The 1,153,433-nt window shown below is 45.1% G+C and overlaps 16 protein-coding genes, 4 long non-coding RNA genes, 1 other non-coding gene and 1 pseudogene across 61 annotated transcripts; 9 read left to right on the forward strand and 13 right to left on the reverse strand.

Annotated features, from left to right (window-relative positions):
• Window positions 1-3,774: 3,774 nt before the first annotated feature.
• On the forward strand, window positions 3,775-35,179 carry PLEKHD1 (pleckstrin homology and coiled-coil domain containing D1). 2 transcript variants are annotated; one of them, XM_045901090.3, is made up of 13 exons: window positions 3,775-4,182; window positions 16,232-16,325; window positions 16,668-16,757; window positions 16,988-17,064; window positions 17,934-18,025; window positions 19,038-19,090; window positions 26,727-26,821; window positions 28,280-28,373; window positions 29,807-29,985; window positions 30,509-30,641; window positions 31,009-31,153; window positions 31,751-31,900; window positions 32,213-35,179. In XM_045901090.3, the coding sequence occupies exons 1-13, from the start codon at window positions 4,034-4,036 to the stop codon at window positions 32,380-32,382; spliced, it is 1,521 nt and encodes a 506-aa protein (XP_045757046.1). In that variant the 5' UTR covers window positions 3,775-4,033; the 3' UTR covers window positions 32,383-35,179. The 2 variants fall into 2 exon arrangements, with proteins under 2 accessions (XP_045757046.1, XP_064427318.1); XM_064571248.1 differs by lacking the exon at window positions 16,232-16,325 and having other exon boundaries at window positions 4,056-4,182.
• Window positions 13,457-14,164, reverse strand: LOC123862004 (hsc70-interacting protein-like). Its single transcript, XM_064569710.1, has one exon. The coding sequence runs from the start codon at window positions 14,162-14,164 to the stop codon at window positions 13,457-13,459; it is 708 nt and encodes a 235-aa protein (XP_064425780.1).
• A 24,594-nt stretch (window positions 35,180-59,773) lies between the features above and the next one.
• CCDC177 (coiled-coil domain containing 177) lies at window positions 59,774-62,040 on the reverse strand. The gene has a single exon (XM_045901996.2). The coding sequence runs from the start codon at window positions 61,961-61,963 to the stop codon at window positions 59,774-59,776; it is 2,190 nt and encodes a 729-aa protein (XP_045757952.2). The 5' UTR covers window positions 61,964-62,040.
• Window positions 62,041-95,569: 33,529 nt separating this feature from the next.
• Window positions 95,570-189,157, forward strand: SUSD6 (sushi domain containing 6). 5 transcript variants are annotated; one of them, XM_045901091.3, is made up of 7 exons: window positions 95,571-95,866; window positions 118,895-118,949; window positions 135,991-136,118; window positions 175,242-175,439; window positions 176,436-176,574; window positions 180,478-180,905; window positions 183,065-189,157. In XM_045901091.3, the coding sequence occupies exons 3-7, from the start codon at window positions 135,998-136,000 to the stop codon at window positions 183,088-183,090; spliced, it is 912 nt and encodes a 303-aa protein (XP_045757047.1). In that variant the 5' UTR covers window positions 95,571-95,866; window positions 118,895-118,949; window positions 135,991-135,997; the 3' UTR covers window positions 183,091-189,157. The 5 variants fall into 5 exon arrangements, with proteins under 5 accessions (XP_064427319.1, XP_045757047.1, XP_045757048.1 ...); XM_064571249.1 differs by lacking the exon at window positions 118,895-118,949 and having other exon boundaries at window positions 95,570-95,866; window positions 135,914-136,118; XM_045901092.3 differs by lacking the exon at window positions 118,895-118,949.
• Window positions 125,160-125,266, reverse strand: LOC123862595 (U6 spliceosomal RNA). Its single transcript, XR_006795293.1, has one exon. It is a non-coding gene; the product is annotated as a U6 spliceosomal RNA (small nuclear RNA).
• Window positions 189,158-237,717: 48,560 nt separating the features above from the next.
• SRSF5 (serine and arginine rich splicing factor 5) lies at window positions 237,718-244,999 on the forward strand. 7 transcript variants are annotated; one of them, XR_010405227.1, is made up of 9 exons: window positions 237,720-237,877; window positions 238,772-238,916; window positions 239,210-239,280; window positions 239,398-239,496; window positions 239,799-239,868; window positions 241,097-241,170; window positions 241,673-241,783; window positions 241,880-242,219; window positions 244,487-244,999. XR_010405227.1 is itself a non-coding variant. In XM_045901104.3 (8 exons), exons 2-8 carry the CDS (start codon window positions 238,791-238,793, stop codon window positions 242,145-242,147), a joined length of 819 nt encoding a protein of 272 aa, XP_045757060.1. In that variant the 5' UTR covers window positions 237,718-237,873; window positions 238,772-238,790; the 3' UTR covers window positions 242,148-242,685. The 7 variants fall into 7 exon arrangements, 6 of the variants coding, with proteins under 6 accessions (XP_045757060.1, XP_045757059.1, XP_064427325.1 ...); XM_045901104.3 differs by lacking the exon at window positions 244,487-244,999 and having other exon boundaries at window positions 237,718-237,873; window positions 241,880-242,685; XM_045901103.3 differs by lacking the exon at window positions 244,487-244,999 and having other exon boundaries at window positions 241,880-242,685.
• A 140-nt stretch (window positions 245,000-245,139) lies between these two features.
• On the reverse strand, window positions 245,140-269,386 carry SLC10A1 (solute carrier family 10 member 1). Its single transcript, XM_045901100.3, has 5 exons — window positions 268,933-269,386; window positions 256,782-256,992; window positions 249,589-249,767; window positions 247,693-247,889; window positions 245,140-245,663 (listed from the first exon to the last, which is right to left on the reverse strand). Exons 1-5 carry the CDS (start codon window positions 269,286-269,288, stop codon window positions 245,452-245,454), a joined length of 1,155 nt encoding a protein of 384 aa, XP_045757056.1. The 5' UTR covers window positions 269,289-269,386; the 3' UTR covers window positions 245,140-245,451.
• SMOC1 (SPARC related modular calcium binding 1) lies at window positions 266,342-478,938 on the forward strand. Of its 6 annotated transcripts, none has more exons than XM_045901096.3 (12): window positions 327,422-327,786; window positions 395,191-395,356; window positions 396,486-396,598; window positions 422,886-422,985; window positions 425,329-425,376; window positions 440,321-440,410; window positions 442,380-442,460; window positions 458,450-458,642; window positions 459,217-459,299; window positions 461,267-461,372; window positions 470,699-470,943; window positions 476,831-478,938. In XM_045901096.3, the coding sequence occupies exons 1-12, from the start codon at window positions 327,688-327,690 to the stop codon at window positions 476,845-476,847; spliced, it is 1,341 nt and encodes a 446-aa protein (XP_045757052.1). In that variant the 5' UTR covers window positions 327,422-327,687; the 3' UTR covers window positions 476,848-478,938. The 6 variants fall into 6 exon arrangements, with proteins under 6 accessions (XP_064427323.1, XP_064427320.1, XP_064427322.1 ...); XM_045901097.3 differs by having other exon boundaries at window positions 327,423-327,786; window positions 476,834-478,938; XM_045901099.3 differs by having other exon boundaries at window positions 327,423-327,786; window positions 440,354-440,410.
• On the forward strand, window positions 296,300-299,598 carry LOC135361628 (uncharacterized). Its single transcript, XR_010405229.1, has 3 exons — window positions 296,300-296,510; window positions 296,857-296,999; window positions 297,670-299,598. It is a non-coding gene; the product is annotated as an uncharacterized LOC135361628 (long non-coding RNA).
• A 15,479-nt stretch (window positions 478,939-494,417) lies between the features above and the next one.
• On the reverse strand, window positions 494,418-640,447 carry SLC8A3 (solute carrier family 8 member A3). Of its 10 annotated transcripts, none has more exons than XM_064571257.1 (8): window positions 640,344-640,447; window positions 619,289-621,134; window positions 513,798-513,904; window positions 505,906-505,923; window positions 501,602-501,726; window positions 500,959-501,058; window positions 499,000-499,275; window positions 494,418-496,617 (listed from the first exon to the last, which is right to left on the reverse strand). In XM_064571257.1, the coding sequence occupies exons 2-8, from the start codon at window positions 621,070-621,072 to the stop codon at window positions 496,241-496,243; spliced, it is 2,787 nt and encodes a 928-aa protein (XP_064427327.1). In that variant the 5' UTR covers window positions 621,073-621,134; window positions 640,344-640,447; the 3' UTR covers window positions 494,418-496,240. The 10 variants fall into 10 exon arrangements, with proteins under 10 accessions (XP_064427327.1, XP_045757065.1, XP_045757069.1 ...); XM_045901109.3 differs by lacking the exon at window positions 640,344-640,447 and adding an exon at window positions 639,475-639,872 and having other exon boundaries at window positions 499,000-499,272; XM_045901113.3 differs by lacking the exons at window positions 513,798-513,904; window positions 640,344-640,447 and adding exons at window positions 510,950-511,053; window positions 639,475-639,870 and having other exon boundaries at window positions 499,000-499,272.
• Window positions 640,448-640,479: 32 nt separating this feature from the next.
• LOC123861739 (uncharacterized) lies at window positions 640,480-666,672 on the forward strand. Of its 3 annotated transcripts, none has more exons than XR_008508147.2 (4): window positions 640,480-640,689; window positions 641,242-641,412; window positions 645,189-645,319; window positions 665,188-666,672. It is a non-coding gene; the product is annotated as an uncharacterized LOC123861739 (long non-coding RNA). The 3 variants fall into 3 exon arrangements; XR_008508148.2 differs by lacking the exon at window positions 665,188-666,672 and adding an exon at window positions 645,421-646,602; XR_006795121.3 differs by lacking the exons at window positions 645,189-645,319; window positions 665,188-666,672 and adding an exon at window positions 642,299-644,989.
• Window positions 666,673-674,979: 8,307 nt separating this feature from the next.
• On the reverse strand, window positions 674,980-736,573 carry LOC123861740 (ubiquitin-conjugating enzyme E2 C). 4 transcript variants are annotated; one of them, XR_010405230.1, is made up of 6 exons: window positions 736,141-736,532; window positions 726,898-726,969; window positions 709,220-709,282; window positions 698,769-704,976; window positions 694,342-697,038; window positions 674,980-675,115 (listed from the first exon to the last, which is right to left on the reverse strand). XR_010405230.1 is itself a non-coding variant. In XM_054513761.2 (3 exons), the coding sequence occupies exons 1-3, from the start codon at window positions 736,486-736,488 to the stop codon at window positions 715,182-715,184; spliced, it is 960 nt and encodes a 319-aa protein (XP_054369736.1). In that variant the 5' UTR covers window positions 736,489-736,543; the 3' UTR covers window positions 709,220-715,181. The 4 variants fall into 4 exon arrangements, 1 of the variants encoding a protein (XP_054369736.1); XR_010405231.1 differs by lacking the exons at window positions 694,342-697,038; window positions 698,769-704,976 and having other exon boundaries at window positions 736,141-736,573; XM_054513761.2 differs by lacking the exons at window positions 674,980-675,115; window positions 694,342-697,038; window positions 698,769-704,976 and having other exon boundaries at window positions 709,220-715,721; window positions 736,141-736,543.
• An 8,734-nt stretch (window positions 736,574-745,307) lies between these two features.
• SYNJ2BP (synaptojanin 2 binding protein) lies at window positions 745,308-782,634 on the reverse strand. 2 transcript variants are annotated; one of them, XM_045901115.3, is made up of 5 exons: window positions 782,436-782,634; window positions 776,104-776,160; window positions 760,743-760,879; window positions 750,397-750,492; window positions 745,308-747,229 (listed from the first exon to the last, which is right to left on the reverse strand). In XM_045901115.3, the coding sequence occupies exons 1-5, from the start codon at window positions 782,497-782,499 to the stop codon at window positions 747,089-747,091; spliced, it is 495 nt and encodes a 164-aa protein (XP_045757071.1). In that variant the 5' UTR covers window positions 782,500-782,634; the 3' UTR covers window positions 745,308-747,088. The 2 variants fall into 2 exon arrangements, with proteins under 2 accessions (XP_045757071.1, XP_045757072.1); XM_045901116.3 differs by lacking the exon at window positions 776,104-776,160 and having other exon boundaries at window positions 782,436-782,632.
• Window positions 782,635-783,888: 1,254 nt separating this feature from the next.
• On the reverse strand, window positions 783,889-784,328 carry LOC123862459 (ragulator complex protein LAMTOR1-like; annotated as a pseudogene).
• A 30,947-nt stretch (window positions 784,329-815,275) lies between these two features.
• Window positions 815,276-817,264, reverse strand: LOC123841301 (disintegrin and metalloproteinase domain-containing protein 20-like). The gene has a single exon (XM_045870925.1). It carries the CDS (start codon window positions 817,262-817,264, stop codon window positions 815,276-815,278), a length of 1,989 nt encoding a protein of 662 aa, XP_045726881.1.
• Window positions 817,265-833,650: 16,386 nt separating this feature from the next.
• LOC123841845 (disintegrin and metalloproteinase domain-containing protein 21) lies at window positions 833,651-835,830 on the forward strand. Its single transcript, XM_045871330.2, has one exon. The coding sequence runs from the start codon at window positions 833,668-833,670 to the stop codon at window positions 835,828-835,830; it is 2,163 nt and encodes a 720-aa protein (XP_045727286.1). The 5' UTR covers window positions 833,651-833,667.
• A 24,019-nt stretch (window positions 835,831-859,849) lies between these two features.
• On the reverse strand, window positions 859,850-862,811 carry LOC123840595 (disintegrin and metalloproteinase domain-containing protein 20-like). The gene has a single exon (XM_045870340.3). It carries the CDS (start codon window positions 862,799-862,801, stop codon window positions 860,627-860,629), a length of 2,175 nt encoding a protein of 724 aa, XP_045726296.1. The 5' UTR covers window positions 862,802-862,811; the 3' UTR covers window positions 859,850-860,626.
• A 24,684-nt stretch (window positions 862,812-887,495) lies between these two features.
• Window positions 887,496-917,983, reverse strand: MED6 (mediator complex subunit 6). Of its 5 annotated transcripts, XM_064571260.1 has the most exons (9): window positions 917,819-917,943; window positions 913,854-914,003; window positions 912,606-912,765; window positions 911,261-911,352; window positions 909,448-909,530; window positions 909,023-909,131; window positions 907,087-907,202; window positions 900,412-900,439; window positions 899,391-899,803 (listed from the first exon to the last, which is right to left on the reverse strand). In XM_064571260.1, the coding sequence occupies exons 1-9, from the start codon at window positions 917,838-917,840 to the stop codon at window positions 899,673-899,675; spliced, it is 891 nt and encodes a 296-aa protein (XP_064427330.1). In that variant the 5' UTR covers window positions 917,841-917,943; the 3' UTR covers window positions 899,391-899,672. The 5 variants fall into 5 exon arrangements, with proteins under 5 accessions (XP_064427331.1, XP_064427330.1, XP_045726291.1 ...); XM_064571261.1 differs by lacking the exons at window positions 899,391-899,803; window positions 900,412-900,439 and adding an exon at window positions 887,496-887,638 and having other exon boundaries at window positions 917,819-917,950; XM_045870335.3 differs by lacking the exon at window positions 913,854-914,003 and having other exon boundaries at window positions 917,819-917,983.
• Window positions 917,859-927,790, forward strand: LOC135361629 (uncharacterized). 2 transcript variants are annotated; one of them, XR_010405235.1, is made up of 3 exons: window positions 917,859-917,992; window positions 919,501-919,567; window positions 927,549-927,790. It is a non-coding gene; the product is annotated as an uncharacterized LOC135361629 (long non-coding RNA). The 2 variants fall into 2 exon arrangements; XR_010405236.1 differs by lacking the exon at window positions 927,549-927,790 and adding an exon at window positions 927,324-927,537.
• Window positions 927,791-936,318: 8,528 nt separating this feature from the next.
• On the reverse strand, window positions 936,319-958,194 carry LOC123861746 (uncharacterized). 3 transcript variants are annotated; one of them, XR_010405234.1, is made up of 6 exons: window positions 956,951-957,088; window positions 955,255-955,489; window positions 948,932-948,995; window positions 939,788-939,879; window positions 938,970-939,176; window positions 936,319-936,366 (listed from the first exon to the last, which is right to left on the reverse strand). It is a non-coding gene; the product is annotated as an uncharacterized LOC123861746 (long non-coding RNA). The 3 variants fall into 3 exon arrangements; XR_006795125.3 differs by lacking the exons at window positions 938,970-939,176; window positions 955,255-955,489; window positions 956,951-957,088 and adding an exon at window positions 957,958-958,194; XR_010405233.1 differs by lacking the exons at window positions 936,319-936,366; window positions 938,970-939,176; window positions 939,788-939,879; window positions 955,255-955,489; window positions 956,951-957,088 and adding exons at window positions 945,121-945,725; window positions 957,958-958,194.
• Window positions 956,959-990,404, forward strand: TTC9 (tetratricopeptide repeat domain 9). Its single transcript, XM_045901119.3, has 3 exons — window positions 956,959-957,510; window positions 984,398-984,580; window positions 986,190-990,404. Exons 1-3 carry the CDS (start codon window positions 957,099-957,101, stop codon window positions 986,267-986,269), a joined length of 675 nt encoding a protein of 224 aa, XP_045757075.1. The 5' UTR covers window positions 956,959-957,098; the 3' UTR covers window positions 986,270-990,404.
• Window positions 990,405-1,024,506: 34,102 nt separating this feature from the next.
• On the reverse strand, window positions 1,024,507-1,101,927 carry MAP3K9 (mitogen-activated protein kinase kinase kinase 9). 3 transcript variants are annotated; one of them, XR_010405237.1, is made up of 12 exons: window positions 1,101,157-1,101,926; window positions 1,093,921-1,094,334; window positions 1,056,591-1,056,771; window positions 1,047,191-1,047,339; window positions 1,046,078-1,046,253; window positions 1,041,729-1,041,969; window positions 1,040,130-1,040,252; window positions 1,038,622-1,038,775; window positions 1,034,484-1,034,596; window positions 1,032,733-1,033,536; window positions 1,028,653-1,030,820; window positions 1,024,507-1,027,648 (listed from the first exon to the last, which is right to left on the reverse strand). XR_010405237.1 is itself a non-coding variant. In XM_064571265.1 (12 exons), the coding sequence occupies exons 1-12, from the start codon at window positions 1,101,554-1,101,556 to the stop codon at window positions 1,030,336-1,030,338; spliced, it is 3,309 nt and encodes a 1,102-aa protein (XP_064427335.1). In that variant the 5' UTR covers window positions 1,101,557-1,101,927; the 3' UTR covers window positions 1,024,507-1,030,335. The 3 variants fall into 3 exon arrangements, 2 of the variants coding, with proteins under 2 accessions (XP_064427335.1, XP_045757076.1); XM_064571265.1 differs by adding an exon at window positions 1,036,061-1,036,129 and having other exon boundaries at window positions 1,024,507-1,030,820; window positions 1,101,157-1,101,927; XM_045901120.3 differs by having other exon boundaries at window positions 1,024,507-1,030,820.
• Window positions 1,101,928-1,153,433: the final 51,506 nt, after the last annotated feature.

Raw genomic sequence — 1,153,433 nt, forward strand, 5'->3', positions numbered from 1 at the left:
AAAATGAGGAAGTTCTGGAGATCCAGTGTACAGCATGGTGTCTATAGTTAATAATACTGTATTGTATCCTCGAAATTTGCTAAGAGAGTAGATCTGAAGGGTTCTCACCACACACAGGCACACACACAAAATGGTAACTATTAACTTGATTATGGTAAGCATTTCCCAATATATACATGTATTAAATCATGTTGTGCACCTTAATAAATGTTGTACAATCTAAATATTTATGTCAGTCATGCCTCACTAAAGCTGAGGAAAAAAATAAAAGCCAAAGAAAAAGAAAATGTATATTCCTGTCACTTCCCTCATTCTACACATATTTGAGGGCCTATCATGCTCCAGAAATGACTAGGGGAGTAGTAGACAACCTTCTTGAACTTCATTTTACTCACCTGGAGAATGAAAAATAATATGTATCTCACTGAGACTGTTTCAAAACTTCAATGAAATGGAGAGGATGTAAACAAGCTACTTAGAACATCAGCTCTAGGTCTGAGCGTGCAGGGCATGCAGGACCCTGAGTGTCTGCCCTTGACTGATCTCACCCAGGTCCTGATAAGATTGAGCAGCAGCGGCCCACGCTCGGTCCAGGGCACTGGATTGACCCCAGCTTGTTTTGTCTTCCTCAGAACTATCTGCCTGGCATTCGGCACTCCCACCAGCGAGGGTAGAGAACACAATGGAAGCAGAAACGGCTTCTCCCAAAGCTCACTTGGTATTATCCGGGCTGCTTAGTTGAGGGAAGCGGAAGCCACTTGTGTATCTAGCGGTCCACCAAACTCATGCTGTTTGCCTCTGGTCTTTCCACCCTGCCTCAACCACCATTACGGGCTGGTCAGGTGTCCTGTGTGTAGAGGGGATGGGCAAAGATTAGTTTCTCTTCACCCCCGAAGAAACGTGTGCTCTAGTTCTTCCATTAAAGACACCACACCTTTCCTAGGAACCATCCGGGCTTGTTCTGCCCTTGGGAAGCGTTTCCTTAAGAATGATTCCAGGTAGGGCGCCTGGGTGGCTCAGTTGGTTAGGCGACTGCCTTCGGCTCAGGTCATGATCCTGGAGTTCCGGGATCGAGTCCCGCATCGGGCTCCCTGCTCGGCGGGGAGTCCGCTTCTCCCTCTGACCCTCCTCCCTCTCGTGCTCTCTCTCATTCTCTCTCTCGCAAATAAATAAATAAAATCTTTAAAAAAAAAAAAATGATTCCAGGTATCCTGCCTTTCTCCCTCCTACAGCTCATGAGCTCAGCACTAGTCCTTCACAAGCAGCCAAAGCGGGTCCTGACCTGATTAAGCAGAAAAGGAATTAATATATTAAAAGGACATTGGCAGGGCTAGAGAACTAGGCCTGACAGAGGTAAAGCTTCCAGGAATGCTGCCCAACATCATGCTGCGGAAGCCTGCTGACGACAAAGCTGCTGTCACCACAGAGCACTTGATGCTGAGGTCTGCGTGTCCCCTGCCCGGGACGGCCACTGGAGCCCCTGTGGCCACTGCTTGCTGCCTGGGGGACCCAATCTCGCAGCCGCACCTCACCCCCAGTCACAGGCTCCTGGAACCACCTTCGCCGGCCACACTGATGCCTATGCAAGCTTTTTTCTTCATGTTTGTCACCTGCATCTCCAGGACCTGTCCTAGATCCCCTGACCCATGAACGCCACACCACAGGCTTCTAACACAAGTTTCCTAGCTTCCACCTGGGTAAAGCAAGACTCCCCAAGTGGGACATTTTCCATGCCTCAGAACACGTGTCCAAAAGAGCCCCGAAGCGCGTGAGATGTCCACTTTGCACTCTATCCACGCACGGGCTGCCGTCCTCTTCCCAGTCCTGTCTCTTCCCACCCGGGGGCCCCAGGCCCTGGGCCCTGTGTTCAGGCTGGACCTGACGTGTTTCTGCAGGGGTGTGAGCCAGGAGGGGCACAAGGGAATTCAGATGGGCCCCTTTGGATAGTGAGCACACCAGGGGATGCAGCCTAGGCCTGGGAACTCCAGAGTTCATTAGGGGAAGGGTGTGGGAGCCCTTTGGGAGACCCCTTCTTAACCAGGCTCCTGGAATGTTAGACCTGGGAAGGCCTCAGGGAGTATCTAGTGAGGATCACAAACTCAAATGCCTACAGGGAGGAGCCAGGCAGTTAATAAACGAGCATAGCAAGCTGAGCAAAGGACAATATGGAGGGTGGTGGGTCTGTAAAGAATGCCATTTTAGGCAGTAAAATTTAAAAAAATTTTACAAGGTGTGTAAATGTTGGTAAGAGAAAGCAGTTGCTTGGGAGGGGGAGAGGGGTGGCAGTTGACTGGACAGGTGGGATCTTTCTGGGGTGCTGGAAATGTTCTGCATCTTGTTTTGGCTGGTGGTTACTCTGCGTATACAATTAACAAACTTCGTCAGATAAATACTTAAGATCTGTGCATTTTTTTTTAAAGATTTTATTTATTTATTTGAGAGAGAGAGAGAGTGAGAGAGAGAAAGAGCACGAGAGGGGGGAGTGGGAGAGGGAGAAGCAGACTCCCTGCTGAGCAGGTAGTCCGATGCAGGACTCGATCCCGGGACTCCAGGATCATGACCTGAGCCGAAGGCAGTCGCTTAACCAACTGAGCCACCCAGGCGCCCAAGATCTGTGCATTTTATCCTGTAATAATTACACCTCATTTTTTTACTTGGGCAAATTAATACAGTATATCTATAAACCGATTTGGCTCTTAGGCGGCCCATTTGCAAACTTGTTCCAATCCGACTCCTCTCTCGCACACAGGAGGAATCCGAGGCCCTGAGGGGGGAAAGGGGCTTTCTCAAGGGCACAGACGTGGCTCCTCAGCCCGGGGCAGGGTGACTGCAGTGTGGCCCGGCGGGCTGCCTCTCACTGCGCAAACTCACTCCCCTGCTTCGGAGCGGAGCCGGCGGGCGGCGGGGTAACACTGCCTTTGCGCCCGCGGTCCCCAGGGGCTCGGAGGCGAGCCGGTCACCTGGAGCCGAGGCGGAGAGGAGCCCAAGCGGATGGAACGCCGGGCCCCCCGCGGCCCTCGCCAGGCGCGCAGATCAATCACGGCCGCAAACTGCGCTGACGCTGGGGACCGGCACGGAGTGCCAAGCGCCGGCGCCGACAGCCAAGTTCTGGGACGAGGACTCTGATCCCGGCGAGGCGGCGGCGGTGCCGAGTGAAGCCCACCCGAGGGGGGCGGGGAGGGCAGGGAGCCCGCTCTCCGGGCGGGCGCCTCGGGCACTTACCGAAGTCTTTCCTGGCCGGCGCCCAGCCCGAGGAGGCACTGGCATCCCCGCTTCACAGGTGAGAGAAGCAGGGCTCTCCGCAGCTCCTCGGAGCTGCCTGAGGACTCCGCTGGGGTTCCAAGCCCGGCTGTCGGACACCAAACCCTTGCTCCTTGCTCTCCTCTACCCAGCTCGAGTCGGTGTCTGCAGGAGTGCCTCCAAGCCCATCACAAAGCACACGAGTTCCCAGTCTCGGGGCAGGCCCTGCCCGCACGCCAGAGGGAAGCAGGGGTGGGGGTGCAGGGTGCGGGGGTGCGGGTAGAGCGGGGCCCCGGGGGTGGGGGTGGGGAAGCGCTGCGGCCGCTTCCCGGGCCGAGCGACCCGCCGGGACCTTCCGGGCGCACGGAGCCCGGCCCCCCGAGCCGGCGCCCGCACTGATTGGCGCTCGCGGTCGGCCTCCAGCTAGCTCACCTGCCCCTCCCAGCCAATCGGGGCCACCAGAATTGGGGCTGTCGCGGGGAGCTGGGGGAGATGCTGCGGGCTGGAGGCTGAGCCGCCCTCCCCGCGGAGTTCCCGCCGGGCCCGCCCCAGTCGCGAGTCCCAGCCGCGGGCTGCGCGCCCCGCGTCCCCTCGGCGCCGCGCCCCCCGCCCCGCGCGCTCTCGGGCAGCGGGTCCCGGCCCGGGCAGCTCCGCGTCTCTGCGAGCTGGAACGCGCCCCGACGGCGCCTCCCCGCAGCCTTCCGCCGCGCGCCCGCCCTCGCCCGGAGCCCCGCGTCCGTGCCGGCCCCGGGGAGTGGGTGGGCCCGGCCCGGGGCAGCCCCGCCGAGGCAGGATGTTCACGTCCAAGTCCAACTCGGTGTCGCCCTCGCCGTCCCTGGAGCAGGCTGACTCGGACGCGCTGGACATCAGCACCAAAGTGCAGCTCTACGGTGTGCTGTGGAAGCGGCCCTTCGGGAGGCCGTCCGCCAAGTGGTCCCGGCGGTGAGTGCGCCTCCCGCGCCGGGTGAGGACCGCCTGGGGAGGGAGCCCAGGGCCTAAGAAACCCCGTACCATCCTCTATCTTACCGTCCTGCCTCTGACTTCCTTTGTGACCTTGGGCTCGCCCTATTTCACTCTACCGTGGCTCTCCCTGGAAGATGTGGATGTCAGCCGGGGCCCGGGCTATCTCTGTCAGAGCGCTGGTCCACCTGGGGTGGTACCACTGGTCCGGGGGCGGTGGGGAAGTCTCTATGGATTGCATCTAAGTCCGAGTGGGGAGGTAGGGTGTGGGCCGGAGAGGTCATGGCCGTGGTAAGCGCCATCTGGGTCAGGTTGGGCCAGACTGCCGGGCAGAGGGAGCCCCATGGACAATTCCAACATCTCCACAAGCCCCCCTCTCCCAGGCATCAAGGGTCGGGCTTAGAGGGGGGGCGCTCCTGTGTCCTACCCCTCTCCCCCACTTCACCCTGTGCTAGCTCCGCCCGGGGTGCTTCTGACTCAGGCCAGGAGAGGGAGGAAGGGTCAGGAAGGGTCTGTGCCCGCTCCTGGTGGAATAATGTTGGCAACCCCTCCAACTGTCCCTCGAACTAATTTTTAAAGAACCTGAGCCTTAGGGAAGAGTCTCCAGTGCTTCTGGCACAGAAGCCTGAGAGGAGAGACTGAGCTGGGGTGGAGATGGGGGGAGGCTGAGGGGGCAGGGGAGGGAATGGATTGGTCCTGTCCCAGGGATTGATTTGTAGGAAGGGGTGCTGAAGAGGGTCAGAGTAGCCCCAGCCCTGGCTTTCAGTGCCAGTTTCCCTGTCCCCAACTGAGAGGGGACTCCCCAGATGTCAGGCAGTAGCCACTTTCCACTTATAAAGGGGCCCAGGAGGTACTGGAGGAAGGGGCTTCTTACTGGAGGAAGGTATTGGAGGAATGGCTCACAGCCCTGAACTTGCAGGAAGCTCCCTGTGCTGGCTGCAGGAGCAATGGATCATCATCTGGACAGTTTCCACCCTCAAGCCAATCTCAGTTCTGAGATTTGCTATTAGAATGGTCGATAGAGCTCAGACCCTGACCCAGCCTCTCCCTGAAGGTGTGACCTTGCCAAGAAACGAGGAGTGTGTCTAAATGCTCTTTCCCATCCCACTCTGCGTCTGTCCTGGAGCAGGGCCTCAGATACTTCCAGGACCACAGATCACAGAGATGTGGCAGTGGTGGGTTCTGATGTTCTATTTTGGTGAATAACTTCATATTTCTACAAGACCATAGAACAAAAGGATCCATGGAGGGTGTTTCACGGTTTACAGAGCTGGTTCCACCTACCTTTGTTGGTTCTGCCAGGTTTCTCTCTGGGATTGAATGGGATATAGGTTCTTGCATTCCTCCAAAGTTAAACTTCTCTCTCATCCCTTAAATGGAGGCCTAGGGCAGCGTGGAGGGCATCTTGCGAGGGGCTTCCTGGGTTGGCTGTCTAAGATGCAGTTCCTGAGGGCAGGAGGAGCCTGGTCTCTAGCAGGGCACCCTGGTGGCGGAGGGGAGGGGGAAGGCTGCTTGTAAATTCAAGTACCATTAGCAAAGTGCCCCCACGCCCCTCTCTTCTGCCTCAGCTGCTCCAGGCAGCCACTGCTCCCGCCCCACTGGGTCTGGCTGCCTGCCGTCCTCGGCCTGAGTCTGGGTCTTGTCCTCCAGGACTCTTCTTTTTTTTTTTTTTTTTTTTAAGATTTTATTTATTTATTCATGAGAGACAGAGAGAGAGAAGCAGGCTCCCAAGGAGCAGGGAGCCCGATGCGGAACTCGATCCCAGGACCCTAGGATCATGACCTGAGCCGAAGGCAGACGCTTAACCATCTGAGCCACCCAGGCGCCCCCTCCAGGACTCTTCTTGCCAGCCACTTGCACCTGACCACATCCCTAGTAAATACTAGGGGCCTGTGAACCCCAGGATCTATCACCTGGGGCCCCTTACCTACAGTGGTGGGGCCCCGGGCCCTGTACCCACAGGTGATTTCAGGGCTATGAAGTGTCAGGGGCAAAGGCTCCCGGCTCAAAGCACAATGGGGGAGCCAACAGAGGCTGGGAGGCTTTAGCTCCCCCCCACCCCATACTCTCCATCAGCAGCCCCCATAGCCACTCCAGAAACCATCCAATCTCATTCAGAACAGTGTGCGCTCTGCAAATACAGCTTCAGGTCAAGTCCTCCAGCCTCCTTCTGAGGAGACTGTCACCTCTGTTCCCTTCTTTTATAGGAATTCTGGAGCTGCCACCTTACAAAGAGTCCCCCTCCCCTGGGGTTCAGGAAATAACTAACAGCCCACCCGCCATTTGGGGGTGGGGAAGGCATGATGCTAACCTTAGCCCCCTCTTGCTTCCTGGCAGGGCCCCCTGGGCCCCAGTTCCCCATTTGTGAAATGGAGTCTGGACTTCAGCTAATTAGCGGCCACAGGAAGGCTTGGGGAGGGCATGGATCGCTCTGCAGAGGCAGGCCTGGGCTGCCTCCTCCCTCGTCCGTGGGCAGTGGAGATGCAGAGGCTGTTGGCAAAGACCCAGCAGCCTAGAGACAAGGAGGAAAGGCGCCGAGAGCACCTCAGCCTCAGCCAGGGTCAGTTGCCTCAGGGCTGGTCCCACAGGCAGGCCAGCTCTCCCAGGGTTCAATCCTCTCCCCAGCCTCTAATCCCTCTCCCAGACCCTTCTGAACAAAGGCGGAGGCCGGAGCCCCCGGTGAGGAGGGCCCAGCCAATTCTTGCTGCTTCCCAAGCCTTCTACACTCCTCCTGGGCCCTCCTTCCCCCCATGTAAGCTGCCCAGGGGGGCCGTGCCTCAGGGAGCGAAGGGTCTGGGAGTTTCATCTGTGGCCCCGAGTACTGTTTCACAGAGATGACATCGCAACACCAAGCTGTCCCCCAGGGCTGAGGGGAAGAGCCTAGCATGTCACCTCCACGCACCAGGCTCAGCCTCTTGTGACCCTGGGATTTGTGTCACTTTCTGGCTTACACAGAACTCTGCACAGCTGGAGCATAACTCCCTGTTTTATCCCAGCTGGAAGGTGCCTGCAGACTCTTCTTCTTACCATCAACTTGTGTTCTTCAGACTTCTTCCAGCATGACAGCGTGCTGGGAGGGGCCAGGTGGCAGCTGAGGGAGCTCCCCAGATCCTTCTGTTCGTTCCCCCTGCCCCTTTTGAGGTGCTGGCATCAAGGTTGCCCTGAGTCCTTAGGTTAAGGGGATGGGTATAATCTCACAGCCAAACAATGAAATAACGCTCATTAATTCAGGCTTCACTGCAGGAATATGATGATTCACGGCAACTAAGCCTTCTGAAGTGCAGTGAGTTAACAACGCGAACAAGCCATACTTCCCTCGCCCCCCAAGCCCAGGAGCTGGCCCTCGTGGCTGTTGACGTCCTGTTTGAAAATGAGTCTCACAGGACTAGGGGTCAGACCTCAAGCAGGACACAAGCAGGCAGTTCGGGCCTTGGAAATAACAGCAGCTTCCTTTGAGAGTGGCTCTGGCCGTGCGGGAAAGCAAAGCTAGGCTCGGAGGCAGGCGCTGAGCGCCGGGACCAGCTGCGTGCGCCAGGCCAAGGCCGGCAGCATCGCACCTCCCTGGCCGCCAGAATGGAGGTGGATCGCACTGTGGTTCTTCAGCTGTGTCTCATGGAGGACTCTAGAGGTTTCTTGACTGTACCACAACAGAGTGGGGCTCTCAGGCTCTACCCACTTCACCCAGTGCCTCTGCACTCTGCTCTGTTTTACATATTAACCTTGTCTTTACTGTGTTGCTTGAAGAATTGCACTACCATTTGTAAAAAGTCCCTCGGACTTGATGATATCTGCATAAACTCCAGCTTGTCATCGGGAGTGCCCTTCACAGCTAGGATTCCTGCTGACCTCCCATGTCAGACCTAACACCACACATAGGCCAGGATGAGCATCCCCTGAGCCTACCAGGCCCCCGGCGTGAACAGAAAGGGACATACACTGGGGGCTGTGTCATTTCTATCTTCCTTCTGTCACTTCTGAAAAAAGGACACTTCTGACAAGCTGCCCTTCCCCGGCTCTAGGATTTACCTGGCCCCAAACCCCACACAGCTGTTCTCAGTGCCTGAGAGGCCCAGGGATAAGGGAGAAGGGGTGCTGGTCCTATTCTGGAAGCTTGTGCCTGGGGAAGAAGGGGTGGCCAGGCTGGCTATCTGCCTTCTTGGGAAGTGTAACCCGTGGGGAGCTCACCTGTCCACGGGGTTCTCGCTGCCCTCTCGAGAGTAAGTTATAACTGACTCAAGGTGTAATCCCACGTCCTGAGGAAATTCAAACCTGCACCAGGGCTTCTGGTAATCCTCAAGAGGCTCTGAAAACTTGTTTCCTTGTTTATGGATTACTGTGCTGTCCGCTGTAGGTGGTCCTCGTTGCAAGAACTCAGCTCATCCCTCCGTCTCCCGGGTCCTCCCTCCCCACCGCCACAGGGACACACCCGCCTCTCACACAAGGTATTTGTGGGTCTAGTAGGCTATGCCGAAGAGCAGGTTTGGCAATGAAAATGGTGGAAGAGGCATTTAAATCACAGAAGTGTGAACACTGTCTCATTGAATGCTGGCTCCTGTTTTCCCAAGCCTCCCAGATACCCCCTCTTGCCATCCCCGGAGACGGGATTGTTCACCACCGGCTCTTGACACTGTAGGACCCAGACTTTCACATCTTCTCTCTCCTCTGCACTCTCCCATCAACCCTCCTCCCCACGGCGAATTTCCCCTGACTCCAACTTTCTCTCGCTCCGTGTTCCAAGGCCCTTTCCGCCCCGACTCCCAAACTTGGCTTTTGCCTCTCCAGAGAGGAAGGAGCTCAGCAGAGTGGATCCCTTTCTTAAACAGGACCTGCCCAACTTCGAAGGTACCTGTGGGTCTAAGCATGCTGCCTGTTCTCTCGATTCCAGCGGGATTGATCATGAGGCCAGTGTTGGCCATCAGGCTCTGGCTGAGCCCTTGTTGCGTTCAGAGCACCAAGGAGGGGAGTAAAAGGTGGAGGCAAAGTTTAGGAACCCCCTCCCGAGTTCCCTTGTTCGTGTTGGATGGCACTGGTGTCCACCCCGTCACCTAAGCCGGCAGCTGCCCTCATCAGCAAGAAGCAGCCTCACCCTGCTCTGGTTCCTGCTTCTCTTTTGACCTTCACTCACCCCCTACCGCCCCTCCCCCACACCACTGCCTATCCCTTTTCTCCACTCCTCTGCCGGTAATACCAGACATGTTTTGATAACCTTGAACACATGATTCTTTACATGTGCTGTTCCTTCTGTCTGGAACGCATCTTCCCCTTTGGCTTGCTCCCAGATTCCTGAGATACTATTATTCATCCTTCAAAATCCTGCTCAGTTGTCACCTCCTCTCAGAGAATCCCCTTGGCTGGACACCTAAACCATCACTCCTCCCGGCCCTCACTCTTCTCATACCTCATAAAACTTGCAGCGTCAGCCTTTAGCCGCGTGCTGTACGGTGTTCCAGGATACGCCGGTATTTGCAATGTACAGGACACCCTGGTGCTTTCTAATCATCCCAGCTCCCCCTCCTACCAGCTGTGTGATCTAGGGCATATTACTTAACTTCTCGCACTCCAGCTACCTCACCTTGATCACGTAAGGAGCGAGTTAACACACCTAATGATGTTGCCTGGCACAAAGGAGAAGCTCGATAAGCATTAACTATTTTTTAAAGGATTGATTTCTACCCCATCTCTCCTGTATCTGACTCTAAGCTCCTCGAGGGCAGGGAGTCATCAAGCCCCAGAGCCGCACTGAGGACTTGGCCATACCTGGTGATTCCTTAATGCTCCCTGACCTGAGCTGACCGGGAGCTTGCCGTCACTCTGCCGGGATGAGTTCTAGGAAGACAAACAGTCATTGCAGGGCAGGAGGGACCAGGAAGGACCACGAAATCAGGCGTAGTGATGAGGAGGACTGGGCATCACAGAGCACAGCAGTCGAGAACGTGAGCTGTGTCAGTGGACCGAGCCGACTTCCAAGTCCGCCACTCACTCGCTTCTTAATCTCCGTGTGCCTCCGTTAACTCACCAGGATCCAGAACCACAAATACCTCCATCTCTTAGAGTCACTGTGAGAGATTTATAAAGATAATGCCAATGAAACACTTACCAAAGTGAGCGTCTTGGCACCTTGCAAATGCTCCTTCAGCTGGACGTGCGGAATACCATCCTTTAGGCCTGAGAGAGGAGGCCGTGGCCTTAACAGACCCCTCCCCTCACCCACATGCTCTGGGCTGCCCCCTCCCCGGCCTAGTCGGGCGACTAGTGGGGCTGATGATGAGAGGCCTGGGGCTACAAAGCTCCTCCCAGGCCTGAAGTTGGCCCGGGATGGAAGGGTGGGCTTCAGACAGGAGGGAGGTGCCTGGTGCTTGGAGGACAGGGGCTGGCCGGCTGGGCTGGAGCCCAGGCCTGCTGCCAGTAGGAGCTAGGGGAGGGCCAATGGGAACGGAGGCTAGGGCAGGCTGCCGTAGACACTGAACCTGATCATAATAAATAATAACAGCAGTAATACAAGTAAGCGTTTATTGAATATTTACCATGTGTCACAATATGCTACGTCTTTATGTGAACAAACTCATTTACTCATCCCAACAACCCTAAGAGATGTAGCTACTATTATTGTCCTCAGTCACACTTGGACCTGAGGCCTGGAGAGATCAGGTGACTTGCCCTGGCCACACAGCTGTTAAGTGGCAGAGCTCTGACCCGTGGCTCCCCAGCCTCGGTACCTCCTGCCTCTGGCCTGGTGGTTCCCTGCACGATGCTGGCATGAATGGAAGCGGCTCCGAAGGCGGGGTGGTGTGGGAAGTAAGAGCAGGGACTGTGGTCTGCGGGTTCCAATCCCAGCCCCACCTCTGCCCTAGCTGTGTGACTTTGCACGCGTTATTTCAACTCTAGGCCTCAGTTTCCTCATCCGTAAAGTGGGAACAAAAGTCCTGCCTTCCAGGATTGTGACATCGATCAAATACTCGGGTACACTTACAACACTCAGCAGGGGAGCCAACACATGAGAACAGCTAAATAATGGGGATCATCTCCAGCCCTGGCATAGCCCGCCAACTCCGCAGGGCACAGAAGGAGATGCCCCTGGCTTGCAGTCAGAATGAGAGTGTCAGGGAGCAAGGGGATTTTGAAGAAAGGGATAGGAAGAAGTGTCCTTCTGTGCAGGGGCACTCAGGTCCTGGGCCCCCACCTGCTGAGAGGAGGCTGAGCATCATCAGCTGGAGCAGGGGGCTGTCACTGAGACAGGTTTATGAGTAAAGGTGGCTCCTTGGGACCTGGAAGTGTGCTGGCCAAATGTGCCCTTTTTTGGGCAGTACTCATCCCTGCCAGCTGGGGAGTCGCCCTCCTCCTCCAGGTTCATGCTCCCAGGTTCAGGCTCCTCTCCCTTGACCTTCACTCCCCCCGCAAACCCAGCTGAGCACAGCTGGAACGAGGCTGGGCTTGGCATGCATGGTGTGTGGGCCCTTCATGTGCCCTATTATCGGGTCCTGCTGCAGCGATGCTGCAAGCCTCGCAGTTCCTTCCAGTTCCTTCCAGAGCCCGGCACGCTTCTCAGGGCCTTTGCCCCTGGGGCTCCTGTGCCGGGAGCATCTTCTCAAATGTCACCTTCGTAATCAGGCTCTCCCTGACCACCGTGTTTGATAGCAAAACCTCCCCCCGCCCACCCCCTTACTTCTCCTGCTTTATTTTCCCCCTAGCATTTATTAGCATCTGGTAATAAATAAATCTTATTTATTTACTGTCCGCCTCGCCATGCCACACACTCACTCAAGTGTAAGCTCTGTGGGGACGGGAATATGTGTCTCTCTTGCCCACCGTTCTCTCCCTAGCACCGAGAACAGTGCCTGGTATACAACAGGAGCTCAGCAATGAATCTTCACAGCAGCCCCAAGAGACAGATATTTGCACCCGTCATTTTATAGAGAAGTTTTGCAAGGGAGGCTCAGCAAGGCTGGGAGCTTGCCTGAGACCATGGCTTGAGGGGTGGGGATTGTTCGACTCCAGGGCCCCTGTTGTCTCCCTGCTCATTGTGTCCAGTGATCATCTGCCTGTTACCCCTCCTCCCCAACTAAGTCCCTGGCACAATGCTTTACCCTCAGTGTAGAGGGGACTCCAGAAGTGTCAGGAATGCAAGAAGCTATTTGTCTTTGTTAGGCTCCCATAACAAAATACCAGAGATGGGGTAAATAGCCTCTTAAACTGTTCAACTGTTCTGAGGTAGGTGTTATCATCCCCATTCTACAGGTAAATAAACTGATGCTCAGAGAGGTGAGCTACAGTCCCCCAGCTGGGAAATGGCATGTCTATCTGATGTCAAAGCCTGTGTTCTTTTTTTTTTTTCCCCTATATTTGCCTCCCACTAATAAACCTTTATTTCACTCAAACTGAGCAATAAATCTTCCACACTGAAGTATCTTCCTTGCCGAATTAATCCAAAGGAAAAAAACTGAAATGATTAGTAAAGAAAAATGTAGGGACTAACACACCCTTTTAATATGTTTTTAAATATTTTTAAGGTTTAAAAAGTGTTTAAAGTTTGTAATTCCTAGTAGGAAAACATTATCTGAATGAATACCCTAATAGCAAACCACTATAGAATGTTCCAGTTGCATGTGGGGCAGAAGGGTAGGGATTCTCTTCACAGCACCCCAGCTTTCTTCATGAGAAGGTCAGAGGTACACTGGTTTGTATTATTGCGACATCCATTAGGTATCATTGCTTTTCCTTCAGCAAGGGCTTTATTTGTCAGAAGGGCATTATGCTTGACCTCCAAATTTGGCTGACAATTTACTGATGAGATTCATAACCTTTGGATTGCTCTGATATTTTGACATATTCACTGGGTTCTGGGCCACATCCTAGAAGGCCACCCTAACTTCGGGATCCTGCATGGCTGTGAGAACCTCTGGATCACTAAGAATTTCATTGAACCCAGGCATTCCTGCCATTCCAGGCATCCCCCCTGCCATTCCAGGCATTCCTCCAGGAAAATTACCAGGCATTCCCCCAGGAAAGCCACCTGGGAAAGAGCCATACTGAGCTCCTGATTGTCATCTGGCTTCTTCCTCCTTTTGGGCTCTCTCATGTTCTTCCCGAGCCTTCTTAACCCTTTTTTTTAAGATTTTATTTATTTTTCAACAGAGAAAGAGGGAACACAAGCAGGGGGAGTGGGAAAGGGAGAAGCAGACTTCCCGCCGAGCAGGGAGCCCGATGCGGGGCTCGATCCCAGGACCCTGGGATCATGACCTGAGCTGAAGGCAGACGCTTAACCGACTGAGCCACCCAGGCGCCCAACCCTTTCTAGTCTTTCTTTGATCTCTCGCTCTTCACGTTTTCGCTCATACTTTCTCTGATGTTCAGCAATTTTCTGGGCCCTCGGTTGAACTTCTTTCAGCACTGCACTAGCATCTTCATCGTAATCCAGTTTACAAGCAAGGGCAAGATCATGCGCCGCTTCTTCCCAACGGCCCAGAAGTCTGTGTGCTTTCCCTCGCCACTTATAAGGCTGAGCTGAATCAGGATTTATTTCAATAGTTCTGTCACAGTCTCGAATGGCAGCATTTGGCTTCTGTAATTTGATGAAGACACGGGCTCTCTCGGCAGACAGACTGGCCAAGCGAGGATTCAGTTTGATGGCATCTGTGAACAAGTCAAGGGGGCTTTTTAGTTCACCATCATTTAGGGCATCAATGACAGCCACTTTTTTATCATTTGCCTGATCCATCATTTCCTTGGTTATCTCTACATTTTCATCTCCCATTTCTTGAGGGGCATCAATATCTGGTTCAATCACACTTTCATTGTCAATTTCTAGATCACGTTCCTCACTTGATGGTTCATCTGTCTTTATGTTTTCCTCCGCCTTCTTACTATCTGTTTTTTCCTCCTTGATAGTGTCTTCTGATTTAGTTTTATGAGCGGTAGGTGGTATTTTACCCCCAATGCTCTCCATCCACTCCCGTAGGAAGCGCATTTCCTCGGTGTGCAGAACGCTCGGATCCTGCTTACATATTTTCACGAAGGCCCGAAGCTCGCTCACTTTGTGGGGGTCCGTGGTCCAGAGGTGGTGGCAGGCGGCAGGCGCGGCTCAGGTTGCGGCCTGATTCCAGGCCCGGGTACTAGCTCAGCGTGATCGTGTGGCCAAAGCCTGTGTTCTTAAGTACTCTGCAAAGTTTCTTTAAAACGGGCAGGGGACATCTCCCTTGGCCTGTGGATCAGAGAGGGCAGGGGCCTGCCCCCCAGGAGCCCAGCATCCCCTCAGGACAAGATGAACACATGGGCATATTGGTGCTAGTGCCAAGCGCATGGCCCAGTCAGCAAGGGCAGGAGGAGCTCGGATGGCACTGAGGGCTGGGCTGGTCACCAAGGAAGGGTGCAGCCAGATGAAATGCAACAGGCAGGGCTTTTCAGGGAGGACTGCACAACCTCCTTTGCAGGACTGTGCAAAATGTAGTGAGGTGGGGGGTGGTGAGGTCAGTGTTGGCTCGGACAGAGAGGCTGCAGGGCAGAAGCGGTGGGAAAGCCGAGAAGATGGGCAGGGGTCAGGTGCTGGAGGGCCCAGAATGTCCCTGCATCTCTGCAGAGTGGTATTTAAGTGTCCTTTCCTCCCTCAGGGGCAGAGAGGCCTGGAGGAGGAGGGCATTAGCAGGACGTCCACAGCGGCATTCGGTATCTGGCTGGGCCAAGAGGGTCGGTGCAAATAAAGCACAGGGGTTGGCCTGGGGCTCACACCACAGGACAAAGCGGAGCTTCTCTTTCCTGGGGGAGGTGCGGTGGCAGCTGTGGGCCGTCCCGGGGACCCTCCCCCCGCAGCTGTGGCCTGAGGAAAGATCATGTGGCTGGTGGATCTTCAGAGAGTCACTGACTTCATGGTGCCCCAGCAATTTTTTTGAAACCCTCACGAGAGTGGCCTTCCAATCAGTAGTGCGCTGGTAAATGGCTAACAATCGGCTCTCTCGGGGGGGCGGGGGGGAGTGTTGGGTGGAGCCCTGTTTGTAGCATTTGGTGGTTTTCAGGGTGTGAGTGCTCCCACTGTGACTTGTATCAAGCTACCAACACGATGCTACCGAACGCAGAGCAGAGGGGAGAGTCACACGGCCCGCGGTCGCCAGCCTATCTGAGCCGGGCTCCAGCACCCACTGCTTCCAGCTCCCCCGATCCTGGGCCCTGGGAGCGAGAAGCCGGCCATTCGGGGTGTTCCTGAGCCTCAGGGCTTCGAGGCCTGGTTGGATCTTGTCCTGGAGGGTACTTGGTGTCCTATTCTGGTCGGCTCCAATCATTAGTCCTATGAGAGCCCACGGAGTGGGTCCAAGGGCTCCGCGTGTTGGCACCAGGCGGCTGGCTGCACAACAACCAGGAAGCATCCAGGTCCCAGGAATCCTGAGTTCGATGTGGTCCCAGAAGGAGGCCATGGAGCTCTCAGACAAAAGGGAATGCAGGTGTCACATGTAGGCGGTGGGCCTGGCCTCACCAGCCTGGTATCCACATTCTATCCAATTGCCAGTTTCATGATCACTTGTCAGAAGACCCATCTTGGAATCTTGCACAGTCTCTTAGTGAGGAGGGAGTCCTCCCTAGGCTCTGCGTTCTCCTAGAGCAGAGAGGCTGAGAGGCAGAAACGAGGAAAACTTTCTTCTTTCCCTCTTCCCCCACCCGCCCCACCCCACCCCTGCGGTAGACCCTATGGGACTGGAGCTATGGCTCAAGGGGGGGAAGATACTAGAGGGGAAGGACTACAGGTGCCCTCCTGTGCTGAGGGTGCCAGTGTGGCAGGATGGAGTTGGCCAGACCCAGAGGCCAGTCGTGGGCTTCCCACTTCCGCTGACCACCAGCACAAGGGTCAGGCTGCCTAAGGCAGCAGGTGGCTGTCCAGCTGAGGTCTTTGCCCAGATGGGGAATGTGAGCTGGTGAGGATGAGTCATGAGCTGGTGTCCCCATGGGCTCTCCATGTGAGTTCAGGACCTCCAAGGCCTTCTTACTGTCCCAAGAAACCTCACCCCTTCCCTCCTGGTTGCCCCTTCTTCCCCACCACCCACTCTAGGTTTTTCATCATCAAAGAGAGCTTTCTTCTTTACTACTCTGAGAGCGAAAAAAAGAACTTTGAAAGCAATAAATACTTCAATATACATCCTAAGGTGAGGCAGCCTCCCCTCAGGGCCACAGTGGGGAGGGCCTCATGGGGACAACGGGGGAGGGTATCCTGTAAGGGTAGAAGACCGTGTCTTTTCTTGCTCTGGTCTAGCAGGGTCTGGAGAACAAATCTTTCCTGGGACACAAGACTCCCTGCTCTCCTGGGCTGGGCCCCCACCCTCCTGTGCCCCAGAGCCTGCCCCAGCCCTTCCTCTTCCTTCTGGGAGTTGGTTCTGGTCTGGCTCCCAGCTTGAGGCCCTTGGCAGGACCTGGCTTTGGCTGAGGGCTCCCAGAGGCCTTGAGTGACCTGGGCGGGGTGGGGGCTGCCTGTTCTGGTTTTTTCCCAGGGCGTCATCCCCCTGGGAGGCTGCCTGGTGGAGGCCAAGGAAGAACCCAGCATGCCCTATGCCATGAAAATCTCCCACCAGGACTTCCATGTGAGTAAAGCTCTCCCCTCAGCCTGGACTCGGCAGGGCAGACCAGCCTCTCTGGGGGACCTCCAGGCTCCCTGGGGGCAGCCCCTCCAGCGGCCTGGCTTGGGAGGGTTCAGTGTCCTAGGGATGTGTGATGGAGGAGCAGAGCTGGGCCTGGAGGGCCCTGTGGATGGCCTCTGACATCCCGGGAGTGGCCTCCTCTCAGGAACACCTGGGACTCTTCTTCCTGGCAGGGCAACATCTTGCTGGCTGCCGAGTCCGAGTTTGAGCAGACCCAGTGGCTGGAGATGCTACAGGAGTCCGGGAAGGTGTAAGTGCTCATAGGCAGGGGGGCAGGTCCAGAAAGGGAATGGTTATGGGCTGGGTTCACCCTGATCTCCTTGCCTCTCTGCTAGGATCCTGGTGGGCACTGAGGACACCAAGAAAGGACAGGGTGGGGAGAAAAATGGCTGGGCCTCCTTGAAAACAGCGCTGTGGACGTTGGTTAGGGTGGGGAAGAAAGGCCAGGCCAGATTTAGAGCATCTGTGAGGGGTCTGCTAAGTGGGCTTTGAGCACAGCGAGCTTGGCCTGTCTGGAGTCACAGGTGGCAGACGTGGACACCACTTGTCTCTAACTCTTGGGAGCAAATCCAGCATTGCTAGGGGGATTCGGCTGCCTCCCAACACCCATCTCACTTCCCCAGGCCCACAGTGAATCCTAGTGCAGAAAGGAGCTGGTGCTTTGTAAATCAGAGTCCAGATCATGGAAACCTCCAGCCCAGCACGGTCCATTTATATGTAAACCCCTGTCCTGGCACCTGCCTGTTCAAGTTGGGTCATGCTTTCAGTTCAACAAATGATAGTGAGCGCGCGGCCGCCAGGCCTTGTGCCCAGGAGTGGCCTACAGTGGTGTGGAAGGCAGCCTGGGAAGCAATCTCTTCCCTGCTCCGCAAGTGCTGCTGGCCCCGTCTGCCGTGGCCCACTTTGCAGCCCGGGCCAGCCTCCAGGGACTGTAACCGATCGATGCTGGTGGCATGCCTAGAGCCAAGGGTGCCAGAGTGAATGGGGCTGGGATTCTGGAAGAGACAGGATGGGCGAGCACAAACCATGCGCAGTCTCCTTCTCCACCACTCTTCTGTTGTAACAATTTTGTGTTTCTTTCTTCTTCTCTTCTCTGTCCCATCTGCCCTCCCTCCCCAGGACTTGGAAGAATGCCCAGCTGGGAGAAGCCATGATCAAAAGCCTGGAGGCCCAGGGGCTGCAGTTGGCCAAGGAAAAGCAGGAGTATTTAGGTTGGCTAGAGGGATGGACTGGAAGCTGAGGCTCCCTAGGTAGCAAGCACTTTGGGGCCAAGGGTTAGAGCCGGGGCTTGGTGGACGGCCCAGGAAGGGGAGAATCTGGGATGGGGCTTGGTGGGCTACAGGGAGCCATAGATCAGCCCGAAGCCTAGAGGCTTTGACTGTGTAACCTGTGTCCTTTTGGCCGGCATGACAGAAGGCAGGGGGACCTGGTGGCCGGGAGCCTGGGCTCTGGCCGCAGCTTTGCCACTTCTCTGTCAGCTGTGTGTCTCCAGGAAGTGTAGCCCCGGTAAGCCTCGATGTCCTCATCCTTAAAATGGAAACGAGAATAGTCCCTAGCGTTTAGAGGTGGCAGGGGGGTCAGGGGAAATGAGAACATGCCTGAAAGCTGTTGTGTCCGGCACACAGTATGGGCCCCATAAACGGAGTTGAAATTATCCTGCCCTGGGTCCCCAGGTCCTGGATTTGCCCCTAATAACTCCCACCTGCCAGCCCGCTTTACACCTGACCCTATGCCCCTGACTGGCGGGCAAGCATGCTCTGTTGGGAAAGAAGGTGAGACTGGGAGTTTGATCCTTTACCTCGGATCCTCTCCCCTGACACCTCCTTAGACACTTGGGGCCTCAGCACTGGTTCCGCTCTGCCTGTCCCCCCAGGGCCTGCCCTCCCCCACCTGCCAGACACTAGTGCAGAGGGGCGGTGGTCTGGGGAGCAGCACAATTAACAGCACTTCTAGGGTGCAGACCCCCACCTGAGCTTCTGAAGATGAGGCCACCCTTGTCTTGTGAATGCACAGAGCAAGCAGAAAGGAGGGCGGCGGCTGAGGCCAGCACGGCAGCTTCCAGCCCCAGGAGCTGGCTCAGCCCCCTGGCCGGCCCGGGCATGGCAGGGCTGACCGTTTCCCTGGGAGATCCCGGGCATGAAGGAGGTTTCTGGAAGGCACTTGCCCCCTCCAGGCCGGAGCTGGAGCGAGCTTTCTGTGAGAGGGTGCGTGCTTGCTTTGCAGACAAACTGATGGAGGAGACGGAAGAACTCTGCCTTCAGAGGGAGCAGAGAGAGGTAGGCGCACCGAGATGCTCAGCACTGCTGCTCCTCCCCAGCACCTCCCGCTCCAGGCGCCCCTTAGCAGCCATGGCGTATGGCCTGTATTTCTGGTATTCAGGAATCATGTAAGGGAGCAAAGCACCCAGAGAACTCACTGGAAAGTCAGCCAGGTAGAGCAGAGAGGCCATGAGGTGACAGTGCTTGGGACTTGCCAACTTGTATTTCTTCTTGCCAATCCCCAGGGACAAAAGTAAAAAATGTAGGTGACCACATTCTAGAGAAAGCCATCCCCAAATTGTATAAGCTACATCAGTAAGGAATGAGCTGCTTGTCACTGGTGATCTTCACGGGAGGCAGGGGTGGCCTCTGTTACCTAGAGAGGGGTTTCTGCACCATCAGGGTGAGTGGGTTGGATGATCTCAGGGTTTCCTTCCTCCTCTAAGTGACACACTGTAAGTTCCAAAAAGGCCAAGCATTAGCCTGGGGCTGCCTGTAGGGAAAAGGAGACCCTGGCCTCGTTTGAGGGTAGGGAGCCCCTGAAGTCCACTTCATTTGGAATCTCCATGCAGCGTTGGGCCTTGCCTGTCCCAAAGGGGCATCAGCACCCCTGAAGGGCAGAGTCAGGTAGTGCTTAGCAGTGCAGACTTGGAGCCGGGCTGCCTAGGTCTGTGTTTGAGCTTCACCACTTCTAGCTGTGTAACCTTGGACAAGTTACCTACCCTCTCTGAACATCAATATTCTTACGCGAAAAATGGAGATAATGGAACCCATCTTATTAGGATGCTGTGAAGATTAAATGAGATATTACATATAAATTGCTTGGCACATAGGATGTGCTGAGTGAATATCTGTGTTTGTTAGTATCGTGATCAGGTTGTTATGAATTATGGGCCCATCCTGCACATGAGCTGCCTGAGGCCTCAAGCTGCAGAGTGGCTCGCGCGCGCACAGGAGAGCCTGACTCAGTCCACTGCTCTTTGCCCCGTTGCTGTTCCTTGTCCTTATAGGGCTGGGCCCGGCAGCCTCGGCTTAGTGCCTGCCTCTGTGACTTTTCTCGCGCTAAGCACCTTTCCCGACCGCCCTTCACCGCGCTCTGAAACAGACCCTGCGGTCAGGAAGCATCATGTCCCTGTAGCAGCCCGAACATTCCCAGGGCCCGGCACAGCAGCTGGCCCCGGATGAGGGCTTGATAAATGAGGGATGACTCAATGAGTGAGCATTTTTGATTCTTATAATTTCACATTACATCTTGATTTTAATCCAGTAGGACAATCCAGCCTCATTTTTCTCCTTCCAAAATTATATCTGATATTCTTGCTCACTTACCCTTCCAGCTGGACTTCAGGCTCACTTTGTCGATTCACAACAATAGGAAAAAACAAACAAAAAACAAAACCCCAAAGCCATTGAGGATTTGTATTAGGATTGCGTGGATTTGAGGATTGGCACCATGACAGCGCTGAGCCTTCTCCCACCCGGTGGTGTGTGGGCCTCCCTGTCTCTCTGGTGTCATCCAGGTCCTGCAAGAGAGTTCTGGCATTTTCTGCACACAGTTCTGTCATTTTGAGAAGCGAGACTTCTGGTGCGTTGTCAGCAACTTAAGACAGGTAATTGAGGAAGCCAGAGGAAGGGATGGAGTGACGGACACAGCCACCGGCAGCTAGAGAGACAGACTTATCCATCAGAGAGGCTAAATCTGGGGCAGCTGTCAGCCGGAGGAAAATTTAGACACTCTATCTAGGTCTTTAGGCAGGAAATGAGGACAGCGGAGACCCACTGCACGCAGGCCTCACTTAAAGCCTTAGCATGTTGAAAGAGCGGGGCCTGTCAGCTGTGAACGCCCTGGTTTTGTGGCCCAAGATGGGAATGCGACTCACTCGGGCCCAGCCGATTCCCACGGCCAAGGGTGCCGTGGGCGGGCGAAAGGGAAAGGTTCGGAGGAGCGGAACTCACAGGGGCCCTAACTTGCTCCTCCATGCAATGGGGCTGCCTGTCCCCTGTGCCTTTCCTATCTCCACTGTGAGGCACAGAGGTGGTCTGGGCGTGCCTTGGGCCACTTTAGGAAGGCATCTGGTAGGGCCCAGTGAGAAGATGAAGATACTCTGGTCTTTAAGAGGCAGCCTGGCCTAACGGCAGACTCGGACTCTGGAACCAGGAGACTCAGATTGGAGTCTCAGCTCCATCACTGACTGTGTGGCCTTGGGCAAGCTAACCTCTCCGGGCCTCAGTTTCTCTATCTGTGATGCTCTGATAAGAGTTAACGGCTATGCCCCCTTAGCACCTAGGTCGCCATGAGGCTTGATGACTAGAAGGAACAGAGTGCTTTGTGGATGGGCAAGGCCCATGCAGATGTGCTCTGAGCAGTGGTGGGGGGCCACGACATCCTCCATGGGGAAGGAAGGCCCTGGGACTCTAGATGCATGAGCAGAGAGTACAGGGGGAGCCTGCCTGGGCTCATCTGCCCTGGGGCCAGGAGGCCATGCCCTTCCTTGGGTGCAGGTCCCTCAAATGTCCCTGGCCCCCTGTGACCTCATCTCTCTCATCCCCTGGAGGAGGGCAGCCTGCCTACCTTTCCTTTGCTGGCTGAACTCTTGAGAGCTCAGCCTTGCATGTGAACAGGCGCATGGGAAATTAGAAATGTCCCAGGCCCATTAGGCAGGCATCTTGTCACCCAGGCTGCTCCTGGTCAGAACACAGACTCTGGGTGTTGGAAAGAACCTCTCACTTCAAGGTGAGGCTCTTTGTTCACCTCCCTGATGGATGATATCCTGAGTCTGTCATGGGTAACTCACAACCTCTGGAGTTATTCTTTGCCTTATTGCTCTATTGTTTGAAAGCTCTTCCTTTCGTTGAGCTGGAATTTGCCTTTGGGTGACTTCTTTCCAACCCTGTACTCCTGCAACTTAGGTCAGGCCCAGGGGTCGGAGGAACAAGCACTAGACGGTGGAGAGAGGCGTTAGCGTCTGCAGGCCTTAGCTGACCTCAACCAACGGAAGGGTTGCTACAAGCACTCAGACCATCTTGGCTGCAGGAACAGAAGGTTCTGGATGCTCCGAGTTTATAGATTCTGCTGTCATCAGTCTTCTCAGGCATCAGTTTTAGTTAAAAGTCACACAGATAAAGTGAAAGGTGGAAAAGAAGTGAGCAACCAGGAAGAAGATTCTCTTTCTTTGTCCTTGTTAACATGAAACCTTTTTATTAACAGTAAAAATCGTGCTCTTTGTAGAACACCCGGAAAACAAAACGTTATCCTCAATCCCACAATTGACAGACAACTGTTGCCAATATTTTGGTATTTTTCTTCAGTATTTAAAAATATATATTATTGTAGGGGAACCTGGGTGGCTTAGTCGGTGAAGCATCCAACTCTTGGTTTGGGCTCAGATCATGATCTCAGGGTCGTGAGATCGAGCCCCGTGTCCGTCTAGTTGAGATTCTCTCTCTCTCCCTCTGCCTCTGCCCTTCCCCCTGCTTGTGCATGCTCTATAAATAAATAGATGAATAAATAAATAAATAAATGAATAAATAAAATAAATAAAATCTTTAATATATATATAATTCTTATATATATTTTCAACATAATAGGATCATAGCAGATATTCTGTTTTATAGCCTGCTTTTTCATTATACCTTCATTAACATTGTACCTTTAGCAAGTTTTCATGTCATTCAATGTTCCTTGAAAACCTCAGTCTTAATGACCAGGTACTGATTCATCCTATGTGATGTTCCATTCAACGACTCTTCTAGTTTTAGACATCCAGACTGTTTTCACTATTATAAATTATGCCACAGTGAACATCTCTGTACACATAAATCTTGGTCTACTGTCTAATTGTTTAGGAGAGACTCCAATGGGGGAAATCCCTGAGTCTGGGCCAGAACGTTTTTTTTTTTTCAAGATTTTATTTATTTGTCAGAGAGAGAGAGAGAGAGACAGAGAGCATAGCAGGGAGAGTGGCAGGCAGAAGGAGAAGCAGGCTCCCCACTGAGCAAGGAGCCCGATGCAGGACTCCATCCTAGGACCCTGGGATCATGATCTGAGCTGAAGGCAGATGTGTAACTGACTGAGCCACCCAGGCGCCCCTGGGCAAGAACTTTTAAGACGCCTGATGCATACTGACAGATTGCTTTCCAGAAAATTTGTACCAGTTTTCACTCTCACCAGCAGTGCGTGGACATTTCCATCTTGCTCTACCCCTCTGCCCACGTTTGAGTTCTTCCTTCATCATTTACTAGCTACAGTGTGGGAAAAAGGGATGAAGACACTCATGACTTTGAACAAGTTTACTTGACCTTTATGTACCTCTGTTTTTCTCATCTGTAAAATGAGGGTAAAAATATTATCCACTCTCAGAGTTGTTATGAGGATTAAATGAGTTAATACATGTAAAGTACTTAGAACAGTAAGCTCACGGAGAATGTTATCCATCATTGTCATTATTATCATATACAAGATCTGTTTCTGAATTCCCTTTTCCATTACTTTGAACTGCTGTCTATCTGTGAACAGATACCACACAATTTCAGTTTATAATACCATCTATCATTTATTAAGCACTGACTATGTTGCAGACAATTTGCATGGATTAGCTCATGTGATCCTCCCATTAACCCTACAAGGTAGTACTGCCCAACTCAAAGAGTACCCCCCACACCCTCTCTTCTCTCTGCACTAGATCCAATGGTAATCTAGACCACACCTCCGGCTTCATTTACTGTGTGCATGCAGATGACTCCCCATTGACAGATGCAGTCCCTTTTCTCTGCTGAGTTCCGGCCCCTTAATATCCAAATGTTGATATTACATCTCCAGCCAGAAGTCTCAAAAGTACTGCAAACTCAGTATGTCCAAGACCACTCATGATCTTCCCCCGCAGAGCTGGTGGTCCTCCTCTAGAGCTCCCTAGCTCAGGGAATTCACCACCATCCATTGTTTGTGCAGACTGGAGACCCGGGAATCATGCCTCACCCTGTCCTTCCCATCTCCCCCACTCCATCCCCCAGTTCTGATAGCATTGCCCCCACAAGCTCTAGAACCTGCCTGGCCACTTCTCTCCATCTCACTGCCCTGCTCTGGTTCACACCACTAGGTCTGGCTAGCCTAAGGCAGTGGCCTCCCACCTGGGTTCCCTGTATCCCTCCGGGCCCCTCTTCATCTCTTTTCTCCAAGCTGCAGCCAGAGTCATTGTTCGCAATGGAAGTCGATTCTGTTGCCCACCTTCTTCTCCTACTCCCTGCTCAAAACCTTCATTGCTTGTTCTTGCTCAGGAAAAAAGACCCAAATCCCCAGCATAGCCCAAGGCCCTGTGTGGTCTAGCCTCCTCCCTCCCACCCTCACTCTGGGCCCAGCTCTATGGGCCTGTCTTGCTTCTTTCGGGGCAGCACGTTTCCGAAGGGCTTTTGTACATACTGATCCTTCTTCCTGGAATGCTCTTCTCTGTTACTTATCCACCTTCACCTGTTGGCTCAAGAATCTCCTGCTCCCCCTACCAATCATTCCCTCCTTCTTGTCCAAGGCAACTTTCCATAGAACTTTGTCCCTGCAGGGCACATCACATACCTTGGTTTGTAAACATCCTCTCATGTGTGTCTTTATTTTATTAGTTTCTGATTCTTGCACTGAGCTGTATGCTCATGAGAACTGAGACATGTCTGCGTTTGCTCATCTTCACATCCTCAATGCAGAGCCTGGCAGGTGCTTGGCACATATTAAGCACTCAATAAATATGTGTAGCATGAGTGAATGAGGCTATAAAAAAAAAAAATCTCATTGGGTTTTTTACTGGAATTGCATCGAGCCTGTAAATTAACTGGGAAGAACCTTTACTATAATCTTCCCAATCAGGGGCCTGCATTCTTTTCTAAAGCATAATTACTTTTATTGGGGATTTAGAAATAATGCAGTGAAGCCGGGATTATTTGGCTTGGAGGAGAGGAGACTTGGGGACAGAAGAGCTGTCCCCAACACCTGAAGGGAAAACAGGTCAGTCTTGTCCTATGGCTCCAAGGGGAGAAGGTGGACACACTGATGGAAATTAGGAGGAGGCAGATCTGGGCTCAGATGGCACTGGTGGATGAAACGGGCTGCCCCCTCTCCTAGGTGTACCTGAGGGACTCAGGGTGTCCACAAGCTGGCTGTGTGTTTGGCTTTGCCAGTCTTCTGTTTTGCTAAGCGCCATTCCCCGGCTCTTCCTTTGCTGGCTGGGGTCTTCGGTCTTCAAGGCCGAGGAGAAGGGCTTAAGACGAGATGGTATCTGAGGCAGCAAGTTCCCAGCAAGGGAGGCAGCTGAAGGGAGAGAGTTTGGTCGAAGGACAGACGCGGCGACGGGGGCATTGGAGGGCAGTTTTGCTCCATAAATGAGATTCAGCCCTCTCCTTTGAGCCCCACCAAACTTTCGGCAAAGTCTGCGGCCCTTCCTCAGTGCTTCTCGTTGTAACTTTCAGAGAGGGTCCGTGCTGAGGTTGAACCCGGAAGGAAGAGCTTTGAGCAGGTTGTTCTGGAGTGAAACAGGCTGTCTTAATTGGGGGCAAATTCCCTGTCATGAGAGCCATTCAAGCAAGAGCCCGGGCCACCTCTTGGCCGGAAAACTGATTCCGGGATTCGAGTGTGTGATGAAGACCGACGCGCCTTTCAAGTGGCTTTGACCATAGAAGGCTCTGATTCACGGGTGCCCATTTCTCTGACTGTCGCCCAGCACTCAGTGTGGCCTGGGCACGTGGTTATGGACTCAGGTGGGAAATGCACTATATCATGTAGACCTGGGGCCAACGTGGGGAGGAGGGTTAGGAAAAGCCAAAGGACTGTTTTGCCGTGTTATCTTCAGAAGCCTCAGTTTCACTCTGGCTCTTGGAGGCATCGCCAGGGCCTGCTGGCATCTGAGGTGCTAGAAATTACACCCTCCCGCGCTGTGAACTATGGAGGAGCAAAGCAGTTGTCACAAAACTGCTTCCAGCTAAGCTTCCCTCGAAGTGCACCCTGCAGCCCCACCTGCCAGTGAGGCCCAGGAAAATGGGACCCGTGGAGGGCACATACTTGCTGGGAAAATACGGTGCTGGCCAGCATTCCTGACCGGTTGAGTCTGGCCCTGCCTGGGGGCCTGCCCGGCGCTTTCTGGCTCCCCTGTGCCCTTCGGGCGAGCCCAGGCAAAGCTGCGGCCACCTGGGCTGGTTAACTTCCTAGATGCCCCGAGGAAGAAAGAGTCCTGATTTTCTGACTTTGGGGTTGGGAATGGCTTTCCTTCGCCATCCTTAACCAATGGCATTCTAGGGATCTTTAAGGGAAATACACATTCACCCCCTGTTCCCTCCAGCACTTGAGAGCCGGCCAGCACGCCTGAGGCTATTAGCGACCGGAGTTGCCCAGCAGAGTAGACATCTAGAATGATCATCACCTCCAGTCACAGGGAAACGACATTGGGATCCTTTTTAAACCCTGGCTGCAGCATGCTCAGTATGTTTTTATAAGGCTTGTGGAGACTGGGTGTCGCTGAGTGGGACCAGGGCTCCTCGGGACTTAGCCCCGAGTCGGCTCGCATACGGCCTGGCCTGCACTGCATCCCAGGGGGGGCCCTGGACCAGAGTGGCGGTTCCTGACCTCAGGGGCCCTTTGCTGCCTGTGACGCTTCTCTTCCCCTCTGGTTCTCTTCAGGAGCTTGAGCGCCTTAACCAGGTGCTGGAGGCCGAGAAGCAGCAGTTTGAGGAGGTGGTGCAGGAGCTGAAAATGGAGCAGGAGCAGATCAAAAGGTGGTGGTGGTGCCCAGGAGGGGGTAGGAGGAAGGTGCGCCTCGGGCAGGGCATTAGAACCCACGTCTCCCATCAGGCTCAGGGAGGTCTCACCCAGGAGAGCCTCACTACTTGATGGCTTGGTTTGGGTCTATCTTCCCAGTGCTGCTCCAGGCCTCGGGGCAGCCCAGAAGGAGCTGTAGACCCCATGCAAACTGGAAGTGAGGCACCAGCAGGTGCAGACCTGTTCCCCACCCCCACCCCCCAGCAACGAGCCCCTCGTGCCTCTGTCAAGTCTTGCTTACCCAGAGGCAGACGGGAACAAGTCAGCCTGGAGGTGCTGTTAGCCAAGACCCTCAACATCCCCTGCTCAGTCCATTCTCATTCTGGCTAATGACGTCCTTTGGGATCTTTAGTCCTGTGTATGGTTTGCAAACCCAGTTGCCCAGTTGCACATTACGATCATATAACAGAATGAGAGTCTCTTGAAGGTAGGGCCCAGAGATCTATATTTTATAAAAGCTCTCCAGGTCACTCTGATTCAGACTATCTAGGAATTTGGAGACTAATGCTCTGGGTACTGTTGGTGGTGGTGGTGGTTGCCCTCCTCCTCCTCAACACTACTGATAATCAGTGTTAGCCCAGAAAGGCTTTTCTTGCAACAACCTTATAAAAGGAAGTCAATTAAACAAGTGCTTTGGGAAGGGAGAAGCTCTGAGAATCTTACCAAGTAAATGGTGGAGCACCTGCTTATCTCCAGAATTGTGCCAGATACTGGAATAGAAGATAAGTTCTCTTATCTTACAATGCAGGATCTTACAATCTGGTTGGGAAAACCAGGCTCACACCCAAGAAAGATCAACACAGTAATATATAATCAGGCACTAGGGGGCACAGTGCAGACTCCCTGTGTCATAGGAATTAAGGTATACATGTGATCCTTTGGGCGTGAAGAGAGGTTCGATTGAGCTGGGCCTTGAAGGATGGGTAGGATTTAGGAGACTGGGCAGGAGAAAAGGGAAAGGCATTTCAAGCAGGAGGAATGGAAACCAGGAGTAAATGCCTGAGGGGGCCCAGGCTTGTTAAGAAAGCAGCAAAGGGGTTATCACCCCAGAGAAGGGCCTCAGCCATGTCCCAAGTCAGAGTAAATAGAGGTTCTAGCAGGGTCTGTCCCGGGAAGACAGGAGGTAGGGCCAGGTTTCTCCAGTGCTTCTCTCTGCCTGTGGGGAGGTCCTGGGTTTATCCCACCTGACAGATGCCTGTGTACCTGGAGCAAGTGACTTCAACCCCACTTGGCTGGGATCTCCTTCTTTCAGGCCCAGGTCCCTACAGCTGCTGTCAGGACCCCACCATGCAGAGAGGGGCTGGCCTTCCAAGGACCCCTCTGAGCCATATCGGGAGTTGAAGCAGAAGCATTTCTGTGTGCAGAGGGGATTGGGAGGGGTGGGCACTGCCATACCCAGCCCTCTGTCCCTGCAGGGAGCTAGAACTGACTGCAAGATGCCTCAAGGGTGTGGAGCAAGAGAAGAAGGAGCTGAGGCACCTTACAGAGACCTTGCAGCAGACGCTGGAGGTGAGGGGCCACTGGTCAGCTGGTTGGCCTGGAGGCAGCCTGGTTGGTTGGGCTACATGATACTAGTTTTTCCAACAGCATTTCCCCAGAAGGTTCTCCACCAGGGGAATGGAGCATGATGGAGTGCTGATCTAAAAGGTTTCTTCTCTGTGGACCAGTGAGCACAGGAGGCCTAATGCAGGACCCAGGGGAGCAAATTCAAATTTGTCCTGCTCTGACTATGGCCTTGGGAAACCCAACTTCTTCAGTGTTTATATTTTTATGCCAGATGGAGGATTGATTAGAGTGTGTGGTAGAACCACCCACTTCTTCCTTCTTGTGGCTCATTCACTTAGCTGCTCCTGGGTGAAACTGATCATGAAGGGAAATCAACTGTCATGTTACCTCCATTTGATACCACAGAAACTGAGGGGGAGGAAGAAGGTGGCATGTATCAAGGACAAAATGCCAACTCTGTTCCCAGCCCCTCCTCCCCAACTTTCCCTTGGTTGTCCCTCCACATCTTGCACAAAGACAGTCTGACCCCTACTCCAAACCAGAGCTCATGTGTCCTGAGGAAGCCAAGCTCTTTCAGACTCTACACCTTTGCCCAAGCTGTTCCTTCTACACAGAACATCCTTTCACCTCTTCTTTGCCTGGAGAACACATCCATCCTTCTAAGACTAAACTCCAATATCACCGCAGCCAAGCTTCCCTAACTCTCCCAAGCAAGGGTTTGCTCTGAGCTCTAGGCTCCTGCAGAACTTCGCACATCTGTTACGGGACACTAGGTTGTATTTTGCAAACTGTGAACTTCACTAGACCGTGCCTTAAGGTCTCTACAAGCCCAGCACCTAGCAGGAGGCTGGCACGTTGCTAATGTTTACTGAATTCATGAATTGCCTTGAAGGCTGCAAGGTTTCTATTCTCTCTCAAGTGACTGGGGCTTTGTTTGTGGTGCTTTTATTTGTTTATCTTTCCATTTCACATCATGAGAGATGGTTCTTGTGGAGTGTTTCAACTCCAAAATTTTGGGGTAGTACAAGACCCCATCCTGATAAATGGGGATGACATCTAAATCTGTTCTAGGGCTGGCTCCTCTTGGGTGTTTTTCATGAGCCCAACACACTCCCTCACTCATCCCTGGAGGAATAAAGACCCCTGAAGTTCATGGTGCCCTTGGGCCCCAGCTGTATAGATGCCAACTTCCCTGGAAGCTGCATTGGGCTCCTCCCTGAGTCCCTCAATGGAGAGTAACCTTGCCTCTTTGTGAAGAAGGAGATCTTGGTTGGCCTTTTACCTCCAGGGAAGAAGGAAGATATTTCAGGTGTCTCTCCTAGAAGACTGAGTGAGGAGGGCATCACTCCCTGAAATTGAAAGGCAGGTGAGGGTAGCCATGTTGGAGAACCTAAATTAGGCTCTTTCTCTTCTGTCCCTCCCTCCCTCCATGCCAGGAACTCTCCATAGAGAAGAAGAAAACCCTGGCAATGCTGGAGGAGAATGAGAACCAGCTGCAGACACTGGCCAATCAGAGTGAGCGGCCCCCTCCCAGTGGGGGTCTCCATAGCAACCTGAGGCAGATAGAAGAGAAGATGCAGCAGCTCTTGGAGGAGAAGCTCCTGGCTGAGAAGCGGTGAGAGCCCCTTCAAGCCCGGAGTTCTTGGGTTCTAGCTGGCATTGACCAGATAGATCACTTACTTCCTTTTGCCTAGGACTCAGTTTCCCCATGAGACAAAGGGGAAGAAAATTTTCACTACCCAGAGCTGACTTGATCATTCTCTCTTGCACTGGTGTGAACCATACGGACAGGCATTAGGTCCGCCTAACAGTACTTTGTGGCAGGCTGGGCAGGTCCTCTCCTTGTAGCTCCTTTGTACAAATGAGGAAACTGAGCCTCAGAGGGTTGATAGGGCTTTCCTGAAGTCACAGAACTAGCAAGACCAGGACCCAAGACTCCAGCCTTCTGACTCTAAGCCAGGGGCTCCCCTCACTGTCCACACCACTCCTCTCATCCCCGGGGTGACAGAACCCAGAAAGTTCTGGGGCTCAGGAAGCCTGGGTGTCAGGGCTTCTCCAGCCAGGTCTCTAGGAGGGGCTGCCCTCCCACTGGAAAGCCCCTTGGGTGAGCGTGCACTGAGCGCCTCTTCACCCGGCAGGATGAAGGAGAACGAGGAGCGCTCACGGGCCCTGGAGGAGGAGCGGGAGTTCTACTCGAGCCAGTCCCAGGCGCTGCAGAACTCGCTGCAGGAGCTGACCGCAGAAAAGCAGCAGGCCGAGCAGGAGCTCAAGGTGCTGGCCTGCACGCTGGGAGCGGCCCGTGTTCCTGGACCTTCCCTCTCACATCTCTACCTGGCAGCTACCTCAATTATCTCTGCCAGTCTGACCCGCCAGGGGCAGGCGATGGAGCCACCATTTGGGGGAGCAGTGAGCCCGCTGCTGGGGTGGGGCAGCATTGGTAGACCCCTGCCCGGTGCAGGGGCTGAGTCCGGGACATCTGGTCAGGGGCTCGAGACACGAAGCAGGATGTGGTAACTTCCATCCAAGTCCAGAGGCGAGCAAGCCCGCTTGAGCCAGGGGATGACCAGGGAAGGCTTCCACGGGAGATGGCAACTGCTCCCCGGGACCCCACTTTCGTCTGTCTTCCCTCTCCCCTTAGGCGGAGGTGAAGGTCCGCATGGACCTGGAGAGGCGTCTGCGGGAGGCAGAGGGGGCCTTGCGGAGCCTGGAACAAGGACTCAACTCCAAGGTGCGGAACAAGGCGAAGGAGGAGAGGATGCGGGCTGACGTGAGCCATCTGAAAAGTGAGCCCCCCTCTGCCCCGGTGCCAGCCCCCAGCCCTCGGGCTCAGCCCCCGCGGGAGTCCAGACCCTGCGGAGCCGGGAGCGCCGCAAGGGGCCTGGAGCTCCGCAAGGGGCCTGGAGCTCCGCAAGGGGCCTGGTGTGCATCAGGTGGCCCCGAGTTACGGAGGGAGTTTCTTCTCCAGACTCCCGCGGCAGGCGCGTCCTGGGCTCGGCTTCCTCAGGCCCTCGCACCTGGGTGGGGGCGCGGCGGGGAGTTCAGTGCCCTGCGGGGGCGGGTGGGCGGCAGCGCGCCTTTCCCGCGGGAGCCGGGAGCCGGGGGGCGGAGCCGGGGGGCGGGAGCCGGGAGCCGAGGGGCGGGAGCCGGGACCCGGGGGGCGGAGCCGGGGGGCGGGAGCCGGGAGCCGGGGGGCGGAGCCGGGGGGCGGGAGCCGGGGCGGGGGGCGGGAGCCGAGAGCCGGGGGCGGGAGCCGGGAGCCGGGGGGCGGAGCCGGGGGGCGGAGCCGGGGGGCGGGAGCCGGGAGCCGGGAGCCGAGGGGCGGGAGCCGGGGCGTGGGGCGGGAGCCGGGCGGGAAGGACGCAGCGGCACTGCGGCCGCAGGGTTCTTCGAGGAGTGCATCCGGAACGCGGAGCTGGAGGCCAAGATGCCGGTCATCATGAAGAACTCGGTGTACATCCACAAGGCGGCCACTCGCCGCATCAAGAGCTGCCGCTTCCACCGGCGCCGGTCCAGCACCTCCTGGAATGACAGTGAGTGTGGCTATCCGCGTGCCCCTGCTGGCGTGGGGACGGTCGGAGGCCGCGGGTGGGGACGCGGCCGGAAGAGGGGAGGGTGGGGACTGGGAAGTGCTGATCCAGCTCGGAGGCTGGACAGTTCGGCCTGGACCTGGCTCCACCGGCCTCGGGCTTCTCCCGGGATTCCGGGAGCCGGTGGGCGCGGAGAGGCTGGGAGGAGCTCGGCAGCCTGTGGGATGGGGAGCGGGGGGGGGGGGGCGGGCTGGGGTTGGGGACCGGGCCAAGCCTCGGTGGAGAGAGGGCTGCTCACGGCCTCCCTCTCCCCAGTGAAGCCGTCCCAGTCTTTCATGACCTCCCAGCTGGATGCCAACAACATGGAGGAGCTAAAGGAGGTGGCCAAGAGGCTCAGCCGGGACCAGCGCTTCCGAGAATCCATCTACCACATCATGGCAAACCAGCCAGGAGCCCCCTCGGTGATTCCCCGAGGTGGAAAGTGAGGAGCGGGCCTTCCCTGCCTCCCAGGTCTTTCCTCAGTGGGGGAAGGGGTGCCAGGGGGAGGTCTAACTCTACCTGGCACCTCTCGGCTCCCCTCTGGGCCAGGGCTCTGCCTGGCGGCCAGCCTCCCCCTCAAAGGACGGCGATGGCCCCTCCCTCACCCCCGCCCCAGACCCTACCCTTGGGTTTGCATCAGGCCCAAACAGGCCCAAGCTGGTGAGGCCAGGAGGGGCCTGGCTGCGCTTGGAGACCTCTGGGTTGGGGAATGGGGCAGGCAGGGCCCACAGCCGTCCTTGTGCCCGCTACATCTCTGTGATGCTGCCTCTCTGGCCTCCCCTCCCCACCTTGACACCTGCTTCCTCCAGGGGTTCCTAACCCTTTCTTTGCTTCTGAGACCCATAGATGTGTCTCAGCCGAGGCTGCTCACTTCTACCACATCGTGGGGCAGGGCGGGACCTATCGCAGTGACTTTCGGGTCTGTGACATAGCACACCTGCCATGGTGTCTCCTTTCCTGAGGTTGGGCCCTCCCTGAGGGGCTACCCGCTTGCTCCTCTCGCCAGCTGAGTTCACCCGCCTGCAGCTGCAGCTGGTTTGGAGGGTGATGTGACCCTGCCCCCTCCGTCCCATATCCCTCCTGCTGGGTACCTAGGGTCCAGGGCCCTGGCTGGGATCTGGGGCCAGCAGCGATTCTGAGGGCTCTCCCAGAGGACAAGAAGTAAGCTGGGGGGGGGGGGGGGGGACAAGGTGGCATTGTTTACTCCTGGTTGGATAGGGAGGCAGCTGCCTCTGGCTGTGGGGCCTCTCTTGGTTTGTGGGATCACAGATGTCCCCCTCTGAGCTGCGCCTGCTTTAGGCACCTTGCCTCCTCTCCCTGCAGAGGCTTTACCCAGTGAAGCCATGTGACCCTGGAAGATGACGGGCCCGGACCTGTAATAAGGCCAGTAGCCGTTGGTTGGCCCCATGTCATCGGGTGAAGCTGAAACACCCTGCCAGTGGTCTGTGGGGGGCACCCCTCTGCCACAGACAGTCTGCTCTCCTCTTTTCCTAGCCACACCCTCCAAAGCTGCCTGGGTCTATCATCTCTCCAGAAAAGGGGTCTACCAGGGATCAGGGTGCTCATAGTCACTGGTGGTTAAAGGTGCTGATCCTCTGCTGCTTGGCAAACAGAGCGAGGAGCCCCGTCTGAGCGGTGCACAGATTCCCCAGATGGCTGTAGGGCATGCCCCAGCAGAGGTGCTGTCCCCCCACCCCCTCAAAATACATGCATAGCTGCTGGACGGCCAGCCCAGGCCAGGCCGCGGTGCCCTGCTCTGTGCTCGCGGCTGCCCTGTGACGCTAAGGGGACTCAGCTAAAGTCCTGGGTGGACTCTGATGGCTTCAGCCAGTCTCTGCAGACTCTGGGTGGGGACAGGGGCAGAGGCACTTAGAATCGATACATCTGAAAAGGGATGAGTCTAAATGTAAAAACTTTAAACATGTAGAAACCTGCATAAACTTGGAACTCATTTATCTAACATGAATAGAGGATGGACTTTGAAATGAGGAGGAAGATGTATACAATCAAGATTGCTGTTTTTTATTTTTGTTTTTTTAAAGAATTAGATTAATAATGGTTTGCTCTTGGAGAAATATCTTTTGGAAATTTCCAAATACATTTTCCCCCCACGCAAGCTATTAACCAGGATAGAAAGTGTTTTTCTGTGCACATTCACCAATCCCTAGTTGCTTTCCTCCCATTTCACCCTGTACTTTCTATGCCTCAGGCAAGTCTGGGTTATCTTCAACCAGCTGATCAGTCCACAAGTATTTATTTGTTAAAAGCTCACTGTGTACCTAACACTGTAAATAGAAAAAGAGCAACATCTCCATATGAAAATGTACCACAGTGGAAACTACTTATTGGAAATGTATTGATCTGATTAAAAAAACAAAAAACAAAAAACAAACCCGTATTCCTTGGCCAATTAAATGGATTTCCCGCAGTAGTGCTTGTGGTGTGATCATTGCTAGAGAGATGCTGCCCCCTGCAGGCCATATGTGGAATTGTGCGATTCCCCGCATGTAGTCTTAATAAACCTGCGCGTTTCTCTACCTATGAGGAAATACTCCGCAAAGCTGCACCTCCTGGGAGTGGCTTCTTAATAATTAACTGAAAAATCGGTGTTCCCACCCTGAGGTCCCGGCCGTCCCCATGTAACGAGGACTGTCAGCTGGTTTTTATTCTGATTTGAGCACTGACCAAAGGGTGCAGACTATGTAAGTGGGAATAGCTCCAGGGGAGGTGAAAGACACCTAGTTTCATGGCTTGCTGGCTTCAGTATCCCACTGGAAATTGACGGCATGCCTTCTCTGCTGAGGAGAGGTTTATGCTTTTGTTTTGTAATCCTATAAGAGAGAGCAAGAAATGGTAATGACTGGATTCTCCTCCTTTTCGGTTTGTTTCCTCCCTGGGGATGGGTGATCGATCATCATGCCCAGGACTGTCCCAGTTTGTATTGTTTCTTAGCATAATTATTAATGGCTCCCAGCTTAGGTGATAATTATGTGGTCGTCCTGGTTGTAATGCTGTTCCCCAAAAGTATGTTAATGGGTGAGGTAAGAGATCTGTAAAACACTCAGGTCCTGACCCACTGCCCAGCTCCAAGCTCCTGGGAAGGATCCACTGCCTGTATTTGTCTCTGGAGAGATGTCACTGTTCCCCCCCCCCCAATCCTATCCCACCCAGCTCAGCATGACCTGGGCAGCCTGTGGGTGATCGGGCACCATCCGAGTAAAATTTGGAGCTCACGGTGAATGATGTTGGCGGACCAGAGACTTGCTCAAGTCTCAGGGAACCAGCCTGTGTCAGATTTGGTCTCCATGGAAGGTAGTCATTAAAACCACCAGACAAAGGGGCCGCTCTGAAGCCCTCAGATAAAGCCCAGCAGCTCCTGGGGAATCTTGTGCTTCTGTGAGGAGCCAGGATGGGGCTGCTTGGACCCCAAGGCTCCCCAAAGTCAGAAAGCTTATGGCTTTGACTCCTGGGGGGAAAGCTACTGCTTCTTTTACCTCACACACTCCTGGTGAGCAAGGGGCAAGGAGTCTTCTGGCTTTGCTTCTGGGCGAGACTCAATGATCAGGCAGAGAAGCTGGGTTGAGACAGGGTTGCTCGAAGGCAGGAGGCTTCACCTCAGGGGCTGTAGATTGCAGAGCCAGAGCCAGCTGCCAGTGCATTTGGGGGCTCATTCTCTGCACTCGTCTTGCTTCCCCTGAAGGATCTGATCCCCGCCTCTAGGCTGAGGGTCCTGCTATAAACAGACTCAGCCTGTCCTGTTACCTGGGCAAAAACTGTGGCTGATGGGCCTTGAAGTGTCACTGATCCCAGGAGAACCTTTCCTCTAGCAGAGCAGTAACGCAGTCACAAGAAGAGAAGGGAAAGAACTTGTCCCGCATGCTGCTTGCTGCTGAGGGGGTGGGGTGGGGGTGTCTCTGGTGGTTAAAGGTCAGCTCTCAGCTCTGTAGGTTTTAATAAGTCACCAATTAAAATGCTTTTTGTAGGGGCACCTGGGTGGCTCAGTCCGTTAAGCGTCTGCCTTCGGGTCATGATCCCAAGGTCCTGGGATGGAGCCCCTTGTCAGGCTCCCTGCTCAGTGAGGAGCCTGCTTCTCCCTCTCCCTCTGCCTGCTGCTCACCCTGCTTGTGCTCTCTCTCTCTGTCAAATAAATAAAATAAAATAAATAAAAATAAAATCTTTAAAAACAAAAAAATGCTTTTTATATGTATATATTTTTATTAGGTAGGAGATAAGTCTCTTAAATCTCACAAGGCTGCTCAGAGCCTTTGCAGTTCTCAAGTTCTATGAACTGGGAAAACTGGGAACCTGCAGCTCTGGGATGAACAGAAATAGGACTGTCCCTACCAGCGCTAATCACAGAAATACAGTTCTTAGGGAGGAAGGATGTTCTGGCTCATGTCAAGCTTGATGCCGTGCAATTGTCAGAAAATTTTAGTGTTGAGATGAGAAGAGGAAAGATAACTAATTTATCAGCCCAAAGAAAAGGCAGTGGTGACCAATTAGTCACTTGGAAGGCCATCCTGGGAAAGGAAAGATGTCCATTCTCATGTTCATCCTGATGTCTGAGACCATCTCTCAGCGTCACTTCTTTCCATCTTCATTCGACAGATGTTTATTGGGATGCCATCGCCTGAAGTCAAGCACCTACCATGTGCTTATTATCTCTATCACTTACTATTATTTTTTTCATTGTGGTAAAATATACATAATATAAAAGTTACCATTTTGACCATTTTTTAAGAAGATTTTATTTATTTATTTGAGAGGGAGAGAAGCAGACTCCCCACTGAGCAGGGAGCCCGATGTGTGGGGCTCGATCCCAGGACCCGGAGATCATGACCCGAGCCAAAAGCAGATGCTTAACCGACTGAGCCACCCAGGCGCCCCCCATTTTGACCATTTTCAAGTGTACAGTTCAATAGTGTTAAGTGTATTCACATAGTTGTGCAACTATCTCCAGAACTTTTCATCTTGCAAGGCTGGAACTCTATGCATTAAACAAGTCCCAGTTTCCCCCCTCCCCAGCCCCTGGCAACTACCATTCTACTTTCTTTTCCTATGAATTTGACTTCTTAAGATAATTCATAAAAGTGGAATCACACAGGATTTGTCTTTTTACCAACTGGCTTGTCTCACTTAGCGTAACCGTCCTCAAGATTTGCTCACATTGTAACATGTCAGAATGTCCTTCCTTTTTAAGGTTGAATAATATCCTACCACTTTTGAAAAGAAAAACTGATTGAAATCTTATTTTTCTGTAAATTGTTGGCCAGTGATGAGGGCCCTGCCTGTCTTAAAGGATAAGAGAGTCACAGCTGAGGGGAAGGGAAGATGGGTCCCTATGCTTCCCTTTTTTTCCAGGTTGCTCCTCATAATGGCCTGGTATGGAGATGCTTTGGAGTTCACTTCCTCCTTCTTCCCAGCAGATGGCAGCATGCTCTGCGCTGGGCCGGCAAAATCTGGGGGCAAAGTGAGCTAAGGCTCACAGAGAAGGGGGAGGGCTTGGGGACACTGCTCAGGTTCTGCATTATTGCTGATGAATCTCCCAGTTGTTCTCCCCTTTAAGATACGAAACAAAAGTCTCTGCTTCAGCCATCATTTATTAAGTCTGTTATACATCACGTGCTTTCACATTGATTTCTCCTTTTTGTCCTCAAAATATCCCTCTCCTTGAAAGCCAAAGGTTAAGGGAGTTTTGTCCAAGGTCACACAGCTCCTAAGTGGAGGTTCAGGTATTTGAGTTCATGGCCAGTGTTCTTTCTAGCATATGTAAATATGTAAATAATTCCATGTAAATTATTTTTAGTGGGTTTCTTTTCTTTCCCCCCACTCCTCCATTTCCTTCTTCCTTCCTTCCTTCCTTCCTTCAGCAAATATAAATATATGGAGTTCCTCTATGTTCTAGGCACCAGAGTCTGCACTCAGATCTTTTCTGTTATGGGTTCTTAAGGGATTGACTCAGCTGCTTTGTAACTGACAGTTTCCCGAGAATTCTTTCATTCTGAAGATCTGCTAGTCCAACGTAGCAGGCTCTGAGGGTTGGAGCTTCTCCTCCTAAGAACTTTGTAAAGTAACCAGGCTTTTTCTTGCTGCCTCCAACCACTTCTAGGCTGGCGGTCTCTTGCCCTTCACCCTCCTTTGCCCTGCCCCAGGCTTCTCAGTCCAGTCTCCTCTGGGAGGAGGCAGCCAATGGGAAGCCCCTGGGCTGGAGATCTAGAGGGCCTGGGTGGTCCTACAGAACCAGTGATTAATCCTGAGAGAGGGGCAAGCCATTTGATCGCCCCTTGGTACAATGAAGGTGTGGAATTAGATGTTCTCAAAACCCTTCTGTAATTCTGGTGGTCACACTTCTCTGCTGGGGATTGCCTTAGGGGTAAGCATGGGACCAGGATGGCCGATGAGAAGTTTGCTGGAGGACTTCTGATATAGGTTTTTTCACCTTTCAAGTCACAGAGAAGGTAGGATCCCTTTTTGTCCACTGGACATTTCATGTCTGGATATGACGCCTAGGAATAAGGCAGCCGGCTTGTGACCATGACGGCAGCTGGGCCTGGAAAAACGGTAAGGAGACTGGTCCTTACTGAGTGGTCACTGAATTTACCAGTGCTGGGTCTGCCCTCTTTCAGGACTTCTTGTTATGTGATCTGATTTATCTTTCCTTATTGTTTAAGCCTTTTTGACTGGCTTTTCTGTGATTTCCAAACAAGAGCTGCCTAACTGATAGCGACCTTAGCTTTTTCAGAGTTGTTGTGTGATCCCCAAGGACGGAGAGGCCTTTTTCCTAAGGAAATCACAACATTTTCATTCATAGACTGGGAACTAGAATTCATCTACTCATTCAGTCAACAAATATTTATTGAGAACCCACAAGCATATTTTTTGAAAATTCTAGACACACACACCCCTGCAACTCAAAATCTCTGAAATCGGGGTATAGTTTAAATTTTTTTAATTTTTTAAATTTTTTAAAGATTATTTATTTGAGAGAGAGAGCGTGAGCTGGGGAAGGGGGGGAGGGAGAGGGAGAGAGAGAATCTCAAGCAGGCTCCATGCTGAGCACAGAGCCAGGCGAGGGGCTGATCCCAGGACCCTGAGATCATGACCTGAGCCGAAAACAAGAGTCAACCGCTTAACTGACTGAGCCACCAGATGTCCCTGAAATTCGGATATATTTCAAATTGCTGCTGCTCACATGGCCATCTCTGTGGGGTTGTCACTGCTTTGCAGACATCAGATACCCCAGCATCACAACGTGTACACTGTCAATAGTAAAAAAAAATCCCGAAATACTCACAGGGCATGCTCTTCATAAATAAGGGTCACGTGGTTGTCAGGGAGGTGGAGAATCAGACATGCCTGGGGGCACTTGCGATACAGCTGGGCCCACAGAATCATAAAGCTGGCTGCAGAGCCCTGGACATAGGACACTTCATTCTTTTATGGATTCTTTTGAGGAATGCTGCATCGTTCAGACTCTTGAGGCCTCGGAGGATGCCAGCATGTGAAAAAAAGATGGTCATTGTGATTCTCAGTCAAAGAGAGAGGAATCAAATTTGGAATGAGAAGTTCTAGAAATACCTTCGCCCATTACTTCACTTTTTATTCACCGTTTTATTATGCACAAGAGTGACTTACAATGAAAATCTGTGACTCATCAAATCCAAAAGAATTCTCAGTAAATGTAAAATAAAAATTTTGAATGAAAGCATGATGTCATAGTTTAATTGGCAACACTTTTAATTTCTTAGTGGTACATAAAATAATGGTATGCCTTATACTCAGTGATGTCTTACATTGGAGACTATGTACTATGCGCCGAACTCTGTCCTGGTACCGGGGAGACAACTGTGAACAAGAGTCAAAACCCTGGTTGTTCGTTCAGCTTGGCTTTGGAGAGTCCTTTAGATGTCAATCAGGGACCTATGGGACAGCCACTTTTATTTTTTTTAAGATTTTATTTTTTTCTTTATTTGAGAGAGAGGGAAAGAGAGTGAGAGAGCCCAAGCACGGGCAGTGGCAGAAGGAGAGAGAGAAGCAGGCTTCCCACTGAGCAGGGAGCCCAACGCAGGACTCGATCCCAGGACCCTGGGACCATGACCCCAGCCGAAGGCAGACGCTTAACCCACTGAGCCACCCAGGCGCGCCTGACAGCCACCTTTCACACATCAACTCAAAGCTTCCAAGGTTGCCCTTGGGATGATAGTCTCCAGCGATCCATAAGAATTTCCCTTTTCCATTGTGCCTGGAAGTACCCCAGAGCACCTCTGTCCTCATTTAATTGGTAGAAACTCAGTGACATGACCTCATCCCCTTCAGGGGAGGCTGAGCACCCAAGGTAAAAGGTGACTAGATGCTAGTGAGCAGCCCGTGGTCTCTCTGTGCACTCTAAGCAACACTGTGGAAATGGGGGAGAGTCCCAGCAGCCCAGAGCTTCCCCACAGAAAACAAAAACACCAGCTTGCCTGTCCTGCCATTGTGTCTCTGGGGATGCCGACCCGAATATCAGGCACATCACTGCATAGGAAGATGTTCATGACTCAGAATATTAGCCCCATTGGTAACCAGTTTTGGATAGCCCTGGTTACCCATGGGGGCTAACAGGGTTAAAGAATTGTGTGGTGCTTCTCCTAAACCATGACTTTCTATCTGAGATATTTTGGGGCAGAAGAGATTTTTCAGGAATGCCTATAAAGCTCCATCACTTAGCACTGCCAGTTCCGCCTCTCTGCCTGCTCGGCGGGGGGGGGGGGGGGGGGGGGGGGGGGGGGGGACGGGTTTGTTTGCTGAGTAGACTGTGTGCTAGTGAATCGGCCTGCAGGGCTCCAGCCTCCAAGATAGAACAGAACACTGTTGCAGAGGCCATTGGACACCTGTGGAGGGGCTCGGGTTTCACCCCTTCCATGCTGTGTGACTTGGGCACATCACTTAACATTTCTGGGCATCGGATCTCTCCGCTGTGAACGTACAGTCCTCAAATGTAAATGTAGCAGCAACGCCTGCCTTTACGACCTCATGTGTTGTTGAGAGGATCCAGAGAGCTGCAAGGGAGAGCTCTGTGATTTGTAAAAGCTTCGCACAAACACTACATCGTGCTGGTCTGCACTGTGGGAATGCTCCTTGAGTGAGCGATGGTGGTCTTGCTCACGCTCACTCTGTCTGATGGGACATTTCTAAGCCACTTGGTTGAAAGCCTCTCCTGCTCCTTCCAGACACACACACACACACACACACACACACAGCTTGTTCGGTTTGGTATTCAAGGTAAAGCCTCTAAGTCAGGGCTGAGGGACTGAGGCCTAATATTAGTGGGAAATGCTCAGGAAAGGGAGGGAAGCTGAGGCCATGGCTGCCTCTCACCTGAGTGGGGACTGAATGCATTTTTCGTCGGCAGCAGCCTGGGGCCGGCTGCGAGTGCCAGGAGGTGCCCATATGGCCAGTTTGGCAGAGCACACAACTTCGTGTCCCCTCTCTGGCCAGCTCTGTGGGCCGGCCGGCTCCTTTCCGACTCTCTACCTCTCTTCAGCGTGAACCATTTCTGTCATTTTCTAAGTTCTGGAACCTATTCTCGAGTTCCTGGGCCTTTTAAGCTGCACTGTCCCCTCCTGCTCCTCTAACATTTCCTGGATGAACAGAGGCTGGGAACAAGATGCATTCTCTCCACTTGAGAGCTATGCAAATCAAGACAGAGAAGGGACGGAATTTCTTCCGATGGGGCCGAGAGGGGGATGGGAGGCAAAGGAGAAGAATTCACTTGGAAGGAGGGAGGGCCCATCAGGACACTTGTGGTTGCCATGACGAACATACTGGCTCCTGAGGCTGGAAACGTCTCTGAATCGAAGTATGAGCCACAGGGACCGGGCCTCGGGGCTTAGAACTGGAGACCCTGCCACCGGGATGTTGGTTCTCTCTCTCTGCTTCTCTTGCCTTCTTTTTGTGTGTTGACCTTGCTCTGTCCCCTGCAAACATCTGGGAGAAGACCTAGGCACTGGCAGCCGCAGCTTGGCCAGAGGAAAGAGAGCGCTCCTTCCTCGGGGCTGCCTATACTCACCGCAGGGAAGGGACAGGCCCCGCGGCTCGGGTCGTGCGCCGCCGCTGGGCTGAATCACTGCCGTGGGCGAGGAAGGGTCTGTACTTCCCCAGGCAACCCGCGGGTCCGGAGCCGGGGCGGGCGGAAGAACAAATGCGGGGGATCGCTGGGGCGGTGCGCGGGTGCGCGGGTGCGCGGGTGCGCGGGTGCGCGGGTGCGCGGGTGCGCGGGTGCGCGGGTGCGCGGGTGCGCGGGTGCGCGGGTGCGCGGGTGCGCGGGTGCGCGGGTGCGCGGGTGCGCGGGTGCGCGGGTGCGCGGGTGCGCGGGTGCGCTGCCACGGTCCTGCCAGGACCGTGGCATCACCGGGCGGGCAATGCTGAGGAGCAGCGGCCACAGCAGGAGCACATCCGCCCTGGGCTCCAGCGGCTTCCTGAAGGCGGTCAGCAGCGGTTGTCATGGCAACAGCCTTGCTGGGAGGATCGGAAGGAAAAGACTGAGGCTGGAATGTTTGGACTATTTGCCTACAAATGAGTCTGTCTCTTGTTGCCAAGAGCCAAAGAGAGACGACGCCCAGCTTTTTGGGTCATTTCAGTCTGAGTAGAGCGGTCGGCGCAGGTACAGGTGGACTCAAGTTTGAGTTTCCCTCCCTGAGATGGAGGAGGACGCCAGGAGCCTGTTACTGGAGGAGGCTGTAGGACTCTTCTTCTTCTTCTTCTTCTTTTTTTAAAGATTGTATTTATTTGACAGAGAAAGAGAGTGCTCACAAGCAGCGGGAGCGGCAGACAGAGAAGCAGGCTCTCCACTGAGCAAGGAGCCCGATGCGGGGCTCGATCCCAAGACCCTGGGATCATGACCTGAGCCGAAGGCAGACGCTTAACGACTGAGCCACCCAGGCGCCCGGCTGTAGGACTCTTCCAACACAGTCGAGTGAACCACGTACAACCACCTACCTGCCCCCGTGCCAGGCTGTCTACCATGGAGTATTGTTCCTCAAGGTGTCACAGGAGCGTTCCCAACAAGCATTTAGGCAGCTCGCCGGCAAGGACTGGTTTCATCCACAATGAGCCCCTCCAGCGAGCCTGCTGTTCCCTTGGATATGCTCACTGTCCATCTCCGGTCCTGCAAGGGCTTGCTGAAGTAGAGACTGGCCGCCTCAACAAAGGTCACCCATGTGGAGAGGCTCCTTGCCATTGGCTCTCACCTCCACTGGCTCAGCTTTCCCTCCAGTCAGCTCATGAGGAAACAGGCCTGGTGCTTTTACAGTTTTCATTTTAAAGATGAAGAAACAGTGGTCAGAGAATGCTGGCCTCAAGAGAAACTTGAATCCCCACTCTGCCTAGCCCTGCCCACCCTCCCCTCCCATCCTAAGGAATAGCAGACGCCCGGCCTGATGGGGTACCTGGGGAAGGAGGTAGTGCTCTAGGCCTATGTGATGGGGAGGGGTGCCTCCTTGGCTCTCCTTCAAGCCCAGGGACTTCCCTCCATGAGTAAGCATGAAGGGTGTGAAATGAACCTGCTCTGCCTCAATCTTGGACAGATATTCGTGCTCACTTTCCCTCGGCATGCTTTTTGTGGGATGCATCTTTCTTTACTATGGGAGGGTTCCGTCGTTCTGGGATTCAGGAAAAACGAAAAATGGCCCCCTACGAGAGCCCTCAGCCTACATGAAGGTGTCCCTTACGTGGGGCAGCCTCGTCTACCAGGGCAGATACACTTCAGTAATAAAGAGCTTACATTTCATCTGTCTCACGATGGGGTAGGCCTGGAGGATATGAGGTCTCTGGCCAGATCCCGTCATCCTGTCACACCACACAGCAGCCATCCGCCCAAGGTCCCACTGCCACAGAAGGTAGAACTGGGGCCGGAGCTCAGCCTTTGGACCCCAGTCCCCATCTCTCTCCTTCTGCCCCTTCTAGTCTTGGGACAATGCCAGGCCAGGAGGGGGGGGTGGTCCTGCAGCCTTGGGCATTCCAAGAGGTGCTGTGCACACTGGTTCTGTGTTCCTGCTTGGGATCACCACTCCCTGGTGGACAAGCTCACACTCGGTCGTCACATTTCTGCAGCTGCCCTGGGAGGCAGGGTGCCTGTCACCCAGAGAGCTCCCACAGCCTGACTACGGCTCTTTCCCCAGAGCCTGATACCTGGCATGAGCTAAAATCCTTGTTCTGGGATGCTTGAAGGAGGCAATTTGTTCTATCCCTAACTTCCCTTCCCCCTCCTCTCTCTCCCTCCCTGTCCACCTTCCTTTTATCCTTCCTTCCTTCCCTCCTCCCTCCCATCTACTCACTCAAACTTAAGCAGATGCATCCCCGAGGCGTGCTACCTATTGTCCGTCTCCTGTAGGTTAAAAAGCATCAGAAACCGAATACTTCCCCGAGTTGAGAGCCATGCTGAATTATTCATAGACCAAATCGACTGCAAATTTCAGAGTGATTTTTATTCAAGGTTGAGGTCGTGAGGCTCTGGGTGAGAGGATTAATGACCATGCCCAACAGAGCACAGCCCTCCCTGAATCCATCCCAACCCCTCGTACCCTCTTTTGCTTCTTGCCCTTGACTGTGGTATATGCATAGACCATTCTCTCCCTGCTGTGACGGAAACTTCTAATTGTCCACTAGTGTCCATTCTCTTCCTTTTTCTCGTAGTTTTAGCTTGACAGACGGCTACTTAGTCAGAGATTATATTCTCCAGCCTGCCTTGCAGTCAGGAGTGGCCAGATGACTAAGTGCTGGCCAGTGAGAAGGAAGCAAAAACTGACGTACACAACATCTACAGGAGGAAATTGTTTGCCTTCTACGTCTTCTTTTTTCCTGGAACGTGGAGGTGGTGCTGCTGGGTTAACTTTGATCGTGCAAATAAAGAAAACACCCTAGAAGACGGCAAGGTAAGATAGAAGGAAGCTAGGCCCTGGACCACGAGTGCCATGGGACCATCTACCCAGCCCGGACCACCTGCCTTCCCAGGCACTAGAACACAAGAGAAAAATAAGCCTCTTCGCAGCCTTGTGCTCCTCTCTGAGGCCTCAGCTTAGCTGTCACTTTCCCAGGAAGCTGTCTTGGAGCGTCGCTGGACCAGCACTTCCTGGGAGCTTTCACCCATGCCCTCACGGGCGCACACACCAGAGAACCCTATAAAGACTTGTTGGCTTGTTTGCAACGCACACACCGCACGTGGCCCGGCCTGGGAGTGCTTTGAGGCAGGGACCACAATCTTACGTGCTCCTTTTGCTCAGGACCTGGAATACAGCAGGCACTCAGTAAATGTTGACTCGTTCAGGGGTAGTGACCCACACCTGCCTTCTGCCTTCGTTCTCACCTACAGAGATTGTAAGCACTTCCTTGTGCTTAATCCCAAGCAGAAACTGCAGAACAGGTCCCATTCTTCTCTGTCTTCCTACATACACACCCAGGACTTTCTTCCATGCCCAGTCAGACAGGCCAGGCCCCAGGAAGGCGTGCTTCCCAAGCGGGATTTTGACCATGGCCAAAGTGCAGCCCAGTGCTAGATGCCAGCCCAAGACCCCTGTTATCAGATGTGCTTCACCCAAACGTGAGACCTGGCAGTGTTTTGATTAGGTCTGTGACTTATAGCAGGAGTGACCCTTCCTTGATTATCTTTGCCTTGAAAACCTGGGTGAAAGGGGTGGGTGTTGTAGAAATCTATGCATCACATTTAATTGGAAAAGTGTGCAAATTCTTTTATAAGCTGTTTTCTTTTTTTTTTTTTAAAGATTTTATTTATTTATTTGAGACAGAATGAGAGACAGAGCGCATGAGACGGAGGAGGGTCAGAGGGAGAAGCAGACTCCCTGCCGAGCAGGGAGCCCGATGCGGGACTCGATCCCGGGACTCCAGGATCATGACCGGAGCCGAAGGCAGCCGCTTAACCAACTGAGCCACCCAGGCGCCCTATAAGCTGTTTTCAATTTACGTACAACTATGGAGGTCTGTTTACAAATCTGCGTTGGGGCTGCCCTGATAGATTTCTCTGGTCACTACGTAGATGGGACCATGCACCATGCAACAGGCCAAGGCTTTGGCAGCTGCTCTGAGAGCTGGAGCTCTGGCCTCCAGCCAGCCTTTCCTTGAGACACTTCCCAAGAGCATTGACCTTGGCAGCACTTAGACGTTGCTGCTTTTATTAGTCCGTCCTTCCTTCCTTCCTTCCTTCCTTCCTTCCTTCCTTCCTTCCTTCCTTCCTTCCCTCCCTCCCTACCTCTTTCTTCTTTCTTTCTTCTTTCTTTCTCTTTCTTTCTTTCCTCCTTCCTCCCCTCCCTTCTTCCTTCCTTCCTTTGCCTGACCGTTCTTTGGGGTTCTTTGTACAGACAGCATCTTTCATTGTGGCCTGAGGGTTCAGAAGAGCGCAGTCTGCCTGCCTCGCCCCCCGCCCCCCCACCATCAACCTCAGCTTTGGGAACCAAATGCACAGCATCCTCACATTCCTGAACAAACCTCCAGTGTGCACAGTTGTGCTTCTACTGCCCAGAAGGCTCAGAAATAGTGTCAGCATTCCAAGGGCTCAGTGGGTCTAGTGACCTCCAGCCTCAGATATAAGCAGGTCTTTAGGGATTGAGTTTGCCTCAGAGCAGAGGAATGGATCCTTGAACCAAAAAAGAATGAGACTGGTACTTTTGAGAAGATGGGGGCATCAGACCCCACATCTGCCTCAGGCATGTCCTCCACTGTGACAAGGAGATTATAGTGGTTTACTCCCCAGTGTTTCAGCCAGCATCCCACACATTTCTGGAAAGATACAAAAAGCTGAGCTCCCTTGGGCACAGATTCTGAGACGTTATGCTGGCATTTCCTCCCTAGTGGAGCATGGGGTGAAGTACGGTGGGAGGGGAGGCCACCCTCAAATAAGCCATCAAACAGGGGAGTCCCCTAGTGTCATTAATCCCCTGGGCACACCCCTCATGGGGTCACATTAGCTAATGCAAGGTCACCATTCCGAAGTTTGCGTTCACCTTGCTTAAAAGTGTTCAGGAGTCATAATATGTGGAAGGAATGGATCTTTGTAATCTTAAGCTTTAAAATACTCAATACATGTTGGTTTTATTCCTTTTTTTTTTTTCAAAGATTTTATTTATTTATCCGAGAGAGAGAATGGGAGACAGAGAGCATGAGAGGGGGAGGATCAGAGGGAGAAGCAGACTCCCCGCCGAGCAGGGAGCCCGATGCAGGACTTGATCCTGGGACTCCAGGATCATGACCTGAGCCGAAGGCAGTCGCTTAACCAACTGAGCCACCCAGGCGCCCCTACATGTTGGTTTTAAATGGTCACCCTTTTATACTACATTCTAGTATAGATATCCAGAAGCATGAACCAAGGTCTTAAGAAAAACATCACTGGGGGTAATCTAAAATTAAGACAGCTTTAGTTTCAACTTAATTTTGTCAGTGAAATGGGGCAAAAACTACCTTTATTCAGGTTTGGCAGGGGGGATGCCTCAGGAGCTTAGCTGAGGGTCAGTGGTCTCACCCTAATGGACTCTTAAGGTCTGTGATTTGAATGGAACATCACACCTCCAGCCAGCCTCTCTGCATCCCTCCCAGCACGTTCTCTCTCAGTGAAGTTAAGAGAAATTGTTCAGCTAATGGTTACCTCTGTTTCAACAGAATTCAACTTTTAGAAGCACTGATTTAAAAAAATAATAATGAGATTAATAATAAAAGCTATTTATTGTGCTCATACTACCTGGCAGGCACTATGCTCATTTTCACTGCATGCTTTTTTTTTTTTTTTTTTTACGATTTTATTCATTTATTTGAGAGAGAGCGAAAGCGAGAGAGATCACAGAGGGAGAGGGAGAGGGGAAAGCAGACTCACCGCTGAGTGGAGAGTCCAATGAGGGTCTTAATCCTAGGACCCTGAGATCATGACCTGAGCCTAAGGTGGACGCTTAACTAACTGAGCCCCTAGGCGCCCTTCCTCTGCATGCTTTATCTCATTTTCAGGACAACCCATCAGGTATTTACCATTATTGTCCCACTTTACAGACAAAGAAACTGAGGCTCAGAGAAATGGTATAATTTGCCTAAGGTGATCCAAAGGCCAGGTGTGTCTGGCTCTCCAGTTTTAACCACTACACAATTTTGCAAGAGGGCTGGTTCTCAATGATATGGGCAGAAAGCAGGTTCTCCCACTTTGGGAAAGGCTGTGTCCTACCACCCATATCTGATGGTCCTAGAAAAACACTCCCAATCCTTGCACTCCATTGAAGGGAAGGATCAGAACGGGAATTAAATTTAAAAAGACAATAAAATAAGGTGTCTGAATTTCTGTCTTTTGTCTAATACAAATCTGGTTTTGCAACTCGAAAAGTCCTAATCCCCCTCAAAGTTAAAAACTTCAGATATTGTATCTCCTGGTGTTTGGGCTACAGCCTCTTCTGTAAAGTATAACAATTTGGCAGAGTCAGCTCGTGAAACTCGTGTGGTCACGCGGGGCCCTGCCCTTAGAAAGGCTACGTACGTGGTTCTATGTTCTGCTGAAGCTGTCTTGAAATTGTTAATAATATTTAAATGAGAGGCCATGCATTTTCACTTTGCACTGGGCACTGCAAGTTACATCGCAGGCCCTGTAATTTAGGAGATAAAAGTAATGCATTTTGACATCAAGTATCTGCAGCCATGAGCTAGCCCCGAGCCAGAGCTGACATGCCTTTGGCCCTCCCTTGGTAATTCCCTCTTTGTGTGGAGAGTAAGTGACCATAGGAAGCCACACAAAGGAAATGTCCACTCCTCTGCCCCGTAGCAAGAGCTAGTGTTGATGGCAGAACGGGAGCTCAGCGCTGACCCCATCAGAAGAGTAGTGGGGAGTTGAGAGGGAGAGACCCCTGATCCTATTTGAAAATCCCAGGAGAATGGGGATAAAGAGCTCCGGGTGCCCTGAGTTTGGGTTTGCCTGATTCCCTGACTGGTGGCAAATGGTCCGATTTCAATGCCTCTGACATGAGTACGTCCTTCTGCTCTCAAGTTGGAGTTGGGAGCCTTTGGTACCCCCCGTTTTGAAACCCAGCCATTGAAGCACCACACCATGGGAAAGGCTCTGCTTAAACAGGTGGGTGAGGCTGGGTGGGGTACAGTATGCACATGGCAGGGGAGGCACCTGGCTCCCCACCAAAGGGTGCCTAGAGTTCTGGGGGTCCTGCCTCTGCATTAGCCATAGTGAAGCCAAAACTGAAGGGCAGAGTTGAGAAGGAGGACTGATGCCATCTGGTTTGGCTCCTAGCTTCACCCCAGTTTCCAACTCACAGATATGCCCCTACCTTGCTCATTTGGCTTTCTCACTTGTTTATGATTTTTCTGGATGCCCCCGCACACTGCCAACAGTAAGCTGTCTCCTAGAAAGCTTCTCTGTGGATGCCGCATTTCAAGGAGCCATCCCTGCTGTGCCTAGCATCCTGCCCTAAGGTTAATGCTGTCATTAGATACTAGGAGGGGAAGCGGAGATCCTGGTTCTCGGGCTCCGGCCACCTCGCCAGCAGCGGGGGCTAAGGGTGATATGGGCCAGCTGGGGGAGGCAACATCTGTGAGACACACCATCTGGACAACATTTGAGATTTATAAAGAATTTGTCCAAACACAAAGCACTGGCAGCGCATTTAAAAAACCAGGTCCTTCTTTGCTGGATTCTCAGGATTTCCCTCCTCTTATTCAGCTGTAACAGGGAGAAAGGACGTTCCAGCTGCTCTGGACTATTTGGCTTCGGTGCTAAAGTCAAGGTTAATGAATGATCATTGCTGGGCATCTGGAGACATTTGCTCACTGCTTCCCCAGACCCCTTTCCCAGAGTTTGGGGTTTTAACTCCCAAAATTCAAAGCTGCTCGGGCTGACTTTTGGCATCCCCCACTGCCCTGAGCTGTCTCTATGCCATCCGCCCCTGGGGCCTTTCACTGGCTGGCTCTGAGCTGGCAGCCTGCTTGCGGCCCTGCGTCGTCATGGAGAAGGTTTTAGAATCATTGTTGGATTGCGGGGCGTATTTCTGCCACCTGGAAACAGGTGGGTTTGTAGAAGAGCCACCGTGGAGGGAGGGAGAGGGCTCTTGGAGCGGGGAGTTGGTGCCAGTGCAGTCGGCTGGGGCAGAGAGACTGCTGTTTGCTGTTTGGTATTCTGGACAGGCAGCCGCGTGCTGATCGACTTGCTTCTACAGGACCCCTGGGAGCATGCATCAGACAGAAGGCCACAGACTCTGCAGAAAAGTTTGCAGAAAATGCACTGCTGTGCAGCCCACTGCTGTCGTGGGGGAGGCCAAGCGAGCTCCCATTTAGACACACTGATGTGAAGTTCTGCTTCCTGCAGGCAGAGAAGCTGCCCCTTTGCCTGTGCACAGCAGCAGGCTGCGCTTGACCTGTCTGGGACAGCTCCTTCAGGGACATCTATTTTTGCATGAGACTGGACACCCCAGCCATCTGGGCATCTCCTTCCTACCTCCATGCCCAGTTCCTGAGGGGCTTCTGACAGCCCATTTAGGGCAAAAGTCACCTTGCTGTTTGCTGCTTTGTAGGTCAAAAAACAGTCGAGGATCAGCAATTTCATATCGTTCAGCCAAATCGAAAAGCTTCAGGGCAATCTGGCACCTTTCATCAGGATTGGACAATAAGAACAGTAAAGAAAATCCGTAGCAGATTTTCTCTTGCCCAACAAATATAATCTATTACTTTCTAAATCATTCTGAACTCCAGCACTTTGTGTCCATCTCAAGTCTTCGCCTTCCAAATGATGCAACTGCTACCAAACGTGCCCTCAGAGTTACGAAGCATACTGGCTTTCCCTTGAGCTTTGCATACCTTTTCTTCTGCTACTCGAGGTCGTAACTGGATCCATTCTGGTGCCCACACGGAGAAGAGACATCTCAAAAGTACCTTCTAAGGGATTCCAAGGATTTGTTAACTGGTTTAATCACTGGCAGAAGAAACTGTACATGTTTTCATTACTTGTACATTCTTTTTGCTAGAAGTTTTGGCAACTTTTGGAAAACCCCTTAGAGTCAGCTTGCCTACCCTTATCTACGTAGATCTCGCACCTATGAACCATGACCACATTTTGAGTCGGGACTCAAATAGCAAACCATTAGTGTCTAAGGCACCTGCTCTCTCCTTTCTCCTCCCTGGCTCTTACTTCAGATGGTTCCAGTGAGGGGCTTCTAAGCCCTCTGTTGAAACATTGACTTACTTAGCCATGCTCAGGCTCATAAGATACATATCCCACCTGCATTTTTCTGTCTATGGCTTCATCCTCGTGTGCTCCAGCCTCTCCTCCTTTCTCTTTATTCCTGTCTCTTATTTCTGTGCTCTCACGGCATGTTTTCCTTTTTGGAACATAGTGATGCTTTTACTTATTTTAATAACCCTTCCTCGGTCAGCCTTTTCCCCTCCCAAAGCAGTTCACTCCCCTCCCTCCTTGTTATTTGTCTCCATTTCTTTTAGTGGCTGCAGGAAATGGGAGCCCATGCAGAATTCTCGACCCGTCAATGGCAACGGAGGCAGACTATGAAAAGTAAGGCCAGCGCTTCTGGCTGGGCCCGTACCAAATAATTAAACGGCTTTGCTCCCAATATCCTTTTGTTGTGAATCTCAAGAGGCAGGAAGGGCTGGTGTGATAAGTGATAATGGGTGTATCAGGTGAGGTGAAGCCCACCCTACTGGATTCCCCTTTGCAGGTAAACCACCAGACTTTAGCCCTCAAACCTCTGGCTTCACAAGATGGTGAAAACAAGCACTTGCCTCTGTGTGCAGGAGTAGCCAGTTATAACTGGGAATAGTTGGTACAGGAAACATCCAGAAAATAAAACATGCAGCTGGCAGCCCAGAGACGGAGAGAGCAAAGGAGAGATTTTTATTAAACTGCTCTAATAGGTAGCTTTTTATTTTTCTCCTTTCGGCAGGACGAAGTCTTCTAGAAAACCACGTACTTAGGGATCATTGGGAAGCTAACTCTTTGACACCTGCAACCATCCTAATAAGATCAGAATGAATGGAATGTGTTAGAGTGGGAACCCCCAGCATAACATCTGGCCAAGGCAGGAGACTTATTCATATCATTCAAATAAATGGAGAAAGGGATGGATGGTGTCTCATTTCCCTTTCGGTTCTGAAATGTGATCCGGTGGCCTAGGAAGTGCAAGCCTAGCCCCAATGACACAAAGTTGTCAGGAAGAAAAGAGTTGCCTAGAAACAAGGAGGTAGGGTGGTGGGGAGAATTTACCAATGGGAGTTAACCACACATGCAAAATGAACTGGATTTGGGCTTGCCTTCCGGAGCAGTGGCTCTCACACTTTAAAGAGCAGCACGAATTAACTGGGGATCTTGCAAAAAAAGCAGACTCTGAACCCGAAGTTCTGGGATGGAAACAGGATTCTTCATTTCTAACCAACTCCTAGGTGATGCCAGTGCTGATCGTCTGTGGACCACAGTATGGAGTAGCAGGGTTCTGCTACTGGGTTCTAGAGCAGTGCAACCCAATAGAACTTTCTGTGATGATGGACATGTTCTACACCTCTGCTGTCCGATAGGGTGGCTACCAGGGACATGTGGCTACTGAACTCTTGAAAGGTGGCTAGTGTGACTGAGGAGCTGAATTTTTAGTTTTGTTTAAATTTGACTAATTTAAATTGAAACAGGCAGATGTGGTTAGTGACTCCCGAACTGGAGAGCATGGGTCTAGAGCAGTGACTCTCAAACTTAGGTGCACACTGGAATCACCTGCAGGGCTTGTTAAAACACAGATTGCAAGGTCCCACCCCCAGAATAGCTGATGCTGACCCTCCTGGCCTAGGACCACCCTTGGAGAACCTCTGCTCTAGAACATGCACTAAGCTTCAGGGTCAGCATGAGAGTCTCTCATCTTTTCTCCAGGCAGTGAACCTCAATCTTACCCTCAGGGTCAGCACAACGCACGAGGTCCAGATGGGGTCTGAGCCTGAGTCCCTATAGGCCTTACGCATGGGCACAGTGGGTGGTGATTCAAATGGCTGGCATCGGAAGGCTCCGGGAGGGCCCACTTTTAAAAAATATAGTTCCCACTGATTCCCAAGAGGCGACAGAACAGACTAGTTACAAGCATTTGCTGTACAGCCAGATTAACTGAGTCCAAGCCCAGTTATGCCCAATACTAGTCACTTAAACTTGGTGCCTCAGTTTTCTCATCTGTAAAATGAGAAGAATACTACTTACCTCACAGAGACCTGGTGAGGATTAGGTGCTTAAAGCAGCTGCACAGTGTACGTGCTCAGTATGCATTAGTTATCATCACCCACAATCCCAGCGTTTACAGATTGTTCACTTTGGCCCTGTAGGCACTCTTCTCACCCTACTCTACTATTTTGCTGAGGGCTCAGGAGGCCTCTAAGGTCCACTGGAGCCTCCCTCTAGGGTGTCCAAGGGCAGAAGAAAGGTGACAAAGCAGGAGGGCACCTCACTTTCTGATATACACGGGAGAGCTGATACGGGCCACTCGGCTGTGCACTGCTCTACATCCGGAATGGGGACTCGACTTCTACAAGCCCAGTTGTGCAGCCATCCCCCAGGCAGCTGCGTGCAGGGCCAGTGGGGCAGGGAAGAATAGCACTTTTCTGAGCCTTCTTAGGAAAAGTCATTTGCTGAGGATGAAGCGATGCGAATGCACACCCACCTCTCTCCTTCTGCTCCCACATCTGTTCCTACAATGAGCCATCAGCACTTTCCCAGGCTGAGCTTGTCGCAGACCCTGTTTCTCATTCCCACGCGGCCACAGCAGAGACGGCAGCCCATCCCAGAATTTCTGCCAGGCATCACAGCCCGCAGTACCAGCACACCTCCCACAACCTCTTCTGTGTGCTTCTGCTAAAGATACTACTGTAGAATTTGGTACCACGACTGAAACATCCTCTTCCCCAAGAAAGGTGTACACATTTTAAAACATTCGGTCATCTTAGCCATCATTTAAGGAAGTCTTAAAATAAAATTTTGAGAATCACCACCAGATGTCAATTTTATTGCCAAACATTTGGTAAACAAGGTAATCCCTCCCTCTCCAGCCCCAGGCTACAGCACATCGCTAGGGGAACCATTATGCCAGAGCCCCTTCCCTTGGGTTGGTTGGGGGATTGCCACACAGCAAGGGATACAGACAACTGCAAAGGGCTACCATCAAAGCCTGGTGTCCACTAGGACCACCTGGCTGACGTTCCACCTACTTCATTCCTTCCTTTTCCACCCAAGTTCAGAATAACAATATCCATGAATTGAGTGCTATTTCTAGGGACTGAGCTGCTTTCCAAGCATTAACCCATTTAACAACTGCCTACCATGTAGGATCTGTTGTCCTCCTTTTGTAGATGACAAGAGGAGCCCATTGAACAGTAGGTAACAGTCTGCATAAGTCAAGATCCTTGCTTCTTTGCCAAACTCTTTGCCTTGAAGCTATGGCAGCCGCATGGACTGGATGTTCAGAACTTTGTGGATGTTAGTCATTCCATCATGCTGAGATGTTCCGAATGTCAACATTTTGGCATCCAAATTCCATTTCCCAGCCAGTCTGTCACACTGAGAAGGGGAAAGGAGAAGTGTAGTGGCAGCATGAAGACCCTTTGTCACCCGCGTGGCTCATTGCTGGGCTTGGGAAATATGGACACTGTGCTTACAGGCCAGAGCCTGAGGCAGCTCTGAGCTGGAGGTAGGTGGAGTCAATGGACCCCTCCCAAGGGGCAGCTACGTCTCCTCAGAGCTTACCCTTCCCTGGAAGAATACAACCACAATTTCCCTCCCTCTGAAAGAACGCTGATGCCGGAACTGGTAGGAGTGTGTGTGTGTGTGTGTGTGTGTGCGTGCATACGGACACTCACACAGGAGTAGATATGGATCTACTGACAGTCCTATGAATTGTGCAAGCGTCTGACACAAGAACATGCTACCAATACTGTACTAGTGGAGAGGAAGAAAGGCATGAAGACTTCAAAATGGCAGCTAGTTCAAAAATCACTTTGGACCAAGTCTGTGCTCATATGGGACAGGACAGTATTTGATGAATCAAGAAGTAACAACAGTGCAAACAATGGTCATCGCTGTTCCTCAAAAGGAAACCACCCTCCCCTCTATGTCCTAACATCTGCTACTGACTCCACCCTCTGTCCCGGCCCTGACTTTTTGAAGCCCGAGCAGCACCAGGGCCCAGCCTGAAGGGACACGTGAAGGGATGCATTGGGCTGGGAGGAGGCGCACCTAGAGAGAGCACCAGAACTCCGTGGAACAGCGGACACAGGTGGGCAGACCAGGTGCTCTTCTATACAATTAGGTAATTAAAGCACGTGATTGGTCAGAATACAGCAGGTGCGGCATCAGACAACCGGAGCCAAACGTGTATCACCTATAGGGCCTAAACAACATTTCTAGAACTGAGAGCTATCTGCTGGGTCCCTGAAAGCTGCTTTCCAGGCTGTGTCAAGAAATGCCAGGTTTCCTTGTGTTCATCTGCCAAATGTTTCCCTGGGACATGCAGGGTGGAGACGGCAGTCGTATGGTGGAGAAAAGGCAAATCTACGGAGCAACCTACGGGCAACCACAATCACCTGGAAGTCTTAAGAAGAATATTTGCTTCACTAACCTTTCTCATCAATTTAGTATTGATCAGAAATCTCTTTTTGTTGAAACTTTTAAGCTGGAATTGCTTTTTTAAGCTGGAATGTTGAGTTTCTTGTCTCAGCACGGAACAGTTGAATGATGAAGCTGGTACCTTGTTTTAGTGATCTGGGACTCTGCATGGCCTGAGGCTCATTCTCTGGGTTGATGATCATTACCTTTCTTTTTTTGACGATCATTATTTATGCTGCCTTTGTTAACGTGTGGCAAATAACACCCTTGAAGGTAATTAATCTTACTCTCTCTTTTTACTGTAATTTAAAACTGATTAAGTACATGACCTTATGAATTTGACCTGATTAATCAAGGCTCCTGGCTAATCAAGGGAAAGAGAACAACAGGGACTGAGTGATGGTTGGTTGGCAGATGGCGTGTCCCCAGGAAACTAAAAAGGCTTGAAGTCAGTGCCTGAAGGACCATCAGATCTACCTATGGATGGATACCAGGGTAGGAAGGTAGTTAAGCCCAATGGGGACATACAGATGTCTGTTCATGACAAGGAAGCATCAATGGTCCCCAGGGTCAGTGAACGGACTTTGTCTTCCCAGCATCAAAAGCAGTGCCTGGCGCACAGCAGATGTTCAATACAAATCTGTCAAATGAAAGGAGGTTTGCCCACCCAATCTATCCTTCACAGATTTCATTGGATCACCAGTCAGTTGTCCCCCAGCCATCCACCATCTATCCCTCTCTCCATCTAGTATTTATGTGCAAACCATAGGTGAGGTGCTAAAGTGTGATCTATAGGGGATTTGAGGCTAAATAATATACAGCCCCTTATGCAAAGTCAGGCATCCCTCTGTTTCAAGGGACTTTTTAAAGGAGAAGGAATGATAACTGGTGGACTTTACAGAGTAGCTTGAACACAAACTGCATTCTGATATGCCTTCACTCCTCCGTCCACTCTTCACCTTTGGCAAGTCCCTTGAAGGTTCAGCCTGTGTGCTTCTGAAGGGAAACTTCCGTCTTCTTGTCCAGATGTGGTGTAGGCACTGGCCATTGCCTAAGCAGGACGCTGGGCTAGCTTCACCGATGATTGCATCTGAAACAGCTTTGTCCTGCTTGTTTCCTTGGTAATGAACCAAACAAAAGCTTCTTCCAACCCTTCCCACTCCTCCTTACTCCATTTCATGTTCTCTCTTTTCGGAGCCCGGATGCTCCAAGAGGGCAAATGTGAAGGTCTGAGACCGCTTCAGGGCTGCAGTTTCCTGGATCGTAACAAAAACTTCCAGCATGGTGCTCTGAGGCCAATTCTGGGCACTTGTTAGAATGTTTACATCAGGAGAAGTACGCCTTTCTCTACCCACTGTCCCCATCGCCCCCCAACCCTCCAACTGTCTCTTGTGGCAGTTCAGAATAGGAACTACTTCTCTCTAGTATCACGTCAAAGAGAATATAAATGAAGAGCCCAACAAAGGATTCTGGAAATTGCTCCTCCTCAAAGGGCAACATGACCACTTATCCTAGGATGTAGCAATGGGTCTATATTCTAGAGGATGATCTGAAATTTAGAAGAACCATTCTTTACGTTGACTAGGTTTGGCTTCTGTCTTTGCTTTAATTTTACTTAGCTATATGGATCTCTCTCTCTTTTTTGGAATCTAAGTTTTTTTTCCTTTACACAGTGCTTTTCGCTAAGTGTAAACCTCTAATTTGGTGACATTCAGATTCAGACCTGGGCCTTTGCATCACATGTGACACTATGATTGGCAATGTGCTTTTCTTTTTTAAGCTTTATTTAAATTCCAGGTAGCTGCAATGTGCTTTTTGAGACCACTCCTTTCGTCACTAGATCACAACAGTACATTATACTCTCTGGGCATAGTCCGGTCACATGATCCTTTCTGTTTATGCCCATTGCACCTGCAGTTCTGAAGTCACAGGGCTGAGAAACCTCTTTGATTCTGATTCATCTTCACAGTGCTGAGGAAGGCCAAAGTCACAATCCCCATTCCACAGGTGGGGAACCAAGGCACAGAGAGGTGATCTATCCAAAGTCACTCAGTAAGTCAGAAAACAAACTGAACAGAGGGCAAGGTAAGATCACCTGTGTACCTTTCAGTGCGTTATCCAGAAAACCAGATTGCGGTCCTTCTCAAATGAATGTACGTACTTTGGAAGAAAGTAGTTTTACATGGAATTTCCTATTCACGTTTCAAAAGCTCTCTAGGAAATCAGGAGCCACAAGGTAAGAACCAGTAAGTATCAGATTAACCTTTTAGTCAAATGCCCCGACTCACAGACAATACCATTTATTCCAGCTAGCTCACTGATAACCTGATTACCGACAAGAAGAAAATCAGAGGGAAAAATTCATCCATTCAAGAAATAAACCTTGGCATAGCTCCTGTGTAACACCTAAGTATTGCTCCCTTCTACACAATGCTTTTGTACCTGCTGGCATGCAATTGGGGGGGGTACGGATGGAGTGTGTGTATATGTGTGTGTGTGTGTAATACCAGACATTTTAGGGACAATTCTGCCCAGCAGAATATACATGAAACATGTCTAATATAGTAGTTCTCTACCCTGATTCTTTTTTTCTTTTTTGGTAACTTTTATTTCCTGATCCTGATTTAATGTAAAATGTAATGTTTTCCGTGATGAAGGCAGAGTCAGTGGGTGGATATGGCCAAGGGGGCTGATTTCGGCTTCATGGGAAGGAAGCACTCTAGGCATTAAAGTTGCCCAAAGACAACTGAGTGGGACTTTTGGGACCAGGGAGTGGCCTGGTCTTGCAAGTATTTTCCCCCAGCAGCTAAATGATTATCTGCTGCAATGCACTGCCCCTTCCAACGCCCAGGAATCAATATTCCCAGAAACCAACTAGGCCAACAGCAGTCCTCCTGCTTCTCTACTCCAGGTCAAGAAAGGCACAAAGAAGACCAACAAATAATACTGAGGCGGTGCTTTGGATCCGGAAGACCTTGAGGTACCAAGAGAAGATACTTATGGCCCCGTCTGGCCAGTGGGAAAGGTGAGGCACGGAGAGAATGATTCAACACTTCCAGCAAAGGTGAGGGGGAACCAGGAACTTAAGGGGGAACATTCTCTTTTTTCCTCATGTGAGGGAGCAGGGGAAGCTACAGAACCAACAATAGCGACCACAACTCTCCACAGCAAAGCGGCCCCCACAGGAGATGACTGTCAGGGCAGCTGGGATGACTCCTTCCCCGAGGGAATCCTAGCTCCAGACTCGCTGGGCCCACCCTCAGGGACAGCATCCAGGGCTGGAGGTTTAGGCAGGATCGGCCTGGGCAGGCACATAAGGTAGCTCTGCTTCGTAAGGCATGGCTGATGTCTTTCGACGAGCGGGCTCCACACTGGGAGGTGGGCATCAGACACGGCCTCCCCCTGAAGCTACCCTGCAAGAAAGCAGAATCCGGCGGAACAATGCTGCCTAGGGAACTCATCTCCCCCAGGGGCTTCCACTAAAGTGAAACAGCATCACCAAACCAACCGATTTCTCGTGTCACTTGGGAGAATGGGAGGGAAAAAAGACACAAATTGATCATTATTTGCAGATGATTGTCTACCTAGAAAGCCTATGGGAATCAACCAAAAAAAACTACCTTAACTAAGACCAGAATTTGCTCAAGTGGCAGTTTAAAAGTCAAGCATACAAAAACCAATCGCTTTTGGGGTCCCTTGGTGTGGTCTAACACCTTGGAAGAGCTGTGCTTTTCTGCGAGGCCTCTGAGCTTTGTACAACTTGCCGTTATTTTAAAACATGGAGGTGAGCCAAGGCGACGCCTCCTCAGCTGCGGTAACCAATGTCACCTCAGACACCCACATGCGGAAGGTGCCTAGGCTGACTGCTGCAGAAGGGGGCGGCCACTGCTGCACCCTCTCCTACGGGGGCCCTCCCCCAGTCCCGACTCAGGCCCCCTCTCCCCGCTCTTTTTCTACTCCAACCCCAAAGACACACTGGGAAGTTGGCGAGGGCCGCTGCGGGAGCCACCAAGGGGATGTGGTTAAAGATTGTGCTATGTCATTTCCAAATGAAGTCCGATTTTTAAAAGGCGGTGGGCTGGCGGCTCTCCTATCTGTCCTCTCATCGCCTCATTGGTCGGGAGCCTGGCCAGGCCGCGGCGCTGGGCCCCGACGGCAGACTTCCGCAGTCTGGTCATAAAGGCCAAGGGAGGCCCCGCAGGGCTGAGCGGGGCCGCCTGGCCAGCTCAGGGCCGCGGTCATTTGCGGTCCAGGCTGGCGTGCAGCTGGGCTTCCCGCACCATGCGGTCGAAGGAGCGCGTGTTGGTCTCCTCGCGTACCTTCTCCCGCACGTGGAAGGAGGCCCGGGCTGTGGAGCGGGCGGTCTCCAGCGCGCTCCGCCGCTCCCGGGACAGCTGCTCGCTCCGCTCCAGCTTGCGCCCGATGGCCTGCAGCAGCTCCTGCCGGCGGCAGTCTTCGTCCCTCTCCACCTTCTGCTTATTGGCGCGCTGGGTCCGCTCCTTCTCCAACCGGCTCTGGCCCACGCGCCGCGCCTTCTGCTGCACGGCTTCTTCGGCTGCCTGCGTCGCGTGCTGCAGCCGCCGCTCCCCGGCCCGGGCCAGCGCCTCCAGGTGCGCCTGGTGCTCGCGCCCTTTGCGCTCGGCCACCTCCTTGGCCCGCCGGCCCTGCAGCTCCTCCCGCCGGGCCCGCTCCCGCAGCTCGCGGGCGCGCTGCTCCACCAGCTGCTCGTAGTTCTCCTGCGCGCGGCCCAAGCTGGCCTCCAGGGAGCTCCGCAAGCCCTCTCGCTCCGCGCGCTCCTGCCGGGCCCGGCCTTGCAGCAGCGCCTCGTGGCGCGCCCGCTCCGCCCGGCTCAGCTCCCGCTTCTCCCGCTGCAGCTGGCCCTCCTGCCGCTGCTTGGTGCGGGCCGCGCGCTGGGCGCGCTCCCTGTGGACCAGCTCGGCCCGCTCGCGCCCTTCCTGCAGGCCCTCCTCCCGCTGCTTCAGGTTCTGCTCCTGCTGCAGCTTGCGCAGCCGGTCCTCCCGGGCCGCGCGCTCGACCCGCTCCCGCCGCAGCAGGCCCTGGCGTTCGGCCAGCTCCCGCCGCCGCTCCTCGCCGCGCTCGCACTGCCGCTGCCGCCGCCGCGCCTCCTCGCGCTCCTCGCGCCCCCGACGGCCGCGCCGCTCCTCCACCTGCGCGGCCCAGGCCCGGCGGCCCTGCTCCAGCGCGCGCTGCTTCTCCCGCTCCTCGCGCTCCCGCCGCTGCTCGGCTCGCACGCGCTGCTGCTCCCACTGGCCGTGCGCCGCGGCGCGCTGCTCTAGCAGCAGGCGCTCCTCCTGGTGGCGCGCCAGCATCAGCGCCGCGATCTTTCGGTCGCGATCCGGCACCCCGCGCAGGCCCCGCTCGGCGCGCACTTGGCGCACGATGCGCTCCACGTGCTGAGCCGTCTGCGGAGAGTGGCTCAGGTCACCCAGGCTGAAGCTGCGGCCGGTGAGCGGCACCAAGGCCAGGGCGGAAGGGCGGCCCAGGGGGTTGGGGGCGGAGGACGCGGAGCCCGCCGGGCAGCTGTTCCTGGCCGAGGCCCGCAGAGGCCAGCGCAGCTCCCGCAGGCTCTCCCCGCTGTAGGACGACGACGACGCTCCAGACTCGGAACTGAGGGCGCCCTCGCGCCGGCGGGACAGCGAGTCTAGCGAGTGGCTCTTCCTACCTGCCCGCGACGCCGCGGTCGGTGGTCGCGTCCGGGCCGGAGATGGGCTGGAAGAGGCCTTGCGGGCCGCACGCGGCGCGGGCGAGGCCGGGAGGCTGGCGCTGCTGCAGCTGCTGCTGCTGCCGCCCGCGCTGGGGACCGAGGCGGCGGCGGCCGCGGGCCCCAACGGCGTGAAGAGGCGCCGCTTCTCCTCGCGTACGATGCGCTCTCGCTCGGCCCGGCACTGCTGCAGCTTGGCGCGCCGCTCCGCCTCGTAGGCCTCGTACAGGCCGGTGGCCACCCGCATGGAGCGGCCCGGCGCCTCGCGCACCAGGTCCGCCAGGGCCCGCGGCAGCAGCTCCACCGGCTTGACGGCGCAGCGCGCGCAGGCCTCCAGCGAGCGGGGACTGGTCAGCACGTAGCGGCTGCCCTCGGCCTCGGGACAGTCGAAGTTGAAGAGGTCGAGGTGCAGCAGCGGAGACTGCTCCCGCCGCCCGCCTTCTTCCGCTGCGCTCGGGACTTCAACCGTGTGGGGCGCCGCCGCGGAGGCCGAGGCCGAGGAGGCGGCGGGCTGCTGGGCGCCCTGTGCGTCGGGGGGCACAGATGCGGCGGCTGCGTCCCCTTCCGAACCTTCAGGCTCGGTTCCCGCCTTTTCCTCTTCCGGCACGGGGTCCACCATGGCTGAGCCCTGTCCTTTTGCGGAGTCCCTGCGGAAGACAAGGTAGGGACACCGAGGCATACATGAGAGCAGTTCCCCCCGCCCCATTCATATACACCCCCTCCCAACTTAATCAGCTTTGGGATTAGGCTCAGAGGCCCGGTGGAACGTAAATCATAATACCAATGCCCTGAAAACCCAGGCGGGGGGCGGGCGGGAGGGGGCGGGGACCGGTGCAAAGAGAAAAGCTTCAACCTCCCTCAGCCCGGGTGTGCCGGCCAGGGGCCTGGGGCCCGGCTTCCCAGGGCGTCTGGCCCGCTGGAGGCATCTCCTTCCTGCTGCAAGTTAAGATGAAAAAATCGCGGTGCAGGCAGTAGTGGGCCAGGGAGGCGGTGGAGGATTCCCCGGAGGATTAGTGTATTTGTTTGTAGCTTAGGCAGGGACCGGGGATGCAGCTTTGCAGGAACAAAAAACGAAGAGGCCTGTTCATCCTCAAAGTGCATTGCTGCGAGGACCCCATTTGCCTAGGGAAGAAGTTTATTTGGGATTAGGCTCAGAGGCCCTGTGATTTGTATGATTAAATTTACATGATGCATATTATATGATTGCCCCCTGCCAAAGGAGACCCGGGCCCGGGGCTGATGGAAGGGCTGAAAGAAATGCCTCAATTACAAAAGGCCTCCCCGAGAGGGGTGTTCGATTCTTGTTCTGTCTTTTGGGCAGGGCCTGCTGGGAGCTATGCCAGTCCCCCCTACCCCCACCCCCGGTGTTGGCTGGGGACGGAGAAGGCGTCTGTGTCCTCTCAAATGCACCCGAGTGCATTTGAGTCTGAATTCAAGTCTGAATGTGCTAAAGGCACCATCCACCCCAATCTAGTCTTGGACACCTGCCCCTGGGTGCCCTCCGAGTCCCCCTACGGTATCCCAGCGAGGTGGGCACTGGGGACTCAGCCCCGCCACGCCAGTGCCCGCCGCTCCCGGGTCTCCGGGCGGGGTCACTCACCGCACGTCCCGGGCTCGGGCCCCGCGCCGAGGGCTTTTGTTCGCAGCTCGCCGCTCTCCCTTGCGCGTCTTCAATCCCCGCGCCCGCGGGGTCCGATTACTGCCGGCTGCAGCCGCGGTAGGAGCCCCAGCTGCCACCGCAGCCACCGCCAGCGTCTCTCCATGGGGCCCGCACACATCCCAGACGCTACCTACACGCGGGAGGGGGAGTGGGACAAGAGCTCCCTAAAATCCCGCGGCTCTGCTCCCTTTCCTCACGCTGATTCTTGAAAAAGGAAGCCGGGTTCCATCGCTGCTGCATCCCTCGCGGTCTCTCCAATGGTGAAGGTACCGCAGGTCTGGCGACGCCCCCGGCGCCTCCTGGTGGACGTTCAAGGGTGTGGGTTTGTTTGCTTAGAGGGCGAAGAAGAGAAATACATATATATTTGGTGGAGATGCATATATATGTTTGGTGGAAATGGAGATCTATCCATCTCCATATATATAGCATCCATATATATATTTGGGGGAGGTGGATCTATATATATTTGGAGGGAGATGGATATCTATATATATACACATATGTATTTGCAGGGAGATGGATATATATGTATTTGGTGGATATGGAGATATATATATTTGGAGATGGATATACACACACGCACACACACACTTGATGGATATATCCACTGAGAAACCCTATTCCATAAGCACCTTAACTGGCTAGAATGAAGGAATAGCTTGGCTTGTTTCTCAAGGGGACCCTGAGAAACATATAAAGTTGATAGTGAATAATTAGATAGAAATAGGGTTCCTAATCCAAACTATGATTTTATTTTTTTAAGAAAAACTAAGAACATTCAGATAGGTTTGAGACAGGCAGAAAATGTGTGACTAGTGTTTAATGCAAATTTGGAGGACTTCCTGGTCCCAGGTTACACACATTAGAACCAATTAGTGCCCTTTAATGAGTGTTATTTTGAGATACCTCCTCCCCACCTTTTTTCCATTTGGAGTGGTAGTAGCCATAGAAGACAGATGGGAGGGGCGCATGGGTGGCTCAGTTGGTTAAGCGACTGCCTTCGGTTCAGGTCATGATCCTGGAGTCCCTGGATCGAGTCCCGCATCGGGCTCCCTGCTCGGCAGGGAGTCTGCTTCTGCCTCTGACCCTCCCCCCTCTCATGTGCTCTCTCTCTCTCATTCGCTCTGTCTCAAATAAATAAATAAATAAAATCTTAAAAAAAAAAAAAGAAGACAGATGGGAGGAGGACTGGAGGGAGGAGCTTGGCAGGTGGGTGGGACATAATATTAGCATGGTGAACTATGTTGTTAATAACCTCGATGCTGTCAGGCAGTGGGGAGCAAGGGAAGGATTGAAAGCAGGAAAACGACATGATTGGGCTTCTATTTTTGGAACATAACGCTAGCAACAATGGCGTGAAGGCTTTAGGGGGGTCAACAGGAGGCAGAAAGCCCTGTTAGCTGGGCACTATAGTCACCCAAGGCAGGGAAGATTGGGACTTGAGGGGGAAGAGTAGCAGGAGGAGTGGGCCTGGTTGACCTGGGCCGTGTACAAATGCCTGAAATAGAAAAAGAATATTCAAAGATAGCTTGGCCCTGGGGGTGTGAGAAGCAGTGAAGGGTCAGAGATGACTTCCTGGAGCAGGGAGGTAGCTGGGTGCACCCAGTGAGAGCATGGAGCCAGGAGGGAGGGTTAGGCGATGTGGAGGGCCTGGGAAGGAGGGGTTCCTTCTTGGACCACGAGTGAGGTGGAGCTGGCCAGCACACGGAGCTAGAGTTCAGGACATCATCACTATACACAAGGTTCCTAAAACCAGCAGTGGGAGTGAGATCACCCAGGAGGAGCCACAAGGGAGGCAAGAAGGGCATTGATGAGGCTGCTGAAGGAAAAGGAATCCATGAAGGGGACCAATAAGGGCAAGCATGAAAGCCATGGTGACATCAACAAAAACAGCTTCAGTATGGGACTGGGGGTTGATGCCAAACTGCAGGAGGTTGAGGTTAGGGGGAGGTGGGAAAATGAGCATTACTGACGCTTTTGACATTCAGATGAGAGTGTTAGGAACTGTAAAGGGCTTGGGATCTCATCCTACTTACATTCTAACGTGTTAGCCTGCCAGGTTCCTAGATGTTGGCAGAAGACAAGCATGGTCAGAAACAAAGGAGTTTGGTATTCCTGGCACAGCAGACAGCATGAGGTTCATGTTTCTGTTGGCTCCCCTTGTGCCCAAATCCCAGGGGGTAATGGAGAGATGGGCCCTGATTTTACATATAATGGGTTTGTGTCACAGGTGAATGACCCTACTAAGCTTAGTAAATCTTAATCTTTTAGTGGGGCTACTAGCAAACATGTTCAACCTTTGCCCCAGAGGGAGGACAATATCTTCATCATCCTAGACAGAAAGCAAGTCTTCTCTGACCTGGAGGGAAACTCTATCTTCCAGGGATGTTTGCTGTACACACTTCGTTGGAAGAAATGGTCCAGAATAAAAGCCTTTACAAGACATCCAGAAATGCCAGGGAGAATTGCTCTTGTTAGGGTAAAGGAGCAATTGGTCAGGTGACTAGTAAGAGGTAGGGCTGGGATTTGGACCTGGCTCTGTCTGATCCTGAAATGGATGCCATGCTTTATGTTTCCACAAGTAAAGTATCTAGAGATGTGGATTTAGGTGCAGATGAGTGAGCAAGCCCACCTCTCCAAACCTTGGTTTTCTCCTCTTTACATAGAATCCCATTCCACTGCCTACCTCAAAGATTAGTAATGTCTGCTATGTAAATGTCACCTTTGTCATTGAGTGGGGACAATAATAGCTACCTTCCAGGATTGTTGTCAAACTGGAAAGATATATGCACAGTACCTAGACCAATGTACTGTCAATAAGCAGTAATAAAATAGTTATCATTCATTTTGATAAACCTCATCTTAGAGGCGTGGTCAAAATCAAGAAGAAAACAGCTATAGTGTCTGTAAGTTTTAAGGGGAAGCCCCACAAATGTTCCACCTTTGATTAAGGAAGGTCATGGAAGGAGAGGGCATGGGAAGGGGAGCCTGAAATAGGACACTGATTTCTAGCCAGCCACTTCAGCAGAACTGACTTGGCAAACAGTGGGCACACCACTGAACGGCCAGATATCTCTCCCCTCTCATCTTTAAGTGCCTTGGACATTTCAGAAGATGGGTTTCAAACAGGTTAAGTGCTGATTTCCTTCAGGTTGGGAGTCCTAGCCTGCCAAAGATCAAAGGTGTTAAATCCAAGTTTATTATGGTACCCACTAAAGACAGGAGCCCAGGTTGGGAACATGCACCTGCCCCTTGTGGGTGAGGTAGTGGACATGGTGGTGAGGAAGGTGGGCTTAAGAATCATACAGACTACTCGTTCAAATGCCAGCTCAGCCAGGCTATATGAGTTGAGACAAGTTTCTTAGCTCCTCTGAGCCTCAACTTCCTCAAGAGAGGAGGCCACAATATGGACTTATTTTGCCTTGCACAGGCCTTTAGAGATGATAATTTGTTAAGTACCCCGTTCCATCCTTTAATATCCTAGCTCGCTGGCAGTCTGGGGAACTATGCCAAATTACCACGTACTTGGTGGCTTAAACAACAAACATTTCTCACAGTTATGGAGGCTGGGAGGTCCAAGATCAGGGTGTTGGCAGACCTGGTGTTTGGTGGAGGACCCCTCTTCCAGGTTGCAGATAGCCAGCCCCTTGTATCCTCATAGCAGAGAGAGAGCAAAAGAGCACAAGTTCTCTCCTGTCTGTTCTTATAAGGACATGAATCCCATCCTGAGGGCTCCATCCTCATGACCTACCTACCTCCCAAAGGCCCCATCTCCAAACACCATCACATCGGGGGTTAAGATTTCAACATTTGAGTTGGAGGAGACACAAACATTCAGTCCATAGCACTCACTTAATTTGGACAGAAAACCCTCCAAGAATGTAGACATTATATCTCCATTTAAATTCATTTTTCTCAGCCCCCACCAGCCACCTCAGCTCTATGCACTTGTGTTGTTCCCTTTCTTCTCAATATAATCCTATTCACGGAACAGAGATGATTCAATCTAAAGCTCTAAATCAAGAGTTGGTAAACTATGATCTGTGGACCAGATCTACTCACTGGCTGTTTTTGTAAATAAAGTTTTATTGGAACACAGCTATGTTTACTTGTTTACATGTTGTCTATACTACCTGTCGTGCAACAATATCAGAATCGAGTAGTTTTCACAGAGACTGTATGACTCACAAAGCTGAAATATTTACTCTTAGACTCTTTGCAGAACAAGTTTGCCAGTCCCTGTCCTAATTACTGAAAATAGCTTGTGCCCAGTTATCGATTTATTGCCTTGCCCCTCCAGATTCACTCTTCTGCTCTGGGAATAGTGGACCATACGCATTTTCTACCGGACAGTAAGCACAATGCTAAGGTTTGCCAGTAGAGGGAGCTGGAGGGACATTGCAGGAGAAAGGGGCTTCTCTTCGTGGTTCCTTTTTTTTTTTTTTTTTTTTTAAGATTTTATTTATTTTTCAGAGAGAGAGAGAGAGAGCACGAGCAGGGGGAGCAGCAAGCAGAGGGAGAAGCAGGCTCCCTGCCGAGCAAGGAGCCCGATGTGGGACTCGATCCCAAGACCCTGAGATCATGGCCTGAGCAGAAGGCAGACGCTTAACTGACTGAGCCACCCAGGTGTCCCTTCCTGGTTCCTTTGTGCTGTGTTTTGTGCTTTTACTTGTACCTGCTGCCTGATGAGTGGTGCGGGTATGCGGGACCATCCTGCGGCACCCTGTTCCAGCTGCATGCCCAGAACAGTAACTGGCTTGCAGCCAGAGCTCAGGCCTGGGGCGTGCCTTCCCCGGCCTTCCTGAGGCAACACACAACATCAACCTTGAGCCCCAAGTGGTGCTCTGACTCCTTCTCTCCAGCCTCAGTCCACCTTTGAAGATCATTTCCTGCTTGCATGGCATCTTTGGAGCGGCTCCGCCCCAGACTTCTCTGCCATCCCTGGGCTGCAATCACACCTTGCCCAATGAGCTCTGAATCCCAACTGCGAGGCAAGGGGTCCCCTTCCAATTGTCCTTCCTGAGTACTCTAACTCAGCTTTAGGGAACCCTTGAGAGTTCTCTTTATGGAAAGGGAAAGGGTCTAAAGAGCTGTATTTACTCTCCTTTTATAGCTTAATGCCTCCTTATACCAGCTTCCTCTGCTTAAATTACTGTGTGGTTTCTGTCTGCTGATTAGACCCAGAGTAATACGCAGTATAAAATGTAACCATTCCCAATTCTTGAGACTAAAGCCTTAAGAAGAAGTTTAGGATGCAAACCAGCAGGTAAAAGTTAATATTTGTTTAAAATAAAGTGTTTATTTTGTACTTTGTTAGAGTAATATATGTCTATCACAGTAGGAGATGAGAAAATACAGGGGAGAAAAAGAAGGAAAAAAAAATCACCTGTAGAAAAAGAATCGCCCAAAAGACCACCAGCTTGGTTACAACTTGGTGTGTAGGTGGTAGGGACTTGTATGCTGCAGGAGGACAGGTCCCTGTCTGTTTCTGCTCACAACTAATTAGGGCCTGGCCCATAGCAGGCCCTCCTACTGAATGCATCAACATCTTGTTGGGAATGGGGTCTCACTGGTGCTACTTTGTTCACCATATATACAAGGTAAGTGGCCTTGTCAGGATATTTTGAGCCGTTGAGCCACTTTGATGAGTCATCGGAGTTAAGTATGGTGAGCAGGTGATGCTCATGTCTGAGAACTGTCCCATGGGATAGTGTCCTAGACTGTGGAGGTGCATCAGCAAGAGAATCTAGAGGGAATCAGTTAATCTGATGGGGTTTTCTCTCACTTCTAGAAGGGCCACACCTCATTCCAACCATCGCCCCCCCATGACACTGGAGAAGTGTCCTTGTTCCTGAGTGTGACCATGCAGGGGGGCATTGCCCCGAGGGCATTTTGTCTATGAACAAAATGGGTCTGCTCAAAAGAGTGGGCCATTGTTCAGGAGCTAGCCTTGTTTCCAGTCTCTCTGCCTCTCCCCTGGGCTGTCAGTTTCTGGCATGAAGCCACGTCTGTGATCAGCTCTTTAGACCCTTTCTATTTCAAAGGGGCTACCCTGCACTGGGGGCGCTGCCCCACGGGCAGAAGTCACAGCTTCTGTCCCCCAGGCCTCTCCCCATGCTCCCTGCCACACACACACACACACACACACACAGACACACACACACACACTTACATATTCCTTGTTTTAAATGAACAATCCTAATTTCAAACGTTGTGCACCATTACTCTCTTACGTTCTTAAACCGTCATCCTGATATTTATATTCAGAGATTCGGAGATGAGTCATATTCCATTACCGGAGATGGTGGCCCCTTTTTGCATGTTTGTCTTGCCATCGGGCTCAGTTTAACCCATCCAAATGTGTCCATCAATCACACAAGAACAACAGCATCAGAGGCGCTGAAAACGTCTTGTTACAAAGCACCCAGCCCCAGCAGGGCTAGGAAGCCCAGGGATACCAAGAAGGGTGAGACAGAACCCCTGCCCTGTGTGCCAGTTCAAGCAACAATACCCAAACATTCCAGAAGTTCCATAATAATAGGGTTCAACCAGTAACAAGAGTTGGCAAACATCATAAAAGAAGCAAACACAGGGCAGAATGTCGTTAATGCATTACTAATTCCTGTACAATGTTAGGTGAGTTCTTCAACCTCTCCGAGTCTGATTCCCTTTCTGGATTGGTTTAGTTTGCTAGGGCTGCTGTAACAGGATCTCACCGACCGGCGGCTTACACAGCAGGAATTTGTGGTCTGGCGGGTCTGGAGGCTGAAGTGCAAAATCAGGTTGTCAGCAGGCTTGGTCCCTTCTGACATTTCTCTCTTTGGGACATCTTTCTGTGACCCAGTCTCCTCCTCTTATGAGGACACCAACCCTCCCTGACGACCCCACTTTAACCTCTTCCGAGGTCCCATCCCTAGTCACATTTGGAGGTACTGGGGGTTAGGACTGCAACGTCTGAGCTTTGAGGGGGCACAATTCAGCCCATAGTATTGAAGTGGAGACAAGGCTTCCTGACTATCTTCAGTCATTCAAATATTGATTGAGTGCCTATTGTTTGCCAGGCCTGGGACCTGTGGCGCAGAGATGATTATGAATCAGTTACACCAGGGCTGGGAAGGAGAAGGGCTGCTGGGAGAGCATCTAATCAGGCCCGAGACTGCCATGGCCTGAACTAAGGCAGCCACAGTGAGGACAGGGAGAATAGAAAAATGTTAAAGATGGGGCCTGGGTGGCTCAGTCGGTTAAACGACTGCCTTCAGCGCAGGTCATGATCTCAGGGTCCTGGGATTGAGCCCCACATCAGGCTCCCTGCTCAGCAGGGAGCCTGCTTCTCCCTCTCCCTCTGCCCCCCCCGCCCCACTCGTGCTTTTTCTCTCTCAAATAAATAAAAAATCTTAAAATTTTTAGAAAAATGTTAAAGATATTTATGAGAAGGTATCAACAAAATTGGTGCATAATTAGGTGTGGGTCAAAATTCGTAGGTTTCTGGCTTGGACAACTGGATGTTGGGGGAGGATTGTAGCATTTGCTGAGTTGGGAAATAGAGGAGTAAGAGGAACAAGTTTTGGCAAAGATGATGAGTTCCACTTTAGACCTGTTTTTAAAATATATTTTAATTTATTTTTCATCATGGTAAGTGCAGTTTAATCCCCATCCCTATTTCCCCCATCTCCCGTCCACCTCCCCTTGGTGACTGTCAGTTTGTTAAGAGTCTGTTTCTTGGTTTATCTCTCTCTCTCTCCCTTTTTCTACTTTGCTCATTTGTTTTGTTTCTTAAATTCCACAAGTGAGTAAAATCATGTGGTATTTGTCTTTCTCTGACTGACTTATTTTACTTAGCATAATACTCTCTAGCTCCATCCATGTCATTACAAGTGGTAAGATTTCATTTTTTATGGCTGAGTAATATTCCGTGGTGTATATATACCACCTCTTCTTGATCCATTCAGCTATTGACACACACTTGGGTTGCTTCCATATCTTGGCTATTGTAAATAATGCTCCTATACACATAGGGGTGCAAGTATCTCTTTGAATTAGTGTTTTGATTGCCTTGGGTAAATACCAAGTAGTGTGATCACTGGATCGTAGGGTAGTTCTATTTTTAACTTTTTGAGGAACCTCCATACTGTTTTCCACAGTGGCTGCACCAATTTGCATTTCTTCCACCAGTGTAAGAGAGCTCCTTTTTCTCCACATCCTCGCCAATACATGTTGTTTCTTGTGCTTCCCTTTGGACCGGTTTAATGGCCATATCCATCAGGTGTGAAACCCAGTGGTTGAGATCATGAGCTTCTGAGTCTACAAACCTGGGTCCAAATCCCAGCTTGTCCATTTCCTGGCTGTGTGATCCAGGAGAGTAACTCAACCTCTCTGAATTGCCATTTGTTCACTATAAAATGGGTATTGTAATATCTCCTTTATAAGGTTGTTGCTGAGGAGGGCCTGGCTGGCTCAGTTGGGGGAGCATGTGACTCTTGATCTCGGGGTCATGAGTTCGAGCCCCACATTGGGCGTGGGGCCTATATAAAATAAAATAAAATAAGGCTGCTGCTGAGACTTAAATGAGATGAAATCTGTTCAGCACCTAGCACAGTGTACCTGTGTACCTGGTGCAAAGTAAACACTCAGTAAGTAGCAGGTTATTATTACCGTTCCTAAATTTGGATGAAAGGATGAGCAAATCCAAGCTTTCTTTTGGTTGATTTCCTTTGCATCTATAGATTATGTCTCTAACTTGGATTTCAGTTCCCCTGCTCCTTTTGGAAACATTGCCCTTTACTTATTTTGCCTCTTGTTCCTGCAGATGAGAGGATTTCCCTGATACTCTGAGAGAGCAGGGTAGAGGCAGGATTGTTTTGTTTACCCAAGGCAGATTTGAGAAGGGACCTCAATGATCACTTCACCGTCTGACCTCCAGGTGGCGCCACTCATCCGCTTATATCATGGCTCTGGCGCTAATCCTCAGAAGTGAGGAACCAGGCCTGAAAACACCAAACCAAGTCTCTAAAACCCAGAGGAGTGCGGAGTGCCCTTGAAGGACAATTTCACAAGGCAACTTGAAGACGATGCCTTCCTCATTTGGGCTATAGGAACTGACTTGTACCCACACTTCTCTAGGCAGGCCGTAGTGTTTTATGCTTCCACGTCTCTGCAAGTACTATTTGCGGTACTTTTTCCATGCTACTTTGCCACACGAACTCCCGCTTGCCTCACGAATCAGCTCAGATGTCCCCTCCTCAGTGAAGCTTTCCCTGATTAGACCTTCATTCTGGGTTGGGCACCTCACCACTGTGCTTTCACCACCACCACCCCCCGCCCCGAGCATTGCGTTTGGATGGATCTACAATATATATATTTTTAACACTTGATTATAGCAAACTTCAAATATTAAAAAATAGAATAAGTGATCCAATAACATCAGTCTTGCTGGACTGGAATTTCTGATTTTCTTATGTGGTTCACCCACTGGACGGTGACCTCTTGGAGAGGATCTATATTTTATGGCATTTGTCCCCAGCTCCTGTGCCTGACATAAATAATAAAGATTTGAGGAATAAGTGGAAGCTTAGTTGGTCCCGTTTCTCTATTCTACCTCCCCCTTTTTCTTTTTTGGAGGCTCTTCCAGCCTTGCTTTTGGTCTTCGAGGTGAGCAAGGAGGCCACAGGACTCACTGTGGCCTGCTGTGACAGCTTCCTACACCACGTGACCAAATTTCAACTCTGTTTTTTTTATGAACATGACAAATTAGTTAATGTCTCTGAGCCTCAGTTGCATTATTTGTAAAAAAAACAAAAAAAAACAACAACAACAAAAAACCAGGAAGAAAGAAAGAAAAGAAATCGTGCTTGCTTTGCCGAGCTGTTGTGAGAATCAGATAAGATACCCAATAGCTTGGCACATAGTAGGTATGTCATAAATGCTACTCTCCTTTCCTGTGGGTTTTATGTTGACTCCAGGGAAATGACTTCATCCTTGGGGAAGAATGGCTGTTATTCATTATGCAGCTGGAACAATGACAACGCGGGTCTTTGGGAAACACCGGCTTCCCCTGCCTGGCACGGGAAGTGGAATGTCAGCCTCCCTGCAGAGCCAGTCCCTCTGTATCTGACAAGGGAGGCCAGACTGGCCAATGCAACAAGAGGAGGGACAGCAGGGGCCCTGCACTGTGCCCTCCCTGTTCTATTTGTCTTTTCTTCCTCCTCTATTCATTCATCCAATGCCCAATGTTCTTGAGTGCCTTTTGGGTGCAGGCCCAGGACTAGGTGCTCGGGGGTGTAGTGAACAGACACGCTTGACCATGCCCTCACAGAACCTGAGGTGTCTGTGGATGGGGTGGAGGAAGAGTGCACTTTGCAACGAGGGATAAGGGCGACGAATTAAAAGTGTGGACTAGGAGAGGGAATGACAAGGGGATCTAACCTCGTCTGGGAAATAGGAGGGCTTTCTTGGGGGGAAGTGACATTGCAGCCAAGATATTAGCCAGGCCAAGCATGTGGGGAGAACAGAACCCTCCCACCCTCCCACCCTGGGCCACCTCTCCCCATCCACGTGTGCACCCCACCCAGAGCTCCCTGTCTCAAAGCTCTGCTCGGCATCTCCCCCAAGCCTCCTAGTCTGGAATCTCCTTCTCGCCAAGGAAGTCACCCTAAGACAGCAGCTGAGAAATGTGTTTTCTTCAAGGAGCACTTGCCTTCTGCTCAAGGATGCTTACAGAGGAACGGTCTTCAAAGAACAAATTCTAAACAGTGAGAATCTCAGGCACTTTTTGGCCATTGTTTTGGGGGATCACAAATGGTCGCAGACTCTTTCCTGAGAACAACCTTCTGCCTCACGGAGCAATCTCTCTTCTCTGTCTGTGTCACTGAACCCCTTAGCTTCTCCCCATCAGAGCAACGTGGCAACACCCAGAGCCTGTCCTTCCTGATTTGCCACAGCCAGAGGCCAGGGCCCAGGGCAGCCCAGGGGATCTGATGAGGGCACACAGGTGTTCTGTTGCCAAGCAAAGGACCCAGCCCAGCCTGGGGTAGAGAGTGAACTTGACGTCAGCACTGGGTGAGGTCAGCCCACAAAATGATCTGTGAACCTCAAAAGGAAATGAAAGATCACCAAGAATGGAGCCAGTCCGCTTTCGTTTCCTTTTCTTGATTAAGCTGGAGGATCAGGGCAACATGGGCAACGGAAGGTAAGATCCTGGATTCACCTCGTGGATGGGGATGGAGAAGCATGTTCCCCATCAGACGATAGCCATATGGTTCATCTCTGGTGATGGCGCTTCCCAAATGTGGTGCCATTCAAGGACTTTATGCCCAACTTGGATGTAGACAGCATGATCAAAGATAACACTCGTCTGGGTAGAGAGACAATAAAAATAATTTTTGCTAGAATTTATATGCCAGGTACTTTTCACCTCATCGCGTACTTTTTACTTTTTAGTGAATGCTCACAGTGGCCCTAAAATGTGGGCAATAGCCAGCTGACATGTGACACAGGAAGAAACAGATTTAGAGGAATTAAAATGCCCAAAGCCACACAGCTGGCATTGGTGAGACAGGCTTGGAAAACCATCTAAAGCCCTTCACCAGCACTGAGAAACTCCATTCATTCATTCCTTCATTCATTCACCCATTCACCAGAAATTTCCTGAGTTCCTTCCATGTGCCAGCAAGAGTTTGAGGTAAGGTAGACAAAATCCTGTTCTTGTGGAGATCAATCCTGGTGAAGAGAGTGGGAATAAAGAAGTCAACAAATTAAAAAGATAATTTCAGGGGCACCTGGGTGGCTCAGGTGGGAAAGTGTCCGACTCTTGATCTCGGTTCAGGTCTTGGTTTCCGGGTCGCAAGTTCAAGCCCCACCCCAGCTGGGCTCCACGCTGGGCATGAAGCCTACTTAAAAAAATTAAAAAGATAATTTCACAGAAGTGCTATCCAAAATAAAGTGGGATAACAGAGCCATTTAGAGGGAAGGGTCAGGGAAGGTGTCCTTGAAAAAGTGACATCTATGTCAAAAGGAGCCTCAGTAAGGAGGATCGAAGGGAAGGTCCTTAGGCAGGAGGGGGAACAGAATACTGGACGTTCATGGGTTCTAAGAGAGCTGTCATTCTAGACTAATTTTCAAGAACTTGACTGGGATACATGTAAGATCCTGTACTTGGGCTCAGAACAACTGCATAAACATAGGACATGGTAGATCTGCCCACACCTGCCTGGCTGACAGGGGCTAAGAGGTTTAGTGATCCAGGAAGGTTAATGTAATCTAGACTTATTCTCATCAAAGTAGGGTCTAGGGTGGGGTAGGGGATGGATCCTCTCCTCAGAACAGGTTACACCCCACCTGGAGATCTGAGCATACTCTGGGCACTGACCGCACTTTAAGATACTGACAGACAATGATTAGATCGTCTCCGTGGAGGGCGGTCACACCGGGGTGCTGAGCAGGGTCAGAAGGCCATTTATCCCAGGTGAAGAGCTGCCTCCAGAAAAATCTAGGATCAGTTGGAAAGAGTTAACAAGGAATCAGATTTCTTTCTTTTTTTTTCTCCTGCTGATAAAATGAGTATGTGCAGACAATTCCCAAAGTGGAAAAAAAGTATAAAGGACAAGGAAAAGAAATCACTTTATTCCCACTATCCAGAGACAATCATGGATAATACTTGACATAATTCCTTTTAATACTTTTTCTAGGCTTTAAAAAATGTAGTTGAGGGGCACCTGGGTGGCTCAGTCGTTGAGCGTCTGCCTTCGGCTCAGGTCAGGATCCCAGGGTCCTGGGATCAAGCCCCACATCGGGCTCCCTGCTCCGCGGGAAGCCTGCTTCTCCCTCTCCCACTCCCCCTGCTTGTATTCCCTCTCGCGCTGTCTCTCTCTCTGTCAAATAAATAAATAAATAATCTTAAAAAAAAAAATGTAGTTGAGTCAAAGTGTGCCTATACACGGTTTTGTTGAGGCATATGTATGTGTGTAAATGTCGAGAGAAGCAGCAAAACAGGCAGACTGGTCAGAAGTTGGGCTCTGGAGTTCTTAGCCTGGGCTTCAATCCTGACTCTGTTCCATTATCAGCTGTCTGACACGTCCCACCTCCTATCCTTGTCACCTCATCTGTAAAACAAGGATTATATTACCCTACCACATAAGGTTGTCCGAGGTGTAAACGAGCTAATATTTGTAAACACTAAAAACAGTGCCTGTAGACATCTGCTGCATAAGGCTTGGTAAGGGGATACTACCCTTCTTTGGTTGAATGGTACATCATAACCATCACAGTGACAGGAAGATGTTTTATGTAAACATCTGTTGTCTGAATAAAATTCCATCATATATGTTCACTATAGTTTACATAAACGCTCCTCTCATGTTGGACGTGGCTTCTTTCTTTCTTTTTTTTTTTTTAAAGATTTTATTTATTTATTTGAGAGAGAGAAAGAGAGAGAGCATGAGAGGGGGGAGGGTCAGAGGGAGAAGCAGACTCCCTGCCGAGCAGGGAGCCCGATGCGGGACTTGATCCCGGGACTCCAGGATCATGACCTGAGCCGAAGGCAGTCGCTTAACCGACTGAGCCACCCAGGCGCCCAGACGTAGCTTATTTCTGATGTTTCAGAGGGTGACCACCTTGAGCCAGTCATTTGGTCTACATTTCCAACTGGTTCATTTGGATGGCGTCACAGAAGGGGAATTACTGGGTTAAAGGATATAGACTTTGTGTTTTGCTTTTTAAAGAAGATTTATTTTTTTAAGATTTTATTTATTTATTTGACAGAGAAAGACACAGCGAGAGCAGGAACACAAGCAGGGGGAGTGGGAGAGGGAGAAGCAGGCTTCCCGCGGAGCAGGGAGCCTGATGCAGGACTTGACCCCAGGACCCTGGGATCATGACCTGAGTCCAAGGTACATGCTTAACTGACTGAGCCACGCAGGCACCCTGAGAAGATTTATTTTTAGGGCGCCTGGGTGGCTCAGTTGGTTAAGCGACTGCCTTCGGGTCAGGTCATGATCCTGGAGTCCCGGGATCGAGTCCCGGGAGTCTGCTTCTCCCTCTCCCGCTCTCCCCCCCCCTTGTGCTCTCTCTCTCTACCTCATTCTCTCTCTCAAATAAATAAATAAAATCTTTAAAAAAAAAAAAGATTTATTTTTAGATAGGAAAACACCCAACTGCTAAAAACTTCAAGTAGTACAAAAGGGATTACAGGAGGAGGACTGCTGTGACTCCTGTCTTCCACTTTCCCGCTCGCTGGCACCAAAATTGGTTTCTTGATTATGCTTGACGATCAGTGTAAACAGCAGACACACACACACACACACACACACACACGATGTGCGTTTTTTTTTAAACTCGCATACTACCGGCACCTCTTGCCCTTTTATCTAATACATCTTAGAGATATTTTCTATTGTTACCTAAGGAGCTGCTTCATTCATTTGCATGTCTGCAAAATATTTCTTATTAAGGCTAGACAATAATTGAACTAGGAATAGATACAGGCATTTAAAAGTTATTTGATGTATATCAACGAATCTCTTAAAATGTGCTCTAGTCAGCACCAGATAAACCCTATAACCCCATCTAATTAGTGGAATCAGGATTAAAATCCAGATCAGCTCAGGGGAACCTGGCTGGCCCAGTCAGTAGAGCCCGCAACTCTTGATCCTGGGGTCCTGAGTTTAAGCCCCACATTGGGCGTAGAACATACTTAAAAAAAAAAAAAATCCAGATCAGCTCAAGCCACGCTATCTCTGCGAAGATCTTCAAAGACTAATTAACAGTGGTTGTCTTTGGGGAGGAGAACCAGTTGCTGAAGAATCCCCTCCCTGTGTCCCCCAGGGGATATCTGGCTGAAAATGAGCTGGGCTGACTTGTGAGGTATAAGGCTCTTAGTTTTTATTTCATTTTATTTTATTTTGGGGAGAGAATGAGAGCATGAGCCCGGGGGTGGGGGGCAGTGGGGAGGGCAGAGGGAGAAGGAGAGAAAGAATCCCGTTCAGGCTCTATGCCCAGTGTGGAGCTTGACATGGGGCTGGATCTCACAACCCTGAGATCATGACCTGAGGTCCTCAGGTTTGTTTTTTTGTTTTTAAGATTTATTTACTTATTTTAGAGAGGGGGGAGGGGCAAAGGGAGAAGGAAAGAATCTCAAGCAGACTCCCCACTGAGCAGGGGGAGTCAGATGGTTTGCCAACTGAGGCACCCCATGAGGCTCTCAGTTTTTAAAACGTTCAGACATCAGCCAGGCAATTGTATCTTCTGTAGCAGGTTCTGGCAATTCAGAGTAGAGGGACCGTGGCCGCATGAGAACGAGCCTGTTCTACCTGAAGACACTCAGTTCAAACACCTTCATACACGATGCTGGGCACACATCAGTTCTAGATCTCCAACAGCCCAGAGATGACTGGAAGGCCTAACTCTGTGCACGCATGTGGCTGGCTGGCTGGCTGGCTGGACACAGATTCCATCTGAGCCCCAAGTCTCTTCCAAGGCCAGATACTTCTTGCAAATGCCCTCAGGTGTGGAATGGAGAGGAGGCAATACCATGAAAGCCTCACCAAAATGGTAGGGAGAGGAGTGGCCCACAGAGGGCCTTCCTGTGGGGACAGAGCATATCTTAGCCCTATCCAGGGCCAGCTGCATGGGCATGAGACCTGTGCAGCCTCATGGGGCCCCACATTCAGTATAACCTTGCCCTTAGTTTAATGCTCTTCTGTTTTCATCTTGGAATTCTATTTTTTTTTAAAGATTTTATTTTGGGGCGCCTGGGTGGCTCAGTTGGTTAAGCGACTACCTTCGGCTCAGGTCATGATCCTGGAGTCCCGGGATCGAGTCCCGCATCGGGCTCCCTGCTCGGCAGGGAGTCTGCTTCTCCCTCTCACCCTCCTCCCTCTCATGCTCTCTGTCTCTCATTCTCTCTCTCTCAAATTAAAAAAAAAAAAAAAAGATTTTATTTTTATGTAATCTCTACACCCAACGTGGGGCTTGAACTTACAACCCCAAGATTAAGAGTCGCATGCTCCACTGACTGAGCCAGCCAAGCGCCCCTCATCTTAGAATTCTTACTAATTTTTGAGCAAGGGCCCCATATTTTCATTTTACACCGGGCCCTGCAAATTATGTAGCCAGTCCTATCTCTTTTGATTACAGGAGAGCGGTGACATGAGTTTTGGCTGCCTCAACACTACAAAGGGGAGACCTGGATCTGCCTGGAAACCTCCCGGGCCCCTAGTCCTGAAGCAGAGATGTGGACCCCAGATTCCTTTGCCAAGAGAGGAAGGGGGAAGAGGACAGGAGGAGGGGGACAAGAACTCTGGAAAGGTGTTGAGGCCTGCCTGTCCTGACATGTCACTACTTACTTCCTCATTACACAAGGGTGGATCTCCGGGGGAAAACATCCATCAGCAACCAGCACATGCCTGACATTGGAGCCTGGGCCCAGCTGTGTTTTAGCCTGACCTCTGACCAGGAGGGGAAGGGATTGGGTGCCTGCTCTGGGCTGGACTCTGGGATGAGCATGTTATCCGTATGAGCTACACAGACAATATTGTATCGATAGATAGCTACAGATATAGATCTATGTATCTTGACAATATATAGCTATAAAAATATTGTATATTTTACCAACGACAAAACTGAGGGTTAAATAATTGGCATAAAACCACAACAGCATAAAAACAGAACACAGAAGGAAAAGGAATCACTTTCTTTCTTTCTTTTTTTTTTTTTTTTTAAAGAAATCACTTTTAATCCCATTGTCCAGAGGCAACCACTGGAAACACTTGGTAATTTCTAAGTCAGGAGCTATCTCTGGAAAGATACATAAAAAAGTCACTGAGAATTGGTGGGAGACTACTTTTACTTCTCGCTTTGGTACATTTTGAATTTTGCACCATGTACATGTAATACAAAGATGTATTATTTTACATAAATAATGGTAAAGAGTAGTCTCTTTGGACTATATAAGAAAGAAATTAGTACTCTAATCATCCGGACTGTTTAGAGTATATAACTTAACCTGACCAGTTTTTATGCCAAACTTAGAGGAAAACTCAGTTTTTAGAATTTCTGGGATTTTAGTTATGGATGAGAAACTGGTAACCCTTATCCTTATTTTATTTAGGAAGAAAGCAAGGCTCTTCTTCCTTGGAGAAGTTAAGTAACTCACTTGAGGTCATACAGCTTGAAGTGGTGAAGCTAAAACTAGAATATGGGTTTTCTAATACCAAAGCGAGTGCATAGGGGAAAAGAGTCTTGTGGGAACTCAGCTTCCTATGACGATGCCCAGAGCCGTGTTGAAAGAACATAAGAGTTCCTGCTTAGGGGTCTGCTTCAGGGAAGTTCTATTTAAAGCAAAGTTGTATAAATACATTAAATTCAATTAAATAGTGAATTCAATTAAATAGTAAATTCACTATGGATAAGCTTAATTTTAAAGAAAGCATAAGTTATATACTCCTGACCTGGACTAACGTGAGGTCATATATAGTTTTAAACATTTCACCAGAGAAAAGTGAATGTGGGCTGCCTAGTGCTGTGACCAAACACCAGTAGGGATATTATATAATTTGCAGTATAAGCTCCATATCAGCTTTATAAAATCCAAGGAATTCAGACTTCCAAAACACATCTAGCTCAAGAGTGACAAGAAAGATAAGGTATTTAAAAAGCAGTAGGGCAGAGATTGTTAATTGCTTATCCAATATTCATTCTTACCATCTTGCTTAATATAGAACTCTGATTGACTTTATTGGGACTAGAAGTGTGCCCAGCTAAAATATTCCACTTCCTAGCCTTCCTTGCAAATAGGAGTGGCCAATAAGATGTAAGCAGTTGAGTGTGGCTTCTAAGAAAGCACCCCCTTTTCTCCTGGCTCTTCTTCTTACTACCAGAATGTGGATGTGATGGCTGGAGCTATGGCAGCTCTGATGAGTGTGTTTAAGCCACAGTAGTTAGATCTCTGTTAAAGGTAATACTAACTGAAGCAATGGCCCAGTAAAATGCCTGAAGACCTATAAGTGTCATAAAAGTCCATAAGTGCTCACAAAAATGGATGTGGTGCTCATGAAGATGTTCTGATAATGTTAAGGACATCTGCAACAGGAAGGAGTGAGCTGGCCATCCCTCGGCTTCCTTTAGAGCCTGAGTCCCTGCCATCAGAAAGAAGCACCCAGGAGTCTCATTCGTGCTCAGTTCTTCAACCAATGATGTCAGTTTCAGGGAGAAAGGGATAAGGCCTCTAGGGTGTGGGTATAAGAGCCCAGGAGGGGCTTTGGCTCCCCGATGGTGTGTAGATAATGATCAGTCAGTGGTGATGGGCTTTCACCTAATCCTGTTCCTGAACCCAGCATGTCCTGAGAGAGCCAGTCCTATGAGGGTTGGGATGGGATGGGGTGTGGAGTTGCTGAGAACCTTGGCTTTGAGGAGCTCTGGTGTGGACTGGACATGTGTAGAAGGGCTAGAGTCAGAGGGCGGAGCCTGAGGCAGGCTAGAGGACAGTGCGTTTGGGATGGGCAGGGTGAGAAATCTAAGAGATCTCAGGATGGTTTCACTAAGTGAACACTCAGTGCTTCTAGAAAGACTACCGAGGGCCCCACTGAAAAATGGCAGGGGGCTGGGCCTGGGGGGCGAGGGGTATGTGGCTAGAGGACCTGCAGCACGGCTCAGAGGTCAGAGGGGCCATGGGGATCTTAGGTCCCTGAGTTCAGTTGTTTGTTGGGTCCTGGAATTCATTGGATCATTAATTATGTGGCTTTCTCTGCAAAATTGCTATGACCTCCATCAAAACACGCGTTGTTTTTGAACATCTATGTCATCACTTGTCCTCTTCCAAGGCATATTATTGAGTAACACACTAGAATCATCTGTGGAGGTGGGGAACCCAGATGGCCGTACTGCAGAAAGAATGTCTTTGTGAACACAATCACAAAATATTTAAATGCCCTGCAACTAGATGAAAAGGTGCATTCACAGACACCCCTCTTAACTCCGAATTCCACAATATACTGCTAGAACTGACAAGTATTGTTGCCTGAGGATTGGTATCAAAGTTGAATTTGAGGGGCGCCTGGGTGGCTCGGTTGGTGAGGCACCTGCCTTCGCCTCAGGTCATGATCTCAGGGCCCTGAGATCAAGCCCCAAGTCGGGTGGGCTCCCTGCTCGGTGAGGAGTCTGCTTCTCCCTCTCCCTCTGCTGCTCCCTCCACCACCTGCTCATGCTCTCTCCCTGTCTCTCTCTCTCTCTTTCAAATAAATAAATAAAATCTTAAAACAACAACAACAACAACAACAAGTTGAATTTGAAGTGTGTAAGTCACATCTGTGGGCTCCTCGAGCCTTTGGGTGCTGGGTGGAAAGTCTGGAGCCCGAGCAAGCGGGTATAGGCCTTCCTGTCTTCTCAGTGTTGTGTCTCTTCCCTCCATCCTCAGCCCTTCCCCGCTCCAGGGACATCAAAGCCACTCCCCAGACCATACAAAGCCCTTGCTGGAAAAGCCACATAAATGCTGCAGCTCTTTGCTGACTGGGGCTGGGAGTGGTGCCAGGCCAGAGATTTCGGAAGGGAGCCCTTCCAAATGCTGGATTAAGCCTCTGGAGCAGATGTTGCCTGTGGCTCGCCAGCATTCAGAGAGCTGGGCAGGCAGCAGGCTTGGCCTGGGATTTGGCTAGCTCACAGAACTGCCGAACAAAGACCCATACACACTGCACTGATGGGGAGGCCCAGCGAGGGTCAGCTGTCAGGGGTCCCCAGGGAGCCCGCTCAGTGCCCAAGAGACTGAAATCGCAGCGAGTCATTTCAGATGGAAAGAAAGGGCACGGAACAAGTGTTCCCGTGAACATTTCCCTGACACCTCGCCCACGTGCTGCTCAATGGATATTCCTCCCTCCCCCAGCTCTACGCTCAGCCTCCCCATATTAAAAATGGGAACAACTTATGGCCTGAAATTTGCAAAGGAGTCAGGCTTTGAAAAACAGTAGGAATAACATTGGCACCAAATCCATAAACCCCGTTTTTGCACCCAAAGCCCAGCTGCTGGGACAGAGCTGATCTTACCGCCGCGCCCCCCCCCACCCTCGGCTTTTGGAATATAGGTGATTTGAGGGACCCGAGAGGTATGCCAGCTGGAGGACAGGTCTCTCAGCACGGGCGTGTTCCCATGCCTGAAATGCCACCGCTGCCTGCACGAGGCACTGGGTAGCTGAGTCAGGGCAAAGAAGAGAGCAAATCCCTGGGGTTTGAAAAGACATAATGAAAGCTACCCTTTGCTGATTGTGCTGATTTGCTCAAGGGCAGGGTTGGGGCAGAGACACATTCTCCCACAGCATTGAGAAAAGAACAGGGGATTTGGAGTCAGGCGGGCTGGGGTTTGAACCTGGCTCTGACACCGGCTGGGTGGCTCTGAGCTAGCTTCCTTGACTCCTGCGTCCCTGTTTCCCAGCACTAAGCTGGCTACCGATTCCTGCCTCCCAGGGTTGTCGTGAATGTGAACGCACTCTTTTTTTCAGGACTTTGTGCACACGTTTAATTTATTAGAAGCCACAGCCCCAGAGTCATCCCTGACAATGGGTGTCTGGGGCCAGGATGTTCCATCAGCCGAGCAAATTCTCTGTTGTCACTGCTCATCTCAGCCCGACCTGGGCTTATTCTTGGGCGGTGACTTCAGAAGCTGGGCTGATATTCCCTGCAAGCTGCTGAGAGGCTGGAGGCTTGGATTTCACCAAAGCCTTCAAAAGGTATCTGCATTTTGAGGCCAGCTTCCTTTTGTCATGTTTTTTCCATTTGTTCTTAGCCTTTGGGAGAAGCTTTCATCTTTCTAGCTGCTCTGAAATTAATTTTTCTCTGGAAGTATTTCTTACCACCAAGGAAGATCTGGGCCTGCCCCCAAACAAATTTGCAAAGGGGGCAGGCCAGAGAAGGGAGAGACGGTAAAGGTTGGAGGAGAGCAGCAAAGAGAGGAAGTGCAGGAAGTGCAGTTAGCAGCGAGAGGAGGGGGTATCCCTTGAAGTTAGCGGTACGCGCTCCCTAAGAAGCTGTGGGCACCAGCGGGTCTCCTGGGACGTGCTCTCCCCAGGCACTCCTGTCCCCGCCAGGGTGCAGAGCAGCCTGCCCCCACGGAGCCCGAGCCATGCCGGGGAGGCCTATGTTGATTGTAAAATCAGTGCCACCCCACAATTGCCCTCAGAGTCTTCGAGCTCAGCTCCCCTTTCCATTTGCCCTCCTGCTGCCTCGGAGAGGCCCCTGGGTTCTCCTGGGAATTGCTCTCACTAAGCCCCATCTCTTGCACTGCCTATCGCTACCCGGTGCGCGGCAGGCTTCCCGGGTGTGCCGCCCATGTCACTGAGCGAGGCCCTGTGCCCAGAAGGACACTGCCTGGGTGTTTAATGCTTTTGCTTCTGTCTCAGTCTTGAAATTCTTAATAATTTTATCTGTGAAATAGGCAAGCAGGTGTTTTGTAAGCGAAATCCAGTGGGTCCATGGAGCCTGCATGAGATAAGGTACCTGGGTGACAGCACAGGGCAGGGCAAGGCAGCAAAAACACAGAGCAACGGGCCTCAGGACCTTGCACACGCTCCCCGTCCTGGGACCGTCTGCAGCCCCACTGGGCCCCAAGGTGGCCAGGCCAGACCCGGGCCTGGACTGGGGGCAGTGACAGCGGCAGTGGCAACTGCGGGGGGGGGGGGAGGGGGGAGGGGGAGAGGAGCTCTACAAGAGGGCAAGGACCCCGGGCGGGTGGCCCATTTGCATCCCCGGAGCCCAACCTTGCAGCGTCTGTGCCAAGATGAACTCTCGGATCGGACCTCCCAGACAGGGGTTGCCAGCACCCAGGCAGTCAACTTTGTCAGTAAATCATTACCAAATTGCAGGATATGCATAGACATTGCGATCGAGCCTATCAGGGAGTCACTAGAGTTCGTCAAGGAGTTTAGAATCTACAGCTTTGAAAACTGCTGCAAAATGGCAGAGCAAATAGTCACAGGCCTAGAAAGAGAAGTAAGATTTTTTTTTTTTTAAAGATTTTATTTATTTATTTGAGAGAGAGAGAATGAGAGAGAGCACATGAGAGGGGGTAGGGTCAGAGGGAGAAGCAGACTCCCCGCTGAGCAGGGAGCCCGATGCGGGACTTGATCCCGGGACTCCAGGATCATGACCTGAGCCGAAGGCAGTTGCTTAACCAACTGAGCCACCCAGGCGCCCAAGAGAAGTAAGATTTAAAGGTCATCGTTGCATTAACTGGAAAAGAACACTCTATTCACAGGAAGCTTCAGCTAAACCAGTTACTAACAAGCAAGACGAGTTCAAAATTAATCTGTTCTTGTAATTGAAGATACAATGAAGGAACTCACAAGTAGGTGTTTTAAATTATACACAATAGCTGAAGTCACTTTCAGTTTCTTGTATGACCTCCACGAGTTACAGGAAATGTTAGCAGAAACATTAAAAGGCCATTGTGTAAACTTACATTTACGATCAAATTCAGACTTGCATGAAACTGATTTGTATGAAGAATTAAATCTGCTTAGAAAAGTTGTTCCACAAGAGTCGTCAGCTCTAAATGCACTGAACTTTATATTTTGAAATAATTTATCAGAAATGCTTTCCAATGGGGCGCCTGGGTGGCTCAGTTGGTTAAGCGACTGCCTTCAGCTCAGGTCATGATCCTGGAGTCCCTGGATCGAGTCCCGCATCGGGCTCCCTGCTCAGCAGGGAGTCTGCTTCTCCCTCTGACCCTCCCCCCTCTCATGTGCTCTCTCTTATTCTCTCTCTCTCAAATAAATAAATAAATAAATAAATAAATAAATAAATAAATAAATAAAAAGAAATGCTTTCCAATGTTGTCACAACCCATAAAATACTCTTAACAGCTTCAGTAACAGTTACAGCAGCAGAAGATTCCTCCTCAAGATTAAAAATTATTGAAAATTATTTGCGATCTTGCATTTGCTAAGAGCAACTAACATCACTCTCCATTACAGAGATTGAAAATAAAGTTGCTAAAATTATGCATTTTGATGACCTAATAAATGAATTTACAGAGAAGCAAGCCAGAAAATTCTTAGGATTATTCTAGATCTAACATTAATGAAGTATTATTATTTACGGCATAATGACACCCCAAATAATTTTTTACGATTTGTGAGTTTATGTTGTTACTAACATATCCCTATTATCCCTATTATGTTTAAAAGTGATGAAGTATTTCTATAGGCAAAAGCTTTATATTCTAGTGCCTTTGGCAGTACTTTTGTCCTGCTCTTTGATCAATAGCACCCATATTTTTATTTTGCACCGAGCCCCACAAATTACATGGTCTGCTCTGCCTCAGTGTCTTGAAGGTTCTCTATATTCCAGCAAAACCCATAAACATATAAACTCTTAGATTTTAAAAGTTCATGTAGACTCTAGAGCAGCGGTTCTCAACTGAGGGCATGTTTTGTCCCCCCTCCCCCAGGAGACATGTGACAATACCTGGAGGCATTTTTGGTTGTCACGATTAGGGGGCTACTATGGTCATCTAGTGGGTAGAGATCAGATCTGCTCAATATCCTACAATGTACAGGACAGTCCCCCAGGGAAAGGAATTATCTGGTCCAAAATATCGATAGTGCCACAGTTGAAAACCATAAACTAGAATCCTCCAGGTGTGGTTTTAGACTAGTAGAGTAGCATCCCTGGTGGGTTGTTTGAAATGCAGACTCTCAGGCTCCATCCCAGACCCGCTAAACTGGAATCTGCATTTTAACAAGATCCCCAGGTGATCTGTGTGCCAACCACATTCTGAGAAGCACTGAGTTAGGCAATGTGAATGGTGTATTTCAGGCCACCTTCAGTCATACCATATTAGGCCAGCCCCGGGGACCACCCTGTTCCTGCCACTTTCTTCATGCTTCTTGCACGTCTCCCCAAGTCCTCCAACCCCCCAGGCATGTAATAGGCAAGCCCAGGTGCAAAGACTCTGTGGGCAGCGTCTGACAGCACCTCACCCTTGGCACTCGTTCTTGGATTGAACTTGTACCTCTGTCAAGCAAGTCTGCAGAGAAAGCAGTCTGGTCTCAGGCCTGGGAAGTTCAAAGCTCTGGCCTGGCTCCCAGCTGCTCCCAGCTGCTCCCAGGCGCCCCTCTGCTGTGATGTGCCTCCACGTCCTTGGGACTCGAGCTCACACACGCCACGGTTTTCAGAGCACGGCCTTTGAACATGCTGTATCCTTCACGTGCCCTTTCCCACTTGAACTGCCTCCCACTGAGCCTTCAAGGCTCACTCCTCTGCCCCTCCTGGAAGCTTTTAGTTTTCCTCAGGGTCCCCATAGCTACCAGCAGATGGATCTGTGACAGTGGCCCCAAGCTCCAGGGTCTTCAAGGGAAGGAAGTCAATGCAGGTCAGGTGGGGGCTATGGCAAATGCAGGGCTCCTGACCACACACACAAATGCAGCCCCAGTGTTTCTAGAGCTTTGGATTTTTAAAGAGAAGCAGAACATCTGGGTGTTTTATGGGAAACCTTCTGATTTTCAAACACTGGCAACTAAACAAAAAAATTAAAACAAACAAACCACAAGGCAGACCAAACCCCTCGGCAGCAGGCTAGAGCCAAAGATGGACAATCTGTTGCTGCTGGGCTGTGCAAACATTTGTCACAGTGTGCAGTTGTCTTCTGTGGACATCTTTGTCTCCCCACCCGGCCTGGTGGCAACTGGAGGTCGAGCCTGGAACAAAGCAGTCATCAGCACAGACTTGGTGAAGGAATGAGTAAATGAATGAGTGAGTGAGTGAGTGAATGGCATTGCATAAGCTTTGGTCCAGTAGGGTCTCAAACCATGATTCACGATGGGCAGGGTCACCCCCTAGGGGTTGTTTGGACACCTGTGGGAGTGTTTTGGGTTGTTAAAATGATTGACAGAACCACAGACATTTAGTGGGTGGGCGGTCAGGGTGATAATAATCTCAAGCACTTATTTTGTGCTTACTGTATGCTAGACTCTGTTCTAAGAACTTTAGTGAAGTGAACCCGTTTAATTTTCACGACAGCCTTACAAGGTGGATATGGCCATCACCCCCATTCCACAGACAGGGGTGGGGGACACTAGTCAGTCTGCAATGGACAGGACAGCTCTGCAGAGCAAGGAACCATCCTGGGCTCCACAGGCTCTTGTATGCCCCACTGGATGTCTATGCAGGAAAAACAACCTGTTCATAATGATCCAAATTACGACTATCATGTAAATTGCAAAAAGAGCATGTTTTACTTTTCAGCATTTTACTAAGCACTCACCATTTCAGAAGAATTACACAAGGCACTTGAGTCTCTAAAAATGCATACCTGTAGCCATCTGCATTTAGGGTTGCCAAAGTCATGGTGATTCTAGGTGCAAGCATTGTATTAATTAACTGATTTTGCTTGGTAAACTTTTTTAAAAATATTTATTTATTTATTTTAGAGAGAGAGAAAGCACGAGCAGTGGGGGAGGGGCACAGGGAGAGGGACAGAGAATCCCAAGCAGACTCTGTGCTGAGTGTGGAGCCCAATGCAGGGCTCGATCCCGGGATCCTGAGATCGTGATCTGAGCTGAAACCAAGAGTCAGTCACTTAACCAACTGAGCCACCCAGGTGCCCTGCTTGGTAAACCTTCTATTGAATGACTACATACTGCAAAACAGTGAACTAATCGTAAGTATATACTCTATGAACTTTTGCAAAACAAACACACCTGTGTAACCGGCACTCAGATCAAGAAACAGAACATTCTCAGCATCCTGGGAGTCCCCTCCTGCTGCCTTCCTGCATGATTTCTTCTAAAGGTAACACCATTCTGACTTCTAATACCCTGCACATTAATTTTGCCTATCTTTGAACTTTATATAAATGGAATCATATGGTGTATATTTTTTTGCGTGTCTAGCTGCTTTCAATCAAAATCATATTTGTTGGGTTTTTTTTTTTTTTAAGATTTTATTTATTTATTTGAGAGAGAGAGAATGAGAGAACACATGAGAGGGGATAGGGTCAGAGGGCAAAGCAGACTCCCTGCCGAGCAGGGAGCCCGATGCAGGACTCGATCCAGGGACTCCAGGATCATGACCTGAGCTGAAGGCAGTCGCTTAACCAACTGAGCCACCCAGGCGCCCTCAAAATCATATTTGTGAGATTCGTCAATGTTGTGTGTGAATCGGAAGTTTGTTCTTTCTTTGGCTGCATAGTATTCCACTGTATGGCTATACCACCATGTATTTTTCCATTCTACTGTAGGTGGGGTTTGGGGTTGCTTCCAGCTTTTTGCTGGTGTGAATAATGGTACTGAGAACATTTGTGTTGATGTCTTTTGTTGAACATATGTATGCATTTAGTTTTTATAGTTATGTGTGTAGGTAGATTATGTTATCTGTGATTTTCATCTCATGGTAGTAAGGGAATGCTATTAAAATACTTGCTATCCAAAGGAAGCATAGGTTCTGAGGGAGTAATTGAAACCCTCTGGTTTGAAGCAGGTGCTTCTGTCCATGGTCCATTTGTTTGTTCCACAGGGACAGTCCCTGCGCCTTGTGCTGAGGACCACCAGGGTTGTGCTTTGTGGAGGGACAGAACCTTGTCAGAAGGTAACAAAGCAGAAGCGTGCATACTCACTTCCACCAGTAGATGTCAGCATTCACAAGGGACTCAGGTCCGGCGCCTCTTCTTCCAGGCAGGCTTCTTCTCAGGTTCCTGCCCCTTCTTCTCCCTTGGTAACTGGAGATCCAGCTCTACCTGGAGAAATTAAAAAAAAAAAAAAAAGAAAGAGAGAGAGAGAGAGAGAGAAAGCAAGCAAGCAAGCAAGAAAAAGAACTCTTCATAGTGAACCTCAGTGGAGACAGATGGAACTGACACACTGAGGCCTGGCTGTCTCCTAGAGGCACCTCACATGCTCCCTACCCTCACTCACCCTACTGGCTTTGTTGGTGAGTGTATTTAGCCCTGGGCCACCTATGCTGGATTCTGTATTCCCACAGGGTGGCTTCTGCAGACACGGGGGCTGATAAATGTTTAAAGATTATTTATTTATTTATTTGACAGAGAGAGACACAGCGAGAGAGGGAACACAAGCAGGGGGAGTGGGAGAGGGAGAAGCAGGCTTCCCGCGGAGCAGGGAGCCCGATGCGGGGCTCGATCCCAGGACCCTGGGATCATGACCTGAGCCGAAGGCAGACGCCCAACCAACTGAGCCACCCAGGCGCCCCGGGGCTGGTAAATGTTTAACAGTTTGTTTTGGGAGTGGGCTCTGACTGGTAGCTTTGCTAATTTCTGTGATGTAAAAAATTCTACCATGTCTGATTTCAAGCTATCAAGGAGGTGTTATTGAACATGGAGTTGGGAAGAGATGCTAAGTAGCATAGTACACAGCATTTCCATGATACATATATAATAGATGTAAATAAACTTGGAAACATTATCAGATAAGGATACAATATAGTAAAATAATTGGGAAGTGATAAGTTTTGGTATTTATTACTTAAAACACAATTTATTTAATTTTACATGTATAATTTAATTTTTAATAAGGCCTGTGTTTAACAGCTGGCTCACAAAAATCTTGGCAAGTTTACAGTTGGTTCTTGAAAGATAGTCCAGGCAGGTTCCAGCACTGCAGGTAACGGGCTGTGGTTGCCCTTTAAAAATCACATTTGTCTTTTGCAGTACAAGTTAAGGTTGTATTCCCTAAGAGGTAGATAGGCCTTTGATACTTAGTAACTATGGCTTTGGCCGTATCTTTACCTCTCTGTACGTCAGTTTCCTAATCTGTAAAATGGAGATAATAGGATTCATACCTACTTCCCAGGTTCCTGCAAGGATTGCATGAAATCATGTATGTAAAGCCATTAGCATAGTGCCTGGCAGACATTCCGATGTAAGTGGGCCAGAATTCACAGCCCTGCCTCTGCCTCTTCAGACAGTCTGAAGGAGGGGCCCTTCCATTCCTCCATCCACCTGCAGCTCAGAGTTAGCAGAGCCGATCCACCATGAAGTCACTTGAGAATGAACTGCCCTGGGCAGCCTTGAGGAAGAAAGTCATCAACGGAATGCAGTGTCAAATGACCAGGAGCCAGTGTGGGTGGGGTTTCTGTCTGCAAGAGCCTCAGGTCACAGGCTGCCCCCAGTGCCTTCCTTCTTCCCAGCTGGTTGACTCCCAGAGTCACTGCCCAGCCCTGGGGCAAAGGGCAGAAAGTAGAAACAGGGAAACAGGGTGACTGGAACCTGGTGAGGGGGGATCTGGACAGTTATCTGAAGACAGAGCAGATAGATACTCTCTTTGCTACCTTGACTTTTCCTTGAGTATAAAATGGGAACAACACTTTCATCCAGTTTACCTGATTTTTACCAGATAAAAGTGTCAAAGATTTGTCAGTGCTTCAGAAAAGCAGGGGGCGGGGGGGGGGGTGGGCAATGGTGTTGGGTCACTCTCTTATACTTACTGACTGGGCAGCATTAGGTGCACACTGCCTCAGGTGTCCTTTTTCCCAGAACAGGGACTCCTAGTCTGAGCAGCCCTGCTCTGACCTCTGACCTCTGCAAAGCCCCCTGACTAGAGGCCAACAGTGCCCGGGTCACTGAGCCTGTCTGGGGTCATAGGCTCCTGAATATCTGAGGAAGGGTGATGGCACAGGCCTGCATATTCAGACAACCAACCAACCACCTGAGCTCAGGATCTTCCTCCCCAGGGTGGGAACTGCCTCTCAACTCTGCTGGTTCAGCCCTGCCTGGCCCACCCATCTTGGACTCTTGACTTTCTGTGGTTAAGCTAACTTGAATACGTCCAGATTCTCTGGGGTCAGGTGGGTTTACTTATTTATTGTCACAGGGCTTTGAAGACTACCCAAGGAATCTTGAATTAAAACGAGAAACCCCATGCTAACTCCCATGTGAGGTGAGGTAAGCTGGTAACCTGTTCGGTGTCTCAATAGGGGGTTAATTAATGTCTCATTTTATGGGGATGTTATGCAGATAACACGAGCTGGTATGCAAGAAAGCACTTTCAGGAAGATCAAGAAATATGTAAGGACAATTTGTGTCACTATTTGCTATTTTTATTGGGGGTAGGAGGGGCCATATGAGGTATTTGGAAAAGTGTAACTTTTGGAACAAACAAGAGTGAATTCTTGTTTTGCAACATATATGCTTTGTCTTTTTTTCTTTTTTTTAAGGTTCTTTATTTCAGAGAAAGAGAGAGAGTGGGGGGAGGAGAGTGAGGGGCAGAGGGAGAGAAAATCTCAAGCAGACTCCACACTGAGTGCGGAGCCCGACGGGGCTCAATCTCACAACCCCATGATCACAACCTGAGCTGAAACCAAGAGTCCGGTGCTCAAACAAGTGCACCACCCAGGTAGTTTTTGATGTTACAAAAATCTCTGTGAGACTGTTTCCTCATGTGTAAAATGGTGATAATGATACTTAATTTGGAGAATTGTTGTCAAAATTAGTGGCTACATGTATAAAGTTGTCCTTACCAAGTATCTAGCACATAGTAGGTCCTCAATAAATAGTAGCTGCCATTCCTGCTGTTAAACATAACAATGATAGCAATACAGATACCAAGTATTAATTCCCAACCTTTTCTCTCCTTTACTTCCTGCCCTTGCAGTGATGAGGGGGGAGCTCCTACTTGGATTCCTGGAACAGGGAGAAAGAAAACCATGCCCTCTGACTCATATGAGTGACCAACTCATCTCAGTTTGCCAGGACTCTCCTAGTTTTAGCACCAGGGATCCCAAGTCCCAGGGACCCCAGCAGCCCCAAACTGGGATGATTGACTACTCACCACCAACCTGGGTCCAACTATAAGCCATCTTCCAGTACCTAGGCTTAGAGTATTAAGATTTGTACTGGAAATCTGGGAATACTATCAACTCAAAGAGCCAGTTTAAGTCCTTTTAGAACAGGTAGGGTCTAGATAAATAAATGAAAATAAAAAAATTAGTTCTGGCCTTAAAAGTCATTATGGTAGCTGTAAGCTACAAAAAATTAATTCTGAAGACCACATGTTATATGATACCATTCATATGAAATGTCTGGAATGGGTAAATCTATGGAGAAAGAAAGTAGCTTATTGGTTGTGGCGGGGTAAGAGGGGTGTAGGGAGTGCCTGCTAATGGGTGTAGAGTTTCTTTTTGGGATCATGAAAATGTTGATTGTGGTAATGGTTGCACAGCTCTGTAAATATACTAAAACCCATTGAACTATACACTATAAATATGTAATTATACATTTAAATTGTGATTGTATGGTATGTGAACTGGATCTCAATAAAGCCGTCAAATTAAAAAAACCAAAAATTTAAAACAATTTTTAATTTAAAAAAATGGTTCTTCCCCCATTAGAATCTCTAAGTCTAAATTATTCTTAACCCTCATTTTAAGAATTATCTTTTCAATGGCATAAAAATATTTAATCTAGGCCAGGAAATATCACCCCAATGTTGCAGAAAAGATGAGCAAGACCCATAGCAGAATGTAAAGAGCCTTTTGCTCAGTTCTGTAGGAGGCCGGGGGAATTCAGGCAGGCAGGGAAATGGGAGGAGAGGAGAGGCTGGGGAGCCAGCGCTTACAAAGGGAGAAAAGAGACTCACCCCTGATCCTGCAATATAAAGCAGAAGGAAATAATAAGCTAAACCGAGGCTTGTCCAAAATGCCACAGAAAGGAAGGAGAGTTCCGGAAAGGTTGCAAAGGGTAAGTGGGGAGGACATTCCAGTAGGCACAAGCTCTGAGATGTGAAAGTAGGTGGCCTGTGAGAGGTATGCAGGTGGTATCTGGGGTGTGTGGAAGGAGGGAGGGGACTTGGGACAGACTGTAGAGAGCATTGGACACAGCCCTTGCTTGGGAGTTGGATTTCATTCTGTGGACACTGGGGGGGCCCAGGGGAGGATTTTTAGGAAGTGAGTTCAGACCTGCAATGAGTCTCGGAAGCCATTTTACAGTGTGAGAGGTGGTGGGTCTTGATGAGGTCACCGAACTGGTTAGTGGCCAAACTGACTGCAGTACAAAGCCAGGGGCTCCGATGCCCGGCCTAACCTCTATTCCATTATACCAAGCTTCCTTTGTAGGTAATCTGCCCACCTTTTCTTCTCTCCATTTGTCTTCTCTAATTCTTCCCCCACGCTTTCCCTTGTACCCCTCCCCCCTCCGCGCTTCTCCACCGCTTTGGGTGTGCCTGGGGTGTTCCTGCAGCCCACACAGGGTTGCTGAGCTCTGTTGCAGACCCAGGCCAGCCTAATACTTGCTTTTCAACCCCCTGGTGATCTGGGCAGTGCAGCCCCAGCAGAGAGGGGAAATGAGCAGGACTGGAAGGATGCCCAGCAGGAAGGCATGGAAGAAGGCAGAGCAAGGACAGACATATGGAAAAGGTAGCTATAGCCACAGGTTCTGTGGCGCCCAGAAGGGGAGGATTCTCTTGGGGATGGGTGCCTGTGCATGGGCTGGGGAGGGGCACTCTGCTTGTCTGGTTTGAGCTACCTCAAGGACATGCCCTGTTAATTCACAGCACTTTTCCACAGAACCTACTAGAACTAGGTTAGGTGAGAGGTCCTGAGGGGGAGTATCCTGTCCAAAGGGCATCTTTGGAGGAGGGGCCTGCCTGACCCAAGCTGCAGTAGGCCGAAGTCTGTGGGTCCAAGCGCAAACTCTGGCACTGATTCTCAAGTAGGAGCTCCGGGAACATTTATCGAGCACCTCTGAATAGGCACTGTACAAGGTCCTGGGGCACAAAGATAAAGTCACTATCATCACCATCAATGGGCCACAAGCCCTGAAAACACACAAACGGAGGACTTACCTCCCAGGGCTGCAGTGAGATCACCAACAAACGATGTAACGATACAGTGCACAAACTGTTCGCATAGTATATGCTGGAAAACAGCCCAAAGAGGCAAGGCTCAGGATGGGAAATAAAGTTAGGAGTATGGCGTGGTCCTAGCCCCGACTCTGCCGATCCTTGCTCTTAACTACAGTTTTCTCAACCTGGAGATCTGTCCAGTGCTTTCGATGTGCTGAGAACTCACTTCGGAATGCTCCTTAAAATAGATCCCTGAGTCCGATCCTAGCTTTCCTGAATCAGAATGGCTGGAGGCGGGATCCCAAATCTGCATTTTTACACGCACCTACCCCCTGGGACAATTTCAAGCTTGGTAATCGACGCTACACTGTTTGAGAAGTACTCCTTAATAGGGAGATGATGACCTGCATCAGCCGGTAGGTCTGGTAAGCGATTCAAAAGCTAATAAGGGAACACGCGTGAAAGCGCCCTGTGAACCAGGGAGCAAACCAATTATTTGCAAATAATAGTAATCCCATAATCCAAATAACATCCAAAAATTCCACAAAATAATAATAGTAAAAGAACTGGAGAGCGCACTGCAAACGCGGCGCAGGCCGAGTGGGTACCACGGCCCGGGCCACTCAAGCGCAGTAGGCGTGACTGTCCCTTTAAGCCGTCCCCCACGCCCCCCTTGCCCCCGTCGCCCCGCCCCGCCCCGCCCCGGCTCCGGGCTCACCTCCCCCGGGCCGTGCGGCCCCCTCCGGCAGCGCGTGCGTGCTGGCAGCCGTCGACCGGCAGGGCCTCCCAGCGGGGCGGTCCCGGCGGCGCGACGCCGGCGCTTGTTGCGTGCGCGCCTGACCCCGCCCCTTGCCCGCCCCTTCCCCTCCCCCCTCCGCGCTTCTCCCCCGCCCGGGCGGTACAGCTGGGCCAGTGACGCGGGAGCCGCTGCCGCTGCCGCCGCCGCCGCCGCCGCTGCCGCCGCCGCCGCCGCCGCGTTCCATTCTCCTAAGCCGGCGACAGCCTCGCCCCCCGCCTCCCGCCGCCTCCTCCTGCAGCGCCGGCCAGCGCTAGCCAGACAAGGGCAAGCAGGGCCTCGCCTAGACCCGAGAGGGTTGCGGGCGCGCGCAGGCGGCAGAGCGGATCCCGGCGCCGCGGAAGCTTCGAGCGCCCCCCTCGCGGAGGTCGCCGCGCGGTTCCCGGGGTGAGTTGTCACCGCGGCTGGAGGGCGGCAGGGCCAGGCATTGTGTCACTGGCGCGCCCGGCCGGCTGTCAGGGGCGCGGGGCCGGCGCGCACCTCCGGGGGGGGACGCCGGGGAGCCCCGGCCGGCCGCCCGGCGTCGGCCGCTCTGTGCGCCGGCCCCGCTGTCACCCGGCCGGCCGCGCGCGGGGCCGGGAGGGCGGCCGGGGAGGCTGAGCGGGCAGCGGCGTGGGCTGTGCGGAGGCCGGGAAGAGGTCCGGACGGCCGGTCTGTGGCCGGGACCCGGGCGCGCCGCTTGGCCTCGCCCGGCGTATGGGGGGGGTCGCGCTCCCTGGCCGGGAGTCAGGGCGGAAAGCAGACTTTGTGGGTCGCGGAGAGAAGGTAGGCGGGGGCCCCCTTTCTTATTACTGTTAATTCCCCCTCCGGCCGACCGTAGCTGCGGGTTCTGCGCGGGGCAGGGTGGCTTGGCGACGGTGGATTTCCTGAGGAAATCTTGGAGTCTGTGTGGGAGCATTGGAGCTTTCTGGAGCCCCCGCGCCTCATCTGCTCTTTAATCTCAAAAACTTTACTTGTTATCCGGGCCGAGACTCACCGAAACCACTTCCTGTTTATATATGTAGACCTTCTTTTTTACTCCTGGTTTTTAGGGACTCCAAATAATAGTGTAGGTGTGACCCTCCCTCACAGTTTGGCGGTGGGGTTGCTGAAGTGGAAAGTTACCTGTAATGAGATTAGCATGGGGTGGGGGTGGGACCGTAAGACCCAAGACGAAAAGGTCGTCAAAATCAAGTCTTTGGCTCATTAGGGGGAAGTTCATGTCTTGGCCAAGAGGCCTAATACTGCTGTTCCCACAGAATGTACTGTTGGTGGCAGGGAGCTCGCTGGGCTTTGTTGCTCTTGCTAACTGGGCTTGTGTGTGCTCTGCACAGAGGTGCAGTAAAACTACCCAGTTCAGTTAACTGTAGGCATTTACTCCCCCTTTCTAGATCTGCAGAGGTAGAAGTGTGTCTTTCCTTGCAGTGGTTAATTCATTTCTTGCTCTTTTCATTCCTCTGGTTTAAAATATATGTATGAATGATACACACACACACACACACCTTTTCTGTTTTGGGAATTCCACACCCAAATTGTCACCATCTAGTGGAGGCTAGTATAGACATGTTCTTGGCGTTGAGTTCTGAATTTTCTCGGCTTTGCATTTTTAGCTAGATGCATATTCAGCCAGAAATGAAAATTTGGGTAGGTCTACTTCCCCCTCAGTAAAGGAGGTATTTAATAAAGCAACAATAATAGCAATAATAGGAACAGTTCTCGAGGACCGTGTACCAAGCTTTGTGCCAAGACCTTTACTTTATTGATCTCATTTAATAACAGACTTTTGTGGTAGATATTGTTATGATTCCCTTTTTTTTTTTTTCCAGTTGAAACCGAAACCAAACAAAACTTGCCCAAGGTCACAAAAATAGCTATGGTGGAGCCCACACTTTATCTGCTAGATTATACTGTTAGCTTCTAATTTGCTTACCATTTAGTAAAATTGAAACTGGAGTCTTTCTAGAAGTTTTTCAGGGCACTACTTCTTCAAGCTCTTTTTCAGATCTTGAGCATCCATAATTCTCCAAAGTACACACTTATGGTATGTGCACAATATTAATTTGTTTATTCATTGTTTCATTCAGTTTTCCCCAGTATTAATGTGATACAGAATGTATGCCAGGCACTGTGCTAGGTATTAGGGATACTGCAATGAGTAAGACAGAACACAGCCGTGCCATCATGGAGTTTACAGTCTTTTAAGTCAGTGTATTTTGGTTTATGTTGTTAATTTTAAGTTGTGACCATTTGCTGCGTAAGGACCTGCTGTCCAGTGAGTTAAATTAGAGGACACTACTGGTATGAGGACTGATAGATAGGACTTCCTGTCCACAGAGTGACTTGGATACTATAGTAGAAATGGCATATGAAACAAATCCTCACCTGTAGTTAGATGGGGACAGGTCCCTGTGTGCTCAGAGTAGGGCTGTCTCCCCTCCCCCCCAAATATTTAAACTCCGAGACCAAACCCAGTGTCACACGGCACAGTTCAGCTTATTTGCTGAGGCCTGCCTTCTCAAGGCCCAGAATTTAGGCAGCAGAAAGGAGAAGAAAGGTAGAATGAGGTGTTGCAGATGCGGCTGGTAGAGAAGAGACCTCAGCACTTTGTTTGGTTTCCTGGCAGGTCTCCATCCTGTGGTGACTGAACTTGTGCTCTTATGTAATGGTGCATCTACTGGCAGGGGATTTCCTCCTTTGCTGTTGCTGGGGCAGCAATTTCTACAGCTACCCTCCCACTCCATACACGTATATGCACCCTCCAAAGGTAATAATTCACCTGGTTTTTTAAAAGTAAGAACTGATTTCAGGTTTATTGTTACTAAGCATTATTTCACTCCCTCCATGCTTTTCTATAGCCCAGAGAAAGACCTGCTTTATGTTTTACATCGTTCCTTATGCTCTTTTCCCATATCCTTAGCTGTTGTGACAACCAGGTAACTATAGTTGACTCTTAAAGAACACAAGGTTAGGGGTCCTGACCCCGATGGAGTCAAAAATCCATGTATAACTTTTGACTCCCCCAAAACTTTGCTAATAGCCTGCTGTTGACAGGAAGCCTTAGTGATAACATAAACTGCTGATTAAAACTTACTTTGTATGTTGCATGTATTATATGCTGTATTCTTACAATAAAGTAAGCTAGAGAAAAGAAGGCTCAGAGAATTGTAGTGTCTTTAAAAAAAATTATTCACATAAGCTTCCTCATTTCTGTGCTGAAACAAGTGAACTGTGGAGAAGTCTTAGAGCTGCTTGTGGGCAGAAAAGGAAGACCAGAGAGTAGATGTGCTGTTTTCCCCCTCTATTCCCCATGTACCAAGAGACAGTTCACTGAGACGCAGCAGGACTACAGTGCCTACTTACAGACTTGCAGTGCCCACTTGAAGGCCTGAATATCAGCAGGTCCAATGGTAGTGGTTGTGTAATTGCCATGTGAAGCATTTTACTGAGCTCCTGAATTGACATGTGGTCTTCTAGTTGAAGCTGACAAGCAGGATTCATTTTCCCTCTTCCATCTTTCTGGATAGTAAGGAAGTCTTGTTTAGGGATCTTCCCTTAAGCAGTGGGGGGAAGAACAAATAGAGGAAGAAGCCCAGTGCCTTATTTTTTTAATATATGAAAGCAGACCTGAGTGTTGAGTATTAGGACAGTTGGGTTAAGGGTAAACATTGGAACAAATGCATATATGATAATAGAGACACTTTCGGTTTCTGCTCAAGATGGCTTCAGTCTAGGGGCCACCCATATATCCCACCATAGTGAGATTTCATTTAGTGGAATGGTTTTTAAAAAAATTAATATTCTTAAGTTATGTTGCCACATTGCAGGAGACTTGGAAACTAGAGCAGTGAGAAATGATGCCTGTAATGTGGGAGAGCTATTTTCATATCGGTGGGAATGAAGGATGCAGCTTGAGGTTTGGGGCTGGGGGTTTTGTGATGAGTATTTGAAGCTGCAGCAGCTCTGAATCTGAGACCAGTGAAGCAATTCCAGGACAGCGTGGGGGTGACTGTCCTTGAGCATCAAGATCTGTTCACTCCCACTCTGGCTGGGATTCAGGGCAACAGCCATTGTTCCCTTGGATGCTTGTAAGTTCGTGAGTGTCTTTGTGTAAAACCTTTATTTAAGAGAAAGTAGAGGCACTGGGGAAAGAGGTACCTCTTAAAAGGCTTAGGTTTTAGCAGCAAAACCTGTCAGGCACCTGTGGATGTTTCCTTTTTTTTGTGCTCATGTGTGTCTGTGATGGTGTCCTTTTTCTTTCCCTTTTAGTCCTTTGGCCTAGAAACCAGCAGGGTTTCTCTGTTTACTCTCTCATCTTCTGATTCTTCCCTGAGTGTGGAAGTCTCCGCTCTGCTGGTAGACCTCTAGTGGTACTGAGCTGGGTCACTTCGGCTGTGAAAGGCCACCTGGGCTTCTGTCAGGGCTTGGGGACACTTGAGTCTCTGAAGGTACTGGTATAGTAACAGCAGAAAATGCCCCAAGTGTAGTGAGACTTGGACAGGTTTCACAGGCTCCCATGTGGCCTCTGATGTATTCTCCTTCCTGGGCCCTTCTGTCTCAGAAAAGGAAAATAGCACCCTTGAAACATCTGAAGGCTGCATGCCAAGAATTTATGCAGTATTCCAGAAACAGGATATTATTGAAGTGTTTTCTCAAGCAGAAACAGACATAGTTCCCTGTTACTGTTGCCAGTGTTAGTAGATCCCTAAAATTACCTGATAGCAGTGTGCCCTTAAATTCCCTCCCTGTACTCCCCCCTCCCACACATGTGTGCAAGTGTTAGACTTTTTTTTTTTTCCGTAGAGCCCCATTGCTTGATTTGGGGAAAGTTAGCCTGGGTTCCGATGACAGTAATAGGTTCTCAGGGGTTTGCAGACAGCAGAGGTGGTGACTGACAATTCTTCATTACTCAGAAGAGGATCTTTTGTGGTGAAAAATTCAATGACTCAGGATTCTTTTCTCCTGTAGTTGGAGATTTATACCTCAGAGAAGAGGCATAAATAGGGGCTCTTTCCCAGCCTCCCCTTTCCAAACCATCCTTTCTTAAGGAGGGGGAAAGTCTCATCTTTCCAAATCCAGCCTCCTGTCAGCAGTGACTTGCCTTCACCCACAGAAGTTTAAGATCAGAGCATGAAGTTGGCCTGTGTGTAGACTCCCTCTGCTAGACTTTTGGCTAGACTAGGCTTCGGCTTCTGACAAAGCCAGTAAAATGAAACTGGCTTCTGGGAATGGGATAGGACTGTTTATCCCATTCTTCCTTCTTTGGGCTCTTCTCAGTCGATCTCACTCTAAGTGGGTGGAAGTTTTAAAAAGGGAACTTGAAAAAGAGAATAAGGTGGTTTTGCTTATTTTGCATTTTAAGTGGCAGCCTAGGCTAACTGTCTGAGGGAAGACTGGGGGGCTGCTTTTTTTTTTTTTTTTAATTGTTAACACATTGGGGACAAGATTACAGAAAGCTTGCAGAATAGAGGGGGAGAAACAACTCACCATGACTCTACCATCCTACCACAAACATCATTTCCATCTATTCTATGCTTTCTTTCAGTTGGGAATCCCTGTACATTCAGTTTTGTATTGTTTTTTTTTTTTCATTTAGCATTATACCATAAATATTTTTCTGTAATGACATATAGCCTTTATAATTATTTTTAATGGCTTTGTAATATTCCATCAACTAGATCAGCTGTAGCTGACAGCTGTCATCATATTCTAATTTTAGAACATTTTCATCACCCTAAAAAGAAACTCCCTTAGTCGTCACTCCCGGTTCCTCACAATCCCTGTAGCCCATGGCCACCCCTAATCTACTCTCTTTCTCTGTAGTTTACCTATGTGGACATTTCACATAAACAGAATCATACAACATGTGGTCTTTAGAAGTTGGCTTCTTTCACTTAGCTTAATGTTGTTGAGATTTATATTATAGCATGTATCAGTCCTTTATTCCACTTTTTTGCTAAATAATTTGTTGTATAGATATATCATATTTTGTTTATCCATTCATCAGCTAATGGACATTTGGATTGTTTTTTGTTATTATAAATAATGTTGCTGTCAACACCCATGTATAAAGTTTTGTGTAGCCATATGTGTTTATTTCTTGGGGAGATATTTTAAAATCTACATCCATATTTCTACATTGGAGTTAACATTTTGGTTATGCAGTTTGTTTGGGGAAGAACAGTGTTATGGCAAAAACTTTTGATTATGTGTTGTTGAGGATATTGCCCTGAATTAAGAAAAGATGCTACCAAGAAAAAGAAAAAAATGAAAGGAAGAATTATGTGTGTGAGAATACAATAGCATTGTTTCCAGATCTTCGGTGCTGAACTTTAAAGAGTAGTGGGAGTTTACAGATGCAGTAGTGCCTACATTCAGTGCACATGTACTGCTGCTTTGAAAAAAATTTTTTTCAGCATGAAGCCTCAGTTCTAAATTGCAGCATTGTGTTTTATGGAGCGAACTTGACCATGAACCCCACAGAGCCTTCCTTATCAAATGTAATTTATAGTTCTCAGAATCTTTTCCTTTTCTTACGAAACATTCCATGCCAGGGTTCTGTGCACCTGCTTAGAGGTTTCTTTTAGGCTGGGAGGGAGAGCCAACCATCAAGGTTGGCTAGGAAGGTAGGTCTAGGAATTTGGTCTGGTGTGAGGATTCCTGTCTACAGGCTTTCTTTAACCAATCAGTTTTTATTGTGGAAATGTTTTCTGACCCTGAAATATCTTTTCTTTCTTTCTTTTTCTTTTTCTTTTTTTTTTAATTAAGAGAGAAAAGTGGGTGTGGGTTCCACAGTGAGAAATTGGGAGAAGGGAAATCGGAGCAGTAGTGTGAATTCTTTAGGGAATGTTTTCCTGTCTTCCCCAGGCCTCAATTTTAGAAGTAAATGTTGACTTGTGATATCTCTTTTCTTGATCTCTCTGTGGCTTTATAACCGGCTGGGACAGCAAAGAACCTAATACCGTACTGGCACACATAAGGCTCCCAATAAGCACACAGCCCCATATATTTTACTTCTAAGGGGAGCCATCTCTGTGTTGATCCAGGTTCCAGGCTGAGGTTGGGAGTCACCTGAGGTCAGTCAGTGACAGCCTTGTCTGCTTCGTACTCAGCCCCTGAATTATTTGGTTGGTTGATAAGTGATTGACCAGGGATAGAGGATTAAAGTCAAAAGGGTGAGAGGGCAAGGTGACCTTGAGGCCTTGAGCTGTGGATGACAAGGAATCAAAGAGTGATATTAGTGATGAGATTCTAAAAAGAGACATTTGAAGGGGAGGCCTGGGTTGAATGAAAAACAGATATAAACAGGGTGATGAAAAGCGGTTAACATTCACCAACTTCACTCTGACTGGTAGCAGGAAAAGACGACTGCTCAGAAACCGTGGAGGCGGGAGGAGGTGAAGCAAGGAGAGGGTACTAGAGGTTCTTCCAAATGTTTTAGCAAGGCTAGTGAAAACCAAACTGCAGGGCCCCTTAAGAATTTGGATCCAATACCAGAGTTACCCCTGTTAATTTTCAGGACCAGGTTTTTGTTTCTGGAACTCTGTCCATCTTTTAAAAGCCTCAGGAGGCATCAGTCATGCCCTAAATCCAACCTACAAGTGTGTATCTACAGTTTCGCCTTATTTACTTAATATATTTTTAGCATCCACTGTGAATCTGGTTGCAAACAAGGAAGTAGTAGTAGGATGGCTTGTTTCTGTTTGTTCTCCAGAAATGAGCTCTTTTGGGGGTGGTTCTATTACTTCTGGAATTATAAAATGTAATTGTGTGGGTCATCTCCTTTGAAGGTCTATACACGCTTTTGAAAAATCACATCTTTGAAAGAAGGGCAGCTCTCTACAAATGCTCACTGCTTTTCTTGGATATATGTGAGCAACAGCAGGATGAACAGATTTCAGAGCCTATGGTGTTAGTAAAACTTTCTGTGAATAGCAACAAGGTAGGTATTTTTCAAGCAGTGCATCTGCATTCACTTATTAATCGAACAAGTATTTATTGAATGCTCTTTCCCATTTAATCATCTCCCCGCAGGGATTCTTTGCAGCACACGGCCTAACAAGTGTCCTCTAGCATTTATTTTGGTTTGTCTTTTTCACTCATAGATTTTAAGCCCCTTGAGGATGGAAGGGCTGGTTTAAGTCTCTGCTGTGTTTACTGTGCAGATTGGGCAGCCATATTAATAGCAGTACAGATTTCTTCATTTTACAAAGTGCTTTCATGTAAGATGTCCTATCATACTGTGAGGAAGATTTTAGTCCCGTTTTCCAAATGGGAAAGCCAAGGCCTTTGGTAACCAGCAGACATTTAGCAGCCACTGTGCTTGTAAATAGTGACACTGAGTCAGCTCGGGCTCAGGCTGCATCAAACATTGGTACCACATGCTGGGACAGAGGAAACCTCCTGGAATTGCAGACTTGATAAATCTTAACTTTCTCATGGAAAACAATACAACAGCCCTTTCCTTTTCCCCCACCCCATCTCAGCATAGGTACTCTCAAGGTCAGTATGTTTTTATGTACAGTTGGGACAAAAATGTGGAAGCGTACAAAATTTGAAAGGCAGCTTTCATTTCCTAACTAAGGAAAAGCATTCCTATATTGTCTGAGGGGCTTTTATTTTTATTTTTGGAGGAGGGGAGAGGCCATAGGGTCAAAACCTTGGTATCTAGGAATCCATGCAGTTTGGGGGTTATTAGAAGGTCCAGTTGGGGGTAAGCCAGGGGGTAAGCCAGAGAAGAAGTTCTGAGTTCTTTGGGTCTTAAGGACTCGGTAATGGGGATTTTGAGCAACTCTGTAAACACTGTTTCCAAAAGGGGACTGTCTTCGCCTGAGAACTTGTGAGGGCTCCTGTAGGAACATCCTTCCTTTTTCTGCAGACAAGGAGATCTTGGGTCTCCTGTAGGCGAGGCTTGACCTCCTCTTCCCTATTGTCCCGCCCTTGTTTTCAGAGGCAAAGATGCGTCTGTGAGGGCAGGGAGGAAGCTGGAAGTGAAGGTCCCATCTCACCCAGGACGGCTTAGATTTGGAGAAACATAAAGCAGTGCTGATGTTACTGGGGCAGGGTGTGCTTAGACAGCCCTGTCTGTTTATTCCACGTCATTGGGAAAGTGGAGGAGTAAGACTGGCTGTGAGCCAGGCAGTTTCCCCCTTTCCTTTGGTGAATGAAAATGGACGATTGTTTTAAGAAGTGGGTACTGAGTGGGAGGCAAGGGGAAGATAGCAGGCCTTGGGTTCAGATTAACCCTGCTTTCACTGTCAGCTCAGCCATTTGCCAGCTCTATGCCTTGAGCTAAGTTTAACCTCTCTGGCCCTCATTTTTGTCCTTTGTAAAATGGAGATGGTACTGTTAACACTATCTGTCTCCAGAAAGGTAGCTACCAAAATATTAATGATTACTTGCTATGGAGGATTTGAGGGTGTTGAAGGGTAACAGGAAAATTATAATTTCTAAAACTTCCTTTTTGTGTCATGTGACTTTGACTCTTGGCACATATAACTTAAAAGTACCCCCTCATGGGATAATTATGAAAATCAAATAAAACGGGATATTTATTTTTATTAGGCCATATCTTTTTTTTTTTTTTTTTTAAGATTTGATTTATTTATTTGACAGAGAGATACACAGTGAGAGAGGGAACACAAGCAGGGGGAGTGGGAGAGGGAGAAGCAGGCTTCCCGCTGAGCAGGGAGCCCGATGTGGGGCTCGATCCCAGGACTCTGGGACCGTGACCTGAGCCGAAGGCAGACGCTTAACCATCTGAGCCACCCAGGTGCCCCCAAACTGGATCTTTAAAACCAGGTACAGTGCCTCACAACTAAAAAATACTCAAATGGCAGTTTATTTGGGGAAGAAGTGATATTAATTAATTCATGGTCGACCCTTGCTTTTGTAGTGTTAAATTTTCAGTCTGCCTTATGTGGCTTTGGGTAAGTCTCTTTGTTAAGCCCCAGTTTCTTCAACTGAAAATGGGGGTTTATAGTAGTATCTACTACATATAGGGGTTTGGAGCAGACATATCAAGCGGGTAGCCTGGTATTTGGCACGTGGTTAGTGCTCAGTAAATATTAACTTTTATCAGCTGTTGTCCTCACAGCTGTGCTGGAAGTGAGGCGGAGTTAATGCCCACTTCAGAGTTACAGAGAGTGAGGCACAGAGTGGTTTGGTGACTTGTCTTGAGGCCATGTTGAATTAGCAGCAGAAATGGCCTTCTCTGTTAACTGCCCTTCTGCTGGAGTTCACACCGACAGCCTCACAGCCCAGAGTCTGCCCACCTCTCCTTCCTTCATCCTGGAAGACCTGCATAGGGGTGGGCTCAGCCTCCCTAGGGGAAGGCCCCTCTCCGTACCACTTTGGTATTGCCTGCGACTTCCTACCTGCTCCATGAATAACTGTCTTCTGCCCGTTTATGAGACTGAATGGTTGCGCTGAAGTTAGACTTGGTGGGAAATAGGTTGTAAGCTTTGTGCTGTGGGCTCCTGTTCTGTATATTCACATTTTGATGGGGGTGGGGGTGGGCGCTGAGTGATTTCTACACAGAAAGTGTTTCCAGAAAGTGAGAGATCCTCATCACCAAACTTAGGGGATCAGAGCTGAAGCCACCAGTTTTTCACTTTGGGATTGTACAGTACACTTCTCACCCTTGCCTCTTTGGTTTTCTCTTCATCAGACTTCACAACATTGGCCTTGCTCCCTTCTTCATTGGGGTCATGAAGTTCTTACCATCTGGTAAAAAATGCAGTGCAATGTCAAAAGTTACAGCCATCTAAATTTGCCTAGTGGCCTGGAAGGAGTATACGTATGTATACAGATTCTTGCACTTCATAGTTTTGGGTTTTTTTTTAATATTTTACTTGTTTATTTGACAGAGAGAGAGCGTAAGAGAGGGGACACAAGGAGGGGGGGTGGGAGAGGGAGAAGCAGGCTTCCCACGGAGCAGGGAGCCGGATGCGGGGCTCGATCCCAGGACCCTGGGATCATGACCTGAGCCGAAGGCAGACGCTTAACGACTGAGCCACCCAGGCGCCCCGCACTTCGTAGTTTTGATGTTGTTTTCGTGTGTTTCAAATACACCCTTTTCCAAATTTGCATTTAGTGGTGGCTGGCAAACCCTGTATTCCATCTTTTTTGGAATGTATACTTGCTGTAGTATTGCATCCACATTGTATAATTCCACATCAGGGTCTGAAGGGCCCTGCTATTGAGGCAATCACTTTTCAGTACTTAATACCAGTCAAGTCTGTGCACCCCTAGACGAGTCTGCTCTAGATTTCCAGCCTGCTTTCTTTTCCTTATTTGTGGCTGCCTAAAGGCCTCTAGCGAAGTACATCAAAGTGCTTCCTGTTGGCTTGGCAAAAGGAAGATCCTTGGAGGAGCTTAAAGACCTCATGGAAAGGACCCTCTTAATCTAAGCTAATCGCAAAATGAGACTCTACAGTGGAGAAGCCACCCTGGCACCCACTTTATGAAAGCCCCTCTGAAATACAAGTTGTTCAGGCTGTTTGCCACGTTTCTATAGTATTTATCTGGTTTTTGAAAACAGACCTGCTTAAATTAATTCTGGTTGGTGTCTGGAAGTGAGGTGGAGCTTGTGCCCACTTCAGAGTTACAGGAAGCGAGGCACAGAGGAACTGGGTCACTTGTATTAAGGCCCTGTGTTGAGTTAGCCAGGGTGATGCCTGGAAGATTGAAGGAGATACTTATAAAAGAATGAAGCTCTGGGTTTATTTCAGGCCTAATCGTGAACTTGCAGGAGCAGCTTCCGAGCACCAGGGAGAGAGGAATGGCACACTGCCTTGGAGCTGTCATCTAGGATGCCGCCTTTTGGGATCCATATTGTAGGCAGTCTCTGGCCTATGTGAAGTCGTGCCCGGGCCTTATCAGAAATGAACCAGATGGTGTTTCTAGTGAAACTGGCAGCTGTTCTTGCTGACAGAATTAATTAAACATTTTTACATGTAAATGTGGAATTATGGGAAGCTTTCTTTTGGGGTTTTAGTTGCATGTGAGACTGCTGCCCTTACCTTCCTTTTTAAAATTTTTTTAAAATTTAAATTCAGTTAATTAACATATAGTGCATTATTAGTTGCAGACGTAGAGGTCAGTGATTCATCAGTTGCATATAACACCCCGTGCTCATTATATCACATGCCCTCCTTAATGTCCATCACCCAGTTACCCCTTCCCCCTCCCCTCCAACAACCCTCAGTTTGTTTCCTATGATTAAGAGTCTCTTATGGGGGACACCTTGGTGGCTCAGTCACTTAAGTGTCTGTCTTCGGCTCAGGTCATGATCACAGGATCCTGGGATCGAGTCCTGCATCGGGCTCTTTGCTCAGCAGGGAGCCTGCTTTTCCTTCTGCCTGCTGCTCTCCCTGCTTGTGCTCACTCGCTCTCTCTCTGACAAATAATAAACTCTTTTTTAAAGAGTCTCTTACGGTTTTTCTCCCTCTCTGTTTTTGTCTTGTTTTATTTTTCCCTCTCTTCCCCTATGGTCCTCTGTTTTGTTTCTTAAATTCCACATATGAGTGAAATCACTTGATAATTGTCTTTCTCTGACTTACTTCATTTAGCATAATACCCTCTAGTTCCATCCACGTCTTTACAAATGGCAAGATACCACTTTTTTGATGGCTAAGTAATATTCCATTGTATACACATGTACTGCATCTTTTTTATCCATTCTTCTGTCGATGGACATCTGGGCTCTTTCCATAGTTTGGCTATTGTGGGCATTGCTGCTATAAACATTGGGGTGTAGGTGCCCCTTCGGATCACTATATTTGTATCTTTATGAGTAGTGCAATTCGTGGGTTGTAGGGTAGCTCTCTTTTCAACAGAGGCCTTTATTTATCCTTTGCTGGCCATAAGTGTCCCTCAGCTCTGTGTCTTTCTGTCCCCTCTGGTTACTTTCTTCACCAAATGGGCCATTTATAGTGGGGAGGTATAAGGTAACCAGTCTTATCTCTAGTGTAATTTGAAGGTTGCTGATGGGACCTTGTCCCAGAATGTACCTGCTACATGGTTAACCTTGGTGACTAAAATTTTCATCATTGGGTCCCTTCCTTTGGGTTAAGACATTTGGATGTATGTAGCACGTATAATACCTAGGAACAGTGACAGTCAGAGTCACGAAACCCAGGAAAGAAAGAAGAAAAATGTGGAGAGTGGGACAAGGCAGGAAGTACTGAGTGTGCTGTGTGCCAGGTACTGTGCTAGGTGCTGTACTCTCATGGGCTTGTCTTCACTTTCTAGATCAGAAAAGCTCTAAAAAGTTAAGTACTATAAATTACTCTGTTGGCGGTAGAACCAAGGCTGGAGTGATTCCAAAGCCTGTGTTTTTCAGGGCAGATATAATATATGCGGGTTAGAAAGTTGGGGTGGAGGATGAGGTGGCGAGGGAGACAGAGAACAAATACCTGGAGAGAGGAGGTCAGGACCAGGTAGGAGCTGCAGTGGAGGGATGCATGGGAGTGGATGGTCCTGGGTGAAGGTCTGGGAAGGCGGGGTTGGTGAGCAAAAATAAACCAAAGTGGAAAGAAAAAAAGGTTGAGGTATCACTGGGGTGGGGGTGGGGGGTGCGTATACTGTTGAATGATGGCAGCTTTTCCCTCAGGGATACTCTGTAGGGTTTATTTAGGGTCTGGGAGACCAGATAGTCTCTGTATTTAGGCAGGTGGCAGTTGGCCCCACAGGAAGCCTTTTAATCCCTTCCTTTGGGTTAAGACATTTGGATGTATGCAGGAAGAGAGGGTATTTATAGACTGGCCTGTACTCTACTGAAAGGCAACTCCCATTTCATTTAGGGAAGGCAGCATTGTTTGCCTCTGAGATGCCGCATTTATGGATCCCCATTTGGCCCAGCAGGAGGGGCTGGGTAATGCCCCGTTATATTATCCTGGTTCCCTGCTGCCTCAGAGTTGTGCACGGACACTTCGGCCGTTTACCTCTAAGTGACCTCTGGCTGCTCCCTTTCCTGCAAATGCTTCTTCTCAAAGATGAGTTGGAATCAGGACTGGGAAAGGTGGCCCTTTTGTCTCTGTGTTCAGGGTAGCCAGGAATTCCCTAGAATAATGATTCTAATTTGTTCCCTAGCTCCTTGTCACAAGGCTAGGATTGCTCTGTTGATAGCATGACCAAACCCTACATTCAGTCCACTTCAACATTAATTTATTGATTCATGCTAGTATGTATGGGGGTGGAATACAAAGATGACTGCGACAGGTCTCCAGCTCCAAATCTAGGGGGATAATGAGTTCTTCCTTATAGCAGAAAATGCTCATACACTTTCCGTCTTCTCTGACTGTTGTGAGGACTAATTGTAGCAATAATCAATTGAGACTGCTTTGAAAAGTAGAAAGCTCTAGATTCACGTAAAATTTTCTTAACATTACAAGGTAGACTCATAATAAAAGATAACGTGTATGGAGTGCGTTCTACGTGTCAGGCACTGTTCTAAGTGCTTTATTTGCGTTAGCTTATTTAATCTTCACAGCAACTTTGAAGTAGGTTGCTTATACCCATTTTATGGTTGTGAGAATTAATGCCAAACTGGATTAAAAAAAACCTTTCTAGGTTGGCATGGCTGGTAAGTAGCAGAACCAGCCTCTGTTAAGACCTTGTGGAAATCCAGGAAGAGAGGACATCCTACCCCAAGGGGAGGCAGCAGCCAGGACTTACCCTCAGAGACTAGAAAGGAGCAGGGAAAGGTCAGCCTGGTGCCCCAGAAAGCATTAGCATTTCTACACAACTTCATTAAATTACTGAAATTGGTTCTGAACTTGGAGCCATGTTTCTTGTATAGTAATGCAATTGAAATAAATAATTTAAGCCAAGGAGGAAGGACAAAATTGGTGAGCTCACATATGTGGATGGGCACTTAACTGACAGACTAAAATACAGAGAGGCCAACCCTAAAGCAAGTACATCTTTACTCAATTTACAAATGAGTGCAAAGACCCAGGCAACGTGCTTTGTGTTGGGACTTTTAAAGAACAAACATTAAAAAAAAACAAACAAAAATGAATTCTTCCCCTCTCAGCTTTTTTCTTTCCTTTTTTTTTTTTTTTTTTTTTAAGATTTTATTTATTTATTTGACAGAGAGAGTGAGAACAGGAACACAAGCAGGGGGTGTGGGAGAGGGAGAAGCAGGCTTCCCGCTGAGCAGGGAGCCGGATGCGGGGCTCGATCCCAGCACTCTGGGATCATGACCTGAGCCGAAGGTAGACGCTTAGCCCACTGAGCCACTCAGGCGCCCCTCTCAGCCTTTTTCTGTTGAAGTTTCTATTAGGAATATCTGAATTTGAACACTAATACGCAGTGTATCCATCTTTGGCCGTCATTTTCCAGAGAAATCAAGCTCATTTTTGAGGCACCTTCTGGCCAGGTTATCTCAGCTGTGGAAGATTGGGAACAAACATATATGCACATCGTGGAGAGGGCAATCTCTCCATTAGATGCAAGTCTGTAAAGAGCTCTGGGAGTTAATGTCTCTGAATTCCTGGTTCAGTCCACTCCACTCTTTCAACAGCTTTTTTAACATGCGGTGCCTGTCTCATTAGCAGTTCAGGGGAATTAGCCTTCAACATCTGATGACCTAGTTCCCAAATTTGCAGCAGCTTCGGAAGTTTCTAGAATGCCCCAAAGCAGTGTTTCTTAAAGTGTGCTTAGTTAGAATCACCTGACCCACCTTACACGTAGGGAATCAGTTCCTTTGTGGGTGGGGTCCTGGCGAATGACATGTAAAGAACTTCCTTCTGCTCAGGTTCTGAAGTAGAGCTTCAAAGCCAAGTCCAAGTCCACCTCGAGAGGGTATAGAGCTGCAAGCGGCAGTGTGAACAGTCTTCACGGCTTCCTGTTTTCTTTTATAATGAATGGGAATTTTGCCTCCTCTTCCATAATATATCCAGGATCATTTTAATATTTAAAATGAATTACGTTAATCTAATATGGATTCAATGTGAACCTCTACCGAGATTGTGTGCTTTGGGGTGAGACTGCTTAGTTTGTAAGCTTGGTGTCATGAATTGCTAACTATAATGACCTTGGGCAAGTTATTTAACTTCTCTGTGCCTTGTCTAAAAATGGAGATAGTCGTAATACCTACCTTTTAAGGTTGTTGTGAAGATTAAATAAAATATTGGATAGAAAATGCTTAGATCCATGCACAATGCAGTCAAGTGCCAGTTAATAATAATGATGCTATTATTACTGTTCTGAGCGTCCATGTCATTGGGAGTCTGACCACCCCAGTTATAGAAACTATTCCTTCAGATTGACAAAACATCCCTCTCCTCCGTGACACAGCCAGGCCACAGGCTTATAAAAAGGCCTTTTGCCATCCATAAGAAGCCTAAACAGAGCACTGGGAGAATGCTTTGCCATAACAGATCTTCTCAGATCACACCCTAGTTTTATTTTAGTTGTTTTGAGGTCCCTGTGTGAAGCATGACTGTGCTCAAGCTGTCAGAATCTGTCACGGGTGGGAGGGAAGTGTTTGTTTAGAAAATGTCAGAGAATCCACCAAGTTGCTTTTTTTTTTAAAGATTTTATTTATTTATTTGTCAGAGAGAGAGACAGAACACAAGCAGGGGGAGAGGCAGGTAGAGGGAGAAGCAGGCTCCCCACTGAGCAAGGAGCCCGATGTGGGACTCAATCCCAGGACCCTGGGATCATGACCTGAGCCGAAGGCAGCCGCCCAACCAACTGAGCCACCCAGGCATCCCCAAGTTGCTTTAACCAACAAGTGTTCTTCATTCAATCTGCACTTTTCCCCGCTTTGTTCTTGTTTAACAGGGAAGAGGGCTAGATTGCACTTTCCCTTTGTAAAGTACACATCTCAAAATTCATTTTCCCTGTTAACTTGTTTTTAAAAAACTTGGGAAATCTCAAGTTGTACTTATTTCTTGAAGAAAGTTTAGGAAGTGCAGGTACTAGAGTCATGGAGGGAGAAAATCACCTGCGATTTCCCTTCCACCTCTCACCCCTGTTCCCCTGTTACCGTGCTCCTTCTGTCTAGGATGGTCAGGGGTGGCAGAATGGCCGGCAGGGTCTTGGAGAGAAGGGCCACATTTCTGGGAGCCAAGGTGGCCCTCCTGTGGCTCAGCCTTACAGTGGGCAGCCCCACTTTGGGATGAGCACTTGGCCACGCCCTTGTCCCCAAGTGTCCTCTCCCTTTCAGAGCAGTTATGTGGAAGTCCAGCTACTTGTTTCCACTCTGCTGTGTGTTCAGGCATTTGTGGCCTGGTTTATGTTTCTTCTGCTCTCCTGATTTTGTGCTCATTTTTCACATAGACAGGCACTGAGGGTTCTTGGGCCTCTTTTCTCTGTAGGAACTGGTACTGGCTCTCAGGGCGGATGCTTCTCCGTCTCATCCCTGTCTCTCACTAAATACAGCTAGGGAGGTTCTGCCTAGGAGGAGAACTCATTGTGTAAGGAGAACACTGCCTCAGGGCTTTTTAAACATAATGCTTCCTCCCCCTTTCTCTTCTTCCCAGAATAAGAGCTGCCAGTAAAATTTTAGTGCAGGACCATTGAGATATATTTATCACCATTGTGATGGACAAAGGAATTGTCAACTCTTCTCCTTATCGATCCCCTTCACCTCCTTGCAAATAGGAATTACAGGAAATCACAACTAGCTTAAAAGACCGTGGGCAGATGGGAAGATGAAATGTGTAACCCCCATTCCCAGAAATAGGAGAATGGCTGAGCTGATTGACCTTAGCATTTGGCGGTCAGGAGGAGGGTGAAAGCCTGGCTTGAAATAATGTCACCATCTGGGAATTGAAACCCAGGTCTTCCTGCTCTCTGACTTCTTTGTCATAATGATTCCCCTCTCTGATCCCCTCCTTTCTACTCGGTAACCAGCCCCTGCCAATTCTTACTTCTGTAGGTTTTTGTCGCCACTATCCTGACCAGACCTGACCATCATCCTGTCTAACCTCTTAGGCTGCTTTGGTCTCTCTTGCCAGGTTCATCTCCCAAGAACATTGTTCTTATCTCATGAGATTAGGTAAGAGAATGAAGCCCTGCGTGTGTGGGAGGTGGTATTAACCATCCCTTTCCATGGTGGCAGTGCCCTTTGAGGGCAAGGAGTAAGTATTCTGGTGCCCCTTACATAGTAGGCTTTTAATAAATACTTGTTCAGTTGGCTTAGGTTGTGTTTCTTGCTCAAGAACGTTCATTGGCTCCTACTGCCTCCTCATCAAGGCAGAATTTCTCTGCCTGTTTTTCATGGCTGTACAAACTGGCTTTACTATAAGTATCCAGTTGAATACTTAATACTTTGTGGAATAACTGGAGTCTGCGAGGGATAGATATAGGGAAGCCCTAAGAATTGTCCCATGCCCTGGAGAATCTCAAATGGGATTTTTTTCTTTCTGTTTTTCTCTGATTCTTGGCCTCTTTCCCTCTCTTTTCCCCACCTCCTCCTTCTCCACCCCCCAATTTATATCTTGCTTACTTCAGCCTTCCAGCCTGAGAAATTCCTTCTTTCTCCATACTTATTCAACTCTCAGATCTCCCTCCCTCCCTCCCTCCCTTCAGGTCAGATATCCCTCCCTCCCTCTCTCCCTTCCTCCCTCCCTCCCTTCCTCCCTTCCTTCCTTTCTCTTTTTTTAAGATTTATTTATTTTTAGAGAGTGTGCACCTGCGCAGGAGAGGCAAAAGGAGAGAAACAGACTCCCTGCTGAGTGCGGAGCCCCATGCGGGGCTCGGGGCTCCATGTCATGATCCTGAGCTCTTGACCTGTGCCGAAGTCTAAGAGTTGGACACTTAACTGACTGAGCCACCCAGGAGCCCCTCCCTTCCTTCCTTCCTCTTAAGGTCCTCTTTGACTGTCTTGGTTCAGACCCTTCCTGGTTTTTGTTTTCATTATTTTGTCCTTTACTTACAAGCAGCTACTGCTTGTTCTTTCTTATTTTCTAATTATTCATACCTCACGATTTAGCATTTTATTGCACCCACATGGAATACTGAAATAGATACTCCTGCCTTATTGTGTGCCTTGATTGTTTGCTGTCTGGGTTTGCAGCCTCCCCAGCTACCCTGAAGGTGGGGTGGGACCTGTGTCTTCTGTGCATTTTGTGAGCTATAGATAAAGGACTGACGGGAAATGATGCTGCATGGGGTAGACAGAGGTGAGCCATTAGAGGTGAAAGGTGATCTGACAGTGCTTTGAGAGTGTAGTTCCTAGCAGAATTCTGCAGGGTCTGGAGCAGAATAGGGACTGGAGGCCCAAAAACCATCCAGGAGAAGTTCTAGGGCTCTGGAAACCAAGACCTGGAAGGGTCAGGCTTGTCACCCAAGAGTTTGTCTCATTCTGAGATTCCTACATTCTCATTTCCATGGTTCACATGGAAAATGTGGTCATACTAGGTTACCAGGGTTCTTGGGGAATTGTGAGGCCAGATGCCTGTGTGGTGAATCTTCCCAAAAGGAGGATGAAAGGTGCCTGGTCAATAGGGAAGCTTATAGCTTAAAAAAATAGACAATTAGGGGGCAACAGTGAGCAGACCTGTTGGACTCAGGATTTTATTTATTTGTGTTAATGGCATTTGTATTGATTGAGAAATTTGGGGGTATGAATGTATTCTGCAAATACAAGCATTCTCTTTTTTTGCTTTGTCACTGATGGGGCTTATAGCTTATGTTGCATTTTCCCTTCTAACAATAGAATCTTACATGAAATTAAAAGCAGTGTCTTCCTTTTCTGACTTCGGCAGAATTTTAAGCATCGTGCCTACCCTCTCCTCAATCCCCTTTTATTTCTCAGACCCACCTAGGACTGTGTAACAGGTTAGTTACTAATATGGCTGTGGGCTGGGACCAGTCTTAGCCAGCTGAATTCCCTGCAATCCAGTTTAAGTCTGTGGGGCACTTCTAAACTTACTGGAATTTGAGGTAGGAAGTGTGGTTGCAAAGGCAAAGCCATTTAATTGTAGCTTATATGAAAATAAAACCAGCTTGAATTTTCTTCTCACAAACTTTCTGTGAAACACCTCTTTAGATCTTTTATTTTTGGCAAATGGGTTCCGAGGTGGCAGCCTCATTACTGTTGGATGGAGGGGTATAATAAGCCAGTGGGTGATTTCCCAGAATTCTGAGCCTTTGAAAAATGCTCTTCTTTTTGGAAAGTAATAAGTGCAGAAGCCAGGCTGCCTGTTTCCGATTTATTCCTTCTTCTTATCCTGTGCTCAGCTAGTAAATACTGTGGTCTCAGTCTGTCTAAAAACAATGGCTTATATTTGCTTAAATTTCTATAGCAGTTTAGAAATGAAATTTAGCCCTTTGATGATGATAATGGCGATGATGGTGATGATGATGATAGGCACTAAGTAGCAGATACATTGAGTTGTGAGCTAGTTCTTTCCAAGTCTCCTGGGAAGAAAATCACTCACTATATGTGAAGGTCATGGTGTTGAGTAGAGGAAGAAACAGCCTTGAGTATAGAGAAATCATCTGCCCAAAGGTTATACTTGAGAGAAGTACTTTGAATGAAGTGTGTTTTCTGTTTGGATTGGGTGTGTTGTTCTTTTGAGAATGCTTTTTACAATGGTATAATGGTTCCTCTGAAACTCATAGCAGGATTCTTTTTCTACCCTCTCCTGTATTTACAGCTGCTTTTTCCCTAGGGGAGCATTCATCTGTTTTAAAAAGCGAGAGAGAAAACAAGAAGTTCTGTCAGTGATGTTTGGAAATGAACTGCATTTGTCTTTCAGGAAGGCAAGTTCTTAAGGTTTGCTGTTTGGATGAAAGAAAAGGAAGTCTGGCTATAGTGTTATCCCCCAGCGCGCGCACACACACACACACACACACACACCCTCTCCACCCAGAGGTTCACACACACACAAACACACACACACACACCCTCCACCCAGAGGTTCTCACACACACACACACACACACACACACACACACCCTCCACCCAGAGGTTCCTTGTGGCAGATATGAAGGAATTTAGGACGCAAGGTACCCATTATGGTCCCTTTGTTGTATTAGACCAAACATTGCTTTTCAGCCCCTGAGTAAGTCTGGCACTGGCACTCAAGGCCAGGATTGTACTTGGATATGAGGTCAGAGGTGGTATCCAAGGGCATTTGGGACAGGAAAGAATTCTGATCTTGAGGATGTTTTCATCATACTGATGCTTTAAGGCCTTGGAGCAGAGGTTTGCCAGGCATCTAAATGAGGTTAGTAAATGGGCTTAACTCTAGTGCCCCTTAGCCTCTTTCCACAGTTTCCACCAGCTAGCTGGTTGTTTGGCATGCATCTTTGTTTTGTTATGAGAAGAGGAGGAATTCTGCTTTGCAGTTGAGTAACTGTGCCTTCTATTCAGATTCTATAGCGGGTTACACTCGCAAAGCTAATGAGTACTTCCAGGGTGCACACATGGATCCAGAGTGGGTGGGTGGCAGGCTGGAGGCTGAGGGACCTTCATAGAGCAAGTGCTGTTGAAGGCAGATATGACACTAAGGGCAGCTGTGCCCTGAAGTTCCAGTGGCTTGGCCCCCTGGCTGCTGGCCCATCCCCCAACGCGAGGCCAACTGAGGCCTTCAGCTTCTCTAAAATGACTGCTTCCCACAGCTCGTTTAGTATGATCAGCCAGATGAGGGGTGGGCTTCCTGGGGAAAGGGTAGGAGAGTCTTAATTAAGCTTGCCTGGTTTGGCAGTCACTCAGACTCATCTCCTGTTTCTGTGTTGACTGATAGTCCCCTCCAGTTTTCTGAACAGCCCTCCTTCATTTCCAAGGGGGGGCCCATTTTTGCTAAACCTTCCCTCAAAAACAAACCAACAAACACTCCACAAAAACTACAACCTACCTTGATTATTGCTGTGTGTGCCTTCTGCCTCTTTTCCAGCGGAGGCAGGTAGCCACTCTTGCTTTTTCATGAGTTGCTCCTGCCACGCTGGAGTTCCTGGAGGCTGATGCTGTGGAACTTCCTCATCCGGCAGAGGCCTGGACATGAGCCGAGCCTTGGGTGCTCCGAATGGACAGAGCACAGTGGAGAACAGTGCTGGGGCTGGCACTAGGTCTGATGGAGCTCAGTGGTTGGATTCTGATGGGGGGATATTTGAGGGAACTCTGCCTAAGTGAAGAGGTAGGAGAACTGAGTTCTGGTTCAGCCACCAGCAAGCCATGTCCCTGGGCAAGTCATGGCCCCTTTCTGGACCTCAGTTCCCCTCCTAAAATGGATAGATTGGACTTTACAAGATGACCCCAAGACCCCAGGTTCCTTTAGACAGTAATGTGTTAGGATCCCCACACAGACCCATGAGTCTGCTCCTGGTCAGGGTGACCAGAGGCCAAAAAGGCAGAAAAACTTGCACTTCCCAGTTCTCTTTTGCCTCCAGGCTTTTGCACATGCTGTTCCTCTCCCTGGAGTGCCCCTTCTTACAGTCAGTGTCAGTTTAGACCACTGTTTGCCCCTGTACTGGTGGGGTGCCCCTGCTCTGTGCTTCCATATCACTCGGTGCTCAGCACTTACCCCACTGTGTTAATGTCTGTTTCCTTGTGCTTCCTGAGGACAGAGACCCTGTGCTGTCACCACTGCACTCCCAGTTGGCCGGTGTGGTGCCTGGAATGTGGTATGTGCATGCAAATGCTGAATGATTAAATGACCCCTCCTGGGCCAACACACCCAGTGCTCTCAGGGAGCTGTTCTGGCTTTTCCCCACCTTACCAAGCCCTCTTTCTGATGAGCTGTGTGTGGGTGCAGGAGAACCTTGGATAATGCTGAGAGTTGTTTTCTAGGTTCATCTCAGTGTGGCAGAGCATTAAGTGATGTTGCCACCCTGCCTTGGGGGTGCTCTTTCTCAGTGTTGCTTTGACCAGGGATGGATCTGGACTTTGCCCTGCTCTTCCCCATCTGCGGCCCTGAGGGTGGGGCAGGCAGGCACGTGCAGATTGCATTGCTGCCAGCTGCCTGGGGCTGGACCATCTGCTGCTGGTGACAGTGGGTAGGGTGAGGGATGAGCAGCAACCTAATCTTCACTGCGCGGACTACTCAGCAGAGTCCAGCCCCCTTTCTCCCCACATTTTGTCTTCTGTTCCAGTGCTCTGTTATGCTACTCTTCATTGAGGTCTTGCATTTGTTCCAGCTGCTGCTCCCCACCACTGTGCTAGGAGAACCCTTGCTGCGTTTTTGTTTACTCTGTGTGTGTGCCTTGCCCTTTAGCCCGAGCCCCCAAGAATCTTTATGTAATGTAAGACAGCCTCAGCAAAAAGAAAAAAGCAAAAACAGCAAAAAACAAACTTTAGAAATGAAACCTTGGACCCCTGTTGGTCTCTGTTCAGATGTAAATGATGAGACTCTTCCCATCAGAGTTTGTACCTTTGGGTTCGCCCCCCCCATTTTCTGTCCCTCCTCCCAGGGAATCGTTGAACAGCGGGGGTGGGCTGAGTCACTTACAAAAGCTCTAATTTTGCTTGTGTTTTAGGTCTTGCTTCTTTCTGGCCTTGTGTGGACGTAGGAAAGAGGCAAGGGGAAAGAAAGTAAGTAACCTGTCCCTGTCACTCTTGATGACTCTGGGTTTGGAGGTTTTGAGCTGGGGGTGGGTGTGTGTGTGTGTGTGTGTACGTACGTCCACATGTGCACAAGCTGCACCAGGAGGTGGGATTAGGGGGAATGTAGACAGAGTCTTAAAGTCATCTTTACCAAGTGAAGAGGTGACAGTGCAGAGAAAGAAGGCAGCATACCCTAAGCTAGGACTTCTCGAACTTGAACAAGCATAGGAATCACCTGCGGAATTTTATTACAGTGCAGATTGTGAATCAGGAGATCAGGGATGGAGGCTGAGATTCCAGCAAGTTTGTAATAAGCTTCCAGCTGATTGCCCGTGCTGCTGTTCAATGACCCATAGTTGGAATAGTAAGTCTACCTCCTACCCCTCCTCCTCCTCTTAACACCGATTAAAAAGATTGACCTGCAGAGGGCAGGAGGGAGGCTAGGAAAGGACTTTTCATAGTTTAAACCTGAGGGCCTGGGCTGGCCTTTCAGCCACTGTTTAGAGCCCTTTCCCATGGCCCTTGCTCGTGCCTGAGTTCCTGGCTTCTCTGGAGCTCCCCTTGGCCCAGTTTGGTTCCCACAGTATAAGAACCTCTGTCCTTCAGATGGTGGGTGTGCATACTCACAGTTAAGACTGGATCTTTCCCCTTTCTCTTTGGCTTATTGTAAATAGATAAGGCCAAACCTAGCATTTCAAATAGAACTTTTAGAACTGGAGGAACTCTTAAATTATCTTTTCCAATCCCTCTGTTTTACTGAGGAGGAAACGGGCCCAGAAAAGTTCTGTGACATGTTCAGAATTAGCTAGTGGCAGAGCTGTAGTTAAAAGCCAGGTGTCTGAACTCCCAAGCTCCTCTGAGGGACTCTGAGCCCGAGTTAGGGACTATGGGAGGATCAAAGTGTTGTTCTGGGGACAGGTGTTAGGACAAGAGGCTTTCTAGCGATGTGAGGGAATTTTACACTATATGCACAACTAAGGTAGAACTGCGGGCATCTGTTACAACTCAGCATTCATTCACTTTTGCCAGGGTTTTCACCTGCAGCACTGTTGACATTTGGGGCCAAATAATTCTTTGTTACGAATTCTTTGTTTTCTTGAATTCTTAGTGAAACATCATAGGATGTTTAGTGGCCTCCCTGGCCTTTACCCACTAGCTGTCAGTAGCATCGCCTCCCCTGAAGTTAGAACAATCAAAAATACCTCTAGATGTTGTCAGATACCATGGGAGGGGGCTAAAATTGCCCCCAGTTGAGAACCTCTAGTTCAGGCAACAAGTATTTTTGGAAGGAGGGTCCCTCTTGGGCTACGCTGGGGTTTTTATGGTGTTTGTTTGTTTTAACTGTATGTTGGTCTCAGGGTTACAAAGGGCATTTACAGTTTAGTTTACAGTTTAGTGGGGAGACCAGACCAGCCAATGCATGGGACAGATAAATTGCCATCTTAATGGTCCTTCCAGGATGCAGAGCTGCAGGCTGGACTCTAAAGAATGTGGTGCCAGCCCAGGGTACTTAATGAGGAGATTTTGCTGCCCTGGGCTGGATTGCATAGCTTAAGAATTGAGTAACTCTCATTCATATCTTTATTCTTACCTACTTCTGCTCAAGCAGCGCTCTTCCATTCTGAAAAAACATTTCATCTGAATCTGTAGAGGCCAATCAGGCACATTAACCAGCAGATATGTATACCTGAAGGCAGGGCGCCTACTCAGGCCTGATGCTGGTAAGGCTAACTCATTCCTTAATGAGATTTACTTTTTATTTCTAAACTTGATTTTCTTTTGCTATGGGGTGAATCCTCTGATAGACCTTTCTTGTCTCTTTACCATTGTGTTAAGCAATATTGATATAAGTCTGCATAAGAACTACAGACTTTAATGTTCTGAATATGTAGGTATAAAACATGGTTAAGTGCCCCTCTGTGTGAACCTAAGAAAGGGTCTTTACCTCTTTTCATTCTTCATAGGATACTGTACTTAGAAATGTTTTTAAGGCCACTGAGCACTTCCTCCCTCCATCTTATGCTCAACACAGGCCTCCATGAAAAATGTTACTTCAGAGCACAAAAAGCATTAGTGATGGGAACTTCATAGTTCTTGTCAATTTTTCCTTAACCAGTGCCAGACTGTTGTTTTTCCCATTACTTTCAACATGATGCTCCATTGCCTCCTGGGTTGCATTGTTTCTAATAATAAACCTGCTATAATCCTTTGCTTTTTTGAAGGCAGTATGTCTCTCCTTACCCCTACCTGTTGCGGCTGCTTTTAACATTTTCTCTATCACTCGTTTTCAGCATTTTGACTGTGGTGTGTCTTGTGTTTTCTTTTTGTCCTTCTTGGGGTTTGATGAGCTCTTGAATCTGTGGGTTTATAGTTTTCATCAAATTTGGAAGATTTTCTGCCATTATTTCTTGAAAAATGTTTTTGTGTCTACCTACCGCACCCCAACACACACACACACGTTATGTGTATATGTTATATATATATATATATATATATATATATATATATATATATATATGTATGTATGTTAGGCTGCCTGATAGTGTCCCACTGTTGACTGATGTTCTGTGTATATCATTTTGGATAGTTTTTGCTCTGTTTTCGAGTTCATGATTTTCTTCTTCTACAGTGTCTAATCTGTTAATGTTATCCTACATATTTTTCCTTAAGATATTTGTATTTTTCCTTCTAGAAGTTCAATTTGGGTCTTTATTATCTCTTCCATTTCTTTTGTCATCATGTTCATGCCTTCCTCTCTCTCTTGAACACATGGAGTATATTTATAATAGAGATTTTAACATCCTTGTCCACTAATTCTATCATTGGGTCAATTTTATGCCTATTTCTATTGTTTCATTATTCTAGTTATGGTCATAGTTTTCTGCCTCTTTGCATTCCTCTTAATTTTTTTTTTTTTTATTTGAACCTAAATATAGTGAGTTTTGTTTTTCTGGGTGCTGGAACTTTTTGTATTCCTTTCAATACTTTTGGGCTTTGTTCTCCGAAGCAATTCAGTTACTTGGAATTTGTTCGATCCTTTCATTTCAAGGCTTGTTTTCTCGCTTTGTTAGGGTGGGTCCAGAACAGCCTTTAGTCTAGGGTTGGGATGGTCCCACTACTAAGGCCAAATCCTTCTGAAGATTGCATTTGATGCCCTGTGTATTAGGAGATTTTTCCACTTTGGCCAATGGAACATGAATATTTCTGGCTCTGTGTGAAATCTGGGGGTTTGCCACCTACTTCTTTCCGTTTATTCTTTCCCTAGCATTGCTAGTTTCCTCACACATATGCACAGATGAGTACTCAGCCAAAGGCTCAAGGGGATCTCTCTACTGATCTCTGGGGCTTTTTCTCTTTGTGGCTTCTTTTCAGTTATTTTGCCCTGTAAATTCTAGCCACGTTCATCTCCCCAAATTCCCAACTCTGTCTCTGACTCAGTGAGATTGTTGAATTCTTTCAGATTTCTCCTCTCTACTCTGAGTCCTGGAGGTAGGGCACTAGTAGGGTTCACTGCATTGCCTTCCCTTTACTCAAGGATCACTGCCATGTGCTGCCTATCGTTGAATGTCTGAAAACTATTATTTCATATGTTATATCTGGCTTTCTAGTTGTTTAAGGAGAGAGAATAAATCTGGTCCCTGTTATTCCATCATGACTGGAGGTAGAAGTCCCTCAGATTGTCACCTCAGACCAATTTTTAACCTTGGATGTCTTTTTCCTCCTGTGTTCACTTGTTGAAAAATGGATCCATTGAGACAGATTTTGAGAATTCAACCAGATTCGGGTCATGTCAATTTGCCACACATTTATTGGACACCTGTGTCCGAAAAAATAGCACGGTTCAGTACCATGCTATACATGGTACAATCTGTAATTTTACCTGTATTTTAATGCTGCACTTTCTTACCAGAAGGCTGGGTGTGTGCTTCCAGGTGTTATCCTGACATGAACATGCACATATACACACACTTTGCCTCTCCTCCTTGTACCTCCTGACCACGTTCCCATTTAACCTGGGCAGCTAACTGAACTAATAGGCACAGTGGATGAACAAAGAGCAGGGGCCCAGGTGCCTGTGCATGAGTTAGGTCCAGATAGCCTTATGTGGGGAGGGGAGGAGCGTTAACTCACTTTGTGCAGTGGCCCTTCCACCTTACCTAGTCTGACTCTGTGCTGGATACTATAATAAACTCTTCAAAAATGTGTAAATCATGGATTCTGAAATTCTGCGAAACAGGTTATTGTTACCCCCATGGTATGTGTGACAAAACAGAGGCTCACAGCAGTTAAAACAGTACACCTGGGACTTGTAAGAAGTGAGAGGCAGAATCAGGATTTGAGGTTCCTTTTGTGTAACTTTAAAACCCACATTGAATGATCCTGTAAGTAACAGTTTCATTTCTCTCTTCTGGGATCCAGCTTACTTCCATGTTTTGTCTTCAGCATTTTGGCTATATATCAGCCATGTGTTTTCATTTTCTACCTCATATTGTAGTTATTTGTATATGTGTCTTATCTCCCCCAGTAGACTGTAATCTCTTGTAGGGTATATGCTTTTCTCCATCCTTGTACCTTTCATAGAATCTAGAATATGTAGGTGCCCGATGTAGGTGTTGAATGAAGTCAGTAAGTTCCTTAACAAAGATATTTGTGAGGAATGGGTCCAGACGCCTTGTCTGGAGGAAAATACCAGATTCCCTCATTAATTTATGATGTTTCTTTCTCATCTGCTGTGTTTATCATAATCCCTCTTACCATCTTCCAGGGTGTAACCTGGACTTTATGAAGTTCTTTGTTTGGTACCTCTGCCTGAATTTTAACTAACTTCTAATAATGTCCATGGCACATCATGGACATCAAATGACTAATTTGAGGTAACTTTTAGAGTGTGTGTTTGGAGATTTAAGGGAGTATCTGTTGAGAATTAGATTCCTTTCTTCTCAGGTCCTGATTTAGAGCCCCACATCTGGAGAACCAAGTATGATGGAGCTAGAACTGGAGCTTGTAGGCCTTGGTGGAGGGTATAAGTGGAGGCAGAGGCGTGGGACTAATCAAAGGGGAAGGAACAATAGGCAAGTTCCTGTTTCTTGTTTTTGCTTGGGGCCTCATAGTCCAATCTTGACAGCTTACAGGAAGTTTGGGTAATTTGCAAGGGAGAGGACAGGAAGAGTCATGGTTTGGTTATAGATTCAGAGGCTTCTTGGAATTTACGCAAGATGGAGGAGAACACTTGGAACCAGAAGACAGTGTCTTGTTTGGCTTAAGTGCATACCTGATTGGGGCTGCTGCTATTAAGCTTCAGGAGATGGAGGTAAAGAACATGCTCCTAGAATCCTGAGCCTGAACCAGAACCTCAGAGGAAAATAGGTAGACATTTGAGTAGAAAGGAGGAAAATGGCAGGAAGTGGGACCATATTCATGGAGAATCTTAAGGCCTGAGAGACACGAGGAAAGGTCACTTCTGGCCCTGCTGCTAGGTTGACTGTTTCCACTCATGAATCTTACAGATGTAGCAATTTTGGGGTAGGGGTGATGGGATGGAGAGGCTTTTTTGTTGCTGTTGAACACGAAGGAAGCAGGTAGCTCTTTTGATATTCCTCCCCAGCTTCTCCCTAGTTTGGCCAACCACAGCATGTGTGGGAGTGTCAGTTCAGAGCGACTCTCCAAGCTATCTGGGCAGTTCAGGAATCTTAACTAAAATCCTTGGGTTAACTGAGTAGGCGCAGCTTGTAAGATACGATTTCCTTCTAGCCACCCTCCAGTCTTTCTTCTCCCTTCTTTAACAACCCCCTGCCCCCAATAGTTTTGCCTTTATTGTGTCTACTTTCTCACTTTGAATTCATGTTAAGATCAATATGATCGACCCTCACCACTCAAATGAAACTGCTCTTGATGATGTCATTAATGGTCTCGTGACCAGAGCAGTCTTCATCTTATTGGACCTTCACTCCCAACTCCCCCTACATCCTCCTTCACTGTCTCTGTCCCTCCCTTAACATTTATAATGCACAGGGCCTGGTTTCCTCGTACTTTTTGGAGTGTCTTTCATGGGCTCTCCTTCCTTGACATGCTCCTTTAAAAAGTTATTGCTCTTCCCAGGATTCTGTCCGTGACTTTCTTCTCTTCTCACTCTAACTCTCTTAGGTGAGTCCACCTGTTCTGCATGATTTCAGCCATCACTTATAGGCTGCTAACTCCAAGCTCAAAGTGCTCTGCAGAATTTCATACTCATTTCTTATGCAGGGTCCATGCTAATCTTCTCTGGATTGTTCCAGTTTTAATATATGTGCTGCCAAAGCGAGCACCATACTCATTTCTAATTTGCCTGCTAGACCTTTCTACCTGAATATCCTTGAAGTAACTACAATTCAACATGTCCAAGAATAACCTGAACTCAGTTTATTACATTCTTCACTAAAATCTGCTTTTTCACCTGTGTTCTTTCTCTCCTTTGGTAGCTTTCACCATTTACCCTGTCACTTAGGCCAGAAACCTCGGCGCCACCCTCTATTGTTTTCACTCATCCCATCCTATTAGTTTTTGGCATCTTCTACAGCATTTGGCACATCATGGACATCAAATGAATAAATAAGAGGGAAAGTTTATTAATTTCATCTGAATTTAATTATGGTTTAGCTAGCACTTTGGTTTTGATAAAGTTGAATACTTAGGGTTTCACTGTGACTTTTGGGAAGGGCATTTGCTTTTGGCCACATTCATACTATATTAAAGGGGGGCCAGTTTTTTATTTAAAACAGGAACACTTGGTAGAGGGATTAGTCATTATTAGAAATGAATGGATTAGGGGCACCTGGGTGGCTCAGTTGGTTGGGCATCTGCCTTTGGCACAGGTCATGATCCCAGGGTCCTGGGATTGAGTCCCGCGTAGGGCTCCTTGCTCAGAGGGGAGCCTGCTTTTCCCTCTGCGTGCTGTTCCCCCTGCTTGTGCTCGCACTCTGTCAAATAAATAAATAAAATCTTAAAAAAAAAAAAGGAAATGAATGGATTGGATTGGCCACTGTGCTATCTTTTAGGGCTGCTCTAAGGAGCTGCTGACAGTTAAAAAAGAGGTGGGTGAAGTCAGAATGTTCTGGCCCAGAGGGCCTTGTCCTTGGTGTTCATGGGAGTAGAAGCAGTGTGTCATGGGTGAACTTGCCACATGCTGTGGGTTTAATGCAGGAATAGGGAAGACATTTCCATTGGGGAGGGTAATATGCCCCTTTTTATTCACTGATGGATTTCCTAATCGTATCGTAGTGTTTGTGACATAAATGCTGAGGAGGTATTTGTAACTGTCATGTTTTGCCAAGTTTATCTTCCTTCCTTTCTGTCTAGCCCCTTAAAAAAAAAGGAGATGGTGACTTAAAATCATAGGATTTTGGAGCCAGAGAAGCTCTAAAGGGAGTGGTCATCTAGCTCAACCTTTACATGTTCAGAAAATAATGATAATAATAATGATAGGTGGTAATAATTCGAATACCTACCATGTTCGATGACTCATTAAATGCCAGGTGTTATGTTAAGTGCTTTGTATGTGTTTCCCAGTATAATACTTACCCATGAGATAGCTATTATTAGTGCTATTTTATAGATAAGGAAACTGAGGTCCAGAACGATTGGATAACTGCATTGGAGTTAGGTATGCTGAAGTAGCTATTGTGCAGAAAGATGAATTACCTTGCTTGCTCAAGGTCAGGTTTTCCAGTTAGAGGCAGAACATGAGTAGAATCCAGATCTCTTGACCCCAAACTCAGCATATATTTTTGTTTTGAGCTGAGAATTCATTTTTTGTGGTCATTTGTGTCTCATTTCTTGCTCAATCCCTTTTAATTTTAGTGAAATTGAATGAAGTAGAGGAAAGGGTGGTTTAGAGTTGGGGTTTGGGTGAGTTTTTTAAAGTTTATTTTTAAATAGGCAGCCTTCCCAGACTGACTGGGAATGTAGCAGAAGGCCTGAGAACCAGGAAGTGACACAGACCTGTTTATACCATGCCATTTGGGGGCCTTTGGGAAGCCTCCACAGAGATGGTAAAAAGTAAACATAAGTGCATTAGCCAGTTCTCTTGGGTTTGCTATTTTTGACCTGGAGGAGGTGTTTCCTGCACAGCCATGAGTATTTTGGAAACCAAAACCTAGCACCTAAACATCTTGATTGAAGGTATATAGATAGATATTTATTTCTTGTTACCAGACACAGCATTCAGCGGGGTCTGGCAGACAAAATTACCACCTTTTTTTTTGGTCTCTTTCTCTCTGTCATCCTTTTGGTGAATTGCTTTTCTACATTTCTTTTTCTTTCTTTGTAATTAGCACTATACATGCAAATCTGTCCTGAGAGCTCACTAGGTATGTGCATGATTTTCAAGGTCCAGTTCAACCTTTCTCTTTCACCTCTCCCTAGTCCCACTCAGCAGTCTTTGTTCCTATCTCCTCTGCATTCTCATAGCACTTCAAACAAACAAACAAACAAACAAACAACCCTTTTATTGGACCCTCCTAACACGTTCATGGTGTTATATAAACATAGAATTCCTTGCACATAGACTGTGAATTCCTTGAGAGTAAGGAATTCATGTGTGCGCCACACTTCATCTCTGTGATCACCCAAGCCTTGCACTGAAGACAGCCAGTAAATATTTGCTGAATTGCAGTATAGTCACAGCAAACACAGAGCCCTAAGAAGTCAGATTTAGCAAATCAGCTTCCCAGACTTTATTTGCCCAGTGGGTATTGAAGCCTGCTCCACTCAGCTCTGATGGGAACCCAGCAGAGGGGTGTGATGACACATAGATACATCTCTGGGGTCTAGGAGCCAATTATAGCCCCTTCTGCCAGGCACGAGTTTTGCTACCTGGCCCAAACTTCAGGATTTATGCCCCTTTCCTCTCCTGTTTTATGTCTGCTATGACTTTGCTTTCTTGTATTTCCTACACAAATTATGTCTTTTGGGTTTATCTCTTTTCCCCCTTCAGTGAACAAGTAAATGTCGAGCACTTTGGGGCATAGAACGAGGCAGAGTTGGTGGTCTCTGCAGGAATTTACTACATGCAGTAAATGCAGCATACAACAGTTAAGTAACTATGAGCAGGCCCTAGGGAGGGATATGATTGGTTGTCCCATTCATGGTCCAGGCAGTAATGCTTTGGGTTCAGAAGGGCCTTCCATGCTTGTGGGCTGAATTGATGAGTTTTCTCAGAAAAGATGCAACTAAACTTGACCTCGTATTTGGAAAACAGAAGATCAGGAAGCCCTTTGCAGTAGGAAAACAGGAGGAGAATAGATTTCGGCCCCTTGGATTTGATTTATCTGTGAAATGGGGGTAATGGCACCTATTTAATGAGGTAATGAATGTGTGTGTGTGTGTGTGTGTGTATACACATATGTAACAAACATGTAAGCTCTGTGCCTCATCCTTCCCTACAACATGTTCAGACTGGAAAACCTCCTAGGTCCCCCTGGACACAAGTATTGCCTCAGTATAGTCACATACATAATTATTTAATTTGGGGGGAGGGAATGCTAAGTTCCTTTAAAAATATATTTTTAGAACGTCATGGGGGAGAACCTTGGAGGTTCACTGACTGTGTTTTGAGCCTAGTTTCAGGGCATATGTTTCTAGCCCAGCTGAAACAGTGCCCTTCGGGAATCCGGTGGGTGCTCAATTATAGCCTTTTAGAGCAGGAAGGGGCCTTAGCCAACATTAATTTGAGTGCCCACTGTCCCATATGCCATCTTGCATCCTTCACGTTTATCTTATTTCCGCCTCACAACAACCTAATGAAGTGTGGGTATCCAGTTTATAGATGGCAACTGAAAATAATTTGCTCTGGACTACCTAACTAATACTGTCCAAGGAGAGCAGAGATTTTGGCCCAGTCTGCTAGAATCTTTCCACGATCCCAGCCTCCCTGAGAAGCCTTAGTTGAACTGTTTCATTTTACTGATGAGGAAACAGAGGCATAGGGAGGTGGTGTGATTTGTCCTAGTTCAGCCCATCAGTCATTGGAGAAGCTGGGACTAGAGAAGAAGTGGTTTCCTGCCTTCAGGGTTGGAAATTTACAGCCTGAGCCAAGTTCCTGCTCACAGCCACTCTGCCTTCATTCTCCTTTTTTTCTGTCCTGTCTTGAGTCTGTGTTGTTTTGTTCTTCTGTCCTCTCTTGAGTCTTTTCTTTCTGGGCCCCTACAGCTCTGCAGTGATCTGTGTGCATGCGTGCGCGTGTGCGCGTGCACACGGACAGAGGCTGGGGTTTTTTTGTTAGAAGTTTGTTATTTTTGGAAAGCACTTTAGGAACACTGTGTATGGATGGCCTATACAAATGTGCTGATGGATTGATTAAGCTCTAAATGGGAAAGTGGAGTTTCCTGAGTTTGCTGCAATGCAGAGGGAGATGGATGCTGAGATGAGTCTTGGGAGATGAAGGGGGAGAGGACTGGTCATGCAGAACAAAGAGGATGGATTTAACATTTCTTCCTTCCAGTTAGAACTTTTGTTGACTTATGTTTTCAGAAGAAATATTTCTGGGCCCCTCCTATTCCCTAGAAGACATTCCAGATTCTTTAGAACTGAAAGGGCATTTGGGGATCATCCAGGCCCACCCCCTGAGGACCAGGAAGAATAATTTACTTGCCTGAGGTCAGTCCACTGTTGGTTGGTGGAGCCGGGACTTAGAGCTGTCCTGTGCATTTAGGTCCATGCTGCAGTCATCCTGCTGTTAGGTTTTAGAAGAGATGTTGGAGACTGTTAAAGAGAGGCTTAGAGTTGGGGCTGGGGTAGTGTGTCTGCTGATCTGCTGTCGGAAGCCTGAGGAGTATGGTAGGGGTAAAGTGTGACAACAGGAGGATGTGGGGAGCAATTCTGGGGAAACCAGACAAAGATACAAAGACTATCAAAGCAATTTAAAAAAAACAACCTCTAACCCCTACCCTACTCTGGCTTAGGTGGCTTATGAGGAAAGCTGAGGGTTATTTTGGGATTTCTAGGAGGTGAATTTTAACAAGAGTTTGACTTTGTGTCTTTTGGGCTTTGGAGCTGGAGATAAAAAGGAAATGGATAAGGTAACATTCTGGCTGTCAGGGATCTCCAAGTCCAGTAGAAGACTTTTGTGCCTGTTGAAGCCCTCACATGCTGGTGGCACAAAAGAAAGGGGAAGATATAAAGGTTAACAAGATTGGAAGGAGTCACGGGGGAGAACAAAGGAAACTGAAGACCTCTAGAAGTAACTTCATTTTTTCATTTTGGAGGGAAGAGTGGGAGGCATTAAGATCTGATTGCCGTTTAGATAGCTTTTGCTGCTGTGGCCCAGCTGTTTCCGGGTGAGTAGGAGGGAACTGGAGGAGACGTGGAAGGGAAGAAAGGGAGCAGTAAGGGAGGCCTTTCTGGCATGTTAGCCACTTCTCTTATCACACCCTCTGGGGGACTTTGGACTTCAGTGAGTTAGGACTTCTTATCTTTACACTCCATAAGGTAATTAACTGGTTAAATTCTGGTCACGTTTCACAAACTGCTGTCTTCCCTCTCACATAACAGCATTGGAGTTGGTGAAGATGGATAATCAGAGGAGCAGACTTTCTTGTTCTAGACTCTCCACTAGCACCGTCCCCTTTCTGGACTAGGTCTGAAGCAAGAAAAGGATTTATGTTGGTTTTACCCATCCAGTTCCCTCTCTCAACTAACGGAGAGATGGGTCATGGTTTAGGAAATAATCTGTCCTGAAAATTACACATAGACTGAGGCTGATCTCATAGAACTGTAGAGAAACCCACTTTGCACCTGGGAGCCAAGTTTGACAGAGTCAGGACTCTTCTCTCCACAGAGGAGAGAGCTCAGTAGAGTGTAACAGGACCCTGCTACTCCCGCAGGACCGTGACATTCTCCACAGGGGTGGGCCCCGAGGCAACCAGGCACACGGGCTGAGGAGATCTGGGCCCTGAGCTGTCTCAGGGGCAGGGTGCCCTGGCTGTTTCATGGCTGGCCCACCTGCTACTGCTGCTTCCCTAGGCTGTGAGCCATTTTTGAAGGTGACTCCCAGGATACCTTTAATCTTTTCAGGCTTTTTGGTTAACCTGGAAGCATCTCTGGCAACAGTAAGCAAGCAAACCATGTTGACTTTGGGCTCGTGTTACAGGTTACCCTTTACTCCAGAAGCCTGTCATGTTTTCATCATCCTTTTTTATGGGCAGTTTCTCAGATAGCCCTTGGCTCCTAGGCCAAGACTGTAGATAGAAGGACCCGAGTCTTGCCGGTTTACAGAGTTGTCCTTTGTATTTTGTCCCTTTTGAGCCTCACTAGAGAGTAGGGAGATAGTTAAAGCAAGCAACAGCCCCATTTTATAGATAAGGTTATAGAGGCAGAGGTGAGGTAAGTGGCTTCCGCATAATCAGAGCCATGGATCTTCATAGAGGATTATTCTGAAAGGAAATGAGTGTTCATGATGTTCAGCAGAGCACAGTCATCTAGCTTTTAATGTTCTGAGTTCACAGAGGTGGGAGAGACCAGACGCTGACCTTGAGGGCTTGACATTCTAGCTCGTGGGGTCTCTTTTTACCACGTACTATTGGGGCAGCAGCACCAGTCCCAAGAAGGAATATCAGAAGGATGAATGCAGATTTTCCACGACTCCTCCTGACCCCATATTTTAGAGGGGAAGAGGTGTGTTATACACAGAGAAGCTTGGATGTTGTGGTGAATTCTCTAGCTGAGAGAGACCTTTGAGCCTTTTTTTAGATGTGGAAATGGAAGCCAGGGAGCCTTCATGACCAGCCAGTTGTTTGGTAGCAGAGAGGGGACTGACTTGCAGCCCTGGTTCCTCTCGTCTTACCTCTAACTTTAAATGTTACATGCCTTGTGAGGGTGGATGAGTGCCAGGTTTGAACATGAGGCTCCTCTTTAATCACAATTTTTTTCCCAAAATTTTTTGTGGTAAAATACATGTAAAATGAAATTGGTCATCTTAACCAGTTTTAACGGTGCAGTTCAGTGACATTAAGTGCATTCACATTGTTGTACAACCATCACCACGATCCATCCATTTCCAGAACTCTTCATCTGGCAAAACCGAAACTCTGTTCTCATTAAGCATGAACCCCGTATTCCTTTCTCTCAGCCTCTAACAACCAGCATCTACTTTCTGTCTGGGGAAGAAAGGTACCAAAGGAATACTCAAGTGAAATGGATTCTTCTTCTTCTCCTCCTCCTCCTCTGTCTTCTCCTTCTTCAAGTTTTTGTGTGTTTCTCTAGGGGTAATGAATATCTAGTTAATTTGTTCTGAAGTGTTTTTCTTTTCACTTGGTCTAAAGTCACAATTCAAGGACAGGTTTTATTTTATTTTTTTTAATTCTGTGTTCAAAGCAGATCCCTTCTTAAAATGATGAGATGTATATAGTGACCCCTTCTCCACAGTAGCTGGGTTCTCCCATTCTGAGCAATACCCTGGGGTTGTAGGGCTTCCCTTATCTCTGTATTACTTCTGAAGCACTAACTCTTGGCCTAGCCTTGCATGTAAACACTCCACTGACTACCCTCTGTTCATCTTTTTTCTTTGCAGAGCTCCCATTGTCATTACCCCTATCTGTTCTGCACTTGATCAGTTCTTAGGCTTCATGGTGGAATTTGGTCCTTTGGCCCAGGTAGCAGCTTAAGCAGTAAGGGAGGAGTCAGGAGTTTCTTTAAAACTAAACAGGAGGTCATATGTGTGCATTTTCTTCCTAATACTATATTGGCTCCTCCCCACAGTATTCATGAGTTTGGCAAGCATTTGTTCCCTGTCTTTTCTGTTAAGTAATTCACAGTCCCTGACTTTACGTTGAGTCTGGTGAGGTGAGACAGATAAACATATAGATGTATTAACCTGTTAGAGGTATAGTCATGGCAGGGTGCTCAGGACACTTTGGGAGTTAGAAGGGGATTAGTCCTACTGGAGGTGGGCCTGGTGTGTAGTGTCAGAAAAGAATTCCTCCAGGAGGTGACCCTTATGCTGAGCCCTGAAAGTGACTGTATTCCGGGCAGGAGGAGCAATCAGGTTTATTTGAATGTCAATCAGTTTGTTGAGGGAGGAGACAGGTGGTCTGTAAGAAAACCTTGCTACCTTAATTTTATCTATTTGAATAGGTAATACATGCACAAGATACAAGGCTTAAGGAGATTAAAGGGGAATACATACAGTGAAAAATGAGTTCTTTTCCTGTTAATCACTCACTTCTCCTCCCTAAAGGCCATCTTTAGCTACTGATTTCTTGTGCATCCTTCCAGAGAGATTTTCCGGGCATACAGGTGTGTCTATGTGTATCCCCTTTAAAAATACATGTGTACTCACAAATGGTTTTCTTCACGTGCTAATTTTGGAAGTCGTTCCATGTATGAGTACAGACTGACCTGCCTTGTTCTCTTCAAACCAGTGCACAGTATTCCATTACATGTGTGTATGACGACTTGTTTAACTTGTCTCACTTCAATCTTTGTCCAGTACAAAGGATGCAGTGAATATCTTACGTCTGTATCATTGCTCATGTGATTTTTGAGGACAGGTTCTCAAAGCAGAACTGATAGGTTAGAGAATGTGTGCATTTTGGGGACAGATGTTGTCAAATTGCCCTCGAAAGAGCTCCACATTAATTATAAAATACTAAATTTAAGATCTTTACCACTTGGTGCCCCCCTGCCCCGCCTCCAAAATCCTTGCCAGAGTGATCTTCCTAAATGAATTTGGTCTCATAACTTCTCTGTTTATAATCCTGTAAGCTCTACATAGTTTTCACTGTAAAGTTTAAATTCCTTAGCTTAGCCCTTAACTCTGCTTCTGCCAAGAGTGCTGTGCTCCCATTGTTCTGTTCCACTTGTATTTGGTACCTTCTTTTTTTCCTTCTTTTTCACTAAACATACGCACTAACAGTCAGCATCATCTCCTCTGGGTAGTCTTTCCTGATGACCTTCACTTGTGCACAGAACATCTAAGCACCATTCTGATCCAGCCTCATCCACTCACTGCAGAAATATTTGTTGTGCACGTGCTGTGATGTGGCACAACCAGGTGTTATTCTCAATGATCCATTGGTTGTTGCCTTGAGGGGATGATGACTATCTGGTAGAGCTACCTGCTGTGAATGAATCCAAAATGGCAGCACCAAAGGGCCTGTTCCTAACTGGGCAAATTCTTTAACCTCTTCTGACCTTGGTTTTGGCATCTGTCGGAGGAGGTGAAGCCTGATGACCTCTAAGGTCTTATTAAGCTCAGGCCTTATTAATAATTACAACAGCAATAGCAGGCCGTGTTTACTGAGGACTTGCAAAGTGCCAGGCACTGCCAAGTGTTTTGTCTGATCCTGATCTTTACATCAAACCTATGAAGATGTATGGTTATTGTTCCCATTTTACAGATGAGGAAGCTGAGGCTAAGAGAATTATTTGGTCACATGGTTATAATAGAGGAAACAGATTTGAATTTCGGCATTCTAACTCGACTGTTCTTAACCACATAAATGTATACACATTCCACATATTTACACACACACAGTTTTGTGTACTGTTTTGGGTCACTTACAGAATCTACCCCCAGACCTCTTCAGGAACCATCCCTTTTCTAGAGCTTTAAAGGCTCAAGTTGGAGCCTGGGTGAAAGCTGTGGACAGAAGACTGCTATAGTCACAGCTCTTTGGGGTAGTGAGTAAGGTTAGCTCTGTTCTTGAACCCCTGGCTCATGCTCATTGAAGACCTTCATAGTTGCTTTTCCTTCATACTGAGACAACTCATGTTGCTGTTTGCAGTCACTCTCTTTAGCAGGGGATGCAGGCCTGAGTCAAGGCTTCAGACACAGATGGAAGGCAGGGCTGGTTAATATCTCTGGCAGAATCGCAGGGGCACCCTTTATTAGCGTTGTCAATGGCAGGCTCCCTTATCTATTTACATAAAGCCTTATTTATGGAGAAGGAGGTGTGTGTATGGAATTTAAAAAGGGACTGTAATCTTATTTGGAATACCTGTTATAAACAAGGATCAATGAAATCAGATGAGTTAACTAAAATATAATAGGCCTATATCAAAATGTATCTTCAACTTCTCTGAAGGCATGTAGAAAATAATCCCTAAAAGTCTTGACCCCTGATTTTTTTTTTTTTTTTTTTAAGACTCTGGTTCCTAGATCAGATGAGATTGGGCGTGTTCAGGGTGGGATGGCCGTGGACTCTGATTCCTAGTCGTCTGAAGTCATAGTCTGAACTAGAGGCGGGGGCGGGGGCAGTTAACAATTACAGTCCGTCCTCCCCCTAGTCGGTGTCAGGTACCGTCAACAGGTGTGGCCTCTGGGGTCACAGGTGTGTCAGGTGAGCCTGGATTAATTGGTCCGTTTTTGAGGTTCGCGGCTGTGCAGTCAGCGTCACATCCTCAGGGGCTCATCCTGCCTCTGGCAGTTGAGCAAGCCTAGCCATGGGCCCTTGCCTCCTGCTGCTGCATTCCTTCTCTAGGCGGTGTATTTCTCCCTTTAAGACACATGTTCCCTATTTTTTTTTCCCTTTCGGTTGGTTGAACTCGCTCTGAGTCCAAGTGGCCAAGGCAAAGCCTGACTCGGGTGTAGCTCTCTGTCAACAGCTGCCTCTCTCCTGCTCTGTGTTGGAGGCTTGGAGGTGGTGGGGCAGAGCCCGGGCAACTTCTGAAAGCTCTGTGGTGCCTGACAGATCTCCAGGTGAGCCTGCGCTTGTCTCCTTGCCCTGTCGCAAGGATCTGGCTCCTGGATGTGGATGCTGATGGCAGCTTGCTGCAGGCCTCGGCATTTCCCCAGATACACGTTGAAAAGCCACTTACGTGCCTGTCCTTTCTTGGCAGCAGGAATTCATTTACTGGAATTCTTTCAACTTTGTATGTGATTATAGCTTCCTTACCAAAGTGCCTACTTGCAACAAACTTATGGCTGAAGTTTTCACTTATGTCTTTGTTTTTTTGTTGTCCTGTTTTTTTTTTTATAGGTAAATCTACCCGTGGCTGACTTTAGAGTTCTTACTTCTGGCTTTTAAATTTTTTCTTTTTAAAATAACTTGGACAGATAAAAGATGTGCCATGGCAGGATAGCACCAAAGAGCACCGCAGCGTTGGCCGTGGCCTCCGCGGGACATGGAGTGTTCCTTCCACTGGTGATCCTTAGCACCCTCCTTGGAGACAGCCTTGCCTCAGGTGGGTTCGGGCCTGCCTCTCTGTGGGGGGAGGGAAAAGACTCGTCCCATTGTTTCTCCCAAAGCCGGGATAGGGGACTCTCCTATCTAGCAGCCAGTTGCAGCGAGAGCAGAGAGGGGTGGTGGGCTTTTGTGCTGTGGAATAGCAGGGGACCAGTCCTGGGGGTATGGCAGTAAGGGGCCTCCTGAGCCAGCTGGAGGGAGGGGTGTGTATGAACATGCTGGGGATGACGTTATCGGCCCTCTCCCCACAGCTGGAGTCACCAGGTAGGATGGAGCTGTAGGGTTCAGAGCATGATAGGCAGCAAGGGTGCAGGTTTGGGAATCAGACTGCCCGTGTTCTGAGTCCAGTGCTCCTGTTGCTGGCTCTGGGACCGAGCAAATCTCACTTCTGTAAGCCTTCATTTCCTCAGCCCCAGAATGGGATAATACTAGTACCTACCTGGGAGGGTGGTTCTGAAGATTGTCTAACACAATAGGTGCTTCATGATTGTTAGCTTTTTTTGTTTGTTCCTTGTCTTTTTATGTTTTCCCTCAGAATAAGTAGAGTTGAGGTATTGTAATTTAGTGAAAGCAGGACCTGGTCACTGACACTCTAAACTTCGTGATCTTGGGCAAGCCACTTAGCCATTCCGTGGCTCAGTTTCTCCATTTATCAAATGAAGGGGTTGACCTGGATACGTTTAAGGTCATATCCAGTTCCCTTTGTCTATATTTTCATGATTCTAAGGACTTTCTGATTGAAGCTGGTGAGCTGCAAGAGCCCTAGCAGGAGCTAGAAATGCAGCCGTGAGCCTTTTTGAGTTTGTATGATCCTTATTGCCTTCCACAGTGCTCTGAAGACCCTTCTAGGTTCTCTTCATGTGGTCCTCTAGACCTGGCGTTCTTTTAGGAAGGGGCATATTTGGGTGTGTACCGTAGGCCTCTGGCTGATGCTAGAGAACCTCTGTAGAGCCTCTGTATCTGTGAGCACCAATAGGGCTCTCAACTGATTATGATTTTTAAAAAAGATTTTATGTATGTATTTATTTGAGAGAGAGAGAGCATGCACACACACAAGTGGGGGCAGAGCAGAGGGACAGGGACAAGCAGACTCTGTGCTGAGTGGGGAGCCTGATGCGGGACCCGATCCCACAACCCTGAGATCACGACCTGAGCTGAAATCAAGAGTCGGACTGAGCCACATGTACCCTTCAGCTATCATGATTGAACTCAACAGTAATGCGGCCCCTACCAGACTTCATTAGATACATAAGGTGGCAGTTTTCTTTGGACAGCGTTCCCTGGAGAGGGATCTTAGCTAGATTCTGGAAAGGGACTTGAAGGATGGGGGCAGTGTGGTATATTGCGGTGTATAGAGTCCCCATAGCTCAGTGCTCTCTCTCATTCTCTGTCAACTCCCACCACCCACTTACCTAACACATACAGATCATGGTGCAATGAACTGCTGGGAGAAATAGTTACGCACTTGTTTTTGCATTATAGCCTTCTCCACCACCCACGTACAGATTTCCTCTTCTACTGCCTCCTCTTCACCCTGTTCTGACACTTAAACCTTTCCCATAAAGCCTAAGACCTCTTTGGCTGTGAGGAGCTTCTAGCATAGCCAAGGAGGCCATTAATGATTGGGACCCCACAGTATGGGCATTGTGGCTATATGAAGTTCCAAAGGAAACGAAGGCCAGAACCTACCAATGTACAAGCAGATGAAGCAGGGCTTACATTCACAGGGCTTGCAGCACAGCCAGAGGTGGTCTCCAGAAGTGGTAGTCACAGAGCCACAGGATGTAAAGACCCTGTCTTGTTCACCACTGTATCTCTAGAGCAGAAGTTGGCAAGCTGTGGTCCCTGGACCAAATCCTCCCTGTATGGCCCGTGAGCCAAGAATGGTTTTATATTTTTAATTGATCGGAAAGAAAATCAAAATATTTCATGATACAGAAAAATTGTAAGTTCACATTACAGTGTCCATAAATAAAGTTTTATTGGAACATAGCAATGTTCATTCATATATATTTTGTCTGTGGTTGTGTTTGTGTTAGAGTGGCAGTGTTGGGTAGTTGTGACATAGACTGTGTTGCCCCCAAAGCCTAAAATAATTCATTTGGCCCTTTATACAAGAGGTTTGCCACCCTACCCCTAGCCCAGAACAAATGGTTCTCAATAAGGATGTGCATGAATGGAATGACTGTCAGAGCTAGGATTTTAGAGGTCATATACTTGCCTAGGGTCCTGGGGCTAGGACCAGAACCTGGCTTAGTGCCTGATACACTACCAAGACTGCCTTCTTCCCAGGCTCCACTAGGGAAGCTGTCCCATTGTGTGACCTGGCAATATTAGGGCAGAACATCTGCCTTTGGTTTCTGAAGTCTTTAGCCTCTTTAGCTTCATTGAGCCATTCCACCTACTGCCACCCTCCTTTTTTATGGGCTCCACCTCTGCCTCCTCCCATCTCCCACCCCATTTTCCAACTACCCACACCTTCCCAACTTTCCATCCAAGGTCTGAATTCAATTATCAGGGACTGATGGTTTCAGACTGGCTGGATAAAGGGATTATTATTCTCCAGTGTGGAAAAATATATGTCTGTAGTGTGGGCTCAGAGCAGGATGGAAAAGTTGGCTCTGTAGTTTTTTTCCCTCCCCCATCTGTACAGAATCCTCCCTCCCCTGCCACCCTCACCCCCCCTCCCCCCCGCCAAGTCTTTTCTACTCCCCGTAAAACGTGTACTGGCGCAGAGCAGGATGCAGGCAGGGGAGGGGGTGGTCCCATTACTTAGATCCAGTGCACCACGTTGCTGCCAGTGTGTTTCCCTCTCTGAAGTGGCTTCTCAGGGAAGGAGGCACCCACTCCTTGGCCTGAAACCTGAGCACACCTGTTTGGCTGTGCCTGCCATAAGCAGCTTGCGAGACAGGCTTGCCAAAAAACCAAGACTTTCAGATACTCTGAAGTCGAGGAAAGGCAGTTCAGTTCAGGAAAGGTCCCCTTTTCCTCTTGGTGCATATCTTACCTGCTCCTGTAGCTGCACCTGAACACCCACTCCAGAACATTTTAAAAGGAGGTGTTTGTAAAATACACAGCCTTTGTTACCCAGTGGGCTCTACTAGACCTTGAATGTGCTTGTGTGTGCATGCACACTTGTGCCTGGGAGAATCCCACTGGACGTAGTTAAGTGGGCATCTTGTAGGGGGGCAATTCATCTGTATCGTCTCTGGTTATAAATACCACAGTCACCCTTAGTCTTGGTCATAATTGCTCAGGTGTAGAAGAAAATAATCATGTAGGAACAGGCACTAGAGAGTTCTGGTGCAGAGTTGTGCCATGATCGAGGTTTAGTTTTCCATCTTGGTTTCAAGAGGCAGTAGGTCCAGCTTCCCTCTTGGTCATTCTTTAAACAGAGATGGAGAAAATTATTGAAAGTTTTCCTTTTGGGGCGTGGCAAAAAGAAGCATATCTTACCTTCACACCTGGTTCACACCATGCAGGCAGAAGATGAGAATTAAAAATAAAATCTATGTGCAGAGTACCCAGCGTGCCTCTCTTTTTGGGCTAGAGAGGAATTAGGGTCCCAACTATGTAGCAGCCACTCCCAGATCTCACAACTCCTTCCTTTTACCTGTGATTTTAAAAAAATATATTTATTTATTTGAGAAAGAGAGAGAGCATGAGGAGCAAGGAGGATCAGAGAGAGAGGGAGAAGCAGACTCCCTGCTGAGCAGGGAGCCCAGTGCAGGGCTCCATCCCAGACCCTGGGATCATGACCTGAGCTGAAGGCAGACTCCTAACTGACTGAACTACCTAGGCGCCTTTACCTATGATCTTAAGAAACTTGCTTTATTAAAAAAAAAAAAAAAGAAAAGAAAAAAAGAAAAGAAACATGCCTTATAACCTTAGGCAAATCACTTGACCTCTTTGTGTCTCCTTCAAAACGGAAACAAAATCCTTAAGGATGTGAGGTTGGTGTTGTGTAGACTAATAAAAATGATTGGAGGGCACTTGGCATATAAAATGTGTGGTGTAATTCCTATATAATGACAACAACAGAGTTGGTACATGACCCACTGTTGAGTCATGCTGGGCAGGAGATTTTTATGCAGATGACATCCTTTGCTGTCTTTAAAAAAATAAAACTAAAGATGCAAAGTCATTTTTTGTGTTGAGGATAAGGAAGTGGGACCAGGTGTCTGACTTGACCAGTTGAGGAAGGATTGGTTACTTCTGGAAACCCCTTCGCCTTCCAGAAAGCTCATGTTTGCATAGTGTGATGGTCTCCACCCGGCCACTTGCTGACTCATGTAAAAAGCTTTTGATTTTCATTCTCTCCCTTTCCTGAGGATATTTACTGAAAAAACAAAACAAAACTATTTTATTTGTTTCTGATTTTTTTTAAGATTTTATTTTGAGAGAGAGAGAGAGAGCACACACGAGCTAGGAGGAGGAGCAGAGGGAGAGGGAGAAGCACACTTCCTGCCGAGCAAGGAGCCGGATGTGGGGCTTGATCCCAGGACCCTGGGATCATAACCCGAGCCAGAGGCAGACGTTTAACCCACTGAGCCACCTAGGTGCCCCTGTTTCTGATTTTTTTCCCCTTAAAGTGTTTCCATGACACTATAGGCTATGTTAAACATCACACAAGCACCTAAAGCAATTTTAAAATAGCAGGGAAAGCAGCCATTTACATTTCTATGCAGCAGAGTGAGAAAGCCTGGCAGTTAGTGTTCATCAAAGATGGAAAATGTTGAGAACAAGGTGCTCAGGGGTATGATGCGGCTTTGGCCCTTGAATTTGCTGTGGCTGGGAGATGTTGGCAGGTGGCCCTGGCTCACCTTGCCATCTCTGAAGGGACCTGGGGTCAGAGATAATGTACAGTGAGCTGAGAGGAGAGGACAGGCAGGAAGCTGATGCATATAGAGCATCATTTATATGTCAGGCTCTCTGTGTATCATCCCATTTAAAGCTCTCAGAAAGGCTGTGCACTAGGTGGTCATGTAACCATTTTACAGATGAGAAACTGAGGCGGAGAGAGGTTACAAAACCTGCTCAGAGGCAGGCAGTTGTCGGTGGGGAAGCTTGCTGGGATTCGTGCGCAGTCTGTCTTAACTCTGCTGCCCATGGTCTGCTGAGAAATGAGTGGCAGGTTCTCTGAGACCCATTTCTGTGTCACCCTGTTGGAGCACTCAGGGCAACCTTCAGAGGATTCTTTTGACAGAGAAAGAAAGACACCATCTGTGTTTTCTCCCCTGGATAAAGGATGAAGGAGTCATCACTGGGTTACCGTGTTTGCCTCTGTGGTAGTTTCTGTTCTCATCTACGATGGCCCTTGGTTGTTTGGTTCCCAGTTTAGGAACAAGGTTTGCCAAGGCGGTTCTATTCTTGGAAAGGAACAATAGGGACCACAGCGAATTGTTTGCTAAATGAGGATGTAGTTCCCAAAACATCCGCAGAGCATCTTCCTGTCAGTTGTAAACACTGCTGATGAGGTGATGTAATCTCTCTGTGGTGTAATTACCTGTGACTATAAAAAGACTTGGGGATTGTGGGAGGAGGCTGGATGGGTCATTATAGGGCTTGCTGAACCATGGCATCACGAAAAGACATTGAGAAATTACCCTCCTCAGGCTAATTGTTGTACCATGTTTAGAACATTGCAAACACATGGTATCGGCCTTGCACTGTAAGTTTTGAGGAACAGAAACCAAGAGTCCACCAAACTGAACACCTGAGTGGGTCTCAATTTTGTTAAAGCCCTCAGTCAACACCGATTCCACCTTCTAAGCAAAGGTGCCCCACTACCCTGGCATAATTTCTGAGTGAGGATGTTATCCTTACCTGCCCAACTCCTTCTGCAAAAGGGGTCGCAGGATGCTTTAAAAACAAAAACAAAAACAAAACAAAAACCCAGAGTCTGCTTTCAGAGTTCTTAATTATTCTAGTAGGTTTGCAGGTTTTCTTTTCCTCACCTCTTACCCTCTGGGAGATTCCATTCCTCTGCATCACTCAGGAGTGTGAGCCTGCGGAGGGTATGAGCAGCCCTCGCTCCCATTGTATATATAAAGCACTTAGGACATGGCCTGGCATACAAAGAAATAATTCCCAGGTTGAAAGATCAGATTGTAGCATCATTTGTTACAGCCTACACTTCTGATGCCACAGCTGCTTAGTTCAGACAGACTCAGGATTGGAAGGTGCTCCTTGTTTCTTCCACATATCTTGGATTCTGTTTGATTCAATCCAATACATACTGAGTAGAGTTGGATACATACTGCATGAGTTATTCATAATTCGTAAGTCCCTAACTCTCAAATAGTGCATGTTGACATCCTACCTATGAAGACAGGGAGGAAAGGGCAGCAGCGCCCCTTCTTGATGTTGTTGCTGGGGAGCGGGAGGGGGCCAGCTAGGTAATCTCACAGTAAGCCATTCCCTTCATAGAGGCTGTCTTGTCATTTCAGAGCCAGGGTTCCTCAAAGCTGCTGTTTGTTAGGAACTTTTGGAGTCATTTTGCAAATGCCAAGAGTCTGCTCTTTTATTTATTTGTTTGTCAGAGGTTGGGGGGGAAGCACAAACAGGGGGAGCAGAGGCAGAGGGAGAAGCAGGCTCCTCACTGAGCTCCTGGGACTCGATCCCAGGACCTTGAGATCATGACCTGAGCTGAAGGCGGACGCTTAACCGACTGAGCCACCCAGGTGTCCCAGGTCTGCTCTTTTAAAGACATTTTTCGTTTCATTAGCACCATGATGTGGTTGATTGAAGGATTAGATTTTAAAAGATTCCTAAACACATCTGGGAGAATACGTCTGAAGTAAAAAATAAGAACTCTCTTGTCTTCTTTCCATTTGGTAGTCCTTTGGTAGCCTTCTCCTACTTTTCTTAGCTCTATTTGATAGTGTTTCTTCTTTGAAGAGCCTTTTTCTACCTAGATTCATTTGCTTCCCCTGAGATGGAGATTTTCCCCATGTTTAGCTTCTGTGACTTGTTAACTCTGCCACTAACCAAATCTTACAGTACAATTGTTTAATCATTCAGAGTTCTGGAAAGTAGTGCAGGGAAGATAAACAGGTTCTCTTCAAGGTTTCTTCTTTGCAAAACTTTCTTTTTTTTTTAAGTTCACAAAAATATTTTAGGCATTTCAACCTGAGAGGGGAAATGTGTTTCAGGAAGTTATGACCAAGTACAAACAGGGTTATAAAATAATTCTGCTGTAGCCTTTGTTATTCTGAGTAACCAGCAACACTTTATAAAATATGAAAGGGCCTGGGGCGCCTGGGTGGCTCAGATGGTTGGGCGTCTGCCTTCGGCTCAGGTCATGATCCCAGGGTCCTGGGATCAAGCCCCGCATCGGGCTCCCTGCTCTGTGGGAAGCTTGCTTCTCCCTCTCCCACTCTCCCTGCTTGTGTTCCCTCTCTTGCTGTGTTCTCTGTCAAATAAAGAAAATCTTTTTAAAAAAAAATATGAAAGCGCCTGACAATCAGTTCTTCTCATGTAGTAGACACATGTCTCCTTGGGAGAGGGCAGGACCTGTGTGTCTATTGTCACTGGCTCAAGTTCTGACAGTTGGGCCTTGTTGACTCTGGCTATGGTGGGAGGCCCAGGAGAATGTTGTTGGGTTTATCACTCACCCCATGAGGACTGAGTGGGCGTGAGGAGCAGCCCAGCAATGTTTACTGAGCACTGGTCATGACACAGTGAGGTGTGGCAGCAGATGGGAGAGAGGCCTTGGTTATTTCTGCTTCCCAGTTGATCTTACTACTTTGGAGGCCAGATTGCAAAGGACCCAGTTGTGTCTTGAGCCAGTGCAGCCCCACTAAACCTCCTGATGACCATGCATGGTTGCTCAGAATTGCTGATTATGAAGTTAGCTGGTGACTTCAGTAGGCCATGTGGCTCTCTGCTTCATACCCCTCCCTCCACAGTAGACCCCTTCAGTCCCTGATCTCTGAGGTCCTGTACATGTCTCTCCATCTCAGTGCTTGGCATGTGTTTGCACATAAGCTCCTTGAAGACAAGGACAAAGTTGCTCCTTTGCTATAATCAGGCCAGTGATCATCCCAAGTGGACCCAACAAGCACATCCTGGGAAAGGTACTCTATGGGGTGAGGGGTCCCTTCCAGCAGGATTGTGCAGAATCATGGCTTGTCCTGCAGGTGAGGACAAGGTAGTCAAGTGCACAGCCCTGTGAGATGCAGCACTTTGTGGGCCTCTGCACTGATTTATGGTTCCCCATAAGATTCCATCCCCTGCTTTCTGGGGAGAACTGAAGAACCATGTGAAAGTATCTTTATGCCTTAGAGGATGCAGGTGCTGAGGCTCTTCTGAGGAGAAAGGAGTGGGACTGGGAAGCCTGCCTAGAAGAGTTCATTGCAGTATACTAACTTTCAGCCTGGGTAAAGAACTTTGAACCCAGTGTGGGTGTGGATCCCCTTAGATAATGGGAGGGAGGAAAGATCACGAGGAGCAATGCATGCTGGCTCTGAAACATATCCTGACACTGGGGAGGGGCTGGAGAGGGGAAGCTTGAATGGGTTTGGCTCCCCTTTTCCCCCCCATAATTCCCTCTACTCATCCCTCAAGTCAAGGCTAAGGGGACTCCTTTTTCCCCTTTCCCTGAACGTTAGCACCTTCAAAGCCTATTCTCACTGTTCTTCCAGTGGCTAGATTCCTGTGGCTGGAATTCTGCCTCTTCCCCTTCCTCCCAAACCTCTCTTCATCCTTCAAAATCCAATTCAAAGTCACCTCCTCTAGGAGACACCACTAATCACCTTACTACTAGAATTAATAGGGTCTGGGGGAAGGAGAGTAGGCTTTGTGTATATTTCTTGTGTGGAGTTAGTAAGAGCTCCTAGTCCTTTCTCTTGAGAATGTCAGAGGTTTTCCTATGAACAGGATTCCAGTTCTGGGAACCTTGACTGTCTTTGATTGGAAGGAATTGGACAGCTTGTTAAAACTTCCTGGGAATTGAAGGGGGTGCCTGGGTGGCTCAGTTGGTGAAGCATCTGCCTTCGGCTCAGGTCATGATGCCAGGATCCTGGGATCGAGCCCTGAGTAGGGCTCCCTGCCCAGCGGGGAGTCTGCTTCTGCCTCTGTCCGTCCCCTCCCCCCCCCCCCCCCCCCCCGCCGGTCCCCAGCTTGTGCTTTCTCTCTGGCTCTCTCTCTCTCAAATAAATAAATAAATTCTTAAAAAAAAAAAAAAGACTTCTTGGAATTGCAGCTTTGGGAAGCCTGAACCTTTGTTCTGCAGATCATGATACACACACCCTATAGACTTGCTCCAAGACCTAATGACTCGGGGTTGCCAGGGTTGCTGTGGTACATACGGGTCTGGTATTTTCCTAAGCAGCATTACGTCATTTAGCAAGCACATGTTGACGTAAGGTGGGCCGGGAGGACAACAGGAGATCTATAACACCATGGAGGGCTTTCTGGGGCCAGGCACTGGACTGGATGGTGGGGGACGTTCTCACTGGTCCTTGGGGCCTTGTGGTACGCCGGTGGGAGAGCGCAGCTGCAGCCGGGGGCGGTGCGGTGTGCTGGGAGGAGCACAGAGCTGGGGGTTGGGCACACTGATGTACTCACAGTGCCTTGCCTACGCTCCTGCTGCATGCCAGGGCTGTGCCCGCCGCAGTCCTGCATGGGGCAGGCTGTGGTCAGGGCAGTCACTGCACTACGGGAATGCACAGAAGAGGGGTTCCTGACTCGGATTGGGAGGGCCCCAGTAGCTTTTTCTGAGGGAGGGAAGTCTATACCCAGAGCTGGAGGTAAATAGGATCCTGCGAGTAGGGGAGACGAGATGGCATAGTAGGGTTAAGAATGCAGGCTTTGGGGCCAGACAGGCTGGTTTGAATCCTAGCTCTGCCACTAAGATGTAGTATCACTTTGAGCAAGTTTCTCAAAGTTGGTGGCCTTTGGCTTTCCTGTGTGTGAGATTGGGATGATGACACACTGCCTGTTTAGGGCCACGGTGTTCTCATCATCGTTGTTATGTGGCACCTCACCAGTGGCAGGGACAGACAGCATGGTGGGGGCAAGTGTAGGGAGGACAGGGAGAGAGTCAAGTGTGGTGTCTGCTCTGCTTCCTTGACCCTTCCTTTGGACCCTGCTCGGCCACTTCTGTTGAAACCCAGGACGTCCAGCCGATACACTCTGTCCCCTGAACTGGTGTGCCTCTCGCTGTGCTGGATAAAGGGTTGGCCTCTATCCTGGTGGAGTCGGATTGGAAGCTGAGGTTTCAAAACAGAAATAAAGTCCAGCCTTAGTGTGAGAGCTCGGAGATTGGGCTGAACATCACCAGCAGCACAGTTTGGGGGAAGCATCTGGGAGGCGGGACGCTGCTGGTGGAGCCAGTGCCTCTCCTGCTGAGTTGTCCCAGTTGTTCCAGTTGAGGAGGAAGAGGAGAGGGAGTAGGAGGGAGGGAAACAAGGTCTGAGCCCCGGTGTCTTAAGGATCAAAGGGTGAAAGAGAAAACAAACACTAGCTAATGGATTCAGGGTTGAATGAGTCTAAACAGGGGAATAAAGAGGGCTGGGGGAGGGTGTTGGTTTTGGTACAAGTTGTAGGAAAGGTTGGGGCTGAGAAGATTGGTAGTTGTGCCCCTGTTTGCCTGTGGGAACCGGAAGTGACGGGCTAAGTGAGGCCCCTTCCAGCCTGCTGGAGGGGAGGGGGTCGCTCAGGACAGGCCTGCGCCCAGCCAGCCCGTGGGAGGCATGTCTGACAGGGACTCCTTAGCCAGTCTGCCTCACAGCACAGGGTCCCACGGGGGTCTGGCTCACGTCGGAACCCCATGGGAGGCTCCTAATTGATGAGGATGGGAGATGAGAGAAGGAGCAGCTGGCTTCTGGGCTGTGCGGACACATTGCAGGAGTCTTCAGCTTCGATCGGAGCTGGGGTAATTGGATACGTCGGGGTGAGGACCGTCTGTGATTTGATGTGTTTGGGGGTGTAGAGAACTCTTTGTGACTGCCAGCAGAGATACGTCTCGGGTTTCTTTAGAGTGGCTCTCAGCAGAGGAACTCATTCTCCACACTCTTGTTCTCTGTTCCTTGTGGTTAGGCAGTTCAGAGGTTTCAAGGTCCCTCTCCCTCGCATTCAGAAATTCTGTTAGCGGTAATGGCAGACCCTGGCCATTGTGAATAATAGGATTAGATGAGGTAATATATGTAAAAGTGCTGGGTAAACAATAAAAGTCTATTCTAATGGAAGGGATTATTATAAGGCTCCTTTTTTTAGTTGGCATCTCTTTTCTGAATTGCTCAAAGTACTTGGTTAACACTAACTGGTTAATCCTTCATTTATCCCTGGGTGGGAGGCTGGCATTTAGTGGCCCCCTTTGTATACAAGATCAAACTAAAGTTTCCAACAGAGCCCCAAATCTTGACTTTGAAGCCCAAATCTTGACTTTGAAGCCCAAATCTATGGAGTCTAAATCTAAAGCTTGGGTCTCGGAATGTGATGATGCCTCATTTCTGGGAATAAAAGAAGGTGGAAGGAGAAAGGGAGACATTTAAAAAATTTGTTGTTGTTGTTTCTCTTCACAGACAACCAGTCTGGTCAGACAAGGTTGTCATAGTCAGTATTTTTGAGAGACGTGGAAGTCTGACATCCATTTTTCTCTAAGAACCATAGAGTCCCTGTTGAGAATAAGGCCCTGGGATAAGCCAGAGAAGCAGAAGGCTAATCAGTGTAGGTTTGGGACGAGGAAAGCAGAGGGGGGGCTGGCAGCGTTCTTAGTTCTGTTTTGTTTAGGCTGTGGTTGGCAGTACCTGAAGTGCCAGAGTGTGACACACACCACTAGAACCTCACTTGCTGCTCCATCGTGTCCCAGGGAGTGTCGAGGGACCCATAGCAGGTGCTTGTTCTAGGTCTCAGGGTGAAACCCCATGGAGGGGCTTCAGAAACTTCCCTGAGTGTCTGGCCCAGGCCAGTTTTACTGCAGAAACAAGTACCTGCAGCCTGCATTTGGCGGGACGGCATCTGGGCAGATCACCCTCAGGTCAGTGCTGCAGTCAGGGAGAGGCCTAGGCCCACTGAGCCACCTTACTCCCTTCTGAAAGGTCTCGCTAGTTGGGAGCTGGTGAAAAGAGGTTCTGTTTTACAGTTCACCGTGCAGGGTTACCTTTCTCCCCATGCCCATGCTTTCCTGCCTGTGGTCAAGGCTTAAAGGACAGTTGATGTACTTTCTTGCATAAGGTCTTGAACCCTGGAAGCAAGAGAAGAATATGCTGAGTTGGGAAGCTTCTCCTTCTTCCAGGGGCAGCTACTGGGCTCCTAGGCTTGAGATTCTAGAGGTCATTCAGGTGTGTCAGTTAAGAGTCACATACTTGTGAGAGAAGAAACAGGTTGAACCTTACAGGTTATATGCTCCATTGGGTCTCACATTTGAGCATGCATTAGAATCCCCTGGAGGGCCCAGATTGCTGGGCTTGCATCCAGAATTTCTGATTCAGCAGGCCCAAGAATTTGCATTTCTGCTAAGTTCTTGCATGCTACTGCTGGTGATCTGGGGACCATATTTTGGAAACCACCAGTTTACACTTGGGGTGAACAAGCGCATCTGATCCTTTTCAGAGCAATTTTTGGTAAGGTGGGGACAGAGGGATGGAGAGGTCTTGAACCTACTGTGGGGAGAAGTGGTTCAGAAACAGGATGTTGCAGGCAGGTTCACGTAATTTGGAAACTGGGAAAAAGTTAAGTGAGTAAGGGAGGAAGCTCACAGTTCTGTCTCTGACCTTCTGTGGGCTGGTTCTGGTCCTTGCCCACTATCGTGCAGAGAGAGAGCGGGAGGGGGTGCGGGGTAGATCTGGTGACCCTCTGGCTAGGTCACCCTGGGCACCCTCCCCCCACCCACTTCTTATTCTGCCCTCTTAGGCAGCAGTGAGCTCTGGAAGTCTGCATTACGAAGTCTTTCCACAGCTCGAGGTCTGGGGTCCGAAGAGCAGAGCCCTGAGTCGGGGATCCCAGGCATCAGCACCAGCACTGCTTCTGCAGAGCGGTAACTGGAGGCTCCTTATTTTGCTCAGTGGTGATGTGAGAGTTGGACTAGCTTTCCAGGGTCCTTTGAGCTCTGATATCTGGGATTCTCTAATGCCTCTTCTGACAGCTCCCCCTCCCATGGTCAGGAACTTCTGCTTACTTGTTACCTGTTTTTTATGTTTCACCTGTGTGAAAGCTTCTCTTGATAAGCAGTACTGATCAGAATCCCGTCCAGAGGCTGCCTTGCCGAAAGTGAAACCAGAGAAAAGTGTGGGAATTGGAGTAACTTTTCTTTCTAGAGAGTCTCTGACCTGTGCCATTATGCTGCTTCCATACAGCCTGTGTCCAGAGAGGAATGACCTAGCATCCTTGGCGGGTCCCAGTGCCTTTACTGCACATCGTCACACTCGACTGCAAGGTTTCACAGGCTTTCTGTTCCAGTCTCGTTTCCAGGGTGCTCGGGATTGTTACTCTACGTCCTCCACTGTCAGGCCCAGTGCTTGTGGTAGGCCTGGGTAAATATTTGCTGGGTGGATGGCATAGAGGCTTGTATCCCTGTACCTCTTTTCCTTTGCTTCAGTTTCTCCCTTCTTCCAGCTTGGCATAATTGTCCTCCTTTGCCCTCCCCCCTTTCCTTCCTCTGTACTCGTTTTACCTCACCTGCAGGCTGGCAGAGCTAGCCTGCCCTGTTTGTGTATTGAGTGTGGTGGGGGTTGGGGTGTGCCGGAGGAGATCACAAAAGGCCCTTCAAGCCATCTGTGTGAGGGGCACCTCCCGAGCTCCCCGGTCTTATCCTTTTCCCTGTTCTCTTTGCCCATTTTTCTAGGGTAGCTAAAAGTTACAGAATGTTTTCTCCATCCTAGGGGGAATTTGCTGTTCTTCAGATTGAGTTTGACCCCATTTTCCGCCTTTATTTCCTGCTGTTTGTATTGGCAGGCTAAAGGACTCCTGGCTTGGAAAGAATTAGCTTGTCTGCCTCAGAACTATTGTCTGACCCGGTCTCTCCAGCCTCTCTGCAGGGGCAAACAGAAGATTTCCCAGCCTTGGCTAATTGTCACTTAGCCCCTCTGATCCTGCCTGGGTAGCTTTCAGGAAGCTCAAGAACTGAACAGCCCAAGGTTTTCATTGAAACAGGGAAAGATTGAGATTGATTTAATTCATTTTAAGTAAAATCATCAGCCTTTTGATGATTCCATTAATTTCCTCCCTTCTGAAAACCTCGTTAGTGGTAATTGGAAATCTTGACTCTGTTTCTCATTTCCCCCCACTACCCTGCTTTAATCTGAGGCAGCTGGATACCGCACTCTGCTTTTTCATTTGCTGGAGGAGTGGTTTGAAGACGATTTTAATGACAGGCTTTGACAGTACTTCGAGAAGCTGAGACTGTGGCTCACAATCACTTGGGGGCCTCAGTCTTGCTCACCTGCTCCTATAAAATTTTACTTAGTTCTTGGTGTACAGATGGGATAGAGTCCCCATGGCCTGTCATCCCAGGCAGTAGATGCAACTTTTCATCACTCAACGTTGCAGACCTCCTGTGGTGTGCCAGACCCCATTCTGGTTACTGAGAGTTTCCCTGGCACCTCCTCCCTGCCCTGGTGGAGGTGCAGAGGCCTAAGTAGGTGAGGTTGCCTGCAGACCTTGGGAACTGTGGTCTCTGAGGCTTTATTTCTCCGTATTTTTATGGTTGCAATCCCTATTTCTGTGCTTTTCCTTTGTGGGCTGTAAAGAGGAATAAATCACCTCTTGAGATCAGAGAAATAAAGGGTGGCAGTAGTTGTAAGAGCTTACCACTGTTGGCAGGTGACAACGTGTAAAGCACTTTCTCGTATATTATGTCATGTTGGTGTCCTCACAATAACAAACTGCTCATAGCCAGTCAAGGATAAAGCTGGGATCTGAACCCAGGTCCTCCCATTGTAAATCAGATACTTTTTGTACTGATTTTGTGTGTGTGTGTTTTAGTACTGACTTCCTCATGCCATTGTCTTTAGCATTACTTCAGCCACTTAAGTTTTAAGAAGCTATTATATATACACTGGGCCCTCTGCGAGGAACTGAGGCCCTCACATCTAATTGAGGGGAAAGGTGTAATACAATACATCCTCATCCCCCTTGAGTGGTTCAGGTACTGAGTGCTATTAAAAAGAAGAGAATTCATGCTGACATTGTCCAGGAAGGTTCCTAGAAGAGCTGGGGCTTCCACTGGGCCTGGTGGGAAGGGAGAGCTGGGAAGGGCAGTTTGGTTGGTATTTGGCTGCCTGAGACTCTGGGGTAGAGAGAACATGGTGAGGTTTTGGTCCCTTTATCAGACTTAGGAAACCAACATCCGCTGGGGTGATGCTTTTCCAATGTTACTGTACTTTTAAAATCTGATTTGCGCACCCTGTGCCCACAAAGAATCATGTGGTTGTTCTGGGGTGCAGTCCTCCAGTCTGTATTCTTTGAGTTTTTCCACAAGACAAAGAAGTCTTATAGCCGTTCATTTCCCCTCCCTGAGGAGAGGAAACCCAGGGTACATATTTGTTTCATTATTTCCCTTCTAGTGGCAGAAGCTGTTTAACCAGTTGCCCCCATAGTTCTGTTGCAGGTGGGAAGGGTGGCCCACACTTTGAGAAACACTGTACCCTAAGGGCATGCTCGTGCCTTCCATGTTGCAGGAAGGGGACCTGGGTTTGGACATCATAGGGGTCCCACTCGTGTGGACTAAGCTTTTAGGATAAAGTAAGGAAGAATGTGAGGAGTGGAGGAGGTTAAATGATGTAAATTGACTCTAACAGCAGCTGAGGCAGTCTGGCTTCTCCCTTGACCTGAAGGCAGGGAATGGGGCCATTGAGGCTGAGTGGCTTGAAAATGAAGTCCATGCTCAGGGTTACTGCATGTTCCGCTGACTGTCGAAAAAAGCATTTTTACAGGTGCTATTTGGAAACGTAGCTTTCAGATGAGTGTGTTGGGATTGGGGGTGGCGGTCAGGGATCAGTCAGTGGGTGGGAACAGGTGTGGGATTCGGGGTCCTGTACATTAAGAGCCCAGGAAAAGGTAATCCCAGGTCTTCCGTAGGATTTAGCAGTCTTGGTGAATCCTGGGATTTCTGTCTGTATTTTGGGACCAAATGGGACCTAAAGTGGCTAGGAAGATTAGAAAAGTTACCAAGTTAGCAAATAACCTGTTAAGAAATGATATAAATGCCTTAGTTTGGGGGTGTTGTAAAATACCTGCAGTATAGTGAAAAGTATTGACACTTAAATGTGCGGTAGGTTCCAGGTAGTAGCCACTTTAAATCTATTATCCCATTTTCATTGTTTCAGTGAAAATTTTCAAACGTTAAAAACATTTAAAAAATACAGAGACAAATATCATATCTGGGGACTTGATGCCCAGATGTATTATTTTGCCATATTTGCTTTAGAAGTGTCCAGAATTCATGTGTATCCTTCCAACCATGTTTGTATGTTTTTACGTACTTACATGTGTGTTTACATGTGTTTTGTATATTACATATACAGGTTTTGCATATTTATACTTGGATTCCTAAGCAATATAGAATTTTGTTTTGTATGTTTTTAATTTCCCATAGCTCCCCCCCACCCCGTTCACTCAGCATTGTTTTTGAGATTTAGCCATGTTGATACGTTGGTTTTACCTGCAGCATGCCGTTGTATTGTGTTAATATACCAAAATATTTGTAACCATCCTCATATTGATGGATATATAGGTGACTTCGGTTTTTCACCCTTAGGAACAGTACTGCAAGGAGCATTCTTGTTCATGTGTCATTAGCATGTATACAAGATTTCTTTAGCATACATGTATCTAGAGCAGCAAGGCTGCTGGGTTAATAGAGGTGCACAACTTCAGCTTCCTACATATTGCCACATGGCTCTCCAGAGTAGTTGTATCCATTTACACCACTACTGATGTATAAGAACATTCTTAGTTATCCACCTGCTTTGCAGTACCTGGTATTGTTAGATATAATTTTTGCCAGTTGATGGACATAAAATGAAATTCCCATGTGGCTTTAATTTTGTATTTCCTTGATTACCTTCTCCCACTTTGTAGATTTTTTTTTTTTAAGATTTTATTAACATGGGGTTCAAACTTACAACACCAAGATCAAGAGTCACATGTTCTACCGACTGAGCCAGCCAGGCCCCTCATTTTCTCTATAGCAGTGGTTCTTGAGGGTCCTTAAGATCCTTTCAGGCGGTTGACAAGGTTGAAATTGTTTTTATAGTAATACTAAGATGCTGTTTGCCTTTTTTGTGCTCATTCCTTCATAGGTGTGGGGTAGAGTTTCTGGAGGCTACATGACATGTGTTAACATGATTCCTGCGATGCTTTTTGTTGTTATTTTTTAAATGAATTTATGGGGGCGCCTGGGTGGCTCAGTCATTAAGCATCTGTCTTCGGCTCGGGTCGTGATCCCGGGGTCCTGAGATCGAGTCCTGCGTCCGGCTCCCTGCTTGGCGGGAAGCCTGCTTCTCCCTCTCCCCGACTTGTGTTCCCTCTCTCACTGTATCTCTCTATTTATTTATCAAATAAATAGATGAGATCTTTTTTAAAAAATGAATTTATGAATACACAATACAAATTTTTTTAGTTTCATTTTCATCTATGACATACATTGATAGATGTAGCACATAGACAAATCTTTGGGGAGGTCCTCAATTTTTAATAGTGTAAAGGGGCTTATAAGCAAAGAGTTTGAGAACCATTGCTACTTTACCGTGTCAACTTTATTAATATTTTTTCCCTTCTGGAATGTGGTGGGATTTTTTTAAACTTATTTAAGAAATTCTTTCTAATTTTCATAAAGATGGGCTCTCATATTTCCTTCTAGAAGTTTTGGAATGTATTTTTGTGAGTGGCATCTGCCATTTCCCAGCCACTAGGAATAGTTTTTAAATTTCACACTCTCTTGAGAAACATTTACATAGGTTGAATAGAATATTTTCCACATAGATCCTCACAATGGAATTTTTTTGAAATTTTTTTTTCCTAGGGGGAGGGTGAGGGAGGGGATGGGGGAAGGATTGGCAGGGATTTAGGCACCTTCTTCAGATCCCTTTCATTCAAGAGAGTCTCCTAGCATTTTGCAAATCATTGAGATGGTGTACACTCTCATTTTGGATCCTTGTGTTCATTAGTTCATTGTAGCTTGCTGCCCAGAGGATCAGAACTTACCAGTGACAGCGATTCTAGAAGCATACCTCCTTTCAAAAGCCCCCACTTTCCACTGGAGACACTTGAGTTTGTGTTAGCATAGAAGCACCAGAGCTCTTCATCCTGGTTGTGTCTGTGCTGGGTGGGTGGGCAGGCAGCTGGTGCGTTAACTGTAGTCTGGGGTGTAAATGATGGCCCCTTACAACAGAAACCACTGCTAACATCCAGGGCCTCATCATCTCTCTCCAGATTCCTACTGGTTTCTCTGTCTCCAATGCCTTCCTCACCTCCCTCCCCTCCAGTCTGTCTTCTACCCTGCTGCCAGAGTAACTCTCAAAATTTCAGACTTAGAACCAGCCTTCTCTCCTTAAAACAAAAGAAGTCAAACCCAGGGCTCACTCGAAGATGTGCATTAAGGTTCATACTCCTTCACAACATAATTCTCATCTGTGCTTTCAGCTTTCTCTCTAGAAATTCATAATTCTCATCTGTGCTTTCAGCTTTCTCTCTCCTATGCTCTGTCCTGCACTTCGTCATTCCCATAATACACCATAGAATGTGCCCGAAGTGCCTTGCGCTGTTCCCTTCATCTCAAGTGTTGCTCTCCATTTATGTGTTGGAGGAGAGCCTGTTTGACTCTCAGACCACACAAAACTCACAAGTATGAATTCTGAGAGGATGCTTTCGTTTTCATCTTTGTCTCCCCACTGACTCAGTCTTTCCAAAAAAATGAAGACTCGAGGTTAATTTCTGTTAAGTCTTTGTTTCACTTCTGGCTTTGTTAAGGCACAGCTGCTATGTCTCCATCCCTTCCCCATAAGTTCCTTCCCCGTAAATTCTATTTATAAGATTGACCCCTGTCATTTCACAGGCCAGTTGTTTAGTTGCTGCAAGAGAAAGGGATTTCTTTTGTGTTAAGGAGCCACTGTAGACTTCCTAATAAATCGTCCGGCACATCCTGCCTACATGAAGAGGATGCACTGAACAGAGGATGGAAACACCTAGTCCTTCACTTTTCCTACCACCAGTTCAGCCATTGCTTTTTTTTTTTGTAAAGATTTTATTTATTTATTTCACAGAGATAGAGTCAGAGAGCACATGAGGCAGGTTGGGGCGGGGGGGCAGAATGGCAAAGGGAGAGGGAGAAGCAGACTCCCCGCCAAGCAGGGAGCTCGATCCCCAAACCCTGGGATCATGACCTGAGCTGAAGGCAGTCGCTTAACCAACTGAACCACCCAGGCGCCCCCAGCCGTTGCTTATTTTGAAATACAATAAATTGACATTTATTTTAAATTGACTGGTATACTTAAAAAGTGGTACATGAATTGCATGTACGTGTTAATGCTGCTGGCAGAAGGGCTGTGCTCGGAGATGGTGCTGGGTGGTGCTATTTTTCCCATTTAGCCACAGCCAGCCTCCTACCTCCCCCTTGGACAGCCTAAAAAATAAAATTTCATGAACCCTGGAAATCTATTAGAGATGCAAATTAGGGAGATTAACTTTTTATTTTCTGAAAGAGCTTTATGGCAGGAGTCCACAAGGTACCGAGAAAAGGGGCTACTGCTTTGAAAGACTGCCAGCCTGAGTGGCCTTGCTAGAAGAGGGTTGGGGGCATGAGGTGGGTCGGTGGGGGGGGGGGGGGCGGTTTAGACAGGAAAGGATCACAAAATCACCTGCAGGGGGAGCTCAAGGCAGAGGCTGGCCGGTCACCTTCTTCACGTTGTTACTGTATCTGAAAGAAATTGACTTTCTTTAGCAGTTTGTTTATAGTTTATTATTTATTTATTTATTTATTTTTAAAGATTTTATTTATTTATTTGAGAGAGAGAGAATGAGAGAGAGCACATGAGAGGGAGGGTCAGAGGGAGAGTGACTGCCTTCGGCTCAGGTCACGATCCTGGAGTCCCTGGATCGAGTCCTGCATCGGGCTCCGTGCTCTGCGGGGAATCTGCTTCTCCCTCAATTTATTTATAGTTTATAGCCCTTTTGTTAGTTCTAGAGAGTGGTCACTAGGTTAAGTGGGGAAATTAAGATAGTACAGGGGAAGAGTTATTGTTCCTTGGGTTATGTTGCTGATAAGGGCAAAGCTAGGATTTGCTCTGTTGCACACTGCCTTCTAATTTATGCAGACAGGCTGGATAAATGGTGGATATGAATTCTCAAGTTCAGGAGAAGGGGCTTATGCCACAGGAGTGAGGTGTGAACGCTCACAAATGCTGTGTTGCTAGCTATGGAAACATTAGGTCTTCATATGGACATGGACCTAAGAGGTTTCCTTTGTGGGTAATGCTTTTCTTTCTTCTTACTTGAGGAGCAGTCATGTTTGATGAGGAGGAGTTACAAAAGTGAAATATGAAGAGTACCTTAGATAAGCCTTGCAGATCAAACAAAATGATAGGGATGGTCTCCTTCTACCCTAGTTTGTCCATGCCCCCTTGCCTGAAACCCAGGCACTCTGGAATATGTAAGAAAACAATCCTTATATAAACAAACCAAATGTATGAAATACAAAATCACCGCCCCCACCCCCACCCAAGTAGTTATTGCCAAAAGATTTTGCCAACCACCAAAGGTGTACTGTGATGTTGTTTTCAAATAGCAGGTGTTTCTGGTGGATCTAAAATATGGTTGCATTCACACCCAGCATTGTAGGATCACATTTGGTGTTGAAGGCACGTGAGGGAAAGAGGAGGTAGGGGAGCTCCCGGTGGCACCTTGGGCAGTATCAAACGAAGCATTAGGTTGGGCCTCCAGCTCTGAACACTGTGCTGAGTCCTACATCTGCCTCCTTTTTCTCCCTGCAGTTCTCAGCTCCTGTTCGCTGCGCAACAGGCTCCTTTGCCAAGCATGAAGAGCCTAGATGTCAAATCCCTTATGTCCTGGCAAGCGTATGGTTCTGTTTGTTTTCCAAGAAGCCTTTTTGCACTTGGGGAATTTCTTCTTTTCTCTTATGGGAAGTTGCTTCATCATTTCCCAAAAATATACCGCACCTCTTGTTTAAACAGGGTGCCCTTGAAGAGCTTTGGAGCCTGAAGGGAGTGGGCATGTTGTGAAATCCTTTGTTCGAAGCTTTGATGCAAGCCGGAATACTGGCTGTTTGCAGGCAGAAGTCTCAGAGTTTGCCAGGACTGGGTCCAGGAGTGGGGTGTGGGCAGGAGAGACTCTCAGGGAAGCAAGAGCTGGGTCTCTTAAAGCAATTAATCAATCCATGTTGTAAGAGGTCTCAGCCCTTCCAGATACAGGCTCCATCAGGTGTTTTTTCAGTGCCTTAAATGTGCCCAGGCAGGTAAAGGCAGATTCTCTGCCCTTTTGAGATGCTCACGATACCCTGGAGAGGCAGTACCAACTTAGAGATGGTATGTAACTGTGTGCTAGGTTGTGTAGCCATGGGTGTTTTAGCCCAGAGGAAGGAAATTCCTATAGAAGGAAGCATTAAGATCATCCATGCACAGCAGGTTGGGTTTGAATTGATGGAGGGAAAAGTGGATAGTGAGGAGAGGGGAAGTTGAGAAGAGCCAGAGGGCTGATCTGAGGCCATGGTCATGGGTGAGTAAGGCCAGTGCAGGTACCCTAGTGGGACTTGGAATTGGAGAAATGGGATGAGTCAGTTTGTGGAGAGCCTTGCATATCCAGCAGAAACATTTGTACATATAGAAAGAAATTGGCAGGCTTTCTAAGATTCTAAGAAGAGAGCATTGGAAAAACGTGAGGTGTTTTTTTTTTGGCCGGGGGGGGGGGGGCGATTAGCCTACTAGGGTAAATTGGAGTATGCCTCCAGGTGGGCAGTAGGAGGGATTCCCAACTCTATCCACAGTTCTTGGGACGAAGTCATGCTGTTGGGTACTAGGGGGGAGGAATGGCCTGGTAGAAGGCTTCTCCTGGCTCTCATGGGCATGGTCCCAGGGGCCTGTGCCGATGGCCCTCTGCACCTCCCCCAGCAGCGCACAGCAACTCAGGCCATAAGGTTTTTGCTGGCTGAGTGATAGGACCAGCTGTTGAGTGCCACCCTGAGTACAGCTTTGACCAACCAGGCCCTGCTCAGTGTAGAAGCAGTGTCCCCATGGGACCAGGCATAATGTGCAGCAGGTTCCAAGCCTCCAGCATCATTGTAGAGTGTGATTTACCAGGGATTACCGCTCAGGTCCAGTTGACGCCAGTCACCTCATGCCTAATCAGCAGTAAAAGTGCTATTTCCAAAACCCTTGCTAGTGTTGAATCCTCTTATCTTCCCCTGTGCCTGTACCCCCTTAACAATTTTAAATGAGGAATTTGGGTAACTTTGGACTGTAAGTAAAATCAAAGAGGACCAATCAAAAAGTGCTCTTCTTAATCGAGTATCTATCTAGTGGTTGCTCTTAATGAGAAATGGAACTTGGGAAAATAAATTTTTGTTGAGAGATTGCAGCAGTTGAGGACAAATAAGCATAAACAGGTTATGCTTATCCCCAAGATCTATTAATTTTCAGTGGGAGGGAAAAGTGAATGGTTGCCAAGGGAGGTACTGCCCAGTTCTCTTAAGTCAGCAAATGAATGACAGTTTCAATACCAGCTGCTGGGCCTGGGCTGGGCCTGCCCCTCCCACCCGACCCACCCCAAGCTCCCTGGCACAGACCCACTGCATGGCCAGTGTAGACATTGTGTTTGCAGCCCTGGGCAGCAAGCAGTTCCCCTTGGTTCTCTCTGCCTAGGGGTTTGGGCCTGTGGCCCAGAAGAGATACTGGAGGGGACACATGGCTGGAGCCTTGAGTCTTCAGCTGCCACCTCATATTACTGTCTTTAAAGACCAGTGCTTTCTTCCTGTTTTCCCCAGATACTCTGCTCTGGATTGCTGGTAGATAAACTGCTAAAACCATTCTGAGTAATCACTTCATTATAGATGGGGGAGAGGGTGCTCCCTAAACCAGGGCTTGACTTTCAGGGGCCCTGCCCCACATTTGTGGAGAGTCTAGTGGTCCTTATGTTTGTTTTTCTCTGTCTCTCTGAGAGGTGAGGCTAGATGGAAAGATTGAGGGAGACGTAGGGGGGAGAAGGCAGCAGGCCCAGAGTTCAGAATCAATTGCTCTGCAACCTTTGTGCAGATTTGGGGGGTGTATGGTTTCATTTGATTCTGCAGAAGGGCTGCAAATACATGTGGGTTAGCCCCAGAGGACAATACCCACTGGCATGGAGATTGTGAGGCACACTGATTCCATTTCCCATAGGCCAGGTTGCTCCCGGTTGGGGAAGGAACCATTGTTCTACTAACTTATTCCACTGCAGGGTCTGCTGGAGACATCTGCCAAGATTCTGCGACTCCCTGATTGCACGTGTGACAAGCCTTTTCTGTCAACAAGGCATAGAGGCTGGGGAAACCCAGGATGAACTGTCATCCTGAGGAACAGGCTTGTGGCAGGTGCTGCCCAGTGTGACTTCCCCTGGTGCGGCGCAGACAGCAGCCCTGGATGCAGCCCTGGCTTCTGTGTAGAACGCAGGTGTGGGGGGCGGGGCGGGGGGAGGTGCTGGGCCCAGAGATCCTTGATCCTAGACACATTCCGAATTTGTATCTAGGCCTACCTCAGAATTTATTGTCTCTCAGTTCACCGAAACGACTGTGGGCCTCTGGGGCCAGGGTAAGGAGGAGGCAAGGGATCCAAATTTGATACCTTGTGAGGTGGTTCTGAAACAACACGGAGCCGCCAGCTTTTAAACATTTGTCTTCGGCACAACCTGTACTCGGGTATGTTGTAAACTGACACCCCGGTTGCCTTTGTGTGATGAATTTGGACTTTTGTGCAGCAGTTGGGGAAGAACCTGTGGAGCGGCGGCGAGGTGTGGCTGCCTGCCTGCCCGCAGCCCTCCCTCTGCGCGGCCACGTATGCGGGAGCGGGGCCTTGAGTGTTTGGGACCTTCCTTTTGCAAGGAGGAGTTGAAAATGGGAAAAAGACATTGCTAATGGTAGTTTTAAGAAGGGTGGTTCTTCTAAAGTTGATATAATTGAGGAAGAGATTTTGAAAATTCAGTGAGCATGCCGGAAGCAGGGAATCCTTCGTGTCAGGTGAATACTTGCTGACAACAGCCCTGCTCAGTTGCGAAGACGAATAAACAGAATTAAGGAATAAAGTACCAAATTGCCAAACTATATTGTCCAAGATCGTATCTAAAAGGCAGAGTATAATTAGGCATTTTACAATCCTGTTTGGCTCTGAGAACATGACTTCCTTATAATACACGTAAACCTGTTATTTGACTTTGGGGGCCTTTTCAGAGAAATGGGGGGACTACCTATAACCAGCTTCTGGAATAACTAAGAGTTATGCAAAAATAAAACCCTCTCTGTAAGTGCACAAGGCCCTTCCAGAACTGTGAGAGTCCGTCCTTGGGAATCCATTCTATTGACCTACTCTCTGATGTATTAATGCCTTTATCCCCTGCATTGTATTCATTTATATGCTAATTTCTACCATCTCTTTTCCATTTAGATACATTATGATTTTAAGCTGTCAGGTAGGCTTCTGTTTTAAAATACCGGGCTGCTCAAACATTGCTAGCCTTCTCTGACTGGTAAAGCCTCAAGTTCGGGGAGGTAAGAAGAAAACCACCACCAAAAGTAAACCAGCTAGCTCCTAGGCTGTGACCTTTTTCATACTCACCAGTTGCAGCCTCCGTCTTTGCATGTGGAGTTGTATGTATGTGCTTGAAGCAACTAAGTTTTTAAGAAAAAATAAGCGACACCCCACCCCAGGGTACTATAATAGAAAGAGAAAAATCTCTTTAATTATAGCAGTGTTGCAGGCTTCTCCCATGGCTGGCTGGCCACGGCATGGAGTTGGTAGGCATACAGTGTCTTTCATACTTGCCATTACAACATGTTAATTAAGAGAATTCAGCTGTGGCACCAGCTGGGGATGTCTGGCTCTGTGGAAGATTGCAATTAGATGCTTTATTTTCTATTTTCTTTCTCCCCTTTCAACTTTGGTGGAATGCCTTTGAGGAGGGGCTTTTAGTCTCAGCAGCATAAATACTTTAATGTGCCTAATTATGTAATCGTACACTTACACTCCTCTGTGTACACACATACGGTTTTATGGATTTTTATCCCCTTTTCTCATACATGAAACACCCTGCCTGCTTTTTTGGTTGGTATGGTGGAGCCAGATTCCTTCGTGCATTTCAGGCAGAAAGAAGAGGAGGGTCAGAGACAGTAGTGATTTTCTTTTGCTTTTAATCTACTCCTCTGCCCCTTCATTGACCCATTGACCCTTTTATGGGCAAGTCCTTTATCTCTCAAATAATTAGCATCTCAGTAGTTTCCTAGCAAAGTCAAGGTAATTTAAATAAAATTGAACTTTATAATACTGTGTCTTTCCGTTAATTTGCAAGCGCCATCTTCCAAAGTGTGTAGTGTTATTTTTCCTAGTCCTCTGTTCCAGGCGGGCATAGGGCATTAGCCTGGACATGAGAGTGCATGCATGCAGGCACAATGGAACCCATTGATTTCTAGCATGCAGCCGGTGCAGAGAGGTCCTGTAACCCCAGCTGTTAGAACCAGAACCTGGGAGCAGCTGCCTTCTGAGACCCAGTCCTCTGTGGATAGGCCATCTGCTGCCATGCGAGTGAACTCTGGGAAAGAAATTGACCAAAGGACATCTTTGTGTTCCTTTTCTCTGCTCCAATCCCTCCGTTTCTTTCCTAAACCCCCCACCCCCCCCCCCAGCAAATTTAGGAAGCATGATGAATCTGTACCGGAAAACTCACATGGTTTTCCTCTCTGTCCTTCCCTGTCCCCACTCCACCACACCAGTATACCCTGCTCCATTGAAAAATAGTTTCCACAGCAGGCAGGCACATTTATATGGCTGGCTTCTTCCACTGCATTAGTTCTAGAGAGCAGGCTTTCGTTTTATTTTTAGCAACATGACTTCGCATTTTAGAACTGGAAGGGTCCTTAAAATCTCATTTTATGGAAAAGGAACCCAGGTCTTCCCTGTTCTGGTGCCAGCCTGATTTTCTAAATGTCCAGCTGTCTCCTGTTAAACATGGGATCTCCTGCTGCTTTCCACACACACACCTCTTCTTGCTCCTCTCCCTGTGCTGGTGCTGTCGTCTCCCCGTCCAGTGTTCTTCCCACTCTCCTTTATCCCATGGTCACAGTCCTGCTTCCCCCAGGGGTAAGAGTTCTAATACCATTTGTTCCATCCTTTCTGATCTCTTCCTCGTTAGAATCTAAGTCCTTCTTCAGAACTTCCTGTCGCATGCCATATTGATTTCTAATGTGTGTCCATTATGGTTACTTACTAGACAGTAAGCTCCCAGAGAGTAGGGCCTGCACCTTTTTAATCTATACGTTTCTTCCACCCTCCTTCTCCCCTTGCCTGCCACAGTGCTTTGGGACTTAGTAAAAACTTGTGGAAAGAACGAATGGATGAATGTAATCCTCACATGAACTCTAGGAGATAAGCAGAGTAAATATTACTATTACTATAACCTGGTTGGGGCTCCTTATCTATGTCCTCAAAGAGTCTAAAGTCTTCAGGAACAGAACCATATATTATCTACTCCTGAATTTCTAGCACCAACCTGGCACATTGGTAGGTATGTGTTTAATAGATATTTGTTAAATTACTGAAGTATAATTCCTATTAGGAAAGTGAAACCCAGGGAGATTAAGAATCAACACTTGTAAATGTTTTTCACTCTCTTCTGGGTGAAAGTTATTAAACCCGTTTTTTTTTGGAAGACAAAAAGTTAAAGGGTATTTTCTCTTCACCTGTGTGACATCTGGACATAGTTAACTACTGACACATAGAATGGGTGAGGCTGCAATAGGCAGTGTCTTCTGACCAGGAATCTTGGACTGGTCAGTCAGAAATGACTTGGCAGACAGAGTCAAGGGTCCAAAGGCCAGGAGAGGCCAGGGGGTGACCAGAGCACAAGCCTCAGCATGATTAATAAGAGCACAGTTGGGATTCTGCCACTGACTCTGACCTGGCCCAGACTTCACTAGTCTGTTTTGAGGCTGCTCTGTTTAAGTGATCAAGGAGTCTCAACACTATGCTAGAGCCTGGCTGGTAAATACACAGGCTAAATCAAAGGGGAGGCGAGTCCTAGTCTTGTGGAAAAGCACCTTGAGAGCCTTGCGCCCTGCCTTTGACCTCACAGTGGATTTTAGTGGATTCCCGTTGTTTTTAAAGTTTCTTAAAAGAGGCATAAATACAGCCTCAGAGAAAAGCAATTGGGAAGGATTCACCTCCTGTGCCTCGGAGGAGGAAGGGAGTACCCTGTGGCAGGCAGCCTCTCCATTGACCTCAGTGGCCCCATCTGGTCCAAAACTTTAGAAAGACCCAAATGTCGAAAAGTGGAGAAGAACAAAAAACTGTTGGGAGATCTCATTCGACTTCTCATTATCCTTATCAGCTGATGGTAGCACGGGATGGTAAGTTCCCTTCCTAGGAGGTACAAAGGAAATCAGGAAGGCTTGATAAGCTGCTTTTCCTGTGGTGGCCATGTGAGATAGAGTGGTTTAAGATCAAGTGTTTCAAGAAGAGAATCCCATCCCCCACAAGAGAGAGGAAGAAGAATATCCAGATCATAACTGCGGATTCCCATCTACCTATATGCCCATTGTCACCATGTGCCAAGGTTGTAAAAGCTTTATTACCCCCACTCTCCCTAAATAACAACAACAACAACAACAACAAAACAAACTTTTTCCTTGTATATTTCCTGTCCCTGTCTTATGGTAGAGTCAGGCCCGACTTGAGCCCCCACAGAATGTACAGGGCGTACTTCATGGTGTGCCTTTGTTAACCTTAAAAATAAAAGTCCGTTATTTTACCAGCAAAAATGGGTTTACTCAGGAATAACAGAATTGCAATTTGGGACATGCAAATTATGGCAAAACCATAGACAAGTCCAACAAACAAAATAGAGGAACTTTATTTTATGGAGGAGGAAGTTGGGAGGGGTTGTTTTGAACAAAAGTCCATTGGAGAAAAGCAAGAGTTCAGGGTGATGACGATTTCTCATTGACTGAGTTGCAGGGGTAATCAGTTTCTTGTAGGAGATGCAATATGCATATTTCCCTTTTGGAGCCTGTAATTGATGATTCTTTACATTGAGATGTTCTGCTAGGGGTCTTTGGCTGATAGTTCTTCTGGTAATGGACATTGAGTGGTAGGGCTATCCATTCCATCCTCCCCTTCTAGCATCTTGAGTCTACTTGAGTGAGATTTCCCTTAATTTTCACACCTCAGACTCACAGTTAGTTACACCTTATATGTCACGAGGAAACCCAGTTACATCTTTCTTCAGAAAGACCATTCAAATCTTTACCCCTCAATTACTGGTGTTTTTCAGGGAACTATGGTGTTTTGTTGGTGGATTTAGTCCATCACCTGCTCTCTGTCACCATCTGTAGTTAGAGTTTATACCGATTATTTCCTTTAATTCTTTGACGTTGGGTAGGGTCTCGGTGAGTAGCAGTGTCCTTTTGAGCACCTAGGAGAAGCTGACTGCTGCCTGACTCACTGTTTGGTAGCACATGGCAGAGGCTGATTATTTGGGGCTTTGGCAGAGATGCCCCAGTGACCCTCTGTTTCCAGGAGCTGGCCGAAAGTCAGCCCACTGTCTAATTCTAATTCACCTCCTCGTTCTGGGTTTAGTGACAACCTTCCTTTCAACATCCTTCTAGGAAGATTTGCATTCTTAGCAGAAAATGCCCCCATACCTTCTCCTCTTGCAGCTTTGGTAACTGCAGTCCCTAAATAGCTTGCTTGTTGCATTTAGAGATTAGTGAAGGAAACTGTCTTGCCTGTTTTCCCACTACGCCTGAAAAATGTGGGCCCACTTGAGATATGAGCTGAGTCCTCTGGGCACAGGTAAACTCCCCTGTTCACATTCTTCTCCAGAAAGGAATCACTGCAACTTTTGTCAGTCATACCCGACCCCCATGTTATACCTTTGAAGGTCTTGGGGTAAATTTTTCTGCTTGCATCTGTAATCAAAGAGTTTCTCTGTAAGAGGGAGAAGGGCAAACCAGAGTTTGAATCCAGACTCGTAATGCTTAGTAGCTAGGTAACCTCAGACCATTACTAAATTTTTCAAAGCTTCAGTTTCTTCATCTGAGCAAACTGAGTATTCTACCACCTTCCTGATAGGATGGGAGAATTAAATAGGACGGCAGCTTTAAAGTGCCCAGGGTGGTATCTGGTGATACATGTATATTCATTCTCTTCCTCTCTTCTACCTCTACCCTGTTGGACAACAGAAATCATTAAGTTTGTCTTAAATTTAAATTTGTGTTTCTTGAAGGCCTACTGTGTGTACTTGGCACTGTCCTTGGCATTAGGAGTTACCAGTAGTGTTAGAAATGAAACCACAACTCTGATCTTTGTGCCTGAGTCCAGCCCTACTTCAAACTCCAAGCCAGACCACTAATTATCGCCTGCTTATCAATTACCCTTCTGGAGTTGGACAGTGTCTTAGGCAGCAGATGGGGGCTTCCTCCAGAGCACTAGCCTGCATCCTCTCGGAGGTGGGGAATTCTGAGGAGGGAGAGCAAACACATGTGTAGCTCAGTGAGATGATAGGGTGAAAGAGGTGAGACTGGGAAGTAGCAGTTGCTGAAAAAAAAAAAGAAAAATAAACATCATCTACTTTCCCTTAACCCTTTCATCACTACCCCTGTCAAGGGGTGAATGGTAACATTTGTTCATGCACATCGATTGGCCTGGCTCCCTAGCTCTGCTGTCCTCCCACTGTCATGTGGGCTGTGATCTGTAGGTCACTGCACTGGGTGACTCCCAGGCCTGGAGGGAATAGGATGAAGGCCAGTGGTCCTCCTGGCTGCCCTTCTTTTAGCAGTCATGACAGTAGGAGGGCAGGGGGTGGGGGGCACTGCCATAGCTGGCAGCCTCTTCCCCTGGGTCCCTGAGCTTCGAGAACAGGAGGAGGTAAGAGGGTAACAGGCCATATGGAGGCCATTTGTCAGTCAAGAGAGCAGCCCAGGCTGCTCTGCTGAGAAGACAAATGGGGAAAGGGGCTGGTGTTACTGAGCTGGAGCAAGGGGAAAGCAAAGAAAGACACCCCCCCCCCCAACGAAGTGCTCATCCTGCTCTATTCTCTGCCTGTCCTGTCTCCAGATAGCCAGACAGTCCTACAACAACCTTTTTTCTTATCTTTGCCAGAACCTTTGCCCTAACCCATTCCAAAAACCAGAGGTAAAGGTCTAGTTTGCTATGTGAAAATGAATGTAAAGTTTATCAGTTCCTGATATATGCCAGACATCATGCGAGTATCTTTTAGGTAAGCAGTTTTGTCATTCTTTTAAAACACTACTTGTGGGTGGGAATGACTGTCAAGGAGTAAGGCTCGAAACAGTTCAGGCAGTTGACAAGGTTGCAGATTGGGCCCCTGGGTCAAACTGAAATTCATCTGGCTGACATCCAAGACCATGCTCTGACCCGTCCTGGCCCTGATCCTGTCAGGTCAGGAGTACATTTTCATGGTATATACCAGATTTAGAGAACATGAGATGTACCTTGCAGAGGTATTCTCTCTGCTCTTACCTCTTCTTGCCTCATGTCAAATCAGAAACTATATGGCCCTTTGCAGTTAAAAACATGACAGTACCTTGAAATGGCAGAATTTTGCAAGTCAGAGCAGTTTTTTACTAAGCATCTACTGTCCGCCAGATTCAATGCCAAGATCTGGGGATAAAAAGAATGAGCAGAACACATACTTGCCCCGGGGCTGGGGTGGGTGGGTGGGTGGGTGGGGTTAGTGGGGAGGTGGGGAAAGGACTGACCTGTGAGAAAGTGATTGTTGCAGAACCAACAATATGGTGATAGTTTATAGAGAAGAATGAAGACATCTGGGAACAAAGGAGGAATAATAAAGCTACTGTTTATTGAACACTTAGTGTGTGACAGACCCAGGACCAGGCGCTTTACCTGTGGACTTGTGATTAATCTGCACAGCCACCCTGTAGGAAGACATCTGTACTTTAGGATCCCTGTTTTACAAGCAAGGGAACTGAGGAATCGGAAGATGTGCCCAAGTGCACACGGGGGATAACCGTTGGCAGTGTGACTGCCCTGCTCACATTCTAGACCCATGCTGGTGAGCGTTACCCTGTGCTGCTTTGTTCTCCCTGGCAGTGCTCTTTGGAATGGTTTTTCTGGAGCAGGTGGCCTTGGGACTGAATCTCCAACGATGGCTGGGGTTCCAGCTGACACATGTGCTTTCAGGTCAGGGTTCCCGGCAGAGGAGAGAAATAGCACTTCTTCTTTCAGAACAACTGAGAGCTTTGCTGGCTGCTTCCAGGTGCTAGGAGTTTCATGTCTGCGGCAGGGTGCAGTGAAGATGTTCCTCCTCATTGTCTCTGAAGCCATGGCTTGCATTTCCCCTTTCCCGTGAGGTGGAGGGAGGGAAGGAGGGACCCAGACCCAAGACAAGACTGACAGGCTCTGAAGCCAGTCCCACTTTTGAGTTACCCGTCTGTCTCCTGTCTCCTAGTGCAGGGCTTCCCCTAGGCCTCTCTCAGGGAAAATGGGGGTGGGGGCCTGGGAGGAGCAGTAGAGGCAGCCTAAACCATGGGTGGTGGGTTTCCCCTTCTTTCTCCGCCCCAGCCCCAGGGCCACACCCTGGGAAAGGCCTGAGCTGTGGCAGTCGCCCTCCCCCAGCACGTGGGAAGTTCTCATGAGAAAAGGGATCCCAGCTGGACAATGGCTTCCTGTGTGAGTGCTGGGAAGGTTTGTCTTAGAGGAGAGGAAGGTTGCAAATGGCATGAGAAATTGTCTCTTCCCTCTCGCTGCCGCCCGTTTGAGACTTTTGACTATTTGAGTGGGGGGCCAGGAAGGCCGAAAGCCAGGGACAGAAGCAGCCCTTGGGTATCCTTGAGTAAGTGAACTCCTCTTGCTGTCTCCCTGTTCCTACTACGCAGCTGAGGCAGGAATCTGCCCAGAGGGATGCGGGAGTTTCTGCACAGACAGCCTGCTTCTCCTCAAGTGCCTCACACCTTATCCTCTATTTAAAACCACCATGGCTGTAGAACTTTGATGAAGGAACCTTGAGTAGGTGGTGAGGCCAGCCACTCAAGCAACTTAAGACAAATTTGCAAATGTCAGAAGAAACCTCAGAGGTAACCTGGTTCGTGTCAGAGAGACCACTGTCCACAGGCAGTACCCAGACGGTTTGTTACTGGGCTCCCTTTCCAGGGTGTGGGTATGGGAGGAGAAAGTGGGCTCGGAGACCCTCTGTTACTGCCTGGTGTCATGGAGAGGGAAGTCAGCCTTCCTGGGTTCAAATCCTAACTCTGCCCCTTTCCTGCTTGGTGCCCTTGAGGAAGTTTCTTAACTTCTCTTCACTCAATTTGCCCATCTGTATAATGTTGTAATAATACGTTTCTTACAGGGTCTTTGTGAAACTTGAATGAGTTACACATGTAAAGTGCTTGGACTGGTGCTTGGCATTTAGTAGATGGTCAATAAATGTTAATACTGAGATTTTTAAAGGCGGCCTCAGAAGAAATCTTTTGACTATAGTCAGATGTGATCACTACCACCCCCCCCCCACCCCTGCCTCTTTACATTTGTCTGGAATGTCCACTCCCAACTTTCTTGGGAGGTTTTCATGAGAGAATCACCTCCTATTTGAGCTAGCCTTTTCACGCTGTAGTAGGCCTTGTCCTTTCACATACAGAGCAGCTAGATGTTCCAAAAGCTCCAGGCCTAGTGTATCGGAGGATGAGCCACAGAATGGAGCCTGGGAGCCAGAGTGCCTGTTGAATCCAGCATCGTCATTTACAAATGTGTGATTTGTGGCAAATTTCTCAACTCAGCTGAGCCTCATTGTTCTTAGGAGAAAATATAGTACCTGCTTCATGTTAAGAGCTCACAAGAGTGCATGGCACATGTAATATGCTATCTATTTGCAGTAATTATTACTTTCCTTGTTTTATGTAAAGAAAAAAAAAACCAAACCAAAACACCAAACTGTACATTTGAATACCCTTTTTGTCTGTTTTTACCTTGCTTTTTCTCTGGCTCTGCTCTTAACGCTTGAGGGCTAGAAGTAGAATTGGACCTTCACATATCAAGAAGGAATTTTGAGGGATACCTGGGTGGCTCAGTTGGTTAAGCAGCTGCCTTCGGCTCAGGGTCCTGGGATCGAGCCCCGTATCGGGTTCCCTGCTCAGCGAAGAGCCTGCTTCTCCCTCTCCCTCTGCCTGCCACTCTGCCTACTTGTGTTCTCTCTGTCTGTCAAATAAATAAATAAAATCTTTAAAAACAAAAAAAAGAAGGAATTTTGAAAGAAAGCATGGCAACAGTGCCTTTTAAAGCAACCTGCAGGGCTCCTCAGTGCCCAGGGCTACCTTTGTCCACATCTGCTGCTGCGCCTCTTATCTCCTGCCCTGGGCCGTGGCTCTGAACCCTCTCCACTGCTTCCCGGTCCCCAGAGGCTTCTCTGGCTCTCAGACACACGGACTCTTCCCCACGGTCTGTGCTGTCCAGGACAGTGGCTCCAGGCCCCGTATGGCTACTGAGAGCTCGAAGTGTGGCCAGTCTGACTCGAGATGTGCTGTTAAGTGTAGACTTACTAATGGAAAGAAAAAAAACATCAAATATCTCATTAATAAATTTGTGTATCGATTACATGTTGAGATGTAGTCACTAATGTATTTTACATATAGTAGGTTAAGTAGATTATTAAAATTAATTTCATGTGTTTCCTTTTACTTTTTCAGTGTGGCTACTAAAAAATTTAAAATTACCTGTGTGGCTACATTATATTTCTGTTGGACAGTGCTGTGCTAGGTATGTGATGTCCATCTGTTCCTTCCTCCCCTCCTTATTTTTTTGATCCTGTTTCTCTTCTTTGCCCGGGGGTCTCACCTTCCACCGGTTGCCACCAGTGCTCAGATGAGTAAGAGGTCTCTGACAAGGACAGCCCAGGCTAATAGAAAAGCTAACCTTTTAACACCTCCTTCTTTGATTTCCATTAGAGTTGGATGCATGTGAGTCTGTCCTCTCTAAATTGTTAAGCTTTTTGTGGGCCTGGTCCTGTCACATGGACATTTATGGCCCTCCTAGGGTGGCTTGTGGGGAGAGGCGAGCTCTGATCCTTTGATGGAATTACAACCAAATAGGGACATTTACAGTACCACCTCCAGTGGTGTCCCTGATGATTGCAACTGCTGCATTTGTGGGCTGGGTTTGGGGGGGGGGGGCTTTTTCTTCTCCCCTGAATTCCCAGGAAAGCTTTTCTCTGGCCATCCTTTCTTTGGCTGCCTTGATTAAGCACCTACTTCTCTGTGCTCAGTTGTGTTCTAAATGTTACTCCTCTCATTTAGTCTAAAGCATTATTTCAAACCCGGGAGTGAACACCGACAGTTTCTTAAGCCCTCAGTCCCTGTTTGGGAGTATGGTTTTCTTGATAACCAACATCAGCCAGAAACCTCTTTTGTTGAGTCTTTTTAAAATGCACCAGGTAGGGGCGCCTGGGTGGCTCAGTCATTAAGCGTCTACCTTCGGCTCAGGTCATGGTCCCAGGGTCCTGGGATCGAGCCCCACATCGGGCTCCCTGCTCGACGGGAAGCCTGCTTCTCCCTCTCCCACTCCCCCTGCTTGTGTTCTCTCTCTTGCTATGTCTCTCTTTGTCAAATAAATAAAATCTTAAAATAAATAAATAAATAAATAAAATCTTTAAAAAAAAAATGCACCCGGTATTTAAATGTCTCTTTCCCCTCCTCAAGCTGGCCTTAGTACTCCCTACTCCCCACACCTGATTCTGCAGGGGCTCAAGTGCTTCTTCAGTTTTTTAAATTGAACAGTTTGATCCTGGGCCCCTTCCTGGAGCTCCCTTTGATTTGCTTGTTACAGAATCTTACAAAGTTTGTTTTGTTTATTGCCTCTTTCTCCTAAAAGGCTGGTCCCTAAAACAACAAAAGCAAAACCCATTTAGAAGGGCTGATCGAGGGTTCTTGTTTTCTACTGAGGGTTTTAGGCTGCAGTGACTTGGAGGTGAAAGGATCAGCCAGCTTATTTTGCATCTTCTACCCCATCTGTCCCCTCCCAGCTGGTTGGATGGCCTTTCGCTGAATGACTGCTGTGCGCCAGGCACTCTGCAGCCCCTGAAGAATTGCCTCGCTGCTTCCTGCATGCAGTGGAGACCTAAGGGGCTGTAGGAGATAATGGAAAGCAGAGAAGGAAGCTAAGGAGAATTGATTGATTTTTTTCCTGTATAATTTCTATCTTCTGGCTTTCTCCCTCTTTTTTTAAAATTATGCAGCTTTGCCAAATCAGATGAGTTCATTGTCTTCTTGAGGTTGAGAACAGAGCTCGAAACTCCCGGACCTAGGGTTGTCAGAGAGAGAGCCCAATGCACAGATTAAGTCAGCCTCCCGCCCAGAAGGGTGGCTTCCAGAAGCCTCTGGATGATTATTTGCTCTTCCTGATGTTCTTCCCTTTCTTGTTAACCCAGGCATCACTGAGAGGGTCCTCTCAAACACCTGCTCTTTGCCATGACTCTCCTACTCTGATGTTTGGGCAACAGGGCCATATTTTTTTCTTGTGTTCCTGGTGTCTTAAAATGACCTTGTTTCGGGGCGCCTGGGTGGCTCAGTCGTTAAGCGTCTGCCTTCAGCTCAGGTCATGATCTCCCCGCATCAGGCTCTCTGCTCCGCGGGACGCCTGCTTCTCCCTCCCCCACTCCCCCTGCTTGTGTTCCCTCTCTCGCTGTGTCTCTCTCTGTCAAATAAATAAAATCTTTAAAAAAAAAAAAAAAAATGACCTTGCTTCTACCCACCCACCCCCCTTTTTGTTTTTACTTCTACAGCCTCCTTACTTTCTTGGACCTGGGGCAGCCTCTTTACAACACTGAGCCCGATGTATTTAGCTTGTCTCCTTTGTCTGACCGTCATAGGTAACATAAAATAACCCGTGTGCACTTATCTTACCAGGCTAACATTGCTGTGCTGTTGACATACTCTAAGGCTCCCTCCAACTCTGTCCATCTTTGATCAGATTCAGCTCCTCTTGTAATTCTGCCCTTCTTGAGAACCCTCAAATGCTCCCTTTGTCCTTTGAACATAGTACAAACACCTTCTGTTGCAGTCAGGGCCCTCTGCAAGATGGTTTCATTGCTCGGCACTTTTTTCTGAATTTTCCTTATTGTATTATGCAACCCAGCTAGCTGGGGCTGCTTGATATTTTCTAGGCTTTACTTACACTTTCCTACCTCTGCATTTGCTTAAACCGTCTTCTGATCAGATAAAGCCCCCACTTGAAATGCTGCCCCCTCATGTGAACCTTGCCTAGTCTCTCCCACACAAGATGTGGTCTCTCCTGCTTTGTGCTCCCTGTCTTGTGGCACTAATCACGTCCTTTGAGGTGTATTAGAATGTCTATGTGCAGAGTATCTTTGGAAGAATATTAAAGAAATGGGTGCAGTGCCTTTGAAGAGAGGAACTGAGTGACTCAGGAACAGGAGAGGGTTTACTTTTCACTGTACACCCTTCTTTTTGAGTTTTATATCATGTGTATGTATGTCCTATGATTTTTTTTTTTCAGTAAAATTATTATTTACATAACAAAGATCCACTCTAGAAAACATTGGGGAGTACGTTTATAACCTCAGAGGGTACGTTTATAACCCCAGAGAAATGTCCTTAAGACACAAGACCCGGAAGCCATAAAGAAAACAACTTTTAAAATGTATGTGTATACTTGTCATAGTCCTCTTTAGCTCCAAGTACCTGAAGTGCTTATCTTTTTTATCCTTTTTCAGAGCAGAGCACAATGACTCCTACATAATAATAAATAATAGTTGAAACGAAATGAAATTGCCAAGTCACTTCTTTGTAGACCTCACTCTTTTTCACTGATCGAATGAATGCTGGGTGATCTCCAGGGTTCCTCTCATAGATTCCATGCAGATGTGGGCTTTATGGGCAGGGATACCAGCAAAGCGGGAGTGGCTTTAGAATCAGCAGCTCTTCCTCTGAGACCGTCTTTCCCAGCACCCTGGACCTGTGAGTGGGTCCTGCCTGCTTCTTGGAGCTGCCCTGGAGTGCTCAGCGTTATGCCTCGGAAATGCCCCAATTAGACACAGTCCTAGGAGAGCTGGGGGATCTGTGGCAGGCTTGTTGCCCTGAACAAAAGAAGGAAAGCGTAAAGAGCAAAGCCGTTTGTAGAGGTTTCTTTGGAAATCCAGCCGGCCAACTCTTTGAACTAGTTGGCCAAAGTTGCAGGAGGCACCCGAAAGGAGTGTGGTGGGTCTGTCCCCTCCTGTTCAAGACTTTGGGGGAGGTGGGTGGCGTGGGAAGAATCTGGAGAAGGCATGTCCCTAGAGGGACTGGGGGGCTTATTTGGGCTCATCTGTTAGTCTCAGAGAAGTTGCCCAGACCTCCCCTGTGGATCCCTAGGGCACTCACCCTGGCATTATCTTCTAATAAATCTTTACAATTGAGTCTTTTCTCCCCACCTCAACAATAAGCAGCTTGTAGGCAGGGAGCCGTCATCCCCTTTTTGAAGTGACCCCCTCCCCTCCCCCGCCACCTGGCTAGCTGGCAGCTTGCTTACTAGCAGTTTGCAGGTTGAAGGGAAGTGGTATTTGGTGAGAGACTGTAAGGGCATCTGTGTGTGAGGGAGTGGTGGGCAGGCCAGTGAACAGGAGAGGGCACAGTCAAACTCCAGGTCTATTAGAAGAAGTGGAAAAAAAAAAACCGCAGCGGTTCTTATTTTCATACTGATGTTCTTGTGATAGTCAGGATAGGGGCAGGGTATCTGTCAGCAAAATCAGATGTCCTTTGGAGACTTTTATCTTTCTTGTATTAGTATGGCTTTTGGAAAGTTGAAGTTCATGGTATCTGGCCATCCTGCCAGCGTGTCTTCTCCCCCAGCCCAGCCTTCCAAACAGCACTTCCTTTCGTGCCCCTGCTATGTCCCTCCTCTTACGGCTAGACACACCCCACAATCCATTCTGCAGCGTCTGTCCAGGAGTGGAAGGGCAGGCCATGGCGTCAGAGTCCCCCTTCTCCTCGAGCTGCTTAGACCTTGCCGCTCATCTGATTTATTACTACAACTTATCAATACCAGGGTTCCCATCACAGTTGGGCTTCGTTTGCCATCCCCCTGACTGACCTGTTCGAAAGGGAGGTAACCTTGACATTCACATTTCTTAAAGGCCTGCTCAGCTCATGGGGTAGAAGCAGTGTCTGCAGGTGGAAAGAGCACAGGTCTTAGAATCAGAAGAGTCGACTAGGGAGGTCTGTCCTTTACGCTGCCATACGCTTGGCTACAAGTCATTGAACTTCTGTGGGCCAGTGTCGTCATTGACAAAGGGGAGTCATAATACCTATCTCCTGGAGCTGTCAGCATAAATAAGATAGGAGGTGAAGGTGCTTTTAAAGCTAAACAGTCCTACCTGAACAAAAAATGCAGGCTTTCCTATGGGATAGAGACAAGCGCTGGCAATGACCACTCCACTCAGGAGGTAGGGGCTGGAGAGGGGGCCTGGGAATCCATCAGAAATCCCCTGCCGGGCCATGAAGGCACATTTTCATCACACAGTGGAGTCCTTGCTGGTATTGATGTTGGAAACGGGGCTAATGTGTCTCCTGCCCAGGCTGACAGTATTTTTACCACCTTTCACCCTGATTCATTGTGTGTCTCAGTAGGTTTTATCAAAACCGTATTATGTGCTAGATCTCTGTGAGTTCACAACTTTGTCATAGTCTGTCACTCCCTTATGGATTCAGTCCTCTCAAGGCACATGCCGAGGGAGAGCGGCAGTGTTGCAAGCAGCCAGACTTTCCCTGTGGCTAGCGTGCTTCCCTCTGTCATTGGCAACCTGAATTTCCAGAGTTTGGCCAACAGCCTTTCTAAGGGAATGACTCTTGCTTCCTCCTGTGTTGCCCCTTGAGGCCTGCAGAACTATCCTGCTCAGCGTCACGGACAGGATTCCCACTGGAAAACCCCAGCACTGTAGCACTGTTAACTGTCTGTCTTTGCAGTGTGCTCCCTGCCCCCGGAGCCAGAGAATGGCGGCTACATCTGCCACCCCCGGCCTTGCAGAGACCCCCTGAACGCGGGCAGCGTCATTGAGTACCTGTGTGCCGAAGGCTACATGTTGAAGGGCGATTACAAGTACCTGACCTGTAAGAATGGAGAGTGGAAGCCAGCCATGGAGATCAGCTGTCGTCTCAACGAGGGTCAGTCTGACAGATGGGAAAGGGGGTGCTGCTGGGGTTCTGCTTCCTTTCACCACAGGCAGTGGTGCCCACTTCCTCCAGAGCACCTGTGCTGTGGGGCAGGATAGTTCCTTTGATGCCCTGTGGCCTCCCTTCCTTTGGGATTTCAGGTCTTTGTGCAAGACATCTGGGGTTGCTGGTGCGTGTCCCACTGCAATTCAGCTGGGCCACCAAGGGGCTCAGTAGCTTTACTGAGGCATCTGTTCTGCTATGTAAAGTCCCTTTGATGCTCAGCATCTCCTGTTTGCCCAGCCAAGTGCTGGTGACCTTTGACCATGTTCTGCTAATACCTTCTGGAGTATCTCTTTTATATTATTTTTCTTTGAATGGAAATGGACGATTTTGTTATAGAACTGCAGTCCAGCTGGACAGAAGACTTCACCCTCACCCCCTCCTGCCTCCTCCTGTTGTGCATGACAGGAAAATCCAGCTGCCTGCAGGAAAGCGTCTGTCATACAGCCGTCTTTGTGCTTCACACTCAGGCTCCAAGACCATGACAACCCAGGGAAGGCTGGGGACCGGCCTGAGATTTACAACTGAAGTTACAGGATCTTAGAACAAGGGGTTATTACAGCCTGGTTCTTACCAGTTTCCCTGCCACGTGGGGGAAACATGGGCGGGACCTCGGATGGTGGAATGCCGTGGCCATGGAAGTGGCCGATGTCCACCAGCCTGCTACTGAGGGCAGCGTCAGAAGGGGTTCATACAGGTCAGATCTCTAGGGGTTGGTGAGGTTAGGAGGGAGATGGCCCTCACAGGGCTGAAGTGAATTTTAGGTTTTGGAACAGGGTAGGGAAACGGCCCCTTCCCTTGTATGTAAACACTGCTCCACACGTCGACTTCTAAAGTGGCCCCAGCCGTGGCACTGGGCAAGGAACCTTGGACAAGATCAGCCGTGGGGTTCACGTGTTCCGGGTCTGGGTATGACACACTTCTGACAATGGTTTATTTCTGTAGACAAAGATGCCCACACGTCCCTCGGGGTCCCCACGCTGTCCATAGTGGCTTCCACTGCCAGCTCCGTGGCACTCATTCTCCTCCTTGTGGTGCTGTTTGTGCTGCTGCAGCCGAAGCTGAAGTCGTTCCATCACAGCAGGTGAGCCTGTCGGGGGGGCGGCGGGGGCGCTGTGGGGGCTGGCCTCTGACGGCACAGGGGTTGCTGGTGAGCCCGGCAGCCTCTTCTGCTGTGTGCGCCCAGGGGAAACGGGCGGGGGCGGGGGGGCTTCCTGTGCGTTCACTCCTGGATATGCCTGGCCCTGTGCTTATCAGTTTGCACACATTAGCTTAATCCTCACGGGAGCATTGCAGATAAGGAAGCTGAGGCTCAGAGAGGTTAAGTCAAGGTCATCCCTCTAGATGATGACCGCCTGGAGATTGAAACCTAAATATGTCCAACCCCCGAGCCATGTCATTTGCCCTACATCGGTGGTTCTCAAAGTGTGGTTCCAACGACATCAGCATCACCTGGGGGCTTGTTAGGAATGAGAATTTTCAGGCCCCACCCCAGACCAACTGAATGAGAAACTCTGCGGCTGAGGCCTAGTGACTTAGTTTCTTAAGTCCTCCAGGTGACTCTGATGCAGGCTCATGTTTGTGAGCCACTGCCCTGTCCCTCTAGTTCCCAGTCCTGCTGCACAAAGAGGCATCTGCTGGGAGTTAAACACAAACACCAACACCTGGGCCTCTATCCCCAGACATTCTGATTAATTTGTTTTGGAGTGCGAGCCTGGCATTAGTGTTTTTTTTTGTTTTGTTTTGTTTTTTAAGATTTTATTTATTTATTTGAGAGAGAGAATGAGAGAGAGCACATGAGAGGGGGGAGGGTCAGAGGGAGAAGCAGACTCCCTGCCGAGCAGGGAGCCCGATGCGGGACTACATCCTGGGACTCCAGGATCATGACCTGAGCCGAAGGCAGTCGCTTAACCAACTGAGCCACCCAGGCGCCCCATGGCATTAGTGTTTTTTAAAAAACTTCCCCAGTGTCCTAACGTGGGGCTAGGATTGGCAGCCACTGCTCTATACCGCACTAGAAACAGAGGAAGTAGGGGTTTTGCCTGCCTTTGTCACTTTCCTTCTTCCAGTTGAATGCGTTAGCCACAAGTCATCCCAGACTGGGCAGATGAGGTGGGGGGTGGGGGAGAGCAGATGGTTGGGGGCTGGCCGGGCGTGTATCCCTTAGGAGGGACTCCACTCCAGGGCTGTCCTGCCTCTGTGGTTGCTTCGCTTGGCCCAGCGGCCCCTCTTTCTCCTGAGAATGGTTTGTGTGCCCTCACAGCCCTTCATCAGTCACTGTTGCCATCCACAGGCGCGGGGGAACAAACAAAACTGTGTTAAATAAAATGCTTCCTGGTCTGGAATTTACAGACAACGCCCAGGCTAAGTTGAATCCTGATGTACTAGGTGTGATTTTTCTGTCTCCTTTTTATTTTTTGTTTGGGGGAGCAGGTTGCAGCTATTTTTTTTGAAGGTTGTTAAACAATTAGTAGAATAAAGAGGATCTGGAGGGGACTGTTTACTTAAAGAATCGGCTATTTCCACATAAAGTCAAGCTGATCTACTTGTCATTTCATCCAAATTAGGGAGTATTTTTCTCTTGTAGTTATCTGGTAAGTGTGTTAAAAGTGATGGGCTGATTTTTCCTGATTTGAGTGGAAGAACGATTTGGTTTTTAATATGGGCTCTGTTTAAATTTTGTACTGTGTGCACATACTACGTTTTAAACAAACAAAAAGCGTTTTGAATAACAGAAGTTAAACACATACCAGAATGCACACTGCTTTCTCTGCTCCCTTGCTGTCAGTTTCCCTTCCTTCCAGAAACCTCCATGCATTTCTTTTTTTTTTTTTTTAAGATTTTATTTATTCATGAGAGACAGGGAGAGAGAGAGAGAGAGAGGCAGAGGCAGAGGCAGGCTCCCCACTGAGCAAGGAGCCCGATGTGGGGCTCGATCCTAGGACCCTGGGATCATGACCTGAGCCGAAAGCAGACGCTTAACCATCTGAGCCAGCCAGGCGCCCTCTCCATGCATTTCTGAGTACCACTTCTGTCATCCTCATTGTCTGTGCCATTTGAATTGGGCGGCACAGATTTTATCTGCAGCTACAGGTGAGGAACTTGAGAGCTAGTGACAGCAGTCCAGTCCTCGGCGTTCTGTGTCTCATGTGATGCACCGAGGAGGACACATAGCACAGATGACAAAGTGTTCTGGGCAAACACTGACTTGGGATCTTAATCCCAAGGAAACAATTCAGTCCAGATTGTGGGACGTTCTAGGAGACGACCAGCCTGGACTCTACGAAAAATGTCAGTGTCGTAAAGGAAACTCTATAGTGGACTGTCCTAGGGGAAAGGAGATGAACTAGGACTAACTGCAACGCATGATCCATAATTGGATCCTCAAGGGAAACAGACAAGACAACAGCTGAAACAGATCTCTTTTGGGGTAGTTGGGAAAATTTGTATTACGGTCTTATACCATGGTTCAATTTCAGGGATGTAATGATGTTGCAGTTATATAGGAGGGGAGGTTCTTGGGAGGACTGTGCCAAATAATGTTTTATGTAGCAAAAAGATAACTTGCTTTCAAAATGATTCAGGAAAAATGTGTGTGTGTGTATCAAAAAGTGATCTCAAAAAAGGTGCTTGCATGAATCTCACACGCATAAAGTTGAATAAAAGCCAGATACATGTACACATACACACACATGCATACATTCATTGTATATCCCATTCGTATCAAGATCAAAAATATGCAAAACTCAATTGTGGTGTTGAAGGGTTCATGTTTAGGCAGTAAAACTATTGAAATAGAAAGCAAAGGAATGCTTTTCTTTTCTTTCTTACTTTTTTTTTTTAAAGATTTTATTTATTTGACAGAAAGAGAGACAGCGAGAGTGGGAACACAAGCAGGGGGAGTGGCAGAGGGAGAAGCAGGCTTCCCGCCGAACGGGGAGCCCAATGTGGGGCTCGATACCAGGACCCTGAGCCGAAGGCAGACGCATAACGACTGAGCCACCCAGGTGCCCCAGGAATGATTTTCATGAAAGTTAGGAGAGTGGTTACTTTGGCTATGAGAAGGTAGGAGATCATAGCGACAGGAACAAGGGTGTCTGGGGATGCCGGCAGCATTCTCTGTCTTGACCTCAGTAGGTGTTATACCCCAGTTACCTTTGGGATAAAACAAGCTGTACATTTTTCTATTTTTGTGTGTTGTTGTGTTATAATTTACGTATAATTTTTTTTTTTTTTAAGATTTTATTTATTTATTCATGAGAGACAGAGCGAGAGAGGCAGAGGGAGAAGCAGGCTCCCAAGGAGCAGAGAGCCCGATGCGGGACTCGATCCCAGGACCCTGGGATCATGACCTGAGCCGAAGGCAGACGCTTAACCATCTGAGCCACCCAGGCACCCTACGTATAATTTTTTAAGTTAAAAAAAAGCTAAGTCAAAACAAAATTCCTTAGATTTCAACTCCAGTGTCTCATTTCAAGACCACAGTGCTGCTTCTCCCTCCTTTTTTTTAAAACCGCTTTATGGAGATTTAATTCACATACCATAGAGTGTATCCACTAAAGTATTCAGACGGTATGTTCACAGACATATGCAAGCATTATGCTCTTACTTCCTACCTGTGCTGAACGATGGCATTATTTTTAGGTCTCTAGGTTCCTAGGTTTTGCACAGGACGAGAGAGGGCTGGGTGCCTGTGTACCCAGAGGGTAAGAACAGAGTCTCTGGAAGCAGACGGAACTGGATTCACATCCCAGCTCCCTCCCTGACCAGCTGTGTGACTGGGCAGGTTACTTGACTTCTCTGAGCCTCATCTGCACTCTTGGTGAATCTGTACCCGATAGGGCTCAGGTGAGGGTTCAGTGGAATAAAGCGCTTAGTGCTGTGCCTGGCACATTGTAAGTGCTCAAAAATGGTCGGTATTGTTGGTGTTACGGTATTTGTGTGTGTATTTTAATTCTTCCTCTGTCTTTTCCTCCTTTGGCTGCAGGCGCGACCAGGGGATATCTGGCGACCAGGTGTCCATCATGGTGGATGGAGTCCAGGTTGCGCTCCCGTCCTATGAGGAAGCTGTGTATGGCAGTTCTGGTCACTGTGTGCCACCTGCTGACCCCAGGGTGCAGATCGTGCTGTCAGAAGGGTCTGGGCCCAGTGGGAGGAACGGGCCAAGGGAGCAGCAGTTGCAGGACCAGGGGGCCTGTTCCTCTGCAGGTGGAGAGGAGGAGGCCCCAGGCCAGTCTGGACTATGTGAAGCCTGGGGCCCTCAGAGCTCAGAAACAGTGATGGTGCATCAGGCAACCACTTCTTCCTGGGTGGCCGGCTCAGGGAACAGCCAAGTGGCATACAAAGAAGCCCCAGATTCGGAGAACAGTGACATACAAAGCCTTTTATCCCTCGCATCGGAGGACTACACAGATGGTAGGTGGTCTGCACTGAGCATGAATTATGAGCCTCTTGGTGGCCTTGCGGGGAGTGAGGAAGGACTGAGAGCCTCTCTAATAATTGGGTATTGGGGGGCAAAGGAAGATAATACCTGGGGGATTAGCCTACAAAGTAAGGTCTCACCCTCAGCTCCTGGGGGGTGCTTTGGGCTCTGTATAGGAGACTTTTGACTGTTGTCTGTGAATCTTGATAGTTTGGAGTTTCCAAAACTATTTGTGGCCACAGGGCTGTGCTAAATCAAAGGGAGGACAGCTTGTTGGAGGTGGGAGCGGGGTCTGTTCTCCTGTTACAATTTTTATGTTCCTGAAAGGATAAGAGTGACAAGGAGGTATGGGGTCACATTACAGAGAAAACGAGCTGGTCTCTCTTCCAGGGCATTCAGCAGTTTGATTTGAAACAGGAGTATGACACTCCTGTGTAGTCGGTTCTCTTGCATTATCTCGGTTAAACCTCACAGTGATCCTGAGAAGTAGGTGTTATTACCATTCCTGCTTTACAGATGAGGAAACTGAGGCCAGAACGTATGTCACTTGCCCATTGGTAAGGGGCTGAGCTGGGATTTGAAGCCGGATGGATCTGGCTCTGAAGCCTGTTTATAACCCACAGTGCCATGCTGCCTCGCAGGTGACTTCGGGTTCTCTGTGGCAAGCCAGCCGTAGAAGGAAATGGCCACTTCCTGACCTGTCTGCCTTTTCTGGAGCCTGGAGAGTTGAATATCGGGATTGACCCAGTCACTTTAAACACTATCTTTACATGAAACCCCAGTGTGGTTCAGGATGCAGCCTAAACCTAGCTGTTTCCCTTTGGACAGGGAGGCTTCTGCACTAACCAGGCTCCTCGGAAAGCCAGCGTGGAATCAGTGTGCCCTTGGGAGTCCTGGACCCAGTTAATGGCTGAGGCTTAGAGTATCTGAAAGCAAAGAAGTTGGAAATTCTTGAATGCAGATCACGTTTAGGAGTTTCCTGAAACCAACAGCATGCCTTCTTTTGGTGGGATAGAGAGCTAGGAAGGGGTCGCGACACAGTTGACCCAGATCTAAAGGTGGAAGCCAGTGACCCCGTGGATAGCCAGCTATACATATTATGTGTCTGCACGTACTGACACCTGACCCAAGTGCACTTCTCGGCCCTTACTTTCCTCAGGAGCCTTGATGGTGCCTGCTCTTTTCCCTTCTTCTCCTTGCTACCTTGCTTTGTTCTGTTTATTGAACAAGCATTTTTGAGAACCCGTCTTGCGCCTGGTGCTAGTTAGGTTTCTGGGGGGATAGAAAGTAATTTGAAAGCTGCTATCTGCCTGCATGGATGGTCAGTCGTTTGGGAAGATCAGGCCTATATTTGAGAAATAATGGAACCAGGAGTTGTAGGGTCCACGTCAGAGTGAGGGCCACAGAAAAGATACAGTTTCTCCAGCTCGTTGCAGTTGGACTGAGCCGTCTGCACCTGATGGCCCGGTAGGAAGTCAGGACCTCGAGGCATCAGTGTAACCAGGTGGACATAAAAGGAGACCAAGACCCAGAGAGGAGAAGTGAGTTACTCAGTATCACACAGCTGGTGGATGGCCGTAAGGAGGAGGTGGGACCTAAGCAGGGCTCCGCAGCCTTATAACGTGAGATTAAGGATAGAAAGAGAAGCAACTAGACCAGCAGAGTCAAGGCAGAGAGGAGGTCCAAGGTAGTGGGACCAGAGGGGATTCGAATACTAGACTGAACATTCAGATTTTATCACAGAGATAGGGGGAGAGATGAACAAGGAAGGCCTGAAGAAAGGGCTGAGGGGTTTAGACTCATTAGAAGTCTAATTTTTTTTAATTAATTTATTGATTTTAGAGAGAGAGAACGTGAGTGGGGGGAGGGGCAGAGGAAAAGGGAGAGAGGGGGGAAGAAGCAGACTCCCTGTAGAGCGTGGAATCCCATGTGGGGCTCGATCTCATGACCCTGAGATCATGACCTGAGCTGAAATCAAGAGTCGGACGCTTAACCGAGTGAGCCACCCAGGTGCCCCTGAGTGAGGCATTTTATTTCTTCAGACCAGGGCCTGCACGGGGACCCTGAAGTGGGATCAGGTGTGCTGCAGAGAGAGGCCCCCCCCGCCCCCCGCAGGGTAACCACTGTGCTTTCCTGTCTTCTCTTCCTGCAGATATCCCACTGTTGAAAGAAGCATGAGCGCTGTCACGGGCCTCTCCTCTCTGCAACGGTCCTCTTGTCCTTCTGCCCTCTCCTGGGGTTTTGAGCGCCCTGTACTCCAGCCACCCTACCCGGATACCTGAGCTGCCACCTGTGTATCTGTGTATCTCTGTATGTCTGAGGGCCTCCAGGCCCGCCTTGCTGGAAGCTCGAGGAAGAGTCTCGCCATCTGCCTGCTGGACAGCTGGAGGAACTGGCCTTTTGCCTAGCCTGGCCTGCCCATCTGTGTCGGGGACATATCTGAATGTGCTGGACTGAGCTCTTCCTTTCCCAGGGCCCGCTGGGTCCCCCCCAGCCCGCTCTCTGGCGGCAGACCCCACCAGCCTGCGCGGGCCTGAGAGCCGCTGTGTTTACTTGTGCCTTCCCCCCAGCCCCTCCAGTTCCCCTGTCAGGCGGGCTCGTGGCTGTCCTGCAAGCCTTAGAGGCTGCCCCACGGCCTCTGCCCCACGGGGGGCCGGGACTGGGGCTGGGGCTGGCCTCTTACCTCGGAGGGCTGGCACCGCTGCCCTTGGCAGGGGCAGATCCAAGCGTGGCTCTGCTTAGGGCAAGAATGTGGGTCCCTGGGCCTGCCCTTAGCTGACACCGGTGGCACGTTGCTTTGGCCGAGGATGGAGGATGTGGGGACAGCCATGCCAAAGCTATGCCAGCGCCCAGCTGTCCGGCTCCGAGGTGCTGGCTCCCGGCCCTGGTGAGTTCCCAAGAAGCATGGAGAAGATCCTGAGGGAGGGGAGGAAGGTGGCTGAAGACGGTTGTCTTCCTGAAACGCGAGTCCTCACTTCCACGTGCAGCACTGGCCTTCCCGGCCGTGGTTTTCTCTGTCCCGCTGGAGCGTGAGGGGAGGTGGCCTGCTGCCTCCTGGGTTGGATCCTTGGCAACCTCCGCTGGCTTGCTGCCCACAGGGCCCGAGGTGAATCACCGCTGGGACGGGGGAGTTGCTGAGGGGCCGCGGAATGCGCGAGGGGCCGCTGGCATTCGGGGCAGGTTGCCCCGTTCTGGGTTCGTGGTGACGCAAGGGAGCCTGGGAGGCACAGACCGAGTCCCCAGGCAGCTGCAGGCGGCTCCAGCCCCGGTCCTGAGGGGCCTCGTCACCCCAGTCACGTGCCTTAGTAATTGCGCCCGGAAGCGAGCTGCTGCTCGCGCACCGCTGCTTTTCCTCCTCGTGTTTCCCCTGCCGCCCTTCCACAGGTCACAGCGGACACAGGACTCCCTGCTCCCCCTGGCACCTGGGCGAGGGGCTGAGAGCCTCGACACCCCGCCTCGCTGGTCTGCGGTGGGTGGAAGCTCGCCAAGCAGCCTGGCCCTGGAGCCCCGCCGTCGAAGGGGGTGGGCTCTGCGCTCCCCGCTGCTCTTCGGGGGGCTCTCACTCTGCCACCTGTGGGTGCTGACCAAGGCTGGGGTGGCAGGGCGCAGCCAGGCTACTGCCATCCTCAGAAGATGTGGCATTGAGGGAGGTTTATTTCTGTTTTGGTTTTGAAGCACTGGGGCTGGGAGACTTGTCGCTGACCCCGCCGGCACCTCTGCTCCCCCAGGCCGCTCTGTTTGGGGTGGTGAGAACAGTAGAGAACCCAGTTTATTTTCAGTACCTGACCTGACAGGGTAGCTCCAGGCGTGGGCGGCCGCCAGGTTAGGGGAATGGCCTCCTCTCGGCCTCCTGCGTTACTCTCTCACGCACTTTACCGCCCACTCCTTCCCAGCCTCCTGGCACCACTGTAGGCTTCCTTCGCTCAGGGTAAGGGCAGTGCCTGCTGGGCCTGCGGGCAACCCCCTTCCTCCCTCCAGGAGCCGGCTGGTTCCATATGGAGCAGGTTGGCGGAGATGCTGGAACGCAAGCCTCCGAGGGACCTGCAGACGCCCGGGGGGCCTGGCCTTGGCCTCCGAAGAGGCCGTTGCCGGAGCCGTGCCTCCAGCAGTCGCTAGCACTGGGCCCATCTGGAGGGTGGGGTCCCTACGGACCCGAGTTGCCTCTTCATGCACGGAGGGGTGCCCTTGTCTTCCTCCAGAAAAGAAAGCAGGGACAAATGGTGGAGGGATCCAAAGTCTCACTCTTGGGCTTGCAGCCTAGAATATTTTTTAAAATGGAATATCTTACCCTTTTTTTATACCATTACTCTGGGTTTTCCCCCCTAAGAGACTGCACTATTTGTTTTGGGTTTGTTCAGCCACATAGGTGACCGGCTTAGCCCTTGGAAAAAAAAAAAGAAATGAAAAGCCTTTCTTCTGAAGCCTTCTTCCACCTCGCCCGCCATTAACACCATCCTGGGGATCACAAGCCCAGACTTGCCTACCTGGTAGGAAAGAAAGTCTGGATAAGTGGGAACCTAGTGCACACACACTCCCTTACCCCCTCTCTCCCCTCCCCTGCGTCATTGGCTTTGCTGAGGCCCCCCTCCCACGTCTCTGCCCCGGGAGCCCCTGGGCCTCCCATTCACCTCGCACTTCTCTGGAGCAGTTTCTTAGCCATCAGCCAGGTGCTGCTCTTTCTAGGGCTTCTGGGCTTTGTCCCTTTTAAGGGATTAGGGACTCCACAGCTGCCTTGCGGTGGAGCCCGGCGGGAGACAAGGGCCGTGGCACGGAGCAGGTCATTAGGCGGGAGGCTGCCAAAGGAGTCTAGAGCAGGTGGGAGAAACGCCCAGGGCCTGGCTTTTCCAAGGCTCACCTCTAGCGGAGTCCAGCAGAGGGCTTGTCCAGGAGAATGGCCCGAACCAAAGGACTAAAAGTGTCTTTTTGCACACATGAGCTGACTCAGTGCAGGTTTTATATTCTGGTGACTTGCAGTCACATGCCAGCGACTTTCAAGGGCCAGTATGTGGTGAAAATCGCTAAAGATTTCTGTCCCTTTCAATGCCTTAGTTTAGCAGATAGGCTCTCTGTTTTGCTATTTCTGAATTTTGTGTGCTGTGTTCCTGTTTCACTTGTGTGAACTGTGAAATGGGCTGAATCCTAGCCACTTTGCAAGTTCTTTTGGCTTTACAAGGCATTTCAATGTGCATTCTACTAACACTCCATTTGCAAACAGAACTTAAGCTCATGTTGTCTTCCCCATTCATCCCTTCCCCCTCCTCCTCTGCCCTTCCCCCCCAGCTTTCAAGTTCTTTGGAGAAGCCTGATGGCAAGACAGACAAAGGTAGACTTTTCCTGCTTCTTTAGTGCTGGCACAGGGATCCCCAGGCGCTCGGCCCCTCCCCTCCCGGTTCTGCCTGAGCTCTCGAACCACCTGCTTGCCACACAGCAGTGTCTCTTCCGTTTGCAGGGAACACCGTCACATAGAAAGTGGGATATGCTGCAAACACTTCTACATCCTTGCCTTTCTTTCCTCCTTAAAAGAGAATAAAGGACCCAGAAGGGAAGTGGTACACAGGCTTTACAGTGTAATTCCGGATGTGCTTGCTGAGGACAGTGATGCTGGGGGCTTCTCTCGGGGGTTGCTGCTTGGGGCCCTGGCTCTCAGTAGAGGGCCAGTCGCTCCCGGTGCCCGGGGAGGGGCTGAAAGAGATTTTGCTTGGCAGAAGCATGGACCGAGTGGTAGAGTAGCTGGTTCCCTGGACAGGGAAAGGCAGCAGGCTCAGCTTTGCTGGGAAGCAGCTCCTCTTAATCTCCAGTTGAAAACCTAATAGAATTTTGAATGAAAACCCCCAGGTTGAGCCCTCTGTCGGGCAGCAGAGCTAACTGGAGGGCATGTAGGGGCCAAGCACTCAGATTGCCAAGCAGGAGGGGAGATGGACTCGGGTTGCATGGCAGCCCACCACACCCTGCCCTGGCTTCTTATCACACCACTATGGAATCCTTTGCAGAATGGTACTCCTATATAATGGTTGCAAACGACACATGCATCATTGACTCTGTGCAGGATGTCACTCAATCAGTTTGGGTTTGCTTTATTTTATATATATATTTTTTGGTATCCTGTACATTGCAGTGGGTGTGAAGATAGTATTTTAATATTTGTACAAAGTTTAATTTAATTTTAATTGTTCTATGTATATAACTGCATTTCTAAATAATAATTAAAAAAAAGGTTCTTATGAAGGCAGTTGTGAGAGATGTGATCCTTCCAGAAAGTTTTTGTAGAAACCCGAGAACGAAAGGAGTGCATGTGGTGGGAGCTCCTGATGGGATGAAGCGCTAGCTCCCGGGCGGGGTGTCTAGCGGGAGCAGACGGGACAGGGAGTGTGCCATTCAGGGAAGAGAGAGCCCAGGCCTTGGTGGAAATAGATTCATATCTCTGCAGAGGTCCTCAGTATGTCAGCCATGTGCTGCGCTGGGACTCCGAGGAATCTCTCGGAGGCGGACAGTTCCAACAGCATGCCTCGATGATCACGGAAGCTATGCCAGGGGACAGTCAGCAAACATCCTTTAGATGGATGGCAAGTAAGCTGAAATGCCAAGGGTCCGCACAGCCAGGCTAAGGGGCAGGACACCACACATGTGCCGAAAGCAGGTGCAGCGGGGAGAGAAAGAGGAGTGGGTCTCAGGGCTGAGGAGGGGGGAGAGCGGCAGAGGCCGGGTGGCCCTGGCCCTCCGGGCCCTCCGAGTGAGGAGTGGGGAGGTTTGACTTCGACTTCATCTTCTGCGCGGCTCGAAGTGCTTTGAGCAACAATGATTTAGTGAGATCCCCTTTTCTGGGGGGAAGCTCTCCCCATCTTTTAAGAGGGATGTTCAGGGCGACAAAACACTACCGGAGAGCACGTAAGAAGTTGTCGGTCTTGGGAGGAAGGCAGTGTGAGCAGCTAGCAACCCCCTCTCTGAGCTGGGGAAATGGAAGGCACGGGCTGGGGAGGGAAAATGACGGAGTTCTCGGGACCAGAGGGCAGAGCGCACACAGGTGGAGACGTCCTCCCCACGTAGGAGAGGCCGACCGTATCTGAGCAGCTACAACAGGTGGTAAGGGTGCGAGAAGAGGGAAGATGGGGAACTTTGGGATAAAAAATCAGGCCACTCTTGAAGTTGCTCTGGGGATGATTAATGGCCAGGGTATGTTTCTCTGATACTTAGGGTCAGGTGGGAAAATGTTTGCGGAGCATCGTGCCAAGCCTCCACCTTTGTAGCCCCAGTCCTCAGGTCAGGTCTGCACAAACATCACTGCCCTTCGTTGCAAGGAGGCGAGGGGACGAGCATTTCACCAACTTCTCAAAGTCGCGGTGAGAGTGGCGGAAACGCACAAGCGCTCCCCCTGTAGCAGGCAGAGTTCTGCGCACTCGTGTGTGTGAACCCCGGAGCCACACGGCGGGCTCTACAAGGCCAGCGTCGCTATCGCTGCGAGCTCCAATGCCCATATACTGACACTGAAGCACAAAGAAGTGGATTAACTTGCCCGAGGTGGGGCCGGGAGTGAATTCAAACCCAGGCGGTTCTGTGGAAGTGATCTCCTCCCTGTGCTGTTCTCAGCCCAGCAGCCCACACGGCCCGCCTCCCAAGGCCCTCACCGCCCTCACTCTGCCTTTCAATCTCTGTTCCAACCAGTGAGCTTCAGGCAGAGGGAAAAGCAAGGTCATGGCAGGGAAATGACACACGGTTCACTGGGGGACACACGACAGACACGCATCCCAAAGACTGAGAAGTGCCCAGCGTGGTGTGGGGGAGGAGGCATTTCAGCTACACAGGCTGTGATAGGAAATAAGTTCACAAAGCAGCAGGAGTTGCTCCCCCACAAGAAAAAAATACGTAAAAAGGAAAAACTACTTACTTCTGTGATAGGTACATCTTCTTTGTTACTGGAGAACGGGCAGAAGTGTGTCCCATCAGGTAAGGAATGCTGGGGAAGGCAGCCTTGTCCACGTGGGGTCACCCGTGGGGTTACCTTTCTCTTGAAGACAGATGGGGGGTGCAAAGGAACAATGCTTGGCGGGGAGGGCTGGCTTGAAGTGCTTTTGCCTCCGGTGGGAACAGGTGGATGGGAGGAGAGAAAAGGAATGTACAAGAAAGTTATTCCAAATTATACTCTCATTCCCACAGCCCCACCAGCATGGGGATTATCATTTAAAAAAAAAAATACGCCAGTTGAAAGAAAATGGTATTTTTTTTTTTAAAGATTTTACTTATTTATTTGAGAGAGAGAATGAGAGAGAGAGAGAGCACATGGGGGGGGGAGGGTCAGAGGGAGAAGCAGACTCCCTGTTGAGCAGGGAGCCCGATGCGGGACTCGATCCCGGGACTCGAGGATCATGACCTGAGCCGAAGGCAGTCGCTCAACCAACTGAGCCACCCAGGCGCCCAGAAAATGGTATTGTTTTGATTCACACTTGTGTCATTATTCCTGAAGCTGAGTTTTGGAAGTATGGTTTGTCTACCGTTTATAAAAACAAAAGACATATTGAAAATTGTGCAAGTTGGGTGTTCAAGATGTCCATGTTTGAGATGAAAAGTCAAAACTGTAATTTCTCCTGTATAATTAAATAATGCATGATAGATATATACATAGATACATAGCTAGTTCACTCCTGTCAGCTCCCTGGTGGTAGAGGAACATCTCAGGGACCGTCCCATCACATGCCAAGAGGTGAACAGCTATTGGGCATTTCAGATTTCCCATGATACTCCAGTGCCCCCAGCAAAGAAAATTTCACAACCTAGGAATGTCCTGAGCAGCCCATCTCGGGCAGCTTGAACTATTCCTGAGCCTGGGGTAGTAGATGACTCTCAACTTGGCAGGCCACTGCGGAGGGTTTGGCAAGGATGGACTTCCCCACACACAGCTTCCCTGGAGGAGCAAGTAACCCGCCTTCAGCAAAGGCAGCCTGTTTGCAGGGTAAGCCTGTGGGCCAGGGCTGAACATCTGGGGTGATTTGGGGTGTGTGAAGGAAGGACTATGACTCAACACAAACACCAAGCATGAGGGCTGCTATGACTTCTGGGGTGGTCCTGAAGCTCTTGAGGGTTCCAAAGACATAGGGACTTTTGGTGCCTTAGCCTGTCTATGGGATGGAAGGCCATCCCCACTCCTGCTCCAAGCATTTATTTGTTCATTCATTCGACAAACTTTTTTTTTTTTTAAAGATTTTATTTATTTATTTGACAGAGACAGCAAGAGAGGGAACATAAGTAGGGGGAGTGGGAGAGGGAGAAGCAGGCTTCCCGCTGAGCAGGGAGCCCGATGCGGGGCTCGATCCCAGGACTCTGGGATCATGACCTGAGCCGAAGGCAGCCGCTTAACCGACTGAGCCACCCAGGGGCCCCCAAACTTTTTTTTTTTAAAGATCTAAATCTACTTTATACAAAGCCTGGTGTTGGATTCCAGGGGCCCAACAGTGAATAAGACTCAGTCTTTGTCCTCAAATAGTTTGCAGACTAATAGGGAGAAAGATTAAAGAGCTACCTAAAACTTAAGGCAGAACTTAAGGAATATCTAACCGTCCACCAGCATAGTGCCTGGGTGGTGAAGAGGGAGGAAGAGTTCATTTCTTAGGGGGTGAGTGAAGATTCCCCAGGGAAGGTGCCATTTATTTGACATCATGAAGAATGGATCTTGTTGCAATACTATAGGTAGGGAAGTAAGTGAACAAGGAGCTGTGGCGTGGGAAGTGTGAAGAGGACTTTTTAGGCCATAGAGACCCTGTAGGAGAAAAGTACCAGCTTATACAATTATGACTCATCCAAAATTGCCGTTTTGGCAGGTTAATAAAAAAGGTCAGATATGGGCAATTTCAACCTAATACATAGTTGTTTTAAGATCTGTCAAAATAAATAACTTTCTTCTTCTTCCTTGACTAAACTTTAATTATTTTAATCACAAGAAAGAAATTTCAGCACACGCATAGACAAGTGCCTAGAGACTTCCTGTCCCAGAGTCTATTCCGCACACAAACAGAACACCGAGCAGAGGGGACTTTCTGGTCACAATCCACCAGTGCCAGGCCCCTGCCAGCAGGGGGTGTCTTCAGAAATCACAGGAGCGATTCAAGTCTCCAGCACATGGGCCAGTTCACTTGCTCTTTGGGGCGGACAACAGAAGGGAGACCCCCTGCCTGCAAACAGGTTTCTGCCAGCAACAGCCAGGTAGCAATTCCAAAGTTAAGAAGTGCTTTTGGTTTTGGGGTTTTTGTTTTGTTTTGTTTTTTTTACCCTTTTGAATTGTTTCCTTTAAGACAGAGATTAAAGGACGGTAGTTGCATCCAACTACAACACTCCTTTCTTGCCAAGTGCCTCTATTCATCATTAGAAACATTAAAAAATGATCAAGCTATCTTATAATAAAGTAATACATGTTAAAACATCAGAGACGACATTTTCCACCTATGATACTGGCAGAAGGAAAGGTTTAAAAATACCAAGTGGGAGTGTAAACTGTACATTCTCTTTGCAAGGCAATTTGGCAACGACAATCCAGTTACAGTGCAGTTCCTGGCCCTTCTCTTGCTGAACAAGTCTGTTCTAAAGCCATTTGGTCACAACATCAGAAAGGGAAACAAAACAGCAACGCTTCAGGGGCAGATTGGAATTGTAGGTATTTGTGATTGTAGGTATTTGAGAAAACACTCCTGGTTTTCTATCTACTTAAACAGATGCAGAAATAAATACAGACGTAGTGCATGCTCACATGTACACATACGCACAGATACTCCCTAGCTCTCTCCAGAGGGCTTGGCAGCACTGGTACCTCAAGAGCCGTGAACACACCTAGAGTTCAGATCTTGGCTTTTAAATACAATTTTCCACTAAAAGGAACCAGGAGTCTTTGGAGAAATGGCTGAGTCCAAAGCCGAGGCAGGAAGATCATGTGGCGGGCCTGAAAGCAAGAAAGTGTTCAAAGAATGATGAGTATATGCCCAAAAGACTCCCACTTGGGGGCGCGTGGGTGGCTCAGTCGTTAAGCGTCTGCCTTCGGCTCAGGTCATGATCCCAGGGTCCTGGGATCGAGTCCCACATCGGGATCCCTGCTCGGCGGGAAGCCTGCTTCTCCTTCTCCCACTCCCCCTGCTTCTGTTCCCTCTCTCGCTGTGTCTCTCTGTCAAATAAATAAATAAAATCTTAAAAAAAAAAAAAACTCCACTTGAAGTTTCTTCTACTGACTAAATCAGGAGCAACGTGAGCATCAAAGTAAATAGTGATGATAATGGATTCTAATCCATTGAATAAAACAGGAGACCATGAGTCCATATAGATAAACAGAAGCCTGATAGACACTACTTTAATCAAATGGGACAAATCAAAATCATGCACCACCTGATGGGATGCAAGGAGAGAAACCAGCATCATTTTCATGATGTTCCCACTGAAATGCAACCTAAATCCAAACATGAAAAAAATGAGACAATCCAAATTGAGTGATACAAAAGAATTGGCCTGTAATCTTTAAAATGTCAGGGTCATGAAAGTCGAGGTTAGACTGAGGAATTGTTCCAGAATGAAGGACACAAAAGAGACTTGAATAAAAAGAAATGTAAGACATGACTTTAAACTGGACAAACGATATTATTGGAACTATCGGCAAAACTTAAATGGGGTGTAAAGATACCACATCCATGTTAATTTCTAGATTTGTTGCTTATATCGTGGTTTTGTAGGAGAAAGTCCTCGTTTGTAGGAAATACATGCTAAAGTCTTTGGAGGGGATTGGGCAATGTACTCCCAAATGGTTCAAGAAACAAAGTTGGTGATTGTTTCTAAATAAAATTATTTACTTTTAAAAAGATTGCAATATACCGTTTGACCTAGAAATTCTGATCTCAGGGATTTTTTCTACAGATATCCTTGTTCATATGTCAAATATCTTATGTGTACAGGCTAGTCACTGCAAGTGTCTAATAAAGCCCAAATTTAAAAAGAACCTAAATAATCACCAAAATGGGGTTAAACACGTATGATACATGCAAGCACAAAACAGATACAGAAAACAGAATAAAATAGCTCTGGACCAATCTACACAATACATTGTTGTATGGAAAAAGCCAAGTACAGAACAAGTGTATGAATACTATCTTTGTGTACACAAAAGAGATACAAAGAAATGTGTCTAAGTGCATGTTTTTCTATGTACAGAGGATCCTTCCTGATCCAGGCAGCATTAGGTGCCTCTGGGAAGGGAGAGTCACTCGGAGGAAGGGTCATCTTTTACACCTTTTGTAATTTTGAATTTGGAAGCAAGTGAATGTATTACCTGTTTAATACATTATTTCTAAAAATGCAAAATGTGTGTTATCTGGGATCAGAAGGAATATTCACAAGAAAATTTGCCAATTTATCTGATCTCTGCTCTTGTTCCAAACTAGCAATCTGCCTTCCGGAAAGGAACACACAGCTCCTCGTAGGGCCATATTTAAGAACTATAAGTAGTATGCATTGCCTGTTATTTCCATCTTCCTTCCCTGAGAAAACAAAAATGATTTCTTGGGATCTTCAGTGTTATGCATTGGATTGTCTTCCCCCGAAAATGCATATGTGGAAATCCTATTTGGAGGTAGTGTTTTTAAAGAGGTAATTAAGTTCAAATGAGGTCATTAGGGCAGGTCCTAATCCCAAATGATTGGTGTCCTTATAAGCATAGGGAATTGGGACACAGACACATCCCGAGGGAAGACGATGTAAAGACATAGGGAGAAGACAGCATCCACAAGGCCAGGAGACAGGCCTGGGACACACCCTTCCCTCACGGCCCTCAGATGGAACAGTCCCTGCTGCCCTCTTGATCTGGGACTTCTGGCCTCCACAACTGTGAAAAAATACATTTCTGTTGTTTAAGCCACCTGGGCAGCAGCCCTAGCAACCTAGGACATCCAGTCTCAAAATGGGGGTCTGACCAAGGCTCTCTCTGACAACAGTGACCTATCCAGGCAAAAAGGGAGTCAGGGAGGGAGGCGGCGAGGGAGGTATGTCAGTCAGCACCCAGGTGGAGCGGGACTTTTTGTTTTAAGATTTTATTTATTTATTTGACAGAGAGAGAGAGGGAGAGAGCACACAAGCAGAGGGAGCGGCAGGGAGAGGGAGAAACAAGCTCCCACAGAGCAGGGAGCCCGACATGGGGCTCGATCCCAGGACCCCAGGATCATGAACTGAGCCCAAGGCAGACGCTTCACCCACTGAGTCCCCCGGGAGCAGGACTTTGAATGCCGTACTAGGGATGTGGATGTGGTTCCATAGGCAAGTGAAAGCTTTGTAAGGATTTGAAGACCGAATGATGTGCTCTGAACATAATACCTTAGAAAAGAACTTGGTGGACAGTGAGTTGGAGTGAGAGCCAAGCCGGAGACCACATGCTGATGAGAGAGGAGGAGGGGCAGGCCTTGGATGATTAGAACACAGGCGGGCTTGAGTCCATCTGGAAGAAATGGGAGGAGTGCTCACCTGTTTGGGGCGATCATTCAGGTCAAGGGTTCCGAGCTCTGTGGTTGACTGTATGAAGAGAAACAGACAAAAGGGTCAAAAAGACTGTACATGTCTATGGCAAGGAGAAGAAAAGGGGGAAATAGAGAAATGAAGGAAAGCTTTGATTGGAAAGAGCATGTCAGGGGCCAGTGCAGAAGGTCAAGGAGTATGGGACTGAGGAGCCAGGAACCAGGGAAGAGTTCCTCACCCTTGTTTGGGGGGCTGGGCGGGGGAATAGAGCCAGGGAATTGCTTCTGGGGTGAAAATAGAAGTAGCTGGCCCCCATAGCAAGTTGTAGAGGGAGTTGAAGGAGTAAAGGACAGCCTGTCTGTGAGGGCAAAACCAGGTAAGCAGTGACCCAGCCCCTCCTACTTCTCCCCGTAGCTACTTGAACACTGAGGCTGCAAAGGCAAACCGGGATTGGTGGGACAGTGTGCAGAGAGAGGTTTCTTGGGGACACAGCCTCCGTGGCTCTACCGGGTCAGGATGCTGGCTGGCTTGGTTCTTATATTCCTGGGATGGAGAGTCACAGTATTTCCAGAAACACAAGCACTCACCCACTCATGGGCCTGCACTGACACATCAGTGATTAACAAGTGTGGGTTGAGCACCTACTATGTGCCAAATTCTATGCTGGGCACTAAGAATACAGAGGGGCACAGATCCACATGGTTCCTACTGTGAGAACTGGTCTGGTCAGCTGGATCAGGAAGAGCTTCCTTGAGGAAGCCATGAGATGCAAAAACGCATAGGGGTTAGCTAGGCAAGGAGGGTTCCACGTAAAAGGTCCAACACACCAGGAACTGTGAAGTAGGCAGAGCTGGGAGCCAGGAGAGTGGGGTGAGACCATGCTGCAGGGCTAGGCAAGTCTCCTTGGCCATGATCAAGACCTTGTCCATCACCTAAGAGCACTGAAGCCATGGAAGGAGTTTCGCAGGGAACTGAAATAATCTGGTGTGTCTCCAAAAGGTTCTTCTTACTCTGTTGCAAATGGGCAGAGGAAGGTAAGGGCAGGTGCAGAGAGATGAGCCAGCACCGAGCATCAAGAATCCCCTGGTCACACGATAGGAGCTTACTGAAATGTAGATTGGGATCCAGTAGGCCTGACCTGAAACCCTGTGTTTCTTTTCTTTTCTTTTCTTTTTGTAAAGATTTTATTTATTTATTTGAGAGAGAGAGAATGAGAGAGAGCACATGAGAGAGGGGAGGGTCAGAGGGAGAAGCAGACTCCCCACCGAGCAGGGAGCCCGATGCGGGACTCGATCCCGGGACCCCAGGATCATGACCTGAGCCGAAGGCAGTCGCTCAACCAACTGAGCCACCCAGGCGCCCGAAACCCTGTGTTTCTAACACGTTCCCAGATGGTGCCCATGCTGCAGGTCCACAGGAGAAATGGGGAGAAATGGACAAATCTCAGACATCCTTTGGAGGCAGACTCTTCAGTACTTGGCAATGGATAGGACACGGGGGGCAGCAGGGAGAGGAAAATGTCAAAACTGGCTCTCAGATTCTGGGTTCTCTGAGATGGGAAGACTGCAGAAGGAGCTGATGAGCCTGATGGACGTCAGCCACTGGAGATAGCAAGTCGGGGGGTGAAAACAAAGTCCCGGGAGCTGGAGTGGACTGACACCCTGTCTTCCCTCCCACAGCCACCGGTGTGCTCAGATAGCTGTCCTCACACTCAGGACACCCAGGCCGGCCTGCCCCAAATCACGACTGGGAGTCCTGCGCTCGCGGCCTTCCCAGGCAGGGCCTGCACTTGGCTCCCAGCGCTGGGCACCACCAGCCTCGCCCTCAACAGGCCACTCAAACTCGGAGGCGCGGAAGGGGGAAGGGCGAGCTGGGGTTGGCAGGACAGTTTGCAGGGGAGAGGATCCGATTTCCTCTGTGACAGAACAAAAGCCACTTTCTCTGGAAAGAACTTAAAGGAGTTGAACGTGTGATCCCCGCCTCCGATTTGCAGAGTCCCTTTAGCAGCCCCCAGGTGCGCAGCGAGCGGGGACGGCTCAGTCCGCTGGCGCCATCTAGCGTGCATGGGGGGTGATGCTCTGCTGGTCAGAGAAGGGAGGCTTAGGCAGGCGGCAGGCGTGCGGTGGGGGCGGCGAGGGGGGAGATGGACTGGAAGGGGGAGATGCAGCCTGCAGCTGAGTCTGGGGCAGCTGCGGCCTCCTAGGGCAGCGGAGGGGGCAGGCGACTCAGGGGAGTTTCTGATCAATGAGTCTTGGGCTCTGTATTGTCTCCTAGGGCTGTCGGAACAGGTTGTCATAAGTGGGTGGCTTAAAGCAACAGAAATTTATTCTCTCAGTTTTGGAGGCTAGAAGTTCAAAATCAAAGTGTCAGCAGGACCATTCTTCCTCTGAAGGCTGCAGAGGGGGAATCTTTCCTTGCCTCGCCTTGCTTCTAGTGCTACCAGCAGTCCTTGCTCTCTGGTGGTTTATAGATCACTCCAGTCCCTGTGTCCACCTTCATGGTCTTCCCTGTGTGCCTGTGTCCAAATCTCCCTCTACTTATGAGGACACCAGTATTCGGATTAAAACCTACCCAATCCAGCATGACCTCATCATAACCTGATTACATCTGCAAAGACCCTATTTCCAAATAAGGTCACCCTCACAAGGACTGGGGGTTCAAACTAGAGAGGATCATTTGGGGGACACGTGTCAATCCAGAAGTGACTCCTCTCACCCAACAGCTGTTCCCTCAGCATCTGCAAAGTGCCCGCCTGTGCTGGGGGCTGGGCTGCTGAGGCTGACTAGCAGACCTGTTCCTCCTCCCTTGAGGTTTTCACAGGTGGTTCTCTAAGTCTGCTCACTGATCTGCCGCCTCCTGGTTCACCCGTGACTCCTCAGCACCCAGAGTCAGTATTTCCTCGATGTAGGAAAGGAGGACGAAGAAGGGCAAGAGACAGGGAAGAAAGGCTGCAGGGATGATGAGGAGGGGGTTACACAGGGGAAAGGGGTGCAGAGCAAAGGGCTAGAGCTTTGCTGAGCATGTGACGTTGGAGCTGGGTCTTCAAGCAAGAGGAATTTGCCAGGCAAGAAAGAGCTAAACAAGGGTGAGGGGCCTTCTAGGCAGAGCTGAAAGTATGCGCTGTGGCCTCGAGGGGTGACAGGGGCTATGATGTTGGGGAGCACGGGGGAGTCTGGTGTGGTTGGAAACGAGGGTGTGTGGATGGGGGGTTGCTGCCAAAGGGCATGGCCTGGAAGACAGAGGCTCTATGGGGAAGGGTTTTGAGGACCATCCTCATGGCTTTAAATACTATCCTGTAGGTGGAGAGGCACCTTGGGGTTTTTTGTTTGTTTGTTTGTTTGTATCTTCGTGTATCACAACATTTTTTAATAGAACATGAGAACATAAATTACCAAAAACCAAACCCAGCCATCATCCATTAACCATAAATTGAAATACTATGCAGCTGTTACAAATGAGGGACTACAAACTTACATAGGGGTAACTATATGCTAAATGTTTTCAAAGTAATTTACTCATGTGACCACATTGTAAGAAAACACACACACACACACACCTATACATGCATATATCCTCAAGCAAGTGGGTACAAACATTAAGAAATAACTAGACTGAGTAAATGGTTTAATAACTATGTAATTTTATGTTCTGTGAATATTTTGTATGCTAGAAGCAGGCATTAATGTTTTTATTTTATTTTGGGGTTTTTTTAAGTTTATTTTTTTCAGATTTTATTTTAGGGTAGGGGAGAGGCAGGGAGAGAAGGGAAGAGACCCTTAGGCAGACTCCCTGTGGAGCCCAGAGCCCCACACGGGGCTCGATCTCACGACCCTGAGATCATGACCTGAGCCAAAACCAAGAGTCGGATGCTTAACCAACTGTGCCACTCAGGCAACCCTTTTTTAAGTTTATTTTTATTTGTTTGTTTGTTTGTTTAGTATCTATACCCAATGTGGGGCTTGAACTCAGGACCCTGAGATTAAGAGTCGCATGCTCCACCAACTGAGCCAACCAGGTGCCCCCCCACTTGGAGGTTTTAAAGTCGGCTCTAGGTGTCATAATTACCAGAGACTGGGCAGCAGGCCAAGAGGCATGACAAAGGTGTCCAGAGGGTCTCCTAGATAAAAATTGAAATACAGAGTTGCCCCCACTTTCTGGCAGGACTTAGTCCAGAATAAAACCACGTTGCCTTGAAACTTACCCAAAATACTTCCCACAAGCGCCTCGTAGCGTTTTACTGAGGTGTGGCAACAAGTGCCAAGAAACCTGATCTGTGTTAGTTTAGGTGGGTCCCTTATAGTCTGGCTGTGGGCATCCCCGCAGTTAAGGAAGTGTCTTTTAGTCCCTAGTTTGCTGAGTGTTGTTAAAAATGAATGAATGTTTAATTGTATCAAATCCTTCTTCTGCATCTAGTAAGATGGGAACACGTTTTTCTTTAATTTGTTAATGTAATACATTGTATTGAATATTGATAGAATTTATTGCTATTAAACTATCCTTGTAGGGGCACCTGGCTGGCTCAGTTGGTTAAGTGTCTGACTCTTGATTTCAGTTCAGGTCATGATCTCAGGGTGGTGGGACTGGATCCCACATCGGGCTCCATGCTCAGCTCGAAGTCGGCTTGGGATTTTGTCTCTGCCTCTCCCTTTGCCCCTCCCCTGCTCATGCTCTCTCTTGCTCTAAATAAATAAGTAAAATCTAAAAAAAAAAAAGAAAAACTATCCTATATCCTTGCTAAACCCTACTTGATTATAAGAACATGAGAGTGTGTGTGTTTTAAAATACAGTTTTTAAAAAAAATTTATGCATTTATGCTCATCAGTGAAAATGGTCTATAATTTTTCTTGAACTTGTTTGCTATCAGAGCTATCCTAACTCCATAAAATGAAATAGCTAGCTTGCCTTTTTAGAAGTTTCTGAAACAGTTTGTAGGATATAGAGTTTATTGATTTCTTAACAGTTGGACAAAACTGACATATAAAAAACATACGTGCCGGGTGTCTTTTGATGGGAGAGATTTTTGGTTACCGGTTTAATTTCCTGAGTGATTATTGATTTAGTTAGGTTTTCTGTTTTATTAATTTTGGTGGTTTTTTTCTACGAAGTTACCCATTTTAATATTTTTTCAAATTTGTGTAAAGTGTTTTGATATTTAAAATTGTATTATTTGTAATCATGTCCCCTTTTATATTTCTCAATTCCTAAAAATTGTTTACTTGTGTGACTTTCTCTTTTATCTTGATCAATATCACCAGAAGTTTATCTATTTCATTCATTTTGTTTATTTTAGATTTATTAACATATTAATTTATATACAGTAAAATGCACCCCTTTTAGTTTTTACTTTTGACACTCATACAATCATGTAACCACCACCACAATCAAGAAATGTTCCATCTCCCCACGAAATTTCTGTTTTCCTTTGTAGCCAACCCCTCCCTCGCCATAGCTCCTGGTAACCATTGATCTGCTTTGTGTCTTTACAGTTTTGCTTTTTACAGAATGTCGTAAAAATAGAACCATACATAGCTTTTTGAGACTGGCTTCTGTTACTTCAGCATAATACATCTGACTTTATCCACTTTATTACATGTATCAGTAAGTCCTTCCTTTTTATTGCCAAATAGTATCCCATCACATGGCTCTACCAGTTTGTTTATTCATTCACCGGCTGAAGGATCTTTGGTTGTTTCCATTACTGACTAATGACATCGAACATCTTTTCATGGGCTCCCTTGCCGTCCATTTGTCTTCTCTGGGAGAATGTCTGTTCAAATCTTTTCCCCCTTTAAAAATTTTGGATAAATAAAATCTTTAAAAAAAAATAAAAATTTTGGTTATTTTGTTTTCTTTATATATATACACATATATATGAAGAAAAATATATTTATATTTTAATTTATATATTTCCATATTAATCTATCAATTATTATAAATGATTAATTTAATAATTAAATCATATAGGTTATTCATTTATTAATCAAATATATTATATTTATATATTATATAATAATTTAATTTATATATTAATATATTTTAAAAATATATTTTTAAAGTAGGCTCCACATCCAGCATGGAGCCCAATGCGAGACTTGAACTCACCACCCTGAGATCAACACCTGAGCTGATAATCAAGAGTTGAACACTAGAGCACCTGGGTGGCTCAGGTGGTTAAGCCTCGGACTCTTGATTTCTTTCTTTTTTTTTTTTTTTTGAAGATTTTATTTATTTATTTGACACAGAGAGGGAGAGAGAGAGACAGCGAGAGAGAGAGCACAAGCAGGGGGAGTGGGAGAGGGAGAAGCAGGCTTCCCGCCAAGCAGGGAGCCCGATGCGGGGCTCAATCCCAAGACTCTAGGATCATGACCTTGAGCCGAAGGCAGACGCTTAACGACTGAGCCACCCAGGCGCCCCGGACTCTTGATTTCTGCTCAGATCATGATCTTGGGCCTCACATGGGGCTCCACGCTCAGCATAGTCTGCTTGGGATCCTCTCCCTCTCCCTCTGCCCCTCCCCCTGCTTGCACATGCACTCTTTCTCTCTCAAATAAATCAATCTTTAAAAATAAATAAATAAAGTTAATAACTTAAAAAACTAGTTTTGGGGTTTGTCAATCTTTCCCTTTCTATGGTTTTATTGTTGCTTTCCATTTCATTAATTTATTATCCAATTTTTACATTTCCTTCTTAATTTGGGCTTACTCTGTATTTGTTTTTGCCTTCATGAGTTGAACACACTTACTTGTTTCCATTTGTTTTTCAATAAATCTATTTAAGGCTACACATTTCCTCTAAATGCCACTTTAGTTACATCTCACAAGATTTGATTAGTAGTACAGTTGACCCTTGAACCACGCAGGGGTTAGAGGTATTGAACCCCACCCCATGCACATATAACTTTTGCCCCCCCAAAAACTTAACTAGTATACCCTACTGTTGACCAGAAGCCTTACTGATAACATAAACAGTTGATAAACACACATTTTGTATGTTATGTGTATTACATAGAGAAAAAAATGTTAATAAGAAAATCACAAGAGAGGGCACCTGGGTGGCTCAGTTGGTTAAGCAACTGCCTTCAGCTCAGGTCATGATCCTGGAGTCCCGGGATCGAGTCCCACATCGAGCTCCCTGCTCAGCGGGGAGTCTGCTTCTCCCTCTGACCCTCCTCCCTCTCATGCTCTCTGTCTCTCATTCTCTCTCTCTCAAACAAATAAATAAAATCTTAAAAAAAGAAAAGAAAATCATAAGAGAAAAATACATTTACAGAATTGTACTGTATTTATTAAAAAAAAACCCATGTATAATTGGACTCACGAAGTTCAAACCCATGTTGTTCAAAGGTCAGCTGTACTTCCATTGCTCGGTTCTAAATAAGTGTAATTTCACCTTTAACCATGAGCTATTTGGGAATAAATTGTTAAGTTCTCAAATGTGGATTAAAAATACTTTTTAAACAAATTGTTGCTTTTTAATTGCATTGCATTTAGTAGAGACAGTGATTAGTATAACAGACTATTTGAAATACATTGAGATTTTCTTTGTGATCTTATAACTGGTCAATATTTGTGATGCTCCTTTCACATGTGAAGTAATGTATGCTCTCTATTTTTTTTGTGCAAGTTTCTATATCCAAGCAAAAATACTTTGAATGGTGCCCAGCATGTAAGTTCTTAGTAACTCTGAGCTAATAGTATTACTATCTTCTATTTTCCCATTTTTTTTCTGCATGATCTATCCATTTATGATAGAGGCTGTTAGAATCTCCCACCAGGCCTAGGCATTTGTCTATTTCTTCTTGTCATTATGGTCCTTCTTGCTTTCCACAATTTGAGGCCATTTTATCAATTATCTATGACTGTATAACGAATTACCTGCCCCCCCCCCCCCAAACTTCATGGCTTAAAACAACACTACACTTGTATAATCTCACAGCTTCTGAGTCTGAGATTCAGAAATGGCTTAACTTGGTGGTTCTGGTTTGGGGTCTCTCTGTGGGGCCACTGTCCTCTGAAGGTGTGCCCAGGGCTGGAGGACTGGTTCCAAGCTCACCCACATGGTTGGCAGCTCGGTGCAGGCTGTCTCCCTGCCGACCCTCCCAGGCTGCTGGAGTGTCCACATGGCATGGCAGCTGGCTTTCCCCAGAGCAAGTGATTCAAGAGTGTGTGAGGCAGAGCTGTGATGTCTTTTATGGTGTAGCTTTGGACACCACATTCCATTACTTCACCACATGCTAGTCATTAGAAGTGAGCTGCTAAGCTCAGCCCATATTCAAGGCGGGGGAGTTAGGCTCCATCTTTTGAGGGAGAGGGGGTTAAAGAATCTGTGTGCATATTTAAAAAAGTGATTTGGTTATGTTATTCGATCTACCAAGATTTGTGCTGTCCTCTTTTGTTAATGGCATATTCCTTTATTATGTACTTTTCCTCTTCATCTTTTATTAATTTTTTTTCTTTTTTTTTATTCTTATGTTAATCCCCATACATTACATCATTAGTTTTAGATGAAGTGTTCCATGATTCATTGTTTGTGCATAACACCCAGTGCTCCATGCAGAATGTGCCCTCCTCAATACCCACCACCAGGCTAACCCATCCTCCCACCCCCCTCCCCTCTAGAACCCTGTTTGTTTTTCAGAGTCCATCGTCTCTCATGGTTCGTCTACCCCTCCGATTTCCCCCGCTTCATTCTTCCCCTCCCGCTACCTTCTTCTTCTTTTTTTTTTTTTCTTAACATAGATTGCATTATTTGTTTCAGAGGTACAGATCTGAGATTCAACAGTCTTGCACAATTCACAGCGCTTACCACAGCACATACCCTCCCCAGTGTCTATCACCCAGTCACCCCATCCCTCCCACCCCACCCCCCACTCCAACAACCCTCAGTTTGATTCCTGCGATTAAGAATTCCTCATATCAGTGAGATCATATGATACATGTCTTTCTCTGTTTGACTTATTTCACTCAACATAATAACCTCCAGTTCCATCCACGTCGTTGCAAATGGCAAGATCTCATTCCTTTTGATGGCTGCATAATATTCCATTGTAGATATATACCACATCTTCTTTATCCATTCATCTGTCGATGGACATCTTGGCTCTTTCCACAGTTTAGCTATTGTGGACATTGCTGCTATAAACATCGGGGTGCACATACCCCTTCGGATCCCTACTTTTGTATCTTTGGGGTAAATACCCAGTAGTGCAATTGCTGGATCATACGGTAGCTCTATTTTCAACTTTTTGAGGAACCTCCATACAGTTTTCCAGAGTGGCTGCACCAGCTTGCATTCCCACCAACAGTGTAGGAGGGTTGCCCTTTCTCCGCATCCCCGCCAACATCTGTCGTTCCCTGACTTGTTAATTTTAGCCATTCTGACTGGTGTGAGGTGGTATCTCATTGAGGTTTTGATTTGGATTTCCCTGATGCTGAGCGATATTGAGCACTTTTTCATGTGTCTGTTGGCCATTTGGATGTCTTCTTTGGAAAAATGTCTGTTCATGTCTTCTGCCCATTTCTTGATTGGATTCTTTGTTCTTTGGGTGTTGAGTTTGATGAGTTCTTTATAGATTTTGGATACTAGCCCTTTATCTGATATGTCATTTGCAAATATCTTCTCCCTTTCTGTCGGTTGTCTTTTGGTTTTGTTGACTGTTTCCTTTGCTTTGCAAAAGCTTTTTATCTTGATGAAGTCCCAATAGTTCATTTTTGCCCTTGCTTCCCTTGCCTTTGGCGATGTTTCTAGGAAGAAGTTGCTTCGGCTGAGGTCAAAGAGGTTGCTGCCTGTGTTTCTCCTTTAGGATTTTGATGGACTCCTGTCTCACATTGAGGTCTTTCAACCATTTGGAGTCTATTTTTGTGTGTGGTGTAAGGAAATGGTCCAGTTTCATTCTTCTGCATGTGGCTATCCAATTTTCCCAACACCATTTGTTGAAGAGACTGTCTTTGTTCCATTGGACATTCTTTCCTGCTTTGTCGAAGATTAGTTGACCATAGAGTTGAGGGTCCGTTTCTGGGCTCTCTATTCTGTTCCATTGATCCATGTGTCTGTTTTTGTGCCAGTACCATGGTGTCTTGATGATGACAGCTTTGTAATAGAGCTTGAAGTCCGGAATTGTGATGCCGCCGGCTTTGCTTTTCTTTTTCAACATTCCTCTGGCTATGCGGGGTCTTTTCTGGTTCCATATAAATTTTAGGATTATTTGTTCCATTTCTTTGAAAAAAGTGGATGGTATTTTGATGGGGATTGCATTGAATGTGTAGATTGCTCTAGGTAGCATTGACATCTTCACAATATTTGTTCTTCCAATCCATGAGCATGGAACGTTTTTCCATTTCTTTGTGTCTTCCTCAATTTCTTTCATGAGTATTTTATAGTTTTCTGAGTACAGATCCTTTGTCTCTTTGGTTAGATTTATTCCTAGGTATCTTATGGTTTTGGGTGCAATTGTAAATGGGATTGACTCCTTAATTTCTCTTTCTTCTGTCTTGTTGTTGGTGTATAGGAATGCCACTGACTTCTGTGCATTGATTTTATATCCTGCCACTTTACTGAATTCCTGTATGAGTTCTAGCAGTTTGGGGGTGGAGTCTTTTGGGTTTTCCACATAAAGTATCATATCATCTGCAAAGAGTGAGAGTTTGACTTCTTCTTTGCCAATTTGGATGCCTTTTATTTCTTTTTGTTGTCTGATTGCTGTGGCTAGGACTTCCAATACTATGTTGAATAGCAGTGGTGATAGTGGACATCCCTGCCGCATTCCTGACCTTAGGGGGAAAGCTCTCAGTTTTTCCCCATTGAGAATAATATTCGCTGTAGGTTTTTCATAGATGGCTTTTATGATATTGAGGTATGTACCCTCTATCCCTATACTCTGAAGAGTTTTGATCAAGAAAGGATGCTGTACTTTGTCAAAAGCTTTTTCTGCATCTATTGAGAGGATCATATGATTCTTGTTCTTTCTTTTGTTAACGTATTGTATCACATTGATTGATTTGCGGATGTTGAACCAACCTTGCAGCCCAGGGATAATTCCCACTTGGTCATGGTGAATAATCCTTTTAATGTACTGTTGGATCCTATTGGCTAGTATTTTGGTGAGAATTTTTGCATCCATGTTCATCAGGGATATTGGTCTGTAATTCTCCTTCTTGATGGGGTCTTTGTCTGGTTTTGGGATCAAGGTAATGCTGGCCTCATAAAATGAGTTTGGAAGTTTTCCTTCCGTTTCTATTTTTTGGAACAGTTTCAGAAGAATAGGTATTAATTCTTCTTGAAATGTTTGGTAGAATTCCCCTGGGAAGCCATCTGGCCCTGGGCTTTTGTTTTTTGGGAGATTTTTGATGACTGCTTCAATTTCCTTAGTGGTTATAGGTCTGTTCAGGTTTTCTATTTCATCCTGGTTCAGTTTTGGTAGTTGATACATCTCTAGGAATGCATCCATCTCTTCCAGGTTATCTAATTTGCTGGCATAGAGTTGCTCATAATATGTTCTTATAATTGTTTGTATTTCTTTGGTGTTGGTTGTGATCTCTCCTCTTTCATTCATGATTTTGTTGATTTGGGTCTTTTCTCTTCTCTTTTTGATAAGTCTGGCCAGGGGTTTATCAATCTTGTTAATTCTTTCAAAGAACCAGCTCCTAGTTTCGTTGATCTGTTCTACTGTTCTTTTAGTTTCTATTTCATTGATTTCTGCTCTGATCTTTATTATTTCTCTTCTCCTGCTGGGTTTAGGCTTTCTTTGCTGTTCTTTCTCCAGCTCCTTTAGGTGTAGGGTTAGGTTGTGTACTTGAGACCTTTCTTGTTTCTTGAGAAAGGCTTGTATTGCTATATACTTTCCTCTTAGGACTGCCTTTGCTGCATCCCAAAGATTTTGAACAGTTGTGTTTTCATTTTCATTGGTTTCCATGTATTTTTTAAATTCTTCTTTAATTTCCTGGTTGACCCATTCATTCTTCAGTAGGATGCTCTTTAGCCTCCATGTATTTGAGTTCTTTCTGACTTTCCTCTTGTGATTGAGTTCTAGTTTCAAAGCATTGTGGTCTGAAAATAGGCAGGGAATGATCCCAATCTTTTGGTACTGGTTGAGACCTGATTTATGACCTAGGATGTGATCTATTCTGGAGAATGTTCCATGGGCACTAGAGAAGAATGTGTATTCCGTTGCTTTGGGGTGGAATGTTCTGAATATATCTGTGAAGTCCATTTGGTCCAGTGTGTCATTTAAAGTCTTTATTTCCTTGTTGATCTTTTGCTTAGATGATCTGTCCATTTCAGTGAGGGGGATGTTAAAGTCCCCCACTATTATTGTATTGTTGTTGATGTGTTTCTTTGCTTTTGTTATTAACTGCCTTATATAATTGGCTGCTCCCATGTTAGGGGCATAGATATTTACAATTGTTAGATCTTCTTGTTGGATAGATCCTTTAAGTATGATATAGTGTCCTTCCTCATCTCTTATTACAGTCTTTGGTTTAAAATCTAATTTGTCTGATATAAGGATTGCCACCCCAGCTTTCTTTTGGTGTCCATTAGCCTGGTAAATGGTTTTCCACCCCCTCACTTTCAATCTGGGGGTATCTTTGGTTCTAAAATGAGTCTCTTGCAGACAGCATATTGATGGGTCTTGTTTTTTAATCCAGTCTGTTAGCCTGTGTCTTTTTTTTTTTTTTTAAGATTTTATTTTATTTATTTGAGAGAGAGAATGAGAGACAGAGAGCATGAGAGGGGGGAGGGTCAGAGGGAGAAGCAGACTCCCCGCCGAGCAGGGAGCCCGATGTGGGACTGGATCCTGGGACTCCAGGATCATGACCTGAGCTGAAGGCAGTCGCTTAACCAACTGAGCCACCCAGGCGCCCAGCCTGTGTCTTTTTATTGGGGCATTTAGCCCATTTACATTCAGGGTAACTATTGAAAGATAGGAATTTAGTGCCATTGTATTGCCTGTAAGGAGACTGTTACCGTATATTGTCTGTGTTCCTTTCTGGTCTATGTTGCTTTTAGGCTCTCTCTTTGCTTAGAGGACCCCTTTCAAGATTTCCTGTAGGGCTGGTTTTGTGTTTGCAAATTCCTTCAGTTTTTGTTTGTCCTGGAAGCTTTTTATCTTTCCTTCAATTTTCAATGACAGCCTAGCTGGATATAGTATTCTTGGCTGCATATTTTTCTCATTTAGTGCTCTGAATATATCCTGCCAGTCCTTTCCGGCCTGCCAGGTCTCTGTGGATAGGTCTGTTGCCAATCTAATGTTTCTACCATTGTAGATTACATATCTCTTCTCCCGAGCTGCTTTCAGGATTTTCTCTTTGTCTATGAGACTCGTAAGTTTTACTATTAGATGTCGGGGTGTTGACCTATTTTTATTGATTTTGAGAGGGGTTCTCTGTGCTTCCTGGATTTTCATGCCTGTTTCTTTCCCCAAATTAGGGAAGTTCTCTGCTATAATTTGCTCCATTATACCTTCTTCCCCTCTCTCTCTTTCTTCTTCTTCTGGGATCCCAATTATTCTAATGTTGTTTCGTCTTATCGTATCGCTTATCTCTCGAATTCTGCCCTCGTGATCCAGTAGTTATTTATCTCTCTTTTTCTCAGCTTCTTTATTTTCCATCATTTCATCTTCTATATTACTGATTCTCTCTTCTGCCTCATTTATTCTAGCACTTAGCGCCCCCATTTTTGATTGCACCTCATTAATAGCCTTTTTGATTTCTACTTGGTTGGATTTTAGCTCTTTTACTTCTCCAGAAAGGTTTCTCTAATAACTCCCATGCTTTTTTCAAGCCCCGCTAGTATATTTAAAGTGATGATTCTGAACTCTAGATCCGACATCATACTAATGTCCATATTGAGTAGGTCCCTGGCAGTCGATACTACCTCTTGTTCTTTTTTTGAGGTGATTTTTTCCATGTTGTCATTTTGTCCAGAGGAGAATAGATGAATGAGAGAACAAAATGCTAACGGGGTAACAACATCCCCAGAAAATATACTCTAAACAAATCAGAAAAGACCTGAAGCAGTGGGATAAGAAAGGGAAAGAGAGAAAAAAGAAAAAGAAAAAAAAAAAGAAAAAGATAAAGATAAAGATAAAAACAAAAACAAACAAAACAAAACAACAACAACAACAAAAAAAACCCAGAATGTGATCAAATATGATCAGGCTGGTATATAGATCAGTGCCACACACTATATTTGGGGTGTATTTTGGTCTTTTAGAAGAAAGTGCCTCCCAAAATTTTAAAGAAAGAAAAACTTATATATGTACAAAAATAAGGGTTGATATGATGAAGGGATGGAATATGACTGTAAAAATGGAAATTATAAAAAATTTTATAAAAGGAATTGATAAGAAGTTGTTTGAAAAAAGAAAGAAGAGGATTTAAAAAAAGAAAAAAGAAAAAGAAAAAAAAAGGGAGAGGATGTGATCAGGCAGGGGAATAGAAAACACCATATACTAGAGATTTAGGGTATATTTTGATCTGTTAGAAGAAACTATCTCAAAATTTTAAAGAGAGAACAACTTATATATATATGTCAAAAATATGGGTAACTACTATGAAGGGATAGAATATGACTCTAAAAATGAAAAATAAAAATGTTTTTTTTTTAAAAAAAAGGGATTGATAAGATGTTGGTTGAAAAAGGGAAAAAGAAAAATTCAAAAAGAAATAAAAAGACAAAAAGTTAAAAAAAATTAACTTTAAAAGACTAAAGAATCATGGTAAAAAAGCCGTGAATTCTATGTGCAGTAGCCCCCTAGCGCTGGAGTTCTGCCGTTCTCATTGATCGGTAAACTTGGTCTTGGCTGGCTGTTCTCGCTGATCTTCTGGGGAGGGGCCTGTTGCCGTGGTTTCCAAATGTCTCTGCCGGAGGCGGAATTGCCCCGCCCTTGCCCCCTCCCGGCTAAGTAATCTGCTCCGGTTTGCTCTCCGGGGCTTTTGTTCCCTGCGAGCTTTCCGTGCAGCTTTGGAGGCGGAGAGTGAAAATGGCGGCCTCCAATCTCTGCCCCGGAGGAGCTGAGAACTCGGGGTCCCGCTCCTCAGTGCGCCCCCAGAGAAAAGCCATCAGTCACTCCCGTCTCCCCGGTCTCCATCCACACTCCGTGCTCAGCTGGCCTGTGACCGCGCGTTTCTGTCTCCGGCACCCGACCCCGGGTGGAGTCTCCAAACCCAGCAGATCCCTGCGGTGCCCTCCCGCGCGGCTCCTCCCGGGGGAGGAAGGTGAGTCTCCCCGGATCTGCCGCTTGTCGGGTCCCTGCTGGAGGAGCAGGGGCCCGACTGTGCCGCGGATCACGGTCTATGGCGACCCCGAGCTGAGAGCCCGCGCCTGGGCTCCGCCTCTGCAGCCGGCTTCCCCGCTCCGATACCTGGGAGCTCTGCTGCACTCAGGCACCCCCGGTGTTTCTGTGACCCCGAGGGTCCTGAGACCACACTGTCCCGGAGGGTTCCACCCCCCGCTTAGCCACCAGAGTGACGTCCCTCGGCGGAGCAGACTTTTAGAAGTTCCGATTTTGTGCTCCGTGGTTCTATCACTTGCCAGAAGCGGCCGACGGAGGCCCCTCCCCCGCCATCTATCCTCCCGAATATCGACTCGGGTTCACTTCTCCGCACGTCCTACCTTCCAGAAAGTGGTCGCTTTTCTGATGAGAGAGTTGTTGCTCTTCTTTTCTTCAATCTCCTGTTGGGTTTGTAGGTGTTCAGAATGGTTTGATCCCTATCCAGCTGAATTCCTGAGAGGAGACAAAATCCAGGTCTCCTACTCCTCCGCCATCTTGCTCCGCCCCCCTATTAATTTTTTAAATACCATATGGTTTATTTGCCTATGTTATGTTGCTAAGTCAGTCTTTCATCCCTTTATTTTCAATTTTTTTTTTGGTTTTGTTGTAGGTCTCTCTCATAAGTAGCATTTTATTGGATTTTTAGGACTTTGATCTGATACATCTTTTAATATCTGAGTTTATTATGTTTATCTTTCTTATAATTATTAATACATTTGGATTTATTTCCACTATCTCATTTTGTATTATCTTATTACTATTCTTCCCTTTTACTTTGTCCTCTTTTTGTCTGGATTGAAAATGTTACCAATTTTCTATAATCTCTATTTTTTTCTTGTCTAGTTGGGAAGCCATGAGATGGTATTTCCATTCTTTTAGAGGTCACCACATTTTTCTTTAAAAAAATGGAAGTTATTATTTCCATTCTCCCAAATATTTCGTAGACCTTTGCCTGTCTTGAGATTTTTAAAAACTCTACTTCTATTATGCATTTCTAATTCTATTGCTTTGTCATCAAAGAATACAGTCCAAATGGTAAGGATCCTTTCGGATTTGTAGCTTTATGGCTTTACTATGTTGTTTTAAATGTTGCATCTCATAAAAAGAATGTGCATTTATCTTCTCCAGGTACAGGGGATTATGGATAGCTAATAGCTCATTAATTCCACTGCTTGACCATAGAGGAGTGTGGTGATACTTCAGATTACAATTGTTGACCTACCAATTTTGCTCTGAATTTCTGTCATCTGTTGCTTGCCCCATGTCAAGATGCTCCCCTGCGCTATCACAGACACATAGCATATTTATTTTTCAGTGCATTTATTTAATTTTAATGCCAAGCTCTGTTCTCACTTGTTCCAGGTTGGGATAGTCTGTTGCTCAGGCATATAGTCCTCTTTCTTTCTTTCTTTCTTTTTTTTTTTTTTTTAAGATTCCATTTATGTATTTGACAGAGAGAGACACAGTGAGAAAGGGAACACAAGCAGGGGGAGTGGGAGAGGGAGAAGCAGGCCTCCCACCAAGCAGGGAGCCGGATGCGGGACTCGATCCCAGGACTCTGGGATCATGACCTGAGCCGAAGGCAGACGCTTAACCAACTGAGCCACCCAGGTGCCCCATATAGTCCTCTTTCAATTACAATAAAAACGCTGGTCAAGGTTGGAAATGGGTTGGGGCTCATAAATGGGTGGTCAGGAACTGATAATTGATTTGGCAATGAGGAACAAGAACATTTGAAGAGCTTTCTGACGTCTGTGATCTAGGTCCGCGGTGGAGAGACTGCGTGCCAGGCAACTTGTCCACTGAGTGGCGCACTAAGCATCTACTTCGGAGCTCACTCATACCCGTCCAACCGGAGCAAGAAAAAGATCCCAGCAAGAAATGTAAGGAATGGGGGATTTTTCGGTGAAAATGAGAGGTCTATATCCAACAGTGTGTGCACGTGCATGCGTGTGTATGTGTGTGTGTGTGTGTACCAGAACCAGGAACTTACAATAACAGAATGTGTGACTTTTATTTTTTTTTTTAGCAGAGATAATCAATTCAGAGGATAAAACAAACGGTTTGGTTCATTGGTTCATGTGTTTGCTCATTTATTCATTCATTTGGAAACTTTTCTTCAAGTGTTTTTTGTAAAAAAAAACAAACAACAAAACAAAACCCAAACCTCTACCCAAACATTGATGTAATTAAGGAGTACTTAATCTATTACTTCCTTCTGTAATGTAATATGTGTGTTTTATTTTGAATTTAGCAGAGACGATTTTATATTTCTGCTGCTGAGAAATGTCACGCATTGCTTTAGTTGCTGAAACAAAAAAGTACTGAGTCGTTATGTTTGTGTTATCACCCCCACCACCCTTGCATTGTTGCTCGTTTGGTATGCTTCTCATTTGTCCCATGCAGCCGCTTTGAACCATAATTTTAAAGATTTTATTGCCATGTTGAAAATGATTATAATATGGCAGGCAGCAAAAGGAAGGCATAAAAATAGAAGATTTTCTGTCGGAGCCATGGAGAGATACGTGCGCATATGGTTGTAGGCTGCAAGTGGATGATGGAGAAATAAACATATGATATTCTTAGGGGAATTCTTAGTTGTGCGTGGTTTTTCTCTGTTACAAATCATACGCTGTTGCTATAAGAATCTGATAAGGAGGGCGCCTGGGTGGCTCAGTTGGTTAAGCGACTGTCTTCGGCTCAGGTCATGATCCCGGAGTCCTGGGATCGAGTCCCACATCGGGCTCCCAGCTCAGCTGGGAACCTGCTTCTCCCTCTGACCCTATCCCCTCTCATGCTGTTTCTCTCTCGCTCGCTCTCTCTCTCAAATAAATAAATAAATAAAATCTTTAAAAAAAAAAAGAATCTGATAAGGAATAAGAAAGTGAAGCCAAAAAATATATATGTTTTGATATAAGAAGTTTTTTTAAAATTTAACCTCAATTAATTAACATATAATGTATTATTTGTTTCAAGGGTACAGGTCTGTGATTCATCAGACTTATGTAACACCCAGTGTTCATGACATCACATGCCCTCCTTAACGTCCATCACCCAGTTACCCCTTCCCCCCTCCCCCCTCCCCTCCAGCACCCCCCAGTTTGTTTCCTATGATTAAGAGTCTCTTATGGTTGATACACAAAGTTTAATACAAGAAAAACTTCACCATTTGGGTTTCTTTTCTGGCCATTTTTATTATTTGTTTCATTCCATGATTCTTGAAGAAAATAATCTTGTAGAGAGAAAGCTGCTGTGAAAAACTGGTCTGCTCTGATGGCCAAATGTCCTGGGTCGTCCACTGTGGCTGCCTGGGGTTTCTCTGCCCACTGAGACTAATAAGAACAGGACGGTTTGAGGATTAAGTTAATGATTTGCATTAATTAGCTGAAATAATCACGTTACATATATTTAAACTTCAGTGCATTAAATTAAGAAAGCCTGGCAAAGCAGAGGGGTGCATCTCCCATTTGAAAGCGTGAGCCAGAGACTTTTCTCTGAACGGCGCCCCGTAGGTGAAGCCACCTGCGGGAGTGCGGAAACAGGGACGGCTTCATTGCGGCTGCCAGGGGTGGGTGGTGGGGGTGGCACCTCCTGGCCTCCCTCTGTTGCCCTCCCTGCAGCTGTTAGAGCAAAGGTGCTGGTTTTTCTGCCACCTGGGGCCTGGAAACAACAGGAGAACTAACTGTCCATTCCGCTTGGAAGTCAAAGCAGGAAAGGAGGGAGGAAGTTGAAGGCTTCAGAGGAGGGATGGCTCAGGGTAACCTCTCCCTTCTGGACAGAGACGGGTCTGGGCAGGCAAGAGCTCTGCAGGTGTTGGCCAGGTGGGCTGGGCAGGGCCTTGGGGTTTCCCACCTGGTTGGTTTCATTGGCCATGGTGCCCTCCTCTCAGCCAGGTCCAGCGGGCTTCTCCTGAGGGGAGGCTTGTGTGGCGTTCTGCTCCCAGGACTGGGCTTCTCCTGAGGGGAGGCCCGTGTGGGGTTCTGCTCCCAGGACTGGGCTTCTCCTGAGGGGCATCTCCTGAGGGGAGGGATTCTGCTCCCAGGACTGGGCTTCTCCTGAGGGGAGGCCCGTGTGGCGTTCTGCTCCCAGGACTTCTTGTCCCTGCCAGTACCAACTTCTCAGAGAACCCTCCAGGCATCTGCACATGACCCAGATATGCCTGTCTTCCTCACCCTGAAGATGGAGAAAGCCCATTTTACAGATGAGGAAACTGAGGAGGGCTTTATTACCTTCAGGGTGGGAGAATACCTCAACCAGCAGGGGTTCCTTTCTGTGGTACAAATAGCTTCTTGTTCTGGAAAATGCAAACAACACAGGCCTCATTGAATTATTGAGTGGGAGCCTTGGTTTGAAGAGGAAAGACTGATTGTATCAGTGGTTAGACTGTGAGTTCCCTAAGGAGGAGGACTGGCAGGGTCATCTCTGTCCCCTGGGGCTCAACACAGTGACTATCTTGTCATCCTTGGGAATTAAGAGGGAACAGTAACCACCATTATGTCAGAAATTGTATGGGAGCCCGTCTATGCATTTCTGTGAAGTGGTGCTCTCACTATTCCCTTCCTACAGATGGGCAACTGGGGTCTAGAGAGGTCAGATAATTCGTCTAAGGTTAGTGAGGGGCTGAGGCCGGAACTGCATCTTTCACAGGTATCCGGACTGGTTCTGGAACAAGTGGTCCCTTACCTTGACAAATACTATCTTAAGAGAGGGTGCAGTGGGAACCTGGGAGTTTCCTTTCTAATAAGTCAAGAAGATGGACTGGAGCCTGGTTTGACCACAGTTGGGTCCAGTGTGGGTCCTTTGGCAAGGCAGGTGGCCTGGGGTCAGGAACTGCAATTCCTCTTCCCAGCTCTTACTAGCTAGCTGTGTCACTTTGGGTCAGTCACTCACCTTCTCTGGCCCTGAGTTTCTTTATCTGTAAAATGAGAGAATTAGGCTAGTTCAGCCATTCTTGAGGCTTATTTATTTATTTACTTACTTACTTACTAAGATTTTATTTATTTATTTGAGAGAGAGAGAGAGAGAATGAGTGGTGGGAGGGTAGAGGGACAAGCAGACTCCCCACTGAGCAGGGGAGTCTGATGTGGGGCTCATTCCCAGGACCCCGAGATCATGACCTGAGCTGAAAGTAGACGCTTAACTGCCTGAGCCACCCAGGCGCCCAAGATTTTATTTTCAAGTAATCTCTACACCCAATGCGGGGCTCGAATTCACAACCCCAAAATCAAGAGTCACACACTCTACCCACTAAGCCAGCCAGTCACCCCTCCAGATGCTTTTAAACAAGTCCCCAAATACAAATTTTAGATGAAACCCCCTAGTTAATAATTGCTACCAGGAATAACTTTGGTCTTAGACCAAATATTAGGAATTTATTATTTTGGTTTTTAAATACTGCACAAGCAAAATAGAAGAGAAAGAAACAAAAACAAAAAAACACAAAAAAGCCTGTAAAGCCAGAAATTATAGTTCTCTGGGTAAATGATCAATCCTTGTTTTCATTGTTGTTGTTTGTCTGTTTGCTTGTTTTCACCTTTGCCGGCCTGTCCTACAACAAATCAATGTAGCCGAGCTACACATCCAGAAAGGCCTGCACACAGAAGAGATTGCATGTTTGCTTAATTCGCCACCCGGCCCCTCTTCAGCCCAAGCACCTTTCACTCACTTCTCTGGGCTACTGGGCAACCACACGCTCATGGGCGGGAGCAAAGTCTGCCCAAGGCCGCAGTAAGTGGAAAGCGCTCCCACTGGGGAGCAAGGAGCATCTGGGGGCGCCCAGAGCCGGCCTCCAACAGGGGCGGAGGGAGCTTCTCCCACAGGGCCCAGGTGCTAATGACGGGCCAGGGCACCCAAAGCCTGAGCAAGAGGCAGGAGGAAGCCAGCCACACGGTTCTCCAGGAAAGGGACTAGGTGGTTGCACAGAACAGTGGGCTCCCCCTCTGTGTCCGCCCCCCCCGCCCCCAGCAGCCCTCTCTGCCCCTGGGTCTATCACCTTACAGTAGTTTTTCGTGAGGACCCCTTGCCCTAAATCTCCTTATTGGCATCTTTTCCAAGCAGACCACTCACCTCAAATGAACTTGAGCATTTGTTCATCGCCCCAGCCCTGGGGTGCGGTCTCAACGACAGTCAGACAGTAAGAGCGCATGAGGGGCTGTTTTGACACATTACTATGGGGAATTTCAAACAGACACAAAATTAGAGGTTAGTCCGACAAACCTCCAGGTACCGATTTGTGCGCTTCAACAGTTACCAGTATTCTATCAATTTTGTATAATTTGTATAAAAATGCATATAATTTTTTACAATGAGGGGTTGAAACTATATTTCTTGATGGGAAAAGATAGTCCTGGTTTACAGAAAAAGACGTTTTCTAAAGAATTAGTAGTCAGTGCAGCACGTTCCCAATCACGTTGAAATGCATCTTCAGACTTTTGGAACTGCAGATTAACCACCAGATAAATTTGTCCAGCTAACTATCGCTGAGCCCTTGGTGGTATGGGTGGTCTGTCCTGGTGGCTTATTTTAAGAAAGATCTTGTCCCGTTTAGAGGGACAGGGTGAGGTGGGCTCCTGCCCTGTTTGGAGAGATACCCAGCTGTCAACAGTTTCACAAAACATTTTGCAACTCACTGTTCACCTGCTGGGTGTGGTGTTTCTGGTTTTGAAGAAAACATCACAAGGAGAAAAAAACCCACCAGGTCTTCAGAAACACGTCGAATTCATAAATGATAAGCACTCGCTTAAAATCATGATGTCAAAGTCTATTTGAGTAAGATGTTTGTGGCATATTCTTGCTAAGTGAAAAAAAAAAAAAAAAAGAAAGTTATAACCCTGCCAAAGGGTGATCCTAATTTAGATTTGACAAAGGGAGAAAGCCGGAAAGAACGCCCACATGCTGGGGGCGTATGTGGAGGTCTGCTTGTGGAGATATTTGGATTCTTCTTGTTACTCTGGAGAGTTTTTTGTTTTTTGTTTTTTTCCTGAGGCGAGGCATATAGAAAAATAAGCAGTTTGTTTAAAATAAATTATAACACTCAAAATGAATACAATTTTATATTCTGAATCCCAGTATCACTGCCTTTGAAAGCAAGAAGTGCAACTGGGTCTTACTGGGAGAAAGAAGGTCACAGAGCTGGAAGAACCAGTCTGACAAACATGCTGCAAACTACTGTTTCCTCAAGTGTAAAGGAGAGTGGAGGTGGGGGTACAGGGGTGGGTGTTGCACAGAGGAAACAGAAGAGCCCGCAGAACCTGGGGCGCCTTCGACATTTCGTGTGCATGTGTGAGCGCACATGTAAGTGACATTCTCTAGGGCAGCAGAGCTGAAATGTGTGGTTGCCTCCTGATAACATAAGGTTCCCTTCCCCAGGGAGCCTTGAGGCAATCTGTACGTGAAAAACAAAACAAAGTCCAGAAGTGACACCCTGGAAAGCAGTGCTCGCTGATGAAAAGAGAACCTCAGGCTGTGGACAGTGTTAGAACATGGGGAGGCCTGCCCCAGGAGCCTCTGCGCTGTTTCTTTAATGAGCATTCCAGCGTGGGCTAAGATTTCCATGAAAAACTGTCGTCCACCTTTAAATTGGTGGCAGCCTGTGCAACAAAAGGAAAGGAATGGTTTAACAGAAAACCTGAAAGAATAATACTAAGGCTAACACTAATCCTGTCACTAATCCTAAAACTAATAAGAGCAGTTGCCATTTCTCGGGCCCTTATTATGCACGGGCATTTTGTGTAGATGATCTCACTTAACTCTTGTTACAACCAGGAACCATAAAAATTGATTGTAAGGGGCGCCTGGGTGGCTTAGTCCGTGAAGTGTCTGCCTTCGGCTCAGGTCATGATCCCAGAGTCCTGGGATCGAGTCCCACACCGGGCTCCCTGCTCAGTAGGGAGCCTGCTTCTCCTTCTGCCCCCACCCCCACTCATGCTCTCTCTCTCTCAAATAAATAAAATCTTAAAAAAAATTGATTGTGATATTATTTAACACCAACGGCATAGGGCTGAGAAATCTTATTCTCTAGAATCATAAGCTGTGAGAAACTTTGCTACTTGAAATTTTTTTCCATAAAAGGTCCTGAAGGTTCTGAGCAATGCAGGTCACTATAATGCATGGCAACTTTGATTCCCAGCCTAGGTGCAGAGCTTCTGATAGAGGGTTTCTGGATGTGACATTCCACAGTTAGCTTAATTTTATAGTGAGGAAACAAAGTCCTGAATACACTCCCCAGCCTGGATGGTCATCAGACTTAAAGTTCTAACAGAGCCTAAGCCAGTGTTTTTAAGGGGCTGTGGCCAAGGTCATACAACCCCTCTTATTTTGAATAACTATTACTTTCTTACCAGTAACACCCTCGTTCCTCCTGCCTCAGACAAAGATTTCTGAAAAACCCAACCACCAAACTGTCCTTACTTCATGATGACACTCAATCCAGAACTGCTCCTGCTTACCCCCTTGTTCGTTCCCTGAATCATTCAGCAAAAGTCCCAACCCTTATGAAAACCCCTGCCTACTGTCTTTGGTCGAGATGCCCATGGCTTGCCATGGTCCCACGTGCTTCCTTAGCATCCACTCTTTTCACGTATAGAGATGGTCCAGTGGACTTTATTTATTGGGTCCAGCTCTATGAAGTAGGGGCATTATTATCGCCATATTTAAGGATGAAACCTTAGGTCAAGGAATGTGTCCAAATCACATGGCTTTTAAATGGCAGAACCTGGTTCTGAAGCCAGGCTACCTAAAAATGGCAGCCACCGTTACTGAGCCTTTCCATGGACAAAGCACGTGCTCGAGGTCGCTATGTCTGCGACACATGGGAGGGCCTATAGCTATCCCTCTGTTGAGGTCAATATCTCAAGAGAAGAAGTACATTCAGCAGCTCTATCAGTCATTGCTTCCGGAGTGTGAGAGAATTTGGCCAACAGACAGGTTTCCACAAAGGTGACTGGGGAAGGATTGGCCGGGACGAGTTAGAAGAGTGATCCGAAAACTGAAGTGTAAACGAGAGTCACCTGCAGCAGATGTTAAAACGCAGATTTCCAAACAGATTTCCAAATTTATTTGATTAAATAAACTTCTCAGACACATTAGCTACAAACATGTCAAAGTTTCTTTTCAAACTTGCTGCAAGGGTGAAGGCTTTCCAAAAAAAACAAACAAAACGAAACAAAAAAAAACAAATTCAAAGACTTCTTTCTCCGCAGGGACATTTTAAAAGGGAATCGTGAGAGTGTTTCAATCTCTGCTGTTCAATCCAATTGAGCACTCGCCATGGGTTGGTCTGGTAGAGGTGGGCTATAAGGGTAAAATACACACCAGATTTTGAAGACTTAACATGGTAAAAATGTAAAATATCACATTAATAGTTTTTATACTGATTGCATATTGAAATGATAATAGTTTGGATTTCTTGAGTTAAATAAAATATGTTATGAAAATTAATTGCACCTCTTTTATTTTACTTTTTTTTTTTAATTTTACTTTTTAAAAGACGTGGCCACTAGCATTTATTTCTATCTGATGTGCGGGTTTAGATAGTCATTGTTGGACTGCAGACAAAAAGAGGGAGGAAGAGTGTCAGGTTAAAGACTATCAGAACCTCCTAGCACTGGTTAAAGCCCTGTAGGCTTCTCCCGCACCTGTTGTAGGCTGGGTGAAGTTCCCAGAAAAGGTTCTTAAGCCAGTTAAAATCTGTCCGAAATTACTCCAGTATTTTCTCAGGAATGCAGTTTTTCTGGGAAGGAACAGAAAATTCATACCAGACTGCACCACCACTCCATACCAGCTGGGGTTGGGGACAGTTTCTTTCTCAGAGACCATGGGTCTGAGGAGGATCCAGAAATCAGGTTGTCAACCAGTACCTTCGATGAGTCTGATTTCAGAGCTGCTGACCCTGAAGGTGTTTATATAGGCTTGGCAACCCCACAAGAAGGAAGGGGAAATCGCCTCTGAGAACAGCCGTCTGCTTCCCAGAATGTCACCTGATGGGAAGCAGGGAACAGGATTGAGCGTGTGGCCAGGCCTCCAGTCAGTCTCTCCCTGAGGTGAGGTAACTCCCACTACACTTACCCTTTTGAATCTACCTCCTTGTGTTCACGTGTTGAGTCCCGTGGCTCAAGGGACTTAGTCACCTTGCCTTTAAAAGAACTGAAAAATGGTGGACATTCCCCCCCTTTTTAAGTTGGCAGCTAAAACTTTTCATCACCGATTGCCATAGTTATAAAGGATGTGATTTCTAGTGCATTTTCAGTAGCGACCTTCCAAAACAAAGCTATTACCTCACTCTTAAGCAAACCCATTGAGATCTGCATACCATTGCAATTTGACACCTATTCTGGTCATTTTATTTTTTTAATTTTTTTTTTAAGATTTTATTTATTTTTTGACAGAAAGAGGGACAGTGAGAGGGGGAACACAAGCAGGGGGAGTGGGAGAGGGAGAAGCAGGCTTCCCGCGGAGCAGGGAGCCCGATGTGGGGCTCGATCCCAGGGCCCTGGCATCATGACCTGAGCTGAAGGCAGACGCTTAACGACTGAGCCACCCAGGTGCCCCCCTATTCTGGTCATTTTAAAACATGGAAACCAGTTCTGCTCCTCCCCCTCCTCCTTCTTCTTTTTAAAGATTTATTTATTTATTTGAGAGAGAGAGAGAGAGTGTGTGTGTGCACATGCTGGTGTGGGGGGAAGGGCAGAGGAAAGAGTCTTACACCGACTCCAGGCTGAGCACTGAGCCAAATGCCGGGCTTGATCTTATGACCCTGACATCACGACCTGAGCCTAAACCAAATGTACCACCCAGGCGCCCCCAGTTCTTCTTCGAAGACAGAAATTTGTATCATTCCTTTTCTTTTTAAGACCCTTTCCATTCCATCACCCCTGCAGATTTTTACCCTAATATGTTTTTATACCTGAAAGTATTTTTAAGCATTTTGTTATTTCTATGCATCAAAATTAGGTATATAAATGGAAATTTTCAGGGCACCTGGGTGGCTCAGTCGGTTAAGTGTCCGCCTTCGGGTCAGGTCATGATCTCAGGCTCCTGGGATCGAGTCCCACATCAGGGTCCCTGCTCAGTGGGGAGTCTGCTTCTCCCTCTCTCTGCTCATGCTCTCTCTCTCTCTGTCTCTCTCAAATAAATAAATAAAATCTTTAAATGGAAATTTTGAAATGTTCAATTGCCTGTGATCAAAACAACATAAACGTAGAGGCTGCTTTTAGGCAACAGGCTTGAGGGATAGAAACTGGAGCAAGGCCAAAGGGCCCATAGTGACCACGGAAGCTGATGTATACAGGTTCATTAAGCCATAGGCCCTAAAGGGCCAGTGGGCTCCTTCCAACCAAGCACAATTCCTGAGATTACAAAAAAAAAAAAAAAAAAAGGAAACTTCTGTCCATCCCTGTACGCCCTCACTCTGTCCTGTAACTATAGCCCCTCACCACCACCTCATGGCAGAGTCTCTCTTTTGCTGTTCTGTCTCTGGCTCCCTTGCAGTGTATTCAATAAACTTTTATTTCTTTTGTTCTGCCTTGGGGGAATTCTTTCACCTCCTACACCCCACAATAAATATATTACAATTTTTGATAGTTATTCCATTTTGAAAGTAATTTGACTGGAAAGACATCTCTGAATGAGGTGGATTAGGCTATTTTTTTCCCCCATATAACCTTGAATGAATAATATTCATTGCAAGAAGGAGGCATTTATATACATAAGTGCTGAGAAATATTGTTTATACGAATAAGTAGATGGGAATGGATGGAGTTTTGTTAATGTCACTCAATTTGTAAAATTCCTTGTGAGTTATAGGTCAAAAATGATTTTATGACTGATTAAAATTATACTTTTTTTAGATTTATTTATTTATTTGAGGGAGAGAGAACATGAGTGGAGAGGGGCAGAGGGAGAGAGAGAGGATCCCAAGCAGACCCCTTGCTGAGCACAGAGCCCGATGTGGGGCTTGATCTCATGCCCTGAGATCATGACCTGAGCTAAAACCAAGAGTCAGACGCTTAACGGATTGTGCTTCCCAGGCACCCCAAAATTACACTTAATAAGGTGTTGGCTGGCAACTTGGTTATAACCTCCTCTAATTTAGTTAAAAGCAAAAGATTGGAAAGGAGGGTTGTTAGGGACTGAACGTCTGTATCCTCCCCCCGCCTTCATATGTAGAGATCCTAATCCCCAGTGAGATGGTGTTTGAAGGTGGGCCTTTGGAGATGATCAGGTAATGGGATTAGTGCCCTTATAAAGGACACCCAGAGAGCACCCTCACTCTTTCATCCATGTGAGGATACAGCAAGAAGATGGCTGGCTCATCTATGAACCGGGAAGTGGGCTCTCATCTCGTCCAGGAATCTCCTGGAGCCTTGATCTTAGATTTAGTCCCAGAACTGTCAGAAATAAATGTTTTTTATAAGCCACCCAGTTTACGGCATTCTGTTATAGCATCTCAGACTGGCTAAGACAAGTATCTAGCATTACAGGTGGGTTCCTTAACATGGAATTTAATGCCCAGATATCCCTTGGAAAGTCTTGGTGTGTCCCCGGGGGTTCACATACACTGGGTGGCCCTGGGCAGGCAAGCTGGATGGAGCAGCTGCTGCAGCTTCAAACTCCAAGTAAAGATAACCTTGACCACCCACTGGGAGGTGAAAGCCGCTGCCTCTCAGGGTGCACTTCCTGACCCATCACCCTCAGGGCTGCCTGCCCCTGGCCTCGCCTTCCCTCTTGTGTGACAGATTGTTTTCTGAAACTCCTCTCTCTCTCTCTTTTTTAAGCAGGCTCCACACCCAGCATGAAGCCCAACATGGAGCTTGAACTCACGACCCTGAGATCAAGACCTGAGCTGAAATCAGGAGTCCAGACACTAAACCGACTGAGCCACCCAGGCACCCCTGAAACATCTCTGGTCCTTACGTTGTCCTTGCATGCTTACCCAGTATTTACTTTTCATCACGGCAGTGTCACTTAGAACCTTTGAGATAACCGGCTTGGGTCCCCATGCTCGCTTTGCTGTGTGACCCCCGGAAGTGACTTCCTCTAGGTCTCCGTCTCAGTCACCTCTAATGAAAACTCGGTTTCTTTTCAGGTTTAAGTGATTGAATGCACACACGGACTGGGCAGCCGTGTCAGGAACAGTAAGCACTCAATACATGTAAGCTGTTAGTATTATTATTGGCATTGCCCTAAATTTGGCCTCTTTCAAACCTTCCTGGGATAGGCAATACTCGTAAAATGCTTTGAGACTCAAAAGAGAAATCACCGAGCACATTCTCAAGCCCTGCTGCTAGAATCATATTACTGTGCTCCTCGTTAGCCCCATTTTCCTGGAGGAGGTTGGGTCGAGGAGGCAGTGTGCTGCGTGAGGGCTGTGGGGAGCACAGCATGGCCCCCGAGCCAGATCTCCATTCCACTCTCAGCCTCTGTTTTCCAAGGCTCCGCTCTGCCCACCTCTCCATTCCATACTGAAATTGGCCTTGGCCCAGTGGAAAGAGCAAATGGGCTTTGAGTTTAGACAAACTTGGGTTTGAATCCCGCACTGTCATAGTTATGGAACTTGGAAAATAGACCTCTAAAAAGAATGTATTTCCTCTTCCATCAAATGGGGTTAGCAATACCCATATTCGGTGTTGAGAAGGTCAACTGAGCTAAGTCTACAAAACCCCTTGCACGGGACTTGGCACAGAGGAGGACTCCGACGATTCTTGAATGTTACAAGGTACAGTAAGTAATTATTAGCGTAACTTCCTACATCAGACGTAGTGAGAAAAATAAGCATGACTCAGGCAAATGAGGTGGTTTCACACATCTTTGCCAAAGCAGAGCCTAGCACAGGAAGACAGATAAGCCGGTTCAGCCTGCCCTAGTAGAAGGGGGTTGGGTGGTTGTAAATTGGACCTAAGGCAGACTGGGCCATTTTGAAGCTGAGCGGCTCATTTGTTCAACATTTAGGTGGCTAGCCTAGTTGACGATGACCCTGTTACACTTCATCCTCGTCTATGAGGTGAGCTCTCTCTGTTTGTACCATGTGACCTGATCTCCTCTGATGGGACGAGCTTGCCTAAACCGGACTAATCAGATTTTCCTGTCCAGGGAACTTGGATTGGGACTAAGAGATTCCACTCTCATTCTGGGATCTGCTTTGGAGGGAGAAGATATAAAAACCGGGGGACATGGTGTGGCCAACTTCTGCCATGTGGACCAAGAGGCAGGGCAAACCAGCCTGCAGGGAGCAAGCAAGTGAAATTAGAGAGAGAGAGAGAGGAGAGGGAGAGGAAGACTGTATTTCTACATTCTTAACAGTTCCCACTTCCTGTTTCCAGACTCCTTCTCAGGCCTGGATCCATTCTTGCCCTTGGATTTCCTTAGACACTTCTGAGTTCTTGCTTAATGATAAATACATCTTGTGTTCCTTGCACTGGATGATGTTGTGTGTGAAGCTATTTTGCCCTGAAGTTACAGAAGCCAGCTTAAGCAAAAAGAAGAAATTAGTGGAAGGTCCCAGGGCTCTCATGAGGTTGAGGAGGTTTGAACAACTCAGTTTCAGGAGGAGGCAGCATTAGGGACATTCTGAGTACTTCGGCCGCAGAATGGGAAGCAGACTTCCTTCTGGCATGCATGCCATTAAGATGTCTCCATGTTGGGTCTCTCAGTTCCAAACTCAAAATTCCTGAGGTAGAGAGAATCTCATTGACCCATGATGAGCAATTACTCATGGCTGTGGGGTAGCTCCAGGCAGCGGAGGGTCTAACCAGGAGGGCAGGACATACCGCTCCTCAAGAACAAGAAGTGGGCATCGGTCAGCCAGCCCCGTAGTGTCGTGTATGGGCTGGCTTGTGTGGCTGCCTATCGTGCACGGGGAATTGTCTTCTTGCTGAGAAGGAGAAAAGGTTTATAAAATAAGGTCTCTAACATCAAGAAGTTTATAGTCTGCCCACAAATAATCCTACTCCGAGGTAGCCTGTGGCAACTGCTAGCGGAGATGTAAAGCATGAACGCTACAGGAATTTAGAGAAAGGCAAGTTGCCGGGTGCCTGGGTGGCTCAGTCGTTAAGCGTCTGCCTTCGGCTCAGGTCATGATCCCAGGGTCCTGGGATCGAGCCCCGCTTCGGGCTTCCTGCTTGGCAGGAAGCCTGCTTCTCCCTCTCCCACTCCCCCTGCTTGTGTTCCTGCTCTCGCTATCTCTCTGTCAAATAAATAAATAAAATCTTTAAAAAAAAAAAAAAAAGAAAGGCAAGTTGCCTTGCAGGTGTGGGGACTACAGCCCAGATTCTAGGCAAGGTCAAGGTTGACAAATGACTTATTGAACAAAACACTAAAAATGCACTCGACATGCCTTATAATCATAACCAGAAGGAACATGTACTTAAAATCAAATGTTAAATGCAATAGAGTATGAATGTGTTTTTTGGTGCACTAATCCAGAGTGTGTGAGCCACGTTGTCATACAAATAGGCACCAAGTGAAGCGTAGATACACACTGATTGTGTCTTGCCCAAAAGTAAGGTAAGTTACTCATATTCCTGGAACCCTTGGTCCTGCCCAAATTGTAAGCCTCTGGTCAGCCAATCTCCCCTCAACTCTCGTCCCCATAGTGTTCGTGCTTGGGATCTCCTGGACCCTTCCTCCACTGGTCACTGGAAGCCTCCTTCCAAGGCAAATACAGTTTTAAAATATTTATTTTTATTGGTATATAACTGACATTCAACATTATACTAGTTTCAGGTGTATTATGTAATGATTCAATATTTGTATATATTGCTAAATGATCACAATTCGTCTGTTCACCACACATAGTTACAATTTCTTTCCATGTGATGAAAACTTTTAAAATCTCTCCTAGCAACTTTCAAATATGCAATACTGTGTTTTTAACTGTAGTCATCATGCAGTACATGACATCTGCAGAATTGACTTATTTTATGGCAAATACATTCTTTTTTTTAAAGATTTTATTTATTTGAGAGAGAGACAGTGGGGGGAGGAGCAGACTCTCTGCTGCTGAGCAGGGAGCCCGATTAGGGGCTCCATCCCAGGACTCTGGGATCATGACCTGAGCCAAAGACAGACACTTAACGACTGAGCCACCCAGGCGCCCCATGGTGAATACATTCTTAATCTGTCCTCAGAATACTCTCTCCCCATCTTGGCCTCTAACAAAAACCTGGGTGACTTCATCTATTTTCACTGTCCAGCTGCCACATCTCTGGGGATCCCTTTCAACTGGATCTTCAAAACTGTTCTGGAGGTGCCTGGCTGGCTCAGTCAGAAGGGCTTGCAACTCTTATCTCAGGATCATGAGTTCGAGCTCCACGTTGAGTGTAGAGATAACTAAACAAAATAATAAAATAAACTTAAAAAAAAAAAAAACCCAAAACACCAAAACCTGCTCTGGCCTGCACTGTCTCCCATGCTTCAGACCCTATGCACCCACTGCCTGCTGGAATCTCCTCCCAGAGATTCCAGGACATGGCTGTCCCACGTACTTCCTACTCAGAGAACCTGAGGGAATTCATGGGCATTACCCCCTCAGCCTGTGTTCTCTGTGCACTCATACAACAGCCTGGAGGTGAAATTTGATTCTTGCCTCCCCCTTACCCACCCTGCCACATCTATCACCAACGTGTTATAACTTACCTTCTCAGCATTTCTCTAATTTGTCCCCTGCCTTTACCATTGCCCTATCAATCCCATGATTGACTGAATTAAGGCACAACTGTCGTTGCTTTGCCATCTCTCTTCATGACCTATTGCTATGTGACAAATTACCCCACAACTTAACAGTTGGAAACAAGTATGTATTGTGTCCCACGGTTTCTGAGGGTTAGGAATCTGGGAGTGGCTTAGCTGGGTGGTTCTGGCTCAGCATCACTTAGGGGGCTGCATCCTGCTGTTGGCGAGGGCTGTGGTTATCTCAAGACTCAATGGGGCTGGAGAATCTGCTTCAAGCCTACTCACGTGGTTGTTGGCTGGTCTCCCTTCCTTGCCAGCTGTTGGCTGGAGGCTTCAGTCAGCCTCTCCTTAGGTTACCTGAGTGTCACCGCACTGCAGCTGGCTTCTCTCTGAGGTAATGGTGTGTTTCTGTGTGTGACAGAGAGAGAGAAAGAGAGAGAGAGGGAGAGAGAGATTACTCAATATGGAATCCACAGTCTTTTTAAACCTAATTTCCAATGTTTTCACTTCTGCTGTATTCTACTGGTTGCATAGACCAAACCTCGTGTACATGTAGGAGAGTGTGAAAACCAAAATGTGAGGATCCCTGGGGGTCATCTTGGGAGTTGGCTACCACAACATCAATTTATCCCTTTCTTTGATAAAAACATCCCTTGATTGTCCTTTGGGAAACCACCCGTACCCCACTATTAAGTTACGGTATAAATGGGGCTGCCCCTTCTCCATTTCTGGTATGTGTCCCCATTTGCAGAATGGGTCTTGATTAGCTAAGGCCCATATCAATATATTGTGCTATGGATTGAATGTTTGTGTCCCTCTAAGATTCATATGTTGAAACCCTAATTTCCAATGTGATGGTATTTGGAGGTGGTACCTTTGGAAGGTAATTAGGGTTAGATTAGGTCATGAGGATGGGGCCCTCATGATGAGATTAACATCTTTATAGAAAGAGGAGAAGAAACGTGATTTCTCTCTTTTCATGTTTGCCCCAAGGAAGGCCATATGAGGGCACAACCAGGAAGAGGACCCTTTCAAGAATTTGACCATACTGGCACCTTGGTCCTGGACTTCCAGCTTCCAGAACTGTGAGAAGCAAATGGTTATTGTTTAAGCGCCCCAGTCTATGGTATTCTGTTATAGCAGTCTGAATAGACTAAGACACAGTTTTTCTGGCCATAGCGATAGTTCTTGAATGAGCAGATAACCCAGTTGAAAGCCAATGAGACATTAGGAAATGTTCGCTAGAGCTTCTGGGAAGGATCGAAGAAGCTTCAATGGAAACTCCTGGAAGTGATGTTCTCTCTTCCTCTGGATTTGGTGGCATGAGGTTCTGAGGCTAGGGCTGCTAACATCTTGCTAACACAAGCTGAGCCAGCCTGGGAATGAAGCTGACTCTCTGGGGAAGTAGAGCCAAATATGGATGCTGGAGATGCTCCTTGAGCTCTAGATCAAGCCAAGCTTACAGCTGGGCCTGTCTGTAAATTTTTCAGTTATATTAACCAATAAGTAAACTCATTTTCTTAAGATGGTTATACTAGAAATTCTGTTCCTTGCCATATAGAGTCCCAACTGATTTTGGCCTCTTACAAACTTCCCCCTCTAAAACATAAATCTGATCGTGTTATCTCCTGGCATAAGATCTTACAACATCTACTCAGTGTTCACTGGATAAAGTCTGAGCTCATTAACATAGTGGCTGAGGCTTACCATAGTCCTCTCTATCTCCACATCCAGCCTCTTTTTTCCATGCTTCTGTTTTGAGCAACACTCAACTATTTATACCATATGCCCTAACTGTTCTGAAGAGGGTCCCTGGCTGGGAGCATATGAGCCTTAATCATGAATTAGGGTGGTAGAAAACATAAGCGAGAACTAGAGTCAGCCTAATCAAATTAGCCTGGAAGTCCCAGGCCTAGATCCACAAGCTACACTCGTTCTGTGATAACCCTGGAGATCCTGGGCTTCTGGTTTTCCATCAGGCTCCCCGTTTCTTCAGCTCTGAATTCCTCACAGTGTCTTACTGTGCATTCAGCCAGACCTCTACAGAGCTCAATAGGACAACATAATTGCACCCTCAGGATATCTTATTCCACTTCTCCTTAACCCAAGCCATGACCATTTGAATTAAGTACTCGATATCCAAGCTCTTAAAATGGGACACTGTTTATAGGAATAAACACACAGCAGAACTTCTCATTCCCTTCCACCGCTCTTTATCCAAAGCATCCAGTTTTCTTCTGAGCTAAACTTGGCCACTAGTGGGTACTCTGATTTATCAGACAGATGTCAAGTGTTCTGCACTGGATTGGTCCTGTGTGTCTTGACCCTAATTATTGTATTAGAGAAGGAATAATTTCCAGTATTGGAGATGATCTTTTTTTTTTCTTTCAAGATTTTATTTAAATTCAAGTTAGTTAACAGTATTGGAGCTGATCTTGCGGTGGGGGGCTCTCTTCGGGGGATCTCACATGTGTGTCCCACCACAATGACTCTGTTATAAGTTGGTATAAGGAGTTAATACCTTTGAGGCTTCCCCCTCGATGTTGAAGAGCTCAGTAATTGGAAAGATGGAAAGAGCTCAGTAATTGTTTGTTCCCAGTTCCTGACAGCTTGGAGGATGGAGTAGGTATAGAAGTCAACAAGCACTGGTAGGCTCTTGTCCAGTTCTCTTTCATAAACCCCTTGAATAGTTTGGTCTTTGGAATGCTGCAGTCTGTTATCTTTTACCTACAGAGGACTTGGGGTCATGAGAAAGAAGCTTTCATGTTCTTCATGGAAGAAGAACATGGGTTCTCCCTGTTACAGCAGCCTAACCTCCACTACGATTTCTGTCTTTTCTTTTTTTAAAAAAAAGATTTTATTTATTTATTTAACACACAGAGAGAGAGAGAGAGCACAAGCAGGGGGAGCAGGAGAGGGAGAAACAGGCTCCCCGCTAAGAAAGGAGCCTGATGCAGGACTCGATCCCATAACCCTGGGATCATGACCTGAGCCGAAGGCAGACACTTAACCATCTGAGCCACCCAGGTGCCCGATTTCTGTCTTTTCTGAATGGAGAGCTGAGGCAGCCTGTCTCAGTACAGCTGCAATGTGCTGCTGAGCGGACCAGGCACTGGGTCAAATACATTCCAAGCACTGCCTCACTTACCCCTTATAACAACCCTATGAAGTAAGTACTACTATTGACTGATTTCTGACATGGGGAAGTGAGGCTTAGAAAGATCTGTGACACGCTGAAGATCATAGTGTCACTCCCTAACGAAGATCGTCCGAGTGTCTGTGATGTGCCAGGCCCTACTTCAGCCTCTGGAGCTGGATGGGTGTTGGGGCTGAAATTCCAGCACACACGACTCCAGGTCCTTCAGCCTTAGCTGATGGGCTCAGCTGCTTCCCCTGTATGTTCAACCCATTGTTCTTTGTGATACCAACTGGATGCTTCTGTCCTTGTCCTAATGCTTATGCTGAAACCATTTACACATTCTAGCTCACACATTTCTTTTTTTTTTTTTTTTAAGATTTTATTTATTTATTTGAGAGAGAGAGAGAATGAGAGAGAGAGAGCATGAGGGGGGGAGGGTCAGAGGGAGAAGCAGACTCCCCGCTGAGCAGGGAGCCTGATGTGGGACTCGATCCCGGGACTCCAGGATCATGACCTGAGCCGAAGACAGTCGCTTAACCAACTGAGCCACCCAGGCACCCTCTAGCTCACACATTTCTAACACAGAAACAAGGATGCAGCTAAAGTTATTTACCTGTGATGTGAAATGTTGTCTCCTGATTTAATAAATGCTATAAGGTTTTGGATTTCCCTTTTGGGTAAACTTTGGAATGAAAATCCTTTGGAACCACTGAGGTGGAAGAGACATGCTGAGCTTCACTGCTTCCAGCTGTGTGACTTTGAGTTTTGGTGTCAACATTTTTTTTTTTAAGGAGGGTATGAATTGATTTTAGAGAGTTGTATGAGGGCTGACTTGGCTACTAAATCCAAAGCCCTGAACGCTATGCCTGGCACACAGTGAGGGGAAGATGAATGCCGCTTTTATTGAGGAGGATGAGAACTGCTTGGAGGCCACTGGATTTTGCAATCAGGTGGATGATGAACAGTGAGAGCAGTTTCAATGGAGAGGTGGGGGCGGAGAGGAGGAAGTCTGCTGCAGATGAACGAGAGCTTGAGAAAGTGGCATCTCAGTGTGTAAAGACTACCTGCTCTGTTAAGAAATATGTTGGCTTAAAACTGTGGAAGGAGCCGTGATGTCCTTCGATAGATGAATGGATAAAGAAGATGTGGTTGATATATACCATATTACTCAGCCATCAGAAAGGATGAATACTTACTGTTCACATAGACGTGGATGAAACTGGAGGGGATTATGCTAAGTGAAATAAATCAATTGGAGAAAGACAATTATCATACGGTTTCACTCATATGTGGAATATAAGAAATAGTGCAGAAGACTGTAAGGGAAGGGAGGGAAAACTGGATGGGAAGAAATCAGAGAGGGAGACAAACCATGAGAGACTCTTAACTACGGGAAACAAACTGAGAGTTGCTGAAGGGGAGATGGATGAGGAGATGGGGAAACTGGGGGATGGGCATTAAGGAGGGCACATGGTGATCAGCACTGGGTGTTACACGCAACTGATGAATTGTTGAACACTACATCTGAAACTAATGGTGTACTGTGTGTCTGAATTTAAAAAAAAGAACTATGTTGGCTTAGGAAAGGCAAGATGGGGCAGTTTGACAAGTGACAGAGGCTAAGAGAAGAATTTCTTTAAAAAAGTTTTAGGGCACCTGGGTGGTTCAGTTGGTTAAGCATCTGCCTTTGACTCAGGTCATGATCCTAAGGTCCTTGGATGGAGTCCTGCATCAGGCTCCCTGCTTGGCGGGGAGTCTGCTTCTCTCTTTCCATCTGCCCCTCCCCCCTGCTTTCTCTCTCTCTCTCTCAAATAAATAAATAAAATCTTTTAAAAAAGTTTTAAAGGGGAAAGCAAAGCAGCTTGGACAGTTAAGGATCAAAGAGGTAGTGGAGAGGATGGAACTTTAGAAAAAAAGGAGAGAGAGAAAAATAATCAATGGAGCAAGGTCTGGAATCTGGTGCACAAAGAACCAAAGGCTTGAACAGAAATTGCACCCCTTGTTTCTCTGGGACAGATGAGAAGAAGATGGGTGAAGATACAGGTAATCTGAAGATGGAGGGGTGAGAGATGGAAGCAGTGGCAGCCTGATAACTTCAATTCTTTTTTCTTTATTCCCAGACAATAGAAGATAATGTCTATTTTCTGTATGACGTAGGAAGCACTGTGGTAGTTAGCCTTCAATGACCCCTGTCATCCCCTCCTCCTGGTTCTCATGGCCTGTGTAGCTCCCTCCCACACTGTCCACACCGTACCCCGGTTGGCCTCTGTAACCGATAGCATACGACAGAAGCTCTGTGCTCTGGGTTGAATTGTGTCTTCTGCAGAAAGGTGTGTTGAAGTTCTAACCCCCAGTGCCTCAGGATGTGACCTTAGTTGGAAATAGGGTCTTTATAGACGTAATTAAGGTAAAATGAGATCTTTAGGGCAGGCTGTAATCCAATACGATTGGTGTCCTTATCAAAAAGGGGAAACTCAGGCAGAAATTCAAACAAAGACAAACACGTGCAGAGGGACAATGATGAAGACACAAAGGAGGAGACAGCCATGTGAATGGAGTGGTGCATCTGCAAGCCAAAAACACCAAGGATGGCTGACAAACACCAGACACTAGGAAGAGGCAAAAAGGATCCTCCCCTAGAGCTGTTGGAGGAAACACAGCTCTGCTGATACCTTGATTTGGGACTTCTAGCCTCCGGAACTGTGACACAATACATTTCTATTGTTGTAACCCACCCAGTTTTTGGTATTTTGTGATGGCAGCCCTAGCAAACTAATACACTATGGTATGTCATTTCCAAGATCAGTTTATAAAAAGACTGTAACTTCTTCTTTGGTGCACTCTCTCTTGCGATAGTCAGCTGCCATGTCATGAGGACATTCAGGCAGCCTATGGAGAGACCCACATGGGAAAGAACCAAAGTCTCCAGTCAACAGCCAGCAAGGGCCTAAGGTGTGTCAAGAGTTGTGGGAGTGAACTTGGAAGTAGATCCCCCCAGTTGAGGCCTCAGATGAGACCGCAGCTCCAGCTGACAGCTTGACTGCAGTTTCATGAGAGACTCTAAGCTGAACCACCCAGGCAAGCCATTCCTGAATTCCCAAATCACGGAAACTATGAGATAATAAATGCTGTTGTTTCAAGTTGTTAACTTTAGGGGTACTTTGTCACACAGTAACAGATAACTAATACACCTGCTAACAATGGAGGAGACATTGTTGCTTAACAAGAGGAGAGAGAGCACGGAATGGCTGCTGAGATCATGAGAAAGGGAGCAGCAAACCAACAACACAGTTCTGATTAGTGGATGCAAATTATAGTTCAGAACCACTTGATGAGGGTGCCAGTTAGATGTTCAGATTCCTGAGCATCACATTTCTGAATCAGGTTTTTCTCTGGGTAAATGGCACTGGGGATCTACTCTTGGAAAAGTGCCCAAATGATTCTTTTTAAAGAACCATTGAGTTAGGAGTGCCTCGGTGGCTCAGTCAGTTAAGCACCGGCCTTCAGTTCAGGTCATGATCCCAGGGTCCTGGGATGGAGCCCTGCATCCGGTTCCCTGCTCAGTGGGGAGTCTGCTTCTTCCTCTCCCTGCCCCCCACCTCATGCTCTCTCTCTCTCTCCCCCAAATGAATAAATAAAATCTAAAAAAAAACCAAAAAACAAAAAAACCCAAACCATTGAGTTAGAGGATAATTGAGAGCAGAGGTAAAAGTGGGACAGAACTAGAATTTAAACTGGGTGTTAATTCATAGCACAACTGACATCAATGTCACTATGCTATGGACATATAAAGAATTTCTAAGTTTTGTCAGTAATTCAAGAAATTCTGAGTTAGTGGGAATTACTTTGTATCCCTAAGAAAATATTCTCAGGAGCCCTTATGCTAATCTTCCCTTCTCTTCATTTCTAAAGATACTGCCCTATTTCTCCTTCAGCTCAATCCCTGTGCAGAGAAGCTCTGCCATTTCCGATTTCTACCTCACTCCAACCTTCTCTAGCCTTGGTGGCCAGGACTCTTCAAAGTCAGGAGAAGTGCTTCTGGGATTTCTGGAGCCACTTCCTAATGTACAGAAAGGCATCCCACGAAGGTCATGCTTTTGTGAAAAGGGCCTTGACAGGAAAATCAGGAAGTGAAATGTTCTGGGCAGAATAGATGGTTAAATTCTGTAAGCCTCAGCTTCTTCATTTAAAAAATGTTATACACCTCCATGGAAGGGTTGTGTAAGGATTGACTGAGTTGATGTGTACAGTGTCCTTAGACAATGCCTGGCACACAATAGTGGCTCAGGAAACAGGAGCTGTCAATATTAAGAAGTATGGTAAGGGGGATGTGTTTAGGTGCTCTGAACTTAAGTTTATCTGCTTCCCCATGACTGTCCCAATCAGGGCTCCAGCCATAACCTGAGTGAGATATGGGTATTTGGAGGAGGGAAGATGGAGCTAGATGATCGATGGATTTTATGGGGAACAAAAAAGTAAGTTCCTAGATCTAGGTCAGCATTCCTCTCAGACTCCTGGTTGAGTATTAGAATGACCTGCAGCCCTTACTAACAAACTAGGGTTCCAGCCCAGACAATTAAATCAGAATTTCAGCCAGTAGGGACCCAAGCAGCAGAACATTACAAACACATCCCAGATGATTTTAGTTTATGCCTGGTGTTGAGAAACACTGATGTAGGCACTAAAATTAAAGTAGTGGGTTCACAGGTCTTTTAATTATTATGCACTAAGTTAAACAACGATAAAAAAAATCACAATGTAGCAATAGAAAGAAGTCAAATAGGGCTGTAGGGGTAAATCTGTCAAAAAATGGAACATTTTAAAAAATCATAAATTTCCAAGAGAAATTAAGGATACCCTTTCAAAAAATCTTTAGAATTATTAGCTAGAAGCAAGGAAGTAGCACTTTTTCTTTGTGTTGGAAGATTTGGATAGGAATTTTTAAGCATCTGGTGGTATTTAGGGCATTTTCAGAAAAACAGAGTTACTGATTGGGTACTTACCCTGGTCATGTGCTTGCATCATGTTAAGCGGAAAAACAGACACAAATTTGAATATACACTTTTGATCATAAATATATTAAAGAGACATGGAAAATGCCCATGATTATGTTTTATGAATAAAAACCTCTCATGAAACCAAATTCTATATATGAGGATGATTCGTATTTTCAAAATGCAATTGTTCTTTTTAGAAGCACACTACAGAGAAATTATTTAAAAAGCCAAATAGGTATCCTTCAGGGTTGGGAATAAGAATATACTTTAAACATCTTTTTAAAAAAAATCTATGTTTTTTGAAAATGGTGATGTATTATTTTTGAACTGGAAAATAAAACATGTATTAAACACTCAGGAAAGAAAACAGAAGAAGGAAAAACAGCGAACCATGACCCGAGGTTCATTTGGTGAGCTGGGATCACGAGTGTTCTCTTCTTTCAGTTATTTTCCCTGTTGTACATTTTTGTGACAAAGCATATAGATATTTTTATAATTGGGACACGATGAACTCCTTAAAAATAAAGCTCAAACCCTCTATCCTTGTTTACAGTTTTATCCGCCAAAGGGAGTTGGGTGGAGCTTTCACAAAACAGTTTAAAATTTAGGAATCAGTTAGCTCAGGGGTTGGCAAATGTTTTCTGTAAAGAGCCAGATAGTCAATATTTTAGGTATTGTGGTCCATACGGTCTCTATCGCAACTATGCAGCCCTGCTTCTGTGGCAGGACAACAGATACAGGCAGTAAGTAAAAGAACAGGAGTGGCTGTGTTCAAAAAAAAAAAATTTATGGATGGATACTGACCTTTGAATTTCATCTAATTTTCATGTGTCACGAAATCTTCTTTTGATCACCTTCCCCCAACCCCAACCATTAAAAATGTAAAACCATCCTCAGGCCATACAAAAACAAGTGGCAGGCTGGATTAGGCCCACAGGCCATAATTTGCTGATCCCTGTGTTCAGTGAAATCAGGAATGTGACGAATGAAACCTCCCACGGTTATGCTGAAAGACCCCAACAGAGATGGCCACTAAACTGTGTTAACTTTTTAATTTCATTTTATTGTTTATTTTATTTTATTTTATTATAAGGAAAAAGCCATTGGGTTTTTTTTTTTTTTTTTTTTAAGATTTTATTTATTTGTCAGAGAGAGAGAGACAGCACAAGCAGGGAGAGCGGCAGGCAGAGGGAGAAGCAGGCTCCCCACTGAGCAAGGAGCCTGAGCAGGGAGTCTGCTTGGGATTCTCCCCCACTGCCTCTGCTCCCCCCCGCCCATACTCTCTCTCTCTCTCTCTTAAATAAATAAATCTTTAAAGGAAAAAAAAAAAAAAAGAAAATGACTACCCCTGTACCCCCTGTGCTCAACCAATGAGAAAACACACTTTTCTCCAAAGACCTTTGGACTTTCCTTCAAAACAATCCCTCCAACTTCCTCCTTCTTCATAACATGTTCTTCTTGTTGGACTTGCCTATGGTTTTTCTGCAGCTTATATATCTTGAGTTACAATTCTCTACTATTCCTGAATAAACTCATTTTGCTGGTGAAATAATGGTTTTATTTTTAAGATTAATAGGCTTTATAAAAAAAATTACTCCTGAAGAAAATCACAATGCTGTGTGCTGAAGACTGCAACTTTTTTCATGATGTACACAGCACCATCAGTCTTGTCTTTCACTCCCCGAAAACCTTCTTTAGATTACTGTTATTGCAGCAAAAATAACATTTAGTGAGTGAAATCACAAGTGATTGCTTCTATCATAGTCAATAGAAAGTGTGGAAAATAATTGGAAGACCATTTTTTTTAAAAATTATGCAGAAAGCAAACAAATGTAGCTAAATTAAGTACTGGTTTGGGACAGTTTGTACATTATGAGATGCCGGTGTTTATTAGGCTAGTGGCTAAAGGTGTTTTCCTTTAACAAATGCTTATTTTCTTTTAAATCCACCTTCATTCCCCACACCATAGATGACTAAATTCACAATTTTGCTATATACCTACCGAGGCTCTTCTTAAAATAAACAAATATATAGGGGCGCCTGGGTGGCTCAGTCCACTGAGCAACTGCCTTTGGCTCAGGTCATGATCCCAGAGTCCTGGGATGGAGCCCTGTGACGGGCTCCCTGCTCAGCGAGGGTGAGGTGGTGGTGGTGGTGGTGTCTGCTTCTCCCTCCTCCATGCTGTCTCTCAAATAAAATCTTTTTAAAAAAATTAAAAAATAAATGTACGAATGGACGAGCTCATTCCATACAAATTATCCAAATTCTAACCTAGAGTTTCTAAGGGCTGGAAGGTCAGAGTAAGGGTCTGTAGCTCTGCTGCTTCTTGAACTACCTTATCTCTGTGTAACTCTAGTTGCAAACAGCAACCCTTGATGCTGGGCACCTCTGAAAAATGGGGTGCCTTGGGTTCCACCTAAAAGCATTAAAGAAAAGTAACATTTTCACAATCATTCTCTTTATGCCTGGATTGCTAAGCCTGACACCCTTGCTGGGAAAATGTGGAGCTAAGGATGTGGAAGGCTGTTTCACCCTCATTTTGAAACACAGACTTTGTTTTTGATGAATGCTCTACTTTTATGTGTTACATTACAGAAACTTGAACAGGGAGGGTTAACCAAATACTATTTGGCCTTTAAAAGTAGCTTGAAACCTCTTCCAACCAGATCAGCCCTAGTGCCGAAATCTGCATTCTGGCTTCAATTCACGATGGCCTGCTAGCTGCAGTCCCAATTTGAATATTTCATCATGCAAGAACCTTCCACGTAAAAAATACTGCAGTTCCTTATCCTTCTTAGTATAAGCCACACGTCCACGGTATGATAGTATGGTTAAAATATTCACTTGTGCATTAAGGAGCGTCCTCCAAAACCATGAACAGCAAGAAGCAAGGGGTCACAGATGGCCAAATATTTTTGCAGAGCCTGAGTTTCTTTTACCCAGTACTTTTCGGGGTATCTAAAAAAATACTTCAGACAAAAGAGAAGCGTCATTTGCTCTAGTGTATCTTCACGGGAGAAACAATGACGAACAGCACTTCGCGGCCTAATTGGAGCACATACTCTCAACCGCGGCCCTTCCAGCGCCGGCCCCTGACGGCCACAACCACGCCCATCCCCGCCCCTCGGCTCCGCCCATCGCGGGTGCAGGTCGCTTGGGCGGTTACGGCAAAGAGGTCCCAGCCCCGCGTAAACTTCCGGCTCCGCGGAAATTTCCGTCCCTGGATCCAGCAGGGAGGTCCCAGGGGCGGCACCGGAAGTGACGCAAGGGCGCGCCCTCCATTTTGTGAAACGCAGGAGCAGCTAAGTGCGTCAGTTGTGGAGAGGCGTAGACGAGTTTAGTCCTGGTCTGCGGGGAGGTAGACGGCTCCGTCGCAGACTACGGACCTCTCTGGTCTCCGCTGCCAAAGATCCTGTCCGGTAGGTGAGTGGCTCACTTTGAGGGAAAGGCTTCTCGGATCGAGGCTTCTTCATGGCCACTCAGATCGTGAGTGGCCAGGGCTGCTCTCTTTGCGGAGGACGGCGTCCAATGAGCGCAGTATATTCGAGGTGGGCGCTGGGGCACGTCTCCCTTTGGGTATTGTTTGAGGGGAACTGATGGTGGAAGGGCGGTCGTGGTTATGGTCGTTTTTACACGGGCTCGTGTGCCCCTCCCTGCCTCCTTACCTCTTCACTACCCGGACCCCCCCGAGTATTGGGCCGAGACCTTTGCTCGGGGTGCGGTTAGGCTTTCTGCGGGCGGGTACAGTGACTCCAGAACTGTGGAGTCCCGGGGAGGGGGAGGGAGAAGGGCGTTTGGCACGCGCGGCTCACCCCACTGCTGTCTCCGCCGCCGCCATTTTGTGGCTGCCAGCGTCCGCCCGCCGCCGTCTGGGCAGGCGCGGCGGTGGCGTCGCGAGATTCCGGCTTCCACCCGCTGTGACGCTCCTGGGAGGCGGCGACGTGCGCGCGGCTCGTCGCCATTGGGCTGGCCTTGCGGAGGGCGGGGTCGGCTCCGCCCGCACTTCTCGGCCTTTCCTAACTGCGGCAGATGGGAGGGGGCCAGAAGAGCCGGGGAGAGAGTGCGGCTGCGCAGTTCCAGAGGCGGCAGTGGGCGTTGCGGTTGCTGCGGTCTGGGCCCAGGGAAGGATCGTGTTGGGAGCCGAGTTTTAATTTTGTCTGCAAGGGACCTGGCCTAATAAGAGGCAACTCTTGGCAATCTTGTTTATAACATCACCGGGTAAACATTTTATTTTATGCCGTTTATGTTTTTGATCCCTTGACCAGGCATTCTTCTGACATTCACTGGTATTGTCTTAATTGAATTATTTTGTGACAGGAGATACTAGCCGGACACCATGAGTGGTTGTCGAGTATTCATCGGGAGGCTAAATCCAGCGGCCAGGGAAAAAGACGTGGAAAGATTCTTCAAGGGGTATGGACGAATAAGAGATATTGATCTGAAAAGAGGTTTTGGTTTTGTGGTAAGTACTTACAACTGGTTGTTTAGAGCTACTGTTAAGTCGGTAAAGATTTTGATAAGCAGTGGTTTTGATTTTACTGAGTTGAGGGTATTTTTAAGGGATAAAAGAACCTCACGGTTAGTTGGAGGGAAACCACTCCTCACTTTTCCATTGAGCTTATGTGTGTGGCACTGTCATTGAGATACTCGTGCTGTCACACGGTTTTAGTGATTTTTAATATGGCGTAGAATACACTTTAAAGACAGGTTAAGCACTGGCTTTTTTTTTTTTTTTCCCCCATGTTTACATTTTAGGAATTTGAGGATCCCAGGGATGCAGATGATGCTGTATATGAACTCGATGGAAAAGAACTGTGCAGTGAAAGGTGAGAACGTTAGTTTTGTAACAGCACTGTAAGATAGACTAGGTCAGCTGGCATATTTCAAAGTAAATGTTGGGTAGCTTGTGTGGATTACAAAGCCTTTTTTTCCCCCTCCTGTAGGGTTACTATTGAACATGCTAGGGCTCGGTCTCGAGGTGGACGAGGTAGAGGACGCTATTCTGACCGTTTTAGTAGTCGCAGACCTCGAAATGATAGACGGTATGTGATGGATCGTGAATGGTTGCCTTGAACAATCATTACTGCAGGAGGAGTTTTTAATGCTTAAGAACCATTAGCAATAAGTGGTTTTGGTACTTAGCATATAATCATTTCTATTATTTCTGTGTTAGTCCATTGTTCCTGATGAGTGTGTGTAATAAGTCTTACTATAAAATAATTCAGAAACTCGATGGGAGTCATTTGAATGACTTGTTCTGATTGTTTGAATTTGCCCACAGTCGAACACAGTAGGTACACACTGCTGCATTTCTTCCATTGTGAGTACTCATTTTCTTCCTCAGAAATGCTCCACCTGTAAGAACAGAAAATCGGCTTATAGTTGAGAATTTATCTTCAAGAGTCAGCTGGCAGGTTTGTTGAAATACAGTTTTGAGCTGTTTTAATGTGGCTTTTTAAAAATTAATGGGTTAGTTAATGTTTTATTATGTTTTATTAAAAGTAATTTTATCTTTAATTAAATTAATGGAATTAATTGTAATTTTAAAATTTTAATTAAACGTAATTGGGGGATGTTTGAAATTTTAATATTAGTGATCAAATGTTTAATGTTTTGAGGATATTTTTTCTTGTTTTTAAAATCAATTTTAACCAAATATTAAACCCTTTATTTGCCAGCCTATCTGTGTCGTTGGCCTTATGACGAGGAGTGCCTGTGGGTTATCCTAATCGTTGTCTTGGTCACTCTTGGTTGGGCCTGGTTGACTTTGCCAGTCAGCTCCTACAGTGATCAATTGGCCACCTCTAGATCTGTGTTTGCCGGTCTAGACGTAATCGGTGCACTTACTTGAAGTGCCAGGTTGCAGCGATCCCAGAGCGTTGATAACGTGATCTGATCCCTAAGTTGAGAGCTGTCTTCCTGTAACGCTTCCGAATAAGAGGTCCTGGTCGAAAAGAGTTGAAAGATACGAAATTAGGTGGTCGTTGGAATCCTGATCGCAGTAAAGTGGTCCTTGGTAACTGCACAAGAGTAGAACATGTCTGCATCCGCCAGTAGTCTGCTAATAGGGAGGGCTGTGCGATTAAAGGCTTCCATCGATTGGGTAGTGTCCTTCAAGTGGGTGGCGAAGAGCCAGTCGGGCATATGTCATGAAGGTTTCTCCGACCGATTAATGGTTTGCTGCTTGACTAGCCTAGGGAAATAATAATAAAGGTAAAGTAAACTTTTTTAATGACATATGGGGCACAAAATAACTGGTGTCTTGTAAATGTTCTGTTTTTTTTTTTTAATATAAAATTCCTACTTTAGTCTTTACTTTAAAAATATGTACTGTTTCTTTTTGTTTTTTTTTGTTTTGTTTTGTTTTTTTCCTTTTGTATTGAGCTCAGTATAAACTAATACTACTTTAATGTTAAAATGTGAATATCCTCTAGCATTTTGCTTAAAAGCAATAATGCTTTTTGCTTATTTCGTGCCCTGGCATAGATAATTTTTGAATTCTGATAGAATACAAGTGTGGTAAATGCCATGTTTGTACTTTATCTAACATCTTCTCTTCCAGTAGTCTTGTTTTTTATACCATGTGGTTGTTTGTGTGTCAAGTTGCCTTTTCTTTGCTTGACACAATTGTCTTGTGTTAAGGATCTCAAAGATTTCATGAGACAAGCTGGGGAAGTAACCTTTGCGGATGCACATCGACCTAAATTAAATGAAGGGTGAGTGTGTATTGAAGGTCATAACAGCCTTTTAAAACCTACTGAAAGTTTTACTGTGAATGTTTCCTGAAAACTTAGAATTTGGATATGTTGGAGTGCAGTGGTTCTCCATTGAGGATGAATTTGCTCTGTAGGGGGGCATTGGACCACACTTTTGGTGGTTGTGATGGGTCGAGGGTGCTCCCAGCATCTTGTGGGTGGGTAGAGGCCAGGGATACTGCTAAACATGGCCACCAAGCATAGGAAAAGCCCTCCACTACAAAGAACTGTGTAGCTTAAAATGTCAATGGTTTGGAGGTCGAGAAACCTTGTAATGCTGTTCTCAAGCTCTAAGATTCTTAACCAACTGAGCCACCCAGGCGCCCCAAGCTCTAAGATTCTTAATATAGCAGTAGCAAAAGTATCTAGGAAAGGTAATCTAGATACTCTGGATTGCTATACGTAGTTTGAGACCAGACTACCAGATGTATATAACTTTACAAATGGCTTTTTTTCATTGTAGGGTGGTTGAGTTTGCCTCTTATGGTGATTTAAAGAATGCTATTGAAAAACTTTCCGGAAAGGAAATAAATGGGAGAAAAATCAAATTAATCGAAGGCAGCAAAAGGCACAGGTATCTCTCTTAACATTTAAGACAAAGTTTTAGTTGGTGGGTTTGTAGGGCCTGCCACTTATGTTGTATTTTTTTGTTTTTTGTTTTCCTTTCTAGTAGGTCACGAAGCAGGTCTCGTTCCAGGACCAGGAGTTCCTCTAGGTCTCGTAGCCGGTCTCGTTCCCGGAGTCGCAAGTCTTACAGCAGGTCCAGGAGCAGGAGCCGGAGCCGGAGCAAATCCCGTTCTGTTAGTAGGTCTCCTGTGCCTGAGAAGAGCCAGAAACGTGGTTCTTCAAGTAGATCTAAGTCTCCAGCATCTGTGGATCGTCAGAGGTCCAGGTCCCGATCCCGGTCAAGGTCCAGATCAGTTGACAGTGGCAATTAAACTGTAAATAACTTGCCCTGGGGGCCTTTTTTAAAAAAACAAATTCCCAAACCATACTTGCTAAAAATTCTGGTAAGTATGTGCTTTTCTGTGGGGGGTGGGGTTTGGAGGGGGGTTTGGGTTGGGCTGGATATCTTTGTAGATGTGGACCACCAAGGGGTTGTTGAAAACTAATTGTATTAAATGTCTTTTGATAAGCCTTCCGCTCACATTTTTGTGACTGTCTGAAGTGTATAGTTTGTGTATATTGAGAGAGCTCTTTTATAACTAAAGCAAATTTAATTTTTTTGTACTAGAAAAGATTTGAACATTTTAGTTCTTGGTTATTCAAATATGTTAATTCAGAATTAGTTTAATGCCTCAATTAAACTAATTAATAGCTTTGGACATTTAAAAGAGCTCTAAATTTGCTTGTACATAAAGGCTTGCGTTTTCCTTGTTAGGGTCAAGGGTGTCCTCCCACCCACCCTTTAACAGCTGCCTGACAAAGACACGTTAAAGCAGCTGTTGTTATTGATAATAAAAGATTATAAAACTGCTTTTGTCTATTTGTCTGAAGGATGTATGCTATTACTTTTTCCTCCCCATCTGTGTTCACGTTTAAAATGCCGTGTAGAGAATCCTGGAGTTTGGTGGTGGATTTTTAAAGGTTTGTTTTGTTTTGTTTTGTGTTTTAATTTAAATCTTATCCTTGCCATTTCTGGGCTAGTCAAAACAAGGGCAGAGAAGTTGCATACTGTCCCAAAACAATGACGGTTAAGTTCCCTGTGTGTGATCCTCTCCCATGCTCTTTCCCTTTAATCACTTTAAAGAAATTGGTATCAATCAGGCTATTATAGTCCGTAGCCAAGAGAAGAATTAATTGGGGAAGCAAATTGTAAAAATGTTTTATGCTTATTTTAAAGGTAATATAATTTTGATAGATTACCATATAAAGTTTAAGTCCATGCACAAGAATGTTTTAAGGGGTTTCACATGTTTTTTCTTTCAATAAGGATCTGTGGATATGGCAGTATGTTAAAAGGAAAATCGTTTAATAGAGAAGAAAACTGCTTAAGGTTCTACATCCATCTTTGTTTTGAGTCCTATAGCTGTAGATAATGAGCTTTATTGTCTCCTAGTAATCTCAGAGACTTAGATTTTCTTAGTCCTCTATAGGAGTGCTCGGTTGGATAAATGTTTGGTTATGGTGAATGGCATGTAGTAGCCAGATAACATCACAAATATCTTCCCTTTATGTCCACTGAATCCTAACTGCTACTTCGTACATAATAACCACTTTACAGGAGGGAATTCAGGGCCAGAGAAGAGTCAAGTAAATGGTGGACTGGTACTGGAATTGAGGAAGTCTAGTTCCCCAGAACCTGAAAAGCACATTTTCTTTTCGTGGATACTCATCTGCCCTAGCCTTGCAGGGGATTTTGAGGAAAGAAGTACCAGAAGGATTGCTTTTGGCTTCCCAAAGTATGGGGATTGGGTAGGAGGAATCTATTTGGGGGTAGGTTTGAAAAGTTGTTTGTATACATTTGTCGTACCCAAAACTATAGAAACTCATGCCACAAAATGGGGAAGCTGATCCTTCTACCATGAATGAGGCGGATTCTAGGGAGAGTTTGAGTGTTGTGCTTATTAATTTACTCGGGTGGAGGCTTAATGTAAAGCAGCGGAACCTTTATATCTTTATTAGGTTGGAAGGCTGGAAATGAGCCAATTGCTACCAAATGGAAAGAGGCAATTTTTTCCCCTTAGGCTTTTATATGTAACTGGGTAGTATAATGGATGTATTTCTTGATGTTCTACCAGTTGACTCTTCTATTTTTAGTTTCTCGCCTTTCTTTACCCCTAAAGTGTCAGTGGCTTACCAATTTACTATTACAAATATTTGTTACAGAGTGAAGCAATAAAATAAGGCCCTTTGAGCAAATGGCAGAGATGACTGGGAGTTGGCTTGAACCAACAAATTAACCTTAATTCCCAGATCCAGGATCTGAGAAATAGGAGTCTGAGTATAATCCTAGGCAAAATTTTAGGGCCAGCTTTTGTGTGACATAGTGTAACTTGTTTTCTTTATATATTTCTTTTACCTAGTTCTCTGTTGAAGGATAATTTGGGAGTATACTAGATCTCAGATCTACCCCTACCTTCCTGAGAAAACTAATTCTGTTGGTTCTGCTTAACCAAGTTTCCTGGCTGGTGATGACTGCTAGTTGGTAGAACAATTTGAACAGATTCGTAAATAAGGGTATATATAATATGTAAAAATAGTTGGGTAGACCTTTTCACAGATCTTTTTTTAAGAGTGTTAGTGACCCAGATTGGTAATTTTTTTTTTCAAGTAGGCTCCACACCCACCCTGGAGCCCAGTGCGGGGCTTAAACTGAACCCACAGATCAAAGACCTGAGCTGAGATCAAAAGTTGGATGGACACTTAACCGACTGAGCCACCCAGGCGCCCCCTCCTCCCCCCAATTGGTGATATTTGCTCTGGTATCAGGAGTATTGGTGGTCCTGAACATTGGGCAACTGATGCCCTAAAATTGTCCTCAGGGTTTCGATTGAACTTAACCATAATAAACGGTACAAAAATCACAAGTAAGTAATTAGCCACAGTCTGTTATTTGCAAGTATTGTTTAATGCTTATTTGCATATGAGCAAGATGTATGTTTCATTGGAGAAAATTCAAAATTTTAGACTTTAGAGAAATCACTCATTTTGCAGTAGCTTGTAGTACTCTGACTTTTAAAGGGGATCATACGAAAACCACTGACAGTTAATTGATGGGATAGATTAATGAATAATTCTGTGGATGTTCGTGTTCCCTTGTTTTCTGGCTTTTCCCTTCTCCCTCTGCGTTCTCCAGAAATGTCCATTTCACAAATTACAGCTGAGTTTTTGAGTTAGTCGTGTTTAATTGCTTTTGCATTTTCTGTCTGCTTTTGTACAAGCTTTAACCCCAGAAACGTCAGAAGGGAATTTTAAGGTTAGTAAAGGACTTCGGAAGTTTAAAATCTGGCAGCGCTCTGAGCATTTATTTCCTCTTCTCTGTCACAAAGGCTGGAATAGGATTTGGATAGTTGATTTTAGGGTAAAAGCCCCTATTTATTGGCTAGTTCAGAAGTTGAGTGCCTCTTATATGCCTATGGAACACTGTTCTGGAAATTCAGGGACAAAAGGCAGTTTTGGTTTCTGTTTTTCATAGGACTGTCCTTGAACAAGTCTTTATTTTTTAAACAAGTATCAACCTCTGAGCTGGGGATAGGTGAGGCTCTTCAGGTAGACTGTCCTCCCTTCAGGCAAGGTTTGTCAGTTCTGATAGTTCCTGCTGGCATTGCTAGAGAAACTCGACACAAGGCTCTGGTGTTCTTTCATCTTTTGCTCTCCAGTTGATTGCACTGAATTGTCTTCTGACCAGGCTGTGCAAGGGGAGCACTTCTCCCCTTTGTGGGTGCCATTTCCTAGAGTTCCTGGAATGGTTTCTTCAATTTCAGCAGCTGTGTAGGTCATTTTTGTTTTATCTGGAAAGTTGAAAAGAGTCAAAGGTAGAGAGCAACTGTAGTTAATACAAAGCTAGTTCAAAGACAGCACATCCTAGGTGTTAAGTTGTATTCTGTGGGGTTTTGTGGGGTTTTTTCCCCATCTCTTTACCACCTAGCTTCCCGTGACTTAAACTCTGGAGGAAAGATTTGTTTTCCCTTCAACATCCCAAATGGTAATACTACAAATAAGTCTAGTCTTTATTGACTCTTCATCACTTCCTCTCCAACTTGGTACAGGCAATGCAGTGGGAGAGTTACATGTTCCACAGGGTTGACTTGGAAAGGGCAGGGAGGAAAGAGCTTTTAGGGGGTCTTCTAAGTGGAGTTCTCATGCCCCCCTCTTGTATTTGGACACCGATTTTCCTGCCGGTATGGAGGTGAGTGGTGATCATAGGACTCAGGCTTCACCTATCTAGATTGTCCCCATTTTTGTAGAAGGGTACAGGGCTCAGAAACACAAGAACGAGTCTTCACCCTGAGCACAGCTGCTTCAGCCCTTATAGTGCATTAGCTCCAAAGAAGGTCTTCTGAGGTGCATTGTAGCCCTGCAAACTTGGGAATCTGGTTGATTGATTTAGAAGCTTCCACCTCATACTACTTATGCAAGACAGTGGAGACTAAAGACTTAATGGGCAACAAATTTGAGTTGCTCTCAGGTAAGCATCAGACTAGATTATTTTCCACAACTCTACTGTTTTTGTTTTTTAAAGATTTTGTCAACACGCACAAGCAGGGGGAGCAGCAGACCGAGGAAGAAGTAGGTTCCCCGCTGAGCAAGGAGCCTGATGTGGGACTTGATTCCCAGACCCTGGGATCATGACCTGAGCCGAAGGCAGATGCTTAACCAACTGAGCCACCCAGGCGTCCCTTAAGATTCATTTTAGAGCATGTGCTTGCAAGCAGGGGGAGAGAATCTCAAGCGGATTCAACTGAGCACAGAGCCTGAGGCGGGTATGACCCTGAGATCATGACTTGAGCCAAAGTCAAGAGTTGGGTGTGATACTTAACCAACTGAGCCACCCAGGCCCCCTTCCACTGTAGTTTTAAACCAATGCTTATAAAGTTAGAAAGTACAGTCAGCTACTTATGGTTTCTTTTTGGCTGCTTGATAAGATTCTGTCTTAATTGTAAATCCACATTAGCTACCAAGAGAATGAAGGCCCCCCAGGGAAGGTTGTCTTCCTAGGGTTTGAGTCCATTCCCAGGGTTTAGAAAACATCTTGAAGGAGCCCCTCAAGTTCATGGGAAACAAGATCGAGTTGAAGGATATGAGTGATTCTACTGTTTAGAATTCTACTGAAGTACCTTACTAAGTAAGGTTTCCTGATTTGGAAAAGTGACATTTGCAGTTGAAGTCCACCAAGAGGAAGGGTCTTAGTAGGTTTCCTTGAGGTTTATTATAAAGAGAATAAAAAAAATGCTCTGAACATCATAGAAAAGAGGTGCTGTGCTATTGTTTAGAAAGTAATTCAATAGTGATCAGACTAAACAAACTAGATAATTGTGATCCTGTAATAAACTTTTGTTTACTGTGTAACCAGAATTGGGAGTCTTTTGGCTCCTGGCTTATTAGGCTGCATTGCTTTAATGTTTTTTCATAAAGGAGTGCCAGTGGTGTTTGGGTCTAACCTGGTTCTAAGAAGAACCTAGTCCTAAAGAAAACTGAATTTTCCAGATTTTGAATAGGAGCTCTTCACACAATTACTACCTCACAGCTATTAAATATCTAAGACATAGAGTCTTCCATGGTTTCCCCAGTTAGTCAAAATTGCCTTATTCCAATGAGGGCAAAGTCTCTCCACAGTCGATTCTTCCAGCTAGAAGCTGGAGTGCAATTCATGGAAATAGCCCTGGCTCTTTGAAGTTTTTTCCTACTTCTGGTGCTACCTGGTTTCTAGTGACCTCGTTAAGAGTTGAAGCCCCATCTAAAAGGTACCTGCCAGAAATTTGTTTGCTGGCAAGGATCAGGTCCAATATGGGAGAATGCTAAGAATGATTCAATACTCACCCTTGGAAGGCTTGATTTTCTCATAGCACCGAAAAATGAAGATGAGAAGAACCCCTTCTCCAAGCTGGAAAATCATGTAAAGGAGAGGGAAGAAGAAAAGCGGTCCAATCTCTTCAGGGGGGAATGTCACATTGAGAATGGTGGAACAAAGCTGAACATTTTGGCATCCAGTTTCCATGCTGACAGTGCGGCTGCACCTGTGTAGGTTAAAAAAAACAAACCTAGCCATTATTTCCTTAGAAGGGATGTGAAGGTGTGAATTCACTTGTCCATCTCCCTCCCTCCCCAAATTACCTAAGACCCATTGAATGAAGGTGGGAGTGCATGGTGACTGGTAGGTTCATGGCAGGGAGTTTTTATGAGAGAGTTTGAGTAGCTTAGAGATTTACCATTTGTCTGCTTCTGCAGGCAAATTAAAGTTTGGAGAGATGTTTGGCTGATGAGGGATGAAAGTGTGAGCCAGTATCATTCATTGGCTTGTTCTATACAGTTCACATATGGGACAGTTGCAGTATGAACATAAGTAGAAAATGGTCTGAAATGCCTGGGGACCTTGTCCCGTTTGCTAGTTTCTGGTTTGAAGATCTTTAATTCCAAAACCATAATGATTAAAAAACAAACGAGGGGGCGCCTGGGTGGCTCAAGTTTGTTGAGCGTCCGGCTCTTGGTTATGGCTCAGGTCATGATCTCAGGGTTGTGAGATCAAGCCCCACATGGGGGCCTTTCTTCAGTGGGGAGTCTGCTTGAGATCCTCTTCCTACACCCCCCCCCCAACACACACTCGCTCACTCAAATCTTAAAAGATTCAGCCCCATTATCTATCTTTGGAATATACTCTTGGTTTTGCTCTCGTTTTGTGGACTGAGGAATGGGATGTTTACATTTACTGAATACACATTTATTGAGTTGTGATAGTAGTGTTTTAAAATAGTTACTAAAAATTTCTAAAAGCTGTCTCAGCACATTTATTATGGGGGAACTTAATTACTCTGATGGCCTTTGATTATGTGGCCATTTATCACTGAAAATTGACATCTAGTGGTCATTGAAAGCCTTTTAACTCTAATCACGTTCTATATCCTATAATAATTTGTTCTTTATTAGTGTGGTTCTTAAAATGGATAATTTTTTAAGTTGTATTTTTAAAGCAATTCAGTTTGGGGGGGCAAGTGGGAGGGCACTAGGGTGCTACTAATGTTTAGACTTCTGCATAAGTATTTGTTTATGGCTGAAAAGAGGCAAAGTTTCTGAAATGTACTGCACTATGTAGACGGTGTGTCTGATAATCCTACACCAGATTATAAGGCTGACTGTCTCTGAAAATAGCCCCTGAGTTTGTGAATTGGATTAAAGTACAGCAGAGGTCCATAGCCACTTCAACTTTTAGTGCCACTTAGCAGAGCTGTCACCCAGTGGTGTCCTTGTCAAGACTAAAGCCTCGGCAGGCAAGGTGGAAGAGTGGAAAAGGAAGATGATCATCACCATGATGACATGGAGCTACTCCAGAGTCGTTTAGCTACCAGATTTCATCAGGAGATGGAATCTAGGCTCAGGAGGGAGCACTTCATCATGAGCTGTTGCTCTTTGGGTTATTAGATGCTTTTGTTCCTAAACCATTTAGTAACTTAACTCCAATGCTTGTCACTGTCCAAAGTTCCTTGTTCAGTTGATGCATTTGTACATACTGCCAGGAAAATGCCTCCCCCGGGTTTTGGATCTTACCTTTTCCTGAGAGACCAGGACAAGAATGAGGCCGGTGGGACATTGAGATCTAAAATAATACCTACTGAGAGAGGCAGAGGGAGAAGCAGGCTTGGCAAGGAGCCTGCTTCTCCCTCTGCCTCTCTCTGTCTCTTAGGAATAAAAAAAATCTTTAAAAAATAAAATAATACCTACCGTCCATTGAGGCGGAAAAGCGTAGAGAGGATGTAGCCCAGCAGGAAGCCGATGAAAGGCATCAGGGAGGAGGTGGCCAGCAAGTGTGGTGTCATGACAAACATGATACTCTTGCCCACATTGATGACAGAAAGTGCTATGATGGCCACGCTTAACAAAAGCATGACGATCCTCCCTCCCTGTAAATGAGGATAGGAAGAAAAGGCAATTAGAAGGGTGGTAGGGGATAGGGAGGAGCAGAGAGTCTGAGGAAGCATGGGTGGGTGTCAAAGGTGGGAAACATTTTAATGAAAAAATGGTATTTGAAGAGGGAGTGCAAAAAAACCTTCATCTTCCATCTTTTTGGAATTCTTAGGGGTTCCAAGCTAGGAAGCTTCTTGGACAACAGAGACTTAATATTTTTGTTACTGTTGACTGTTAAAAGAACAAGAGAGCCAGATATTTACCAGCAAAATGAATTCTGGAAATCGGTGAAGTGCAGTTTGGGACAAGCAAGCTATGGTGAACCGGAGCCAAGTGCTGAGAACAGGCCACTAGGCTTTTAGAGAGGACAAGCTGGGAGGGGCTGTTTCGCTGAGTCGGCATTGGCAGGGCTATTGCTAGGCCAGGAGAAATTCTTCCTCCTGCTGGGGTATGTAAAGTAAGCTTTCTGTTGGGTAATGCAAGGTATGCTGCTTTTGGCAGTTTGAAGTGTTGGGGAGCAGTGTGGACAGGTTTTCTTGAATTCTATTTTGGGCAGGTGGGTCAAGCAAAATAGGCACTCTTTGGGACCTTGTTACTATTTCCCCGCTAGTACTGGTTCATGAAGACTTTCCAGTAGTCAGTAATGGGAACTTTGAGTCTCTAGCAGTACTAGATGATTATTTGGCCAAGCCAGAGTTTGTTGTTTTTTTTAATTGAGCTATCAGTTAATAGATTACTAATACTGTTTTTCCTTTTCTGGGGCCAGTTGTTGAGCATCTCTAGTCAGTTTTTCTAGATGAGCATTTGGGGGAAATCCTTTTGGACCATGACAGAGGTTTGGTTGTTGGTTCATTCGAGAGCAGCATTCTTTGTGGAAATATCAGTGAGGTGGTTTCCTTTAGGTTCCAGGGAATCAGGTTTAGAATTCCCAGGACCTTGATGATGGCCAAGTGGCTGGCAAGAGTATGGCATCTAATAATTCCTGGACGTAAAGGCCATTTTAAATTTTATTCTTGTTAGAAATGAGGAAGCCTTGCTGGTTCCATAGCATTCCAAAGTCACGAGCTACTCAAAAGGCATACCTACTCTCAGGCGAGTGGTAGTCCCTTCAGGGCTTCCCAACTGTATTTTGAATGAGATTTCCTTTATTTTCACGTTACTAAGCCAGCATGGCTTCTGGTTGACATCTTTGGATCACGGATTTTTCAGTAAATGCTGTGACTCGGAAGGAATGAGACTATTCCGTCCTCCCACAAGTTTTTGGTTACAAATTAGAAGTTTTCTTACAAAGTCATTATCTCTGGAGCCTGTATACACATATCTACCGTATTACCATCACTCGCTCCAAATATTTTGGAACTCAGAAGTTATTCTTGGAACCTGTCATACTTGTCTCAAATACCTCCATTATGGGTACAGACTGCATCCATTTTAGGATGAATTTGATTTCTGGAAGTTGCCAAGAGTCATTTGAAGTGAAGCTGGTAAAGGTGGGTGATCAAGCCAGGTAATGTGATTTTAGACCCCAAATGATTTATAACCATAAAGGGGCAAGCCTACTTTCTCAAGTGACCTGCAGATTGGATAGGAAGGAAGTTACCAAAAAAAGTTTCAGAAATGTTCTGGGTAGTAAGGCAACATCAGAAACAATGCAGGTTCACCCTGCCCCAGGTGAGTGGCTATGAAAGCAGTATTTATTGGGAACAATGGTATGTTTTCATTTATTTTAGAATTTGCTTTATTTTAAAATTTGTTGCATCTTACATACCATTTTATTTTTAAAAAGATTTTACTCATTTATTTGAGAGAGAGAGAGAGAAAGACCAGAGCATGAGCTGGGGGAGGAGGCGGGGAGCAAAGGGAGAGGGAGAAGCAAACTTCCCGCTGAGTAAGGAGCCCGATGTGGGGCTCCATCCCAGGACACTGGGATCATGACCTGAGCCACCCAGGTGCCCCCATCTTACATACCATTTTAAATTTTCAATAGGTGAATTTATGATGAAATTAACAATAAGACTTTTTAGCATGTAACATAAGAATAAAAGCTTTCAAAGTGCACTCACATGTCTATGCATTTTAGCGAATGACACACCAAAGTGATAAAGTATATGCATAAATTTAAGGCTCTTTATCCCTCTAATCTTTTGAGTAAAGGAATATATAGCAAACTTTTGTTGAATTTACCATGTTATTTTCTAATTATTAGGTGTATTGCTTCGAGTTTCCAGTTCATTCATGTGACATGTTTCCTAGTAACATTTTAAAATTGTGATAAAGGGCGCCTGGGTGTCTCAGTCGGTTAAGCCTCTACCTTCGACTCAGGTCTTGTGATCTCAAGGTCCCTTCTCAAAGGGAAGTCTGATTCTCCCTCTCCCTCTGCCCCCCCCCCCCCCCCGCTGTTTGTGCTCTCACATACTCTCTCCCTCTCTCTCAAATAAGTAAAATCTTAAAAAATAAAAATTGTGGTAAAATGTATATAATACAAGTTGCCATTTTAACCATTTTTAAGTGTACAATTCAGTGGCATTAATTACATTCAGGAAGTTGTCTTGGTAACATTTTAACATATTGCTCAAATTTCAGCTGCACTGTTTTGCATTTCTATGTTTGAATCCATGTTGCAGCTGATGTGATCATTTAAAGATTTTTATTTGAGAGAGCATGAACGAGGGGGAGGGGTAGAGGGAGAAGGAGAAGCAGACTCCCTGCTGATCAGGGAGCCCGATGCAGGGCTGGGTCCCAGGACCCTGAGATCATGACCTGAGCTGAAGTCAGATGCTTAACCGACTGAGCCACCCAGGTGCCCCCTGATGTAACCATTTAAATGTCACCTGTATCAACTAGTGGTTCTACCCCAGGATAGGAAGGACTTTCACAGACCTCATTGATAACCACATGTTTCAAGTTGTGTTGGAAGACTTAACTGATGAATTGTCCAGTTTGCATTTGGATTGATTTCTCCTTTTGGATTTTTCCTCTACTCAATGACCAAATAGATTTTGTCCCCATCCAGAGTGTAATGGGTAATGTAGGGGTCATTGGGCTACAGAAATTGTCCATGAGCCCAGAAATCCTCTTCTCTGTGGGCAGCTGCTGTATTCCCTCACTCTTGTTCTTCCACTCTTTGGGGTTGTAGAGTGGTTTTGAGCACAGATGTTGGTGTGACCCCGGTGTGAAGGCTGGCTCTGCCAGTCTGTAGGAGCATAAACTTCGCTCAGTTGCTCAACCTTTCTGAGTGAGGTGGACAGCTCAGCACCTGGCATATAAGAACTGACTCACTAAATTGTACCTCCTCTTATTTTTCACGGCTAAAGGAGAGGAATTGACCATCCCAAAGCTTCCTGTTACTCTCAGTCCTGCCATTTGTCCACAACCTCCTGCTGTGACAAGAGGCCATAGGTAGTTGCTTCTCCACAGGTTACCATGTTTTTTGCACCAGCCGACTTCACTGCTCTGTGAAAGCTGATGGAAGCTGTGAGGAGAGTACATTCACAGGCAGCCAATCCATCCGCATGCCGGTGGCCCAGGACATGATCTAGCTCACTTTGCCCACAAAGGTGGCCTACACAGGTTGCTGAATGGCCAAACTAAGAAGATCATCTCATTTAGGGAGTTTGCAGAACTAGAGAAAAGGCAGCAGAAGCAGAGGCAAGTGTTAAAAGACACAACAGCCTGGCAGCAGCCGAAGCCGCCAAGTTGGCAGACATGTGAGACGGAGGTGGGGCGGTTCTCCGGTAGCAGCAGGGAGGGGAAAAGCATAGGGGGACGGGCTGAGTCACTGTAACAGCACGACCCTTATTTAAGGGTGGTGGATGGCTTGTGCTAAAAGTGGACCATGTCATGCTGAGGTTCATCAGCCTGACCGCATAGAATTGAATAAACCCTGGCACGGGTAAGTTAAAGTATGAGTTGAATTGCCATCCCAAATAGAGCATCCTTGAAACTGTATCTTGGCCTATCTAAATGTGACCTCCCACAAAGTAATGCAAGGGATGGAACAGTTTGAGCAGATGCCTTCTGCCAAGCGCCAGTTATCAGAAGTTGGGTAATTGTGATTTGAAAGTCTCTGGAAGGGTTAAGTGTGGAAAAAGGCGGGGACGAGTGTTTGCTCATTTTTCAACTTATCGTTCACTATATCTTATACAAGAGGGAGATCTCACTGGACTCCATTTCTGCTGTTGAATTGAGTGGCAGGCGTGTAACGCAACAGGAATAGGAGCCTGACTGATAGTCCTGGCTCTGCCATGTAAGTTCCTGGGCCTCAGTCATTCCATCTATAAAATTGGAATAAGGCAGGAGACTGAACTTTATCTTGAAAGCCCTTCCAGCTCTAATCTGAGATTGTTTCTGCATCCTCAGATGAATACTTTAATTAAAGTTACTCTGAGTTAAAAAGGAGACATACATTCTTATATTAGTTGTGACTGGCAGTATAGTCCTTGGCTTTGTCACCTATAAAATGGGGAAGAGCAGAGTTGCATTAAATGATACCACGGGTCATTTCACATTTTTAATTTTTTTTTTTTTTTTTTTTTTTGCATTCCTATACCTCCACAGACTATCTTGAATAAAATTACATGATAGACACAAAGGTTTCTGGGGCTTTTTCCCCCTGCTAATGTGGGGAGTGTCCCAGGTGGAGGGAAGGACGTGCAAAGAGAAAAAAGCTGGGACTGGAGAGGCTGGGGATAGCAAATCAAGAAGGGCCTGGGAAGCCACACTGGGGAGTTTTAAAGTTTATCCTGGAGAGCGTACAGAACTGATGTGTTTTAAGCACAGTAAGAAAGACACAGTAAGAGTTTGTACTTTCCATCTCCATCCGCAGGTTAAAACTGGATCAGGGAGCCAGGTTAGAAGGCTGTTTCAGTTGTCTTGTAAGAGAGGATAGTGGCCTGAGTGGATGATAGTGTTCTCAGAGATGGGGAGGAGTGGATGGATCCAAGTGACACAAAGCAGAATAGACAATCTCCTATTTAGGTGGATATCAGAGGGGATGGAGAGGGGACACTGAGAACGATTTAACGGTTTTGTGGCTCAGGCAGCTAGGCACATGGAACGCCATTCCTTGAGATAATCACATGGGGAGGAGCAGGCTTGGAGAGGAGATGGTTTTAATTTAAGACATACTGAGTTTTAAATGCCTGACGCATATTCAGGTAGAAAGATTGGGCAATTAATAGATGGATTCTGGAGTCAGAGGAGAGTTGAGGGCTGAAGATGGCATTCTGGAAGTCATCAGCTTGTGGATGGTCATTGAGATGGACTAGATCTCATGGTGGGGAGATCCTGGGCTTAGGGAAATCTGGTAAGAAAAGCAGAAAGCCTGGGCTGAAGGCAGAGAAGTAACTTTCACCAGATGAACTTTAACTAGAGAGTCCAAAAGAAGTGCCAGAGAGGTAATAGGAGAGCAGGAGTGCCCGGATCACCACAGCTGAGGGAGAAGTCTTCTGAGAGGGAGGCGATGGTCAACCATACCAATAGTTACTAAAAAGTTAAGGACGAACTGAGAAATGCCTGTTGGATTTGGCAAAGAAAGTAGAACAGGTGGTCATCATCATGCTGAGCGGATGGGAGACCAAGGATGAGAGAAGAGAGGGATTCAAGTAGCTGAGACTAATTGTTGAGGGCCTGTCACTTGTGAGAGCGGCCCTGGTGGGTGTGGTGGGAGTGGAAGGGGGCGGGGGGCGGGGGGGGATGCAGGTGCAGGGAGGGATGTTTCCTGAAGCATGGGTAGGGGAGGAAGGGCAGGTGTTGGAGCCCAGTAGAGGTGGTTTTTGTTTTTGTTTTTATAGCTAGGAAAGAGGTGAGCCTGTATCAAATACTGATTGTGAAGAACCAACCAATACAGAGACTTAAGAAATGAGAGCAGAGGTGGGGGAGGCTGGGGGGACTTGGGGATCATTATCAATAAAAGCATATCTTGGAGAAGCAAGAGTGGAGAGAATGGATGCTGCCCTTCAGAACTGAGGTGGGGTGATCGAACATGGACAGAAGGGGGAATGACTTGACCAGGTCTTCCAACAGGGCGGAAGGGGAGCTGTAGCCACTGTATCAGGACTGGGCCAGGACAAGGGCAAACCTACCCTGGATGATGGTAGTGTGAAAATTGAAAAGTCCTGAAAACTTGACTTACATTTTCTTTGTCTCAGGCCCAAAGCTGCTGCCAAGCCTTGAGCTTCCAAGCAGCAGGCCTTGTAGGCTAGGCTGGCCTGAGGCAGAATCCTTCCTGAGGACGAGCTTGGAGCCCCGGCCCTGGGGGATGAGCAGTGAGCTGGAGGGGGAGACTGACAGGGACTGAGCTCTAGGGTTACAAAGTTGGTAGATGGTCCATCACAGCACTCCCAAGAGTCTATGATTCTTCTAAGGGCAGGGAAGTGGCGTGATGTCCTGTGTGTGACCACAGTGCTCCTCCAAGCCCCCTCTACTCCTCTCTCCCTCCCGTCCCACACCTGAAATGCTGAGAGTGCGTACACTACCTCTTCCCCTGTTTTCCTCTGGCTTCTCATCAAGTCAGGCAAGTTGGCCCTCGTTCCCCCAGAGTTCCTTTATTCGGGCTTCTCCCCCAGGCTGACCCAAATCCTACCCTTTCTTCATGGTCTACCCTCACCCGATCTTCTTGCATTCAGCCAATACTTAATTGTACACTGTATTTGATCTGATTTGTCATGTGTTATCACTTCACTTTCTGCTAATATCAGACTCATTGATGACAATGAAACCTCAGAGTATAGCATAAAACTTAGCATCTAGGAGGTACATAATACAAGTTTTTTTATTATGAAAATAATGATCATATAATTGTGTGTGGTGTTTTCCTTCTTTCTCCTAACTTTTCAAAAGTACTCTCATGTACATTACAATCCCATGAAGTAGGTGTACCAATAGTAGACCCTTTTCTTTTTCCAATAAGGAAGGAAACAGACACAGAGAAAGCCCAGTGACTCTCCTCAGGCAATACACTGAGATGATAGTGGTGTTCTTGCTCCCTGCACAGGTCCCCAGGTTCTTACCTTGTGGACATAGCGTACATATTGTGGCCGTTTGGCATTGAGGAAGATCCCAATGGTGCAGGGAATGAGAACCAGGACTAGTGATACCACAATGCCTTTGTAGGGTATCTTGCTCTTCAGATCCCCATCATAGATCCCCCTGGAGTAGACATACAGGAGGAAGGGCATCATGCCCAGGGCAAAGAAGGTGGAGCAGGTGGTCATCACGATGCTGGGTGGGAGAAGCAGGAAGAGTACAGAGAGAGCCCATTAACATAGACTATTCTGTTCATTACCTGCTATGTGTCAGGCACTGTGCTAAGCATTTTACATACATTAATTTCTTTTTTCCGGTAGGCTTAGGAGATACAGGCTACAGGTTGATATTCTCAAGTTCTTTACTTTCTGGTTTATCTTTACATTATTTACGATAAATAGAGTGTGAGTCCCAGAGCCTGGATAATATATCTTCTCAGCTCTAATCTGTATCCTAATTGTACTATTACCATTTCCATTTTCACTCCAATACATGTTAGTCCTGTATAGGGAGAAGCCTTCCAGAAAGGCTGACTGAAAGAATGAAGCAGCTAGGGAACATTGTTGTATTTGTGGATATTCATGTGACAATATATGGCTCTGGCTTCCATTCTTGTGGGAAGGTTGGGCATGAGGGGTTGGCAAGACCCCAGGAAATCCCCACTAAGTGTATGTCTCTCCTCCCCACAGCCCTATTATCTATCTGTACTTCTTCATTGTTTCCATAGAGGTGAAATATAGCTTCAGTGAACATCAAGCATGGCCTAGGTCAAAGGGTCCAGAGTATAGCCATCAAGGACAGCAACAGGTAGAGGTATCACTAGGAATAAGTAGATGTCAGAGGTGAGGAGAGACCTTCAAAGAATATTGTGAACTAAATAATGGGAAAATCCTTCTTCCATGAATATCTAAAACACCTAAACACATATTTGAGCTTGTATGAAAGTTAGGGAGGTTTCCAGGTGCCAGCAACAGAATGCAAAGGAGTTGGTGGGTGAGCTCAAGCTGAAGCCACACTGTGTGGAGTGGGTAGGGGGTGGAGTTTAGTCTTGGTTATCTGGAGGCTTAGGTTTTCATGATAAAGGGAGGGACTAGAACTGAGGTCTATATTTGTGAAAAGAGGAGAGTTAAAACCAAGAAATCAATAATAACTATTGGAAAAATAAAGTAATAATTTCATGTGTCAAATATAAAATCATAATGGAAAAAACATTTGGGATAGAATAATAATGCAACACATCTTAAAACACATGGGAGATGACCTTGGATTCACAATAGTTTCTTAGAAAATGACATCTAATACACAAATACAGACTCAAAATGGATGAAAAACCTAAATGTGAGACAGGAATCCATCAAAATCCTCAAGGAGAACATAAGCAGCAATCCCTTCGACCTCGGCCACAGCAACTTCTTGCTAGACACATCTCCAAAGGCAAGGGAAACAAAGGCAAAAATGAACAATTGGGACTTCATCAGGATAAAAAGCTGCACAGCAAATGACAGATAACCAACAGAATGGGAGAAGATATTTGCAAATGACAAATCAAATAAAGGGGTAGGGTCCAAAATCTATAAAGAACTCATCAAACTCAACACCCAAAGAACAAATAATCCAATCACGAAATGGGCAGAAGACATGAACAGACATTTTTCCAAAGAAGACATCCAAATGGCCAACAGACACATAAAAAAGTGCTCAACATCACTCGGCATCAGGGAAATACAAATCAAAACCACAAAGAGATACCACCTCACACCAGTCAGAATGGTTAAAATTAACAAGTCAGGAAATGACAGATGTTGGTGAGGATGCAGAGAAAGGGGAACCCTCCTACACTGTTGGTGGGAATGCAAGCTGGTGCAGCCACTCTGGAAAACAGGATGGAGGGTCCTCAAAAAGTTGAAAATAGAGCTACTCTATGACCCAGCAATTGTACTACTGGGTATTTACCCCAAAGACACAAATGTAGTGATCTGAAGGGGCATGTGCACCCCAATATTTATAGCAGCAATGTCCACAATAGCCAAACTATGGAAAGAACCCAGATGTCCATTGACAGATGAATGGATAAAGAAGATGTGGTATACATATACAACGGAATATTAGCAGCCATCAAAAAAAAAAAAAAAAAGAAATCTTGCCATTTGCAACAACATGGGTGGAACTAGAGGGTATTATGCTAAGCAAAATAAGTCAATCAGAGAAAGACAATTATCATATGATCTCACTGATATGTGGAATTTAAGAAATAAGGCAGAGGATCATAGGGGAAGAGAGGAAAAAATGAAACAAGATGAAACCAGAGACGGAGACAAATGATAAGAGACCTTTATCTTAGGAAACAAACTGAGGGTTGCTGAGGGAAGGGGGGGGATGGGGCAGCTGGGTGATGGACATTGGGGAGGGTATGTGTTATGGTAAACACTGGGTGTTGTGTAAGACGGATGAATCACAGACCTGTACCCCTGGGGCGGGGGGGGTAATAAATGTCATGAAACAATAGTTAGCCTTACTACAGAGGATGCACTCTGATATTTTTCTCCTCTTTTAGTTTTTAATCATTTTAAAATAAAATAAAATGGTGGTAGAGACCCTCCCCCGAAAAGAAAGAAAATGACATCTAGAGCACAAAAAAAGAAAAAAATAAATTTGATTTCATCAGAATTAAAAACATTTGTGCTTCAAAGGACACTATCCAAAAAGACATACCAATGGCCAATAAGCATATGAAAAGATGCTCCACATCATTGGTCATTAGAGAAATATAAATCAAAACTATAATGAGATCACCATACTCACTAGTATGGCTACAATAAAAGTGATGGATAATAAGTCTTGGAGAGGATGCGGAGAAATAGGAATCTTCCTGTGTTGTTGCTGGGATGGGCAGTAACCATATGACCCAGGAATTCTACTAGATACATAGTCAAGAGAATTGAGCACATATGTTGACACAAAAACTTGTATACTTACGTTCAGAGCAGCATTATGCATAATAAGCAAGACGTGTAAAACAATAAAAATATCAACTGATGAATGGATAAGTAAAATATGGTGTATCCATACAACTGAATATTATTCAGCCACAAAAAGCAATGTATTAAGTACGGGCACATGTTCCCATATGGGCGAACCTTTTTTTTTTTTTAAGATTTTATTTATTGGGGCACCTGGGTGGCTCAGTTGTTAAGTGTCTGCCTTCGGCTCAGGTTGTGGTCCCAGGGTCCTGGGATCGAGCCCCGTATCGGCTCCCTGCTCAGCTGGATGCCTGCTTCTCCCTCTCCCACTCCCCCTGCTTGTGTTCCCTCTCTTGCTGTGTCTCTCTCCGTCAAATAAAAAAAATAAAAAGATTTTATTTATTTGACAGAGAGTGAGCGCACAAGCAGGGGGAGCGGCAGGCAGAGAGAGAAGCAGGCTCTCTGCTGAGCAGGGAGCCTGATGCAGGGCTCGGTCCCAGGACCCTGGGATCATGACCTCACCTAAAGGCAGACGCTTAACTGACTGAGCCATCCAGGCGCCCCTCACATGGGCGAACCTTGAAAACAATATGCTATGTGAAAGAAGGAGAAACATAAAAGGCCACATATTGTGTGATCCCACTTCTATAAAGTCTATGGAGACATGAAATAGATCAGTGGTTGCCAGGGGCTCGAGTGAGAGAGAAATGTATAGTGATTGCTAACTGGTTTCTTTTTGGGATGATTAAAATGTTCTGGAATTAGATACTGGTGATAGTTGTACAACCTTGTAAATATACTGAAAACTACTGAATTACACACTTTGAAAGGGTGAACTTTATGGTAAGTGAATTATATCTCAATAAAAAAATAAATCTGGGGAGCAACTAAAATCATTCTTAGAGGAAAATTTTTATAGCCTCAAATGTTTATATAGAAAAGCAGAAGACTAAAAATGAACTAAGTATCTTACTCAGAAAATTAGAGAGAAACAAAGTAAAATCAATGAAAATAGAGGGAAGAAAATATTAAAGTTGAGAGAATAAATTTAAAAATTTATATAAATTGAGAGGATGAATTAAACCAAGAGCAGCTTTTTTTTCCAAGTCCAAGAAAAGACACCTCTGGCATGACTAATCAAGGAAAAAGAAGGCACAGATTGATTATATTGGGAATGAAAAAGGGTACATAATTACAGACACATTAAAGATTTTAGGGAGTTATAGAAGAAACCAAGGCCAGTTTTGTACTTTTCATTTTTCAGCTTGGATTGAATGGACAATTTCCTGGGAAATATAATCTATAGAAACCAACTCAAAATGAAGCTGAAAACCTGAATCAACTTAGAATCATTGAGGACATGAAGTAAGTAGTGAAAACCTATCCTCCAAACCCCACATGATGTGTATAGTTTTATTGCAGAGTTTGATTAGACATTCAAAGTATAGATAGTCTCAATATTATACAGAGAATACAAAAAGGGAAACATGCCCCAGTTATTGTATGTAAATAGTATAACTTTATTAAGGTTAAATTTTTTTAATTTAAATTCAATTAATTAACACATAATGTATTATTAGTTTCAGAGGTAGAAGCAGACTGCCCCCTGAGTAGGGAGCCTGACGTGAGATTCCATCCCAGGACCCTGGGACCATGACCTGAGCCAAAGGCAGACGCTTAACCGATTTAGCCACCCAAGCACCCTGAATAGTATAATGTTAAAATCAAAGCTGCAAAAGAACATTATGAGGAAGGAAAGTTAGGGGCCATTCTCACCCATGAACACAGAAGAAAAAATCTTAAATAAAATATTAGCAAACAAATCTAGCAATGCCTTTACAAAATAATAAAAAGAATAAGATGGGTTTATCCCAGCAATGTAAGAATGGGTTAACATTAGACAATCTATCGACATATATCGCTGTATTATCACATTAAAGAAAAATGGTATGATCTTTCATAGCTAAGAAAATTGTCATTCAACAAAATACAGTGTTCATGCATTTAAAAAATTAGCACAGTAGCAGCAGAACAGAATTCCGTAACCTGAAAAGGGTATCTATCAAAAATCTACAGCAAACAGTACATTTTATGGTAAAAAATTAGAAAGTTTCCTCTAAGAAGAAATATAAAGGAAGGATACCTGTTACCCACCTCTATTGTAAATCACACTACATATATATATATATGTCTTTGCTAGCACAGCAAAACAAGAAATAAAAACTATATAGGGCTGGGGGGAAAAAAAGAAATTAAATTTTCACGACATGCCAATGATTGGACTGTCCACAGAGGAAATCCAAGTGAAATTCTACTACAACTAGAAAGTAAGAGAATCCATGAGTTTTTTAATACATCAGCAATATGAAAAAATCAGTTGTGTCCTAGGAAAAATAACTACGACATGGTTTTTCTGCCCCCCTACCCCACCACACGCCAGGACATGGATTTTTAAAAAGAGATACCATTTAGCAGATGTAACTACACTTACTGTGGTGAGCATTTTATCGTGAAAATAACTGTCAAATCACTATGCTATACACCTAAAGTTAATATTGTCTGTCAACTATATTGCAATTTAAAAAAAAAAGAAATGCCATAATATTCACAAAATCTATGAAGTGTTTAGAAACAAATCTAACAGAGACATGCAGGATCTTTATAGAAGAAATTATAAAACTCCATAGAAAGGTATAAAATAAGGTCCTGTCCCCCAAAAGAAAAGCTATATCATCTTCATGGATGGGAAGACACAATACTATAAAGATGGCCTCTAAATTTTTAATCTATTAATCAAAATTCCAGCAATATTTTTTGTAGACTTGAGACCTAATCCCCAAAATCAAATGAAGAGTTAAGGGTGAAGTGGAGCTAACAATTTTTTGTCTTTTTTTTTTTTTTTAAGATTTTATTTATTTATTTGTCAGAGAGAGAGTGCACAAGCAGGGGGACTGGCAGGCAGAGGGAGAAGCAGGCTCCCTGCTGAGCAGGGAGTCCAAAGAGAGACTCGATCCCAGGACCCTGGGATCATGACCTGAGCTGAAGGCAGAGGCTCAACCGACTGAGCCACCCAGGCACCAACCCCTTTCATTTCTTATTGGTCATTTGTATTTCACATTTCTATGAACTACTTGTTCATATCCTTTTTGTCTACATTTCTTTTGAATTATTGGTTCTTTTTTATTGATTTATAAAAGTTCTTTGCATATTGAAGGAATTAATTCTTTGGCCTATATTTGGCTAATATTTTTTTCCCAGCATAATGTTTGTATCTTGACTTTGTGGTTTTTTTAGCCTTATAAAATTTTTAAATCTTTATGTACATTTTTTGGTGACATTTGGATTTTACATCTGAGATTGCAAAAAACAAGAACAAAAAGTAATTTTTTCTGTATACTTTTTAGTTTCTTTTTTATTTTATTTTACTTTTTTTTTTTTTTAAGATTTTATTTATTTGCGAGAGAGAGAATGAGAGACAGAGAGCATGAGAGGGAGGAGGGTCAGAGGGAGAAGCAGACTCCCTGACGAGCAGGGAGCCCGATGCGGGACTCGATCCCGGGACTCCAGGATCACGACCTGAGCCGAAGGCAGTCGCTTAACCAACTGAGCCATCCAGGCGCCCACTTTTTTTTTTTTTTTTAAAGATTTTATTTATTTATTTGACAGAGAGAGAGACAGCGAGAGAGGGAACACAAGCAGGGGGAGTGGGAGAGTGAGAAGCAGGCTTCCTGCCGAGCAGGGAGCCCGATGTGGGACTCGATCCCAGGACCCTGAGATCATGACCTGAGCCGAAGGCAGACACTTAACCACTGAGCCACCCAAGCATCCCATTCTTCTTTTTTAAACAGTTTTTAGTTTATTTATTTGAGAGGCAGAGAGAGAGGGAGAGCATGGGGAGGAGCAGAGGCAGAGGGACAAGCAGAACTCCAACCCAGGACCCTGAGATCATGACCTGAACGAAACCAAGAGTTGGACGCTTAACCAACTGGGCCACCTAGGTGCCCCATAGCTAACATAATTTTCAAGAAGAACCAGGTGTGGGGACTTACCTTTCAGGTATCAAGACTTACAAAGTCACTGTAATTAAGAACTGGTACTGGTGGTACTGGGGCAAGGTAGTCACACAGACCAGTAGAAGAGAGAGCTCAGACAAAACCCATGCATATTGGTGAATTTTATCTATGTGAGAGATGGAATTACAAATTACCAGAGAAAAATTCACTCAGTGGTACTGGGAATTCTCTCTTCATCTGGAAAAGATAAAATTAGGTCACACTATACATAAAAGTAAGTTCTAGGTTGAAAATCTCCATGTGAAAAGCATAACTTTAGAACTTTTCAAAGAAAATGTAGGGGAATATCATCATGACCTTGAGCATAGTCAATGATATCTTAAAGGAACCCTCCCCAAACACAAACTGTCAAGGAAAAATATTGGTAAATTTGACTAAATTAAAATAAGCACTCTGTATTATAAGACATCATCATCAAGGTATAAAGACCAGCCCCAAACTGTGAGTAGACCATTGCAACACACAAAAACAACAAATAACTAGAAATCAATGAGAAAAAACACAACAGTCCCATAGAAAAATCGGCAAAGGACATATTTCTAGAAGAAGACCAATGGTGAAACAGTCATTGGCCAAATGGACAATAAACATATGAAAAGGTGCTAAACCTCCCTTGAAATCATTTGCAGCTGCTGTGACTCATTTCACTCTCACCAGATGGCGCACATTACAAAGTCTGACAATTCCGAGGACAGATGAAGACAAGGAAAAAGAAGGATCTTCATACACTGCTGGGGAAAGTGTGAAGTGCAAGGACTACTCTGGAGACTTATTTGTAGGTGTGTGGACCCCACCACCTAGCAGTCCTGCTTTGATTATATGCACTCTCACATGGGAGCATGGGGCACAGTTACAACAATGTTCAAAGCAGCAGAACATGAAATCCACATAAATAAATGTCTGCCAAGAGAACAGATACATTCAAGCACACTGCACTGGGGCTCAAATGCACTGAAGTAGCGATTCTACTCCTATGCCTGTATCTCCAAAAAGCAAGTTGTCAAGTGATCTGGCCAGTATGGCACTGTTTATATAAAATTTAAGAACATGCAACTACAACAATGTGTCTTGCTTATGGATATATACAAATAGGTAGTAATAGTGTAAAAGGGTCTGTGCTCCCTTGGGGTGGGTAGCGGGGCACCAGATTGGGGAGGGACACACGGGGGCGACAGTGCTAGCTATTGATCTCTTCTTGGGAGAAAAGCCACACACAACTTGTGCTTGTTTTGATGCCCTTGAACAGAGGAGTCATGCTTACTTTGGCTTGGCATGTCAGAAGTTCTGGAATTTGCTCTGGGACATGGTGTGCCTTGTGAACTCAGGGGGATGGAAACCATGCTCCAAGACCTCCAGGTACCTCCAGGATCACTGTCGTGATCCTCCCTTTACCATGAGGATCAGGGAGGGGAGGTGACTTGCCCAGACTCTAGCTCTGAGATCCGACGGAGCTTGTTCTGGCAGAACAGCGTGGGCCTGGCTGCCTCTTGGGGGGCCAGAGGGCCAGAGGGAAAGGAGCACGTGTAGTTTTTTTATTTCTCTTTCCTGCTTCTCGGAGCACTGCACATGCCCAACTTTTGGACATCTGTATACCCTGTGGGGAGGACAGGTTTGGAGCCCTTGTCAATAAAGGCACTGGAGGGGGCGCCTGGGTGGCTCAGTCGTTAAGCGTCTGCCTTGGGCTCAGGTCATGATCCCAGGGTCCTGGGATCGAGCCCCATGTGGGGCTCCCTGCTCGGCGGGAAGCCTGCTTCTCCCTCTCCCGCTCCCCCTGCTTGTGTTCCCTCTCTCACTGTCTCTATCAGATAGGGGCGCCTGGGTGGCTCAGTGGTTAAGCGTCTGCCTTGGGCTCAGGTCATGATCCCAGGGTCCTGGGATCGAGCCCCATGTGGGGCTCCCTGCTCGGCGGGAAGCCTGCTTCTCCCTCTCCCGCTCCCCCTGCTTGTGTTCCCTCTCTCACTGTCTCTATCAGATAGGGGCGCCTGGGTGGCTCAGTGGTTAAGCGTCTGCCTTCGGCTCAGGTCATGATCCCACGGTCCTGGGATCGAGCCCCCCATCGGGCTCCCTGCTCGGCGGGAAGCCTGCTTCTCCCTCTCCCCCTCCCCCTGCTTGTGTTCCCTCTCTCGCTGTGTCTCTCTCTGTCAAATGAATAAATAAAATCTTAAAAAAGAAAAAAAAAAGGCACTGGAGGCTGAAGCTGAGGGCGCGTGGGGGTACCTGACAGCCTCTGGTGAAGTGTGAGATTCCTGGTTAGGCGCCCACGTGGGGGGCGCGGGGAGGCCTGCGGGCTGGTTGAACGTGCGGGGCCGCAGAGGCGGCCAGAAGAGCTCGCGGCCCTCTGGCGCTCTCCTCTCCGCTGTCTCTGAAGGGCCAAGCTCGCTTCAACTTTGAGGGCATTTCCCCTCGCCTGTGGGCCCCCGCACTCCTGGGAGCTGGCGTGTGGGGCAGCCTCGAGGAAGGAGCTGCCGCGGCTGCCCCCCCGCGGCCCGGCCTCCCGGAAGGTGGCCTCCGCCTGTGATGGCGGCCGCCGCGGACCCCGCCGCTGTGAGGAGCAACGCGCGCAGGGGAGCCCGGGACCGGCTCCAGGCGCGACTTCGCCGCAGGTTCTGGGAAACCTCTGGCAAGTCTCTGGGCTTCGGCTCCTGATCTATGAAGCGGAACCGGGGTCGTCAGGTCCGCCCCAACCCTACAGGGGAAATCGTCTAGTGTGGTGCTTGGAGAGAGGCCCTGACTGGTAGCCTCGGACCGGCACATACTCCGTTTGGCTTGCACAGGGCTTTAAAAAAAATGTTAAGGAGTGGCCAATAGGGAAAACCTCGGAGTTTTCCTGTAAAAAGGGAGATTCCACCTTCTCCTGAAAAGCAGGAAGCAGGCGGCGGCGGCTGGGCGCTCCCGCAGAACACCCACGGCAGAGACCCGCGGCCCCACGGCTGGCGGGCCCCCTGCAGCCACTTTGTTCCCTTATAGTCATGCCTGGCCCTGAAGGCACCTGAGCGAAAGGACAGGATTTGGAGCCTCCCAGACCTTGGACAAATGTACTAGCTTCTCTGTGGCTCAGTTTCCTCATCTTTAGAATGGGACTCGGCACAGCACCTCCTCCCAGGAGGCCGTATGAGGATTTCATGGGAGGCGCTTGCTGCGTGCCTGGCTCTTTTGTATGATCAGTATCATTTCATCGTAATTAGCGTAAGGCGTTGTCCCAGATGAACTCCAATGGTAAGTTAAAGTCTGGCAGCCCGTGAAGGGAGATGGTGAGACACATGCTCTGCTGCTGGGGTCTGAGGCATGGTTTCATGCGCGTGGGGGCTTGTCTGTGGGAAGGGGCTTTGTGGCAGAAGGCGGGCATCCCAGCATTTCTCTGTGGGGTCTTCGTAGAAGTGAGGGTCCCCAGAGGCCCAGCAGGAGAGCAGGAGGGCTCATGTTCCCGCGTGGCTGGAGGCTGGGCTGGTGGTGGGCTCGGACCTGGCAGGGGCAGGCATGCTGCGGCACCTCGCTGGCACCCACGGGCTGCTGAGGCTGGGACATCTGGTCACTCACACCCACAAACACCCCTTCTACACTGGGATGAAGCTGCGGTCCGGGTTTCTCAGGACGCAGGGGCCGTAGTGAGCCTTGTCCACAGGGCAGATTGAAGACGGAGGGCTTGCTTTGCAGCAGGAAGGATTTGGATCAGAGGGAGGGAAGACTTTCCTCACAGGTAGTTGAACATTGAACATGTTCCCATGGGAGACTGTACAAGCCAACCCCCCCCCCCTTTTTTTTAAGATTTTATTTATTTATTTGAGACAGGGAGAATGAGAGAGAGAGAGAGCATGAGATGGGGGAGGGTCAGAGGGAGAAGCAGACTCCCTGCCGAGCAGGGAGCCGGATGCGGGACTCGATCCAGGGACTCCAGGATCATGACCTGAGCCGAAGGCAGTCGCTTAACCGACTGAGCCACCCAGGCGCCCCAAACCCCCTTTTTGTGCCTGTCTTCTCATCAACTGCCTCAGTGAGGGCTGAGTCACATGGGTAGAGAGTCTGGAGCTCAGAAGGTGGGTCCCAGGGAAGACCCACTCACTCTTGGTTTTCCACTTAAAGATCTGTGGCCTTCCTCTGCATCACCTGACTTGGCTGGTGTGCTTAGCACGTTTGGCAGGGAGCTAGCCAGCACAAGCAGCCGCGCTGTCCGAACCCACTGCCCTGCCTGGCACGGGATGGGGTCTCTACTGGGGACTGAACCTCGGAGGGGGCAGGCTGGAGACGGAGGCTCACAGAGAGGCAAGGGCTTTTGCTGGTGATTTTCCCTCAGCCAGCGTGGGCTGCTGCTGAGGCTGGAGCAGGTCTGAAATGGCCTCACTCTGGCAGGCGTTCTAGATCAGAGTCCCACCTGTTTGGAAGGACAGGTGTTCAGCCGGCCCCTACAGAAGCGAGCCCAGATTTCTGCTGTGATGCTTTGGGTGAGGGGTTCTACCCCTACCAGTTTGGCTGAGGTGCATGCAGCCCAGCATGGCTTGTGCCAGCACCGGGGAACTCTAGAATCTGCCTGGTTATGTCTTTGCATGGATGTGTTCCTGTGTCTGACGGGCCCATGGGGGAAGTTAAGAGAAGCCGTCCCGTATGCCTGGAGAACTGGAAGGATCTTTGAAAAGTCTTGCCTGTTCTACAGGGATGGGAAGGGTCTTTGGTTCTAAGCCACCTTGATCTCCCTGGAGAAGTTTAGAACCCCTGTGCACTCCCTTTCAGCTCTCTGGCCTCAAAGCAGACAACTTGCCTACCACGGTAAGGGGGCAGAGTTCCCCAGAGGCCTCTCGGGTTTAAATAGTACTCCTTCAGGTCAGTTCTTGTGGCCCATCTGAGACACCTCTGGAAGAAAGGGGTTTTCAGGAGGCCTCTGGACTAGCTGGGCCCCTTTGACTTGGTGCTTAAACCAAGATGTACCCCAACTCCTGTCTCCGGCCCAGCATACGCTCTGGCCTCAATGCCCGCCAGCCCCAGCTCTAGTGTCCACCTGACCCCCACTCACTCCCTATCCTGACTTTGACCCTGCTCTTTCCCGAGACTGTGACATCTCCAGTGCAGCTTCCATCCCCAGGCGGCTCCCTCCTTACCTCCAGTCCTACCTGAGGTTCATGTCCCCCTTCATGGCCAGACTGAAGACGTTGGACAGGGTCCCGCCCGGGGAGCAGCCACAGACAAGAATGGCCAGTGCCTCAATGTTGTTTAGCTGGAAGACCTTGCCCAGCGTGAAGGCAGTGAGGGGCATGATGCCATACTGCGCTATCAGGGCGATGGCCAGCCCCTTGGGCTTCCAGAAGTGAGCCTTGATCTTGCCGAATTCCATGGTGCAGCCCAGTGAGAGCATGATAATGAGCAGCAAGAAGACCAGGATGACGCTCAGTGCCTTGTCGGTGGGGCGCTTGCCGAAGTTGGGTGGGAGGGTGAAGTTGAGCGGGGCAGTCACATTGTGGGCCTCCATCTTCCTGCGTGGCTGCTGGAGGCCGGGGGACCCTGCACACCCCTTGTTCTCCACTGACTCCCTTCTCTGCCCAGTCTTTGCTAGGTGCCTTCTTCAGTCCCCTCCCAGGGCAGCAAGCTTCGGGACAAAATGTGGCTCTGGGCAAATAGAAGGATTATGCAACTGGTGCTGTTTCTCTGGCTGCGGCCCCAAAGGGGAGAGAACCCAGAGCCTTATCTGCCTGGCCTTCCCTGCCCTCCACCTCCCGCGCCTCTGCAGCCTTCCCAGGTGTCAGTCACACTTCCCTTGCAACACTTTGCTACCGCTGGGACAGGAGAGCCATTTCTCTCCTTCGCCGCCCACTGAGCGCACTCCACAGGCCTTCTGTCCCGGGGGACCTGTCCAGGCCTGCACCGATCCGGGTCTGGTCCTTCCTGTTCTCTGTTCAGTCCCTGATGCCGCAGTTCTCATTCAGGGGAAGATGCCCTTCCCGTGCCCAGCGGGTCACCTCCATCCGCCCCCAAACCCGGGTAGTGAAACAGTTGAGCGTCACGGTTCCCTGCTGGACAGAGGTAGCCGATCTCAGGGGCTGTGGGACAGGTGTGCTGCTGGCTTCTGGGAGGCGATGGGTCCGTGGCTCTTCTGGAAGACGACAGGGGCCGTGCCCTTCTCGCCTATTCTGGGGAAACCCTTCTCTTATTCCCGAACCTGGACAGAACAGGCCCCGGGGGGAAGAATATGCTCTGCAGAGCGGAAAGCCTGCTGGGATGGTGAGGGGCTTTCAAGAAGCTTGGGGGGCTTTTTCCTTAAAAGGCAGCTCTCAGGGAACCCTTGCCGCAGAGATGTTTGTGCCCCGATTTCCCAGCCACCAGCAGCCTGAGTCGCCCCATTGCTTGGGAAACTTGCTGAGAAGGAAGCAGGAATGCACAGGCTTTTCTCTCTGATTTCCTGACTGCTCTCCTTGCACTCTGCCCTTGCGTCTCAGGCTGGGAGCCAGGCTCTGGGCGGGCAGCAGAAGTAGAAAGAGGGGCGCACGTAGGGCAGGGCCTGCCGTGTGAGTGTGAGTGTGAGTGTGTGTGTGTGTGTGTGTGTGTGTGTGGCAGGCTAGCTGAAGACAAAGCACAAGCTGACACCGTGCAACCTCCCCCCACTCCTGGGTGGGACACATGTGACATCTTCCAGGGATCTCCCAACTATCTTAATGTTAATACCTTGCTAGAGGGGAAAACAACCTTAACTTGACAATGGCCAGGCCTCCAGGATCCTGTAAGTCATTTTTAGCATATGAAAGTCCTTTTGGAAACTTCCCTTGTCTTTAACCTCCCCCAACTCCAAAGTATATAATCAACTGTCCTGTTCCTGTGCTTTAATAAAACCACCTTTTTGCACCAAAAACGTCTCACGAACTCTTGGCTCATGAACCCTACTCCAAAGCACATCAGCAACAAAGCTCCTTTCCTTCTTGATGTAGGAAAGATACTAGGGTTTGAAGCTGACAGCCAAGAAAGAATTCTTGAGACGTCTTTGGTGCAAAACGGTGGTTTTATTAAAGCACAGGGACAGGACCCATGGGCAGAGAAAGCTGCACTGGGGTCTCGAGGAGTGGCTGATTATATCCCAACTTCCAAGTTGGGAGGGGCTTAGGGATAGTGTTAAGTCTCTAAGGAATTTTGGGAGCAAGGTTTCCAGGACCTTGAGGGGGGCTAGCTATTGTTGCGAAAAGGTCATTCATTACTGTCTAATAAAACCTGAGTCATGAGACCCTTCCGATGTATATCGGTGGGTCATATGCTTGGGGGAGGATTGCTAACACGTATCTTGGTGGGTAGAGATAAAGGAAATTTCCAAAGGAATTTTTATATGTTAAAGTAAGCTTAGGATCCTGGGGGTCGGGCTAAGAATGCCTTTTGCCCTTAGCAAAGGACTAACATCAAGGCAGCTGAGTTCCTAGAGGAATGTCACTCGGCCTGTTTCAAGGACTTGTCAGTGGGCTGTAGGTAGTGAGGACATTTAATAATTTTTCTTCTGCCTTTGCTTCCCATATCACTTGGATTGAGTGTAACCAGAAGTTCAGGTACAGGCCTAAAGAAGGCTGCGTCCTCTCATTGGAGCTGGTCAGAAGAGGCACCCTACCAGAGTACTAAGGGCAGAATGATCACACTCTAATACACGTTCCTGCCCTCAGGGACTTTATAGTCCAGAGGAGGCCATATGTGACCAGATGGTAACAATGCAAAAAATGTCCTAGGCCCAGAATGTCACTTGGGCCAGGCCAAGTCAGGAAACTGGGGCTTCCTACCTAATCTAACTGCAGTTTCAACCTCCCCTACAAACGTAGTCTTAACTGATCAGTCAGGAATTTTCTGACAAGCATCAATGAGGTCATCTGTCACAAGGGCCTTCTCCACCCCCGCCCCCCCCCCCCCAGGAAGATGAAGTAATCTGCATAAGATCCCCTGCCCATCCCCTTAAGGAAAGGTCATCTTGCCCAAAACAATCTTTTGCTAATAACTCTCTTGCCTCGCTCTCCTTCCTATAAAAACCTTACATTTTGTACAACTTTTTGGAGAACCCCCCTACTTGCTACACGGGGTGCTGCCTGATTCATGAATCACTTAATAAAGCCAATCAGATCTTCAAATTCACTTGGTTGAAATTTTTTTTTTTAACATGTGCAACCATACCTGGGACACTGAAGCCAAAACAAGACATTACTTTTTACACATCTGTCTGATGCTCAAGGGGGTGAGGAGTCATCAGTCAGTACCTGTTAGAAGATCAGTTAAAACCTCCCCAGGGTCTGGGAATGTGTCTATTGATTGATTGGGCACAGAGAAAGAGCAGAGCTCCCACGGATGCTGTAAACTGGATACTAACTCAGCAACTCCTCACTTCTCAGAAAACCGAAGTTCTACCTCCCACTGTGGACTTTTCCCTTTGGGAAAACACACTTTCTTACCCTGGCCATGCCTCCCTTCCCACTCTTCACCGCTCCCCACCCCAATCCATTCTGTTTGCTCCCAGCTATGTGCCTTTGCACCAAAAAGAAAAAATCTCTTCTAGGAGGCTGACAACCTCCATCCTTTTTTCCACATCTTCTCTGTACCTCTTCTGATGCCATAAAATTTGGGGGACGGAAGGATCTTTTATGTTATATTAAGATAATGTACAGTCACTGTGCACGTGCTCTGCAACAGATACTGTGATTGAGTTTCTTTTTTTATTAAAGATTTTATTTATTTGAGAGAGAGAGAGAGAGCGCGCGCGCGCGCGCCCGCGCGTGAGTGGGGGAGGGGCAGAGGGAGAGGAAGAAGCAGACTCCCTGCTGATCAGAGAGCCTGGGGGGGCTTGATCCCAGGACCCTGGACCTGAGCCGAAGGCAGACGCTTAATGACTGAGCCACCCAGGCGCCCCAAAATCCTTCCACCTCTGCCTTTTGAGATCTGGAAGGTTTGAATGGAAAAGCTCTTTGATGACATAGTTTTTCCAAACTGGACTGGTCCAGTTCTTTCACAAGCTCGTTATAGCCAGCAACACAACACTGGAACGATTTACTAGGGGTAGTGGAAGCCAGGTGAATTTACTTAAGGGGCTCTATAGCTTCAGCTCCAGCACAGTGGAGCTCTTTCCCCATATTCTGATGTGGCATAAAAAGCCCTGCATCAGCCATTGCCCTTGCACCCCCAAATCCTACTTGTAGAAAATTCTGCAGAAATACTTGTTTGAGTGCACAAAGGATCTAGGTAAAGGGATCCTCACTGCAGCATTGCTTGGAATAGCTAACTGTTGGAAGCAACCTGAGTGTCTGTTAGCAGATGAGAGGTTGATGGTGCATTTAAAAGAATGTAGCCATTGAAAATCTAGTAGTGACTCACGATAGGCAAGTGTTTGTGGAATATGGTGCCTAAATGGGGTGTCTCTCTATCGGATGGGGGGCCCCCAAGTGTGGGGCGATGATCAGGTGGAGGCCGGTGGGTGATAGAATTCACCTGAGGCAGGACAAAGGCGGAAGAAGTTTATTGAATCCCCCGCAAGGAAGTGCGCGCAGGATGGAGAGGAGAGACTGTGTCTGGGCAGCGGGTGGGGGCTGTTCAAAGGCAGAATATAAGGTGGTATGGTGCGCTATGGGATCTCCCCTTGTTTGGTGCCTGTGCTTGCTTGTAAGTAGCCCATTGGTCAGTTAGGGCCTGTGGCTATTTGAGGTGGGTCACCAGTTGGGCCTTTGTGTATTCGGTGGGGGTGGGGGTGGGGGTGGGGTCGCTGTGGTCCTTTCTCTATTCCATTGTCCAAGCCTGTTTGCCTAAAAGCGGCCTCTACACAGAAACCCCCATTTCCCTCTCTTCTATTGGAAATCATTTAAAAGCAACAAGAAAAATGGAGGGAAAATCCCATAGACAATATATATAAATAAATTTTGAAGTTTTCATTTATTCATTTATTTAAGTAATCTCTACACCCCAACATGGGGCTTGAATTTACAACTCTGACATTGAGAGTCGCATGCTATTCTGACTGAGTCAGCCAGGCGCTTCCCGCACAAACAATAGGTTTGGTTTTTTTTTTTTTTTTTTTTAAAGATTTTATTTATTTATTTGAGAGAGAGAATGAGACAGAGAGAGAGAGCATGAGAGGGGGGAGGATCAGAGGGAGATGCAGACTCCCTGCTGAGCAGGGAGTCCCATGCGGAACTCGATCCCGAGACTCCAGGATCATGACCTGAGCCGAAGGCAGTCGCTTAACCAACTGAGCCACCCAGGCGCCCAACAATAGGTTTTTTTTTAAAGCTTTTATTTATTTATTTGAGAGAGAGAGAGAGAGCATGAGCGGGTTGGGTAGGGGGCGAGGAGCGGCAGAGGGAGAGGGAGAAGCAGACTCCCCTCTCAGCAGGGATCCCGATGCGGGGCTCGATCCTTGGGCCCTAAGATCATGACCCGAGTCAAAGTCAGATGCTTAACTGACTGAGCCACCAGGCAGCCCCCAGACAATAGTTTTTAATGAAGGTAGGGGATAAATATAGTTTGCAGACTCCAAACTACGCGAAAAGACTGCCCAAGTGCCTGATGGCAGGCAGAAGTCACAAAGGAGAATGTGAAGGGAAAAGGGATGAAGAGGGACAGACAGGGAGGCTCAAAGGAGATAGATGTGAGAAAGTTCCAGAAAAATATGTGCCTCCTGAAGGTGAAGAAGGCAATTTCAAGTGACATGGCTTCTTTGTAACAGCAGTTCTGGGGACTGGGTGAGCAAGGCCGACAGCAGAAGACATTTTAGACCCCAATTAGGTTCCTGCAACCAGTAGAAGTGGGTGTTTCCGTTACCCATTGCTGCGTAACAAACCCCCTCCAAACTTGATGCCTGAAAACACCAACTTACCGTCTTTCACAATTCTGAGAGGTGGCAGTCTCACCTGGTAGCATTTGCTTGGGGTTCCTTATTACAGTTGCTGTCAGAGGGTGGCTAAGCCTCCTTCACTCACATGTCCACTGCTTCGATTTGTCACGCTCCTCTTTCTTCTCCATGAAGTCTCTCCATGTGGCCAGGATGGGTCTTCTCAGAGCTTAGTGGTCTCGGGATAGTCCGACTTCTTACGTGGTTGTGACTTCCAGCAGAGCAATTGCTCCAAGGGGCCTGAGCCAAAGCAACAAGGTATCTTGTGACCCAGTTTGGGGAAGGCCCACACTGTCACTTTTACCACATCCTATTTGTGGTAGAGTAGCAAAGAATTTGTGCCCATCTTGAATCCTTCGTGTAAGGCTATACAAGGCAACAGATGGATGAGCAGTAATTGTAGGAAGCAGCCTGTGTCTCTAGTTGATGGTGGTGGGGAAAACTAGCTAGCCTGGAAGGCTCCCCTGGCCACCCCTGCAGGAGCCTCAAGCAAATTACGAGACCATTCAACTGTGAGTTATACCCAGCAGCAAATTAAATCCACCATAAAATGAAAGAGGAAGAGAGTAGGAAAAATTTCCAACAATTGAAGAATACTCACCAGGAAAACATTGCCATAGAGCAGATGAGAACAGTCCAAACATTATGCTGCTGAATTCTAAAAAGGGAATCTAGTCATTGCTTCTATGAAGGAAAACCACAAAATAGAAACACAAGAACACAAATAATTTTTTTTGAGTCACCATTCTGGAATCCTTAATGTAATAATTGATTCAGGTTCTCAATAGTTGCTAAAGCCTTTGGGTAAGAGGTAATTGGGCAACAAGATATTCATATGGTGATAAAGTAGCACCATACAGATTAATTAGTAATTATAGGGAAGATATGTACCTTTACCTTGGTAAAACTTGGCAGTTACCCACCTTAACCACATGATCAAACTGTGAATTACTAATAATGAGACAGCCTGACATCATATGCCTTCTGATGGAATGCAATATGAAATGCACAATATAATCACAGCCAAATATGTCTAATAATATCTAATTAAATTTTTAGACTTAGCTGATAGCTTATTGAAAATATAAGTGTTACAAAACAAATGAAATATAAAGAACTAAAGACGAATCTAGAATATGGGACACTAGAATATGGGTGTATTTTTTAAAAAGTAAATATAACAAAAGTTGGGGGGCTTCTACATTAAAAGAAAATGAAGAGACATAACCAAATGCAATGTATGATTGGATACTGCTTAAAAAATATCTAATATTTTGAGGGTGATTGAGGAAATTTTACTATGGATTATATATTAGATGATATTATGGAATTATTGTTTTTTTGGTTTTTTTTTAAGATTTTATTCATTTATTTGTCAGAGAGAGAGAGAGAAAGAGCACAAGCAGAGGGAGAAGCAGGCTCCCCGCTAAGCAAGGAGCCTGACTCAGGACTCGATCCCAGGACCCCAGGACCATGACCTGAGCCAAAGGCAGATGCTTAACCAGCTGAGCCACCCAGGCGCCCCTTATTGTTAAATTAGTATTGTAGTTACGTATGGCAGGCTGACATTTTTGTGGATAGAGTGTCACGATGTCTGCAGTTTATTTTGAAGTGGTTTGGAAAAATGTGTTTGTGTATTGTGTGTGTGTAAAGAGAGGGCAAAATCTCAAAAAGATATGGTGCAATGCTCACAGCTGTGGATCTATGGGAAGGATCTATGGATGCTCATTGTATTATTTTTCCAACACATCTGTCAGTTTGCAATTTTTCAAAATAAAAAGTTGAAGAGAGAAAGGACACAGGGAAGAGATGTTGAGATAATAGGAGGAGAGGAAGCATGGGCAGGTAGAACTCAGAGAAAATAAAGTATCAGAGAAATAAAGATGAAATGGAAGGAGGTACAGGGGCACCTGGGTGGCTCAGTTGGTTAAGCATCTGCCCTCAGCTCAGATCATGATCTGGGTCCTGGGATCGAGCCACGCATTGAGCTCCCTGCTCAGCTGGGAGCCTGCTCCTCACTCTCCCGCTGCCCCTCCTACCCGCTTGTCTCTCTCTCTCTCTCTCTTGCTCAAATAAATAAATAAAATATTTTAAAAATTTTGTTTAGAGATGGAAGGAGGTACAAATAATGGGCAATTTAAAAAAACCATAGTAAGGGATGTGGAGGAGAGACATCAGAAGGGCAATAAAATTGAGTGGAAATAGAGAATTTAAAAAAAGAGTAGAGAGAAATGATAGATCTAGAATACAGGCAAACAAGAATCAGTAGACACATCATTGGAGCCTCTGAAGAAGAACACCAAAACAATGGAACAGATTGAATAGAAATCTGATTTTCTGAAGTGAAGGAGACTATAGTTTACACCATCTGTAAGGGGAGATCAGCCCAGGAGAGTCACCCTAGAAATATAACCTAGTAAAGGTGTTAGACCTTTAAGGATGACCGATTAACCAACTGAACCACCCTCTACTCTCCAGCAACGTTCAAGGCCAGAAGTGGTGTTGCAATACTTACAAGATCATCAAGGGGAAAGAAAAGTGTTACCTAAGGATTTTATATCCAGCCAAATAACCCTTCAACTATAAAGACTACAGATAGTCTTGAACATGAAAAAATTCAGAAAATATTGACTCTATGGACCTTTCTTGAGAAAACTCCCAGAGGATGAATGCCAGCCAAGTCAGAGATAATCAGGGAAAATATGGAAGGAAGATTGGCAGCAAGCCTTGAACACGTTTACTGGGGACCAAGCTAACATAATCCTACACATTACAGTGATTGAAAAGGGTGGAAGAATTATGTGTCCTGACAATATTAAATCATGTAACAAATGTTGGCAGAGGAACGGGGAAAGTAGGTGAGAGGTAGACTCTGTTTCCTGATTGCTATGTCTCTAATAACTGGGGGCCAAAGAACATTCCTCAAAGCTGACCAAAAACACCCAACCTCTGAGAAAGATATTATGGACTAAAATTGTGTAGAAGAAGAAAAAAAGGGAAGAAGAGAAATGTGCTCATTTTTTGTTGTTTATAGAAAGATAATTGTTAGATAATAGAAAACAAGAGGTATTCTTTAAGATTGTCATTATAAAAGTAAAAGCTGGGGATGCCTGGGTGGCTCAGTTGGTTAAGCATCTGCCTTTGGCCCAGGTCATGATCCTGGATTTCCTGGGATCAAGCCCCACATCAGGCTCCCTGCTCAGCAGGGAGTCTGTTTCTCCCTCTCCCTCTGTTCCTCCCCCCACTTGTGCTCTCTCTCTCAAATAAATAAAATCTTTAAAGAAGTAGTAAAACTAAAAACTAGAGCAAAAATGAAAACGTGAAATTTGAGAGGAATTACTCACAGCAGCAAAGACGACAGATTAGTAAAAACTTTTTAAAATTATAAAGTATAATATATTAATATGATAGAACTAAGGCTAACATGTGGCATATCAATAAATGTTGAAACAGGCTTAACTCACCTACAAAAAAAAAAAAAGATTCAGGCTGTTCTTTAGGCAAGATCCACTTTTTTTTTTTTTAAGATTTTTTATTCATTTCAGAGAGAGAGAGAGAGCATGAGCAGCAGGGAGGGTCAGAGGGAGAGGGAGAAGTAGCCTCCCTGCTGAGCAGGGAGCCCAACGCGGGTCTTGATCCCAGGACCCCGGGACCATGACCTGAGCCGAAGGCAGACGCTTAACTGACTGAGCCACCCAGGTGCCCCAAGACCCACCTTTATACTGTAAATCAAACAAATGACCTATCTAGGACAAAGTGTCTTCTGAAAGGTTGAAAAGGAAAGTATGTACAAAGGTACATGAGGCAAATACAAAGAAAACAGAGCACAGGTCATAATTTTTTTTTTTTTTAAGATTTTACTTATTTATTAGAGGGAGAGCGTGAGTGAGCACGGGAGGGGAGGGGGCAGAAGGAGAAGCAGACTCTCTGCTGAGCAGAGGGCCTGACTCGGGACTCGATCCCAGAATCCTGAGATACGACCTGAGCCGAAGGCAGGCGCTTAACTGACTGAGCCACCCAGGTGCCCCACAGGTCATAATATCAAGTAAAGTGAAGATGAAGAAAGATGCTTTATGTGCTCAAAGATGCAATTGACAGTGACTACAGCGATTATAAATATGTACCAAATAACAAAGCACAATATTCATAAAGCTACAATTACAGGAGATACAAGTTAAAAACAAAGAAGCAAACAAGTAGCAGGGGATTAGAATGCATCCCTCTCAATCAGTTATAAATCATCCAGAAAAAACAAATTGGGTTATAGAAGACCAAATATTATACTTAGAGAAGCAGATTCAGGTTCATAATTTCTTATCCAAAACTTCCCATGACTTTTCAAGGTTTGGAAAGATGATACAGTGCATTGACTGCACACTATGTGACATCCCAGTCAGGGTCTGGGCAGTATCATGATGAAACATATCAATATTCCTGATATTCTGGTATTTCTGCCATGGATCATACAATGGGATAAAGAAAGACCATAAATAGCTTCACACCAGTTCAGAATAGGGTTTGCTGTTAAAGGAATCAACAAAACAAACTTTTAGATGGCAGAGCATTTTGGATTTGGAAATTGTAGATTTGGGAAGGTGAATGTGTATTTGATATTAACCTATAACTGTTATCTTGAAAAGGAATGAAGGACCTTGAAAGTACCTGTCACTGGGGCTGGGTGGGTGGGAGAGGTTCAAGCAGAGAGGACTTTTTCAGGGGACTCACATATCAAGGATCGATCTAACCCAAGACTCTGGGGTTAAGACCAGTTGGGAGGGGAAAGACAGGTTAGTGGAGGGGGGATGAATGGAGGCATTCACATAGTCCTCAGCATGGTCTGTTACACGTCTATTGAGATTAAAGCAAAATGGTACTGTCCAATGTTCTAGCATGTGGTTGGGAAATGTGTGTACAAGCTACTAAATCAGCAAAGATGGCAAACACCCTCTTTCCCACACTTTTAGAGGACTGAACCCATTCCAAAATAAATATAAAACGTGCTGAAATGGGGGATAGCAAACTGGGCATTGACACATCGGCTGGCTTGTCCTGGAGCTTCCTGTGGCTAGAGATGGTGACCCACCCCTGGAGTCCTTTTGAACTGTTTCTGTTCCACGAGGCACTTCTGTCAGTGTCTGAATTGGATGCTGCATAGCTGGAGGTCTCAGGTGGTCCTGGGGAGACCAATAATAGAGAACTTGGCCCACCTCTAAGAGCTGATAGGTCAGGTGGATGCTGAGAGGATGTGGTGTGGGCAGAGGGCATTAGGGCTGTGGCAGACCATGATCAGCTGACCTGATAATGATGAGCTAGCGCTGGGGGCTGGGGAGACGGCTCCCAGGGTCTTACCACCTTTCCTGAAGAAGTTCTTCAGTTATCCTCTGGAATCACTCAGGCTATGATTATTGCCAGTCTCCCTATGGTTTCTATACCGCTCAGCCTGGAATATGGTGAGACTGGTGGACAGGTAAGCCTCACCCCTTAAGCATTTCTTACCTGCTTGTAGATGTGAGCAAATATTCATTCCATGGCCAGGAGAGAGCAAGATGCATGGGAGGCTAAAGTCCCAGGGGCAGACGGTTGCGGGACTCACAGGGTCAGGGGTCCTTTATAACATTGATTTCTTTTTGGCTTAAACAAAATTACACAAGTCACCTGAGTGTATTTTAGAGGAGGGAGAAAATAAAGATAAGTACAAAGGACAAAACAAAAAGCTCACCAGAGATAAGCACGGTTAATATTTTAGCGGCTTCATCTGGGTTCCAGAGGACCCAAGACTTGTGGAGGTGCTTCTAAGACTCCATAAATGCTAGTTAGAATTTAATTAAGAAAGGGTACATGATCTGGGCCATAGAAAAACTGTAGGGAGCAAATGTGCAGGTGAGCTTGGATGAGCAGCCACGCATAGGAACCCGTCTCTTGGCCAACTTGCACCCAGCCCCGCCCACTGCCCCTGGGTGCTTACTTGTGCCTGTCCTGCCTGTGTCTTGTGGGCAGGCTGGAGCCCTGCAGCCGCACAGGGGGACCCACGGGAAATCCTAGGGGAGCCACATGAAGGTAGCACCCAGTGCAGATGGATTAAAGGCCCAGAAGCCTCATGGCCTTCCCTTATGTTCACCTCACAGGGAAGTCATGGGCTGTGCTAACAAGAGGGGAATTTGTAACATGGTGGTAGTGTTACATCATCCAATGGATCATTTTGGCATTGGTCTTTTATTATTGAAGTATGGCAAATATCTTTTCATAGAAATACCTTTTTAAATTTATATTATTTATTTGACACAGAGAGAGAGGCAGGCAGAGGAAGAGCGAGAAGCAGGCTCCCCACCGAGCAAGGAGCCCGATGTGGGACTTGATCCCAGGACCCTGAGATTATGACCTGAGCAGATGCTTAACCGATGGAGCCACCCAGGCACCCCTAGAAATACCTTTTGATAAGTGGCAGGATGATAATGCTAAATATTAACCTTCCCTGTCCCTAAACCCGACTGTCCTGCATTCTGTGACCCCTTGGCAGCCTGGCCGGTGAGTTCTCAGGCCTTTAGAGGAGGATTTCAGAAATGCAGAGAGAAAAAAACATGTGGATACTCAGCTTTTTATTTGAAACTCAAAACAGAGAGAAGGGTCTTGATCATTTTTTTAAAAAAGATTTTATTTATTTATTTGACACACAGAGAGATAGAGAACACAAGCAGGGGGAGCGGCAGGCAGAGGGAGAGGGAGAAGCAGGCCTCCCACCGAGCAGGGACCCCCATGCAGGACTCGATCCCAGGACCCTGGGATCATGACCTGAGCCGAAGGCAGATGCACAACCGACTGAGCCACCCAGGCACCCCAGGTCTTGATCATTTTTAAGACCAAGGTCTAAACAGTAGTTTCAGAAGACCTGGGGCAGGGAGAGAAGAGAATCTGGGGAAGAGAAGCTGCTCAGAAAGGGCTTGCACCCTGCCCCGCTATCTCAATCAGGGTCACAAGCCCAGGTTGGGGACAGTCACCTGAATACATCTGGGGGCTCTGAGGGCAGAGAAGACTTGTGCTCCTTCCCACATAGGGCCTGGGGGAATCCACAGATCGAGAACCCCCTGCTGTGGCCAGCTGCAGTCCCGTGGAGGTGGCAGGATGGCACCTCTGGGCAGAGAGGGTCCAATCTGGTGAACTCCTCCTCTCTGAGACTCCGGCTGCCCAAAGGGCATGCGGCTGGCTGGGTCTGGGGAAGGGGGAAGCAGGATGCATGGACAGACCATGATGGGGAAGAGTGTCCTGGGCAGAGGGAACAGCCACTGGGGAGGGTCGGGGCTGGGGGCTTGTGGGACAGGCTTGGAGAGCAGTAAGGGGGGTCAGGTAGTGAAGCGGCCAAGGGAGGGAGCCAGGAGTGGGTGATGAGGAAAGAGAGAGAGCCTGCAGCTGGACCCTGCTGGTGTTTGTGGTGGGAAACCACTGAGGGCTTTAAAAAGGGAAATGACGCGATCTGACAGATCTGGCTGCTTTGTGGAAAAATGCCTTCAGGAAAGCAAGCGTGGAAGCAGGAAGACTATGGCAATAACCCAGACCAGACCCGAAAGTTGCTTAGGCTCTCGCTGGGCTGTCCGGTATGGAAGCCACGAGCCACAGTTTGGCTGCAAGGACTTGAAATGTGGCTGGTCTGAACTGACATGCACTCTGTTAAATACATGCTCAAGTTCAAAGACTTACCACAAAAATAAAATACCGCATTGATTATTTATTTTTAAAGATTTTATTTATTTATTTATTTGAGAGAGAGGGAGTGCGTGCGTGAGAGGGAACACAAGCAGGGGGAGTGGGAGAGGGAGAAGCAGGCCTCCTGTGGAGCAAGGAGCCGGATGTGGGGCTCAATCCCAGGACCCCGGGATCATGACCTGAGCCGAAGGCAGACGCTTAACCAACTGAGCCACCCAGGTGCCCCGTCCCTGGACCACCCAGGCGCCCTCACATTGATAATTAAAAAAAAAAAACATTTATCATAGTTGAAATGATAATATGTTGACCATGTTGCATTACATAACATATATTTTTAAAATTAATCGGAGCTGCTTCATTTTACCTTCTAAATCTGGTGTCTAGGAAATCTAAAATTACGCACGGGGCTCGCATTTGCGCCTCGCACTCTATCTGCATCGGGCGCGCCGAGCAAGCGCGAGCTGTCAGTGCCCGGGAACGGGTGGCCCTGTGCAGCTGCAGAAGCAGAGCATGGCAGTGGCGACGTGAGGGCCCAGCAACTGGTTTATCCACGATGAGGAAGGAACGGGTCTGGGGAAGAGACGTTCATGAATACCTTTTGGAAATGTGTGAGAGGTTAGTTTGTCCTCCCAAGAGCTGCAATCTAGCGGGGGAGTCAGGGCAGACGTTTGGCAGTCCTCAGTATCTGGGTGCTGCGCACGGTGCTGACATCAGAGCAGGTGAACCTGGATTCGGGACGCGAGGTCTGCACTCAGAGCCCGGAGGCATCCTAGCCTTCACCATGAGGGACCTGGAGGAAGACCCCGCAAAGAAGCCCGAGAAAGCAGGAGGAGGGAGGCGCAGAGACTCAGCAAAGTGTGCTGTCCAAACTCCTGGAGAACTCACTGCCTGGAGGTCGGACTTGAATGCCCCGTGCTTGTCGGAAGCTGGCCTCTCCCTCCGAGGAGGAGGAGGCCCGGAGAGGCTGCATGGCCTCACTGGCTCCTTACCCCAAGCTCCCCCTTCAGATCAGTCCTGTACATCCTCAGCGGAGAGGGGATGAGAGGAGAGAGCCTGGCCTGGAGAATTGCACCAAAGCCAAGGGAATGGAGATGCCATCCCCATACCTCCCTTTACTTTTCTCTTCTGAGAATCCAAGGATTGGCCAAACTGAGCCAGTGCCATCCCCACAACTATCAGGTCTCCTTGAATGGAGTCTTATCCTCAGCATCATCCTCCCAGAGCACAGCTCTGCTCAACACACACACACACACACACACACACACACACACACACCAGCCCTCCATGTCGTACAGGATTAAAATCCAAACTCTTTAGCAAGATGTCCAAGGCTTTCCATGACTTGACACGGTTTCGGAATTCTCCCTGTCCCCATCCTGTAGGGGCTCAGCTCTCATTGGAGGGGCATTGGTCACATTTGTGGGTCCTTGATGAAGGCGCTCAATTAATGCCTGGGAACCTCTCAGGACACTTTCCATACACTCTTCAGTTCCTCATTTCCCTGCAAAGCTTCCTCCCAGATGGGAAGCTTCTGGAGGACGAGAGCAGAGACAGGTGGGGGCGGGGGCAGCTGGCAGCTCTGGGGCATTCATCTGTAGTGGGCAGTTTTTAGTTTTTGAACATCCCAGAAGCCACCCTCCTGCCCTCTATGGGCACAGGACCCAGGTTTAAAAAGCCATTTTATTGTGACTGAAGGATGCAAAGCAAAGGTAAGATGGGTTCCTATCTAGGGGGCAGTGTACCCAGTGTCCACCGTGGCAGCCAGCCCCCGGCCTAGATGGTTCCTGCCAGTTTGAGTCTGATCTGATCTCCAGTCCCCTATGACTTCTGTGAGAACCCCTTCCTTCTTTCAACAGTCCCCCTTTTTGTTTAAGACCATCAAAGTTGGGGCGCCTGGGTGGCTCAGTTGGTTAAGTGACTGCCTTCGGCTCAGGTCATGATCCTGGAGTCCCGGGATCGAGTCCCGCATCGGGCTCCCTGCTCGGCGGGGAGCCTGCTTCTCCCTCTGACCCTCCCCCCTCTCATGCTCTCTGTCTCTCATTCTCTCCCTCTCAAATAAATAAATAAAATCTTAAAAAAAAAAAGACCATCAAAGTTGATTTCTATGGTTTTCAACCATACGCTCTGACCCACATATGATGCAAAAACATTATTAGATTAAAGTCCCCTGGGTAGGTGGAGAGGGATACAGCATACAGGTACTCAGAAGTTACTATCAATGCTCTCTTTCTGGATCTGGGTGATCTGTACTTAGATATATATTTTCTTATTTTTTTTGTAACGTATATATGTACATATGTATGTGTATGTGTCATTTAGATGTAGAAAATATTTCATAATAAATATAAGCCTTAAAACAATCACTGGAATGAACTGGAAATCGAGTGCTAGTTCACATGCAACTCTATTCATATCCGGGGAAAAGTAAACAGGTCCCGCTTTCATGGATTTAGTGTTCTAGGTCAGGAATAAAACACAGTCCGTGGCAGCACCAAACTGGATCTAGTAAGTATGTTTGCACCCTGGAAATGCGACCTGTTTGGTGCAATGCCGGGTCAGACTACCAGCCTGATGGCCATGTGAAGTCAGCTGGAATTCTGAAATCAATCAATAGCAAGGTTAGCAACAAGGGGCGATTTAGATCCTTAAATTTGCCTTTCAAAAAGTAGCCCAAGTAGGAAAATTGTGAAAGAAAACGGAAGAGAGGAGAAGAAATACAGGAAAGTTGAAAACATTTTGCTGATAGAGGCAGAAAAAGAGTTTTTAAGCACTTTTGGATGTTGTTTTCTATCTATATGATTACAAACGATCTCTTTCTTTAGTTAAGTGTGAATGATTAAAGCTTTATATGAGCGCATGTAGGAAATTCCTTATTTGAGCATAAGGAATTATATAATTTGTTTTTAATAACTAGAGCATCCCTACTCCAACTAAACATGTTAGAACAGATTTGAAGGGGTCTCAAGTTATCATCAGCTGCCCTAGAACCCAAATGTCTCCATCTGATTCTGGGAAGAGGTGCACATTTGTCCATCTTTACATTCTCTGCAGCTCCTGGGTGCTGTTAAATAAATGATTGCTTTGTGTGTGGTAAAATTACATCCTGGTTTAGTGGAAGAATCAGTGGACAAAATCCTAGCCGCTCTTACCAATTCTGCCACCAGATGGCAGCAAGCCACCTCTGATGGGATTGCCCTACACCTAGGGACTGCTGCTGGGTTGGGGGCTGGGGGAGTAAATTGGGATGGAGAGGCCATGGAAGGTGTAGAGACCATGGAAGATGTAGGGATGGTGTTCTGATATGGAGAATCCTTTGTAGAAGAGGGAACAACCTGCCAGAAGCATAACTCAGTTTTTCCCAGTTCACAGCTTCATAAAGCTCTGTATATATACAGCTTTCTTATTAACACAATTTAAGAATATCTTTCTACATATCCATATGTCCTCTTGACTTTTTATCCACAGTCGTTCTGAAATAATATAAGCTGCTTTTGCTTTTATGGCCCAACTCCTCTTCTAAACTTAGAGACTTCTAATTGGTTCACAAAAGGCATTTAAGAATATGAAGTCTGCTTCCCTCCTCATTGAAGGAACACCAATGGCATTTATTGAGGACCTACTTTGTACCAAGCATTTTACATGGCAAGTTCCTTGTCTTTCTTAAATAGCCTTGTGAAATATTTTCCATTATCCCCATTTTACAGATGAGAAAACTGAGGTACAGAGAGCAAAATAACTGGTCCCCTAATGAGTCAGTAGCAGACTAAGGGTCTGAACCCTAAATCTGTTGTCCTCCACACTCATGCATGTGTCATAGGGGTTCTCAACATTGGCACTGGATAATTTGGGCTGGATAATTTTTTGTTGCAGGGGTGGGAGAGCCGTTGTTATCCTGTATATTGCTGGGTGTTGAGCAGCCTCGCTGGCCTCTACCCCCTAGATACCAGTAGCACCCCTCTACCCTACTTGTGAGAACCAAAAATGTCTCCAGACTTTGCCACATGACCCCTGGGAAGCAAATGCATCACCACTGAGAGCCACTGATATATCGGAAGCTTTAGCTGAGCTTCTGGTTGCTGCAGACCAGTGCTGCCTTAGAACAGGGAGACAGGGCTCTGCCAGGCATGGGCTTTTTGAGAGTCCTGCTTCGCCTTGTTCCAGCTGCTGTCCTCTCTGTAGGGTGAGGAGTCCACAGAGTCAAGGAAACATGCCCACCTAGAGCAACCCCAGCCTTCTGAAACATATTCCATTTTTCCAGGGCCTGAGTGGGTTTACTGCCAGTCCTCCTAGCTGATGGAATGTACACTCTGACCCCTGAAGGGTGGTCCAGGGTGTCTACTGAGGTGGGAGGAAGTGGGCAGAGCTGGCCAGGCCAACGAGGTTGTTTGGACACAAATGTGTGTACAAGGAACTTCTGGTGAAGGGTGATGGTGTTGGAGATGGGAGGAGAAGGGTGGTGGGCTGTGGGCCAGGGGTTCCATTTGTATCTTTTTTTTTTTTTTTTAAGATTTTATTTCTTTATTTGACAGATAGAGCGAGAGCGAGAGAGAGAGAGCAGCAGAGGGAGAGGGAGCAGACTCCCACTGAGCAGGGAGCCTGTTAGGGAACTCGATCCCAGGACCCCGGGATCATGACTTGAGCCACAGTCAGATGCTTAATCGACTGAGCCACCCAGGCGCCTCTCCATTTGTATCTTGACTCAGTTTGCAAATACTAAGGCAGTCCTGCTCCAGACCCCAGCTGTTGGCATAGCTGTGGGAGATGTGGTTGTAGGTCACACATTCTGACGCGTCTGTTTGAAGATCTTAGAATCACCATATTTGGCAACATAGAAAGGCTCTCAGGGTTCCAGGCTTTCTCCTGAATCACATTTTCTGCAGGGAACTGTTCACTATATTTACATTTCACTTGGTGGTCACTTCCCACAAAGAAACAGTTACCATGTTTCTCCTGGAAAAGCAGAAAGAAGTCAAACCAATAAAGGCACTTGGAGAAGTGGGTGTATTCAGCTCTGCAGAGGAGTAGTCGAAATCCTGGGTCCTCCCACCCCCAGATGGAACAATCTTTACTATCTTCACTTTGAAATGACCTCCAGGTATACATGGTCTCAAGTAATTTAGGTATGGAAATGTTTTAATTCATTTGCAATTACTTAAAGCACGAAGTCTATCCATAATCTCTATTAATAGATATTTTAATGTTGTTTTCAGTTTTTTGAACAGTGTAAGTAATACATGTCTGTCAGTGGAGGACCGGTTATTCATTTACAGTGCATCCACATGCTGGAATCCAAAGCAAACATTACAATCAGTAGCAAGTTTAAGAAGATGAGCCAAGATTAATTTCCTTATTTATTCGTGTAACAAATATATTCTGAGCACATAGTAGGTGTTGGTGCTGGGTTAGACACTGGATAATAAAAACACATGTTTTGACTTGCAAAGATGTCCATTATAGAACATCAAGCTTAAAAAACCATCTTACAGTGTACAATATACATGCTATTATGTATTTATATAAATGTAATAGTAATCATTTCCTGAATGCTGGGATTCACAATGCCTGAAAAATGAGGCTAAGCTCATACATGAGAATTTCACTTAATCCTTAGGTCTGTGAGGTACGTATTGGCCTCTCCGTTTTGCAAGAGACGAGTGAGATTTAGGGAGGTTAAGTCATACACACACCCTTAAGCTGCACAGTTAGGATCAAGTCTAACTACAGAGCCTGAGATCTCTGTCATTGTGCTTTATAGCTTTTCCAAAAATATATACACACAAGGAAGTAGTGACCTGTCCTGTTTAGGATTATGGGCAAATCACAGAGATTATTCTTTCTATTTTCTGAATTTTAAATGAACTATGTAGTAAATTTGTCAACTTTCAGAAAAAAATTTGTGGTTTTGATTAAGATTGCATTTAATTTATAGAAGACGGTGGGTAGAATTACCATCTCTATAATTTTCAGAATTCTCGTCTAGGAATGTGGCAGATCTTTCCATATATATTCAAGTTATTTCTGCCCTGCCCGTAAATTAAGTATGGTAATTTTAAATGCATAGATTTCACACCTTTCTTGTTAAGTTTAATTTTAGTCCTGGTTGCTACTTTAAAACAGACTTTCTTTCCAGTTTCTTTTTCTAACTGGTTATTTCTGTTCTAAGTCAAAGTAATTGATTCTTGGGTGTTAATTTTTATTCAGCCACTGCATCGAGTCATCTTATTTGTTTTTGAATTGAGGCAAAATTCATATAACATTCAAGGAACAATTTAAAAGTTAACAATTCAGTGGTATGTAGTACATTTATAATGTTGTGCAAGCACCCTGTCTAATTGCAAAACGTTGAATCACCTTGAAATAAAACCCCCATCCTTTAAGCTATTGTTCCCCACGAGCTTTTTGTTTTGTTTTGTTTTTTAATTGAATTTTAGAAGCCAGGGCTGTGAAGCCCATGCATTTCTTTGGGTCACATGGCTTTGCCACCGGCTGGAAGTGGTTGTGATGGTTCTGTGACAAAGCGGTCTGTGGGTCTTCTCGTCTCCTCCATTGTGGGAAATCCCACAGATACGGGATTTTTCCATCACTCAGATTCCAACCTTCCTTCTTTGCTGCTCGCCTTCCCCACAAACTTGATCAGGCTGAGGCTTCTTGCTCAGCTGGGTTAGCTCAGTCAGTTAGGACTAACTCCTCAAATTTCCTGGATTTTGCATGGAAAGCCTCTGGATGTGTCTTTGGGGATGACCCAGGTAGAGAAATCAAACGGATCTAAGGTTTTTCTGTAGTCTTCGACACATCTCCACCCCCATTCCCAGCCTGCTTGAAAATAAATAGTTTGAGATATTCATGCTGAAATGACCCTCAGACCTCCTTTAGCCGGTCACAAGCCTGGGTCTTGTTGCCAAGGATAATTGGTGCTTCCACACGGCTGGAGCCGAGCTACGTGCTGCCAGGCTGGCCAAGGAGCCCCCGGGGGCTTGGGGAAGGTGGCGGGCTGGGGGTGAGGGCAAACATGCAGGAGAGCCAGCTGGGTTTGTGACGGTCCACACTTGGGGACATTTGCATAATATATGCCTATTATTTGTATAAGCTGAAATGTATTCCCAATTCGACGTAGTTCAACTTCCTCATTCTTTTAAAAAACGTGTATTAATAACGCAAGTAACACATGAAAACCCTTGCAATGTTTTTACTGTTACTTTACATTTGTTTTTTATTTCATTTCTCATGTCTATCTCTGGGCCTGGGGTTGCTGTGTGTGTGTGTGTGTGTGTGTGTGTGTGTGTGTGTATCGATCTGGGTGCCACGATCTGTGCTCGGCATTGAAGACATTAGGACAATGTCTTTCTTTTTTTTTTTTTAAGATTTTATTTATTGACAGAGAGAGAGAGCGAGAGCAGGAACACAAGCAGCGGGAGTGGGAGAGGGAGAGCAGGCTTCCCGCCGAGGAGGGAACCCGACTGAGCCACCCAGGCGCCCCAGGACAATATCTTTCATGTCTTCAATGAACGCCCAGTAGGGAGGATTAGAAACCCAACTCCGTTGGTCCTCCACCTCCATCCCATGTGGTTTCTCTCTCTCTTTCCTCACATGCAGCCCCCACCGGGGTTGTAGCCCTGGGTTAGTTACAGCCGGCAGAATGAAGTGTGGGGTGAAGTGGGCTCACAGATGAAGAGCCAGCTCTCAGTGGGTCGCAGTGGTGCTGGGAGACTTGTGACTTCTGGTGTGTGTGTGTGGAAACCCTGTATCTTCTGAGCCCCTCCCTTGGGCTTTGGTATCTGTTCTACACTGAATGTTTGTGTCCCCCCCAAATTCCCATGTTGAAGCCCTACCCCCAGGGTGATGGTGTTCAGAGGTTCATAAAAATGTCATGATCTTCTATTGCCGTGTTCATATTTTTCCTTGCAAAAGCTACGTTTTTCCTTGCAAAAGCTACGTTTCTCCTTTCTGAAAGTGGTTGCTGGTGAATTATAAGCTTTCTCATTATAAAATGCCCTTCTTTGTTTCTTTTAACGTCGCTTTGGGGGGTGATAAGGATTGGATGAGGTCAAGAGGGTGCAGCCCCGAGGGCGGGATTAGTGCCCTTCAGTAGGAGTCAGAGAGAGGCTGCTCCCCTCTCTGCTCTCTGCTATGTGAGGAAGCCCGCACTCCCGAAGAGTGCTCTCACCAGAACTCCCATGATCTTTGACTTCCAGCCTCCAGAACTGTGAGAAATAAATTTCTGTTGTTTGTAAGTCACCCATTTCTGTGATAATAGCCCAAATGGACCAAGATAGGATCTAATGCTGGGGTTCCAGTACTGTGGTACTGTGGGCTTGTATCTAAGCCGTGGTGGGTGAGGGCAGGAGACTGATCTAGAAGACATTCTAGATGATGCCTGGACCGGCTGGTTCTGTTCTCCTTTTCATCCCCTCCCCAGGCAACCTCGGAGCCTATGCTCACGGCTCCTCCACCTGCTGGTTTCACACCCCCACCCTACCTCTGTCATCCCCTCGCTTGGTCTCTTTTTCAATTGCATGTTCTCCAGTGATCATTTAAATTAAAATTTCTGAAAGATTTAATGTGTTAATTAAGTATTCAACAATTGGCCAAAGATCTTACTGTGGAAGTAGACACCAACAGCAACAGTGCTGGTCATTGAAAATAGAGTGCGGCAAGGTTTAAAGTGGAATCAAGCCACAGGGAGCTGCCACACAGGCAAGATAGTCCCTCAAGGTGAGGACTGGAACCCAGGACCCAGGTCATGAGATCTTAGACATGTTACCTCATCTTCATGTGAGGTATAGAGCTCTACCTACCTTCCTACTCTGGGAACCTTTTTTTTTTTTTTTTTTTAAGATTTTATTTATTTATTTGAGAGAGAGAAAGAGTGAAGGAGAGGGAGAGCATGAGCAGGGGGGAGGGGCAGAGGGAGAGGGAGAAGCAGGGAGCCTGACGTGGGACTCGATCCCAGGACCCTGAGATCATGACCTGAGCTGAAGGCAGACGCTTAACCTACTGAGCCACCCAGGCGCCCTCTGGGAAACTTTTTGACCATGATTTTAACTGGAATACATTAACCTCATATCACAGAAGTATGGTTTTCAGAGATCTTGGCAGATCAATATTCTGTCCTTCCCCTCCATTTGTCTTCCTTTCTAAACTTTTAAAATGAAATTCTAACATTTCCCTGTAGCCTCACCAACAGAATAGATGGTTATGGCAGAGCGCAATTTTCAAAGATGGTGCAACACTATTCCCCGTCCCATGTGCTCTTCTGAAACCTCCTCCTCCAGCAAGAGGTAAAGCCTGTCTCTTTGCTAGAAATGGTGTGGACCTTTGTCATTACCATGGCCCATAGCATATGGTGCAAATGGTGTAATGACTTCTGAGACTGGTTCATAAAAATGTCATGATCTTCTATTGCTGTGTTTATATTTTTCCTTGCAAAAGCTACAGTTTCTCCTTATGTAAGTATTAATAACTTGATATATATGTATTAATATATTAATAATATATTAACAACTTTATATAAAGCTTTATAAGCTTTACCATTATAAAATGCCCTTCTTTGTTTCTTTTAATGTCACTTCTATTGGTTTTTTTTATGGATTTACATATTCCTGGTATACTTTTGTGCATTTAAAGATTGTTAACCTGTCTAAATCCCTGTTTAGGTATGTCTCTTACATACATAGCGTAGATTTTTCATTTTACTTTGTTGGCCAACCTAAACATTTCTTCTTTTATTAGGTGAGGTAAGCATATTTACACAATTGGTATGATCAGTGTTTGGCTCAGTTCTGTCGTATGTTATATGTCATAAATCTGTTTTGTTGTTCACATATTTTGTCATAATTCTTTCACTGTGTGGACTTTTTCATCTCTCTCTCAATATACCTTTTGGTATTTAGGAAGGTTTTACTTTTGTTCTAACAGCTGTCTTTATATTCATACCTCTTTTTTTTTTAAAGATTTTATTTATTTATTTGAGAGAGAGAATGAGAGAAAGAGAGCATGAGAGAGGGGAGGGTCAGAGGGAGAAGCAGACTCCCCGCTGAGCAGGGAGCCCAATGCGGGACTCGATCCCAGGACCCTGGGATCATGACCTGAGCCGAAGGCAGTCGCTTAACCAACTGAGCCACCCAGGTGTCCTATATTCATACCTTTCTATCATGCATGTAGTACCCTCTCTTCCTCAACTTGGAGGTGGCCTATTGTCTTTTCGGGCCATAATAGGAACCATGTTAAAATTAGGTGGTAAACTCCTCTCCCTATCCCCTCCTTTTCCACTGGTATTTGACCTAATATTCTTATTCTCACATGATGCTTACAAAGCAGTCTGCATGCTGCTTCTATTTTCCCTACACACATTCTCCATTCTGGCCTCATTTATGATGTTACATTGTATTTATTTACCTTTTCCGAGCACATAAGCACCACATCCTATCTCGTCTCATTTATGACTTTATATAAAGCTTTATAAGCTTTACCATTATAAAATGCCCTTCTTTGTTTCTTTTAATGTCACTTCTATTGGTTTTTTTAATGGATTTACATATTCCTGGTACACTTTTGTGTCAGTGTACACTGGGTCATCATTTTATGGGTAAATTTATATTCAGTGCCCACCACCAGTGCTCATGTAGATGCTTTCCAGCATTTTTTGTTTTCTAAAACCTAATTTTCTAGTAGATTCCTCAGGAAGGGATTACAGAAAAAATATTCTTGAGTTCTTGCATGTTATTACAGTTTACCGTGGCCTTTATACCGGAAGGTCCACAGCTCACATTTTCTTTTCCTGAGTATCTTAAATATGTTATTCCATTGTATTTTGGCAAACAAACAAACAAACAAACAAACAAACAAAACTGCTGTTGGAAGGTCCGATGACAACCTCATTTTCTTTCCCTTATAAGTGATTTGATCTTTTTGCTCGGATGTTCAAGTGATCCATTTCTTTCCTACTTTTTTTAAGTGAGTGGAGTATTTTTGGAGAGAGGGCTGAGTGAGGAGAGTTTCTTCTTGGCTCTAGAACTCCTTCCTCGGTTGTTTTTGCAAAATGATTTAAAAAAAAAAAAGATGACCTGCTGTTTTCTGAGACTTGTTTCCTCAGACTCCCTCTCCCGTTCTGACATTTTCTCTCCTTTGCTCCTTGTGTCCAGTCCTGTTCCAAGTCCATGTGTTTCCAGCACTTCTGGTTCCAGGTGGGGCTTTCTCTGGAAGGGGGTATGGCTTGTTAGTTTTGGGAGGTTGTAGGACCCGGTGCCATCAGTCACGGCTGCGCTGTGGTGACTCATCCTGACCCATGAACTGGGTCCTCTGCATTTCAGCTACTTAGCTTAGATTAAGTTGCTGCATTTCCAGTGAGTTTTGGGAATTGGGGAGGGGCCTCCTGGTTTTTTGGGATACCTTGTTTAGTGCTGTTGCAGATGCTGTCTGTGGGGCTCTGGCTTGGCTATCCTGGTTATTCCATATGCTGCGGGGGGACTCACGGGAGTTTCCACAACTGTGCTACTCCCACCATTTTCTCAGAAGCCCGTCTCTTTCCCCCCACTTTTCAAGAGTCAACTTTATTTTTTAAGAAAGATTCAGATTTACAGAAATATTGCAAAGAGAGTACAGAGAGTTCCCATATACTGTGCACCCAGGTTTCTCTATTATCCACATCGTACATTTGTATGGTACACTAAATACCATTATGAAACCAATATCAGTATATCGTTATTCATTAAAGTCAATATTTTATTCAGATTTCCTCATTTTTTACCTAGCATTCTTTTCCTGTTCCAGGATCCCATCTAGGATACTATATGACCTGTAGTCCTCACGTCTCCTTAGGCTTCCCTTGGCTATGTCACTGTCTCAGACTGCCCTTGTTTTTGAGGAGAACTGGTCAGATATTTTGTAGAATGTCCCTTGTTTGGGATTTGTCTGTTGTTTTTCTCAAGATTAGATTGTGTTTATGGGTTTTGGGGAGGAAGACCACAGAGGTAAAGTGCCGTTCTCCTCACATCATCTCAAGGGTACCTGCTCCCCCTGTTTCCTTGCTCATTCTGATTCCTCTGCCCAGCGCAGAGAAGCCAAGACTCACCAAACTTGAATCAGATCCCAGAGGTAGAAAGTGATGGAGGCAGGAGTTGAACCCAAACTCTGTCTTACCTTGGAGCCTGTATCCTTAACCACTCTGCCATGCTAGAAATTGATTAATTAATTTAGCAAAGGCCTCACACCACCCTCTTCTTTCTAGTTCCACACTGTCTCTTCTCCCTAGAGCTCCTCTTACAAGGGGTCATGAACGCATCCCTTTTATCCTTGCTTTAAATGGAAGACGTCCACTCTTCCTCCCTGTCCAGGGGCCAGGCCATTTCCCCCGTGCCCACCTCCCCCCCATCAGGTCACAAAGAAGCCCCGTGATGAATAGGGAAAAGCGGAAGGAGAGGGAGGGGGGGCAAGAGAAGAAAGGGGAGGGGGAGGGGGAGGACGAGGGGGAGGAGGATGGAGCGGGGGCCAGAGTAGCAGAGCCACAAACCTTAATTTAATCACAGGGCCCCATGCTCAATTTAACAGACACAAGGGCTCAGAATGGGGTCCCTGTGTGGCGGTGGGGCAATCAGCCTGCTGCAGTTCCTGGGAAAGCATTAATTGCGGATGACAATGTGTAAACAGTGGGGATGAATGGAGTGTGCAGGTGTGAGCGGCTGGGGCCAGCTGGGGCTGTTTGCACACGCGCGACTCCTTCACTGCTGACCTGCTCCCCAGAACCAGATGCGGCAGCAAGCAGTTGGGAAACCGTTGAGGGTGTTGGAGTTTGGCGCAGAGCAAGTGGCCAAGAGCAGAGGGGAAGAAGCAGGGGAGGGACTGGAAGGGCAGAGGCCGGGGAGAACTGCGGAGGCTGTGAGCCAAGCCCTACACAGGCTGCTGGCTCTCTGGAAAGCAAGGCTGGACTTCCAATGACAGCTTAGTGTTGTGGCCTTGGGTCTGGGCTTGGGGCTGCTGGCTACCTGTGTGAGGAAACTGGACATGCCTCTTTGAGGTCTAGAGGTCCGAGGGTCCGAGGGCCCAGAGATGTTCTTGGGGAAGGGCTCTGAATCAGCACAGGACGTCCAGCCTGATCTGGGCAGGAAGGCGGTGGTGGTTGTGAGGAATTGGACAGATGCTGACAGGCAGATCCAGAGAAGCCTGGACATTCCAACACCTTTCATCTGAGCATCCCAGAGCTTTTTTCCAAAGCTGTCCCTCCTGGCAAATGTCAAAACAGAGGCCCCTGGTGCGTAGGATAGGGGTGAGGTCTCTGTGGGGCCACAGCTGGCTCTTGGAATTGGCCTGGTCCACTTAGAGCAAGCACGGCTAGCTATGGGCACATGACATCCTACAATAACGACAATGCGACTTACTAGTATGGATTCTACTTACTGAGCTCTACACACTGCACGTCTATAAACCCGTGGGTCTACTTCACAAGCAGCTTCCTCTGTCTCTCTCGCCTTCCCAATTTTGTTGTGACTCTCTGGGGACAAAGACAATGTCCCCCATCTCTCCTGTCTCTCCCATGATTCATAGAACTCAGGTGGGCCCTCAGGAATCCCAAGGGTTCAGCCTTTATCCTGTAGGCAGTGGGGGTCCCTGCCTGTTTTAGGAACTTGATTGTCACTGGGTGTCACAGTGTGACAACCCAGAGAGTAGAGGAATGGCTTGGCAGAAGGTTTGAAGGAGTTGCTAGAAACCAGGTGAGGCATGAGGACAGGCAAGGCAGTGGAGTTGGGAGGAGGGGCTGAGTGGACAGACCTCGAGGAGTTGAATTCCCAGGATTTATGGGGTGTGACGGCCTGGGGTTCTGGTTTGAATGACTGGCCAGGTGGTGGCAGCAGTATGTGTCCCCAGCAGGGAATGAGGTTCGTAGTAGAAGATAATGAGATGAATTTTTTTAAATTTATTTTTTTAAAAAGATTTTATTTATTTATTTGACAGAGAGAGACACAGCGAGAGAGGGAACACAAGCGGGGGGAGTGGGAGAGGGAGAAGCAGGCTTCCCGCGGAGCAGGGAGCCCGACGCGGGGCTCGATCCCAGGACCCTGGGATCATGACCTGAGCCGAAGGCAGACGCTTAACGACTGAGCCATCCAGGCGACCTGAGATGAATTTGGAATGACTTTTTTTCCAATGGTCACTGTGGACAGTGAGGTAATAGTGAGGAACTGAGAGCCAAAAATCAGTCCTATGCAGATTTCCGAAGGAGGGTCAGCATGCAGGGTCCCCATGTCCAGTCTCAGCCGGAGGGCCCTGGGCCAGGCTGAGTCCCCAGCAGGGAGTGCCCCTGCTCAGGAGAGCCAAGCTCATTCTGAACGCCTGCTGCAGCTGGGCCCAGAGCTAGGGAACGGGCAGGGTGAACTGGTGGTGCAAACTGACAACGGGCTCAGAAGAGGGGAAGAAAAATCAAGTTGGCATTAAAGTGTCTCATGCATCAGCCAAGGAAAACAACACACAGATGCGGATTGAACTCAGAATCTTGAATCTGTGTTTTCTTCAGGTAGCCTATTCAGTCCCTCCCTGCTGCTTGTTTTTATTGCCTTATTTTTTTGAGAGAGAGATTACTTCTTTTCTCCTGCAAGGCCCGGCACCTGAAATGAGGTTAAAAACTGAAGTTACTCTCCAGCCAGAGGAAGGACAATGGTAACTCTCTGTATTTTGGGGTCATTTTCCTATTTTAGTTTTAAAATAATGGTTTCTAGTATTGTGGTTCATCAACTGCCAGCTCTGGGCAAATTGACTTAAGTGCTCTCTGCCTTAGTTTCCCCATCTATAAAATGGGGATAATGCCTGCTGCAGGGCACTACTGGGAAGACCACAGGAATTCCTGCATGGACTTGCTTAGGGGCGTGCTGGCTCATTGTGAGCATCACCAAATATTATTATGACAACTGGGGGGTCTCCCAGCCTTTCCTGCATCAGTCCTCCTTGGGGAGCCCTCTGGCTTTTATGCTCCATTGGTCCTGGTACAGACTGTGACCACAGTTCCTTGGGATCTCAAGATGAAGTCCTAAAGAGAGGTCAGAATGGCCCAAAAACTCATTGCTCCTACTCTTTCATCTGAGATGCTTTATCTCTGTAGGTCAGACTTGAACAGTGGTTTCTCCATGTTGGGATTTCTTGAATCAGATAGAAAACACTGATGGACAGATACAGAGAAAACAATGACGGACAGATACAACTATTTTGGCAAGTAGGGATATTAAAGAATCATCATCATTTCACATAGGGACATTTTAGCACCAAAAATGTTGGAAGGGGGCATTTGACACTGATGATTTTTGACCTTCAAACATCCATTCACCTGCTGCAGGTAACAGCTCCCAAGTTTTTGCGGCCTTCATCTTCTCCACAGTCAGCCCCTGACTCAGAGCTGAAGCCCCGTGGAAGCCCGTCATGGTTTCTCCTTCCTCTAACCCCAGTGATGGAACCCCGTGGCTTCACCAGATGCAGTGAGGCACAAAGAGACTTCCTGGAATGCTGGGACAGGAGTGGCTGCTCCTTTCTGCTGAACTCTCATCTGAGAGGACATTGTGATGGAGGTGGTGCTGCCATATTGTTATCATGTGGAACATGAAGCCTACAGGGAGGAAGGGAGAGTCCAAAGATGAAGATGTTATTTGAACTCCAAGTCCAGCCATGAAGACTCTGGCTTTTTTTTTTTTTTTTTTAAGATTTTATTTATTTAATTGACAGAGAGAGACACAGTGAGAGAGGAACACAAGCAGGGGGAGTGGGAGAGGGAGAAGCAGGCTTCCCATTGAGCAGGGAGCCCGATGCAGGGCTCGATCCCAGGACCCTGGGATCATGACCTGAGCCGAAGGCAGATGCTTAATGACTGAGCCACCCAGGTGCCCCCCCCACCTTTTTAAGGAAACTTTTAATTTAAGGATAGTTTTGGATTTACAGAAAAATTATAATAATATAGAGAGTTCCCATAGACCCGGACCCAGGTTCTCCCATTATTAACATCCTGTATTGGTATGGTATACATATTAGTTAATGAAGTGATACTGATACATTTTCATTAAATAAAGTCCATATTTTATTCAGGTGTTCCTACTTTTCCCATCATGCCCCTTTTTCTGTCCTAGGAGCCCATCCAGAACACCACACTACTTTTAGTCCTCATGTCCTCTTGGGCTTCTCTTGGCTGTGACATTTTCTCAGATTTTCCTTGTTTTTGGTTACCTCAACACTGGTGAGAAATACTGGTCAGGTATTTTGTAAAATGCCCCCCAGTTGGAGTTTGTCTGATGTTTTTCTCATAAATAGACTGGGTTATATGTTTTCAGAGGAAGCCCATAGAAGTCGAGTGCCATTCTCATCACAACATATCAAAGGTACATACTGTTAACGTGCCTTATCACTGTTACTGTTGACCTTGATCACCCGGCTGAGGTTAGGTTGGTCAGGTTTCTCCGCTGTAAAGTTACTTTTTCAATCTCCCTTTTTCTAGACTGCACTTTTGGGAAGGGAGTCAGCATGGGTAGCTCATGCTTAAGGAGTGGGGATTTATGTTCCTTCCCTTTGAGGATGGAGTATCTACATAAATTATTTGGAATCTTCTGTGTGGGAGATTTGTCTCTTTCCCCCCATTTATTTATTCAATCATTTATTTATATAAATATAAATACTCTTGTATATTTATTTTATACTTTGGGATATAATCCAACACTGTATTTTGTTGCTCAAAATATTCCAACTTTGGGCATCGGGAGATCGGTCAGTTGCCTCCCATCATTGGGGTCACCTGGACTTTTTTAGTAACATGAGCTATCAATTCCTTCTTAGTCCAAGTCCGTTTAGATCAGGGTTTCTGTCGCTTGTAACCAAAAGATTCTTAACAAATCTTAAAAGAAGAGAGAGCCCTTAGGTTACATTACTTGTTGAAAATCTCACATGTTTCTTATGTCAATGCAGCTAGTGTGACCATTTTACACTGGAAAGCGCAGATCCTCCCTTGGGCTGTGGCGACCACTTCGCTGAACACTGTAATAATATCAGGAGGCTCAGGAGATTGGGGCTGTGTGTGGTTCAAGTTCCAGCCTTGTGGTCTTAGACAAGTCACGTGATCTCCGAGTTATAAAAGTGGCACAGAGATGAGAAGGGATTAAGTGACAGCACATCATTGTGATTCAATCCAGAGGCCAAGACTGTGCCTCTCATCCACTAATAAACCAGCTACTGGGGAGTGTAAATGAAGCTCTCAGAGCAGGGCTGCCAGATAAAATATAGGATGCCTAGTTAACATCAGATAAATAATGAAGAATTTTGGTTTAAGTATATGCCAAATAGTGCATGGGGATATACTTACACTAAAAATTCACTGTTTATCTGAAATTCAAAGTTAACTGGGTGTCCTGTATCTTGCTAAATCTCTGGCAACCCTACCTCAAAGGCCCTCCATTTTCAGGTTCCCCGGGGCATGGCCTGCAGGGAATGGTCTCTGCCACTCCAGCCCCACTGATGAAGGAATGTGAACCGCGTGGTGTTTGTGGAAGAGTAGGATTTTGTGGTCAGACTGACATGAGTTCAAACTTCTGCTCCACCACTTTGGGCAAGTTGCTTAACCATTCTGAGCCCAGTTTCCATGCTTCATCGTTCAGTCAGTTGATAATTCATAGAGACCACAATAACACTTTCCAGGGATGAAATGAGCTATGGGTTTGATATCTGTGGGCCCTACGTCAATGAGGGCTGCTACAGGTGTTACTCTTATCTGGACAAATGAGCAGAAAGTCCTGAGAGGGCAAGAGAGGAGATTCAAGGTCACAGTAAGGCACCCTCCTCACTCCCAGTGTGTGCCCTTCTCTGGCCCTGCAGGAATGCCAAATCCCAGAAGCAGCGGCCACGGTGCCGATGGGCTGTGAGTGCTCTGTGAGGATCTCGGGGGGCCTGGGCTCTTTGCTGAGGATCAGCATCTACCTGGGGTCCAGCTTTCCAAGGTCTTGGGGTCCTCCAGGTAGAGCTGGGCCTGAGGTTGAAGGCAGGAGCCTGTGTTGATAAGGATCTAGAACCAGCTATCTGGGGAGACAAAAGAGAAAACTAGTCCCTGGGGCAGAGGCTGGCCGTACTGTTCGTAAGCAGGGCAGGTGGGTACAAATGATGATAGGTAAATTTATTGAGCACTTAGTATGTGCCAGGCACTGTTTTTACATACTCCCCCCCATTTTAAGATAGAACTGATATAGAACATGGTATTAGCCGAATTATGATTTAGCCAAATAATGACTTGATATAGGTATGTACTGCAAAATGATTACTACAAGTCTAGTTAACATGCATCACCTCACATAGTGACGTTTTTCCTTGTGTTGAGAACTTTTAGGATTTACTCTCTTAACAAGTTTCTAATATACATAGAATACGGTATTGATAACAATAGTCAGCATGCTGTACATAACATTCCCAGAAGTTATTTATCTTATAAGCAGAAGTTTTCAGCTTTTGACCACTTTTACCCATTTAACCCCCCTGCTGCCAGAAACCACCAATCTATTCTCTGTAGCTATGAGTTTTTGGTTTTCTGGAGATTCCACATATAAGTGAGTTCATACAGTATTTGCCTCTCTCTGTCTAACTTATTTCACTTAGCATAATGCCCTCAAGGTCCATCCATGATGTCACAAATGGCAGAATTTCTTTTTTTTTTTTTTTAAGATTTTATTTATTTATTTGAGAGAGAGAATGAGACAGAGAGCATGAGAGAGGGGAGGGTCAGAGGGAGAAGCAGACTTCCCACTGAGCAGGGAACCCGATGCGGGACTCGATCCCGGGACTCCAGGATCATGACCTGAGCTGAAGGCAGCCGCTTAACCGACTGAGCCACCCAGGCGCCCCTCTTTTTTTTTTTTTTTTAAAGATTTTATTTATTTGACAGAGAGAGACACAGCGAAAGAGGGAACACAAGCAGGGGGAGTGGGAGAGGGAGAAGCAGGCCTCCCGCTGAGCAAGGAGCCCGATGTGGGGCTCGATCCCAGAACCCTGGGATCATGACCCGAGCTGAAGGCAGACGCTTAATGACCGAGCCACCCAGGTGCCCCCAGAATTTCTTTTTTATGGCTGAATAATATTCCTCTGTGTGTGTGTGTGTGTGTGTGTAAATCTTCTTTATCCATTCATCCATCGGTGGACACTTAGGTTGTTTCCCAAGTCTTGGCTATGGTAAATAATGCTGCAATGAACATGGGGTACAGATATCTTTTCGAGATAGTGATTTTGTTTCCTTTGGATATATACCCAGACATGGAATTACTGGATCATATGTTATTTCTATATTTAATTTTTTGAGGAACCTTTCCTAGTGTTTTCCACAGTGGCCGTACCAGTTTACATTCCCCCCAACAGTGTGTGGGAGGGCTCCCTTTTCTCTACGGCCTTGCCAGCATGATGCCATCATTCTGATGACAGCCACTCTGACATATGTGAGGTGTCATGTACTTGTCAGGTATGACTTCATTGTAATTCTCACAATTCCTCATTTTGTTGGTGGGGAGACTGAGCCACAGAAGGATCAGGAAACTTGCCCAAGGTCACACAGCAGATGGGACAGCCGGGGAGCGGCGCCCTAGCCACAAGCTCTGCTCTGAGGTCAGGGTTTGGCGGCTCCAGAAGGCCCACTCTTCACCTTCTCCACCAGCCTGGCAGGCCTGAAACTCACCCGAGCCTTTGGCCTCCGTCAAACGGGTGGGGGGGGGGGGGCGGGGAGGGGTGGGAAGACTGCGGAGCGCCAGGCATCAGCTAACACGCTGGGTCTCCTGTTTCACTTAGTTCCCACAATCGCCCTCTGAGGGGATGTGAGTGTATCTTCATTGCGAGACAACCGTGAGGGTTATGCAGCTTGCCCAAGGCCATGATTTACAAGGGCCATGATTCACATGTGAATTTCCAACTTGCAGGTGCCTGGAGGTGTCAGGGAGGGGAGGAGGAGGCCAGGGATGACCTTTCCCCTCCTTGCCAGCCCTAGAAGAGGTGGAAGTGCCCGCCTTACACTTTTGATTTATAGTGGGGTGGGGTTTAGTCCCAGGGGTCAACTTGGGAAGCCACTGGAGGATTCTATTTAAAAAAATGAATTTGTAATTTGTAATAGTGAAAACAAAACAAAACAACAAACCCCAAGCAAACAGGAAGACAACTTACATGTTCAACAATGGGGGAACCAGTTAACTGAATTGCCGTACAGGCCCTTAATGGTGTATAGCTGCTTAAAAATTTTCAGACTTACATAGAAAAATGCTCCAGATAAAGCAAAAGCAGGAGATAAAACTGTTGACGCAACACGATCCCCATCAGACAACGAGAATTTTATATGCGGCGAAAAAGAGGAGAAGAATATGCTCCGGAACATTGGTAGCGGTTACCTCCAGGCTGTGAAATTTTAGGGCAACTTAAAATTTCTTAATTACGCTGTTATGTACTTGCCGCATAATTCGCAAAGCAGTTCACTGACTCACAGACCGCTGGAGTTGAAGGCCATCAAGGTGGCATCCAACCAACCAGGGCATTTTAACAGGGGGGAAACTGAGGCCCAAGCCCGGCCAGGTGGTTCAGGCTGGTGGGCGGTTCAGGGCGGCCCTGCCCAGAGTGGGGTGAAGCCTGCACTACGCGTGACGGGGGTGGCCACATGGGGGAGTGTGGGGCGCTCCCTCCACGGAGCACAGCTAGAGCACGGACGAGGGGAGAGGGGAAGGGTGAAGGTGGGTGGGGGCTGGGTGGAAGCGAAGATTGGGGGCCTTTCAAAAATGGAAACCAGATGAGCCTTTCAAAGGGGAGCCATTCTCCACGGCGCGCTCCTTTGTTGCGGGCTGTGAGGCGGCGGCAGCTGCGCCCTCGGCCCCAGCCCACGGCCCGATGGGGCGGACACGGATAACTGCATTAGATGCACTCAGCTCTTTTCAATGAAACGCTCTTGTTGGCGGCACAATAGGGAAACGGGGCAGCAACCCCGGGGGTGGGGGCGCCCTGCCCCGCCCTGCCCCGCCCGCGGAGAGCGCCGACTCATTTTTCAGGGCTGGGCTAATTGACGTTTGCCCGCTGTGTGGTTCAAGAGAAAAGGCTGAGCTCAAGTCCACTTCCACCGGAAATGAGCGCCCCCGCCCCCCCCTCCGTGGGTCGGTCCCTGGGGGCACAGCCAGGGACCACAGCGCAGCTAGCCTTGGGCGGGGAGGGGGACGCGCGCCGTGCAGAATCCCTGCCTGGCGTGGCTTTGGCTGCGGTAGAAGGTGTCCTGAAGGGGTATCCCGAAGGGCTTGGGCGCCCAGCCCTGTTTCTGTGGGAGAAATACACTTCGGGAAGGAGGCAGGTGACAGCTTAAGTGTGGAAGACAATTTCAGGGCTGGAAGGCTCCATTAGTGATTACCAAATGCCACATTCTTTGAGTGGTTCTCCTAAAGATAGCCCAGAACATTCTTTATAAGTCGGAGGAAGAAAAAAAAAAAGGAAAGAATGATATTTCTTGTCCCCTACAATGCTTTGTCTAGGAATGAGGTTTTACAGGTGTGGAAACCAAGGTTTAGAGAGGTTATTGGTTTGCTGAAATTGCACATGGGTGAAGCATACATAGGTAAAGGCAGAGCTGGAGTTTGAACCCGGGTCTGTTTGACTTTAAAGCAGGGTTTCCCAACCTGGGCACGACTGACATTGTGGCCTTGAGAACTCTTTGCTGGGGGTGCTGTCCCGGGCATCACAGAAGGGCAGCATCCCTGGCCTTCACCTTCTAGATGCCAGTGGCACCCCCCTTCCAGCTGTGGCAACCAAACATCTCTCCAGACATTGCCGAATGTGCCCTGGGGGGCAGTTCATCCTTGCCCAGAACCGCTGTTGTAAAGCAACCCCCCTGCTTCATGGGCTGGCTGACTGGTTTTCCCTGGGCTCAGCGTTTCATCTGAGGATGGGAATTGGGGAAACCAATCCAATCAGCAATGTGGGATCCTTTTCATAGAGGTTAGCCCTGGGGTTTTTAGAGGGTGTGGCTGAAGAAGAGTTGGCTTAATCAGACAAGGCCAAATTGCCTGGACACCAGAGCCCAAAGTTACATTGAGTGCTGGATGCATTTTGAATGGGGTATTTGTCTGTCTGGGGTGGCCCTCAGCCCCCTCAACTGCTCTCCCCCTTTCTTTCTGCCAAGACTGTCCCACAGAGGGTGAGCCAATCTCCTTCCTCCATTCACTCTGCCAAAGAGCAAGAGTAGCCTGGGCCACTAGAAGAGCTAAAACATGAGGGGACGCAGCCAGGGAAGGCAAGATGAAAAGAGGTAACGTCACCCATGCAAAATAGAGCCTGAGCCTCATGGTAAAATAAGAGGGATCTTGTTGCAGCCAGCAGCTCCCCTGGGGCCCACAGTGATGGGAAGGGGCTTTGCCCTGATTTTCACAAGTAAGTGCTCACAACCTTTTTAGCTGCAACTTGGGAGTGTGATCCTTCCTCCACCTCCGTGTCCTGCTGGGCCTTGCTGCTGCTTGAACTTACTACTAAATTGTTCAACTCCCCAGTCCCTGGAGCTACTCAAAAGCCAATCCCAGGCTCAGGGGCCACCCTGAACTGAGGCCTGTTTCAGTTCAACCGCCTCCTCCTTCTTAAGAAGAGTTGATTAATAACTGGGCACCCTCATATTTGTTTTCCTGAATCTGACCTTCCTACTACCCAAATGGCTACATTGAATTTTACTGGAAATGCCATTTATAAAAGGCCCCTCTGGGAAGAGTGTCAGGTCCGTAGGGAAGTCAGAGGCATGAGGGCCTCTAGGCTTTAGGCTTGTCCCCAGCACCCTCCCAGGCTGCAGTTCCTGGGTGGGGGGCTCAGAGACTTGGGGTTGTTGCTTATCCTTTTTTGATTGAGCCCTGTCAAGAGACCATAGGGGGTAAGGATTCGAGGAGTTACAAGAGAAGAACAGACATCTGGAAAGAAAGGAAGTGGGAAATCAGGATAGTAAGGAGCCATCAACATTTCAGATAACAAAGGGTTGGGACTTTTGATAATTGCATTTTGTCTTTGTATCAAGTATTTGGGGTCAGCCTAAAAACATGTATGTGCATCACCTGCACTCACATAGACTTAGTTTAGTTTGGCATAGGATATGCACCCTTCTGTTTCCTTTTTTATGTTCCCAATAATACATATTTGGTGGCCACACTTCCTTCTAAATGGACCGTGTCAAAAAAAGAAGACACGAAAATAAGCGTGTGTGAACATGTGTGTGTGTCTCTACCATATGTAACCGCTTCTTTTCTTTGCATGCCCCCTCCCTTGGGTGGTTCACACTTGCCCTCCTTTTGCTGAGATAATTTGCACTCACCAACTTCATTAGTTGCAACCCCCTCCTGCCCTGGGACAAAAAATGGGGCCAAACTGTTCAAAAGAACACATGGAGACCCCATTAATGCTGGCCCTAATTGTGCCAATTCAACCCCCTCAATAACTCTAATTAAAACCTGTCTTGTGTGGGACGCTGAATGGCAACACAGCTGTCATTCCAAACAATCACAAAACAGAGCTATAGAAAAAAAAAAGGTCTCTACATGCAATTTTTGGTGGTGGTTGTTATGGAAAGGGTCAATGGAGAGGATTAAGACAGGGGTGCAGTCAGAGTGGGGAACCTTGAAAAACTCTTCTATGTCAGGTCACAGTTTGAAATCTGAAGACCTCTAGCTTTTCCCCCCAGTTCCTCCCTCCCTCTCCTCCCCCCAGGCAGGAACACCTGCAAACTGACTGGAAGGGGCCATGACCACCAGACACATGGATACCACAAGTCGACTCAAACATCTGAAAGAAAAGGAAAAAAAAAAAACCAACAAAACCGCACACCAAAACCCCGAGAATGAGTTTTTTCTCTGCTTCCACCCTTGTCTTTTTAGGACCCAGCTGCACTTTGCTGGGCACCATAAATAACTCTGCAATTACATTAATTGGTTGCATATTTGTTGACACTGAGGGCGAAGCCCTTGAGGTTGGGGGAGGTGGATTTCAGCTACAACTTAACACTCCTCCATTCTGCCATCCCTCCAAGGCTGATTTCCAACCACTCCATTCAGTTTTTCCGGATGGAGGAAAGCAGTGGGCTGACAGGCCCATTTCTGAATAAGCTTTGACAGCCCCCAATCAGACTCATGTCTCCTCTGCTGGCTGTCCCTGGATCCATTTGTTGATGCGCTGGGTTAGAAGTTATATCCCACGATGGGAGAACTTGAGAGACGGGTTCCTGGCAACACTTGATGGAGTTTAATTCCCTTTGGAGGCAGGGGGTGTGGTGGGCTCATTGTCAGGCATACTGTTTGGATGGAATGAGAACTGGCTAGACCTTTGTCTGAATCCGCAAACCCATCTTGGACTCTCCTAATGGGTTGGCCCACCCTATGGAGTCTCTCGAATTCCATTCCTTAGGAAGCAATCGGATCTTAGTTACATGCTTTACCCCAGTCAGTGGGCAAGACTTGGAGAGTTGTGCTTGAAAACCAGCTCTGTTTTAGTCAGGACTTCACAGGGCAGGGTGGAGGGTGAGCGGGTCCCAGATTGAGTCCCAGCCGGCAGCTCAAAATTGGCTAAGGACCAGCGACTCAGAACTCATTTCCCCGCTGCCAGAGCTAGGATGGAGGGAATTCTTCTGGGGTCCCAGCCTAGGGCTGGAGGGTGAGTGAGAGTGTGTCACACACGCTGATGTTTTGTCTTGGAAGTGGCCCTGATGAGTGGTCGGTCGGAGCCACCCTTGAGTGGAGGGGCCATGTCTGTCTTGCTCATTGCTCTTTCCTCGGCACCCAGAGTGTGCCGGGCACATAGGGAGCTCTCAGCTAGTGTTGGATGGCGGGTAAAGACCTGAAGTTCTGGTTTCCAGGTGCTCTAAGCTCTCAAGAAGGAAGGAATGACATCAGACTGAAGTCATGTGGTTCACTTCTACATGGTAGGGTAGAAAGGATGTAGGCTTTGGAGCTCACAGACCGTAACGTGGATATGTTTCCTTTTTAGAGCCATTGTAAGGATAAGGAAGCTCATGTAAGTAAACACAACAAAAGTTACTTCCTCTTCCTCTCTCTGTGAAACCAGTTAGGAGAAGGACTTTTTTTTTTTTTTTAGATTTTAGTTATTTATTTGAGAGAGAGAGAATAAGCAGGGGGGAAGGGCTGAGGGAGAGGGAGAAGCTCAGGGTTCCCCACCGAACGGGGAGCCCTACACAGGGCTCGATCCCAGGACCCTGAGATCATGACCTGAGCTGAAGGCCGTCGCTCAACCTACTGAGCCACCCAGGTGCCCCAGGAGGAGAGAAGGACTTTCTGAATCAAGACTTCTGAGTTCCATATTTAAAAATAAAAATAAAAAAAAGACTTCTGCAAAAGAAGGATAATGTAGTCTTGCAAATTAGCAAAAGGGAAAGCAGGTTTGAGAACCTAAGAGGCAGGACAAAACTGGCCTCCAGGCATGCTATATAACATAGTAGTTGATTTGTTACCCATCTTCTCTTATTACATCTTAAGTGTTATGAGAATCGGAACTTACTTGTTTTGTTCATTGCTGTACTTAAAATAATGCCTGACTGGGCGCCTGGGTGGCTCAGTTGGTTAAGCGACTGCCTTCAGCTCAGGTCATGATCCCGGAGTCCCGGGATCGAGTCCCACATTGGGCTCCCTGCTCGGCGGGGAGTCTGCTTCTCCCTCTAACCCTACCCCCTCTTGCGCGCGCTCTCTCTCTCTCTCTCTCAAATAAATAAATAAAATCTTTAAAAAAAAAATAGTGCCTGACACGTTGTAGTTGCTCTATCAGTATTTACTGAATGGATGGATGAGGTAGTGACTCTCTGATCACCTAACAGGAAGAGAATATCTGGCCCCAGATATTTGTTGGGTCGAGTTACTTCATGATGAATGCATTGTAAGAGGGCGGCCCCTCTCTCTTTGGTTCCCAACCTGGGGTTCCTAGAGCGGTGGTTAGGATCATGGTCTTTGGAGCCAGAGCAATCTGGATTCAGATGTTGACTCCACCCCTCAATAGCAACCTGAACTTGGGACAATTATCCAGCGCTTCTGAGCCTCGGTTTCCTCACCTGAAGATAGTAATAGTTGCTACCTCAAAGACTGTACAGTGATTTGAGAGAACGTTTGAGAAGTGTTTACGACAAATCTTGGCACAAAATGTGTGTAGAACAAATGGTGTACCATTGTCACCATGGGCATCGTCATCTTTATTATTTTGATGCCGAGATCCCCTCATCCCGGAGAGTGGGGCTGACGTAGGCATGGCAGTACCATGGGGGTAATACAATGGGGCAGAAGTGACAAAAGGGAGTGTCAACTTTTATTTTGAAATTACTCTCCCCCACCAATCAAACTCCAGGGTGGTAAGCCAAACCCCATTTTGATAGGGTTTTTTTTTTTTTTATTCCTTTGCTCTCTTATTTTTAAAACTTACACTTGGTTGCCAATGGCATAGTCACGTAGATGCAGAAGGACCACACATTCCTCACAGAGTTTATTCTCTTGAGCTTGAACCGCCGGTGCAGAAGGTCCGCACATGGTACTTGGGTCATTATCACCTTGGCAAGGAATCTGATTCCTATTCAAACCAGAACAGGTTTCTGTCCGAGGCCAGAGTAAACGCCATCCCTTCAAAGAGGCCAAACAGATGAGTCAGGAATGGACAAATCTGAGTCTTATTCTTTGGTTTCCCCAGGAGGTTGTGAGTGGGCACACCATCATTCTCTTACCATCCACCAAGAGCTGACCTTAGATGTGGGCTAAGAAGGTTGCTTGCTCTGGGGGCTCTCAACTTTGGTCCTCTGACTTCTCTGGGACATATCAGCATTTCCCTCCTGCAGTTATTTTTCTACCTGCTTCCCCTGTATCAATTATATTGTAGGATTGTATGTACGTTTATGTGTGCATATGGAAACAAAGGATACACACAAAAAACCTAGGCATTCCCTGCTTTGGGGGAAGTTGGAAAAAATGTAGGTTTTGGAATTATCTGGATCTCAACTTCAAATTCTAGTTTTGCCATGTGCTAGCTTTGTGACCCAGGCCAAGTCACTTATTTTCTATAAAAGCTTAACTGGGTAAAAGGTCCTAGGGGAAAGTCTGCTGATGTTCCACCTGTGTGAACACCTTATGCACACCAGAAGGAGCTCTCCTTACCTCTCCTGGCAAGAGAAATGGGGTTGCTTATGCAAAAACTGGGTTATGATGTCTTGCACTATGTTTGTGCCATTCATAATAATTTACAAAGCATATCGTTGAGGTTTAACTAATACCTACCCTCACAAAATAATCAGGCAGCCTAAAAAGATTCCTGCAAAAAACTGAGTTTTAGTAACAATATATTGTAAAAGAATCAAATACTGTTTTTCAAGCAAAAGCAAAGAAAATGGCCCAACTGATACTGCTCTAAGTTCTACTTTTCAGCCTGCCAGATTACGAGGTAAAAACAAAGATCTGGCAAGAAATCAGCTACAAAAACAAATGGAAATTATCTTAAGTCTACTTAAAATATGAATTTACAGCAACTCTCAATGAAGAGTCTTGTCCTAAGTAAATATTTTGCCTTGAAATATTAGTGAGTAATAAATTAAAGCCATCGTGGTTAGTAAAACATAAAAATACCAGTTATTTCATGTTTCTCCCTTTTAAAATATTCTATGTGCTGTGTACATAATATATCAGTACAAATGGTACATTATAACTAGATATATAAATATACATAGTGGGGATGAATGCTCAAAACATTTTAAAAATTAATTTACTTGAGAGAGAGTGTGAGCTAGTGGGGGGCGGGAGAGGGCGGGAAGAGCAGAGGGAGAGGGACAAGCAGACTCCATGCTGAGCGCAGAGCCCGGACACAGGGCTCCATCCCATGACCTGAGCCAAAACCAAGAGTCAGGCACTCAACCAACTGAGCCACCCAGGGGCTGCTCAAAACATTTTTACTGACAGAGGCATTCAACAAAAAACGTTTGGAGCCTACCCGTGCTCCTCTGGTTGTGTAGGTGGAGGGCAGAGGAGTAAAGGTATGTTTTCAGGGTCTGGCTGTGAGCTAGTCCTGGGGTACCACACAGGCACTGGGAAACAGGGGTCCAGAACTTTTTAGCTGTACAGGATTTTGTTGTTGCTAGAGATACAGTTGTAGTACCTTCCTGCTATTTACTATGCATCATGGAAACAGCTTGGATGGTTTTCTCTCCCTCTGCAGTTTAGCTATATTTGTAAAAAAAAAAAAAAAAAAAAGGGGGTGGCAATGCCAAGGCTCAGATTGTGTCCAGGGGATGTTGGTCACCTCAAGAATGAGGGCTTCTAATGGTGACACTTGTACACTAATAATCAATACACTAATTATATTAATTCATGTCTATTAAAGATTTTGAGTGTTAATCCTATAACTCTCTCAGTTAAGAGTAGTGTATATTTTAGAACCTAATGAAATTGAGTTTCTTTAGAAACATCCCACTCACCAGGTGTTTAGAAATATTCCATTCATCAGGGTTGTAAGTGATGAGGCTGCTCTTCTTGCAGTGTGGGGAGGAAGAGAACATTTTACTGGAGCTCAGAAAGTGCTGGGCCCCAGGAGGAGGAGGCTACTGGGACCGAGCTGGAAGGAAGGTAAGAAGGGGAGCGATGGGTGGGAGGATAGCACAGAGAGAAAGGCGAGGAGAGGCAAAGCAGGGTCTCAGGAGAAAGATAAGCTCAGAAAAGTAGCAAGGAGGAGAAGGCGTGGGTGGAAATGGTGGTGAGGAGAACCCTGGGGAGGAAGGGCCATGGGCTCACTACACTCCCTGCTTCTATTAAATCCAATTAAAGTGTTGAAAATCAGATCACATGTGAAGATTTTAACATGAATTTTTCATTACAGTGTTGGATGGGGGTGGGGGCAGGGAGGAGGGGAGGAAGGAAGCAAACAGCAAGGAAAGCACCAGGCCCCGCCATGTGAGGATGGGAGCCTCCTCCCAGGACACACGGGGCCTACGCCTGTTTCCGTGCTGGGGCCCACCAGAAACCCTGGCCTCCTCCCTCAAGTACCTTCTGCCCGTTTTTATTTCCCTTCACCCCAGACAACCCCATTCTATAGGTAGGGCACGTGACAGCTAGGGCCAGAAAGAGGGAGGTGGTCACCAAAGGTCCTTTGCTGGGATCTCAGAGAGGAAACCCCTGCCGTGTCCCCCATGCCCTGCCTTGGCATTGCCCCTGAGGACGCAGGGTTCCAAAGGCAGAGAAGAAAGGAGTAAGATACAAGCTTTTTGAACATAGCCAAATTTATTTGTGCGCCCAAGAGCACATACTTAAGTGCTATTTGCTTCAGAACTTGGTGTGAGAAAAATAGCTCAGGAACCCCGAGCAGTCAAAAAGGTCCCTTTCAGATCCCAAGAAAACATCACAAGGAAGAGAAAAGGTTTGCTCAGGTGGGAAGGGCAGCTCTCGTGCCCAGCGCCTCCTTCCTTCATCAGTGCACCTGCTGTACTTTAGTCAAAAATACTTACGGAGCCTCAGCTTGATGCCTGGCTCTGTTCTAGCAACTGTGTCTCCAGCCCGGAGCGTGTGCCTTCTGTTGGGTGACGCAGACGATAAACAAGGGAGCAAACACACTCTTTGAAGTTCTCCTAGGTGGGGTGTAGGAAATACCCCAATCGCACATTTTATCTGGTTTTTGTCCTGGTTATTTCCTCCTTGACTGGAAAACCCGCACCTGGCCAAGCTGTGGCAAAGAGCTCCTAGTCCCCCATCACCTGGCGGAGCGGGGATGAAAACCCAAACTATGCCTCCTTTCAGCCCCTCCTCCCTCTCTGCCCTTGGGTATCCTGCCCAGTGAAGTTCCTTGTGGAGTAAATAAATTTGGCTAAGTTCAAAAAGCTAGTCAAGAGGGAAGCATGTTTGGCCACATTGAGTACAGTGCTGATCTTTTCCCGTGGACTTGCCTTTGACCCCTCTCTTGTCTGACCGTGGGAAGGACCAGAGGCATGGCTCGGGTGAATGGGGATCCAGGTCAGCAAGAAGGTCCCTCTCCTTGAACTCCCCTCTCCATGCTCAGCTCCCCTCCTGCCCAGGGGGCCGTCCCCTGAACCTGGGGTTTAATCTCCGCCAGGCCTCCAAACCGCTGGGCCTGCTGGTGTGTGGTCTGTCACACTGATGTGCCTCAGCAGCTGGAAATCCTGAGGAGGGAAGTGGGGGGACCTCGAGCATAAAACCCTGGCACTTCTCAAAACAAAACGAATGACTTCGGCTCTTAATCAGGTTAAGGCTGAGGTGGGAGAATCATGTTTGGTTTTACACAGACAAAGTCTTTCTTAGGTCTCTGCTTTCAGAGGAATCTTCGACTGCCCTTTATGCAAATGGCCACGGCAGCCCGGGCAGGACGTGCTGGGGCTCAGCCAGGCCTGGGGGAAAGACCAGACCCTCTGCATGCAGGATGGCGATTTGGCCTTTATCAACCGGACCTCTGTCTGCAGTGGACCTTGGTATGGCTTACCCCCCACTCTGGCTCTCAGAAGCCAGAACCACAGCTTTTGGGACTGTGCCTTGCACAGCCTTAAGCTTTGATGGGTGGGCTTCTTCAAAAACGGGCCTGCAAATTTAAGTTTTAAGAATTAATTTCTATGGTAAGACAGTTAAGGGAGCTTGTTATTTATAGGACCTCAACTGTGAAAGGATACATTTGCAAAGCAAAGAATTCTGTCCCATCCCCTGTTCCCCAACAGCTGCCCTGACCAGATTTTCAGCTACCAGGATATCCTCAAGTCTATAATGATTCTAAAAGTGATATAGTATAAATAACTGAAGGCTGGCCCAGGGTTGCTAGATTTGGCAAATAAAAATACAGGACAGTTCATTGAATTTGAATTTCAGAGAAACAGTGAATAGATTTTTTTTTTTTTAAGATTTTATTTATTTATTTGACAGAGAGAGACACAGTGAGAGAGGGAACACAAGCAGGGGGAGTGGGAGAGGTGTACCGAACAGGGAGCCCGATGCGGGGCTCGATCCCAGGACCCTGGGATCATGACCTGAGTCAAAGGCAGACGCTTAATGTCTGAGCCACCCAGGTACCCCAACAGTGAATAGATTTTTAGCATAAGTATGTCCCGTGCCATAAATCAAGGTTATGCGGTATTTGGAATATACTTACCAAAAAAATGATGCGTTACTTATCCGACACTCAAATTTTAACAGGGCATCCTGTGCTTTTTCTCTCAGCCCTGCTCTGGCCCTCTTTTGTAAGAGCCCCAGAAGATTCTTTTCTCTCTTGGTTTCTTCGAGGTCCTCCTCTTTTTTGTGCTGGGATGCTTTGGGGACTTCGGTCTTCTGGGGGCCCTGTCGTTCTTCTATGTTTCTGTCCAGTTAGAATGCCCCGGTGTCTCAGTGTGGGGTTTCTCATCTGCTCTCCCTCACTCAGTCTTACTTCTAGGTGCTGGGTTGTCAAGATACAGCCTCGGGTTCTGAGGACGAAAGCCCGTGCAGGTGTTCTCTGCAGTTTAGTAACCCACTGCTGTGTGCCAGGCACTGCCCGCCACTCCACCAAGATTCATCCATTTAGCACTCACAGTGAGACTCTGAGGAAGGCACTGGTTTTGTGTGGCAAAATAGATAGAACATAAAAATTACCATTTTAACCATTTTTAGGTGTATAGCTGGGCATCAAGCATATTCACATTGTGGTATAACCATCACCATAATTTATTTCCCAAACTCTTTATCTTTCCAAACTAAAACTCCAGAACCATCAGACACTATCTGCCCATTCCCCCCGCTCTCCAGCGCCTGGCAACCAGCATTCTGCTTTCTGTGTCTCTGAATTTGTCCGCTCTAGGTACCTTCTCTGAGTGGAATCTTGCAGTCTCTGCCCTGTGTGTTAGGCTTATTTCACTTAGCATCATGTCTTCAACCTTTAACTATGCAGTAGCACGTGTCAGAATCTCCTGCCTTTTTAAGGCTGAATAATATTCCATTCCATACATACACCACGTTTTGTGTATCCGTTCACCAGATGATGGACATTTGGGTTGCTTCCACCTTTTGGCTGTTGTGAATAAGTCCTCTGTGAACATGGGTGTGCAAATATCTGTTCAATTGTCTGCTTTCCATTCTTTTGGGTACATACTCAGAAGTGGAATTGCTGCGTCGTATGGGAATTCTATAACGTTTTTGTTTTTTGCAGATGTGCCAAGTTGTTTTCCATAGCAGCCATGCCATGTCACATCCCTCCCAGCAAAGCACAAGGCTTCTAATTTCTCCATATCCTTGCCAGCACTTCTTTTTTTTAATTTGATTTTATTATGTTATGTTACTCACCATACATTACATCATTAGTTTTTGATGTAGCGTTCCATGATTCATTGTTTGCGTGTAACACCCAGTGCTCCATTCAGTAGTGTCCTCTTTAATACCCATCACCAGGCTGACCCACCCCTCCCACCCACCTCCCCTCTAGAACACTCAGTTTATTTCTCAGAGTCCATAGTCTCTCAGGGTTCGTCTCCCCCTCCGATTTCCCACCCTTCATTTTTCCCTTCCTACTATCTTCTTTTTTTTTTAGCCAAACTATGGAAAGAGCCAAGATGTCCATCAACAAATGAATGGATAAAGAAGATGTGGTATATATATACAAGGGAATATTATGCAGCCATCAAAAAAAACCTAAATCTTGCCATTGACATTGACGTGGATGGAACTAGAGGATATTATGCTAAGGAAAATAAGTCAATCAGAGAAAGACAAGTATCGTATGATCTCACTGATATGAGGAATTCTTAATCTCAAGAAACAAACTGAGGATTGCTGGAGTGGTGGGGGGTGGGAGGGGTGGGGTGGCTGGGTGATAGACATTGGGGAGGGTATGTGCTATGGTGAGTGCTGTGAATTGTGTAAGACTGATGAATCACAGACCTGTACCCCTGAAACAAATAATACATTATATGCTTGCCAACACTTCTTTTCTTATTTTTTTTTTTCTTAGTAATAGCCATCCTAATGGGTGTAAATGAGGAAGGCACTTCTTTAAAAAAGATTTTATTTATTTATTTATTTGAGAGAGAGAGTGAGAGCCAGAATGGCGGGGAGGAGCATAGAGAGAGGGACAAGCAGACTCTGCACTGAGCGTGGAACCCAACACCAGACTTGAAAACACGGCCCTGAGATCATGACCTGAGCTGAAATCAAGAGTTGGAGGCTTAACCACCCAGGTGCCCCAAGGAAGGCACTTTTAATTACTATTTCACAAATGAGAAAACTGAGGCCCAGAGACGGGGAGTGACTTGTCCATGGTCAGCCAGCAAGTCACAGAGATGGAATTTGAATCAAGGTCTGCCTAACTCCCAAATTGGAACTCTTAACTCTTATGTTAAATTTCCTGTCTCTAATATATGCATCCAAATGCAAGTTTTTCTGTCTTTGCCAGATGTCTAATTGTGCAAGACATCTGGTAAAGGCACAAGTGTAGGAATGAAATATGTCCACGGATACATGTTCTTATTAAAAATACATCTCTCCCATGGGAAAATAGCAATAGCAAATAATCTGCATTTCATCCTACTTAATTTTAAAATAATTTATTCAATTTGGGTCTCCCATGAGTCCTTTACCTCAGTGTCATCTGGCCTTTTATTTTATTTTTTATTTTTAATTTTTTTAAGGTTTTATTTATTTATTTGAGAGCGAGCATGAGCTGGGGGAGGGGCAGAGGGAGAGGGAGAGGCAGACTCCCCGCGGAGCAGGGAGCCCGATGCGGGGTCCTGGGATCATGACCTGAGCCGAAGGCAGAAGCTTCACCAACTGAGCCACCCAGGCGCCCCTCATCTGGCCATTTGAACGGCCAAACTAACAAGTGTGATTGAGCATGGATTTTGACCTTGTGGCGGAGGGTAGAGAAGGCAGAAAATAGAAGCTGTGGGTCCCAACCTCAAGACGCCCATGGTTCCTCTGGTCCGAGAGCTGTGGCTGTCTGAGGGGCATTGTCCAGCAGCACAGACACAGGACCACAGGGGGCAGCAGGTTGTCGGTAAGACACAATTCAGAAGGGCTAGGCCGATGGCAGCGCCCCTGCGGACAGTCAGGGGTGTGCTTGCCCGAGGGCGGCCTGCCTCCTTGGCTGGCGGCAAAGCCTGGTACGCCTCCATGCAGTGCCCCCGAGGGAAGGGGGCTGTGCTTGGTGTTGCCCTACCTCTCAGACCCAGATTGTGCCTGATTACTGCTTTGTCCAGTGGCCGGAGACCTCTGGCGCCACCATTAACCTTGAACCTAGGTCCCACGGAGACCACCTGGCTCCTGCCTCTGGGTCCAGCAGAGCCCTTCGATTGTCTCATAGGAACAGTCCCATCTAGTCACCCAGATCTTACAGGCTAGAGGTGAAGAGCATGGGCTGTGGGGTTAGACACGCTCAGGTTTGGAAACGACTCTGCCACTGACGTCTGTTTAACCCCAGGATAGTGCCTTAGCCTCTCCGCATTAGTTTCCTGATCTGAAAAATGGGAACAATATTAGGGAAATGAAGTGTGTTTTAAAAAGTGCTTCAGATATTGTAAATGCTCGATAAATACCAGCCATGAAAATACATATATATGTAGGGCTTGCGGAAAAAAAGCCACTAGATTTACGTTTGTTTCTTCTTGTCAGACAGTTGTGTCGGTGACATCACCCCGGCCCACCCCTGGGGGAGGCAGGCGGCGGACGGGTTGGAGAGGAGAGAAGGCCGTCTAGGTGAGGATGCCGTCTGAACGGGGAGGCTTGCACCTCGCGGAGTGGTGCTCACTGAGTATTTGTTGGGCTGGGGCCTCCTGACTCGGGGGCCGTGGGAATGAGGGCCATGGAAGCATTTGGATTGGTGTGCAGTGAGAGGGGAGAGGGGACTGGATTGGAGCTTTCTTTTTTCTATTTTTTTTATTTTTTAAAATTTTATTTATTTATTTGACACAGAGAGAGAGAGAGCACAAACAGGGGGGAGTGGCAGAGGCAGTGGGAGAAACAGGCTCCCTGCTAAGCAGGGAGCCTGATGCGGTGCTCGATCCCAGGACCCTGGGATCATGACCTGAGCCGAAGGCAGATGCTTAACTGACTGAGGCACCCAGGGCGCCCCTTTTTTTTCTATTTTAAACAACACTTTCCCCTTATCACAGATACAAAGTTCATTGTAGAGAAAAGAGAAAATACAGATAACCAGGGGTCTTTGGACAGAGGTGTGTGATGGAGACAGCGGAGGGGGGGAATGGTGTCTTATTTTCTGGAAACGCACTGCAGCTTGGGAAAATCAGATGGCAATGTGATCACTGCAAAGCTGTGGGGGAGCAGCAGGGTTGGGGGGAGGGGATTTGAGCTTGCAGGGCCAAGTGTCTGGGGGCACCGTGGGTGGCAGCCCAGGCGTGGGTACCAGGGGGAACTTTGGGTGGTGAGGAGATCTTGCACCCTGTTTATGACAAGCAGGTGAGGTGGACGGGCTGAGGCAGTAGCCTGAGTCACCAAAGCACAAGTCAGCCCTGAGGCTGTAAACAAACCCCCAGTGCAGGGACTGAACGTTGGGATGATGAACAGAAGGCCTGGAGTTAGGGGCACTTCAGTTAAGGGAGCGGTGGGAGGGAATCAGAGGGGAAATGAGGTGTGTGGGAGTGGAGTAGGCTCAGTAATAGCCCCGAAGATGTCCACATCCTGGTCCCCGAGACCTGTGAATATGTTGCTTTATATGGCAAAAGGGACTTTGCAGATATGATTAAATAAATATCTTGAGATAGAGAAACTATTCTGGATTGTCTGGGTGGGCTCCATGCAATCACAAGGGGCCTTATAATAGGGAGGGAGGAGGGCCAGATCAGAGAGAGATCGGAAGATGCTATGCTACTGCTGTTCCTGGTAGAGGGTGGGCCACCAACCAAGGAATGCAGGCGGCCTCCAGAAAAAGGCATGGTAGCGGACTCTTCCCTAGAGCCTCTCAAAGGAATGCAGCCCTGACCATACATTGATTTGAGCTCACTGAGACGGCTTTTGGACTTCTGAGCTCCGTAACTGTCAGATGGTAAATTTGGGTTGTATTTAAGCACTGTGGTAATTTGTTACAGCAGCAATAGGAAACCGGTCCAGGGAGGGAACCAACAGGCACTGTGCGGGGCTTCTGCTAGACCCCTGGCATGTGTGTCTTAGTACAGCCTGGGGTCTGGAGAGCATGCTCGAGCTGGTGCTGCACATGCCTTCACTTGCTGGAAATAGATGCAAGACCCCAGGGCAGGTCTCCCCCTTTCTTCCCATTGTGCATCAGGCATCCCTGGTTCTTGTGACCTTCCCACATTGGGGGAAGTCACATCTGCCTCTTTTATGTCTTTCCATGGCTGACGGTGACCAAGCTATCCAGGTTGCTAGTACCAACCTTGATGAAGAGGGTAAGTTCTAGGTGCCCACATTGGTCAAGTCCCCAGAATGCTGCCTGGGAGGTCGCCCACACTGCAGCGAGGTGGCTCACGGATGGGGCAAACTGAGTCCCTTCAGCAGCTAGAGGGAAGGAGCACACTAGCTGAGCTGGTGAAGGACTCCTCCAAGGTGGGAGGCAGAGCTTGGGGGTTGGCCGAATCCTCTGATCTTGGGGCTGTTGCAGGTTCTGAAATGCCTCCAGGACTGAGTGGGCCTCGCCAGGGTCTGAGTTCCAGTGTTCCAGCTCTCCGTGGTCCTAACTCACCCTTGCAGTTGCTCCCTGGGTGCGCACAGCTCCAGGAAGGCTGTGGGTTGGAAAGGCCTCGGCCTGCTACTGCCCAGAAGCAGAACTGGCCCCTCTCTCTCTCCCCAGTGACCAGACTCCTCTAAAGGAGCAGAGCTTACAGCACAAGAAAGGGCTTGCTGTACTCTTTCTCCCAGGACACGGTGCCTACTGACCCTTCATTTACATGACTAAAGGGACTCAAGTAGCTTTTCCAAAATAAGGCCATCTGCTGGAGGCAAGTGTCTGCCCCAGCCTGCACCCCAAGGTAAACGGCAAATTATCTTGCTAAAGAAGATGAAAAACCCAACGCATTCTACTACACCCCATGGTTTCATTCCTTCCTTCCCCCCAGCAATGCTGTGCAGGCCTTGCTACCCATCTTTGGTGGCGGTGGGAATGGCCAGAGAGGCCTGGATTGGAATCCTAGCCCTCTGTCTCCATGCCCGGGGCTGATCCACTGCCCCAGGATGTTTCTTAAATGAGATCAGACTGTCCCTCTGCCACCCGTGGGAGCCCATTCCAACTTTTTGTCAAATGGATAAAGCATTTCTGATGGTTTGAGACAGCTTCTTATTCTAATGACCTCTAAAGGCATTATTTCTCCTAAACTGCAATCTGCCACATCATGAACTAGTCTCCTCGCTGTTTGGCCTGCTTGGATCAGCCCACTTTTCTTATTCTGCCTAGATAGCACCCAGGTTCTGGTAGAGCAAGAATAGCCCAAGAATAGAGAGCCATAGCTGCTCTATGTAATGTGGTTTCACCCTGTGTCCTGGTTTCAGTTCGCTCAATGGCAGATTCTGAGACAAGGAATTTTGGTCAAGTAGTTTATTTGGAGATGATCCAAGGAAACACAGTAAGGGAATGTGGAAGTGCAACAGAGAAGGGAGAAATGCCAACTAATGGTTCGTTAATGAGAGGGTCACTGCTGCGGGCAGCTGGAGCTTAATCCTTGGGGGACCCACTGAGAGACTGTGGAACACACCTCAGAATTGTCTTGCTGGGTGTTAAGGAAGGTGAGGAATGTGCCCCGATTCTGGTTCTCCATTGGGTGAGAGTTGCCCCTGGGGGTATTACCTTCCAAGGCACTTCTGGCTGCCCTCTGCATAGGATGAGTAGTCCCTGGAGCCAGAGGAAGTCCTCAGGCAGAAAGAAGAGGTACCTGAGGTTAGCAGGCTGCACGGAGACTTGTGGTCTGAAAGGATGTGGGTGGGACATGAAAAGCGTTTGCTTCAAGTCATGTCAGCAGTGCCACTTCTCCCAAACCCACTAGATAGGTTGTGTTAATACCATCCAGGGACCACAGGACCCAGTTTTAGTTGATTTTTAAAAGCACTTGCAACTTCGGTAAAGTATCGGTATTTTTTGGCTTTGATGCTTTTTCAGATGTCTCCCAAAACACAAAGATAAAATTTACCTATTTTTTTTAGTATAGACTAAAACTCATTCCATCTTGCAATTATGATATGGGTACACTGGAACCCTTTTATAAATGCAAGATACATTACAAGAGCTTAGTGATCCTAGTGTTTCCTATGTCTTGAAACATTTATTTTGTCCTCCTAGGAATTATTTCCTCATCACTCATCATTTATTCCCAACTATGCTGAAGAAGACTAAAATAAGAAAACTGAAGAATGGCAGAATTACCTAGAATGATGATGCAGTAATGTCATCGATCATCAGTTATCATCCTTCAGTTTTCTTACTTCATTGCTTAAAGTATTATATCATTTTTCAAGAAGAAGTAAAAGAGGCCTGGAGATACCATCTTTGTGATCTGCTTTTAGTTTTATTGCATGCAACTGAAAATTCTGAATTTTTAATTTTCTACCTTTAGTGGCAAAGAGAAGGAAATTGATAGAGAAAGAGGTTTCACAATTATTACATAAATCAGAAGATAAATGCAAAGAGTCGGTAGCACTCCAGAATATAAGCAAGTGAAGATGGTGAAATTATGTAAGAGAAATCTTAGCCTATGACTCTTTGGACGATAATATCTTAGTGGATTTTCCTCCAGCTCAATTATCAATGAATTAAGAATATGGTTTTTAAAAAGATTTATTTATTTATTTTAGAAAGAGAGTGTGTGTGGCGGGGGGGGGGTGGCGCGTTGAGGATAGAGGGAGAGGAAGACAGAGAATCTCAAGGAGACTCCCTGCTGAGCATGGAGCGTGATGCAGGGGTTCAATCTTAGGAGCCTCAGCTCATGATCTGAGCCGAAATCAAGAGTTGGAGGGTTAACTGACCGAGCCACCCAGGTGCCCCAAGAATATGTTTTTAAGGACAAAAAGGAAATATGTTGTTTTCATTCAGTTAATCACTCAACAAGATGAACTTCATTTCACAATATTTTATGGGAAGAGCCTGCACCTTCCTATTTTGCTAAAAAGATGGACAATATTCTTCAATATTTTAGGTTTTTTGAGCACCAAAATTTACTTGAGGTGGTTTGTGAGTAGACAAATGTTGAAGGTAGGTGTATGTGCAAAGAGGAAATAGATGCAGAAATGAAAATATTAATTAGATTGAAGGTTTAAAATTAGGTTTGTAAACCTGGAAATGAAAATGTTTTGCAGTTATGAAACAAAGAAGATGGTTATAGTCTCTTCAACAAAATTATGTGTCACCAAAAAAAAAACAAACCCATAAAAAAATAAATTATGAGCCACCAAATCTTTCAAGAGTATTGTGTTTTGATGAGGCAAATGCAAATAGAAGAACCATAAGGCATGATGAGCTAGATCATTTAGAGATACAGTTGAAATCTGGAATCAGTATTTACATGATGAATATGTTCCAAGTTCATGACATTTGATGCGTGGATGTTTTCAGTCAAATTTGTTGTTTATTTCAGGTATGTTACCTTCAAAACTAGGAAAATATGAAATAAAATTTGGGACTTGTTATATTTACGTTCTTTTTAAAGATTTTTATTTATTTATTTGAGACAGAGAGAATGAGAGACAGAGAGCATGAGAGGGAGGAGGGTCAGAGGGAGAAGCAGACTCCCTGCCGAGCAGGGAGCCCGATGCGGGACTCGATCCTGGGACTCCAGGATCATGACCTGAGTCGAAGGCAGTCGCTTAACCAACTGAGCCACCCAGGCGCCCTATATTTACGTTCTTATTAACATTTCTAACAAAGTTGTTTACAGCTATCTGTGGTAGCCAGTTTCCAAGATGGCTCCCACTGATCCCTGCCTCCTGGTCTTCACACCCCTGTGTAGTCCCTTCCCACATTATACTGGGGTTGATCTGTGTGACCAATAGAATATAGCAGAAGTGATGGTATGTCACTACTGAGATTAGGTTATAAAAGACTGCAGCTTCCATCTTGGGCTCTCGTTCTGATCACTTGTTCTGGGGGAAGACAAGTATCCTGCTGTGAGGACCCATGTGGAGAAGAAAGAATATATCCGGTCAACAGCCAGGGAGGAACTGAAGCTTGCTAACAACAATGAGGGAGAAGTAGGCTTCCCGAGGAGCAGGGAGCCTGATATGGGGCTTGATCCCAGGACCTTGGGATCGTGACCTGAGCCGAAGGCAGATGCTTAACTGACTGAGCCATCCAGGCACCCCGAGGATGCCAAAACTTTTGATGTGCATGCATAAAGTTCACCTTTGTGGTTAAGCCTCAGTTCCTCATCTGAATAATGAGACTAATAATGCTGTATTATATATTTGAAAGTTGCTAAGAGAGTAGATCTTAAAAGTTCTTATCACAAGAAAAAACTGTAACTATTTGAGAAGGCAGATGTTAACTTATTGTGGTAATCATTTCACATATATACATGTATCAAATCATTGTGTTAATACAATGTTATATGCCAATTATATCTCAAAAAAAAGAAAAGAGTCTGGATATCTGGCCCTAAGCCTATTAGTATTTTTGAGCATGAGGGAGCTGAACATGCAGAGGTAGAGGAAAGCCACAACTTAACATTCTGAACTCTAGTGCACTGTTCATGGTTCTTTTGTTTGGCAACTCCAGGCAACAGAATGATGATAGCTCCTACTGCTAGTTGTCTCCCAGGATTTTATTCTTCTTGGTAACATAAATCCTGATTTTTAACTGCACACCTGTGGCCACCTCAAATTAAGATGAAACTTTTTCAGTCTTTTTTTGTAGCTAGATGTGGTCATACGGGTAAAATAAAATGTGACTTCTAGGAGATGTCTTTAAAGAGAGAGGCATATGGGGCGCCTGCGTGGCTCAGTCGTTAGGCGTCTGCCTTCGGCTCAGGTCATGATCCCAGGATCCTGGGATCAAGCCAAGCATCGGGCTTCCTGCTCAGCGGGGAGCCTGCTTCTCCCTCTCCCACTCCCCCTGCTTGTGTTCCCTCTCTTGCTGTCTCTCTGTGTCAAATAAATAAAATCTTTAAAAAAATAAAATAAAATAAAATAGAGAGAGGCATGCTCCTTTTTGACCCTTTTCCCTCCTTGCTGACAAGAAAACAGTTGTGATGTCTAGAACTTGGGCAGCCATCTTGGGCTTCGAGGTAGAAGCTGCTTACTAAGAATGACACAGTAGGGATGCCTGAGTGGCTCGGTCGGTTAAGCGTCTGACTCTTGGTTTCAGCTCAGGTCATCTCAGGTTTGTGGGATTGAGCTCCCAGGTTCATGGGATTGAGCCCCCTGTTGGGTCCCACACTCAGTGGGGAGTCTGCTTCTCTCCCTCTCCCTTTGCCCCTCCCCCTGCTTGCATGCTCTCTCTCTCTAAAATAAATAAATAAATCTTAAAAAAAAAAAAGGATGGCAGAGTGATACTAAAAGAAGCCTGGGTTAGAGAGAGCTACCCTTGACTTTGAAGGGAGTTTGTGTACAAAAGAGAGAAATAAGCTTCTAAATTGTTTAAGTCACTCTAATCATTTTTGACATGCATATTTTTTCAGCTTCAATGAGGTAAAATTGACAATAAAATTGTAAGATAGTTGAAGTGCACAACATTATAATTTGATATATGTATACATTATGAAAGGTTTTTCCCACTGAGTCAATTAACATATCCATCACCTCACATAGTTTCCTTTTTTTTTTTTTAAACCCAAGATTCTTGGTGTTTCAGGTTTCTGAGTGCAGTAATATATTTGAAAAGAATCCAGGACCTTGGACACTACTCACCTTTTTCTGTTGGTAGCTGTTGTCACAAGTGAAGCAAACATAAATCACGGTATATTTATATTATAGAAGGACTTTTCTCCAAAGCATCATTCAAGATCTACCTTCGTTATGAGGCCTTCCCTGGTCATTAGGTCTGTAGTGGATCCCTGCTGAGTCCCCAAAACACATTACTTTTAATATGGTCTCCAAGAATCTGTCTGCTTTGTATCTTGAATTAGATTGTAATCTCTCAGAGGGCAGGGTGTGCACCCAAAGATTCCTCATAATAGTGAGCATTGTGCTGGGCACAGAAGGAGATGAACCAAAGTGCTTCTTAAAATAAAAGGAAAGGTTCTATTTGGAATACGAGACAAGGCAAGACTCCTCGGGATTATATAGAAACACAGATATTCTTGAAACGGGCATTCCGAGCTAATACTAAATATTTGAGGACTTTAGGCCTCAATATGGGATATAAAGTATTACTTTTCTTCTACTGAAATATCCTCCCTTGCAAATAGAAGTCCCACAGGACAAGGAGTATGGCTAGAACTGGACAGACCAGATGCCAGAATAGCTAGATTTATTTTTGGACCATAAGCCTGGCCTCCAGGGAAAGACGGAACTTGTCAATTTCACTTTTTGCTTGGATCAGAAGATCGAGCCTGGCAGAGAGACGCTGTTTGGGACTAGTAGTTCTCTGGAATTTCTAACCTTCTCTGGGGTTGGGAGGGATTGGGAGAAGAAAATGCATCATTTGAATGATGGCCATGGTTATGACAGGCCCTGCATGCCAACCAGAGGGAAAGAAAATACTTGCTGAGCAAAGTAACTGGAAAGCAGTTGCTCATATTTTAAACTAAGCTACATGGTCGAAATCCAGAAAATGTAGACTTTTGGACCAGTAACCAGTTGGAAATAGGCTTTCTGGCTGGAAAGCAGCATGCGGTGTTATGGATGGAAAGGACGACTGCGATGCCTTTTCCCTGGGTGTGTTGAGCTGCCAGATACTGGGGGCCATCGCAAGCATATTTACTTACTCCAGCAGATTTCTCAATAATTCCGGCAACAGAAAGAAAGTGGAGTCAGGACAGACCTGTCAGGCTGCTGAGCCCCATGATACCATTTCCATCCTGCCGATCCCTGGTGGGTGAACACATGGGGCACACGGAAATTAATATAAGCGCTGCAAGAGGCACAGTAGTACTGGACCAGTGTCACAAGTCCAGCTGGGTGAATTCCCAGCATGCCGGATCCTAGGGGCAGTTTCCATGCTCTTCCCTGCAGCTCAGTGAAGCTCCCAAGTCTCAGTTCTTTTGCAGGTCACTGCAGAGATCCCCCATGCAGCACACAGGGAGCATCTAACTCTAAAGCATTTGAGACTGGACACTGTAGTCATCACACGACAGAGGCGGAATTAGAATCTGAAAACCTGGCCTTGAATATGGGATGTCATTTACCAGCCAAATGAGGCAAGGAAGTCACAATCTCATGGCGTATCCGTTTACTTACCTGTCAAGTTGGATCTATCGCTCTACTTCTCAGGATCATTCTGAGGATAAAATGAGATGAGGCATTTGCCTTACCCTCTTCTTATGCCAGAGGTGATGTTTCTAACTTAACCGTCTCCTTTAATCCTGAGCACTCAGGAAGTGGAGACTATTTTTATCCCCATTTTACGGAGGGAAAGACTGGACCCCCGACAAGTAAAGTGACTTGTGCAAGGTTATGCCACTAGGTGGCAGACCCAGGATTTGAACCCATCCTGTCTAGCTGCAGAAAGCAGTCTGACCACTGTGTTACTTTTCGGCAGAGGAAGAGAAGCAGTTCCCTTAGAGATGTCCTTTGTTTTTGTTTGGAGAACCACAAGTACTTTGTTATTGTTCCAGCATCCAGTCTGGGCTGTCTTATCCGAGGGCACCGGGGAGAGTTTAAGTCTATTAAGTAGGGAGCAGTACATTCAGGTTTGCTCTTTAGAAGGATGTAGGGTGGAGGCTGGATGGGGCAGGCAAGGGGTGTGGGCAAAGCTGAATGCAGGAGTTGGGTGGGAAGCATGTTCACACAGTCCAGAAGAGAAGGCATAAGGGAGCAGAGCTAACCTTTGATAGGACCTCTCAGGCACAGACGGGGGGAGGAATTAAGCACTGGTGGTGCTGCTTCCAGTCTGGCTGGAGAAAGAATTCCCTCCTAGTGAAGTGAGTGGTCCGTACCAATGGAAGTAAACACTAAGGGTTGTAGTCCACATAAAAAGAGAAACCATGGTTCTCTTGGGTTGAATGCAATGGATCATCTCGCTCTGGCCCAGGGGCTGGTGTGATGCAGATGTGACCATTCCCAAGATGGCCCTTTGGAGACCATCCTGGGCAGAGCCCTCCAACATCCGGCTGGACCTTTTGTTGTGCTATCATCTCCAAGTGGGTTGGGCACCCAGGAGAGGTCCCCTCTCCCCAATCTGACCCAGCTGTGGGGTCTTTGCACCCACAGACTAGCCCTCCCCTTCAATACTTTCCTTCCACTCCCCCAATAGGAGACCAGGTCCCCTCTGACCTCCTCTCCCAGAACTCCTAGGCCACAGAGTGGTTGCCCCTTGGCCCTGCAGTCCAAGGCAGGGAGCCGGGATGCCTGGGTCCCAACCCTGGATCCACTGCAGGGTTCCAGGTGGGCACTATCCCATACCCACAGGGGCCCTTCCCAGCGGGCAGATGCCTAGCACGTGCTTCACCTTATCTCCTCGGCACTTCTCCTGGAGGAAATGCTGTAGGACTTGGGTTGTCACCCCCTGGAAGCTTCTTTGAAAGAAGTGAATGCATCCACTCCCCACTCCCAACGCCAGTCACAGCCTGCCCTTTGCAGGTCACTTTCTCAGTTGTTTTTGGTGTCGATGCGGCGGGAAAGCAGATTTCTTAACTCCTTTGAGCCCTAGTATCCTCTTCAGAAAAATGGGGCTGCAAGTATTTTTCCTGCTTATTTTGCTGGACTTGTTGGGACAACTCGCGGACTTACGTTGAAAATTACACATGCTTAGGGCATGGTCTTTAGCCGGGTGGGCATTCCGGGAGTTAGGGCTGCTGGAGCTCTTCGAGGCTTCCTCAGACAGAAGGGCCGAGAGAAAGTTCCTCTTCCAGTCTCTCCCGAAGCCCACTCAGGCTGAGCAAGCGGGTGTCGCTCCTCAGTGGGCTTGACCGCGAGCCGCCCCTCCGTCCGCTCTCCGATTGGCTTTCACCTGCCAGAGGGTCGGCTGCTACGGGCCCCTCGGCCCGTCAATCAGGGCCGCCCGGCTCCGCCCCGCCCCTCCCGGGGGTTTATAACGGGAATTCCCATGGCCCGGGCTCTGGCGTCCAACCTGCTGCCGCCGCGGCCCGGCCGAGCCGAGCGAGCGAACGCCGCGCGCAGAGCACACGCTCGCGCTCCAGCTCCCCTCCCTGGCGGTTCATGACCGCGCGCTCTGAGCTCAGCCCCGCCACCCCCGCCGCCCCGCCGCCCGCCGCCGCGAGGGCCCCCCGAGGGAAGGAAGGCAGGCGCGGCCGTGCGTCCCGCGGAATCCGCGCCCCCCGGCCCGCAGCCGGCTGCCCGGCCCGGCTGGCACCATGCTGCCCGCGCGCTGCGCCCGCCTGCTCACGCCCCACTTGCTGCTCGTGTTGGTGCAGCTGTCCCTAGCTCGCGGCCACCGCACCACGGGCCCCAGGGTAAGTGCGCCCCCGGCCGCGCGCCCACCTGCGGAGGGAGACCGAGGTCGCCTGCCCACATCCCTCGGAGCGGGGGGAGGGGGAAGGGAGGTGTCAGACCGCGGGGCTCCCCCCTGCCCCCCCGCATCTACCACCGGGTCCCCGCGGGCTTCTGGGCGAACAACAATTTCTCCCGTTCTACCCCCACCCCCATCCTTTCTTGCAGCGCCGACTCTGCCTCCCACCTCCCCCCCAGCCCCCACCCCGAACTGTCACTGTTGGGTTTTCTTTCCTCGTCTCTTCTCCCAGGCTGTTTTGCTCCGAGCGGGTGCCTCCAGCGTCCGCTTTTAAGGCTCGCTCTCCGCTCGAGTGGGCTGCCCTGTGGTCTCACACTGCGCCCGGTCCGGGTCCCGGAGCGCCGGGCGTTCTTGGCAGGCGGCGGGGGGTGGGGGGTGGGGCCAGCTCTGCCTCCAGAGTTTTAGGTTACCCGAGAGCCACACAAGGACCTTGTGTTGTTGTTGTTTTAAAAAGCGATCGCTGCTCGTAAAACCCACAGCAGATAATTTTAATGCTCTCTCCTGCTGGGCACAGCCCCAGAGGAGGGGTGGAGGTGGGGGCTGCGGAGAGGAGCTGAGCAGTGTTCAAGAGTCTCTTCTCCCTGACTTCGGGGCTGGGGGGTTGAACTACTTGTTGAACCTTGGTCTGATTGGAGTTTCTGAACGATATGAAACGTGCCAATTGTGTGCACAGGACAGGCTGTCCAGAGCATTGTAAAAAAAATCTCCTGGAACTGAAGGCATTGTGCTCATCTCTGCTCTAGATGATTGCTCTTCCCATCCCAATTGGTCTAAATGAAGGATTCCGCTGCCTTAAAAAATGTGCTCTTAAACCACCTGGTGGCTCATTTGACCCAACTTAATCCAGAGGATCTCTGGCCAAGAATCAGCTTATGTCAGGGCAGTCTCTCGGGATAGCTGCTTGCCTCAACTGGCAGCCTGAGAGTCCGTGTGCTGCAGCTGGAATCTTTGTGAAAACCAGGTTGGCTCCTTAAGCCCCGGGGGCTTTCCTGGATATCTCCGGGCCTACCCCCCTTACCACCTGTTCAGACTGCAGGTTCTTTATTCGCAGCTCTTGCTATATGAGAATCCTCTTTATAGCTGTCGTGTGTGGAGGAAAAGCCTTGCAAAGGCTGGCCAGCCTTCATGACTGCCCAGATGCTGGCTGCTGACGTGGGAGCCCAGCTATCACTGTGAGATCAGATTTGCAGCCACTTAGGAAAGAAAAGTGTTTGTCCCCGTGTTGTGCCGGCCCTCGCTTTTATGACCAGATGTGCCCCAGCAGCAGTTAAGGTGCCGCAGATTAGATCCAGGGCGTGTCGTAAATCCTCGACAGCAGGCGTTCCCGAAGCTGGGGCAAGTGTGGGCTCCGGGAGGGACTTTTATGGATGCAGATGAGGATGCCTTTTAAATGAAGCTGCTTGGTTTGATATTAGGACTCGCAGCTCTTAAACTCCGAGGTCAGGAGAGCCACAGCGTTCCCTCCAATAATTAGGAACAGTCAAGACAGAGACGCAGACCAGAGCACCCCGACTGAAATCTGGATACCCGCCCACACGAGAGGCCCGGAGACAAATGGTGGGGGGCTCGTTTGCTGCTGGGCATGTCTAGCATCTCAAGCCATATGGCTTTCCTTCTCTGCCTCCTGAAATTGGAGGAAGCAACTTTTAGGGGAAAGCTAGGGGCTTCAGGGAAAAATAGGGACATTGGTTAGGTTTCCCTCCAGCTTATTTGGTTTAATCATTTGATAGACGTGATGAAATAAAACAGGAACTGTAAATAGGCTTGTGTGGATCCCAACTGCATTCTCTCTCTCTCTTTCTTACACACACACACACGTGTTTAAAAAGTACCCAGGGAAAGCTGTTGTCTTGAGCGTGTGGTTACTTGGGTGCATTTATAGATGACAAGAAGAGCTGCCTTTCAGGAACCCAGGGGCTGGGCAATTTCCACGATCGCTTATGCTTAGAAGAACAAGGAGGGGGGTCTTTTTTTTTTTTTTTAAGTTATTTATTTATTTATTGAGAGGGAGAGAGAATGATAGAGAGAGAGCATGAGAGGGAGGAGGGTCAGAGGGAGAAGCAGACTCCCTGCTGAGCAGGGAGCTTGATGTGGGACTCGATCCTGGGACTCCAGGATCATGACCTTAGCCGAAGGCAGTCGCTTAACCAACTGAGCCACCAAGGTGCCCAGGAGGGGGGTCTTTTTAGTGCCATTTTGCAAGTGAGACTCAGGGAAGCTAGCTGGCTTGCTTGAAACACTCATGGTGCCTATGTAGCTGTGGGAGTCAAATCCCAGTTTATATGGATTTACAGGTGGTGCGCTCTCTGTGCTCCCAAGCTGCTGCAGGGAGTGCTCATCCCACCGGTGGTGCCGTTCCTCGATGAGACAATACCGATCCCGGATGCATCAGGGGAGGCTGTAGGAAAGCGTTGATACTACTTTTTGGTGTCTGAATCGCTAAAGGGTGATGTCTTTGAGTTTCAGCCTATCCCCAAAGGCTCCAGCGCTCCTCTGTGGCTTCTTGGTGGCCTGAGGTGTGTGGCTCTGATTGCCAGTGGCAGTGTCAGAGGAGGAGCAGAAACATCTGGCTCGTCGCAGGATTCCCTTGGGCACCCCTGGGTCTCTTCTGTTAATCTTCTGAGTGACAGAGGCTTAAGGATTGGCATCTTTTCCAGCTGACTTTCTAGGAAACCGAGAGCATGCCCTTTTGGTTTAACTTTATCTGGCTCACTAATTGAGCTCCCCCGAGGCCTAGACCCCAATCCTCGCTCCCTTATTTGCTTCCTGCCTTCATAAAATTCCTGACATCTGTTTGACTCTGGAAACCAACAGCTATCAAGTATCAGATTGGAGGCTATTATGTAGGAAGCACCTGATTTTTTGGTCTCCGAGTTCGGAGCAGCCACTTGGCTACCTGGGATGCGGTCAGGATCCTTTTAATTACCGAGGAGGCAGTCATTTCTTTAATCCTGTACAATTTACTGAAAATGTTTCAGGGGAGGATGGGGTGGGGGAGGGGCTCTCCCAGGCTGATGGAGTCTGGCTGATGGTCAGGCCAAGTCAACTGCCTGTCTTTGTCTAATCCTCTGTCTGCCGTGGAAGCCCAGGAGCTGGGTGACGGCGGGAATGGGGCCCATCTTCTTTACTGGTGCATCCCCAGAGCTCAGCACAGGGCCAGGTGCCTGGTGGGGATGGACTTTGTTGTTGTTTGCAGAAAAAAATAAATTAATGCAGACAATGCACGTTTAACAGCATTCCACGGGTTCCACTTTCTTAGTGCTTCAGCACGACTGGAGGCTGGAAGTAGATTTAAGAAGTTTGAAAATAGGAGAAAATGGGAAGGTCAAGAAGTCTGAGTAAGGAATTTGGTTTCTTGTTTTATGTCTATTCTTTATTGGTTCTTTCTCCTCTCGCTGGCGTGCTTTGCCCTTCAAAACCCAGCTCCTGCACCACTCCCCAGGAACTTTCCTGCAGAACACGCTTTTGGGGAGAATTGGTCACTCTCTCCTTCGACCAACTTCTGTATCTGGTTTACTTACCTTCTAACTTTTGCTGATCTTTCTATAATGAGCATCTCGAGATCAGGCCAGCATCTCCACCTTCTCAGCACTGACTTGCCCCCTTGGACATCACGCACAGCCCTGTCTTGTGACATGAACAAACTCACACCCCCGTGAGGGCAGAATAGAGGTCTTATTTGTCAGTGTGCTGGGTCACTCTGCAAAGCATTCTGTAACTGTTTACTGAAACGGATCAGACTCTGTAGTGATGTCCAAGCTAGACCCCTTGCTCCCATTTAAACCTGAAATTGGTTACTTCACGAATAATGTCCCCCCCCATTTATAGGCTTTTGTTCTTTGTTTAAAAATTAGTATGTGTGGTGGTTGTAGGAGGTTTGGGGGAGGAGAGACAGAGCAAGCAAACTGGGATGGGGAACAGGTGTGAAACAGCTTCTAGACAGTACCCTTCCTTTTTGACTAGTCTGCCTCAGTGTCTGGACTGGGGTGGGTCCTTGAGTCTGTGTAGACACCCTTCTTATTACCTGTGTGCCGGGTAATAACAAGACCCTTCTTTTCCACCTGGGGGATTTATCTGAAATGCTACTCAGGTGTTAGGCAAAAAACTTGGTTTAAACATTTTGATAGAAGTGACATGTGAAATTTAAAGGCACAAAATTGAGAAGGACAGGAAGATGAAATAATCATCTTAGAAACTGTAGGAAATGCTATCAAATGGAAAACACTTTGATATTTTCTCATTATCTCCCAAAGTTGAAGTTCACACTCTAATGGCCCAGCAATTCCAGTCCTAAGTACATATGCCCAAGAGAAACTCATGTCCAGAAGGAGACCGATGCAACCATGTTTGTAATACTCTAAGCCTGGAAAAAGCCCAAAGGCCCACTAGTTGGAGGGCAGATTAGTTGATGTATTCACATGGTAGAGGATTATACACAGGCAAAACAAATGAGCAACAGTGACATGCAAATATATGGATGAATCTTGGTAATATGATATTAAGTAAAAGAAATACACCAAAAGATGGAGCATGTCATCTTATAAACTTAAAAAGAGCTAAAATTAAAGAAAGTATCTTCTAGGAATACATATAGCTACAATAATGCTCTATGAAAAGAAAAGCAAGGTAATGCTGGACACAGGATTTAGGGTGAAGTTCTGGGGGAGCAGACGGGTGGAACCACATGGTGGGGTAAACCATATGGTTAGTGTAAGTTAGTGTCAATACTTTACCTTTTGCGGGAGGGAAGGATGGGTTTGAAGGTATTTGTCCATTAGTAAAGATTAGTGGTTGATTAAATGAAAAATGAAAGTGGGCCCTGCATAGACCAATGTTGAGTGTCATGAACCACAGTTTATGATTAATTCAATTCTTGGCACCACACGGGCAGACAAACCAAAGTTCCTAGAGCAGGGACTCCTGTCTTGCCTCCTTCTGCTCCCCGTCTTCTAGATGTGCATGTGGCCCTACCTAAAATACCACATTGGGGAGTGATTATTGGCTTTTGTTTCAATTCTTGGCCGGCTAGTCACAGGGCAGGCCCAGGCCCTGGCATTAGATATCTACATCAGCTGGCCAAAGGGCTCATTTGTAAGGCTGAGTCGGCAGTGAGCAGTCTTCCCTCTCCCTTGCTCAGGGGGATCGACCCTGTACATCTGAGTCCCCAGCCCTGCAGAGTAGAAAAGTTCATTAGCTGATGCTTGGGTCAGAAGCCTTACTGGCCAGTTCAGGGGGTGGGGGAGGGGGAAGGGAGTGTTTCTGGTTTGATGCCTGTCTTCATTCTGGCCTCCTCCCTCACCCCCCTGGCAGGGCCTGGGGGAAGGGAGCATGGCCTTCCTTAGCAGGTACAGGGCACCCTTTCTCTCCCGACCACATAGAGACCTATTGTTTAAGCAGCCAAGTTCCTGGCATTGCTGGCGGTTTGGGGGGGGGGGGTCGATGTCCACGAGGAGGCCCCCTCCTTCCTCGTTTGTCACCGCAGAGCTGTTTGGGAGAGGACAAGGGTTGAGTTGCGGATGAGAAATCGATCGGAGCTGTTTGCGAGGCCTGCCAAACAGGGTTAGCATTGTACATATGTGCTCTGCACTCATCTAGAGTCACCGAGGGGATAAGAGAATTGGATCTCCAAGAACATTCCCAACAACCCCATAAAGACCCCAAAGCATGGGTCATTATGGCAATTAACTGGATTTCCCTTTGCATCTGACATCATTCTAAACTCAAATGCTAGATCACGACATAATCTTACCTTTGGCAGAAATCTAAGCTTGTTAGGTGTGGAGCCCTGTGTACTCCCCAGACATTGATTTCAGCCTCCTTGTTTTGGAGCCAGGGTGGGGCAGCCTCTGCCGATCGGGGAAGGGCTGCTCAGGAAAGCTCGAGCTTCAGGACAGGCCTCGCCCCCCACCCCCCACCCGGGGAGGACAGTACTGACTGAGGTTCCTGGAGACAATGCGGCGGATGCTTTGAAACCTGACAAATACTCTGCAAATGTGAGGCTCTGCCCTTGCTCTTTAAAAGTCATTTCACAGGGCAGCATGGATCTATCGGACTCAGATAAGGGCTGAATGTTCTTCTTCTTTTTTTTCTTTAAAGTATTGACAGTGGGGAAAAACTGTATCCACTTCCCAGAACAGTTCATTTTTAGGACTAGATAAGCGTCTCTAGGACAGTGCTGGAGTTTTAAGTATTTTTGGTGGAGTTTATTGTGTATGTGTTCTTGGAGAACTCTGCAAGCTGGGGAGAGGACATAAAAGTAGATCGTAAGTGCGAGGGTGAAGTGGAGAGTGTTGTGAGAGCCGACAGACTGCCCCTTGCTCCCTCGGGTGCACAGAGCTGCTGACCAGCTTGAACACAGTGACTTCCCTTTGTCTGCAGCTTTGTCCGCTGGACCTTTATGCGGGGATGGTAATGTTCTATATCGGCAGCGTCCAATATTAGACACGCGTGGCTGTCGAAGATTTAAACGTGGTTAGCACAACTGAGGAACTGAATTTTCAATTTATTTGATTTCAATTAATTTAGAAGTTAATATTAATAGCCACATATGGCTAGTGGCTATCATGCTGGAGAGCATGGGTGTCTAGCCGTTGCGCCCCGCCCTGCCTCCTGCCCGATACCACCACACGCCCCAGATTGTGGCCGTACCGAACCACATCGCATTTCCTAACCTCTCTTTTCCTTCCCGTCTCTGTCTGTCAGAATTCTGCCCATCATTTGAATGGCTCCACACAGTCCTCCCAGGCTGGCCCCAAGCAGAGTTCTCTCTGCAACTCCTTTCTGGAGGTTGTAGGGGAGAATCCATTTTATTGCCTTTTCCAGCTTCTAGAAACTGCCTATATTCCCTGGTTGGTAGTCCCGTTCCACCTTCAAATCCAGCAATAGCTGGTCAAGGATTTTTCATGCTGCCATCTCTCTGGTTCCGACTCTCCTGCTTCCCTCCTCCTCCCCCCACTTAAGGACTCATGTGATTGATTACATTGGGCCCTCTGGAGAGTCCAGATGTTCTCCTTATCTTATGGTTAGCTGATTAGCAATCCTGACTCCTCCTTGCCATGTAACATAGCATTATTAGGATTAGGATATGGGCATCTTTGGGGGGGGGGGCGGGCGTTGTTCTGCTTACCACATTCATTAAGGGTCGAATGTAGTGCCTGGCTCATAGAAGGTGATTGATAAACGGGGCCATTATAATGACCTACATCTCTTATTTTCTTTCCTTTCAGAGTGGGAATCTCTTAATGGTGGAGTTATTTAATTTTCTTTATAGACTCTATCCTGCCCAAGAACAGGTGCTTAGTAAATGTTCATTGAACAATAGAATTTTCGATAAATGTAGATTCTTTCCTTATAAAGATATATTGAACAGTAAAAAAAAAAAACCCTGCAAATCAGAATATATGAACCTGTTTGAGCAAAACAAAAAAAGTTGGTTTATGTATAGAAAAATTGGATGAATTATAAGTCATGTGGTTAATGGTTAATTATCATGGGGATATTCCACTTCTATGAGATGCGTTTTAGTATTTATTAAACTAATTTTGTTTATGATGAGCTTTTTTAATCTTAGAGGACAATAATAAAGATTAAAACATGACTGATTTAAAAAAAAAAGTCCCAAACCTGTCTCAATCCAGCCTGAATATCCTTGGATTCAGTCTACATCTGACAGTCAGCCTGTGCTCATGGTAGGCTGATTTTTAGGTTTAGTCACTATTAGCACCAGGCCTCCTACTCATTTTCAGCATGCTTTGAACTCAATTTGCATAAACTTTTTTTTTAAAGATTTTATTTATTTATTTGACAGAGAGAGAGAGCACAAGCAGGGGGAGCGGCAGGCACAGGGAGAGGGAGAAGCAGGCTCCCCATGGAGCAGGGAGCCTGATGCAGGGACCCTGGGATCATGACCAGAGCAGAAGGCAGCCGCTCAACCGACTGAGCCATGCAGGTGCCCCGAACTCAGTTTGCTTTAAAGGAGAATTTCCAATTAACCTTAGCAGGACATAAGTGTAAAAATGTACTTATTGCTGCTGGTGGGAATATAAATTAGCATGATCACTTTGTAGAATTGACCTTTTACTTTCACTCTGGTATATGCCCTAGAGAAACATGCTTAAATATGTGCCAAGACACATGTTTAAGGATGTTCATAGCAGCATTGTTTGGTAGCAATAACAACATTGGAAACCAGCTAAAAGCCCATCAGCAGGAGACTAGAAATACGAATTATGGTATATACAAAAAGTGGAATACTACACAGCACCAAAAATAGCTAATCTAAAGCTATAACCATTATTATGGATCAATTTCATAGTCAAAATGTTGAGTGAAAAAAGGCAAAACATACAAGAATACATACATTATGCTATTTATATAAAGGTTGAAAGCATGCAAAAGCAATAGATTGTTTAGGAGTGCATACATATGTAAAGAATGCATGAGAAAATTAAGGACAATGATAACTCAGAAGCTCAGGTTAGTGGTTACTTAAGTGTGAGGGTAGGAGGGTGAGTGACACACTGGAGGGGACATGGAAGGCTTGCATTGAATCAGTAATGTTTTGTGTTTTTAAAGCTGGAGGTGAGTACATGCATTTTTAAATTCCATTTTGTATGCATTACATAATAGGTCATAAAGTTTTCCAGAAAAGGTAAAAATGCATTTGGATACATCACAACAAAGTTTTAAGAGCAAGCAATAAAAGTGATGCTTCTTTGAGGGGTCCTCTGCTCCGTGCTGCTGATCACACTTTTCCTTTCCCCAGAAGAACATGTTCATGGACATTCAGCCAAACATACGGCCCCCCTTGCCTCCTTGCATTGCTGGCCACCTCCCTCCTGCCCTCCTGAGGCCCTGAGGCCACGCCTCCCCCCCAGCCCAGGCCCAGGTGCTCCCAGGTCTGCCTGACAGTGCTGGTGTTCCTCTCTGCCCTCCTGAGCCTCTGCTCTTCTCACTGTACTTACTCTTGCTGCATGATTGGGAATGAGCTTGATCATTTTCTCAAATTTACTGATCATTATTGATAAATTTATTTGATCAATTTATTGATCATTATTTATAAATCATTACTGATTTATTTGCCATAGTTGGCAAATAAAAAGACTAATACAGGATTGCCTAAATTGTAAATTACATACATTTGAAGGATGTAATTGAATAATATAATGTAAAAGAATATAAATTACAGAAATTTGAATTCAGATAAATAACAATGTCTTAGTGTAAGTATGGCCTAAATAAAAACTTATTTGTTGTTTATCTAAAATTATTTGTTATTCATCTGAAATTCAAATTTAACTGGGTATCTTCAAATTTAACTGGGTATCTTGTATTATATCTGGCAATCCTACATTAGCTCTTTTTCTTTTAGGAATCATCTGTTCAGGTTTTTTGCTAATTTTTAAAACAAGTGTGGCAATTTTTTTTCTCTGCCTCACTGGCTGACTTGGAAGAGTTTTTGTTTGTTTGTTTGTTTTAATACTAAGGATATTAATCTGTTTTTCTGTCATGTCTGGCAGATGCCTTTCATTATAAAAAGACAATGGTTTCAATCTACTAAATTTTATATCTGTATGTAGTTAATATGTCATTATGGTTTCTATCTTCGGTATCAGGGTGAGAAAGGTCTCCTCCCCCTGCTAAGATTGTAGAAATTAAGGTGAATACGTTTCTAAAGTTTTACAAGCAGCAGAAGAAACATCACATTTAATATTAAATGGACATCCATTAATGTTTGATAGGAGTTTATATAGTATTTTCTGTAAACAAGATCCAAATAAGGTCCACATATTGGTTAATATGTATCTTAAATCTCTGAATCTTTGAGTTTCCCTTCCACTTCCTTTTTACTTTGTAATTTATTTTTGAATAAACAGGTTGTTCTCGGGTTTTCTGCACTAGATGTTATTGACTACATTCCCATAGCATTGTGTACCATGTTCCTCTATCCTTCATATTTCTTGTAAAATGAGAGGTGGATCTAGAGCCTTGATCAGATACAGATTTCATATATTATATATATATATACATATATATATTTAAAGATTCCATTTATTTATTTGACAGAGAGAGAGAGAGAGAGAGAGCACAAGCAGGGGCAATGGCTGGCAGAGGGAGAGGGAGAAGCAGGGTCCCTGCTGAGCAGAGAGCCCAGCGTGGGGCTTGATCCCAGGACCCCGAGATCATGACCTGAACTGAAGGCAGTCGCTTAATCGACTGAGCCTAGATTTGATATTTTTTTGGCAAGTATATTTCGTGGGAGTTGGTCTGCACCAGGAGGCACATAACATCTGTGATACTAGCATCATTTGGGGATCCATTAATTTATTAGGAGTTGTCAATGATTTTTTTTTTTTTAAGAATTTATTTGAGACAGAGAGAGCACACATGAGAGAGCACGAGTGAGGGGAGGGGCAGAGGGAAATGGAGAAGCTGACTCCCCGCTGAGCCGGGAGTCCATCATGGGGCTTGATCCCAGGACCCCAAGATCTTGGCCTGAGCCAAAGGCAGACACTTAACTGGCTGAGCCACCCAGGCACCCCTGTCAATGATTCTTAAACAACTGACAGGTTATACAGAAAAGGGCTTCTACGTTTTGTGTGGCATTGCCATCTTTCTTGTCTCTGGTGTTGCCTACAGAGAAACGGGGCTTAGTTGCCAATGTTCTCGTCTCAGCAATGGCCTCCTGACGGGGAGGCTGTGTGTGACTGCAGAGCTCCGAGAGGGATACCTGCCCTGAGTTCTTGGTGGGTGGCCTAGGAAGGAGAATCTCCTTGATTTCTCGTGGAAGCAGTAAGAGCATGAGCTGGTTTTACTCTCTAGTGCTAATCAAAAGGCCTTTAAAGTATAATTGTCGATCAGCTTTGAGTATGATCTTTGGTAGGTACACATCCATTGGGAATTTATATCATAAGAACGAAGACCACATTTTGAACTGGCTTACCCAATGAAGGTACAAGGAGGGCTTCAGGATTGGTTGGATTCAGCATCTTATTAATGCCATCAAAACATTGCCCTCTGCCATTTGTATTGTCTTAATGTTTCTCCCTTCTGCCTTTTGTGTTACCCGTTTAATTTCAAGCCTAGCTTTTCATGGTGGCAGGATTCCTGCAATGATTCCATACTTCTCATCCCAACATCTTACTTTCTAGAACACAGAAGAGAGAAGTGACTTGAAGTAGCCCCTTTCAGAGGAGGGACAACCTTCATTCCTACTTGATGTCAGACAACTTTGGCTTTTAGGTCATTGATCTAAACTGGATTAAATGCCCATTCTTTGAACCAATCCCTTTGGCCAGGAGAGTGCCGTGCTGTGAGTGACTTAGGTCTGGATTCCTTAGGGCAGTCACTGTGGCAGGGTAGGAGACAGGGTACCTATTTCTGGAGCTGGGGGTCAGGTGGTTCCTCCCTGACCGCATGGCTGCACAAGGTGGGGGAGTGAAAGGGATATGAGGGCAACAAGCACAGTGTCCATTTGGGGATTTGGAGCATTATTTTACCAGCAGAATGGGGAGGTGGGCTGGGTCGTAAGAAGTGTGCTAGACACTGACGGTCACAGCGCAGCAAAGCGGGAGCTCTCCTGTTACTGTGTGATCAGTTCCTTCCTCTATTCAAGGGAGATCAAATCACCTCCAAGGTTACTATCAGCACAGATGTTCTGAGATTAAGAGATGATAGGAAAAAGGGAACATAGGAAAAATTTGGGTACTTTCTGGGTAGAATAAATCGGCCGAATGAGAATGATTCCAGAAGGCCTCCCAAATGAGATAAGCATGGTGGCTTCATCCCACAGTGGGAAGAAGTCTCAGGGACCCCTTGCTTTTATGCATAAGGTAAGACCTGTCCCCAGTCCACCCAGCCAGAACCCAGATCCCTGCCTCCTTACTCTGTTTGTGACTTTCGCATTTAAAGATGCCCTGGAGAACTTTGGGGATGTGGCAGAGGTCCTGTCAAGGGGAGGGACAAGCTTGAATTCTAGTAGAGGATTGTATTTCTGAGTTGCCTTTGGCCAATTCACCAATTTCCATATGGCCCCAAACTCAGGACATGGTAGTATCTTGACCATCCTTATCACCTGACTATTGGTGTTCTTATACCTTCTGTTTCATAGGGTTCTGGTTTCTCAGTCCCTAAAAGAGATGAATTCCTGGTTGAGACTCTTAATGCTCGTTCATAGCAATGCAATCAGCGCAGACGTACACAGAGTTAAGTGGCGAAGGTCTGGAGCTCAGGGGGCATGCTTTATGGTTGGTACAATATTTTCCTGGGAGGCCTTTTTGAGAATCAATACCCGATTTGAGGGTTGAAGTGGAAACCCTTTGTATTTGTTGAAGAGGGTTTGAAAGTGTCCGGGACACTTGGGTGGACACTTTCTCCCTGCCTCCATGGCAGTGATTTCAGAAAACCTGAGGGCAGATCCAGGCCCGCACTGGCCCAGGTGTTCTGAAGGCAGGGGCTGAATAGAGGACTGGATGCATCGTTTCTCTCTGTCTTGACTTCCCCTTGGCTTTGAGGATCACGTACCCTCTCATGGTGGTGTATTGTTCTACCTTCTCCCCATGCAGGGAGAGGCCTAGGACAAAGATAGCACCCACAGCCTAGGCTCCAACTATTGCTGATTCCCGGTTTCTAGCTTTTCTTTCCTGAAAGCTACAGCTACCTTGAGAATGAAATGCATCTCCCATATCATTGCTAGGTGGTGAGAGAGGTCGGAGCCATAACCGTCTGATGAACTGTTTGCTTCCTTGCCCATCCAGAAGGCAGCGTGGCATAGTGCTTTGGAGCCAAAGAGCCCTGCATTGAGTCCTAGCTCTAGTGCTTTCTCACTAGGTGTTCTTGGGCAGATTAACGAAGCTCTGTGTTTCACCCCCTCATCTGTAAATGGAAGATTTTATCTACCTTATTGGGTCATTGTGGACCTTAAATGAAATAATGGCAGGATGCTCAGTAAATGTTAACCATTCATACAAATAATGGATGTAACGGGAAAATGTGAGAGATTCCCAGAAGAACCCAAAGTTGTTTTGCTTCCCTTAGCTTTCCTCCTTAGAATTAAAGCTATAGAGTCCATCAATATGTGGAAGATTTCTAATCTGTGGTTCTGTTACCTTTTGTTTAAAATGAAAACTAGTTCGTGTGTGTGTGTGTGTGTGTGTGTGTGTGTGTGATAAACCACATTCCTCCCCTTTCCCAACCAGATCAAGGTTAATGGAGGAAAGATGTTCTCTTAAATGGAGGAAAGATGTTCTTTGGTGTGATCTTTCTCCGTTTGCTGTGTGACCATGTCTTCTCCTCCAGGCAATACTCTGCTTCCTGAAATCTTCCTTCATTTTCTCTTTGCCAAGATGGGAGGTTGTTTTCCTGAGTTTAGCATCCGAAGGAAGCTTGAGTGAGCCTGCTTACCTTCCCTTTTTTCTCTAAGACTGTGGGAAACAGGAGGCAACCAGAGGGCAATGTGCCTCCATATAACTTCTGGGCTCAGGGGTCAGGCTGGTGGCTGCTCAGTATGTTCCCAGATCGGGTCCCCAATCTGCTGCCCCCAGGAGCTGGGAGGAGCAGTGCCTGATTCTCTGGTGCTCTTTACCCTCTAACCCGGTGCCAGCCTTCCTTTGGCCTGGGTTGGAAAGCCTATCCCAGCAGGTCCTGTGGGTGGGCCCAAACCCGATCCTCCAGGCTGCTTTTAGAACCACATTTCAGAAAGGAAAACTCCTGGCCGTTAGCATGGTTTCCTGGAGGGATAGATCAAGATAAGGTGACTTAGGCATCTATATCCACGTTTTCTCCTTCTAAATAGTTTACATTGGTATATTTGGACCATTGACGTTGAAAGTGATTACTGGTATAGTTGGATCAATATCTATCATATTTGTGTAGTTTTCTATCCCTTGTTCATATTCTTGGTTCCTATGTTTGTCTTCCACTTTTTTCCCATCTTTGTGCTTATAATTGTGCATTTTATGTGACTCTATTTCACTCCTTTCTTAGCATATCAATTATACTTCTTTTTTTAAAAACTTTTTTTAGTACTTGCCATAGAATTTGCAATATACATTTAACAATGAATTCAAGCTCACTTTCTTTTTTTTAAGAGAACCTTTTACTTATTGATTTTTAAAATTCCAGTGTAATTAACATGCGGTATTATATTAGTTTCAGGCATACAACATAACAGTTCATCAATTCTGTACATTACTTAGTGCTCACCACGATAAGTGTAGCCCTCATCTGTCACCAAACAACCTTATTACAATAGTATTGACTGTATTCTCTGTGCTGTACTTTTCCATTTCTATGACTTACTTATTTTGTAACTGGAAGTTTGTCCCTCTTAATCCACCTTATCTAGCCCCCCTACCTGCCTCCCTGCTCTGGTAACTACCAGTTTGTTCTCTGTATTTAAGAGTCCATTTTTTGACTCTTTTATTCTTTGTTTTTTCATTTATTTTGTTTCTTAAATTGTGCATATGAGTGAAATCGTGTGGTATTTGTCTTTCTCTGACTTATTTCACTTAGCATAATATTCTCTAGCTCCATCCATGTTGCAAATGGCAAGATCTCATTCTCTTTTATGGCTAAGTAATATTCCATTGTATGTATATATACCACATCTTCTTTATCCCTTCATCAGCTGATGGACACTTGGGTTGCTTGCATATCTTGGGTCTTGTAAATACTGCTGCTATAAACATGGGGTGCATACTTTCAAATTAGTGTTTTCATTTTCTTTGGGTAAATATCCAGTAGTGGATTTACTAGGTCATATGGTAATTCTATTTTTTTTTTAAAGATTTTATTTATTTATATGACAGAGAGAGACAGCGAGAACAGGAACACAAGCAGGGGGAGTGGGAGAGGGAGAAGCAGGCTTCCCGCTGAGCAGGGAGCCCGATGCGGGGCTCGATCCCAGGACCCTGGGATCATGACCTGAGCCGAAGGCAGATGCTTAATGACTGAGCCACCCAGGTGCCTGGTAATTCTATTTTTTTTAAAGATTTATTTATTTATTTGAGAGAGAGAGCATGAGTGGGGAGGGACAGAGGGAGAAGGAGAGAGAATCTCAGGCAGACTCCGTACTGAGTGTGGAGCCAACACAGGGCTCGATCTCACAACCCTGGGATCACGACTTGAGCCAAAACTAAGAGTCAGCCGCTTAACTGACTGTGCCACCCAGGCACCCCTGCTAATTCTATTTTTAATTTTTTTGAGGAAACTCCATACTGCTTTTCACAGTGGCTTCATCAGTTTGCTTTCCCATCAACAGTGTGTGAGGGTTCCCTTTTCTCCACATCCTCGCTGACACTTGTTAGTTCTTGTCTGTTTGATTCTAGTCATTCTGACAGGTGTACAGTGATACCTCATTGTAGTTTTGATTTGCAGTTCCCTGATGATGAGTAATGTTGAGCATCTTTTCATGTGTTGGTTGGCCATTTGTAGGTCTTCTTTGGCAGAATGTCTATTCAGGCCCTCTCCTCATTTTTAACTGGATTATTTGGGTTTTTTTTAGTGTTGAGTTATATAAAGTCTTTATATATTTTGGATAATAACCACTTATCAGATATGTCATTTGCAAATATCTTCTGTTTTATAGGTTGCCTTTCCTTTTTGTTGATGGTTTCTTTTGCTATGCAAAACTTTTTATTTTGATGTAGTTCCAGTAGCTTATTTTCAACTTTTTTTTTTTTAAGATTTTATTTATTTATTTGACAGAGAAAGACACAGCAAGAGAGGGAACACAAGCAGGGGGAGTGGGTGAGGGAGAAGCAGGCTTCCCGCTGAGCAGGGAGCCCAATGCGGGGCTCAATCCCAGGACCCTGAGATCATGACCTGAGCCGAAGGCAGGCGCTCAACGACTGAGCCACCCAGGTGCCCCTTATTTTCAACTTTTGTTTCCCTTGCCTCAGGAGACATATCTAGAAAAATGTTTCTACAGCCCATGTCAAAGAAATTACTGCCTACATTTTCCTCTCGGAGTTTTGTGGTTTCAGGTCCTACATCTGGGTCTTTAATCCATTTTGAGTTTATTTTTGTGTATGGTGTAAGAGAGCGGTCCAGTTTTCCCAGCTCCAAAGTCCACTTTGAAATACCACTCTACTGCTTCTTGGTAGTGTAAGTACATTGTAGTAACAAAATTTTCCTAATTCTTCAATCCTGGTTTTTGTTCCATTGGTGTAATTCATCTCACTTGTATATAAGTTATAATCATTGAATGCTTTGTTGTTATTATTTTTTTGAACAAACTTATGTGTGAGATCATTTAAGAATAAGAAAAAAAGTTTTCCTTCTTCAGTGCTCTTGCTTTCTTTATGTAGGTCTGCGTTTCTGACCTATATCATTTTTCTTCTCGCTGAAGAATTTTCTTAAACATTTCTTTTAAGGCATGTCTATTGGCAACAAATTCCCTTAGTTTTTATTTATCTGAGAAAGTCTTTATTTCTCCTTCACTTTTGAAGGATAATTTATCAGGATGCAGAATTCTAGGTTGATGGTTTTTTTTTTCCCTCTCAACAACTTATCAAATATTCCACCCCGCTGTCTTCTTGCTTGCATGGCTTCTGAGGAGAACCCCAATGCAATTCTTACTTTTGCCTTTTTATAGGTGAGGGTTCTTTTCCCTCTGCTCTGGCTTCTTTCAAGATTTTTTTCTTTATCTTTGATTTTCTGCAGTTTGAATGTGACATGCCAACGTGTAGTTTTGGGGCATTTATCCTGCTTGCTGTTTTCTAAGTTTTCTGGATCTGTAGTTTGATATCTGACATTAATTTGGGGGAAAATTCTAAGTTATTATTGCTTCAAATATTTCTCCCGTTCCTTTCTTTTTTCTCCTTGAAATCCTGTGACACTTATGTTACATCATTTGTAGTTGTCCCACAGTCCTTGGATATTCTGTTCTCTTCTTCCCCCCCCTGTCTTTTTTTCTCTTTGCTTTTAAGTTTGGAAGCTTCTATCAACATATCCTCAAGTTTAGAGATTGTTTCCTCAGCTATGTCCCATCTACTAATGAGCCCATCAAAGGCATGCTTTGTTGTATACCTAAACCAATATAACATTGTATGTCAATTATACTTCAATAATAATAATAATAATAATAATGATAAAGGCATTCTTCATTTCTGTTACAGTGTTTTTGACCTCTAGCATTTCTTTTGGATTCTTTCTTAGATTTTCCACCTCTCTGCTCACATTACCCATCTGTTCTTGCATGATGTCTACTTTTTCCAGTAGAGCACTTAGCATATTAATCACAGTGCTTTAAAATTACTGATCTGCTAATTCAGACATCTCTCCCATATCTGAATCTGCTTCTGTTGGTAGCTCTGTCTCATCAAATTATGTTTTTTGCTTTTTAGTAAGCCTTGTAATTTTTTGTTGAAATCAGACATGATGAATTACATAGAAAGAACTGTGATAAATAGACCTTCAGTGATGTTGTGGTGAGGTGTGGAGAGTGAGGAAGCATTCTGTTGTCCTATGATTAGGTCTCAGTCTTTTAATGAGCCTGGGCTTCTGGACTGTGAACTTCATAAGGATGTTTCCGTGTTTTTTTCTTCACTTACATGGGATAGGATGGCTAGAGCGGGCCAGAATCGGGTATTTCTCTTCCCAAATCGGGTTGATTAGCTATGATAAAACCCCAGTAAGTTAGGCTCTGATTAAATGGTTTCTTTTGATGGTAGGCCTTGTTAAGAAGAACTGGATACTCTGGCTGTTTCTTAATGGGTCCTTCTCCCTCCCCCTGCTGGAAGCATGAGGGGACTTTTCTTTGATATTCACTACGAGACCCTGGTACATTGTTCTTGCCTATCCCCAACACCCAAAGGCTCTCTCCTCACATTAATGATGAAAAAACCAATAACCAGGTGCTCTCCAGTGCTACTACGGGGAGTGAAGAGTGCTTGCCCATCCCTGTGCTCACCATGCTGACTGGGCTAATGAGCACATACCACAATGGCCTGGTCCAGCTCATGGAAACTTTAGTCATATCAGCTTATAACTGGGTGTCGTTAACAAAATCTTGGCCTCTTCTCTGAGGAGTGAGACCCAGCAGTTAAGAATCTTGTTACATCTTGTAGCTACGTATTTCTCAAAGAATATATTTCCTAAAGTATAGTGTGTAGCTCACCTGAGATGCTACAGGGTCCAGAAATGTGCATTTCTCAAAAGTACTGCAGGTGGTTCTCATGCACACCTTTTTTTAAAGAGGTTTGAGACCTCTTTAGGCTAAAATTGTAGAAAGGAATAAAATCGACCAGGCAAGGCCTGGACTCATGGCTTATGCAACCTGTGACTTAAAAGAACATAAATGAATGCAAATTCAATTTGTTTTCACTAATAGGTATTTACATATATCAAGACAAGCTCCCTTGGAAGGAAGGGAGCCCTTTGAAGCCTCTGGCCTCTGCTTTCCCAGATGTTATGTTCATGTTTGAGGGTAGAAGAGCATCTTGTTTTGGGGTTGGAGCCATTCATGTACTGGGTAGCTGCAGTTCTAAAAAGGTGATGTCCAATTCTGTGGAAGACCAAGCCTTTTTTTTTTTTTTTTTTTTTTAAGATTTTATGTATCTGAGAGAGAGAGATTGAGAGAATGAGTGGAAAGAGGGGCAGAAGGAGAAACAGACACTCCGCTGAGCAGGGAGCCCGATGTGGGGCTCCATCCCAGGACCCCGGGATCATGACCTGACCTGAAGGCAGATGCTTAACCGATTGAGCCACCCAAGAGCCCTGGAACACCAAGTCTTTAGGGCCACATGAAGCTGCTATGCCACGAGATGAAATTTAAGATGAAGATTTCTTGGGGTGCCTGGGTGGCTCAGTTGGTTAAGCGTCTGACTCTTGGTTTAGGCTCAGGTCATGATCTCATGAGTCATGGGATCGAGCCCCGTGTCGGGCTCTGCACTCAGCAGGGAGTCTGCTTGAGGATTCTCTCCCTTTGCCCCTCCTCCCACTCACTCGCATGTGCAGACTCTCTCTCTCTCTTTCAAAATATAAATAAATAAATCTTTTTAAAAAATGAAGATTTCTTTTCCCAGCCCCTTGTCCCATACTCAGATGTCCAGTAAGATGAAAATAAGTGCTACAATGTGAATTAGTACCTTGGAGTCCAAGAACTTCCAAAAAGTTGGATTGCTGGTTGGATTGTTCCATTGACCATCTTTGCCTCCTTTATTGGGGAGGGGGGTTTGGACCTGAGCACAGCTCTAGTTAGGGAAGGGTATTGTGATTCATTCTCTCATTCATTTATTCAATGATGAGTTGGCCTTAGATAGGGCTGTAGGAGGCAAGAAGGAAATTGTTTGCATCTGATCTAGAAAAACCACTAAGTTAAAAGACAAAGCATTCTGATTCCTATTAGGGAGGGGTGTCTTCAGAAGCAACTGACAAATGTCCGAGAAAGGACAGCTTTTGCCAGATGGAAGAATTGTGCAAGTGCTTGTTGCAAAAGGCTTTGTCCTATGTCTTTGTTTTTCACATGCACAACAAGCTATTCAGTGGTGCACATACCACCCCACTGGGAAGCTGGGACTTGTCAGCTGGCAAAGTTGCATGATGCATTGGGAGAGAGGAGTTCAGTGCATTCCGTGGTGGCTCTTTGCCCTGCCACCATCCTGAGAAGTCTATTATAGTAAACATCTGTTGTTTTGGTCTGCCTCGTATCTAGTTCTCTCTTTTCTGGTAATAAAATCTCTACGTTCTTTTGGGGAAAACCCTTCCCTCACTCTCCGTTCCCATAACTTAGGTGGACTATCCCACCTCCCAGTTGCAGGGCGGTAACCTGGGCTTGATCAATCAGTGCGTGCTTTCTCCCAGGTCAGGATGCTCCTGTGACCTGAGCTGGACCAATAAACCCAATTGTGGGACTCTGTGGTACAACTAACTTCTGGGGAAGAGGAACTCTGGGGTTGGGACACTGTGAGGATGTAGGCCCATGGTGGTTGTACGTCACTTGGTCACTATGAATGAAAAGCTTGCCTGAGAATAAAGCCAACATAGAACGAAACAAAGCTGAGAGAGGAAAGAGACTGGTTTCTGAGAATATATTGTGAGCATCTGGATGCAGCTATGCTTGAAACTCCCTTGTATCTTCCATTATACATGCCAGTAACTTCCTGTGGTAGATTAAATATGGCCACAGTTTCTTTGCGACTCTTTTCATTAAGAAGTGGAGTCTGTTTCCTCACCTCTCGAATTTGGTCTGGCCTGTGACTTGCTTTGCCTCATGGAATGTGGTGGGAGCCACAGTGTGTGAGCTCTGGACCTGGGGCCTCGAGGAGCCTTGATGCTTATGCCTTCACCCCCTTGAGCCTCTGCCCCATAGCCACCATGTAAGAAGGTTAATCTGCTGGAGGACAAGAGACCATGTGTAGGAGAACTGAAGCACCAGTTGCGAGTGCCAATTGCCCAACATGCCCTTGAGACCATTTTGTACCTTCCAGCCTAATTGACCTTCCCACTGAATGTAGCTGACTGAGTGAGGCCAGGTGAAGCCAGCAGAGGAAATGCTCAGTGTAGCCACAGCAGCAGAATCTGTTATTTTAAGCCACTAAATTTTGGAGTGGCTTGTTATGGATCAATCAGTAGCTGATAACACTCCTCTTTTGGCTTAAGTCAATTTGATTTTATTTTTTGTCATTTGCAACAGAGACCGCTTTGCAATGCTTCTAACTGACATACTTATATAATACACTAGCCTTACTGGAAGTGAGCCTTTGCAGAATTTCTTCCCACTTATGCCACTGGGACAGTGAGACCAGCTGCCTCCACCTACATCTCCACTTGTCGATGTACACGTGTGAACTCACTTGGTGGCATCCATTTCTCACTCATGTTTGTATAAGTCATTTGAATGATAGTGCCACTGTGCCTAAAAGGTGGGTTTCTCCAGCACATGCACCTGTCGGGAGACCATTCAACAACTTGTCTTTACTGGTCACTTATGTGATTTGACACTTGGCATTCCTTCACCTCATTGGAGAAAGTTCTTTCCAAGATGACTTCCTGAAGTTGTAGTTCCTTTTTATAGGCATTTACACATGACTTCTGGGGTTCCTGGTCTTTCCTTAAAATACCTAAGAGATATGAAGCATGTTATCTGAGACTAAGAAATGTACTAGAGGCAATGAAATAGCACCAGCCCTAGAGTTGGACGTATATGGGTTCAAAGGCTGGCTCTGACACCTGCTGGCTGAGGGCCTTTTGCATATCACTCAATCTGTATGAAATTTGGTTTCTTTACAGGTACAGTGGGAGGTAATAATACCTACTTCCTGGGGTTATGGGGTCCATTCTGTGAGGGAAGGCATGGGGAGTGCCTGGTAGGCACTGTTGGCAGCCCACATTTAGCAGTGACCTTCAACATCGTTTCTCTTGTTGAAGGCAGAGTATCACAGAACATATTTTTCCCCTCTCCCTTTATTTCATTGTTAACACTGGAAGGAATCATGCATTGTTTGGTTTGGAATCAAGATTGTAATGGGTCGCCTATGATAAAGAATTTTTTCTAATAGCATATCTGTTTATTTCCTTTCAAATATGACCATCATATAGACATGATGCTCGGAATGGTGATGATATTAACAAATTATAACATCATGTGATAATGTTGTATGTAATAAAGATATGATTATGGTGAGATAGTGGTGCTATGGCAACATGTAGGGAAGAGTGGCTATGATTCTTCTGGGAGCAGCATTAAAGAAGTCACACTTGATCTAGGTATTTAACACTGGGTAGGAGTTTCCAAGACAGGGATTGGAGAGGAATTTCCAGGCAAAGGCATGGAGGTATGAGAGAGTGGTATGTTCCAGAGACTGTAGGAAGTTCAGTATGCCATGATGTGGGGTAATTGTAAGGGTATGTAAGGAGGAAGGCTGGATAGGTGGCAGCCAATCATGAGGGATGCGAGGCCTCTATACGCTAGGGAGTTGGACTTAATACTGTAGATAGTAGGGGCACCTGGGTGGCTCAGTCGTTAAGCGTCTGCCTTCGGCTCAGGTCATGATCCTGGGGTCCTGGGATTGAGCCCCACATCGGGCTCCCTGCTCAGCGGGAAGCCTGCTTCTCCCTGTCCCATCCTACCCCCGCTTGTGTTCCCTCTCTCACTGCCTCTCTCTGTCAAATAAATAAATAAAATCTTTAAAAAAAAAAAAGACTTTTTAAAAAAAAATACTGTAGATCGTAGGGCATCGCTGGGGGACTTTAAACACAAGAGTGACATGAAAGTCCAGGCAAATAAAGAGTTTTCAGGGGTGCAAGACTGGAGGCTGCAAGACCAGTTGTGAACTGATTAAAAAGTCCATCTACAGCTGATGAGGATCCAAGTTAAGGTGGTTGTCCTGACCATGGGAGAGAGGAAGGACTAAACTATCGAGGGGGCAGTGTTGTGAGGAGTTGGTGGCCATTTGGATGTGGAATGGTTGAGGGTGAAAGACAAGGAGAAATCGAGGCTGCCTATTTGTTTTCTCACTTAGATTTCAGAAATTAGGTGGTGCCACAAATCCCATGGGGAGGACAGGAAAAGAAGCAGACTTGGTGAGGAGCAGGGGAAGACTGTTTTGGACTTGAATTTGAGGCATCTTGAGAAATCCAAGTGAGGCTATCAGGAGAGCTCCTAGATCAGTTGTAGACGGAGGAACCACCAACATGTAGAAGAGCGTTAAAGCCATTGGTATGAATAAAGTTGTCCAGGGAACATGTATGCTCAGATTCTGGAGAATGCTACCATTAAATTGGGCATAGAAGAAAAACCATGGAAGAGAATGCTGGCAAACTGCATTTTCCAAAGATGACTGCAACAATATCCTCTCTCCCACATGCCCTCTTCCCTGTGTGACTGTGCCATTCCTCCCAGAGAAGGGAGGGTCTATGTCCCTTTCTTGCGATCTGGACAGGCTTGTGATATTAGGTGACTTCCAAGCTTCAGAAATAAAAGAAGATGCAGCCTCCACTGGTTCCCTTAGGACATTCACCTTTGGAGCCCTGAAAACCTGAGGCTGCCATGTTTTTAAGAACTCAGGCCACGGCGAGAAGCTATGCGTAGGTGTTTCGACTAACAGCCCTAGCTGAGGTCCCCACTGACGACCAGCATCAACTGCCGGACATGTGACTGAGGACGCTACCCGATTTTCCCTGCCCCCAGCTGTAAATTCACCCATAGCCTTTGAGTCCTTCATGAAGCAAAGAAAAGCCATCCCCACTGTGCCCTTCCTGAATCCTGACCCACAGAATCTGTGAGTATGACAAAATTATTGCTCTAAGTAGCTAAGTTTTAGGATGTTATGGCCTGAATGTTTGTGTCCCCCACTATATTCCTATGTTGAAATGCTAATTCCCAATGCGATGGTATTAGGAGATGGGGTCTGTTGGGAGGTGATTAGGTCATGAAGGTGGAGCCCTCACTAATGGGATCAGTGCCTTTATAACAGAGATCCCAGAGAACTCTCTCACCTCATTTACCATGTGAGGACACAGTGAGATGGTTGTCTATGAGCCAGGAAGCACTGAAGCTGCTGGCACCTTGATCTTGGACTTGCCAGCCTCCAAAACTGTGAGGAACAGATGTTTGCTGTTTAAGACACCAGTCTGGTATCTTTGTTAGAGTAACCCAAACTGACAAGGGCAGGGGGCAATGTGCTATACAGTAATAGATAACTAGATAGCCAAGACAAGGACAACAAGGAAGAGTCAAAGAAGTTGGAAACTAACGGAGAGAGAGACAGAGAAGCCGAGAAGAGGTCCAGATGGCTAACACCTAGGAGGTGTCCAGCGGGTTTGGCCACTAGTAAACCATTGGCCACTTCAGCAGGAGCACCTTCAGTGCATCAGGAAGGCCCAAGTCAGATTGCCATGGAGGAGGAAAGTGGAAAGGGAGTGTGGGCTGCTTTTTCAACAAGATTGCCCATGAAGCATGGGACAGGAAGGCTGGGAATTAGATGGCGATGCAGGGTCAAAGAATTTTCTATGGAAGATGGTAGGGAGAGATTTGAGAGGAGCCAGAGGCTGGAGATGCAGAATTGGAGGAAGGTCTTGAAGGTCTTGAAATAGGAGGGGTTGGATGAGAACGACCACCCTTATGAAGAAATGGTCTTGAACAACCTTTGGCAGGAAGTTGAAAGGATAGTGGTGGAGATAATTTCTGAGGCTGCTAACTGCTTTTACTTTGGTGGCTGCCATGAGGTACTTGGTGGAACAGACGTTGGCTCAGAATTCAGGGATTGACAGCCACAGGAAGCAGTACTATTCCATTTAATGCCTTATCATTGAGGAATTATATTATTGCTTTAATAGCAAAACTTAGGTAGCTTTATTGTCTGTTTATAAAAGGTGAAATCTACCACAGGAAATCTTACATATCTTTTTTGCTTCTACTATGATTAAGAAATTATTTCTATAACATCCTTACTGATGATCTATTTTCTTAAGTACATAAGTGATTGCTTTTTCCATTAAATGAAATTCTGCCTTTTTGAAACTTCTATTCATCGGTCCCAGCTCTCCCTTCAAACCTACACAAAGGAGTATGCATAAGATCCTGTTTCATCTTGTAATTAACTAAGGGTAGAGAGAACAAAAGTAAGGACCCAGAATTTAAGGTGACTCTGCCATTTTTTTTTTTTTTTAGCTATGAGGTCAGTGTGCCTCTAATTAAGTGACATTCAGTAAAAATGAGGGTAGATGAGACAGAAACAGAAGAGAAGAATGAACCTAAACAGAAAGTAGGTGAGTAAGTTATGGCACAGATCTATGGCTTAATCTATAAAAATGGTCTTGTGTTTTTGATATGGATAAGTTCCCAATGACTTTTGTACTTGGAGGGGAGGGGGAGGAGGTTAAAACATTATTGTATTATAGAGTCCCATTTTGTAAATGATAAATATGCATAGAAAAAAGAGTACACATTAAAATGTTAATTGTTTCTTTTCCTCTGGATGGGGGGATTACGGAGACTTTTCACTTTCCTTGTTTAAAGGGATCATGCATTTCTTGTGTGAATAAATACTATTAGGAAAAATGAAGCAACGGCTGAAATCTGCATGTCTGTTCATTTCAAATGTGAAAGTTGGCCAATCGCATTGCTCATTTACCTGTAGTAAGAAGGTAAGTCCTGGCTGTTGTCTTTCCTGACGTTTCAGCCCCTTGACTGAGGCCATGCTGCACCTTCCGTCTGGTTGCCGCTCAGTGGGTGGTGGGAACAAGACGGACACTGGCCATAGGACAGTGTGCATTTAAACGCAGAAAAAGGAAAGAACACAGCTACACCTCTAAGAATCTGCTGGTCAGGACTGGGAGGGCCTGGGCCTCAGCATCCTTTCTGTCCTCTCTCTCATCTGGCCTCTGTCCCGTTTCTTTGAAAAATATCCATATGTCGGATGCTTCTCTAATCCCGACGGTGCTTTGGGTTCTGTGGGGGCCGTGCTAGCTTTGCTGGGCCCCTGTGACCTTCTTCCTGTTAGTGCTGGAGGTGAGGCAGGAGACCCTTCTGGGCTATTACGGTGACCTCCTCAGGTACAATTAGGAGTTGGCACAGCTGGGCTGAAACAGTGCAGGGAAGTTGTTTTTCTGTTTTGCCTCTCTTTCCTTACCCTTTTACTGTTAATCCTAACTATTGGTGTGTGTGTGTGTGTGTGTGTATTTATCTATTTTTTGGGAGAATTTTATTTGGGAGAATTCTACTTTCCAGACTGTCTCTTCAAACTGTCCCTCTCCTCTTCCTGTCTGTCGCCCAGCACTTCGTGCTCCTACCTGCTAAAGCCGTTGGTGGTGATGGATTGGTTTGCTCACCGTACGTTTGTCTTTTTGCCCACTAGACTGTGGGCTCCTTGAGGGCAGGAACCCCGTATTACCAACAGCATCAGAAGAACTCAGCAGACACTTATCTACACTCTTTGTATTCCCAGCACCCAACACTGCATCAAGTGCTGAATAACCATCCACTGGTAATGGCCCCAGCTAGCATTTCATCATAAGTATGCGAGTTTCCTGGGTTTCTGAATCACAGTAGGTATTTTCTCGGTGTGGTCTATAATTTTACTTTAACTGGTATATGCAGCAATTGTCTTACAGTCTGAATGTGTAATACGCTACATCTGCCACAGAGATTGGCTAGCGCCCCTGCCTGTCTGTGCTAAGCCTCTCTAAGCAAATACACATCTTCTGACAGGCTTCCCTTTGACTTTATAGACTGATACATCAATTCTGACTTACAGAGTTCCCATTGCAGTGTCTGGGCGGTGGAAAATTTGGTTGCGGAGGAAGACGGCTTCTAGTGCAGGCTGTGGCATTGGGGAAGCATGATTTCTGGCAAGGATTTATGTAAAACATTTTCAGAATACTGACTGTATCTTTAATGAATGCTCAGTCTCTTATTTTTGTGAGGAGCTATTTTCCATTGGAAAACAATCTTGGGTTTTAAGTTATGCTGTGTAAAAAGTTTCCAGAAAATGTCAGGGCATTTTCCAGGAGCACCCTAGGAGGTAGGAGCAGTTAAAACACTTTTTTAAAAAAATCTGTATTCTGATGGACGTTGGCCATTTAATTTGTTTTTCATTGATTCTTGGGCCAAAAAGAATTCCAGCTGGGTGTGAGTCAGGATAGTGTGAGTGAAGAGCAGTGGAGTCTTGGTCCCACTCCCTGGGGAGGGAGCCACTGGGTTACTAGTCCAGGTGACACAATTGGAGACCAGATTTCTTTTCATCACTCACCTATCAGTCAGTGCTTCGAACCAGGTTTCCTAACTTAGAGCAGATGACTTCCTCCTGCTCTCTGATCATTTGCCTCTGCTCTCTTTTCAGCCGTGTTTTGGGGCTGGTGTGGGGTAACTCCAGATAGAGGAAATCACCTCTGGGGGGAAAGAGAGGCTTAGATGTGATAAGCACATTTTATGAGCAAGTCCCATGTAGGTGTTTTATACAGACCCTCATTTATTTCAGCTAACCGTCCTACAAAGGGGACCAGTTATTGTCCCCACTTATAAATGAGCACACCGAGGTACAGAGAATTTAAGCAAAGTGCTCGGGACTCCTAAGAAGAGTCTGGATTTGTGTCCAAATCTGCCTAGTTACAAAGTCCTACACTTTCCAGTACGCGATGGTGCATTCATAGCGTGTTAGAGTAGGGTTCAGGTTATAGCCAGCACAGGTGAGTGGAAAGAAATAGTTGGGAAGAAACCTTTCTGAAGGCTTTTACTATATTTCAAGCATCGAGGGTGGAGTTTATGATGGCCAGGCAGGAGGCTTAAGCTGGCAAAGCTACTCTGGCACCTTCTGCCCACAAGACAGGCTCTGTTTATTTCATGCCAGCTAATGTGGAGAGTGCCGTCAATGATTTATGCTTGAAGGATTTTTTTTTTTTTTTTTTGGTCAACAAAAACACTCCTATTGCAACGAGCCTTGGATTCTCAATTTTTAATAAACCAGGCATAGTAGTTGCCTAAGGTCAAGAGCAACAGACTGTGTTTATGCTGAGGTGTCAAGTCCAGCGCGCTCCCGGTCAGAATCCCCCCCTGAGCAGATGGATTTTCCATCGCCTGACTCTCAGCGTTTAGCCCTGGACATTCGCAGCTTTAGGGTGTCCTCTGGGAGGTCATCAGGGATAACTATTAGGAAGCCCGAAACTGGGGACTTTGGTGGGTAGGGGTCTGTTGGCGGTATTATTACCAGCGAGCTTCCTAGGACTGAGACTCCTCTGAACTATAGGTTGAACACGGACGTGTGGAGCTGTATCCAGACTCTGCGTTACCCTGCTCGGGTCCTCAAGGCCCATGAATGGGGGAGCTGCAAAGGCCAGTAGCAGGGAGTCACCATGGAACTTGTTGCTAATGTTTATGCAGTGACCTGTATGGAGCTGCATACAGTACGGCTATTGTTCTGCATCTCAGGGGGGCCAGTTAGTGGCTGGTGTTAAAATGTGTTCAGGATTTGGATGGAGAATCCTCTCTGCCCACCACTCTATTGGATCCTGGAGGAATGTCCAGAGAGTGTCTGGGCCGAGGGGGTGGGGGTAGAATAAATTGGGGCAGACACTGAGACTGGGGCAAGGCGGGGGGGGACATCCCAGGAGAGCCACATGGCCCTGGCCTCTTTTCCTGAAGGGCACACATTTAAACTTTTTTAAAAATTTATTTTTCAGTTTTACATAGAGTGAATGAAATGCTCACTCTTTCTGGTGTACAGGTCTAGAAATTTGGCCAAATTGCTTGGCGTCGTAACCACCACAGTAAAGATACAGAGTGATTCAGTCACCCCCCTATAGTTTTGCCTTTTCCAGAATGTCCTGTAAATGGAATTATGTAGTCTTTTGAGTCTGGCTTCTTCCATGTATTATAGTACATTTGAGATTCATCCATGTTACTGCACGTATCAATCGTTTATTCCTTTTTATTGCTGAGTATGTATCGTCATTTGTTTATCCACTCACCAGTTGAAGGACCTTTGAGTTTTTTAGAGAGTGTGAATAAAGCTGCTAGAAACATCCATGTACAGGTTTTTGTGTGAACATAAGTTTTCATTTCTAAGAGTGGGGTTCCTGGGTCATAAGTAAGTGTACACCTAATTTTATGAGAAACTGCCAATTTTTTTTTCCAGAGCGGCTGTACCATTTTGTATTCCCATCTTCAATGTGTGAAGTTTTAGCTGCTTTGCATACTTACCAGCACTTGGTATTGGATGTATGTATATATCTATATTTTTAGCATAGGTATGTGGCATCTCCTGGTTTTTACTTACATTTCTACTTAAATGTTTTGGACATTGTTTCCAAATGAGGTTATATGTCACAATTTTCAGGATTGAAAGAAGTAAACAGCACAGTGATATTACATTGTATTTTCTTATGTGGAAAACAACCATTCATTTGTGAAGTGCATATACTTAAAAATGTAACACAATTTTGGTAATCTTGTTTTGGTGTTTCTCTATTTTCATATACCCTGAGCCTCTAGCATTTAGGAATGGTATCTGGCTACAATTAAAAGCTACTCAACTGTAGTTGAGGCTGAATTACATCCGGCTTCATTCTTTCACGTAAGGGAATTCTAGATGCACGGTGGTTCTACAAAAGCATGAGGGACCCAGGTTCTTTTGTCTTTCTGTGCCATCATCCTTAGATTGTGGCTTCCTTTCTTAAGGTCACAAGATGGTTTTTATTTTTTGTTTATTTATTTTTAAATATTTTATTTATTTCTTTGACAGAGAGAGAGGGCATAAGCAGGGGGAGCGGCAGGCAGAAGGAGAGGGTGAAGCAGGCTCCGCGCTGAGCAGGGAGCCTGATGTGGGGCTCGATCCCAGGACCCCGGGATCACGACCTGAACCAAAGGCAGACGCTTCACCGACTGAGCCACCCAGGCGCCCCACAAGATGGTTTTTAGAGCTCTAGCTATCATAGTAGCTTCTAGGCAGGAGGGAGGGAATGGGGAATGGCTCTTTTTCTCATGCTAGATGAACATGTATTTCTTCACCCCCCTGGCTGTATCCCTGCTCGGGCTCTAGTTGGTCCATATCCTTCAGACACGGGACTACTTTCTGCCTAGGAGAACAATCCAGACTTTCACTTGGAACCTGTTTATTTCCAGTTTAAACGCAATTTGAACAAGTCCATTACTTGTGTTCATTTGGAAATTGGAAGCCTCAACTTGGAAGCATGAGAACATTGGAGGAGGGATGGCCAACAGCTAGTCTGTGGAGACACTAATCACTGACAGCTTGACAAGGAAGGAAGAGGCAGACGAAACCCAGGGGACAGCCTACAGCCAGCTAGGGCAGGGGCACGTAGCTGCATGTGGCTTCTAAACCTCTGGCATCTTCAGTGTGTCAATCCACCCGGAGGGTTGGCTTGCTATATAATGAGATAATTTCTGTATCTCTTTCCTTTCTATGAGACTGTATCCCCCTGAGGGCAGGAACATGGTGGCTTTTCCATCTGTATCCAATGTTTTATATACCTATACGTGAAAATTATGTACTTTTTGCCAGCTTTCTAGGAAGACCAAATAAAGTGAAATAAGATTGGATGCTCTGTGGAACTGTAGAGTTAGGGCTGCCAGAGAAAACACAGGACACCTATTAACTTTGAATTTCAGACAGTGTTTTTTGTTTGTTTTTATTACGAGTATGTCCCAAATGGTGCATAGGATATACTTATATTAAAAATACATTCACTGCTTATCCGAAATTCAGATTCACTAGGAGTTCTTTATTTTGACTTGTTAAATCTGGTAACCCTACTTGGAGTGTATGGGCATCAGGAGAAGGCCTTGATTACCTTTCAGCCTGATATAGCAAGAGGAGTAGAATTGATTTTAATGAAGCATTCATTCTTCGCACAATGGTAGAAAATTTGTTGATCTAATTTTGCTCTGAGTGTGGGCCTGCTCTCTGCTCTTCTGAAGCAGATGAAATAAATTTCCCTTTTCATAACTGCTAATAAGCTGACTGAATACAGCAGCCTTTAGAGAAACCCTAGCTAAGGTTTAAGAGACATAGGGATGACATGGAGCTTGTTACCTCTTTGACTTATCCCTTGCCTGTTTAGAGAATTTTTTTTTTTTTAAGAGTTGTGTATGCTTTCCTTGAGTATCTGTTTGTGCATTTGGACCTAGAATTAGAACAGGAAAGCTCAGTTCACTGGAGCCAAGAATAAGATCCTTTTGACGTGGGCACAGTAGGCCCATATTGACATATTTGGGGCTTTCTCTGAACCAGTGATTCTCCAAGTGTGGTCCCTGGACCAGCAGCATCAGTACCACCTGGAAACTTAATTAGAAATGTAAATTTGGGGGCGCCTGGGTGGCTCAGTTGTTAAGTGTCTGCCTTCGGCTCAGGTCATGATCCCAGGGTCCTGGGATCGAGCCCCCCGTCGGGCTCCCTGCTCCACGGAAGGCCTGCTTCTCCCTCTCCCAGTCCCCCTGCTTGTGTTCCTGCTCTCGCTATCTCTCTGTTAAATAAATAAATAAAATCTTTAAAAAAAAAAAAAAAGAAATGTAAATTTGGGCCTCACCCCAGACCTGCTGGTCCAGAAATTCGTTGTGTTAGGCCTAGCGTTTTGTTTTTAACAAGTCCTGGAGGCATCTGATGCATAGTAACTTTTGAGAACCGTGGTTCTAAATCAGAGATCGACAAACTTTTTTTTTTTTTTTTAATCAAGGAGCAGATAGTAAATATTTTAGACTTGAAGGCCATAGGGTGTCTACTACTCAACTCTGCCGTGGCTGTCCTAAATCAGCTACAGACAAGATGTACCCGAGTGGGTGTGGCTGTGTTATGAAGTAAGTACAGCTTTACATCCCAGGCTCAGGGAGCCAGACAGATGTGTCGCTCCTGAGTAGCTTCCTGACCCCTGCAGGAACTAAGACACCTTCGGAACAGGCAGACTTGCTTGTTGCTCGCCTCTTCGAGTCACTGAGAGATGTGAAGTGCTCTTCAACAGCCACAATCAGCAGTGAGAGCTACCAGAAGGAGAAAACGGCAGAACAGAGCTGCTGGGTCTGGTGAAGTAGCTGCAGTCATTAGAGAAGGCTCGCTCTCCATATCGCTGTCCTCTACCACTCCCATCATTCCCTCAGTGTCAAAACTGCTGTGATTTCCGCCACATATCCTTCCTGCCACCACCCCTTTTCTCTGCTGCCTCTGATAGCAAAACTCTTGGAAAGGGTTGCCTATACATGCCTTCCCCATTCCTTGTCTCAGTCTTCTTTTGAACTCACACATGTCAGGCTTTTTTCTCCACCACGTCCCTGAAACAACTTGTTGATGTCACATTGACCTCCAGGCTGGTTAATTCCATGGTCAACATTCATTCCCTACCTTACTAGGCTCTCGGCAGCACTTGACAGGCTTGTTGACTGCCTCCTCCATGACGCGCTTCCCTCAGTTTTCTGGGACATCACTCTCTCAGCTCTCATCCTGTCTTCCGGGATGCTCCCAGCTCATCTCATTTTCTGGTTCCTCCTCCTCCACCCCACCTCTAAATGTTGGAGCTCCTCAGGACCTAGCCCTTGGACCTCCTCATTATACTCATTCCTTTGCTGATCTCATCTAGTTTTATGGTTTAAATTGCATCTATATGCAGAGTTATCACAGGTCTATGTCAACACATCCAACTTCCTACTCCACATCTCCACCTAGATGTGTACTAGGTATCCAAAATGAGAAGTGAACAAACGAAACTTCATATTTTTCCCACCAAGTCTACCAAATCCATTTACCCTCAATCAAAACCAAACCCAATTACCAACTCAAGCAATGATGACGCCATCTTTACCGATGTGACAAAACCCTTGGAGTCATCCTTGACATTTCTCTCTCTCACATTCCCAATCATAGCCATCAGCACATCCTGTTGACTTTAAAGTGTATCCAGAACCCACCCACTTCCTAACCCCTTGGCTGTATACCCTGGTCCAAGCCACTCTTACCTCTTCCCAGGATTACTATGATAGCTGACATTCTGGCCTCCTTTCTCCAGCCTTTGCCCACCATTCTCCACTGTCCACACGGCAGCAGAGTGAGGCTTTTATAACCAGGATCAGATCAGTCCCTGCTTTGCTTTCCATCCTACAGTGGCTTCCAAAGCCCCCTGGGATTTGTTCCTCTGCTGCCTCTCTGATCTGACCTCCTGATGTTACACCTTGTTTCATTTTTTCAAACTTTTAAAAATCAGAATAATGCTTTTTCCAGACACATTTAGAAGGAACCTCAGTTTGTAGGATGGATATAAATGGTATTAGAAATGTTAATCTTGCTTTAGTTGTCTTTTTTGTGAAGGGTTGAGAAAGTCCTGATTTACATTGCAACAGCAGAATACCTTTGAATTAAACTGACCCAGAAGTTCAAACGAGGATAGTCAGATATTTTTATCTCAAAGTTGAATTATTAGCAGCATTTAGCAGCTGGTTGTTTATTATTGCATGTGCATGTGTGCAGACACGCCAGCCAGGGAAGAAGTATCCAGATTTATAATAAGGTCTCAAACTGCTAATAATAAGCTGTTATTATGATGTGATAAGTTACACATTCATGGGCTCTTTTTTTTTTTAAAAAATAGCAAACATTGTGTTTTGGTTTCTGTACGAACAAAATCTATTGAGCAGTATGCAGGAGGCCAGTGAACTTGGGTGTCTTTTCCAAAGAGCCATTAGGAATGATTCCAAAGACAACTTCTAAGCACCCAGTAGACATTCAGTTAATGAATGTTAGATGTTGAATGAACACAGTGCTAGGTAGAAGGGGAGGCAATATTCAGTGTCTTCTTCAAAAAGCAAAACCTTGCCTTACCCCCCCTTCCTGCCTGTATGATGTGGTTTTGACCATGAACGCTAGGGTCAGATGGGCTGGATTCCATTCCTGGTGCCATCACTTACCAGGTGGTGACCTTGGCCAAGTAACAGAACTTCCCTGTGCCTCAGTTTCTTCATCACTAGAATCTATTAAAAAAATACTACCTCATGGGACTGTTTGGGAGGGTTAAATGAATTAACATGTGAAAATAATGCCTAGAATAATGCCTGACAATAAGAAAAATGTTTGCCGTCATCATCATTATCATGATTATTATTATGAGAGGTGATGCTTTTCATAGCTGCCCATCTAGCAAAGACCACAGGATATTGACCTGAGAACAAAGATTCTCTGTCTCTTCTGAACTTGTAGCATTTTGAGGTGCTTCAGGCAATTCTCAGGACATCAAACACACTCAGGCAAAGATACAAGGCTCGCGAGGACACATCCTTTTTCCGTTAATGTGGATAAGCAACAGGATTGTGGGTATCCCTGATTATTGCTTCTCTGGAGTTTAAGGCATATATTTTTTTTGCTGTTGCTTCTAGGGGCACACACAGTTGGGGTGGGGGGGAGAAGTGCTGATTTAGGGTTATTTTTTGAAGGGGGTCGAATCTTCTTTCACATGGGGCTGGTTTCCCAGTGGGAAATCTCGTTGTTGCCTCTTACAGCCAGGTCAGGCCTGTGGGAAGAATGGGACAAAGCAACCATCTTCCATTCTGGGACAGAGAGGATGCTTAGAAACCCAGATGTTTCCCATGGAGGTGAAGAATAACATCCATCTTCCTGGTGCAGCCCTCCTAGCCTCTTTCTCCAGTCTGGATTCTACCTCCCCAGCATTGTGTCTCCCTTGTCCAACCTGTGTTCTAGCCAAGAGGGAAGTTACTCTACTTCCCACACAGACCCTGAACCTCTGCCTCCTGTACTCTAAAAAATAATGATTATTATTTTAACCACAGGAATTATTCCTACTGCTGTTTACTGAGACCGAGAAGGTGCCAGGCACATGCAGTATCATAACATACCTGTGATTATTTACACTTCACGGACACGCAGAGGAAACAGGAGTATGAAATTTGACCTAAGCCCAAGATCGCTTGGCTTGTGAATGTGAGGTTGGGCTTCAAGCTCTGACCATGTTTGCGTATCTTGTCCTCTTAACTCATAGTTGTCAAAGCTGCACTGGGGATCTGGTAGGCCTGAGACCTGCAGGGAAACCTACTTCGTTCATGCTCCTGGCTTTGGGAAAGTCAGCGGAAACTTGGCAGAAGTAGATTTTTAAAAAAATGTGTTTTCACTATACAATTATTCAACATAACTTTGGAGAGATATTATCCAATATAGAAGTAATAGAACCATCTGTATTAAATCATCCTATCAACATAAATGCTGCTTGCACGCATGTACAGACATGTGCGTGCACACACACACACTCCCCCAGAGTAGGGATGAGAGGCACAGCACATCCTACCTTTACAGTCACAGTGGCTGCCTGCCATAGCCATAGTCTCTGGGGAGGTTTGGGTGGTCTCCTCTCTCTTTCCCTGGTGGCAGCCAGGGCTGTTGGCATGGATTGATTTCAGTTTAACGGATCCCATCAGAGCGAGGCCCAGAGCCTTTGAGAGGGGATTGGCTCTGCAGATAGAAGGACGGAGTGCCTCCCTGGGAGCTGTGAAAGCCCCCAAGCCCTTATATTCTGTCGTGGGAAATATCTTTCTGTGATTGGTTTCTCTGGGGCTTTGCTGTGATTGACTCTTTTTTGTTTTTTTTTAAAGATTTTATTTATTTATTTGACACAGAGAGAGCACAAGTAGGCAGAATGGCAGGCAGAGAGAGAGGGAGAAGCAGGCTCTCCACTGAGCAGGGAGTGGGGCTCGATCCCAGGACCTGGGGATCATGACCTGAGCTGAAGGCAGCCGCTCAACCGACTGAGCCACCCAGGCGACCCTCTGTGATTGACTCTTCGCGAATGAATGAACCCTAACGTGCTGACTCTGGATATAATTAGTGTGGTTGCTGGCTCTGTGCTTGCCACCCACCTGGCTGTCGGTTTTATGGATATGCAGATTAGGCAGGTGCAGAGGAACTATGGGAAGCCTCACTGGGAGCAGGCATAACATCAACATCATTATTGATAAAGGGCTATTGCCAGAACTGGGATTCAGAGTCCTAATTCCTGTGCTAAGACGTGGCAACAGCTTCCTGCCACATGCAAACTAGTTGCCACACCCCAAATGCCATCGCTCTCTCCACCCGACTCAATTCCAGTATTCATCCAGCACACTGGTGTTGAGCTTCTGCTCCAAGCCAGACACAACCAGACACAGTGATGAGAGCAGAATGGACATAGCCAGTACCATGGTAGAGTTTCTATCTACGGGGGTGGGCAATCAAATAATCATACAGATAAAATACAGCTTCCACATGGTGAGAGCTATAAGGCAGCTTCTTGGCCCTGTGGCTTTGACCCAGCCTGGAAGGCCAGAGGGGCAGAGAGGGCTTCCCTGAGGATGCGATGCTCCAGGTGGGCTGTGGAGGAGGAGGAGGAGGACTTGCTTGGGGAGGAGAGAGGGGAGGCAAGCTAGGCAGAGAGCATGGACTGGGATAGGTTTGGTGGTTGGAGGTGTGAGCCGTGGAAATTCTCCCCATCCTTTAAGCCAATTTGCAGTCACTGTTCCCATGAGGAGCCCTGCTCTATGTCCCTGAGCCCTGGGTTTATTATGGTGTTTGATATACCCGGGTTCCTATGAGGGACTAAATTCCTTGGGGGTGAGAGCCCACAGTTAGTTTCCCGGAAGGGCCATGAACTACCCTTCCTGCCGCAGAGCTGGCTGGATGCCTCCTGAGCTCTGCCTCCTGCCTGAGTCACAGCCTGGGGAGGCCAGGGAAGGATTAGGAGGGAGCGAGCCTGACTGAGCAGCCCCCAGCCCGGCAGACTTCTGCCTTGGTCATTCCATCATGGGCAAGATCTGGCAGACCGGCGGAGAGAAGCCGTGGCTGGCCCAGCCACCCTCATGCCTTTCAGAGTACGCCTGACCCTTCCCAGGGCAGGCCGTCAGGACACGAAGCTCACAGCCTACACTGGCTTTCATTTCCACTTACTCACAGCAAAATTTAGAGTGATGAGTCCTTCTCTGTTCTGGGCCAAGTTTCCCAGTAGAGCAGGAGACATCAGTTCATTTAGCAAACATTTATTGCACACCCTGATGTGTCATGCCCCGAGTCCCTGGGCTCTGGGGCCTGGGGCCTGGGGCCTCAGAGGTGAACAGGCTCTGTCCCCTGTCTGCGGGGGCTCCCAGCCCATGACAGTGCCAGCCCCCTCCACCCCTCTGGACTTGTCTGCAAGGTGGGGGGAGGTGAATGAAATCCCATATCATGCAGGGCTTTGTATTCTGGGGAGGAAGAGGGCTAGCCAACCCCAGGAGAATCTTAGTAGTTCCCTGTGTGCCACACAAGAGCATTCCCAGGGGCTGGGCTGGGGCCCTAACTTGGGTGGTCTCACTGCGTCATCCAGCTGGGCAATGAACCAGTGCTTCTGTGTTTCTTTCCTTGTAGAAAATGGCTCCGAGGGTCTTGAAGACTGTAGTGCTTTGCGTGGCAACCAGAAACGGCGGGCTAGGCGTCACGATGAGGAAAGGTGGGGACCGGGGGAAGGAGGCCTCCTCTCTACCCCAGGACCCCTGAAGTGTTCTGGGGGAGTTTGGCTGGCTGTGGTCATGGGATGCCCACCTGGGAACACTGCTCCTATCTGCCATGATCTCCGAGGACCCAGCGATCTGTTGCAGAATGAGGCAGTGCCCTCGCTCAGAGTGACTGGGCTTTAGATACGCCATTAGCTCATCGAAGAGGCAGCTCAGTTGTCATGATACAGAGCCAGGCTTTAGAGTGAGACTGCCTGGCTATGTCGTCCTGGACTAGTAGCGGAGCTTCTGGAACTTTCTTGTTGGTAAGATAGAAGTGCAAATACCACATATTGTGCGGAGAGAGTAGAACGCACATGTAATGTCCTTTGCACGGTGGCGGGCATAAAGTTGGCGAGCTCAGTCAGCAGGGGTGGATGTTGCTACCTGCCTCTTTTACTCTTCCCGTCGTGCTCTAGGCGGAAAGGTTCTGTGCACCATTATGTGCTCAGACAGAGTACATGCTGCTGCTTGAAATGCAAGAATGAGGCCCAGGGTTCTCTGAACCCCTCCTGCTACAGGAACTGGCTTTCGTGGGGGAAAGTCATGCCTCAGGTTGACCTCCTGCTGTTGCCCTGGACAACTGCTCTTGGGTGAAATGTGTTCTCTCTAACCTTGATGTTGGAAATGTGCTGTGGTCTGCCAGCCAGCATTGTTGGCATCGACAGAGGCTTGTTAGGAATGCAGCATCTGGGTGCCCCCCCGACTCACTGCCTAAGAATCTGCATGTTAACAAGATCCCAGGTGATTCCTATGCACCTTAAAGTTCGAGAAGCCTGCTTGTCCTCGTATCAGCTCATGGGGATCAAGCCCTCACTATATTTTTGGTGTGGTGCGGCGAGGGAACAGATCGGCGGAAGAGAGAAGGGGAGTGAGTAGATGAGACAACCGACAGTGAACGGAACTTCACTTGGGACTTGTGAGCATGCTCTCAGGGGAAAGGGAGTAAGGGAAACAGGATAGGGCAGGAGAAGAGACTTGCAAGGATATGGTGCCACTCCCTTATACATGGAATCTAAAAAAAATCAAGCTCATAGAGATAGTAGAATGTGGTTGCCAGCAGTTGGGGGCGGGGAATGGGGAGATATTGGCTAAAGGGTATGAACTTCCAGTTACAAGAGGAATAAACTATGGGGATCGAATGTACAGCATGGTGACTATAGTTAATAATAATCTACTGTGTACTTGAAAGTAGCTAAGAGAGTAGATCTCAAGTGTTCCCACCATGCAAAAGAAGGTAACTATGTGAGGTTACCTTGTTAATTAGCTTAATTGTGGTAATCATTTCATGATGTACACATATATCAGAACATCATGTTGCATGCCTTAAATAGTACAATTTTTATTTTTCAATTATACTTCAGTAAAGCTGGGGAAAAAACCATGTGGTGCCAGATGATGTCTGGCCTTGGCCTGATCTCCCTCTGATTGAGGGGCGGGGGTGCATGGGGAAGACAGGCACATAACCTCCCTGGTGTCCGCTGGTGGAATAGCTGCCTTCATAAGGCAGTTCTGTACTTTCAGCAAATGGGTGATGGATGCATCAGCCAGCAAACGGGATCAGAGTGGGGCATCAGTAGCAGTTACTACTGATGTCCAATAAACATCTATAACTTAATAAGCCTCAAATTGTTCTTCCCTTGCAAACTGAATCCTCCCCAGACTTTCTTATCTCAGTAAATGGCACTACCACTCACCCGTTTGCTCAAGCCAAAAATCTAGAGATCATTCTTGGTCCATTTTTTTTTTTTTCCTTAACCATCCACATCCGGTACATCAGCAAATCCTGTGCAGTCTGCCTCTAAACCCTCTCCCATCTGCACTGACTTCTCTCTCTCCACATACACCATTCTACTTTAAACTGCTACCCCCGTCTCTTGGGCCTGGATAGCGTCAATGACCTCAATGTTGATTTCCCTGCTTCTTTTCTTACCCTCTTCGAAAAGCCCCTGGGGTCAATCTTTTTTTTTTTTTTAAGGACTTTATTTTTTAGAGCAGTTTTAGATACGCAGAAAAAAGGAAGGCACAGAAATTTCCCATACAGCCCCTGCCCCCACACGTACACAAGCCTCCCTCATTATCAGCATCCCCCGCCAGAGTGGGACATTTATTACAACTGGTGAACCTACACTGACACATCGTAATCACCCACAGTCCGTAGTTTACATTAGGGGTCACTCTTGGTGTTGTACATTCTATGGGTTTGGACAAATGCTTAATGGCATGAATCTACCATTGTGGTATCATGCAGAGTGTTTTCACTGCCCCCCAAATCCTCCATGATCTGCCTATTCATCCCTCTCCTGCAATCCCTGGCAACCCCTGATCTTTTTACTGTCTCCCTAGTGTTGCCTTTTTCAGAACGTCATAGAGTTGGAGCCATATAGTATGTAGCCTTTTCAGATTGGCTTCTTTCACTTAGTGATACACATTTCAGGTTCCTCCACGTATTTCATGATAGCTTCTTTCTTTTTAATGCTGAAAAATAGTCCATTCTCTGGATGTACCCCCAGATTATTTATCCATTCACCTACTGAAGAACATCTTGGTAGCTTCCAAGTTTTGGCAACCACGAATAAAGCTGCTATAAGCATTTGTATGTAGGTTTTTGTGTGGACGTAAGTTTTCATCTCCGTTGGGTAAATACCAAGGAGCGCGATTGCTGGGTCATAGGGTGAGAGTTGGCTTAGTTTCATAAGAAACTGCCAGATTGCTTTCCAAAGTGGCTGCAGCATTTTCCATTCCCACGAGCAGTGGATGAGAGTTCCCATTGCTCCACATCCCCACCAGCATTTGGTGTTGTCGGTGTTCTGAGTTTTGGCCATTCTAATGGGTGTGTATTGGTACTGCTTTGTTTTAATTTGCATTTCTTGATGACATATGATGTGGAGCCTCTTTTCATGTGCTCATTTGCCATTTGTATATCTCCTTTGGTGAGATGTCTGCTAAGGTCTTTGGTTTTGTAATTGGGTTGTTTTGTTTTCTTATTAGGCAGAGCTTTGAAAAAACGTGCACCAGATCACATCATCTTCTTGTGTAAAAGCCTTCAGTGTCTTGGCACTTAGAATGAGTTCAAACTCCTCTCCCTGGCCTGTGTCGAGTCCTACATAATCTGACCTCTCCTCCTACCTGTCCCCCAACCACCTCCTGCATCAGGTAGGATATGGTAAGGTAGGTAAGGTAGGAGGTGTCTCTCATGTTTGAACTTCTTTTCTCCCCCACTAGACTGGAAGGTTCTTGAGGGGAGGAGCCATGATCCTGCCTGGATTTTGTGTGGGTAGCACATTTATTTTTTTTTATTTTTATTTTTTAAAGATTTTATTTATTTATTTGAGACAGAGAGCACATGAGAGGGGGGAGGGTCAGAGGGAGAAGTAGGCTCCCTGCCGAACAGGGAGCCCGATGCGGGACTCGATCTTGGGACTCCAGGATCATGACCTGAGCCGAAGGCAGTCGCTTAACCAACTGAGCCACCCAGGCGCCCCATGGGTAGCACATTCTTGACCTTTGAGTCTCTGCTCAAGTGTTACTCCACCCCCAATGTCTAATCTTTCTTTGACAGCGTGAGCCAGTCACTTGCTGTGCCGTCGCCTGGTTCTGTTTCCTTCAGAACACAGATTGCTGTTGGAAATGGTTTGTCCTTTTATTTCTGTGTGTGTCTGTCCCAACCCCCTAAGATGTCAAGCCTGTGAGTGTAGGGGCCTCATGTATCTCGCTCACTGCTGTATCCCCAGTACTAAGAACAGTGCAGGGCACATAACAGGCTCAAGTATTTGTTGCCTCAATGACTGAACCCTGGGAGAAGTGCCTGGGGAGCCTTGAGGGCTGCCAGCTCTCTGGAATCTTCGGGGGCCCAGTTAAGGTCAGGCCGCTCTATCCGTGGTAGGTTAGAAGTTGTTCTTTTCCCAACTTTCTTCTTATCAAAATAAGCAAAGCAGGAAATGAGACCCAGTTTCCTGCTTATCCTCAGACCACCAGGAAAGACAAGTTCTGGAAAAATCAGAGCACACCCTGAGGTGGTGTGCTGGCTCTTCCCGACTAAAGGCGCATCTCCCTGGGGACCTGTTCGCTCTCCAGGAGGGGCTCATCTCAGGAGCCCTCTGGCATGGAGGCCTGTGGAGCTGGTTAATATCACGGCCTTTTTCGTTTTTTTTCCATCTCCTGACTTGGTATTGCCAAAGCCCTGATGAAGTCTGGACATCGCGTGTCTGGGGAACAAATACAAATGAGCTATGTTCTCCTGGAGGACAACTTTGTTTGAAGAACAAGAAACAGGATTTTCCTGATAGGAGATTCTTAGGGCATCATGAAGTTAAGCCATTCAGGCCTTTGAATTGTGTTCTGAGAAGTTTCAGAAGGAGGAGGCCCAGTATCAGGACCGATCACTCCCCTGTGGATAGCTAGGTTGAGTCACAGCATTTGATTTTGCACCGGAGAGGACTGAGCCATCCTCCCTGCTTCAATCTCCAGGTCAGGTGATGGTCCTGATAACTTTGAACGCACAGGGAAGGGAAAGTGGAAAGAATAGGGCTCTGGGGGCCGGGCATTGGATGCCGGAGAGATTTGGATTCTTTCTCTTGTCGTATCTCCCTCTCGTGGCCTCCAGTCCTGGAGGGCCTGCAGAGGATCAAATGGCCTTTTCTTCAGACACCGCCGAACCCGACTTTTGTCCCACAGCCAGCACTCTGACCAATCCTGTCAAATCACTCCCAAACCAGCCTCCTCGCTTCATACTTTTCTGCTCCTCACTGGGGCACGGTCAGGGACCATGCACGCTTGCCCTGCTCACAGCTGGTGCTCCTGGGGCAGAATGGCACATAGGCACCCAGTAACCATTCTTGGATGTTGAATGGTGGGAAGTACGTCAGAGTAAGAAGAGCTCACTGAAAGCCGTGTTCCAGCAGTTCTTTATGTGGGGAACCTTGAGGACGTTCCTTGGCCTCTCTGAACCTCAGTTAAAGTGCCCAGGATGGCTCACCCGTTGCCGTGTTAGGATTATGGAGACAATAGTGGCCGACATTTCCTGAGCACTCAGTCTGGGCCGGGCAAGACTTTGCCTTCTTTACGTGTCTTCCCTTTGCTTATGCCATCCTTATGTGGTGGTTCTGTTATCATGCCCATTTCAGAGCTGCGGGAACTGAGGCACAGACGAGTTAAACAGCATATCCAAGGCCACAAACAAGAGCGAGGGGTGGAACCTCTGCACTTATTTCGCCTGACCAGTTGAGATAATACATGCAGAATGTGTTTTGTGAGTGTTGGCCAGTTTCCAGTTGCTTCGGTGTTACACATCCAGGCAGACTTCACAAGGTCCAGGCCTGGGCTTGGTTTTGGAGGTCATTGACGTCTGAGCATTTGCTGTGTGTGTGCTGGGACCCACAAATGCCAGACAGGAAGGGCTTTGCGATTGCTTGAGAATGTGAGGGGGCTGGCTGGATAGGGAGCTGAGCTCAGTAACGTGGTAAGAGGAAACCTCTTCCCCATGCCAGAAAACCACAGAGGGGGTGCAGGATTGCATGGGGCGAGGCCACTTCCCCAGCCACTTCTCCTTGCTCTGGTTTTCTGGAGGGAGGCTGGATGGGCCTGGTCCTCCTTCCTTGCTCACATCTGAACCAAGTGTTTGGCAGGACTGATCATCCAGCAGGACTTCCAAGACACCTTGGCCAGGGGTAACGGAGCAGAGTTCCCTTCTGTCCTGTAACGTGAAACTAAGAGGGAAGAAACTAGAGGAAACTAGAAATGGAATAAGCAGAAGGCAGGGGTCAGTGTGGGCAAGAGAAGGTGACTGGGAACTGGACAAGGAGAGCCACTGGGTTTTGATGCGCTAGGATTCCTGCCGAAGAGAAGGGCCTCTAATAAACCCAGAAAGCTTCACACCTCAGGCCCAGATTGGAGAAGAGATTTACCCAGGGCCTGGAGGAGGCTGTGTGTATCTGTGAGTGTTTGCCCTTGGCACCAAGGCTGGGAAGCGGCAGGTCGGGCTGCCCTGGGAGTCCGCCTCCTCCTCCAGGAAGCAGGCAGGCTTCCTCAGCTGTGCGGTGCCCATGTGCAGCTTGGATTTATTTCAAGATTTTCCTTGTGTGTATCAAAGACGGTTTTTCTTGGCAAATCACAACTTTTTCAGAAAGCAAGAATGCAGTCTCCTCGTAGCTTGGGTCATCGTAATCCCCTGTTTGTTTATGCAGGCTCAGTGTGCTTGAGGCCAGCACCAGAGCCAGCCAGGGTGAGGGTCCAGCCCAGCCCAGAGAGCTTTGTAGCTGGATTTGCACACTGCAGCGTGGCTCCAGCTATGGATCTTTCTGGTCGTCGGCGCATGTAGTATGGCTGCGTGCCCTGGGTTTCCTGTGTGCCCTTCTTGGGGGGCACTCTTCAGGGGGCCGTTTATCTGCTTCCTGGGACCTTTACTTCAGAGTACATGTGAAATAGGAACCCACCTAACATAATAATTTGGGAGAAAAATCTAGATTAATCTATTTTGCCCAATTAATGTGCTCATCTGGGTAGAGTTACTAATATTACATATCTTCAGAGCCCAAATAGTTAAATCATGCACACACACATATATATATATATATATATATATAAAAACACATGTATATATGTGTGTGTACACATACATTCATACATACACATGCTTCCTATGCTTATGTCTGTTCTTATTTTCTACCTTTATCATAAATTCACCAAGGATGGGTTAGGAAAACATACCTCTTAAAACTCCCACATGGTACAGATGGTGTAGGCACTGGGACAGAGACAGATGCCCTTCTGGAGAGGAAATGGCCATCTGGAAATCTGTCTACACTGGAGTGGCAACTCTCTGGAGGGTCCGGATCTCTCCAAGGGAAGAGCTCTTCAAAGCACTGGAGCCTCGCCTGGAGAGACAAGCTCACAGGCTGCATAGGAAGAGACCTAGAGGCCAGCGTCTGCCCCAGCCAAGGTTCCTTGGGGCTCTACACGGACCCATTCGAGGAGGAAGAGGAAGCTGGAGCCATTCCACATGCTGAAGTCTTTCTCTTCCCTTCCTTACTCCCTCTTTCTCCCCCAACCAGTTTTGGTCTGAGGGCTGTGGAGTGGTTCTAACAAAGATAGCCACCCTTTATCTAGTATTTGCAGTGTGCCGGGCATTGTGCTAAGTGCTTTATAAGCATCGTTTCTCTAGTCCTCATGACAAATCTGTGGAATGGGCATTATTCTTATTTTATAGATGAAGAAGCTGAGGCTCAGAGAGGTTAAATGACTGTCCTGAGGTCACACAGCAAGTAAGTGGTGGAGCTGGGATTTGAAATCCTGGTCGGTGTGATTCTAAAAGTCATGCTCTTAAATATTGTGCTACCTTGGCCACAGAAATGCCTGAGAAACTGCACGCCTTCCAGGATGCTGGGATGAGTGTTTTAGAGAGATGTTCTGGAAGCCATTTGAAAGTTAATCCCGGGACAAAGGGTACGGAATCTTGGAGACTTCCTTAGGAATCTGAGCGCCCAGAGAGGAAGGGGGGGCAGAGAGACAGCTATGTGGTCTCCAAGGGAAAAGTACAAGTCAATAAAGAGCTTCTTGGGTCTGGATTAAACACAGGTGGGACTTCTTAGTAGTAACTGGGATTTTGGCCAGACTCCATGGGGCTTGTTTCTCGGTGTGGACATGGAAGGAGGCAGGCCTGGGGCAGTGGGGTGGGGGTGGGGGCTCAGGCTGGTAAAGGAGGAGGGAAGCCTTCCTACAAAGAAAGCTCTTTGTGGTATCTGGACCAAGCTGGGGATAGTCTCTTTTCTGGAGATTCAAGTAAGGTCTGGTGCACAACTCACCAGGGGCTTGCTTAGCTCTGCGCCCACAGTGGTCTTCATCTAAGGAGGTAGGGGGCAGGCCGGGAGGGTGTCACAGCCCCCGAGAGAGCAGCCTGACCCCTAGGTCTGCCTTGGAGACTGGGCTGCACCAGGCACATGTACTTCTGTTGCCTTGCTTCTGGGTCATTCCTGGCCCTGTTCCGTCCTCTGCCTCCACCCTGTCTCTGCCCCTGGTGATGGACACCCCTGCTAGTGCCCTTCCTATCCCCGCATATCTCCAGCCAGGTCACCGAGTGACTGCACGGTTGGTCCCATGAGTCAGCTGCTGGGCCACCTCACCCGGGAGGTCCGTGTGGCACTTGTCTTGTGCCAAAGACATTTCTGAGGGTGGCTGGGTCTGTGCTTGGGGCGAGGGTCGGGGGATGTTGAATCTTCTGCGGAAGATTAGTTTAAATTGCCTGAACCAAGTTGTGGCTTTGGGGAAGGATCTTTTTCCCTTTGGCAGCCGACAGGGTGCAGAGTAACACCACCCAGCCACTTCCCAACACTCCTGGGTAGGAGCCAGCAGCCGGGTCCCTGGGTGGAGTTTGGAGGGTCACAGGTCTGAGAAGGGGCCCCCCCGGGACACTAGAGCCTGAGTTGCTGGCCTCCAGGGTTTGGGCTTGGGAAAGCTCCCTCTCCGGAGGGGACCCAGAGAGACAGTCCTGAGAGGAGCCAGGCTGGCGACAGAGAGCTTCTGCACCTCACTCCCTGACAAGGACACTCATCCTCCAGTGCCTCAAGTGGCTCTTGGCCTGGAGCAGGGAATGCAGGAGATGACCTAATTACATCACATTTACTGAAGCAGGCTGGACCCAGAAGATGGTGACAGCCATTTCCAGAATCTTCCTCTAAACCACCTCTCGTATTGATTCTTTCTTTCCATCCGCATTGCCACCGGGTAGCCCAGGCCCCTGTCAGCACCTCCTGCCTGGATTTCTGCCAGTGCCTCTTAACTGCCCATTCTGCGTTTATTCTCTTTCCCGCCAGCCCCTTCTCCCTGCCGCGCTCTGACGAACCAGCAACCAGTGGAAAACACCAGTTATATGAAGTGACTTTCCTACCCAGGCCTCCAAGGGGTCCTTCTGGCCCGAAAGAAGGAGGCCCCCCGCTCTGTCTTCACACCGACATCCCTCTGCAGCCTAACTGGTCTGTGCGCTGCGCCCTGCATGTGCGCGGTCCTTCTGCTCCAAGTGCCCTCCCTTCCTCCCCTCGGCTAAGGGCGCCGACAGTACTTACCCTTCAGGGAGCCCATGTCCACAACCCTCCGCGGGGTCCTCTGCGGCCGCAGCTCCGCCTTGCCCCAGATCCTCTGCCCCCCTGCTGTCACTGCGTCAGACCATCGTCAGGGGGGCAGGCAGTGTCGGCCCCTTCTTCCTGGTTGATCTTTTCTCCTCAACCAGAGCGCTGGCTTCTGGAAGGAAGGGGGCAGGCTGTATTGTTCTGTAGCCCACGGCGGCTCTGGGTCAGGCCTCTAATGGCTACTTGAGAAATGACTGCTGAATTGATCAGAAGGAAACAAGCTGAAGTTGCAGCATGAGGGACCTAGATTAGACCAAAGGGAAGATGTCTAGAGACGGGTTCGCTGTCTAGAAAGGACGACGGAGGAAGGCTGTAGCCGCGCCAGGGCCCGTCCCGTCTATGGATACAAGAGAAAACCGCTGATGAGTAAGCCGGCAGCTGGTAGGTGTGTGGCAATAGCCATAGCAGTCATCAAGGTTGGGGAGGGAAAGGTGGGCAGGGAGGAAAGAAAGGGCCACCCTCCAGTTTTAGCCTCCTTGACGGTCTCCACATTTGGGGCTGGAGTCCGCCTTTCTACTTCTGACTCTTGTCGTTGGTGCAGGCCTTTCTCCGCGCTTCGCTCTCGTGACCCAGCCGTGGTCTGGCCAAGAGGGAATTGGATTCGAGGGCGGGGCGGAGAAGGGAAGCAGAAGGCACGCAGGAGTAAGGGACACCAGCCTTGTTAGGGCCAGAGCCGCGGAGCTGTTCGCCTGTCCCAGGAGTCCCCAACCGAAGAGTGGCTTTGCCATCCCTTACCTGAAACCGGAGGTGTTCACCAGCCAGCCCGTGTCCGGTGCGGGTATGCTCAAGGGCACGGAAACGCCCTTGGTCGCCGCTGCCCCGTGTTTTCTTTTCTTTTCTTTTCTTTTTAAAGATTTTATTTATTTATTCATGAGAGACAGAGAGAGAGAGGCAGAGGGAGAAGCAGGCTCCCCGCAGAGCAGGGAGCCCGATGTGGGACTCGATCCCAGGACCCTGGGATCATGACCTGAGCCGAAGGCAGACGCTTAACCATCTGAGCCACCCAGGTGCCCTGCTCCGTGTTTTCTAACCAGCGGGGGAGGTTGCTTTGGTTTGCCAGAGATGTGTGGAAGGGCGCGCACGGCTTCCGGAAGGGCCCCCTGGGGGAGGCGGCAGGACCCTGGTTTTGTCGCACACGGGGATACGTATTTTGCCGTATAGTGCATGCCTGCGACGTTGGGCTACAGCTGAGACCCGGTGCTGACCTCCCTCTGCTGTTTGGGCGCCTCTGCGGCCGGCACTCCCAGACTGCTGCAAGGCTGTCCTCGGCCCCCGTCTCCCCGGGGTGCAGTGGGGGCTCTGAGTGAAAGGAGCAACGGAAGTGAGAAACAAAGGCAGCCGTAAAGGAGTCAGGAGGAAAGGGGGCAGTGGGAGCCAGAGGAACTTTTGGTGCTGTTTGGACTTCGGATGTAGCTTTGTGCGTACAGGCGCCGCCTGCTTCCTGCGCTCAGTGGCCAGATTGGGGCATGCCGCGGCCCTCTGCTCTAGTCATTCAAGGGCAGCTCTTGTGCTCTGGGAGCCCCTCTGCCGGAAGAGGGAGAGACGCTGGTGGCCCTCTCCTAGTGACCACAGGAGTGGTGATGGGGAAGAAGGAAGGAGCGAAGGAGCTCTGCCAGGTCTGAAAGCTTTGGGGGGCGGGGATGGGAACACTGGTTCTCCTTCTGTCACCCTGCAAGAAGGTCTGAGCAATTGTGAGATAAGATGCACTGGATGAGCTCAGCCTCGGGCAGCACTTTTCAGAATTCTTGAAGACACGGAACTCTTATATTAAATCAAACCATATTTTTAGCGTGTGTAGGGTGAAGGACATCCTACGCTGTGCAAAGCAAAACTTTGAAATTGATAGGGTCTTCTGAGTTTCGCCCACAGAAAGGCATAGACAAAAAAAGAGTATAGTTTTGTTGCAAAATGAATTCTTAAGAGAGTTTTTATCTTATTATCTTCTATCTTATTAATTCAAGCTCTTGACCCTTATTGGAAAGAATGAGGTCTAACATAAAGTGTTTAAAGATTGTAAAGATTCAGGTGGTAGGGTTGTGATCACATTAATTTCTCATTAAAAAATTCATTGTTGGGGCACCTGGGTGGCTTAGTTGGTTAAGCGTCTGCCTTGGCTCAGGTCATGATCCCAGGGTCCTGGGATTGAGCCCTGCATCGGGCTCCCTACTCAGCGGGGAGCCTGCTTCTTCCTCTCCCTCTCCCTCTGCCTGCCGCTCCCCATGCTTGTGCTCTCTCTCTCTGTCAAATAAATAAACAAATCTTTTAAAAAAACTAAAAAACTAAAAAATAAAAAATACATTGTTGCCATCTCCATAAAACAAGTAAAAGACTTTTTTGACTATAGTTAGGAATAATTGTACTATATTTTAATTTATAACTTTATAGAACAAATATTTTCCACTTCTTTTCGCCGTGGTTCTTGATGATATTGCTGTGGGTTGAAAATCACTATAATATGGAATTAGAAAGAAATGCATCCACACAAATGTAAAATACAAAGAAAACGGACTACTTCACAAGCTATCCAAACTTTAACACTTCATTTGCAAAACAATCCCTAGGATCTCCAGTGAGAATATGTGGAACTGCAGAATGCAGTTTGAAAAATCCTGACTGAGTTGATAGCAGAAATAATAATATAGTAATATCTAAGATTTATCAAGAACCTTTAATGTGCCAACCTACTCTTTTATCTTCAGATCAACCATTGACAGAAACTGCTCTATTTCCTTGTCTTAACAGATGAGGATACTAAGACTCATAGAGATTAAGTATCTTGAATGAGGTCCACAGTCCAGGGATGAGATCCTGGGTCTGTCTACTCAAAGCCTATGTTCTTAACAACTGCATTTTTTTTTAAAGATTTTATTTATTTATTTGAGATAGAAAGAATGAGAGATAGAGAGCATGAGACGGAGGAGGATCAGAGGGAGAAGCAGACTCCCTGCTGAGTAGGGAGCCTGATGCGGGACTCGATCCCGGGACTCCGGGATCATGACCTGAGCTGAAGGCAGTCCCTTAACCAACTGAGCCACCCAGGCGCCCCAATACCTACCTTTTCTGCCGGGTGCAGATGACCCTCCCAAGCAACACCTTCTTTGCTGTGCCTTGTGAAAGGCTCAGACTTGGTTTCTGTTAAAAACATCATAGCTGTCTGACAGTTGGGGTTTTGAGCTAGTCGGGTATGCATCTTGCCCTCAACTGATAAATGAGGACGGCCCCCTCTGCCCCCACATCAGAAATAGAATGGCATTGACTCTGAACTCTGTCCCTGATATTTTTACCTGCTGGGAACAGCTCTCAGCCAGGTGAGATGGGAAGATGGGGTGGAGCTGGACCACAGGGGCCAGAAGTGTTGGGTCCTGGAAAAGTAACTGCTGGGACCAAGTGCTGTGGCCTGTGAAGGATCCACAATCATTGTTTTGTCTCACTCGTCCCCACTGCCCTCCTGTCCCATCTTTTTTTTTTTTTTTTAAGGGATTGGGAGGGAGGAGGCGAGAATGTGGTAGCTGGGTCGTAGGAGTCTGTATTTTCTTTACTCAATTGTGCAAGGACAAAACCATGTCGGACTGAATTTTTAAAACTCTGAGACTTTATGTAGCCCAAGGCTAGATCAGGTAACTCTTTTTTTTCTTAAATATTTTATTTATTTATTTGAGACAGAGAGAGCACACACAGAGGGAGAGGGAGAGGGAGAGAGAGAGAGAGAGAAGCAGACTCCCTGCTGAGTAGGGGGCCAGATGTGGGGCTCCATCCTAGGACCCCAGGATCATGACCTGAGCCAAAGGCAGACGCTTAAGCACTTAAACCACCCAGGCACACCTTTTATTCTTTTTTCCTTTTCTTTTCCTCCTTTTTTTTTTTTTTTTTTTTTTTACATCAGGTAACTCTTATGGGTCCTCACCCGGTGCGTAGGCCTGTGATATTGTGGAGTGTCATAGGTCTGGGTTTGAGTTCTGACTGTGTGGACTTGAGCAGTTGCTTAACTTTCCTGAGCTTCAGTGTTCTCATCTGCAAAGTGAAATGCAAAATATTACCTCTTGGGTTGTTGTCAGGACTGATGAAAATAATTAAAATAAGATGTCCAGCACTGTGCCTGGCACACAGAAGTCGTACAATAAATGAGAATTCCCCCCAAATTTATTTCTCCAATGCCTCATCCCCTCCAACTTTCTCTTAGAGTACTTTGCAAATGTAGGTGTGCAATTAAGTGTTTTATAGTCTAGGTTAGATAAATATAGTCTTTTTTCTTGGAACTTCTGCACTAAAATATAGTGTTTTTTGGCAGTTTTTTGGTGGATACTGAGACTCCAGCAGATTTAGATCTGGCATGGAGGATCTATTTAAAGCAAAGAAGCTTCTACTTTAAGCACCGTCTTCCAATATGCTTTAAAATGCATCAGGGCTTGGGAGGATATATCTATTGAGGTAAAAAGGAGCAATTTTGAAATTGTCTTTTTCTGCTTTCCCTACAAGGCTAGTTTCTTGTATAAGATCAAACGTTTTAGCACATTACCCTTAGCCCTATCCTCTTGGAGGCCAGGCTGAGAGGCAGTTATCTCTGGATCTTTTTTTTTTAAGATTTATTTTTATTTTGAGAGAGAGCGCATGGGAGAGCACAAGTGGGAGGGGCAGAGAGAGAGGGAGAGAGAATCTCAAGCAGACTCTGTGCTCGGTGTGGAGCACAATGCAGGGCTTGATCTCACGACCCTGAGATCACAACCCTGAGATCATGACCTGAGCCGAAACCAAGAGTCAGACGCTTAATTGACTGTGCCACCCAGGCACCCCTCATCTCTGGATCTTGATGCAGCCCGAGTACTCTGGCTAGCTTGAGCAACATCAGGAGTTGGTCTGAGTCCGTCTTCCAGTGAGTTCTCTGGGTGCTCCTTAGAGTCAGTCTGTTTTTCTGGATCAGCTGAGGAAGAGCATTGTCTTTTAGTGAGGGGTCGCCGTGTTGTGATTCAGACCGAGAAGAACCTTCCACGTGGGTGGCGTGTCCTGCATCGGTCCGTCCCATCCTTGAAGTCTGTGCCCGTGTCCTGACTTTGTAGCCTGGCCGTGCTAAGGACTTAGAAGGACATCATGCATATGTGAAATACTAACTGCAGGATTGTAGAGACTCAGCACAGCCCATGATGGGGGCGTGGTACTGGACCAGCGTATTCCACACAGTGTGCCCTGTGCCCAGCACCATGCCTGGCCCAGAGAGGGCTTAATACATTTCTCTCCAGGGAATGAATGTAGCAGTTTGTGGAGCCAGGATGCAAAACTACCTTACAGGGTTTGGTTTGCTTTGCAAGGAAGTACATGCAAGGACGTACATGCAAGGACATTTTTGTTCTAAAGGCAGTTTTCAGGAATGATGGGAGAGCAGATAGTCCTCTGCTTCCCTCCCGTACACTGGAAGCTGGAGTGGCTTGTTCTGCAAGGCCTTATTTTTAGCCATGTGTTTTTCACTCTCCTCCCCTACCCCCCAGATGACAACATATTCATCACTCTGTAGTTTGAGGCTGGTGCAGGTGCATGTGTGCTTTTCAAAGGCTGCTCAGGAGGTGGCTGGCAGATCGTGTCACAGCCGTGCTTTGGCCTGGGAGGTTGGGGTCCATCGTGACTGGTGAGATTCCGAGTCTGGACTGCCTGGCTGTGCCGCCTGAACTGAAGAGGGAGACGATGTGCTGACGAGGCCGTCGCCTGGATGGATGCTGCCAGAGGGTCACCTGGGCCCAGCATGACACCCCACGGAAGTTCAGTGCCTATTTACAGGAGCTGTGTGTGATGCAGAAGAACAGGAAGTCTGATCAAACTCTGGGAGATAAAGGAAGCCGGGAGGAAAGCACCTTCCCCCTCCCATTTGAAGCGAGGACAAGCTCCTTCCAGTCCCTGGCCTCCTGCGGCCCCCGGGCCTCAGGCTGTGGGAGGAGCCTGAGAGGACACCAGAGTTCGGGGTGGAGCTTGGGGGCAACTGTGCTGAAGAGGCAGGTCTGGATCAATCTATTTGGGGTTTTGTGTGTGCTTCACCCTCAACCCTCTAATAGGAAACTTGAAAAATAAAAGTACAAAGGAAAAAAACCAAACAAACCTATCTGTGTTTCTACCATTTAGAGATGGCTGCTGTTAACATTTTGGTGTATTTCCTTCTATCTTTTGTTCCCTCTTCCCTCCCTCTCTCTCTCTCCCTGGAGTGGGAGGAAGATATAATATGTATATATGTGTACATGTATATACTCTGTATGTATTATATATATGCATATGTGTGTGTATTCACTTACATCTGTTATCTGTTGCTATTATACATCTACCTACACACACACATACAAATTTGATATTCTGCTTTGGTTTTACTTATCTTTATATTGTGAACATTGCCTTGGCTAATTGAAAGTCTTGAGAACCCTTTTGGGGCCTGGATGAAAACTTTTCAGTGCTGAGTCTTTGTGGGCATCGTATCTCACGTCAGGACGCCTGAGAAGTCCAATTCCTTGCTTGGTGTGCCCGAGGCCCTCCCAGGTAGATTCAGCCTACCCTCTGCTGTATGGTTTCCCCAGGCTTGCTTACCAGACAGCAGCTGCTCAGTGCAAAGGTAGATGTCCTCTCAATCAGGTTGTCTGGCCCGGTGTTTGACGGAAATGTGGACGTAAGGGTTATGAATGTCTGGACTAAAAGAAAAAGATTCTCTAAAGTAAAATACAGGCTTTATCCTTAAAAGAAAGACTTCCTCTGTGCCCAGGAACTAGAAGAGTTGGAAAGCAGAAGAGCCATTCTCTCTCTCCCACAGGAGGGGGCTTGCTTTGGTTTTCCACTAATCTTCCATTCCTGCCCGTAGAATTTGACATGGTTCTATTTACTTTTCCTTGGCCCAGTTTGGGTCAACAGGATTTCTCCCCTGCCCAGAACAGCGGCATGCTTGTGTGAAGTAAGACGTGAGCCTGGGCTCTGGACAACAGTAATTAATCCTTGTCTGAGCGACACAGTGGGGATTTTCAGCCCAAGATGGTCTGACAGCACTGGGTTTTACGTGGCACATGGCAGTCCCGCATAGGCCAACGATTTCTTCTTCCCTTTTGTCTGTAAGTGACTTTACAGGCAGTGTGTGTGTGTGTGTGTGTGTGTGTGTGTGTGAGAGAGGGTATGTGTGTGTATGTGTATGTGTGTTAGGTGATCTGGAGCCCAGCCCCAGTGCAGCAGGATCTCAAGATGACCATGGAAATAGCGGTAAAAGGACACACACAGTGTGAGCACACACAGCCCAATATAATTCGATGACATAGCAAGACTGGGATTTCCTCTTCTGTTTATTTCAGTCTGTACTTTCTCAGCTTTCATCCCCAGGGCTTAGTGCTGTAAGGGAGTGGATTTCCTCAAGTGCTACGGATAAAGTGCTTCTTCCTCTGTTATCTCTCTTGTCAATAGAAATTGCTCCACTGTGTACGTGGATATGAAGATGAGCCATACATATATGACATAGTATCTTGACCAAATGAAACAGGCATTAAAATGACATTTTTCCTTCGTGATAATCCCGTGACATTGAAAGTACACTAGTTTCTCCATTTAATTATTATGGGACCATGAAATAATTCCCAGGAGCCTGGAGGGTGTATGCTTCTGCCTCTTCCTTCCCCCATGTTTAGACTTCGTGTGGAAGTCTTTTATCTTGGGTGGGCTGGGGTGGGGCTGGTGTTGATAATGAGAGCAGTCAGTGGTTAGAGTCGGAGGACTCACTGCGACATACGTGAGTGGACACCTGCCTTCTAAGGCCAGAAAACTAGCAGCGGCATCACCAGGAACCCCAAGTAGTGGTCTTGTGAGGGCTAAAGGCGGCCCTCTGGCAGGATGAGAAAGGAGACTTGGCCAGCATGAGCGTCTGTTTTTCGGATGAAATGAGTCAGTCCTAAAGGAGGCTTGTGGGCTTCTCCACCACCCCGGATGCTGGGGGGCTGTTCGTGTGAGGGGTGGTGGTAGGAAGCACACTGCAGGGTGTCAGGGGGTTCACCTGGCACAGCTGACCTGTTGTAGGAGGGACCAGGAGTGTCCGCTCATGACTTCTGTGGGTGGTGGCGGGGCTCACTAAATAGGGTCTCCATTCACTTCCTTTGGGGAAGCATACTGTCGTGTGGAAGAACTTACATCTGACGGTGCAAGGCAAATCCACGAGGAGAGGAAGATAGACTTACAGTGCTATTGCTTTTTCAAGTAACTTAGCTAGCAGCTTTCTTCGTCAACGTGCTTGACCCTAGACTCTTGAACCAAAGCTAGTGCTTGTACCCGCCAGAAGATACTAGTGCTTGTACCCCCCAGAAGATACTTCCGAGTGTGTGTGCATTTGCACACACACATGTGCGGGCATCCATACGGGGGGCACACTCATACCTCAGTCGTGAACAGATTCAGTTGACTAGCTCCTTTTTGGGGGCGGTTATCCAACTCCCACCCACCTCACACTCTCCACCCTACTCTGGGCCAAGTGTTGTGAGCTTTATTTCTGCCACATTATGAGCTACTGAGGCATGTCGTTGACCAGCCTAGGAGCCTGACAGCCATATGCAGTGTCACTGTTGTGGAAAATTGATCTCTAGATTTTCAGTTGGCCTTTGCCAATTCTTCCTAAGCTCGGGGCTGCTTGTTTTGACTCCCACAGCCTGCTAAGTAGATTTCACTCCCATTCGGGTCTGTTCTTACAACTGGTATTTCCAAACCTCTTCTGTCTGTGATTACAAAATGGCGCCACATTTACCTTTACTCCTAAATTGCAATGACTTCAAGACCCTCGTCTGCTCAAACAGCATTGGGGTGCTTTAAATATTTCCACAAATTAGTCATGATTTTCCCCTTTGCCCAAAGGAACCTCATTGCTGGCAGTGCCCACCATGAGAACACCAGAGTCTGTGCCAATGGAACTCTCTCCAGCTGCTGCCAAAGCCATTGATTCAGTTGCCAGAGCTGAACTAGGTGTCATGCAGAAGTGGGGAAAAGACCTGCCTCATTTCTGTGTCTCTTTGTCACCTAGGCCCTCGAATCGCTCTGTGCATGCCTAGAATCTCTCAAAGTGATCTTGAGTCTCTTGAACATCCTTTTCAGATTCTGTACCTCCCACTTTGCGCAGAGTCACATCCAGTCTCCTGTGAAAACAATTTTGTTTGGGACCTTGTCCTTCCAAACAGAGGGGCTCAGTCACTGACAGGCACCCAGGTTTATGGGGCCCAACCCCAGCTACCACCACCCCCATAGTCGGTAAGCCTGATCCTGACCAATCTCCTCGCTCATTCCCCGGGGTGTAAAACACACATCACATATCCCTGGGCATAAAAGGCTAGTAGTGACAGTGGGACAGAGTATGGTGGGGCAGGGCCAGGGTGTGCAGGAGTCATGTCTGGGTCCCACTGCCACTGACCAGCATGTTCAGTGACTTGTTAGATAGTTCCACGCATAGCAACACCCAGTGAAAACTTGGAGCGTGTCACTGGGCAGAGCCTGTGAGAATATTCGGGATAACTTCGTAAGGAGCCACTAGCCTTGGCAGAATAAATTGTTCCTGCCAGGTGGAGAGATGGTGCCAATGTAGCAGATCCTTACTACCCAGTGTGTGTGTCACTGGGATGAAGGGCTGGGCATCTAAGACCAAACAGGCACTTAAGAGCTCCTTCCCTGTCTTCTTGGCTTTGCATCCAAGTCTGAGTTCTGTCTTGCAACCCACCATGTCTTGGGTACAGTCCGAATATAAGACCACTTTGCTGCTTCTTATTAACCATGAACTTAGCCTTTACTTATTTTTTTTCCCAGTGCTTGTGGACTGGGAGAATTGAAAAAATCTGGGTCCTGGGTCGTGGGTCCTGGGTCCTGGAGAATGCTGTGTTTATTTGATTTGGAGTGATGGGGTTTTTATTTATGCTGGTGGGGGCAAGGGGTGGGGGTGGGGTGGGCAATTGACTGTCCACGCCCTCACTGCATGAGTTCTGCTGGCTAGTCTGTAGTGACTTGGACTGCAAGCAGGAGACTAGCATAAATGCTGTTTGCCCCGATTGAAAGGCTGATGCCCTGTTGGTGACCAAGGAGGGCCAACACCAAAACGGTTTTTGAGCTGTAAGGACTCCACACATTCAAGAAGATAGTTTTGCCTCCACTCGCCCTCCATTTCTTCTTCCTTGCCAACATGCCCGCTTGTGGCACCCCATGTGTCTCTTCCTCACCTTGTGGGAGTCCAGCAGGGCTGTGATGGGGTTCACAGACAGCCCTGCTCTGGGCAGCAGTCCTCCTCCCCACAGACAGCTATTTGGTTCTTGGTGCTTTTAGCTCATCCAACAGTACTACCCGGTCACTTCCTTGGCCCCAGTACACCCCTTCTTCTCCCTTGCTGCTGCATGCGGCTCTTGTAATTTCCTGATCGGTCTCTGTGGTCTTTCATACGCTTGCCAGGAATTTCCATAGCTCAGGTCTGACCTTGTCTTTTACTTCCTTCACTGGCTTTCAGTTTTTTAAAGATAAAAAAAAAAAGACAACTGGGAATTTTCAAGACCCTCCATGTTCTTGTCCCCAACCTGGTCCTAGAGCCTTATTTCTCCCTAAATGGTCATTCCTAATCTATTCTTAAAAACACGTTTGCAGGGCGCCTGGGTGGTTCAGTCTGTTAAGCGTCTGCCTTTGGCTCAGGTCATGATCCCAGGGTCCTGGATCAAGCCTAGCGTCGGGCTCCCTGCTCGGCGGGAGGCCTGCTTCTCCCTCCTCCCTGCTTGTGTTCTCTCACTCACTTGCTCACTCTTTCTCAAATAAATAAATAAAATCCAAAATAAATAAATAAAAGTAAATAAAAACTAGTTTGCTTCTGTGTACCTGTCCCTGTTGCTTAGGATGCCTTCCTGACATCCCTCCCTGTTGTGGAGATCCGTTATAATCCCCTTGATGGCCCCTTCCCTGAGAAATCCTCCTGGATCCTTCTAGTCTGAATGCACTTCTTACTCTGACCCCACAGACCAGGGGGGTAGCTGCTCTGTCCTTAGCACTCAGCAGAGCCCAGGGGCATACTAGGTGCTCAGCAATTCTTTGCTGAATGGATGCCTCTCTTTTCTTTCTTTTCTCTCCTCTCCTCTTTTCCCTCTCTCTTTTTTAAAGAGTTAGCTATACCACATCTTGGGCTTCTTGGCATCCCATTTTCAAACACACTATCCTTTTGTCTGTGACTTAGGCTTTGCTTCCTGGTTGCTGGTGTTGCAAATGCAGTCCCTATGGAGCAAAGATGCAAGTCTTTGCAACTAGCTCACCTTTGGAGGGCAGGGCCTTTGTTCTTGCTTTTTTTCATAAACCCCACTGCACCTAGCACGATGCCTGGTAATTGAGGGAGTGGGCAGAGAAATCTCCAGAAACATCTTTGACTGCCTATGGGAGGCCCGATGTGCCATTCAAAACAAACATGCTTTGGCATTATTTTTCTTTAGTTTTATGGTTATTTTTGGTTATGGAGTGTGATTTACTTACAGTGTAATTTTTTAGGTCTACACTTTTATGATTTTTAATGTTTATGTAGTTGTATGACCACCAACATAACCAAGATAGAGAATATTCTCCCCACCCCCATTCTCTCACCCTTCTCCTCCTCCTTCCAGTCCCGGGCAATCACTGATACCTGAATAGTTTTGCCTTTTCCAGAATGTCATATAAATGGAGTCATGCAGTATGTGGGTTTTTGAATCTGGCTTCTTTCAGTTACAATCATGCTTCCTTTTTTTTTTTTGAAATTTGATAACGTGGACCCTAACCCACACTTTATCTGTGCCGCCTTTCTCGTAGCCGGGCAGGGGGCATGCACGGGGTGTGGACGGGTCTGTGCGAACTGCCAGCATCTGAGTCAGCCCTACCTTTGCAGCCTTATTAGTGCCTCTTTGGACCGAGGGTCCCAGCTGCTTTGTCAAACCCGCTGACCCTCCGTCCCCTCCTGTCCCCCCGCGGTGGCACCTGACCTACGACAACCTTCTCCCCGGGGTCTTGACCGGTCATCCCCATTGCTGTGGGGGGCACAGTGGAGGGGGGAAACTGAGTAGATGGGGTGGGTGACCACTAAATTCCTCCCTTGGGGAGGGGGCCGGGTGACAAAGGTCAGGCCTCTCCTGGCTAAAACAACAGAAGTGGTTCCAGCTGCCGAACAGCTGGAGGGGGACGTCTGCTTTCCCTCAGCAGCGTGAAAAGCCCTTTAATCGGGGGCGTGCTGTTGTCAGGCCCCGCGGTGAAGGTGTGTCGAAGAAGAGCAGACACCACCGCGGCTGCAGACCTCCCCTTCCCTTTGACCTCCCTTATCTGCCCCCCTCCATCTTCTCGCGCCCCACTCCAAAGCCACTAGATCAAGACCCTCCTTTGCACCTGTGTAAATGCAGTGGCTGTGGGGTCAGGGAAGGGTGAGAGCGAGCTGGCAGAAATCGGGATGTGGATTTTCCAAGCAGATGATGGATTAGATAGCGGGTGGGTGACTGACGTTTTAATGTGAAATTGCTCTTCGTTCCCAAAGACACGCAGGCCCTGGGGGAAAAGACTAAAGTGGGGTTTTGCAGCTGGTGAAGCAAGTGACAAGAGGCGAATAGTCCCTGGTCGGAGAGTCAGAGGCTGAGCTGCAGCTAGACGTCTGGAATGCGGTTCTCTACTGCTTGTTCCAGGCACTGGCTCCGGAGTGGCTTTTTTCTCCTTTCAAAAGCAGAGTTACCTCCCAGAAATGCTTTGTGGTGCCTGAGCTCTAAAAGCTTGAGCTGGACTTTGACTTACAAACATGCCGGGAAAAATATCCCTCCCTTAGGCAAGCTTGCTTTGCCTGCGGACCCTTCTCCTCTCCTGCCCACCGAGGGGCCACCGCTGAAGACCCCGGCCGCCGCTGCCAGGGCTGACAGCAGAGCCCCACCTGGCCCTTTCAGGGCAGACATAAAGAATGCTCTGCCACTTACCTGCTTGGCCTGTCTGGGCCTCGGCTTTGTCCTCGTTCATCGGATCAGTTAGTATTTCTTGAGTGCCTGCTTCGGGCAAGGCCCCTGCTGGGCACAAGGGATCCAGCGGTGTGGCCCCCAGATCTTGGTGCCTGGGCAAGAAACGTACAATTAAACTGCTGGTCATTGAATTGCAGTTGTGACACAGGAGACTCGTCACAGGGGTCCCATCTGGGAAGTCAGTGCCCCAAAGAAGCAGCGTTTGCACTGAGATTGGAAGGCCGAACAGGAGGTATGAGGTTGGGGCCCAGTCCAGGGAGAAGGAACTCTCCCAGGGCCAGCGAGTCCCACGGCAGGAAGGAGCAGAGCTGTGGGGCTAACTGGGGGCCCGGGCGTGAGGGGCATTTACTGTGCTTGTCACCGACACAGCAGGTAAACGGGTAGGGGTCACTCCCCTTGCCACTCCTTCCAAGTAGCACTTCGCTGTTTGGGCCTGGAGACTGGCCATGGCTTACAATGTTAATTCTGTGGAAAAGCGAATTCAGGGTGTCAAAAACCTGACATATAATAAATGAATCACTGATACCATTTTATCATCTGGCAGTTGTTCTTAGTCAAGTGCATGCACAAGGTGGCTGTAAGACAAACCGGAGTGTGAATCACATTGGCTGTTAGATTATCAGAGTTTTCTCTTTTTTTTTTTTTTTTTAAAGATTTTATTTATTTATTTGAGAGAGAGAGAATGAGAGACAGAGAGCATGAGAGGGAAGAGGGCAGAGGGAGAAGCAGACCCCCTGCTGAGCAGGGAGCCCGATGCGGGACTCGATCCAGGGACTCCAGGATCATGACCTGAGCCGAAGGCAGTCGCTTAACCAACTGAGCCACCCAGGCGCCCTCAGAGTTTTCTCTTGACACATACTCATTTCAGGCACAGCAAGCCCGAGCCTCTCAGCTTACTGCCTACCTTATGGAGGGGACGACTTATCTGCAGGGTAGTAGGAAGGCTTCGGGGGCCTGTGTGAGGAGGATTCCCACTGGGCCAGCCTCACTTGGCTACCTACTGATGATATCTGCCGTGGGTATATGGGTCCTATCTCAGCCACTCCGGTACATTCCCTTCAATGTCTTTGGGATTTCTTTTCCTTTAATTCAAGGGAAAAATCCTGTGTTTAATGTATGGCTTTCCTTATCTAATAGATGTTCCTTAAAAGGAAAGAAGAGAACAAACAGCTTACATTACTCTCTGTGTTTGAGAGTTTTAAGCTTTTGGTAGTCGTTGAACGAAGAATATCTCTTTTCACAGTACATGATAAAAAAAAAAAGGAGCTTTTTTTTATCCAAGATATGTTTTCACTAAGGTTTGACAGTCACTCCATTCATTCTCAAACCTGTGTTGGACCGCTGCTGTAGATCAGGCGGAGTTCGGCCCTGCACACGCGAAGAGGGACAAGGCAGTCCTTCACACGCATGTGAACACACAAATGATGGTGCAGTGTGTTGAGGGCTTGGGTGGAAGTATGAACACGAGGCCGCAGGAGCTCCAAGGAGCTAAGTAATGGTGATGTTTAAACATGGAAATGTTTGCTCTTCAGGATGTAACCTCCATGCAGTATGGAATTTGAACTGGAATGGGGAGAAAAGGTTGGCGGTACAGTCAGACATCTAGGCCGGAGATGAAGGACCGAATGAAATCATCGTGGATAAACGAGGAAAGCCTGCTAGCCCGCCTAGTTATTGCAGACTCTCCGACCGAGGCTCCAGTGAGGGATGCCACAGGGGCTGTTCCAGGCCCAGCCCCGCTCCCAGCTGAATGCAGCCCAAGTGTGTTACTCCAGTTGACACCACGTGGAGCAGAAGAACCTCCCAGCTGAGCCCAGCCAACCCATGGACTTGAGAGAAATGCTTAGTTGTTTAAAGCCACCGAGTACGGGGGTGGTTTGCTTTGCAGCAACAGAGAAGCAAAGCAAAAATATTAAGAGTGAGTAGTGGAAGCTGTGTTATGTGCACATTTATTAAAGAGAAACCTCAGATCCGTTGAGTTTGGCCTGTGATTTTTGAACCTGATATCATAAAGGGGAATGCCTCTTGCCACTCCAAGTGGTGGCCTTCACATTTCTAAGCCCAGTGGCTGGGCCAGCACCCTGGTTGTTTATAATGGCTCCTGCCTCCTCTTCTATGCCTGGGAAAAACTGAGAGAGAAGCCTGTTAGCAGGAAAATGCCAATTTAGAATTTCAGATACTGGTTAAATCAGCATGGTACAGGTGGAAGTTAAGACTGCAAGGCCAACTCCATATTATAAAGGATCGAACATCTCCTAGGTGGAACCTTAGGCTGCTTCTGCTGTTCCCTGTATTGTCATGGACACCTGGCAGTCAGTCAAACCTAGCACGGCTTGTGGCACCGGCGTGGCCTCTCTGTGCAAAAGCTGTGGCAGGGTTTGCATTCTACTCTGCTGGAGCCTGAAGGCTAAGATGGGCATGGGTGCGTTTCAGACAGAAGGGGTTGTTGGTCTGACACTGATTGCATCTACCTCCGTCTCCTCTATGGAGAAGACAGCCCCCAGTCAGTAGCTTACTTTTCCACTAGGAAGGAGGGATTGTTGATGTGTATTTCAAGTGCTTGTCCTACTTTACAAATGTGAGCAGGACACAAACTGCTGTGTGTTTGCTTTGGAATCATTCACTCCCCAAGGAGAGAGGGTGGGAGTAGCAGATGATTGCAAACGCACAATTGTCCTGGCCCCTTTTGTTTGGTTTCCGTATTACACAATCATATTTAGCATAATTGTTTTGTTTTTGTTGTCTTTTGGTTAGGAAGAAGGAAGGGAATGTATGCGAGGATTTTTATGAAAATACTATGCCCCCCTACCCCCAAGGGAAATGGTCCATGCTTTGTCTAGCTGGGGAGACAGCTTGCACCCGCCAAGCACCAAAACCTTCCTTCAACCATGGCTGCTCTCGAGCCCACAACAGACGTCTGTGGCTCGGGGGTTCAGGTTCCCGCAGGGTGACTCAGACTCTGAGTTTGGTCTGTGTGCCGAGCGAACTGACTCAGGCCACACATTGGTACTTGGGACCTGTAGCCTGAGCTCCTGACTCCCGCAGTAGAGAGGAAAAAGCCACCTTCGTGACTTCAGGTAGACTGAGGAACTCCTGGGATGTGGTGCTGTTGATCAATAAGTATTGAACCGATTTTTATCCTCAGGCTCTGCTTCTTTTTTGCCTTGGTCCAATGGGTCTTAGCTTGGCTCAGCTAGGAGAATTTCCAGGGAGGATGAGCCTCTCTCTCTCCCCCTCTATAGCTGTGCTCTTGGATATGGTAGCCCCTAGCCACACGTGGCTATGCAAATTTAAGTGAACGAAAATTAAATGCAACTAAAAATTTAGTTCCTCGGTTGCATTAGCTACAGTTTAGTGCTTAATAGCCACACGTGGTGTGTGGCCACTGTATTAGACAGCACAGATAAAGAACACGTTTCCATCACAGAAAGTTCTGCTGGACTGCGTGGCTTTTAGCACTGCAGAGTCCCTAGGATTAAGTCCTCTCTGGGTCCTGCAGTCCCCTGTTCCCTTGCTGTACGGCCACTGTCTGCTCATTTGTCTCCACCCTAGAGTGCAAGCCCCGTGGGGGCAGGACCGTGTGGGTTGTGTTCCTGCCTGCCAGGCCTCACACAGTGCTAGGTGCATAGTACAGGCTTGTGGAAGACAAAAGTAGGTGAATGGATGGCTGAATAAGCAGTGTTTGTGGACCCCAAGTAATCCCCTCGGGCCCTGGAGGTTTGGGTGATCGTATTAGGGCATAGACGTCCTATTAAAAGTCCATTTTATAGAACTCATCGCCTTTTTTTTTTTTTTTAAACAACCACAAATACACACAGCTCCTAAAACAGATGAAAATGAGACGCCACAGACGGTGGAAGACAGTCTTTTAGCAATGGCCCCATGCTGTCTCGGAACTTTTTTACTTGGCCTCAGGGACCAGTAATTTCTAGATGGAACCTTTTGGAAGCCCTTGTGGAGGTGGGAAGGATCTCCATGTGTTGGGGTAGGTGGGGCTTCTTCTGAAGCTCTTTAACCTGTCTATTTGCAGACAGAATGTTCCCCCAGTCATTAAGCTGGTCTCTGGCACGGCTGCTGTTGCGTCTCTGTTGGCCCAGAGCTAGCCATTTCCAAACCAAATTTATGGCTTGTAGTTCAATGCCACGGAGACGCCCACAGCTCTCCTCTCCCGTGAGCTGAGGAAGAGAGAACAGGGCAATCTCCTTGAGTTTGAAAAGACACTTTGTCTTTTCCGATCCCTGCTTTTTAAGGTGAACAAGGGCCCTGTGAGGAGCTTCTCCCACCAGGCTTCTAGTGCCCAGAAGGCAGGCCTGTCTTGTCTGGATCTCCAGCGGTTGGCGGCTGGCACACAGTAGGCTCTTGGTAAACGGTTTTTGACTTCGGGAATCCCGTTTTGCAACTGGGTCAGAGCTCCTACTTGCAGCCTTGCTCTGTAATCATGAAAAAGGCGGTTTTGGTGTAGCTGGAAGCAGAGCTCTGAGCCAGGCTGTGGGTGTCGGATCCAGCACTCACACATACATGCTTGGAGGGGTCACCGGGCTTTGGTTTCTTCATCTGTAAAAAGGAGGATTGTAACTTACCCTGCCTCGTAGGGTGAAATTAGTTAACGTATCATAAGTGATACCTAACTATCAGCTTTTATTATTATTGTTCTTCAGACTTAAGGTCTGGCCACCCAAATCCCTTTGTCACCAAGGATGAGTTCCTTGGTTTTCCCAGGCATTAGAAGTTACAGATAGTTCTGTCCTTGTGTGATCATGAGAAAAAAAAGGGCATGTTTCTCCTTGGCCCCTGCTGATTCCCACGGCAAAATAACCTAACAAGGTAGGTCTTACGAGCAGGTGTCACTTCAGGTAAATAGTGCGTGGATCCACAGGTGAGAAAACAGTCATGTGATAACAACAGCGACTTGACCTGCTCTCGGACAGTCTTGGGGTCACAGGTTGGCCTGGAAGCCTGGGCGGGAGGATACCAATGCCACCTCTGGTTGGGGGCTGGCTCTTCACCAGGCGAAATTACAGAGCCAGGTCTGGCTGCATTTCTAGGCCACAGACAAGTTGGGAATGGGTCTGGGAGGGCCGCACAGAGGGAGGAAGAGAGACGTTTGAGGCCAGCTTTGCTGGTTGCAGTCACCTGTGTCCTGTGCCCATTCAGGAGCCTGTGGCCAGGGCTTCCCAAGCCCGCCTCACTCAGCTGGACTTTTGCGTTCCAAGTTTTCCATGGTGCACCGTTGGTGGTAGATGGGGAGGCCTGGAGTGGCAGAGAGGTCCGGGTGGGGTAGGAGAGAAAAGACCCACCTCTCAACCTCAGAGACAACTTAAATTTTGAGGTGGAGCCGGGGCAGGAAGCTGTGGAAGACCTCTGCCCACCATGTAATGTAGGGGGGACAGGGGGTGGGAGCATGGCCCAGTGACCTCCTGGGGTGGCAGGAGCCCACAGGCCGGACCTGTCACATTGCACCAGCTGGTCTGGAGGTAATGCCATGTGGGAGACGCTGCTACAAGATCATATTCATCCTTCAAATGCTGGAGGGTCCCAGCTTTGTTCTAGATGCTGGGGATGTATTCACAGGCAAGATAGACATTCTCCTTGTCTTTGCAAGTTTCAGAGTTGGGGATTCCATTGTTAATCAGATCATATAGTTCATCATCACAAACCGTTAAGTGCCGTGAAGGAAAAGTGAGGTGTGAGAGGGTATTATAGGGGACCTGTGCTCATCTGTGAGAGTCAGGGAAAGCCTCCTAAAAGAGATGATATGAGCCAAAATCTGAAGTAGGGGTGGGAGGGGAGGGAGAAGGAACAGTGTGTCCAAAGGCCTGGAGGGAGGAACAAATGTAGCTCATTTGGGAAATGGAAAGCAGGCCAGTGTACCTGAGCAGTGGTGAGCAAGGTGGGGACGAGGCCAGGGAAGGGGCCCCAGGGTCAGATTCTGCCAGGCCTAGGAGACCGTGTGAAAGTCCCCAGGGTGATGGGACACTGCTCTAGGGTTTAAAGCAGGGGCAGCCTGAGGGGAGTGAGGCTGGGGATGCCATGCAGGGTTGAGGTGTGGATGATACCACCCCTGGCCGCTATCTAGTGAGCTTAAACTCTTCCCTCTGTGTGGCAGCCTGGGAGGTAGTGGGCTTCCTCTGCATATGGCTGTCTCTAGTATTGGCTTCAATCCCAGAACACTAGACTCTTATTATGAGACACTATCAGGACATTTCCCTCTGGCCGTGGGCAGGACTCAGGTTGAACCGTGCCTGTGGGAGCCCCGAGGGTCTCCAGGGAACACAAGTTGCACTGTCCTGGGAGGCCAGCATGGTTTCAGCCCTCAGCTGCTCCCTCCCTGTGCTGAGCAGCCAGCACCCAGGTGTGAGGTCAGGGTAGTGGAAGAGACTGGTTTTATAGTTGGGAGGCAGTCTGTGTGCTAGTGGATGGGCTTGGACACTCTGGGAATTTGGCCAGTATGGGGGTGTGTGTTCCTAGTGCTCCCTTGAAGGGGGTGATGCTGCCCCCAGACTCCCTCTGCTGTTCTGGAAAAGGGTCAAGTTCTCATTTATTTGCTTTGCACAAAGGGCCTCAAGATACATCTGAAACAGGGGTTGTACTCACACCTTCCCTAAACCCTATGAGCTTGGCGTGATTATTCAGTCAACTGAAGTATCACCAATAGTCAGGTGTGCCCATGACATTGCCGTGCATTATTGTGGGATATGCATTCTGTCAACTTGTACTGGTAGAGAGCCTTGAGTGGACCTACAACTCTGCTATTTAGGGGTGGATAAGCATGGATCCAGCTCTCAAGGCCCATGCAGCCTAATCACGGGTTATTCAACAGAAGTTCATGGATTACTGTATGATCCAATTATTTTCCAGCTATAGCCTATAGTTGCTAGCAGGGGTTCACTGACAAAAGGGTTCATGGTCTAATAAGTAAGTGGGAGATGCATCATCCTACATGCCCCTTGATCTGCTTATCTCTTGCTGTGTAACAAGATACCATAAAACTGGATGGCTCAGCACAACAATTTATTGTCCCTTACAGCTCCATGGGTTGACTAGGCTCAGCTGGGCAATTCTCACTTGGGGTGTCTCAGGCAATTACTTATTTTTATCCGGTAGCTGCAATCAGATGATAGTGGGGGGTGGACTCATCAAATGGCTTCTTCACTCACTGGTCTCTGTGCCTGGATTGGTTGGGCATCTCTGCCCATGGTTCTGTCACAGGCTAGCTTGGGCTTCCTCATAGTGTGGCGGTCTCGGGGTTGTTTGGCTTCCTGCATGGTGGCTGAGTTCCCCCAGAGTGAGTGTTGCAACAGGCCTGGGAGGAAACTGTAAAGCTCACAAGTCCCAAAACCTCATTTCCACAGCATGTTATTGGTCAAATTGCTGAGGCTAGTCCAGATTCAAGGGGAGGGAATTAGCAAAATGGGAGGAGTAGCACGCAATTTGCTGCTATAATGATGCGTAAGAACGTACCAAAGATGTCTGAGAAGTCCTGCAGTAAAGAAACCATCAGGGCGCCTGGTGGCTCAGTCGGTTAAGCGACTGCCTTCGGCTCAGGTCATGATCCCGGAGTCCCAGGATGGAGTCCCGCATCGGGCTGCCGGCTCAGTGGGGAGCCTGCTTCTCCCTCTGACCCTCTCCCCTCTCGTGCTGTTTTTTTTCTCTCTCTCTCTCTCAAATAAATAAATCAATAAAATCTTAAAAAAAAAAAGAAACCTGTTTAACCCAGTATTTCCCAATTTGATGATTATTATCTTTTTAAATCAGGAAATCCCTTTCTCATAGAAAATCACTTGTATTTTGCCAGAGAGCAGTAGGCAGAAATTGAAGGGTGATCGAGTTGGGTCTCCAAACTACTTTCTAATAAATTAAATTCTCCAAAGATGGAATGTAGAGATTGCTAGTGAGTTCCTGATTTGGGGAAGTACCCAAACAGGGTCATGTGGCCACGTGCAAGGATGGAGAGGCTGAATATCCTGGTGGTAAAAGCTTTGATTTGACTTCTGACTGATCTAGGTTCAGATCCATCACTTATAGCTGTGTAACGTTGGACCAGTTACCTCTTTCTGGCTGGAGTTTCTTTATCTGCGAAACAAATAGTTCCTATTTCACAGGGCTGTTGCGAGGATTAAGGAGATCCTGCCTGTGAATTATTTATTTAGCACGGGATGCTTTCCTTGGTTAGACTTTGTGGCTCCATTCCACTTCTAGGGTTTAATAACTGGGTTTATTCTGGACTTGCTCCCCCAGGCAAACCAGTATTGTGAGACATGGATTCACCCCTACTTTTCTTAAAAGTAACCTCGACACCCTTTCACTTTTCTCCAACCTAGTTCCTCATAAGCGACCGTGACCCTCAGTGCAACCTCCACTGCTCCAGGACTCAACCCAAACCCATCTGTGCCTCCGACGGCAGGTCCTATGAGTCCATGTGTGAGTACCAGCGAGCCAAGTGCAGAGACCCGACCCTGGGTGTGGTACATCGAGGCAGATGCAAAGGTGAGTGTGTGCACATCCACCCAGCAGAGAGGAGGCTCCCAGGCACCACTGTGCCCTGCATGGGGCGCTGTCCGTGGGGGAGGCTGAGAATGAGTCTGTTACTTGTGTTCCTTGTGTTTCCCCATTGGGGAAGAGGGGAAGGAGAATGGGCCTACCCGAAGGAATGAGCACGATTATGTCTTTCAAACACTGCCACCAGGCTAGGGCTTAGAGAGATGGGCTGCTATCTGGCTAGAGCTATTTATTTTTATTTTTTATTTTTGTAAATGGAGATGCTTAAAATAGCAAGACGTTATTGTTGGCTCCTGAATAAGGAGGGTTTCCAAATTGTTGGCCAACAGATGTATTTTGTTTGGGCTGCTCAGATGTTTAAAAATATTAAAAACATTTGAGACAACATTTAAAAATGGAGAGATTCAACATAAAAATCTGGATTTTTGTACTTCTCATAAATAATTGGAAGCTCGTATTAGGTTTGTGTTCCAGTATTCCATAGAGAAACACATGGCTAGACCTGGGTGGCAACTTCCTCCTTTGGGGGGGAGGGCTGTTCTCTAATTGTGGTACCTCCAAGCTGAGTGCCACTCTTTGCACACCTGGTTCAGCTCCCTAATTTATATCACGTTCCTCTGCCCTGTAGATATTTGCGTCAGCGATCCCTGGGCTGCTTAGAGCTGTTGTAGGAATTGTGTGAGATGAAACAGGCTGCCCTAGAGCTTCTGATCTTCCAAAGAAAGTGCTTGCAATTCTGGAACTCTAAAACATCTTTGAGACCCCTTGGGCTTGCAATTTTTTTCAATAAGCCCGGTGAAAAGTAATAGACGTGGGACTTTTTTTTCCCATGGGAGGCGCTAAGGGTACTTGGGAGAAAAAAAAACATAAGCAGAATCTGGTATAAATGCACCTCCCCAACTTTTCAAAGAATAACACTAAGAGGAAGGTGTGGCTGAGCATCACGTACCAGCCACTGCCCTTGTGTTGGTAGAAAAGCCAGTTGGAGGTATGGGGGCTCACCCATCTGCAGAGAGGTTTTCCCTCAGCTTTCCTAGTACTGGGAAGCCATTTTGTCTCATGGCTCCAGTGTGGATTCAAGCGGAGTATGAACCTCGCGCCTCCTCTCCTCTTATAGACGCTGGTCAGAGCAAGTGTCGCCTGGAGCGGGCTCAGGCCCTGGAGCAAGCCAAGAAGCCGCAGGAGGCGGTGTTTGTCCCGGAGTGCAGCGAAGACGGCTCCTTTACCCAGGTGAGGCCTTGGCCAAGTCTCTCAGACCCATTTCCTGGACTGAGGCCGAGGGGAGGTGCTTGAGAGTGGGAGGGCCCCTCAGAGCCTTTGCTTTCTGGGAAACTGCTGAGGGCTCTTTGACACCCCCCTGTGCTACCTTCTGGTGCCTGCACTCCCCCTCCTGGGCCCCCCATGCCATCCCTTGCCAGCTGGCAGTGGGTCCTGAAAAGGGGCATGGAAGTCCGAGCCAGGAAACCGGCATTGCTTGGTCCCCGTCCTCCCTGCTGGCTGTCTCCGTTTTTCTCTTCTGTCAAATGCAGGCTGATTATTTTTCTTATCCCTGCCAGTTTCCAAGGGCAACCCTGGTAATTCCCTTCACTGTTTATTTCTACCCCTTCTGCACTCCCCTTCTTCCTACCCCTAGTGCTTGAACGAAGCAGGGCTCCCTTTGAGTACACATTGTACCATGATTCTTGGAGTGGGTGCGTGTGTGTGTGTGTGTGTGTGTATGCATGCACTCAGGTTTAAAAATTGCCTTTTGGGCAGTCCCACCTCTCATCCTGCATGGTCTTCTGGTTAGTGCTTTGTGTAAAAGTAACGTTGGCCACGTTGAAGTTGGCACAACTGTTTCTAAAACACAGGTAGCACGAGGTTATGATTGCCATCATTATCATACATAATCATAGTCATTACGTTGTGCATATTATTATATGTTACTATTGTTATGATTGTTATTAAATAGGAGTATTACTGTAGCTTATCTCATGGGGCTGTGGTGAGGATTTAAATGCGTTTGTGCATGAACAACACTTGGAACACATAGATGCTATTTAAATATCCTGCATTTTCATCAGCATTATCCCCATATCCACTCTGGTGCTACTCCTCACATCTTCCCAAGATGTTACGGATGATGTCGCTTAAGGAAAGTAGAACCTTTTCTTGAACCTTCCCCTCCTCCATTTTTTATTTATTATGTATTCTGGTGAAAAGAAGGCAGGGGATGTTTGTGTATATGTTTGAAACTGCACTGCTGAGAAATCACGTGTAGGGGAGAAAATCAGACCTCTCTCAACTTAGTTTGGGGCCGAGAACGGGGCGCGGGTGGGGAATAGAAGTCGTAGGGAGGAGGTGAAGTTGATGGCCGTCATTTTTCCCTTTCTCTACAATTGTGTCACCTCCGTGTGTTGCTTGTGAGAATGCTGACTCCTGCCCTTCTGGTTCTGAAGTGCCTTCCGCCTCGTGACAGACAGGTCAGCTTTGGTTTCGGCGAGGCCGGTCCTGACCAGGTGGTGTTTGCCGGCAAAGGAACTTCCAGATTAATCCGGGCAGAATTGCTAAATGAGGGGGCCCCTGAGGTTCAGCAGAGGTTGGATAGACAGTCAAGAGCCCCTTCGTTTGTTTGACACGCTAAGCACTGCCATGTGTCTGCAAGCCCGAGGCTGGCTCGCCGTGGTGGGCGGCTGGCGGCCCGACATCCCGCTCATCCCCGTTACAGTGATTGAAATGGATGTGCTTTTTCCCTTGATCAAAGACGCTGCAGTAACTTCACGAAAGGATCCTGCCTCTTTGAGCGTGCTTCAGTAACAGGGACAGGCTGCCTGAAGGCTGTGAGACAGAGTGCTTTCTCCCTCCCCCAGCCTCCACTATCGCTTAGCCGGACTTTTTTGTTTTGTTTTCTAAGACCAACATCCAGAGACCAGCTGTATTACTTTAATATTCTTTAGAATATTGATAGGCACGCATCCTGACATTATTACCATATTTTAGCCCTGTGAATTATTACATGGTAATGGGCTCTTGAAGTTTATGGAGGGAGCAAGGGGACCCTAATAGGACTGGATTTGTTTGGCATGGGACACAGCTTGGGACCACATGAGTGGGCTGGTTTTAATGGGGTTCACATGGGATGCGGTGGTCTCTGTTCTCTTCTTTGTTTGCCCTGTCCTCTTCCCTCCCCAGCCCGAACCCCAACCCACACAGCAGGGTGGTGCGCATTAGGTCACGTGCGACTTTGAAAAACCTTGATACCTAGTCTACACCCCAAAGGCTGGGAATGGGCCCCAGACACTGTGTTATTTTAAGCTCCCCAGGTGATGATAGTGTCTGGTCAAAGTTTTGAATGACCCGCTGTTGTCATCACTCTTGTTCTTGACTGCATCCTTGGAATGTGGAGTTCAGGCTCTCTGGGGACCTGCTGAGTCAGGTTGGGAGTTAAGCGCTTTGTCCTTTCCTATGGCCTTATCTGTTTTCTCTTCTGGTGTCAGGAACGTAATTCCTGACATCTGTTCTGCCAAGTCCTCTGCCAAGCAGTTGTCAGATTGCTGCCCAAACCGATTAACTGAAAGCTCAGCTGTAGTGGAAGGGTATTGGATTAACACCACCAGGAAATGTTGGCTAGAGCCTGTCAAGCTGGTGCATCACTGAGTAATAATGATGGCTACTCAGCGGAGTGCTGCTTGGTGCGAGGCACCAAGTTTTAGAGCCGTTAATCTTCACTGGAACCCTTTGAGGTAGTTATTAATACCCTTATTTATAAAGGAAAACTAAGTTTCAGAGAGGTTGAAAAACTGGTTCAAGGTCACTTACACTAGAAAGGGTTTGTACCCAGCCCTACCTAATTTCAAGGGCTGGGCTTTTAACGTTTTTATGCTATAAAAAGTGGCCTTGATGTTTGTGTAATTCATATTCATCACCATTGTTATTCCAGAAGCCCTCACTGTGATGCTAGTGGCCAATCCATAAAGGAAAAAAAAAAAGAAGAAGAAAAAAAAAATCCTTTTGATTACAGAAATCTTCAAATATACAAAAAGAAATAATAGTATAATGAACTCCATGTACCCATTACCCAGCTTTAACAATTACTAACGTGTGGCTGATTCTGTTTGATTTCTGTCTTGTTTTCATCTCCCACCCCAAACTGGACTGTTTCAAAGCAAATCCCAGACACAGTTTTGTTTTCATCTCCAGCATTTTGGAGTTCTGTTCTGGGCTGTGTGCTAGTTGCCATGGAGGGTTCAAGAAATGTCAGGACTTGTGCCTTCAAGGAGCTTTCGTTGAAAAGATACGAAAACCAGGGATAAAGTGGCTAATACACATGGTTGTATTTCAAATGCCCATTTACAAGTCAGTAATTTGGAATTCCAAGTGCATTTTATTGTTGAAAAAATTTATACCAATTAGAAGTTTCTGAACAGGGGCACCTGGGTGGCTCAGTTGGTTAAGTGTCTGACTCTTGATTTCAGCTCAGGTCAGGATCTCAGGGTCGTGAGATCAAGCCCCACAGCAGGCTCTGCGCTCAGCGGGGAGTCTGCTCTGGATTCTTTCCCTCCTCTCTGCCCCTCCTCCCTACGCTCTCTCTCTTTGAAATAAATAAACCTTTTTTAAAAAGTTTCTGAACATAAAACCTTAACCAAAACTAAAAGACAAAGGACACTTATTAGCCTTAATGACAAAGGGCTAAAATATGAAGAATTCTTACACACCAGAAAGAAGATCCGAGTAGAAAAGCAGGCAAGAGATACCAACCAGCAGATCACACGGTAGTAACAAATAGCCAATAAGTGAATATGAATCATGACATTTTCCTTAATAATTAAGGAAATACAAACTAAAAAATGTCATTTTGCTTACCAAATTGTTAAAAATTGGAGAAAAGATAGTAATATTCAGGGTTGAATATTACTAACTATTGAGAATTTCTAAAGGGAAAAAGCTACCCTCCCACATTACAGTTTGGAAAGTAAATTGGCATTGACATTTTGTGGGATAATTTTGCAATATGGGTCAAAAGTCCTTAGATGTGCCCACATCTTGTGCCTACCCTTCCACTTCTAGGAATTTATTCTAAGGAAACATTAAGAATATGTGCAAATACTTAGCCCCATGGATTTCCATCTAAGTTCTGCTTATAGTAGCAAAAATTTGGAAACAATCTAAATATCCAGTAATGGAGAATCACTTAAACAAATTAATCATAATTTATACTCAATTCATAGCTGCTGCACTCTGCAGCTAGTAAAATGATGTGTTACAGAGGCTCATTTTACGTAGTGGCTGTATGTAGGTATGTTAGGGACTTAATTCATCAAATAATTAAAAAGAGAACTATTTTCATTTTGTTCTAAATAGAAAAGTTATATATGCTTTGTAAAAAAGGAATTCTGATAATGCAGAAGTATTTAAGGTAGAAAGGTAGAGCCGATGATCTTATCTCCTTGAAAAAGCAACAGTTGGGGCGCCTGGTGGCTCAGTCAGTTAAACGTCTGCCTTCGCCTCAGGTCGTCATCCCAGGGTCTTGGGATCGAGCCCCGCATCGGGCTCCCTGCTCGGCGGGAAGCCTGCTTCTCCCTCTCCTTCTGTCTGCCGCTCCCCCTACTTGTGTTCGCGCTCTCTATCTCTCTCTGTCAAATAAATAAATAAAATCTTAAAAAAAAAAAAAGAAAGAACAACTGTTGAGTCTCTAACCCTCCAGTTTTTTCCCTTTATATACTTATCATTATTTAGGACAAAAATCGTATAATACATATCTTCTAATAACATTTTCTATTAAAAAAATTAATAACTAATACAATTTTATTTATTTATTTTAAAGATTTTATTTATTTGTCAGAGAGAGAGAGAGAAAGCGAGCACAAGTGGGGTTGGGGGGAGTGGCAGGCTCAAGCACAAGCAGAGGGAGAAGCAGGCTCCCCACTGAGCAGGGAGCCCGATGTGGGACTCTGATCCCAGGACCCTGGGATCATGACCTGAGCCGAGGGCAGACACTTAACGAACTGAACCATCCAGGTGCCCCTTTAATAACATTTTCTTGAACTAGTTACATTGTGGATTTATTTTCATGTTACATATAAATCTACCTAATTTTAAGAATTTTATTGAAGTATAACTGAGATACAATGTTATATTAGTTTTGGGTGTATAACATAGTGATTCAACTTTGGTACATATTGTGAAATGATCACCTCAATAAGTCTAGTTACCATCTGTCACCATACAAATTTAATACAATAAACTGATTACATTCTCTCTGCTCTACATTACATCCTCATGACTCATTTATTTTACAATTGGAAGTTTGTACTTCTGGTTCCCTTGATCTTTTTCACACCCACCAACCCCTCCCCTCTGGCAACTACCAGTCTGTTCTCTGTATCTGGGCTTTGTTTTGTTTGTTTGTTTTGTTTTTTAGATTCTACATAAAAGTGAAATCATGCAGTATTTGTCTTTCTCTGACTTACTCCACATAACATAGCTCTCAAGATCCATCTGTGTTGTTACAAATGGCAAGATTTTATTCTTTTTATGGTTGAGTAATATTCCATTGCATACACACACACACACACTCACACACACACACACAAACACCATGTCTTCTTTATCCATTGTTGGACCCTTAGATTGTTTCCATATCTTGGTTATTGTAAATAATGCTGCAGTGGACATAGGGGTGCTTATATCTTTGTGAATTAGTATTTTCATTTTCTTTAGATAATACCCAGAAGTGGAATTATTGGATCGTATGGTAATTCTATTTTTAATTTTTTAAGGAGCCTCCATATTGTTTCTATAGTCATGCACCAATTACATTACCACCAACAGAGCACGAGGATTCTCTTTTCTTCACATCCTTGCTAAGACTTGTTATTTCTTATCCTTTTGATACTAGCCATTCTGACAGGTGGAAGGTGATATCTCATTGTGGTTTTGATTTGCATTTCCCTGACAATTAGTGATATTGAACATCTTTTCATGTGCTTGTTGGCCATCTGTATGTCTTCTTTGGAAAAATGTCTATTCAGATCCTCTGCACATTTTTAAACTGGATTGTTTGGTTTTTGTTATTAAGTTGTTGTTCTTTATATATTTGTTTATTAACCCCTTATTGAATATATAGGTTGCCTTTTCATTTGATGTTTTCCTTCTCTGTGCAGAAGCTTTTTGGGTTGATGTAGTCCCATTTGTTTTGTTTATTTTTGCTTTTGTTCCTCTTGCCTTTGGAGCCAGATTAAGAAAAAAAAATTGCTAAGATTGATATCAAGGAGCTTATTGCCTATGTTTTCTTCTAGGGGTTTTATGGTTTCAGGTCTTACATTCAAGTGTTTAATTCATTTTGAGTTTGGGGTGCCTGAGTGGTTCAGTTGGTTAAGCTTCCAACTCTTAATTTTGGCTTGGGTCATGATCTCAGGGTCCTGAGATTGAGCCCCACATTGGGCTCTGCACTGGGTGTGGAGCCTGCTTAAGATTCTCGCTCCCCCTCTCCCTCTGCCCCTCCTCCTCCTCTCTCTACCTCTCTAAAATAAATAAAAAAATAAAAATAATCCAATTTGCATTTATTTTGGGGTATGGTGTAAAACAGTGGTCCAGTTTTGTTCTTTTGCATGTGGCTGTCCAGTTTTCCCAACACCATTTATTGAAGAGACTGTCCTTTCCCCATTGTATATTCTTCCCTCCTTTGTCATATATTAATTGACCATATAGGCGTGGGTTTATTTCTGGGCTCTTGATTCTGGTCCATTGGTTTGTGTGTCTGTTTGAATACTAATACTGTACTGTTTTGATTACTATAGCTTTGTAGTATAGTTTGAAATCTGGGAGTGTGATACCTCTACCTTTGTTCTTTCTCAAGATCACTTTGGCTATTAAGGGGCTTTGTGGTTCCATACAATTTTAGAATTATTTGTTCTAGTTCTATTAAAAATGCTATTGGAATTTTGATGGGAATTGCACTGAGTCTGTAGATTGTTTTGGGTAGTGTGGACATTTTATTTATCTTTAGATTTTATTTCTTTTTTAAATTTTTTTCTGGATTTTTAAAAATTAATTATTTCTTTCTAAGTCTTTGATGTAGTGCTCAATGATTCATTAGTTAAGTAAAACACCCAGTGCTCATCACAATGTGGACATTTTAACAATATTAATTCTTCTAATCCATAAACACAAAAATATCTTTGCATTTGTTTGTGCCTTTCTCAATTTCTTTATTTAATGTCTTATAGTTTTCAACGTATAGGTCTTTCACCTCCTTGGTTAAGTTTATTCATAAATATTTATTCTTTTTGATGCAGTTGTAAATAGGATTGTTTTCTTGATTTCCCTTTCTGATATTTTATTATTAGTGTATAGAAACACAACAGATTTTTGTATATTAATCTTGTATCCTGCAACTTTACAGACCCATTTATTAGTTCTAACAGCTTTTTTGGTGGAATCTTTAGGGTTCTCTCTGTACAGTATCATGTCATCTGCAAATAGTGAATGTTTTACTTCTTCTTTTCCTATTTAGATGAACTTTATTTCTTTTCCTTGCCTAATTGCTGTGGCTAGGATTTCCAATACTATGTTGAATAAAAGTGGGGAGGGTGACTCCTTGTCTTGTTCCTGATCTTAGAAGTTTTCAGCTTTTCATCATTGAGAATAATATTAGCATTGGGTTTGTCATATATGGCCTTTATTATGTGGAGGTACATTCACTCTATATCCACTTTGTTGAGAAGTTTTAACCATAAATGGATGTCAAATTTTGCCAAATACTTTTTCTGCATCTATTGAGATGATCATATCATTTTTATCTTTCATTTTGTTAATGTGATATATCACTTTGATGATTTGTGGATATTGAACTATCCTTGCATCCTTGGAGTAAATCCCACTTGATCATGGTGTATGATCCTTTAATGTATTGTTGAGTTTGGTTTGCTGATATTTTGTTGAGGAGTTTTATATCTATGTTCTTCAGGGATATTGACCTTTAATTTTCTTTTGTTGTTGTCCTTGTCTGGTTTTGGTATCAGGGTGATGCTGGCTTCTTCTTTATTTTTTAAAAGATTTTTATTTATTTATTTGAGAGAGAGAGAGAGAGAGAGAGAGAGAAAATGAGTGGGGAGGAGGGGCAGAGGGAGAGGGAGAAGCAGACTCCCCACTGAGCAGGGAGCCTTATGAGGGATGACTTGATCCTAGGACCCTGGGATCATGACTTGAGCAAAAGGCAGACGTTTAACCAACTGAGCCACCCAGGCGCCAGTGATGCTGGCTTCTTAAAATGAGTTTGGGAGTGTTCCCTCCTCTTCAACTTTTTGGAAGAGTTTAAGAAGAAGGGTAGGTATTAAATCTTCTTTGAATGCTTGATAGAATTCACCAGTGAAGCCATCTGGTCCTGGGCTTTTGCTTTTTGGGAAGATTTAGCTTCAGTATCCTTACTAGTGATCAGTCTATTCAGATTTTCAATTTCTTCTTGATTCAGCTTTAGAAGATTGTATGTTTTTGGAATTTATCCCTTTCTTCTAGTTTGCCCAATTTGTTGGTATGTAATTATTCATAGTATTCTCTTATAATCCTTTGTATTTCTATGGTATATGTTGTAACTTCTCTTTCACTTTTTATTGTATTTGAGTTCTTTCTTTTTTATTTTCTTGGTGAGTCTAGCTGAAGGTTTGTCAATTTTATTTATCTTTTCAAAGAACCAGCTCTTGGGGCGCCTGGGTGGCTCAGTCGTTAAGCGTCTGCCTTCGGCTCAGGTCATGATCTCAGGGTCCTGGGATCGAGCCCCACATCGGACTCCCTGCTCGGCGGGAAGCCTGCTTCTCCCTCTCCCACTCCCCCTGCTTGTGTTCCCTCTCTCGCTGTGTCTCTCTCTGTCAAATAAATAAATAAAATCTTTAAAAAAAAAAAAAAGAACCAGCTCTTAGTTTCATTGATCTTTTCTATTGTCTTTTTATTCTCTATTTTATTTATTTCTGCTGTTATCTTCTTCCTTATACTACCCTTGGGTTTCATTTGTTCTTCTTTTTCTAGTTCCTTTAGGTGTAAAGTTAGATTGTTTATTTGAGATTTTTCTTGTTTCTTGAGGTAGGCCTGTATTTCTATGAACTTTCCTCTTAGAACCATTATAGCTACATCCATAGATTTTGCTCTGTCATTTTTCTGTTTTAATTTGTCTCTAGGTATTTTTTTATTTCTTCTTTGATTTTTTTTCTGGTAGTTTTTCAGTAGCATGTTGTTTAATTTCCAAGTGTTTGTGGTTTTTCCAGTTTTCTTCTTGTAAGTGATTCTTAGTTTCATAACATTGTGGTCAGAAAAGATGCTTGAAATGATTTTATTTTCTTCAGTTTATTGAGATTTGTTTTGTGGCCTAACATGTGATCTATCATAGGGAATGTTCCGTGGGCACTTGAGAAGAATGTATATTCTGCTGCTTTTGGATGGACTGTTCTATGTATATCTATAAGTCCATATGGTCTAATGTGTCATTTTCTGTCTGGACAATCTATCCATTGATGTAAGTAGGGTGCTAAAGTCCCCTGCTATTATTGTATTGCTGTTGATTTCCTCTTCTATGTCTGTTAATATTTGCTTTATATATTTTGGTGTTCCTATGTTGGGTACATATATATTTATAAATGTATCTTTTTGATGGGTTAACCTCTTTATCATTACATAATGCCTTTCTTTGACTTTTATTACAGTCTTTGTTTTAAAGTCTATTTTGTTATATATAAGTTAGCTACACCAGCTTTGTCTTGGTTTCCATTTGCATGAAATATATTTTTCCATTCCTTCACTTTCAGTCTGTGTGTGTCCTTACTTCTGAAGTGAGTCTCTTCTGTATAGGCAGCATATAGATGGGTCTTGTTGTTGTGTTTTTTTCTTTTTTATCCATTCAGCCACTCTATGTCTTTTGACTGGAGAATTTAGTTCATTGACATTTAAAGTACTTATCGACAGATATGTAATCATTGCCATTTTGTTAATTGTTTTCTGGTTGTTTTTGTAGTTTCTCTGTGCTCCTTTTTCTCTCTTCCCTTGTGGTATAATGCCTTTAGTGTTATGTTTAGATTCCTTTCTCATTTTATTTTATTATAAGTTTTGCTTTGTGGTTACCACAAGGTTTACATAGAACATACTATGTATATAACAGTTTACTTTAGGTTGATAGCAACTTGAATTTGAATACATTCCAAAAATCTACATTTTTACTATCACCCCCCAAGGTTTTTATGTGTTTGACATTACACTTAACCTCTTTTTATTTTATATATCTTATAACTAATGTCATTTTAGTTAATTCTACTACTTTTGTCTTTTAACCTTCACACTGGCTTTATAAGTGATTTAATCACTATCTTTATTATATATTTACCTTTTCCAGTGAGATTGTTACTTTTGAATTTTTTTGTTGTTAATTAGTGCCATTTCTTTTTAGTTTAGAAGAAGTCCCTTTAACATTTCTTATAAGGCTGGTTTAGTGGTTGATGAATTCTTTTAGCTTTTGCTTATCTGGAAAACTTTCTCTCTTCTTCACTTCTGAATGATAACCTTGCCAGGTAGAATATTTGTGGGTTGGAAGTTGCTGAAAAGTCTGTTCATAGCCTTGTGCAGTTTCCCTTGTATATAACAAGTTGCTTTTCTCTTGATACTTTTAAGATTCACTCTTTAATTTATGACATTTTAATTATAATGTGCCTCGGTGTGGATCTCTTTGGGTTCATTTCATATGGAACTCTCTGGGCTTCCTGGACCTGGATGTCTGTTTTCTCCCCCCAGGTTGGGGAGTTTTGGCAGATAAGATTTCTGCCCCTTTCTTTTTCTCTTCTTCTGGGACCCTTAAAATGTGAATGTTATTCTGCCTGATGTTGTCCTATAGGTCTCTTAACTTAATCTCCATTTTTACAATTCTTTTATCTTTTAAGATTTTATTTATTTAGGGAGAGAGAGAGAGAGAGTGGAGGGGTGGAGGGACAGGGAGAGAATCTCAAGCAGACTCCCCACTGAGTGTGGAGCCTGACGCATGGCTCAATGCTGGGCTTGACGTGGGGCTCGATCTCACAACCCTGAGACCATGACCTGAGCCAAAATCAAGAGTTGGATGCCCAACCAACTGAGCCAGCCAGCTGCTCTGAAACTCTTTTTTCTTTTTGCTGCTCTGTCTGGGTGAATTCCAATGCTTTGTCTTCCAGCTCGCTGATCCATTCTTCTGCTTCATCCAGACTACTGTTGAACCCCTCTCATGTATTTTTCAGCTCAGTTTTTGTATTCTTTAGCACTGTGACTTCTGTTTGGTACTTTAAAAACATTTCCTATCTCTTTGTTGAAGTTCTCACCGAGTTCCACCATTCTTCTCCCAAATTCAGTGAGCATCTTTATGATCATTTGAATTCTTCACCAGTTTGATTACTTATCTCTGATCGTTACAGAGGTCTTTTCCCGAGATTTTGTCTTGTTCTTTCTTTTGGAACACATTTCTGTTTCCTCATTTTGTCTGACTCCCTGCGTTTGTTTCAATGCATGAGGCAAAACAGCTACCTCTCCCAGTTCTTGAAGCAGTGGCCTTGTATAGATGATGAACCTTATAGTTCAACTTTGCACTAGTTCTTGGTTGTCTCCTGAACTTTTGTGATTGTCCAAACAACCTGATTTATTCTTGATATGCCCCTGTTGTTGAGGGTGTGTCAAGACCTGTCAATGTTACAAGGGAAAGAATCTCATTTAGCACCCAGTTTCAGGCCAACTGGAGGCCAGACCCTCAGGCAGCAGCTTTTAAATGCTTTTAAGGAATATGTATATGTATATATAGTCCTGTGGGGCTGCAGTCAAATCCCTGCCAGCCTCCAGGTCGGGGGATCCGGAGGTGTCCCCTGGGTGACAGTTGCAAAACTCGGGGCTCCAGATGACTATATAAACTCCTTTCTGGGAGGTCTTGTCAAGCTGTGGCAAGGCCAAGGGTTGTGCAGGAATGGTGTCTCCCTGCTTATGTTCCCTGGGAGTGCCTCAGTAGCCTCCTGCAATGTGGGAAACCTGAAGCCTGTCCCTCAGGCTGTAGCTCTAGGATAAGTAAATAGGCCTTTTTCACAGGAAGACTGGGTATGTGTTTCAGTCTGCTGTCTGGGCTGTGCCTGCACAAGGTGTTGGCCTGCCGGCAACTGTCTTAGAATTTATAACTTGGTTATAGTCCCTTGGAGCTCAGGAAAGCCAGCCCCCTTGGCCACCAGGGCCAGGCAGACAAGGGGTATCCCCTGTGCGGTTAGTGTGCGCCGACTTTAGCAGGGCAGCTGGAGAGCGCAGGGGTGGGGCCCACTGTCTGGCTTCAGAAACGTAGTAGGACAATGGCGCAACTGTGCACACCTGAGGGCTTCAGCCATGCTGCTGGAGAGTGCCTTGTCTGCACTGGGCTCGCCAGCCCCAGGTTGGGGGCTGGAGAAAGCCATAACCACTCAAAGTCACCAGCCCCAGTCAGGGTGTGGGAGAGTGTGTTACCACTTGAGCTGCTGACTTTAGCAGAGGAGTGAGAGAATGCCATGGCCATTTGTGCCTATCTACCCCAGCTAGGGAGCAGGGTGGCTCTGCAGCCGCCTGTGCCCTCTGGCCTCAGCAGGGCAATGGGACCATGCTGGGACTGTGCCCTCCTCACCCTTCCCCCCCACCTCCCAGTGGGGCTGGGGAGGGTGTTGTGTCTGAACAGGCCTGCCTGCAGTAGTAGGTGGAGAGTACCCAAATAGCATCTGCTGGTGCTTTGTCTCTAGAGAGAGCCCCAACTGTCTCCTGCTCCTCCAGCAGAAACCCCCAGACCAGGAAATGAATCTCCTTTACATATAGACCGGTGCTTTTTAAATTGCTTTTGCACTGGATCATTCACTGGGGTGAATAGGACTGCCTGCAAGACCTTTAAAGGGGAATCTCAGTTTCTTATAGCATTTTGGGTGCCTTGGATGTCAGCCCCTTGCTTTTCTAAGACAGGTGTTTTGGGGGGCTCATCTCTCTGGCGTGGATCCCAGGGGCTCTCAGAGAGATGCTGGACTGGTGAGAGGCTTCCTTTTTGTGGGTCACCACATGGCTGGGGTGTGTGTGAGAGTTTTTTGGCAAGACCATATCTCTGCCTCTGCCACCCATTTTGATGTGGTCCTTTTATCCTTTGCTGAAGAGAAGCAGTTCGTCTAGTTTTGAGATCTTTTTCAGGGAGAAATGATCCATATGCAGCTGTAGATCCATATGTGGCACAAGAGGAGGTGAGTTCAGGTTCTTCCTGAGCTGCCATCTTGGACCCCCTCCTCTCTACCTGGTTTTTAACGGCTGCACTGTATTCCACTGTGTGACTGCCCTATGAATCCTGGAAATTTGGGGATTCAATTTCTGGAAGTCCAATATTGGGTCAAAAGGACACGCACTTTTTAATGCATCTGATGCATACCACCAAATTGCCTTCCACAGTCTTGAGTGCAATGTGGTTGATTCATGGCTGTTATCAAATACATTCCCAAGCCATTTGAATTTTTTGTGTAGCTGGATGGTTCTAACAATACTATAGAATATAAAACAGCATTTGTAATGTTACTTCTATATGACAAAATGAATTCTGTTTCCCATCTTTGATTTTGTGTTCCAGGAACAGTCTTCCTTAATAAAGATTTATCTGGCACTAACACTTTCCTCATTTTTACTTGTTCTAATCACTACTCCCCACATGAATGCACACATACACATGCTTTTTTATTTCCTGAGGTCATTTTTTTTTGCCTACAGGGGCCGGGGGAGCTGTCATTTTTTTTGATGATGCTTTGTTACGAAGTTGGAAGTGCAAAGAAAAAGTTCTGTGGTTTTTTGGCAAAGATGGTGGGTTCCCCTTGTTGGCATTTCTATAGTTCTTACCGTTATGTTTCGTAAAACCTAGGGAACTACAACTTATTTCCTAAGTGCCTGGGCCAAGCTAGGAAGCAGGTGTGAATATTCCTTTCTTAGCTCCTCCTCCTCACCCCATAGTGCAGAGCTACCGTTCCTGAAGTTGCCCCTGTGGGCCTGAGACGTGACTTGCTTGCCCTGGAATCCCCCGGGTTTACCAGCTGGCCCCTCCTCTTCCAGGTTCCCCGCAAGTATGAAAGGTTATCGATGCTTTGCTGTCCCCAGCAGACTGAACATCGGCAGGCTGGAATGTGCTGAGCATTGTCATAGGGGAAGGGTTCGTCCTATCTTTGATGAGTCTAGGAGCTATGTCTTTTTGTCTTCATGTGGAGCTATCTTACCTAGAGCAGCCATGTGGGTCTCTGCTCACTGCAGAGGCCTCTCTAGGTAAAGTACTAAAACCCTGGCTGCATCCATAAGCTGGAGTGTTCTGCCATAAATGGCTCCTTTGGATGCCCCCAGACAAAGCCAGTTCTGTATGTTTTAGTGGATGGTGGCCTGCTCTGTAGGCTTCCCAAGCCTTCTGTGACGTGCACAATGCCAACTTTTTTTTTTTTTAAAGCAGTTACACGGTTAAAAAAAATCAAGCCCATCCTTTATGTATAAATGGCATAATGGTAAATAGACCCACTGTTGGTCAAGTTGTTGTTTTTCTTGTTCCTTTTTGGTTAAATACTCAATAAACACATTATTATCATTATAATTTGAACATCTCCTGTGCCCAGAGCATCGTATTCCTTGTTTTACATATGTTTTTCATTGTATTGCTTTTGTTCCAAACAACCAGATATTGCGTATGATAATTTATATGAAAATGCCCACTATTTAGCACATAATCGCTATTCAGCAGATGTTAGTTTTCTTCCTCTTTAGGTATCAGTTTGCTCAACGGTAAAATGGGAGAACTAGTTGAGCTCTTTCAGGGGTCAACAGACTGTGACCTGTGAGCTGGCCACCTGGTTTTGTTCTTTAAAATAACAACTTTAGGGGCACCTGGGTGACGCAGTCGGTTAAGCTAAGTAAAGTCCGATCTCAGCTCAGGCCTTGATCGCAGGGTCGTGAGTTCAAGCCCCACGCTGGGCTCCATGCTGGGTGTGGAGCCTACCTAAAAAAAGTAAAATAACAGCTTTAGTGATATAATTCACATTCCATGACATTTATCCTTTCAAGTGTACAATTCAGTGGCTTTTAACATTCACAGAGTTGTGCGCAGCCATCTTCACAATCTTGTGCCGGAACGTTTTCATTGAATCCTGCACTCATTCATTGGCAGTCCTGTGACAGTGAATTTTTAATTTTGTGAATTATGGTAGGGACAGGGCCTGATCCTTCCATGCGTAGGAAGGACTCGTCTAGCAAGTGGTTCATCTACACTCTTGTACATGGTGGGAGCCCCCACTCTCCTCTTTTCAGTGAGAGAACCGGTTACCCCCGGAGTCACTCATCCGATGCAGAGGAGTGCACGACAGTGTGGGTGGATGGAGCCTGCTTTATGCTTGAACACTGTATCCATTAAGCTCTGTGGTGACCCACCTGCCCAGCCACTGCTCTGTCCTGCTCTTCGATGCTGAATGGCCATGGAGCATCCTCTCCCAGACTGGCTGGCATCATTTGCTTTGCAAACTAGGCACACAACTCAGGCCTGCAGAGGTGATTATAGGAAGCACCGTTCTGTAATGTGGAGGTGGGAAGGAGGACGAGCTAAAAAGGAACATCTAGACCAGCTTCATAGCTCCAGCCCAGGCACTTAGAAAGAAAACAGCACAGAGGGTGATTGAAACCCCCCACCACTGAACCTCCCTTTCCCCACAGGCAGCAGGAAGGCTGGAGAATCAGGCCTCCATCCCTCTCTCCTTCCCAAGTACACCCCCCTGCAGAAGATCAGCAGCAGACGCTGCCCAGAGCTTGCACTTTTCATTTCCACGACAGACAAACGTAGGCACAGACTTACCCGGGGCCGTGGGGAGCTCAGACGCCTAGCTGGGAACACCCAGACCCCGTACGCTTGCCCAGGATCACATAACTTGCAAGTAGAGAGTCAGGATCCAGACCCAAGCAGCCTGGCTCCAGCGGTCTTGGTCTTAACCACTACTCTCTACTGTCTCTCTAAAGGACATTGCCATCTTTTAAAGTGATGTTGCCAAACTCCAGCACACCTAGGAGGGTGACTCACCTGAGTAAGATGGGGAAATTATATCACATGAGGAATACTCAAAGGAGCCAGATATGGTTGATTTGCAGGTGAGACGAACCAACAGGTGGGGGTGGGGCCGGAGGGAGAGATGACCAAAGGGATACAGGGAACCATCTTCAAACCTTTGTGGATGACAATAGCTTTTTACTGAGTAGTCCCAGGGAGCTGACCCAGGATCACCGAGTAAACTCTATAGTCACTCAGATTCTGACTCAGAATAGGGAGAACTTTTTACAAGTAGAGCAATCCACAGATGGAATGTCTGACTCAGAGAGACCTTACCTTCCCATCCTGGGAACTGAACTGGCATCTAGCAGGGGTGCTGCTGGGGAGGGGAGGGAGCACAACTGCCCTGGGAAGGAAGTTCCCTCGATGGCCTCTGGAAGGTGACCTCCACACTTTTTTTGGATTTTACGAGACAGTAGCTAACGTTCAGTCGGGTGGGGAGGCACAAGCTGGCATGCAGCAAACACTTAGGAACCTTCCAGGCTGAGCCGTTAATACACACGCACTTAGGGCTATTGCCACTCTGCTGTGGTTGCACACGACGTGCCAGGAGGTGACCCTGCGGGTCAGTCAGCTAAGCTCTTCTGCAAAATTAAAGGGGTAGGATTTTTTTCCCCCCATCAAAGTAGGGAAAGGCGATAAATAAGAACACAAGAGGGAGGTATGAAGACAGAAAAGTTTCCTTAAAAGTGAAGTCAGATGGGGAAACAAGAAAGAGCACCCACTCCTGCAGGCCACCCCTGTCCCTCCTTTGGCCCACCGCTGGCCAGATTTGCACAGTTCTGCTCTGAATACAGCTCCTACACATGAGCAGCTTTATTACTGGATAATTTTTTTTTAAACAAAAAAGCATATTTGATTCAACTATACTAAAATAAAAAATTTAAAAAAGAAAAAAAACATATTTGAACCCCACCCCCACCCCCGCCACATGGAAATAAAAGCGAGTAAACAAGAGGTGCTGTATTTGCTACTTACAAAGCCTGGGCCATTCTAGGCACCAGACAGAAGGAATGGAGTTAAGGAAAGTCCTCTGGGTCCCTGAGGTTCTAACACTCAGGTTTTTAAAGCATCCCTTATGTGTGTGTTGAGGGGATGATGTTTAAACTTTTTGAAAAAAATACAAAAAATGTTCATCAGATACTGGGAAGAGTGGTCTTAACTGATCATTCGGTACCAGTTTGTAGATTTCCACCTTACTCCTAAGCAGCAGACGTTCAATTTAGAGCAGGGCTGTAGAATCACGGAACTTTTGGGTAAAAGGAGACCTCAGAGGTATCTAGTTCATCTTCCCCTTCCTCTCCCTACCCTGTCTCAATCCAGGGCTCAGGACCCAGTCATCTACCTTCTGCCCGATTGCCACCAGGGACAGGAAGCTTATCACCACCAAAGACAACATACATAATTCATTTCGGGACAATTTATTAGGAAAGTCCTTCTTTGCATTGACTGGAGAGCTGTAATTGGCAACAGATAAACCCCCGTCCTAGCTATAGGACTTACTGAATCCACAGAAATCTCACGTTCCACAGCAAAGTCTGAAGACAGACATCATTATGTCCTTATGAAATTCTCTCTTTTAGCCAACAAATACTCCTTTTTGCCCTGGCAAAAATCCTTACTTCTATCAGTCATTCCCCTATCATATGGATTTATGTCTCTTTTTCCTCTGATTTCAGTTTGCCAAGGCCCCTCTTACAGAGTGTTCTTCCCAAAACTGGGATGTAGTCTTCCCTAAACAGCCTAGGGAAGAATGACTCTGTCTCTCTTTCTAAATACACCACTTCTAACAAATATCATGCTGGCAGCTCCATTACACCATCAACACATAAAAATATAGTCAACCAAGACTCCCATATTTAGGAGGATTTGAAATTGTAAGATTATCTTCCTTCCCTGCAAATTCTCCATTAAACTCTAGAGGATGAGGTAAATATTTTAAAAGGAAAGCCCCTCATTCCCCGACATATAGGCTTCCCTAACCTGGCAGAAGGCAAGAGACAGTGTCTACAGCCAACAAAAAAGAGCAGCACTTTGAAGCTCTGACCTCCATCTTCCCTGCAAAGGGAAGGGGAAAAGGACAAATCAGCTTGTGCTGAGTGCATCCTCTACACCCCACACCATTTTAGATGCTTTATATATCTTGTCTCATTTTATCTTTTCAATAACCTTCAATGTGGGTGCCATTAGCTCAGTATCCTAGACAGGTTCAGAGAGGTTAAGTGACTTTGCCAAAGTCACACAGCTTGTGGCAGAGATTGGTATTTAAACCCCCATCACTTTGACTCCAAAGCCATGTTTTTCCTTCTGCATCTTGTTGCTTCTGAGCCAAACCTGACTAAAGATGAGGGGGACACTTGTGGGATAAGCTTTTCCAAACCGAGGGAAAAACAGCTCATGCTAGCCAGACCAAAAGAATTACACCATCCCTTCCCTCTTCCCCCTTTCTTCTCACTGCCATCGAACTCTCTTCCATGTGTGAAATCACCCAGAAGATTTAATGCTGCAATCACTAGACCCATGAATTAGAAGGCCACATGCCATCAAAACAACTGGAACGTTAAAAACTTGGGAGTGAAGAATGGTCATAAGGCTCCTTGTTCCCAAATTCCCACCTAGAAAAGTACTTGTTTCTCGAGGGTTTCATGATAAATGCCAGAAAGGGCGGGGTGGGGGAAGTTTCCCTTAAAGCAGTAGCTCCTGAACTGTGGTTCCTGCGCCCTCAGCAGCACCTGGCAACTCGTTAGAAATGCAGATTCTCCAACTGATCCCAGACCCAAGGAATCCAGAAGCTGTGTGGGTGGGGCCCAGCCATGGTGTCCTAAGGCCTCCAGGTGCATCTACTGCACACCTGGGAAAGCATGTTCTCCGGCAGCTTCTGACAGAGAGAGCTGTTCTAGGGGAACAAGCCATTGTCTCGGACGGCCCAGGGCCTCATCATCCTTTCAGCTTAGGGCCTGTGGCAGCCATGGAGAAACACAGTTTCTCCGAGCTCCTGTAGGGAATGCGGACAAAAGGAAAGCAAGGGGGCCGCTGGAAATACCGCCCTGACACAAAGTTATCAGTTGGACCAATAGCAAGATGCTGAACTTTCACTGTGCATTAACTTAAGCCGGTGTTACCTGCTAACTGATCTGGGGCAATTGGCAGATAAGAAAGAAAGAAAAAAAAAGGTCTCTTACTCCCGCTGCCAGAAGAGAGTCAGACAAATAGCCACATGCCTCCTGCTTCATAGTTTCCCTGTTTCCCACTGGGAAGTGTGCGTGTGCATGATAGTAGTTGTCTCATGACAGGTTTGGGGGTTGCTCCTAAGAATGTGGCTCAAGCCCGTCCCTTTGCGTATGACTCACATTTTCTATTTTACAGAAGAGGCACAAAGAGAAGAGAGGGGAGGGAGATGAAGCCATGGGGTGAGAAGGTGCTGTGCCTTGGAGGGGATCCCAGTTGTCAGTGAAGGTCCAAGGCAACTCAAGATGGATTTCGAAACAGAGAAAGAGCTTGAGAAAGTGTTACAAAAAGGCGGTGGGGGTTTGCCAGAGGGAAAATTATTTCAGGAAGATTGAGCTAAAATGAGAACCTGATCCGGGGCTCTAAGCAGGTCGGACTGGGAAAAGCAAGGAAATGCAGCAAGGCCTTGCACCTCATTACATTGCCTTTTTCTAAAAGCATGTTTCATAGAACACTGGTACCACAAAATGTTCCCCAACAAAATTAAGTGAGGGTCCCCCAGTTAAGTAAGTTTAGGAGTTGCTGCAAACGGTATCTTACCCTTCGAGCTAAATCATGATCTGACTTAAGACTCTGAGAAGTTGTGCAGTCAAGATATATTTTTATTTTCTTTAACCCAGTGTTTCCAAAGTTATTTGGCTAGAGAACCCCTTCATTCCCAATAATGCCTAGTCCCACTTCCTAGAACACCAGCTGTATTCACAACCACATCAGCGTGGCAGGAGTTAGAAGCAGGCAAGACTGGCCTAGGGTATCTGGGGGCCCTTGACAGCAAGGAGAGCAGAAGTCCAACAACAGAGAAGCTACTCTGGGACGCGAGGTCCCACCCCAGTCAGAGAAGCCCCCCAAGAACAGCCAGAGGAAAGCAGGCCAGCCAGGGACCACGGTGGAGGCCCCCCATACTGTCACCCGAACCACGCCAGAAACAGCCTCTCACTCTAGCTGGCGCAAAAGACTTTTCCAGCCGCCTCCTTGATTCGAATATTTATCCCATCTCCCATCTCCCATCTCCCCCACCCCCACCACCTCCCCCAAAAAAGTTCCATATGCCAGAGAATTACAAGGCGCAAAGAGACCCTGTCAGTTCCCTCAGAAGCCAGCACCAGGAGCCATGCCTTTCTCCTTCTCCCTTCTAGGTCTAGGGGACTTCCAGCTGTGATCATGTGATCGGAGAGAGCTGTTCTAGGGAAACTGTGATCATGTCACCTCTCTGTCTCTAGACCTGTTTCCTCCTTTGTAAAATGTTTGGGTTAGACTGGTGATCATTAAGGGTTTTTTGTTGTTGTTGTTGTTTCCCAGCTCCGTCAATTCTGAAATTTTATGGTGGTTTGGAGCCAGGGATACAAATTTTTTTTTTTAAGATTTTTTATTTTATTTATTTATTTGAGAGAGAGGGAGAACAAGCAGGGGGCAGGGCAGAGGGAGAGGGAAAAGCAGACTCCGCACTGAACAAGGAGCCCGATGCAGGGCTGGATCCCAGGACCCTGGGACCATGACCTGAGCCCAAGGCAGATGCTTCACCGACTGAGCCACCCAGGCACCCCAGGGATCCAAATTCTTATGAATTTGGTCAGGACCCAGCTGTGACGTTTAAACACATAACCTCTGCTTCACGTGCCTCTCCTGTAAAGGACTTGCACACAGCGTGACTTGGAAGGCCCAGTGAGATCATCAGCGGTGAGTGAAAAGCCGCTGTGAAGTAGAAGAGGTATTTTTTCCATTTGGGGCATTGAAGCAGTGGGGGACAATTGTCTATATGCATAGTCTGGGAGTCTCCTTTGTTTTTCTCACTGCTGTCCTTGCCTTCAGTCCCTGATCTGCTTTATCCTGGAAGCTGGTGTTTGCTCTGCTTCTCTGTACTCATCAGTTACTTCACTGCATTTATTGAGAGTGCTAGCCTCCCACGTTCTTCCAGATGTCCAGGAGTTGGGCTAATGTTGAACAGGCTTAAAATAATTTCACATTTGTCTTAATTTGGACAGAGGTTGACCTGAAATATACCATTGGGCTGTTTATGCAAAAGGCTTCTTGCCAAAAATATTTAAGTATATGAGTCAGAGATGAAATTTGCTCACCTAAAAACACACTGTTTTAAAGTACCTTTAGTGATTTTCTGCCTCCCTGATCTATCCTCTGAAGCAAGTAGGATGTTAAAGTCCCCTGCTATTATTATCATCAATTTCTCTCTTTATGTCCATTAATATTTGCTTTATGTATTTAGGTTCTCCAATGTTGGGTGGATAGATATTTGCAATTGCTATATCCTCTTGTTGGGTTGATCCCTTTATCGTTGTGTAATGCCTTTCTTTGTCTCTTGTTATAGTCTTTGTTTTAAAGGCTATTTTGTCTGATATTAGTGTTGCTACCCTGGCTTCTTTTTTCACTTCCAATTGCATGGTAAATATTTTTCCATCCCCTCACTTTCAGTCTATTTGTATCTTTAAGTCTGAGATAAGTCTCTTTTAGGCAGCACTTAGATGGGTTTTGTTTTTTTAATCCATTCTGCCACCCTCTGTCTTTTGATTGGAGCATTTAGGCCATTTACATTTAAAATAATTATTGATAGGTATGGATTTATTGACATTTTGTTAATTGTTTTCTGTTCCTTTCTCCCTTTGTTCTCTTTCTTTGTGATTGATGAGTTTCTGTAGTGTTATGTTTGGCTTTTTTCCTTTCTTTTTGTGTATCAATTATAGGTTTTGGATTTATGGTTACTGAGAGGTTCACATACAACATTCTTGGTGTATAAAAGCCTATATTAAGTATGCCAGTCCTAGTCAACAGTACAGTTAAGCCGCGAGTAATTTCACTTAGGTGGATGTACAAACACTTTTTGTCTCTGAAGGAAGAACCCATCAATTGACATTTCAGCTTTCCCAGGATGCTCCAGAGAGGAATAGGGGCAAATTCCATGGTTTGTATCTATACCTGTGGGCCTGGAACAACCCTGAGCTTTGAGAGCCGCATGGTGAGATGCTGGAAATGGCTCATTACCTTTTCAATTCCTTGTGGCCCATGATTTCCCCATAAATTAAATATGAAAGTTGATTAAGTTGAGGCTGGGGTGGGGGGAGGTAGAACAAAGGGGATTACTTATTAATTTAAAACATTAAATAAGTTTTCAAGGGAGGAAGCCAAACTAGGTAGAATTTATATGTTGATTGCGTGTATATAAACCAACAATTCTATAGAATTTACAGCCTGACTGCTTTTCTGCAAGAAGCCTTACTTCTCACCTCTGAGAGTAATTAAACTGTTTCTGTATGAAAACAAAATTTCCTTCTCCTGCTAATGTTTTCGAACTTTTTGCTGAATTTAGACTACCCCTTCCCCTGGGACTGGTCAGAATAGGATGTTCTTTGGTTTCCATCAGAGAATCTGGCTGTGCCCTTTTTTTTTTTTTTTTTTAAAGATTTTATTTATTTGACAGAGAGAGACACAGCGAGAGAGGGAACACAACCAGGGGGAGTGGGAGAGGGAGAAGCAGGCTTCCCGCTGAGCAGGGAGCCCGATGCGGGGCTCGATCCCAGGACCCTGGGATCATGACCTGAGCCAAAGGCAGACGCTTAACGACTGAGCCACCCAGGCGCCCCTGGCTGTGCCCTTTTTGAGTGTACAGATAGTTTGCTCAAAAATAACACGATGGTAATAAAAATAAATAGCTAAGCTTAACCAGGCACTTACCATGCGAGCTCAGTGCTTTATTTACATTATCTAATTTAATCCTCTCAACAACAGAGTGAGGTAAGTATAATTATCTCCAGTTATTTTTTAAAATATTTTATTTATTTGTTTTTAAAGAGATACAGAGAGCATGAGCGGGGGGAGGGGCAGAGGGAGAGGGAGAGAGAGAATCTCAAGCAGACTCTGCACTGAGTGCAGAACCCGACATGGGGCTCAATCTCATGACCCTGAGATCATGACCCTGAGATCATGCCATGAGCTGAAACCAAGAGTTGGATGCTTAACCGTTGAGCCAGCCAGGCACCCCATAATTATCTCCAGTTTTTAAGTAGACAGGGACAGTCTGAGGCTTGGTTTGATTAAGGACCTTTCCAAGGCTGCAGAGGGTTGGAAAGATAAGTGGTTAACTTAACTTCAGTGGTGGAGCTAGTTAGTTAAGTGAGCTGCCTTCTGACTCCATGACCCTTGCTTTCTGTCTCCATGTAACTTCTTTTACTTCTAGAAGACATCTTGAAAACTCCCCAAGACAACTTACAAACAACCTCTTGATTGAGAATCATGGGTGAACAACACGGGGCTCCTCTGGCAAAGGGAAGTGACCTTTCGGGTCACCTCCTGAGTTCCTCCCAGCCTGAGGATTTTGTAATCTGGAGTCTATTCCTTGGAGCCTGGTCCAAGGAAAACACTGAGAGCCATGGGGAAAAAGGGGCTGTGTTTGGGCCTGTGGGCCTGGCTGGGGGCTGGGAGGCAGCGTCCACATGCCTGTAGGGATACAATGGGCACACTCAGTGAGCTTGTGGCCCTGGGGACCTGCTTAGCCCAGAGGTCAGATTATATCCCCTGAAACAAAGCGTTGGGTTTAGCCTCCTACTCATGCATTTAGTTCACCCCTCAGTAGCTTTGGCTGGGACTCTGCACGCCTGGGAGGAGAGGGCTTTTGTCCAGCCATTCTCTGCAGCCTGAGTGACCGTAGCACCCAGCCCCAGCAGGCAGCATTGGGCCAGAGGCACTGCTTCCAGTGTTGGACTTGGCGGGGGGCAGCGGGGTAGAGTCTTCATGGAGAGGGAAGCTGGCCTTGGCCATGGGAGCCAAGGGGCCTGGGAGTGAGTCAGTGAGGCAGCCCAGCCCCAAGGACTGGTTTCCCCACAGGTGATTATTGGCCAGGGAGGCGAAAGGAGCCAGCCAGTCCCCATTAAAATGCTGCCGCTGGTGAGAAATCATCTAGGAACTATCCCCTGCAGGGCTGACAGAATCTGAAGGGGGAAACTCCCAAGTTTCCAGCAGCGTTTCCCACCCAAGCCTCTGGAGGTTACTAGGGGAGCTCTGGCCTGGGAGGGGGCCGGCTTGCCAGGTGTCTGTGACACAGCTGAGAGCAGTCATCGCCAGGGCCACCTCGCACCCAGCCATCTCCCATGCCAGGCACTGGACTCACACCGTCTGTTTTCCTCGCCAGGGCCCTCCAGGTTTGGCGTTGTGCTCCCCATTTTATAGTTGGGGCTCAAAGAGCTAAGTAACATGCCTAATTTGTAACTGGCTGGATCCAGATTCAAACCCAGGTCTGTCTGGGTTTCTTCCATTCCGTTATTAGGCTTTCTCAGAAGGTAGCGCCGACTCAACCCAAGACACTGATCGTGGGTGAGCACCTACGGCAGCAACGGTAGGCATCGGGTTTATCGATGTCTCCACGGGGTGAAGTGGGACTGGAATATGGTACTGCAGTAAAGGCATTGACTGTAGTTTCTTTACCTGGGACAGTGGAGGTCAAGGCCTCATTTATACCTAGTCAGCATACTGGTAGGAACACGATGCCCTCCACTTTGCTCTTATCCTGACTTCTGTGGGTAGGTCTGTAGTAAAACAACTAGTCTGGGGGAAGACTACAGCTTTTAGTACCCACGCAAGAGCAGAAGCCATTCTGGAGCTTTTCCGCCTTTCCGATCGTTTCTGGATTTCACCCAGGCCATCAGATCTCTGTTGCCTGTATACCCCTATGTACTTCACCGGTCAGTTTGTATGCTGTTACTGTCCATCCTTGATTTCAATATGTCCTTGATCCCAAGAGGCCCTTTTCCCCCCACATGTTAATATCTTTGCGGTTGGCACCCATCCCGTCCTTGAGGTCCACGTTTAATGTGGCGGGGCTGTTTAAATTGGTGCTACATTTTTAGAATTGATGGGGACCAAGAATTGAGGAAATACGATAATTAAGCACTTATTCAACTCATCAAATGCCTACAGTAAATGCCAGGCATTCTGCTGGATGCTTAGAAGATAGAAAATAACCAGGATGCAGTCCCTTGCCTTAGGAAGGTCACAGTCTTGATGGGGAGATAAGGACTCTGAATTTAGAGAGCCAGGGTGTATGGAGGGGAGGCTGGGACTGCTTTGCAGAGAAAGTGTATCATGAAATGGGTGGGAATACAAAGGGATTAGAGGAGGGTTGGGGATGATTTGGGGAATGGTATCCCAGACCACTGAATAGTAGGAGCAAACAAATGTTCAGAATCATGAAATCCTAGGATGTGTTTGCGGGCTTCAAAGGGTTCACTGTGGTTCCACTGGAGGGTGTATGTGGAGACATGGGTGTAAAATGAGGCTTCGGGGATAGGCAGGGGGCAGATCGCCGCGGACCTTGAGCTCCACATTAATGAGCTTAATCTCTATCCTGAATCCAATGGCAAATCATGGAGTGGTTTTCAGCACTGATTTGTGTGTAGGAAGTCCATGTTGGGAAATGGATGGGAAAGAGAGTGGTGGGATGGGGTGGAGTGAGAGGAAGTGAACAGAGTGATAGCTGTTGGAAGAGAAAGAAGAGTTACCCCAAATGAAGCAAAAGCCTCATTTGTATTTACTGTTCCCAGATAGGGTGGACCGAATTATGGAGGCTTGAGGATGATCACACAGAGGAGCAGCAGGGCATCTAGAACTAGAAGCTGTAGAGTCAAGGGACTTTGTTCTTACCTTAACACTGTCATCTAGTGGGCAACCACTAGTATGTGCCCTGGTCTCAGGAGAGCCACCCGATCAATAGGCAGGCTGATTATATGACCAGATGCTGGGAGAAGCTAGAAAAAGAAGAGCCCACTACTGGTCGCCGCTTGTTAAGGAAGGGTCATTACAGCTGGCCATGGTGACATTCCAACATGTACTTGCCAAATTAGTTCACCAATCAGAATTTTTTACAGTTGTTGGGAGAGTATGCCAGCATTTGGGAGCGGGGAGAATGAAGAGGATATCACTTAATACCTTATATGTCGGTGGTATTTGAGATGTTCAGCATTACACGTCATAAGGAGGACGTAGGTAGGTTGCTGTGTTTGTGCCTGGGAGTCGCACAGAAGACGCATGATCCATGCTGTCAACTGACTGACCCACCTGCAGGAGACCGTGGGGACAGGTGCTGGGGGAGAGGTGGAAGGAGCTCCTCCACCATGGTGGCAACGCTTTGCAAGGGGTGGGAGCTGACTGTTGATACGGTGCCCCACAACTTACGGTTCTCTTCCCCTCCCCCGCTTCCCTGAACAGGTTCAGTGCCATACTTACACAGGGTACTGCTGGTGTGTCACCCCAGATGGGAAGCCCATCAGTGGCTCTTCCGTGCAGAATAAAACTCCTGTATGTTCAGGTACCGTGGGGAGGGGGCGGGAAGAAAGAAGAGAGCTGGAGAGAGACCCCTAGCTGGTCTCTTGCCTCTCGTGGGGAAACCTTGGAGAAATGGTTGAAAGATGGGGGGTGGTTAGGAGCCCTCTTCCAGGTCGAGAGGATTCCACGCTGACACACTTACTCTGTAGGTAGCTGGGCAATCGGGCCAGTATATGCCTGTGTGTATATATTCCTTTATTTTGAGTTAGGTTTCTGGTTCAACGCTCTCTTCCCAAGCCTCAGCTGTAATCCCCAGAGAACGGCATGTAAGTTTTTAGCCGGGGCGCTCTGGTTGCCAGTGGCCTTGGGAGCACATCATTGAGATGGATCTTAAAACCGATCTTAAAACTGAATGGGTTTTAAGGCTGAATGATCAACTAGTGATGTCTGTCATGGCTACACGAGGAGAGAGTGGTGGCCTGCGTGCCATGTATTTGCTCCTCCTCCCCTGAACAATGTAATGCAGACGAATGGAAAACGTTCATCACGGTAGCCCTCAAATCTGGCTGTTAGCAGCAGAGCCTGGGGAAATGAAAAGAGCCCAGTTGTCGAGGCTCTGCCTTGTTTGGTTTGATCCAGTAGGTATGGAGGGAGACCTGGAGGCCACCTGTTTGTGAAGCTTCTCAGGTGTTTTGTTTTGTTTTTTTAAAGATTTTATTTATTTTTAAACAGAGAGAGAGAGACAGCGAGAGAGGGAACAGAAGCAGGGGGAGCGGGAGAGGAAGAAGCAGGCTTCCCGCGGAGCAGGGAGCCCGATGCGGGGCTCCATCCCAGGACCCTGGGATCATGACCTGAGCTAAAGGCAGACGCTTAACCACTCAGCCGCCCAGGCGCCCTCTCAGGTGGTTTTGATGACTACATGAGGGAGGGAATCATTGCTTCATAGTGACCACTACACTAGTCCATAGAGAAATTAAATCCTTGCCAACTCTATGAGCATAGAGAATTTTTGCTCTTAGGTCAACCTCACGGGATCATGGATTTTGGATTCACACAAACTCCACACTTTCTAACATCCATTCAGATGGTAGGGGACTTGAGAGTCACTCCCTTAATTCACTGTGTGGCTCAGCCCTCATTCAAAAAAGCCCATCCAGCCACCAGCTGCTTCATATTTCTTCGTATCTGTGCGTATGAAGTTTTATTTATTTACTTATCTTGAATATTTAATTCCAAGCAAAGTATAAAGCATTATTCTAAAGCCTATGAGAAATTCCAAGGGCTAGCAGTCCTGCTATCCTAACATTTTTATTTTTTCACAACATTTATTCATTTTTCTACTGGCCCTGCTATATAGAGGGAATGGTAATAAAGGGCAGTAAGTATCTACATTAGGAAACCAAGATTTGCAGGCCAAAATGGAAAGTTTACTTTATTTGTGGTTTACATGGAAACTGGAAACCTTAATTGGGGTTGGTGTGGAGAGGGGCAGGAATGAGCCCTCCTTGCAAATGACCTGGAAAGTTTCATTTAAAGCAAACAAATGCACTAGAAACAAGCCATGCAGGGTAATATAATTGAATTCTCACAAAACTAGTATATGGAGAAGGAGTATGCTATGGAATGAGAAAATAGGGATTCTTTTTTTTTTTTTCTCTTGGTGGCGGGACCTCCACAGATGTCCTTACGTGCGTGTGCTGGCTCTGCCCTGCATGTGTGGGCTTCATGGAGAAGACAGGTGCCATGGGGTCGGGACCGCAGGATGGGTGCACATGGCATCCTAACATGCACAGGGCAAAGTGTTTGGCCAAACACACACACTACCCTCTCCTTGAGGAACAGGCTGCATCTAGAAAATTGTTTCCATGCCTCAGACTATTTTGGCCCATTCAGTACAATTGGACCAACAATTTTCTACTTAATGCAGATGGAAAATCACCGATTTCCTGCCCTAACCAGCAAGGGATGTCAGTCATCGTATTTGCAATAAGAGGGGCTTCTTTTCAGTTGGCCCTACTGAGTGGACATGGCTCAGAACATGGAGGTGGTAGGAAGTGGGGGAGATGGGCAGTGGAGGTGAGGGGAAGTTTCTGGAATGTTCACCAAGGGAGTTCTGTGGAGGTGAAGTTTTGTAAAAATCTGGTCAGGATTATTGCCTGGAAATCATAGTTCATCTCACTGGGACTGTGATATCAGTGACATTGATGTTAAGCAAATGCCATAGGACGTGTATGTGTGTACTTTGTATATAATGTCCCCAGACTTGTATACAATGTATGTATATACATAACCACATGCTCACAGCATCAGGCTTTGCCAGCTCTTTGAAAGAAACCAACCACGATACATTCTGAATGTCTATGTTTTTGTTTCCCTTTTACCCAAGGTTCAGTCACCGACAAGCCCTTGAGCCAGGGTAACTCAGGAAGGAAAGGTGAGTAGAGTTTTATGCTCTATCCAAATGTTTGCTTCTAAAGCCAGTCCAAGAAGAGTTCTAGACCAGATGGAAGGAGCCTGGGTGTAAGCTAAAAGTCCCCCACAGAAAATCTCCATTCTTATCCTGGGTTTCCTCCTAGAAGCAGCGGAGGAGGTAAGTAAGGCTCATACGGTGGTGGGGACCGCGCGCCCAGAATTTCTGAGGGAGGTGAGTGAGCACAGCATACTGAGCTGGCAGGGACCCCGAGAACCTTGGCTCCTGGGCAGTTCAGTCAGTCAACTACCAGGTAGCCAGTATGCAACCAAAAAGGACGATGAAGGTAGGCATGTCCAGGTCTGCCCCGACCCTCTTGTTTTGGAAACCAGTTTGAACATCTGTTCCCCACTCGCTGATTCTCCTTAATAATTGTTCCAGCCCGTCCAGATTTTCTTCACGAAGACGAGCCCAGCTTCACAGGCTTGCGACCTGTGCTGCTATTGTCTTGGGATTCGTAATCATTCTGTCTTTAAACTTGTGTTTTGCTAAGTCAAGCCCCGTGGGACAGTGAGGCGCGCATGTGTGCGTCCTTGTCCCCTGTTGGCATATCGCTTTTGTGATGTGTGCTGTGGGGCTTCCACAGGACGCGAAAAATTTTAATCCTTCTTCACCTAGAACAACATTAAATAGAAAATTTTAAAACACCATGACAAGTCAAGAGAGAGACTGTGGAAGAGAGTATAAAACTTTATAGTCTGGTGCTCTCAATGGCACTGTTTTCCTGCTTTTTGAACAAAGGGCCTTGCGTTTTCATTCTGCACTGAGCCCTACAAATTATGCGGCTAACCTCAATTAAGGCACTTGTCCGAGTGCTGTTTAGTGGGGCAGCCAACATGAGGAATAAGTCCCTGGGATATGCTGACCATAATTTCCAGGGTGGAGGACACTAAGCTCCACTGCCACTTACCTCCAGGACAACAGAGAGAGAGAGAGAGAGAGAGTGCGAGCACATGCTCTGGTAGCTGCATGGGGGACCAATACCAATTTCACTGAGTGTACAAACACTCCAGAACCCCTAGTTCAGGCTCTTGGGTAAAAACCCAGCCAGGAGATGGTAGCTGAGTTTGAGGCTTCGCACGCGAATCTGGGCCTTGGGGGAACTGCACGTTCTTAAATGTCCACATGGCGCGTCGGGCCTATATAGCGTCAGCGTGAGGCACATGGGCTTGTCCTGCACCCGTGGTCACAGGGAGACGGAGGTGAGGTCCAGGACCCTGCCCTGCATGCTTGTCCCATGGGAATGGGAAGAGGAGGCGAAACCACCCTGCCCGAATGCAGGAAATGAGACTCTGGAGAAGCTGCCGGCCTGAATGCAGGTGTTCCAAGAGGACGAGGAAGTGGAGCATCGGGATCCCACTAGAAAACATGGATTAATGGGCCTTCCCACAAGCAGGAATGCATACGTGGGCAAAAAGGAGGGAGCAACTGCCTTTCTGGGTCCTTCCCGGAACAGGGAGAGGCTGCCCTGCATGCTGGCCGTTCCCTTCTAGGTGGGAAAGTGGGAGAGGGGCGTGAATGGTTCTTCCTGCAAAGACCTGACCTCCTCAACACTGTGAATGGCACGTGTGTCTGTCTGCAATTTATTGGAGTTTCAAAGGGGAGCTGCCTTCGATTTGACTTGTTGTAACTGAAGACTTCAGGAACATCGCCTTTATTCTGGGTCACGAGATCGCAGTGGTAGAAAAAACAATTGGCAGTCCTGCAAAACAGACAACTCAGATTTCCCCCACCAAAGGGAACTGAGGGCATGAAGCTGAATGGAGCGCCCACACCGAGAAAGGCGAACCATGGGATCTGGGATCTTAAACTGTACAGAGAAGTACTTTCCAGGTTGATGTGGCTTTGCACCCTGTGGACAACAAAAGAAACAGACCTGTGGCCATTGTGGGTTCTTGCTGATCCAGCTGGGAGAGGACAGGGACACCTGATTGCTCCAGGGACAGTGCAAGGAATAGGGGCGTAGAGTCCGAAGCCTCATCTTAGAGATAAGTTGCTTGGTTTCCAGCAATTTGCTTCCCTACGCCACATGGGCTCCTCCCTCCCAGATGGTTCTGCAGAGGCCTCCTCTTTGGTGCAGAGGCCTGGTGGGGGATGCTAGGGCTCACTCGCCTCTGGAGACTTGACTTTTGCCCAGAGCGTCTCCTTCCTTCTACTTTGGAGGATCAGCTTAGGCGCTAATCCTCTTCTCTTTGTCTGCCGTGGGCAGTGCAGAGAAAAGCAGGCTCAGGCCACCTGTAGGAAGGGCCACCTGAAGCCACACCTGTCCAGGAAGCCGGGGTTTGAAGGGGGACAGGGTGCGAGAGGGCATTTGTAATATCCTGTGTCGGCCACCGAGGTCCCTCTCTCAGCTGCCACTTAAGAATGGAATGTGCTCTGGAGGGCAGCAGGTGGGAAGACACAAAGGCCCCTTGTCTGAGCTGGTGCCCACACGTGGGGTCTCCTAGACGACATCTCCCTAGGGCTGGAGTTCACAGCCCTGAGGCCTGCTGCAGAGATGCGCGGCCCGGACCCTCGCGCAGGGTGAGCGGTACAGCCAGAAAGGACGCCCCAGGTCTGGGTGTGAGAGTGGTGGGGGTGGCAGGGGACAGCGGGGGAGGAGCGGGCCCAGGCCCTTCTCTCCCCACCCTCTTGCCTTTGGGAGCCTGCTCCACTGACAGGGCTCAGAGGGATCGGTTCTCTCTGCCTGGAAGGAATGAAAAGGTGTATTGTGCGGAGACCGAGGGTCTGGTTGCCAGCCAGGAATTAGTCCTGCGGAGGAGAGGAGGAGAAGGCCCAGCAGAGGAGGCTGGGGGAGGAGGCTCAGAGAGATAGCAGGAGGAAGGGAGGAGGGAGAGAGGCCAGGCAGTAGCGGGTCACAGGCGGCTGGCCCAGACAGGAGGCCTGGCTTGTGGCTCCTGGGTTCACAGGTGTGGGGCCCGAGGGGAGAAGTGGGGGAAGGAGGGAGGGAGGCGCTGTTATCTTACCCAGATGCACGTGCTGGGGGGGGGGGAGGGTCAGAACTTCAGACTATTTACTTAATCCCTTGGAATGTCCTTGCCTCGCTCTGTTCTTTGGGCCTCTTGTGTTTAACGGACTCCTTTATGGGCACATGTGTGGTAATTAACACGTGCAGCGTAGGTCCCAGGCCATGTGTTTGAGTTTCAAATATCCATTGATCTGGGGCACTCCCATCCTGGCTCCCCTCCCCTTCTTTCCTTTGGTCCTTGCCCTTGAAGAGAGATACGGGGGCGGGGGGTGTATGTGGGCGGTGGGGGGCACACGTGCCTCTCCGTGTGTTTTATTGATGCTTCAGAGGATGATCAGAAGAGAGGAAGAGGGCCACCAGCAGCCCCTTGAGCTCTGACAATGTGCTGCTAAAAACAGTCGAAGGCTGCAGAAGCTGAGGTAGAGGTGAATTTTTGGTTTCAACTGAAGCAGGTTGAAGGACAGCTGGGACGTGGCTGGGAAGCAAAATGTGTTTAGAGATCATGAATTTACCCTGAGTGGATTTTCCTGGCCAACCAAGGCTTGCAGATTTTCCTGAGGTGCCTCTTTTTGGGGTCTTGATGCTAAGGAACGTGGATGATTTGAGGAGCTTCCGAGCTAGCCAAATGCGAAGTCAGGGACTTGTTCTGAGCATGATTGCTTGTGAGGTGCAGGAGGGGAGTTCTCAGCCTTCAGGGGATGATAAGAACAATGAAATGGGAGGATAAGGGGAGAGCACTTGTAAAATTTTTTCCTGGCCATTCTCTGGGAGCTTTCTTCTTCTGAGCACCCAGGACCCTGGAGATCCCCTGCTGATGCTTCAGTAATCGGCAAGTGAAAGTTGAGGACCATCAGGGGTTTTTCTGCAGTTTGCATATTTCCTACTTGTTAGAAGTCTGGGATTTAGCTGTTTGAGGAAAGTGAGAGAAAAATAGAAACATTAGCAGACTCTGCTTGTATTTTTTGCACAGACTTCTGTATTTGTCAAGCCAGTGTTGGAGAGGGGCAGAGCTCCCCAAACCCAGCCCACCTTTAATCTGTGGAGACTGTTTAACCCCCCATGAGCTGCTCCATACCCTGTGCTCTTAAGTAAAGAGCGAGTCACAGTTATTTGTCCAGGGTCCCTTTCTGTGTCTCCATTTTTAGAATCTCTCTTGGAGTCTGGTCTACAGGTTGGGGCCAGCTTGAACTACCTGTCACTCAGGTGATGGATTAAGCAGCATGCTCATTCAGGGCTGAGGGATGTGCTTTGGGCAGGGGTGATGGGTGGCAGGCATCCCAGACGACGGGGACGGTGCGCTTCCAGCCTCAGCCCTCCTGTGGTCAGCACACCTGAATGAGGTTCACCTCACTGCCCTGAGCTGTGCATCGCTGGCTGCCTCAGGACATTCTACATGTGGAGCATCCCTCCTGCTCAGATGACTCTACCCTCTTCCCAGCTACCCTTCTTTCCTCTCCCCCAGCACTGGGGCGGGGGGGCGGGGTCAGTAGTTGACCTGTCAGCATGGTCGTCAGGTGGCAACAATCTGATTCGCTACCGTCTGGGGTTGGATGTGAATGGAGATGGGCAGCCGATGGCCTCTGTGGGTTGGCCTCTGCTCGCACTGGATTTCCCCGGGGAGAAGCCGTCATTCTGCTATAGCACCTGCTGAAACAGAAGCGGGCCGAGCAGCTCCAGACCCACGAGAGGCAGTCTTCTGCTCTCTGCATGTGTGTGGCTTCGGCTTGCCAGTGCCCGAGCCACCCCGACCAAGCCCGACACGTCAGGCGACCAGCTTTGCAGCGTTTGGTGGCAGAGGGGAGTGCACAGATGTGCTGGAGCATGCATGTGCGTGCTCTGTCTCCTTCCTTCCCCGCCCCAGCTCGCCTCCACGTACTCAAGCCCTGCCCTCTGCCCCAGTCCCTATTCTGGGATCTCTGAAAGGAACGTAAGCGTGGAGGATACTAAATGAAGAGTTTGAATCCCTGCCATATCCCCATTTCCAAGGACTAGAGAGGAAACGGGGTTTAGGGACCTGGAAAAGCCTCCTTGTGGTAGATTCTTATTCTTGGTGTTATTAGTGTTATTAGTAACCTTTGTTTATACTTGGCTTCTTCTTCTTTCATTCAACAAATATTTATTGAGAGCTTCCTAAGTGCCAGGCTTGTTACAGTCACTGAGGACCCAGCGACAACTAACATGATAAGAGCCTAACCTTGTCTTGTGGAACTCACATTCTGATGGTTCTTAGCCTCTTCTTATAGAGGTTATCTTCAGGTGGAGGTAAAGCCTCCCTGGGGAGCACAGACTTCTAGAGGCTGGGAAGCTGTCACCTCTGCAGGAAGGCAAAGCAGGTGGCCCCACCACACAGCCCTGGTTGGTAGTTCTCATGGCCAGAGCCTCTAAGGAAAGACCCTTGGAGAAGGTGCCTGGGATGAGCATGGCCCACTAGCAAGTTCTTTTTTTTTTTTTTTTCTTTAATTTAAATGCAGTTTGCCAACATATAGTACATCGTTAGTTTTTGATGCAGAGTTCAATAATTCATCAGTTGCATATAACACCCAGTGCTCATCATATCACCTACCCCCCTTAATGCCCATTACCCGGCTACCCCATCCCCCCACCACCCTCTCTTCTGTAACCCTCAGTTTGGTTCCTGTAGTTAAGAGTCGCTCATGGTTTGTCTCCCTCTCTGATGACTTCCCATTCCAGTTCTTGATCCTTCTGCCTGGTACCTTTGTGGGGCCCTGCACGTCCAGGTGAGGACTCAGAGATTGACAGGCCATTGAGAATATGTTCATTGGCTCACTGTTCCTTGACTGAGTGAGTTCAGTTTCAGGCATGACCCAGGAACCTGGATGGAAGCAGGGATTTCTGCGTGTGGGCACAAAGGCCTCCAGGCCACATCTGAGCCACACTCTCCAGCTCTGAGTGCCACACAGCTCCTGGGGGAGAGGCCAATGAATTGCCACTCTCGGGTCCTGTTGTATCACTAATTCTGTGCCTGCTGAAAGAAAACTGAGATCCAGGAGCTGCTTATTTGAAAGTTTACATGGAAAGGCAATGGAGCTAGAATAGCTAAAACAATTTTAAAATGAAAAATTAAGTGGGAGGTATCACTCTGTTTTTTTAAAACAAAGAGATCTTTAATGCTTTACTCCCCCATGACCCTTGATGAATTTTGAATTCATGCTTCCCTGTGTTCTTCTGAACAAATGCAGTGATCTCTCCCTTTTTAAAAATGTTTGTTTCATTTCCTTTTTTAAAAATGACTTTTTTTTTTTAGAGCAGTTTTAGGTTCACAGCAGAATTAAGAGGAAAGTACACAGATTCCCATACAGCCCCTGCCCCCACACAGGCAGAGCTTCCCCACTATCAACATCTACACCAGAGTGGCACATTTGTTACAATTAGTGAGTCTTCACTGACACGTTATTATCTCCCAAGGTTCGTAGTTTACGTTAGGGCTCACTCTTGGTGTTGTACTTTCTGTGGGAATAGACAGATGTAAAATGGCATGTGTCCACCGTTACAGTATCATGCAGAGTATGTTCGCTGCTCTAAAAATCCTCCGTGCTCTCCACCCCTGGCAACCCCTGATCTTTTTACTCCCTCCATAATTTTGCCTTTTCCAGAATGTCACAAAGTTGAAATCATAATACTTTGATTAAGACTTACAGTGCTTTAGTAATCAGGACAGTGTGGTGTTGGCCAAGGGATGAACACATAGATCAGTGGAGCAGAGTAAAGAACCCAGAGAAAGGCCTGCACAAGGCTGGCAAACTGATGGGACAGGGGCATAGAGCGGTTCAGAGGAGGATGACGCTGTAGCGATTGGACATCCATAGGCAAAAACACAAACAAGAAGCCCCAAACCCTCAACCCAAACCTCATATCTTAACAAAAATGAATTCAAAATGGATCTTGGACTTAAATGTAAAATGTAAAACTATTAAAACTTGTAGAAGAAAACATAGGAGGAGATGCTCAGAAACTATAGCTAGGTGAACCTAGGGCTTTTATGTCTTAGAACAACAAACACATGATCCAAAAAATTGAAAAGTTGAGAAATTGGACCTAATTGAAATTAAGAACTTGCTCTGAAAGATCTTGTTAAGAGAACAAAAAAAGTGCAGACTGGGAGGAAATACTTACAAACCATATATATCTGACGTAGGACTGCTATCTAGAACATGTAGAGAGCTCTCAGAAACTCAGCCAGTTGAAAAGCAATTCCACTTAAAAAATGGAAAAAATACATGAATAGACATTTTACCAGAGCTCATATGCAGAAGGCAAATAAGCATACAAAAAAGATGTTCAACATCATTAGCCGTAAAGAAATGCCAATTAAGATCATGATAGGATATCACTACACACCTGTTAGAAGAGCTAGGATAAAAAAAAAAATAGTGACAATACCAAATGCTGGTAAGGCTCTTGAGAAAGTGGATCTTTCATACATTGTTGGTAAAAATGTAAAGTGATACACACTCTGGAAAATACTTTGGAAGTTTCTTTTCTTTTTCTTTTTTTTTTTTTTAAGATTTTATTTATTTATTTGACAGAGAGAGACACAGCGAGAGAGGGAACACAAGCAGGGGGAGTGGGAGAGGGAGAAGCAGGCTTCCCATTCAGCAGGGAGCCCGATGTGGGGCTCGATCTCAGGACCCTGGGATCATGACCTGAGCCGAAGGCAGACACTTAACGTCTGAGCCACCCAGGCGCCCACTTTGGAAGTTTCTTTAAAGAGTAAACAACGAAACATACACTTATCATATAAACCAGCAAGGGCACCCCTGAGCATTTATTCCAGAGAAATGAAAACTTGTGTGTACCCAAGAACCCATACATGGATGATCATGGCAGCCTTATCTGGGGTAACTGAAGAGGAAAACAACTCAGATGTCTTTCGGTGGATGAAACACAGCTGTGCCTCCGCCCTATGGAATACGACTCAGCAGCAAGAGGGTACAGAGTGTTGGTTTGTGCAAACCACGACTTGGATGGTTCTCAAGGGCATTATGCAGAGTGGGAGAAGCTGGTTTCAAAAGGTCATTTACTGCCTGATTCCATTTATGTAACATTCTAGAAAAGACAAGATTATAAAGATGGAGAAAGGATTAGTGGTTGCCCAGGGTGAGAGATGGGGTGGAGGAGGGCAAGTGTGATGATAAAGGGGCTGTAGAGGGAGATCTTTGTGGTGACGGAATAGTTCTGTATTTTAATTGTGCCGGTGGTTACACAAATCTGCACATGGATAAAACTGCATAGAAATACCCCCCCAACACACATACACAAATGAGTACATATAAAACTGATGGAATGTGGGGCGCCTGGGTGGCTCAGTTGGTTAAGCGACTGCCTTCGGCTCAGGTCATGATCCTGGAGTCCCGGGATCGAGTCCCGCATCGGGCTCCCTGCTCGGCGGGGAGTCTGCTTCTCCCTCTGACCCTCCCCCCTCTCATGTACTCCCTCTCTCTCATTCTCTCTCTCTCAAATAAAAATAAATAAAATCTTTAAAACAAACAAACAAACAAAAAACTGATGGAATGTGAATAAGGTCTATGGATGACACCACTATCAATGTCCTGACTCTGATATTGTACAATAATGAGGTTACCTATTTATTTATGTTCACTATGGGATGTTACCACTGGGGAAAACTGGGTGAAGCGTACATGGAACTTCCCTGTATTATTTTTGCAACTTCCTGGGACTCTATCATTATTTTAAACTAAAGAGTTAAAAAACTAGCCCAGCTCTCTTTGACCCCAGGTCGGAACTGACTCTGCTGCTGGTGGTTCCTTCTCTCCCCTCCTCCCCCCTTCTCTCCCCTCCTTTCCCTCCTCCTCTTTCTCCTCTTCTTCTTCCATGTCTGGTCTATTTTTTTCACCGGCATCATGTTTTTACTCTTATTTGGGGGAATGTGGAGCTTGAGGATGTAGGGAATTGTTGCAAAAAGACGGCTTTGAGCTTGTTTTTACTTCTTTTGGGATGGAGCATGCAGGTGGGTAGACGGAATGTAAAACCTTGATCTCTTGCTCTGGAAAGGACCTGAGGTGCCCAGATAACCCCTGTTGTCAAAGGTCAGGATTAGGACAGCTCATAGTACATTTCTGAGCCTCATTGTTCATGGGACATGCATCTCAGGAAATGTTCACTAAAATTCTGTCCTCCTCCTGGTATGATTAGGGCTAGGGTCTTAAGGGACTTTTGCAAACAGGCACCGTTGTCTCCCTGTGATGCCCAGAATACATCATTTCGACTTCCACCCTGGGTCCCTGAGTCACACGCTGAGGGGGCTGGTGGCTCTGGCATAAATGTGGTCCCATCAAAAGCAACAACCTTCCAGTGCTTCTGCCAGGCCGAAGTTTATCTCCATGCCTTTGTAAAAGATGACCAATGGCAGCCTAAAAGAATTCAAGAGGGAGGGTGGCCGGTGATGGACATGGTTTGGGCAGAGCCCAAGAATCGAAGGGGACTTGGGATCGTGGAGAGACCTTCTGAATCTCGGGAGGGGGGTGGTGATTTCTTTTTTCCTCATTCTCCAAGGCTCCGCAGTCTCAGAGACCCCAAGAGATGCCATTAATACAGATTCCTCCTCTGGCCCCTTTGACACATTTGCTTTTGAAGGACCTGAAAGAGAAAGCTCTTTGTATGTGGTCAGAATAAACTCATTGTACACCCAAACAATTAACTCCTCAATGGACTTGCCAGCCCCTTGAAAGCCCCGGCCCTGCTTCCCTGGACCTCTTGGGCTCTATTCAGTCCCTTAAGCACACCAATGTTTTTGAGTTTTTGTTTTGTTTTGTTTGTTATTCTGAAAAGTCTTTCGCTGAGAATAGTCAGAGCGGATCAACATTGTCCTCAGCCCGCATTTATCTCCACTTGCCAGCGAATGTCAATCAGGAATCAAAAAGCCAAACAGAGGAGGCTTTGAACGGTGTCATCGGGGGTCGAAGTGACTTCCAGCTGTCTGTGCGTGGGTCAGGCCTTCTCGCAGGGCAAGGAATTGTGCTGTCACACAAACCCACTGTCTGGACAGCCTTGCAGAGCCGTGCGGGGGCTGCAGCTTTCTGGGGCTGCACCTTAAGGACGAGGCATGGTTGGGGGTTGGAGAAATTGGAAGGCCAAACGCCAGGGCTCTGGGTCTGGGCAGTTTCCAGAGCTGCTCACTGCCTCTGGGCCTGGAGCAAATCACTTTCTTGCTCTGAGACTCCATCTCTTTTTATCTGCCTGGTGACTTCCTCTGTGCTGGCCAGTGGTGAGACTAGATGAGGAAAGCCACCTGCCAGAAACTGAGTGTTGCAAAATGTAGCCTCATTATTGTTGATCTTGACATCATCCTTGAGAAATTCTGTCAGGTCTTCCTCATTCATTCATTCATGAATGTAAGCTTGCCTTGCTTTTTATTTTACTGTTTTAATTTTTTATTTTATTTTTTTCTTTAGTGTTTCCAAATTTACATTTTTCTCCCTGTAAGAAAAATGATAATCTTTGAATTGGCTTTTTTCAGTGTTCTATCCTCTTCTCCTTGTTCTGGAAGAGTGTTGTGGTGTTAAAGAGAACTATAGTCCTACTATCTGAGGTCCAAAAGAACCACCAACGATGAGCACCAGGGATCACATCATCATGTACATATATGTCAACTGAGATTCAGATAAAATATATGGGAGAGTCTCCCTGCCAATTAAGGATCACTGAAATAATTCAGCTGTGCTGCCTGAGGTTGGATTTGAGATGACATTGGCCCTACCTCCCTTTTGTGTTAACAGCTTTATTGAAGCATAATTACATACCATAAAATTTACCCATCATAAATGTACACTTCAAGGAATTTAGCACATTTAGAGCATCATGTGGCCATCACCAGGGAACATTTCCATCATTCCAAAAAGAAACCTTGTACCCATTTATAGTGACACCCCACTGCCTCCTCCAGCCCCGGGCAACTACAGATCTGGACTCTATAGACTTATCTTTACTGGGCATTTCACCTAAGTGGAATCCTACAATATGTAGCATTAGTACATGGCTTCTTTCATTTAGTCTTATGTTTTTGAAGTTTATCTATGTTGTTATGTATTTGGAATTCGTTATTTTTCATTGTTGAGTAATATTCCATTATATGGGTATTTTCACCATTTGTTTGTTCACCAGTTGACAAACATTTGGATTGTTTCCAGTTTGAGGCTATTGTAAGTAATGCTGCTATGGATATTTGCATACATGTCTCTGGGTGGACCTGTTTTTCTTTTTCTTGGATGGATTCCCAAGAGCGGAGTATTTGGGTTGAATGGTAAGTTTATGTTTAACATTTCAAAGAAATTGCCAAACTGTTACCCAACATGGCTACTCCATTTTACATTCCCACAGCAATGAATGAGGGTTTTAGTTTCTCCACACCCTTGCCAACATTTGGTATTTCCTATTTTTAAAATTTTAGCCATGCTAGTAGGTACATAGTGGTACCTCATTGTGGTTTTAATCTGCATTTTCTTAGCAACTAATCATGTTGAGCATCTTTTCATGTATCCCTTAGCTGTCCATGCATCTTCTTTGATGAAATGTCTATTAAAATATTTTGTTCATTTTAAAATTAGGTTGTTCATCTTCTTTCTTACTGAGTTGAAAAGTTTATTTTTTTAATTTAAAAACTTTGATAGGATTTTAATTTTGTAAATCCAATCTTTTAAAAGTAAGCAGTTGGATAAGATGGTTTATACTCATGGTATTTATACTTTTAAACTCCTTGCTCCTGAGCCTTTAAAGTCTTTACTCCTGCACATTGTCCCGAGACTGGGGAGGCAGGCATCCTTCATTTTTAGAAGAGGATATCACTGCCCAGAGAAGAAAAGTGAGGGGTTCAGGTTACCCAGTTTATTGGATATACAGCCAGGATCTGAGGTGTGACCCCACTGGAGACTGGGAGACTGAGTGGAAGCTTTTCTCTCTCCCCAGGACTCAGTGTGGGGCCTGGTATTGTCCCAAGGCTTGCCGGGAAGCAGAACTGATGTGGACCTTGGACCCAGGCCTTGGACCTGTGTTTGGTAGAAGGGTGCGCTTGTTTGCCGGGCCGGGAACCAGGTGCCCAGGTGCCCAGAGATGATGGTCAGAGGGTCCTGTTGGCTTTGGCTTGGCTTCTCATCCTTTGGGCAGCTGAATCACACAGGTGGTTCTCCTGGCAGCGGGCACTTTGTCTTTTCTCACTTTACAAAGATCTCCATCTGGGCCTCCATTGTAGCAGCACAGCTGTATCTCCTCACCCTTGGTGACGCTGCCCTGCAGGAAGATTCACTCCCTGCACGTGCCTTCATGCGATGTGGGCTCCGGGCCTGCATCTGGGCGACCGTGGAGGTCCTTGGCCTGCAGAAGTGCCAGGCTTTCCCGGGAGACTGGAAACACTTCTTCCTCTCCTTGAGCAACAGACATTCGCTGATTGCTACACCAGATGGGCAGTCCCAGACTCTCATCTGGTTGATGGTAGAAAGAAGCGGAATGTTTTCTGTTATCCTGCTCCGGAGAGAGCTACGGCTCTTGGAATATGGGAGGATTGTAGTTGAATATTAAAATCTTGCAGGAGCCATTTTTCACTTGGGTTCTCACCATTGTCCCTCTGGGAATGTTTGATTTCTCACTTTCCCTTTGTGACTCTTAAGGCCCCTAAAGTGAGGCCACCCCACGTGGAGGGGCTGAGCACACCGTGCTGGGCTATTTAGACTGTGAACTCTGCATCCGGCAGGAGCAACCAAATGTGCATTGCAGCTGCCAAAAGACTTCATTCAGTGGCTCATTGAATTCAATGGAAAGAGGTGTTAATAGAGTCAGGGGAAGTGATGCTATTTTAAAAAATGACATTGTGTGGTTCTGCTCTGTGTTTATTCTCCCTCAATGACTTCCAGATCAAACTTACACGGCTTTGCATCAAAAGATGCCTGTTCTGGACTGCAGTTTGCGGCAAATAAGATATCCAGCAAGTTAACTCCTCTCCCCCTGCTGTATCTCGTTCCTTGGGCTGATTGTCAGATGGTGCAGGATTGCCTCGGCCCCGGTGGGAGCTGCGTCTTGGTGTCAGCACAGGAGCATGATAGCAGGGTCATGTGTCACGCAATGGTCAGGCCGCTGGCCTCAGCCTCCAGCCATGATTAGGGTCTCTCCAGCTCTCCGGTCGGAACACCCCAAGGGTGGGGTGTTGGTGTAAGAAAGGGATCGGAACTCTGTGTTTTTCCTCCCTCCCTGATAAGATGCAGGGAAGTCGGCCAAGGGTTTTGGGAGCTCCAAACGGCGGAGGGTTGTTGTTATGGGTGATGTGACTGGCGTCGCTGAGACTCCGAGAACTTGCATTCTTCATAGTTAATGAACTCGGTGGAGGGGATTAAGAGGTACAACCTTCCAGTTATAAAATAAGTAAGACACGGGGATGTACAGCATAGGGAATATAGTCAGTACTATTGCAAAGCCTTGGTGTGATGAGAGATGGTAACTAGACAAACTGTGGTGACCATTCTGTAACGTGCATGAGCATCAACTCTCCATGTTGTACACCTGAAACTCATACAGTATTGTATGTTAATTATTCTTCCATTAAAATAAATAAATACCAATTATAACAACCAAAACCTTAAAAATAAGAATCATTGGCAAAACAAATATAAATAAATAAATATAAAATAAATGATTGAATAAAATGACAAAAAAATTAGTTAATGCTTGGAGAATATAGTGTTCCGTTGTACAAGATCTCTGGGGGATGGTGTAATCATCCCACTGCCTGAGAACAAGGGGCTCTTCTTCCCCCAGCCCCTCCCAGGGAGAACGCAGAGAAATCTCTAAACTATGTATTCTCGATGGAGGCAGAGATACCAAGAAGGCGAAATTGATTGGGGAGGGGGGACAAAAGCACTCTTGCTCTTTTTACATATAAAGCGCAGATATACATATAGTACATCAACAGATACACAGTGTATCTGTGTTATTAATATTTCATTAGGAAGGCGATTAGGAAAAAAAATCTGAAAATGCTCTTTAGGTGGACGGTAATGAAAAAAAGTTGAGAGGAACTGCCCTGCACTAAGGTTTTGGGGGATCCTGATGAAAGTAACCCAGAGTCCTGAAAGGTGGTAAAGTCCACACTCACTCCTGCCCTGCAGAGGTTCTTGCTCTACAGATAGCTGCTGACTCTGTCGGAACGATGCGCATTAGCACTTTGTTACTGGGAACTTCGTGCTCCCATCATCTATGGTAGAAATTTCAAAGCCAATCCAGGGTTCAGTTTCTCACATCCCCTTCTATTTTGTTTGCCCCCACCTCTCACCGGGAATGGGAGGGCACAATGTTTCACAGTTAGAAGTGTTCTAAGGATTCCTGATTCTCTTCAGTTCAGCATACTGGAGAGAGGATGGTCCTTCCTGCCTTTTCTTCCTTTTTAGGTGAGGATAGAGAAATAGCCAGGTGTTTGGGAGGGAATACACCACAGTCTCTTGTTTTCCGGAAGCTCTTCAATGAGGGCCACTAGGTACTAGGCTGGCACCTTTCACAGAAGGGCAGGAAGGAACTGGGGACACCAGAATTTGATGTCACAAAGTACACCAACCTTATCCTAACATGCCTGGCCAAAAACTCAGGCCTGCTGGGGAAGATGCCCCCCCCCCCCCCAGCTTTCCTGTGGGGAGGACCAGGGCTGACAGAGTCATCGTGCCGGTACATGCGGGTTGATGGGGAAGGGCCCTCCAAAGTCATGACAGTTGAGTTCCCTTTTGTCCCTCCCCTGGGATGGTGAACATACACCTGGGTTTGTCTTACTGTTGGTGTTTCTCTGGTGTTCTTTTTTTCTTCCTGTTCTTTCTTTCTTTCTTTCCTTTCTCTTGGTCTCTTCATTGGGACTTGGCCGGGCCATGTGCAAACCCCAACCATTCAACAGTGCTGGAGAGTAGATAGTATTTACCTCAATAATGGTAGTCTCTTTTCGATTCTTTTTAACCCTCAATTCAGATGACGGGTCGAAGCCGACACCCACGATGGAGACTCAGCCTGTGTTCGATGGAGATGGTAAGCTTACTTCCGACTCATATGCTCCCACCCATTTTTATAGTTGAGGAACGTCTTTCCTTTGGATGTTTGTATAAGCTTTATTATTAGTTTTTTTCTTTTTTAATTTCAATTCTTCCCAGTTTAAGCTGGGTTGTTTTAACCTTTAAAAAAATGCAAATCCTCCCAGGAACTGGTACACTCTCTACTTCTGGAAAGGCCCTCTGTTCTAGCCAGGCTTCCTGCCTGGCCGCCGATGTCCAACAATAACACAGCCTGGATGGACCCTTCAAGCTGCCAAGACCAAAGAGCCATGGCTGAGAAAGACAGGCCAGCACTGTCCCTTCAGTAGATGAACCAACACTTACAAGTTCCTTTTCTGTGCCTAGCATTGTACTAGGCCTCTGGGGGACAAAGAAGGAATAGTTGAGACGAAGCCTTTGCTCTCAAGACAATGGCAACTACTGGAGAGTTTTATGTGTTAAGTTATATGGTCTCAGTTTTTATCGTAGTGGACATTTTTTGAAGAAAGAGATTACAGTGGTCTGGAGAAAGACTATGTGAACAGATGGGACCTGGGCTGGATCTTGAAAGGGGAAGGGAAGAATCAGGGCATTGCAGTGGGGGGACTGGAATGGGCAGAGGGCAGAGTATGGTGGGGATGAGGTATGGTAGGAAAGTAGGAGGAAAGAGATTGGTTAGTGGACCTGGTTTGGCTAAGTTGGACCTTGAGAGCATTTGAGAGAGATTTCTAGGACAAGAGAAATAGTGTAGCTGGTAGTAAGATAGAGGCTGAATGTCCCTGAAGGTGTGAGGAGTAGACAAGAGGAGCGTTGGGTGCAGAAGGCTGGTCTCTATTTGAGTTTGAACTGCTCATGGCCTACATTCTTCAGTGTGCTTTGCCATATACTCCAGGTTCCCATGAGGAGGAGTATGAAGCTTGGCAGAGTGCAGTTTCTAGAAAGTCTGACAATGAGGTTCGGCTCTCAGTGCAATATACAGCAAGCTTTGAGCAGCTTTCAGTTGAGTGTATCCAGACCTGAATCACAAGACTGGACAGGGAGACAGGAATGAAAAGAAATTATGCCACTGTTGATACTGTGGCTACAGATGTCCCTAGCAGAGGCTCAGCTCTAGGTAGAAGGATTGAAATGTGAGCTAGCCTTTACAACTGGTCATTTAGTGGAACACATATATGTGTGTTCATGCCTAGAAATTCAGATGTTTCTGTGATCCACAAATCTCCTGGATTTTTGGCAAGTCTGGATCTTGAGGGATCAGTGGGAAATGGAGACCGTGTCACCTTGGGAGATCACCCCAACAATTTCACTAAAGAACTCATTACTCTTCAGTGTGTTCAGGGTCCTCCCAATTCTCATACCACTTGTCCACTGTGTGACCCAAGCCCTGAACGGCCTAGAGGCCCCCCAAGCTCTCTGGATGGAGGGGTTCAGCCTCTGTTCATGAGAAACCATTAGGAAGGATATTGACGCATACATTGGACTCATCACTTTCCTGCCCATGTGGAAAAGAGTCTCAGCAAGCTGAAATCTGTTGTGGCTCAGCCGTTTCCTTCAAAATGGTCTCTGTGGTCTGTTTGGCATTCATTTGTTGATTTATCCCCTTTAAATCTTCTTCCAGGGAAGCAGCTGAGAGAGACTTGGCTTGGCCCATGCTCCTCACCTCCTGGGATAATATTTTGATTCCTGGATGGAGCGGCTCAGCGCCTCTGGACTTAGACCACTCTGCCTCTGAGCAGGGGAGGCCCTGGTTGGCTCCTATGAGCTGGCGGGGAGAGGAGCTTCCGTAGTGAGAAGGGAGAAGGCACTGAGACAAAGTGGATGTGAAATGAGGGAGAAAGCTCAAAGCCTTGATGCCTCAGGCTTTAGAAAAAGCTCCTGAAGTCTGGGGGCTGCCCTCCAAGTTAACCACCCCCTTTGCCCAGATTTTATTTTCTCTTTTCTTCTTCTTCTTTTTTTTTTTTTCCCAGAAATTACAGCCCCTACTCTATGGATTAAGCACTTGGTAATCAAGGACTCCAAACTGAACAACACCAATGTAAGGAATTCAGGTAAATAATCTGCCTAGGATTGTATACGTGCCTGATTTTCCTGTGGTTGCCCCATGGTTGGTCCATGACTACCTATTGTATGGGCTTGGGCAAGTCATTTAACCTGTCTTGTTTTCAACTTCTACAGCTGTAAAGATCAGAGGAGTGAATCCCTTTCAACTTTAATTTTCTTCAATCAGTAGCTCAGGGATCATCTTTCGTGAGGAGCTGATCCTTTTAGCAAAAGATCTTTTGACTGTATGTTTTACTATTTTAATTGACTCTCTATATGCCATGCAGAAGGATTTGAAAAACATGACCTGGCATGGAAAAGTTGGACTTCAAGCCATAAGAGACTTGGTTCTGTGTGTTTTTTAAGGCTCCGAATAGTTGCTTACAGTCATGTCTTTTCTGATCTGATCTTTTGAGGGTCTTGTGAGTGGTCAGGTTTTGGTATTGACTGAACCCCTTATAGAAAGGTGATAATTTTTGGAGTGTGATCAGATTTATAGGACTCATTCATAGAGTTCATTTATCATCAATGAAGACCAAAGTCAATAAAGTTCATTTACCATCAGTAAAGACCAGATGTCCACCAAGAGAAAAATTTATTAACAAACCCAATCTGTATCTCTATCGTGGGGAAATTATCCTTCTTTCAGCTTAAGACTTTAGTATGAGAAATGCCCCTCTGCATAATTTATGCCTGCATAAATTTGGTGGATTTCATTTCAGCCCTATCATTTTTTCCTTATGGATATCAAGGTCTATAAACAAAAGATCCATCCCTTTGAACTGATGGGCAGAGTTTTACAAGACCGTTAATTAATGAGTGGGCTGTCTTTGGCCCCCTGTAGGTTTATCCGTATGCCAGCTCTATCCTAAAGATGGTGGTGGGGGAACTTGATTGTGCGAAGTGAGTTACCCGTTGAGGTGAATCCATGCAGCATTGGTTGATTTTCTCTGTGACGTGGGCTGGTCAGTACCTCTGCATGTGTCTGGTTCTCTGTCTGATAAGAGCTGGAGGTATGGGATGATGGGGTGCGAAGACGACTATGTGAGTCCTGTGGACCAGTCTTTGACAGAACAGTGCCATGTTTAAAGCACAGGTGTTGGAATCAGCAAAACTTGCGTTCACTTTCTGGCTCCAGCACTTAGCGAGTGACCCAGGCAAGTGAAATAATCCCACCCAGAGCCTCAATTCTCATCTGGGATCATGATCTTCCCCTCGAAGGGTTGTGAGTAAAGGTTAACTGAGATACTGTCTATCTGGTACTTAAGCAGTGCCGGGCTAAGTGATAAATAGTAAGTGCAAGATAAGCTGAAAGGACATTATTTATTGTTATCATCATTGTGGTAGGAAAGATGGCAATGTTAATGATACCGCTTACAGTGAGCATTCTTTAATAAGGAAAGAATTTGTGATTGTCATTGTGAGCAAAAGCTTCTTTGTAGAACCTTCTTCCACCTCCCCTCTTGCTGTTAGGCAAATAGGATAAGTCAAAGAGACATGGTTTTGGTGCCTGGGGTACCTGGAAGTGACATCTACCAGTGGTCCCCCCATTCCCTGCACCAGGTCTGCAAAGCCCCAGGGTGAGGCTTTATTCTCTCTGTGACCAGGTGGCAGATCTGAGGGCCAGCGCTCTGAAATTCTACAGCACCATTTGCCTGGAACACTCACTTGACATTTAGCAGTTGCTTCCAGAAATTGCTTCTTTTTCATCTACCAGTGGTTAATTTCTCTATCGAGGCTCTAAACTCTGTGAGGGCAAGGGCTTTGTTGCCTTTCTATTATATCTATTATAGAATCTAGCTCACTTTGATTGCTCTGGGGGAGGACAGAGGAGAAAAGACCATCATCATCATCATCATCATCAAAATCGGAATCATCCTGTGGGGTCCTGCACAACTTGACATGTGTTATCTCACTGAAGCTTCACCACAACCCAATGAGATAAGTAATGTTATCACCTCCATCTGACAGATGTAGAGATGGAGGCTGAGAGAGAGGAAGTAACTTATCCTGGGTCCCAGCTAATAAGGGGTGGGGCTGGGGAAAATGATTTATCTTTGCTTGTCTTCTTGGGCTATTTTCTCGGAGTCAAGTAAAGTGGTGATGTGAAGCTATTTGATGTTTGCATCCACAAGTCCTTTGGCTTTCCATTCCTACTTGCCCTGTAGAGTCGCCAGTTGGATGAGTATTGGGTCTTATTGAGAAATGGTATCCACACAGGTACAACGGCCTTCTTTTTGTTGGTGTGACCCAGCCACCTTCGTTTTTTCCTGGTTGGCCCCAGTTTTGTCTGGAAGGTTAGTGTATAGAACAGGATAGTTCAGGGAGAGCTAAAGCTTCCCTGGGAGAAACTGAGAAAAGCAGTAATTATCAGAGATCGATACCTTAGGCATTTTCTTATAAACTGAGGACTTTTCTCCATCATGATCGAGTAGTAATACTGACTGAGTACCTGTCGACCCTTTTGATGGAATTATGTGCATAGGACGTGGTGTCACAAAGGCATTTAGGCAGGGATTGACAAATGGCCACCTGCCTGTTCGTGCAAATAAAGTTTTATTGGAACACAGCCTTACCCGTTTCTTTACCTATCGTCTATGGCTGTTTGGGAGCTGCAGTAGTAGAGTTGAATAGTTGTGACAGAGACCGTCTGGTCTGCAAAACCTAAATGTTTACTATCTGACCCCTTACAGAGAGCAGTTTGCCGGCCCTTGGCCTATGGGACTGAAATAGAAGCTTTTGGATGGGCATGTGTGCATGGCCAGACCAGGCAGAAATAGGGGCCATGGCTCCTGAGATGTTTCCCAACATGCCCAGGGAAGCCTGCATCATCAGGTCAGGAACTCTGGGCAGCTCACGTGGCCCTGCCCCATCTAACATGAACCTTTGCCAAGCTTCAACATTCTGTTCTGGTTTGTGCTCTCACAAATGGGATGCCAGGGAAGCTTCCTGAGGTCTGGCTTTTGTGGGCAAGGATAGGGAATCATTTGTATATAGAAGGGGTAAACCTCGTAACGGCATAAGCATGGGCTTTGGTATCAGACAAACCAACAGACCTGGCTTCCAGTGCTAGCTTCCCATGAGAGGCCAAGTGACCTCGAGAAAGTTCATTATCTGTGAAACAAAGTTCTTAGTGCCTTGCGGGGGTTTTCTGAGGATTCAACAATATATATGAAATGCCTAATGCAGAGTAGGTACATCATGAATGATTTAAAAAATAATGGCTACTCTTGATGGCATATCTTTATATCTTGTGCCAAGTACTCTTCATGTTATCTCATTTGGTTTGATGAGAAATCAGATAACACTTTGGTGATAACTCATGTCTGGGCAGCTGGCTCTGGTAAGGACTGGAGCCTCTGGGTCAAGCCCCCGAGGCAGTTTCCCGTTAGAGTTTGCCAGAAGATTCTGGGTTAGTTGAGCTTCAGCCCCCACCCATGGGGAGGGCAAAGTGGGACTCAGCAGCTGGTCTAGGTGAGAGTTCTTCCCACTCTCTCTCAGAGGCAAGAAGGCCATCCCAGTTCCTTCTACACCCCAAACATCCTTCTTTCACACTCAGACCCTGTGACGCCAGGTTTGTTTTCTGGCCTGGGGACTGTTGATGTTGGCAAGGTTCCACTGGGCAGCCGAAGCTCTGCAGTAACATGACACATACGGCTGCAGACTTATCCTGTCTCCCTCTCTCCTCCTGGAGGGGTCGGTCCTTGTTTTTAAGGCTTTGTCTTGTGTTCCCTGTGGTCAGGGTCGCCTTCTGAGGACTTGGCAGCCTCAGCGTTGACGGGTTTGCCCCTCTGGACTCCTGACTCTGATTCTGGCCTCTGTGGCACCCCTTGTACCTGGCCAGCCGACACCCTAAAACCTGACAGCAGGCATGTCCTCACATACGAGTGTTGGCCAGAGACTCTGTGCTGCTTTTAGGACCAAATATGAACTCTTGCGGAGTTTTTGGTATCAGAGCCTGGCTACCAAGGCACTTCTTAATATAACTAGAGTTTAAAAATCTTTTTTAATCATCTACATTTTATAGACGAGAGCAAAGAGATTAAAGAAATGACGAAAACTAGGCCTTGTCTCATTCTTTGTCCCATATTCCATGTCCCACTGCTTCTAATTTTACTATGTGCAGACACTCTCCTACAGCTGTGATTTATAAAAGTCTCTCTCTCTCTCTCTCTCCTTTTTTTTTTCCGTATGACAGAATTCTGTGCTTTCTTGTCTGGGGAAATACTCTCAGGAAGTATGGTCGTGTGAGCCTTACTCTTCTCTTGGGGCAGCGTAGCGATGCCCTCAAGGCTCAGGGGCCCTCTCCCTCTGCCCCCGCTTGGCTGCCTACCTGCTGGAGCCACTGGTGGGGTCACTTGACTTCTCTTCTTCCTCCCCTGTCTCTTTCTTCCCTTTCCTGCCACCTTTCCTTGTTAACTTCTTCCACGATCTGATCTGGGATTTCGAGAAGGCCCTAGAACCTGGCGCTGGGGATGAAATCCAAAAGGACTTGCTTTTCCTCCCTTGCCTCTTTGCCCAGCAGAGCTTCCTTGCGGGCATCACCCGAACGCAGCAGCTTGGGGGAGCTCTGTTTCCCCAAGACCCAGCTGTCAGCAGGGGTACAAGGTGGAAATGCATTTCTTGTAAGTTTTGCCATGAAAACAGCCCCGTCCCCGCACACGTGGGAGCGTTTGCCTAACTCACCACCCGCGTGGCGGGCCAGCTGTTCGCAGCAGCCCTGCTCCTACCTGCCGGCGTCAGCGCCGTGCTCCTCTCGGCCTGCCGCGGGCCCCTTGGCTGCATTTGGACTGCTCCTTCCTCACCAGGGAAGCTCCTGCCGGGACAGCTGCTATGACTGGGATGTGGGGTCACTGAGGCAACAGCACCTCCTGGCCGGATCCCCCAGCCCCCAAACCAACACTCTTGGCCTGCCCAGAAACCGCGGGGTGATGCAATGACCTGAGGCCTGGAAAAATAAACAGCTCTCAGGGAAACCAGCGGTAGCTGTTGTAAGCAAATACCCCACAGCCACCTGGAACCTCGCACATGACGTGATTGTAAGGAAGAATGAGTAATCTGTTAACGTTAGCAGCCGAGGACGGGTCTGGGCTTGCGAGCATTTAAAATATCTGTATAAAAGCAAACCCTTGATGTTTATTTCTATAACTGGCCTTCTGGACGCCTGCCCATCTATCTGCTGCAGGTGTCTTGGTCAATCATGGCCAGGAGAATGGAGCTGGGGACAGGGAAGGGTGGTCATCCCTATGGCTCTCTCCATAGCAACAAAGGCCTTTCTCAAGTCTTCCCTTTGCAGAGAGGAGCCATACACATATTTGGAGGCCCCAGGGAGCCCAGCCCCGCAGTCCATTTTTTCCTTGTTTTAAAATTAGCTTTCCCAGTTGTCTTGCTTCTTCACCCCACCGCATCTGCTTCGGACATAGGGGTGCGGTGGTGGGGCGGGTGAGGTGAGAGTATGATCGGCCTCTGGGCCTTGCTTGAACAGCGAAGGTTTTTTTCCGTAGGTGAGTTTGTACGCTTTTTGGTGTTGATAGCATGACCATGTGCCCTAGCATTTTCTTTTGGCCTCTGCTACTAAAAACCTGAAACTACAGGTCCTGCTAAGGTACTGCAATTGGCTCCTTCCAATTTGCTAGAAGTCAGCTATGGTCTCTGCTCTGTCCGAGGGTCCTCATTCTGTGTTTATTTGTAAAATGGCTTTGCGAGAAGGCAGGGTATATATCTTATAAACACACTCACACATTAGTGTTTTGGGAGATGAAGAGTGAAGTTATGACACTTTGACAAATTAAAAACTATCTCTTCCATTCCCTCCCCCCACCCCCGCCCCAGCATGTGGCCCCTCCTTCCTTCTTGCCTACATTTTTATTTGCTAGCTCTTGTCCTTAAAGGACAGAGCTTGTCAGATCAAGGTCAATGAAGTTACTGAGCAAAACTAGAAAGAAGACAGCTTGCCACTTCTCAGTACTTGTCATTGCAAAACCACTGGGAAGCATTTCACATTCTTTTTGGTGGAAGGGTCACATGAGCTCACTTAATGGCATGAGGCAGGAGAGATGGAGCCTTTTCTAAAATTTGAGGGGATGTGAGTCAGTGATGCTTTGGGGGAAAAGTTTTTTTAAAAAGTGCCTGTATGCTATATTGGGACGATCCATTCTTGAAGAAATATCTTCTGTAGAATTTATACCTTGTTTTCCTCCACTCCTCAGTTTCTTCTGTGTGGGAAGGCAGAAGTCAGTGCTTCCAACAATGGTGAACCATGCCTGGCCATTTTAGGTTCCACAGAGGGAAATTATTTACACAGGATGGTTGGTTTGTAATTTTCCCTTCCACGTCCTCACCCACGACATTTTGTCCCAGAAGCACGCCCTATTTACAGAGACCCGACTGCAAACACCCCTGTGAGTAGGTGCCCTCAGCCAGCGTCGGGGATGTGGGATGGGCATGGTGACTTTTGTTCTGGAGATGGGGCCTCTGAGCCACAGCCACAGCATGACTCTGAAGGGGTTGAGAGGTACAGGGGAGAACCTGGAACCAACAGCCTTGCCCCTCACTTAACCCCTTCCTGGTGCTTAGGTTCAGCGGGGACGTGGGAGGCGGAGTTTGGGATGTGGGGGGCGGGGTTTGTGATGTGGGAGGCGGGGTTTGGGACATGGGAGGCGGAGTTTGGATCAGGTCCCCGAGCCGTGGCGAAGCGCGCCAGATGCTCCCTAATTGTAAGGCCGTGGGTCTCGAGAGTGCATCATCTAGTACCACCACTTCATTTTCAATGTCAGAAAAGAGCCCCGGCTAGTGAAGGGCCTCGTCCAGGGTCACAGGCCCATCAAAAACTGCTATGTGCCAAGGCCTCTACGTGGTGCGAAGGGGAGGAAATGCAAGTAATGTCTAAGGAAGGAGCCGGCTGTTGGGCCCTGGTGTGCCAAAGGGAGGGGGCCGTGGTGCGGTCCACTGCAGTGCAGGGAAATGTTCTATCACTGATCTTGTTTTGAGTTGCTGGCATGGCAAGCATAGAAAGGAAGTCTCCTCTAACTGATTCTTAGCTACATTATTATTTTTTTAGCTCGCCTACAGGCAGTGTGCCTCTGTATCGCCTGCACTTGGCCCAGACTGCTCCCATTACCCACCCTTGATCCATCCCTGCAGTCCAACCGAGGAGACGAGTTATTCACGGCGATGGGTCAGGAAACCCAGGTTCATTCCACATTTGCTGAGGATACTGCTGCCTTAGACCAGCTAAGATCTTAGACTATTTATTAGCTGATGCTGGGGCCAGGTTAAATGCCTCTACTGCTTCACTTAATCCCCCAGAGACCCTATGGGGTGTGTGCTATCATTACCCTGCTTTTATAGGTAAGGAACCTGGGACTTAGGGAGCTGAAGGAAACTGCCCAAGGTCACAGAGCTAACACGTGGTGGAGACTGATCCCTCTGACCCCAAAGCCCATGCTCCTGGCCACCACCCTGTAGGGCCTCTACTCCAGCTGTTGTTGACTTCCATGAAACAGCCACAGAGCCTTCCCTGTGCCAGGCCCTGGGGTGGAGGGTGCGAGAGTGGGAGAGCTAGGCTCTTACTCTTGCTTTCAGCCTTGCCAAGGAAGCCCAGGTGTCCCCACGCCACCCCCACTCCTGTTCCTCTGACTGCCTTGAGTTCTCTCTGGCATTTGGGAACAGCCATCCCACTGAGCCTTGCTGCCTCCTCACCTATTCTGGACCAGAGGTGAAGAGCATCTCTTGGCCAGTTAGTCCATCGGAAGGGGTCATCTGCTCCAGAGACCACCCTCCTCCAGTGGTCCAAAGTCCCTCTGTAGGTTAAGATTGGGTGATGGTATCATTTTCACTTCATTTGGGTACCCACCTGCTAGAGGAAAGGGCCTTTAGATTAAAGAGATGGAAGAACCCATCCCAGTGGAAGAGGTGACCGTTTTAAATTTGTGCATATTCTGTTTCTGTTCGCCCCACCCCCACCTCTACATGCTACACCCCTGAGCACAGTTTCCGGGGTTGACTCCATTCTGTTTGTCAGTGAGGCTGTTTCTTCTCTGACCTGGCAGGGCCTCTCCTCTGGGCCTTTCCCTTTCTAGGCCTGTTGTCTGTCCTCAGATCTGAAGTGAGCCCTGAGCAATGGTTCTGTGCATTCCCCTCCTCTCTCGGGGGCTCTCGCAGTCCCTAGATGACTCTGACTCGGGAATCGGTGATGGCTGAATGGCAGCTCAGTGCTGGGTGTGATGGAGGGCCCACGGTGGCAGGCCAGAGCCAGCCCCACACATGGTGCTTGGAAAAATGGTCCCCCGGGGGCCACTTGGCCCCTCCTGTGAAAAAGTGCAAAGTCCACAAGTAAGAAAAATAACCTCTTCACATAGTTGGCTTGAAACCGTAGGTGCTAAAACTCTTTGTGGCTAAGTAAACAAAAAGGGCCTGCTCCTCGACGTTCCATAAATCACTCCTGAAGATTATGGGCTCCAGCAGCATGTCCTCCCCTGGAGACCACATCCCCGGCCCTTCAAGACCAGGAAAGTCACTGCCTTCGGACCTGGTCCTACCTGTTCCTCCTCTTGTGTCTGCAGTCCCCTTGGCGGCGGATTCTCCGCCCTGAGTCGGCGGCGTAGACCACTGCCACCCTCACATGCTGACTCAGGGAACCCAGAGGCAGGGGCCGTGAGTTCTTCTGCCTCTGGAATTTCAAGTCGTGATTTAGGAAAGGTTGTTTTTAACACATGGTTTGTTATTTTGGGTTATTGTTCAGCATTGCATTCATTTTTGATAAGAGGCTAGGTGGGCGTGTGGTATTGGAAGAGGTTTCAGGCTAATTGTGGGCGACACAACGCTAGTGTTTTCCTTAATGTTCTTGGCCTGGTGGACGATTCCTTTCACAGCGAAACATAAATAAGCTCCTCTCGATTTCCAGGCGGGTCACCTTTTACTGATTTTTTTCCCCCTAAGAAAATCCAGTGCTTGATAGTCTGAGGGTGGAGTGTAGCATTTTCCAGGATGAGTCAAGGGTATAGATATTCTTTTCTCAGCCTCTGTGGTCTCAGCCCCACCGTTGGGCATTTACTCAGCGGTGGGTGGCCCCGTGTCTGAAATGTCAGGCTAGAACAGAATTCCGCGGCTGGAGATGGCACATAGCAGGGATTCAAGCAATAGAGGGGTTCTTGGACTAAATACTCTTTCTGTATCCTTTAAATAGAGACTCCATGGTTCTGCTATGAATAAGGAGCTGGGGGCCAGGGGTGGGAGCAGGGAAGGATGAGGAAGGGTGCCATAGAGTCCTCGCTCTCAGGAACCTACGGTCCAGACAAGTCAGGTCCCAAGGGTGACAGCTCCTCGAGGGGAGCAGATACTCAGTCCTAGACTCAGTAGAGGGAGACTTCACTGTAGGTTGGGGCCCTCAGGGAAAGTTTCAGGGACAGAGGAAGGCCTGAAGTGAGGATAGGCTAAGATCTCAGGGCTAGTTCTTTCTTCTTACTATGTCTTACAGAACTTTCGTGACCTTTCCAGAGGCTGACACGGTGCCAACCTAGGCCCAGTACCAGACTGTGTGAGAACCTGTGTCCACCAAGGCCCCTGACCTCCTCTGCGTCCTGTGAGCCCTAATCTCATGGGTCACTCAGGATCCTGGGTCAGGTCCGAGACTCCGGGAGCACCCTCCTCTCTCAGCCCACCGTCCTCCATTCTGTCAGCTTCCCACTTCCTTTTGTCTCATAAAAGCAGCTCTTGGTCAGGATGGCCTGAGCAGCTGCCCTTCGTTATCAACCGTGCCTCCACTGGGAGGAGAGCTTCTGGTTCTTTCTCCAGGAATATTGCATCATTCATCAAGGCACCTTCCCAGTGCACATTTCTATGGCCCGTGACTCTTCTTGGTTCTTCTGTGTATGGTTTTCTGTAAGACCAGGTTTTTTTTTTCTTGCTCTCATTTTTCATACGGACCTTGTGATGGTTTATTTCATGTGTGAACTTGGCTAGGCTACAGTGCCCAGTTTCTACACCAGTAGACTAGTTTCTACACTAGTCCAGATGTTGCTGCAAAGGTATTTTTTTAGATGAGATTAACATTTGCAATCAGTTGACTTTAAGTAAAGCAGATGACCCTCCATAACATGGGCGGGCGTTGTCCAATCAGTTGAAGGCCTTCAAAGCAAAAACTGAGATTTCCTGAGGAAGGAATTCTGCCGCCAGTCTGTAACACAGAAATCCTGCCTGAGTTTCCATCCTGCTGGCCTGACCTATTGACTTTGGACTCAAGATTGCAGCATCATTCCTACTTGCATTTCTAGCTTGCCGCCTGCCTGGCAAACTTCACACTTGCCAGCCCCATGATCATATGAGCCAATTCCTTAAAATAAATCTCTATTCATGAATATGAATAAAGAGAGAGAGATATATATGCAATAGATAGAGGTAGATCTATGTATCTGGATTTTATGAAATATATATTCATATATATATATATATGAATATATATAGAGAGGGAGGTAGATCTCAATATAGATGGATCTAGGTATCTGGGTATAGATGTAGATGTAGATATAGGTCTCTTATTGGTTCTGTTACTCTGGAGAATCCTGATTGCTACTGACCTGCCCCGACTAACTGCCTTCTCCCCACCCTGCCTCCATCACCATGAGGATCCCCTGCTCTTTCTCCAGAGAGTTCACGATGTGACTGGCCCACGGATACCTGCTGACTTGGGTTACCCAGTGTCTCAGCTTTTCTCTCTGCTCCTTCTTTTAGCAGCTTCTCTTCTGGAAGGCAGCAACCAGAAAGAAAGACCAGCCCAAGGACCTGAAACTCGAATCTTCTAATGTTTATGTTTCTTGGTCATTTTTGTTTAAAAAAGAAAAAAGTGAAGAAGAAGAAAAAAAAGGGAAAAAATGATAAAGGAGAAAAAGTTCCCAGGACAAAAGGATAAACTCTGGGCTAAAATCAGGATTGGGGCTTAGCCGAGGATTTGGGTTGTCCACGCCCTCCTTTGCTCCTAATTACCACGAGTACTTGAGAGGCACAGAGGCAGGGACTAGCCACAGCAGGCCGAGCTGTTCTCCATGCTTATCCTGTCTTGGCGGGACACGTGAGAGCCCATGCCCTGGGCCCGCAGACAGGGTTTGGGTTCGTCTGGTTCAGCCTCGTCTCTCCCTCGCCTGTCCCCCTCCCTGCTGCTGCCACCCCGCTTCAGGCCTGCTTTGCTCTGGAGCTAGAGTAAGTGATGGCAGAGAGGGCTGTGTTTTCTGGTGGCAAGGGCCAGCCCGTGTCCTCCCTTCTTCCACGGGATACTGTTCTGTTGTATTTCTTCTCTCAGGCAGCCAGCGGTCTGTCAGTGAAACTCAAAGCCCACATTGCCAGGTGAGGAGTGGCGTGGCTCTCGTCTCTCCTTCGTACCATCCTGGCATTGGCTTGTGCGGGTGGGGTGCGCGAGTGTGTGAGAATGTGTGGGCCTGTCTCTGCACGCCCCCTGGCCGGCCCTGACTGCTCCCCTCGCCATCAGGCCAGACCTTCTGATGTTGTCATCCTTCCCTGAAGTTTCTGAAGCAGAGACCGAATGTTCTAAAGCTGTGGACATGTCTCCTTCTGGGCAGCTCCCTCTCTGAACCAAGGGTCAGGAAGAGACCCTCAAAGGAGACCCCTTGTCTTACGTTATTGCAAGGTGACTTCTTGGTACCTGGGGAAATGGATAGTTGTGAATTTTGAGGTTCATTTGGGAGGCGACCCAGAAGGGCAGAGGGTGACAGCGGCCCTAAGGATGGGGCTGGCTTCTGGGTCCTCAGATACAGAATGAGTTTATGCCCGTTGGTACATTCTGATTTGTATTTGCATGACCTCTGGAGATGCTCTGAAGGAATAATCGATTGATTGATTGATTATTGATCCATTGATTGACTGAAGGGTGTGGGAGGGCTACAGAAGTCCTTATATAAGGGGCAAATTGATAAATATGGAGTTGAGCAAGTCGAGGTGTTTCACATTCTATTGCTGGGTAACAAACCACCCCAAAACTCAATGGCTGACAACAAAAATAATTTAGCCTTTCTCATATTTCTGTGGATTGGCTGGGTGTTTCCTTGACGGGCTCTGTCTGAACTCACTCCTGGCTCATCCAGCGGGAGGGTCCATGGGGCAGGAGCGGCCAAGATAGCCAAGGTCATGCCTCTGGCAGTTGGTGCTGGCTGCGGATTGAGGGTCTCCTGTTTTCTTCTGTGTGCCTCTCATCTTCCAGTGTGCTGGCCTGGCTTCCTTCTGTGCTGCTCTCAGGGCAGCTTCTAAGAAGATGAAAGGTGAGGCTGCAAGGCCCCTACAGGCCGAGGCCTGGAAGTGACACACTGGAACCCCAGTCTGCCCTTTGCATTGGTCAAAGCCAGTCAGCGTCTGGCTGATACGGGGAGGTGCAATTCACTGGAGCTATTTTCTAACTATTTGCCACAGCAAGGAAAAGAAGAATTGGGATTCGAATAAAAATCAGACTAGCATCTGGCAGTGAGAGATGGTATTGAAGAGGGTTGGGGAGCATAGCCCAGGAGCCGACTCCCCGGGGCTGGAACCCCCGCTCTGCTCCTCCCTACTTGTATGACTTTGAGGAAACCCTGCAGCCAGCCTGTGTTCCTGGGTCCTTCTCTGCTCAGTGAGGGTAATAATAGCACCTATCTTGAGGCTTGTGATGAGCTTGAAGTGAGTTAATACAAGTCAAGTGCCTGGTACCAAGCATGGCCCACGGTAAACACTGAAATAGATGTGAGCTATTCGTATTCATTTTGTGTTCTCTAATGGCAGGTGAGTGACGAGTGTGGCTTTAAGTTTTCAGTTCCAAAGCAAAGAGGCAAAAATACTCGGGTACAAGTTGTGTAGTCTGTTTAGGCTGAGAAAAATCGTTGGTTCAGAAAAAGCTGTGCTGTGTTAATGGGCAAGTACGTGAGTTAACACACTTGCTTTCGAATGCGGCAGATTTGGGGAGTCTGCAAAATGACTGAGCTAAAAGAACTTCACACTAAAAGTAAATGTATTTTTCTCCCAGAGCAAATGATTAGAGGCAGTAACCTGTGTCTAAAATTTAGCAAGATAGGCTCGACGGTCAGAAGACCTTCACTGGGGTCCCAGCTCTCTTCTCTCTGGCTGAATAGGAAAATTCATGAATCCCTCCAAAGCTCAGCTCCTTTGTCTACAAAATGGGCATACTCATAGTGCCCCCCTCGGATGGACAAAGAGATTAAGCAAGCAAAACCCTTTGTCTATCACCTGGCATATACTACTCAATGAGTATTTGCTCTATTATTAGCATAAAGATGGTTTTAAGGGAGATCTTCTCTCTGTTGGAAGATAAATTCTCTGGGTACTCTTCACAGATGGTTAGTGATATTATTATAAACTTCTCCTGTCTCTTTCTTAGAGGGGCATCTGGAATTTTCAGGGTCTGTCCTAAAGTAATAAGCGTATATGCCAACAAGCCATAACCCCTACACTTAGCCTTCTCTCTAGTTCCACGCCAGCCCCCATTTTTCCAAATTAGCGAGCTTTATCACTTGTGTGGTTCTTATTCTCCGTCGAACTCCGTGCGGCCTCTGTGGAAGCTGGCTGCACCCAGGTCAGAGCAGCCTTAAAGGACTTCCAGAAGTCTGTCGACAGCCCCCAAACCACGGGTTGCCACCTCCTCTTCGATGGCTCCTCTCCACATTTCTGCAGTTTCGGGATCCCAACCGTGTGAAGTCAGGTTATCGTTCTCCCTGCCCCTGGGTAAGCTTCCCCTCACTCTCTCTGCCTCTCGCTTTCAGGCTGGATTGATGGCTTTAGAACGTTGGCCGGGAGGATCTTAATTTAAAGCCTCCGTCAGAGGTTGTTTTATGAACGTGGTGCCAGTAAAAAGCTGTCTTCCTTTGGTTTTACTCCTCTGTCGCCTTTCTCTGGGCATGAAATATGAGGTTGGGAAATAAGGTAACCAAATTGGGATTGGGGGAGCTATTGAAAAACTCTTGCATCGTCCCTGGCAGGGGCCGTGGCTCCATCCCAGCCAGGGGCCCAAGTCAAAATTCTGGGCCTTCAAGCCAGCTTTATGTCTCTGATAAACCAATCAGTTTCTGTCTCTTACTCCAGCTGCCTCTAGAGGCTCTTCTGGTGGTAGTTCTAATCGGGTTCAGAATCCCTAGTCTCTGGTCTGTCAGCTGTTGGGAACTCCTGTTCGTCTGGCCAAGGAGGTTCTGTTTAGTTTTTCTTTTTTTTTTTTTTTTTAAAGATTTTATTTATTTATTTGAGAGAGAGAGAATGAGAGACAGAGAGCATGAGAGGGAGGAGGGTCAGAGGGAGAAGCAGACTCCCTGCCGAGCAGGGAGCCCGATGCGGGACTCGATCCCGGGACTCCAGGATCATGACCCGAGCCGAAGGCAGTCGCTTAACCAACTGAGCCATCCAGGCGCCCCTGTTTAGTTTTTCTGTGTTTACATTATAAAAACAGTAGTATTTTTTTTTCATTTTCCAAATTCAAAGTTATATTTTAATAGTGAATGTGTTCAGCATACACACTTCCTGACCCTGAGATATTTTTATGCCCCTAAGGAGACGTTCCCCTCCCCCGCAAGGAGAATCACTGGGCTACTGCTTTTCAACATTTTTCCTGGGAGTGAGACAAAGAATCTTTTCCCCATTGTGTGACTCTTCCCCAACACAGCGTTGGGCTGCTTCGCGGCGCCGTGTACCCCTGCTTTGTTGAAACCTCTGTACAGCTCATTTGTGGGTCATTGACGGAGCTGTTATTTCAGAGGTTTGGCTCCTTTAGAGTTGAGTTGCTGTTACTTTGACCGTTGGTGCTATTCAGTGAGTAGCATGAGTCTCCAGGTTACTGATACCGACCTCCTGGCTCGAAGAATGGTATTTTTATAACACACTGTTAACATTTCATGGGATGCCCAAGACTGTTCCTGTCATCTTCAAGAGGGAAGTTGTGGCATCATATTCGCGAAAGAAATAAAGATATAATAAAGAAGTAGACAAAGCAGAGTAATAGTACAGGTCTATGATGTGACCCCTTTTATTGTAAAAAAACAAACAAGTAGGTGTGTGCATAGGTATTTTCATGTTGTAGGTGCAAGAGCGAAGGTCTAGGGAAGGTAGTGTTTAACTTCGGTGGGATTCTGGGTTTTTCACAATTTTCTTTATACCAAGAAAAGAAACCCCAATGCTATTTATTTTTAATAACGAAAAGACAAACGAAAACACAACAACAGCCACCCAACAGGAGAGGGAAGTCAGGCAGGTAGACCGTTGGGTGGAGTTTTCGGGCCAGGGGCCGTGTGGGGCCGAGGCCTGGGCCCGGCCCGCGGAAACCAGGTTCGGCATTCAGATGCATTCACGGGCTGCCCACGGCTGCTGAGCGCAGACGCTTCCTGTGGGCGTCTCTCTCCCCCACCGGATAGAGCAGCGTTGTGTCCTGGGCTCGAGCCTGTCAAGCCTACTTTGCTCAGCCGTGCTGGAGCCTGGGATGGAGTGGGGATGGCCCTGATTCTGCTCCTCTTGGGCGCTGAGCCTCGATCCCCTGGGGCTGGCGGCCGTGGCTCTGTCCTGCTGGGCTTGGGAGAGTGTCCGCACACACAGGCATGCCTGCGTCAGCTTGTCAGCTCTCAGGGGTCAGGCTCCTGCACCTCCGCCTCTCCCAGAGCCAGGAGACCGTGCATCAGCGAGAACCAGCGGGAACCACTCTGCAAACAGCCCGGAAATTCCACCCCCGGGGCAAAGTGCCGTTCAGATAAGGAGCGGCCCTGCAGCCCCAGTGGGCCTATGGCCCGTAGAACGCACTGCATGTGAGTGCTAATGACCCCTGGCAATGGAGAGGCTACAGGGCGGTTCTGGGCCTCCAGCCCCCCACCCCCACCCCCACCGTGGACCAGTGTGGGAACCACAGCACTGCCTGGTGACTCCCCAGCCACCCATTGCTCGGGGCCAGGCCGGATCCTTGCTCAGAAAGCAGCAGTGATGAGCCACGAGCGCGGGAGAGTCACACAGGCTGCCTCTTCTCTTGCAGAGAAAGTCCATTCGTGCGACCAGGAGAGGCAGAGCGCCCTGGAAGAGGCCCGGCAGAGTCCCCGGGAGGGCATCGTCATCCCCGAGTGCGCCCCCGGGGGGCTCTACAAGCCGGTGCAGTGCCACCAGTCCACTGGCTACTGCTGGTGTGTGCTGGTGGACACGGGGCGCCCGCTGCCTGGAACCTCCACGCGGTAAGCCCCCCCCCGCCCCGAGCCTGTCCAGTCCCTGCGATGGACCCTGGGGGAGGAGGAGCAGTTTCCTGTTAGGCTAGCCTCATTTCCCTGCTTGCCTGGCCCGGTGGGAATCAGGGCATTAGGAGAACGCTTCTGCTCACGGGCAGATAGGGTTCTGGTAGAAAGACCTGGGTCCTGGGTTCTGGTCACAGTTCTGTCCCCTCCTAGCTGGGTGACCTTGGAAAAGTAGGTGGCCCCTCAGAACCTCAGTTTACTGGCTAGGACGTTAAGGCCCTGCCTGAGTCCCTTGGTTCTGTGGATCCCGGAGATCCTGCGTGCAGACACGAGGTGACATCGCTCTGCTTGAGTGATGACAGTGACATGCCCAAACATGTCTCAGTGGGCACCCTGCTACCGGGATAGCCTGGCAGGTGCTGGACAGCGCAGGAGATATTTTGCTGCCAGCCCTGGGAGTTCTAGGCTTAGTGGCAGCAGGATGGTTGCTGCTGGGCGTGGCTCCAGTGGGCTCAGTTCCCGGCCCCTCCTCACCTTTCCCCGCGCCTCCCCCCCCCACCCGTGTCTCTCTTCCCAGCTACGTGATGCCCAGTTGTGAGAGCGATGCCAGGGCCAAGATTGCGGAGGTGGACGATCCCTTCAAGGACAGGGAGCTGCCAGGTGGGAGACAAGGCTGCCCCTTGCTGGTGCTCTCACCTCTTTCTGTTCTTCCACCGCCCATCGAGCGGACGTGGCTCCCTCCTCTGCTCTGACTCTGCTTCCTCTTCTGTAGGATTGGGTGGGGGGGTCCTGGGACCTGCATCTAGGCTGGGGTTTGTCCCTAATTACTCCTGTGCCCTTGAGCACATTGTTTCTCCTCCTTGCTCTTAGCTTTTATCTTCAAAATGGGTCATTAGGTTAAAATCCTGTCCTTGCAATCCTGCAATTCTTTGTCCATCCTGGGGTGATTGGGACAGTGTTCTGGGAGCTGAGAGGAGAGCTTTCAGGGAGGGGCTGTCCTGAGGGACGTGGGCAGTGTCCGTGGCCAGCCCTGTACGGTGCTTGCACAATCATCCCGGTGGCACCGGACTCCCACTGGGATGTGACACGAGACGCACAGGCAGGGGGCCCAGGACCTCCAACTGGCTGCTGTGATGGGTTTCTCTTATCTAGAGTGTGCTCTGCCAGGGAGTGACAATAAGGTCACTAAATATTGGTGGCTTGGAACACGGTGGTCTTTTTTTTTTTTTTTTAAAGATTATTTGAGAGAGAGAGAATGAGAGACAGAGAGCATGAGAGGGGGTAGGGTCTGCGGGAGAAGCAGGCTCCCCGCTGAGCGGGGAGCCCGATGCAGGACTCGATCCCAGGACTCCAGGATCATGACCTGAGCCGAAGGCAGTTGTTTAACCAACTGAGCCACCCAGGCGCCCCGGAACACGGTGGTCTTTAGCAAGCACAGACTGGGATCAGTGCTGAGGGGAGCTAGGCCACCTTCCCACTCCCCACTCCCCATCAGGACTCCACCCTGGGAGCTGAAAGCAGAGGCTCCTGAAAGTCCGGTTGTAAAAACCACCCTGTCCCAAGATGGGAGTCGTAGAGGCCAGGGTACCTCCTTCTGGTCATCCCCCCAACGACTGTGAACTGAGATTGTGCGATGTGCCAGGCGCTGGGTACGATCCGGTGCTCGGAATTACACGGGGCTCCCACAGCGGAGGAAACGGAGAATATACGAATAAATGAATACAAGCCAGTCTACGTAGCCGTGAGAGGTGCTCTGAAGGGAAAGAGTAGGAGTGCAGGGAGAGGTGCATGAGAGTGCATGAGACCTGCTTCAGGGTCCTGGGGCTTCTCTGAGAAGGTGGCGCTTCACCAGAGACCTGGCGGGTTTGTGGAGGGAAGAGAGTGAGTTGTTGTCACAGAGAGGAGGGTTGTGGGAACAGTTGGGGCTGGCAGTCATGAATTTAGAGAGACGCCCACCTCCCTGGTTGCTCACACCAGCAGAACAATGTGTGGGGGAGAGACTTGGGGTTTTCCTGGAACAGTGCAATGGAGCAAGCGAGAAACAAAGGAAGGGAGGTTTTATCAGCATAACCTAAGCTGGATGAGACAGAAGTGAAGAAAGGAGACGGTTCTTAGAGAAATAAACTGGTAGGGCTACTTGAGTCAACTTTGACCACTGAGGGTTGGCTCCGTCCCTTGTGCCCCCTCAGCACCTGCTCCTTCCTGGGAGAGCAGTGTTTCTCATGCTCTAGCGTGACCACGTGGGACGCACCAGGGACCACCTGACCACCCAGACTCTCCCAGAACGAGCTTGCGTTCCTGGGAGACCACAAACTTGGGTGGATAGGGACCCTGTGTACCGAATCCCTAACATCTGACACAGTGGCTCAGTTGACACTCAGCAAAAATTTGTGGAATGGAAGAAAAGCGAAAGCATGATTTTCTGTTTGTTCTGACGGTCCCTTGCAGGCCGTGAGTAGAGGAACTGCGGAGGTTTATGAGACTCATCTGAGCAATAAACAGTTCTCAGAGTGGATTTGGCTGGACAAGAAGGACTTGGAAAAGTTTGGGAAATGGTGGCCGTTGAAGAAGCTGTTTACTTGATTACTTACCTGACAGCTGCCTTTAAATCTCACTTTATCTTTCAGGCTGTCCAGAAGGGAAGAAGATGGAATTTATCACCAGCCTACTGGATGCCCTCACCACTGACATGGTGCAGGCCATTAACTCAGCAGCGCCTACTGGAGGTGGGAGGTGAGAATGTGAGCAGGACTCAGACCCAGCGGGAGATGGGGGTCCCCGACTTTTCAGAAGCTTCAGGAGGCCAGGAGAGCGGGGAGGGGCTAGGCAGGGCAAGGGCTGGTCCCACCTTCTGCCAAAAACTCACCCTCTCCCCTCCCTGTTCTTTGGGAATTGCTTGTCTCTACCTTTTAGTTACCTGATGACAGGCAAATTCAGGGTGTCTGGAGACTTCCAGCACCTTAGTCTCAGGAGTAGATGCACTGGGGGGAGAGTCGCAGGAAGGAGGAGGGGTCTGTAATGGGCAGAGGGGGAAGACAGAGCACTTGGTGATTTTCTTCTCTTCTGAGAAGGCAGGAATCATGTGCCTTTTTGGCTTCCTGAAAATCCCAAGGGCTCCGGCAGTGGGATTGGACATTGCCATATCCAAATCCAATTTAGTTTAGGAACCGGTATGTGGGCTGAGGCAGTCCTGACATGGGGCTGAAATGGACACACGCCCTGTGACCAGCATCCCGACACTCACTAATCAGCCCATTAGGTCAGTGGTCGGAGCACACGCGCATGCACGCGTCCATCTATCCCTCCATCCACCCATCTATCCCTTCAGCACCTGGTGAACACACACAGCACGCCAAGCAGTGGTCTAAGGCCTGGGAATGCAGGGATGCAAGGCATATTCGTGTCTTCAAAGTAAGCAGCGTAGTGGGCACCTTAGGCTACAGACAGATACTTGCAAATTGTGTGCTAAGTGCTAGAAATGAGACGGAAGAACAGAGAAGGGTTTGCCAACTCAATCTGGAGGAATCAGAAAAGCTTCCTGGAGGAGGTGATAGCTGGGCTGAATTTTGAAGGACAGGTAGGACTTAGCCAGTGAAAGAAGGAGAGCCATCCCAAGAAAAGGGAAAGACTACTATGGCTCTAAGAAAGTGCACATTCATAGCCCAGGATGGCTGGGCTGGGGAGGATGGAGCGAGGCGGAGAGGAGAGTAGCAACAGATGAGACGGAAGGGACAGTCGGAGCCAGGAAGCCAGAGGGGAGGCACGGCAGCAGGGGGAGGGGGGAGGTGTGGGTGGAGGGGTTCTGGTTCCTACAGCAGCGGAGGAAGTAGCCAGGCTCGGCAGGGATGGGCAGCCTGCCTCTGGGCTCGGAGGCTCACCAAGGGGGGGTGGGGGGGCTAGTCCCTCCCATCTGCCCAGAGGCATATGTCATCAGCAAGGCAAGGAATGCCAGCACGGTGACAGGTCCGGGCTCCCAGGCCTGTAAGGGGCCCAGGCTGGCGAGCCGCAGAGCCGCAGGGCGTGTATGTATCCAGCACGGGGGTGCAGGGCCATCAGTGGTGCTGCGCCCTGAGGCAGGTGAGGCTGGCTGTCCGGAAAACCCAAGGTGAGATCACATCCAAGTGAGCGCAGAGCTTGCCGCCTCCTGGGTGCCACGCTCGGAAGCTGCTGGTCCCGTGCACTAACTCAGCAGCCCCACCGGCCTGTGAGCTCTCGGGCTGGTTTCTGGTTTTGCACGCCCTGTGGATGGGATCAGGCCTCCCCAGGAGGAGCACAGCACCGCGTCTGAGAAGATGGAGACGGGCTGACAGGCTGGCAGATGGGAGCTGCTTGGAGGCAGCCGAGGGTGCTCCGACGGTGCTCAGCCACTGGGCATCTACAGTAGAGAGGACCGTACCCATACCTCCGAGGAGAGGGGGCGGGGCAGATTGTGAGCGCTTATTCAGTATTCCATGCCTTTGCTACTTATGCTTGGAATACCGGTTGTTTCATGCAAAATTGAGGATGAGATATTTGTGCTTATTAGAAGAGAGTGGAAAAAGTACCCAGGAGGGGGGGCATGGGCTTCAAAATTCCAGGTCTGGCTGCTTCCCCCCCCCGAGCCCCCCGGGGCTGCTGGCTCTGACCAGCCACTCGGGGAGCCTGCCTGCTGCTTTTGCAAGCACTCCTGAGGAGACAAGCTTTCAAGTGCGTCCCACTTGCTTCCTTGGGAGCTCAGCCCTTGAGCATGGTCTGGCCGGGGTCCCAGGTGGACTGAGGGTGCCAGGGAAGTACCAGACCCGACTGGGTCCTGGGCCAGTGGATGAGGGGCCTGCAGGGGCTGAGGGCACAGGCGGGGGTCCTCAACCAGGGGACATCAGGACTTGATGCCTTGCCCTCAAATCGCAGGCCGAAGGGATCTTTACAGAAAATAAAAAATAAGAAGTGTATAGTGTTTTTAATACCAGTCTTTAATATCAATGTGTCCTTAGGGAAGAGATTTTCTTTTTTCTTTTTAAAAACCCTCTCTTTTACGGGCGCCTGGGTGGCTCAGTCGGTTAAGCGACTGCCTTCGGCTCAGGTCACGATCCTGGAGTCCCGGGATCGAGTCCCGCATCGGGCTCCCTGCTCAACGGGGAGTCTGCTTCTCCCTCTGACTCTCCTCCCTCTCATGCTCTCTGTCTTTCATTCTCTCTCTCTCAAATAAATAAATAAAATCTTTAAAAAAAATAAATAAATAAAATAAAAAATAAATAAAAACCCTCTCTTTTAGGTGTAATACAGATACAGGCTTGGGAGAAGATTAAAAAATATATATTCTTTCCTAAACATGCTTTTCATTTTAAGCTCCTATTATGCCAAACCCGTGTTTGGTTCTGATGGGAATGAAAAGTTTGAGCCGCGCTGGTAATTGTGTTACTTAGAGGCTGCACTCAAACTCAAAAGACAGGCAAGAGGAATCAAGAAGTAGTTTAGAAATCCAGGAAGAGGGGTGAGGGGCAGGAAGAGGGAGAGAGAAGCCCTGGTAGGGGGGGCTGCTGCCAGGCTTACCAGTTTTCCTGGGTTTCAAGCCCTCCAAGGTCTCTCATTATGTTTAGGGTGAGTTCTAGCTCCGACCTGAACTGGCCTGCAGGAGGGTCTCGCCGGCTATGTCCTCCCTCCCATCATTGTGCTCCAGCTGCTGGTCCTTCTCTGTTCCTCAAACAGGCCTTGAACCTGAACCCTCGGGGTTCCTGCCTGCCCCCCGGGTCTCCATGGCAGCTTCTGCTTCAGTCTGGAATATCAGGCCCCATCTTCCTGTGACCCGCCCCGATTGTCCATTTAAATGTCACCTTCTTAGCAACCAACCAATCTAAAAGGGCTACCAGTCACCTTCTATCACCACGCTGCTTTTTAATTTCTCAGCCAAGCATTACACTAGCTGATGTTTTGCTGGTTTGTTTATTTATTGTCTGTCTCACCCCTCCTGAATGAAAATTTAAGTTCTGTAGAGAAGGAACATTGTCTGCCTTCTTCCCTGCTGTATTCCCAGAACTCAGAATAGTCCTTGGCACATAGTAGATGCCCAATAAATACCTGTTGAACAAATAAGCAGCTAGAAGGATGGGTGGATAAATGGATGGATCCCTGGGTGATGCAGAGAGGCATGCCTTGATAAGGCCTCTTTATCCTACGCATCAGAGGGTTCACCACCTACTGCAAGCCTTACTATGAGGCCTACCCTAGCCATCAAATTCACCATGGTGCTCCTCTGTCACCAGGGCCCGACAGCACCCTGCATGGGCCCGAGAGACTTGGGGCACCATGTGGATGGACCCTGGCCAGGCACTCTTCTATGATGTAAGCGCTAAGGCATAGGGCAGGTGAAGATTGGGCAGCACATCTGGAGTAGGGCTATGGAAGAAAATTTGAGAATCCAGGCTACCTGCGCTTTAGCCTTGGCCCTGAATTCAGGCAGCACTGGGCCTGTAGGCACAGAAGGCTGAAGTCAAGGAAGACACATCTGATCCCTCCTCCCTCCTCTCAGGGTCTGGTAATTAAGGCTGGACATCCACTGGGGCCAGTGGGAAGAGGGGACAAAGAAGTCATGACTTCTCCCTGACCTACCACCTGCCAGGCCTGGAGATTTGGGCTTTGCATGAACTCTTACATCTCTGCTCTTCCCTGTTATAAGCGCTGTGTGGGGTTCTGGGGGCAAACGGGGACAAAGGCATAGTCCCTGGCCTGGAGGAGCTTCGGTCTGGTTGAGAGAAGAGGTATATAATCCATGATTGCACTATGAACTCAGTATGGTAATAGAAGCCCTGAAAGTGCCTCAGGGACTTGGGGGCAAGAGGGCATGTGAGGGAAGGCTTCACAGAGATGACATTTGAGCCACATCTTCATGTATGAAGGGAAAATGCCCCAATCTAGATGGACTGAGGCAGAGGGGCCCTAGGGCCCGTGAGGTAGGGCCTGTGCAAGGAGACGTGAGAAGTATGGCTTAAATCTGGGAGGCAGGCAGAAGGTGAGGCTGTAGATTTGGGCAGAGACCAGATCACGCCCGGCCTTGGGATTCATGCCAAGGGCAGCACGACACCCATGATGAGGTGAGCATTTTTGAAGAATCATCCTGAAGGCTCTAGGGAAGCTGGATGGGAAGGGAGCAAGATGGGGTGGGAAGGTTACAGCTATCATCAGAGAGACAGGTGAGGAGAGGCCGCACTACAGCTATGGGGGAAGGGATGCTGAAGCTTTATCGGTGAAGTTAATCCAATTTGAAGATGACTTATTATAGGACATGGCAGGGAGGGGAGCTATCTGCTTCCTTTTTGGCCTTCCAGACCGATTTTGGGGTTGGGAGGGGAGCGGTACTGCCCAAATCTAAGAATGGGCAAAGTAGAATGGGGTATCCACAGAACCATCTGTGGTTAGTGCGTGGGAGGATGGCAGCTCTCAATGAAGGTTTGGGGGATGATAGAATTATCCTCATGGTCCTTCCCACCAGGGCTCCAGGAGGAGAGCTCCCCCTTGGATCAGCCCTCCCATGGTGCCCATTAGCATTTATCAGACCCAGAGGAAGAGTTCTGAGATCCCAGCTGGCAGAATCTTCTCGAGCAGGGGAACCCTCTCCTTTCTCCATCTCACCCTAGAGAAAGTCAATTTTGAGGGGAGGTGGGGTGGGCTGTGTGAGCCTTCTGGCCCCTCATGTGGTCCCCTAAGGAGAGATCGTCTGTACTGTGGCTCCCTCCTTCCTGCCCAGCGCAGCTACTTGTCGATGGCCTTTCAAGGAAGAGGCTGGAATGTGGCTGACGCGGCATTTCCCAGCCCCACCCGCCCGCCCAGCTGGCAGGGCCCGGACCCCTCTCCAGATGGGGCTCAGTTGGTCTGCTTGGCTTGGCTAGCACTCCCAGGCCGTCCCGCCTCACCTTCTTTTAAAACTGCTTGGGACAGCAGAACAAGGCCCAAGAGCTTGGCCAAAGCAAGTTTTCTTGTGGCGCATGGGGCCGGCTCTCCAGCTGTGCATTGCCTCCAAGGCCTGGCAGGGGGAGGCTGCAGAAGCAAAACTGAAAGTGTCGCAGGAGAAGGGCAGCACCTGTCACCTGTCCATTCTGGAGACAACTCAGCGGGGCCAGTCCAGGGAGGGACCTAGCTCGAGTGGGTTCCCTCATCCCTGGAGGCAGGAGTCAACAGGACAGCCACCCAAACAGCCCAGAGATGGAGCTGACACCAGTCTTTGGATTTGTTTTTCCAAAATCTGGAATTTGGTATCCTTTGGGTGTGACTTTCCGTACCATATCCAAGGATGCTTGGATAACTCTACACACCCAGTGAGCCCTTTTAGTAGAGTGGGACCTTGCCTGTAGGGAGGCCTGTGACACGGACCAGTGATATGAAGTGATTTAAGGAACCGTCTCGCCCTCTGATGTAGGGTCCCCAGCCCTTACCTGGTGAGCAGATTTCAATTCCAACAGTCCTGATCTCCAGCAGGGGTTGTGTGTACATATGTGAGAGAAAGGTTGGAGGTTTGGTGCCAGTGTAAGCCTAGAGCTAGGAGTGCAAGCTGCCAATGTTTTTAGAGGATACTTCTAGAACCTGCAAGAGCTGGAGGGATCAGTGGGGTATGGCTTTGAGGTCAGGGGTAAGTTTGGGAGAGTCTAACTGTGATGGAAAGGACTCCAATACTGCTTGAGAGGTTTCTGGAAACTCTGGGGAAGGCCCTTTTGCCCCACCCATCCAGCACTTCCCGGGGAAAATCTTAGCTTCTCCTTAACTAACTGAGGCCTCTCTTGGCTCTTTCGCACATGCATGCCCACTGCTGGTTTGACTAAGCCCAGACTCCTGATCCATCTCAATTTTGACTCGATCTTGTATGAAGCATGGTGCAGACTTAAGGCTGTTGTAAACCCAGAAACCTGGTTTTCAGAGTTTTAGACTAAATGCCTTCAGTAGTTTTCTATTATGTTTTGTTTTGTTGGAAATACTTGTTGGAAATGACCTCCAAACCCCTCCAGCTACCATCCTTTGTCTCCCCCCATCTTCTTCCAGAAGGCTCACTGTTAAACATTCTTCTGGGACCATGGCTGGAGTCTCCTTCCCTCTAGATCAAGGGTTCTTCACTTGAATCCATTAGCTCGGATGAGGTTTAGGGAGTCCATTAAACCCCAAAAGTCAGCAGAGTGCTATGCGCATATGCAATTTTCCAGAGAAGACCATGACCTTGTTTAGGTTCTCTGAAGGGCCCATGATCCCTCAAAGCTAAGAAATTCTTGCTTTAAGTGCACTTGGAGCTTGGCCAGGGTAAAGCGTTGGGTTCCCAAGTGGGACCCTTGAGTTGCCAGTGTCACATGTAGAGCTGGGCTCTGTGGTCAGGGGTGGGGGTGGGATGTGGGTTTCTGGAAGTCAAAGGAGTTCAGAAGCAGGGAGCCCTATGCTAGCTGGGGAGGAAGGAGGAAGAGGGAGCCCTCCGGGGTCCACAGGACAGGCTGAGGGTGTGGCAGGGTCGAGGGAACCAGAGACACTGCTTGCAAGGGCCTCGGAGGACTTCTCCGGGGGAAGTGAGTATCCTCGGAGCCCCCAGGGCCAGGTTAGGCCAGGGGTCATGGCCGCAGGACCCTGGGGGAGTGAGGAGGGCAGGACTGAGAGGATAAGGGAGACAGGGCAGGGAGGGAGAGTCAGAAGAAAAGGAAGGAGGAGGGGGCAGGAGCAAAATGCTGGTCACTCTGCGTGGGGGGAACCTCCCAGAGGTTGTAAAGTGGGGCGAAGGGCTGCTTCTTGCGCGGACCAGCCCAAAGGAAGGTGGGGGAGCCCCCTCGGTGGAGTCCCTGAGAACCAGGCTGGCGGGAGCCCCAGCAACACGTGTTGGAGGCAGCGGGCCTCTCCTGGCAGGGCGGCAGGGCGGCTGGGCGGGATGACCTCATCCCTTCCCGGCTGGGTGACTGAGGCTTTATTATTCCAGCCTCTAGGTAGACATGACGCTATGCTGAGCCTAAAGGTTAAAGAGCTGCCTTTGCCCATGGGGCTCCCAGGGCCCCTGGCGGAAGGGACCCAGGGGGAGAGCACTCTGTGGGACCGCTGGAGCGCCTCCCTTGGGGCTCTTCCTGGCTCTCCTCCGCAGCCGGGGGGGGGGGCGGGCCTCACATTTAGGGGAACACAGGCAGGCAGGGTGCTTGAGAGGGAGCTGGCCACCCTCCCTCCTGTGCCGTGGACATCTTGATAGAGAATTCTCCGCTGCTCACCCAGTTTTCGCTGCAGGCTTGAGAGTGAATGTTGTGGGTAAAACAGAGGGAGCGCTAAAACACCAAAATACCAGGAGCTGGCAGAAACAAAAATCTGAGTTCCACAACAAATAGCTCCACGTCTGTTCCAAAGACCTTCTGAGCCTGTCTTCCATGACAGACTAGGCAGATCCCCAAAGAGCCAGGGGCGGATGGTCCCTCACACCTTCCCCAGATACTTCCCGCATTAAACCTGTCAGGATGACATCCCACTGGCAGATGGAGTAATTGTGCTGTCTGGGAATCAGCCCAGGATGCCCAGGGGGGCCTGCCCAGGACTGCAATCCAGTTAATTAGGAATGGGCATTTAGCAGGGATGCCTGGCTTTTTGGGGTAATGAAACTTCTTTTCCCCTAAACGTTGAGGTCACTTGGGGGTGGGAAAGGGAAAGAGTTCGCTGGCTCGTTCATAAGGGTGGGGTCAGAGATGGTTCCCCTCCCTTCTGGAAAACTCTGCAAACCCCAGGGAAGAACCCCAAGGTATTGGCAAGTGCCTTGGATATTTTTCTTGCCAGATACAGTTTCAGAATGTGCTGGCAGCCCGGAACCCCTGGTCCGGGATCCCTGTGTGACAGTGAGCCCCTCCACCTCCACTTCTGATCCGTGGTGGTGCTGTAGTTTAACCCAGGGCCCTACAGACTGCTTGAAGGTGTTGGCCTCCCAACCTCAGCCTTATCCCCCCCTACAAAGGGAAAGGTGCCCAGGATTTTGAACACAAGGGCCTGGGCCACATTTACTCGGTGCCAAGCCCTGAGGGCAGGAGCCATAGTCACCCCCTCTGGAGCAGACCAGTCATTGGCTCGAAAAGTTTTACATATTAGCTAGCACCCTGAATGGGTTTGTGGGGGTTGGGGGGGATAGAGCGTAAGTAAAGAAAATGGATGGGCAGGGCGTGCATACAGCTACACATAAAAACATTGGTCTTGCCACTTTATGTCTGGTGTTGACAGGACTGTGTTAGACGTGTGGTCATCACTGTGCCCCTTGAGCCCGGGAAGCCTTCTTGGTTGCTCTCGTCTGGTACTCCTAAGCAAAATCCCCAGGGGTTCTAGTGTACCTGCGGTTTCCTAGGTCCATCCCAGACCTCCAGTCTTAAAATATCTGCATGGAGAGACGCACCCCCAGTAGGTCTGGGACTTGCCAGTTTCAGAACCTCTGTTTGTGTCCATCACAACCGCCTTCTCTCGATTCCTACCGTACTTGGTGCCTGACAGGGACAGACCATGGGAACTTCACACCGAATCATCACTGCCTGATGTCAGGGTATTTGGCTCTGTCTCACCAGGACATTTGAGCAGTTTGAGGCCAGGGCCACTCATCCCAGAACCTGGCCTGGTGTCGGGTGTGTGCATGTGCTCAGAGCACGCTTTCCCATAGTCCCATTCGTTGAGTGTTCACGTTCCCGGGCCAACAGCAGCTTGTCCTGCAGAGAACACCAGGCCAGGAGGACGGCTTGGATCCCGGCTGCGGTTTACTCAGGTGAATTAAATCTAGTCAATATATCCGGAGCACCCATCTTGTACAAGAACCCTCCTGGCTATGGTAGAGGGTGAGACAGGCTCATGTAACGAGGAGGGCCCACTCAGGGACCCTGGAGAAATAAACTCTCCAGTCTTGAGAGTCAAGCAGGAGAGGATGGTTCCATCCTGCTGCCGGCCGAGTGGGGCCGGGAGGTCTTTGGCCCGTTTCTCCCTGGCCACCAGCAGCACAGCATGAGGACCCTGGCATCTGGCCTTGGGGGAGAGACTTGCGGCGGGGCGGATGGTCCCTGCAGGATCCTGAGTGGGGCTCTCCGGGGCGGGCGGGGGGTCTGCCTGTGGCCCAGGTTTTCAGAACCGGACCCCAGCCACACCCTGGAGGAGCGCGTGGTGCACTGGTACTTCAGCCAGCTGGATAGCAATAGCAGCAACGACATCAACAAGCGGGAGATGAAGCCCTTCAAGCGCTACGTGAAGAAGAAAGCCAAGCCCAAGAAGTGTGCCCGGCGTTTCACGGACTACTGTGACCTGAACAAGGACAAGGTCATCTCACTGCCTGAGCTGAAGGGCTGCCTGGGTGTCAGCAAAGAAGGTGAGTGCTCGCTCCTGTGCTCCTGGCCCTCCAGGACGTGGCTCACCTGGGGAACAGGGACCGCGGGCTCCCCCCCGTAGAGGGGACCCCGGATACTCATGTGTTCAACCACTTACTGAGGGTGTGTTACACTCTACGCGAGATGCCTGGTGCAGTGAAGGAGTTGACAGGTCAAATCCCTGTCCTTCCACAGTCTACCAAGGAGACAAATATGGAAGTATTTACAGACACTGTGGTAAGTGCTGTAGGAGTGCCTCGGGATAGGCCAGGCCACGGTGACGAGTAGACCCACACATGTAATGGCTCAACACAGGACAAGTTTGCTCATCTTGCCCACACAACAGTTCAGCGGGATTCCAGGTCATGGTGTGTGTGTGCGTGCGTTGGGGGGGGGTGGGGGACACGAATAGGAATGGAGATTGCTCTGTGCAGTCTCTCAGGGATCTTGGCTCGTCGTCTTTTATTACGTGGCTTCAAGGTCACCCTGGAGGTCATTTCCATTCCTAGTCGGCCAGACGGAGTCAAGCATGGAGCAGTGCATGGGGGGGAGTTTTCTGGGCCAGTCCTGCAGTGACACACGTCACCTCTCCTATCTCCCGGGCTGGAAGGGCCACCAGGCCACACTGCAGAGTGAGGAAGGCGGGGAGCCCAGGAAGAGGAGGAGAACATGGATTCTGGTGGAAACCTAATCATCTCTGTCCTGATAGAACAAGTGTGGGGTATTGTAGGAACATGTGTAGGGGCACTTAAATTAGCTCAGGGACAGACAGCCTTGGAAAACTTGGTGCAGGAAGTGATGTCTAAACCAACTATGGCCCACGGGCCCCATCTAGTCCGTGGCCTATTTTTGTATGGCTTGTGAACTAAGGGTGCTTTTTATATTTTTAAAGGGATGTAATTTTCAACAAAGAAGAACAAATGACAGACTGTGCATGGGCCAGAAAGCCTAAAATATCTACTACCTAGTCCTTGACAGAGAAGTTTGCCAAGCCCTAACCTAAACCAGCCCCGAGGAATGGGTAGGAGATGGCCGAGCCCAGGTGTCAGTGGTGGGAGGGGTGTTCTCGGCTACGGCGGCTGAAGCATGAAGGTGTAGAGGTGAGGGAACAGTAGCAGAGGAACTGAAAGATGTTAGTGGGACTGAAATGCGTATTTGAAGATGGCAAGAGCTGGGGGGGTTGACGGGAGGCAAGGGGAGAGTCTCAACTTCATAAGGACAGCAGAGAGCTGTCATAGAGGTCCAGGCAGAGAAATGATTGGATTGGTTTTGCTTTAAAAAATCATTCTGGCTGCAGTGCGGGAAACGGAGACAACCAGTATGGTTTGCACATGTCAGGTTGGATGCACCTGAAGGATGCTCTAGTGCAGGTGAAGGGTCTGGGCGGGTGATACCAATTTATTTGAAGTGGAAGCTTTGAAAAAGCTGAGATTGCCCAGGGAGAAAACATAAGGGCTTTTCCTGGTGCTAACCCTCGGTAGGCACTGAACCCAGCGGGTAGCACAGGAAGCAGATGAATGACCGCTAGGGACCCTGTCTGGGACCTGCCCCCTCCATGGCTCATTGCTCTGACCACTCCTGTCTGGTTGAGGACGCCTCTGTGCGTTCCCCCAGGACGCAGTGCAATGTCATGACTCAAACCCTGCCCTCTGCCCCAGACTAGCTCCTTCACCACAGACAAACCACGCAGCCGTTCTGGCTTTCAGTCTCTTCATCTGTACAATGGGAGCAACCAGGGTATCTGTTGTGCTGATTCAGTGGGACAGTGAGTGAAAACATTTATCCAGCGCCTGAGACGGTGAAGGACCTGGATAGAAGTTCAACATCACTGTTCTTCTTAAGATTATTGCCTGAGGCAGCAGCACCCATGCCCTGAGGAGCCCCCCCTAGTGCGGTGCCTGGCACCATCACATTATTTCCCAGAGCACAGGCAGAGAGACCACCCAGTGTTGGTGTAGAGCCCAGGCCCACCCAGGAGCTCGTAAGGACCGAGGAGGTTCGGACCCACGGGGTCTGTAATGACTCTGCCCTCAGTCCCCCCTGGTCTATGCAGCGCACAGATGCCAAGGGGAGGCCGAGCGTGGTGACCTCTTGTCCGCAGAGCGGAGAGGGGCTTCCGGGCCTTTCTCTGAAGCCTCTCCAGGCCCCAGGATCTGCCAACGCTGGCTGCTTCCCAGGACCTGAGGGGAGCACCCGGGACAACTGTCACCTGGAATGTGGTATTTAGGGCACACTGCTCCTCCTCAGCGCAGACTCGGCCAAGGCTTTAGTGTCAAGTTACCCTCACAGCGTTGCCCAGGGAGGCCTCTCGAGTGCTTCAGAGTGCAGCCCAGCGCCTTCTTGGCCCAGCACCTGTCCGCCTCCCCCCCTGAACTCCTCCCTCGGGAACGGGACAGGAGAGGCCCGAGAGCCCTGGGACGGCTCTTGACCCCAGAACACACTGCCTGCTTCCAAGGGTGGCTGGGGCACGTGTGTCTGCGTGTGTCTGCGCACAGGCGTGTTTGTGCGTGTCCCCGCGGGCATGCTGTGTGTGTAGGCAAGCGTCTGTGTGCACGTCGGAGCGCGCGCCTGTCTCCGCATGTGTGTGCGTGGGTGTGCATGCGTGCATGTCCGTATGTGCGTCTCTCTGGGTTGGTGCGTGTGCACATCTGTGTGGGTGCGTGCAGGCACGTCTGTGTGTGCCTGTGTCCTCAGGCCGTTTTGCAGTCGAGGTGTCTAGGTGAGCCTAGAGAGGAATAGCACTTTGCTCGAGGTCAGAGGTCACACGGGAGGTAGCGTCACGGCTAGCCCTTGGACCCAGCCTCAGAATTTCCAGGCCAGAACGCTGTCCCCTCCGTGAGAAGGACTTCAGAGTGTTCGAAGTTGGTCCCTTGTGTGAACTGGCCAGTCTTGCTTGCCTGAGGAAGGCCAAGGGAGACAAGACCAGTGGTGAGTCTGGAGAAATGGGGGAGCAGACCCAGCTTGGGGGGGTGTGAACGAGAGTAGAGGCTGCTGGGAGCAGGGAGCCACCAGCAAACTCAGGGGGGAGACCCATAGTTTTTAAGCAGGCTGTGCCTGCCAGAGAAAGCACCATTAGTGAGAGGCGCAGGGGAGGCGGGGTCGGGGCTGCGGGTAAGAACAGAGGCTCTGAAGGCAGACAAACCTGGCTTTTAATCCTAGCCCTGCCACTTGCTAGCCCTATAGTCCTCGGCAAGCCATCTAACCTCTCTGAGCCTCAGTTTCCTTGCCTGCAAAATGGAGATGACAGTATCTACCTCATAGGCTTGGTGTGAAGATTTAACAAGATGGTGCATGTGAGGAACTAAGCCCAGTGCCCTGGTCAGTACCCTGGTCCGGGGTGAACGCACGAAAGAAATTGGTAGTTGTAGAGGAGCACGCCCATGGGCTGAAGGCAGCTTCCCTGGGGTCCTCTGCTCTGGGGGGCGGCAGAAAGCCACTTGGGTAGAAGGTTATGTGGGGCCTGAGCCCAGGCATTGGTCATCTGGTGTCATGCGGTGCCCTCTGGTGGGCCGAGAGGGGCTTGCAGGCCAGGTGGGGGCTCAAGGGGGCTGGGGGAGCACACGCGGTTTAGGAACACGTGTCCCTTTGGGTCTCAGGGACCACATTTCCTGGAAGTGCCTGTGAACACAGGTATTTTGACTAAGCAAACTGCCCACTGGGGAGCTGAGCTGTCTGCAGGGCAAGAAGGGGTCAGACATTCTGAGGGCCGGGCCTTCTTTTTTAGCTGCTCCTCCCCAGTTAATAAAACGTTTTCGTCAGGATGATGGTCACCATCCTGTGAGGCAGGCAGCCTGGAGACTTGTTCCTCCATTTGTGAAACATCTCAGCCCTCCCTTGGCCTTGACCGAGGATGCCGCCTACCCTGGGTTCAGGCTCCCCCCACCCACTGCACCCCCTAAGAGTGTGGTGCTGGGAGGACAGAGCCAGGCCTGAGTTCACTTCACACATAAAAGCTATGCCATCTCCAAGTCTCAGTCCCCCCATCATAACACAGGGACAAGTGGATCATTTTGTAACTATCCTATAAAGTTGCCCCGTGGGGTAAATGACGGGATTTGGGTAAAGGATTAGTGCCCTAAGCCTCCCCAAGTGAGGGCTGGGTCCTACTGGGCGTGCATTTCCTTTCCTGAATCTCAGCTCGGTGGGCGGGGACATGACTAAGGTGCCTCTCTCTCTCCCTGTGTCTGAATCTTTCTGCTCAGCACTGACAGAAGCCCCGCTGGGCGGAGCAGATGAATGATGGAATTCTGTCACTGCCCACCTGCCGGCCCCCGAACCCATCACTCTCTTCCCAGGCTTGTTTGGAGGGGACCCCAGAAAGGCATCTTACTGAATGGGTTCGGGCCTGCTCATTTTCCCTGGGGGACGCTGCCAAGACTACCACCTGCAACGAATAGCAACGGATGACCCTCAAGGGGCCTTGACCCAGAGGCCTGGCGGAGCTTACCGGGTGTCTATCTCCTCCAGCCCCAGACACTGGGTGTCTATCTCCTCTGTAAAATCGGACATATCAGTATCTGCCCCGCCCCCGCCCCCCAAACTGGGTTCTGTTGCTCTCAGGTCTTAGGAGTGTGACTGGGAGAGGGGGGCGTTGGGCTGTGGGTTCGCGTGGCCCATGGGTGGGCGTGGGTTCCCGCAGCACTTCATGCCCTTCAAAGCCCTTTCTCCACTTCATGGATTCAGTCAGTCCCCGAGGCAGGCCTGTGAGAGGCAGGGTAGAGGCAGCAAAGCTGTGGCCCTGATTCCCATTCTGTAGACTGACCCAGCGGGGTTAAGGTACGTGCACAAAGTCACGCGGCCTCCAGGGGTCACGCAGAGCTGGCCCGGCTTTTGGTGCACTGGCCTCTCAGCTCCCACTCCTCCTCGAGGAACCCTGGGCCCTGCAGGAGCCTCCGAGACCCATCAGCACAGGGTGTTAGCAGGGGGAGACTTGGGCCTTGTTTAACTCACTCAATGGCTCAAGCCTCAGTTTCCGGATTTGTTAGGTGAAGGGGCGAGACCAGATGGTCACTAAGATTCCCTCCACCCCTGATGTTCTGTGACTTGGAGAACCAGGACCCAAGAAGGTTATGCAAATGTCCATCAGCATCAAAGCCCTTCTTAGCTAATAGCTGAGGGGATTTCAGAGAGGCACCCCAGTGCGGGCCTGGCTCATGGAAAGGGACTTTGTTTAAAGGTGCTGGCCAGCGGTGGCTTCACCCCAGCAGCCCAGGGCCACCAACACCCACAGAACAGGCAGCACAACCTCTGGCTCTCTCCTGAATCCAGTCTTCATTCTGGGGGCTGGAGGAGATAGACACCCAGTAAGCTCCGCCAGGCCTCTGGGTCAAGGCCCCTTGAGGGGCATCCGTTGCTATTCGTTGCGGGTGGTAGTCTTGGCAGCGTCCCCCAGGGAAAATGAGCAGGCCCGAACCCATGCAGTAAGATGCCTTTCTGGGGTCCCCTCCGTGGGCCCCCTAAATGCAGCAACGGTAGTCCAGCAGGAGTGGAGGAGTTGGCCAAGTTCCCTAGGCTGCCATTTTCCATTTTCGTTTGCTGAGGACACGAGGGAAAGATTGGTTCATCCTACAAGGATCCTGCGGTCCCCGCGCACAAAGCCACGCCGGCCTTTCCCAGGTTGGAAGGCTAGCGGCTGGGAGTAGTATGGCTTATACGGGCTGCACCCCCCGGCCCCCCAGCCGTGCTGCCTCCACAAGGAATGCCAGACTTGTCTCAGGGGCCACTGTGGTGCGCCATGGGGGCAAAGGATGGGCTTCTCTGCAAGTCGAGGCTCCCCGTGTCCTGCCCAGCCCAGGTCTAACAGGCTGCCCTTGTGAGGTAAATGGATGTGTGCGGTTGGGCTTCTCATAAACCCGCCTCTGATCCCTTGCTTCTGCTTTCCCTTCCCAGTAGGACGCCTCGTCTAAGGAGCGGAAAACCAAAGGGCAGGTGGAGAGACCAGGGAGGCAGGACGGACCACCCGACACCTAACCTTCACCAGCTCCCCCGGCCCGGCCACATCCCGTGTAACATAAGTGGTGCCCACCGTGTTTGCACTTTTGATAACTCTCATTCGCGTGTTTTCTTTTCGGTTTCATTTTTAAGCACCAGTATCTAATACCACAGTGGGAAAAGGAAAGGGAAAAGGACTGTTTATTCTCTATCTTATTGTAAGTTTTTGGATCTGCTACTGACAACTTCGAGGGGTTTTTTTTTTGGTGGGGGGTGGGCGGGTGGGTGTTTGTTGCTGGGACTGAGAAGAAAGAGATTTATATACTGTACATAAATATATATGTAAATTGTATAGTTCTTTTGTACAGGTTTTGGCATTTTGCTATTTGTTTATTCCTCTCCCCCAACCCCGCTCCCGTTGTGGGGGCTCCGGACACATAGCCCAGCTTTCTAGAACCCAGGACTGTATCCCCAGCCCACCTGGATTCCATTTGGACACTGACCCCGGTGTGCATGAAGACGGGAGCCCTACGATTATATTGTAGACTCCATTGGTTCTTTCCTGGTGGGAGGAGGGTCCTGCCCTTGCTTTAGCTGTCAGAGGCAGCAGGTCACTGGGCGTTTGGCCTTCCCAAGGGAGGTTGGGTTGAGGGACAGATGGGAGTTGCCCCCAGAGGGATGGCAATAGCCAGCACAGGCACCAGTTCTCCCATGCCCACGTGGTCCTGCTCTCTGGACCTCAGGTGGCCCAGGATCCGTCCGTGGGTATGCCAGTATCCTCGTGACCCACCGAGCAAATGATTCTCAGACGATTTGCATTAGGTCATTTGAAACGTTCTCACCCATGTTTAGCATCTACTCTGTAAAGCACGAGAAGGGAGGCAAAGAAGAAAAAGATACAGTGAGACCTTCTATTTAGTGGATGTTTGATGTTTAAGCAGTGGAGGGAAGAGGACAGAGGCCAGCACTGATGGGTGCAGTGCCAGCCCCCTGCAAATGCACAAGTGTGGCTTCCCGAGACTGGCCGTCTCAGCCGCAGGGTCAGGCCGGGGCTTCATCTCCACTCTGTATCTCCCCTGCCATCCTGTCCTCAGCGGTGATGACAAGCCTGAGGGAGGAGTTCGGCTGGTCATCTTGTTGGTAACTCAGTGGTTTCTTTGTTTTTTAACCCAATACTGAGGTTCTTCCTGTTCCCTCAAATGCTCCTAAGGGCTTCTAGGCTTGAGGCCAATTCCAGAGCAAAACTGATTCTGGGTCTCCTACTTCTGCCCCCTGTAGAAGTGTAGGGCTAATAACCCAGCTAGGGGGAAATCCGGGCCTCACCTTCCACAGACATGTTACTGGGATTCCACTGCAGGCTGCCCAGCCTTCCTCTGCCCGGGTGGCCGTGCCCATTCAGACAGCCGTCAGACAGAGAGCAACCAGTGACACTTAGCATCTCTTCCCATGAGCGGCTGTGGCAGCAACGAAGGAGGACAAGTGGCCCAGGACCAGTGCCCCCATCGGATTGCTCTTGGAAATCTGGCCTCCTCTCATATCTCACCCAGCATTCCCATAAGTGCACCCACCTCAGCAGACTGTGTATCCCATTTCGGGTCTGGAAGGAATTGGCACCGTAAGTATGGACCCACTCGAGGCCGTGCTCGGGGAGTGCCTGGGGCGGAGCTGGGGGGCGGGCACGGCCTCCTCGGGACATGCTCTGGCGGGGCCTCGGGCTAGAGAACGTTCTTGAGCAAGTCCTGGAGGTTGTCTCAGGGGTGACTAAGACATGCCAACATGGTAAGGAGGAAAGGGGGCCCCCCACCCCCCACTGGCCTGGACCAGATGACCCAGCGTGCTAGAGTTAGATGGACCTTCCAGAAGGCCCCGGCCCCTTTCCCTGACCTGGAGGAAGCATGAAAACACAGATAGGGCGCCCCCCTGTGGAAATTCAGAATCCCCCCTCCCCAACCCTGGCATCTTCTCTCACACACGTGTAGGCTATGTTGTGTGGCTTTCCTTTGTGAGGATGGAGGGAGATATCTGTAGCTTGTTTTATAAAAAATAAAAATGGGTAAACCTTGGTAGCTGTTGCCTCTTTCTTTGGGTGGCTTCTTCTGATGGAAAGGTTTCTTTTTCTTAAAAGTTGGGTGGTTTTCCCTGGTGCTCTGATTCTAGGAAGTCCGAGCTATCAGACTAGAAGGGAACCCTGAAGTGGCCGAGAGGTGTCCCCACGCTTTGCTGTGAGGACACTGATCCCTTTGGCCCTCACCTAGCATGTTTGTGCATCTTGGTACAGCTGCCCCCTGCCCCCCGCAAACCATCACTGGAAGGTCAGCAATGTTGCAGGCCGTGCTATGGGGGTGGGGGGGTGGGAAGCCTGCTCCGTGGCTTCAGGCTGGTGGGGGTGGGTACATCGGCCATAATCCCCATCTCAGGACCCGAGTTGGGAAGCAGCTGTAGACAGGGTGCCGAGCCCCAAAGGGGTTCATGCCATCTCTGGGGTATTCAGGTTGAGGCTGCTCGTCTGGTTCACATTGCTGGGGGGCTTCAGGGTGGGGATTGGCAGCCGAGGGGAGGCTCTAGATGTTCTCGGGTGTTGCTGGCATCTCTTCCTTTCACCCCCTCCCCACACAAAGGGGCCAGCTGTCCCTGGAAATGGCTTCCCCACCACCCTCCGAGGACCTCCTCCAGATTTCCTTTGCCACACTCTGCCCCTCTGCCCTTTGCGGAGAACAGAAGGTAATTCCTCTTGAAAAGTCTCCCCTAACCCTTTCTTCAGCGAAGTGTTCCTGCGAAAGAGGGTCACCCCTGCATGTCGTCAAGCGGGCTGAGTGCTGCCACGGCGTCTCCAGGCTCACCCCCGGCTCAGCACGCACTGGGTCCACACGCCATGTCCCAAGGGGGCGAGTCGCGGCTTTCTCTCCATGTCACACGAATCACACTCGGCAGTTCAGTGACTTGCTGGTGGCACCCACCCTCAGCTTTCCTGCCCACTCCCGGCTGCCTTCCTGGAGGGGCCACCGCAGTAGCCCCCCCCCTGCTGTCCCGCTCAGACCCCAGGTGGTTGCCTTCAGCTCTGAGTGCTTTTTACTCTGAGAAGTTTAGAGTCTCAGTAAAAGCCCCCTGGTTTGCAGAGGCCTCCCATAGGCTTCAGGGATTTGGGGGAGCGAAATAAGGGAGGCATCTGCCCCTGTGGGACGTCAGTGGGAGACCTGGGGCAGACCTAGCCTCCAGCAGAGACACCCAGGCTGGTGTGGGAGAGGACAGGGCTGAGCTTCACGTGAGCGCAGGACCAGCCTGCAGCCCCTTGCAGTCCCTCCTCCCAGGGGCCGGAGGACCATCACTAGCAGCAGTCAAGGAAAAGAGAGATCCATCCCGTTTCTTCCTTCACCAAGAGGCTCCTGAGCCACACCTAGCCTTTGTGGGGAGGGAAAGAGCGAGGACATTTTCAGTTAGGACGTGGGGAGAGGAGGATCGATGGGCCTGTGCTGCCATCAGAGGAGGGGCCTGCAGGCTAGTACACAGCCCTGGTTCTCTAGGGGACCCAGAGGGGATGGGAAGCTGGCAGCACCCATGCTTTGTAGAATAACCGAGAGACAGCCAGGCTGGTCACCTGGCCATTTACTCCCAAGTTCCCGGATACCCACGAGGCCGCAAGTGTGGTTGCAGACCTTTGCAGCACTCGCATCTTCTGCTCCGTGGCACTCCCCTTCTGTTCCACCGAGCAGGTGGGGACCGGGGAAATGACCTTTCTCGTACAGTGCCACGAAATCAAGCCCTCTTCCCTACAGCCTGGATCACTACTCCCCTTTGTGTGACTTCCATGAATCCATACGGAGAAGGGTCATGCCTGCCCACTGAATGGGGTACGACGAAGTACGCGACACAGGTTTCTCTTGTTATTTCTTAGCAAATCTGGGTGAGCACTCTGGCCAATTCCTACCAGTCTTCCATGTCACCCCCAGCCAACACCTCACCAATGCAGCCTCAGCCCTTCCCCTGTCTGCACCGCCCCCTTTCCCTTAAACAAGGGGCACTCTATGAGGGTCCCTTTGCCCCTGGGGTCTTCCTAGCCACAGCTTTGACTGTAGCTAAAGGTCCACGATCCTGGGTGTGGCATACCCGACCGGGACAACCCTGATCATTCACACAGTTGACGGTGGAGGGGCTGCATACTTGGATGTCGTCTCGTCCCTGGATGATGGGCACATTGCTAACCTACTCATGAGAATCAGGAGAGACCAGGATCAGCTGGAGTAACATACATCCCCGCACCTCAGTGGCTTAAATTACAAAGGTCTTCTTCGCATTGCCGCAACTTACCCATGAGACGTCAGCAGGGGGCGCCCCTCCTTCTTGTCCTCACTCAGGGACCCAGGTTGAGGGAGGCTCCGTCCTCCATGATTGTGCTGCCAAAAAAGGGGAGGTGAAGGACACATGGTACATTGAACCCTGGTTCCTAAAGCTTCCATGTCACTTGGCCCACATTTCATTGACTAAAGCAAATCACAAGGTTCCCACCTAACTCAAAGGCAGCTGGTAAGTGCCCAGAGTAGAATTAGAAATATTTAGTGAACAACTCTGGTGACTATCACAACATAGATTATCTTTGTGTTTCTTTTTCTACGTGGATTAAAAATTTGCAATTTCTTCATTGTCCAAGAACAAAAGGCCTTGTTTTTCACAGTTTATGGGGTGCATTGTATGTCCATTGCTTCCGATAGACTACATTTATGGTACAGTGTGAATGCACCTTCCGTCCTGTGAGCTCTCAACGCCCCCCCACCAACCTGGAAGCTACATCCCTGGTGACTGAGGCTCCCCAGTGCTTGAGAGCTCAGAGGGGATAGAGAGCCCCCGGTGAGGAATCTCGGGGCCCTGGGGACAAACATGAAACGTGTCCTCTGTGCTATTTTCTGCGGTGCTCTACTGTGCCTTCCTTCCCCTGTGCCGTGGATCCCTTATGACAACTTCCTGGCTACTTCTCTTTTTGATAAGCTCAGTTCCGCCCATTACAAAACCTCAATCTCCAGCTTGATTTAGATCCCGCTCCCCGCCCCCCCCCCCCCGCTGCCTGGCACCATCTTGATGGGCACCCTGACTGCAGGGGTGGGTCGGGCTCTGAGACGACGACCCTCTGCTTTCTCCGAGTGATGGGGTAGTGGAGGGCGGAGAGGAGACCCAGGAGGGCTCCTTAGCAGACAAAGCTGTCTTCCTCTGTTCGTGCTGGAGGCCTCTCAGGCTAGCGCGGGTTGCCTCCCCCGCCGTGTGGTGGGTGCCCCAATGCTGGCTGTCGGAGGGGGCCCATGTCAGGTCCTAGTGTGGGGGCCTCCCCACTGCACAGGGCCTTTCTGTGGGAAAGGCAGCCCTGGCTTGACCTCTTCGGCACCTCCCCACCCCAGGGTACCCCATGTCCACTTCGTTCTCAGGAGCCTGCCTGCGGGTTTGTGTCTGTGACGTGGCTCGGGCCTGGCTCCCTTCTGGGGTGTCCCGTGGGAAAGTCACGTCTCATCGCGCCGGAGCACGTTGGTCCTCAGTGCCTCCTGTCTTGGCTCTGCCTCTCCCCCCGCCTCTCCCCTGCCTTGCTGCAGTAGGTGGAGGAGGCTGATCAGCAAGGCTGTTCCATCGCAGCCATCCGATGGCAAAACGAGGTGTCCGGCCGGCAGTTGGCCTAACTCTCCAGGAGCAATTTCCCGGGAGTCTCCCTGCTTCTCCAGCTGCAAGGAGGAGGAGAGAAAGCAATGCAGGGATTCCGACTCTGCCCCTCCTCTCTCTTCCTTCACCCTTCTATGGATTGGAACGGGGAAGGGTGACGAGTTGCAGAGCTGCTTCAGGCATCGTGCTCTCCTTGGGGGGGGCATCAGGCTCCGACTGTTGCTCTTTGGGATATGGGATACTCAGCACCTTTTTTCTTAGTTTGGGGCCTTAATCATGAATTCTGGGGAAATAAAATGTCCCCCCTCAAAGCACTGTTATGGTGGGTTTAGTGATAGATGCAAGGGAGGTTGATCCCAGAGAGAAACCCCCAGTAGCTCCAGCCCCAGGACCAGGGACCCCCGGGGTGCCCACCATCTGAGAACCCTGCTGGGCCTGCTGCTGCAGGTGGGTCTGTCCTTGGGGCATCTACCCCAGTGCCAGGTAGGACCCCTGGGGACGCACTCGTCTTCACTCCTCACGCAGCCCTCTGTGTTGTATAAAAACATGGTCTAACTTCCCACCAGTAACCCCTGCCACGCTGGCAAAAGGTGGAAGCGGGATCTCTTCAAGGGGGGCCTTTTCAGACGTGTGACCTGTAACTGCAAGTGGAAACCCCAGTCTTTGCAGTTTCCCCATGCTCCCCACTGCCCAGTGTTTAGCAGTTCTTTCCCACCGCCTACCTCCTCCCTGTTAAAGGTGGGAGCTCTGCCTTCTTGAGATCCGGAGCTATGCTGGGCTGAGCAGAGCTGACTCCAGGATGTTGAGTTGATCTCCCTGAACATAAGTCCCTTCAAAACCCTTGACTGGGCATGGAAGGGGCCTAGCGGGGACCAGGACAGCGCCGAGAGCAGAGCAGGACCACAGGCTGGCTGCCCGAGGGCGGGGAAGCTCTGCGGCATTATCCTCAAGGAGGGTGTCGGGGAGGGTGGAGGGGCCTCGGCAGGAGATGGTGAGGAGGCCCGGGGGCGCAGCAGGAGCCCGGCTGAGGGGAGAGAGTAGGGGTCTGTGTGGCCCTAGACACCTGTGATGTCAATTCCCGGGTGTCTCAGGACGAGTCTTGGACTGAGAGTCAGAAGATCGGCTTCTGTGGTTTAGCCACTGAGCCACCACGGTTGGCTTTGGGTGGCTCCCTTTGCGCTCACAGACCTAGATTCTTTCTGGCCAGACTCTGTGCTCTACTTCACACAGCTCAGCCGGCCTTGCATGGAAGGCTGCTGTGATTCAGGGAAGGGGGAGACACACAAGGAGAGGGAGGGGTCCAGACAGGCTGAGGGCCCCGAGGGAAGAGGGGCTCGTGCCCCAAGGGGAGACGTGGAAAATACACCTTCAGCAAATGGGGCAGGTGTGGGAAGGCCCCCTTGGAGGGGATCCACATGATGGGGCCGATTAGCAAGAAAGGAAGAAGAAAATAAAGAGCTGAGATGTGCATGTTTAGTGGGTTGATAAGATGCAGGTGGAGGAAGAGGTAGAGGGGGCAGGGGGAGGGAGAAGAAAGGCAGGAAGTGATCAGAGGAGAGGCGGAGGGAGGCTCATGGGCTGGCCCCAGGGCAAAAGCATGGGAGGGGGGATAAAAGGCGTGGTGGGGTGGAGGAAGAGGGGTGGGAGGAAGGAGGCGCCTCAAACTGGAAAAACAAACTAGAAATAGGCTAACACGTCTCTGCAAGGCTGTTGGTGTTTGAGGTTTTCACATTTGTGACTAGAAGGTTTGCAGGGTAGTGTGTGGGCTATTTTCAGTCCAGAATAGATGCTCAGGAGGCTTGAGACTGCACTCGAAATCTGCTACTGAGACCCCAGCCCGGGTGTCTGCAGAGTCTGGGCTCCTGGACGCTTCCCCTTGGGTGCCCCCAGCCCAACAACTCAGCATCCCTAAAACTGGACCCACCACCCCCACCCCCCTCTCATCAGTGCTGGGCATACCAGCCAGCCCCTCCCCAAGCCTGGAAACCCAGAGCCCTCCGTGCCTCCTCCCTTCACCGTCCTTCCCTCTGTGTCCCTCCTGGCAGTCACCATGTCCTATAAGTCCCCCCCTAATTCTCTGTGCTCTGCTTTCCACCTGCACGGCCACCATTCCATCAGCCTCCTGCAAGAGTCCATAGCTGTGAATGTCCTCTGGTCTCTACCCACACCCCACCTCAACCACCCACAATGCAGACGGCTGGGATGGAGTTAAGTGAAAGGCAAATCAGACCGTGGTACTCTCCTTCTTAGAGTCCCTCGGTGGGGGCGGCAGTGAATCATGTCCCCCAACATTCATGTATTGAAGCCCTAACTTCCACTCTGACTGTATTTGGAGATGGTCCCTTAAAGGAGGTACTTAAGGGTAAATGAGGTCAGAAAGGTGATCCAATAGGACTGGTGTCCTTATAAGAAGAGGAGGAGATGCGGCACCTGGGTGGCTCAGTCAGTGAAGCGTCTGCCTTCGGCTCAGGTCATGACCTCAGGGTCCTGGGATCGAGCCCCGCATCCGGCTCCCTGCTCAGTGGGAAGCCTACTTCTCCCTCTCCTGCTACCCCTGCTTGTGTTCTCTCTCTTTCTCTGTCAAATAAATGAATAAAATCTTCAAAAAGAAAAGGAGGAGACACCAGAGAATGTGTCTGTGCAGAGAAAAGCCCACTTATACACAAGGAGAAAGTGGCCATTTGCAAGCCAGGAAGAGAGGCCAAACCAGAAACCAACCCTGATGGCACCTTGACCGTGAATGTCTAGCTTATAGAACTGGGAGAAGATAAATTTCTGTTGTTTAGCCACCTGCCTGTGGTCTTTTGTTATGGTGGCTAATACAATAGCTTCTGGGATAAATCCAGTTGCCTCAGTTTAGACCAAGAAACTAAACTTCTTGGTCTGGTCGTGATCTTCAGCCCCTCGTCCCATGTACACTTTCCTGCAAAAACAGACAATCCCATTGTTGTGATATTGCCATGCTGTCCTGGCGTGTGTCCAGTTAACCCTGCTGTTTGCACATCCCTCGCACTCTGCAAGTCATATAAGTGACAATGCTCTGTCCCACCTGCTACTCAAAGCTTTCACATTTTATGTCTCCTCCTGGAACAACAGCAATGCCAATAACAACATAAATAATCACAAATCCACTACAGGGTGTGATGCATAAATTACAGCAGTTATGTATTTTATCCCCCCCCCCAAACTCTAAAGTAGTATCTTAATTATGTAACTGAGTGAAAAACACAAGACATAGTCAAGGTCACTCTGCTAGTCATATGAGAGCAGGACTTGAACCCAGAGCTTCACAAATGAACCACTCTCTGCTCTCAATCGCTTCTCCCTACAGCATTGCTAAACTGCCTGGAAGGGGCGCTCATCTGTCTTTATGGCCCATGATGCCTCATCCTTCAAAACTTGGTTCACCCCATGTGATTGTCAATGCTTCCTCCTGAATGCTCCCAAACCACCCCGTTCTTACCTGAAAGCCCTGAGCTTTCAGAAGGGAGTTGGTTAAAACTGGAGTCTCTATTTTAAGGTCTTTTCTTAATTTATCATGGCGGGGGGCAGTTAACTAAAATCTTTGAGTTGGTGAAAAGATTTTCTTTTTGTTTGATTTTTTTTTTTAAAAAAGAACTAAGATTCAAACAAAAATATCCCCACAATAACAATCATTATTCTTCTTGTTTATGTTTGAAACTCTACCCAAGCATCACTTCTGTATGGAAAAATCCCCACCTTCTTTGTTCATTATGTGCTGCTTTAGGATCTGATGGTGCTGCCTCCTACCTCCATCCTAGCACATATCCCTGCCTGGGTATAATCACTCATGTCTGCTCCTTTGGCTAGACTGGAGCCACCACCTTAAGGCTTAGAATATCTTGCAAACCTGAATGAGGGCAATTATAGTAAAGCATTTAAAGGGTGTATGAGAGATACTGAGATGTTTACATGGGAAGAATTATGCAATCAGCACATTTGAAGGTAAAATTGGAGACACGAACAGAAAGACACAGAGGCTGTGTTTACAGAGCAGTATTGCTATCTGCCTATTTGAGCATGTAATGAGATGTATATGATGAGAGAATTAGGAGGGGGAACAGTAGAGCATAATGGTTTGAAACATTGGACTTCACCTTTAAACAGGCACCAGATTCACTTGGTGGGCTTGTTAACCACAGTTTGCTGGGACCCATCCCTAGGGGTCAGGAGTCAGGGTGGAGCCTGAGAATTTGCATTTATAATAAGTTCCCAGGTGATGCTCTTGTTGCTCACCTGGAACTATACTTTGGGAATCATTGGTTTAGAGTTGGGTTTCTAGTATCAGATGGATTCCAGTATACATTCTGGTGCTGCTAAGAAGTATTTGGGTGACTCTGGGCAAATCACTAGTCTGCTCTGAGTCTCAGTTCCTTCACCTGTAAAATGGGGATAATAATCCTTTCTCACAGGGTGGCCATGGTGATTCATGAGATCATGAGGTAAAGTACAGGGCACAGAGCCTGGTACAAAGCTGGGGCTTATTCTCTGTGAGCCTTCTTCCCCACCCCTCTTCGTCTGCATCATCAGTGAACTTTGGTGCTGGGAGGAACCTGGAAAATCACCTGCTCTAATGTTTATGCATGAAAAATGCAAGACCAAGTAAGTGAAGTGGCCTCTTCCAGATCAGACACCCAGCTTGTGGAAGAGCCAGAATTAGAATCCATTTTTTGTGACCCTTAATTTAGTATTCTTAAAAGCACTTAATATGATAATCTAAAGAGGGGTATGATGTACATGAATGGAAAAGTCCCATTATCCATGGAAAAAGGAGTGTGTCTACTGCGATGTTGAGTAGTACACAATGTCAGTATCTAAAATGTAAGATGTTTAGGGAGGAGGTTAATGAGATAATTTGCTGAGGCAGTGAAATAAGGTAGAAATAGCATGATGAGATGTGCTTTCCATTGCAAAAATATGTAATGAGGGGCTGTATTACAGGGAGTTAACTCCTTGAGGAGAAGCTAAGGGTGAAGGGACAACTTAATGTCAGTAACAAAGCCATGTGGACTAACAGGGCAAGAAGGGGCAGGGGAGAGAGCTTCAAGTATGGGAGTCCCCACCTGACTTTGTTATGAACTAGCTGTGTGTCCTTGAGCAGGTAGCATCACCTCTCTGGGCCTCCTCGGTGTTTTCACCTGTGAGTGCTTACTATCCGTCAGGCACTTTGCTAGTTTCGTTCTCTCACAAAATCATTGCAAGATCTCTATATGGTATGCCAAAAATTGCTTGCCTGACTCTCTGGTTGTATTCTTTCCCCTTCTCCACCCACTGTCTGCTCTGCCACGGGAGGCTGGCTTGTATGAACTCCGTCACTGGAGCTCCTCTCCCCTCTGGATAACCAGGAGTCCGGCAGGAAATGAGGATGGGGAGTAGGAAGGGAAGGAGGACAAGGCAATTATTCTTCTGGTTCTTCCGATGTGGTTGACTTGGGCTGGTTGTGTTTTTCAACTGAAACCACTCCCCTCTAAGAGGCTTATCTACATGACTCTCCTTTTCAGTTCCAAAAACCTCTTCTCCCCCAAAACGTATGCCAAGAGGAGCTAACAGCTCCACTGCTGCTGGTCCTGGATTTCCAACACTGTCCACACCTTTGGACTATCGTGATTTCAGTGTTCCATTTGCTTCTATTGGGATTCTGACTGATACAGAATTGATGGTGGAAGTGGCCCCAGGAAACAAACTCATACGATGGGACTCTGGGTTTGGGTTGGTCATGTGTGAGCAGCCCAAGGATAACTTCCTTGATGAGGGCAAAGGGGACAATGGTAGCTCATGGTAGATGGTGGCATCATGATAACTCAAATTATCACTGAGGGTAGCATGGTAAAATGTGGAGGGCAAGGTGTTGGGAGATCAAGTGGTTCTAGCACCCAGGCAACAGGGCAATAACAGTGATTATAAAAAGTGTGGAGTCACTTGATTCTTTGTATGACCCTAGACATCATACATAGGAGAAAAAGACAAATTAAAAGCTGTGAATACGCACATGGACAAGTGGAAGTACCCCCAGGAAACTCTAAAGTAGTCCCTCCTCTCCTGTAGGCACTGGGAGGACAGGTTATGGACCAAGCCCAAGTCACTATGTTAAGTAAATGCTCAATACTATTAGTTCTCTTGAGGACACAGGTGGGGAAGAAACCAAGTGACATGTGACTTAAATTACCCACGGAGAACTGGTGCCTTACCCAAAAATCTGTAAAATTAAGACTTGTAAGGCAGCATTCCATTATAAAATGGAAGGTACAGATATTGAACCCAGGCCAGTCAGGTCAAGGCAGTGCCAGTAAGCTGCAGAAACAGGTGACTTAGACTCCTGTACCTGCAGCTTTGCTGTCTATCCTTCAAGCACACTACGGTTTCAACGAGAAGTCCCTGTGATCAGTTAATAAATGAGGAAAAAACACAAACCCAGTTCGGGAGTGGATCTGCACAGTGTGCCAGCACCAGCCAGAAGAGGACAGCGTCATGCTACAGCCCCACTTGGGTGGTCCTCAAAGACTGTGGTGAATGGAAATCCTCCCAGGGACAGAACATGAGGCAGTATATGTGATTGTCCACTTTGGCCTGAACTATGGATCTACACTGACTGCAGTGGATAATGGGTGACTGGATCATTGAGGCTTTGAAAGATACTAGTGTTTTACGTGAATGCCATCCTAAAACCAGTCATGGTGGTGGAGGCTCTCAGTAATCAAATGGACAAATTGACTCATGCTGTGGCTCTTAGTTGGCCTTTTCCCTAGTCACTCTGATGTTTGTTCAGTGGACCATGTATAAAATGGTCTTGGCAACAGAGATGGAGACTACGGTTGAGCTTGAGTACAGTGGTCCCATCAACAAGGTTCATCTGGATCATCCATGGATGAATGGACAACCTGCTAATAGTAACTGATAAGCCCTTCATATGGTACTGTATACCACAACGATCAGCCAGTTACTTGGTATTAGGTTGATTACATTGGATCATTCCCATCATGGAGGAGGTAGCAGTTAGTCTTCACAGGGAAGGGACACAAATTCTGGGTGTGGATTTACCCATAGGGGTTCTGCTAACATCTCCATTTGTGGACTTCAGCATGCCTTATCCATTGCCATGATATTTTTCACAATATTGTCTCTGATCATAGGCACTGGTCTTAGCACATTTCCCATTACTCAAAGGCAGCTGGCTTGAGATAATATTGGAATGACCTGATGTAGGCTCAAATACAGCACCAGCTAGGAGATAATGCCTTAAGTTGGGATACTATCTTACTGAGTGCACTTATGCTTTAAACTGGAGATCAGCATAGAGTGCTAACTGCCCCTAAACCGAATACATAGGTCTGGAGACCAAAAGGTAGAGATGGGGGAGGTGATCCTTCTCATTATTATGCCTAATAAACCCCTTGAAGAGTTTTGTTTTTTGTCCCAACAACCTTGGGGTCAGTAGGTTTGGAGGCCCTAATGCCCAAGGACGAAATGCATCCACCAGAGAACAAAGTTATGGTTCTGAAGGCTTGGAAGCTGAGCCTGCCCCCTACTCATTTGGGGCACTTTATGCCAATAAACCAATAAGCAGAGAAGAAGATCACTGCACTGGTGAGGTGATTATCCTAATTACTTGGGGGAAATTGGGTTGTTGCTACACAATGAGATAAAGAAGAACTATGTTTGGAATCTGGGGATTCATTGGGAGTGCCTCTTCATAGTCCCTTGCCTGAAAGAACTGGTCATAAAAAACTAGAGCAATGCACCAAGAATTCAGATTTTATGGGAAGGAAGGCTTGAGTCATCCCAGCAAGTGAAGAACCTCCTCCAGATGAGATGCTGGCTGAGAGTCTACCATCAAAATGGTAGAAGTTGTAGCACCAATATGTGAAAAGACAAAATGCAAGTACTTGAAGTCTTGACCCCACAGCAGGTGTCAAATGCACAAATGGTTACAGGGGCCAGGTGGGTCATGTGAATGAGAGAGGTGGGCTGGGTAGGGGCTCTAGTGAACTGAGAACATAAACCCTCTCTATACGAGGTGGTCACTTATCAGCTCCTTTGGATTGTTGTCACATGGGAATGCCCATACAGCATGGCCAAAGAAACCAAAGTCCACATTTTTACACAAAATATTTTCATTTCAAAACATTAACAATTATTCCATTAAAAAAACACTTCACTGATCAAACACATCAAGCTTCCTGGCCACCAGGTTTTAACTGCTGCCCTATGGTCATGGAAAGAGAAATTGATTGAACGAGGATCCAAGCCAGAGGCGTTGATCATAGCAGAAGAGCAAATAGTTACCACATAATGTAGAACAACCCCATTCATGTAATGTGCAGTTCTAATAAAGGGGATTAGGAAGAAATGGAGTGACAAACAGCTGTGCTGATGTGGTCAGGAAGAACCTGAGACACAGTAAAAAGGACTAAGACTAGAAATCAAAATCTAAGGATTTTGAGGCACCAGAAGAGTTTCCCTTGGGTCACCTCCTTTCCAGATATTTAAGAAAGAATGATGAATTCACTTTGAGTTTATGAGTAAAGGCTAATCTAATTTCTTATAAAGACAGTTTGATCCCCTCTTCTCTTCTGAAAATGTCATAAATGTCACATGATTTACCTACTAGGGCAGTTTCCAGGAATCTTTTTGGGATACTCTTACCCAAGAAGATGTCTTTTGAATCACCACCTCCCTGGGGCCAGGTAATTCTCCATCATTAATAGTAGTTAGACTCCTCAACCCAGATCACTTTACCATTGTGTAATTTCCCCTTTGGGAATTTCTACCAGTTTGGCTCTTACTGGAACATCAGTCCATTCAGCTGCCTCTAGAGGAAGCTCCTTTGCTCAGCAAGGATGGAGACAAAGGGGAGGAGGAGGAAATTGAAGGTGGATGAGAGGGCCAGTTGCTGGCTGGTTTCTTCTGCCTTCCCCCCTGGCTGCTTCCAAGGGACTCCCTCACTGGCTAGATCTGCCTCCTGGGGGCCTCATCCTTTGTTCCAGTGTTTGTCATCAGAGGCCATGATATTCTGGGAAGAGCTTAGATTTGGAGTCAGAAGACTTGTACTTGTGTCCTGCCTCTAAGATCTACGTGCTCTTGGCAATAATTTAGCCACTCAGGACTTCAGTGATAAAATAAGAATAATATCTACCTCTGTGGTTCTTCTCCAACTCAAATACATGTATATACAAGGCTTTTTATAACCCCTAAAACCTCACATAGACATAGGTCAGACTGCTCTTGGTCATTGATATTAAAAATATCTATCTTTCTTTTTTTTTTTAAGATTTTATTTATTTGAGAGAATGAGATAGAGAGAGAGCATGAGGGGGGAGGGTCAGAGGGAGAAGCAGACTCCCTGCTGAGCAGGGAGCCCGATGCGGGACTCGATCCTGGGACTCCAGGATCATGACCCGAGCCGAAGGCAGTCGCTTAACCAACTGAGCCACCCAGGCGCCCTAAAAATATCTATCTTTAATCACAAAGGGGTTATGGCGGAAGCACACATTCATAAAAAGTCCCTTTTCTTGTAAAATAGAGTGGACACTGGGAAGTGTCTGCCCAGCCAGGTCTGTAATTTCCAGTCTCCTTTGCCTTTGGGTGGGATAAAGCGATTAGCGCTTACTAATGGAACAGAAGCAAAAGTAATGCATCTCGCTTCAGAGCCAAGGCGGTGAGAAGTGTGTGTGCCTTCTTTAATTTTCTTCCCGTCTGCCACTGAATGAAGAGCACTCCAAGGCCTCAGAGAGTGGCAGAACCGCAAAATGGAAGGAAATGGAGCTCCTGAATCCTCACGTGGAAGAAAGCTGAGAACATCCTCACTGGATTATTGCAAGAGTGAGGAACAAACTTTCATCTTGCAAAGGCTCTGTGGTCCTGGGGTTTATTTATTATAGCAGCTAATATTAGCCGTGGTAATAAATGAATCAAGGGAATGAGAATGTGCGTGGCTGAGTCAGTAAAAAGTACTGAAAATGAACATGTGCAAAAGGCTAGCAATGTCTTTTTTCACACTAACACACAGGCAGCAGGGCCAAAGAATTCCCAAAGGACATCTGCAACGCCCTGTCAGGTTGAGGTTGATAGGCAGTTTGCTGTTACACACACACACACACACACACACACACACACATACAAGCATGCACGTGCACATGTCACTTTTGTATATGTATTCCAGAATGCCAGAGTGGAAGATAGAAGTAATAGGCCTCCAAGGCCATTCATGAGCTTATTTGTAGTTCAGGACACTGATCCAGAGCACAGATGGAGCGGTGCAGGTCCACAGAACTAAGTAATGGCGGCCTCCAGACCAGCACCCAGGTCTTCAGGTTCCCAGGCTCTTCTTCTCAGCCCTCTTTCCTGTTCTCGCTGGTTCATCCCAGCTTCTGCCTTGACAAAGCCTAACATCTACATAATCCAGAAATGACTCAAAAAGGGGGAATTCTAGGTCCAAATGGCTTTCATGATTTGGCATCTACCATGTAATCAGCTAAAGGGCATTTTTCATTTTCATCTTAGTGTCTGGCAAAGAACTAAATGAGCTTGTTAGCCAAACCCTTCTCCTTGTCTACTTTTTTGTGTTGTTCTGTGTCCCCTTGAACTCTATACTCCACCACGCCAACCATCGTTATTCCAGGACGACACCATATCCTGTTTTAGCCCTCTTACCAAGCCCCCTCATCAAAAGATTCTTCCTTCAAGATCCTACTTAAATGTTACATGCTCTGTTTTTCCCGATGCTTCCAGGCTGAGTTAGTGTTTCCCGTGGCACCTCTTTATGGCATTCTTAGAGCACTCATGACATAGAGCTGTAAATTTTATCTGCACCTTGGTGGTTCATATGCTTCATAGGCTCCTTCCCAACACTTGGCTTTTTGGGAAGGGCAATAGTACATATAATGTCACCCCTCTCTTTCCTGAGTTGTTCAGACCGGGAGTTCAGACAAAGCTACCGATCCACAGGTAGCCCAGCCGCCAGACACAGCCTCCAACAGAGGATTCTGCCTTTCGGGAATGGCCCTTTGGGGATGGGAGATTGGTCACATTCTCTCCATTGAGAATCCACTCAGAGAAGAGGGATGTCCCAGGCAGTTGTGGGAATGGCGCTATGCAGTCTTGCCGTGGTGACAGGGCTGGTGGCCGTGCCGAGCCATGTGCTCAGCCACGTGTCAGACAAGCAGAGTGGAGGGAGCATCTTGGGAGGGAGAGGAAGGGGCCAGGTCTGAGGGGAGACTGGGAGGACTGGGGGGACTATGCCGTTTGGGGGCGAGGGAGAGCAGACTTGCAGGCTCCTATGGCCAGTTGTGCCTTCTGTCTGGGGTTCCACAGGAACCCCCCACCAGGCCTTTGCCGCCTTGCCCCCCTCTACTTCTTGGGCTAGGTTAATGGGTTTCTGTTTCTTGGCACCAAAAGAGCCTTGGTTAAGAAAGTGTTACCTCCCCCTCTGGACTGTGAGTTGCTTGAGGTCTTCCTTTTATCACCAGACTGGAGCTCAATGCATCGACGGCGTTCAAAATCCACTTGTTGCATGAATGATGAGTCAACGAACGAACGGATGTGCCTACTGGTAAGAGATGCAGGGCCCTGTTTGCCTGGCGGGACTCCTGCCCCACCGCGCCTTTCTGATACGAAAGCCTCTTTCCCCTAATCCCCGCAGCTCTGCTGCTTCGGTCCTCCAGCGTCCCAGCGTCCCAGCGTCCAGCTTTTGATGGGCGGCATTTCCCCAAAGTATTCTTTTTGCTTTAAAAATACTGGGTCTGGAGCACTGGCATCTGAGGGGATGCAGATGCAGACAGGAGATACAAATAGGAGACGACACTTTCACCTTAACCGCATCTGCTCCAGAAGAAACCCCAGCTGGCCCCCTGGACCTTTTCCTGAAGAAACATGGAAGAAGCAAGCTGTATTTAGAGAGATATAAGTATAGCTTTTATTTTTTTTAAAACCAACCCAACATTTCCACTGGCAACTGTCAACATAGCTTATGACATGAGCACTGTTTCTTTTTTAGTTATTTTTTTCTTAAAAAAATGTGTTTAAAATTAAACGGGTGTTTTTTAATTTCTCTTTTTTTCCCTTAAAAAATGTATTTATGTCAATGCAGAAAGCCTAAAGATCTGTGGGCAGTTTTGTGATGACTGTGTGTTTTTGTGTGTGCGTGTGCGCGCACAAGCGTGTGTGTTTTAAAGCCAAGGCCTTTCCAAATTTGTTGGGAAAAGGTCTGTAGGCCATGGCAATCTCTTTTTCTATAAACCCAGGCTCCGTGGGATGATAGCAACTAAGATTCCTCTTTACTGGGGCAAGAAATAGCCCACAGGCTGGAAAAAGAGCTTCATGAGGTTTAAAAACAAGCAGGAATGTGGGAGAGATGAGAAATTCCAGTTCGTACCTTGTGAAAATGCTTTCCAAAGTGACCTGAGGGTCCAGGAGAGGTGGAAGGAGCCCCTGGTTTTCGTATCAACCTCTCAGTTTTTGCATTACCTCAAGAAATACAGTCAGACCTCTTAGTGTGGCGCATTAGGAAGTGAGGGGGTGGGAAGCTGACATTTCCCCGAAGCACTGACATTTTAAATATAATCTTTCCCCTCAAAGACCTCACGAGGTGGACAGCTCTTGTCCTCGGCCTCAGATAGGAAGCCAAAGATACTCAAGAAGCCATCTATGCTTTTGTCTCCCCAGCTGCCCTTTGTCATCAGGTACCAATCCTAGTTCTGTCCCCTATCTCCCACGTGGGGGGTCTTCCTGCGGAAGGATAAACGTATAGACACGGCCACAGCCAGACAGACGGAATAAACTGGAAAGGGCACGGAAGGGAACCATGACCTTTTGTTTTAAACTGGATTTCGACATAAGCATATAAAGCTCCTCCTGCCCCAGCACCAACCCTGGTTCTTCAGCGCTCCTCGTGAGTGTGCAAACACACTACCACCCGAACAACATCCCTCTCCCACTGAGAAGAAAAGCGGACTGGGGGTCGGGGTGCAGGACGGGCTGGGGCCAAGAGACAGCTGTTTCCAGGCAGAGGGGGTAGGGGGAGAGGGGTAGGGGGAGAAGGGGATGGGGAGGAGGGAGAGGGGGAGAGGGGAGAGGGGGAGGGGGAGGGGGGACAGGGGGAGAGGGTGCGGCTGAGCGTCCTGCCTCTACCTGTCCGCTCCCGCCTTGGGTTCCCTCACAGCACCTTTGTTAACTGACTTCAGAGAGAAAAGACAAAAGGAACAAACAATGAGGACACCTGATGGGAAAGCGAGCACAGTAATGGCCACGATGATGACAGCGGCCTGGGGGGGGGGGAGGGGAGGACTCACTTCCACCCTCGCCAGCTGCGGGAGAGGGTGCGGAGGTGGCCAAGCCGCCAGACAGCGGAAGCCCTGCCCCCAGGGAAGCGGGCGAAGCAAAGGAATACTGGGACGGCGGGCGGCGGAAGGGTCTGGCCCCCGCTGTGGGTCAGGGACGTGGGTGGGGAGACGCGGAGGAGGTGGGTCGTTGCTGTCGTGGTTTGTACTGAATTAAATACTTCGTGAAGTGGGTGCTCCCTCCACTCCGATTGGTTAAGACTCTGCCCTTTCAGGCCCACTGCGGGGGGCGGGGGGGCCAGGTCGGCGGGGGTGGGGTCCTGGGGCTCGAGCCCTGACGCCGCCTCCGCGGGCTGCTCCCCGGCGAGCCGCGGGGGCAAAGCGCCCTTCGCTTAGGGAAGGCCGAGGCGTGTGCGGCGGAGGCTCCGCGCGTGGCTCAGAAGCCCCTGATGTAGCAGTAGGCCTCCAGCGTGGCAAAGAGTATGTACAGGAGCCACAGGCTCACGAAGAGCCACGTCGTGGCCAGCTTGCAGCCGCGAGGGCCGCCCAGCTCCCCGCCCAGGTGCGGCCGCCGGCGGTACAAGAGCACGCTGATGCACACGAACGCGAAGATGGTGAAGAGGGTGACCGAGAAGGCCAGCGTGCCGGCGGACACGTAGAACTCCTGTCCCTGCAGGGCCCAGTAGATGGCGGCCACGGACCAGGCCAGGCCGATGCCCAGGAAGACGTTGATGGCGTTGCTGCCCGTGACGTTGCCGATGGAGGCGTCCGAGTACGTGTCCTGGATGGCGGCGGCTTTGCTGGCAAACATGTCTGGAAAAGGGAGAGACGATGGGAGCTGCAGGGAGCCTGAGACGCGGAGGCTCCTCCCTCCCCCCCACCCCATGTGTCCAAAAGGCCCCAGGCCGAGCTCAGGAAGGAGAGGCAGGGGCTCTGCCGTGAACGGGCTGTGTGGCCTTGGACAGGTCACCTCACTCCTCTGGGCTTCAGGTTCCTCATCTGCTGGGGCCTGAATAAGGGCCTATTGGTCCTGATATTTACTCAGTGGGTTTGCTGTTCCCTTTGGATTATTTTTTTCCGTAAGGGGAGTTTGCTATCCCATGATGATCTGCCCAGGGAACCTTGGCATCCTGGGAAGCTGCTGAGGGTAGATGCCCGATTGTAACCATCACGTGGGGTATCAGCTCACGTAACACAGTCATGGGCGATGCCCCTGGATTCGGCATTGTGTTAGGGGCTGGATTTACGGGGACAGAGGACACGCCAGGGAACCATGAGGTATGGACTCAAGGAAGACAGGGCTCTGCCTCTGTAGTTAGTATATGGGGCACAGGGCCCTGCAAGCTGCTTGACTTTAGATGTTGGCGTGGATTGTAGGCATTGGAAGGACTGTCAGGGACATCTAGCCACCCTTTGATTTCACAGGTAAGGAAAATAAGGGTCAAGGAATCTACCCAAGGTCACACGGGCAGTTAACAAGACCTATGGCCCTAAAACCCTCACGGAAGGGCCCTTTGCATAGCACCACCCCAGAGAATTTCGGGCAAAGCCATGAAATCAGCTGAGTGCACCACCGCGTAACCTTTGTCAAGCCCCTAATGGCTGCCAGCCACTCCCTGGGCCAACTGCAAGGACTTGGAAGTGTCCCAAGCTCTCTCCTTGCCCGCTTGTCCTGCCTTGCCTCCTTGTTGCCAATTTTCTCGGATCTCCCAGAGAAAACCTCTTGCCTTTTCTTGCCTATGACCTTGCTTTTCTGCCTCTGATCCTCTGCAATTTCTTCCCATGTGTGTTCCTTTTTCCCCTGTGGTAGTTCTGCGCCTTCCCCTCTGATAGTTTCAGTCCCTAGAGGCCTGGAGAACAGAGATCACAGGGCATCTCCTCCACAAAGCCTTCCGTGGATCATCTGTCTAATTTCCTACCACCAGACACATTTCCATGAGAGCCAAGCCTCTTACACCACCAATGTACAAATAATCCCACCACTCCGTGCTGGGGTTTGAGGACGCGGTTTTCCTCGAGTGTCATGTCAATTCAGCTATCCTCTAGAAGGTTTTATTCTCTTAGTCCAGGAAGGGTTTCCCTGGGTCCAGCCAGCAGAGTCCTGTCTGATGGGACTCAGCCTAACCCTCTTGGCGGAGAATGCTCTCTCTTCCTTGCTGTGGTATCGGGGAGGCTCCCTGGCAGGAGCTCAGGCTCTGATGTCCTGGGCACCCAGCTGAACTAAGTCAGGAGCCTGAGCTAACACAGCCCTCTGCGGGCTAACTGCTCCTTGTCATCCCAGCCTAGCTTATATAAGCCTTTCTTGGAAGCTATCCACGACCCAGCCCAGCCCAGGTCCCCCTGTTCTATGCTTACACAGCACCTCTACTCTCTTGTCACTGAACTTACTGAGATGATTTTAATTATAGGAGTTGAGTGCAGTTTCTGCCAGTAACTGCTGAACTCCGCTCAGAGCGGGGAGCGCGCCTGCCCGCCTCCCACGATAGCCTCAACGACTAGCACAGGACTGCATCGGGCTCGGTAAATATTTGTCTAATGAATGAATAAATTCATGCCTGCTCTTGTTCGTCTTTGGGTGTTTATAAGAAAAGAATATGTAATTCATCATATGAAAGGACAAGAGCTCACTAAGCTTCCTCTCCTGTCCCGCCAGGAGACAATTTGTACTCACAGGTGTCCTTCTAAGTGAGGAAGCCAAGAATGCTTGTGAACATTTCTATTGTGACATCTTCAAGTGGGCTAATCTTTAGTCTCGGTGGCTGCCAGAGACAAGTGGGAGGGGAACAGTATCTATAGCCTTTGAATTACGTTGTTTGTGGCCTTCATATCATGTGGAGGTTAAGAAAGTGGGCCACTCACATGGGCAGTTGACTTAGCTCTGTGGGCCTCGGTTTTCTCATTTGTCATGTGGGGATAATAACGATCCCGATTACACAGGGTTTTGGTGAGCATTACAGAGAGGAAACCTGTAAACTGCGTAGCATACACAGTGCCCGACACATCAAAAGTGTTCAGGAAATGTTAGCTCTTGCTAGTAATTGTTTTCATTAATCCCTTTGGCTTCTGTGCACCTTTGGGGCAGAGGCTCTGTTAAGTTCAGATCCGAGATAGTAAGGAAGATACTGAGGTAAAGTGGAGGGGTCCCTTGGCCCCGGTAATAACCTCTTTGCGAACCCAAGCCCCCCTCACTCTTACCTGGCACAGAGGTGCCAAATGCCACAAAAACGACAGCGGTGACAGAGTCCTTGAGGCCAATGGTGCAGCCGAAGTGGGAGGCCAGGTCCCCGATTATGGCCGTGAGCATGCCAATGATGAGAATGGACACAACGAAGCAGGCCCAGCCATGGCAGTACTCTGTGGGGGGCACGCAGGCAAACAGCACCTTCCAGAAGACCGTCAGAAAGTGCATGACGTAGTCAAAGCAGGACGGCAGCCTCTCCTCCCCTGACTCGTCCTCCTCCTCGTCCCCTGCTGCAGACCAGATAAAACAGGCCCCGGGGAAGGGCAGCGAGGTCAGATCCCCATTCAGCAAAAATCAAGTCAACCCACGTGGCAAGCATTATTAGCTGGCAGGAGACTCCAGCCCTCTCCTGGGCAGTGGCGTGCGCCACGGCCTGGGCGCCAGACGACACTGGGGAAAGGGGAACCGAGTGCGGGTGCCCCATTGGTTAATGTGAATGCAGGGCACCCGGGAGGGTGGGAGGGAGTGGACAGGGGAATAGGGAGAGAAGGGCGAAAGAGAGAGGCTGGGGGTGGGGGTGGGGGTGGGACTCGGGAAGGACAAGGCGACGAAGCAGAGAGGAGGGTAGAGCAGGCTGTGTCTGGTTGCCTGGGCGAAGAAAAGCGAAATCAGCCGTGTCCGCTCTTCACTGGACGTGGGCGGAGCGCCTCCCTAATGTTCCTGATGTGCCTGCGGCAATAAGCTCGGGGTTCTGGTGGCTATCCGTCCCTGGGGGGTCGGCTGTCCTTCCAGATCATGTGGGCATACCAGAGACCTAGCGCCATCCTCCCGATAGCCCATGGGACAGAGCAGGGCTGGGTCCCATTGTCCTTGCCAGGAAATGGGGGCCAAGTTGCCCACTCAGCAGTCCGGGAGGAGAGGGCATGCTGAGGCCAGCTGGTACCTTGTCCAGGGCCACCTCTGTTATGTTTGACACAATCAGGGGAAGCTAGGGTTTTAAAGAGCAGGAGTTAGGGCGCTTGAGTTCCGGGTGCAGCTTTGCCAGGAAGAGGATCGGTAAGCTGAGGAAAATCACCCCTTATTTCTAAGCCTCAGTTCCCTCGCTTGAGAAAGGAGGGGGTTCGTCTATTGGGTCGCCTATATTCTGTTTATTGTCCCCTTAGGGGCAAAGTAAGGTCATCAGAGGGGGACCTGGGGGGATCTGAGGCGGGCGACGTGAGACGTGGGGCAGCAGCTGCCGCGGCCACCCTCTCTTCCCAGCAGTACTTCTGCCCTGGCTCCTGGGCCTCAGGCATGGGACCCTGTGGTTGCTATGACAGCAAAGCCTCATGAAAGCGGACAAGGCCAGCGGAGCTGGGCAGTACGGGGAGGGCTCCGCGGTACCAAGAGGCACTATGGGTGGTGGTGGAGAGACTCGTCTGGGGCCCTGGCTGTGCTCTGGGCCGCCACTGAGGGAGCCTGTCAGTGAATGGCCAAGGAGAGGTCTGGAATCACCCAGGGCGGAGGTTTGTCAGTGTCAATGCAGAGATTTTACAAACTCTGGACCCCCATGTCTAATCAGAATAGTCCCCCAGTTTACAGAAAAGGAGGCCCAAAAAAGTGAGAGGAAAGAATGATGGAAACCAGAATTTAATGAGTTCCTGTTTGGTACCAGACTCTACCATTCTACTTTGCTGAGAAAGGTCGAAATGGTTCCCTTTTTGAATGAGTAAATTGAGGTGGAGGGGGGGGTAACTTGTCCCAGGTCACACGGGTGGGGGCCAGGATTTGAAACCAGTGATAGCCATGCTCTTCTAGCTACCCCATGATTCTTTTCCAAAGTGACCTGGTAAAACAGGCCAAGAGCAAGGACTAGCGCTGGGACGCAGGGGCCTGTCCAGAAATTGGTAGCTGCTAATGGGGCTGTGTTCTCCCTTCTCTGGCATTGCCTGCTTCTCTCAGCAAGGCCAGTGCCCATCTTGAGACCCTCTTACCTGCACTGACAGTGATGGCCTCCATGAACTGGTCCCTCCAGGAATGGGTCCCCACAACCATGGCCAGGTTTGTCTTCTTGATCAGTTTGTCCACCGTATTCTGTCAGGGAGATAAAAACTTGGAATCATGAGGTTAGAACGCTCAGAACTGTTGAGGAGTCTGGTGTTTCAAGGGAATGAAAGATGTCTTGCATTCCAGGTGTATCCACATGGGTCCTGGGAGTAATGGCCTTGGATGATGTCTTCTGGGCCAGTCTTTCCATTTCCCTTTTCTTTGGTTGTGATGGTGGATATTGGATACTTAGAGCAATAAAATAGAGCATAACGGTAATGATGCCAATAAACCTTGCCCCGGAGTAGTAAATTTTAGAATCTTTGTTTTTAAAATACAGTTAAACAATAGTGATAATACATCGAGGGGCTTTATAGCCCATTTATTCCATTTGTTATGTTTCCTCCCAATATTCCTAGGATCTAAATGGCCAGCACTATTCCTTCCATGTTACAAATGGGGAAATTGACACTGGGTGGGTAAGTGATTTGTTCAGTTTCAGCTTCACTATTCAGTGGTGAAACTGTAACAAAACTTCTACCTCCCACCACATTACTCTATTATTCAATTAGATCACATTTATGGCCTGACCTTGAATTCAAAGGACTCTTCAATGATGACCTCTAGTTTGGGGTGTTCGCCCAGTACTGGCTTTCCCATTTCTGCTATCCTCTTGGCCTCCTCTTCCTCCACAGTCAGCTTCCTGTCTGTCACCTCTGCAACAAAACAAAATCAGACTAGCTTTAGCACATTCACCACTCCCTAGGAGTCTAAAGCTCAGAGTATTAGGCATGGGCAGCGGGCACAAAGCAAACTTCTCTCGAGAGTAGGGACTTCAGGTATTTTTTAGTGCCTCTTTCCATAATGTGCTGAACGTTTTATGACCATCAGACCCTGAGAGGGTCCCCTGAGGGCCTGGAATAAGCATTCCTATTTCCATTTTGTAACTGGGTGAGCAACCTGACCCAAAGACCTTCCAAGAAATAGCACCTATTGAAGTCCCCAAGTCATCTGGTGAGATATTGGAGAGTTGGGAACAAAAGCGTTTAACAACTTTGAATTGTTGAGCCGGACTGTTCAACTACTTGATATAAAAGTTCTTGGAGATCAGAACCACGTTAATCCAAAGGATATGTCTACTGCTTCCCCCCACCCCCATTAACATCTGTTTCCAACACCGTTTGGATGTGCCCTCTATAGAGGAGAAGGGAGGAATATCTACACTCCATACAAGTGAATGTTATCCCCACAGTGAGAAACTTGCAAGATTTCCTGAAAGATTTCTTGATTTTCCAATGAAAGATCCCCAGGATTTCTGTAGGAACCAGGCACATTTCTTCTGGAACAGAAATACTCGTTCAATCAAAACCAAAAGGAAGCTCTTCCTTTACTTTTTTTTGAGGCATTCCCTGTGTCCCTCAGCATCTTGACTCATTTACCAGAGGTCCCTTCTCAGGTTGAATGGTGGGAAAATTTTTCCACTTCAACTGGTGAGTCCATTTTAAGACCACTTCACCATGAAGACATGTTTTCTGGATTAGAGTGAAATAGAGATTGAATCTTTTTATTCCCCTTTGATTAGAAAATTGCTCTTGGCAGCCTGTTTCTTTCAGAGATCGTTTAAACATCTTTCCTTCCAAGTCCACATTCTTACATGCAATTAATTCTTTTATTCAGTTCCTTAATTGCTTTCATTCCACATAATGAATCTCCTATGGGAATCCTTTAGTCCTTGGATAATCTCAAGGACAAAGTGGGTCAGAGGCCAAGGAGGTCTTCTTTTCTCTCTAACTTGGGAATCGGTGAAGCGTAGTGACGGGTGAGACTCGAGCTCTTGAAGTTGCAAGGAAAAGAATTCACTGGAAAGACGATAAGCCAAGAGTGTAAGTTACCAGAGAGGCTGTTTTATATAAGGATTTTCTTAGTTGTCCTGAATGAAGATGGGAAGAAAGTATGCGGAGGATTCCTGAGCTGGCTGTTTCACTCAGTGCTTCTTGCACCACAGAAGGCAATCCCAAAATGTTTGGGAGCTGTCCGTGGTGCTGTCCTCCTGCTAGTGTTGGTGACAGCTTTCAGAAGCAATTATTTCTCAAGGATCAAAGTCCTGTCTATTTCTAAGTAAGCAGACACCCTTTAGCAGCCTAACTTTATTCAAGCCATTGATTCTGAGTCTTTTATTAGTCAATTATGAAGGTAAATCTGGGTACACCTAGGGTTCTGGCTAGGAAGTCAGTGATCCTAGAAGCCAGACTGCAAGCCACTCTGAGAAATAGCCTTTAGAAAAATACTTATAGATTCTTTAAAAGCAAGGGTACCTTTTTCCTCTACTTGTAGGTTTTGGCACCATATCATAATGGCTATCCTAGCAGTGACAGTATTATTCTACTCCTCCCTCCCCGATGCCCCCATGTCATACTTTACATGTGCCACAAGAACTTTATTCCAATATAATGAGCTCTCCAGTGACATATAAATGTACCTGTCTAACCCCTTGTCCAGCCATCAGTCTGGCACTATATCCATCTGGCAGGATATTGATCTACCTACTGACCTGTCCACCCCTGTGGTGACAGTCAGTTTTTCCATTTAGCTTTTTGCAAAAATCTCTTTGACAAATACCAATCCTCTATCTTTGGATCTCCCACAGCCCCACAGAGGTACTCCATATATATCGGTTAAGTGATTGATTCACATGCCTTTAAATCAACTCTGATTTAGTGTCTTGGTTTGGTAGAAATTCCTGCCTTTTTCTATCTTTGTAATGATCATTCTTTTACATTCAAATTAATTTCCTGGGAGAGTGAAAAGTCTCAAATCTAAAAGTCCATAATGATTGTGATAGCTTGTTTATGTAACTCCTCAGGATTTCAAGCGAAGAGAATAAATGATAGGTGATTTTGATATTTGAACTGACTGAAGAAACTCTCAGATCTCAGAAAAGGGGGGAGGCATGCAGAGAGAGAGAAAGAGAGAGAATACGAATAGGATGACAGATTGAGCAAATATTGGAAGAACAAAGAGCTTGCCAGGCCAGACAAGAATAGATTGCTGGGAATGCTTTACAGGTATCCTCAGAAAGAAATGGGGCAATGCCGCTAGTGAGCTCAATCCCAGGTCCCTGAAGTTGGTGGTGTAGCTCAGAATGAACATATTTACTCTCTGTCTTTCACCACCAGGCATTTGTTAATCATGTTTGCCTGTCTGCCCAGGAAAATGCAAACAAGAATTTGAGATTTCCTGGGGCGCCTGGGTGGCTCAGTCGTTAAGCGTCTGCCTTCAGCTCAGGTCATGATCCCAGGGTCCTGGGATCGAGCCCCGCATCGGGCTCCCTGCTCCGCGGGAAGCCTGCTTCTCCCTCTCCCACTCCCCCTGCTTGTGTTCCCTCTCTTGCTGTGTCTCTCTCTGTCAAATAAATAAATAAAATCTTAAAAAAAAAAAAAAAAAAAAGAATTTGAGATTTCCAGTGCATTTAAAATCTACCCATGGGCCCCTAGATTAAAAGTTTACGGACTGAAAGGTCTAGAAAATGATACCTTCTTTTCCTATTTCAGCTTCTATTGGTATTTTTGCAAATATGTTAAAAGTACAAGAAAGCCCAAATTAAATCACAATCTCTGTTGTGTGTATATATGCGTATGGTTGGTGGTGGGGGTGGGTAGAAGCAAGAGTTGGAAGCCCAAATACCTCCTCAGGCAAGAAGGTAAGTGAACTAGAGAAGGAATTCCCAATGCTATGGCATTAATACCCTGGGGGAATAGTGGAATATATGGGGTCAGAGGTAGTTCTTGTCTTGTTGGTACAAAGAGGAAGCAAATGGCCAAGGAAGCTGGAGTCCCTTTTTTTTTCAGAAAGAAAAAAATGTAGGGTTTACCTATTTTTATTGTTGTTGTTTAAAGGCTCCAAGGAGGTCAATGGCCTTTATATACTGCCCCTTCTCAAAACCAGGGTTCAGCCTATATGTAATTTTGAATACCAGTGAATCCTGTAAGATGTTTTGCCTCTCGAATGCTCCTAAAATTTGTTATATGTTCAAAGAGCTGATGAATTTAAAGTGTTATTTTAACTTATATTGAGACATCTTGTATAGCTCACTCTGCCTGCACTGAGAGTTACAGTATTGCTGATATGCTGGAAATGCTTTCCTATCTGCTCACAAAGTTGGATGTTGTTTATGACTTCATTCCACTGATGCAAGCATACTCTCAAAGAAGGTGTACATCCTAAACAGAACCTAGATTCTGCATGAGAATATGTCCAAAATAAATTCTCCAAAATTTCTATTTCCAGCCAGATAATTGTCCCCACCACCCATAATATCCTAATTCTTTTTCGTGTTCATGACACATGTGACTTCAATGACAAATGAACAAAAGTTCTAGCAATTTAGGTCTCCGCCGTAATGAGATGGAAGATCTCCAGGATCAGTAAAATTTGAGATTTTTCAAAAATTGCTTTTCATGTTCTCACAGCAGCTCCTGATTATTTTCCCCTGGTTCCTTCAAGATCAAAGTATTTTCTTTCAAATCCCATCATGATCCCATTAGGAGATTCAGCCCAGACTCTCATCCTTTCTTGCCCTACAACATGAGATGACAGATGAATTAAGACTCAGGAGAAGTCTATGACCCACTGTCTGTCTGGTAAGTTTCAACTCTCTTCCTGGCCCCAAAGAGGACCAGCTCTGCCTTTACCCACATCCGCTGACAGAAGTGGTGCTCAAAGAATTGTCTACTTCCTCACAATTACTTCAAGTGGGGAAATAAACCTCTCAGTCCTTAGGAGAACTTGTCAGGTTAGCTCGAGCCCGCAGTTCCTACTAAATCAAAGGACATTGGTCTTAAACTAAATAATGGCACTGGCGAGAAGTAGAAAAGAGGGGGCAAGACACCTCTTACCTGGAGACAACAGGAGCGCTGTTTGCAAATGGGTACCAGACAAGGGGAAGAAAGAAAAGGAAAGAGCATTAAGGTCCCATCTTGAAAGTATCCCCAGGCTTTGTGGTTGCAGCAGGATAAGGAAGGCAGTGAGCTTAGTGGGTGAGAGCTTTGCAGCCACATGCAAAAGGCAGCATTTAGGGCATGCACAGCACCAGCAAGAGGCATAAGCCACTGGAGGGACTGCTGAGCACCAGAGCCCTGCAGCCTGACTTTCCCCGCACCTTTCCTACAGCTCTGGGGGCGAGGGGAAAAGGAATGAGGATGGGGAATCCATGTGAGCGGAGCTGACACAGAGTTGGTCATTCGTGATCTTCTAAGAAATCAGGTTATCATATCCATTCTGTAAAGGAATGAGGATCCAGTTACCATGGAAACTGTAGAGTGTAGCTGGCTTATCAGTGGGGCATATGACCCTGGGGCTTGAATAGGAGTTCAGGGTCCTGAGCAGTGGCCTACAAGAGTGGAATAGTGCTCAGTCCTGTGTCTTCTATCCCTAACCTTATAACCAGATCGTGCTTAGCTTCCCAGTGCCCATAACACTTCCATGGCCACGAATAGCTTCCTAGCTACCACGATGGCCAGAACTTTGAATTCTGCAAAATGTTTTCTTTGAATGGTTTATCTTTTTATAGATACAGCCTGGCGGTTAGGGTAATACCATTTTGTATTAACCTGTGCCTAGCAAAGTCACCACAACTAGTAGGGGTTCAGCTGAGGTTTGTTTTTTGCCACGTATTTTGGCAATTGTATTTTTTATAGATCCTGTGGGGCTGCATCTCTGGATGGTGGTGTTTTTGTTCCAGACAGGACAGGCTAACTAGGGTCCAGGTATTCTGGACCAGAGAAACTGTCATACAGAAAGCTATTTGTAGGGGGCGCCTGGGTGGCTCAGTCGGTTAAGCGACTGCCTTCGGCTCAGGGCATGATCCTGGAGTCCCGGGATCGAGTCCCGCATCGGGCTCCCTGCTCGCAGGGAGTCTGCTTCTCCCTCTGACCCTCCCCCCTCTCATGCTCTCTCTCTATCTCATTCTCTCTTAAATAAATAAATAAAATCTTAAAAAAAAAAGAAAGAAAGCTATTTGTAGATGGAAGATGACAAATAATAAGGCCCCTACACGGACTGGGAAGCTTAGTTAGACGTACCTAACGCAGGGCATTCCTAGGTCCCGAATTTGGACTTACGCTAAAAAATTCTTGTGACATACCACATTTTCCTCTCAATGGTGTCTCAGTACAGCCCCACACTCCCTGGCTCTTGTCAAATAAAAGTCTGGGAACATCCCACCACATCCTCCTGATACAGCTGGTGACTGACGGTGCCGAGGAAGGAGCGGGGGTGGTGTCTGTGAATTGTTTCTTCTAAAAATCTCTAGGAATGCAACTCGGGCCAGTGATCCACCATCTCACAGTCACAACCACTGAAAACACGTGGACTGAGAATTTTTATGGTATATAAGCAGAGCAAACAGCAGTCAGCTTTTTCTGGTTTCTCCCATATGGAATTCCAAGGGGTAATTGAGTGAACCTCCTTGCTACATTGAGATGGATAGGTAGACAGACAGATAGCAAGAGAGCTTGTTCATTCTGCTCCTTCTATGGATCTGTACGGAAGCAGAACCCTTCCTGGCCCTCAAGCTCCAGGGGAAACCAGAAACCCGAACACATCAGTGACCCCAGGTAGACCCACAAGGGGTAGCTCTTCCAAAAAGGTCCCTGCTGCCCTGGTTTTCACTCAGAAGTCCCTCCCAACCCAGGATCATCTCTATCACAATGAGAGGGCTTGCAGTCAGCTGGAATGGTACCATTGTCTACATGAATTTGAGACTTTCCACTTAGCAGTTATAGATGGTCAGCGAGATCCAGATAGGCCAATTCTGAGTGACATAATACCTCCAGGGTGTTTTTCCTGCTGCTGATGATGAGAAAATCTGCAGCTGAACTTTCCCCTGTATTGATCCCCAGGGTCAGGTGAGCATCATTTATCCTTGCTCAGACACCCCAGGGACATACAGGAAATAGCATAGCTCTGTGAGTAACTGGAAGCATCTGGGCAGCTTGTCAGGGTGAGCCCATTGATGTGGTAAGAGGGGGCACAGACAGGCCCCACGACTGGGGGAGAGTGCTTTCCTTTCCACATGAGGCTCCAAGTGTCCAGCCCCCAACAGCCTTGACCATGCTGCTCGGCGTTGCCCTCCAATGTCTACTTCTGGACTAGAGCACTTACTCTACACCAGAGCAACCATGTTTCCTATTCATCCTCCCTTTTCCCTCCTCTAGCTTATCCAGAGCATTTAATCTCACCTCTAAAGTCTGTTTTGTTTGCCAAGAATAGAATCTGCTATTTCAAATACAGTCCTTTTTTTTTTTTTTTTTTGGTAATGCAAATGTCATTTTGACCATGCAAAGTCTATGCTGTTCTGAATGCCTAAGGCTCTCCCATGCAGCAGTAATCATGAAAAGACAGCTTCTCACTCTGAGAACAGCAGGGAATTCTGAAAATCAGGATGGGTTTTCATTTGATTCTGAGTCTAGACAATCAAGTTGTATGACCTTTCACCTTATGGTCTAATGCCAAAATATGGGAAGATGTGAAGAAACTGAAAATAGACAATAGACCAGGAAGTCAGGAAATGCACATATTTCCTATTGGCACCTTCCATCTTGGCATCTTGGTCACTGGGAAGACCTGGAGGATCCTTGCCTTCTCACCTACTCACTCCCTAGGACTAGGCTCCACTAGGACTTTGCTGACATCTCCTTGAACGGAGTTCAGGGCCAAAAAAAAAAGGGGGGGGGGGGGAGTAGCCAAAGGCATTTGCATTTGGCCAAGTCTCTTGAAGAGTGCAAGGTGTATCCTAGGTCACTCCCTGTCCTGCTGTTGATCAGGGTTTATTGGGGAGGCAGAAAAAAAAGGGGAGGCTTCTTTACTGGTGGAATAAAGTCATGGATGGACTTTTAACCCATTCTTTTTGTCTGGAGCCACTGCCTTCTTTACAGCTACCCTGAATGATCTTTTGTGCTGCTTTCATTTGCACCTACATAGCAGAGACTATGGAAATTGATAAAGCTAGTTTACAATGGCTTTAGGTGTCTGCGGCATCCACTCAATCATGAAGAGGAGGAGTAAATGCACAAGGGGGGTGGGAATGAGGTAGGGCAGGTGTTGAGACAACTTCTGAGAATATTCTCAGTGGTTTGGCAGAAACGCAATCTAAACAATGGAACTAGAGATTTTTTTCCCGCACACTCTGGCAGTCAGGCTCATGGCGACATCCTATCAGGTGGCAAGGAGAGGATGAGTAATGGAAGATGGAGAGGGCTTTTGCCTCTAGAACACTAGGCATGTCCAGACCTGGGTGGACACAGAACTGGTCAGATCTGCAGAGAGAGTCCCCAGAAGACAGTGAGAACTGATCAGTCATACCTGTCGACAAGACTTTAGGAGGATAGTTGCTGAATCTCTTAGATCTGTCCTTGAATGAAAGGCTTTATGCTGCTCTTTGTCATGTGAATGTGAAGTAGTTGCAGAATAATCACCCTTTTTTGACAAACAAGTGGGTCTCACTGTTCCATTCTCCATGAGGCTCCCAGAAGCATATCTCTCCTGAAGGGGACTGTGAATGTCCTTCTCTTGATATTTCCCAAGAGCACCTTTTCCATTACCACATATATTCCTCCAACACTTTCGAAGTAGTGGTTTCCAATCATTTTTCTTCAAGAGAAGAAATCTTTCCTTATATCTTCCTTGGTTGCAACATAATCAGTCGCTTAGGAATGGAACCCTAGCAGGTATCCCAAGATGCGTGTCTTGAGGAAGGGAGGAGATGAGGCCACTCCCCTGGTGTGGGATGAGGGTTATCTTGGGATCTGGGCGATATGTCTATTTGCAGATGCCAAGCAAAGGCAGGCTTCTGTGAACTGTGTTGTTTCTCAGGGATCAACACCAACTACACCATTTAGAGGCCCTTCTCCTATCAGAAAACCCATAAGTCAATACTCTGGGCCCGCCCAATGTCAGTCCTTTTCCAGGGCTCTCTGGCTGGGGAGATACCCATATCTGGAATTATTTCCTTCTCTTTGCAGACTCCCAATTTTCTGCTTTAGGGATTGCATGGTCCTAAAGCAACCTGAATAAAGTTCCCTCCTTTGGTCTTGGAATAAAGGTAGAATGAGATGGGCTGGATGTCAAGGGGAGGAAGAATAGTTCAGGACTCCAGATCATATGACTACCTCAGACACCAGCTCTGTCTCAGAGAGGTCTCAGAAGCTGTGGCCTCTGACACTTGGTATACCTTTTCATACTATGGTCTCCCCAACTGTGAAATAGTCAGATAAAACACTTACCTCCATGAAGGGCAGAGGGACCTATGAACCACTCTGCAAGTGAATAACCTGCCAAGCACTCAAGGAAGGTTGGGGAATGCAGCACAAAACTGTCAAAGCGTCATTGCAACATGGGCCCCAGCCTCCACCCCAGACCCTTCCCCCATTCAATCCAGGCTTGAGGGTGAGGGGTGGGAGGGCAAGAAGGTAGGGAAGGGGTACAGACATGCATGGCATCACATTCCTTTCTTTTTCTTCTCCTCCCCACCCACCAAGGAGTTTCCACATTTACAGGGTCCATGTATGTGTGGGGGCTGCGGGGGAGAGTGCAGGGGACAGTGGTGATCAGATCATTGGAGCACAAGGTGGAAGGAAGTAATTCAGTAGGGTAATGAGGAGTTGAGGCTGCAGCGCTGTCCAGAAGGTGAGAAAGGAGGATTGGGGAATCAGCTAAGGCTAAGAAGGCAGAGATGACACCGAAACAGGGTGAGAGCGAGAATACAGGAGGGAAAAGAATAAAAAAGTCCATTGGTCAAAAAGAGGAAAAAGGAAAAGGGAAGAAAATGGGGGGAGAAAAAACAGAGTTGCTTTTTGTTGCTGTTGCTTTTCAGTTTAAATTTTTCTCTTTCTTTTTGTTGTTGTTGTTTTATTTTGTTCTGTTTTTTAAAGAATCTCACACCTGATATTCCACGTTCCATCCATTTCGGTTCACCAAGGACAATGAAGAAATTCTCTTGCCTTTCGTATTCCTCCTCATCTACTATTTTAACCCTTATGGTTTTCCTGTAGGGACAACAAGAGAGAGAGTGTGTCGACTGGGTCGGTAGATTGGTTGGTCATTCGGAGCACAGCCTTTAAAATCATTCCCCATTACTCCTGGCGCATGCAGCCCGGTCCCGCCATGGTGGCATTTGACAGGACTATGGTGGATTGTATTTTTCTCATATTAAAAAATGGTCTCAGCTTTTCTTGTCTCCTTGGTCGTAGTTTCCTTATGGGTGTGAAGGAAAGGGAGCCAGGAGGCAAGGAAAAGTGGGCAAAGGAAGGGTTCCAGGAGGACAGGAGGGAAAGGGGAAGGACAAGGGTGCTGGTAGGGAGGAGTCAGTTTAGATCCTGCCGATGGTTAGTAGGAAGTGAGTTGGGCAGCACATTCCATTGGGTGTCACATGGTAACTGGCATTTCTTCGGGAAGCAGGTAAACTACCGGCCCATTGGGAATGATCCAGGGCCCTTCTCCAACAGGAAATATGCCAATAGTACCTAGCTAGGGGCTCGTTTCCCTTCCCGTGTCTACGCTCACTTCTTATGTGAGCCTCACAAAGAAAACTTTAAAGTATTTATCAGGAAGGGAAACGAGAGAGAGAGAGAGAGAAAGGAAGGGAGAATTTCTAACATCTTTGTCATTTTTGATCTCAGGGCTTTGGTGTTGGGAACTAAAATAAGTATGTATTAACCACAATATGATACAGGACTCCTTTAATATTTACAGCAGATGTACTCCTAGGAATATGTAAAGAAAATGATATGTCATCAAATTCTAAATCACCTCTGTACTTCTATCATATAGGGCTGATATGTCCCAAGGCTGGCTTCCTTAAATGCTGATTATCTGGGGCCTGGGGAAAATGGTGAAGGAGGTCTTTGTTCATTTCTGGGCGTGTCAACAAAGCACAGTATTTTAAAAACAAATCATCCAGGGAAGCAAAGTTTCCTTGAAAATCACTGCCCTCCAGAGACTGGCATGAGGCTGGCTCAGGCCAATTGTCATTGGAGAAGTTGCTGTGGGGGCCTGGATCATCCCCCTCTTGGTCCTTCATGGCACCATGGTGGGGTTGGCAGGTCCCAGTAGTGAGCCATGATTTTTGTTTTCTGCTAGCTTTGTCTTTGGCCTGGGACCTAAATGCTCTCTAAAGGGCAAAGCGGTGCTAACAAACAATAACCTAAAATGTCTAATCAGAGCCTCTGATGTTCCTCTTCTATTCCGAAGACACGCTCAGCTTTGCTACCTGTAAAGTGGCAGATTGACCTGAGGTGGTTTGGTGGACACAAGATTTGCTGTGCATTTGTGTTTTGTGTGTGTGTTTCACAAGTACACTTTTGGTTACCCTTTCTTGGCACCATTTTTGGACACCTTTACATACTTTGCTCGGGAGGAAAAAGACAAAGCTAAATGACTGTCAGGAAGAATTTTCTAGGGGCGCCTGGGTGGCTCAGTTGGTTAAGCAGCTGCTTTCGGCTCAGGTCATGATCCCAGAGTCCTGGGATAGAGCCCCATGTAGGGCTCCTTGCTCAGCAGAGAGCCTGCTCCCCTGCCTGCCGTTCCCCCTGCTTGTGCTTGCTGTCTGTCTGTCTCTCTCTATCTCAGTCTGGTTCTCTCTGTGTCAAATAAATAAATAAAATCTTTAAAAAAAAAAAAAAGAAGAAGAAGAATTTTCTAGGAACTTCTCTCTAGGCCCTAGATATGGGAACCTGGGGCTACCCAGGAGCTGTGAGCCTGGTAGTTTTTCTCCTGCAGGGACTCTGCTGTGGGTTAGGAATGGGTGCCCTGTGACCAAGGGCCTGGCTGGAGGGACCTGATTGATGGCCCTGCCAGGGAAGGAACGTTGCCCCCGAATACTAGTGGCTCCCCTCGACATAGTGGTCTGTCCAGAAGAGAATGTTCTGACTTGCCTATCGGAAGTCTGGGGTGTGTGGGTCATTTAAGTTGAAGGCAAAGGCTCCATCTGCTCTGAGAAATCCTGTGATCTCGTGGGAAAGCCTCCACTCAACTCAGAAGCCCTTCTCCCACCATTCTAACCCTCTGCCACCACACCTAGATGTTCTTTGCAGGGAAAACAGAGTCCAGCAGGTAGGTCTGTGACCTAGACCTCAAACTCAAACCTGTACTTTCAGCTCAATCAAGGTCAGAAGAGAAACACACCTTGATAGCAGGAATATGGCAGAAAAGAGGGCTCCTCAGGCCTGCTCTGGGGAATGGGATGAACCATAAATAGAACCCAAATCCAAATACATTGATTGCCAATGTCTGGGGACTCTAAGCTTAGCCCTGAGAATACCTGCCCCATAGGAGTCTGTACTGAGCACCTAAGCCAGTTTCCCAGTGCCGCCCTTCTGCCTGGCACTGTGCTGTGTGATCTTTTTCTTTCCTGTATATGAAGCCGTCCAGGAGAAGCAGAGAACCCATATACGATACTCTGGGCTCTGGCTGACTCTCTCTCTCTCTCTCTCTCTGTCTCTCCCCTACCCTGTGTTTTTCCCATATCCATTTCTCCATCCCACAGAAATTAGCATTGACTCTTGAACATCCCTCTTATGGATACCATGTGACAGGCTGGCAGGTGTTAGGGCAGAGCTGGGATCAGAGAGAGGAGAGGGAGAGGTGGAAAGAAAGGAAATGAGAGAACAAGAAAGAAAACAAGGGGACGTGGACTAGAGTGGCAGAAGAAAGGGGAAGAGAAGACAAACAGAACCAGAAGAAGAGAGGAGAGAAGAATGTTAACATTATTGGGTAGGACAGGGTACTACACCTTTCTGAAAACTCATATCCACCATGCGGGGGCCCACCATCTCAATGAAGTAATTCTTGTTTTTCTCATACGCCTCATCATCAATTACCTTGATGTGAATTGCTTTGCTGTGGATGGAAAAATAAGTATCATAAGCAAGGAGCAGATTGGGGTGGGGGGCAAGCCAGCCAGGAGAAGGAACAGGAAGAGAAGGAAACAGTGAAAAGATCCAGAAAGGTCAAAGTGTGCCCCCATGGGGGGCACCAAGGGGAAGGGCTGCCCCAGGCCCCCATCTAGGCTTCCTGGGCTCCTCTTAGGCTTCATGTGGCTTCGTGGCATGGTCAGACTTGAAAGCTGGAAAGTCAATGGTTCTGGGTTCTAATCTTGGGTATGCTATGTGACCTCGGACAAATAATGTAACTGATACACAAACAGGTTAAATAATGCTTACACCATCCCAGGGCGGTTGTGAGAGCAATGAAATAATATGCATATAATGGCTCAGTCATTTAGGTCCTCTGTAATGTTTGCTTCCTTATCCTTCTTGCTTTGGGGACAGGGAGAATTTTTTTTTTTAGTTTTTTTGACTTTTGAAATCAGCTGGTGTTGTTCTGAAAGGCTTATGTTTCCTTTCTATAAAGGACATGGATGGAGGGGCCTGTTGGCTTGTGGGAATCTTGCCTGGACATAGAAGGACTTTTCCCTTTCTCTGTGGCAGCGACTACCACGGGGAAGCCAGGAGGGCCACGCGGTTCAAGTCACACATTCTGGTAACTCACGAAGGGCTTCAGAAGCTACAAGCTACCTCCAAATAAGCCCTGCAGCCACAGGGGTGCACGGAGGGGATCACATGAATTCTAGGGCACTCCGAGTCCCAGTTACCTTACAAATCCTACAATGACCTTGGGACTAGCACAATTACACTATTTTTATGTTAAAAGGTGCTTTGTTAAACAATGAAAAATATAAACCAATTTTAGTAGTACTGATTTCCATTTTTCTTTCCTTCCTTCCTTCCTTCTTCCTTCCTTCCTTTTTCTTTCTTTCTTTCGTTCGTTCGTTCGTTCGTTCTTTCTTTCTTTCTTTCTTTCATTACTAGGAGCTTTAAAAACAAACATGGACCTGGGCCACTCCCAACCTTTGCTTAATAATGGGGACATTTCAGCACCAGACTCTAGTGGAGGTGTCTCGCAGAGGGTGTGGGACATGGCTGGAGGGGGTGTGCACAGAGCTGAGTCTTCCCTCAGCAGTGGGACAGCCTTACCCAGCTGTCTGTGGGCCTGCACCCTCTCAGACTTGGGTGGGCTGAGGCCTTCAGCACCCGCCTTTAAAAAAAATAAATAAAATATATATATATGTATATATATATATGTATATGTGTGTGTGTATGTATGTATATATATATATATATATATATATATATAAAATAGGAATATCTTTATATTCTGACTTGGGACAACTCTGTGCTCTCCCAGTTTTTCCCAAGTCACTGTTAAGAGTGTTGGATGCCTACAAAGCTTCCTTTGTCCACACTGTTGATCCTAGAGAACCGAATGTGGGCCTGTGGCTCCCAAAGTGAATGAACAGCAGTTACTAATACACCCCAGCCCCCACCAGTCCACGGCTTCAAAATCAAAGACTCCAAACCATCATCACTGGCCACACCCACTGCCATCACAGAACAAGCTGGCTCGTCAGCACAGAAAGCATGCCTGTTCAACCTCTGAAAGGCCTCTCTGGCCTTTCTTCCTTGAGAGCAGTGGCCCTGGTACTGGAGACTGAGGACTTGGGGTCAGATCTGGCCTCTACCTCTCACTAGCTGGGTGACCTGGGGCAACCTGCTAAAGCTCTTCAAGCCTTATTTGTAAAGTGGAGTACGAATATCTACTTCAGAGCGTTCTTAAATGAGATCATGCACATGATGCACTTGGTGGGGTACGCGTTCCCTTGGGAGTGTTTAATAAATAGCAACCATTATTACTAAGAGCAATAGGACCCCGATTTGGTGGTTTGAGAGTATTTTATAAGGGAATCTTACCATCTCCAGTCATTAAGTTGGAAAATAAGGGGACATCAGTACATAACACTGGTGGCCCAAGAGGGGGTACAGGCTGGAAACAGAAGTCAGGTCAAGAAAGGACTGGATGGTACAGGACGATCCATCCCCATGGGTTAGGAGAGGGGCTTGAAATGCTAAGGGTGAGAGCGTAGACAGCAACTCATGGTTTTTCAGAATCTGGCCTTGTGTCAGCAATAAGCTCTGGGCTAGACAGACCGCGTCCTTAGACATAGTGTGACTTGTGCTTGCGATTTTTAGCGAAGAGATAAAGAGAATAAGAGATGCCATCAATAACTCAGTGGAAGACAGGGAAGTGAGAACAGACATTAGTAGTGGCATGAGGAACTACGGTTAGCTGGCTGGAACCCCTGGTGGGAGGAGTGGAGGAGGTGGGGTGTCAGACTCCCTCGCTGGGATCGGTCACGGGGAAGGCATCACCTCTGTTTGGACCCTGCCTGGAAGCTAGAGAAATCCCTTCTTTTCCAGCTCTTGAAAACCAAGTAAATCCTCAACTCTACTCAAGCCACAGATGAAGCCACAAGAACATTTAAATTAAGTGAGAGCCACCAACCAGGTCTTGAGTTCTCTTTCCAAAATTGTTCTTCCTCATTTCAGTCAACAGCAACATGGTCTATCCAAATCTGGAAACACCCCGATTCCTTCCTTTTCCTCACCCTTCCCCCTAACCCCACCCCAACCCTGATACATGTAATTTGCCGCCATCTTTCCCTTTGCTACTGAGACGTCAGTCAAAACACCATTGCCTCTCCTTTGAACTTGGTAATAACCTCCTAAGAAATATTCCTGCCTTTGCCCTCTCCTTCAATTCCTTCCCCCCAAAATGACCCAGGGCTGTCCATTAAAAATGTAATCCAAGTCCCATCCCACTACTATCATTGGAATAAATGTAGAGTCCTTACCATGGCCTCTAGAATCTTACATAACCCAGCTGCTGGTGACCTTGCTGACTCCATTCCCACCATTCTCCCCTTGCTCGGGAGTCCCAGACACACTGGTCTTTCTGTTCCTTAAATCAAGCCCCTTCCCACTTAAGGCATCATCCTGACTTGTTCTCTGTGCCTGGGTCTGTGCTATCCTTATCCTTTGGGTCTCCACATAAGCATCACCTCCTAGGAGAGGCCTTCCATGGCCACGTTACCTCCTTGGGTCTCTTTCCTGCCCACTGTCTCTACCTCCCCACCACGGGTCACCTTCCATCTGCTCGTTCCCTTCAGTGCGCCAATCACAGCCTGAAGGTAGATGGCTGGTTTATTAACTTCTTTGTTTACAGTCTGTCTGTCCTCAGTGGAACGTAAGCGCCATGATGACAGGGAACCTGTCTCACTTGCTGCCACAGTCCCAGTGCCCTGTGCCCGGTGTGGAGGAGGCCCTCGACCATGACTTGCTGAAGGACTGAAGGGTGAATTTCTAACACACCTGAGAACACATCTGCCTCTTTGCAGCAAAAACTCATTAGGAACAACAATAAAACATTTTTTTGAAGGCTATTCTGATAGAATGCCTAAGGATTCCCAGTGGGACAAAGAGACCAGAAGCCCAATGTCATCCAACTACACCCTCAGTTGATTAGCCCACTCCATTTGTCTGTCTACAGGAGAGCTCTCCAACAACAAGCTGAGATTGAATTCACGGGGCTTGGCTGGGGGTTTTGAACCATACCTAGGCAGGATGTTGACCTGCCCTGCTTCTCCTCCCAGCCTTCTGCTGAAGGAGGAACCAAAGCATGCAGCATTCCCAGCTAAGACCAGCTGTATTGCTTGGAAAAGATGTGCCCAGGAGCTCTCCCAGCAATAAGCCAGAAGGGATCAGGAAACCCATTTCTGGGCTGCCTGGCTGGCCTCTCAGAACATTCCTTTGCACTGAGAACACCCAATTCCAAATCAGGCCTCTAGTCCTCAGGAAACTGCAAAGGGAAAGGTGCTCTTTAGCCGCTGAGTTCCCTTAGGGTGAAAGGGAGAGGAAGCAACATTTATTTGTTGAATGGGTGAATACTACGCTGGAGGAGGGCCCTGTGGATTTGGCTTTCTACAAGGAAGGGATCTAAGATAATATATACATTTACATTCTCAACACCATGAGAACTTTCTTATTTCATCCTTACTTCAGCCATATAGCACAGATATTATTACTTGCACTTTAAATATGAGAAAACAAATTCTCAGAGAGGCTAAGTAACTTGCCCAGAATCACACAGCTAGCACGAAGCAGAGCTGGGATTTTAGCACATGTCCCTTATTACTCCTGCAGCTTATTTTATGCAAGCAGCTGGATGCTGTTCCTAAGCTGTGCCACAGTGAGGAACCACAGGATTCTCCCATTTAATTGCAGGCAGCAGGTAAGAAATTAAGGTAATAAGTGGATCTGCCTCTGTGCTGCGTTGTGAGTAGGTGGCTTCCTAACCCTTTGCACCTCCCTTGCTAGAAGTAATCTCTAAATAATCTCTAACTTGGTGACTTCTTCCCTTTGGATTTCTACTAAATGACTCTTCACCATATCAAGAAGGGTTCTTTTTCATCATTTCTAAATTTATCCCGGCTGCTCCAGGCCCGCTCATGTTCACAAAGCTCCCTTGACCCGGGCCTGCAGGACAGAGCCCACAGTGGAGCTGTTAGCCTTTCTGTGGGAGCTTTCAGAAGCTTCACATCTCTGTGTTGGGTTCTTGTAGTACTCTTTATTAGGCACCAGCAGACCCCCATCTCTTCCCCTGGCAGGTTTCTGGCCCCATTCAGGGCACAAAGCCCCTCCCACCCCAACCACACCCTGACAGCCCGACACTGACACTCCCCTCGCCCTTGCCAAGGTCTAGGGGAGAGATTCCTTGTCTCATGAAAAGGTTTAGGATGCCCTAAATGATTTCCTTCTCCATAGGGTCCCCAAACAGTGCTCCTCAAACTTTGATGTGCATATGTCTCTCCCTGGGGTCTTGCTAAAATGCAGATTCTGATTCAGTGGGTCTGGGGTGTGCCTGAGATCCTGCATTTCTAACAAGCAGCCAGGATGTACCCATGCTGTTGGTCTAGCGCTCAAGACTCCTTGGACAAGCCTCTCTGATTCTATTAAAAACTTAGGGAAAATCAGGGGCGCCTGGGTGGCTCAGTCGTTAAGCGTCTGTCTTTGGCTCAGGTTATGATCCCAGGGTCCTGGGATCAAGCCCTGCATCGGGCTCCCTGCTTCTCCCTCTGCCCCTCGCCCTGCTTGTGTTCCCTCTCTCGCTGTCTCTCTCTCTCTCTGTCAAATAAATAAATAAAAATCTTAAAAAAAAAAAAAAAACAACTTAGTGAAAATCAGACAGCTGTCCGAATGCCAGTTCAAGTCAGGGAGGAGGAGGCTGGAATCAAAGGCTAGCATTTCAGCCAAAGGCTGGAGTTAGTAGGTCCACTCTGACACTGCATTTTGAGGGGGACATTGGAGTGCACACAGAGGAGGGTGACTGGTAGGGTGAAGGGTCTACAAACCGTGTTTCAAATTAATTTGCTAATATTTGTATAGTGCTTACCTTGTGCCAGGCCCTGTGCTATTCAGGCACTTTAGGTACATTAAGTAATTTCATCCTTCCAACAAACCAGGGAGTTGGGAACAGGTCAGGCAAGGTGCTGTTCTCTCTGCGTGTATTATCTCCCCGAATCGTCACCATAACCAGCGAGGAAGATACTAGTTTTGTCCCAATTTGTAGATGAGGAACTGGAAGCCCAGAAAAGTTAAGAGACTTGGCCAAGGTCATAGCTAAGTAAGTGGCAGAGTTGGGAGGTGAACTCAGTGTGGCTACAAAGACTGTGCTTCTAAGTGGGATCTGATACGCGGATCCACGGGACAGCTGTCATTTGCAGAAGATGACACCACTCCATGGTCCAGGCGCCGTCACAAATGCTGCTTCCGAAGCACTGAGGCCTTTGGCAGGGAGGCAGACTTCTACCTGACCACGGACCATGACAACAATAAGATGAACTGGCTCACAAGGGAGTGGCTGCCCAGTTCCTGGTGGTATTAAAAAAGTAGGCCGCTGAGCATGCATGAAAACGGCCATGGAAAGGCTTCCTGCATGCTGCACAAAGTCAAGTAGATGACCTGTAAAGGTCTACACCCAGCGGTATACTGGTAAACCAGCTCTCTGGTGGGGGGGAAAGGAACTCTGATTTGGGGTATAGGCCTTTCCTAAATACTCCCATTGTAGTCAATTTCAAGCTACTAAGTTTTAATGAGCAACTTGCAAAATTCCTAAACGTTTAACGATCTGCTCTCGCGAACCAGTAAGAGCCAGTTCCCGCACACCACTGACAGCAGGAGATTTACCAAAATGTTTGAGAGGTTAGAATGACAAAAGGTGGTTCTGATTGATTTACAAATGATTTTACCCAAGCTAGTGTTTCCTCAAAATGGGTAACTATCTGAATAAGTAAGGTATGAATATATTTCTCCAAACAAGCCTTTGGAAAAAAGACTCAAAGATTGGCTTTTAAAAGGAATGTGGGTGGGTGAGAGAGGACTTGGGCCCTTAAAAGCAGACAGCTTCCTCGAGCCCAAGAAGAAGGGGAAGCCGGAGATTCGAACCCTGAGAAGGACTCAACACACTGTTTCTGACTTAAAGATGGAAGGTGTCATGTGAGCAGGAATGCAGGCAGTCTCTAGCAGCAGAGGGGTCCCTGAATGACAGACAGCAGGAATGGGACCTTCAGGTTTTAAGCCACAAGAAATTGGATTCTGCCAACCACCTGAATGACCTTGGAAGCTGACATTTCCTCACAGCTTCCAGATAGGAGCCTGATCCAGCCTTGATTTCAGCCTGGTAAGACCCTGCACAGAGAACTTAGCCACACCAGACTTGCACTTCGGAGCTACAGAACTGTGAGATAATAAATGGATATTGTGTTAAGCCTCTAAGTTTATGACAACTTGTTACACAGCAATAGACAACTAATATGGGAGGCTTGTTTATTTTACAAATTTAGGAACTGAGCCAAATGATCTTTTGAAACTCTTGCCATATCTATTTTGTAATCAGAGTACTCTGTCCTGATGGCAGGGCCACTGCTAGGCTATATAGCACCTTTGTGGAAAGTTGAGAAAAAATACAGCTCTGGAGATGCACAGCTTGGCAAGGACAGGGTGCCTTTCTCCAGCTTGCACAGCAATGCATCAGGATGCTGGGCTTGGCATGGAGAGAACTGGCTGGATTTTTAGCTTTCCACTCAAGGGTCTTTATGCAGTGCACAACATGCACAACTGTAAACAGCAGCCCTGCTTGGGAGACTCTTGTGTGATTTACTCACTAGCCCACACACATACCAGAACCAACAGGAATATGGGACAGGCTGAGGCAGAGAGATGGATTTCACTGAAGAACTCTCTACAACTTGGGTGGGGTGAGTGGTCAGGTGGGTGGGAGGATGAACAGGCAGGGAGGTACAAATTGGGAGGGAGGGGTGTTTGGGTGTGTATGAAGGAGCATGCACAGGATCTTTGCTGCTTTGGAATCTATTCTGGACCCTTCTGATAAGCCCTCTGCTGTTTGCAGCTTCTTCAGTTATGAGTAGCTGTACCCACAAAGATATGGCTTCCCCTAAGCAAAATGTAGGAACATTTTGTCTCCACTGTCAGTTAAGACCTGACTGCTGGGTCTGTCCATGGGCACAAACCCACACATGTTTGAGGACTTGGTGGTCATTCTGTCTACTCTGGAATGTCTGGCTCATAACTGGGCACTGTAGTTCATGACTGACTCATTTGCTCTCCCAAATACCCACTTTCCCAACACCTGAAGAGCTTCTTACCTGTGGCTAAAGGGAAAAGTGCATCTCACATGACTGTATGATTACAGATCTAGGCTTCAGGATAGGGTCAGAGGCAAAGTGGTACCAAAAACCCCAAAGGGGCCACTCTCTCTGTTTCCCAAAGGTCAGGACAAAGTGAGGGGATTTTTATTTCTTAGAAAAGCAGTCTTCTAAAATAGGCCCCCTACTTTTTGAAGGCTCTCATGATTTGCAGGGCAGCTCTACGAGGTAGAAAATATTTTAAATTACAGATTTTTATTCTCTCCATTCTTTCCTAGGATAAAGACTGAACCCTTCATCCCAGGAATTGGAAGCTCTTTGTAATGTCCACCCATCCATCCATCTCTTCAACTTTATCTTTTCACACTTGCCCACACAAACTCTACACTTCAATTCTCCTCATTATGCTCAAAATATGCCTTGGGGCGCCTGGGTGGCTCAGTTGGTTAAGCGACTGTCTTTGGCTCAGGTCATGATCCTGGAGTCCCAGGATCGAGTCCCACATCGGGCTCCCGGCTCGGCGGGGAGCCTGCTTCTCCCTCTGACCCTCTCCCCTGTCATGCTCTCTCTCTTTCATTCTCTCTCTCAAATAAATAAATAAATAAAATCTTTAAAACAAAACAAAACAAAACATGCCATACTTCTGCACACCCTGGAGACCTTCCTTATTCCCTCTCTGTCTCTCCCTTCCTCTCCACATCCATCACTCCATCAACCCATCTATTCATCCATCCATCCATTCCTTCATAATGACAATACTGCATAATGAAACTGCATTAAACTGCATAATAAAATACTTCATTCAGCAAGGATTTATTAAGCACTTAATGCATGGCAGACATGATTCTCAAGCAAGAATTTCTGACTTCAAAGAGTCTTCTCTGTAGTGGGGGAGGCAGATCATTCATCAAGTAATTACAGTAAAGTGTGGTAAGTGTGATGATAGGGGGAGAACAGACCTGAGGAGGCACATGGTCTAGAATACGATCAGGGAAGCCTCACCAGAGGAAGGGATAGTTCAGCAGGGGCATGAATGATGAATCAAGTTGGTGTGGCCACAAGGAGGAGAAAGAGTCTTCCAAAGAGAGGGGATGCCCTGTGCAAAGGCTTGGTGATGAAAAAAAATACATGGTGCCTTCAAGATGAGGAAAGGAGTTCAGTTTGGCTAGAGCACCAAGAGAGGAGGCAAGGGGAAATAGAGGAGTCTGGAGAGAAGGCAGGGTCAAGGACATAAGGGGCCCTATAAGCCATGCTAAGCGGTTTGGGATAGTCTGCCCTCTCTACCTGTCCAGCTGCCCCTTACTCCATTCAAATAGAACCTAGGTACCACGTAGATCTGGAGGATGTTCCTGCATGTCCAGCCCATGCCGGGCTCCTGACCTTCTGACTACTGCACTAAGCTAATCAGGTACTGCCTGATGCAGTACATACTGCCTTCATAATCATTATCTTGCCTCCTGAACTAGGCTATATTTCAAGGGCTCAGAATATGTCTTGCCTACATCTCCTTCTTTGGTTCCTCTTCAGTGCTTACTGGATACATGGCCCCTGATTCATCCATTCACGCATCCTTCACCTGTTAGAGTAGGCAGTTAGATAGACTGGAGCAGGAGGGGAGAAAGGAGGATAACGAAGGGACTGGGACTCCCTCCCCCCCACCCCCCGCCCTGCTGCCCCGTCTCTGAGCAGAGACCGCCCCATCTCCTTTAAACCAGCCCTTTTTGCAGTTTAGCACCTCCTGATAAGCAGCAGATAGGGGCTACAGAGACTGCCCCAGCTTTGGAGCATGCGCACCTTATCTGCTAGTAACCCTGAGGCTCTTATAATATCATTATAATACCATTTGCATTGCGGTTTGCCCCCCGCCCCTCCTGTGGGTTGTGCTTAGGCAGCTTGCGGGCAGATGACTAACATAAACTTGCACAAAAGGTTAGAGGGGAAGAAACAGAGGGGCATTCCTGGGTGGAGCGATGATAATAGGATGGGAGGGAGGAGGCCAAATAAAACCCCCAGAAAATAACAATGAGAAGGTCAGCATGCTGCCTCCCTTCATCCTCTGTCAGCCCACTCCTCTCCTCTCTGTAGTGTACCGTCACCTTTTGCTAAATAAAAAACCTTTCCTACTTTAACTCTATCGAGTCTCTCGACTGAATTCTTTCCTTGGAGAAGACAAGGACCAAGGAATTCCACAACTCACCACCCCGGTAGCCCATCCACTCGTTCTATATCAGAAGTTTGTTCCTGCTCTCATGAAGCTTATAGTTTTGTGATGTGAGCATGTACAGAAAAACCTCCCTTTTGCTGCTTCCCTTTGCTTGTGTGGAATTTCCACGCAGTAGGGGGTAATACTAAGCTCTAGGAAATGTATTATCTCGATACAGGGAATCAACATATATGCCTCAGGCAGCTCAAATCAGTCTTGGTTTGAACATATCACCAACCTCAAGGAGGCTCCCAAGCTTGACTATTTCTCTAGGCACAGGTGCCAAGATAGCGGTATGTATTTGTACGTGGGTGCTCACACACGTGGAAAACTAATGTGCTCATGCATCGTCTAATTACAACTTCTCTGCCAGGACAAGAGTGCTCTCATCTCTTTAAGCTGTGATACAGATCCTTCTCCCTCTTTGCTGCCCTACGGTGGGGAGGGCTTCACATTCCTGATCGTGTGTATGGGTGTGAGTGGGGGTATGATGGGGCGGAGTGAGGGTTGGGAAGCTTCACTCTAGGTTAGCGGGAGAATCCGGCCTTGAAAGTCATCTCCGTAAGGGGGTTATTCTCAAAGGGGAATTCAGTTTCCAGTCCCGAGAGCAGTGGAGCTGGGCAGGTTTAGGCTCTACATGTGACTCAGTTATTTCTAGCCCTATATGGGCCTCACGTTTGCCCTGCCTCTCCGTAACTGAGTGGGGTCTGGGAAAGGGAGGATGATTCACAGCTCCAATTCTCTCCCACTTGCTTCTAAGCCAAGAGGGGAAGTAAAACCAACCAACCAACCAACCTACCAATGGTCTGGGGACCTATGGCTACTGTCCCCTGAAGTTGATAAATCCCCTTCCTGGAAAAGCGATGAGAATAATCTATAAAATCATTTTATTTAACAGTGTGCTCCCAGCACGGAAGAGAACAAGCGGCTGGTTATCTGATTCACGGCTTTGGACATGTTGGGTCTCTCTGTCTTGATTTCCCTCTCTGGTAGGCATCTCATTTTTTTTTTTTCTCTCTTTAGATTTTATTTATTTACTTGAGAGAGAGCGAGAGCACGCGTGTGCGCGTCCGCATGCAAGTTGGGGGGAGGAGCAGAGGGAGAAGGAGAGAGTCTCAGGCCGACTCTGCCCTGAGCGCAGAGCCTGACACGGGGCTCGATCCCACAACCCTGAGACCATGACCTGAGCCAAGTCAAGAGTCGGACGCTCAACCGACTGAGCCACCCAGGTGCCCCTGGGTTTCTCATTTTTTAAAAAAATGTGATCTAAGCAGAAAGAAGAAAAGACTATATTGTATGGACATGAAACTTCAGGTACAAGGAAAACCTTCTAATAATTAGGAAGAGAGAGGGACTGGCTCCTGGGGACCTGTGTCAAACATTGTCAAAGCTCCGTACTTTCACCTTAATTCCCTGTCCACGAGAACACTTATAAAGCCCATACTGCTGGCAGATAATTTCTAGAGATCCCAGTGAATAGCAAGTTCAGGAAAGAGTCCTGTCCCTGGGCTGCGTGGAGAAAATCCTTCAATTAGAGACTAAGATTAGCTTATTCTACAGACGTTTTCTTGACTGAATCAATCAGGGACGAAACTAAGGCAGAGCTGCAGCCTGGCATTGTGCCGGGGGCTCTGTTCACCCACAAGTCGACAGGCATGCCGCCCCCCCGGGGCTGGGCGATGAGCCGCGGCGCTGGATGCGAAAACAGCATGTGGGTCACTGTCAGCCACTGTCACCATTTCAGCGTATTGAGTTGTGGGTCCCAAAGGAGCTGTCAACAATTTCTACCTATAAGACTTCTGAACGAACTGTTTTCCAGTTCTTGCCTTCTTCTACCAGCCAAATGGCAAATTCTTGTTTTGTACCACCTAGAGACAAAATGGGGCCCAGGCTGTCAGGGGCTGGAGCCAGGGCACCCGAGTCCTAGCCCCATCTCAGCTGCAGGACCTCTGAGTACCCTGTCCCCTCTACTGGGACAACCTAGCCTACTGCTAGTTTCACAGGACCTGGTGACCTTGTCAGGAACATAGTAAGCAAACTTCTTGGAGAATAGAGTCTAAAGGTAGAAGCTGAGGTTTCCACAAGGGTGAGGGGAATAAAAATCCTATTTGCTTTGTGTTTAAAGCTGTTGATGGTCAATGGGAGAAGCTGATATAGAATAGAGAGTCATGGATCCAGGGCCAGGACCAGGGCAAGTGAAGCACAGATGCAAAATTTAAGGGTTTACCACACAGCTCAGTAATTCCGATCAGCAATATTTTAACGCAGTATTTTTAAAAGTCAGAATTAATACAACAATCTAGGATGAACAAAATATCACAATTTTAAATAAAGACAGGGCCCAACCTTGACTCACCTCTCCCTAACCCTAATCCACTCTGGTGGTCATCTGGTGCCATCCTGTGTGACAGAGAGAATGTCAGGAAGCAAAAGACCGGAGTCTGAGTTCTGTGGCGTATCTTACTGCCTTCCTCTTGGCCGTCCACTCTCTCTTGAGCTTATATAAGGAGGGCAAGAGGCCTTATCTCTCTCTTGGGATTTTTGTGGGTAATGATACGAGCAGAAAAACACAACCCTTGCTTTTGGAAACTGCAGGTCTCATTCAATTCAGTAAGTGTGTGTGTGTGTGTGTTAGAGAGAGAGAGAGAGAGCGCGCGAGTGAGCTGTCAGTAGGGCTCCTACTTCACTCTCCAGAGCTAACAACTTTAGCCTTCCAGGAAGCCAGCCAACTTCCTCAGCCTCACAGAGTCCATCCCTTCCTCACGGCTCTCCCTCACCTGTCCTTCTGCAGCGGAGGAAGCACCTGCCCACTCCAGATCTCCGCAATGCTCCTTATTTTTAGACAATAGGGAGGGACTGGGGGAGGGTGGGGAATGTCTTCTCTGAGAACATCGCCTTTGAACTGTGCTCTGGACAGATGGCGGCCAGCTCTCTGTGGCCCTCGTTTCTGCCTCCCTGACCTTGTCAGTTCTGGTCCACCTCTCCTTTCTGCCATACCGCCCTACTCAAACCATTGTCACATGTGGCTGGGACCCTTACAATAGCCACCCAACCCATCTTTCCCTGCTTCCGTGCCTCTTGCCCTGTAGCAGGCCATTCTCCTCTCTAGAGCCAGAACAACTTTTAAAAATTTGTTAAAGAAAATTATAACATGCCACTTCTCTCCTTAAACCCTCAGTAAGTTCCCCTTGTACTTAAGAGTAAAATTAAAATTGCATAATGTAGCCCAGGAGTTCTGAAACATTAGCTCACGCAAAATCGTCCGGAGGGCTCCATCCCCAGAGTTTCTGATTCAGGAGGTCTGGGTGGGGCCCAGGACTTTGCATTTCAAATAGGTTCCCAGGCAACTAATTGCTGGGCTTTGGGCTCCAAAACCACACTGAGTACCTGATCAAGCCTGCAAAAACTCAGCCTGGCTTCCCCACCCCTCACCCTCTACCACTCTTCCTCCAGATGGAGGAAGGCAGTAGTAGATACTCTGTCCTAGCTGTATTTGCCTTCTGTTTTCTCAAGTCCATCAACCTCATTCCTGTCTTGGGTCCTTTGCAATAGCTCTTTCCTCTGCCTGGAGCTTTCCTCCTCTAGATATTCTTAAGACCAGGTCCTTTAAAAATGTCTCAGCTTACCTGTTACTTCCTTGTCCACTCAATGTGATTGGACAGCTATTCTCCATCAAATCTCCCTGGTTTGTTTTAACTTGTTTATTTATTTGTTTATCTGTGCATCGTCTGTTTCCCCCAACCTAATACAAGCTCCATGAGGGCAGAAACTGTGACTATCTCATTTACCAGCACCTGAACTATCTCTGGCACAGAGATGGTACCCACTATGTTTGTTCAGGGACTGAATGAACAGTAGACTAAGTGGGGGAGCTAGGATTTGAACCAGGGACTGACTGCAGAGCCTTATACTGGTCCGGGTGCTGGGCCAGAGCTGTGGCTGGTCTCCCTGACTCCATTCTTGCCCATAAAACTCAACTCCCTTTAGAGCCCAGTTACTGGGCTACTCTTTTTTTTTTTAAGGGGGGAAGGGCAGAGGGAGAGGGAAAGAGACTCTCAAGCAGGCTCCACGCCCAGCACACAGCTGACATGGGGTTCATCTCATGACCCTGAGATCGTGACCCGATCCAAAAATCAAGAGTCAGATGCTTAACCGACTGAGCCACCCAGGCGACCCCGGGCTACTTTTATGAAAAGGTCACTTTAATCCCTCTCCTTTCCCCTCCCAAACAAGTCTAAACTCCCTTCCCAGCCTTCAACACATGCCCGAAAGGAGTCACCTTGGCTAGAAGAACCTGGCTCTGCTGTCACTTCAATACTTCACTCATGGCTTCCTTGAAGTGTATTCTCCACGGTTCCTTCCGGTGACTGGTGCCATGAACATCATTATTCATTGTCATTAGTGGTTCAGAGCATGGGCCCTATGGTCAGAGATATCTGGACTCCGGGTGTAAGAGTTTTAGGACTTGCGGCAAATTACTTCATCTCTACGAATCTCAGTTTCCTTGTCTGAAATGGATGTAATAATAAAACCTGCCTCATAAGGTTTTTGAGAGAATTGAGACAATGAAGTAAAACTTGGAGCATGGGAACTGGCATGAAATAAGCAGTCCAAAATGTGACTTAATTCTGTGATGGTCTACTTGTTTAAGTAATAGCCAGAGCCAGCAGTAGAAGGATTCCTCCTTCCCTAGTCTCCAGGATCAGGTCAGAAGAGGGCGAGATGGTTGGGAGTTTGGCAAGGGCTGGTATGGGACCAGGCAGGGCATTTTCTGAGTTCCACGGTTGGCCTGAGGAACAATTATAGACAAAGGGGTATGCCTAGAGAGGGTTTGCATCTCCTCGACACCGCTCCTCATTTCACAGCACTGCATAGTGACCTTAGCCTGTCTTAGGAAGTCTGTTCCCCAATGGAGATCATCCTTCCGCGGCACCTGCTGCCCAGTGTTAGCGCATGCCTTTCAGAGGGTCACCCTGCCTACTATCCAACACTGCTCTTTGTTCTCCCCTGGGGTAGGAGCGCAGAGAGGGGCTGATGAGGCTGCTCATTTGCCTATTTTCATCCCATCCCATCTTTCATGGAGAAACACCCTCAAGGGTCCTGTTTGATTGCCGTGGAGGAAGCAATGGTACCAGTTTGTGTACTGAAGACTCCTCAACCTTGGAGAAGTTCTCCACAAGAGGTCAAGTAAGTGAAGGCAGCATTCGAATTCACTTCCACCGAGCCTGATCCTGGCTGTTTTTCTTGACGGACAACCCCCCCATCCCCACCCTTTCCTTTTACCAGAGATGCAAGAATCTGATTTTGTAGTCCCAATCAGTGCCCATCTCTCAAGTTCCTTTTCCACCCTGCCCCCTGCTTCAGTGACTTCTCCCAACCCTGCTGCCTCCCTCTGTGGGGCTGGCTGGGTGGCCTAACCAGGCTTGGCGGTGGAAGAGAGTCTGTTTCCCTTCCATTACATACCTGCTTTTCCTCCAGTTGCCACCTCTCAACCCTGTCCGGGGCCAGAAGGTTTGTAGTCAATACTCATTTCGAGCGCGACATGCCCACACTTTTGCCCTCGCGGTGGAAAGCCTGGGTTCACGGAGAGGCTCGGGCCAGCTGACAGGCGCCAGCCCAGAGCACCTCTGGAACCCTCAGTTAAAAACCTGTTTGTGTATACTGCCCATCCGTGGGTTGCTGCCTTCCCAATGCCTTTCAGGGCATGCCACAGGCAGGCAGAGTTGTTCACCTGGAACAGAAGGCCGCGACACTCCGGAGTGATAAAAGAAAACACACCGACAATGACAGTAATGTAATACATTTAAAACTCTACATCTGCCTGGAGGGCCTTTAATCAAGGATTCTGAAGCACATTCTCCAGACCTTGCCCATTCATCTGTACCACATCCCTGGGCAAGAGCAGACAGGTAGGGAGCAGAGCGCCATAAATAGAGTACTGTATCATTATCCGTGATGCGAACACTATGTATTTAGACAGCATTTCTCTGAAGAGCTAAAGGGCTCCCCACACACTGTATTATCTAATTCTAATTCATTCATACAGCAGCCCCCAGATTGGCTGCCTTGCAGGGAGTTTGGAAAAACTCTGGATCCATAGAAATTCACTTTGATGCCTTCTGCCTCCCCTCCTGCCCCTGCTTAATTCACAGGCACTTCCCAGCGCAGCTCCCACAAACCCTCAGGAGCCAATACCATAGCTTGACTCATCTTGTCTACACACCACACACTCGGTTTCACTCCTGTGATACTAAGAGCTGTAGGAAGAAGACACGATACACTTCCTTGCCGTCAGACTTCATCTGGCTCTAGTTTGTTGAGTTTTTAAAACCTTGTTTGTATGGACTTCATGATTATAATGAAGGTACAAAGCAGGGAATGGGGTCTACAGGGTACGCTGACCACATAGGCCCGTGGTCAAGGCTAAGCTACCAGGACAGCCTCCCTGTTCACCTTGAAAATGCACATCACCTTTAAAACTGAGCAAGTGGGTTTTCTTCACTTGTAAGAGCTTCTGTATTTCCCTTCCACTGATGCCATCAGGGAGGTGATATTCTTCTGTTATGTACTCATTGTCCACGTCACAGTTGTAAAGAAAATCAATCGAGTGTGTAATTCTTTCCTTATTTGTCTTCCCCACTGTCCTGAGCTTCAGGAGGGTTAGGGCTGTACTCATTTTACTTGTGTCCATATCTCCAGAGTTGAGCACATGTCCGGTGCATAATAAAAATATTTGTGGAGTGACTGAATGAGGGAATGAGTGATGGTGTGAGTCATCTGTGGTTTATAGCTTCTAATCATGCCCTTTGTTTTACCGGTTTAAGTTCCGTTTTAGGGCATGATAAAGGCCTCCACTCCCGTTCTGTGTCATCATGCACCTAGAAAAAGCTGTCTCACCAGTACTCCCTCTGGTTCGCCTCGGCCCTCAAGGAAGACATAGGGGCTGCTTGGGTAGAAGTCATATATCTTCCCTCTCCTCCCAGTTTCCATCACACTAAGTCTAATCCCATCCAATGATTTAGTGGAGCTCTGCCCTCAGCTTGGTTAATGACCTTCCCAAAAAGTCCAGTATCCCCAACAAGCTCTCTCACCTACATCTGCATTTGTGATATGGCAGGAAAAACACATAAACTCTGGGGTCCCAGACACTTGAGTTAAATTCTTAGCTCTAATGCTTACAGCTGTGTGACCTTGGCCAACTTCCTTAGCTCTTTGAGCTTCTGTGTCTTCAGCAGTAACAAGGAGATGATAGCATCCACATCGGGTAGTGTGCAGCCTAAATGAGAAGACACAGGCAGCAGGCTCAGTAAATCACTGTTCCCTGCCTTTCTCTTCTATCCTCGACCCTTCCTTTGACTCATCCTCCCTCCTGGCTGCCACTCATCCTTTGGATGCTTCTAGCTGTCACCCCCTAGGTTTTAGGCTCCATGCTGGAAGTGTTGAGACTCAGACTATATTTAGATGCCTTAGCTCTTTTATCTTTTACACCACTGTGTTGCTATAGTGATGGCAGAGAGGGAAGGGGGAGGATAGCCTGAAAGGAAAGATGGAGCTCAGCCATGAAGATGGGTGGATCTGGCTGGGGACTGCTCCCAGTGAGCTGGCGCTCTCCAAGAACCCTTACACCTGTGCATTCCATCATCAGGAGGTGCCCCAAGGAGATAGGAGGAGGCAATGCCCAGTAAAGGTTCTTAAGAAAAGGGGAGATAAAGAAGAATGACTGTTGAAAATTGTTCATTCTGCTGCCCAGGCACAGCCTTAGCTCCTGGACCTTCCTCGAATAGTTTCTTTATCAATTAAGTCCAGAGACAGAAAATGGGGCTGGGCAGAGGAACGACATCATGATGTTGGAGTTTGGAAGATGCTCAGACCAGACTCCTTCCCAAGAAGAAAGTCCCCTTTCTTGCTGCTGAATGTGGGGGAAACTCTTGTCCCACTCAGTCTGAGGACTTAGAGGAAAAAACAACAGAGTTCAGTGGAGCCACATTACAGCCCAGGATTGTCATGGATTCAGTCCACAGGGGGAACCAAAGTCACACAAGGGCAGAAAGGAAGAGAAGTCTCCTCTATCCATAAGCAAAACTCCATGTACTCACTGGATTTGAATGTGAACATGGCAGGCTCCAAGCTGATGATAAAAACTTGCACTGTAGAATAAGCCAGTTTTCCTAAAGCTGCTACTCACACATCATTTCACTGGATCCTACAAATGGCCTGGTGAAGTAGGATTATCTTGACATGAGGAAATGACACAAAGAGGTTGGCAACTTGCCCAAGTCGCACAGCTGGTAAATGGCAGAGCAGGGATTTGAACCCAGGCCACCTGGACTCCAAATCTAATGTTCTCTCCATACCAATGGCTTTCAAAAACAATTTTTTAAAGCTGAAGAAAATTTGTGTGAAGAAGGAAGCCTACGGTGAAGTATAACCAAGCACAGCAGGCAAAAGCAGAGATGCTGTAGTTGAAGTGGAGGTTCCCTCTTGGACAACCTTTCCTTCCAGTCTCACACTCAGGGAGAGAAAGTTTTAGGCGGCCCTTCTCAAAGTGTAGTCGTGGAAGTACCCATATTACAAACATCTGGGGTAGCTGTAAACGTGCTGCTTCCCAGGTCCCAATCCCAGATTCTGATTCAGTAGATCCCAGAAGATTCTGATAAACACTAATTTAACTGGAGGTAAACTAGCAAACTCTTGAGTCAAAAAACTGGGAGAAGGGACATAACAGTATGATCTCTTTCTCTTTTCCTGTTTGATTCCTCAAGCTCATTTAGAGAAGCCTAAGATCAGGCATCTCAAAGCAATCAGGCTGGACTGTTTTTTGCTTTTCAACTGCCCTCTGGGCCTTGGCCAGTTGCTAAGCCCTGGGCTCTAGCCTACAAACTGGTCATCAGGGTCCAGATGAAATCACAGCCATTGTCTGACCTTGGTGAGGTCATCATCGTGCCTAACAGAGCAGATATACATGCAAGGAAGCTCTGGGTAGGGGTTCAGAGAGTGGATACCATACTCAAGAGCACAGGAGGAATGTTTATCAGGTGAAAAGTCCCAAAGGGGCATGTGAGATTTGGGCTGAAAATAGACTTACTGGCCAAGCACAAAGTCTAGAAAAATATACAGGGGCATGAAAGCCCACTCATTGAAGGGTTGGGAGAACTATATGACAAAGGAAGGAAGTCCTGATGATGTGGTTGAAGGAGGCAGTCAAGAATAAACTAAGGTTTTTAGCTCCCCTATGTGCTGAAGACCTAACGATGCCCCCCCTTCTCTATAAGTAATAGCTTCCTCTGGGCCAGACACTGCTTTACACAAATAACTCATTTAATCCATTCCAGGACCCCGGGTACTATTAGAATTTCTAGTTTGCAGGTAAGGAAACTAAGACTATTAGAAATTAGGTAATTTTGCCCAAGGTTACTCAGCTAGTAAGTGATAGAACCAGGATTTGATCCCAGCGGTTTGATGCCAAGGCCTGTGAATATTCTTACCCAAAATGAACCCATAAAGTAAGTGTATGAAGTCCAACTAAGTTTTCATGATGAGGTTTTTTTCAATCTCAAATTATTTCCATTTTTTCCCAATTTTGGGGTGGATGATCCTTACTTAGCTGATGTTTTGCGGTAATCCAGTACTAGGAAAGTGAAGGAGTATCTCCAAGAAGGTTATTTACCCAGTTTTTTCCCTTTCTGCTTCCTGATCTTTCAGCAGGTTGCATTTTTAAAGTCTTTTTAAAAATGTCTTTAAAAAACCCCCAACAACAAAGGACTACAATACATTTATTATGTAAGTCCTGCCTCTAAGGCACAGCCGCTGTCCCATCTGCTCCAGAAACCTTCCCCAGTGACTTCCCCTGTGGGCTACTCCCTCTTCAAACCTGGTCCCATTTCCAGTTTGTAGGAACCACTTGGCACCGAATACCCACAACCTCTGTCTTCTCCCATCTTTATTGTCCTGTGAGCTCTATGGGGGCATGGCCATGCTATACATCTCTCTTTTTCTCCAGCACTTGGCACAGTGAGGTTAATTTGAGCCACTGAGCATTCATGCAGGAACAGGAAGTTGAAACAAGGGAAACCCAAATTGAAGGAGGCCAAGGAAGTATGGGTACAAAGGGAGGTAAGAATGGACAGCCTGAATTCACCAGCCTTCTGTGCAATTTGAAGATAGGGGGAAACATCCTTGAATACATTCTTTCTTTTCCCATTTGCACTATTCCCTGGGATCATAATCTCTTCTACTTATCATTTGTCCTGGGTCTAAGGAAAGATAAATAGGAAGGAAAGGAGGATAAGGACAGGGAGGAGACGTGACCTAGCCTTAACTCATTATCCCAGCTCGTCGTCCAAAGAAAGTTGGCTGGTTCTAGTTCTACAGTGTTCTGAGATTCAGATTCAACATGACTGGTTTCTACTGTGCCATTCTGGAAACTGACCTGGCTCCTCTCCCCAGCACGTCCCTCAGATTCTGGCCACATATGTACAGTTATGCATTTTCCAAGAATCCATCCCTCAGGCATGGAGCCCTCTGACTGAGATATCTTCTTTCTGGATAGTCCTTTACAGTTGACAAAATGCTCTTTCATGCATGACCATTCAATAGTTTCCCCACTATCCTGTGGGGTAGGCAGGGCAATTATCAGGGACCCAACTCTACTTATTGCTGAAATTGGAATTATGGGGTTAGTTTTGGTTCATTTCCTCTCTACCAAAGGAAAACAAAATCCTATTGGAAAGGCAGCTGGCAAATGTCTTAAGTTTTGGAGAAGGAAGAGAAGGAGAAGAGCCAAAATTAATGATAACACCAGACAGCAGACAACTGGCCGTGTTTTGCATTCCTAGCTGCCTAGTACCAACTTCCAATACCTGAAGGAGAGGGAGTGCCAGTAATTCTTTGAATTTGCCGTGGGCACTTCTGTTTACAGAGTTATTTCCTTTCATCCTCACAACAACCTAGTGAGGTCCATGTAGTTACAATCACTCATATTTGAGGGGTATGGCAATTGAGACCTAGAGGAATGAAGGGATTTACCCAAGGCCACACAGCTGGTAAATAGCACTGCTTGGATTAAGCTCACATCTTCAGATAACAAGGCCAAGGTTTACCCAATCCATACCTGGGCATTCTGAAGGTAACAAAAGCAGTGTACTAAGATGATCCACTTCAGTGGACTGGGCATATAACTACAAAGGAGAGAAAAGCAGAGATGTTGCTGTTAAACTGCTCTGTGTCTGAGTCACAGCCCTGGCACTTATAACTGGGTAACATTGGGAAAATCACCTTTCAAAGCCTCAATTTTCTCATTTGTAAGAGGATGGCATGAGGATTAAGTGATACATCCTCCTGCAAGTTGCTTAGCACAAATTGCTCAATATCTATCCACTGCTGTTGTGATTGTTGACAGCAATTACTGACATTAATTGCTGAATTTGTTTTAATTAAATGATCCTGAATAAGATTGTATCATCTTGGCTATTTTCCAAGATGGAGGTGGCATCCCACATGCTTAGGCATCTTCTCTGTTTCGCAAACTTCCCTATCCTGTTTCCTACAAGTGGCTGTAAAGTTACTTTTCAAGCATACCCTCCATTAAGAGTAGATTCAATGCTTGTTGCCAACCTTTTTGGGCTGGAGGATAGAAATCCTGTGGGTGGGTGGTTATCTTATCTTTTCACCCTGCTGGCCATTATTCAGCCAAGCTTAACACATTTCTGCCTTTTCATTTTTTCCTCATACTCTGTCTAGTCAAGTTTCTAAAGAAGCAAACTTTTCACTGAAGCCATCAGACAGAACACTTAGCATTTTCCTCACATGCACACATTTTCAAAGTACTTTTCCATCTCTCTCCAGTGTTCAGTCTCCAGAGGGAATGTGGTGTCCAGGAGTGTGGCATTAAGAGAGTGGAACATGGAATATTTTCTGGAATTGCTAATGCCTAATTGGAAGTCAGAAAATATTCACTGAGGAAGACAAGAAATGGAGTTGGGGAGAGACATTAGGGACCTGCCTCAGGTCAGAAAACTGGATTGCAGGGTCTAAAGTGACTTCGGGCTCCAGATTTCTAGAATTCTGTTTCCCAAATGACATTTAAAATGTTTGAAATGGGAGACAAAGAGCAGTGGACATGTCAGTACAAGGATGGAGGAAGAAGATGCCTGGGAGGTGCTCACGTGTTTTATAAGGTGGACGATGGGAGGGAAGACGTGACTAGACAAACTGTGTGGGGTGGGGGGGCAGGGAGGGGAGGAGTGAGTGCCCTCATGAACTCCAGAAACTCAATCCATTTAACCATGGCTATTGAGCATCTTACGGGCAAAGCGTGTGATAGGCGTTAGGGGCTGAAGGAGTTACAAACATGAGTAAGACATTGTTTTTTACCTCAAGGAGCTTGGCACAAAGCAGATTACAAACTTTGAGAAAGAGTGACCTAGAAGAAGACCTGGCCATATTCACAGTGTACAGATTCCTGTCCGTAGCTATTTTGCCCCAGCTGTAGTCTTGGGAAAGAGAGTGGATTGGCACTCCATTCTCCACGCACGAAATGAAGCATACAACACATACCCAAAACCATAGGGTAATAATAATAACAATAATAAAACACAAAAAGCAGATTATAATTTTCTCTTTCCTTCCTCCTTAGGCTTTTTTTGGTGTTGACACTGAAGGTGAAATGTTGACCTGATTTCTCCTGCATAACAATGTTTGTAGTTTGTGTAGGTGACTATTTAGTGTGATGCCCCTGAGACCCTTCTCTCCCCTTTAACCTGCCCAGCTCCCCACCCACACTGACCCACATTGACCAAATCCCTACAATATGCCCAGTATTGTGTTTGGCACCCAGTCAGGCATCATAATAGAGATGGCAAGCTACACAGAGATAAATAAAAAACAGTTTGCCTACTCTTTGAGAATTCACAGTCCAATGGGGGAAGGCAGAAATGTAAGCAGATATTTACACTGCAAACTCAGTCTGACTTATGAAACTAGGAAGGACTTGGAAGTTCCTATAGGTCCCAAGCCACACATCATTTCATAATAACACCTATTACTTATATATCATTTAATAGGTTCCAGGCATTGTTTCAAGTGTCTTACATGTACTAACTTAACAAATCTCCATAATCCAGTAGGGTAGAAACTATTATTTTATTCATTATCCTCTTTCAGAGATGATAAAACTGAGGCACAAGGTGGTTAAGTCACTCGCCTAAGGTCACAGCTGATAAATGACAGAGATAGAATTTGGACTGAGATAGCCTAGCTCCCCAGTCCCCATAGTATACTGCTTTTCAAATGAGATAATAAAAGTTGCTTTCCAGGGGCGCCTGGGTGGCTCAGTCGTTAAGTGTCTGCCTTCGGCTCAGCTCATAATCCCAGGGTCCTGGGATCAAGCCCCACATCGGGCTCCCTGCTCGGCGGGAAGCCTGCTTCTCCCTCTCCCACTCCCCCTGTTTGTGTTCCCTCTCTCGCTGTGTCTCTCTCTGTCAAATAAATAAATAAAATCTTAAAAAAAATTAAAAAGTTGCTTTCCAGTGAGAGAGAAGGAGATAGTGGCCTCTGTCATCCGCTATCACCTTCGGGTCTCTCTGGCTTCTTTTCAACCAACATTTATCGAGTGCTCCTTACGTGCCAGACACCATGCTAAGTGCTTTCAACACATCTCACTTGACCCTCATTACAACTGAACGAGGCAGGGACTAGCACTCTGCCCTGTTATGGACTGAATGTTTGTGTGTCTTGCCCTCCCCGCCCCCCCCCCCCCCCCCAATTCTGGAGTTTCAAGAACAGTAAGATAAGATTTTCTAGTTCCCTTGGCTTAAGACTAGCCACACCAAGCCCTCACTCTGGGTATGTGTTTGTATCCACATCTTGCTGAGAATGAATCAGAATGCAACACCCAGACCCCCTACTACACGGAGCCAGTGCTCAGTCAGGAGTGCCGGAGCCACCCGCGCTTCCAAAAGTCCTGAGTGACGGGAGTCTGGGGGCTGTTGCTGTCACCTTCCACAGGTGCCCACTGTCCAATGCACAGGCCTCACCGTCTTCAATGATTATTTAAGAAAACAAAAATTCTCCAAGGATCGCTAGCCATCTAACAAGTTTTTAAAGTCATTACAATTACCCAAAGGGAAAAAGAATTCAGGATCATTCCTATGTCCACATGTCCTGGCCAAAGTCCAAGCTAGAGTATTACCAGGAGAACCATCATAAAAATGAGAAAAGGAAAACAGTTGAATGAAGACTAAGGAGCCGGCAGACAGGCAGATGGCCTTCTGAAGGAGAACCACCTTCCTAAGAATGCCCCTTATCTATCTCCGTTATCTATCGATGGCCCAGCAGTCATATAAACACTGTCCATCATTGGCCACAGGGGCCTGCGTCCAACAGGCTCAGACACTTGCCACTCGAGCTCATTTATCTTCACTTTTTTTTTTTTTTTTTTTATTGCTCTGCTGTAAAAAATATCTTGACTGCTACAATCTCCTCCCTTTCCCGTCTTAAGCAGTTACTCTCTATCAAATACTCAATTCTATTTTCTGGATGTACAGAAAAATCACTTGAGCTGCCATTCACAATTTTGGCTCTTGAGGCAAATCAAACAAATTCAAAACAATTGTTACAAGAGCTAAAAGGCAAAAAAAAAAATAATTCAGTGCCGATGCTTTTGCTTCATGGAATTTGAGCTCCATGTATAGCCTGTCATCCCTACTTTATACACAGGAAACACAAGGGCCAGAACTTTGCAACCCATGTAGTTTCCAAGTGGGAAATTAACTAACCAGTCTTCCAAATGCTCATAGTTCATCTATATTAGCAGGGAAGTGGGCTGGAAACTGACAGAGTATACGTCAGATTTTATGCCCACCAAGAGATAGCAATATATGTAGTATTTGATAGTTATAGAACAGGTACTATAGGAAGTGTGCAGTCAGTGGAGAGAATAATTACTTGGTAGGTATTAAAATGTTCTTGGAAGAGCTGGGATGGAGCTGATCATTAGGAATACGTAAGGTTCAGGTAGATGAAGTGAAGAAAAAACTTACAAACTGTGTGGCATTCAAAGAGGAAAATGCAAAGTGTATTCAGCAGACCATGGGCAGGCCATGTGGCCAGAGCAGAAGGGTTGTGGGAGCCAGTGGGTAATGTCTTATACATCTGGTTGGTGATGTTTTGAGAACTAACAAAGCCCCTCATCTAGACAGGAGTCCCTTGGGCACAGAATCCGTCTGGGCAAGTTTTCTGGGAATGCCAGTACCTACCACTTCCTCTGGATACTGCTATTTCTTTACCAAGGGTTGGCTGAGAGGCATAACTGCTCAGAGCTACATCATCTGGGATAGTTCTGTCCTTCCTGCCACCCTCACGTAATGGTCTCTTTCCCAAGCAGGCTATAGACCCCTTTCCTGCTGTTTCCTGCCCCGGTCTGCTGACACGTGGATCACTTGCCTTAACACTGAAGACCTTGGTACCTGGCTCACACTCTTCCCACCAGCATCTGGGTGATGTTAGCGGCCCCAAAAGATGACTAATCTTTGCCCCTTGATCCACTGACCGTGATGTCTTTAATGACTTTTACCACCACTTCAGCCACCCATTCTCAAGCCTATACCTTGAGTTTTCTCATCCCCTAGAATTGCTCCATCTTTGAAATAACACACACAAGTTCACACATCCCAAAGCTGAACTTACCATCTTCTTTACCAAAGCCATCTCTTCTCCTTTCATCTCCATGCCAATGGATCACACCACCATGCATTCATTCCTGCAACCTGGCTCCCTCTCTGGACTACCCTCACTTCCAGTCAGGCACCAGATCCTGCTGTTTCGACCTTCTTATAGCTTGTGAATACAATTCCTTCTTGCCATCTCCTCTAAAACTTATTCACTAGCCACCTCTGGCCTGGATTCCCCTAACAGTCTCCTCACCCATCTCTGTGACCCGATTCATACCCACTCAGTTTCATTCTTAGAACAGAGCTAGAGCCATCTGGTCAAGCTGCATATCTCATTAGGCACCCCCCCTTCTCTTTTTAATAGTTCTTCACTGTCCTCCAAACTTTTTGGCATGCTGTAAAAGGCCTGTTTCTGGACTGAGGCTACTTGCCCTCTTTTTTCCCCAGTTCCCACATGTTCTCCTGATCTCAGACACTGATCTCTTTTCTGAGACGCTTTTCCCAACCTCCCTAGACTGGATTGGTGGGTCTCTCATGTCGTTGTCCCACAGCACCTTGTGCTTGCTCTGTGATGACATTTCTCATGATCAGCTGAAATTTCTTGTTTACAGACTATCCCCAGCACCAAGCACAGGTTCCAGAACATAGCAGGAGCTCACGAATGCTTGCGAAATAAACAAATAAACAAATGAATGACTGAAGAAAAGATGCACGAGAAAAACATTTTGAATACAGAAATGAGAGGTCAGGCAAAATAAAAGATAAATTTAAGGTTTCATACTGGGTGACGGAGGTGGGGATGATGGCACACTGGACAGAAAGAGGGAACTTCCAGAAAAGGAGAAGGAGTTGGTTTTGGTGAATGAAAATGAAGCTTTCAATGTGGGCATGTTGACTGGGAGATTATGGTTAGCATAAAGGAACAGGGTCCAAGAGTCACAGATTTGGGCTCAAAGAAGACATCTCTGAAGCCTTCTGCATAGATGGTATCTTCAATACAGACTTGAGAGGAAAGAGCAGCTGACAGAGACTTCTTCATGTAGGAAGTTTTTCCAGTTATCCAGATAATTCAGGTCTAAAGCGAGGTTTTTATCTCTTAATTTTCTGAATAATTGTCTCCATTGTTTCTGACTTCAAAGATCTGCTGTTTTTTGTTTGTTTGTTTGTTTTTTCCTCCTCCTAACGACCATTTCTCTTTTTGGAGCATATTTTGCTAACTCCAGCTGTTAATTGCCTCATCACACAATCAGGCCATTGTGACTTCTGTAGGCTGCTTTATGAGGCATGATGCTTATTTTTCAATTGGCTTCTACTGTTTTCCCCCCAAAGATAATTTCTTTGATCAACACATTGACTGGCTATTGATCCATCCACATTTTACCAGACATATTCTTGCTCGCTCTCCCTCCTGCCTCCTTTAAGTTGATTGTTCACACAAAATCTGTATTCTGAACTTTCTTCTTCTTCATTTCCAGTGACTACTTGTGAGTCCTTAAACATATCACATAACATGGGCACATCCTTATGCCGACCTGTCGATCCCAAAAGCTCAGTCCTGTTAGTGGGTGAAATAACAGTGCCCTGGCACTTTACCAGGACTACATTTTACCCCGAGGACCCCAAATCAGCTAACATTTTCCTAATCAAGTATAAAGATTTTATTTAGTGAAATCACGATTATTTTTTAGGTTTGAAATATAAATACACGAGCACTTCATGAATCTGAGAATGTACTTTCCTATCCAGGACAGAGTCTTTGGTCTTTTGAAAGAACTTGTATATAGTGGTCCTTATTCTAAATACATTCACTGTACTAAATTTTTGCTCCATGTAGAATTACTCCAATATGTCCTTGATGAGTTTGTACAGCTGGAAGGAGACCCGCTGTTGAAGTATGGAACTGCATCCCAGTCTTATGAGTTGTCCTGGTCACATTCTGGAAGTATCTATGTGTAGCAAAAACTTTCTTCGTTCTAGGGAATGGGTCTTAGCCCTTTGGGGGTCATGAACTGCTCTGATAATTTAGATGCTTTTTACCAGAAAAATGTACACACTCCAACACAATATTCTGTATACAATTTCAGGGGGTTCACAAGACCCTATGAAAAACCAGCATTGATCTCCTAAAGGCCCCTGGGCTCCAGGCTAATAACTCTTAGACTAAGGGCTAAAGCTCAGTTTGATGGGTGAGGGATTTCAGTAACCTCAGAATGGGCAGAAAACAGCTGCAATGAAAATGTGAACGGCTGGGCAGTAGCTACAACTCCCAGCAGGAGACGCATGGCTTGTGAACAATCATGCCCAGCATGGCATTGAGTGAGCTGCCATCTTTCCTTCTGCAGGGTATCAAGCTTTCTATTCATTCTATTATGAGGTTTTATTTTATGGCAGCAGAACTCTGATTTGATGATGAAAGTCAGCACAAAACAGCTCCTTTTTTTAAAACAAAAATTTGCCTTACAGTCATTTCAGCTAAAGCAAATGCACTTTTTAGCAAGAGGAAGGGGAGAGGGAGAGGGAGAGGGAGAGGAGCTGCCTGCCTTTTCTGCCGCTCCCCCCACCCCTTGCTTCCTACAAATCTCTAGTTCCTCACTTTCTCTAATCTTACACTCCCTTGACTTCTTGCCTTCATTAGATCTCATTTCATTTTCTTGAGGCTGGAGCCTAAAAATCCTAGATCAATGCCAATCTTCTAAATGTCTGGTGTCTATCTCATTCCATATTGCTCTGCACATATCTGATTTCTGAGTCGCACACCATTCCCTTGAATCCTAAGGGGGCAGCTTTGTGCTTTTGATCATTTGAGTCAACATCTCCTATGTTCCTTTTCAACTTGAGACGACATAATCTCCATCCTTCAATACTTTTTTTTATCTTAACTGACCTTTAATTTTTGAAAATATGTTTAAAAGTACAACCTGAAGGATACAGCAACTTAGTAACAACTAGCTACAAACTGCATCATGATCTAGTTTGTCTATCTCACCATCACCCTTATCACTGCATTTACTAAGGTTTTATATGTACAGTGAAGCTCATTAGTTACAGGGATGATTTGAGATTTTTCTCTGTCTTCCCAAAGGAAAATCATCTAAAACAGAATCACGTTAGATAGTTTTCAAGCCAGCAGTTCTTGCCGCGTTGCTTACTTTCCAATATCTCCCAGCCCATATACTTTGTTCAGGTTGTTCTTTGATTCTACCCTAACCATATCTTTTCAGAGATCTTGTGGTCCTAATTCCACAAATATTTTCAAAGAGCCTTATTCTTCCGTCCTTAACATCAGGGCTTTACCACCCTCCCTTTCTGGATTTTTGTTACTATGTTTATTTCTGGCTAGAATTCTCTTCCTCCTTTGTACATCTGGATGATTCCCCATCATCAAGTGTCCCTCAGCTTTCCTGATGTCCCTCCTAAGTCCAGTGGAGACCCACATGGATGCCCCTCCTCTGGCTCTCAAGGCTCTTACGTCATAGAGCTTAGGACACGGTGTCATAGCTATTGACTTACTTGTCCATGCCCACACTTCCCACAAGACTGAGAGCTCCTTAAAGTCAGGGGTTGGGTATTATTTGTCACCGAGAATATCAACCTCCTTCTTTCAACCCTCTGCTTTGGGGTATGTTCGTTCTTCTACTTCTAACCATGTGGTTGAAATGGAAGCCACCATCTTCTTATATAACCTACCTCCCTGGCAGAGTGAATGGTCTGGGTGATTTCTGACACAAGAGGGACAGTCTGTCCCCAATATTTAAGCTAAAGATGTGATCCTGATGGCTTTTTGGAGCTGTCTCCAGCCCAGTGAAGGGAGCCAGTCTGAATGAAGAAAGCTGGCACGGACGGAGAAGAAAGAAAGAACCCTGGAGGCATTTGAATGCCTGGTTGTGGTCATCCCTGAGACTACCATTCTCATGCTTTGCTTATGTGATCCAATGAATCTCCCTTCCTCCAAAGTGAATGCAAGTTGGGTTTCCGCTATTTGCAACCAAAGAATCCTCTCAAGTAATGTTGACTGCCTTCTTCATGTCTCTTCCTCCAGTTGCTGACTCAGGGCTTGGCATTCAAAAGGGGCTCCATAAACTTAGCTATTGTTAATTCAAAGCCCAATATCATGTTTGTTGTCACGTGAAATCAAGGACTGAGGCAGGAGTGAACACAAGTCATATTATGATAGGTGTATGAAGGTCACACCTTAGAGCTATACCGTGATGACGCCATACACATTCTGAGCATCTATTTGGGTCTAAGTTTTTTCTGTTGGTATCTGATCAACTGTCCTAAAGAAATGTTGACTACTTGCTTATTTATTGTCTAACTAAGAATAATTAGCTTTTCTAGGATACAGCCCTGAAAGACAAAATGAGGAAGACTGCATGCATACATAAACAATAATGGGCTATATGGCTGCCCAGTTGGCTTTCCATCTGCATGGTGGGAGAGAAGACAGCTGAGATGGACTTTGTTTACCAACTGTGTGGCTCTGGGAAAGCAACTTCAATTCTCTGGGCCTTGCTTTCCCCATGTGCCAAACAGAGGGACTTGCCTCACATACCTCATGGGACTACTGAGAGGATGAAATGAGAAAACGCATATGGTGGCATTTTGTTGTTGTCAAGTCCTTTCTAGGGGAATCATGTCGGGCCCTTCTCTGAACAGAGGCCACTACAGGGCTGACAGTTCTGCTTTGATAAACACATGGCCTATGGCAGGGTCAATGCTTCAAGAGCGAGGAGCTGAGGTGAGCCATCCCACGTCCAACATCCACTTTCTCTCTTTCCTCTCCTCTTGGCTCAGTTGTCAAACAAAGCTTCTAGACACTTTCCACTCTGCCACTGCTCAGAAAGCCTCTCAGTCTTTGGCTATGAAAATGGATCCTGAGTCTCCTGCCAACCTGTTCCATCCCTTGGAACATGCCCCTAGGTATCTGCCCTAGCTAACGAGTTGGGCTGAACCTCAGTGAAATCTGACAGACTGTTTCCTCACAGAATCCCACAGCTTACACAATGTCCAGGATGCCTCTGTAGAACACAGCCAGCCTGGTCTAAGACCTGGTGATGACAGCTGGCCAGACGATGTGGGCCAGCATGGGCAAGCTGCCCAGGAGCCCCATCCAGCTCCAACTCTGCTTCCTTCTTGCTGATCTCTGCATAAGTAGCTCCCAGCAGCGTCCCAGTCTGCTTGACTGGAAAGGGACATCCCTGACACCTATTCCACGGCCTCCCCTCTGTTAGGAGGCAGTGGTAGAAAGACAGAGGCTTTGGAGACCTGGATTCAAATCCTAGTCCTGCCACCACTATGAGAACGTTACACAGGCTGTAAAATGGAGATAATAAAGCCCATATTACATTGCAAGAAGGACCAACAGTCACATAGGTGCTTGGTAACTGATGTTTCTTTTTCCATCCTTCAATTATAAAATAGTCCCCACCATTGGGAGATCTTCTATCTCTTGCAGAAACTTGCATGCAAACCTGAAGCCACAAGTAAAAATAACTCAAAAATACATTTTTTTGCGGGAAAAATCCATCTCTTTATCTCCCTCGCCTGCTGAGACCCAAATTCTAGGTTCTGCATTCCTCTGGCAATAAGGGAAGAGACAGTCTGAGCTATGCTCCTTCCGGGCATGGGGAGGTTGGGGTGGGGGCGAGTAGGGCTCACTTTGTCAGCCTTGCTCAGGATGAAGACAGACTGTCCCCCGCTGCTGTTGGTGGGGTGGAGATCTGAGCTAGGGACAGCTAAGCAAAGCCCTGGGGGCTGGCAGTGTGTGACAGCAACAAAAATAATTCCCATCTGCAGAGGCTGCTTACATTTTTCAGAACATTTTCTCTTCTTTTATCTGTTTTTCCTCTACAATATCCATGTGAGATGGGCATTATCATTCCCATCTGACAGATGAGGAAATGAAGCAGAGAGCAGAGTATCACAAGTGGCTCTTAGGAATCAGAGCTATGCTCACATCCTGACTCAGCTGTGTGACCTTGAACTAGCTGCTGACCCTCTGGGCCCCAACTGCTGGTCTATAATATGGATCTGAAAGCACCCGTCTCATAGGGCTGTTGGGGGGTTTATGAGGGTTTGTCACATGGTAGAAAGAACGGAGGCTCTAGAGACGTGTACTCAAATATAGAAACCCTGGATGTTAGTTCCACAAGGGCACTACCACATAAGAGATCAGCAAAGATTTGGTCCCAAGACCCAGGTGTCCCGATTCCAGAGTCTGAGCTCTTCTAGAACTTTGCTTAAGATGTTTTTCCCCTGGGGTTCTTGAACCGAGTCTGTCCTGAGAGGCCCCAGCCCCCCCAACCCCCACTCCTGGCCAGCCAGTGCTCTGTGGAGGCTGCAGGACCAAGCAGAGAAACCATACATCCTGTCAGGATCAGATACCACGTCTGGGGGGCCAAGCACTGACACAGAGGCCAGAGATCTGCATCCCCAGCCAGGCTCATTCTGCACCTCACGCTCTCCATCTGGGAAAAGGATGTGACTTACTTCTGCCTTGCCTTTTAAACCCCACTTAGACAATCTCCACAGCTTCCTGGCCAGCCTCGCAGCTGCTCAGAGGCTTGGCCACCATGTCTTTTTCTCCCCTTCTCTGCCCTTCAGCTGGGCCCCTGACCCAAGCTTTCCCTCTGGAATGCGGAGTTTTAAGGATACCGTGGCTGCCTGAACTGAAGGTATGTAAACTCAGGAGTGCCGAAGCAGGTTTTCCCATGTGCAAGACGAAGCAATGAGATAGTCTGCAGACAGGGAGAGGAACGAGGCGAGGACATGGAGTTCCAGGGGAAAAGAGAGGGAGGCACGGGCAACACCCCAGTACCTCAGAAGGCTCATCTGCCCCAACTTGAGTTCTGCAAGATTCCTTTATCCATATGCATTCGACTTTTTTTTTTTTTTTTTTTAATGTAAGCTAGCTTTGGTGGGTTCCTGCTTCTTATAACCGAAAGAGAGTGACAAGGATAATATGCGTGTGTTCTTTCTACCTTGCCCTTAAAGGGCTACATCACTGATGAAATGATAGTCCTCTGCTCTTCCTGATGGTGCCCTGTTGTCACAGCACCCAGGCAAGACCCTGGACTTCAGAGGCTGTTGCTGAACGCCAGCCACTGAGAATGAACAATCAGGCCAGTGCAGGTCCTGGACAGTTGGCCACTGCTCTATTTGCAAGATGACCTACCTCAAACTTCCCTTTGGACATTTTCAAGTGGGAAGCAATACGGAGTGGTGATTAAAAGCATAGGTTCTGGAGTCAGACAGCCCCGTTTTGCATCACAGTTCCAACTCCCTGCTGGCTGTGTGATCTTGAGCAAGTGACTCTATCTCTTTGTGCCCCAGCTTACTCATCTGTAAGATGGAAGATATTCACGGTACTCAGCTCGTAAGGTTATTGTAAAGATTGAGGCATATAGTATAAGAAATAAATCCTCAATACCTGTCCCCTGTGATTTTCAAGTCCTAAAAAGAACAGAAAAAGCACTTGGAGGAGAGGCTATGGCAAGTGGGGCTGTGAATGGGTTTTGGTTTCATCTTTTCCACTTTGGTTTTATGAGGGATGCGTAGGGAAGCTGGTAACTTATTACGGAGAGAACTAAGACCTCCAAGAGGGGCACGTTGAAAAAGAAACGCTCTAAGGGACTGGCTGGCTCAGGAGGGAAGCAGCCTGCCAAGTTCAAGGAAGGCCCTCAGAGCTCTCCCCTGGGGAAGCACGTGGTGAAGAAAGGGAAATGAAATGCTGTCCTCAGACAGGAGAAGCAGGACGGTGGGGCCAGACAAAGAAGAGAGAAACCCCCCACTTCTGGAGTAGGAAGGCAGGGCACAGTTACACAAGCAACATTAGGGAGCCAAGAGGGCTCAAGAGAGACAACGCAACATCTACTCGTAAATTCGGGAAGAATGGCAATGCAGGAGAGTCAGAATGAAGCTCACGGAAATCTTGATCGTAAAACTTTTTATGAATTTGGATACCGCCCTCAGAAAACCTTTGGGAAAAAAAACCCACCTCCATGAGGATGAATGAAATCCTAGCAGCACATCAACAGACTCTGTCCAGCTCATCGATACAAAGTTACTATAAATGGTTCTGTGCACAGAGAGTTGTTGAAAATGTATGACAGGCCAATGACACGTTACTGATTTAGGACTGCAGACTCTCAAATCAGGCAGCTTGGGTACAAAGCCTGGCTCTGCCACTAATTAGCTGGATGAACTTGAGTAACGTTCTCTACTTCTCTGTGCCGCAGCTTCCCGGTTTATAGAATGGGGAGGGTAAGTGTCTAGTCCTTAGAATTAGGGAAAGGAAAATTGAGTTAGCACGTATACAATGCCTAAAACATCATGTAGCCATAGTGAGGGCCCAATAAACATCAGCTACCATCTCTGCCCATGGTTTTTATCTCTCTGTGCTACACACACTCAACAAACTCCAATGCAAACAACCAACACCGTTATCAAGAGCTCTCTCAAGTACAGAGGGATGGCTGAGGGCACAGTCTGGCCGAAGGGCAGAAGCAAAAGTCCTGAGAACTTCAGTAGCCAAGGGATGGACCTGATATCAGGTTCCAGTACCCAACACACTGTATGCCCTCTGTGACCCCCAAATCTCGTCTTTGGGTGGGAGCCTGCAATGAGTTAAAATGCTCTCTTTGCCCAGCTATCGCTCTGGGGCCAATCTACACAACAGACCCCAAGGCCACCGGCCCTCGGCTCTGCTGCTATTCCTTCCCTGCCCCATCCACTCTCTGGGAGAGGAAGCCTGTGAGCAGCATCTCAGTCAATCACACCCTCTAGTTCAAGTAACATCCTGGCTGTGGCCAACTGAGCTCCTGGAAAGGGAGACCAGAGGTTCCCTTGACATGTGACCAGGACAGCTGTCATGGCAAGCACCCACAAGCTCCCAGTGGGATGGGGCTTGCCAGGAGCAGAAGCCCCAGCCACTCAAGAGGAGTGTTCCATCCTTCCCACCTATGGCAAAACCCTCTCCTTCTGAGGTTTTCCTTCCCTTCCTGGTTTTTGTTTTGATCTTCTCTCTATCCATACTGTCCCCTCTCCCTCCCTGGATCCCTATCTCATTACACAACTGCATGGGCTAAAAATACTTCTGGCAGCCGTGATCAAACCCAAACTGAGCAAGATGCAGATTTAATGAGGCTTCCATGGAAACAAGGTTCCTTTTGCCAGGCAGAAGAATGTGTCTGCGCCAGGGAAAGGGGGTGGGCAGGGAAGATTGTTGTGAGGAGACTGAGATGTTGGTTAGACGGGACCGTGGGGAGTCCAGGGAAGCCTCTTGGCCCAGCAGCCTTTTCTGGAAGGGGTTCAACCCACAGCTGGGGACTGCACCCACTGGAGATGGTCAGCTGTCCCGGTGAGCAGCACTGGAAGGGCCACACTGTGTGAGCTCAGCAAAGGGAACCTCAGCTTCTTCCGGGAAGGAGATAAATATTTATCACGGGAGTCCCTTAAGCAGTCAAACACTTGGCAGCTGAAAAAAACATAAATTAAGACATAAAAATAAAAGCTGCTGACTCTAGGGTTTCTGATAGTGCTTGGATTATAACCAAGAAAATACAAAGGAGAAAAGTGGAGAAGGGTCAGTTTCTGCCCTGCACATGTCCTTCTCCCAAGAGGAGGCATGTCCCTCCAGCCTGCAGTTCTCTGTGCTGGAGGCATGAAGCTCCTGGAAGAATCTCAAAGAGAAAGCTCAGTCCTTCCATGGCACAGCGCCAGGTGGTTACACGACCCCTGCCTTCATCTCCAGAGCAGGGGTCGCACCCACTGTAATCCTGCTACGTCTCCTAGGCCCTTACCATTTTCTCACTGTTTTCTACTGGAAACACTGGGTTTGCACATGCTGAGAAGCAGTGTGTGCACTGATTAAAAGCAAAGGTCAGCAAACTATGGCTACAGCCCAAAGCTGGGCCAAATTTGGCCCATGACCTGTTTTTGTGTGGCTTGAGATTTCAGAATCGCTTTTACTTTTTTAAAGGATTGTAAAAGAAAGAAAGAAGAATACGTGACAGAGGCCATATAATCCCTGCAAAGACTAAGATATTTACCACCTACACTTTTCAGAAACAGTTTGCCAATCCCTGGTTAAGAACAAAGACTATGGAATCAGACAGACAGATTTAGGTTCAAATCCCAGCTCCTCTATGGGCTGGCTCAATGAATTTATGAATTTTGTCTCTTTGCCTCTCAGTTTTCCCAGTTGTAAAACAGGCCAAAAGTACTTGTCTTATAGAGAATGAAGGTACCAGCCTAGCCCAATGTTGGTTGCACAAATGTTTATATAGTGCCCCCTTGGTTTGCACTAAGTATCAGATATGTATCCTCATGATTGGTTCAGGAATTAGAATTGCCCGAGTTCTAAGGTATTCCATATACACAGGGATCCTGGGCCACAAGGAGTTTGACAAAGGCTCTGTTGATGTGCACTGAAAGCCAGAATTTACGGCTCACCCAATCACTACCGTACAGGCCATGCTCTAAGTTCAGGCCCACTATGCCCAAGACCTACAAAAGCCACTGTCATCATGTTGAGAACCATGTGCTGACCTACCTATGGTCTTGGGAACTGTGGAATAGGAGAAAAGTGGCAAAGAAAATGCAGTGAGAAATCAGAGAATCTTTAATAGTGCCTGACTTCTCTGGCCTACCTTTTTCTCCTCTTCAACTTTTATAAGAGACTGAATAGGTAAATGAGTTCAAAACCCCGAAAGAAACATTAGCACTGCATTCAGTCATCCCCTGGAATAACAAAGCTGCTGAGCCAAAGTGGTGCTGAGAAGGTAGAGCTGATAAGGTCAAGGTTAAACCCATTCAGCTTTGTGTGGTAAAAAATTCAGATGGTGTTCCCAGCCGATTGTCCTGTGAATATCCACAATGGAAAGAGAAAGTAGCTAGATGGAGGGTGTGAAGCTCAACACATTCACTTCTACCTGGGACAACAACACACAAATGACTGCAGCCTTTCTAGATCAATGGTTGACTTTTGGCACAGTCTTTATTCACTTTTTTTAAAAGAGGCATTAAAATGTTTGAAATATATATTTGTAACAAAAAGGCCCAAGCAACTTTAAATTGTAACCGGATGACAAAGAGCCCGACAAGTCAAGAATGGAAATGGAGAAACTGCTCAGTGTGGGAATGGATAGGAGCAAAATTATTGTAAACCTACATAGAGCATCCTTTGTCCTTACTGATGTCTTTGAAGGGCCTAAAAAGCCAACATCATTCCAATCTGAAAAACTAAAAACCTATTTCAAAAAGAGGATTATACTGTGTACACATTTTCCCCTGTATGGTTAGAAAGAACCCAAAAAGAATGGGAGACCAAGGGGTCTTATGAAAGAATTCCTGATTAGATGCCAAGAGACTGTTCTAGTCAAGTTTCTGCCTCTGGCAGTATGAGCTTAGCATATTACCTGGATTTTCCGCATCTCAAAATCTTTATCTGGTAACAGTCACAAACCTTCCTTCTTGGGTTTTATGAGGCTCAGAGGAGTCATGCAGGAACTCCGTCCTTGAAAAGTTAAAAAAAAGACTATACGAATGTAAGGTGTTATATTTATTATCAATGACAAAATGAGTAGAAGATCTCAAAGCCAGAGGTAGAGTCTTTACTCAACAAGTATATATTAAGTACCTGTTGGGTGCCAGGCACTAATAAATACTGGGGATGTGGAATAAATAAAAGACACAGGATCTCTGTGCTGCTGGATTATGCATTATAGAGGCACAGACAGACATCAAACAAATAACCACATAACTACAATTTTAATAAGTGCTTTGAAGGAAAAATACAGAGTGAAACAAGAGCATATAACAAGGGATGTAACCTACACTGGCTGGGTCAGAAATGGCCATCCTCAGGAAATGACACTTCTTAGATGAAATCTGAGGTTAAGTTGCAGTGACTGAGGCAAGGAGATGGTAGAGCATTTTTTAAAAAGATTTATTTATTTATTTTAGGGGGATCAGGGGAGAGGAAGGCAGAGGGAGAGGGAGAGAGAGAATCCCAAGAAGACTCCTCATCAAGTGTGGAGCCCAATGTAGGGCTCAATCTCACGACCCCCAAGATCACCACCTGAGCTGAAATGAGTCGCTTAACCAACTGAGCCACCCAGGCACTCTGATGATAGAGCATTTTTAAGGTGGAAAGAACAACTTTGAAATTCCACCCCAGACATAGGAATAAGTATGGTAGAAGTAAGGACCATTCCACCCCAGACAGGGGTGGAATTTCAAAGACCAAGAAGAGGGCCCTTCCAGAATGAGTTAGACACTTTTTTTTAAAGATTTTATTTACTCATTTGAAAGAGAGAGAGAGAGAGCACGAGTGAGGAGGGGCAGAGGGAGAAGGAGAAGCAGATTCCCTTCTGAGCAGGGAGCCAGATGTGGGACTCGAACCCAGGACCCTGAGATCATAACCTGAGCCGAAGACAGACGCTTAACCAACTGAGCAACACAGGCATCCTGATGATAGAGCATTTTTAAGGTGGAAAGAACAACATGTGAGAAGTGCCTGGGGTAGAATTTCAAAGACTAACAAGAGGGTAGTGTATTGGTGGGGGAGGGGTGGGGGGGAAGGTGGTGCAATAAGAAACTGAAGAAGTAGGCAGAGTCCACATCATGTGGGGTCTTGAAGATGATGTCATGGATCACAAATGTATCCTAAGAGCAATGGAAAGCTATCAGTGGGTTTTGAGCAGGAAGTGACAAGGCCCAATTTGTATTTAAAATAAGATTCAAGGGCACCTGGGTGGCTCAGATGGTTAAGCATCTGCCTTCGGCTCAGGTCATGATCCCAGGGTCCTGGGATCGAGTCCCGCATCGGGCTTCCCGCTCCTTGGGAGCCTGCTTCTCCCTCTGTTTCTCTCTGTCTCTCATGAATAAATAAATAAAATCTAAAAAAAAAATAATAATAAAATAAAATAAAATAAGATTCAAGTTAAACTTGTGCCTCTGGCCATGACGGAGTAACTGGTACTAAACTTGACTCCCATTGAAAATCACCATAAAACTGGACAAGATATTTGAAGAAACTGTCTTTACATATTGAATAATAAGCAGTAGAGTATAGAACTGTGATCCTTGAGAGAAAGAAAACACATGAACCAAGTGCCACAATCACACCACAGTTGTCCAGCCTTCCTTCCTGGAAATACTCTCCTGTTGTGGAGCAACAAGATGGAGCCCAAATACAGTGGTAGTTTAGCTCAGCTAAGGAGGTAGAGATTAGAGTTCTGGGTTACTGAGGTGGCTGAAATTCTTCAGAGCAAAGTGCCTGGAAAGAGGGAGCTATACAAAGGGGGAGGACCCAGAAGTCTGCATGGAGGTTCTCTGCAGGTCCCTGGCTGAGAGTTGGGTTGCACAAGGTGTGCAAGATACCACAAGGCCCTGAAGAGATTGCCTCCTGCAGGCCTGAGAGCTGAGTAATGAAAACAGGGATCAGGCCATGCTGGGAAACACAATAATTCCAGCCCAGCAAGAGCAGTAAGACCTTACTGAACATCTCAGGCATTAGGAATAAGTATGGTAGAAGTAAGGACCATACCATAGATCAAGGGCCAAATTTAAAACTAATTTAGCCCTTGGGCTAAATTTAAAACTAAAATAGTCCCATCCTAACAAAGAATAAGACCAAACTTGAGAGGAACAAAAGTTACAGCAACATAACTCTTTCCAAACAAAACTCAATACCCTTTAAAGGCAGATGGCATTATTGAAACTGTTTACAATATTCCATTTCAATGTCCAGCATACAATAAATGATTATTAGACATGTGAAGAAACAGGAAAATGTGACCAATAAACAAGAAAAAAAATCCCTCAATAGAAAATGACCCCAAGATAACCCAGATGTTCAATTACTTGACAAGGACTTGAGAACAGCTATTACAAATATGTTTAAGAACTTAAATAAAAATGAATCATAATGAGTGAACATATGAAGAATCTGAGCAGAGAATTGGAAACTATAAAAAAGAAAAGAACATAGTAGAAATTCTAGATCTGGATGGCCTTGATATCAGATTAGAAACATCATTAGAAAGGATAAGTGAACTTTAAGATAGAGCAAGGTTAATTGTCCAATCTGAAGAACAGAGAGGAAAAACTGGAAGGAAGGAAGGAGGGAGGGAGGGAGGGAGGGAGGGAAGAAGGAAGGGAGAAAGGAGGGAAGGAAGGAAGGAAGGAAGGAAGGAAGGAAGGGAAGGGAAGGCAGAACTTCAATGACCTGTGGGACAACATCAAGCAGTATAACTTATATGTAATTGGAGTCCCAGAAAGACAGGATAGAGAACAGGGAAGAAAAAACCCCATAAAATAATGATTTAAAATTTCCCAAATTTACTGAAAAAATTAATTTACAGAGCCTAGGGGTTCAGTGGACACCAGTGAACACCAAGTAAAATGAATGCAAAAAGCAACAACACATAGGCACATCATAGTCAAGGCACTGATAACCACAGATAAAGAAAAAAATCTGATAGCAGCCTATATATAAAATATATATAGGAAGCAGAAAATAATGAATAACTTCTTTTGATAAAGAGGTCAGAAAACAGAGGAACCCAAGGGAAGGGGAAGAAACTGACAACCTAGATTTCTATGCCCAATAAAAATATATTTCAGAAATGAAGGCAAAATAAAGGCATTTTAAGATAAATGAAAACAGAATATGTTGCCAGTGGTCCTGCATTAGAAATGCTAATGCAAGTTTTTCAGATGGAAAGAAATGGCACCAAATGGAAATACGTCTACAGATAAGATGAAAAACAGTAAAAATGGCAAATATGGTAGGTAAGAACAAATTACTATATATTTTTTTCTATGCATAAAATGTTCACAGCTCACATGAGGGTTTAAAGCAAAAGTTACAACACCATATTGTGGGTTTTATAATGTATGTAGCTATAATTATATCACAACAATAGCGCAAAGGATGGAGGGATGTAGAGGGGCATAGACTATAGCAAAATTTTTATATTTTAGGTAAAGTAGTGTAATAATAACTCTAAGTTGACTATGATAAGTTAAAGATGCATACTGTTATCCCTGGAACAACCAATAAAAAATAATGCACAGAATTATTGCTTTAAAGTCAAGAGAGGAATTAGAATGGAATACTTAAAAAATGTTAACTTAAAATAAGGCAATAAATGAGGAACAACAACAAAAAAGATGAGAGACAGGACAAATAACAAAATGGTAGGCTTAAATTCAATCATATTAATAAGCATATTAAATAAAAAGGCAGAAATTGTCAGCAGTAAAAATAATCAAGAGACAATAATTATATACTGTCTATAGGACAAGCACTTTATTATTTTTTTAAAAGATTTTATATATTTATTTAAAAGAGAGAGCGCACAAGTTGGGGGGAGAGGCAGAGGGAAAAGGAGAAGCAGACTCCCCGCTGAGCAGGGAGCCTGATGTGGGGCTCGATCCCAGAACCCTGTGATTATGTATGACCTAAGCAGAAGGCAAGCGCTTAAGTGACTGAGCCACTCCGGCACCCAGGACAAGTACTATAAATATAAAGACAGAAGTAGTTTGAAAGTAAAATAATGGAAAATATAAACTATGCAAATAATAAGCATAGGAAAGATGAAGTGACCATATTAATATCAGGCAAAGATTTCAAGACAAGGAATATTACCAGAGATAAAGAAGGACATTTCATAAATAATAAAGAGTCAATTCATCAAGAGATACAACAATCATAAATGCATATGTGTCGAATAACAAAATTCAAATTACATGAAATAAAACTGACAGCACTAAGGACAGGAATGGCCAAATCCACAATCACAGATGTAGATTTTTGACATCCTTATCTCTGTAATTCAGGAAAGAAACAAAATTCTGTAAGAATATAGATGATCTAGGGGTGCCTGGGTGGCTCAGTTGGTTAAGCAGCTGCCTTTGGCTCAGGTCATGATCTCAGGGTCCTGGGATCAAGCCCCACATGGGGCTCCCTGCTGAGTAGGGACCCTGCTTCTCCCTCTCCTCCCCACTTATGCTCTCTCTCGCTATCTCTCTCTCTCTCTCAAATAAATAAATAAAATCTTAAAAAATATTCTAAAAAAAATATAGATGATCTATAGATTATCAATCATCCCACTGTCATTTATAGAATTCTACACCCAATAAAAATGGAATACACTTTCTTTTCAAGTGCACATGAAATGTTCACCAAAATAAGCCATCTGCTAGGCCAGAAACCAATTCCCAATAAATTTCAAAAGAATATGAATATAGAATATGTACATTGACCACAGCAGAAATAAATTAGATATCAATAATAATAAGATATCTATGAAAGCTCCCAAATAGTTGGAAATTAATGGCATGCTTCTGATAGCCTGTGGGTCAAAGAGGGTCATAAATAAAATTAGAATCTGTTGAATTTAATGATAATGAAAACACAATATCAAAATTTGTGAGACAAAAATTTCCAAGTTTAAATGTACTTAAAAAAAAAAAGTTTAAATGTACTTATTAGAAAAGAAAGATTCAAAATCAAAGATGTAAGCTTTCATCTCAAGAAACTAGTAAAGGATGAACAAATTAAACCCAAAGTAAGTAGGAAGGAGAAAATAATAGAGATAAGAACAGAAATCAGTATAATGTAAAATAGACAAACAATACAGAAATGAACAAAGCCAAAGGTAGTTCTTTGAAAAGATTAATAAAATTGATAAGCCTCTAGCAAGAATTCTTGATACTAAATGAGGGGACATCATTAAGATCCTACAGACAATCTAAAGATAATACGGGAATAATTTTAAAAATTTAACAACTTAGATGACATGGACAAATTCTTTGAAAAACAATTTAAAAAAACTGTCACAAGATGATATAGAAAACCTAAGTATTATGTATCAGAGAAACTGCCTTCTTTATCAAAACCCTTCCCACAAGGAAACTAAGTCCAAAAGATTTCACTGGTATATTCTATCAACCATCTAAGGAAAAAATAATTCAAGTGCTACACAAATTCTTTCAGAAAATAAAGAGGAAGAGTACTTCTTGACTCATTTTTTAAGGCTTGCATAACCTTGACATCCTAATCCCCTGTAAAACTTTATAAGGATACAGCAGACCAATATCCACCATGAATATAGATACAAGAAAACCCTTAACAAAATAGTATTAGACTGAGTCCATTATATGTTATGCATATAAAAGGGATAATATATCAATAACCAAGTATGATTTATGCCCATAAGATTGGTGTACATTTGAAAATTGATCAGTGTAATTAAACCATATTAACAGCTTTAAAGCACAACAATAGGATCATCTCACTGGATACAGGAAAAAAATTGACAAAATTTTTAAAAATCTAAATGGTTAAAATAAATTATCAGTTAACAGAAACAGAAGGAAAATTCTTCAATTTAATGAAAGGAATTTATGGAAAAACTTAAGAGAAGACATCATATTGAAGAAGATTGGGAACAAAGTTAGGATGTCCATTCTTATCACTCCTATTCAACAGTATACTAAAAGTTCTGCCCAGGGCAATAAACAAGAAAAAACAAACAAAAGGCATGAAGATAGGAAAGAAGTAAAATTATTTGCAGACAACATAATTGTTTATATAAAAAACCCTAGCAAAAATATAAAACAACTATTAGGTGCTAATAAGTGAATTTAGAAAGGTCATAGGATAGAAGGCTAACAGACAAAACTCAATTATATTTCTATACACTAGCAGCAAAAAATTGGAAAATGAAATTTTTAAAAAAATTAAAATTTTCATTTAACATAGCATCAAAAGCAAAAATACTTTGAAATAAATTTGAGAAAATATATGTAATACATTTACACTGAAAACTATAAAACATTCCTGAGGGAAATTAAAGAACTAAACACAGGTAGATACACATCACGTTCATAGATTAGAAGTCTCAATATTTTTAAGATTTTAATTCCTCTGAAATGGATCTATACATTCAACACCACATTTCCAATTATAATCACAAATATTTTGAAATAAAAATTAATAAGCTGATTCTAACATGTATATGGAGATGCAAAGGACCTAAAATGATCTTTGAACAAGAAGAATAAAATTGGGAGATTCACACTTCTTACTAAAATGCCACAGTAATTAAGCCAGTGTGGTACTGGCAAAATGATAAATCAATGTAACAGAATAGTGAGTTTCTCATTTCCACTAAGGACAAATTGATAGAAAAGAGATCAAGGGCGCCTGGGTGGCTCAGTCCTTAAGCGTCTGCCTTCGGCTCAGGTCATGATCCCAGGGTCCTGGGATCGAGCCCCGCATCGGGCTCCTGCTTGGCGGGAGGCCTGCTTCTCCCTCTCCCACTCCCCCTGCTTGTTCCTTCTCTCGCTGTGTCTCTCTCTGTCAAATAAATAAATAAAATCTTAAAAAAAAAAAAAAAAAGAGAGAAGAGATCAAACTTAAAATTGTTCTAAGAAAATTAGGTTACCTGGAGTACAAGAAGAAAACCTCTCATGCATGTGAACAGTTGGTACTCTATGCAATAATTAATTGCTACTTTTAATACTACAAAGAACAGGAACATTGAAAGAGAGATATCAATTGTAGAGATGACAGTGACCATCACTATTTCTATTCCTAACGCATGTGCGTCTTATTTCATATCTGACTAAATAATATTTATTTTGCAACTCCTTTGTGCTAATACTCTCACATGCATTTTTAATTTTCTTTTATTTATTTATTTTTATTTTTTATTTTTTTAAAAGATTTTATTTATTTATTTGAGAGAGAGAGAACACATGAGAGGGGATAGGGTCAGAGGACGAAGCAGACTCCCTGCCGAGCAGGGAGCCCGATGCGGGACTCGATCCAGGGACTCCAGGATCATGACCTGAGCCGAAGGCAGTCGCTTAACCAACTGAGCCACCCAGGCGCCCTTTAATTTTCTTTTATGAAGTAAAGAAATATTCATGAAAAAAAAATGGGCTGTATTCAATACCTGTAAATTGAACTCAAGTTTCATCATAGCAGGCATTTTAATATTTAGAGATGCCTTTAGAAAATAAAGAATCATCTTTATAACACAAATAGCCATCCCATACATTGTTGATTTGGAAAGTTTCCATATCGTTAACTCTGTTTTAGCAATTTTATGATTATGATGGTGATCAGGTTGCTGCTGATTGTAATGAGAATGGTGATTACTTCATAGAAATGTGGCCAATGTGCCTTGGATTGTGGCTGGGGTGAGATCATGACCTCACTAGAGCAAACTGGGAATTTCATAATGACAGAAGATCCCCAAGTTCGATTTGGTTCAATTCTTTATTTGGTATTTCTTTTCTACCTCTGTTACAGGAAGTTTGTGTCTGCTTCCTTACCAGATTGTGAGGATTTGAGGACCCAGACGCTAAGTTACTTGACTTTGAATCCCCAGTGCAAAGCACAGGACTTGACCTATGAGAGCCCAGAAGAAAGATTTCCAGTAGGATAGCAAGAATTTTCAGCAACACAGATTTCAGCTGGGTCCTAAAGGATGAGAAAATTCCCTGCAGCATTCCTGGTAAAAGGACCAGACTGAACAAAGTTGACAAGTTCAAGATGCCACATAGTTGAGTTTGGAGGAGGAAGCACAGCAAAGAGTGGGTAGAAGCTGGGACCAGAAAGTTGAAGTTGGGACCGGTTGTTCTGAGGTCAGCAGAAAAAAATTTAATTGGATTGTTTTATATGTCTTCCTATAGAAAATCAAATAACCATGCCGTCCTGACTGAAAAGGGACAGCATTTGCTGAGCAGCTTCTTGCTTCCTCCCCAGACTAAAAGTGGTATAGAAATAGGACATAAGATAACCCGTCAGTCACAGTGGAGCCAGCCAGGTACCTCGTACTACTGTGGCTGACAAATTTTATCAGAGTCCTTGAATACAATAGCATGTTTCATACTCAGGTTGTAATAAATGTTGCAGCAGCCACTGAGTGCTTGTAGACATGCATCTATACATCAGATCCTATCAGCAAGGGCACTCCAAGGCATTTTCAGTTTCAGTGTGGGGAAATACTTGGCTTGCCCCGTGCATAAAGCCTTGGGACGTTTCCAGTAGAAGACAGCCTTTTGATTTATAGAGATACTGCAGTAGATTAATTCATGCCAGTGCCATTCAGTGGGGTCCTAACATTCTCACAACAGCGCAGAAGGCCACAGCACATCCTTTTATATAAACTGCTTTCTACAGTAGCGATGGAGGATGGGGACGTCTGCAAACTCAGGACAGAAGTCGTCATTTCTGTCCATTTGCTTATTCCAGAAATGACTCCAGCAGGAGCTTCTCCTGGCAATCCTTACAGATTTGGCGTTGGGGTAGAAACGGCTTAGAGAGAGGATGAGGGACCATAGCACACAAATTTTGCCACCCAGGTAATTTCCCTTGTCCTTCCTCTCTATTTTCCTTTCCCAAAAACCTCCTTTGCATCATTCAGGTCAGGTCTTAAAATTCCTCTCTCTCTTGCCTCTGATAGATGTTTGGCATCGATGGGATGTGTTTGCCCTTAGCCTTTCTTCTCTTGGATATGCTTACAATGACTTTCCACTCCCTCATGTCCACTGCTATGTAGGCTCTCTAATGGCAAGAGCTTTGCCTCTCTGGTTCACTGTCATCTCCCCAGTGCCTGGTACAGCCTGGCATGTAAGAGGCACTCGATAAAAATTCACTGAACAACTGGGTGAGCAGCCTGAGTTATTTCTGAGATTTGCTTCCAAACTCTCTCCAGCCATCACATGGAAACAGTGAAGACAGGCTCCTCTGTGTGACCCAACTGAAGGTTGTGGATTAGGGGAGAGGGCTCAGCACCTCCGTTTTTCTTTTCATCCTTACAAATCCCTATCCCAACAGGTTGTCTTCCCTTGTTGCCTCGTCTCCTTCTCTAGGCAGATCGCTGGGTTCTTCCCAGAGAAGAAATGCCCCCTTTATGAATCAGAGCTCTGTCCCACACAGTGTTGGTGGGAGGACCCACTCTGAATTAGAACAGCTGGTGCTTATGCTGGCATAGTCCAAGTATACAAGAGTTTATTTAAGAAGCTGCCATCCTTAGATTAATTACCTTGTAAATAGCAATCACATTCTTTTAGAATGCAAAACTACCTTATAACTTCCCCCAGTTTCCTAGTGCATCGAGGAGAAGATCTGAACCGCTCGCTGTGATCTAGGGGGCCCTGTCTAGCTCTGTACCTAAATCATTGTCCTGCTATACTGGCCTTCCCTCATTTCTATTTCTTGTCCAGGCTCTCCTCTGCCTTGGGACCTTTGCATGTGATGTTTCCTCCACCTGGGTTGCTCTTTCCTCAATCTCTGCCTGTGTAACCTCTACACTTTACATGCTGCTTTCAAGAGGTCTTCTCAATATAAAGCGTCATTAACTGTCATCTTGGCACCCTTTTATTTTCCTTATAGAACTTTTCACAAATTGCAATTTGTGTATCTAGTTATTTATTACTTAAACCAGCCTTTCCCAGTGGGCTAGAAAGTCCTCAAGGGGAAGGACTTTGTTTTTATTACCCCTGCAACTCTTACCATGCAGCACCGTGACCGGCACACAGATGATTCTTAAGGAAATGGTCAGTGGACAATCCAAGGCTGGGGGTTTCTGGCTCTTCCAGTCTGTTCTCACATGGCCTCTCCAGCCTGGATATATCAGTATCCTAGGGCTGCCGTAATAAAGTTCCACACACTGCTGGCTTGAACCAAAAGAAATTTATTATCTCATGGTTCTGGAGGCCAGAAGTTTAAGATCTAGATCAGGTGGGGCATGATCCCTCTGAAGTAGACTTCCTTGACTCTTCCCAGCGTCTGGGGGTTGTGGCCAGCAGTGCTCAGCGTTTCCTGGCTTGCAGATGCATCACCCCGATCTCTGCGTCTGTCATCACGTGATTTCATACCCTGTCTGTCTGTGTCCCTTCTCCTCTTCTTATAAGGACATAAGTAAGATTGGATGTAGGACCTACCCTACTCCGGTATAATCTCTTCTTAACTTATTACTGCAAAGACCCTATTTCTAAATCAGGTTACATTGTAAGGTAGACATGAACTTCTGGGGAACACTCTTCAACTGAGTACACTGGTTTTTGTGCCCAGCGGGACTCGAGCATGGGGACATCTTAAAATGCAGGGACTAGAACTGCACTCTTGAAGCCGTTACCGGCCCTGCTAGTGTAGGGAGAGAGCCTCTGGCATTGGCAGACTTCAAGAGAGCTAAGAACCCTTCCTACTTCTTCGTCTTATAGTATGGTATATAGAAAGTCCTTTGTATTCCAGAAGGGACTGTTATTTAGCCATTCTTACCTCGATGTTAATCCCTCAACACAGAGAAAATGATCCTGCCAAAGGGAAGGGAGATTAAAAATGAGGCGAATTACTGAATTGTTAGCACTATAACCACAGGCTAATCAACGTGCACAAACAACCAGGATTGCTTAAAACTGGTTCAAAAATCCACCTCTGTGCTAAGGGAAGAAACACATTTTAATCTTTTTTTTTTTTTTTAAGATTTTATTTATTTATTTGAGAGAGAGAGAATTAGAGACAGAGAGCACGGGAGGGAAGGGGATCAGAGGGAGAAGCAGACCCCCCGCTGAGCAGGGAGCCCGATGCGGGACTCGATCCCGGGACTCCAGGATCATGACCTGAGCTGAAGGCAGTCGCTTAACCAACTGAGCCACCCAGGCGCCCGGGAAGAAACACATTTTAAAGCACGCCATTAGGTCAGTTGTCCATCGTGTTCAGTTATAGCAAGTTCAAGGTCAAACCAGAATTCAGCAGCCTAACCTGACTGTGGCAGAGTTGAACATTTGTTTTTTTTCTGATGTTGCTAGGTGTTGGTGGCATTTTCCTCTCTGAAGACTTGGCAGTAAGTCTCATGAATTCCTGGCACTGGAATAACTCAAACTCTACCCTTCCTAGATGGTGCTCATAACCCAGAGAAGTCTTTTACCTTTGTTAAAATCAAACACAATCGGAGGCCAGATGTAAAAATTTCTTGAGCAGACAAAACTAGTTTAGTCACATAAGCAAAGCTTAATTTAGCTTATTTTGCAAGACAAATGAGGCTAACTTGACCTGGGTCACTCCTTGCAAGTGAAATTTAACTTGTTCCCCAAAATTGATATGAGGTAACCATTAACCAATTCCCTTCCATTTAAGAAAATTCCAATATTAGGGGGCGGAGCAAGATGGCGGAGGAGTAGGAGACCTGGATTTCGTCTCCTCTCAGGAATTCAGCTGGATAGGGATCAAACCATTCTGAACACCTACAAACTCAACAGGAGATCGAAGAAAAGAAGAGCAACAACTCTCTCATCAGAAAAGCGACCACTTTCTGGAAGGTAGGACGTGCGGAGAAGTGAACCCGAGTCGATATTCGGGAGGATAGACGGCGGGGGAGGGGCCTCCGTCGGCCGCTTCTGGCAAGTGATAGAGCCGCGGAGCACAAAATCGGAACTTTTAAAAGTCTGCTCCGCCGAGGGACGTCACTCTGGTGGCTAAGCAGGGGGTGGAACCCTCCGGGACAGTGTGGTCTCAGGACCCTCGGGGTCACAGAAACACCGGGGGTGCCTGAGTGCAGCAGAGCTCCCAGGTATCGGAGCGGGGAAGCCGGCTGCAGAGGCGGAGCCCAGGCGCGGGCTCTCAGCTCGGGGTTGCCATTGACCGTGATCCGCGGCACAGTCGGGCCCCTGCTCCTCCAGCAGGGACCCGACAAGCGGCAGATCCGGGGAGACTCACCTTCCTCCCCCGGGAGGAGCCGGGCGGGAGCGCACTGCGGGGATCCGCTGGGTTTGGAGACTCCACCCGGGGTCGGGTGCCGGAGATAGAAACGCTTGGTCACAGGCCGGGTGAGCACGGAGTGTGACCGGAGACCGGGGAGACGGGAGTGACTGACGGCTTTTCTCTGGGGGCTCACTGGGGAGCGGGGCCCCGAGTTCTCGGCTCCTCCGGGGCAGAGATTGGGAGGCCGCCATCTTCACTCTCCGCCTCCAAAGCTGTACGGAAAGCTCGCAGGGAGCAAAAGCCCCGGAGAGCAAACCCCAGCAGATTACTTAGCCGGGAGGGGGCAAGGGCGGGGCAATTCCGCCTCCGGCAGAGACATTTGGAAACCACGGCAACAGGCCCCTCCCCGGAAGATCAGCGAGAACAGCCAGCCAAGACCAAGTTTACCGATCAATGAGAACGGCAGAACTCCAGCGCTAGGGGACTACTGCACATAGAATTCAGGGCTTTTTTACCATGATTCTTTAGTCTTTTAAAGTTAATTTTTTTTAACTGTCTTTTTGTCTTATTATTTCTTTTTGAATTTTTCTTTTTCCCTTTTTCAACCAACATCTTATCAATCCCTTTTTAAAAAAAATTTTTTTTTATTTTTCATTTTTAGAGTCATATTCTATCCCTTCATAGTAGTTACCCATATTTTTGGCTTATATATATAAGTTGTTCTCTCTTTAAAATTTTGAGATAGTTTCTTCTAACAGATTAAAATATACCCTAAATCTCTAGTATATGGTGCTTTCTATTCCCCTGCCTGATCACATCCTCTCCCTTTTTTTTTTCTCTTTTTCTTTTTTCTTTTTTTAAATCCTCTTCTTTCTTTTTTCAAACAACTTCTTATCAATTCCTTTTATAACATTTTTTATAATTTCCATTTTTACAGTCATATTCCATCCCTTCATCATATCAACCCTTATTTTTGTACATATATAAGTTTTTCTTTCTTTAAAATTTTGGGAGGCACTTTCTTCTAAAAGACCAAAATACACCCCAAATATAGTGTGTGGCACTGATCTATATACCAGCCTGATCATATTTGATCACATTCTGGTTTTCCTTTTGTTGTTGTTGTTTTGTTTTGTTTGTTTTTGTTTTTATCTTTATCTTTTTTTTTTCTTTTTCTTTTTTCTCTCTTTCCCTTTCTTATCCCACTGCTTCAGGTCTTTTCTGATTTGTTTAGAGTATATTTTCTGGGGACATGGTTATTCTGCTAGCATTTTGTTCTCTCATTAATCTATTCTCCTCTGCACAAAATGACAAGACGGAAAAAATCACCTCAACAAAAAGAACAAGAGGTAGTACCAACTGCCAGGGACCTACTCAATACGGACATTAGTACGATGTCAGATCTAGAGTTCAGAATCATCACTTTAAAGATACTAGCTGGGCTTGAAAAAAATATGGAAGTTATTAGAGAAACCCTTTCTGGAGAAGTAAAAGAGCTAAAATCCAACCAAGTAGAAATCAAAAAGGCTATTAATGAGGTGCAATCAAAAATGGGGGCACTAACTGCTAGAATAAATGAGGCAGAAGAGAGAATCAGTAATATAGAAGATGAAATGATGGAAAATAAAGAAGCTGAGAAAAAGAGAGATAAACAACTACTGGATCACGAGGGCAGAATTCGAGAGATAAGAGATACCATAAGACGAAACAACATTAGAATAATTGGGATCCCAGAAGAAGAAGAAAAAGAGAGAGGGCCAGAAGGTATAATGGAGCAAATTATAGCAGAGAACTTCCCTAATTTGGGGAAAGAAACAGGCATGAAAATCCAGGAAGCACAGAGAACCCCTCTCAAAATCAATAAAAATAGGTCAACTCCCCGACATCTACTAGTAAAACTTACGAGTCTCATAGACAAAGAGAAAATCCTGAAAGCAGCTCGGGAGAAGAGATATGTAACCTACAAGGGTAGAAACATTAGATTGGCAACAGACCTATCCACAGAGACCTGGCAGGCCAGAAAGGACGGGCAGGATATATTCAGAGCACTAAATGAGAAAAATATGCAGCCAAGAATACTCTATCCAGCTAGGCTGTCATTGAAAATTGAAGGAGAGATAAAAAGCTTCCAAGACAAACAAAAACTAAAGGAATTTGCAAACACAAAACCAGCCCTACAGGAAATCTTGAAAGGGGTCCTCTAAGCAAAGAGAGACCCTAAAAGCAACATAGACCAGAAAGGAACACAGACAATATATGGTAACAGTCACCTTACAGGCAATACAATGGCACTAAATTCCTATCTTTCAATAGTTACCCTGAATGTAAATGGGCTAAACGTCCCAATCAAAAGACACAGGCTAACAGACTGGATTAAAAAACAAGACCCATCGATATGCTGTCTGCAAGAGACTCATTTTAGAACCAAAGACACCCCCAGATTGAAAGTGAGGGGGTGGAAAACCATTTACCAGGCTAATGGACACCAAAAGAAAGCTGGGGTGGCAATCCTTATATCAGACAAATTAGATTTTAAACCAAAGACTGTAATAAGAGATGAGGAAGGACACTATATCCTACTTAAAGGATCTATCCAACAAGAAGATCTAACAATTGTAAATATCTATGCCCCTAACATGGGAGCAGCCAATTATATAAGGCAATTAATAACAAAAGCAAAGAAACACATCGACAACAGTACAATAATAGTGGGGGACTTTAACATCCCCCTCACTGAAATGGACAGATCGTCTAAGCAAAAGATCAACAAGGAAGTAAAGACTTTAAATGACACACTGGACCAAATGGACTTCACAGACATATTCAGAACATTCCACCCCAAAGCAACGGAATACACATTCTTCTCTAGTGCCCATGGAACATTCTCCAGAATAGATCACATCCTAGGTCATAAATCAGGTCTCAGCCGGTACCAAAAGATTGGGATCATTCCCTGCCTATTTTCAGACCACAATGCTTTGAAACTAGAACTCAATCACAAGAGGAAAGTCGGAAAGAACTCAAATACATGGAGGCTAAGGAGCATCCTACTGAAGAATGAATGGGTCAACCAGGAAATTAAAGAAGAATTAAAAAAATACATGGAAACCAATGAAAATGAGAACACAACTGTTCAAAATCTTTGGGATGCAGCAAAGGCAGTCCTAAGAGGAAAGTATATAGCAATACAAGCCTTTCTCAAGAAACAAGAAAGGTCTCAAGTACACAACCTAACCCTACACCTAAAGGAGCTGGAGAAAGAACAGCAAATAAAGCCTAAACCCAGCAGGAGAAGAGAAATCATAAAGATCAGAGCAGAAATCAATGAAATAGAAACCAAAAGAACAGTAGAACAGATCAACGAAACTAGGAGCTGGTTCTTTGAAAGAATTAACAAGATTGATAAACCCCTGGCCAGACTTATCAAAAAGAGAAGAGAAATGACCCAAATCAACAAAATCATGAATGAAAGAGGAGAGATCACAACCAACACCAAAGAAATACAAACAATTATAAGAACATTATGAGCAACTCTATGCCAGCAAATTAGATAACCTGGAAGAGATGGATGCATTCCTAGAGATGTATCAACTACCAAAACTGAACCAGGATGAAATAGAAAACCTGAACAGACCTATAACCACTAAGGAAATTGAAGCAGTCATCAAAAATCTCCCAAAAAACAAAAGCCCGGGGCCAGATGGCTTCCCAGGGGAATTCTACCAAACATTTCAAGAAGAATTAATACCTATTCTTCTGAAACTGTTCCAAAAAATAGAAACGGAAGGAAAACTTCCAAACTCATTTTATGAGGCCAGCATTACCTTGATCCCAAAACCAGACAAAGACCCCATCAAAAAGGAGAATTACAGACCAATATCCCTGATGAACATGGATGCAAAAATTCTCACCAAAATACTAGCCAATAGGATCCAACAGTATATTAAAAGGATTATTCACCATGACCAAGTGGGATTTATCCCTGGGCTGCAAGGTTGGTTCAACATCCGCAAATCAATCAATGTGATACAATACATTAACAAAAGAAAGAACAAGAATCATATGATCCTCTCAATAGATGCAGAAAAAGCTTTTGACAAAGTACAGCATCCTTTCTTGATCAAAACTCTTCAGAGTATAGGCATAGAGGGTACATACCTCAATATCATAAAAGCCATCTATGAAAAACCTACAGCGAATATTATTCTCAATGGGGAAAAACTGAGAGCTTTCCCCCTAAGGTCAGGAACACGGCAGGGATGTCCACTATCACCACTGCTATTCAACATAGTATTGGAAGTCCTAGCCACAGCAATCAGACAACAAAAAGAAATCAAAGGCATCCAAATTGGCAAAGAAGAAGTCAAACTCTCACTCTTTGCAGATGATATGATACTTTATGTGGAAAACCCAAAAGACTCCACCCCCAAACTGCTAGAACTCATACAGGAATTCAGTAAAGTGGCAGGATATAAAATCAATGCACAGAAGTCAGTGTCATTCCTATACACCAACAAGACAGAAGAAAGAGAAATTAAGGAGTCGATCCCATTTACAATTGCACCCAAAACCATAAGATACCTAGGAATAAATCTAACCAAAGAGACAAAGGATCTGTACTCAGAAAACTATAAAATACTCATGAAAGAAATTGAGGAAGACACAAAGAAATGGAAAAACGTTCCATGCTCATGGATTGGAAGAACAAATATTGTGAAGATGTCAATGCTACCTAGAGCAATCTACACATTCAATGCAATCCCCATCAAAATACCATCACAATTCCGGACTTCAAGCTCTATTACAAAGCTGCCATCATCAAGACGGCATGGTACTGGCACAAAAACAGACACATAGATCAGTGGAACAGAATAGAGAGCCCAGAAATGGACCCTCAACTCTATGGTCAACTCATCTTTGACAAAGCAGGAAAGAATGTCCAATGGAACAAAGACAGTCTCTTCAACAAATGGTGTTGGGAAAATTGGATAGCCACATGCAGAAGAATGAAACTGGACCATTTCCTTACACCACACACAAAAATAGACTCCAAATGGTTGAAAGACCTCAATGTGAGACAGGAGTCCATCAAAATCCTGAAGGAGAACACAGGCAGCAACCTCTTTGACCTCAGCCGAAGCAACTTCTTCCTAGAAACATCGCCAAAGGCAAGGGAAGCAAGGGCAAAAATGAACTATTGGGACTTCATCAAGATAAAAAGCTTTTGCAAAGCAAAGGAAACAGTCAACAAAACCAGAAGACAACCGACAGAATGGGAGAAGATATTTGCAAATGACATATCAGATAAAGGGCTAGTATCCAAAATCTATAAAGAACTCATCAAACTCAACACCCAAAGAACAAAGAATCCAATCAAGAAATGGGCAGAAGACATGAACAGACATTTTTCCAGAGAAGACATCCAAATGGCCAACAGACACATGAAAAAGTGCTCAATATCGCTCAGCATCAGGGAAATCCAAATCAAAACCTCAATGAGATACCACCTCACACCAGTCAGAATGGCTAAAATGAACAAGTCAGGAAACCACAGATGTTGGCGGGGATGCGGAGAAAGGGGAACCCTCCTACACTGTTGGTGGGAATGCAAGCTGGTGCAGCCACTCTGGAAAACTGTATGGAGATTCCTCAAAAAGTTGAAAATAGAGCTACCATATGATCCAGCAATTGCACTACTGGGTATTTACCCCAAAGATACAAAAGTAGGGATCCGAAGGGGTACGTGCACCCCGATGTTTATAGCAGCAATGTCCACAATAGCCAAACTGTGGAAAGAGCCAAGATGTCCATCGACAGATGAATGGATAAAGAAGAGGTGGTATATATATATACAATGGAATATTATGCAGCCATCAAAAGGAATGAGATCTTGCCATTTGCAACGATGTGGATGGAACTGGAGGGTATTATGTTGAGTGAAATAAGTCAAAAAGAGAAAGACATGTATCATATGATCTCACTGATATGAGGAATTCTTAATCGCAGGAATCAAACTGAGGGTTGTTGGAGTGGGGGGTGGGGTGGGAGGGATGGGGTGACTGGGTGATAGACACTGGGGAGGGTATGTGCTCTGGTAAGCACTGCGAATTGTGCAAGACTGTTGAATCTCAGATCTGTACCTCTGAAACAAATAATGCAATATATGTTAAGAAAAAAAAAAGAAGAAGAAGAAGAAGAAGCTAGCAGGAGGGGAAGAATGAAGCGGGGGAAATCGGAGGGGTAGACGAACCATGAGAGACGATGGACTCTGAAAAACAAACAGGGTTCTAGAGGGGAGGGGGGTGGGAGGATGGGTTAGCCTGGTGGTGGGTATTGAGGAGGGCACATTCTGCATGGAGCACTGGGTGTTGTGCACAAACAATGAATCATGGAACACTTCATCTAAAACTAATGATGTAATGTATGGGGATTAACATAAGAATAAAAAAAAAATTCCAATATTAATCAATCACTGTGGAGAAGAAACGGTCACTGCCTCCACAACATATAAGCTGCCTTATAATATACCCCTGGGCCTCATCCCATGTTTTGGTTGGAGGGCTCCCAGTTTGCAAACTGTCTTTTTGGTCTATGCACAATAAAATTTTACTAGTGACCATGTCAGTGATTCACTGGTTCTCCTTCTGGCTTTTTTACCCCCTGAACTTTTTTTTTTTTTTTTAAGATTTTATTTATTTATTTGAGAGAGAGAGAATGAGAGAGAGCACATGAGAGGAGGGAGGGTCAGAGGGAGAAGCAGACTCCCTGCCGAGCAGGGAGCCCGATGCGGGACTCGATCCAGGGACTCCAGGATCATGACCTGAGCCGAAGGCAGTCGCTTAACCAACTGAGCCACCCAGGCGCCCCCCCCTGAACTTTTGATACATTTTTCCCCAAGAAAGTTTGTAAATAGACCCCTAGGTTCCCCTAGGTTCTTGGACACTTGATAGGACAGGTGAGGTTGTATCAACAAAGGTAACTGAGAAGTCCTGGGGGAGGGAAAGAATTTAAGAAGGAAGAACCTAACCCTTTGTGGACTAGATGACATTTCACAGTTGTGGGGCATTAGCACTGTTGACATCTAAGGATCATCTAGGATTTGAGGGCTGGAAGGGACATGAGGATCATTTAGTTCAACCTTCTCGTTTTTCAGAGGAAGAAAGTGATAGGGGAAGGAACTAGCTCAAGGACACATTAAGGGTTTTTAGCTGAGATGGGAATGGACTCAGATCTCTTGACACCAGTCACCTTTCTGGTATTTGCAAACAGCATCCGGAAAAAAAATGTAGGTGCAGAGAAGTGAACCCAGCTCTCACATATATCTGCTATGACTGAATTACTATGATTGAACTGGCATTCTCTAATCCCCGTCCCCCGAAAAAATCAGGTCCATTAATGCAAAGGCTAAAATTTTGGGAGACTTACTGGCTTGAAAAAGCATTCTCTAAACATCTCTTCTCCCTACTCCCCATCTCTACCATCCTTTGGCAATTCCATTAAAAATAGCTTTAACTTAAAATTGGCCTGGAAATCATCAGTCTGCAATTATATAAGCCCTCAACTGAACGTATTATCATACCAAGTAAAACCCAGATGACTATGGTGGCGCTGTGCTGCCTGAGCCGAAAGTCAAATCCCTTCTGGGTCTGCGGATGCAATGAGGATTGCTCAGACCTACAGATTCCTCACCTGGGCTGGAGCATGTGCAGGTGTGTGCGCGTGCGCGTGCGCGAGGGGATGCTTCAGAGTCCAAGACGTGAAACTTCCTTCTCTCAGCCTCTCTCTATAGTGTCATGGCCGGGCAGGGCTGAAAGGAAGTGGACTTCGCAGACTCCAGGTGGGGCTGATGGATGGTCTGGTTCCCTGTGGGATATGACCAGGAATTCCCTACACAGAGATAACTTGAAAGATAGAGCCACTGATTCTGAAGATGCCTGTGCTCTAAAAACACTCAAAGATCTTCTTATCCGTATACCTCTGCCCTTTTTTACTCAGAGGAAGGACTCGTGACCCCATCAGATAAAGTGACATCCAGGAAACACTTAGCAAGGCAGAGGCAGAGTTGGGTCTAGACACCAAGGAACTTCACTCCATGTCCAATGGGCTTTCCTTATACCAAGCTTCAGGTTGTATAATCTCTTCTTTCCCACTCCTCCCCCCTCCAAAATTTGAGAAAGGAGCCCCTTCCTCCAATAAGGTGCTAAAAAGTGAACTTTTGCCAGAAGTAATCCAGTAAACCAGCATTTTCATTGCTAGCTACTTGGCTGGGGTAGTGAGCTGGTTAAAAGAAGGGATTCTTTTTTTTTTTTTTTTTTGAGAGAGAGAGAGAGCATGAGTAGGAGGGGAGGGGAAGAGGGAGAGCGAGAATCTTAAACAGACTCCATGCCCAGCATGGAGCCCGACACGGGGCTTGATCTCACAACCCTGAGATCGTGACCTGAGCCAAAATCAAGAGTTGGATCCTTAACTAACTGAGCCACCCAGGCGCCCCAAACAAGGGATTCTTTTGATTTGAATCCCAGTACCTCAGTTTCCCCATCTGCAGAATAGGTACAATAATGGCTCTTCCTTCACAAAGTTCTTATGAGGAGTAGATGACTTAATTCACGTGAAGCACTTAGCACAATCCCTGGCACACAGTAGGTACTGATCACTTAAAACTGTTATTATTACTACTAAGCCTCGACATGAGGAGAAGGGAGACTAGAAGAAAAGCAATCAGAACTCCAGCAGGAGAGAAAGGGCATTATGAGAGAATATGAAAATGACAGGTGGTCGCAAAATGAAGAGTAAGCGTGACTTACAAACAAATCCTGGGTACAGTTTAAAACAAGGCATTAAAGAGAAACTTCTCCAAGCCAACAAAATGTCTGAGTCCCTGCATACATGCTGTCCTTTAAGATGGAGGAGCCATGGGGAAGACATCAGTGTTAGCCATTCCCCAGCATCCCCCCAGCCTGATGCCCTGAAGGCTACAACAGGCAAATCACAAGTGCTCCATGCTTACTACCCTGCTTCCACTCACATTCAGAGTCCTCACATTCTTCTTTTATTCTGGAACAAGGATGGACAAGAACTACTTACTGCAGAGGAACCTACCCAAACAAGTTCTGGATCTTCCAAAGCTGCTCTTGAGTCCTCCCTGCCTAGAGCTCAGTCCCCTCAGCTCTGGCCACCAGTAAGCTCTAAGTGCAAGTCTTTATTTCTCTTCTTGTGGGATCACCCTTCCAGAGGAACAGTTCATTCTCAAGAAGGGATGCCTGTTCCTTAACAATTTGTCCATCATGTCACCAAAAAAAAAAAAAAAAGACATCATAAGAGCCCTCGAAGCTTCTCCTACCCTCAAGTTTGGGACTCTCAAGAGGAACCTTGGGTTGGGGCCTAGGAGGCTGGGTGGGAGCAACAAGATGATGCAGGTAGAAGGAACACATGAATGTGTACACACACACAACCACAAATACACAACTGGTCTCCTCCACAAACAGTAAAATACAGCTTTGCTGTATGTAGCCATTCAAAGATGATCCTTTCCTGAAGTATTTGGACCTGAAATGAGTTTGGACTTAATCTCCTACCAAATGAAATCTCTAAGGGAAAGAAATGCTGGGCCATTCATGTATCTCAAGCTTTCAAGAGATGTCAATGCAGGGATCCTATAGGACATTGCTCAGGAAAGTCCTGCAGCTTCACTCTTTCAATTAAGTGCAAGTGTTTTTGCTGGGAATTATTTGTTTCCATGTGACATCTTTTGCTTTTAGGAAATCAGTAATTTGGGCACAGAAGCAGTGTTTTTCCTTCTGCTCTAGTGCCAGGAGCACTCGATCAAAAGTCCTATTTCCAAGGATATCCCTAAGTCACTCAGACCTTAGGGGCAAAAACACTCTCTCTTTTTTTTTTTTTAAAGATTTTATTTACTTATTTGACAGAGAGAGATACAGCGAGAGAGGGAACACAAGCAGGGGGAGTGGGAGAGGGAGAAGCAGGCTTCCAGCGGAGCAGGGAGCCCGATGCGGGGCTTGATCCCAGGACCTTGGGATCATGACCGGAGCCGAAGGCAGACGCTCAACGACTGAGCCACCCAGGCGCCCCCAAAACACTCTCTTTTTTCTGTATATTGATTTCTTCACTAGTGTAAATGGGAATAATTTGACCTGCTTTCCCCTACATGGACCCTGTAAGTCTTCATGTTTCTATAGGGAATTAGGGAAACTTTGGAAGTGCCTCGCTACAGTCAAGCAACTCTGGGGATCTCATTGCAACGGACCAGATTGTGTTCCCCCTGCAAATTCATGTCGAGGCCCTAACACCCCGCAAAGTGATGATATTAGAAAGTGTGTTTTGGGGAGGGGGTGGTGAGTTGGGTTTAGATGAGGTCACGAGAGTGGAACATCCACAATGGGATCAGTGCCCATATAAGAAGGAGAGACACCACAGCTTTCTCTCTCCACCGTGCAAGGAAATAGAGAGAAGGCAGCTGTCTACACCTCTGGAAGCATGCTCCCTCCAGACGTCAAATCTGTCAGCACCCTCATCTTGGGCTTCCCGGCCTGCAGAAACGTGAGAAAAAATGTCTGTTGTTTAAACCATCCAGTCTAGGGTATTTTGCTATAGCCGTCCAAGCTAAGACACGCACACATCTGATTCGCTCACCCCAAGAATCCTACAATGTCCTAGCTGGCAGGCTACTTCCAATCTCCTTCAGTTTAACTTTATGGATGGTGAAACCAAGGTGTAGATGGGAAAAGTAAATTGCTGATGGGGATTCTCAGATCAGAAGCTCAAACACTGGAATGTAGCTGTTATGAATGGGAAGCTCGGGAGTTACGGCTTGAATTTTGGGTTTGCCACCCACTACTGTGTAAGCTTGCACTAGTTATGTTACAGCTTTACCATCAGTTTTTCAGTGGACGCTGAGCATGATAACACCTTCATGGGTTGTTGTAAAGATTAAATGAAATAATACTTAGCACAATGCTTGGCAACTAGTAAGTGTTGTATAAATGCTAGCTAGCTGTGAGAGAGACCAGTGAAGACTCGGGCTCCCCTTCCATGGTGTAGAGCTGTGGCTGGAACATGGCTGACGGCCTGCGCTTGTATTTCCCAGCCCCTCTTGCCTCTCGGGAGGGCCACATGACTGAGTGATCCCCAGAGGAGTGCAGGTAGGAGTGATTGTGCCACTGCTGGGCCAGGTGGCTAAGCAACAGGTGGGAAGTCTGCCCTCCTCTAGGGCTGGATTATGCCAGAACAACTCTGCAGCCCCAAAATGGTGCAGCTGCAAGATGGAAACCGCCTACGTCCCCGAGTATTGGCTTGGAGGAGAACAGCGTGTCCAGGATATTAGACTTTGCATGAGTAAAAAATCAACTTTTACCGTGTAAGCCAATGAGATCTGGGGCTTGTGAGAACAGCTAACACGAAGCATCCTGACTAATGTGCTACTGCTATTATTACTAGAGTAGACATATGTCCAGAAAATGAGAGGGGAACTGGGGTGTTTAACCAGTGTGACTCTTGCCTATAACTTCTGAGTTTAAAGGTGGGAAAGGTGTGTGTTTGCAACACCCCTGCTTACACTAATCCTCACACTCAAAGGGCTGCATTCTCCTGCTATTAAGCAGCAGAGGGCAAAGAGGTAGAGTCCAGTCTAGCTCTGTCCTCCCTGAGGGCTGACACAGCCTTCCTGATGAATGATAAGAGGATTCTAAATGATCTCAGCCCTGGCAGTACGCTCCTATTAAACCCCTTGCAAGACTGGTAAAAGAATTAGACACACTGCAGGAAGGGCAACAGCAGCAGGGAATTCAGACAGTCCGGTCTTCCCTTCACCACTAGCTGGCTTATAACCAGGCACGTGATTGAGCCTTAGTTTCCTCATCTGTACAATGAGGGACTGAAGGACAAAGGATCCTTTCAGCTTTAACGATCTGGGATTTTTACAAGTTCATCCATTCAAGAAACATTTATTGAACTCTGCGCTGGGTGCTGGATGCACAAAGATCTTTGAGATATGGTCTCTGACCTCAAAATGTTCACAGTCTGGAAGAGACGAGCCTGCCGTGGGGTCAGCCGTGATGGGGGTGGCCTTAATGCAGCGTTCTCTGCCTATATGGCTGCTCACAGGCTTCATTTACTACCTTGATATAAAATAGAGGCAGAAGGGAATAAGGGCTATTCACGAGGCAAGTACCCTAAGAAAGGTGTTCATTCTGGAACAGCCCAGAATCTGCAACATGGCAACAATTCAGAAAAGTCTCTCTCTCTTTTTTCCCCCTAGCAACTCAAAAGCACTGCATTTTAGACCCCAAGAGGAGCCTCTTATCTGATACTGCCTCCTAAAGCAAAACTAAGGCCTAGAGAGATTAAAGAGTTCATCTGAGGTCATTTACCTGAAGATGAGGTCAGGTCCAGGTTCTCTGCCCATCATCTTGAGTCATGGCCTTGGAAATGAGGGGAAATTTGAAAAAGCATCCCCGCTCTATGCCCATGGGGGTCCAGGTGAGTGTCTGCCAGGTCCATGCGATCCAGACTCCTCGCTCGGAAAACCTCTAGTTTTCTGGTTGCTAGACAAAACTCTGGGCCAGTTACCTCCTTAAGCCTTCCAGCCTCAGTTTTCACATATTATGCCTCTTTCGATTATGTTCAAAACTCCAGAACTGCAAAACTAGTCATGCAGCCAAACAAGGGTAGGGGGTGGAGTGTGGATTGTGAGCCAGAGCCAACAGCCCCCTTCTGGTTGAAAAGATTCAACCTTCTGAGGAAAGCAAAAAGCCCCTTCCTCTGTTGCCATGGAAACAGCTCAGCAATGCTAGGGATGCTCTGCAGGAGGTTGCCTTGGAGCAGAGCTGGGGAGAGGGCTTTCTTGCCAATGAGGCAGGAAGGCCATTTTCGAGACAGCAATCCTGTTAGTGCTCCTGATTGTGTGGGCGGGAGCTGGGAGTGGTTCCCCAGCCTCTGGCCCTTGGGCATCTTTTTACCTTGCATTGCCAGGCTGGCAAGAAAAGGGGCCAGGACCCAAGGCCACTTCAAGTGATTATGGAGTAGGGTTCTCTGTTTAAAGACTCAAAGTCACTGAGGAGAAGAGGCCTCCTCCTCTCCACTGGTACAGCTGTATCCCTGTCCCACCAGGACAGGGTGACAGGGTGGCTGTCGTCTGAGGAAGCCAGGGATAACCAGGAAGAGAGCCATATCAGAGAAGATTTGGTGGGGCCAGGGGAGGGGGGCATAAATGGAGACTGTGAGCAGTCACAAGCCTCCTGTGTGACTTTGGAATCCTTTGTGACTCCCACTCCCACACCACACATTCCCACAATGGTTGACAAGGATCATTGTCTTCTGACCCATATTTTCGTTTGCTCTGTTTCATGGAAGACTCGTTTCTCAGCCCCCGGCCAGCTGTTTATGACTCAGACACCCCCCTGGGGAGCACACCCCCCCCCCCCAGCCCTTAGGAAGAGCTCCAGCTTCCCTGGCCAAAGGCAGCGGGGGTGGGGGGGAGTGGGGGGTGGCTCTGATGACAGAGCGGCTAAACGCATGTGCTCTAATGTCAGACAGGCCTGGCTCTGTGACCTCAGTCAGGACAGTAAGCCTCAGAGTCTCAGCCTCCTCATCTGGAAATTGGGTGGTAATACCACCTATCCGTAGGATTCCTGGGAATACTATACATTGCATGGATAGCATTTAGCCAAAAACCTGGAGCATAACACATATTCAATAAATGTAGACTTTGCAAAAGAAAAGAAAAAAGGTTTAGAATAAATAAACTTTACAGTTTTCCCAATTGTAGGAATCTGTGATTTCTATCTCCACTTCTCTAAAAAAGAAATGTATTATGACTACCCTCCATGGTTAGGATTATTTCAACTATTTCTTTAATGTCTTCATTCTCTCCTTTTTTTATTCACCTTTATTAATATTTGTCTATGTGGAAAATAGAAAACATGGAAAGAACTACAACAGGCGGTATCTGGTGGTAGGAGAATATGTGGAGGTTTACTTTTTATGATGAAAATACTATAAAATATTTTTTAAAGTGGGGTTATTCAACATTCTATGTAATCTCCACCTCTCTTTCTGACATCTAATTCAGAGGTCTTAAACACTGCCTAACTTCAATTATCTTTCCCACAGAAAATTTATTTTCAAGTCTCCACCTCCAGGTCTGGCCTCCCTCCCAGACTCTGGGCCCCCTGGGCCAGCATACATGCATGTGGATGAGCCAGAAGAATCCATAATTAATCAATTGCTCATGATGCATCACTGATTACAAAGCCCTGCCACACTTGTCTCATTTAATCCTCAATTAAATAACCCTGTGATAGGACTACTAATATCATTGCCCCCATTTTACAGAAGAAACAACCGAGACAAATTGAAAGGCCTACCTACCCCATTGCCATATCAGTCGGTAGACCAATGGAGGCACAAGGAATTTGAATCCAGGTGTGCCAATGCCACTTCAGAACAAGTTTCTCCCAGGGTAAAACGTCGGGACACCCCCGCTGATTACCACTCCACTAAGTCTCATGGCCACTCCAGCCTCTCTGCAGTGACAGCAACACCATGTCCCCAGTCACCTGGTATTTGTCTGACTCCTCTCGCGCTCTTCTCTACCACCTCACTCCATCAATCATGGAGCCCTGTCACGTCTTCTCTTTCAGTGTTTCTCAAGTTGTCCCTTTTCCTCCATTTCCACTGTGACCCCTCACGTTCTCGCTCTGGCTGCCCTGTACATCTCCTGAGGACTCAACCATGCAATAGCTTTCTAACTGGTCTAACTCCATCTCTTGGTCCTTCACAGTAACCAGGTTAATCTTACCTACTGTCTCTAGTGCAAAAACCTCCATAGCTCTGGATTGCCTACAAAATCAAGTTCAAAATCACTGCCTGACAGACAAGACCCTTCTCTATCTCCTGAACCTATAATCCTTGCTGTAACTCTTATTATTCCCCTAAATCAGTCATTCAACTCTAGCCATATACATAGACTTGTCCAAAAATAACAAATGGGTTTCTTCTCAGATACCAAGAGATCAAAAGGTTATGTCTGCCTAGAGCCCTGGGTTGAAGAGGCTTATTACAACATATTTGGGTCAGAGAAAAAGGGTGCCAAAATCAATTAGCAATATCTGCCACTGTCAAAAGGATGGGGAGGAGAGGTGGAAGAATGTGGCATTCCATTTGTATCCCTTGTCCTTTCTATTAGTGTGAAGCTATTCTAGGCCATAACCTTACTTTTCTTCCCCAATCTAATTACCCTAAAGCCACTTAATAGTCCTTTTCACGCAGTAGATACTCAGTAAATATTTTTAAATTGATCCATAAATTTTTCTGAACTCATTTTGAGTTACAATAGTGCAGAAGCCCCATAGGATAGAGCAGTGGTTCTCCACCCTGGGGAGCTATAAAAAAAAATATTGAGACATCTGGGACTCATGCCCATCAGTTCTTTTTTTTTTTTTTTTAAGATTTTTAAAAAATTTATTTAGTTAGAGGGAGAGGGAGAGAGCATGAGTTGGGGGAGGGGCAGAGGGAGAGATTCTCAAGCAGACTCCCTGCTGAGCAGAGAGCTCTATGCTGAGCTCGATCCCACAACCCATGAGATTATGACCCGAGCCGAAACCAAGAGTCAGACGTTCAACCGACTGAGCCACCCAGGTGTCCCCCGCAATAGGTTCTGATTTAATTAGTCTGGGAAGGATTCAGCACTAGTAGTTTTTTAAAGCTCCCCAAGGTTGAGAACCACTGGCTTTAGGGAAGGGCAGTGGAGCTCAGAAGTCCTGATTTTCCTGAATAGCATGTGATCATGAACAAATCATTGTACTTCACTGGGTCTCCATTTCGTCTGTTAGAAAATAAGTAGTTCTATTGCATTATATCAAGGGTGTGTTCAAGTTCTCACAATTTTCTCTTCCACTTCCTAAAGAGTTTCTCTACCAGCAGAGTCCAGCTCTCATACTGGGGACCTAAAGGCCCCAATCAGATGTTCCTAGGATCAGAAAAAATGGAAAGCCTAATGCATACTCTTTTTTCTCCATTTTTCCAGCGTGCTCTAGACATTGGAAACATTGCTTCTTAAATCACTCAACCAACCAACCAATAAAATGATGATAAGTAACTTGGGGGCCACTGAACCTCACACATTCTTAGATAGGCACAATTGACATTTTCTCACATCTATGAAAAGTGCTTTAAGAAACTTCCTAAACTTCTCTTGCAACCAAGTTATTGCCTCTAAGACTTCCTATGTCGAAAATTTAGAGCTGCCTGAATTAAGGACTTGAATCTCCATTATTGTTTAGAACCATGCAAGGAGCTGTGTAGAGAATACAAAGAAGCACACAATTTTGTCCTGAGGAACTTAAGACTATAACTGAGGAAAGAAAATTCATACACATACACACACAATTTAGAACCGGGCCCTAGAAAAATGGTGTTCAGATGGCACCTAGGGAAGGGAAAGATCCATGTTCCTCCCACAATTTCCAGCTAGGTCTCTTTGACCTTAGAGTGCTGGTATCATCCCAAACCTTCTATCAAGTTTATTCACACTATGACTAATTCCTGGCAACAGGGAGGGGCTCCCAGAATGCCTCCTGATTGCTGAACACAGCAGGAAGTAGCAAGAAACATCTTCCACACTTCCCATCATCTCTGCCTTCTACTCCTCCCCTAGTAATGGCCCCCAGATTCATTCCCAAGTAATTTACATGCAAATTAGATTAGAAGGAGGCAGAAAGGATTGGGGTGGGGGAGTAAATTGTATCCTGGACACCTACAATTGAGAACCAAACATTCTATTCCTTGAAAATGGAGTCCGGACGGTGTGGAGACTAGGTTCTCGGAGGAAATGGTGAATGGGGACCTGGTAAAGGTCAGACATCTGGGCACTGTGTGGTGAGACAGGCAGACTTTCTGAACCTGCCCAATAGCACTTGATTGATGGGTCTTGCAGACCGGTGTTCTTTGGCCATGTCCCAAAGGTTAACTCTCAACTATAATTATTTCTCTTTCTGTGAGTGTGATCAGTAGCAGCTAAAAGCTGCTGATTGTGATGGCAATGAGTTACGCTGAGTCCTGCTTCCTGGGACCAGCACCAGAAAATGTCTTCCCTGTGTTAGGCTTTCTTTGCTTAGTTCTTCCTCAGAATGTCCTTTTCTGATAGCAGCTGATTTGTTACATTCCCTCCAAATATGGCTTCACAGAACAGGAAGCATCCTGTCCGACCTCTGATTTTACAGATGAGGACTCAGGCCCTTCTAGAGAAGGGACTTGCTCATGGTCACCCACTAGATGGTGTCAAGCATCATGGCACTCTAATGGTTGGTGCTCAGGTCCAAAGGGTACCATGAGGAGAAAGGAGACAACAGAGTTAACCTTTGGACTTTTTTCATTCTAAATTCTCCCCTTTGGTGATCCCGTCTACCCCCAAGTCTTCAATCTCACCTCCACTCTCATGACCTCTATAATCTGTGTCCCTTGCACTGAACCTCTCCTGAATGCCAGGACCATATTTCCATTTGCCTAAAACATTTTCACCTGGGTGTCCCATTACCATCTAAAAAACAACACACCACAAGTGGAATTCCAAATACCTCACAAGCTTATTCCCCATTTTCAGATTGTCCAACTTACTAAAGGGCAATCCTATCCATTCTGTCATGCTGGATTGAAACTGGGCAGTCATCTTAGACTCTACCTCCTTATTCTCCCTCCACAGTGCCATTCAGTCTCCAAATCTATTGCTTCTTGTCATAGAATACCTTCTTACCCATCTCCTCCTGTCTGTTTCAATGGACACAACTCAGGCCCCCATCATCCTTCACCTGCATTACTGTGATAATTATTTAATTGGTGGTCCTCCTTCTGGATTCTCCCCAATCTATCCCTTACCTGTCCTCCATATCCTTGCCAGACTAACCCTTCAAGAACACAGATCTGTCATGTCATTCTCTTACTCAAATGAACTCCTATGGTCACTTTACAGTGTAGGGAGTAATGTCCAAACCCTTCAGCCTGTCATCAAGGGTCTCTACAATTTGGTCATACTCCACTCCATCTTGCCCCTTCTTCCATAGGCCCTGCAATTCCTTCTCTTGACCAGAAATGTCCTTCCTCCCATATTACCTTGACAAAACCCTACTTCTTTAGGACTCACTTCTCTCTCTCTTTTTTTTTTAAGATTTTATTTATTTATTTATTTATTTATTTGAGAGAGAGAGGTTGAGTGGGGGGAGGAGCAGAGGAGGAGGGAGAAAGAATCTCAAGCAGCCTCTGCACTGAACATGGAGCCTGATGCAGGGCTCAGATTCACGACCCTGAGATCATGACCTGAGCTGAATCCAAGAGTCATACACTTAATTGACTGAGCCCCCCAGGCGCCCCTAGGACTCACTTCTTAATGAAGCCACCTCCCATCCCACACATTCTCAGAGTGGTGCCTTTAACAGTTTAAAGTTAAACTGGTGACATGCTGGTTATTAAGACTTAATATGAAGATGTTAGAAGAAGCAGTACAAAAGCAAACCCGTGAAAAACCTGAAGCAGTTATTGGGTGACCTCTGTTAACATGTTTTATTTCTCCCAATCAAGGGCCAGGCCTCAGGCTGTTAAAATCTTTCTCCCACATCATTGTACCTTGTACTTCCATGTTAGCTCTTACTATCTATCTCTCATGATAGGTGTTGGTATGAGTTTTCCTTTCCCGTTTAAGAGCTCCTACAGAGCACTAAGGAGTCTGAACTTAGGGTGCCTTGGCATTTGTCGATGTTATCATCACTTTAATTAGTCTCTGTTGTAGCTATGGGCATAGTCATCATTGTGGTGCTAGTAGGATGTGGCTGCGTGAATAAAGTGGGTCCCATTATTGGTTTGGGCTCCGGGCCTAAATGCCCATGCATGACTCCTCTACAGTGGGCCGGACAGACCTTGGGAAGGCACATTTTCCTGTACAGGGTAGACCTGAATAGAATTCCCCCTATACTCAAACTCATCTCAGATGATACCCTGCTCAAGATTGCGCAGGCCACAATCACTGCCTGTAAGGGGAGGAAGAGAATTCAACAGAGTATGGGGTGGACCTGAATATACTATTTATACTCCTAGGGAAGGGCCTACAGAAAACGTGGTGTTCTGGAATCTGACAATTCTGATTTGGACTCTTTTATAGGACGGGTAAATAATGCTGATAAAACTTCCCCTAAAGGCTACCATTTCATAGTCACTCTGTGTCACTGTGAGTCAGATGCCTATGTTAAGAGCTTCATATACATCATCTGCTTTAATCCTCCTGGGACTCCTATGTCGGTATTAGTAGTAGTAGTAGTAGTAGTATTCATCCTTATTTTACAGAGAAGAAAAGCACAGTTTAGAAAACTTTAAAAGCATTTAGTCAGCTTCATTAATGTTTTTTTTATTCTTATGTTAATCCCCATACATTACATCATTAGTTTTAGATGAACAGCTTCATTAATGTTTTAATGCATTTATTGAGCATTGTACTCCAGCCACTGTGCCAGACATTGTGGGAGATACAGGGATAAACCAAATATCCGCCTTTATCCAAGAAGTTCACAGGCCAGTGGAGGAGCTCCTTAAGTAAATTCGAGTAAACCTGATTTGTTAGGGAGAGGGAGAGGTTGGCATTGACTCAGGGGTCTTAATTAGAGAAAAGAATTTGGGGTGCATTTGCAAGCTAGGCCAGACTTCAAAAGGCAAAGATAGGAGTGCATGTGCCTTCTGTAAACTGAACAGTAACGTACTTGAGGGCAGAATCAAATCTTTTGTGCATAATTCAATGTCAGAGGTATTTATCAAGCACCTCCTAGGTACCTGCCGGTGTGGTATGTGTACAGAAGGGGGATGTAGAGATAAATAACACAAAGCTATTGCCCTCAGACCTCTGGACAAATTTCTTCTTCCTCACTAGTAGGAAGTCCTCCTCTAGCCACCCACAGGCTCTCCTTACCCTCTCTCCCTCCATGAATACTTGACTGACTTTCTTGTTTGACTGTCCTCTGCTTCGTCTGGGTCAGACAATCCGGAACAGCATCTGGGGCTGGAATTCTGAGACCAGAAAGACCCTGGGAGGGGCGCCTGGGTGGCTCAGTCGTTAAGCGTCTGCCTTCGGCTCAGGTCACGATCCCAGGGTCCTGGGATCGAGCCCCGCATCGGGCTCCCTGCTCCGCGGGAAGCCTGCTTCTCCCTCTCCCACTCCTCCTGCTTGTGTTCCCTCTCTCACTGTCTCTCTGTCTGTCAGATAAATAAATAAAATCTTTAAAAAAAAAAAAGAAAGAAAGACCCTGGGAAAGAGCTTCATATCCGAAAGGCATTTGAAGGTCACTTACTGAGCCTGTCTACACACATATTTCAGAGGAAATGTAATAAACTTCCTTAATGATACTCAACTCACCTGAGGTTTACCTGCTGACCCACATGTGCCCACCCTCCGAGGAGGTGCTGATGACTGGGAAGGTGGAGGTGCTGGGTTCCTGTGTTTGCCTTTGGGCTGTGTATGCACATCCTGAGTGTGTGCATGCGTGAACTCATGTGTGCATGTGTGTGTGTGTGTGTGTGTACAAGCAATACTTCTCAGGATCACCATCCACGCTGGGGGAGCCCAGGTCTGGTCTCCCACAGTCCTCTGCAAGGGTGATGATAGCTATACCCAGGAAACCACCCGCAAGCCTGGCTAATTGACCTAAATGGCAAGGCAAGTCCTCTGGGGATCCTCAGGGGCTTGTCTGAGAAGAGCTATGAACATTCATAATAACAAAGGCAGAAAACGTAACAACAGTCCATCTTGGCGCCCTGGCTGTAAATGGCTCATTTGCTCTGGCAAGAGGAACGGAGTTTTAATGACAAATCGTAATGCCGCACAGCAGGCTTGGTTCTGTGCTGTAAATTATTTTTGAAAGAGGCACTATGGCTTAATAAAAAGAGGAGTGCTCTCTGCTGTGGAGGGAGGGTGCCTGACGTCCCCCCACCCTTCCTGCCCTCCCCTTCTGGCGCTCCCCGGCTCCACCTGCAAGCCTATTCTCTCCTGTCTCTTGGCCCATGAAGACATGGCAGTGCATTTCACAGCGGGTTTCGTGGCATGCACCCTCTCTCCTGTGAGTGCAAAAGGATAAAGCTGAATTTCCCAAGACCTAGAGCCAAAGGGCACAGGGTTAAAGGGCATTGAACTACTAATTTGCCCCTTTGGGACTTCCTGGTCTTCCTTCCACATAGGAGGAAGGAGTTCTGAGAACTGTGTTGGACTGGTTTAGAGGCAAGCCAGGAGCTCTCCAGGCTCACACCATCAACATCTTTTAACAGCCCGTGGGGACAGGAGGCAGACGCCTCGAGGCACTATAGCAAAGCTGGTGCTCCCTGGGCAGCCACGCCCTTGCCAAATTTCCCAGGCTCCCTTGCAGTTGGATTGGGCCATGTAACCAGTTTGGGCCGATGGACTATCATTGAAAGTGAAATGTGTCGTTTCAAGGTAAAGGCAGTTAAGAGCCTGTGTGACTCCCCCACTCTCTCCATCCTTTCCAATGGAGTAGCCATCAGCTGAAGGAGGGCCAGAGGTCCCACCTTGGGCTCCGTGTCTAGAGAACAAGAGATACACTGTATGGTATGATGGATTTTTGTTACTGCAGTACCCTCAAGACTAGCCTGACCAATGTGCCACCATCTCAGGGGCTCATGCCTGGATCTGCATTTCATGGTACCGGCTAGCTCATCCTCCATTCTGCTCCCCAACATTAGCCCTGCCTGCCCTGAGGCCCAACTGGGGAGCAACGTCAATGCCATCAGACACGCCTGCATCCCAGTCTGGCTCTGCCACCTCCTCGGCAATCTCAGACAGGTGGCCTAGCCTTTCTGAGCCTCAGTTTTTCCATCTGTAAAATAAGAACACCTCTTTTGTCAGGCTGTTGTGCGAAGTAAGGCAATCTTTATAAAACCCCTCAGGCACTTCTTGACGCATCATAGGTACTCCAAAAGTATCAATTCTTATCTGTTCTTTTCCTTTCTTCCTTCTCAAGGTGCAATGCAGTTCTGAAATGAACTGAGGCTAGTTGGCTTGTGAAAATCTAGCCTGCAGAACAGGTTCCACTAGGGCTTAATGCTATCCAAATTTCTGAATATCTGCATGTGCCACTTAGTGGTTACATTTCTTTGGGCAAGCTACATAATTTCTCTGTAAGTCAGTTTCCTTATCTGCACAATGGGAGAGCAAAGGGACCTCACTCATCTGGTCATTCAGAGGATTAAACAAATTATGTTAACTATATAACGTGCTTGGTAAGAGTGCCTGGCACATGGAACCACTGCCTATAAAGGTTATCTTTAAAAATAATTATTATTATTATCATGCCCCTTGGCTAATCTCACCTTTAAAAAGCTGTCTTTCATCTGTGTATATATGAATTTGGGAAAACCTAAGATCCAGAAATGTCACTCACATATAACAGAAAACAGGTGACATATTTTACCATGCCTTAATGTGTTTTAAAGTACTCTCCATCTCTAGGCTGGCTCTCAAGATTGTATGATCTGGTCTTCTTAAGCATTTTGGCTTAATGGGAAAGAGAGACAAAAGCTAAAAGAGGAGAGAGGAAAAGGAAACCATGTCCAGACATCTAAGTTAAAGATATGCTCTGCACTTGGTACATCCACTCATTTATCCTCTAAGCATTTACTCAGAGCCTGCTGAGTTCCAGGCACTGGGTCAAGCACCTGGGTGAATGAGTCATTGTCCTCACACTCTGGCTGGGATACAGACACATGAAGAGACAGTTGTGCAGGAGTGTGAGAGGGAAGGTGGAGGTTTGTACAAAGTATTTTAGGGAAGACCAAAAAGGATACCCAAAGCAGCCTGGGGGGGGGTGTGTGTGCACGTGTGCATGCATGTGTATGTGTGTGTTTGTGTAAAGACTTCCCAGAGGAGATGACCCACAGCTGAGTTTTATAGAGTAGGTAAGATTTTCTGGACAAGAAAAGGGAGAGGGCATTCAAGGCAGATGGACCAGCCCAAAGGCACAGAGAAGAGAAACAGCCAGTTATGGGGGCATCTGGGGGGCCCAGTCCATTAGGCGTCTGATTTTTGGTTTCAGCTCAGGTCCCAATCTCAGGGTCATGAGATCGAGCCCTGCCTCGGGCTCCATGCTCAGTGGGGAGTCTGCCTGAGATTTTCTCTCTCTCTCTCTCCCTCTGCCCCTCCCCGCCACTGCTCACACACACATGCATGCATGCTCTCTCTCTCTCAAATAAGTAAATCTTAAAAAAAAAAGAAAGAAACACCCAGTTATGGACAGGGACCAGAGGCTGTGATGTGGTGCTAAAAGATAAAGCCTAAAGCAGAGTGAAGAGAGATGAGGCAGGCAAGGTAGACATGGACAGGTCACAGACAGTACCGCTCTTTAGGATGAGAAGCCTGGGTCTCATTCTATTAGTGACTTTAGTTGGGGGCCGCTAAAGGGTTTCAGGAGCCATGTTTACTTTGGTGACCATGTGGAGGATGGACTTGGAGGACAGGCTAGACAAGGACTGTTTAGGAAGCTATGGCATTGTAAAGGATAAAGATGACGAAGGCCTGATGTAGAGGTAGGAACAGGTAGATGGAAAAAAGAAGGTGTGGCTTACTGGGGCCCATCCTGAGACTCGTCTGTGAGAAAAAGTTGTTAGGAAGAAGGGCGTGGGGTTGGACTGGACACAGAGCAAAGTGAGTGTGGCTTGGAAGAATCCCAGGTTGAAGAAGTGACTCCCTGGGGAATGTGACCATGCAGCACGCAGGTGGGGCTTTCAGGCAGAGAGGTCCAGCAGGCCATGGGATACATGGCTAAAGATGTAGATTTGGGTCTCATCAGTCCAGAAACTGTGGACACAACCTGAGTGGATGAAAGAGATCAAGGAGACCATACCACAAGGAAGCAAAGGTGGGACCCTGAGGAGCACCAATATATATATGGGGTGTGATGGAGAAAAAGCTACCAGCGAAAGAGACGGAGATAGGATAGAAGCTCTAGGAGAGCGTGCTCCGTTCTGGAGTGCATGGGGGTATGGAGCTTCCGGAAGGCCAACGATCAGCACTATCAAATACAGCAGAGAAGCCTTGGATGATCTCAGAGAAGTCACACTGCACAGGGCCGAGGAGTGAAGGGACATGGGGACACAGAGATGGCGAGTCATCTCAGAAGTCCAGATGGGAACTGGAGGTGGGAGAGGGAAGGAGCTGAAGTGATGCAGGAGAGGAGACAGAGGGTGGAGCTTCTGCAATGCTTTAGAGTCATATAAGGCTTAGTTAGATGCTCAGCTTCCATTCCATTGTGTGACCTGGAGTAGATCATTTCACCCCTAAGCCTGTTTCTTTATCAGTAAGGGGAACACAATAAAAGCTAGACCATAGGACATACAGTAGGTGCTCAATAAATGGAGCTAAAGGAGGACACAGGGTCATAGGAGCGGTTTTCTAAAAAATAGAAGAGAAGTGATAGGAATGGATAGGCAAATTCAGACACTGACCCTCACATCATCAAATTGGGTAATTCAAGGGCTGCACACTTCTCTTGCTGAAACTGGGAGAAATCATGAGTTTCCTAGACGCTTGCACTTGATGACGGGAAATGTGTCGGTTACAAAATGTGACAGAGCCTGCAATTGTTTAGGAAGGCACTGTGTCTGTGTGAAAATCAGGCTGATGTTCAGGGACAGTAGAAAGTAAAGGTCATGGTGACAGTTCAGAAGTGGTAAGTTAGGTCAGAGAACAATGGAAGAAACAGAAAGACCACCCATGATACAAGGTCCCAGGCAAGAAAGGAGAGGCTGGCGCCAAGGGCTGGCTTTAAAGAGGAGGAGGGCCACACACACAGGGCCTCCTGTGAAAGTTCCCAAGTGAGCAAATTCTCATCCCCAGTGGGGAGGGAGTGATTTGCCATCATCCAGTGGCCCATTCGCCATATAGTGGAAGAGCTAGAGTCCAGAATGGCTAACATGTGGTTAATGGCAGAGCTAGAGCTAGAACCTGGATCCTTTGGCTCTTTTCAGGGCACCTGTTGGGTTGAAATGAATTAAAAATGGAAGAATTAACTCATCTTGTTTTGGTGAGTTCCCCTTATGGCAATCACGTCTTGCTGGACTGGAATGAGAAAGAGGAAACCAAACTGAAATGAAATGCCTCCAGTCAGAGAAAGTTGCAAACCTGGTAAATGCTGCAGCCCTCGTGTTTAGGGGACATCCCCTTGCACTAGACACTATTTGACGTGTTATGTTTGGGGGACACCCCCTTGCACTAGACACTATTTGAGTTTACTAGTGAGAATCCTAGTGTGTTAGTGCTAAAAACAAAACCAAAAAAACAGGAAGAGCTAACTCATTTTACAGATGAAGAAGTCAGTTTGCCAAGCACACAGGGAATCCACGGCCAAGCTGAGACTAGAATTGAGGGGCTCAGACTTCCAGCCACAGGAGCAGCATTGTCTGGGTCTGGCCCGGGCAAGCGAGTGGAGTGCTGGCGGCTTTCACCTGTTGCTCCAAGTAGCTTGGAAGGCAAATGGGGAGGAAACAGGAAGCTCTTTGTCCCATTCTCCAGTTACATCTCAGGGCGGCCTTTGGAGGTGGTGATCCTGGGCAATGTGGTGTTCAGAGAGGGGTATCTAGATTGCCCAGATAAATTCAGCTCTTTGCTTTGCTGCTGAATCCCTGGCCTCTGCAAGCAAGTGTGTGCTGTTTGTTAGTCCCAAGGGAGGGGAGAGGAGACGGTAGATGTAGGAGTTCAGGTAAACACAGCCCATCCTTGGGCATCTAGGGATTCACCACACGACAGAACGAGACCTCCAAATCCTTTTCGTGAGGCCAGCCAGCAATTCACCCCTCTCTGCTACCTGTCCCTGGCAACACCCTTGGCCTCTCTGCTAATCACTGACTGCTGTCTTCTGATTTTAATTTACTGCCAGGTTTGGGCGCCTGGGTGGCTCAGATGGTTAAGCGTCTGCCTTCGGCTTAGGTCATGATCTCAGGGTCCTAGGATCGAGTCCCGCATCGGGCTTCCTGCTCCTTGGGAGCCTGCTTCTCCCTCTGCCTCTCTCTCTCTCTCTCTCTGTCTCTCATGAATAAAAAAAAAAAAAAAAAAAAAAAAAAAATCTTAAAAAAAAAAAATTTACTGCCAGGTTTGACAATAAAACCACGAAAACGTGAGTTAGGAAATCCTTCCTTCCTTGAGCTATGCCCGCGCGCCTCCCCCCAGTCTCCCAAACCAAACAGATGTCTTTTGAAGTTATGGGGGTGGGGGGAGCTTCCTTCCCCACCAGCACGGCAGTAAAACTGAGGCAAAGTTGGCTTGGTGCCTTTGATGGTTGCCTTGCCATTTGTTCAAGCTCAAAACAATGAGGCCTTAAAGGGAAAGAGGAAAGAAACAATAAAATAGGATGTTGAGTGATGCTTAAAATTCCCTTGTGCTCCCAGCTCAGGCAGACTAGCCTCCACTCTACAGGCTGGACAAGGGGTCCTGATGCCATGTTCTCAGATGGTTGACCCGCAGCTACCCCTTCCTCCATCATCACCCAGAAAAAGCAACAAAAGGGCTAGGGACTCCTTCTGGCAAAGGCAAATGCCCTCATATGCTCTTGGGTGGTAATATCCTAGTCAGAGCAAAGTGCCAAGAGGTTGGAGAGGAGCGGACACTGAGCGTGTCTTCTGGTGAAGTCCATACGTGGGTGGGAGAACACAGGATGGAGGGCAGCACATCAAATGTTGGGAACCAGTGGGGCCCACCATGCCAGGTACCAAAGCCGGGATGCCACTTCTGATGGTTATCATCCCAAATGCCCAAATCTCAGTACACTGTCAGGAATTCAAAAGAAAAAGGGCAAGTGAATACAAGCTTGAGGGGATGTTGTGATGCAAACAGCTCTGGCAGAAGCAAAGCCGCTGGGGCTTGGGCACACTCTTGCCGGGAATGTGGAAGAAGTGGGGCTATCGAAAATGACCAGGCAAGAGAAGGCCATGGACATACGAGGTCAAGCTCAGGGAACAGTTCTCTTTTTTTTTAAAGATTTTATTTATTTATTTGAGAGAGAGAATGAGATAGAGAGCATGAGAGGGGGGGAGGGTCAGGGGGAGAAGCAGACTCCCCGCCGAGCAGGGAGCCCGATGCGGGACTCGATCCCGGGACTCCAGGATCATGACCTGAGCCGAAGGCAGTCGCTTAACCAACTGAGCCACCCAGGCGCCCCAGAACAGTTCTCTTTTAAAAGGCTGGCGTTTAGCCCACTTTTTGCTCCAAGCCCTGTCCTGTCCTCAGTTTTATGTACTTCTCTTACTGCCCCCCCCGCCCCTCCGCAACCCACCCCCTTTCTTCTAGTCAGTCCCTGTGAAAGGAACTTGCAACTCCCTAACCCCATTTTGCTGGCATTTTTGGCTCTTTGCTTTTGGTTCTGCTCCAGCACTGAGATGGAATTAAATTAAGCACGCACTCCTACAGCTAGTCTATGGAGCAACTGTGACATCAGAACACTTTGCCTTGGATCTTCTTTGCTCTTTCTTTCCCGTTCTCTCTGCTATCTTACTTGCTGCCTTGTCTCATCTCCCAATCAATAGGTGCTTTTGGGAAAGGTGCTCTGGCCGACTGTTTCCTCTCCCAGGGATGTTTGCATTTTAACAAGGGATTGAGCTTTCTGACAAAAGAAGGATTTTTTACTTATGATATTTTAGACAGAAGCAAGATGATGGCGACTGGGAATGGGTGGGTCTTTCTAATTTTCATTCCTGCATTTTTCCCATTCTGTGATTCCCCAACCAAATCACTCCTGGCCCCAAACCTTGTCTTCTCCAAGTTCGCCCGAGGAAAGTGAACAATACCATCACCCCCTTGCAACTGAAGTAAAAAGCCTGAACACCATCCCCACGACCCTCCTTTTCCTGGTCCCACATCCAACCCATAGATAGGCGTTTTTTGTCACTCTTCCTGTTCTCTGATGTCCAGGCTCCAACCACCACTCCCACCTCCGTTGCCATCACCTTGGTCCCTGCCATCTTCACCTCTCACCTGGAACAACCCTTACAACAAGTCACTCACTAGCCACCAGCCTCTAGCCTCACCACCCTTCCAACACATCAGCAGCTTATCCCCACGCAGCACACATCACATCACATCATCCACCCGCTCGAGACCACTCAGGACTGGCCTGTGGAATAGAATTCAAACTTCTCACCATGGTGATATGGGCTGAATTGTGTCCCACTAAGATTTCTGTGTTGAAGTCCTAGCCTCTAGTACCGCAGAATGTGGAAGCAGGGTCGCTGCAGATGTAATTAGTCAGGTTAAGATGAGGTCAGAGTGGAGTAGGCTGGGCCCCTAATCCAATATGACTGGTGTCCTTATAAGAAGATGGCCATGGGAAGACAGAGACACACAGGGAAAATGCTGCCTGATGATGAAGGCAGGTTGGAGTGACAGGGTTACAAGGCAAGGGACGCCAAAGATTGCCAGCAACCCACCAGAAGCGAGGAGTAGGCTAAGAATGATCCCCTACGGTGGGAGCATGGCTCAACTTCAGACGGCTGGCCTCCACAACGGCGAGACCACAAATTTCAGTTGTTTAAAGCCATCGGGTTTATGGGACTTGCTACAGCAGCCCTAGAAAGCCGATACACAAGGCTCCTAAGAACCTGCGTTCTGCCCACTTCATGGAACCAGGTGATGCCCTCTCACCCTTACTCCAGCCACACTGGCTTTTTCTTCAAGTTCTAGAACACAGGAAGCCCATACTGCCTCTAGGAACTTTGAGTGTACTACTCCTTTGCCAGGAACATTTTCCTTCCATCTCTTCGTGTAATTGGCATTCTCTTCTCTTTCCGGTTTTGCTTTAAATGTCACCGCTTCAGAGAGGCCCTTCCACACCATCCAACCTCCATGAGTTCAAAGCATCCTGCTTCTTTCCTTCCCAGCATCCATCTCAACCTAAAATTATTCCACAGGTTTAGCTATTGGTTTACCTTACTCTTACACTAGAATATCAGCTGCATTCGGGCACGGACTGTCCAAATGGGGTTGCTGTTTTAAGCCGAGCTCGCTTAAAGATAGCTTACTGTCTTGAAAGAGTTTGTTCACCAATACATCCTTCTCACACAGTGATTGGCACATGGAAGGTGCTCAATAAATATGTTTTCAATGAAGGAATGCTACATCTAGGGCACGTCCCGTCATAGCTCCCTTTATTGAAGGAAGGAGCACCTCCTGTGAAGCAGCTGGGCTCATCAGTGTAGGTGACTGCATGCCGTTGCCAGAATTAGGAACAGAATTGAAAACCAGGCCTGTAAGACTTAAAACTCATGCTTTTTTTTTTTTTAATTCTCATGCTAAGAATATCATGAAAATCTGTTTATATATCAAGTTTTTATAAATCAAGTCATTTTTTTTTAAAGATTTTATTTATTTATTTGAGACAGAGAGAATGAGAGACAGAGAGCATGAGAGGGAGGAGGGTCAGAGGGAGAAGTAGACTCCCTGCCGAGCAGGGAGCCCGATGCGGGACTCGATCCCGGGACTCCAGGATCATGACCTGAGCCGAAGGCAGTCGCTTAACCAACTGAGCCACCCAGGCGCCCTCAAGTCATATTTTTAAAGTACTGAGGGAGCTGGCCACTCAAAAGGAATCCTGAGGTAACCTAATTGGTAAAATGAGCAACAATCTCCTAAGCCATGATTTGTGAAAATTCAGCTTTGTGCTTATGGAGGTAGCTGGCATCAAGGCACACCCATGATTCCTGCCTCGGGAAACACAAGGATGCTTATTTGTACCACGTGCTCAGAGGTGGATGAAGTTTTCATATAAATTCCTTGCCTTCAGCCCACTTGCAGGGTTGGATGCCAAACACAATGATCTGCTCCACAAAACAACCCACCAGTTTGTCTGGTCTGAAAGCTGGCGGTGACTTTTTTTTTTCTTTTTTCTTCCCCCCAGTTTGGAAATGGCTCAGCACCTCGTTGCTTTCACCCTCTGGGGGAAATGGGATGTTCAGTTCACCTCCGCAGGGGAGAAGGACGGATGACTTAGTATGGCCTGTTCTCATTCTCCATGCTGGGCAATGAATCACGTCCACAGTGCCTCAATCCATCATGCCTCGCAATCCCCCACTACACCTTTCCTGGGGCTCTTCGGGGAAGGGCCATGGGCGGCAGATGTTCCCTGGGATCTTGCTTTCAGGAGAGGGGAGGCAGCAGGGAAGGGGGTGTCCCTGCTCACACTGCCATCAGCCGCAGCCCCTGGCCTGGATGGAGCCTGGGACTGCAGAGCTTCCTGGTGGCCCGTGTGATGCTGTGGGGCAATGAGTTCCGGGCTGCGAGAACAGCCTGTGGTTTCTCAAAGAAAGAGAGCAGCTGCTGATGAGAAAGGGGCTTTTGATCTCTAGAATGTAAACTCCACAGGGCCGGGATTTTACCTGCCTTGTTCACTGTTGCATCTTCAGCACCTAGAGTAGGAGGACTTAGACATCTTTGTTGACTGGAGGATGGGAAGAATGAATGATCACACATGCTTCCCACCAGCCATAAAAAGCAGCTTCTTTGAACCAGTGGTTTCTTCCTGCTCTGAGCACGTAATTCTGCACACTGTACTGTCCATCTAAGTCAAGCAGATTGTCAGGGCGCCTCGGTGGCTCAGTCGGTTAGGCGTCTGCCTTCAGTTCAGGTCACGATCTCAGGGTCCTGGTTTCGAGCCCCACATCAGGCTCACCGCCCCATGCGGAGTCTGCTTCTCCTTCTCCCTTTGCCCCTCTCCCTGCCCCCGCTCATGCTCTTAAAATCTTCAAAAAAAAAAAAATAAATCAAGCGGATTGAATCTCGGTTCCAACCTCTCCCATCATTGCACTGACTGTAAGCTCCTGGAAGGTAGGGGCTTGGAGCTCTGCCTACAACAATCATCTCTTTCCTTGATCCCCAAACTTGAAGTTACCCAACCACATGCCCTGCTTTGGAGTTCAGAAAAAGTGGTCTCTGTGGCTTAATGCAGTGCTCTGCATAGAGCAGGCTTCAGTAAACACTTGCAAATGAGTGTCTCAGCTTTGCCTCCCAGACTCCCGGGTAGGATAAGGACACAGAGCAGAGAGCACCACAGTCTCAGGGCTCCGCTTGTCCTGCCACATGGGGACAAATAAAAAACCACCCTGGAGGTTAAGCAAAGAGGAAAATAATACAGTAAACCTCACACTGGCTACCACTTAGAAAACACCTGCCCAGTGCCAGGCACGGTGCTAATATGCATTCCATGTTTAACAGCATGCTGGACGGAACTTCCCCTGCTATCCCAACACTGGCAGTTGGAATGCAGAGCTGAGGCAGAAAGGCCTTAAGTCTCCCCAGACTTAGAGAGAGCCCACAGCTGAGCCAGACACCTCCCTCAGGACTTTGCAAAAGACCACTGAACTGGCTCTGCCTGCCCCTCCTCCTTCCCCCTCTCCTTGCTCCAGCGACCCCCCTGCCCAGTCCATAACACAGAGGAGAGAAGGAGGGATGCCTGAGGTGTGGAGGAGTGGGATTTTCAGCCTCTCCCACTCCTTTCATGAAAGAAAGGAGAGAAGACCTTCCTCTCAGCCCCACTGAGCCAAGGGAAGGGGGTGCTGAGACAACTGCGTAGAAACATGAGGGGTGCTTCCAAGAAGGGACACTGGTATTCCACTCCCGGACGACAGTCTGCATGCCCACCCTGCTGCCGCCATCAGAATGAGCACAGCAGAGTACTGAGGGAGTCTTTAAGGGAGCTAGGGTGAAACCCCAAGAGTTTGGGAGCTTCTGAAAACACAGGGGTTCGTGTCTGCTGCTTCTTGCCTGGCAGGAGGCCTGCTGGACAGCTGGAGCCAGCCGGGTGAGGAGGGCCAGTAGTGCAAAGTCCTAATGTCCCTCCCCTTCCTCCAGGGGCCTCTGGTCTCAGAGGGTAGCAAAGAGGAACTCAGAGACTCCATGGCTATCCAGAGAAGAACATAAGGTAAAGGGCAGGCAGGAGCTACGAGGCTGCCTGGGCAGCTTCTGGGTCAAACAAGAGGGGTTAGAGGAACGGGTCTGGCCTAAGGGAGTTATAATTGCCTCTCTCAGAGGGTCCACAGTCATTCTAGGCTATGCCAATAGGGGGAGTGACAACCCCAGACATTTCTCCTCTTCCCCCTGCCTGATAAAATATCAGGGGAGTTGGAGTCTAGAAGTGGGTCAGGATGGAGGTGTGCCAGAGGCGGGCCACGCATCCCCAACGGTACCCCCAAGCGCCATGGCGGAAGTCTGAGATTGGTGCTTTCAGCTGGATGGACAGAATAGTTTTAACCATAGAGGTTGCCAGGAAATCATGGATTCTGTTCAGGATATCGATCAGTTTGAGGCATATGCCCCAGAGACGGAGGGCAGTCAATGAAAGGCTTTGGGAGACGATGAGTGGAGAACAATAAAACCGCCCCATATACCTTCTAAGCCCAGCCTGCCTAACGAACGAGTTACACGTATGTTATATCACTGCATCCTTACAGCGGCCATATACGGTGTGGCCTGCAATCCTCACTGAACAGTTAAGGAACTGAGGGTTGAGAAGGTAAAATAACTTGCCAGAAGTGACACAGGAGTGGGAATCTGCTCTTCACTTTTGCAGAGCCGTGCCTCCCCCATTCCTCCCTGTGCACTGAGCTCCGGACGCGTCTGCAGGCAGAAGCTGTGGGGGCTTTTAGAGCACGGATTCGGAGCAAGGCAGGATTTGTGTCCTGGCACTGCCCTCACCCCTCGGGATTCTGGACAGATGACGTCATGAGTCTGGGCTGAGGCGGAGCACCTACCATCAAGGGACTATGAGGATTTGATGGGAACACTTCTGCCCGGTAGGTAACGTAGCTTGCTTCACTAATTCTTTCAGCCATTTCCTTGAAAGCCTAGCTCAAGATGTACCCTTCTCCTTTGATCGCCCATGGCGACAGACCTTCTCGAAGGAGCCCTTTATTTGTAGCACGTGGCACTTCCCACGACCTGCTTTGCGTGTGTTTGGTTTCCTTTCCGTCGGATTCCATCTCTCCCTAATTAGACTGTAAGCTACTTAAGGGCGAAACCAAATCCACACTTCTCTGTGTGCTCTAGAGCATCTGGCCATACCCACGGTAAGGGCTACATCCTACATCAGGTCAATTCGTGCTTCTGCTGAAGCAGTCACCAGTTACACAGCTGGGGGAAACTAAGGCCCAGGGAAGAGAAAGAGGATGGTGATGATGACACTGGAAAGAACAACTGAGTCAATGAGCACTTGATGTCAGGCCTGGCACTATGCATCAAATGCATTCTCTTGGGGACTCCTTCCATCAACCCTGGCAAATAGGGTTTTGTTTGTGGCTGGGTTAGTTAGTTGGCTTAATTAAGAGTTATTAAGAGCTTACAGTAAGCACAGACACTGTTCAAGGTGTGTTCGACATGTATTAGCCCATGTAGACCTTACTGCAAGGCTCTATGATAGATGCTGATATACCCATTTTGTAGGTAGAAAAATACAGGCATAGATAGGTTACCTAGATTGCTTAAAGTCACATAGCTAGAAAATGAAAAATCCAAGATTCAAATCCTGGAAGTTTGCCTCCAAAGCACAGTCTTAATCCCCGTGCTCTAGTGCTAACAAATTAGGTGACTTGCCAAAGCGCATGTAGCTAATAAATGACAGTATGGGGATTTGATCCCTCTGGCTCTAGAGCTCAGTCAGGTCCAATGCCTGGAGCAGAAACAGATTCCAAAGCAGCAGTTCATAAATGTAGCCTTAGTTTGTTTCAGTGTGTGGCGCTCTTCCATAAGATAAGATTTCATGGGGCCCTCCTCTAACCACTTGTATTTGTCAACAGGACAAGTTCTCCCCAGACTTCATAGGAGGAAAGGTGAGGATACTTGGATATGACACTAAGGAAACACTCTCAACTTTCAACTGATCATAAATCAATTGATGCATACCAGCAGAACCTAAATGCTATAATACAGAAGGTATTACCTCCTAGAGAGCCATCCCTGATCTCCTCTGCCAACACTCCCAGGGACTCCATACCTTTCTTAGGTTGGTTCTCTCTCTTTCTCCCTGGCTGACCTCTTTCACCTTATAATCCAGTTTTCTCTCTGAAAAGGTGCCCATCTAGCTGCTACCCCCAGGGTCTGTAGATGCATTCAAGTGGCCCCAAGAGCCTCTCTCACCAATGACAAGAGTCCTGCCATAGAACCCAGCTCCACAGAGCCCAGCCCAGCACCTAATGGCCAATGCAGCCCCATGTGAGCGAGAGAGAAGTCGGAAGGGCAAGCAACCTGAGCTGGGCTGAGTCAGAAACCCCACTCAAGAAGTAGGCCTGATGGATAAGGTGACTTTTCAACTGATTCACATTACCCCTGGAGCAGACAGGCTTCCAATCTCTCCTGAACAATCAGCCAGGGTGTTCTCGAGAGATGCTGTACCCTGTTCCTGCAGAGTCCAGGAAAGGAGCTAGAAACCCTCAGAAACTCTGATCATTTACATTCACGTCAAAGTCAAGTGGGATGGATGAGGGTGGTAGTGCAATTGATCAGTAGTTTATCGGAAAGATTCTTCATTGAGCACAGGGTTCCCCAAAATATGATTTAGCTTCCGTCAACTATTCCCAACTGTGTGTAAAATAAGGTAAAATAAGGGTAATTTTTTGCTAGAATTAGTGTAAGGCTACATTCTTGGACCCAATTAATCTTGCAATAGACTGGTTGATTTTTCTCAAAGACAAACAGGAATGCTCTTCTCTTGAGAAACACACTGAAGCCCAGTATTACCTTCTGATAGTTGGCTGGATAGAAATCTCTTCATTTATGGGTGGAACTTACTCTCCAAAACCCTCAGTCAAAAGCGGTTATCTAAATGTTATTATTTCAGTGGAGGGTTCTTTTGTTCTTTCTAGAATTTGACTTTTTCCCCATCTAGTTTTGGAGAGGGCAAGACTCTGTCCTATGCATTGTTTTGGATCAAATATACTCCAGATTCTCCTGCTAAAAAAAGAAATCACAGTTCTAGAATTAACCTTCAGTGGGTGCAAAATTAACTCATTGCCTTTGCCTCACCAACAAAGGGTTGGTCTAGGAACTGCACTCATTTTATTATTCACCACTGAGCACAGATATGAGTGACATTCAAGTGTTTTCCTGAGCTTCATTCTGTTCCCGTTCCTGGTTACCCCCAGGTAACCCCATGGCGCTCATTCTTCCCTCTCCCGCTCACACATCCCCCAGATAAGAGCTGTTGGAGACAGGTTTTTACTCCTGAACAGTGGTCATAGAATTTTGACTTAGTGGCATAAATTCCTTACATCTGGGCTGTTCCCTCTGGTTTCAAACATTAAGTGTTTTGGGTCTAGCCCATGGGACCTGTGTGAGTGCTTATTTATGAGCTGGGGAATTATTCCACGAAAACCTCACAATAATCCTGTGAGGAGGCACTATCATTGTCCTCATTTTATAAATTAAGAATTTGTAAACTTAAGGCAATTTAGCAATTTGCCTAAGTGGTGGCCACTAAGTGGGAGCATAAAGTCTTGAGCCTGGGTGTGCTTGGTTCCGGAGCCTTGGCACAGAACTCTCTCCATCTCCTACTGCAAAAAAGCCTGTCCACTCATGAAGGGATGGGTCTGGGAGCACCTCTGGAGTGCAGACAGGTAATCTAGAGCAGGAATTCTCAATCCTAGCTACATATTATAACCATCTGGGATGCTTTTAAAATAATGATGCCTAGGCCCCACTTCAGCCCAATGAAATCAGAATTTCTGGAGGTAGCATCCAGCTATCAGTATTTTTTAAAAGATTTTATTTATTTATTTATTTATTTGCGAGGGGGCAGAGGAGGGGGGAGAGGGACAAGCAGACTCCACACAGAGCACAGAGCCCAACACAGGGCTCGATCTCAGGACCCTGAGCCAAAACCACGAGTCAGATGCTTAACCAACGGAGTCACCCAGGTGCCCCCCCCCCCCCAACTCTCAGTATTTTTTAAACTCTCTGGGTAATTCTAATGAGGAGCCAGGCTTAGAACCACTCAGCCACAGGAAAGGACTGAATTCATGCCTAGGAAAGTGTTTGGATTCTGGACTGCAGAGCTGAGTGAGTTCTGACAGCAACAGTAACTTGGTGGTTTCGCAGCTGCTGTTCTAGAAGCCCACACCTCTCTCTGCCCCCAGAGAGCCAGCAGCCCTATCCCCCACTATCTGGGTGCTGAAAGGTAACATGGCTCTTAGCTACGAACACGTTCCACGGCACCCGGGCGCTTACTTATCCTCTGTGACTTCTTCCCCCACACCCATCCCCTTCATTCTCTCCCACGGTTAGTCATGTCCTCTTGGAAGTTCCCCCCACACCAGCATCACTTGCCTCCTATAGGACTCATCTCCTTGTATTGTCACTGTCTGCAAGTCTGCCCCCCAGCAGACCGGACAGAGGCTGTGTCTGGATTGTCCCCGTATTCCTGCCGCGTGATGGAGCACAGAGGATGAACTGGAACAAGGTTGGTTGAAAGAATACATTCACACCTGATATCAGAAAAATCTTTAGAGAACTCTTTCTCCTCAGGGGCCACAGCCTCTCCTTCCATTCACCTCCGTGCGACACTAAGACTTTTTATAGGAAGCAAAAAACAAAAGTGATTCACCCTTCAAGGTGTGGCTCAAAACCTACTTCCAAAAGGAAGTTTCTTGGATTGTCTCCAGCTCATAATGATCTCTTTTAGTGAATTTTTATAGTCATTAGAGTCTGTATAATTCAGTTGTCAATGGCATTCTTCTGTTACTGTCTTCAATGGTGGTTGTTGTTTTTTTTTTTTAATGCTCATAGGTTTATATTTTGCCTTCCTAACAAGAGTGTAAGTTCTGTGAATTTAGGGACTATCTCTAAAATGGTAAATCATTTTGTTGGCTCACTTGTTTGCTGTCTCCTGACAAACGGAAAGCTCTTTAAGGCCTGACACTCTCTGACATTACTCTTCACCAGGCCCAGCGTTGTTGCAGGTTAGGAGCTCAGCAGGACTTTGTTAAATGAAGACATTTGGTAACCCCTTTTAGCCCAGTGCCCTGAACTTACTAGGTACCCACTAATCATATTCGCTGACTGGGCATGGAATGGAAAAGCATAATTCTTATTGTAAGGTGTGGTTCATATGAGGCATGGAAATTCTCAGATTAAATCCCATTTCAATTTCTCTTTTGGTTTTTCTCAATGCTTGATTATTTGGCTCCCAGATTGAATGAGAAGTATCCGGGAAGAATCCCTCATCCACTTCCAAAGCCCTTAGGTACCAATTTCGCACAAAGCCTCTAAACCTTCAGTTCACCTCACTCTGGATTTCGTACATCCCCATTATGAAATCCAACAAGTCCCTACAGAAGAAGGGCGGTGGTACCAGCCGGCTTGGTTGGTGCGTGCACACCCACAGTTGCACCTACGTGCGATTTCTAAATATAGAATCAGTTCTGCTGTTTAATTTCTTAATGAAGGAAATAGATAGCCTGGCCCCCTCAGTAGGGATGCTGCTCTGCTATATCAGCTGCAGAATACAGGGAGGGCTCTGCTCTGCTCTTTTGCCGACTGATGATACAGAAGGGCTCCCCACAGATGGTAGGCTTGGTACCCAAAAATAGCCACGTTGCCAAACAGATCATTTTCTGTTTTCCTTTGGTTCAGTAAAAGGGGTGGGTAAGGGGGAACAGAAGAAGGACAAAAGGAACAAAGGAGCTCACCTGCCCCCGAAAACCACTGCACCACCCTGCTGCCCAACACTGAATCCCCAGCCCCATTTTTGGCCCCCCAGGGGTTGCTGCCCAGCATATACAGCTGTTGCTGCCAGGGTCTAATGAGCCACAGTTAGGGTAGGAAGAAGGGAAGGGTTTCAATGTCACCAATGAAGAGGTGAAAAGACAAGCACTCAGCAAAGCTGGTTTTAAAGCAGATGAGTGTAAGGAAGGAAGGCAGGCAGAACTGAAAGACAGCATGTCCCAAGTGTCCAAAGTAGAGGCGCGGTATAAGGTTTCCTCTGCAACGCTATGCATGTGTCTCAAAGCCACCACCAGCTGGGGCTGCTTGCAATCCTTCACCGCATGGAAAAGAAAGAGAGGAGAAGACACTGTATTTGGCCCACACACCAGCCCTAGCCACTTGGGCATCACCTCTTCAACCTTCTTGGAAATGTAATGGCCACTGTGGATGCCTCCCCATTCTGGGCAGTGCAAGATCTGTAGCATCCACAATGCCATGTCCAGAAGTTCAAGCCAAAGCACCTCTGGCAGGAATCTGGGTCTGCAGCAAAGCCCAGGGGCCAGTCCTTGTCTTCACAAAGCTACACAAGCACATTTCACCCCTTAGTACCAGGTGACAGGCAAGTGGTTTTTTCTTTAAATCAGTAGTGACTCAGTTTCCCTCTTTTAATGGTACCCCAGAAGAGCTGTGAAATGTATTGAGGGGATGAATGCTCTCCAAAGAGGCCCAGCAAGTGAAAGGGGGGAAAGGATGCTTGTTTCTGGCCTTGGCTCCTACGCCTGGATCTAGCCATGAAAAAATAACCCTCCTGATATATATATATCTGCACGTATATAAAATCTGGGTCACCCGACCACCTGCTCCCAGGTGGTCGACCAAGGTGATGCTCTGCCTTCTTGTTTCATCTCATTCTGTAAACAAGTGTCTTTTGCAGCCTATTTAGTGCCACATTTTCCACATTTTGGTGTTTTTTTTTTTTTATATTTTGCTGTTTAAAATGACCCCCAAACAGGACACCTGGCTGGCTCAGTCAGTAGGGCATGCAACCTTGATCTCAGGGTCATGAGTTCGAGCCCCATGTTGGGCCTAGAGTTTACTTAAGAAAAATACACAAAAATTTAAAAAATAAATAAATAAAATTGGCCCCCAAGCATAGTGCCGAAGTGCTGTCTTGTGTTCCTAAGGGCAAGAAGGTTGTGATATGCCTTATGGAGAAAATCTGTATGTTAGATGAGCTTCATTCAAGCATGAGCTACAGTGCTGTTAAATGCTAACTAATCAATCGTCTATATTAAATAAGGTGTCCTTAAACAGAAACACACTTAAAGTGTCGTCAGTTAACGAAAACGTTGTGACCAGAGAGAGGCTCTCAGGAACCAAGTGTATTTCCCTGCCACGCCATGCTTTAGTGTTCACTAATTCAGTGTTTGCAACAACTCTATGGAATAGAACTACTGCAAATAAAAAGAATCAGCTATACTTTCTGGCATCATTCTGATTCCTTGGAATGGTTTTCTACAGTATTTCAAATCACAAAGACTACAGGACAGATGAACAACAAAAGGAAGGAAATCCTGCTTGTGTCTACTGTCTGCCACTGTTTACAACATATTATATGTCATTTAGTCTTTGTAATAACTCCATATGGCTGGTTTTATCATCTTTTTTTTTTTCCAGGTAAGAAAACGGAATCTTAGAGAGATTAGGCAATTGACCTGAAGTCACAGAGCATGGTAGGCAGAATCCTAAAGTGGCCCTTAGATTCTTTCCCTCCCTCCATACATGCCCTGTATAATCCCTCAAGTGGGAGTGGGATCTGTGAACATGGTAAAGGTTATGTGCCATGATTATATCATAAGGCATGGGTGAAAGGATTTTGCAGATATAATTAGGGTCCCTAGTCAGTTGACTTTTAAGGCCTTGACTTCAAGGGAAATGAGTCAGGGTGGGCCTGACCTGATCAGGAGAGCCCTTTAAAAGAGGCGAGAGTCTCTTTCTTGCTGTCTTGAAGAAGCAAGCCATACAAGGAAATTATTTCTGCCAACGACCACTTGAACTTGGAAAAGGACCCCAAGATAAGACCACAGTTCCAGCCACACCTTGACTTCAGCTACATTGTTTCTAGAGTTTTGATCCATGGAAACTGAGAGATAATAAATCAGTGTTGTGGTAATTCGTTATGCAGCAATAGAAAGCTTATGCATACAGTTAAAGAGTGGCAGAATCAGGGTTCAAACATAGGTCCACTTGCCTCCAAAGCTGATGTTCTTGTCCTTTATACTGTATAATACCACATTTGGTTTGGCTTTTGTTTGTCGGCTTCCTTGCTTGGTTGGCGTGGGGGAGGGCATTAGCAGAAGGGGATATGAAAGACATTCAGACACCACGGCTGAGGTCTAAGCCCTAACACAAAGGGAGTCTCTTCAGCCTTGGGTGGTGGTAGTAATAGTGACCATTTAAAAAGTGGGGAACCTCCAAGTGTTGGGAGATGAAGGATGGGAATGGGCAAGCATTTTATCTCCTCTTGTTCAGGAAATAGCTTGTGGGAATTTAGAGGTGGCAACGTTCATACAGAGACAAGCCAAGAACACTGGATCCCTAGTGTTGGATGAGCCACGTGAAGTGGCCACAATGATTGTGTTTGACATACACGAAGGCAATTACATGTGCTTCAACAAGTACATGTAAGGACAAGATTTAACCAGCAGTTAGGAAGTGCCAGGTCAGAGACCAGAAGCTGGGAAGAAACCAAGAGTTCTGCAGGGAAGGTCTTCTTGAGCTGGAAGAGATGTGAATGGGGACATGTCAAGTCCGGAATCAAACAACAAGGCATTCAGAGCCAAGAGGAGCAACGTCAGTGATCACATCCAGGCCCCAGCCATGGGAAATTTTAGTTGAAAGACTCTGCACAACTGTGGGAAGGATGAACATCCATAAAACCCAAGCTTAATCTTCAAATATCTGACTTCAATTTAGTAATATCCTGTGCCATGCATAAGAAAACACAGGCAGAGTGGTCAGGATTGGGATGGGGTTATACCAATGTAGGACTGGTATAAGGATCATAAATAATACATGTCACACACCTAGTATAATAGCTGGCACATGGCAAATACTAAACAAATGGCAATATTCTTTTCTGGCACTTCATTAGGTGACAGAAAATTGCCTTGCTTACATAAGATGGAGGCAAGCGTGAGTCATTTCCGAATACAAGGATAAAAAGGCAATGTACGAGGCCTTCATTGGGAAAGCCAGAATCAGTCTGGAAAAGATTTAACTCTTTGGTCAGTGAACTTCCTCTTCCAGGAGGCATGGGGGGAGGGCAGCACCTTGGACAGCACTATGGAAGTGGTGTTTATCTTGCTTTGTATCACTTGGCCATCAAGAGCAGGATTCTCCATCTGAAGGAGTCCAGGCCCCATGGGCTTGTATTTCTCATCACACGACTCCACTCTGGAACGGTAATTGTTCTGTTTAAGCTTCCTGATCAGCAACAAGCTCTGGGTAGATGGTGTAGCGTGGGGCCTAGAGGGCAAGTTGAGTAAGACAGGCCTCAACACTGCCCACACGCTGCTCAGAGATACCCAAGAACCCTCGGGAGCCAGCATTATCATTATTGTGTTGTCCCAACCCCAGAGTCCCACTGGCAAGTGATTTCACATGTAATTATCCTCTGAGCTCCTCCTCTCCTTTTATTCTCCTTCTCTCTCCACGTTCCTTCTTTCCTTCCCTTCATCGCCCAAACAAGTCCCATAAAGTCCACATCAGGATGCAGAGGAATCAACCCCAAGGTCACCTCTCACCCCGGCCTGAGGCTGCCGTCTCCTTGGAGAGCAGCCTGTCATGTTCCCTGACATCGTCAAAGAAAGCCCGGATAATGATATTTCCCTCCACCTTCCTCTAGACAAGACTCTTTGGCTTTCTATCTTTAGATCAACTGTCTTCCTAAAAGCTCACCTTCGCCTCAGAGAAAGAATATAATCACTGATGGGGAAACCTAAGCAAAATGCTTGCCCACATAGGTCAGAAGAGCGGCGACACAGCCACGATTCTATTCATTACTTAACTAATAACTAGCACAATATGCCTGATGAGCGATTTAGACTAGGCTCCGTGTTAAACGTTTGACAGTCGTTTTTAATCCTCACACCAACCCTATGAGGGAGGTACTATTATTATCCACATTATACATATGAGTGAAGTGAAGGGAAAGGTTAGGTAACTAGCCCTAGCTCACATCACCAGTAAGTAGGCAAGCAGGGACTCCCAACGTGGTCTGTGTGACACCTGGTGGATGCACTTAATCACCCTGCTCTATTACCCTCTCATGTGTATATGGGCTTCTACCCACATTGTTGCTCTCACACTTCTGTCATTGGCAATCTCCTTGTCAATCAAGCAAAATTCTGTCCTCCAGCTCCCTGATGCTCATCCAGCGCGCCCCCTACTCACCTGTGAGGGCTGTCCTCCTTTCATCACAGATAGGCATGGCTCTCTTGCTCTCAGGCTGTCATGTCCCAGCCAGGCCTGCCTCATTTTACAGAAGGAAGAAGGTAGCACATCTGCATCTCAGGGCCAGCTGCAAGACACCAGGGAACACCGAGAGGAGAGAGGATCTGGAGAACAGGCCCTTCTGTTGCCTCCCAGTCATGAGATGGCAGACTCTTAACCACACAGTGGGGCACTGTTGTCAGTGGCCCAGAGTTTAGCCATTGGAAGGATGGAAAGGGAGAAATGGGCATGTAGTTCATGCAGCATCAGCTGGAGCCTCTGGGCAATTACCAAGAACTACCAATACCCCAGGACCAAGGAGACTGGAAGACAAAAGAGGAGGCCATTAGAATAGCTGTAATAAAGGAACTAACCTGATTTGGGTAAATGGCTTAGAGAAAGTGGCCATTTTTTTTTTCTGGACCCTCATATAATTTGCAAACAGGAATCTGAAGGGTTAACAATGACAGTCCATATATAACAAAGCTTTTGGGGGCACCTGGATGGCTCAGTTGGTTAAGCAGCTGCCTTCAGCTCAGGTCATGATCCTGGGGTCCTGGGATCAAGACCCGCGTCCAGCTCTCTGCTCAGCGGAGAGCCTGCTTCTCCCTCTCCCTCTGCCTGCCACTCTGCCTACTTGTGCTCTCTATCTCTCTGTCAAATAAATAAAATCTTTTTTTAAAAAAAAAAATCTGTTAAATGAGCTCTGGCCTCCTCTGCCCTGGGGAGTTATGGGTCAGCGTCCTGAGGACAGTTAACCCCACTGTTGGTGCACCTATCCTTTGACAGTGAGCGTGAGGTCCCTCACTCACTGAAGTCTAGAGTAGGCATTTTGCAGGGCTTGGGTATTAGCTTCCTGCAGCTGCTATAACAAATTACCACAAACTTGGAGACTTCGATCAATAAAAATTAGTTCTTTCACAGGTCTGAAAGCTAGGAGTCTGAACTCAAAGTAAGCAGGGTTGATTCCTTCCTCGGAGGTTCTGAGGGAGAAACTATTCCATGCTTCTCTCCCAGCTTCTGGCGTTTGCCGGCAATCCTTGGCACCCCCTGGCTTGTAGCTGCATCCCTCTGCATCTTTGTCTCTGTTATCACATGGCCTTCTTATAAGGATGCCAGTCATAGGAGCTGGGGCCCACCCTAACTGAGTATGAGGTCACATTCTGAGGTTCTAGGTGGACATGAATCTGGGTGGATGGACTCTTTTCAACCCAGTAAAGGTTGCCAATGGATTTTTGGCAGAGCCCATGTAATGGCAAGGAAAAGATTTGGGTTCCTTAAGAGGAGGGCTCAAGATGCAGGCAGGAGATAGAAAGGTGAGACCACCCTGAGCATTGTCCACATCAGACTGAGGCGCTTCCCCATCTATAACATTTCACAGAAATCGAGCCCAAAGGAGCAAAGAAAAGTCACCCACAGAGTTAAGGCAATTCTCCCACAGCTCAAAACAGCAGGTATCCTCCCCCACAAAATGCAACATTTGAATCATCCAGGCAAAATACCAGGTAACTCAGTTGACCTAACACCAGCCCCCACAAGCTAACATGGAAAACAGGCAAATGCCTTCAATCTCCTTTCCTCTCCCTTCTAACCCCTATGAGGGCTGAGGGACACTTAGGGGCTCTGGCCATGAGAGGAGAATGAGGTTCTCAGCCTTCCACTCAGCCAAGAACAATCCTGGGCAGGGGGGCTCAATGCAAAGAGCCAAACAGGGTGGGGTAAACCCTCAGGTTCCCTCCTTTCTGCTGGTGGGGACCCTTTCTAAGGCCTTCGGGGAAGTACTGTAGAGAACTGCATCCAATCTGGGCTAAGTAGATTAGTTCCCTCCCAGTGAAAGGTTTTGGGCAGCTGAGCAGGGCAGCTCCCTGCGCGGTGGCAGGGGGCTGTCATTAAGGCCCAGATAGGACATAATTACATGCTCCCTGCAGGGAACTCCTAATTGAATTACAGGGTGTCTCCTGAGCTTGAAAGACAGCCCGTGCTCAGAGGTAGCTGAGCAGCCCAGGAACAGACCGTCTGAGGAGCAGTGCCAGGGAGGGGTCAGGCTGTGGAGAAGTTCAGGGATGCCCGAGCTCAGAGGGCCCCATGGATCTCACTGAAACTGGGAGAGGAGAGGAGGCATGCCTGGGGGGCGGGGCATCCCTAGTCTTCATGCCTGAGAGGTGTGTTCCAGTCCCCTGCCCCCCCGGGCTTGCTGTAAACTGGAAGTGCTACAGAGACAGAGGACACGCCAGGAATTCACTCTGTTCATTCATTCATTCACTCATTCATTCATTCAACAGACATTTTTTGGTGTCTCTACGAGGGGTGATAGGCATGGGGAAGAACCAGGCGCTGCTCTGGTCTGAGGACAGGGCCTGTCTGGGTACCATTTACTCCTGAGGACAACCTGTACTTTTATCTGTGGGTGCCCCACAAGCCAAGCCAATTAGCCATTCTTCTCCACAAGTCCTTCTGCGGTGACTGCAGGAGGAGGTCACCCCTAAAGCCTCCTAACTGAATCCCAGCAAAGGCGGGTGGCAATACCTCTGTGCGGCCACGGCCTGAAGAGGCCCCCTCTCCTGCAGCAACTCTTTCTTTAAGTTTTTATTTAAATTCTAGTTAGTTAACATTCAGGGGAATATTGGTTTCAGGTGCACAATACAGTGATTCAACACTTCCGTACAACACCCAGCACTCATCACCACAAGAACACTCCTTAATCCCCATCCCCCTGCCCCTCTCCCCTCTGGTAGCCCTCACTTTGTTCTCTGTAGTTAAGAGTCTGTTTCTTGGTTTACCTCTCTCCCTCTCTCTCTCTTTTTTCCCCCTTTGCTCGTTCGTTTTGTTTCTTAAACTCCACATATGCAACTCTTCCAAGACACTTCTTTTCCTGTCAGACTGGGAACTTCGTGAGGACAAGGACTGGGTCTCTTCTCATCGTGTCAGCTCACAGGACGAGCCTAACAGTGTCTAGGGACGGCGCCCTGAGGGACGGACCCCCGTGTCCTGCTTGCACGCTCCGGCAGCTTCCGGCCTCGCTGATCCAGGCTCTCACAGGCCCACAGGCTGGAGCTCCTCCTGCTCTCTCTAAGCCCTGCTCCTAGATGCCCTCCAACAGCTGCAGTGGATAGACACAGCCTCAGAGGAGGCCCCCTGGATCTGAACAGTCCTGTGCCAGCCTTACCCTTGTCAGCAGGCAGCAGGCCAAAGCATCATCTGTGGGTAGTTCCTGAGGGTAAAGTGGCACAAACAAGAGTCCTCTGTGCACCAGCTTGGGCGCAGGCAGGTCTGAGCCAGCAGTCAAGGGGGATGAATCCAGATTTCTGAGCTGGGCCTTAAGGAGTTTATTTGGCCCTTGCCAACGGCCCCGAATCCAGGTGCCCCTGAATTGAAAGGAAAGCAGCCAACCCTTGCTGCTAAGGAAGAGATGGGGGATGCGCCCTTAGCTTCTTCCATATGAGGAGAAGAAAGCCTGCTGCTGTCAGCTTCATGACCTTACTCTGATGCTAAAGTATAGAACATAGTAGAAAGAACGTGTGATTTAGAACCAGAAGATCTGGGTTTTGATACCTGCCCTTAAAAGCTCTGTGTTCTAGAGGGCAAATCACTTAATATTTCTTAGACTCTGTTACCTAATCTGAAGAAAATGATAACATTAATCCTAAGGTATAACAAAATCCTTATTTTTTTAGTATGTTCATGTAAATATTCAAAGTTTTATTATGTAAGGGGAAAAAAAAAAAACCAGTAATAGTCTTTCCCCCAAGGTCTGAACAATGGTGAAGCCTAGGTAACCAATACCATTGCCCTATAGTCTGATATATTCAGATATATTCTCCAGTATCCTGATCTCCCCATGGGGTCACCTTCATCAAAATAACTTTAAACAGTTAGTGCCTCATATTTTTAGAGCATTTCACATCAGATAGTTCCTTTGAAAGTCAGCCCTTGGCTGTGTTCATTCTACTCACTCCCCAACCCCCAAACTAGAAAGTGTATTTTCTTCCAGCAGTCCACATGGGCTAATTAAAATGTCATTCCTCTTTGCTTTGGCTAGAATTAGATTAACTCATTGTAGTAACACGAGTTATCTTTTGCTATGTTTTATGAAAAAAATGAAAATCTAATTTTTAGCGGATCTTCTAAAACATGGGTTCCATGAGGAGGGGCAGATAATTAAAATGGCCTGTGAAAGGGAGCTGGCTGGGAACCACTGATCTAGCTTATAAAACCCACTAGCTTAGCAGGGGCTCTGGAAGATTCCAGTCTGACAAGGAAATCATCCACTGCATGTGTCCAACGGGAACTTATGGGTTCATCCGGGGAACAGAAGAAAGTTCTGCGTTATGTAGGATAAAGAGGGTGATTCAAGAAGTTTCTTCCCGTTAGGATTGGCCCCGTGTTAGAGTGGCAACTTCACGCTATGCACTTCACTGAAATGGAGACTCTGAGTTTCTTTATCCCATAAAGTTCCTTCCATGATAGTTCCCGGGACTAGAGGTGGCAGATATGTTCCTTCCCGTAGCCACAGGTGAGCCCAGATACCAGCCTAAAAGTCCTTTCCAAGATGGCCCTGTGGGCAGCCACTATGAACTGACTGCAGCTGACATGAGAGGAGTCCTATCTTACACCTCGCTCTGAGCCCGGGGACACAGGCGGCTGACAGAGTCACACACTGTGCCACCTGGAGACAGGAATACTCTGGCTTCCGGGGAGCTCCTGGAAGCCCATCAAGTTACAGCTCCGAAGACAAAGCGGGGGGGTGCCTGCTGGCTCCGGCTAAGGCCAACAGGGGAGGGGTGGCGAAGGAAAGGCTCTCACTCTGTTCCTGGCGAGCATGGGAGGGAGGAAAGCTTTCTGTCCTGGTCTGGAACACAGGCCAGTCTGGAAACCCAAACCCAGGAGGAGGCTTTGAAAGTGACTCAGTACTCAAACAGCACAGTCGAAAATGTCAGCGGCTCGTCTTCTCATGCTAGTCTCCTGGAGAGGACAGACCAGGAGGTGGGGGGCGGGGGGGGAGAAGTGACCCTGGTAGCCTTGAGATTTGTGCCACCGAGCATCGAATGTTTTCTGTTGACCCGGGCAGAGGCCAGTTTAACCTCGGCTGCTGGGTCTGTGGTCAGCTGGATGAACTGGGTCGGGCTGGGGCCTCCAGAGGAGGCTATTTCTCCCCTTCTCCAGCCTACGGCCCCAGCACTGACCACAGTGCTCCCTCTGCAGACCTTCTAGAGGCCAGTTTGGAGGTGACAGATGACTGTCTCAGCTGGTGCTTTCTTCTAGGTGACACTGCCACCACTGATAGACACACTGCTTAGGTAGCTTACCACAGAATCCTCGTGGCAACCTCATTTTTCCACCCCACCATCTGGTTCTGGCAGATTAACTGTTGGGGTAAGGGGATCTTGGCTTGGCTTGACTCAGGGCAACCAAGACATATCTGGCCGGTGGACTTTGACATGGCCAACGTTGCGGGGGAGGGGTGGAAATGGAACCATAAAACTCCCTCTCTTGAGAATTTGAGGTAGAAGATCTTTCCAGGGAGGAGCTGGGAGCTAAATGGAAAGAGGAGCCATGAACTCAAACAGTTGGTCTGTGAGGTCTCGCTGCAAGCTGGAAGCAATAAGGGAGAAGGCCACGAAGAGAAGCAGAGACTCCGAAAAAAAAAAAAAAAAAAAAGAAGAAGAAGAAGAAGGTAGCGGGAGGGGAAGAATGAAGCGGGGGAAATCGGAGGGGTAGACGAACCATGAGAGACGATAGACTCTGAAAAACAAACTGAGGGTTCTAGAGGGGAGGGGGGTGGGAGGATGGGTTAGCCTGGTGGTGGGTATTGAGGAGGGCACATTCTGCATGGAGCACTGGGTGTTGTGCACAAACAATGAATCATGGAACACTTCATCTAAAACTAATGATGTAATGTATGGAGATTAACACAAGAATAAAATTAAAAAAAAAAAAGAAGAAGAAGCAGAGACTCCGGAGACAGAGACTACGTGGGCCAGCGGGGAGAGCATCAGAAAGAGAGGGTGGTCCCGAGGGCTCCCTCGCCTGACAGCGTTCTGCTACCACTTCTGGTCAGTGCTGATCCCTACAATACAATCTTTGTGGTGAAGGGGGAAAGAGCACCACCATGAGTGGTTTGCTTCCTGGGGGACATCAGTCTTCTGGGGATTATCATGAAGTTCATTCTCTCTGTCCAAATGACGGGCTTGCTTAAGGGATACTCCTAGCTGGTTCTTGATCACTCGAAGAAGTCATAGATCAGACCGGAGACACAAGGCAACCCCAGTAGAGATGCCAGCAGTGTGAGGGAAAAGGATGAGGGCACCAGGATAAGAATATACGAGGACACGGACTCAGGGAGGCAGAGAGGAAGGCACTGAGTGTGGCGAGGGTGGAAACCACAGCTCTTGTGGCGACAGCGCCTGGAGTGTGCAGAGTAGAGTAAGAAAAGCTGCAGCTCAGGACATTTAGAAGAGACAGTGAGTGTGAGAAAACGAGTATTCAAACAGAAAGTAAGGTGTGAGCGGGGACAGAAGGCAAACACATATGGAGATTTGCAGCCAGGGCCATGGTTAGCCCCAGCGATGGCGGCGAGCACACCCCCAGATCACCACGGCTCAGACAGAGAGGGTCAGGCCGTAATGGGGTTCACAAAGAGAAATCATCTGGGCCTCACAAGGCAACACCCAAAGATAGAAAAATCAAGGCCAATGGCTCCGGAAAGAGATGGACTACTAGGGGGAAGAAGCAGTATTAGTCATCTATAGTCCATAATTTGTTTTGCACCCATCTTCTGAGTATTGAGTTATTATCAAGATGTCCTATTTTGAAAGCACCAACTAAAGAACTCACAATAGAGCATTGTCTGTATCATATGTAACTGGGTCATGAACCCCAACCACCAAGTGGTAACTGGACTGGGGTCACGCAGGGACAGGTTAACCAGGTTATGTCCATGCACGCCAACTCTTAACTGGAGGGGGGTCAGGATGGTGTCACATCCATAGCTAAATTCAAACGTAGACACATACCTAGAGGTGATTCCTTTTTCAGAAAATAAATTTCTCCATAAAGAATAAGTTCCACCTTCAACTTTGTCTTCATTTCTGTGTATCTAGGTAATTTCCTACTTGGGTACCTGGTAGGTGGCAGGGATTGGAATATAATTCCTATGAATGGTAACTATCATGCCACCTGAGAATGTTTACCTAGTGCTTTCCTTCGTGGTCATTTAGCAAAACCCTCAAAGCATTTGATTCCTGCAAAATGCTTCTGGACTTGTGCAGAATTGAAATATGGGGATTTTGCTCTATTTGCAGATCAAGGAGTTCTCTCCCTCCAACTGTCTGTTATATATGACTGACTCTATGCCAGGGTTTTCTACTGTTTCTGGAAGCACAACTTGGTTTCTCTCTTAAAAAACAAGAAAACAAGATCTCAATTGAGCAGAAAGCTGTAACTCTAAACTCTACTACCTTCCTCATGGAACTGAAGGCGTCACAGCCCAGGACAGAGAAGAAATTAGTGCTCATGTACCACCCAGACACACCTGAGAAGTTGATGAAAGGCTGGACAAGAAAGTCCTCCCCACTCATCCACCTGGCTTTGTCCCTTTCTATCATTCTTGTGAACGAACAAGGAAACTTTGACTTGAAGAACCAGAAGAATCAAAACAAATAAGCAAGGCTTGTGGCAGGATCTCCATCAGTGTCCCTTTATTATTATTGCCCGAAGCCCAACTAGCTCCTCTCCAAGAAGGAAAGCCTTTGAGGATAAGACTGCTTCATTTCCTGACTGGCCAGTCATGTGATCATCTTTAATCCCAATGCTCCTTTCTCCTCAAACCAACCTAACGTTCTCCCTGGTGGACTCTCCAACCTTGCACCACTGAGCTGTCTCCAGCTGGAGGGCAAGCCAGCGTGAGAAGAGCAGGGGTGGGCACACTGGTTGCTCTTCTGCATAGGAGCTCTGATCAAGTCGGGCAGAAGGAATGCTGACCGATCCAAGGTTGCCAGGAGATACTGCACCTCAGCCCCTAGAACAAATTACCCAGGAAGGCTCTGGACTTGTGCAGATTTTTAGAAACATGTCAAGTTTAAGTAGACTTGGGGTGCTTTATGGATCCCAGAATTGGAATATGACCTTCTTTGACATCATCTTTGACCATTTCAGTAATTACAATGAAAAAAATGAATAGGATGTGGGTCCTTCCTGGGCACAACATCCAAAGCTTCTGCTAAGAAGGCCACATAGCCTTTCATCACTCCTGTGGGCCCAGAAGGGAAAGCACTAGAGTTGAGCAACCCTATCTGAAATATTCCATTGTTCTGTTAAGTACTCCATTCCACAACTGGCTTAGCTATGGATTCCTACCGTCAGGACCCCTCTGAGCCACGTACATAGCTCCGCTGTGAGTTCCACGAAGCCATGGGTCCTGGTAACTGACTATTTACCTAAAGCTGGAGAGAGATCTCGTTACTGGAAGTCAGGGACTGAAGGCAGAAGGAAAGCGAAAGGGAGGCATGCCACCTGAGGGAGCATGATTGTGACCTCCACCCTACTACCCTCACTAACCTTGCAGCATGTGACTTTTCTCAAGCACAAGAAGGGCATTCTAGGGGCAAATAATCTCCCTGATGGCAAGGGAAGAGACTATCTGAACACCCAGCTGAGCCAAAGAAAAAGAAAAGGCCTATTGTGTTTTAGTTAAATTGGAGAAGGTGCAAATTGTGTCCTGGAGCACTCCATATTTTGATGGAAAGATTCCCTGGGGTGAAAACCTTACAGAGAAAGCACACCTGGAAGAGAATGGCCTGCAGAATTTTGAAAGAATGTCATTATTTCATGGAACAAGGTCTTGTCTACAATTTACCAGCACTGCCTAAAAGATATCCCATCTATGCTTGTTACACCTTTTCTCAGGAAGAGATCGCGAAGATAGTTTTTTTTTTTTAATTTCTATGGACTCGATATTTTTCTTCCTGAACAGTCTCAAGGTGAACCAAGAGATTAAAAATAGTCCATAATATGTTATTATTCTAAGATATTAGTCACGTGATACTGTTGGATTTGTACTTCCCAAGCATCTTTCACCTGAGAATTTCTATATGCTTTCTGAAGTTAATATTGTTCCGATGGATAAAAATAAGAAAGTCCAAACTGGGAGGGGGAGACATCAAATCAGTAGGCTCTAAAAAGACCTCACCAGCTCTAACTTTCTATCCTATCTAGCTGCTGTGTGATATTGGACAAGTCACTTTCCCTCTCTGAATCTCAGCTTCATAATTTATAAAAGTGGGAGGTCAGATACTTTTGGGCTTTAACATGAGGCACAGCTAATACTCCGCTCTCCTTCGAAGGAGGCCTATGACATTTAATTATAGTAGATCTTGGCCTTTGCCTATTTGACATCCATGATTCTGACTATTCTCAGAGACCCCAAAGGTCCATGAACTGCAATATTCTGTTATTTTGCAGAAACACGCCGTGAGCCTGGGACACGGAGCAGACGCGGGTTTAGTGAGTGAGATTAATGTGCCGACAGCATGCCTGTGTATCTCCACGAGGTTTTGCTACTGTTCGCAGGAGGCTCAAAGGCCATAATTCTAAGGATGTACTGTAGTGGTCGTCACAAAGGTGGGTATTCTTCTAGATCATGATGTCAATAGGATCTCTCTCAAATGTCAAGCGTTTATTGTAATGTGGGATTAAGGGCATCATGTACCCACCCCCCGCTCCGTCTGCTTCACTACTATGTCCTCAGTGAAGGTTGCTTTAGTTGGTGTCACACACACAGCAGAGAGCTGAAATGCCATCCTGTCCTATTCATGTATTTATCTCCAGTCCCTAGTAATGTATCTGGTATGTAGCAGACATTTAACAAATGTTTGTTGAGGGGCGCCTGGGTGGCTCAGTTGGTTAAGCGACTGCCTTCGGCTCAGGTCGTGATCCTGGAGTCCCGGGATCGAGTCCCGCATCGGGCTCCCTGCTCGGCAGGGGGTCTGCTTCTCCCTCTGACCCTCCCCCCTCTCGTGCTCTATCTCATTCTCTCTCTCTCAAATAAATAAAATCTTTAAAAAACAAAAAACAAAAAAACAAATGTCTGTTGAGTGACTGAGCACCTTCAATGAGCAGGCACCTTGCGAAGGTGCATTTTCTTCATATTTGTATGTAGTACTTATGCTCCTGCAGGAGAGATATCACTATTCCTGCCATTCCAAGAGAATATCTGGGGTTTGGACAGGTGAAATGACTTGTTCAAGTTACCCAGTTGGTGAGTGACAGATTCACATCTGTTTGTCAGACTTCAAAGTTCATGGTTTTCTATCCTACCGTGGTGCTAAAGGACATCTTTGAAGAAGGAAAGCATAAAACCAAACGAGTGAATTCACAGCCCAATAATATTGGCAGAGCATAGGCTTGGCTTCAACCTGAATCGGTTTTGAGAAGAGTATATTGAGGGCAACACTGTCAAGGCTCCCGGGCTTGGCAGGCAAAGCAAGTTACGCAGAGAGGGAAGGATTGGAAGGTGGAACTGCTCCAGGAGCCTCACCCGGCTTCCGTGTAGGTACCCTGAGGGTTTCAATTTCAGTTTCCAGGTTGGGGCTACAACTAGCAAGCTCTCAGCATTGGAGCTGGATTCTAGCTCAGTTGGAGTCGCAAGCTAGAACTGGAAAGCAAGCCTTCTTGATTCAGTTAAGCAAGTCACTTGAAAAGCCACTTTCCTCCCCAGGCCTCATGGTTTGGCCAAGAGTTTTAGAGCGTTTCAACTCTAAGCTGGGACCAACAGCATCAGGAGCTTGTTAGAAATCCAGAATCTTGGGCCCTACTCTTGACCTTTTGAATTGTAGTCTGCATTTCAGCAAGCTTCCTGGATGGTTCAGAAGCACGTTAAAATTCGAGAAACACTCCTCTAAAAGATATTCTTTTTTTTAATTTTTTTTAAAAGATTTTATTTATTTATTTGAGAGAGAGAGAATGAGAGACAGAGAGCATGAGAGGGAGCAGGGTCAGAGGGAGAAGCAGACTCCCTGCCGAGCAGGGAGCCCGATGCGGGACTCGATCCCGAGACTCCAGGATCATGACCTGAGCCGAAGGCAGTCGCTTAACCAACTGAGCCACCCAGGCGCCCTCTAAAAGATATTCTAAGGTCTTTTCTGGCTCTCATATTTTAGGAGTTTGGATTAGAAATCTTCATGGTAACCCCAAAACTAGCATGTTTATTAATTAGGGTCACATAGAGATCCAAGTAACCCAATCACCTCAACAGTGTCTTCTGAAGAATATTGTTAATTCATTGATATTATTATTAATGGCCTCATTTACTAAGCACATACCATATACGAACAACACTGCATACAGTATCTTGAATCATCATGACAGCCTTGCAAGAGAAATATTATTATCCCTACTCTACTAATGAGGAAATAATCTCATAAATTAATAAAATCTCCCCTACCTGGTTAAATCAGACTACAGCCAGAATCTTAACCCAGAGTACTTACAGCCCATGCTTTTTCTGCTACATCACACTGCCCCTCATTGTAAAATTAAAATCTAAAGTCTCAAGGGTAGGGCTATGATGTGAAGACAGACTACTAGCAGGTTATGGACTCATTCTTCTGTGATGAAGAAAACCAAAAAGGTAGTCTCAAGTCTACTGAAGTCTAAAATATAACGCGAAGGAAGAGTTGGCAACATAGCTTGTTCCCCAAACCCTGGAATAGCTGGACCCAAATCGGAAACGTGTGGAGCTTGCGCTACATTTAAAACCAGTATCAGAAGTGATCATTCATAAGCCCATTTACACCAAGATATTATTCAAGCTGAAAACACAAATAGGTTTGAGGAAGGGTTAGTCATACTCAGAGATCTAAAGTGCACAATTGATTGTTGACGGGACAAAGAAATTGGGTGCCAAGCCTCTGATCTGTCCAAAATGACTCTTCAGTGCCTTTGGTAGTACTGAATTGGAGAAACCACTAGTCTGCCAAATTATAGCCAATGTTGTAGTCCTGATGTCATTTAACGCCCAGTAATAACCTCTTACATACTGACGTTGCCATAAACATGAGAGGTTGCACGGAGTTTGTCTTCCCAACGAGGGCCTGTCCTTCCTTTGTATGTATAAACCCTCTCTCCAGAGCACATAGAAACGGACAGTATTCTCTAGAAGACACAGGTTTTTACCTGGGCTAACTAATGATTATCCCTCCCAGCGAAATGACTAAACAGAGCTCTAATAAATCACTATGTCAATGGCTATTTCACTTCAGGAGACAATATCCTTGTTCCATCTTCGGCTAGTGCAAATAAGACCTACGGCTGAGTGCCCATGTCTACGGTTCAGAAAATCCGAGAGCGGGGAGGAACTGCAAAAAGATCCGGCCCTGCCTCTAGGCAAGGAAAGTATGGTTGTTCCCACTTTGCGGATGAGATAGTTTAGTTCTCGAGCGGAGACCGGAAGTCTCGCCCAGAGTCACATTATTAGGGAGGGATTGAGGGAGCACAAGAGCCTAGTCCTCTGGGTGGCTCACTCAGCTCTGTGGACAGCACCAGCCAACTCCTCTGGAGCCCCGTGCCTTGCCTGGGCCTGGAGGAAGCGCTTCTGTGATCCCTCTCCCTCGGTCCTATGGGCTCCCCTCTCCGAACGCTCTGTCCTTCACTCTCCTATATGTACGTTTTCATTTCCCACTCAAAGTGTTCTTAGGAGGGTCTGGGAGCAGTTTGGCATCCCCCCTTCCTAGATGCCCCTTTTGTCCTTCTTTCCCCCTCCTGCTACTGCTTTTTGCTTGTGGACATGAGCAGGAATTCAGAGACAAGTTTCCCCCTCCTCGGCCACCCTGGAAAGTCTGGCCTCCCATAAGCTGCAAATCCTGGGGAAAGTCATTCTGTTTCTTCTTCAAAGCTATCCATCTGAGAAAAACCAAATCAAACCAAAACAAAACAAACCCCAGAACACCTAGTACAAGAAGGTTCAATGGGGAGAGCCCTTACAGTGATCAAGGTCATGGAAGTGCAATACCCATCATGTCTGAAGGGCTAAATGGGCCACTAACCTGAGAAGTATTCTAGGAAAATTCTAGACCTTGAAAAGAGATGACCACAACGAAGATGTATTTTCTCCGACAATTTCTAAGAGGGGCCAGATTTTGGAGCTCACACGTGGGACCAAAGACAGGTGGCCACAGCTCTGGGAGTTCTGCTTCTGCAAGATGCCTCCAGTACCCAAGCTACACTGACTCATCTCACCTAGCTTGGGCAAGTCTCATACCATAAAAGAGCCTACAGGCATTTACAGAGATTGCCAAGTTTCTACCAAGCATGCAGTTTCCAAATTGAAGGAGAGATGCCTGAATTCTGGTTATAAATTACAACCGCAATATGGCCCCAGGGGAGAAAAAGCCAATGCCACTTTCTTCCCCGAGGTTCCCCTGATTGGGCTGGCACTACCTCAGGATGGAAAGGATCAGCCTTGAGGCTCATATGAGCCTTTGGCATGAGGAGAGGAGGAAGGAGAGACCCAACCAGTCTCCTAGTCCCTGCTTAGGCACAAGAATTCTCCAAAATCTGTCATCAAAACTTCTGCCACTCCACACCTCCACCGGCCATCATTTTGAGTTCCAGTGGATGGAATGTTCTGTGTCCTTAGATCCTGCCACAGGATTCCCTGCCCAGAGACCATTTAAAGTGAGAAAACGGAAGGGAGGTTTGGAAGTGGAACCTGCCAGGGGTGCCTGCTGATCCTGTACACCTGGGCGGGGACCCAAGTTTGACATTAACGGGGTATGAGGAAGAATTGTAAGGACAGAAAGAGATGGCAAGGGATGGAGGGGGATAGAATATGGAAAGGTTACTTACACTGTTTCATCATTCTTGAACTCCAGCTCCCCGTATGCGTCTTCAAAATCCTCACCACCACCCTTGGCTGTCCCCTCTACTGTCCTAAAGGGGATGATTACTGTGCCCCGGGCACCTGATGTCCGCAGAACCTTGACCTCCAGGACACCAATACTCTCGCTGACATGAATAGTGTCACATTCAAAAGTGAAGATGCCTGCATGGTCATCATCCAAGATGGTGACTGTGGCCACATAAGGGGATACCAGGATGGCCCGAGGCAATGGAAGATTATTGAGTACTATTGGAGGCATCCCCTCCTCTGGCTGCCCCTCCTCTATGCGGACGTTGCTCAGCCTCACAAAGAAGTGTTCGTCCTCCTCAAAAATGTCATCATCGATGATGCCCACCGAGAACTCCTTCTGGGTCTCTCCTGGCTTCAGAACCACAGTGCCCTCTGTGAACTCATAGTCAGCCCCTGCATTGGCAGAACCATCCTCTGTTTTGTAGTCCACATACACGGTCTTGGACATGTCCCCCCCTTTCCTCACCACTGTCAGGAGTACAGCCCCGCAGTTCTCCAGGCACTGGTAAGAGCACGGGTCAAAAAAGACCTTCGAGACAAAGTCCTCAGGCTCATTGGTGTGCACCTCGTTTATGCTGGAGGTCTTTTTGGCTTGTTCTGCTGCATGCTTCTTCAGGATATTGCCTGCACCGGTCATCATACGGGTAGCCTGGATCCGGTAGAAGGCACGACTCTTCTGTTGATGGGAAAGAGCGCAGTAATTGGCCATCTCTACTAGTTGATCTAAGTCCTTCTCTGGGTGTTTTTGCTTCAGATCCTTGAGAATCCGGATCATCTCCCTGCGGGACTCATCTACTTCTTTCCCTTCCAGGGGCACCAGGTTCCCATCCAGGAAATGGGAATTCATCATTTTCCCATCCATCTCAATGCCTTTGGGGTGGTCGCCCTCTGTCTCTATGATAATTCCTCGGTGTTTGTCTGTGCGGTACTTTTTGTGCATGTATTTGTAAAAGAGCAGTCGCCTATCTGCCACCCAGGCCAGAAGGACACACACTGGAAAGAAGGAGAGAGTGAGAAGGCCTTCCCAAACCTGAACCACACCAGGGGAGAAGACTGCCAGGATCATATAGAGCCAGATGTAAGCAAAGATGCTCCAAGCAGCAGTGATGAGGAAGACTCGTAGGTGCTTGATCTTGCGAGTCTCTCCATCAGGGATCACATAGACACAGATGCCAATGATGATGAACATGTTAAAGGCTGCACTACCTACAATGGTAGAAGGTCCCAGATCGCCAGCAATGAACCCATGACCACACACCTCAATTAAAGAGAGAAGGATCTCAGGAGCAGAGGAACCCAAAGCCATCAGGGTCAGGTTGGAGACAGTTTCGTTCCAGATCCGAATTGTCGTTGTGCTGGTCTCTCCATTGGGCTTTTTGATAGTCACCTCTCTCTCTTGAGAAGTAATGACTTCAATAGATGCCATAAAGCGGTCAGCAATGATGGACACCCCAAGGAACATGTATATCAGGGCCACAAAATAGACAATGACCCTGGCAATCTTGTCCCCGAGGGAAGGGTTCTCTGGATACCAAATTGGTAGGATGACACCCTCCTTGCAGTCCGATGACTCTGAACAGGACTCATTGTTCTGCCCTGTGCTGGGCACCTCCCCTGAGCCACCAGCCTCTGCCCGAAGACCATGCAGGAAAAGCACAAAAGTAATCAGCCCAAAATGGAGGAAGGCAGAGGTGAGAGGCTGCAACCTTAACCACGCCATACACGAGATTTAGCCGCTGGCTTCCACTGCAGCACCAATGGTCCTCCTGACAGGCCAGAGACCTAGAAAAGATCAGAGAGGCAGGGAAAGGCATGAGAAAAAGGGGGACAGCAAATGGCAGGTTCCCACCAATACAAATTGATGTTTCACCTTGAGCGACATATCGCACTAACACATGGGGCAGTCTCTCACTTGGAAAAAAAGATGTCAGTGGGAGGCACAAATAGCGGCTTTGTCCGCAGGACCATCTGGTGGAGACTCAGCTGAAGAATGGCTTTAAAAAGCTGGGAATATTGGTAATGAAAACATAAGTGATACCCTTCCAGTCCTGTCTCCAAACCCCGCTGTTGTCTGTGAGAGTTCCCAAGAATCAACAGAAAATAAGCCAAGCATGACTTGAATCTTCATCCCTTGTAGTGTTTCTAGGGTTTTCAGGCTTCTTTACCCCCACGGTTTTCATACGCAAGAATTCTGCACATACACATGCAAGAGTACAGATGGGAGTTGAACTTTTCTCATGGGCTACTCCCCCGAAACAGAACACATTGCTCTGCATGCAATTGCGCCCACCTGGGAAAAACTCCTTCCCCAAATGCAAAACTTCTACAGGCAAGCTGTAATTCTGACATTTCTAGGGAAATCAAGAAGGTGGACAGTGTAGTGGATGCTACCTGCAGGATTGCTAAACTGAGGCCCCTATAAGCTGTGCTCCAGCCCCAGTCCATGGCCGCCTTAGTCCTCCAGCAAAACATGCTTACGGGACAATTGAGACATTCAGTTACAGGGAGATGAAAATCAGCCAGCCACTCAAATTCCAAACCCAGACGCTGAAAGAGCCAAGTGATAGAAATCACTATTAGTAAAACATGCAAGTGGCTCTCGAATACATTTTTTTTAACTGTAGACAAGATTTGGGGGTGAAATGCAGCCCCATCTGCTGGCCTTGAACCATGAAGAGGTGAGCATGAATTCAGGAGAATGGGAAGAAATTCAGCAGAAGCTATGGATTCAACTTTCCACTCACTGCCTCATTCAGATGCAATGAGAATGCAAATAACCATGCCATAGCTTTGAAAAACAAAAAGCTATTTGCCCATTTTCCAACTCTGCTACAAGCCAGTGGGGTACCTTCAGTAACAGAAGAACGCCAATTTCATCCGTACAGCACCTTACAGGGTTCCAGGTCCTGTTCCCTGTCTCCACTGCTTCCCATCTCAGAAAATGGCACCTCCATCCACTAGGTTACTCATGCTCGGCAGCGAGTGTTCACCTGCAGGCCTTCCTCGGGCTCCTGTCCCTTGTCTATCCAGCACTGACGCCTGGACTCTGCCCCCACCTCTACCAGCACTGTCAAAGCCACCGTTACACCTCACTTCATGAATCTAGTGACCTCTTCACTGAACTCCCCACTCCAATGCTTGCCCTTCCCCGCTCCATTTCCTTATACAGCAACAGTCATCTTTTCCAAAAACCCCAAACCTACACTATCACTTCCTTATTTAAAACCCTTCAGTAGATTCCTCTTATTCTTTTTTTTTTTTTAATATTTTATGTATTTATTTGTCACAGAAAGAGTACAAGCAGGTGGAGGGGCAGGCAGAGGGAGAGGGAGAAGCAGGCTCCCCGCTGAACAAGGAGCCCGAAGCTATGTGGGGCTCATCCCAGGACCCTGGGATCATGACCAGAGCCGAAGGCAGATGCTTAACGAACTGAGCCACCCAGGTGCCCCGATTCCTCTTATTCTTAATATAAAGACTCTTTACCGTGACCTACAAAGTTGCATATAAGCTACCTTTGTCCTCCTCTCTCCTTTTATCTTCTGCCCCTCTCCCTCTTACCACATTTCAGCAACAATGGCCTTCATATCAGGCCCTGGAAATAATCAAGTTATTTTCCACCTTAGGACCTTTGCACATGACACCATCCACATATGCCTGAAATGACTCTTTGGCATTGGTACCCACTCTCTTAACAATGCTTTAGATCTCAGCTTAAGTGTCACTGTCCCAGAAAAAATTACCCTCACTCATTAAGATGGTCAACTTTTCTCTGTTATGTCCTCTCATCACACTCTAATTTTCCTTCATGGCATTTTTAAAACTTTGAAATTACATGTTTATTTGTGGGATTATATAATTAATGTCTAGCTCAACCATTAAACTATGAATGAAATCAAGGCAAAGACTGTTTATTCTGTTTATCGTGGTATCCGAAGTAGTATTAGTAAGTGCTCGGTAAATGTATGTTTTTGGAATAAATAAAGTTAGCTACTAAGGGAGCTTCTTCAGTACTATCAACTGAATTGTGTCCCCTCCCCCCAATTCATACGTTGAACACTTAGGCCCCGGTGTGACTATATTGGGAGATAAGGCTTTTAGGAGATAATTAAAGTTAAATGAGGGTATAAGAGTGGGTCCTACTCTGATAGGATTGATGGCTTTATAAGAAGAGGAAGAGAGAAGGCACTCTCTCCCCACCACATGGTGAGAAAGTGGCCATTGGCAAGCGAGGAAGAGAGCTCTCACCAGAAAGTGAATTGGCTAGCACCTTGATCTCGGACATTCCAGCCTCCAGAACTGTGAGAAAATAAATTTCTATTGTTTAAGCTACCCGGTCTATGGCATTGTTATGGCCGCCTGAGCTGACCAATACACTCAGACATCAGCCTTCGTTAAAGCCACTTTATGATCCAAATTACAGCCATTTGCTTCAGAAAAAAATAGATCTCACAGACAAGTCCTGCCTAGATTTTAGAGGCTATGTATGACTTCTTGAAATCCCCAAGGCTTGTACTCAAAGAGAAATTCCCTTCAGGACATGGTACACCCTGGTGCCTACTGTAAGCATGAAGCCCTCCCTTCCAAAGAGCTCCACGGATTAACTTGGTTTCATATTCCCCAGAGCAGCAGCCAAATGCTGAGGCCCATATTCCCCTTAGTCCAAGTACTGGGGGTCATCACAGTAGGTGCTCGGCGCTTTGACCTCACTCAGAAAAGAAGAGGTCATGAGGTTGAAGGCAGAAGAATGGGGCAGCTGAAGCTCTTCAGTATCCATGTTCAAAGGTTGAAAAGTCTCTCACAATCTGTGATGTACACAGAGAAACCACCCCCCCTTCACAGGTTTGGCACTCACCCATTCCAGAGAAATGTGGACAGAGAAGGATCTTGGCACCTTGCCTTGACCTCTGAAAACCCTCCATTTTGTGGATTCTGATAAGCCCCATACAGTAGGAGACAGAAGGTGGGCACAGCTGGAGCAGCTCTTTGATCAAGAGCCAACATGGTGACAGGAGGTGGCAGCTGCGTGGGACAGCCAACCTGAAGGGGGTGCGCTATCCACAGGTTAGGGGAGAGGGCTGGCTTTCTGAAGTCAACAGACATGGAACATGTAGGTAGTAGAGTTGTCCTGATCAACAGAAGACAGGGACACTCACTTATCTTACCCAGCAGAAGAATTAGGAAGATCGTGGTCTTTGCTCTCCTAGGTCTTGCAGACACCTGTGACAACAGGTTTTTGTGGGGAATATGCTGTCGTGTGGTCAGAATCGGGGGCCACTTTAGAAAGACACAGAGAAAACAACTGAACTGAAGGAAAAGAGGAAAGAAAACAAGGGAGGAAGGTGGCTAGGAAGTGCCTAAGTTCTTGGAATTGAAGGTGGAAAATGGCCTTTGAATTCCCAGGTGTTCCTTCTGGCCCTGCCAGGCAATGGTTTCTAACGGAGATGTTAGGGGGAGAGTGGACACTGCTGATGACCCAGCCAATGGTCACTTTTCTGTGCTGTTACCCCAGCCCCAGACACAACTGAGGCAGATCCCAACCTACTGGGTATCTACCCCAGCTCCTTAGAGACCCACATGCTCTTCTGCGGTTCTTAATCAGCCCTAAGGAATACTCAGGGATGTGACTCAGCTTGAGAACCCCAATACCACCCCAAATAATGAAGATATTAATAAGAGTCACTAACACATATAAGTGCTTAATGTATGCATAACGCTAAATACTTCCTCACTTAATTTTCATAACGATCTTATGAAATTAGTACTATTTTTATTCCTGTTTTGCATTTTGGGAAACTAAGTCTTAATTAAGTCATTTAATCAAAGTATAAAGCTAGGAAGTAAGAGAGCCAGAACTCACACACAGATGATACAAAATTTATGGTTTTAACCACTCTATTTTACTAAGATGTCCCACTTTATTGTAGAATGTCCATGGCCCCCTGTCAGCTTCCAGCTTCCTGTTGATTTAGAAGCAATCTGACTAACCCATCCACCCTGACAGGAGAGACTAACCATTTGGTAGAGCGGCCTAGTCTCCAGGCTTACTGGGGTGTCCTGGCTGCCTGATGCAGCCTCCCACCTGAATATTCTCTTTCCCATCAGTTCAGTTTGACAAAATTTGCAAAAGCCAATGGTTTGCCAGGCTAGGTACTAGACATCGATGGGCAAAATGAAAAGTAAGACACAGGCTTTGCCCTCAATAGTACAATCCAGCAGGGGTGGATAGCTGCACGGATAGGCACTTTTACTATAGGAAGTGAAGGTACAGGCAGAATGCTGTGGGAACATGAGGAGGGCACTGAGCCAGCTTGGGGATTCAGGGAGGAGTTCTGAAGGAAGTGATCCTTGAAATGAGTCTTCAAGCACGAGTGAACTTTAGTCAAGAAGAAGGAAGGAAGGAAGGAAGGAAGGTAGGTGGGAAGGATGAAAGGAGGGAGGGAGGGAGATGGGAGGAGAGGGGAAGGGAAGGGAAGGGAAAGGAAGGAAGACAGACCTTTGAGTCAAAGAGGATAGCCCAAGCAAAGACATGGAGACGTGGAAAAGCCTGCTGTGTGCTTGGGATTACAAGGAATTCAGTGTGAGGCAGGAGGCACAAAGGTGAGTGTCCACAAGACTGGACATGTAGGGAGGACTCCATTCATGGCAAGTCTTATATGCCAGGCTAAGAAGATGGATTTCATCCAAAGGGCAGTGAAAAGCCAAAGTTAGGCTTTTTTAAACAGGAGAATGACATGGTCTGATCTGTACTTGAGAAAAACCCATTTGGCTAAAGGGTTTAAGATGGCTGTAAGAGGAACAGGACCGGAGCAGGAAGATCAGTTAGACTCCTACTGGAAACAGAACAGGTACAGATAAAGAGGATGGGCCTGGGGTATTGCTGTATATGGTGACCCTCAGTCCCCATATCACGTTCCTCCTCCCTGAACCAATGCTGCAGCTCAGCCCACGGCTTCTCATCTCTTTCCTGGATTATTTTCCAAACACCCCCAGGGCCATCTGCAAGGTGTCTGTGTCCTCAGCAGTGGCTCCTGACATCTTTTAATATCCCTGGCAAATTTAATTAAAGTCACTGTTCCTCTGCTCTTCCAGATCATTAATAAAACAGTGCCACCAGGCCAGACTGAGCAAATTCTCCCTCCCGCTACGCCCTCCCCTTTCTCCAATGGGAACACTGCTCCAGGCCTGTCTCCAGCCTGGGTAGAGTTGTCCTGCTCTGCTTCTAAATCTGGGCCCCTGCTCAGGCGTCACAGCCAATTTACATTCAAGTTTTAAGTGCAGCCAGGCTGCCCCGGATGCCACATGTCAGCGGAGTGCAAGAGCCCGGCATCTTCTCCTGCACTTCCCTAGAGGGATGAGAGTCCGTGCTGAGCCCTCCCCGTGGGTGGCAGTGCTCCCCAGACGCACAAGAGCTCTCACTCTCTAGAGTCGGAAAGAGGTGACCTCAGCCGCTTAGGTGGTTTGACTGTCACAACAGGAACTTGCATCCAAGGAGGAAAACATAATGATGCTGGATTTTGTACATCATTATCTCTTTGCATCTTGATAGTGAATGAAGGAGGTGCTATTATTATCATGCTCTGTTTTACAGATAAGCTCATTTGAACTCATAAAGAGTAAGTAATTTGCCTGAAATCGCAGTAAGTAGAAAGCGAAGCATTTGAATACTGGCAGCCCGACTCTGGAGCATCTGGTGTCAACCACTGGCTTGGTACCTGCCCAGGGCTCGGGGCCCCCTTTGAGCAAGGGTCCAGGAAGGACAGGGTGAGCCTGTCTGGGTGTGCAATTCTCATCACCAGCTTGGCTGCTCTCCGTACTCCGAGGCAGCCTGGGGCAGTGAGAGAGCCCCAAATTTGAAAGCAGGAGGTACGAACTTGTTTCACGAGCTGTAAGAATTTAAAGGGTCCATGAACCTCTCAGGGGATTGGATTCCTCGTCCAGAAAACTCACGTCGGGTTGGATGATCTCCATCGGTCCTTTGAGACAAAGATGCTCTGATCGGCAGGCAGGCCTGTCTCTCCAAAGACAAGGAACTGAAGGGACACATTCAAGTTAACTTGGCCCAGAGCAGTGTGAGAAACAGGCACGGAATTCAGACTCCCACGGAGCCCTCTGAGCAGAAGAGGGTACGTTAAGGGATGATGGTAGGAAAATGGGGCCCAAGAAAAAGCCAAGGAGAGTCTACCTTCTGGAGTTGCCAAACGCACATTGGATCAAATCCATTTATTTTTATTTTTTTTATTTTTAAAGATTTTATTTATTTATTTGACAGAGAGAGACACAGCGAGAGAGGGAACACAAGCAGGGGGAGTGGGAGAGGGAGAAGCAGGCTTCCCGCCAAGCAGGGAGCCCGATGTGGGGCTGGATCCCAGGACCCTGGGATCATGACCTGAGCCGAAGGCAGATGCTTAACAACTGAGCCACCCAGGCGCCCCAAATCCATTTTTTAAACAACTGCTCTTTGGATGCCCATCCCGGGCCAAGCGTTGTGCTAGTGGTTGGGAGCACGGCCATGAATGAGCTACGCCACATCCTCAACCCGACAGAGTTTATCTTCTGATAAGGGATAGAGACAAATTAGTAATTACAGGAATCACTGATTACAGTGACGTCACGGGAAGTCCTATCTTTTCCTGGTGCTGCTCTAAGCTCTTGGGTTGGTCCCTGCACAGTTGCTTCAAGCCCTGTGGGCAGCCCCTGCAGTGTGCAGCATGGCTTTATAACATAGAGAATCTTGCAGTGGTACGTGATACGGCATTTTACCGTTCTTATGTAGGGGAGTGGCAGCCTTAGTCTCCTTGGGCTTTATATAGACCATGTTTAAAATGACAACAAAAACAATAATCATATCTGTTCATCAATACCTACTCTCTGGCCGGCATTGCATTCAGCACTTTTATGGCCGCTATTTAATACCTAAGCACCCCACAATGAGACAAATATTATTGTCTGTGTTAGAAATGAGGGGACTTGGGCTCAAAGATTAATAACCCACCCAAAGGCCACTAGATGAGCAAAGAGCACAGCTGGGCTATGAAATTTGGTATGTCAACTGCCCAAAATCTGCTCTCCCAACCTCAAGGGATGAACGGGCAGGTGGAAGAGTAGGGAAGGAATCTGGAACACTTACGTCGAGAATCTAGGGCCCCAGAAACCTCTACTTCCTTTGGAAAGCCTCCCCTGACAATGCCCTCTTCCTCCACCTTCAAAATGCCTCATTCACTCTCCTGTTCCTCTAACCCTCTGACCACCACTGAAGCACTTTACACTGACCTGGGCTTATATGTTCAAATGTCCGTCTTCTACACCCTTATGGAAACTCTCTGAGGGACCTCAATTCAGCATTGGGTGACTTTATTTTTTTTTTTATTTTTTAGGACAAGTGGTCACACTCAGTGAAACTCTCTTGATAGGGCCAAGAGGTTCGACCTGACCTCTGATATCCTCTCTGCCTCTAAAATTCTATGAACTCAAAGGCTCATTGATTCTATGACTGTAAGGTTTACCAGACTCTGTGGAAGCCAGGGGATGCTTTGGCCTCTGCAAGTCCCTGACAGATCTAGGGAGTCACAAACAATGAGAGTGGGCCAGAGAGATAGGAAGAGGAGAAGCTTTGCCCACTTACGTTCTGCCTCTCCCACTACCAAATCTACAGCTGCCGCTAAGTCATCCCCCAAGCTGGAGGCAGGAATGGAGCTAGGACCACATACTGGACAAATATCCCACGCTCCTGGACTCTTGCTTTCATACCTTGCCAAGGATATGCCTACACATGCAAGTAGATTTTCCCTTTGTCTCTCCCTAAACCTGCTGTCTGCTTGGTTTATACTTTTACTAAGGAAATGTAAAAGATCCAGAGTTCCCTTATTTTCATAGGAAAATGATGCTACCCATCCATTTTTCAGCAGGACAGGTTTCTAGTTATTTTCCCTTCTAGTGATGAGAGCTTAGGTTGACTTGTCCACACTTTTCCTTATGGTCTCTTAGTCTGTTCGTTCATGTGTTCATTCATTCGTGTATGCCTGCATTTGAATGAAACCCAGTCACAGGTTGACGTTCACAGAATTATGGTGAGGAAGTTACTCTGATTTGTACCTGCTTCATTTTTTTGCACACTCAAAAAAAAAAAAACAATTAAAAGTTCCTAGAGGGTAGGAATTTGTATCTGTTTGGTATTTCTGTATGCCCAGTGTCTATCTCAGTGCCTGGCATATAGTAGTTACTCAGTATATGTTTACTGAATGGATACATTGAATAAATGGGTAAAAGTAGAAGGCATAATATCCAGTGATTTCTCCCACGCTTGGCAGTGTTCTAATGGAGCATCCCATCTGTCAGGGATGCTGTGAGCAAGGTTTTTCGAGTTTGGGTAGTATGAACAAAAAATAATCCCCTCTGAGGAGCATCCACTTCACTGGAGAACAGTGACAGAAAACCAAATAATTACAACAAAAGAAGTACTAGATGCGGAAGCGTGTGTGATGTGCCAAGAGCACACAGAGGAAGGCAGGCCTCCCACTGTCTGCAATCGTCAGGGCCGGCTTCATGAACCAGGCCATGTAGGATTTGAAGAATGAACAGGAGTTCACCGGGGGGAAGTCAGTGCCTCTCAGACAGATAACAGAAAGCCTATGCTCACGAGCATGGCAGCCTGAACGAGCAGTGTCTGCTTCAAGAAGGGGGAGCAGCATGGCTTGAAGGACAGGGCACTGGGCAGAAGCTGCAGAGGTAAGTGAGGAATAGTTCGTAAAAGGCCTCGTATACCCCAGCCAAGGACTTAGAGCATTATTCTGGGGGCAACTGGGAGCCCCTGGCAGTGGTTTAATCATGGGAGGGAGAAGACTGATATTTTTCCTTTGGATAGGAGACCTCACAGGACGACCATGGGGAAGCTAGGTGAGTGAAGGAGAGCAGGGCAAGACCGGAGGCAGGAAGATGGGTTCAGAGGCTCTCCCGGCATCTGAGTGCGCCGGGACCAGAACCGGGACAGACACAGTGAGAGTGGGCCTGCACTCGAAGGTGTGGATTTGCGAGCTCTTTTGGAAGTAGCATCAGTGGAGACCAACTGAAAACAGGGGAGGACGGTGAAAGAAGAATGAAGAGGCACAGCAAGGACCAAACCGCATCAGACACTTTGGCTCTCCCACTGGCCCCGCAAAGTTCCTCCTGCGTTGGGGATCTCCAGGCCCAAAGGCAAGGAATCCACAAAACCCGCTTAACTTAGATACATGTTTCACATAAGGGACATACCCTATAACAAATGAGGCCAGCGAGGGTTCTGGGCTCTCCGGGAAGAGCACAGGAAGGCCTGGAATTCAACCAGAGCAGGAAAATGCTCCCCACCCTAGTCAGCGGGATAGCTATCTGTTGATTCAATCATCCAGACTGTGGTAAGCTCTGGAGATGCGGGCAGGAAGCAGGTCTGGTCCCTGCCGTGGACCTGTGCATAGAAAAGCACACCAGATCTGTATCTAGAGGTGAGCAAAGGGTTTGGAGATTTATGTGCACGGGCTGAGAGCATCACAGAGGCGGTGGAGTTGGATTCCTCATGTCTATCTCAAAGGAGCATGCATTTTCCAGAGAAGAAAATGAACTCATGAACACACTGCCCCTCCAAAATAATGCTCTCTAGAATAATTAAAAGTATTTTTAAAAGATCCAAAATATTGAGAGGAACTCAAATCCTAGAGTGACTACAAGAAAGCCCGATTCTGCTCATTGATTCATGAAAAAAGTATTTGTCGAGCACTTACTAGGTGCCCAGCACTTACTAGTGTAGGTTTCACTTCTGTCCAGAAGTGTCCTCAAATGTACTGAGTGGCAATTAGGTGTCACAGCCTGTTCTAGCTACTGGAGATTCAATATTATATCTCTCGCCTGGACTCCTGCAATAGTTACCAATCTTGCCCCTTCTCTTGTAGTCTACTTTCCACAAGACAGCCAAAAATTTAGATTTAAAAATCTAAATCAGACCCTGCCATCCTTGGCAACCTCCTCTTCCTGCAGAATTCCTCACCCCCTTACTGACTTCAACTTCTAACTTACTGCCCTTCACGCCCCCCACTCTGTTTTGCTGCCTACATACTCCACTCTAGCTAAGGTGGCATTCTCTGAAGTTTCTAGAACATACCAAGCACACACCTGCCCTAGGACCTTTGCATTTACTGTTCTCTCTGCTTGGACCCCCCTTAACCTAAAGATCCCCAGAAGTCACTTTCTCATTTCATCAGGTCTCAGATGCTAGCTTCTCAGAGGCTTTCCCCCTCGTCTTCTCTGAAGGTGATCCCAGTCCTCCCCACCAGCACTCTCTGGCCCACTACTCATGCATAATCAATGCAGTCCCTGCAGGATTAAGTAACATGGGAAAGAGGCACCAGTGAGGGTGACTTCAAACTTCCTGGGAAGCTGGCGGGTAGAGACGTAAATGGTTAAAGCCACTGACCTCAGAGAGCAGTCTGTTTGCTTCCTCCAAAAGAAGAAGAGCATACAGTGTTTGGACAGCAGTCCTGAGGCTGTTTCTAAACACGATTCCCTCTCTGTGCCCTGGCCCCCTCAGTAGCGCCTTACCCCACAGTGTGTGGCATGATAAGAAGCAACATTTAGAGTGCATCTTTCATTCAACAAATCTTAAGCAATACCGCCTGCCAACAGTTTACAAAGGCCTCTGTCCTCGCTCACCTGGACTCATGTAATCCTTTTGTGAGGATGCTCCTATAGCTGAAGAAACCGTGTGGCTCAGTTCAATGCCAAGGATCTCTCTGCCAATTACTAATGGAGCCAGAACCAAACCTTTGTCCTCGGGCTGCCAGAGGTCTCCTTCCACCAAGCCTGAAGGAGCGTCCTTTCAGAACCGACCAAGAGAACACGTCCCCTGCCAGGGCTGGGTCAAGGCAGTGAGAAGCCAGGGCAGCCTGAGGGCGTACAGCTCCTGCCCCTCCCTATTCCCCCGGAGAAAGCCAGCTGGGCTTTATCTTTTGGGGTCACCCACAGAGAGAGGGCTGCCATCCCTCTGCCCTTTTGCCTACGTATCAAGGGGAAGCTGGTGATTAGCTGGCTTTTTGTACCTTTTCCTCAGCTCATTCTCCAGGAGCCTGATTTATTTTAATGCCACTTAATTTCTCTTAATTTTCCAATGCTGAAATGTGGAATTAGATCATATCATTGCCTGAATGGAGAACAAAGGGGCTCTGGCAAGCAGTCAAAGTCATCTCTCTTGCACAATCAGCTCTAGGGCGCTCTGGGCCCTCCTGCGACAAGAGGGTGCCAGGGGCAGACTCTGAGGACTGGGGGCAGCTGCACGCTCTCCCCACTCCTCTAACAATTCCCCTAGAAAGTGACTCCCCCATTAGTTCCTCCTGAGCGGCTGGAAGGCACAGACTCAACATGATTCTTTCAGTCTCATAGGGGAGAGAGAACGCTGGTGTGGCGTGAGGGGAAGCCTCTGGAAAGCTGCTGAGCAGAGGAGTCCCACATAGACTCTCAACAGAGTCTACATGGCTCCAGATACAGCCATCCTGGGTAGAAAAGGAAAGAGGGCAGTGCGGGAGCTGAGCCTAGACCAGCTGGAGCATTTGGGGTCTAGAGCACTACTCATCATTCTGCGAATGCTCTGGAGTGTGGTAGCGGGAGGTGACTCCAGAAAGGAGTGCCAGCCTAGGGCCATCAGGGCACTCAACCAGCTCGGGGCACCATGTAGGCCACACGTCCAGAGAATTGAGTTGGCTGGCCATGCTGCTCTCTAGAAACCCAGTGTGATAACAGACACACCGGGGGCTTCAACTTGCAGCTGGAAGATTCTGAAAGGAAAGATACTGTCAGCACTAAAAGTATTCTCAGTAAGAGGCAATCTATAGGGTGTGGAACGAGACTCCCGGAATACAGAATTGTCAGGCCAGGGGGATAGCTTAAAAGTCAACGCATCCAACGTAACCCTTTCTGATGGATAAGGAGTTCAAGGCCCACAGAGCAGAAGTGGGTCTTGCCTGCAGTCGTCAGATAAGAACTAAAACATAAACTTCTGCAGCTCAGTGCTTCTTCTGTTATACCACATTGCCTGCTCCTAGTTTGATTTTTGACTCCACCACTGGCCTCTTTTATGATAAATGGTACAGATCCCCTTCCTTGACCTTGTTTCGCCCCCCTCAAAAGTGAGGTAGGTTATTCATTTATTCATTCCTTCATTTCTCACTGGACACCCACTGTGTCTCAGGCATCATGTGACAGAGAGTGGGAGCGAGAAAAAGTGCCTGGTCCAAGAGGGGTGGCTAGCCACATGCAAAAACTACATTTCAGTAAGTCTAAGGGCCTCACGAAAAACAGATACCATGTTACCAAAATTCAGAGGAAGGGACGGCTCTCCAGTGAAGCTGCCGTCAGGAAGAAGCATTTGAATTGAACACTGAAGAACAGGTAGGATTCTCAGTGAGAGGTAAACCGTGAGCAAAGGCACAGAAGAGGAAAGGACAAGCTCACTGCAGTGCCCACGCTGGACCTGGAAGACGGGACCCTCAACGCGCAGCGGCGAACCGGGCCACGGAGATGCAGGCAGGTGGGCGCCTGCCCACCATGGGAGGCCCTTCAGGGTTTCCGTGTAGGAAAGTGACAAGCCCGGATGTGTTTAGGAGGGAGACGTTGTACCAGTCTTTTTTTTTTTTTTTAAGATTTTATTTATTTATTTGACAGAGAGAGAGAGCGAGAGAGGGAACACAAGTAGGGGGAGTGGGAGAGGAGCAGGGAGCCCGATGCGGGGCTGGATCCCAGAACCCTGGGATCACGACCTGAGCCGAAGGCAGACGCTTAACGACTGAGCCACCCAGGCGCCCACGTTGTACCAGTCTTAACATGAATTGAAGGACCGGGAGGTTGAAGCTGGGAAGATGTTAGAAAGCTAATTTATAGAGTATGACAATAATAGCAACTACTCGGTAGGGGTATGGTAAGGACTGAATGGGAAAATCAATGTAAAGCACTTTGCAACCGAGGAGCTCACAGGTGGTAAAGGCACAAATGTTGGCTGCTATAACAGCAACTATTACTGTTGTCAGTACGATTTGGTAGGAGGTTATCAAGTATACTCAGGTGCTGGTGGTAGGGGCAGAGAAGGTGGGGATGGACTCAATGGACATTAGCAATATTCAGGGATAAGGCAGAGGAGACAAAGAGAAACTTGGGGATTTTGAGCCGGGGTGACTGGAGTTGGCTGGTGCCATCAACAGAAAGTGGGAAGTCAAGAGGAGTAGCTCCTAAGGACAAAGACGACGTCAGTTTAGTAGAAACTCAATTTGAGGAGCTGAGGCGACAACTTGTCGGAGATACTGCACAAGGGGCTGGAAACAAGACACCAGGGATAGAGAGCTACAGTGACAGAGGGGCTTCGGCCACAGCACAAACCACGAGGGAGACTGCCGGGGCGCAGTGGAGAAGAGGACAACGGGAGGAGAGAGACTCCTGGAGAGGAGATGGAAGGGGGACCACCTGGAGAGCTCAGCGTGGTGGGAGCCAAGAGGGGAAAGTCTTCGGGAGCTAAGAGTCAATCTTAGCTGGCGGCAGGGGGAGAGATCAGAAACCAGTTATTCCATTCGGGAAAATGCGAAGTCCTAGGTGGGTGATAGTTGGGCAGAAGGTAGAGAAAAGTGGGAAAGTATGGGGCTGAACAGATGAATGAGTGGAGACAAAACGGAGACAGCTGTTTACTCTAAAAGGTCAAGAGTTAGGTAAAAGCTGCACGAAAAGGGAGTGTGAAGGGGTAGGAGTTGGACAAGGGGTTCTGAAGCCCAGAGCTTGCTGAGCATGCTGACAGTTGGAGGGAGGGGACCGAGGGCTGGAGGAGAAAGCACGCAAGGCAGGATAATGAAGACAGAGCAGGGCTGGCCCCTGGGCCCTGTGTAGGAGGAGAAGGGAGATCTTTTTTACTCTGAGACCAGGGAAGCATGAGGAACAAAGTGGGGAGACCAGGGTGCAAAGGAAGAATGCTGACCAAGTGCACACTGTTTGGCTTCATTCTCTAGGACGAGCATAGCAGTGCATGACCCTGAGATCCTCTCCTCTCAAGTGATTAGGAAATTACCACGGGGAAGCCAGGGCAGGATTACAGTTTCCAGTCCCACTTCCGGATCCAGGCCCCCACATGACCCAGCGCTCCTGCCACACAACCAGGAAAGCATTATTTGTCATTCCAAGTATCAAAGCAGTAAATTTCATCCAGGATGAAATAGAGCTGTTGCCTTTGTAGACGTGATTCTGTTTACCATATCCAAATACTTGATTCCGGAATTAGCCTTTATTCACTCTCCGTATTATCAAAAACTACACATATACATATAAAAACACCTGTGATTCTTCCTACCTCAATGTCGTGCTCAGTAGTCTCTATGGATCCAGATATGGATCTAAATCCATTCTTACCCTTCCAGGCTCCTTCTTGAGAACTTCCCCAGTCCTCAGAGATCTCAAATCTTTGGAGGTTCACCTTGCTCTGCAGCTCAGGAGGCCAGAAGGTGTGTCTTACACCTGCTGGAGGCACTTTTCCTTTTCCCGGAGGCACCCTGTCTACTGTTGGGTTTAGAGCACCCATTCAAAACACGGACAACCAAACACAAGCCAATCTCATTAAAGAAAATGGTGGAACATCTTCCTAGAAGAGCAGCTCTGGTTGCTAAAACAGAAAGAGGAACCTGCATCCCTGCCTCACAGGCCACCCAGAGGATGCCCTGGGCTTCTCCCACAGCCTCCCAGCACCCCCCCCAAGATTCCAGTCTCAGCATACCTTCTCAAATGCGAACCTGACCGTGCACTTCAGTGCAAACAATCTTCCTAAGCGCCCTCCTGGCAACAGTGAAAATTCTTAGCATGGAGTATAAGCCCTTCAAGGTTTGGCCCCTAGAGTCCTCCAAACTTGAACCCTCTGTCTTCAATCATTGGCCTTAATAAGGGCGCCCAGGTCGCTTCAATCATTGGCCTTTTCCACATTAGGCCTTTGCATGTGGATCCTTTCTTTTTTTTTTTTTTTTAAAGATTTTATTTATTTATTTGAGAGAAAGAATGAGAGAGAGAGCATGAGAGGGGGGAGGGTCAGAGGGAGAAGCAGACTCCCTGCCGAGCAGGGAGCCTGATGCGGGACTCGATCCCAGGACTCCAAGATCATGACCGGAGCCGAAGGCAGCCGCTTAACCAACTGAGCCACCCAGGCGCCCGCATGTGGATCCTTTCTGTCCTAACACTTTCTCCCCAGCTCCTCCCTGCTTTCACCAAAGCCAACCCCTACCCATCCTTTCCTTCTGGGATTCGCTGTCCCTAGAAGTCCTCCTGAATTCCCTGTAGAGAGGTGATCTCCCTACATGCTTCCACTGTACTCCAGATTTAGCCTCCACTGAAAGGAATCAAGAGCTGATTATCCCTGCTGGAATGAATGGATGTTTATGAGGAAAAGGACCATTCTATTTTATTTGCCTCTGTACCTAGCAAATGCCTGGCAGAGTAGGCTGTTGTTGAATATTTATTGAATAAATGAATGCTTTTTCTTTTAGAGTCCAATATATGGTCGAGCCTCACCAAATATTTGAGCCTCTAGGCAAAACAACCAGGTTGAGTGAAAAGGGGGTTACCCTCTCTTCTTACACGAACTTGGTAGCTTAAAGAGAAGCCAAGATGCGGGACACATTCCCCCAAATCCAGATTGTGAGCAGTGACTGGACCATTCAGGCCAAGGAACAATGCCCCCCATCACTACCCAGGGACAATCCCGGCAAATATGCCCAGAGACTGTACAAGGGGTCACCTGGCACAGGGACGGGGCAGGGATGGGGCAAGAGCACACTCCCTCAGCTTCAGGTTTCCAGCCCAGGAAGGAGCCTAAAGGAAGGAGATGTTTTTTTACAGGGTCAGTTTGATAACCCTGTTCTCTCTTCTCCGGCCAGGAAGCCATAGAAGGCAGTACAAGAGATGCCAAAGTGGGGATCACAGAAGCAGGAGCGGAGAGGAGGGATAACTTGGCCCTCCGAGTTCATTCTTCATCCAGCATTTACTGACTGCCTACTCTCTGCCAGGCACAGTGCTAGGCCGTGCGGATACAATGTGAATAAACAACAGTTATGTTCTCTCCCTTCGTGCAGCTTACTGTCTAAAGGTGTGACTAGCATTACTCAATCACATAAGTAAATTGAATGTGCATCTTTAAGTTACTTCAAAATAATAGGCTCAGGTTATGAGTGTATAGAGGTTCTGGCCCAATTAGAGATGGTATGGAAGGCGTCCTTGAGGAAGTGACCAGTGACCTTAGAGCTGGAGGGAGAATAGGAGTACATTAGACAAGAATGGAGTTGGAGTTTAGGGGTGTTGGAAGAACAATAAAGCATTCCAAGTACAGAAAACTGCATGAGTAGCCTTTCCATCTCCATTAAGTTCAAGAACGACTTCAAGTTCAGTTCTGTAGGCTCCATCTGCTTCTTCTCAACCCAATATCCATATTTTATTTAAAGAAAGAGGCTAGGGAGTGGACGCGTGTGTGGGGACTGCCGATAGGAATTGTAGGTGGCAATGAGAAGCTAGGGTGATCAGCCCACACCAAGCACCCTAAGCTCTGGGAGCAACCATCCCCATGTGAGGAACTTCAAGGCATGAAAAGGCAGGTTCCTCTCCAACTTGGGAGCCCGCTAAAAAGAAGGGCCAGCAGGAGGCCAGCGCCCCTATAGAGTGCACGGATCCCCTATTTCAGGAAGAGCATGGCGCAGCAGCTATATTTGAAAATCGAGGTAAACAAGAGCTCAGCTCAAGTGGATGGGGCACAACAGCTGTGGAAGATTAATCACAGGCGGCTGCAAGTCACCGGGTCGCCGGAGGCCCGGAGGCTTCCCTTTCGGTGCCCCACCGGTAGGCCGGCTGCGTACCCATCACGTACCCGCAACTCCCTCGGTTCCGTGTTTCTCGACCACCCCGGAGCTCGGAGCCTGTCTGCCGGCTGCAGCCTGCCTTACTGACAACCCGCCCCGATTTCAACCCTCTGCCCAGGAGACTGAACCAGCAAACGGTCAGGGTTTTTAGTCGCCAGAAAAGATGAGTGAGTGAGAGACGGAGGGAGGGAGGGAGGGGGGAGAGAGAGAGAGAGAGAGAGAGAGAGAGAGAGAGAGAGAGAGAGAGAGAGAGAGAGAGAGAGAGGCGGCCAGCCGGCGGGTAAATTTATGGCACTGCATTAAAGGCATTTGTTCTATTTAACCAACTCCCCCTCCCCGCACTCCCTCCACCGTTAAAAATAAAACTCAATGAATAAAGACGAAAACTGCTTCCCTGCCCCCCCCCCCACGTCCCCGTCCCCCCCCCCCCGAGCAAATCGCTTTCTTCATCTCTCCCAGTGGCTCGGGTCCTCGGGGCAGGTCAGGCAGGGTCTGCAGAGCACAACTAGCCTCCGAATGAGGGCCTCTGGGTGCTTGTGTGTGTGTGTGCGCGCGCGCGCGTGTGTGTGTGTTGGGGAGGGTGGCGGGGGGGGTAGTTACACGCCTCCCTTCTCTCCACCTGGCCGCGGCCCGCCCAGACCCCCGCGGTCCGGAGGGCCCAGGACGCGAGAAACCCTGCCTCTCCCCGCCCCCTTGGCCGCGGCGGGTCGGTGAGCCGGGGCTGCAGTTCCCGACCGGCGGCGGCGGAGTCCCGAGGTCGGGCGCGCGCGTGCGTGTGTGCAGGCGGGCGCGCGCCGCGGGGAAACGCGCTCGGCTCCTAGCCCCCGACCCCGGCGGGCGCTCACAGCCCCGGGAGCACCGCACGCCCCCGCCCCGCCAGCACACAGGCACACATGCAGCCGGCCCGCGCCGCAGCGTTCAGTCTCCCCGGTGAGCACCCGCCGCCCCAGCGCACACACACGCCCCGGCGTCTCGTTCTGCCCCCCCCGATCCCCCCAGACACTCTGCCACCAGGCCCCCCCCCCAGCTCCGCAGACAAAACGTTCACTTTCCGAGGCACCCTCCCCCCACCTCTGGAGGCACTAAACCCACAGGAAGACAGCTCGTATGAATGATCGTGAGAAATAACTTAATTAACACCAGCATTCACAAGCGGGAACCCTCCCGGGGGCAGCCTAAGCCCCCAGCCTCGGCCGCCCGCTGAGGGGGAAGGGCAGGAGGTTCACCCCATTACTCACCGTTTCCTCCCGGTCTCCCGAGCGGAGTGGCCAAGTGAGGGGGGAGAGGAAGGTGCGCGACGCCCCGCCGCCCGGCTGCTCAGCGGCCGCAGCGGCTCATCGCCCCCGCGGGCTGCCCGCCGGCCGCAGCCGCGTCCGGGGCATGTCAGTCGGCCTCGGCCGCCGCCCGCGGGGCTCGTGGGCTCGCAGCCTTCAGGGGGACGCGCGGGCTGCGGCCAGGGCAGGGGGCCTGGGGAGGAGCGGGGAGACCCTCCCGAGGACCCCCGGAGGGGCCCGGGCCGGGGCGCGGGCTCGGGACTGAGCCCGGGGAGGCCCGGAGTCCCGGCCGCCGGCAGCGGGGGGATCCCTGCCGGGAGCGGCAGGAAGGCGGGCGGCCCGGCGCGCCCTGGCGGCTCGGAGGGACCCCGGCTCGCGGCCGCGTCGCCGGGGCTTTCCCGGGGCTGGGCGCGCGCCGGCTCTCCGCCTGGCACGCCGTCACCGCGGGGGACGTGTCGGCCTCGCCGCGCGGAGGGGACGCGCGGAGGGGCTGGTTTCTGGGCGAGCCGCGAGCTTTGCCCATTAAGCTGCAGCGCGAAGCCAAATCAAAAAGCCAATCTCCAAGCCTCCCAACCGAACGCCACCCTATCAGCTGGGAGCCAGGGAGCCGCACCGAGTGACAAGCCGCGCATATTTATCCTCGCGCGCCGAGGGGGGATTTTCAGATAGCGTCCCGAGCGGCCGCGGGGAAGTGGACCTGCGCCTCGCGGCCCCCAGGCCCCGGCGGCCCCCTGCGGACGGGAGCCCTCGCCCGCGGCCGCCCCCAGTCGCCGGAGCCCGGCGCCCGGCTCCTCCCGGCCCGCGGCGGTCCCGAGACGGCGGCGCGTCCTGACCTGGATTCCGCGGAGTCCGGGGCTCCGCGCGGCGGGCGGGGAGGGCGGCCAGGCGGGCGCGCGGCACCGGCTTTCCTCTCGTCCTCGGGAGACGCCGCCTGCAATTCCGAAATTCAGTCTCCACCAACACATCTGTGGTTTTTAAATATAGCAGGGGACGATTACCCAGGCAGGGTCCACCCAGGCCTAAGGGAGGAGTTGAGGGGGATGGAGGTTGGCCGGGGAGGGAAAATAAAACTCCCTTTTTCCCCTCTTTTTTCCTTCTGTTCTTGGTGCAGGACTCAGTCTGTCATTTTCTCGACCCAGATCAAACAACGGCTTGCGAGAGACGCTTGGGTGAGCGCTGGTATGTTGGCTTTTGGGTTTTTAAGGCTAAAAATAAGAGGGGGCTGCCTCCCAAATTGCTGCTTGCTCTGGGCCTGGAGCCTGGAGGAGAGATGGTCTTTTGAAGCGGCTGCAGAACTGGGGTTTGGGGCTTGGCTCAGGCAAAAGTGTACACACGGAACCTGAAAGCAGATGCCTGTAATTTCTTCTATATTTGTCAGGCGTGGTCCTGGAGGCATGAGGGTTGGGCAGGCCTCCCCTAAGAATGAGGTTTCATCTAGTTTATCGATGGCATTAGGCAGATCTAAAAAGAGCACGGTGGCTGGCTGGTCCTTTGTAGAGGCACCGCTATGGATTCTGGGGCAGGATCACAAGGGTGGGAAGTTGTTCCTCTCAGGCCTCTCTGCTGCCTGAAGCGGGTCTGAGGGGCCAACAAGGAAGAATAATGCTTAGCAAGGATCAGTACCTCCTTAGGGCTGGCAGCCTTGCTAATGAATTTGATTGTATTATTTCATGTCATCCTCATAAAACTCCGTGAGCTAAGTACAGTTACTAACTCCACATTCCTGTTGAGGAAACTGAGCCTTGGAGAGGCTAAAGAACCATCCCAAGGCCACAAGCAGCAGAACCAAGGATTGGAAGAAGGTGGAACCAACTGGAATTTCTCTGATAATCACAACCGTATGTGCAACTTCCAGGATCCCTGAGGGACTGTTCTGGAACAAGGATTGGTGCGAAGAGACAGGTGGGTGTAGGAATTAGAAAGCGACTGAGCCTGGGATGATGTGAGTTCTTTCCTGATCCCTTGACTCAGTGCTCCTTCAGCAAATAATGTGGTGGTTTCCATCCTGAGTTTGAGTCCTTCGATGTGCTCCTAACTGAGCCTTGTGATCTCAGACCCCTGAACCTTCATGGCCCTTGAGTTCAGTTAAGGTTAGGGCCGAAACACTGAATCTGTAAGATTTCAATAACTTCTAAAGTTTGGGATTTCAGGATATGTCATTGGTGGGATTTTCCTTGTATCTGTTTCTATGGAGATCCACAAGGCTGATTGGTCTATAGTCAAGACCAAGAGATGGCTGGTGGGTGCATAAATTGGTATCGCTTTTAGGAAGGGCACTTTTGAAAGATATATCAAATTCCTTAAAAAATATGAACCTCTTTTGACTCAGTAATTTTACTGGTAGAAATTTATTCTATGGCAAAAATGAAGAATGTGCTCAAATACTTAGTTACAAAGATATTCCTGGTAGTGTTTATAATAGCAAAAAATTAGAAACATCTTAATTTTCAAACAGAATTGGTTCAGTAGATTGTGTTACATGACATAATGGTGTATTCTACCACTATAAAAATGCTGGTGCAGCATTCCATGTATTGACATGGAAAGGTTGCATGATATGTTATTGAGAGAGAAGAAAAAACAAAACATAGAATGTGACACTCTGTGTGTGTGTGTGTGTGTGCATGTCCTAGTAGCATAAAAACACCAAAATGCTAATGGTAGTTATCTTTGGGTGGTGGGATTCCTAGTGATTTATTTTTCTGTTGAAATCAACTTTATTGAGGCATAATCTATATACAATAAAATTCACCTCTTTTTAAAAAGATTTTATTTATTTATTTGACAGAGGGAGAGAGATAGTGAGAGCAGGAACACAAGCAGGGGGAGTGGGAGAAGGAGAAGCAAGCTTCCGGCGGAGCAGGGAGCCCGATGCGGGGCTCGATCCCAGGACCCCGGGATCATGACCTGAGCTGAAGGCGGACGCTTAACGACTGAGCCACCCAGGCCCCCTAAAATTCACCTGTTTTAAGTGTACAGGTTGATGGGTTTTGACTGCAGCACAATCAAGATACAGAACATGTACGTCTCCCCTCAAAGGTTCCTAGCCCCTTGGCAGTTATCCCTCCTCCCCTCAAGCAACCATTGATCTGCTTTCTGTCACTATAGATTAGTTTTGCTTTTTCTAGAATTTTCTTCTTTGTGTCTATTTATAGCTCTTGCTCTTTCTTCAAGGACCATTACCCATTCACTAAAACAACAACAGTGACAGTACACACAGAATTGGTCTTGTCCTTTTTCTAGAACTACCCAAAACTGACAGGCGCTTCATCTTCTTCTCACCTGTAGCAGGGTGTGGCCAGGCAGGAAGGTGGGAGGGGAGGGGAGCAGCTCAGCACATTCAACCACTGCTAGAGGCAGAGTGACTGGCGAGGGTTATCTGACTTCTGGGCAGGCTGTAAGAACCAGACCCAGTTCTGCGTTCTGAGCCTCTGTGTCCTCACCAGTAGCATGGAAGAAAAAATAGTAACAACAGTAACATCCACTCGTGGGGTTGGTGTGAGGGTTCCCTGAGATTACAGTTTCTGATACAGAGTACTTCTCAAATGTATGTTAATTCACTCTTTCTCCCCCTTACCCTGCTTGCCTCCCACTGGAAGCTCTGCAACCAACTCTCTCCTCTGAACACTGGACAGAGTCCCACTTTTTTCCCTTCTCTCCTACATGCATACAGGGTTTAAAACAACAACAATAACAACAGTAATTCTGATGACAGTGTGCCTTCAGTTTCTGCCACTGTTTTTTCCCTAATTTCTGGTTGTGGTCGGACTCAAGGAGATCACAGGAGAGCCAGCAAGCAGGCTATTTGTTGTCAGCAGCAGGAACAAGACCCGCAGACTTCATTTTCAAGTTAGGAGGACACTGAGGCCAGAGAAGTGGGGGGATTCAACCCAATCACAGAGCTCACGCAGCAAAGACTGGTTGGAGTCTGTTACGGGCTGCACTGGGACCCCCTACCCCCAAACGCGTAGGTTGAAATGGTAACCTCCTGTACTTCAGAATGTGAGGGCCAAGAGATAATTGAGTTAGATGAGGTCATTAGGGTGGGCCCTAATCAAATGACTGGTGTTCTTATAAGAAAAGGACGAGGACACAGGTAGGCAGCGGGAAAACATGTGAAGACACACCAAGGAGGCAGCCATCCGCAGGCCGAGGAGAGAGGCTTTGGAAGAAATCAAACCTTCTGACACCTTGATCTTGGACTTCTAGCCTCCAGCCTGTGAGGAAATAAATTTCTGTCGCTTGAGCCACCCAGTCTGTGGTATTTTGTTATGGCGGCCAGAGCAGACTCATACAGAATCCGAGTATTCTGGCTGATTCTCTGAAGGTTTGCTCTCTTCCAACTTCAAGGAGTTCCTTCAGGTTATTTGGAACCTTGAAACAACCTGGATTTTGGAATTTAACAAAAAGGAAGGAAACCAGGTTTTACTGGAAGCCTGCTGTCACACGGTGCTGTGCCCTTTTATGTGTGTTACTTCGCTCTTTAGGTGTTTATGGAACACCTTCTATGTGCCAGGCACGATTCTGAGTGCTGTGGACACAGCTACAGACAATGAAAGTAAAATCCCTGCCTTCATAGAACCTACATTCTAGAGGAAGAGACAGATGATAAACACGAATGAACAAAATACATGGGGCTATGGAGAAACAATAAAGCAGAGGAGAAGGGTAAGGGGTTGCCAAGGGAGGGAGGGGAAATCCTTAGGCTTTTTAATTGAAGAGAGTTGGGGAGTTTGTCCTGGAAGCTTCAATGACAAAGAGGCAGTTGAGTGAGCACTCAAAGGAGGAGGGGGAGGGAGCTATGCTGATGCTTGAGGGAAGAAGGTTCCAGAACGGCAACCTCCAAGACTCCTAAGCAGGAGTATGCCAGATGTGTTCAGGAAAAATGTTATTTAGACCTCACGTCCACATTGGGAGGTGCATAGCATCCCTTCATCTGGAGAAGAAGAAACCTCAAGTGGGAGAAGTCACTCCCATGAGGTCACCCAGACAAGAGCAGGTAATGCCCTTCTTTCTCCAGAGGCTGGGAGCACAATAGGGCAGATGGGATGAATATGGAGAGCCCTCCACGTGGTTTCTTCTTTGTTAGGCCCCATTATTTACCATTACGCCCCAGGGCTACACAAGTTGGTGCCTCTCCAGACGCAGGGCCTCAGGCACTTCACCAGGAGCAGCCCTGCCTGCCCCTGCGGCCTTTAGCTCTGCTTGTCACAGGCATCGCTGTACCCAGGTGCCAGCCTTCCAGGGCCCTGGGACTATAAAATCTGAGAGCAGTTGAGGAGAGGCAGAAGCAGACCATCAAGCTGAAGCTTAAAGTAAGCTCTGGAACAGCTCTGGAGGAGCGAGAGAAGTTTCATAAGGAATGTTTGATAGTAGGGTAGTTTAGTAAGATATAATTCTTCCCTATGGGTTATAGAATTGTTTTTTTCTTTTTTTTTTTTTAAAGATTTTATTTATTTATTATTTGAGACAGAGAGAATGAGGGAGACAGAGAGCACATGAGAGGGGGGAGGGTCAGAGGGAGAAGCAGGCTCCCCGCTGAGCAGGGAGCCCGATGCGGGACTCGATCCCGGGACTCCAGGATCATGACCTGAGCCGAAGGCAGTCGCTTAACCAACTGAGCCACCCAGGTGCCCCTAGAATTGTTTTTTTTCTTAAGATTTATTTATTTATTTTAGAAAGAGAGAGAGAATCTCAAGCAGACTCGGAGCTGAGCCCGGAGCTTGACATGGGGCTCCGTCCCAGGACCCTGTGATCATGACGTGAGCCGAAACCAAGAGTCGGACGCTTAATCGACTGAGTCACCCAGGTGCCCATATAATTCTTAACCTTCTTATAATTTGTATTTCCAAAATTTTTCACTTAATTATTTTTCTATTTTTCCTTTATTAAAATTGCCTATCGAAGTAGAGCACACATACAGACAAGTGCACAAGTCGTAAGTATAAGCTCAAAGAATTTTCACAAGGTGATTATATTTCATTGAATCATCACCCAGGACAGTAAGTATGACTAATGTCCCAGGTACCCCTCAGGTACCAGCCACGTCCTCCTCCTCTTCAAAGGTACCTGCTCTCCTGACTTCCGAACCGCTACCTGAGTTTTATGTGATTTTTGACCTTTGTATAAACGGAAGCATAAAGTGTACTATTGTGTCTGCTCACAGCGTGCCTATAAGGTTGATCCAAAGTGTGTGTGGCAGCAGTTTGTTGCTTTTCCTTGCTGTAGTGTTTCCACTGGGTGCATACGCCACGATTTAACTTTTTATTCTGTTCATGATTGACGTCTACGTTGTTTCCAGTTATTTTTTTTTTTTTTTACTATTTGGAATAATGCTGCTATGAACATTTGCATGCATGTGTTTTGGTTCACATATGTACTCGCTTCTCTTGGGTCTGTACCTCAGGATGGACTTGCTGGCTCGTAAGGCATGTGACTACGCAGCTTTAATTGATAATGATAGTCTTCAGTTGGTGGTACCAATGACACCTTCCCCTCCCAGCACTGTTGCATCACATTGTTGGCAGTGCTGAGTGTTATCAATCTATTTCATTTTAGCCATGCTGGTGGGTGTGTATTTAATTGTGGCTTTCGGGTGCCTGGGTGGCTCAGTTGGTTAAGCGACTGCCTTCGGCTCAGGTCATGATCCTGGAGCCCCGGGATCGAGTCCCGCATTGGGCTCCCTGCTCGGCAGGGAGTCTGCTTCTCCCTCTGAACCTCCTCCCTCTCATGCTCTCTATCTCATTCTCTCTCTCAAATAAATAAATAAATAAATAATCTTTAAAAAAAAAATTGTGGCTTTCATTTACATTTTCCTAGTGACTGTGAAGTGGGAACTTTTTCCTATATGTATTCCCCTTTGGATATCCTCTTTTGTTAAGTGTCCAGTCAAGTCTGTTGCTTATTTTTCTAGAGGGTTGTCTGTCTTTTTCTTATTGACCATGTGAGGGCTCTTTACATATTCTGGATACGAGTCCTCTGTCATTGCATGCGTTGCAGCTGTCTCCTCCCAGTCTGTGGCTTGCCTTTTCATCCTCTTAATTGTGTCTTTTGATGAATAAAATTTTTTACTTTTAATGTAGCACATTTGTCTTTTTTTCTTTATCCTAAGTGCTCTACAATCCTTCGTCTATCCAAGGCCGTCTAGATATTTTTGTGTTATCTTCTAGAATTCTTATTTTTATGTTTCAAATTTAGATCTAGAATTCTTCTAGAATTTTATTTTTTATATGTTTTTATTTTAGTATATTTGACATACAATGTTACATTAGTTTCAGGTGTACAACGTAGTGATTCACCTTCTCTATATGTTATGCTATGTTCACCACCAGGGTAGCTGCCATCTGTCACCATACAATGCTATTACATTATCATTGACTATATTCCCCGTGCTGTGTCTTTTATTCCCGTGACTTATTCATTCCATAACTGGAAGCTTGCATCTCCCATTCTTCCTCACCTATTTTTGTCCATCCCCCCACCCACTGCCCTTCCCTCTAGCAACCATTTGTTCTCTGTATTTATAGGTTTGTAGAATTACCTTTTTATTTAATGTGAAGAAGGGATGAAATTCCATTTTTTTCCATATGGACATACAGATGACCCAGTACAATTTGTTGAAAAGAGATCATTTCCCCTGCAGCATCACCTTTTGTTACAAACCAAGTATTTGTGTATGTATTGGGTCTGTTTATGTGTTTGTCTGTTATTGTGTATGTATTGGGTCTGACTCTCTAGTTGGTTTTATTGGTTTATTTTTCTCTTCTTTTATTCACATATGTCTTAATTGCTGTAGCTTGGAAATCTTGATATTTAGTGCAGTGAGTGTTTTTGCCTTGTTCTTTTCATGAATATCTTGGTTATTCTTGGCCCTTTGCAATTACATATAAATTTTAGAATCAGTTCATCAGTTTTCACAAAAAATGCCTGCTGGAATATTAAGATGGCACTGAATCTATAGATCAATTTAAAGAGAATTGACATCTTTATAATATTGAGTCATTTGACCCATGGACATGGGCTATCTATTTCTTTAGGTCATCTTTAAATTCTCCCAGTAATGTTCTAAAATTTTCAATGTATTGGTCTCACACATATTTCTTTAGATTTATTCCTAGGTATTTAGGTTTTTTGATACCAAGTAAGTGGTATTGTTCTCATTTTGTTGTTAAACAAAAATTTGTTGTTAAACAAAATTTTATGTTAAATTTTTTTTTAAAGATTTTATTTATTTATTTGACAGAGAGAGAGAGAGCATAAGCAGGGGGAGTGGCAGGCAGAGGCAGAGGGAGAAACAGGCTCCCCACAGAGAAGGGGGAGCCCGATGCGGGACTCGATCCCAGGACCCCGGGATCATGCCTTGAGCCAAAGGCAGTTGCTTAACCAACCTAGCCACCCAGGCGCCCCTATGTTAAATTGTTTTTACAGGAAATAAAACACAACTGATTTTTGTGTACTTTGTATACAGTGACAGCGCTAAAACTTTTAGTTCTCATAGTTGTAGATTTTGCCTTTTTACTCATTTTCCTTATACATAATCATGTTTACAGATTTCTTCCTTTCAAATCTTTCATTTCTGCACTGGCTAAGATATCAAATACAATGGTAAATAGAAGTGGACATAGTGGGAATCTCTCTTTTTTTTTTATCTTAATGGAAATGGTTTCAATATTTTCCCATTAAATATGAGGTTTGATATATGTTCTTCGTAGAAAATCTTTATGATATTAAGGAAGTTACCTTCAATTCCTAGTTTCTTAAAGTTTTTTGAAAAATCATAAACTTGCTTTGAATGTTATCTAATGCTTTCTTTACATCTATTGAGATGATTGTATGAAAATTTTCCTTAATCTGTTAAAGTGGTAAATTATATGGACTCATTTTCTTTTTTTTAAAGATTTTATTTATTTATTTATTTATTTTGAGAGAGAGGGAGAGAGAGAGCGTGTGCGCACACGCAGATGGGGGGAGGGGCAGAGGGAGAGAGAGAGAATCCGGAGTAGAGAGCAGACTCCACACGGAGCCTGACAAAGGGCTGGATCCCATGACCCTGACTGAGATCATGACCTGAGCCAAAATCAGGAGTCATACGCTTAACTGACTGAGCCAACCCAGGTGCCCCTATGGACTCATTTGCTAATGTTAAACCAACTTTACATGTCTGAAATAAAGGTATTTGGTTGTGATGTACTATCCTTTTATGTGTATTATTAGATTTGGTTTGCTTACAATTTGTTAAGGATTTCTGTATCTATATTCATGGTAGAGATCGGTCTGCAATTTTCTGTTCTTGTAATGTCCTTGTCTGATGTTTTTCACAAATTTATCTTTTCATAGAACCATATAGAGTGTTCTTGGTCATGAGGATCCCTATTCATCCAGGTTCCTTGGTCTCAGTTTGGCGTTCACAACTTCTCTCTTCCCTCCCCGTGCACCATGACCTTGAGAATACTCAAAGGGATGGAAGAACTTTGTTCATCTTCTAAGCAGGAGAACAGGTCTCTTTAAGAGGAGCCCCTGATTTTCATGCCTTTAAAGTTTCTCTCTTTCTTGCTGTGTTCTTCCATCCCAAATGGGCCTCCCTAAATGTCTGTGGGAAGCATCAGCCAGGTGGAAAGGGCTGCTCTTGGACTCTGTTTCTGCCAGTGGCAGGTGGACGACAGCTGGCGTGGAATAAAAAGAATAGCTTGTCAGTATTAAAGCATTCTCTTTGCCCTCTCCCCCAGACACTTACACCTTCTTTTCTAGCCATCGGTTACAATAATTTCCTGGATATTTAGCGATCTTCTTAAGAAGCGATAAGCACCTCATCTAATATCCAGCAACACATCCTTTTACCTCTTACATAATTTCTACATTTGTTTGTGAAGGTTTTATTACTAGACTGTGAGTCGTTGGAGAGAAAATATTTCCATGGTGGAATAGGTAGGCCTCGTTTGCTGATTGACTAACAGATGATGGAGAAGGGGTGTCTAAGCACGATTTCCAGTGTCTGACCTGAGAAACTAGATGGAGGGCAGCACTGGCTCAGGAAATATGAAAGGGAAAACACGTTCAGAGAGCAAGGAGGAAGGTGTCATTTTGCACCTGATGAACCTGTAGGATGTTCAAATAGGAAATCTCGAAGGTGGTTAGCGATGGATCTAAAGCTTCCGAGGCAGGGTTGGCTGGATACAGATTTGGGAGCACGCAGGTGGTCACTGAGGCCCTAGGAACGGATGAGGGCACCTAGGGGGAATGTGTAGAGCTAGTTACACACTCTTCTACTCCTTTTTTTTTTTTTTTTTTTTAAAGATTTTATTTATTTTTTTGACAGAGAGAGACACAGCGAGAGAGGGAACACAAGCAGGGGGAGTGGGAGAGGGAGAAGCAGGCTTCCCACTGAGCAGGGAGCCCGATGCGGGGCTCGATCCCAGGACCCTGGGATCATGACCTCAGCGAAGGCAGACGCTTAACGACTGAGCCACCCAGGCGCCCCTTCTACTCCTTTTTAAATGATTATCCCAGAGCAGGGGTTAGCGATCTATGGCCTGTGGGCCAAATCGGGCCTGTGGCCTGTCTTGCCAGTGCAAGTTTATGGGAACACAGGCCTGTTTGTTTAGGTACTGTCTACGATAGCTTTGCTCCAGGACAGCAGGGCATTTAAAAAAATTTTTGACCACCCGTATCATGGCACATATCCTGAATTTGCCCTAGTAAGTGGGCCTTTCTAACCAGGGAACTTGGCCGATTCGTAGTCCTAAGTGCTAAGGAGAGCTGTCTTCAGTGAAGACACCATCAGAGATGAACTGTTCTCTGCCTGACCTGGAACCACAACTTCAGCTGCCGCCTCCATTTCACGGCGCGTGAGGCTCACAGGAGCCTCTTAATGGTATTTGTCATGAGTTCAGCCTATGGAAAATTTTAATCAGCTTTTGTATACTTGCAATTTGGGTGTCTTTGTTATCTTTTTCATTCTTACTGTGGCAAAGCTAAAGCAGGAGCCAAACGTAAGCCCAACCCACTTCTTGACCAGCCCTAATCGTAGCATGTATGTAACTTTATTGTCCTTGCTTATCAGACTGCAGAGGGTCACATGAGGAACCATTATCACATGAGGAGCAGGCACTCTTAGCTGCCTGTCCAACAGTCATTTCCTCCTCCTTCAGCCTTGACCACAGTAAGAGGGAAAGAGCCAAAAAAGCACTGGAAAGGTAGAAATAAAAAGGCTGAATAAATATAAATTGTGACTGGTCTAAGCCAGTCATGGGAATCTTAAAACCCTTTGCCAGATACTCACTTTTCAGCCTCCCTTGCTGTTTGAGATGGCCATGTGATCCAGTTCCCATGATGGGCATAGGAAAAAAATCTGGAAAAGACTTCCTTCCTGACAAATAGGAAAGGTGTTTTTCCTTTGCCCCCTTTTTCTCATCTTTGAATGTAGTATGAAGACCTAATGCCTAGAGCTGTGGTAGCCTAGCCATCTGGTGACAGTGAGGTGACAGCATGAGGGTGAAAAGCCACCAGGCCACCAGGCTCAGGATGCTGATGCTGAAGTGTGAAAAGGAACTGGATCCCTGGTGACATTTTTGAGTTACTAGGCCAGCCTTTTTTTCAGTCCTCAAAGAGGTTAGAGAGTTGATTTTACATCTTTGGGGGGAGTTGGGGGGTATCACCCTTAACATGATTCAGATGATTAGATGGAGTGGCCAGTCTTGTGTTTGGTAATAGGCCCTCTCGAGTGTGTTTGCATCAGAGCTGTCAGACTCTGTAACTTCTTTGGGGTGGGGTTCAAGGTGAAGGTGGGAAAAATGCTGTTGCCTGCCTGTGTGAATTTAGCGAGCACTGCCTTGCCAAGTGTTGCTTGTTCCCTTTTTGGTAATCGTGTGCAAGATATCTAGAGCTAGGAAACGGAAAACTGCAGGAAGGCTAGGAGGCAGGATCTTCCCTTTAGAACAGAAACTATAAAAAGTAATTGGACTGGCTGTGGCTTAGCTCATTGTGGGCTGGATGATTGATGTCCATGTGTGGAATTACTTAGGACACAATAACCCAGAAAGCACAGCTGCTGGACTATTGTGATCTGCTCTCATTGTCTGGCTGGGGCTACACCTCTGAGGGTGGAGGGATGAAGTTTCCCCTCCAGCAGGGGATGCAAACTGAAGTGGTTACAGGGTGACAAGCAGTAATGACAATAATAGAAAACACGCATGCCAAAAAGTGTTCTAAGGGTTTTACTTGAATTATCACTTTAAATCCTCAAAAAACCTTATGGAGAAGACACTATTGTTCATGTAATTTTATAGACTGAAGAAACGTATACATAGAGGTTAAGGAACTTGTCCAAAGTTAAGGAGCAGGTGAGTAGCAGAGATGGAATTTGAACCCCCGTCTGGCTGCAGAGTCAGACTCTTACATTATGGTCTGCTGCCTCTTTGAAGTGAGTGTAATGTCCTTGAATGAAGCTGGCTGGACATAAGCAAAAGGGAGAAGGGGAATGGGGCAAATTGGAGATGAATGTCCTGCCTGGACAGACAGCTACTGGTTAGCCACTGCTACTGTGGAGGAAGGTGGGCCCAGTGTTTCCACATCATCCAAGTTCTCAAGAGAAAACAAACCTGGATTCCTAATTTTAGAGTACACTCCTGGCCAAAACACACACATATGTGCACATGTGTGTACATGCACGCTCATATTACCATGGACCAATAATTTCTGAACCCTGTATTAAAGCAAATGGACATTTCCATGTTCAATCATCCTCCAAAAAGGAGAGAGCTGAGTAGATGAACCTTAGATGGGAGGAAGGAAAAAAACTCCACCATTTATTATGTTGTCATTTTAGGCAAATTAATTTATGTCTCTGAGCCTCCGTTTTTCTCATCCATAAGTTAGAGGGAAAAACAGTATTATCCCTAGGGTTTGGGGGGTTAAATGGGGTGACCAACTTTTTAAAGTGCCAACCTGGGACTTTATCAGCCATATCAGACTAAAATATATGTAATATATAGTATGTATTATAAATGTATATAATAAGTTTATTATATACGATGTATAATCATAACTAGCATAATTATGTTTTATTACTTTAACAAAAAAATTTGGAAAAGAGGTGTTTATTTGAAATTATACATCATTCTGTATTATTTACTTTTTTCTTTTTTAAATTTTATTTTATTATGTTATGTTAATCACCATACATTACATCATTAGTTTTTGATGTAGTGTTCATTGATTCATTGTTTGCGTATAACACCCAGTGCTCCATTCAATATGTGCCCTCTTTAATACCCATCACCAGGCTAACCCATCCCCCCACCCCCCTCCCCTCTAGAACCCTCAGTTTGTTTCTCAGAGTCCATTGTCTCTCATAGTTCATCTCCCCCTCCGATTCCCCCCCTTCATTTTTCCCTTCCTACTATCTTCTTCTTTTTTTTAACATATAATGTATTATTTGGTTCAGAGGTACAGGTCTGTGATTCAACAGTCTTAACAATTCACAGCAATCACCATAGCACATACCCTCCCCAATGTCTATCACCCAGCCACCCCATCCCTCCCACCCCCCACCACCCCAGCAACACTCAGTTTCTTTCCTGAGATTAAGAATTCCTTGCATCAGTGAGATCATATGATACATGTCTTTCTCTGTTTGACCTATTTCGTCAAAAGCAATTTTTTTTTTCCTTAAGAATACAATACCACACTGAAAAAATACAAAGCTTAGAGAATTATAACTGAGAGCCACTGAATGAATGAATTCCAAACTCATATATTTCATCATGTTTTCTATGGAATTTCCTGACAGCATTGATGAAAGGAATTTCCAGTTACATTGTGCACAATGTATATAGGCATATATACATTGAGGCATATATATACATTGTATATATATACCACATCTTCTTTATCCATTCATCTGTCAATGGACATCTTGTCTCTTTCCATAGTTTGGCTATTGTGGACATTGCTGCTATAAACATCGGGGTGCACGTACCCCTTTGGATCACTACATTTGTATCTTTGGGTAAATACCCAGTAGTGCAATTGCTGGGTCGTATGGTAGCTCTATTTTCAACTTTTTGAGGAACCTCCATACTGTTTTCCAGAGTGGCTGCACCAGCTTGCATTCCCACCAACTGTGTAGGAGGGTTCCCCTTTCTCTGCATCCCCACCAACATCTGTCATTTCCTGACTTGTTAATTTTAGCCATTCTGACTGGTGTGAGGTGGTATCTCATTGAGGTTTTGATTTGGATTTCCCTGATGCCGAGCGATGGTGAGCACTTTTTCATGTGTCTGTTGGCCATTTGGATGTCTTCTTTGGAAAAATGTATGTTCATGTCTTCTGCCCATTTCTTGATTGGATTCTTTGTTCTTTGGGTGTTGAGTTTGGTAAGTTCTTTATAGATTTTGGATACTAGCCCTTTATCTGATATGTCATTTGCAAATATCTTCTCCCATTCTGTTGGTTGTCTTTTGGTTTTGTCTTTTTTGTTTCTTTTGCTGTGCAAAAGCTTTTTATCTTGATGAAGTCCCAATAGTTCATTTTTGCCCTTGCTTCCCTTGCCTCTGGCGATGTTTCTAGGAAGAAGTTGCTGCGGCTGAGGTTGAAGAGGTTGCTGCCTGTGTTCTCCTTTAGGATTTTGATGGACTCCTGTCTCACATTTAGGTCTTTCATCCATTTTGAGTCTGTTTTTGTGTGTGGTGTAAGGAAATGGTCCAGTTTCATTCTTCTGCATGTGGCTGTCCAATTTTCCCAACACCGTTTGTTGAAGAGACTGTCTTTTTTCCACTGGACATTCTTTCCTGCTTTGTCGAATATTAGTTGACCATAGAGTTAAGGGTCCATTTCTGGGCTCTCTATTCTGTTCCATTGATCTATGTGTCTGTTTTTGTGCCAGTACCATACTGTCTTGATTACAGCTTGATGAGCTGAAGGCAGATGCCCAATGACTGAGTCACCCAGGCACCCCTATTTTTTAAAAATTTTTAAAAGATTTTTATTTATTTATTTATTTGAGAGAGAGAGAGATTGAGCACGAGCAGGTTGAGGGGCAGAAGGAGAAGCAGACTCCCTGCTGAGCAGGGAGCCCGATGCAGGGCTCAATCATGGGACTCTGGGATCATGACCTGAGCCAAAGGCAGATGCTTAACAAACTGAGCCACCCAGGTGCCCCCATTTTTAGTTTGCTAACAAGGTTTTTTTAAAGTCATGAATGAGTGTTGAAATTTAACCTAGTAACTGTATAACTTGACCTGGTGATATGGTCTTCTTAATCTGTTAATGTAGTGAATTATATCAATTGATTTTCAAATGTTGAACCAATATTGGTTACCAGAATAAATTAAATTTAGTCATAATGTAGTATCTTTTTTATATGTTGCTAAATTCAGTTTGTGGATATTTTATTTAAAAATTTTAAATCTGGGGGCACCTGGGTGGCTCAGTCGTTAAGCGTCTGCCTTCGGCTCAGGTCATGATTCCAGGTCCTGGGATCGAGCCCCGCATCAGGCTCCCTGCTCCGCGGGAAGTCTGCTTCTCCCTCTCCCACTCCCCCTGCTTGTGTTCCCTCTCTCGCTGTGTCTCTCTGTCAAATAAATAAATAAAATCTTAAAAAAAATAAATAAATAAAAATTTTAAATCTGTATTCATTATTGAGCATTACCTATAATTTTCTTTCTTGTATTCTCTTTCATGGGTTTAATTATGATTATACCAGTTTCTAAAAATAAATTGAAGAGTATTCTCTCTTTTGTAAGTTTCTGGAAGAGTTGATTTAAGATGGGATTATCTATTTCTTGATTGCTAGGTAGAATTCAACACAATCATTCAATAGGATCTTGTTGATTTTCTGTCTTGTTCTATCAGTTTCTGAGAGGGGCTGTTTAAGTCCCTTGCTGTAATTGTGGTTTGTCTATTTCTCCTTTCAGCTATATCAGTTTTTGCTTCATGTAATTTGAAGCTCTGTTGTTGAGTCCATACACATTTAAGATAATTATATCTTCTGTTAAGAGTTGAATTGTGTTCCCCAAAAGGTATGTTGAAGTCATAAACTCTGCTATCTGTGAATGTGACCTCACTTAGAAATAGATGTAATCAGGTTATAACGAGGTCATACTGGATTAGGGAGGGCTTTATAGAAGAAAAAAAATTGGATACAGACAGACACGGGGAGAGAGCCATGTGATGACAGGCAGAAATTAAGACTAATCCATCTACAAGCCAAGGAATGCCAGATTGCTGGCAAACACCAGAAGCTAGAAGACAAAGAGAAGGATTCTCCTCTACAAGTTTCAGAGGGAGCATGGCCTTGCCAACATTTTAATTTCAGACTTCTACCCTACAGAACTGTGAGATAATGAATTTATATATATTTTTAAAAGATTTATTTATTTATGTATTTGACAGAAAGAGAGAGAGAGCATAGCAGGGGGAGCAGGAGAGGGAAAAGCAGGTTCCCTCCTGAGCAGGGAGCCCAATGCAAGGCTTGATCCCAGCACCCTGGGATCATGACCTGAGCCGAAGGCAGATGCTTAACCTACTGAGTCCCCCAGGTGCCCAAAAGTTATGTTTTAACCCACCCAGTTTGTGGTACTTTGTTATAGCAGTCTTAGGGAACTAATATATCTTCCTAGTGGATTGCTCCTTTATCATTGTGTAATATTCCTCTTTGTCTCTAGTAATATTCTTTGCTTCGAAATCTACCTTATCAGATATTAATGTAGCCACTCCTGGTTTTAGATCAATGTTTGCAAGATAAATCTTTTTCAATCCTTTTATTTTCAACCTACCCATTTCATTGAATTTGAAGTGAATTTCTTGTACACAGCATATTTTTGAGTCATGTTTATTTTTTCCACCCCATTTATCTCTGTCTTTTCATTGTTGTATTTAGACCGTTTACATTTAAGGTGATTATTGATAATGCTTAAGTCTGCAATTTTATTATTTGTTTCTGCTTCCTCTAGTTCTCATTCATTTGTTTCCTTTTCTTGCCTTTCTGTGGGTTATTTGAACATTTTTTAGGATTCTATCTTATTTATAGTGTTTGTGTCTCTTTGTATACTTTTCATACTGGTTGCTCTAAGTATTATAAATATGTGACTTATGTTCTACTAGTAGCAACATTTGAGCATTTCAAGTGAAGTTTGGAAACTTTACTTCTATTTAGGTCTCTTTACATTCTCCACTTTTAAATATCATTGTCTTGAGTATCAGATGGTGTTATAATTTTTGTTTTGGTCATCACATGTGATTTCTAGGGACGCCTGGGTGGCTCAGTCGGTTAAGCATCTGCCTTTGGCTCAGGTCATGATCCCAGGGTCCTGGGATCAAGCCCTGCATCAGGCTCCCTGCTCTGCAGGGAGCCTGCTTCTCCCTCTCCCTCTGCCTGCTGCTCCCCCTGCTTGTGCTCTCTCCTCTCTCTGTCAAATAAATAAATAAAATCTTCAAATATGATTTCTAAAACTCATGAAGAGAAGGACAGTCTACTGTGTGTACCCATATTTCTATTCTTTCCATTGTTCTTTCTTCCTTCATGATGCTCCAAGATTCCTCTTTTATTATTTATCTCTTTGAAGAAGTTCCTTTAGCTAACCTTTAAGGGTAGGTCTGCTAGAGACAAATTCTTATTTTTCCTTCAAGTGTGTCTTTATTTCTTCTTCATTTCTGAAGGGTAGTTTCACAGGATATAGAATTCATGGTTGACAGTTCTGTTCTTTCACCACTTGAAAAAATCATCACTTCCTTCTGGGCCTGCATGTTTTTTATGAAACGTCTGCTGCCATTGAAATTAGTATTCTTTATAGGTAGCACATCATTTTGAAGCTGCCTTGGCCCCTCTGGCCAACCTAGTAGTTTCCAAGCAGGCACCCTTAGCCCCTGCGATTAACTAAACCTTTCCTTGTTTATCTATAGATCATGCATTCTTTCCTAAAACAGAGCCCTTCTGCGTATCACCAAATTCTCTCGCACAATGCCCTCTCACCCTGGGCACCAAGGAACCAGACCCCCTTGCACAACCTCCAGGCACTGAGATAACATCTGTAGCCGGCACCATTGAGTCTGTACATAATCAAGAAACGTTATGGATCACTGCACTCCCTTTACTGATTAACTGTCCTAAACTCCTTTAAAAACCCCTGAGCCAGGCAGAAACCTTTAAGTTGGCCTTTGGACAAGAGTCCACCTTCTCCCCAGGTAGCCGGCCTCCTGAATAGAGCTCATATTCCTTTCCAATCAAAATTTGTCTCTTGAGTATTAGCTTTTCAAGTGATGGGCAGTTTAACTTGGAGTTTGGTAACAATTTCTGTTTTCAAGATTTTTTTTTCTTTTTATTCAGTTTCCAGAAGTTTAATTATGTGTTTGGGATTCACTCAGCTTCTTGAATATGTAGGTTTGTGTCTTTTGCCAAATTTGGAACATTTTCAGCTATTATTTCTTTGAATACTCTTTCAGTCCCACTCTCTCTCCTATTCTTCTGGGACTCTGGTAATTTGAATGTTTGCATTGTCTCAGAGGTCCCTGAGTCTCTGAAGCTCTAGTCTTCTTTTTCCCCCAGCGTATTTTACTTCTTGTCATGCTGGGTAAATTCTATTGATTTGTGCTAAAGTTCACTACTTCTATCCTCTGTCATCTCCATTCTACTATTTAATCCAGCAATATAAAAGAATTCTTTTATTGCATTTTTCAGTTCTATAATTTCAATGTTTCTTTTTTAATAACTTCTATTTCTTTGCTCAGATTTTGTTTTTTCTTGTTTGAAGAGAATTGTAATGATTGTTAAAGCATTTTATAATGGCCTCTTTAAAAATCCTTGTCAGAGAGGTGCCTGGGTGGTTCAGTCAGTTAATCTACCTTTGGCTCCGGTCCTGATCCTGGGGTCCTGGGATCAAGCCCCGCATCAAGTCCCACATTGGCCTCCCTGCTCAGTGGGGAGCCTGCTTCTCCCTCTCCCCCTGCCACTCCCCCTGCTTGTGTTCCCCCTCTCAAATAAATAAATAAAATCTTTTTTAAAAAAGGGGAGGAGAGAGCGAGCACCCGGGAGGAGGGATAGAGGGAGAAGGAGAGGCAGACTCCGTGCTAAGAAGGGAGCCTGATGTGGGGCTTGATTGGAGCCAGGCACCCCAATAAATAAAATCTTAAAAAAAAAAAGTCCTTGTCACAGGGCGCCTGGGTGGCTCAGTAGGTTAAGTGTCTGCCTTCGGCTCAGGTCATGATCCCAGGGTCCTGGGATTGAGTCCCGCATCAGGCTCCTTGCTCAGTGGGGAGCCTACTTCTTCCTCTGCCTGCCGCTCCCCCTGCTTGTGCTCGCTCTCTCTTTGGCAAATAAATAAATGAAAATCTTAAAAAAAAAAAAAAAAAAAGTCCTTGTCAGGTAATTCCAACATCTGATTCATTTACGTATTGATATTAGATGATCGTCTTTTCTCACTGAAGTTGTGATTTTCTTGGTTCTTGGTATGATGCATGATTTTCAATTACACCTGGACATTTTGCCTGTTATGTTAAAAAAAAAATCATGGTCCCTATTTAAATACTTTATTTTAGGGGCACCTGGGTGGCTCAGTCGTTATGCGTCTGCCTTCGGCTCAGGTCATGGTCCCAGGGTCCTGGGATCGAGCCCCACATCGGGCTCCCTGCTCTGCGGGAAGCCTGCTTCCCCCTCTCCCACTCCCCCTGCTTGTGTTCCCCCTCTTGCTGTGTCTCTCTCTGTCAAATAAATAAAATCTTTAAAATAAATAAATAAATACATACCTACATACATACATACACACATACATACATACATACTTTATTTTAGCAGGCATTTACCTTGCTTAGGCTTAGCGTGCAAGTTCTACCCAACTTTTGTGGGCTGTAGTTCCAATGACAGTTTAATTTTCAGAGCCCTTATGGTATTATTTTGGTCTACTTGCTTTATCAGGTGACAGTTGGGTTCCCAACTTGTTCCTGCTATTGCTGCCTGAGAAAACAGAAGCATTTCTGCAGCCTGTACCATCTAGTGTTCCCCAGCAAGGAGAAGGGAATCTTAGGTCTGCATGGACAAAGAAGCTTCCCTGGCTGGGCAGCTTGTTGTGGTGGGGTCCCTCTTGCTGATCACTTCTCCTCCCACCCTCCTTCCTGGCCACTCTAGTGGCTCTGGATGGAGAAGGGAAATCTCAGGCCGATGGAGGAAAAAAGGCTTACTATGCCCTGCTACTGTTAATGGTGTCTCTCCTGTTCAGGTTATGTGGCCTCTCTAGTGTCTCTGACTAGGAGAGGGGAGTCTCAGGCCCACAAGGACAGAGGCTTTCCTGCTTGGGATGCATATTGTGATAGGGGTCAAGGGTCCGGTACTGCTCAGCTGTCCCAGGATTTCTTGGTGGGGGAAGTGAATCTCAGGCCCAGACAAGTGCTATTTCTAACCACTACAGGGCTCCTTCCCAGTGGTGCCAGGCTCACTTGATGGTGTTTCCATGTTTGATACCTGTAGAGGGGGCTATGGGAAGTGGTGAATGAGCCAACCTAGACTACTTTTTGTTGCTAAGTTGGGTGTTGGGAAGCAACTGGGTCTGAGTTGCTTTCTTTTGTTACGGGAGGTGTCTGTAAAATGCCCTGCTGCTGGCTATTGAGATTCCAAACCAGTTTGCTTCTTTTTACAACCTTTTAGAGTTCTCCTTTGGTTACCTTTTGTGTTATTTCCAGGGTATATGGTTGTACTTAGTGGGAAGGAGCAGGGAGAAACAAATCTACACCATCTTATATGAACTGGAAATTATCTACTCATTCAGTTTTCTTATCATTTGTAGACTATTCAGTCTTCCTATTTATTCTAAAGTCAGTTTTGGCAAGTTCAATTTTCTAGGACTTTATTAATTTCATCTAAGTTTTCTTTTCTTTTCAAGATTTTATGTATTTGACAGAGAGAGAGAGAGCACAAGCAGGGGGAGTGGCAGACAGGGAGAGAGAGAAGCAGGCTCCCCACTGAGCAGGGAGCCCGATGGGGGGCTCCATCCCAGGACCCTGGGATCATGACCTGAGCCGAAGGCAGACGCTTAACCAACTGGGCCACCCAGGCGCCCCAATTTCATCTAAATTTTCAAATGTGCTATCAAAAAGTTTTCATTTTGTTGTCTTTTTGATCTCTGTAGGTGTAGTATTTTTTATTTGTTTATTCTTTTTCCCTGGTAATCTTTGCTAAAGAGTTACCTTTTTCAAATTTTTTAAAAAAATTTTTTTGGGGTGGGGCGCCTGGGTGGCTCAGTTGGTTAAGCGACTGCCTTCGGCTCAGGTCGTGATCCTGGAGTCCCGGGATCGAGTCCCGCATTGGGCTCCCTGCTCAGCGGGAGTCTGCTTCTCCCTCTGACCCTCCTCCCTCTCGTGCTCTCTGTCTCTCATTCTCTGTCTCAAATAAATAAATAAAATCTTTTAAAAAAATAAAAAAATAAAGGGCTCCTGGGTGGCTCAGTTGGTTAAGCGACTGCCTTCGGCTCAGGTCATGATCCTGGAGTCCCAGGATCGAGTCCCGCATCGGGCTCCCTGCTCAGCGGGAGTCTGCTTCTCCCTCTGGCCCTCCTCCCTCTCGTGCTCTCTGTCTCTCATTCTCTCTGTCTCAAATAAATAAATAAAATCTTTTTAAAAAATAAAAAAATAAAGGGCTCCTGGGTGGCTCAGTTGGTTAAGCGACTGCCTTCGGCTCAGGTCATGATCCTGGAGTCCCAGGATCAAGTCCCGCATTGGGCTCCCTGCTCAGCGGGAGTCTGCTTCTCCCTCTGATCCTCCTCCCTCTCGTGCTCTCTGTCTCTCATTCTCTCTGTCTCAAATAAATAAATAAAATCTTTAAAAAAATTTCTTTTGGGGGGGTTTCCTTTTTTTAAATTTTAAGTTCAATTAATTAACAATATAGTGTATTATTAGTTTCAGAGGTAGAGTTCAGTGATTCATCAGTTGCATACAACACCCAGTGCTCATTCCATCACGTGCCCTCCTTCATGCCCACCACCCAGTTACCCCACCACCCCCACCTCCCCTCCAGCAAGCCTCAGTTTCTTTCCTATGCTTAAGAAGGCTCTTATGGTTTGTCTTCCTCTCTGGTTTCATCTTATGTCTATGGCCATATCACCCTGAACGCGCCTGATCTCGTCTGATCTTGGAAGCTAAGCAAGGTCGGGCCTGGTTAGTACCTGGATGGGAGTTACCTTTTTTTAAAAAAGATTTTATTTTTAAGTAATCTCCACACCCAACATGGGGCTTGAACTCACAACCCTGAGATCAAGAGTCACATGCTCTACCAACTGAGCCAGCCAGGCATTCCAAAAGTTATCAGTTTTATGTCTTTTTGAATAACCAGTTTTTATCTTTGATGAGTCTTTCAATTTTATATTCAATTATTAATTTCTTCCTCTCTGCCTTTCTTTGGGTTTGTTCTCAATTCTTTTCCTAACTTCTTAAATTGGATACTTAGCTTATGAATTTTCAACCTTCCTTCTTTTCCAATATATATATCTTTTAAGACTATAAATATCCCTGTAAGCCCAGCAGTACTTACAGAGAAAGCTTTGATATATAACATGCAGTCCCCTACAGAGGAGGGATGCAGGATTCACCCAAAATTTGGCTTTGATGTTGAGACTGATGACACCACACATGTACATACTGAGAGAGTATGAAAAGGTTCATTACTCACATAATGAGGTTTTCTGGGGAGTAAGGCAAGCTTCAAAGCAGCTCCAAAGATGGCTTGAGAGAGCAGGAAGGGGCAACTGGCTTGGGATTTTATGGTAGTTAAGGGGTGGCGCTGAGGTAAGAGCTCCCTCATGTCGACTGGAGCTTGTGTGGCTTCAGTGTCTTACTAGTACCAGAGGAGGGAGGGAACATCCAAGCTTTCTTATCTGCTTGCCCAGCAGGACAGCCTGGGAAGGAGCGGTGGGACCTGAAAATTTTTGGCAAACATTACCAATGGAGTAAGACCTTTATTGCACTTAATATTCTATTATAATTTATTTCTAAATATTTTTATTACTATCAGGACTTCTTCTTTGACTAATGAGTTGTTTAGAAGTATGTATGTATAGTCTAAAATATCTAAATACAGACTAATGAGTTGTTTAGAAGTATGTATATATATTCTAAAATATCTAAATGTTTTTGTCATATTAAAAAATTTCTAACTAAATTGTATTGTGGTCTGAGAATGTGGTAGTATGGTTAATTCTCATATAAGTTTCATGAATTTGAAAGGAATTTTAATTCTCCAAATTTAGAGTGCAATGTTTGATATACATCCATGAGCTCAAATATTTTGAGTTGCTTCTGCTTGTTTTAAAGATTATCTTTTTCTCTTAAGATTTATTTATTTTTTTATTTGACAGAGAGGGAGAGAGAGCGAGCACAAGCAGAGGGAGCAGCAGAGGGAGAGGGAGAAGCAGACTCCCTGCTGAGCAAGGAGCTCAATGCAGGGCTCAATCCCAGGACCCTGGGATCATGACCTGAGCTGAAGGCACATGCTTAACTGACTGAGCCACCCAGGCGTCCCTCTGTATTAGACTCTGAATAGATGCTTGTTAGAACCTGTAGTTCTAGCCTCCTCGTCTAATATTTCATTTTTCCATTTTCTGGATAATTTGAATTTTGGGTAATTTCTTTGAATGTATCTTTCAGTACACTAATTTCTCTAAACTGTTCTAACTCCACTGAGTTTTATCGGTCTAATTATTATGTTTTTCATTTCTAGAAATTCTTTTCTGGTTGTTTTCCAAATCTTAGTGGTCCCTCTTCAAATTCTTTTATTCTTTCAATATATTTTAAGCTTTAAAAAATTTCTTTAAATATATTAAGCATGTTTATTTTATAATCTATATATGACAACTTGAATATTTTAAGTCTTTAGGGGCCTAATACTACTGTTGTTTCTTTGGCAGTCACTTATGGGGCCTTATTTCTGCCCTATGATCTGTTTTTCCTAGAGCTATTTATTTATTTATTTGTTCGTTCATTCATTCATTCATTCATTCAGTTTAGAATCTTTGGGAATGCTTTGGGATTTGGTTGAAGTTGCATTCCTACAAAGATTTGTTTTTGCTCCTACTAGTTGCCTAAGGGCACTGTACCAATCTGGATAACCTTAAATTCTCTATTGAAAGTTTTTAGAGATTTCTAGGGGTCACATAGATTGTATGACTTTGGCCTCAAACCTACTTCGGGTATGCCTGTTACTATAACTTTTTCATGGGAGATTACCCACCTCTCCTTTGTTACAAGTTTGAGACAAGTAATTATCCTCTCTCTCCTTTTTGTAGCAGGTTTGTTTCTCATTTTCCCCTTGGGGTCTGGCTTTATGAAGAGATCTTGTTAGACTTCTGAGGTCCAAGACTTTACCTCCTTGTCCTTGCATAATACAGGCATTCAAGCCCTCAAAGATCAAAATCTCCAGGGATTAGGAGAAACCATTAGGGGGAAAGCAGACCTGGGTTCTCTCTTACTTCTTCGGAGTTCCTTCTAGCATTATTTTTGGCCTCTGTGAATCCTTTCACTTGTCTCAACTCAGAAAAGCTTTAAACAAAAAATTTGTAATAGGGGGCACCTGGGTGGCTCCATCGTTGAGCGTCTGCCTTCGGCTCAGGTCATGATCCCAGGGTCCTGGGATCAAGCCCGACATCAGGCTCCCTGTTTGGCAGGGAGCCTGTTTCTCCCTCTCCCACTCCCCCTGCTTGTGTTCCCTCTCTCAGTGTGTCTCTGTCAAATAAATAAATAAAATCTTTAAAAAAAATTTTTTTAAATAGACTTTCAGAGTAGTTTTATGTTCACAGCAAAATTGAGCATCCAGTACAGAGAGTTCCCACATACCTTCTGTTCCCGCCCCCCACCCCCATACACAACCTCTCACTTCTCTAATGGATCTAAGAAAAGTTGTTAATTTTTCAGTTTGTTCAGCTTTCTCCTTGTTGTTGGGACAAAATGAAACTTCCAAGCTCCTCACATGCTGGACCAGAAACCAGAGTTTTTCTTTTCTTTTTTATGGCTTCTCAATGGTCTCACATCTACTGTTAAAAATTTAAAAAAAAAAAAAATTATCATTTTAATTATTTCAGTCTAAAAGGGTTATTCCATGTCTGCTTGGCCAAACTGTCCAAAATGGAAATCCTTATTATTTTCTTTTGAAGCAGAATTGCTAGCTTTCCAATTTGGGAATTTATACTGCAACTACCCAATTTATACAGCAACTATCAGTTTGAGAGTTGTTTCTCCACACTGACTGAGGCATACCTTCAACAGTCCTAGTCTGAGCATCTTTTCATGTATTACTTGCTTATTTGTATCTCATCTTTATCTAAATGCCTGTTTTTACTGGGATGTTAATCATTTTATTGATTTGTAAGAGCTTGTTTGCCATATCTTGTCACATCTTTTCCCCAGGTACTCAGTTTCTTGTGGACTTTTTAACTTAAAATTTGATGTATTTCATATTCCTGAGTTCCAACTCAAGAATTCTAATTCACCAGGTCTGCAGTAAGCTCTAAGAATATGTATTTTAAAGAAATACTGAGCTGTTACTCTGAACCACATTCTGCAAAAATACTAACGATATTATTGGTCTCATAGATTAGGTAAATCAAATCAAGGTACTGTGACTCCAAGTCTGGTATTCTTCACACTGGTTTAAGTTACACCTTTCTGACCCCATTTTTGTTCTTGTTTCCTTCTTTCCCCAACCAGCTGTCACAAGAGACTACTCATTACTACAAACATAAAAATCCTGCAGCAGATAAGAGAAGTGTAAGTTGCTTTTCTAGTAGACGTGCAGTCATTAAGACTACAGACTTTGGCATCAGACAGATCTGGGTTCCAGTCCTGGCTCACTGGATTATTTTTCAGCTGCTGTGTAATCTTAGCCATGTTACTTAACCTCTTTATGCCTCAGTCGTCTCGCTGGTAAAGTGTATATAATCAAGACACTTAATCTCATAGTTAGCATAGGCATTAATGAAATAGTATTTGGAAAGCAGAGGCTTTGAAGCATAGTAAATGACCAATCACTAAATAGTAGCACTTTTGCGTTATTTTTTGCTGGGCTTATGAGAATTTGCTCTAATTTTTGTACTATGGTCAGGGCTACAGGTCTGCCTCAGATGCAGGTAATAAAGGAATATAGTATCTGGAGAGAGTTAAAAAAACAACTGAGTAAAAGTTTGTCCGCTTTTTATTATTACTATAAATTTGTAATTCTAAACGAAGTCAGTGATAAATACTCCTCCTCAAATACTTTTTTTGTTGGACTAGGTTCTAAACAATTGCCATGGCTACTGCCAAGTTTTTAATTATATATATATATATAACCTTCAAGTGAGCATATTTGTTGCTTTTTCTTTTGTAAACACTGCATTCTAAACATGGAAGTTAATAATGAGCGCTCTGGCCCTAGGCATTCAGACTTAGCCACCTGGAATCATTTTAAAAGTAAGTTTCTAAAAGTTCATAATCATTCAAACTAAGTTTGGGTGCAGTTTGTGTCTCCAATTCATATGATACCACACATTCTAGTGTTTAAACAAAAAATTCAAATAATGACAGCACAGTGATTATAAAGACACAGACCCATTACTTCAATTCTGTCACTCTATGTGATAAGATGAAGTTTTTATTTGCGCTTAAAATTTTAGATACAGAGATATCTCAAAGTTGCTAGAACTGATCCTGAAGAAATAGACACAGGCAGTTTTGGTTTTTGGATTTTGCTATGAAATTGGATTCTTATGAATCTCTGCTCATCCTTTTGTTTAAAACTTCTCTTAACTAGTTTATCTTGCTTCATGTTAAAACTTTTGAAGTTAAAATTAATAAAAAGTTAGTAACAGGTCTTGCTAAACTGTCCATTAAATATGAGCATGTGAAAATGAATTCTGATAAAGCCATTGACAAATCTGCAGAAGTTAAGGCTCAAACAGAAACTGTAATGTTGTTACTCATTAATATGATTATCCAATATGCGGGCATAAGTTTTACTGTATTTTTTCAAATATATACGTGTGTGTGTGTGTGTGTGTGTGTGTATGCATTCAACAAGTGTTAACCTACTACTCTTTGTCTTTTGTACTGCCCTATATATTTCACCCTTTAAAACTTTTTCAATTGTATGATGACTATGGGAAGTTCAATAAAAGAAAATTTCCACTCTCTTTTTCCCTTTTTTGAAATGGAATTTTTACTTTTATTTTTACTGACATGATATATGACATTCAATAAAAGAAAATGTTCACCGTTTACATTTTTTCCCTGGCCATTATTATTATTTACTTCATTTCATGATCATTCATAAAAATAACTCTGTCATAAAGAGGAAGAAATGTTAAAATTCATCATCATCATCATCATCTACTCCAGCTGTCAAATACACTAGATAGAACAGATCCAAAAATAAGTGGAGTCTATTTCCAGGGCAGTCCAGTTAAATTTTTCCCATCAAGCATCAGGATTCCTGCCTTACCCTCCTCTCTCTTTTCTGCTCATTCTTCTTTCTCTTCTCTTCCTCCTCCCTGCCTCACCCAGCTCTGAGGTACTATTTTAATATGATGGATCCATTCATAGTGAAAGTGACTCTGGTGAATTCATCATCAGAACAGGCTGCACAGGAAACTGAATGAAAGCCTGTGTATCACAAACCAGAAGACCTGGAAAGGTCAGAAAAGGACGCTTTATCAGGTAGCAGAGTGCTGGGCTCAATTTCCTGTTGTGAGGACTCTGAATGGGGCGGATCTCCGTGTCTCCACAAACTCTTTAAAGGAGCAGCCCCGTGATGGGGAAATTGATGGTGGGGTGGAGAGTGGAGGAGGTTAATGATGTGGGAGAGAAAAAGAGAACCTAAACAAACCGCAGCATAAGAAATTAAGTGCTTTTTCAAAAACACAATGATACAAATTCCTTTTTTTTTGCTAATGGTTTCTTGTCCTGGGAATTGACAGGGGTGCCATATAACCAGACCAGACCAAAATGACAGAAAAGATAAGTATGTCTGGATCAAATATACTCATGGGAAATTCAAAAAAAGAAATTTAAAAAACAATAAATATGTAAATAAAATGTTATAATGCTAATAAGATGAAATATTCACCTCATTACAATTTAAGAAATATGAATAAACAGAGAATCAACTGGGCAAAGATTTAAAAAGTCACCAAGTGTTGGCATGGTAAAGACAGAAATAAATAACTAATATGTTATTTGTGGGGTATAGATTGGTATACACTTCCTAAAGAATTTAGCAATATTTAGCCTCAAAAATCTATATTCACTTTAATCCAGCACTTTCATCTACATAATTTGTACACAGGAAATAACTATAATTTTTGATAATGATTTAACCCTATATAAATTAATTACACCATCATTATTTATAATATAGAAAATCTGGAAATACCTTAACTATCCAAAAATAGTGGTTTGGTTAGATATATTATGTCCTTTGACTGGAAATTTATCCAGTGATTAAAAATTATGTGCTATCAGATATTTAAGGACATGAAAATTATACTCTTAAGTAAAAAAACAATTACTAAACAACATTATCCCCTATGCTTAGAAAAATAACTGGGAAAATGTATACTGAAGTAGAAAAAAAATCTTTATTCCCTTCTTTCACACTCCCTTCTTGCTCTTCCCCAATCCTGAGGGGGAGTTGCTAATATTTTGTCGAATTCTGGGATTCTGTTTGGGCCAGTTACTGATTGGTAGGCATGGTGTATTAAAAGGTCTTAGGCATAACTCCTTCTTTCTTGCTTCCTATTGCCCCCATGTGGTAGGATTGGTAAATTGAGCCAAGGTTGTCTTGGACTAATCAACTGGCTAATTCACTCTAGTCTCTCTTCATCATCTTCTTCTTTTAAATCATTTACACTCAATTTATTTAACACATACTGTATTATTAGTTTCAGAGGTAGAATTCAGTGATTCATCAGTTGCACACAACACCCAGTGCTCATTACTTCAAGTGCCCTCCTCAAGTCTCTCTTCTTTATACTCATCATTGCTTAGGCCTCCTATACCTTGTGGTGATCTAGAGAATGGAAAATCCCAAGGAATGGAACAGGGCTTGGGAAGAAGTGGAAACTCTGCTAGGGTTATAGGAAACAGGTGCCACGGCTACCCTTCAAGGTACTCAAGGTCCAAGCTGCTTGTCTAACCCACAGAGCAAGGGAGAGGATTAAGAGATACAATCAGTTACTCAAAGGCATAGGAAAAGAAAGCTTAAGGAGTGGAAATCCTTTTGTAGCCAGTTTGTCCAACCCACAGTAATAAATGGTAGTAAACATCTCGGGTTGGTTTTTTATTTCCCTCTGCATCCATCTTTTCTTATTCTGGTAAGAACACCATGACTTCTTCCCACTGGGGTTTTTAACCTGCATAGAGCTGAACCCTTTCCTGGCTTTGGGAGTTTTCACATGTCACGAGCCTCCCTGAGAAGCATGCATTCCTCTGTCCACAGTACTTTATTTGAGATGAAAATGTGCACACAAAGGGAAGATGTTTCCTCGGAACTAGATGCCACGTTTGGAGCACTGAAATGAACTGTAACTCTAAAGCCCGGAAAATCTGTGTGCATAAAAATAACCTATGAACAAGCTATCTAGGAATAGCAGAGAACACTTGCTAAACATGAGGTCAACAAATCTATACCTGGTACATAATAAGATATGCCATCATATTAATACCAACACAGCCAATAGTAAAACACAAAATCTTAAGAGTATATGGCTTAAGTACCAAACTTTGTTCACTGTCAGAAGAGTGGTCACAGGTGGAACTGAGGTTATCTTTTCCTTCCTGACTGTTCTTTTTTGAGTGGGGAATACTTTTCCAGGGCACAAGTCAGGTGGCTAATAGCGTAGAATGCTTAGTGTAGGATCTGGTCCAGTGTAATAATTCAGTTATGACAGTAAAAAAGTAGAAAGGGCAAGGATGTGAACAAAAGGCAAATTCTAGGGAGTATCAAGATACAAAAACTCAGAAGGTTAAATTTGTGTTCAAGTCTAAGAGGTCAACTTTGGGTTTAAAATGAGATATAAAGATAAAGGTCAGAACCTGAATATACTCTGGATTCAAGTAAGAAGTAAAAACAAGGAAATGGACAAAGTAGGAAAGGGCTAAGGTAACTGCCTGGAATAGAAAATGCTGAAGATTCTATATATGGGATGGAAATCAGTGATAAGTCATTGTAGTTTAAAGGGTCATAAACAAACACCAGTTCTCTAATGGTCTTTCTAGAGTATCTGTTTAAAAGTAACAGAATTAAAAAAAAAGAAGAAGAAAAATAAATAGAAGTAACAGAATAAATAAGAAAGCAAGCAAAAAAAAAAAAGGAAAATTTAATTCCATACTTAACAGTATGGTAAACTATATATCCAGTTCCACGCTCACATTGCAAACTAATTTAAACACCTGGATAGTTTTTTCAATCCTCCCAACTTTTTATATGCATATAGGTGTCCTAACAAGAAAGTAATGGAAATTATCCAAGACCAAAGTAGAGTAAAAGACAAAAAGATAAATACTAGAAGGTAGGTGAAAAATCCCTAGACATTAGAGTAAGAAGACCTATCTTATATCTAATCAGAGTTTCCAGACAGAATTGGTAAAGGAATACTCCTAGAGATGCAGGTTGAAAAATTTCCAGACTGATGAAAGATAAGAATGCTCAGATTAAGATTTCCAAATCCCACGCTGGATAAATTAGACTTCCACACTGAGACAAAGTGTAGTGCATTTACAGAAGGGCAAAGAAAAGAAGAACCTAAAAGAAGCTAAAAAGAAAGGCGAGTAGATACAAAGTACTGGCAGTTTTACAAACAGCTGAATTCTCAACAACAGTGGTACTGGCCATAAGACACGGAAATCACACCTTCAAAATCTGAGAAAACCTAGTACTGAGTACCCAAGAGAATTCTCACTTAGAAGAAAAGGGGTGAAATAAAACTTTTCAAACAAAAATAATTTGCTACTAACAGACTCAGTTGAAGGACTCTAAAGTCTTTATGTCACACACACAAAAAGAAATTGAGTTTAGTAAGAAAATATGATATGGGAGAATAAAGTGGTAAATATATGAATGAATCTAAATAAATACTGACTGGAGAAAACAGCATTAAAATAGTATCTAATTTGGGAGAACATTTTTAAAAAAAATAAATATCCTGGGAAATATATAAGTTTGGAAAATTCAGATTTAAAGTTTTCTAATGCCCTTATATTATTTTAGAAGAGGCTTAAGATAACTTTATATTTTGTTACAGACAGTAATGCTACTCCTCAGTATTTATGATTCTCCTCTCCTTTGGGGAATGTTGGGGGCCTGTACCTCCTTGCCTACTGGAAGTTAGCCTTGGCCATGAAACTAGTTTTGATCAATGAAATATGGACAAAGTACCACTTCCAAGAAGTATTTATGAGTCAGTTTGGAGTATCCATTCTCTCTTCCCTTGCTGCTGTGACCAGTGACTAGACTATTCCTGTTGAACCCTCAACAACCTGTAACCCAAGAGTGAGGATGAAATCTTGGTTCTTTCTGGGAATTTAGGGTTGTTCATATAATATACTTATCCCAAAAGAAACAAGCATTAGTACTGAAAGCAGTGGGGAAGTGTGTACTGAAGGTGAGCAACATGTAATATCAAAATGTTTGGTAAAAAGTCATCTGCCCTAAGTTGGGAGACCTATCATGTACCTAATAAAGTTATATGTGGCTCTAAGGGAAGAAGTTGGAAAACAAACTTTACTAGTGAGTGTTGGTAATTAGCTGCATTTGGCCATTTCCTGGGTTCAGGAAATAATTTGTATGTTTACAAACAGGAATAAAAGGGAGTAGAGAGAATATGAAAACTCATGATGGACTTTCAGAGATGGAAAAGAAAACTTCCTCACCACCCTAAAATGTCAAAGCTAAATGTAAGAAAACCTTTGAGCAACAAAGGCTAATTATAACTCAGCCCTGAAGCAAAGGTCAAATCAGTGTTCATTTATAACTTCGTGAAAACCACTGGATGGATTAAGACCTTCAGGGCAAAAAGCAAATTAAGGGTGTGATATCCAGCAAATTGTTCATTTAGATAAAATCACTCAGAGTAAATAGCTAAAGTATGTGTTCTTCCCAGTGACATCCAATAGACTCAAGTTATCTGATATTAAAGGGGGTGGGGACACAGGAATATATGTCAGATGTGAGAAATAGAACACTCTAAGAAAGCGCACTGATAAAGAAGTGCAGATATGGATCCTGGCACATACAGCTGACTGAAATCAAGTCTATTAAGGTTTGAGAAGTTTTATTGCCAGAGGAAGTAGGGTGACAAAAGGCTGAGAAAACTGCAAGGCCCACAAGGAGATTCTATTGCCCTCTCTTTCAGATGGGGCCAAGAATAATAATACAAAAGGAAGAAATTTCTGAAGGTAGAGTCAGGGCCACAGAGAACAATGGAAAAAGAAGTCCCTTCACTTTCTTCCCACCCCAAAGATGGAGGGCTTTAACCATTTGTGCCCACCAGAATTTCAAAACTGCTATGGACTGGTGATTGCTATGTATCACAGAGTCTTTTCCAAATGTTAGTATTTTTCTATTTATACCATGCCTGTTTCATCACTGTATACTGGGAACATGTAACAAACCCAATTTTTCTTTTTGGCTCAAAGGGTTTATTATCAAGAGTAAGCACATCCAGATCTGTTGCAGAGATTGTTGTGTATCCATGCTACCCTACAATATAGAGGAAACCTGATCCTGAGCTAAACTTTCTGACTAAATGGGAATTGGGGGCAGCTCTCCTTTGAGGTGGGAGTAAGCTTAATCTACATGAGAGAAAGAATGACCCAAACATTTGGTGAGCAGAAAGGCAAATTATGGTCGACATTATTATCTCCTCACCAGTATTTCAAGTTTCCCTTTCCTTCTACTCACATAAGAGGATTGCACTTCCCTGGTCCCGCTAACTTGGGTGTGGTCATGTGACTCTTGTCCAGTGATCTATGGGAAGTGATCCAAGGCAGATGTGTTTAAGCACGACCACAAACTGTCCATTCTCTGATCTTGCTACTATCACTGATGCTCTCAAATGGTCAATCTTCCATCAGCCTATAGTGCAGAGGGAGCATGGAAACCTTTATAGTTCCAAGCCACTAAGAATTTGGGACTGTTTATTCCCAGTCCATAATATAGTCTATCCTAATGGACACTGGTATACAAGTTAAAATATATAGGGAAATAAAAGAATATAGACTATAATTGTAAACTCTTAGGGGAGAAAAAGAATGAAAAAATTAAAATCAATCAAGAAGAAAGTACAATAGAATACAAAAAGGAATACAGAGAGAGAGCAATAGAGGACAGAAAATAATAGGGTAGAAATAATTTTTTTTTTTTTTTAGATTTAATTTATTTGAGAGAGAGAGACAGCTAGAGAGGGAACACAAGCAGGGGGAGTGGGAGAGGGAGAAGCAGGCCTCCCGCGGAGCAGGGAGCCTGATGCGGGGCTCGATCCCAGGACCCTGGGATCACGACCCAAGCCGAAGGCAGACGCTTAACAACTGAGCCACCCAGGCGCCCCTAGAGTAGAAATACATTTAAATGTACAGTTGACCCTAAAACAACATGGGTCTGAATGGCATGCATCCACTTATCTACAGATTTCTTACAGTACAGTACTATAAATGTATTTTCTCTTCCTTATGATTTTCTAATAACATTTTTTCTCTAGCTTACTTTAAGAATATAGTATATAATACATATAACATATAAAATATATGTTAATTACCTGTTTATGTTATTGGTAATGCTTCTGGTCAACAGTAGGCTATTAGTAGTTAAGTTTTGGGGGAGTCAACGTTATAGCAGATTTTTTACTGTGTGAGGGTCAGTGCCCCCAACCTCTGTTTTGTTCAAGCATCAGATCTTGTAAGGTTATCCTGCAATAATAATTAATCCCCAAATCTCAGTGACTTATGGAATCTGTTTCTCACGCATATTGCATGCCAGTCTTTGACTGGCCTTCGATACTCAATCTGGAACCCAGACTGAAGGAATGGCTTCAGTCTGGAACCTACAAGTATGGTGACACAGAAAAACTCAGAATAACATTGTGACTCTACAAGCTTCTACTCAGAAGTAGTACATTTATTTCTACTCACTTTTAATTGGTTAAAAAAAAATCATCATCATTAAGGCCAAGTCTCTTAATAGACTTAGATGTCAATGGGGTTATAATACTTCAATAGGGATAGGCTTAGAAGAGACAGGGCTTGTAAGGAGGGGGTTAGGAAGGGTCACTGACTATGTTGATGATATCTACTATACCAAATATAAAACTGACCCAAATAAATGGAAATTGTCTAAACTATCCAATTTGAAGTCAATGACTGTCAGACTGGATTAAAAATAATCCAATTCTCAAAGAGGGAAAAAATAAAACAAGACGAAATCAGAGAGGGAGACAAACCATAAGAGAGACTCTTAATCACAGGAAACAAACTGAAGGCTGCTGGAGGGGAGGTATGGGGTAACTGGGTGATGGACATTAAGGAGGGCACATGATGTGATGAGCACTGGGTATTATATAAGACTGATGAATCAATGACCTCTACCTCTGAAACTAATAATACATTATATGTTAATTAATTGAATTTAAATAAAAATAAAAAGGCAAAAAAAACTAATCCAATTCTCTGGTCTTTGGACACAAAGGACAGAAAAAGTGTGAAAGTCAAAGCATGGGAAAAACAGACTAGGAAAATATTAAGGAAATCTGGTATAGCAATACGAATACCATACAAAATAGACTTTAAAGCAAAAAAGCATTTCTAGAGATAAAGATGATCACTATATAATGATAAAATTTTCGATTCATCAGGAAAATATAACAATCCTAGACTTTATGTACTTAGTAACATAGTCTCAAAATATATAGACAATTTCACTATCACAGAGGAAGATTTTAACTAATTTCTCATAGTAAATTAAATAGACCAAAAAATAAGAATATAAAGAATCTGAGCAACACAATTAACAAGTTTAATGGAAAGCATGTGTGTGTGTGTGTGTGTGTAAAATACTGTGCTCAACAGCTGCAGAATGTACATTCTTTCCAAGCACACAGTATTTATGACAGTGCATAAAACTAATGTCAGTAAATTTTTAAAAATCAGTATCATACAGAACACATACTTGACAACCATAAAATTAAGTTACAAATCAATAACAAACAAACAAGTAGAAAATACTTCCATGTGTTTGAAAATTTAAAAATTTCTTTGTGGGTCAAAAAGGTCATAATGGAAATCAGAAAATTCTCAGAACTGAATGATAAAGAATGTCATATTCAATACTTGTGAGATGCTGCTAAAGTCTTACTTTGAAGAAAATGGATAATTGTATACTCCTAAGTAAACACAAAAGGCTCAAGATTAATGAACCAAAAGCATTCCAACCTTAGACATTAGGGGAAAAATACAGAACAAACTTTACAAAGGAGAAAAGATATAATCAAGTTTTTTATTAAGAGAGAAATTACATAATTACATGAGAAATCTTGGCCCAAACACAACCCCAGGCTGCCTGTTTTAGACGACTCTGCATATCAACAGCATCTTTTCAGGTCCAAACTCAAAACTATAGAAGAAAAAGGAAAAAAAAATCTGTAAGGGAATGAGTGGCAACAGAAGAGACCAATGGCAGAAGCAAAGCAAGACTGTGGTTTTAGCTGGGTCTAGCCTCAGCCCCAAATCTCCAGGAGCTCCGACGCATACACCACACCATGGTCTTTCCCACCTCAGAGCAGGGGAACGAGGTTTTTGCACCTCCATCTCACGCATGAGGCAGTCACTGCTTACAGGCTGCTACAGGGGTAAGTAGTGCGTAACTTCCAGCTATCTCCTGGTGATGCTGCTCCAGTCTCCTGGAGGCCAAGCCTCTTGAAAATGGTGCGGGTGCATCAGTAGCATCACCTGCAGCCGCTGGAGAAGAATGAGTACACCGAGCCAACAAAAGGAGATCCGGACAGAGCACCACATTGTCTGCTGTGCTCTACCCCCTTGTACAATTCAGGTCACGTGCTTTACACATTAAGTTCACTCCACTCTTTTGCAACTTCAGGATTCCGATTGATCACAATTTCTATGAAAACTTAAAAGAGAAGTTAGTGGGATAAACTAGTCTCCACAGCTACAGTTGGTTCTGAGGTCAGAACTGATACTGATCATTTCCTTTCTTTACTACCCAGTCTATACTCCCCTCACCTTGTGCCAGCACCTCTGCTGGTCTGGGTGGCTTGCACGGTACTGTCTGTCACCTGAGGGGTCTGAGATTTTGGTTACCATGCTGTTGTCTGGCCACGGTTGAGCTCTCCTTGCCAATTTACAGTGAAAACTGAGGTTCAGATTACCAGGAGACACCCCAGTAGTTCACAGGTGTGACAAATATATTCTTCCCTACTATCATTACATAGCAGCAACCCCACCTCCTCATGGTTATCAAAGTCAATTACCCCTTCAAGCAGGGTAACTCTTTTCTCTTCTTGCCAGTCTACTGGTACAATGAGCACAAAATGATCAACGGCAGCCACTGCCTTAAGTTTAGTGGAACTATTAATGTTTCCCCTAGTGGAAGTGTCCCCTTTCCAGAAACCAAGACCTCTAGTTCTTCAACTAAAGAGCCTGAAGTTTCAGAAACTGGAAGCCAAAGTTTCCCAAGTGGGTTGCTGGAACAGAGCCATCCTTCCCACTCCTTGGTTCCCAGCAGTAACAGAGAACCATACAATCATCAGTGGTTCAAGGAAAAAGTAGCCAACTTTTTCTGTAAAGTGCCAGACAGTAACTGTTTTAGACTTTGTGGACCATAGTCTCCGACACAACTACTTAATTCTGCTATCTAGCACGACAGGAGCCACAAACAATACGTAAATGATGCATGTGGTTGTATTCCAATAATATTATGTTTGTAAAACAGCAGCAAGCCTGATTTGGCCTTGGAATCAGTTTGTCAACCTCTGCTTTAATCTTTATGCGGCATCCTGAAGGAATACCTTTGTAGGATATCACCTCCAAACTGTTGCTTCAGCTGTGTTTCTGAGACCATTTCATTGCTCTATCAGGCTAGCAGCTTATGGATGATGTGGGATGTAGGAGGACCAGTTAATCACACAGGCATCTATCCACGGCAGAACTTCTTTTTTCATAAATTGGGTCCTTTGATCTGAAGTGACAGTAAGTGGGAGATCCCATGTCAGTAAATCAGATATCCTGTGAGTCCTTGAATAGAGGTACTGACCAAGTTGACACAGGCAGGAAAAGTAAATGCACACTTGTCAGAATGAATTGCTGCCCCTTCATGGTGGAAGGGGTCTGATGTAATCAAGCGCCACTAAGTGACTGGTTGGTCTCCTCAAAGAGTCACACACTAAAAGGGCTCAGCGTCAGTGTCTGTGGTTGACAGGGAGGGTGGAAGCATCAGCAAGGTCGGTTTTGATGAGGGATGCCATGCTTTTGTGCCCACGCAGAGCCTTCATCTGTGCCACCATGGCTACTCCACTCGAGTCCCTGACCTCAGTACTGTGGTGGCCAGTGACTGTGGCCGGTTGGTACCTGCACTGCAGTCTGGGTAGACGGCAGCCATTCAGGGACTTGTTTGCAAGGGTCTCCTGCCCCTTTACTATCCTACCTGCTATGCAAGCATCAGAGAAGCCTCACATGCAGGGACTAACCAGTCGGGACCTTGACACCAAATGGTCTAGGTTCAGATGCCGGTCAGTCAGATTACCGTCATGGAACATCAGCTGCTTTTATTGTTGTTTTGGTTTTTTTAAGCAGCCTCACTGAGATATAATTTGCACACCATAAAATTCACCCATTTTAAGTATATAATTAAATTAATTTTATTATATTTATAGTTGTACAACCATCATCACAACCTGATTTTAGAACATTTCCATTACCCTAAAAACCCCTCATGTCCATTTATAGCCACTCTCCAGTCTCATTCCCAGCACTAGGAAGCCACACTGTGCGGGAGGTTCTAGCCAGTGAAAGGCAAGAGAAAGAGTTAAAAGTTACAAGGACTGGAAAGGAAGAATCAGAACTGTTATTATTCAAAGATGTAGAGAAAAAAACAACAACTTATAGATAAATTACTGGAATGACAATGTTGTGCGGTTACTATATTTGGAATCAAAATCAAGACATACAAGTCCTTTAAATACACCATCAAAACACAGCTTGTAAAATATAAAACCTAACTGAGAAAAAAGATTTACATTTACAATAGTATATAAAAATGAGGTAGCTAGGAATAACTCTTACCAAAAACGTGTAAGACCTTCCTGAGGAAAACGGTCATACTTTCTTGAAGGACTTCTATAAGTGGGTAGTTATGCTATGTTTATATATACATAGACCCAACACTGCAAAGATGTCGCTTCTCCTCAAATTGATTTATAGATTCAATTCAATCCCAGTTAAAAGTCTAAGAAGTTTTGGGTGTTTGTTTTCTTGGTTGGTGACTAAAGAAGCTGTTTCCAAAACTTCTATGGAAGAACAAAGGTCCAAGAATAGTTAGGACACTCCTGAAGAAAAAGAATAAAGTAGGAATCTTGCTCTATTAGATATCAAGGCTTATAACTAAACTATCTTCATAAGGCCAAATTGTACCTGTCTGGAAACATATAAAAACAGATTGATATATCAGAACAGAGAACTCATATATGCAAACTTGATTTATGACAGAAGTGATAACATGGATCAGTGGGTTAAGAGCCTTTCAATAAATGGTGCCATAAAAATTGTTTTATCCAAATAGTTAGATATGAAATTGGAAATCAATCTGTCACCATCAAATAGAGTTAAATCGTGGATATTGTATGATGAAGAAATTCCACTCCTAAGCATATATGCTGGAGAAACCCTTGCACATTTTCACCACAGCTTATGTACAAGAATGTTTACTGTGCAATATTATACATAAGATCAAAAGATAAGGGGAGAATCCATAAATTATTTGTAATTGGTTCACACTATGGACATATAATACAGTAGAGATAATGAATTCATGCAGCTGTATGAATCCAAACTTCTAAACATAATATCAACAAGAAAACTACCCAAATAGTTTATAGTGCATGATTTCATCTATATTGAGTAAATAAACATACAATACAAGACAATATATAACTTGGGAATATGTATATCTGTAGTTAAAATGCAAAAATAAAATAAGGGGAGTGATAATCAAATATCCAAAACGCCTTGATGCTAAAGTTAGGGTAGGGAACTGGTTTATGCAGGGTGAGGCATGAAATCAGGGAAAAGCACTTCAAATATAGTGGTAACATTCTATTTCTTAGGTTGGGTGATAGGTCTAGAACTTTTTTAAATTGCTGCTTTTAGGGCGCCTGGGTGGCTCAGTTGGTTGGGCGACTGCCTTCGGCTCAGGTCATGATCCTGGAGTCCCGGGATCAAGTCCCGCATCGGGCTCCCTGCTTGGCAGGGAGTCTGCTTCTCCCTCTGACCCTCCTCCCTCTCATGCTCTCTGTCTCTCATTCTCTCTCTCTCAAATAAATAAATAAATAAAATCTAAAAAAATAAAAAAATAAATAAATTGCTGCTATACTTTAAAAAACATTCTTTTGTATGCAATAAACATTTAGTAAAATTGTTGCACATACATTGTTGGGTCCACATGGACCCCTATTCAAATCTGACTTAAATGTGCACAGAGACACCAGGAAGGTATGAAAAGATTTATTAATCATATAATAAGGCTTTCTGGGGAGAACAGGGTAGCTCCCAAGCAGGCTCAAAAATGGCTTGAGAGAGCAGGAAAAGACTGGTTTGAGGTCTTTAGGGTGACTAGGGAGGGTGATTACAGCAAGGGTTTGAAGTTCCACAGGCACAAAGGAAAGATCACTCAGGCTTTCTTATCAGCTTGCCCATATGTGGGAGAGATGGCCAAGAGGGAGAGATGAGGCTTAAAAGATGTCAGTTAAACATCAAAAAATAAGAGTCGCACTCTTCATTACAAAAATATTTTAAACAAAACTGTGTAAGAAAACAAAAGGGATATCTGCCATGTTTGAAGTACTATGTCTGCAGAGAAAAGAATATTACTTCTCCCTTTTAGATACCACTTCTCCCATTCTTCTCCCAGGAATACACCACTAGAGGAGTAACTATGGTCAAACTGTTACACTTGGTAGAAAATTCAAATTCTTTACTATTCCACAGAAGAAACTCAGTATCAAGAGGAATTATTACAGTAACATAAAGTTAGATATCAAGTCCTGTAGAGTGAAAAGAATGGGAATTGCTCATGATGTTTAAAAGTTCCTGGGACTATGCAGTAGTATAAATATCAGCTGGGTCTCTCTGGCACCTGAGCTGAGCCCAAAAGGAATCATTTGCTTTACCACCATGGTAGAGAAGAAATTTTGCAACCTTACACTGACTAACTGCAAATAAGCACCAAGCTTGAAGACTTCTCCTCAAAGAAAGTATTTCATTCCTACTGAAAAGACAGACAATGAATTATAAGTGTACATCAATTTTTGAGACACCCACTGGGTACTGCTGCAGACATGAAGATGAAAAGATTTAATCTGTGCTCTTTAGGGGCTCACAGTTTCTTGTATTACTTTTGCAGTCTAAGGTGTGAAAATCTGGATTTACAGAAAACCTACAGCCAGACTGATGGCTCAAATGATAAAATAATTCATTGGGCTGCTTTCAACATACTTCAATATTAAAGAATACATGAGAACCATTAGAAACTGTATCTACTGCATGATAAATGCTCACAGAAGAAGGAAATACCCATGCTTAAGAAAATTCTTAATAAACAGGTTGGGGGTAAATGATAAGACCCTGACAGCACAAGTCAGTAGAGCCAAAGGCGAAGAAACCGCTCAATTTCTCTGCATTCATAAAGATGAAAAATGTGGGACAAGCAGAGAATGAGAGGAGAGTAAATTTAAACTGCTTTGAGAAACATTTAGGAACAGAATTGTATACCCTGAATAAGTTATTGACACAAATGAAATGCAAATTCCTCCATTCTCCCAATCTTTAGTAAAAGCATTCCACACACACACACACACACACACACACACACACACACTTATGAGTAGGGCTCTTTTGGGCAGGAAGAGAGCCTGAGTGCAACATTTAGTTTGATCCATAGTATCAGGTGAGTATAATTATAATATTGTAAAAATACCTCTCTAAATACTAATATATTTAAGTGTTTTACAGTAATTAATTAATAATACTCAAGGGAAACCTATAAGGTAAGAGGTAATATTTTTACCATTTTCCAAGTGGGTATCAAAAGCACAGAGAAGTTAATTTGTCCAAGGTCTTAGCAGCAGCTAAGACCCAACCTGGCCCTGGTGGCAGCAATATGGAGGGCAGGGGCCCAAGTCGTAACCAGAGTTGGAGGACAAGCCACCACAACAGGAATGTTGGGAGAGTTGGCCGATTGAGGACCACACATGTGCAGAGGAGAGGGTGAGAGGTGACAGACTCAAGATGACCACAGAACAGAAGTGCAGAGCAAACACCCCATGAGCCCAGCAGTCTAAACTGATGTCCTCCTGAACTGTTAATGTGTACCATGGCCCTGCCCTTTTGGGAACACCTAAGAGACATGAATGAAGAAAGCCTAAGGTCCTACCATTTGCCGGATGGGGCTGAAAACCAAGGAGCAAACTATTCAGATGATCTTACCCAGGACCCCTAACCAGGTGTCCTCAGGTACATTTTATGTTCTCAATGCATAAATATATAAACATATGTGGCTACATTAATATAATTTATTTCCATGTAAGATATATGCTTTAACTCTTTTCTTGGGTGTTAGTTTCCTTTTCTATTAAGATTAGATTCCTTTCAGCTCCATACTTTTCTAAGTAAGTGACTTGGGCATTTTGCTGACAATCTTTCAGGAAAGATCACTATTCTTCTAAAACGGCCCTCAGTTATGGGGCGCCTGGGTGACTCAGCTAGTTAAGCATCCAACTCTTGGTTTTGAACCCCACATCAAGCCCTGCGTTGCGCTCTACACTCAGCACAGAGTCTGCTTGTCCCTCTCCCTCTGTTTCTCCCCCAGCTCAAGCACATGCACGCTCTCTCTCTCAAATAAAAATCTTAAAATAAAATAAAATTCCCTCATTCTGTTAATTTCCATCCTGGTGGACACCACCCAGGTTCATATCCCTATCCCCTTATTCCTGGACTATCTGCTCACTGGTCTATCAACTTCGCCCTCTCCAAGTTATTACCGCCCCTTCTACCCTACCCATTCAATGAATTTTATGATTCTGAAATCTTCAAGGGTTTCCATTGCCAATGTGAAAAATGTTCTCCATAATACGACCTTAACCGATTTAATCTTCTCTCTAGCTTCCACTCCATTCTCTACCTCCCTTAACTGCAAAATACTTCTTGGAAGTTTCCCACATTACCTGTTCTCACTTCCTTACTTCTCACTCTCTCTTCAATCCATTCCAATACAGCTTTATCCCCAATCCTCCTCTGAAGTGACTTTTTTTTTTTAAAGATTTTATTTATTTATTTGACAGAGACAACAGTGAGAGAAGGAACACAAGCAGGGGGAGTGGGAGAGGGAGAAGCAGGCTTCCCGCGGAGCAGGGAGCCCGATGCGGGACTCGATCCCAGGACCCCGGGATCATGACCTGAGCCGAAGGCAGATGCTTAACGACTGAGCCACCCAGGCGCCCCTGAAGTGACTTTCATGTGGCCAAACTCAATACCAGTCCTCTAGTCTCTTCTCACATAAAGTCTCAAGCACCTGATGCAGGTGAACATTCTCTTCTTGAAAATCTTTTTTTCCCTTGATTTCCACGTATGATGCCATTCAGGATAAAACCTATACGGGTTTTGTTTTTACTCTGATTTTTACCTAGCTTCCTTTGAAGCATATACTCATTTGTCTTTTATCCTCTTCATACTGCCACCTTAAGAATATTGATTTTGCCTTATATATTAACATAATCAGCTGCTTACTAATATAATCACGTGAACAGCAAGATCTCAGAAAGTTTCCTCAAACACAGCAGACTGCTGGCTCTGTGGCTTAGAGCTATTATCTTTCCTGAATATCCACTTGTCCTAAAAGCAACACTACCGCTTTTCAAGATTAAATCCCAACAGAATTGACCACTTCCTCCTCTGTGCTCCCAATGCCATGCCCTTATGTCTCTCAAAGCTCCCCAAACCTCCATTTCCCTCACTGGCTTATAGATCTGTCTTAATCTACCAGGTTGAGAGTTTTGAGAGCTCCCTGAGGCTACAGAATGTGTCTGGGTTTGTGTTTGTGTGTGGTGGTTCTGATTAAGTTGCTCAGTGTCCACTACTTAGTAGCCATCCAAATAATACATGGGAAATACTTGAATCAAGGCTTGAATTAACCAGGCCAGGAGGAGCAGTGAAAGAAGTTGATGGTTGTTGCTACAGAAGCCCATGGAAGAGGAGAGCTGGCTGGTCACCCTGTAACCCTGGCTTGGCTACACTGAACATAAGCTTGTTCATGTGCTTTGAATCTCTGGTTGTTGCAAGTACCTCTGGGGTGGGGAAATGTGCTCCTCTAAGGCCTCACTGTTCCCATCCACATCTCACCTCATTTGGCTGAAGAAAAAGCGCTGAGGCAAAAAGGCATGAGTTGAGTCCCAAATTCACCATTAACTATAAGGAAATTTCGGAGCCACAAAAGCCTATCTGTCAAATGTAAATGACTGTCTGGATTCAAAAGGCTATTGTAAAGCTCAAATGAAGACTCAGCTGACTGCACTCTTACATTTGTATTTCGAGATTCTAGCAGAGTGCTTAGGATATAAATGGTGCTCAGTAATGTTTGTTAAATGAACAAAAGGAGATCAACCCGTTCTGTCTTCTATCCACCTCCCCCCGCCCCCGCCCCGCCCCACTGGCAACCAGGACAACTCAGAGATCTTGGGATCACTCACTGAGGTTTCTCCCTCTTTCTCATTGCTCCTTCTAATCTGTCTTCCTATCTGATTAGTTTCCTTTTCAGATCTTGCTTCTCTCTCCCCCTCTCTGTTCTGCTCTGTCTCTACCCTGCCTCAGTCAGCACCTCACCATTTCTCACGTGTTTTCCTTCTACTGATAATGGACATTTTGGTTGATTTGTTTTTTACTGCTATGAATCACGCAATTAAGTGGCTATGAACAATCTTATGCATTTATCTTGATGCCCAGGCACACATTTCTGTTTCTAAATTAATTGTGCCAATTTATACCCCACCAGCAGCATGTGAGATTTCTAGGTATTCCACATCCTTGCCAATTCCTACTATTTTCTTATTTTTAAAAATATTTTAGCCATTCTGCTAGACATGCAGTGGTATCTCACTGTGGTTTTAATTTGCATTTCTTTCTCTGATTAATGAGGCTGGGCCCTTTTCACATTTGTATTGACAATTTGGATATCTTCCTTTGTGAAGCCTTTGTCCTTTTACTTTTGATTCATAAGAAGTTCATTTTATAGTCTGGACACAAGCCCTTTAATGACTTTACGTGTGGCAATAAAGTCCTCCCAGTTTAAAGCTTGTCTTTTCTCTTTCTTAATGTTATCTTTTGATGAACCTAAGTTCTTCATTTTAATATTGTCCAATTTATCAATATTTTCCTTTAGGGGCATCTGGGTGGTGAAGTCAGTTGAGCATCCAACTCTTGGTTTTGGCTCAGGTCGTGATCTAGGGGTTGTGAGACTGAGGCCTCTGTCAGGGTCTGTTCTGAGCTGTTTAAGCCTCTCTGCCCCACCACCCCCTCTCAAATAAATACATCTTTAAAAAAGTTTTTTTTCTTTTATAGTATATTATTTTATATCCTATTTAATAATTATTTTTCTGCTCTGAATTAATGTATTATCTAATATTACCTAAGAAATTTAAAATCTCTTACCTGGAGACATACAGCTAATGGAATACTGATTTCATGTGGTATGGGATAAGAATCAAGATTCCATTTTTTGGAGCATGTGCATATTTCTTTGTCCTAGCACTATATATCGAAATCTTCCTTTACATTGTGCTCTATGTTTTTAATTTTTTTCCATAAATCAGGTATTGAGATGTATGGGTCTTTATTTCTTTAATCTTTATTTTTTACCTCGTCTATTCATCTATCCTTGCACATATACCTTAACCTGTCTTGGGCAAATCTTGGACCTTTGAATTTCCAATATAAACTTTAGAATCATCTTCTCAAATTTCACAAAATAGTTGTTGGAATTGTGACTGGAGTGTATTAAATTTATAGATCATGCTGGATTGAGATGACATGTGTATGATTTTGAATCCTATAATCCATGAAATAGTATGTATCATTACCTTTATTTTAGGTCACTTTTTATTTTATTTATTTGTCAGAGAGAGAGCGAGAGCACAAGCTGGGGGAGCGGCAGGCAGAGCAGGCAGAGGGAGAAGCAGGCTTCCCGCAGAGCAGGAAGCCCGATGGGGGGCTCGATCCCAGGACCCTGAGATCATGACCTGAGCTGAAGGCAGATGCTTGACCGACTGAGCCACCCAGGCATCCATTTTTTTTTTATTTTAAGTCACTTTTAACCTCAGTATTTTCTAATTTTCTTTTTTCTTTTTAATTTTCTGTGAAGAATTCTTGAATACCTTTTATTTGATGCAAAATATGAGGTTGCAATATGTAAAATATTATAAATGATATTGTTTCTAAAATTAACTTTCAATTTTTTACCTTGCTTTATAGAAATACAATTGATTCTTGTCTATGGATCTTAAATTACAAAGTTGTTAAACTCATTAATTCTAAAAACTCATCTGTGGAGCTTTTTGGATTTTTCACACAATCATGTTCAAATAATGACGTTTTAAATTTTCTTCCCAATCTGTCACCAATTATTTTCATTTTCTTGCCTTACTAGATTGGCTAGGACTTCCAGTACATTGGGTTTTTTTGTTTTGTTTTGTTTTAAAGATTTTATTTATTTATTTATATGAGAGACAGAGAGCATGAGAGGGAGGAGGGTCAGAGGGAGAAGCAGACTCCCTGCTGAGCAGGGAGCCCGATGCGGGACTCGATCCCGGGACTCCAGGATCATGACCTGAGCCGAAGGCAGTCGCCTAACCAACTGAGCCACCCAGGCGCCCCTTCCAGTACATTGTTGAATATAAGTGGTAATTGTGGGGATAGTGTGGTAATCCTTGACCTAATCTCAAAGGGATTGACTTCAACATTTCACCATTAATTAAGCCCAACATATTTTGCAGGCTTTTTATAGATAAATTTGCATCAGAATAAAAAATTTCCCTCCATTTTTACTGTTAGTATGCTAGACAATAAAGATACTCCCCCTTGCTGGTTTTTTTTTTCTTTAAAGATTTTATTTACTCAAGAGTGGGAGAGAGCATGAGTGGGGGAGGAGACAGAGAGAGAGGGAAAAGCAGACTCCCCACTGAGCGGGAGCCCTATGTGGAGCTCCATCCCAGGACCCTGAGATCATGACCTGAGCCAAAGGCAAATGCTTAACCACCTGAGCCACCCAAGCACCCCCCCATTGCTGTTTTTATAGTTATTTTCCTTTTCATTGGTTTTCAGCAAATTTTTTATAATGTGCATTACTATTATTGCTATTACTATTCTACGTGTAGTCTGTAATAATTCTTGAATTTGCAGCTTGTTATCTTTCATGAGATTTGGCAAATTCTCAACCATTAGTTTGTTCAAATGTTGCTTCTGCCCCATTCATTTCATACCTGCTTTCTAGGACTTCAATTATATGTAGGTTAGACCTTGTCATGGTATCTTCTTTGTATTTTACCTTCGCATCACTGTTTTTCATCATTTCATGTCTCCATGTTTTTTCTGGATTTTTTTTTCCAGAACTTTCTTTCAGTTTGGTAATTTTCTGTCCAGTTGTGCTGTTTCTTATTATTTTACCTACTCACTTTTAAATATTTGTTATATTTTTCATATTAGAATATCTTTTGGTTCCTCTTCAAATTTGCTATGTCTTTCCTAGTTTCCAGTTCTTTGCCAAAATTAAAAATCTTGTCTTTTATTATCTTAAATCTATTAAGCACAGTTTCCTAAGTCTCTGGCTGGTAATTTCAATAGCTTGAGTCCTCATGAACCTAATATTTGTTGTTTCTACTGGTTCTTGTTTATGTTATGTTGTCTCTTTGTGTGCTTGGTTATTTCTTTTAAAATTCTGTTTAACATTACATTTGCAAAATTAATTAACTTGTGGCCTAAGACAGTGTTTTCATTCTCCAGAGAGAATTTCACTTTTTTTTTCTGCCAGTGCCTAGAGGCAGCAGCAATCCAAAATACCTTGATCCAAATTCAGGGACTGAGATAATGTTTTGTTTTGTTTTTTAAACAGAGCTTCTGAGAAATAATTCACATACCATAAAATTCACCTGCTTATAGTGTACAATTCAAGAGTTTTTAGTATATTCATAGAGCTCTGTAACCCTTATCACTATCTAAATTTAGAACATTCTCATCACTTCAAAAAGAAACTTCATACCAATTAGTACTCACTCTCCATTCTCTGCCCAACTCTAGGCAACCACTCAACTACTTTTGGTCTCCATAGATTTGCATTTTCTAGACATTCCATACAAAAAGAAATCATAAAATATATGGCATTTTGACTGCATTTTTTCATTTAGCATATGTTTTCAAGGTTCATCCATGTTGTAGCACGCATCAGTACTACATTCTTTTTTATTGCTGAATAATATTCCATTGTATGGATATACCACTTGTTTATCCATTCATCAGCTTACATACTTTGGATTATTTCCACTTTTAGTTATTATAAATAATACTACTATGAATACCTGTGTAGAAGTTTCTATGTGGATATATGTTTTAATTTCTCTTGGGTATATGAGTGGTTAGGTCATATGGCAACTCTGTGTTTAAAATTTTAAGGAACTGCCAACCTATTTTCAAGGTGAATGGATTCTGGGATGTTTCTCCAAGAATCAGTCAGTGAAGCTCTCTAACTGTCCAATCCAAAGCCATGATAGTCTACTAGGTACCCCTTTTGGTGGGCCCTGGATCCCAACTTTTTTATTATTATACCTCCAACAACGTCATAAGTACTGCATAATCTCTTAGCAACTCAGCTACCACTTCTTTTTTTTTTTTTAAGATTTTATTTATTTATTTGACAGAGAGAGACACAGAGAGGGAACACAAGCAGAGGGAGTGGGAGAGGGAGAAGCAGGCTCCCAGCAGAGCAGGGAGCCCGATGCGGGGCTCGATCCCAGGACCCTGGGATCATGACCTGAGCCAAAGGCAGATGCTCAACGACTGAGCCACCCAGGCGCCCCTCAGCTACCACTTCTAAAATTAGAAACTGACTTAGTCCATTCAGGCTGCTATAACAGAATACAATACCCTGGGTGACTTACATGCAACAGACATTTATTTCTCACAATTTCGGAAGCTAGAGTCCAAGATCAAGGTGCGAAGAAATTCAGCGTAAAAGCCCACTTCCTTGTTCAGTCTTCTGGCTGTAACCTCACATGGCAGGAAGGGTGAGAGAGCTCTGTGGGGCCTCTTTTATAAGGGCACTGATCCCATTCATGAGGGTTCCACTGTCATGACCTAATCATCTGGTCCCATGATGGGCACTGATCCCATCATGAGGATTAGGTTTCAACATGAATCTGGGGGGAGATAAACGTTCAGCCTATGGCAGAAACACTCCCTGGGGAAACACCACCAAATTCCATGCTCAGCTCTCTAGATGCCTTTTTCCTCTCCATTCTCAGCCTGCTAATTATTCTCTATCTTGTTGTATCTTTTATGCCTTCAAGTAGATTTTTTTGTTGTAAATTTTACTTACATTTTCTGGTTTTCTCAGAGTTTGATCTGAATCACCTGGTCTATCACTATTGATACTAGAGGTCCTGTAGTTCTCTCTGTCAGTTTGCGCCAACTCCACGCAAATTCCTTGAGGAAAAAGACCATATCTCGGTCATTTCTGTAGCACCAGATCCTGTCAGCAAGCAGATGCTTTATAAATGTTTACATCAGTCTAGGTTATTGCTTTCAAGTATGAAACAGGTTCTAAGTGATCTAAGCTGCTCACACAATCTGGGAAAGCCAGAGAGCCAAGTATAGTAACCATGAAGCCAGAGCACACCCAGCTCCACAGACAGTCCAGGGTAGACACGGCCACTGCCGCTGACAGGCCCAGACACAGCAGCTTGTATGATGGATACCACCAACACTGGATCCTGGGCACCAACACATCTGCTCCTCAGTAAAGCAGTGGTATTGTTGCTGTTGAACAGGAAGACGCACAGGAAAAGGGATGGAAATAAAGAGCGGGAAAGTTGAAGAAGGGAAGGCACAACAAGGACATGATGTTTTGAAGAAAACTGGTTTTGTAAAGGAATTGATAAGGAAATTCAATCTATTTTCAGTATTTCAAAAATTGAAATAGAAATCCTGTAGAACTGGAGAGTAGTTTTCTTGATTCCCAGGGTCATTCCAAAGTGAATTAATACATTTCCAAAGACTGAGTAGATAATACAAATGAATAAAATGATCCAGAAAGATAGATTCCACTGTAATCACCCCACCCCTCCTCTTCTTTGCCTTGGCATGCCCTGCTCAAGAAGCCTATGATCTGTTTCACATACTCCTCTTTTCCAGAATCCCCAAACTCCTTCCCTGTCATCATGCTCAGAGCAATTTAAATTTCACTGCTTTTCAAAAGGATTTCCTCAGAAGCTGCTATGTGAGCCAAGGGTCCCAACAACTTCTATGTCAATGCCTTTCAAGTACAACTAGAGATTTGTTACCTACTTACAAATAGCTTTTATAAGAGTGTTTCTTCAGAAGCATGGGACTTCTGAGGGACTGTCATCTGGTTTTAGCCATCCTGTCTACAGGGCGTCAATTCCAAAAGTAAGGAGTAACTCTGTAGAGGCCTAGGAAGGTCTGACTTTGTCATAAAGTAATTGTTTTTAATATATTTTGTTATTTACCAAAAGATCTGTATGCAATATCCCAAAGCCAGATGACTACTTCATCTCATTTCTTAACTGCATTTTATGAGATTCCTAGGCAGTCTGTCATCTTCTTTTCCCCTGTTTAGAATCTTCCTATATTTGTTATATTATGTCCAGGGATTTCAGTTGTTAAGAGGGACTACTAGGGGATACTCTTACTCCATCTTGGCCAGAACTAGAAGTCCTCTACTCATACATTTTTAAAGCGATGGATATCATTCTAACATATATGAATACATAAATGTCAAAGCTTTCTTTTAAACATATAAACTACCTCCTTTTTTCTTTTCTTCAAAATTACAAATAACATTGTAAAGAACATCTGAATATTTACTTCACAGAGGTGGAAATGTTAGGTCAAAGGGATACCCATTTTAAATTTTGATAAATTTATCAAATTCACATCAAACTTATTAATACCAACAATGAATGAGTGCGCATATTTGTGCATATTTTCACTAATCATTTCACTAACTGCACATTAGTAAGTGTTTTAATCTTTGACAATCCAACAAGTAGAAAATACTATTTAAATTCTCACTGACTCATATTTCTTTGGATATTATTAAGTTTGAAAAGAATTTGTGTTAAGTGGTAACTTGTGTATAGTTTTATATCATTATTTTAGTGAGTTGATATATATGCATAAGCTTATCATTTGCTTTTCAAACATATTTAAGATGTCTTAATTTTTTTTTTAAAGATTTTATTTATTCATTTGAGACACAGAGATACAGAGAGAGAGAGAGCATGAGCAGGGAGAGAGGCAGAGGGAGAGGGAGAAGCAGGCTCCCCGCCGAGCCAGGAGCCCGATGTGGGGCTCGATCCCAGGACCCTGGGATCATGACCTGAGCCGAAGGCAGACGCTTAACCATCTGAGCCACCCAGGCACCCCAGATGTCTTAATTTTTTTAATGAAAGATTATGATGATGATGATGATTGTTATTTGTGAGGTATTTCTACATTTTTCCTATCATACTCAGATAGGACTTTTCCAAAATAATAAAATCTCCTTGTGGTAAGCAGGATAATCCCCACCACTCCCAAAGATGTCCACATTCTAATCACTAGAACTGAATATATTATCTTTTTTTTTTAAAGATTTTATTTATTTATTTGACAGAGAGAGACACAGTGAGAGAGGGATCACAAGCAGTGGGAGTGAGAGAGGGAGAAGCAGGCCACCCACGGAGCATGGAGCCTGATGCGGGGCTCGATCCCAGGACACTGGGATCATGACCTGAGCCGAAGGCAGACACCTAACGACTGAGCCACACAGGTGCCCTGAACTGAATATATTATCTTACAGAGCAAAAAGGAATTAAGGTTGCAGATAGAATTAAGGTAGCTAACAGTTTACCTTAAAATAGGAAGGTTATCCAGGTGATCACAATGGAGTCACCGTCCTTAAAAGTGGGAAAGTAGGCAGAAGAAAAGGTCAGAGTGATATGATCAGATGTGAGAAAGGCACCACCCTCCATTGCCAGCTTTGCAGATGGAGGAAGGGGCCACAAGCCAAGGAATGGAGACGGACTCTAGAAGCAGGAAAAGGCAAGAAAACAGATTTTCCCTGAGAGCCTCCAGAAAGGAGTGCAGCCCTGAGAACACCCTGATCTTAGCCCAGTGACACTCCTGTCAGACTTCTGACCTCCAGAGCTGTAAAATAATAAATCTGTACTGTTTTAAGTCACTAGGTTTATGGTAATTTGTTACACAACAGTAGAAAACTTATACAGATAGTAAAATGACACACAGATATTACCAAAAAATGTGGAAGTGGGACAGAGTCTGGGAAGCACTGTGTGCCAAGAGGATATTGAGAGACACGTGTATGTCTGGAGTTGCGACTGCCAGTGACAAGTAGGGTTACCTAGGAGGTAGACAAAATGAGAAATGTCATTCATTGCTGAAACCTTCTCTTAACCTAACCACGTATGGCAAACTGAGGTTAACCAGACTGAGGCACCTTTCCTCTGGCCCTAGTAGGCCCACATTAGGAGACCACCATAGCAATTCCAAAGTCCTTGTGTTAAATTCAAAATTGCATCTGACTACCTATCAATATAATTTTAAACACGTGACAGGAATGTTCCTCCAACAGTGAAAAGCACATGGGAGTGGTTATTCATTGAAATCCTGGAAATAAGGCACTATAAAAAAGGAATGGTAATATGCTAATGGGCTCTAGGGAAACCCCAGTAAACTGAAATTACATGTATCATGTCGAAATTACAGGGCAAAAGAAGACACCTGTTCTCTATTCTGTGACTAGTGATGAGGGCTGAGAAGCCCCACCACTTTCCTCTTTATGAAGGTTGACTTACTAAAGGTAAAAAGCTGGGTAGACCCACCATTCCAAGTATTTAAAGTGGCAACTGTCATTTTACCTGCACAGTGGTTACCTGGTCTAAAGATATGTTTTTGTGTGTGGCAGCCATGTACACTACTACAAAAGTAATAGAGAGGTAAGAAGGAAGCGACACTGATACACACTGATTACCCTAAAATAACAGAAAACAAGTTTAGACCAATTTACTAATACTGTTGCTCTTTGGGGGGAAAACTACTGCTGGGTATATATAGAGGTATACACAGAAATATATACACGTGTATTGCATATATCTGACAGATGATATTTTCTGAAGATATCTTCCATCCCACATTCTCTTATGCCAGGTGACCTTGCCATTCTGCCATCAAGAAATGGAGTCTAATTCTCCTCCCTTGAACCTGAGCTCAGCTGGCCTTAGAGGTTTGCATGTAACTAACAGAATGCAACAATAATGAACCTGGGTTACTTCCAAGTCTAGATAGATAGATAAGAAGAAGAAGTAATAGTAGTGGTAGTAGTAGAAGTAGTTTCTACCTGGTTGACTTGGAACTCAGTCTCCAGATATTCTCTTTCAGAACACTCCCTTAGGAGAATGTTCTATGCTATGAGAAGCATGGAGGGGCCACACGGAGGGGCCACACGGAGGGGCCATGAGTAGATACCACGACAGCCATTCTAGGCTAGAAGCTAAGTATGTGCATGAAGAAGCCTCAAGATAATCCTAGTCCCAGGGCATTCACAATTCCTGCCCAATGAGTAGGAAATATGAGAATATGAGTAGGAATATAAGACATGACTGAGGACTAAAGCAAAGTAGGAGAAAAAATTATTAGGTGATAGAACAGAGACATTTAAGAGACAAACTAAGATCTTAGTGAATTCTGGTAGTGGGGGCTGAGGAAGATGAATATATATATAGATGAATATTATATATTATATTGTAGAATGAAGAACAAAGCTTGAAAAATAACTCGTGTGGTTTTGGACATGTAGAATTAGAAGTATGTAGGAGGGAGTACTGAAAAATACAGATTAATGGACAGACCAAAAAAAAAAAATCATGAAGGAAAATGAGAAAGGACTGCAACCTAACAAAAAAGGAGGAGGAGGAAGAGGAGGAGGGGGGTGGAGAAGAAAGCAAGCACAATGGGTTTACGAAAGACAACATGGTTTTCAAAAAGCAGGAAGTCAGCTTTGGTAGCATATACTATAGAACAGTCAGGGTGGATAAAGATGAAAAAATATTAGATTTAGAAAGTAGTGGGTCACTGATGCTATCAGCAGGGGAAATTGAGGGAACAGAGAAGCTGAAGCATCAAATTCATTATTTTTTCAAGAGCATTATCTGAGGAGAAAATTAAGTGTATCCGTGTTACTTTAAAACTTTCTTCTGAATGCTGTCTATAAAGATTAGTAGTATTTATCAGAAGATATAATCCACCTTGAAGATGTTATAGTAATTATGGAATATACATAACAACATGCTGTTTTTACGTAACACTGCTACAAGGAAAGCGGATGTAGTCCTTGAGTTCATTCCAGTAATTTTGCTGGGTTTAAGAGCACTGAATCCAATATTTTCTGTCTGAGTCCACCGGTGCCAACAGGGCAATCAGTATATTTCACAGGCCACCAGAGATAAATTTTAGAATCCCTCCCAAACACAGACCACTCTGTGTTTACAATTAAGTGGACTTTGTCCGTGGTCTCGTTAGTATAACTGGACTTCACTCAGATTGGAAGGCCTACTTCCCAGTCCAAAGCTTTATCCAAATTATTGTGTTTATGGACCAGACTGAGGATTGCAAAAGCAAACAACCTGCCCAAGGTCACTAAGCAAATCAAAGGAGTTGTCTGGATTCCAACTGAGGTCTAACTGGCTCCAAGACCTAATCCTTCCATTGTCACACCAAAGTCAGCTTGCACTCCCTTGAGCAATGGAACAAAGTCCTCACTCTCAGGGCATTCCGTGTAGAAGGGAAGACACGTAGAGAACACAAACGAGTATCCTGTGAGCAGTAATATACTAAGGTACATAAAAACAGCTGTAAGTACACAAAGAGTAACACGGCGATAACTACTCTGGAGTCCCTACCATTTGGCAGACATTGTGCTGAACTCTTTTTATATCCTTAAGTCAACTATGTGAAATAGGAATTAAGTCCATTTTACAAACTAAGAAACTGACGCACCCAGATTCCGAAAATCGCGCAATTAAGGAACTACATTTCGTCCCAGTGACCGCAGTCCGCAGGCTTAGACTCTGGCTCTGACGTAGGATCAGTTTGTTACCTCCTGCAAGGGTCACCCTCGACGAGGACTGCCTGAAGACTCCCACTCCGCCGGACATCCCTTGAGCGCCAGGGTCCCTGCCTTCCGCCCCGCGAATCACAGATTCGCCGCATCACGACCCCGCCCCTTCCAGAATCCCGCCCTCACACTTCTTCTTCAGGTCTCTCTGCTCGCACCTCTCCATCACCAACAAGGGGACTCGCATCGGCGCGTGTGCAAACTGAACTCTCCAACCCGCTTGGTCGCCCCAACAGAGCTAGCGTGGCCTCCCGAATCTCAGCAGCTCAAGCTCCCTGGCGACGAGGACGTCACACACTGCTCGCCTGCCGCAGCCCCGGCGTTCGCGGTCCTCTCCTGATAGACTTCCGCCAGGCAAAAGCAATCGGCCCATCGCAACATACTGGCGCCTCCGCCCGGAAACTCAAGCGTCAACGCTTTGGTTCCGGTGCGTCGGCCAGCGATTGGGATTTAGAGACTTGAATTGGGTTCGCGGTCAGCTGATACGGAAACCCCCATGTTCTGGACTAACGTCTTTTTAGAACACTCCCTTGCACATAGATATTCGTTAAAATCAGCTAAGAAAAAAAAAATATTTTGAAGCCAGTACTCTAGGCTCTGTGGCTATTTGTGGGATGGGGAGCTTGCCAGCTTAATAAAAAAAAACTTTTTAAAGTGCTATGAATGGTTAGGTCGAGTGGTAATCAGTGTAATATCTTATCATTGGACCTTTAATAGCAGTGCTTTTGCTGCCAGATGGCCTGTAATCCAGTCATTTATGAATGTATTTTCTACTCATTCAGTAACCCCCTTTTTGTGGATCACTGAAAGGCTAAAGGAACACAGAGATAAAAACAGATTAAAGCTGGCAGTTAAACGGGCACACAAATGAACGTGTGCATTTGGCAGTTTAGGGCACAGCCCCCACATGTACCATTTGCCAGGATGAGTGAGAGAAAGCCTCACCTATCAAGTACTATTTGAGATGACATAATCGTATAGAGTGAAGGTGACATGGAGTAACATTTCCCATGCTATCCCTGAAACCTTCCCATCTGTCCTTGCCTCTCTTGCCACTGAAACGTCCCTGGTTTAATCCCCTATTATTTTTCACCTACTAAAGTGTTCCTAAGCAGTCTCCAATGCTTTTAGGCTGCTCCAATAACACTCATGTCCACATGAGTGGACTACAGGGTCAAATATGGGGTAGGAGAGAGGAAATAAACTGTGATTTTCAAGTCCATCTTTGACATTGCTGGAAGTTACTGAAAAGATATAAAAGAGAGTGGGGATTCTCCTGCCCTTGCCTACAGCATTCATGCTGATTTTCTTAGCATGCAATCTCAAGCCTTTTGTACTGTAACTTTGAGGTCAAAGGCTGCCTTCCTGCCTGTGTACCCTAGTATTCACTCCATACTCCTTCTAGAGGGAGACACCATTCTCTGAGTATTCTGTGAACTTCCACAAGTACAAAATGCACCTCTAGGGAAACCAGGTTTATGAAGCCTCCAGACTCTGCAGGCAATGTTAAATTAATCCCTCTTCAGAACCTATGACTCATATAACTTGCATGTAACTTTTGACTCCCCCCCCCAAAAAAACCCTTAATAGCTTACTGTTAACTGGAAGCCTTACCAATGACATAAAGTCAATTAACACATATTTTGTATGTTATATGTATTATACTGTATTCTTACAATAAAAAGAAAATGTTAAGAAAATAATAAGAGAAAATATTTACAGTACTACACTGAAAAAAATCAGCATGTAAGTGGACCCATACAGTTCAAACCCATGGTGTTCAAGGGCAAGGTATATAAGGATATAAGCAACATGAAGAGGAGAGTCTTACTGTTTGAATCTCCAACATCTATACAAGTCCCTAGTGTATGGCAAGTGTTTAATAAATGTTCATTGAATTAATGATGATGTAGATTATTTTAATAAGTGTCTTCTATGCTGGAGCCTTGATCAAGTTGGTACTGTTAAGGAGTTCTGTGGCACACTTTGTTTGTTCAAAGGCAGTTTCTTCCCTGGTTTGGAAAAACCAGAGTGGGCCAAAGCTGATCAAAGCTTCTGGCTCTGTACTTCCCACTAGAGGAGCCTGAACTACACCATGTGGAGCCTGTTTAACATTCTTCATTCAATAAACATTTTTTTAGCATGTATTCACCTAGCACTGTTTCTTGTTCTCTCAATGCCTCAGGAAAACTTTGATTCACCCAAAAGAGATTTTCCAGGTCAAGGAAAATTCATTTGCAAAGACATCATTCCTTCACAGCATAGGAGGAAACATGCCCCCTGGTGATATGATACAGACTGGCAACTTACGCTGAGGGCAGGCCTCAGAGCTACCTTCCAGGGCCACTGTCCCAGATGGTCCCTTCCCACTCAGGCTCCCACCATGTGGGGATCAGCTGGCACACCTGGGTGTGTGCACATGTATGTATGTGTATGTGTGTGTCAGTATGTTTGTGGAGAGGCAGGTTCAATGGACCAGCAGGAATAACTGATTATTACTGCCTAGAGGCAGCTGATGCTCAGGAGCCCTAGTTTCTTGTGGTTAATCCATGTTGGCAAGGAAAAGGGAGGTGAGAAAAAACAGGAGAAAGCAGAGCACGAAGCATGAAGGCAGAGGAAATAGATGAAGAAAGAGAGTAGAGCCCAGCTGGTTGGCAGCTCCTCAAAGCACCAGATGTGGAAGATTTTCTCATCTGTGGTTTGTTGTGTCCTTGTTGTGGAGTACAGGGTTTATGGTTCTGCTGGGCTAAACGCATCAGTCAGTCCTTAGGGAGGCAGCTCTGCACAAAGGGGATGCAGTAGCTGAGGTTGCCAAGGCAATTCACGCAGCCTGGAATTTCCTGGTCCCATAGTATCTAAAGGGAGAATGCAGAGACAGACCAAGTCAGGATTCATAATTATGCGACCCCCTGTAGAGAGTGCAGGCCTACACTAGAGCTGGCCTTGCGGGGGGGGGGTGGGGGGGGAGATTCAGTCTTGTGTGGTCTTCGCACGCCCTCTGGTGGTGTTAGGCAGTGACTCTAAGGCTTTCTGCTGGGAGCATCACAGACCAGTTATGACTCTCAACCTTTTTGTCCTCAAAGTCTAGTCTCCATTCTCAGTCTAGAGGAAATAAAAAATCCCACCACAGAAATCTCTTGTCTACGTCCCCCCCCACCATTTTTTGAGACATCCAGCAGGTTAAACACTATTTAAGGATCAAAAGGCAGAAAACAAACAGGAAAAAGTTTTTAATGAATTATCTGAAGCAAAGACTTAGGATGGAATGTCTATCATCTGTAAGCAAATTATTTCTCATCTACTAGTCAATGATAGTAACAGCCACTCCTTTATCAACTATCTTCTTTGCCTCTTTCTCTACTGAGTGCCTTGCATACCTAGTCACCTAGGCTAACTGACACAGACAACTACAAAACTCCCAATTCACAAGTGAGTTAACTGAGACTGAAGTGGGTTCTGTAATCTGTGTATGATTACACGGTTTATAATCTGACAAACTGACAAGATTCCAATTCAGGTTTATCAATTTGTATGTTTTCCCATTGAACTTTGCTGTTTGCAGAAGAGACATGTAAGATCATGCAGAGAGAGCTTTCCACACACAATTAATTGCTATTAATAGACGGCTGGGCAATGTCATTAAAATACTATTTTAGATATGACATTTTAAAAAATATTTTATTTATTTATTTCAGAGAGAGAGAGAACAGGAGGGAGACGGAGAGAGAATCCAAAGTAGACTCCAAGCCAAGCTCAGAGCCTGACACGGAGCTGGATCCCACAACCACGAGATCACGACCCAAGCTGAAACCAAGAGTCAGATGCTCAACCGAATGAGCCACCCAGGTGCCCTTAGATGTGACATTTTGATAAGAATTTTGTTGTCACTAATAATTCTTACCTAATTATTTAATAATAGCTAACATCTACTGAGTACTTTCCCCATGCCATTGTTCTAAACTTTACATAATTAACTCACATTAACTCTATTACATTGCTACTGTTATTCCCATTTTCCACGTGAGGAAACTGAGCCAAGTAGTTAAATAATTTTCCCAAGATAGTAAGTGTATATTTAATTTGTAGAGTGTAATGTTCCTCACTATGGTTCCTCATTGTGACGGAAAAGAGCTTATTTGCAGAGGATTGGGGGATGGGTGTGCAGGTTTGCAGGAGCTGGGGAAAAGCTAACTTGCTGTGCATATGAAAGTAATGAGTGTGGGGGACAGAGAGAAGGAAAGGAATTAAGAGCAAGAGAAGATCCAGAAACAGAAAAACAGGATCCATCAAGGCTGGGCCCTACATAAGGAAATGGCCAAGTGAGTAAAGGATGGGCTGCCCATGATGGACTTTGTGGGAAAGAGAAATTTAATAAGGGGATTTCTCTCTTCTCTATGAAATCTTTAGTAAATTTTACATAGATTACTAATACTTTGTATCAGAAAACTGAGTTTTCCCTATGATAGGGAACTCAGGGACAATAATAGAACATAACCATCAACTGAATTGTAAATTGAAATGCTCGAATGGATTCCCAAAGGCACAAGACATCAGTGTCTTAAATTGATATATGTTCATTCCTTACCAGGGACTTGGAAAGACCAGGAAAGACATAAGGTCAGCTCATAAAGCACTGTCCTTGCTGTTGTGGAGAGAAGAGAGATCAGGCAGGATTAAAAAGAAACATTCCCTGCCTTAGAGGCTTAGTCTTACCAAATCCTAACAGCACTCCCCTTCGAGTGCCAAACTCATTTATTGTAGTTATTAGCGAATTCCTTACAATACAGTCTGTACAAGATCATGTCATCTACAAAGATTGTTGGTTTTCCTTCTTCCTTTCCAATCTGGATACTTATTTCATTTTGTGCCCTCCTAATCATCCTGGCTAAAACCTCCAAGTTCAATGTCAAATAGCAGTGGTAAGAGCAGACATTCTTGCCTTTTTTCTGACCTTAGGAAGAAAGCACTCATTCTTTGCCTGTTAAGTTTGATAGCTGTGAGGTGTTTTTTGGTTTTTTGTTTTATAGATGACTTTTGTCAAGTTGAACCATGTTTCTTCCTATTCCTGGTTTGTTGAGTGTTTTCATCTTGAAGAAGTGTTGAATTCTGTCGTGTTTTTCTGCATCAATATGATTATGTGGTTTTTGTTCTTAATTCTACTGATGTAGTATATTATATAATAATTTTTGAATGTTAAATCAATCTTGCATACCTGAAATAAATCTCTCTTGATCATGATGTATAACCCTCTCTATATGTTATTGGATTCAGTTTGCTAGTATTTTGTTGAGGTTTTTGCATCTACATTCATAGGAGGTATTGATCTGTACTTTTCTTATGTTTTTGCCTGGTTTTTGTATCAGGATAATACTAGCCTCGTAGAATGAGTTGGTAAGTGTTCCATTCTCTTCTACTTTTTTGGAAAAGTTTGTAAAGAATTGATAATTAATTCTTCTTTTGAATCTTTTGTAGAATTCACAATGAAGCCATCTGCATCTGGGCTTTTTGTGTATGTGTGTGTGGGTATAATTTCTTGTTATAGGTCTATTCAGATTTATATTCCTTCTTGTATCAATTTTGGTAGTTTCTTTCTAGAAATTTATTTAATCTAAATTACATAATTTATTGGCATAGAATTTATAGCATTCTATCATAGTTCATTTTAATTGCTCTAAGTTTGCTAGTAATGTCCCCTCTTTCATTCCTGATTTTAAAATGATTTGTCTTTCTTTTATTAGTCAATCTAGCCAAAAGCTTGTCAATTTTGTTGATCTTTAAAAAAAAAAGGAAACTTCAGTTTCGCTGATTTCTCTATTGTGTTTCTGTTCTCCTTCATTTACTTCTGTTCTAATCTTTACTTTCTTCTGTCTGCTTTAGGTTTTTTTTCTCTTCTTTTTCAAGTGCATTAAGGTGAAAGGTTAAGTCACTAACTTGAGCTCTTTTCTCAATATAGGTATTTATAGCTACACATTTCCAACTAAGTACTGTTTTGATACATCCCTTACTTTTGGTATGTTGTATCTTCATTTTCATTCATCTCAAAGTATTTATTATACTTTTGATTTCTTCTCTGATCAGTTGGACATTCAATTACATTTTATTTTCACATGCTTGTAAATTTCCAAAATTTCCTCTATAGTTGATTTCTTACAGTCCTAGAACATGTTTGAAATTAGTATGGTTGAAATCCTTTTAAATTTATTGAGACTTGTTTTATGACCTTGCATAATGTCTACCCTGGAGAATGTTCCATGTGCACTTGAGAAGAACGTGTCTTCTGCTGTTGTTGGGTAGAGTAATCCACGGATGACGTCAGGTCCAGTTGCTTTACAGTGTTGTTCAAGTTTTCTGTTTACTTAGGTAGATGATCTTTTGCCTATTTGTTCTATTTATTATTAAAAGTGGGGTATTGAAGTCTCCTACTATTATTATAAAATAGCCTTTTTCTAAGTTTTTGCTTTTTGTATCGTTGGGCTGTGTTGTTAGTTGTATATATGTTTTATAACAGTTATGTTTTCTTGACTGTTGACCATTTATCATTTTAAAACATTCCTCTTTGTCTCTTGTAATAATTTTTTGCCTCAAAGTACACTTTATCTGATATTAGACAGCCAAAGCAGCTCTCTTTGGTTACCATTTGCATGGTGTCAATTTTTCCATCCTTATACCTTGAACTTAGTGTCTTTGAATCTAAAGTGAACCTCTTATAGACAGCATATAGTTGGATTGTAGTTTTTATCCATTCTGTCAAACTCTGCTTTTTAATTAGTGAATATAATTCTTTTATATTTAATGTAAACTGGTAAGTAGGACTTCCATCTGCTATTTTTACTATTTTCTATGTCTTTTGTATTTTTCTCTAGTCCTTAACTGCCTTCTTTTGTATTAAAAGGATATTTCCTAGTGTAACATTTAATTCCTTTTGTGATTTTTAATACATTTTATCATTATCATTTATTTGGGAAAGAGAGAGAGAGAGCACAGGCAGGGGGAGCAGCAGGCAGAGGGACAAACAGGCTCCCCACCAAGTAGGGAGCCCAACGTGAGGCCGATCCCAGGACCACGGGACCATGACCTGAGCTGAAGGCAGATGCCCAGCGACTTAGCCACCCAGGGGCCCCATGTTTTTAACTACATTTTTTGAGTGACTTTCTTAAAGCTTACTCTGGGGCTCACAATATATATTATTTACCTGAATCTACTTCATATTTATTCTAACTTAATCTAAGATATACAAACTTTCTTCCTATTTGGCTTGATCCTTCCCCACTTTTTTGTACTATTATTGTTATACATATTACATCTATGCATGTCACAAGTCCAACAAACATTTTATAATTATTGATTTATGCTCTTCTGTGTTTTAAAGAAGTTTTTTTTTTAATATTCATTTATTTGAGAGAGAGGGAGAGAGACTGAGAGAGAACACATGCATGCGCACATGCACGAGTTGGCAGGGGGTGGCAGAGGGAGAGAGAGAATCTCCAGCAAACTCCTGGCTGAGCGCAGAGCCCGACACGGGGCTCGATCTCACAACCATGTGATCATGACCTGAACGGAAATCAAGAGTTGGACCCTTAACCAAAATGAGCCACCCAAGCGCCTCTAAAGAAGTTGTTTTTTAATTATTTATAAACTTTTAAGTGTTAACCTTCTTATTTATCATGTTTGGTTCTCTTCTTTGCTTCCTGTGGCAATTATCATCTGGTGTTATTTCCTTGCTCCAATAAAGGTGCATTCCCAACCCCCCCTTTTTTTTTTTTTAAGATTTTATTTATTTGAGAGAGAGAATGAGATACAGAGAGAGAGCATGAGAGGGTCAGAGGGAGAAGCAGACTCCCTGCTCAGCAGGGAGCCCAATGCGGGACTTGATCCGGGACTCCAGGATCATGACCTAAGCCGAAGGCAGTCGCCAACCCCTTCTTTGCTCTATTATTGTCTAATATATTATATTCCCATATGTAGACCTCAAAATACATTTTATAGTAAGTGTCTTATTTGTTCTTAAATGAATTAAGAAAGGAGGAAAATGTAATTGTAATTTTTAAAAAATAATTACCTAAATACCTTTATTGGTGCTCCTTGTCTTTTCTTGTGGATTTAAATTACCATCTGGTATCACTTTCCTCTCGTGCTCTTTCCTCAGTCATGTCCACTCTATTGATGACCCCATCAAAGGCATTTCTGTTGCACTGTTTTTCTGTAATTTCCTTTTGATTCTAAAATTTCTATCTCTCTGCTTATATTACCCATCTGTTCTTTCATGTTGTATACTTTTTCCAACAGAGCTCTAAACATATTAATTAGTTATTTTAAACTCAGTCTGATAAGTCCAACTTCCTTGCCATATATGAATCTGATTTTGATGCTTAGTCTTTTCAAGATGTGCTTGTTGTATTTTAGTATGCCTTGTAATTTCTTTGTTCGAAGTTGGACATAATACCCAGTTGGATTGAGTAAAAGAAACTCCACTGAACAGCCTTTAGTGGTAGTTATGTGAAGGGGGAGGGAACATTCTATAGTTTTATGATTAGGTCTCAGTCTTTTAGTGATCATGGTCCCAATATGACTTTCACTACTACCTCTCAAGTCTTCCTCCCCACACCCCTACTCCATTTAGTTGAAACAGGAGGCTAGAAGGGACTGAAGTTGGGTAGTTCACTTATCCCAGAGCTGCTTAAGCTCTGGTAAAATCCAGTGTGATTAGTCTCTAGCAAAAGTTTCCTTTGGGGCCAGGCTTTTTGTTAAGGAGAACAAAATTTAGAGGACATATTTCAGAATGGTTAATTTCTCCTCCCTTCTGCTGAAACCACAAGATTTTCCTCTAATATTCAGAGTGAGAAACTGGTGGGGCTCCAGGAACTAAAACTCACAAAAATGTGCCTCTGGCCTGGTCTCCAGGAGTTTTTAAGTCAAGCTAGTCCATGCTCAGTCTCCAGTAATTAGTCAATTACCCTTCAAGCATTCCTACCTGATGCTGGCTCCAGCAGTGGCTTCTGGGTTGTTTCTCCTTCAGGTAACCCGTGATCCTCTGTATTTGTCTATCTCAAGTTTTCAGGTGGTGCTTTTTGTCCTGTGTCTTCAGTTCTCCCATGGATCAAAGAATAGTTGTTGATTTTCAGGTTTTCAGCTTTTTCTTTTTGTTAGGATGGGAGGCGTTCCTACATGTTGGACCAGAAACGGAAGTCCCTATGCTGTTTTTAAAGGAACTACCAATTTTCTAGACCAGTTGTACCATTTTACATTATACCAGCAAACGTGTGAGAGATCTAGTTTCTCCACATCCTTACCAGCATTTGGAATTGTCACTTTTTTTTATTTCAGCTGTTCTAATAAGTGTGTAGTGATTTCTCAATGTAGTCCAAATTTGTATTTCCCTGATGGCTAGTGATGTCAACCATTCTCTTCATGTGCTTATTTGCCATATTCATATACTCTCTTCAGTGAAATGTCACTTTGTGTCTTTTGACCATTTACTAATTGGACTGTTTGCTTTTTTATTATTGAGTTTTCAGAATTCTTTATATATTCTAGATATGTGTCTTTTAGCAGAAATGTGGTTTGCAAATATTTTCTCTCAGTCTGGATTGTATTTTCATTTTTTAATGGGGTCTTTGGAAAACAAAAGTTTTTAATTTTGATGAGATCCAACTTACCAAGTTTTTCTTTCATGAATGTTTTTGTGAAGAACTATTTTTTAAGAACTATACACTAAGTCCTGAAGACTTTCTGCCTTCTTTTCCCAAAAGTTTTAAGTTTTACATTTAAATTAGATCCATTTTGAGTTACTTTTTGTACATGGAGCAATGTTTAAGTGGAGGTCTATTATTTTTCTTGGCCCATGAAATCCAATTGTTCTCTCAGATCTCTATTTCTATCATGATTTATCATCACTAGATAATCAGCATGGTTTCCTTTTTGCTAAAACTAACCCACTGAAAATAGTGATCTTGATTGGGCAAGAGGCAGGTAGATTTGTAATTTTTTGGCAACATAAGGGGGAGTATTTCAATTGAGACTTTAGGCATCTGGAACTCAGTGTGAAAATATCAGAGAGTGGGGCAACAGGGCTGGCTAAGACAGGGGTAAAAAGGAGAAAATAAATTAAAAAAAAACTAACTTCCCTCAATTCTATCCTTTTGCCTAGCATTTAGATCACAGCAAACCCCAAGTTAAAAAAATAAGAACAAAACTACAGTCAAGTTGCATGCAAATAATGCTAAGGCATAAAGCATACCTTAAATCAGTATTTCCAAATTGTAATCATCTATGGAATACTTGAACAAATTTGCTGTATCTGTATGTAATATGTACTATTTCATGATTTTTGCCTTAATGGAGAACATTATAATTTTCTTAACATGTTTTAATTGTATCAATACAATCATCAGGTGACACTTTGGAGAGTGATTAGTATATCATCTGAGGTATTATAAGTAAAACCAAAACTCTCATCAGCCTGTAATCGATATTATTTTCCTACATAGGTGTGACATAAAATCACTGCCTGATGTTATTGTGACTTTTTATCAAGATTATCTGTCATCACGTTACTCACATCCAAGCTTCTGCAGGTCTGAAATTTTCTTCCCACTGAATATGTAGTGGGAATTCCAGTTGATAACATTTTTGTTAAAAAAAAAAAAAGAAAGAAAGAAAGAAAAGAATCAACTAAGTCAAGTTGTCTTAGTCTTAAGAATTTCTGGATTTTGTCCTTGGAGGAGGTCAGGATCTTCCCAAGGTCTGGGTCCTCGAATATTCTTCCAGTCATCAAAAGCGGAGTCCTTTATTTTCTATAGAGCCACAAAAATTAAAGTATATATATTAGGGTAAAAGTCCTGTGGCTTTGATTAGGACACTACTAAATGAATGAATAAATAAGTGAGTGGAAAAAATCCAATAGGCCCTCAATTATAATTTTAACAAATAAATCAACTGCATGTCACACGTAATAATTGAAGTAATGACATATTTTCTAGGATTTGGAATTTTTCTTGCTTGCTATGGAGGTTAATTAGACTATCTTTCTCCCTCCCCCCATCAGAATAAAATTATCAAATTAGAGAAAGAGTCTGCATACTTTATTTTTGAAAGCACAAAGAAAGGCAAGAAGCCGGAAAAACAAAAGTCCAACTCTGAAGGCTGATCCAGCTAATAATGACTAACATGGGTTAGCATGGTGACAGTAGCAAATGAGAGGAAAAGAACAAAGGTAGAGACCCTAAAATCTGCTAGAAGGAAGAAAAGAGACTAAGATGATTTGTCTTGCACCTGAGAAATGAGTCTGAGCCTATGAATGAAGACATTCCCCACAGCTGCCATGAGCAAATAAATACCTTTCAGTCAATAAAACCTAGTTTCAACTATAGTTTGGATCATGGTACCTTCACAGTTAGTGTGAAATACCTCTCAGCAGGGAAATGAAGGTAGGATAAAGGGAAAAATATAAATGGTTCTTCACCTTTCAACACCACTCTGACAGTAACTTTTCTACATCTGCTTTGATTGTTCTGGAATTACTGAGTAAATAAGATAGAAAAAGAGGCTCAGAGAACACAGAATAGCTTACATCCAGAGATAGGGAAAATGATATAAATTTACAATGACACTTGGATAATAAGCATTTCTCTTTTGCTAACAAGCTGTATAACCTTGGGCAAGCGATTTAAGCCATCTGGTCACTAATTCCCTCATGAATAATAATAAAAAGGCTGAACCAAATGGTCTACATGGTTTCTTCAGTTCTCAAATTCTATGGTTTCCAAAATAACTAAAAGAAAATTTACTCCCAGACAAACCCTCCACAGCATCACTACTGACATAGTGCTTATAGATCGAGAAGTAGCAAGTCACAGGTTTTGACAAAATAATGGGGAAGTAGTGAACTGAAACCATTCTCTAAATGTCACTTACAGTTTTGCTAGGAGTCTGTATTAAATATATGTAAATGAACAAAGTTCTACTAATTTAAACTGCAAAGGAGTAAATTATTTTCAAGTATAGTTATGAAATTATCCAAAGTTATAAAAAGGTTTGAAAAAAGAATGGCCTTTACCCAGATAACATAAGACATATATGCTCAAGAGAACTTAAGAATAATTCTTAGATGAGGGGTGGCTGGGTGGCTCAGTCGTTAAGTGCCTGCCTTCGGCTCAGGTCACGATCCCAGGGTCCTGGGATCGAGCCCCGCATCGGGCTCCCTGCTTGGCAGGAAGCCTGCTTCTCCCTCTCCCACTCCCCTTGCCTGTGTTCCCTCTCTCACTGTCTCTCCCTCTGTCAAATAAATAAATAAAATCTTTTAAAAATTTTTTTAAAAATAAAAAAAAAAGAATAATTCTTAGATGGGATGCAAGGATGGCAGAACAACCTCACATAAACGTGTTCCAGTCTTCAAAGATCTTTAGTAAATAAAAGAGTCTCTGTGGAATTGTGTAAAACATGTACAGTCACTGAAGATTATGCTGTACATGTGTTGGGCAAGACCACCTAAGGCTTACCACTTAACAACTAACTGCTACAGAATTGAGTATGAAACAGAATCAAGAAGTGCTAAAGAAGAGCAGTGTCAATACTGGATTTTCAGCCCTGATACAGTAAAGACCTCTCTTTAATACCTAGCTTCTACCTTGACATACACCTGAGACACCACAAAGGCTACTCTTTAGGAATAAGGATTATGCCAAGAGTAAGACCTACTTTGGACTCATTCCAACAAAGCTTAAAGCCAAGCTCTGACAAGATCCTCTAGAGAGACAATTTGGAGAATGAGTCCCATAAAGTTACAGCAGTTTAGGAAACACCAAAGCCTTTCCACAGATCCTCCCTTAAAAAGACAAAACCAAGCTCAAAATGATCAGCCAGTAATTTAACTGCCTGCTAAAATGAGAATCAACTCTTCACAAGTCTCTTCAATGTATTATTTACAATGTTCACCTTTCAAGCAAAAATGACCAACCATACAAAGAAACAGGAAAATATGATCCACAGCCAAAAAAATCAACAAAATACAAGAAATGGAGAACATCCCCCCTAACCACCTGCTATAATACCATGTACTATTAAACACTTTAATTTTTGCTAATCAGATGGGTGGACAATGACACATCGTTATAATTTTAACTAACATTCCTGTAAGTTTGGTATCTTGTCATATGTTTAAGAATATTTATTCTCCACATCATTCGCCATCAGGGAAATGCAAATCAAAACCACAATGAGATACCACCTTATACCAGTCAGAGCGGCTAAAATTAACAAGTCAGGAAACAACAGATGTTGGCGAGAATGTGGAGAAAGGGGAACCTTCTTACACTATCAGTGGGAATGCAAACTGGTGCAGCCACTCTGGAAAACAGTATGAAGGTTCCTCAAGAAGTTAAAAATAGAGCTAGGATGCCTGGGTGGCTCAGTCGGTTAAGTGTCTGCCTTCAGCTCAGGTCATGATCCCAGGGTCCTGGAATCGAGTCCCACATGGGGCTCCCTGCTCGGCGGGGAGCCTGCTTCTCCCTCTGCCTGCTGCTCCCCCCTGCTTGTGCTCTTTCTGTCTCCCTGTCTCTGACAGATAAATAAATAAAACCTTAAAAAAAAAAAATAGAGCTACCCTACGACCCAGCAATTGCACTACTAGGTATTTACCCCAAAGATACAGATGTAGTGAAAAGAAGGGGCACCTGCACCCCAATGTTCATAGCAGCAATGTCCACTATTAATAGCCAAACTGTAGAAGAAGCCAAGATGCCCTTCAACAGATGAATGGATAAAGATGTGGTTCATATATACAATGGAGTATTACTCAGCCATCAGAAAGGATAAATACCTACCATTTACATCAACATGAATGGAACTGGAGAGTATCATGCTAAGTGAAATAAATCAATCAGAGAAAGACAATTATCATATGGTTTTACTCACATGTGGAATATAAGAAATAGCACAGAGGATCATACGGGAAGGGAGGGAAAACTGAATGGGAAGAAATCAGAGAGGGAGACAAACCATGAGAGATTCTTGACTCTGGGAAACAAACTGAGGGTTGTGGAAAGGGAAGTGGGTGGGGGGATGGGGTAACTGAGTGATGGGCATTAAGAAGAGCACGTGATGTGATGAGCACTGGGTGTTATACACAACTAATGAATCACTGAACACTACATCAAGTTATGATGTACTATATGTTGGCTAACTGAATTTAAATAAAAAAATTGTTAAAGACACACACACCAAAAAGAATGATATTTATTTCCTTTTTGCTGAAGTCTTTACATTCTTTGCCCATGTTCCCACTGACCAACTAAAATACTAAACTTTTCCATGTTGATCTGTAGATATTGCTCATATTTAAATAAACGAATTCACCATGAAAAGATAAACAATATTTTTACAATTCCTCATTTAACTAGTGACTTTATATACATTATTTTGTTTTAGGCTGAACTTTTGAATATATATATATATATTTTTTAAGATTTTATTTATTTATTTGAGAGAGAAAGAATGAGACAGAGAGAGAGCATGAGAGTGGGGAGGGTCAGAGGGAGAAGCAGACTCCCTGCTGAGCAGGGAGCCCGATGTGGGACTCGATCCCAGGACTCCAGGATCATGACCTGAGCTGAAGGCAGTTGCTTAACCAACTGAGCCACCCAGGCACCCGAACTTTTGAATATTTATAGATAAACTCATCAGTCTTTACTTTTAAAGCTTTTGAATTTTGTATCACATTTAAATCAACTTTTCTGACTCAAGACCACAATAAAGAATCTCCATTTTTTTCTCCTAGTATTTTTAGCACTGTTTTTTTATTTTTAAATTCTAGTTCCACCTAGAATTTATTCATTTTAATATGTGAAATAGAGATCCATCTTTATTTTCTTTTCAAATGACTACATAATTAGTTGTCCCAATACCATATTGTTTGGGGTAATTTTTTTCTGCACTGGTAATAATTCAAATTCACCTTAAGACAGACAGAATCAGTCACTGACTAGTAAGACTATTACAAAAGAGATTATATTAACATATAACATATATTAACATATGTACCTCATACTCTGATTCCAATGATACTTTATTCATTTTCAGTTTTTTTTCTAATTCAGGATCAATCTGTAGAAAAGAAAGAGGAGCCATAAGTTATTAAGTCTGTTATATGCAATTTGAATTTAAAAAGTCACATAAGGGATGGTTGGGCTGGTAAGGCAGATAACAAACGCATGACAGTCTCGATCAGTCCAATCGTGTAGTGATAACTAAGGTACTGCTACCATCATTATGACGACTACCAGCAGCTAATATTTACTGAGCACTTTTTATGTGCCAGGCATTTTGACATATACTCACAAAAACATAAATATGATGACGATCACAAGTAAAGATAATGGGACACAAGGAGTATGAATTACATGTTGAAGAGGAAGAAACTGGCTTTGAACCTTGGCCTTGTGCTTCCACAGTCCATGCTGTTAACCACCACCCTAAATGATGTTATTACATAAAAATACTAATAAATGTATGCTGCTCTTGAAAACAAAAAAGAACACCTTCAATACACCTGAAATAAAGAAGTGTCTAAGAAAATATTAGACAGGATTCCACAGTGGTAAATAGGAGCTGATGTCATGTTATCTGTGTGTGGCAAAGTGTTAAGGAAAGAAGAATGTGATGGCAGAAGTCAATAAACAAAACAACAAAACCCAAATTAAAATAAGTGGAATAGCTGAATAGTGACTGAATTTAAGACTAAATTAACACACTAGAAATACAACCTGAGGATTCCATTAGAATGATGCACAAGAGTTGGGATGAACGAAAGAAAAGCTGTGTTATAAAAGCTAGATCCACAAGTTCCAACACATGTCTATTAGGGGTTTCAGAATTAGAGAACAAAGAGAATAGAGGAAGGGATATAATTAAATAATTGACCAGTAATTAATTGAATATTTAGAGACACATGAGTCCCCAGATTGAAAAAACATAATAAAAAATAACCACAACAAAACAAAAACTGCCCATTCTTAATCAAATAATAATAAAGCTTTAGAATATTAAGGATAAAAAAGAAAATCTCAAAACCAAAAAGAGTGAAAAGACTTTACTTAAAAAGGAATATGGATTAGAAAAAAGACTGCTCATTAGCAACCTTGTATGGTAAAAGAAGATAGAATTATTTCAGTATTGCTATTGATGGAGGATTATTTTCAACCTCAGTTTTATTTTTACTGTTTTATCTTTTCTTCTTTCTTGACTTTTACTTGATTTTTTTCTCAATCAGTTTCGAGTGGTAGAGATATATACAAACGTATCAATAATTCAGTAAATATTAAACTCATCTATTAACTAGTAGAGATTTTCTGAACTTTAAAAAAATCCTGCTATCCACTACTTACAAGAAATGCACTTAAAAAAGAATGAAAGCACAAGGTTGACAGTAGAGGGCTATAAAAATGATACACCAACAAAAAAGCTATGGGGATAGGGAGATCACTAAATAGCAGTATTTATAATGGATAAAACAGAGTTCAAGGCAAACTATCAAAAAGGCAGATTTTATATTGATAAATGGAACAATTTTTCAAAAATATAGAAGAATTATAAAATATCATCTGACTACATTGCTTTAAAATGTATGCATCAAGGGATGCCTGGGTGGCTCAGTCGTTAAGCGTCTGCCTTCGGCTCAGGTCATGATCCCAGGGTCCTGCGACTGAGCCCTGCATTGGGCTCCCTGCTTGGCGGGAAGCCTGCTTCTCCCTCTCCCACTCCCCCTGCTTGTGTTCCCTCTCTCGCTGTGTCTCTCTCTGTCAAATAAATAAATAAAATATTTAAAAAATAAAAATAAAATAAATAAAATAAAATGTATGCATCAAAATGGATAAAAATAAACACATTTTTTTAAAGAGAAATGTTTTCTTTTTTTTTTTTAAGAATTTTTTATTTATTCATTTGAGACAGAGACACAGAGAGAGAGACAGTAGGAGCAGTGGGGAGAGGGAGAGGAAGAGGGAGAAGCAGACTCCCTGCTCAGCAGGGAGCCAGACGTGGGGCTCAATCCCAGGACCTGGAGATCATGACCTGAGCCAAAGGCAGATGCTTAACCATCTGAGCCACCCAGACGCCCCTAAACACAAACATTCTAGAAGAGCTTAACATACCTTTTGCAGAATCTAATAGATCAAGCAGATTATATTAATGATTATTGAAAATATGAGTAAAATAATAAGATTTTTCTAATAGGCATATATAGAATTTTGAGCCCCCAAAATTTAGATTGCCATTTCCCCTCAAATACACACAAGATGTTTATAAGAACTAAACTTATTCTAGGGCAGAAGGGAAAACTAGGCAAATTCACATGTAAAAAATATTGTCATACATGCCACACTGACTATAGTAAATAACACTTAAAATCACTTGATGTTAGCCAAAGGGCCGAGAAGTGATAACATTTAAAATCAATAACAAAAAGATAACTGCAGGAAAAATCCAAATATATGGAAGCTAAAAAAGTTTTAAATTATATTAACATGTTAAAGAGGCTATAAAAAATGAAAATTACAAAGCATTTAGAAGTGAAAAGTGACCTTGTTGAACTATCTTATTCATTCTAATAGTTTTAATCTTCTTCAGCAGACAAATTTCTTGGTAGGCAACATTTCATCTGCACATGATCACATTTTCAATTCTTTCTTTCTAAACTTCATACCACTTATTTCTTTTTGCTGTTTGACTACATATGGTATAGGGCTATGACCTGCAAAACAGTACTAAAAAGTAGCTACAATTATGAATATTCTTTTCTTATTCTTGGCTTTAATGGGAATGCTTCTAACGTTCCTCTATTAAGAATATTTATTATGATTACGGTTAACAGAATTCAACAAAGTGGCTAGATTAACAGATAAATATCAATCAAAGTGCAAGGATCTACATACAAAATCAACAGAGTTTCTTTACTCAAGTCCAATTAGGAAATGTCAGAAAAAGAAGAATCCATAACCAGAATAGTCTTATCTATTTAAAAAATTAAATCTATAGCTAAATACATTTTAAAAAAGAAAGACTGAAGCCCAGAAGGTGTCACTGGCAAATTGTATAAAATATTTAAGAAAGTAACACCAATTCTACACAATCTGTTCCAGAAAATAAAAAAGGAGGGAACCCAACTTATGTTATGAAGCCAGCATTACCCTAATACCAAAACCAGAATGTTGGGGAATTTTCCCTTCTTCCCTTCTAGGTTCATTGGCCGGCCTAATAATTGACATAAAACACATGAACTGGAGAAAAAAAATTATGTACGTATGGGAGGCCCACAAAGATATGATACTCACAGGTAGCCAGGCAATTGAGTTAGGAAATTAAATATCATCCTGAGCAAAGGAAAATGAGGTAGGGAACTAAGGTTTAAAAGGGGAGGAAGAAAATCACAGGAAGATGAAAAGACAAATGTTTGGTAAACAAATGTCTACTATGCCATGCAGGTAAGTCTTTCTGGTATAAAAAGTTATATATCTGGTAAAAGATCTCTTCCTGGTACAGGTCCTCCATCTAAGTTGTTTTAGGCAGTTAAAAGGAGAGAGAAAAGCTTTTCCATAGTCTGCTGGGTCTTCAGCTCAAAATAATCCACATGTCAAAATGGTTCATTTTGGGAGAGCATATCCTGCTCCCCCTCAAGACCAAACAGTAAGAGGAAAAAAACAAAAGCTAAAACCTGCAACAATCTCTACAGTAACCTCTCGTGGAAGAGTAAAAATAAAGCTTTCAAACCAACAGAACAACAAATTAATAAAACATTATTAATCCAAAAGAGGACAAACAAAAGTCAAAAGAAATAATGGTAACAAATAGTGCATAAAAAAGTATATTTAAACCCAAATATATAAAAATTTACATTAAATGTAAATGGATTTAATGATCCAATTAAAAAGACTATTAAAAACATATATTCTGTTTATAAGAGATATATATTTAAAACCTACATTTATAGAAAAGTTAAGATTGAAAGGAAGCTAAAGAAGCTATATTAACATGCAACAAAACAGCCTTTAAGGAAAAAAGCATTATTAGCAAGCAAAGTGTTAAGAAAAAGACAACAGGCCCAAAATGGAGTCACTTCTGCTAAGTATGTCACCAAACTGAAACTTAATATCTAACCTAAGTTCCATCCTCCCCAGGAATGTAATTTTAACCAGTCTGGAATTTCCTGGTCAGAGTAGTGAGGTAAACTACCTGATTGTCCTTGTCTGTCCCCCCAAGAAAGATGAAATAATGTGCTCTTTCCTTGTCCCTGCTCAGAGCTCTTTTCCATTTGCCTGATGCATGAATCACTGAATAAAACCAATTTGATCTTTAAATTTATTGATATTTAAATTTTGTTTTTTAACAAAAACTTCGTTACACTAAAAACTCAAGTCCCCATGAAGATGTAATAATTCTGAAATTATGTGTGCCTAATATCATGGTGAAATGGAATCATAATGAGAGACGTTAGCACAATTTTCTCAGTAGCAGATAGAAAAAACAGATTTAAAAAGTCAACACTACAGAAAATTTGAGAAAACCCTACAAAGCTGACCAAATGGATGTATAAATTTTTAATATGTACCCAACACTGCTAGATATACATTCTTTCAAGCACACATTATTTATATATAAACTGATCATATGTTGGGTCATAAAACAAGTCTCAACAAATATCAAAGAATGAACTCATTGAAAATATTCTTTGATTACAATGCATCTAAGTTAAAAATCAATAAAAAATAATTAGGACAAGTAGCAAGATGGCGGAGGAGGAGGAGACCTAAAGTTCGTCTGGTCCCAGGAATTCAGCTAGTTATCAAACCATTCAGAACACCTACAAACTCAACAGGAGATCGAAGAAAAGAACAGCAGCAATTCTATGAACAAAAAAGTGACCACTTTCTGGAAGGTAGGACATGCAGAGAAGTGAATCCAAGGCGATATTTGAGAAGATAGACCGTGGGGGAGGGAGCCTCCGTCAGCCGCTACCTGCAAGTGATAGAGCAGTGGAGCACAAAATCGGAACTTTTAGAAGTCTGCTCCGCTGAGGGATGTCGCTCCAGTGGCTAAGCAGGGGGTGGAACCCTCGCTGGGACAGTGTGGTCTCAGGAACCCCAGGGTCACAGAAAGACCGGGGGTGCCTGAATGCGGCAGAGCTCCCAGGTACTGAAATGGGGAAGCCAGCTGCAGAGACCCAACAAGCGGCAGATCTGGGGAGACTCCCCTTCCTCCCCCAGGAGGAGCAGCATGGCAGTGCACCACAGCAATCTGCTCGGTTTGGAGACTCCAAACGGGGTTGTGTGCTAGAGATAGAAACACTCAGTCACAGGCCGGGTGAGCTCAGAGTGCAGCCGGAGACCAGGGAGACAGGGGTGATTGACTGCTTTTCTCTGGGGGCTCACTAAGGAGTGGGGCCCCGAGCTCTCGGCTCCTCTGGGACCAGAGACTGGCAGGCCACCATTTTCACTCTCGTCCTCCAAGGCTGTACAGAAAGCTTTCAGGGAACAAAAGCTACTGAGGGCAAACCCGAGCACATTATTTAGCCTGACCCCTGGCAAGGGCAGTGTAATTCCGCCTCCAGCAAAGACATTTGGGAACCACGGCAACAGGCCCCTTCCCCAGAAGATCAGCAAGAATATCCAGCCAAGACCAAGTTTACCGATCAATGAGAACTGCAAAACTCCAGCGCTAGGGGAGTACAGCACATAGAATTCAAGGCTTTTCTCCCATGATTCATTAGTCCTTAAAAGTTAATTTTTAAAATTTTCTTTAGTTTTTTCCTTTTCTATTTTTTTTGTAAAAAAAACCCAATGTATTTATTTAATATATTCATCACAAGGGCTCAACCAGAGACTTAATTTAAAAAACAGAAACAAAACAAAAATGACACCACAGCTTAAGATACAGAGTCCTAGATAGAAATGAAGAGAAAGACTATCTAAGGAGAAAATAAAAAGACAACACAAAGAGAGAGGCTGGACAGTCAGGGATCTTGGCTGGAGACCTGCTTTGAGTAGGTTTCTTGCAGATACTTCTTAAAGGCTGTGGGGTTTTTCCAGAGCTCGGCAGCATGCGTGTTCAAAGGACTATCAATGTTTGGTTCTCCTAGCAGGCTCTGGATGGACAGCAGGATGGTCCTGACATCATACAGGGCAGACCACTTGTCCTTCAGGATGTCCAGGCAGATGTTCCCCTGGGTGTCCACGTTCGGGTGGCAGCAGGGTGTGAGGAACTTCACCGTGGGCGCGTTGTAAGGGTAGCCACTGGGGAACTCCAGGGAGAGCTTATACCTCAGGTCTTCATACACTGTGCCTGCTGCCCCATGGATGGTCCCCACCCATTTGAAAAGGTTGTCGGATTCAGGGAAGGCAGAGATGCCTTTGTCACCAGACATCATGAGGGTCATCAGCTCCTGCTGTAGCCTCTTGCCCACGGGGCCCCGGGCAGCGCCCCTGCTGGGCTTGGCTCCTTTGCGGGTGGCAGCAACGCTGGCAGCAGCTGGGTCGCGGGTCTGGGAGGGATCCTGGGAGGCGCGGGGAGGGAGACAGGAACTCAGAGAGCACTACTGCAACTGCCTCCTTTTCTATTTTTTTAGTTGAATTTTTCTTCTTTCCTTTTTCAACCAACATCTTATCAATTCCTTTTTTAAAATCTTTTTTAATTTTCATTTTTACAGTCATATTCTATCCTTTCATTGTATTTAACCTTATTTTTTGTATATATATATGTTTTTCTTTCTTTAAGATTTTGGGATACAGTTTCTTCTAACAGACCAAAATATAACCTAAAATCTAGTATATGACTTTGTCCTAGTCTCCCACCTGATCACATTCTTTGTTTTTTAATTTTTTTTGTTCTTTTTTCAACCAACTTCTTATCAATTCCTTTTTTAAAATCTTTTTAAATTTTCATCTTTACAGTCATATTCCATCTCTTCATCGTATTTACCCTTATTTTTGTACATATATAAGTTTTTCTTTCTTTAAAATTTTGGGAGGCAGTTTCTTCTAACAAGACCAAAATACACCCAAAATCTAGTGTGTGGCTCTGTTCTATTCACCAGCCTGATCATATTCTTTTTTTTTTTTTCTTTATTTTCCCCACGATTTCGGGTCTCTTCTGTTTCGTTTAGTGTATATTTTTCTGGGGTCATTGTTATCCTTTTAGCATTTTGTTCTCTCATTCATCTATTCTTCTCTGGACAAAATGACAAGACGGAAAAACACCTCAAAAAAAAGAACTAGAGGCAGTACCAACTGCCAGGGACCTATCAAATCAGACATTAGCAAGATGTCGGAACTAGAGTTCAGAATGACGCTTATAAAGATACTAGCTGGGCTTGAAAAAAGCATAGAAGATACTAGAGAATCTCCTTCTGGAGAAATAAAAGAACTAAAATCTTACCAAGTCGAAATCAAAAAGGCTATTAACGACGTGCAATCTAAAATGAAGACTCTAACTGCTAGGGTAAATGAGGCAGAAGAGAGAATTAGATATCTTAGAAGACCAAATGATGGAAAATAAAGAAGCTGAGAAAAAGAGAGAGAAACAACTACTGGATCACGAGGGGAGAATTCGGGAGATAAGTGATACCGTAAAGCAAAACAACATTAGAATAACTGGGATCCCAGAAGAAGAAAGAGAGAGGGAAGCAGAAGGTATATTGGAGCAAATTAAAGCAGAGAACTGCCCTAATTTGGGGAAGGAAACAGGCATCAAAATCCAGGAGGCACAGAGAACCCCCCTCAAAATCAATAAAAATATGTCAACACCCTGACATCTAATAGTAAAACTCACAAGTCTCAGAGACAAAGAGAAAATCCTGAAAGCAGCTCAGGACAAGGGGTCTGTAACCTATATTGGTAGAAACATTAGATTGGCAGCAGACCTATTCACAGAGACCTGGCAGGCCAGAAAGGACTGGCATGATATATTCAGGGCACTAAATGAGAAAAATATGAAGCCAAGAATACTATATCCAGCTAGGCTGTCATTGAAAACAGAAGGAGAGATAAAAAGCTTCCAGGAAAAACAAAAACTAAAAGAATTTACTATCACCAAACCAGCCCTACAAGAAATATTGAAAGGGGTCCTCTAAGCAAAGAAAGAGCCTAAAAGTAACATAGACCAGAAAGGAACAGAGACAATATACAGTAACAGTAACCTTACAGGCAATACAATGGTACTAAATTCGTATCTTTCAATAGTTACCCTGAATGTAAATGGGCTAAATTCCCCAATCAAAAGACAAAGAGTATCAGATTGGATAAAAAAAACAAGACCCCTGGATATGCTGTCTGCAAGAGACTCATTTTAGACCCAAAGACACCTCCAGATTTAAAGTGAGGGAGTGGAAAAACATTTACTATGCTAATGGACATCAAAAGAAAGCTAGAGTAGCAATCCTTATATCAGACAAATTAGATTTTAAACCAAAGACTATAATAAGAGATGAGGAAGGACACTACATCATACTTAAAAGGTCTATCCAACAAGAAGATCTAACAATTTTAAATATCTATGCCCCTAACAAGGAAGCAACCAATTATATAAACCAATTAATAACAAAATCAAAGAAACACATCGACAATAATACAATAATAGTAGGGGACTTTAACACTGCCCTCACTGAAATGGACAGATCATCTAAGCAAAAGATCAACAAGAAAATAAAGGCTTTAAATGACACACTGGACCAGACGTACTTCACAGATATATTCAGAACATTCCATCCCAAAGCAATAGAATACACATTCTTCTCTAGTGCCCATGGAACATTCTCCAGAATCGATCACATCCTGGATCACAAATCAGGTCTCAACCAGTACCAAAAGATTGGGATCATTCCCTGCATATTTTCGTACCACAATGCTTTGAAACTAGAACTCAATCACAAGAAGAAAGTCGGAAACAACTCAAATACATGGAAGCTAAAGAGCATCCTACTAAAGAATGAATGGGTCAACCATGAAATTAAAGAAGAATTTAAAAAATTCAGGGAAGCAAGTGAAAATGAAAGCATAACTGTTCAAAGCCTTTGGGATGTGGCAAAGGTCCTAAGAGGAAAGTATATAGCAATACAAGCCTTTCTCAAGAAACAAGGTCTCAAATACACAACCTATCCCTACACCTAAAGGAGCTGGAGAAAAAACAGCAAATAAAGCCTAAGCCCATCAGAAGAAGAGAAATAATAAAGATCAGTGCAGAAATGAATGAAATAGAAACCAAAAGAACAGTAGAACAGATCAACAAAACTAGGAGCTGGTTTTTTGAAAGAATTAATAAGATTGATAAACCCCGAGACATAAGCCTCTTATCAAAAAAGAAAAGAGAAAGGACCCAAATAAATAAAATCATGAATGAAAGAGGAGAGATCACAACCAACACCAAAGAAATACAAACAATTATAAGAACATATTATAATGGATGCATTCCTAGAGATGTATAAACTACCAAAACTGAACCAGGAAGAAATAGAAAACCTGAACAGACCCATAACCACTAAGGAAATTGAGGCAGTGATCAAAAATCTCCCAGCAAACAAGAGTGCAAGGCCAGATGGCTTCCCAGGGGGAATTCCACTAAACATTTAAAGAAGAATTAATACCTATTTTTCTGAAACTCTTCCAAAAAATAGAAATGGAAGGAAAATTTCCAAACTCAATTTTATGAGGCCCGCTTTACCTTGATCCCCAAACCAGACAAAGACCCCATCAAAAAGGAGAACTACAGACCAATATCCCTGATGAACATGGATGCATCTCACCAAAATACTAGCCAATAGGATCCAACAGTATATTAAAAGGATTATTCACCACGAACAAGTGGGATTTATTCCTGGGCTGCAAGATTGGTTCAACATCCACAAATCAATCCATGTGATATAATACATCAATAAAAGAAAGAACAAGAATCATATGATCCTCTCTATAGATTCAGAAACAGCACTTGACAAACTACAGCATCCTTTCTTGATTAAAACTCTTCCCAGTGTATGGACAGAGGGTACATACCTCAGTATCATAAAAGCCATCTATGAAAAACCCACAGCGAATATCATCTTCCATGGGGAAAAACTAAGAGCTTTTCCCCTAAGGTCAGGAACACGGCAGGGATATCCACTATCACCACTGCTATTCAACATAGTACTAGAAGTCCTGGCCTCAGCAGTCAGACAACAAAAAGAAATAAAAGGCATCTGAATCAGCAAAGAAGTCAAACTCTCACTCTTTGCAGATGATATGATACTTTATGTGGAAAACCCAAAAGACTCCCAAAAACCCAAAACTGCTAGAACTCATACAGGAATTCAGTAAAGTGACAGGATATAAATTCAATGCACAGAAATCAGTGGCATTTCTATATACCAACAACAAGAGAGAAGAAAGAGAAATTAAGGAGTCGATCCCATTTTTATTGCACCCAAAACCATAAGATACCTAGAAATAAACCTAACCAAAGAGGCAAAGGATCTGTACTCAGAATACTATAGAATACTCATGAAAGAAATTGAGGAAGACACAAAGAAATGGAAAAACATTCCATGCTCATGGATTGGAAGAACAAATATTGTGAAAATGTCTATGCTACCTAGAGCAATCTACACATTCAATGCAATCCCTATCAAAATACCATCCACTTTTTTCAAAGAAATGGAACAAATAATCCTAAAATTTGTATGGAACCAGAAAAGATCCCAAATGGCTAGAGGAATGTTGAAAAAGAAAAGCAAAGCTGGCAGCATCACAATTCCGGACTTCAAGCTCTATTACAAAGCTGTAATTGTCAAGATAGTATGGTACTGGCACAAAAACAGACACATAGATCAATGGAACAGAATAGAGATCCCAGAAATGGACCCTCAACTTTATGGTCAACTAATCTTCGACAAAGCAGGAAAGAATGTCCAGTGAAAAAAAGACAGTCTCTTCAGCAAATGGTGTTGGGAAAATTGGACAGCCACATGCACAAGAATGAATCTGGATCATTTCCTCACACCACACACAAAAATAGACCAAAAATGGATGAAAGGTCTAAATGTGAGAGAGGAATCCACCAAAATCATTGAGGAGAATACAGGCAGCAACCTCTTCGACCTCAGCCACAGTAACTTCTTCCTAGACACATCGCCAAAGGCAAGGAAGCAAGGGCAAAATGAACTATTGGGACTTTATCAAGATAAAAAGCTTTTGCACAGCAAAAGAAACAGTCAACAAAACCAAAAGACAACCGACAGAATGGGAGAAGATATTTGCAAATGACATATCAGATAAAGGCCTAGTATCCAAAATCTATAAAGAACTTCTTAAACTCAACACCCAAAGAACAAATAATCCAACCAAGAAATGGGCAGAAGACATGAACAGACATTTCTGCAAAGAAGACATTCAAATGGCCAACAGACACATGAAAAAGTGCTCAACATCACTTGGCATCAGGGAAATACAAATCAAAACCTCAATGAGATACCATCTTACACCAGTGAGAATGGTTAAAATTAAGAAGTCAGGAAATGACAGATGTTGGCGAGGATGCGGAGAAAGGGGAACCCTCCTACACAGTTGGTGGGAATGTAAGCTGGCGTAGCCACTCTGGAAAACAGGATGGAGGTTCCTCTAAAAGTTGAAAATAGAGCTACCCTATGACCCAGCAACTGCACTACTGGGTATTTACTCCAAAGATACAAACATAGTGATCCGAAGGGGCATGTGCACCCCGATGTTTCCACAATAGCCAAACTATGGAAAGAGCCTAGATGCCCATCAAAAGATGAATGGATAAAAAAGATGTGGTATAAAAAAAAGATGTGGTATATATATACAAATATTATGCAGCCATTAAAAAAAAAAAAGAAATCTTGCCATTTGCAACAATGTGGATGCAACTAGAGGGTATTATGCTAAGGGAAATAAATCAGTCAGAGAAAGACAAGTATCATATGATCTCACTGATGTGAGGAATTTGAGAAACAAGACAGAGGATCATATGGGAAGAATGAAACAAGATGAAACCAGAGAGGGAGACAAACCATAAGAGACTCTTAATCTCAGGAAACAAAGTGAGGGTTGCTGGAGTGGAGGGGGTGGGTGGGATGGGATGTCTGGGTGATTAACACTGGGGAGGGTAGGTACTATGGTAAGCGCTGTGAATTGTGTAAGACTGATGAATCACAGACCTGTACCCCTGAAACAAATAATAAACTATATGTTAATAAAAAAATTATTTAAAAAATAATAATTTAATAAGAAAATCTCCTATACTTATAAATTAAGGAATAACACTTCTAAATAGCTTCTGAATAACTGAAAAAATTTTTAATTAAAGGACTGTGAACATATTATATATTAAACCTGCAGGCCCATCTTTAAAAGGAAATTCATCAGCTTATAAGCCTATATTACCAAAAAAAGATGGAAATAGAATGAGCTAAGAATCTACCTCATAAAGTTAGAAAAAAGAAACTCAAAGGAAAAAGTAAATAGAGAACAGACTGATTAAAGATCAAAAAATGAATGACAAGAGAATCAACTAAACCAAAAGCTATTGATAAATCTCAAGTAAAATTGACTTAGAAGAAAGAGAAATCACAAATAAGTATTTAGAATGAAAAGGAGGTCAACAACATAAATTTTATGGGCAACTGATACTCAGATAATATGAGTACTTTTAGGCCAACAAAACTGAAAATTTAGACAAAATGGACAAATTTATAGAAAACTACAACTTTCTAACATGTAACTTTCTAACATGTAGAAAAAAAAAAACTATTTGAACAGTGTTATAATGTATAAAGAGCTGAATCTGTACTTTAAAATCTCACATAAAGAAAACCCCAGGTTCAGATGGCTTTACCAATGGATTTTACTAAAGAAGAAATAATGCCAGTAGAACAAAAAACCTTCTAGTTATGTGGTGAGCATAAGCTTGATGTCAAAATTTGAAAAAGACAGTAAGAGAACAGGCCAACTTCACTAATGCAGAATTCCTGAAGAACACACTACAAAACGACAGTATACCAAGATCAAGGTGAGTTCATTTCTCAGGAATGCACAATTAATTTGAAAACCACAATGTAATTTGTAAATAAACTAATGCAACAGAACAGACAACAAAACAGGACAGAAGAGCAGGAAAGAAAAAAATGTTAAGTCAGGGCGCCTGGGTGGCTCAGTCGTTAAGCGTCTGCCTTCGGCTCAGGTCATGGTCCCAGGGTCCTGGGATCGAGTCCCGCATCGGACTCCCTGCTCAGCAGAAGCCTGCTTCTTCCTCTCCCACTCCCCCTGCTTGTGTTCCCCCTCTCGCTGTGTCTCTGTCAAATAAATAAATAAAATCTTAAAAAAAAAAAAGAAAGAAAAGAAAAAATGTTAAGTCAGTAAATGGCACTTGTACAACTTGTTGTCTATATTAGGGAAAACATTCTATAAGCAGAGTTAGGGGTCCCCAGAAAAAGAAAGACCCAGACATTTCAGGTCCCCAGCTATCCCCTCCCACCAGTCCCCCACCCCCTGGATCTATCATGCCTTACCAACTCTACCTGCCCAAGCACACTTCTTGCAGGACTGCCTAGGGGGTGTTCGAATTACAAAGAAATGAAAAAAAAAAAAAAAAAAAAACCCACAGTAGTTAAGAATTTTAAGGGAACAGAGAATGCAAAAACTAAGTCTCCAATAGGCCAGTAGATAGCCTAACCATATCAGAGACAAAAAAATCAATGGTAAAACTCCCAGTGCTGTTTCAAAAGTAAAGACTGACTTAGCACATTCTTTTTTTTTTTTTTTTAAGATTTTATTTATTTATTTGAGAGAGAGAATGAGAGACAGAGAGCATGAGAGGGAGGAGGGTCAGAGGGAGAAGCAGACTCCCCGCCGAGCAGGGAGCCCGATGCGGGACTCGATCCCGGGACTCCAGGATCGTGACCTGAGCCGAAGGCAGTCGCTTAACCAACTGAGCCACCCAGGTGCCCAGACTTAGCACATTCTTGAGTTGTCTTCGCAGGATTGAAACTAGCAGAAAATTTAAAGCTTGTTTTTCAGAGAACTGTTTCTCTGTAGCCAGCTACTGTTTCTTTTCAGACCCCACTAAGAAATATACTGGCTCTGGGTCAACTGATAAGGTCCCAGCCATGAACAAACAAGGCCCTGCAGACCTTACCTGAGGTAACCAGCCCAAGATCCCATCCAGTTTATACTGGCTCTTGGATCATATCCATAGCCCCTTCCCTTTGTCCAACACTTAATCTGCTTCAGTACAATGTTAAAGTCTCTACCCTGGGAGGAGCACAGGCTTCATAAAACACTTCATCTGCACAACCTTATTCCCGCCTTTATGTGTGATGACAAAACTCCCCTTTCTGAATATTCATCCTAATCTTAAATAAAAAGAACTCTCTCATCCCTGTCTGGGTAGTCACGATTTGGAAGTTATTCCCATGATCTCATTTGCTGCAAATAAAATTTCCTTTGAGTGACAACTCCACCTGCTGCAATTTCTTATGGATTATCTGCTGTAATCTCTATCTGCAACTCACCAAGGAGCAAACGAACTCATATTAGTTCAGTTACAGCTAGTGTGGGTTTTTTTTTTTTTTCAAACCACCAAGGAATTAACTCAATTCTGACACTACCTACCTAGAGATAGAGTCAGATCCCACAGGTTAAGGGCTCAGTCATCCAAGACAGCCCCCGTCCCCACTTCACACACCAATTGCAAATCCAGGATGTCACCTGCACTTCTCACTGGCTATGGACTGGAGGTTCCAACAACTGCTCCCTGAACAGCTCACAGAATTGAAACACTTTACTTATAAAAGGCTAGATGGAAGAGACACACAGGCAAGGTATAGGGAAAGGCTGTGGGGATTCCATGCCCTCTTTAAGAGGGCTATTCTCCCAGCACCTCTACAAGTTCCCCAGTCAGGAATCTGTCTGAACCTTATCTTTTTGGGTTTTTATGGAGGCTTCATTACATGGGGATGATTAAGTCCTTGCCATTGGCAATCGATTCAACCTCTAGCCCAACTCCCCTCCCTGGAAGTCAAGGGGTGGGACTGCAAGTTCCAACCCTGTCTCACAAGGCTGGTTCTCCTAGCAACCAGCCCCCATCTTTAGGTTACCCAGGGGCATTCCATAAATTCATCAACATAACAAAAGACACCTTGCTTGCTCTCATCACTTAGGAAATTCCAGGGGTTTTAGCTCAATGCCAGAAAATAGGGCAAAGACCAAATACGTATTTCTTATAAATCAGAACATCACAATTCCTCATACTATATACAAAAAAATCAATTCCATTTGGGTTTTATATTTGCAGACCTGAGTATAAAAGGCAAAACAAAAATTTTAGCAATCATATAGAAAAATATTTATATTTTGGCGTAAGAAAAACTTCTTAAAAGGACTAAAAGAAAAAGTAACTATAAAGTAAAAAAGGAATAAAATAGACTACACTAAATTTGTTCATCAAAAGACCCCATTAAGATGACTAAAAAGTTATAATCTGCCATGTATAAAGAAATCTAACAAAACAATAAGAAAAAGACCAACAACCCACAGAAAAAAATGGGCAACCGAGACCTGAAACATCACAACAGAGGACACATAAAAAAAGGAAATATAAGTGGCCAACAGACATAGAAGAAGTGATCAACCTCAATACTCACTCCTCCAAAGTAGTAAGGGGATTAGCCCCCAGTCTATCTGCCTATCAGAAAAAAGGATAAACCCTTTCAGGAGGAAAACAATACCACCTAGAATCTCTACAAGTATTTACAAACAATACCCAATATTTAATTTAAAAAATTACAAGGTCGGGGCACCTGGGTGGCTCAGTCAGTTAAGCGTCTGCCTTTGGCTCAGGTCATGATCTCAGAGTCCCAGGACTGAGCCTCATGTCAGGCTCCCTGCTCAGCGGGGAGTCTGTTTCTCTGTCTCCCTTTGCCCCTCTCCTGGCTCATACTCTCTCTCTCTCTCTCAAATAAATAAATAAAATCTTAAAAAAATAAAAAATTACAAGGTGTGTTCAAAGACAGAACATTTACCCACAAAACCAACAAGAGAAAAAAATTAGACAATAAAAGCAGATCTATAGTTGGTGTATGTAGGGTGTATGTAAAGTAACATATATATTCAAGATACTAAAAGAAAAAGTAAATAAAAACATGACTTCATGGAAGATTATATATATTATACATTCTTTTTAAATTTAATATTTACCCTCTTACTGTCTTTAAGACTAGTTGGAGTTGGTGTTTCTCTTAAACTATAAAATTAACTGAGAAAACTGAATAGGAGGGCACCTGGGTGGCTCAGTCGTTAAGCATATGCCTTCGGCTCAGGTCATGATCCCAGAGTCCTGGGATTGAGCCCCGCATTGGGCTCCCTGCTCAGCGGGAAGCCTGCTTCTCCCTCTCCCACTCCCCCTGTTTGTGTTCCTTCTCTCGCTGTTGTCTCTCTCTGTTAAATAAATAAAATCTTAAAAAAAAAAAAAAAACTGAATAGGTCCCTTTAATACTCTTTACTTTCCTACCAATAATTATTAATATAATATTATACTTCATTATATATATAATATATTTATAATTATATATATTTATATAATTCGTATATTATATATATTTAATATAACATGTATTTCATTATATAGTATATATTTCATTATATAATATATATTTCATTAACAGATCTCAATAATATTGGTAGAAAATTTATATGTATAAATATTATATATATGTATATAAGAAATTATATATACGGGGGCGCCTGGGTGGCTCAGTCGTTAAGCGTCTGCCTTTGGCTCAGGTCATGATCCCGGGGTCCTGAGATGGAGCCCCGCATCAGGCTCCTTGCTCAGCAGGAAGCCTGCTTCTCCTTCTCCCACTCCCCCTGCTTGTGTTCCCTCTCTCGCTGTGTCTCTCTCTGTCAAATAAATAAATAAAAAATCTTAAAAAAAAAAAAGAAATTATATATATGTATATATGTTTTATATATAAATAAAACTTGGGAAAAAACTCAAATATCAGTGTGGCCACAAACAAAAACTACATACTTCTGAATGAATTAATCAGTTACTTAACTAGAGTTCTTATGTAACACTTGGCCTAAATTTGTTAGTAACTATAATCAAAGAGAGTGAAAATCCTAGCACTACCTCTAAATAGCCATGTAACCACAGGTTAGTTACTGAAGCTATCTGAACCTCAGTTTCCTCACTTGTAAAATAAATTTTACATATATTTAGATATAGGTATATAGCTTTATATACAATATATAAATATATATTATATACCTAAAAAGATAAGTATCATTATTTGTAATGAAAAATAATTTTCCTTTCCTTCAGTATATCAGTAGACTTTATATATCAATATAATTTATAAAATTACTGGTATTAATATGAAATAGCTAATTTATAATTGGAGTAATATAATGGGAGTGAAATTGTCCAACATTCTTCTGAGAAATGCAGTATTGCATTTCTGAGAATGCAGTATTGCAAATTTTCTAGGAATAGGATAACTAAATTCTTTACATTTCATGATTCACTTCCATATGATCATTCATGTTGTCTTAAAGAATAAGAAAATCATACAACCCCTTGAAAAATTAGACAAAACTCAGACTGCTTAGTACATCAAGTATACATACCTAAACCGGAACAATCGTATACACAGACACATGTCAAACTCCAATTACAGTCCTTACCTTAATTTTCACAGCATCATAGCGGATTTGTGAAAATTCACGAAGACCAAAAGAGCCTCCAACAATCAGCAACTGAAACAAAGAGAGGAAACAAACAACATAGACGGGCAGAATTCTGTCTACAGATTAATGCCAATAGTGGCAGCTTATATGAAATCCAATATATTATTTTCTTGGTGAGTTACCATTCATCTGTTCAGAGTGGATGCAGTATGTACTGTCACTAGGAAACATTTTATCCTATTACCAAATACCAAAGTCAGTACCCCATTAGTTTGTTTGTTCATTTTTAAAGATTTTATTTATTTATTTGGGGGGGAGGAGCAGAAGGGGAGGGAGAGAGACAAGCGGACTCTGCTGAGTGCTGAGCACAGAGCCCAATGTGGGGCTTGATCACATGACCCCAAGATCATGACCTGATGAAACCAAGAGTTGGACACTTAACCAATTGAGCCACCCAGCTGCACCCCCATACTTGTATTCCACCTTATGGTTTAAATAACATCATCACAAGCATTATATTAGTTGATCTTACAAAAGAACTAAAGTTAAGGAAAAAATCCATTTAACAGATGAAATAAAAGCACAGGCAACTAAATGACTTGCCTATGATTATACTGAGTAAAGCTAGGAATTAAATTCTGGCCTCATTTCCTCAAGACCAGAATTCTTTCAATTTTATGTGTTTGCAAAATAAGCTACCTAGACAGCATTTTTCTCCATTTTCTTACCAACTAGTAAAAGAATCTCATAAAATACACCACACTTATTAATATATGCCAAACCTTAAAAGATTCCTCCAACTGGCATTGCTGCTTTATCACCTCCTCCAATAATCTAATGGGCTTTCACCCCTAATCCTAAAGCTGTAAAAGTCTAGCAATTTGGATAAAAATAAAGTTTGATCCCTACCTTCCTTTTTATGTCAATATATTAATATTACCAAATAAGGAAATATAAAGATATAAAACATTGTAAAATATAAAACTTTACGATTTTGAAGTTGAAATACTAACAAAACCTTGAGGCTATAAATTTTAAAACCCAGTAAGTCTGACCACATAAAATTTTTAATGTCTATACTGACAAATAAATGAAATAAAAACAACACAAAATCAAAAGACAACAAATCAGGAAAAACATCTGTTATATATAAGCAGCTAATATCTGGCAATGTCAATATGTAAGAATTATTTGTATAAGTAAAATAACTTTTGTCTTTGTGTTTCAATGAAAAGACACATCCCTGGCTTTCGTAACTCTGTTTCAGTCTCCTTTTATTCATTCTTCCTCATCTTCCCAACGGGGGGGTAGTATCCCAAAAGGCTCAAATCTTCACATTTCTTCTAACTATTCACAACCAACACTGAGTCCATATCATAGCTGATGTCATCCAATTTCATGGCTTTAAATAGGCTCTATAACCTAACAACTTCCAAATGCACATTTTCAATGGGAAACATCCCATTGAACTGAAACATGCTTTCCTACCTGACATTTTCACTTGAAAGCCTAAGAGATATATGGGGCACCTGGGTGGTTCAGTTGGTTATGCATCTGACTTCAGCTCAGGTTATGATCTCCAGGTCCTGGGATCCGCCCACATTGGGCTGTCACCGGGGAGTCTGCTTCTCCCTCTCTCTCTGCCTCTCCCCGCCATGCTCTCAGATAAATAAAATCTTTAAAATAAAAAAAAGTCTAACAGATATATATAAATTAACATTTTGAAAAACCCTCTTGACTTTTACCCCAACACTCTTTCTGCCCCAATCTTTCACATCCCAGTAAATGTAAACTGCTTTCATCCAACGGCTCAAGCAAACTTCTTTGTAATCATCATAAGCTCCTCTCATTCATATCTCACATCTAATCCATCCCTGAGTTCTGTCACCTCTACTTTCAAAACATTTCTTGAATCTGACAATTTCTAACTATACCTTCTTCTAATACTCTAGTCAAGGCCACCATCACCTCTTTCTGGAACTACTACAATTACAGTTCCCACGTGTTACATAATGAAGAATTTGCCTGAACTTTGTCTAGGGTTCCTGAGAGGAAGGTACTAACTTGGACTTTCCTGAGTGACAGGAGTATCTTTGTTATTGATGGTGGGCCCCTAGGACCACACCTGAATCTATGCTAATGAGGTGACTCATGGTAGGCCCCTAGATAGTTGCAGTATACCGGTGGGCCATGCTGGAATGACCTACCATGTGACTAGAGGGGTGGGGCTTTAAGCCATATGATATCAACCTGACCTCCAAGGAGATGGGGCTGGACACGGAGGTCCCTCACACAGTTAATGATTCAATTAACCATACCTAGATAATGAAACCCAATTAAAAAAAACTCTGGACACTTGGCTCAGTTGCTTAAGCATCTGCCTTTGGCTCAGGTCGTGATCCCAGGGTCCTGGGATCGAGTCCCGCATTGGGCTCCTTGCTTGGCAGAGAGCCTGCTTCTCCCTCTACCTGCTCTGCCTGCCACTACCCCTGCTTGTGCTCTCTCTCTCTGACAAAAAAATAAATAAAATCTTAAAAAAAAAAAAAAACTCTGGACACTGAAGCTTGGTTGAGCTTCCTGGTTGGTGAACACATTAATGTGCTGGGAGGGTGGGATGCCCTGATTTCACAGGAGGAAAACATGGAAACTCTGCATTTGGGACCTTCCCAGACCTTACCCTGTGGGTCTCTTTTGGCTGTTCCTAATTCGTACCCTTTATAATAAAACAATAATTGTAAGTATAGTGCTTTCCTGAGTTCTGTGAGTCATTCTAGTGAATTATTAAACTTGAGGGGATTAATAGGAACCCCCAAATTTATAGCCAGTTGATCAGAAGCACAGGTGGGCCAAGAATCCCAGAGCTTTCAGTTGGTGTCTGAAATAAGCGGAGTTTCATGAAGGACTATTCCCTTACTCTGTGAAGTCTGTGCTAATTCTGATTAGGATCAGACTTGCATTACACCACCTACCACTCATTATCACAGTATCTACACTCCTAACTAAATATCTTCATTTGTGCAATAGATCCCATATCATCTTATTTACTGAAGGACCCTGATTCATCAATTCTCGTTTCCTTATCATGAAAATCTTGCTCACGGCGCCTGAGTGGCTCAGATGGTTAAGCGTCTGCCTTTGGCTCAGGTCATGATCCCAGGGTCCTGGGATCCAGTCCCACATCGGGCTCCCTGCTCCGCAGGAAGCCTGCTTCTCCCTCTGCCTCTGCCTCTCTCTCTCTCTGACTCTTATGAATAAATAAATAAAACTTAAAAAAAAAAAAAAAAGAAAATCTTGCTCACTACCACATGATTCATCATAAAAAAATGCTATTAGTTCTCCCACTTATTAACAAACTTCTCTAGACCTCACTTCCTCACGTTACTATCCTCTTTCCTTGTTCCTATCTGCAGTAAAATTTCTCAAAGGAGTTGTTGATGCTCAGTCCCTCCCATTCTCTCTTAGACCCATTCCAGCCACCAAACACATCCATGTTACCAAATCCAATGGTTAACTCTCTGTTCTCATCTTACTTCATGAGCAAAATTTGACACAGTTGATCACTTTCCTCCTTTTCCCTTAAACCTGGTTTTTCTTCTACCTGAGAATACTTCTTAGTGTCCTTTATTGGTTCTTCCTGTACACTCAATCCCCTAATGCTGGAGTACCCCAGGGCACAATGACTGGTCTTCTCTATCTACATTAATTTCTTTTGTGAGCTCAATCAATCTTATAACTTTAAAAATATTCACACGTTGATTACTAACACTCCACCTTTAGAAGGGATCAAGCAGGCACTAGAGGAAAAAAGCAGCACCAGGTAAACAAAGCAGACCAGAATAGCACTGCAAGGGCTCTGGAACCTAAATTATCATTGGAAAGAAAGCCCAAAATAGTATGCTACTACCTACAGCTAAGTCTAAGCATGGTGACTGCTTGCTAAAGTAGAAGACTTAAATAGGATACAGAGTTTCCTAACATAATACTCAGAATGTCCATGATACAATAAAAACTCACTTGTCAGAGCAAGAATCAGGAAAACAGCAAGCTGAATTAGAAAAGACTATCAAGAGATATTAACATGGAGATAAACCAGATGTTGGAATGATCTGACAAAGATTTTTTTTTTTTAAGATTTACTTATTATTTGAGAGAGAGAGTACCGTGCCTGTACCTGTGGGGGAAGGGCAGAGGGAGAAGCAGACTCCCTGCTGAGCAGGGAGCCCCCATGCCCATGACAGCTGGATGTGGCTGGATCTCAGGACCCTGAGATCACGACTAGAGCCGAAACCAAGAGTTGGACACTTAACCAACTGAGCCACCCAGGCGTCCCATGATCTAGCAAAGATTTTAAAGGAATCATTATAAAAATGCTTGAGAGAGCAGTAACCGATGTTCTTAAAACAAATGAAAAATTAGAAAATCTCACCAAAGACATAGAAAAAAAGAACCAAAAGGTGACATCAGTGAAATGGCAGACTAGGAATCTCCAAAAATCTTCTCCATCACAGCAATGAGAAAACTGGCAAAAGTTCTCAAATCAACTTTTTCAGAAATTTGAAAATTAGGCAAAGACTTGCAATAATGTTGGAAACATTTTCCTAAGAAGACTGCCTTTCAGTAAGGACAGAAAGCTTGGTGGCATTTTTATTCCCACCTCTCCACCCCAGCTCCATGGTAACCATGAAAACAAATAGAATGCTCCTCTCTTATTATAGTCTTTGGTTTAAAATCTAATTTGTCTGATACAAGGATTGCCACCCGAGCTTTCTTTTGATGTCCATTAGCATGGTAAATGTTTTTCCACCCCCTCACTTTAAATCTGGAGGTGTCTTTGGGTCTAAAATGAGTCTCTTGCAGATAACATATCGATGGGTCTTATGTGTGGTGTTTTTTTTTTTTTTTTAAGATTTTATTTATTTGACAGAGAGAGACACAGCGAGAGAGGGAACACAAGCAGGGGGAATGGGAGAGGGAGAAGCAGGCTTCCCGCGGAGCAGGGAGCCTGATGTGGGGCTCGATCCCAGGACCCCGGGATCATGACCTGAGCCGAAGGCAGACGCTTAACAACTGAGCCACCCAGGCACCCCATGGGTCTTGTTTTTTTATCCAATCTGATACCCTGTGTCTTTTGATTGTGGCATTTAGCCCATTTACATTCAGAGTAACTATTGAAAGATATGAATTTAGTGCCATTGTATTGCCTGTAAGGTGAGAGTTATGTGTATTGTCTGTGTTCCTTTCTGGTCTATGTTACTTTTAGACTCTCTTTGCTTAGAGTACCCCTTTCAATATTTCTTGTAGGGCTGGTTTGGTGTTTGCAAATTCTTTTATTGTTTGTTTGTCCTGGAAGCTTTTTATCTCTCCTTCAATGGCCAACAGACACATGAAAAAGTGCTTAACATCACTCGGCATCAGGGAAATACAAATCAAAACCTCAATGAGATACCACCTCACGCCAGTCAGAATGGCTAAAATTAACAAGTCAGGAAATGACAGATATTGGCGAGGATGTGGAGAAAGGGGAACTCTCCTACACTGTTGGTGGGAATGCAAGCTGGTGCAGCCACTCTGGAAAACAGGATGGAGGTTCCCCAAAAAGTTGAAAATAGAGCTACCATACGACCCAGCAACTGCACTACTGGGTATTTACTCCAAAGATACAAACATAGTGATCTGAAGGGGCACGTGTACCCCAATGTTTATAGTAGAAATGTCCACAATAGCCAAACTATGGAAAGAGTGTGGATGTCCATCAACAGATGAAGGGATAAAGAAAATGTGGTATATATACACAATGGAATATTATGCAGCCATCAAAAAATGAAATCTTGCCATTTGCAACGACGTGGATGGAACTAGAGGGTATTATGCTAAGCGAAATAAGTCAATCAGAGAAAGACAATTATCATATAATCTCACTGATATGAGGAATTTGAGAAACAAGACAGGGGATCACGGGGAAAGGGAGGGAAAAATGAGACAAGATGAAACCAGAGGGGGAGACAAACCATAAGAGACTTTTAATCTCAGGAAACAAACTGAGGGTTGCTAGAGTGGAGTGGGGGGAGGGATGGGTGGCTGGGTGATGGACATTGGGGAGGGTATGTGCTATGGTGAGTGCTGTGAATTGTGTAAGACTGATGAATCATAGGCCTGTACCCCTGAAACAAATAATATATTATGTTAATAATAAATAAATAAATGAAATAGAATGCAATCATGGGGCAGAATGGGGTTGGGGCTCCTTAAAACATTATTCTCTAAGAACTGTCACTGCTTGATCAAATCTGGTGGTTCAATGGAAACCTCAGTCACAAGGCTGTCTTCAGTTTTCCTGACTTTGAGCTCAACTAGTACTAACAGACTTCTCTCAGGAAGTGTTTGTTGAAAAAATTCAGAGGCAATTAGTTAACATCGTGACTGCCTGAGGTGGTAGGCAACAGGGCAAATAACAGTCTAACCAAAAAGCTTAAAAGGAAAATATGAGAAATAAGGTGTCCACAGAGGACTCTGAAAAGTTCAAACATATTCCTGAGAATCCAGAAGGAAATGTTCATGAACAGAATTGTGCCCATGCCCAGAGTGGTGTAAGCTCAGGAAAGATCTGAGAAGGCCTTAAACACTTGTGTATGGCTAACCTTGAGTCTCTGAGCAAGCAGGAAGTAAAAGCTCAAGGCAGAGTTGTAACCTGCCTGGCTGAGTGTTGAAGACACACCAAAACAAGCACACAGAGCCCCTCAACAAAGAATTACTGGTTCCAGGTGTTTAAGGAAACCTCTACCCAATAAAAAGAAAAATAGCCCAATTTAAAAACGGGCAAATGATTTGAATAAACATTTCTGCAAAAAAGAGATACAGATGACCAATAACCATATGAAAGGATGTTCCATATCATTAGTCATAAAGGAAATGCAAATCAAAACCACAATGAGATACCTTCACATCCACTGGGAAGGGTATAATAAAAAAGATGGACAATAACAAGTGTTGACAAGAACGTGGAGGATTCATTGCTGGTGGGAATGTAAAATGATGTAGCCACTCTGGGAAATAGCTTGACAGTTCCTCAAAATGTTAAACATGGAGTTATCATATGGCCCAGCAATTCTACTACTAGGTATATACGAAGAGAAATGAAAATATACATCCATACAAAAATTGTACATGAATGTTTGTAGCAGCATTATTCACAATGGCCAAAAAATGTTAACAATCTAAATGTTCATCAATGGATAAATAAAATGATAAATAAATAGGATAGGATTAGGATAAAAAAAATTGTCTATCCAAATGATGGAATATTATTTAGCCATAAAAATGAATGAAGTTTTGACACATGTTACAACATGAATGAATCTTGAAAACACTATGCTAATTGAAAGCAGTCACAAAAGACCACATGTTGTATTATGCTACTAAATCTATAAACAGAAGTAGATTAGTGGTTGCCTAGGTGGGGGGAGAGGGAGGAGAAAATAGGAAGTGACTACTAATGAGCATGGTGTCTCCTCTGGGATGATGAAATTATTCTAAAGTTAGACAGTGGTGATAGCTGCATTAACTCTGTGAATATACTAAAAACGCTGAACCGAACACTTTAAATGGGTTAATTTTTTGGTGTGTAGGAACCAGTAGGTCACTGGTCAGATTAGAAAGGTAAATTCTCAAGACTAAATGGGCAGTGTGGAAGCTGAAACAAGTATATTCTCTTTCTTCAAGCAGTTTGGACAAGAAAGGAAGGAGAGTAGTATTTGCATATACCTGGTATTCAAAGTCCTCTTCTGTATGAAGAGGACTTTGAAGCATTAATATTTATCCAAGAGAGGAAATAATTTCAGCTTGAAGATAAATGTAGTATAGTAATTGTGGCATATGCAACTGATACATGATGAAGAGGATGTATCTTTTGAGTTCTTTCCAGTAGTGCTTGGTTTCAGCGTACTGAATTCAACATTTTCCGCTTCAATTTATTTATATGTTTAGGACTTGTATTTTGAAACATGGTCCTTTAGGTGCCATATAGAGGTATAGATGTAGAGACCAGTACAGAGTAACACATTTAGGGAAAAGGCTACTGTGGTACTTTCCATTCCCTGAAATAAAACAAAAGAGGAAACCCCTAAGTACCGAGAAGGTACTTCAACATTAGTGGTTTTAATATCCCGGCTTTGGTGATTTTGAAAAATAAGAACAAAATCAAATTGGCTTTCACTAGGACATGCAGGTGACCACAATCATAATGCTTCTGAATGGATCTCCATTTGGGGGCAGAGGAATCTATAGAGAGGATAGTTTTTACACATGCCCTGTCATCTACACAAATATAATTACTACATAATCTTTTAAGACAGTTTTCTTTAAACTTTTTTAAGGTCACTTCTCTCCTTTAGTTCTGCTTAAATGCAAAAGCTGGTAACTTCACCTATACCAATATCCATACAAAGGATTAAACTGTTAAGTATTTAAAAGAAAGTGGCTTTTGTCCACAAGCTTTATTGAAACTGTCTCATTTACTATGACATCAAGGCTTTCTGAAGCAAAATAACTTGCCAAGGTCAAACAGCAAAAGAGGGGGAATGTCTGTCTGGATTCCAAGTCTGGCTGGAGCTATGTCAACCTCAACCTGTATCTTCTATACGAATGGGATCCTCAGGGAACTCAGTGTAGGACAGGACGCAAGAATATAAACACCAGAAGTACCCTCGAGGTGCTTCAAAATGATCAATTAAAAGTCAGCGACCTTTTGAAGGCTGCTGCAATGTGGCAGGCACCGCGCTAAACCCTCGATTTTCATTTAACTCCTACCAACAATCCGGGAAGAATTAAACCAGTTCACAAACAGAAGCTGAAACGTGGAGATGCCCGAAATTGTACAGTCAAATTAAGTAAATACATCTAGTTCCAACGATTCCCAGCACCGTCCAGGGGTAGCACGGGGTTAAAAAATGTCAGCTGGGTAATCACCCAGACCTGGTGTAAAATCTGGTCTGCCCTCGATCTCTGAAGCACAGCCTGGTAACTACTAGGGAGAGTAAAAGGGGGCCTCGGGATCCTGGTACCAGCGAAGGGAGAGGACTGAGACGGCCACCTCCCGCCAGCCCCTTCCCCGCCCGGGCTGCCGCTCCCCGCCTGTCGCTCCCCGCCCCCCGCCTCCCAGATCCCGGCAGCCGGGACCCAGCCGACCTAGACGCCCCACCCCTTCCGGAATCCTGCCCCCCACGTTCTCCTCCCTGCGCTCACCAGCATGGGGACTCCGTAGCGAAGCGTCTTGTTCTTGCGCAGGGCGCGCATCACCGCATGTACAGACATGACTGAACTCTCCCGCGCGTGGACGCCTAGTCCAACAGGCCCAGCGCGGCCTCCCGAATCCAAGCTCCCTCCCCAGGAGGAAGTCCTTGACTCGCCTCCTTTCCTTGGCCTCCCGGGGCTCGGTCCTCCCCCGATAGGCCTCCGCCAGACGAAAGCAATCGATGCGTCGCAACACACTCGCGCGCCCGCGTGGAAAGTCGAGCGTCGGCTCTTTGGTTCCGGCACACTGGTTTGCAGTCGGGATTTAGGGACTGAAGCCGTGTTTGTCGTTCTCATCATATGATGTGGAAACCGGTACCTCCCACGTTCTGGGTCTTGGCCAGCGTCTTCTGACGTTTCCTAACACGTAGCTGTTCTGTAAAATCAGCCAAGAAAAAAAAGTTACTTTGGAGCTAGTATTGCAGCTTCTGGTACTCTGGCTATTTGTGGGGTGGGGAGTTTACCAGCTTAATAAAGATTTAGAAATAAATAAATCACCACGAAAGGGTAGGTTGAATGGCAGTGTAGTGCCTTGATATCACTGAACCCTTAATGCTAGTTGCTTTAACTACTAGATAGCCTGTAATCTTCAGTCATTTATGAATGTCTATTTTCCACTCACTCTGCATCCCTCCAGCACACATTTTTGCAGGTCATTAGAAGGTTCGAGGAAAACAGAGATGAAAAGATACAATCCCTACCTTAAAGAAGCTGGCAGTTTAATGGGCAAACAAATGAACATGTGCCTTAAGTACAACAGTTGCTTAGGAAACAGCCCCCACGTGCCATTTGCCAGGGTGAGTCCAAGAAAGCCTCACCTACCAAGTACTATTTGAGATGACATAATAGTATAAAATACAGGTGACATGGAGTAACATTTCCCATGTTATCCCTGAGATCTTCCCATCGGTCCCTGCCTCTATTGCCGCTGAAATGTTCCTGGTTTAATCCCTTGTCATCTTTCCACATATTGAAGTCACCCCTAAGTGGTCTTCAGAAGAGAAACTCCAGCTCCACCTTTCACCTGCTCTAATCTATAGATTAGACCATATCTATAGTCCCACCGGGTCAAATATGAAAAACAAACAAACAAACAAACAGACAGACATAACCTTAATTGTGATTCTCAAGTCTGTCTTCCACACTGCTGAAAAGTTATCTAAAAAGCAGAAATGATGAGATTCTCCTGGTTGGTTTTATTTGTTCATTTGTTTGCCTACACAAGTCACTCTCACACTGTATTATCAGTTTTAGTGTATAAAGTTATTGTTGCTCCAAATAGCATATAAGCAGGATGAAAACAGGAAAGAGAGAAGGATATTTCAGAGTTTGAATTTGAATGTTGGGGTTTAATTTTTGGTTCTGAGGTTGAGGAAATGAGTCAAACCTCCCAACCCACCCCCATTCCCCAAAGAAGCATCACCTGAGCTGAGCCAAGGGAGATTTTGGACTGATGAGGACAAGCTTTATTAAAGTGAGACTGAAAATTCCTTACCGCTATTTCTCCAATCTTCTGTCACCCCAATCTCTCCAAGGAAGAGACACCTTGCAAACCAGAGGACTGAAACAATAAGGTGGGAGCACTTAGCCTTAGAGGTTAAGTCAAGCTGCACCGTGGGGAGTGCTGGGTAAAAATTATGTAAATTCATGGGAAAGAGTCTGGAGCAGTTATAGAATGCAAGAGAATTTAGGATTGGAGGGATGGGCATATAAACAGTGTTGCTATGGGTCTCCTTTAATGTGATTTTTTTGTACTTTATTTTGAATTATATGACTTTTGTTTTTTGTTGTATGTTTGTTTAAACAAGCTCTGCATTAACCTACTTAAAAAAGGGGGGGAGCACTTGTTTCCTGTACCCCCATCCCCGTGCAAAATTTTATCCCTCGTCTATTAAGTTCTTCTTGGGGACTATTATATAGGTGGTTTTACTGGTACCTTAAAGGAATTTACTGGTACCTTAAAGGAATTCATTTCATGAATCCAAGAGCCTTTTCCTTCTGACTGTATGATCATAGGGCTTATATATCAACTTCCTTTGCAAGTTGTTTGAAGGTTTCTGGAAGCATTTGATTTCTTAAAGCCTGTCCTTCATGGGGACAGGGTGCAAAGCTTTTTACTGTCTGCATATATTGGTGTCCATCAAAAAATTATCATTTTCTGTGTAACCCCAGAATTGATGCCCAGGGAAAAATTAGAAGTCCAAGAAGAATGATTGGAGACTAGAGCACTGAGGAGAAAAAGAAAATCTGAAAACAAAACGTAAATGCATTAGAAGTTTGTATTAGGATGGTCTGAGGGATGGAGAAACTGGATGGTAAAGGGCCAATTTGCGGAGGCTTCTGTGGTGAGGCAGAGGGGGCTGTGGGGGGCAGGTGCCGAAGCTCATTGTGATGGGAAGGGGGTGTGCAGGCTGTAGCTAGGGAACCAAGCCCAGGGTGCCCTTGGGGCTAGACAAGCTTGAAATCAGAAGGCTTCGGGCGTCTGGGTGGCTTGGTCAGTTAAGACTCTTGATTTCAACTCAGGTCATGATCTCAGGGTCGAGAGATCGAGCCCCGTGGTGGGCTCCATGCTCAGTGGGGAGTCTGCTTGAGGAGTCTCTCTCCCCCTCCCCTTCTGTCCCTCCCCCCTCATTCACATACACCCCCCCCTAAAATAAATAAATAAATCTTTTAAAAAAAGGAAAGAAAACAGAAGCCTTCTGAGGAAATGACATGAAATTGAGAATTTCACTAGGAAATCAGTGGAGGAGCAAACACATAAACTTTAAAGTTTGTATGAAGAGCCTGAGGGGAAGAGTCTGGCATTTCTCAGTAACCAAAAGGCCAGGGAGGGGAGGGATCAGAGAGAAAGGGTGAAATGTTGGGTAAAATGAGTTTGGAGAGCCGGCAGGAACTAGATCGTACAGTGCCTTGGAGTATTTTGGACTGAATCTGAAGGGCAATGGGAAACTTCTAGGGGCTTTTTAAGTAGAGGAAAGACATGATTGAATCTGTTTTAACCAGGATCTCTAGTCTAAGGCAAGCAAATTGGAGGGCAACACAATGGCTAGTGAAGAGGGCAGTTAGAAAGCTAATGCAGTAGTCCACGTGAAATTGGATGGTGGTTTGGACTAAGATTCAAGGAACAATGTGACAGGTGGGGAATAGTAAGAGACAGAATAAAATGCTGAAAGTGACATGCCACCAAACAGAATGGGCCCAAATGACCCAGGGTCATTTGACATGGTCCTTTGCTTTAGATAGTGGTTGCTGTCCAGAAAAGCTAACTCAAAACCTCTTCTCTATACAGTGGTTCCTAATTAACCATTGGCCTCAGGTACAAAGTTTGAAATGCAATTGCAGTGTGGTTGAGGATGGATGAAAGTTTTGAGATGGAAGAGTCACTCCCCATTAACTGCTCAGGGGCCCTGCAGGCTACATATTGCCAGACCCTAGCAGGCAGTGGAACCAGCCATAATTTTAACTAATAATTGATTATGGATTAGGAAACCGGCTAACCAAGCTTGTTAGAAAATTATATCAAATAAAACTGAGGACTTTTTGCTCCTGGGTTTGGTGATATTTGATTGCTCAGGTTTTAAAAAAAATTGTTGTCATTGCTTCCTTCCTTGTTCTTGGCTATTTTCTAGAGAGTTCAGATTACCTTTGGGTATGTATCTCAGTCATTTCTATAGGTTTGGGAGAAACAGTAGAAATTAGAGGGACAGAGAACCCACGACAGTAGTGGAAGTGCATTCACTAGGTTTTTTATTTTTTGTATTTTAATGTTTTGACATCTGGGGCCTTGCTGACCCTACAGGGACTGCTCCTCCCAGGGTCAACGGATTTTTACAGATAGTGAACAACTCTCTCATGAGTGTACTTCTCCAATACAAACCAAACAATCTGGAGCCCACACTCCTTTATGGAGCTCTCACGCTCAGGGTCATTATTCACATGCCCTAATCACCCCAAGGCCAGATACCAGACAACTAGGTATGCCACAAAGACCACTACAATTATTCAAACCAGACAATCCTAACCCTATTTACCTGGCGTTGCCTGCTCTTTCCGATGCAACCACAGTAACGGCTCTTGTCCACACCTCCTCCCTTTCCCTCTGCCTTACGACCAATGCTAGTGCTTTCCTCCGTGGTCCCCATGGCAGGATGTGTCCCCTTCTCTTGGGAACCTTGTGTAACAGGCTGTCTTTTCAATGTCAGTTGTCTCCTGATCTTTTGGCCTTACTATACCTCAATTATTCTATTAATACCCAATATCTAAAACAGGTCGGAAAAACTACCAACTTTTTCTTATTCCCTATCTTCTATCTGCACCTGAAGAGTCCCTACTCTTTGTGACTTCTGGCAAATAAATTTTCCATGAATAAATTATTCTTCTACATGCATTATTTTCTTCTTAGACACACAAGCAAGGGCAATGTGGTGGAGTATAAAGAGCACAGAACAAGTTCTGGTCTGGCTTCAAATCTTGATCAGATATGGTCTCCCCCCATGCTGTGAAGAGCTCAGTCTAGCCTATTGGAAGATGAGAGGCCACGTGGTGAAGAATCAAAGCACCCTAGCCAATAGCCAGGACTAAGTGCCAAAGTGAGGCCATTCTGGACTGCCCAGCCCTCACCCCTGTTCTGCCATCAGATGGATGCAGCTGCATGTGACTCCAGGTGGTATCAGCAGAAGAAACACTCAGAAACCCACAGAATCTTTTAAAAATTATTAAAATATTGTTTTAACTCATGAGGTTTTGCAGTGGTTTGTTATATAATTGATAACTAACATATCTTCTTTGCCCATCAAGGGAGAAAAGGGCCATTCTGTACACACTACAATGATAGGCTAGCCCTTGGACTTCATTCAGGTCTGAACTTTGCTTAAGTCATGTGACAGAGCAATGATGACCAAGGTAAACTGCCTTTTCTCTTCATCCAAGTCAACTATATGCAAAGCAACTTAGACAAAAGGTCAATATTCAGTTCTGACAAGTCCTTTTTCATTCGGTGGCACAAACCCATTTCTGCCTTCTATATGTCTTGTCAGGCATTTGGGGCACAGAGGGGATACAAATAAGATAGTGAATGTTGGCGACTGTGTGTACCCTTATCCTTATCTCCTACATCAAAGCCAAACCCCAAACTGGTCATTCAGACTTCTTCCTTTCCTCTTCCCACTGTTCTGTGAGATGCAGAAAAATAAGGACATATTTATTCAATAATCTCCAAGATAAGGTGGATAAAAGATGTAAAGTTTCCTTGACAAATGCAAAAAGTTTTCATTGAATGCCGATATGAGTGAGGCACAGTCAGATACACTGTTACCTTGTTTGCTATCTCTGGTATCAAAGAGCAAAGTTTAGGAGAGATTATCAGCTATTTTAATGGCCTCTTTTACAATTTAATCTGTGGTGATATTCCCTAGAAGATACGGTTTTATGTCCCTGTGTCTTCCAAGTTACATCAAGGCATCTATTTGACCTGAGAAACTGATTGCTGTTTAGATCTAGGCATGCAATGTGAATTAGGATCAAAGTAGAAAGGAATTGGGCGCCTGGGTGGCTCAGATGGTTAAGCGTCTGCCTTCGGCTCAGGTCATGATCCCAGGGTCCTGGGATCGAGCCCCGCATCGGGCTCCCTGCTCCTTGGGAGCCTGCTTCTCTCTCTCTCTCTCTCATGAATAAATAAATAAAATCTTTTAAAAAAAAAAGTAGAAAGGAAGCAAAATAAGGTTCATAAGGAAAATAATCGTATGAGAAGTAACATGGCCCGGGGGTAAAAATGCACATATGTCCAGGAATAAGAAACTCATATTCAAATCAGCATTGCAAATGCAGAATTAAATTGGGATTCAATTCGGAAATCTGTAAACTAGGAAGAGGGATCGTCCCATTTGCCTGTGATTGGTTAATAAATTTCGTGAAGTTCTTTTGTCAATGACTCTATTAATGACTGACTTGCATTTGAAAACATACTTCAGCGCTCTCCCCTACTCTTTTCCCCCTGCAAAAAGAAAAAGAACATGAACAGTATGGAAAATGTTTAGGAACCTAGCATTTGTAGAACTCCTTTAGACACAGCAATACTTTTTTATGATATAGGTTGTTACAGTAGCAAAGGCATCAGGTAAGCACATCAAGTGTTTTATAGTGTGTGTGTGTATAAATATCAACATCAGGCAAGAGTCTATGGCAATTAAGAACCTGGTTCCGATCAGAACAGAATTCCTTAAAATTCTGTCTTCTTTTTTATCACAATTGCCCTTTTGGATGTGAGTGCTGGTCTCAAAAAAATTTGCTTAACAGAACAAAGAGAAAGAGCAAAGGGGGCTTATTCCAGGATAGTAACCAACTCTAAACCTATTATAGGTAAGAGGTTGAGAGCTCCATAACTTAATCTTCTACTTCTAGATGATGTTAGCAAAATACTTTAAGATCACCAACAAATACTCCCCCGTGTTCAGATAATGAGCTATTTCAGCTTAGAGTGACTAGATCTTATGCATCTCTGTATTGTCAACTAGTATATAGTAAGGCACTCATGTGTTGAAAGAAAAAAGCTTCATCTGTCCAAAGATAAATTCTGACTAAAATGGACTAGAATAAAATCTTCATTGGCTCCACATGAAATTACACAAATGTCACTCCCCCCCCCTTGCCCATACTTGACAGCCTAATGTTTATGTTGTTCCGTTTCTTTAAATATAGTTTAAATTGCGGGGCGCCTGGGTGGCTCAGATGGTTAAGCGTCTGCCTTCGGCTCAGGTCATGATCTCAGGGTCCTGGGATCGAGTCCCGCATCGGGCTCCCTGCTCCTTGGGAGCCTGCTTCTCCCTCTGCCTCTCTCTCTCTCTCTCTCTCTCTGTCTCTCATGAATAAATAAATAAAATTAAAAAAAAATAGTTTAAATTGCTATTTACACAAGAAAAACAATGTTCAACATCAAAAAACACCCTCTCTAGTTTAGAACTACTGGAACTAGTCACAGAAGAACTCATGTGATGGAACTTTATATTAGGGCTTTCACACATTATTCCGTGGAATCTCCCAGTTCTGCATGATGGCTTGCAGTCCCCGGTCTCTATTCAAGGCCCAGAGAGAAGATAGAAGTGGATTGAGATAAAAAGGATAGTTTCATCTATGTTCATATAGTGCATACATTCCAGACATAAATATGAGACAGAAAGGGCACCTCTGCAACAGATTAAGTCTTTGATCGGAGTTGTTTGTTTACCTCTCTGGGCTTTGATTTTCTCATCTCTTTCTTAGATTCATCCTAGAATCTTTCTTGCTCCCTTTTAGCTCCAATGTTCTTTGACTGGGTTCTAATTTATTTAACAGATGCACAAACTGAAACACTAATGCATTTTGCTGGTCAGTCCTCAGCAAATAAGAAGCCGTAGAATGCTCTTCTTATTCTACATCTATACTTGGGCAGAAGCTCACAGAGAGCTGGGCTCTAAAAAGGCCCAAGTGAAATTCTCATTTTATACTGGAGCAAATGCCTGTGTGTGATTTGATAATTCCTTTAAGTTTTTATTTAATAATTTAAATGCCACGGACCATTGTTTACTGACACCGCAGAGTGGATCCACCTAATGAACTTTATTTTACTGCTGCCTAAGTCTCACCCCCCCACCCAGGAGATTTTATTTAATTGGTCTACGTGCAGCCTGGGCACAAGAATTTTACAAGCTCTTCAGATGATTCTAACCTGAGAAAAAGGGGAGAACTATTGGTAGAGAGCAGTGATTTTCAAACTTTACTGTGAACCAGTCACCTGGAGGGATTGTTAAAACACAGATTGCTGGGTGCTGTACGCAGTTTGATTCAGTAGGTCTGGGGTGAAGCCCAAGAATTTACTTTTCTAACAAGTTTCCCAGTGATACCGATGCTTTTATCCAGAGACCACACTTTGAGAGCTGCGGCCAGTGAGAAATATCATTGACAGTGGCACCTGAAGTCCTAAGTTATATCCTGATTCTATCATTACCACCTATGTAATCTTAGGAAAAGTAATTTATTCTCTTTTCCTTAGTGTCTTTTTAACAATACTTAGATCTCAGAATTGTGAGTCATGAACAAATAGTGTACCCACCCAGGTTTAGTACACTACGTGGCACAAAATGCAGTAACAAATATTAATTTCCTTTTTCCATTATACATGGCTAGATGGTGTGAATAATTAAGTGAAATCAATAGCACAGATTTCTCTTGGCAGGAAAAGAGAGACAACAGAAGCAAACAATGTCTTACTAAATTCTGTGTGCAATATAAGATGATAAATACAGAGAAGTGTTTTAAGTATGTTGTCTTAAAATACTTGCACTCAATTTTCAAAACTTTAAACACAGTAATTTAGGTAGCAGGAATATTAGATACAATCTATAACGTGAAAGAAATATTAGATTCCATCTATAAAGATCATGAATTTTTTTAATGACTTACAATAAAATCCGATACCTCATCTAGGATAATAATTTAGTTTTCTAGAGAATCAGAAATAAAAACTGAATAGTATACTTGTCTAAAACTTTAATCATGGATCTTTAAATGCTCTTTAATTCCAGGGAAAATCTAAATTATTAAAGTGCATAAGAATCCCTATCATTAAACAAAGCAAAACTTCTACCGACGAGGTGATAGGAGTCCTTTTTATTTACATCTACCAACAAACAAAAAAACACTAGATAGCTTTCCCTCCTGCTTGCCATTTGCTTCATTGTGAACGTCTCAAGGTCCTCTCAGGAGTTGATGTCCAAACCCTGAGATGAACCCTGGGAGGGAAGCAGGCCCACGGCAGAAGCTGTCGCACAAGCCTCCAGACGCAGGGAGGGCAGCATGGCTTGGGCCCGCACAGCGGGGCTGGTCGAGGGGAGAACTGGAATACTGTCAGTGCGTCTTTGCTCACCCACAGGGGCAGCCGTCCAAGTGAGGCTCAAAGGTACTGGACACTTCAGGTCTAAAGGCCCAAGTCCTATCAGGATTGTTTAAAGCAAGTTTCTCCCTATACCAATGGTTGGCCCAGAGGCAAGGTCTTACGAGGGTTTTTATTTTTAAAAGCCTCCCCTTCCCACTCTGGCCTGATGCCATTATGTGACAGCTTTCCTTTTTGGAATTCCTGGGGGAAAAAAATGTGATGGCTGCCTGCACATGTCTGTTGCTACTTTTAACTGCTCATCTATTTATGTATTCTCTTAACTAGACTGTGAGCTCCTCAAGGGTCCTTAATTCATCCCCTTCCTCCATGGAACTTCCTCAAGTGTCTTCTCAGTAACTGTTCCCTGTTGCCGTCTGCAATATAAATGTGACATTCTTTGTGAAAGTGTCTTAACTAAGGTGGTGTCCAATCAACAAATGCTTACTGGATTATCCATGCTAAAAACTGGACACAACTGGTTACCTCAGGGAAAGTCTTCATACTCATGCTGTCAGGATTATGTAAGGCCTATAGTCTAGATAATATATTTGGAGGACGGAAATGATTTTTTTTTTAAGCCAGAGAATTAGTCTTGGTTCAGCTCTCCTTAGTGTTTTAAAACCAACGTTCGATATCACACGAACAGAATAGTTTGCACCTCATTAATGTCTTTGGTATTCCTGAGCATCCATTCATCCATAGCCTTCTCTCAAGGTTTCCCCATGAAACATCCACCAAACTTCCCTACCCACTAAAACAAAACAAAACCCCTTTCCTTCCCATTCCCTGCAAAAGGGTTTATTAGAAGCCATAGCCAGTGTTTAGAGCCTTTCAAAAAAACCTGCAATCCAAACCCTCTCAACTGAATCAGGAGCAGAGCTGATTTCATGCCTATCCTGCCAGAGAGCAGGTCCTTCTCTTAGAATTTGCCTATCACTAGAAACCAAAAAAATCTGTTAGATGGCCTGAGAGGGTTCAGGTGTCACCTTGGGGTCATTATCCTTTTGTATTTTAGAGTTCTTTCACTGGGTTGGTCTGGCCTCATCACCAAAGCTCTGACCACAGTCATTCCAGCTGATCCTTTAACAGGACTATGAGGTACCAAAAAAATCACTGGGGCAGCCCAGAGAACGAGTAAGATTTATCTTTACATCTCAAAGGGTGTGGAACAGATCGACTTGCACAAAGCTGGATTATGGCATTTTACCTCCACTTCAGCATAGCTATTATGAGAAGAAATATTGTTCTAAGATTTTTAATTAGTTGCTTTTTTTTTTTTTTTTAAATGACTCAGATTGGGCATCCTCTTTCAAGGCTCATTCTCTCACTCCTGCTATGTATCAAATTCTTCCATTAAGAACTTCCCTTTTATCAGAAACCTGAAACCACAGAGCAGCTTTCCACTTCTTTAATTCTCCGTAAGGCATCACTATTATACTGTCATGTATGGATATGTGTATGTGTGTGCACGCGCACGTGAGCACGCATTTGTTTTATAAAAGTAAAAAGGCTCTCATTATCCTGTGTTTGATATAGGCACCCAAGTATGTAGATAGAAATTAAATAAAGGCCACAAAAACTTCCCAAGGAAGATCATTAAGAAGAAAAATCCTCTCTTCTCTTGCATCACACAGCTGGCCTTTGAGGCATGCCAGCTCAGAAAAAGGTATCACCGTGCTGACGGAAAGACCGGACCTTTCCCTCTTTGGGTGGTAGCTGAACTTCTGTTGGTGATCCGAGCAAAATACCTAACTCCCCATTTGTTCTAAGCATGTCTTTTCTTCAGCTTTCTTTCAAACAATGCCTTCACTCTCCCATTAGATATGAGGATGTGGACATTTGGACAGTGAGGTCCTGCTTGGGTAGCAGTCTCTTTCAAGAACGTGTTGGCTATGCAGAGAGAGGGAAGGATATGGGAGAATGGCAGGGGACGAGGGTGAGAGGGAAAGAAAACGTGTCTTCTAGTGGGAGCACTGGAAGAGAGCAAGCTTTTCATAGTTGCTGCCGGTATCTCATGAAGGCCCAGGCTGCCACCATGGTGAGGGCAAACGCTGGCACCAGCACCAGAGCTATGGGGATGCCATTTGGCTCTCCTTCACTTCGATGTCCTAGAGGCCCATTCTGCACCTGTAACTGGAAGGGAGAGAAAAACATTAACTCTAATGAGCAATGTGTGTTTATCCCAACTGAAGTGTCCAGGTTGACACATTACCTGGGTCACGCCCACCCAAAGCTGTAACCTCCAAGCACTATCTAGCAGAAGGAGTCCTCCCTGTTTGTTCCAAATTGATCCATCAGCGCCATCAACTCTTTGGAAAGAAGTCTGATGGGGAGGCATTTAACCTTGCTATGCTACTGACCTAAAGGGACCCGAGGGTGAGCAGATAACCTCTTCCTGTTTCTCTACTGCCTCCACCACGTTCTGTGTGTATCACACTAGGAAAATGAAGATAGGAGATGAAACCTATTGATCCTGTAGGGAACCTCAAAATTACTGGGCAGGGGCAGAGGGTGCCCACCTTCCTAGAAATGTTTACTTAGAAAGATTGCCAGTTCTGAGCAATGTTAACACAGGTACAGTGTCATTTTTGGAAATACTTCCCAATTCCCAAAAGGCACCAACTCCCTCCTGATATGGTGTCATGGCCTTCATCTCTACTTTGTAACACTAGACATAGACAAAGACAAAGAGGAAACTTATATGGAACAGAGGTAAAAGATTGAGAGGTAAACAAGTAAAAAGAAATCATATCCTAGGGGCGCCTGGGTGGCTCAGTCATTAAGCATCTGCCTTCAGCTCAGGTCATGATCTCAGGGTCCTGGGATCGAGCCCCACATCGGGCTCCCTGCTCGGCGAGAAGCCTGCTTCTCCCTCTCCCACTCCCCCTGCTTGTGTTCCTGCTCTCGCTATCTCCCTCTCTCTGTCAAATAAATAAATAAAATCTTCAAAAAAAAACCCAAAAGAAATCATATCCTAGTGGTAATAATTTTCCACTGCCTAATAAGCATTACCTTTTGAGGCTGGGTGGCATTTCTTCAACTTTTTTTTTTTTTCTTAGCAAGCCAGTGAATGGGGGACAGGGAGGTGTGGGGGGTGGGGGCAGGGGCAGAGGGAGAGAGAGAATCCTAAGCAGAGTCCATGCCCAGTGTGGAGCCTGGGCTCGATTAACTGACTGAGCCACCCAGGTGCCCCTCTTCATATTAATTTTTTTTTAAGATTTTATTTATTTATTTGACAGAGAGAGATGGCGAGAGCAGGAACACAAGCAGGGGAGAGGGAGAAGCAGGCTTCCCGCTGAGCAGGGAGCCCAATGTGGGGCTTGATCCCAGGACCCTGGGATCATGACCTGAGCCGAAGGCAGACACTTAACGATTGAGCCACCCAGGCGCCCCTCATATTAACTTTTAATAGCTAACTTGTAAGAGTTATGATACCATTTTGTTTCAGTTCAATTTAACCTCCTCATTATAACCCGTGAAAAGTCTGACCCTTCCATCTTGAAAGGCAGCGCTGCATAAACTACCTTTTCTATCCTCTAGCCCACCTCTACATCTTTTTTTTTTTAAGGTTTTATTTATTTGAGACAGAGAGAATGAGAGAGAGAGAGAGCACATGAGAGGGGAGAGGGTCAGAGGGAGAAGCAGGCTCCCTGCTGAGCAGGGAGCCCAATGCGGGACTCGATCCAGGGACTCCAGGATCATGACCTGAGCCGAAGGCAGTTGCTTAACCAACTGAGCCACCCAGGCACCCCCACCTCTACATCTTTCACTCATTTCCTGTTCAGATGTCCCGAGAGGGCATGCCCAATAATAAGATATGGTTTTTGGGGCTAGGCCAATTCTCTGACCAGACAGAGTTTTATTAGGGGTTACTATGTTTTATTAGGAATTATTTATGGATGTTTCCCAAAACGTGAACTTCAGAAATCATTTCCCACATGCCTTCAAAAAGAACTCTAATCATACCTGAAGTGTATAACCACATTCATTGCTTGCCTTTACTATTGCATAAAGTCCTCCATGCTTTAGAAACAGAAGAGCCAAGGCAGAAACAGCTAATTACCAATACTGTCTCCTATTGACCTGTTTTCTAATCCATCACACAGATTCTGCTTGCAACCCTGGTATCTCTCATGCCTCGCCCCTTCTGCTTTGTACCATCTCCTATCAAGCTCTTCTTCAGCCTCTGAAGCCTCACTCAAAAGAGCGGAGTGAGGCAATGACAGCATCATTTAAGAGGGCACACTGAACCTGTGTTGTAAATGCACCCCGAAGTCCTTGGTGCTAAGGGAGGAATTAGGTCTACCCGGCTTCTCTACCCATTATCCAAATTATAAAACACTAGGAACTAAGAAGTGGATGCAGGGAGAGGTGCTGCTTTGACTCAATTCTTTTAAAAAAATTATTTATTTATTAGAGAGAGAGAGATAGAGAGAGAGCGCATGAGGGCAGAGGGGTGGCGGGGGGCAGAGGGAAAAGCAGATTCCCCAATGAGCAGGGAGCCCGATGCTGGGCTCAATCTTGGGACTCCAGGATCATGACTTGAGCCGAAGGCAGACACTTAACCAACTAAGCCACCCAGGCATCCCTTGACTAAATTCTGAATTCCATGTCCTTTTTCCTGGAGATCCCCTTTGAGCATTAGAGCTTTGGTCAAGAGAGTCACCAAGTTGATAAGAAAAGGGTTCATGTGGTGATTGGGAAAAGTACACAGTGGGTATCAGAAAGCCCACCACCTCTACACTTCAAGTTTCATTAATAAATATGTTCAAGGGCAGACATAGGTTTCCTTCCCTACTAAAAAATAAAATTGATTCTGGTTGAATTTTCTCCCCATTTATTTTATTTTATTAAGATTTTATTTATTCATTTGACAGAGAGAGAGAGCACAACCAGGGGGAGCAGCAGAGGGAGAAGCAGGCTCCCTGCTGAGCAGGGAGCCCGATGTGGGACTCGATCCCAGGACCCCGGGATCATGACCTGAGCCGAAGGCAGATGCTTAACTGACTGAGCCACCCAGGCGCCCCTCCCCATTTATTTTAATTTGGTTGTCAAGCTTTACATTTAAGGTACATCGCCTGGAAGCTAGGACCTAGGCTGCAAGCAGACTGTCTGAATTTCCTTTCACGATAAGCAGAACTCCCTGAAGACCCCTGCCTGTGCCAGACAAGCTTTTCAAAAGAGTGAGAATGAAAGAAAAAAAAAAAAGCCAAATGCACTACCGAAGATTACGCTATATCCTCTATTCCCAAGAATGATACAAAAGCGGTGCCAGCTTGCTGGCTGCAAATAACACCTACCCTGTGCTGCACTCTTAGGGACACAGCATAGCCTGCATTACGAAAAAGGTCTACAGCATCTTGGTGCAGCAAGTTCCTTAGGTCTTGGCCATTTACCTGTCAAAAACAGCAAGAAAAGTAGTAAGAGAGGTAGAATCATAAGTCAAAGATTTATATTCATGTGACTAAACATTTAAAAACTACAGAGCAAATTCCAAGGACTAGGAGAATGGGGCAAGTACCATAGAACTCAGAGTCACTTTTTCCTAGAACTGAGGTTCCAAGGTTTAAAAAATAAAAAAAGTAGTCTTTCCACCTCAGGTCCTGCTGCCTGTTTCATTTTGAAACTTGGGTTTCTGTTACTGTACCTGTGTGTCTTCCTTGAGCATCGGCCTGCTTCCCTCCAGCTAACATGGTCTTCTGGGTTACCACCCTATCCTTTCCATTGCTAATCCCTGGCACTGCTTGCTTCAACTCTGGAAATATAACTCTATGAAACAAATTTATTCTGATGTGGTGCAAACCTACTAGCCCATTCTATTGTGGACAATTTCCCTTGATTCCATGGATACGCCCATCCTCCACAAATTTACTAATTTTACAGTATTTCTTTGATGATACAAATTCCCAAAAAATGCTTCAGTGTAGGTCAGTCCTACCATTTAGAGGTGAGGGATGACCAGCGGTATTAATACTTCTTAGTGTCAGGAATGACACTCTCCACAAGTGATATCTACCCTACGTCATACTCAGTGACACCGCATAGCCCACTTTATGCAAGATCCACACACCTTTTGTACACATCAACGTCATCAACAGCAACAGTGGCAAGAACACCTCATGTATTTATCTGCTAGGTTCTGTGCTGTATGCTTTCCATACGCTGTCTAATGTTGTTGTCACGATAATCCTATGAGGTAGACACCATTTTTATCTTGTTTTCATAGATGATGAAACTGGAGCTTAGCAAGGTAGATAATTTACCCAAAGTCATAGTAAGTGTAGGAGCTAGGGGTAGTGTTTTTAAATATCGGGAGTTAAGTTACAGTGCCCTTGCAATTGACTGTTCCTTCTGCACTACTGTTCTTCCACCTGGACTCACGAACTATTCTTAGCTGAAGAGCAAGTCATTGATTTATTCAAGCCTCTCATCTTCCTTGTTACTGTCTTCCTTCTCCAAGAGGTTCCTATCATTCCTCCACACAATCTCCTGCTAGGTGAATTACTCTAACAACACTTTGGTGTTATAGACTGTCTACCTTACTCTTAGAAAACTGACCACGATCTCTACTCCCTTCACACTTCCTATTCCTCTACTGAATCTGCTCATTATGCTCATCAAAACCTTCAATAACCTTTTTAGATTTTACCTGCATCCTTACCCATCTAGGAGTTCTTGCTGTTATTTCAACAAAGCACTTCATAAACTATTAGAATCCCTTGTCCCCATGATCTTCTGCCATCTTTCCAGTCCTGCACAACACACTGCATTTACTTTCCTTGTCATCACTGAGTTTAATGTACCTGGGGAAAAATACACACTCATACTTTCCAGCACAGATCCATGCTGGCTGACACTTGCTGTATCCTTATGACCATTCTACTCACCTGGTCAACTCCCTAATGAATGCTCAGCAGCAGCTGTTCCAGACCTTTCCTATCATCAAACCCCAGCTCTGATCCTATCTCCTCTCTCCAGATTCCTTTGCCTTATCTTTTTTGAGAATACTGATAACTCCTCACACTCCATGTTCTTTCTCTCCCTTTCAAAGTTTCGTGATAGCCTCTCACTGCTGCTTTGCCCTTCTTTCTGCATTAGATCCATTTCCTTTACCAAGGCTAAACCACCCACTGGTGCTCTCGGTCACATTCCTTCTAGCCTTCTTAGGGAACTTAAGTGATCACTTGCTCCTCTTGATTCCTTCATTATTATTGCTCTCTGCTCTTTCTCAACTAAAATTATCCTCCTCTATAAAGAAAAAAATATAAATATTTCTTGGAACCCATTAGCAGCCTCTTCCCATCTTCTGTCCTCTTCCTTTCATTGCAAAACTTGCTGAAAGAGCTGCTTGAGAGCTCTGCCTCCACTTCTTCTGCAGCCATGCACTCTATTCCCTGAAACTGCCAGAATATACAAGGTAGCAGGCAAGAATATTCTGTCCTGCGGGGCAGCAGTGACTTCCAATCATCAAATCCTATAGCCCTTTCCTAGTCACCAGACCTCCTCCCTTTTGCAGTTCTCTCTGGTCTCAGCTTCTGAAGACTTAGCTCCCTTAGTTCTTGAAGGATTCCTTTCCCAATTCCTCTTCTTCTCCTTCCTTCTTAAGGGAAGTAAGCATTCCTCAATGCCTGTAGTCCTCTGTCCCCATATTTTCTCTCCCATGGTGATCTTTCACAATTTCAAGTGTACTCTGCAAGACAACTCCCAAATTTTTTATCCTTATTTCTGCTTCTGGACTTGCCAGTTTCCTGCTGGGTGCCTGTACTGGAATATTCTGCTACACCCCAATTCAACATATCCAAAGCCTCCTTTTGACTTCCCACAAAACCAGACTATCCCACATTCCCTCTTATTGCCACAACCATTCCTTCAGACTAAAATTCTGTATTTTTAAACTCCGCTCCCTGTCGATGTTCACAAACAATACCTTATCAAATCCTATAGCCCTAACATACTGCCATTCCTCACATGCTATTTTCCTTCAGTTGCCTCTCTCTTTAGGTGGTGGATACTTTTAGATGAACTATTGTGTTCACCTTCTCACTGATTCACTTTCCTCTAGGCCCTCCCCCACTCTACCCTATTCAAACACTGTCTCCAGATCAAGCCTCCTAAAGGACCATTCTGTTTCTACAAAACTGGGAGCAGGGGAGAAGAGAGTGCATGCCTGATTTCTCGTTCTGGTGTGCAAAGTTCTCCAGGAAGTGGCTCCAACCCACTTCCTCAATTTAATCTCGCATTATTCCCTTTCATAAAGGGAATTACGAGAAAGGTCTACAGCATCTACATCACGTAATTCGCTGTCCCTAGGACATAAAACATATATCCTTACATTCATGTCTGTGCTCTATTTCCACCATCTGAATACACTTCCCTTTTTAAAAATTCTACGTATCTTCCAAGATTAACCTTAAACAGGATCAGCCCTGCTACCTATAGCGTAGAAGTGAATATAGTTTTCTAATTGATAGACTTTGATTTCATGCTACCAAGCCACCTTCTGATTATGCCTTTTGTTTGTTTTGGTAAACATGCCACAGGGAAAGAACTTCAGGAGTCCTAGAACCATCACAATGAATTTTCAACATCTCAACTTTCTAGTTAATCCCTGAGGGAGAGAATAGGTGTGAGATTGCTGACGATAGTGGGAAGGCTCATGTAACTCATCTAGCCCATGTGATAACTGTATTTCTCATTGTAAGGAAATAGGAATTTTCCCTTAGAGACAGACAAGTTAGGTTAATGATGCGGTCATGTCAACAAATGCCAAATATATCAGAGCTCAGTATCAGAGCCAAGTTTCATAGCGATAAGAATACAAGTGGGCGAACCGAGTCATTACATGACCTTCAATGGCAGGAGTACTGAGTTCAAAATCATCTTTGCAATCACAGTCAACAATAATTGACAGGAATCACTGCATATTTATTACCATGTCTGGAGCTGTCTCTTCATTTTACATGTACTAACTTAATTAGTTTTTGTAATAATCCTATGACTTAGGAACTCCCATTTTACAGATGATAAAACCTGGAAGGTTATTCAACTTGTCCATGGGCATATAGAATGGAAGTAGCAAAGCCAGGATTCAAATAGCCTGGCTGTAAAACCTTCACTTTAAAACACCAAGCCATCGAAATTTACATTGTAAGCAAGGATTTTACTTCAGCAACATATCACTATCCATCATGTTAGTAATGTAAATTGAATTTTTACTGGTTGTGCAGTTTCATTTCTATCTAGTATGTTATACACTTTCAAAAGTTTAGAGATTTGTATAACAATATACGGTGTTTATAGTGTTTTTATTCATGTGCATATATTGAAGCAGCATTAAAATTTAGATAAAATTGAGTCAAGCGCCAAGTCGTTGACAAGACCTTTCTAGATAACTCTGCTAGATGTGACGGATTTAGTTCTTTGAATCTCCATATTATGTAACTATCGTAAAGCTCAAAGTGAACTCTACCCTGTATTATATCACTTTACATTCTACTGTAAATAACTTGGAAAGGCGGTATCACAAAACTCATTATAACCCCTGTAATATCTGAAGAGTACTTAGAACAACACTTGAGTGTAATAAATGTCACATGATTTCCTGAGGTTTGCTTGCAGACTGCACCCTGGAAAAGCCTGATTGACATATTCTCAACATTATACCAAGCTGAAAGGCCTGGACTCGGCCAGCAGCTTTGCCTGCCCAATGACTCAATGTGTAACCTTGGTCCTCACCTGAGCCTCCTTCTGCTCATGGGGAAGAAGGACATTGGTGGTATCAGGCAAAAGAAGGTACCATACAGGGCGTAAGCCAATTACCAATCGTGCCTTTCAACCCTCCTAGTTAGCCTAAAGGTATTCTAGTATAAAAGGACTGTAACTCTAATTACTTAAAAAAATATAAGACCCCAGACAAGAGGCCCTTGAGACAGTCAAGGGGAATTTCTTTTTTAAAGAACCATTTCTTATCCTTTGCCCAAGGTAAAAACAGCCCCATAAAACAAATTATGATTCTTTGTCTCTTGATAAGGTCACCTCTAATCCAAAGCCAAATTAGCTTTCCAATGTTTGCCTCCTCTAAGCATTTTTAGATTCTACCTCATACTGACTAGCCACCAAGTTCCATAGATTTTACCCTTAAATATATGTGGAATTCACTCTTTCACCTTCCATACTAATATAGAACAGGGGTTCTCAAAGTGTGACCCAGAACCAGCAGCATTAGCATTCACCGGGGAACTTAAAAGTTAAAAGCAATCCATGCTTTCACAAGCCCTCCAAGTGACTCCACGTGAGTCAATTCTAACCTAAACTGCCTGAACCAATCTTTAACTGGTCTCTACACCCAGCCTACTTACCCTATTTAATACAAATTCTGTGCATACACAGAATTTTCCATTTACCAAAGTAGTGATTTTTCAAATATGAGTCTATGAACCCACCACAGGACACAGTGAAGTTAATACAGTGGGTCAAGACCAGTATTTAATTTTAAAACAGTGAAATTAAAAGAAAACATAACATAGAATGTATCACATATAGAAGGGATAAATACTGTTTTCTTGAGCTTTGCTTCAATTACATGTGTGTATGTATGTGCGTGCATGCATGCATGTGTGTGTGTATTACCTATTATAGGTCATAATTTAAAATGTCTGAATAACACTTGCCTATAGCAGTGCCTCTCACAATTTATTCAGACTTTATTCACACCCAGGGATCTTGCTATAATGCAGATTTTGAATCCAGTAAGTCTGGGAGGGTTCCTGAGACTCTGCATTTCTAATAAGCTCCCAAATAATGGCCAGATAGTCCTTGGACCTCACTTTTAGTCCCGAGAGCTACTCAACGGAGAAATCTTAGAACGCTGCTAAACTTGCTACTTCAGCTTTCTTAACTCATGGCACGGTTTCACTGAACCTGAGATATGGCAGATTTGCAACATGCTAGAAAATCCTGCTGACTGAATGTACAGAGAACTGAAATGGTGGTGTTCTGCTTACCAGATGGGGAAATGTACAGTTTTTTTGCCTTAACTATGGTTGTGAGCAATCTTTAAAAATTAGTCTATTTTCTGCCTTAGGAAATGAGTAAATTGAGTTAAAATTAGTTTTCTTCTTTTTTTTAAAGTTTAACTTTTCACCTGTGTGACTTTTATTTACTCATTTATTTTTTTTTCTTTTTTTTTTTTTTTAACTTTTTTTCTTTAAGATTTAATTTATTTGACAGAGAGACACAGTGAGAGAGGGAACACAAGCAGGGGGAGTGGGAGAGGGAGAAGCAGGCTTCCCGCTGAGCAGGGAGCCCAATGCGGGGCTCGATGCCAGGACCCTGGGACCATGACCTGAGCCGAAGGCAGATGCTTAACAACTGAGCCACCCAGGTGCCCCTATTTATTTATTTTAGAGAGTCAGAGAAACAGAGACAGAGAGACGTAGAGGGCAACGGAGAAATCTCAAGCAGGCTCCATGCCCAGCATGGAGCCCGATGCAGGGCTTGATCTCACAACTCTGAGATCAGGACCCGAGCCAAAATCAAGCGTCGGACACTTAACTGACAGAGCCACCCAGATACCCCCAAATTAGTTATCTTTGATGATTAATAGTTTTGAATTGCCTCAAGAACTCTAACTATAAAATAGTATCAATATAAATGTAGACAATGTAGAGAAGGAATGGACTCAGTTTAATAAGCACTGACCACAGATTATACTCTGGATATTTTAATTTTTTTTTTTGCCAAGATCCTGAAATGAATCACAGGTGGGGGGGGGCGGTTCTTTTTTTTTCAGAGTTGAAGAAGGAAAAAAAAAAACCAGATTATCTAGTTCTAATTAATCAGACCAAACCAAAAAAGTCCTTTATGGTATGATGCATTCAGAGAGCAGCTAACTTACTGCATGCTTACTCCATGTCAGCTATAAGCCTATCTGCTGAAGATACTGAGGTAGGAGGACAAAGTGCCTCGAGGCATCCTTTGTCTAAAGGATTCTGCATATTTCAATGTCCTGGCAGCCTATGTTTTGGGTTTGGATGAGGGTTTCTGGTGGGTCTTCCCCATTGATTTCTAAGCTATGGGCACAGGCAAGTCTTTCATTTTTCCAATCCGTCCATAGCACCTGGCATGGTGCTCTACAGGCTGTCAGGCACAGTAGTTGTAAATGTTGAGGACTACTCAGCTCTTTCATTCACCAAGTTAAGAATTCTATTCGACAAGAACATGAAACACAGCTGAGTAGTGGCCTGATTGGTGCCATTTTGTTATATAAGGGGTGTGGTCAAAAGGGAATATTCAGGGGGGTGGGAGGATGGGTTAGCCTGGTGATGGGTATTAAAGAGGGCACGTTCTGCATGGAGCACTGGGTATGTTATGCACAAACAATGAATCATGGAACACTACATCTAAAACGAATGATGTAATGTATGGTGATTAACATAAAAATAAAAATTTAAAAAAAAGGGAATATTCATGGGGCGCCTGGGTGGCTCAGTCATTGGGCATCTGTCTTCGGCTCAGGTCATGGTCCCAGGGTCCTGGGATCGAGCCCCGCATGGGGCTCCCTGCTCAGCGGGAAGCCTGCTTCTCCCTCTCCCACTCCCCCTGATTGTGTTCCCTCTCTCTGTCAAATAAATAAATAAAATCTTAAAAAAAAAAAGAATATTCATCTATTCAGTGTAGTAATCAGCTCACACCACCCTGAGCTTCATAAAAATGTAGACCTCACTGAGGACGGACTACTCTTGCCTATCCAGCTGCCTTCATTTAGGCAGACACACAAGGGAAATGACAAACCTAGTTTACACTTTTTTTCCACAAAAATAAAATTTCTCCAGGTTCCCTGGTAACCTATACAAGTATTAAATCGTCCTCACCATCACACACACAAAATAAAACTCTGGGTGAGGAATCTCCATCGCCAGCCCTCATCTCAACTTCAGGTTCATTCTATTGGTAATATCTGTTTTTGTTTCATGGTTGTCAGATGCAATAGGGCCTTAAAAATAATTTACATTAGTTAAAAAAATTTTTCTTCCTCCCTCCCCCCGCCCATTCTTTTAAGTTTAAACATTAAACAGAGATCACAGAGATCACCCTTAACTTTTGGTAAGAGGAAATTGCTTAAGTCATGCAATTATTTCATTTTACCTGAAATTAAGACAAAACATGGGCATTATTTTGAGAGAAATGGAAAGATTAAATTAATAGTCAATAATAACTCAGAGGAAATCTAGATCACTTAATGAGACTTGTATTAATTATCCAGATTGGATGTGCTAAGGAAGTGACATATTCTTAATCTGATTACCAAAAGTTAAAAAGAGAGAGTTGGGGCATATTTTACAACATGGAAAAATAACCTATGTGAAGAGAGTAGAAAAACCCATAAAGAATCAATGAGAATATAGGCTAATAAATAGTTCAGCATCACCATTTTACAGACTCCAAAGCCAGTAATAGAGCACTTAAGAACATCAGAGGGAGAGAGTGAGCTACAAAGGAGACATAACCATTTAACGGTTAATGCCCAACAAGTTCACTTAAGGAGAGAGCGGAGAAGATGGTGAGAGAGGCAACAGAGGCAGTATTTCTTAGGAACGGGGTCTAGAAACAAGAATTTTGGAGCAAACTCTTGGAAGGGAAACTGGAGTCAAATAAGATAGCCCTAGAAAGAATGAAGAGAATATGCTGGCCTTCTCCTCTTGTATATATGCTCCATTTTCTCTTTCTCAGTCTTCTTTATTTCTCTCCATATCTGTCTTATATTTTTGCCTTTTCTTCGCCAGGCATTTCCTCCCTCTCTTCTTTCCCATGTCTTAATTGGCCAAAACATAAACTTGAATCATTCTTTATGTCTTATATATTTGTAATATTTAATATTTTGTATAGATCTTTGTAATATTTCTCATGTAATAAATCTCGTATTTCTTTTACTTTGAAAAGTAAAATCCTCCTTGCTATAAATTTTAAAGTGAAGTGAGCTGAGTTTTTTTGACATTTACTTTTCTCTGCATGGACACCTATCTCTTACCATACCCTTTAAAAAAAAAACTTGAGTGGCCTTCCAATAATTTCTTTTCTCTATGAGGCAATGGTTCACTAAGAAAGGCTGCTCATCTTAGCTTATGTCTAATAATTCTCTCATACTAAGCTATATGACCTTTTCCCCCTAATTCTATCCTTTATAGAGAGACTGATTTCAGTTTTTATATAAAGCCATACATAAAATCTATTAATTCACCATGAAACTCTCTGTTTAGGATACCTAGTCCTAGCTCCTCATTTACCTCTTAGGAGGCAGTACATCATACTAATTAAGAGTACAGGCTCCAAATTCAGACAGACCGGTTTTAGTCCTCTGCCACCTACTAGTTGTGTGACCTTGGGCAAGCTGCTTGACCTCACCAAGACTCAACTTCCTTAGCTGCAAAACAATCATAATAAATGTACTCACCTCATAGGCTTATCACAATATTAAATAAATGTAAAGTTCTCAGCATACTACTCGGCATACGGTGCTCAAAAACTTCTAACCATTCTTATTTTTCAACAGTCTACCTTTTACCAAACCTTTTTGAATAATATGGCTGTCCTCTTAACCTCTGTACTTTCCAAAATGTAACCCAGGTCCCAGTGTTCTGAAGAGAATGTGGTATACATCACTTTAAACTGCATAGTTTCTACCTACATGCTATACTTTTAACAACCCACTCTTAAATTTTCCTTAATGTACCACTCAAGTTGATTTCATGTTTTGAGGATGTCTTTCTCCAGGGAGCTATAAGAAATAATCTACGTGTAAACTTCTCAGTATTGTTTGAGATAAAAGATATCTGTATCTCTCAAATTAAAAAACAGGATCTAAGAGAAGCTTAATGGTCTGAAAAGAGGCAAAATAGTTGGTGAGAAGGACAAAAATAGGATATTACCAGCCATGATACTATTTTTATGTTCTGGATCAGCCAACCTTTCTGGGCTTGCCTGAATTTCTCAACTTGTTCATTTGTTAAATATATAATGAACATTGTGCAAGGATACAAAAGGTTAAAAAAAGATCTAGTCCCTGCCCTTGAGGAACTTCTAGAAAAGAATCAAATTAAAGCTCACCATATAGTGTCTTATTACAAACAGCAGAGTGAAATGGGAGCCCAGTGGACAGATAGCCAAATGAGAATGCATACCAATTTTTCATCTTCATGATGAGTGAGAAGGGCTCTGAGTCTAAAAAGGACACCTAATTCCTACCTTCCTTTTGTGTCTCTTTGGTGTAAAGGAAGACACACATTAGTCTTTCAATTAACAAAAGGGAGGTGATAAAGTATAATTGAAGGACAACAATTGTGGGTTTTAAGTCCCTTTCCCCCACATCAGACCCTCATCCCTCCCTGTTCCCTGTCTTTTGAACTTGGCTAAGTAGCTTCACATTCTGGCCTGAATATGCCTTGTCTATCACATGAGGAATTATCCTCTTTGCTCTATGTTCAGGTTGGAAAAGGTGACTAATCAAGGTCCCTCCCACCAAATTCTACAATCCAGGTATTTCCAGACCCAAAAAGGCAGGGAGAAATCTTCCCAAGGAAGGGGCCAAGGGTAAGAACTGGGGTCTAGGGAGCAAGGAACAGCGAAGGAGGCCGAAGCCAGTTCTCACCGAGAGGATCTTATCACCCTCCTGGAGCCGCCCATCCAGGGCCGCAGCCCCATCCTCTTTGATGCGGCTGACGTAGATGCCACTGTCGTTGGAGACATACTGCTGATCTGTGCCACCGACGATGTTGAAGCCCAGCCCTGAGAAAATCATGGAGGAGTCGTAAAGGAGATAGTGGTGAAGAAGAAAGGGATTAGAGGAGAAGAAGAGAGAAAGAGGAAAGTTCTAGTGGGGAGGGGAGGCTGACGAGTCAACTGTGATGTAACTGGTCAATAGACTCGGGCAAAGCCAGTGAAGAGTGTCATCAACAGAGGTCAAGAGTACCCAGAGTTGGGCACTTAGACCAGGCAAGACTAAAAACATAAACGCAGTCATCAACATAGCTTGTTGAATATAAAAAGATCTCTACTGAACTCAGTGAAAGAATAATGGTGATTCTTATAAGATGTGCTTCTGGTCACATTCAATTTTGATTCTGCTGGTGGCATTTAAAGGACCCAAATCTTGACTTTCCTGCTATTAATGTAACAGGGTGAGTTGTGTTCATGAGAAGCCATGCTTTTAACTAATTAGCAAATTAACTATCTTTAATTCAGTGGAGAAGAGATTCCTAACCAAAGCTTCCCCTTCATACTTCCCTTCTCCCAATGTTCAGGACAGTTTGTGTATGGAGGTGTTTTGGAAGAAATGGTCTTAGGAGTTTCATTTATTTTTCTATTTTGAGTGTAGGCGTTGGCAGGAATCCTGGGAACCAGAAAGGTAACTGAAGCTTCAATAATAGGACTAAATCACCAAATTCATTGTTTCCTTTTCTAGCTCTAGTACAAACAACCGTGAATTTGGGTAGTTTGCCAAATTTTATTCACTGTAGGAAACTGACTACCCATGGATTAACAACTCTTCCATTCTCCCCCTCGCCCAAACCCCTGGCGATCACCCTTCTATTCTTTGCTTCTCTAAGTGACTAATTTAAATGGGTATAAAATTTCAGTTATGAAGATGAGTAAGTTCTGGAGATCTGATGTACAACTTGGTGCCTACAGATAACAATAATGTTACAGTACACTTAAATATCTATTAAGAGTAGGTCTCATTTAAGTGTTCTAACCATAATAAAATAAAATATTAAAAAGAAAGAAGACTAGTAAAGTGTCATTTCCGTGGACAAACCACTAAGTTGTGGAAAGAATTTCATGATACAAAAACCATTGTTATAAAGCGATTTTATCTATGCATTAAAAAGGAAAAAAAAAAAAACCTCCCTGGGGTTTTCTTTCTGTCGGATACTGTAGAATTCATAGCCATAGTGCCAAGAGAAAAGAAATACTTTGAAAACAATTAAAAAACAAAAATTCGGTGGCACGATTAGAAGGAATAGGCATAATCACCAGCTTACTATTGGTTTCGGTAGAAAACAGATACTTAAGGAGACATATGTGGGCTTCCTAAAAAATTCTCCCCATTAGTGGGATGAAAGCTTATGTGTGAAGTTCGCAGTATTAACGTAAGTACTAGCAAATCAATCTATGATTTAAGGAAATACATGGCCAAAGGGAGAGAAGCACCAGGCAACATCATTTAGATAGCATACCTTGTGGACAGACTATGTCAGCTAGAGAATGAAAAGGGTTTAAGATACAGGATAGCAACAGCTCTTTCTGAAAGATGACTATTTCAACTTCCTTGAAGAGAAGGGTATGAAACTTTTAAGTTACTAAATGGTTTCTCTTAGAACACTCTTAATTTGTATCATAGTGGGTGGAAAGGGGTTGGTAGGTAGTGATGAGATAAGACAGAAAGGTAGGTGAAACCTGATTAATAAAGGCTTTGAAATTACTTCAAAACTGTGATAGGTTTGAGCAGGGTGGCTGAGGACAATCAGCCTCTCACAATACTAGCACAAACTACTTGGAGAAAATCTTTCCGATCTAACATCTTCACCAAATGCTACAGATGAGTCTGGGGACTTGGGGTACAGGGAGCATGTGTTAAGTAGCTAAATGCAATACAGTAGTTAGAAGAGGGACTTTGCTACTGGTTACTGAAAGCTACAGAACAGTGCCTAAAAAAGGAGAGTGGAGGAAATCTTACTGAAATTTTCTATAAACATACAAGTGCTTACTCTCACCCAGAAACCACATCATATAGGCATGTTTATAAGTGATTGCTACGTTAGCTGTAAATGAACTACACCACTTAACATGAAAACTCTGAGACTGCCATGAAGTCTCTGTTCAGCCGGAACATTTATAGAACAGAACTTACCTATAACGTGAAGCATTGCTGAAATAAATGGGAGTCACCAAAGCACTGAGCATTTGTACTACCAATTCAAATCTGATCATTTACTATGTGCCAGGTACTGTGTTATGTTCTGAGGAAGACATAAAGCTAAACGGGACAGTCCCTGCTTTAACCACAAACAGAAATTTATCCTTTTCCCTGTCCCTTTTAGATTTTGCAGAAACAAATTAAGGTCAGAAGACCTGGTCACAAATTCAACTCTGTTAACTTACCAGATATGTGGACTAAAATAAGTCAGTGTACCTCACTGATCCTTAGTTTCCTTTTCTGTAACATAAGGATTACAAATCCTGCCCTCTCTACCTCAGAAGGTAATTGGTAGGGTCCAATAACATAAAATCTGAAAAATTCCTTATGACCTACAAAGTAATTACGACAAGTGTAGTTGTCAACAGTGGTGCCTACTACCACCCCAAATCGGATAGTTTGACGGAGAAAAGATTAACAAATACACAGTACCAGTGTGAAATATAAGACAGATAAAAAGTCCATCCATCTATTAATAGGACAAGACTGGTTTGGAACTCAAACTTATTGAAATTAAGTATGTCTATAACTTGTGACCCAGACAGCCCGGTCATGAAGAGTTTCTAGCCAGAGTGGTATTTAAAATATGCAACAGTCAGTCCACCACATGCACCAACCAATTGCAACAGATGTCAGCTGGAAATACGCAGAAGGAGAAGGGCTATCCCAGTATATCTCTGCTGATTATCAACTGTGTCCCAGAAAAATCTTCCATAAATAGGGTAGATCACATATCCTGGTTTGTCTGGGAGTTTTTTTAATTTTATTTTAATATTTATTCATTTGAGACACAGAGATACAGGGAGAGAGAGAATGAGCAGGGGGAGAGGCAGAGGGAGAAGCAGGCTCCCCGCTGAGCCAGGAGCCCGATGCGGGGCTCAATCCCAGGACCCCGGGATCACAACCTGAGCTGAAGGCAGACGCTTAACCATCTGAGCCACCCAGGCGCCCCATGGGAGTCTTGATATATACCTGGTGTCCCAGTATAATTAAAATAGTCCTCTTCAATTTAAAATCTCATCGTGGACCAATGTGACCATCCTACCTATAAAGGGTAATGTAAGAAAAAAAAAAGGGTGATGTAAGAATGTTAATTGCAGCATGCTTTGTGGTAGGGTGGAACTGATGGTAATTTAGGTGTCTATCCTTTAGGGAATAGATAACTAGAATTTGGTTAAGAGTTAGAAGATCTGAATAATCATATATAAGTTAACAGAGCTTTAAAATGTAATGTTGACATTAATAGCACAATACCTTCTTATAAATTAGAAACCCAGCACACAAAACAGTATTACCTACTTACAAAAGTGCATGTATATTTAAAGACATGCAAAGACACATTAGAATGGGTGCCTCTGGGGGAAAGATACAGGATGAGCTTTAGGGATGAAGGGTAAAAATAAAACCAGGGAGGGACCTTGCATGTACTGATGATGACAATGTGTGACGTAGCTAAAGGATATAATTCAGCTCTCAGCATCTATAATCCAGAAGGGGATGAAGGGAGAGGTAAAAAGAAAAAGACTGGGACTCAACAGACTTTTTAAAAAGTGAGGGAATGAAGTATTGCGTAGTGAACTCTGGTTATAATGTGCCAATAAATTTTTTTTAAATGTGGTAAGATTAAAATGGGTGCTTGGAAGAGAAGTCTAAATGCAAAAAAGTATAAAGACAGCATAAGAATGACGCCACCATAGGACTGGGAGAGAAAGGAAGTATGTCTTTGTATAAGAGTTTTGTAAAGTTAAACAAGAAATGCCTTCTTGTGGATACCCCCCACCCATCTCCAGGTCTGGACCTTGAGCTTATTTATGCAGAAGAGCAGTAATAGCAGAAGCAACAGTTAATATTTATTGAGCATTTAATATGTACCAGGTACTATGCTATGCACTTTACATACGTCATCTCATTTAATCTTCTCAACAAACACGTGAAGTGATTATTACTCACATTTTACAGATGAATTTCAAGATGAGGCATGAAGAGATTAAATAATTTTACAAAAGGCCACACAGCTCTTCACAAAGCCAAGACAGTAAGTCAGGATATTTGATTCCCAAGTGTGAGTTTTAAACCATTTTGCCATACTATATCTTTGTAGGAAATAGAAACAACTGCTTTAGGGAAACAAAGTCTGCTAAGCAAGGCTGCCTATCTTGGGAGTCAACCTGTCTGTGTTGGAATAATGGTTGTAGAACAGTTTCCAAAAATAATATGTTACAGAGGAAGAACTGGTCATTCTAGAGTTCTGTCACCTTAGTCAGAGTCCCTATTGTTTACTTTCAGGTAAGAGAAGGAAAAACCCTTCACTTATTTTAGATTCTTCTCTATAAAATCTAAAAGTTATAAAGTAAAAGAAAAAAACAATGTTTAACCATATTATATATTATTCTGGAAATAATAATTCTGGACATAACTAAAACGAAACAAAACAGTCCATTAACACCAACGATGGTAGCCACTTGTTGAATATGAACACCAGACTGACAAACACCCTATTTCCCCCCTATCAACTTGCAGGTTTTTTCTATCCCAAGATAATCTCACAAATTCTCCCTAGATGTCAATCAAACTTACTGTTTGTTTAGTGGTAAAATATATGTAACATAAAATTTAACTTTTTAGCCATTTTTAAATGTTTAATTCAGTGGCATCAAGGACATGAACAATGTCGTACAACCATCACCACTATCCAGATCTACACCTCTTCCATCATCCCAAACATAAATTCTGTACCCATTAAACAGTAACTCCTCCCTCTTCTTCACCCCCGTGGAACCTCTATTGTACTTTATATCTCTAGTTTGCCTATTCTATATACCTCATATAAATAGAATCATACAATGTTTGTTCTTTTGTGACTTGCTTTTTTTCACTTAGCATAGTATTATCCAGGTTCATCCACGTTGTAACATGTATCAGAATTTCATTCCTTTTACAAGCTGAATAATATTCCATTTTATCTACATACTACATATTGTGTATCCAGTCATCTGTCAATGGACATTTGGCTGTTTCCACATTTTGGCTACTGTGAATAATGCTAAGAACACTGGTGTACAAGTATCTGTTTGAGTCCCTGCTTTCAATTCTTTTGGGCAATTATCTAGGAACTGAATTGCTGGATCACATGGCAATTTTTTTTGACAATTTGAGGAAGTGCTCAACTGTTTCCCACAACAGCTGCATCATTTTACATTCCAACAAGCAACGCCCAAGGTTCCAATTTCCCCATATCCTCGCCAATACTATTTATTTTCGCTTGTATTTTGGAGAATAGTTATTCTAGTGGATATGAAGTGGATGTGATATGTCTTCGTGGTTTTGATTTGCACTTTCCTAAGGCCAGTGATGTTGAATATCTTTTCTTGAGTTTATTGGCCACTTGCAGATCTTCTCTGGAGAAATGTCCTTCAAGTCCTTTGCTTCTTTTGAATTGGTCTTGTTGTTGAGTGTTAAGAGTTCTTTATATATTCTGGATATTAATCCATTAACAGATATATGACTTGTGAATATCTTCTCTCATTCTGTGTGTTATCTTTAACTCTCTTTAGTTTCTTTTGATGCACAAAATTTTAATTTTGGTAAAACCCAATTTATTTTTTTCTTTTGTTGCCTGTGCTTTTGATGTTATATCCAAAAAATCACCAAGCCCAAAACTGTAAATATTTCCCCTATCTTTTCTTCTAAGAGTTTTATAGTGTTAGATCTTTTTGGGGGGGGCCGGGGCAGATATCCTGTTTATTAAGTTTTTATTTAAATTCCAGTTAGTTAACATAGAGTGTAGTATTAGTTTCAGGTGTGCAACATAGTTATTCAACACTTCCATACAACACCCAGTGCTTGTACCAAGTACATTCCTTAATCCCCACCACCTATTTAATCCATCCCCCCCCCCACCTCCCCTCTGGTAACCACCAGTTTATCTCTATGGTTAAGAGCCTGTTTCTTGGTTTTCCTCTTTTTTCCTTGGCTCGTTTATTTCTTAAATTCGACATATGAGTGAAATCAAAATTTGTCTTTCTTATTTCACTTAGCATAATACTGTCTAGCTCCATCCATGTCATTCAAATGGCAAGATTTCATTCTTTTTTATGGCCGAATAATATTCCATTGTATACATATACCACCTCTTCTTTATCCACTCATCAATCAATGGACATATCATAGTGTTATCTCTTACATCAATCAATGGACATAACATAGTGTTATCTCTTACATTTAGGTATTTGATGCATTTTTAGTTAACTTTTGTATGTGATGTAGGGCAAGAATCCAACTTCAGTGTTTTGCATTTGGAGACTGTTCCTAACATCATTTTTGGAAACTGTCCTTCAATGCAATGAATGGTCTTGGCACCCTTTCAAAAATCATTTGACAATATAGGAGAAGGTTTATTTCTGGGCCACCTATTCTATTCCATTGCTCTATACATCTGTCCTTATGTCCTTACACACCTGTCCTACCGCACTATTTGGAACACTGTAGCTTTGTAGCAAGCTTTGAAATCAGGAAGTTGTGAGTCCCCCAATTTTGTTCTTTCAAGATTGCACTGGCTACTGAGGGGGGGGAGTCCCTTGACATTTCATATGAATTGCAGAATGTGGTTTTCTATTTCTGCAAAAAGGCTGATTAGATTTTGACAAAGACTGCACTGAGTCTGCAGAATGCTTTGGATAGTATTGTCTGTCATCTTAACAATATTAAGTCTTTCAATCCATGAATGTGGAATATACTTCCACTTATTCATGTCTTTAATTTCTTTCAGTCAAATTTTGTAGTTTTCAATGTACAAGTTATTGCCTCCTTAAACTTATTTACAAGTATTTTATTGTTTTTGATGCTACTATAAATGGAATTACTTAATTTCCTTTCCAGATTGTTCATTGTTAATGTATAGAAACTAAACTGATCTTGTGTGTTGAGATTGTAACCTGCAACTTCGCTGAATTTGTTATAAATCCTAACAGGTTTTGTTTGTTTGTAGAACTTTTAGAGTTTACTACATGTAAGATCATGTCATCCATCTGTAAATAGAGACAATTTTACTTCTTCCTCTTCATTTGTATACCTTTTCTTTCTCTTTCTTGCCTAATCTTTCTGGTTAGAACTTTTATTTATTTTTTTAAAGATTTTATTTATTTATTTGAGAGAGAGGGAGAGAGAGCACATGAGTGGGGGGGGAGGAGCAGAGGTAGAGGGAGAAGCAGACTCCCCACAGAGCAGGGAGCCCAATGCAGGACTCAACCCCAGGACCCTGGGATCATGACCTGAACTGAAGGCAGACACTTAACCAACTGTGCCACCTAGGCGCCCTGGTTAGAACTTTTAATACCATGTTGAACAGAAGTGGTGAAAGCAGACATCCTTATCTTGTTCCTGATCTTAGCTTTCATCCTTACGTAAGTATGATGTTAGCTGTGGATTCTTTGTGCATGGCCTTTATCATGTTGAGGAAATTTCCTCCTATTCCTACTTTGTTTTTAACATGGAAAGATGTTGAATATCCTTAAATGCTTTTTCTGTATCTGCTGAGATGATCATGTTGGTTTTTCCCCTCATTCTATTAATATGTCATATTACTTTGAATGATTTTCTTTTGTTGAATCATCTTTGCATTCATGGAATAAATCCCATTTTGTCATGGCATATATTCCTTTTAACATGTTGCTGAATTGAAACTGTGTAGCTTGATGATCACCCTAGCATTCCATGTGGAGGCAATTTCTGATCACAACCACAAGGAGCAGGACCCAAGCAGAACCTAGTAGCTTCACTGAGTTGATGAAATGGAGATTAGACTTTGGAGAGGGTGAGGTTGCTGGAAGTTGCAGGGCAAAGTTCTGGAAAGGAAGAACACAGGCAGAAAAAAAGAGATCCAAGTATCTGCACGAGTCTTAACCAAGTACTGGCCCATGCATATGTTGAGCCAAACTCCACAAAGCTGGAAAAACAAAAACTAGGAAGTTGCATGCTGAATAATTATCAGAGTTCACAAAATGCAAGAAGACTTTCAAGTTCTGACCAGCCAGATTGGAAATCCTCAACAATTCACTTGAAAATTCTGTGGACACTCACTTAGAGCACACCTCATTTGTAGAGCTGAACTATACCTGAAGTAAATGTTACTTTAGAACCTAGAAAAGGTTACAAACAGGCCTTCAGGAGGTCAAACCGATCTACAAATTACTTAACTGCCTGCTAAAACAAAGTTCAACATTGTAACATTAACAATGTTAATGTAATAAAACAAAATGCAGACATGCAACAATGTAATATTCACAAAATCCAGAATCTAACTAAAAATTAACATGCTAAGAAACAAGAAAACATGACCCATAATCAAGAGAAAAATCAGTCATTAGAAACAGAGCCAGAAATAATAAAGGATGAAATGGGCAGACAAGGATGTTTAAAAGGCTATTTTAACTATGTGGAAATAAAGTCAAACATAATGACAAAATGGAAGATTTTTTTTTTTTTAAGATTTTATTTATTTATCTGAGCGAGAGAATGGGAGACAGAGAGCATGAGAGGGGGAGGATCAGAGGGAGAAGCAGACTCCCCGCTGAGCAGGCAGCCCGATGTGGGACTCGATCCCGGGACTCCAGGATCATGACCTGAGCTGAAGGCAGTCGCTTAACCAACTGAGCCACCCAGGCGTCCCAAAATGGAAGATTTTTTTCAAGCCTTTAATCCATTTTGAGTTGATTTTTATATATGGTATAAGATAGTGGTTCAGTTTCATTTTGTTCATGTTTAGATGTCTTTTGCATTCTGTCTAGTTTTCCCAACACCATTTTTGGAGAGACTATCCTTTCCCTACTGTATATTCTTAGCCCCTTTGTCATTAATTAATTGACCATACATGCATGGGTTTATTTCTGGACTCCCTATTCTGTTCCATTGATGTACATATGAAAAGGGAAGATTTTTTTAAAAATGAAACTTACAGATTTGAAAATTACAATGTCTGAAAGGAAAAAATATACCAGATGTCATTAACAGCAGATTTGATACCATAAGAGAAAAGATCAATGAACCCGAAGACTTAGAAGGGAAACCACAGTAACATATAGGATAATAGCAATATATAACTGGAGTTCCAGAAAAAGAGGAAAAAGGGAAACAAAAAATATTTGAAGAAACAAATGGCTTGGGGTGCCTGGATGCCTCAGTCAGTTAAGTGTCTGCCTTCAGCTCAGGTCATGATCCCAGGGTCCTGGAATTGAGCCTCACATCGGGCTCCCTGCTCAGCGGGGAGCCTGCTTCTCCCTCTTCCCCTGCCCCTCCCCCCACTCATGTTATCTCTTGCTCTGCTCTCTCAAATAAATTTTTAAAAATTAAAAAAAAATTGGCTCAAATTTATGAAAAATTTACACAAACAGATCTAAGCTCAACAAACTCCAATCAGAATAAACAGAAAAGAAAAAAACAGCAAAGTATATCATAACCACATTCCTCAAAAACAGATATAAAGAGAATCTTAAAAGTAGTCACAGGAAAAAAGGACACATATGTACTAAGGCACAAAGATGAGAATGACAATAGTCTTTTCCTCAGAAACTATACATGCCTTAAGTCAACGAAACATCATCTTTAAAATGCTAAAAGAAAAACAAAAGTCAACTTAGAATTTTATATCCAGTGAATATAGCATTCAAAAAGAACGGTAAGGGGCGCCTGGGTGGCTCAGATGGTTAAGCGTCTGCCTTCAGCTCAGGTCATGATCCCAGGGTCCTGGGATCGAGTCCCGCATCGGGCTCCCTGCTAGGCAGGGAGCCTGCTTCTCCCTCTGCCTCTCTCTCTCTCTCTCTGACTCTCATGAATAAATAAAACTGAAAAAAAAAAAAAAAGAATGGCAAAATAAATATTTTTTCAGAAAATCAAAAGTTGCGAGAATTTGTCACAAGCAGATCTAAACTATGATAAATGTTAAAGGAAATCCTTCAGGCAAAAGAAAAATAACATTGAACAGAAACTGGATCTATATAAAGGAATAAAAGCACCAGAGATCATAAATACATGGGTAAACACAAGTTAAAATGGAAGGGATGGACATAGATATATTAAACAGCTGGACTGGCCCTTTTAACATCATAAAAAGTAGACTTCAGAATAAGGAGTATTACAGAGGACAAAAAAGGACACTTCCTAATGAAAAAGGAGTCAATTCACCAAGATGACAGTAAAACACTAAATATGAACATACCAAATAGCAGAACTTAAATATTTATGGAGCAAAAACTGAAATGAGAAAAAGCCAAATAAAAAATGACAGTTGTAGATTTCAACATTTCCCTCACAGTTAACTGACAGAACAAGTTGACAGAAAAATCAGTAAAAATACAGAACACTTGAGCAACACTAAGTACCAACTTAACCGAATTTATCTTTACAGAACAACACACTCAGCAACTATGGAATAACATTCCTTTCTAATAAACAGGTAATGTTCACAAAGATAGACCATAGGTTGCTCCTTAAGTCTGTCTTGCTCAATTTCAAAAGATAGACATAAATTAGAAATCAGCAAAAATAACTGTTTTAGTTTTCTTGGGCTGCCATAATAAAATACCATAGACCACACAGCTGAAATTTCTGTTCTGGAGGCTTGGGAAGTCCATAATCAAAGTACAGCTAAGAAAATTTCATGCTGAGGCCTCCTCTTGATTTGTAGGTAGCCACCATCTCACTATGTGCTTCTTGTGCATGTGCAGAGAGAGAGAAGAGTTCTCTGGGTCTCTACAAGGACACTAATTCTATAGGATTGGAGCCCCACCCTTAACTTCATTTAACTTTAATTACTTCTGTAAAGGCCTAATCTCCAAATCTCCAAATACTGTCACACTGAGGGTTAAGGCTTCAACATATGAATGGGGGGTAGGGGCCACAAACATTCAGTCGATAACAAAAAGATATTGAAAAAATTCCCTCAATGTTTGGAAAACAAATAACCAATGAGTAAAAGATAAAACCATAAGGGAAAATAGAAAACACTGTAGTTGAATGACAATGAAAATGAAATCACAATATATTAAAAATTGTGGGATGTAGCCAAAGCAACAGAGGGAAATTTACAGCTTTACATGCTCACAGAAGAAATAAATAGGTATAAAATCAATGACTTCAATTTCTATCTTAAGAATCTAGAAAAAGGGGTACCTGGGTGGCTCAGTCATTAAGCGTCTACCTTCGGCTCAGGTCATGATCCCAGGGTCCTGGGATCAAGTCCCGCATCAGGCTCCCTGATCAGCAGGAGTTGGCTTCTCCCTCTCCCACTCCCCCTGCTTGTGTTCCTTCTCTTGGTGTCTCTCTCTCTGTCAAATAAAAAAAAATCTTAAAAAAAAAAAAAAAAAAAAAAGAAGCTAGAAAAGGAAGACTAAGTTAAACCTAAAGGAAGTAAAAGAAGAAAATAATAAAAGAGAAAAAAATTTAACAAAGCCAAAAGACGGTTCTTTGAGAGGATTAAAAAGGTTGATGAACTGCTAGCAAGACTAATCCAGAAAATGTAATTTACAGATTACCAATTTCAGGAATACAAAATGGATTATCACTATATATCCTAAAGATATTAAAAGGATAAGGGAATATTATGAATAATTATGGTATTATCAATAAAACAGGAGAATTCTTTCAAAAAAACCCCACAACTTATCAAAATTGACTCAAGAAGAAACAGAATATCTGAATATCCCCATATCTATTAAAAATATCTCCAAGTGGGGCGCCTGGGTGGCTCAGTTGGTTAAGCGACTGCCTTTGGCTCAGGTCATGATCCTGGAGTCCCTGGATCGAGTCCCGCATCGGGCTCCCTGCTCGGCGGGGAGCCTGCTTCTGCCTCTGACCCTCTCCCCTCTCATGTGCTCTCTCTCTCTCATTCTCTCTGTCTCAAATAAATAAATAAAATCTTTAAAAATATATATATATATCTCCAAGTGTATTAAAGATATTGAATTCATAATAAAAAAATATTCCCACAACTTCAGGCCTAGAATATTATACTGGTGTATTATAGCAAACATTTGAGGAAGGAATCATTCCCTTATGCAAAAAAATCCACAATATATTCAGTAATTTCACAAAATGTTTCTCAACCCATTTTATGCAAACAAGATAATCTTGATACCAAAATATGAAATATATATTAGAACAAAACTACAGAAAAATATTACTCATGTACATAGACTCAAAAATCCTCAAGAAAACATTAACTAATTGAATCCAGCAATATATAGAAAGCATGAATGTGGGGTTTACCTAAGGAATATAAGGTGGTTTTAACACTGGTCAATCAAGTGAACAAATTTAGCAGTTAGTAAAGGAAAAATCATGATTATCTCAGTATATGCAGAAACAGCAGGTGGCAAAAGTCAGCACCTTTTCATGATAAGAATTCTCAGCAAACTAACAATATAAGTAACATTAAGTCTGATTAAAAGCATCTACAAACAACTAACATCCCTAAAACTAGGTACAAGGAAAGGATGTCCACTCTTTCCACTAGTATTTAGCACTGTACTGGAGGTCCTAGTCAGTACAGTAAGAAATAAAAGACAAAGATTAGAAAGAAATAAAACTGTCACTGTTGATGGGTATGTATATGTGGGAATGGGGGGCATATGGGAAATCTCTATACCTTCCTGAATTCTGCTGTGAAACCAACAGTGCTCTAAATAAATAGTCTTAATTTTAATAAATTAATATTTGCCTGTTGGTGGGAATGCAAAGTGGAGCAGTCACTGTGGAAAACAGTATGGAGGTTCCTCAAAAAGTTAAAAATAGGGGCGCCTGGGTGGCTCAGTTAGTTGAGCATCCGACTCTTGATCTTGGCTCAGGTCTTGATCTCAGGGTCAGGAGATGAAGCCCCGAGATGGGTTATCACACTGGGCGTGGAGCCTACTTAAAAAAAAAAAAGAAAAGTTAAAAATAGAACTACCTTATGATCCAGTAATCACACTACTGGGTATTTACCCCAAAATACAAAAACACTAATTCAAAGAGATATATGCATCCCTATGTTTAGAGCAGCATTATTTACAATAGCCAAACTATGGAAACAGCCCAAGTATCCACAGACTGATAAAGGATAATGGATAAAGTGGTATATACATACAATGCACTACTACTCAGCTACAAGAAAGAATAACATCTTGCCATTTGCAACAACATGGATATAGCTAGACAGTATTATGCTATGTGAAATAAGTCAAAGACAAATACCATATGGTTTCACTCATATGTGCAATTTAAGAAACAAAACAAATGATCATAGGAGAAAAAAAGAGAGAGTCAAACCAAGAAACATACTCTTAATTCTAGAGAACAAACTGATGGTTAGCAGAGGGGAGGTGGGTGGGGGGATGGGTGAAATATGTGATGGGGAATTAAGGAGTACATTTGCCCCGATGAGCACTGAGTGTTGTACGGAAGTGCTGAATCACCATACTGTATACCTGAAACTAATATTACACTGTATTTTAACTATACTGGAATTAAATTAAAAAAAAATTAGTAACTACTACTTCCCTGTTTTTCACCCTTTTACACACACAGCTGTTCCATATCTCCATGACTTTGTCCTCTTCCCTTTGCCTGGAAACATACTTCACTGTAATTACTTGTTTAATTATCTCTTTACCCGACTGCAGTAATTAGTTTCAATTATGAATAAGCTGCCATAAACATCCGTGCCCAGGTAACCGGCTTTTGTTCATTTTTATATCTCCTGTGCCCATACAGCACCTTATAAGTATACACACCTCAGTTGGTGTGAAGTGACTGTTAATGCCATTGGAAATAACACCCAGGCCAGGAACTCCTAACATTTCCAGTTCTGAGGAAATCTAGCAAGGTTTAAAAATGTTCCTGTGAGACTCTAGCAAGCTTTTTCATAACCCAAAAAGGGAACACAAAAGAAAAAGAAAAATATAGAAGGAAAAGGTCAATGACCTTAAAATTCCTATGACACAGGTTACCCTGCCTTTCCTGGATGACTCACCTCTTATCGGGCTGAAGTCTATTTTCCACATAGCAGTGGTAATGGCAGCCACCATTTAAGCACTTTAAATAAATTGAGTTATCTTTTGGTAAAATACTTAGAACAGTGCCTGGCACAGAGTCTACAATATAAAAGTATTTGTAAAACAAACAAATCCATTTAAGTCTCACAACTCCATGAGTAGGTTTGATTAATACTCTCATCCAAGGAAAATGAGGCATTTAGAAGTTTGGTAACTTGCCCAAGGTCTCACAGCTAAGTTACTCAGCATTCTGGCTCTTAGTCACTATGCTCTGCTGCTCACTGCAATTACATTAAAATTCAATTCTCTTCCGTAGCCACAGTATCTAGCAAAAAATAAATATATGTGGATTGAAAGAATGAATGAATGATTCAAATGAGTGACTCAAAAGGTGAAACGAGGAGGCATCTTTTCATTCTATTATTATGCTATCATGCTCTGCAGAAATCCTCCGCTGCAAAGATGAAATACATCCCTTGCTTTTTGTTACGTCTTCCAAAAGACATGAACAAGTAAATACGCATTGACAAAGAGAGAAAGAGGGAAAATCTTTAACACTGATGGAACAAAAAGATGGTGCCACAATCCAAAAATGTGTTATGCCCATGGCCAGTCCCTCTCTATCACAGTGCTCCATCTAACAGGGGCAACAAAGAACATGGCCTCCCAAAGATGGTTCAGGCAGTACCTGCCAGGATGTATACCTGGGCCTCTTTTTATTGTTCTGTAAAAGAAGATTCAAAATGAAGGAAGCACTGCTAAGAGTCACTCAAAATAGAGTGCAAAGGACATTGAGGAAGTAGGCCCTATGCACTCTCCTGTTTCAATTCTCAGAACACCATGAACTTTTGATTTTTGCCAATTGGACACATCCTTTTACTTTGGGCAAAAGAGAGATAATGTAACACCTGTTAATTAAATAGCAAATCCTGCACTAGATAATCAGTTTAAACTCTGCCAGCACCATTATAATTTTTTCAAAACAAGTTATGCGACTTTGTGGTTTTTACCTTTATAAGGCTGTACTCCCGGCTCACAATTCAGGGCACTTTCAATTTCGGTTGACCCTGTCTCCCAGTGAAACCCAAAAAAAACATTCTGGTTACTTTACAGCCTCTTCTTCTCATTGACAGCTCCTCTAAACTACTTCTGAAATATCTATGTAGGTTATCTTTAATCTCTCATTTCAGGATAAGCCTTTGTTCAAACAGTGAATGTATATGCCAGGTCTCAACTAGATCATGTCTCCATTTGCTCCCTTGCTTTCAAAATGTTTCAATCTCTTCATTTTTACCTCACATTACAGTCTGTACCCACCCCCCACTGCCCTCTTTTCAACTTTCTCTTACTCTACTGCTTCTTGCCCAAAATATGGTAATCTGTACATTGTAGTAGGCATGGATACACCATAGTTTTGTACAAGGGGAGGATATTATCTAATTTGTTTCCAAAACATTTCCTAAAGACATTTAATACGGTCTTGAGTCTTTTGTCTGACTCTATAAGGAACAGAACATATCTTATGAAGGTCCATAGCTATTTTGGTTATTCTACCTCTTGAAGGTACTTGCCATATGCCTACCATAATTAATAATTATTCTATTGAATTGCAAAATTCTTAAAACTAGGGATCTTTTATTCTTTATTTTAGTATCTATGATTCCTAATCATAGTGTAGGCACATAGTAAACACTAAATGAATGTTTTTAAGAACAGTTTCCCAGGGGCGCCTGGGTGGCTCAGTTGGTTAAGCGACTGCCTTCGGCTCGGGTCATGATCCTGGAGTCCCGGGATCAAGTCCCATATCGGGCTCCTTGCTTAGCAGGGGGTCTGCTTCTCCCTCTGACCCTCCCCCCTCTCATGTGCTCTCTCTCTCTCAAATAAATAGATAAAATCTTAAAAAAAAAAAAAAAAAGAACAGTTTCCCTTTATTTCTGACTCTCCTGAAACCAACAGTTTGTTCCTATTCTATCATCTTAGATCTTTTTCCTCAAGAATTTTGCACTTATTCAAATACAGTCATTGATGACTTTTCTGCCTAGTCATGTGGCTTTAAAAAAATGTTTCTATACTCAGCATCTACCAGCTTGCCTACTTCTCCAAAGTAATTCCTAGATGTTTTACTTTACAGTTATTCTTAAGGATTGTCTTGAAAAAATATTAACAAAAATGATCCTTGAAGCAATCTTTAGAGACTTGTATAATACACACTTCTCACTCTATGTGATTTTCTAGCTATTCCATCTCCTTGTTTCTTGAATCTTAAGTTTCTTATGCATTAGAACGCATTACGTTCAAATTCATTCTTAAGGTTAGTGGAGAACCCTGTTTGATGTTTTGAAAGCTGAAAGAGAACATGTTACTGGTTCTCTTTACTTAACAACATTCTATTTTTCTGACATTTATCAGTTTTCCTAGTCATTTCATGAACACTTACCCACCACTTTGTGTCATACCCAGCAAGGCATTAGGAAAACAAAAGATGAAGTATATACCTTTGAATCAGAAGAGCTCAGGGTGAAGTAGAGGGAGGAGACACAAGTAAAGAAGCAAATGTAGAAATAAACACTAAGACAGGGATATGCACAGAGTCCAGTTGGAGCCTAAAGAGAACAAAAACTTTGTATGAAGGTTCAGAGCCTAGGTTTTTAAGTCACATGGACTTGACCCTGATTCTTAACTCTACTTCTTAAAGAATTGCGTGACATAGGAGTCAAGGTTTTCTCATTTGTAAATGGGATAATAATAATTTCAACTGTTCCTTGTTGGGAGTACATGAAACAAAGTGCTTAGTTTAGCAATACATGACAAGCATTCAATAAATGGTGTATGATATTCATAACAAGGAGGCAGCTAGACTATATAAGGCTTCCTGGAGGAGGTGACTCTTGAATTCAGTCTTAATCAATGAATAGGAAGGGGAAGGAATCAAGATGGAACCTTAGAGAAAGGTTAAATTTCCACACTAGCATTAAGAACTTTTCATAATCCAGTCTACCTCAGCAACTTCATCTCCCTTCACTCTCCTAAATGAACCCTCCCTTCAATCCAGGCTGGTATACTCACTGACCTCAGAATATGCTTTACTAATTTTCTCTTTTCTATTACTGGTTAGGCCATACCCTTCCCTGTGCCTGGCACTGGTCTGTCTATAAGGCCAACATAAATTCTACCTTGTAATTGATGAGTCTGGCCCCTATCAATGGCTCCATTCTTTGAACCTTTCCAGCACAAGGTCAGATTAACACACTCCCTGCCACACTTCCTCTGCCCTCTGACAACATACATGCTCATCATAGTCCTTAACCATCCTTTGCACTGAGATTTCACTTTTCACATGTGAATGTAATGTCTCCATTGGAATGTAAATTCCATGAGGGTAAGACTTCATGCAAGCAAGACATATAGCATCTTAGTCTCAGATCTATTTGGTACATGAATGAACAGTTCAGAAAACGTAACAACAGTCTCAAGGTCAAATGCAAAGCACAAGACCAATCTGTAGAGACTTAAATGCTTGGACTTAATGGGGTTTCTTGTTTTTAGGTTCTTACCTTGGTATGCCCTCAACTCTATCAACAGCAAACTATAAAAACTTTCCACTGTGGACTGCGCAAGTCATTTAAGATGGGTCAAATCCTTAAGGCATGATATAATCAAACAAAGGCCAGGAGAAAGGTTGGCAGTCAACTCCTTAGACATGGCTACTATATTGGAAGGTAATATATAGAATAGTAGAATCAATAGATCTAGGTTAAACTTACTGGCTTTAGAACTTGGACAAATCCCTAACCTCTCTGAGAGATCATTTCCTCATCTAATAATGTGGATGAATCACTTAGCACTCAGTTGCTGTGAAGATTAAATGAATTAATATACAAAGTAACTAGCACAGTGCCAGAAATATAATACCCCCCAATTATTCATTACTAAAACATCATACCAACCCAGTATCCTCTGCAAAAAAAGTAGAAAAATAGAGATTCTCTTCCTTCTTTAAAGATAATATATCAGGAGCAACCTGCTGAAACTCACTGAGGCCTCAGTGCTGAACAAGGAATCCTAATGTCAACACCCAGTGGGTCACAAGGTTGTCTTTATGGCCAATCTCTACCTGTTACAGTGGGGCGGGGAGGTGGGAGGAGCTAGATTAGATTCTTGTGATACTTCTTAGAGCAACTGGGTCTTTTCAAAATTAAGAACTCTTAATTTGATAAAGGACAATGTGGGAGGCTTAGAGACTGTAATCAAGCTGAACTCCCACAGAAAGAAAAAAGATCAACAGTATTCCATAAAGGATAAAAGGTGAACTCTTCAAGCCTTTGAAGCCATTTAAAATTGTGACCGCTGCCTCTGACAATTCTTCAGATCACCCACTGTTAGTGCAAAATGGCAGGAATCATAAAATAACATGTGGAATGGGCCAAAAAAATCATCATCTCTTGGAAGTGGAAGACACCTCCAAAGTCATCCAGCCTAAGTGTCGCCTTAAACAGCTGAGGAGGTAGGAATAGGAGAGATGCCATGCTACATGCCAAGCTTCTTTCTGCCTCCCCAGATAGTCACTTCTTTGTCATAACTTCCCCAAGATTTCATCCTTGCAGTAAGCATGATCAGACAGAATAAGCTCATTTACCTTACAAAATGGGCCCAAACACTGAAAATATCCCAAGACTCTTGCCCTTGGCAGAACACAGGTACAAAAGTGCAAAAGAATACACATTTTTTGTTGCTGTTAGCTGATTAAACTATCAGGTCTCTGCATAGGAAGTTGTACATAGAGAGTGACAATGTTGCCTACAAACAGAAATGCATACTTAGAACTAGAGGCTTTTCATATTTCTTCCACAGAACAAAAGATCTCTATGAGCCTACCGAAGTTACTGGAAGTTTCTGGTGGTGATAAATGACTTCTTCCCTCAAGATGACACAGGGAAGAAAAGCTGAATCAGAATGTGAGACTTCTTAGAAGTACAACATACCAGGTAACTAGTTTTGAGAGGTGATAAACAGAAACATGAAATATTCTCTTGTTAACTGAAGCAAGCAAACGTCAAATGACTGTTTTTATCCCTGTTCAATCCTAAATTTGTGGCTCTATTCTCCCAAACTCTTAAGTTTATCAACCTATATGAGTAAGACATGAAAATACTCAGGAAAATTCAAGAAGTCACCTGATGAATAAATATTCATTGTGAATAAACACACATGTACTATAGAAACTAAACTACTTTGGGGGGAAATATATTAGCTCGATACAATTATTCTTCTTAATTAGTACCATGAAGTTTGTTCTAACTCTAATGATTCAGAAAAATGTCAACACCAGGAATTTTAGGTCTGCAAGATCAAGAGGATCAGAAATTTTCGCAAATGGTGAGCTGACCATTAGTCAACCCTGCTATGCAAACACCAAAAAATGTGAAGTGATATTACACTGAACTTTAACTTTCAGTGACTTGAACACACAAGATAGTATCAGAGTTCTGCTCTGCTGTAGTCAGGAGATCCTGGAAATACTGTGGATGCCACAGCAAAAGAACCATGTCAAAGTACGTGAAATTCTTAAGAGACAAGAATTAAATCCCAAATCACATGAAGGCAGCTAATATTATAATCAGGGATACCTAGGCTATAGAGCAAACAGACAACACAGGAGAACAACTTTAAATACTTGCAGGACAATCAGAAAAGGAACTAGCATTGTTTTAACTGGCCCTAGAGTGCCTATGGATGAAAAGTACAGGAAAGCAGATTTTTGGGTTAACAATACTTTTCCATATTAGCCTCAAAAGTCAATAAACATTAAGAGTGAGAGAATGAGAAATTTACATAAAATAGGAAAAATGAATCTAAAAGAACTGGCATACTGAATGAGCATTCAACAAACGTTTAGGAGCTCCTATGAAGCATGACACTAAATCATGCAGGTTAGAATGAATTACATGTCCATACGTAAAGCTGACTTCCAATCTTGTGTAACAAGAAAAAAAGACAAAGTATGGATGATTCTGAAAGCTATATTTTATGAAGAATAGTCTATAAGTGGTGGTCAAGATACTGCAAAATTCCACATGAGCAAAGATGATGGACTGTTCTAGGTAGTGGAGATGTGAGCAGAAAGGAGCAGATTTACAGAAACATTTCAGAACTAGAGCTCACAGTACTTGATGAGTTACTGAAGACTCTTGGAAAAACAGTATTTAGCAGGATTTACTGTGCTAATCTAGCTATTCATCTATCAACAATAACAATAGTAGCAAACAAACAGTGCTTTCCAGGTGTCAGGCCATGTTCTGAACGTTTTACACAGATTAACTCATTTCATTCTCATAACCCTATGAAGTATAGTCTATTAACATGCACATTTTATGGATGAGAAACTAAGGCATAGCTTCTATCAGTAAAGTCAGTCAGACAACCAATGTCAAAGTTCTAGTAAGAGGTTAGATACCAGATGGATCTACATAATCCCAAAGCTAAAACTCTTAATCCATACACTAGACAGCTGTAAAGGGAAGGCAACAAAACCCAAGGCAGGCTGCACGGAAGTAGCATTAAGAGCCCAGTGGAGAGGGTTGGTAGAAACAGGGGGGTTCGAGGGGAAGGCTGAGGATTTAGCGGTATCAGAATCACAGGACGTGCTTTAAAAAAAAAAAAAGAAAGAAAACCTAAACAAACAAAACCTGCATTGAATCCAAATTCCTAGAGATGGGACCTAGGAATCAACATTTTTTTTAAAGATTTTATTTGGAATTAACATTTTTTTTTTTAAAGCAAAACCGAGAAACCCTGGGTAATTTTGAGGCACAACCAGGTTTGAAAGGTGCTGTAGCAAATCTCTAAGGTTTCTTTCCGTTTTAGCATTCCAGTTGACACTCTAAATTAATTTCCCAAAAACGGAAAGAAGGCGGGGGGGGGGGGGGGATTTCTAGCACCAAGAAAACGGCTCTGCATTTACTCAACACCGTTTACGCTCCCATTTTTACTAAACAGTCTCTCACAGGAAAAGGGATAAAGTAGGCAACGGAAGGAGGGGTGTGGTGTTAAAAAGCAGGCTTTGGGGCAGAACTTTCTAGGCCTATTAGCACGCGAAAGAAAACCTTCCTGACTATAAATACATGTGATGATCCGACTGAAAAATGAGGTGGAGTCCTCAGATCCGGGTCGGGCTAACGATGGATGCCAATATAGTCTTCTACGTGCTCAGAGCGTTGCAGGTAACCTCTAGGCCGGGCCCTGCCGGCTCCAAGGCCAAAGGAATCGCGCTCAGGAGAGGTGTCCGCTCTGCAATTACAACCTCAAGCACCCTGCTCCCGGAGACGACCTGTGCCGCACATACCCGAGGGTCCTCTGGTAAGATTGATTTCCTCCTCAGTGACCAAATAATCCACTCTTCCGTTCATGTCTCACTGCTCTTTTGGCTTCCCACCCGGGTCGGTGGGGGCTCGCGCAGGTGAAGGTGAACCAGTCTCCGCCGAGCGCCCAGAGCCCAGCACTTTCAGTTCAGCAGCCTGCAGACCGGAAGAGGAAGCCGCGAGCGCTGGGAGCGCAGGGCATGCTGGGAGTCGTGGTTCTCCCGGCTTCTTTCGTCCCGCCCGCGCCACGCACTGCGAGCCGAGCGACGAGTCGGTTCCCCTCCTACCTTACCGTTGGGGGTGGGGATCGTAAAGATTGGAGACACAAATTAATTGATACTGGCGAGGAGAAATTAAACATAAAATCTCCTGACATCTCAGAAAACCGCTACAAACATGGGGGAAAAAATAAGTTCTGTTATTCAGATTAGGAGGGGCGTCGCAGGCAATCCGCTAATGCGACTGCAGAGGAGATCTCACCCTTTTATAGAGCCAGGCAAATACAGTCCATTCCATGCACGTTCTCGTGTAAAAGGACTTAACACAGTTTCCTGTATACATTCTTCGGCATGTCACCCCTGTAGTGGCCACCTGTGTCAGTTAATTGCCACGATCCAAAGGAAAAATAAAACTATGACAAGCAGGTACTTAAAGCTTTGACTCATGCCACCCTCACTTCCAAGCCGCCTCAACATGTTGATTGAATGAGTGGATAAAATGATCATAATAAAAAGCGGAATATCGTAAGTGAAAAAAGTAAAGTATAAGTGAGAATGGAATATCAAGAGAGGAGAGGAAATAGAAATGGGAAATGCAAATCATCAATGAAGAAATATGAAACAAATGAATAAACAAAACAGAGAAATAGACTCATAGATAAAGGAAAAAAACTGTTGGTTAACAGAGTGGGAGGGATTGGGGGGTGGGCAAAATAGGTGAAGGGGATAAAGAGGTACAAAATTCCAGTTATAAAATAAGTAAGTCATGGAGATGTAATGAATATAGGGAATATAGCCAATAATATTGTAGGAACAAACCATAGTGAGGTGCATGTGAGCACCGAGTCAAGGGAGAGGGAGACAGGAGTGAGGCCAAGAGAAGGTAGGAAGGGGGCCCCATAGGCCCCCTAGGGATCACCCCCACAGTGGTACCTCCATTTTTCCAGTGACTGTGAAGACCTACTAGGCCCTAACCTTTTGACCCCCACCCCATCCCTGGCCAGGGCTTTGAACACCAGTCCCAAATCATTCTACCCTCCCTTGCTCCATCTTCATTTGCTCAGGCTTCCAGCCTCACCCTTCTCCTCTTCCACACTCTTCTCTGTGATTAGTATTATGTTAGGGTACTGTGTGAGCCGCAGAGAGGCTGGGAACCAGGAGGCAGGATGGAGATGGGGCAAAGAGAGGAGAAGAAGAGCTTGTTCAAGGATCCTTCTCCTCACGGGATCCCAAACTGTACAACCAGCTCCTCTTCTGCATCCACCTGGATCTGAGAAAGTGCATTGTAGGCATAAACAGCTATCATGGAAACCTGCTGCAAGTCGGAGAAGGGGATGGGCTCGCTGGGCAGCACTTGGTGGGGCTGGCTGGTGAGAGATGGCAGCCACGGCAGCTTCTTCCAGTGGGTCAGGCTGAGGCTCAGCACAGCCAAGCGGGTGCTGTACTGCTCCATGCCCTGGGAGTCCGCAGCAAACACGTCAATGATGTTGCTGGCTGTCTTAGCAAGGATGGAGGAGAGCGAGTGGGAGGCAGGCTGTGGTAGTTGTGTTCAGCTCCTTTGAGGGCTTTGGCAGGGGGGCTGCTAGGATCCAGCAGCAGCTTCTGCTCCTCTTGGTCCTGGTCCAAGTACTCGTTCTCGCTGCTGTAGCAGCACCCCATAGCTGGGGTCCGGTTGGGCGCTCAGGCCAGGGGAGGAAGGCCGGCATCCCTTAGGATCCCTTCAGTCACATGACCTGTGGCTGCATCCAGCAAGCAACCACCCGCCTCCCCACCTAGCCCTTCCCAGAGCCGCGCAGTTGCCCTTGTTCCTCTATGTTTTAAAGTCTATTTTGTGGTAAGTGAAATAAGTCAATCAGAGAAAAATGATTATCATATGATCTCACCGATATGTGGAATTTAAGAAACATAACAGAGGATCATAAGGGAAGAGAAGAAAAAATAAAACAAGATGCAATCAGAGAGGGAGACAAACCGAAAGAGACTCTTAATCATAGAAACAAACTGAGGGTTGCTGGAGGGGAGAGGAGTGGAGGGATGGGGTGACTGGGTGATAGACATTGAGGAGGGCACGTGATGTCATGAGCACTGGGTGTTATATAACACTGACGAATCACTGACCTCTACCTCTGAAACTAATAATACATTATACGTTAATTAATTGAATTTAAATTTAAAAATAAGTAAACAAAGTCTATTTTGTCTGATATGAGTATTGCTACCTCAGCTTTTTTATTTTCACTTTCATTTGCATGGAATATCTTTTTCCATAAGTTTCAGTCTATGTGTGTCTTTAAGTCTGAAGTGAGTCTCTTGTAGACAACATATAGATGGGTCTTTTTTTTTAAATGTATTCAGTCACCTTATGTCTGTCTTTTGATTGGAGCATTAGACCATTTACATTTAAAGTAATTAATTGACAGGCATGTACTTTGTTGCCATTTTGTTGTTTTCTGTAGTTGTCTGCTCCTTTTTCTTACTCTCTTCCCTTGTGATAGATGACTTTAGTGTTACGCTTGGATTCCTTTTTATTTTTTGTATATCTATCATAGGTTCTCAGTTTGTTACCATGAAGTTCATATATAAAATTCTAAGTGTATAACAGTCCATACTAAGCTGATGGTCGCTTAAGTTTGAACACATTCTAAAAGCACATTTATACGTCTCCCTCCATGTTTTATATATATATATATTATACCTTATATCTCTTTATGAATCCCTTTACTCATTTTTTGATATAATTGATTTTACTTTTGTCTTTCAACCTTCATACTAGTTTTTTTTTTTTAAGATTTTATTTATTAATTTGACAGAGAGAGACACAGTGAGAGAGGGAACACAAGCAGGGGGAGTGGGAGAGAGAGAGAGAGAAGCAGGCTTCCCGCTGAGCAGGGAGCCTGATGCGGGACTCGATCCCAGGACACTGGGATCATGACCTGAGCCGAAGGCAGACGCTTAACGACTGAGCCACCCAGGCGCCCCATCAACCTTCATACTAGTTTTATAAGTGATTGATCTACTACCTTTATTATATGTTTGCTTTTACCAATGAAATGTTTTTATTTCATAATTTTCTTACTTCTAGTTATGGTCTTCTCTTCTCCACTTAAAGAAGTCTCTTTAACATTTCTTGTAAGACCAGTTTAGTGGTGATGGACTCATTTAACTTGTTTGTCTGGAAAATTCTTTATCTCTTCTTCCATTAATGATTAATTTTTCATTTCAGTTATTGTTTGCTTCAGCTCTGGTTCTTTTTTTATATTTTCTATCTCTTTATTGAAGTTCTCATCGAATTCATTCAGTCTTCTCTCATGTGGTGAGCATCTTTATGAACATCACTTTGAATTCTTTATCAGGTAGATTGTTTATTACATTAGTTCTTTTTCTGAAGTTTCATCTTATTCTTTCATTTTGAGTATATTCCTCTATCTCTTCATTTTGTCTGAACTTCTGTATTTGTTTCTGGGGGTCAGGCGAAACATACCTCTGCCAGTCTTGAGGGAGTGGGTTTGTGTGGGAATATCCACTGTGTAGACTACATGTGCCTTTTGACTTTGACTGGCTGGTTGAAGCTGTGGTGGGCTTGGGCTGGGTGATTCCAGGGCACTCCACACTAGGGCTACCCTGGAGGGGCAGCTGGAGCTGAAGTGGGCATGAGCCAATGGATCCCAGAGTGCTTTGCGCAAGGGCTGCCCTGGTAGGACAGCTGGGGCTGGAACAAGTGTGGCACTCCATGCAGGAGGCACTTTGGGGAATGGCTGAAGCTGAAGCAGGCATGGGCTTGGGGTGTCCTGGGATGTTGTGTGCCTGGGCTGCCTTAGTGAGTCAGCTGAGCTGGAGTGGGCAGAGGCCAGGGGTGTCCTGGTGTGTTCCATGCCAGGGCAGCCTTGGTGGGAAGGCTGGAGCTATAGGAGGCATAATTAGGGAGCCACTTTTGTGGAACAGCTGAAGCTGATATGGGCTAATGGCCCAGGGCCCACTGAGGGAGCAGACTAGCTAGAGCGCCCAGTCGCTGCTCCCATCTGCACTATCAAAGTGGAGGGACAATGTAAACAATGGTGCTCACCAGCAGCTCCAACCTCAGAGAGAGTTCCAATACTCCCCAACTGTTTGTTGTACACTCAAGGATTCATAAATGGGTTTCCTTCACTTATAGTCTAATTGCCCTTTAAACCACTGTTTTTTGTTTTTGGTTTTTGGTTTTGGTTTTTTTGCTGTGTTCCGGGTTAGGTGAATCTGTGCACGGGCCACTCAATGATATCCCACCCCTTACCCTGCCCTGCAGGTGTGGGGTTTTGGTCATCATTGTGTCTCTGTCTCTTCTCTGTGTGGTGTCCCTATTCTTTGTTGTGCAGAGCTGTTTCATCAGCCCTCAGTTCTTTCTCAGGAGGCATGACTCTGTATGTAGGTGTAGATTCTGTGTGTCTGTGGGAAAAGGTGAGTTCAGAGTCTTCCTATACCACCATCTTCAACCCTTCCTACATTACATTTTAGATGTACAAATTGTGTCTTCCTATTCATATCCCCTGTACAGTGACAGTGGTTGTAATAATCAAACATAGTGATTATTCAATAAATACTTGTTGAATGAATAAATAAGTTAATCGTCCTGGAACTGGACCAGAGATCATGTGACAGGATCAGTTTCTCACAGACCACTATGAACTGTTATCTTTGACTAGACTATAAGATCCCTTCTCAGAATACCTTATTCCTTCTAAACCAGCTCTCCCCTCATGCCTACTCCCTGATGATAGTGCAGACTTTATCATCTTTTGGTTTCTGAAACTTAATTCTAGTGTCAGTCTTAGAGTGCACTCTATCATTTAACTAATGGTGGGGACAAGGTGGATTTGTTTCAGTGTATTATTTGATTTAGCCTTCATAGTAACCTTCAGAGTAAGTACAGGTAAGTCTATTTTGTAGATGAGGAAGCTAAGGATCAAAGAAAAATTTAACTTGCTTAAGAGTGCATGGCTAGAAAGAAGCATTATCAGAATTTGAATTTAGGACTTAGGTGTTGATGATCTTTCTAATACACCTCCCTTTCCCAAAGAACCCGGAGACTGATGCAATTAGGATTCCTGGTAGCTTGCTGTAATTATACAGACTTCATAAGATAAGTATGTAGATAGGTCCCTGATTGACTGACTACATTAAAAAACATTTTCTGAATTTCACATTCATTTTTCATAGGAAATGTGAAATTAACAAATTCGTAGTAATAATAGTAATAGAGTAAAATAGTAGTAATAGTATGGTTCTTGTGATGAGTTGTGCTGTGTCAACTTAATTAAGCTAGAAACTGAGTTTCTCAAACTAAGTTTCACTACATAGCTCTAATTTAGACTTTAACCAAAGAAAAAACATTTGGTTTGGAAGGCAGAAGTGGATTAGTAGATTTTGAAGTACTTTTTGCAGTTGTGTATGATGATGAACAGATGCAGAGGTGCCTGGTGGGTTCTAGCATATCCTTGTTTTCCTCTGTTCCATCTCTAACTCTTCTTCCTAAAACTTGTCCAAGATGATCAAGAGCAGACCCAGGCTTATCCCTAGAAACTTGCGTGTGGACACACAGAGGAGGTAGGAACACAGAGGCAACAACTTCCTTTTACATTCCTACTTCAGAAGCTGGATGTGGGTGGCTTTTCAGATTGGCTGGTTGGCGATCCCTTCTCTGATGCAGCAGGATGCCCTTCTGGACCTTTACTTTCCACTTACTCCACAGTTGTGTAAAGTCTAATTTTTAAAGTGGATCACTTATCCTAAAACACTGAGAGTGATTCTGAATACCTGACTGAGTCCTGAATGATAGAGTTATTGGTAAAGAATAGAGGAATAGAACATAAGGTGGGAATGTGGAATTGATTTTCTGTAGCATTCATTCAAAATGGTTATTTAAATTATCATCAGTGGTCCCCTGAAGTCATATGTCTGCTGCCATGGAACATTTTAGTCAAAGCATTTAAGGAATGTGGGACTGGTTAGTTGCTTTATGTGTACTAGAGATCTTGGAGAAAGAAAATGATGAGATCAGACTTTTAAATGTTTAGCTGAAGGTCCTGGTACAAATATATGTCTACGTATCTATCTACCTATGTCTATCTAGATATTTTTTTGACAAAAAAGTGGAATTCTACTATACATCATACTTTATGACTTTTTTTTAATTAATTAATTTATTTATTTGAGAGAGAGAAACAGCATGAGAGGGGATAGGGTCAGAGGGAGAAGCAAGCTTCCCGCTGAGCCGGGAGCCCAATGTGGGACTCGATCCCAGGACTCCGGGATCATGACCTGAGCTGAAGGCAGTCGCTTAACCAACTGAGCCACCCAGGCGCCCTATGACTTTTTTTTTTTTTTTGCTTGTTTGTTTGGTTTGGTCCTGATAATAATACAACACAAAGACATTTATTCATGCAAAAAAGTTTTTCTATAAATAACTAAAAATGAAAAAAATAGTAAAAATCATATGAAAAGATATCAGATTCACATATTAAAATAAGGAAATAATCAATTTTTGACCATGACTTTGTCAAAAGTTCAAAAAATTTTCAAGTCATTCCTCATTCAGTAGAACAACAAAAACCTGTATCTAAAATCCACTAAGCTAATTAAGCAAACCTCTAGTATTGATTAGAGTAAAAATAGCTAAAAGGCTGGTAGTAATCATTTCTGGAGGAGAGGCTTTTGATTCAGTCCTAGGCAGTATTCACTGAAGTTGGTACTTCTGATTAAAGCAACTAAGTATATATTCTATTGTGCTATTGTGAAATAGGTTACAGATAGCATAACAAAGTTTATAGTAGGAATAAAACAGTTTGAGGCAGATATAAAACAGAATTCAGAAGGAATAAAATGAAAAGTAAAAGTTCTTCTTTCCTCAGCTTTATCAGTTGCACTCTTTAAAGGGAACCATGGTTAAATAATTTTTATGCAAGTGTCTAGACGTTCTCAGCACATATAAATATCTTTCAAGGTCTGGTCATGAAAACAGAAATCATGGTAATATTTCAGACTAAGTGGATTTACTTCATACAGGCATACTTTGTTTTATTGCAATTCACTTTTTGCACTTTGCAGATACTGTGCTTTTTACAAGTTGAAAGTTTATGGCAACTGTGCATTGAGCAACTCTATCGGTGCCATTTTTCCAACAGCATTTGCTCATTTCATGTCTCTGTGTCACATTTTGATAAGCTTGCAATATTTAAAACTTTTTCATTATTATTATATTTGTTACTGTTATCTGTAATCAGTGATCTTTGATGTTACTATTGTAATCGTTTTGGGGTACTACAAACTGCACCCATACAAGGCGGCAAAACCAATAGATAAACGTTGTGGGTGTTCTGATTGCTCCACCGACCAGCCATTCCGCCATCTCTTTCCTTCTCCTCAGGCCTCCCCATTCCCTGAGATACAACAATATTGAAATTCGGCTAACTGATAACCCTATAATGGCCTCTAAGTGTTCAAGTGATAGGAAGAGTCACATGTCTCTCACTTTAAAAAAGCTAGAAATGATTAAGCTTAGCAAGGAGGGCACATAGAAAGCTGAGACTGGCCAAAAGCTAGGCCTGTTGTGTCAAACTGTTAGCCAAGTTGTGACTGCAAAGGAAAAGTTCTTGAAGGAAATTAAAAGTGCTACTTTGGTGAACACAGGAATGATAAGAAAGTGAAACAATATTATTGCTGATATGGAGAAAGGTTAGTGGTCTGGATAGAGGATCAAACCAGCCACAACATTCCCTTAAGCTAAAGCCTAATCCAGAGCAAAGCCCTAACCCTTTTAATTCTGTGAGGGCTGAGACAGGTGAAGAAAAGTCTGAAGCTAGCAGAGGTTGAGTCATGAGGTTTAAGAAAGGAAGCCGTCTCCATAACATCAAAGTGCAAGGCGAAGCAGCAAGTGCTGATGGAGAAGCTGCAGCAAGTTATCTGGAAGATCCAGCTAAGATCATTCATGAAGGTGGCTGCACTAAACAAGAGGTTTTCAATGTGGATTATTGTTCTGAAGAAAAGATTCAGAGCAGCTGTACTCTCAGTTCAAAAGGGAAAAAACCACTTTATTGATTTTATAAAAATCTAATAGAAACAGAAGAAAAGAGATATCTACACATAGATGAGGGCAATAGTAAGCAGCAAAGGAGAATAAGACAAAGTTACATCAAATCTGGTACTTACAACATCCAACCTCATTAGCCGGGGAAGCCCTGTGGAGACGGCCAGGCTGATTGAGAGGCCTGGGCAGAGCATCCTCCCCTCAGGGAGACTTCCAACTCACCATCCCCATAAAGACCACATTTATAGGGCAAATGACAGGGTCTAAAGTTAAACATTTGTTTGCCTACCTGCAGTTTGGAGTGACCTGCATTATCATGTCTTTACATATTCAAGGAGCCTGGGCTAGGTGTGTTCACCTCCCCTCCTGGATTCCATTCTGGGGGCTAGAGAGGATGCAAAGCAAAATATATAGTTCGAGGCATCCAGACCAGAAGGGCCCGGTCTGACCTGGAGGCCAGCTAATGTCAACTAATGAAGCTCCCAAGGTCACTTGTGCAGCACAAGTCTCACAACATTCTTTAACATGCCTGCCTACCTGCAGATAGGGGTTGTCAGTTAGGCAGGACAAATCACAGAAACCTCCATCCATATAATACAATGATACAGCTTTTTATTGGAAGAAGATGCTATCTGGGACCTTCATAGCTAGAGAGGAGAAGTCATTGCCTGGTTTCAAAGCTTCAAAGGCCAGGCTGACTCCCTTGTTAGAGGCTAACACACCAGGTGACTTTAACTTGAAGCCAGTGCTCATTGACCATTCTGAGAATCCTAGGGCCCTTAAGAATTAGGCTAAATCTATTCTGCCTGTGCTTTATTATTTTTAAAAGATTTTATTTATTCATTTATTTGTTCATTTTTATTTATTCATTTTATTTATTTATTATTCATTTATTCATTTAATTTATTCATTCATTTATTCATTTGAGACAGAAAGAGAAAGAGCATGAGAAGAGGCAGAGGGAGAGGGAGAAGCAGACTCCTCGCTGAGCAGGGAGCTGGATGCGGATGCAGGGCTTGATCCCAGGGCCCAGGATCATGATCATGATCTGAGCCGAAGGAAGAAGCTTAACCAACTGAGCCACCCAGGTGCCCCCTGCGTGTGCTTTATAAATGAAACAACAAAGCCTGGTTGATGGCACATCTGTTTACAATGTGGTTTACTGAATATTTTAAGCCTACTGTTGAGACCAACTGCTCAAAAAAAGGTTCCTATCAAAATATTACTGCTCAATGATAACGTATCCAAGTGTTCTAATGGAGATGTACAATGAGATTAATGTTGGTTTCATGCCTCCTAACACAACATCCACTCTATAGCCCATGGATTGAGAAGTAACTTCAACTTTCAAGTCTTATTATTTAAGAAATATATTTCAGAAGTCTATAGTTGCCATAGATAGCAATTCCTCTGATGGACCTGGGCAAAATAAATTGAAAAACTTTTGGAAAGAATTCGCCATTCTAGATGGCATTAAAAACATTTGAAATTCATGGGAAGAGGTCAAAATATCAACATTAACAGGGTGTTGGAAGTTGATTCCAGCCCTCATGGATGACTTTGAGGGGTTCGAGACTTCAGTAGAGGAAGTAACTGCAGATGTGGTGGAAACAGCAAGAGAACTGGAATTAGAAGTGGAGCCTGGAGATGGGACTGAATTGCTGTGATCTCGTGATAAGGCAAATGGATGAGGAGCTGCTGCTTATGGATGAGCAAAGAAAGGAGTTTCTTGACTGGGATTTACTCCTGGTGAAGACTGCTGAAATGACAACAAAGGATTTAGACTATTACATAAACTTAGTTGATAAAGCAGAGGCAGGCTTTGAGAGAACTCCAATTTTGAAAGAAGTTCTGTGGTATCTACTGTGATTCTACTGTGCTATCAGATGGCATCACATGTTACAGAGAAATTGTTTGGGAAAGGAAGAGTCAACAGATGCAGCAAACTTCATTGTTGTCTTCCCTGTTTGAGGAAAGCATCCTACGACCGCGTTTGGAAAATAAGGACTTTCAAAGAATGCGCTAACCACTCTGCCCCTATGGATTGTTTCCATCCTGCTGTTCCACTCTATTGAAGATCCGAACCTTGAGCTGCAGCCTCCAGTTAGGTTTCCAACTTCCAGCCCAGCCATTCCTGCTCACTGCAGATAGGCCAACCCCCACAACCCAAATTGGTGTGAGCCAGTTCCTTCATCTATCATGTTGCTACTGTTTTTTCTGACTAATGGAGATTTTGTACAATTCAGTAGTTTTTGTATACTGACTCCTTAATTTGTCTAAAGTCTGAGATCAAGGGGAGATTCTTGTCAGCAACCAAGAACCTCTCCCTTTGGTCCTGAATAGGCTTTTCTTCCAATTGCAACCCAAAGTTTTACATGTCTTCTTGTCCCTATAGTTTATTTGTATTTGTGCCACTAAATGTGTAAATGTTGTATAGACAGAATTTACCATTCTGTAGATTCTCTAATTATTTAATGTATTATATATCCCAAGAGTTGTCCATTTTCTTTTTACATTTCAAAAATCTTGACATAAAGCCAGCATATATTTAGGCTCAGTATTAATGGTGAAATTTAAATGTGCACAATAAAACATGAAAGCTGTAAGACAAATTCATTGTTGTCTTATTTTAAGAAATTGCCACAGCCACCCAAACCTTCAGGAGCCATCAACATCAAGGTAAGACCCTCTGCCAGCAGAAAGATTGCAACTCGCTGAAACCTCAGATGATGGTTAATATTATTTAGCAATGAAGCACTTATTTATTTTTTGCAATAAAGTACTTTTAAGTTAAGGTACGTACATTGTTTCCTTTTAGACATAATGCATTGCACATTTAGACTACACTATAGTGTAAACAGTTATAACTGTTGTATGCACTGGGAAACCAAAGAATTCATTTGACTCCTTTTATGGCAGTATTCACTTTATGGCGGTGGTCTGGAACCAAACCCGCAGTATCTCTGAGGTGTGCCTGTAAAGGGAATTACCCACCCAGGGCTCACAGGTAGCTAATGGCAGTACATCTCAGATGGGACAGCACTGCTGGCAATGAAGTCCCCAAAACAAGGTGGAGATTGGAGCCAGAGCTGCATTTTGCTGCTAGAGAAATGCGGACAGAGGTTACAAACAGGAAGGAAATCCCTTTTCCCAACTTGCAAACTCTTGCCTATGTTTTGTTTCTTTTCTTTTCTTTTCTTTTCTCTTCCTTCCCCTCCCCTCCCCTCCCCTCCCCTCCCCCGCTCTTCTCTTCTCTTCTCTTCTCTTCTCTTCTTTCCAGAATGTTCTTAACTACTTTTTCATAACAGCTCCAAATTGGAAACAACTCAAATATCCATCAAGAGGAGAATGGGTAAGTGTATACACGTAGTCTATTTTTATGAAAGGATACTACTCAGCAATAAAAGAATAAAACATTCAGTGCAATAAAATTGATGAATCTCAAGAACACCATATTAGAAAAAATCAGATACAAAATAGTACATAACTTATAATCCCCCTCCTGCCATTGGATTATCTTTGTGTTTGGTCAGGAAACCAGTGGTGTGAAGTGTGGATCTATTTCTGGACTCTACTCTGTTCTTTGATGGGTGTATCAATTCTGAAGCCATTTACACCACACCATCTTTTTTTTTTTTTTTTAAGATTTTACTTATTTGGGGCACCTGGGTGGCTCAGTCGTTAAGCGTCTGCCTTCGGCTCAGGTCATGATCCCAGGGTTCTGGGATCGAGCCCCGCATCGGGCTCCCTGCTCGGCGGGAAGCCTGCTTCTCCCTCTCCCACTCCCCCTGCTTGCATTCCCTCTCTCACTGTTTCTCTCTCTGTCAAATAAATAAAATCTTTAAAAAAAAAAAAAGATTTTATTTATTTGAGAGTGAGAGAGCACAAGTGGCGGGGGGAGTGGCAGAGGCAGAGGGAGAAGCAGACTCCCTGCTGAGCAGGGAGCCTGACACAGGGCTCGATCCCAGGACCCTGGGATCATGACCTGAGCCGAAGGCAGACGCTTAACTGACTGAGTCTCCCAGGCGCCCCTACATCTTGATTACTATTGTTCTTGAAATAAAGTAGATCTTGAAATAAAGTAATGTGATTCTACAGTCTTGTTCTTTCAAAGAGTATTTGGACTTTTGTAGGTTTTGAGCAATGTGTTTTTAACTCCTCTAAGCTTTGGTCAGTTTTACAGTGGAAATGATAATCACTATTTTGTGATCAATATGTTATAGAGTGAATATTAGCACTTAGTAGGTACCGATTAAATGCTGCTTTCCACCAATTTTTCTCCTCAGTTTTCCTTTTCTCTCCAAAAACCTAATAGAGTTTCTATGAGAAAAAGAACCATTCATGATGTGAGTTTCAGTGAGTTACATTTAAATCCAAGAAAAGAACCTAACAGAACTAAAATAAGTAGAGGAGGGAAATTTTACTATAAATGCTTCCTATTTTCCCACTTGTTCTTTTTTTTTTTTTTAAAGATTTTATTTATTGGCAACGCCCTTGGGTCCCCACCCTCCTTGGGAGCTTTGTACTATCACTTTGCTATCGCTCAATAAACCTTGTTTTTGTTTTTAAAAAGATTTCATTTATTTATTTGAGAGAGAGAGAATGAGTCAGAGGCAGAGGCAGAGGGAGGGAGAAGCAGACTCCCTGATGAACAGGGAGTCTAATGCAGGGCTAAATCCCAGAACCCTGAGATCATGACCCCAGCCGAAGGCAGTCGCTTAACCGACTGAGCCACCCAGGCTGGTTCTTTAGAACATCTTTAGTACTGGAGGATTCCATGACTCCGATCAACAATTTCTTACATGACCGATTTGGTGGTCAAATCTAAAATGTTGTCAATGTTTCCAAGTTGGCAAAACCTGGCCAGAAGGCAAGTGTCAATGGAAAATGTAGTTTGTAGAGTCCCAGCTCCAGCATTAAGCAGTACTAGAGAAGAGTAGGCCTACTGCTGTGATACAAGTGAATAACTAGCAAAACATACAAACACACAACACACACCCAAACGCTTTCTTTGATGTGCCACATTATAAATGCTAGGTGACCTGGCAAGGGAAGCAAGGGCAAAAATGAACTATTGCGACTTCAAGATAAAAAGCTTTTGCACAGCAAAGGAAATGGTCAAGAAAACCAAAAGACAACCGACAGAATGGGAGAAGATACATATCCAAAATCTATAAAGAACTTATCTAACCCAACACCCAGAAAACAAATAATCCAATCAAGAAATGGGCAGAAGACATGAACAGACATTTCTGCAAAGAAGACATCCAAATGGCCAACAGACATGTGAAAAAGTGCTCAACATCACGCGGCATCAGGGAAATCCAAATCAAAAACTCAATGAGATACCACCTCACACCAGTCAGAATGGCTAAAATTAACAAGTCAGGAAATGACAGATGTTGGCAGGGATGCAGAGAAAGGGCAACCCTCCTACACAGTCGGTGGGAATGCAAGCTGGTGCAGCCACTCTGGAAAACAGGATGGAGATTCCTCAAAAAGTTAAAAATAGAGCTACCCTACAACCCAGCAATTGCACTACTGGGTATTTACCCCAAAGATACAAATGTAGTAATCTGAAGGGGTACGTGCACCCCAATGTTTATAGCAGCAACATCCACAATAGCCAAACTATGGAAAGAGCCCAGATGTCCATTGACAGATGAATGGATAAAGAAGATGTGGTTCATATATACAATGGAATATTATGCAGCCATCAAAAATGAAATCTTAATATTTGCAATGATGTGGATGGAACTAGAGGGTATCATGCTAAGTGAAATAAGTCAATCAGAGAAAGATAGTTATGATATGACCTCACTGATATGTGGAATTTGAGAAACAAGGCAGAGGATCATAGGGGAAGAGAGGGAAAAAATGAAATAAGAAGAAACAAGAGAGGAAGACAAACCATAAGAGACTCTTAATCTCAGGAAACAAACAGGGTTGCTGGAGTGGAGGGAGGTGGAAAGGATGGGGCGGCTGGGTGATGGACATTGGGGAGGCTATGTGTTGTGGTGAGTGCTGGGTGCTGTGTAAGACTGATGAGTCATAGACCTGTACCCCTGAAACAAATAATACATTATATGTTAATAATAAAAAATAAATAAATAAATAAATAAAAATAAATGCTAGGTGACCCAAATAATACTAGCACACCTCTTTCTCCCGGATTCTTTCTAATGGAGAAAACATAAAATGATCCCCAACTAGGTATATCACAAATTGGTACCAATTTTATTAATTTGAGCAAGTACCCCCAAGCCCCCAACATTAGTGCTTCCCATAAAACTGTGTCAGAAAATACAGCTTATATATGAGGCTGAAGATGAGAAATGTAAAATATACACTTGAGTAAGTACCCTGTGGGCTTTCCTGGAGAGGTATGGCTAACACTGTTGCTGCATGAATGGGGACTACAACCTGCCTCTGGGAGGTTGGGCAGAGTGGGTCCAAGAACAGCTAGGGAGCCTTGGCTTGCAATGCCTTGGCCTATAAAGTTGGTTCTAAGAGGGTCAAACCCTGACCCATCAGATAAACAGTTACGTTTATTAAGCAGGTATTTGTGGGGTTGAGAGAGTTGGAGTTTCCTGTAGATTGAAAGGCATACATGGTGGGAAGTATCGGAATGTTACTTCCCACACTAGAATTATATGCAACTTGATTTGCTTATTTAGCAGTATATTTAGGCTGTCTACTTTGATCTATATACTATCCAGAGTATATAGTTCACATTATAGATGTTTCATTAGATTTTAGTTTCTACTGGGACATCTGGGTGGCTCAGTCGGTTAAGCGTCTGCCTTTGGCTCAGGTCATCATCCCAGGGTCCTGGAATGGAGCCCAACGTCGGGCTCCTTGCTCATCAGGGAGCCTGCTTCTCCCTCTGTCTGCCACTTCCCCTGCTTGTGCGCGCGTGCGCTCTCTCTCTCTCTGACAAGTAAATAAATAAAATCTTAAAAAAAAGGAAAAAGGGCAACCCTCCTGGGTCCCCTACCTCCCCAGGAGCTTTGTACTATCACTTTGCTATAGCTCAATAAACCTTGCTTTGCTGCCCATTAAAAAAAAAAAGATTTTAGTTTATATTAATAGATATTTTGGTTATTTAAAGTTTTATTCCTTCAACAAACAATTGTAAGTGAAAATTCAGAGTAGTGTGTCTTAGGAGAATAAAATTTCTAGAAGGGGATCTTCCAGGTCAAAGGGTAGGGTAGGTATGTACTAATTTGTGGAAAATATTACCAAATTTTATTTCAAAGAGCTTGCACCAATTATCCTTCTGTGAACACTATGTGACAATGCTGTTTTCCATACTGGAATTAGCATCACACCTTTACATCCTTGTCAAAATGATAAGTGGAAAATAATATTTTATTTTAATTTGAATTTTTCATTTATGTATGCCATTGAGATTATTTTCATATATTTATGGCTCTGTTTAATTGTTACCCTTTTTATTTATCTGAAAAGTCTTGCTCTTTGTCCATTTTTCTATTGGAATGTTTTTCTTTTTTCATATAGGAAATATTTGGTCTTACAGAGAAGTTGCAAGAAGACTACACAGAACTTCCATATACCTTTTACCCACTTCTCCAGTTTCTTATAATTTACCCCCCTTCACTTTCTCCTCTCTCTCACTCACTCTCGTGCACTTGCTTTCTTGGTATGTGAAAAAAATACACATACACACACACATGCATGTGCATACACACATATACGTATAGGCACATACATATGTACATGTACACACATATATATTCTCTACATAGATTAATACAAAGAAGATGGGAGGAAAGAAAGGAAAGCAAGGAGGAATGGAGGAAGAAAGACACATAGGGACAGATATATACATGAAAAGGCATTCTGGTACGTGAGTACAGTATAGTTATCAAAATCAGGATTTTTAATATTGATACAATACTATTATCTATTTCACAGACTATGTTTGTCAACTGTTCCCTAAATGCCCTTTACATCTTTTTTTCCCTGTCTAAAGTCCAAGGATCACACACTCCATTCAGTTGCCATGTCTCTCTAATCTCCTTTAACCTGGACCAGTTCCTTAGTCTTTCATTGTCTCTCATGACAAGAACACAGAACAATCATTTTGTAGAAAACCCATCCATTGTAGTTTAGGTACTGCTTTATTTTTAGAAGCAGTACCACAAAAGTGATGTTATGTCCATTTCAGTCCATATTATCAGTAGGCACAAGATGTTGGTCAGTCCTGTTATTGGCTTTGTTAACTTTGAACACTTGGTTACAGTGTTGTCCAGTAGATGGCTCTACTAAAAAGTGACTATATTTCTTTTTATAATTAACAGGAAGTTTATGGAGAATTACTTTAAGACAATATAATTATTCTTTCTTCTATCAGATTTTCACCCAGTTATTTTAGCATTCATTGATTATCCTCCACTGAAACTGTGAAGATTGTCAAATCATGACTTTTTTTACCCATAACTCCATCTACATGTATTATTTGACATTCTACTATAAAAACAGCTTTCTCCTTTCCCTTATTTCATGTATTTATTATCATCAGTATGGACTTGTGAATTTCTTTATAATTAAATGGCTTATAATCCATTACTCTCATTTATTTATTTTAAAACTAAATTGTCTTAGATTTGACCCATGGGAGCACCTTTAAGCTGACATCTGTGTCCTTTCAGTTCATCTCCATCATTCTTTGAGCATTTCATTACCTTTTGGCACAAAATGTTTTAGGCTCCTCTTGTATTTCACCTGCGCCAGTCCTAGAATTACCATTTTCTCCAAGGATCTCTGGTTTCTTTGAGCAGACAGTGGTATTTTTAAAACAAGATCTAGGGACTAAATGTGCTCATTATTACTGGGGTATAATTGCTCCTAGTCCCCCTCAGAAGACCGAGTTAAATAATACATTTATCTGTAATGACATTTCTATATCGTTATCTCTTGGGAGACAATTCTCCGTGGATTGCTTACATTTGTATACATCTTACATGCTGAGGTACTGACAGATATTATTCCAGATGATCTTTTCAAGGATGTTTGTGTAATGGACCAATTTGGAAAACAAAATGTCACTCTTCAGTGCAGAGGACAGGTTTGTTTATTGTCCATTATAATAAAGATAATGTCTTCCTCCAGGGCAGAAATTGGGCACATTTGCGAGCAGCGTATCATAAAAGATGTGGTTTTCCAAAGCTCACAGTTCCTTAGCTATGATGTAAAAGCATTATATGTGCAGTATCCTTGGGACCCCTCTACATTGCCCCCATTAGGCTTTGGAATAAGTTAAATTGACAAGAGCATGAAATTCATGCTCCCTGCCGTGCCATGAGAAATAAAGTCCTTTGTCTCTGAACCAGGCATCTCATCTTCTGCTACCACCCATGAAACTTAGGCCACTCTTAGGCAACTAGCTTGAGCAATGGAAACCTGATTAAGGTAAAAGGGCCCACAGCAGCCACGAAGCTGAATGCAAACAGGCAATGCAAACAGGCTCATTAAGTGACCCACCTTGAAAGAGCCATAGGCTCTAACTGACCAATTACAAGCAGGCAGAGTTCCTAAGATTACCAAAAAAGGGAAAAACCCCCCTCCCCTGCCCCGTTCCCAAGCTCCTCGCTCTGCCCTGTAACTGTGGTCCCCCATCGTTGCCTCGTCCTAGTCTCTCCTTTGCTGTCCTGCCTGCTGCTCCTTTATGGTGTATTCAGTAAAGTTCTATCACTTGTTCTGCCTTGGGTAAATTCTTTCACCATCCACCCTGCAGGACCCCACCCAATCGGGACACCCCACATTTGGTGGCCCCCCCCTCCAATCAGAGTGCCCCACAAAACTGTGGCAGGCTAACTCATTAGCTTGCGCATAGGGTAAAATCTTAGACCTATCACATTTCTTGACAGTTTTTGGTGACAGAGATGGGATGCTAACAGAAACAAGCTTTTCTGGAACAAAGAGAACAAAGGCCTCCACAGGCCAGATTAGAGGATAAAAGAGGACTCCCCAGGATCCACTACCGAGTGCTCTTGATCAAATGGTGGACAAGAAGGCAGTAAGGGTTCCTCTCTGCCCTACCTTCAATAAATGCTTAGAGGCTGAGCAATGAGTTAGGATTAAAACAGGTCAATCAAGTGCTCCTTTGATTGTTGTTCATTCTCCTCCAAAGTGGGATGGGGAAGGGATGTCATTATGACAACAGAGGCAGAAATCCCTGCAGCCCTAGCCAAAATGCAGTACGGCTGTAGCTTCTGAGTCAAGGCATCCTTAAAGCAGATATAAATGATGTCCACAATGAAGATTTAGAAATTGAATGGGCTCCAAACATTAGAAGCTACTTTGGTTGAGTGTCAAGCAGGGTGGGTCAGGGTTTAGTGCAGGTGCCTCTATCTTCCGTTGTACTTTTGAAAGAGGACTTCAACTGCCTCCATTATTTTGACCTCAGCCTTTCTAACTGATCAAGTTCTTCTTTCCCGCTTCTGTCTTCACTCAGGCAAAAGACCCTGTGAGCAAAGCATCCCCTGACGGGAACCAAAACTACCCTCTCGAGCAGTAAGGGCTGCCCTGAGCCAGCAAGTCCCCACCCGTGACAATGACGACCTGTCTACTGCCCACCTGCACGCACCCACCGACCTTTGCCCCACATTTTCCTCATACAAACCTGGAAGTATTTGCAGCACTTTGGAGACCGTCTTTGAGACGCCAGTCCGCTGTCTTCCCAGTGTTGGCCTTGCTGACACAAACTTTCTCGTTTCACTATCACTCGTCTCTCTGCCTTTGGATTTTGTCAGCAGTGAGTGGTTGGAACCCACCCCCACCCCACCCCCGCCCCGGAGCCAGGTGCTCTTGTGCTCCTGCTACACTTCTACTGATTCTTCCCTATTGCCAATGGCCTGGCTGTTGGATCCGCTGCTTAGAATACAACAGACTGGCATATTGATGACACCCCCTTTGGGGTCATGAACACTGGAAACAAATTGTAGGGACTGAACCATCTGGGTCACTCATGTAGATATCCCTGGTAAAGATCTGTTCTCTAATGAGACCAAAAAATCAAACTGGTGATCAAACTTTGTACTACCTATCATACCATACATGGCAAAACGTCTACCATCGTATACCGGGCACAAACTTATGGTTCAGGAATTACAAGCATGTAACACATCCATTTCTACTATACAAGGCAGAAAATAAAAGACTCTGTTTCTGATGCAGACGCTACCACTGCCTGCTAGGCTTGTGATTCCTGCCGGAAGCTTATGTCTGTTTCGAGGTTAGAGAGCCCACGTTGCATGGGTGCTGCGGGCACACAGACCACATGAGAACTTTGATCCTTTCTTGGGACTACCAGTGGTCCCTGGCCACGGTGGACACTTTGTAAAGTTACAGTATTGCTGTTTCAATCTGATCAGCTGACCTCAGCCACACATTGGGGCCTTTGAAACTAATCTGGATCATGCGTTTCAGCTTCCCAAACCATCTGCAGCCTGACAACGGTACACATTGTAGTGTAAGTGCCTGACATTAAGCTTTTGATTGCTGCGGCACCCCTTTCAAAGATAGCTATCTCAAATAAACATATTGTTAGCTATGCAAATAGATAAAGAGCCAGGCCACTCCACCCATCAAGTTCACCTTTTAGGAAGCCCTGGGTAATTTAGATAACTGAACCCTTGAATGCTTTTTCCCTTCCTGCACTTGAATTCCCACATTTCTGTTTTAAATTCACCAATAAAGAGTAAACCGGTGACACCCTCAACCCCAATAAAGATAGAACCCCAGATCCATGCACTCTCCCCCAGTCCTAACCTGGCAGTGTGGTCCCAGGTATGCAATGTACCCACGTAGGAGTTGTGAATCATAAACCTTGCTTTTTCAAAGTTCCCTAATGCTTGTTGCTGAGATGTGTCTTACAATCATAATAAGAACAGCCAGGGCCAATCCAGCCACAACATTGGCTCCGGTGGGGGAAATGTCTGCGGAGAGTCACTAGAAGTAGCCCCAGTGCAGGTGAGTGCCCCCAGGCATTCCCAGCCAATAGCGTCACTACTGATAGACTGGGCCCTACACAAAACACACATTTTATCCCTAAAACCACTCAACAATGAACTGACAGTAAAGGTATTCAACGAATCAACATCCACAGACATGGCCTTATTCAAGTGTTGGAAGAACCTCCAAGAACGAAGCTCAAAAAGATTTATGCTTCTAGCTCCCTCACCTACTATTGACTCGCATACAGTATAAGATGATTTAATCACTCAATGGAGCTATGTCTAGAAAAGAATCATTGCCTCTTTGTTAGAGTAGGCAGTTCATTAGGATTTAACGGAATGCCTGGAGGCCAGCAAAGGTGGGGGGGGGCTGGCCCGCTTTTGGGAAAGGGTGGCAGCCCTCCAAAAACAAAGCCACAAGAAGCTGGACCAAACGAGGCAGGCCCAAGACAAGGCCAGAAACCCTGACCAAGTAAGGAAGAAAAGGCACAAAACCCTGCTCCCCCCAAAAAATCCCCTCCCCAAGTAATAAATATTCCAACCCGTAGTTAACAACTGTCAAGAAAAGACTGAAACCCACACCGGGGGGCACGCAGCTCACCCTTGAGTGCACCTGTCTCGCTTCTCCAGAGTGTGCTCCCACTTTCAATAAACTCTTCACTTGCACCGCCCAACTGTTTTGCCTAGTCTATCTTCACATTCTTTCTTGCCACAAGACCAAGAGCCTCCAGGGACATCCTGGGGACTGGTTGGGCGGAGGCCTCAGGGCCTGGGGTCTCCTCAGTCTCTCCAGCAGCATCTTGACTACTTCCTTCCAAGGTCATGATAAGGACACAAGGGGTAAGAGGTTGTATAGCACTATTTTAAAAATTCTGGATTCTGCTGTGACCATTCCTAGGTAGGATGCATCCTTCATTCCCCTGGTATACCACCCTGGCAGTACATCCTTTGGGGGGCAGCCTGACTAGAAGGAGGCTTAGAGAATTCTCATTGAATTTTATAAAAGTGCCCTGGAATCACCAGTACCAGGCCCTTCTAGAGGGAAGGTCTGGGTATGAGTAAGAGATTTTAGAAAGATTTTAGGGGTACCTGGATGGCTCAGATAGTAGAGCATGTGACTTGATATCAGGGTCATGAGTTTGAGCCCCATAGGGGGCATGGAGCCTACTTAATTAAAAAAAGAAACATTTTTAAATGGGGGAATTTTTTTATCTACAGGGAGGACAAATACCAACTTTGTGGCAGTAGAAAGAGAACAACAACCCTGGAACTTGAGGAGGGACTATCTCAGACCCGGGGGAAAGAGGGACATTAAAGATTTTTATCTTTCAGAACTTCCACTGGAAACTTCCTCATGAAGGACATTGTCCTGATGGAGCTCTGCCAAACTCCTGCAGGCATCTAAAATTCAACTAGCTACTAAGTCTGCCATCCTATACCAGACAGCTCTGGCCATGATTTGACTACCTTACCTTACTGAGAAATCTATTGGAAAAAACCAGGAGTGACCACAATTCCTGCACCATGCAGAACACCTGACAATACCTTCAGATGCCTCCTTCACCCCCACTCTATAGCTATCACTGATTCTTGGAGGTAGGCAAATACCACCTGACAAACAGGAGATTTAGAAATTGAATGGGCTAGTAGGGTAGACAGACAGGACAAATCAGAGAATGGTCTTTAGTCCCTGCAAACACAAGAATCATATTAAATTATTTGACCTGAATGGAGAACCATACGGCTTATCAGCTATTAGAAAATCATACTGGCGGTACTCTCAAACTATGCTCTCTGATTGACTTAAGTGCCATGTGAAAGGACCTCAAAATGGTAACCAACATTTTTGGGGCACTTTGTGTATACCAGGCATAACTGGCCTCTCACCTGAACACGTTCATCTTAGGGATGGTCATAAGGGGTCTCCAAGTGTTTAAAGAAACATGACCAGTAGTAGGCCATGTAGCCCTCAAATGACGGCTGAGCTTTCTCAAAATGAGGATACTCTCCTTCATTTGGCGAGAGATTGCCAGAGAGATAATTGACTCATTTCTGCACATCTTCAAGCCAGCTTCCACACAATGCTGAGAAATTTGTCCTGACTTTTAGCTTAAGTGAGCAATGACACCGCCAAAGCACTGGAAGACAAGAAAATCCACCAGCCAGATATGTTTCCTGGGACTACCCAGAGGGCATCTCTTCACTGAATCCATAAGGAACGGCTGGGGAAAGGCACAGTGGCACCCCTGAGCAGCTCAGTAGTGGCTACCTTCTGGCAGGCTGGGCTGATGCTACCACAGACCTGGACTCCGGTTCTCACTGGACATGACAGGATTCCAGAACGGCAGGGCCACAAGGCAGCATTGAGCCATCAAAGACAAAGCATTTGTAATTAATGTAACATTGATCAAATTGGAACGTCCACCAGGAAACTTTCAGCCAAAGGGGTCTATGATGATGTCTACTAGAACATGATATTGCTACAAGAGCAATCGATGGGAATCCATGAGGGCAAGCACCATCTGTGCAAGCAAAAAGCTCTCAAGAACGATGTTAGCAGCCTCAAGGGAAAACCCTGACCCCCTCACCCAGTTGCCAGACCTGGGCCAGTTCTCAGACCCAGACCCATTGATCAAAGTGGAAGTAGGATCACCTCCAGCAGAGACTCTGAAGGCAACCGTGCACATACGTATTCATAGAACCCATTCCCTCATTCCTTCCTCAAGTGAGAGTCAGCTCCTGGAGCACGGGAAATACTCAGCTCTTACCCTCAGTTCTCAGATACAGGGTCTGAGCTGCCATTGATCATGAGGCGGAAAAATGTGATGGTGATGGTCCATTAGCGTGGGGGCAGACGGAGGCAAGGTAACAAACCGATTGCTGGCACAGGTCCTTCTCACGACCTACACCATGCATGTTGTCCTCGTCCCAGCTCTTCGCTGAAAAAGCAGCAGATCTATTAGCAGCTGGCAGAATGCTTCACTGGTTCCCTGACAGAGGGAGGGGGGCTCACCATAGCAGCAAAGGCCAAGTGAAAGCCCCTCCAACTGCCTCCTCCACCAACACAGGAGCAACATGCAACTAAGGCAGGAGCAGAGATCATGTTTACCTGAAGGACTAGAGAATGGTGGGTCACATTTCTTCCCATTGGAGATCTTTGTGTGGCCCCTGAAAAAACCTTCCAGGTTATGGCAGTCGCTTGTTCTGTGACCTCGTCAGGTCACCCACCCTTCAGGGGAGTAGTCCACTACAGGCAGCTCGGCTGATCAACAGCCTCCAGTTGTCTTCCCTTGATGGCTGTGGGAAATTTGCCCCAGGCCATGGTTCTCTTGGGAAGCTCCAGCCAACATTTGAGCATGGCGGCATGGAACAGGGCCACTGCTGCCCAGAGTAGGAGGCTGTAAAGGGTCCCTCTGCCTCAAGGGCTCCCCACTGGCCTGGATGAATGGGATTCACACCTACTCTGATGCCTGAGGCTCTTCCAATGCCATCCTACCTTTCCTCTCTCCTTGAGCAGGAGAGGTATTGCAGCCCAAGGTCTCTCTTGATCTCCTCATACTCCTCCCCCCGCTTTATCTTTAGAGATGTTTCCTTCCATGAACCTCCTGAAGGTCTCATCCTGTCTTGACATCTTCTTCTCTGGAGACAGTGGTGCTGACAGTAATCTGACAAAAGAGCAAGATGGGCTTGGGGCCATGCTCAGTCAACACTCAGCTGGCAGGGAGGACTCTCTCCCTGGAGGAATGTGAAGAAAAGATAACCCCTAGCACAAGGTGGTCGGTAGCTCAACGCTGAGGAATTGACCAGTGGTGACCCAGGGAAAGTCCCGAGGTAGGGCAATACTCTCTTGTGTGCAACGAGTTAGGCATTTGAACAATATGGAAGCTGCAACATCTCCAAGGATGGCAGAGATGGTGGGTTGTGACTAAGTTACCTTGATGCCCCATCGCCCTGTCCAAGGTAATGAGAACAAGGGGCAACTGCCCTGGTTTCCTAAACATTAAAGGCCATCTGTGAATGCCAGAAGGCTTTTTTGGTTGCTTACCGGAGAGCCCTTAACTCTTGGCCTGGGAGAGCAATCGTAGCTGAGGAGCCATCTCAGGGTCAGATAGGGCCCAAGAGCGGCAGGGACTTGCACATGGTCATCCAGAGCAAGAATGTTATTATGGGGAAACCAGGTGCTTTATACACGAAGCGGTGACATCCGGGTGGATACCCGTGAAAATACTGGCTCCGCAGAACCATACAAATGCTCAGAGCTTGCCCCACCCCCCACAAAGAACTGTCCCCGCTTCTCTTCCTGGCTGCCCTCCCTCACATGGGGGCTCCTGTACCATCCCCAGCATAACCTGGCTGGACGAGACCCGCTCTGAGAGGAATGGGATCACACCCAAGTAGCTGCAAGAGTCACCCTGGCAAGGACTCTGTCCCAGGGAATGGGGCCCACCCACTTCTAGGGGGACTCTTAGAAGTGGGGAGAAGCAATAGCCCTTCCTGGACAAAGTAGAAATGCTTAATTTTCCATGCCAGTTGGCAGAACAAGGCTGAGAGAAGTAGGCATGCTACGCTGCATATGTTATCAGAGGTCAGAGATGCACTGAAGACCCAGAGAACAGCTCGGTGGGTGCCAGAGGCAGGGGCGGAGGAGGGGCGAGCAAAATGGGAGAAGGGGGTCAAAAGGCACAAATGTTCTACTCGTGTAATCAATAAGCCCTGGGGAGGTAGTGTACAGTATGGTGACTATAGTTAATCATACTGTATCCTCTATTGGAAAGTTGCTAAGAGAGTAGACCTTAAAAGTTTTCATGGCAAGAAACAACTCTTTTGTAACTATGTATGGTGACAGATGCTAACTAGACTTCCTGCTGTGACCATTTTGCAATCTGTACCAATATCGAACAGTTACACTGTACACTTGAAACTGATATAATGCTACGTGTCCACTGTACCTTAGTGAGAGGAACCAAGCTGTGCTGATGCAAGGAGAAGCATCAGCTCTCAGGAGTTCAGCTGTGTCTCTCCTCTACAGGCCAGTCTGGCGAGAGGACAGATTGGCACAGAGCGGTGTTTGTTAGCAGCTAGGGCGATAGTGAGGTCTCCTGAGGTAACAGAGGCCAGGTGGCTGCACTTCACAGCCTGCAGCCAGGGACCCACAATGACCATAACATTGGTCAAGGTTGGAGAGGCAGCTAAGGGGATTCACCTGTAGGGAACTTTAAGGCGGTAGTAAGCTCAGTCTCTCTAGTGGCAAACAGATGAGTAGTAGCCTAACAGAGTGCTGCTTAACATCTACAATGGGAGGAAGGCAAAACTGGCGGAGCGGGAGGCTGAGAATGGTTGTACCCATAAAAACTCACGATCCCTGTGCGGTTCCTGGAACAAAGATGATTTGCAGAGTCAGAAGCTGTTGACTGAACAGATTGCTGGTTCCTACGGGGGGAGGACCTATGCACATCATGACACATGGATAACGGAATGATTCTCCCAGCCCTTCCCCCACGAACCCTAGAGCCATTTTCCTGAGAGTCTGTATGCTAGGGATCGAGAAATACCTGGGACTCTTGGACACAGTCTCTGTGTTCACATTGATAGTCAGAGCTCCAAAGCATCCTCATGGACACTGTTAGAGTGGGAGCTTATGGACATCAGGCAACAAGTGGAGTCTTGGCTGATACACAGCCTACAGTGGGGTCAGTGGTCTGCAGCCCAGACCAGTGGTCACTTCCCCAAGTCTCCAGGTATATAACTGGGCTTGGTATCTTTGGCAGATAGAATTACATCTCCACAGGGGGCTTGGCATGTGGACCAACAGCTATCTCATCCTCACACTGTGGGCAGAAGACTCCTCCTTGTTGTTGTTATTTTTAAAAGGAGATTTCTTGAGATATAATTAGTACAGAATAGTATTTGCCAAATGTATGCAGTCATGAAGCCACTTACCCCAGTCAAGACACAGAACATTTCCTTTACCTCAAAACCTTCCCTGTGCCCCTTTGCAGTCAGTGCCCTCCCTCCAGCCCCTGGCAACCACCAATCTGTTCTCTGTCCCCATCATTTTACCTTTTCCCAAATGTCACATTAAATAGAGTCAGACAGTCTTGCAGTCTATTGGGTCTGACTTCTTTCACTCAGCATAATTTTGAGATCCACCCATGTTGTTACATGAGTAATTGGTTCCTCTTTATTGCTGAGTAGCAGTCCAGTGTGTGGCTAGACCACTGTTTGTTGACTCATTCACCACTGATGGACATTTGGGTTGTTTTCAGTTTGGGGCTATTATGAATCAAGCTGCTGCGAGCATCTGCATACAGGTCTTTGTATGGACCTATGTTCTCCATGCACTTGGAGAAACATTTAGAAGTGGGATTGCTGAGTGTATAGTCACAATGTGAACGCAGAGACTGTGTCCAAGAGTCCCAGGTATTTCTCGATCCCTAGCATACAGACTCTCAGGAAAATGGCTCTAGGGTTCGTGGGGGAAGGACTGGGAGAATCATTCCGTTATCCATGTGTCATGATGTGCATAGGTCCTCCCCCCGTAGGAACCAGCAATCTGTTCAGTCAACATATGTTTACCTTGATAAGAAACAGCCAAACTACTACAGAACACTTACGAAAGAAATTGAGGAAGACACAAAAAGATGGAAAAACGTTCCATGCTCATGGATTGGAAGAATAAACATTGTAAAAGTGTCGGGAGGAGGAGCAAGATGGCAGAGGAGTAGGAGACCTAAATTTCGTCTGGTCCCAGGAATTCAGCTGGACAGGGATCAAACCATTCTGAACACCTACGAACTCAATAGGAGATCGAGGAAAAGAATAGCAGTAACTCTCTGAACAGAAAAGCGACCACTTTCTGGAAGGTAGGACGTGCGGAGAAGTGAATCCGAGGCGATATTCGGAGGATAGACGGCGGGGGAGGGGGTCTCTGTCAGCCACATCCGGCAAGTGGTAGAGCCGCGGAGGAAACAGGCCCATTTTCAGACGACAATGCTTTGAAACTAGAACTCAATCACAAGAGGAAAGTCAGAAAGAACTCAAATACATGGAGGCTAAAGAGCATCCTACTAAAGAATGAATGGGTCAACCAGGAAATTGAAGAATTTAAAAAATTCATGGAAACAAATGAAAATGAAAACACAACTGTTCAAAATCTTTGGGATGCAGCAAAGGCAGTCCTAAGAGGAAAGTATATAGCAATACAATCCTTTCTCAAGAAACAAGAAAAGTCTCAAATACACAACCTAACCCTACACCTAAAGGAGCTGGAGAAAGAACAGCAAATGAAGCCTAAATCCAGCAGGAGAAGAGAAATAATAAATATCAGAGCAGAAATCAATGAAATAGAAACCAAAAGAACAGTAGAACAGATCAACAAAACTAGGAGCTGGTTCTTTGAAAGAATTAACAAGATTGATAAGCCCCTGGCCAGACTTATCAAATAGAAAAGAGAAATGACCCAAAATAAATAAAATCATGAATGAAAGAGGAGAGATCACAACCAACACCAAAGAAATACAAGATATAAGAACAGACTTATAACCACTAAGGAAATTGAAGCAGTCATCAAAAATCTCCCAACAAACAAAAGCCCAGGGCAAGATGGCTTCCCAGGGGAATTCTACCAAACATTTAAAGAAGAATTAATACCTATTCTTCTGAAACTCTTCCAAAAAATAGAAATGGAAGGAAAACTGCCAAACTCATTTTATGAGGCCACCATTACCTTGATCCCCAAACCAGACAAAGACCCCATCAAAAAGAAGAACTACAGACCAATATCCTTGATGAACATGGATGCAAAAATTCTCACCAAAATACTAGCCAATAGGATCCAACAGTACATTAAAAGGATTATTCAACACAACCAAGTGGGATTTATCCCTGGGCTGCAAGGTTGGTTCAACATCCGCAAATCAATCCATGTGATACAATACAGTAATAAAAGAAAGAACAAGAACCATATGAGCCTCTCAATAGATGCAGAAAAAGCACTTGACAAAGTACAACATCCTTTCTTGATCAAAACTCTTCAGAGTATAGGGATAGAGGGTACATACCTCAATATCATAAAAGCCATCAATATCATTCTCAATGGGGAAAAACTGAGAGCTTTTCCCCAAAGGTCAGGAACAGGGCAGGGATGTCCACTATCACCACTGCTATTCAACATACTAGTAGAAGTCCTAGCCACAGCAATCAGACAACAAAAAGAAATAAAAGGCATCCAAATAGGCAAAGAAGAAGTCAAACTCTCACTGTTTGCAGATGATATGATACTTTATATGGAAAACCCAAAAGACTCCACCCCAAAACTGCTAGAACTCATACAGCAATTCAGTAAAGTGGCAGGATATAAAATCAATGCACAGAAATCAGTGGCATTCCTATACACCAACAAGACAGAAGAAAGAGAAATTAAGGAGTTGATCCCATTTGCAATTGCACCCAAAAGCATAAGATACCTAGGAATAAATCTAACCAAAGAGGCAAAGAATCTGTACTCAGAAAACTATAAAATACTCGTGAAAGAAATTGAGGAAGACACAAAGAAATGGAAAAACATTCCATGCTCATGGATTAGAAGAACAAATATTGTGAAGATGTCAATGCTACCTAGAGCAATCTACACATTCAATGCAATCCCTATCAAAATACCATCCACTTTTTTCAAAGAAATGGAACAAATAATCCTAAAATTTGTATGGAACCAGAAAGGACCCCGAATAGCCAGAGGAATGTTGAAAAAGAAAAGAAAAGCTGGTGGCATCACAATTCCGGACTTCAAGCTCTATTACAAAGCTGTAATTGTCAAGACAGTATGGTAATGGCACAAAAACAGACACATTGATCAATGGAACAGAATACAGAGCCCAGAAATGGACCCTCAATTCTATGATCTACTCATCTTCGACAAAGCAGAAAAGAATGTCCAGTGGAAAAAAGACGGTCTCTTCAACAAATGGTTTTGGGAAAATTGGACATCCACATGCAGAAGAATGAAACTGGACCATTTCCTTACACCACACACAAAAATAGACTCAAAATGGTTGAAAGACCTAAATGTCAGACAGGAGTCCATCAAAATCCTAAAGGAGAACACAGGCAGCAACCTCTTCGACCTCAGCTGCAGCAACTTCTTCCTAGAAACATCACCAAAGGCAAGGGAAGCAACGGCAAAAATGAACTATTGGGATTTCATCAAGATAAAAAGCTTTTGCACAGCAAAAGAAACAGTCAACAAAACCCAAAGACAACCAACAGAATGGGAGAAGATATTTGCAAATGATATATCAGATAAAGGGCTAGTATCCAAAATCTATAAAGAACTTCTTAAACTCAACACCCAAAGAACAAATGATCCAATCAAGAAATGGGCAGAAGACATGAACAGATATTTTTCCAAAGAAGACATACGAATGGCCAGCAGACACATGAAAAAGTGCTCAACATCATGTGGCATCAGGGAAATCCAAATCAAAACCTCTATGAGATATCACCTCACACCAGTCAGAATGGCTAAAATTAACAAGTCAGGAAACGACAGATGTTGGTGGGGATGCAGAGAAAGGGGAACCCTCCTACACAGTTGGTGGGAATGCAAGCTGGTGCAGCCACTCTGGAAAACAGGATGGAGGTTCCTCAAAAAGTTGGAAAATAGAGCTACCCTATGACCCAGCAATTGCACTACTGGGTATTTACCCCCAAAATACAAATGTAGGGATCCGAAGGGGTACGTGCACCCTGATGTTTATAGCAGCAATGTCCACAATCGCCAAACTATGGAAAGAGCCAAGATGTCCATCAACAGTTGAATGGATAAAGATGTGGTATATATCTACAATGGAATATTATGCAGCCATCAAAAGGAATGAAATCTTGCCATTTGCAACGACGTGGATGGAACTGGATGGTATTATGCTGAGTGAAATAAGTCAATCAGAGAAATACATGTATCATATGACCTCATTGATAGGAGGAATTCTTAATCTCAGGAAATAAACTGAGGGTTGCTGGAGTGGTGGGGGTGGGAGGGACGGGGTGCCTGGGTGATAGACAGTGGGGAGGTTATGTGCTATGGTGAGCGCTGTGAACTGTGTGAGACTGTTGAATCACAGACCTGTACCTCTGAAACAAATAATACATTATATGGTAACAAAAAAAAAAAAAAAAAAAAAGAAAGAAAGAAAGAAAAAAAGAAAATAGCAGGAAGGGAAAAATGAAGGGTGGGAAATCGGAGGGGGAGACGAACCATGAGAGACTATGGACTCTGAGAAACAAACTGAGGGTTCTAGAGGGGAGGGGGGTGGAGAGATGGGTTAGCATGGTGATGGGTATTAAAGAGGGCACATACTGAATTGAGCACTGGGTCTTAAACGCAAACAATGAATCACGGAACACTACATCAAAACTAATGATGTAATGTATGGTGATTAACATAACATAATAAAATTTTTTAAAAATGTCTGTGCTGCCTAGAGCAATCTACACTTTCAACGCCATCCTTATCAACATACCACTGGCATGTTTCACAGAGCTGGAACAAATAATTGTAAAATTTGTATGGAACCAGAAAAGATCCTGGATGGCCAAGGGAATGTTGAAAAAGAAGAACAAAGCTGGGGGCATCACGTTGCCTGACTTCATGCTACATTACAAAGCTGTGATCACCAAAACAGCATGATACTGACACAAACACAGAAACACAGATCAATGGAACAGAATAGAGACTCCAAAAATGGACCCTCAACTCTGCGGTCAACTAATCTTAGACAAAGCAGGAAAAGAATATCCAACGGAAGAAAGACAGTCTCTCCAATAAATGGTGCTGGGAAAATTGAACAGATACATGCAGAATGAACCTGGACCATTCTCTTACACTATACACAAAGATAAACTCTAAATGGATGAAAGACCTCAATGGGAGACAGGAATCCATCAAAATCCCAGAGGGGATAATAGGCAGTAACCTCTTCGACATTGGCCACAGCAAATTCTTTCAAGAAATGTCTCCAGGGGCGCCTGGGTGGCTCAGTTGGTTAAGCGACTGCCTTTGGCTCAGGCCATGATCCTGGAGTCCTGGGATCGAGTCCCGCATCGGGCTCCCTGCTCAGCAGGGAGTCTGCTTCTCCCTCTGACCCTCCCCCCCTCACGTGCTCGCCCTCTCTCATTCTCACTCTCTCAAATAAATAAATAAATAAATAAAATCTTAAAAAAAAAAAAAAAAAAGACACGTCTCCAAAGGCAAGGGAAACAAAAGTAGAATGAACTTCCCCGCCCCTTTGGTGCTATTCTCACCTGGACTGCTTATCTTCCAAAAGAAATTGGATCTGAGGCCTGAGGCATGTACATAGCAGAAATGTACCATATGTCCCTTATGAAACCCTCTTCTCCTTCTCTTGCACGATCTCAGAAGCGACCACTTCCTGTTACCTTTTGTGTAAATTTTTTCTCTGTACATGTATCAGAGAGTCAGGTCCACCCTGTACTTTACAGACAGGCTGTGCTCAGGCAATTCCTAAGATTTTAAATGTGAGTTACTATGACTTCAATAACCAGACGCCTTAAGCAGTGATAGATCAGTCAGTGATCAACGGTTCCTCCTGTGATGGTTTTATTTCTAATAAAGACACCACGCCAAACTCATTACACTGCAATACCTCAGGTTGAGCATAGCCCAAGAGTAATAATGAGAGTAATGGCATGTACTAAGTGCCTTACTTTTTCCAGGCCCTTCTTGGGTGCTTTCTTTTGATCATTACAAACTCCTGGCCAAGTGCATTTCATCTTCCAATGTTACATGGACCTTGAAACTGTCACGGCCTAAGACTTTGTGCAAGAGTGCATCCTTGGCAGGTGGCAGATCTGTTGGCACCCCTGTGCCTTGACGGAAAAGTTCTTACAGTCCTACTGTATCTTCCAACTATCACTTTGAATGCTATTTGTTTAGCAGGACCAATAAAATGAACAAAGAACAGAAATCTAGTATATAACCAATTGGGAAATGGTCCAATAACTGGTTAAAACAAGTGCATCCTGGGGCACCTGGGTGGCTCAGTTGTTGGACGTCTGCCTTCGGCTAGGCGTGATCCCAGGGTCCTGGGATCGAGCCCCACATCGGACTTCCTGCTTCGTGGGAAGCCTGCTTCTCCCTCTCCCACTCCCCCTGCTTGAGCTCCCTCTCTCACTGTGTCTCTCTCTGTCAAATAAATAAATAAAAATCTTAAAAAAAAATAAAATAAAACAAGTGCATCCCAGTGCAAACAAGGTTTCCTCCACGGGCATCTGTAAAACACTGGAATCCACATCTTAATGTATTTAAGAGTCTCTACTATCATCTGTAGGAATAGGAAGAATATGACTAGAGAGGACATGTAACATAAATTTAACCCCACAGACCTCATGTTAAATTGTCAAGTCATTTTATTTTAAGATGACAACCTCAGAGTAGCTATAGGATTATGTAATCATCAGAGTGATTCTCGTCTTTTCTCCTAGTACATGCCAATATGATTTTCTCCATCTGGTGCACTCCAGTCAGTATTTTACTTGAGTGTAGGTAATTGCTATTTTTTAGCCACTTCTGTCTTCTCTTCTAAATGATGAAAGGCACCAATGATGCCTGAAATCAGTAAAGCAATTAAGCGAAAAATCAGTAGAAGCAATGCCTGGTTTATATTAAGAATTATTTTGGCTCGAAGACCATATTCTCTGTCAGGTGGAGGACCACTATCTATACTACCACCGGGTCCCCTCTCTTCACAAGATGGGGGTTTCCAACCTCTCATACAGTGACAATGTTTCTTGTTGTTACACACCCCTCTGAAATTGCATGTCTTGACATCACAGTCAAACCCCATGTCTTGAAAAAAAGTACAATTCTGTTGAAAACAGTATTTTCCTGGGCCACATGTTGCCCCATCCACGACAAGCCCCATTTCTGGCAGATCTGTCCCATGGTGTGCATCGTATCCAAAGCATAACTCTTCCTTAATATCACGTACTATTATATGACGAAACGTAGTGTGGTCACCTCCACCAGGAATTTCTTGGACATTACGACAATGCAGCATTCCACAAAGAACATCATCCTCTTCACATTTCACAGGTTTTCCTCCTCCTCGTATCACCTTCACCCCACAGTTCCCAAATCGGTCACCTAGTACATTCAATTTTTCATAGCATACTGGTGCAGCATCTTTTATTTGGTAGCCAAAGAGGGATTGGCATTGCATATCACGATCACTGCAGTTTCCTTTCACGCAGACAGCCAATGCTGAACATGGGGTTCCATCCTGGGTGTAAACGTCATTAGGACAATTATGAGATTTACCATCACAGTATTCTGGGAGGTCACAAATACCAAGCATATCTCTGCAAAGCAATCCAGGTTGAGCATATTTGCATTTAACACAGCAGGGTCCTCCATTGCAATCACTGCCAAGGGAGAGGATACAATTGGTCTTGCAACACTTATTCCAAGAACACTGTTTTAAGGAGCCACAGTCACATTCTTCCCTCTGATCTACGACCAAGTCACCACAACGAGCAGCTACATAAGGAAAATTGGTGTACGGTGTATTTGGCATGCTCAAACAAGGATCCCATATAGTGAGCTTGTAATGTATTCTTTCATAAGTACAATTGCTCATCATATCCAATAAATCAGGCTCAGGAGCCATGATGCAGTGCTCTCTTCGAAAGCAAAAACAACCGGGTTTATCATGATTAACGCCCAAATTATGACCTAGGGTATGTGCTGCAACAGCTGCAGCCCAAAATATGTGGTATCTTGCCATATATAGATATGCCACACCCCAGTTGGGGTTGCACACTCCATTGTACTGGCCATAATATGAGGCCCCAGCGACTTTATCTCCTGTAAGAAGCAGCGAAGTGTCATGAATAATGTGATTATACCAACCCCAGTATTTCCACAAACCAAAATCAGTCATGGTTCGTCCAATGTTTGTGTAGTCATATAAATCCATCTTATCTGATCCATTCCATATGCACAAAACACGTATGTAGACATCTAGGAGAGCTGGTTTGTAGATGGTATGTAGTATGTTGTTCAAAATCACTACATTCTCGATTATACGTGTGAGATTAGTGTTCAATGCAAATAATGAGTTAGAAACTGTGTAGTGGATTTTAAAGTATTTCTTATGTGGCCACCACAAATACACGGGAGCTGCTCTAGGAGTTCCAGCAAGGATTGCCTCTTCGTATTCTTGATTTGTATCTTGCTCTTCAATCTTACACCTTTCAGCCTCTGACGATCTTCTTTCTGACACAAGCAGAGAAACCACATGCTCAAATTTGGAAGAAGACTCCAGCGGTTTTATTTCATAAGTGAAGTCATCCAACTGCAGCATGCCACGCAGACCCCCATAGCAGGTGTCCAGTGTTCCCATGGAGCCGGGAACCCCTTCCAGGTAGCCGTAGTAGTAGCAGTCTCGAGGGACAAAGGGGTAGTCCTCCTCCATGGCACCCTGATCATTATCGGTGATAACAGGAAAATGTCTGGGCAGTAGGTTCTTCTTGATTCTCATGTGAATCACATGTCTTTGGCCACTGAAGTGAATCTTATAGGAGAGCTGGTCTCGTCTCTCAGTTCCACCCACCCTGTGGGACACCTTCCTGGGGATCACAACTTCAGAGGAAGTGAAGCGCCATCCTGGGAGGGCATGGGAGCAGCAAACTGGGGACAGCAGTAGCCAGAGCAGAGGCAGCCTGAGATCACCTGTCAAGTGGGCCCGGGCCCAGGCAAGTCCCATGAGTGAAGGAGCCTGTGATGCCAGAAGATGCAGTCGGGTGGGAGGTAGGCAAGATGACCCCCCAAATGGCAACATTTCTAGCAGGCAGTCCTGAGGAGAGCAAAGAGGGACTGGGGGCACGGCCTCCCCAGAGAGGGGGTGGGGAGCTATTATGTAATAATGGTGTGCTCATCAGGGGAGCTGTGCTCAGTGAGCTGGGTGTCCTTACCCAAGGGACCTAGAGAAGAGAAAAAAATGGGAGGGATTGGGAACAGTAGTGTGTATACCTGGGCTTTAAGTCCCATGGTCTCTTGGAGAAGTCTCAGGGGAAGAATAAGTGCATTTGGTGGCATTTTCAGTGAGGGAAGGACTTTTCTTTCTCAAACTTAAATGGCATAAAGGATCAATAGGTAATTAAAATAGAGGATGGAGAAGAAACGGAAGCTTCTTCAAAGAGTTCTGAGGAAAGAATTAGATTCTCTCATACTTTACAACAATTGAGTGCACTTGGGATGATTGGTGGGAAGAAACTAAATAGAGGTCATGAGTAGAACAATTAGTGTCTGTAACAATCGTTTCTTTCTTTCTTTTTTTTTTAGCCAAACTATGGAAAGAGCCAAGATGTCCATAAACAGATGAATGGATAAAGAAAATGTGGTATATATATACAATGTAACAATCATTTCTTATAAAGTTAAACTTGTATCTACCCTACATCCCAGCATTCCTGGCCCTAGGAAATTACCCACAAAGACTAGTATATGAATGTCCAGAGCAACGGGACTCATGAATTTATTCCACAAACTGGGAATAAACAACCAGCACTTAACAGATAAATGAATAAACAAACTGGCATATTCATCCAGTGGAATAATCCCTCTTAAATCAGAACTAACTTTTGATCCATGTAAGAACGTGGATTTATCTTACAGGTATGGTGATGACAGAAAGAATCATACCAAAGGAAGTTAATATAAGATTTAATTTGAATCAATCTGGAATAACCTAGGATAGGCTTAATTTATGAGATTATAATTTTTTAAGATTTTTTATTTATTTTTTGAGAGAGAGAGCAGAGATGCGGGAGAGAATACGAGTAGGTAGGAGGGGCAGAGGGAGAGGACGAAGAAGACTCTCTGCTGAGCAGAAGCCAGACTCGGGGCTTGATCCCAGTACCCTGGGATCATGACCTGAGCCGAAGACAGATGCTTAATAGACTCAGTCACCCAGGCGCCCCTGAGACTAGAACTTAAATCAGTAGTTTCCTGCTGTGGCAATGGAGGAATCGAGGGAAATTTCCCCAGTGACAGGAAACTTGTGTATCTTGATGGGGGTGTGCTGTGAATTGAATGTTTGTGTCCCTGCAAAATGCATGGATTGAAATCCTAAACCCCAGCATGATGGTAGTAAGAGGTGGGGCCAGTGGAAGGTGATTAGGTCATGAGGATGGAGCCCTCAGGAATGGGATTTCAGCCCTCAGCAACAGCTCTTTCCTGTTTTTGTAAAAGAGGCCCCAGAGAGATCTCTCACCTCTTCTGCACATGGCTTTACAGCAAGAGGAACCATCTGTGAAGCAAGAAGTGCCCTCACAAGACAATGAACCTGCTGGTGACTTGATTTTGGACTTCCTACCTCCACAACTGTGAGAAAGAAGCCACCCAGTCTTTAGTATTTTGTTATAGTGGCCAAGCTAAAATGGTGGTGTTTATGAAACAAAACTCATCAAGGTCCACCTTAAAATCTACTTATTTTATTGTATGCTCAAAAAAGTTAATATTTTATATTGAGGAATAATTGACATAAAATATCACATTAGTTTCAGGTGTACAGCACAATGACTTGACAATTATATACATTGCAAAACTGTCACCACAATAAGCCTAGTTACCATCTGTCACTTTCCAAGGTTAATTCAATATTATTGACTATATTGCTCGTGCTGCACATTACATCCCCATGATTTACTTTATAATGGATGCTTGTACTTCTTAATCCTCTTCACCCATTTTGCCTTGCCCCCCAAACCCTTGCCTTTTTGCAACAACTAATCTGTTTTCTGTATCTAGGAGTCTGGATTTTGTTTTCTTTTGTTTGTTTGTTTCTTGAGATTCCACATGTAAGTGTAATCATGCAGAATTTGTCTCTGTCTGACTTGCTTCACTTAGCCTCAATGTCTATCCATGCTGTTGCAAAATATCATTGTTTTTATGGCTGAGTAGTATTCCATTTTATATACATGTCACATGTTCCTTATCCATTCATCCATGGATGGACTTTACGGTTGTTTTTGTATCTTGGCTATTGTAAACAATGCTGCAACAAACATAAGGGTGCACATATTTTTTCAAAGTGTGATTTTGTTTTCTTTGGATGAACACCAAGAAATGGAATTACTGGTCATATGATAGCTCTATTTTTAATTTCTTAAAAAGATTTTATTTATTTATTTATTTATTTATTTATTTATTTATTTATTTATTTGAGAGAGAGTGCCCAAGTGGGTGGAGGGAGAGGGACAGAATCTCCAGCAGACTCCATGCTGACTGCAGAACCTGATGTGGGTCTCAATCTCATGACCCTCAGATCATGACCTGAGCCAATACCAAGAGTGAGTCACTCTGAGTGAGCCACCCAGGTGCCCCAGTATTTTTAATTTTTGAGGAATCTCCACACTGTTTTCCATAATGTCTATATCAATTTATATTCCCACCTACAGTGTGCAAGAGTTCCCTTTTCTCCACATACTTGTCAACACCTATTGTTATCTTTTTCATAATAACTAGTATGACAGGTGTAAGGTGTTATCTCATTGTGTTTTTGATTTGCATTTTCCTGATGTTTAGTGATGTTGAGCATTTTTTCATGTGCCTGTAGGCCACCTGTGTGTCTTCTTTAAAAAATGTGTATTCACATCCTTTGCCTATGTTTTAGTGATTGTTTGTTTGTTAATAGATTGTATGAGTTCTGTATATATTTTGGATTTTAACCCCTTATTGGATATATGATTTGCAAATATCTTTTTCCACTCTGTAATTTGTCTTTTCATTTTTTGATGGTCTTCTTTCCTGTACAGAAGCTGTTTAATTTGAAATATTCCCATATGTTTAATTTTGCTTTTGTTTCCCTTGTCTTTGGAGTCACAGAAAAAAAATTGCTAAGACCAATGTCAAGGAGCTTACCACCTATGTTTTTTTCTAGCACCTTATGATTTCAAGTCTTACATTCAAGTCTTTAATCTATTTTGAGTTGATTTTTTTGAAAATATTATTTATTTATTTATTTGACAGAGACAGAAAGAGAGAGCACAAGCAGGTGGAATGGCAGGCAGAGGGAGAGGGAGAAGCAGGCTCCCCACTGAGGAAGGAGCCCAATGCAGGGCTCGATCCCAGGACCCTGGCATCATGCTCTGAGCCGAAGGTAGCTGCTCAACAGCCTGAGCCACCCAGGCCCCCCTGATTTTTTTTGAGAGAGAACATGAATGGGGGGGAGAAGTGGAAGGAGAGAAGGAATGTTTTTCCTTTAAGATTTTATTTATTTATTTTTGAGAGAGAGAGCACATGGGTGTGAGGCAGGGGAGGGGCAGAGGGAGAGGAAAAGAGTCTCAAGCGGATTCCCCGCTAAGCCGGAAGCCCAACATGGGGCTTGATCTCATGACCCTGAGATCATGACCTGAGCTGAAATCAAGAGTGGGACAGTTAATCAACTGAGCCACCCAGGCACCCCTATTTTGAGTTGATTTTTATATGCTATGTAAGATAGTGGTCCAATTTCATGGTTTTGAATGTAGCTCTCCAGTTTTCTCAACACCATTTACTGAAGAGGTTGTTCTTTCTCTGTTGTGCATTCTTGCCTCCTTTGTCATAAATTAATTCACCATATATGCATGGGTTTACTTCTGGGCTCTATTCTGCTCCATTGATCTATGTGTCCATTTTTATGCCAAAACCACACTATTTTATTACTATAACTTTGTAATATAGTTTGAAATCAGGGGATGTGATACCTCTGGCTTTGTTTGTCTCTCTCAAGATTGTTTTGGCTATTTGGGGTCTTTTGTGATTCCATAGAAATTTGATATTATTTGTTCAAGTTATGTGAAAAATGTCATTAAAATTTTGATAGGAATTGCACTGAAACTGTAGATTGCTTCGGGTAGTATGGACTTTTTAATAATATTGATTCTTCCAATCCATGGGTACAGAATATCTTTCCAATTATTTGTATCTTCAATTTTTTTCATCAGTATGAAAAAAAGCCTATAAATTACTTTTAAGAAAACAGACCTTTCATCTCCTTGGTTAGATTTATTCCTAGGTATTCTATTCTTTTTAAAAATTTTTTTTATTATGTTCAGTTAGCCAACATATAGTACATCATTAGTTTTTGATGTAGTATTCAATGATTCAATAGCTGCATATAACACCCAGTGCTCATCACAACACATGCTCTCCTTAATACCCATCACCTGGCTACCCCATCCACCCCACTCCCTTCTGAAATGCTCAGTTTGTTTCCCAGAGCTGAGAGTTTCTCATGGTTTGTCTCCCTCTCTGATTTCCCCCCCTTCAGTTTTCCCTCCCTTCCCCTATGGTCTTCTGTGCTATTCCTTATGTTCCACATATGTTCCACATATGAGTGAAACCATATGATAATTGACTTATTTCACGTAGCATAATCCCCTCCAGTTCCATCCATGTCGATGCAAATGGTGGGTATTCATCCTTTCTGATGGCTGAATAATATCCCATTGTATATATGGACCACATCCTCTTTATCCATTCGTCTGTTGAAGGGCATCTCAGCTATTTTCTAAAAGATTTTTGTCTAGGCTGCTCATTTCTTGGTCTTCTGGCTAGAGACAGCAAACTTGATTTGTGGCTTTTTTTTTTTTTTTTTGGTCTTTTTTTGTCCTTGTCTATTTCATTTCAAGCTTGTGGGCCTCTCCAGACTGCAATGGCAGTAAAAGAAAATGCAGAGACATCACTGCCATGCTGTTCCTTAGGTCCCAATGTCCTTAGCTGGTTTGTATTCTTTGCTCCACCTTTCTGAACTTTCTTATGTTTGTTTTAAATATAAATTTGGTGTTTTAACTTGAACTGAGCAAGAGCAATAGAGATAAGAGTGTTTATCTTTTCTAGTACCAGAAGTCCTTAAAGCTATTTTTAAAAGAAATGAATATTATTCCTTCTTTAAGCAAGAGAAATCAAGCCAAAACTACCTTTAGAAGCTTTCAATCCTTCCCCGCCTCTATTTCTCCCAGGATATTGTTCTATCAGAAGCAGGTGCTCTAGTCTTGCTACTAAAACTTTTTCAGGATTGAGCTTCTGTAGTTTCCTTCTCTCTCATTCTTGGAACAGTTTTTTTTTTCATTGTTAATCATCCCTGGAACAGGAGCAAATTTTATCCACCAAGTTCAGTGGCAGAAAAACTTTTAAAATATATCTTTCTTAAGACAGGGGTGTCTCCCAGTCAGAATGGGTAAAATTAACAAATCAGGAAACAACAGATATTGGTGAGTATGTGGAGAAAGGGGAACCCTCTTAGACTGTTGGTGGGAATGAACTGGTGCAATTACTCTGGAAAACAGTATGGACATTCCTCAAAAAGTTAAAAATAGGGCCACCTGGGTGGCTCAGTCAGGTGAGTGGCTGACTCTTGGTTTCAGCTCAGGTCATGATCTCAGGGTCCTACGATTGAGCTCTGCATCAGGCTCCATGCTCAGTGGGGAGTCTGCTTGAAGATTCCTCTCTGCCCCTCCTCCCACTCACATTCTTTCTAAAATAAAATAAATAAATCTTAAAAAAAGTTAAACTCTATGGACAACTAATCTTCGACAAAGCAGGAAAGAATATCCAATGGAAAAAAGACAGTCTCTTCAATAAATGGTGCTGGGAAAATTGGACAGCCACATGCAGAAGAATGAACCTGGACCATTCTCTTACACCATACACAAAGATAAACTCAAAATGGATGAAAGACCTCAATGGGAGACAGGAATCCACAAAATCCTAGAAGGGAACACAGGCAGTAACCTCTTTGACCTTAGCCACAGCAACTTCTTGCAAGACACGTCTCTAAAGACAAGGGAAACAAAAGCAAAAATGAACTATTGGGATTTCATCAATTTAAAAAGCTTCTGCACAGCATGAGAAACAGTCAACAAAACTAAAAGGTAATGACAGATGATATTTGCAAGTGACATAACAGATAAAGGGCTGGTATCCAAGATCTATAAAGAACTCATCAAACTCAACACCCAAAAAGCAAATAATCCAGTCAAGAAATGGGCAGAAGACATGAACAGACACTTCTCCAAAGAAGACATACAAATGGCTAGCAGACATGAAAAAATGCTCCACATAACTTGTCATCAGGGACAAACAAATCAAAACTACAATGAGATACCACACCAGTTCAAATGGCTAAAATTAACAAGATAAGGAACAACAAATGTTGGCAAGGATATGGAGAAAGGGGAACCCTCTTACGCTGTTGGTGGGAATGCAAGTTGGTACAGCCACTTTGGAAAACAGTGTGGAGGTTCCTCAAAAAATTAAAAATAGAGCTACCCTATGACCCAGCAATTGCACTCCTCGGTATTTACCCCAAACACACAGATGTAATGAAGAGAAGGGGCACCTGCACCCCAATGTTCATAGCAGCAATGTCCACAATAGCTAAACTGTGGAATGAGCTGAGATGTCCTTCAACAGATGAATGGATAAAGAAGATGTGGTTCATATATACAATGGAATATTACTCAGCCATCAGAAAGGATGAATACCTACCATTTACATTGATGTGGATGGAACTGGAGAGGATTATGCTAAGTGAAATAAGTCAAGCAGAGAAAGACAATTATATGGTTTCACTCATATGTGAAATATAAGTAATAGTGCAGAGGATCATAGGGGAAGGGAGGGAAAACTGAATGGGAAGAAATCAGAAAGGGAGACAAACCATGAGAGACTCTTGACTCCAGGAAACAAACTGAGGGTTGTGGAAAGGAGGGGGGATGGGTTAACCGGGTGATGGACATTAAGGAGGGCATGTGATGTGATGAGCACTTGGTGTTATATACAACTAATGAATCATTGAACACTACACCAAAAACTAATGATGTACTATATGTTGACTAACTGAATTTAAATTTTTTTTTAAGAAGTTAAAAATAGAGAACCCAGATATGGAGCCTCAACTCTATGGTCAAATAATCTCTGACAAAGCAGGAAAAAACATGCAATGGAAAAAAGACAGTCTCTTCAAAAGAAGGGCCATATGCACCCCAATGTTCATAGCAGCAATGTCCGCAATAGCCAAACTGTGGAAAGAGCCGAGAGGCCCTTCAACAGATGAATGGATAAAGAAGATGTGGTTCATATATACAATGGAATATTACTCAGCCATCAGAAAGGATGAATACCCAACTTTTACATCAACATGGATGGGACTGGAGGAGATTATGCTAAGTGAAATAAGTCAAGCAGAGAATGTCAATTATCATATGGTTTCACTTATTTGTGGAACATAAGGAATAGCATGGAGGACATTAGGAGAAGGAAGGGAAAAATGGGGGGGGGGATTGGAGGGAGAGATGAACCATGAGAGACTATGGACTCTGAGAAACAAACAAGGTTTTAGAGGGGAGGGGGGAGGGAGGATGGGTTAGCCCAGTGATGGGTATTAAGGAGGGCACGTACTGCATGGAGCACTGGGTGTTATACGAGAACAATGGATCATGGATCACCACATCAGAAACTAATGATGTACTGTATGGTGACTAACATAACATAATAAAATAAAAAAAAAAGTATTAAAAAACCAACCAACCAACCAACCTCTGATATCTAGAATTTATAGGAAACTCTCACAACTCCATTGACAGTTGGATTGAGCACTAGGAACTGAAACTTGGCAGGCTTCCTTGTCCTGGAGGAAATAGGACTACCTGCTAAAGAATCAAGCAAACCTTTGCAGGAATCTTGGCGTCATCACTGCGGGAGACCAGCATCGACTGTTTTACTGTGCAGAACCCATTCCAACATTGACATTATGTGGCAGTGAGAAGCAAACGCAACGGTGTTCCACAGACCTTCCTGAGGCTTAACGTTAAAGCTTGGGTGGGGAAGCTGCTCTTGAAGTCCGGAGGACTGCATTGAGCCCCTAGAGTTCTTGGACAATTTTAGAAGTGAAGACGACCTCAAAGGTGAGAGATTCTGGATTTATCCTAATTAGTTGGGTGGGTATTCAAAAAAATTAATTAGAAAAATAAAAGAGATATGACTGTACTTAAAAAAAAAAAGTTAAAAATAGAACTACCCTATGACCCAGCAATTGCACTACTAGGTATTTATCCAAAGGATACAGAAATAGTGATTCGAAGGCACACATGCACCCCAATGTTTATAGCAGCAATGTCCACAATAGCCAAAATATGGAAAGAGCCCAGATGTCCATCAATTGATGAATGGTAAAAGAGGATGTATATCCATCTAACTATCTATTTATCTATCTATCTATCTATCTATCTATCTATCATCTATACACACATAAACACACAGTGGATTATTACTGAGCCATCAAAAAGAATGAAATCTTGCCATTTGCAATGGCGTGGATGGAACTAGAAGGTATCATGCTAAGCAAAATAAGTCAGTTAGAAAGAGACAAATACCATATGATTTCATTTATATGTGGAATTTAAGAAACAAAACATGAACATAGGGTAAGGGAAGGAAAAAATAAAACAACATGAACACAGAGAGGGAGGCAAACCATAAGAAACTCTTAACTATAGGGAACAAACTGCGGGTTGCTAGAGGGGAAGTTGGTGGAGGGATGGGGTAATTGGATGATGAGCATTAAGGAGGGCACTTGATGTAATGAGCACTGGGTGTTGTATGCAACTGATGAATCACTAAATTCTACCCCTGAAACTAATAATACACTATATGCGAACTAACTTGAATTTATATAAAATCTAAAAAAAAAAAAAAAAAAAGACAGCGGTGTCTCTAGTTTTGCCTGAATGAATGAAACAGTTTATGAAAAGGAACCTCCTAAGCAGATGTTAGAAAAGTGGAGGAGGGACAGTAAAGAATCCTCTAGGAAACAAACTGAGGGTTGCTGGAGGGGAGATGAGTAGGGGGATGAGGTAATTGGGTGATGGGCATTAAGAAAGGCACTTGATGTAATGAGCACTGGGTGTTATATGCAAATGGTGAATCACTAAATTCTACCCCTGAAACAAATAATACACTATATGTTAACCAAATTGAATTCAAATAAAGAATTAAAAAAAAAAAAAGAACAATCCTGGCATTGTGCAGCTGTTCTCTGCAAAGTCAGGACCTTAACCCACAGATTTTATAGAGCAAAGGGCAGTTATCTAAAATGGTGCCATCTGTGCACTAGGGGAAAGATCAGAATGTTTCCCATATTCTGGTCAGGGCATACATTAACCTACACAAGACCTGGAACTAAGATCTGAGAGGGAGGTTATTGCAGGGACATGAACAAGATAAGGGCCAAAGATGGAGTCAGTATTGTCAGCCTTCCTACAGCAGATTTCTGAGAAATCCAGCATGAATAGAAGAAACTTTTTCTGAGAGGAAATAGAAAAGGATTGTCATTAAAAATGCTTCTACTTGATAGTTATAGAGCTCTGCTACTAGTTAAATAAGTAGCTAGCAAGATTCGTTGGCCAAGAATCTTTTATTTTTTTTTAAGATTTTATTTATTTATTTGACAGAGACAACAACGAGAGAGGGAACACAGGCAGGGGGAGTGGGAGAGGGAGAAGCAGGCTTCCCGCCGAGCAGGGAGCCCGATGCGGGGCTTGATCCCAGGACCCTGGGATCATGACCTGAGCCGAAGGCAGACGCTTAACGACTGAGCCACCCAGGCGCCCAAGAATCATTTTTTTTTAGAGATTTTATTTATTTGACAAAGAGAGACACAGTGAGAGAGGGAACACAAGCAGGGGGAGTGGGAGAGGGAGAAGCAGGCTTCTCGCTGAGCAGGGAGCCCGAGGCAGGGCTCGATCCTAGGACCCTGGGATCATGACCTGAGCTGAAGGCAGATGCTTAACGACTGAGCCACCCAGATGCCCCTGGCCAAGAATCCTTTTAAAATAGAATCTACTTATTGTTTTGTTGACTGTTTCCTTTGCTGAGCAGAAGCTTTTTATCTTAAAAAAGTTCATTTTTGCTTTTGTTTCACTAGCTTTTGGAGATGTATCTTGAAAGAAGTTGCTGTGGCCGATGTCACAGAGGTTACTCCCTATGTTCTCCTCTAGGATTTTGATGGATTCCTGTCTCACATTGAGGTCTTTCATCCACTTTGAGTTTATCTTTGTGTATGGTGTTAGAGAATGGTTGAGTTTCATTCTTCTGCATGTGGCTGTCCAATTTTCCCAGCACCATTTATTGAAGAGACTGTCTTTTTTCCATTGCATGTTTTTTCCTGCTTTGTCAAAGATTATTTGACCATAGAGTTGAGGGTCCATATCTGGGTTCTCTATTCTGTTCCATTGGTCTATATGTCTGTTTTTGTGCCAGTACCATGCTGTCTTGGTGATCACAGCTTTGTAATATAGCTTGAAATCGGGTAACGTGATGCCCCAGCTTTGTTTTTCTTTTTCAACATTTCCTTGGCAATTCGGGGTCTTTTCTGATTCCATACAAATAAGGAGGCAACCCACAGAATGGGAGAAGATATTTGCAAATGACACTACAGATAAAGGGCTGGTATCCAAGATCTATAAAGAACTTCTCAAACTCAACACTCCAAAAACAAATAATCAAGTCAAAAAATGGGCAGAAGATATGAAAAGACACTTCTTGGAAGAAGACATACAAATGGCTAACAGACACATGAAAAAATGTTCATCATTATTAGCCATCAGGGAAATCCAAATCAAAACCACATTGAGATACCACCTTACACCAGTTAAAATGGCAAAAATTGACAGGGAAAGAAACAACAAATGTTGGAGAGGTTATGGAGAAAGGGGAACCCTCTTACACTGTTGGTGGGAATGCAAGTTGGTACAGCCACTTTGGAAAACAGTGTGGAGGTTCCTCAAAAAATTAAAAATAGAGCTACTCTATGACCCAGCAATTGCACTCCTCGGTATTTACCCCAAACACACAGATGTGGTGAAAAGAAGGGCCATAGGCACCCCAATGTTCATAGCAGCAATGTCCGCAATAGCCAAACTGTGGAAAGAGCCGAGAGGCCCTTCAACAGATGAATGGATAAAGAAGATGTGGTTCATATATACAATGGAATATTACTCAGCCATCAGAAAGGATGAATACCCAACTTTTACATCAACATGGATGGGACTGGAGGAGATTATGCTAAGTGAAATAAGTCAAGCAGAGAAAGTCAATTATCATATGGTTTCACTTATTTGTGGAACATAAGGAATAGCATGGAAGACATTAGGAGAAGGAAGGGAAAAATGAAGGGAGGGAAATTGGAGGGAGAGATGAACCATGAGAGACTATGGACTCTGAGAAACAAACAGGGTTTTAGAAGGGAGAGGGGTGGGGGGAAGGGTTAGCCCAGTGATGGGTATTAAGGAGGGCACGTACTGCATGGAGCACTGGGTGTTATACGAAAACAATGGATCGTGGATCACTACATCAAAAACTAATGATGTTGTATTGTATGGTGACTAACATAACATAATAAAATTTAAAAAAATAGAATCTACTCAGAGTTAGCAGTAATATTTTATTGAATTTTTATTCTATGTAATATTTATATAATTAAAGTCATTTTATAGATTATATATTTTGCCAAATACGATTTTGAGCGTATTTTTCTCAAAAACATAATTTAATAGGAGATACAACTTTTAAAACTTACATATAAAACAATATAAGATAGCAAGATTATAAACTATAATAAAATTATTGAATATGGTAATTATAAAGAGAATTATAGTATATTAGTGTTGTCTAGATTATTTAGAAAATATTTGATACTGAATGTTGAATTTGATCTTGACCTAAAAAGTTACTATATAATTTAGTTCCACTGTGAAAAATGATTATACAGTCTAGGCCAACACAGTAGCATGAGCAAAATTATGAAGCAGAAATGAAGCTACACTGTAGAAGGACATAGAATGGAGCTGAGGAGGCTATCCAATTCCAATTATATTGAAGTTGTATAGAAATAGTGGAGCCAGAGCAAGATATCCTTGACAGCCAATTGTTTCTGAAGTGAAAGATCCTTGTTTCTAAGCAACTAGATCTAGAACTTTGTCACCTCAGAGATAAAAGGAGGAGGGCTTCTGCTCCCTTTGTTGTGTGAGGTCAACTACCAATCTTTGTTCATTTGTAAGTGTGGTACAAACCAAAGAGAAAGAAAAAGCCATGGAAACAATGGTTTCTTCTCTTGGTAAGTCATCTGTAAAGTTCGGCTCTCTGCATGAGTTGGTACCCAGAGTAGTACCTTAGATAATGTGAAGTTTCATAATTTTTGTTTTGTCTTCCTTTTTGAGCATGGGTTGGGGGTAACATGCTGCAGATAAAGTGACCAACTGTTCCAGTTTGCCTTGGAGTGAGGGAATTGCTGGGATGTGGGGCTTTCAGTTTTAAGACCAGGACAGTCCCGGGTAAACTAGAACAAGTTGGTTACTCTAACTGTCAATAAGGAACAGATGAAATAGAGTTGAAAGTAGGGAACATTAATAGAATCAGTCCACATGTAGGTAAGAAATGTGATATGGAACTGAATCTGGAGAAGGATCACTTTTCTACTCAGACTGGGATATGGAGTGGGATAGAAGAGAGGTAGAAATGGCTCTGGGTTCAGATAGGTTTGTAATGGTGAAAATCCTAGAAAGCATTTTGTCTTTAGATTTGGCATCACTATAGATATATATATTTTTATTGTGTTGAAGAGTAAGAAATCCATTTTATATTGTGATCCAGTGGCCACACATACACAAATATCTCCAAATTTTGGCACCATATGTATGAGTTGCTAAGGAATTTCTAGGAATGTCCTCTGATGTTTTTTATTCAATTTCTTTAAAGAAAAAACTGCAGGTCAGACCCATTAAATTGATTTCACGACTCTCTAACAAGTCAGACATTGGTGACAGACAGATGGGAAAACAGTGCATATAGCATGATGGGGTAAGAGGGGAAATGAACAGGTAGAGGTCTTTAGGAATCTGAAATAGCTGTAGGGAAAGGAAGAGTTGATAAAACATATAGAGGAGGGCTGTTGTCTATTTTGGGATTCCAACAGTGTTAAAGAATATGGATTTTTAATGACACCACTTCACGGTAGTAATGGAGGGTGATGTTCCATTAGGAGTTTGGGTCTCTGAGGTCCTAGGCATAATATAATGAGGACAATGAATATGGCTCAAAGATTCTTTGAAGAATTTTCCTACTGTTGTAGGTTCTCAAGATGAGCTCTAAGAAAAAATTAATGATAGGACATGGTTTATAGGGCGCCTGGGTGACTCAGTTGGTTGAGTCCCTGCCTTCGGCTCAGGTCATGATCCTGGAGTCTCAGGATCGAGTCCCACATAGGACTCCCTGCTCAGTGGGGGGGGTGGGGGGGGCGGGGAAGGGTCTGCTTCTCCCTCTGACCCTCTTCCCCCTCATGCTCTCTCTTACACTCGCTCTCTCAAATAAATAAATAAAATCTTTTAAAAAAAGGACATGGTTTATAGAGCTTAGTAGCCTTCTCAACAACACTCTATTTCTATTGGCTCTTCTCACTTTCCATCCTCCCATCCACAACAATTTCCACTCCATAATAAATAACAAACATACAAAGAAAGCTACAGAGAGAAAATCTGGAAGTTAGGATCTCACCCAACTCAGAAATCTTTGTCCATGGAAGTTTTCACATAGTTGAATTTGTCTATGAACTTTGCTGTTCCCTTGTGAACTACTTGCACCTTGGAATAAAGTGCCTATCCATTAGATGGATCCAAGCTCTCTAGGCAGGTTAAGGCTGAGGATATTGTTCAGGTCAACACGTCCTCCCTATCTACCAGCATAGCAAATCTAGAATAAATAATAAACTTAAATAATGTATATTAAAAAGGAAAAGATGAAGCCTACTTACTTAACTATTTAACTCTGTGATTGAAAGGCAATCAGAATGTATTTTCAGCTGACACTATACATAAATGAGGAAACTCAGAATATTAGGGATGTGTAAATGCAATGTCCGAGAGAATGAAGAAAAGAGCAATAAAGCATAGGAGGGTCTGAAATATCAGCTGACTTCTGGTCTCCATTTCTTAGGGTGGGGAGCCAAGACAAACCATTCCAGTTCTGATTGTGCATTTTTAAGATTTTCACACACATTGTTTTGATATTTTTTTCCCCTGCAGTAGTGTATGGTAGTTTTGATACAGAAGTGGAAAAAGTATGCAACAGAATTAATCCAGGTTTTGTTCTGTTTGCTTGAAAAAATTCAGTCTCACAACTTGTTACTGGTAACAAATTACATAAATAATTGAATTTCAGAAAATCTTTATCAAGTCTTTTATATAGGAGTTATAATATTTCAGGGCATTTCAAATTTTCCTGTGTAGTGGCTAATTTGAACATTCTTATATTGATGACTTTCATAAATTGCATTGCTAAAAACCTCCCAGGGGTTTTTGGAGGTCTAGATACTAAGAGTCCCTAAATCATAATCTTTATTAGCCTTAGATTAATCTGGTTCAGATGATAACATTATAATGGTCTGATTGCTTGTCTGTTTTTCCACAAACTCAGTGCTTCTTAGCCTCATTTCTGTCACTCGGTTGAGACTACATGAAGTCTACAGATACTCTCCTCAGCAAAAGGGCACAAAACATTTAAAAATATTAAGTAAAATCTTACAGGCCCCTTAAAGCTCATTCTTGCTCCTACCACAAATTTCTGAATTTTTTCAAACAAAAACTATGAAAACTAAATTGATAATTTATTTAATGCTCTCTATTTTTATTTTAGATCCCTAGTATCTAGCACAATGTCCTGTACTTCATATGCTCCAAACACACAAATACTTGTTTAATGCATATAGAAATGCGTGAGTGTTGCTAGCCACAATGCATGCCAGGTACAGAAATTACCCACTGTCAAAAGCTGTTGGTAAACATATTTGAGCAAACATTAGGAATTTTCCCTGGCAATCCTAAAATTCCAGCCACTCTGTGACTCTGCTCCAAGAAGAGAGAGTTCCTCTTCCCAAGCCTTTAAACTTTATGGATTCTCAGTTTCTCTTCAAAAGGCATTTTCTTTTGTCCGATATTCTTTTACAGATAACTGTGTTGTTCTCCCCATTCTTTTAAAAGATGTTAGCTTTTTATGAATCTTTTTCCTCTTCTAAAAATAATAATCAAATACAAATACATTTTAAGTAGCATTCATCTATATTCCAAGTACTCCAGCACTCTCCCCACCTTTTTTTCATTTTTCATTGAATAAAGAACTATACTAGGTGTTATAGGGGCTACTAAAATGAATTAAAACCATAAACGCTGCACTCAGTGACCTTGCAGTCCAGTAGAGTTATGAAGGCAAATACAGCCAGGAGGCAAGTAAATAACTTGCGGTAAAGAAAGATTAAAGCAAATAATAAGACCAATGCAAACTGACATAATAACTGTGATTGTTTTTGATCTCTCCAGTTTTGATAGTCAAAAAGGGCAAGTATCAATAGTTATGCAGGGGCAACAGGCATAAACCAACATGGTCTTGGACAAATTGAGATATAGAGGCCCCCTACTCTGAAGTCTATTTAGTTTTGCTTTAACTTTTTATTGTGGAGATTTTCATACCACCTACGTGGATTGAGATAATTGTATAGTGAAAACCCAAGTACCTATCATCTGACTTTCACAATTATCAACATATGGCCAATATTTTCTTATCTATACCCCTCTAAATTCCCACCTCCATTTATTGAAAGAAAATCCAAAGCATTTTCTTAATTCACTAATCACTTCTTTGCCATTTGATTCTTTCCCACTTTCCTTACCCAATCCCACCACCTCCCCACCCTTTTATTTTCACTTTCAGCACTGCAGTTCTGATGCCCAACTCTGCCGGGACACAGATCCTTAAAGGTCAGCTCTACACTATGACCAATTTGGAGCAACCAGACCAGCAGTGCCTCATGCTTTTTCTCCGGACAGATGGCTCTGTAATGGCAGCTCCATAATGGTGGCTGGTGAGGCTGAGGTGTTCATGAGAGTTGTTCTCCTGCTGTTCTGGGTTGGAATGTCTCTATCCCCTTCTGCCTTCTCTCAGGCTGGGCCCTCCCAATACCTCAGATCCCCAGAAGTGGTGACCCCCATGAAGGTGACTGGTAGAGGCAAAAGTGCAAAAACTCCAGGCTGGCTCTCCTACAGCCTGCAGTTTGGGGGCTGGAGACATGTTGTCCATATGAGGGTCAAGAAGCTCTTGGTTTCCAGACACCTCCCGGTGTTCACACACACAGACCAGCATGCCCTCCTCCAGGATCAGCCTTTTGTTCCTGATGACTGCTACTATCACGGTTATGTGGAAGGAATCCCTGAGTCCATGGTTGCCCTCAGTACCTGTTCTGGAGGTTTTCGAGGAATGCTACAGATTAATGACCTTGCTTATGAAATTGAGCCCATCAGGCACTCTACCAAATTTGAACACTTGGTTTATGAGATAAACACTAATGAGACACAATTCCCACCTGTGAGATGTGGCTTAACACAGAAGGAGATAGCACTCCAACAGTTGAAATTTGAAGAGGTTAAGAAGTCAACTTTGAAACAAAATTCTAATGACAAATGGTGGACCCACTCATGGTTTCTGGAGCTGGTTGTGGTGGTAGATCACAATTTCTTAAATTATTCTCAAAGCAACTTCTCAATGGTGCAGGAAGATGTATTTCTTGTTGTCAACATAGTGGATTCCATTTATCAGCAGTTGGGTACTTATGTGATTTTGATTGGGATTGAGATTTGGAATCAAGGAAATGTTTTCCCAATGATAAGCATAGAACAGGTTCTAGAGGATTTCGCTCAATGGAAACAACTCAGTCTTTCCCAGCTACAGTATGATGTTGCACATTTTTTCATAAAAAATTCACTTATAAGTGTACTTGGTATAGCCTATGTTGCAGGAATATGTCGTCCTCCTATTGATTGTGGGGTTAATAATTTCCAAGGAGACCCCTGGTCTCTTTTTGCCCTCACTGTGGCCCATGAGTTAGGACATACTTTGGGTATGCGGCATGATGAAGAATTCTGTGTGTGTGAGCAAAGTGGTTGCATCATGAATGCCATCAGAGTACCAGGAGAGAAATTCACCAATTGTAGTTACATAGATTTTACAAAAACCACTTTAAACCAGGGATCATGTCTGCACAACATTCCACGTCCAGGAGAAGTATTTATGTTGAAGCACTGTGGGAATGGTATAGTTGAAGGAGAAGAGAAATGTGACTGTGGATCTATAAAGCAATGTGAACAAGATTCCTGTTGTCTGTTGAACTGCACTCTGAGGCCTGGGGCTGCTTGTGCTTTTGGGCTTTGTTGCAAAGACTGTAAATTCATGCCATCAGGGGAACTCTGTAGATATCAGGTCAATAAATGTGACCTTCCAGAGTGGTGCAATGGGACATCCCATCAGTGTCCAGAAGATGGATATGTGCAGGACGGGATTCCCTGTGGTGACAATGCCTACTGCTATCAAAAGAGATGTAATAACCATGATGAACAGTGCAGGGAGATTTTTGGTGAAGGAGCAAAGAGTGCCTCTCAGAGCTGCTATAAAGAAATCAACTCCCTGGGAAACCGTTTTGGCCACTGTGGTATAAATGGCACAACATACCTAAAATGTAATTCCTCAGATATCCTTTGTGGGAGAGTTCAGTGTGAGAATGTGAGAGATATTCCCCATCTGAGAGATCACTCTACTTTGCAGCAAACTCACATCAACAGTGTCACCTGCTGGAGTATTGACTATCATTTAGGAATGGACACACCTGATGTTGGTGAAGTAAAAGATGGCACCATGTGTGGTCCAGGAAAGATCTGCATACACAAGAAGTGTGTCAGTTTGTCTCTCTTGTCACAGGTCTGTCTGGCTGAGACCTGCAACATGAGGGGTGTCTGCAATAATAAACATCACTGCCACTGTGACTATGGGTGGTCCCCACCTTCTTGCCTGCACAGAGGCTATGGAGGTAGTGTTGACAGTGGCTCAGCATCTGCCAAGAAAGTTTTCTTGCTACTAGTGGTGAGTCTTATTTTGTCTGTTTTGTTTTTACTGTCAACTGCTGTATTTATTTACCTTAGAAAACATTTTGGTCCCAAGGAGCCTAAGGCTCAGTCTTCAGGTTAGGAAAATGCCTCTAATTTAATATCCTATGCATAAGTTTTAATCTCTTGGCAATGGAAATGTTACTATATGCCTGACACTGAGCACATTTCTGACAGTATACAGAAAAATGCAGGGACCTTCCCTTTTGTCCGTATCAGAAACATCAGAAACATTGTCATCAAGCAAAGTAATCCGTAACATCTTCCTATCTACTGTTCATTGTTTTAAGCAGCAAATAAAGCTCCATTTCCTCCAAATTAGTCCTCTTTGTGGGTTTTTGTTTTTTTTGTTTTTGAATACAAATATGACTCATTGGAAAGGCAGGAGACAGGCATCTGAGGATCCAGACTTCATTTACTTCCAAATAACCTCTCAAAGGTGCAGAGAATGTATTTCTTGTTGTTGACAAGAACTTGCTGTTCCAGGGGTGCCTGGGTGGCTCAGTCAGTTAAGAACTTGCTGTTCCATTTATTAGCAGTTGGGTACTTATGTGATTTTGACTGGGATTGGGATTTGGAATCATGGAAATGTTTTCCCAATAAACACAGAACAAACAGACTGTCAAGTTCATGTCATCAGGGGAACTCTGTAGACATCAGGTCAATAAATGTGACCTTCCAGAGTGGTGCAATGGGACATCCCATCAGTGCCCAAAAGATGGTTATGTGCAGGATGGGATTGCCTGTGGTGACAGTGCCCACTGCTATTAAAAGAGATGTAAAAAGGAGAAGAAATTACTCAAATGTTTCTAACATTCTGCTCCGAAATCTGAAATGATAATAATGTTTATCCCACCCAACCTCTTGGGTTTGTTTGATAACCAAAAGAGAAAGAAATGAACTTTTGTTAAAGTGTAAACAAATTGTTTGTTTAATAAAAACTCCCAAAAAACAAACAATCAAGTCAAAAAATGGGCAGAAGACATGAACAGACACTTGGCCAAAGAAGACATACAAATGGCTAACAGACACATGAAAAAATGTTCATTATCATTAGCCACCAGGGAAATTCAAATCAAAACCACGTTGAGATACCACCTTATACCAGTTAGAATGGCAAAAATTGACAAGGCAAGAAACAACGAATGTTGGAGAGGTTGTGGAGAAAGGGGAACCCTCTTACACTGTTGGTGGGAATGCAAGTTGGTACAGCCACTTTGGAAAACAGTGTGGAGGTTCCTCAAAAAATTAAAAATAGAGCTACCCTATGACCCAGCAATTGTACTCCTTGGTACTTACCCCAAACACACAGATGTAGTGAAAAGAAGGGCCATATGCACCCCAGTGTTCATAGCAGCAATGTCCGCAATAGCCAAACTGTGGAAAGAGCCGAGATGCCCTTCAGCAGACGAATGGATAAAGAAGATGTGGTCCATATATACAATGGAATATTACTCAGCCATCAGAAAGGATGAATACCCAACTTACATCAACATGGATGGGACTGGAGGAGATTATGCTAAGTGAAATAAGTCAAGCAGAGAAAGTCAATTATCATATGGTTTCACTTATTTGTGGAACATAAGGAATAGCATGGAAGACATTAGGAGAAGGAAGGGAAAAATGAAGGGGGGGAAATCGGAGGGAGAGATGAACCATGAGAGACTATGGACTCTGAGAGACAAACTGAGGGCGTTAGAGGGGAGGGGGATAGGGGGATGGGTTAGCCCGGTGATGGGTATTAAGAAGGGCACGTACTGCATGGAGCACTGGGTGTTATATGAAAAGAATGAAGCGTGGATCACTACATCAGACACTAATGATGCACTGTATGGTGACTAACATAACATAATAAAATTAAATTAAAACAACAACAACAACAACAACAAACTGAGGGTTTTAGAGGGGAGGGGGGTGGGGGGATGGGTAGGCCCAGTGATGGGTATTAAGGAGGGCACGTATTGCATGGAGCACTGGGTGTTATATGAAGACAATGAATCATGGAACAGTACATCAAAAACTAATGATGTATCATATGGTGACTAACATAACATAAAAAAAAAAAAACAAAAAAACCCCTCCTGACCCTGTTCCTTCTGTGCTTCCTAGTCAGTCTTGTCTGCTCTCTTTGCTTTAATTTGGCAGTTTGGGTATGCTTGTGAAGTATTTGCTTTGAATATCAGAATATAATCTCTATGAGGTCAAGGTTGTTTTTATCTGTTTTGCTGTTGTGTCCCAATACCTAGAACAATGTCTAATACAGAATAAATATTTGAATGAAGTAATTAATTTGAATGGATTAATTGCATTAAATTAATTAGGAAAAGTAAAAATAATACTTCAGTCCTCTTTTTTAATTTTAATTCAATTAGCCAAGGTATAGTACATCATTAGTTTTTGATATAATGTTCAATGATTCATTAGTTGAATATAACACCCAGTGCCCATCATATCATGTGCCCTCTTTAATTTCCATCACCCAGTTACCCCATCCCCCTACCCATCTCCCTTTCCCCAACCCTCAGTTTGTTTCCCGGAGTCAAGAGTCTCATATGGTTTGTCTCCCTCCCTGATTTCTTCCCATTCAGACAAATTGGGGACAAAAACTGGGCAGTACCAAAGGGAGCTTATAAATGCACATATTTTAAATATTCAGGGCAGTTCTTGCTCAAAATTCAACTCTGAATCTTTAAAATATGTGTATTTAATAATGTTCTCTTTGGTACTGCCCAGTTTTTGTCCCCAATTTGTCTTCTCCTCAGTCTATTCTCAGGGTTTTTGGAAACCTCTTGAAAACACATGTCTAATCAAATACCTTCTGTATATGGTCCAGATCTTCTGAATGCCACTCTTTGTAAATTAAGTCAAACAACCTTTCTGATATCATTTTCCATTATGCTTTGCACATATTGCATCCTCTGGCTATTTTCTATTTTGAATATACTTGGCTATGTCATGACTGTCCATCTATACATGCAATTCCCATTCCCAAAATGCTGTTTACCACCTTCCCCCACTCCCTTGCCCTGGGAAACTACTATTTTTCTCTCAATAGAGGTCAAACATCTTATCTTCGGAAAAGCATTTCCTTGTGAAACATTAGGTGTTCTACTTGTGAGCTCCTGTCACTTTGTGGTCATCTCTTTAATGCACTCCAGGAATAGATGAGAAGAGAGTCTAACAAAGGCTGTCTAGTGGAACCATAGAAACAGGGAATGGTGAACCAAGAAGACAATCTGATTAAACCTGGTTTAAGTCAAAGAAAGATTCACATGTTTTAAGCATATATGTCCATATAGAGACAAAGGGCAACTGCTCCAATTTATTGATTCTCTTTTGAAATTGTTTTTATAAAAACAAGGTTAAATTTGATTATAGTCAAATTCATCAATCTAATATTCTATTTACTGGGCTTTATATTTTTGCTTGAGACTACTTTGAGAGAATCCTTTTTATTTTCTGTGATTATGTTGGCTTCAGTTTTAATGTTTAAATCTGGAATTTATTTTGTTATAAGGAATGAAATAGGAATCCAACCATATGTTTTTTCTTTTTTTTTTTTTTTTTTAAGATTTTATTTATTTATTTGACAGAGAGAGACACAGCGAGAGAGGGAACACATGCAGGGGAAGTGGGAGAGGGAGAAGCAGGCCAAGCAGGGAGCCTGATGTGGGGCTCAATCCCAGGGCCCTGGAACCATGACCTGAGCCAAAGGCAGACACTTAACGACTGAGCCACCCAGGCTCCCCCGTAGGTTTTTCCAATTGGCTAGCCAGTTGTCCCAATTTATTTTTTTGAATAAGCCATTGTTCACTGTTTTTACCAGTAAATTAAGATTGTGTTATATTTTAAAATTAATTTGTTAGAGTCACATTATTTTACTTGTAAATTTTTACAAGATGTCACACCTTTTGCAATACTTGTAATTTAAGGAAAATCTGCATTGTTATTTTATGTTAGTTGAGTTCATTAGGGCTGGTCAGTCAATTATATCAAGATTAGTGGGTAGAACTTAGCCTCCTTATATCAAACATATAGTGTCTTAACCTATTGTCTTAATTTGGGTCCTCCAAAAAGCAGATACTGAGACCAGGATTTAGGTGGAGTTAGTTTATTTGGGAAGCACAACAAGGAGTATATTAATGAGCAAGTTTCCACTGTGGGGTCATCCCCTGTGAATTCTCTAAAAAGTCATGTGAAACATGCTTTGAAATATTCCTCCATGGTGCAGGAGAAAGCATTCAGGAAGAGAAGTGAGATAAAGCTTAAGTTTTCCTTTATTTCATTTGTGTGTTCACTGGAGTAGCACTTTTAATTTTCTTTAAGAACTTTTCCTTTGCATTCACAACTTGATTGTTCAGCACAATAGGTCTAGCTTTTGGTCCGTCCCAGCTTTCAACATGCTTTCCTCACTAAGCCTAATCATTTCCAGCTTTGATTTAAAATGAGAGACGTGCAACTCTTCCTTTCACTTGAACACTTAGAGGCCACTGTAGGATTATTAATTAGCCTAATTTCAATATTGTTGTGTCTTAGGGAATAGGAAGACCCAAGAAGAGGAGAAGGGTAGGGGAGTGGCTGGTCAGTGGAGCAGTCAGAAAACACAAAACATTATCAATTAAGTTCACCATCTTAAATGGACACCATTCATGACACCCCAATACAATTACAACAGTAACATCAAAGATCATTGACCCCAGATCATCATAACAAATATAATAATGAAAAAGTTTAGAATAATATAAGAATTACCAAAATGTGACACAAAGACATGAAGTGACCAAATGCTGTTAGAAAAATGGTGCTGACAGAATTGCTCAGTGCAGGGTTGCCAAAAACCAATTTATTTAAGAAAAAAAAAAAAGCAGTTATCTGCAAAGTGCAATAAAGAAAATGAAGTATGCCTGTATCCATCCAAAATCTTGCTTCAAAGCTATGTTAACTCTTCTCTTCACAATATAGTATGAAAATAATTTCATCACCTTGACACTCCTCAGAACATCACACTGGTCCCCCATCTTGACGGAAGCATGCTAACCAATCTAGACAACAGGAAATGGCAAATACTGTGAATCCATGTCAGAATATGGGAGAAAAGCTCCATAAATATTTAGAGGCCTGCCACACTGGGGATATTTTTAGGGGTACAACAGTCTGACAGCACACTAAGACATTCCCTTCAAGCTAAAGCACAAATTAATAAAACTCAAATCTCCTACCACTGACAAAAAAGCATAGTACCTGATAGGTAAGTCACTCTGGCCCTGCCTTTTCTCCTCTTCTGCTTTTTCTCTTTTTCCCCTCACCTTCTTTTCCTTTTTTCTCTTTGATTTTCAGTATTCATTTGAAAATAAATTTGTGAAATCACCTATAAAAATTTCTAGGCCTGTAAAAAATGCATTGAAATGTTCCTAAAGATTTCAAATATATATAAAAGTTGAAAGAGAGTTAATTATGAACTCCCACCAGCTACATTCAGCCCGCATCTAGATTATGCCACTCCTGCTTTGTTTATTCCAATTTTGCTGTTGAAATATCTATAGAACAAATCCTAGATTTTATGCTCTTATAGTCCAATTCACTTCAGTATGCATATCTAGAATAGGTTCTTATATTTTATGTGAACTGGTAATAAATTAAATACTATATTATTTGAAAACAGAATGTAACAAGTTAAGGATGTATATTATAAACCCCAGAGCAACAACTAAACAATTTTTAAAAAGAGGTATTAGTAGTAAGCCAGTGGAGAAGACAAAATAAATTCAAAAAAATATTCAACCAAAGAAGGCACAGAAATAGAAAAAAAAAAAAGTTATGAAGAGCAGATGACACAAACAGAAAACCAATAGCAAGATGGTCACATTAGATCCAGTTATAAAAATAATTATAAAAAATTTATATAGCCTGAATACACCAATTAAAGGTAGAGATTATTAAACCAGTTTAAAAAGTAAGGTGTAATCATATGGTGTCTATAAGAAACATTCTTTAAGCAAGTCATATAGATTAAGATACTAGGATGGTAAATGTTAGCTACATAAACACTAATTGTAAGAAAGTAGAATTGCTAAATTGACATTGGAGGAAGTTGACCTGAAGACAAAAAAAAAATACTGAGATTAAGAGAGACATTTCATAATGATAAAAAAGGGTCACTTTATCAAGAAAACATAACAACCCTAATTGCATAGGCACATGATATAAAAATAAAATAAACATAAAGTAAAAAACTGGCAGATAAAAGGAGAAATATGTAAATCCATTATTTGTGGATTATTTCAATACTCCTCTCTCACTAATTGATGGAACAAGTAGATAAAAAATCAGTAAAGATATAGAAGCCTTGAGTTGCAGTATCAACCAACTTGACTTATGTGACATTTATAAAACATTACACCCAACAGTAGCAGAACACATTTTTTTTTTAGAGATAGAGAGCATGTGCACACAAGAGGGGGGGGGGGGGTGGGGGACGAGGAGAGGGAGAGAGAGAATCTTTTTTTTATTTTTTATTTTTTTTTAAGATTTTATTTATTTGATAGAGAGAGACACAGTGAGAGAAGGAACACAAGCAGGGGGAGTGAGAGAGGGAGAAGCAGGCTTCCCGCCGAGCAGGGAGCCCGATGCGGGGCTCGATCCCAGGACTCCGGGATCATGACCTGAGCTGAAGGCAGACACTTAACAACTGAGCCACCCAGGCGCCCCGAGAGAGAGAGAATCTTAAGCAGGCTCCACATCTGGTGTAGAGCCAGAGGCAGGGCTCAATCTCACGACCCTGAGGTCATGACCTGAGCTAAAATCGAGAGTCAGTCACTTAACCGGTCGCTTAACCAACTGAACCACCTAGGTGCCCCAGAATACACATTCTTTTCAAGTGCACATGGAAAATTCACTATGCTGGTCTATGAAGCAAGTCTCTAGAAATTTAAGAGGTTTAAAATTATACAAGGACAGTTCTCTGAACAAAATATAAGTAAATTAGAAAACAATAACAAAAACGTATTGGGAGAAACTCACCCAAATATATGGACATTAATCAAGACACCTTTTACTTGTGGGTGACAGGAGAAATCATGAGGGAAATTGGAAAAATATTTGAACTGAATGAAAATGAATTTTTAAAATATTTTATTTTATTTTATTATATTGTTAGTCACCATACAGTACATCATTAGTTTCTGATGTAGTGATCCACGCTTCATTGTTTTCATATAACACCCAGTGTCCCATGCAGTATGTGCCCTCCTTAATACCCATCACTGGGCTAACCCATCCCCCCACCACCCTCCCCTCTAAAACCCTCAGTTTGTTTCAGAGTCCACAGTCTCTCATGGTTCATCTCTCCCTCCAATTTCCCCCTCCCCTTCATTTTTCCCTTCCTTCTCCTAATGTCTTCCATGCTATTCCTTATGTTCCACAAATAAGTGAAACCATATGATAATTGACTTTCTCTGCTTGACTTATTTCACTTAGCATAATCTCCTCCAGTCCCATTCATGTTGATGTAAAAGTTGGGTATTCATCCTTTCTGATGGCTGAGTAATATTCCATTGTATATATGGACCACATCTTCTTTATCCATTCGTCTGCTGAAGGGCCTCTCGGCTCTTTCCACAGTTTGGCTATTGCGGACATTGCTGCTATGAACATTGGGGTGCCTATGGCCCTTCTTTTCACTACATCTGTGTGTTTGGGGTAAGTACCGAGGAGTACAATTGCTGGGTCATAGGGTAGCTCTATTTTTAATTTTTTGAGGAAGCTCCACACACTGTTTTCCAAAGTGGCTGTACCAACTTGCATTCCCACCAACAGTGTAAGAGGGTTCCCCTTTCTCCACAACCTCTCCAACGTTCGTTGTTTCTTGCCTTGTCAATTTTTGCCATTCTAACTGGTATAAGGTGGTATCTCAACGTGGTTTTGATTTGAATTTCCCTGGTGGCTAATGATAATGAACATTTTTTCATGTGTCTGTTAGCCATTTGTATGTCTTCTTTGGAGAAGTGTCTGTTCATGTCTTCTGTCCATTTTTTGACTGGATTATTTGTTTTTGGGGTGTTGAGTTTGAGAAGTTCTTTATAGATCTTGGATATCAGCGCTTTGTCTGTAGTGTCACTTGCAAATATCTTCTCCCATTCTGTGGGTTGCCTCTTTGTTTTGTTGACTGTTCCCTTTGCTGTGCAGAAGCTTTTTATCTTGATGAAGTCCCAAGAGTTCATATTTGCTTTTGTTTCACTTGCCTTTGGAGATGTATCTTGAAAGAAGTTGCTGTGGCCGATGTCAAAGAGGTTACTGCCTATGTTCTCCTCTAGGATTTTGATGGATTCCTGTCTCACATTAAGGTCTTTCATCCATTTTGAATTTATCTTTGTGTATGGTGTAAGAGAATGGTCGAGTTTCATTGTTTTGTATATAGCTGTCCAATTTTCCCAGCACCATTTATTGAAGAGACTGTCTTTTCCATGGGTATTTTTTCCTGCTTTGTCGAAGATTAGTTGACCATAGAGTTGAGGGTCCATATCTGGGCTCTCTATTCTGTTCCATTGGTCTATATGTCTGTTTCTGTGCCAGTACCATGCTGTCTTGGTGATCACTGCTTTGTAATATAGTTTGAAATCAGACAACATGATGCCCCCAGCTTTGTTTTTCTTTTTCAACATGCCCTTGGCGATTCAGGGTCTTTTCTGACTCCAGGATTGTTTGTTCCAGCACTTTGAAAAATGTCATTGGAATTTTGATTGGGATGGCATTGAAGGTATAGATTGCTCTGGGTAGCATAGACATATTAACAATGTTTATTCTTCCGATCCATGAGCATGGAATGTTTTTCCATCTTTTTGTGTCTTGTTCAATTTCTTTCATAAGTGTTCTGTAGTTCCTAGAGTATACATCCTTTACCTCTTTGGTTAGGTTTATTCGGTATTATGGTTTTTGGTGCTATTGTTAATGGAATCAATTCTCTAATTGCTCTTTCTACATTTGCATTGTTAGTGTATAAGAAAGCAACTGATTTCTGTGCATTGATTTTGTATCCTGCCACATTATTGAATTGCTGTATGAGTTCTAGTAATTTGGGAGTGGAGTCTTCTGGGTTTTCCACATAAAGTATCATGTCATCTGTGAAGATAGAGAGTTTGACTTCTTCTTTGCCAATTTGAATAGCTTTTAGTTCTTTTTGTTCTCTGATTGCTGTTGCTAGGACTTCTAGTACTATGTTGAACAATAGTGGTGAAGAGTGGGCATCCTTGACGTGTTCCTGATCTTAAGGGAAAGGCTCTCAGCTTTTCCCCATGGAGGATGATATTCGCTGTGGGTTTTTCATAGATGGATTTTATGAATTGAGGAATGTTCCTTCTATCCCTACACTCTGAAGAGTTTTAATCAGGAAAGGATGCTGTATTTTGCCAAATGCTTTTTCTGCATCAATTGAAAGAACCATATGGTTCTTCTCTCTCCTCTTTTTAGTGTTCTGTAGTTTCTAGAGTATAGATCCTTCACCTCTTTGGTTAGGTTTATTCCAAGGTTATCTTATGGTTTTTGGTTCTATTGTAAATGGAATCAATTCCCTAATTTCTCTTTCTACAGTTACATTGTTAGTGTATAGGAAAGCAACTGATTTCTGTGCATTGATTTTGTATCCTGCCACATTACTGAATGACTGTATGAGTTCTAGTAATTTAGGGGTGGAGTCTTTTGGGTTTTCCACATAAAGTATCATGTCATCTGCAAAGAGAGAGAGTTTGACTTCTTTGCCAATTTGAATACCTTTTCTTTTTGTTGTCTGATTGCTGTTGCTAGGATATTTATTTATTTATTTATTTATTATTTATTTAATTTATGTATGTATGTATGTATGTATGTATGTATGTATGTATGTATTTGACAGAGAGAGAGACAGCGAGAGAGGGAACCCAAGCAGGGGGAGTGGGAGAGGGAGAAGCAGGCTTCCCACTGAGCAGAGAGCCCAAGCAAGGCTTGATCCCAGGACCCCGGGATTATGACCTCAGCTGAAGGCAGCCACTTAACGACTGAGCCACCCAGGCGCTCTGAAACTCACTTTTATTAATGAAGATACAATTGTATATACTGAATTTACAAAAAAGAAAAAAATACCTCAAAACCATGTAGAACCAATGGGTAAATTTAACAAGGTCACATGATATAAGGTCAATATGGAAACAAATTACATTTTATGTAGAGCAACTATTTGGAAAATAATATTAAAACAATATCAGTTAAAGTGGAATAAAAATTTTAAAAACATAGGGTTAAATTTAACAAAATATGTAACAAAACCCTGTACAATTAAAAATACAAAAAATACTGGGAGAAATTTTAAAAGACCACAATAAATCCGTTTATGGATTAGAAAACTAGATATTGTTAATATGTATTGAATTCTTCCCAAATTGATCTACAGATTCAATGTCATGCCAATAAAAATCCCAGAAGACTTTATGTAGAAACAGACAAGCTGATTTAAAAACTTATGGAAATATAAATGACCTATGTTAGCCAAAACAATGTTGAAAGGAACTAAACAATTACCTTCAAATTTTCTTATGCCCTTCAGCACCTAACTCCTAACTTCTTACCTTATGCAGCTACTGATATGATTTCTGTCACTATAGAATATTACCCATTTTAGGATTTCATATAAATTCAAATTATATGTATTCTTTTTAGTCATTTTTTTTCACTCAGCATATTTTTTTAAGTTTTTATTTAAATTCCAGTTAGTTAAAACAGTGTAATATTAGTTTCAGGTGTAGAATTTGGGTTTGCCCGGTGATGGGTATTAAGGAGGGCACGTACTGCATGGAGCACTGGGTGTTATACGGAAACAATGAACTGCGGATCACTACATCAAAAACTAATGATGTGGGGCACCTGGGTGGCTCAGTCCTTAAGCATCTGCCTTCGGCTCAGGTCATGATCCCACGGTCCTGGGATCGAACCCTGCATCAGGCTCCCTGCTCAGCAGGAAGCCTGCTTCTCCCTCTCCCACTGCCCCTGCTTGTGTTCCCTCTTCTCGCTGTGTCTCTCTCTGTCAAATAAATAAAATCTTAAAAAAAAACACAAAAAACTAATGATGTATTGTATGGTGACTAACATAATAAAATTAAAAAGTAAAAAAAAAATTAGTGATTCAACACTTCCATACAACACATACATGCATTCATGATACTGTATGTAAATTATACATGAATCAAGTTGAATAAAAATCATGAGTTCCATACATGGAATTTAAAAGACAAAGCAGAGGATCATAGGGGAAGGGAGGGAAAAATAAAACAACATAATCAGAGAGGGAAACAAACCATAGGAGACTCTTAACCTTAGGGAACAAACTGAGGGTTGCTGGAGGGGAGGAGGGTGGAGGGATGGGGTAATTGGGTGATGGATGATGGGCACATGATGTAATGAGCCCTGGGTGTTATATAACACTGATGAATCACTGAACTCTACCTCTTAAACTAGTAATACATTATATGTTAATTAATTGAATTTAAATTTAAAAAAATCATGAGTTCATATTAACATTTTCTTTCAAAATGAAAGATTATAAAATTTTATTTGGCTTCTTTGATTGCTTACTTGATTGTTTTCAACCCATTGCCCCCAACCACCTCCCCTCTGGTAATCATCAGTTTGTTCTCTATAGTTCAGTCTGTTTCATGGTTTCCGTCTCTTTCTACCCCCATGTTTGTTTGTTTTGTTTCTTAAATTCCACATATGATTGAAATCATATGGTATTTGTCTTTCTCTGACTGACTTATTTCGCTTAGCATAATATCTCTAGCTCCATCCATGTTGTGGCAAGTGACAAGATTTCATTCTTTTTCATGGCTGAGATATCACCTCACACCTGTCAGAATGGCAAAAATTAACAATACAGGACACAACAGGTGTTGATGAGGATGCAGAGAAAGGGGAATCCTCTTAAAACTGTTGGTGGGAATGCAAACTGGTGCAGCCACTCTGGAAAACAGTATGGAGATTCCTCAAAAAGTTACAAATAGAACTATCCAGCAACTGCAATTACTTGGTATTTACCCAAAGGATACAAAAATACTAATTTGAAGGGATTCATGCACCCCGATGTTTATAGCAGCATTATCAACACTCAGCATATATTTTGAGACTCATCCATGCTACTTATTCAGCAAGACTATGTAGAATCTGCATAAACAAAAACACATAGATCAAAGAGACAGAAGAGGGGGAAAAAAAAAAGAAGAGGGAGTCGAGAAAGGGATCCATACATAAATACTCCATTTATTTTATGGCAAATTTGCCAAGGCAATTCAATGAGGAAATGAAAATCACTTTAATAGTGACTCTGGCACAAATATATATTCTTATTGAAAAAAATTGTCATCATTTTCCATAGTGTAGAGAAATAAACTCAAGATGCATCACAGATGCAACTATAAAAGTTAAAACAATAGGACTTTAAAAAAATAGGACTTCTTAAAAAAATCAACATAACATTAGGATAAGCAAAAATGACTTTTATTTTTTTTAAAGATTTTATTTATTTATTTCAGAAAGAGAGAGTACACAAGTAGGGGGAGACAGGCTGAGGGAGAGGGAGAAGCAGACTTCCTGTTGAGCAGGGAGCCCAATGTGGGGCTTGACCCCAGGACCCCTGAGATCATAACCTGAGCTGAAGGCAGATGCTTAACTGACTGAGCCACCCAGGCATCCAACAATGACTTTTAGTACACTAACCTTAAAATAATTGGTAAATGGATTTAATCAAAACTAAAATTCTCTGCTCTTCCAAGGACACAGGTAAAATGGTTGGGAGAAAATATTCAACTACATATCTGTAAAAATACTTTCAAAAGAAGACATAAAAATGGTTAACAAACACATTAAAAAATGTTCAATATCATTAGTCATCAGAGAAATTCAAGTTAAATCACAATCACCTACCACTACAAACTCACTAAAATGGTAAAGATTAAAAGCCTGAAGGTACCAGGAGTCTGGAGGATAGAGCAATTGGAGCTCTCATCCATTGCTAGTGGGAGTGTAAACTGTTACAACCACTTTGCAACACATTTTTGGCAGTTTCTTATAAAATTAAATATACACTATTTTATGTCCAATAATCCTCTTAGATGTTTACCTAGCAGAAGTTAAACACATGTTTTACAGAAGACTTGTATACGACGTCCATTGCAACTTTATTCATAAAACAGCCAAAATACTGGAAAAAACCCAAAGATTCATTAACAGATGGCTGAAAAAAAACAAGTTTTGTTAGAATCATATAATGGAATACTGCTCGGCATAAAAAAGGAACAAACTACTGCTACAAACAACAACATGTATGAATCTTAGGAAAAAAATGCTGAGTGAACAAAGCAAGACTCAAAAGAATAATACTATTTGACTGAATTTATATTAAATTATAGAATAGGCAATGTTGTATAGTGACAGAAATCATATCAGTGGCTGCATAAAGCAGAGGATAAGAGGACTGACTGGTAAGGGGCAAGAGGAAATTTGGGGGGTATGTTATTGTTCTATATCTTGATACACGTGTATACATATGTCAAAACTCATCATACTGTTACACTTAGAATGGGTGCATTCATGATACTGTATGTAAATTATACACGAAAAAAGTTGATAAAAATCATGAGTTCATATTAATATTTTCTTTCAAAATGAAAGATTATAAAATTTTATTTGGCTTGATTGTTTACTTATAACTTTTTTCTCTTATATTAACTTTGTTATTTTTGCTTTATCCTATGCTATATATGAAATACATTCAAAATAATTATACCAATATTACTACTAACAATAAGACAGTGTTTGAAAGTCACTCGAAACAATTCTTTTGTATGTATGGTTATGTCATCAACATGATATGCACTTAAGTTCGTTTATTTCAGTTTGTTTTCCATTTTCAGTAATTGGTATTTTGGGAATCAATTTTTGTTTATATGTGACTTACATAATCCTAAATTGAAAGCATATAACCAATGCTGTTCAAATAAGTCTTATTTCTATCCTAGACTCTCCCTTATCTTATTCTCTCTACTCCCCTCTAAGTAATCATGTTACTAGCTTTTGATTTATTTTTCCAACCTGTTTTTCCAAATATAAACAAATAAGTGTGCCATATTCAAATCAGTCCTCTTTCATATTATATATATCATGAATCTGGTTTTTTATCTCTAAGAACAAGTCTTGGAGATCATGTCATATCACTGTAAGGAAATCTTTGGTTTTTAATTTAATTTTATTACGTTATGTTAGTCACCATACAGTACATCATTAGTTTTTGATGTAGTGATCCACGATTCATTATTTTCGTATAACACCCAGTGCTCCATGCAGTAAGTGCCCTTCTTAATACCCATCACCGGGCTAACCCATCCCCCCACCACCCTCCCTTCTAAAACACTCAGTTTGTTTCAGAGTCCATAGTCTCTCATGGTTCGTCTCCCCCTCCAATTTCCCCCCCAACTTCATTTTCCCCTTCCTTCTCCTAATGTCCTCCATGCTATTCCTTATGTTCCACAAATAAGTGAAACCATATGATAATTGACTTTCTCTGCTTGACTTATTTCACTTAGCATAATCTCCTCCAGTCCCATCCATGTTGATGTAAAAGTTGGGTATTCATCCTTTCTGATGGCTGAGTAATATTCCATTGTATATATGGACCACATCTTCTTTATCCATTCGTCTGCTGAAGGGCATCTCGGCTCTTTCCACAGTTTGGCTATTGCGGACATTGCTGCTATGAACATTGGGGTGCCTATGGCTCTTCTTTTCACCACATCTGTGTGTTTGGGGTAAGTACCGAGGAGTACAATTGCTGGGTCATAGGGTAGCTCTATTTTTAATTTTTTGAGGAACCTCCACACTGTTTTCCAAAGTGGCTGTACCAACTTGCATTCCCACCAACAGTGTAAGAGGGTTCCCCTTTCTCCACAACCTCTCCAACATTCGTTGTTTCTTGCCTTGTCAATTTTTGCCATTCTAACTGGTATAAGGTGGTATCTCAATGTGGTTTTGATTTGAATTTCCCTGGTGGCTAATGATAATGAACATTTTTTCATGTGTCTGTTAGCCATCTGTATGTCTTCTTTGGAGAAGTGTCTGTTCATGTCTTCTGTCCATTTTTTGACTGGATTATTTGTTTTTGGGGTGTTGAGTTTGAGAAGTTCTTTATAGATCTTGGATATCAGCGCTTTGTCTGTAGTGTCACTTGCAAATATCTTCTCCCATTCTGTGGGTTGCCTCTTTGTTTTGTTGACTGTTTCCTTTGCTGTGCAGAAGCTTTTTATCTTGATGAAGTCCCAAGAGTTCATATTTGCTTTGTTTCACTTGCCTTTGGAGATGTATCTTGAAAGAAGTTGCTGTGGCCGATGTCAAAGAGGTTACTGCCTATGTTCTCCTCTAGGATTTTGATGGATTCCGGTCTCACATTGAGGTCTTTCATCCATTTTGAGTTTATCTTTGTGTATGGTGTAAGAGAATGGTCGAGTTTCATTCTTTTGTATATAGCTGAGAAATGATTCCATTTACAGTAGTACCAAAAACCATAAGATGCGATGCAGTACGTACCCTTCTTAATACCCATCACCGGGTATAAACCTAACCAAAGGAATAAACCTAACCAGAGAGGTAAAGGATGTATACTCTAGGAACTACAGAACACTCATGAAAGAAATTGAAGAAGACACAAAAAGATGGAAAAACATTCCATGCTCATGGACCAGAAGAATAAACATTGTTAATATGTCTATGCTACCCAGAGCAATCTATACCTTCAACGCCATCCAGATCAAAGTTCCAGTGACATCTGTCAAAGTGCTGAAACAAACAATCCTAAAATTTGTATGGAATCAGAAAAGACCCTGAATCGCCAAGGGCATGTTGAAAAAGAAAAACAAAGCTGGGGGCATCATGTTGCCTGATTTCAAACTATATTACAAAGCAGTGATCACCAAGACAGCATGGTACTGGCACAAAAACAGACATATAGACCAATGGAACAGAATAGAGAGCCCAGATATGGACCCTCAACTCTGTGGTCAAATCATCTTCAACAAAGCAGGAAAAAATATGCAATGGAAAAAAGTCTCTTCAAGAAATGGTGCTAGGAAAACTGTAAGGAAATCTTATCTGTTTTTAAAGTTGTATGTATCCACTGTGTGGCAATACTGTATTTTATTCAATCCCTCCTCTATAGGTAGGCATTGGTATGGCTCTGAATCTTTTGCTATTATATGCCATAAATAACCTTATACCAAAGTAATTTCAAAGTTTTGAAATATATCTTTGTGATAGAGTTCCAGAAGAAGAATTGCTGGGTCCAAGGCTAAGTGCACATGTTTTTTTCCACTGGATATTAACCAATTCAACTCCATAGAGGTTCCACCAGTTGCCATTACCCCCTGCACTGTATGGGAATCTATGTTCTCCATAATCTCACCAACAAAGTATGCTACATTTGGCAGATTAAAGAAGGCTGCAAATTCTTTGACATTCCTCCCCTTGAGATGTGGAGTCTATAACATCCCTATGATGGTTAATTTTATGTGTCATCTTGACTGGGTTAAGAGATGCCCAGACAGCGGGTAAAACATTAGTTCTGGGTGTGGCTGTGATGGTGAGATTAGCATTTGGTTCTAGAAGAGAACAGCATTTCAATCAGTAGACTGGGTAAAGAAGGTCACCCCTCACTAATGCAAGTGGGCATTATCCAATCACAGAGGACCTAGATAGAACAAAAAAGCAGAGGAAGGGTGAATTTGCTCTCTCTGCTTGAGCTGAGACATCCATTTTCTCCTGCCCTTTCTCCTGCTCCTTCAGATTTGGACGGAGTCTTAAACCATCAGCCACACTGATTCTTAGGCCTTTAGACTTAGTATGAATTATAACACCAGCTTTCCTTGTTCTCCAGCTTGCAGATGGCAGATCATGGGACTTCTTGGCCTTCATAATCATGTAGGCACATATCCTCTTGGTTCTATTTCTTTTCTTTTTTTTTTTTTTTAAGATTTATTTATTTATTTGAAAGAGAGAGAATGAGAGAGAGCACATGAGAGGGGGGAGGGTCAGTTGGTTCTATTTCTCTAAAGAACTCTAATACAGATTTGATACCAGGAGTGGTTCTAGAGGAATGGAATTTTAAGGATGAGTTTTCTGAATTGGTTCTGGGGGTTTCTGAAATTGGTTCTCTAATCTGATTAGATTTAAAGACTCTATTTCCAGTAGTAAAGAGAACACTAGTAGTTCATGGTGAACTGTCTATACAGATACATAAAATATCTGCACTGGATACTCCCGATCAACTACTATATGAAGCAAAGAGATAAGTGATGCTGTATATGATACTTTTGAACATTTTTGGAAAACTAAGGGATAATGCCATTGGTTGGTTACCTCTAACATTGCTGGACAAATAGTGAAAGAAAAGGATGAACTCAGGGATTCCAATTCTCAGCTCAAGCATCCCATAAATGACCTAAGAGCTCTTATGTATGTCCTGAAGGAGAACCTTATTTCCTGCAGCCACAGGGCTGAAATTGGTGAAAATCAAACACAGAACCTCATCTTGTGATTAGCTGAATTACAATGTAAGCTCAACTCCCAGACTCACAAGATGTCTACTGTTATGGTGAAGGCACTGACTAGAGGGAAGAATGAGATCCTGTAAGTTGGACTGGGGACATATGGGAAGACCCTGATGAAGCTGGGGATGTTGAGCCCCTGTACTCTGATGACTCTTCTTTGCCAGGGGAAGAGCTTTTTCCACCCCCAGTGGAATTAGTCTCCCCACCTACAGTGGTAGCAGCTTCTTCATCTACATCTGAGGGGTTAACCTGGCATTACCTGAGGAAACAGTAATGATCTCCCCTGAGATAACCACCATACAAGACAGTGGTGATTCTCCTCAGGACCCATCCTCACCACCCTGCTTTGCTTCTAGACCTATAATTAGAGTCAAATCCCAGAGGACCCCTAATGGTGAGATACAAAATGTGACCCATGAGGAGGTACAATACACTCCAAAGAATTATTTAAGTTTTCTAATTTATACGAACAGACATCCAGGGAACATGGATAGATACTGAGGTTGTGGGATAACATGAAAGAAGTATAAAGTTGAGTCAGGCAGAATTTATTGATATGGGCTAAGAGATTTTGCATTTAATGCTGCAGGGGAGTTAGAAAGGGCTCTACAGTTTGTTGGTTAATTGGCCAAAACATGGACCAAAAGAAGGCCAATCACATGAGCCAATTGTAAATGGCTGACCTGCCTTGTTTTAACATAGAGGAAGGGATTCAGAGGCTTAGGGACACTGGAATGTTAGAGTGTGCTTGTCATTTAAGACCTACTCACCCACACTGAGGGTCCAGAAGAATATCTTTCACTTATACTTTGAGAAATAAATTTGTGAGGGGAGCCCAGCATCCTCGAAGAGCTCTGTGATGGCTCTTCTCTGTAGGCTAGACTTTAGAGTGGGAGCCACAGCCACTCAACTGGAAAACCTTAAAGTGTTGAGAATATATGGATCCCAGGGCAACAGGGGCCAAGTGGCAGCACTAACCACTAAAGACAAGGTAGGCATAGTTACCAGAATGAACAAAAGAGTCAAAGCAGCAATCACAATAGCCTGACTCATACACACCTATGGTGTGGGCTAGTTAATCATGATGTTCCTAGAAGTGAAATAGAAATTCTTATTTGATCTATCTAAGCAAAAATTGCTACGGCAAGTCAACAGAAAGTCTAACCCAAATCATAAAAGCAATGAATCACAGTCCTTCAATCAATTCCCAAGTTGAATCAGTTTAGAGACCAAGAACCTCTTGAATGAATGGGAGGTCAGGTACCCTTTAGGAAGGCCGCTGATACAGCAATGAACATTTATATGGTTAATCTTTCTCCCAGCCTTCACCAGAGGGACCTATGGCCTTTTATCAGGGTTGTACTTTGGGGGAAAGGAAATAATCATACCTTTTGGAGACTACTGGACACTGGCTCAGAACTGACACTGATTCCAGAAGTCTCATAACGGCACTGTGGCCCTCCAGTCAGAGTAGGAGAATTTGTGGAGGTTAGGTGATCAATGGGTTTTTAGCTCAAGTCTGTCTCACAGTAGGTTCAGTGGCTCCCTGAACCCATCCTGTGGTTATTTGCCCAGTTGTAGAATGTATAATTGGAATAGACATACTTAGCAGCTGGCAAAAACCCTTACAGTGGTTCCTTGACCTGTAGAGTATGGGCTATTATGGTAAAAAAAGGCCAAGTGGAAGCCATTTAGTACCACATCCCTAGAAGGATTGCAGAGATTAGTGCCACCATTTGAAAGATGGAGGGGTAGTGATTCCCAACACATTCCCATTCAACTCTTCTATTTGGGCTGTGCAGAAAACAGATGAATCTTAGAGAATGACAGTGGACTATTTTATTGTAAGCTTAATCAGGCAGTGACGCCAATTGCAGCTGCTGTACCTCAAGGGGTTTCATTGCTTGAGCAAATTAACAAATCCCCTGGGACCTGGTATGTAGCTATTGATCTAGCAAATGCATTTTTCTTCCATACCTGTCCATAAGGCCCACCAGAAGCGGTTTGCTTTCAGCTGGTAAGGCCAGTAATGCATATACATATACCTCTTTAGGGTTATAGCAATCCTCCATCCCTAGGTCATAATTTAGTTTGCAGGTATCTTGATTGTCTTTCCCTTCCACAAGATACCACACTGGTCCATTACATTGATGACATTATGCTGATTAGACCTAGTGAGTGAGAAGTAGCAACTACACTAGGCTTATTGGTAAGACACTTGCACATCAGGGTAGGAAATAAATCTAAAACTCACTTCTACCTCAGAATGTTTAGGGGTACTGTTATGTAGGGCATGTTGAAATATCCCTTCTAAGGTGAAGAATAAGTTGTATCTGGCTTCCTACAACCAAGAAAGAGGCACAATACCTCTTTGGATTTTAGAGGCAACATATTTCTCATTCGAGTGTTACTCTAGTCCAGTTAACAAGTGACCTGAGAAAGCTGCTAGTTTTAAGTGGGGCCCAGAAGAAAAGGCTCTGCCATAGGTCCAGGCTGCTATGCAAGTTGCTCTGCAACTTGGGCCTTATGATCCAGCAGATCCAATGGTGCTTGAAGTGTCAGTGTCAGATAAAGATATGTTTGGAGCCTTTGACAGGTCCCTAGAGATGAATTGCAATGCAGGCTTTTAAGATTTGGGGGCAAGGCCCTGCCATCACCTTCAGATAACTACTTTCCCTTTGAGAAACAGCTCAGCTCTTGGCCTATTATTGGGCCTGAGCAGAGACTGAATGCTTGCTCATGGGCCACCAAGTTACCATGTGACCCGAGCTAACCCACAAAGTGGGCTGATATATACAAGATCAGACCTGAGCAGGCCCTGAAGTAAGTTACATGAAGAAGTGGCCCAAATGTCCAAAGTCCCCACTGCCTTGCTCCACTGCCTTCTCTCTCCCACCCTGCACATATAGCCTCATGGAGAATTCCCTGTGATCAGTTGACAGAGGAAGAGAAGACTCAGGCCTAGTTTACAGATAGTTCTGCATGATATGCAGGCACAGCTGGATGTGGTCAGCTGCAACACTGCAGCCCCTCTCTGGGACAGCCCTGAAGGCAGTGGTGAAGGGTAAATCCTACCAGTGGGCAGAACTTTGGGCAGTGCACCTGGTTTTTCACTTTGCTTGTAAGGAGAAATGGCCAGATGTAGAATTACATAACAGTTCATGGGCTGTGGCTGCATGGTCAGGGACTTAGAAGGGACATGATTCAAAAATTAGTGACAAAGAAATTTGGGAAAGAGGTATGTGGATAGACCTCCCTGAATGACGCACGAACATATTTGTGTCCCATGTGAATGCTCACGAAAGGGTTACCTCAGAAGAGGATTTTACTAAGCAGATAGAATATGTACAATGGAATATTACTCAGCCATCAGAAAGAATGAAATCTTGCCACTTGCAATGATGTGGATGGAACTAGAGGGTGTTATGCTAAGCGAAGTAAGTCAATTAGAGAAAGACAAATACCAAATGATTTTACTCATATGTGGAATTTAGGAAACAAAACAGATAAACATAGGGGAAGGGAAGGAAAAATAAAATAAGACAAAAACAGAGAGGGAGGCAACCACAAGAGACTCCTAACTATAGGAAACTGAGGGTTGCTGGAGGGGAGTTGGGTGGGGGATGGGATAATTTGGCGATGGACATTAAGGACGGCACTTGATGTAATGAACACTGGGTGTTGTATGCAACTACCTCTGAAACTAATAATACAGTATTTGTTAAATAAACTGAATTTAAATTAAAAAATAAGCAGATAGAATGATCCATTTTGTAGATACCAGTCAGCCTCTTTCCCCAACCACCCATCATGACCCAATGGGTTCGTGAACAAAGTAGCTATGGTTACAGGGTGGCAGTTACACTTGGGCTCAGCAACACAGACTTCCACTCACCAAGGATGACCAGGCTAGAGCTACCACTAATTGCCCAATCTGCAGTGGCAGAGACAAACACTGAGTCACCAGTATGGCACCATTCTCTGGGGTAATCAGCCAGCTACCTGCATTGTCAGAAGGTGAATCATTACATTGGACTGTTTCCATCATGGAAGGGGCATCATTTTATCCTTACTGGAGTAGACACTTTGGATACAGATTTTCATTTCCTGTACAAAATAACTTCTGCCGAAACTACCATCCATGGACTTACAGAATGCCTTACTCACCATAATTTTAGTCTACACAGCATTGCTTCTGATCAAGGAACTCACTTCACAGCAAAAGAATTCCATTATCATGGAATTCACTAGTTTTACCATGCTCCCCACCATCTTGAAGAAGCTGTCTTAATAGAATGGGGGAACAGCCTTTTCAAGACTAAGTTACAGTGCCAGCTAGGTAGCAATACCCTGCAGGGCTGGGGCAAGGCTCTCCAGAAGGCTGTATATGCCCTGAATTAGTGTCTAATATATGATGCTGTTTCTCTCATAGACAAGATTCATGGGCTCAGGAATCAAGAAGTGGAAATGGGAGTGGCACCACTCACTATTAACCCTAATGACCCACTAGCAAAATTTTTGCTTCCTGTTTCTATGACTTCATGCTTTGCTGCCTTAGAGGTCTTAGTCCCAGAGGGAGGAATACTTCTGCCAGGAGACAAACAATGATTCCACTGACTAGAAGCTAAGATTGCCACCTGGCCACTTTGGGCTCCTCATGCCTCTAATCAACAGGCAATGAAAGGAGTTATGGTGATGACTGGGGTCATTGATCCTGATAACTAAAGGGAAACTGGACTACTACTTCACAGCAAGGAAGGCAGAGTAAAAAGGTAAGGAAGAGTGTCTGGAATATAGGAGATCCCTTAGTGTGTGTCTCTGTACTACCATGCCCTGTGACTAAGGTCAGTGGAAAATTATAACAACCCAATCCAGGCAGGACTACTAATGGCCCAGATCCTTTAGGAAAGAAGGTTTGGGTCACACTACCAGATAAAGGACTATGATGAGATGAAGTACTTGCTGAAGGCAAAGGGAATAGTGTGGATAGAAGATGGTTACAAATACCAGCTGCAACCAGGTGACAAGTTATAAAAGGGCTACAAGTATCATGACTATTTCCTCTTTATTTTGTTATGAATACATTTGTATTCATATTTCCTATTGTCTTCTTTCCATTTTCCTTATTCCCTAATCATGTGTCATGGGATAATTGAATTTATATCATAGTATTTGGGTATTGTTAATTTCACATCATAGTATTTAAAGTTACAGGGTATCAAGAAGAATAAAAATCTCTCAAGGGATTTATGTCTTCTTCTGGGGAAGGGGTAAATATGTAAATGCCATATCCTATTGGTTCTGTTTCTCTGGGGAACCCTAATACAGATACCATTCTAGGATGGATTGTATGCACTGAAGCAGGGATCTTATCTTGGGTCTGGGAACCAAGGACTGGAAGGCAGAGTGGCACCACATACCACTATTCCCTATGACCTACTGGGGTGGTCTGTGCTTCCTGTTCCCTTCAACTCTGCAGGTTCTGGTCCCCAAAGGGGTCATATTTTCACCAGGAGACAGAACTAGAATCCCAATGGAATTACATGCTAAAGCTGCCACCTGGGCATTTTGGGCTCCTGTGTCCCTTCATCAATAGCAAGAAGAGGTGTCACAGTCTTGGCAGGTGTAACTGAGCCTAATCATTGAGAAGATATAGGGCTGCTTTTATATCATGGAGATGCAGGGAATATGTGTGGAACCCAGGTGATCTCCTTCAGTGTTTCTTGGTGTTCTCTAGCCCCACTGTGACTGTAAATAAATAGATTCAGCAATCCCAGCCTGGGAATGGTGACTAAACACTCAAGTGCTTTGGAGACAAGGACCTGAGTAATGACACAGGATTATCATCCAAAGCCAGCAGAATGCTATCTAAAGATGAAGGAAACTAGAATGGATAGTGGAGGAGAGAGACAATCAGTATCAATTTCGGCCCCAATGCCAAACACAATAGTAGTAGTAGGAACTGTGCTTCATCTCACTAACCTCCCTCTTACAAGGTACCCCACAGGCAGAGATGCCTATTAGAATTCTGGATGATCTGTTCCTAGAACATATATGGAAAAGCAGATCAGAGCAGTGCAAAGACTAGACTGTGGAATATCCAAATAGGCCACTTTGATTCTTCTTCAAGGAAAGTTTGCTGAGCAGCTACAGGGATTACAATCAGCAGAGAGCCTCCTGATGTCAGCTCTTTGGGACAGCCTCAGTTACAGGGAATTGTGGCCAACCTCTTGCCATTCCCAGGGCACTCCAGATACAGTGAATGAGAAAGGGAAAGTATGAAGACCAGGCCATTTTGGCCCAATTCAAGACAAATCTTTCAGGCAATATTTATTCCAGAGCTTGCTGCTAGGTTGGCCAAGGCTGCAATGCAGTACCATTTCTCATTTACACAACTGACTTCCTCACCTTTTCACAGTGGTTGGTCCCTATCAAAATCTTGCACTCTAAACTCTAACTCAGTGTCTGGAGAACTCAGACTATCACAATGAAATGACTCCTGAAAGCACTTGATAGCCCTAAGGCAAGGGGAACACTAGAAAGAAGGTGGGTTTATCAGAGTGCTGGTGATTCAAGGAGACCCTCTGCAGAGCAGGAACCTATAAGACCTATAAGGAGCACAAGTGACCAGCTGCTGGGCAGAACTCAGAGGAGGACCTGCTAACCTCAGAGCTATAAGTCAGACCTCTGAGGGTGTCAGTGACCAATTGGTGCTGGTACTTCTCAATAAGAATGAAGGGGCTTCTAAAGAGCCAAGAAAACTAGAGTCCAAAACCAAATATGGCTACCAGAGTGCACAGCCCCAGCCAAAATGACAGTGAGAGTAACTTTTAGACACAGGAAAGTAAACTCCCTTCTCCCCTCATCCATCATGCTAGGTTACTTCTACTGCCCCCCTTTAGGCACAGTTACCCTGAAGAGAACAGGAAAAACAGAAATGGGGTCTGCAGTGGCACATCCTCAAATACAAAGGTGGGAGGAGGTTTAGAACGGAGTGACATCAGCTTAAAAACGTCTCTCTGCTGTGTCTTTGCCCAGAAAATAAAGAGACAACCTCCAGGGGAAAAAAAATGAAGTTTTAATATGGCTTATACCACTGAAGAGTAAGAAAGTACATGCTAGAAATCCTTTGGTGTGGTATTAATGCTTATGATCCTGATATGAAGGATCCTTAAAGGATCCTTTTTCTTTAAACAGTGAGGCATGCCCTAATGTTTCTCTACTATTAAAAGAAGAACTGGGGATTTGTCTAATGAGGTAGGAGACTTAGCTTTCCTCTTCTTCCCTCCCTCTCTCTTTTTTTCGCTTACAAAGTACAAGAAGGCAAAATAAAATGAAAGCAGTAGAAGGAATAAGCCACAATAATGACAGGTAACCCAACATTGGCTTTGCTTCTACTACAGGCTTCCCAGGAGGTGGCCCGCTATCAATACTGCCTCCATGGCCCTTGTGCTTGCAGTAAGGAGGTGCCCATCCACGGTGGCAGTGGCAATGCTGTTTATTATTGCAGACTCCGTGCAGGTGGCAGGTCTCGTTAGTCTGACAGTCTCGTGGTGGATGGGTCATATTGACACACTTCTTGTGGATGCATATCTTTTCTGGACCACACACTGTGCCCTCTTTCACTTGACCAATATCAGGTATGGCCATCCCTAAATGATAATCAGTGCCCCAGCAAGTGGTGTCATTGAAGTGAAGCTGATGTACTGTAGAATGCTGGATCAGACTGGGAATCACTCGCACATTTTCACACTGCACTCTTCCACATAGAATATCAGGGACCTCACATTTTACGTATATTAGGTCTGTGATACCACAGTGACCAAATCGATTTCCTTGGGTGTTGATTTCTTTGTAGCAACTCTGAGATGCACCCCTTGCATCTTTGCCAAAAATCTCCCTGCACTGTTTGTCATGGTTATTACATCTCCCTTTATAGCAGTAGGCATCATCACCACAGGGAATCCCATCCTGTACATATACATCTTCTGGACACTGATGAAATGTCCCATTGCACCACTCTGGAAGGTCACATTCATTGATGTGATGTCTGCACAAAGTCCCTGATGGCATGAACTTGCAGTCTTTGCAACAAATTCCAAACGTACAAGTAGCTCCAGGCTTCAGAGTGCAGTTCAACAGACAACAGGGATCATTTACACACTGGTGTATGGTCCCACAATCACACTCCTCTCCTTCTTCAACCACTAGGTTCCCACAGTACTGTACCGTCAAGATATTCCCTGGATATGGAGGTGAGTGAATACATAATCCACTCGTGAGAGTGTTGTCCCAATACTGGGCATAACTGCAATTGCTGAACCGAGTTGTCACCCTGTGGGAAGGATACATTATGCACCACTGAAGCCCACACACACATTGTCCAGTATCATGAGACATACCCAAATTATGACCAAGTTCATGGGACACAGTAAGTGCAAAATTATACAGACTATCTCCTTCAAACACATCAACTCCACAGTTAAAAGGACGCTGGCATATTCCTCCGACATAGGCAACTCCAAGTTTTACGCCAAAATATTTTTTTATGAAAAGATGGGCAGTATCATGATGCAGTCGTGCATCAAGACTGAGAAACTTCCAAATAGCAAAATCCTCCATAAGTTGTTCTATGTTATCGGAGGCAACTAGGTTTCTTTCACTCCAGATTTCAATCCCGGTCAAAATTACATCAACCTCCAAAGGGTAATATAAGATATCTATTATATTGACAACATCAAATACTTCACGCTGTACTACTGTCACATTACTTTCATAGTAAAGGAAGCGAAGATGGTCCACAACTACTACCAGCTCAAGAAAGCGCAAGTGGGTCCACCAGCCCATGTAAGAGCTTTGCATCAGAGTAGAATTATATGATGCCCTCAACTGCAAATGGCGTGCTATTTCCTCTTCTGTTAACCCACATCTCATAGGTGGGAATTGTGTATCATCACTGTCTATCTTATACACCAGGTGTTCAAATGTGGCAGAAAACCTCATTGGCTCAATTTCATAAGCAAGGTCATTAATCTGTAGCATTCCTCGAAAACCTCCAGAACAAGTACTGAGGGCAACCAGGGACTCAGGGATTCCTTCCACATAACCATGATAGTAGCAGTCATCAGGAACAAAAGGCTGATCTTGGTGGAGGGCATGCTGGTCCGTATAGGTGAATACCGGGAAGGGTTTGGAGACCGAGAGCTTCTTGACCCTAATGTGGACAATGTGTCTCTGGCCCCCAAACTGCAGGCTGTAGGAGAGCCAGCCTGGACCTTTTATACCTCTGCCCCTGCCAGTCACCTTCAAGGGGATCACCAATTCTGGGGAGAAGTGCTGGGAGGGCCTTGCCTGAGACTGGCCAGAAATGAACAGAGACATTCCTACCCCGAGTAGCAGAAGAGTGACCCTGGTGTGCACCAGGGCCTCACCCACTGCCATTATGGAGCTGTCATTATGGAGCCATCTGTCCAGGGCAGAAGAGGGCAGGGTGTGAGGCACTGCTGGTCTGGCTCCTCCCTCTGAGCTGCTTAGGGTGCAGAGCTGACCTTTATGGATCTGTGTTCTGGAAGAGGTGGACCATCAGAGTTGCAGTGCTGAAAGTGAAAATAAAGAAAAGAGCTAGGATGGGGTTGGTGGAATAGGGAGAGTGGGAGAGAGAGAGGAAGGTGAGGTAAAAGTGATTCTTCAATTGGAATGTGGCTAGAATTAATAAAATGCCCGAGATTGTCATATACATATATACATATACATATATATGCGTATATATACATATATATACACTATACATACATATACATATGTATATAGGCAGAGGGTGGGGGAAGGACAGGTTTCCAGAGGAAGAGATGAAGGAGGTTAGTCATAGATGGATAATGATTGAAACTAGATGGTGGATACAAAAAATTTATTAAATATTGTTTTCCAAACATGTAAATTGACATGAAATTTTCCATATTAAAAAGACTGACATCTGACTCCCAAATTGTTCCTCTTCCCAAAAATCTACTGGTACCCTGCTATCTTCACTAAGAGTGTGGACAACCCATTCAAAACCCACCATTTTTTTTGTCCCTTTATTCAGACTGTTTATTCCACCTCTCCTTTCCTGTGCGGACATCCTTTCTAGCCCCCATTCTGTCTGAGGTTAGCAAAGTAAGCCTTACTTAAGGGACTTATTAATTTGGGGAGGCCCCTTCAAAACAAGCCGAATTTTTATTTTATAATGCATTCTTACCTGCAGAAAAACTCTGGACATCCAAAGATGGGAAAACAGAATGGGCCACTATTTCGGGGCAAGGCAAACAACTCAATTGCCCCCAAACACAGCAGGCAGGCAGCAGCCTTCTCTCCACCTAGCCCAACTGCACCAGGTCTTCAATCATAAGAGACTCATCTTAGATGTGTAAATATAGATTCTAGTCTATATTTTTGCATGGCTGATGAGTTAGCTGAATTCTCTAGAGAAGGCTGGATTGAGGAGCTTATACCTAGAGTCAGTTCATTAAAATGATCAAAAGGCCACAATTCAAGTGGACTTACGCCATTCCTGTTGAAGACATAAATTTTAGCTCAGGTAAAAGTTAATTTTGCTTATTCACTGACTTTCAGTTAAAAGCATCAATGATTTGTTTAATATTTGAAAGCAAAAATTAAAACAAATTTGGAGACACATTTGAACACATACCGGTGACATGAGTATTCTACATAAGTACACAAATGGGATCACAGTAGTATAGAGTATGAGAAATATCTTCAGCATTATAATGTTGAGAACACCTGTATACATCTGGGTACTTTTTAAAAATTATTATTGTTATGTTAATCACCATACATTACATCATTAGTTTTTGATGTAGTGTTCCATGATTCATTGTTTGCATACAACACCCAGTGCTCCATGCTGGATACTTTTTTAGAACTAATGGATGGCTACTGGAAGCCAAGAATACTAGATGAATCCTCTTAGGGGAAGTATCTCTGGTGGAGGCGAAATCCTAATTACTGGATTTCCTCTCCATTTCTCTCTTCATGATATCCTTGGTATATGCTCCAGATCTGGGAATATTAAAGTGAGTGTGTGATTTGAAAGAGGACTATTAAAGATAAAGCATTATAAAGAGGAAAATAACCTACATTACGCTTTGTCAGAAATATGATGTGGTAATAATAGAAAAGTTCATTGCTGAGAATCTTTGAGATACGCCAGTCTGTCACCATTTCATGGCTCCAAAGAAGAGCCCTGAAGGAACAGTGCATGACCATGAATTATGTAAACTTATATCACTCCAAAGCCCTACCTTTCTACCATTACTAGCACTTCAAGCAGTGTGAGATTTTCCTCTGTGTGAATCCTTAGCTCTTCTAATTCCAGCAGCTATTTCAAATTTCTCAAAACCCCTATCTTGCCAAGTCTCCTCTCATGCTCAATCACAGCCTCAATTTCACTATTTCTCAAACTTAGGTCACAAACCAAACAGGGTCACAAAATCGATTTAGTGAGCCACAACTAACTGAAACAATACTAAATGTCAGGGTGCAATGGTACTATATATCAGAGAGCTTCACACAGATCAGTGTCACCTATCACCATAGAAACTCTAGCAGCATTCCACTGACACTTCTTATGCTGATTATCAACTATTTCCTGAACTTCAAAACTAAAATTTATACTTTGTCTATGAAGCTGGAGATGGGAATCTGTACATTATATTTCCACTGTTATTTGGCTTCCTTAAGTTTTATCAATAAAGACACAAAAGAGAGAATAAAAGGCAAAAGAGGACAAGGGACTTGTAATTACCTATTTGCCCACTGTTACTTTCTATGAATCCCCAGCTCTGGTGCCTTGCTCTGGTGGTGAGAGCTGGTTACCACATTCCAGAACCAGCTACATCAAGCCCTAATAAAGGTATGAGTACCCGATGAACAGTGTGCCCTCCTCAGAAGTCTGATGTTCAGAGCCATTCTCTTGTACCTTGGGCAACCACACCAGCTACCCAGTGTCCCTTTTTCAGATGTTCCAGGCACACCACAAAGAACCCCGATACAAGTCCCATGTGTGTAGCACTTGTCTCTCTGAAATCTGAGTCACAATTTTGGGGGACCTTCTTCCAAGTTCCTAAGGAACCAGTACCAGCTCCTTACATGAAGTACAGCTATTAGCTCTACAGAACCCCTTTTCTGATTTCCTGTTACCAACATGACCTGAGCATGCCCTGTCTTCTACAGTCCAGATCTATGAGGCCCATTATGAAAATATCTAATTATGGTAACCCCAACCTCTTCTCTTTTTTCCCTAATCTTAGGGGTAGGGCTTTTTCTTGCAACTCCATACCTCTATGTACCTCAATGTTCTCTTTTCATCTTTTCGGTCCTCTAAAACCTTTTCAAGAATTTCTTTATATTAATTACTCCTGGTGGGTTTTTCTTTTCTGGACTAGATCTTGACAGATACAGGACTTAGTACCAAGAGTGCTGCCGAGTGAGACAGACAAAATGGGACTCCAGGATTAGTATGGGCAGGTCCATGGCTTTACACACTACTGAACTCCTATCCAATGGGGAATGGGCATGCAGTGGCATCACAATGAATTAAATTAACAGCCAATGTTTATTATGATGAAGTGCACTACTGAAGCAAATGTGTGGGAGACCAAGGGTGATGATGACGGTTAAGTACCTCAAGGACTGTTCTACCAGAGAATTTGCACAGTGAAGCTCAAGGCTCTAAACTCTCAGCTCAGAGAGCTGATAATGGTAGACCTAAAAGAATCCCTCATTTGTTTTAGCCACAGAGTCAGTCTTACCAAAAAAATCAAACTTTAATTGTGGAGTTACAGAATCACAATGTAAGTTGAATACATAGATTTGCCAAGATTCTAGTGGGAAAGTTAGGACATTGATTGAGAAGGGAAAAAACCTTGACACTTAAAAAGAAAAATTCCAGGTAGACTTGACTGATTCTGAGTATCTCAATCCTCCCACGTATCCCTGAGTCTCCTTTACCAGGGAGAGAAGCCAGACTTCTCCTGTCTGAAAAGCCCACCCACCTCAAGCTTGAGACCCTGTAATTATCTCTTCTGGGAAAGTTACCCTAAAAGGAGATATCTAGTCTCTTCAAGACATGCTCCTACCATCCTTTATTGGCTCTAGATGTAAATCAGAATCTAATTCAACATGTTGCAGAGAAACAAATTCAGTATCCAAACCGAGAAGAAGGAACTTCTACTGCAAAATAATGATATTTTACTAACTTATATTGGCAAAAAAAGGGGGGAAACAAATGATATTAATAGCAGAAAAGATAAAGTAGTTACAGAGATAAAGATATATTTAGTATGACAAAATTCAACAGAGATGGGGCACCTGGGTGGCTCAGTCAGTTAAGCATCTGCCTTTGGCTCAGGTCATGATCCCAGGGTCCTGGGATCGAGCCCCAAGTTGGGCTCCCTGCTCAGCAGGAAGTCTGTTTCTCCCTCTTCCTCTCCCTCTGCCCCTCTCTGCCCTTCCCCTCTGCCTCCCCACCCCTGCTCATGTTCTGTCTCTCTCTTAAATAGATAAATAAAATCTTAAAAAAAAATTCAACAGGGATTTGTATCTATTTATTAAATAGCTTCAAAATATATAAAGAAAACATCGAGAAATCAAAAAGGAGAAATAGAAAAATCCAAAATCTACTTGCAGATATTAACATACTTCTCTCAGCGACTGAGAAAAATCAGACAAAAAATTAATAAGGAAATAGAAGACCTAAGCAAGGTTAATCAAATTAACCTGACACATATGAAACAGTACAGTCAACAATTGAAGAACACCTATTAAGTTCAATTGCATGTGAGATATTTAGCAAAACAGATAATGTCCATGGTCATAAAGTTTCAACAAATGGAAAAATAAAAATTGCATAACATATATTCCTTAACTACAGAACTTTTAAAAATTGTATAGAAAAAGGGCTAGAAAATAGTATTTGCTTCAAAATTAAAGAAAAACCTTCTAAATAAGCCATGGTCCAAATATGAACAAAATGTGTAATTAAAAATATTTTGGTTTCAATGAAAATACAACATATTAAACTTGTAGAATGCAGTTAAAGCAATGCTTACATGGAAATTTCTGGATTTCAAGGTATATATTAGAAAAGGAGAGAAATTGAAAATATTTTATATAGCTAGAAAGATAACAGCTAATTAAACTTTCATAGTAGATAATTTAAAAATAAAGATGGGAGTACAAAACAATAAAACATAAAAAACAAATACTAAAAAGAAAATAAAGTCAAGCACCAGTTCCTTATAAGGAATTGACAAACACCTAGCAATATTTTTTTTTTAAGATTTATTATTTGAGGGAGAGACAGATTGTGACAGATAGCAAGAGAGAGCACAAGCAGGGAGGAGAGGGAGAAGCAGGCTCCTGTAGAGCAGGGAGCCAGACATGGGGCTCCATCCCAGGACCCTGGGAACATGACCTGAGCCAAAGGCAGTCGTTTAACTGGCTGAGCCACCCAGGTGCCCCTATAATAGTTTCTATTATAAGATAATAATGAAAATTTAAACATGGGAGTAAATTCACCAGTAAATTTGAAAATTTAAGCAACATGGGAAAATTCCTTGGAAAACCAAACTAACAAAACTGACAAAAGTAATAGAAAAACATGAAGGGGGGTGAATCGGAGGGAGAGATGAACCATGAGAGACTATGGACTCTGAGAAACAAAGAGGGTTTTAGAGGGGAAGGGCTGGGGGATGGGTTAGCCTGGTGATGGGTATTAAGGAGGGCACATACTGCATGGAGCACTGGGTGTTATACGAAAACAATGGATCGTGGATCACCACATCAAAAACTAATGATGTATTGTATGGTGACTAACATAACATAATAAAATAAAAATAAATAAATAAAATTTAAAAAAAAGAAAAACAAAATAGTTCTACATTATGGAACTACTGAATCTATATGGACATTGAATCTATATAAAAATATAAATTAAAAACAATATACCTTTTCACCAAATCTCTGGTATAGTGGGTTCTCAAAATGTTTTTGAGGTAATACAAATGACTGGATAGTGATAAATTAGAGATATATCCTAATCAAGCCTTACTAATTAAACTTCAACAATTGCTTCAAAAGTAGTAACCTAATAGCAATGACTGAATGTTTGGGAATTACAGACATTTGTGCCATGATCAAAGGCTTCAAAGATACAGGGATAATGATAACCAATCACACCCATATTTAACTCACCTGTTTTGCATGTGCAAGTGGGTTGATCTTGAAGAGTTACTACTAATTTTCCTAAACTAGGCAGGGGTGATTATACTTATACCTGCTATTTCAGTTGTGATTTCTTTACTAAACAACCCAACACAGCCAAATCTATTATGTAGCTAGTTATGAAGGGTTGAAAGCAAAAGATAAATCATATGAACACTAAGATATGAAAAAGTAAACAGTGCAGGGGCGCCTGGGTGGCTCAGTTGGTTAAGCGGCTGCCTTCGGCTCAGGTCATGATCCCAGGGTCCTCCCCTGCTCGGCAGGGAGCCTGCTTCTCCCTCTCCCTCTGCCTGCCTCTCTGCCTACTTGTTCTCTCTCTCTATCTCTCTGTCAAATAAATAAATAAAATCTTTTTTAAAAAAAGTAAACAGTGCATATGTTAACAAAAATAAATCTGATGAAAACAGAAAATAAGGTGAATAGAATTGTTGGATCACTATATTGTACACTTCAACCTAATACAATGCTGTACATTAATTATACTGGAATTAAAAAAAAATTTTTTTTTTGAGAAAGAGAGAGCAGGGGAGAGGCAGAGGGAGAGGGAGAGAGGGAATCTTAAACAGGCTACATGCCCAGCGCAGAACCTGACTTGGGGCTTGATCTCACGAGCCTTAGATTACAACCTAAGCCAAAATCAAGAGTCAGACAGTTAAATTGAGCCACCCAGTTGCCCCTGGAATTAAAGTTGTTTTTTTTTTAATTAAAAAAAAAAAAGATGACAAGGGTAGTATGGACAAAGATAAAAAGGAATTAATCAGGTAAAGAAGAATATATTTAAGAAGGACCATTCCATACTATCTTGTATGCACCTAATAGCAGAGCTTCAAAATAGATGAAGCAAGAGTTGAGAGAGCAAAGAGAAGAAATAAAAAATCTAGTATCATATTTGGAGATGTTTACTCAGAACAAGCAAGCAGAAAATAAGACATAGAATTTAAATGACATTAATCAAACTAACGTAATCGATACATACAGAACACTGTACTCGAAAAATTGCAGGATACACATGCATTTTCAAATGCATGTAGGGCATTTACCAAAACTGATGATATTCACAGCCATAAAGCAAACCTAAAGGAATACAAATTGTACAACATATGCACTTCTGGTTTCTGCTCTGGCATGTAAAGAGCTTGCAAATCATCACTCCCACCTGCACAAAAACAAAAAGGCTAAACAAACTGAAAAAATCAATGACCTTTCTTAGGTACATCTGACAAATGAGACTGCAGGACAGACTGGAGTGGCAGGCTAATAGAGAGGATATGGATGAGCTTCTCTGAAGCAGAAGTGGCTGGAGCCAATGAGACTTTAATGGTGACTTCGGTGAATTCCTGGAGTGTCGACTAACATCGTTATTAAAAACTCTTAGGGGCTTACTCAAAGGGCAGTCTCTATACTGTCATAAATCTGATCTCCAAAAAACCTACCAGGTACTCATAGTAAAGATCAGGAAAAAAATCACCAAATGCTTGACCAAGAAGAGGAGAAAAGTGACTTTTGGAAATATGGTGAAGGTAAGAGTAACCATCTTGAAACACACCCAGAGTGTCCTCAAAACAAAGGTCTAGGGGTGCCTGGGTGGCTCAGTCGTTAAGCGTCTGCCTTTGGCTCAGGTCATGATCCCAGAGTCCTGGGATCGAGTCCTGCATCGGGCTCCCTGCTCCGCGGGAAGCCTGCTTCTCCCTCTCCCACTCCCCCTGATTGTGTTCCTGCTCTCGCTGTGTCTCTCTCTGTCAAATAAATACATAAAATGTTAAAAACAAAACAACAAAAAAGCAAAGGTCTAACCAGCAAGGGAAAGGCTTCACCAAAGCCTTATTCAACTTGAGGGAAGTGAAATTACCCAACTCCAGCCCCCTCTAGCCTTCCTATGTCACCTAAGTTTGGGGGTGGGAATATAGGGGAGCTTAAATGCCACTGTGAAGTTCAGAGCCCAGGGACACAGGACCACTACTAGACTGAGACCTAATCTCAGACCAGAGAATGTTTCCCATCCTCCCACTCCTTTCACCACATCAAAAGGGCTTCTGTATAAGTGGATTACACCTGAAAGAAGTACAAAACACAGACTATTTAAGAAAGAGTTTCTCAGAAAATCCTAAGACATTATGGGAGACAAAAACAAGGACACTAGAGGGCGCCTGGGTGGCTCAGTTGGTTAAGTGACTGCTTTCGGCTCAGGTCATGATCCTGGAGTCCCTGGATCGAGTCCCGCATCGGGCTCCCTGCTTGGCGGGGAGTCTGCTTCTCCCTCTGACCCTCCCCCCTCTCATGTGCTCTCTCTCTCTCATTCTCTCTGTCTCAAATAAATAAATAAAATCTTAAAAAAAAACAAAAAAAAAAAAAACAAGGACACTAGAGGAAATTGAAACCTCTGACACCTGTAGTTACAGGAAAGAGTAAACACAGCCGAGCTACTGGTCAGATAAACACTAAAGGCCTATCTACCTCAGTTTTTACTGCCCAAATACATCATGTCTGGCTTTCAACAAAGAATTACAAAGCATGCTAAAAGGCAGGGAAAAACACAGTCTTATGCTGAGCGAAATAAGTCAACCAGAAAAAGACAATTATCATATGGTTTCACTCATATGTGGAATATAAGAAACAGCAGAGGATCATGGGGAAGAAAACCATGAGAGACTCAACAATAGGAAACAAACTGAGAGTTGTCGGAAGGGAGGTGGGTGGGGGGATGGGGTTGGGCATTAAGGAGGGCATGTGATGTGATGAGCACTGAGTATTATATGCAACTGATGAATCACTGAACTCTACATCTGAAACTAAGGATGTACTATATGTTGGCTAATTGAGTTTTTAAAAATATGAAAAATGACCTCAGTGACCAATAACAAGAGTGTGACCAATATCACAAATGTCAAAAAGGAGGAGGAAAAGATGGCGGAGGAGTAGGGGACCCTATTCCACCCAGTTCCCTGGATTGAGCTGGATATCTACCAGACCACTCTGAACACCCAAGAAATCAGCCTGAGATGTAAGAAGATAGATCTGGATCTCTACAAACTGAATATCACAGGCGGTTGGTTTCGAGGTATGAAGTGGGGAGCCATGATTCTGTAGGCAGATATCAGAAGTTAAACGGAAGGGGGAGGGAGCCATGGGGATCCTCCACCGACAGTGAGTGATAGCCTCCCGTGCTGGGGACAGGGCACAGACTTGCAGACCAATAGCAGCGGGGAAAGGATTTTAGGGCAGCCCCCTGGATGGAAACCTGGGCCGTATGTGTGAACTGGTGGCGGCTGGTGGTTTTAGAAGCACAAAAGGCAGAGACGTGCCCCAACCTGGAGGCGAGGACTGGGAGTGCTGCTGAGGGGCACACAACCCAGGACACCACAGTTTATAGCAGCACAGACAGAAAGAGAGATAGTGTGGCCTGGACAGCTCACTGAAGAACAGACTGCGATCTCTCTGCTCTGAGGCAGAGGGTTGGAAATGATCTCTTCTGCTCCAATTCTCAGAAGAGACATGGAAAGCCGCCAGGGAAAGTTGCCAGAGAACAAAAGCCCCCCAAAACCGGTTTTCACTGAGCCCATCGCCCCCCACAGGGGTCATGGCAACTCTGCCCAAACAGGGTTGCCTGAGTAACAGCACGGCAGGCCCCTCCCCCAGAAGACAGGCTGGGAGAACAAGAGGCCGACAACCCTAAGGTCTCTATAAAACAAGTGCATCTTGCTTGGGCTGTGGTCATTAATTTGGACTCTGTACATTCCCTCAACCACCCCTCAACAGAATGACTAGGAGGACGAACCCCCAAAATAGGAAGGACTCAGAGACTGTAACTTCTGCCACAGATTTACAAATGGATACAGATATAACTAAGATGTCAGAAATAGACTTCAGGGTAACAGTTATGAAGATGATAGCTAGGGAGCAATTGATTAATGGCAACATAGAGTCTCTAAGGGCAGAAATGAAAGCTGAACTGACAGAACTTAAAAATGCTATCAGTGAGATCCAATCCTATCTAGATAATCTAACAGCTAGGGTAAGCAAGGCAGAAGAACGAATTAGTGATCTAAAAGACCAATTGATAGAAAAGAAGGAAAAAGAAGAGGCCAGGGAGAAACAACTCAAAATCCATGAAAACAGAATCAGAGAAATAAGTGACACCATGAAACGTTCCAATGTCAGAATTATTGGGATCCCTGAGAGGGTGGAAAGAGAGAGAAGACTAGAAGATATATTTGAGCAAATCATAACTGAGAACTTCTGTAATCTGGGGAATGAAAAAACATTCCTGTTCTAAAGGCAGAGAGGACGCCTCCCAAGATCAAGGAAAACAGTCCAATGCCCCAGCATGTAATAGTAAAACTTGCAATTCTTAAAACCAAGGAAACCATCTTAAGGGCAGTTAGGGGGAAGAGATTCCTTACGTACAGAGGGAGGAACATCAGAATAACGTCAGACCTATCCACAGAGACCTGGCAAGCCAAAAAGGGCTGGCAAGACATATTCAGGGTACTAAATGAGAAGAACATGCAGCCAAGAATACTTTACCCGGCAAGGCTTTCATTTAGAATGGATGGAGAGATGCAGAGCTTCCAAGACCGGCAGAAACTGAAAGAATATGTGACCACTAAGCCGGCCCTGCAAGAAATATTAAGGGGGGCGTTCTATAAAAGGAGAAAGACCCCAAGAGTGATATACAACAGAAATTTACACAGACAATCTATAGAAACAAGGACTTCACAGGCAACATGATGACAATAAATGCTCCCATGAAATGGCACAGGGTTGCAGATTGGATAAAAAGACAGGACTCATCCATATGCTGTCTACAAGAGACTCATTTTGAACCTCAAGTCCCTCCAGATTGAAACAATGTCTTCACAGACAACATGACAATTAATTCATATCTTTCAATAATCACTCTCAACATGAATGGCCTAAATGCTCCCATAAAACAGCACAGGGTTGGAGATTGGATAAAAAGACAGGACGCATCCATATGCTGCCTACAAGAGACTCATTTTGAACCTAAAGATACATCCAGACTGAAAATGAAGGGATAGAGATCCATCTTCCATGCCAGCGGACCTCAAAAGAAAGCTGGGGTAGCAATTCTTATATCAGACAAATTAGATTTTAAACTGAAGTCTGTAATTAGAGACACAGAAGGACACTGTTATCATTCTTAAAGGGTCTATCCAACAAGAAGATCTAACAATTGTAAATATCTATGCCCCCAACATGGGAGCAGCCATCTACATAAGCCAACTGTTAACAAAATAAAGAGTCATATTGATAACAATACGTTAATTGTAGGAGACCTCAATACTCCACTCTCAGCAATGGACAGATGATCTAAGCAGAAAATCAACAAGGAAACAAGAGCTTTGAATGATACATTGGACCAGATGGACCTCATAGATATTTACAGAACATTCCACCCTAAAACAACAGAATACTCATTCTTCTCGAGTGCACATGGAACTTTCTCCAGAATAGACGACATACTGGGTCACACATCAGGTCTCAACCGATAGCAAAAGACTGAGATTATTCCCTGCATATTCTCAGACCACAATGCTTTAAAACTCGAACTCAATCACAAGAAAAAATTTGGAAGAAATTCAAACACTTGGAAGCTAAAGACCACTCTGCTCAAGAATGTTTAGGTCAACCAGGAAATCAAAGAACTTAAACAATTCATGGGATCATGGAAATCAATGAGAACGAAAACATATTGGCCCAAAACCTATGGGATACTGCAAAGGTGGTCCTAAGGGGGAAATACATAGCCATCCAAGCCTCACTCAAAAAAAACAGAAAAATCCCGAATTCACCAACTAACTCTACACCTTAAAGAACTAGAGAAAAAGCAACAAACGATGCCTAAGCCACGCATTAGAAGAGAAATAATTAAGATTAGAGCAGAGATCAATGAATTAGAAACCAGAAACACAGTAGATCAGATCAACGAAACTAGAAGCTGGTTCTTTGAAAGAATTAATAAGATTGATAAACCACTGGCCAGACTTATCCAAAAGAAAAGAGAAAGGCCCCAAATTAATAAAATTATGAATGAAAGGGGAGAGATCACGACTAACACCAAGGAAATAAAAACAATTATTAGAAATTATTGTCAACTATATGCCAATAAACTAAGCAACCTGGAAGAAATGGATGCCTTCCTGGAAACCTATAAACTGCCAAGACTGAAACAGGAAGAAAATGACAACCTGAATAGGCCAATAACCAGTAACAAGATTGAAGCAGTGACCAAAAACCTCCCAAAAAACAAGAGTCCAGGGCCTGATGGATTCCCTGGGGAATTCTACCAAACATTCAAAGAAGAAATAATACCAGTTCTCCTGAAGCTGTTTCAAAAAATAGAGACAGAAGGAAAGCTTCCAGACTCATTCTATGAGGTATTACCTTAATTGCCAAACCAGGCAAAGACCCCATCAAAAAGGAGAATTTCAGACCAATATCCCTGATGAATATGGATTCCAAAATCCTCAACAAAATCCTAGCTAATAGGATCCAACAATACATTAAAAGGATTATCCACCACAAAAAAAGTGGGATTTATCCCCAGGATGCAAGGGTGGTTCAACATTTGTAAATCAATCAATGTGATAGAACACATTAATAAGGGGAGAGAGAAGAACCATATGGTCCTCTCAATTGATGCAGAAAAAGCATTTGACAAAATACAGCATCCTTTCCTGATTAAAACTCTTCAGAGTATAGGGATAGAGGGAACATTCCTCAAGTTCATAAAATCCATCTATGAAAAACCCACAGAGAATATCACCCTCAATGGGGAAAAGATGAGAGACTTTCCCTTAAGATCAGGAATATGTCAAGGATGCCCACTCTTGCCACTATTGTTCAACATAGTAATAGAAGTCCTAGCAACAGCAATCAGACAACAAAAAGAAATAAAAGGTGTTCAAATTGGCAAAGAAGAAGCCAAACTCTCTACCTTCACAAATGACATGATACTTTATGTGGAAAAACCAAAAGACTCCACCCCCAAATTACTAGAACTCATACAGCAATTCAGTAATGTGGCAGGACACAAAATCAATGCACAGAAACCAGTTGCTTTCTTATACACTAACAATGCAACTGTAGAAAGAGAAATTAGAGAATTGATTCCATTTACAATAGCACCAAAAACAATAAGATACCGCAGAATAAATCTAACCAAAGAGGTAAAGGATCTATACCTGGGAACTACAGAACACACGAGAAAGAAAATGAAGACACAAAAAGATGGAAAAACATCCCATGCTCATGGATCGGAAGAATAAACATTGTTAATATGTCTATGCTACCCAGAGCAATCTATACCTTCAATGCCATCCCAATCAAAATTCCAATGACATTTTTCAAAGTGCTGGAACAAACAATCCTAAAATTTGTATGGAATCAGAAAAGACCCTGAATCGCCAAGGGAATGTTGAAAAAGAAAAACAAAGCTGGGGGCATCATGTTGTCTGATTTCAAGCTATATTTTAAAGCTGTGATCACCAAGACAGCATGGTACTGGCACAGAAACAGACATATAGACCAATGGAACAGAATAGAGAGCCCAGATATGGACCCTCAACTCTATGGTCAACTAATCTTCAACAAAGCAGGAAAAAATACCCAATGGAAAGACAGTCTCTTCAATAAATGGTGCTGGGAAAACTGGACAGCTATATACGGAAGAATGAAACTCGACTATTCTCCTACACCATACACAAAGATAAACTCAAAATGGATGAAAGACCTCAATGTGAGACAGGAATCCATCAAAATCCTAGAGGAGAACATAGGCAGTAACCTCTTCAACATCAGCCACAGCAACTTTTTTCAAGACACATCTCCAAAGGCTAGTAAAGCAAAAGCAAAAATGAACTTTTGGGGCTTCATCAAGATAAAAACCTTCTGCACAGCAAAGGAAACAGTCAACAAAACAAAGAGGCAACCCACAGAATGGGAGAAGATATTTGCAAGTGACACTACAGACAAAGTGCTGATATCCAAGATCTATAAAGAACTTCTCAAACTCAACACCCAAAAAACAAATAGTCTAGTCAAGAAATGGGCAGAAGACATGAACAGACACTTCTCCAAAGAAGACATACAGATGGCTAACAGACACATGAAAAAATGTTCATCATCATTAGCCACCAGGGAAATTCAAATCAAAACCACATTGAGATACCACCTTATACTAGTTAGAATGGCAAAAATTGACAAGGCAAGAAACAACGAACGTTGGAGAGGTTGTGGAGAAAGGGGAACCCTCTTACACTGTTGGTGGGAATGCAAGTTGGTACAGCCACTTTGGAACACAGTGTGGAGGTTCCTCAAAAAATTAAAAATAGAGCTACCCTATGACCCAGCAATTGCACTACTGGATATTTACCCCAAAGACACAGATGTAGTGAAAAGAACAGCCATATGCACCCCAATGTTCATAGCAGCAATGTCCGCAATAGCCAAACTGTGGAAAGAGCTGAGATACCCTTCAACAGACGAATGGAAGATGTGGTCCATATATACAATGGAATATTACTCAGCCATCAGAAAGGATGAATACCCAACTTTTACATCAACATGGATGGGACTGGAGGAGATTATGTTAAGTGAAATAAGTCGAGCAGAGAAAGTCAATTATCATATGGTTTCACTTATTTGTGGAACATAAGGAACAGCATGGAGGACATTAGGAGAAGGAAGGGAAAGATGGAGGGAGAGATGAACCATGAGAGGTTATAGACTCCAAGAAACAAACTGGGGGTTTTAGAGGGGGGGGGGGATGGGTTAGCCTGCTGATGGGTATTTAAGGAGGGTACATGTTGTGATGAGCACTGGGTGTTATATACAAATAATGAATCATGGAACACTACATCAAAAACTAATGACGTAGGGGCACCTGGGTGGCTCAGTCATTGAGCATCTGCCTTCAGCTCAGATCATGATCCCAGGGTCCTGGGATCGAGCCCCACATCGGGCTCCCTGCTCAGCCGGGAGCCTGCTTCTCCCTCTCCCACTCCCCCTGCTTGTATTCCCTCTCTCGCTGTCTCTCTCTCTCTCTCTGTCAAATAAATAAAGAAAATCTTTAAAAAAAAACTTAGATGTATTGTATGGTGACTAATATAACATAATAAAAAAAAAAGAAAGGGAGAAACAGAGAGAAATACAGTAATAGTGGGGGACTTCAATACCCCATTTACATCAGTGGATAGATCACTAAGACAGAAAATCAATGAAGAAACATTGGGCTGAAGCTACCCATTTTACCAGATGGGTTTAACAGACAGTAACAGAACATTTCTCCAAAAGCAACAGAATACACATTCTTCTCAGAGCACATGTAACATTCTCCAGGATAAATCATATGGTAGGCACAAAATCAGTCTTAATAAATTTAAGACTGAAATCATATCAAGCATCTTTTGCAACCACAGCTGTATGAAAGCAGAAATCAATTACAAGAAGAAAAGTGGAAAAATCACAAATATGTGGAGATTAAACAACATGCTACTGAACAACCAATGGGTCAAAGAAGAAATCAAAAGAGAAATAAAAAAATATCTCGAGACAAATGAGAATGGAAATAAAACATGCCAAAACATATGGGATGCAGCAAAAGCAGTTCTAAGAGGAAGAATCATAGCAATAAAATGCCTGCATTAAGAAACAAGAAAAATATTGAGGCGCCTGGGTGGCTCAATTGTTTAGCATGCAACTCTTGATCTCAGCTCAGGTCTTGATCTCAGGGTCCTGAGTTCAAGCCCAGCGCCTACTTAAAAAAAAAGAAAAAAGAAACAAGGAAAATCTTAAACAACCACAGTTTCCACCTCAAGGAACTAGAGAAAACAATAACAACAAGAACAACAAACTAAGCCCAAAGTTAGCAGAAGGTAGGAAATATCAAAGATCAGAGCAGAAATAAGTGAAACACAAACGAAAAAGACAACAGAAAAGATCAATGGAATGAACAGCTGGTTTTTTGAAAACATAAACAAAATGGACAAACTTTTAGCTAGACTCACGAAGAAAAAAGGAGGACTCAAATAAGTAAAACTAGAAAGAGGAGACATTACAACTGATACCACAGAAATACAAAGGATCGTAAGAGACTACTAAGAACAATTATATATATAATTGGATAGTCTAGAAGAAATGGATAAATTCTTAGAAATGTACAACCTGCCAACACTGAATCATGAAGAAATAGAAAATCCGAACAGACCAATTACTAGTAAGAAGATTGAATCAGTAATGAAAAACCTCCCAACAAAGAAAAGCCCAGGACTAGATGCCTTGACTGGTGAATTCTACCAAACACTCGAAGAATACCAATCCTTCTTGAGGTCTTCCAAAAACCGAAGAGGAAGGAACACTTCCAAACTCATTATACAAGGCCAGCATTACCCAGTACCAAAACCAAACAAGGACACTACAAGAAAAGAAAATTACAGGTCAATATCTCTGATGAACATAGACAGAAAAGTCCTCAACAAAATATTAGCAAACTGAATTCAACAATATATTAAAAGGTTAATACACCATTATCAAGTGAGATTTATTCCGGGGTAAGTCAGACAGAGAAAGATAAATATAGTATGAACTCACATGTGGATCTAAAAGAAACTCATTGATACAGAGAACAGATTGGCAGTTGCCAGAGGCAAGGGTGGGGGGTGGGTGAAATGGGTAAAGAGGATCAAAAGGTACAAACTTCCAGTTATAAGATAAAATAGTCCTGAGAATGTAATGTACAGAACAGTATCTGTAGTTAACAATACTGTGTTGCACATTTGAAAGTTGCTAAAAGGGTATATCTTAAAAGTCCTCGTCACAAGAAAAAACATTTCTAAGTATGCATTGTGAAGGATGTTAATGAAACTTACTGTAGTAATTACTTCATAATATAAGCATATATCAATTCATTATGTTGTATACTTACAACTAATGCAATGTTATATGTCAACTACATCTCAATAAAAAAAGAAGTAATAAAGATCTTAAATTGATTATCTCAACTTCCATCTCAAAAGATGAGAAAAAGAGGGGCACCTGGGTGGCTCAGATGGTTAAGCATCTGCCTTCGGCTCAGGTCATGATCCTGGAGTCCCGGGATCGAGTCCCGCATTGGGCTCCCTGCTAGGTGGGGAGCCTGCTTCTCCCTCTGCCTCTGCCTCTCTCTCTCTCTCTCTCTGACTCTCATGAATAAATAAATAAAACATTTTTTTTAAAAAAAGATGAGAAAAAGAAAAGTCAAACCCAAAGTAAACAGATGACAGAAAATAATAAAGATCAGAATCTAAATCAATGAAATAGAAAACAAACAAAAAAAATTAGAGGGAAACCAAAGTTGACTTTTTGAGAAAAGCATAGTATTCATCTACCTCTCATCATACTGTTCAGGAAAAAAAAAAGACAAAAATTACCAATATGAAGAATGGTTGAAGGACAATGCCACAGATTCTACGGTTACTGAAAGGATAATAAGTGATAATTATAAACAAGTTTATGTCTGTTTTTTAAAAAGATTTATTATTTGAGAGAAGGCAGGAAAGGGGCAGAGGGTGATGGAGAGAGAGAATCTCAAGCAGATTCCCCACTGAGTGCAAAGCATGATGGGGGGCTCGATCCCATGACCCTGAGATCATGACCTGAACCAAAATCAAGAGTTGGACGTTCAACCGAGTCACCCAGGAGCCCCAAACAACTTTATGTCTATAAATTAGACAACTTAGGGATGAAATGGACACATTCTTTGAAAGACACAAACTATCAGAGTTTATGCAAGAAGAAATGAATAGCTTAAATCGCCCTGTATCTTTTAAAGAAACTGAATTTGTAATTTAAAACTTTCCCACAAAGGAAACTCCAGGGCCTCACTAATTTCACCTCTGAATACTACCAAAAACATGAGGAAGAAAAGATAATTCTATACAAACTCTCCAAGAAAATTGAAGAGGAGGGAGTATGTCCCAAGTTGTTCTTCATAGCCAGCATTACACTGATGTGAAAACTAGATAAAAACATTACTAGGAAAAAAAAATTCAGACCAGTGTCCCTCACGAACATAGATGGCAAAATCCTAACAAAAGTTTAGCAATTGAATTCAAGTATAATATATCATAACCAAATGAAGTTTTTCCTATGAATTCAAGTATAATATATCATAACCAAATGAAGTTTTTCCTATGAATTGGTTTGAAATTCAATCAATGTAAGTTACCGTATTAACAAACCAAAAATGAATCATCATATGATCACATCAAAAGATCAGTAAAGTCATTTGACAAAATCCAATATCCATTCCTAGTAACTCAGAAAACTGGCAATAGAAGGAACTTTTCAACACGATAAGGGAATCTATGGAAAAATTCTACAGCTAATGGTAGCTTTTAATGGTAAAAGACAAAGTATCTTCCCCCACTCCAAGATCAGGAATAAGAAAAGAATGTCTACTCTCATTACTTCCATTCAATACTACACTACTAAAGATTCTGGCCAGTGCAATCAGGTAAAAAAGAGAAATACAAGGCATCGAGGTTAGAAAGGAAGATCTAAAATTATCTTTATTTATAGATGACACTTGTAGATCTTTCTGTAGAAATCTGATGGAATTTACAAAAAAGCAGGTACTAGAACGAATAAATTAGCTTAGCAAGCTCAAAGGGTACAAAATGAATATACAACCATTTTATTTTTATGTACTAACAATCAGCAATTGGAAGTGATATTTATTAAAGAATACTATTACACAGCAACAAAACATATTTAGTACTTAACAATAATTCTGACAAAAGTTGTGAAAGATCTATAACTGAAAACTACAAAATATCACTGGGAGAAATTAACAATAACCTAAATAAGTGGAGAGACCTTATTCACGGATCTGAATAATGAACATCATTACGATGTCAATTTTCTCCAAAATGATCAATAAAATCCAACATTTTTCTTGCAGAACTTGACATACTTATTGTAAAATTTACATAAAAATGTAAAGGATCTAAAATAGCCAAACTAACTTTGAAAAAGAAGAAAAAGCTGGAGGACTACTACTTCCTGATTTCAAAACTTATTATAAAGGAACAACACTCAAGATAGTGGGGTATTTATGTAACAACAAATAGATCAATAGAACAGGACAAAGAGAATAGAAATAGACCCACACAAATATGGACAACTGATTTTTGACAAAGGTGCAAAGGCAAATCCCTGAAGAAAGGACAGTCTTTTTAACAAACGGTGCTGGAACAACTGAATGGAAAACAAAAGAACTTCATTCAATACCTTGCACCACATAAAAAAGGTTATCCAAAATGGATCATAGACTAACATGTAAAACAAAAACTATAAAACTTCTAGAAGAAAGCATAGAAGGAATCTGTTAAACCAAAGGTTAAGTTAAGATTAGATATGGTGAAGAATATATAATATTCATAAAAATAACAAAATAAGTTGAACTTCATCAAAATTACAAAATTCTCTTCAGAAAACTTTAAGAGAATGAAGAGACAAGCCACAGATTGGAATAAAATGTTTGCAAAGTATATATGTGCTAAAGGACTATTCAGAATATATAAGAGCCTCAAAACTCGGTAAGAACCCCTCAAGAAATGGACAAAAGATCTGAAAATACACTTAAAGAAGATACGAAGGGACAGGTGGAAGGATCTGTTCTGCAGTTTCTTAAAAAGTTAAACATCCACCTATTATATAATCCAGTCATTCTACTCATTAAGTTTTTATCCAAGAGAAAGAAAGCTCAGGCCCACACAAAGATTTGTGCATGAAGGTTCACAGCAGCTTCATTTGTAATAGTCCCAAACTGGGACAAATCAAATGTTCATCAACAGGGGAATGGATAAGCAAATTGTGGTATATACATACAATGGAATACTACCCGACAATAAAAAGGAGTGAACTATTAATATGCACAAACACATACATAATTCCCCAAATCATCAGGCTGAGTCAAAGAAGCCAAGAAAAGAGTACATACTGCCTAACTCCATTAATATAAAACTCTAGAAGATTCAAACTAATCTATACTGGCAAAAGTTGATCAATAGTATCCCGAAAGGAAGAATTACTGAGGGACAGGAGGAAACTTTTGGGGGTGGCACATACGTTGACTATCTTGATTGTGGTGATGATTTCACAAGTGTATACACATGTCAACACTTAAACACACAAGTTAAATATGTGCAGTCTGTTGTAGGTCAGATAAACTGCAATAAAACTGGGTGTTTTTTTTTAAAATAAAATTTAAAAGTAATGAGGTGATGGGCACCTGGGTGGCTCCATTGGTTAAGTGTCTGCCTTTGGTTCAGGTCATGATCTCGGGGTTTTGGGATCGAGCCCCGCATCGGGCTCCCTGCTCCGCAGTCTATTTTTCCCTCTCCCTCTGCTGCTCTCCCTGCTTGTGCTCTCTCTCAAATAAATAAATAAAATCTTTAAAAAAAAATTTAAAAAATAAAAAAGGGGGCCAAAAAAGTATACTATATTAGAGAATTCTCTCTCACATACACATACAAAAACTTTTTTTTAAATAAAATTTAATAAAAGTAACGAGGTGAAAAAAGTATACTGTATTAGAGAATTCTCTATCTCTCCCTCTCTCTCTTTCTCTCTCACACACACACCCACACCCTATTTAATATTTACCCCAAGGCTTTAACAAAAATCAGCAACACCCTCTTAGTCTTTCTAGAGGAAATTCAACACACTCGGGCCCAGCCCAAGTGGTGATTCCACAGAAGGCCCCCGAGCCTGCAGCACTGGCCGATCCTTCCACCTGTCCCTCAGGGGATCACCTACAGCCTGCGCTTGGAGGTCCACACCCTTGTCCTTTAGCCTAGGAAGCTCTTGGTTTCCAGAACCTGCCAGTGTTCCCCCACACAGAGCCGTGCGCCCTCCACACAGATCAGTCCTTCATCCAGGATGACTGCTGCCATCATGGTTATGTTGAGGAGCACCCCCAGAGGTCCTTGACTGTCCTCAGGACCTGTTTAGACCCTTGCGAGGGATGTTATAGATAAATGACCATAAGGCACTCTGCCACGTTTGAATGCTAATTGTATATGTCAGGTAACAGTGAGACTCAATTCACAGCCATGAAATGAGGCTTACTGAGATGACAACATCAGAAGCTGGCGTTCAAGGCAGAGAATTCACAATTACCCCAAAGTTCCCATGGCTGATGGACCCACACTGGCCCTTTGTGGAGTCGGTTATAGTGGTGGACAACTGTAGTTTCAGTTACTTGAACAAAATGTCTCAAAGGCAACAGAAGATTTATTAAATGTGATCAGTTTAGTAGATTCCATCTGTCCCCATGTAGGCCTTCATATTTCTGTAATTGGGATTGAGATTTGGAACCAGGCAAATTTATCAATGTGGAACAAGTCAACTCCTTGACAGTTTCAGTGATTGGAAAAGTGTTCATCTTTATCCTCCTTTACCACATGATTCTGGGCATCTGTTTGTGGGCTACGATTTTTCTTATGTATTTGGATTGGCTTAGATGTCAGGAATATGCTACTGTCACTTGGGGCCAGCAGTTTGTAATTCCTCAAAGAGGATTTTGTCCACTTTACAGTAGTCATTGCTCACCAACTGGGCCATCATCTTGGTATGTCTCACGTAAAGGAATTTGGTTTATTCAGGAAAAAACACTGCATCGTGAGTGCCCATAATACAAATACCAGTGCTTTTAGCAACTGCAGTTATGGAAGTTATTTTAACCTCATTAACCACAGGTGAGTCTATCTGACAGATACACCTGCTTCTTGAAATGTTATCCCATTGGAATAATGCAGTAACAAGGTACTGGAAGGTGACGAAGAGTCTAACTGCAGGTCAGAACGTCAGTGCAGAAAGGATCCTTGATGAATGGCTCTAACTGTAAACTGAAATCTTGAGCAGTCTGTGCTTTTGGACCTTGCTGTATAAAATATAAGTCAGCTTCGGGCGCCTCAGTGGCTCAGTTGGTTAAGCGACTGCTTTTGGCTCAGGTCATGATCCTGGAGTCCCGGGATCGAGTCCCGCATCGGGCTCCCTGCTCAGCAGGGAGCCTGCTTCTCCCTCTGACCCTCACCCCTCTCATGTGCTCTCTCTCTCTCATTCTCTCTGTCTCAAATAAATAAATAAAATCTTTAAAAAATATATATATATAAGTCAGCTTCTCCCAGAAAGCTCTGTAGAGCACATACCAGTGAGTGTGACCTTCTTAAGTGGTGCAGTGGAAGTTCAAGGCGCTGCCCTGAGGATGCCTTGTGGAAACAATGCCTACTGTTTTTTTCTCTTTTTTTGATTAACATATAATGTATTATTTGTTTCAGGGGTACAGGTCTGTGATTCATCAGTCTTACACAATTCACAGCACTCACCATAGCACATACCCTCCCCACTGTCCATCACCCAGCCACCCCATCCCCCCCCCCCCCCCTTCACTCCAGCAACCTTCATTTTGTTTCCTGAGATTAAGAGTCTCTTATGGTTTGTCTCCCTCTCTGGTTTCATCTTGTTTCATTTTTCCCTCCCTTCCCCTATGATCCTCTGTCTTGTTTCACAAATTCCTCATATCAGTGAGATCATATAATTGTCTTTCTCTGATTGACTTACTTCACTTAGCATAATACCCTCCAGTCCCATCCACATTGTTGCAAATGGCCAGATTTCATTTTTCTGATGGCTGCATAATCTTCCATTGTATATATATACCACATCCTCTTTATCCATTCATCTGTTGATGGACATCTAGGCTCTTTCCATAGTTTGGCTATTGTGGACATCGCTGCTATGAACATTGGGGTGCACATGCTCCTTCGGATCCTACTATTAACACAAAATGTACATCAGTGACAACAAACAATGTCTGTCAATATATTTTGGCCAAACAGCAAGGAATGCCTCCGAGCTGCTCTAAAACAAATAAATATGCAAGGAGATCATTTTGGCCATTGTGGTATAGAAGGTTTGTAACATATAAAACACACCCTCCTCCAAATATTTTGTGTGGGAGAGTGCAGTGTGAGAACACAGAAACAGTTCCCAATCTTAAACCACACAATGCTGTAATTCAGATATCAGTTAATGGTACCAAGTGTTGGGGAACCAACTACAACTTTGGGAGGGATTTGGCTGATATTGGACAAGGAAAAGATGGCATCTTTTGTAGTCTAGGCAAGATATGTTTAAGAAAGAGTTGTGTCAATTATTTGATCCTAAACTATAACTGCAAATTAGAAAAATGTCATAAGGGAGAAGTATGCATGAAAAACTACCACAGCACCTGTGGGTGGGCTCTTCCCTAGTGTGAGTTTACAAGCTATGGAGGAAGCTCAGACAGTGGCCCAGTTCCAAGAGGCAGACCCCTTCACCCACTATTAACAATTCTTGACACAGTAATTCCCTACCTCTATAGCTTATGCTTTTATCAGAATACTGTTTTTAATGGAGGCCTTACTCAAGAAAATATCCTTAGAACTTAAAAAAAGAAATAGCAGGATTACAAAATATTCACTGGTTCAAAGAAAAACGTCTTTGGAAAGGGAAGCCACTGCATGGTCATTGTCCAGTCATTGTCCAATGACCCACAGTTCACTAATTTAGAAAGTCTGATCAAAGGCAAATTTTCTTGGTTCTTTATGTTTAATTAAAAGATTGTCAGTTAACTTCTGAAATTAAATGTCTTTTGCTTTTCCTTCGTAAGCACTCAGTTCTTTCCATTAAGGTACAGTGGCACATTTCAGGGTTCCTGAAAATGTGTCCCAATGCTTTCACCGTATTAACACTGTGGCTATTCCCTCTAACCAAGCATAAGGGAATGACTGACTGTGTGGCCTAATCACAGAGACTAAACATTAAACAGTACAGGCTCCCTTTGTAATACCTGAAGGAGAAATGGCACTGTGTGTGTGTGTGTGTGTGTGTTTGCCAAGTACACTCTACAGAGTTGTGGGGACTCTCCTCCCCCTCGCTGAGTAAGTAGACATGAAAATACAAAATTACACTGGTAGGACAAATGCTATGAAGATAGTGTGCACAGAATTCTTGGAAGCATGGTTATTGCAGCAGAGGGGAGGTAATCAGAAAGGTTTCCCAAAAGTAAGGACAGCTGAATTACCTCAGGAGGAACAGTGATAATGAAATCAGCCAGCACTTGTGGGGGTGCTTACCAAGTATCAGGTTCTAATCTAAAATAATATTTTTTTAAAGATTTATTTATTTTAGAGAGGTGGGGGGAGGAGAGGCAGAATGAGAGGCAGAGGATCTCAAGCCGATTCCCCACTGAGCGCAGAGCCAGACACGGGGCTCAATCTCACGATCCTGAGATCATGACCTGAGCTGAAATCAAGAGACAGACACTTAACCAACTGAGCCACCCAGGCGCCCCTAATCTAAAGTAATATTCATTAACTCATTTAACTTTCACAACAATCTTGGCAGGTTGGCATTGCTATTATCCCCATTTTAGAGCTGGAAAAACCAGGCACAAAATGTTTGGATAACTTAGTCAAGGACACAGCCGGCAAAAAGTGAGGAGTATGTGAACCTAGGCTTTGCTCTTAGTCATTAAACTAAGAATGAGAGTTAAAAAATCTGCAGGGCCAAGAAGACAGTGCATAGACCAAAGTTCTGCCACTTAGTAGCAATAACACCTGGAGCACACTTCAATCTCCACAAAATTTTACTTCCTTGATTGCCACACAAATAGGAGTAGCTTACAAGGTTGTTGCCAACACGGAGACAGCGGGCTGTAAATGTAAAACACACATAAAAACCTGTGAAATACCTGTCCTAGAGTTAAGGATGGTAAGGACGGTGGTGTTGCTCAAATTCCAAAGGACGGACGGGGCCAAGGTTTTTAGAGTGGAGTTTTCTGAGGCATCCCAAAATATGCCAGTCCGAGTACACATGGACGTGATTGTTCATCCGTTCAGCCTTTTGTTCGACAAATTATTTACTGATGTTGGGCACTGTTGAGAAATGCTGGGGATACAGCAGTGAATAAGACTGATTATTGCTGGTTGAAGTTAAAGCCAGTAGTGGAGCTAGACTTTACACAGGTAGTTAAGTATAACTGTGTGAAGAGCCCCCAAAAGAGAGTGAGAGCCTATGAAAATGTATAAACTAGTGTGGGAGTCAGAAAAGGTTTCTGTGAGGACAAGGCACTTGATCTGAGACATGAACATGAAGTAAAAATAAGCAAGCTGGGAGGCAGAATGTGCAAATTCCATGCAAAGGGAGCACTATTTGCTGGCAATTATCATCAGCATTCGACACAGTGGATCACTTCTGCCTCCTTGAATTGCTTTCCTCATTTGGCTTTCAGGGGTTCACCTCACCAGCTGCTACTCCTCGTCTTCATTGCTATTCTTTCTTATCTGCTCCAACTCTAAATGCTGGAGTGTTTTAGTGGACATTTTTTTTCCCCTTTCCACACTCATCCTGTTGGTGATCTCATCCCTTTCATAGTATTAAAGACCATAGATATGCTGAGGAGATATATATATCTCCAGCCTGGCACTTTCTTTAAAATCCAGATTCATGTCGGGGCGCCTGGGTGGCTCAGTCGTTAAGCGTCTGCCTTCGGCTCAGGTCATGATCCCAGGGTCCTGGGATCGAGCCCCACATCGGGCTCCGTGCTCAGCGGGAAGCCTGCTTCTCCCTCTCCCGCTCCCCCTGCTTGTGTTCCCTCTCTCGCTGTGTCTCTCTCTGTCAAATAAATAAATAAAATCTTTAAAAAAAAAAAAATCCAGATTCATGTCTCCAACTGACTACTTGGCATCACCACTTGAATGTCTAACCGGCATCTCAAAGTAAGTATGTCCAAACTGAGTTCTTTATCTCCCCCTCCCAATCTCACCCCAAACCTGCTTGTGCCAGTCTTCCTCATCTCAGTTAGTGACAGTTCTATCCTTTGAGATGCTCAGAACAAAAATCTTAAAGTCATCTTTGATTCCTTTTTTTGTCATACCTCATACATCCAATGTGTCAACAAATCCAATCTTCAGAATATATACAGAATCTGATCATTTCTCACCACCCCCACCATCATCATACTAGTCAAAGTCACCATCATCTCCCACTTTGATTACAGCCACAGACTCCTAACTTGTCTTCTGCTTCCACCCCATCCACATCACTCAACTCCCACACAGGGACAGAATGAATTGTTACAATGTAAGTCATATCAGATCATATTACATATCCTATTACTTTGCTCAGAATCCTCCAATGGTTTCCCATCTCATTCACAGTAAAAGACTACAGAATGTTCTACAAGGTCCTACCCAATATACCTCCTGCCACCAGTACCCGCCCCTCCCTCCTTATCTCTCTGATTCATCACCTACATATTCTGCCCTTTGTTCATTCCATTATAGCTATTTTCCTTGCTGATGCACTGACACACCAAAGCATACTCCTCCCTAAGGATCTTTATCCTTGTTACTTGTTACTCCCTTCACCTGCACTGATTGGGGGTGGGGGTGTAAATAATCGGTCTCAAATTCAGCAGAGAAATCTGATCTAGATATATACATTTGTGAGTTTCCAGCACATAGAAGGCAACTAAAGTCATAGCAGGGTTAAGATTTCCTGTGGAAAGTAGAGGGAACAGAGAAAAGGGCCCAAGAGTGGGGAACACTGATGAAGAATAGCTCACAAAGGCAAATGAAGCAAACAGAGAGCCAGTAAGGTAAGGATAGATGGATACACAGATGGACGGATGGATGGATGGATGGATGGATGGATAGATGGATGGATGGATGGAAGGAAGGAAGGAAGGAAGGAAGGAAGGAAGGAAGGAAGGAAGGAAGGAAATTATGATGCTGCAGAAAGCAAGGGCAGAAAATGTTCCTAGGAAATTGAAGGCAAGGCAATCTGTGCCTCAGGTAACCTATGACTACCAAGAGAGATGGGGAAATTATCACACCCAGAAGACTTAGTACCTAAATTACATCCTGTCCCACCCCCAAATTACCAGAGAAAAAACCTCATTCACTGACACACACGTATTAAACAGAAGTTTAATCTGAGTAAATATATTTTTTGATATAGATCTGCAATTACAAATATGAACAACAAAGATTCACTGAGTAAAAAAAAAAAAACACAACAGAGAGATCAACAAAACCATGAAGTCATCTATAGTAGTCTTTAAAGTTTAGCAAATACCCTTAGCCCAAGTGATTAACTAAACTTTCGTTGTGTATCTATAGATCATGCATCCTTTCCCAGAAAAAACAGAGCACTTCTGTACTCACAAAACAGAAACCAGACCCCCTTGCTTGACCCCCCTGCACAATCTCCAAGCACCAAGATAACGTCTGTAGCTGGCACCATTGAATCTGCACGTAATCAAGAAGTGTTACGGACCACTGCACTTCCCTTACTGATTAACTGCCCTAAACCCCTTTAATAATCCTTGGGCTAGGCAGAAACCTTGGAGCGGGCCTTTGGACAAGAGTCCACCTTCTCCACGGGTGGCCAGTCTCCTGAATAAAGCTCATATTCCTTTGCAATCAAAACTCATCTCTTGAGTATTGGACTTTCCAGCATCAGGCAGCCGAATTTGGGTTTTGGTAACAATGATTCTTTGAAAAGGTCAATAAAATGAATGGAATGTTAGCAACACTGTCAAGAAAAAGAGAAAAGATAAACGGTAACAAGAATGGAAAAATGGGGACCTAACTACAGATCCTGCAGACATTAAAAAAATCACAGAATATGGGCAGTATAAAACTATAAACTCTAAAATTCACATGGAATCTCAAGAGATTCCAAATAACCAAAACAATCTTGGAAGAACAGTTTTGAGGCCTCATACTTCTGATTTTGAAATTGTGCCCCATAGGGTTAATGAGGTAAAAATTAGTAGAAAACTTGAAGCTTGTTTTTCAGAGAAATGCTTCTCCCTAATCAGCTAGCTACTCTTTCTTTTCAGACCCCACTAACAAATACACCAGCCTTTTCTGCAGTAGCCTGGACTCAAGGTCAAATGATACGGTTCCAGCTTATGAACAAGCAAGGCCTAAATTCCTTACCCTAAATGGTCTTAGACCACAGAACAGACTGCCTACTAGCAGACCAAGAACTATGTAGCCTAAACCATCCTAAACCAGCTTAAGCTCGGCCATCAAGTCAATGCCTGCCCCCATTAGCCAAGAAGTGTTCCAGTGACCTCTGCTTCATTATGTTAAAAGTCTCCACCCTAAGAGGAATGCAAGCTTCATCAACATAACATATGATGTGTGTACAGGCATGTTTTCTAAGTAAGCCTACGCAACCTTACACCTGCCTTTACATGGCATTACAAAGTTCCCCTTTCTGAATATTCATCCTAAGCCCTAAATTAAAAAAAAAAAAAACCTGCTTACCCCCTGCTTGGGGAGTCACAGCTTTGGAAATTATTCCCCATGATCTCATTTGCTGCAAATAAAGATTACTTTATGTGACAACTCCACCTGGTGTAGTATCTATCTGTAACTCACCAAGGAGCGAACTCTTGTTAGTCCCGTTACAAATTCAAAACTTACTACAAAGCTACAGTAATCAAGTGTGTGACTGGCATAAAAATAAACATATAGATCAATGGAATAGGGAGCCCAGACCTTCGCATAAGCCTTCATATATGTAGTTACGTGATTTTCAACAAGAGTGCCATGACTATTCAATGGGGAAATGAGTCATTTCAACAAATGGTATTGGGAAAACTGTATATCCACATGCAAATGAAGTTGTACACCCTTATCTAACATCAAAAATAAAAATTAACTCAAAATGGATCACAGACCTAAATTTAAGAACTTAAACTATGAAATACTTAGAAGAAAATGCAGGGGAAAATACTTAATGAAACTGGATTTGACAATGATTTCTTCGAAATGACACCAAAATTAGAACGGTGCCCTATAGGGTTAATGAGGTTAAAACTTGTCACCAGCAAGACCCCTACTGACACCCCTTTTTCTTTACAGGAATGTTAACCTTATCTTTTAGAGGCAAACACCTGGAAGAGCTCCACAGGCCTAACCAGTTTGAGACTGACCACACCAGAGCAGGTAGACCATAGAGTGTCTGACGGTTACCTCTACCTCATTGTATCATTAAAGTCTCCACCCAAGGAGGAGAACAAGCTTCATTAACATAACACAGGACACATGTATAAGCATGTCTTTGAAGCAGCCTATACAACCTATGTCCACCTCTCCACGCAATAACAAAGCTCCGCTTCCTATGCATCCTAACCCTAAATAAGAGAAACCCACTCACCCCATGGGAAGTTATTCCCTGTGATCTCCTTATTTGTTGCAAATAAAGTTTCCTTTATGTGACAACTCCACCCAGTGTAATCTTTATTTGTAACTCACCAAAGACCAAACTCAGAGTTTACAAAATCACAGGTAATGAAAAATAGACTGTCAAAATTAAAAACTTTTGTACATCAAAGAATACTATCAACAGAGTGAAAAGCAACCCACAGAATAGAAAATATTTACAAATCATGTATCTGTCAAAGGATTAATATCCAGAATATATAAAGAACTCCTAAAACTCAACAAAAAAAACCAATTAAAAAATGTGCAAATAATGTGAGACATTTCCTGGAAAATACAGTTTCCCTATCATTTTGTGAGATTATTTTTAATAAAATACTTCAATTTAAAAAAAAAAAGATACACAAATGGTACATGAAAAGAAGCTCAACATCCCTAATCATTAGATAGGCAGGATATTGTGATTCTTAATAAGAAATATATATTTGAGGGCGTCTGGGTGGCTCAGTTGGTTGAGCGACTGCCTTAGGCTCAGGTCATGATCCTGGAGTCCCTAGATTGAGTCCCGCATCGGGCTCCCTGGTCAGCAGGGAGTCTGCTTCATCCTCTGACCCTATCCCCTCTCATGTATTCTCTCTCATTCTCTCTCTCTCAAATAAATAAATAAAATCTTTAAAAAAAAAAATATATATATATATATATTTGATTTTCATCCCCTTCCTGGCACAGAGCTCCTAAAAACCTTGGGATTTCCTAAGTGAGGAGAGCCATAAAGGTGACTTTTGTGTTATGAGGTGAGTTCTGGAATGCCCTGAGGTCACCTGAGGATGGGGGCTGGTCACCTGAAGAACCAACCATGTGACTAGAGGGTTGGGATTTTCAGTCCCACCCCGCCCCACCCCAAGCACAAAAGGGATGGAGATGAAGTTCAATCACTAATGGCCAATGACTTAGCCAATCATCTCTATATAATGAAGCCTTCATAAAAGCCCAAAAGGACAGGGTTCAAGGAGCTTCTGAGTTGGTGAACATGTGATGATTTAGGAAGAGTAGCACACCCAGGAAGGTCACAGAAGCTCTGTACCCCTTCCTACATACCTTGCCCTACACATCTCTTCCAACTGGCTGTTCCTGAATTATATTATCACCTTTCATAACAAACTGGTAATCTAGTAAGTAAATTGTTTCTCTGAGTTCTGTGAGCCACTCTAGCAAATTAATCTAACTGGAAGAGGAGGTCGTGGGCACCTCTTATAGCCAAGCAGAGGCCCAGGAGACAACCTGGACTTGTAACTGGCATCTGAAGTGGGTAGTCCTGTAGACTGAACCTTTAACCTGTGGGATCTGATGCTGTTTCCAGGTAGATGGTGTCAGAATTGAGTTGAATTGTAGGACACCCAGCTGGGGTCTCAAGAGAATTGCTTGGTGGTGTGGAAAAAATACACACACTGGAATTGATGTCAGAACTGTATGAGGTAAATGCAAACCAAACCCACAATGAGATACCACTTCACATCTATTAGCATGGCTAATTTCAAAAACAAAACAAAAACAAAAAACCAAAACAATAACCAACAAGTGTTGGTGAGGATGTGGAGAAAACGGAACCCTTGTACACGGTTAGCTGGAATGTAAAATGATGCAGCTGCCATGGAAAACAGTATGGCAGTTCCTCAAAAAAACACAATTGTCATTTTTGGGTGCACATCCCAAAGAACTGAAAGCAGGGACTCAAACATATCTGTACATAAATGTTTATAGCAGCATTATTCACAATAGTCAAAATGTGGAACTCAAAGGTCCACTGACTGAATAAACAGAATGTGTGTGAATACACACACACATACATACAATGGAGTATTATTTAGCCTTAAAAAGAAATTTGACACTTACTCAAACACAGATGAACCCTGAACACCTTATGTTAACTAAAATAAACCAGACACAAATAGATAAATATTGTATGATTCCATTTATATGAGGTACCTAGAGTAGCCAAATTCATAGTGACATACAGTATTCTGGTTACCAGGGCCTGGGGGAAGGGGAAAAGAGGAGTTATTGTTTAATGAGTATGGAGTTTCAGTTTGGGATGATGAAAAAGTTCCGGAGATGGATGGCATTGGTTGCATAACATGAATGTACTTAATGCCATTCAACTATTTACTCAAAAATGGTTAAAATGAGAAATTTTATGTTATTTATATTTTACCACAATTTTTAAAAAAGGTGTAAGACTGAAAAGAAATAAAACTTTTTTTATTCCCAGGTGACATCATGGATGTCGAAAATCCTAAGCAATGTACAAAAAAACCCACCAGAACTAATAACTGAATTTAGCAAAGTAACAGGCTACAAGATCAAACATACAAAAAAACACTACTATATGTCTATATACTAAGACAGACAAAATGTAAATTAAAACTTTAAAACATCTTTTATAATAGTATCAAAAAAACATGTCTCGGAATAAATTTTTTTTAATTTTTTTTTTAAAGATTTTATTTGTCAGAGAGAGAGCATGCGCACAAGCAGGGGAAGCGGCAGGCTTCCCCAGGGAGCCCGATGCGGGACTCAATCCCAGGACCCTGGGATCACGACCTGAGCCGAAGGCAGATGCTTAACCAACTGAGCCACCCAGGCATCCCTTGGAATAAATTTAACAAAACATTTACAAGACCTGTATTCTCAAAACTCTGCTGAGAGAAATTAAAGAAAACCTAAATAAATGAAGAAATATGGCATGTCTGTGGTTCTGAAGATGTGATATTGCTAAAATGTCAGTTCTCCCCAAATTGATCAGTCGATCCCCACCAAATGGACATTCCTGAATGTGAAACGTATAATAATAGAGCTTCTAAATAGACATAGGAGCACATCTCCATAAACTCAATGAAGAGAAAAACCTCAAATAAGACACAAAAAGGAAAAGATTGATAAACTGAGCTACATTAAAATTAAGAACTTCTATTCATTTTTAGGTTACCATCAATAGAGTAAAAAGGCAAGCCAGAATAGAAAAGATACATTAAAAGACAGTACATATAAGAGATAAAAGCCTCTTATCCCAAACATACCAAGAACTGTAATTACGACTCTATACGACAAAGGAAAAAAACAAAAACAAAAGAACACCCAGAAAAATGTGCAAAAGACACACTTCACAAAAATATTCAAATCGCCAATAATCATGAAAGGATGCTTAATGTCACCAATACCAGGAAATATAAATTTCAGCCTCAATAAGGTATCACTGAACACCCATTATAATAACCAAATTTTTCTTTGACAGTATCAAAGGTCAACAAAGATGGTGAACAAGAGGAACTTTCATAAACAGATGAGAATATAAACTGATACAGCAACTCTGAAAAATAGTTTAGCACTGTCAATGGAAGTAGTATAAAGTCATACTTGTGACCCAGCAATTTGAATAAAATAATAACACACATGTACATTGTTAGTTTCCTAGTGCTCCCAAAACAAAGTACCACAAACTGGTGGTTTAAAGCAAAGGAAATTTATTCTCTCAAAGTTCTGAAGGTTAGAAGTCCAAAATCAAGGTGTCAGCAGGGCCATGCTCCTCCTGAAACCTACAGGGGAATTTTTCCTAGCTTCTGGTGATTTGCTGGTAATCTCTGGAATTCCCAGGCTTATAGATGGATCACTCCAGTCTTTCATCTTCGCATGGTGTTCTGCTGTCTCTTCACAAGGCCTTTTTTTTTTATAAGGACATCAGTCATACTGGATTAGGGGCCCAGCCTAATTAAGATTAGCATGACCTCATCTTGACTAATTACATATGCAATGACCCTATTCCCCAATAAGGTCACATTCCGAAGTACTGGGGGATGGACATAGAATTCAGCCTATGATACACAAAAGTACAAGAATATTCATAAAAGCAGTTTTTCATAATAGCCAAAAACTATAACAATCCAAATGTCCACCACCATTAAAACACATTTTTTTTAAAAAGATTTTATTTATTTATTTGACAGAGAGAAAGAGACCGCAAGAGAGGGAACACAAGCAGGGGGAGTTGGAGAGGGAGAAGCAGGCTTCCCACTGAGCAGGGAGCCCGATGTGGGTCTCGATCCTGGGACTCCAGGATCATAACCCGAGCCGAAGGCAGACGCTTAATGACTGAGCCATCCTGGCGCCCCTAAAACACATTTTAAAAGCTGTAATATATTTATGTAAAGGAATGCTACACAGAAATGAAAATATAAAAACCACAACATGAAACAACTTTGATGAACCTCATAAACATAATGTTAAACAAAAGAAGACATACATGAAACACTAAATCCATTTATATCAAAAATAAACAGGCAATCAAAACTATACACTTATTTAGAGGTGCATGGTTACATAGTAAAAATTTAAAGAAAACAAGTGATTAACCATAAAACTAGGATAACGGTGATCTATGATCAGAAGGGCAAGTGTTGTGATTAGGAGAGGACATAATGGAGATTCTGGGGTATTGGCAATGTTCAACTTCTTTACCTGCATGGTGATTTACATAGGTATAATCAGTTATACTCTTATTATTTTGTTTACTTTTTTATAAGTGATATTTATTTTATAATGTAGTTGAAAGAAAATGAGCTTTGCTGAAAAAAATTGGAAAAATACTTGAAGCAAATATGACAAAAAGTATCTTTATGTCTCAAGGTCATGCTTAAATAAATGGAAAATAAGCAAAGTGCAAAATTTTATAAAATATGTTGCCCTTTGTATAAGAGGAGAAATGAGAAAATATCTATTCCTTTGTAGAAAAGAAATCTAGTAAAGGTAAACTAGAAAGTAACTGGTTATTTTGGGGGAGTAGGAATGAGGTGGAAAAGACAGAAGAAATGAATGGGGGTGAGGAGGAAGGGGTGTGGTACTGAGAATCTTTTTTGGACAACTCTGACATTTAGAGCCACGTTAGTATTTCACGCACCTCAAAACAATACAACAGAGCAGAAAGAGTCAGTAAGATGAAGTGGAAAACTAAACTGGAATTAAAAACAGAACCAAATGTAACGAACCATTTAGTAAGTGAGTAGTATAACCACAATGAAGAGGAAAAAACATTAATCCAAATAATTTTTAAACATAGTATCTGAACTATATATATATAATCCTTGAGCTAAAGACAAAAAGAACCCTAAGCAAACAGGTTTCTTTTTTGCAGTAGTATAAGTTAGTAATTCTAAAACTTTGTTATTCTACGATTAAGCAAATAAATAACATTACAGAGAACAGAAACCAGAATTCTCATCAATGTGGAAGAGTGTTACAAATATGGAAGAGAACCCAGTGGTCATGGACTACATACAATTGACAGTATCAGTGTGAACTGATGGCTTTTTATACACACAATAGACAGATACTGATGTGTGTGGATGTACTGCATATTCATTCACCCACGTATGTACGTATCTATTTCTTAATTGTCAAGTGAGAAGGCCTAGAAGCAGTGACACCCCAGTAGCAAATGAGCACATATATAGCACACACACCTTGGATTTCCAAATGCATTTTCCACCAAAAGGTACCAGGGATCCTTACAGAAATGGCTGACTCCAAGGTTTGGATAAGTCTGAAATATGTTATTGTGCTAACACGTAAAGAAAATGCTCACTAAATGACGGGGTCATTTCAAAAGGACCCAGGAATCAGCCTGAAGGGACCCCCATTGGCCCAATCTGAGACAATGTGAGCATCAACATAAATAATGATAGTAAAGAAATATAATTTGTTGAATACATTAAGAATCCAGGAGTCCACAAGTCCACAATGATATAAATTAGCAGGGAAGAAAGGAAAGCTATTCTTTATAACAACAACAACAAAACAATAAATATAGAAGAACTGATGGAATTAGAAAATGGACACTGGGCAACCATCATAGGAATAAATGATTCAGAGAAAAATGATCTATGGATGCTAACCACTGGGTAAAAGGTTGAGGAATAATAGGATATTTACAGAGCCTTACACTATTTCCCCCACAAGATACTTATAAATTACAAAAGGAAAAACAGTAACTTTACAGTGGAGTAACCTAACAAACACTACTTACCCAAGTGATCAAAGTTAACATCACCAGAAATGGGGCAAACTGACAGCATGTGCCTCCATAAGCACCTTTTCGTGGTATTCCTGACAAAAGTGCGTGAAGTGAATTTAATCATGAAAATATATCATACAAACCCAAATTGAAAGACAGTCAACAAAATAACTGGCCTAAATTCTTTAAATATCAAGTCATGAAAAATAAGGAAGATCAAAGAATTGTTCCAGACCAAAGCAGACTAAACACACGGGGCAACTAAATCCAATGCATAATTCAAGATATTCTTTTGCTGTGAATTTATTATTTTGCTGTAATCTCTTGGCACCACTGGCAAGATCTAAATAAGATCTACAGATTAGACAGTAGTATCGTGCCAGCTTAATTTTGATAATTGTACTTTGGCTATGTAAGTGAATGTCCTTGATTTTAGGATATGCAACACATTCTCAATCTGAAATTAAAGGTATAAGTATGTGTATTATATATATATACACACAGAGAAAGAGAGAGAAAGCAATTGACAGTAAGTGTTAGAAGTAAGACACTAAAGAACAAGTATGGAAAAATGTTAATATCTGAGGAATTTGGGCAAAAGGTATACATGTAGGAATTTTTTATACTATTCCTGCAAATTTTCTATAAGCTTGAAATCATGTCAAAATAAAAAGCTAAAAATCTTACCATACAAAAAAATCAGACATTTCATAAAAGCAAAATCAAAGATGAGAAATTATTCAACCCCTTAAAACATTTTTTTTTTGCTACTTAACTGGCACTAAAACCAAAAATGACAGTGGTATCCAGATTCTGGAGAAGTTGGTACTTTCATATTTACTGTTTGAATAACTGGATCCAAACCTTTTGAGAAAAACAACTTGACAATATGAACTTAGAGTTAAAAAAAAGAGAGAGACAGATTCCAGTGATTCTACTGGTGGGACTCTAGCCTAAAGAAAAAAACACGAAAGAAAAACCATTATACACAAATGTAATCACTACAGCCTTAAGTAGAATACAAGGAGAGTTTAAAAGAAAACAGAATCACTCATGGGAATTATTCAGTCACTAAAATAGTCTATAAAAACTAAGTAAACATGGAGAAGTACTTAAAAAAGACACAGTAATATGATAAAAGTAAAACTGCATGAAGAGAATAATTACAAGCTACAGTTTTAAAAATAACTGCACAAAAAAACTTCACAGCACTGTTACAGTATTTGTAGGAGATTTTTCCCTTTATCTTTCAAATTATAACTTTATTATTTTAATACTGAGAAATACACAAAAGAAAATGAGCTTAGTTACTACTTTCACATTAATCCTTTATGTTTACAAGGTGCACCTGGAAACATTTCAGCAAGAGAAATAGGGGAAAAAAGGCACGAGAAAGTGATTTACACAAATACCTTTATTTTGTTTTTAGATGTATATAGCAGTATACATTTGAGTAAGGAGGCTGCTCAAGTCCAATATGGGAAAGGTTACAAAACATACATAAAAAATATTCATATCAAAAGCATGAGGATCCATACAACCTTTTTTTAAAGAACAAGCACATTCATACAAATGGAAGGGTTGTGACAAAGAATTTTAAAGTTCAAGAGCCTGTCACAATAATGAGGTATCAATAATGGGCAAGAGGAGTCTTGCAAGCTTCTCTCCTATCCATTGCTCACTGAAGTCTCATTCGTTTTTCAGGGGGGCCTTTGGTGCTCACTATCTGTTGGACGTTCTTTGTGGTCTCCTTCTCCTCAGATTTTACCGTTTCTGGTATAGGTTCTGCCTCTTTCTTTGTCTGATCCACTAGACGTCAAAAGCAGGTATTTTTTTGGACGGAGAGGAAGGCAGAGGGATGAGATCAATTTAGACAACAGTAATGTGAATAGTTTAGGCTCAAGTTCATTTAAAACTGCCTATCTCAAGTTCTAAATTTAGCTGTTTTATCAGGCAGATATATAAGAACCTATTTACAAACCTAAAAACCTGATAACCCAGGCAAATTTGTGATCATAGACAAAAACACATGTCATTTAAATAAGACGATATGCATAAACAAGATACATGATCTCTCCCAGGCTGAACAGATAGTTCAATACCTATTTTCAATGATGAAACAGAACACCTTTTTTCACACTGAGATCTGAACTAAAAACAAGCTCAAATCACCTCGGCTTCTCCACCCCTCCTCAATACTTAACTCTTCCCACTCCAATTAATCTTTTAAATACTCATATCAACTACCACAAAAGCACCATCTTTTGGCAGTTCAGCAGATCTCAAAAATTAGGAGTAACAAACTACCATGAGAGTCTAGGACAAAAGGACCACAGCTCATCTTATGTGCTATACCTGTTACTGAGTTAACCAGACTGGTTTTATTTCAAGTTTAATAAGAATATCAGGAACCATACCTGGGACAGGCTTTTCTCCAGACTTTTGCTAGAATTTTTAAAAAAAGGGCGGGGGGCAGGTGGGGAGGAGAAAACAGGGCAGGTTAGCAAAATTTTCTTCTTCTTGACTTCATAATTCTTATTAAAATTACACCTTCATTCAAATTATACTAAAAATGACTCCATAAAGAGGAACCACTATTCACGTACCATAAAAAGTAAATTTATCATTTTCTACTTCTTATCCCCTTGCTCCAGAAAAGACACAAAACTAAAACTAGAACAAAAGAGTCAAACATAAACAATCCCCCCTTGACTATCTATCCACATAGCCCTCTGCCTCTGCACCTAGGCTAAAATGCTTCACAAAAAGTAGCTAAGTAGAATCCAGTGGGAGAGAATAATGGAGTCTTTCAAGACTCCAGAGGCTTATTTGTTTAGGGGATATGAGCTTGAAGAAAGCAGAATAAAATACAGATGAACACTCCAACTTACAAAGATGGCAGGTATGGGAAGCAAAGAGGAAAAAGGTATTTTTCTATGAAAATAAGTCTTCTGACGACAGTACTATTAATAATCAAATTACAGGGGTGCCTGGGTGGCTCGGTTGGTTAAGCATCTGCCATGGCTCAGGTCATGCCACCTGCTCAGCGGGGAGTCTGCTTCTCCTTCTCCTTCTGCCCAACCCACCAGCTCGTGCTCTCTCTCAAATAAATAAAATCTTAAAAAAAAAAAAAATTTTTTTTTTTTAAATCAAACTACAGTAAAAAAAAATGATGGGGACATCATGAGTCAGGAACAAGGTCAGATCCTCCATTCTGTATAGCAGTTCTTTTATTTGATTATGCTGTCATCTCCCTTTTCCTATTACCCACCTTAAATGCTTTAAAACAGTTTCCCCCTCCTCAAGGCTTACAACCCACTCTTCACTTGCAGCCAATAATTCTATATTCTACATTTTTAAAAAAAGGATGTCAACATCCGAAGTTCCCTCCCAGCTATCTCCTTCAAGCTTATTATTCCTTTTCCTATAAACACACACATACACACATACACACACACACATAACTTTATAGACTTCCCCATCATCTCAAAAGAAAAATGTTCTCTTCATTTTTAAGTTTAATGTTTCCAGACATTTTCTGAATTTCTTTCTGAATTTACATGCCCTCCCTAAGCTTTCTCATCTATTCCTATGACTAAAGACTACAAAATTTCCTGATATCACATGTTCCAGATTCATGCTGACAACTGCCTACTAGCCCATTCCAACTGCAAGCTCTGGGAAGTTACACTTAATAAGGCCAAAACTGAGCTCCACATTATTATCCAATGTGCAGAAAAGATTAACATAGCCAAAGGAATGTTGAAAAAGAAAACCAAAGCTGGTGGCATCACAATTCCAAACTTCAAGCTCTATTACAAAGCTGTAATCATCAAGACAGTATAGTGCTGACACAAAACAGACACATAGATAATGGAACTGAATAGAGAGCCCAGAAATGGACCCTCAGCTCTATGGTCAACTAATCTTTGACAAAGCAGGAAAGAATATCCAATGGAAAAGACAGTCTCTTAAACAAATGATGTTGGGAAACCTGGACAGCCACATGCAGAAGAATGAAACTGGACCACTTTCTTACACCATACACAAAAATAAACTCAAAATGGATGGAAGACTTAAATGTGAGACAGGAATCCATCAAAATCCTTGAGGAGAACACAGCAACCTCTTTGACCTAGGCTTCAATAAATGGTGTTGGGAAGACAGGGCAGCCACATGCAAAAGAATAAAACTAGACCACTATCTTACACCATACATAAAGATTAACTCAAAATGGATTAAAAACATGAACATGAGACCTGAAACCATAAAACTCTAGAAGAAAACATAGGCCATAAGCTCCTTGACATCAGTCTCGGAGATAATTTTTTGGATTTGACACCAAAAGCAAACACATCAAAACCAAAAATAAACAAGTGGAACTACATCAAACTAAAAAGCTTCTGCACAGCAAAGGAAACCATCAACAAAATGAAGAGGCAGCCTACAGAATGGGAGAAAATATTTGCAAATCCTGTATCTGATAAGGGTTAACATCCAAAATAAAGAATTCATACAACTCAAAAGCAAAATAAAACAAAAACCCCAAACAACCGAATTAAAAAATGGGCAGAGGAGGGACACCTGGGTGGCTCAGTCCGTTAAGCATCTGCCTTCGGCTCAGGTCATGATCCCAGGGTCCTGGGATCGAGTCCCACATCAGGCTTCCTGCTCAGGGGAGTCTGCTTCTCCCTCTGCCTGCCGCTCCCCCTGCTTGTGCTCTCTGACAAATAAATAAATAATATCTTTAAAAAAAAAATGGGCAGAGGAACTGAGTACTTTTCCAAAGAAGACATACAATTGGCTAACAAGTACATTAAAAGGTGCTCAACATTCTAATCATCAGGGAAATGCAAATCAAAACCAGAATGAGATATCCCTTCACACTATCAGCATGACTATCATCAAAAAGACAAGAGATTACAAGTGTTGGCGAGGATGTGAAGAGGGAACTCTGATACATTGTTAGTAGGAATGTAAACTGGTACAGACAGTATGGAAAACAATACAGAGGGTTCCCAAAAAATTAAAAATAGAAATACATAATCCAGCAAGCCCACTTATGAGTATATATCCAAAGGAAATGAAAACAGGATATTGGAGATAACTGCATTCCCATGTTTACTGCAACATTACTCACAATAGCTAAGATATAGAAACAACCTACAATCTGTCAAAAGATGAATGGATAAAGAAAATGTGGTATGAAACTGAATATTATTCAGCCATCAAAAAGCAGGAAATACTGCCATTTGCAGAAAAAAAGATGAACCTTGACGGCATTATGCGAAGTGAAATAAGCCAGAAAGAGAAGTTGAAATAGTCTATGTATCACTTATATGTGGAATCTAAAAAGACCAAATTGATAAAGAGAGTGAAGTGATGGTTATCAGTGGCTTGAGTGGTTGGCAGGGGAAACGGGAAGATTTTGGTCAAAGGGTACAAACTTTCACTGATAACATGAGTAAGTTCTGGGGATCCAATTACAGTATGGTGGTTATAGTTACTACTACTGTATTATATACTCAGAAGTTGCTAAGAGAGTGAATCTTAAATGATCTCGCCACAAAAAAGAAATGGTAATTATGTGACACGATGGAGGTGTTAGCTAATGCTACAGTGGTCATTTTGCAATATATATAAGTGTATCAAGTCAATGCACTGTATACCTTAAAGGTACATAATGCTATACATCAGTTATATCTCAATAAAGCTGAAAACAAACAAAAAGTTTTATTACTAAGTATTCTTTAATGCTATTGTTAATGGAATTGTTTTCTTAATTTCCTTCTCAGATAGTTCGTTAGTGTATAGAAATGCAACTGATTTTTGAGTGATTTTGCATCCTGCAACTTTAATGAATTTGTTGATTAGTTCTAACAGCTTTTTGGTGCAATCTTTAGGGTTTAGTATGTGTAAGATCAAGTCAGGAATTATGTAAAGAGATAATTTTACTTCTTTTCCCATTTGAATGCCTTTTATTTCTTTTTCTTGCCTAAATTCTCTGGTAGAACTTCCAGTACTATGTTGAATAGAACTGTGCAAAGTGGGTATCCTTGTCTTGTTTCTGATCTTAAAGGAAAAACTCTGAGAATATTAGCTGTGGGTTTATCACATATGGCCTTTACTATGTTGAGGCACATTCTTTTTTTACCGAGTTTGTTGAATGTTTTTATCATAAAACTGTGTTGAATTTTGTCACATGCTTATTCTGCATCTATTGAGATGATTGTATGATTTTTAACCTTTGTTCTGATAATGCAGTATACCATCAAGATTGATTTCAGTATATTGTACCATCCTTGCATTCCAGGGATAAATCCCACTTGATCATGGTGTATGATTCTCTTAACATGCCATTTAATTTGGTCTGCCAGTACTTCGTCGAGGATTCTTACATCTGTGTTCATCATGGATACTGAACGTAGTTTTCTTGTAGTGTCTTTGTCATCTTTGGTATCAGATTAATGCTGCCCTCATACAATGAATTTGGAAATGTTCCCTTCCTCTTCAATTTTTGAAAGAGTTCGAGAAAGATTGGTGTTAATTAATTCTCTTTAAATATTTCATAGAATTCACCTATGAAGTCCTCTGGTCCTAGACTTCTCTTTGTGGAGAGGTTTTGATTACTAATTTAATCTCTCTACTCATTTTTGGTCTGTTCAGATTTTCTATTTCTTCATGCCTCAGAGTTAGTAGGTTGTATGTTTCTAGGAAATTCTTATACATTTTCCAATTTTTTTAAGGTTTTCCAATTTGTTGGCATATAATTCTTTATATATAGTACCTCTTTTTTTTTAAGTTAAACTCATATTTTTTAAAAAAATTTTTTATTAACATATAATGTATTATTTGTTTCAGGGGTACAGGTCTGTGATTCATTAGTCTTACACAATTCACAGCGCTCACCATAGCATATACCCTCCCCAATGTCCATCACCCAGCCATCCCATCCCTCCCATGCCCCTCCACTCCAGCAACCCTCAGTTTGTTTCCTGAGATTAAGAGTCTCTTATAAACGGTTTGTCTCCCTCTCTGGTTTCGTCTTGTTTCATTTTTCCCTCCCTCCCCCTATGATCCTGTCTTGTTTCTCAAATTCCTTATTATATATAGTCTCTTAATGATCCTTTGTTTCTGTCTCCTCTTTCATTTCTAATTTGATTTGAGTCTCCTCTGTTAGTCTAGTTAAAAGTTTGTCAATTTTATCTTTACAAAACACCAACTCTTAGTTTCATTTTTTTCTAGAGTTTTTCCTGTCTCTACTTCATTTGTTTTTGCTCTTATCTTTTTCACTTCTTTCCTTTTGCTAACTTATATGTGAAAATTAAACAACACACTCCTGAACAACCAGTGGTTCAAAGAAGAAATCAAAAAGGAAATCAGAAATTATCTGAAAAGAAATAAAAATGAAAACATACCAAAATTTATGGGGTGCAACAAAAGCAGTACTAAGAGTAAAGTTTATAGTAATAAATGCCTACATTTAAAAGGAAGAAAGTTCTCAAATAAGCAATTAAGCTTACCGCTCAAGGAATTAGAAAAAGAACAACAAACTAAAGATTTCTGGTTTCCAGTGCTCGCTTCAGCAGCACATACACTAAAGATTTCTGGTTTCCAAGAAATCTGTCCATTATTATCAGTATGTCCATTAATTAATATGAACATTAACATGTCCATTAATAGTCTTTCATATTTCTGGTTTTGTGTGTTCTGTTCCCATTTTCTACATCAGAACTGTCCAAAAGAAGTATGTGAGCCACAAATGCAAGCTGGTAGTTACATCTTTTTACTCCGTACCCCACCCAAGTCTTTGAACCCAGTATGCATTTTATGCTTACATCACAGCTCAGTTTACATGGGCTGTGTTTCAAATGTTCAACAGTCACATGTGCCTAGTGGCTACTGTACTGTGCAGGTCTAGGTGTTCTTCCCCCACCCTCCCTCATCCATACTATGTACTCGCTGAATGGCCAACCACAGCTAACCTCCTACACTATCATGGTTCCCCATATCCCTACACACACTATAATTTACTTATTCAACAGACACTATTTTATCTTCAAATGGAATTCATGAGAGTTCTCTAAATAGACTTTCCTGTCCTACATTCCATTCTGTCCTCCGCTCCCTTCACCACTACATCACCATTCCAAAAGCACATAACTCTCACACAGTGAAGTCAGGGAAAGGGGAAGGGGAGGCCTGTTCTAAAGTCATCTCAAAGTGTGAAAAATCTCAATCTAAAACAAACCTGAAAATTTTATCTCCCCATCAAGAAAAACAGTATACATGACATTGTGTGTACAAAGCCCTGCAGGTGTCTCTGTGAACTGAGACTAACCAGGAGAATAACATATTCACATATTCCATCTCATACCTACTTCACTTCAAAAGTTCATTTAGTAGAATGGCAGGTGGATTTGTTATTGCTATTATGCTAAATAACATAAGAGAATTTATATAACTTAAGCATCAATATGATCTAACTCTATTTATTACTCCTCCATTTATTATGCCAAACCCTCTACTTCAACTGTTCTTTTTGTTACAAGTTTTTTGTTTCTTAAGTTTACTTATAATCTCTACACTCAACGTGGGGCTCGAACTCACTATACCGAGATCAAGAGTCACGTGCTCTACCAACTGAGCCAGCCAAGCGCCACTTGTTACAAAAGTTTTAACTAGTCTATCATTTAAGGACTTCGATATCTACTACATCAGGATGAAAGGCAGCATACAGAATAAAAACAGCATGAGTTTCAGATTCTAGTTTAGTTACCATCTATGACACTTTCAGCAACTTTGGAATGAGAATGTTATGTATAAGCAGTCCTTAGTTTGTGAAGATTCAAAGAGAAAATAAACTTAAGAGCACAGAACAGTGTTAATTCCATTCCCTTTACCCACTATCTCTATTAAGTCTTTAAAAACCTTTCCTTTGATTCAGAGGCCCCTTTTTTTTCCACCGGAGACCATTTTTAACTAATGAGAAAAGTCACTATTTTTAGGTCACAACTGAAACAGTTCTCAATTAAAAATAAATAATCCAGGAAAAAGCATCAAATCAAATTAACCACATGTGTTCTCATTACCTGCACAAATTTGGGTGGAAATTTCTGTCTAAGGTCTAGGAGTAAAGCATCCACACGTTGTCTCTGAAAAATAGAGCTTGGTTCTTCTTTCCTTTTGACTTTAGGTTTGACTTTATCTATTAAAATATGAAGTCCAAATCAAAACACTGCCTAATTAGTTTGGTGTCTTACATTTTACAAATCTTTGTCCACCACGAATATACTCAAACATCATTATTTTTAATGGCTACTATTCCAAAGATTATCCCCCCAAATAAACACAACATATAGAAACAAGTGTTCTTAACACTTCCCTCTTAAATGAAGTTAACATTTTAACATTTAAAAAGCTGATTAAGTCTTTTAAAGATATTTCAGTTTTAGTATGTAAGCATAGATAGACATTAAGAATTTTAAGGCTAACATTTTCCATAATTACCTAAATCACAATCCAGATTATGGATTTGAAATTATCTTGTGTATATTTTAAGTGTATTAAATGGTCTTCCCACGAACCTAACAGGTACAAATGGAAATGCAAAGTTCACAAGCTCAAGTTATCATACTTGATTATGATTCACTGAAAAAAACAGACAAACGAAACAACAGCAGATCATAAAGACAAGAAAGAAAAGAACTTGCAAGAGAAATTCTGAAATTAATCACGTATGGAACTTTCCCCAGGAGGGAGTTGTATTGGGGGACTATCTATAAATGAAGAGTTCCAGGTAAGTTTTATTCCAAACATTTCATTAGGATGGGGGGGGCAAATAGCTCTTGAGAGAATTGTATTCAACAGATGCAAACTTTCCTATGTCAAATGTTGCTGCCTGCACCTATTTTTTTTTTTTTTAAAGATTTTGTTTATTTATTTATTTGACAGAGAGAGAGAAACAGCATGAGAGGGGATAGGGTCAGAGGGAGAAGCAGGCTCCCCGCTGAGCCAGGAGCCCGATGTGGGACTCGATCCCAAGACTCTGGGATCATGACCTGAGCCGAAGGCAGTCGCTTAACCAACTGAGCCACCCAGGCGTCCGACCTGCACCCACTATTAAGAATAAATATAACTAGGGGCACCTGAGTGGCTCAGTTGTTAAGCATCTGCCTTTGGCTCAGGTCATGATCCCAGGGTCCTGGGATCGAGCCCCGCATGGGGTTCCCTGCTCACTGGGAAGCCTGCTTCTCCCTCTCCCACTCACCCTGCTTGTGTTCCCTCTCTCGCTATGTCTCTGTCAAATAAATAAATAAAATCTTTAAAAAATAAATAAATAACTGTATCTGAAAGACCATTCATTCCACAGGTCTGAATTCTATTTAAAGGCTACTTTCCCTCAGTAATTTATTCTGAGTTGCTATTTCCCAGAGAAGGAAATTCAGAATATAGGTATATTGCCATAGACACATTTCCAGAGCACTTTTATTGTAAAATATGGTGCAGAACCATTAGGAGACTAGCAGCTATGGAAACTAAGGGGTCTCGCACCATAAAATATGGTGCAGAACCATTAGGAGACTAGCAGCTATGGAAACTAAGGGGTCTCGCATAATAACATGGAAAGATCAGAAAACAGACTGGTCATCTGGAGACAGGGCTATAAAAGCATCTCCCCTACTCTGAACATGGGAGATTCAGGTTCCAGATTTCAAGATGACTCAATAGTTAGGTAAGCAGGATACATCATCATGACCCACTCCTCATCACTGATACCCTCTATATGTTCCAAGTATTTTAAAACCTTGAATCAACTTACCAAAGATTACCAGTTACCTACAGATTAAAATTTCTATCTGTTCCTATGGGAAAGCTTGTATTACCACATCTAGTTACATGAATTGCAGCTATGAAAATGTCATCATCCTATGAAGTCTTTCTATCTAAAACACACCTTGAAATCAATAGCTGTTTTCTTATAGAAAACAGCTTTATTCTCAGAATACCAAAAAGTGTTCTACCCACCTTGCTCTTCATGATCTTTGAAGTGCCACCAATACCCTTTGGATGGATGATATCTACAGTATGACAGAGCTTCATCAAAAGCTGATTGAATGCCATGCACTGCAGTAAGCTTGTAAAAAGAAAACAAATTCTGAATTTCTCATTAGATCAACTAAAATCTCCAAAGTAAATACCCACAATATTACATATGCAAAGAAAGTAATTTTCTGTTTTGTTTTTTTCAGAACTTCAATCACTATAGAGCTGGGGCTGTGATATATACTTTTAACATGAACTTGGCCCATAGAAAGCCATGTTTAATACATTCTAGTAGTCAACACTTCGTGCCAACATACACAAGGGAGAGAAACTTCTGTTTGATTCTTGGAAACAAGGTAGCTCGATTAAAAGTTTTCTTTAGTGTTTCAAGAATGTGAAATACTTACCACCCTAGAGTTTATAACTGACCCCAAGTCTGGTGCTTGATAGATCACTCCAGCAATGATATAGTAATCAGCCAGTGGGATAACTAAAGTAGTGAAAATAAAAACACTCATGAATATAGCTATGCACACAAACTGCTAAATAGACTTTCATAAAAAGAACAACTAAAATTTGATATTTTCTCATATTAAAGCTTAAGACAGGATTTGGCAATTCCTATTTTTGTAAATAAATTTATACTGGAAAACAACCATACTCATTTATTTACATTATTATCTAAGGCTGCTATGACACTATCTGAGTAGCTGTTACAGACACCCTGAGGCCCAGAAAGCCTAAAATATTTACTCTCTGAACCATCACAGAAACAGCTTGCCAACTGGAGCAATGCTTCTCAAATTGGAATGTGCATCTGAACCACCTAAATATCTTGTTAAAGTCAGATTCTTACTCAATAGGGACAGTGCATTTCTAACAAGTTCCCAAGTGATCCAGTGCTGCTATTAGTCACCTACACTTTGGGGAGTAAGACCTCAGAGCGAGAGATTTAGGGCCTAGGGTGAAGATACCAGATGCACTGAACTTGCCAGTGTGTCCCATTCCTGGGTCCTAAGGAATAAAACAGCTGCTAGTGAAGCTGGTACCACCTTATGTCACTTCCATACCTTGAACCCTCTAATCATGGAAATCTTGTTCCTGGTCTTGCCTTTGTTCTAAGGTTCTTTTTTTCCACTGGGCAGGGACTCTAGATCATTAGATTTTGAAATTAAATGTGGATTCTTAACTCTGGAACCACAACTTCTTTAGCAAGTCATTGTCTGAAATCATTATCAGGGTGAAGGTTTTTCCTAAATGTCTTGATGAGGTTATCTAATGAGAAGATGTAGCTGGTCATCTCTGGAATAGTCACTAGCTCTCTGATTCAAAGTCAAATCTGAATTCTATACTCTTCAGTGTGATTTCTAAAGCAAGTTTATGTTTGGTAATATAAGCCAGATAAGTATTTTGGGTGAATGTGTCAATGAGGATTTTCAATTGATCCTCTATGAATTTGGTGCAACTGCATCTACCATGTATGTTTTTAAAATAATTAGACTCAGTGGACTGAGAGGAGTTGTTACTTAGGATGCTTGAGGTTCCCAACAACTATCCTCACAGAGGAGGTGGCTTCAATGTAGTGAGGTACTTTGTTAGTGCCTGGAGAGTTGTCCTTGAGCATGCTGGAAGACTTCTGGTGTCTAAGCATGTGACCAGTGGAACTTGGCTTTTGAAATATTTCCTAAGTGGTAAATTTATCCCTGCTGAACTAGTGTGCCTAGACATTTCTAAAAATAATACTGTTATAGTGGAAACCTCATTTCCTTCTGAGAGTTTGGAATTTTGGCAGGCAGAGGATGTCCACAGAAAAAAATTCTGGACTCTGAGTATCAAAAGGACTTCCCTAAGCAGACATACTACATATGTAGTGTGGGGGGGCGCTGCTGGAGGAAGGATGTACTTGGTGCAGCCCCTTGTAGAAGGGAAAGCAAAGGAAGCTTACACATGGATTCTTACAGATCCCACTTGACATGGCTTTTTCCCTTACTGATCTGTCTGTGGATCCTTACTGTGCTGCCATAACAAATCTTAGGTATAACTAACATACCCATATGCTGAGTCTGCTGAGTCCTCTTAGCAAAGCACTGAACATGTATGTGGTCTTGGGGAATCCCAAAAACAGAACCCAATCCAAAAAAGTAAGAACATGGAGCTCAGAAAGTTAAGCAAATCATAGTATTTTAAGAAGAAAATTATGCCTGAAGTCTACATTTTTACCTTGGGTAGGGGACTGCCGCTGTTGCTTCCGAATGATAAAAAGAATGGGCTCTTGAGCATGTAAAAGGATGTATTCCACTCCAACCATTTGACTGCAAACAGAACACAGACATCCAGAGATCTATGAATGCCCTACAAACAATTGTGTAGAACAGTCAGATTATTATATAAAAGTAGAGCAACTCTGTAAATCAAATTAAAACTGCTTATGTTTGATATTAAAAACTGGCTGTCCAATAAAACTGGCTATTTTCCCAGGTAGGTAGAATATAAAGTAAGATTTGATTTTTAAACAACTCTACAAAAATCCACAATAGGGCGCCTGGGTGGCTCAGATGGTTAAGCATCTGCCTTCAGCTCAGGTCATGATCCCAGGGCCCTGGGATCGAGTCCCGCATCGGGCTCTCTGCTCCTTGGGAGCCTGCTTCTCCCTCTGCCTCTCTCTCTCTCTGTCTCTCATGAATAAATAAATAAAATCTTTAAAAAAAAAAAAAAAATCCACAATAAACTTAAATCTGAGTATTTTGTCATGAAAGTACACTGAAGAGTGTACATTTCAAAAAAGACAACCAAAATACTGTAATACTTCCTGAGATGTATAAATATATGTAAAATCTAGAAATATATAGTACATGAAGACCATCCACGTCTTGACCATGTATTTTAACTATATATTCTACTCAACAAGAAAATGTCCAAAACCTTATCCTTGCCTGACAAATTTTGACCTGACAGATTGTTTAAAAGTAACAATAAGTTGTCTTAATAGTTGTAAATATTTGCCTCCTAAAGCTATTTAAAATACCTCAGAAATTTAATTTCAAGAACCCCTCTCTGATGTTTAGCTGACAAATGAAAAACCGTATTACACAACTGTTTCAGAAACTTTTGTAATAGCAATAAGTTCTTAATTATTTAGCATCCGAAGTCTGAAGAACCTTACTTTGCAATTGTCAAGCTAAAATTTTGTCATACGAAGAAAAATCTCCTATAAACCAGACTACGGTTTAAGGTATTAAATTTAATGTTAAAGAGACAATTAAGTATGGTCACTTAGTGGAGAACAATTGCATTGCTAAGATCACTAATTGGATCTGCATCTAAGCCTCACAGCTATATTTTAACTGGATAGTAATATACGAAATTATACGGAAAAGCCTTCCTAGGTTTTAAGTGACTACTGGTAATTCCTTTGCATGTCAAATTTGTACAACTCCCCGCCACCCCCAAAAAACTCGAGTTCTTCCAAAACTTCTACTCTGTACTTCACTATCCATAGCTTGAGAGAATCATTCATTTCAAAATCTCTAATTGGCGAAGATGTGGCCTTCTTACAATAACTTACTTTAAGTGTTCTAATGTTAGTCTCTGCATTTTGACCACCTCATTATTACATGTTCTATCGTAAAAAGGATTACTTCTTTCTGAAAAGTAATCCAGGACACTTCCACTGTTCAAAATGGGGATCCAGGAACTGTCAACCCAAGAGATTCCCAGCAGATTATCTACAGGAAAGAAACAAAATGATAAAGGATGAGAAAAAAGAAAAAAAGCCAATCCAACATTTATTTTGCATCTAATGCAGGAGGCACTACAAATATAAGAATTGCATGGATCCTAACCTATACTCTCACAGAAGAGGTAAGTGTGCAAGAAAGCAATGACAAGATGACATGATAAGTGTTATAACAAAGGTATGAATAAATGTGTTACCAGAGCACAGTGGAAGGAGAATACCTTACCTGAGGGATCAGGAATGATTTTTCACAGGGTGAGGAGGAGGTGGGAAATGCATCCCAAAGAAAACACATTCACATCCGCCAGTTTGAGACCTCCCAATTACGGACAGAAATAAGTTAGGAAGCTATTATATAGAGGAGATAATGATGCAAAAGTTATGAAGCAGGTGAGAAGTAGAATGCCCTTAATTACAGCCACACAATCTCACATTTTGGAATAGAATTAACTCTTTAATATTTCAAAATGCAAAAAGAAAAAAAAAGACATGGTAAATAGAACTAGATAGCTTTATTAATGAGCTTTTGTTGGCTACTGACAGCAGTAATGTTCCATAACACTGACAGTACTAAATCCCATTAACTGTAAGTTATGAATATCAAAATGCCTATTAATACTAGTTGAAAAAGGAAGAACTGAAAATTTCAACCTCTCCTAAACTGTAATTGCTTCTGGCACCTTTGAAGAAGTCAGACCTACTCCAAGGCAACAAGCAGTTTTAACGGAAATTAATCAAATGAGAAAAAGTAATTTTATAAAGGTAAAATGTGCTGTGTATGTTGTAAAATAAAGGAAAAAAAACAGATGACGTATGTGAATGATCAAATAATGAATACAGACCATTAAGATGGTTCATCATAAATACATCATGCCATAACCAAATATCTAACATGCCAGGAAATTATGTTTTCAGAAAAAGACAAATTTTTTTTAATGAAAAGCAACTAAGGATAATCATTACTCTCAGCTTTAAACACTAGAGTCCAGTTATTAAAGTAGTTTTCTTCAAAGCAACTTTCCTACACATTTTTTAAATTTCCTTAGGAATAATTATATAAAAGCATTTGTGGGGTGCCTGCGTGTTTCACTCGGTTAAGCGTCTGCCTTCGGCTCAGGTCATGATCCTGGGGTCCTGGGATCGAGTCCCGCATAGGGCTCCCTGCTCCACAAGGAGCCTGCTTCTCCCTCTGTCCTCTGCCACTCCCCCTGCTTGTGCTCGCTCTCTCTGTCAAATAAATGAATAAAAGCATTTGACAATTATAGGTTTGTTTCTTACATAATGGTAACTATGTCTATATGGTGTCATAAATTACTGATAATAAACTGTTACAATATTACAGATCATTTCAGCATAGGTAGAAGAATAAGCTGCAGAAACAAATAAATATGTAATTATAGATTCTACCTACCAACAATTATGGAGAGTCAACAGTTATGGGCATGAGGTAATGAGGACCTGGTGGAAGGCAATGGCAATGCACAGGAAGATAAGGACGAAATTGACATTTTTAGGGAGAAAACAGATAATTTCCTGAATGATCAATTATAAAGTCAGAGTACTTAGGAACCAATAACTCATTTAGTAAAGAAATGATAATGATTTTGGCTTGGATATATTGAGTTTATTTTTTTTTTTTAACGATTTTTAGAAATTTATTTATTTGCCAGAGAGCAAGAGAGAATACAAGCCGGCGGGGGGTGGGGGCAGGGAGCAGCAGGCAGAGGGAGAAGCAGGCTTCCCGCTGAGCAGGGAGCCGGATGCAGGACTCGATCCCACCTGGGATCATGACCTGAACCAAAGGCAGACGCTTAACCAACTGAGCCACCCAGGTGTCTCTGGATATACTGAGTTTAAATATGGAATCAGACTCTTCGGAATTTAGAAGGAATCGTAAATGTCTTCTGCTCCAAGTGACTGTTTGGCGCAATTTCCCTATAATTTTCTTCACCAAACTGTATTCTGATCAGTAGTCATGTCATATTTTCCCCATTTTCTAAACTAATCAAAGATGAAAAATCAAGCAAGTATGGCCTGAGACTAATACAAACACAAAAGATATTATTCACCACTTCTGAACACCGTGCCAGGCACTATTTTAACCACTTTACCACACAATACCTCAAGAAGGTTGGTACTATATAGCTACTATATAGTATCTATGTGCTAGACTGTATACGTGAAATGCTTTTAGCACATTGGAATAACCCAGGAAATGTTAATGATGAAAATGTTGGTGGCAGTGCCAGTAATCAATTTATTTTAAAATTACAATGACCAACTTTATTTCTGGCTTAATCAAGGCTGTTCTAGTTTCTTCTCCCCCCACCTCCAGTTTATGCCTTTTTAAAAAAATAGAGATCTCTTTCATTCTCAAAAAGGTGTGAGTTTAGCAGATAATTTAGTCATGCTAAGTTGAACTCCTTTCAAATGTCAGTATCTTGGGGCGCCTGGGTGGCTCAGTCGTTAAGCGTCTGCCTTCGGCTCAGGTCGTGATCCCGGAGTCCTGGGATCGAGCCCCACATCGGGCTCCCTGCTCCGCGGGAAGCCTGCTTCTCCCTCTCTCACTTCCTCTGCTTGTGTTCCCTCTCTCACTGTGTCTCTCTCTGTCAAATAAATAAATAAATAAATCTTTAAAAAAAAAAATGTCAGTATCTCTACAAAGTCTTTCTCTACTTTGCAAGACAGAAATAATGGCTTCTTTCTCTATGGTCTCACAGCATTTTTTATACTTTTATTAATACTCATCATATTTTAACCCAGAAATACAAATGTGTTCCCATTAAATTTGACTTTTTAGACAACTGGGGCTGTGTCTTACTCAATAGGAACTTGCACAGGACCAGATTTAAAATAGTCACCAAATGTATATTAATTTATGATTGAGGGCCAAGGACAAGTTACTCTACCGGACACAGATTTACACATACTCCAGAATCCAAGGACGTTCAGTTACCAAATGGTTAACTGAGATTACGAGGGTGGTATATGGCTGAGAAATAAATTATTATCTGTCCCATTTGGGGACTACCTGATCACGGCCCCATTAAGAAAATATACTACTAAGTCAAGCAGAATCCAACCACTTCTTACCACCTCCACCGTTACCACCCTAGTCCCAGCTACCTCCAAATTTCCTTGCATTACAGGAATGACCTCTAACTGGTCTCCCTAATCCCACCCTTACCCTCCGACACTGTTCTTAGCAGCCAAGTGATCCTTAAAAACAGTAAGTCAGATTATGTTCATCCCTTTTGGTCAAAACCCTCCAGTGGCTCTCCATTTTACTCAGTGGAAAAGCCAAAGACCTTACACCATGGCTTTGCAATTCCTATATGATCAAGTCACCAATTATCTCTCTGACCTCATCTCCTTCCCAACTCCTCTCTCACTCTGCTTCAGCCACACTGACCTTTTCTTCTAACGCACCAGACACAGCCCCACCTTAAAGCCTTTGCAATGACTGTAACAAATCTAAGTAAAACATTGTAAAAGGTAAATATCTGAAAACACTCAGATGGACTAAATATTTTTTTATTCAGGAGCAAGGGAACATGTTGACATAGCCTAAGTACAGCTTTCTACCAGCAAGTAATGAAATTAGGCACTTGAAACTCTCACACTGAAAAACAAACATATAAAAACACTGTACAAAAATGCTGAAGATCACTGGACATTCTGAGTAAATATAAATGAGAACATGTTTCTATTAAGTGCGCAAGACTCCAATTTAGTTAATACAGAAAAAGGCATCTCAGGGGCGCCTGGGTGGCTCAGTCGTTCAGAGTCTGCCTTCAGCTCAGGTCATGATCCCAGAATCCTGGGATAGAGCCCCTCATCGAGCTCCCTGCTCAGCGGGGCGTCTGTTTCTCCCTCTGCCCCTCCTTCCACTCATTCTCTCAATCTCTCTCTCAGATAAATAAAATCTTAAAAAAAAAGGGGGGGGCATCTCAAAACCCTTCCCTTTAATAATGAGGTATAAACAAACAAAAATAACCCTAGGTAAAAACGATTAGGAACTATTATAGTTAGACATCTTTTGAGGAAAGCCCTTTTTCTTTAAACTGCTGGGGGTGAGAGGTCTTGCATCTAGGTACAAAAATTCACACTTCCTTTAAGGAAAAGTATACAAAGTTTCAAATGGAAATACATACCGGTTGAGAGTTTTGTACAAGTGCAAGTTTTGTGGGAGCCATCACCACAACAGTAAAAAAATATATTCATGGGCGTTCTCTCAGTCTCATAAATTTTTCTCACTCTCATAAATGGTTACTTCCAACCTGGAGGAACCTGGACAGTTTGGAACTAAGTTCTCACGCTTCAAGCTGTATTTTAACCGCCCTTCGTTCACCCTTTGGCATCCCAGAGCACAATTCCTAGGCTTTTTTTTTTTTTTCAATTTCACTGAAAAAGATGTGTGTACGTGTGCTGAAAAGAGAATGTATGGCCTAACTGGTACTGAGATCAAGTAGCTAAAAATTGTGCCACTGATTCAACAAATACCTGAGTACCTTTACAATTCAGCTGTGAAAAAGGACCGATCCCTGCCCTCAGTAATTGTTGGGTGTTCGATGGAAGGTATCAGACTCAAAAATAAAACTTACAGAAGAAAATCTTAGGGATTCATGCCCAAGGACGCGCGGGGCGCAGGGTCAGGAATATGGCAGCTCCCACGCGCAGTCCCATGAGAAGAACCAAATCACGTCATCCCACCCCCTCTCTGCCCAAAGGTCGTCCCTTCACCCGGATAGAACAGCCCCAGTCTTGCTGTAGAGATGCGTGTGTCTGCAACAATACTGCAGGTCTGAGGGCTCGAAGCCCAGAGCTTCTTCCAAACTCTTCGTTTTGAAGCTTTTAAGAGACCCCTAAGGAGCCGGGGAAAACGATTTTTCGCCAGATTAGGGAGCCTTGGGGTGTCCACAGAAACCATTCATAAACGCTTGGGAGTCATCACAAAAGAACCTGAATCTTGCCTCCGCGAGCTATAAACCCCAAACCAGGCCCCAGCCAATCAGGAAACAAAGGGTAATAGCGCAAATTACCTCGGATATCAACCGCCGCCATAATTCCAAAAGCGCTCACAGGTTCTCCTTCCGGCGTGCCGTAAACGTAACAACTCCTACGACGGAAGTGGCCCGCTGCGGACGGCAGGGCCGGTCAGGAACGTAAGGAGGGGAGGAGACTGCGCCGCCTGGGGAGAGGCCTGAGAAGAGGAGGTGGGGAGGAGCGGGGCGTGGAGGAGGGGGCGGGGCCGGGTGGAGGAGGGAGCGGAGAGAAGCGGGGCGGGGCTGGGAGGCGGGGCTGGGAAAGAGAGGGGCGGGGCGGGGCTGGAAGGTGAACGGGAAGCAAAGAGGTGAAGGTAGAGGCTGCGAGGTGGGAGGGGGCAGGGCGGGAAGGAGGGAGCTGGGCAGGGCGGTGGAGGGAAAGAGGCAGGGAGTAAGCACTACGGGTAAAAGAACATTTGGAGACTTTGAGGAAAAAGAGACTGAGCGGAGTCCTGCCCCCCTCCCATCACTGAGAGATTCGAAAATTGGACCTTGATCTTTTGCGATCGTTAAAAAAAAAAAGCATTCTGATTACGCAGAGTTGCGGGGGAGCATCTTCAATTTTAAAAGCTCCCTCAGGTGTATCCAAAGGGCTGTTAGATTTAGGAGCTACTCTGTTCTGTTTTTCATCCTGCCTCAAGTATGGGACGCTACAGAACTAAGCAGAAACAATTTGAGAGCCATTAGCTTTTAAGTGACTAAACCCATTAAAAGTCTAAACCCATTAAAGAAAGTGTTAGATGCCTCTGAGACAAAAATTTCACAAGACAGGAAATGTTTCTGAAGTAAGATATTAATAAGATTAAAAGAAAGGGAATACCTCTGGGTCCCTGATTAAAGATTTAGTGTCTGCATTCCAGGTAATGTGCGGTAGGAAGCAAGCCCGCAGAGGGAGTAATTCTGTGGTATGGGGAAGCCATAGAAAGCCTCAGAAAGATTCTCAAGCTCCAGTGTGGCCCCATAAAAGCAAAATGATGAGGGTATCTACCAAGCAAGATACTGATACCGAGAAGAGAACCTCCAAATCTGAAGGAGCCCTGTGTACAAGGATGAGGTGTGGGTGCCTACATCTTCTACAAAACTTAGATATTATGAGGGTTCCCCCAGAATTTAACCACAACCCAGGAGCAAAGGGGGAGGTCCATGAATTTACTGTGATTTTTCACCTCATCTACTGGGAATTCAAGTTTTAAAAATCTAAGTGGAATAAAAATATACTGTGTTGCTTTGTCACATTTCAAATTTTTTAAAGATTTTATTTATTTGATAGAGACACAGCAAGAAAGGGAACACAAGCAGGGTGAGTGGGAGAGGGAGAAGCAGGCCTCCCGCTGAGCAGGGTGCCCGATGGGGGGCTAGATGCCAGGACCCCGGGATCATGACCTGAGCTGAAGGCAGACACTTAACGACTGAGCCACCCAGGCGCCCCACATTTCAATTTTTAACTGGGATTTTATACCTGAGGTGGGTGGTATGTGTCCCAACAGAAGTATGCACATGCACAGAGCCGAGTTTTAAAAGGACTGATCTTTTTTCCAGAAGGCAATTTTCAAGAGGGACTGGTGGGGGGCTTGGTGGAGAGGGCATTCCAAAAAAGGGGGACATCATGTCCAACAAACAGAAGTGTGAGACATTAAGCTTTTTGTTTTGTTGGTTTTGTTTTCTTCAATTTTTATTAGGAGAGGAGATTGGGAAAAAGAACACCAGAACATGGATCTGCAGATAATAAAACACATGATAATCATGGTAAGCCAGACCTGAGAGCTCAGCCTTTATCTTGTAGACAGTGGGAGAAATGCAAATGGGTTTCCATTTTAGAATACTCAAGGAGTATGAGTTGGAGGCATTTATAAGACTCAAAGCAGAGAGTCCATTTAGGAGATAGTTGCAAACTAAATGATGTCTATACTCACACAAAGGCAGTGGTAGCTGAGGGAAGAGAAAGGATTACAGATATTTAGGAGATAGAGTAGGAAGGGAATTAGTGACTAACAGATGAGCATGATGAGGGAGAGAGAGAGAAGAGAAAAATGATTTCCAAGATAATGATTTATAAGACTAGATGCCATTAATCAGATTAGGAATGATAAGTAACAAGTGAGTAGGTGAAAAAAGGGATAATGATTTATTTTTTAACATGTCCATATCAATGTTGTACATGAAGTCTCTGCAAGACATTCTGTACACTAGGGTTTCTCAGCCTTTGCACTGTTGACATTTTGGGCCAGATAATTCTTTGCTGGATGTATGGAGAGCTGTCCGGTGCCTTGTAGGATGTTTAGCAACATCCCTATCTTCCAGTTTTTTCCTGGCTCCTCAGGAGTCTCTTAGAAGCTTAAAGGGGAGGGAAGAAGCTCTGTGCTGCAGTATTGTTCTACACACATATCTCTACAACAATGTTGGGGCTGTTCCATCTGGGTGAAGAGACAGCCTTTGGACAGAGAGGGGGTAGGATGACATGATTTGGTTCATCTCTTGGGACTGGGCATGATAGCTGCCTTACTCCTGATATTGTGCCCCACAAGTTCCTGGGCATTGTGAAATGGAATTGGATTTAGGAGAAGTGACAAGAAAACTCCTTAAAATCTCTCTCGATCTTAGAACAATGTAGACCAACTACTTCATTTATGCTAATGTTCAGGAAATCCACAGAATAAAAAGATAAACACATGATAATATTTTGTATGGTATCTTACCAGAAAAGCGTTCTAGCAAGTATTAAATGTGAGAGGTTTTTTTTCTCTCTCTCTCTCTTATTTAGTGGGGGAAAAGCCAGCTACTTCATAATATAGACCAGGACAGGAAATTATCTCAGAATTCCTTAGGGGGTATTGAAAAGTTACCCTGGAACCTCTGAGAGTGGCCCTGATGGTCTAGGGAGAGATACGGTACCAAATATTTTGTAGTTAAAGGGTTGTAAGAAAATCTACACCACCCTTCATGGCAAAGACCAAAACTTGACCTGGGTTAGTACCTCTGAAGGCAGCAATTCAAAAAAATCTGATTACTAAGAATTCAATCCTAGAATCCCAAACATAGAGCACAGATAAGCTTAACACAGAAGAAATAGAATCCTTGGGATGCCTGGGTGGCTCAGCTTTTTAAGGGACTGCCTTTGGCTCAGGTCATTCCCAGACTCCCGGGGTAGAGTCCCTGCTTTGGGCTCCTTGCTCAGTGGGGAGCCTGCTTCTCCCTCTGCCTAACACTCCCCACTGTGTGTTCTCTTTCTCTCTGACAAATAAAATCTTTTAAAAAAATAAAGAAAAGAAGAGAAAAGAAAAGAAAGAAACAGAATCCTTCCAAGAACCTCTCCTTAGATTTGTATTCTCATTTTGGGACAGTGGCCATGTATCCATGAGATTGTGTAGCACTAAACCTCGTAACACTCTATGAGGCATCAAAAAGCAATAGCAAAGGTAGACTAAATTGATCATATTCCAGTATGGCATTCAAAGACAGCTAACAGTCTGCACACCCTTCGGGTTGAGTATGCCCCTGAGACGTCTGGCTAATTCTGGAGTGAAGCAAAGGAAATATCCCAAGGAAGATCCTTGACTGATGACTGGTATGACAAGGAGGGCCCCAACAGTGATGCTGAAAGTCAAATTGCTAAATCTCTCTTTTTTTTTTTTTAAAGATTTTATTTATTTATTTGAGAGAGAGAGAATGAGAGACAGAGAGCACGAGAGGGAGGAGGGTCAGAGGGAGAAGCAGACTCCCTGCCGAGCAGGGAGCCCGATGCGGGACTCAATCCAGGGACTCCAGGATCATGACCTGAGCCGAAGGCAGTCGCTTAACCAACTGAGCCACCCAGGCGCCCCACAAATTGCTAAATCTCAAGTGACAATCCGAGCAAATTTTGGGAGGGGGTGGTTGTGGCAATAGCTTGGAAATCTGCTGGTAGATCTTGCTTTATTCTTAGGATCCTTCAAATAGAGGATTAGATGGCTTCCTAAACAATATTACAGGGAAGAAGAAAATAGTAATTCCTAGATCTTATTAGTAATAAAATTGTTCATAGTGTTCTCATATTGTCTTTTTTATCTGGGCTATTCCAGCACATATGTCCCCATTTCTAACCAGTTATTTTTTTCTTTTTTCATGATTAATGTCACAAAGGTTTATCTAATTTATATTTTTTTAAAGAAAAACTTTTAGGTTTATTGAGTTGCTCTATGGTGTCTTTTTGTATTTCACTTATTTCTGCTTATATTTTTATTCTTTCCTTTTATTTTCTTTGGTTTTATTCTGTCAATCTTTTCCTAATTTATTGAGATAAACATTTAGCTCATTAATTTTCAGCCTCTATCCATTTCTTAAATAAGCATGCAAGGCTATAAATTTTCCTTGGAGAAACATTTTCATTGTATACCTCAAGATTTGATGTATAGTGTTTCATTATCATTTGCTCTAAGCTTTCATTAAGTCCTAATTCAGTTTCTTCTTTGACATATCAGTTTACTTATAAGTGTGTTTTTAACTTCCAAATATTTAGAATTTTTAACCTATCATCTTGTTATTAACTTCTAACTTAATTGCATTGTTCTCAGAGAACGTGTTCTACATAACACCTATTCTTTAATATTTGTTTAGATTTGCTTTATGCCTTATATGAATCATGTGTGCTTAAGAAGGATATGTATCTGGGACACCTGGGTGGTTCAGTCCGTTAAGCGTCTGCCTTCGTCTTAGGTCATGATCCCAGGTTCCTGGGATGGTGTCCCGCATCAGGCTCCCTGCTTAGTGGGGAGCCTACTTCTCCCTCTGCCTGCCGTTCCCCCTGCATGTGCTCTCTCTCGCTCGCTCTCTCTGACAAATAAATAAATAAAGTCCAAAAAAAAAAAAGGATATGTATCCTTTAAGTGTTGGATACAGAATCTGAACGCATGAGATACCCCAGCTTCTCAAAATTGTCTTTCCTGGTCTCCATGGCACTACCTGCTTCTAGTATCTTGCTGCTTCTCAGACCATTCCTTTTCTATCTCTTACATTGGCTTCTCTTCCTTTGTTCTACCCACAAATTCTCTAATCCTTAGTTCCATGCCTCATCTTTTCTATCTTTTTGTTTTTTACTCCCCTCTCTAGACGATCCAATTCATACTGTGTCTTCAGATTCTATCTGTATCATCATGGATGACAAGTAGCCTAATCCAGACCTAATCCGGACCTTTCTCCTGAGTTCCAGAAACATATTTGCAACCACCAACTGGACAGCTCCAACTGGCTGTTTTATGTCCCGGATTGCAAGATTTTCACTCTTGCCTGTATTCTTGCTCTTAGCTAGGAAGACTTGCCACCCCTCTTCCTTACTGCCTGCATCCAGTGTACATCAAGTCCTGTCCATTCTCCTCAGGCTCCTGTCCTGTATGAGGCTCCTGCTTGGCATTGCCACTGCTGCTTTTCTAATCCCAACACCCAATCTGTCTTGTCTGAACATTGTTGCTAGGGGAACTTTACTTTTAAAAGTGCTTTCTTGTTCTAAAATCTCTACTGACTCCCTCTTTTCTGCCCACAGGACATAAGTGCACCCCAGCTTGCTTTTCAGCTTTATCTCTCAACTCCAAACCACCACCCCATACACTGAACCCCTACAACACTGAGCTTCTCATAGATTCTGGAACTGCACAGGATGTTTATGTCTTTGAGTCCTTGGAAGTGGTTCCACCTAGAAGTTTTGAATGCTATTTTCTCTCTTCCCTCACACCCTAAGCTCAATATTCAGGAGAGCAAATGTGTATGCATACACATGCACACACACACACCTGGAAAGACCTACTCATATGTAAGCAAGATTAGAATGAAGGGGAGAGTATTTTTAAGTTTATTGCTCTGCAGATTTTGACAATTAGGGACTAATGTGATTTTAGTGGAGGAGAACAGGTGAGTAGGGAGAAGGCAGGGAATGGTTAATAATACCTATATTGGCAAATAGTCCCCTTCTCTTCATTTTCTCTCTGCTGCCTTGTTAGGAAATTTTCTTAAGTCCCCATGAAATGGTAACACATTCATTTCCACTTCTCTTCAAACACCTAATTGCCCAGGCATTTAGATGATTGGATGACGTTATCTCCCAATCCACTTTCATGTTACTTTCTCTTGGAATTGGTTGCCTGGTAACTCTGATACCAGGCTTGCCTTCCCAATAATTATGCTCTTTGTATTCTCCAATAATTATCTCCTGCTGAGTTTTCCTGCAGTTTACATTTTATTTCTAGATCTAAAATGTGTGGACATAAAAAAGTAATTTTATTTTCTTAGGACCACGTATGGAGTATATTTATGTTATAACCCTTACCAAACATTCATTGGTAGGAAGGAAATTTCTGGGCTCATTTTCCATTTCCTGCCAGATAAAGTGACCCTTTCCTTCACAGATCTCTGTCCTTGTGAGTATGGATTTAGGTAACCCGACATATAATGTGAGATAATTCTTCACTTTCCTGGGTGCTCAAGTCTAAGATTCCATGTCATTTCACAGACCCAGATTAAAAGATTTTAAAAATTGGCTTTAAAAACGGAAAAAATGTTTGAAATGACAGACTTTGTAATACAGTGTCTTATCTTGTGTCACCAATTCATGACATGAGTTATTCCTAAATTACATGCACTTGAAGAGTATATACCATTTGGACATACAGTATACCCATGTAAAATGTAAAACCACATTGTACATGTGCTAACCTTCAGGGCTTTGTATTTTATTTTATTTTGTTATTTTTTAATGATTAATATAAGATTTATTTAGACAGTGATACATATAGTCATCATTACCAGGCTTAATATGAGGTGTTAGATAGTTGATCCAATTTTCTTTCCTGAATAAGTTTTTCTTTCCTACCTCTGTCAGTTTTGAAAACAAAATACTAGAAGAAGAGGGGCAAAATTCCAAACTGAACTCCTAAGAATGAGGTCTTGGGAGTGGGTCTGAAATTGGGGTAGATACTTGTTGATTTTGTGTGGGTCTAACGAATCAAGGCAGGATCTTCAATGAGCCCGTGGTGGCTGAGGTCGTTGTACCAGAGCAGCTACTCCTGTTTAAGTTGGGATCTTAGGCCAGCCATGGCCCTGCACCTTCCATAGTTTCCCGATATTTGTCATATTCAGCTAGGTGGAGGATATGGGGCAGGTGGCCAGGTGCAACGGTTTGTCAGGACTTTGCATTTTAATATGCCATACACTAACCTGAGAATATCTGTCTGATTCGTGGACAGATCACTCAAAGAAATGATTTGTCTTTTCAGTATTCATTCATCTATTCATTTTTATTTATTCATTCACTTGTCAGTTGTGGATGGGCACAGAATGGCCCTGTGAACCAATATTGTAATACAAAGTGAAAAGTGAAGTAATACAAGTTATTATAGGTTTGTAGAAGAAAAGTCAACTGCAAAGCTCTTGTGGAGCTGTGAAATAATGGGGGAGGGTTTCTATTCTTAACATGTTTAAATTTGTGATTTGACATAGTTGTATACATGTATACACTCAAGATGAAACAAGTCACTCACAATTAATTTTTACTGCAAATTCTATGCCCCCTCTTGCCAGAAAACTGTATTTACATATACGAGTTGGTCAGATCTCAAAAGCTAGATTAGAAATCACAGTGAGATCCGTGGCATTTTGATATAAAGTGGAAATAAGTTTGACATTGATGTGTAGCTAAAATTGAAATAAGTCAAATTTGAAATTAGAATGAATAAGTCCAAAATGGTATTAAAAATCACACTTGTGTGTATAAATTCAATAAAAATACCTTTCTTTATACAAGTATAGGGAACATAGGTAGAAAGATCTTACGAAGGTAGGGTCTTTAAATTATTTGATTATGTTAATGTTGCTTATTATCAATGCAAAGTATTAAAAATACCTGAATGGACTCTAAGAATCCCCAAAATACAAAAACTTGATCCTGGCTTAATAGTTCTTTTTTTTTTTTTAAAGATTTTATTTATTTATTTGAGAGAGAGAGAATGAGAGAGAGCACATGAGAGGGGGGAGGGTCAGAGGGAGAAGCAGACTCCCTGCCGAGCAGGGAGCCCGATGCGGGACTCGATCCAGGGACTCCAGGATCATGACCTGAGCTGAAGGCAGTCGCTTAACCAACTGAGCCACCCAGGCGCCCATGGCTTAATAGTTCTTGATAGAATTAAATTTGCAATATCACTATCACATGACAGTTCCATACAATTTGTTCAACCATACTCCATAAGATACAGCTATGATAAATGTTAAGGAATAAACTAGAATTGGTAATGACTATTACCTTGGTCATTCAATTCACCCAAACTAATATAATTCTAGGCATAAAAGCTAGTTAAGCTGAAACATAACAAAGTTAAAATACAATTGAATTGGAGAAGATGTCAGCAAAAATAGAAATAATAGTTAACATTTACATATGAAGTACTTATAATACGTCAGGCACAATGCTAAGCACTTTCAAAAGGTTGCTGCAATTGGGCCCTCCCAACAACCTCATGCATAGTAACTATTAAATCTCCAACTCACAGAACCAGAGGGTAGAATGGTGGCCTCCAGGAGCTGAGGGAAATGGGGAGATGTTGGTCAAAGGGTATAAACTTTCAGTTGTAAGATGAATAAGTTCTGGGCGCCTGGGTGGCTCAGTTGGTTAAGCAACTGCCTTCGGCTCAGGTCGTGATCCTGGAGTCCTGGGATCAAGTCCCACATCGGGCTCCCGGCTCAGCGGGGAGCCTGCTTCTCCCTCTGACCCTATCCCCTCTCATGCTGTTTCTCTCCCCCTCTCTCTCTCAAATAAATACATAAATAAAATCTTAAAAAAAAAAGATGAATAAGTTCTGGGGATCTAATGCATAGCATGATGGTTTATAGTTAATAATATTGTATTGTATACTTGGAATTTGCTGAGAGAGTAGATCTTAAATGTCTTCACTACACAAACACACACACACACAAAGGTAACTGAGGCAATAGGTGTGTTAACTTGATTGTGTAAACATTTCACAATGTATATATGTATTAAATCATTACATTTTACAATATAAATATATATTGTTTTTATTTGTCAATCATACTTCAGTAAAACTGGGAGGAAAGGTTGCCAACTTACTTATGAGAGAACAGAAGCTTTGGGAAAGCAAACAAGTCACTCTAACTCACAGTGATGAGTGGCGGAGCCCAAGCTCCAGGTGCTTTTACTCTCTCCCATTTTGCTCTTCTGCCTTTAATGTACTGAACATAACAACCAAAATTTGAACTATTATCAAAAGATGAGTATGATGGCTCCTAGAAGAGGAATGAGAATGGACACTTTGCTCTAGCCAGGGGAATCACTGGTGCAAAGACACAGAAGCGGAAGGGATTTTGTTCAAAGAGAGCGGGGCTATTATGCCTTGAGCATGCTATGTGATGATGCTGGAAAATGAGACTGAAAGAGGCACTTGGGCTCCCTTTGTTCCAGATCTTATTTGCTTAGGAGTTGGTTTTTTTGTTTTGTTTTTTGTTTGTTTGTTTGTTTGCTTAGGAGTTTTGATTTGAACCTGAAGGCATTGGCTGGTCAATGGAGGCTTGTATTTGATAATGGGAACTCAGATGTCAATGTGGAGGGTGAATTGGATGAATACTAAGCAATAGTTCCTAACAATCCAGACAAGAGGTGATGCTGGACTAATTTAAGGCAGGAACTATGAAAGTAATAAAGATATGGGCCTTGAAGGGGTAAGAGAAATTTGCTCTTCTCCTCCCCCAGGCCTAGTTGACTTCAATCAACTATTGGATATGTGCAAAAATGGAAATGGTCAGCAAAGGAATGCTGTCCTGAGTTTTTCACACATCAGTAATGTTTCCCACTGTGGCTTCTTCTTTACCAGTCCAGATGGGGAATCATCATTTGTGGACTTCAGAGGAAAAGGTAATTATAAATTCATTAGGCTTCCTGAATAAAGAAGTGTAATGTCTTCCAAGAATAATTAAACTACCGTGGGCAAAGAGCCTTATCTGTGTAATTTAAAGCAATGTAGCGGGTCATTGTATAGTGTCTCAAATCTAGTCTACATGTAGCTAATTCATAATCATGCTCCATCTGGCCAAAATTAGTCACATTATTCTATAGGCCAAGCAAAAATACTGGTTTTGTTTTAGAGGTTTCAATATTCTATCTAATGTTGTCTAATGTGCATCTGAATTATCCATTCTCCTTTTCTCAATGTATTTGAATCTTGCTAGAATGAAAAGAAAAAAAAATAGAATCTATAGCATGTAGAATAAATAGCTCTTGTTTCAAGAGCCCAGAGCCCCTTAGTAGAAGGAGTTTGGGATGGAATGTTCTTATACTTATTTAGAAGACAGGGAGGGAACCCAAACAGATGTGGGCCAAGCAGCCAGGTGTTGAGGTGGTCAATTAGGATAACAGGCCAAAATGAAAATAACAAGCAAACCTTTTTATTTACTGCAACAGTGCGGGCAAGAGGGAAAAGAGAAAGGCACTAGCTCACTAGCGTTCCATTTCCCCCCATGGAATGGCACTAGGCAGGTATCAAATGGGAGCACAGATGGGGAGATCATCTCACTGCCAAGGAACCCTAAACAAAAAGCTTCTGCTTTTTTATGGACTTGTGGGGCCACAGGAAGGAAGCGGGGAAAGGGCTTGGTGTGAAAAGGTACTGAGTCCAAGTGGAGAAAACTGCCTTGGCCAAGGTCTTAATGGAGGTACTTGAAAAGTGTCTCAACAAAACCCTCCCCCAACCCCCGGAAAGAGGCCTCCAAATAGAGGTGCCTAGGCTGGGAATGCAGATATGCATATGAGTATGTCTGGCTCAAAAGGGGCCTGAGTCCTTGACTGCAACTCCCTCCAGATGGACTGGCTGTGCACCAAGTCTGGTGTGGGAAGGCAGCTTCCCCCAGGAGGCCTGCCAGGCAAAGCCTTGTAATTGCCTGTGGTCAGACCTGACAGATCACACATAGGATTTTTGTCCTGGAGCCACAGTCCTCAAGGTGAAATCCAGGAGAGGGCAGATCTGGTAGTAAATTGAAAGGGGCTCAGCTGTCCAGCACACCAATCTGCCAAAAACCATAAATTGTGAATAGAGGGCATAAAGGAAATTTTTTGGCCTAATGTCATACAACTACTAAAAGTAGTTGGCAGCCTTGATTTTACATATCTGGGAATCCTGAGACCAAAGATGAGACCTAGGGCTTAAAGGAAAAACTGGCATTTTCCTTCTTGGTTCCCAACTCCACTGGTTTCACACTCATCTATAAATCCAACTTTGAGAAGAGAAGGGAAGGGAAAAGGAGTGGTGCTCTGAAAATGTCTGCCCTTCCTCAGTCCTGAGCACTCACGGCGTCGGCTTTCATCACAGGAGAAGTAGACATCAGCACATATTGTGTAATTTCAGCACACTGGCAAGAGTCTCCCCATCTGGCCTGGATGCAACTTATATCTCAGATGTCTCTTAAATTTGTTCCTGAATTTCCATTCTCGCTGCCTCTCACTTAGTCTATTGTAATAGACTTCTGATTATTGTCTCTGCTTTTGGTTTATTTTTCCCACTGGAATATCTAGGAAGCAATAAGGGACATAGAATTGAAGCCTCTTTGGAAGTTACTTATGTTGAGGTGATAATCCAAGTCCATGGGAATGAAAAAGCTCTCCTAGACAATAATGTAGGATTAAGAAACAACCACCAAACTCTTCCACTAATGAATTAAGGAAAAAGCACATGCCCATATTTTTATTTACTCAGTAAATAATTATTAAGAATATTTATTATTACACTATTGCTACATGCTGGGGATTAAGAAATTCTTCCCAGGAAATAATGAAGGCAATGGGGTGAAGATTTCAGCAAAGGCTGACAGGCAAGATGAACAGGTTTTTCCAAATGGGGCAGAAAAGGGAGAAAGTGGGGGAGAAGGTAGGAGAAAGGAAGGGAAATGGAAAAATGTAGACATGAAGAAGCATCCTGACATATTCAAAGCTTTGCAAACATTTCCCTATGTCTGGATATTGGGGCTTAAGTGGATAATGAGTAAGATGAATGAGTATAAGATACAGCAAGAAGCAAATTGCAGTGTAGTAACTGGAGGGCTTATATTCCACTGGAGAAATTTATTTTTTAATTTTTATTTGTTTTTTTCAAGATTTTATTTATTTATTTGAGAGAGAGAGAGCACGCACAAGCAGGGAAAGGGGCAGAGGGAGAGGGAGAAACAGACTCCTTGCTGAGCAGGGAGCCCCACACTCCACCAGCTGATCCCAGGACCCCGAGATCATGACCTGAGCCAAAGTCAGATGCTTAACTGACTGAGCCACCCAGACACCCTGAGAATTTTTTTTAAAGATTTATTTATTTGAGACTCATGTGCGCATGAGTCAGGGAAGGGGCAGAGGGAGAGAGAGAGAAGCAGACTCCCAGCTGAGTGCAGAGGCCCCTGCAAAGCAGGACTCAATCTCACAACCCTGACTGAGGCCATGAGCAGAACAGAAGTCAAGAGTCAGATACTTAACTGACTGAGCCACCCAGGTGCCCCTGAAGAATTTTTTACTTAGAGTAATGAAAAAGTCAGATTTTGTCTTAGAAAGCCCATTCTGGCAGTTCTATGAAAGACAGATTGTATAGTGACTGGAGACACTTCTGCCTATAGTCTAAGTGAAAAAGAACATAGGCCTGAATAGGGAAAATAGCAGTGGAATTAAGAGGATGGACATTGGGGAGGGTATGTGTTGTGGTGAGCGCTGTGAATTGTGTAAGACTGATGAATCACAGGCCTGTACCCCTGAAACAAATATTACATTATATGTTAATAATAAAAATTAATAAATAAATAAAATTTAAAAAAATTAAAAAGAGGAAGGAATGGATGTGATGGGCATCCAGCAGAATTTAAAGGACTTAGTGATTGGTTTTGGGAGTGAGAAAGTCCAAGGTGACTCCCAGTTATTTGACTTGAGTGAATGGGTGGATGCCATTCATATCTCTTTTGGGCCATTAAAATAGCCTCCTAATTGATCTTCGGTCTTTACCCTTGCCAGTTTATCCTTCACATTCCCGTCGGAGTGATATTTCTAAAATACACTTTATATATATGTTATCACTTGAAACTTCTAGTTGCTACCTACAAGTCTGCAAAAGAAAATCTGTGCTGCTTACTTTGGGTTTCTTGGCAGAGAACAGTACAGCCTCACTGAAAACACCTATTTTTTATAGCATACCTCATAAGGACATAATACTATACGATTAATCCAAGAGTCCCGTGGAAAGCTGTTCCCAAACCCACACATATTTTGATTACTTTCTGGAAAGACAATGGCAGACGGTCGAAATCCTGAACCCCCGTATTCTTGACAAGTTGTCTTCTACTGTTACTGTAAGGTCTCAGACATACCAAGAAAATAATTGCTTTTTCCTACCAGCTATGGATTTGGCCCAAAACCAACATAAACACCACCTAGAACAGGCAGCTCTCAAAACTCTAGATGAAACACAGATGAAGGGGCTTCTTTGGCTCCTTACTCCTAGACCTATTCTCTAGTCATTGCTTTCAAATATTTGTCATCTTAGAAACAAACACACACAAAAAACTAAAAGTGACCCAAGGGAACAGAAGCTTCTCTCTGCCCCTAAATTTCTAAAATATGAGCCAGAGATTTTACACTGGCAGCTGCTAGGCCAAATTCTACTTGCAAACATCTTTTGCTGGCCAACACAGTGATGTCCCGCAAAATGGTTTAAAAAAATAATAACAAAATCCTTATCCCTTCCCTACTGTCAAAACATGAAAAATGAATTTGCAGTAGGGGTGGGGGTGCTCAGTACATTTTGGCATTCCCCAAATCAACTGGAGCTAGAACAGTATTCCTCTTTAGATGGAGTATTTGCCTTCCACTTCATCACATCTGGTCCAGTTCCCTCATGTGGGTTAGGCTTCTCAATCATTAATGTGCATGCAAATCACCTGGTGAATGTTGTTAAAATTCAGATTTTGATTCAGGAGTTCGGGGTGAGGCCCAAGATTTGTTCTCAGGTAATGCTAACGCTGCTGGTCCAGGAGCCCTACTTTGGGGACAAGGAATTAGGTAAGTACCATGGTACTCACATGCTCTCCTTTGGAGCCAACAGTCTGGTTTTGGACTGTAGTTCAACCATTTACTAGTTGAGCCACCCTGAGAGAAGTTCCTGCATTAAGTAGGCCTCAACTTCCTCATGTACAAAATGATGATAATAATAATCCTTAACTCAAGGGAGTTTAGAAAAGATTAAGTGAGTCATTGTACATGACAGGTCTCAAAAGAGTGCATGGCACACAATAAGAAATCAATCAATGTTAATTATTATGATTCATTTTTGAAGTTATCATGGGTCACTCACTTCCTTAAAATTATGGAATGGTTTTCCAATGACCTCAGCATGAATTCCAGACTCCTTGACATGGATTACAATGCCCTTCATGACCTGGCCCCTATTTTCCTCTCCATCCTCATCTCTCTACCTTTTGTCCCTAGCAAGGCACTTTAATCTTTCTCATCTTGATCCCTCTGTCCTAGGAGTTCTCTTTACCTAGAATACCTTTCTGTTTCTTTATCCAGCCCTTCAACATTTAGTTGAAGCAACTCAAGTTAATTAAGTTGGAATTCTTCCCAGACCCTTCCCATCACCACTGTGAGTTATAACGGTAGCTCTCTTACAGGTCCCCATAGCATCGAGGGCCCAACACTTTCCACATTACATTGTAATAGTCAGATTGTCTGTCTCTCTTCTTTGGGGAAATTCCTGTGGTTGTAAGCTTTCAATAAATGTCCATTGTGGAATTAATAAATGAATAAATGACCAAATATATTCCTGGTGCTCTTGTAGATCTCTGTTGGCCCAAATGCTTTTATGAGGCCTCTTCGTTTATGGATCACAGATCTCTGAACTTTAAGGATCCAGACAGGCTACAGCCCCGTTTTCCCCCTTCCCAGGGATGCACACAGACTCACCACTGCCATGACCCCCACCAAGGAACTGGTAACATAACAGCCCCGTAGGTAATACTCAGACATTGCAGTAGTTCTTGCATTTTCAGATTCAAGAATACAGCCAATGGAGGTTTGGATGTGGGGCTCAATCATCAGCTAAGCTACTAACCCAGAACAGTGATTTTTAAACCTACATTCAGCAGACTCAATTTAAAATGCTAGATGCTTTGCATAAACCATATTCACGTCACCTTCTTAACTCATCTCCTGGCCTCTGAGACCTCTTACAATCTAGCTCCAGTCTGCTTCTCCACCTAAGTCTCACTGTCCTCACCGTGCTCCAGCCACACCAGCCTGCTTTTGGCTCCTGAGATACACAGCTGCCATCTGCAGGGTCTTCACAGCAGCTAGTTCCTTGACCTGAGATGCACACTCATCCCCCCACCCCCACCACTCCCATACACATAGACTCCATACTGTCTCTGCCTCCTTTTCACCTCCAGAACACAAGCTCCTTGAGGCCCAGACTTTGGTTTTTTTTATTTTTGTTTTTTTCCCCCCACTGCTCTATTTCTAACACTAACAGTGGTGCCATAGGAAGAGCTCAATAGATATTTGTTGAATGTTGAGTGAGTTAACACTTCCTATCAGGTCACTACTTAACTGTGACCCCCATGCTCACCCATCTAAGGGCAGCCTCCCTCTCCCTTTAATTCTAGATGAGCTGCCTGCTGGGTTTGTTTGTTTTTATGACATCTATCACTGATTATAAATAATTTCATTTGCTCACCTTTTTCTTCCCCCTGTGTTATCTCCAACAGGCTCTAAGAGGGAAGAAAGGATATTAATTTTGTTCAGTGTCTGGCACCTAGTGCTTAGTTGATAAATATTTTTTCTCTAGAGTTGTTCAGTGAAAATTAACTGGCCAAAGAAGAATAGTGGCACTATTATTTCATTTTATTTATCTGACATACAAAATCCTACAAAAGTTTCAAGGGCCCTTTTAGCTTTAAAATAGGAAGAAACCACTAGTATTAACTTAAGAAAGTCAGAATGGGAAAAAGCCTTAGATGTCATGAGGCCCATTTTCCTTGCTCTGCAGGTAAGTAAATTAGGGCACAGGAAAGGGAAGGACTTGCACAGCTAGTTAGGAGCATGAAATAAAACCCAGGATTGCTCACTGTACATGATTCATCCATCAGTGAGGAATAATTTAAGTCCTTACCCTGTGTACTTTGTGCTCAAAATGAAGCTAGGCTTTATGCAGGTTCTTAGCCCTGGTTGCACAGGCTGCAATCACCTGGAGAGCTTTAAAGTACTGATGGCTGAGACCCACCCCCAGAGATTTTCATGTAATTAGGTTAAAAGTCCTGATGCCAGGCTACAGTCCCAACCAATTAAATCAGAATCTCTGGGGATGGGGCCTGGGCATCACCATTTTTAAAGCTCCCAGGCTGATTCCAACAATCCAGCCAGGATTGAAAAGCACAGGTTAAGAGGAAGAAAGGAATGCACCTATTTTGATTCATTTGAAAACAGAACTCAGGACTCCTAGCTAGTATCAGTCTAATCTCTTGACCAGGTTTTCTTCCCTAATTATCAGTCCTTGGAAAAAGTCATTTGTAAAGAGCCATCCCCAACTTATCAAAATAGAGCCAACTGTCCTGGTATGTCTGGATCAATTAATCTTGTACCTAAGGACTGTGCTTGAGATGATTTTCATAGCCAAGTTCACAATAACCCAAGGTAGACAGGAGGCAGGGTTGATTTCTTCGAGATACTCTCTACCCAGAAGAAATTTCCAATGGTCAAGAGGAACAAAACATACAAACTTCGAAAGCAAACAGCTACTATGTAAAACAATTATCTTACAAAAGGGAGACCCACTGGTATTTTAACACTTATTCAAAGTGTTATTCAAAGGAATAGGAATATTTTCAAAACCTCAGATTACGTTTATTTCAAAGGGATTTAAAACACTTAATAGAATGCTGTCTTTTTCTTTCAAATTCATTATGTTATCGCCAACTGTTTCCGGAGTCTGGGAGTTTTGACTGCCAGATCCCATCACTCTGGTGACATCTTCAGGTGCTCTGCTGTAAAAGCAGGCAGGACACCTGAAACTTCAGTAGGTCCATTCAAAGGCAGAGGGAGGTAAAAGACAAGTCCCAGGTTGCTACAATTTAGGATCAGATGTTTCCATTTATAAAGTAGTATTTGGGCTTAGTCAGGAAAACTGAATTCACTTCTATTAGGCTCATGAAGAGTTCACTTGTAGCCAGTTTCTGGAGGTGGTGGTAGTAATTAGACCAATTACACGAAGACCTCATTTTGATAATCGTGTATTGTCAACAAATGACTCACAGTTTTGGTATCTGCAGCTGGTTAGGAAAATTCTGTGGAGACACTGTCACCTTGGCTCACGCCTTCTCAGTGTGGACAATGGAAACTGGTGGGGGTATAAAAAAGTCTTGCTCTCTTTAGATATAAAGCACAGATATACATACACTCCATAAACAAGCATATAGTATATCAGCCCTGTTAAAATTTCATAGAGCCCACATGTTCTATGATTCCTTTTATATGAAGTATCCAGAAAGGCAGATCTATAGAATTAGAAAGTACATTAGTGATTGTCTAGGACTGGGGGAAATGAGGGTGGAGGGCTGGGGGTATCAACTAATGGGCACAGGGTTTATGTTGGGGTTGATGAAATGCTCTAATATTGATTGAAGTGATGGTTACACAACTCTGAATATTCTAAAAGCCATTGATTTGTATACTTTAAATGGCTAATTGTATACTTTAAATGTGAATCATATCCAATGAAGTTTTAAAAAACACTTTCATCCTTCAAAAAAAAAATCATGGGTTGGTGACTAGGGGAAAAAAAAAAACCATCTAGGGCACCTGGGTGGCTCAGTTGGTTAAGCGACTGCCTTCGGCTCAGGTCATGATCCTGGAGTCCCTGGATTGAGTCCCGCATCGGGCTCCCTGCTCAGCGGGGAGTCTGCTTCTCCCGCTCCCACTCCCTGTTTGTGTTCCCTCTCTCGCTGTGTCTTTCTCTGTCAAATAAAGAAATAAAAAAAAATCTGAAAAAAAACAAAACAAAACATCTAAAGAGGCTCCTTAAGGGGCAAATAAAGGGGAAAAAAAGGGTGGGGGGAGGAGAAACTACCTTGGACCAAAAACACCAAGGAATTTCATTTTCAAGCTCTGTATTCCCAGCCCAAACATCAGCCACAACAGCTCATCTCATTAGCCTGAGAAATTCCTTAGTTGATCCTACCCAAGCCAGGGAGTAACCCACATCTCTACCAATGGGTGGAGTCTGGAACTAGTTCTGCTGGCCAGAGTCTCTAATACTAGCTGGGCTGAGGAAAGGGGTTGGGGGAGGTATGCCTTATGGGGGGATCAGGCATCATGGCTGCCTTGCAGGAGTCCTATTAGAAACGGTTTCCTAAGAACTGGGTTGCTTGAGACCACGGGAAGCTCCCTGAGCACTTAGCTGTTGAACTCATGTTGCAGGGTGAAGTCTTCAAGGATATAAACTCTGAGGTGGTTAGCAAACATGGCTTTTATTAGAGGATACTCTCGGAATCAGCTCCTGTGGAAAAGAAGGGAAGAAAACAAGAGTCAGTTGAGGGAAAAGTAGAGCTGTGATGCAGGTCCTGGAAATGGGCTCAGCCAGCCCCAGGAGAAGCTCTGGAACTGAGACAGCCCTCCAGAGTTGTCCCAACAGCTGAGCACAAGCCCTTCCTTCCTGAAGGGATATCTGGGTGGTGCATTACGGCATTCATTGCACTCAACATTTCCTAAGGGTCAGAAGAACACCAGCAGCAGGTCCTGAGATATCCGGTTGTTGTGACTAAGGCAGACTACAGAAAATGACCGCCAAGATGAATTCGTTCTTTCAGTCACAGAATCGTAGAGAATGCATTTGTATAGCATCATAATGAATATGCAATTAACATTAGCTAATATCACAAACTTATACTGATATTGACAAAATAGATGAACCAACTATCAAGGAAGCCACATCTATCGATGTGGATATTTAGTAAATGCTGCCGATGATGTGCATTTCAATACCATGCATCAATGTGTTGTATTGTCTGGCATGTAGTATCAGGTATGTTACACTGTATCCTTGAATCAGATTGCCACATGATAATATAAAAACTATATAAATATGTTTAGCTTTTTCATATATATATATATATATATATATATATACATATATATATATATTTAAGAATCTACTCATTAAGATTTCCCATGTTCTGTCAGACATAGTTTTGGGAAACCATGCTCTTATCAAAAGCTACTCCTATTCCTAAGCCTTCCATGCTGTACTCCTACTAGGTCTTTCTGGTGGCTATTGCGCTCCCTCTAGAGAACCCTATATTTAGAAGGCATGAAGAACCCAGACTGTTTACAGAAGGGCTTTGGAGAGACTGTGAATTCCCTAAAATTGAAGGAGAAGTGTGTCATGGTCTATGTACATTTTTCCAGGATAGGAGTCCATAACTCCCATACGATTCTCAAAGGGGCCATTCCTTTGAGTTTATTAATCATTACATCTTCCATGATGCTCTTTCTACTGTTTTCTTATAGTCACTGTGTATATTTGTATTCCATCAAGTGTTATGAACCAGATGAATTCCCATATCTCTTTAGCGCTTTCACTAAGGCCTCTCTTTTAACACACTCTGAAGTTCCTCCTTAAAAAAAAAATCCCCAACTTGGTATGGGTCCTTTTTGAACAGATACCTCCTAACTGAAGACATACATTAATATTCAGGCCCTGATAGTGAATATATCCCAAGTAGGTCCATTTCTAACATATCCAAGAAGCTCCCTAGAGTGGTTGGTATGACTGCTCAAGATGAGAGCACATTCAGGGAGTTCCTTTTCTTGCCTCAATTTCCACATATATTCCCTGTCTTGCTCTGAGGAGAAATCCACTGGGCCTGGGAAATTATATAAGCAAGGAAAAAAAAAAGGCATTGAATTTTTGTGTTTTAGGTATAGCTACCATCATTAGCACTTAACCAAGTATCAGGTAGTGGGCTAAGTGCTATATAAATAATTTTGCTTAATTCACATAACAAGCCTATAAGGTGGGTGTTATTGTTACTCTCATTTTACAGAGGAGGAAACTGAGGCTTAGCAAAGTTAGAGTGCTCAAAGCCACACAGATGATGAGTAGTGAAGGCACATTTGACTCCCAAGCTGATTAACTCCAAGGCTCACACTCTTTTTTTTTTTTTTTTAAGATTGTATTTATTCATGAGAGACAGAGAGAGTGAGAGAGAGGAAGAGGGAGAAGCAGGCTCCCTGCGGAACTGGGAGCCTAATGCGGGACTCAATCCCAGGGCCCCGGGATCATGACCTGAGCTGAAGGTAGATGCTTAACCAACTGAGCCACTTAGGCACCCCAAGGCTCATACTCTTAACCACTAATGTTGACTGCCAGAACCATGTAAGGCTACCTTGTTTGTTGGAGGGGAGGAATAAAAAAAAAATATATATATATATATATATTTATATATATGTGTGTATGTGTATGTATATGTGTATGTGTATATATAAACAAGTTACAAAGCTTAATTAATAATTACAAAATGAATGCCATTTAACCACCACCTAGGTCAAGAGATAGAACATGGCTACTCTTGTGTCTCTTCTTATCCCAGCTTCCTCCCTCTGCACTGAAGGTAACCACAATCTTGACTTTTATGATAAAGTCTTCCTTGCTCTTCTTTATATTTTTACCGCCTAACGATGCATACCTAAACATAATTGATTGGTCTGCTTTTTTTTTGGTGGGGGGAGGTTATATGAATGAGATCATACAATATCTCTTTTTATATCTTGAGTTTTCATTTGCTCAACAGTTTTAGATTGATCTAAATGCTTATAGTTGTATTTTGCTCACTTTTATTCCTGAATAGCGTTCAGTTGTGTTAATGTGCCACAATTTATTCTTTCTGTTGTCAGTAAACATTTGGATTGTTTTCATTTTGAGGATATTTTGAATAATGCTACTATGAACATTTTGAACCTGAGTCCTGGTGTGTATGTGCATGCCTTCCTGTAGGATATAAACCTCCAGGTGGGATTCTGAGTCATGGGGTATACGTAAATTCAACTTTAGAAGAAAATATCAAATTGTTATCAAAGTGACTTACTGCTCTACACTCCCACCTGCACACTATGAGATTTCCCGTTGCTTCCCATGATGAGGCTTATTTAAAAGACAGACTGCAGCTTTGTTCCTTGTCTTCTTTGGGGAAGAATCTCAAGTCTTTTCAGCTGCCTGCCATTCTCTCTTACACAGGTCCACCAGGGCTGCTTTGGTTATTGAACTTCCATTTTCCAGCCACATTTCCTTTTTCTACTTATATTCTGTCTCTTGGAAAAGAAAACACCTCTGAATTCTTATCAGAAACAAATTCAGTGGAACTCATAGGAGGAACAGGAGAAAAAGACCAATAATGGAAATTTCCTAGAAAGATATTCTCTATCAGTTTAGCTATGCTATACAAATGTCCCAGATACAGGAATAATTTTCCTTTTTCCAGGTTATAAGAAACCCAGTCCACACTCCAACCAAACACATAAGTTTAACCAAGGGTTTCCCACAGATGCTGATTATGATTAGTAATGAAGGCTTAGCAGGTTTAGTTTGTCAGAGGATTAAGTAAGTCTCAAGAATGAAAGCTCCTGAAAGGATTTGTGTCTGATATTCAGAATGGAGTCCAGCACATAGTAGGTGTTCAATGAATATTTGTTGGTTGTTCAGTATAAGCTTTGTGTGTCAAACGTCATTCCTAAATATCTCAATGAGAAGCCCAGTGATTTTATAGGTTCTTGAATCTGTAAGGGATGGAAACTTTTGACTGTTACTATAGTCAGCATTTCAACACTCCAAATCAAGCATTTGGCTCACTCTCTCTTTTCTCTAGGCTACGTGCACTGGACTGAGCATGTGATGGGATGAAAAGTCCCAATGATGGACTTACCAAAGATGCAGATCAAGAGAGAACTTCAGGATCTTTCAATTTTCAGTTCCATGTTGATATCACCAAATATAGCTGGTTTTACCATAAGAGAGCTGCAGTATACAAAAGTGATATTTTTGTGTTATTACTCATAATTCATTTAAAAATATTTAGAATGTAACGTCCTATGCCAACCACTGTACGGGGTGACAGAGCAATGACACTGAATAAGATAGAGATGGTTTCAACATTTTGGTCTAGTGTGGCCCTGGTAATTAAATTACATTGGAATTAGAGCCATGATGGAGAAAACAAAGTTGTCTGAGAGCATGAAAAGAGTGTACAAAACACATGAGGGAAACAGGGGAAGGCTTCCTGGAGGAAGGGATATCTAAGCAGAGACAGGAAAGAGGAATAAGAGTTCACCAACTAAACAAGAGAGGTAAGAAAAGGCAAGGCAGAAAGAAGAGCATGAACCAAAGCCAAGAGGCAAGAGAGAACAAGAAAGTGAAAAATGTTCAGAATGACTGAAACACAGAATATATGAGAAGATTGGGAGAGATAAGGCTAGAGCAGAAATCGGGAGCAAGATTATTGAAAACTATATCAAGGGGTTGAGAGCAGTGGGATACTAAAGGAAGATTCTAAGGAAGCCAGTGACAAAGTCAGATTTGGATTTAGAAATTTGTTATCATAATCTAAGCCTGAAAAGATGATGACCTATGCTAAGCAAATGATAGTAAGAAATGAACTATATGTAGGAGGTGCAATTGATAGGAAATGATGAAGAGCCCAGGGTGAGGGGAGGGAGAATTCAAGAAACATATCTTGGCAGTTGGGTGAATGATTTACTGAGACAGGAAACATATGGAAGAGCAGTTTGGGGAACAGGGTAGAATAGCTGGGTTTTGTTTTAATTGTGTTTGAAGTGCTGGTGAATTTTACAAGTGAAGTGTACAGAGCAGATAAAACTAAGGAAAATCTGTGAGTCCCATAGGCAAACTTAGGCACTCTAGCAGCCACTGAGTATCTAGTCATCAAAATATCAAAAATATTAAAGGAAACTAGTTTGGTGGATATTTTTTATTGTCTCATCATGGGCTTACGTTGATTTAATCTTCTGACCTGGCTTCTCAGCCATACTTGCTGAATAAGGACCTTAAAACCTGGTGTTTATCATGAAGCAGATTCCAACTGCTAAAATCCAGATCCTTTTTTTTCCAGGCAACTCCCTGGCTACATTTCGGAGAGGGGACTCGAAGATGTTGGTAATGGAGGTCACATTGTTTGTTGAAAACAACACAAACAATGACAACTAACTTTTTAAGTGTTTGGAAAAGGGTGATGCCTAACATCCTTTATAGCTGCCACAGACACAGAGTTGCACCAACTGCCTTCTCGAACCCTAACTCATCCCTGCAAAGACCTAGGTGTTCTCCCAGGGAGGGCCCAGCTTAGACTAGAAAGATGGTAATTCTTGTCGAAACATAAGTTAGGTTGACCTGTATGGCTTAAGAAACACATTAGACCTTTGAATTCAAACCTTATTGAGCTTTTTGAAACCCCAACCTCTTCTACATCCCCCACTTCTTTTTAGATTACTGAAGTGTTTTTTTTTTTAGTTTCGCAACAAACCTCTCTGTATCTCAGTTTATATCTCAGTTGGTCAGATATTGAGCTAAGGAGAGACAACATTTTTGTTTTGTTTTGTTTTGCATGTAAACTTCACAGTAAGCCTATGGGAGGACACTGGGGATGAGAGAAGTTAAATAGCTTTCCCAGGGTCACAGAGCCCACATTCTTTAGCAACAGTGCTATACTGGTTCCCATTTTCTACCTATTATCTTAACCTTGATGGTGACAATAATTACTGTAAAGGTAACTAGCATGTATTGAGCATTTATTATGCCCCCAAAACTCAATGAAAACACTTTACATAGATTTAGGCATTTCATCTTCACAACAGTTTTACAAAGTACTATTGTCTCCACTTTTAAGATGGGGATTCTGAAGCCCGGAGAAGTTATCACCTGCTGAATGCACACAGGTGACAAGTGAAAGAGCCAGGGCTTGAACACAAAAGCCTGACCTCGGAATCCTCACTGTAATCATTACACTTTGGTTGGGGTAACCTCTTAGGTCCCTCTCCCACCACCCAACCCCTGCTGCCACCTGTTCAAAGGTTCAGTGATTTGTTTCTATACCATGGAGACTTATCACATTATATTTCACATAAGTTACATCATTAAAAGTATGGTTTTGAATGGTTGTGTTGAGTTTATTTGGTTTAACAAGTTTTTGTCTAGCTTAAGCATTGGAAGTAGCTAAGGGAGAAGCAGGTAGAGCCGGTCACAGGTTGGCCCAGGACCAAGTTGAGGTAGTGAGTTTCTTTTTCAACCCTGAAGGTGCAGAGATAGGGCTGTCTTGGCGTCCCACTCCACAGCTTGGGAGAGCCTAGTGCCTCGTCACAGGGTAGAAGCCACCTTTGCCAGCAGGGGTCTCTGCTTCACAAAACAATATCCTATTGACTCCTCTTTTGGATCCAGAAACAGGAGACTGGCTGGATTTTATTCTCAGTGCTCAGGAGGAACTCTAGAGTCCAGATTTCCCAGGACAAAAAAAAAAAACAAACCCACAAACAAACAAAATAAGACAACATTTTACCTTTCTCTAGTTTTTGTGTTTTTTTTTTTAAACTGAGAGAGGATTAGTAACAGGCAACTATAATACCAAAATTTTTTAAAAAATAGATCCTGGGGGCGCCTGGGTGGCTCAGTTGGTTAAGCGACTGCCTTCGGTTCAGGTCATGATCCTGGAGTCCCGGGATCGAGTCCCGCATCGGGCTCCCTGCTGGGCAGGGAGTCTGCTTCTCCCTCTGACCCTCCTCCCTCTCATGCTCTCTGTATCTCATTCTCTCTGTCTCAAATAAATAAATAAAATCTTTAAAAAAAAAAATAGATCCTGAGCATGGTGCCTCCCAATGTCTTCAAGCTAATGCACTAGACTTAGAAATGTACATTTGGCATGCTTTTTTTGTACTTGTACCCTAGTTATCTGATCATCCTCCATTCCCATAACACCTTTGTCCTACCCTTCCAGCCCCTCCCCCGCCCCAGTTCAGGTCTATCTATTTTGATTCTGAACTCTTCTCCAGACCTTCCCTGTCTTCTGCCTCCTGCTAAGGTGACTCTGTTAATGCTAGTACTTTGCCAATAATAGCCAACTCAAAACAATGTATTACCTTGCCTTCTCAGCACAAAAATGTACTTGATGACTGTAGAACAAGTGTATCAACTATAGTGCAACTTAGTGGCTGGAAAATAGAAGTACAGGGAGATGGAAGGAGAGAAAAAGGAAAGTGGTGAAGAAAAAAGAGAAACTTCTAATAAACTCCTCTGTATGGTGTGATATATGCTTTCACATGTTTCTCTCCTAATATTAGACTTAAGAACCTTCCCTAATCCCCACAGTGAGCCTGAACTTTGACTTGCTGAGGAAGTTCAGAGAGCCCTGAATCTCTGGTCTTGATTAGCCAGATATTTTACATCCCCACTATAAGATTATCTGGGAAACAAGTGTAAATGAAGCTGTATGTTCATCCTCATTCTTTTTCTCCACCCTACCCACCCTATGTTCAAATACTTCCCTCCCAGGCTCTCACTTCAGCCCTGAATTTACTGACAAAGCCTCTGCAGCCTGTGAGTGGGAAGGCTGGGGCAGAATGTAAGGAAAGGAAATAAATAATGGATGATGAGTTTGGCTGGTGACATACTGTTGCAACAGCAGCAAAATCTGCAGGAGTTTAGATGCAATTCTGCCGATCTAAAGAGATCTTCAGTACAAGAGAAAGGAAAGAAACTCTGTCTTCAGCAGCTCCATAATTTTGAGCCCACACTTCACGGTTATCATAAGGCAACCAGTGGGGTCCCACACATCCAAACATTTATGATGGTTGAAGGTGTGATCTGAAGTGCATGAAAACAGCTTTCTGCTCAAAAAAAGCTCTCACGTAGCCTGAAATACCCTATTCATTCATCATGATGTCAGGGGAACAGTATTGTATGAGTCAGGTACTCAAATTCAACTGATTTAAGTAAAAAAGGGATTCATTAAAGGCTATGGGTGGAGAGAAATTCAACAGCAGGATGATGGACTAAGAAGCTACAGGCCATTCTTCTCCAGAGAGACACCCTGTTAACAATATACTGACAAGAATACCTCTGTGAGAACTCTAGAGACCAGTCAAGAAGTTACAGCACTCAAGGCATTGTAAAACCAAAAAAGGGTTCCAACAAAAAGGGTAGGAAAATTTGCAGTATTTGGCACACCCATCCCTGCCCTACCCTCATGCAGAATAGTGCTGAGCAACTGGGAGGAAATCCCTCAGACCATCACGATGGAAACAAAAAAGTGGACCATGTGCCTAACATTCTAGTTTGTCTGGGGGTTGCCTGAGTGACTAGTTTCTATCTTGCCTGACTTGGACCATTTAAGAAACTGGTACCAGTTTGGAAGCCACTGAAAACAGAAGAGAGCAGCATGTCAGAACTGCAGAACCACAGGTAGACACCAGGGGGAGCAATAGATCAGAAAAGGTTTGAGATGTCCTAGAACTTGCAGTTGAGCTGATTGGTGAAGGTCTTCCCCTGGACAAAGCTAATAGGCAAAGACCAATACTGCTGGGAGAGGTGGTTGTTTTTTTTAAAATACCCAAATCCCAGCAAAAGATTATAAGGAAAACAAGAAACATGGAACAAAGAGGGAACAAAAATAAAACCCCAGAAACTGACTCCTAAACAAAGAAACAAACAAAAAACAGATCTATGAGCTGTCTGACAAAGAATTTAAAATAACTGTCAGGAAGATGCTCAATGAGTTAAAAGAGAATACAGACAACTAAATGAAATCAGGAAAATGAATAAAATAAGAATCTCAACAAAGAGATATAAAGTATAAAAAAATAACCAAACAGAAAAGATGGAGCTTAAAAATACAGTAATAGTACTGAAAAAAAATCATTGAGGGAGTTCAACAGCCGACTTCATAAAGCAGAAGAAAGAATCAGTGAGCTTGAAGACAAGTCATTTGAAGTCATTGAGTCAGAGGAGTAAAAAGAAAAAAAAGAAGGAAGAAAAGCAAAGAAAACATAAGGTACTTAAGGGACACTATCAAGAGAACTAATATACGTATTAGGGAATCCAGAAGAAGAGACAGAGAAAAGGGTTGAGATCTTACTTGAAGAAATAATGGCCCAAACTTCCCAAATATGAGGAAAGAAAAGGACGCACAGATTCAAGTAGTTTAACCAACTATGAGGGGCACCTGGGTGGTTCAGTCAGTTAAGTGTCTTTTTTTTTTTTTTTAAGATTTTATTTATTTATTCATGAGAGACAGAGAGAGAGAGAGAGGCAGAGGGAGAAGCAGGCTCCCCAAGGAGCAGGGAGCCTGATATGGGACTCGATCCCAGGACCCCGGGATCATGATCTGAGCCAAAGGCTGATGCTTACCCATCTGAGCCACCCACGCGCCCAAGTGTCTGACTCTTGATTTCGGCTCAGGTCATGATCTCAGGGTTGTGAGATTGAGCTCCACATTGGGCTCCACACTGAGCATGGAGCCTCCTTGAGATTCTCTCTCTCCCTCTCTCTCTGCCCCTGCTCCCCAACTTGTGTGCACACCCGTTCTAAAAAAATAAATTAATTAAATAAATAAAATATTTTAAAAGTGGACTATGATAAATCCACAGAAAACCCCCTGAGACACATTATAGTCAAACTATTTATTTTATTTTTATTTTTTTTATTTTTTAGTCAAACTGTTTAAAGTCAAAGACAGAATCTTGAAAGCAGCAACAGAAAAGTAATTTGTAACATAAAAGGGAGTTTCCTTAAGATTATCAGTGGATTTCTCTGCAGACACTTTACAGGCCAGACTGGAGTGGCATAATATATTCAGAATGCTGAAAGAAAAAAAAAAACTGTCAGCCAAGAATACTGTATTCAGAAAAACTGTCCTTCAAAATTTAAGGAGAAATTAAAACTTTCTCTGATAAACAAAAGTTGAGGGGATTTATTTATTACTAGACCTGCTCTGCAAGAATTCTTAAAAGGAGTCTTTGAGTTGAAATCAAAGGAGAGTAGACTGCAACACAAAGACATATAGAAATTTAAGATTCTCTGGTAAAGGTAAATATATGGACAAATATAGAAACCTGTACTACTGTAATTTTGTTCACAGAATTTAAATGACAAAAACATTTAAAAGTAATTATAAATTTATGTGAACAGGTATATAATATATAAAAATAGAAGTTGTGACAAAATAAAGCGGAAGGGTGGTGTTCTAAAGGAGTAGAGTTTTTATATGCAATCGAAGTTATTATCAATTTAAAATAGAATTCTGTAACTTTAAGATGTTTTATGTAATTGCCGTGGCCACAAAGAAAATATTCCGTGAGATAGCTAGTCAAACTCATAAAACTAAAAGTGGAAAGGTGGTTACCATGGGCTGGGAGGAGGGGGAGGTGAGTTTTTTAATGGGTATAGAATTTCAGATTTTCAAGATGAGCAAGTTCTGGAGATCTGTCTCACAGCAATGTGAATATACTTAACACAACTGAACATAGACTTGATTTTTTTAAAGATTTTATTTATATATTTTTGTGTGAGAGAGAATGTGTACAAGAAGGGGGAGCAGCAGAGGGAGAGGGAGAAGCAGACTCCATGGAGCACGGAGTCCAATGTGGGACTCCATCCCAGGACCCTCCCAGATCATGACCTGAGCCAAAGGCAGGCGCTTAACTGACTGAGCCAACCAGGTGCCCTGAACATAGACTTTAAAATAATTAAGAAGGTATATTTTATGTTTTGTTTTTTTTTTACCACAGTAGAAAAAAAAAAGACTACTGGGGGTGAGGGGAGAGTTAGAGTTTATTGGGAACAGAGTTTCAGTTTTGCAAGATGAAAAGAGTTTGGGAGATGGATGGTGGTGATGGTTGTATAACAATGTGCATGTATTTAATGCCACTGGAATATATACATAAAAATAGTTAAGATGGTAAATTTTATGTTTTGTGTATTTTACCACAATTAAAAAAAAAAACTCACTAAGTCCAAAATAACCAATGAGTGTGACTATATCAATGAATTCACCTCAAACTAAATTGTGTCCCACTTTTCCTGGCATAGCACATTCACAATCCATTACATAATATTCCCAAAGATTTGCCAATAGAAATAAGCGAAATGCTGCCCAAAAACCTGGCATGGGGTAGGTTACAGAATCGCCAGCACTAGATTCAGGGATACACAGGCAAGAACAATGCCGCCAACTCATGCCATGAAATAAATGCACAACGTGGGCAGCATGCTACCACCACAAGACACTGGACACTGCCACCTGACCCCTTCCACTAATTCTGTCACTGGCAACACTTGTCAAAGCAGTCCACAGCTTCTCCCCCCAGAAGACTAAGAATCAATGAACCATAAGGTAGCAATTGACAGAATAATTTTATGGAGACTTCATAGTAGCAGAGTAGCTTTAAAGCCGTATCTTAGGAACTAGTGATACTGTAACACCTTAAACATGCATTGATAATATTTTTCAATTTTACAATTAGGAAATTAAATTTACAGAAAAAAAAGCAAAAAAATCTAAAGAGCTTTGAATTTGAAATTCCTTTCAATGCCCTGAATTTCATCTGACCTTTATAATAAAAAGGCATGCTTTTATACATATTGTGATCAATAGTTTAACTCATTTTTTTTAAAGATTTTATTTATTTATTTGACAGAGAGAGAATGAGAGAGAGAGCACATGAGAGGGGGGAGGGTCAGAGGGAGAAGCAGGCTCCCCGCCGAGCAGGGAGCCCGATGCGGGACTTGATCGTGGGACTCCAGGATCATGACCTGAGCCGAAGGCAGTCGCTTAACCGACTGAGCCACCCAGGCGCCCTTAACTCATTTTTTTAACCTTATATAAATACCCTCTTGAGTTCTACCAGGTAGCTAGGTACAATAAAAAAACATAACATCTATTTCTCTCCTGAGGTAGCCAGCCTCCAAAATATTCCTTTAACATTTACACCCCTGTGTAGTCCCTGCCACTTTGTCCAGGGTTAGTCTGTGTGACCAACAGAATATGGCAGACATGATGGTATGTCACTCTTGAGATTAGATTTTAAAAGACTATGGATCTCTTAGGGACACCTGGGTGACTCAGTCAGTTAAGCGTCTGCCTTTGGCTCAGGTCATGATCCCAAGAGTCCTGGGATTGAGCTCCACATCAGGCTCCTTGCTCAGTGGTGAGCCTGCTTCTCCCTCTGCCTGCCACTCCCCCTACTTGTTCTCTCTCTCCCTCTGTCAAATAAATAAATAAGATATTTAAAAAATAAAAAATAAAAGACTATGGATCTCTTAGATCTCTCACTCTGGGGGAAGCCAGGTACCCTATCATGAGGATACTCAAGAATCCCTATCCTACCTGATAAGGAACGAAGATGTCCAGCCAACAGACAGCAAAGAATGGAGCCTGCCACCATGGATGTGAGTAAGCTCGGAACCGGAAGCTCCTTGAGTACAGCCTTCAGATAAGAACTTCAGTGCCAGCCAACAGCTTGACTGCAACTTCCTGAAACACCTCGAGTCAGAGGTCCCCAACTAAGATGCTGCCACAGAAACTGTGGGATTGCTTAAAAATAATAAATGATATTTTAAGCTGCCGAGTTTTAGGATAATTTGTTATGCAGCTGTACATAACCAATACATCTCTCCAGCAGTTCTGTAAGGGAAATGCACGTGCACATGTGTGTATGTTTCAGAAAAAGCTGTTAAAATGTTAAATGCCTGCTGACATATATGTAAAACTATGAGAAATGGAACAATGCCCCCAAAATGCACATACTCAGGCTGCTGCCAAGTAGGTAGATTTTGAGAGTAAAAAGGTCCAAATTAGGGGGGCCTGGGTGGCTCAGTTGATTAAGTGTCTGCCTTTGGCTCAGGTCATGATCCCAGGGTCCTGGGATCGAGTCCTGCATTGGGCTCCCTGCTCCATGGAGTCTGCTTCTCCATCTCCCTCTGCTGATCCCCCTGCTTGTGCTCTGTCAAATAAATAAATCTTTTTTTAAAAGGTCCAGATTACCTCCAAATAGCTTATCGTACTAACCTGAAATTTTACCAGTAGAGATAAATTTCACTGGGTCTTGTTGTAGATGGTCTTTGAGAGTCTCCTGAAAGGCATAACATCTTAAAATAGCATTTACAATAAGGTCATGACAGGAAACAAAAGCTAATTCTAATGATGCGTCTGAAGAAACTTTTAACATGGAGATTATTTACAAAAGTGTGGGCATGGTTATAGGAACTAAGAAAGAATGTTGAAGGTTCCAGAGATTAGCAAGCTATGGAAGATATTTGGGCAAAAGGCAGAAATTGTGTTAGGAGAGTCCACTGCCAGGTGGACCCTAGGAGTAGGGGGCGACCAGTCATAACTATCATAATGAGAGGACATAGCCACCCCCAGAACCATGGTGCCAAAGCAGGGAGGGAATGGAAAAGAAATGTATTAAATCTCTCTCTACCCCCATCCTCCAGGCTCATCATGTGGGTGCTTTCCTTTGGGTAAAGCTGAGCCGCAGAAAGAGGACAAAGGAGCCCACTTGGTGCAGGGGTCAGTCCCCGGGGGCACAAAGCCAGACAGAAAAGGGCAGAGAATAGATGGTGGGGTAGCACAGCATTAGAGCATTTTCAGATTCTTAAAGAACCTTGAGAATTATCTAAGACAGTCCACTGGTGTGTAAATCCTCTTTATTTCATCCCTAGCAGAAATCCAAAAATGCCAAAGGCATGGCTTTTGGAGTCCAGCTGGCCTGCTCTGTGCTTCCAAGCCTTGTGACCTTGGGCAAATTACCTAACCTTTGAAAATCTCAGGTTTCTTTTCCTATAAAGTGAGCGTCATAATAACCTAATAGAGTTATGGTAAAATTAAATAATATACACAGAGGTGAGGAGACTTATAATACTTATAATTTAATATAGGCAGGTAGGTAGGTGGATAGACAAACTCTGGAGTGATGCATGAAAAATAAGTAACAGTGAATGCCCATTGGGAAGAATTTTGGAGGAATGAGTCCAGGGTAGAAGGAAAATTTAATTTTTATTATATGCTCTTTTTATAGTGAGTACAGCTGGATTTTTTTTCCCTTGTATATGTCCTATCTTTTTAAAAAAAACTCCCTTGACACCAACAGCCTTTCTTGTCTTGTATTCTGCTGCTTATTCCATTTATTCCACAACTATTACTTACTAAAATGCTTACTACTGTACTAGGTGTTGGGGCGACAAAAAAATTAAGATACCATCCCTGCTTTCAAGTAGCCAAAGTCTAGTTGTAGGGACAAAAAAGCAAGCAGATAAGCATTATGCAATGTAGTTAAGTATGGCCCGTCTGATTTTTCTTATTTAAAATTTAAAGACACATACACACACACATAATCCCCCTTAAATGACCCCTCTTTGGTTGCCCTTATCACATTCTAACATCCTATATAACTTATTTATTTATGGTGTTTATTTTCAGACTCCCTCCACTCCACAAAGATGAGAATTTTTGCCTGTTCTGTTCATTGGTAGATCTCTAATGCCTGAAATGATGAAATTTTTCAGTAGATGTTTGTTGAATGAATAATTGCTATGTGATATAAAAGCATGAAAAAGGAACTGCCAGAACAAACCATAAGGAACACTGAATTTGTATATGGAGGTCAGTAAGGCTTCCCAGGAGAGGTGACACCTTGTGCTAAATCTTGAAGAAAATCTAGTGACTTTGGCTGAAAGACCTAACATTTTAAGAGCACGCAAATGAGAAATACAGAGAGATGAAACACACAGGAAACTCAAGTCCAAAGGCATAAAGGTGTAAGAGAGATTGGCACATACCGAAAACCCAACATATGACAATAAATATTGGTTGCTGGTAATTGTTTATGCTGGCTGGGTGATGGGTTCTTGAAGATTTGTTATACTGTTCTTTCTCTATGTTTAAAATTTTCTGTAATACAAAGTTAAGAATAAATGAATAAACTATTTTAATGAGTATAAAAGAATTTTAAAAATGAATGGTTCTAGGCAGGGGGGCATGGTTACATTTACCAGCCACGTGTAAGAGCAGCCAAAGTGGGGTGGCAATAGGTGGGGGAGGGGGGGAGAAGAGGGTAAATACCTGACAAGGAATAGATAAATCAATAGTTTTCCAACTGTAAATGACAACTCAACTCAAACTAGCTCAAGTACAAAAGGGAATTCACTGATTCACATACTAGCGAGTACAGGGTGTACCTGGCATTAAAAACTACTGGATCTAAGAACTTAATTGACACCACCAGAGCTCTGTCTTTCCTCATATTCCTTTTGCCTCTGTTCAAATTCATTTCTCAGATACTCCTCCAGGTGGTGAGTGAGATGACCATTGATAGCCCCTACCTCAAAGCCTCCCATCTTAAAGAACATTTCTCTCCCAATGACTCTGTAAATCTCATGGAAATCTCTGATTGGCTGTATTTGGGTTATGTGCCTCTCCCTGAACCAATCACTGTGGGACAGGGAGATGAAATAATATGATTGGCCAAGCCTGGAATAGATGGTAGCAAGTGGGGGAAGGGGGGACCGCACCTCAGACACCATGATTGACAGCTCCACCAGGACCACATGGAATAGGGGAAAGAAGGATCCCCTAAGGAAGGGATGCTAGCAGATCCAAACAGCTGACATCATGGCTCTCACAGAGTGCCATAGTTGATATTGGAGATGAAAAGGTTGTGGGGTGCAGAGTGGATTGAGTAGTAGGAAAGGGTAGGGATAGGCAGAGAGACCTTATTTTTCTAAATCAGGCTACACTGAACTGGGCACTGGAATTATAGAGAAATTTGTTGTCGGGTTGGGGGTGAGTGGACAGATGTGGGAAGAATGAAAATCTGAGGCTCACATTAGCCTCCTATGGCAAATGCTACATCTGGGCATGAAGTGGTTAAACATCTCCCACTTTTCCATAGAGGGATGATTGAAGACTGAATATGGATTAAAAACTGGTGATGGGAATGCTGTAATTTTCTCAGGTAAATTGTGAAGTTGAATGCAATTAGAAAAACATCCTCAAAATAGCTTTGGTTTGGTTGGCATGTGACCAAACCCTGAACAGCTTAGATTAGTATAAAAGAGATTCAAATATCTGTCTCTCACATATGCTTAGGAAACTGAGCTGAAGGAAGAGGAAAGCAGGCCATGCCATCTGTTTAGGAGGTATGCAAGCTCCCAAGTGAGTTGGGAAAGAAAAGGGGCTTTAGTCTTTTAAGACCAGTAAACAGTGAGAAAGACACAGGCTCAGAGAAACAGAAACAAGGTCAGAACCCAGGACAGATAGAGAGTCTGAGACCTGTAAAGCCAGCAGGAGCACCATGCCTTCTGCTGTGTACCACACCAAGTTCTTGCCATCAAAATAATTCCACATACATCTTCTCTAAAAAAAAAAACCCTCCCTATGTATCTCAGCAGTAATGAGTTCTTCCATTAGTGGTAAGGTCATGCATAGGATTCACTGGCCTGCGCCCAGAGCTTGCCTGTTAGGAATGAAAGGAGAGGTTTTGATGACATTGAGCCAAAGGACCACGAGTGCTAGAAAGCTACTGTTGGTCAGTCATCATTCTCTCCTGTGAGGTTAACGAGCATACAATACATTCAAGAGCCATCAACAGATGAGAAATCAAAATACTACTTTATTTTCACTTGGATAGATGCTCAGTTTCTTAGTGCAGGGCTCTCTTGTGAAAGCAAGGTCAGAGCAAGCAGCTGACAGAAAGGCCTCCCCAAGCCTCTCCTTCCCCACTACACACTGAAATCTTCTCACCCTCTGTCCTGCCACATTGGACCAGAAATGGAAGCAATAAAAAGTATGCTCAGCTATGCATTTGAGGAAGAGAAAACAAGATGGTCAGATCCCAAGAGGAGGCCTTGGCTCAGCATATCTATTCCTGCTGCATGAAGTAGAAGAAAAAGCTGCATGGAGGTTCCTAACCCTGCCCTTGTTAAATGTGGCCCAACTAATTTCCTGGCATCTAACCGATCTAATGAACAAGTCCTCTCTGGCAGAAGGCAAAGGTCAGGAGAGAAGGGGAGACATGAAACCGCCCTTTTCTCTAAATACTTGCTCCTCAAAATGTGGGCCCTGGACCAGCAGTATGAGCGTCATCTAGCAGCTTGTTAGAAATGCACAATCTTGGGCCCCACCCTAGATGAAGGGAACCTGGGAGTGGCATTTTAATAAGATCTCCAAGGGATTCATACGCACATTAAAGTTTGAGAAGTACTGAGTTTCTGAATCCCAAATCCATGCCCAAATTGTCATTTCAATTTTTGCTTGCTTCCAAAACTAGTGCTCTGCATATGGTCAATAGTTAATGAAAGGATGTTTGAGAAATTCTTTGGGGCACCTATTTCATTCCATGTGAAGGGAGGAGATCATTTCTGAGAAACCAGCACCCATTCACCAATGAGTGGCTTAGAGACAGAAGCACACTGGAAGCAACCAAACAAAACAGTCCTAGACATCCACGCATAGCTCTGCCGCGTAGGACAGATGGACATAGTATATTTCCTCTCACTTCCCCCCCCCCCCATAATATTCTCTCCTTTCCTCACTAATGCTCTCCTTCATCCAAGCTACTATGAAGCTTTTGTGTCGGGCTGTGCTTCACACACAGGCTAGTGCCCCATGCATTACATGCCTCTTGCAGCCCTGTCCTCAGACCCAAAATCTAAGAAGGAGATACTGCTATCTGTAGGCTATCAAAAAGCAATTTGGCACATCGGTTTTCTCCCCTTTAAATAGCTGTGACTGTCATGACCCAATTCATATCTTATCTCTGACAGTAGCAGTCCCAGGCCTGGATCTTCATCCAATATTTGCCTGGGTAAGAAGTTGACGATAAAAACTCAGAGCACTCAACCCCCAATTTCTTCTCTTTGCTCTACCTGATATAATACCTTACAGTAAAAAGGGCCAGGGGCTGACAAATATTTATGGATTAACAAGAGTCTGCCATAATATCATTAGGGGATCCAATAATGACAGGATTTAATGAATAATGATTAAATTACCATCTGCTGAGCACTTATAATGTACTTGACAACAACCTTATGAAGTAAGTAGTCTTCCCATGTAATAAGTGAGGTAATTTGAAGTTTTCAGAAATTGAATGACATCCAGGAAGCAGCCAAGATAGAAACCCAGCATACCTCTTAAGTACAAAGCCTCTCAACCACTACGGTAATATGATGTTTCACTTGTCAGAAAACACTGCAAACTCCCCGTGTGAGTAAAGAATCATTTTCCTTCTCTGGGGCTAATGTGAGGATTAAATGAGATTAAAGATGTTAACACACTTAGAAAAGTAAGATACTGTAACATATAAGGTATAATTTAGTACATTAAGATCATGTCCAAATAAAAGCCCTCGGTACTATACAAATGGCAACTATATATGTAAAAAATTTTCACACTTGTAATTAAAGATACCCCAGGTCATTCAATATACAGTTCTCATTCATCAAATTAGAAAATGCTTTTCAAAGTTTAACCTCAATGTTGGCAAGGATGTTGTGAAACTACTACATTGCTGGTGGGAGCCCAAGTTAGTACAACCTTTCTCAAAGAGCAAATAGGTAATATGTTTCAAGACATTTTATAAAAAATCAACATAATCTCTTGTAAGGAAAAATAAATTAGGACAAAAATTTAAGTACAAATACAGTTGAGAGCATAGATTCTGAAGCCAGATTGCTTGGATTTAAATCCCAGCTCCACTACTTACAAGCAGTGTGTCCTTGGGAAAGTCTCTGTCACCTGGTATCCAAAATGGGGATAATAATAGTACCTATTTCACTGAGTTGTTATGAGAATTAAATGAATTATTATATGTAAAGTACCTAACCCAGTCCCTGGCACAAAGAAAGCATGATATATAAGTGGTATCTATTATTTTTATTATCTTAGCATTATTTATAGTAATAAACAATTGGAATCATTCCATCTGACCATAGAAAAATGGTTAAGTACACCCTGGTACAGACATAAAATGAATATTATGAAGCCATTAAAAATGAGGCTTTAAAAGACTATTTAAGCACATATATTGTAAAGTAAAAAGAGCAGGAAACTCTATATATCACCCCCATACCACTCATGCTTGCTAAAAGGGCACATTGTACAAATAAGGATGTGTAGAAAACAAAGGGTGGGAATTACATCAAAATATCAGCAAAGAGTGTATTTGGGTGAAGGGATAGGGTTGGGGGTTTCTTCCCTTACGTTTCTGGACTTTACAAATCTAGGGCAGTGCTTCTCACACTCTAGTATCTTTGTCCCTTAGCCCCAGCCAGTTACCAGCAGACAGCCAACCCTCAGCCTGCTTGGAAGAGTGAATGAAGGAATGGAACCTCCGGAGGAAGGGCACGGAACTGTCCTGTAAATGGAAACTGGAACGCATGCACGCCCAGACTGATGACCCACAGTAACAGGTGTTTTCCATCTCCGATCTCGGTGATTCATTCTGCACAGCTGCCCGCACACAGAGGTGTCGGCGGCTCCTAGAATACAACACCCCACACGCAGAAGTGCACAGTGTTCCGGACGCCTGGGCGGCCACACACGGAGACACACCTCGGCGACAACCTGGATCCACAAAAAAGAAGCCCTGCCATCTTAAATATATTAATGCCTGACTGCAAAGAACAAGAAGCTATGGCTTGTGCCTACGCCCCTTGCTCCCAGCCGCACCTTTCTAGTTTTCAAGCAATCTATTGAGGGTGAGTCTGCATGCGTCTGGTCGCTGGTGGACCCCCTCTCTAAACACACACACACACACACACCCCTTCCCCCATTCGTCTCTTTCAGACTAGGACCCCCTCCCTAAACACACACACACACTGGCGGCCCCCCTCTCTAAACACACACACGCACACACACACACACTGGCGGACCCCCTCTCTAAACACACACACACACACCCCTTCCCCCATTCGTCTCTTTCAGACTACGACCCCCTCCCTAAACACACACACACACCGGCGGACCCCCTCTCTAAACACACACACACACACCCCTTCCCCCATTCGTCTTTTTCAGACTAGGACCCCCTCCCTAAACACACACACACACACACACACTGGCGGACCCCCTCTCTAAACACACACACACACACCCCTTCCCCCATTCGTCTCTTTCAGACTAGGACCCCCTCCCTAAACACACACACACACTGGCGGCCCCCCTCTCTAAACACACACACGCACACACACACACACTGGCGGACCCCCTCTCTAAACACACACACACACACCCCTTCCCCCATTCGTCTCTTTCAGACTACGACCCCCTCCCTAAACACACACACACACCGGCGGACCCCCTCTCTAAACACACACACACACACCCCTTCCCCCATTCGTCTTTTTCAGACTAGGACCCCCTCCCTAAACACACACACACACACACACACTGGCGGACCCCCTCTCTAAACACACACACACACACCCCTTCCCCCATTCGTCTCTTTCAGACTAGGACCCCCTCCCTAAACACACACACACACACACACACACACACCGGCGGCCCCCCTCTCTAAACACACACACACACCGGCGGCCCCCCTCTCTAAACACACACACCCCTTCCCCCATTCGTCTCTTTCAGACTAGGACCCCCTCCCTAAACACACACACACACACACACACACACACCGGCGGCCCCCCTCTCTAAACACACACACACACCGGCGGCCCCCCTCTCTAAACACACACACCCCTTCCCCCATTCGTCTCTTTCAGACTAGGCGCTTCTCCGAGTGTTGGGTTGAATGGGAAAGAACGGGCCCGTCTTTGTCATTAACCCTCCCCTCCTTCGGGCGAGCCAAGCTTCTTCCGGGTCAGCGACAATACCGCCACCCCAATCGGGCCCGCGGTCCCCCATCCCGCGAGCCCTGCGCCCGCGAGGGCCAGGTCGCCACCGCCCGCAGGTTGCGGGAGGGGAGGAGGGCGAGAAGGGCGGGCGGCGCGGGAGAGGGGGAGGGAGGGAGGGAGGGGACGGCAATCCGAGGAGGAGGAGGAGGAGGAGGAGGAGGAGAGAGCAGCCTACCGCCGCCGGCGAGGAGAATGGGAGTGCGGGGCGCCAGACCGCCGCGGGGTGTCACGGCCGCGGCCAAGCTTGCCGAGCGCGGGGCAGGCGCCCGCCGCTTTTAAACCCGGGAGGGCGCGGCGCGCGCGGGGCGCCGGGCGGCGGCCGGATGGAGAGGAAGGGCTCGGCGGCCGCGGCCAAGGGGAACCCGAGCCCGCCCGCGGCCGGCGAGGCGCAGCGGCCGCCGCCGCCACTGTGCGTCCCGGGCGGCGGCGGCGGCGGCGGGGTCCCGGCGCGCGGCCAGGCTGGGGCGGCGGCCGAGCCCGCCGAGTGCATCCGGCGGGCGCACGAGTTCAAGAGCCAAGGGGCGCAGTGCTACAAGGACAAGAAATTCCGCGAAGCCATCGGCAAATACCACCGGGCGTTGCTGGAGCTGAAGGGGCTGCTGCCGGCGCCCGGGGAGCAGGAGCGGGACTCGCGCGCGGCCTCCCCGCCCGGGGCCCCAAACCCCGGCCGCCTCTCGGAGGAGCAGAGCAAGACCGTGGAAGCCATCGAGATCGACTGCTACAACAGCCTGGCAGGTGAGCCGCGAGCGCCGCGCCCGGCCCCTCCTCCCCTGCCTGCCCGCCCGCCCCCCGCCCGGCGCCCGGCGAGGCGCCCCGGCCCTCGGGTCCCAGCCGGCCGCTGCGGCGCGCCCGCGCTGCCCGCTTCCCCGCTGGCACCGTGCTGCCCCGGGAAGGGGGACCCGGGAGGGGGGCGCTTTGGAAAAAGTGACTTTTAGGATTACACCTCCCCAAACTCGTCGTCATCCTGTGTCCCTTCCCCCTCATCCATCGTAAATCCCACCTAAAAATAACTGGACAGACAGAAGGAGCCCCGGCTGGCCTGGTGGCGATTGCCGTTGCTACTGCTCACCAGGGGACCTGGGTCCAAATGCGGGAAGTAGCGCCCAGGGAGGGCACCCGCACCCACCGCGTGCCCAGTGGCCGCTTTCCTCAGGTATCATTGGCACCAGAGCTCGCCCTCACCTTGCCCTCAACTGACAGCAGCCCGATGGGTAAAGTCCTTCCTGCCCCAAGTTCCCTTGGCCTCGGTAGCAAAGGGCAGTTTGTCGCGATGCCTTCAGCATCTTGAGCAAAATGGATGCCAAAATGCCACTTCTTCTTCTCTCTGAGCTCTGCTGGGGCCCCCGGTTGCCAGGTGAAGAGAGCGATCTCAAAGGGAGGCTAGTTCATGGTTGAGCTTGAGCTGTGTGCCACATCCTGGCTCTGTTAGCATTGGTCCTCTCCCAGCGGACTGCGGGCCCGAGGGAAAAGGGCGCCCCAGCAGAGCTCAGAGAAGGGGAGGTATACCTTCCAGAGTTCACTTTGGGGATTTAGGTCAAAGTCAGGCGTTTTTAAAAATTTAACTTTGCCACAGGAAATTTAAAGTCTCTTTTAAAAAAGGAAGAGCTTGGGTCATTCCAGGCCCTTCCTGCGGGAAGGTGGGAGATGTTGGCAGGCGCAATGGCCTTATATTTGGAGAGGCATTCTGTACTCCTCTCTCACCCTGTTTGGTGGGATTTGGGCACGGTCCAGCTCCTCTGGCCAAATAAAAGGCCATTACTCCTAGTCCCTAACCCTTGAAGTTGCCTAAACTAGCTCCGGACAGTTGGAGCAGAGGAGCTTCAGGAGAGTGACTGGGTGTGGCCTGGGGAGGGTGAATGTGTTTTGGGCACAGGAAGTTGGGGGATGGAAAAAAATATATCAGTAATTCTGTTCTGTTCCCTTTGAGGTGTCTAGTGCCAGACTGACTCTGTGTTCCCATAATGCCATGCCCAGTATCACCTTTAATCAGGCAAAACCCAGCCACTTTATAAATTATAGTTTACAAATGTAAGGGATTAATAGAGTAGTAGCAGTTGTAAAAATGGTGGTGCCCATAGCAGTCCTAGTAATAATGGCACTAGGTAAAGTAGTCCTGTAGCAAAGATGGACTATCTCAATCCATCATAACTGCAGCTTGATTCTCTTTTTATTTCCCGTAAGCCTCTGGCATACTTGCTTCTGCCTGATGAATAGTTAAAGGGCAGAGTGGCCGTGGGTGGAGGAAGAGGCACTCCGGATCACTAATGCGGTGATTTCAGAGTGGTCATGGAGTCTTATATTTAGTCTTAGCCATGGGCATTCTAGGGTTGCCCCTCACCCCACGCTTTTGGCTGCTGGCCTGTGGCTAGGACTGCCTATCTCCTACCGGAGAGGTGGTTACATTTCCTTGGTGAAACCAAAGATGTGTCCTTGGTCAGGCAAGCCCAGTCAGGGCGGGGCTGAGATCCCGCCAGCTCCTGACCCCCGCCCCCACCCTGCAGGCGCTTGGAAAACTTCAGTGGTGAGAGAATGGAGAGTAGCAATAGCAGATCTCCCCTCTGCTGCCTTCTCCAGCGCTCACCCCTTCTTCATATTAATAATTTACTGTGTGTACTGTGCTAGTCACTCTACATACAATGCGCTTTTTAACCTTTAAAACAACTTGCTATAAGATTGCAGAGAAAAAAAACCCTGAGGTTCCAGAGCCATTCAACTCCAAAATCAATGTTCTTGCCATCACACCTTGATGCGCAAAGTCACTGTCCTCTAGGCCTCTGGCTCCCTGAATCTAGTCTCAGGTGGGCTTCTGTTTGGAGCTCTGAGCCCTGGGAACCAGGAGAAAGAAATGCGGGACCTTAATTCAAAACTCTGATAGGGCTCTTCCTAAGTATTTTCAAGTTTCAATGAGAGAGAAAAGAAGAGTACTTACAAGCTGAGCAGTCCTGTCAAAGCCAAAATCTGTATCCTGTATAGAAAATTCAATTGGGAGAAGGGATCCTGGAAGTCACCTAGAGAAGGAGAAGACTGATGTTGGTTTTCTTTGGGATAATGCTTAAAATCTGTTACTAATGTCTAAGAAATCCTAGCTAATAAGAAAGTATCCTTTCTTGTTGGACTACAAAAGTAATATGTACCTCTAAAGTATATTTTCTTTTAGAAAATACAAAAAAGTTTAGGGGCGCCTGGGTGGCTCAGTCGTTAAGCATCTGCCTTCGGCTCAGGTCATGATCCCAGGGTCCTGGGATCCAGCCCCACATCGGGCTCCCTGCTCAGCGGGAAGCCTGCTTCTCCCTCTCCCTCTCCCACTCCCCCTGCTTGTGTTCTCTCTCTCTTGCTGTGTCTCTCTCTGTCAAATAAATAAAAAATCTTAAAAAAAAAAAAAAAGAAAATACAAAAAAGTTTAAAGAAGAAAATGCAAAATTACTCTTAACCTCACCACCAAAAGACATCCCTTGTGATATATTTCCTCCCTGTATTTTTTTTTTTCATACATAAATGTAAACTGTTTACAAAGCCAGGACCTCCTGTATCCTGCTTTTATTCCCACTTACGATTATATGAAAAGCATTTTTACATTTCATTAAAATATTTTCGTGAAGATTATTTGACATTGCGACATAAAATTTTTAAGCGTTTACGACTGCCACTTGATGGAAAGGGAAGAAAAGATCGCTGTCACTGTTGTCAGAGCCAGAGCAGGGCAGTGTGGCCCAGAAGATACCCTGTCCCCCTTGTGCCTGCTGATAGGAAGGAGACCACAGCTGCACATTCTTTCTGGCAGAAAGGCCCCTGAGCCTTCCATCCGGGCTGCAGTGCTGGCTGAGCAGCCCAGCCGGCTCCTGGTGGGAGCAGTCTGAAGATGTTTGCACTCTCAAAGATCTGTCCTTCTACACAGCTGACCATAGAGAGAGATGTTTGAGGTTTGGGAGGAACTTGGACTAGCCCAGAAGTACCCGGAGGATTAGGCCATGTTGCTAAGGGCATCTCGGCATTCACAAAAGGCTGTTGTGGGGCTTCTGGAAAAAACCTAGGTCTGGTGGACCCTGGTACTCTTCATGGAAGGCTCCAAGAGAATAGCAAGGGGGCAGCTAGAATGTGCAATGTGCTAAGAGATGTTAGTCTAAAAATTCATTTGGATGACTTGAGGGGGTCACATGAAGCGTGTGCAGGCAGTTGTCAAAGTGCCCATGGTTGTGGTCTGTTCTGGCTTGGAGGTCCTTCTGATTAGGAGGGATCTGGCCAGTACTGCAAGACCCCTGGACTTGATTTTACCTGTCTTATTCTTTAAGGAAAAAAAAAAAATATATGGGAAGCATCCCGTTCTTTCAGAATTTTGAATGACTTTGATACAGTGATTGAAAAGATATTCTGACCTGCCTGGGGCGATGTAGGACTCTGATCCTTACCAAAGCTGCGAAGGAAGCATGTGTTGTTGTCCTGTTGATTGACTCCTGTTGACCTTGAACAAGACACAGGACTCCCCTGGGGCCTTGGAATGTTTTGTGCAGCATCTTTTGAAAGGCAGAGTCTTTTGCTCCACATGATTCCTATGGGGCTGTGGTGGCCCCAGCTGGGTGTGATCAAAAGGGTGCAACATGTAATGACTTTGTTGGAATTTTCAAATGACATTCAAGACTCAAATGCCCGCAGTGTAGATGAGTGCCAACAGGCTGTGGCATTGGATCTAGATGAGGATCAGCTTGTGCCTCTATCCCTGGCATACCCTGTGACTTTGGTTAAGCCCCTACCATGTCATTTTACCCATTTCCCCATCCACATAGAGCTACATGTAAGAAATTTGTTGTTGTTGTTGTTTATTTTACCAAAGGGGCAGATAGTATCCACTGATCCTATAAAAAGCCCCAGGACAGCGGTATGATAAGGCCTAGAGAGGTCACACTGGGAAAAGGCCTGGGATGGACATGTCTTAAAGCCACAGAACAGGGCTACATAATTTGTGCAGCCCAGTGCAAATGAAAATAGGGAGCTCCTTATTCAAAAAGTGTGTGGGGGAAGTATCATTAAAGGTGTTAAAAGATAAAGCTTTTTTCCTTTCTTTCATGATCTCTTTCTCTCTCTCGATTTGACATGGTGCTTTTATTTGCTATTTAATGTCAGTATAAGAAAATTAAAATTTTATTTTAAATTATTGGCATGAATTTTACTGTTCATCTTTATATTGTGTAATGCTAGTTTTAAATGGAAATAGGAAAGCACTTACCTTGTATGTTAATTCACGTAAATTACACAATTCACGTTTTGTAGCTTATACATGCATATGTAGTTTATTCTTCCTAGAACAGTGGAAATGCTGACAAAACAAACTCAATGGTTTTTATTTTGTTTCTTTCCACACACTCTTTATGTGTGCATTTCCCACCAAGTTTGGCTTTCTACTGAGTAAGGAAAGGAAAAGGAAGTATTCCCTACTCTTACCCTACTCTTTCCTTCTATGTCATCATTTGCAGCATAAGCAGTTGGCTAGTACCAGGTAGAAACATAAGTAAGAAAGGAGATGATGGGGCTTTAGGTCATTTGTGCTTCTTATTGCTTTCTTTCTGTATTTGAAACAATTTCTGGGTTGAATGGGAAGCATGCCTCTTGGGACTGTCAGCATGTCTGCCTGCTTACTTAGTTACAGACCTGATAGTCTTACCTTATACTCAAGCTGGGTCTTGCTGAATTCTCACACACTGTGGGTCCACCGAATTCTGTGCTCATGGGGCATCCTGAATGCTACGTGCAACTGGGGCTGCAAAGAATGGTTGTGCCTCTCTCCTCTGCTCATGTTTGTGCTCCATCATCCCATCAAACTTCACTTACAAAACACAGCTCCAAAGATAAAATTGTTAGAAATTTCGAGGAAGCAATAACAGAGCATTAAATCAAATACAGGGCCCTTCTGACTGCATAAGCCACCCACCCTTGAAGTCGCCCTCAATGGGATACCAGAAGCTGACCGGGTAGATACATCTAAGGGGGACAAAATTAGATAAAGACTCTGAGGCAGGTTCTAAGACAAAGGGTACTCAACAGAAATGGATGTGGAACCAGAGAACCAAGCATAAAGATGGATGAATTATAAATGCAAGAACTGAGTGGTAAAAAGGAGATGAAGTCTAGAGACAACTGGTAACCCAGTAGCCAGAAGATAAGTTTTGGGGATAAGAATTGGTCAGAGGAAGGGGAAAGAAGAGGGGCTTCATGCTAAGATGCACAGCCAAGAGCTTGCCCTCTGGGTGAGAGAGCTTGACTGGCCAAGCCATTGTTGATCTGAGGCTGTTCCTTGGGCAACACCTTTGCCAATAAATCTCTGGCCTCTAAGATCATTTTCCAAGAAATGATGTGAGAATTGAAACTTGTAGGATGCTTTCTAGGAAAGAACATTCTGAACATAGACTTTGGACTGAGTTTCTAAAGTAGATTCTGAAGGTCCTTAGTCTACCTGCAAGGGAAATGAATTGGGTGGATCTTGGCCAGAAACTATTTAGGATGCCTTACAGCCAGAGTCCCTACAGCCACAATGCATGGAAGTGTCCCATCCAAGGCAAGGGGATTCAGCTGCTGTGAGGATCGGAAGGCCAAGATCTAGAGCAGCCAAAAGCTGCTCTCAGAGCTTTGCAAGTTGGGAGTGACCTCCAGATGGAACATTCCCTTCTTAGAGCTGTTCTCTTTTACCCTACCCCCAAGCTGTGCCTTCTCCAGATATCTAGGATGAAAACCAAATGTTTCAACCTACCAACCATCAAGTGCCTAATTCCCAGGTGACTTTGGGAAGTCAGAGGTTCAGTTGGGAACAGAGTTTTCCATTTTCACCAAGATAATTGGTCCTGCCCAAACACATAGCAGAAACCTCTGGCACTAACTGTGGTATCAGACTTAAAAATCCAAAGACAATGCTATCGAAAATGAAAGGAGTTTAGTCTTCCTGGTGGTATTCATGTGGCCTCGAAATCATTCATAGCAATGTAAAGCTCATTACCTTTCTCTTGTACATATACATTTTCATATCAGTAATAAAATGATGTCATGTCTAGTAGGACCCAAACCAACAGTTCCCAAGTATTTCTGAAAAGGAGGTAATATGTATAGTGCCAAGGAAGGTTGACTTGATCTAGAAGAATCTCAGGTTGAAATATATCTAAGCGGATCTTCCCTTCCTTTTCTGCCTTTCAAAGACTTTCAAAGAACACTCAAATTATAGATGAGGTTTACGTGGAGGAAGCTCATGGGGCAAATGTTTCCTTTTCCATGGTGTTTCTGTGTGTAAAGAACAAAAGTGAGAAGTGGTACTAAATAGCTCTCTCGAGAGTTATGTAATCAAAATTACATTTCAGATTTGGATGTGACCTCAAACTTTACACAGGTGTGTGAATTTCCTTGTTAACATTACCAACTTGGCATCTAGCATAAGTTTAGGCACTTCCAACATTAGAGGTACTCACCACCACCTAAAGTGACCCATTTAACAACCACCACCACAAAACAACAACTATAATAATAATAATTATAGTAACAATAATGGCAATAAAGCACCATGACAAACCCAGTTCCTAGCACCCAGTTGATGTTTCATGAATGTGTTAGAAATGAATGAAAATGCTTTATTCCAGCAGCTGTCTCATATTAAAGATCCAGTAAATGCAATCATTCCATTAATATTAATTGTGCATTTAATATGTACTAGATCCTGGGCATGGGGCCTGAGTTTACAGGAGTAAACATGAAGGACAAGGTCCCCGCCTTTGATGAAAAAAAAAATACACACACACACAGTACATATATGTATATGAACATATAAAATTATATATGATTTATACATATATTATAAATATATATACTTAATATATATAATTTCATTTGATCTCACTTTGTGAGACAGAAAACTTAAGCTTGGAACAGTTAAGTCGCTCACTTGTGGTCACATAGCAGTATATGCAAGCTGGGATTTCTCATCACCACTCTGTAATTCCAAAGCCTGTAGTCCTAACCATTCACCTTGCAGCCTCCATTTTTAGGAGTTTCTTCCCTAAATGCTAAAATTTGCCTCCATGAAATTTCTATTGATCCATCCATATTCTTTTTTAAAAATATTTTATTTATTTATTTATTTGCGAGAGAGTGAGCATGTGCAGGGGTCGGGGAAGGGGAGGGAGAGGGACAAGCTGACTCTATGCTGGGTGGGAAGCCGAACATGGGGCTCGATCTCATGACCCTGAGATCATGACCTGAGCTGAAATCAAAAGCTGGATGCCTAAACAACTGAGCCACCCAGGTGCCCCTGATCTATCCATATTCTATCTACCCTTTGAGGCAACATAGACTACATCTCATCTCATAGACTATATCTCATCACCCTTGTAACAAGGACAAGCCTTGGCATTTTTAGGGCAACTCAGTTGCCCCTCCTCCAGTCTTATATTCTGTAGGTCAAACATCCTTTTACTGTGATTGTGCCTTGTATGATTAGGAGTCCCATTCCTTGACCATTCTGGGTGGTTAAGAGGAAAGTGTCCTGCATTCTGTAGCCAGGTCAGAATTTCCCCTTTTGTCACTAGGAAGGTGACCTGAATTTGTATGGACAGAGAGGTGTGAGGAGCTGGTGAGTCATAATTTCCAGTGAGCCTAGAGGCTGCCGGAGCCCCACCCATACTTCCTCCTCTTTTCTGTCCCCCTTGCTTCAGAGCATGCGAATTACAGTTAGGAGGTCCTGAGAAATTTGAGTGGAAGTGTTAAGAGCAGGAATTCACTTTAGCCATTACTGTCTCAATAATTACTTTGTGGACACAATGAGAAAAAATGACCCACTAGATGAATAACATCTGGAATTGTCCAAATGCATTATTCTAGACCTGGTCAGTTTTAATGTCATCAGAGTGGTGATACCATTATTGAAAAACATGTTTCAGTTTTAGTGCCAAATGAAGTTGGACACATTATTATTCTGGTCGTGTGGAACATTTGCTCGCCTCACATCCTGGAAAGTAATATTTGTGTTTTAGTTTGTGTTTTTATGACTGGCTGGTACTGGGTTCTGGCTTTGTGGGCCAAAACCTCATCTCTCAAGAAACAAAAACAAAGGATCCCCAAAACCAGCACCAAAGAGACCAGCTGGCCCTGTGTCTAGTGGGACACTAACTGAGGTGGACTCACATGACTGCTGGTGGCACATTCACCATACAGGAACTTAATCTGTTCACAACATCCCTGACCTTGGTTTTCCTCTCTTATTAAATGGGTATAATCATGACAGCTTGACTCACAGGGTGAGGGCAAGGAGCAATGTGAGTGTATTTCCTAAAGTATAAAGTATTGGAAGTGTAAATTAGCATTTTAAGTGGGTAGGGATATGTAGGAGGAAAAAAATAGAGGACCTACCCAATAAGGAAAATGCTCACCTCCAATTTTAACAATTTTAGGATAAAAGCGATACTTGGACAGTATCCACTAGGAAAACTCCCTTGATGCCTGGTTTCTGTATCAAATTTCTACCCACACTGACTCTCCCATATTGTTTCAAACACACATACTAAAACAGTCCCCTAAATGCTGGTTGCTTCATAGTCCACACACACACACAAAACACGTGCTTAAAAAAAATCATCTAATGAGGAGAATGCTAGGGGTGTTCTCTGAAGGCTAAGATTTCCCCACTTCTCTTCTGACATCCCTACCTTTGAGAACACAATGGAAGCGTGACTTGGTGAACAAGGACTTGGACTCCAAGTTTTCCACGTGCTGGTGCCTTGAGCCAAGGACTCTTCTCTTTTGGGCTGCAGTTTTCTTATTTACAAAGACTAGGGTTGGATTCCAAGATCTCCAAGGTCTTTTCCAGCTCTTCAGAAAGATTATCTTCATGCCATTCTTTCTGAACTGTGTGGCCATTTTACAGAATGGGGTAGTTCTGTGTGTGTGGATACAGACCAGTCTCCAAAAGCTGTTATTACATGAAAAGGCAGAATGCGGAACAGTGTTTAATGATTCCCTGTGTAAGAAAAGATATAAACTAGCATAAACGTATCTCTGGCAAGAAGATCATCTGAAATCATTCAAGTGAAGCTGTTAACCTCACTTGAAAAGGGGACTGGGCAGAGGAATTAGAGAGACTTTAACTTTTTTTTTTTTTTTAATTATTAAGACTTTATTGTCTGAAGGGCAGTTTTCACAGCAAAATGGAGGGGAAAGTACAGAGATTTCTCATAGAGCCCCTGCCCCCACATGTGCACAGCCTCCCCCATTATCAGCATCCCTCACCAGAGTGGGACATTTGTTACAAATGATGAACCTATGCTGACACACTGTAATCACCCGAAGTCCGTAGTTCACATTAGAGTTCACTGTTGGTGTTGTGCATTGGATGGCTTTGGACAAATGTATAGTAACATGTATCCACCATTAGGGTACCATACAGAGTGTTTTTACTGTCCTAAAAGTCCTCTGTGCTCTGCCTGTTCATCCTTACACCCTACCCCACAACCCCTGCAACCCCCGATCTTTTTACTGTCTCCATAGTTTTGCCTTTTCCAGAATGTCATGGAGTTGGAATCATACAGTATGTGGCCTTTTCAGATTGGCTTCTTTTTCTTAGCAATATGCACTTAAGGTTCCTTCATGTCTTTTTTTAAGTTTTTTATTTTAAATCTTTCGGTAGTATTTGACTTTTCTAACTTTATGCATGATTGCTTTTATTTTTTAAGAAAAATGATGACAGGGTTATCTGTTAGAGAAATCATAGGTAGTTTTGCTTTCTTCTTTTTATTTTCCTGAAGAAAACCCACCTTATAAACATGATTTTTAGTGCCATTCTGGATATTAGCTATGTCTTGTCTCGCCTTGTCAGGCAGTAGATGTTGAGCAAAATTATCCCAAGCCCACCAGTTTCTCTTACTATCAGGATTCATCCCCCTTTCTGCAGTGCCTACCACCCGAATCCACGCACAGAGCTAGATCCTGACAGCATGGAACCCCCCGTAGGGGAATGCCCCTCTGACCCAGTAGCATGTTAGTGACAGTTTGAATCTGCCAGTGAGGCAGGGAAGAGAGTTCAGTCAGATCTTGTGATATAAATTGGTTCTGAACATTAGCAATGTGCCTCTGGTGTTGAGGAAGGGATGGCGTGTGTATTCAGTGCCCAAGATCCTTATTGGTCCCTGAATTTCGGAAATCCTGGCCATTGGTATCTCGAATACAGCTGCCCGAGCATGGGAAGGAAACTCACTTATTCACGGAATCTTTACAGTGCACTTGCCATGGCTCCTTATAGCCCAAATCTAAACCTTCTCTGTTCTCCTCAAAACATGGCATGGGAGTAGTGCGAACTGGGGTTCTAGTCCAGAGTCTGCTGCTAACTTGCCCTGTGACTTTGGACAAGTCACATCACTCTGAGCCTCAGTTTCCCCAAATGTAAGCAGTGGGGGTTGGGTCCGTACCCTCCAAGTGTCCTTTCACAAGGGCTGAACTGTCTAGGATTTTGAAGGCCTTCTAGCTACCCGCTCCCCCAGCCTCTCTTTCTGGGAGCAGCCAGATTTAGGAAAGAGACAAGAAACAAGCTCTCTTTTATTCTAGTTTACTGGTATGTGCTGACAAATAATCGTTAAAACATCCCAACTAAGATTTCCAAGGCAACCCTTGCAAATATGGGGGTAAACCAAAACCTCACAGCCTCCCAGGATGATCGAGTCAGACAGAGGGTCTCTGAAAGAAACCAGGGCAAGAGTTTGAAGCCTATTTAAAATATTATCTGGGCTTCTGGAATCTAAATTGATGTCACCAAATATTACCTATTACTGCTAGATCTTTCCAGATATTCCAAAATTCAGACTTTGATTCTGAGCAGGCAGTCATTCACCATCAGAGATGTGGCAATGCTGGTTATACTAGGCCAGGAAGTCCTGGTGATAAAAAAAATAAAAATTTTTAAGAAACAGACTGCCAGGCTCCTGGCGGCTCAGTCAGTTAAGTGTCCGACTCTTGGTTTCGGCTCAGGTCATGATCTCAGAGTTGTAAGATTGAGCCCATCGGGCTCCATGCTCACTGCAGAGTCTGCTTGAGATTCTCTCTCTCCCTCTGCCCCTCCCCTCACTCTCTCTCTAAAAATAAATAAATAAATCTTGAAAGAAAGGTAGGAAGGAAGGAAGGAAGGAAGGAAAGAAGGAAGAAGGAAGGGAGGAAGGAAGGAAGGAAGGAAAGAAGGAAGAAGGAAGGGAGGAAGGAAGGAAGGAAGAAGGAAGGGAGGAAGGAAGGAAGGAAGGGAGGAAGGAAGGAAAGAAAGAAAGAAAGGAAAGAAAGAAAGATGGTCAAGGCCAAAAGTTACAGGCAATGGGTGCTGGCTTGGTTAGAGTGTCTCAGACAGTTGCCACCCTTGGCCCAAAGCTAAAGATCCCTCAGGAGTCTGGGCCAGATCCAAGCATTTTGGGATGTGATTCTGGGCCTACTGCTCACCCTGAGTCAGAACTAAGCTCCTTGCTCGAATGGGCCTGCACCCTCAGGCTGTGGAGGCCACTGGGTCATCGGGAACGTGTGTGGACTTGTCCCTGACACCTAGATAGTGAGAAGGGGTGTCCCCCTGTGTTTGCCAATGGGGATGGGAGGGAAGAAAGAGAACACAGAGGAACAGAAAGGCAGAACATCTGCAGGGCAATGTGGCCTAATGGGAGAGAATTTGCTTAGCATAAGCAGATGTAGGTTTGAATCCTGACTTCCCAATGACTCCGCCATTAACCTCGGACAGATCCTGATCTCTCTGAGCTTGTTTCCATTAAAGAATGGGAGCAATAACATGCACCACAGAGGACTGTGATGGTGATTGACGTGAAATGGTACATGCACACATGCCTAGCACGGGGCCTGGCACACAACAGACACTTCATAAATGATGGTTTATGTAAATCTAACTCCCACGCCCGGAGGTACTAAGACAGGAAAGTATGTGAGAGGGGAGGAGCGAGGACTCAGCAAAGGAGGTTATGAGGGAATAGGGGAAGCAAGGGAGCAAACAGAAGAGGACAAAAGAGTGGTCAGTGGCTCCAGGGCAGGGGAGGTGAGCAAGGTGTAACCCAACAGCCTTCAGTGTGGGTGTTTCCTACCTGGTGTGTTCAGTTGGGTTCCCTGGGGAGCCTCACAAGCAAGCAAGCCACCTGGTGGGAAGGGGCAATGGAGGAAGGCAAGGCCTCTGTGAGAGGGAGAAATCCAAGGGAGAGGCCGTGAGGCTGGCAGCCTCGTGCCTGCCCCGCCTGCCCTGTTGTGCACACACTGGTGGTGCCAACTTCCTGCGCTCCTCCCTGGTGTCAGATGAGGAAAGCCTTGGGCTCTCCTGGGCATCCTGAGAGCGAAAGCACCAGCAGGTGTGTCCCTTGGACCCTCCTCATAAACTCGTCCTTGCAGGTGCACCTTTGCCACCATGCCCAGGGCCCTCTCAGGTCTCCAGGTCTTCCCAAGGCAGGGGCCCCGGGAACAGGCTGTACTTTCTGCTCAGGAGACACTTCAGCCTTCTCTGCACTTCTAATGCCGAGTCCCACCCCTGCTCTCTTTGAAGACATAATGGGCGGAGGGGATTTTTAACACAGTCTTCTAATTTCAGAAGTAAGACATTGTAACTGTAGAAGATATTGCAAATAAAAGAAATTCAAAGGAGAAACTAAAACTCGCTTGTCATCCAGCCATCCAGCCAACTCTTTCCTGTTGGGGTTTATTTCCTTCCAGTCTTTCTTCTGTGTCCATATAAACATGTATCAGCTAACTCAATTCAAGGTCTACCTTTCCCCAGTTTATTTAAGAAACAAGGAGTTTGGGTCCTTTGTGCTGGGGCCACCGCCAGGACCCCCTGGTCTCCTTCCCCGGTCCCCCCAGGATGCCACTCACTCTCCCCCGGGGGGGCTGCCGGGGCGGGCTTCTGCTTCCCCTTGTTGCCCCTTACCTTTCACACCCCCTGGTACCACCACTTGGGGCTGTAGAGTTCCTGAAGGTTATGGGATACACAAAGAGTTAACATCTCAAAAACTGAATATTCAAAATTCTTTTTCTTAAAACTCATTTGGCTGGCAGACTACCAGGAGTTTCTTATTGACCACTGAACTTTTTTTGGCAGCTTCCAACAACGTACCATGCTTCTCAGACTCTTTTTTCCCTCCTCCAGCCCTTCTCTGTCTCTTAAGCTCTTCCACTCTCAAATTCGGGTCATTTCAAACACAGAGCAGTTTGCTCATCTTTTTTTCTACCTTGTTTGCCTCCAACTGCTCTCAAAGTTTCAGCTTACCTGCTAGAGCAGTTGATGAGGGTATTCTTTAAAAAAGGATAGTTTCTTCCCTAAGAGGATCTATGATGCCTCCTATTACAATTCTTCATCCTGATATAAACACACGTTTATTTTTCACGAGATTCAGGTTGTACTGCGCAAACATTTACTGCCTTTATTTTTCCACCAATATTTTCCACTTAAAACATTTTTTCAATGTCACTAAGTATTTTTCTTCAGCATGATTTCAATGTCTGTGTCATGTTCCATTGTACCTGTGTCCCATTATTTATTTAAGCAATCTCCTCCTGGTGGATATTTTGGTTATTTCCAACACTTGGCTATTACCCATGGTACTGCCACAGGGAAGCCACAAAAGTGCTCTTTCTGTTACATGTGTGCCTGGTAACTAACTTATCCCCCAAAATACCTGGTGACATGATGTTTGCACTGGTGCCATGGAAGGATGGTGGTAAAGGCCATAGGAATAGGAGAGATGTTGCTGGGTCACGAAAGGGTGGCTGGAGAGATGATCAGACCAGGGACAGCGTTCTTTAAAGTCCAAAAAGAGAACAGGATGGGATTTTGGCTTCTAAGATTTCCCCTCATCCTGGCTCAGAATTCCTGCCAATAAGCAGGAACATGTGTCTTGCTTGGCCAGAGCCAGCAAGATAAAGCTAATTTCGGACAATGGGTTTCTTCTGTTGCTGGGTATGTACTCATCACATTCCCAATGGCCCAGCTGGCCCCGCCAAATTCCACTTGCAACCCAACAAAGGAGTGTTAATGTAGACTCCAATAAGCAGTAATCCTGTCCTACTTTCTTCCTACTACTCCCTTCCCTCTCTGTGTCTATCATAATGAGGTCAAGAGGGAGAGTTAGGGGACCACCAGGGATTGGCGGGGTGGATAACTTGTAAGCCTGCTGCCAGAGCACCCAGGTGCTTCCCTCACAAACAGTGGCCTGTGACAGGCACCAACAACCTGAACTGACCTCAGGCTTTGGTGTTACAACTCTGGGTGGAGCAGATTCTGATATCCCTTAAAGGACTGTCAACATGAGCCTGCAACGTATAGGATTTTTGATGGGTTTTTCACCTTGGCTCTCTCACCTGCCACTTTGCCATCTCAGTGCTGGCCAAGAAAGGGTGAAAAAGAAGAGTATCAGCTCCTCGAAGATATCGATATCTTTTCAGCACTCTCCGTTTTCCTTACGAAGCCCCAGGCACAGGCCATGATAAATGAATCTTTATCGAATAAGTTTACTAAGAGCCTCTGCCCAACACTGTGTGGCCATGGCGAGAGGGATGCAGCATCCCTTGTTCACGCAGCCCTTGACTGCTGGGGATATCCACATGAAGAACTCAAAGGGTAGGCAAAGCAGACGTCTCCAAAAACAGTGTTGCTAACACAAAGCAAACAAAAGGACCATTGGCAGCGTGTGTGTGACTCAAATGCAAGCATGTGCTGGATTGGAAAGGCAGGTCAGAAGTGCATGTGAATGGAATCATAGGAGGTTTAGTCCACTAGACAGAGTCACACGACTCGTGCCAGTGGGAGCCGTGGCATCAGTTGCAGGGAGAGCTCTTGTCTGGGCGCCAGGCAGAGCAAGTCTCGTGTGGATAGATACTGCTGTCTTTCTGCTGCTAGAGCTTCCCAGTGCCTTGGACTCAGAAGAGCCCTTTAGAGGTCATGGAGTCCAGGTTTCCACTCTTTACCACCAGCTCAGCTGGAGTGGAACCAACATGGGACTTGGGTTTAGATAACCCTGGTTCTTTCCTTACAAGTCAGATGGCCTTAGCAAGTCACTTAACCTCCTTAAACCTCAGCTTCTGGAAGCAGAGCTAATAATACCTATTTCCCACAGTCATCATGAAGGTCAAGTGAGTTGTTAAACAATATATAAATGCTAGGTATCGCTACTTATTGAGCATACCTTGTGTGCAAGCCACAATGATGCCATTTTGCTGTGTGGGGATTTAAAGATGCCCCACACAAGGGTGCCTGGGTAGCTCAGCCCGTTAAATGTCTGACTCTTGATCTCAGTTCAGGTCTTGATTGCAAGGTCATGGGTGCAAGCCCCACGTTGGGCTCCATGGTGGAGTCTACTTAAAAAACAAACAAAAAGATGCCCTGCAGATGCTTGTCTGGAAGGGCAAAGAAGACATGTTTCGTGAACAACTGCAGTGATGGGCATGATCTGAGTATGTGGCTATGAAAAATAATTTTATTCTTTGGAACACTAAAGGGTCAATTTGATGATTGCACCTATAGATCTGACCTCATTGAAAAAGACCACCCAACATGAAACCATTACCATCAGGTACTAGAAAAACAATAATTTCCCAGCAAGTTAGAAATAGAAGGAAATTACCTGATCTTAATAAAGAGTATCTACAAAACAACTCAAGCTAACACCATGCTAAATGATGACAGATGGAATGTTTTCCCTCATGACCCAGGAATTGCATTCTTGGGCATTTGTCCTATAGAAATGAAAGCTGTCTGTGACTGTTCATAGCAGCATTGTTCATAATAACCAAAAAACCAGGAACAGTCCAGATGTCCTTCATCAGGTGAATGGTCAGACGATGGTTACATCCATACTGTGGAGTACTACTCAGCAGTACAAGGAACAAACTATTGATCCATGCAACAACTTGGATGCATCTCAAGGGGATTATGCAGAGTGAAAAAAAGCCAGCTCCTAAAGGCTTCCTACTGTATGATTCCCTTTACGTAATACTTTGAAATGACAAAATTTTAGAAATGGAGAATAGACTAGTGGTTGTCAGGGGTTAAAGAGGACTTGGAGATACAGGAGGGACATGGATGTAGTTCTAAAAGGGCAACGGGAGGGATGCTTGTGGTAACGGAACTGCTTTGTAACTTAACTTTGGAGGTAGACGGAGGAATCTGTGTATGTGATAAAATGGTATAGAACCAAACACACACACATAAGTACAAGGAAAGCTGGAAAAATCAATCTGTGGATTGTATCAGTGTCAGGGGTTAAAGAGGGTTAAAGAGGGGTTAAAGAGGACTTGGAAATACAGGAGGGACATGGATGTAGTTCTAAAAGGGCAACGGGAGGGACGCTTGTGGTAACGGAACTGCTTTGTAACTTAACTTTGGAGGTAGACGGAGGAATCCGTGTATGTGATAAAATGGTATAGAACCAAACACACACACATAAGTATAAGGAAAGCTGGAAAAATCAATCTGTGGATTGTATCAGTGTTGGTCATATGGTCAGTATATTGCACTATAGTTTTATAAGATGTTACCATTTGGGGGAGACTGGGTAAAGGGTACAGGGGAGCTCCTTATATTATTTCTCGGGATTGTATGTGAATCTACAGTTATCTCAACAAAAATTTCAATTTAAAAATCATGCTGTGGGGGTTAGTTTTACAAACACAAGCCCAGGTAAGGGTTGTTTCAGGAAGAAACCTGAGACATATCATGTCAGCCCTATTAGGATAACCATAGACTCTCGATGGAATTGGAGATGCTGGTGGTTTTAGAACTTTAAAAAAAAAAAAAAAAGCCTTGGTGGAAACCTGGCACTTGGTTTTGTTTGTTTTCCTCTTTGATACAGAGAAACAGGTAGGGTAGAGAGTCCTAGAGAAGCTTCTCATCTGGGAAGCTTCCAGATGAGAAGTATACATGTAAAGTGAGCACAGTTTTGCACTGTCAGGGCCTCACACTTGTGCCTCATGAGAAGCAGAACTCGTGCCTCCAATCTACCCATTGAAGGAGATGAGTTAAAATGCATGATAGGCAGCTGAGCATCCTAGGAGGGCAGTGTGTATAATGTTTAGGAGCACAGTCACAGGTTCCAGATGGCTTAGGTTCAAATCCTGACCCTAACACTTAGGCACTTTGTGACCCTGAGCAAGTGACTGAACTTCCTTAGGCCTCAGTTTCCCCATCTAGAAAATGGGTGAGATACTAAAGCCTACCTCTTAGGTTGTTATCAAGATGAAATGAGTTAATGCTTAGAATAACGCCTGGCCCATTCATGCTTAAAAAAAGTTATCTGCTCGTACTCTTATTACCCTTCTGGAAGGACGGATGAACACTGCCTACAGGACTAATTCTCTTGAGCTCATCATGGAGCATCTCAGCCTTCTGCTGTTTCCCCATTTCCCTGGCCTGGGCTCCTGTTCTCCAGGGAGAAGTCTCTAATCACTAAGAAGAGAAAAACCCAAAACGTCACAAGCTGATCATCTGTGGGAGAACAATTGTTTTCCCACATGTGCAGATTTTTCCAGCTCTAGGACTTGGCCATCTGGGACCTGTTTGGCCTTGTGGGTAATCCTGGAGCTGCTCACGGCTGTCCTGGGTTCTCAAAGTTTAACCAACTGCGTGGTCCTTAAGAAACATATATTCAGAATGCTAGAATATAAAGTACCAGCTCAGGAGGTGAAGGCCCCCTGCAGGCGTCCCCTGGGGACTTCTTAAAAATGGGCTCCACTCTAGTCGTTTGGAATCTGCATCGCAGATTGGGCATGGGGTCTAGGATCTCCACGTTAAACAAATTTCCACGGGTGATTTAATGTGAAACATTTGTCTGTAGGGTTCTCATCAGATGTCAGACTTTTTTCATCCTGCCAGCAAGCCTTGAGGAAAAAGGTAGATAGCAACCATAATTATCTTTATGTTTATGCACTTGAAAGCTGAGACCCAGAGGGGTGAGGTGTTTTAACCCAAGGACACATGCATGAATGCCAATGCCAGGGCCATTGTCTGGCTTGAACCAACTAGCTCAGAGGCACTGAAACTGGCCAGCAACTTCTCTGCTAAAAATACTTTCCTCTTCCCTCCCAGACTCTGTAAAGCCCTATAGAGTCAGGAACCAGGCCTATTCATTTTCCTGCCACCGCTGGCGTTTAGAGCTCCTAGCTCTCCTGAATTATTAGGACCCCAGAGGAGCTCAGCCACTTTGGATCCATCCCCTCCCCATCCTTAAAGCTGTCAGCCAGATGCCGACTGTGGAACCCATTCATCCGTTTGCAGCGAGGGAGAAGGCACACACAGTACTGCCGTTTGCTGTTTGGGGGTGTAGAGGGGTAGAGGGTAGAACCACCTGTTAACTCAGAGGCTGGCTCGTGTGTAAGTGAGAAGGGCCCCGAGCCCCACTCCATTCTTTCCTTGAGGCCCCCTTTTCTGGCTGCAAAGCTACTTTTGTGATGTTCTCTGCCTCTACCCACCCGGTCCCAATAGAGAAAACACACCTTTGAAAGGAAAACAGGTAAGACCAAGCATCGAACCTAGGTTTGGGAAACACTCGGAGCAAGTGTGAGTTTGTCTACACCCTCAACCATGGAACAAAAATGAGAAATCAAAAGAAGAGAGTTGTTTTCAGAACTCCGAATGCAAGCATTTGTGTACATAGAGGAGAAAACCAGCGCTTCCGCGGAAAGGTAGAATGGGGTGGGTCATTGCAGTCCTGGACATGGAGCCTCAGAAGCAAAATCTCTATCATTTCACTGCCCAGGTTACATTCCCGTTGCTCTGCCACAGCAAGACCCTCTAAATCACCCTCCACAGTGTCTCTGACCTATTCTTGAAAATTTGCTTTAAATCAAGCTTTAGCTCTGTGTATGTGTCATATACCGTGTGGAGGATGCAAAATGGAAATTTTCTCTGGTGAATGTACATGTTGCTGGGGAAACCATATTTGACAAATGGTTTCCTAAAGAGCTAGCATTTGTGAGAACCTGTGTCTGTGCCCAGCACTGTGTGAAACATATAACATACTTTAATTATCTCATTTTATCATCACAAGAGTTCCCACAAAATAGGTATTACTATCTTCATTTAATACACAAGAAGAGTAAGGCCGAGGGAGATTAAGTGATACGCCCAAGGGCCTGGTCTAGTAGGTGGCAGAGCTTGGACTGCAGCCCAGGACTGTATCTCCAGATCCAGCGATTGATGTTCAGCCAGGACACCCCAGAGCTGGCACAATATTATACGCCTGTCCAGTTGGCTATGACCTGTCCCAGTTGTTAAATATTCCCAGTGTCACCTCTGTCCAGATCCAAACTCCATCCACTTTACTACTATGCCATTGCCCCTTAAAATAAATCTGAAAACCAAATAATTTTGTTCCCTTTGGGGAAATTTTGCCCCAGTAATGTGATAGCCACTTCCCGAGTCCACCTCTCAAAGGAATGACCAGCAAGGTGTGTGGGTTTCCTAAGGTTGCCGTAATAAAGCACTGCAAACTGTGCCTTAAAATGCTAGCAGTCTGTTGTCACGGTTCTGGAGGCTAGGAGTCCAAGGTATGGGGAGGGTTGGTTCCTTCTGCAAGCTATGTCGGGGGAAGAGGGGGTGAGTCTGTTCCATGCCTCTCTCCTAGCTTCTGGTGGCCTGGGGTTCCTTGGCTTGTAGATAGCCACCTTTGACCTGTGTCTTTTCACATCATCTTTCCTATGTGTGTGTCTGTCTCTGTGTCCCAATTTCTCCTTTTTATAAAGACACCAGCTGTATTGAATTTAGGGCCCATCTAGTGACCTCATGTTGACTTCATGACCTCTGCAAAGACCCTTTCTCCAAATAGGATCAAATTCTAAGATACTGAGGATGAGAACGTCAACATCTCTTTTGGGGAGGACACAGTTCAACCCATAAAGTGAGGCAACCTCCTTGTCCTCACTCCTGGTCCCAGTCTAGTCTTTCCTTCCCTCCCATCCCGCCCATGCTTCCCTTCTGGGCAGCTGGTAAGGGCCAACTATAGCCAATCAGTTGTAAGAAGAAAACCAACGGCTGCATGAACTTGTTCTTCCCCCTTTATCCAGCTTCCTTTCATCTCATGCCAGCGAGTGGCACTTTGCCCAGGCAGTCACTATGCCTTGCGTGTAGCAGGAAAAACAAAAACAGGACAGGCATCAGAGCCAGTAGAACCTGACATGTTTTAGCCTGAGGTCTCAGTGTGGTTGCTTTGGGGAACATCCAACATAGGATTTCCACTGTCCCGAGCGCATGACTGTGCAGTGGGGTTCTTTCAGTTGCTGATTCTCTAACTTTTTCCTACCACAGAGCCCTTTGCGGAGCTAAGAAAGGCTGCCAGCTCATTTTATAAAACCATACATACCCTAACCACCCAAGGTTGACCATGGAAGAGGAATCTCCATGTGCAAGGATGATTGGACATTGACAGCCCACTTCTTGTCCCCCAAATTTACCACCACTTCTGTCACCACTGTTGGCTTGGGGAAGGCTTTTTCTCTTCTAATACTTCTTCCCCGCCATGACTAGAAGCTTTTCTGAATCCTCCATGGCTTAGCTGTAGCATTTATTTAAACACGTCAGAAGACCCTGAGACCAGAAGGTTAATAACATTTCTCTCAAAAGGGCTTCCTTTTTCTTCCCATCTTCTCATGTCCACTGTGGACATGTCTCCCCCCTTCATACCCCTTGTGCCACCGAATGACTGCATCTTTGAATCCAAAGATACACCCAGAGTCGAGGCCACAGATGGGAACAAGCTCCCTCTCCATCCATCATGAGACCTGCCTTCCCGAGTTCTCAGCCTCCTCTGCTGAAACTGACTGACAGAGGCAGAGCTTACTCCCTTAAGGGAAGATCTTGCCCCAGAGCCTGGCCTTGGGAAGACCGCATAACCCAATCTCTATGCAAAAAAAAAAAAAAAAGGCTCCATGTAGATGGAAAGTTGTCTTACAGAAGCCCTTTTGATCACTGCCCTACAAGTTCTGAGTGTCATCCCCAACAGAAAATGCCTCACTAATAAGTAGTAGGGAGAACAGAGTTCCTTTTGAAGAGGAACCAGTGAAACAGTGTCGTCCTTCTATTAAGTGGACAACATTTGTATTCACAGGCTGTTAGACTGAAATGGAGAGTAGAGGTTATTCAGCCAAGTGAGGGTCCCTCCTTTTACAGAGAGGAAACTGAGGCCCAGTAAGGGAAAGTGATTTTCATACTGTTGGCTAGTGGCAAAGGTGGGACTAGAATCTAGCTCTCTGATTCCCAGCCTAGTACTCTTTAAAATATTGATCCATTCCATATAGCAGAGCACATAGACTGTCATATTATAAACCTTAATTCAAATACAGACCAGGTTACAACAACGTGGAAGAATTTCTGAATCATCAGTGAATCCAAAATGGCAGTCTAAGCCCTCCTGGATGAAGGGCTCTAAGCACATGAATATAACAGCAGAGGGAAAATATTTCAGAGGTTCCCTAATGCTAGTCAGTTCTGTCTCCTAGATGCCTCTTAAACTGATCCTTCTCCCCTGTCTTTCTGCCTCCACTTGAATCAACCTAGTCAAACCATTTCATCATCCCAGCGTGACTAAGAATAAAGTCCCAGATCCTCAACAGGGACCAGAAGGGTCTAGGTGTCCGGGTTTCCTCTTGCGTTTCCAGCTTCCCTCCTTTTAACCCTACCCTTCAGGCTCTCTGCTCCAGCCAGGCATAGTTCCTCAAAACTCCTCAAATAAGTCAATCTCCCCCTTCCACCTCTCTCGATCTCTTTCTCTGTTGCTTCTGCCTAGAAGGCGTTTTCTCCTTTCCACCTAGATCACTGGTTCTCAAACAGGGAGGATTTAACCTCCTCCCCCCTGCCCCCCAGGATATTTTGCAATATCTGGAGACGTATTTTTGGTTGTCACAACTGGCATCTAGTGGGTAGAGGTCAGGGATGTTGCTAAACATCATACAATGCACGGGGCATCCCTCTATGACAAAAAGTTATCCAGCCTAAAATGTTTATAGTGCTAAGGTTGAGAAACACTCAGTCTTCAGAGCCCCGCTTAAATACCACTTCTTCCATGAAGCCCTCCCATGATACTTTATATTGGTTGAGGGCCCCTCCCCCTCAGTGTGCTCCCTCTCTTCCCTTCTTCTCAGTCTTGGCATTTGGGAGTACTCAAGATAATGGAACGTCTACCTTCCCCACCAGCCCATTAGTTCCAGGATGGAATGGAGTGTTTGGTTCACCACTGATCTTGTGCCCTGAACAGTGCCCAGTGAAGTTAGGCATTGCTTTTTGCCTTGTTGACCCTGGAACACAGAGAAAGGTAGTTTACACAGGCGATGTGGCTTTTTACCGGGGGTTACATGGGTTTTGGAAGGCTTCAAACACAGACCCACAGAGACCCATGGTCAAGAGCACAGTCTGGAGATCCTGGCAGAAGTGGGTGGATATCATAATTCTACCACCTCCTAGTTGAGTGACTTTGAGGAGGTGACTTAATTTCTCTGGAATGGGTTTCATCGTCTAAAAAAGAAGCATCTAAATAGAACCTGTTTCACAGTTACCGTGAAGATGAAAAGACACAGTGTATGTAAGGCACCGAGCACCACCTCTGACCCAGGGCAAGGGATTAACCATGGAGAGGAAGCAAGGGCACTGGGATGATGCGATCGCAGCCCACAGGCCCTGGGTAGTGGGCATAGGGATGCGGAAGGAACATCTTGAGACTGCTGGTCAACCTCTCCTTCTGAACTTTCCCCATTCTAAGGATGTGCCTACAAACATCCCATCTTGCCTCTCCCTTGGGCTTGTTATGTGAACCCCAAATAGCTCCCCACCCAAACTACAGGGCTGCCTAAAAAATCACCTATAGGTAGGGCTGCGGGTAGCTTTCTGGACTATCTCTTACCCCCTCCACCCCAGACCCCCCTTAAGAGCTCTGGCTGGCACCCCAGGTTTCGTGCCTGGGTTCCACCCTGGCCCAGCCTTTAGGACGGCAGCCCATTTGGACCCAAGCTGACTCTAGATTTCTCTGTCTTCCTGGGCTCCACCTGTGGTGCCAGCAGGGGCCCCCACACCCTGTAACCTGCCTGGCCTCACCACCCATGGGGTCTGACACCTGGTCCACGGCCAAGTATCACGGTTCCCCTTGGATCTGGAGCCACCGGGGAATTCGAAACATTTTCAATGAAGGATGCCCAGAATTTGATGGCTATCCTTCCTTCTCCCCTGGGGGGAGGAGGATCTGTTTCCATTTCCAGGCCTTCTTGCTTCCTTTCCTCACCACCCCACTCTCATTTTAGGCATTCAAAAGCTGTTTTTAAAAGAGACAAGGGCCCATTTCCTACACTGCTCAGGTCAGCCAACAGAAGTGTCTGTCTGAAGATGGACAGGAAGTGGCTTGCCCTGCCTGGGCAGAGAGGACACCAGATGAGGCATGTGGGAGCCCAGACGGGAAATCCTTTAGCTCTGGGAGCAGGTGTTGGAGCCAAGCCCCACACAGGTAACCAGTGAGGTCCATGCATAGGAACCTCTTGACAGAAAGCCCTCCCTGTCCGCAGAAATGTGTGAGCACCAGGGCAGGCTCCAACAGCTTGGGGGTGGGGAGGGGTCCCCACAGCTGAGGGAGGAGAGGAGAAGGTGGCATCAGCTCAGCTGGATGGACACCCGGCTGCCAGCACATGGTTTTCTGTGACCACAGCCACCCACGCCCAAGGGGGTAGCAGCCCCTCACTTCGGTCTCCCTGTTTGGCTTTCTGCCCTGGGGCCTGTGAAACCTGATGGGTCAGTTTCTAGATCTGGGCTGATTCTCTTCCACTTCCTGGTTCTCACACCTTCAACTTCAGAGACCGTGTGGTTCACCTCCCCCTCAGCCGGCCAAGAAGGATGTGGGTGGGTAGTCCTCCCCCCACAAAATGTCCAATGAAAGATCTGATCTCCTAATCAGCAATTCTTATCCCTGGGGAGTTATTTAAAGGATCAAAACAGCTGAAGTTAGACCTCTGAAGATTTAAATCAGTGACTCGCCTCTATCCCGGAGACAGAGCTGTTCCTCCCATGCGGGAGGAATCTGAGCACAAGGAGCAGCCATCAGCCTCCTCCCCCACCACCCAGTCTGGTCTTGACGGGAAGAGCACTTTTGCCTCCTACATCTCTCTCTCTCTCTTTTTTTAAAGATTTTATTTATTTGAGAGAGAGAGAGGGAGCATGAGCAGGGGGATGGGGAGAGGGAGAAGCAGGCTTCCCGCTGAGCAGGGAGCCCGATGCGGGGCTCCATCCCAGGACCCCGGGATCATGACCTGAGCCGAAGGCAGATGCTTAACGACTGAGCCACCCAGGTACCATTGCCTCCTACGTCTCTTTTTATTCACTTGAAAGAAGCAGAGAGGTGACTTTCCCTGCCCCTCCCCCTCCTCCTCCCCCTTTCTGGTAATCCCTCCAATGTGTATAACACAATCTTCACTCAGTGCCTACTAAACATTTGCGTGATCGCATGGAGGGGGAGACAGCCCAGCAGGGTGGGGAGTTGGGTGAGGCGGGGGGCCACTGGGCACACAAGGAAAGGGGGCATCACTCTCCAGGGTCTCGCAAGCTTCCTGGCCATGGCTCTGGCCCTGCAGCGGAGGCTGGTGAGAGGAATCTTCAAGGAGTGATGGTTCACTCAGAGACGGCTGATAGAAAATAGGAAGGGGCCCCACCACAGACACCTGCCAGCCCCAGCTTCCTCTTGCCTGGGACACGGGGCCTCACGGGTCCTGAGCTGGGCACTGGCCCATCAGAAGACCCCTATTCCCAGGAAATGCAAAGACAAACTTGCATGAATGAGAACTTGAAGAAAGTCAGAGGCAGTTGTCACTGCAGGGGTGTAAGGTTGAAAAGAATGATAATAATATTAAATGACACTTGGGGTAACTTACTCTGTGCCAAGCCCTGTGTTAAATACTTTATGGCCATTATCTTATGAAATCCCCTCAACAACTCGTTAAAGAACTTGGGCACTGGAGCCAGGCAGCTTTGATTTAAATCCCAGCCTTGGAAGGCCTGGATGGCTCAGTTGGTTAGGCGTATGCCTTCGACTCAGGTCATGACCGATCCCCATATAGGGCTCCCTGCTTAGCAGGGAGCCTGTTTCTCCTTCTGCCTGTCCCCCCTGCTTGTGCGCGCTCTCTCCCTCTGACAAATAAATAATCTTTTAAAAATAAATAAATAAATAAATCCCAGCCTTGCCTCTGTCATGTTGTGTGCCCTTGGTAAATGAGCTAATCTTTCTGGGCCTCAGTTTCCTCATCTGTAAAATGGGAATAACAGTAGGACCTACATCATGGTATTCTGAGGATTATGTCAGGGAATACAAGTAAAGCAATGCCACGAGCATCCCGCACCAGGTGAGCACTTGACAAGAATTAGCCACAGTTAGCTTTGTTAGCGCCCCTTGTAGCTTATTCCTAGGGCTGCCACAACACGAGTCTCATAAACTGGTGGCTTGAACAACAGAAATTTATTGTCTCATAGTTCTGCAAAGTAGGAGTCCAAGATGGAGGTGTTGGCAGATTTGGTTCCTTCAGAGGGCTGTGAGGGAGAATCTGTTCCATGCTTCTGTTTTACCTTGTGGGGGCCTCAGGCGTTCCTTGGCTTATAGATGGCCATCTTTTTCCTCTGTTTCTTCACATTGTCTCACCTCTGTGTGCTTCTGTCTCTGTGTCCAAACTTCCTGTTTGTGTTTGTCCGTTTGGGCTGCTATACCAAGAGATGGCTCAGACAACACAATTAATTTTTCACAGTTCTGAAGGCTGGGAAGTCCACGGTCAAGGTAGTAGATTCAGTGTCTGGTGAGAGTCTGCTTCCTGGTTCATAGACAGCTGTCTTCTTGCCATGTCCTCATGGCAGAAGGGGAAGGGAGCTTGCTAAGGTCTCTCTTGTAAGAGCACTAATCCCAATCATGAGGGTTCAGCCCTCATGACCTAGTCACCTCCCAAAGACCCCACCTCCAAATACCATCACACTGGGGATTGGTTTTCAACACATGAATTTTTTGGAAAACAAACATTCAGTCTATAGTGGCATTTTTTTTTAATTAAAAAATTTTTTTTTAATTTATTCATTTGAGAAAGGGAGAGCAAGCAAGCAAGAGCAATGGGGAGGGGCAGAGGGAGAGGGAGAAGCAGACTCCCCGCTGAGCACAGAGCACAATGACACAAGCCCTACCCCAGGAGCCTGAGATCATGACCTGAGCCAAAGGCAGAGGCTTAACTGACGGAGCCACCCAGGCGTCCCTATCGTGTGTGTTTTTATAAAGACACCAGGCATATTGTATTAGGACCCATTCCAACGACCTTACTTTACCTTGATTACCTTTTTTGTAAAGATCCTATTTCCAAATAAGGTCACATTCTGATGTACTAGGAGTTAGGACTCCAACATATCTTTTTAGAGGGGACACAATTCAAGGCCAAGTAACTTACTCAAGGTCACACAGCTTGTTGGTGATGAAAGTGGATCCTAGAACCCTAGATTATTTGATGACAAATCCCATGGCAATACACCCCAGCATAAAACCCCAACACAATTCCACCTTTTCTGGGCAGGGAGAAAGAACCAAAGAGAGACATTCAGAGTCTGCTGTGTTAGAGCCTTTTCCCTTCTCTCTCCCTTCCTCCATAGCCTGCCTGCTCCAGGCTGAACTGGTGAACTATGAGCGAGTCAAGGAGTATTGCCTCAAAGTCCTGAAGAAGGAAGGAGAGAACTTCAAGGCCCTTTACCGGTCTGGTGTGGCCTTCTACCACCTTGGAGACTATGACAAAGCCCTCTACTACCTGAAAGAAGCAAGGACCCGACAGCCAACAGGTAAGTTGGCAATTGCTGTTTTCTTACCGTCAGTCCCCTCTGGCAGCTCCGGAGGCCTCCCCGTCGTGACGCACAGCTGTCCTGGCTGGCGGGGCCAGGTGTGGGGCAGGACCTGAAATGAGGAGCATGAACAGTCCATGCTTTTGCCTGGGGTCTGCATTCCAGGGAGCTGGGGCACCTCTTTTCAAATAGAATATGGAATTCTTTGGGGTTTTTTCCAATCCAGAAGCCAGCTCTCGCCGCTTACTCAATAAATACATATTGAATTCTGAGTTATGTGCCACGGTTTGTGCTGGGTGCCAGGGATGGAGATAAGAAGATGGAATCCCTACTTGTGAGGACCTCACACTCCAGTTGGCGAGACAGAATATGAATGGATACTCTTGGTGCTGAACTCAGCATCTTCCAGGAAGCATGCTCTGACTTCTCTGGTCAGCTCCCATTTCTTAGAGCCTGCATTACCTAGACTGTTCGCTCAAACTCATATCCACCAGCTCAGCCACTCATTCATTCCACAGACATTTACTGAGTAGGTCAGGAGCTATTCTAGATGCTGGGTAGATAGCAGTGAATAAAAGGAAGCTGCTACCTTCCAAGAGTTTATGTTATAACGGAGGAGGAGGGACAGTAAACAAATGGACAGATAGATAATGTAATATTTAGTCATGCTAAGTGCCAGGAAGAAAATAAAGCAGAGTAAAAGAATCAGGAGTAAAGGGGGTGCTGTTTTACATCAGGTGGTCAGGAAGAGCCTGTAACATTTAAACAACGAATTTGACTTGGTGTTATCATGGTTGTTCACATGGCTGGTTTTTTAAAAAATGCAGTTCTCCATCCAAGAAGGATTTAAGAACTTCAGGATCAGTTTACAAATATCCAAATGCATACTTTTTTCTATATTCTTAAAGAATGTCCATATCCCTTATCTTTATTTTTATGTGTCACCGGTTCTTTTTCTGTATATAAATTGTGTTCTATACTCTAGGCAACTTGAGGACTAAGAACTGAACCCATTTGACAGAATTTTCTTGAACACCTCCTATATGCCAGCACTGCTAGATGCTACCCCTGGCATTTCTGAGTGTTAGCATTCATATGACATCCCAGGCAGGCTGCTCACTAATTTAATGCCTTAGAATGGGGGGGAAATGCCCCCGTTTCTGGGGAGGTGGGTACCTGACCTTATGTAAAGGACAAAAGTAAGACAATGAAGCAAAGTCATTTTAAACTCTTTAGTTTAAAAAATTTACCTTCAATGAATATTTATTGCTCACTGGATGAAGCACGTTCAGACTTCTCTATTTCGGTCCTCACAGCAGTTGTATGAAGAAGGTACTATGCTCCCCAGGGGAGGCAGGCTGCCAAGTCGGATGCACCACTTAACCACGGGGCTCTCAGGGCATCTTCGTCTCTCCAGGGGCTCGGTTCTCCCCTTTGTCACAGCGAGGATGAGGACCCGTACTTGGCATGATTGTACTGATGTGAAATAGATGATGAGGGTAACAAGCGTGGCACAAAGTAGGATTCTGTGTAGACCCGACAGTTCCCCGCGCCCCCCCACCCCGCCCCGCCGCCAGGTGCTCCCTAAGGTGTGTTTCCCTCCTCACAGACACCAACGTGATTCGGTACATCCAGCTGACGGAGATGAAGCTCAGCAGATGCTCCCAGAGAGAGAAGGAAGCCATGTAACAGCTGCTGCCACCCCAGAGCCAGGACTCCCAGGCAGCCCCCCGTGAAGCGCCCCTCCTGGGTTTTGTTCCCTTCTCCCCACCTCCTCCGGCTGCCCCTCAACAACCTGTCTGCTCCCAGTGTGAAAAGAAGGAGACATGCAGGTTTGGAACCTGGCGGGTTGCCTGCCATGGAGACACCCCTTCTCTAGCAGGCCAGCTACTGAGAGGGACCTGACTTCCTCGGGGACAGCCGGAGAGGACTCTTACAGGGTCGAGAGTGCTGTGGCAGCTTTGACTTTGGCCCGTGCTTCTGACGGAGGCAGAGCCTGCTGGGTGTACCAGCCCAACGGCAGCAAGCACGGAGCCCATGGGCTGGACCCCTCCACACTTTGCCGACAGACCCGAGCATCTCAAGGCAACCGTGACAACTCCAGGGAGGAGAGAAATACCAGACGCCTCCGGTGAAGCCAGCAGACCATGAATTTGTACACTGGATTCCTCGCCCCCAGTCACCTCAGCCCCTGCCTCCCTCCCTCCGCTTGTGGTCTGGGCCTGGCTTTCTTCTCTCCCCCTCGGGGATCTGAGACTGCCAGGATGCACATGCCATGGAAGCCCACTCTCCGTGCCCTCTGGTGACCACACATACCATTCTCCCATACTCCCACCCAGCAGGCAGCTGCGACAGCAGGGCGGCAGGGTGAGGTGGGCCAAGGCTGAGCACTGAGCGCCGAGGTGATGGAGGGGAGGGGCGATGACATCCTAGGGGAAGGAGCATTGTATAGCCTGCGGGATCGAACTGTGGACTAAGTAAGTGTAAATAAAAATAAATTAACAGGCAGCAGTTCCTGTCATTTCTGTTGGAAGCAGCCCATTCCCTCCCTCAACTCTGAGTCAGAGCTACGTACGGCTTCCCCCAAAGCAAGGGGCCATTTGTCTGGTGGTAAACAATGTTGGCTGCCGCCTTTGTGCAGTAGAGTGGGCTGGTGCTATGGAGCCTGCCCAGGGACTTGGCTTTGTGGGAATGTGTACAGCCTCCTTTTGATGAAATTATCTGGACTCAATATCTAGCACATAGAATGTGTTCAACAAATATTTGTTGAATGAATAAATTATGACTGCAGACTGGCTCTCCTGCCTTAAATTAATTTTAGCCCAGCCTAGTCTCCTGATATCTATGCTCTACGCTCTGCCATGTTGCTCTAGTCAAATAAGAAACATTTACTGAGGGCTTATTGTTTGCCTATCATTGTGCAATACACCGTGCGACAGAGGATGTAGACCCAGTCTTTAAGGAGATGGAAGAGTTAAGAAATACTCATATGAGATTATCACCAATGACACCTTTAATTTATATGATGCTTTAAATTTTTCAAAGCACTTTCGTGTATTTTTTGTGTGATTAGTGAGACAATACTGTACAAATTAAAATATATACAGATGCAATAATGTTAATAGTGAGCATTTATGAAATGCACTATCCTCAGACCGTTACATGTATAATCTCATTTCTTTCTTGCAATGACCCTATGAGATACTCTTCACATTAGGTGGATGAGGAAACTTAAAATCCAGAAACATTAACTATCCCAAGGTTATATGGCCTTAAGTGACATAGCTAGGATCTGAACCAGGTCTGTCTGACTCCAGAGCTCTAGCTCCTAACTAACCTATTATTCGTTGCTGCTCTACATAGTATATTGAGTGGTTACCACCATTAGGGAGCAGGACGGTGCGTATTCAGTTGAAAAGCCTTGACTATGGCCGTGATGGTACCTGGGCTGCCTCTGTATTTAGTCCAAGGTTAAAAAAGGTCCCTAACACCAGACTCCCTAGTGATCGGGGCAGTGACAGGCCAGAAAAGACAGCCGAGACCTAGCAGTTATTTCTGTGTATTATTCATTCTACTTTCTGATGTCAGCACATATCCAAACCCACCTAGCCTTCCCCCAGCATTGGGGAAGGTTCACAATTATAGGCAGAGATTGAAAGGAAACACAAAGTTAATTATGGGTTCTTTGTGTAATCAGAGGCTCCACCACTGCAGGATCCAATCACTGCTGAGGGGCCCAGAAGCCAGCAGTCCAGGTTATATTCACATAGCTCCCGAAAGGCTTCCAACGGGGCCTTCAAGAAGGTGCTAGAAATACCCAGGGGCCCGCAGTTGCTTGCCTATAGCTCACTTCCAGAGAAGAGAAAAAGGAAAATGCTGTTATAGCTGCCACATTCTCCCCCAACCCCTACCAGATCCTTCCCTCTGCCCTCTGCTTCCAGAATGGCTTCACATGTCCCTGACTCAGAACCGTCCTGCATCATACACAGCATAAGCAGATGTGCAAAACTCCCCCGTTCCCAAGCCTCCAGCCCAGAAAGCTTGCGAGTTGGCAAATTGCTTGTCGGGATCTGAAGGATGAGGATGAGGTTAGAGGTGGACTGCAGAACCAGCTCAAACCACCAGGGTCTTCCTTTGGTCTTCATGCCACCAGGAAGGACTCAGACCAACTATACCCAAAACAGAGCAGGAGAGAGGTCTTGCCTCAACAAGTAAGTTGGGGCAGAGCTGTACAGATGGGGATAAGATTGTCGCCATCCTTCTAAAGAGAAAGGTGGAAAACCAGAACTAGGAGAGGACAACCTTGGGCACAGGCCATCTGCCTGTCTGGTGGTTCGCATACACTTGCTTACTGGAATCCATTCACTGTGACCCAAAGTTAAGTGATCCCAAAGTAAAAAATTGCCTGGGGGTGTTGTTCGATGTTTGGGGTGGAGGGATTGAGCTTGCTGTGCATTTGTCCAACAGAGACTTCAGAAAGCTGTTAAGCAAAATCAGGTCTATTCACCTTAGCAGACCTTCAGCTTCCTGTGCCCCATCCCTCCCCAAAACAGGGACTGTGATTTAATGACACGCTTTGTTTGCAGATGTCACTGCTGAACTAGACCTGGAGCACTAATCCTGGATCTGACCTGCTTTGTCATCTCCTGCTTGGACTTTTGTAATAGACTCTTTGTGGAAAAAAATTATACTTTTCTTGTTATTGTTATGAAAGCCTCACATGTGTATTGTAGAAATTTTAGCAGGGGAAAAAAAGACAAACTCCACCTCACCATCCTACCACCCTAGACAAACATTGCTATCCTTTTGGACTTATCTTTCAGTTCTTTTTGGTATAAATGTACACATGCACATGATGGTTTTTTTTTTTAAACAAAAACTGGATTACACTGTGTATATTCTTTAGTAACTTACTTTTCAAAATGTGTATTTATATTTTAGAATATGTAATACACACACAGATACAAAATTCAAAAAGGACACAAAGTTCTATAGTAAGAAGTAAATCTCCTTCCCACCCTATCTGTCAGCATCTAGTTTCCCTCTGATTACTTGTACTGTATATCCTTCTAGAAACATTTATGCATTTTCAAATATATGTGTATATATTCTTTTGTCACAAATGGTAGCATATCAGACACACTTTTTTGCACCTTGTGCTACTGCCCTTACTATATTATGAACGAAACATTTTTTGTGTCTCTCAAACTTTTTCAACAGCATCCTCATTATGCGGATGGACTCTCACTTGGTAGCCCATCTCCTTATAGTGATTATTTCATTTGTTCCCATTCTCTATTGTAAATAATGTTGCAGCAGACATTCTTGTAGCTAAATTTTGCACACATTTATGGCTATTTCCTTGGGATAAAATCCAAGAAGGAAATTGCTCAGCCATCCTTTAAGAATTTTGATATATGTTGCCAACTGCCCTCAGAAAGTTTGTACGAAACTTCACACTCTCCTATTTGCAGGCTTGAGAGTGCCCTGTTCCCTGCAACCTCACTAAGAGTGGGTATGGTCATTTCCCAAATCTTTACCAGTCCAGTAGGAAAATAATAGTATGTCAATGTTATTTGAACTCACACTTCTTTGATTATTAGTGAATAACATCTTCAAATGCCCATTGACCATTTGTACTTGTTCCTTTGTGATTTTTCTATTTATTTGATATTGGTATGTTTATCTTTATTCTCAATATGTAATTTTATTAAGAATATTATTTTTGTCAAGAAACATTGCAAATATGCTTTCCAAGTGCTTTGCTTTCAAATTTTGTTTATGGTGCTTTTTGACACATATAAATTCTTAATTCTGCAATTAATTTGGATCTCTGTTGCCAGCTCCTTGTACCTATGGTTCACCCTCTTGTTGCTGTCAGAGCTCCCCTTCTAAAACACAATCTGATTCTGTTACTCCACAGCTTAAACATCTTCAGTGGCTCCTCACCCCTTTTAGGATAAAGGCCAAACTCAGCATAACACACAAGGTCCTCCATGTAATTTCTCCCACGGACTCTTCCAGGCTCCCCTCCTGGTCCTCTTCCAAAGGTACCCTACATCTCACCGTTGCACAGCTCCTTGTGATTCCCCAAACCCATTTCTCTGGGTCTCTGAGCCTTTCCATGTGGTTCCCTCTGCCTAGTTGGCCATGCCTCACCCCTCCAACCCCCTCTTTTCCTTGTTAACTCCTATAGGACTCAACCGAGGCATCACTGCTCCAAAGCTTTCCTTGACCCCATGGTCTGTACTCCTATAGCAACATGAGCCTCCCTCTGTGTAGCATTTGCTACAAGGAATTGGAACTTCCTATTTATGTTTGTCTCGCCCACTACCTGGCTGATCCTTGAGGCAGGCACTGGCGTTTATTCATTCTTTGCAGCCAGAATGTTGAGCACAGTGCTTGGCATACAGTAAGTGCTCGATAAACACCGAGCCCTGAATCTGGAATGAATGAATAATGGATTCAGTGGCCAGTGTTACTTGGGGAAAACGCAGGGCTGGACTGAATCTATGCTTCTGAGAACCAAGAAACCACAGGAGACACGTACTCCAGTGTTGTGCTTTTCAGAACATCAGAATCACTTGAAGTAGCTTTTTAAAAATACATAATCTCAGCCTCTGCCTTAGACCCATTGATTCAGGCTCCCAGGGCTAATACTCAAGATACTATAGTTTTTTAAATGTCCTAGTGTTTCCCATGACCAGCCAGGTGAAGGAGCGCGGTGAGGTAGACCAGCAGACAAATCAGAGCTCCCAGCTCCACCATTTCTAACCATGTGATCTCTAAGAGTGGACAGATGGAGCTTTGTTTGAATACCAGCTCTGACATCCACTAGCTGTGTGACCTTGGGGCTGTTGCTTGACTCCTGATCCTCATTTTCCTCCTCTGTATATGAGGATAATTTTATATTCCTTAATGGGCTATTGGGAGGATTAAGAAATAACTTGTCCTCCTAGCTCAGGGCCCTGCACAGAGTAAGCGTGGAATAAACATTCATTTCCTTCCCCCAACCTCCTGAGCCCCTGGTTCCTCAGTTATGGTATGGCTAATACCTTTACGTTCACCTTCCATTTTCCCACCCTGCACTCTAGAAGGAAGGAACTTCCAATAAGCCCTCGGATTACTCTCTCATCAAACAGGGTAAGGACTTGGTTGGGGGGATGGGGCAGAGGAAGCCACACACTCTCTCACATGCCCTCTCCCAACATGTCAGAGACTCCACAACAATCAGCTGGGATAATTCTGCTGGTTGGCAGAACCAAGGGTCTTCTAGTCACATCCAAAGATCAACCCAGTTTTCTTCCTGTGGTGGGCACACAGAGGCCAGGGGCTTCTGGGCTGCAAGAGGAAGGTGACCACCAAGAAAGAGAGTAATCATTGCCTGTTTCCTCCCAATGCCCTGGGATCCTACTCACATGCCTCAGGGCAGGAAAGACAAAACTGGCTGTAAGGCAGAAATAGCTGATTTGCAGTTGCTCTGAAGAAGGTGCCCCTGTGTCCTGCTCCCAATACGTACTTGCCCTCTCCGCCCAGCCCAGGGCGGGCCACACAGACAGGGAAAATGCATTCAGCCCATCAGGCATGACAGAGTTCAAATTACCAAGTCAGCATGAAAAGTCCCACTCTAAATGGACTGAAATTGGATTCTATTAAAAACCACACTCAGTGAGGCCCTTGGCTATTAATATTTGCGAAGACATGGAGGAGGGGAAGGAGGCAGAGGTCCCTGCAAAAGGCTGGGGATCTCAGCTGTTCAATTGAATTGCTTGTCTGGAAGCAAGCCTACCGTTGAAAGCCAGTTTGCCCTGTTTTCAGCATCTCACTGCATATTAGGGCTGGGAGGAATCTCAAAGCTCACTAGTTTAACCTTTCATCTTACAGCTGAGGGATCAAGTCCAGAGAAGATGAGTATTCAAGGTCACACAGCTCATCAGTAACAAAGCTAGAACTGGAAATAGGTCAGTTTTCTGACAACAAATATAATATTCTGTCTACTGGGCCAAAATACACAGCACCTATCTTAAAAAAAGAAAGTAATGCTGTAAAATTATTCTCTTCTAGAGAAAGAAGGAACATAGTGCACATTAATTCATTCATTCCCTCTCTCAGTATTTTTTATTCCACTAACCTCATTATAAATGGTTCAAAGGTCAACAAAGTATTTTCCCTGCTTGAGAAGCTTAGAGTCTGTAAAGAAGAAAGAAAAATAAACAGGCAACTTCAAATCTGTGTAATAAATATTACAAAATGCCAAGGGCATACATGCAAGAGAGGATCAGTGAAGATTTTCCTGAGGGGGGTACCAGCTGGTGGAGCAGAATAGGTGAGAGATGAGTGAACTTCAAGGTCAATGGCAAGGCTCTACTGTTCCTTTTCTTGGATAAAATCTGAAAGGAGATGAGCTAGTTATCATGAGCTACCTTTTCTTACCCTTTTCCTGGTTTTTCAAGCCTGGGCTCAGACAACATCACTTTTACCACCTGTGTAGGCCCAAGGGCTGAGAAGTCACAGAAGACGTTATAGGTTATATCTGATTAAATGCCCTCTGTGTAGAACGGGGATGAATAACTACACATGGTATCTCTGATTGCAGTCGGAAGCTCTTCAAGACTTGTGACTTCCATAATAAGCAAAAATCCTACACCATGTTTCACAAATGTAACTCCAGAGGCATAGTGGCCTGAGCACCCTGAGTATATTCCATTGTTTTGTGTGATCTCAGCCTTTTTATTCTAGAACAGCAGTGTCTATCCAAAATAAAATGTGAGCCACCTATGTAATTCTAAATTTTCTAGCAGCCACATTTAAAAAAGTAAAAGGAGGCAGAAAAATGACTTTTAATAATATATTCTAAACAAAAATAAAGTTAAGAAAATAACCAGAAAGAATAAAATACTCAGGAATAAATTTAGCAAAAGAAGTACAAAGCTTAAACTCTGAAGACCACAAAACATGGTTGAAAGAAATTAAAGAAGATTTAACTAAATGGAAAGATAGCTCACGTTCTGAATTGGAAGCTCTGCCATTGTTAAGATGTTAACCTCCCAAACTGATCTATAGATTCAACACAATCTTTATCAGTATCCCAACTGAGCTCTTTGCAGAAATTTACAAACTAATCTTAAACTGTATATGGATATGCAAGGGACCCAGAATAGCCAAAGCATCTTTAAAAAGAAGAGCAAAGTTGGAGGACCCTCAATTCCCAATTACAAAAGCTTACTACAAAACTATAGTAATCAAGACCGTGTGGTGTTAGCATAAAGATAGACGATAGATCAATGGAATAGAAATGATAGGTCAGAAATAAGCCCTCACCTTTATGGCAGATTGCTAAGATATTTCAACGGAGAGAAGAGTCTTTTCAACAAATGGTGCTGAGACAACGGGATAGCCACATGCCAAAGAATGGAGTTGGACCACTACCGTATATTACATACACACAAAAATTTTACTCAAATGGATTAAAGACCTAAATGAAAGAGCTAAAACTTTAAAACTCTTAGAAGAGAACATCTTTCTGATCTTGGGTTAGGTGATGTTTTCTTGGACGTGAAATCAAAAGCACAAGCACAATTTTTTATTTTTAAAAGACAAAATAGATAAAATGAACTTTTTATCTATTAAAATTAAAAACTTTGGTGCTTCAGAGGACATCATCAAGCAAAATGACAACCCACAGTATGGGACAGAATCTCCCACCTTTTGCAATCATTTTTCTGATAAGATATTTGTATCTAGACTATATACAGACCTGTTTGTTGGTCTTCCTGGCTAAGCGCAAGGCCAGTGGAGGTCATGTCAGAAGTGTCTCCGAGGGGGGAAGTAGACACGGGGGTAGAATAGTAGTGGTTGCACATGGCATCGGCAAGGTTGTGCAGGTGCAGCGTGGCTCCCACCCACTGGAAGAGCGAGTCCATCAGCCACATGGCATGGAAGTGGACGAGCTGCTCCCACAGCCTTGCACTGAAGTTGTGCAAGATGTCCCCGCCCACAGCGGCCCGCAGCCCCTCCATCGCCGGCCCGGCCAGACCCAAGCAAGCCTAGAATCCACCTTCTTATATTGGGCTAGAACCTGTTTTCCAGTAGTTTCTATCCATGACCTGCCTTTGGCCCTCTTCAGAGCCAGCCAGGTCTTCTCTTCAACATGACCTTCCCCCATCTGGACTCTCTTTAAAGTCTTCTTATTTTCTGGCCTCTATGTTCCAGTTCCTTCAACTATTCTTTCCTCACAGGTTTTCCAGCACCAGCCCTTGTTTTTCAGTCTATTCGTGTTCCTCTTAAGATGTGACACCCAGAAGCATACCAGCCAGCACAGAAAACAGGGAGCCCTCGTTGTCTCTCTCCACCTGGACTGCAAAGGTGCCTAGCTTTTTTATCAGTTCACTTCACAGCTGGTTGTGGTATATATGTGGCCCCATCTTCTATTTATACGACTGATTTTAAAATTTGTATTATTGACTTATAATTCTGTACTATAAAATGCACAGATCTCAAGTGTCAGTTGATACATCCTAAAAACGAATACACTCCTGCAACCAACACAACAATCGTAATATAGAACATTGCCTTGGGGCGCCTGGGTGGCTCAGTCGTTAAGCGTCTGCCTTCGGCTCAGGTCATGGTCCCAGGGTCCTGGGATTGAGCCCCGCATCGGGCTCCCTGCTCAGCGGGAAGCCTGCTTCTCCCTCTCCCACTCCCCCTGCTTGTGTTCCCTCTCTCGCTGTGTCTCTCTCTGTCAAATAAATAAAATCTTAAAAAAAAATAAAAAATAAAATAAAATAAAAAAGAACATTGCCTTCACCCTAGAAAGTTCTCTCATGCCCCATTCCCATCAGTCTCCTTCCTGAAGCCCTAGAGGTAACCGCTATTCTGATACTAGCCCTACAGATAAGTTTTGCAAACACAAAACTTGTTTTTGAAATTCATATAAATGGAATAATATAGTAGTGTAACATTGTATTTTTATCTTCATGCACAGCTTTATTCCTACTCAATTTAACCACATTGATTTCGGTCTGTCCTTTACAGCTTGTGGTGAGTGTTTTCATCTAGATTCCATCACCCATATCTGCTAATTTCCCCAACTTCATGCCATCTACAGATGTGAAAACAATTCCTTCTGTCCTTAATCCAGCATAAAACAAGAACAAAGATGGAGAGTGCTGCAGCACTCAACTAGAAACCTCCCTTCAATTTTCAAGCTTAGGAGATGGACCATGTTGTGGAAACACTGGTCAAAAGGAGGCATGGGGAGATGATCCATGTCAGTGGAGAGGACTGGGTTCTGCTTGGAATGCATTCATTGAAAGAGGCAGGTGGGGCACCTGGGCAGCTCAGTCAGTTAAGTGTCTGCCTTCAGTTCAGGTCATGATCTCAGGGTCTTAGGATCAAGGCCCGCATCTGGCTCCTTGCTCAGCGGGCTACCTGCTTCTCCCTCTCACTCTCCCTCTGTGCTCTCCCTATTTGTGTCTCAAATAAATAAATAAAATCTTAAAAAAAAAAAAAAAAGAGGGAGGTGACGACAGGACACTCTAGTGGCACATGTGCTGGGAGGGGGCAGAGCTGCCGAGGAAGGTCTGAGGTCACATGCATAGCTGGGAGCACTGAGGTGGAGGGAGGAAAAGAGTTTCTAGGGAGGAGATCCAGGGCCAGGCCAGTCACCTGGAGTTAGAGGGCCATGAAGTTTTCCATGGTCGCTTCAGTGGTCCTGAGCTAATGTCATTGGTAGGTCTATTTTTATGTTTTGTTTTGTTTGTTTGGGTAAGTCCTAAGTGGAGTCTGACAGCTTACAAGGAAAATTTTTTCTTAGATTTAGAATCTGCTGCAACTGTTAAAATTGCAGGGAGCTCTTCATTTCTCCTCTCACTCCCTCACCTCGAAAGCAGTGAGTGAGGCTTTGGGTCCAGGCTGAGTGTAGGCTGATTGCTGGGGCTGGTGCTGGGGGAAGGATGTTGGAATGTGGTGGTTCTTCTAATCTTTCAGCCAGGGGATGACTCTGCCACAATAAAGTTCACCTTACCAAAATGCTGCTTGCATTTTTACTTTTTGATTACTTTGGATTCGGCATGAGAGGGCTCCTGTTTCTTTGACACACACACATGGGCTTGGCAATGCAGATAAGCACAGACCTGTGACTGAGGAGGCCTGACCCTCACTGGATCTGCCTTCACGGGCTGCAGGGCCCTGAGCCTGCGGTGGGCCTTCGCTACCTCATCCTCGTCTATAAATGGGTGAAGGCAGGTCAGAAATCCCTCTGGGTCTCAGAATCACCCAACCAGCATTTTAAAAAATACAGATGGTGGGATGCCTGGGTGGCTCAGTCATTAAGCGTCTGCCTTCAGCTCAGGTCATGATCCCAGGGTCCTGGGATCGAGCCCGGTGTCCGGCTCCCTGCACAGCGGGAAGCCTGCTTCTCCCTCTCCCACTCCCCCTGCTTGTGTTCCCTCTCTCGCTGTGTCTCTCTCTGTCAAATAAATAAAATCTTTAAAAATAATAAAAATACAGATGGTGGGGTTCTGGAAATTGTATTTTTTTAAAAGCTAAAATTCTGTTACTGGTTCAGAGACTAATATTTGGGAATCACTGAATTGTGTTAATATGCTATAAATATGTGGTAGGATATCTTCGCTGACCCAAACAGAATTGGCCCTTTCTGATCCATGTGCTTATTTCATGTATTTGCTTGAAATAATAAGCATGTTAATCAAAGATAAGAAAGGCTTTTTTTTTTTTTTTTTTTTGTAGAGAAGCTTGAGAGAACATCGAGGGGTAGAATAAAGACACTGGGGTGTCTGACCATCAGGCATGGTAGAAATTTCTATGATAAGGGACTGAAGAAATTAAAAAGGCTTTGCCAGTGTTGCTGTTTGTCACACAGCTCAGTGTAAGGAAGGTACCGACCCCTCACCGCCAGTGGACTGGACTGTGTAAAGTCTGAGGCAACCTAGGGCTCTCCGGTACCATCAGAACTGACCCTGAGCTTGTAGGAGGACAATATTCCTTCGCTTCCTCCATTTCGCTTCTATTCCTTGTGACCACAGCTACCTTTTGAGCCACTCAGCCCTGCTGTCCTGGCCCGGGTCTCACCCTGCACCTGCTTGGGTTTGTACCAGCTTCTAGTTAAAAGAACCCGAGGTCTTAGTGGAATCATGTCCTGAGATCCAAAAAAGGAAGAATAAAAAGGAAGAGGAAAAAGAGCTGAGAGCTGTTCGATGAGCTCTCTTTGTCAATCGTGTTGATCATTTTGTCTGTGAGACACTGAGGCACAGAGCAGTGATGTGTCCAAGGAACCATGATGGACACAGAAGAGCATTGCCAACCTGACCTTCACTCCTTCAGGGATTCACTGCAAGGGACCTCAAGGTCTCCCTTCAGGGTTGCTGGGGGTTGCTTGAATTGATTTCCTGTATACCCTGGCAGGTGGCAATAGGTGAATTTTAAATAAGACTATATATAGAAGTTATCCATTAGAAAATGTCTAGTGAATCCACCAATAGAGAAATTACGTCTTGTGATTTTAAAAAAAACTTGTACTGAATACTGCTGATGTTAACTTGTGTATATAAGCCAAGGCAGGAATATTTGATATGTCAAAGGCATATTGGTGATGTGGTTCCCTCTTGTCAGTGGTCTATATACAAAGACTTTATTTAAAGAGGAGCCCACTGAAGTATAAAGTTAATTTAAATTTAGAATGGAATCTGATTCTCACTATCACGTAAGGGCATTCGTGCTGGAACAAAGAGTTTTAAAGTCCCAGCAGCTCACATATCCTGCTGTGAATAGCCTGGGACTGAGCTAGGTGACTGTGACCACTGGTGCTTCTCCCACTGTCAGGGGCCTACAAATCACCTGGGAATCTTGCTAAAAGGCAGATTCTGATTCAGTAGGTCTGGAGCAGGGCCCAAGATTCTGCCTTTCCAACAAGATGTCAGGTGATGCTCTGCAGCTGGTATATGGACCACAGTCCGAGCAGGGAGAGAACAGAATAGCCTGACTCCTGAGCAGAGGCAGCCAATCTGCAGAGTTCACTAGTCAACCCTGTATTCAGATACCCCCTCTGACCATATCTTTATCTAGCCACATGTTATTTATAAATAAACCACTATATTCTTAAGTGTTACTGAGACTTTTAAGTATCCCCACTGCTCCAAACATCTTGAGAATCAGGATAAGAACTCCATGCCCCACCTCTACCTCCAAATCCTTCTGCTAACCCCTAAGTCCTTCTTTGTACAGGCAGCCCCAATCCATCCCTTATAATTCATACTTCCAAAGCTATTCATTCCCCCATTTTCCTCCCCCCAGAATAATCTCATCCTATATTGAGCATCTTCAGCACATGAGAAGTTGGCTGGAGTGATCTCTGAGACCCCTAACCTCTCCTTACTGAGCCTCCCTGCTACCGTCCTTGGGACCACCTTACAGCCCCCTCCTCTACTCTCTTCAGGAGCTCCTGTCTCCTTTTGTTCTCTAACTTCCTTTCCTTCCTCTTCAGAAGTGGCTTTTAGAGAAAGATCTGAAAGCTCTTCTTAGTGACTCCACATGCATGAGTTTTTTTGAGGCAGTTTGTGTTTTAAGCCTTATCATTTAATCAAGGGAGAAAGGTCTCAGGGAACTTATGTCTGAAGGATAAATGATTGTTCATTAGGCCCTGGCTGGAAAGGGAAGTGGGAGAAGGAAGGGCATTCTGGGCAGGAGGACCTATTCTTGCATATTGTTGTTACTCAATAAATGTCTGTTGATGAAACATTGAGGAGGAAAAGGGCACATTTAGGTCCCCTGGGATCAGAGAGAGCTCTCCCCATGAAAACCCTGGCTTCCCCTCCTGAGCCTTTTTGTCCAAATCTAAGAGAAAGAGCTGGGGGAAAAAAGGCTTAATACGTAGTGTCTTCCCTCTGCACCTGGCCATATAGGTTGATTTTTCCTTATATCAGTATTCTAAAAGTAAAAATAATAATTCCACCAGATACCACTTAAAGAAGAGGAAATCTATGACTTCCAACTGAAAGGCACTTATTTTGACAGAACCAGTTGGTGTAGCCTCCCTTACCCTCCCACCAGCTCATGCGGTTATGTAGGCCTCCATACGGTTTCTCCTTCTGGGATTGCGGCATAGTCTGGCCTCTGACCTCTGGGGCACTGTCAGGAATGGGAACCAGAACCTAGAGCTCTGCTGGGGAGGCCACACCTCAACCCAATGTGTGACCCGGTAGTTCACCCATTTTCTTTGTGTGGTTCATTTTTCTGGCCTTCACTCTCCAACTCCTTGGCTTATCTTATCCTCTAAGAGAGAAGGCAAGCCAGAAAACAGCAGCAAAGTCAGCTCTGGGGCGAATTTCAGGCAGCTAGAGGGATCCAGGATTAGTTTATGCCTTTGCACCTCTGAGTAGAAGTATATTAGACTAGAATAGAATAGAAGATAGAAGCGTGAGGAATGGGAACCTGGGGATGCCTTAGGATCATAAGTATGGGCCAAGAAATAAGGGCCCAGACAAATAGCCAGTTCCCTTCTTATCATCTTCTGAAACATTTCCCCGTTATCTTCTTGCATTGGGAACCAGGGCTGCTTCACCAGTAAGAGCCTATGTATAAGAACAAAGGGCAAGATGAATGTGTTAGCACAGATATTTAGAAGGAAAAGTCTGAACAAGCGTGGGATAAGGCATCGTAAGTATTTGAACCAAATCTTTTAACCAGCTGAGCATCTTGCCAGATAAACAAAAGAAAGGTTCTCATCCACAGAATGTTTAGATAGTGACCAAAGAACTAGCTATTCTAGGGGCAGCTGGGTGGTTTAGTCGGTTGAATGGCCAACTCTTGATTTCTGCTCAGGTCATGATCTCAGGGTCCTGAGATTGAGTCCATGTTGGGCTCCGTGCTCTGCGGGGAATCTGCTTGAGATTCTCTTTCTCTCTCTCCCTCTGCCCTTCCCCCCTAAAATGAATAAATAAAATCTTTAAAAAAAGAGAAAAAAGGAATCTGGGTTTTCACGTCACTGGCTTAAGGGAATATAGCCCCCATTCTGGCTTAAATACAGATGGCAGGCCCTGTGTTGCCACAGAACAGAGATACCCACCCCCCTTCCAAAGTGAGGAGAGCTCAAATTCTTTCTCTACAGCCCCTCCTACTATGCTGATGGCTCCCACCAGAACTAGTGAGGGAAGGGTGACACCCAAGAAATGGATGGGTCTGCATCTTGGCAACTAAAAGTTGCTCTATTGTTGCCTACACGTCATGCATATAGCCGTGGAGCTTACAGAGAACTTTCGTTTGCCTTCTGAAAGACAACTCACAAGAAACATGAGAATAAAGACAAGTGGGAGGAAGGAAACTAAACTCTGCAGATGTCACCTTCTCTCACCCCTCATTTCTGCTGACTCACTACTTCTCCCTTCAGAGATGAGCATCTTTAGCTCAGGCTCCCAAGTGAGGCCCATTGGCAGGCGGGTGATGAGCTTTCTGGGCCTTAGCCTGGTCACCTAGCTCAAAGGCATCCTCTCTGTCACCAGGCCATTTTGCAAAAATGTCATTCACCTATCTCTCTTGATTTATAGTAGGTTAAACTTAAAAGAATGAGGACTCTAAGAAGCCAAATCCAGAGAAGTAAATATCTCAGATATTTGTAGATAACGAAATGCTTTCATTGCACAAATTTCACAGGCCTTTAGAACTTGAAAGGAGCTGAACATATCTGCGGAGACATGCATTGGAAGGATTGGCTGGCAGGAAGAAGGACCATGTGCCAAGTTATGTTTTGGGGCCCGGAATTGGAATTTATGTCACTGCTAGGAGAACAAAGCAGTAGTTAAGCTGAGCAAATCCTGTCCGTGCTACTTGCAAAATATATCTGGAATCTGACCATTTCTTTCCAGGCCTGTTATGACCACTCTGGTCTAAGACATGAACTCTACTCCCCTAGCAATATTTTAACTAGACTCACTACCTCTGTCCTTGACCTCCTCAGTCCATTCCAAAGCGATTCTGTTAAAACTTGATTCTCCTCTGCTTAAAGCCCTCTGATGGCTTCCCTCTCACTCAGAGTACAAGCTGAAGTGCTTACTATGAACTACATGATCTGACAAGATCTGGTCCTGTAATACTCTGATTTCATCACTACCACTCTCCATCGGTTCCAGTGACACTGGCCTCCCTGTGATTCCCTCATGGGGGCAGGCAGACTCCCACCTCAGGGCCTATGCACTGGCTGTTCCCTCTATCTGGGATCCTCTCCCTCATCCCATAACATGGCTAGCTCTCTGGCTTCTTTCAAGGTTAATCAAAAGACACTTCAGTGAGGCCCTCCCTGACTACCTCCATTTTAAATGTCACCACTCACCCCACCTGCCTGACATTTCACATACCTCTTTCCCATTTTATTTCTTCTCTTTAGCACTTGTTGGTAATATATTACATATTTTTACATATTTATCTTACTTACTGTCGTCTTCTCCCACTAGAACGCAAATACCATGAGGGACCACTACTCTACCTCCAGCAACCAGCATAGTACCTGGTGCACAGTATTATTCAACTGACGTCGGTTAAATGAGAGAATGAGTGAAAGCATAGTTTGAAAGCTTAAGCCCCTGACATGGTCCCGCTGACTTGCCCTCCAGCTGGGAATTAGGAGTCAGGCCTCCTAAAACAAGAACATTCGAGCATCCCCATCCCCAGCTTTTTACAACTCTGTCTGCCCAAATAGTGGATGAACGGAGACACATTCCCTCTACTCACACTCCCACAGCCCGTCCCTTCTGAGCTTCCTTCCCCACCCAGGCCCAGCCCAGCTCAGAGACCCTCCTGCCAAATCCAGAGTACCTGTACCTTGAATAAGAGCAATTGTTCAATGAGTGACAGAACTTCCACGATGCTAAGCGTTTTACGTGGAGTACTTCATCCTTATGAGGTCAGTAACATTATTCCCATGTTCACATGACAAAACTGACACTAAGAGACCACAACCCTACTTTTTCTCTTCTCTGAGAACTTTCCATCTACCCACGAGGGTGGGCTCCTGTTGGCATATTGTTACCAAGCACACACCAGCAACTCTTCAGGCCAGGGGGGCCAGGGTAGAAACTTGACCCCAGTGGGGCAGGTTTCTTTTCCCCAGACATGAGGACTTGGACATAGAGATGTTTGTCCTCACTGTCAGGCCCCTCTAAAGGTCGGACTGGGGCATGCACCACGAAGGCCAATTAAGAAAGAAGGAAGGGCGCCTGGCTGGCTCAGTCGGTGGGAATGTGTGACTCTTGATCTCAGGATTGGTAAATTCGAGCCCAATGTTGGGTGTAGAGATTACTTAAAAACAAAATCTTGAAAAGAAGAAGAAGAGGAGAAGGAGGAGGGCGAGGAAGGGGGGTGAGGAAGGAGGAGGAGAAGGAATCAGATGTGCTGAGACAAGCAGGAGCTAGAACTTTGCAACTCCAGAGAAGGAGAAGGAGGGAGAGGTCATGCCGTGGTCCCATGGTGCCTCCTCCACCGCACCCAGGTTTTCTGGGAATCTGTCCTATTCTTCCAACTGAGCACTCTATTTCAATTCAGACAAACCAACTGGTTTTCAATTATTCATAACCAAAGGGACTTGACTCAGACAAGTTAAGTAACTTCCCTGATGCTACAGAGCTCCAGAAGGATGCGGCTGGAGCTCCTAAGCCTGCACATTTCTGTAACTGCCAAACCACCCAGACCTCATCTTCCTCCCAGGGGCGGGAAGGGCAGATAGAGGGCACTCCCTACCAGATCATGCTGTGTCCTTGTCCCTCCTTTCCCACCTGATTCATTTTGCCCAAAGAAAATTGAGGTCACAGTAACCTCCAGGGCAACCTTAAATGGGGAAGGAAGTCACTCAATGATAAGAATGTAGGAAGTAGAGAAGGGCAGCACCATTTTGGTGGGTAGGAAGGGGGCATCATGGTTAAGTTTATGTTTTTGTCAAGTTGCAGGTCTTTGAGGGAGCAGAGGGAGCCTTGTCCTTCCCTCTATGAGCCCCAGCAAAGCCAATGGTTAGGAGGACAGAGGCCAGGAAGGAGTATGGGGAGAGTTTAGCCTTTGGAGTGGGGCCTTTGTCCATGAGGCCTCTGGGCCCAAATGCCTCATCAAGGGACTGCATTTAGACTTGCCCCAAATATGCAATCAAGCCAGGTGAGGCCAAAGGAAAGTAGGTCAAAAGCTTCTCTGGACAGATCCATTCGAGGTAGCTGCTCCCTTGGCGCCACTTGAACCCTGCAGCTCCCGGAGCTCTGTTTATTGCCTCTGTTTATTTCTCTAATTTGTCAAGCACTGTCTGCAAGCTCAAGCTTGCCTCCTAAGTGCTCAGCTTCTATCCCGCCTCCCAGGCTTCCCCAATTTGATTAGCATACTCTGCACTCCATCTTTGGAGTCATTAATGAAAACACTGATGAATACTGGGCACAAGTCAGACCCCTGGGAGGCCTCTCTGGGACTGCAGGATCTTCTTGGCTGGTCAACCACCCGGCAGGGATGACCCCTCTTTTCGGACTGCCTTTGCCCACCGTTGGAGAGCACTCATTGGTTCCATCACTCATTCACGAATAGTACTAGTGCTAGAGACTTCCCGCGGTTCCTGGCAAATGCATATTCCAGGAAAATGCTATTACTTCTGGGAGGTGCTGCAGGGAAGTGAATGCACAGACATCCCCCAGCCCCTAGCCCCCAGGCCCCAGAAACAGGAGTGGGAATAAGAGTCACAGCTGCCACTTACGAAACGTCCGCCGGTGCTGAGCCGAGGATCCTACAGATATTACCCCGCCTGGGCTGCACGCTGCACGCTGTCCACCCTTGGGAGGCAGGGGCTGGTAATGCTGAGGAGTAAGGATCCCGAAGACGAAGTTTATATTCTGACTCTTCCACTTACCGCCTTAAACCTTCTTCGCTTTAGATTCTCCCGCTTTAAATGTCCCCTATACGGTTGTTACAAGGATTTCGATTATTACGAAGCATGGAGCAGCTCTGCCCAGCACATAATAAGCACTCAGTAAATGCTCGCTATGACCATTTTTTCAGGCAATACAACTACCTGATGTGAAGTACTAATTATCCGTGCCTCCCCCATGCGAAAGCCGAGAGGGACAGAGGCAGACTCATTTGCCCAAAGTCCTGCTGCCCGTAACGGAACCGGGGCCAGGCCCAAGTCTGCCCGATGCTGAATCCCACTTGCTTTATTTTGACAAGCTAGCAAGGGAGAAAATGCACATAAGTAACCCTTTGACAAGATAGAAAAGCAAATGGTGATGTGAAGCACAGAAGATTTCATGACGCACAGCGGCTTGTGGATAAATGCTATCACATGATGATGAGATTGTAAGTGCTATCCTAAACTTTCAGAAAAAGGTGTTTTAGGGTGTCAGAGTGAAGAGAAATCATTTCTGAACAAGGGAGTAGTTGGAGACTTTCATGAAGATGGTGCCATTTGGGCAGCCTTAGCAGATGGGTGTGAGCTGGACACAGTGGGAAAAGAGAAAGAGGCATCCCATGTCAGGGAAAGTGGGATAGTGGGACACCCAGGTGGCACTGTCGGTGAAGCGTCCGACTCTTGATTTCGGCTCAGGTCGTGATCTCAGGGTGGTGAGATGGAGTCTATGTTGGGCCTAAGTTGGAGCCTACTTGAGATTCTCTCTCTCCCACTCCCCTCCGCCTCCCCCATGTGCGCTCTCACTCTCTGTCTCTCTCTCTTTAAAAAAAAAAAAAAAAAAAGGAAAGTAGAAGAGCAAAGTCATGAAGATGGGGATGTTTAGGGTACATTAAAAAAAAAAGAGTAAGAATTCCATTTAGATAGTGTGTGGCATATAAGAGGAAATACTTGGGAATGAACTAGAAAGGAAGGAGACACACCAGCTTCAATAAATGAGACCTTGACCAAAAAACTGGCCAAAGCAGAGAGACTTCTCACACTCTGAGAGTCTCTGGAAACTCACACTAGGGAAAGAACCATAGGAAGGATTTGGGGATGTGGATGGGATTTCTTTAATATTCAGGCATGAGCAACTTCCAGAACTCCTGTGCAATCAGGTGCATGTTTGAGGTAGGGGTGAGGCAGGGCTGACATTCAGCCAACACCCGTGCATAGATACACGTCATTAAAATATTAACGTGTTTTGAACCTCGAGGACATTGTGCCAGGCCAAATAAGCCAGTCACAAAAGGACAAATACTGTATATTCCACTCCTATAAAGTATCTAAGGTAATCAAATCATACAAATAGAAAGCAGAACAGTGGTTGCCAAGGGCTGAGGGGAGGGAGACTGGGGAATTAGTGTTTAGTGGGTATAGAGTTTCAGTTTTGCAAGATGAGAAAGTTCTAGAGATCTGTTATACAACAATGTGAATATACTGAACACTACTGAACTGTAATCCTAAAAAAGGTTAAGATGGTAAATTTAATGTTATATGTTTTTATAGTGAAGTAAAAAAAAAAAAAAGTGAATACTACCCCACCACCCCAAATATAATAAAAGTGCTTTCCTTACAGCTGGTAAATGGCACTGCCCTGAGCCACTGAAGGCCCCTTCCCCGGGACCCCTGAACCTCCCTGACATGTTATAAAAGGATTGTTTGACACTCTTGAAAATCACCCCTGGGGCTAGGGGACTTGGCTTGAAGATGCTTTTGCATAACATTTTTCTTTCTTTTTTTTTTTTTTAATTTTTTTTGTTTGTTTGTTTTATTTATTTATTCATGAGAGTCAGAGAGAGAGATAGAGGCAGCGGCAGAGGGAGAAGCAGGTTCCCAAGGAGCAGAGAGCCCGATGCGGGACTCGATCCCAGGACACTGGGATCGTGACCTGAGCCGAAGGCAGACGCTTAACCATCTGAGCCACCCAGGCGTCCCAACATTTTTCTTTAAGATGGAAAAATACAAGGATTGTATCCGTGAATGGGGAGGTGGGCAGGGCGGTTGCTGGAGGGCATTGAAAAGCCAGAAGACCCCACGACGACACACTGACCTCAGATCCTACAGTCAGGGCGAGATCCCTGCAGAAGAGAGGGAGACTTGCCCGGACTCTCTTCCTGCTGAGTCATGGGGCGGCAGGCCTGCCCAGCCATGTGGCTGTGTGATTTGGGAGGCTGGGGGTACAGATCCTGTAAGAGTCCCCTCCAGAGCCCAGGGAGATCGCAAGGGTCCACATCGGAACGCTGGGCACTGTCACCACCCAGACACATATGTGTCTGTTTGCCTTGAGGGCCCCCAGTTTTCCTGTTGCTTCCAGCATCGGATACGCCTGGTCCCTCCATTCGTTTGGCAATGCTGAGGAAGGTGCCAGAAAAAAACAATCCTAAAGAGCTGGTTCTTGGCAGTTTTGGCTCGGACGTTTCCCTTCCTAATGAGCCAATGGAGAGCCGGTTCTGTTGGACATTATTGCTCCTTGCTCTACTCCCGATTCATCATGTGCACGCAAGGCAGTTCTGCTCCCCCTGGAGCATGAGGTGACAGGGGACTAGAAGCTGGGGCCTGCGCCCCACTCTGCTGCAACTTTTCTTCTTTGCCCTAAACATCACATATCTCGGCCCCGCAGTTCAATCTGATTACTCCTGCTCCCCACGGTCCCCTTCCCTGTCCCCAGCCCTTCACGAGAAAGAGCCAAGAACAGGGAACAAGGGATCTGAGGCAGGGTCCCTGATTAGGGAGGGCCCACGGCGTGACTCCAGAGGTCAGATGTGAATGGTGGTCAGATGAGTGTGGGGGCCCTGTGCCCCTGGTGCTGCTCCTCACTGGGGACACAGCCCACCCTTGAGCCAGGAGCGGTGGGAAGGGGCTCCTGGACCTCCACCATCTGCCCTCCTACTGGGTGATGATACTGTTTCTTGAATAAAAGCCAAAACCTGCCATATGGAAAATACTTAGAAGACACAGAGATAACCTTAACTTATTCCCCCTCAGGGGTGGCTGCTCTCGGAGCCTTTTTCAAGGGGCGTCTCCCAGGAGAAGAAAGGAGAGACCATGAATGGCACTGAAGCATTTCCATTTTAACCATTCAGGTCCCCCAGCTGCAGAGGCAGGTGCTCCCTGCTCTGACCTGCTACTCACCCCCAGGTCCAGTGATCGTTGGAAGGATGTCCGCCCACCCCTTGCAATTAATTCCCTACCTCCACTGCTCTTGTCCACAACGCCTGCCGGAGTCTCAGGCCCACTGTGCTGACAGGGGGTTTGGCTCAGCCCATCCTGGGCATCGCCAGTGCTGGCCCGGCCCCTCCCATGGTCCACTCACCCCATGATGGCCCTGGATCCAGCTTGCCGTGGCTGGAAGGGGGCCTGTCCTACACGCAGAACTCTTACTGAGCCACAGAACATCAACCTATATTCCTGAAGTTAGCAACATCTAATTTTTATAAAACTTCTTAGGTGCCAGGCGCTGCCCTGAGCATTTACCCCAATCATTTATTGAGCTCTCGCAACCCCTCGAGGTCTATGCTACTGTTAGCTCCGACTTCCGGACTGAAGAATCCAGAACAAAAATGTTTAGTGATGTACACAAAGCTGCATATGAGGAGCCGAGCCCAGGTTCCAGTCCAGACTGGAGGGTGTTCCTAGCCAGCTCCCATTGTGCTTCGCCTGGGCCGACCGACCTCGGTTCAACCTGGGTGCATTCCTCGCCCCTAGGCCCCCTCTGCTCTCTCTCCTTCCCCCGCCCTGGCTTCCTCTCCTCTCACCCCCACCCCACACAGCACCTTCTGCCCGGAGGATCAGGGTGGAGAACAACAGGGAGATGGAACCATCCCAGCCCTCATAACAGATTCCAGGGAGGAGGTATTCCTCCCTGTTTCCCCAGCATACACACATCCTGTACTCCATGAGAGAGGAGTGTGGGGTGGGACAGGGCCTGCTCATTTCACCCCCAGAGGCCAATCCTCCCCCAAGTGTAGGACATTTTTGGAAAAAAAAATGGGAGCTTCCTATTTCCCCTAGATCCTCTTGGGTTCAGCCAGATGTTTCCTATATACATGTTTTGCTCTGCCTGTTCATTTTGGTGGGTGCCCTTTTCTCTCTCCCTCACGACCCCTGCCCCATCCCAGTCTGCCCTTGGCCTCCAGCCCCTGGGAACAGCTGGGACGGGGCCCCTGGGCCTTCCCAAACCTTCTTTCTTTCTGGTGGTTGTCGTTCCAGCTGGCTGGATTGCTTTTTAACATTGCACCGAAGGTTTTTTAAATGAAGTTAAAAAAAAAAAAAAGGACAAACCTGAAGACAATCATTCCCTCGAGCCCCTAGGTTCTGACCCCTCTGTCTGGATGACTGATTCCAGGCTGGCCCATGCAGCCTCTGACTTCAGCTGTAAGGCCTGAAAGTGAGTAAGGGCCAGGTACGGAGAGATAGGTAGGGGGCTACGTGAGCAGGCTCACCAAAAATCCCAGAAATGCTGAGGCGTAAGGAAACCAGAGATAAGGGAACAGAACCAGACCACCTCGTTTGCCTTAAACATCAGAGATGAGATATTTGAAGGAGAAGTCATCATGGTGCTATCTATCAGTGTTGACGTCAAGAAGATCTCAGTTCCCTGGTCAGTCTTCTATAAAACACTGACCATAAAAGACCTCAGTGGCAACCGGCTCGGGACCCCTCTCACTCTAGAGAGCTTTCTTTCTATTCTCACCTTCACCTAATAAACGATCACCTCACCCTTTTGTGTCCATGAGATTCATTCTTTGACTCCGCGAGATAAGAACCTATACCAAAAACCTTCGGTTCTTCGCGGCAGCCTTCTTCCTGACCAAGTTTTCCAAAGGCGTGAGGTGCCAGTGGCCTCTCCAAGGGGCTCCCCACGGCTAGGCTTCTGCCAGCAGGGCTCAGGGCCTGCCGGGTGATGCCAGTGCCCTGGTCCTGAAGCTGCCGGGACAGGCACAGGCCAGGGGTGAGGAAAAGGAGGGAGGCCACCCCAAGTCCCTCTCAATAGCTTGTCAGGAGGCCAGTTGTTTTTGGAAAACACTGCAGAGAAAACGGCAAAAATGAGACAAAGGGTTTCCTTCCTCCTCTGGCATGTCAGAAATTCCCTTGGGGTGGGGTGGGGGGTTGTCTTTCAGGAGCCATGTGTCTGTCCTTTTAACAATCCTAGACACTGGTCAAATTTTTTAATCCGCCCTGCAAACAGGAAATGGTGAAGGAAGCAAGATTGAAAAGACAAGTCTGTCTGTCCCTGTCACTGCGAGAGCTTGCCGGTTCAAGGGGGATAAGCTGAGGAAATACAGATCTTTCTGCATTGCACTTGCTGGGGGGAGCTTGGACCCACAGCTTAGAACTGGGGGTCAGAGGAAAACAGAGTACACCGCTAGACAAAGGGGCGAGTAGGAAGGAAGATGGAGAGAAGCAGAGGCAGTTGGGGGAGGAGACTGTAGGGAAAAGAGAGGGAAGAAGGTGAGATGGGGAAGGAGAGGGAGAGAGGAGGAGGAGATAGGGAAGGAGGGAGGAAAGGGGAGAGAGATGGGGAGGGGAGGGGAGGGCAGGTAGAAGTGGAGTCATCCTTGACTAGTCTGTCTTCACTTCCCCCTGCCTCTCTCACTCTCTAGATGCTCCTGGTCACAGGTCCTTCTGGCACTGACACTTAGATTGTCTTCCCTCTGTCAGCCCTGCCTGGCCCCTCAAGCCCTACCCGTCACCTGGACCAGGTCAGTGGTGCCCACTGGTGTCCTCAGCTTCCGTTTCTCCCAGCTCATGTTTTCTCAGCTTCATCAGTTCCTCCAACTCATCTCTTTACCACTCTAGGTTTACCCTCCCCCAAATAACGTTTCCATGCCATTCGTCTCAGACCGTATCGGTTTTTCATCAACCCCTCTTCAACTCCCCCGCCCCCCAGTTTGGTGTAATGGAAAAGAACAGTAGCCTTTTGTAGAATGGACCTCAGGGGTTCTCACCCTCAATGCTGTTAACATTTGGGGCAAAGAATTCTTTATCTGGGGGGGGGGTGTCTTGTGCATTGTTAGATGCTTAGCAGCATTCCTGCTACCCAGTGACACATCCCCACCCACCCCCCACCGCACCGCTCGTGAGAGCCAAACATTTCTCTAGCCAAACGTCTCCTGAGGGACAAAATTGCCTCTGGTTAAGAGCCACTGACTCAGCTCCAAATCCTGACTCTGTCACCTACTAATTGTGTTCCCCAGGGCGAGTGACATAACTTCTCTGAACTTCAGTTTCTCTGACGTTAACAGAGGGCTGATAATACCTACCTTATAGAGCCATTGTAAGAATTACACAATAATTCTAACACAGAACATATACTTAACAGAATACCTAGCACATGATAAGCACTCAGTAAATATTTGTTCCTTTCCCTAATCTCTATTTTTTCATCCAAAAGATAATTACCATTGTATATAGTACAAACCAGAGGTTCTACCACCATTTAGCGCCATCCTGTATTAGTTAGACTATATCTTTGTCATAAGGGATAAAATAATGGTGGGTTAGCTCTCAAATAACAGGGCAAATAAAAGCAGTCCAGGGCTAATACGGTGGCCATATGTTGTCAATATCCAAGGGAGAAGGAAAGAAGGGTGACTGGGGAGGACACGCCTCTTCCTTATCCGGGCACAACTGGAGGTTGGCAACATCACTTCCACTCACGTTCTATTGGCCAGAACCTAGTCACATGGCCACACCTACAGTGCAAGGTGGGATATGTGGCCCTCCTGGCTGGCCAAGAACAAAGGAAAGGGAAAAACAGGTGGTTAACTGATGGAGATCTCACTCAGGCAGGGCATCAGTCTCCATCAGTTTGCAACTGTCTTAACAATTTACAAGAAAAAAGCCATCTCCAGAAACCTATAGACTCAATTTCCTGGAGCCCTAACTCACCCTCCCCTCCATAGGCTAGAAAATCTTATATAATCATCACTCCTCACAACCCCAGTACTGTTCTTCCTGCCCACAGGTCCGATCCCGTGCTTTAATAAAACCAAACTTTTGCACTAAAGATGTCTCAAGAATTCTTTCTTGACCATTGGCTCTGAACCCCAACAGCTCAAACCACATCAGGTTGACTTTGGGGCACTGTCACCTCTCACTTAGATCACAAAAATAACCTTTCTAATCTCCCTACCTTTAATATACTCTCCTCTATTCAACCAAAGTGATTTTTTTTTTTAAGATTTTATTTATTTATTTGACACAGAGAGAGAGAGAGCACAAGCAGGAGGAGAGGCAGAGGGAGAGGGAGAGCAGACTCCCCGCTGAGCAGGGAAGCTGACACAGGACTCGATCCCAGGACCCTGGAATCATGACCTGAGCCGAAGGCAGACACTTAACTGACTGAGCCACCCAGGCGTCCCCAAAGTGATTTTCTAAAACAAGTAACAATGACATCACTCCCCTGATTAAAACCTTTTAAGGACTTACCACTGGCCTTCCAAATTCCTTAATCAGGCAAAAGAATTCTTCATGCTCTGGGCCCTTCTCTATTCAGCTTCATCCTTCACCTGTTCTCCTAAACACTATTATATTATATTACTTTATTATATCACATTACTTACAGTTTCCCAAAGAGTTCTACAGTCTCTTTCAGCCTCCAGCTTTCACACATGTTTCACTCTGCCTCAACTCCTTTACTTCCTCCTCTTCTCCTCACTAATTCTTATTCACATTTCAGGTCTCAGTTTAGACATTACTTCCTCCAAGAAGCCTGATTTTCCTTTGAGAAACAACGCCTCCACATTTGCTTCCCAGGAACCAATTTCCTTCCCCAACCTACAAACACAGTAACACCCTCCCTGGCAGAGATCTTTCCTATTCCCTAACCCCCCGAACTCCTCTTATACTTTGTTCATAGCTTTATTAAAGCATTTATCATGCTGTAATCTACTTTTGCACTCCTTTCTCCCCTGCTAGTGTGCAAGCTCCTTGAGGACACAGGCCATGTCTGATTTCTGTGCTAGAAATTTGTTTGTCCTTCTCTGCTTTGCTGTGAGCCCCAAGAGGTTGGCCCATACCAACTACATCAATGGAATTCAGCCAATGGAGAGAAGAAAGGGAGATGAAAACGTTCCTTCACCAGCTGGATGAGTCCATCAAACAAAGGTCACACAGCTCCTGCCAAGGGGTCCTATCCACAGAGCTCTCTCCTGAATTCTGGGAATTTTCTCTATTCTTATCCCTGCAGCCCAGGACAGATAACCTCTTCCTGATGTTACCAGCTCCAGGGTACTCCACTATCCCTTGTTTTCCGGTACTCTGACCTCACTGTTGAAAATAATCTCTTAACCTCTCTTCAAATTACCAGTTACCCAATTTAAGTTTGCCACAACGTGACTAATTTACTCTTTGAATCCCTGGCAAAGAGTCCATCGCATAAATGTTGAATGAATAAATGAATGAATTAAATGAGGAGAATGACCTAAGCCATTGGCTAGCTCAGCTTACTCCATTTCACCCCCATTTCACAAGGAGGGGGACAAATCCCTAGTTTAGAAGTTGGAACTGAAGTGAGGCAGTTTCCGGCTTGGCAAAAGGGGATTGTCGGGACTCCTTTGAGAGGAAGCGTGGTGGGAAATTGGAAGGGGCTGTTGGGCAGATGCCTGTTTATACAAGCAGTCCCCAAGCCCCTCCGCAGAGGTTCCAGAGAGCTGAGGAGGTCTCCCCCGTGACCACCCCCACAAGAGAAGTCTGTTTACTGCAATGATTCGGTCTCTGGTTGGGTGGGAAAGCTCTCAAATCTTCCTTATCTTTCTTTTGGTCTTGCCCCTAGAGAAGTGCTTAGAAAATGACTGGAAATACTGCCTCCTCTGTCCTCCCACTCAAATCCAGCAGCCTGAGACCCAAGCTCAAGAGGCATGGGAGGGGCAAGGCCAATAATCATCAAAGCTGGGTATACTGCATTATTAAGCAGAGTGAGGTCAAGGCTACAGCCTGGGGGCAGGATCCCTGAGATGATTCATAAACCACACAACCCTGAGGTGTCCTCCCTGGGCCCAAGGCTGTTATAGCTGCAAGAGACCTCAGTGCTCATCATAACAGTAGAAGCGGGTTGCTAGAGAGAAGTGATTGCCCAAGATCACACAGTAAGTTTATGCAAAGGAAGTGCCAGAATCTAGGTCCCCCAGAGAACAAACCTACCATCTCACTATAAATACAACACATTGCCTTCTTTTTTTTTAGTTTCACATTTTTATTTAAATTCCAGTTAGTTAACATACAGTGTAATATTCAGTTTCAGGTGTAGAATTTAGTGATTCATCACTTACATACAACACCCAGTGCTCATCACAAGTGCCCTCCTTAATTCCCTTCACCCATTTAACCCATCCCCTCTCCATGTCCCTCCAGCAACGCTCAGTTTGCTTTCTAGAGTTAAGAGTCTGTTTCTTGGTTTGCCTCTCTCTCTCTCTCTCTCTCTCTCTCTCGTTTTCCCCTATGTTCATTTGTTTTGTTTCTTAAATTCCACATGAGTGAAATCATATGGTATTTATCTTTCTCTGACAGACTTATTTCACTTAGCATAATACCCTCTAGCTCCATCCACTTCGTTGCAAATGGCAAGATTTCATTCTTTTTTTGGCTGAGTAATAGTCCATGGTATATATACACCACATCTTCTTTATCCATTCATCAGTTGATGGTCATTTGGGCCCTTTCCATAATTTGGTTATTGTTGATAATGCTGCTATAAACACCGGGGTGTATGTGTCCCTTCAAATCAGTATTTTTGTATCCTTGGTAAATACCTAGTAGTGCAATTACTGGATCGTAGGGTAGTTTTATTTTTAAATTTTTGAGGAACCTCCATATGGTTTTCCAGAGTGGCTACACCAGTTTGCATTTCTACCAACAGTGTAAGAGAGTCCTTCTTTCTCTGCACCCTCGCCAACATCTGTTGTTTCCTGTGTTAATTTTAGCCATTCTGATTTGTGTGAGGTGATATCTCATTGTAGTTTTGATTTGTATTTCCCTGATGATGAGCGATGTGGAGCATCTTTTCATGTGTCTGTTAGCCATCTGTGTGTCTTCTTTGGAAAAATGTCTATCTGTTCATGTCTTCTGCCCATTTTTTAACTGGATTATTTGTTTTTTTGGGTGTTGAATTTGATAAATTCTTTATCTATTTTGGATACTAACCCTTTATCAGATCAGTCACTTGCAGATATCTTCTCCCATTCCATTAGGCAGGCTTTTAATTTTGTTGATTGTTTCCTTTGCTGTGCAGAAACTTTTTATCTTGATGAAGTCCCAATAGTTCATTTTTGCTTTTGTTTCCCTTGCCTTAGGAGATGAATCTAGTAAGAAGTTGCTACAGCCAATGTCAAAGAAGTTATTGCCTGTGTTCTCCTCTAGGATTTTGATGGTTTCCTGTCTCACATTTAGGTTTTTCATCCATTTTTAATTTTTTTTTAATTTATTTTTGTGTGTGGCATAAGAAAGTGTCCAGTTTCATTCTCTTGCAGGTTGCTATCCAATTTTTCCAACACCGTTTGTTGAACAGAGTGTTTTTTTTCCATTGGAAATTCTTCCCTGCTTTGTTGAAGATTAGTTGACCATATGGTTGTGGGTCCATCTCTGGGTTTTCTATTCTGTTCCATTGATCTATGTGTCTGTTTTTATGTCAGTACCATACTGTCTTGATCACTACAGCTTTGTAATATACCTTGAAGTCAAGAATTGTGATGCCTCTAGCTTTGTTTTTCTTTTTCAAGATTGCTTTGGCTGTTTGGGGTCTTTTCTGGTTCCATACAAATTTTTGGATTGTTTGTTCTAGCTCTGTGAAAAATGCTGTGTGTTTTGATAGAGATTGCATTAAATGTGTAGATTGCTTTGGGTAATAGAGACATTAAAATTTTTATTTGTTCATTTGAGAGAGAGAGAGAGAGAGAGAGAGAGAGAGTGCACATGAGCATACATAACAGTGGGGGAGGGGGAGAGGGAGAGGGTTAAGCAGACTCTCCCCTGAGCAGGGAGCCCAACACAGGGCCGATCCCAGGACCCCAGACGCTTAACTGACTGAGCCACCTAGGCACCCCTAACATTTTAACAATGTTTGTTCTTTCAATCCATTAGCATGGAATGTTTTACCATTTCTTTGTGTCTTCCTCAATTTCTTTCATAAGTGTTCTATAGTTTTCAGAGTACAGATCCTTTACCTCTTTGGTTAGGTTTACTTCTAGGTATCTTATGGTTTTTGGTGCAATTGTAAATGGGATCGGTTCTTTGATTTCTCTTTCTGCTGCTTCATTATTGGTGCATAGAAAATGCAACAGATTTCTGTATGTTGATTTTGTATCCTGCGCCTTCACTGAACTCGTGTAACAGTTCTAACAATTTTTTGGTGGAGTCTTTCAGGTTTTCTACATAGAGTACTGTGTTTTCTGCAAATAGTGAACATTTGATTTCTTCCTTGCCGATTTGGATGCCTTTTGTTTCTTTTTGTTTGATTGCTGAGGCTAGGACTTCCAGTACTATGTTAAATAACAGCACCACATTGTCTCCTGAGGACAGGGGATGCTTCCAAAATGTCAGGCTTCAGTGGCAGGGACTGTGTGTCCTTCAGTGGAAGGTTCATACACACACACAAAAGAAGGGCAGACAGACAACAAGCGTCACTCACCGAGTGATTTGGAGAAGAGAATTAGCACTGGTGGGGCCGTGGCTACGTACCTTGCAGTTGGGCACCATGTTGGCAAGGTTAAGAGTCCTGGCTTGCGGCTCAGACTTATGTGGACCTGAATCTTGTGTGGCCCTGGGGAGGTGACACAACTTCTCTAAGCCTCAGGTTCCTCTTCTATAAAAGGACGATAAACAGAATACCTCATAGGACTGGGGAGAGGATTAGATAAAATAATCCATGTATAATAGTAAGCACTGGAATACTTGAGAGCTGGTAGTGAATAAGATGCAATGTATGTTGGCTATTAATTTTATCTACAGCAGTTGTCTTATTTAACCACTCACACCTTCTTTTTAAGAGAGGGAGGACTATAGGCTCAGAGAGGTAGGTTACTTGCTCAGATTTATGTATTCATGCAAATTTGTTAAGCTCCTGCCAAGGACCAGACACTGTTCTAGACGCTGAGCATATTGCAGTGAACAAAGCTGATAAAATCCCTGCCCTCATGGGGTTTCTGCTGTAGCTGGGGTAAGACAGACAATAAACAAAAGTCTAAGTGAAGCGCATGCTAGGCTAGGGAGTCATAAGTGCTACGGAGAAACAAAGCAAGGAAGAGACCGGGTAAGGGCATGGAGGATTGCAGTATTAGGGACTGGCCGCAGAAGGCCTCCACCTGATGACATTGACGGAAGCCTTGAAGAAGGCAAGGTATAGGCATGTAGGTCTCTGGGAGAAGAATTCCAGGGCAAGGGAAGTGCAAGCATAAAGGCCCTGAGGCAGGCACCAAGTATTGGAGGGACCACATGGGTAGTGCTCAGAAGCAGAGAGGTACAGGGAGGTGCAGTAGGAGATGAAGTTAGAAAACGCTGTAAATCATGGTGCTGGAAGTTGGGATTTGAACCGGAACTGATTTCTAAACCCATGCTCACACACACCCCCTGCCTTGCTGGGCCCCATCACAGGCTCCCTAGATGATTGGCTGGTACGATTGGGGGTGGGGAGGAGCAGGGTTGATTCTGTTCTTTCCAAAGAGGGCTTTGCATGGTTCAAAGTCAGACACCAGAAGGGGGTGAAGAATTCCATTTCCAAATAATATCTCTATCTTCAGAACAAAAATCAGAATATAAGTTTTAATAAATACATGAACTTAATAAAGAAGGTAGGACAGAATATTTGGGATCAGGGCACCCAAGACATACAGGAACATGGTCACTTGAAACAAAAAGCACAGATGTTCTTTAATCCCAAAGAGCCTCAGCTATTTTACCTTTATCCATCTCTAATAAAGAGCACTGGAGAAACTCCTCCTGCACTGGCCTGGGGAATGGAAAACTGGGACTCCTTTAAAGCCTCCATCTGCTGCAGTAGCAGCAGGGTCCAAATGGACAGAGTGTGGGAGGGGAGGCCAGGGGAGGCCAGGGGAGGCTGGCCAGGTCCTGACTTCCGGTCACTCTCAGGAGTGCCTTCCTCTTCCATCCTATAGGAAGAGGACCTCCATCTGCCCTCCTCCCCTGCCTGAGGGACTTGCTAGAAAGGATCAGAAAGAACCTCTGGAAAGGGCTGGCTCCCACTCCTGGTAATTGCCAGGTAAGCCCACAGGGTCTTCGTGACCTGAGGGGCCTGTGCTGGCCCAGCCGAACGAAGGAAACTGCTCACCTTGGGGAGGGGCAGGAACTCTTGCGGGCCCTCACGGCCCACTGGGAAGGTGGAAGGTGGCCTTCGCCAAGGTGCAGTGGTCCCCCACGACTCGAAAAGTGACTCTTTTCTACAATTTCACAAAGCATTTCAGTTACCTGGCTAGTCCATTCCTCTTCTTTCTCTGTCAGACCTCTGCAGACGAGTCACCAGGCTTCAGGCACCACGACGGGGAAAACAGGATGCGTGTCAGAGGGTGGGAGTTCATGGCCAAGGAGAAGAGACTGCTCTGGAGTCAAAGCGGGCCTCAGGGCTACCCCGGAGAGGACCCTGTGCAGGTCCAGTCCTGCTCACTTTCTGATAGCACCCACCAGCTGAGCAACTTTGAGCAGGTCAGTTCACCATGGTGGCCCTCAGATTTCTCATTTATCAAGTGAGAAGCTAAAGGCTAAGTTCACATTCAGCTCTAAAATTCTGTGATTTTAAGCAGAAGAAGCGAAGGCATGGGGCATTTGTAATGAGTGGGCTGGCTCATTGATTGAGCTGAGATGATCCACCTTTGTTTCAGATCCAGAAACCCTTTCAGCTGAGCATCATTGCCGCAGGCCAGACTGAGACCTAGATGGGAAGGTTCACACCCGTAACAAAACGAAATACAAAGATATTAAAGGGGCTAGTCCTTTTTACTTGGAGCTTGGAAGCCCCGAGGGAAAGCAGCAAATAGGGCTAAGGACACACATACACACACACACACTCAGCCCCTGCATTTTAATATCAGAAGGTCACTCTCATAAGCTGCATCAACAACTTGGTGTCCCAGTTGGTGCCAACTAAGCTCTCTCACTTAATTACATGCCTAGAGCACTACAATTTAAAATCCTGGCAACCACGTGCTATGCAACTAAAAACAAATGAACAAACAGGCTCCTAATATTTTGTTAGAATTTGTCCCTGCCCTTCTCCCACCTCCCTGGTAACACTAATGCTTGTCACCAAACAGTCCCCTGTTCCCTAATGCCTGTCTATCACTCTCCAACTTCTGCCAAGAGGCCCTCGGTCAGGCGCCATTCACACCAACAGTTTTGCTCGCTTGCAACCTGAGCTTCCGGGTCCTTGTGCTACTATTTTTCCCAAAGGAGAAACACAAGGTTCCTGGGCTGCTTTGGGGATGCGAAGTGGATTTTGCATCATCAGTGGCTTTGAAAGTTGAAAGTGAGACTTCAGATTCCGGTCTCGATTACTTTTCTTTTTTTTTTTAAATGGTAATTTTTCTTTTTCTTTTTTTTTTTTTTTTTGACAGAGAAACAGCACGAGAGGAAACACAAGCAGGGGGAATGGCAGAGGGAGAAGCAGGCTTCCTGCCGAGCAAAGAGCCTGTTGCAGGACTCGATCCCAGGACCCCGGGATCATGACCTGAGCCGAAGGCAGCCGCTTAGTAACTGAGCCACCCAGGTGCCCCTGACTTGTTCTTTCAAAACAAATCCACCTGAAGGTAGGAACCATGTCTCTTTCAGCTTCCACAGTAGACCCAGCACTCAGAGGAAGCAGGTTCGGACCAACGTAGAAATGAGTCAATGAACGAATGAATAAATGAATGGTCAGAGGATACATGTAAACTCCCAGCCTAGTGGGGAAGGAGAGTTGATCCCACATTACACCCACTTCTCTAGTAGCTGATGCACCCATTCAGAAAGCCAGCCCCCAATTTAGGCTCTAGCTTCTTTTGGTGACCCTTAAAAGAGCATTGCCGTTAAAAACTTCACCTCTGGAAGAGATTTCTATCCTTTGCCAGCTATTTCACACTGCCCTTGAAAGAAAAATAAATTTGGCTTCAAGTTTTCCCAACGCCCATTTATAGTTCCTCACACAACGCGCCCAGACGTTTATACGATTTTGTCCCCAGGGGCCAGTTAAGTCCCTCAGAGGTGACCTTCTCTCCACCCTCACCCCAACCACGTTCTCCTCCACTATGGGAAGAAGCAGCTGGCTGTGAGGTTCCACAGAGCACTCCTTGCTGGAATGAATCTGCCTAAATTTCACTCTTAAACCCCAGAGATTAATGTTATCTTATTAGCAACACAAAATGGAAAAGACTGAGCTCGCTCAGTTTAATCTGCTTAGTTTCCCGGGGCTGCAGGGAGCTTCTCCAAGGAATGTGCTTGGCTTTTGTTAGGGGATGTAAAAAAAAAAAAAAAAAAAAAAAAAAATCCAGTGTATTATTTGGCATAAATCTGCCTATCTAATTTAGATTGTGAAAACCCACTGATTAAGTCCTGGGCCTGTCACTTTTTTTCCTACAGAGTCTACAAATATCATTGCTATTAGGACATCTCACACTATGAAACTCACTACTGCAAATCCCACTTTAATGACCTCCCTCCCTTCCTCTCTTTTTCTCCCTCCCTTCCTCTCTCCCGCTCTCTGTGCCTCCCACCTTCTCTTTGTTCTCATTAGCGCCATCTGGTGGGGATTCAAGTCCTCTGGTAATTTTAGACCCCAAAGAGTGCTTGCATATGTATGTGCATTATACCTACAATATTTATCTATCTTATTTGAAAGTAAAACCAAGAAAAAAGTTTTAATTTGTTGATTCATTCTGGATGTTAAAAATAGAGCTACCCTATGACCCAGCAGTTGCACTCCTGGGTATTTACCCCAAAGATACAGATGTAGTGAAAAGAAGGGGCACTTTGCCCCCCAGGGTTCACAGCAGCAATGTCCACAATAGCCAAACTGTGGGAGGAGCAGAGATGTCCTTCAACAGACGAATGGATAAAGAGGATGTGGTCCAAATATACAATGGAATATTACTCAGCCATCAGAAAGGATGAATACTGGGCGCCTGGGTGGCTCAGATGGTTAAGCGTCTGCCTTCAGCTCAGGTCATGATCCCAGGGTCCTCGGATCGAGTCCCACATCGGGCTCCCGGCTCCACGGGGAGCCTGCTTCTCCCTCTTACCCTCTTCCCTCTCATGCTGTTTCTCTCTCGCTCACTCTCTAAAAAATAAATAAAATCTTTAAAAAAAAAAAAAAGAAAGGATGAATACCCACCATTTGCATCGACGTGGATGGAACTGGAGGGGATTACGCTAAGTGAAGTAAGTCAAGCAGAGAAAGACAATTATCATATGGCTTCACTCATATATGTAACATAAGAAATAGCACAGAGGACAATAGGGGAAGGGAGGGGAAAACCGAATGGGAAGAACTCAGAGAGGGAGACAAACCATGAGAGACTCTTGACTCCAGGAAACAAACTGAGGGTTATGGAAGGGAGGGGGGTGGGGGATGGGGCAACTGGGGGATGGGCATTAAGGAGGGCACATGATATGATGAACGCTGATGAATCATTGAACACTACATCTGAAACTAATGATGTACTATATGTTGGCTAATTGAATTTAAATTAAAAACAAAAAAACAAGGGCTGCTCAAATAATCCTTGGGATCCCTGCTACCATCATCACCACCCAGGGACCCTTTCAGTCTTACTTCTCTTTCAGGCCTCAGCTTAGACAATGGCTTCCCACCTCTCCCCCATCCCCCGCCCCCAGCCCCATGTGTACTCCCCCATTGCCCTTCTTGTGGTCTCACCTGATTTTCCCCACTACATGGTAAATTCCTAAAAGGCAGCAGCCCTTTTCTGTCTCTTTCGTTCACTCTCAGGAAGTTTCAAGCACAGAGGGGATGTGTTTATGCACTCTTTTTTTAAGTGGATGCCCTCAGATGGGACAGGCCTCTCCATCCACCGCCGCCCTCTACCGCATCCTACCATCTCAAGAATGCGTCCCTCATTGACCTGCCTGGGCCTGAACGGAACTGGAATTTGCTGGTCACACTGAATCACAGCCCTGAGTAGGCCCTCGGTCAGTATGTGTCAGAAGGATGATTCTTCTCTTTTCAGGCTGGGTAAAGCACAGAACAAGATGGGAGTCAGTGTCTCTTTAACTGGCTGCCACTCACTGCCCATGGCGCCCAGGCCTGCCTTTGTCACAGGAGTCCTGTTGTGCTTGGTAATCTGCTTCAGTACATCCCAGCATCTTCTGTCTCTCCAGGGAATGTGTGGCCTTCCAGAGGACAGGGTCCCATCTCTCTTCCTTTCTTCTCTTTCCCTCCTTCTCTGGCCTATTGCTCCCTGGTGTCCTCCCACCCCAAATCCAACCACTTAATTTGCCAACCACTTAATCAGGTTACATTCAGCTTAGACACCTGGGGAGGTAGCAGAGCATCTGCTCAGAAAGAAGACAATGCTCTCTCCAGCAGGAGGCCTCAGTTCCTGGAAGATCAAATCTTATGGGAAACAAGGAAGGGTACAGTCTTAGGGTGAGGAAGAGCTGGGGGCAGGAAAATTGTGCTAGGAGTTTGGGAAGGTAGGCTGCGACCAGATCGTGAAAGGCCCTCAAGGCCATGCTAAAGAATGCGGATCTCTTCCTACAGACATTGGGGTGTAACATGACCAGACCTGTGTTCCATGAGCATATTTCCTAGGGCTGATCTTCTGTCCCAACCCTCCCCTTTTCCCTTGAACACAAAAGAGCCTCATGTGTCTGCCTTTGAGACTGTGCAAGAGGCTCTCCTGATTGGGTGGCCGCCGTGTGGCCAGTGTCGGAGAGGAGGAGTGAGGCTGAGCAGCAGACACCCCCGACTCCACCCACCTAAGCCAAAACACGTTCTCCAACTTGAGCAGGTCGGACTAGATTGGGTGGGGACTGCAGGGATCAGAGGATTAGCACATCGGTCCCAGCCTTGAATGAAGCACATTCCACGATCAAGTCAATAGGGTGTGGTTGTACCCAACCCCAGCCCAGCTCCTTCCATGGAGGGCTGTGTACGTGTTTTGCAAATGTTAAGAGCACACTGTGTGCCCGCCCAAGAAATGGCACTCCTAACCAGCTATGCCCTCTAGGAGACCTCCGTGGTACCTCCTTCCAGAACTTTCTCTGTTCATGTGTCTTCACTAGGTTCTGCTTGCATTCTGCAAGTGACTCACCTTTTCAGCACCATCTCTCAATTGGGAGGAAGAAATAAGGAGAGGGGTCAGGGGAGATTCCCTTAGGACCTGGAAGCTTGTCCTGGTCCTGGCCCTGGTCTGGAGTCACCTTGCTGTATTGCTCAGGTCAGGGAGCAGCCCTGAAGCAAGTGGCCTAGGCTTCTGGGACATCTGCAGAAGAACCTGGTATCATGGGAAAATACCCCAAACTACGGAATTCATCATTCTTTTGCTGAATATAGAAGTAACATATATTCATCGTAAGGAAAAGTCTTAAAAATTCCAAAGGAAGGAACACTTTTATTTTTTAAAGATTTATTTATTTAAGAGAGAGAAAAAGAGAGAGCAAGGCGAGGAGCAGAGGAGAGGGAGACAAGCAGATTTCCCACTGAGCAGGGAGCCCGATGTGGGGCTTGATCTCATGACCCTGAGATCATGACCTGAGCCAAAATCAAGAGTCGGAAGCTTAATCACCTGAACCACCCAGGCGCCCCACAAGTGATATGAGTGCAGACGCTAGACTCGGAAAAATCCCAGCCCCACTATTTGATAGTTGTGCGGCCTTGGGCATGTTACTTGAGTCTAATCCTCATTTGCCTCAATATATAATGGAGATAAAATGCGGTCTACTCTTAAAGACGTTGAGATGTTGTAAATAAGATAACGTAGGTCAAGTCTTAACACAATAGTTGGTATATTGTACCTAGTGTTTATTAATAAATGCTATGTGTGGGCCCATGTTATGGAATTAATGCCACATGGCCAGACTGCTTTTCCAGAAACATGGAGCAATTTACATGCCTTGTACACAGCATATGGTACCTTTCATGGTATCTTCTCCAGCAAAGAGTTCAGTCATTTTTTCATCTTTGCCCAATCTCCTTCCAAAGATTATGTGGGCCCCGGGCAAACCCACCCTGAAGTTCAGCCAAAGGTCATCTTTCTTCTCAGTCTCAGCATCCAGCACTGAACCCCACCTCGGTCACCCCTCCTGGGTTGCAGAGGATGGAGCTAAGCCGTAAGGCATGATACGAGGTCACAGCATTAAAGCGAGAGGGTGTTAGTATCGAAGTTTCAGAAACTGTCTTCCACATGCCGCTGAATGGTGGGATAGGGGACTGAGGCAGCGAAGAGTAGCCCCCACGAGGCTTTCCGTCTACTCTCACCCTCATCCCCACCCGTGTAATCCTGGAAGGGAAAGCACAAAGGCTGCTTGGTGATCAGCTTGCTCCAGAAGAGGCCCAGAGAGGTGAAGTGGCTTGCCCGAGGACTCACAACTGGCAAGTGCCTTTGAGAATATCAAGACGACAAGGAGCCCAAGATTTTCCTCACAGCCGGCACATCTTGTCTACAAGTGTGCAACTCCATGTGTGTTCATCCTCTTAGCCCCATTTACCACTTCACCAGGAACATCAGGGTGGAGGATGATAGGGGTGGGAGACGGCACATGCTTGCCGGGGGCTCTGAAAGCCCAAATCCGTGGCCCTTGCAGAAGTCGGCTGTGAGAAGAGACTGAATCATCTGGGCGGTGCTGTTCAGCGCCATGTACCGGTAGGGTCCCTGTGGTCCAGCTGGGGGCTCCAGGGCCTTCAGGGAGCCTCTTCACCCTCCTCCTCCTTCCTGCTCCATAGCCATAGATTTTATTTTTCCCTACATACGGAAATCCCCAGAAAGAGCCAGTTACTTGGACATTTTGTTTGATTAAAAAGAGGGGAAAGGATAAGGTTACAAAGCACACGGCAAACCAGAAGTCATTGTTGTAACAGTTTTATTCAAGTCTGTGTGTGCTCTGGTGGTGGGACCAGGCTGAATCAGCATTACACTGTAATACGATAAGAGGTTTAGCCATTGAACCAAGCCTGCTTGGCATCCCTAGTTAACAATTTACAGTACCTTGAAAAAAAAAAAAAAAAGCCAAAGAAAAGAACCTGGTAAGTTTCCTTCAGGACTTTTCTATTTTTAAATATTGTTGACAAATTACAATAACTTAAATCCCAAAGCAAAATGGGAATTCAAGGACACAGGCTCAGGACATATGGACAAGACACTGGAGCCTAGGGATGAAAACTAGTAGCTAATTCCAGAGAAACAAAACAAACACAAATGTGAACTTTCACTTTACCTAGACTCAAAGGCTCTAATGGGGAGGAAAATCCCAAAGAAAGCATTTCTGCAAACCAAGTAAAACCCATCTCCAACTTTTTTCCTTTATCCTCCAGAAGATAGTTTAAATCTGTGTGCAAGCATGTGAGTGTGTGAGTGTGCGAGTCTGTGTGTGTGTGTGTGTGTTTAGGATGGACAGTGAGGAAAATCAGAGGAGAAAGCTGATGAGTTCATCACCTCCCTTCTTTGCTACAACTGGGGACCAAGGGCATGTAACTCATCACAACGGCTCTTCTCTAGTCTAGCTGTGGCAGTGAGCGAGAGACTCAGGGGAAGGCTACGGGCGGCGGATGCAGGCAGCCACAGGCAGAAGGAATCAGGAAGAGCAGTCCTCCTGGCTCCAGATTAAGGAAGGAGCCCAACCTTCAGAACAACAAATGCTAGGGCGAGGCCACGGTGCTTCCAGGGCCCAAGACCGGAAATGAATAAAGGAGGGGGGGTGCTGTTGGTATTTCATCAGGATCAATGGAAAATAGTCAACAGTCTGAGAAGCTGATGAGAGGCTCACCTGGCCTGTACAGCCAACCAGAAGCCCAGAGCTGGGTCAGGTTAACGAGGCACCTAAATCCCGTTACTTAGCCTTCATTAGCCAGGACTCCAGTCTCTGTGTCCTGCCTTCAAACGCCAGTGCCTGAGATGGCGAGTGCCCAGGTGGCAAGGCCAGGGAGGTGCTAGGGACTCCCAGAAGCAGCAGTGTGTTCTCCTTTCTAATGTGGATTTTCACTAATTTGGATTCCTGATCGGAGAAAGCAAGGATTCGTCTGAAAGAAGAGAGCATTTGAGAATGTGTTCCTAGTAACAAATGTAGCTTGACAAGGAGTCATCCTCAGGCCTGTAGCCATGGAGAGAGGCAGGTGGCTTAGTAGGTTGAACCACAGGAAATTGCCAATATTCGACTGGTTTTGACGTACAACCACACACACACACACACACACACACACACACGCATGCACGCACACAATTTTCTCCACAAAGGGAAGCGATCTAGCAAGGTGAGGCTCATCAGTGCTGGACCTTGGGTTCCAGGATCATACATTTCGAAATTAAAGGGCTTCGTGCTTCAGGTAGGGAAGAAGGTAGCATCCCCCTCAGTTCGTGGTTGGACCCAGAGGTCCAGAGAGGGGAAGAAACATTTGCAACTTCACCCAGCTAGTATGGAGGCAGCTCAGGTTACCACTAGCCTGCCACTCCCGCCACCACAGTCCCCTAGGATCACAGCACGCTGCGGGCTGCTCTCACCTCTGACCCGGGGCCACAGTCTCTGGCAGAGCTTTCGGGAAAAGCCTCGCACTACAGCAAGGGCAACATCTGCTCTGTCCCCCAAATCCTTCAAGAGGCAGTGGAGTGTTTCTCACCTGCCTGAAGGGGGGCCCTCACATCCCTGAGTCAAAAGCACAGGCTTAATTAAACGCACGAGGAAAAGGTCGAGGCTCCCCAAAGCACACCATTCACAGCCATCCGGCCTTCAGAGCCTGCTGCTCCGCGCTTTCGCTAAAAGCAAGCTTGAAGAGTTGGCAGCGCTCGGGAGGTGTCTCCCTCTTTGTGGGGGGACGGAGGGAGGAGGGGTCTCCACTGTGGGGACTGAGGAGTAAGAGCGTTGACAACAAGCCACACCTAGGTGCCCTTGGGGTGTCTTGTTGTGTCCCTGAGCAACCGTGGTCTGAGGGAAAAGGGGCCTTGTAAAGAGCCTCACACTAAGACACGGGTCTCAAGGCTCAGCGGACCTTCTCACAAAGATTCTTCCAGGAATTGGCCTGATTCCAGTCTCTAAACAAAGCCGACTCTGGGAATGACTCCTAAAAAACCCGAGGCCCCCAACTGTCATTCCAATGCTGCCTCCAACCTCCCCGTCTCCTAGTTCCTCCTTCCTAAGACACTAATCGTGAGGGCCAGCCTGACAAGTGGGCGGAGTAGAAAGGATGCTTATAAACACCAGGAGCTACACAAATGCAGAAGAACATGTGCCTGACCATGGCCCCCATGCTAAGCCAACTCCAAATCACTACTCTTCCAGAAGCCAAAGGAAGGAACAGTAGGCAAGTCCCTTAGAGGCAAAAGTGGTGAGAACCACACTGTTAATGTCAGCAGTCCATCCTAACGGCCTGCAGGGAGCTGCGTGCTCTGCTGACCTGCTCGGATACATGTCCTCATTGCCCTTGACAGGGAAGCAGGCAAGGAAATTTGAGAGGAGCTAAAAACCAAGCCTGAGGCCAGAGACCGAAGCAGAAAGTGGGAGAGAGCCACCTTGTTCGGGGCTCAAGAGCTCGGTGCCTGACTCAGCAGCCAGCCCAAGCAGCTTTTCAATTTCTCTTCCTTTGAATTTCTTCCTCTTTAAGCATTTCCTCTTCTCTACCAGCAAGTATACCAGGACAATGATGCAATTTTGTAAAGTCAGGAGGAAAGGTTAGCATTGTTCTGAGTTGACCCATGTAAAATATCATCATCACCACCTTCATCATCACCACCTTTATCATTACCACCAGACCCTTGGGATACTAAAGGATGTGAAGTGAAGAACATCCACCAAAGCCTCTTAGAAATAACATATTGGGAAAATGGGGACATCCACTCAGCCCCTGGCAGTGGCCTGGATCCCCAAGGGGGTAAATCGAGGATAATCCTGTTTAGAATCCGTGGAAGGATCCAAGGAGGAAGAGCAGAGAGCAGTATCTGCTTTCTATCACCATCTTCCAGTAGTGAGCACCTGCCAAGAGCAGAGGGAAAGTGTTCCTGAGGAAAGAGAACAGGAGATGCTGGTTAATGCCACTGCAGGGGATCCCAGCTTCAAGTCCTGCTCCTGACCATGACCACAGACACCAGGGAGCCGAAGTGGACACAAAGCAACTCAAACCCATTACTATACAGGATCCTTATCAAACCAAGCCTCGCCCCACAGAGACAGAGAGAGTGTGGCGGGCAGGGGCCCATCAGAGATAGGGTTTGGAGGAGCTGAGAAAGAACCCCTCCATCTTCATGCAAGCTCACCGAAGCAACTTCAGCCTAACCCTGCTTATGCCTCTTGCATGTGCAATTCTACCCTCAGCAGACCCAGGCTTCCCTTGTCTTCCCTCTGGATGGGGGAGTAAGAAACGGGTTCCACCTCTCACTCAATGCCAAGTGGCCACCATTCAGCCTACACTGCCAACAGTTACACAACCACTTCCAAAAAAGATGGCTGCAGCCTCAAAAAAACAACAAAAAGTAGAAAACAGTCAATTGCCTCACAGCACAGAGCACTGTCCAGAGCCAGCAGGGTTTGGATTTTGCTGTATGCTGCACCCCACCGAAGGGCCATTCAGTGGAGCCAAGCGTTCATAGATGCATTCGTGACTTAGGAACTGGGGCTATGGAGAGTCCAGGGAAGGGCACAGAAGAGACCATCTGCAGCCCTCTCCCCATCAAGAATGAAGGGGAGTCGCTTGGTTGGCTGGAACTGTGGCTAAGATTCCCATTTTTCCCCTTCTGGCCAAGGAGTGAGGGGATGGAGGCAAAAATCCTCTCTTACAGTCTTCCCTGCACAAAGCAAAGGAGAGATGAGACACAACAGCAAAGCCCCGGGAGGCAACACACTGAGAGTGCCTCCCACCCAAGATGAGGTGGCGCCCTTGAACCAAAGTGCCAGGGAGCTCATAAAACAAGGAGCAATTTGAAAACCAAGGTCACCCCTTTTTTCATTCCCAGGTTGGGACATTATCAGTTACAGAGAGAGACGGAGCAGTGACCAAACGCATTACCTGAGCCAGCTCTGTCGCTCCCCACATTCTGGCCTCCAGGCAGCAAAGGCAGGGAGCCTGCGGGCTGTCCTGCAACATCTCCAGGGAACTATTCCATGATAGAGGACAGTGAAGCAACATTTGGAGAGTCTGGAGGGGAGAGGAGCATGACCAAAGGCTCTGCTCCCCATCGGGTTTATGTGTGTGTCTCGCACAAAGAAAACTGTTCACACTCAATACAGGAGGCCTCAAGGTAAGTGGAAAAGTGAAGGTACACAGGAGAAAGCTCCAGAAACAACTCAACATTCAAGTTAAGGAAACAAATTCCAGAAAAGTCGGGGTTGGCCTCTGCTCTCCTTCTGACCCAGCTCAGGGTCCAGAGCCCAGCATCAGGGGCCACCTGTGCATAGAGACAAGAGGCCGTGGTCAGTCTGCAGAGCCTGGGGCTCAAAGCTTGCATCACACTGGGGGCTCACTAAGCACCTTACAAACATCATGGCCTCACCGTATCCGTTTGCGGAAGGTACCACTAAGGCTCCGTTTTCCTTCAAGGGTATCCCAGAATGGATGGCCTGGCTGAGAAGAAATCCTCCCAGTTCCAGCTCCCAGTGTCCAGGAGCCCCCAGCCCACCCCCCACCGATATGCTCTTTCGGAGCAGTGCAAAGTCTCTACCAGCCAAACTCATAACCCAAAGTCCACTGATCCCAGGGATGGGAGGAAAGATCAAGGGAAGGGCGTGACACATAAAGATCAGACAACAAAATGGACCAGCGCAGGAACTTTGTCTCTGGTTCCAGGACTGGCACCGGGGAGTGCTCCTCCCAAGAAACGATCCCTGGGATGAGCATGTTTGTGGCAGACACGGGTCTGGCTGCGTCCAGACCCCAGGTGGGAGCTGGATGCCATCAACAGGTGCTGGTTTCTGCCCTTATTTGCATGTTTCCAAAAGGAACAAGGACAGACTCTGTGACCCTCTTGGCTGCCACTCGACTCTGGGTTTCCTGACTCCTTCTCCTCCCCTCACAGTTCTCACTGAGGCAGGTCCCTTCACCCCTGCGAGGCTCAACTAAATCAGGGGGCACCTGGAAGCGCAGGCAGGTCACTGCCAGGTCCATCAACTCCTGTGCCCCACGCTGAGGCACCGTGCCTTCGGTCCCCCAGCTGGCACATAGGGCTGAGGACGCAGAAAAACTATCTCACTCCAACTGAGATTCTGATTCATGGGTGTTGGGGAAGAATGTAGAAGAGGAAGAAAATCACTCACAGAACCTCCAACACTGGTGTTTGGGAAGGCGGACGGCAGGGCTAACAAAAGGATTCCAGGACAGGCTCCGGGCTTTTTCAAGCCCGGAGGGGAGGCGAGGAAAGGGGGCAGCAGACAGATTTGGCTGAGTGACCCTGTGGGGTCACCCTAAAGGCGAGGAAGAGTGTGGAGGCTGGGGGACATGCACGCACCCCTCCCTCCCCTACACAGCCAGAGCTGATGGCCACAGCCCCTTCCGGTGGACGTGGGCAGAAAGGCCCTGCAGGGCAGGGGACCCTCTGAAGTGGCCCCGCTTCCACCCTTCCATCTTCAAAGTGCATTATCAGTGCAAGAAGTAGGGCTGGATTTCAGGGGGTCCAACTCTGAGAAAGGGCTGTGCCAGCCAGCTCCCCCGATCTCCTCCTGCTTCCCCCTTGGCCACCCCCCAACCCTTTTCATGCTAAGACCAGAACTCTTGCTGAATCTCATAAGGGGCAGGCCTGTGTGTGTTCAGTTCAGCTCTGCACAGAGGCACAGTGCTGTCCTGACTCTGGCCCTCTGCGTCCAGGTCCAGAAGCGTCCGCTCGGCGGGGGGCAGCGGCCCCGCCTGGAACGGGAGCAAGGCGGGAAGTCCAGGCCGCTCCTCCACAGTGCTGTTGCTGCTAGCAAGGCAGGAGTCCAGGTTGCTGGGCGTCTCCGTGCTGGAGCTGTTGGCTGGGGAGGCGCTGCGGGCGTGGCTGGGGGACACGAACCACCAAGGGTCCAGCCGTTGCCGGTTGGCAGAAGGACGTGGCCGAGGCAAAAACTCCAGGGTCTTGGGTCTCTCCAGGGTGGAGTCCTGCTGTGTGTTCCAGCGCCTTGGGGTTGGGGGAAAGACCACATTGGGGTCAGGGAGACGGGGGAATTCACCTGGGTCTCGGCTGGGGCTGGGGGTTTTCAACACTCCTGGTCAAAGAGACAGAGGGAGAAGCATCAGATGACAACGCCACATTTCTGGGCCAGGTATACACCGCTCCCCAGCCCCCAGCTGCCACATCTCTAGTCACTGGGACTAACCCGACTAACAAATGTTTAATGAGCACCTACTGTGTGCCGGGTAGTGTGCTGGGAGGCACTGGGGATACAGCAGTGAACCAGAAGGCCATGATCACTGTATCTGATAATAAAAACAATCACGGGACATATGGAGGTCATATCTGTAATGAAGAAGCTTAAGGCAGAGCTAGGCCCCACGGGCCACCCTGTGTTGACAAATAAAGCTTTAGTGTAACACAGCCAAACCAATTACTCGCTCTCCCGCTGGGGTGGCGTGCTGAGTAGTTACAAAGAGACCACGGGACCCACAAAGCCTAAAATATTTACTATCTGGCCCTTTACTAAGAAAGTTCGCCGACCCCTGAGACTCAAGGAAGGGTCTGCTTATTCCCAGTTCGTTCAGTGAATAAACATGGGAGGCAGGAACAAATCTAGGCATCAGAATTCCAAAGATGAGTCATAAGGTCTGATTCCCAAAGGGGACACACATCTGAGTTCAACAAAAAAAAAATCTAAAGAGGGGAGGGGCAAGCTGAAGGGGAAAATACAACTGTCGTTTACACTCAAAGATCACTGAACTCTCTTAAAAAATAAATATTACCAAATTATAAATTTTGCCAAATGTAATTGGTAAAACATACCTTACTGTTTCACTTAGTATAGTTATGCTTGTGGATGAGGTTTGGTATTTCTTAAGTGAATTTCCAGTTTATAACTGCTGTCACTTTTTAAAGAAGAGAAGGCATAGTTTTGATAACATTTAATTACCCTCAATAATGTGGGTGGTCCTCATCTGATCAGTTAAAGGACTTAATAGTAAAAGACTGACCTTCCCTAAGGAAGATGGAATTCTGTCGGCACACTGCCTTCAGACTTGAACTACAACATCAGTTCTTCCCTGGATCTTCAGCCTGCCAGCCTACCCTGCAGATTTTGAATTGCCAGCCTCCACAATCATGTGAACCAATTCCTTAAAATAAATCTCTCTATAGACAGACAGACAGACACATGCTATTGGTTCTATTACTCTGAAGAACCTTAATACAGGAGCTGTCCTCTTTATATTCTTATATTTTACTTTCCTGTCAAATGTCTGTTCCTATCATTTCCTTTGTTAAAATTATTTTTAATAAAGTTGGTAACTTAAAAAAAAAAAAAGATCACTGAACTCTCAGTTGCCATCTGGTCATCTTCTACTGGGTGAGAGGGGTTTCCGAGTAAGATGTAGGTCTCTAGGGAGCAGGGGATGGTGGTGGGAATGACCTGGGTTACCTACAGCCAGGTGGCTGGGTGTCAGACAGAGAAGGCAGGCATATGCCGGGCTCAGCAATTTACCTGCATCCCTCTCCACGTCCGGGGAGTCAGCAATGAGTAAGGGACGAGTGACGCGGGGCAGGATGCACAGGAGGAAGCTGGCCTGTGAGTATGCCAGGCACGAGCCCAGCCACGTGGCACCGAACACCCCTCCTAGTGCAGTGCGGCACTCCTTCCAGGAACGTCGGTCTCCACTTCCGGGAACAAGGGGGCTAAGCCCCTGCCCGCACCCCCCCCACACACCCTGCAGGCACGGCGCTGTGCACTCCAAGACCCAGAGCCCGAATTTCCCACGGGAGCCTTGGGCCTGATCCTTCCTAGAAGCTGTCTCCCCCGACGGAGGCATCTCCCCCCAGAGAGAAGGTAGCCAGCCTGGCCACCTCTCCAACCCCAGGGCAGCATGTCCCGGTGGGCCGAGCCAAAGGAGGGATGGCATCCACTCCAGTACTGCACTCCAGGGGGAGGCACAAAGGCAGGAAAGAGAAAAGAGGAGGAGGGCAGGACTCACCTGCTCCAGGGCTGGGGCTCAACCCATTGCTGGAGGGGCTCCTGCTGGCTAGGAGAGCCGCTGGCTTGAGGGCCCCGTCAGAAGGAGTCCGCCGGTGGCCACTGGGCTGCGTGGGGGCCGTGAGGGTGACGTGGGTAGGAGTCAGGGATTGGTTAGGGTCTTGTTTGAAGCGCTCCACTCGGACGTTGACCAGGGGGTTGTGGGTGCAAGGGCTCAGGGGTGGGGCCTCGACCGGACTGATGGGCATCTCGTACACCACGATCTCATCGCTGTCCGAACGCAGCAGGGAGCGGGTGGAGTTGCACTCGGAGATGGAGGAGAGAGAAAGCAGCGTTAGGGAGGCAGAGGGGTCTCCTAGCAACAGCATGGGCTCCTCCTTCTTGAAGAGCTTCCGGGATGGGGGGCTGGTGCTCCGACGAGGACGGCTGGCCCTCTGGAAAAGACTCTCACGCCTCTTCTTCTCCTCCCGGGCTGGGGGCTCAGGCTCCTCCGGGGGGAGCAGCTGGTACTTGCCAGCTTCCAGCAGGTCGAACCCCAGGCCGGTGGCCGCGAGAACAGCCCCACAGCCGAGCAGAGCCACCTCACAACGGCGGTGGTGGCCGCCGCCCCGCTTGAGGCTGTTGGTGGGCGTCAGCTGAGGGGTACTGGTGGCTGAGTTGACTGGGGTGGGCTCCTCGTGGACTCCATCACTGCAGGGGCCCTCTCCATCCTCTCCACGAGGGAATGGGATACAGAGGTAGGACTGGTTGGGTGAATGCTGCAGACGACTCTCCCCACTCCTTGGGCCTTCGCTGTCCTCATCCTCTGTGAAGAAGAGAGGAAAGGAAGGGAAACAGGAAATGGGAATGAAGCAGCAAGAGTAAGAATCTCGTCCTTCTTCCCAGCCCCGGGCTTCCTGGTGGAGCGTCAGGAATTCAAAGTTAAGAGTCTCATGGGTGGGATAAGGAACCAGGCATTGAACCCACAGAGCTTTAGTCCTCCACACTCAACTGTGACCAACACGAGGAAATCACTCTCCATTCCAGAGCCTCTTTTCCTGTTTTCAGAAAAGGAAATCGGCTACTTTTCTACTTCTTTCATTGGGACCCTCAACACAAGAGGTACAGTGTGAATTTCCTAGAATAGTGGGTAGAACAGAAACATTCCTAACTTTTTTGCACCTTAAAAGTGGAAGGGGCCTTGAATTTCTAGGATGGCCTAGAGACCCCTCTAAGAGCAATGGATTGGGATCCCCTCCCCAGGTGAAGGTACATCTACTCTATAAACTGACCTACTCTGACCTTGGAGATCTTCAGAGAGAAGAGGACTTACTGTCTGACAGAGAGCCTGGAGGAGACCTTACCCATTCAGCAAGCACAGGCAAATGGAAAGCTTCCTTGGAGAAAGGAAGAAACCATCTCCTGTTTTGCAGACTCCCCACATTAAGATACAAAGGAAAGTGACCCAGCAAAGGAAAATGCCTGATTCAAGGCCTCACCCTCTGCACTGCCCTAAGGAGACTATACCTGGCTCCCTGGGATAGGAGGCCAAGGGCAGGCCCCATGGCAGTAGTAGGAAGAAATTGTGATTTGGGAAGGTTCGATGAAATGGGAGTAGAGCAAGCAAAGAAGGAAGTGGGTGGGGGCCTGGGAGTTGGGTAAAAGAGGAGACGACACCCATGAAGTGGCAGTAGGGGTCCTCAAACAGTCCCAGAAGCTTGGCCGAAATTTCCCTGAGGAAACAGGGACAGTCAGGACAAAGGCAATGCTCACCCATCTCCATAAGGCTGGTGAACCCTGGCAGGGCTGGGCTACTCCTCGGGCCCTTCCCCAGATTGGGGGCACTGGACGACCACTGTTTGTATCCATCTACCAGGGACTTGAGGCTAAATGGGAGGAAACGAGGAAACTGTGAGAACTGGTTACTTCCCTTACTCCACTCTCACCTCCACGGGCCTGTGCAAAAGTCTCTCCCTGTGAGCTTAATTCCACCAAAGCCCAAGAGCCTTGGGGTACAGGCAACAAACATAACTGAGTCCCCTCGCATCACAAACAGAAGTGCACATGCTCTAGGAAAAGAAAAGCAGGGCCATGAACCCACCCCTTCACATGCTGTTATGGAGCTGGGGAAAGATCTAGCAGGCAGGCTGGCAAGAGGACAGGAAGAATGAGGGCTGCCCAGCACTGGCCCAGGTCTTGCCCGAGCCCATCTTCCACGAGAGGCCATCACTCCGGGACGCTGTCTACAGCACAGTGCTGACATCAGGGGACACTGCGATGCCAGGCAAGCCCCGGGCAGATGAGCTAGCAGACATGGACGGGCCAGGCTACTCCACTCAGACCGCATCCTCCACTCCTGCCAAGCTTATGGCATGCTTAGGCAACTTTCAAAGCCAGCCACTTTTTTTTTCTTTTTTTCTTTTTTTTTGCCAGCCACTTTTTAAAAACAAAAACCAGCCAACAAAGCTGCACCAACCCAGTGCACTTTGGGACAGACCTACGTGGGGAGTACATAATACCATCCTCGAGCCCCTGGTTTGTCTGGGAACGGAGAGGAAAAGGGCAAGAGCTTGCTTTCAAGTCCCTGTGATGAGCTCAGACTCACAAGCCAGTAACTCTGAGGATCCTGACGGGGCACCCCACCAACCCCCTCATATGATGGGGGAGTCAGAGACCCAGCAGCACTGGTCTCTTCTCTAACGGACAGTAAAGAGGGAAGACTGAGGAAATCTGTGGGTTATCGTTGCCTTGGAAATACCAGGATTATAATCAGAAGGGGCTCTCATTTCAGGGCCAGAAAAAGCTATTCAAATAAAGCCCACTCTTCCCAGTCCATCCTGAGGGAGAGAGAAGGACCAATGGTTCCCCTCATTTCAGATCTCTGTTTCAAGTGCTATCAGAAATACCAGCGAATTCAAGTACATTCCAGCCACCCGTGGTTTCCACCAAAATACACAGCCAGAGATAAGCATGCTACTAAACCCACAGCCTGGGACTTCTAACTGATAATCTTCTAACATCACCTCCAGCTCTGGGTTCAAGGGAATCCAGATTAGCAAAGTCAAAGCCAGTGCTAAAGATGAAAGGATAAATAGCCTTGTGTCATCGCCCTATAACTAGGGGTGCCAGGAGAACCCCAACAACAGGAGTGGTCAGGGAAGGGAGAAAAGGGAAAGTCAGACCAACACAGGAAGCTCCCAGCGTGCACGAGGGTACCGCTTTAAAGAAAAAAAGTCAGCACAGCCTTGGCAATAATGACGCTCGATTCTACGGGGTGTGCCGTGAGAACAAGGAAATGGAAGGGGGACTATTATGAACACATCTGATGGAAGGGTGACGATTAGACTCACCCCAGGTGGAAATGTGGAGATTCTGATGGGGTACTTAAACCATTAGCTTTCTCACGTCTCTGAGGGGATCTTCAACGAATAAAGAAAATCAGTAGTAGGCGACAGTGGGTACATCCAACTCAGCCTCTCCCACATGGGAGCCCTTAAGGCTGAACTCCAGCCATGTGGCCAGCTGCCTTCCTCCTGCCCGGTCAGCACAACCCACACCATGCAGGAACCTTAACGAGGTGGCCGCGCCTGAGCTGCCACAGGCCCAGGACCTCCCAATCTGTGGGACAAAGGTCCCCAAGCCACCACAGCGTAATTGCAGAGACCACGTGAATCCACAGACACCCAAGCTGTCTAGGAGCAAGTACATGTTTCCTATAAGATAAATACTATTTTTTAAAAGGATGGAGATGCAAATTCACTTAACATTACTGAATTCAATATAGCTTTTTATTGTTACATATTTTCTTCCGTTAATAGGGACTAAAACTAGAAATACTGTCACACAGAGACTCTCAAAAATTTCTGCCATTAAAGAGGTCTTTACTCGAGAATGAATGGAATATACTTTATTTCTTGAATAGGAATTGAGAATCATAAAAAATTAAGTCGTATTTTGAACTGTTTCAACAGTTTTGAGGACAAATCTATGCAAGGGGGAAGAAAATGCCAAAATTAATATTTTGGAATGTGAAATAAAGTTAATTTACTAGCAAGACAAAAAAATATCTATAAATGAAACAGAACTAGAGAAACTACTGGGACCCACAGCCAACCTGGTAAATCCTATCAGGAAACCCACGAATGTCAGAAATACCAAGGGATTCAGGGTGACTGAGCTTCTCAGACCCACCTCAACCCTACTCGACCCCAGGGCTCAAGGGAAATCAAACTGAGGAGCTCTTGCCCCTACAGAACCTACTACAGCAGAGCAATTTACCATTCCTCGAGGACTCATAGAGGACTCAGTCACGGAACTCTCATGGAGCTTAGGCAGTTGGCCCTACATACCTAAATCTTCCCTTCCTTCTCCTTCCTTCCTTCCTTTCTTCCTTTGTCTTTCTCTCTCTTCCTTTCTTCCTCTCCCCCTTCCTTCCTTTCTTCCTTTTCCCTCTTCCAAGGCATCTAAGTGATTTCTAAAGCCTGGCTTCAAAGAGTCAATCCTTTATGCACCAAATTGGTATTTTCACCTTTAGCTCAGATCTGACATGAGAAAACAGATTTGGGATCTGAAATCTTAGGACTCAAAGGAATACCAGAGCCAGGTCCAGGTCCAGGCACAAGCTCAGGAAAGTCACTGAAAAGGGAGAAGGGGGTTGCTGATTCTTCTCACACTTAGAAAAGTCAAGAAAGGGGATTCTAGATTCTAACACCAAGAATAAGAACTGCAAACTATTACACTCGTTCTTCAGGTGTGAAACAGACATTGCATGAGAAGCGCAGAAGAACCATCACGGCAGATATTTACATAGGCTCACTATGAGCCAGCTAATCGTGCCAGCACTTCCCAAAGAGGAACTTATTTAATTCTTGCATCAACTCCACGAGGGGGGTGCTGGCATAACCCCCGTTTTACGGACGAGAAAACATAAGGCCACACGGCGAGGCAGGCTGGGGTCAGTGGTGACGCTCGCCACTGCTTAACTCACTATGAGGGACTGGCCGCCCAAGAACTGGGACTTGAGAGAATTTAACTTGAAAGCCACAGGAAGAACACAAGCACATCCCAGGCACAAAGCTGGGTCTTGTGCTTTGCCCAGAGGGCATGCTCACACCTGTCAGGGTGGCTATGAGGTGAGGCCTAAAAGAAGTTCTAGTGGGCCCGTGATGTCATGAGCACAGGGTGTTATAGAAGACTGATGCATCACTGAACTCTACCCTCTGAAACTGTTAATTAATTAGATTTAAATAAATAAATAAATAAAAAGAAGAAGTTCCGGTGGCCTTGGAGTTAACATCTGAGTGCACTGACTACCAGGGCTGGATTATTCCGTCCGCCCCTGCGTCAGGATAAGCCTCCAAGTCGAGAGAGTCCTGTAAGCCCTACTCTTCCTTCTCTTGGCTCTGAGCGGATGATCAAAGGGGAAGAGCCAGACAGAAGTAGAACATCTGGTAGAACTCTCCACGTTCGGTTACTGCTTGATCTACTTGCTGCTCTGAGTCAGACGCCTTCAGGGGTCAGCAAACTATACCTGGAGGGCCAACTCGTGTCCACCACCTGTTTATAAAGTTTTACTGAGTAAACACAGGCGCGCGCCTTCATTTATGTACGGCCCGTGGCCTGCTGCTTTGGTACTGAAACACAGGAGCGGAGGGACTGCCAAAGAGATTGTAGGACCCTCAGAGCCTAAAATATTTACTGTCTGACCCTTTACACAAAAAGTATGCTGAGCCCCGTCCTAGGGGAGGTTCCAGGGAGCAAGGAGATTGGAAAACCGTTGCAAAGAGCAAGAGGCTTGTAATTTCTCAGAAAGCAATGGGACACACAACAGAGAAAAAGTACTTCACATCATAGTTTTAAAAGGGAATACCCATCTTTAAGCAGAAAGAATCTCCCGCATTCTGGCTCTTACCCTTCATCTCCCGAGGTGAGCTCCTTCTGACCAAGCGTACTTGGCCCCCACGTCCGTCCTTTCTTCTTCGGGGCCCTCCTCTCCTCCTCCTCCCCTTCCTCTTTCGGGATGACTGAGCTCCGGCCCCAGGTTTTGCTGTTTTCACCTGGTGTCACTGTGAATAACAAAAGTTGGATGGGACCTAGAAAAAAGATAGACAGGGTCCCCCCAAAACTAGCCTCTACCTCACCAGACAGACACAGACATACACACACATATATGGAGTCGCAGGGAAGAAGTCACACCTCCTCGAAAACTCTGTGCCCAAGTGGAGCCTTCAAGTCCTTAGGTACCAATCACTGAGCACTCTCAAAGTACCAAACATGGAAAAACATCCCAGATTCTCCTAATTTGCGTCCAACGCAAAGCTGGAGCTCAGGCCAGCCAGACATCAGAGTTCCAAACAGATCTGACTTAAGGAACTTGTTTTGTTGGGTGGAACTGGACTGGGAGTGGGTAGGGAAGGAGATAGGTAGGAGAGAAAAAAAGATAAGGGGGTAAGGAAGACTTGGAAGTGCAGAAAAGAATTTTGGTAAGAAAGGAAGACAATGAGGAGCTCAAGACTATGGAGCAGGAAGTCAGGAGTAGGAGGAGAAGGGGAAGGAACAGGCCTAGAGAAATACAACAGATAAGAGGAGGAACGTTCTTCTGACATTGCTACCTTATAGCAAAAGTTGAAACCCAAATGCTTCAGAGACTAGGCTTACATCATAAGTGACCGGATGGTTTCAGACACCAAAAAAACAGGAGCTGAGGGGACTGAGGCAAAATACAGAGCATATGGAAGCCGCCATTGCTTCTAGTCAACTGTGGGCACATGAAAAATGGGAATCCATAGATATGAATGGATTTTCCAAGGACAGCCAGCTAGGGTTTGTTTTTTATTTTTGTTTTTAAGTGAAATCTCTAAGTTAGGGAAACGACTCCATTCATACACACACATGTGTGTGTAAATTCTTTTTAATAAACACTGTGGTAAAAATAAAATTGGTCCAGACTTGGCCTATCACAAAGTATTTGGCAAGTTCCTTTAGGATCTACACTTTGAAAACACCCTTCCCTGGGAAGCATGAACAAAAGAAAAACAACGATGCCCCAAATATGGCAGAGCACACACAGGGTCCCCAGGCCAGGGTACCAACCAACCCAGGCCAGGTACCAGGTTATCTATATCACACACCAGTTTCTGAACCAGCTTTGTGGTTCACGAAAGATCCCATTAATACCCACAAACCCCTCTGCTGGTCTCTAAGAAGAAAAGCAGGGGAGCAGTAGTATAAAGCTAATGGAGAGAGACAAGAAGGAGGGCTAAGGGTTTGCGTACATATGTGCATGTATATACACATTGCCGAGGAGAGGTGGCAGAAGTTATGGATGGAGCAAGCCTGGGCCAGTCGGTGGCTGGACAGAGCAGGGGACAGATGCCCCTGGTGTGTTCTGGCCCCAACTAATTTGGGAAACAGTCTCACACTGGATGGCTCGAAGGCGAGGAATGATGGTGGGGCTCGCAGGAGGACTGGAGCGGCTGTTGATGAGACTCTTCCTTTTATCCATGGTGGGGGAGGCCTGAACCGTGAACTTGTGCTGGAAATCTGCTTGGGGAAAGACAGACATGTGTGTGCATTAGAATTTTCCCATAACCCAGGTCCTGTGAGAAAAGTGGTCTGTCCTGGCAGGCTTGAGGGACAGGCCCTTGTTTCCTAAGAAGTGACTTGTTCGCCTGGGAAACGTTCTTTTTCAGAATCATCTCTTTCTCCGCAAAGATGGCAGGACAGCAAGATGAACGTATGAGGAGAAGGAAAATTCACTCTCCAAGTCAACCTCATCTACAGTGTACATAGGTGTAGTAATCACAGATTTATAATAGTTTTCTTAAGATCAGGAGACTTGCTGATTATTCTAGGAAATCTAACTTACAATTCTGTTTCTTACAATCTATTAGGACAGGCCCCCTTTTCTCAGGGACCAAAGCAGGGAGACGGATGCTTCTCACTAAGGGCAGGCAGAGCAGAGTAATAAGGACTAATCCTTGGTGGGAACCTAGGGAAGTGAGCGCATGGGGCTAATGGTCCAAACTGTGACATTTTCCAAAGACAGGCACAGCACAGCATAAAGAAGGTAAATCTTATAGCCCTGGATTTCTAAGTCCCAGTGTCCTCATCTATCAAGAGGTGTAATAAACAGCTGAGTGTCTGCCCGTAGGTCCCCCGACTAGACGTGATCTCCCTGAAGGAGGGAGCTACTGTTTCCTTCTGAGCTTCCCCAGCTCACAGCAGCTTGACGCCACATGCGACATGCCAAGCGGGGCTCACAGACTCTGTGTTGCCTGGCCAGAAAAATGTGCAACAAGGACACTGGTAAACATGTCGCACAAATTCATCCACTGAATTTCACTGAATGAATTCCCTTGTCTGTGCTGAAGCCATCATCCCGGTGCTTAAAATCCTCCGCTACTGCCCCTATGACACTATTTTCCCTTGGTGTCCTTACACCCCTAACTGAGTTTGCTTCCCAGGACCTTATAGGCTTAGAATACAATAAACACACACTTGAGCACTCACCTCCCCATAAAGATTCTAATTCATAGTTTCCTATTACTTTGCATTTTCCCAAGGCTGAATATCCTACAAATGTACCTTTATTCACCTAACATGCTTCTGAAAGGTTGTATGCAAATCAAATTCCTACCCGTGAATCCTAATCTCAACTGTATGCAGAAACTAGTTATTTAGAGAAACCCTGAGATGAGCTATTCTGCAGAGCCCTGAGTTCTCCATGTGAGCCACCATGCTGCTAGCAGTCTGGACCATGCCTGCCTGTCAGGTTCGCCCGTCACCGGTTTGTCTTCCTTCCCGGTCTGTGTTTAGTCACTCAACAACTCCTCCGGAGCAGGGTAGCTTGGCCGTGGGCCAGTCTTCCCCCCTGAATGGAACAGCCCACTTCGACCCCGCCCCGTTCGGAGACCCAGAGCCTCCTGCCTCCCAGCCCGTCCCCAGCGCCCCCAGGTCCCTGGCCACACAGCCTGCCACCCTGCCCTCCCACCTCCCAGCAGGTCCCCGGCCACTGACCGGAAGGGAGGCTGATGCGGTTCCCATCCTTGAGCTTCAGCCGGCTCTTCCTGAACTTGCCCTTGCGTTTCTTCACCCGGGGCTTCTCCTGGCACAGCTGGTGGATGATGATGTTGAGCTCCCGCTCCAGGATGTCGATCTCCCGCTCGGCCAGCTCCTGCTCGCGGCGCCGCAGCAGCTCCTCCTGGGTCTTCTGCTGGAGCGCGGCCCGCGTCAGCTCCTCCTCCCAGGTGCGGAGCTCCTGCAGGGGCAGAAGTATGGCAGCGAAGAGAGGGTGCTCAGCGCAGGCGGGGAGGCCGAGGGCCCCTGAGGGCCAATGCCTCCAAACCCTCAGTCCCAGGCGGAGGCGCTGGTAAAGGAATCCCTGACCACCCTGGAGGCTGGATGCCGGGGAGGGGCAGGCTCAGCCCAGCCACACCGAGGACATAGCTATGGCAGCCCTGGAGACAGGGGCTGAGAGCTCCTAGTTGCTCCTTGGTTATGGATTATGACTGCCTATGACTGGAAAAAAACAGGGGTTTGGGCAGAAAATATCATCATGTACTTAAATTTTACAGACTTGGTGGTATTTTCATTTTTTCCCACTTTATAAAGGATGCTTTTTAAACCAGAGTCAACTTGATGCGACCTAGCTTAAAATGTGCCCACTATAAATGAATCGCCCTCAATCACCTAACATTCAAATAAAAATGTATTTCCTGAGCGACTGTTCAAAAGCTGGTGAGGCATGTCTTCTAAACCTCTATTCAGTTGGTGAGCGAATCCATAAAAGCATGTGGTTTGAACTCTCATCTTGAAGGACAACCATGTGCTCTGGAAGGTTCGTGACAGCACAGCAAAGAGAAGAGAAAACATTTCCCGAAGTCTCTGCCAGGTGCTGCTGTAGGACCGCCGCTGTATTAGACGAGCAGAACCTCTTCCCTGCCTCCCCTTTTCCCTTCCGCATGAATTTATATATGTACATCGGCACGGAGCTCCTGAGGTGAGGCGGGGGAGGAGGGAGGTATATGGAATCAGGAAACAGGAGAGCAAACAGGAAAGAGAACTGAATATGTGCATACAGTTGTCAAATCTGGAATCTGAACTATTAGCACTGCTTACCCAGGATGTAAGACTGACGTGTGGTGGGATGAAGCGCTAAAACTTAAAAGTGGGGAATTTCTTCAATAAAGCAGCCAGAGCAACACTTCTGCGGCCGAAACTTAGAATTTCTCCATGGAATGCTCCACTGTAAGAAGTCATTCTGGACTAAAACAAAATATTGTAGAAAGGGAGCCGAGAGCTAGGAAAAAGTATGTGAGCACATATTGGGGAAGCTGAGCAATGGGTAGAGAACAGAGACAAGAGGGGAATGAATATTCTGATGTTAGGAACTTTTCATTCAACTTGCCCTCCATGCTCAAGAGAGTATCAAAATTGATAATAAAAATAAATTGATAATAAAAATGATAGAAAGGGGGGGAAGTGAGAAAAGGACTAGCACCTTGAAAATTGTCTTTGGGGGTGCCTGGGTGGCTCAGCTGGTTAAGCGTCTGACTCTTGGTTTCAGCTTGGGTCATGATCTCAGGTTTATGAGATGGAGTCCCACATCAGGCTTTGTGCCTGGAGCCTGCTTGGGATTCTCTCTCTCCCTTTCCCTCTGCCACCCCACCCTGTCTCTCCCTCTTAAAAAAAAAAGAAAAGAAAAAGAAAATTGTCTTGTACACGATGGGTGCTCAGTGTCAATGAATGAATGAATGAGAAAGAAGGAAGGGAAGACAGAATTCAATTTTATAAATGCAATCCTTTACGGGAACCCAGATTCATCGTAAGTGTCTGAGAGATGAGCCTGAACTTTTGAACTTCTCCTTCTTCGATGAAATAAGCCCCAAACAGATTCACTGTTGTATGCCCCCTACCCCCACCCCCAAAGCCTTGGCTCTCCTTGTCCCACTACTTTGTTTTCACCATCAGGAGAAGAAAAACATGGAAGATTCAGAAAAATCATTCTTGGCTGGTTGATTTTGCTGCTAGATGGGAAAGTTAAAAAGTTCAAGCTAATTTCAGCCTTCCTAAGTCTTCTTCTCCTACCTGCTCTTATCTAGGGGATGGTTTGTGTTATAGCCCCTTCCTTTGAGGGAACTCAGACCCCAGTCCAGAGACAAATCCATCGTCACTATACCTGGAAGTGGTAAATTGAGACAAGCTGAGAATGAGCTGAATCATATGGGAAACCAAGACATTTATGGAGTACTCGCCAATGGCACCATGTGTCGGCAAGGCAAGACTCTCAAACACGGTGAGTCTCTTCCTTCTTGTGAAACACCATTTAGGGATCAGCCTCCTAGTATGCAGATCATATCACCTGCATACAATGATTTAAGAGGCATCTCCCCAGAGAGAAAGCTCATTATCCATCCCTCACCCTCACTTCCCCAACTAGGAGTCTTATAATGGACAGACATCATAGCACAATGGTTAAGAGCAAGGATTCTGGAACACACTGCCTGAATCATGGCCTGAGGCGAGTTACCAGGGGCATTATACGTAACATGGAGCTAACCGCACTGACATCACAGTTGTTTACATAAGACAATTATTATCTTATTATGCAAGATTACATAAGAATTCATATAAATCACTTTATAACAGAGCATGGCACATAGTACATGCTCTATAAATGTTAGCTGTTACGAGAATGGGTTTGGCTTCTCCTAGTAACCATCCACAACAAAATCCAACTTTCATTTTTCTTACTGGTGGGTACCCTTGTAATTTCATCAATCAAAAGAAAGAAAACCAAGAATCAAGTGATTCAACAATCTAAAGGGCCAGCAACTCTAGGTTTCTTCTTGTTGGAATAGCATTAGTAACAGGAGTACCCTCTTCTTCTCTTTTTTTTTTTTTTTTAAGATTTTATTTATTTACTCATTTGAGAGAGAGAGCATGAGCGGGGGAGGGGCAGAGGGAGAGGGACAAGCAGACTCCCTCCTGAGCGGGGAGCCCACCATGGGGCTCGATCCCAGGATCCTGAAATCATGACCTGAGCCAAAGTCAGATGCTTAACTGACTGAGCCACCCAGGCACCCAAGAAACACCCTCTTTCAATCATTCTGCCCAATGGTCAGTGCTGGTCCCTTCCCCCCACCCAGGTCCTAAAAGATTTGTCATAAGCTCACTCCATTCCCCTGAGGAACACTCATTGACTTGCCAAATAGTACCAGGTTTAGGATTGCTATGTGGCATAAGAAGAGGTTTATCTCTTCAAATCCGCTCCAGAAAGGATTTTTAAGTCATTTGTTTAGGCAAACAATACTGGAGAGAAGATGGTGTTAAAATCAGAAGACCCAGGTTGAAAATTCTGTTTCCCCGCGTACAGGCTGTGTGACAAGTCCCTGACCCTTCGCCCTGAGATGAGAAAGATAGTAACACCTGCCCTACATGCTGGGGCAGGGGCCACGAGACTCCTGGATAAAAAGGACGAAAGGTTCTTTCCATCACCGCATCTTCCAAGGGAAAGAACTGGGAGGCCACGAAGATGTATACAAGTTCAGCTGCTGTTATGATGTTGCTTCCCAAATGCCCCGAGTGGGCCATGAGGAGGGAAAAAAGAAATTGACCAAGAGACACGTGGACGCTGCTTATGTCCCCAGCTGCAGCCCTTGGAGTCAGCCTAGCCCCTGCAGGAGAAGCAACGCAAGTGCTCACGATCCGCTTCCCCTCGGTGGACACGGACTGCTCACCAGACACCAAGGGCCCAGAGAGGAGCCACGTAAGGAAGGGCCACCAAAACGAAAGGCGGATCTCTAGTAAGCTAAGAACATCTGAACTCCTCAGTCAGTCCGGGCTTGAGCCTTTTTCACAAAAACATGCAAAATACCACATAATTTCAGAACCATACAGTATTCTTAGCCCATCTGCTGTTTCTGATTCTGATACCAAAGACAGTGGCAGGATGTGCTGATAACTGTGCTCAGTGTTGAAGAATCTCTATCTTAAGTTAACCCCCACTCTGGAAGTCCACTACGGAACCAAGAAACGTTTCTAGAACCCTCTCATATTTTCTGCTGATACCTGCCCAGTGGTGCTCTTCCTCTGGTTTGGACAATGAAGGAGATACTCTGTGTGGACAACTTTGGACTCATGACACCCCTACTTGTTCCTGCCAAATCCCAGAAAGAAAGACAACGTCTCTACTACATCAGCTCACCCCTGAGGCCTGAAGAACTCTCTCCATGTAAAGTTGGGAAGAAAAAGCTGCTCTGTTTACCTCAAACTAAGCAGGAAGGTGGTTGTGTCAGAATCTGTCCAGAGGCCCCAGTGGGGAAGGCCCACTGATTCAACTCACGCCTTTTTCTTGTTTTATTTACCTTTTCTTTGGCCCTGAGTTGGTCAAACATCTCCTGAATCTCATGTTTCCAGTCATCCTGCAGGCAGTGGAAGGAGTCCTTGGGCATCTCAAAGAAGCCAGACTCCTCTATGGTAGTTAGCTGGTCCAGGATATTTGTGAAAGATGGTCGTGAATGAGGGTCAGGATTCCAGCAGTCTGCATGGAACACGGGAGTAGACAGAAAGCATGAATGGACAGAGACAAGCATAAGACAGAATATTACGTGACCTCATTTACCAGAAAGGTGCCTCTAATTTTTCCTTCCAGAAACAGAAACACGGGGATTTTGGCAACTACACATAGGGCTGGGGAAGTAAAGCAAGCTTATCAAGCTCACGATCATACAGAGTGAGTGTGGAAATAGAATGCAGCAGTTCTACCCCCATCCGACTCTGCTTGCTGATTTAGCATCAGAAAAGCAAGTCCGAAGAGTTTGCTGGCATGAGGCTCAACAGCCACGATTTATTATGTTCCTACGCGAGTCCAGTCCTGACAGTGGGTAACTAGACTTCGGGCCTCGATTTCCCACAAATAAATGAGCCAGCCTTCCCCACCTCAACGGGATGATGATAAGGCAAAGATAAAAAGGACTGGACTGCGTGTCGGGAAAAGTGAACTCTACCTATTCTCAGCTCCCGCACTAGCTAATGGAGTGCACTTTGCCCCTCTCAGCTTAGGATTTCTCACTCAGGGAACTACAGGGTTTGACCAGATGACTTCTAGAGTTCCTTTCTTCTCGGATGTTCTTCGTTTCTAGATGTAATACACTCAGAGGTCCTGAAAATAAAAGCTGCTGTGTCTTCTCATTTTGTATTAAGTAATAAAACACTGAAGTGCTGGATAGCGGGTTTTAGTTACTCAGTTGAGCTCTACAGTCCCTTGAGATGGACAGAAGGAGCACCTGTGTCATCCACATGGCAGGTGCTGACATCATCTGAAAGTAGCTCTTCCACCCACCCACAGGATTCCTCCTTGACTGACTTGTACTTCATCTCCTCTCTCCGTAACTGACTCAGCAGAATCGTCTGACATCTACCCAAGTGCTGCTCAGAAGGCAAACCCTCCAGTTTTGTTCCAGTCAGGGGCCACTTACCTTCCATGAGTTTGGCAAAAGGTTCTGGGCACGTAGAAGGAATGGGAAGGGCGAGCTTGTTCATGGCCACTCCATAAGCCACGGCTAAGCCATCGATTCCTCGGAAGGGCACCTCACCAGTCAGGAGCTCCCAAAGCAGCACCCCATAGCTGAGGAGAGGAAGAAGACAGAAGCAGTCTCAGATTGCGACAGGTGCAATCTCACCGACAGGGCTCGCGAGGCCTTTCCGAGCTAGCCACACTCTTGCTGGCATGGAGGGAGACCAACAGAGCAGACGCACCCGTGGGGCATTGACAGGACACCAGGAGGCTACCCGCTAAAAGCAAAAGCTCTGGAGTCAGGCACACTTAGTTTCAAAGTCTTGTTCCTCAAATTCCTCATCTACAGAGTGCGAACAACAACTCCGGGCTCACCAGGATGCCGTGAGTCTCACCGAGCTACTCTAAGGGTTTAAATCGGCGCTCACCAGCCATAGCTCTTCTGTTGTTGTTATTGCTAATGTAATACTCTGGAAGAAGAGGCTGCCTCCCAAGAATACATTTTTTTCCTGTTTTAAGAAAACTTCAGCTTTCGTCACAGATACATTTTCCAGCTTTAGAAAAGCAGAGAGCTGACTACTTACAACAAATGGATTTTGCTCTTGTAACAGGTTTCTTTAAATGCCCACTAGGTTGGATAGATTCCCACTCCTGATCGGTTAACAGAGACCTGTGTGTAATTCAAAGAGGAAAGTCACACAAGGGGCGGCCTACATGGGAAGAGCAGAGCAGTGGGTCAGCTGTGAGGACCTCAGTTTCCTCCCAACCTTTCAAATCCACATGAAGAATTTCCTTTCACATGTCCTGTGAGTCAGAGAATGGGGAGAACAAAGCTTAGAATAATTATTCTATGAATTCACAATTAGAACAAGGCAAAATCATGTAGTGTTCAATCCTTCCAGGAACAACAATCCTCCCAGGACAAGCAACCATAAGGCCACGAACAGTTCGAAGACTGGCTCTCCTTATATTTTCAACACAAACCTCAAATTTTAAAAAATACTCATCAGGAGTTTACAACCAACAAAGTTATGTTATTTTAAAACAACACATGGCTCAGTTGGTAGAGCAGGTGACTCTTGATGTTGGGCACAGAGATTACTTCATTAAAAAAAAAAAAGTAAGCCCAGTATCTATTTCTCATCGTGGTACTTTGTATGCACAAGGTGCTAAGACATTTATAACATCATCTTGAATCCCTACCATGAACCTGCAAGATAAATATCACCATTCTGCAGATGATGAAAGCAAGTTTCAGAAAGTTTAGGGCATACATGGAATAAGTCATGGTGGACCCTGGACCAAATCTCAGTTCCTTCTCTCTAGGATCCCCTTCCACCATTTCTCTGCTTAGTAAACTCTAATCGTCTTTCAAGATCAAATTCAAATGCACCACCATGTACTCATTCATTTTACACATCTATAAAGATTTACCATGCATCAAGCTCAATGTCAGACACTGGGATGCAGGATACAGATCTTGTCCACAAAGACACTAATGTGAGGAACAGAAAAGATGTCAATTAGGACACAGAGATGAGTCACAAGAGAGATACCATGAGTGTACAAAGAGACCCAGATGGGCTCCTGGCCAGATCAGGATGGGGGCAGGAGACAGCTAAACCTTGACTGCTAGGTAAAGGAAGACAGAGATCCAGAGACAGGCCCTCATATAGTAAATGAGTTGGTGGGTGGGTGTGGGAAAACGTGCATGGTCAGACGGTCCTGCAGGCTGCACTGTGTGCCCTAGAGTAAGCCCCGAACACCAAGAATTGCACTGTTATTCTTCCTGCCAAACCTTTACCGTGACTTCTAAGAACTCTCAGCACTGCCGACGAGATTCCTAGCTTACAGTGACTCTCATCTTCAGTTGTCTGCTCCTGGCATTCCTGCCAACCTCCACTCTGGACAATAAAAACCCAAGGTCCCAAAGAACCCCTCTCTTCTATCTAGGCGAAGATGATGGGTGTCTGAGCCCTAACTACCTGGAAAGACAGTAGAGTGTTTCAAAGATCTAAACATGTGTCCTGTTTGTGTCCTTGCATCAGCTCTGCCCATGGTTTCCATGGAGATGTCTCAGGCCACCTGGAAGAGGGAGGAGCCAGGGCTCCACCCCTCTCAGTTTCCAGGAAGGCAGCTCTGCTCTCACCTGGCTTCTTTCTTTGTTCATCTGCATTTCGTTCCGTTTGAAAGGCCCCACAACTAAGAGGAGCCGGTCGAATGCTACTCAAGAAAGATTCAGACAGACTTGAATCAAATGTCTGCTTTACCGCTCATGGCGGGCGGTGTGGCCCTGGGAAAGGAAGCTCCTTCATTTTCCTCACCTGCGCAACAAAGAGCACTTCTACCTCACAGAGTAACGGCAAGGGATAAATAACAAGGCTACCACTTCTCCAGAAGCTTCCACGTATGGCTAGTGAACGCTATGTGTTTCCCCTTGGGAAGGGCCCGAAACAAGAAAGCCTCTGGTGGGATTTGGGGAAAGCCCGCCATGCCGGCTGAGAGTCTTGCCGAGGGACACCAGCGTTCAGGCAAGTAGCCTTTCTGGGAATGAGTGGACCAGTTAGATTTCCTCTGCCAACGTTCCTCTTTATTTCTGTAACCGAAGGTGGTAATGTAAGTGAAGCCTTGGCGTTCCTTTGGCAGGAATACAGTCCAAGAAAGGAACTAAAGAATTACACGTTGGATGGGTCTGAGCCCCAGGGAGAGGTGGGCAGAACCAGTCCACGTGATTTACCTCAGGTTTGACTTACTCTGATGCCCTCCCAGGATGGAGAGAAGGTCAAGAGGCCCTTCCAAGACCGGGTACAGACGAGATCGGGGGCGTTCAGGGTGGTATGGCCGTAGACCCAAGACTGGGTACAAGCAACCTGGAAGTACCAGCTCAGCTGAGACTCTGCCTCAGCCCTTCCCCCAGCAGACAGTTCCCAGCTCCCATAGTGCTGTCAGTGATTTCCCAGGAGTCCTTGCAACCTCGCCCCAAACCCTGCGGAATGCACCCTGGGTCAGTAATTAACCACCTCCAGGGCTATGGAAATCCTTCCCACTGTGTGGTGGGTCACAGGTCGGTGAGGGGTGTTCTATGTCTGCAGAGTGAGGAAAAGCATCAGAGTGGATAGCGGCCCAACCAAAGGCACAGCAAACCCACACCTGAGCTGGACTGGGACGATTTTTCTTATTAACCTACCTTGTCTCCAAGACACACACTGAAAGGAGAAGGTGTCCCTCGAATGGGCTTCTGTACTTGGTAATCAGCTGTGACCCCACATTCCAGAAACCACACTGTTTAGTAATCTTTGGCAAAGGCACGCCTGGGTGGTGCAGCTGGTTAGGCATCCAACTCCTGATTTTGGCTCCTGAGATGGAGCCCCAAGTTGGGCTCTGTGCTCAGCATGGAGTCTGCTTAAGACTCTCCCTCGCCCTCTCCCTCTCTCTAAAATAAATAAATCTTTAAAAAAAGATCTTTAGCAAAGATGGTGAAGTACCACATGAGAAAGCACTCTGTAAACTGTACAGTAACATAAAACTATTCTTGTTGTTAACTAGACCTCATTCAAAATGATGATCTATTTATTAATATATATAATATATACATGAATATATTGACACAATAAATAGATGTTGATATGGTAATATGCTCAGGCTAAATTATATTCCAAAAGCAGCTTACAAAACAGAATGATCCCATTTTAAAGAATGGGTAGATGAGCATGTGAACAGAAATAAATGCACCAAAATATTAATAGAGGTTATCTTCAGAAGTGAGTAATCGGTGATTTCTTTTTCCCTTTTTTCCCCATCTATATTTTCTAATTTTTTTCTATGGTGAACATATTTTACTTCTGTTATTTTAAAAACTTAAAATGCCTCCACTTCATCCCACACACACCAGGCGAGAAGTCATTGCAGGACACCACTAACCACTGCGCTCCCTACACGGCACAACCAGAGGGAAAGGTTTCGTCAACTACTCTTCCTGAGGCGGTCTAAATCCAAGCAGATCAGGAAACGTACAAAGTTAAGGATCTGGGCCATGACCATCATATCCTCCATTCGCAGCATATGGAAGAGGCCCAGAGAACCACCCTCGAAAAGCAGTAAGACAAACTCAGCTGGCCAGCAGAGGCCGAGCAGCCCCAGACCCCAAGGAGTTCCAGGAGGGGTGGGGGATGGACACAGGCTCAGCCTAGTACCTGGCCCAGAGTTAGTATTCAACAAACAATTCCTGAATGAGTAAATGAATTATAAGTCAATTCGGGAATGAGCTTTGTCCAGCTTCCTAGGCATGCTTGGGCCCTCTCTGGCACATCCTGCTGGGCCCCAGGCATGGTGGGCCAATCATCCTGGAAGAGGCTGCCCAAAGTGCAGGAACAAGAGTATACCAATGGCAATAGGACTATAAGCACAAAGTTCCAAGAGACATATCTAGTTCTTTTTTTTTTTTTTTTAAGATTTTATTTATTTATTTGACAGAGAAAGAGAGAGCACAAGCAGGGGAGCAGCAGAAGGGGAGGGAGAAGCTCCCCAGTGAGCCTGGAGCCCAATCCCAGGGCCCTGGGATGATAACCTGAGCCGAAGGCAGACGCTTAACCGATTGAGCCACCCAGGCGCCCCAAGACATGTCTAGTTCCACTCACAGCTTTACCTCTACCACCTGGCTGAACTTAGGCAAGTGACTTAAACCATAGCAGCCTCTGTCACCTCATCTGTAAAACAGAAATAATATCCTCTACTTTGGGGGATTCTTGTGAGGAACAAATGAGATAAAAAAAAAAAAAAAGAGGCACAGCATTTAGCACAGAGCCTAGCTCATAAGCATTTGTGTAGGTGGTAAATACTGTTACCAGTGCCTGCATATTGTACATATAGCAATGGGCACAAGATTTCCTCTGGTAAAGGTACAAGATCGTTTGGAGCCCCTTAGGTAAGTAGGCTCAAGGAAGGTGGGATTAAAGGCCCGTCTAATGGGTTCCAATACATTGCTGCTTGCAGGAAATGCTGCAGCACGGAAGCTGAGTGTGGCAAGTGGCTGACTGTCCCCCAAATCCAGTCTCCCCTTCTTCCATAATAAGAGTTTTAGCTGGACACAGTTCACCAGCTACAGCCTACACTGCCTCCCTCCTTTGGAGCCAGGCGTGCCCACATAACCCAAGAGCACACAATGGGGTGTGTACAGACGAGATGTGCACAACTTCTGGATTGTCTCCAAATTAAAGACAAGCTGCTTGCAATGAATAAGCTCTTTCTCTGTTTCTGCAGAATATAATGCTGAAGTAACAGTCACTCAGATGTAACCATTCAGACAAGAACAATGCACTGAGGGGCCCGGAAAGAACCTGGGTTTCTTTTTCTCTTTTTTAAGAGAGAGAGAGAGAGAGTGAGCACAAGCAGGGGAGGGGGAGAGGGAGAGAGAGAATCTCAAGCAGGCTCCATGCTCAGTGCAGAGCCTGACGCAGGGCTCAACCTCACAATCCTGAGATCAAGACCTGAGCCAAAACCAAGCGTTGGATGCTTAACAGACTGAATCACCCAGGTGCGCCAAGAACCTGGGTTTCTAAATGATCTCATGGGGCACAGCTAACCCACAGCCTGGACTCTTTAAAAAAGAAACACACTTCTACCTTATTTAAGCCACTGCCTATGTAGGTCTCTTTGTTTAACAGGATTAGTTTAATTAATATATTAACTATTCTCATTAGCCTATAGTCAAGTAATGAAAGCGTTAAATTGAAGCCTATGAAATTGCTGTTTTTGTAGGTCAAAAATACTGGAATATCCCTACACAGTTCAACCTAATGAAATCTGGTCAGATATTTTAAGGAAAGAAAACTCTTTTCTTCATAATAGCTACTTCACCCTGTAATTATTGTGTGGGAAAATAAGATGCAATACACAGAAGCTATAAAATATCACTAAGGGAAATTGAAAAAGGCCTACATAAATAGTAAGATAGCCCATGTTCATGGATTGGAAGACTTAATGTTGTTAAGAAAGCAATACCCCTCAAAATGATCTACAGGTTTAATACAATCCCTATCAAAATTTCAGCTGCCTATTTTGGAGAAATTGACAAAATGCTCCTAAAATTCATTTGGAAATGCAAGGCACCCAGAACGGCCAAAATAATCTTGAAGAATAACAAAAAAGTTGGAGGACTCATACATCCTAATTTCAAAACTTACTACAAAGCTACAGTAATTAAAACAGAATGGTACTGGCATAAGGATAGATACATAAACCAATGGAGTATAACTGAGTCCAGAAATAAACCCTTGCATTTATGGTACATTACTTTTTGACAAGGGTGACCATTTAATTAGATGAATAGCCTTTTCAACAAATACAGGAGTCCCCGCTTATCCATGGGAGATACATTTCAAAACCCTCAGTGGATGCCTGAAGCTGCAGGTAGCACAGAACCCTATATATGTTTTTTCCTATACATACATACCTATGATAAAGTTTAATTTGTAAATTAAGCATAGTAAGAAATGAACAATAACTAATAATAAGATGGAATTATAATAATATACTATAATAAAAGTTATATAAATATGCTCTCTCTCTCTCAAAATCTTACTGTTCTATATACACCCTTCTTCTTGTGATGATGTGAGATGATTAAAAAGCCTATGTGATGAGATGAAGTGAGATGAATGATGTAGGCGCTGTGACACAGCGTTAGGTATTCTGATGATAGGTCTGACCTTCCAGACCATGGTTGACCGTGGGTAAATGAAACCATAAAAAAGCAAAACCACTGATAAGGAGGGACTACTGTAGTCACAAGCAAAAGAATGAAGTTAAACCCCTTACCTCACACCACATACAAAAATTAACTCAAAAAAGAACACAGACCTAAACGTAAAAGCTAAGTTTTATAACTCTTAGAAGGTAACAGGTATAAATATTCATAACCTAGGGCATGGTTTCTTAAATATGACACCAAAAGCACAAGCAACCAGAGAAAAAAACAGATAAATTGGACCGCGTCAAAATTAAAAATGTTGTGTTTCAAAGAACACCATCAAGAAAGTAAAGAGACCGCACAAAGGGAGGAAATATTTGCAGATCATGTATCTGATAAGGGACTTGTATTAACGATATATAAAGAACTCTTTCAACTTAAAAATAAGAAGACAAATAACTCAATTTTAAAATTGGTAAAGGATTTCAATAAACCTTTATATCTGGAGACCTGTATATCTCCAGAAAAGATATACAAATGGCCAATAAGCCATGAAAAGACGTTCAACATCAGTAGTCATTAGGGAAATAAAACCAAAACTACAATGAGATACCACTTCATATCTAACAGCATAGCAGTAATTAAAAAGACATGTAAGTGTTGAGAGGATGCACAGAAATTGGAACCCTCCTACATTGCTAATGAAAATGGAAAATGACATAGCTGTGATAAAAAATAGTTTGGTGGTTCCTCAAAAAATTAAACACACACACACACAAAAAAATTAAACACAGAATTACCATATGGCTTGGCAAATCCACTCCTAGGTATATACTCAAGAGAACTGAAAATATGCTGACACAAAAGCTTGTACAAAAATGTCCATAACAGCATTATTCACAACTGCCAAAAAGTGGAAACACTTCCAATGTCCAGCAACTTATGAATGGATAAACATATTTCCATACAATGGAATATTATTCTGCTACAAACAGGAACAAAGTTCTGACTCATGCTACAACATGGATGAACCCTGAAAACATGAGAAAAGAAGCCAGTCACAAAGACCACATATTGTATGATTCCATGTATATGCAATGTCTATAATAGGCAAACCCATGGAGACAGAAAGTAAATTAGTAGTTGCTGGGGGTAGGGGGAGGCAGGATTCAGGAATGACTACTAATAGGCCCTGGGTTTCTTTTTGGTGCGATAATAATATTCTGGAAATAGACAGCAGGTGTAGTGGTTGGAACGGTGGTCCTAAAATAATATATCCATGTCCTAATATGCAAAATCCTTATGTGGAACAGAATCTCCCCTAAAGTCTCTGGAGGGAGTGTAGCCCTGTAAATACTGGTTTCAGACTTCTGGCCTCCAGACTACAAATGTCTATTCTTTAAAGCCACCTGGTAATTTCTTATAGCAGCCCTAGCAATTAAACAATGGTGATTGGTACAAATTTGGTAAATTTACTAAAAAGCACCCTCTTATACATTTTAAAGGGTGAACTCTGTAATACGTGTGTAAGATCCCAATAAAACTGTTATTTAAAATACACACACTCGGGGTGCCTGGGTGGCTCAGTTGGTTAAACATCCGACTCTTGGTTTTGGCTCAGGTCATGATCTCAGGGTCGTGAGACTGAGCCCCACATCGGGCTCAGCACAGAGTCTGCTTGGGATTCTTTCCCCCTTCCTCTCTCTCCCCCTCTGCCCCCTACTCGTGCGCGCTCTCCCTCTCTCAAATAAATAAAATCTTTAAAAAAATATATACACACTCATCATATACACACACAGGCTCACTTTACAACTCATCAGGAAGAAACAAATTCATGGACCAAGTACAATGATAACCTATAGTCTTTTCCTTTGGTATTACCATGGTGATGTTACTATCTCACAGCCATGAGGATGCATACTCTGTAGAAGCTCATCCTCCCATCAGCGAAGACAAGATATAGATAGATAGATGGATGGATAGATAGATAGATAGATACAAGAGATATTTATATATTTATTTATTTATTTTGGGGGTACAAGATTTTTAGATCCATGTCTTTATGACCTATTGGCTGATATTTACTAGTGGGGTGGTTGGTCGAATCTGTGACTCTGAGGTTCTGGGTACCTGCTTGAGACCCATCTTTTCCCATTTCTATATCACTGTTCAACAGATAGAGCCCTGACTAAAAGGTTAACCAGACAACTAGAAAGGCTCATTTCCAACCCACCAAAATAAAAGAGATCGCACAAAGAATACTCATCAGGTGAAGAGCTTACAGTGCGGACAGGTCCAGCAGTAACAGCCACAGTTGCTAAGGCAGCTAGGATGACCCTGGAGAAGGTTCCGAGGAATGACCGGGTGCCCTCACCACCCTACCGTCAGAGATGTGAGTGCACACTGCCCCTGAGATCTACTGGTCTTTCCTATGGAGCAATCACCAACACACAGAGGTGGTACCTGCCACAGCACTAAAGGGACTTTGGGTAGGTGAAAGCATTAGAAACAGCCCCATGCCAACCTGGGAATTACTGTAGATTGCTTTGAATGGGTCACTTAGACCTATTTGGCGTGCCTGGGAGTCTACACATCTTCAATTCTCCAAGTCCTGAAACGTGTGTGCAGCCAAAACAGACCTGGGAAGCACTGACCCTGAGCCTCTGGACCTTACCTCCACACGTCACTGCCTTTGGAAAACATGGAGGCACGAATGACTTCGGGTGCCATCCAAGCATATGTCCCTGCTGCGCTCATCTTTGTGGTTCGATGCCATTCTCGAGCCAGGCCAAAATCAGTGATCTTCAGAATCTTGTTGCTCAGGTCTCCGTTCTCCACCTTCTGGAGGATCAATACTGGGCAAGGAAAGGACATAGAAGAAACCAGAAAGTCTGCATTAATCATAGGAAAACCAGCAAATACAGAGCCCTCCTGCCAGACTCTTGTCCTCTCCTTCGGGCTCCCTGCGCAGCTACCATGGACTGATGGTAGGAACCATCATTTTTGGTAAGATGCACCTACGATACATCCATTTTTGTGCCAAGTCTTTTATAGGCATTATCTTTAACTCATAACAACCTTAGGAGGTAGGTATCACTGCCACATCCTTTTTATAAGATGAGGAAACTGAGATACAGCACCAACTAATAAGCTAGGACTGCAACACAGGCAGCCAGACTCAAGAGCCCTCTCTCTTAAGCCTCAAGGCTTACAGCCCATTCATACCCTATGGAAGGAGTCATGAGGTCACAGCTGACCCCCTCTTTGAGGAGAGCCTACTTGGGCTTCCTGTCTGCCCGGGCACCCCTGGGCCATAACCACTCTCAGACCACAAGGAATGGTGGTGCATGGTGAATTTCCAAGGTTTCAGACTGTGCCTGGACAGTTTCCATGAACCTCTCCAAGTTACTTCACTTAAGCCTATAAGAAAACATGTCTTTTGGGCATAGAGATTTTCCTTTGAGCTGGGAACTCAACCCCAGGCATCGAGAACTGGCTGACAAGCTGGAGAAGTCAGAGCGTACACACACACTTTCACACCCACGAATCTCTGTGGATATGACCCAGGAAGAAAGAACTAGTGCCCCAAACCAGTTATACTCTGGGCCTGTCTAACACCAAAGCACCACCATGTGGAGCCATCTTGGCTCTCCTAGGACGGTAGCTGAGGTGGCCACCTCCCCTACAGGACGGTTCCAGGGATATGTGTCCCCTTGCAGGAGCCAATCTTCCTAAAAAGAGCAAAAACGCTAATTGTCTAAAGTGCTGTAGGCTAAGCCAAGGAACTCTGAGCGGGCGGTGGAGGCATGCAAGCCAGATCTCCATTTCCACAAGTAGGATGGTTCTGAAGATGCCATGCAAGCACAACCTCCTGTGGGCTGGACACTGAACCGCCCAGAACTCAGAGCTCTATACTCAGGATTTCAGAGGAGAAAGGAGTCTCTCCCCAACCCTGCTATTCAAGTCCAAATGGGGAGGGTGGAGAAAGGAATCCACTGAAGACAGAATAACAACTAAAAAAAGGTTGACTCAGTTCCTCCAGCCATTCTGTCTAGGTAAACAATGAAAAAATGAGTTCTGAGCCCTACGTGGGCCGGGTTACACCCTTCCTGGGTTGATTCTCCACTGACTCCCACTGAGGGGCTCTTAAGATGGCTTTACCTTTACCTCTCCGAGAGGCCTTTGAAATTTAAGATTCTCTGGAGAGCTCAAATTCTTTAAATATCTAAAGAAAGGGATCTGTGATGGTGGTGCTCTGGGCACCAAGGAGGGGCTCCGGGGTGCCTTTGAGGGCAAGGACCTTAGGCAGGTCCCTCAAGTCACACTGTACTTTCCTCTTTCTGCCCCCAGCCTGCAAACGTCCACTGAATTGCTACATATTAGAAGGATGTGGGCCAAAGATGTCTGTGTCCTACGTGCTTCTCAGAAAATCAGCAGTGAAGAGGGATTACAAGGAGCTATAGAGCTGGAAGCACAAAGAAAACAGTGCCAGCCCCTCCCTAGATCTAATGGACTCGGTGTTCCTCCTCCACACCCTCTCTGACTCCCCTGACACACCCCTCCCCATTCTGACCTTCCAAGCCTCTAAAGGTTTGGGCAAATTAAAAAACAACAACAACAACAACAACAACAAAACCCAACTTTCTCCATCTCATTGAATAACAAAAATCTTCCCAGATTCTTCTGTGTCCCTCTCCCCATCTCTGCCAGCAGAGATAACAGACAAATATGCTGGGCCAGTGGCACTAAAGAAATTCACCATTCCCTGTAGAGAGGCAGCCACCAGCCGCTGACCATTTCTAAGCCGCCCTTAAACCAAAGATTCAGAGTGAGCCCATCCGATTACACAGCCAGTAGGGTTTGGTCTTGTTACCCCACCCCCACCCCCAACTCCAGGTGCTGGGACGGGGTGAGTGGGAGGAGGGTAACAGTTTCAGATTACATACAGAACCAGCTGAGCTTCCACAGATGCTACGCTGGAAGGGGGAGCAAAGAAGTTTTGGTTCTGTTACAGGAAATGGATTTTTAGAAAACGAATGGCATGGTGAAGATGATATTTTAAATACATTAGTCTGTCAGATGGCTCAAGAGGGATGGCAGAATGACAGAGATGGGGCAAGAATCAGCCCAGGAAAGATCTGCCTGAATATGAATGCCTTTAGATAGTACAGGTCCAGCCCAGTTCCACCTAGACCCACCACTCCCTGCTGCCTTAAATCCAGTGGACTTCAAACAAGTTTCCCCATATGTTGGACCCCTGAAGGCATCAGAGTTAGAAATCCCTGGCCTTGGGGTCCTGACCTCAGCAAAGAGAAGAGGCTGTAATCAGAAGCCAGCTAGTAATCCTGGCTACATCTCTTGATTTCTATCTAGTTCCAAAACATTTTTTATCACCCCCAAAAGGAAATCCATACTCATCAGCAATCACTCCCCATTTTCCCTCCACCCGGCCCCTAACAGCCACCAATGTGCTATCTCTATGGATTTGGATTTACCTGTTGCAGATATTTTATACAAATGGAATCATGCGGTAGTGATACATCTGGTTATTTCACGTAGCATAATATTCTCAAGTTTCCTCTATATAATAGCTTGTACCCACATGGCACTCCTTTCTATGGTTGAGTAATATTCCTTTGTATGTATATACCACAATTTGTTTATCCATCTGTCCACGATAGACATTTGAGCTGTTGCCACCTTTTGCTTATTGTGAGGTACTGCTGCTATGCACATACAGGTACATCTATTTGCTTCCAGACCTGTTTTCAGTCCTTTGGGATATGTACCTAGGAGTGGAATTACTAGGTTTTTCTGGTAATTCTATGTTTGCTGTTTTCCACAGCAGCTGCACCATTTTACATCCCTATCAACAATGTATGAGGGTTCCAATTTCTCCACATCCTCACCACACTTATGTTCCTTTTTATTTACTTTTTAAAAATTATAGCCATCCTAATGGATGTGGAGTCGTGTATCACTGTGGTTCTGACTTGCATTTCCCTAACGACTAATGATGCTGAGCATCTTCCCAAGTGCTTGTTTGCCATTTGTATATCTTCTTTCAAGAAATGTCTTTTTGTTTTGAGTAATAAGACTTCTTTCTATATATTCTGGGCACTAAACCCTTATCAAATGTATGATTTGCAAATATTTTTCCCCTTTCTGTATGCTGTCTTTTCGCTTACCTGACAATGTTCTTGGATGCACAAAAGCTTTTAACTTAGATGAAGTCCACTTTATCTGTTTTTTATTTTGTTGGTCATGCTTTTGATGTTACATCAAGGATTCCATTGCCGAATCCAAGTTCATGAAGATTCACCTCTATGTTTTAAGAGTTTTACGGGATCAGCTCTAATGTTTAGGTCATTGATCCATTCTTAGTTTATTTTTGTGTACCACATAATGGTGTTCAACCTCATGTGTTGGCATGTGACTATCCAATTGTCCCGTTTGTTAAAGAAAAAGGTTTTACTTGTAAAAACAGAATGGAGTAGCTCCCTCCCAGTACACTTTCCCTGGGGAGAGAAGGGTTCTAATCATAGCAGCTTACTCTTCTGTACCATGGCAGTTAGACCCTTCTGAGGTTCTACCACTGACAAACAGCCAGCGCAAAAACAAATCATTGTGCTTTACTTCTTAGAAAATTTAAGAATGTTTTATCAAAATCTAATGAAGTCCATCCAAGCGTATTGTGTAAAGCTCACCTCTCACGGGTAGGGCAGTGGAGCAAGTCTAGGCTAAGTCAATGGGGGGCTAGCCAGGTACGGGAAACAGGGAGGAAAAGGTGCATCTGAACTAAAAGCCTTAGTGACTAACCCAATAGAGAGGCTTGATGGAGAAGGCAGAGGTTCCCAGACTTTCAGACGTGGGTGACAAGTAGAATGGTGGCACACCTGATTGAAGTTGAAAGGCAAAGCCCTTTGAGGAAGCCAAGTTCAATTTGGGACATAATGGGTATACGGCGACAGGAACAAGAGTCAGAATGGATCAGAAAAAAACCCAAAAAGCAGACAATTTAGATCCTAGCCTTGACACTCTACATGTGACCCTGGACAAGTTTTATAAACTCTGCATTTCTACTCTCACTTCTATAAAATGGGAATAAAGATTAAAGACGATGTAGGGGCACCTGGGTGGCTCAGTCGTTAAAGCGTCTGCCTTCGGCTCAGGTCAGGATCCCAGGGTCCTGGGATCGAGCCCCGTGTTGGGCTCCCTGCTTGGCAGGAAGCTGCTTCTCCCTGTCCCACTCCCCCCTGCTTGTGTTCCCTCTCTCGCTGTGTCTCTCTCTGTCAAATAAATAAATAAAAATCTAAATAAATAAATAAAGAAGATGTAGTAAAAAAATTTTTTTTAAATAATAAACTTCCTTCTCCTATATAAAAAAAATTTTTTTAATTAAAAAAAAAAAAACTTCCTTCTCCTCCTATATTAAATAAATAAATAAATAAATAAAGGTGATGTAGTAACGAAGCACCTAGCAGAATGCTTGACACCTAAACAGGGACTCGGGACACTACAGCTATTATTGTTACTCTGATGATTAAGCGTCTCATACATAAGTGTAAGCCATGGGACTCAGTGTCCAAGGTACTGAGGACACTGTGGGAAGCCTGGGAGTCCCTGACAGACGATAACCATGCAATAATTTTTTGCTGTAGAATAAATGGAATGGTTGATAAATTAATAATGCTAGCTACCCATTACTGATCCCTGGCTATGTAGTGGCATGATGCTCTTTGCATAATGTATGTAAAGAGCTTCACGTACAATGCCTTAATCCTTAAATCAACCCTCTGAAGTAGGTGCAAATATTTTCCCTATGTCACCCATGCTGAATCCGACACAGAACTGTTAAGTCAGTTGCCCACAGTGAGAGAGGAACGGAGATGGGCTCCAAAGCCAGATCTCTCTTCATGTGCTGTGCCATCCAGAGGACAGAAAGGAATCCTATTGTCTTTCAGGCTTATTTCAATTTCCGTCAGATCCCCACACAGTCACTGGTTAACTAGTCTTCACTGCTCCCCCTTTTCCCGAATTATTCCTTCAGCACCCAAAACCTCTATCATACAATTTAACACTACATACTTCTTTTAAATCATTCCCAAGTGCTGCATGCATGCGTGTCTCAATATCTCCTCCGGAAGCTGATGGACAGGACTCCTCGAGGGCAAAAACCCCATTCTCTTTCTTCTGGAACCCACACTGTTCTCCCTCCAGGAACCAGCACAGAACCAGCCTCTCTGAAAGAACTGACCCCTCACTGGTCACTTATTTCACTGAAGAAGTATCTTGTGCATCTTCTCAGACTACCCACTTTCCCACCCTATGGGTGCCGGGGGAGGGGGGCATCCCCCCAGTGCGATCCATCCCTGAGGCACGAAGGGGAGCCAGCGTGTACCAGGCAAGATATTGAGACTGTAGAGAGAGAAACACCACAGCCAGGGCTCCCTGGTGACTCACACACCCAGCTGCTGCCAGGTCGGGTTGGGGAACGCAGGGAAGAAAAGCTAGTGATTCTGCCCTTAAGGGCCTTCTGTACATATTGTATGGGAAGATACAAGACAAAATTGAATATTAGGTCAAGACAAAGTGTACATCAATAGGAGCCTACATTTTGCTACAATCAGGAAGATAACCAGCTTTCCAAACCTCCGTAACCCACAGACATTATTCATGATTATATCCAGATCAGGATACCACCTATCCACCATTTACTTAATATTTTTCTTTACATTGACTTTTTAAAAATTAGTAAAAGAAATTTTATATTACAAATAAAAAAACACAACTATTCTAATATCAGTTAACCTGTACAAATAAATAAAATAAAAACAAAAATAACTAAGTTTCAGTAGATCCTGTCACAGGTCAAACTCTGAGCCTAAGGCCTTCTGTCTGTTACAAAGAAACATTTAGAGCGCCTGGGTGGCTCAGTCATTAGGTGTCTGCCTTCGGCTCAGGTCATGATCCCAAGGTGTCTGCCTTAGGCTCAGGTCATGATCCCAGGGTCCTGGGATCAAGTCTCACATTGGGCTCCTTGCTCAGTGGCGAGTCCGGTTCTCCTTCTCCCTCTGTCCCTGCTTGTGTCCCCTCTCTCACTGTGTCTCTGTCAAATAAATAAATAAAATCTTAAAAAAAAAAATTTAGAAGTGTTGAGAGGAATAAAGGCAAATTGCGACAAAATGAATGTCGAACCTCCATGAATACAGAGAGGTGGAGTGACTTTTCTACGGGATTCAGTGGTATTTCATACAGACCACCGAAAAGGCCAGCTCCTGTTATCAGAGGGAGAAATGAGGCAGGCGGGGATGGCCACAGAGGGCTCAGTGTCTGACCTAATATCATTTAGCTGGAGGCCAGGCTCTCAAAACTTGGCATAACTGAGGAGACACTCCCATATGTCGTAATGGTAAATTTAGCTTTGGCTGATGATTTATCATTTTGAGATTTCTTATTTATTATTCATCTCCATTAGCACAAGGGGCTCTGATTTGCTAAATGTTTACCTTGGCGCCAAGACTCCTGTCCCCAGACCTTTTTAGTTCGAATAAATCAGCACCAGCTGTCCCAGATAAAGCAACTGGTCTACCTCTCTTCTGAAGGTCATGTTCTGCTTGGTTTAGTCTTTTTTTCCCCCCAATTTATTGTCAAATGTATATACACATAGAAGAATGTATGTATGGTTTAAAGAAAAGGAGATGAAAACTCCTGTGACTCCATCCAGTCCCTTAGAAGCTATGTGTGTCCCTCCCTGTCATATCCCTTTCCTGACTCTTGTCATTCATTCCTTTCCTTCTTTTTAAAATTTTACCACCTATGTATACATCCCTAAATAAGATATTGTTTAGTTTGGAAAGAGTGAGGGGCAAGTACAAATGGAGCTGGGCATACTAGTTTTCTAGGGCGCTATAACATGACTACCACAAATGTGGTGGCTTACAACAGAAACTTATGCTCTCTCCATTCTGGAGGCTAGACTTCTAGTCCAAAGTCAAGATGTGGGCAGGGCTCTGCTCCCTTCAAAGGCTCTCAGGAAGGAAGAATCCTTCCCTGCCTCTTCTAGTTGCTGGTGGCTGCCAGCAATTCTTGGTGCTTCTTGGCTCAGGGCAGCATTAACTCCAACGTCTTCATCTGGCTGTGTGCCCTCTGTGTGTCTGTCTCCATGTCTTCCCATGGCCTGCTCATCTCTGTGTGTCTGTATCCAAACTTCCCTCCTCTTATACAGAAACCAGTCATTGGATTAGAGCCAGTCTTCATCTAGCGCGGCCTCATCTTGACTTGATTACATCTACGAGGACTCGATTTCCAAATAAGGTCACATACACAGGCGTGAGCTCCTCTGTATTTCCTTGCTCTGAATTGACCTTGGCCTACCTCTGGTTCTCGGGTTGGGCAAAGCAAACACTCGTCTATCCGGTAAGTGGGGCAAGAAGGAGTGCGCAGGAGCTTCATCAGCACATGAGCAAGCTGGCCAAGCACAGATAAGAATCTGGACCAGGCTCCCCCAGGCCGTGAGTCCTCGGGTTAAATCAATGTAACACCACCAGCAGCTGAGCTGGTGATGACAGCCCTGAGTCACAGTGCCGGATTTCAACTGCCCAACCTCTAGGTCTGGTGCTCAGCCATGCTCCTGGAGTCCCCCTTCACAGTCTGAGGAGCTTTTCCCTCATCCCTCTCCTGTGTTAATCCCTGTGTCCTGCACCCCACTTTCTCTGCTGGCTTCTTCTGTTGCTTTGGTGGTGTGCATTCTCCAGTAGCTCGTTAGAAAGGAATGCATGGAAGGTTCTTTTTTGTTGTTGGGAAATTGCCTATTTTCCATCCCTATACTTGGTATAAAAATGATTAGAGATTTCCCTCCATAATTTTGAAGACACTATGCATCATTTTCTTCTCTTCCAACACTGCTGTTAAGAAGCCTCAAGCCATTTTGCTTCCTGATGCTCTGTAAATGATGTATCTTTTCCTTTGGGAAATTTCTACTCTCTTCTTAGTTCCCTGTGGTCTGAAATCTTAGAGGGATGTGGCTTGAGGTGGGAACTTAGTGAGTACTTTGAAATCTGCACGCTCATGTCTTTCAGTAACAGAGAATTTTCTTGAAGTATTATACTGTTAATTTCCTCGCCTATATTTCTGTTGTCCCTCTCTAAAACCTCTGTTATCTGGATATCGGACTTTCTAGACTGGTCCTCCAATTTTCTGATCTTTTCTCCTCTATTTTTCCCATCTGTTTTTTTTCTTTTTGCTCTTCTTTTGGAGATGTCATCACTTTACCTTTGAACCCTTCTATTGTGCTTTTCATTTCCCTATCATGGTTTTAATTGCTAAGGAAGCTCTCTTTCCTTCTCTGAAAAAAAATTTTTTTTTTGAAGTGGCATGTATTTCTGTAACAGCTGTTTTTGTAATACGGGCACAGTATCTTTTCTTCTACCTGAATGTATCACTGATGGTCCTTTTTTACTTCTTTGTTTTCTCCCAGCATAGTTTGCTTTAGCTGCTTTTCCTGTTTGTGCTTTGGCCTCTAATGCTCTTTTGCTCAGAGTCATAGCAATCTGTTGTATGTTCATGATTGAGAACCAAATTGTGCTTTGGTTTTAAAAAGAAGTCCTTATACTTTAAAGTACCTACTGAAACATTTACCAAAAATGTGAAATGATGCTACACATTTCCTTCAAAATAATCAAGGCTGGGGAATGAGTGGGATGACAGAAGAAAGATTTCCCACGAGTTGGGCAGTGTTGGAATTGGTGAGTACACGGGCACTTGTCAGGATTCTCCTTGCTTGTAAGTTTTCCATAGTAAGTAGGCAGGGAAAGGCATGAGGAACCCAAAGCGGACTAGAACCTCCCAGCACATAGGAGGAATCTGTCAACTTTGAGCTTCACAGTGGGAGGATCTGGGTCAGCCTAGGCAAGAATAGCTCGAGGTCACTTCTCTTGAGCTGGTCACGTGCTCTCAGGGAGCAGTACTCTCCCGAATGGCTAGGAAAGGGAAGTCCTGGCCGCCAGTGTGCTGGGAAGCCAGTCACGAGGGGGGCCGAGGTAGTCTCGGAATGCAGGCGTCAGCCTGTAAACACTTACTTCATCCCTCCTTTTCTTTATAAAGTACTAAAGTACCCATACCCTCCACTGTGCCTGGTGTCCCCGTCCAGAAACCGTTTACCCCTTCCAAAAGGAGAGGGAGGTCAGGTGGCTTCACGGACTGGAGAAGAAAGATCCATGGGACTCCACTGCACGTCGTACCACTGCTACCCAATCTTCTTTACTTGAGGACTCCACTTCGCCCCAGCTCCAGGTGCCTGGTGCTGCCACTTGCTAGACTTTTTAGGCATCTGTGATATAAACTGATGGATGGGTTCTTTGCTTTCCTCACTGTCAGCTTAAAATGATCTTTTTCAAATGTCCTAAGTCAGCTAGTTACCGTTCACCCACCTGTTTTCCAGCTTCCCGAACTCGGTTGCCGTGGCCTCCTCTCCCTCTGGCCTTGTGAGCTCCTGCAGTTTTAGCCGGGTTTTGAGAGCGAGCACCAGCAGACGCGGTCCACATACACGTTCAATCTGCCATCCTAGCCCAGGATCCTGCCTCAGCTTGTGTTTGTTTTCTCAGTGTAGGGAGAAGGAAACTGGTACGGTCTGTAGCCAAGGGCACCCTGCAAGGGACCTTTCCCTGGCTTAGATCTCTTATCTCTCCAGTTACGCAAAACCTGTGCTCCTGCTTGTTCCTGCCAAAGCTCAGTTCAACCACCAGATCTACGCCAAGGCATCCCCTCCCTTCCACCACAGCGAGAACAATCTCTGAGCGGCAACTAGACAGAAAGAAAAGAGCAAGAGCTGAAGGCCTAGAATGTCTGGGTTCTCGCTCCACCACTGTGCAATCTGCACCAGGCCCCCATCCCCTTACTTCTGACCTTCTCTGAGTCTGTAGTCCCCTAAAAGCAGTGTCAGGCTTTCCTGGGGCCAGCCAAGCTCCATCACCCGTCCCAGCTGAATAACAGCTAAACCCAAGGGCAAAGAGGAGTCAGGCAAGATGACTCCATCCCAGAGAAAAGCCCCATTCACTAGACACAGCCCGGCCTTAGGGCACCTGAGTCAGCACTAGAGACATTTGCTCCCTGCAGCCCGCTGTCTCCAGTGGAGGAAGGAGGAAGATCTCAGGCTCCAGCCCCACCCAGCGGCCCAGAGTGCCAACAGGTCGGTGGCTCACACACAGCAGCCTTCCCGTCGTGCTGACGCGGCAGGAGCCACCTGCAAGGGCTTGCCTTGTGGACCATTAGTGCGCAGTGGGAGCATGACCGGCAAGCATCTCCTGGCCTCTCCTGGCCCCTGGCCCTCAGCCCACTCTGTCCCTCCAGGCAGGGCCAAGAGAGGCCAGACTTGCTTACCGAGGCAAATGATTCACCGCCTAGACTCCCCGCCTCTCGGCCTCAGCAGGTGCAGTGCAGGCTGGAGATGGCCAGGAGACACAGTCGCCAAGGCCCCAGCCGGTTCAACAGAGTTCCACCGAGTTCCCCTGGCACAGCCGGTGAGCCGTGCTTCCCGGCGATGCTCAGCACGGGCAGCCCGAAGGCCCCAGCAGAAGAGCGACAGAAAGGTGAGAGAACTGGGTGGATTTAGGATCCACCCTCTCTGGGTACAGAAGAGGAAAGCAAAGGAAACCACTGGATGTGTGAAAGCGCTCTGGGTGCAGCCAAAGAACACTCAGCACAGTGACCCTGTCCTGTGACCCAGAGCTAGAGCCCAGCCCGACCACGATGGCCTCCCTTTCAACGCCTCTAACCCGAGGAGGCATAAAGGTGCTCGGGAAGTGCTTTTCTTGATGGAGTCAACAAATGAATACAAATCATCCCCAAAGGTTTCTGACTGAATCCGTTTAGACAGTGCTCCCCAGACCTGTTTGGGGACGACATCAGAATCAGACGAATCAGACGACATCAGAATCACCGAAGAAGCTACAGCAGTGATTCCCAACCTCTTGAAACAGGTCCTTTCAGCTTTAAAGCAAATGCTACTACAATGGTCGATGTACTTTTAGAGTTAAGAAGAAAACACTTGGGCGCCTGGGTGGCTCAGTTGGTTAAGCGACTGCCTTCGGCTCAGGCCATGATCCTGGAGTCCCTGGATCGAGTCCCGCATCGGGCTCCCTGCTTGGCAGGGAGTCTGCTTCTCCCTCTGACCCTCCTCCCTCTCATGCTCTCTGTCTCTCATTCTCTCTCTCTCTCAAATAAATAAATAAAATCTTTAAAAATAAAAAAATAAATAAATAAAAATTAAAAAAAAAAAGAAGAAGAAGAAAACACTCATCAGAGCTAATGTTTATGGGGGCTTCGGTGTGTGCTGTGCACCGGGCTAAGTGATTTGCATCCGTAATCAGAATTCTCCCAGTAAGTCAGGGAGGCACTTTCAGATGTGGGCACTGAAATTCAGAGAGGCTGGTCCACAGGTGGTAAGTAAGAGGCAGAGCCAGGACATAACCCAGGTTTGAATGAAATTACAGCTGTGCCCCAACCACCCCGCCATTAAAATACCCACTGAGAAAAGCACTTTTAATCCAATTTGTATTTTATCAACACAACAGTGCCTACATTTGAAAAACAGACATATGAATATTTATACTCTTCTGCACACACACTTAGATTCAAAAAGACCTCACAGCAGCCCCATCCCCAGAGGTCTGCAGCCACCACTGGGAACCAGTGATGTCAATGATATGACCGGAAGCCCTCTAGGCAGAAAGCAGAAGGCTACCGCCCTTGATGAAAAGATCCATCTGTTGGCCACCATCTCACATCCAAGCAGGTGTCTCAAAGCCCCCGACTCCAGAGGAGTGGATGAGAGAGAAATCTCCAAGGAAGGGTTAAAACAGAAGGACAGAGTCAGCAGCGTTCCATGAGAAAGAGAAAACAAATTGAAAACACAGCAGAAAAGAATTGCTACATTAGCAATCCTGGCAACATATCATGGAAGGACTAACAAGGGATTAATGATAGGAAAAGGGCCTGAAAGCTGTGACCCAGACTGCTAGTCGCCCTTCTGTGGTTATTCTCCCCTCAACCCATAGTAACAGAACCCTAAAGTGCATGATGGGCACCTGGCCACATGTAACATTAACTATGCTTCCCATCCTCCCTGTTCCAAAGCACAACCAGGTAGCTCGGAAGTATCAAGTGGCTGCTTTCTGTAACCTATCTTTTAGAGTTCCCAGCTCACAGCCTTTGGTCCTTCTTCATCCCTCCCTACACTGTGCTGCCTGGAACATAGATGTGATAGCTGCAGATCTAGCTACCACCTTGGACCTTGAGGGTAAGATCCTGCCCCAAAGTTGGCAGAGCTGTGAATGGGAAGGAGCCGAGGGCTTGTGGAATGGAGATGCCATGCTAACCATGGGCTGTCTACTGCCAGACTTTGACATACAAGAAAGAAAGACTTCTTATTTCAGCCATTATTACTTTGGGTATCTTTTTTTCTCGTTAGCTAACCTAATCTAACAGATAACAAAGCTCAATTCCACTACTACAACATCTCTTAGAGCAAAAAGACATATTAAAATTGAAAATCTAAACCAAAAAGCAACATTCCAGTCAATAAAATCTCCATACGATACAGCCAAAGATTTGGACAGCCTCTCTAAGCTTCCATAAAATGAATCAACTTGACACATTTCAGCTGCATGTTTTTTAAGGAGTATGTCATGTTCTATAATAAGTGTTGACTTAAATCTGTTGTGGTTTTTTTTTTTTTTTTTAAAGAGCCCCCTGTAAAGAGAGCCCATATGCACTGTGCTAAGTACACGGTGTTCAAATATAAATTAAACTAGCACCTCCCTTCAAGAAGATCACTAGCCAGGAGGAAGACTCAGGGAGTAAGAAAGGATAGAGCAGGAGACCTTTGTTTTTTATTGTACACCTTGTGATATGATTTGGCTTTTTAATAGATAGTATACATGCACTTTAAAAAACATATATAAAAAAGATGTAACAGGCAATTTAATAATATATATGGCTATATTTTAATAAAACATTAGTACACAGAAATACATAGTTTGATCAGATTTCTTTTTTTTTTTTTTCAGATTTCTTTTTCTTAAGAATATGCTGTCTATCACATAGAAAAATTACCCAGAGGATATATATATTTAAATGCTAACCGTGGTTATCTCTGGGCACTGGGATTTGGGGTGATTAAGTTTCTCTTATACTCATCTAGACTGTCAAAATCGTCTACATCAAATAGGTGTTTTTTGGTTAATATTTTAAAAACTAAGTCATTAATAAAATACATAATAGCAGCGGCTACGATTTCTTGCATTCTTCCGGTGTCCCAGGCACCATACTGGGAATGTCACCCGTGACAGCTCCTATAGCTGTCACAGAAACCCTGCAAGCTGGGGCTCACGGGTGACTCCCCCACATGTGGGAAGAGACACAGGCAGGATCTGGTCCTGCTCTGGCTTCTGTGCCCACACTGCACCACACCATGCTGCCTCCCCACTCAGGGCTCAAACGTCTGGTCATCACATCTCTACAGTGCTGCTCTCTCCAACGTCACGGCGTACAATCCGCGTCTTCATTTTATGTGTTTGGGGCAGTGTCATCTCATAAGGAGGGCAGGAACCTCACCTAATCCTGTGTCCTGTATAGAGGAAGAGCCACTGAGTGGTCTCCTTATAGCACTGTCAAGTTGATGGGGCGTCTTAGTGTCAGGGAGGGGGCGTGGAGCGATACGTGCATTCAGAACAGGAGAGAACGGGCAGAGAAGCCACCGAAGTAGGAGTCCAGTCTAATCCTACCTGTAAGTAAACTGCCCTTCTCACTAGAACCCTGGGGTCTCAGACGCAAGCCAGACCCCCCGAGTAGTGTTCTACATCCTTCTAGGGAAGAGAACCGGGTTTTTCTATTTAAATGAGAGTGCTTTAGAAGTAAAGACCGTCTATCTGGGAAGCTTGCAGACACCCAAACCAGGGCAGCTTCAGCAAGGAGTGGTGGCAAGAGCCTGCTGGTGGGCAACATCTCACCAGGCATAAATTAGGGCAAATGTGTGCTAAAACACCATGGCTGAGACAGTACATTAGCTTGGGGGCAGGGAGGAAGGTGTTGACAGGCGAGACAAGTAACCCTCCTTCACCAGGTCTGAAACCATTCTAGAAGTGGGGAGTTTTGCTTGCAGTCATGCAGGCTGGACCCTGCGAGCCCAGGATAGCACTGGTCACCTTCAAGTCACACGCCCCAGAGGGCACGGCAGTGAAGTCAGTGGGGGAGAGCGGACTTCGTGTGAAAGGTTCAAACGTACAAGGATGAGAACTACTAAAGTAGAGGAATCCCGGGACCTTAAGTCCCACTCTCTCCACTGGACCTTCACCCTCCAAACAGGTGTGTATTTGCTGCTGAGCAGTACCAGGAAGGTCCAAAGCAGCTGTCAGTGGAGCCCAACACAGAATGTTCTTAATCCAGGATCTCTGCTTTGACTTACAGAATCTTCTCCCATTGGCCCTTCATGAAACACCCTTGACTGACCATCTCCAATTTCCCATCTGTCACCAGAGCCCTGTTGCTTGGTCCAGTGCCTATGTCCTACCCCTTTCACCATGGAATCTTCCGTTCCTGTCCCCACCCATACCACATCACCATCCTCATCTCTTTCTCCTTTTCTAAAATGTGCGTCTTACCAGGAGAGTATAAAGGGCCTCCAGAGAGGGGGAAGAAAGGTCGAGGTTCATAGATCAGAAATGCAAAGAACAAGGGTCCACTCCAAAAGCTCTGTACCTCAGCTCCCCTGTTCACCAAGAGCCACAGTCAACCAATGGGAAAAACATTGTTCACTGCTCATTCACCCCAGGAAGGACCATCCCAAAATGGAGGGAAGGGTTACTTTAAAGATGAAGATTCTCCTTGCTCCATCACAGCCCAAGGGCCAGAAAGTCTGCCCTATAAGACTAGCCTGGTGCTATTCAAAGCGGTCAGGATACTGGGTGGAGTTCTGAGGAACAAGGGTCAGCCCTTCACAGGAGGAGGGTCCCAGCAGGTCAACTCTTACGATGCTGGGCTTGGCCCACAGACCACGAGGCCCCACCCTGCCTGACTGTAGCACCCACCTTCCTCTCTGGAAAGAAGGCACCACACCATAGGTGGAAAGAGGTTAGCTAAAGCCTCTAAAATACAACTAATGCTATATAATATCCAGGATCAGAACTGTCACCAGGAGAGACTCCAGGTTGTTACTCAAGAGAGCAAGACTCCTCCCTGTTAACATTCCTGCCTGAGAATCTACGGACTTTGGCCACTTAAGGACACCAACTGCTTTGGTTACTGGAAAAGGGCAGCAGTGCCCTACACAGGCGAAAGGGAGAAGGAGAGGGAGAGATGAAGAGATGCTCCTATACGGGGAAACAGGATGGAACTTCCCTCATGGAGCACGAACAACACACCAGGCACTGTGCTAAGCATTTTAGACGTACTATCCCAATCAAAAACCTCACGCAATGGGTACTGCTTCATCGCTGGCTACAAATGAAGACACTATGGCCAAGTGAAGCAAGGCTGTTCCTCAGAGTTACAGAGCCAGTAAGTGGCAAAGCTGGGACGATTAGCTTCCACACCCATGCTCTTTTTTTTTTTTTAAAGATTTATTGATTTATTTGAGAGAGGGAGAGGGAGGGAGAGCACACGAGCAGCGGAGGGGCAGAGGGAGAGGGAGAGAGATCCTCAAGCAGACTCCACGCTGAGCACAGAGCCTGATGTGGGGCTTGATCCCAGGACCCTGAGATCATGACTGAAGCTGAAATCAAGAGCTGGACGCTTAACCGACTGAGCCACCCAGGCACCCCTCACTCCCATGCTCTTAATGACGATCTTATTCTACCCCCCCATGCCCGTCCTGCTTAAGCATCTACTGTGGAGAATTACGGAAACGAGATATGGAGAGGAAGAAACTCCTTGGAAGGGAGTCACAGAATACACAGCTGCTGTCTGAGCTGTAAGGAAAGGACAGGGTTTGGTGCAAGGGGAAGAATCAGAAGGCCATTCTCAGTTGGAGGGAATAATGTGGTTTCAGGCCAAAGGGGAAAAACCCTGACACATCTAAGAAAGAGGAAATAGTCCCTTGTAGCTGAAGCAGAACCTTCACAAAAGGAAAAGGGAGAAGACGATGCAGGAGTGAAGGGCTGGGGCCGGACGGGAGGACTGCAGGCCATGTGGAGAAGCTTGGATTCCACCCTGGAGTGACAGGCAGCTTCGAAGCAGGAAGTGGTGTGGTTGCAGTGAGACAGGCAGCAAGGACGTGACAGTAACCTTTACAATTACCCGGGGATGGGGGTTGGGGGCGGGGGTGGTGAAGAACGAACCACGGTACTGGGGATGGGGATGATGGGCCAACAAGATGGAGCAATTAATCACATGAACAGGGAGAAGGAGCAGCCAGCGAGTCCTAGGAAATCTCTCTGGCTTCACATCACCCATTCACTCCGGCTGGGCACCTGCCTATCATCAATCTTATGGGAAGGCATGAGCATTCAGGGAGTAGAGGGGCTTTTAGAGGTTCCATTCCCCCTACCTCTGTGACAACATACACCCACCCACTCCTGGCTTCCAGTACGAACCAAAGCTTCCCGTCCCCTTCCAGCGATCCGTAACCACCTGGAACATTTCCAGGTATAGCCACCAACTCACACAGGACCAGCTGCCACTGTCTGGACCACAGGCAGGTCCACAGTCCCGACGAGCTGAGACCAGACACCAGGTGCCAAAGCTCAGTCCTGCACTCGTGTGGGACAGCGGGCAAGCCCCAGATCCCAGTGCACTGCGCTGCACCACGTCAGCCAAGGGCATGCAGCAGAGAGCTCAGGGAATGACGCACACGGCTAAGGAGGAGGCCAGAGAGGACAGCACTGATAGACGGGCTTCCCGGGGCTGGTTACCGTGCTGCTCTGGAGAGCCGGTCCTCAGGCACCTGGGCCGCAAGCGCGGTGTTCAGACAGGCTAGTTAACGGGACCGTGAAACTGGTGCCTCGGTTCAAACGTGCAGAGTGTCCAGGGTTCCAGGCCACTCCCAACTCCGGCTGGCTTTCCGTGAATACGTGCCACGGGGACCAAGGGAAAAGATGTATATGCGTAAACCAGCACTCGGGAAACCACTCAAAGCACCAGCCTTCTTCATGCTGGGCCCACATCTGTGCCTGCGACGCGATTCAACAGCATGAGGGTTAGACTTCTGCTGCTCTTGCTGGCCCGGAGGATGGAGGGGACGTGACAGGGAACTCATATTTATAGACTAACAGCGGCTGGTCTCAAGAGACAGAGCACAATTCATCGGCCTGCTTCAAGCTATTTTTCAATGACCCCTTTAACCAGCCCCGGCTTTCCATGGGATGCAGGACCCCCTTCCCACCTCTCTCCTGCTGCTGAGGAAAGGTTTTCCTAGAGCCAGGCTTCTTGTGATTAAAACAGACAGATCGGTGCCTTCTTTCATGCCAAACTTCCCAGCGTGTATTTGCAGGACACCTTCCTCTCTCCAACATTCTAAAATAGGACTGTTTCAACTTGGGCACCTACAGCAATTGCCATCTTGTGCAAAGGAAGCTCAGACAACATAGCTGGGACACTCGCCCCGAGCTGGTCCAGACACAGATGTCACCACCAGGAAATCGAAAGGCAGACGCACAGCGTCTGTGCTGCCACTTTCCTCACCAAAGAGCCTCTCCACAAACGCCCGCCTGCCCTGACCAGTCCCACCGTGGGGTCTCACACTGACTAGAAGGGCTGCCAGGTGTCTGTTGTGCCTCAGAAACACCCAGCTACACACTGGATAAAAAGAATCCAAAAAGAGGTAGCACGTCAGACCTTTGATGATTTTTGTCAACAAAAAAGCCATTCTTCTTTCTTCGCAGGTGGGCTTGGGGTGCTGCTTTTGCCCGGGCTCTCCACGACCCCGTGGCCCCACGCTCTGCCACCAGAGTTCCCTTGGCAAGCAGGGCAGGTTTTCAAAACGGCACACCGCCTCCCAGCTGATATGCTTTGCTCCGACGTGATGTGGACACTCCTCCTGCCGAAAGGCGGGTCTCTGTCCCCTCTGCATCTCAGCGGGCCTGAGACTCACGGGAACGACTAGAATGCAGTGTAAGTGACGTTGCGTGACTTCCAAGCCAGACCAGAAAAGATGATGCAGCTTCTGCCTTGTTCAGTGCAACATCTGTGCTTGAAGCCTTGAGCCGCCACATAAGAAGGCCAAGAGCCCTGAGCCAGCCACACTTGGAGGGGCTACACATGGGCACCACCATCAGCAGCCCTGGCCTTCGAGTCCTCCCAGCCCAGGTACCAGACACACGTGTGAACGAGCCTTTCTGATGCTGCCTGCCTCCATCTGCAGCCTCACTCAGAGCCTCCAAATTGTCCCAGCTGAGGCTGCAGACACGGAGAAGCAGGAACAAGCCATTCCTGCTGAGCCCTTTCCAAATTCCCAGCCTGGTTTCCATGAGCATAATGAAATGGTTCTTGTTTGGGATGGTTTGTTCTGAAGCAACAGTAATGGAAACAGTTGGTGGCACACTTGTGAGTCTATTCTCATATCCACTGCTAGCAGGGAAGCAGCTGCTCTTGGAAACAGTATTCCTACAAAAAGAAAAGCTCCCTCTTATTGAGCATTTGCTTTGTACCTGGCATTATGCGAAGGGCTTACGTGCATAATTTCATTTCATGCTCATTACAGTGTTATGAGTAAATACTAGGATTATCCTCATTTTACAGAAGAGGAAATGGGCCCAGAGGTTGAGGACCTTGCCCAAAGCCAGATCTGCCTGACTCACAGCCTATAACACTATACCACGCTCTGCTCCCCAGCCCTGCTCCCCAGCCACTTAAAGACAAGAGCTGTTTCTACATGGAAGACTCGACTAGTTGGGGGCATGGCTTTCCTGTTCAACAGTCCCAGCGTGGGAAATTCCTAAAGAACCCGGGCTACAGGGGCACGTGGGTGGCCTAGTTGGTGAAGCACCTGCCTTCGGCTCAGGTCATGATCTCAGGGTCCTGGGATCGAGCCCCGCGTTGGGCTCCCTGCTCAGCAGGAAGCTGGCTTCTTCCTCTCCCTCTGCCCCTCCCCCTGCTTGTGCGCACTCTTTCTCTCAAATAAATAAAATCTTAAAAAAAAAGAACCCGGGCAACAGAGGCACAGCACTGATAAACACTTAGCCATGGCTGAACAGGGGGCAGCCCCCTCCCCTGGAAAGTCACTACTGTGGCCCACCACCCTATTACCAACTCCCCCTGAACCCCACTCCTTCTTTAAGACCTAACTCCTCCATCACGCTGCCAGAAAATTCTGCCTTCTCTGGACACCGTCTCATGCACCCTTGGCACACAATTCCATGCGGCATCATCCTGTTCTGGTTGTTTGGGCATGTTTACATAGCAGGGCTCCGGAGGATGGAAAGAATGTGGTGGAAGTGATGGCTACGTTACGTATATACTAAAGTGATGTGTTGTATTTCCTACAGCATCTACATAATCACGGGCACGTCAGTTTCTCATGAGGACATGTTGGTTGAGAATCATAACCCACACACAATGTAAACACCCGAGGCTCTCTGTGCTTCACCCAGGGCATCACAGAGGAGAAAAGATTTTAGGGTGGAGGAAGAAGCAGCACAACCCACCACAGAAAACCATCGCCATCACCTTGCAGGCAAGGAAGCCAACCACAAAGGATCAAAACAATGGGAGTTACCATGTTGAACCACAAGTCCTTAATAGTCCTGGAAAGCTTGGAAACACACATTAAAGTTTCCTATGAGTCACTCCCCAACCTCTCATCTAAGAGTAGGGAGAGGCCAAGCTCAGGGAACGCCTCAGGCTAAGACTAGCTTTGTTCTGACTCTCGGTCTTCCTGTGGATGCTACGGCTTGCCTTTCTGAGTACCCTCCTTCTACCTCCATGCCCCCTGGGATGGGTGAGACGAGATTTGTGCCTGTACCTTCCTGGCCTACCTCCAAAAATGACTCTACAAATCCTACCCACCATGTGACGGAGTTGAGGATCTTACTGAGGTCGGGCAAACTCAAAACCACACAGATTCTCAAGGTGGTACACCTGGGCTTCCAGAGGGGAGCCGGTCTGTGGCTGCTTCCTTCCCTGCTACCTGGAAAGGTATGATGAGGGAGCAGAAGGCAAACAGAGGACAAAGCACAAGCTGACACCCCACAACCACCCCCGCCCCAGCCGTGGGATCTGTGTCACATTCCTCAGGCACTCCTGGCTGCCCTAAAACTAAGGGAAAAACAAAGGGTTAACTGATACAGATCACAGTCCCGCGAGACATGAGTCTCCATCCAGTGTACCAGTCAGTGTCTTAGTGATTTACAGGGAAAAAGCATTCTTATCAATAGCCTAACTTTCAAAGACCCATAACTCCATTTCCTGGAGCCCTAACATCACCCTCCCCTCCGTGAGTGATGTGGGAAACAGAGACAAAAGGGAAAGTAAACAAAATTAAATTTCTTTATGACCTGCAGCCCACAGGCAGAGTATGAGATTCCTCCAGGAAGCTCCCAACTGTCTTAATGTTAGTACCTTACTAGAAGGAAAACACCTGAACTTGGCAATAGCCAGGCCTCCAGTATCCTACAAATCTTCCTTAGCACATCAAAGTCCTTTTGGACACCTCCCTTTTTCCTTACCTCCCCCAACTCCCAAGTATATAACCAGCCATTCCTCACAACCCCAATGCAGCAGCTCTTTCTGCCCCCGGGTTCTGTCCCCATGCTCTAATAAGATCACTCTTTTTGCACCAAAGACGTCTCAAGAATTCTTTCTTGGCTGTTGGCTCCAGACCTCACCAACATCCCAAAACTACATCAGGTAGGCATAATGGGCATACCCAGAAACTGCTGGGAAAATGCTCAAATGCCTTCATCCCTGCCCTTAGGAAACCTCCCAGTGAGGAAAGCTCTTAGGATATGTCCCTTTTCCTGAGCAGGGACATTCTTACTTTTCCTACAAGGTCATTATTAGTGACCTTCCCATTCCCAGCCTCTCCTCCATATACTACATATCAAATCAAGCACCAAAAAAACTTATAAGGAGCCTAAAATTGGCCAGATTCATGGCCCATATGACCTAGAACCTTGCATATAAAGCCAGCCTTACATGTAATGATCACAGGGTAGAATGTGTCCAATGGGGGGGGGGGGGAGTGGCAGGATCTGAAAGTAAATCAAAATTAGTTGGACTCTCTACTTATTTTGCCAAGCACCAGAGGGTTCACAGGCCCCACAAAAACACTTCTGCAAACCCCCCATTTCTCTCCCATTCGTTGCCCTCACAAAAAGAAACCCATGAATTTCCTGCTGAAAATGTCTTTCTAAAAAACACTTCTGTTAGGATGAATTTGCACAATTCCTGTCCTGTCCCCTCTGCTTTCCTCCCATCATAACACCTCAAAGATACTGGTGGCAACGAAGTCAAAATTCTCTTCATAAGGCAGAAGGGAACAGCTGGGAAGCTTTACTCGTAATAGTTTGGGGGCTGTTCCATAAGCAATCAATTCAGCTCAGAGCATTAAGGGATGAAGGATAGAAAGTCAAATGTCTCTGTCACGACATTAATCTAAAAATAGAAGTGGGTATCCCTAGCGTGTCTAGCTGTCCTCCATGGGGGAATGCAACTGCCACGCTGGTCCGACCCAGTCCATCCGGTTACAAACTCGGCTGCAGAGGCAACAGCTCTGGAGGGCCTGCTCACCCCCAAGAGGACAGGAGGCTAAAAGCCATGGCATCTAAATAAACCACAGGGGGCTCGGATATTAACAAATGTGTCCAAACCCTTTTTGAACATTTACATTACTTTTCTGGTTAAAAATTTTAAAATTCCAAGGAGCACCTGGGTGGCTCCGTCGGTTGGGCGTCCGACTCTTCGTTTCTGCTAGGGTCATGATCTCGGGGTCGTGGGATCGAGCCGCATGCCAGGCTCCACACACGGTGCAGAGTCTGCTTGGGATTCTCTCTCTCCTCTCCCTCTGCCCCTCCCCCTACTCACGCGCACTTGCTCTCTCTCTCTAAAATAAAACTTTAAAAAAATTTTTTAATTCCATAAATATGCATCTGTGAATTTATCTGAAATCTGTCTATATTTCCCTTGTTTAAACAAAGGCAAAACCACAATATCAACATAAGCAAAAACAAGAGTCAAATAATGTGGAAACTTCTGTTACAGCCCAACTTTTAGACAGCTGTATATATGCATAGTTTTGGTTCACAAGAAACACTAACAAGAGGTAAGGCTGAGGCTACAGAATGATGGCTAAGATTCATATTGTGCTTCTGCAGGGGTCCTGGGGAAAGAAGAAATGAGATAATAGCCCTCAGCTCCTGTGCACTTGAGGACCATCAGGCCTAGGGATGCCAGGCCCCTGGGTTGAAAGAGTGAAGGATCCCCTCCCTGCAATTCCAGATGTGGGGATGATCTGTGATGATCTGCCCCACAAAGGTCCCAAGACGAGGTTTAAAGCCAGGGCTAGCCCCAGCACACCCAGACTCTGATGAGTCATAAGGTCCATCCTACAGAACAAGTTGCTAGAATAGGGTCTCCTACTACAATCTGTTCCTAAAGAACAGAGAAGAAAGACCACCGCACGAGTGCTAGAGAGCCTGGACTTGAGTTCAGGCCCCACTATTCTCTAGCTATGTGTTCTTGGGCAATGCATTAAACCTCTCTGAGCCTCAGCTTCCTCTACTGTAAAATGGGGCTACCACCACCTCTGCCTGGAATGCCTTAGATCTGCTCCAAATACAATTCTATAGCACCAGACGCAAAATATGATTATTCCTCATCCCATCTCTAGGAATCCTGGGGGGGGAAAGTGGAAGGCCATTTATTGCTGTCACCATGAGTAATAAGCTAAGGAAAAAAATCAGATAATGTCACTAATAATCTTAAATCATCTTATTTTGGAAACATTTAGGTTGATTTTTCATTACCATCTATGGGACTTGATGGGCCACCCTTCTTTGTCACCAGCTGCCATGCACTTGGGAAAGACAAGCTAATTTATGGTTAATTTTATGAGTTTGAGGGAGAGAGGAGAACTGACAATGACAGAGAGACTGTTACTGATCCACCACGGGATTCCTATCCCGAAGCACAGAGAGCAAGGAGCTGACTACTTAAGAAATAAAAATGTTTTTAATCTGATTAAAAAAACGTGGGGCGCCTGGATGGCTCAGTCATTGAGTATCTGCCTTCGGCTCAGGTCATGGTCCCAGGGTCCTGGGATCAAGCCCCACGTCGGGCTCCCTGCTCAGCAGGAAGCCTGCTTCTCCCTCTCCCACTCCCCCTGCTTGTATTCCCTTTCTCGCTGTGTCTCTGTCAAATAAATAAATAAAATCTTAAAAAAAAAATGGGCAGAGGACCTTCTTTTCCAAGGGAGACAAACAAATACCCAACAGACACATGAAAAGATGCTCAACAACACTCATCATCAGGGAGATGCAAATCAAAACCACAATGAGATATTACTTCACATCTGCTAGGATAGCGATTACCAAAAAGTAGATAACGTGTTAGTGAGGATGTAAAAGGGAATCTTTGTGCACTGTTGGTACAATTTTAAATTGCTGCAGCCACTATGAAGAACAATATGGAGGTTCCTCAAAAAATTAAAAGTAGAATTACCATATGATTCAGCAATCCTACTTCTGGATATATATCCAAGCGAAATGAAATCACTATCTCCAAGAGAGATCTGCACCACCATGTTCACTGCAGCCTTTATTCACAATAACCTATGGACGAATGGATAAAGAAGATGTGTCGTATATACACATACAATGGAGTATCAGTCATAAAAAAGAAGGAAATCCTGCCATTTATGACAACATGGATGGACCTTGAGGGCATTATGTGAAGTGAAATAAGCCAGACAGAGAAAGATATATACTGTGTGATCTCACTTACATGTGGAATCTAAAAAAGGCAAACTCACAGAAACAAAGCAGAATGGTGGTTGCTAGGGGTTGAAGGGTAGGGGAAATGGAGAGATGTTAGCCAAAGGGTACAAACTTCCCGTTAAAAAATGAATAAGTTCTGGGAGTCTAACATACAATACGGTGACTAACTATAGTGAACAATACTGTAGTAGGGTGCCTGGCTGGCTGCGACTTTTGATCTTGTGGTTCTGAGTTCAAGCCCCATGTTGGGTGCAGAGATTACTTAAAAATAAAATCTTAAGAGCACCTGGGTGGCTCAGTCAGTTAAGCGTCTGCCTTCGGCTCCAGTCATGATCCCAGAGTCCTGGGACTGAGCCCCGCATCTGGCTCCCTGCTCGAGCCTGCTTCTTCCTCTGTCCCTCACCCTGCTTCTCACGCTCTCTCTCTCAAATAAATAAATAAAATAAAAAATAATAATTAAAATAAAATAAAATCTTTAAAAAAACCACAACAATACTGCATTATATACTTGAAAACTGCTAAGAAGAGTAAATCTTAAATGTTCTCGCCACACCAAAAAATGGTAATTATATGAGGTGATGGATATGTTAACTAAGCCTGTGTGGTAACCATTTTGCAATATATATGTATATCAAATCATCACATTGTAAACCTTAAACTTACACAATGTTATATGTCAATTATATCTCAATACAGCTGAGGGGGAGGGGGCGGTGGGGAGTCTTTACTGTTTTTTCTTCCTGAAAACTAAAACACCTGGCAGAGCCTGAACACTGGTCTCTTCTATATAACCCAGTGAAGAAATGAGTTTGTGTTCGTGGGCAGGAAAGATGCAGGCTTGGCTGCTCAGCTGTGACCTCTGGGGCAAAAGCAAGGCATCTCTGACCCCTCGGTTGGTGTGGAGATCCTCATTCTGCTGTCGTCCACAATTCTTGGGACCTAGCTGGAAAACGTAGCAGAGTAACAGGCCCCACTGTCAGGGGCTGGGAGTGCCTGAAAGAAAGGACACTGTCATGAGATCCAGGCATCCCAACAGCCTGACTTTAGGCAAATTACTCAGCACCTCAGGGTCATGGCTCTAAGGTCCCTAAGCTCTGATCTTATCAATAAACACAAAAGGAGTTATGAATGACTGGAAACTGAAGACTCACTGTTTCCCCCAACTACAATCTTCTCCTCCTTCTTGGATTCTGAAGGTCACCAGAATGCAGAAACAAACAAAAATAAAATGTATCCAGATGGCCTGTACTCTAGGACTGAAGTGGCAGAAGATGAGGTACACGGACAGGAATAGGCAAATCACGTAAAAAGAAAAAGCAGTCGCATCTGCACTATGGAATCTGGGGTAACTTTTTCTTTTTTCAATAATACTTTTCCCTGTCACATTGCCTTATCAGACACATCAGGTTGCAAATAGTCACAGGGATCTGCAGAGAAAGGTCTGAGTTACAAGATCAGTCAGTGCAAAGGCCCCGTGGCCCCACTGGTATGGTTCAGGTCCCATGGTAGAGAGATGGCTAGAGAGTCAGAGCCTCCATAGCTGGCAAAATTCCAGAGGCAAACATTAGGCTGCTGACTATCTGAGGTCCAAGGAACACCTTCCAGCTTGTTCAGTAGAGGAGTTTGAGTCCATCTAGAAAGGGACTAGGGATAGAAAATGCAAGATTTCAAGGCGTCTGGGTGGCTCAGTGGGTTAAGCATCTGACTCTTGAGTTCAGCTCAGGTCATGATCTCAGGGTCGTGAAATCAAGCCCTGCTTCGGGTTCCGCACTGAGTGTGGAACCTGCTTAAGATTCTCTCTCTCCCTCTCTCTCTGCCCCTTCCCCCACTCTAAAAAAAAAAAAGAAGAAGAAGAAGAAGAAGAAGAAGAAGAAGAAGAAGAAAAAAAGAAAAGGCAAGATTTCATAGCAACAAGGAATTGCTGCCAAACACTGGGAATGATATATGCAAAGTCCTATATTGTGCGTAATTTGTGGGAGAGGGGGGTAGGGAGCAGGAGAAGATGGAAGAAAGAAAAACACTACCTCTGTTGTCCAGAATTCTGGGATTCCTGTGTTTTTACAGAAAAAAAATTATCAAAGGAGACAAAAAAAAAAAACCAACCCACATCTTAATTTCATTTGATTCTAAGAAGTAAACTTAGGGTTTAGGGGAGGAAGGAGATTAACTTTCCTCTGTATTTCAGTGTTGAACTATTCTTACCTTATGGACATATCCCATTTTGAATTTTAAATATCTATAGAGCAATTGGAGAGAACAGGACTAAAACACTGAGAATATAAGTACAAGACAATTTATACTCGAAAGTACAAGATCACAAATTGTGGATCTAAAGACTGAGGGAATAAATGCAGCCTCTGGAATTACAATAATTATGATCAATATACAGAGCACTTACCATGTGCCAGACGGTGCTAAAAGCTATATCTAGATTATTTCACTGAATCCTCACCTCTACCCTATAAAATGAGACGGGTAGAATTATAATTATTCCCATTTAACATTAACAAAAACGAAAGCACAAAGAGTTTATCGTTTGCGCAAGGTCCCAGCTAGCAAGTAATAGAGCCAAGACACAACCCACGTCTCACCCAGAGCTCACATGGGCTCATCTCCAATGAAAGAGAGGGTTCACATCCTAAATGTGGGCTCTAAAGGAGAGTTTGGGCATTGTTTAGCTAATGTCTTGGGTTGGGGACAGAGGGTTAATGCATGGGCACAGACAGAGTTCTGGAATCTGTGATGACCAAACCCACCAACATTTCCTGAGTACCTACTAAGTGCTGTGCCCAGCCAGATCTGGAATAAAGCTGCTGCATAGAGATGGAAAAGGGGCAATCATGCTCCATCCTCCTGCCAAAGGAAGACCACAAAACTCAACATAAAATCTCTTTGGCCCACCCTGAATATTCCAGTCTTAGAAAAGACTGTGCAATAAGAAAGCTAAGTTGGGGAGGGGGGGCACCTGGGTGGCTCAGTCGGTTAAGCATCTGCCTTCAGCTCAGGGCATGATCCCAGGGTCCTGGGATCAAGTCCCATGTAGGATTCTCGGCTCAGTGGGGAGTCGGCTTCTTCCTTTCCCTCTCCCTCTGTCTCTCCCTCTTTCTCTCTCTCTCAAATAAATAAATAAAATCTTTAAAAAAAAAAAAAAAGAATGCTAAGTTGATTTGGGGAAGCTGGAGGTGGGTGGTTGGAGTGAAAAAGGCATTCCCTTTGACCTTGGCCGTAGATTGGTGCAGCGGGGAAAAGAGAAATATATTGCCTTCCTCCTGAGGCAAAAGCATTTTAATTATCAGCTGAGAGGCCAGCAGTCATAAAACTGGCCAGCTGTCCCATTCAATCAGGCCAAAGGCCGTAACAAAACAAGGCAGCATTTCTCAGGGGGCCAAGCGCTGTGAGTTAACGCAGGTCCAAAGAGAGCGAGAGACACTGACTTTTTCCACAAGAAGCCCAGACATAGTTGGATGGGGCTGGGAGGTATCGATCCCTTCTGTGGCTTCGGCTGAAATAAATCTGCCCGCGTCAGTGGGAGCGGTAAAGCTACCCCTGGCCGACTTCGGAAAGGGAAGCTCAGGGCTGCCTAAAATCCTCATGCTACTTTAAAAAGGGAAACCCAATGTTATCCTGTGTACACCTAAAATACCAAGGAATAGAAAGAAGTTTCTTCTACTCCTTGGAAAGAGGAAAGAAGTGCAGTCCCATTCGTGAATGTGGTTCCCGTGTGACATGTGGCACGCACCGTCTCACACCATCTTCAAACAACACAGCTCTTCTGTATTGCCCACGTTTTACAGATGAGGATCCTGGAACTCCCAGAGGCTAGCCACATGCTCAATGTCAGGGCTCAAGAAGTAGCTTTAATCCAAGTCTCTTTGACTCCCAAGCCAGTTGTCCTTCCATTAGACCCCCAAAGCCAAGCTTAAGGGGAAATGCTTTCTTCTCAGATCAAACCCTCCATGCTTCCTACAGAGAGCACAAATCCAGGGATGAGCAATCCTCAGCTTTATTATATCTCATTTCTAGACCTCACTGTCACGTTCCGGCAGCTGCACAAGCACAGAGTCTTCCTGCAGCTCTGCTGGGGAGGGGGGCAGAGGCACACAAACACCTAAGTGGTCTCGAGCCCCACCTGAAAAAGCCTTATGTTGATTCAGAGAAGTGGGTGGGAAGGCAAAAGCAAAGCTCCGAGACACCAGGATGCCCCTCAGTCAGCCCCAAGGACAGAAGTGGCATCTGACTAACTGCATCCTGCCTCCAGGATGAAGGCTGACCTTCGTTTATTGTGAATCTCCCTCATGATTCATGTGACCACAGCATCTTCTCTCCGGAGGCCATCTGTCATGCCCTGGGCAGCAAAGGGGGAGGGGTGCACCTGGGACCTCCTGTCAACTGTTTTCTCCCTAAACCACTTGGAGAATATTCCCCTCATCAGGAGCTGCGGCCCCTGCAACCAGAAGCCAGAAAGTGGGGAACCTGGGCACGTGATGGCCTGACGCACAGACAGGCCATGCAGTCGCCGCTTTCTCCCAAACACACTCATGCACATTTGAAGGTCAGTCCTGGAAGGGACCTCGAAGACCATCTCATCCAAACCTTTCACTTCACGCATGAGGAATCTGAGGATCAGAAAGCTCAAGATGTGCCCAAGGCAACCCGGCCCGTCAGTGCCAAGGGTGGTACGTGGGCCAATGCTCCTTCTACGCCACCGATTCTCCTCTCACCCAGATGCCCAATTGAAGAAGTTCTCTATAACAGTGTTGACTCATAACCTTCTCAGAGTCTTGGATTAGTCAAAGTAGCAACCCTGTCCCCCAAAATGAACCTGCACACATTCTGCATAGATTTCAAGGGGTTCAAGGGCGCTATGTTAACAGCCCTTCCCTAATAAGAGGAACAGTATGGCTCTCCATGGAGCTGATGAGGAATGGAAGGGGATTCCAAGGTAAAGAGACGGGCGACCTGGAGAAGAAGCTACATTTTTTTCTTGACACAAGACCACTCACATCATCACCTTGTGTCTCACTTTCTTGAACCACAAGTAGTCCTGAGCTACCTCACAGGAATGAAGTAAAAAACCAAGTTAGGAATTGAAATGTTTCCAAGAGACAAGGAGGAAAGGAGAGACAGGCAGGCTCTTGTCTCCTTAGAGATACTGAAGCACAGATCTTGACCCTGAACAATGACAGTGTCATAGACTGGCTGAAAAAGGTGGACATCACTACTTAGTTGTTGCCAGGTTTGCCTGGGAGAGCTGTGGGAAAGAAAAGACATCATGATTTGACCTTCAAGGCAACAGCGGCTCAAATCAGAGGAAACAGATAAAGGGGAAGACATTAAGGAATCATCTGGAATCAGAGCCCACACATCTTTAAAAGCCCTTCTTGGGGGCGCCTGCGTGGCTCAGTGGTTAAGCGTCTGCCTTCAGCTCAAGTCATGGTCCCAGGGTCCTGGGATCGAGCCCTGCATCGGGCTCCCTGCTCGGCGGGAAGCTTGCTTCTCCCTCTCCCACTCCCCCCTGCTTGTGTTCCTTCTCTCTCGCTGTGTCTCTCTCTGTCAAATAAATAAACAAAATCTTTAAAAAAAAAAAAAAAAAAAAAAAGCCCTTCTTGCCCTGAACCTGCCCCCTCACTGAGCCTGTTTTCCCCAAGATAATGGCTCAGGGTCCAGAACACCTACACCAAGATCCTCCATCTTCTGCTCCAACTGCAACACAGGGTTTATAGGTGCCTAAATGTTGCCCAGGGCCCCAAGCCACCTCCTACACCACTGAGTATGCTGCAGAGAAGCCCCCAGAGCCACCACAGATGCAGGAAGGCACTCCAGAGCAAGCTTGGGGTAAGGATGGCAAATCTGCCACAAAGAGACCAATTTCCCTCCTGATCCTCCTCAGGCCCGGCAAGCCCAGGAAAAGACCCTGGGAACGTCAAGGGCATCACCTACCTCCTGGGGGGCCATGCTCTCACTGGGCTTTTGAGTCTACTGGTCTCCCTGCCTGGACCGTCCTGGCCCTACCTACCTTCACTGCTTTGTCTCATTAACTCCTATGCTCCCTCAGGAAATTCTCAGGCACCAACTCCTTCCCTCCACAGCATGCACCATAGTCCTGACTTAGGTCATTCCCTGTGACCCCACAGGGAGCTCCTTAAGGGCAGGGCAGGTGTGCTTACTATTATATTCTCAACACCAAGCACTCAAATTAACACATAAAGGAGAACTGTCTTTGTGCAAGAGATGGCCATGCCCAAGGGAGAAGGGAAAAGCATGGTTCCCAGGCAACATTAAAGAAATGGGAGCTGCAGCTCGACCTCTAGGTCAGGCCTCGCAGGTGCAGGTTCAATCGTTTGCTTCATTTCAGCTTTATTTACTTATGTCTTTATTTTGACTTGCAGAACATGCCTCTGTGTTCATGCTAAATGCTACCCATCAATGAACAGAATCCTCTGGTACATGCCTGGTGGCTGCTGGCTAACCTTAGGTATTGCCTTCTACAACCAAAATGTCCAATTCATTGAGCGCTTGTATGCTTTTGCCAGGAAAAATCCTCAAAACATGTCCATCACCCTCCAACTCCAAAAGAAGGCACTTGTAGCAAACAAAGAACTACAAAGACCAGAAATGGGAAGGAAAATGGGGAGAGAGATCCAACAGTACCTAAGCCAAGTACTGTCAGAATGATCTCATTTGGGGATCCTTCATGAGACATAAAAAAGTCACTTACGCACCTCTTACAAAGGACTAGGAATTGGGTTCAACAGCCAACACTTTGCTGCCTCCCAGATCCATCCTGGGAATGTTTTATAGTTTCTTTTATTCTCCTATAGGAAAAACTGCTGTTAGGGCTACTCCTCATCCTTTTCTAGGCAAGTCCTTCCTGCCACATTGCTCTTGGCCAGGATCCCTGTGCCCTACGTGCTTCTTCCATTCATTCATTCATTCATTCATTCCTGCACATTGGAATGTGCTCAACCTCAGTGTGCAGGAAGGACACTGGTGAGTGGAATCCAGTGGGTCACAAAGTTCCACAGCACACTTTCAGCCCAGAGAAATCCTCCCCAGGAAACACAGTCAGGGTCCATGGCCAGTGTCCAGTCCAGGTATAATCCAGGGCTTGGAATATTACAGCCAGTCTGAGGTCAAGGGCAAGATGGGAGCTCTGTCCTCCTTCCACTTCCAAGAAAGCAAGGCTTCTGCTTCTATATCTTGTGAACTCTTGAGAGAAGGTTGAGAAGAGCACAAACACAGGTGAGCACAGAAACTGGAGGGGGGGGTGCTACTCAGCCTCTGGTTGCCAAGAGGAGCAGCCAATCAAACAAGTCCATAAAACTAGAAGGGAGACTGTGAGGGGCACAACGGGGAATTGACAAGGCGGGGACACAAGGGGCGCTGAGGCTGGACGGAGCGGACTGGTGGTGGGTGCAGGCGGCAGGGGTGGCCTGCTCCCCTAGCACCTGGCAGCCCACTGCCAGTGAGTTATTTGCGGCCGGCATCTGGGAAGGGTGCAGAGAAAAAAGAGGGCAGAGGCATTGGAGGTTGGTAACAAATACACTGTGAAAATACCACCCTCGGCACCCGAAGCATTGGTGGACTTGGACATTAGGACTGGGGCAAGGGCCTGGAGCTTAAACAGGTGATGAAACAGACGACCGCGCAAGTCCCGGAGGATGCAGGACCTCCTCCTCGGAGAGAGGGGGAGGTTTCACACTTTGAGATCCTGTAAGCAGACCAGTTCAAGGGATACTTTATTCACTCATTTACGCATTCATTCATGTCCCTGGACACTAAAAACACAAAATCTACTTGGAGGCCTGGGGGGTGCTCCTGAAATCATGGAATCAACAAGAGGAGCCAGAGGATGCAGGCCGGCTGAGCTGTGTTCGATCCTTCAGCGGCCCACGCTGCACGGCGCGCACGCTCACTTCACCGGCCTTCCTCCCAAGCTTCACGCCGACCCCTTCACGAATGGATGGACCCCGACCGCAAGGCATGGGAGCCTCAGCCGCTGAGCCAGCGGCTCGAGTCCCTTGCCACCCGCATGTTCTCCTACACGCTCTCAGGCACTGTGTGCCGAGTCCCAACCACGTGCAGCTCACCACTCACCTCCTCTGCTTTTCTGCTATGAAACTAAGAGTGAGTCGATCAGACCTTAAGGAAATGTGGATGCTGTGGCTCTATGAGTAGCATAATACTATTCCTAATCCTATAAAACCAAAGCACCCCAGGGCCCTGGCTCTGTGAAGGTGAAGCACCCCAGCCACCCAATGGCAGCGTGCTGGCAACAGTGTGGTAACTGGGGACATAGGCGAAGGGGCCAGACCTGGCCACAAGGTCCGCCCTTAGGCCCGGCGGCGGCGAGACCCTGGCCAAATGGCTGACCCCTTCCGAGCCTCAGTTTCCTCCTCTGTAAAATAAACACGTTCATAGTCTTTACTCTGCAGGGCTGCTGTGAGAATGAAAAGTGAATCGACATGAAATGTTTCATGCCTAACCTTACAGAGAGCACTCCATAAGTGTCAGTTGTGTTATTATTATTATTATTATTATTATTACTATTACTATTATTGTTGCATAGGGGTTTGGTTTAGTTTAGGGGTTTGGTTTGGAGTATATCTAAGTAGTGGAATCCTGTGCAATCTTTAAATATCTTGTGGTGGAAGACTTTATTTACATAACAAGTCACAGTACACAGACAAGTTGGGGGGCACAAAAGCATGCTACAAGCAACATGGTTATTAGGATTTCCCGTGCACGATTCTGGGTAAAAACAAATATCCATAAATGCAAAAACTGGAGAAACACACTGCTTTTACCTCTCTGTTTTTCTGTTTTCTAAGAGGAGGGAAGAAATTATTTAATAATAAAATAAAAGTAATAACACAACCTTCACTTTGGGCAAGGCTTTTCATTTTCCGAAGCTTTTTCATACGACCTTGTTTTTACACTAATTTAAGTTTTAACGACCGCTATTGAACTGTTATTCTGCCCAATGCCTTCAAGCCAAAATCCTGAAATCCATCTACCTAACCCCCAAAAGGACAATCTTTCCACTAAAAGACCATCTTTCATTGACGCTTTGCTAACAATCAAGTAGCTGGTTCTTCCCAATTGACGGAGCAGAAACAAATCCATTATCAGAGCCAGGGCTTTTTGCAAGTAGTTTTAAGAAGTGATGTTTGAGTTAATGATGCAATGTGGTAAAGGAGTATAAGCCATGGGTTAAATCAGGGGTCTGAGCCACACATCCCCGGGCCTGGCTAACCTTGTTTAGTTGTATGATGCCAAACATCTGTAATAAACAGTTCTTCCCAATGCATGTCCCACATTAAGATTTCATGGGAAGACTACCAGCTGCTTCCCCCACCAGCCCTGCTCTCCCTCTTCCTTGGTAATAGCCCCTGATTATTAGCTGGGCTCACTGCCACCCAGATTAAAGTCCTGCATCTCCCAGCCTCCCCTGCGCCAGCCATGGCTATATGATTACATTCTGGCCAATTAATGCAAGCAGATGTGTTTTTGCTGGGTTTCTGGGAGGATCATGGGAGCCAACTCAGCTCCAGGAGCACCTTTTTCTGTGCTTCTGCTTTTCTTCCTCCTTCAGGCCTGATACTTGGACCGAATAACTGGCATTTCAGCAGCCATCTCAGAACATAAGGCAAGCCTGAGAATGCAAGCCATGTATTGGGATGGAGTGAAAAATGAGCCTGGATCCCTGATGACACTGGGATGTCCTAAACTCTGCAGACTTCTTTTCAAAGACGAATGAACGTACACCTTGTTTTAGCCACTGCTATTTTGGTTTTTAGGTTATGTGCTGTCAAACCTAAACTTATTGAGGATTATATATCAACATAGGATGCTGTACACCTTCCATTGCCAGTTAACAGCACGTGACTTTTTAAAGTAGGTGACCAGGATAGTAAAGCATTTTAATTAATCACCTTTCTACTGAGGCTTTTATAACAGATGTTTATCACCAACTACTTTCTTTTTTCCACAAAGACAACCCCCATATGTACATAGTCTTTTCCCTAGTGGATCTAAGTCAACTAACACATATGATTCCTAGAATTCTGCCCTCACATGATAGTGGCCAAAATCCAACTCTCTAGAACCCTTAATATAAACCAAGAGAGGGGCACCAGAGTGGCTCAATCGGTTAAGTGGCTGCCTTCGGCTCAGGTCATGATCCCAGGGTCCTGGGATGGAGCCCCGCATCAGCAGGGAGCCTCCTTCTCCCTCTCCTCCCTGCTCATGCTCTCACTCTCTCTCTCAAATAAATAACATCTTAAACAAAAAAACCCAAGAGAAACAGGCCAGCATCCCTAGGTCTGCAAAACACAGAGAAGTTGTGACTCTCCAAATGGCGAGTAAAAACTAGCATAACATTTCCAAAATGATTTTCAAGTCATGCACACAGAGCAATGGAGTAAAAACAACAGTGTCATCAAAACTCATACTGGAGGGACGCCTGGGTGGCTGAGTCGGTTAAGTGTCTGCCTTCGGCTCAGGTCATGATCCCATGGTCCTGGGATCGAGTCCCGCATCCGGCTCCTTGCTCAGCGGGGAGCCTGCTTCTCCCTCTGCCTGCGCTCCCCCTGCTGTGCTCTCTCTCTCAAATAAATAAATAAAATCTTAAAAAAAAAAAAAAAAAAGAGGGCACATACTACATGGAGCACTGGGTATTACACGAAAACAATGAATTGTGGGTCACAACATCAAAAACTAATGATGTATGGTGACTAACATAACATAATAAAATAAAATAAAACAACACTCACCTCATGAGTTAATGTAACTAATGGTCATATAAATTACCATTTAAATAAAAACTTTTGCTGGGGGGGAGGGGAAGGAAAAAAAAGACTCATACTGGATTCACACAATCCCAGGCAAACAGCCACCACAGACAAATGTGAAGGAGCTACCCCAACTCCCCTGTGAGGTTTATAGCAGGCGTCAGTATCAGCACCAACCATGCAGCCCAGTGGACTCCACACATTTCTGGGCATCCGCGACCCCCTTGAGGTCAAGGGTCAGACTGTACCACATGTAAGTCCAACTCCCACCACAGCACAGTGTACCTGAGGGATCCACCTTGGCAATCTGAAAGCCCACTAAAGACAAAGGAAGAATAGGGTTTTGTCTCACCAGTGACAGAATGACATTGAGGTCTCTTGCCATCTCCTGCAAATGGCAGAACCTTAGCAAGGTAACTTTTCTTTCAAAAGAGCCTAGACTTCCAAACGCAAATCTCATGGAAGGTAAAACCTGGTGTTTACAGCTTGAAATTACAACCAAATTTGAAACTTCCTGGAGGAAATGATTGACTTTTACATTTCCATCATCCTAGCCCAAGTTTTTCAAAGGACTCAATACGTATGATTAGAGCACTTTGCTTACTTCTTCCAGCATAAGGATATAAGAAAAAATAAAGAACAGTCAGCTTCTACATCACATTTTCTACCAACACATCTGCTTATTCTTACCCCATCATCCGAAGCAATGTCTAGGCAGAAATGTGAAAGGGATCACCAAAAGTTTTAATTTAATATATTTAAAGAATAGAATATGGGAGGAGGGATGAGAATAATCTTATTTTATGGAACTTAAATCCTTCACATGAATTATATATAATGTTCCATGCTTTTACAAGGATGAATGTTTCTATTATTAAGAGAGAAGAGGGCTCAGGTAGAAGAGATAAGGGTAAGAAAGGCTATTTTAAAGTAAATTGGAAAGTCTATTTGTGTATGGGTGTGTCTGTATGTACAAACATATGTATATATACATTTATATATATATAAAATATTTACTTTAAAAATGTCTGGGAGGATATGCCAAATGTAATAGTTGTACTCCCTGAAGGAAAACATTATTGGTTATCTTTCTCTTTTTTATCTACTAATTTTAGTACAACAAAAACATCTACTTAAATAATTTTAAAATGTATTTTTCCCCTGAAACAAATAATATGTTATATGTTAATAATTAAAAAAAATAAAATCATAAGGAATTATAAAATAAAAATAATTATAATTGTCCAACAACAAAAAAAAAGACACACACAAAAAACCCATATTCTTAAAAGTAAACATTCACAGTAGTATTGACAGAAAAATAACCACATCTGGAACAGCTCAGAACCAAACAAAGTCCAAAGGAGTTCTGGGCTCAATGCTGAAGGAGACAGAGAGCAAAGTTCCTGGGACCCACACCACCCCCTCCAAAACCCTAATGCCCCCTCTCCAGACAGGATGCTCAAAATCATCTTAAGCATATCCTATTTAACAAATTCTATCCTCTCTACCACACAGTGCAGGCAAGAGAGAGCACAAATTACCACACAAAAGCAGCATAGTCCCAGCGCCTGCAGATTCCTCCAAGGAAAGAGACTGGTTTCCACCAACTCACCATATAATTATGTCTAACACTTGCTTTACAATCCAGTTTATGGATTTGGATGTTTCATAAACAGTTACTTCTCGGTTCCCTGTTATTAAACACTAGGTGGTTACAACAATTCATTAATAAGACCCGCAGGCTATCAGAAGTCTATACTACTACCAGCCAGGTCACGCTCTCCCAGTGGACACTGTCACCCGAATCAGCTCCATAGCTTGAACAACATGCCTCTTCTTCCTTATAGCCCCTTCTCTGGGGGGTAGCTCAAGTTGGGGTGGTCAGGTAGAACACAAATAGGCATTATAATTACCTGTTGTTCCACCAAAGAAGGAAACCCCTTTTGTGATTACAGACACACTTCCCTAAAGTGGAAAAATCTGTCTACCTATATATATATGTGGATATATATTGCACAGCAGAGCAGAATTATACACTGCCAACCTTGCCTGCTAATATGAGCTCAGAATTATTCCAAACCCCTCGGCTGCCTCATTCTTCTCTTTCTAAACCAATTTTTCCTGGCACTCATTCCATCCCTATATCTCAACTCAAGGATGGAATGGTTTTAACCAAGGAGTTTCACTGCCCACTGAGATTCCTTTAGGAATCCACTCCCGCCAAAGCCATGGACTGAGTATAAAAGTGTTCTTGAGCCCTCCAGCCCCATCTCTTTATACTCACTGTTACTGGACTTAAGGTCGCGGTGGATGATGGGGACAATTGCCTCATCATGTAAGTAGTTCATCCCTCTGGCAATCTGCACAGCCCAGTTCACAAGGATGTCTGGGGGAATCCTTTTCCCAGATAACACTCTATTCAAAGGCCCTCCACGTGCAAACTCCATGACCAAGCAGAGGTTGGGTTCCTTCAGACACACCCCTCTAAGGGCAATGATGTTGGGGTGCTTCAGCATTGCGAAGAGCTTGGCCTCCTGGCGAACATTTTCTATAGTCTGGCTGATGTCCTCATCGGGGTCATGGCGAGCTGCTTTCACGGCAACCTCATCCCCTATCCAGAAAGCACGATAGACCTTCCCAAAGCCCCCGATGCCAATAATCTCTTCCAGGGTTAGTTCCGCAAAATCAATCTCTAACACTGAGAAAGAGAAAAAAAAAAGAAGTCAAAAACATTCTGAAAATACCACTGAATCACCCATTTACCGATGGCTAAACATAGCAAGTTATCTGTTCACTTGGCTTGTCTCCCCACTATAAGGTAAGCTCCATCAAGGCAAGAAATGTGGCTAACCTATTTTCTGTTGCATTATTCTTAATGACTAGCACATAGTGAGCATTCAATAAATATTCATGTAATAATTTCTACTTGGAGCATCATGCAGAATATCGTACCATGACAAACCATTTTAACAAAAGGGAACATAGAGGGAGATCATTTTTAGAAGACTTATTCATTTTACTGTGTACTAGAGGGTGAGAAGCATACAATCCAGTGACAAGGCAGACACACAACAACCAAACCACAGTGTTAAAAGAGCCTTCGTAGCTGTATGATCAGATTAGGAAAACCACCAACTCCCACTGCAGGACAGGATATAAGAGGGTGAGTGGGAAGAGATTCTCAGGGAAGGCAACACTGGGAATGCGCCCTAAAGAATGAGTGGGAGGGAGAGTGCCTGGCTGGCTCAGTCGGTAGAGTGTGTAACTTTGGATTTTGGGGTTGTGAGTTTCAGCTCCATGTTGGGTGTAGAGATTACTTAAAAATAAAATCTAAAAAAAAAAAAGAAAGAAAGAATGAGCGGGAGGGATCGCATCAGGCAGCAAAGATCAGGATGGAGAAGGACAAACCAAGCAAAGGGAAGGTCATGAGCAAGAACATGAGGTATGAGAATATACGGCATATTAAGAACTTCAAGGAGTCCAGTGCAGCTGGATTATATGCATTAGGATAGGAGATGAGGCTCAAGGTCTTGCTGGGGTCAGCTAGGTTGTGAAATGGTTTTAAAGTCATTCTGAGAGGCTTGAACTTCACGCTGTGAATGATAGGACTCATGTATTTTTAAGTAGGGGAGAGTTATTAGACGGCGATTTAGAAAGGACATCAATTTTGGCAGCCATGGGGAATATAACCTGGAGGATAGGGAGCCTACTGCAAAAGGAACCACTAGGGAGGCCATTGAAGTAGCCCAGGCACGCAAGCACAGGGTCTGAACATCAGCAGCAGGTAAGACGAAGTGTGTGGAGTAAATTGGGAGGATATTTTCAAAACGTGGTGCTACCTTGACCTGGTGACTAAGACGTGAAGGAGAGGAGCCTCCCAGGGGACATCTCACTCCAGAAGTCACCTGCTCCACAATTCCATCCCTGATGTCCTGAAGTACCACACCCAACCACTCCTCTCCTTTCCAATGCAGAGTGAACCTAGGGTACCTGATTATATCTTCAGCGCTGTTTGGAAAGGCTTACTTGGATAGTTCATAATAGCTACCAGTGATTACAAATCTCGGGCTAGATAAGGTGTTGCTATAGGAGTAAAGTGCTATTTTATGTTTCTCTCATGAAAATCCTGTGCTCTGTCTTCTCAGTCTCTTTGTCTTTACCTGGCTGACTCATACTCAACCCTCAGGTCTCAGCTTAAACAAAATCTCCTAGAGGAACTTTTCCTAACCCCCGCCTGAATGAGGTCAGGCCCCCATCAAACACGTCCATAACCGTCTCTGTTTGGCAAGACCCAACAAGGTTTAATTACTCGTTCAGTGCCTGCCGTCCTGCGAGACTGTGAGATCCACAAGGGCAGAGTCTGTCTGCTTTATTCACCACTGTACTCACCCTGCTGAACATTCAGCAGGTAAGCAGAAGTCAAGTAAAATGGGAGGACAATCTATCTCAGTAGGAAATGAACCAAACTCAGATCTGAAAAATTTTTTAAAAATGCACTGGACCTCCTGAAACAGAGAGAATATAGTTGGTTTGCTAAAAAACAAACAAACAAAAAACTAAGAAAACAAAGATATATTTCTGAACTTTTGGCAAGACCAAAAGAGGAACTGGCTACTGCTGGCTGTTCTCTTCCTTCCTCAGCCAGCTCCAGGATGACTCCAACCTCCACTCACATGCTCGTGGTGCTCAAAACTCTATATTCTTGGGCGCCTGGGTGGCTCAGTTGGTTAAGCGACTGCCTTCAGCTCAGGTCATGATCCCAGGGTCCTGGGATCGAGTCCCGCATCGGGCTCCCTGCTCGGCAGGAAGCCTGCTTCTCCCTCTCCCACTCCCCCTGCTTGTATTCCCTCTCTCGCTATGTGTCTCTCTCTGTCCAATAAATAAATAAAATCTTTAAAAAAAAAAAAAAAAAAAAAAAAAAAAAAAAAAAAAAAACTCTATATTCTTGCTTAATTAGAGTATTCCTATCTTATCTAGGGCTAATATTCATTTGTATTTTACAATGCAACTGGCAGTCTGCACAAAAGAATACAGAAATATATACAACAAGTATAGCCCATCTCGACCCCCCAAAGTTCCAATTGTTCAAGCTCTCACCTCATCTGGCACTCCTCTTAAAGAATAAATGTTACAGCTGGTCCTACAGAATAATGATCAATATCCGCTCTAAAATCCTCCAGCATATCTTGCAATACAGAGGCCAGAAAGCTAAGAACTACATTTTCCAGACTCCCTTACCACCACAGGTCTGCTTTTGCCAATTAGATGCACAAGATAGGGAAGGCAGAAGTGAGTTGGACACCATCTTCTTGCCGCTTCTCCTGGCAAGCATGGCTGTGGAGAAGTGGGATTTTTCTGCATGTCGGTGTCTAATCATTAGCTCTGGGCAGTTGTAGAAAGGAATGCTGCAAGGCCAAGTGGTTGCCTAATCTCTGGACAGCAACTACAACAGGGTGTTCTTGAAATGGACAGCTTCAATGTCAACTCCTGATTCTGTAGGTTCGCAATTAGAGAAGTGGTAGCTTGCTGGGTGAGCCAGGTCTGCAATGCTGTGGGAGTTGTTCCTATAGGTCCAGCTAAGAGCCCCTTCTCCCTGCCCTTCCAACAATTCTGTAAGCATCCACTTTGCTGTGTTAAATCACTTTCTGCTTAAAATAGCTTAAATGTTTCTGGGTCCTAAAATGAATCCTGATTACTAACTCTTGTCTTATCTTGTCTACATCAATGAGAAAAACAATGCATATATTAAGGAGTGATAAGAAACCCTCTTGGAGAAATACGTAAATTATGTTAGGAGTCTCCTTGGTCATGGAAGGAAGGAACATTCACTTTTTCTAACAGCTTTTACACTGATGAAAAGATACCTGTCTCTTTAAGAAGTTTGCATTCACACATCTTATTTCCTCAACTGACTATCTGAATTTTCCTTAAGAGAATTAACTGTTGTATTTTCTCTTATACCGTTCCTTCTTTCCTCTGGTCTGAAGCATAGTTGTGAACATACAGGATGTGTTAAGTATTTATTTAAACATATAAGGTTTTAAAAGAAGTGATGCTGAACCTGGGTGCTGAAGGGACAGCTCCTCAGATGGCATTTCAAAGACAGAAAACCTCTGTGGGGAAGGGAGAGCAATAATCTCTCTCTGGGTAGAACAGAAACCCTCAGGTTCTTGCTAACTAGTTAAGGAAATATTATGACCAGCCTTCAAGAAAAGTCTAGAACACAGCTTGCAAGCAGATAGAAGACAGAAGAGTGGGGACTGGGGGGAGGGTACTTTCTTTTCCTTTCCCTGTGAAGACGTCCCTTTGGGTAGGAACTAGACCTTCAGCTGCAGCTGAGAGAACGTGGGGCTCTCCTTTTTCATTCCAGTCAAGACCTGGTTTTAAGTAAGAATCAGGTCAAGTCACATTCAGCACATTTTTCAGTTTCTGTGGATGGATATTTCCAAGAATATCAGGAACAAAACCTTATTTCTTTCATTTTTGCAGTCAGGATGTTATCCTCTCTCAACTGTATTCTTGAAAACTAAACGTATAGGCACATTCTGGTGGGTTTTGGACAAGTGAATGGTACATACCTCACTCATTTAAAAATCCCAAGTACACCTGAAAACACATCCTTATATTTCTAGTGGATGCAAGGAAAAGAATGTAAATTAATAAAAATCTTAATTAATACCCTGCTTGAAAACAGACACAATTCTCCTGTAAGAAAAACTTTTTTTTTTTTTAATACCTAGGACTATGTCCCAAGATGATGAATTTGGAACTGTACATTTTTCCTCTTTCACTAAAAAAAAAAAAGATGAGTGAGCTCCTAGGTTATTTATATTTGTCAGCCCCATGGAGAGCTAAAGTTTCATATCTACATTGGAGGGGATAAAGGCACTATATAAATATTAGATGATTTCTAAATATCTATTATATTTTTTATTTGTCACAAGATTTGAGTACAGTTTGAAACAAAATTTTCAACTGAAAAAGCAATATTTAAAACTAAAACTAAACATTCTTAATTAACTGACTGTCTGCTATTCATAATCCAATGTCACAATTCATACCCCAGAAGAGAAGTTCAAAAGGGTAACTAGGGAAAAGCTGTCAGTGGCTCAATTTCATTCCAAGTCTTTGGAGACAAGGTTGTCAATCACTTTATTTTCCGAGTGACACTAACTAAAATGGTGGACGCAGGACACCCATCAGAGCACCTGTTAGCAATTTCCCAAGTTCATCTTTATCAAAGCATTTGTGACTTATAAGCACCTCCTTATCTTATCATTTCTTTATCTCCTGGTATTTTTTTTAAAGTTGTATTTATTTAAGTCATCTCTACACCGCAGGCAGAGCTCAAACTCACGACCCTGAGCTCAAGAGTCGCACGCTCCACCAACTCAACCAGCTAGGCACCCCTATCTCCTGGTATTTAATACAGTATCTATCTTTTGTTAGGTGCTCTAACTGGTTTTTGAATGGAATTAAATTTTCTGAATTATCAAGAATTAATTCCATTCAAGTTCAGAACTGCTGATGAGACTAAATAACTTACCAAGGCCTTCAAGTGTCATGTTCTTCAAGTTAATTCTTTTAATAAGCACAAAGTACTTCCTACTTCCTTAACATCTGAGTTCTAGATACAGGAAGCTAGTCTATCTAAGGTAACTTTTGTCACAATAAAGATTAAGTCCTGGGCACCCAAGGGAGAAGGGGCTGCTAACATAGCACACTGTGGCCCTGGCTGGTGTTCGGCAGATGAATTTTTCCAGCCCAAGTCACATTCACTCCTGACTGCTCTGACAGCTTGGGCACAGAGACGGGAGAAACAGAGTTCCTGCTTAAGAGCCTCACACAGTTCTCCCACTCTGACATTAGCTGTACAAAAAAAAAATCACAAAACGTCACCCATAAAGAACCTCAAACCTTTGACTTATGTATAAAAAACTGCACTGTGTCTAATATGCCAGGCCATTCTTCCAGTATCTCTTCCAGCATGTGACCAAGTTCATCTTCAGCGCTATTTCAGATACTACATTAGGACCATTAACCTCCACCTCCCAGTACTACAGCCAGATTTAACACCCAGAAACCATTTAAAATCATTTGTTGCCTCCAGGCATTATAAAGATCAAAATGTAGAAAACAAGAAGTTTTACACTGAATGAGAGGGAGACAGAAACAAAGGGAACTAAGGATTTGAACATCAATTTGATGGTCAAAACACCAATAAAGAAGAATAGAAAAATAAGGAAAGAGGTTATGCTTTTCATATTAAGTGATGGTATTTAAAGAAAACATCTTAAATAAAGTAACACAACTGTTCAGGTGAAAATAAGTTAAAGGACCGAAAGATAAATGTTACAAATGAAATTTAAAAACTAAATGCCTAAAGTTGGCCCTTGGTAACAATTTTTTTTAACTAACTAAAATGTAAAGTATACAAAATATGGAATAAACAATAATAAATACGTATTAACAATACCTTTTAGCAGGGAAGAAATTATGGAAATCATCAAATATAAAACAGTATAAACTGCACAAGAAGGTATTTACATCTTCTAAAACCACCTAGCAGAACTGATTAAGGGATTCCAATGGCAATTTAACTCCTTTGATAAAAACAAAGGAAATTTCATTGCAGGGTGTGGAACAGGGGGCTCCTGGGAAATTGGTGAAAACCAGGACACTGGAAGAAAGGCCCTGGGAGGGACCCATGGGCATGGTCCCCTTGAGATTTGGCAAATACCAAATATAGGCAAGGATCTAGGGTGAGAAGAAAGGAGAAAATGTGTTACCTGAACAGCCTGGGTGTCAAGGGACTGGGACTTAGCCACTGTACCTTGTGCTCCTGATCTCTCATGGGGGAAGGACATACTTTTCCCTCTCCAATCATTTCTCCACCCATCATCACCTGCCTCTTCACACACTCGCACCCTTCTCAGCACCTCATTCAGTGAGACTCCTAAAGGTACAACTTCTGACACAAGACTGCGATCCAAGAAATCAACACGACATTTCAAAGACACTTCAGCCTTGAGTTCACACAGGCTTCCGGGACATGAGAAGAGCCAGCCCAGCCAGCCCTGCGCGAGACACCCCCATCTGCTTCAAAGCAAATGCCTTGAAGGGGCGGGGACAGGCGGTCGAAGAGGTCGGGAAGGTCCCCGATTTGGGGACTAAGATGATGACAGAAACTACCAGCTGGCCTGCAATCCTTCCAGATTTGGGGAAGCGGGGAGTGCGAAATGGGGAGATTCTCATGCTGGGGCTTCAGGATGTGGAAAGCGGAAGCCACTGCTGAGGTGGTCAGATGAAGGTTAAGGAGCCCAAGCGCCTGAGGTTCCAGGCTAGGCCTGCGGCGTCTCTATCTTACCCATCGCACCCACCAGAGCAGCCCCTGCAGCCCGAGCGCGCGGGCGCACCCACTCCCAGGTCAATCATTCCCCACCCGCCCTGCGACCACCCGTAGGCCTCCAGCCCCCCACCCCCTTCTCCGCCCGGCTCCGCGGCCCCGCCTTCGCCTTACACTGGATGGGCGGGTAGCAGCTGGGGTCCTCGCCGCCGTGCTGGCAGCGGCTGGAGAAGGCGCTGCGCGGGGTCACGTAGTTGCTGGGGAAGATGCCCACCCGCTGGTTCAGCTGCCCGGTCCACCAGCCCTCGTCGCCGGACACCTGCGAATCCTTGGACAGCACCTCCACTACGTCGCCCAGCCGCAGGGTCAGCTCGTCCTCGCCCGCCGCCTCGTAGTCGAACACCGCCGTCCAGTAGGGCAGCGGTGCCTCGGGACCCAGCTCCCCCGGGGCCGCCGCCGCCTCCTCCTCCTCGTCCTCCTCCTCCTCGGCCCCGGCCCCCGCTCCGTCCTCCCCCGGCGGGGCGGCAGCGGCGGCGCTCGTCAGGCAGCCGAGAAGCGCTCTGGAGGGCTCCATGGAGCGGCCGATCCATAGGGTGCGGGGCCGCCGCCGCCCGCAGGAGCCGCCGCCGCCTATTGTTCATGCGGCTCCGCAGAGCTGGGGGGGACCCCCCTTCCCCGACGGCGGCCGCAGGTAGGGTCCGGGCTGGCGGGGCGGGGAGACCCGGCTCGCTGGGGCTGGCGCGGCGCGGCGACAAGTGCGCCGGGCGGGAGTGCTCACCGCGGCATGGGGGGCGCGGCGGGCCGGAGCCCCCGCCTTCGTGCTCGCCCCCCCCCGGGGGCGGCCTGGCCACCTCCGCCGCGGGTACCTGCTCGCTCAGCCGGTGCCCGCCACCGCCCGCCGGCCGCTGGCCGCAGCTCCCCTCTCCGCCCGCGTCCCGCCCCCAGCGCCGCCCGCACTCCGGGGACCACCTGACGCGGGCCTGGCTCCGCCCCAGCCCTGCGGACCCGAAGGGGCGGGGCCGCCCGGCGCCGGGCCCTCCCCCCTCCGCCCCCCGCCAACCCGCCCTCCCATTGGTCGCTGCCGACCGCCCGCAGGTTCCTCGCGCCGCGGCTGGGGCTGCCCCGCCAGCCACTGGCCCGCCCCTCTCCACCCCCTGCGCCTACGTGTCTTGCCCCCCGGGGCCCGCCCCTTTTGCGGGCTCTCCTTCTCAGCCCCAGGTCGACCCATTCCTCTCTCCCATTGGCCCGCGGCAGCTCCAACCATTGGTCCGTGGTACCTGTCCATTTCCTGCGAGAGTTCAACACCTCCTGGCAGGAGGAGTCTGCGGCCTCATTGGATGCATCAGAAGGGATGGGTGGATCCTCAAAGGTAAGGCCGAGTCTCCGTTCGGACCGAAAAGGCTGGAGGGGGCCGCGCCCTTTGTTTGCTGTGGTAGGGCAAGGGACCCGTTGGGCAGCACCCGTGCTCTGGGTCCTGAAGTGAGCTTTTGAGAGTGAGCAGAGGAAAAGCGAGCTGGCGTGTACGTCCCCCGCCAGAGCCCTTTCTTCTCCAGCTCTCTCCTACGGTTGGATTCTCCCCGCTCTTGGATGTGCCTCTGCCCCGGTCCAAGCAGGTGGATCAGCTTCCGCTCCCGGCCCCACGCCCACCTGCGAAACCTTTCATCTCCATAAGGCCTTTAGGCCCATTGGAATGTTTAGAAGCACTCTTAAAACTACAGTACTCGCCTTTTCCCACAGCTCCCTCGTTGCTGGGTTCCTGTAAAAGGAGATTCCAAACAGAGAATGAGAGACCACCTTACTGGGGCTTCAAACTGAGGCTGGAAAGCTCAGTTTGGGGAAGTTGTCCGTGAAGGGGGCTTGGCCTCTCTGAACAGACTCAGTTTTTCTACAATTGTGGGTTTCTTTTGCTTGAGGGAATTGTACCTCAGATCATGATGACCTCTAGAAATCGGATTAAAAACCAAAGTAGAATATGCATACAAGCCAATGCTACGTTCATGATCAAGGGCCAATCTTTTCCTACATCCTTTTGTTATCTTCATTTCTCAAACATTAAGAAAGAATAAGATAGGGGCGCCGGTGGCTCAGTCGGTTAAGCGTCTGCCTTGGGCTCAGGTCATGATCCCAGGGTCCTGGAATTGAGCCCAGCACTGGGCTCCCTGCTCAGCCGGGGTCTGCTTCTCCCTCTCCCTCTGTGCTCTCTCTCTCAAGTAAATAGATAAAATCTTTAAAAAAAAAAAAAATGAATGAATGAGATAAGTGGGTCCTAATATTTCTTCTTTGCTTTAATCCTATCATAGTAATGTAGATTTCCAAGGAGAAAGTTTTCTGACATTTCAAAACAAGTCAATCCTGAAAGATCTAGCCCAACCTCCACCAAACTGTGTTACCTTTTCCCCTTCAGTGGTAGGAATAAATACGATTTGTTTAGCAAGAGTTAGTGCTTCCCTGAGTATTTTCGGTTTCATTTTAGTTTGAGGTCGATCATTAGACAAACTGAAGACAGGCAACTTGTAAAGATAATCAGGGCTAGCATCTTCGGCCCTGCCCCCACCAGCTGCCTGATCTTGGGCATGTACTTAACACTGTAGTTCAGTCTGCTCCTCATGTATATGAGGGGTGTGGACTGGAAGATCTGTGTTCTTGTAGGCCCCACATTCTGTGGTTTGCATAAAAGTATGGCTACACTATATACCTAGGCATCCCACACATCTGGAGTCTGCGAGAGGTTAAGAGTACTGTTCTGAAGAGCATCCAGTGCAGGTTTTGAGAAAGGACTTCTGAGTAAATGCCCTAAAACTAATGTTCAGATTCTTATTGTACGTAGGATCAGTGAACTGGAAAAGATATGGATAAGTCTCTGAGTAAATTCTCTAGGTTTTGTTCAATCCAGAACAAACTATTCCATCCCCAAGCAGAAGAGCAGGAGAGTGGGGGTAGAGGTACACCGTTTTAAAAAAGACCATTAAAAAAAGATTTTCTTTTAAGATTTTATTTACTTATTTGAGAGAGAGAGAGAGCGCACGCGTGCACGAGCAGCAGGAGGGGCAGAGGGAGAAGGAGAGGGAGAAGTAGACCCCCCACTGAGCAGGGAGCCCAATATGGGGCTCTATCCCAGGACCCTGGGATCATGACCTGAGCCGAAGGCAGACACTTAACCTACTGAGCCACCCAGGCACCCTGTGAAAGAAAGATTTTCTTGATTAAATTTTAATTTGGAGGAAAAAGGAATTTCTCCTAGACACACACACACAGAAATAGAAACAGAAACAAAAAACTAGGAAGGTAGAAAGTTGTCAGTGGTAGATCTCTTTCGTGTAGTAGGATTATGAGTAATTAGGCAATTTTTATTGTCACTTTGCTTATTTGTAATTTTGTATGTTTCACTGTAGCTTTTGTGATCTCCACTCCTCTCCCACCCAGAGAAGAGGAAAAAAATCCTTGATGCCTCAGTAGGAGAAGTCTAACTCCTCATATTATGTAAATCTTTAATACCATAGCATATGTTTAGGACTTCATGAAGAGTCAATTCATCAAACATTTCAAGAAGTCATTCAGTAAATATTTGTCCGATGGATAAGCACTAGGAATTCAAATGAGGGAAGATCCTTTGGGCTAAAGTTGTCTAGCAGGGTTTCATGGAAGAGGCAGAACCAAAGCTGGTCCTGAAGGGGTATGGGGTGGAGCAGGGAAGACTCTGCACGAAGGAAAAAAGGGAGAATATGAGCACAGCCACAGAGGTGGGATGGAATGAATAGGCTCATCTGAATGGAATAAAGGATGAGGAGGAACTGAAAATAGGTTGAGGCCAGATTCCAGAGGGCCTCATAATTGCTTGAATCATACTAATAATTGTTTAGTTGATTATTTGTAATTATTTAATGCCCAGTTTGTTCACCATAGGGTGGAAACCTGTCTGTCTGGTTCTCCACAATTCTCCCAGCACCTAGAGAGCGCCTAGGACATAACTGGCTCTCGGTACACGTTTGTGACTGAGTGGTGAATGTGAATACCAAGCGAAGAAGCCTGGATTTTGTTTAGCAGATAAAAGGTCATCACTGAAAGCTTTTGCACGGGGCTGTGAGGTGATGAAATATCCCTTCACCTAGGACTAGAAGGAATTCCATGAGGAATGCATAGAGAGGTGCTTACGTTGGGCATTGAAGGATGGGTGTCACTTGCAGAGTGAAGACTAGAAAGCGTGCACATGGAAATTAATGAGATAGACGGCAGTGACAGAAATACCAGCCTGCGAAAAGGAGAGAGTGCAGAAAGGGAGTCGTGGGAAGTGAAATTGACTAAATAAAAGAGGGGCAGATAGCAAAAGACTTTGAAAGCCGGAGGGAATTACCAAGATTTTTCCACTGTTAAGTTCTCGAGCAGTGGTTGACAAATATCACCCCAAAAAGGACCATTTTCTCTACCACACTGAAAAGTCTAGCATCAGTGGTACAGCTGGGCACTAGACTTTTACACCAAATCTTGATTTATCCTGGCTCTGTTCATTAAAACAGAGTTTGGGGGCACCTGGGTGGCTCGGTTGAGTGTCCGATTCTTGTTTTCAGTTCAGTTTGTGATCTCAGGGTCCTGAGATGGAGCCCCGTGTGGGCTCCCTGCTCAGTGTGGAGTCTGCTTGAGATTCTCTCTCTCCCTCTGCCCCTCCTGCTTGTGCTCTCTCTCTAAAATAAATAAATAAATATTTTTTTAAAAAACACAAAACTGTGAGACTTTGGGCAAGGTGCCTGTTTGAAACTCAGTTTCCTCTTGCTAAATAAGCATAGCAATAGAAACTCCTTTTTCTAGAGGTTTATAGGATTCAAAGAGACAAGCCATCCAGAAGCTCTTTGCATGCTGCTTAGAGCCAGCTCAATAGTCAACGTATTTACTTGCTTCTTTCTGCTGCTCGTCACTGTCAGAAACACTCTTCATCACACCCTTGAAAGCTGCAGAGGCTTCTTGACTGGGAGGTCAACTATGGTTTTTCCCTCTAGAAAAGAGAAGGGAGGGAAAAGGAAGAAGGGAGACAGAAGGAGGCAAGGGAGACAAGGAGTTAGGATGGAGGCGGGGAGAAAACAAGGAGAAGGGGGAAGAAGCAGACTGACGGTTAAGTCTGGGACCTTGGACTCTGACAGAAGTGGAATCCATCCTGGCTGTTTGTCATTAGGCAAGGCAACCCCCTGGTGTTCCAGATAGCTCTTTAGGAACCTGGGGATACTAGGACTTATCTTCCCGGGCCCCTGGAATGATAACATGACACGATGTCTCTTACATGCTCAGCACAGAGTCTATCAAAGAGTAGTTATCATTATTATTATTTGAGCCTAAAATATGATTTGTTAAATGAATGTCAGGCTCTCCTCAGTTCTTTTGGGAAATTCAGTAGTAACCGCCCCCCCCTCACACCTGGGTTTCACTTTCTGCAGTTTTAGCTACTCATTGCCAGCAGGAGCAGGTGGTCCTCCTACTGATGTGTCATCAGGAGGTGAGCAGTAGCCTAATTCTCCATCACAACGCTAACATCCTTCACCTCACTTCGTCTCACCTCGGACGCTGTTTATCATCTCTTATCATTGCAAGCTGCAGAAGGGTGAGTGCAGTTAAATCAGATATTTTGAAAGAGAAAGTGAGAGAGTGTGTTCATTTAACTTTTATGACAGTATCTTTTTATAATTGTTCTATTATTACTTATTGTTCATCTCCTACCATGCCTAATTTATAAATTAAACTTTATCACAGGTATGCACGTATAGGAAAAAACATACTAGGGCGCCTGGGTGGCTCAGTCGTTAAGCGTCTGCCTTCGGCTCAGGTCATGATCCCAGGGTGCTGGGATCGAGTCCCACATAAGGCTCCCTCCTTGGGGGGAAGCCTGCTTCTCCCACTCCCGCTGCTTGTGTTCCTGCTCTTGCTATCTCTGTCTCTGTCAAATAAATAAATAAAATATTTTAAAAAATACTATATACAGGATTCAGTACTATCTGCGGTTTCAGGCATCCATGGGGGTCCTGGAACATATCTCCTGCAGATAAAGGGATTTTTTTTTTTTTTTTTTTTTTTTTTTGGAGAGAGAGAGTGAGCAAGAGAGCACAAGGCAGGAGGAGAAGCAGAGGGAGAAGCAGACTCCCCACTGAGCAGGGAGCCAATGCGGGGCTCGATCCCAGGACCCTGGGATCATGACCTGAGCCGAAGGCAGACACTCAACCGACTGAACCATCCAAGCATCCCAGGGAGGGACTCTTGTGTTATATACATCAGTACTTTGGTGCTAAAATCCCTCAGGCAGACATGGAGATTTTCTGGGTCAACCTACCCCCCTCACTTCTCACCATTTGAGGAGAGGAACCCTAGTTCCTGCCTCATAAACTCCATTTGCACTAAATATGATTTTCAGTAAATGTTTTGGGAAGGTGTATATTGGGGCTGCTGGAACAAAAGTTTCAGAGCCAAACACTTGGGTTCCCATCCTGGGTCAACCAGTGACTTTAGACAAGGTGTTTCATTTCTCTGAGCCTCTGTTTTGTCCCTTGTATAAAATGAGCTGGATGTGAGGATCAGATGAAGTAAGGACAACTCCTAGCAGGACCTAATGCGTACTCAATAAATTGTGAATGTTCTTATCTCAATCAGTAGTGTTTTAATTCCTGTCTTCTGAGAGTTAATGGGCTTGAAACATCCAAATGGTAAGAAAGTTTCCTCCTTTCTCCTATGAAAGCTCGATTCAGAAGACAACTCTACTGAGTGAGGCAGCTGTTTAGAATGTCATGCCTCTGGAGAGCGAGTTGCAATGTAACTATGAGCAGAGCCTTGAATCAAGGAATGAAGGTCAAACAGAATTCTGCTCCATTCAGCCTAGTGCAGGGCTAGCCCGTGGGACAGCCCTCTGTGAAATTACCTCTTACAACCAAGCCAGGGCTCTGCAAGGATTCCACTGAAGCATTTTTAAAAATATTTTATTTATTTATTAGAGAGAGAGCGAACGAGCATGAGCGGGGGAAGAGAGGGCAGAGGGAGAAGCAGACTTCTCCCTGAGTGAGCTGAGCATGGAGCCCAACATAGTGCTAGATCCCAGGACCCTGAGATCATGACCTGAGCTGACTGAGCCACCCAGGCACCCTCCACTTAAGCATTTTAGTCAAGGGCCCCAAACAATCAAAACAAGAGAAAATAAAGAGCAAAATCATCCCTATGACTGGGGTTTTTGAAGAACATGTAATGACAGGAAAAATGATCACATAAAGTAAAAAAGAAGGAAAAAAAACCTCTTGTAATCTTAAAGTAATTTTAAAGTAAATTTAATTAATCAAGAGAAAAAATCATATATGTAATATATTCCTGATTTTATGGAAAATACATTTGCATGAATATTATTGAAAGAAATATATCAGGGGCGCCTGGGTGGCTCAGTCAGTTAAGCATCTGCCTTTGGCTCAGGTCATGATCCCAGGGTCTTGGGCTCCTTGCTCAGCGGGGAGCCTGCTTCTCCCTCTGCCTGCCCCTCCCCCTGCTTTGTGCGCTCGCTCTCTCTCTCTCTTTCTCTGATAAGTAAATAAAATCTTAAAAAAAAAAAGAAATATATCAAAATGTGAACAGTTATCTCTAGTCTGGACGATGGGATTAGGAATGATTTCTTTTTTATCTTTGTCCTGTACTATTCAGTATTTTTTACCATTAAAATGTACTCATTTGCTAATCAAAGAAGTGTGTTATTATCAATGATGATTACCAATGATGTGGAAATGTGCTTAGTATAATGATAAATGAAAAATTAGTGAAAAAAAAAAAACCCTTTATACTATTAAAAACAAGACAACAGGCCCCAAATGGAGTCACTTATGCTAAGCCCCATGTCACTACATTGAGACTCATTTAAAGTTTCAGCCTCTCCCAGAAATGGAGTCTTAATCTGGTCAATCAGGAATCACCTTGTCAGCACCTAGTGAGGTCACCTGCCTGATAGACCCCTGCCACGCCCTAAAGGAGAGTGATCTTGCCATAACCAATCCACTTGTTGCCCAATTAACTTCCTTGTTCCTGCTCCTTCTGCCTATAAGAGTCTTCCATTTTGTACAGCTCCTCAGAGCTCCCTTCTGCTAGGTGGGATGCTGCCCAATTCATGAATCGCTGGATAAAGCCAACAGATCTTTAAAATTTAAAATTTTGTTTTTTAACAATACAACCTGACCACAAACGCATGTGCGTGCAGGTGCATTTGGGTAGATCAAAACCTTCTTAGTTATTTCTGCACCGAGTGGTGGAACATGGGTAATTTGTAATTAAAGAATCACAAAATCATTTTTATTTGTTGTAATCTAAAGTAAATTTCAAGCCAAAAGCATTATTGTTTGTTGGGGAGGTGGTAGAACTAGAACCCAATAATGATATTAATGACAATGACAGTGCCTACTTAGGGCTTATCGTGTGCCATGCACTGTTCACAACCTGTTTTATTATATTATTTATTATTTACAAGAAGGCATCTTTTTTTTTTTTTTTAGATTTTATTTATTTATTTGCAAGAGAGAGAATGAGAGACAGAGAGCATGAGAGGGAGGAGGGTCAGAGGGAGAAGCAGACTCCCTGCCGAGCAGGGAGCCCGATGCGGGACTCGATCCCGGGACTCCAGGATCATGACCTGAGCCGAAGGCAGTCGCCCAACCAACTGAGCCACCCAGGCGCCCTACAAGAAGGCATCTTTAACGATTGTTTCAAGCAAACAAAAAGGTCCTGGGATAAACAATCCAGTTCTGCCCTAGCCTTCCTCTCTCCTGGAGGGAATATTCTTGGTTATGTGCAGACAGATATGCGGCCACTTACTTTCAGAACTAATGTAGTATAGAGCTGGGGCCTCACCTAACACTGGCATTGACTTCTTTTGTTTTCCAGCTTTTCAGCTTGGTTTTTAAATAACGCTGGTGACCAAGATTTAACTGAAATTTCCACTCACTTGCTTTTGAGATTTATGCCTTCTTATCTGAAAAGAAAAAATTTAATGATTTTTGTTATTTGTTACTGAAACAAACCAGAGAAATGTGATGAATGAGCAGCTCTCACAGGTGTCCCTGAAAAATATAACTTCCAAAAGGCGGGCTGTTTAGTCAGACTCGGCTTGGCAACGCCCTCTTAGAGACAGCGGTAGACAACTGCGCCACCGTGTGGTGTTGAGGGGTAGGGAGGCAAATTTTACACTTTAAGTGCCGAAAGTAACCTTAGTGGCCACTGGGTGGAGCTCTTTCTATTTGTTGTGGAAACGGAGACCCAGACAAGTGTTTCCAACGGGGGCCTTGAGCCCAAATCTTCAGGCCCTCTTCAGACCCTTTCTTGCCACACAGCTGCTTCCATAGGTGTTAACCCAGGAAAGTCTGCATGTCAGCTGCAGGGGAGCTCAGAGCCATCTAAGGCAAAAACTCAGTTTTACCTCCAAGGAAATCAAAGCCTAGAGGGGCTAAATGATTTGCTAGAGGATCCACAGCTAATGTTGTGTCCCTTGTTTATTATTCCATTCATTTACTTACCAAGTATTTAGACATGTGTCTACTATGTGTCAGGTGCTGTTCAAGGCCCTGGAGATACAGTAGTGAGCAAAGTAGACAAAAATCCTTTCATACATCTTCTAACAGGGAGACAGACAAACAAGTAAAATACATAATACAGTATTCAAGAGGGCTCAATGCTAAGAAGAAAAAAAGGTGTGGTGCTGGTTGGGGGGAGAGAGAGGTGAAGGACTAGAAGGGGTCACATTTCAGGCTGGAGCAGGTCTCTTTCACAAGATGACTTTTGAAATAAAGATCTGAAGGAATTGAAACCAGCCAGACAGATACGGGGGAGAACATTCAGGCAGAGGAGACAACCTAGCAGGAATGAGAGTTCCAGGCTAGTAGGAAGTAGGAGAGGTCATGGGGGGGGGGGGGGCAGATCATGTGGGACTTTTGGGTCAAAGAAGGACTTGGGCTTTTCCTTTGAGTGACGTGGGAGCCATTTGGGAGTTTTCAGCAGAGGGGTGGTATGGTCAGACTTAAGGACAGAAACACTCAGGCTGCCGGGCCTCACAACGGGCTGCAGAAAACAAGGGTAGAGACAGAGGAGGAGGCTCTTTGGTGACCCTGGCAACCCAGCAGGGAGATGACAGTGGGTATGGCAAAATGTGGCCCCATTTAAAAATCTATTTCGTGGGTAGAGCAACTAGCTTTGCTGATGGACCAGGAGTATGAAAGAGAGGAGACAAGGGGGATACCAAGGTTTTTGGCCTGAGCATCTAGAAGCGTAGCATTACCAACTGGAGACAGAGGAGCGCCTCCGCAGCTTACTGTTAGACCTGCTAAGTGTGGGCTCATGAGTCCACACCGCAGTGGAGATGTCAGGCCCACAGTTGATTGTATAGGTCTGGAGTTCAGCCAAGGCCCATTAAATAGTAATAGTAACAGTCAGTCATTCCATCCAGTGACTAAGAGCACCATAATGACTAGAAAACATCCAGGCCCCAATGATAAAATACTTCCTGTTTTAGTATTGGGCTTTCCTGATTCCTACCCAAAGAAACCTTTTAAAGTGGCTCTGCCTTGCATAGGGGAAAGCTGTTAACCTTTTGCTCACAGACATGAGACATGAGTCTCCTGACACTGGTTAGGCCAGGAGGATGGCTGCATGTTTCCTGGGTTATGGGGTGGAGCCTGCATGAGGTCAGTGGGAGCCCCAGAGGGCAGCCCCCCGGGCCTGTGGAACATCAGGGAAACTGCCCTGGGCTTCCTGTCTTACTAAAGGTAAAGGAGGGGCGCTTGGGTGGCTCAGTTGGTTAAGCGACTGCCTTCGGCTCAGGTCATGATCCTGGAGTCCCTGGATCGAGTCCCGCATCAGGCTCCCTGCTCGGTAGGGAGTCTGCTTCTCCCTCTGACCCTCTCCCCTCTCATGTGCTCTCTCTCTCATTCTCTCTCTGTCAAATAAATAAATAAAATCTTAAAAAAAAAAAGAGAGAGATTAAATCTTAAAGGTAAAGGAGACCCCAGTCTGAGGACCTCCGTTCTTTGCTTCCTTGGATTTTGCTGATGCCCAGGTCAGGCGCAATTGCTTTCCGCTGTGTGATCTCTTTATTATTTTATTACTTGCACTTCACACCCATCCCCAATAACTCCATACATGGTGGAATTGACTTTCCTTCTTTTGCATCGTGTCCTCTCTTGGGGACAGGGTCAAGGGGTGGCAGAGTGACTGAGTGCTCACTGAGCACTGGGCAGTAGTTTAGGAACTGATCCATATGCCCTCACTCAGTATACAGTTGGCGGGTGTGACCTACTAACCGTGCCACTGATCATAACCACAACTGACCTTTAAACGGTGGTTTGCAGTTGCAAAGACCCTTTTACATATAAGCCCTGGCGCACTGATTAAAAATAGAGACTCTGAAGCCAGTCGGCCTGGGTTTGAATCCCACTTCTGCTATGACTGGCTGTTGGTCTACGACAATTAAACTCTCTGCTAAGCCTCAGTTTCTTCAACTGCCAAATGGGGATTAAAAAAAATCATACCTACCCCCTTAAGTGTTTTTTTTTTTTTAAGAGCTTCATTGAGGTATAATTAATATACAGAGAACTGCATACATTCAATGTGTACAATTTGATCAGTTTGGATATATGCAAACACCTGAGGTCTAAGGTGATTTTAAGGATTAAGTGAGGTCATACATGGGAAACATTAAAATCAATGCCTGAGGGGCACCTGGGTGGCTCAGTGGGTTAAGCGTCTGCCTTTGGCTCAGGTCATGATCCCGGGGTCCTGGGATGGAGCCCCCCTGGGCCCTGCTCAGCGGGGAGCCTGCTTCTCCCTCTGCCCCTCTCCCCGCTTGTGCGCTCACGCATGCGCACTCTCTCTCAAATAAAATCTTTTAAAAATAAAATCAACGCCTGGGACATAAGCAGCCCTCAATAAAGGCAGAAGTGATTATATTACCTATTTGGGCTCTCAAAATAAATCCTGTAAGGTGGATATTCTTTTTAGCCAACTTCACTAATAAGGAAACTGAGGCTCAGAGAGGCTGTTCAGTGTGATAATGCAGTAGGAAGTAGCAGAAACACTAGACCCAGTCATGAGTATTCCCTTCGACTCCCAAGCTTTTCCCACTCGGAATCTATCTCCCCCAGGTTGACACCTGGGGTAGCCCACTCACCCTTCAGCCCCCCTTCCCTTTCTTCCTCCCAAACTCAGAGGCTGGGCCCTGGGGTGCAAACCCCACCCCCGCAGATGCAGCGCAGCCTCCCCCTCAGAGCATCCCGAGTGCAGAGGTTCTGACCCAGCGCGGAGGGCCGACTGGGGACGTCCTTTCGGGCCCGAGGAGAGTGCAGAGGTAGTCAGGTTTGGACTGGGTCCTCGCAGCCCTCCGAGCCACCTTCCTGCGCCAGCGTTGGGGGTTGGTTATCCCTGGCCTCTGGACATTGAAATTCTCATATTCCACCTCTGGGCCTCTGGCAGGCGGTGAGTAGAAGCTTTCTCTCATGGTGAAATGGAACAATTTCCCCATTCAGACGTGGGCTGGAGGAGGAGGAATAGAAAACCTCCAAGAGGCTTGGCCTGAGCTTAGGTTTTGACTTGAGCAACCTGATGTCTTGTTTTTCCTCTCTCTCTTAACCCTCCCTTCCTTCTTACCTCCATTCCTCCCTCCCTCCCCTCCTACCTGTCTTCCTCCCTTCCTTTAAAGAGAATGGTGCTCTGTGCTCTGCCGCATGCGCCCCAAGGGCAGAATTGCAATAGACATCTTGAGCAGGCAACAGAAGATCTCGGAAGATCTCCAAGATCTCGCTACTCCTACCTGAGGCCACCTGCTTATTGAACTGGGTGAGCTGGGTTCAGAATGATCACTTTGCACAATTCAGGTGTCTTTGGTGTGGGGCGAGGATTTGGCTAGGTGAGACTGTTCTCCTAATTTAAGCCACCGGTTGTAAATATAGGTCTTGGTGCCTATTAATAACCCACAGTCAGCACACTTATCTCCTGTTACTCCAATTACAGCAACCGTGACCCCCTCTCTTCCCTGCCTCCCCCCCCCAACAGCTCTGCATGCACAGGCTGAGCCATCCGGGCACCTTATGAGCTGTAGCTGGGCCTGCGCATGCCCTCCAGTTTGACTCCTTTCCTCTCTTTGGGGGCCGTGACACTAAGTCACTAACAGGGCTAGGTGAGAAGGAAAGAGGAAAATAAAATAATAGCAATTTATTTTGATAAACCTTGAAACTCTTAAAATTATACCCCTGGGCTCCTTCACCTCATTAGCTATGAAAATAGTGGTCCTGGTTCTCAGGGCTCCCAAGATCTGTGGTTTGGATAAGGAGCCTTTCCGCTGGGTAGGATTGCTATATGTACCAAATCCACTGACAGCCCAGGAAGTTTCTCTTTCTGTCCGTGGAGCCTCCAGTACCCCGCCTTCTGTTTGCTCCCTCCGGTCAGCTTCTCTCCTTTCTATAACCTGTGCCCAAGAAAGGACTTGAAACATTACATGTAAATAAGGAATACCCAAGTATTACCTGAAATGGGGATTTGAAACTTAAAAGGAACCAAAGAAAAGAAGCATCTTGATAGAGGAGACCAAGAACTTGAGGAGAAACCGTCCTGGCTTCTATGTCCCTAGTTAGCACCTGGAGCCTCTCTCGCCCACAGCTGCCTTTTCCATAAAACAAGGATCACAACCCATACTTACCTTGGTGCAGAGGACGATACCAGATTGTTTCTCAAGATCTCTCCCTGCACTGAAGAAACGAAGCTGAACAGAGGAATGGAGGCTACCAGAAAGCTGGGGAGGAGGAATCAAGAGCCTGGGATTTCGAAGAGCCTTCTTGGTTGGTACCCCTGAAAGCAGACTGCCAAGGGTAGCCTATGCAGCATAAATGTAGGGCCCCAACAGTGTCCGATAGTAATAATCAGCCTCGGGACCCTTTGGTAATTCCGTCCCTTCATAATCACCTTGCTATAATCCCACCGCTTCCTGCCTAGCGAATTCCTTTCACACCGAGCTCCAAAGCTTCCCACACTGGGAACCCTTTCTTGGGTATGCTAAAGACACACAGGAGGCTTCCTCTCGGGGTCACACAGGACTGACCCACACTCAGAGCCCCCAGCACTTTGCACTGCCGTCTGCTCCCCATCCTGGACCATCAGACCTTTGAGAGAGAAGATTGGCCTCTTTACCTTTGTGCGGCACAATTTTTGTATGTCCTCCTTGAATGGAGAGGGATATTAGTATTGATATGATGATCTTCCATCTATAAAGGGCTTTCCCCTACATTTTCTTGTTGAGCCCTCACACAGCCCGGGGAGGATGGACACAAAGAGGTGAGGTGACTTGGTCATTTGCTGAGTGGCAGAACTGGAAGATCTAGCCCAGTTCAGAGACCATAAAACCCTCGTCGGTGTCCCTGACTGCTTCCTGTCATCTAGTAGAGAGCTTTCCAGAACAGTAGTGTCCCCCTCAGCTTCTTTCTCCTTTCTGTCCCATCAAGCTCAAATGTCAGACAGCTAAGATAGGTGAGTCAAGTCCCAAGGAAATGAAAGTGTTAATAACCTGCCTTTTTTACTTGCTTGTCCACCTCCTCTGGCAAAGACCCTTTCTGGAGAGCTGAGACTGTTCTGGAGGCATCCAGCATCAGGGCCTGGGCCCTCTGCCCTAAAATCTGATCTTTCTGAGCTGTTGCCAACCCTCTCGTTCAGCTGGCAAGCTGGGCTAAGCCACAGCATAACTGGGAGCTCTTGAGGGCTCGTCTGTGTTGTAATACTGTGCACCTCAGGTTTCTCACCTGTAAAAATAGGAATTCAACTGAATAAGCATCAATTAGATGCCATCCGGTACAGAGACCAGAGCTAGGTACTGGGGATAGAGAAGCAAAGATGAACAGGATATGGTCTCTGCCCTCAATAAATGTAAAATCAAGTGTCAAAGACAAGAATTGAAAAACAGACACCACGGCAGAGTGAAATCAAGTAGATGTGAAAGAAAGACTATTACCTGATTTGCCTCCCTCACACAGTTAGGTCAAGAATCGAGTATTCTTAAAGCACTATACAAATATAAGCAAAGATTACACTATTTGGCTTCTGCAGGAGACATCAATTGGGTTGTCTGCTCACATCCCCCTTCCTTTCCAAGAACTGCTCCTAGAGCCAAATTCATAATGTAATGGCACTCCCTCCCCGCTGCACCTCCACCAAGCACCGTGGGCCGTTTTGGTTGATTGAGTCAGGGGCAGACCCCTGGCCCAAGGTGGGACACAGAGAGTCCCTGTTCTGGGTTTGGAATGGGAATGAAGGTAAGTCGGTCTTAGTCACCCGGGGCTTTGAGAAGAGGAGATACAAGTCCTGGTGGCACGGACCACTATCTGCTGACAAGGTAGACTGAAAATGAAAGAATGCCAAGCTGCCACATTTGAGTGGGAGAGGGGAGCAGAGGCTCAGAGAGGAGGGAAGACAAGAGGCAGAGGCTCCCTGATACTCAGGACGAGGTTCAAGTCGGTCCCTGCCAGCAATGTTATCCCAACAAGGACCATCTTTTGCTAAAGATAGCTCTGATGGGCTTCAATCACTTGCAACTGAAAGATGCATAATTAAGCAGTTTCTAAACGAATTCAACTCAGGCTAGTGTCAAACAGAAGTCCTCCCTTAGCCCATGTAAGAGTTGCATCATTCATTCAGTCAGTCAGCCAATCAGTTAATGAATATTTTTGAATGCCATCCGTCACAGGCCTCCTAAGAAGAAAGAGTTGGCTATACCCTCTATGATTTAAACTACCACTGGATGTCAGCCTTCTGGCTGGCCAGCCCTCCAAGCTCCTGAAATTACCCAGTTGTGCCCTGGGAACATGTTGGTGTTGCCTGAACTTGTTGTCACTTGCAGTTATCCCGCAGAAGTTTTGGAGTCTTAGACACTATGATGTTTGTCTGCCCCTCCCATTCCCCCTTCTGGCAGCATCTGCTAGACCGCACTCCTACCACACACAGACCTTTGGGGGGCTTTCCCACCCTAGCCCACGCTCTGCTGGTGAGGTTGCTAATCCCAGACCCCTCCCCTGATCACAGGGTGGACATAGGACCTAAGCTGGGCAATCAGAATCTCTTCCTGGGAAATCTGAATTTTGAGCTGAGACAAATACAGAGGTTCATCTCCTACAGTACCACATAGAAAAGATCCCCAGCTGCCCTGCTGAGCTCAGGGCAGCCCGTGCCCTACACTCAATTGTTCAGTTGTCCCTTTAAAGATGTAGCCACTCCAGTAGCCATCACTCAAAAAATAATATCTTTTGAACTAAATTAGCCGATTGGGTATTTATAACCAGAGTCCTGACACATCTTTTCAGATAAAAGCTCATGGGTGAGTGAAGAAAAGACAAGGAAAGGGCAGAGAGAGACAAGGGTTGCATTGTGTTCCGTGCCCAAGCCTACAGCCCAAGCCTAGATCCAATTTTTAAGACCCTTTAATGAATCTATATTTACCATGAGTTTTTTTTATTTATGGAAATCTACACATGTCGTGTGGCTGAAGGCTCAAACTTATTTCAGGAAAGCAAATCTGTCGTTTCTCCAAAGCCCCTGTGAGCTCCTTTCACACCTGTTCCCCATTCTGCCAAGCCACCTATTGTTCATTTCCAAAACAAAGAATAAGCATCAGGACCCAGATTCCAGAGCAGGATACCAGTGATGCTTGAAGAGATAGGCCTGTGATTTTTGTCATAAATGTTCTTTTTTTCTTTTTTGGAGGCTCCATGGCAGGGTTCAAATTCATGACCCTGAGATCAAGACCTGAGCTGAGATCAACAGTCAGATGCTCAGCTGACTGAGCCACCTAGGCTCCCCCTCACCATTTTTAAGTTTATTTATTTATTTAGTAATCTCTACCCACAATGTGGGCCTCAAACTAGAGATCAAGAGTCGAGTGCTCTTCCAACTGAGCCAGCCAGGCGCCTTGTCATAAATGTTCTTAATGGACATTCTGTATTCTTTCCAGTCAACACAGATCCCTCGTGAAAATGCATTCCTTTGGGGCGCCTGGGTGGCTCAGTTGTTAAGTGTCTGCCTTCGGCCCAGGTCATGATCCCAGGGTCCTGGGATCGAGCCCCGCATCGGGCTCCCTGCTCCGCGGGAAGCCTGCTTCTCCCTCTCCCGCTCCCCCCGCTTGTGTTCCCTCTCTTGCTGTGTCTCTCTCTATCAAATAAATAAAAAAAAAAATCTTTAAAAAAAAAAGAAAATGCATTCCTTATATCATAAAGGTTGTCTCCCAAAGTAAGACTCATAGAACCCCTAGTAACAGACCATAATCCAACCACCTTATTTTACAGATTGGGAAACTCAGGTGCAGGGAAAGTAAGTGGAATACTCAATAACAGGGAGCTAACAAGCAGCAGATCTAAGAGAGAGTTCAGGTCTTATTAGCACCTCACCAGAGTCCTTTCCACAACTTCATGTCTCCTTCCACACTGCAATTCACTTTCTTTAAGAATAAGAATTTTCTTGATCTCTCTATATAAATGTTTCATTGGGCAATAAATACTTGACAAAGAATCTAGATAGAGAAATGTTAAAGTATTAGGGCACCTGGGTGGCTCAGTCATTTAAGCATCTGCCTTTGGCTCAGGTCATGATCCGGGGGTCCTGGGATGGAGCCCCGCTTCGGGCTCCCTGCTCAGCGGAAAGCCTGCTTCTCCCTCTCCCGCTCTCCCTGCTTGTGTTCCTGCTCTCACTATCTCTCTCTCTGTGTCAAATAAATAAATAAAATATTTAAAAAAAGAAAAAAAGAAATCCTAAAGTATTTGCTTCCACTACGGTTTGAGATCTATAAATTATACAAATTATGGCAGTAAGGATACAGAATCCAAATAGCACAATTTGAACATGTCCAACTCTTAATTAAATATAATGTAAACAAAGTAAGTTACCTGATACTTAATGTATGTATGTGTATATGTATTTTAACTCCTCTAAGTGACTCGGTTACATGGTAGACTTAGAACCAAGGAAAGGAAATGAGCAGGAGTTTGATTGGCAGGAGGTGTTCAGGGGGACTTCTCAGAGGTGCTGAGTTCTCCATCACAAGAGGTCCAGCAGAGGCTGGGCAAACAACCATTTGTCAGGGATAGAGCACTCCAATTATTTCATAAGCACCAGAGCCTTCCTGAGAGCTTCTTAAAACAGATTGCTGGGGCTCACCCCAGAGTTTCTGATCCAGGAAGTCTGGGATGGCACTTGATGTTTTGCATGTCTACCCAGGACCCAGATAACGCCGACGCTGCTCATCCAGCACCACACTTTGAGAGCCACTGTGGGAGAGGGAATTCAGAAGTAACTGAGATGAGCCACTTCGCTCCAGTTGAGCTACCCAAAGCAAGGTCACATTTCTCTGTAATGTCCCATCAGACAGCTTGCATCCAGTTTTGCCATGTGAGCTACCTTTGGTGATAGTCCTAAATCCTATGCGTTCTTTCCTGTGCTCACCTTGAAGCTGAAACAAAATGAGCCACCTTGACGCTGAAGGACACCTAAAGTGCCCCTAGTGGCTAGTTTTTTAGGATCGGCTGCCGGAGATGTGTCAAACTCACACCTGGGACATGATATCCCTCTGAAAACAGCACCACAGACAATGGAACAAGCTGTTGATGGTCTCATGACAAAACGCCAGTCCTCACTCATTCCAAGTGCCTGACAGAGGGAAAGCGCGAGAATCTGCAATTGCTGCCTGTGGGACCACAATTGAAAGAAGGACATTGGGGTGCCTGGGTGGCTCAGTCGTTAGGTGTCTGTCTTCAGCTCAGGTCATGATCCCAGGGTCCTGGAATCAAGCCCCGCATCGGGCTCCTGCTCAGCGGGAGGCCTGCTTCTCCCTGTCCCACTCCCCTTGCTTGTGTTCTCTCTCGCGCGCTCTCTCTCTCTGTCAAATAAATGGATGAAGTCCTTAAAAAAAGAAGAAGAAGAAGAAGGACATTTTGGGGGCGCCTGGGTGGCTCAGTCGGTTAAGTGTCAGACTCTTGAATTCGGCTCAGGCCATGATCTCAGGGTCGTGAAATGGAGCCCCGAGACCCGTGTTGGGCTCCACACCCAGTGCAGAGATTCTCTCTCTCCCTCTCTCTCTGCCCCTCCCCCCTCCCCTCAAAAAAAAAGAAAAAGAAAAAAAGACATTCCAGGGGTGCCTGGGTGGCTCAGTCGGTTAAGCGTCTGCCTTCGGCTCAGGGCATGATCCCAGGGTCCTGGGATTGAGCCCCGCATTGGGCTCGCTGCTAAGTAGGAAGCCTGCTTCTCCCTCTCCCACTCCCCCTGCTTGTGTTCCCTCTCTCTCGCTGTGTCTCTCTCTGTCAAATAAATAAATACAATCTTTAAAAAAAAGAAAAAAAAAGACATTCTGCACACCCCTGCACCATCCTTGCCTGTACCTGTGAAAGCACATGACCAACATTTATTGACCTTTCACCCTGCATCAAGTATTGTTCTAAGCAAGTTACATGCACCTCACTTAATATAGAACCTATAAGCAGTATCGGTAGGACTGAGGCCTGAACCCAGAGACTTCAGCTCCGCACCCCATACCCTTAATCAGAGAGAGAATAGTTGTCAGGGCGTAAGGGGTAGAGGAAGACGTCATCTCTTCGTTCACTGGTACACTGGGCCAGAGCTTAAACTCCGGGTGTTATCAGGGTCTTGCCACACCTCTAAAGGCTGGGGCACCTCAAGTTTCATTGTGTGTTTCACAGGTATGCACAGTTATTGTTTCCGAAGCTTACTCCAAGTCCCAGGTGACTAGGTTAGGAAAGGTTTCCAGGCTTACACACACTCTGCCCACATGCGCCTTCCCAATATGACAATCTCAGTGCTGGCGTTGAGTCCAAATTGCCATTCCAGGTTCCCCTCACCACCGATTTAAGTTGCCCTTTGGGGAGGCTTGGTGTCCCCTTCTGCCTGTTGACCTTAGCTGGGCCCATCTGAGGCTTCAGAAGTGTTGAATACTATTAAACCCCAAAGAAATGTAGTCTGAGTATAGATCCCTCTCATTCAAGTAGGGTCCCTGGGCTTCAATGCATATTTCTCCAACCTGTCCCCAAAAGTCAACACATACGAGGGATTAGACCAAGCCCTAGCCAGGAAACTCATCCTATTTGCTTTCTTCCTCCAGGAAAATGAGTCACCACTGATTTTGTCTTAAGAAACCAAAAAGCCAGTTCAAGACAATTCTTGCATACCAGGATCTGCCCCAAGTCCTGTGTTGTAGCCATGCAAACATGGGTTTTGGCAGGTGCCTCTTTTAAAAGGCAGTTTCCCTTTATAATCAAATAATGAAGTTTTTGCCTTCCTTGGGCCTTCCTACCCAAGCATTGGCAGTTTAATAGTGTCATCATTCAACAAATAGTGAGCACTCATTACATTTAGGGCACTGTGCTAGGAGCAAGAGGTAGAAATAAGATACAGTCTGTCCTAGGGGCAGCTGCGTGGCACCGTCGGTTAAGCGTCTGACTCTTGGTTTCGGCTCAGGTCATGATCTCAGAGGCCTGGGATTGAGCCCCACATTGGGCTCCACACTCAGTGTGGAGTCTGCTTGGGCTTCTCTCTCCCTTTCCCTCTGCCTCCCGCCCCCATGCTTGCGCACTCGCTCTTTCTCAAGTAAATAAATCTTTAAAAAAAAAAAAAAAAGATACAGTCTGTTCTAAATGAAAAGGATAAAAGACCACTAACTCCATCCCAGGTTTCCTGCCCCAAAGATGACAAAGAAGGGCATGGGGTGGGGAGAAGGGGAGTGGGAGTAGACAAGAAGGAGGAGGCAGTAATCAGTAGTCTGAAGAATGTCTGCTAGTAAAACCAGAACAGCCTGACATTAATTCTATTTAAGGACAGCCTCAACAGAGAAATCTTATTAGCCAAAGCTATCAAAACAGACCCACTCTCTAAATATGTAGCTAAACTTTTCACCCCCTGACAACGGCATATAGAAACACGTTAGTGCACAGGTACACGGATCAGGCATCACGCCTTCATGGGCCTGTGATTCCTCAGGTGCTATCCTGGCATCCCCGGGCATGGCCCATCATTCCTCCAAAGGCCCGTTAATACACAGTGATAAGTAAAACTGTATTAAACGTGCTTAGTCCTTTTCTTCAGATTTCAAAATATGTTTTAGAAGAAAATACTTTGCTACCCTTGACTGTTGTTCGCAATATTTGGTGGCGCACAGGAAAATCCTGGCTCAGGCAAGGCGGCCACCCAGAGAGTGAGGAAAGGGCCAGAAATAGTTCTGCACGGGGTAGGGAAGAGGGGCCAATATTGCTACAAATGAATTAAACCTGCCCAGGTGAGGGCTTATGAAATGCACGTAGTTTCGCAGCCTCATTGAGGTATGGCTGAAACGGTGAGCTGCCCAGGGGCGGACACTGTGATAACAGCAGGTCAGTACAACAAAGCCATCAGTAGAATCAGGATAATGAATGTACAACTCCACAGATGCTCTGTGCCACTTGGTAATCCCTCACGCCTCTTCCTCTCACCTTTCCCCATTCCCAGAGCACCACCAATTCTGCTTCCTGTTGCTATTGATAACTTCGCATTTCTAAGACTTTTCTTTTAAGAGAGAGAGAGAGTGCATGCAGGTGCACACACACACACCCAAGCAGGGGGACGGGCAGAGGGGGAGAGAGTCTTAAACAGGTTCCACGCTCAGGAGGGAGCCCGACGCCCGGCTCGATCTCACGACCCTGAGATCATGACCTGAGCTGAACGCAAGAGTTGGACGCTTAACCGACTGAGCCACCCAGGTGGCCCTCTAAGATTTTATATAAATGGGATCACCTAGTATGTATTCTCTTTTTCGTCTGGCTTCTCTCACTCTGCATGATCATTTTGAGTTCTATCTATAGTGTGGAGTACGTCAATAGTTTATTCCTTTGAATTGCTAAAGAGCATTCCATTGTTTAGCCAGTCCTCTGTTGATGGATATTGGGGTTGTGCTAGGTACTGACATGTGACTCCCCCTCTCCCCAGTTAATATGGGGAGATCCTAACCCCCATTGTGACTGTATTTGGAACTAGGATCTTTAGGAAATAATCAAGGTAAAATGAAGTCATAAGGGTGGGGCCCTGATTGGATAGGATTACTGTCCTTATGAGAAGGAACACTAGAAAGCTCTCTCTCTTTCTCATCTTTCCAAGCACCATTAGAGGAAAGGCCGTGAGGATAAAGTGGCCATCTGTAAGTCAGGAAGAGAGCCCTTACCAAAACCTAAACCCTATTGGAACCCTGATCTTGGACTTTCCCACCTGAGAACTGTGAGAAAATGAATTTCTGTGGTGAAAGCAGTGCAGTCTGTGGGATTTTGTTATGGCAGCTAGATTAGACTCATATAGGTTGTTTACAATTTGGCGCTGTTGTAAATGAAGCTGCTATGAAGGTTTGCATACATCATTGTGTGGATATCTGCTTTCGTTTCTCTTGGGTAAATATCTAGAAGGGGAGTATCTGGGTCATATGGTATGCGTACATTTATGCTTCTAAGAAACCATCGACACTCAGGTGCCTGGGTGGCTCAGTTGGTTAAGCGACTGTCTTCAGTTCAGGTCATGATCCCTGGGATCAAGTCCCACATTAGGCTCCCCGCTCTGCAGGGAGCCTGCTTCTTCCTCTGTCTCTGCCTGCCGCACCCCCTGCTTGTATGTGCACGCTCTCTCTATCTCTCTGTCAAATAAATAAATAAAATCTTTTTTTTTAAAAGATTTTATTCATTTATTTGAGAGAGAGAATGAGAGAGAGCACATGAGAGGGGGGAGGGTCAGAGGGAGAAGCAGGCTCCCCGCTGAGCAGGAAGCCCGATGCGGGACTCGATCCAGGGACTCCAGGATCATGACCTGAGCCGAAGGCAGTCGCTTAACCAACTGAGCCACCCAGGCGCCCAATAAATAAAATCTTAAAAAAAAAAATCGTTGACACAGTTTTCCACGGGGGCTATACACCATTTTGCACATACACCAGCAGCGCATGGGACTTCCAATCGCTCTACATTCCTTCCAATACTTAGTATGTTTACTCTTTTTAATTAAAAAAAAATTCAGTTTTTTGACAGTGATTTAACTTGCCATTCGGGTGACTGTGTAGTCGTAGCTCACTGTGGTTTTAAGCTGCATCTGCCTCATGGCTCATGATGTAGCTCACTTTTTCATGTACTTATTTGCCGTCCTTATATCTTCTTTAGTGAAGTATCTGTTCAAATCTTTTGCCCTCTTAATCACTGATTGAGCGCTAATTAAATGTAAATTCGATTAAGCAGAGGCATGGAACATTCGATTCTGAATCTTACCGGCTGTCCGCGTTGGCAGGCTGGGAAAGGAGACCAGAGCATCCAGGAAAAGTATGTGACATTGAAAACTTGGCACGTGGGGGGAAGGAGTTGTAAGGAGAGTGGCAGGGCTGAGGATAAATTCTGCCAGCTTCGCAGTTTTGTCTAAGTTTGAAAGTTTGGCCTTGTGACCTCCCTAACAGTTTTCTCACCATTAGCACTGAGTTCCAGCCCCCGGAGCTTCTGAGAACCCCCATTTCATGACACTTTCTGTGGGAGTTTCTTGTCACAGGAGTGCACCATCTGTGACTCTTGCCTGAAGATGCTTGCCAAGTTTGTAGGCAGAGACAGAGACACCCACAGAAGTACCTAGATAAGATCTGGCCTGGAGTCTTGTCTGGGGGCAGAGTTGAGAACAAAGTAGTGTCTGCCACAGAGACACATTCCACTGGAGGAAAGGCCTTGAAGAGGAGGAACGAGGAGAAAGGACTGCGGGATGATAGGAAGGAGAACCGGCAATTAGAGTCGGAGCTCTGATCAAGGACACCGTGTTGGGTCGTGGCTCCCTCCACGCTGGGAAAAGATAAGTGGGGGAGAATCCAGGAAAGAGCAGAAGAAATGATTAAAGAAAGAAGCAGCTGATTTATTAGGCCGACTTCACAGAGCTCACTGAAGCTAGTTCATTTAACAAAATCTAACTGAAGCTAATTTTCCATCAGAGCCTGAAAGGCAATGGCACCACTCATATAAAAGATTAGGAAAATTGCAAATATAAGAGTCAGCTTGTCTACCAAACCCATTAAAAATAAAAATAATGTCTGCATTAAGCAGACCAGATCTAAACTTGTCTTCCCTATGTCTGACCAGCCCCCCGTTGACCTTCTCTCGTTCTCTTCCGTCTTTCTCTTTATTCCCTCCCTCTTTCTTTTTTCTGGTGAATGTCATAACTGCACACAAAACCCCAGCTCTTCGAGCTCTTACTGCTTCACCTTTAGAGGAATCTTCCTGGGTGGCTCATGTCCATGAGTCTGCCCATCCATGGACACATATGTATGCCTTTGGCTCTGTCCAGCTGACCAAGATAGAGGTTTACCCCCAGCCCTTCTCCTATATCCCAGCTGTGGCCCTTAATTCCACCATCCCATGAAAAAGAAACAACAGGCCCCAGATGGAGTCATTTGGCTAAGTCCCAACAACACTGAACACCTAACCTAACTGCAGTTTCGGCAATTCCTGGGAATGGAATTTGAAACCAATCAGTCTGAAATTTCCTGGTCAGCACGAGTGAGGTCACCTGCATGATGAGACCCTCTCTTGGTCCCCCATAGGAAGGTGACCTTGCCTGAAATAATCCTTTCCTTTCTTTTGCTAATAACCTCCTTGTCTTGCCCCATTTCTGCCTATAAAATCTTTCCAGTTTTGTTTTTTCCCTTTTTTCCCCCAAGTTTTTATTTAAATTCCAGTTAGTTAACAAAAATACAGTGGAATATTAGTTTCAGGAATTGAATTTAGTGATCCATTACTGACAACACCCAGTGCTCATCACAAGTGCCCTCCTTAATGCCCATCACCCATTTAACCCATCCCCACTCCTAAAATCTTTCCGCTTTGTACAGCTGCTAGGAGCTCCCTTCTATTTGCAAGGTGAGATGCTGCCGGGTTCATGGACTTAAATAAAGCCAATGAGATCTTCAAATTCACTCAGCTGAATTTTTGTTCTTCAGCAGGGCCTCACTGGTGTTCCTAGCATTGTGCTGTGTTGGCATCCAGAGAGTGAAAAAGCAAAAGGATTGACTCTCCCTTGTCCAATGGGCACTTGGGGACAGGCCGCTGAGAGCACTGAGTAAGGACCAGAGAGTCAGGTGTGGAGAGATTAGTGGAGCTTCCCATCCCCCACCACCAAGGAAGGGTGGCACTGGGCAGGATGTTGGGGGCCCAGGAGAAGCTGAAGGGGAATGGGGCAGGTAGGCTGAGCTCCTTCCTATTCTGTGCCTCCCACCATTCACAACTTTGCCTGGCTCAGGAGCTCCAGCAGCTTCCCCAGAGCTTTAGATTCTTATAAGAGAAGCCACCAAAAAAAAAAAAAAAAAAAAAGAGAAGCCACCAGATGTAGGTGAAATTGTCCTTGACTTTCCCAAGAAGTGCCCCCATAGTTACCTCCTTTCATATATAAGGTGTAATCTGAATGTATAACCCATTAACAATCTCTTCAAGCTTCTTTAGCTTTTAAAATGATGTGTCAGTGAGCATTGAATGAAATCCACTGACACTGAGAATCACAGAATAAACATTTCTACTCCATGTTAATAATGCCAAAGTCTTGTTTCAACTGTTAAAGTCTAGTAGCAACTGTACTAGAAGATAGGGATGTCATTTCTCAGTTGTCTTGAGCAGCCGTGGAAGCCTGTTGTCATTTATCCAAATCAGACCAGTTATAGCAATGGGTAGAGGGATGATGTGGGAATTTAGTGTGCTATCCCTGACTGGCTCTGTGACTCCTAAGTCATTTTACTTTTTAAGCTTCAGGTTCTTCATTGAAGAAATCAAAAGATTGTGCCAGAAAATCTCATCAGACCTAATCCGTATTGATTTCCTTAGACTGCCGGAACAAAGCATCACAAAAAGGGTGGCTTATCAAGGAGTTGGAAGGGTTGGGGCTCTAAGGGAGAATCTATTCCTTGTCTCTCTTCTAGCTTCTGGAAGCTACAGGCTTTCCTTGGCTTGTGCTGTCTTCCTGTATCTTCACATTGTCTTCCCTTTATATCTGTCTCTGTCCAAATTTGCCCTTTTCATGAGGACATAAGACCCATGGATTACTTCATCTAACTTGATCATCTACAAAGATCCTATTTCCAATAAGGTCACTTTCAAAGGTTAGGACTTCCACATGTTTTTAGGGAGACGCATTCAGTTTATAGCACTAACTTTGTCAAAAATCAATAAGGGGGAATATATGCGAACCCAAAAGTAAACTGAAATATCTACCAAGAGAAGTTGGAATGAATGATGGGTAGGTCTCCATAGCTGTCCACCTAGTCTGATCTTTGCCTAACTTAAAAAGTTTTTGCAGGCTCCTTCATAGAGATTACAGGATCTATTGCAGGTATAGTACCCAGGAGGAAAACAGAGTTTCAGAAGCTTCCTCAAATAGTACCAGAAATACATACACATGAATACAAAGATATATATGGATTTGTTTGTCCTATATATCTATTAGAGTCAGTAATACTCAAGCATATAAATCTAGCCTTTCACACTTGATGAGAAGCCAATGACTCTCTTATGTAAATATTGTTTGAAAATCTGCCACTGGACTGTTTTTATTCATTCATTCATCAACTAGATCCACCTGCCTGTATGAACCCCATTTTTACTTTGCCTGTGGGGTGAAAATGGAAATCTCATTGACTCAAGCTCTTAGAAATAAATGTCGAGGGGCGCCTTGGTGGCTCAGTCGTTTGAGCGTGAGACTCTTGCTTTCGGCTCAGGTCATGATTTCACGGGTGGCAGGATGGAGCCCTGTATGGGGCTCCCCACTCATCAGGGGGGATCTGTTTGAAGATTCTCTCCCTCTGCCCCTCCCCCCATTTGCATGCAGACACATACTCTCTCCTTCTCTTGCTCTCTCAGTCTCTCGCTCTCTCATGGATAAATAAAATCTTAAAAAAACAAAAACCAAAAAACAAGACAGAAAGAAACGGTGACCCTTTCGTCAGCCACACATTTAAGCCAGAGCCTACAGAATGGTTTGTACACTGACCAAAGGTCAGTTATTTCTTTGCCTTTGCTCCTGTCATACGTCATACGTGGATTTCTCTTCCCTTGCCCTCACCACGCACTCTGCGTCAAAAGATGCAAACTCTTTGTTGAGTAGCAACCTCCATAACAATGAGAAAATTCCTCCCCAGATGACTTGGGACAGATTGGAGCCAAACCATTTCCTTCAGTCCCCAAGCACATTGTTTCCCTCCAGTGATTTCTGCAATCCAGAAACAGCTGCAAATTCCAGTAAACCAACGTTCCGATCCAATCCCTCGAGCTATCCTCACCCTTTTGTTTTTCTCTCTGGAGGGAGGAAAGAGGAAAATCCTTGAAAAGCTGCCATGGTGCATTATTTTCAAGCATCTATTGATGGAGGTGTGAGCCAAGCAGCCTTTCTTATTGGAGGAAAGGAGAGGGCAAAAAATGTAAGAAAGAAAGAGTTTTTAAATAATGGAGAAAAATCTGAGTGAATGGGAAAAGGACTGAGCAAAAACATTGTTCATGCAACGCAATTGAAATGTGCTCCTTCAGAAGGCTTAGGCTCACCTTGCCTTTCACTTGGCGTGAGCCAGAAAGCCAGTTTAGTTCAATATTTAACTTGGGCCATTCTTACTTGAAACTAACCTAATAAGAGGGGTGCCTGGGTGGCTCAGTTGGTTAAGCCTTTGGCTCAGGTCATGATCCCAAGGTTCTGGGATTGAGCCCCGAGTTGGGCTCCCTGCTCGGCGGGGAGTCTGCTTCTCCCTCTTCTTCGTCCTCTGCCTCTCCCCCAACTCGTGCTCTCTCTCTCAAAATAAATATATAAATAAATAAAATCTTTTTAAAAAACTAACCTAGTAAGAGAACAACAGGATATATGAAAATGGCACATAAAGGTGCGTAAAGAGTGTATCACTTCACAAAATAATTTAAAGTAACACTCCTGTAATTAGCGACCTCTATAAGACACTTAAATGGTATGCTGGTTTTTTAATAAAATTATCTTTCATTTGGCCTTTAAGATTCACTGTTTACCCTTTTTCACTCCTTGCTGTGCCTGGGAGACTGGTCTCCATGAATAGAATCAATGCCTACCCTCTAGCTTCTGGTTGGGGTTGGCTAAGGGGAAGCATCCCCAGGATATTGAAGAGCGAGGTTGAGGTATTTATTACTGTGGCCCCCTCCCCAATGGAGTACTGCAGACTGGCTGTTTCTCCCTACTGGAGGTCATAGCTCCTGGGATAGGAGAGTATCCCTTCCTCTTCATGCAGCTGTGCTCTGCTCCTTCCCTTTGCCGTTGCATGTGTGGAGGGATAGGTAACAGAACTCCCCGCTGCCGGTCGCAGGGCGCTGCATGTTCCTTTTCCAATTCCCTAAACCTCACCTGCACCTTCATAAATATATCAGTCCCTTAAATTCTTCTTAATTGTGAAGTTTGAATGTGTTCTGTGTTCCCAGGAAATGCCCTGACTATTATAAGTCATAACTTTTCCCTTCAGCTAGACTGCCTCTTGAGTGCAACCTTATAGGATGCCCTGTGTCTCCTTCAAAACATCTAGGATGGTCCCGTGGACAGAGTAAACACTGGTCATTCGTGCCATTGATGATTTCAGAAAAGTCCTTCCCTCCCTGGTCCCTCTTTCCAAGGTCACACTGCCAGACCCATTTAGTGAATCATACAAGATTCTATCCATTCACACAAAGTCTGGCCATTATTGTTGCCCCAAACTTGCATTTAATGGGGTTTTGCTGCCTCTGGGAAGCAGTGTGTTAGAATGGACACAGTAGGTGTTTTGGAGCCTTACTGACCCAGGTTCAATCCCTGTCTCGGCTACTTACTAGTTGAGTAACAAGGGGAAAGCTACACAAAGTCCCTGAGAACCACTGTCATCATCTGTAAATGTGAGATGCAGAATCACCACATCTCTTCCTCTTCCCCCTTGCTCCTTCCCCATCTTCACCAGTGTGACCAAGTAGAGTTCTTTGAACACGATGTCTGGTGGCTGGACGAAGCCAGGCTCCTGAGGAAGAGGGGAGAGGAAAATGATAGAAATTTTAGACATATTGACAACATGGACTATACTTATGATCGATATTGAGTGTTTTTAGACGGTGTGGAAGAAACTCTGATCCCTGAAGAAGCTAAGGGAAAAAACGTAAGAGGAGGTATAACAAATGAGCAGGGTGGAATCGTCCAGTGCTGCATGTCCGAAGCAATGGTGCTCTGTGAGTGGTCTTTTCACTGAAAGCAGATTGAAGAAAAAATGTATCCAATGTAGAAAATAGGACACCGAGTAGAGAACATGTTCAAAAAAGGAACACAGGAAATGACCATCATTTTTTCCCACCCCTCAAATGAGTTGGTTTATAAATAACTGATAAGTTCTGATCAACATAGAATTTTTTTTCTTTTCCAACCCTACCAGTCATGCAGAACTCTTAGAACAAGTTGATTTACTCTTACTACTTTTTTTTAATAGATAATACCCCAGTTACCTTTTTTTTTTTTAAGATTTATTTATTTAGTTATTTGAGAGAGCGAGAATGAGAGAGAGAGAGTACATGAGAGGGGGGAGGGTTAGAGGGAGAAGCAGGCTCCTCGCTGAGCAGGGAGCCCGATGCGGGACTCGATCCAGGGACTCCAGGATCATGACCTGGCAGTCGCTTAACCAACTGAGCCACCCAGGCGCCCACTTTTTTTTTTTTTTTTAAGTGGGCTCCACATCCAGCATGGAGCTCAACTCGGGGCTTGAGCTCATGACCCTGAGATCAAGAGTCAGATACTTCACCAACTGAACCATCCAGGTGCCCCTACCCCAGTTAATTTCATGAAGTGGAGAAGAGGTATCTAAGCACCCCTGTAAGGCAGACTTGGTGTGGATGGAAAGACAACTCAAGAGAAAAGGACAGAACTGTTTGTATCATACCCAGGATTCAGAGTGTCTCCATCATTGGCTACAGCTAAATGTGTTCTTTTGAGATAAGGCCACGCCTGCATACCTGTCTCGCTGATCTGAAGAATCACAGCAGGGTCACGGGGATTATAATACCTTCTTCAAAGGGTTGCTATGAGGCAGGTCAATGAGACAATATACATAAAGAAGCTAGTACCCAGTACTTAGGAAGCACTTCATACATGCTCTTTGTTATTTTTTGTAGGGATTTAGACTCTGTATACAATTTCGATAGAAGACTTTTTTCTTTTTAATTTGGAAAATCATGATGGTTGACATTTTCCTATGGGTCACACCAACTACAGCAATGCCTCCAAAGGGTTGTTTCTCACCTCCTTCACCCCTATCTCCATGATAAATAGGAAAGAGCATCTGACGCCACTGAGGACCAAATAGTCCAGTGGAGTTATGTACACAGGTAAGTTGCTCAAAGTCACCTATATGTTCAGTAAAAGAAAAGAATACAGATGAACATATACATATATGTCATTTCCTCCCCAACAATATGGCCCTTAAATTCACGCCAACTACTTCATCTGGTGCTTAACCAAAGAAACAGCCGTGGCCATCTGTTCCAACTCTGGGGAAAAACTGGCTTGTTGAACTCACTGGAGATGGCACCGAACGCATGGAGCGCTGTAATCTGTACCATAGGGGTGATTAAAGAGGTTTTTAACGTAATTTTTTTCTATATATGATTTTAGAACCCCAGCCCCGAGCGTGGGGCAGCGGCACTGCCCCAGGCTAGCATGTGTCGTTTCCAGTTGTTGGACCCTAAGTGTACAGGAGAAGTGACTCCTAACGATCCCCAATATTGCTCTCAGGTTAATTTGGAGACTGTTTAGGCAGCCTCATAGCTGTGAGGACATCTGCATGATCGTGTTCCCTCCAATACATTCCTTCTGTCGATTCTGGCATAATTGGTATTTTTCAATTATTTATTTTAAAAATACATACTGAGTATCTACTACCCGCTAGGCCCTGTGATTAGCTCTAGGAATACAGAAGTGAAGAAAAAAAAAAAAACAGCTTGGTCTCTGGTCTCATGGAGCTCACATTCTCGGAGAGGAGTCAGATACACTGATCAATTAATCACCCAAATTCATTCTTCAGCAAATATTCATTAAGAGCGAAGTATGTGCCAGGCATTATGCTAGGCACCGGGGATAATATAATCGACAAAAGACACCCAAAGCCCTCCTTCAGGGCATTTATATTCTATTAGGGAAGGTAGAAAATAAATAAGATAAATATGTTAACTATATTGTGCGGTAGATACTTGTAAAGCCCAAGGAAAAAAGAATAAAGCAGGGAAGCGGCCCTTTAAATGTTGGAGGGGTGGCAAATTTCAAATAGAAATTTCTCAGGAGGCTAGACAGCCTCCCTGAGAAGGTGACCTTTGAGTAAAACCCTGAAAGAAGTGATGGTTCTAATCCTAGGGGTATCTAGAGGAAGAATATTCCAGGCAGAGGTAACAGTCGGTGGAGAAACATTGGTGGCTGGCGTGGAGAGGAAAGGTTAATAGTCTACAACGTTCTGGTCTCAGTAGATGGTCATTCTCCAAATGGTCTCTGGGCAGAGCTGGGGCACCGAAGGCAAGGGACACAGGAGTAGTCTTTGCTGTGGGCTGTCAACTGCTGTGGAATCTATGGCTTCCAACTGATTGGTCTTCTATGACCTCTAGGATGACGACAGTCTGTGTTCTCTTCATGCGCAACCATCCCACTAACCCGCCACAAGGATAGCGTGCGCTTTCAGTTGTAGTTGTTGCTTTCTACCGAGATGATCGATCTGCACTGCTTTAATCAGACTCTTCCAGTTGATCATCTTCTAAACAATGGATGTATTTACAGATGGCTGGCCAGGGCCAGGGGAGCAGTCCGCAGCCATAAAATAGATAAAGTAGGGTCACCACATTCTGGAAGTAAAGCCGTCATCTTGGTTTCATAAGAAAGTGCCCTCACCAGTTGAGCAAACTAGGTCTAGATGAATTTGAAATTGTCAGCTGGGAGATTCTTGCACAGACTAGGACATTCTTCTCCTGTTCGTATATGTAGCACATATGTGTGCCTTTCAACTGGTTTTGCACATGTTCATCCTTGCCTTAATTATATTCACTCTTTAAATACCCTGATTATAATGAGGAGAAGAGACAAATGAAATGGTTCCATTCTATTCCTCCCTAGAAAGGTGATTCTATAACGCTAACCTTAACTCTATTTCTGAACCATCTATTACTCTGGGATATAGCAGGGAAGAAGAGGATACAAAAACGTGGCACAATCAAAAGAGAATGAATGAGGAAGAAAATTAAAATAGTTAACCTTTATTAACCACTTTCCATGTGCATCATCCAAGGAGGTGTAATAATTAGGTATGATTCACCAATGAAACATGGAAGCTTGGAGCAATGATGTCATTGGCTACAAAGTCATAGCTTGGGCTCAAAGTCAGCATTCCCACCCAGGAAGCTTGACTCCAGATTCTACACTCTTAATCTCTACTATGTTGCTTTCCTGAATTGAGCAAAGAATAAGAGGAGAAAAGTAGTAACAAGAAAAGAGAGAGTTAAATGAGAGAGGACGAAGAAAGGTGCGTTGAAGAGACCTCAGTAGTTTCTACATTCTGGAAAATAAATGAGTAGAATTAACACTGCCTTTAAAAGAGAGCTTCTTTCTCAACCCTCATTCTATTTTTTAAAAAATTCATTCCATTGTATCCTTTTTCTAACGTTGCACAGTGCTTGGAATAGCACTATCCAAACAGTATGTGTTCAATTAACCCTACTGACTAACCATGGATTTGCAGGAGAAGCTCTGAAGGATTCTTAGGCCAGCAGATATATTGTAATATCTGGGGCAATGAGATCTTTTGGAGGACACATTTTCCATTGTTTACTGCTTGTCTAAAATGATAAGTTCACAAGAACCAGTCCTTAATGGGAGTAGCACCCATAAAACTGTCTGCTGTGTAATGGGTCTTGGAGTGACTCTCCATCACGGGTTCTACCACAGCTCCAAGTGGGCCCTCAGTGGTCGAAGCCCCATCCTCATCCCCACTACCAGTGAATGGGTCTGGATGAAGCCGGCTGGGGCCCGTTTGGGCCAATGAGTCACGAAGAGAGGTTTTATAGGCACTTCTGGAGAATATGCTTCCTTATCCTTAAAAAAGAGCCATAGAAAGTTAGCAGAATATAAAAAGGGAGACAGTTAGCCCAATAACTACTAGAAGATTTCCCCATGCCAGCGAACTTATCTTAGGATGAAGTTTAGGATGAGGACAGGACAGCAGAGAAATGGAAAAAGGCTTTGAAGTCACCAATCTGGGGGCGCCTGGGTGGCTCAGTTGGTTGAGCGACTGCCTTCGGCTCAGGTCGTGATCCTGGAGTCCCAGGATCGAGTCCCGCATCGGACTCCCTGCTCGGCGGGGAGTCTGCTTCTCCCGCTGACCCTCCCCCCTCTCATGTACTTTCTCTCATTCTCGCTCTCTCAAAAAAATAAATAAATCTTTAAAAATAAATAAATTAATTAAATTAAATAAAAAAAAATAAAAACAAAAAGCAGGGCGCCTGGGTGGCTCAGTTGGTTAAGCGACTGCCTTCGGCTCAGGTCATGATCCTGGAGTCCCGGGATCGAGTCCCGCATCGGGCTCCCTGCTCCGCAGGGAGTCTGCTTCTCCCTCTGATCCTCCCCCTCTCATGCTCTCTGTCTCCCATTCTCTCTCAGATAAAAAATAAAATAAAATAAAATTTACAACTGAAGCCACCAATCTGGATCCCTCCCCTTATCTTTGACTTCCTGTATTCATTCCAATAAATGTATTGACCATGGAAGCTAGGTTGAAGAGTTGGGTTTTCTTTTATTCATATTTTAAATTATCTTACTGTTACAGCCTGGTAAAGATTTAAAAAAAAAAAAAAACCCAAAACAGTGAATATGTATGGTCCGACTTTACCGCAGCATGGTTCATTTGTTCAAGTTTTTCTTCCTCTTCCATAATTGTGATGGTCTGCTTACCTGACAGACACAGCCTTTCTCCTGTCATAGCAGCCTGGTGAAAAGCCCCAGCCAGAGTCCCAATACCTGTAACCTCCCTTCCATCCACCCATCCATCCACCCATCCACCCACCCACCCATCCACCCATCCATCCATCCATCCATCCACCCATCCACCCATCCATCCATCCATCCATCCATCCATCCATCCATCCATCCATCCATCCACCCACCCATCCACCCATCCACCCATCCATCCATCCATCCATCCATCCATCCATCCATCCATCCATCCACCCATCCATCCATTCATCCATTCATCCATCTACCCATTCATCCACCATCCAGCTGATGAACCAATAGATTTATAGCAAGCACTTATCAAGGCATTTCCTAGGCATTGTAAGGCTACCAAAATGAAAAAAAAAAAAATTGGATGCTCAGGTCTCAGAGACCTGATAGCCTAAAGGGATAGAAAAACTATATACATACTTACTTATGGTGAAATGTATAAAAATTATTGTGTCACCAGAGAAGTGCGAATAAAGTGCCATAGTGGATCAACAAAAGGAAGGGATTATTTCCGGCTGGGGGGATTAGAGCCATTTTTGTGCTGAAGATGGCTTTTGAGCTAGATCTTGGAGAATACAGAAATGGTGAGAAGAAAATGAGCATTCCTAGCAGAGTAGAGCAAGGGCAAAGGCCCAGCAGAAAATAACAGAGAACGGACAGTGAACAGCTGGCTGGAAAATAGCATTGGTACTTGGAAGGGTCATTGAGGCCAGATTGTGAAGGGATATGATTCCAGATCAAGGAGTTATTCTGTGAACAGTAGAGTGGATTTTGCATCGGGTATGAACTAAACTATAGAATGTGGTTTTGGAAGAAAAAAAGAATATTCAAGACAGGGCAGATCAGGAGCAGAAAGCAGAACCTAAGTGGAGAGGTTTCCCTGTGTTAAAAAGTAAACTGAGGCATATTAAAATTTTCAAGAGTTTATTTGAACATACATCCTTTCGAACTGGGAACCAAACGAAGGATGGTCATGAGCACTCCACTGACAGAAGCTAGGGGAAAGGTTTTTATAGAGAAGATGAAGAAGCAAAGCAAGGATATTACTTGATTGGCTATAGCTTAAGCATTTGCCTTATTTGGGGAAGCCCGGTTGGCTGTTAGCAATTGGTTGTTCTTAAGTTTCATTTTCTTGGGAATGAGCGCATCAACTCTGGCTTAGATTTTGGTTTCCTTATGTAGGCTGCCAAAGCATTAGGGTCACTTCAACCTAATGGACTCCTTATTTAATTACTTTAACACCTGGAACATTCCGGAAACACTCTTCTGTTATCATGAGCCAGGCTCGAGGATATAGGAGACTCTACTTCTGAGGTGAGGTGCAGGGGGAGGGACAGTTATCCAGAGCCTAGGAGTGTCAATCCAGTCCCTTATTGGGCAGGCCCAGCCAGCACCCCTGTGAGCAGTGAGATGAGGAACCCCCGAGAGCAGAACCATGTAGATAACAAGAAATAGGTTTGTCCAGGGGCCAGATGGGGGAGCATCTGAGCAGAGAAGACAGGATCCAAAAGCGGTGTGCACTTGGGAAGGACAGAGAAAGGCACTTCAGGAGCTGACTGGCCCTAGCATCAAAGACCCAAGGATGGGGTTCGCGCAGAGGGTCAAGAGCCTGTTTGAGGAGTCAGGGCAACAGCAGAGTTGTGGAGACAAAGAAAGTGAAGGGAGCATAGGCTTCTGAGTCAAGCATACCCAGGTTTTTTTGTTTTTGTTTCTGTTTTTAAGATTTTTTATTTATTTCTTTGACAGAGGGAGACACAGCGAGAGAGGGAACACAAGCAGGGGAAGCGGGAGAGAGAGAAGCAGGCTTCCCACTGAGCAGGGAACCCGATGTGGGGCTGGATCCCAGGACCCTGGGATCATGACCTGAGTCAAAGGCAGACGGTTAACGACTGAGCCACCCAGGCGCCCCAAGCATACCCAGGTTTGACTCCAAGGGCAACTATTTATCTGCTGTGTAAACTTAGGCAAGCCACCTAACCTCTCTGAGCCTGTTTCCTTGACGAAAAAGAAACATAATAATGTCTTATCCACAGAGTTGTTATAAGGAGTATAAATAATTCATGAGAAGTGCTTGGCACTTCAACAAATGAGGGCTATTATTATTATCAATACCATCCTCATTGTTTATATTGAACTGTAGAGATTTCTTCAGCTCAGGCTCAGAAGATATAAAGCAAGGGAGAGGAGCGTTTGCCAGGAACAGAGAAACCAGGAGGGGGGGCCGGACCTCTCAGGGCCTATGGCAGATGCCTTCTCTCCTGTTCTGGCCATTTGCAATTGTCAATATGCTCATTTGTCCTCACACTCAATGCTGCTATCATTGTCACCATTCCCCCTTCAGCAGAAGTGAAAAGAACCTTAGATTTCTATTAAACCAGCCACATGGCTCGTGCTCTATTGTTAGCATATCCATTCATCTTTTCTGTGGGGTGAGCTGTCATTGATATCCAGGACACCACCGTCTCCATGGTTTCTGGCCAGATCTCATTAGCTAAGTGAGGTGGAGCCCAGTGGGGTTAAGAGGTTAACGCTGGTAGGGAAGACCTCTCAGGGGCAGGGGCTGGGAGACACAGGTGGTTACAAGAGTCCATGCTTGTGATGGGAGGACGTGACTGACCAAGCCTGGGGTTAGGGGATGCTTACCGGGGTAGAAAAGTAAGGTTACGACCTTCTGCAGCCTCTAAGGAGTCTCTGCCAATGTATTTCATCAGAGGACGACGTTTGCCACAGTGGTCCTGCCAGTTTCCAATTGATGGGGTTTGCCCCCTTTAGATTTGACTCACCTCGCTCTTAGTGCCCAATCCAATAACGACCAACATTTATTAAGCCCTTACTGTGTGCCAGGAGGCACCGTGCTAACGCATTTTATATACTGTCCCATTTCATCTTCACCACAATCCTAACAAGTTGGTACTATTGTTTGCTCCATTTTATAGATTAATAGAGATTCAGAGAGGCTAAGCAACTGGTCCAAGGCCACACAGCCAGTAAAACTGTGGAGCCATGTGGAGAACCCAGGTTTTGCTGATGCCAGATTTCCAGCTCTGAATTAGGCTGCTAACCAGTGCCTCTCACACTTTAAAATGCATGTGAGTCACCGGGGATTTCTTAAAATGAAGATTTGACTCAGAAAATCTGGATGGAGCCTGAGATGCTGCATTTCTAACCAGCTCCCGGGCTATGTGGATGCTGTTGGCCCATGAATCACACTTTGAGCAGCAAGGGGCTTGCATGATGGATTTGGTTCACCGCTGATAGGTTTCTCGCCAGAGGATGTTGAATTTTGGTCTTGGATAAAAAGCTTTTAACCCATTTATGAGTATGTATTTGTTTTCTATGCTGAGTAACAAATTGTCACAAATTTAACACCTTAAAACAATAGCCAGTATTGTCTCACAGATTCCATGGGGCAGGTGTCTGGGAACAGCGTGACTCTCCGCTCAGATTCTCACAAGGCTGGATCAAGGTGTCATCCGGGTTGTGTTCTCATCTGGATTTCAGGGCTCTTGTCTACATACATTCGTGTTGTCATGAAATTCAGTGTCTTGCAGCTGGAGGACTGAGGTCCCTGTTTCCTGACTGGCTTTCACCCGGGAGCCTGCTCTCAACAGTCCTAGAGACTGCTGCCTTTCTTACTTCCTGGCCCTTCCATCTTCAAAACCAGTAATGGCGTGTCTCCCTTTTGTTGAATCCTTCTCAGACTTCAAATCTCTGGGACTTTTTCTGTCTCTGATCTCTAGATCCAGATATAAAGGGCCAGGTGAGGGGCGCCTGGGTGGCTCAGTCCATTAAGGGGCTGCCTTCGGCTCAGGTCATGATCCTGGGGTCTTGGGATCGAGCCCCACATCTGGCTCCCTGCTCAGCAGAGAGCCTGTTTCTCCTTCTCCATCTGCCTGCCACTCTGCCTACTTGTGCTCTCTCTCTGTCAAATAAATAAATAAAATCTTTAAAAAAAAAAAAGGCCAGGTGATTAGGTCAAGACCACCCAAACAATCTCCCTATCATAAGGTCACCTGATTTGGGCACTTAATTACATCTGCAAAATTTCTTCACAGCAGGACCAAGGTAAGTGTTTGGCCAACTAGCTAGGAGAAGGCTTGAGCATGCCAGGGGCCAGACATCTTGGTGAGCGCATGAGAATTCTGCCCATAACAAAGTCTTTTCGTTTTCCTGGTTGAGCTGCGTTGCTGACTGATCAACGTTTTTAGAGTCATGGAAATGGAGACCATGTGAACTGCCTCATTTCTGCTTTCATTTTTACTTATGTGTTGTAAGCCTCTCCCTTAGCGTTAACATTTTCCAACACTTGTTTCAAAATAAAAATGAACTGTTGTGAGGGAGATTCCAGCAAATTGAGCTCAGTCCTTTTTCTTGTTTGTGACATAAACTGAAAGTGCAGGAGAGCACCTGATACGTAGATCATTTGGGGTTTTTCACTGACTCATAACCAATGTCCAGGAATAAGACTTCAGAGGCAGTGAGGTTTACAGGCAAGAGCAGCTTCTATCCAAGGAAGTCTAAGTGCTCCATAGATGCTGGGAGCTAAGAAGGAGGGTTTGTAAGACCCTGACAAAGATCTGACTAATGTCCCAGGACTCTGGTCCGTCTTTTGTGAGTCTATCCTGCCTGTTTCCTTGCCAACGGCGCCATCCTATAGTTACAGGGCTCATAAAATGTCAACCCAGCATCATTTTCCTTACTTGGGTCTGAGAGAAGACATGTCAGAGTAAGAAGTGGGGAAAAAAGGTGTAGAAACCTGCAGGGGGAGGGAATTCCCAGGAGTTTTCTACAGTGGGGAAAGCAGAGAGAGATGCAACCCCCCCCCGCCCCCCCGCTGTGGATTCTGGGTTTGCAGAGTGTGGACAAAGACAGCCCCTGGTCAAGAAGAGGTGGGGCTGGGCGAGACATAATCCTGGTGATGCTTCCATTGTGATTCTCTTTAGTACCTCCGAAGCTGTAGCCAGATCACCACCTAGGAAACACCGCAATTTTCTTAGCCAGCTCCCAGCACAGAGAACAGTGAGGGACCGTTGCAACCTCGAAGTGAGGGCGGAGATCCTTAGTGGTATTGCTTCCTCCAGAGTGTGAAAGGTTCGGCTGAGGTGACTGCCCTTAACTACATTTTTTGCCAACACATAGCAAACTCTGTTTTGCATCTTTGGTCTCATGGCATCATTTCTGAAATACAAATCATAGAAGCGGTGCATTTCTGCTGTGCCTGCTGCAACTTGCTTTATCACTCTCCTATTTCGGTGTCAATAAAATGATGCTGTCATTCCAGCTGGGAGGTATTTTGATTGTTCCAGACAGAGAGCTGGCTGATCTGCATGGGGGGGGGGGGCGGGGGGACAGAGAGAGAGGGAGGGAGGGAGAGAGAACTTGTGTGTGTCTCCTTTCTGAAGCTGAGAAGAAAATTATCTCATTTTAGCAATGGATAAATGCATTTTGACGGAAACTGATTACCAAGTTGAGACCTCCTATAAAGCCTTCTAGCCCCATGGCAATTTACTAACAGACAAAGAGAATGCCTTGCTAAAGTCATCATTAGCAAAAATCTTATGCCACTGGCTTCTAAATAAGCATAAATGTAGGGTAGTAAAATAGAGACTGGGAATAAAATAAGAGGGTTGGAGTAAATGATCTCCTTTGATTTAAAGAAAATTCCAAGCTGGATGTTGGAAGACTTAGCAATGATGAGAAATGCCAGAAGACGGAGAGTATTAATTTAGGGAGGTAGTGGAAATCTTCTCAACTGATAAATGAATTTGTGAATATGGGTGTGTGTGTGTTTGTCTCCGACTTTGAGGTGAATATTTTTGTGAAGCCTCGGAATGATGGCTCAGTTGATGGCAGAGTGGAAAGGACTCAGAGGCCAGCCAGAAACCCTGCAGCAAGGCAGGCATTTCCAGAAGGTCTTGGCAGAAAGAGGCAGATGGAGAGATGGGCTAGCTGGTTAGTGCCAGGGAGGGTGAGCGATGAGCTACAGGTGGGTGGAGCACAACCCACATAGGTCTGGGCATTCTGAAATTCTAATTAGCTACTCTGGATAGTGGGTAGCAGGGACTGCGCCTCAGAAAGCATGGTTCATAGGTGGGATTTGCGTTCTTGGGGCGGATTGACAGAAGGAGAGCACATACCCAATCCAGAACAAATGAGATGGAGCCAGGGTCGCAGAAAAGGGACTTAATCTCCAGGCGTGCGGCCAGCTCCTAGAACCAGGGGAAAGGTTGGTGGAGGCCCAACAGCAAGGCCAATTTGATGCCATCCTCTTGAGAAACCAGCTCAGGGCTCCTTAAATTCCCCAGACCATAGAGACGCTCTGAGCGCCTCAGGTGTTCCCAGCTGCACTCACTGCCAAATCATAGAAACAGGTATGTGGTGTCAAGAAGCCGAAGATGTCGTTCTGTTCTCAAGGGCTTTATCATCTATTTGGGGGGGAAGAAAAGGTCAGCACACATCAGACAGAGAAGAATATGTCCGTGTGTTCATTAACTCTGTGTGTACATGTTGTATGTGTTATGAGAAGGTTTCATGGGAGAGGTGAGCTTTGGGGGATGGCTTGAAATTTTTTAAGCAAGGAAGAGCAGATTCCGGGCATCGGAGATAAGTGTTCAAAGTGGGTAAAGAGAAGAGGGTAAGAAATATCCTGGGACATCTTCCTCATCCTTCCTACCCAGGCAGGAATAGTTAAGCCCCTCATTCCTACAAGGGGAACCACCAGGGGAACAGCTAGTGGGCACTTAGGAAGTAGAACATAGAGCAAGGAAGCAGAGTTTGCCCGACAAGAGAACATGATCAGAATGACTGTGGAGGTAGCTCCCAGCTTCTGTGTCTGGGGCTGAGTCTGTTTCAGGCTCCAAGCTAATGTAGCCTCGACTCACACTAGTGCCAGTCACAAGCCTATAGGGCATTTTCCTACACGCTTCCTGCCTATGCTCCCCACCCTGATCCTGCTGACTCCTTATTTCCCTTCTATTTGTTTAGTGACTCCTGTAGAATCAAATTTTCCTTTTAACTAAAACCCTTGGGATCTTGGAGCCTTCGTCCACTGTTTCCCCCATAGATGACATAATGAGACACATTGTGTTCCTGAGGCTCTGGATCCCGTGGCTGACAGAATAGGCCACCTGTTTAGCATCGTCAGGATGAGTGTCACCATCAAGATGACTCCTCTATATTGAGGGGTATGAGTCAACTCAGTTTATTTGTCTATTTTTGGGACTTTTAAGGTAAAGAAAAAAATGATTTTTAACGTATTCCTTTAGCACTGGCAGTTGCCTTTCCCAGTCGGCTGCCGCTTAAGAAATTCCTAATGGCTCATGTCAGATCCCAGGATACTGGCCTACAATGCTGAGAAAGGAGCCAGTGTTAGAGTCTTGGCCCTCGGCTACGGTTTTGCTCTGTGGGAGCAGCCCCAAGTAGGAGGTGGGATAATCCCTTTCCTTCAGCAGCTGCTTAAGTGGACCTGACTTTTGGATTGGAAAAGTATTTCAACTCACCCCAAGGTAGTGGGGTAGACAGTTTTTCACTGTCAGAAAGTAATGTGTGTCCTGCATTACTAAGGAGGCTTTTCCTGGATTTGCAGCAGGAAGAAAGCCGGACATTCAGGCCACTGTGCAGGGCGTTGGTGGTAGTGGGAGGCAAGGACAGCGGTCGACACTTGTTTAGCCATTTACAGCAGATTGTTTTAAACCTCATTTAATCCTCTCAACAAGCCCGAGATAAAGAGGTCATTTTATTATGTATTCTACAGATGAGGAAACAGATGCACTTTCTTAAGCAACCACCAGTGAGTTGCAACCCAGAAATGAACCGAGTCTCTTTGAATGCCGCTCCCACATCCTTCCTGGCAAATTAGAGGTTCTATTCCACTGTGTGGCAGTCAGCTGTGAGATATGCCACACAATCATTTGTCAGTAACGACAACAACAACAAAAATAGATTAAATGGTGGGGTGCCTGGCTGGCTCAGTCAGTAGAGCATATGACTCTTGATCTTGGGGTTGTGAGTTCGAGCCCTATGTTGGGTGTAGAAATTACTCAAAAATAAAATTTTAAAAAAAATTAGATTTAATGGAGTTAGACCATCCGGGATTTGAATCTTGGCTCCACCATCTTATATCTGTGTGACCTTAGGCAAGTTACTTACTGTCTCTTGGTTTCCTCACTGTTACAAGGGGGACAATAATAGTACGTACTTCATAGCACTGCTGTGAGAATTGAAAAAGGTAACGCACGGGGAGTTGTGTAGTTTGGTGGCTGACACGCAGCTGCGGGGCAAATGGCGAGTATTGAAGTGTGGGATACATAAGTAGAGAAAGCATGCAATAAGCACATTCCTATAGAGAGGGATGAGTATCAAAGAAGACAAAGAGCTTCTGCCCTTAAAATAACTCCCGGTCTCCTGGGAAAGATCGAGATGTAAACAAATAACTATAATACGATGTGACAGCGCTAGGCAGAAGTCTGTTGTACTTGTCAAAGGATTTTTACTCAGCGGTGACCATGGCATTCTGTTGCTGTGGATAATGTTAGTTTTTATTCCACTAGAGAATCACAATGCATATTTTATTCTCCTCGAAGTAAAAGGGAGTTGGGTAAGTGTCCCTGGGTATCTGGATTTGGCCAACCCCACTGCTAAAATCCATAGCTTAAGAAACCAAGATGTGGGGCGCCTGGGTGGCTCAGTCGTAAGCAGCTGCCTTCGGCTCAGGTCACGATCCCAGGGTCCTGGGATCGAGCCCTGCTTCGGGCTTCCTGCTCCGCGGGAAGCCTGCTTCTCCCTCTCCCGCTCCCCCTGCTTGTGTTCCCTCTCTTGCTGTGTCTCTGTCTGTCAAATAAATAAATAAAAATCTTAAAAAAAAAAAAAAAAGAAAGAAACCAAGATGTGTCTCCATTCTCTCTCTCCTGCTGGGCTCCCCTCTCCCTGGGTATCTTTGGAGAGGTCTTCCTACCCCTGCTGCCTCTTGGTTAAGACTCTGGGGGCTCAGCAGCATCTTAGAATGCACCCAGAAATAAGCTCCCTGGCCCAGTCCTACAGGAGATTAATCATGCCATGTCTAAAAAGAGCCTAAATTAATAAAGAGAACATTACACTTGTCAGTTTTAAGTGACTTAAATCACTTAAGCTATACTTTGTTGTTTTCTTTTTCTTTTTTCTCTTTTTAAAATATTTTAGCCATTTATTTGACAGAGAGAGAAAGAGAGGGAGAGCACAAGCAGGGGGAGTGGCAGGCAGAGGGAGAAGCAGGCTCCCGGCTGAGCAAGCAGCCCCATGCGGGACTCAATCTCAGGACCCTGGGATCATGACCTGAGCCAAAGGCAGACCCTTAACCGACTGAGCCACCCAGGTGCCCCTATTTTGTTGTTTTCAACTGTTTATGTTGTGAGTGCATTTCCTGAACAAGGACATTTCCAAATAGCGATCATGATGAATATGCAGCAAACATTACTTCTTGTGTGATTTCATGACCTTTTTACCCCATTGTCTCTCCAACCTCCAACATATATCATGGCCTGGGGTAAGTTACAGAAACTCTCTGAGTTATTGTTTTGCTAATTAAAGTCAATGAAAGCTTAGATGTTTTAAAACATTTACAGAGATTACTGGTAATAACTTCAGTGTCATAAAACAAGAAGGGGCATCACCATGAAACAGCATAAAACTAAAGTCAATCAAATGGGGAAAAAAAAATCAAAGCTGGATTTATTCCTCATACTTAACCAGGATAAATTCCAAGCAGATATAATATTTAAATGTATAAAAATAAAACCATCTTCTCTTTTAGAAGAAACTAAAACAGAGTTATTCACCTAAGAATAGGGGAAGGCTTTTTTCACTTATGACAGTAAACCCAGAACTGTGAAAGATTGATATGTTCAATCTCATAACATTAAAATTTTCAGCCTGGAAAAAACCATAAGCTAAGTCAAAAGACAAATGACAAATTGGATGGAAATATTTGCAGCCCTATTACAGACCAAAGACTAATTTCCCTTAATATATGAGCTCCTACAAATCAGAAAGCAAAAGACCAATGGTGCAATGCAAACATGGGCAAAGAATAAGAAAAGGCCAGTCCTGGAAGAGCAAGAAATGGCTCTGAGGCACGTGAAAGTGGCTCACCTCACTCATAATAGAAGAGGTTTAAATTAAAATACTGAGATAACAGGGGCGCCTGGGTGGCTCAGTCAGTTAAGTGCGTCTGCCTTCAATGATCTCTGGCTCCTGGGATCCAGGCTGTGTCAGGCTCCCTGCTCTGCGGGGAGTCTGCTTCTCTGTCCCTCTCCCCCCTCCCCCCTGCTCATGCTCTCTCTGTCTCTATCTCTCTCTCTCAAATAAATAAAATCTTTTAAAAAATTATACTGAGATAACAATTTTCAATGATCAGATTAGCAAGGACCCCAAAGTCTGATAGCATGCTCTGTTGATAAGGGTGTTCTGAAACAGGCACTTTCATGCCCTGCCAGTGGGAGTATAAATAGGTGCAGTCATAGCTAGAGCAATTTGGCATGAACTCCACTTTTAGGAATTTATGCTTTAGATATTCCCCAAATATGCACAATGAAATATATATGATATCATCCATTATAGCAACATTTTAACAGCAAAACATTATTAGCCACCTAAATGTCCATCCATAGGTATTAAATAAATTGTGGCATGTTCATACAGGATAATACAGTGCAGTGAAAAAAAGAATGGCAAAGCTCTTTAGGTGCTGATACAGTAATTTCCAATATATATTGTTCAGCAAAAAAAAAAAAAAAAAAAAAGCAAGGTGCATTACAGTGTGTATAGCATGCTATACTTTTGTGTACAAAGAGAGAGCTTATATGTTTAGACTCTCATTTTTTTCTTCGTATATACATAAAATATCTCTGTATGGCTGGGGCTCAGCAATAGAAAGGATGTTTCACTGTATATACTTTTTGTTTGGTTTTTGTTTTTTCTTAAATATTGAACTATGTGAGGGTATCACCTATTCAAACTTCAAAAATGAAATACAAAACAATAACAAGCCAAAATGTGTTGATTAATTAATTAAACACAATTAATTTTATTAATAAATTAAATAATTGATTAAATGGCCAAGTTTCTAAACCCATGTGTGGTTGTCTGTCTGTTTAGTCTGCATTCATTCTCTCTGATTCTTAACCTAATCCAGGTTTTATTTAGGGATCTACCACTCTCAACATACCCCCTGCGTCTCAGTCCACATCGGGGACTGGCTGGTCTGAAGGCAACTCCATTCTCGTGGCCAGTAACTGGTTCAGGAACCCTGGCTGAAGGCAGTGTGCGGCTTTGCCCCAAGAACAAGGCTTGACTCAAGAATGCTAGAGGCTTGGGCGCCTGGGTGACTCAGTTGGTTAAGCGACTGCCTTTGGCTCAGGTCATGATCCTGGAGTCCCTGGATCGAGTCCCGCATCGGGCTCCCTGCTCGGCGGGGAGTCTGCTTCTCCCTCTCCCACTCTCCCTGCTTGTGTTCCCTCTCTTGCTGTGTCTTTCTCTGTCAAATAAATAAATAAAATCTTTAAAAAAAAAAAAAAGAGGGCGCCTGGGTGGCTCAGTCGGTTAAGCGACTGCCTTTGGCTCAGGTCATGATCCTGGAGTCCCTGGATCGAGTCCCGCATCGGGCTCCCTGCTCGGCGGGGAGTCTGCTTCTCCCTCTCCCACTCTCCCTGCTTGTGTTCCCTCTCTCGCTGTGTCTTTCTCTGTCAAATAAATAAATAAAATCTTTAAAAAAAAAAAAAGAATGCTAGAGGCTCTCGGGAAAGAACTTCCTTGCTCTTAGGTGACCTGCACTCAGATGGATAGCATTTCTATGTGAAACCAGTAACTGCTCTGCCATTTTGCCCCCATGAAGGGAGCAGCCTTAGGTGAAAGCCAAACCATAAAGGAGGTCATCTCAGGTACTGCAGAGAAATAGATCTAGAGCCACTAAATTAAACTGCCCCTGAAGCCACCCTACCTCCTGGACTCGTAGTTTGATGAAGCAATACTTTTCCTTATTGTTTATGTGAGTTTGAATAGAATTTTCTGTTACTTGAGGCTGTAGGCTAACACCCATGTCGTACAGAGGAATGTTTCCAAGAATCTAAGTGAAACACATGGGTAAGTCAGAAGGAAAAAATGCCTCCTGAATTTCTCAGACTTAGCAGACTGCCAAGGCACATGGCATGTGTTGACATAAAAACTTTCCCAATCAGGCTCTGAACTCTGATTAGAATATGGTACAGAAGTAGTCGGGGATGGAGTGGAGAGACGGAAAAGGATACCAACATTTTCAGTGGTTGTGACTGGGTAGAGGGCCTGCTGGGTAAGTTAGCTCCTTTTTCTATATTTTCTCTGATAAAAAATGTGAATTTTTTTTTTTTTGATGATGAAAAACTAAATACCAGCCAAAAAGGCCACTTGGAAGCAGATTGGTAGAGAGGCTGGGCCAAGCAAATCCCAGTAAGTTAATGTCAGGTTTTCAAAATACAAGCCTGAAGGCTAAATAAATAAATTCTTATAAAAAAAAAAAACTCTTCATAAATTAGAGATTAAGAAGTTTAAGAACTCCTAGTAACCTGAGGCTATTAGGAGTAAGGGATTTAAAGCAAGCAAAACCCCAAAAGCAAATTTAGATCACGGCTATAATACTTACAGCAGAGCTCATTGTTCTGCTCTTGAGACACTAATTTTCACAAATACTTTTGAGGTGGGGTGTTCCTAATCGCTCCTCACATGGACTTTGTTTTCACTTTCTGGCACTTCCCACAGGCTGAGGGCCCTACAGGACTCAGGTTGGGAGGTGTTCGCATCTCCTAGAAGTAGACAATAGGAAGTTTTTTCTCTTCTTAATCCACTGACAACCTTTGGGGAGTAGAAGAGGAGGACCCAGGGAAGGAGGTGAGAGGAAACCAGGAAGAGAGAGTGATGACCCAGGAGCAAAACAATTAAATAAAGTAGGGATTGAAAAGTGCCTGCTGAACTTGGCAAGTAGGAACTCACTGGTGACTTGGGCAAGAGCAGTGACCAGAGTTAAGTTCAAGGCAGGTGAAGGGTATTCTTTCTTTCTTTCTTTCTTTCTTTCTTTCTTTCTTTCTTTCTTTCTTTCTTTCTTTCTCTCTCTCTCTCTTTCTTTCTCTTTCTTTCTTTCTTTCTTTCTTTCTTTCTTTCTTTCTTTCTTCCTTCCTTCCTTCCTTCCTTCCTTCCTTTCTTTCTCTCTCTCTCTCTCTCTCTCTTTCTTTCTTCCTTCCTTCCTTCCTTCCTTCCTTCCTTCCTTCCTTCCTTCCTTCCTTCCTTTCTTTCTTTCTCTCTCTCTCTCTCTCTTTCTTTCTCTTTCTTTCTTTCTTTCTTTCTTTCTTTCTTTCTTTCTTTCTTTCTTTCTTTCTTCCTTCCTTCCTTCCTTCCTTTTTTTCTTTCTTTCTTTCTTTCTTTCTTTCTTTTTCTTTCTTTCTTTCTTTCTTCTTTCTTTCTTCCTTTCTTTTTCTCTCTCTCTTTTTAAAGATTTATTTATTTGTTTGAGAGAGAGTGCTTGAGCAGGGGGTGCAGAGGGAGAGAGAGAGAAGCAGCCTCCCCGCTGAGCACAGAGCCTTATGTGGGGCTCCATCTCACAAACCCTGAGATCATGACCTGAGCCAAAATCAAGAGTCAGATGCTTAACCAACTGAGCCACCAAGGCCCCCCCCCCCCCCCCCCCCCCCCCCCCGTCATTCCACTCTTAAAAAACTTGGCTGGGAAGGAGAGAAGAAAGAGGGTGGATGCTGGAGCACACAGAAGGCTTGCGGAGGAGAGTGCTTGTTTGTAGGCTGAAGGAAAGAATCAGTAGAAAGAGAATGCTTTTGGCGCCCAAGGAGGCAAGGTTAACAAATTGAGTATGGTTCAGAGACTGCAGGAGAGGGGTCTAGAGAGTGCAGGTAGGAAAAAAAAAAAGGGAAGGAAGGATGGATTCATGTGTAGATGAATATAAAAGTAGGAGGGCAGGAAATTGAGAGATGCCAGTCCGATAGCCTCTATTTTCTTTGTACTATGGGAGTGAGAGGGGTATAGATGTTTTGAGAACATTGGTGAGCTTTTAAAAGTCATTACGAGGTACTGAGTAAGAACCAAAGAATTGTCAGGAAGAATCCAGGCCGCAGCTGAGATTAGAACCTAGGAAGTTAGCCTGTGTGGTGAAGGTTGAAAAGGCAGATCCGTCCTGGATTGTGGTTTTAGTGGATGGCAAGGGGGGCAGGGGAAGGAGTGAAAAAAGCACTAGTCTTGGAATGATTGAATTGTAAAACCCTGAGACCTACACTGGATGAGAAAGTGAGGGCAGCAGAGGTGGTGGTAGTGGTAGAGGGGTCAGGAGAAAGAAAAGAAGGAAGGAATTAAAACAAACAAAAAAAGGAAAGGTTAGGAACAGTGGTTCTCAATCCTGGTTTACCGAATAGGGTGCTTAAAAATGCAGATTTTTGGCCCCGTGTGAGAGATTTCAATTTAGTAAGACTTGAGCAGAACCGAGGGATTTGCATTATTTTCCAAGTTATTAATTACTTTTAAAAAATGGGTAACACGAACATGACATAAAATTCATAAAGTATGAAAGATACACAACAAAAAGTAAGTCTTTCTCTTACCCCTGTGGCAACTCCTGCTGCCACTATCTCAGATGTTCTGTTAGGAACATTCAATACAGAATTCCATACAAAATATGCTTTTTTTTTTCTTTATGCAAACAACAGCATCTTATACATACTGTCCTATACTTTTTTTTTTTCCCATTTAGCCATATGTCTTAAAGATCAATCTCTGTCAGCTGTTCAAAGCTCATTCAGTATAGGGGTGCTTGGCTGGCTCAGTCGGTGGAGCATGTGACTCTTGATCCTTTGGCCATGGGTTTGAGCCCCATGTTGACTGTAGAGATTATTTAAATAAGTAAGTATTAAAAAAAAAACTTCAATGTTCTATTGGCTGCTTGGAATTCCATCTTTTAACAGCAAAAGATGGAAAACAATAGATGCTTATATTAACTCTCTATTTCAGGGATTGCCAACACTGGAGGAGTTTTTCAGTACCCTGTGTATAGATGTACCAGAATTTGGAATTCCACATTCTTAATAGATTGTGATGGGGGTGGGGAGGATTCATGGACTACCATTGAAAAACACTTGTCACAGGATCTGAGAGCATAATGAGTTTCAAAGATGGAAATACTGAGAAAGAGAGTGAGAAAACTGGATGGACTGGGAGCTTTTACTTTGCATCATGATCTCTACTGATTTATTTGGGAGAGTTTATCCTGAAGATATCACTTCCCTGGGACATACATACAAAATATACTATTTGTGCATAATTAGGAAATGGTTATATATTAACAGCTGCTGAATCCCAGTGCCAAAAGGCAAAGCAAAAACAAAAATAAAAACCAAAACCAAAACCAAAACCAAAGGAACAAACAAAACTCATAAGAAACACATTCCCATGTGCTGTCAAGTTTTCCATAAAGAAAGCTTTGAAAAATCTCCAAGGGAAAGATCTTTTTATTACATCATTGTTTATCTTTGCCATTAGAAGAAGCAATTGAGGGCTGTCTGGCTGGCTCAGTCGGTGGAGCATGTGACTCTTGATCTCAGGGTCATGAGTTCAAACCCCACATTGGGCATGGGGCCTACTTAAAATAATAATAATAATAATAATAAATAAATAAAAAGCAATAGAAACTAAATGCAACAAGTCCGCAACATAGAATTTCCCAGGATTCTTCAATTCTGCTTGGATTTCTTGAATTGGGGCTAGGACAGACTTAGAAAGTAGAAAATTCTGGATTGAAACACAGGTTGATTCCACACCTCATGATATTCCATTACCAGACACCACTTCCCATCAAGGAATGTTCTTGGTGCTCCTTGCCAGAAGGGCCAGACATCTAGCTTCCAGAGGTGACAACTCCCATTTCTGCATAACTACAGGCAGATGATCCAGAGGAAACTGGTAGCTACTAATAAGGTGAGCTCTTCAGAGAATCCCCCAGGTAGATCAGTAGGCTCAATAGGTCCTGCCAGAATGACGCTACTGTGGCTGAAACAGAAAGGTAAGTAAGTTCTTTACTATGGTACAGCTAAACACATCAGACATCCACTGACAGAAGAATCCTTTCATATGAAAAGATGGGAAGTAATACATGTGCATATCGTTTCTAATTCAGGGATTCCCAGCATTTGGGGAGTTTCACAATATCTTATACACTTCCTGCCCCAAAAGTGTTGGGCATGAGTTTAAGAAAGGTGAATTGGGATTTTGAGATATAACAGAAGATAGCCTCAAGATGACCCAAAATCATAGCGAGAATTACTGAACTAGTTACTGTCAATTAAAACATTTTCTAAAGTACTTCTCACATGGAATTGACATTTAAAAATCCCAATAGAGGGGCACCTGGCTGGCTCAGACAGAAGATCATGCAAGTCTTGATCTCAGGGTGGTGAGTTTGAACCCCATGTTGTGTGTAGAGATTACTTAAATAAATGAATAAATAAAAACTTTAAAAAAAAGTTAAAAAACAAACAAACAGTAGGTTGAGTTGAGATTTCCCAGAAGGATGAGCTGCTTTACTTATTTAGTTCCATATCCATATTGGTATTTTATAATTCTATAATGTAGGATTTAGGAAGTTCCTCTCCTCTGCTTTGACATTTACTTTCCTGATGTGATATAAAGTGGTATATAGCAAGTAACTAAAAAGAGAATCAGGGAAGGACTCTAGGGCACTTCCCTTCTCTTCCAAATGATCTTCATCTTTATTCCATATTTGTTCTAAGCTGATGATAACGTTTTCAAATGTTGAAGAATTACCAAGTGAAACCTAAAACAGATAAAATCTTTAATTGAAAAGTCATTGCTTTCTGTAATGCTTTATTTTTTCAACTTACATGGACTGAGTGTCAGTTGACCTTAACAGCTTTCTGCTAGGCATTGTGAGACAGGCTGAGAAGTGCCTTGCCCTCAAGGAATGTACAGTTTGGTTGGAGGGATACAAAGTAGCACACATTTAAGTGCTAAATGAATGGAACATATGAGTGCTTTAGGCTATTCAAAAAATAGATGAATGGATTTGAAGTAGTCATGGCAGATTTTGGTGGGCAGATGAAGGAGTAAGTTTTTCTAGGTAAGGCAAATGGTGTCAGTAGGCGCATAGAGGCAGAGATTAACAAATGGATGGGCTGGTAAATAAAATTAAATGGGCATGCTGATATTTGCCAGTAAAAATGGTTTCTGCTTGGGAGTAGTGGGAGTTAAGCTAGGGAAGTAGTGTGATTCTGTCGTTGGGGACCTTGAATGCCTGGTTCCCAAGTACGCCTTAGTACTGTAGGCACCGCAAGGGAATTGAAAGCTTCTGAGAAAAGGAGGGGCCCAGAAAAAGTGGATTAGGGGGATTAATTTGTTGGTGGAATGTAGAATGGTTTTTGAACGTGTGGCAATAGAGGCTATTTGGTATGAGTGGATGAGGGTATCCACCAGGATGGCTGATCCGGCATTGTGAAGGCAGGATTATGTAGGACAAAAACCACAGGAAACTAGACCATGGGGGAGGGTATCCGAGCTTTCAAGTCTGAGCTAGTTGGAAAATATTGGTTTCACTAAGAGAAATAAATAAGAAGAGCTGGTTTGGGTTGAGGAAAAAAAAAATGGGTACCTGCTACATTTAGGTTGTTGGCAGGACATGTGGGCTGTAATGTCTAAAGTACATAATAGTTGCTGCATATATTGACTAAAGCTGCAGTTTGTTCACCTCTGCTCCAAGATGGCTTGGGTGGGGGTTATTAGAAAGGTTTGCATGGGGGCACCTTGGTGCCTCCATTGGTTAAGAGTCTGCCTTCAGCTCAGGTCATGATCCCAGGGGCCTGGGATCAAACAACCCCCTCCCCTCCCCAGTCCTGTTAGGCTCCCTGCTCAGTGGGGAGTCTGCTTCTCCCTCTCCCTTTGCCCCTCCCCCTGCTCGGGCTCTCTCCCTCAAATAAATTTAAAAAAACTTAAAAAAAAAAAAAAAAAGGAAGGCTTTGCATACTCAGCTTTGTTCCTTTCAGGCAGGAGGGGAGTACCTGCTGTCAGAGCATTCCCAGTCCTCAAGGGGTCCACGAAGTAGTCAGGAAGTATAATTTTAATAGAATTAGCTGAAAGATGAGCAAATGTCAGGTGGTGGTTTGGTAGTATGTCATTGCTGCTAACTTCGACATGCTAAGTGTAACATTATTAATAGCTTTTATGCAGGGCTCAGAGGACTAACACTTAGCAAATTAGATTCCTTAGTTTTTGCACTGCTCTTATATTTTAAGGTATATTACTTTGGGCAAACCATTTAACTGCTCTGTGCCTTGGCTTCCTATCTATAAAATAGAAATCTTATGTGGCAGGATTCATAAACATTTCAAAAGATACAGATAAAGAGC

This window comes from Mirounga angustirostris, unplaced genomic scaffold (assembly GCF_029215605.1).
Source record: "Mirounga angustirostris isolate CCGP_5_RB_7025 unplaced genomic scaffold, mMirAng1.0.hap1 SCAF_9, whole genome shotgun sequence".
NCBI lineage: Eukaryota > Metazoa > Chordata > Mammalia > Carnivora > Phocidae > Mirounga > Mirounga angustirostris.

Excerpts from the sequence above, each read along its gene's own strand:
- SLC10A1 (XM_045901100.3), bottom strand. The coding sequence starts at position 269,288 with ATGGAGGCCCACAATGTGACTGCCCCGCTCAACTTCACCCTCCCACCC. Across the intron at positions 249,768-256,781 it reads ATGTACGCTATGTCCACAAG|GGAGGGAGGATCGTCATGCT; the intron begins GTAAGAACCTGG and ends CCTCATTTACAG. Across the intron at positions 247,890-249,588 it reads CTTTTCCGCCTCAATGGACG|GTGCAGCCGCACTGTCAGCA; the intron begins GTAGGTATTATT and ends TAACCTACACAG.
- SUSD6 (XM_064571249.1), top strand. The coding sequence starts at position 135,998 with ATGTGCCATGGCAGGATAGCACCAAAGAGCACCGCAGCGTTGGCCGTG. Across the intron at positions 136,119-175,241 it reads TGGAGACAGCCTTGCCTCAG|TGTGCTCCCTGCCCCCGGAG; the intron begins GTGGGTTCGGGC and ends CTGTCTTTGCAG. Across the intron at positions 176,575-180,477 it reads AAGTCGTTCCATCACAGCAG|GCGCGACCAGGGGATATCTG; the intron begins GTGAGCCTGTCG and ends CTTTGGCTGCAG.
- SMOC1 (XM_064571250.1), top strand. The coding sequence starts at position 327,688 with ATGCTGCCCGCGCGCTGCGCCCGCCTGCTCACGCCCCACTTGCTGCTC. Across the intron at positions 440,411-442,379 it reads GCCTGTGTTCGATGGAGATG|AAATTACAGCCCCTACTCTA; the intron begins GTAAGCTTACTT and ends TTTTTTTCCCAG. Across the intron at positions 442,461-458,449 it reads CACCAATGTAAGGAATTCAG|AGAAAGTCCATTCGTGCGAC; the intron begins GTAAATAATCTG and ends CTTCTCTTGCAG.
- LOC123841845 (XM_045871330.2), top strand. The coding sequence starts at position 833,668 with ATGGTGGCTGGTGAGGCTGAGGTGTTCATGAGAGTTGTTCTCCTGCTG.
- LOC123840595 (XM_045870340.3), bottom strand. The coding sequence starts at position 862,801 with ATGGCAGTGGGTGAGGCCCTGGTGCACACCAGGGTCACTCTTCTGCTA.
- LOC123841301 (XM_045870925.1), bottom strand. The coding sequence starts at position 817,264 with ATGAGAATCAAGAAGAACCTACTGCCCAGACATTTTCCTGTTATCACC.
- SRSF5 (XM_045901104.3), top strand. The coding sequence starts at position 238,791 with ATGAGTGGTTGTCGAGTATTCATCGGGAGGCTAAATCCAGCGGCCAGG. Across the intron at positions 238,917-239,209 it reads AAAGAGGTTTTGGTTTTGTG|GAATTTGAGGATCCCAGGGA; the intron begins GTAAGTACTTAC and ends TTTACATTTTAG. Across the intron at positions 241,171-241,672 it reads CGACCTAAATTAAATGAAGG|GGTGGTTGAGTTTGCCTCTT; the intron begins GTGAGTGTGTAT and ends TTTTCATTGTAG.
- MED6 (XM_064571260.1), bottom strand. The coding sequence starts at position 917,840 with ATGGCGGCGGTTGATATCCGAG. Across the intron at positions 911,353-912,605 it reads CTAACATTAGAACACTTAAA|TCAAATGGTTGGAGTGGAAT; the intron begins GTAAGTTATTGT and ends TTCTGTTTGCAG. Across the intron at positions 899,804-900,411 it reads TGGAGAAAAGCCTGTCCCAG|TGGATCAGACAAAGAAAGAG; the intron begins GTATGGTTCCTG and ends TTTGACGTCTAG.
- TTC9 (XM_045901119.3), top strand. The coding sequence starts at position 957,099 with ATGGAGAGGAAGGGCTCGGCGGCCGCGGCCAAGGGGAACCCGAGCCCG. Across the intron at positions 957,511-984,397 it reads CTGCTACAACAGCCTGGCAG|CCTGCCTGCTCCAGGCTGAA; the intron begins GTGAGCCGCGAG and ends CTTCCTCCATAG. Across the intron at positions 984,581-986,189 it reads AAGGACCCGACAGCCAACAG|ACACCAACGTGATTCGGTAC; the intron begins GTAAGTTGGCAA and ends CCCTCCTCACAG.
- MAP3K9 (XM_064571265.1), bottom strand. The coding sequence starts at position 1,101,556 with ATGGAGCCCTCCAGAGCGCTTCTCGGCTGCCTGACGAGCGCCGCCGCT. Across the intron at positions 1,056,772-1,093,920 it reads CGACCTTAAGTCCAGTAACA|TATTGATCCTCCAGAAGGTG; the intron begins GTGAGTATAAAG and ends TTCCTTGCCCAG. Across the intron at positions 1,047,340-1,056,590 it reads AAAGGCAGTGACGTGTGGAG|CTATGGGGTGCTGCTTTGGG; the intron begins GTAAGGTCCAGA and ends TCCTCTCCTCAG.
- SLC8A3 (XM_064571257.1), bottom strand. The coding sequence starts at position 621,072 with ATGGCGTGGTTAAGGTTGCAGCCTCTCACCTCTGCCTTCCTCCATTTT. Across the intron at positions 513,905-619,288 it reads TTCAAGAATGATGAAACAGT|CAAAGCAATTCACATCAAGG; the intron begins GTAAGTAACCTT and ends TTCCATCCACAG. Across the intron at positions 496,618-498,999 it reads ATTTGGCACCTCTGTGCCAG|ACATGTTTGCCAGCAAAGCC; the intron begins GTAAGAGTGAGG and ends TCCCTTTTCCAG.
- SYNJ2BP (XM_045901115.3), bottom strand. The coding sequence starts at position 782,499 with ATGAACGGAAGAGTGGATTATTTGGTCACTGAGGAGGAAATCAATCTT. Across the intron at positions 750,493-760,742 it reads AGGGTGATAAGATCCTCTCG|GTAAATGGCCAAGACCTAAG; the intron begins GTGAGAACTGGC and ends TGTTTTTGACAG. Across the intron at positions 747,230-750,396 it reads CCCTAAGAGTGCAGCACAGG|TTACAGGTGCAGAATGGGCC; the intron begins GTAGGTGTTATT and ends TCTCCCTTCCAG.
- PLEKHD1 (XM_045901090.3), top strand. The coding sequence starts at position 4,034 with ATGTTCACGTCCAAGTCCAACTCGGTGTCGCCCTCGCCGTCCCTGGAG. Across the intron at positions 4,183-16,231 it reads TCCGCCAAGTGGTCCCGGCG|GTTTTTCATCATCAAAGAGA; the intron begins GTGAGTGCGCCT and ends CACCCACTCTAG. Across the intron at positions 19,091-26,726 it reads TTCAGAGGGAGCAGAGAGAG|GAGCTTGAGCGCCTTAACCA; the intron begins GTAGGCGCACCG and ends GGTTCTCTTCAG.
- LOC123862004 (XM_064569710.1), bottom strand. The coding sequence starts at position 14,164 with ATGCGCTTCCTACGGGAGTGGATGGAGAGCATTGGGGGTAAAATACCA.
- LOC123861740 (XM_054513761.2), bottom strand. The coding sequence starts at position 736,488 with ATGATGAGAACGACAAACACGGCTTCAGTCCCTAAATCCCGACTGCAA. Across the intron at positions 726,970-736,140 it reads GCTACGGAGTCCCCATGCTG|TTGCTGATTGTTGGAGGCTC; the intron begins GTGAGCGCAGGG and ends TCTTTGTTTCAG. Across the intron at positions 715,722-726,897 it reads ATGATGCTGTGAAAATTAAG|GATCCCTCCCAGACCCGCGA; the intron begins GTAAGGACTGTA and ends CGCGCCTCCCAG.
- CCDC177 (XM_045901996.2), bottom strand. The coding sequence starts at position 61,963 with ATGGGGCGGGGGGAACTGCTCTCATGTATGCCTCGGTGTCCCTACCTT.